The sequence below is a fragment of the Vulpes lagopus genome, chromosome 6 (genome assembly GCF_018345385.1).
Source record: "Vulpes lagopus strain Blue_001 chromosome 6, ASM1834538v1, whole genome shotgun sequence".
Classification (NCBI taxonomy): domain Eukaryota; kingdom Metazoa; phylum Chordata; class Mammalia; order Carnivora; family Canidae; genus Vulpes; species Vulpes lagopus.
In genome coordinates this window covers 30799442-31952874 of record NC_054829.1, presented here as the reverse complement: position 1 = coordinate 31952874, position 1153433 = coordinate 30799442, and the positions used below count along the sequence as shown (strand labels likewise).

General features: G+C 41.7%; 9 protein-coding genes, 2 long non-coding RNA genes and 3 pseudogenes across 27 annotated transcripts; 5 read left to right on the top strand and 9 right to left on the bottom strand.

Annotated features, from left to right (window-relative positions):
- The first annotated feature begins 13451 nt into the window (after window positions 1-13451).
- PLEKHH1 (pleckstrin homology, MyTH4 and FERM domain containing H1) lies at window positions 13452-62769 on the top strand. Of its 4 annotated transcripts, none has more exons than XM_041758972.1 (29): window positions 13452-13537; window positions 21503-21661; window positions 33635-33697; window positions 34568-34717; window positions 36805-36888; window positions 38582-38663; window positions 39329-39528; window positions 43370-43448; window positions 44079-44170; window positions 46069-46219; window positions 46422-46564; window positions 47534-47644; window positions 48588-48674; window positions 49009-49170; window positions 50094-50174; window positions 50539-50721; window positions 51094-51202; window positions 51974-52086; window positions 52694-52870; window positions 53202-53299; window positions 53790-53967; window positions 54487-54642; window positions 55770-55870; window positions 56602-56743; window positions 57851-57993; window positions 58124-58253; window positions 59768-59854; window positions 60153-60299; window positions 61238-62769. In XM_041758972.1, exons 2-29 carry the CDS (start codon window positions 21536-21538, stop codon window positions 61397-61399), a joined length of 3537 nt encoding a protein of 1178 aa, XP_041614906.1. In that variant the 5' UTR covers window positions 13452-13537; window positions 21503-21535; the 3' UTR covers window positions 61400-62769. The 4 variants fall into 4 exon arrangements, with proteins under 4 accessions (XP_041614906.1, XP_041614902.1, XP_041614905.1 ...); XM_041758968.1 differs by having other exon boundaries at window positions 38774-39528; XM_041758971.1 differs by lacking the exon at window positions 13452-13537 and adding an exon at window positions 13560-13881 and having other exon boundaries at window positions 38774-39528.
- Window positions 62770-63432: 663 nt separating this feature from the next.
- Window positions 63433-72317, bottom strand: PIGH (phosphatidylinositol glycan anchor biosynthesis class H). Of its 2 annotated transcripts, none has more exons than XM_041758974.1 (4): window positions 72030-72317; window positions 66430-66639; window positions 65426-65506; window positions 63433-64083 (listed from the first exon to the last, which is right to left on the bottom strand). In XM_041758974.1, exons 1-4 carry the CDS (start codon window positions 72207-72209, stop codon window positions 63991-63993), a joined length of 564 nt encoding a protein of 187 aa, XP_041614908.1. In that variant the 5' UTR covers window positions 72210-72317; the 3' UTR covers window positions 63433-63990. The 2 variants fall into 2 exon arrangements, with proteins under 2 accessions (XP_041614908.1, XP_041614907.1); XM_041758973.1 differs by having other exon boundaries at window positions 65426-65509; window positions 72030-72315.
- Window positions 72318-95585: 23268 nt separating this feature from the next.
- ARG2 (arginase 2) lies at window positions 95586-124994 on the top strand. Its single transcript, XM_041758259.1, has 8 exons — window positions 95586-95796; window positions 96633-96705; window positions 116789-116966; window positions 119708-119867; window positions 120748-120842; window positions 121026-121130; window positions 122126-122262; window positions 124511-124994. Exons 1-8 carry the CDS (start codon window positions 95686-95688, stop codon window positions 124714-124716), a joined length of 1065 nt encoding a protein of 354 aa, XP_041614193.1. The 5' UTR covers window positions 95586-95685; the 3' UTR covers window positions 124717-124994.
- On the bottom strand, window positions 124953-155979 carry VTI1B (vesicle transport through interaction with t-SNAREs 1B). Its single transcript, XM_041758261.1, has 6 exons — window positions 155718-155979; window positions 133173-133231; window positions 130946-131137; window positions 127926-128099; window positions 126403-126464; window positions 124953-125269 (listed from the first exon to the last, which is right to left on the bottom strand). The coding sequence occupies exons 1-6, from the start codon at window positions 155830-155832 to the stop codon at window positions 125173-125175; spliced, it is 699 nt and encodes a 232-aa protein (XP_041614195.1). The 5' UTR covers window positions 155833-155979; the 3' UTR covers window positions 124953-125172.
- Window positions 155980-158658: 2679 nt separating this feature from the next.
- RDH11 (retinol dehydrogenase 11) lies at window positions 158659-174125 on the bottom strand. Its single transcript, XM_041758260.1, has 7 exons — window positions 173969-174125; window positions 171575-171693; window positions 170860-171015; window positions 169607-169711; window positions 168660-168869; window positions 165742-165931; window positions 158659-159452 (listed from the first exon to the last, which is right to left on the bottom strand). The coding sequence occupies exons 1-7, from the start codon at window positions 174040-174042 to the stop codon at window positions 159350-159352; spliced, it is 957 nt and encodes a 318-aa protein (XP_041614194.1). The 5' UTR covers window positions 174043-174125; the 3' UTR covers window positions 158659-159349.
- A 15515-nt stretch (window positions 174126-189640) lies between these two features.
- On the top strand, window positions 189641-200262 carry RDH12 (retinol dehydrogenase 12). 2 transcript variants are annotated; one of them, XM_041759261.1, is made up of 7 exons: window positions 189641-189817; window positions 191264-191382; window positions 191877-192032; window positions 192702-192806; window positions 194091-194300; window positions 196048-196237; window positions 199458-200262. In XM_041759261.1, exons 1-7 carry the CDS (start codon window positions 189774-189776, stop codon window positions 199558-199560), a joined length of 927 nt encoding a protein of 308 aa, XP_041615195.1. In that variant the 5' UTR covers window positions 189641-189773; the 3' UTR covers window positions 199561-200262. The 2 variants fall into 2 exon arrangements, with proteins under 2 accessions (XP_041615195.1, XP_041615194.1); XM_041759260.1 differs by having other exon boundaries at window positions 189641-189841; window positions 199458-200260.
- An 8726-nt stretch (window positions 200263-208988) lies between these two features.
- On the bottom strand, window positions 208989-213210 carry LOC121492522 (annotated as a pseudogene).
- A 5164-nt stretch (window positions 213211-218374) lies between these two features.
- ZFYVE26 (zinc finger FYVE-type containing 26) lies at window positions 218375-283068 on the bottom strand. Of its 3 annotated transcripts, XM_041759271.1 has the most exons (42): window positions 283012-283068; window positions 282249-282525; window positions 280578-280656; window positions 276417-276506; window positions 274750-275272; window positions 274233-274363; window positions 273493-273657; window positions 273274-273362; window positions 271997-272160; window positions 270410-270613; window positions 267683-268294; window positions 267365-267451; window positions 264294-264362; window positions 263247-263398; window positions 260863-261064; window positions 259639-259902; window positions 256972-257091; window positions 256702-256866; window positions 255958-256176; window positions 254852-254954; window positions 253247-253992; window positions 251195-251391; window positions 249831-249935; window positions 248119-248241; window positions 247542-247718; window positions 245672-245918; window positions 244832-244945; window positions 242196-242359; window positions 241035-241171; window positions 239095-239126; window positions 238288-238424; window positions 236662-236882; window positions 233260-233407; window positions 232791-233000; window positions 232076-232294; window positions 227749-227946; window positions 226618-226817; window positions 225660-225801; window positions 225306-225365; window positions 223719-223901; window positions 223088-223132; window positions 218375-220430 (listed from the first exon to the last, which is right to left on the bottom strand). In XM_041759271.1, exons 2-42 carry the CDS (start codon window positions 282440-282442, stop codon window positions 220227-220229), a joined length of 7641 nt encoding a protein of 2546 aa, XP_041615205.1. In that variant the 5' UTR covers window positions 282443-282525; window positions 283012-283068; the 3' UTR covers window positions 218375-220226. The 3 variants fall into 3 exon arrangements, with proteins under 3 accessions (XP_041615205.1, XP_041615206.1, XP_041615207.1); XM_041759272.1 differs by lacking the exon at window positions 264294-264362; XM_041759273.1 differs by lacking the exons at window positions 280578-280656; window positions 282249-282525; window positions 283012-283068 and adding an exon at window positions 279480-279710.
- A 1489-nt stretch (window positions 283069-284557) lies between these two features.
- Window positions 284558-1019903, top strand: RAD51B (RAD51 paralog B). Of its 3 annotated transcripts, none has more exons than XM_041758398.1 (11): window positions 284558-284629; window positions 287617-287726; window positions 288754-288867; window positions 293772-293888; window positions 308160-308296; window positions 317956-318075; window positions 319280-319463; window positions 700077-700173; window positions 808551-808654; window positions 853893-853971; window positions 1019651-1019903. In XM_041758398.1, the coding sequence occupies exons 2-11, from the start codon at window positions 287643-287645 to the stop codon at window positions 1019722-1019724; spliced, it is 1110 nt and encodes a 369-aa protein (XP_041614332.1). In that variant the 5' UTR covers window positions 284558-284629; window positions 287617-287642; the 3' UTR covers window positions 1019725-1019903. The 3 variants fall into 3 exon arrangements, with proteins under 3 accessions (XP_041614332.1, XP_041614333.1, XP_041614334.1); XM_041758399.1 differs by lacking the exon at window positions 1019651-1019903 and adding an exon at window positions 863869-864340; XM_041758400.1 differs by lacking the exon at window positions 284558-284629 and adding an exon at window positions 293404-293458.
- LOC121492995 lies at window positions 525281-572882 on the bottom strand. The gene is made up of 3 exons (XR_005988360.1): window positions 572816-572882; window positions 537492-537610; window positions 525281-525753 (listed from the first exon to the last, which is right to left on the bottom strand). It is a non-coding gene; the product is annotated as an uncharacterized LOC121492995 (long non-coding RNA).
- On the bottom strand, window positions 973226-974538 carry LOC121492992 (annotated as a pseudogene).
- Window positions 986529-1017122, bottom strand: LOC121492993. 7 transcript variants are annotated; one of them, XR_005988358.1, is made up of 6 exons: window positions 1016484-1017122; window positions 1015859-1016226; window positions 1013460-1013703; window positions 994004-994141; window positions 992222-992315; window positions 986529-987977 (listed from the first exon to the last, which is right to left on the bottom strand). XR_005988358.1 is itself a non-coding variant. In XM_041758403.1 (5 exons), the coding sequence occupies exons 3-5, from the start codon at window positions 994088-994090 to the stop codon at window positions 987452-987454; spliced, it is 630 nt and encodes a 209-aa protein (XP_041614337.1). In that variant the 5' UTR covers window positions 994091-994141; window positions 1015944-1016226; window positions 1016484-1017122; the 3' UTR covers window positions 986529-987451. The 7 variants fall into 7 exon arrangements, 5 of the variants coding, with proteins under 5 accessions (XP_041614337.1, XP_041614338.1, XP_041614339.1 ...); XR_005988359.1 differs by lacking the exon at window positions 986529-987977 and adding an exon at window positions 987996-990360; XM_041758403.1 differs by lacking the exon at window positions 1013460-1013703 and having other exon boundaries at window positions 994081-994141; window positions 1015944-1016226.
- Window positions 1019904-1054264: 34361 nt separating the features above from the next.
- LOC121492460 lies at window positions 1054265-1146662 on the bottom strand. 2 transcript variants are annotated; one of them, XR_005988241.1, is made up of 6 exons: window positions 1146208-1146662; window positions 1145329-1145377; window positions 1144922-1145066; window positions 1066790-1066943; window positions 1059891-1060150; window positions 1054265-1054598 (listed from the first exon to the last, which is right to left on the bottom strand). It is a non-coding gene; the product is annotated as an uncharacterized LOC121492460 (long non-coding RNA). The 2 variants fall into 2 exon arrangements; XR_005988240.1 differs by lacking the exons at window positions 1054265-1054598; window positions 1059891-1060150; window positions 1066790-1066943 and adding an exon at window positions 1143268-1143836.
- LOC121492459 lies at window positions 1075093-1075687 on the top strand (annotated as a pseudogene).
- Window positions 1146663-1153433: the final 6771 nt, after the last annotated feature.

The window sequence follows — 1153433 nt, the reverse complement described above, 5'->3', positions numbered from 1 at the left end:
CAAAGGGATATTGTTAAGGCGAGCCTGCTTATGAGAAGGCTTTGCAACTAAAAGCTTTTATGCTGCTATCTAAGCCATTCTGCCTGGGGGGACACTGTGTGCCTGTCCCGACTTCACTGTATCAGTTCAAAGAGAAACTTCAGCCAGACACAGTGATTGCAGAAGGATATCTTGGGACTTGGCAACACTAATAGGCTAAGAATTTCTATCACAGCATCTCATCCAAGTCCCAATTCTGGGCCCCACCAGGTCCTGGGATGGGTTACAGTGGGAAAATCTTCCTTTTTGTAGATCTGAAGCAAACAGTCTCTGCCTAGGGAGCTGGCTGTAAGGCAGCCCAGCTTGGAGGTGGGGTGGGGGTGGGGTGTGCAGATGGCATCACCGAGGGTAGGAGAAAACCTGTTTCAATTCTTTTCCCCTCCTTGTGGTGGCCCTTCAAGGAGAACTCTGCCATCTTCAGGAAAGGCAGCATAAGCCTGAGAGGTTGCTGATCCCTGGGACTCTAAGTTGTCTAGGGAATTAGTTCAGTCAGGCATCCTATTAGTTTCAGATGCTAATTAATTAATGAGTATGTATTTAGTGTTTCTCTTCCCAAGCACTGTGCTATTATGAGGACTGAATCTGACTTCAAAGTACTTGTTACTGAATTCAACAACCATTAATGTACCATGCACTGTGCTAAGGACCGGGGTCACACAGGTAAAAAGATTGAGACCTATGCACCTGAATATGAGACCAATCCATAACAGTCAATAATGAGAAAGAATTTCCCCATGTTCCTGGCTTTAAGTTCTGTACCCCCATGCTGTGCAAGGTCTGTGATTATTTGTGTTCTATGATGAAGCTGTTTCCATGGCCTGGCTTTATCTCCACCACATTCTGCAAAAGAAAACTCTCCACTTTGGCTCACAATTGACTAGTATATGCAAATTTACACACTTTTGCTGTCATAAGACTGTTTGCCTTTCTTTCTTACCCACAGCTTAGGTCAAGGTTTGCTTTCTCTTATGTCCTCAGCAAGATACCTACCTGGGAAGGAAGCACTGCCAACTTTGGTGGATTTTCTTTCCTATCTGTGGGTAGTTATGTCAGGTATATAGGACTGTGACCTCCCCCAGGTATATAGGACTGTGATCTCCCCCAGATAATAGAGTAGAGGGGTCTGGGGACAGGGAGGGAAGAAGAATGAGATTTCCAATGACACAAAAAAAGAACACGGCACCGGTGAGTGCTTTGTCTGGAACTGCATGTCTATGTTCAGAATGCATAGGCTGAGATGGAACTGGTTGCTCAGAGACCTCATCTTGACCCAGTAAGCACCCTTTTTGATTTTAGTATAATGGGAAATTAATACTATAGTCTTTCTCTGAGCTTCTACTATTAAAAAAAATTTTTTTTATTCATGAGAGACAGACAGACAGGGACATAGACAGAGGGAGAAGCAGGCTCCCTGTGGGAAGCCTGATGTGGGACTTGATCCCAGGACCCCGGGATCACGACTTGAGCCAAAGGCGGATGCTCAACCCTTGAGTCACCCGAGCATCCCTGTGCTTTTACTATTTAAATCCAAGTTCTTGTTCTAGGAAGACCCTGTGCTCAGTGGGTCCCACTCCCTGTCCTGTCACTTGACAAGCAGGCTGAGTTGAATGATGTCTCAGAAATCCAAGAATGTCAAGGAAAGGATCTGAGGGTCTCTGGTACAATAGTTAAGGAGTGTGGATGAACATGGGTGAGTGTGGAAGAGTGAGAAGTGGTGGAGGAACGGAAGAAGGACTCTGGAGTTACTCCTTGAAATCATTCACCATATTGCTCCCTACCAGAGCCCCATGAAGTCAGTCCTCTGGAGTACATCCAACTAGCCACATGTTCCTTCTTTCCTCAAGTAGAGAACATAGCTGAATACATCATTTCCCTTGCGGGGTGTAAATGGGCTTGGGTCAGAACTAGGCCCAAGTTAACTCTGTCCCCAGACTCGTGTCTGTTCCTTCAACACCTGGACAACTGCCAGACCACAGGACCATAGTGTATAACAGGAATCCAGTAACGCTCTTGTGGTGTAGCTCAATTGCTCTGAAGAGGTAACAGGGATCCAGCACGTGAATCCCCTCTGATCTGAACATGGACCCCCAATTCTCCCAGGTGTCCACTTGCTATATATATATCCTTCCCCGGAACCTTCACCAATTCGAGGCAATGACTCCAAGAGCTTGGCATTAAACTTGAGGGATGGGAAGTGATGAGGGCAAAATCTGGCTCTTTGACTGGCAGACTGTGGCTATATTGAGTTTGTTGTCAACTTCCCTGAATCTCAGCTTTCTACATTACTGATGAGATCAATACTTTAAAAACATTTTAATAGCTGTATTAGAAAAATGATTCATACTCCTTGTAAAAACATCCACATAATATAGAAAAGAACAAAGCAGAAACTAAAAACATTACACCAAATTTCTACACCCCAAAATAATCACTGTTAACATTTGGGGGAAAAAATCTTCCACTCACATTTATGTACATAGATATATATACATAGTTCTGTATACATACAGTTTTACATAAAATAATTTGTATTATATACACTTTTCTAGAATTTTTTTCATTTGACATTAAGAAATGAATGCCTTTTGGGGCACCTGAGTGGCTCAGTTGGTTAAGTGTCTGTCTGACTTTTGATTTCTTCTCAGGTCATGCATGATCTCAGGGTTGTGAGTGAGATTAAACACACATAAGGCTCTGTGCTGGATGTGGAGCTTGCTCAAGATTCTCTCTCCCTCTCCCCATCTCCTACTCTCTCCTTCTCTAAAAAAGAAAAAAAATCATAAAACTATGTCAGGAAAAGCAGGGATTTTGAGTGGAAGACATGATTCTGGAAAAATTTTAGTGATCTTTACTTCTATAAATAGCTCCCAATCCTATGTCGTTACTATATATATGTACATTACCTTCCACTGACATTACCTTGAATGACGAAGATATTTAGGGAAATTTCTTATTCTGAATATTCCAATGGATTTATTTCAACATTAAAATTTTGCTTCCCGGGCAGCCCCAGTGGCTCAGCGGTTTAGCGCCACCTTCAGCCCAGGGTGTGATCCTGGGGACCGGGGATTGAGTCCCACCTCAGGCTCACTGCAGGGAGCCTGCTTCTCCCTCAGCCTGTGTCTCTGCCTCTCTCTCTCTCTCTCTCTCTCCCTCTCTCTCTCTCTCTCTGTGTCTGTCATGAATTTAAAAAAATATATAAAAAAAATTTTTTTTTGCTTCCCAAAAAGCCGTGCTCTTCTCAAAAGCATTTTTTCCTGAAAGATCCTAAGTCCACATAAGAACAGTCCCCTATGCCCTGTAGGGAAATTCCTGCTTCCAGGATCAGACCATTCCAAAGCCATCTGAGAGTTTCCCCAGTGACCAGTGGAACAACATGTAGTGTTTGGAAGGAGCAACAGTCATGTGTTACCCCTAGAGCAATGCTTGTTGCTTCTGATCCTAGGAATCTGTGTGTTCTGCTCCATCACCAACCTCCCTTCTTATGCATGAGACCTGTTGGCTCTACCTCATTCCTGTGGATAATCTCCACGCTGTAATTGGAAAAAGACCAGTATTCCCTCTTCTGGATTTTATTTTATTTATTTTTTAAAAAGATTTTTATTTATTTATTCACAGAGACACAGAGAGAGAGGCACAGACACACACAGGCAGAGGGAGAAGCAGGCTCCATGCCGGGAGCCCGATGTGGGACTCGATCCCGGGTCTCCAGGATCATGCCCTGGGCCGCAGGCGGTGCTAAACCGCTGCACCACTGGGGCTGCCCCATCTTCTGGACTTTAACCAGAAGTTCAGAACCTAAAAATGAGGAAATTGCATTTTGGAAAGGTGGGCTGTCTGTACCAACTCTCTGAAATTTCCAAAGCTCACTTTTACTTGAGCAAATCTCCCAATATGTGGATTCCTTCGTGCTCTGATTTGAACACTCTGGTTCCAGCTCTTATCACTTTATCTGTGACAGAGCAAAGATGATCCTTAACCTGCAGCTTGGACTTTTGCAGAAGAGATTCTTCCTGTTCCCTGCTCTTGTGACATGACTAGGTGAGAGACACCTGGAATAAGTGCCAAGGTGATGGTCTGTGCGCTGCTGCAGCCGAGTGTTCAAAGCTGGGAAGGGGAGAATGGGAGAATGTTCCTTCCATCATTCTCTACTTTACCTTCATCTTTTAGTACCACTAAGTTTTCCAGTCCGCTTCCCGGAAACTATGCAACGTTGAACAGGAACAAAGAATGCAGAGTTTAAGGTTTAAAGTCTCCACTTTAGACAGGCATTAGAGCCCCATTAACCACCTCCTCCCAGGGGACCAAAGTATGCACTGATCAGATCAAAGGGAAGAGAGCTGGCCCTAGGTATGGCTGGGAGTAGGAATGCTGGAGCTGAGGGTTCTTTAAGAAAATAAGCCATCCTGGGGCACCTGGGTGGCAGTCAGTAGAGCGACCAGTGGACTCTTGGTTTCACTCTTGGTTCCTACTCAGGTCGTGATCTCAGGGTTGTAGGATTCAGCCCCATGTCGGGCTCTGCATTAAGCTAGAAGTCTACTTGAGGTTCTCTCTCCTTCTCCTTCTGCCCCTCCAGGTCCCGCTCACTCTCTGTCAACTAAATAAATCTTAAAAAGAAAAAAAAGAAAAGAAAACAAGCCATTCTGACCACTAGATGGCGCTAAGAGATAGCCTCCCCTGTCCTGACTAATTGCTGGTCACCTTGGGGACTTTGAGAGCGGAAGAAGATTATGTCCAACCTGGGCTAAACCCCTTTTATAAAAAGGAGCTGGCAAAGAGGGCTTCCAATAGGGCATGAGACCTGACACTCGTAAAGCCCCTGAGTCTGAGCACAATGATCATAAGCATGCCAGATGAAGGCTTCGTTCATCAAAACTGATAACAGAGCGATTGGTTCCATGATAAACCATTGAGGAAAGGAGAGAGGAGGAGCCTTTATGGTTAGGTCCTCTCATTCTGTCCAGGTATTTCATGTCTTGCCATCCCTGTGAATTCTGGGGCACTCTTTGGTGCGCTCTTACAGCAATCACTCAGCCTGCAAGGTCCCCTGCAGGGGAATGCCTGTGTCCCTGAAACAGGGGGACTCCTACTCACACCCTTGCATGTAGATCTCCACCAATCAGGTGAAGCAGCCTCTCAGAGGAAGGGAGGCTTGGGGGCACAAGGAGGCCCTCCACAGTCCAGTTTGCCCAGGACTGAGCCACATGTTCCTCACTGTTCTCCCTCTCCTCCTTCCCAGTCCACAGTAGACACTCACCAAGCATGTACTGAACCTATGGAATTAGAACCCTAGCCCACCAGACCTCTCCCATGGTCTGTCATCAGCTGAAAAAGTAATAATAAAGGCCAGCATCTACTCAGCACTTGCTATATGCCAGTACTGAGCTAAGTGCCAGAACTGGAATCTGAACTCTGGAAATAGAATCCCAGAGGCAACTTACTGTTGCACTGAGAACTCAAGTGTCTGAAGCTGCAAAAAGGAGGCCAAGGTGCCATGATCAGCTCCCTGACTGGCCTGAGTTCCTTTGGCTTCTTAGAACCCCAAAGTCTGTTCCCACATGGGCGCTGTAGACTCCTGGAGAACCTGCCTCTGACCTGAAGCTGGTCCCTTCCCAGCCCCTCCTGTCCCTTAATGCGAATCACCATTGTTTTCATCTGTGATGAAAGCTGTTGGAGAAATAAGACAGCTGGCTTAATGTTGTAAGTTCTAAATGAACAAGAACCCCACTCAGATGGCTGGATTTACCCCATTCTCATTCCCTGAACTCTCCCTACCACCTCTTCTTCTCCTTGTCTCCCCCCACCCCCTCTGCCTGGCTCTTTCTTGCCTGGGGAGCTTGCAGCTGCACTGGACAGATCATTTTGCATTGATATATGTTGTAATTACATCAGTTCTACCCTGTGTTGCCCTCTGGGGCTATTGTTCCTCCCTGAGAAGATCACTGGAAATGTTGGAATATTATGTATGACAAACCAGTCAATACCAGGCTTCCTATTGGTCTAAGGATCATGAAAATACAGACCCCTGGGCCTGCTGATCTCAATGTGTAGGGCCTCAATCCATATTTTTAGTCAGTGGCCCCAGGGCTTCATGATATAAGGTTAGATGGGGAAATCACTGCCTTCCTTCTCATTAGGATCCTTCTTGACCAGCCCCTTCCTTCCACCCATTGCTCTTTGTTAGCTTCCAAGTCTCTAGCCTTTGGGCACCTTGCTAGTCTTTTATACCCCCATTTAGAAACACTTACTAGGTGCATATGATATGCCAGACATGGGGGCAGACCCTTTATCTCCATCTTTACAACTACCCTCTAAGGAAAAAATACAGATCCCTGTTTTACAAACGAATCTCTCCCTTCCCTGCTCTCTGCCTGGCTCTGTCTGGCTCTGTCTGGCTCCAGATCCCAGAGCTGGACTGGATAGATCATTAGCCATGCTCCCCACTGGGAAGACCCAGGATTCAATGGCAGGTATGCCTGGTTTTGAAGTCTGTGTCCTGAGGTCATCATCACACTTGCCACACTTTGTTTCCTCACACAGTACCTGGCAAATGGTAACTACTCCATAAATACTTGTTCCTGAATAACTGAATGAATAAATGTAAGAAGAGTCCATGCCCAAAGTTAAGACACCCCCACCCCTGCCCAACACACACACACATGCACGTGCACATGCACATGCACACACACACACACGCAGAATTCTGCTCTGTACCTTTTCATTTCCTTCCCACCCTGCATCTCTCTACATGTCTAATCATTGCCTTCCCACCTGAATTGGGCAATGACTCTGAGCCTCTCTACCTCAGTCCATGGTTGCCGTAGCTGCTCCCAGAGATTCAGAAGTAGAAATAGTGTCCTGAATTCTCTGTGACCCAAGAGCTGCCAAGTTCTGACCCTGACTCCTGAGATAGAAGACCAGGACTGCTCCCCCCACCCCCCACCCCCGGCTCCTGGGATTCTGAGGCCCCTCCTCCATCTCCTCTCCCTCCCTTTTCCCTTTAGTTTCCATCCAACGAGGACAACTGAGAACAAGGCCCTGGGGGCAGAAGAAGGGGTGCTTAATTTGGGAGGGTTTCAGTGAAGCAAGAGAGGTTTCTCTGGAACCCGGAGCCCCGCTCAGAGAAAACAAATGGTGTTGGGAAATGGGGTTTCTGGAAAGCCCAGGACTTATGGTAAGATGAATTATCAAACATTTCACCAATTCTCCTAGAGTTATTCCTGACTCTCAAGACATCTTTCTTATCTATTGCAATCTTGCCACAAAGCCAGCTCCTTGAGGTACCACCATCTCTTGACCTAGTAGAGTAGATACTAGGGACCTGGAAGAGTATCTGATAAACATTAGACCTCCAGCAAATATTTGTTCAAAGAATGAATAACAAAAACTACCATTTATACAGCACTTGTTACATGCCAGACACAATTCTGTCTCATTTAATCCTTTCAACAACACTAAGAGGCAAGAATTGTTATTACCATCATTTGACAAATGAGGAATTAATTAAGCACTTGCTCCAAGGTTACATCAGCATAGATATGGTAAATATGGGACTTGATCTGATGTTTGGCTAGTTCCATGGCTCCCATTCTTTCCACGATATTGCCCAGGAAACTAAGCACAGAGTAGGATGCTGTTATATTTACTCTGTAGGAATTTATTTTTAAAATTACTTCAGTCTAAAACACGTGGTGTGTGTGTGTGTGTGTGTGTGTGTGTGTGTGTGTGTGTAAACTGACTCTCCTCTAACCCCTGGAGGGGTTAGTTAGCATCTGAAGTATTCTAATCAGGAATCCACACTCTAGAGGGTGGTTACATATGCACTTCAAATGGCATCAAAGCGTACACCAGCAGGCTGAACATGCTTGAGGTATGCTCGAGGTTTTCAAAATAAGGAGTTAGCCAGAAAGATGATCTGGGTCCTCACACAAATAATGTGTAGGAATCAGACCAGTCCAACTTCCTGACGCCCTTGAAGCAGGTTGTAGGAATTTTTGTGCCTGCTTGCTAATAAATGTCTCTGTAATCCGCAGAATTTTGGCCATTTTTACTATCCCACCTGTAGCAGGTTATATGGAGAAGATGAATGGTCTCCACTTTTATCTTCACCGGCTATGAGAGTAAGAACTTGATTATCACCAAAGGACCAAATTGGTTCAGACCTGGTCGCAGTGAATGGCCACAAAGCCCTCTCAGAAAAGCAAAAGCGGACTCTCAGCGTCAGTGACCCAACTGAGATTTCAACTCAGAGCACACAGTGGCTTTTTCCCTCTACAGTGGTTGTCAGGCCACTGTAATAATAAGTTAACATGAAACAGGAATGAATTTTAGGTGTGATGAGTACCATTTCTGCATGGACCAGTAGAGGAGTCTAGGGGCTTAGAGCCTTTCCAGCAGGCTACCTCCAGCCTTCCTGCTCTCTCCTCTCTCTCCCACTACAGCACCGTCAAAGATGGTGCCCGAGATGGCCATTTCCTTACTTCAGTTTCGCCCTCTGCTACAGCAATTCTCTCATAATCCTGCCTTTCCCTCCAATTCTCAAGTATTCTGACCTGAAAGGTAGCTGTGCTGAGGTAATAATTTCCCTGCTTTACCAGGACAAACTGAGGCTGGAAGCAAAGAGATGGTTTATCCGAGTTTATCACTGGGCGTCTAATGGAGTACCTAGAACAACTTAAAAGTCAGGTATCATAAATGAATGAATGAACAAATGAATGAAAGGGAAGAAGAATCAGAGGGGAGAAGAGAAGCATAAGAGTATCAGCTGATGTTACTGTCTGAATACAGTCAGTGGCCAGTTTGGCTCGCAGGCTCAGAGCCATGGAAGGATACAGAGAAGGCTGCTTAAGATAGAAAGATTGTGGAGAAAAAGAAGTGTCTCAACAGCTCAACCCTTAATTCCAGGGTTAAGTAGTGTGTGTGTGTGGGGGGGGGGGGGCGGCCATAGCAATTCATCCCTGGGACGAGGTGGCATGGGGAGGGTGTGGTTGAGGGTGACAGAGGGGCCAAGCTTCCCTCACTGAAGCCCACACAGCTGCCTCTGCTGACTAGGACCATGGGGACAGGAGACACCAGAAACCCAACCAGAGTTGCGTAGGTGGGCAGAACCTATCCAGGCAGCCAGCATGGGGTGGCTGGGGTCAGACAGAGGAGGCAACATCAGCAAAGAGGGCTGGTGGGACAATCCCTAGCATTAGATGGAACACTCTGCCCTGCCTGTGATCTTCCCTGCTAGCCTGGTTATTGATTACCTGCAGCCCTGAGGAATACGAGACTCTAGAGTTGTGGGAGGCACTCTTCTCCCTGGAGCAGAGGAAGGGATGAGCCCATTCTCCTCTAGGCATCCATTCACACTGGTGAGTATTAGGTAGAAACTAATAATAAAAATCAAAGAGCTATAAAACTCAGCTATAAAGGACATTATTGGGACAATTGGAGAAATTTTAATATGATTTGTATGGTAAACGATAGTACTATCAATGATAAGTTTCCTTGGGACGCCTGGGTGGCTCAGTGGTTGGGCGTCTGGGGTGGGGGATCGAGTCCCACATTGAGTCCCCACATCGGGCTCCCTGCAAAGAGCCTGCTTTTCCCTCTGTCTGTGTTTCTGTCTCTTTCTCCGTGTCTCTCATGAATAAATGAATAAAATCCTTTTAAAAAATGGTAAATTTCCTAAGTATGATAGTGTTAGAAGAATACTCTTGTTTTAGGAAGGTACATATTGAAGTATTCAGGGGTAAAAGGTCATGATATGTACAACTCTCAAATGGCGAGGACAAAAATTATATATCATATTATATGTGATATATCAAAATATATAAAATATATAAATAGGTAATATAAATATATAATATAATGTAATATAATATATATATGTGTAAAGACCTAGAGAGAGAGCAAATGTTGGAGCACGTTAACTGGTAAATCTAGGCAAAGAGTATATGGGTGGTTAAAGCACTATTTTTGCAACTTCTGTCAGTTTGAAATTTTCAAAATTAAAGCTAGGGGGGAAGTTTGAGGGAAAAATAGCTATCACTTATTAAACAATGATTGGATCCCAAAATTTATGTAACTCTATTATCTGATTGAATCCTCAAACCAACTCCAGAGAGAGACATTATGATTCGCACATTAGAGAAAAGGAAACAGAGTCCCAGAGAGGCTAAGGAACTTGCTGGAGTTTCCAGAGCTGGTATTGAGACAGAGCCCAAAGGAAGGGAGAGGTCATAGGGAGGAGTGCAGTTGGGAGACTAAAGCCTAATGTTTCCCTGAGCCTTTCTGCCTGCTAGCAGTGTTTGAAAATCATCCATGCATATGAACTCATTTAATCCTCCCTTTCTAAAAGCTTTGAACTTTGTGATAAATCACTTAATTGGTGTGGTGGGAGGGACTGAAGAGGCACTCAACACACTGATAGAAGTGTAGATTGGTGCAGTCTCCTCTGAGGGTGATTCGACTGTATCTATTGAAATTGAAAATTCATAATGTGTTTAGAGCCAGAAATTCCACTTCTAAATATTAAACCATAAAGATAGTCATTAATGTGGGCCAAGAAGTATGTACAGATATTCACTGTAGCAAGGTACGTAATAGCCAAAGATTGGAAATATCCTAAATATCCATCATTAGGAACACTAGGGAACCTCTAAAAAACGTAAGGCATCTCTAAGCGTGCTGATATGTCACACAGAGTCAACAAATGGTAATGTTAAGGGAAAAAGGCAAGAGATGCTTTCTTAGTGCTGAAAGGGGCTATAAATAGATATACATGAATCTATCTATTTCTCTATCTCTCTATCTAGTTGACCCTTGAACAATGCCAGGGGTTAGGGGCACCAACTTCCATGTAGTCAAAAATCTGAGTATAACTTATGACTCCCCAGAAATGTAACTAGTAGTCTACTGTTGAAACCTTACTGATAACACAGTTGATTAATACATAGTTTGCATGTTATATATTAAATGCTGTATTCTTACAATAATACTGAATTTTTTTTAATTTTTTTCATATTTCTAGGTATGTGGTTCATGGGCAAATTTTTTTAAATTTCACAAGTCTCCAAAAAATATTCCAATACATTTATTGAAAAAGATCCATGTAGGAGCTCAGTCAGTTAAGCCTCTGATTCTTTTTTTTTTTTTTTTTTTTAAGATTTTATTTATTTACTCATGACAGACACACAGAGAGAGAGAGAGGCAGAGACACAGGCAGAAGGAGAAGCAGGCTCCATGCAGGGAGCCCAACGTGGGACTCAATCCCGGGTCTCCAGGATCACACCCTGGGCTGAAGGCGGCGCTAAACCACTGGGCCATCGGGGCCACCCAAGCCTCTGATTCTTGATTTTAGTCATGATCTCAGGGTCATGAGATAGAGCTCCACATTGGACTCTGCTCAGTTGGGAGTCTGCTTGAGATTCTCTCTCTCTCCCTCTGTCCCTCCCCACCCACCCACCCACCCTCACCCCCACCCCCGCCTCTAAAGTAAATAAATAAATCTTTTTTTAAAAAAAGGAAAAAGGGACGCCTGGGTGGCTCAGTGGTTGAGTGGCTGCCTTAGGCTCAGGGCGTGATCCCATGGTCCCGGGATCCAGTCCCACATCAAGCTCCCTGCAAGGAGCCTGCTTCTCCCTCTGCCTCTGTCTTTGCCTGTCTCTTTCTGTGTCTCTCATGAATAAATAAATACATCTTAAAAAAAAAAGGAAAAGGAAAAGATCCATGTATAAGTGAATCTGCACAATTCAAATACATGCTGTCAAGGGTCAAATATATATGTGTGTGTATATATATAAATGAATATGGATTTATGAATACTTTATGCATAAAATATGTTGAAAGGAAATTTTGTGTTTGGGGAGGAGTGATCTGGAGCATAAGGGCAGGACATTTTTCAGCATTAGCTCTTCCATATTATTTGAAATGTATGTGCATGATTAGCTATTCAAGGTGAATGAAGGGGGATCCTTGGGTGGCTCAGCAGTTTAGCGCCTGCCTTTGGCCCAGGGCGTGATCCTGGAGTCCTGGGATCGAGCCCTGCCTCGGGCTCCTGGCATGGAGCCTGCTTCTCCCTCTGCCTGTGTCTCTGTCTCTGTCTCTCTTTCTCTATAGGGCTATCATGAATAAATAAATAAAATCTTAAAAAAAAAAAAAAAAGGTGAATGAAGGCATGAATGAATGAATGACCCTTAATAAATCCCATAAGACTTGCTTTTGGGCTACCTTAGGCATCTTCCTGAGTGTTGAAGGGATAGCAGAGGCCAGTTGTCCCACAGTCTGGGGTTGATCTATCTCTATCCCCAGGAGCTCTAGTCCATTTGCAAGTTTAACCCCTGGAGTCCCATTGGCCCAGCTGAACTTTTGCCTTGGCCTCCTGAACGACTGGGACCAGCTTTCTATATCATCTGGGCTCTCAAAGTTGTGCATGAGAATTGCCTGGGGAGCTTGTTAGCTGGGTAATCTAGCAGTTTCACCTCCAGAGATTCTAATTCAAACTAGAGGTGGAGCCAGAGGGATCCTTCATCACCGCCTGGAGATAGTCTTCCAAAGCCCCTTTGGTGAAATGGCCCTGGTGGTGGTCGTCTCTGTTCAGGCCTAGACAGAGCCTAGAGGGTTGGGGAAGAAAGTGGCTTTGAAATGTGGATCCTTCCTTGCAGTGTTCTCCATATTCATCTTCTTTACCAAAAGTTGGGGGTTCCAATCCCCTGTGGGTGCAGGCTTGTACTGGTGAGCCAAGGGACTGCAGGGCCTTGAAGAACAAGAGTATGAAGACTTCTCTGCAAGCTGCCCAGCAAGCAGTGTCCTGCTGGCCTTCTGGCTTCTTGGCCGGCTCTTTCAACATAAATAATGCACATACATACATACAGACAGACAGACAGACAGACAGACATAAGCAAGTTACTTTCAGGGTTGTGATGACTTTTTTCCCCCCCGTAAATTACAAACCAGAACATGGGTGTGGGATTGGGACAGACTGTTGGAAACAGGACTTGTGCTGCAAGTATCTGGGCGGCACAGTTTTCACAGGTCGCCAGCACATGCTGGAACCTCCTTGGTGGTGGGGGTGGGGGCGGGGGGCGGGGGGGCACGGTCTGGTCTGCGGGGCCCCACGCTGGCCGGGCGCTGAGCGGGTCTCGGGGCTCCCCGCCGCCCTCCGCCGCGGGGAGCTGGGCGCCCGCAGACCCCGGCGCCCCGGGGACGGCCCGGCGGCGCGGAGAGCGGGGAGGCTGGAGCCCGCTGAGGTCATTTCCTGTGCCTGCCCGCGAGCCGCCCGAGGAGCCGCGGCGGCCTCGGCCTTGAAGGAGGGGGCGCGGCGCCGCGCTGCACGGGGCGCCGCGAGGCCCGGCTCGGCTTTGTGCCGCCAGCCCGCGGGCACCCCCCGCCCCGCGCCGCGCCGCGCCGCGCCCCGCCCCGCCCCGCCCCGCGCCCGCGCCGCCCCGCGCCCCCTGCCGCCGCCGAGCGGAGACCGGGCGGCCGCCGCGGAGCCGGCCCAGAAGGACGCGAGGTCAGCGGAGGGCGCCCGGGTCCCGGGTGGGCGGCGGGAGGCGGGGCGCGCGGTGTGCGCGGGGCGGGGCGGGGGCACCGGCGGGGCGCGGAGGACCGGCCGCCCCCGGCCGTGGGGCGACTCCGGAGCAGGTGCCTCCCACCTGGCGCTCGGGGCGCAGGCAGCGCGGGCGGGCTGGGGGACGCCCCCTCGGGAGGAGCCGCCCCCCTCGGGAGCAGCGGGACTGCGCCCCGGCTGGGGCCCGCCGCCCCCGGGAGGGGCCTCGGGCGCGCTGCGGGCTCCCCGCCGCGCCGCCCGGCCTCTCGCTCGGTCCCCCCTCGGCTCTCCTCCCCGCCTCGGCTCAGGTAATCTCTTCTGTGATTTCTCGGCGGCCCCTTTATGGACTCTGTTGGGTCAGGCTCGGCTCCTAGAAGCAGGTCAGCCAAGCAGAAAAGAAAACAAGTTGGGCGCTGAGTGACAGGCAGGAGCCTTAGAGAGGACTCTGTCACCTGGAACCTTCTTGGGGCGGGGGTGCAGGGGACGCAGAGGCAGTGCAGACCCTCACTTGGAAGTAGACTCCGCTCCCTGTTGGATCTGTCGCTTCCAGGACAGCTCTAAAACTTTTACTGTGAGTCCGTCTCATAAAACTCTTTTCTACAGAGCCTCAGTTCCAGGTAAGACTTTTTCTACTTTGAAAGATCACCTTAATAACAATTGCATTGGAAAAGTCGTGAGTTCTTTCGCCAGGCGTTTTGGACTGTCTTCTACCTGCCAGACTTTCTGTATGGTAATGTCACCGAACACCCAACACTTCTGTATGGTAATGCCATCTAACACTTGATAGAGTTTCTGCGTGTTATTATCCCCATTTTACAAAGGAGAAAGCAGACTCAGAAATTGTGATTTGCCCAAGGTCATATAGCTAAAAAAGTGGAAGAGGCAAAACTCAGACCCAAGCCTCCTGTATTCCACATGTGGGATGTGGTTCACCGTTGCCCACTCTCCGTCCAGTAGGCTGCTGAGAGGACCTGCTTAGAGCTAGGTGATGGTGGTGGGGGTGGGGATACCCTGTGGTCTCAACTCATTGAGACTAACAACTGAGTTGAGAAAATGTGGTGCCGCTCTGCCCTTTTCAGAAGTCACCAGCTCTAGGGAAGAAGCATGTACCTCCTACTGTGCTCCCTCACCGTGCCCTCGTCTTTACTAGTCCCTTTTCTCAATGAGGCTGTGTGACCATATAGGGAACTCTGTGCTCCTTGTGGTTTGAAGAGTGCTTGATACATGCTGATGTTAAGGTGTGAGGATTCCCTCACTCCTGATCTGGGCGAGTTCACAGCAGGCTGGCTCTTGAGCCACCATCCTGCATTCTCTGGATAGCCCAGCTGAGCCTTCTCTCCCTTCTGTCAAGAATGAATTCAAAACTGATCTCCTCCGTGGGGAAGCAGGCACTTATTGCTGGCTGGAATATGAATTCGAATAGTCTTGGGGAAGGCAATTTGGACTATTTGGCCACTTAAAAATGTATATCCTACATTTCCATTTCTGAGACTTTATCCTTCAGATATACTCTGATGCCTGTGGAATGACATATATTTGTTGCAGCTTTGTTTTAGCTAAAGGTTTCAAACAGCCCAAATGTCTGTCAATAAGGGACCCTTATAGAATACAGCTGTTAAAAAGCATGGAGGGAGGACAGGTCAGGTGTGTATGTTGATATAGGAAGAACTCTCAGTTATAAGTTAAGTACAGTGTGTATTGTGTGTCCCCATTTGTGTTTGTGTTGTGCATGCAACATATATGTGAATGCTTGTGTCTGCACTGGATATCTCTGAAAGACATAAAGCCCCATAGCACAGCTGCCTCTGGGGAGAACTGCGGCTGATGTAGAGGGGTGGGAAGAAGCCTTACTTTATACCATATACTCTTTTGTTCAGTATTCAAAAATAATGAGATAAAATAATTTTTAAAAATCCCGTTCTTGGGATCCCTGGGTGGTGCAGCGGTTTGGCGCCTGCCTTTGGCCCAGGGCGCGATCCTGGAGACCGGGGATCGAGTCCCACATCGGGCTCCCGGTGCATGGAGCCTGCTTCTCCCTCCGCCTGTGTCTCTGCCTCTCTCTCTCTCTCTCTGTGACTATCATAAATAAATTAAAAAAAAAATTAAAAATCCCGTTCTTGCTGAAATGGATCTGGTAGTGAACACATCTATGGACCCCATCCCCTAGTATACCCAGGCACTGGTGGTTTGCTTTTTCACTGTCGATTGTAGCTGTCATTATTGAGTGCTTACTGTATGCCAGGCTTCTGTAATATCACCTTTTTTTTTTTTTAAAGAATTTTATTTTATTTAAATTTACTTATGATAGTCACAGAGAGAGAGAGAGAGAGAGAGAGAGAGGCAGAGACACAGGCAGAGGGAGAAGCAGGCTCCATGCACCGGGAGCCCGACGTGGGATTCGATCCCGGGTCTCCAGGATTGCACCCTGGGCCAAAGGAAGGCGCCAAACCGCTGCGCCACCCAGGGATCCCTGTAATATCACCTTTAATTCTCAAAAGAAATGACATAGTGTGGTCTATAAAATTGCCATTTTTAAAAAAGATTTATTTATTTATTTGAGAGAAGGGACAAGTGGAGGGAGGGACAGAGGAAGAGAATCTTCAAGAGAACTCTCAGGTAAGAGCAGAGCCCACACAGGTGCGGGGCTCAATCTCACGATCCATGAGATCATGATCTGAGCTGAAACCAAGAGTCAGACACCTAGCGGACTAAGCCACCCAGGCATCCCTGAAGTTGCCATTTTTGAAGGTCAAAAAATCATTAAATGCTGATAATTTCATATGATTCAGCCTAATATTATTGCCCTCCTTTTGAAATATTATTACTTTCAATTTCAAAATGGCGCTGAGGCTCAAGAGGTTAAGCAAATGGTTTAAGGTCACAAGATTAATTAGTGCCAGAGCCAGGACTCAAACCCAGGCTTGTTTGATGCCAGAAGGGAGGGGAGGACCGTAAGTACTACACTCTGCTGTTTCTCTTTACTGGTTATGTTCTCAAACGATGCTACTTTTTTTTTTTTTTTTTTTTTTTTTTACGATGCTACTTTTGATTGTCCTAGTCCCTTCTGGTATTTAAATCCCGGGAGGCTGGAACATGCTCGCCTTTTCCTGTCTCTTCCAACATTGTGAAATGTGCTGCTTAGCACCCAAGAGTAAAATGCATATTGTTGGCTTGATCAGATGACAAGGTGCGGGCAGAAGGAGCTATGCACTTGTGTCTACTAACCCTCCCGCAGCTCTATCCCCAGAAAGAGGGCACAAAGCTCTTCTTTCCCACAGTTGGACGGGTGGCCAACAAAGTCGAGCACTTTTAGAAGATGGTGGTGGCCCATCACTAGCAAGCGGAAATGACAAAAGGCGCTCACACTCAGGGAGTGAACCATAGTGAGGTGACATGGGAGAACCCAGTGGAAACTCTACCCAGAACAGAGTCGCTGATACCTTGTGAAGCCACCTGAGGTGACCTCTGACCTCTTTCTTTTAGGGTCTTGTATTGGCTGGTCCTCTTTGCAGGGAAGTTCCAGGATATGCAGACTATAGACCTGAGGCTCGCAAGCCGTGGGATCTTTACTCATCTTTATGTTCCCAACCTTGTACATAGGAATCACTTCACAAAAGTTGGTTGAATTAAATTTATTTATTTATTTATTTATTTATTTATTTATTTATTTATTATTTTTTTATTTTTTGGTTGAATTAAATTTAATCTCAGCATCTTGTCAATTTCTGGTCAAATCCCTAAACTTGCCAAAGCCATCCCAGGTCAAGTCTGTGTTTTCTCTGATATAGGCCTAGAGTCTGAAGTTACCTGATGATCCCTGTGGGCTCTTTGCATCACCCACCCTGCACGCAGCCCCAGCCCCTGCCTCGGAGGTATACTCCACCAACCTCTGGGCTGTGTCAGTCCAGGATGCCGGGGTACTGAGGGAGTTCCAAAGCAGGGCTCCAGGTGGTGCAGTCATTAGACTGCCTGAGTAGGTTAGACTGACTGAGCAGTTTAGCATGCTGGGCGCTAGTAGGAATCAAGAGAAGTGGGTTTCACAAGAGCGGCCATGAGTTGATTTTTGTAGCTGGGGGGAGGGTATAATGGGGACTTACTGTACTATTCTCCCTACTTGTATATATTTTAAGCTTTCCAGAATAAAAAATGAACAGTTGTACTAGGTTTTGTCCCTTCTCTCATCTCCCCATCTGTTTTGCCATTAATGTTCTGTGTTAGGCTAGTCAGATAGCATGAGGCTCCGCCACCATTATTGAAGCATCTGCACAGAAAGAGGATGTTCTATATGTTGGGAGATTGGGATTTTTGGCCCAGTTCTGATACTACTTAGGTCTGTATCTCAAGTCATGGATGTGATGGGTTTTCTTATTTGTTCATTGTGAGTAATATCTCTTGTCCTACATCTCAGGGATATTGAGAGGAGCAGGAGAGAAATCACACCTGTCACAATACTTTGGAAAGTTAAAAACCATTCTGTAAATTCTCTTCTGCTCATCTTTGCACATCTTTATGGGAGAGACAAGTGCGAGGTGATTTAGCAGGTGAAGTTCAATTTGCTGGTAGTTTGCCTTAACATCTCATGTTTTATAGCTGCTGTGGCAACCACCTGCTTCTGTCGGAAGAGCCTCTGGGCCATGTGCTTGGCAGTAGGCACCTTGCTCCAGTTCCCTTTTGAAAGCGTATAGCTCTCCTCACATGCTGAGACAAGCCTAGCACAAGTCCAGCCCCGACACTAGCATTTCCAGAGCAGGGAGAGGCTTCAGCAGAGCACTTGATCTGTTAAAAAATGTGATGTCATAAGATGCTTGATTGGGAAAGGACTCCCTGCAGTCTAGGTATAATTTCAGATATCAGGGCTAGGCAGAGGCCAGTGATGTGTTTTACTTCCAAAGCTCCTGGAGATTTTGATGATTTGGTTTTCCACTGTCCTCATGAAATCTGAGCTGCAGCTTTGACAGTCAATAACAGGGAATTAAAATACACCGAACTCTTTCAATGCCACGAAAGGATTAAGTTTCTCTTGCCCCTTGGTGTTATTTGGGTGTTTTTACTGCTAATTCTTAGCCCTCAGCTAGATTGCAAGACTCCCAGGTCCTACTTTCAGATCTGCCGCTTTTTTTATTCATATGAGAAAAAGCAAAATCCCTTTAAAGGACAAAGCAAATCAAACACGATGAAGCCTCCCGGCCTTCTCTTCTCCAGAGGCTCCACAAGATTCTGTTTTGTCTTTTCAGCTGTGATTTTAGCTCAGAGAAGGTCATGTTTTGTTTTTGTCTTTTGTCTTCCTGCCCCGTTCCAGTCGGTCCCAGTCTTTTGAGGTGGGGATTGCTGGGAGGTCACAATGTTGGGATTGTTCGGTATGACAGTCCGGGGAGAGCAGGGCTGAGGTCACATGTCCAGTGTTCTGAGCTGCCCAGAACCCAAAGACTTAGATACTAGACCCATCAGTGTTTAATTGTTGGGCCTTTCTCTACAGGTCTACTGACCCTGCGTTCTAAATGGAAAGTCGAGACTCATGATAAATGTCTGTGCTTATAGAGGTTGTGGTGTCAGAATGTTTGAGACCAGGATGCCCTGGAAAATCTTGAATATAGGTTCACCTTAGTGCCAAGGATCCTGAAAGATCCCATAAAATAGTTATCTCAATCTTAACAATCCAGCTCACTCTTTGTGAAATCAGAATTCTTTTTAGTTTCTGGATAGGTAAAGAGCACAGCTGCTAAGAGTAGGAATTTTGGAACAAGTATACCATCCCCACTACATACTGGCTCTAGAACTCTGTATAGCCTCTCAGTTCCTCACTGTCCTCATTGTAAGAGTGTCTTGCTTTACATATCTTCATGAGGATTAAAGAGGCCACACAGGCCTGGCATACAATAAGAACACAATAAATCATAGCTATTTGTGGTATGGGAGACAGATACTTGTAAAAGTCAAATGTGAGGTGATTAACCCATTGAAGATAAGCTCATTGGTTACCAAGATAGTATCCGGCAACAGTACAGGAGGTTCTGGGTTTTCTGAGGCCATGTGGCTCCTGAAGAAGTGAAAAGGGATTTAAAAACAAATTTTTAGTACAGAACTCTCTAGGCATGTATTCAAATAGAGAAACAAATATAAAGAACTCCCAGGTGCCCATCAACTAGCTTCAAAATATCAGCAATTTGATAAATCTTATTTCATATATCTCCTCCCCACACTACTGCTAACCCTTAACCATGAAGTATTTTATTTTTCATTTTTATTGTTTTATTTTTAAAAGATTTTATTTATTTATCTGACAGAGAGAGAGCACATGCAGGGGTAGGGGAGAGGAAGATGCAGACTCCCTTGTGAACAGGGAGCTGGACTCCGCTTGATCCCATGTCCTGCAAGGGCAGATGCCTAAAGGACAAAGCCGTCCAGCATTCCTACCATAAAGTGTTTTAAGGCATATATCCCAGATTATATCATTTCTCCTGTAAGTCATATGTATCTCTGATCCCACTGTAAAAATATTATCAACCTAAAAAACTAAAAGTCATTCCTTAACAATCACCTGATGCTCGAGTAATCATATGTCATGGTTTGGGGCAGACCAAATTTATGTATGTTGCCAAGCATCATTATTACTGGGGGGGAGGGGCATTTTTAAAGTCCTGATGACAGATGTGTCTTCCAGCTCATTGCTCCTTTGTGTTCACTCTTCTGTGTCCTCTCTCTCTGCTTCTGTATTTTCTCATCCCCAGCCTAATTTATCTTCTCTAAAATTTGTCCAGGAGACATCTGAGTATATTCCCCCAACTGGGAATATTATAGGTGTCTACTTGATTTGCTCTGAATTTGTATAATTGATGCAAAGACTTGTGGAATTCCCCAGAGTCTGCCTCTGTAGTCTACCTACAGTCTACAGCAAAATGTCTACCAATTTTTTGGTTTGCATTTTCGAACTTAGGGTGAGAATCTGTTCCAAAAGAGAACACCTTTTTCTCTAAAAATCTATATAGGGGCAGCCCCGGTGGCTCAGTGGTTTAGCGCTGCCTTCAGCCCAGAGTGTGATCCTGGAGGCCTGGGATTGAGTCCCACATCAGGCTCCCTGCATGGAGCCTGCTTATCCCTCTGCCTGTGTCTGTGCCCCTCCACCCCCATGTGTCTCTCATGAATAAATGAATAAACTCTTTAAAATAAAAATTAAAAAAATAAAAATCTATATAGATGGGGGCACCTGGCTGGCTTAGTTGGTGGAGCATAGGACTCTTGATCTCAGGGTCGTTAGTTCAAGTCCCACATTGGGCATGGAGCCTACCTGAAGGAAAGAAAGAAGGGAGGGAGAGAAGAGGAAAGAAAGAAAGAAAGAGATAAAGACTAATTTTTAAATAGATAAATCTATATAGGTGTAGTAGAATCATTACTAAACTGGAAACCAGGGTTCTTCCTCCAGTTAACTATGTGATCTCAAATGAATCTGTCCCTCACTTTAAGTCTCCCCTAAACATCGTCCCCCTCATCATTCCTTCCCCCACAGTCTACCCCATTTCGCTGCTCCCATTTATCTGCGTATTGAAGCAATTTGAGTACATGGTAATTTTGCTATTAGACTTTCCTAAGAGTTCCTTGGAAAACTCAAAGATAAGGGGACCTCTTTTATTTACCTTTGCATTTCCAGTGCCTAGAACAGTGTCTAGCATATAAATGTTTCTTGAATGGATACATATTTGTTAAATAGGTAATCAAATGAAAAACAAACGAGGCCCTATTTTTTTTTTTTTTTATGGCTGTCACAATGAGTTCCGGAGTTTGCTCAGCTAACTTATGACTGAACGGGACACACTGAGCTAAGGGAGGTGGAACAGAGGGAGAGCAGTGACTGGCATCCCCTAGCCCTGTTTTCTCGGCCCTCCTCTTCACATCCTTACTGATCCTCTCCCCTCGCTGTGTGCTGGCTCCCAGGGCTCCCTGGAACAGCTGGAAGTTGCTCCTGTCATGGCAGAACTCAAGGTGGAGACCCGGGCCAGTGTGGACTGGCAGAAGCGCTGCCTGACCCTGGAAACCCAGCTCTTCCGGTTCCGCCTGCAGGCCAGCAAGATCCGGGAGTTGCTGGCGGACAAGGTGAGTCCTGGAGAGCTAACTGGTGTCGCCGCACAGGTCTCTACCAGAGCCAGACACAGAGAGACAGAGTTGGAGTTGGAAAAGGTGAACTTTCTCCTTCTTCCACTTCTCCTTCTTCTTTTTGAGTTATTACCCAATTTTTAATTGAAGTATATTTGGCATATAACATTATATAATTTAAGGTACACTACATGTTAATCTGATACATTTATATATTATAATTTGGTTGCCTTTGTAGTGGTAATTGGCACTTCTATCCCATTACATAATTGTCATTTCTTTTCAGTGGTTGGAATAATTAAGTTTCAGTTTCCTAGCAAGTTTGATGATTATAATGCAGCACTGTTGTCTATATTCACTATAGTGTGCATTAGATCCCTAAGCTTGTTTACTACTCATTGCAGGAAGGTGAGCTTTTTATTTATTTATTTATTTAAAGATTTTATTTATTTATTCATGAGAGAGAGAGAGAGAGGCAGAGACACAGGCAGAGGGAGAAGCAGGCTCCAAAGCTCCATGCAGGGAGCCTGATGTGGGACTCCATCCCGGGTCTCCAGGATCACGCCCTGGGCTGAAGGCGGTGCTAAACCCCTGAGCCACCGAGGCTGCCCAGAAGGTGAACTTGTAATAAGATACTTTCCACACATGCAAAATGAAATCCAGGGTGTTTTTTTTTTTTTTTAAGTCCAAAATCAAAGCAGGTTACTAAGCTGCATCTTGCATTCTTTCCTGCTTCAGAGAAATGATAGAAATCTTCTTGGTCCTCTATTACCTCTTGCGTCAACTGTGGCTGCAGTGGAGGTTCTATTATTCCTTTATTTCTTTTTCAGTGTGAGGAAAGAAGATGTTTTAGGGGAGAAAAATGGAAATCCTCACCCTACTGTCACCTTCTATTAAGCCTAAGAGCTATGGAAGGCAGCCTGGTTTCCTGGTGATAAGGACACAGGTTTTGGAGCCAGACCCACCTGGCTCTGCCACTTACTAGCTGTGTGACCCTGGCAAGTCCCTTCACCGGTAAGGGAGGGACACAAATGTCTGCCTTTCAGTTATTTTGAGAATTGTGTCAGGTCACATATAAAGGTTTGGGCATGCAATAGGCCTTAAATGGGAACAATTATTGGCTTTCTAGGCTAAGGTGGGCTGGTCTGGGAAACTGACCATCATTTGTAATGTTTCTCTAGGAAAGTGCATTCTAAACAGCTAACTTTCAGAAGCATTTTGGAGCATAACCTATATGGGGAGTAGAGACCTGCAGTAATACATACACAGTCTCACACACACACACACACACATGCACGTATATATGTGTATATATTAACCGAATCAACTATCTTCTTTCTAATTTTGTTTACATTATCCATCTGCTTAGCCAACCTTTCTTTCGTAGTACAAAAGTGAAATTCAGTCCACTCCTCTCTAAGTAATGTCAAAGTCTGGTTTGTAAAGCCTGAGGAAATAGCCTGTTTTATTGATAACCCCCCCCCCCCTCCCTGAAGTCTAGGAAGACAAGTTATTGGCATTATTCTGCATTTCCACTGCTGAGGTAGTGGCCCTGGACTAGCCTGAAGTAGAACTTGTGAGCTTTGGGTCTGTTGTCATTGCTGTCTCCTAGTTCAGGCTTTGCAAAACAGAAACCAGCAGGGTTCCTGTGGCTGTGATTCAGGTACTAAGAAAGGGTGAAATTCAGCCACCTCAGCAAGAGGGAAGCAGGCCTTAGATAGTGGTTCTCAAAGGATGGTCCTTGTCACCCATGCCAGAAACCTGGAGAGCTTACTAAGCACGTACATTCCTGGGCCCCACACCAGTCCTCCTGATCCAGGGCTCCTGGGGGTGCCGCTCATAGTCTGCATGTTTAACGAGCTCCCAGAAATTAACTTTGTACACTGTAGAGTTTGAGAACTTTGCCTTAGGATATGTGAGTGGAGGATAAGTAAGGGTCTCCCGGCTGGTTTAAAAGATGTCAGAGGAAAGAGACTTCTGTTCCTAGTAATGTGGACCTCAAAATAACCTTTAAAAAAAAAGACTGCTGTGAAACACCTAAAAATATTGGATTAAATATTTAAATTAATATTATTTAGAGCCACGAACTGAAGAAAATAGTGGGCAAAATGAAGAGGAAAACCCAAGTGGTACTCAACTCTGGCAGCTCAGTAGGACAGGCTGTGTGACTGGCCTCCCTGGAGCAGTGAGCAGTGTGAGGTTTAATCTGTAGAGACAGAGATGAGGTCTGGCCCGTTGGAAGCTGGAGCTGAAACTGAAACTTTCATGTAAAGTCAGGACTATCAAAGTACTTTACCATAAATAAAAAGGTAGACAAGGAAAAAAATCATCTACCAATACAGGGAGATAACAGAACAGCATTTTATGCTTAGCCAAGGCTCTGGACAGAAAGAAAACAAAAGAAAGCAAAATAAAAGTCCTCCTTGAGAACCTGATGATCGTACTGGCTTAGCATTAGAATTTATACTATTTGTGTGGATTAGGAATGCTAAATCCTAGGCCAGTGATGACCCTAGGAGACCTCGTAGGAATAGATACAGAACCTCTCTAGAGAAACAAGACCTCAGCAGATCACACAGGATTCTCCCAGGAAAACAGAACCCATAGTAAAGATAAATATATGATCCAGAACAACTGAATGCTTGAGAGAATAATCTGTCCTGACAAGACATTCTTTTTTTTTTTTTTTTTTAAGAGGGAGCAAACCAAGAAACAGACTCTTTTTTTTTTTTTTTTTTTTTTATGATAGTCATACAGAGAGAGAGAGAGAGGCAGAGACACAGGCAGAGGGAGAAGCAGGCTCCATGCACCGGGAGCCTGATGTGGGATTCGATCCCGGGTCTCCAGGATCGCGCCCTGGGCCAAAGGCAGGCGCCAAACCACTGCGCCACCCAGGGATCCCCTGACAAGACATTCTTATATATGTCTCCTGTGACTGATATATTTGGATTTATTTCTACCATTGCATTCTGTGTCTTCTACTTACTCCTTTTTTTTTTTTTTAATACTCTTTTTCTTTCTGGTCTAGACTTAATAGACTTTATTCCATTCTCAACTCTACTGTTTTGAAAGTTCTACACTCCATTTATTATCATTATTCTAGACTTAAATTCCAGGCTTAAAGACTGCTACTTGTTCCCCAGTATCTGTTCTCCCCTTCTCTCTCATGCAAATAAAAGCCTCGGGCAGCCCGGGTGGCTCAGCGGTTTAGCGCCGCCTTCAGCCCAGGGCGTGATCCTGGAGGCCCGGGATCGAGTCCCACGTCAGCCTCCCTGCGTAGAGCCTGCTTCTCCCTCTGCCTGTGTCTCTGCCTCTCTTTCTCTGTGTCTCATGAATAAATAAATAAAATATTAAAAAAAAGAATGTCTTGTCACATACAAGGATGTAGCATTGCTGTATGAAAAGTTGGAAATATCCTACATGTCAATCAACAGGGAAGTGGGTAAACATACTGAGTGTATTTGTACAATGTAATACTACCTTGCAGGTAAAAACAAAGCAGGTGAGCTAAATGTATAAATCTCAAACACCACCACTGAACAAAAAAGATGGGAGGACTCATAGAGAACAATATGGTTTATATAAAGTTTTAAAACCTACAAGATGGTCTAGCTGTTGTTTAGGGATATATGCAAATGAGGTAAAATGTAAACACAATGAAGTGTGGGGTAGATGCTAGAAGTGAAATTTAAGAGTATCCTGGGGATTTCGCTTCTCTGTAGTGGCCAATTTCTTTTTTCTTTTTTTGTAGTGCCCAATTTCTTAAAGATGTCTAGAAGCAGATATGCAGAAATTAAGATTTGATAAAGCTAAGTAGTGTATACGTGTTTTAAAATATTATTCTCTGTGTGTTTCCTGAAATATTTCATAATAAAAACTATCTTAAAGTGCCTTCCTCCCCTATACCCTAGGGTCCTTAAACACATCAATAAACACCTTCTTTCTTTGCAGCCCCTTGGGTCTAAATAGGTTGAACTTTTAGAAGATTGGCCCTATCTTCTCTTCCAGGCTGCCTTTGATTGTCATGTAGCTGGAATGCCATTAAAAGTTGGGGGCTCAGAATATGACTTGGGTAAAGAAAGGGGAAGCATGTGGACACGGGGCAGAAGAGACTGGGGTGTGGGATAAAGGAGAAAGAAATCTTGACTAGGGATCACAGACTGGAAGAATTAAGGAAGAGTACCAAGACATTAGCCCAACACCAGACCTCTTGGCAGGAAACCTTAAAGCCATAAATACCATGTTGCTCAATGTCATGCCTGTGCCTATCACCTGCAATCATCCCCAAACCAACAGGACAGGTTCAACAGTTCACTTTGAGATTTTCCCCAATACGTCAATAGGAAGAGATGACTCAGTTTTCTCAGGAGAGCTCGTGCTGGGGCCAAGCCCGGGTCCTGTCTCTGTAGCTGCTTCTAGAACTTGCTAGTTAATTATCACCAGTACCCACCTACACCGGTGAGCCAGGTCAGCTGGGTCCCTATGACCAGCCCTCTCACCCGCCAGCCCGTGGGGATTGCACTGTCTGGATGACTGTGCTCACTCATTGCTGGCTGTTGTGCAGGGAAGGCCAAGCCTGGGTGCTTCCCAGGGGACCAGCCCTTCCTGGGGTCAGATACTGCCCACTGGCTGCTAAGGCTTAGAAACCTGCCCTTCCTCCATCCCCATCCCACAGCCTACTCATACTTGCCTCCCTCTTTGCAGAATTGCCATTCTGGACATGGAATGATCTGTGCTAAAAAGAAAACATTTTTTTAAAGAAAAGATGTCAAAGTTACCACATAATCCCTCACCTAAGGGTGAGGGGAAACAGTATTAGACCTTATTTCTGCTGTTATACCTCGCCAGGCCTGGTGTGCCGTTGCCATGGACATGCAGACTGCCAGGACCACGTAATTCTGTAGCCAGGTGAATTGTGGGTTCACTTCCTATCCAGTACAGGAGTCGAGGGAATGGCTGAGGTCTTGGAGTTCACATATTGCTCTGCTCCCTGGCACCAGTCCTGTCGTCCCTGCTACCTCCACTCCCCCACCGCTGGCTCTCTTCCTTCGTGTACTGAAGAAGTCACAAAGGCTGTTCAGATCATTTTGAAACTTGATACTGTTCTTGGAGGCTGTATAGATGGATCTGAAAGTCCCTTGGATTTTTTTTCATTCTTGCTAAACTTGTGCTTTAGTTATGCCATCCGAAAAGTGGGAGTGTAGTAACTATCCACAGATGGGCTATCCACAGTAGAAATTACAATGATGAACACATGGCATCAATAATTAGAACTAACACAAGTTTTACATTTTTTATTTATTTACTCCCTGTCTACTTCCAAAAGAGATTTGAGTGGACTTACAGGAAGTAGTAATATAATAAAACATCCCTCATTTTTTAGCTTGAATATTTTTATTTATTTAATTTTAAAAAAAGATTTTATTTATTTATTCATGAAAGACACAGAGACAGAGGCAGAAACATAGGCAGAGGGAGAAGCAGGCTCCATGCAGGAAGCCCAATGCAGGATTCGATCCCGGGACTCCGGGATCATGCCCTGAGCCAAAGGCAGACACTCAGCCACTGAGCCACCCAGGAGTCCCAAGCTTGAATATTTTTAACCGAAGCAGCTTTTCCCAGATGCATTCCAATAGGAAGGTGTACTCTTCCTCTTTTCTAGAATTTCTTACTCGCTCCACCAAGATTTTAAAATGCAATAACTCAGTTTTACATTTATAAACCAAAAATTTGTAGTTTAAGACTTTTATTTCTTGAACAATGAATGGTTCAGTTCAGTCCCCTTAAACGAAGGAACAATTACTGTCACTCCTCCCCTCTCAGTCTATAGATTATACAGAGGCAGTGATTCTCTGTAGGCATCAGTTTCTCAATGTATGGATAGAACACAGAGGCCAGAAAAACATATCTTTAAATACCTCAATTTATGAAAAGGCCAGGTACTATGAAAGGAGAGTACTAGGGCTGTCAGGACTAGCTGGAACTATGTTAAAGTCTGCATAAAGTCATCACAGAATTGACCTTAGCTGACAGATCCAATTTGCTTTGGGAGCGGACACCTTCTAGAACTTTATTCACTGTGTATGGGCATGTGTGTGTGTGTGGAAAGAGAGAGAGAGAGAGGCTTTTTATTCTCCTGCCTATTTTTAATAGGGTCCACTATAGTGTTTTTCTGGAACCATAGTATTGATAGAGCTCTGTATCACTAAAGCCATTTGAGAAGCCCTGTGATGATGTGGGCTTGGCCCTAGAATGTATCCCAGAAGTTGTCTATGCTTAGCATTCTGGGGCCAGTTTAGTGTTTTTCAGAGTATGGTCTGTGGGTCACCTGCCTCAGGATCACCTGAGATTTTCTTCCCAAGCTCGTTCCTGGGTCTCAGCTTCAGGCTTGCTAATTAAAACCCTCTGTGGGTAAGACCCAAAAATCAGCCTTGATTAAGCTCTGCATGGGTCATTACACCCCTGACAGTGAGATCTAAATATTTTTTCTTTTTTTTTTTTATTTAAATTTTTATTTATTTATGATAGTCACAGAGAGAGAGAGAGAGAGAGGCAGACACACAGGCAGAGGGAGAAGCAGGCTCCATGCACCAGGAGCCCGACGTGGGACTCAATCCCGGGTCTCCAGGATCGCACCCTGGGCCAAAGGCAGGCGCCAAACCGCTGCGCCACCCAGGGATCCCTATTTTTTTTTTTTTAATTTATTTATGATAGTCACACACAGAGAGAGAGAGAGGCAGAGACACAGGCAGAGGGAGAAGCAGGCTCCATGCACCGGGAGCCCGACGTGGGATTCGATCCCGGGTCTCCAGGATCGCGCCCTGGGCCAAAGGCAGGCGCCAAACCACTGCGCCACCCAGGGATCCCGACAGTGAGATCTATAGCCATGAACTCTTGCCATGGCCTTGCCTCAGCCTCATTCAGCTGTCTTTCTAGTGGACATCTTGAGCCCCATGTGCCCCAGAGGAGCAGGGTAACCCACAGATAAGACTCAGAGCCCTTTCTCTCCTGTATTATCTGTAGTCAGACACTAGGGCACCTCATGGTGCTGTATTTTATATATTTGGGACTAAACATCGGATTTTAATTAAACAAAAGATCTAGTAAAAAAAAATAAGTTGAAAGCCACTGTCTTTATAACCGAGATAACCATTTAATAGCTGAAACTGGAGGCTGCTACTCAGATGCTTGCAGGTTAACTTACAGAAGTGAGACAGGTGGGTTTTGGGAATGTGCTAGAGCTAGACAAGAAGGCCACTTATAGCCATAAGAAAATGTAACCCTAGCATGTCCAGGTCTGAGTTTTCAAGGGAAGCTAGGAGCCAAGGATTGTATGTGGAATCTCAGTTTTTACTGAGATTTGCGTATGAGAGGCACAGTGGCTACCAGTATAGTTAGACTCTGGAGCCAGCCCTCCTGAGTTATGCCTCTCAGCCATGTGACCTGTTAGCTAAGTTACCCAACCCCTCTGCATCAATTTCCTTATATACACAACAGGGCTAATGGTAGTACTTGCTCCCTCCTATTGGGATGAAGATTAAATGAGTCAATACGTGTAAGTGTTTTAAGCCAGTGCCAGACATGCAGTGAGTGGCCTTGTTCTGTCACCTAAATACCCCTAAGGCTGCCTATCCTACAAGACACCCTGTAGACGATAGTTGGCAGCCTCTGGCTTGAAGCCATTCTTGCTGTAGGTGGATCATAAGTCAGATAACCATATGATTTACCATCTAACCCAAGACACTCTAGAGGGAGAAAAGAAAGCTCTGTTAGTAATTATTGTGTGACAACAGGTGAACACCAGACTGTCCCAGGCAAAAGCATCATCTCTGTATATGAGAAACCAACAAGTAGCTTACTGTAAATGGCTCAGTAAGAGCCACACAGTATACGTGAGCTTTACATGAGCCACTTCATGGGGGGATCCCTGGGTGGCTCAGCGGTTTGGCGCCTGCCTTTGGCCCAGAGCACGATCCTGGAGTCCCGGGATCGAGTCCCACATCGGGCCCCCGGCATGGAACCTGCTTCTCCCTCTGCCTGTGTCTCTGCCTCTCTCTGTCCCTCTGTCTATCATGAATAAATAAATAAAATCTTAAAACAAAACAAAACAACATGAGCCACTTCATGTAATGTTCCCAGCAACCTTCAGAGGTGAAGACTCATTACTCTTTTTTCTCCTGGTGAGGAAACTGAGGCACGGAGCAGTTAAGGAACTTACCCTAAAGCCACACTGTGGCAGAGCCAGTCAGGTTCAACCCTTAGTGCTTCCCTGTATCTGTCTCTGGGGTGAGTGCAAAGCAGTGGTAAGAATGTTGAATCCCTTTTTCAAAGGACAGCTGAGCCCCAGCAAGTGTGGTGCTTGGTTCAGGCCACAGCTCAACACACGGGACTGTGCTGGGAGTGCAAGAGAGTGTCCACCACAGTTGCTGCCATGGTGCTGCCATTTCACAGCATTGTGAGTGTAACGAGGAGCTGTGGACACGGAGATTAAACACCAGGTTGGCACCAAGCGCATGTCATCAGGTCGCTGCGGCCAGTGCCAGGGCCGCTTATTTACGAGTCTCCTGTGCCGATCACAGCTGGTGAGAGTGGATCCGCCTCAAAGCCATCTGCCCGAACCTGACACCTCCTTGGCTAGTGCATCACCCAAGGCCCACAGACTCAAAGGACAGCTGAGGACATGGTACTAGGGAACCCACTCACAGAAGAAATAGAACCCAAAGAAGGGGTGGCCCCGTATACAAGTGTAAAGGACAGTCTGCCATCTTGAAAAGGTGGCATTAAATGAAGTCTGAAAACTCTAAAAATGACATTCCAGCATAGACATACCTGGAGTACTCCCAGGGCAGTGGAGAAAATGCGCTTTTATAAAAAGAAAGGGAAAACCAATATTAAAAATAATTCTTTTCAAACAAGGATGACAGGATGTTGGTAATTTTTGGAGAATAGTGATGGATACATGGATGGTCATTACACTCTTCTCTTAAAAACGTTCCAGATGTCCAGAATGTTTTCAGTGCTCAGAAATTAGTTTTAGAGGGGAAAAAATACTCCAGAATAAAGGCGAATACAAAATGCTTTGAGTTTTGAGTATCCCTGCTGGGAAGATAAGAACAGCTGGAGGATTGGCAGGAGTATGGGGACCCTGTGGCAGCCAGCCCAGACTGGGTGGAGACCCCAGGCGATGGAAAGTGCGCTCCTTTCCATTTGCTTCAGTGATAGCATACTTTAAAGGGATGTCTAGTAGCAAAATTCTTGAGGGAAAAAAATGCTCACTGTGTTGTCAATAACAGAGTGATTTCCAGCCTTGACCACTCTTCACCCAGTGGGTATGCCCAGCTGAGCAGTAGGACTCAAATACAATTCTATTCTTCACTCGACCTTGGTTTCTCCATCCGTAAACTAGAAGACAAGTTTTTCTATCAGAAGTTTGAAAATACCAGACAGTTGTTACAGAAGGTTATGAATATGAATGATCATTTCCTATGGAAATCCTATGTCTTCTGAGCTATAGAACAGATGTTAGATCTGAATGGTCCAGCTGAAGGTTAATCTAGGAAACTTGTCAGGAATCCAAAGCCTTCTTATTCAGTATTTTATTGTATTCATTTCATTTCATTTTTCTTTAAAAAATTAAATGCTTCCAGGGCACCTGGGTGGCACAGTCGGTTAGGCATACAACTCTTTGTTTTGGGTCTGTGGCCATGATCTACAGGTTGGGAAATGGAGCCCACATTCGGTTCTGCGCTGATCCCAGAGTCTGCTTGAGCTTCTCTCTCTCCCTCTTGGTCTATCCCTCCTGCTTGTGCGCATGCTCTCTCTTTCAAATAAATAAATAAATCTTATTAAAAAAATTTAGATGCTCCCAGCAACTGTATTAGAGTTATTTCTAAGGGGAGCTGAAACTACAAATCTGGCTAGCTTAAGCAAATGGAATTAATCTGGAGGATGCTGGGACAGCTCACAGAAATGAAAGAATTACCTAACATGACTTGATGAAGTTTGTGCACAATCTCCCATGCAGCCCCCTGATTCTCGTCTCTAGTCTCTTGATCCCAGATGTCAGATTCCTGGGGAGAGAGAACTTGATTGGCCCAGTCAGGTCCAGTGCCAAAGGAGAACAGGTTATATAGTACTAACTTGGTCGTTGGGAGCCACTGCTGTGTGTCAACCTACACCTCCCTCCAACTAAGTAGAATTCTTGTTGCTCTGGGCAGCCACCTCTTTAATCATAATATCAGCTTATGCTATGCTCTTACCTTACCTGTAGCTGTTTAAAGGTCAGGGGATTCCTGTAACCCAGACTCCAGAACTATTTGATTTTGGAAAGGCCATCTGGCTCTAACTGATGCCTCTGTCTGGCCAGCACCAACCCACCCTCTCAGGCTTGAGTCGAGAGGTTTGATCATGATTATGAAACCCGGGAAAGGAAGGAAAGAAGAGCTGTAGGCACCCTTGGCCTGAGGGCATGAATGCCCATCAGCCGTGGTCCTGTCCACTGGGAGCCCAGGAGGCGTTTTTGTCGCATGAGTTGTAAATCATGAGTTTTACTTGAGATCCTCAGATCCTTTCATAGGGAATGTGTGCTGAAAGCATCTGTATCTCCCCAGCCCCAAGGAGAAGGGAAAAAGTAGATGAGAAAAGGCTGACCTGAGGCAAAGACATGCCCCAGGTCCTCAAACATGAACTCCTTCCAGAGAACTCTCCTTTCACACTGCCCAGCACCGGACTGGGGAGCTCCTTTTCCTGCATCCTTTAATCGAGACGGGAAGGCAAAATTTCAGTTGAGCCGATGAGAGATTGGGAAAAAGAGGAGAGATTGATTGCTCGGTTCGCTGATAAATATCAAACCAGGTCCAGGCCAAAGAGAGAAGGTTGAGTAGCTGGAGCAAAGGCCAGACGTGCAGAGATGAAGTGGGTGAGGCTGGACTGGAACTGAGAAGGTGAGGCCTGTCCAGCCTCACGGAGGACGAGGCTGGGCTGTTCTGCCTCTAGTGTATGTTTAATGCATACATGTTGCCTTGGTGTAAGGCAGGGTAGGGAGGGAAGCAGGTAACTGACTGGGCTGTGGCACATGGCACATGGCACATGGAGGCAAGGGGCTCCTGGCAGGAGAGATTGGTGTATGACGGCTTCCACAGAGCCTCTGTGTGATGATGTACACTGTGCAGGCAGCCCAGCACCCACCAGGGGAGGATGGGAACTGCAATCCAGCCGCACTCTGTCACCATGAGCTTGCGAACCTGCCGTGTGGGCTCGTGAGCATCTCTTTAGCTTTTAGCTTAGAGCTGGTCCCCGATGAGTCTCCGTGTATAAGAATATTGGTCCCTTTGTTTGGGCCAGTTTGCATAAGATTCCAGAATTATGCAGCTCCTCAGACTTAAATGACACATCTCTACTGGTAGCAAGATAGAATTTTTAAGAATGTGTCTTGAGCCTCTCTATTGAAGATTAAATAAATCAAATAAGGTGATGCCTGTTAATGCCCTTTATAGTCAGAGATGTCCTTGATAAGGGATAAATATTTGTCCCCAGCCAGTGAGCTGTTCCTGGGTGGAAAGGAACATTCTCTTGCTGCTGACGTGGTGGGGGCTCACGTGGGAGCATGTTCCATGGCAGGCATGTGGAGAGCAGTGGCAAGCACTGCCTGGGACCTGGTGCCGAGGAGACTGAGGGCTCAGGGCAGCACTGCCTCATGAAGAATGTTTCTGCTGCCTGCCAAGGCACCACACATAGAGGAAAGAACTAGGCTTTTACTCACTCAGCAGAGAGGACAGCAGCTCTAGGCTCTTCACCTGCCCCATAAACTCAGGATAAGGGAGCAGAGGGTTGCCATGAAAATCTTTGCCCTGACACCCTTGAGCCACTGGAGATGAGCAGTTTAAGTCTGCACAATTTGCTCATGTTACTCTGGAACCATGGTTGTGGTAGGGACACCCCACCTACATTTGTCCTTCCTCTCTGGTTGAGCAGATGCAGGAGCTGGAGCAGAGGCTGCTGGAGGCAGAGCAGAGAGCAGAGAACGCAGAGACCCAGGTAACGGGCCAGCGGATGGGCAGGACTGTGCAGAAACGGCCATTGGCCTTCCCTGATCCTTCCAAGGAACACACCCAGACATACTCATCACCCTCACCAGCTCCTCATGGGGACAAGAAAAACCAGCAGTCATGTCTCATTCTTCTGAACAAATTAATTCAGGTGTATGGAGCTCTCTTTGAGCATGAAGGAGTCTTTGGGTAAGGGTTAGTACATGAGCAGATGGCTGGATTAGTTCAAATAGGCCAAGTTACACTGAGGTAACAGGTCTCAACAGGTTATCCAGTTCAGTTCTCTGTCCTGGTACGTCTCCATCGAGGTTTGGCTGGGGTTCTACTTCCTACAGGGACTTGGGAATCGAGGCTGATGGAATTCTCCATCTTCTACCTGGACCTTCTAGAAAATGCAGCCTCCTTGGTTGCCATGGCAAAGAGAGAGCTCTTAGATACGTCAGCCCAGAAATGATGAGTCACTCCACTCAGACTCATGGGCTGGAGTGAATACCATGGCCATCTAACTACAAGAGGCTGGGGAAGAGTGAGAAGCACAGGGAACCTTCAGTGAGCAGCAGATGTCTCTGCCACCATGAGGCTGAAGCAGTTTCTCTCTGGGCTGTTTGTCCTGCCCAACTCGACCCTGTTTGGGCTCCCCGAGCTAGATGGCCGAGTACCTAACCGTTTCTTCCTTGTCACATCCTTATTTTGCCCAGATGAGGCTTAATAAATGATTATTGAGTTAACTGGCTCCAACTGTTCTGGGTGAGGGCTCTGCCTGGGGATTTTGGGCTGGGGCACTGGGAAGTGTCCCAGGGCAGGTTAGTGGCCATGTCACACACCCATGCCAACCCTATGTAATGATGGTACTTTTAAGGTGGGTGTGATGGAGGAGAAGGTGAAACTGTCCAATCTGAAGAATGTGGACTTAGGAGGCAGCCTGCACCAGAAGTACCAAGAATTGCTGAAAGCCATGCAGAGCAAAGATGAGCTCATCAGCCAGCTGGAAGCACAGCTGGAGAAGCAGGTAAGGTCTGATGTGCAGCGCAGCACCATTGCCCTCTGCAGCCTCCACACCTGTTGGCCACAGGCTTCTTGAATGGAGCCCCTCTGCTTGTGGAGGGGAGCTCACTCCCTTCCCTCATGAGACTATTCTTTCACATGGAGATTTAACTGTTAGGTCCATTAGGAGGAGCTAGGCAGGGGATATAGTGGGGAAAGGACCTTGGAGGCAAGACTTCTTCTGGGTCTGATTCCCCACCCCACCCCCAGCACCCGCTGCTCTCTGTAGGCAAATAAGTCACAGATTCGCATTTTACGCATCTGTAAGGTAGGGGTCATAATACACCCTAGGGCTCTCCAGAGAGTAAATTCAGGTAATCTCTGTGTAATATCAGACATGGCAAGGAGAGCTTGTCCTCCTCCACCCTGGCCTTGTGTCCTGTTGACATGTGGGACACAACACCTTTAGTGTCAGAGCAGCACAGAGCTGGACAGTGAGCCTCGATCAGCTGATAGGCCAAAGTTTCTCAGTGAACCTGAGGGGGCAGAGACACGGGAGGCTGAGAGGCCACTGCCCAACCTTCCAGCTCCAGCTAGCCCCTTTGCTCCGGAGAGGGTATCTGGAACATCCCTCTGCCAGTTCCCGGTCTCCTGCCCTCTACAGTCCCATTAACTCCTTCCGAATGGTGTGCCTTCCCTCTGCCCTCGGCCTCACCTACCCAGTTATCCCCTGGTGCCAGGACACCATCATTTCCAACAAGCAACCTCACGGTGTGGCCAGAGATACCTTACCGCTTTTTTGTGTGGTTCATAGAAGTGGCAGCAACTGGGGATGAGTGGGCACAATGATTCCTGCTAAAACTTAGAAAAAAGAAACATTTTACAATAATAAAAGGTCAGAAAAGAAAGAATGCTGTTCTACAAGTAGGTACACCTGGCTTTAGTTCCAGCTGTGCTGCCCAAACTGATAGAAGCAAATCACTTCACCCTCTGGGCCTCAGTTTCTGCAGCCACATAAGGAGGGTATCGGACTAGGTCAGGGGTTGGCCAACTTGTTCTCTCAAAGGCCAGATAGTAAATACTTTTGGCTTTGTGGGCCACGTGGTCTCTGTTGCAACTCTTCGGCTGTGCCATGGTGTCGTGAAAGTAGCCCTAGACAATACCATAAATGAATAGGCATGGCTGTGTTCCAGGACAACTTTATTTATAAAAATAGGTGGGGTGGAGGGAGGGTTGGGAACCAGGTGGAAGGCTGGATTGTGGCCAGTGTGCAAACCCCTTAAACTGGATAATCTTAAGATCATTCCAGGGTTCATTGTGAACGTTTCTTGTGTATCAAAGGACAGCATTCCATTTTCATTTTGCTTATTTAGCCAAGCCCCGATTTGTGGACACTTAGTTATGTCCGGTTTGGGGTTTTTTGCTTTATCAAATAATATTGCAACTCATGATCCCTAAGCAGTGAGTTTGCTAGGTCAGCCATTTAAAACACGGACAGATATTATCAAATTGCTGCCCAAAAAGGCTTTGCCAGTTTCCATAAGAAGGATTGTTTTCCAACATCCTTGACAATTTGGGATGATATCAGACTTTTAAATTGTGTTAGTCTGATGGAAGAAAAACGAAGTCTGACTTTTATGGGCATTTTTAAAGTTATGGTTGGGTTGAACAGCTTTTCATGAGTTTCTTTCCCTTTATTTCTTTCTGTTGATTTCCTGTTCATATTCTTTGTGCATGTATTTATTGGTTTGTTTATTTCAAATTGGCCCTCTTTATGTAAGTCATTTGTGTTGTAAATCATCCCCCCAGTTTGCTTTTGATTTTAAGGGAACTTTTGTTTGTCAGATAGTAATTTGTAGTGACAGTATAGACTCATTAGTCTTTTCTTTCATAGCTTTAGGATAGGTATCATGCTTAGGAAGGCTTTTCCCACCCACCTTAAGAATATTTTTTAAATTCATAAATGAATTTTTTTCCATTGGGCCACCCCCCCACACCCCAGTTGCTTGATATTCCTTCTCAGAGCTTCTGGGCCCCCCACCCCCTCCCACCCCTGTCATTCACTCTACTGGAGGCTGCTATGATTAACTAAAGGCCTTCGATTTCTTGCAGAAGCAGATGAGAGCTGAAGAAGCAAAAGTTGTCCAAGAGAAAGCTGCAAAGATCAAAGAATGGGTGACCCTGAAGTTAGCAGAGGTGAGCTGAAAACTCCTCTCCAGAAACCTGGAGTGGCCATATGGCAGGGGTCCCTCCATCCTCCAGCACAAAGTTTCCTGTTTGTGGGGCCTTGACAGACCTTCATTGTGTTAACCATTTGTCCTTCATTCAGCTTGAACACTCAGACTCATCACTTCACTTTTCCCTTCCTCCTGTCACCCTTGGGTCTCCCTAGGGCTCCTGATCAGCTTTGCATGCGTTTGGGGAGGAGTGAATCTCCCATCTGAGGTGTGAGAACATACACCCTACTGCTGCCCTCCCCACTTCCCCTCTGTCCTCTCCTTTCTTCTTTGTGGTATTGGCAAAATATACATGCCATTTCCCATTTGCCCCAGTTCAGTGGCATTAAGTACGCTCAAAATGTTGTGAGACCACCACCACTGTCTGTTTCCAAAACTGCATCACCCCAAACAGCAGCTCTGTACCTAGTAGACACCAAGTCCCTGACCTCTTGCCCCCCAAACCCCCTCTCCCCCCCAGCTTTCCACCTCTAGCCCTTCATTTCCGTAGCTCATGGGTTGCTACAGCTTGATTTAGGAAGACTTGAGGCTAGAAGCTGCAGTGCTACTAGCAATGAAAAACAAACCGCAACCTCTTTCTCGAAACAAGAGGAAAAGGAATCGAGGGTCACCTGGGTGGCTCAGAGGTTAAGTGTCTGCTTTTGGCTCAGGATGTGCTCCTGGGGTCCCGGGATCCAGTCCCACGTCGGGCTCCCTGCATGGAGCCTGCTTCTCCCTCTGCCTGTGTCTTTGCCTCTCTCTCTCTCTCTGTCTCACATAAATAAATAAGTAAGATCTTAAAAAAAGAAAGGAAAGGAATCGAATTTTGGAAAAGGACAAATGCCAACTTTTCTTCCTCCACCCTGACACCATAGTTCATACCTGCAGGGGGGACCAGCTCTTTTTGCCTCTCCTCTCCTGCTGTGGGTGCATATCTCATGTCACCTGCTAGACTATAAATTCTTGGAGTGCAGAGCTGATACCTAGGATGCCTCCATATTTGCTAAAAGGTGCTCGAAAAAGTAGGTTGGATTTCATTCCAAAGAAAATGGGGCAACCACAAACATGAGTCTTATAGATAGTGTGTTGAGTAAAAGAAGCCTGACCTAGAAGCACACACCATATAATTCCATTTATACCAGAATGGGCACAACCGGGCCAATGTGTGTCGGGGTGCATACTTAGATGATAAAACCCAGAAAGCAAGGGGGTGAGTCTTGTACACTTAGAAGAGTGGTTGCCTTCATGGGGAGAGAGAAGCGTGTGAATGGGAGGAGGCACATCCCGGTTTGTTAACAATGCTGGCAAATTCCTATTTCTTGACCTTGGCAGAAGTCATATGAGCGTTCACTTCAGAGTCATTTGTTCAGCTCTTCGTTGATATGCTATGCAATTTCCTGTGTATGTATTATAGTTCACAATTTTTTTAAAAAGTTAAAATACCTAGAAAAGGTGCAGGGGCTGCCAAATGGAATTCTATCCCAACCAAAACTGGTTAGCACAAAGGAAAGGGGTAGGTCAGAGCTCCTGGGAGGGCCAGCCCTGGATTGCTGGGGCACCAACTGTTCTTTTTCAAAGATTTGATCTTTAAAAAGGATTTTAATCTTATTTTGAATTATATGCCTGAACCTGTAGGCTAAATATTCTAAATCTTTATTTTTCTTTTTGCCCAGCTTGAAATGGAGAATCAGCACCTGAAGAGCAGTAATCAGCACCTGGTGGAGCAGGTGGGAGTCCTCCAAGATGCTCTAGAAGGTAAGCAGGACAGGCCTTTGTGTGTGTGTATGCGCGCGCACACGCGTGTGCCAGGGCATACGTTGAATTGAGGAAGCTCTTAATATGCCTGTTTTTCACCCCAACCACAGCTCTTCAGATGGCACCTTCAGGGAAGCTGCTGGTGGCCACCCAGGAAATAACAGAGCAGGATTCTGGTCCTTCAGGTCCAGGAACCCAGCCGATAGGGCAGGACAGTGGTCCTCAGGCCCAGGGTGCCCTGAAGGCAACTATGCCTGCAACTTCCCCAGATGCCCTGCAGAGCAAGGACTCTGTTCCTCCAGGAATTTCCCTGGAGGATTCTAGTCCCATCGTGGTCCATCCTGGGGAAATATCAGACTCCAAGGCCCTTCCCTTGCATCTGGGAGAGGGCTCTCCCCGCCGGCTGTGCATGAAGCCTCGCACCCATAGACATGGTTCGGCCTCCTGGGGTGAGGGCCTGGTCATTGCTCAGGGAGCAACACTCCCTGGGACAAAGAACTCTGCCAGGGAAGGCAGCCCGGGCTGCAGCCTGACCCTACCAAAGGTGCGGGTCCCCAGCACCCCGCGGGACAGCATCCAGCTGGCCAAGAGGCACCACAGCCAGCCTCAGGTGGGCCCTGGGCACTTCAACCACGTGGTGAGCATTGAGATTGGGACCCTCTCAGCCCTCCACCCCTCCAGCCTTCCTGAGGTGGAGGCCCGAGCTGAGCTCCAGGAGGAACCAGAGAACGTGGAGATGGAGGAACAACCCCCAATGGCGAAGGAAAAGGAAAGAGAAAGCCCGAAGGCCCCCAGAGCTGAGCTGAAGGAAGTGGATTTGGGCAACAAACCCCCTACACCCCCCCTGCACCGGTTTCCATCCTGGGTAAGAGGCAGTTGGTTTGCAGGGTAGAGGGACAGGGGGCCAGAGTGGCTCACCGAGCACAGCCTCACGTGGAGCCTGAGATGAGGCTCTCGTCCTCATGACCAGTTAGCAAGGGGTAGAGCCAGGATTTGGGTGAGCGGATGGTGGTTGGCTCTTGTTTCATGAGCATGTGCCACACGCCAAGCTGGGAGCTTTGTGCACACGTTCTCATTTAATCTTCTTGACTCTTTGGGGTGGTGCAGTGTGGTGGTAAGGAGCACAGATCCCTGGATCAAACCACTAGGGGTCAACTGCTAACTGTGTGCCCTGAGCAAGTTACTAAGCCTGCATGCCTCGGTTTCCCATCTATAACATGGGGATAATAGTACTTCCTTTATTGGGTTGTTTGTGAGGATTGATAGTCTACTAGCTGGCAGTTAAGTACCCATGGTAGTGGTTCACAGCTGGCTACTGTTGTCTGTGAGCCTTAGCTCCCATATTGTAATATTGGATAAAGGACATGATGTCTGGTGGCACTGCCTCAGAAACAGTGATCTGGGGTTGGGAGCACCAGTGAAACAAGATCAGCCATGTGTCAGTCTTCAGAGAACTGGGAGGTGGCTACGTGAGGTCATTCTTTAGTCTCTTTATTCCACCTCTCTGCCTGTTTGGCATTTTCCATGATAAACAGTTAAAATGAAAACGGGGTGGATGGACATGGATGAGGTTGAGCAGGTCAGTGTGGAAGGTGGGATGAGAGCTGGGGTGTGGAGCATGTAGCTCACGGCCCGGTGGAAGTGTGAACAACTTTGTACTATCCCATGTCACAAATGGGAAACTGCTGTCCCCACAGACGTGGTTACTTACTCAAGGTCATGCAGTAGTTAGTGAGGAGCCAGGCTTTTTTTTTTTTTTTTTTTTAAGATTTTATTTATTTATTCATTAGAGAGAGAGAGAGAGAGAGGCAGAGACACAGGCAGAGGGAGAAGAGGCTCCATGCAGGGAGCCCAACGTGGGACTCGGGACTCGATCCCAGGACCCCAGGATCAGGCCCTGGGCTGAAGGCAGCGCTAAATCACTGAGCCACCTGGGCTGCCCAGGAGCCAGGCTTTAAATGTGGCCCTGCTGCCTCCAGAGCTCATCTCTAGCCTTCCAGCTACGCTGCTTCTTAGGGGACATCAGAGAGCAGATGTCAGCCTCTTACTTGAGCTCAGACCCCTGGATGCTGCTGTGGTATGAGGGGCCGAGGTAGGAGACGTCTTGAGTGTCAGGCTCCTGGCAGCATAAGGAATAGGGTACTGAGAGGCGTACTTCAGGGAGACACCACCTTTCACCACTGCCCAGGAGACCTACCTTTTCAGTAGCACCTTCCAGGGGCTCTTTTTTTTTTTTTTTTAAGGTTTTATTTCTTTATTTGAGAGAGGGAGTGCATGCATGAGCAGGAGGGAGGGGCAGAGGGAGAGGGAGAAGCAGGCTCTCAGCTGAGTAGGGAGCCCCATGTGGGGCTTGATCCCAGGACCTTGGGATCATAACCTGAGCCAAAGGCAGAGGCTTAACTGACTGAGCCACCCAGATGCCCCTCCAGGGGTTCCTTTGGAAATGCTGGCGGTCTGGGAGCCTCAGTGCTGCAGGCACACAGGCCAGGTCCTTAGCAGTGCTTGCTGACCAACACTGATCACTGTGAGGTGGCCTGATGGCCGGAGACACAGCCACGCCTGGGAGCGAGGCCTGGCGGGAGCTCTGGGAGGTCTACCCAGGGCCAGTCTCCAGGCCTTGTGATGCTGCCCTGTCCCTGAAGCTTTGAAGTCGTGGGAGCACCGCACAGGGCGCTGCCTCCCAGGTTGGAAGGGTGAGGTGGAGGGACAGGGGGCAGAGAAGGAGCAAAGGGGCAGGCGGGGCACAGGGAGAGGATGTCGGAAAGGAGGCAAGGGCCCAGCCAGGCTGGATCTCCGTCAGAACCATCCCTCCTTTTTTTCATTGTTGTCTTGTAACTACAAATGATCTAGAATCTGAAAGCAGAGGCGGGCAGTGAGGGAGCATTCTGGCAAGGGGTATGACAAGAGGCCTCAGCAGGTGTTACCAGAGGAAAACGCTGCTCACTTTTGCCATTTTGCCAAAATAGAGCTGTCCACCTGTATGGACAGAGGAGTTCCTGTGCTCTGCCTGTATGTGATGAGTGTGTGTTAAGGGGAAGGAGAGGGACAGCCAGAGAAGAAGGGAGTGAATAAATATAGAAGGTGCTTCGGACAACACTTTCCCCATGTGACATTAGCTAAGCTGTGGGGGTGAAGGTGGGATCTGGGTCTTCCCACAGGCCCTCCCTGCTCTTGGCAAGCCCCGGGACCCTGCAGTGGCCTTACCAGCTAAGGAGGAGTTGTCTCCTGTTCATGATCCTTGTTGTAACTTGCTCCTAAAGATGATAGGGGCATCTGGGTGGCTCAGTAGATGAGCTTCTGCCTTTGGCTCAGGGCGTGATCCTGGAGACCCAGGATCGAGTCCCACTTCGGGCTCCCTGCATGGAGCCTGCTTCTCCCTCTGCTTGTGTCTCTGCCTCTCTCTCTGTGTCTCTCATGAATAAATAAATAAAATATATTTTTAAAAATCTTAAAAAAAAAAAAACCAGACAGGTGCCCACCCTCTCTTCTTAGGTGGGACCAACTGGGCAGTGGCCATCTGAGGGGAAATCTAGACTGGGAACTGAGAGGAGGACATTCCTCAGTCGGAGGGAGGAGGTAGACTGATCTGCCAGTTGAGAGCGTGCCAAGCCCTGTTTTGGTTGATCCTCAGAGCAGCCTCATGAGTTGGACAGTGGGTAACTTTTGTAAAACGCTCTCCTGTCTGTTTTACCCAAATACCCAAATCCCTCAAGCTTCGTTTGCATTTCCTCTATAATGTTAGAGGCCTGTCCTGGTTGAGCTCCATGATCACTACTAGCAGGAATAATCCCCTCCTGGGACCCCCTCCGCCTGCCTCTCTGTCTCTTACCTTCCTATCCCTCCACCCAGCTCAGGGAGGGGGTCTCACCCAGCCCTCCAGAGCCGCTGCTCCCCTCTGGGGGACACCCAGTAGCACCCCATGGCCCTTCCAGCCCCAGGCCGGGCCCACCTCCCCTAGTCCTTGTGACTCCCCTGTCCCCTGATGGGGCCTTTGTTTCCCGTTCCCTTGAATGGAGAAGAGTTAAGAAAGAGCAGCAGTGGGGTTGTTCATCAAAACTATTAGTAAAGCTCCCTAGGCCCAGGGCCCTGCTTCAGACACGGGAATCCTGAGGAGTAAAAGAGGAGTTGAGGGTGGAGGTTCCCATCCCTGTGTCTTCTACAGCAGAGTTCAGGGTCCTGGGGGAGCTCAGGCAGGCTTTGCAGGTTGGGCCTAACTGTGAACATAATGTTGTTACTGTAGGAAAAAACTGTGTCCCAGCTTCCAAACAACAGGCTTGCAAAAGGGCATGCCCTTGCCATGGGCCACCCACTTCCTTATCAACACCCCAGCTTTGAGGGGTGAGAGCCTGGGACCCAGGGCCTCTAAAATGGGTAAGATCTCTAAAATGGGTCAGGTCACTGACCTCCTCCTCTTGAACTTCCTTGCCCCAAGGGAAGGGTGGAGGCAAGAGAAGGAGTGAATATCTGTTGGATGCTGTCAAATGTTTACATTAATGATGTTCATAACAGCCTGACAGGTGAGCATTACCCCACTTCAGAGCTGAGGAGGAGGAGGCTCAGATGTAACTTGCCTAGGATTCCCTCACCGGTAGTTGGCCAAGCCTCCATGCAGGCCTGCGTCCACAGCGTCCTTTTCTCTCCACACTCAGGAGGGGCTGGGCTGGGCTCCACACTGGGTTCTGACCCGATGGGGCCTTCCATTACAGGAGAGCCGGATCTATGCTGTGGCCATGGCTGGCATGCGGCTCTCGGATGCATCTTCCAGAACTAATGTCACCTGCTGTGGTGAGTCCCACATGGTGGACAGGGTGGGCATGCAGGGAGAAGACTCTTAGCAACACCCAGGGCCAGTGTCACCTGTCACCCTGTTCCCTCCCCCAGCCCGTGAGGTTCACTGAAATCACACAGCCAGGGCCACCTTGAGGGAAAAGGAAGCTGTGCGGGGTCAACTACTCACTTATAGGGTGGGCGGGGCCTTGAACAGGATTGTAGCCAATTACAGAGCTGGAAGGGACTTTAGAGATGAGACCCTCCAGCCCAGCCTCCCCCATCTGCATTGGCTTCTCTTCAGTAATGCCTAGTACTGGGGGGTGGGGGGAGCTCCTCAGTGCCCCAATTTAGATGCCGCCTCCTCCCACCCCCACGAAGGAACCACATCCCTAACCCTCTGGCTCCTGAGTCAGTTGGCCAGCCACTGAATCCTCCATGATGTGAGCTCCATAGTGGCAAAAGTGGGGCTGAAGTCCACAGCCCCCATCCTAAGGACTGCCACCCCACCTGTCTTCCTGGAGTGCTTGTTCAGGGAACACTCTCTGCCTGGATATCTTCCGCTGGCCCACGTCTCTACTTCCCACAGGCCCCTGAGTGAGTTATGGCACCTGAATTAATCTCATCCCTCTTCCCCACCCCTTCCAGCTTCAAGCCCTCCTGCCCTTGCGTCCCCTGGGCCTTTCTCTGGCCTTGTCTACAAGAATGTCACCGTGCCTGTCTACACAGCCCTGAAGGGGGTAAGAAGCTGCTGTCCGAGGTGGGGGTGTTCCATCCAGGAGGCCCCTTCTCCATGTAGTGGCTCTAGTGGGCCTCTAGGGTCAGGCTTCAGCACACTTATGACTCTGGGCAGGGAGCTCAGCTCCCATGTATGTGTCATTTTATTTTTATTAGATTTTTATTATAAAAATTGTATGTTTACAAAAATTTGAATCAATACAATTGTGGGCAAAGTGAAAAGTTAAATGTTAGACCTATGCCTGCTTCACCTGTCCTTACCATCTTTTCACATGTCTGTTCTCAAGAAGACTCCTTCCAAAACTTTTCATACATAGTCAAACAAATATTCCTGTGTATACTCTCATAATATCTCTGCGTGGTTTTTTTTTTAATGTAGTTGGCACGCAGTGTCATGTTAGTTTCACATCTCTACATATTTTTTAACAAAGGTCAGATACAACTGAGATAACGTCATACACATTTTTCCTTTTATTAGTGCTTTTTGAGCTCAAAACAGTAATGCTTTATAAAACATTTTATAGAAGAACCAAAAAGCCAAAAGTTAAATTTTCTTTCACATTGCTTTTCCCTAATTTCTGACCCCAGAGGCCACTATCATTAATGGTTTGGTGTTTATCTGAGGCTCTCTGACAAATTTACTGGTATATTGACAAATATTGTCTGTGTCCCTGTCTGTCCCTCTCTTTCTCTCTCTCTCTCTTTCTCAAACACACACATGCACACAGCAAGGATCACATTATACACATCCTTCTACTCCTTGTTTGTTCATGCGACCGTGTGTCACATCTTCCTGCCGTACCTCTGTGCACAGCTCTGCTTCCCCTTAGGGCTGTCCAGTACCCCTTGGTATAGATTCCCCCATAACTACCTTACTTAACCTGCCCTCCACTGATTGACAATTTTTTAAAAGATTTTATTTATTTATTCATGAGAGACACACACACAGAGAGAGAGAGAGAGAGGCAGAGACACAGGCAGAAGGAGAAGCAGGCTCCATGCAGGGAGCCCGACATGGGACTCCATCCTGGGTCTCCAGGATAATGCCCTGGACTTAAGTCCGCACTAAACCACTGAGCCACCTGGGCTGCCCACACTGATTGACAATTTAGGTCATATCTATGTTTTTCTCTAAAATCAATGCTGTAATGAATATCATTGTGCAAATATATCTCTGTGGACTTAGTATAATGTATTTCCAGAGGTGAAATTTATGGGCAAATGATATCCATATTTTAAATTTTGGCAGGTAGTGCCAAATTACTTTCTAAAAGGCTTTATCACACTATAGAGTATCTTTTTTCCCATGCTTTCACCAACATTGACACTGTCTTTCTAAATGTTGCCCACCGAGATATCCTCTTGTTTCCTTATCCCCACACACAGTTTAAAGCTCCTGTCTCGGGCAGCCCGGGTGGCTCAGTGGTTTAGCGCCACCTTCAGCCCAGGTTGTGATCCTGAAGACCCGGGATCGAGTCCCACGTCGGGCTCCCTGCATGGAGCCTGCTTCTCTCTCTGCATCTCTCTCTCTCTCTCTCTCTCTCTCTTGCTCTGTGTCTCATAAATAAATAAAATCTTAAAAATAAATAAAGCTCCTGTCTCTTGCTTGCCCCACGTGGCATCCTGGCCCCCTAGTGGCAGGAGCAAGGGTCATAGCAGCCAGTTAGCTCAGATGGGGCAGCTCCTTGGGGGACCACGGAGGAGGGAGGACTCCGTGTGGGGGCGGGAGGCCAAAGGAGAAGCTTGGAGGTGAGGACACAGATGCAACAGTTGTCTGTTGAGTGCCTGGGGCAGGCTGTGTTGGCCGCACCCCGGGCACCTGGGCAGGAACACAAGTGCCGAGGGGAAGGGTCTTGTTTGGCAAGGTGAGCTGCAGTGGGGGAGGGCGCCTGTCTTGCAGAGAGCCACGCAGATCAGCAGCGTGCCTTTTATGGATGAGTCCTCGGGGTCCGATGATGACTGCAGCTCTCAGGCGAGTTTTCGATCTTCAGTCCCCTGCTCAGAGTCCAGGAAGACCAGTGGACTGGGCAGCCCCAGGGCCATCAAGAGAGGTACAGAGGAGGGAGCAGCAGGGTGCGGGGCAGCAAGCCCTCTTCCTACGGGTGGGCTTCTCCAGGGCTCCCTGCTTCATCTCTGCCCGTGACCCTCAGCTCCAGACTCAGAGGTCCTGGGTCGGTGAGGAAGGTCCCTGCAGTCCCTGCAGCCCCGGAAGGGGTAAGGGGACCCAGGCCTGGACTCCTCCTCCCTTGGCAGGTGTCTCCATGTCCTCGCTGAGCTCCGAGGGCGACTACGCCATCCCCCCAGATGCCTGCTCACTGGACAGCGACTACTCGGAGCCGGAGCACAAACTCCAGCGCACCTCCTCCTACTCCATTGAGGGGCCAGGCCTGGGCGGGGTGAGCTGGGAGCACAGCCCCTTCAGCCGGGTTGAGGCAGGCAGGATGGGAGCAGGCCTCCAGCAGATGCTGCCTGCCTGGAGATAGGCGTCCTGGGGAACAGTGAAGGCAGTGGCAGGGGGTAGTGACAGGTGTGAAGTGCCAAGGAGTGTGCGGGGGGGGGGGGGGGGCAGGCAGGTATACACAGACCCTGCAAGGAAGGAGATGGGACCTAGTGAGCTCCTCATGGAGCTAGGAGTAGCCAGTGGGCTTTCCCCCGGCGGTCCCAGGAGATTACATGTGTTTCGACCCCGGAATGCCGAGAGCTGACCTTTACAGGGTTCTTACACTGTGCCACGCACTGTCCTCAGTCCTTGGTTCATGTATCCTCACCATCTTCTCAGGACTAGGGCCCCATTTTATGGATAAGAAGCTTGAGGCTCAGAGCCGTGCTGCAAACTCACATCCCTCATCCCCCAGTCCTTGAGCCATACCACTGTGCCGACGGGCCTTGTCTCCCTGCCTCCATCAGCCCCCTGCCCCAGCCTGGCTGATGTGCCCCTTGTTTCCCAAACCTCACTCTCCTTTTCTGCTGCCGACGAGGGCCTTTTCCTCCCCTTGGTGCGTCTTTGAAGGGAAGCTGACTTTTCTTTCCCAGGCCAGTTCAGATCTGGCTCTTTGTGAAGCCCTCCCTGGCTAGCTGCTCCCTTGTGCAGCCCCTGGACTGCCGCCTTCTCATGGGGTGGGTGTTATCTTCCTAGCCAGCAGGACCCTTCCATGGCGGGATCACCTTGCTTTATGCTAGTTCTCTCTGAACCTTTAGCAGGGCCTGGTGCCCTGAAAATACAGAGTAGATACTCAAGACTTTGTAATTGATGACAAAGCAGTAACTCAACTGGGACATTTTGGCCTGGGTGACATCTACAAACCCCAAGTGACTCCCTCTTTCTGTCCACTCCTCTTCCCCTCTGTGCCCTCTCACCCCTGCAGGAGTCACTGGAGAAGTCAGGCTACCTGCTAAAAATGGGGAGCCGGGTGAAGACGTGGAAGAGGCGCTGGTTTGTCCTGAGACAGGGACAGATTATGTACTACAAGTCTCCGGTGAGACCCTCCTCCCCAAGGACAGTAGTCACTAGGGCCCCAGTCCAAACTCAGAATTGTGCGACAGAGGCTAGAGGAAGGGCTGGTGTGGCCCACGGCCAGAGGCCAGAGGCCAGAGGTCTGGCAGGTGGGGAGAGGCGGCCTGTCTGGATACCCGAGGCTCTGAGCCTCACGTGGAACCATGAGGCTGGTCACTGGTTCTTGGAGTGAAATCAGGTACAGAGGCGTCAGAGGCAGTTCTAGATGAGTTGGCTTGGTGATTCCTTCATACTTCAGAAGCTGATTTCTTTTAATGCCTGGTCCTATAAAAGAATTTTTCCCTGGCTGCCCTCACGTCATCTGGGTTGTTCTAACAGAGAGCCCATGACCTCCTCCACCTCCTTCCTGTAGTTTGGAACTAGGGAGCCTTGGATGTTGAGATCTAGTTTGACAGGACCTCCTTGGGGAACCAACATTAATGTTTTAAAGAAAGTGAAAAGGCTGTGTCGCTCATGCAACTCCAGCCGATTGTCAGTGGCTGTTGAGGATTCTGGGCCTGTATCACTCAGCAAGTAGGCATGCTCTGAGTGGTTAGTAAGGTGTGCGGGCACACCGGAGAGGGGAATGGTGATATGTATGTATGCCACTTATTTGCCATACTTGGTATAAAGATGTAGTAGAAAGACTGTAAAGGCTTTATAGCTCAGTAATAACCTGCTGGCTTCTGACCCAGTTTTGAAGGTTCAATCTATACTTTTCAAGGCCTGGGTCAGATGAACCTGTTTCTAATTATTGCCCCATTTAGCTAGAACCAGGATCCAGAACAAGTTACCCTTCATATCACAGTGCAGGAAAGCTTGGGGATCGCTTTCCCCTTTGTCTGAGGCCTAGAGTCACATTTGAGGGAGAACGATGTGTTCTGGGAAGGCTCTGACTGTTTTCTTCCCCATTCCTGTCTTTACAGAGTGATGTCATCCGGAAACCTCAGGGAGTAGTGGAACTGAATTCCCATTGCCAGATTGTTCGTGGGGAGGGTGCACAGACATTCCAGGTGGGTGTGCTCCTAGAAGCCAGGGGTTTAGATGAGGAGCTACTGGGTTTGGATAGGATTCTGATTGAAACAAAGCTGGGGAAGAATGAGTGTGTGGGAGAAACCTCACCTCCCCGTCTGGATGTGACCCTAGTAATGGGGAGGAAGAAGAGACTGAATGGGCGAGCCAGAGTGAAGGCAGCAGAGATGGGGAAAAGAACAAAGGAAAGAAGGGATTGAGTCCCAGGTGGGAAGAAAGAAGGCCCGGTGGATTCAGGGATTTGCACCGCCTCAGAGCCAGGTCCCTGGCATTCCATCATGCCATCTCCCCTGCCCCCCAATCCCTCCTCTACAGCTTATCTCTGAGAAGAAAACCTATTACCTGACAGCAGACTCACCTGGCCTGCTGGAGGAGTGGATCCGGGTGCTGCAGAGCCTGCTGAGGGTCCAGGCCGTGGGGCCTCCAGCCCTGCCTCGGGGCGGCACCAAGCCCACTGTGAAGGGGTGGCTGACCAAGGTATTGGAGGGGCCGGTGGGGAGGAATGTGGGCCTCCTGAATATGGGCCTCTTGAGTGCCGACCCCCTTACAGCCACTGTCTGCAGGCATTGGCTCTTGGAGATTAGCCTCAAATACAGCCTGACCGCTCCTAGTGTCAGAGAATGAAAACAGAGATGAGGGTTGTTAGCACCAAGCTGTCGCCAGGACAGGAAGGAAAGGAATGTTTTGTACCTGTTCTGAGGTTATTGGGAGTTGCCTCCCACCCCCACCTGCACCTGCCTCTGTGAGGAGTGGGAAGCCATGACATAGGCGAGGCAGGTGTGCCCACTCCAAGACATGGGATCCCAGACCTGCCCTAAAAGTGTTTGAGTTAGGACTCTTGTGGCCTAAGGAGCAGAGAAGTGCTTGTTAACCTCAAGAAGACGGAAGTTAACAAGGAAGCACATGAACTAGGCCAGCAGGCCAGCAGGAAGCAGAGCTACTTGTGTGAGCAAGCTCCGTACTCTTGGCTCTCTCTGCCTCTGCTTCCACATTCAGGCTGTGGCTCGTGCTGGCCTCCTCTGCCGTCTGTGCACTTGTTATGCCCTTGTGATTTACGTCGGCCTGGGGGCTTCAGGCTACCGTGGATGGCCCTGCCTCCCTCTCAGCATCCTTACAGCTGATGAGCATAGTCCTGGGACAGGACTCCTGATTGGCCTGGTTAATCTTTTAACGGCATGTGGCACAAGAATGGATGAGGTATCACAGGGTACATGCCACAGACCCTCGATGTGAAAGGGCTGGTTCTGTTAGTAGGGAGTCTGGGTGACATCTCCACTTAAGGACCTGAGTTTGACCAGGTCTTTGGAGATCTGCCTTTCTGTGGCCTCTCTTTGGCAGTCCTGGATTTACTTGTGGGATTATCTAGTTCTAATAATGTGGTCTTAATTTCTGTTTTATAGGTAAAACATGGCCATTCCAAGCTGGTCTGGTGTGCTCTTGTTGGGAAAACCTTCTACTACTATCGAAGTCATGAGGACAAGGTACTTCATGGCTTCCTGACAGCACCCACTCTCTGCTCTCCCCAGACCACATTCCTGTTTCTCCATGTCCTGATGGCAGGCCCCAGCTTTCCCCCCTACTGCACCCAATGCCACCACAAGTACAAAGCTGGCTGGATCCCACTAGCCTGAAGGGCCAATGTGTGTGGCCCACAGATTCCACCTGTGTGGTCTATCTGTGCTTCTCAAGGCAAGCCTCAGCCAGGGAGCTATAGTTAACCCCCTCAATCTGTGACCTGGCCATGCCCATGATTCCTAGCCCAACAGGGCCCAAGGGTTCAGAGAGAGGAGACTGCCTTGTACCCTGCTGGCTCTCCCATTCATGGAAGGCTCCTCCTGTCCGCAGCGACCCCTGGGCCATCTGCCTGTGCGGGACGCGCGCATAGAGGAAGTAGATCGATCCTGTGACTCGGACGAGGACTATGAGGCTGGAGGGAGCAGGCGGTTGCTCTCCTCCCACTGCACCCTGGTGATCCACCCCCCAGAGCATAGCCCCACCTACCTCCTCATTGGCACTAAGCATGAAAAGGTAAGGGCCCCCATGGCCATGCTCAGTCCTGTGATTCTCATCTTCCATCTTTCTTTCCCAGCCTCCCCAGATTCAAGTCCCTTCTGGACATTTTGGTGGCTCATATTCTCTGGGATGATTTCTTATAGTGAATTCCCTCCCAGTGACCAGCGTCTCTCCACTCGGACCATGAGATAGCACCTCAAGCTTAGAAACTTGGGTTCATGTTCACCGATCCCAGGTCTTTCCTCCTAGAGACTGATGGCCTTGACTTGTGCCGACCAGACTAGCCTCGTATCACCCTGGGTTGGCCCCTTCAAGGAAGCTTCTCTGGAGCGCTTGCCTCCATTCTTCCTACTCCAGTCTCACCAGGTGGCTTCCATCCCCTTCTAGGACACGTGGCTTTACCACCTCACAGTGGCTGCAGGCGGCAGCAGTGCCAGGGTTGGCACTGCCTATGAGCAGCTCATTGGAAAACTGATGGATGGGGAGGGAGACCCAGGTAAAGCAAGGGTAGCCATCACTGCTTGGGTGGGAGGGTGGTATCTGGGTAGTGGTTGGTCAGAAACCCAAAGAAAGCATTTCTGTACCTGAAGCTGTTTTAAAAGCATCTAAGCCACAGAGGGCCTTTCTCATCCAAGCTCCAGAGCCCTGTTTCAATGAAAATGACCACTCTGTATCTGGGGGAGTTTATTTGAGAAGCCGATTCTCCAGTGACCTCAGTCAATGTTTTACTTTGTTCACTGCAGCTTTGCTGGGTGGGCAGAGGGTTGAGGAAAGAAGGTAGCTGATTAAGAGTTAGAGTTTGTTAATTAATGAAGCCTAAATTGGGATTGGACTAACCTAAGCCTGGGGCGTTACTGGATCTTTATTTTGCTAGTGATTCTCAGGACCCCAAGCAGCTAATGACACATACCACACACCCCTTCACTGCTCCTCCAAGGCTTGTGTATTTCAGGCTGATGTGGGCTCCCCCATCCAGACCTGATGCTGCATGGAGCGCCCTCCCCTGCACACACATGCTTGTACTCAGATACCCCAACCTCATGTACTTCAGCCCCAAGAGCAGAGCAGTAGCTCCCTTTCTGTAAGCCGTCCTTGTGCGCTAGATGCGGTGCACGGCTACATACCTCACACTCCGTGGGTATAAACACAGTACATCGCATGTGCTCAGATGGTCAATCCTTGTTTTCCTCACAAATCAAAGAGGGGGTGGGAGGCCAGGTCCCTCACTGGTGCTAACTGCGTGGCTCTCGGTGCTTGCTTTGGGCAGATTCCCCTCTCTGGAGACACCCCATGCTGTGTTACAGCAAAGATGGACTGTACACCTCCCTCACCACCCTGCCCTCAGAGGCTCTGCAGACCGAGGCTCTCAAGCTCTTCAAGGTAAAATAGGGAGGAAGCCCGGCCCACCCACAGGTGGCCCCCTCCCCATGAGGCCAGGCTCACCCCAGAGCAGTTTGCCCACTGTGGTGATAGTCAGGTGGAACCCATGGAACCTTGTAGTTAGGGGGAACTCACAGAGGGCTGTGAATGGAAAGGAAGGAATCCCAGAGGGTCCTCACTCCTGTCCATTATGGCAGGGAGACATTCGCGGCTCCCTTGGAAGGTGCCAGTAAAACTCCCCCTTGAGGAACTCCCCTCCTCATGTAGCGAGCAGCAGGAAAGGCCAGGTTTAGGTTGCTTCTCAACCTGAGAGATTCTGACCTATTTTAGAATGTTCTCTGTGTCCATCTGAATATTCTCTTTAAAAAAATGTCTTGCTTATGTAATGGACACATTTAAAGGAAGAAAGATCCTATCCCAAAGCAGCCTTCTCAGCAGATAGAGCTGCTCTCAGGCAGTGAATGGCGCGCTCCCTCTTAGAAAGGGCTGCCTGTGGCAACCCGGACCTCCTGGGAGCCATGGGGGGCTGCCCAGTCTGCCCACTGCCACTATGGGTACTAATCAAGGGGCCGTTGGTCTGCCTGGGCCCCTGTCCTTTTCCTGCCAGTCCTGCCAGCTCTTCATCAACGTGCCTGTGGAGGCTGCCTCCGTGGACTACCACGTGTCTCTGGCCCAGACAGCCCTGCAGGTCTGCCTCGTTCACCCTGAGCTGCAGAGCGAGATCTACTGCCAACTCATGAAGCAGACCAGCTGCCGCCCACCTCAGAAATACTCGCTCGTACAGGTGGGCATCCCCAGGGTGAAGCAGCTGACAGCAGCCATTGGCTGGGGCTGCCCAGGAGGCTGGAAGTTGGAAGGAGGGTTCTGGGCAGGTCCCCTCTACATGTGGTACCAGTGGCTGCCTCCGTACAGCTGTGCCCCTCCTAGGTGTCTGTGCATAATCAGGTTGTGTGATTGCTGTTCTGGACAAAGCCTGACCAGATGGCCATCCTGGAGGCCACAGAAGGCTGGGGGCCCTGGTTTGGAGAGTGCTGAAGGCCGGGTCGCTCAGGGCCACGAGGGCCAGTGCTACTGCACAGCTGGCACCCACCCCATGCTGCTTGTTCTCCCGGCAGTGCTGGCAGCTCCTGGCTCTGTGCACCCCACTTTTCCTGCCCCAGCACCACTTCCTCTGGTACGTGAAACAGCAGTTCCAGCGCCATGCAGATCCCAGGTGAGTGAGCCACTCCAGCACTGCTGACTGTGGTGTGGTGAAGTGGGCCATGGGGGACCAGGATGAATCAGATCACCCTGCCCCTGGAGGTTTGCACATTGGTCACAGAGACGTCCCTCATTGCCATGTCCACAGATGGACATGTGGAGGTCTGGGCATGCCATGGCTACTCTGCACACCAGTCTGTGTCCATATGCATGCCTAGTGGCTGTGCTGATGTGAAGCTACAGTGTCCCCAGATCATTCCCACATTTTCATTATCTCTTGCCCTGTTCTTCTGGAGAAAATATCTGTGCCAGCCACCTGCTGCTGATAGACCCTGAATGACAGAGTAACACCACACACAAGAGTGTTAAGGGCTTTACTCACCACCGGCCCCAATGCAGATTTGGTCTTGGCTGGGTCAGGGTGGCAGCCACGGTGCCAGGGTAGCAGGGATGAGTGGATCCCCTGGAATTCTTTTCTTTCTTCACCTGTCACCTGTCTCTAGAAATGAAACCGGCCAGTATGCCACCTACTGCCAGCGGGCAGTGGAGCGGACCCTGCAGGCCGGGGAGCGGGAGGCCAGGCCATCACGCATGGAAGTGGTGTCCATCTTGCTACGCAACCCCTTCCACCACTCCTTGCCCTTCAGCATCCCTGTGCACTTCACCAATGGGACTTACCAGGTGAGGAGGCAGCGCAGCTCCTCTCCTGAGCCCTTTCATATCCTGACCCCAGAGAACACCTTAGGCCAGGTGGGTGCTAAACCTCCTCAGGCTTGGCAGATTCTTAATAGGCAAACAAGCTGAAGGAAGAGCCTGCAATTTGCAGGTAGGGGTGGGGAGATTAGTGCCAGTAGAAAGGATCTCGACTTGCAAAAGTGCCTTGCTTTTTGGCACCTGGGAAGTAGATCTTTTGAAGCCACTGCCTGAATGGGGAAGCTGACACATTGACCAAACAAGTGGCATGACAAAGGCCTCCAAAAGAGTGGCCAGAAAGGAGCAGCAGAGCTTCTGACTCCAGCTTACAGCAGGCAGGCTTATCCCTGAAGCACTCCCCCTCTGCATGTGACCACGGAAGCCAGCTTCCTTCAGCATTTGCCATGTGCCCTTGCTCCTTTCAGCCAAGCTTTCCTCCTTCCAGACCCACATTGCTCCACTTCCTCTCAGGAAGTTTCCTCTGGGACTAACACTTCTCCCATGTAGGTGGTCGGTTTTGATGGCTCCTCCACAGTTGATGAGTTCCTCCAGCGTCTGAACCAAGAGACAGGCATGAGAAAGTCCTCCCACTCTGGCTTTGCCCTCTTCACAGACGATCCTTCCGGCAGGGACCTGGAACACTGCCTGCCAGGGGGTGTCAAGGTGATGGCCTGCCCACAAATCCCACTGAGTGCCTTCTGGGACACTGCCAAGGCTTTGGGGTTTGGGTGGTGGGGAAAGAGGCCCTCTGGCTGGTGCCTTACTTACTATTTCACAGCCTGTTGGCTTTGGAGCCCAAGGTGCTCCTGTGGGCCAGCATTCTGTGGCATCCTAAAACATACCCATACAGGCAGAGAAAAGTTGTTTTTCTCTACATATCCCCCCTGCCCTTGAAGGGCTGTGCAGTATCCAGGGGAAAAGCTGCTTCTCCTCTTGGTGGGGGAAGGACAGGGAGGCATTTGTCCTTGTACACATGCAGAGGATGGCAGCTATACACCTGTGGTGTTGTATCCCGGCACCTCATTCTCTCCCTGTCTGCCAGGGCCCATGCTGTGCTTACAGGTTCAAGCACATTTTAAGCAGTTAGCGCCAGTAGAAAGGATCTTGAATTGTATATATGTATACACACATATATATGTATATATTGTATATATATATATTGTATGTGTGTGTGTGTGTGTGTGTGTATATATATATATATATATCAAGTCAAAGGCCCTTGAATGGAATTTAAGACCTATCTTGTCTTGTGGTTTGCGATTAGCACCACGGGGGATGTTAAGTGTTTATGGGAATGTGCTGTTGCATTGATGAGTTTGAGTGCTGGTTCCATGTCTGCTCTTTTTATGGCAACAGGGCAAAGGTTTCTATAGTCTTTTACTGTTGCCTTGAAATACTGCACTATATATTCTCTTTGTAAATGTCTGCGTGTCTGTAAGGCTTGGTTACACAGTAGGCCTCTGAGTACACTTGTTGGAAGAGAATAGTGGTCAGTGGAATGGAAATGGAGCTGGTAATACGGGGCCACAGTTTTTGATTGAGGCCTGCCTAGCCTCTGGGAGACTTCTCAGGTGTTAAGGCCAATGGGAGCAGCATTCCATGCTTTGCTGCTCATGCCCTGCCCAGGGCTCTTCCTGTCTGTGAGATGGTTGTAAGGCACCTCTAGGTCCCAGGCGCATGAGGCCTACAAGTCAGCCTCCTGATGGAGGACAGTCACTCAACCCTGCCTTGCTGCTCTTCCTGAGTCCTGCCCCAGGGCCTTCCTGACTTTCCTCTCTTGCCTCTTTAAGATCTGTGATGCCATCTCCAAGTGGGAACAAGCCCTGAAGGAGCTGCACTCTGGCAAGGCTGAGGGTGGCACGCGTGTTGTGAAGCTGATGTACAAGAACAGGTCCTGAGTGCCGCCCAAGGGTGGGGCCAAGCATGAGAGCTTGCCACCTGGGGCGGGTGGGGGGGGGTGGCACTCGTCACTCCAACAGGCTGGCCTGTGCTGGACAGTGGATCCACAGACAACACTGTGTTGTGGACAGGCTGGCCCTGGGTAGCTCAGGCTCTTGGTCCCTGAACTACACACACACACATACACACCCCTACCCTGCCAAAAAAATATCAGAACAACCTGGTGTGCGATGGCTGCACGTTACACTAGGAAAGTGAAATTTTGTATGAGCACTAGATATTTAAGGCCAAAGAATAAATAGCTCCTGTAACAATTCCAGCAAATATAGAAGTAGATACCATGATTTTTTGTCCATTCGAATAAGAAAATCCCATCCTAGATCTGTCTCCAGGCAAATAACTCCCATTAGTCTCTTGGAATCTTTAATTCATCCAGCTCCCTAATAAGCTATGATTCCAGGGAGCAGATTCCCCTCACCAAATCCAGTAAGGTAGTAGTATATTCAGGTGTACCTTGTGCCGCTGTTGCTCTGAGATGTGATGGCACTCTATCTGCCCTGTGTTGTGCTTAGTTAAATTTTTCTGGAGGCAATAAAAAATAGGCTCACAGATGGTATAAAAAGAGTAGTTTCTTTCTTTGGAAATGAAGATAAACAGATGCCAAGATGACCTCATCCATTTAGGATCCCAGCTGAGTCTTGGCTTCTTCTGTCTTCCCTGTAGGCTGTACTTTCGGAATCAAGTCAAAGGGGAGACAGAGCGGGAGCGGCTGCTGCTCGCCTCCCAGACTAGTGGGGAGATAGTGGCAGGGAGGTTTCCTGTCAACAAGGAGCTGGCTCTTGAGATGGCTGCCCTGATGGCTCAGGTAAGGTTCTGTTCAGGAGTTGGATCAGACTCACAGGGAGCACATAGCATGCAGCCTGAAACAGGAGACCACAGACCCTGTGGTGCCCGAGAGGAGGGTGGTCCAGCTGGCTCCGGCTGTGGAGGGAAGCTGGCTCCTTACCAGCACAGCCCTTCTCTGCAGATACAGATTATGGGCAGAACTCTGGTGGTGGAAGCCAGAGTCCTGCCTTTGAGTGCCAGCAACCTTCCTGCTGCAAGATCGTGGCTAGGTCACTGCAGTGGTCTGTGCTTTAGTTTCCTTCTCTGTATACAGAAAACAAAAATGCCTCCCTGCACACGGGGTTGTACTAAGTATGCTACCAAAAGAATGTGTATCACAGAATGGATGTGCTAAAATTTGTACTTACAACTGTGTAACATTTAGAATCTGAATGCACTCAGACTTCGACTCTTCTCCGTTACCTTTACGAGGCTGTCTTGCTGGAAGTATCTGGGATGCCCTTGTGGTTCCCATGAGAAAGCATCTGAATGTACATGCTGGGGGGGGGGGGGGGGAATAATAGTTGGACTTTTTAGTAGTAAACATTTACCGAATACTCTATAAAGGAGCCTCTGCTAAAACATTTTATGTTTTATCCCAGTTAGTTCTTATCCTCACTTAATTGATGAGGAAATTGAAGCCCAGAGTTTAAGTAACCTGCTCAGGGTTACAGAGCCAGCAGATGGCAGAGCTGGTATCTATCTGAACCCGGTGTCTGATTCCAAAGGCCACATCTGGAACACTGAAATACTCTAGGATCTACAGCATCTTCAGTCCTGTATCTCATATTTTTGGATTGGAAGCCAGAATATCCAGTTTGCCCTTGTCTGCCACTGATTAACTGTCTTTGGATAAGGCACTAACCTCCACTGCAACAGGGAGGTTTATGTAAATAACCATCTAGGACTCTCTAGGGTCTATGAAATTTGAGATAAAGGGTCATTCAAAGAAGTGTTTTCGCATCCACCCTCACCCCATCAATGACGCAGTGAAGTGTAATGGTTTATTTCACCTCTCCAGCAGCCCCAGCCCCACCTCACCCACCTCCAGACTCTTGACTGCCCCCTTCATGTGCTTCCAACGCAGGTAGAATATGGGGACTTAGAGAGGCCCAGCCCACCAGGCCCTGGGAGCCCACTCCCTACCAAGGTTCAGCATCACCTCCAGCACGTCTTAGACAGGTTCTACCCAAGGCGCTACAGACACGGGGCACCCTCTGAACAGTTGAGGTAGGCTGCAAGGTCTTGGAGGGAGTTGCAGTGGGGAGGCAGGGGCTGTCGGGCTGGGGAAGGCCTCAGAGCTGCAGTGAAAATATGTTGGCACTTCAGTGGCCCACTTGTCTCCATTCATTCAAACTAGGCACCTGGCAGATCTGCTGACCACAAAGTGGGCAGCACTGCAAGGCTGTTCCCCTCCCGAGTGCATCCGCATCTACCTGACAGTGGCCCGGAAATGGCCTTTCTTTGGTGCTAAGCTCTTTGCTGCTCGGGTAAGTGCTGGTGGTTTCCAGGGGGAAGGAGTGATTACCACCCCCCACCCCCCCCTCAGGAACATGCCCTAGATTTCTCCTCAAGCTGCTGTCCACATCTGGTCCAATTGGAGCCAGTCCAGTCTGCAGGGCCCGCCTGCACACTGGCAACCACCAGAGGGCGCCGTTTCTCCACCATTTCTGGTCCAGAGCACAGTTGTGATCACTGCTTTCCAGCCAGGATTATTTCTGGGTAACATTCATGTTTCCTTTCAGACTTCTCAGTGCTACCCCTAAAGAAAAAATATACGGCCAACTAATTCACACACAAGGATTCAAACTTGACATTACCATCTCAAAAATGCTTTCATTTTTTAAAAGGTGCAAAAGAACAATATGTAACTATGTAATCTAAACGAATGCATCTCTGCTGACTTAGCATGGCCACAGGGGACTCTTAACTACTCAGGCAACAGTTAATTTCACCTGCCTGAAGCCCAGGTGGCCAGTAGTAATTTTAGCTGGAACTTTTCTTGGCCAGGTGTCTGGTGTGCATAAACTTTATTCATAATCAATCATGTCCTCAAAGCTGGATCATGATCCTATTCACTGATGGTAGAGATTAGACCAGTGGACATTCACTCATTTATTCAATAAAGAATTGCTGAGCTCCTACTAGGACTCAGGCACTGTATGAGATTGCAAGATATGAGTGAATCAGATACTGTCCTGGCCTTCATGGACAGGGAGCTTCCCATCTAGTGGGGGAGACATACATTAATCAAATAATTATATATATTCTCTATCTAAATATACATGTAAGTTATTTTACAAACTGTTACAATATGAAAGGAGAAGTATAGGGATGTTATAAGGGTATATAACAAAGGGATCCTGGGAACCTCTCAGTCTTGGGAGTTTGGGAGAAACTTCTGAAAATGAGGACATGTCCATCCTTCTCAGCCTTTTGGGTAGGAGAGCTAGGAAATCTGGATTGCTCTACTGTAGCTATGACAGTGAAAATCAGTCATTCCAGGAATTGTCCACCAGATAGTCCCTTTTCTCACTAGTGGAGCATAAAGCCCATAAGATTGCATTCTTTCCTGTTTCTTTTGCAGCTCCAAGGAAATTGGCTGAAGCAAGATGCACTTCAGCCAGGAGAGGCTGTGGGTGGAATGCTGTCAGTTTGCCACCACTAGGAGAAAACAGCCCATTCTCCATGCCTATGACAGAGCAGTCAGGGCTGGCCTTTGTTCTGCAGCACAGAGCCCCTACAGTGTACTGTGGCAGGATGGGCTCTAGGTACCCCTCCCCCCTTGAGATGGTAATTAGGTGGCCAGAGCTCCAAGGCCAGATGTCTCTGTGTGTTTACTTCGGCATGCTGTACAAATACCATGTTTCAAGTTTTCCACAATGAGAAAAGGTCACAAACCACTGCTTAGCAGATCCCTGAATGTGCCTTCTTCCTCAGAAAGCTCTTATGGTTGAGCATCCCTAGCTGTGGTTGTGTCTGATGGGATTTCCTGTTTCCCTAGCCTGTGCAGCTGTCTTCCAAAGAGAGCACTCTGGTGTGGATTGCTGTGAATGAGGATGGTGTCAGCATCCTGGACCACAATACTATGGTACAAAACAACGAGGGCTGGTTCTGACCCCTCCTTCTGAATAGTGCCTTTTTCTCTTACTCTCTGGACTCAAAGTCCCAAGCTAAGTGACCACGGTTTCCCTACCCGCCCTTCCCAAGCCTTGCTGTCCTCTAGTCTAGACACAGTTTGTAGAGACATTCAAGATGTAGACCTCCAAATTAGGACCACTTCCAAGTTCTCCCTTTCTGGTTAAGGCTACCTGTGCCTGGAAGAGATAGGGTGCAGCTCAGGAGGCAGGTGGGAAGTTCCCCCAGAACTAACTGGCTTCTTCTCACAGCAAGTGCACGTCACGTACCCCTACTCTTCAGTAATGACCTTCGGTGGCTGCCGGGATGACTTCATGCTTGTAATTAGATCCATTCCAGACCAGGGCTCTGGGAAAGGTCACATTGAGAAGTTGCTCTTCCAGATGGCTGCTCCCAAGGTGGGTCTGAAAGCTGCTAAAACATGTTACTTGGATTTATCTAGTATGAGGAGGTGGGCTTGAAGTTAAGAACGGAAGCTGGGGGAAAAAAAAAACAGAAGCTGGGTTATGACCATCCTCTAGAAGGGCTTTCCCCAGGTGAAACTTTGGCCTTGTCTACAATCAGTCCTCCAAAGGGTTCAGGTAGGGTTGCAGCTCAGGAGTCACTGCTGAGCTGGTGGGTGAGGGGCTGGCCAGGAGGGCATGCACTCTGGTCCACATAGTGCTTTCAGCCCTTGCAGCCCAGCATCACACAGGCTGGAGGCAGGTGTCTACTTGCTCTTCTTGCAGCAGACCCAGAGCCAGGGCAGCCAGCTTTCTCCTCAGTGTGCTCTCACCTTCTCCTGGCTTCTGCCAGTCCCAAAGTAAGACGTCTGCACATGCTCCCCCTTTTCTATGGTCTTAAAGTCCATCCAGAGACCTCTTCTACTTTAAAGGCTTTGTATCATGCTCAGTGCGGGAAATAAGGACTAGCAAAAATAAGTTACAAAGTAGACTCCAAAACCTAAATTCTGATTTATAAGAAACCCTTTTGTTTTAATCCTAAAATTGGAGTTTCCCCAACCTCTTCCTTTTAATACTGCTCCTGCTAAAGGAGAGGCTATACAGACACTTCTTCCAGGGACACCCACTTCCCTGACTTGGAGACCAGCAGAGCCGAGTATCACCCCTCCTGTTCTCAGGAGGGTACTGTGTGTCAGTGGTGCTGCAGACCAACAGGCACCCATTTCACTGGGCCTTTGAGCCTCATAGAAATGATTCCCTTTGGACATTTTCTCCCAGATACTTTAAGAAACTGAAGCCCGAGAAGGTTATGTACCCCGTATAGCAGCTAGTATGTGAGAAAGCCAGGATTCAAGCCAAGGCCAGTTCAGTTCCTTTGTTTCTGTTGTCTTAAGATTGCAGAGGCTACCTTCATCATGGCCAGCTACATGAACCATTGCTCCACAACTGTGAACACCCACCCTAACCCACCTGCTGCCCACCAGCTATGGGAACTGGACGGACAGCAGTTCTTTGCTTCTGTCCCATGTGCTGCCAGAGGGCCAACGCTGCTGTGAAAACTTCTACCCCTTTCCCTGCCAACCACCTGGTACCTCTGGGGTTAGCGATCTGTATCCTGGGGTATGATACTACTGTGATGGGCCTGACAGCCCTCCCCCAACCCAACCCTGTTTGTTCTATGAAATGTGTATTTCAGTGTCCACGAAGCCTTTACTCTCTAGGTGCCTTATGTTTCAGGGCCCAACTTTCAAAAATCCAGACCTGGTATAGAAACCACTTTTTTTCACAAGAATGCTGAGCTCTGGATGCTGCCTGATTCTAGACACAGACTGGGAAGGTCCACTGTTACTGGTTACTGAGGGCATCAGTGCTGTAAGTCAAGGCTTTCTGCACTGATACTCTTGGGAAGGCTGGTATCTTTTATACTGTATATGGTCCTTACGTGGGGATTTATACTTGAAGTTTTCCCAACATCCCTGAACAAGATAGGACTAAAATTTCCAATTCATCTGAACTGTGACAAAAGCCTAGAACTCACTAAAACTGGACTTCCATTCCCAGGTGGGAAAGGTATCGGTAGGGCTGGAGAAAAAGGAAGAGACTCATGTTTTCCTTCCCCACTGCAAATGAGTAGGCATTTGCAGTCCCCCTCTGGAGCAGCAGCTCCTATCTTTGCAGGACAAGGAAAAGGCACTATTCCTGCTGAGACTGAAGCTGTTCTCCCTCACACTGGACTGTCAGCCCAACTGGGTACAAGCAAGGGCAGGGGGTAAGTCTAACCTGACTTCTCCCTGTCTCATTTTAGTGACTGGACAGGGCTCAGTGAAGGCTGTGCTTCCTACTGTAGGATGGGGTGGTCATCACTTGTTTCCTTGCTCTTTGAAAGACCAAGCAAATGCACTGTTTTTTTGCTGCTTTGTGAGGCCACCAAAGATGAGTCAGAAACAGAATCCAGGGCCTGCATTTGTTCCTCAAGACTTCTGGCAAACTTCTGCTGGGAATTGGTCAGAGGGCAGAAGGCACATAGGAGATCTCTGTCCTACTCTTAAGAATATCCAGGTGATACAACTATAACCCCCCATCCCCAACTGAGACCATGTATTGAATGCAGAGGGGATGAACTTTGTCTCTACCCTCCTCTAACAGAAAACAAAAAGACGAAAGAGTTCATTCATACTCTGATTTTCTGGCATTGGAGAAACTGAGTTTTATTTCAAAGCTCTAAGGCAGTCTTAGCATTCAATAAAGTGCTGAAAACTGTATGGGTTTAGCAGTAGCATTCAAGAACCAAGCCTCTGACTTCAACAATGTGTGTATGTATGTGTGTTGCACACTGCAAAAACTTCAAGGCTGGAACTAGTTTATCTGAACACCTCAGCTGCTGTAGGCTTCCCCTCCCTCACTCTTTAAACTGACAAGCATAATTTTAAAAAAAAAAAAAAAAAGCAGCACATGGAAATGCCTCTTTTAAATGACCTTGGCTTTGCGAGGCTGGAAATTTTACAGCCATCTCCCATTTCTATTGCTGCCCGGGCCCTTGGGATCTAGCAGAGACATTTCTACCTCAAACAAGTCAAACATCACAGGTACCACAGGCTCCAAATAACTACTCCTGGGATGATGGAAAAGGCAGCAATTACAACTCTAGTTTTCTAATGTCCTGAGTGTCTCTATGGCCATGAGAATAATATCGACTTGGGAGTTAAAAAAAATTAGGATCCCACAGCCAAAACAAGCAAGAACGGAGCTGTGTTCACAATGAACTTGAGCTCAGGCTACTTCCCCCACCCTGCCTCGCTCCCTCCTGGCCCCTCAGGGGTCCTCCCATAGTTTATTAGTTTTACACAGAAGAAAACTGCCTTATAATCAAAAGCTTCTACTGTTTGTGTGTTTATCCTCCTCTAACATGTCTGGAAACCAAAGTTGAATATCTGTCTGGCCTTTGGTGTCACCCCTCTTGGCAAAATAAGTTTTTGAAACCACAGACAATGCTGAGTAACAGTAGAGTATTAATGTGCCTGACACCCATGACTGAAATGCCATGTTCATGTTGTCAATAAAAAGCAGCTGTGTGTGAACCAGGCAATTATTGTGTGTTTTGGAAAGAGATCGGTTTATTACGAGAGTTGTCATAAATTCACCCTGTACAGAACACAGGAGCTAGGTGGACAGAGGCTAGTCTTTTGTAGGACATGTCTTCCTACTCACTGGAACGTGAAGGGGTTGACTTTTATACAGGAGTCCGTGCAGTTGGAAATCATGTTTTTTAAGAGATCTGATGTCAGTTTCCCATTGTCTTGCTCCACAAATCTCTACAAAAAAGTAAACCTGAACATGCTGAGGAATTTCACAAAGTGCTCTTTGTCAACATTACTTTTGACATATCGTTTCTTAAGATCTTCCCTCAATTGATAAAGTAGGCGAAACCTTACAAAGAGATCGCTAAAATATACATAAATACTTTGCTCAACATCACACAATGAGTTAGGTTTCCAGGCACCTGCTGTATGGCTCTGAGATCCACTGCATCCATACTGGTTCCTAGGACTGTGTCTGCCTGATGGTTTAGAATACAGAAAATAAACCAGCCACTATGGCTTAGGAGTCATCTTCCATGGAAGATAATACTGGCCTCTGAAGCTGGGACTCAAGGACTTGCTGGTGTGGCTTTCTGGTGCGCCAGGATCTCCTGGCAGCTCCTGTACACTTCAATCAAGCAGTCCAGGCGGGGCTTGGCACTCTGAATTCCAAAGGCAAGAAATGCAGTCAGGATAAGAGAGCAGAAGAGAACATAAGAGAGCACTTAATGGTGCTGCCTCTATGGGTAACCTCAATCTCACCACATCAGGGGGTCTAAATGGCTCAGGTGTGAGCTCGAAGAGGCAGAAGTTCAGGCCAAACAGCACCTTACTGGCTAAGAAAGCAAGAGGAATAATAAGGACAGACTACCTCGTAAATGTCACAAGCTGTGAAACCGTCCTTGAGGACGAGAAGTGCAATTTAATATGTAAATATTGAAAGGTATTTTGTACAATGAAATATGATACAACCAAAATTAAAAGAAAAGTCACCGAATGGGGAAAAAAATATGTGGAAAACATATTTAATAAAAGTTTGTTACCCAAAATATGTAAGTTGTTATAAATGCATAATCAATATCTAGATTCTACTTGACTAATAAAGGAGATGGATAATTTAAAACAAGAGGAAACAGGAATAGATAATTCAAAGAAACATGAAAAATCTTTGTCATTTAAAGAGCAATTCAATAACTTTAGATTCCTTTACCTACAAACTAAAGGAAACAAAGAACTAAACCCACGGTTAGCCAAGACTGTAGAAAAACAAGTACAAATTCCCAAAAGTACAGTAAAGTTGTCTAATCTCTGGAGCCAAATCTCAAACTGTAAAAATCTATTACACTGTTCATAAGCTTTACTAAAATAACTTTGAACGATAATGCAAAGGAATTTTAGCTTAGCGGCCTTAAATCCTTTGTGAGAAAAGGAAGGGCAGTAAGGCAGAGTTAACTATGTACATAAATATATACTTATAGTTGTGTCTGTGTATTTTTTGTAAGAGCGAGACAAAAACTAACCTGGAGATGATTTTAAAAGCTAGCAGTAGAGTGGCTAAATAAACTCAACATGATAATAGAACTATTTAAAATAGTATAATGGCCTCTAAAGATGCATGAAAATATGTATATTAGATTTAAAAAACAAGACATAAATTGGGTATAACTGCATGTGTAGATCAGTGACATTTATGTAAAACCCTGTATTGGCAGACTAACAAAACAGATGAATGGTAACTTATAGGCAGAAACTGCTATTTATTTTTTTCTTTAAAATCTGTATAAATTTATAATATTTCTGAAAGCCTGTATTTGCTTCAGAAAGAAACTTGAAATAACTAAAATCCAAAACTCTCAATAAAAATAGCTGTCAGGTGTCCTCAAATACGCTTAACAACAGGAGTTTACATTCCTACTGAACATAAGTAGCAGTAGATATACAAAGAATGGGGAAAGGTACCGGGTTTTCTGGAGAAGAAGCTCTAGACAAGTGTTCTGTGCTCACCTGGAAGACCGGTACTACTTGGGATATCCCATGTGGTTCCACTGGATCCTTCAATAAAATGCAGAGGTAGTAAATCACCTTCTGCTGTAAGAAAATAAACCAAATAGCAGAGATCTAAGTGAGACTCGTTTTGTTTTCTTTTTCTTCAAGGGAAGGCTAAAGACCTTTTAATAAATGGTTATCTCGGGCAGCCCCAGTGGCACAGCAGTTTGGCACCGCCTGCAGCCCGGGGTGTGATCCTGGAGACCTGGGATCGAGTCCCACGTCGGGTTCCCTGCGTGGCGCCTGCTTCTCCCTCTGCCTGTGTCTCTGCCTCTGCCTCTCTCTTTCTCTGTGTGTCTCTATGAATAAGTAAATAAAATCTTAAAAAAAAAAAAAGTAAATGGTGATCTCTAACCATTGGTTATCTCTATCAAGTAGTAGAACACCTGATTGCTTTTGTTTTTTGTTTTTTTTTTTAATTTTTTTATTTATTTATGATAGTCACAGAGAGAGAGAGAGAGAGGCAGAGACATAGGCAGAGGGAGAAGCAGGCTCAATGCACCGGGAGCGCAACGTGGGAATCGATCCCGGGTCTCCAGGATCACACCCTGGGTCAAAGGCAGGCGCTAAACCGCTGCGCCACCCAGGGATCCCCCTGATTGCTTTTGAAGTGAGAATTCTTTAAATGCAAAAAAACGACAAAATGTCAGCAGCAACAACCACCACCACGAGATAATTTTGAAGCTGGGCTAAAAAATAAAGTTGAAATGCTGACTTACTATCTGTGAAATCCTGCTATATCTCTATAAAAATACAGGAATCTATTTTTCCAAACAAGTTTCATTTTCATGGCCTATAGACATGCTAGCCAAAAAGGAAACATTACAATACTGGAACAGAGTCTTCAAGTTTAATTCTGTGAACAGACATCAAGTCTGTTTAGACTCAGTTTAGATCCAGGCAAAGGCCACTGGGCTACCTCTTCTGGAGAAACCTGTAATACTTACTACTTAACTACTTACCATGTAAATAGCCTCATTGATAACCACATCCTTCACCTTGCTCATCTCTATGAAGGTAGTGCTTTCTTTGCCTGAGGCATAGGATGAAGTCATCTGGATGCCAAGGGAATCAATGATTAATAATGTCTCCTGATCAATCTTGACAAAATGGAGATAACCAAGCAGGCCTAAGAGGGTGATGAAGATGGCAGCAGAGAGGATCATGCTGTTCTGAAGAGAGAGCCAGACATAGGCAGTAGATTACCAGGTGGTCCTCCACACAGATCTCCGCTGTTTAACCAATCTACTCTAGGCAATGCGGAAAAAAGCTTGTGTTCTACTATGAGTTGACAAGATGCATGACAAGAACATGCATGGAAGAGGAAATCACTTTTATTTCAACTCTGTAGTGCTATGAAAGCATAATGAAAGCATCCAAACAAATGGACAGGAGAACTTTAATCACCAAAACAGTATCTATCATCACACCACTCTCAGAGGTCTTTCATGACAACTCAGACCTTTTCCTCTCCTGCTCCACCAGCAGAATATACAGTGCAAAATCAGACAGTACAATAATAAAATGCTTAGCACAATGTAGCAGACGGTACTCAACAGCCACTCTTGCTAATAAAACTCGGAATGAATCATGATTGGTTCCCACTCCTGCCAATGACTAGTTTAGAAATGATTACATGATACAACTCTGGTCAATGAGTGTGAGGGTCTCCTGGAGGAGCTTCTGGAAAATGAAGTGCATCTTAAAAAGAGATCTAGGGGAATCCCTGGGTGGCACAGCGGTTTAGCGCCTGCCTTTGGCCCAGGGCGTGATCCTGGAGACCCGGGATCGAATCCCACGTCGGGCTCCCGGTGCATGGAGCCTGCTTCTCCCTCTGCCTAAAAAAAAAAAAAATTTAAAAAGAGATCTAGGAAGAAAGAGATCCTAGATCCTCTTGAGGTTTTGATGCCTGGAACTACTATAGAACTACGACTCCTCTGCCAGACCAAGTAGAAAGCCAGGCTGAGGACAATTAGAGTACACCAGCAGTAACATGAAAAGAATCAAAATCAACTGAGTCTCTTACACCCTTTCGAGCCCTACCACCTCCTGACTTTTGTTAAATAATAAAGATCATGTCATTTAGTACTCTTTTAGTTATTTTGGGTTGTGACTAACTGATGTATTAAGACTGAGTAGCCAAAATAATTAACTTACATTTTAAGGACTCAAAAAAATGGTATTTATTCTTTTGATTATAAGATTTACAATCTTTTAACATTTCTGAAGTTGTGTTTTTCTATTGATGTATGTTCTTTCTGTGTGCCATTTTTTTTTTCTCCTCCAAAAAGCTATTATTTAGAAGGATGACAGAGGAAAAAAAAAATCACTGATGACCTAGAAACAAAATAGATTCAGTAATTTATGACTGTCATTTCTTGCGGGCAGGAGGTATCTTATTCTTTATTACTGACAAGATGTCCTCTTTGACCTTACTCTAATCAAGCTCTTCTAAACCCTCAACCTTGGTGTCCATCCTTATTGGGCCTGCATGGCCCAACAAGTTGTGCCAAGAATCCTACTAAGTCCGTTTAGAGAGAACCCTTGGCATCTGATCACCCTGGCCTGCCTTTAGCAAGAATCATGTCAAGTTAGCCAGAATCTCCCTTTACCCCTGATGTTTTCTTTTAGTCATTTTCCATCCACTGATCCCCACTGTGCTCCTTGGCTATGAATTCCAACTTGTCCGTGCTATATTCAGAATTGAGCCCAATTCTGCAGTGAGGTCTCTTTTCTCCTACTGCAGTATTTGCTGAATAAAATCTGTTTTTACTGAGACGTCTGGGTGGCTCAGTGATTGAGCATCTGCCTCCAACTCAGGGCATGATCCTGGGGTCCTGGGATCAAGTCCCGCATCAGGCTCACCACAAGGAGCCTACTTCTCCCTCCACCTATGTCTCTGCCTCTATGTGTCTCTCATGAATAAATAAATAAGTAAAATCTTTTTTAATCTGTTTTTACTGTTTTTTTTTAATTTTTATTTATTTATGATAGGAACACAGTGAGAGAGAGAGGCAGAGACACAGGCAGAGGGAGAAGCAGGCTCCATGCCCCGGGAGCCCGATGTGGGACTCAATCCCGGATCTCCAGGATCGCGCCCTGGGCCAAAGGCAGGTGCCAAACCGCTGCGCCACCCAGGGATCCCTGTTTTTACTGTTTTAAACTACCAACTGCCTCTGGTTTTCTTTGAAAATACTTTTCTACTTCATTCTATGTAACATACAGTAAGTGTTGGGTCAGGACTCTATTTGAGCCTGTGATCTGTTTTTGTCTGGTCGACCCTGAGCTAAGAATGGGTTTTACACTTAAAAAAAAAAAAAAAGATTTTATTTATTTGAGAGAAAGAAAGAGAGCGAGAGAGAGAGAGAACACAAGCAGGGGAGGGGGTGCAGAGGGAGGAGAAGCAGACTCCCCAGTGAGCAGGGAGCCTGACGCAAGGCTTGATCCTGGGACTCCAGGATCATGACCTGAGCCAAAAGCAAATGCCCAACTGACTGAGCCACCCAGACATCCGTTTTTACACTTCTAAAAGAGTTGTTAAAAAAATAAAAAGAAACAGGACTGTGAGAGACCTGTAAAGCCCAAAATATTTACTATTTGGCCTTTTAAAGTTTGCTGACCTCTGTACTCGGTAATTACTTATTGATTAATGAATGGAGAATGGAAAAATCTATGTGCTAGGTCTCTGATGATCCAAAAATGTCTACTTTAATTAAATGCCTAGTATCTAGTACAGTGTCTGGTTCATAGTCTGAACTGAATAAACATGGAAGAATAGAGAGAAAATTCAGCCCCAGCCCTTACAGGTGTATTAGAGGCAAAATTAATACAAAAATTAAAATTTTTGGAGACTACTATGGAACTATTAGTGCCTAAGTATTAAAACAGAATGAGAGAAAGCAAGAAAGAGACCTCAAAGCACACAGGATATCCCATGAAGACTTCCAATGAAGAAGAATTTCACTGGTACATAAGAGCTGGTGGTTATTGATAGATATGCTTAGTTGAGAAAAGGAAGTGGGTAAAGCATTCCAGATTGCAATAAATCAGGTAATAACCTACATTTTTAATAGAATTGTGAATTCAAAACCATCAGGAAAGAAGGGATGAAGTACAAAAAATGTGAGGGGATTTAATCCCTATCAGCTTTTTAATAAGGTAATCCTTGCCCAAAACTTCATTACTACCTACATTCTTTATACTTCATTTTTCTGTCTGAAATTCTAACAATATTTATTTGGGCTGAAATTAAGCCACATGTTTCTGTGAATTCCTTCATTTCTTCTCCCTCCTGAGAGTCATTACTCTGACAAATAGTTTTGAACACAAAGATAAACTCTGATACACAGACCCCTTAAGAAATATAGTGGAGGTTTTTTTTTGAGATTTTATTTATTTATTTATTCATTCATTCATTCATTCATTCGAGACACACAAAGAGAGAGAAGCAGAGACACAGGCACAGGCCGAGGGAGAAGCAGACTCCATGCAGGGAGCCAGCCGGATGTGGGACTCCATCCGGGTCTCCAGGATTAAGCCCTGGGCTGAAGGCAGCGCTAAACCGTTGAGCCAGGATCCCCTGCAGTGGAGTCTGAAGGAAGATAAGGTTACTGAGTTGTGGGCACTTCATGGAGGCAGGTGGGACATACCAGGATAAGAGAGTACAAAAAGGAGCTGGCATAAAAACAAACTTCTATTTAATAATTTTACCTAAGTAAGCCCTCTCCAAGGAGGAGACAGTATAGTGGAAAAGAAAGGGTTTCAGAGTCAGTCCTGAGTTTGAAGCCCAAGTATGCCATTTACTAGCTTTGTGACCTTGGGTAAATTATTACTCTAAGCCTTGGCTTTCTTCTATGGTTAAAATGAGACATTCAGGAAAGCAGCTGGCAGTTAGTGGACATATAATAATCTGTTCGCTCCTCCTCCTCACATGACAACATGGCCAGAACTCAGGCTAGTATTAAAATTCAACTACATTATAAATTAAATCTTTTTCGACGGGGGAGAAGGACTGTCCTGGCAGTTTAACCATATTAACTGGCTTTTGAACAAACTTCTAGATACAGTTTGGCATAACTTAGGGCAGTCTTAATTCTGCACATATCTATGCCAAATTACCATATATTGATGGTAAAAGAGCCAATGAATGCATTAATGGAAACAAGACAAAAATATAGAAAAAGCCCTCGACCTGGTCAGATCACTCCTAGAATAATATATTCAGTTCAGGACACTACATCTGAAACTAAATTCATCTTGCGGCAGCCCAGGTGGCTCAGCGGTTTAGCGCCGCCTTCAGCCCAGGGTGTGATCCTGGCGACCCGGAATCGAGTCCCACGTCCGTCTCCCTGCATGGAGCCTCCTTCTCCCTCTGCCTGTGTCTCTGCCTCTCTCTCTGTCTCTGTGTGTGTCTCTCATGAATAAAGTCTTTTTTTTTTTTTTTTAAATTTTTATTTATCTATGATAGTCACAGAGAGAGAGAGAGAGAGGCAGAGACACAGGCAGAGGGAGAAGCAGGCTCCATGCACCGGGAGCCCGACGTGGGATTCGATCCCGGGTCTCCAGGATCGCGCCCTGGGCCAAAGGCAGGCGCCAAACCACTGCGCCACCCAGGGATCCCATGAATAAAGTCTTTTAAAAAATTCATCTTGAAAAGCATTTAGGGTGACTCCTTTTATTTGAGGGCTGCCACAAAGCTACTACATGTGACCCTCAATACTGTGAAGCTGGCATGGCAGGCAGCAATTCCCTTTTAAACATGTTAAAGCTGAGGCTCAGAAAATAGGAATGAGTCCGGGGATCCCTGGGTGGCGCAGCGGTTTGGCGCCTGCCTTTGGCCCAGGGCGCGATCCTGGAGACCCGGGATCGAATCCCACATCAGGCTCCCAGTGCATGGAGCCTGCTTCTCCCTCTGCCTATGTCTGCCTATGTCTCTGCCTCTCTCTCTCTCTCTCTGTGACTATCATAAAATAAAAAAAATAAAATAAATAAATAAATAAATAAAAGGAATGAGTCCGAACGGCGAGCCCAGAAACAACACATCACCAAAACTTAATTCAGTTGAAAGCACTTGAAGTTGGGGAAGGGGTAGAGTTGGCGGGGGGGGGGGGGGGTAGACTGCCTTGAAAAACAGGTTAGAACTGATGAAGCTCGTGTTGTGGAGGCAAAGACGGTTTCTCCTTAAGACTATAGAAAAGGTTCTGTTGGCAGCGACTCCTCTGAAGATTCGGAACCACGGATGAGGTCGATCCACTTAACAGTTCTCCGAACCCCTGGAACTGAATTCCTGTGAGCACGTGCTACGTAGGTCACCTGGAAGTTAGAATCTGAGGCTATCGCGCAAGGTCTAAATGGACGCCCACATGAGGCACAGAGCACAGGTGTCAAAACGTCACTAAACGTCAAGAAAACAGCTGGCAGCAGAGCCAGCCAGTTCCCGCCCTCCGACCCTACACCGACGGGAAGGCCCGACGAGAGACCCGGCCTCGACCCGGTGACGCCAAAGCCCCTTCGGAACGCCGCCCCCGACTCCCACGGCGGGGAGGGGCCCAGCGGCCTTTACCTCGCAGAGGGTGAAGAGTCCGTAGGCCGCCAGCCACACGGCGCAGGTGACAGCGGTGAGCGAGCGCAGCGAGAGCCGGGGGCAGCTGAGGCAGAACTCCCGGCAGGACGGGGAGTAGTAGCGGCGCTGCAGGGCCAGGCGGCCGCCGCAGATATCCGAGAAGCTCCGCTCGTCCTCCATGGTCGGCGGGCCCCCTCCCGCCGCCGCCCTCTCGCCCCCCGGCGCCCTCTCAGCAGCTCCAACCCACTTCCGGAGAGCGGCGCAGGCCCCGCCCCGCCCCGCCCCCGCCTCACGCTCCGCGCAGCCGCAGTCCGCGCCCAGAGCTGCGGCGGGGCTCCGCCGGGCTCGGGTTTCGCGCTTCCCGGCCCCGCAGGGGTTCTGCGGCCGTCGTGGCCCCTCCAGAGACTCGCGGGAGGCCAACGCAGCCGGCCTGTTCACGCGCTCTCGCTTGGCAGACGATTTCTAGGTCTAGGCCGGGAGACAGTCCGCAGATACACACTCGTTACAGTCACTTATTCATTTCATTCCTGCGCCAGGTAGTTGCTGAAGATACAGGGCTGGCCCGTCCGTATTGACGACTCGTGCCTTCAAGGAGCCTCCACTCCAGTAAGAGCAACTATATGGAAAGGTGTCGAAACGACTTCAGGGAGTGCTGCTGGCAATAATATGACCGCAGGAGTGGCTTGGGGACTTGCCACAGGGCAATCAGGAAAATCTCTGAGGACCCTGGAGCTGCGAGCGTGGGGAGCCAGACTGGTCCGGGAGAGCTCTGGAGGAGGAATTAGTTTGGAGGACCAGGAAAGGCAAAGTCCCCGAGGCTGGAACAAGGTTGACTTATTGGAGGAATCAAGAAACTGACACAAGGAGGAGGCATTTGGAAGTTGGGAAGGTAGGGGCGCCTGGGTCGCTCAGTGGTTGAGCATCTGCTTTTGGCTCAGGCCATGATCCCGAGGTCCTGGGATCGAGTCCCACATCAGGCTCTCCCCGCAGGGAGCCTGCTTCTCCCTCTGCCTATGCCTCTGCCTCTCTGTGTCTCTCATGAATAAATAAATAAAATTAAAATCAATGAAGTTGGGGAGATAGGTACAGGCCTCAGATCCACTGGCTTGGGAGTTGTCTCTTCCCAACCACTGCGTGGAGCATTGAGTAGACAGATGAGTCCTGGCTGGGAAGTTAGCAAGAGAGGAAGATGCAGAAGGTGTGGATAATAAAAATCACTTAACCCATGAGTAATAGCGCATGTGGGTTTTTTGTTTTGTTTTGTTTTGTTTTTACTTTTGGCTCAAGAGTGGCTTGTGGCCTGTTGGAGTTATGGTGCTTCAGCTCTGAGGCAGCATCATGAATTAAAGAATTGATCCCTTTGTCTATAAAGACAAATGGCATTAACAGTCTCACCAGCTTTGAGTCTCTCTGATGAAAGTTAGGTTCCGTCTTTCCATCTTCATCCAAGATTTTGTTTCCTTTTTTCCCCCAAACTGTTGTGCCCAAGATTGCGAATCTGAGAAACCACCAAGGAGCCAACACCGATGCAAGCGCACAAGGGTTTATTAGCAAGCTCGAGCTTGGGCCCAAGTATACCCAACTCAGCGGAGCAGGGACTTGACCCCGAAGTGGGTTACAGCTGGCTTTTTTATAGGCTGGTCTAGGGGATTTCCAGAAGGGATGGAAGAATTCTGGGATGGGACTTTCTACCACGGGCGTGGGCTCTGTTGTCTTTCTGATATGGGATTCTCTGCCGAGGGCAATTCTGAACTCTGTTGTCTTTCTGATATGGGATTACCTGTCGAGGACATTGAGGACATTCTGCAGTTTTTCCCCTTAAACTTCAGCTCTTATTCACAGGGACCTAAGATGGCTGTACTTGTGCTAATGCTAAACTTTAGGTGGGACGGCCTTAAATTTTCTCGGCCTCCACATTTCCCCCTCTCAGAGGAACCTAAGGAAGGACCCAATCATGGGTCCAGGTTGCTCTAAGAGTGAGCCAGGTGGAATGATTAAACCAGGATTCAAACCAACCTTGTTGCTGTTTTCGTTCCCATTTACATCTAGCCAAACCTTTTCTGATTTTTGCCATAGATTCCCGGACTATTCCTGAGTGGTCAGTAAAGAAGTAACACTCCTCATTTGGGGCAGCACATAAACCACCCCCCTTGCTTGCAAAAGCCTTTCTACAGTTAAGATGCTCCCATCTTTTTAACCCTTAAAAGACTTTAAAAGCAAGGCTGAATTGGGTGCACATTTTTCAATGGCTAACGGGGAAGCAACATTAGTGGGGTAAGTGAGAACGGCACAGTCTTAACAAAGTCCTTGCAGCTGGCCTGGCATGGGTGTAGTGGACCCAGGGAGTAATCCCACGACCTTGAGAGCGGTGGGAGTGGTCAGGATCACGACGACGTAGGGTCCCTTCCAGCGAGGTTGAAGTGTCTGGTATTGGTATCTCCGCACATACACCCAGTCACCTGGCCAGTATCGATGGGGGCTCGGGGCTGGCCCAGTCTCGTAGAGGGCCCTCAGCTTAGGCCACATCTGTTTGTGGGTTCGTTGTAACATTTGGAGGGAGAAAAGGAGTTGGTGATCAAACTCAGCAAACCTCAGGTTTGGATATGGGTACCGCCCGGCGGGAGATTTACACCCTCTCCCCCAGATTTTCAAGGGCCAAGAGAGCTCACTGGACGCCGCCAGAACAGCGACGCTTTCCAAGGGACGGGCCCCTCTCTCAGGGCGAGCCCATTCCAGGGCGCCCTGCCCTTCACAAAGGAAAGAGAACTCTCCCCGGGGCTCCCGCTGGCTTCTCCGGGATCGGTTGTGTTACCGCACTGGAGGCCTTGGCGCCCATCTCTGCCACTCCAGATTGGGGATCTGAACCGGACTCCCTTCCGATCAGCTGAGGGCAAGGAGGCCAACGCCCGTCCCTTTGGAACGGCGCTCGCCCATCTCTCAGGACCCATGTTCAACTGCTGTTCACATGGAACCATTCTCCACGTTCCAACATGCCAGAGGCTGTTCACCTTGGAGACCTGCTGCTAAATTGGGGATAATAGGTGGAGGAATACCAAACATGGCCTCGTAGGGAGTCAGTCCCGTCTTATATGGGGAGTTCCTCACCCTATGTAGGGCGAAGGGGAGGAGAGTCATCCAGTCCCCGCCAGTCTCCAGGGCTAATTTAGTTAAGGTCTCCTTTAATGTTCTGTTCATCCTCTCTACCTGTCCTGAGCTCTGGGGCCTATGTGCACATGTAATTTCCAATCTGCCCCAAGTACTAGTGCCACTCCCTGTGTTACCTTAGAGACGAATCCTGGGCCATTGTCTGATCCAATCTTAACAGGAAAACCATACTTCAGTGAGATGTCTTCCAGCAGTTTTTTGGTCACGGTCTGTGCTGTCCTCTGCTCTGCAGATCTGGGCTTTTTTAGCTGAGGCCCGGTATCCTAGAGCCGGTATGGTTTGTAGCAAGTCCCTGGTGCTTCACAGGCATGTGTCCTGTTCCTCCGCCTCCAACAGGATATCAAATGAGGGTGCTCAGAACAAAACTCACCCAAGTAATCGTTAGAGTGCGGTTTCTGAACTGGCAGCAAGGGAGTGTTCCATGCTGATTGGCAAGGCCTCAATATGCCCAAGTCCAGTAGTCGCCTATGTGGGGTGTGAGTCCCCTACACGCTATGAGAGGCATGGGGTATTGGCAGACCCTGACAGGGTCTGCCCCCAGCTTTAGTTCTATGTATATGGAGGTCGGTGCCAGGCCAGCCCAATTCCCCCAGTTTCTGCCCACGCTTGGGGAAATTCCCGCAGCCAAAGGTCAATGTCAGGCATTGGGGCTGAGGACATTTGGTGGAGACCATATCCCTCCCCTAAACTCAGGAGAGGGCAGCCCTGGTGGCTCAGTGGGTTTAGCGCCGCCTCCAGCCCAGGGCGTGATCCTGGAGATCCGGGATCGAGTCCCACATCAGGCTCCCTGCGTGGAGCCTGCTTCTCCCTCTGCCTGTGTCTCTGCCTCTGTGTGTGTGTGTGTGTGTGTGTGTGTGTGTCTATGAATAAATAAATAAAATGTTTAAAAAAAAAATAAACTCAGGAGAAGCACCTGAATAGGGTGCCCCTCCTTGTTTAGGATTTTTGTCTCTTCGGGGTGGAAACAAATTTGTGCCCCCATCTTAGTGAGCAAATCCCGACCTGACCATGAAGGAATGGGATACCCAGCCCATGCTGAGATCCACAGTTCTTCGTGTAGTCCATGAGTACTGTTTGGTGCCCATAGCCCCTTGCACCCATGAAGTCTTGTTTGCCAATTTCCCTTGGGGTTGTAATAAAATGTGCCCCAGTGTCCACTAGGAATTCAACACGTTGCCCCTCCACTCCGAGAGTTACCCTGGGCTCGGGGAGGGGTGCTGAACCCCGGCTCCCCTAGTCGTCCAGGTCCTCCATCTCCAAGATCTTGGCAGGGGCCTTAGGTCTTTTGTTAAGACAGACTTTCACCCAGTGGCCCTCTTCTTTGTAGTAAGCACATTGGTTTTTGTTCAGTTTAGGGTGCTCCCGAGGGGGACCAGGGCCATCCTCCTTACCTGTGCCTGAAGCCAGCTTCTTGAGGTGCCTCTGTCTTTCCTGTGGGTCGTCCATGGTTGTGGCCAGCAGGATCCTGGCTAGGTTTCAGGTCTGCCGGTCACTTAGTTTGGTTTGTTGCTCTTCTGAACTTTATTATTATAGACTCTTTCTGCTACTATAAGTCCTGCAAGCTCTTCTCTCCTAGTATTCTAAGAAGGCTGCAGGACTCTCATCCTTACCCTGTCTTACATAACCATACCTCAGCCAGATTGGTAGGCTTGCGCTTGGCAGCCTGGAGACCTGCCCCTAGAGTCTGGCGGTGGAAACAGATCTCTCCTTACCTTCAGCTGAGTTGTGTGCTTTGGGGAGTAAAAATGGTTTTAGCCAAGGAGGGGAATTCTCGATCATGTCCTGCCAGACCAGGATGTAGGGCACCTAGTCAGGGTGGCCGTCCAGTTTGTCCCTGAAGATCATGGCCTTAACCTGTGAGATAATAGGTAGGTGAAAGAGTTCCTTCTCAGGGCCATCCCACGCCAAAGGTTGGCCATTCTGATATGCAATAAATTTGGAATCTCTCTCTGTATGTCTATGCTCAGAATACGAGCTCTTTCCCTAACATCCAAGAAATGGGAGAGCATAAGAGACAAGGGTGTCGTTTGCGTCTGCCCCATTATGTCCCCTGTCCACACCAAGGCACAGACAGTTATGACAGTTAACAAATAACACAGTCAAGCGCACAGTTAACAAGAACACGGTAACACAGACCAGCGCGAAAACAGGTAACAAGAACACAGTAACAGACAAACGTTCTAGTGCAGCCGCAGAGACAAGACAGAAAGTAATCTGAAGGGCGGGCAGCCGGCCCTCCTTACAGACGAGGACTCCTGTCCTCCTTACAGATGAGGACCCCTCGTCCTCCATACAGATGAGGAAACCCCGTCCTCCTTACAGATGAGGACCCCCGTCCTCCATACAGATGAGGACCCCCGTCCTCCTTACGGATGAGGACCCCCATCCTCCTTACAGATGAGGACCCCCATTCTCCATACAGATGAGGACCCCGTCCTCCAGGCAGGGGCAAGGGATGTCTCCTCAAGACCCCCAGTCAGCGGCCCTCCAGCGCATCCGCCTAAGCAATGCCGACCTAATACAGATTGGAATTCCTACAGGTTAGAGCTCTCAGAAATATGAGCACAAAAGGTGGAAAAAGTTGAGTTTACTCACCACACGTGAAACCCTCCGGATAGAGTCCTGGGGGTCTCTCGGATCCCGGATGAGCCCCCAAATGTTGTGCCCAAGATTGCGAATCCAAGAAACCACCAAGGAGTCGATACGGATGCAAGCACACGAGGGTTTATTAGCAAGCTCGACCTTGGGTCCAAGTCCCTGCTCCGCTGTGTCAGGTATACTTGGACCCAAGCTCCAGCTTGCTAATAAACCCTCGTGCGCTTGCATCCGTATCGACTCCTTGGTGGTTTCTTGGATTTGCAATCTTGGGCAAAACACAAATGATATTCAAGTGTTGCTTTGTTTCTGCAGTTTTATTTCTATACCCTGAATCTTACCAAGCAATACTGTAAATATCATGTGATGTCTCTTATTGTGGAAAATTTGAAAAATATACAAAAGAAGAAAATGTTAAGCCACTTATATTTCCAGCACTCAGAGAAACACTGTCGATGGTTCGGAGGAAACCTCCAGTCCTGGAGTTCTTAACCTGAACTCCATGGATAAAATCAGAAGTTCATCTTTAGTTTCATTAACTTCTAATTAAAATTTAACTTTTTTGGAGGGGGGCTATGAATGCAGGCAACAAACCAATTAGTATCAGCAATATTTGTGATCTTTGTCACTCTGATAGAAACCTTGAATATTTTCATTTCACAACAGTTGTCATCTCAAAATGTCATTTCCACTCATCACTACTTCAAAATTGCAGTAATTACACCAGACCCTCTTCTATATCTTATTATTTAATATGTCAATAGAGACACAAACACATATTAAAAATATTTTGGTAACTGTATTTTAATTCAGTCAATTTTTAAATCCTATGTATTGTATTCATTCTAAAACATTTTGTGTAAAAAATAAAAATAAAAATAAAAAAAATAAAACATTTTGTGGTGGGACACCTGGGTGGCTCACTGGTTGAGCATCTGTCTGCCTTGAGGGCCTGATCCCAGGATCAAGGATCAAGTCCTGCATCAGGATCCTTGTACATAGCCTGCTTCTCCCTCTGCCTGTGTCTTTGCCTCTCTCTCTCTCTGTGTCTCTCATGAATGAATGAATGAATAAATAAATAAATAAATAAATAAATAAATAAATAAATAATAGGGATCCCTGGGTGGTGCAGCGGTTTGGCGCCTGCCTTTGGCCCAGGGCGCGATCCTGGAGACCAGGGATCGAATCCCACGTCGGGCTCCCGGTGCATGGAGCCTGCTTCTCCCTCTGCCTGTGTCTCTGCCTCTCTCTCTCTCTCTCTCTCTCTGCGTGACTATCATAAATAAAGAAAAATTAAAAAAATATATATATATATAAATAAATAATAAATAAAATCTTTTTAAAAAAATTGTTGTGGTAAAGGGCCCATTAAGTTTACCAGACTTGCTAGACTTACAAAGGGTATATGGCACAAAAAAGGTTAAGAACCTGCGCAGGTTCATAAGATTCACATCTATAGGTCATAGGGGAAAAAAGCACCTAATGTACTTAATTTTTTTTAATATTAAATGATTAGGGATAGTATGGTAATGTAATTCCAAAATCCTTATAACTCCATTGCTTTGTCAGATCACAGTGTCATCCTAGCTCTGTTCTGTGTTTGACACCTCAGTAGAAATTGGAACTTACGTGTTTGCCATTTATCTAGATGCCATCTGGGACATGAAGTGATAAGTTCCCATGACATGACTGAATAAAAAGAGCAAGGAGGGAGGGGTGCCGGGCTGGCTCAGTTGGAAGAGCCATGGGCCTCTTGATCTCAGGGTTGTGAGTTTAAGCCCCATATTAAGTGTAGAGATTATAAATAAATAAGCTTCAAAATGAGAACAGCAAGAGTAGTTGTTTTAGCTCTAAATGTTGGAGTTGAAAGTATTGATAAGCCTCAGAAATTCAGTGGAGGGGATCCCTGGGTGACTCAGCGGTTTAGCGCCTGCCTTTGGCCCAGGGAGTGATCTTGGAGTCCCAGAATCAAGTCCCACTTCATCGGGCTTCCTGCATGGAGCCTGCTTCTCCCTCTGCCTGTGTCTCTGCCCCCCTCTCTCTCTCTCTCTCATGAATAAATAAAATCTTTAAAAAAAAAAAGTTCAGTGGAATCTATCAACAAGGAAGGGCAGCTGATGAAAAGAACTTAAGAGTTAGCAAGTTTCTCCAAAAAAGTTTACTATGTTTGTTGTGGGGTCACAACTAATACCTTGATGAATTCCGCTGTGGAGAAGCAGAGAAAGGAAGCTTGAGAAACGTATAGTCAAGATAGGCTGTTATTTTTTTAATAAAGATTTTATTTATTTATTCATGAGAGACACACACAGAATGAGAGAGAGAGAGACAGAGAGAGGGAGGCAGGGACACAGGCAGAGGGAGAAGCAGGCTCCATGGAGGGAGCCCGATGGGGGACTCCTCCCGGGACTCCAAGATCACACCCTGGGCTGAAGGTGGGGCTAAACCGCTGAGCCACCAAGGCTGCCCAAGATAGGCTGTTATTTTAAAAAACAAAACAAAAGCACAATTTCGGAGGGTGAACACAAATGTTTATTACCACTCTGCTCCACTTGGATGCTTGTGGTCAGATGACTTAGAATTTCTGCCAAGTGGTAATTTGGAGACTTGGGCTTCTTCTAGCTAGTGGCTTCATGATCCCTTGGGACCTTCTCATGCGTTTCGCCATTGGATCTTCTGTATCTGGCCAACAGAGGACGCGCAAGAATGGAGTATCATGCATGGGAGGATTTTATGGTCTTCCACCTACATTCCACTGGCCAGAATGTATTAACTTGTCTATAACTAACTTCAAAGGATGCTGGGAAGCATGGTTTATCAGTATGCCCAGAGGGGAGAGAAAAACAATTTGATAAGAACAACTAGCCAGTCTTTGCTACACTTTCCAGAGTACTGCTACAAGAAACAAAATATACTTGAGTGACTTGACCATTGTGGTGGCAGTTCACAGAACTAACCTGACTTAATAAGATGGGTAGCTTTTTCTATTAGTGAAGTTCTTCTTGGAATCTGAGTATCTATGAACATGAATTTTAAGAAAGAAATCTGATCAGAGCACCTAGGGGCTCAGTTAAGTGGCCAACTCTTGATTTCAATTCAGGTCATGATTGTGGGGTTCTGGGATCGAGACCCATATTGGATTCCACGGTCAATGGAGAGTCTGCTTGAGATTCTCTCTCCCTTTCTCTCTGCTTCTGCCTGTCATGCTCATGCTCTCTTTCTCTCTAAAATAAATAAATAAGGGCAGCCCGGGTGGTTCAGTGGTTTAGCGGCGCCTCCCACCCAGGGCGTGATCCTGGAGACCCGGGATCGAGTCCCACAACCGACTCCCTGCATGGAGCCTGCTTCTCCCTCTGCCTATGTCTCTGCCTCTCTCTCTCTCTCTCTCTCTCTCTCTCTCTCTCCCTCTCGAATTAATAAATAAAATTTATTTCTTTCCTTTGCATTAAAAAATATTTCATCCTTCTATTTGGGGTATATCATCCTCCTGGTATGTGGAAGTGTTCGCCAACCTGGAAGCTCTCCAGAATTCATGCTTTGGGAATTTTCATGGAGGTTTCATCATGTAGGCACGATGGATTATTAACCCCCTTTCTAATCCTTTTCTCCCCTCTGGAGAATAGGGGATGCGGCTGAAAATCCCAAGCTTCAAATCATGGCTTGGTCTTTCTGGTAAGGAGCCCTCACCCAGGAGACCACCAAGAGTCACCTCATTAGAGCAAAAGATCTTGCTGTCATCCAAAAAATTCCAAGGGATTTAGGAACTCTGTGTCAAGAACCAGGGTCAAAAACTAAACATTAAAACAAAAGATGCTCCTAGTGCTCTTATCACTTAGGATATTACAAGGGTTTGAGGAGCTCTGTGCCAGGAACTGGGAGCAAAGACCAATATACCTATTTTCTATGATCTCACTACTAACCACAGTCTACTGAAATCAGTGATTTACCAGTTCAGGTGAAGTGTAGAAACCTTACTTCTGCTTTCCCTTCCCTGTTTATAATTACCTAATATTTCCTCAGATTCTTCGAGAACCCCATCAGACAGTGGCCTAATTTTCCTTTCAACCACCAAACATAATTTAGGAAACTCAAAAGAAAGAAAACCTATTGTATTTACTCATATTTTTGCTCTTTTCATCGTTTTTTTCTTCCTTTTAAATATTCCAAGATTCCTTCTTTTGTCATTTGCTTTCTGCTCAGAGAACTTGCTTCCTTTATCCATTCTTTCAAGGTAGGTCTGCTGGTGACAAATTCTCTTAGTTTTCTCTCATCTGAGGTTGTCTTGTTTTCCCCCTTCATTTGTGGAAGACATCTTGCCTGGATATAGAATTATTGGTTGCCAGGCTTTTTTCAGCACTTGGAAAATATTGTTCCACTTTCTTCTGGTCTCCATGGTTTCAGATGGTAAATCTCTGTCATTTGAATTATTTTTCTCCTATACATAAGGTGTTGTTTCTCCATTCTGCTTTCAAGATTTTCCTTTGTCTTTATCTTTGAGAAGTTTGACTATGATATATAATGGCACACATTTCTTTGGGTTTATCCTATTTGGATTTGCTCAGCTTTCTGAATCTGTAAGTTTTATGTCTTGCCAAGTTTGGGAAATTTTCAGCCATTATCTTTTCATGTATCTTATTCAGCTTCACCCTCTTTCTTCTCTCCTTGTAAGACTCAGATGATATGATTGTTATATTTTTTGTTATAGTCTGAGTCCCTAACACTCAGTTCTTTTTTTTTTTTCCCCTTTCAGTCTGTTTTCTCACTGTTGGTCAGAATGGGTAATTTCTGTTATTCTGTCTTCTAGTTCACTGATTATTTCTTGTGTTTTCACCATTCTGTTGTTAAGCCCATACCCTGAGTTTTTTTTATTTATTTTAGTTATATATTTCAGTTCTAGAATTTCCATTTTGGTTCTTCTTGATATTTTTTTATCCTTACTGAGACTTTCAACTTCATCATTTGTTTGAAGTGTGTTTGTATCTGTTTGTAGAAACATTTTTATGATGGCTGCTTTAAAATCCTTATTAGAAAATTCTAACATCAGGATGCCTGGGTGGCTCAGTGGTTGAGTGTCTGCCTTCAGCTCAGGGCATGATCCCAGGGTCCTGGGATCAAGTTCCGCATTGGGCTCTCCACAGAAAGCCTGCTTCTCCCTCTGCCTATGTCTCTGCCTCTCTCTCTCTGTGTCTCTCATGAATAAATAAATAAAATATTTTAAAAAAGAAAATTCTAACATCTATGTCATCTCACTATTGGCATCTGTTGATTGTTTATTGTCATTAAAGTTGAGGTTTTTCTGGTTCGTAATATGATGAGTGATTTTTTTCTTTTTTTTTTAAGATTTTATTTATTTATTCATGAGAGACACAGAAAGAGAGGCAGAGACACAGGCAGAGGGAGAAGAAGCAGGCTCCATGTAAGGAGCCTGATGTGGGACTTGATCCCAGGAATCCGGGATTGGGCCCTGAGCCAAAGGGAGATGCTCAACTGCTGAGCCACCCAGGTGTCCCATGATGAGTGATTTTCAACTGAAACCTGGGCATTTTAAATATTGTGAGATTTTGGATTTTATTTAACCTTCTCTTATAACAGGCCTCCACTGACACTTTTCCAGTGGAGGAAGAGGGACACTAACACATTACTGCTAGGCAGAGGTGGAAGTCCAAATTCTCCACTTGGCCTTCACTGACTCCTAATGGGGAGGTATTCCTTGTAATATCTAGATAAGAGTGGATAATTTCTGGATAAGAAGTCAAAGCTCCCCTTCATGTACTCCACTCACACCATGAGATGGCACTGAGGGCAGCTGTTACCACTCAAAAGGGATAAAGTCCCCACTTCTTACTCAGCCTTCTCTGATACCATCCCAGTGGCTGGGTGGAGCTTCCCTATGGCAAGATGTAAGTCTAGGTTCCTCAACTGGCAGGAGTGGGAAGGAGCACTTTTTTTTTTTTTTTTTTTTTGGTAGTGTTTGGCTGGAGTAGAGTAGTTAATCTCTTTTTTTTCTTTTTAAATATTTTTATTTATTTATGATAGTCACACACAGAGAGAGAGAGAGAGAGAGAGAGAGGCAGAGGGAGAAGCAGGCTCCATGCACTGGGAACCCGACGTGGGATTCGATCCCAGGTCTCCAGGATCGCGCCCTGGGCCAAAGGCAGGCACCAAACCGCTGCGCCACCCAGGGATCCCCAGAGTAGTTAATCTCTAAAAGTTTTTTGTCTCACTAGTTTGTTCCTTACTTAGTTCTTTGGCTAGAGAAGGCAGGTTTCCATAAAGCATTTCCTGGTTGCCATTTTCTCCAGCACCCAGTATGTGATATATGAGGCAAAAAGAAAACCCAGGGAACACACTGCTGGTCATAGAGAGATCTCTAGTCAGTCTGCCTCCTTCTTTCCACCTTTCATAGTCTTCTTTTGTTTGTTTCTTATAAAATGTTCATGGATTAGTTGTTCTCAGTTGGAAGGGTTGGGAAAGATACATCTAACCTGTCTTCTAGAAGTGGAATTTTCCTTTTCTGTCCATTTAAAACAATTTTTTATTGAGGTGTTATCATCTGTGCAGTAAAATGCACTCTATGCCATATTTTTTCATACTCTTAATGGTGTCTTTGGTGAGGAGAGGTTTTAATTTTAATGAAGTCTAATTTTCAATCTTTTATGGGTAATGCTATTTTAGATCCTGTTCAAGACAGTTTGCCTGCCTTGAGTTATGAAAATATTCTATTCCTTTGTTTCCTAAAAGATTTATTGTTTTACCTTTCACATTTAGGCTTATGATCCATTTTGAATGAATTTTTGTTTGATAGGAGGTAAGGGTCAAGGTTCTTTTTTCTTCCCCAATAGATTTGTCAAAAAGACCATCTTTCCCCACTGATGGCAATGGTACCTTTGTTGTAAATCAAGTGACTGCATTTGTGTCAGTCTGTTTCCAAACTCTATCATGGTCTGTTTTTCTATTTTGTCTTTCTTTTTGTCAACATCAACCTGTCTCAATTACTATAGCTTTATAGTAGGTTCTGATTTCTCATAATGTTGTCTTTTAATTTCGATCTTTTCCTTCAAGATTGTGTTGGTTGGTCTAGGTTCTTTGTATTTTCACCAAAAATTCTCCTTGGGTTGCATTGAATCTATCAATCAATTTAGGGAGAATTGACATCTTAACTATGTTGAGTCTTCCAGCCCATAGACCTGGTATGTTTCTCCATTTATTTAGTTCTTCTGTAATTTTTCTCAGCAATTATTGTGGTTGTCTTATACATCCTCCATTACACTTATTTGTACACTTATGTGTTTAATATTTTTGATACTCTTGTAAGTAACATGTATTTTTAAAATTGTATTATCTGTCCATTTTCAATATGTTCTTTATTTTCCCAAAATCAAACTGAAATTATATAAAAGAAAATACATCCATAATCCTGCCACCTAAACAAATAAATCTTCACTTCCCAAGCATTTAAGTCCTCTTGTTTTAATGTTTTTATTGAAGATGATGTAATAAAGAAAACTTCTGAATGAGAGAAAAATATTACAGACAATCCTAAAAACCTTTCAGTGTTACATGTCACTCTCTCATCCCATCTTTTGGTTATTACACTTTTAAAAATTATTGCAGTCATAGTGTATGCACCATTTTGTAAAATTCAAATCAAAACTAAAAAAAAATTTTTTAAAAATCTAAACTAAGGGGATCCCTGGGTAGCTCAGCGGTTTCACACCTGCCTTTGGCCCAGAGCGCGATCCTGGAGTCCCGGGATGGAGTCCCTTGTCGGGCTCCTGGCATGGAGACTGCTTATTCCTCTGCCTGTGTCTCTGCCTCTCTCTCTCTCTATGTCTATCATAAATAAATAAAAACAAATCTTAAAAATTTTTTTTAAAAATAAAAATAAAATCTAAACTAAGATATATTAAGCATGTTAAGTTTGGAGCCCTTGGATACCTCAGTTAGTGAAGCATGAGTCTTAGCTCAGGTCTTAATCTCAGGGTTGTGAGTTTAAGACCCATGTTAAAAATTTTTTTTTTTTTTAAGTTTGAGCAAAAATCTATTTGAATAGGGCAATGCCAAACCAGAAGTAGTTAAGAACTCTCCACCTTTTGGGAGGTAGGGGAAAGACTTTTATAGAGAAGAGATGGAAGGAAAACAAGGAAATTATGTGATTGCCTACAATTTAAGATTGCCTGATTTGGGAAAGCTTTGTTGACTATGATTGGTTGTGCTTAGATTTAGATTTCTTAATCTTGTGACATTTACAGGCTTAGGTTTTGGTTTGCTTATGTGGGCAGCTAAACTATTAGAAATACTCTAATGGCCTCCTTGTTTAAGTAATTCAACAGTAATTAAAAATTAATGTTTGGCAAACATTTTCCATATTTCGTTTTTTTAAAGGATTTTTATTATTAATTATTTATTTGAGAGAGAGAGCGAGTAGGAGGAGGAGCAGAGGGAGAGGGACAAACAAACTCCACACTGAATGGAGAACTCAACAAGGGTTCTATGACCCTGAGATCATGACCTGAGCAGAAACCTAGAGTCTAGTGCTTTAAGCGACTAGGCCACCCAGGTGTGCCAAACATTTTCCATATTTCTACAGATTTTTAAAATAAATACCATTTAAGGGATCCCTGGGTGGCGCAGTGGTTTGGCGCTTGCCTTTGGCCCAGGGCGCGATCCTGGAGACCCGGGATCGAATCCCACATCAGGCTCCCGGTGCATGGAGCCTGCTTCTCCCTCTGCCTATGTCTCTGCCTCTCTCTCTCTCTCTCTCTGTGACTATCATAAATAAATAAAAATTTTTAAAAAAATACCATTTAAAATAGTTACATAGTATTCCATCATGTTAACCTACTATTATTTATTTAGTATTACGCTGTTGTTTTCCTTTCTGGTGAAAATGGGTAGTAATTATTTCAAATAAGGAAGAATTATTTCAGTGGAAAAAATAGACAAGTAGGAAAGAAAGGAAAATAGACACATAGAAATAGAAAGAAACCTATTAAAACAGTCATAGCAGAAAGTAGAATTTGTTTTATTTTTCATAGAGTCATATCCCCATCTTGTAGCATTCTAGGATGTAAAGCTTAATATTTTCTTTTTTTTTTAAAGATTGTATTTATTTACTCATGTGAGACACAGAGAGTCAGAGACATAGGCAGAGGGAGAAGCAGGCTCCCTGCAGGGAGCCAGATGTGGGACTTGATCCTGGATCCCAGAATCATGCGCTGGGCCAAAGGCAGATGCTCAACCGCTGAGCCACCCAGGAGTCCCAAAGCTTAATACTTTCGATTTAAGTCAAGGAACACACCTGGCTTTTATATAGAAGGTTTCTCTCCCCTTGTAATATCAAGATACCTTATGCTGTTGTACACTAAAAGCTTTTTAAGTGGAATAAACCACTTGTTTAAAACAAATTAAAACAGTGATCTAGCTTATTGGACATAGGTTTGACAAACAGGTTCAATTAGATCATTACACTCAGCTCAATTTCACGTGGCCAGTAGCCACAACTTAAGTGATTTTGATTAAGCCACAACTGTGAGGCCTTGGTAATAAGTTACCCTTAGGTAAAAATGTTTCTGAAAATTTGAAAGGTGAACAGACCTTGGTTGAAAAAAACCTTGCTATTCAAAGTGTGGTAGGAAGACCAGCAGCATTGGCATCACTTAGGAGCTCATTCGAAATGCAGATTCTTGGGTCTCACCCCAGACCTACAGCATCAGAATCTGAGTTTTAACAAGATCTTCAGGTTATTTGCTTGTACATTAAAACTTGAGACACACTGAAAACTTGAAAGATATAACACGTAATTCTGGATTCTCTACCCTGACCTCTTAGGAACATCTGAAGAGTTCTTAAGAACTTGGTTACTTGAGGGGGAACCTGAGTGGCTCAGTGGTTGAGCGTCTGCCTTTGGCTCAGGGTGTGATCCTAGAGGTCTGGGATGGAGTCCCGCATTGGGTTCCCTGAGGTGAGCCTGATTCTCCCTCAGCCTATGTCTCTGCCTCTCTTTGTGTGTCTCTCATGAATAAATAAATAAAATCTTAAAAACAAAACAAAACAAAACAAAACTTGGTTAGTTGGTAATAATTGGTAATTGACTAAGAATGGGTAGGGAGCAGGGAGGTTATGAACAAGAGCTTTTTTTGGAAGCTGCCTAGATTATTTTTAACAGCTGCCAGGGTTGAAAACTATTGAGAGGAAATCTTTTCCTCTCAGCTTCACAGGGTTGAACGTGAATTACCTGGAAATTACCTGACAATAGATGTATTAACTGGAAAAAGGAGAGCTGTTCAGTATTGAGTTACTGGTTAGCCAGAGATAAAGCTATAACCAACATCTAAAACAAGGGGGATTAAGACTTCATACTTAAAAGTGTGAGAAGTTGGGCAGCCTGGGTGGCTTAGCGGTTTAGCCCTTGCCTTTGGCCCAGAGTATGATCTTGGAGTCCCAAGATTGAGTCCCACATGGGGCTCCCTGCAAGGAGCCTGCTTCTCCCTCTGTCTGTGTCGCTCATGAATAAATAAATAAAATCTTTTTTTAAAAAAGTGTGAGAAGTTCTGTTGGGCTTTTTGAAGCTACTGGGCAGCTGAGTTCACACTTTTTATGACTGTCTTTCCCAATCAGGAAACTCCCTCGGTGGGGTGAAGGATGGAGTACCGTGCCAGCTGTATATTCAGGAGGCTCTCCTTATGTTTCTTGCTTTATTATTTATTTCTTTGGGTGCTGATCAGGTATTTTCTGTTTCAAGTATTTTCCATACTACTTTGATGGTTATTAATCCTTCAGAATTATTACTCCAGTACCATAATTTTCCATTTCATTTAGGTTTTACATGTCTGCCTTTTCTGGTTACCTCCCTAATCTATAGCTAAGTACTATTTACTGCACCTGCACAGTACTTTCAGCATCTGTCTCTCATTCCCCTGACTGCACGAGTTAATGCAGTTCTCATACATACCTCTACCACATTACCTTGTTTTGTTTTTCACACATAATAGTACCTATAGGTGCTCTCTCCCCAGGAGACAGTTGGACTCAACTTATCACTCTATCACTAGCTCATAGAACATTGTCTGACAAATGGGCTCTCAAATATTTATTGACTCTCTCCCTCTACATCCATCACTCAAGTTCATGCCTGTTAGCTGACAGGTATTTTCACCATTCCCTAAACACCCTACAGATTCCTCCTGGAAAATCCTTAAGGCTCAATTCAAATGCTAATTCCACAAAATCTTCTTTGGGCCATATAAGAGTGGTAATTCCATCATCAGAACTTTCATAACATAAAGAGGTATGATTTATTTTAAAAGGCACTGTCAGGGGCACCTGAGTGGCTCAGACTCTTGCTTTCCATTCAGGTAATGATCTCAGGGTCATGAAATAGAGCCTTCATGGACCCCTGCTCTGCACTCAGCAGGGAGTCTGCTTGAAGATTCTCTTCCTCTGTCCTTCCCCCCATATGTGAGCACTCTCTCTCAAATAAGTAAATCTTTTTTAAAAAACACTTTCATATGCCATTTAATATCTAGTCATTGAATAAAAATTTATCGAACACTTCTCGTGTTAGGCACCATGTGAAATGACAGTGAGTAGGTAAGACACCATTCCTGCTCTCAAAGGAGCTGCTCTCAAGGAGAAAGAGATAGTCCTTTAAATATACAATTATAATTCAGAGGATTAAGTAAACCATGCAGGGGTATTTAATACCCTTGATCTGTCTCAGTTTGGGATGCTGCTTTTGGCCAATTACTGTGTGAACTCTGGTAAATTTGTTAGCCTTTGCAAGCCTTGCTTCCCATATATGAAATGGAGATGATAGTTTGCCTATCTCAGTGCCTTGTGGTGGGGATTAAATAACAATTGTGAAGTGTGAGTGGGTATCTAGCATATAGTATTCATTAACCTTAGCAAATTCTATGATTATGTCTAACTCAACTTTGGAGGTCTGGAAAGACTTCTTCAGAGAAGGGACTTTGACACTGAAACCTGAACAATGAGAAGAAATTAAGTGAAGGAAAAGAGATAGGGAGAGGGGAGAAAATGAAACTGCACCCCCATAGGGTTAAGAGGTTAAACTGTCACCAGCAAGACCCCTACAAACACCCTTCTTCTTCCTCTTCTTCCTCCACTTTTCCTTCTTCTTCCTCTTCTTCTCCTTCCTTTCTCTTCTTCCTCTTCCTCTTCATCATCTTCTTCCTCTTCTTCCTCCACTTTTCCTTCTTCTTCCTCTTCTTCTCCTTCCTCTTTCTCTTCTTCCTCTTCCTCTTCATCATCTTCTTCCTCTTCCTCCACTTTTCCTTATCCACCTCCTCCTTCTTCTTGACACCCACCTTTTTCATGGGAACCACAAGAATGTTAACTTTATCTTTTAGAGGCAAACAACAGGAAGAGCTCCACAGACCCACCAGTTTGAGACTGACCACTGACTCACACCAGAGCAGATGGACCACGGAGTGTCTGACAGTTACCTCTACCTCATTATAACGTTAAAGTCTCTGCCCACGGAGGAGCACCAGTTTGATTAACAACACAGAATACCTGTGCAATCTTAGGCCCAATGACAAAGCTCCACTTTCTGAATATTCATCCTAACCCCAAATCAAAGAAACCACTCATCCCGACTTGGGAGTTCCCAGTTTGGAAGTCATTCCCCATGATCTCCTTATTTTGTTGCAAATAAAGTTTCCTTTGTGTGACAACTCCACCTAGTGTAGTCTCTATCTGTGACTCACCAAGGAGAGAATTCATGTCAGTTTGGTTATAAAACGTCCCAAATACAACATTCAGGTACAGAGGGCTTAAGACTCGTTTTCAGCTTGGAGCCTCAGCAAAGAAGTGTTCAGACATCCTTGTAGCCTCAGCCTCCACTGATGCTGAAAGAGGTTTCATACCTAAGTTTCATTTATACGTTGATGGCAACCATATTTCTGCTTTCACATCCCTATCACTGATCAAGGCTCATAATGAAAATCCTTCTGTTTGTGGTGGTGTTGGGGGTGGTGAGTATGTAAGGGGCTCAGGTGGCTGCCTCCAGACCAGACTGTGGGTTGGGCAGGCAATGAAATGAGTCCCTTACAGTTATTCCCTTCCTTTATTCCCCTCTATCCAGCCTTCCTACTGAAACCAGGAGTCTCTACCGCATGCTAAACAGACTATTAATAATTAGAATAATTAGAAAATAATTAGAATTTTAAAGGATAAAGGCAGACAACCGCTGAGCCATCCAGGTGCCCCAGAACATAAATTTTAAAGTAAATTTCTAAAAATTAAACTCATTCTTCTATGACTTTTATAACTTTAGAATATTATCTTTAATAACTTATTTTGAAAATAAATGACTTTAAAAAAGAAAATAAATGACTTTTAAAAAAAAGATTTTATTTATTCATGAGAGAGAGAGAGAGAGAGAGAGAGAGTGAGAGGCAGAGACACAGGCAGAGACAGAGATATATGCAGAGTTCTATAGAACTCATCCTCTGCTTCCTTACCTTAACAGTATCCTAGGGTTATTATGTTAATTCTCCCAGACCTGGGATAGAAAAGCAAAACAAGAAAGAAGAGACTGAATTTTCCCAACTCCTTAGCACAGATTCAGAACATTTAACCCTCTGCCTTTGTTTAAAAAAAAAAAATCTTCCTCTAAAGTTCATGCTCTTCAATTCTGCCTCTTGAGATCTGTCCCCACAGCCTAACAATCTGATTCAATTAACTAAACCCCCTTTGGGCTACACATTTTTTAGGTTACACAGGCATTCTTGTTCTTCTGACCCACAAGCATATTTCAACTTTATGGCTTTGGGTCTTGCTGTCCCTGTAACCCTAGAAGGCTCTACTCCCAGAACTTGTTATGACCAGCTCTTTCTCATCATTCAGGTTTCTGTCTCAAAGGTTAGTTTGGAGAGGTCTTCCTGGTACTCCTTTCTAAAACAGCACCTCATGTCCCATATCCCTGCTTTATTTTCTCCATAGCATTTACTACTATCTGAAATTATTTAATTACTTGACTGTTTTCCCCACTAGAGTGTAAGCACTGGGAGCGATGAGCGACCATCTGTCTTCATCTCTATGAACAGCACATAGAACAGTGCTTTGCACACACTAACTGCTCAGTAAGTATTGGCAATAAATGAACAAATAAATTTTTTAAATAAAAGAGAGACTACAAATTTTAGAGTCTAAAGGTGTGGTTGGTGAGCTCAGTTCTTTAGGATGTAAATGCAGAAGTCCAGAAAGAAATCTTTGGAGACTTCCATCCTACATCAGAGCCATAGATCAAGGCTCATGAGTAAGGATTTCATAAAAATCTGGAAGGTTTATTACTTGCCAAGCTCCTGTTTTGTACCAAGCACTGTATTCAGTAAGGGATAAAATGATGAGCAGAAGGAGTTATGATCCTGGCCCTTGAGAATTTCTAGTTTAGTCTTTTCTGAGTTCCCTCGGATTTTCAGTAAACAGTGGTATGCTGGTGACATACTGGAGGTATGCTTGCTACCTGCAAGACCCTATCATTAAATTTTTAAGAGTAGGGCAGCCTGGTGGCTCAGCGGTTTAGCGCTGCCTTCCGCTGAGGGTGTGATCCTGGAGACCCAGGATCGAGTCCCGGGTCAGGCTTCCTCCATAGAGCCTGTTTCTCCCTCTGCCTGTGTCTCTGCCCCTCTCTGTGTCTTATGAATAAATAAAATCTTTAAAAAAAATAAATTTTCAAGAGTATTTTGAGCCAGTTGTTAAATACTGTCATTATTAGAAATAAAATTATATACACTTACAAGTAAATTGTATTAAAAACAAAGATAATATACATTCAAAACTTGTCATTGCCTAATTATTTTACCATATCTTGCTATTATTTGAGGTTGTTTATATTGATCATATCTATATGATGGAAATACTATATGATGAGCACCTTTTCCCAGCTCCATGATCAGTGACATCACAATGGTGCTTGGGGGCATATGCACCATAGAAATTGCCAAACACCATCATCAAGTCTTACCTACTCTGTTGGCTCCTCCACCCCACTCCCCAAGTACATATACACTGCCAGCAACCTATCAAGGATAGAGTGTGTGTTGGCAGCCACTGAATTAAAGAGGTTGAATATCTAGGTCCTTCAATAAAGGAAGAAGAGATGCAAAACAACTTGTTTTGGATCTGAGGAAGGGTCTAGACTTATGCTATAGCAGAACATAAGTTTTATTTATAAAAGATTTTATTTATAAAAGATTTTATTTATTCATGAGAGACAGAGAGACAGAGATATATGCAGAGGGAGAAGCAGGCTCCTCGCAGGGAGCCCGACGTGGGACTCAATCCTGGAACCCCGGGATCACCACCTGAGCGAAAGGCAGACAACCGCTGAGCCATCCAGGTGCCCCAGAACATAAATTTTAAAGTAAATTTCTAAAAATTAAACTCATTCTTCTATGACTTTTATAACTTTAGAATATTATCTTTAATAACTTATTTTGAAAATAAATGACTTTAAAAAAGAAAATAAATGACTTTTTAAAAAAAGATTTTATTTATTCATGAGAGAGAGAGAGAGAGAGAGAGAGAGAGAGTGAGAGGCAGAGACACAGGCAGAGGGAGAAGCAGGCTCCCCACAAGGAGCCCAATGCAGGACTCAATCCCACACCCCAGGACCACGCCCTGAGTCAAAGGCAGCTGCTCAACTGCTGAGCCACCCAGACATTCCATAAATGCCTATTTTGAAAACAAAAGCAGACCACTTGTTTTTCAGGGTTTTAATAATGAATTCTAAAATATCTCCCACATATAAATGTAATAATAATTAGAATTTTAAAGGATAATAGTAATATAACAATCTACTGTCCCCTTCTTGGACCCTAATAATGAGCTGGTAATTCATTTCTAACTAAACTATAGGTAATGGAAAGCCACTGAAATGCATGCAAGATTAATATAGTACTTTAGAAAGGTCAGTCTGGTGACCCACAGTAGGTGCTTAAGAAACAGGTTTTTTTTTTGTTTTTTGTTTTTTGTTTTTTTTTTAAGAAACAGGTTTTGCAGTAGTCCAGGAGAGCCTGAATCAATGTCAGAAAACAGTCAAGGGGAAAAAATTGGATGTGGTGATAGGAAAAAGGTACCAAGTTAATCCCAAGGATCTGAACAAGTGTGACAGTATCAGTGACCGTGAATCCCTGGCCACACCCGTACCACTCCCTACAGCTCTGACCCTGGAGACATTGTTAAAATTTAGGTTGCTGGGATCCCTGGGTGGCTCAGCGGTTTAGCGCCTGCCTTTGGCCCAGGGTGCGATCCTGGAGACCCTGCCCACGTCGGGCTCCCGGTGCATGGAGCCTGCCTCTCCCTCTGCCTGTGTCTCTGCCTCTCTCTCTCTCTGTGTGTGTGTGACTATCATAAATTTAAAAAAAAAAAAATTTAGGTTGCTGGTGCTCCGCTCTCAGAGTTACTGAGTCAGTGACTTCCATTTGACAAGTATGCAAAGGCTGATGGTGCTAGCGGGAGGACCACACTTTTAGAACTACTGCCTTACAGTAATATTCTTATTTTGCTAAAGCTTCAGGACATGTCTTTGTTAAACCAGCAGGGGGAGACAGGTATAAAATTTATCCTCTAAAAATAAACTGCCTTAGGATACTAAAGCTCCTTGGAGTTGTGATGTTGCCATGGAGACCTCTGAACTATTCTGGAGAGCAGCATGTAAGTTGGCATCAGGTGAGATAATTTTCTGTTGTTTATGTAAATGTGTCTTGGTACGACTAACGTCCAAATTCCTGCAAGCCCACCATGGATAAGAACTTGGGAGTCTGGAGACACACAACTCTGTCACTTACAGGCTATGTGACTTTGGGAAAGTTATATTCTCTCATCTTGTTTCCTCCTCTTTAAAATAGTCCCAGATTTATGGATTTTTTGCTTGTTTTTTAGATTTTACTTATTCATGAGAAACAGAGACACAGGCAGAGGGAGAAGCAGGCCCGATGTGGGACTCGATCCCAGATCCCCAGGACCACGCCTTGGGCTGAAGGTGGCGCTAAACCGCCGAGCCACCCAAGCTGCCCCCAGATTTATGGAATTGTTAGAGGGCTAAACGTTCTTGGAGATTTAATTATCATTATCAAAATATTATTATAAAAACTTTAAGTAGTTACTATCAGCTCTTCAATCTCCCCAAATTTTAAGAATAGCCCAGATATGTTGCTAAGTTTGCTTTTTAGTAACCAGTGCTCCCGTTATTCAGGTAAAGAAGTGAAAACACCTGGAAGGTGATTGTTTCCTAAGACCCTAACACGCCCAGCCCGGAGAGCTCTTGTTTGATCTCCTAGCCTTCAACGCCCAAAGATGGATAAGCGTGTTCTTTGCACCCACAGTTTTGATGGAATAGAGCAGGCGGACGGGGCTTCGCCGCGGCAGGCACTGAAGGGGCTCCCAGCGGCGCAGACCCAGCGGGCAGCCCCTAGGGTTGGCGTCCGCCGGGCGTGCACCTGGAGGAGGAGAGTCGCGATCTGCAGGGCTGCGCGCTGGCTCCCGCGTTCCGCCGGATGCGCTAACTTCACCTGCGCGGCTCGCTCCCCGCGACCGGACACACCTGTCGGCGACCCGGCCCTTATTGGCCAGACGCGGACACTGTCCTCGCGGCGTCGGCTGCAGGGCTCGTCCGCGGAGGGAGCGCCCGGGCCGGGGCGGGGTGACGTCACGAGGGCGTGTCCACGCCAGGAGCGGTGGGCGGGGTCTGCGGGAAGGTGTGCCGGGGGCCTGCGGGGCGGGGGCGGGGCCTGGCGGTGACGTCACAGGGCGGGGCGGAGCCGCGGGCGCCGGGGTAGGTGAGCGAGGCGCCGGGCGGCTGCGTTCCTCGAAGGCGGCGGGCCGCACCGAGCCGCTCCTCCTTGCTCTGCTCGCTCCCGCGCTGCCGGTCATGTCGCTGGGAAGCAGCCTCTCGCGTCTCCTGCGGACGCGGGTGCACTCCGTCCTGAAGAAGTCCGTTCACTCGGTGGCTGTGATCGGGGCCCCGTTCTCGCAGGGACAGGTGGGGACCTGGACCTGGCACGGTGGGGTAGAACCTGGGGGAAGCGGGGGTGGGGTGACGGGCGGGGAGGAACGGAGAGGGGGGTGAGGTGGTGAGTTCCCACACTTGGGCCCCGGGAGAGCACGTGGGGTTTTCCCTGGTAGGTGTGGAAGGAGGAGGAGGGCATCGTGCTCGCGCGGCGGGCGGGCGGCCGCGGGCTGGTGGGGTTCTGCGGCCTCCCCCGGAGGAGGGAGGAGGTGGTGGGTCCCGCCTGGGGTGCTGGGGGAGCAGGGGGGACGGGATCTCAGGGAGGGGCTGGAGGGGGAGCAGCCAGCCCGAGTGCCTGGTGCAAAGTCGAGAGACAAGAGGTCACAGAGAGCGACCGAAGATTGAAGGCTTCGGGGTCCATTCTTAGAAACCCTGCATCGGCGGGGAAGTCGGCGCTGCCGTCTGCAGCGGCGGGAGCATGGGAGCGGCTGTTTTGTTCTCTTCAATGGATGCAACCTGCAGCCGCGCAGAGCTCCCTGCGCGGGGAGCCCGGGCTCTCTAGGTCCAGACCTGGCTCAGCCCCTCCCCCTGTCTCGGCTTCCATTTGTGCATCCCACAGCCACGGGCTTGGAGGTTGGTTTGATCCCAGTAATTGTTGTTTTTCGGGCTTTCTTCCTGCGAGTGTTTGAAATGAACCGACCTCAGGTGAAAATAATAAAAGGAAAGGCTGATGCTTGCTGTCACAGGTTTCTAGAAGGATCTGTTTGGGAACTAGGTACAGAATAGCAGGTTTCTGTATTTTTGTGAAATAAAGTGGTCTTGTTTTTAACCCTCTTCCCTCACATCTAACCGTGTAATTTATGTGACAGAAAAGAAAGGGTGTGGAATATGGTCCTGCTGCTATAAGAGAAGCTGGCTTGATGAAAAGACTCTCCAATTTGGGTAAGTGGTTGGATTTTCAGATGTCTGTGATAGCCATTTACAGACCAGTTCAGAGTCTCATCTCCTATCCAGGGACTGCACACTATCTGTTTGAACTTGGGAAGCCTCTCATCCTCCTTTGGATTCCATATGCTGTTTAAAATCTGAGAGTCTTCAGGCAAAGTCTTGTCGCCTATAGAGTAACTGTGGAAGGCAAGGAGGTGGAGTGAGGCGGCAGCTGGAGCAAGCTTAGTGACTGCAAAGCAGTGTGAAGAATGCTAGCTAGCTCCAACTCTAACTGCTCCATCAGCCTTTCTCTCTCAAATTCTAGCTCTCTGAACTCAGTCAGGAAGTGCTTCTGATTCATCAGTCTAGCTAGTTTCCTCTGTTCATATCCTTCCTTTCCTCCTTAGGATGAATAACTCTATATTACTGTAGTCAGAGCCTTAGATCAGTTTCTCAAACTTCTCTGATTATGAAAATCACTTGGATTACTTGTTAAAAACAGGTTCCTAGGCTCCTCCATGAAATAGTCTGGTTTATTGGCTCTGTGGTGAGACTTAGACGTGTGCATTTTCACAAGCGCCCCGGTGAACTGCAGTAAAGTTTCATTCTTGTCTAAACCTACAGAACCTGACCCAAAGATAAATGCCATGCATATGGTAATAGAGAACCCTTCTTTTGGTAAGAGGGCACCAAATTCCAACTGTTATTGATTCAGGTTATTTATTTAACCTTAATGTTTCTAGCTGGTGTTTAAAGCCATTTCCTCCATTCATATTAGGACAATTCACAGATCTTTTCTGAAGGTGTAAGTGCAAAAGGCAGGGAGCTGTAGGTCCTGGAGATAGCAATGGGGAATGTAGGTGAATTACAAATTCCCTCCCCACTCTTGCTTTGAAATCTCCTCTGCTGATCACTGAGTCCATTCCAGAGGTGGATCATTTCCTCCTAAAACTCAGGAATAATGAAGTCACCAAAGCCACCTTGAGTGAGGTATACGTCTTATACCTCTGGCTACATCTAGGTATGGTGTCTATGGTTGAATACTTAAAACTTTTCTCTGTTAAATAATTACAGTAGGGTCTCTTAATCATTTTAATAACTCTCCAGATTCACCACCAGAGATGAAAGATAAATGAAAATTTAGTTTTATTGTGTCATCAGTTACCTAATGGGAAGAAGTTTCTGTTCCTGCTTATAATTGAGGACACTGTCCCTTTAAGTCAGCGGTATGCATTCAGCCTTTTTAAAAGGCATCATTTTACATCGGCAGACAACAATCTCTGGTAATCACTATTTCTTAATACTGGATAAAGCTCTGCAGTCCATCTGATGAACTGGGCCTGGCCTTGCTTGAATTGCCTGCTCGGTGCTCAATTTCAGCCTCTTATACAGGACACATTTATAAGATTCAGCTGAGGCTGCTGAATGAGGGGGAGGGACACATTTGTGGCAGCTTCCCTTACTCATGCTTTGTAGACCTTTCCTGTCCTAGCTCGCGGTATTTTTCCACTCCAACCCTTTCTCCCTTAAATACTACTCCCTCAAATACCTCCTCTATAAACTCTCAACCTAAAGTGATGGGGAAGCTGCAGTTTATTTGGTCTTCTCTTTAATTTTTTCAGATATTTGTAGTTTTAGAATTTATATCCTTACCCTGTAGCTCACTGGTAGGCCAGTATCACCAGCAGCCCAAAATAGAATCTCATTGCATATTAATAAGATTGTGGCACTCAGCAGATTTGCGGCATGTGGTTTTGGCTAATCTCCAAAAATATGTTGGAGAAAAAAGTACCAAGAGAAGTTTCAATTGCTCTATTGTGAAACAGTACTAAAGTACTAGGCACTTCCAAATAAGCAGCATGGGTCAAATTTCAAGGGAGAGAAGACCCACGGAAAGGTAACTTTCACAAATGCCTTTGTTCCTTGCCTTCAGCTCTGATGTCACAGGCTGCTGATGTTGCCATGGAATTGGTCAAACTTCCAGTTTCTTGAATGAATGGATTTGACTTAGTGTCTGGGTTTGTTTTTTCCCTGAGTTTAGTCAGGACACTCGGTGGTTCCTCTCTCAGGTAACCCCTTATTTGAGTATGTGCAGAGAGCCTGGGAGAGATGAAGAGGCAGTGGCTCTGCTTCGATTCTGGGTAGCTGACAGCCATGCTCATTTGCCTCTTTTTTCTTCAGAAGTTGTGGAGTGTTGGGGTGGGGTGGGGGGTGGGGGTGGGGGTGGAAGATAGCTATAAACAGAATAACAGTTTGAGGCTTTTATCATTGTAATTAGGTAATTTGACTCAACTGTGGTCCTGAAAAGAGGTGCCCAGCCACTGAAGCAACTATCTAAATTAACTGCCACTGTGACCAGGCCCAGAGTCCTGGAGTCGGAAGCCACATGGGAGCTACTCTGGTTCCTCTCAGTGAGGCCAGAGATGTTTGCTCTTCCTGTTCCATTTGGTGTGCCATCAGATGGCAGACTAGGAATCTCTTTGATTGAGCCCCAGAATCTGGTCTGCTTCAGGAAGAACTGATAGAGGGCCTGAGGTAGTTTAACATCTGCGGTCTGAAAATTGTTCACTTGGTATGGATTGATGTGTGAGTTCAGGAGTGTGTGCTTGCTTTTGGTGACTGGTAGAGAATATTAGCATTTGTAAGTTTATTTGTATGATCGTAATCCTTCAGCCTGGCTTCCACCCTGCTGTTCCACCGAGACTATCTTGAGCAAGCCCACTGATCTGTCAACCTTTATTTTGCTGGACCTCTTTATTGTACAACTGACCACTTTATTCTGGAAATACTGTTATGTTAGCAAAGACTCTTTTGAGTCTCTTCCCTACATTCCTTCCTGGACTCCCTTGTGGGATCTTCCTCTTCTTCTCAACCCTTAAATGTTGGACCCCAGTGTTCCTCCAACTTTGTCTCACAGATGTCTCAAACTCCACCTGTTCAAAACAAAATTCATTATCTTCTCCCTCAAATCTGTTTCTCTTGCTGTCTTCCCATTGTCTGTTTCATGCTGTCACCCATTAGAGTCCTTCACCATAATGGTGCTGCTATAGTTCTATCCCACTTACACTTGACTATAACTTTCCATTGGTATCTTTTATCCCATTCTTACCTTTCTTGGTTCACATCTTCACTGCCACCAGAGTGAGCTTTCTAAGACCACTTCTCCTTTGCTGTGTCTTTCCATGGCTTTCTTATACATGCATCCATGCTTCTTAGTCTTGTCATTCATATACTGTCTTTGCTAATTTGCCATATTATTCATTTTGTATTTCTTTAAGTTAGCGTTAAAGTTTCATACTATTAAAACATAGCCTGAACCTATAATAACTAATGAAATCTCAGACTTGTACTAGATACATTTTTGTAATACACTTTCATTTTATAGTTTTACATTTTTTAAATAAGATTTTATTTATTTATTTATTTGAGACACAGAGAAGCAGAGACATAGGCTGAGGGAGAAGCCTGATGTGGGACTTGATCCAGGGACTCTGGGGTCACAACCTGAGCCAAAGGCAGATGCTCAACCACTGAGCCACCAAGATGCCCCAGTAGTTTTACATTTTGATATTTGTCCTTCAACTACTACTGCTATATGTTTTAGACTTCAGCCAATGGGACCTCTGTAATTTGACCTTCATCTACCTCTTTAGACTTCTCTCCACCCACATTCTGCCTTATTTTCATTGCAACTAGAATGATGGGATCTTGACCTAGGCTCCACCAATAGAAGCATGCATCCTAAACTGACTTGAAATTTGAGAAAGGGCAGCAAAGAATTCATTCTGTGATAGGCAGGGTGGTAACAGTGCCAGCAGTGGCTTCTGTCCAGTGTCATGGAGTCAGCCATGCCAGCTGCATGTAATACCTTTCTCTAGTAATGGAGGCGATAACAATAGAATCTTTACTGGACCATCCTGCAGTGTGGCTTTTGAAGCCTTATTGCTGGTAATGTGGCCTTTAACCCAGATATTGGCCCTTTTTTTTTTTTTTTTTTTTTTTTTAAGATTTTATTTATTCATGAGAGACACACTGAGAGGCAGAGACATAGGCAGAGGGAGAAGCAGGCTCCATGCAGGGAGCCCGATGTGGGACTTGATCCTGGGACTCCATCCCGGTACTCCAGGACCATGCCCTGGGCCCAAGGCAAGCACCAGACCGCTGAGCCACCCAGGGATCCCTAAATTCTTGTTCTTTTATTTGCTATTTCCCTAGTACTTGACACAGTCTTCTTATAAGTTAATATACTTTGGCCTTTAGTTTAGGACTAGATCTTAGTCTCTGTGGGTTTTAGTGGCTTTCTGTTCTTCTGGTGCTTTGATTTTTCAACCATTACGTTCCTTAATGTGACTTCTGAAAACAGCCTCGAGTGTTTTTTTGTTTTTTTTTTTTTTAAAGATTTTTATTTATTTATTCATGAGAAACACAGAGAGAGGGGCAGAGACACAGGCAGAGGGAGAAGCAGGCTCCGTGCAGGGAGCCTGACGTGGGACTCGATCCTGGGTCTCCAGGATCACACCCTGGGCTGAAGGCAGCGCTAAACCGCTGAGCCACCCGGGCTGCCCAGCCTCAAGTTTTAATTAAAGATATTTTAAAGTTCTAGGCATGCCTGACTGTAGTAAAACAGACCTACTTTAATGTATTTCTGTGACTTAAATCATTTTCAATGTTCTAGACCTTAAGCACATATCATAATAGGGTTACAAGACATCATAATAGGGTTACAAGACTATACATTTGCTAAATCTCATTGAACTTAAAATGTAATATAATATAAAGTATGCATCAAAGCTTTTTATTTTTTTTTAAAGATTTTATTATTAGAGCAGGAGTGGTGGGGGGAGGGGCAGAGACAGGTAGATGCAAGCTTCCTGCCCTGAGCTGGGAGTCTGGATGCAGGTCATAATCCCAGAACCCTGCTTGTGCTTATGTTCTCTGTCAAATGAATAAATAAAATCTTAAAAAGCAAAACAAAACAACCCATCACTTTCAGGTTTATTTTTTCTAGGAGCAGCTTTTTAGTCACTAAAAACTAGAACACTGGGCCCCAGGAAATAAAGCATGTTGACTGCCAAAAAAGAATAAAAAATAAATAAAAATAAAAAAAACTAGAACAAGTTCTTTTACTAATTTCTTTTTTCTTTTCCCACTAATTTCTATATTCAAAAGATTTGAGCATTGCTAAGGTTTAGGTATTGGAAATACAATAGTGAACAAAACAAATCCTTGTTATCTTGGAGCTCTCTTCTAATGAAGGGTGGTTGGAAACAGACCTGAGTAAAACCTATAATATGTCAGGTGGTAATGTGAGTACTGTAGAATAAATGAAAGCGAGGGATGGGGTATAGCAAGTACTGGGGATAGAGCAAGGATTGTATATGTAGATGGGGGGGCTTCAGCAAGGAGGGGTCATGTGAGCAAATGTTTGGCAAGTGAAGAAAGAAATGAGATGCATTATTTGGGAGCACCTTAGGCAGAGGGAATGGTAAGACCCAGAGACAGGTGCCAGGAACATCCAGGTGACAAAATGCCATTACTGAGCTCTAGCCAGTGATTACTATGTGGGAAAGGGAGGGCCTTCTCTTCAATTTTTCAAGAAAAGCTAGAAGTCTGGATTTTTGTGGGAGATCTAATAAAAAAATATGATCTATCCATACAAGTGGAATATTATTGAGCCATAAAAAATGAATTTCTAATTCATGCTACAGCATGGATAAAACTTGAAAGCACTATACCAAGTGAAAGACACAAAAGGCTACATATTCTATGATTCCATTTATATGAAATGTCCAGAATAGGCAAATCCATAGACAGAAAGTAGATTAGTTCAGGGACTGGTGGGGAGAAGGCAATGGGGAGTGGCTGGCAATGGGTGCTGGTTTCTTTTTGAAAGGTGATGGAGTTGTTCTGGAATTAGTAGTTTGCATAGTAATATGTCACAACAAAAGCATATGTCACTGATGTACCTGAGGATAGGTAAATCTCTTAAAGGCATTGGGATTTGGCAAATTTCAGTATAACTGATCTTTCCTTCTTATAAAGATTGCAAAGATGGGCAACCCGGGTGGCTCAGAGGTTTAGCACTGCCTTGAGACCAGGTGTGGTCCTGGAGACCTGGGATTGAGTCCCATGTCAGGCTGTCTGCATTGAGCCTGCTTCTCCCTCTGCCTGTGTCTCTGCCTCTCTCTCTCTCTCTCTGTGTGTGTCTCATGAATAAATAAATAAAATCTTTTTTTAAAAATTGCAAAGAATTTAATTTACACTTTTTATTTCAAAGTTGTTTGATTCATTGATTGTGTTCTGGACATTGTGCTTGGTTTTTACTACTATGTCCTTCTTAATTTGTCAAAAACAAATGATGACACTCATTGGGGTGGTTGGTTAAAAAAAAAAAAAAAGAAGAATGAAAGAAAGACCAAAAATCTCCCAGAAAATAACAAGACTTGGTGAGGATGTGAAGATATTAGGACCGTAGTGCATTGTTGGTGGGAATGTAAAATTATATAACTGCTGTCAAAAACAATATGGCAGTTCCTCAAAATATAAAAAATAGTTAACATATGATCCAGCAATTTCAGTTCAGTCATATACCCAAAAGAATTAAAAGTAGGGTCTAGAAGAGATTGATTGATTGATTGATTTTTAAGATTTATTTATTTATTTATTCATGAGAGACACAGAAAGAAGCAGAGACATAGGCAGAGGGAGAACAGGTCTCCTCCCAGGGACCCCAATGCAGGACTTGATTCTGAGTCTGGGGATTATGCCCTGATCCGAAGGCAGAGGTTCAACCCCTGAGCCACCCAGGCATCCCTAGAAGAAAACACCCACGTTCATAGCATTATACACAATAACCAAAAAGCGGAAGCAACCCAAGTGCTCACTGATGAATGAATGGATGGATAAGCAAAATGATACAAACACACAACAGAATATTAGCCTTAAAAAAGAAAAATTCTGACATATGCTGCAGCTTTGGGTGAATCTTCAGAACATTATGCTGAAAATAAGCCAGTCACAAAAAGATACTGTAATTCCCCTTGTGAGGGACCTAGAGTAACCAAATTCCTAGGGACAGGGATCCCTGGGTGGCTCAGTGGTTTAGCGCCTACCTTCAGCCCAGGACATGATCCTGGAGACCCGGGATCGAGTCCCACATCGGGCTCCCTGCATGGGGCCTGCTTCTCCCTCTGCCTGTGTCTTTGCCTCTCTCTGTCTCTCATGAATAAATAAATTCTTTAAAAAAAAAAAAAATTCCTAGGGACAGAAAGCAGAATAGTGATTGCCAGGGGTTGGGGAAAGGGAGGATGAAGAACTATGTTTAATGGGTACAGGATTTCGGTTTTGCAAGATGAAAAGAATTCTGGAGGTGGATGGTAGTTATGGTTATACAATTATGTGAATGTACTTAATTCCACATAAAAGTTATTTTTTTTTTTTTAAAGATTATTTATTCACTTGAGAGAGAGTGCAAGCAGGGGGAGGGACACAGGGTGGAGAGAGAAGCAGGCTCCCCACTGAGCAGGGAGCCAGATGCCGGGCTCCATCCCAGGATCCTGGGATCATGATCTGAGCTGAAGGCAGACACTTATAGAGCCACCCAGGTGCCCCCAAAGTGGTTATTTTTGTGTGTATTTTACCACAATTTAAAGAAGAATTAAATAAGTTAGAATATAATATGAATTAAGGAGGTTGTAGGGCAGTCCTGGTGGCTCAGCTGTTTAGCGCTGCCTTCAGCCCAGGGCATGATCCTGGAGACCCGGGATCGAGTCCCACGTCGGGCTCCCTGCATGCAGCCGGCTTCTCCCTCAGCCTGTGTCTCTGCCTCTCTCTCTGTGTCTCTCGTGAATAAATAAAATCTTTTTTTTTTTTTAGAAAAGTGAGGTTGTAGCTTTTCTTTAGACATAACAACGCCATGTGCTTAAAAAAACTTCAACTTTTTTAGCACATTGTTTTGCTCTATAAATAAAAGCTGAGAATGAACAAACCAAAAATGTCCTGAAGACCTTGAGGAACTTAGTGCAGGTGCCACGGTCACAGTAGTAGTTGAGAATCTCTTTTCCTGCCGGATACAACTGATGCCAGGTGGGGGCCTTCTCGGCTGGAGTGGCACCTTCATAAGCGAACGGTCTTCTACTTCCCAAGTCCTGTGTCCGCAGGGCCTTGCCTCTCCCATTTCCGGGACGGCTATTGCAGGTCCCGCCCTGTAATCCTCACAGCCTTGGCTTTCTGACCCAGCCACAACCCCCTTGGCAGCCCTTCTCCCTGTCATCCCCCAGTTGTTTGTATCACCCAAGACTCTTTCACACTCTCCGAGGATGAAGGATCCAGCCCTCCCTGTATCAGGGAGCTACAACTGCATGTGGCAAAAGCACAAAATAACAGGGATCTAAGAGAAGTCCAGGGCTGGTTTGGCCACGGTGTGTTTTAAAGTTCAGACCTGGGATCCCTGGGTGGCGCAGCGGTTTGGCACCTGCCTTTGGCCCAGGGCGCGATCCTGGAGACCCGGGATCGAGTCCCGCATCGGGCTCCCAGTGCATGGAGCCTGCTTCTCCCTCTGCCTGTGTCTCTGCCTCTCTCTCTCTCTCTGTGTGACTATCATAAAAATAAATTAAAAAAAAAAAAAAAAAAAAAAAAGTTCAGACCTAGGGGGAATCCCTGGGTGGCTCAGCGGTTTGGCGCCTGCCTTTGGCCCAGGGCGGGGTCCTGGAGTCCCAGGATCGAGTCCTGCATCAGGCTCCCCGCATGGAGCCTGCTTATCCCTCCTCCTGTGTCTCTGCCTCTCTCTTTCTTTTTTCTTTCTTTTTTTTTTTTTTTTGCCTCTCTCTTTCTCTAGATCTATCAAGAATAAATAAATAAATAAATCTTAAAAAAAAAAAAAGTTCAGACCTAGATTCTTATCTTGCTGTTGTACCGGCCAGGCCGCTATCATGGTCCCAGACGGTGTGGCCTTGTGCCTGGCAGCAGGTTGCAAGATGGACAGAAGCAAGCAAAGGGAGGACTTGTGCTTTCCCTCAAGGCAAGTTCCCAAGAAGTCGCAGGACACTTCTGCTTATCCTGTGGCCCTGATTGGTCACATGGCCACACATAGGGACAAGGGAAAATGGTGAGTTTAGTCTCCATTCTAAGAGGTCATGCTCCAGCTATCTCTGAAGAAGCGAGAAACCGATCTTGGACAGGTAACAAGTGGTCACACCACCTCCCGGTGCCCTAGATCCCATCTCTACTGCCTTCTGAATTTCTTGTTCTAGCAATTATCCCTTCCTTCCCCTGGTTTCTCGACTTCTAACCCATCCCTTCAATAATTAATTGCAAATCTTACAGTCCTGCCATCCTCCCTTATCTTTAGGAAGCCTTCTAGCTGTTGTCTAGTTGCTTCCCTTCAGAGCCACCGTCCTGGCTTCTCCACTGCCCTGGCAGGCTGCAACTTGATATATTCTGACATCCTGGGCCATCACTGCAATGAAACTGGTTTTGCTGAGGCTTAGACCTCCTACTTTCTCGCAGTGCCACATTTACCTTACTGGTCGCTGTCAGCCACTCTTTCCTCATCGAAACAGACCCCATGCTCTACTGGTTTTAGCTTTTCAGATTCCTTTGCTAGATCTTCTGCTACCCACCTGTTACGTGCTAGTGTTCCTCATGGTTCTGCCCTTGATCCTCTCGCTCTAATATTATCTCATTGGCATTTTGTCCATCCCTATGGGTTTCCTGTCACCTGTATACTGATGCCTCCAAAGCTTTATCTCCAACACTGGTTTTCTCACTCAGCTCCAAACCTGTATCCCAGGTGGCTTCTTGTTCTTTTTGACTGTATTATGAAAGTGTTAAAACATAACAAAAGTAGATATTGTGACTGAGTGAATTTGTTGTATCTGTTATCCGGTGTCAATTATCAGTATATGGCAATCACCCTACTCTGTGCCTTTTTTTTTTTTTTTTTTAAAGATTTATTTTAGAGAGTGAGAGAACACATGAGCAGGAGGGAGGGGCAGAGGGAGAGGAAGAAAAGCAGACTTTCCACTAAGTGCAGGGCCTGACCCACGGCTCCATCTCATGACCCTGAGATTATGACCTGAGCCAAAATCAAAAGTTGGACACTGCCCAACTGAGCCATCCAGGTGCCCCTACTTTTTGAAGCAAATCACAGATATCATATTGTTTTGTCTGCAAATATTTAAATATTCAAAATATAAGAATTCTTTAAAATTTGAGGTGCCTGGGTGGCTCAGTTAGTCAGGTGTCTGACTCTTGGTCTAAGCTCAAGTCTTGATCTCAGGGCCATGGGTTTGAGCCTTGCCTTGGGCTCCACATTGGGCTTGGAGCTTGCTTAAAAAAAAAAAAAAAAGAATTCTTTAAAATTTAACCACAGTACCATTATCACACCTGAAAGAAGTTAATATCCAATGCCCAGGGTTGGGGAAATATAACAATTAAAAAAAAAAAAATCTCTCAATTGAGAGCAATTTTCCACAAAAGTAGTAGAGAAAGAAAACCATTTATTGAATAAGCATTAAATCAGGCAACCTACTAAAAGATGGTGAAAATAAAGCAATTTGGTCCTTTTAAGTAGCCAAGCAGGGACAGCCCATTATGTGTTTTCAAGATAATAAATAGTGTATAGTATATCATAATAAATAGTAACTAGTCCTCCAGTTAGAGGACTTAACGGTAACTTTTGTCAGATAAAGCTCATCTTAACTTTATCATAGAAATTTGGACAACCACCAGAGGGGAAACCAACTTCTCATATTCTAAGATAGGAGGTAGTTTTGCAATATGGAGCAAGCTGCCCATCCCCTGTGTCCATAGAAGTTAGTCTGTTAATCTCTAGTCCTTGAGGGAAACATTCCTGGGTTGGGAGATTGGCAAGAGGTTTATTTGTTGTATTTACATGTATTTGAGAAGGACAGAGAAGGGAATTCTCAAACAGAAGGGAGCAAGAAGTCTTTTCCCTTCTAAACAGGGAAAATTCAGTCTATTTTTATTTTGTCTCTGTCTTACACCAGTTTTATGTTGACACTATTCAATTGACTTAGGCTTTTTGCACTTATTTTTCAGTTTGTTTTACTCAGGATCCAAATGAGCTCTATATTGATATCTTTTACATCCTTGCTGGTTCCTTGCTTCGTTTTTGTGTTTTTCTTTCTTGCCATGTATTTGTGGAGGAAACTAGGTCATTTGTATAATCTCTGAATTTTGCAGGTTATATCTATCTCCATGGTGTCCTATGATTGTGTGTGTGTGTTTTTAAGATTTTATTTATTCGAGAGCGAGAACACAAGTGTGGGGGAGAGAGAGCAGACTCCCTGCTGAGCAGGGAACCCCAATTTGGGCCTCGATCCCAGGATCATGACCTGAGCTGAAGGCAGACACTTAACCAACTGAGCCACTCAGGCACCCTGTTTTGTCTTATGTACTTCCTGTAAATTGATAATTGGATATAGATCCTTGGTTAGATTCAGGCTTTTTTTTTTTTTTCCTTGCAGTTCTGCAAAGGTGGTGGCAGTATATACATTTCTATTGAAGGGATGTTATTTGTTATTAAGCATTGCCTAGAATTGATCCATTTACTGGTTTCCACGTTTGTTTGAAGATTTTATTTATGAGAGATGGCAAGAGACCACAGGGCAGGGGTTTGGGGCACAGGGAAAAGGAGAAGCAGACTCCCTGCTGAGCAGGGAGCCCAATATGGGGCTTGATCCAGGACCCTAAGATCATGACCTGAGCTGAAGGCAGATGCTTAACCCACTGAGCCACCCAGGCGCCCCTCCATGTATTTTCAACAAGATGGTCTCTAACACCTCAAGGCCATCTATCCAGAATTGAACTTCTCATCTTCACTCCCTTCCCCTGCATCTTTCTCAACTCTGGTGGCAGAGCCAGAAAGCTGGTGTGCAGGCCTTTGTCTCCACACCCACTCCAAGTATTGCTGGAATCTGTTGCTTCTCTCCTATGCCCTTATCTTTCAGTCCCCTTGTGGAGGCCAGTCCACCATTTTCCTCAGGCCCCAAGGGCACTAGATCTGCAGCGCAGATTTGATTTGTCACTTCCTGACATGAAAACCTCAGTAGCTCCCTACAGCTTAGGATGTGTTCCCCGCCTCTCTTCACAGTCCTCCCTGGAGCCCTGGGCTCAGGGGAATTGCAAATTGTTCTGTAGGGCTGAAGGTATTATGTGCCTCTTCTGCTTGGTAAGCTTTTCCCTTTTCTGCTTTTATCCTGGTTAATATCTTCAAGATTCAGATATTGCCCCATCTGATAAGTTCTGGCTCTTCCTGGGCCTGAGTCAGCACCTCCCCCTTCCCTTCACTAGTGGTAAGCACTGCACCTCGATTTCCCTGCCTGTCTTCCTGTCAGGCTGTGCACTCATTGAAAGCTGCAGCCCTACCTCATCTCCATATCCCCAGGACTTACTAGAGTACCAGGCACACAGTTGGCCTTTGCTGAAGGAACAGAGGAATAAGCATCCTGATGAGTGTTCCTGTAACTTCACTCTCATCATGACCTGTGGGATTTTCCCAGATCACTATTTCTTCTCTCTCAAAATGATTTGCTCCTTAAAAGCCAGCTGATTTCCCATTTTTGAGAATGTATAACTCATAGTAATAGTCATATGTGAAACTGTTTAACTCTTACAAGGTATTAGGCTACCAGTTGATAAATTTATTTAAGCTAAGTGTAAAAGTAGATGATAATAGCTAGTTGTTGCCCTTTTATCAAACCTATTTGTTTCTGAATCAGGACCTGAGTTGCTAATAATGATGACTACTTCAAGTAAGGCTGGCTTCTAGTTACTTTAGAGAGATGTTGGCATTATTTTAATATCCAACAAAGCATGGTTCAGAGGTCTGGAAGCTAAGGGATTACTGTGGTTGATTTAAATAATTTAATCTTTGAATAAAGTTTTTTGTTCCTCCCTATTAATGATCAAACTCTTGGTAGTGAGGATATGTTAATATAACAGGTGTGGTAATGTTCAGATTGGGAGAAGAAAGACCAAATCTTCCTGTTTTTCTCTCCCAGGCCCCCAGGTCAGAACCCCTGAATAGGAGAAGTAGAAAACTCCTTCCTGTGTGACCCAAGAATTGAGTCACAGAAGGGTGTGGCATTGTGGTTAGGGCTTTAGAGAATTGGTGTTTCAGTATTAATTGGCCTTGCCTTTGTAGTCTTTTATAGGAGATGTGGAAGATTCAAGCTGTATGTGAGAGCTGGACTCTATTGGAGCCATTTCCATGAGCAATCCATGGGCCTGTGTGTGTTTGCTACTTCTTACCAAAACCTGATTTTTATCAAAATGACCTAGTCCTATTACAAACAGGTTTTGGGAAGTCTTAGCTTACGCCATCAGTTTCAAGGAAAAGAAAAAGGGTAGGGTGGGGCGAAAAACCACAAAGATGCTTCATCCAATTAAACTAATATGTAATCCTTAGCGTGTGGAGGCTTTCCCTTGTTATCTCATGTACTCCTAACAAGCATGTGAGATAGGACAAGCTCGGAAACCGAACTTGGCTGGAGAGTTTGACTCTTCTAGGACGTTAGGGGCCAGAGGGCAAGGATTCCTCTTTTGCATCTATTGTGGCACTTGACCTGTACCTATCTGTTGTGCACTCTGCTTTCAGCCCAGAGTGGTATGGAATGCGGTCTTTCTGGTTTGCGGTTCCTTGGGAACACTCACCAGGATGCCAGCCCAGGGTCTGGGACAGGGAGCTGTACATCAGAAGTGTTACCTGGCAAAGCTGTAGTCACCAGCCTGACCAGCCTGATAGGCTTCGCTTTAAATTCTTTCTGGAACAAAGTGGAGCATCCAAGAACTTAAGATCCCATTTTCTGAAGAGCAGTACTTCATCCCCAGGGATTGTCACTATCTCTTCGGTTCTATATTCGAGCAAGTTGAAGTTTTGTCAGCATGTTAACAATAGCAGATCTCTCTTCTGGAGAAGCTCGACGATCTTGTTCTGAATGGAGTAGATGATTATGTGACTTGGGAAGCCAGAGGCACCTCCTCCCCTCTACCCCTGCCTGTGCTGGAATCAGGCTGCTTGGGTGCCACCAGCTAACAGTCCATCTTAGAAAGCCTGAGCTGGTTCATCTTGGTCTAGAAGCACTTTGCAGGTTGACGTCAATATGCTTCAGAGAGCATACATTACTAAGCTTATCTTCAGACAGTGGATACTCTTTCCTCCTTAGGAAAGAAGGGCCGATGTAGCCGGAGAACCAAGTAGCAAGAAAACTATAAATGGTGTTGCTAGTCCTCTCAGTTACAGGTCTTTTAAAGATTTTAAAGATCTTTTAAAGATTTTATTTATTTATTCATGAGAGACAGAGAGAGGCAGAGACACAGGCGGAGGGAGAAGCAGGTTCCACTCAGGGAGCCTGATGTGGGATTCGATCCCAGGTCTCCAGGATCACGCCCTGGGCCCAAGGGAGGTGCTCAACTGCTGAGCCACCCAGGGATCCCTCAGTTACAGGTCTTGAACTAAATCTTTGAGTTCTATATTAGGACTTTTTTTTTTTTTTTATTTTTTTTTTACTCAAGGATCACATTCATGCAAAGGCATCTATTGACACCATGTTTGTACTATTTGATCTTGAGGATAACTCTGGTATGTGTTAGATGGACATGTCTGAAATGACTGGCCTGGCTACCTGGCTCACCTTTCATCCTCAAGCCTCTGGGGCCACTCTGCCTGGTCTGGTCTTCCTCAGCCATGTTTCACATTGCGTTGGAGAACTGGGTGAGGGGCAAGGAGATATTGAGAGCCCTGGTTGAAGCAGTCTTCTCAGAGACCCAGAAGTGAACTGGAACAAATATGAGTTATTTGTGTGACAGGATCTCTTGCCCTGATGCACTAAACTTACTTTGGAGACGGAATCTAAGAAGCGAAGAGCGGATTTTTAGAGGCCTCCAGGACACCTGATGTGGGAGGTTGTACAGCCTCTGGCAGGGAAATGCACTAAATAAAATGCAGACATCTGCATTTTCTTAGTGGTAATCAAATGAGTTTACCTTAAGTAATAGTCTCTTCAAAGATCTACCCAAATCACATTTCAGAGATAAGAGAAATTCTTACTTCAGATGCCCTGCAGTAACTGGCCTTTTCCTTTTTTTTTTTTTTTTAAGATTTTTATTTATTCATGAGAAACAGAGAGAGGCAGAGACACAGGCAGAGGGAGAAGCAGGCTCCATGCACCGGGAGCCCGATGTGGGATTCGATCCCGGGTCTCCAGGATTGTGCCCTGGGCCAAAGGCAGGCGCCAAACCGCTGCGCCACCCAGGGATCCCAATATTTTGAGTTTTTAATCAAAGGTTATGGCAGTAGAAATTAAAAGTACTGTTGTGGCAGATTGCTAGCTGTCTGCCAAAATCCATTCTCTTCTGGACATAAGTTAGACCTGCATTAATTGACCAGTGCCATCTGAGCATGTGTGATGTGCCACTTTTAGGCCTGGGCCTTTAAAAGTAGACTTCTCGGGGCTGTCTTCCTCTCCTGCTGCCTTGAGCCTGGGGAGACCCAAACCTTAGCCACACAGGTGGCAAAGCCCTAGTTATGGCAGAGCCACAAGCCAGAAGGAGCTTAGTCTCTGAATCACTGCGTGAAGGAAAGCCGCCTGCTGACCTAGAATATCCAGCCTGGATGTTAAACAAACAAGAAACCAATTACTGTGTTTGAGCCATTGTTTGGGGGAAGGTTAGTTACAGCAATTAAGCCTACTCCAACAACGTTATTTAAAAGAATAGTATGAATGGTGTTTATGCACCAAGGTCTGCAAAGGTAGAGCAGTCAAGCCTGGGAGGTGGGGTAGGGACTTTCACCACTAGACACTAACAATTTTACAAAAATTTTCTACTAGTAAGGAAAGACAACAACAAAAATAGCAAAACAATGCTGGTACAAACCTTACTTGACGTAGGAATCATTCCTTGAGCCCCACCCCACCCCACCCTTCAATCCTCACTGAATTTCCTTTCTGCCTTTTAAGACTCATTGTCCTTAGTTCTTACCTGGCTTTTTTTTTTTTTTTTAATAGCAGAATTGGGAGTCCTATAGGGTGGGCAAATCAGTCAGGGTCTCTCCAGATATTAATACCTTCAGTGGTCTGGTCTTCAGCTTTGTGGACCCAGGAACAGAAGGGTTTGTTTTGTTTAAGTTTTATTGAAGTATAGTTGACATACAATAATTTCAGGTACACAACATAGCGATTTGACAATTCTGTACATCTACAGTGCTCACCGTAAGTATAGTCACCACCTGTTACCAAACAACGTTACTACGTTATTTTTTTTTTTTAAAATTTTTATTTATTTATGATAGTCACAGAGAGAGAGAGAGAGAGGCAGAGACACAGGCAGAGGGAGAAGCAGGCTCCATGCACCGGGAGCCCGATGTGGGATTCGATCCCGGGTCTCCAGGATCGCACCCTGGGCCAAGGCAGGCGCCAAACCGCTGCGCCACCCAGGGATCCCTGCTACTACGTTATTATTGACTATATTCCCTACACTGCACTCTTAATTTCCATGACTTCTTTTATAACTGGAAGTTTGTACCTTTTAATCCCCTTCACCTACTTTGCCCATCCCTCTATTCCGGTCCCTCTGGCAACTATGTTTGTTCTCAGTATTTGAGTTTGTTTGTTTTTAAAGATTTTATTTATTTATTCATGAGAGAGAGAGAGAGAGAGAGAGAGAGAGGCAGAGACACAGGCAGAGGAGAAGCAGGCTCCATGCAGGGAGCCCAGATGTGGGACTTGATCCCGATCCCGGGTCCCCAGGATCACGCCCTGGGCTGAAGGCAGCACTAAACCGCTGAGCCACCTGGACTGCCCTGTTTCTGTTTTTTTTTTTTTTAGATTCCATATGTAAGTGAAATCATATGGTATTATCTATCTGACTTATTTTATTTAGCATAATGCCCTGTAGGTCCATCCATGTTGTTGTAAATGGCAAGATTCCATTCTTTTTTATGGCTGAGTAATATTTTTATATATATATTTATTTATATTTATATAGTATATATAATCAGATAGAGAATAGATTGATATGAATTTTATCCTATTCTTTATCCGTTCATATATAAATGGATACTTAGGTTGCTTCCCTATCTTGGTTATTGTAAAAATGCTGTAATGAACATAGTGCAGTCTCTTTTGGAATTAGTTAGGAACAGAAATCTTCATGTGCAGAGTTTATCACGCTCTCCAACCCAAAGGTTCATTTTAACCATGAGGTATATACCAGAAGGCCCATTCATAATTATGGTGAACAACAGTTCTTCCAACATCTGCTGCTAGGAGGCCCTCTTGCCAGTATGAGGGCAACAGAGAAACTAAGTGAATAACCAGAGGGAGGCTGGTGAGTAAGGAATGAGAGCAAATGGAGTTGGATAATCTTAGAAGAACCCTCTGTCTGGGCTGCGAATTAATCTGGTGATCCACTTCAAAGAGCTACATGTTTAATGACCAAAAACCCTTTTATGAAATATAGTCACTCTTCCTCAGAGAGTGTAATCTAAGACTGCCAAATTTCATAGGCTTTCTGCAGCTTTCTTCTGATGAATAAATAATAGTGAGCTGAGTACTGTATTGTCACATTTACCTGACTCTACATCCTAGATCCCATGACTGGACTTACATGTTCCCCCAAGTTGTCACTTAAACACTGGGTTGATTCCCATGTATTTATTGGTCATGTGAAGATTAAATGAGTCATCTTCAAAAGTCGGTTAATATTAACATTTAATTAGATAATAAACCTTTTCTAATTATACACCTAATATTATAAAACACCTGCATGCCCTGGGTCTTATACCTAGTAAGAACCTAAATGCCTGATGTGGCATAAGGGGTAGGAAAGTAGAAACTGACACTCAGAATCTGTCCAGCCCTAGACTGTTGCCAACAGTAAGACCTGATACTGACTTAAAACTTAAAGCTTCATTTCTCTTAAATCTAAACTGTCCCCTGTATTGAGATCTTATAGCTGCATTTCCCTTATGGCTCTTTTTTCTTTTTAAAAGATTTTTGTAGATGTTTTATTTGGTCATATTTTTTTTCTCTTGGATCCAATGGCTTTGGCCTGTTACCATATTCTTCTCCTACCTTCAATATTTTCTTTCAGTTTTCCTTATCTCTGGTCATGTTTTTATTTTAAAATGCAGTGACCAAAAGATACATAGAGAGTTCTGCAGCTGTAGCTGCATCTTAATTTTGGGGGATAGGATAAGGTCTGGTTTTGCTTCTAGTATCCATTTTAGTGGTGATTCCTTGGGTGGCCTTATGTTACAGGCCACTGCTTCTCAAATTTTTACAAACCAGTTGCTTAGCTTTGAATGGAGAATGGGTTCAAGTGGTAAAGCTCAAGGGACATCTAGGGGGTGCAGCTGCTTATGTGTCTGACTCAGTTTCACCTCAGGTCAGGATGTCGTAGTTGTGGGATCAAGCTCTGCATCCAGCTACACACTCAGCAGTGTGTGTCTGGGACTCTTCCTCCCCGTCCCTCCCACACCCTGCACATGTACATTCTCTTTCTCATGTAAATTAAAAATCTTAGGTAAAGCTCAACTGTACAGTTTGAATTCAAGATGGGTCCATGCTGATCTTATTCCAAATCTTTAACACAAACCTCTGCCAGTATTACTACCTGTGATGACTTTCTCCCTACCCCCTGCCCCCAATCATACCTGGACTCCAGTTTGAGAAGCAGGGACTTAAGGATACAATCTATGGTAACATTATGTTCTCTGATAGTTCAGATCTGTTCATGATAGAGTTGGATTACTTAGGCTTAACTCTAAAAGTGGCACCAACCAATTTATTCATATAAATGGTTAAATGGCAAGAATGGCACTTACCTTTAGGTTAAAAAAAAATGAATGCATAGTGGCATAGTGTGAAATCTAAGAGTGAAAATATTATAGCATATTATCAGCATATATTACTAGTTATTTCAAAACAGTTTTTTAAAGAGAAGTTTATGCTTGTACTGGCCCAACAAGCTACTTGAGGGGGACGAAGCTGGGGAAGTGGGTGGCCCAGATGCCTGGGCCAGCCAGGTTCATGGGCTTGTATATGGGGGAGGACTTGCCCAGGTAGGGGCTGATCACCTTGGGCTTGATATCCACCTGGGCGAAGGTCCTGCTGCTGTGGATGCCCACCATGCTGCCCACCATCTTGGGCAGCCTGTTGCTGTCCAGCTTCTCTGTGGGCAGTGCCTCCCGGTTGGCTCTGCACCGGTGCTTCCAGAGTGAGGGCGCTTCCACCACCACTGCGTCAGCTGCTCTGAGAACATGGGCAGCAGCTGGCCCAGGTGTGTGCCGCAGTAGGTTTGCTGCTGCCTCTGCATTTCTGTTATCTAGTCGTTTTTTCCAAGAAGTCTCACTTGTTCTTAACAGGGAGGAATCAAGAGGGACTTTTTGGGAAACAAACTGTGTAGTCAATATAAATTTGAGGGCAGAGGGCCTGAATTTGGGTCCCACTTCTGCCACTTAGCAGCTTTGTGACTTGGGGACCTTCCATTTCCTTGTCTATAGAACAGTATGTTTTAGTTGCCTAAAAGGATTGTTGTGAGTTTAAATAAGAATTTACGTTGAGCAATCAAAACAATGTCTGGGACCTTTGTAAGTAACAGATGTTTGACATTTCTCTTTTAGGATGTTTTAGGTCCTCAGATTGGCCTTTTATTAAAAAAGTTTTAACATGAAAATTTCCATGCATTTTTGCTCTGATTAGTACTTAAATTTCTGTAAATCCTATGGATACCTCTTGGTATTGTATTTATCCTCTATAACCCTGGGACATCTGAGGTCTCATTACTACCAATTTTGTGACTGTTAGGTTAAATCAGTGAATGTTTCTGGGCTTCGTTATCTAAAACCCAGCTTCTTTGTCTGAAAAATTGGTGTTTCCAATAGGATCTTCCCCATAGGATTGCTGGGAGGACTGAGACCATCCTGCCAATCACGTGACATTTTGAATTTTACTGTGGCAAAATGAGTATGACATGCACTTTATCACAAGTTCTGATTTGTGGCCCGGGCCAGTAAGAGTTGGAATAACATACACAATTAATCTTGTTCTTGTCATCCCCTATTTGTTTCCAGGCTGCCAGCTAAAAGATTTTGGAGATTTGAGTTTTACTCCAGTCCCTAAAGATGATCTCTACAACAACCTAATAGTGAATCCTCGCTCAGTGGGCCTTGCCAACCAGGAACTGGCTGAAGTGGTTAGTAGAGCTGTGTCAAGTGGCTATAGCTGTGTCACAATGGGAGGAGACCACAGGTAAACTGGGATGAAGGGGTGGTGGAGGAGCTGGGTTGTATGGTGCTTTGTGTTAATCAGTTAGCTTGTCTGTTTCCCCACTTTGAGTAAAATGCCCTTTAGAATTTTTATGGTATAATGTGCATAACAGTGTTTTAATATCTTAAGATCCGGAGCTGTTGGAGACACCTGTGGTTTTTGTTGCAGAACACACTGTATAGTATGCGGCAAGTTCAGAGGTAGACGAAATGAAGTTTTTAGACACAGTGTGTTTGTGTTTCATTTTTGTGCTCATCTCTTGTAAAGTTTTCTTGAAAAACATTTTATGACTTTCATTTGGCTCTTTGGGAGAATTGGAAGGATCCACCAGGCAGAATTTGTGGGATTATTTGTTTAAGCATTTCTGCTAATGTTTGTTTGTTACAGGTTTTCCACTTGCCATGTGACTGTTTTCTCCCTGCACAATATGGACCCTAGGTGACTAAGAGATCCCTCTCCTAGTGAGTCGGCATGTACTTTACTGAGTACTGCTTGTTGTGTGCAGTGCTAGGGATTATGGAAATTGTGACCTCTGAGCCACCAGGGCTGCCCAAATTCTACAGTTTCAAGAAGGAAAAAATCATTCTGGGCTAGAGGAGTCCTATTTGAGCTAAGTAATTAAGGTTTTTGGTAGAAAGAAAAATAGCGTTATAATACTAGGAGTACTGAGCACTTCATATATATTCTCATTTTAACCCTTATAGTAATGCCACGAGACAGACAGTTTTACCTAATTTACTGCTAGGAACACTTGAGGGACAGAGGTCAGATAACTCACCCAACTTTTAGAGCCAGGAAGTAGCAGAGGTGGGATTCAAATTCACTGTGACTTCTGAGGTTTTCTTTTCTTTTTTTTAAAAGATTTTATTTATTCATGAGAGACAAATAGAGAGTCAGATATAGACAGAGGGAGAAGGAGAAGCAGGCTCCTCACAGGGAGCCCAACGTGGACTCGATCCTGGACCCGGGATCATGCCCTGAGCTGAAGGCAGACGCTCAACCGCTGAGCCACCCAGGCATCCCTGAAGTTTTCTTTTGAGACCCAATCTAGCAACTGCCACTGTGGTGCCCAGAGAGCTTTTCTGGTCCCTTAACAGAAGTTGAATCTTTGTTACAATTTTAAGTGCAGGTAGATTTCCTCATTAGGAATAAAATTTTAGGGCAGCCCAGGTGGCTCTGCGGTTTAGCGCCGCCTTCAGCCCAGGGCATGATCCTGGAGACCCAGGATCGAGTCCCACGTCAGGCTCCTGGCATGGAGCCTGCTTCTCCCTCTGCCTGTGCCTTCTGCCTCTCTCTCTCTCTCTCATGAATAAATAGATAAAATCTTTAAAAAAAAAAAAAAGGAATAAAATCTTAGGTAGACTAAGAGAGTGGTCCAGGTTCTCTACAGTGATCCAATTAAATCAGCCAGAGTGTAGGTCTTCCTATTAGCTCAGTGCTATCTCTTGAAGTTCATTTATACTGACTTTCTTCTGGTTATCTATTTGGGAACTGCTTATCAATGTGATTAATCGTAGTCTCTGGCTTTTGTCTGTAGCTAACTATTGCAGCCCTGTCACGGTTTCCTATTTCCTGTTCAAGGCTAAAACTTAGGCTATCTGGAAGATTCTAGAAAGGAAGGGATGAGTATGTAAATTGAACAGCTACTGAACATTTTAAAGGAAGGCATCTTTAGGTCACCCTGCTCCTTTTCTACAGGATATACTATTGCTTAGACATCAGACCAACTCTGACTTAAATAAGCCAAGATTATTATCCCTTTCTAATAGAAAAAGGAAACTATCTAGCAAAACCAGATGACTCATCCTACATTACACAGCTTTCTGGGGAAAAAACCAGGATTCTGACTTAATCCACTGCTTTTCACACTAGACAGTGCTATCCTAAAAAACATCCTATGTGGGGCATAGAGCTTAAAATGCTGTCTCATGTCATACTGACCAAGAAGGAGAACTGTAGCTAGTTTCTAAGATGCTTAAGCTGCATTTCCCATCTCTGTCAAATTCTTCGGTTACTAAGAAACTGGGCAGTTTTCCAACCACGATTTCAGCAGCTATATTCTTATAACAGGGACAGTAGTTGGCCAATGTACATAGAGTCCAAGGACAAGGAAAGGCAAAAAAACCCCACAGATATTTGAATGCCATGCTAATATATAGAAGATAGCATGCAAATACATGTTTATTCAGTCATCTAAATGCGGTCTTTAACTGGGTGTCCGTTACTGTCCTTATGTGCAGTTTCCTAAAAAGAAATGTCAAAAAGCTATTATGTGAATTTTTATCCTTAAAAACTGATTCTTTGAAATTAAATCTCTAATCTTCCTTAAGTTATTAAGAAATATTTATGAGTTTTATATACAGAACACATCATTTAACTGGATTTCATTCACTGAACAAATATTTGAGGTCCTTTTCTGGGCCAGGGCTTAATGGGTCAAATTTTAGGGATTTGGAGGCAGCAATGACATCTGTCAAACTATAAGGATAACCAGTCAACAAGCTTTGAATCTTTGGAACCTTCCATTTCTCCCTAACTTACTCAAGGTTAATCTTTGGGAATTATAGGTCCAGGGACTTTTTTGGTCATCCAAATCTAGCCTTAGCCTGGGGCCCTGACTTTGCCCTGAGGACAAAGTGTGAACTGCACTGACTTGAGGATACTTGTTATTGGTGATGTTTGCCAAGCAGGGGGCCTCGATTTATTGTGTTTGTTCCTTGTAGCCTGGCAATTGGTACCATTAGCGGCCACGCCCGGCACTGCCCAGACCTTTGTGTGATTTGGGTTGATGCCCATGCTGACATCAATACACCCCTCACCACTTCATCTGGAAATCTCCATGGACAGCCAGTTTCATTTCTCCTCAGAGAACTACAGGACAAGGTCAGTGGGCTAAAACGAAAAGGTTGAATGGCTTGCAGGGGTTATGCTGGGCTAGGAACAAGTTTAATAAGATTTCTATGAAGAATGGGCTGATGGTGGTGGTAGAAAGGTTTAGTATTCCTTCACTTGTTCATCAAACATTATTATGGGCCAGGCAGTCTACTAGATGCTAGGGATGTAAAGAGGACTAGGATACAGTCCTGTCTCTCGGGTGTGTGTGTTTGTGTCATAATTTGCGAGAAAGGAAAGTGGCAGTGGGTAGTAACTCTAGTGATATACTCACAGCATGAGAGGACTTCTTGATTAGAGGCTCTCAGGCCTGGCTTACTCTCAGACCCACTAGTCTCAAGGAAAGCAAAACAATGATTACTTCTAGGTAATATTTTCCTAGGCTGCTCAGAAGACACAGATGTCCATGTTAGGCATAGATTAGAATCTGTATATCCTTTTCCTCAATGAGAGACCAAGTTAAACCAGGAGAGTACAAAAGTTATTCATTAGGCAGAGTTTGTGTTTTGCCTGTAGGCAACTTAAGATGGCAATTGGGTTGTGTTTCAAGAACCAATGTGTAAACAATTCAGTAATGTACAAAGGGGTGGAAAAGGGCTAATCAGCAGTGTTCCTGCTATTTAGGTAAGTTAATGAGAAACCGTGGTCACCTTAGGAGAAATTTTTATTGAGAAATCTGTTCTTCAGTTGCCTTCTGAATCATTTCCATTTGTGTTAAGTTCTCTTTCCAGATCAAGTGTGTCCTGGGTTGCTTTAAACATATCCTGTAGGTAGGAGGAGAAAGCAGACTGCATACCTTGGGAAGCATATGGTGATTATCTTGGTGAGACCAAGAATCCTTGATGAGTCCTGTATATTCCTCCTTTGACAGGTACCACAACTCCCAGGATTTTCCTGGATCAAACCTTGTATCTCTTCCCCAAATATCGTATATATTGGTCTAAGAGATGTGGACCCTCCTGAACAGTAAGTTGATATGCTGGAATTAAGCTTTGGGTCTGTCCCGGCCATTTATGTTCCTTTCGATAGGTGTTCCTTGCTTTGACCTCTTGTAGGGCTACTAAAAGGACAAACTCCCTCCCACCCCAACATGCATTTGATTAAAAATGCTCTTCAAACTAAGGACTCCTTCCTTTTTATTTCATACAGTTTTATTTTAAAGAATTATGATATCCAGTATTTTTCCATGAGAGACATAGATCGACTTGGTATTCAGAAGGTCATGGAACAGACATTTGATCTGCTAATTGGCAAGTAAGTAACTTACAATGGATATCTACTTCCAAAGGGAAAAGTCCCAAAGGGAATAGGGCAGACTCCCAATGAGCAGCACACTTTAGCCCATCATTTGAGGACAGCAGCTCTTCTTTTAAAATAAAAGCAAAATATGTACATTTCCAAAAAATTCAAATACTTTGGAAAGGGAGAATATGAAACATAGGACCTATTCCTCCTCTGGGGTTGGGAGGGGGTTTCCTTGAAGTCATAGCCTGGGTCCTCTGTGTCTCATGAATTTCTCTTTAGCTCCATTTTTAATGCTTATCTTTTGAGATGAGAAGCATTCATTCAATTGTCCCCTTCCTAAACTCACTGTGGCTGCATCTGAAAGTTTTATATTGAGCAAATCTTGGTAGTATAGAAAGATGGCAGATAAATGCCAACCCAAGGCTAGTTTTAAGAGCATGTTCTCAGTGCTAAGTTTTTATTTCCAAGTGATTAATGGTATACTACAAGGTAGCAATTACATTTCTTAAGCTGTAAGAAATCTTAGTTATCTAGCATATATGTGTTGTATGCTAGATTCCACTCCTGGGACACGTGGGCTAAACTGAAGTTAGAATTGGGAGATAAGACTGCAGATACCAAATCAATTAAGTTCAGTTGCTGTTACGTGGAGAGCGTAAGAACAACTGTAACCTAGGTCAGTCTAACTTAAGTTGGACTCTCCCAGAGCCCAATCTCATAGGGAAGTGAAAAATTGTTAATGTGAAAGGCTCTCATGCCTAGGTTAAGTCAGAAATATAAATCAGAGTTAGTCTGAGGCACACAGAACAAACGGCAAAATAATGAAGGGGTGTGTAGGAAGCTAATAGGGTAATACACAGTAACTTCCAGAATAGGAAATCTGGAAATCTGCTGTGTTAGCAAAGTACCAGGACTAACAGCAACAAAATCAAGGAGTTCTCACCATAGGAAAGATCAATGTCCAAGCACACCCAAATGACTATTCTTATCTTCTTCCTCTCAAGAAGACAAAGGCCAATCCATCTGAGTTTTGATATTGATGCATTTGATCCTACCCTGGCTCCAGCCACAGGAACTCCTGTGGTAGGAGGACTGACCTATCGAGAAGGCATGTATATTACTGAGGAAATACACAATACAGGTAAGAAGGGATCAACCTTTTAACTGTGTAAGTAAATATGCTGATGCCTCTTGCATGCCAGAGGGTTTTTTCCTACTATTCCAAGTCATTACAGATACTATTTTTGCTTAAACTTTTATAACTAAAAACCATGTGGTCAGGCTGATAAGGAATAGTCATTTAGAGGCACGTTTGGACCTGGCTTATATCAAAATATGCAAAGGTAATAGTGAATAAAAAATTGTCTACTTAAATATTATTAAATACAAGAATAACGTGCCAAATCAATGTAGTTCTTTGTATCTGCATTATCTAAAGGCAGACTAAGGTTAAAGGCAAGGCCAAACAGCTATAATTTTTACAATGACGTAACAGTTTACTTGAAGTTGAGAATGTGGAGTTAAACCTTCTCTTGAAGATATTTCAAAGCTGGACAGTATCTTGGGTCTTTTCATATAAGATAAACCTTATACTAGAGCTTGTTTGATAGGAGTTTTAATATGGGGATACTAGAAGATGAATGGATGACAAAAGATTAGTAAAATTAATGCTAGATTAAGAGTGGCTACACAGGTTACTGTCCCCACATTCATTCATGGTTTGTAGTTTCCATTTGTCAGAAAGCTTCTAGTTGCTGAAGGTTACTTTAAATGACCTTTCCTTGCAAAATTTAAACAACTACCACATGAGATACTTCAGTACCATTCTATGAAATTAGGATCTAAATAGCAGAGAGCCCACAATGAAAGGCCCAGAACCACAGGAAGGTCTTGAATAGTTGGGATAGATAAGGAAATTGAGAAATGGTCTCTCTGGAGCCTACTGGAACCTTAGGCACCACAGGAAGGAAAAGAATGTGTAGGTCTATCAGGTCTGACAGCACTAAGATAGTCTCATTCTCAGATCCCCGATCTTAGATGTTATCAGTTGTCCTTTAGTTAGTGGCCAGTGAACCTGGGTATTTGATTCTTCACTTTGGTTCCCAATGACCCCAGTTAGAGCAGGGGTTAATTAGTAACCTCTAATAGTTAGGTGGGGTAGTGGTCATACCTTGTTTCTCCCTCCCCTGCTATATTATTCTATTCCCAAAGAATAGCTACATAACTACATAAAGCACTTTGCTTAAGTTAGAGGGTAGCAATAGTCTGGAAACATGGGTAATACATAGTTTTAATAGTTCAAGTGTCTTTTTATTATTTCTGGGCTATACCAAAGACCCAGGTTTAGTCAATGGAAATCAGACACACATACTTACACAGGAATTAGTGGAAATGCTACAGTAACATGCCTGCTCATTGCAGCTTTGCATTGAGCTATGCACTGCTAATCTGCTAATAAGGGACAGCATACTGAACAGATGTAATGTCATTGAGCATATCACGTATTGCACTGTGACAGCAACAGACCAGTAGATATATACACCCAGATTTGCAGGCTTTGTAGCCACCCTAATTATTCTGATACTTGTATTCTCCAGTATTCATTTGTTCAGATGACTTGAAGAGGTAGATAAGCTTCACCCAGAATAACCAACTAAAAAAGTTAAATACCCTAGAGAAGTGGACTTGTGTATTGGGGTGGGCAGGTCTGGATAGGTTCTTGTCTAATCTTCCCTTCTCAAATCCTTTAGTACAAGTTTTTAAACCCACAGAAGGTAACAAGTCCAAATTAAAGTATGGCCAGGTATTCCTTTGACTAAGTGCAAGATACTGGGTCACTATGATGGGAGACTGAAAAACCATGTCAGACGTGGTACCTGCCCTCAGCTCAGACCTAAAAAGGTGTCACTAAGATACGCTGATAACTAAAAGCATGTAGTGCCTTAAGAGAGATAGCATCAGAGGTCAAAAATGGTAATGGCTCAAAAGAGGGAAGATGATCTCTTCATATACCCACATACAGACATCTAGAAGGTTCCTAGTAATACTGGATATGGCACACATTTTCCCAACAAGCAGTCTGGAAAATCCTTATCTAACTCCTCCCCAAGGAGGAGCTCTTTCCTTATCCAGGAGGCCTGACAGCTATGCCTATTAGGTTAGTTGAACAGGGATGACTGATTTTAATCCTACTCTAGTATACAGTGTTTGAACTTAAATTCATGCCCAAAAAGATGAGGTAGGTGTAGGGGCCTTCCTTATGTATGGTAGGTAATTTTAATAGTAGAAAATGACTTTTAACCTTGGCTTGCTCTGTCTAGTGGGATAACCCTCACTGAAAGTAGCAGCTGGGGAACTGTCTGAGGTTTTGTCCTACTTTGTTCTTTCAGGGTTGCTGTCAGCACTGGATCTTGTTGAAGTCAATCCTCAGTTGGCTGCTTCAGAGGAAGAGGCCAAGGCTACAGCTGGCTTGGCAGTGGATGTGATTGCTTCAAGTTTTGGTCAGACAAGGGAGGGAGGGCACATTGTTTATGACCATCTTCCTACTCCCAGTTCACCAGATGAATCAGAAAGTGAAGAACGTGTGAGAATTTAGCAAATTTTGTGTGCGGACATGTTTCATGAAGGACATTCCAGAATTATGAGGCAACTGAGGAGATAGATACTAATGGTCATCTGGGTCAATACTGCCTTAATGAGAACATTTGTGCATTCTCACAATTGTAAAGTTTCCTTTCCCTCTCCATCTTGGTGACCAATAATACTACTGTAAATTGATGTTTTTTTTTTTTGCAGTTCACAGGGTATTAATATGTTGAAGTACTATGTAAATTTAAAGAAGTCATAAACCGCATTTATTACGTTGGTATATCATACTGGTCTCATTGCTGTTCCTTCACAGTTAGGTGGTTTCTGTCTCCCCCCACCCCAGTCTGGCTACACCGTGCATCCTTGAACCATTACCTCACAGCAGCACTATGCTTATTCCTCCTAACACCATTCATTCACAGGGTCAAAGTTATGGTCCACAAACCCTTCCCTCTAGGAAGTTTCAATGCTTGTGAAAGAATTTGTAATAAACCAGGCCCCCTAGGATGGCCAGCTCCAGTAAGATGACGATGGAAAGTAGCAGCTTGTTGGTTGTTACTCTACAAAGAGAAGCAAAGGAGGGAACAGTCAGAAGTCTGGATGACCTCATTTCTTTCCGTTCTTAATACTAATACTTAAGGGGTTTGACCCTGTGGCCAAGGTTGGATACTGTGAGGCAGACTGATTTTTTTTTTTTTTTTTTGGATCACCTCGCCACTCAGCAGTAAGTATATATATATATATACATAAGGTTCTTCAAATAGTAGTCCACTCTTCACTTTAAAAACAGCTTTTGTAGGGGTGCCTTGGCTGGCTCAGTTGGAAAAGCATGTGACTCTTGATCTTGGGGTTGTGAGTTTGAGCCCCACATTGGCTCAAGATAAAACCTATGAAAAATGTCTTGTTTTCTTTTTTTAAAATTACTTAATACACATTTTTATAACTAGCTCTTCCTAGAAGTTTTATTTATTTTTTTAAAGTAGGCTCCATACTCAACATGGGGCCTGAATTCACAACCCCCCAAGATCAAGAGTTGTACACTCTTGATAGACAGGTGCCCTGAAAAATATCAATTCTGAAATCAGTTTGAATCCTATTTCAAAACAGCAGAGATACATTACCACTAACTCTTCTCTTCCTCCATCAACCCAAATGGTTATCTTTATAAAGGTAGTGAAGTTTTTGAAGCTCCTACACTACCTTTTCTTGATGTAGGAATCCAATTTCTGGTTCTCAAGTTAGCTCTAAATGGAAAATTTCCTCTTACCATTGTTTAGAAAAATCTCACTCCTACTAATTCCATGGCTTGGTCATAGTTTTGTTTTGTGTACACTAGCCACTTTTAGGGACTTTTAAGTAAACTTTTTGCTAACAGAACTTCCTGATAAGGGGTTGACTCCCATGAAGGACAAATGGAGCCAAAAGGAAGTATTAAGCAGTAGCAGTAAAAAGTTTTCTAACCAAGTTTATACAAATATATTTCAAGGAATATGCATGTGCTCTGAAAAATGTAAACTGGGATTAAAAGTGGAGTAATTTCCCACTGTTCCAAGTCAGAGCAGCATATACTCTTAACAAAGGATATTTAACTAGACAAGATAATAGTTTATTCTTTCTGCTTTATCAGGACATTTGCAAGTCACTATTTAATGTCTTAGTCACAAAGTTTCTCAACTCTATTTTTAAAACTTACTTTCTGGACATGGAACGGAGAATCTTTCGACTTTTGCTCAAGTTTTCACTTGTGTTTACCAGCTGAGAAGAGAAAATAGCAATTATTTCCCCCTTCTGAAAGTACATACTATAGAACTTAAACGTGACTTAACTAAATTGACAGCGGGCATCAAAGGGTGTGTGCTTTAGAACTCCATCAAACCAAATTGAATGATGGCCTCTGAATATAAGAAGAAACTAGAAAGGACAAGATCCTCTAGTACTCAACAAGGAGGCCTAGAAATTATTATATGCCAAGGTTACTGTGGGGAACTTCTGGGACCAAACTAATCCTTCACCTTGGCTACTCAAACAGAAAAAGGCTTCAAGTGTACCTCGCCAGTAACTGAGGCAACTTCAGATTTGAATTTCATCAGCCAAACTTCAGGGAAGCCTCTTGGGTTAGTGTTTATTTTTGTAGGCTGGTGGATTACCACGTTTGGGATCTGGTCCTTTTTTCTTAACCCCTTTTACAGACACATTAAATTATGAAAGGAATCAATCTTTTAAAAGCCTTTTAAAAAATCATTTCCTTTTGGCTGTCTGTTAGCTTAGATAGCTGGGGAATATTTCAACAGTTGCCACATGCCATCTGTTCCTGTTCCCCAGTGGCCATAGTAATAAGTTGATCTTTCAGCTATTCCTTGGCTTTTAAATTCAAACAATCCACCTGATGTATTCAAAAGTCAAAAACCACACAATCGGTAAGCAAGTTGCCTTCTCCAAAGTTTCCCTTGAATTCAGTAGTTGTGAACTTTCACTGAGGAGGGAAGGGCATCATTCTGATTTAAGAACAGAGAATTGCAACTATTAGAATATATGAGAAAATCCCCTCCAATCCCCACACTGAGGAAATAATCCAAGTCTTGCCCACAGTATCTGTTCTTCAATTTGTATTTGCCTCATAATGTTAAGAATATGACACTTTATTGACAAGTTGCACTACTTTTGAAATTCCTACGCAGGTATATGGAAAGGGAGAAACAAGGTGTTTTTCAGAGGCCTTGATACAGTCATTTGGCCTAAGCTATTTCCCATTTTCTTCCCACAGTGATCCAGTTTACCTTGGGTAGCAATATAGTCCAGGATTAAACCTCTATAAATTGTCAGCAGTACTATTTTGTGACCTGTGGAAAATAGCCTTGGCTCTAAATGACAAACTAGGATCATTTTAAATAGATGGTGCTTTCATAAGAACAGCATAATATCATACTACATGCATAAGAAAAAGGTTGGTAATACAGGAATTAAAAGGATGGAGTGGCTATAATCTTGGAACTGACAATCTTCCATAAATGCAGAGGCTGAGTTTCCTCAGTCTTTTTTTTTTTTTTCTTCCTCTAATGACCTCTAAATCTGAGGGGTAAAATTACTTTCGAGAGAAATCTCCCAGCCAAGAAAAGTGTAAACACCTAAAGGGTCCTAACGCTGAATTCAGAACTCCCATCTGTAACTGTAGAATATAAGGGGCCCACCCACGTTCCCCCATCCACTCAGACTTACCCTACTTTTAGTACGTTCCAACTGGTCACGTTGTTCCCCCAGCTCTTCTATGATTTCTGAGCCAATCTGGTCAGTCTCTGTGGCAATCCGATGAGAACGCTCAATACTCTGGGTGGCACGGTTCAGGCTATCAGTGCCTTGCAGAAGCAATGCCCTTTGAGATTGCAGCCGGTTCTGACAGGTACATGGAAGGGAAATGTTAGACCTCTTCTGTTATGAATTCACTGCCGCACATTCCCTGTGGCCATTCTGATGTAAGAATGGATATAGCACGTGCAGTAATTTTCAATACTTTTAAGACAACCAAAGATGCTAATCAACTATAAGATTATTGGAATCCAATATAAGATCACATACCATCACGTCACTGTTTATTATACTTATGTGAGGCAAGAAAGGAATTAAAAAACATTAAGGCATTTTCCTTGTGTTCATGATGAATTTGAAGTGATTTCATGTGCTTTCTGGACTAATAACTTCTGAGAGGCACCGGGAGCCCAATGTGGGACCCGATCCCGGGACTCCAGGATCGCGCCCTGGGCCAAAGGCAGGCACCAAACTGCTGAGCCACTCAGGGATCCCCCATATTCCTGCTTCTCTTAAGCTAAAGTAATTGGGATTCATTTCAGTGTCATTGAAGTGGTTCCATCATCCACTAGTGTGCAGGTCATTTCTTAGCTGGAAACCCAGTAGTTTGGTTTCTTGATGGTGGTGTGTAGTGCTAGTATACTGTCACGTAGCTTAGTCATAGGCCCTGTGAACCAACCCTTTTCTGAATGTGTAAGTGCTTTGAATAGTGAAGAACTTAGCTGTACCCACTAGTCAGTGGTTAATTCTGGCTGACAGAGTCTACCTCTGTCATCGTGCCTTCTGTGTTTGGGATTATAGGTGGAGTAAAACTTTGGTAGGGATTTAAAAATTAGGGCACTTGGGAAATTAGGGCAGCTTACGTGGCCCTAGATACCTCCTTCCCTGAGAGTAGTCACCAGTGTGGCAACTTCAGAGTTTTTGTTTCATTTGGCTTGAGGTGAAATTCTTTTTGGGTTTCCAAGACTGTAGCCACTTAAGTGTTTTCCAAAATGAGATTAGTGTCTCAGACTTCTAAGTGATTTCTGTTTGTACTGCAAATGAATAGCTTATTCATGATCCCTTAATCCTCAGTACCAATCAAGAGGAAATCTTCAGTGAATTAATCTATTTCTAGGCCATGGAGTTTAGTTGGTTGGTTTGTTACCCCGTCAAAAGTTGCAGGCTATATGCATATTTAGGTAGCTCCTGTACCCCAAATCTGGGGTTATTAGTTATTAGAATATATGAGATGAGAGGTATTAAGTGAGTTTGGGCATTTGTTACCAGAAATCAACAACAGAAAAAACAAAACAGGAGATAAAGCCAAGAAGTTATATGCCTCTCTCTCTCTCTATCATGAATAAATAAATCTTAAAAAAAAAAAAAAAAAAAGAGAAGGAGTATGGCTTAAAAAAAAAATGGGGGATTTTTAACTGATCAGACCGAAGAGCAGGCAAAGACATAAGATCACATAAATCAACCTCAGTTCAGAACAATAATGCCACTGAAGGTGGTGGTATGTGTATCTAAATCATCTTTATAACTTTTGAAACTAGTAATTTAAAAAAAAATTATTTAAGAGAGAGAGATAGCAAGAGAGTGCACAAGCAGAGGAGAGGGAAAAGCTCAGCAGGGAGCCCAATGCACGGGGTTCGATTCCAGGACCCTGGGATCATGATCTGAGCCGAAGGCAGATGCTTAACTGACTGAGCCACCTAGGTACCCCTGAAACTAGTAATTTTTTTTTTTTAATTTTTATTTATTTATGATAGTCACAGAGAGACAGAGAGAGGCAGAGACATAGGCAGAGGGAGAAGCAGGCTCCATGCACTGGGAGCCCGACGTGGGATTCGATCCCCGGTTTCCAGGATCGCGCCCTGGGCCAAAGGCAGGCGCCAAACCGCTGCGCCACCCAGGGATCCCTGAAACTAGTAATTTTAAAGCAAACTATTGTTTGGCTTTATCTCCTGTTTTGTTTTTTCTGTTGTTGATTTCTGGTAACAAATGCCCAAACTCACTTAATACCTCTCATCTCACTTTAACAAGCTTCACCTGTTTGCCTTTTCCCAGTCTCCCTTCACAAGTGACTTTTGAAAGTTTGTATCATTCTCTCCAGTTCTGACATCAGCAATGTCAGGCCAGTATCATCTGAATGTCTTTGAACCATAATCAGGATGTATCATGAAACAGGACTGTTTAACACTACGCTATTGACCTTTCTACATACATACAGTCTATACCTGTGGGTCCCTGTCCATTTCTCTCCCATGCTACTTACTGGCTATTTGCCAGACCATTTCTACTTTGTACAGTGGAGTATAATCCCAAATGCAACACATTACATTTAATTTTTGTGAACTTGTATTCTTTATCCAGCTTCTCATTTCAGTATATAGGTTTTCAATTCTGTTGGTCTAATTTTATAAATCAGAATGCTAGAGTCTAGAAAGGTAATCTGGCTTACTTTCCATTACAATTGAGTAAAAGCCCGTTAGTCCCCTCCTGAGAAGGATCCTCCCTTCTCTACTGTGTCTCTGGATGTTGGGTCATCTGGATATAAATGTAAAGGAAAGCCTGGGTTAATTTGTAACAAACTTTGGATAAATTAAAAAGCCTAACTGAATTTTTTGAGTATACATGAAAACCCAGATCAATAGGTCGGAATACAAAGTCCAGATACAATTAAGAATAGATAACACTTGTATTCCTCTACTGAGTTCCTAGCACTGTTTTATAACAGATACAAAGAAATCTAAGCATGGTTTGGAAAGATCTGTATTAAATACAATAGAGCTGGTTACCCCAAGAGGAGAAGGGGAATTGGATGCAGGAAACAGGATACAGTGTAAAGAACAAGAGTCTACTACTGACTGGTAACAAACTCTACAATATGGCTAATTTTTGTGCCCACAGGCCATTAAGGGAAAAAAAAAAAAACAGCTGAAGCTTACCATATGTTCATTTTCTACAGCATATGAACCATATTTCATGTCTCCTCGGCCTCCAGGTGTGGCTGTCAAAGGTGTGCTTCTCACTTCCCGATGGAGTTTGGCAAGGTCCTTCCGGTAGGTTCGAAGCTTAGACATCATAGGGTTACGGAAAGATAGAGGTGCATAACGTAGTTCCTCTTCCATCTCTGCCAGCTAGGAAGGCAGAAAGTAGTGAGTAGATGGGCTGCTCTCATCTGGGCATATGCTAGTTTTGACTAATCAAACCATAGACAAATCCGAGTAAGTACTCGACCATATGTTCCACGAGGGGAGGGGCAGGGACCACATGCGACATGTTTACCTCCTTTTTTTTTTTTTTTTAATATTTTACTTATTTATTCACGAGAGACACAGAGAGAGAGGCAGAGACATATGCAGAAGGAGAAGCAGGCTTCCTGCAGGGAGCCTGATGTGGGACTTGAGACCAGGACCCCAGGATCACGACCTGAGCCAAAGGCAGATGCTCAACCATTGAGCCACCCAGGCATTTCATGTTCACCTCCTTTCTCTGAGTGCCTCGCAGTGCCTAGTCCATATAGAACAGGCATTCAGAAAGTATGTGATAAATGAGTGAAAAAACTAACAAGTACTTTATTTCTTATTAAACATCTTATACATTATTTAATAACTTAATCTTTCCTATCCTCCATAAGGTAGGAAATACTACTTCTAATTCATATATAAAAATTGAAGAAATCTGCTCAAGATTACACAAATCTTCAAATATCCTTTTCAGTATACCAAATTTTTAGTTTGTTATGGTTCAAGTGCTATCATGAAGCACTTTGAGGTCTACTGTACTAAAAATGGTAAGGGTCTGGCATCAGGGTTATTCCCCTTCCTCTTTCTTCTGAAAATCAATAGTTTGTCTCCATGTCCTAGATAATCCAGGGTCCCAATCAGATTTCCATTTTATTGGGTAAGTAAAATGTAACACCCAGACATGTTCCCAAGAGGCCATAAATTATTTTCATCTGCCTAGGATGACCAGAGTTGGGATTGGTTAATTTCGCTAATCTCTTTTAAAACATAAGGGAATGTGGCTACAAGCACTTCTGAGATACATTTTTTTTTATACTAAGTTTAACAAAGAAGAAAAATTGATCTTAATGGCCAGTTTTTTATTATTGAGATAGAAAGAATGCAGGCGAGGGGCAGAAGGAGGAAGAGAGAATCCTAGGCAGGCTCCATACCCAGCACAAGCCCACTGGGGATCGATCCCAGGACCCTGAGATCATGACCAGAGCCAAAGCAGATGCTTAACTAAGCCACCCAGATGCCCCAAATTTTATTTTTAAACATGATTTATTTATTCATTTTAGAGAGTGTGTGTGTGTGCATGCGTGCAAGAGAAATGGGGGGTAGGCAGATGGAAAGAATCTTTAAGCAGACTCCCCAATGAGTGCAGAGCCCGATGCAGCCCAATCCCATGACCCACGAGATCATGATGCTGGCCAAAACCAAGAGTCTGACTCTTAACCGAATGAGCCACCTATGTGCCCCTAATGAAATTTTAAAAGACCACCCAGGGAGATTCCCTCAGTGGTTTGGCCCCTGCCTTTGGCCCAGGGTGTGATCCTGCATTCCCGGGATCGGGTCCCACATTGGGCTCCCTACATGGAGCCTGCTTCTCCCTCTGCCTGTCTCTGCCTCTCTCTCTCTCTCTCTGTCTCTCATGAATAAATTTTATAAAAAAAATTTAAAATAGGGATCCCTGGGTGGCGCAGCAGTTTAGCACCTGTCTTTGGCCCAGGGCGCGATCCTGGAGACCCGGGATCGAATCCCACGTCGGGCTCCCGGTGCATGGAGCCTGCTTCTCCCTCTGCCTATGTCTCTGCCTCTCTCTGTGTGTGTGTGTGACTATCATAAATAAATAAAAATTAAAAAAAAATTTTTTTAAATAAAGTAAAATAAAAGAAAAGATCACCCAGGTAAAGGTTTGAGAATGCCCTTACTACTCATATCAGGAATGTATTATATCAAAGACTCATTTTAAGAGAGTATCCAAGCTTTATCCATTTGTGTTTGTCAAACCCCCTTTACCACTCACCCCATCAATTGGCCTCATTTAATAAAAAATAATCAAAACCAAGATCAAAGACAGGAACAGTTAATCTGTGATCAATAAGCATTACTTTTGGAAATGACTAACTCCAGGTTTAAGTAAGGACATGCTCCTCCTCCTCACCGTTTCATTTGCTTCCTGTTGCTTTTCGTCAAAATCTCTGATCAGCTTCTTCTTCTCTTCTGGAAAAGATAGAGAAGTTTCAAATGCTCAGTCCTGTTTTCATATATTTGTAGAGATCATTCCCTCTGCTTAGAATACATTGCCCAACCCTCCCGATGGGATTAGTAGTACTTAATTATCTCTAAAAATTACTTTTTAAAATTTTTTACTTATTTTTTGAGAGAGAGAGCAAGTGCACAGGTAAGCTGGCATAGGGGAGGGGACAGGAGAGGGAGGGGCTGCATCTCACAATCCTGAGATCATGACCTGAGCCAAAATCAAGAGTTGATGCATAACCTACTGAGCCATCCAGGCACCCCTAAAAAAACATTTAGAAATGTATGGGAACTTGTTATCACAATAATGGGGGAGGGAAGAGGGTGGGTATTATGAATGGCATTTTAGTGCCCAAGTAACAAAAATATCCATGCTTGGGACACTCGTGCTGACAATTATCTGGCCCCAAAGGTCAATATTATCCTACTAAGAAACATTACAGGTCTAAATTAATCACTATTGGGGATCCCGGGGTGGCTCAGCAGTTTAGCGCCTGCCTTCAGCCTAGGGGTGATCCTGGAGTCCCGGGATCAAGTCCCACGTCTGGCTCCCTGCATGGGGCCTGCTTCTCGCTCTGCCTGTGTCTCTGCCTCTCTTTCTCTGTCTCTCATGAATAAATCTTAAAAATAAATTAATTAATTAATTAACCACTGTCAACCAATTTTCCCCTAGAGGGATTAGGTGCACCTTCATCAACAAGGTTTAACAATACTGATTCTCTGAAATCTTGTCTCCACCTTTATCTCCACTGAAAAACACTTCTCTATATTAACCCTACCACTGCTTTTCTTCTGCAAAACAAATTCAAAACTCACCTACTCTACTTGCAGGGAGTGCAGGGTATGGGTACATATTTCTTGGCCATACCCACTGGTGGTGATATGTAAAATGATGTAAATACCAATGACTCACACAGTGAGAAAGTCATTCCCCTTTCAATTCTGCTTCAATCCTTTGCATCTTGTCACTTTGGTGCTGGTATCTTGAATGCCTAAAAATTATTAATTTCTTCTTTTAACAAAAATAAAATAGGCTTCAGCTGCCAAGCAGTAACATTTAACTAAAATAGCATTGTTTTGCCTTCACTACATTTTTTTTTGATCATTTAGATAGGTTTGAAAGATTTTCCATTGAACACACACACACATGCACACACACACACACACACATATATATATATATCATTCCAGGGACACCTAGACGGCTCAGCAGTTGAGCGTCTGCCTTCAGCTCAGGGCATGATCCAGGGTCCTGGGATCAAGTCCCACGTTGGGCTCCCTGTAGGAGGCCTGCTTCTCTCTCTGCCTCTCTGTCTCTCATGAATAAAGAAAACCTTAAAAAAAAACTATATATATATATATATATATATATATATATATATATATATATATGTATCATTCCATCCAAGAAGAGTGCAATACACATTCCTTTAAAGTGCACAGATCCCTTACTAGGACACAAAGCAAATCTCATTAAGTTAAAATTATGTCATGCATACTAGAAATCAATCGCAGAAATTGGAAAGAACACAAATATATGGAGACTAAATAATACACTACTAAACAATGAATGGGTCAACCAAGAAATCAAAGAGGACATCAAAAAACACATGGAGGGATCCCTGGGTGGCGCAGCGGTTTGGCGCCTGCCTTTGGCCCCGGGCGCGATCCTGGAGACCCGGGATCGAATCCCACATCGGGCTCCCGGTGCGTGGAGCCCGCTTCTCCCTCTGCCTGTGTCTCTGCCTCTCTCTCTCTCTGTGACTATCATAAATAAATTAAAAATTAAAAAAAAAATTAAAAAAAAAAACACATGGAGACACGAGTGCTGGTAAGGATGTGGAGAAAAAGGGACCCTCATTCACTGTTGGTAGGAATGCAAACTGGTGGTCACTGTGGAAAACAGTATGGAGGTTCTTCAAAATTTTTTAAATAGAACTCCCCTACAATCCAGTAAATCCACTACTATTTGCCCAAACAAAACAGAAACACTAATTCTTTTTTTAAAAATACGTTATTCATTTATTCATGAGAGACACAGAGTGAGAAAGAGGCAGAGACACAGGCAGAGGAGAAGCAGGCTCCATGCAGGGAGCCCGACGTGAGACCCGATCCCGGGACTCCAGGATCACACCCTGAGCCAAAGGTAGACGCTCAACTGCTGAGCCACCCAGGCATGCCAGAAACACTAATTCAAAAAGATATATGCACCCCTATGTTTACTGCAGCATTATTTACACTAGCTAGACATATGGAAGCAACCACGTGTCCATCCCAGATGAATGGATAAGATTCTCTCTCTCTCTCTCTCTCTCTCTCACATATACACACAGAGGAATATTACTCAGCAATAAAAAAGAATGAAATCTTACCATTTGCAACAATATGGATGGATCTAGAGGGTATAATGCTAAGTGAAATAAGTTGGAGAAAAACTAATACCATAATAGTATGATTCACTCATGTGGAATTTAAGAAACAAAAACAAGTGGAGGGAAAAAAAAAGATGCTTAAATACAGAGAACAAACTGGTTGTTTCCAGTGGAGAGGAAAGAGAGGGGCTGGGTAAAACAGGTGAAGGGGATGAAGAGTACAATAATCATGATGAGCACTGAGTAACACAGAATTGCTGAATCACTACATTGTATACCTGAAACTAATATAACACTGTATGTTGACTATATACCGTTATTAAAAATACATGGAGACCAATGAAATACAATTGTCCAAAATTTTGGGGATGCAGCAAAAACTTCTCTGAGAGAGAAGTTTATAGCTATATAGGCCTACCTCAAGAAACAAGAAAACTCTCAAAGAAATAACCTAACATGACACCTAAAGGAGCCAAGGAAAGAACAAAAGCCCAAAGCCAGTAGAAGGAAGGAAATAATAAAAATATTATTTAAAGAGGTGAAACCAAAACAAAACCCCAAAACAACAGAGTGCCTTACACCCAAAGGAGCTAGGAAAAGAATAAACAATACCTAAAACCAGCAGAAGGAAGGAATAATTAAGATTAGAGCAGAAATAAATGATATAGAAACAAAAACCAATAAAACTGATAAACCTCTAGTCAGACTTAAGAAAAAAAAAGAGAAAGGACTAGATCATAAATGAGAAGAGGAGAAATAACCAACACCATGGAAATACAATTATGGGAATTATGAAAAACTATATACCAACAAACCGGAAAATCTAGATGGGGATAAATTCCTAGAAACATATAAATTACCAAAACTGAAACAGGACAAAATAGAAAATTTGAACAGACTGATTAACAGCAAAGAAACTGACTCAGTAATCAACAAACAGAAGTCCCGGACCAGAGAGCTTCACAGGTGAATTTAACCTAACTACCTAATAAACCATTCAAAAAAAAAAAAAAAAAAAAAAAGAAAAGGAGGGAAAACTTCTAAATTCATTCTAACCCAGCACTATCCTGATATCAAAACCAGATAAAGACACCACAAAAAGAAAACTATAGGCTAATATCCCTGATGAACATAAATGTAAACATCCTCAACAAAGTACTAGCAAACCAAATTCAACAACATATTAAAAAAGTCATTCACCATAATCAAGTGGGATTTATTCCGGGGATTCAAGGATGGTTCAGTATTTGCAAATAAATCAACGTTATATATTACATCCATAAGAGAAAGGATAAAAACCCACATGATCACCTTGGTAGATGCAGAAAAAGCATTTGACAAAGTGCAACATCTGTTCATGATAAAAACTCTCAACAAAGTAGGTTTAGAGAGAAAATACCTCACCACCATAATAAAGGCCATATATAAAAAACCCACAGTTAATATTGTACTCAATGGTGAAAAACCGGGAGCTTTTCCTCTAAGACTGGAAACAAAAAAAAAGACGTCACTCTCACCACTTTTATTCAACATAGTACTGAAAGTCTTCATTGCAACAATCAGACAAAATGAAATAAAAGGCATTCAAACTGGGAGGGAAGAAGTAATACATTCTGTTTGCATATGACACGATTCTATGTACAGAAAACCCTAACGACTCCACCAAAAAACTACCAAAATAAATGAATTCAGTAAAGTCATAAGATACAAAATTAATATACAGAAATTTGTTGCATTTCTGTACACTAATAAGGAAGTAGCAAAAAGAAAAATAAAGAAAAAAAATCCCGGGCAGCCCAGGTAGCTCAGCGGTTTAGCGCCGCCTTCAACCCGAGGCCTGATCCTGGAGACCCAGGATTGACTCCCACGTCGGGCTCCCTGCATGGAGCCTGCTTCTCTCTCTGCCTGTGTCTCTGCCTCTGTCTGTCTCATGAATAAATAAATAAAACATCTTTTTAAAAAATCCCATTTACAATCACACCAAAAATAATAAAATACCTAGGAATAAACTTAACAAGCTGAAGGACCTATATTCTGACAACTATTAAACACTGATAAAAGAAACTGAATGACATAAACAAATGGAAAGATATTCCGTACTCATGGATTGAAAGAATATTGTTAAAATATCCATACTACTAAAACAATCTACAGATTTAATGCAATCCCTATCAAAATACCAAGAGCATTTTTCACAGAACTAGAATAATACTAAAATCTGTGTGGAACCACAAAAGACCCTGAATAGCCAAAGCAATCTTGAGAAAGAACAACAAAGCTGTAGGTATCACAATCCCCGATTTTAAGATCAACTACAAAGCTAGTAATTAAATAGGATGGTACTGGCACAAAAATAGAGACAGAAATCAATGGAACAGTATAGAGAGGCCTGAAATAAACCCAGGCTTATATGATCAATTAATCTACAACAAGGAGGCAAGAATATATAATGGGGAAAAAAACAATCTCTTCAACAAATGGAGCTGGGAAAACTAGACAGCTATGTGTGAAATTGGACCCCTTATTTAATGAATTAAGAGCCTAAATGTGAGACCTGAAACCATGAAACTCCTAGAAGAAAACACAAGCAGCAATTTCTTTTACATCAGTCATAGAAACATTTTTCTAGATACATTTCCTCAGGCAAGAGAAACAAAAGCAAAATGAAATCATTGGGACTACAGCAAAAGAAAAAGCCTTTATACAGTAAAGTAAAAGAAAAAGCCTTTATATAGTAACAAAACAAAAAGGCAATCTACTGATGAGAGAAGAGATTTGCAAATGATATCTTTAGTAAGGGGTTAATACCCACTTTATAAAGAACTTAGAAAATTAAACACCAAAAAGCCAAATAATCCAATTAATGGGCAGGGGACCTGAATAAGCATTTTTTTCCAAAGAAGACCTACAGATGGCCAACAGACACATAAAAAGATGCTCAACATCACTAATCATCAGGGAAATGCAAATCAAAACCACAATGAGATGTCACTTTATATCTGTCAGAATGGCTAAAATCAAAAACACAAGAAATGACAAGTGTTGGTGAGAATGTGGAGAAAAAGGAACCCTCATGCACTGTTGGTGGGAATGCAAGCTGACGCAGTATAGAGGTTCCTCAAAAAATTAAAAATAGAATCACCATATGATCCAGTAATTCCACTAGTGGGTATTTACCCAAAGAAAACAAAAATACTAATTTGAAAAGATATAATGCACCCCTATGTTTACTGCAATATTTTTTACAATAACCAAGATATGGAAGCAACCCAAGTGTCCACCTATAAACAGATTAAGATGTGGTGTGTGTGTGTATGTAAATATAAAACGGTATTATTCATCCATAAAAAAAGAAAAAGAATGAGACCTTACCATTTGTGACAACACAGATGGATTGAGAGGGTATATTATTAAGTGAAATAAGTCAAAAAATGAAAGACAAATACTGTACTCATATTTTAGAATTTAAGAAACAAATGAACAAAATTAAAGAGACAAAAAAACAGAATCTTAAAATACAAAGAACTGACAGCTGCTAGAGAGGAGATAGATGGGAGAATGGGTGAGATAAAGGGGTTTAAGAAGCACACTTTTTTTTTAAAATGATTTTATTTATTTATTCATAGAGACACAGAGAGAGAGAGAGGCAGAGGCACAGGCAGAGGGAGAAGCAGGCTCCATGCAGGGAGCCTGATGTGGGACTCGATACAGGATCCCCAGGATCAAACCCCGGGCTGCAGGCGGCGCTAAACCGCTGCGCCACCAGGGCTGCCCAAGAAGCACACTTCTCTTGATAAGCACTGAATAATATATAGAATCGTGGAATCATTATATTGCATACCTGAAACTGATACAACATTGTAAGTTAACTGTACATAAAAAAGCCAAAATAGGGCAGCCTGGGTGGCTCAGCAGTTTAGCACGACCTTCAGCCCAGAGCGTGGTCCTGGAGACCCGGGATTGAGTCCCACATCGGGCTCCCTGCATGGATCCTGCTTCTCCCTCTGCCTGTGTCTCTGCCTCTCTCCTCTTTCTGTGTCTCTCATGAATAAATAAATAAAATCTTAAAAAAAAAAAAGCCAAAATAAAAATAATTTTTTAAAAATTAAGCTAAGTAGCAATATCTGAAGAATTGAAAATTACATAAATGCTCAAATACTTCAAACTAAAAAAAGATTTTCCACTTAAAGTGGTTATATAAAATTTCCTTTTAAAATAACTTTATGAGGGCAGCCCAGGTGGCTCAGTGGTTTAGTGCCGCCTTCAGCCCAAGGCACGATCCTGGAGACCTCAGCCCAAGGCATGATCCTGGAGACCCGGGATCCAGTCCCACATTGGGCTCACTGCATGGAGCCTGCTTCTCCCTCGCTTCTCCCTCGTCTGTCTGTCTCTATCTCTCATAAATAAATAAATAATCTTTAAAAAAAATAAAATAACTTTATGGGGGTGCCTGGGTGGCTCAGTCGGTTAAGCGTCTGCCTTCAGCTCAGCTCGTGATCCTGGGGTCCTGGATCAAGCCTCCCTGCTCAGTGGAGAGTCTGCTTCTCCCTCTTCCTCTGTCCCTTCCCATCCCTTCGAGCTCTCACTTTCTGTTTCTCAGATAAATAAAATCTTTTAAAAAATAACTTTATATATTAAGTAAATGTATTTTATAAGAAATGTTTATTTAAAGAAAACAAGTAACAGTAAAAATGGTACTCAGACATGGCAAAAATGATGAAGTACTGGCATTGATACCACCTGGTAAATATCTGTGTAAAAAGGGAACAGCTGGTGAGAAAGGGACTTTTCCTTGGTGTTAACTCAAACATGTAAGCTTGGATAAATAATTCTTCATCACTTTGGGACCTGACCTCCTTCCTTAGCTATAAAACAGGAGGCAGGTCATTCCTTCATATGTAACAAGCAAAAATTAGCCCTACATATGAGTTTGATTTCTAAAAATGTGTCCAAATGGATATTCTCCCTGAAACTCTACATGTAATCTACTTATGACCAAAAGATTACCACTGCTTACACTGTTTGAGTTTACCTTTTAGAATTACTTTTTTAAGATTTTATTCATTCATGAGAGACACAGAGAGAGAGAGAGGCAGAGACAGAGGCAGAGGGAGAAGCAGGCTCCATGCAGGGAGCCCGACGTGGGACCTGATCCCTGGTATCCAGGATCAGGACCTGGACGGAAGGTGGCGCCAAACCGCTGAGCCACCCGGGCTGCCCTGGAATTACTTTTACAATCTGGGGATAGTCTTTTTTTTTTTTTTGGTAATATTTATTTAACAAAATTTACCATTTTGTCAACTTTTAAGTATATGGCTAAGGAGCTGTAAGTACATTCACACTGCTGTGCAAACATCACTCTACCCCACCTCCAGAACCTTTTCACCACCCCAAACTGAAACTCCATACCAAATCAACACTTAATTCCCCACTTCCTATTCCCCCAGACTCTGATAACCACCATTTTACTCTCTGTTTCTATGAGTTTCATTAGTCTAGCATCTCCTAGAAGAGGAATAACATATTTGTCTTTTGTGTCTGGCTTATTTCACTTAGTATAATGTCCTCGATAAGCATAATGTCCTTATTTCACTTAGCATAATTCATCCATATCATGGCATGTATATACAGACGTGGTTTTTAAAGCTGCATTATTTCTCATTCATTGTGACTCCTAAATAAAAGTCAGCACCTCATCAACTGAAAAAAAAAAAAAAGAGCAATTTTATTCAATGCCAAAGAAAACAGCTGAGTTGGGCTTATGAAGGGATGGCACATGGGTATTCAATATGCTGTCCTGAGATTTTCTTGGCTAATTTTCTTTACCTTGGTTTTCATTTTAAGCATTCAAACCCAATCCCATATAAGATGTAACACCACTATAGTGCTTTATATATGGATTTACATTTTGTTAATCACAACAGTGTCTATGATGTCAGCTGTCTGATGCTTTTTAAGTGATCATAAACCATTCCGCATCTATATATTCTATATTTGCAGCTGGAGATCAAGCTTCTCCAGAACAGGAAAATTTACTTTTTTAAAAAAATTTATTTGAGAGAAGGATGCTTGGGTGGCTCAGCGGCTGAGCATCCGCCTTCAACTCAGGGCATGATCCCAGAATTCTGGGATGGAGTCCCACTTCAGGCTCCTTGCATGGAGCCTGCTTCCCCCTGTCTATGTTTCTGCCTCTTTCTCTCTGTGTCTCTCATGAATAAATAAAATCTTTTAAAAAAATTTTATTTGAGAGAGAGAGAGCGAGCACAAGAATACACAAGCAGGGGAAGCTGCAGGGGGAGGAGGGAGAAACAGACTCTGCTGAGCAGGGAGCCCGACATGGGGCTTGATCCCAGGACCCTGGGATTATGACCTGACCTGAAGGTGGATGCTTAACCAACTGAGCCACCCAGGTGCCCCTACTTTTTCTAAGTTTCATAGCTTCTAGAACTCTAAACATAGTAGTGTTCCTTAGATGTTACTACTGCCTGCAAACGACAATGCACCTTTAACTATACTTCCTTCATTGTTATGTGACATTCCCTTAATATACACAAGACACTCCCAATGAGCTATTTTTCACTACACTGCTCACAAAACCAAGGGTTTGTTGTTGTTTTAAATAGGAGAAAGTTCAGCCATGGCAAATGGTCTGCATCTTGACCATTCATGATGTAACTGAAGTAAGCACAAAAGCAGCTGTCATTATCTCTGAGTAGTACTTTCAGCCACCAGCAGTGAAATTGTATCTGCAATCAAGAATGGCTACCTCCATGGAGAAGTATCATATTACTCTGTAATAAGCTGCTGCTGAGTGTCACCACTCCTCTGAATAGGCACATCTTCAAACTCAAACACACTTCTGATCCATGGCAGACAGGAAGAAGAATTATTCTACATATAAGTGCATTCCCTTTTTAGCTCTGATTTATCTACAACAGTTAGTCAAAAAGCTTCCTTCTTTATTCTTCCTTTGTAAGAGATAGGAAAATCTGCATTTTTAAGAGGCCAACTCTAGAAAGTGGGTACACAGATAAGAGTAGAAGGGCAAAGAGGTAGCTCACAGGATTTTGATCCTTTCACTAACTTCTCTCCATGATTGTCATTTGGAATCTGGGATACTCCATTCTCTAATTTTATTTTATTTTATTTTTTTAAAGCTTTATTTTTTTTTTAAGATTTATTTATTTATTCATTCAGAGAGAGCGAAGAGAGAGGCAGAGACACAGGCAGAGGGAGAAGCAGGCTCCCTGCAGGAAGCCCGATGTGGGACTCGATCCCAGGTTTCCAGGATCACACCTCAGGCTGCAGGCGGCACTAAACCGCTGCGCCACCGGGGCTGCCCCATTCTCTAATTTTATAAGACATTCTCTTAGGAGTGCTATACAGTTCATATACTTTTAAAAGAAATATGCTCCCTTTGAAAATAATTTTAAGAATTTCACCACATTATGAGATACTTTATGGAATCCTAAAGTTTAAAAAAAAAAAAAAGCCTCTGAAATTCTCCCTTCTGATGATTAAGCCAGGAAGATAGACGACAATTCAAGGTTCAAAAGAGGTTGAACTCTATCTATCCAACTGGAAGTACCAGGATGCGCTTCTTTATACTTTAGTCTCAGAATTGTGAAAGCAATAAATGTTAGAGTGGAAATGGATCTCAGAGGTCATCTAATCTAACCTTCTCATTTTACAGTTGAGGAAACTAGAGCCTGGAGAAACTGCCTTCCCCAAGGTCATAGGAGGAGCAAATGGTGACACTAATTCTAGAATGCAAGTCTCCTGATTTCCAATCCAAGGCTGCTGTACATTATAGCATTGAGGAGTATTTTTGTGCTCCCAGGGAATAAACAGCCTTCAGCAACAGGTAAAACCTGTTAGACTTTTTCATTTTTTAGGGAGTTATAGTTAACACCACAGTTAACTACAAAACTGCAGAACTGCACACTGAGTGGAATGGGCACCAAAAACAAGAGTGAGCTATTTCAAACACTATCCCCCATTCCATATGCCTTCTCAAACCAGTCACATGTAAATGACTCACTCTGACACTAACTGGTTATAAACTGGTTGGATGGCAGCACCATGAAAAAGTCAGCTTTGAAATAGCTAGAGAAAACCTACCTTAATGTTCAACTAAGGGGCAGCCTCTCTTCCTTATGGGTGGTTTGATTTACCAACCCAAGAATGACTAACCTTGACCCATTAGAGCTGAAATAACTTCAGTTTCACCAGGATCAGGCGGTTTAATTTGCTTTTGGTGCCCCACTGTGGCACTTCTAAGACCTACATCCTCTATTTGTACACCACTGATCTCATACTATACAGGAGTTTTGGGCCGCCTGGGTGGCTCAGCGGTTGAGCATCTGCCTTTGGCTCAGGGTGTGATCCCGAGATCTGGGATCAAGTCCCACATCAGGCTCCCTGTGAGGAGCCTGCTTCTCCCTCTGCCTATATCTCTATATCTGCCTATATGTCTATATCTCTGTCTGTTTCTCATGAATAAATAAATAAATCTTAAAAAAAAAAAAAAAAGGAGTTTTGTAAAAGCACAGGCATACCCTGAAGAAACTGTGGGTTTGGTTCCAGACTACCACAGTGAGTAACACAATAAAGCAAGTCAAATTAGTTTTTGGTTTCTCTATGCATATAAAAGTTATGTTTAAGCTCTACCGTAGGGATCCCTGGGTGGCGCAGCAGTTTGGCACCCGCCTTTGGCCCAGGGTGCGATCCTGGAGACCTGGGATCAAATCCCACGTCGGGCTCCTGGTGCATGGAGCCTGCTTCTCCCTCTGCCTGTGTCTCTGCCAATCTCTCTCTCTCTCTGTGACTATCATAAATAAATAAAAAATTAAAAAAAAAAAAAAGCTCTACTGTAGTCTTTTAAGTATGTGGTAGCATTATGTCTAAAAAATGTGCCTTAAAGATTAATACCTTAATTGTGAAAATACTTTACAGCTGAGAAATTCTATCATCTGAAGTTTCATTGACACAGGTAGAGGGAGAAGCAGGCTCCCTGTGGGGAGCCTAATGCAGGACTCGATCCCAGGACCTCGGGATCACGACCTGAGCCAAAGGTAGATGCTCAACCACTGAGCCACTCAGGTACCCTGTGGCAATTTCTTAAAACAAGATAAAAATGGAAAAAAAAAAAAAAGATAGAAATGAAGTTTGCTACATCAACGGGCTTTTCCTTTCACAAACAATTTCTTTTTTGGGGGGGGGGGGATTTTATTTATTTGTTCATGAGAGACACAGAGAGAGAGGCAAAGACATAGGCAGAGGTAGTCAAAGGCTCCCTGCAGGAAGTGGGACTCCATGCACTGGGAGCCCGACGTGGGATTCGACCCCGAGTCTCCAGGATCGCACCCTGGGCCAAAGGCAGGCGCCAAACCGCTGCGCCACCCAGGGATCCCCAATATTTTAAATTCTTTGCTGTCATTTTTTAAAAGACTTTGAGAAACAGAGTGCATGAGTGGGGTGGGGGGGCAGAGGAAAAGAGAGAAGCAGGCTCCCCACTGAGCAAGGAGGCTGACTTGGGGCTCTATCTCAGGATCCTAGGATCATGACCCCAGTGGAAGGCAGACGCTTAACCAACTGAGCAACCCAGGTGCTTCCCTTTGCTGTCATTTCAACAATCTTCATGGCATCTTCACCAGGAGTAGATGTCATCTCAAGAAACCACTTTCTTTGCCAATCCATAAGCAGCAGCCTCTCATCAGTTAAAGTTTTATCATGAGATTGCAGTAACTCAGTCCCATCTCCCGGCTCCACTTCTAATTCCAGTTCTCTTGCCATTTCTACCACATCTGCAGTTACATCCTCCATGAAGTCTCAAACCTTTGAAAGTCATCCATGAAGATCAAAATCAACTTCTTCAAAACTCCCATTAAAGTTGATATTTTTACCTCTTCCTTTGAATCATGAATGTTCTTAATGGCATTGAGAATGGTGAATCCTTTCGTGATGGTTTTCATTTTACGATGCTCAGATCCATCAGAGGAATCATTATCTATGGCTTCAACTAAAAGTCACCATCTGCATTAATCCCTAACAAGGGAATCAGCCTGTCCTTTGAGACTCTGAAGCCAGGTACTGACTTTTCTCTAGCCATGAAAATCCTAGATGGCTATCTCATCTACACTGAAAACCTGTTGTTTAGTGCAGCTTCCTTCATTAATTATCTTAGCTGGATCTTCTGGATAACTTGCTGTAGCTTTTATATCAGCACTTGGGGCTTCACCTCGCAGTCTGATGTTATGTAGACAGCTTCTTTCCTTAAGGCTCATCAAACAACCCCTGATACTTTCAGACTTCTTCTGCAGCTTCCTCACCAGTTTCAGCCTTCAAAGAACTGAAGTTAGGGCCTTGCTCCAAATTAGTCTTTGGCTTAAGATAAGGTTGTGGCTCGTGTGATCTTTTCAGACCACTAAAACTTTCTCCATATCAGCAATAAAGCTGTTTGCTTGCTTGTCATTTGTGTGTTCACTGGAGCAGCAATTTTAATTTCCTTCAAAGTTTTTCCCTTTGCATCACAACTTGCCTAATCTTTGGTCAAGAAGCCTAGGTTTTGGCCTATCTCAGCTTTCAGTATGCCTTCCCCACTAAGCTTGATCATTTCAAGCTTTTGATTTTTTTTTTTTGTTTTTTTTTTTGTTTTTTTTTTTCAAGCTTTTGATTTAAAGTGAGATATGCACCGCTTCTTTTCATCTGAACATTAAGAGGCCAATGTAAGGTTATTACTTGGCCTAATTTACATTTGAGGTATTGGGAATGTGAAGAGACACGAAGTGACCAAATGCTGTTGGAAAATGTTGCTAATAAATCTGCTCAACATAGGGTTGCCACAAACCTTCAACTTGTAAAAAAAAAAAAAAAAGATGCAATATTTGAGAGGCACAATAAAATAAAGTACAATAAAGTGAAGAGCCATAAAACAAGATAATGCTTGCATCAGATCTCTCTAAGCCTGTTTCCTTATCTATAAAAAAGAATTTTTTTAACGGATTTTTATTTATTTATTCATGAGAGACACAGAGAGAGAAGCAGAGACACAGGCAGAGAGAGAAGCAGGCTCCCTGCAGGGAGCCCAATATGGGACTCAATCCTGGGACTCTATACTGGGACTCTATACTGGGACTCCAGGATCACGCCCTGAGCCCAAGGCAGGTACTCAACCACTGAGCCAACTAGGCGTCCCCTATAAAAAAGAAAGAAAAGAAAAGAGAAAAGAGAAAAGAAAAAGAAAAGAAAAGAAAAGAAAAGAACAGAACAGTACTGACCTTGTAGGGTTGTCTGAAAAGGTTAAGAGAGATAATATACATAATAAGCACTTAGTAAATGTTAGGCATAGTAAGATTTTCAAAAACAGTAACTACCATTGGTTTTTTTTCTTTTTAAGATTTTATTTATTTATTCATGAGAGACACACAGAGAGAGAGAGAGAGAGAGGCAGAGACACAGGCAGAGGGAGAAGCAGGCTCCATGCAGGGAGTCCAATGTGGGACTCGATCCCAGGTTTCCAGGATCATGCCCTGGGGTGAAGGCGGCGCTAAACCGCTGAGCCACCCAGGCTGCCCACTACCATTGTTTTTAAAAGTAAATCCTTAGGTGGATGAGAACTAGGGCATAAACAAAATTCACAAAAAAAATGTGAGGAGTGTTAGAGAAATTAAAATTCTTCAGTCAATGGTAATTGGTGCATATGATTATCCATAGTGATTTTTTTCTGGTTCCCAAAATAAAGGGGTTCCATAGACACACACTGAAATTTGAGTGAATTAAAATGGAAATTTTTCAATAATTTTACAACACTCATTAATACGTTTTCCAGCTGCCTTCAGGTACTACAAAACCAAAACTAGAACATGATAGGCACTTACCATATTATTTAGATAATAATTTACAGCATTCTGAGGTATCTGGAGAGACCTCTTCAGATGCTCTAAAACTAAAACTGGAAATTATGACTGTATGTGCTTAATATAATATTAAATGGATTAATAATTAATCACATATTTAACAGACTATTACTGCCATACAAACCTCCTAAAAAGGGACACATTTTGTCTGTTACCCTATCTTTTGTTTTACTAGGTATAGACACTCATTTTAAAGGTGATGAAGGGGAACTTAGGTGGCACAGTCAGTTGGGTGACCGATTCTCAGTTTTAGCTCAGGTGGTGATCTTTGGCGTTGTGAGATCAAGCCCCACCTTGGGCTGTGTGCCAGCAGAGTCTGTGTAAGACTTTCTCTGCCCCTCCCCCTGCATGCACATTACCTAAAATAAATAAATAAATATTTTAAAAGAAATTTTAGGGGCAGCCCCGTGGCACAGCGGTTTAGCACCGCCTGCAGCCCAAGGCATGATCCTGGAGACCCTGGATCGAATCCCACGTCAGGCTCCCTGCATGGAGCCTGCTTCTCCCTCTGCCTGTGTCTCTGCCTCAATCTCTCTCTCTCTCTCTATAAATAAATAAATAAAATCTTTAAAAAAAATTTTTTTTAAGTGACGAAAATGCAGGAAACATTGTAGAGTAAAAATACAATTATACTCAGTTTCAGCACCCAATCAGATTATTAATAGTTTCTCCCCAACAATTCACAGTACTTACACAATCATTCAAAATATATTTATGGAACACCTAGTATGTAAGAGGCACTGTTCTAGGTGCTCAGAACACATAATAAACAAAACAGACAAAAGACAGAGCTTAGGATAGAAAAGGGAACACTTTCAAACTTTTATGAGGCCAGCATTATGGCAATATCAAAACCAAACAAGGATACCACAAAAACAGGGGATCCCTGGGTGGCTCAGCGGTTTGGTGCCTGCCTTCAGCCCAGGGCGTGATCCCGGAGTCCCAGGATCGAGTCCCACAGGTTCCCTGCGTGGGGCCTGCTTCTCCCTCTGCCTGTGTCTCTGCCTCTCTCTCTCTCTCTCTCTCTCTGTCTCTCATGAATAAATAAAATCTTTAAAAACAACAACAACAAAGGATACCACAAAAACTAAAGGCCAATATCCCTGATGAAGAAAGATGCAAAAATCCTCAACAAAAGTATTATCAGGGGATGCCTGGGTGACTCAGTGGTTGAGCGTCTGTGGCTCAGGTTGTGATCCTGGGGTCAAGTGATCAAGTTCCACATCAGGCTCCCTATGGGGAGCCTGCTTCTTCCTCTGCCTATGTCTCTGCCTCTCTGTGTGTGTCTCATGAATAAATAAATAAATTTTTTTTAAAAAAGTATCATCACATCAAATTCAATGATACATTAAGGGATCATACATCATGATCAAGGGGGATTTACTCCAGGGATGCAAGGATGGTTCAGTATCCATAAATCAAGATGGTACATCTCATTAACAAAATGAAAGGTAAAAATTGTGTGATCAGCTCAATAAATGCAGAAAAAGCATTTGACAAAATTCAACATCCATTTATGATATAAAATCTCAACAAACTGGATACAGAAGGAACATACTTCAACAAAATAAAGGCCATATGTGACAAGCCCACAGCTAACATACTCATTGGTGAAAAGCTCAAAGATTTTCCTCTATGATCACAAACAAGAATGCCCATTCTCATCGTTTTTATTCAACATAGTATTGAAGTCCTAGCCAAGCAATTAGCAAGAAAAAGAAATGAAAGGCATCTAAATTGGAAAGGAAGTCGTAAATACTGTCATTATTTGCAGATGGTATACTATACACAGAAAACCCTAAGGACTCCACCAAAAAAATTGTTAGATTTAGTAAACAAATTCAGTAAAATTGCAGGATACAAAAATCAATATACAAAAATTGACTGCATTTTTATATACAATAAACTATCAGAAGGAAAAATTAAGAAAACAATGCCATTTAAAATTGCAACAACAAAAAAATAAAAATAAAAAAAAAATAAAATAAAATTGCAACAAAAAGAATAAAAGACATGTACACTGAAAACTCCAAGACATTGATGAAAGAAACTGAAGACATAAATAGGTGGAAAGATATTCCATTCTAATAGATTGGAAAAATTAGTACTATTAAAAGGTCCATACTACCCAAAGCAATCTATAGACTCTGCAATCCCTATCAAAATTCCAATAGTATTTGTCACAGAAATAGAACAATCAATCAATGGAACTACAAAAGACTCCAATTAGAATAAAGCTGTAAACATCATGCTTCCTGATATTACAAAGCTATAGTAATCAAAACAGTATGGTACAGGCATAAAAACAGATGCAAAAATCAATGGAACAGAATACAGAGCCCAGAAATAAACATACATATACATGGTCAATTAACTTACAATAAAGAAATCAAGAATATAATGGGGAACTATCTCAGGAAAACCCAGTCTTTCCCTCTCCTATGCCTCTCTCTCTTACATAGAGAAGAACCCAGTCTTTCTTCCTATGTGTTTCTCCTGTGTCTCCTTTACTACTCATACAGAACACTTTATTTCTGGTCACCAAATGTATGGTTTTTCTTCACACCAAACAATTCTCTGCAACACCAGCTGGGTATCCACAGATCAACTCAATTCTGACACCATCTACATGGAGATACCATCAGATTCCAGGTTAAGGGCTCAGTCTTACAGATTGCCCCCCCCCCCAAACATACACTTTAAATGTCAATCGTTAAGTGTAGGTCCGGTCCCCAGGTAACCCACAACTTCTGTCCAATTTGGCTACAAATTGAAGGTTCTCATGACCTTCTCCTCAGGTTCAATTAACTTGTTAGATAAGCTCACAGAATTCAGGGAAACGCTTACTTACATTTACCAACTTATTAGGGGTTATGATAAAGAATACAGATGAACAACCAGATAAAGAGGTACACAGTGCCATGTCTGAGAGGGTCCTGAGTGCAGGAGCTTCAATTCCTGTGGAGTTGGGGTGCATCACCCTCCAGGTACGGATATGTTCACCCATTTGGAAGTTCTCTGAACCCCATACACTACTGGGATTTTATGAAGACTTCCTCACACAGGCATGATCAATTAGTAACTCCAGGAATGCCTGGGTGGCTCAGCAGTTGAGTGTCTGTCTTCAGCTCAGTGGTTGAGTCCCAGGATCAAGTCCCACATCGGGCTCCCTGCATGGGGCCTGCGTCTGCCTGTCTGTGTCTCTCATGAATAAATAAAATCTTAAAAAAAAATTAGTAACTCCATTTTCAGCTCCTATTCCTTCTCTGGAAGACAATGGGTAGGGCTGAAAATCCAAGCTTCTAATCACAGGTTGGTCTTTCTGGTGATCAGTCCCCATCCAGAGTCACCTCATTAGAACAAAAGATGCTCCTAGTGTTCTTTTTTTTTTTTTTTTAAGATTTTATTTATTTATGAGAGACAGAGAGAGAGAGAGAGAGAGAGAGATACAGGCAGAGGGAGAAGCAGGCAGGCTCCATGCAGACAGCCTGATGTGGGACTCGATCCTGAGGAGTCCAGGATCACACCCTGGGCCAAAGGCAGGTGCTAAACCCCTGAGCCACCCAGGGATCCCCCCTTTTTTTTTTAAGATTTTATTTATCGGGATCCCTGGGTGGCGCAGCGGTTTGGCGCCTGCCTTTGGCCCAGGGCGCGATCCTGGAGACCCGGGATCGAATCCCACGTCAGGCTCCCAGTGCATGGAGCCTGCTTCTCCCTCTACCTATGTCTCTGCCTCTCTCTAGATTTTATTTATCTATTCATGAGAGACGGCGGGGGCGGGGGGACGCAGAGACACAGGCAGAGGGAGAAGCAGGCTCCATGTAGGGAGCCTGATGTAGGACTCGATTCTTGATTCTCGGAGCCAAAAGCAGACCCACCCAGAGCCAAAGGCAGACGCCCAAATGCTGAGCCACCCAAGCGTTCCAATCCTAGTGTTTTTATTACTCCAGAAATTACAAGGATTTTTAGGAGATCTGTGCCAGGAACCAGGGACAGAGACCAAATATATATATATATTTCTATTACCTGACAAGAAAAGACAATTTCTTCAATAAATGGTTTTGGGAAAACTTTACAGAAAAATGCAAAAGAATGGAAATGAACCACTATCTTTCATCATATACAAAAATTAACTTAAAATGGACCAAAGACTTGGCTGTTAACACCTGAAACCATAGAACTCCTAGAAAAAGACATCAGTCTTGGTGATTTTTTGGATTTGACATCAAAAGGTAATAAAAGCAAAAATAAACAAGTGGGACTATATCAAACTAAAAAGCTTTTGCAGAGCAGAGGAAAACACCAACAAAATAAAAAGGCAATTTACCAAATGGAAGAAAATATTTCCAAATCACATATCTGATAATGGATTAATATCCAAATTATATAAACAACTCCTATAACTCAAGAGCAAAAAACCCACAAACAACCTGATTAAAAAATGGGTGGAAGATCTGTACAGATATTCTTCTAAAGAAGACATACAGACGGCCAACAGTATGAGAAAAGGTGCTCACCATCATAATCATCAGGAAAATGCAAATCAAATCACAATGAGATATTACCTCATACGTGTTAGAGAATGGCTATTATCAAAAAACAAGAAATAACAAGTGTTAACAAAGATGTGGAGAAAACACAGAGCTTATTTTTTGCTCAGTTGCTTTCAAACTTGACACGAATCAGAAATCCCCTGGATGGATGTTAAGTGTGCAACTCTTTTTTTTTTTTTTTTTTAGATTTTATTTATTAGTGAGAGACACAGAGAGAGAGGCAGAGAAACAGGCAGAGGGAGAAGCAGGCTCCCCGCAGGGAACCTAATGTGGGACTCGATCCCAGGACTAGGATCACACCCTGAGCTGGAAGACAGGAGCCCAACCGAGCCACTCAGGTGTACCTCCCTGTATGGATGTGAAAAAAGACTGTTAAAACAGTTAATAATTCAGTAAGCCTTGGGTGGGGTTCAATAATTTGCATTTCTAAAGAGTTCCCATATGATGCTGATGCTAGTGGTTCAGGGACTACACTTTGAAAACCACTGTTCTAGTGAAAGGACAAATAATATACTATAAACATCAGAAATACATAAAGTGTCTAGTATGTTAGAAGATAAGTGCTCTAGGAAAAAAAGCAAAAGTAGAGCAAGATAAATAGCTCATACAGAGCTGGTATTCTTACGTTTTATTTAAATAAAATATCCAATTTCCCAAACAATAGTGATAATGGCTAATGGCTCTTGTCAGACAGTATTCTAAGGGCTTTACATATATTAACTAATTTAATCCTCAAAAAACCCTTATGAAATAATTACTATGATTTATCCCCATCTTGCAGGGAGAAGTTTCTCAAAGACTGTGTCTTTGACTACTGTATTTCTGTGCCTAGCTCAGGGAATGCTGAATAGGTACTCAATAAATATTTCGCAGATAGGGAATCCCTGAGGGTGGCTCAGCGGTTTAGCGTCTGCCTTCAGCCCAGGGTGTGATCCTGGAGACCCGGGATCGAGTCCCATGTTGGGCTCCCTGCATGGAGCCTGCTTCTCCCTCTGCCTGTGTCTCTGCCTCTCTCTCTGTGTGTGTCTTTCATGAATAAATAAATAAAATCTCAAAATATATATATATATATATATTTCACAGATGAATACAACTTTTAGTTGAGTACTTTTTATTAAGTACTTTGTAAGAAGCTCAAATGTCTTAAGGAGATACACAGGTCCCATCAAAATCTGGCTGTGTCTCACTTTACTCATCTATTATTCTCCCATACATACCCTAAAACTTCAGTCATGGTTCTGAGTATTCAATTTTCTATTCTGTTATTCCATTTTTCCATTTTCCCTCTGTCTTGCAAACTTCCATTCAAACCCTTATACTCAGTTCTCCTTTCTGCAAAGCTTCCCTCTCCCAACACGTAAGTAAGCCTTTTCTTTATGGTCTCAAAACTATCTAGGACCAATCACAAACTTTGTTGTAAATTTAGTCCCATTTAAGGCAAGAACTCTTGAAACTCCTCAGGGTCCAGACAGTGACTGATATATAATTCTGAAGTATTTATTGAAAACTGATTGAGTTCAATTACAGAGCATAAACCCAAGAGCTGTGTTATGTACATTATTCAGAACCTAATAATTCATGATGGAAATTAAAGCTCTGGAAAGTGTATGAAGTAATCTCAGAATTAGAAAAAAAGGATTCATAGATGAGGCACTGTATGTTTGCTCAGCTACATTCAATTTATTCAACATATTTACCGAGTAGTATGAGCAAAGTAGTAACCAGAGATTGAAAGCTATTAAAATTCTTATCGGAACCTATGGCTATGTGTACACTATATTTACTTACCATTACACAACTAAGTCTAGAAACAGCAACCTGTACTAAGGGTATTTTGTGCTTGGGTAGATATTCATACCTTTTTTTTAAAAAAAAAAGATTTATTTATTTATTTATGATAGACATAGAGAGAGAGAGAGAGGCAGAGACACACGAGGAGAGAAGCAGGCTCCAGCCGGGAGCCCGATGCGGGACTCGATCCTGTGACTCCAGGATCGCGCCCTGGGCCAAAGGCAGGCGCCAAACCGCTGAGCCACCCAGGGATCCCCTATTCATACCTTATTCATACCTTTCTGATTGTCCTCTTTGCACCAACGAGAAGGTTAGGTAGATGATAAAGGCGAATATAACTCGGTTTTCTATTTTTCAAAATGGAATACCCTTTTGCACTATTTACCCTTCCAATGAACGTTGCAAAATGTAATTCAGCACCAAGCTGAAAAAACAGTCAATTTTTCAACCATGTAAACCAGATCCCATTACCCATCACTCTTGCTCAGCACCCTATTGGTGCATCCCATCATATTTAGAAAAAGGTGCAAATCATTCACTAGGGTCCACAAGGCCACACGTGATCTGGCTCTGCCTCTTTTTAGCCTCATCTGCTACCGCTGTCTCTTTTGCTCATTTCATCCAAATAAACTGGCCTTCTTGCTCTTCCTAGAACCCACACAGCTCATTTATCCTTAAAGACCTTTGCAAATGCTATTCTGTCCTCCTCACACTCATTTCTTCCAAATGTTCCAATGGTCTACTCCTTTACTTCATTCAAGTCTCTGCTCAAACGCCACCTTCTCAAAGAAGCCCTTCACAGCCACCCTATTTAATATTAAGATCCTCCTCTCCATTCCTTTCTTTGCCCTGCATTACTTTCCTCTTAGTATTTATACATTATCATTAACCCATTAGAACAAGGATTTATAAGTCTCCTCATCGCAATAATCTGCAACATCACCAGCATTTAGGAGAGTGCCTAGAACACAGCAACCTCTCAATAAATATGTGGAACATTCTCTGGCATTCTCACCAGGGTCATTCCATTCACACAACCTCAGGAAAACTCAGAAAAAAAAAAAAAAAAAACACTTAAGCTCTGACTCTTAAGTAAAAACAACAAAACAAGGTCTTATCAGCCTTGCCATCACGATCTGTCGGTTCTGAGTGGCAAAGAGCCACAGCGGGTCTTCCTATAAGTTTAACTGGAAAGGTAACTCCTCCAGGTAAAGCTTGCAGGCAACCTGAATTTTGAAATCAAGGGACAGGAAATAGTCTAAACAGAAAGTTCCTAAGAGGACCACGCCTAAACACACAATCTTGATTTTTAAGACCATCTCGCCCTCGCCCTGATAATTTACCAACCCCAAAGTTATTTTTCCTTTGGCTTCTTAGCCCTTTTGGTGCTATGGATCCTTAGCCGGTCTGGTGAGAACTATGGACCTCTGGGAATGCCCTTAAATGCACGAAAAGCAAAATATACAGACAGTTACGAAAGAAACCAATTTTACTCAAATATAGGGTCGCAGATTTATGCTCTTCTTGCCACGGTGAAAATAAGAAAATTCCGACGGTTACAGTAGGATCCAGAGGGAGAATCCCTTAGGAGACCACACTCTGAGGTCCATCCCCGAGCACCCTCAAGTGGCGGCAGGGAAGCCCTGGGCGCCGAGACCCAGCCAACCCTAGGGGGCGTGTCTGGGGATGAGCGCGGGAGGGACGCGGGCGAGGGTCCTGGGGTCCGGGAGGAAGGCGGGGGCCTCTCATTTGCAGAGCGCTCGCGGGGCCAGGCATCATCCCCCCTCCCCCGCTGCTCGTCCAGCCCTCGCCTCACCTGTGCCTGCCATCCCCAGGAGCCGCTCCGGCACCCCTCGCAGGTCTTCATGGAGGCCGCGGAAGATCTCGTGAAGTTTCTCGAAATGCTCCGAGGAGACGGCGGAGGTGGCCATGGCGCAGGCCGCACTCGAGCAGCGGCCGCCGAGATTTGGGGCTCTGGGCCCGCTCCTATTCCGGCGGTCAGCCGCCCAGCCCCGCGGGCATCACGGCGACCGCCGCCACCACCGCCGGCTACGAGGCGCTTCCGGGGCCGCGACGGGGTCCTCCCGAGCCGGAACGCCCACCCCCTTCATTCCGTCACTGGGAGAGCGCCAGGCGCGGAAGCCTGACGGAAAGTTGCGTGGGCTCCTCGCTCGGGCGATTCCGGGGAGGGTGGCGGCACGTCGGGCGAGCGGCAGCCCTGCAGTCCCGAAAATACCCGATCCAGGGGATGGAGGGAGCGCCACAGCGTAAAGGGCTGTGAGGACCCGCGGGGCGGGCAGCGCGGCCACCTGTCCCCAGGGCCCCGCCTTCCTGCGAGCGGAGGGCGCTGCTGTGCATGCCGGGAGCTGTAGTTCGGCGCGGAGGACGCTCGGACCCCGAGGCCCCGCGTAGGCGGGGGCGGTGGTTCTGTCAGGCCACAGGCGCAGGTGGTGTGGTGTCTGCAAGCTCCTGAAGGCCGTCTTCGCTGTCATCGCACCGTTTGGCCGCTCTGACTGCTAAACGTTAGCTTTCAGCCCTGGGAAAATAGCCGGGCCAGGTTCCAGCTTGCCCGCGAGCGGAAGAGGACTTCGGGGAGGCCGAGCGAGGAGGGTCACATGCTTTCCCAAGCTGTCCCCGGGCAGCAGGACTGCAAAATACGCGCTCGGCCCCCAGCGTCCGGGCTCGCGGATGCAGCCGCTCAGCAGTGTCTTTGTTAGGCGTAGTCATGCTGGATTTGGGCATGCGTTGGTGAATAAAGGTCACTCTGCACTTGGTTTTTTTTGGTGATGTGGGAGCAAGGCGGTGACCCGCTTCGTCAGGTCTCTTTCCCACTCTGTATAATGTGTTAACAATTACGAAGTCCTTTTGTGCGCTCACTACATTGGTTTTCACGGTTCGGTGGTGGGAAATTCCTATTTCCAACTATTTCATGGTTTTCCTATCGAAGCCCTCTCTGAAATATCTGCTTGGCAGCCCAATATATAAAACAGCCCAAACATACTAAAAGATATGGGACTGTTCAGGGGGAGATGATCTGGTGATTTAGAGCTCCTGGACCTTTATTTTTATTAGACTGACTCATTGACCACTGATTCAACAAACACGTTGAGCGACTAATATTCACTGAGTATAGAGAGCAAACTCTGAAGTTGTTAGTGGAAGGGTACTGTGGTAAGTCCCACAGCATTGTTACAGGAGGGGCAGGTACAAAAAGGCAGGCCGGGTGGCTCAGCGGTTTGCGCCGCCTTCAGCCAGGGCCTGATCCCGGAGACCCGGGATCGAGTCCCACGTTGGGCTCCCTGTATGGAGCCTGCTTCTCCCTCTGCCTGTGTCACTGCCTCTCTCATGAATAAATAAAATCTTAAAAAGAGAGAGAGAGAGAGAAACATAATAGCCTCGGATGGAATAAAGAAATCTATATTCTTTAAACAGCATCATAAAAGACAGGTAGAAAATGGGTGAATCAGTGATCATGTTATCACATGACCGAAGTTAATGACATTTGAATTGAGACTGGGCTGTGGTGAGAGTCTGGGACAAATTACCCTTAAAAATGAGAAGTGACTGTATAACCCTAATAATGAAAAGTATTTTCGTCTTATGACTAAACTTTCATTTATTTGTTTTCTTCTGTTGACTCTAAACTTTAATTCTTACAGTTTTTATTTTGGCAAATAACATAATCAAAAAATTTTTGTCATTGATAGCTCAACATAAATTAAGTAAAATATTAGTTCAGTTGTGCTTATTAAAATTTTCCAATTTTTCCATAAAACCTTTTTTTTTTTTTTACCATTTCTAAATATATACCTTAATAGTCAAAACGAGTTCAACAAGAGAATGTTCATTTACAAATATGAGAAGACTGTGGTCTTATAACTTTTTCCCACCAAAGTGAATATCTAATTGTCAGTCCATGGAAAAAATCACAAACTACTAGAATAACATACTCCAAGCAAGTGATGGGAACATTCCGGATTCCTCCAATTTCCTTTGGCAGCATGACCTTTGATAAAAGTTCTCCAAATTAAATGTATATTTTCACCAAATAGACATTTAAATCTTGTCAATGTAATGTACGGAAATGCTCTGAAGATTATGAAATTGACTGTAAATTATTCATATCACTCCTTAGGATAATTTTACCAAATAAAGAATTGTTTTGTTTTGGATCTTTTTCTGCCACATTGATTGGTGCTTATTAAGACAGAGCAGTATGAGTCTTGCTAACTCGAGTGCTCACCCTCAATTCTTCCATAGTTACATATACCCATCTTTAGCTGTGTCTTTGCTTTTTGAGTCCTTAACTAGTCCTTTCACTGCATTCCAGAAGAATCCGGGATTCTTCTTTTTTGGACTTCTTCCCTGTTACCCATGCGCTTCTTGTTGAGTAGTTATCCACATACACAGAATCTGCTTCCCTTTGCAGCTTTACCCATTTGCATTAAAGATTGGATGTCACTGTTTACTCCATCTTTGAACACTTACCTGCACTGAGTCCAGTTTAATACAGTTCCTTTGTAGCTATTTTGAATTTTGTGAAAATAATCCCAACTCCCTAACTACATAAGAACACACAAAGATATACACAGTGACAATCACCAAATAGCCTTTCCCTTCTTCTGATTTTCTAAGAGAAACTAAGGCACAAAAAGGCCTCCGTGGGTCTGGGGTCAGTAAACTGAAATCAGGTAGGTGGTCTATCTTCCCATACTACTCCGTTCTTTACCCACTTGCTGGCCTGAGAAACAGGAAAATGACAGTTTAAACTTGATTTTTATTTCTGCCTTCCCCCAAATTTCTGCCATCCTTCCAATTCCACAAACTTCTTAGAAAAGGAAGCTCTCCTGTGATCTAGACATGTAAAAGTGTCTTAACAGCAGTGGCTTTAGGTTGTCAGAGATAAAGCCATGCCATAATCCAGATTCAGTTACGAGTTTCCTGAAAGAATCTAGATGTTGGCATATGATGGTTTTCTCAATAGATGAGGGATGAGTCCTCACCTTGGCTGCTCTTGAGCCAAGCCACTGTTGACTCGGAGTTCACCTGGGGCTGCAATGTGGACCTCTTGAAATGAAGGTTGGTCAGTAGTCAGGAGGATAGAAAGTAGTCCAAACTGCTATAAATTGACCCTGCCATAGCTAAGATTCTCCTAGGTGGTAGGTTTCAGGAGGCGAGTATGAGTTTGCAGGTCAAATGAGGATCTTATCCTATGATATCCCTTGTAACTCTGGCAGTAATAAGAGTAAAGTAAATCTGAACTAATGTAAGGTGTTTTGATGAATCTGGCAGTGTCCAGTGGGCTTTTCTCAGACATCAAGCAGGCAGGGATAGAAAGTTTGTTCTCTTTGTGCTCAAGGTTTTGGCCCTCATGAACGAGAATCATTTTGGCAGGGAGTACTCAGTAGTCTGCTGCATGTTCCTCCTGAGTCCAACTGCTACCACCTGTCAGTCTATAGGGATGCCCAGCAGGTCACAGCTGACATCCCATAGCCGCCTTGCTATTGTCTCATTCCGAGCCTGGGCAGAGACCCATGCCACACTGCAGTCACTGGAAAGGAAAGACAGAGGCTTAGAACACAGGGTTTAAGAATGGAGTCTGTTCTCTGACTGGAACAAGGAATGTGACAGAAGAACAACCAAGGGATGACATATCTTCTATGTACTTCATAGGGCCAGTCTTTGTCTTATCTCTTCATCCTCCAATCCTTACCTCTGAGAAAATGTAATTATCATTGAGATCTCCTCACCAGGCTACCTTCCATCAGAATGTCTAATATATAATGCATAGCATTTAGTCTTCATATTCTCCTTTATATGTATATATTTAACTATAACATCAGTGTCTGACTGACACCTGTGTATGTCCATCCTGTTCACACAGGACTTGTACTGTGTCAGGTTGCAGAGATTACATTGGTTACAGATGCTCGGAGTGGTTAAAACAATCAAAAACTCCTCTGAAACCTACTATTTCTGGTCTACTTGCAATTATAACTTTATTTTTCTTTTTTTTTTTTTTAATTTAAATATTTGAGAGAGAGAGAGAGAATATGAGGTGGAGGGGTTAGAGAGGGAGTGGGAGAGAGAGAATCCCAGGCAGACTCTGGGATTGAGCACAAAGCCCAATGCAGGGCTCAATCTCATGACCTTGAGAACATGACCTAAGCCCAAACCAGAGTTGGATGCTTAATCAACTGCACCTGTGCCACCAATTATAACTGTTTCTAAACTCAAATAACAAGTAAAGCCAGCTTCATAAACAACAAAGGAAGGAAAAGATTGATAGCATAAGAGAAATGTAACAATAAGGTACCAAGTGTTTTCATATACTTTCTCTTCATTGTTGTAGTCCTAATTATTTTAAGTCTCTATTAAATGCACGAGAGGTATACAAACTGTGCACTGCCCAGAAAATCTTCTCAAGGAAAGTTTACTCATTTTTGTATTTGCTGCATCTAGTACATGGCAGGTATTCAATAAAGGTTTTTTTAAAAAGTGATTGAGTAAACAGATTGCAATCTTTTAAGTCACATAAGAAGCAATTTTAAGAATTATACTATTTCAAGGAAATTGCTTCCAAGACATTTTAAGCAAATTCTGAAGATGAAAAGGAAAGTCGGCAAGTCTGAAGTAAGCACATGAAGCAAACTCCTAACATTATGTCCATAGAGACACTGCTAATCAAAGAGTGAGTTATGGACCACCAGGAGCATCATCTGGGAGCTTGCTAGAAATGCCAATTCTCAGGCCCCATACAAACCTGCTAAAACAGAATCTCTAGGGTAGAGGCCCAGGAATCTGTTTTCAACCACTTCCTTAGATGATTCTAAAATGCACAAAAGTTTGAGAAACACCACTTAAAGATATCTTCACATTTACAAAACAATACTTGTAAGTATAGTACTTCTGTTTAAGGGAATTCACCAGCATGACCAGCACAGCCTGCCGCTGCTGAGTAAAAAGACCATCACTGAGAACCAAAGCCTCCATCAGACTCTCTGGAAATAAGTTGGCCTCTGTAAGCTCCTATAGCCTCTACTGTATTGTGCCTTACATTCTTTGGAAGGTTATGACAGATAATGACATAATGGGCATGAAAGTGCCTTGTGCCATAAGCTAAGACATGCTGTAAAATTTACTCAAATACCACTGTAAAAGCTACTTAAGTGTGGTTATGGCATTAGCACAGTCATGGTGCTGATATTTCCAGTAGGAATTTGGGGATTATCAATCAGTATACATAAAAAGACCAATTTCAAAACTTACTACAAAGCCATAATAATCAAGACACTGTACTACTGGCATAGGATAGACCTACACATAAATAGAACAAAACTAAAAATATAGAGGTACCCTTACATTTATGGTCAACTGATTTTTGATAATTCTGTTATACACTGAATCATGTCCCCCAAAGTCTGTATGTTGAATCTCTAATATATAATGTGACTATATTTGGAGATAGGGCCTTTAAAGAGATAATTAAGGTTAAGTAAGGTCATAAATATAGGGCTCTATTCAATAAGACTAGTGTCCTTATAAGAAGAGGAGACACCAGGATTGTGCACACATAGAGTAAAAGCCATGTGAGGACAGAGCACGCAGGCAGCCCTCTATAAGCCAGGAATAGAGGCCTCACCAGAAACCAACCCTGCTGGCACCTTGATCTTGAACTCCCATCCTCCGGAACTGTAGGGAAATTAATTTCTGGTATTCCATTATGGCAGCCCAAGGAATTTTTTTTTTTTCCTAACAAAGAGCATGAACTCATGGCCCTGAGATCAAGACCTGAGCCAAGATCAAGCGTTGGATGCTGAACCAACTGAGCTACCCAAGTGTCCCAGCCCAAGTCATTTTAATACAGCTAACAAGAAAATTCAAAAGTTGTTGGAAAAAGCAACTTTTCAACAAACAGTTCTGGGACAATTGGATATCCACATGCAAAATTGAAGTGGGACCCCTACCTCATGATATATATAGAAATTAATTCAAAATGAATCATAGACAGAAATGTAATGCTCAAATTATAAAACAATTAGAAGAAAACATAGTAAATCTTCGTGACCTTCAGTTAGACGATGGTTTCCTAGATATAACACCAAAAGCACAAGTGACAAAAAAAAAAAAAATCAGTAAATTATACTTCATCAAAAAACTTCCCTGCTTCAAAAGACACCATAAAAAAAGTAAAAAAAACAATCCAAAGAATGGGAGAAAATATTTGTAAATCACACATTTGATAAGGGACTTGAATCCAGACTATATAAAGAACTATTACAATTAAACAATAAAAAGACAATGATCCATTTTAAAAATGGACTAAGGATTTGAATAGGCATTTCTCCAATAAAGATAAACAAATGGACAATAAGTGCATGAAAAGAAGCTTAACATCATTAGCAGAAAAGTGCAAATGAAAACCAATGAGAAAAACTAGAAAAACATAAGTAGAAAAATTACTTCATGCTTACCAGGATGGCTAAAATCAAAAGGACAGACAATAAGAAGTGTAAGCAAGGGTACAGAGAAATTGGGACACTTATCCACTGCTGGTGGCAACATAAAATGGTACAGCCAGGTGGGAAATCAGTCTGACAGTTCCTCAACAGTTAAACATGGAGTTGATATACAACCCATATTCTTTTTTTTTTTTTTTAAGATTTAATTTATTTATTCATGAGAGAGGCAGAGACACAGGTAGAGGGAGAAGTAGGCTCCATGTAGGGAACCCAATGTGGGACTCGATCCTGGGACTCCATGATTATGCCCTGGGCCGAAGGCAGATGCTAAACTGCTGAGCCACCCAGGCATCCCTACGACCCATATTCCAGTGGGATTCCATTTCTAGGTATATAAACCAAGAGAAATCTCCATACAAAAATCTGTACGTGAATATCATAGCCCCATTACTCAATTAGCCAAAAAGTGATAATTCAAATGCCCATCAACTGATGAATGGATAAATAAAATATGGTATATCCACAAAGCAAACATTATTTGGTGATTAAAAGGAATGATACACTGATACATGCTTTGGCACAGATGACCTTGAACACATTATGCTAAGTGAGCAAGAAGCCAATCACAAAAGGCCACATATTATATGATTCCATTGATATGAAATGTCCAGTACAGACAGATCCATAGACACAAAAAGTAGATTTGTGATTTCAGTCAGAAAGTATAACCAGTGCAAAGTTTCAATGCTTCAGTTAAGAGAGACTTACGTTCATTTTTTGATAATGGTCAATATAGCTGCTGTTGGATCTTCGAAATGCTTAAAATTAAGAATCCATGGCACTGGAAAGGCTCTTCAAAAGTCAATTAAATAATTACTAAGTCACGGATTTGAGGCTGACTTTCTTTAAACGGCTGTCACAGGCTTAAAATCTCCAGGGAAGACGAATCCAGTCACTTATGGAAAATCTTTCTAGTACATAAAACTATATAAATTTATCTTCCTGAGCAGCCCCAGTGGCGCAGCGGTTTAGTGCCGCCTGCAGTCCGGGGCATGATCCTGGAGACCTGGGATCGAGTCCCACATCAGGCTCCCTGCATGGAGCCTGATTCTCCCTCTGCCTTGTGTCTCTGCCTCTCTCTCTTTCTCTGTGTCTTTATGAATAAAAAAATAAAAAAATCTTAAAAAAAATAAAATAAAATAAAAAATAAATTTATCTTCCTGGGTTTCAGATCCATATTTCCAACTATCTGCTATACATTTCTACTCACATGGAGTCCTATGGATAACAAACTCAACATGGACTGAGCTAGGTTTATTACATAGTGGGCAACCAGTCTATTCCACATTCTGTTTTTTTAAGGGGGTGATAGGACAGAGGGAGAAGGAGAGTCTCAAGCAGGGGCCATGCCCAGTGTGGATCCCAATGCAGGGCTCCATCTCCACAACCCTGAGATTAAGACCTGAGCAGATCAAGAGTCAGATGCTTCATGGACTGAGCCATCCAGGCACCTCCATTCCACACTGTTTCAGCAATAGCAACCTGATCCCTTTCTGAGGAATTACCTTCTTCCCACAGTTTGAAAACCCCATTAATCAAGAGGCTGGTCTTCCCCTCACCAAGGGAGTGAGGATGAGAGGATGGAAGATCCAGTGCTTCCTTGCTAGAGACTGAATGGTGAGCAATAAAACAAAGACTGAAGGTAGTTGGCCTATGCTCATTCCAGCAGCAGTGCCCTGGCCAGCTGACTGGCCACTGTCTGTTCTAAGCCTGGCTTTTCAGTCTTCTCTTTGGTTCTTAGGAGAATACCCATATTTTAATAAATTCCCTTCTCACTTAAGTTAGTGTGAGTCTGTTTCCACTGCTTTGGAATCAAAGAACCCTAAGCTCTACATGTGATTTTTCCATGTCTGCTGTCTCAGTTAATGTCATTATCCATCTCCGAGTAAGTGAGGTTTGACCCCAGGTCACTAACTCCTCCCTGACCCCTCACTCATTTAGTTATCATGCCATAAAAATTCTGCCTCCTCAGGGCTTCTATCACTTAACCCTCCTTTGTATTCCAACTGTCATTACCCTAAATCAGGAACTCATTCTCTCACTTGGATTATTTATTCATTCATTAAACAAAGTCACCAGGGATGTTTCACTGAAGCACAGAGCAAATTATTTCTCTACCGGAACAACTTCTGTGGCTCCTCTCCAAGCCTGATACTATGGGTCTTTCATTATCTAACAGTCTACCTTTCTTTCTAATTTTAATTTATTTATAGCCCTTTCTCTAAAATGTCAAGTTATTTCCACATGATCTTGAAGGGGGAGGTAAAAACATTATAAAATTTCAGTCTTATGTGATGTCTGAGATTTGCTTCAAAATAACATGAGAGGGGGAATCCCTAGGTGGCTTAGCGGTTTAGCGCCTGCCTTCGGCTCAGGGCGTGATCCTGGAGTCCCGGGATCCAGTCCCACGTCGAGCTCCCTGCATGGAGCCTGCTTCTCCCTCTGCCTGTGTCTCTGCCAATCTCTCTCTCTCTCTCTCTCTCTCTGTGTCTCTCTCATGAATAAATAAATAAAATCTTAAAAAAAAAAACATGCGAGGGGGGGAAAAATACGGGAAGGCCTGGTGCATGGAGATAGAGGAGTGCTAGCCACAGCTTAATGGTTGTTGAGGCTGCCCTTATGGGTATACAGTGGGGGTGGAGGTGGGGGCGTTCAATGTGCTATTTTATCAACTACTGTGTATATTCAAAGTTGTCTACAATAAAAAGTTTTAAAAGTTTTCATTGATTCACGAAGGGAGTCTATCAATATTATTTTAGTCCTGAAGACAATAGAGAAATACAGATTCAAATTCTTTTTAACGTAGGGTATCCTTGGGTGACTCAGCGGTTTAGCGCCTGCCTTTGGCCCAGGACGTGATCCTGGAGTCCTGGGATTGAGTCCCACGTCGGGCTCCCTGCATGGAGCCTGCTTCTCCCTCTGCCTGTGTCTCTGCCTCTCTCTCTCTCTCTCTTTCTGTCTCTCATGAATGAATAAATAAATAAAATCTTTAAAAAAAAATTTTTAATGTAAAAAAAAAAAATTTGAACTAGGAGTCCAAGAAGGAACAAAGAAAACTGGATGGACATAACATAAGGTAGGAAGAAAAGAAACAGCCAGAAAACATAACAAATGATTGCCATGGAGAAAATCAAAACTAGCCGTACCACAAAAAATGCAAATGAGTCAACCCCCTTATTACCAGGTAGGAATCCGAGTGAAAAGACAAAAGATATGTCGCACAAAGTACTTTTTAAGAGGAGTATAGTACACCAGACAAATCCAAATTATTTCCTTTGGGCAGTAAAACTGCATCTTCAAAAATAAACACATTCATACCTGAAATGATGCCCACTTAGAACCTCAAGACCTTCAGTGATGGCACAATACAGGCTGGTCTGCGCTCCCTGTTGAGGGGTCTTGATGAAGAAGGAGAAAAGCCACCACATCCATTTCATGAAAGGTGAGTGCCGAACCAGTTCAGATTTGACTGTACCAGGGTGTACAGAATACGCTGTAATGCCAGAGCCTGATGGGGGGGGGGGGTACCACATAGAGGAAGACATAATTTGATATTGTCAAATAGCCAAGGAGAGCAGAGGGTGTGAACAAACATTTGGCCCCATGAAGACTCCCTTCCCACAATAGTATTACAGGCACTCCTCACAGTAATTTATAAATCCCAATGGAGGATCCATAGGTTAAGATTAAAGCTCAAAGAGGTTATTCACTGTTAGGGAACAGTAGAGGGAGGCAGAACTCAACCTCTCAGGAGCACTTGACAACAATAATCATTCCTTTCTCAAAGCTGCCTTTTTGTTGGCTTCTGTGACCCCACCCTCCTTCTGGTGTTCCTAACCCACTACTTCCTATCAGTTTCCTGGACCAGTCCATCATCTTCAACCCAAACTTCAAATGCTGGAATTCTCATGGCTTGCTAAACTCCCTCTCTGTAACTATATGGCAGGCACATTTTTGTGCACATTATACTCCTTTGAACTCTTGGCTGACTATGAGAGGCAGTATATTCTAGTGGCTAAGGGCACAGACTCTGTGGTCAGACTGCCCAGTTTCAAATCCTAGCTTTGCCTCTCATTAGCTGTGTGACCCAGGGCAATCTCCCTATGTTGTGACTCAGTTTCCTCTTAAAATAGGAGTAAACCTAATTCTTGCACCCAGTAAATTTTTATTGATTTTAGAAAAATAATATAGCATATATATATATGCATATATTAGGTATAATATATATATATATATATATATTAGGTTGTAAACAGTATTGTTTATAACTTAATCTCCCTAGTACAAGTGAAGTTTTGCTGCCAAATGAGCTTTGGTGTCAAGCTTCTGAAAAAAGTGAATTTTCACGTCTTTGTGGATTTCATGATTGCAGATAAAGGACTACGGACATATATTATTTCCAACTTGACATCTATTCTAGATGACCCATAGTAATGCTCACACACTCCAAAACTAACTTCATACTTTTAAGGCCAAACCTGGATCTTGCAGTGTTCCCTAACTCCCAACCAGCCAGGCACACAGAGCAGTTCTTGATAACTCCCCACCTTACCATGTATATCCATCAACAAGCCCTGGGGGTTTCCCATCCTAAATAACTCTTAGGAGTGTCTACTACCCTCCGTCTCCACTGTGGTCCAAGCCACCCTCATTTCTCACCTAGACTACAGAAATCACCTGCTGCATGCACTCCTGCCCCCATTTTTAAAAAAAATTATTCGGAGACATAGGCAGAGGAACAAGCAGGCTCCCCGCTGAGCAGGGAGCCTGATGCAGAACTTGATCCCAGGCCCCCAGGATCATGACCTGAGCCAAAGGCAGACTCTCAACCACTAACCCACCCAGGCGCCCCTCCTGCCCCCATTTTAAAAAGGCTTTCATTTTAAAGGTTCTCCAGTGCTCTTCCACTAAAATCCCTACCACAGCCTCTACAGATTTTGCTTCTGTCTACCTCACCAGTCTCAGCTCAGACCTCTATTCTTCTTGCTTTCTACATTTTAATCACAGCAGCCTCTCAATTACTCAAACTGAGCCCAGACCCTTGAACATTTTATTCTGTCTGCCTGGAATGTTTCTCAACATCTTTAGATGCTTTGTCCCACCCACTCTGTAACCTATTTAATTTCCACATAGTTTGATGATCCCATTCAATGATGGGGCTCCTGCGTCTGACTCCTTGAGCCAAAATTCTGCCTGCCTCCATTCCTAAGGCAACTCCAGCTGTCTGCCCTGGATTACTCTTCTTTTTATCGAAAATTCAGAGCAGGCAAGGCAAAAGACCTCTGTATTTGTGATTGGAGACTCCCCTCTTCAAGCATACATTTCTCTCTTATGTAACCTTCTGCTGTTAGGGAAACAGTCCTGCTCCCTACCACCACCATAGTCCAGCACCTGTTTTATACTAATGGTTGTATCTGGTGCCAGATCAGGTCCCTCTCCCACACACATTTTTTTCAAAGATTTATTTATCTGAGAGAGAAAGAGAGAGCACATGCATAGGTGGGGCAGAGGGAGAGGGAGAGAGCAAATCTCAGGCAGACTCTGTGCTGAGCCCAGAGCCTGATTCAGAGCTCAATCTCACAACCCTGAGATCATGACCTGAGCCCAAATCAAGAGTCAGACACTGAGCCAACTGAGCCACCCAGGCACTCCCAGGTCCCTCCCTTCTATCTAGTCTCACTATGAATAAAAAGCCTTGCTTGCGGGATCCCTGGGTGGCGCAGCGGTTTGGCGCCTGCCTTTGGCCCAGGGCGCGATCCTGGAGACCCGGGATCGAATCCCATGTCGGGCTCCCGGTGCATGGAGCCTGCTTCTCCCTCTGCCTGTGTCTCTGCCTCTCTCTCTCTCTCTCTCTCTCTCTGTGACTATCATAAATAAAAAAAAAAAAAAAAAAAAAACCTTGCTTGCTCACAATGGCTGACCTAACGAGGACAATAACCTATAAAGTAGTCCCATTTTACTTATGAGGAAATAAGTCTTGAAAAGTTAAGTAGCTTGCTGCAGGTCACACAGCTATAAGCGCTAAAGCCAAGCCTTAAGACTCAAAGTCAGAATTTCCTAATCTCCTGTCAGCCACCTCCAATATTCAGTTGTGGGCTACTTACTAAAATAATACAGTTACAGTCATGGCATCAGGTTTTGTCCAGGGGATGGGCTCCAGAGAACAGTAGGTATTCTGTGGCTTTTTGCTACTTCCCATTAACTCTTATCTCTATACTCATTTCTTCTAAGCCTACCTTTGAGCCTCCGAGACAGTTCTTGGGTGAAGAGAATGTTGGCTAACTTGCTGTGACAGTAAGCCAGACCTGCATTATAGAATTTCTCGCCCTGTAGGTCATGGAAGTGGATCCTTCCCAGGTGATGTGCTAGGGAAGACACATTCACTATCCTTGATGGGGCTGACTCCTTCAGCTTCTCTAGCAGCAGGTGGGTCAAGAGGAAGTGACCTATGAGGAAAACTAGAATTAATGGCCAGGGCCAATGCCAGGGTAAAGGGAGTAATGAGCCCTGCAGAAAACTCAGGAACATGGCTTTTTGCCTCATTAATAATCAACTACAGAACAAGCTCAGTGAGGGTTTGGGGAAATACCTTCCATGAGGGAGGTCTAGATCATGTGAATATGAATGAAGTCTTGTCTCCTTCCGACTCTGATTAATATCACTCAAGAGCAGGCAGGGTCTATCTGATGCTGGCCATGAGGATCACCACAAAGAAAGCAACACAGCCCCCAGTTCAATTAGGCTGTTCAAAAATACCCCAAGATAAATTGAATCTGGATTGCAAATTAAAATATGGTGGAACCTCAAGAGGGCCTAAGTTTATCCCTGAACTTCTGGGCAGAACCATTCACTTGTGTTCTATCAGGGCCCAGAGGTCATTTACACCACAAAGACGGCTCAGTCTAACCCCTAAGTTTTTTAAGGAGAACTCTGGATTTCCTCTAGTTTTGTTATGAGACCAGATTTCTTCTCCCCCTCCCCTTTTTTTTTAAGATTTTATTTATTTATTTGAGAGTGTGTATGCAAGCATGAGCTGGGAAGGAGCAGAGCGAGAAGCAGACTCCACACTTAGCAGGGAGCCAGATGTGGGGCTCCATCCCAGGATGCTGGGATCATGACCTGAGCTGAAGGCAGACACTTAACTGACTGAGCCACCCAGGTGCCCCAAGACCAGATTTCTTACCCAAGTGGTTGACTCCCATGTGCATCTCAAAGCCATCTACTGTCTTAGTGTAGGGACACATCATCACTCCTGCATTGTTGATCAAAATGTGAAGATGCTTTTCCTCTGCAGGGAAGAGATGTAGTGTTGAAGCAGCCAGCCACTACAGTTATATCTGAGAAGTCTGCCTTATGCCTATGCTTTAAAAATGGTGATGCATGACTTCAATCTTTCCTGTTTCTGCTTCATTTGTATTTTGTATTTTTTTCCCTGTTTAAGACTTTAGCTGAATCCTGCATACTTACTACAGAGCAAAATTCCTTCTTACACAACCAAATGGCCCTTCCGATCTTTCCAACTGAAGAGCTACTTACTGCTTTTTGGAAAATGTTCTGTTCACCTCTCCTAATAGAAAGACCTCCCGGGCTGAATCAGAAGATTCCGAAGTAAGAGAAAAAAGGCTGTTTTGTATGCACCTCTGCCACTGGAGAACTCCAAAAGGTGCCAAAAGGTGCTGGTTTCACCTCTTTGTTGCATCTGACAACTCTTTTTTGTGGCTTATTTTCCTCATGCGATTTGTAATTTCTAACTATGAGCTCATATCCGTAGAAGTTGTTTACCTAGGGAGGCCAAGATTCCTGTGATATGAGGAGATATGCCTACAGACTACTCTTGGGTTTGATTTTGATGTGATACTACAGGGTTTTATGTGAACTCCTCAGCTCAAGATTCTTGTACCATTTGGTGATGTAATAAATTCTCCCGCACAGATGTTGCCAACTTGAGGTTCTAATATCTTGCAGATGACTCTCTAACCATCTATGACCTAAAGAGAAGATAAGCTTCTTTTCTAGGTCTTGGAGCTGGTTGCCTACTTTTTTTAAGCCCTTGTACCATGGACCATATAGTTTTTTGTGAATCCCAACCCTATGTGGAGCCAAGATACAGCTCCCCTCAAGGCCTGCGGCCTCATCTCCTGTCTCTGTATGAGTATTTAGACTCTAGACCCTAAAGCTCATACTGAGTTCTGATATTCCTGTGAGGTTTTTGGCTTTAGTTCTTATGCACTGCTATGACTTTTAAACTCATTTTTTTGTTTCTGCTTCTTGAGGATTCCCCCTTTGTTACTAAGGAGTTCAGCTACAAATGAAAGTTTTTGATTATAACTTATCTAGCATTTCTATGTATTAAAGAGGGAGAAGGAGCTTTTCCTTTAACTAAGTCTGCTATGTTGACTGCAAGACCAACAACATAATCTCCAGTTTTATACTTACCTGCTAAGAAGCCTTTAGCAAAGGCTCTAATAGATTTCGTATCAGCCAAGTCCAATTTTCGCACTAAGACCTGTTTGTTCCCTGTCATGGTCTGGATCTCTTTGGCCACCAGTTCCCCCTTTAGCACATCCCGGCATGCTAAATATACACGGGCTCCTGTCAACCAAAACATAAAAGAGACAAACTGTCAGCTCTGCTTTTGAGTAGACACTATAGACTTAAAGACTTATAAGTGTGATTTCCTGTTCTATTTTACTATTTTTAAAAGATTTTTATTTAATTATTTGAGAGAGAAAGAGAGAGAGATAAAGTGCTTGAGCAGAGGGGAAGGGGCCAATGGAGAGGAGGAAGCAGACTCCCCGCTGAGCTGGAGCTCAATGTGGGGCTCAGTCCCAGTATCCTAGGATCATGACCTGAGCTGAAGGCAGACACTTAACCAGCCAAGCCACCCAGGCACCCCTACTGTTTTAAATGGGAATTTTACCCTTACTTCATGACAGAGGTATTTGATGAGCAAATCAAAAAAGAAAAATCAATCAATAAGTCATTAAGTGTCTATTATATGTAGTGAATTATACTAGGTTCAGACCAGCAAATCTGTGGGACACTTGGAGAGTTCTCGAATTCCAAGACTGGGGGAAAATAATCAGCATGGTCATCCTTGTGAGGGATAAAATGGCAGCAGTAGGAGGGAATTAGAAGCAGATGAGCTTGCCTCTTTGAGCCAGCTCTTTTGCTGTCTCCTTTCCAATGCCTGTGTTGGCTCCAGTGACCACAGCTACCTTCCCAGGAAGTTGGACAGTTGATGTACACACACCCCTAGACAATATTTTCCTGTAGAGAGAGAAGGAGAACTCATCAATTCTTCATTCTCTTGGTCTCAGCCAGAGGTTCCTGCAGCTACCACGTCTTCCGATCCCAAGGCTAAGGTTTACTTTGGTTCTTTCCAGTGCTGTCCTTTTATAGATTTAAGGAAAGTTGAAGAAAAGTTTTCTGCTCTTGCTCAAGGTTTTTTTGTTCAAATATTTTCTGCTCTTGCTCAAGAACAAAAGCAAGTACAAGAACTGCAGTACAAGAACTGGATAAATATTTGATTATCCAGGCACCTGGCTTCAGTTTGAGCTCTTTGACAGGCTTAGGGAATCATAAGACTCAGCCTAGAAGCAAGAACTGGTCCACTTATGTCAATCTGTCCACAACTGGCACTTTATGCCCTCCATACAGAGCTAATCCAACACAAAAAATTAAAATTAAGGAAGCTTATCAACCTGGGGTCAAACGGAAACATGCACACACACAATCAAAAATGAGACAAAGAAGAGACAAAAATCAAAGGGGAGCTGAGATTCAAGTCCTGGTTTAATTTGTGTCTTTGTTCCTAGCACTATACTACCCATCTTTTCCAAAGAAATGAATCCACCAACAGGGATTAGCACCTCAAACTATTCTTTTTTTCTTTGCAAATTTCAAGACTCAAGTCAAAAAAACAAAACAAAACCAAAAAAAAAAAAAAAAAAAAAAAAACTCTCTTGACCAGGAGATGTACTTTTAAAGTGTTTCAGCTTTTTCATTGAACTTGGGGCTGCAAGGCACACATGCCTAGCCACTAAAGCTACCTGCTTTGTGCACACAGGCCAATAAGGAAGCAAAACAAACTAACTCATGATGCTCACCAAAAGATATCTTCCTCCTCAGAGAACAAGCCTCCCTGGTCAGTTTTTCATATCCTTTCAGTTTTAGCTCCGGGAATGACAACAAATCAGGATCTCTTCTGAGCTCTTTCTTCTCCTTACCAACAGGAACCAAAGAGACAATGAAGTAGGAAAAGTCTAGCTGTGGGCTAGCTCCCACGACCTAGCCAGGTGGTTGGGGCTATGACCCTTGCGGTATAATCTTCCTCAGAGATGTGAGCACTGTTTTCAGTTCAGGCTCCACTTTTTCTTTTTTTTTAAGATTTTATTTATTTACTCATGAGAGAGAGAGAGGCAGAGACACAGGCAGAGGGAGCAGCAGGCTCCATGCAGGGAGCCCAATGTGGGACTCGATCCCAGGACTCCAGGATCAGGCCCTGGGCTGAAGGCAGGCGCTAAACCGCTGAGCCACCCAGGGATCCCCAGGCTCAACTCTTCATTGAGATACTATTTGGGTAAGAGGATCTTGTGGTGGCAAGAGATAAAAAGCGTTCTTATCTGAGTGGGAGCCCTAGGGGTTCAGAAAAGGAGAAAAAAAAAAAACTAGAAGAGGAGCACGAGGGTGGACGGTGACCCGCCCCCGCCCCGCCCCGGGACAGGACGGGCTCTTCAGTCTCTGGATCACCGTCACTACTGGTGATTGACTCAGAACCAATCAGCGGGCGCCCGTTGTGCAGCTCTCCGCCGATTCTCTGAGGCATCCGGCCAGCCATTGGCTGATGTGTCACCAGCTCCAGAGTCCACTACCCTTCAGCCTCTCGTCCCCCCCACCCCCAAATCCCGGGCCTGACTCAGGCCCCCGGATACTCCTGCTCTGAAGGCAGGATGGCTCAGGATGAAACCCCCTTCATTTCTTTCCTTTCCAATATCCGCCCAGAAAAAGAGCGAATCTCACAGCATCAAGAGTGCAAGCAGTGGGTCTCCAGATACCACGATCCCCACCGAGGGACAGTTCCAGAAAGCAAAAAAGTCGAATCGCTCCATTGTGCTTCAAAGGCTGGAGGCAAGAAGCTAAGACAGGGCTGGTTCAAGGCGTGGGAACGAGGGGGAGAAACAGTCGTAAGGTCCACACTCCATTTTAGGGTCTGAAATCCCGCAATGCTGGAAACCTAAGTGAGGTAGCCTTGCATTCCGGATTCTCTGGAGCAGGAAGCAAGGGCTGCTAAGGAAAAAAAAAGGGATCGGGAGGAACAAAGTGAGGTGCCCTTCCCGCCGCCTGGGGTCTCCTGCTCCCGCTCCCCGCAATCCAGGACAGCTAGACCTCCTCCGACCAACCGAACTCCCGGCCTCGACCTACATGGAGCCAGTTCCCCCCGGGGGAATTTTTTTTCCTTTTCCTTCTTTTGGAAACAGAGCTCCGGTGAGGATTAACGTCCTTCTGAATTCTCCTCAAGAGAAGGCAATACATTTGCACAGACCTGATTTGGGGTGCAGCGATGTACAGGAAAAGGGGGAGAAGAAGGAGGAGGAGCAGGAGCAGGAACGTGATCATCTTGCCCGGCGGCTGCGGCGGCTGCAGGAACGGAGCGAAACGCCCCGACCGCGCCGGCCGAGCGAGACTGCTGCTCCCCGACACGCCCTAGTCTTAGTACGACGGCCCAGGGCGCAAAGCCGTCTGGGAAATGTAGTCCACAGCTTGGGCGAGAGGGAGCTGCTTGCAGAGGCAACCTGACCCTTGCCTGATAGTGCCTCGTACACCTCAAATGCCCGAGCGTCTACGCTCGAGGGCCTCTAGGATCGTCCAGCTCCCACAGTCCTCGGGCCAGCGGGGTTGTCGTGAAACCTCCCCGGTCCTCTAGCTCCCGGTGCCCAAGTCCAGATCCTGGTTACATTTTCCCCAACCATAATGAGCCAGTTACCGCATTGTTTCTCCTGGGGATCAAAGATTGGCGTCTGGGGAGTGTTCCAGGAGGCGGATTACACAGGAGAGGAGCAGTTGGAGTCTGACAGTTGGGAAGGAAGGGGGGAGGTGAGAATCCTTCCTCCTTGGGGATTCTTTCCTCCAGTGGAGTATAAGCAACCTGTCCGTGAAGACAGTAGCAGGAGAATCACTTCATTGTGTGTCATCATGCTAACTATCATGATTTTCCTGCTGTTTGGGGTCTTAATTGATAACAGGACACAGGTTTCCTGGTGACTTGGATTAGATATATTAACTCCCCGGGTAGCACTGAATTTCTCAGATTAACACAGTTGGTTTTGCTTACTCATGAAATATGTAATCCTGTCTTGAAGTAAGGCCATGAAAATTCTCTGAGAACAAGTGGATTCCCCGTTCAATTATTCCTTTCAGCTCTGCCATCTGAGGCCAATATCTAGTTTCCAGGAGGTAGAGGTGGGAGATGTTGTTTTAACAAGTCAATAACTGGGATAATTCATTTCCATTTGATTGAAAGTCATGTTCCAAGCTCAACTTAAATGAGTATATTTATAGAAATTGAAGAGGAGTTTTCCTTCACACAATACAAATTTTCACTGATTAAAAAAAAACAAATTTTCACTGATTTAACATTAGATTAATAATCATCAGATTTTGTCATATGCTCTTTATAATTGAAGAGGAGTTTTCCTTCACACAATACAAATTTTTACTGATTTAACATTAGATTAATAATCATCAGATTTTGTCATATGCTCATTATTGTGGTGCCTAATATATGTAGAGGTTTTTACACTTTTTTTTAAAGACTTTATTTATTCATGAGAGACACAGACAGAGAGAGAGGCAGAGACACAAGCAGAGGGAGAAGCAGCCTGATGTGGGACTTGATCCCAAGTCTCCAGGATCACGCCCTGGGCTGAAGGCGGCACTAAACCGCTGCTCCACCGGGGCCGCTCAAGTTTTAATGCTTTTATTAAGACTTTCATGTGTTTTGTTCCTTATTCATTCATTCATTTGACAAATGTTTACTCTATTCCTACAATATGCTAGGTACTGTACTGAGTCAGTCCTGAATAAATTGTGATGAGGATTATGAGGGAAAATAAAGGTTTGGGAGGTCATAGCATGAAATGCCTCCTAGTCTGGAGATCAGGAAAAGCTTCTTTGAGGAAATAACATTTGAACTGAGGCCCGAGGGAAGGTCAGGGGTTAGTGGGCCAACATACAGGCAAGAGTGCTCTGAGCAGAGGGAAGAGCCCACTGGAGAGCTCAGAGATGGAGAAAGCAGGGGCACTAGAAAAATGGAAAACATTGGTCTAGTTGTGGCAGGGGCAAGAGAGAGTGCTAGAAATGACAATAATAGCTAATGCTTAAATGGTGCTTATTATGTGCCAGGCTCTGTACAAATATATATTAACTACCTTAATTCCTGTAATAGGACTACAGGTTTTGTTGTTGTTGTTGTTGTTGTTTTCCTGTTTTATAGATGAGGATACTGAGGCAACAGCAAGGTTAAATAAATTGTCCTAGGCCATAATGGTAGAACTGGGATTCAACCTTAAGAAGGATGTATCCAGGCTCTGTGCCCTTAACTACTAAGTCACATTGCCCAAAGATGAGGCTGGAGACCTCCCATATACATGTGCTTTTGCACATCCTCACAAAATTTTCGTGTAATTTCATTCATATAACTCAGATTAAAAACCATCAGATAAAAAAAAAATCAGATAAACCCAATAATGGATGATGAGTAAACAAATGGCTTAGAGAGGCTATGACAGCAGAACGGAGGGTCTTAGGGAGCCCTAACATTATGTGATAGGTAGAGTAAGGTGAGCCTGAAAATAGACAGTGACAAAGGGACAGAGAGGTTGGTGAGGTGTTAGACTGGATTCAGTGAGATTAGAGACACCACGCAGTAACTTGAACAGGGAGAGGTTTTTTTTTTTTTAAACCTGATTGGATCACAGGCATGGAGAGGGTTAATCAGATTATTATTTTTTTTAGATTATTTATTTATTCATGAGAGACACAGAGCGAGGCAGAGACAGGAGAAACAGGCTCCATGCAGGGAGTCTGATATGGGACTCATTCCTGGGACTCTGGGATCACGCCCTGAGCAGAAGGCAGATGCCCAACCACTAAGCCACCTAGGTGTCCCAGGGAGAGTTCAATATAAAGAATTATGAACCATATTGGAATTGCAGTAATGAGGAACTGGCTAGTGCAGGAGCTATTAAATGTTTTCTGTACAGAAAAATATTTTAGGCTTTGGGAGCCATCTGGTTTCTGTTGCAACTGCTCAATTCTGGTGTTGCAGCCTAAAAGCAGCCCTAAACAACATGTAGATGAATGAGTGTGTTCCAGGCCTGTTTATTTACAAAAACAGGCAGTGGACTGGATTTAGCCTATGGTTTGCCAGCCTGTGGATTAGGAAGAAGTAAAGAGAACTCTAAAGAAGACTAAAAGAGCAGGTAATGGGACACCTGGGTGGCTCAGCGGTTGAATGTCTGCCTTTGGCTCAGGGCATGATCCTGGAGTCCCAGGATCGAGCCCCACATTGGGTTTCCTGCATGGAGCCTGCTTCTCCCTCTGCCTATGTCTCTGCCTCACTCTCTCCCTCTTTCATGAATAAATAAAATCTTTTATTTTTTTATTTTTTATTTTTTTTAGTTATTTATGATAGTCACACAGAGAGAGAGAGCACCCTGGGCCAAAGGCAGGCGCCAAACCGCTGCACCACCCAGGGATCCCTAAATAAAATATTTTAAAAAAATAAAAGAGCAGATAAAAATATAGTATTTTTAAAATGTAATAGTAGATGTGATAGAAATAATATAATACAAAAGAGCCACAACTTGGGTCTGAGATAGAGATCCCAAGGAGACTCCTTCACTCCCAGACCTTGCTGGAAAGGGACAGGTATAGTGCACTGAATGGCAAAAAGTTGCTGTGGAGCTGCACCTGTGGAAGTTGCTAGAAATCTACTGTGTAGGGTGCCAGGGACAGTTATGCACAGGGAGGTGTGTCACAGAAGGAGCACTGTTACAAAACACTAAAGAGGAAGCTGCTGGCCACAGAGTACTGATAGAGAAAGTGTGCACACCACAGGAGTCAACTGCTGCAGACTGCCTGTAGAGCTAGCACAGCAGAACTAGGAAGCACACCTCTTTCCTCCCTCAATGTCTCAAGTTTAATATCATGCCAGGTGGCAAAGAAAAATATATTTCAAGGGTCCATTTCCACTTTCACAGAGCAGGCAATAAGGATGAATTGGAGCTGAGAGGCAATAATTGATAACTGGCATGGGAGGGAATCTAGGGAATGTGGTGTGATAGAATGCATTAAAAAGGTACTTCAGGGGCACCTGGGTGGCTCAGTTGGTTAAACATCTGCCTTCGGCACAGGTCATTATCTCAGAGTTCTGGCCCTACAGGCCAGGCTCCATGCTCAGCAGGGAGTTCCCTCTCTCTCTCTCTCTCTCTCTCTCTCTCTGCTGCTCCCCTACTTGTGTGCATGTGCGCTCTCGCTCTCTCTCTCTGTTAAATAAATAAATTTTTTTAAAAAAAGAAAGAAACTACTTGTCTCATTGAATTGGCCTAATTGCCAAATGGTGGAGATTCCCTTCACAATTAAAAAAATAATAATAATAAAAGGTATTTTAAAAAGTAGTACTTAAAAAAAAAAAAGTAGTACTTAGAGCGTCAGAAGGATGATCCAAAGAAGAACAAATTGGTAAATTGGATTTCATCAAAATTAAGAATATCTACTCTTTGAAAGATAATTAAAAGAAACCAAATATAGGAAGAAAAGATTTGCAAATCATACACCTGATAGTCTTTATGGTCAGAATTTTTAAAAAATCCCCAAACTCAGGATTAAGAAAATAACTAAATTTTTAAAATTGCCAAGTGATTTGAATACTATATCACCAAAGAAGATAATACAGATGGCTAATAAGCCACCAAAAAATGCTTAATATCATTAGTCATTAGGGGTCAGCAGATAAAAACCACAATAAAATACCATCACATGGGATCCCGGGGTGGCTCAGAGGTTTAGTGCCTGCCTTGGGCCCAGGGCGTGATCCTGGAGTCCCGGGATAGAGTCCCCATCAGGCTCTCTGCATGGAGCCTGCTTCTCCCTCTGCCTGTGTCTCTGCCTCTCTCTCTCTCATGAGTAAATAAATAAAATCTTAAAAAAAAGAAAAAATACCATCACATATCTACTATCATAGCTGAAATATAAAAGACTGACCATACCAAGTATTGATGAGAATGTGGAGCTCATATACCACTTTTGAGAATTTGTAAAAATGATACAACCACTTTGGAGAATAGTTTATAATTTTTTTAAAGTTAAATGTCAGTTAAACATACTCTTATTGTATGACTCTTCAGTAATTCCCCAAGAGAAATGAAAGTTTATTCATACAAAGACTTGTGTGTCAATGATCATAATAGCTTTATTTGCACTAATCAAAAACAGGAAACAATCAAGTGTCCATCAACAGGTTGAACAGATAAACAGATGGTGCTATATCTACACAATGAAATATGTATTACTCAGAAATAAGAAGGACTAGACTTCCAACACACACAGAAGCCTGAATGAATCTCCAATAATTATGTTTAATGAGAGAAGCCAGACCAAAAAGAGTGCATATTGTATGATTCCATTTATGTAAAATTCTAGAAAATGCAAAATAAGGATTATAGATTGTGGTGATAGAAAGCAGATCAGTGTCTTCCTGGGGATGGGAGGAAGTGGGGAGGGATGGGAAGGTTTTACCAAGTAAACAAGAAAGATTTTGGAGGGTAATGGACATGTTCATTGTCTTGACTGTGGTGATAAGTTTCTTGAGTTTATACAAGTGTCAAAACTCATTGAAGTTTATACTTTAAATATGTACAGATTATTGCATGTCAATTACACCTTAATAAAGCTGTTAAAATAGAAAGTATTCAAGTATGCTATACTACTGACAAGTCAAGCAACATAAGAACTGAAATATATCCAGTGGATGTAGCACCATATTAATAATTGGTGATGTTGTGGATAACAGTTTCAGAGAAGTGGTGAATGGAAGCCTGATTGGAGTGGAGTAAGCTGAAGGGTGAGTGGAAAGTAAGAAAACGTAGCCAACTCTTTCAAACTGGGAAAGAGAGAAGACTTTCCCCATCAAAAGGGGGAGATGGAATGGTAGGAATATTTTTTAAAGTTTTATTTATTTATGTAGGAGAGAGAGAGAGAGCATGAACAGGAGGAGGGGCAGAGGGAGAGAGAAAAAGAGAGAATCCCAAGCAGACTCCCTGCTGAGCCCGTTGCCTGTTGCAGGGCTTGATCCCAAGATCCTGAGATCATGACCTGAGCCAAAACCAAGGGTCAGCCACTTAGCCAACTGAGTCAACCAGGTGTCCTTGGTAGGAGCATTTTTAAAGTTCACAGAGAAAAAAGGATGAATGGGGAGATAGAAGATAAATGACAGAATAAGTTCCTCAAGAAAGCAGAAGAGAATGAGATGGAAAGAAATTCATCTTAGGAGGAGAGAAAAATATGATGAGCACAAATTCAAATAGATTTATGAGCTTGTAACAATATTGAAGAGTTTTCTTTCTGATGGTCCCTATCGTATGCATGTGTGTGTGCGTGAAGAGGCCAGGATATATGCTGAAATAGAGGGGTTGTCAAGAGACTTAAGAAGAGTGGCAAACATGTGAAGTCATCATTGTGGAGATTAGGTTAGTGGTGATGAGAGAAATAAAAAAAAAAAAGGTTTGATGGTTTAATTGGAGGCTCTGGGTGAGGCTGGTTGCTATGTATTTCTAATGGCATCAACATGCAAGGCAATGTGATTTTTCTGTAGCGGCTCTCTTCAGCCAGCTGCACAAAGCAGACAGGTGGATGGTTCACCAAGAGTTGGGATTCTTTTCAGACTCTTGGAGCAGAAAGACAAGAGGGCCAGGAGGCTGAGGGTATTGGCAAAGAGAATGACTAAAGTGATGAGTGTAGAATCTCAGTTGGATGATCTGAGGAAGTGACTGGCAAGAAGGGGCTATGGTGGTCTGGAGGTCCTCCTGGGGCTAAATAACTGTCATGTTAGGATTCATGCCACTAGAGAGCTAGGTGAGTAGGAGGTGCTGCAGGATGGTGAGGGGGTGTGTGTCTGAATGTAGGAAGTTAGTGGTGGATGGTTCCAGGTGTTGACAGACTGAGGGATGAGAATGAGGTAAGGAAGGGGGTTTTTGGAGATCAGATCAAGGGACTGGGGGGCTAAGGACTTGCTGGCTCAAGTGACAATAATGAAGTCACCTATAAACATGTGTTCAAGTCTCTGTATAAATACATGTTTTCATTTATTTTAGAGATATACCTAGGCATAGAATTGCTAGATAATATGTTAAGATTTTGAGGGACTATGGGACCATTTTCCAAAGACGCTATTTCATTTTACATTCCTACCAGCACTATACAGATTTCCAATTTCTCTACATCCTTGTCAATGCTTTTTTTAAAGATTTTATTCATTTATTCATGAGAGACAGAGAGAGGGGCAGAGACATAAGCAGAGGAAGAAGCAGGCTCCCCCGATGCGGGACTCGATCCCAGGACCCCAGGATCACAACCTGAGCCAAAGGCAGATGCTCACCCACTAAGCCACTTAGGTGCCCCTTGTCAGGTGCCCACAATTTGTTATTGTCTATTGGTTTTAGTCATCCTAGTGGGTGTGAATAGTGTGTCACTGTCATTTTGATTTGCCTTTTCCCTGATGACTAATAATGCTGAGCCTCTTTTAACGTATGTATTAGCCACTTTATTTTTGAAAGCATTTCCGCAGAGATAATCTATTCTGATTTTTGGCCAGTTTTAATTGCATTACTTATTGTTTTATTGTTGAGTAAAGCCAGGATTTTGGACCCAGGAAGTTTGGCCTGAAACCTGGGCTTAACTCTCATGCTCTCTTCTTTCTTGCTATGCATCATGATTACAAAGTGGTAGAAATTTTGCTTTATTACTATTCACTCTATGTAAGAAGTCAAATAAAGGGCAGCCCTGGTGGCGCAGTGGTTTAGCGCTGCCTGCAGCCAGGTGTGATCCTGGAGACCAGGGATCGAGTCCCACATCAGGCTTCCTGTATGGAGCCTGCTTGTCCCTCTGCCTGTGTCTCTACCCCTCTGTCTCTATGAATAAATAAAATCTTAAAAAAAAAAAAAAAAGAAGTCAAATAAAAAGGTATTTAAAAGCTGCAAAACAGTTTCTCTTAGAGGTTATAACTATCTTGTTTTGGGAAAAATACCTTAATAGCATCTTTAGGAAGGGGAAGAATGCCTGAGGAGACAGTTTAATAAATAAATAGCTGAACTGTCTTATATGAGAAGATGCAGGAATTTGCAAGTTTGGGTGAACAGTCAAAAAGGATAGAAGAAAAGACTCCCTAAAAAAGGAGAGGTAACAAACCACTACATTGCACACTTTAAATATCTTACCATTTAATTTCTTAATTATATCCAATAAAGCTAAAAGAGAGGGGCACCTGGGTGACTCAGTGGTTGATTGTCTGCCTTTGATTCATAGGGCATGATCCTGGGATCCTGGGATTGAGTCCTGAATACGGCTCCTTTCAGGGAGCCTGTTCTCCCTCTGTCTATGTCTGCCTCTCTCTGTGTGTCTCTCATGAATAAACAAATAAAATCTTTAAAAAAAATTAAGCTAAAAGAGAGAGAGTTAAGGAAAAATGTTGTGAACTAAAATTTAAATAGTGGGGAGTCTGCTTCTCCCTCTCCCTCTGAACCTCCCCGCCGTTTGTGCTCTTGCTACCAAATAAATCGTGTTTTAAGAGTCCCCTAATTATTTTTTAAGAGTCCTCTAATTCTAATAGACATCTAGATCCACTTCTATTTATTTATTTATTTATTTATTTATTTATTTATTTATTTATTTTTTATTGGTGTTCAATTTGCCAACATATAGCATAACACCCAGTGCTCATCCCGCCAAGTACCCCCTCAGTGCCCATCACCCAGTCACCCCAACCCCCTGCCCTTTCCACTACCCCTTGTTCATTTCCCAGAGTTAGGTGTCTCTCATGTTTTGTCACCATAACTGATATTTTCACTCATTTTCTCTCCTTTCCCTTTATTCCCTTTCACTAATTTTTATATTCCCCAAATGAATGAGACCATATAATGTTGTCCTTAGACTTATTTCACTCAGCATAATACCTCCAGTTCCATCCATGTCGAAGCAAATGGTGGGTATTCATCATTTCTAATGGCTGAGTAATATTCCATTGTATACATAAACCACATCTTCTTTATCCATTCATCTTTCGATGGACACCAAGGCTCCTTCCACAGTTTGGCTATTGTGGACATTGCTGCTATATACATCGGGGTGCAGGTGTCCCGGCGTTTCACTGCATCTGTATCTTTGGGATAAATCCCCAGCAGTGCAATTGCTGGGTCGTAGGGCAGTTCTATTTTTAATTCTTTGAGGAACCTCCACACAGTTTTCCAGCTTTTTTTTTTTTTTAAATTTTCTTATTAGAGAGAGAGCACATGTGAGAGAGAGCAGGAGCAGAGACAGAGGGAGAAGTAGATGCCACTGCCACCCTCCCAACACCCCTCCAGCAGGGAGCCTGATGCAAGGCTCCATCCCAGAACCTTGAAATCATGACCTGAGCTGAAGGCAGACACTTAACCCACTGAGCCACCAGGTGCCCCTAGTTCCACTTCTGATGTGGTTTTATTTCGTAAGCCAGATGGTAACTGTGAATATTCTTTATATTATTTGTTTCACAGACTTATCTACCCATCCTAGAGAGACAGAGAGAGAGAAAGAGAGAGAGCACATGAGCAGGGGGAAGGACAGAGTGGGGAGCATCCTTAAGCAGATTCCCTGCTGAGCGCAGAGCCCCACTCAGAGATCCATTTCACAACCCTGAGATCATGACCTGAACCGAAACCAGGAGCCCGCTGCTTACCTGACCGAGCCACTCAGACACCCCCAAAATTTTCCCAAGATTTAATTGCAAAAGCCCCTTGGCTTCTTTTCTGCTTTACATCCCATGTCAGTCCCAGTGACCAGTTTGTTCTTTTTCTAAGTATCCTTTATAGCATACTTAGGACTCACAATTCACTTCTGTTAGAACCAAAATCTTTACAGTACTCACAGAGCTGCAAAGAATTAAATTAGAATATTCTAGGATTTTATAACCAGAGAGAGATTACTGTAAACTTGCTGCATTCAAACCTTGGCTCTAGGTTCTAGGAAAACATAAAGACATATAGGTCCTGTTTCTGTCTCTGAATGGGGGAAACAAGAATTTGCCTGAGCTGCAGACCTCAGAACACTTTCTTTTTTTTTATAATAAATTTATTTTTTATTGGTGTTCAATTTACCAACATACAGAATAACACCCAGTGCTCATCCCGTCAAGTGCCCCCCTCAGTGCCCGTCACCCATTCACCCCCACCTCCACCCTCCTCCCCTTCCACCACCCCTAGTTCGTTTCCCAGAGTTAGGAGTCTTCACATTCTGTCTCCCTTTCTGATATTTCCCACACATTTCTTCTCCCTTCCCTTATATTCCCTTTCACTATTATTTATATTCCCCAAATGAATGAGAACATACAATGTTTGTCCTTCTCCGATTGACTCACTTCACTCAGCATAATACCTTCCAGTTCTCAGAACACTTTCCCTTTACAAACTTCAGATGAAAAAGATAAATAAATAAAAATAAAAATAAATAAAAACTTCAGATGTTTATCATTAACTAGAGTTCAGTATTGTCTATAATGTTTTCTTTTGATGTAAAATGTACAGTGAAATGCACAAGTTTAAGTGTACATTCACTGAGTATTGACAAATGCATAGATCTATGTAACCCAAACCCCTGTTAAGATATACATCATTCCTGTCACCCCAGGCAAGTTCTGTCATAAGAGTTGTTTTTGAAATACATGTGTACAGATCCCAGCTGTGGTAGACAAATGGAATGAGGTAGGGAGAATTAAGCTGGGAAAAGATAAAGTTTTGAAGGACAAAAGGATTAGGAAATGGGCAGCACTCCTAGATCCTGAAGAATTACTATCGACTGACCAGATTAGGGGGTTAGCTTGGTTAGACTGCAGCTGAGCCAACAGCATGGGATACTAAGCAAAACATTACCGTGCTCTAATCCTATTCAATAATACGCGTACTGAAGTTGTATCATTCTGTTATCCTAAAGGTCCATCCTGGAAGGCAGTGGTTCTCAAAGGGGATAGTTAACAACATCTGGAGACATTTTAGTTGTCACATGGTGGTAGTAGTACTAATGCCATCTAATATACAGGACAGCCTTAAGAGGAAGAAGTATTTGGCCCAGAATGTCAATAGTGCCTGCTGTAGGTAAGGGTCACTCACCTATAGGGGAAAAAAAATTAATAGAAGTTATGTATTAGCAGCAAACTTTTTTTTTCTTTTCTTTTCTTTTTTCTTTCTTTTCTTTTCATTTTGTTTCCTTTCTTTTTCTTTTCTTTCCTTTCTTTTTTTCTTTTGAAAGATGGTGTGTTTATTCCACTCAAGAAAATCAAGAAAAGGAACAATCATTATTGGGTAAAACAAACGCAAACATGTGATTCCATTTTGGTGAAGGTTAGGGTAGAGACATGGGAAGAGGCAGCAAGCTCCTTGTGGCTGGAAATGGAAATATCCATACGGTGCTGCCTGAGCCCTTTCGGGAACGTGGGGGATGGTTTGCAATAGGAAGGTTGGATTTGGAAACTTTTACTTGTCTAGCTTCTAGAATCTGTGATTTTAAGACTGGAGGGTGGGGGGGTGGGGAGAGAAAGAGAAGTTTATAGTTCTTTCTCTTGCTCTAATTCATAAGAGACTCCTCCTTTCTAGAGTAATCAAGACAGGGATAACCACGTGACCAGTGAGGTATGACCCCACTTAAATTCAGAACGAAGGTCAAATGGTAGAGCAGCTTCCCAGCTTCACAGCATGCCCTAGGAGGATAGCGGTTACCTTCTGACCTGTGAATTACCAGTGGCAGGAAGAGGGCCCTTCTCAGTGGTGTTTCAACAGATGAGTGCTTTTTTACCCCTGAATTTCAGATCTGTTCCCATACTGGTGTTTTCATCCTGTTCTCTCTATGATTTATACCTATGTTTGCTTCAGATCGAATGTCCCTAAAAAACAGGCACTGCTCCATGGTCCTTCAGTGTCGATTACAATGAGGAAGTAGGTCATGGTAATGTGGCAACACGTTTAAGAATGTCTCAATATTGGTTTGAGAAATGGTTTTGTTTTATGATATTGCAATGATTAAGGAAACTGAACCAGTAAATTGGTTTTTTTTAAAGATTTTATTTATTTATTTGTCAGAGAGAATGAGGACACAAGCAGAGGGAGCAGTGGCAGGCAGAGGACCAAGGAGAAGCAGGCTCCCCACTGAGCAGGGAGCCAGATGTGGGACTCAATCCCAGTGCCCTGGGATCATGACCTGAGCCAAAGGCAGACGCTTAACCAACTGAGCCCCCGAGGTGCTCAGTAAGTTGTTTCAAAGTGATCTGGATCATTTTGCTCAAAGCTTGAATTTTTGATAAGCCATGGGTTATAAGTTCATAGGGTACAAAAGGTATACAAGGTACATTCGGTGAAAGCTTCCTCCTCTTGTCCCCCTGCCCTTGTAGAAATGACCATCAGTATCCATTTCCTGTCATCTCTTTTGAGATAGTCCATTCATATACAAACAAATATGTCCATGTATTCCCTCCATTTTTAAGCAAATGGTAGCATGTTATAAACACTGTTCTCTCAGTCTCAAAGGTTATTCTATTATCAGTATGTTTTCTTAAAAGGTATTTATTCTTTTTTTTAAAGCTGTATAGTATCCATTGTGTATGTGGTGATAACATTATGGACAATTGGGCGTCCCAGGTTTTGCTATTACACATATTGCTGTGATAGCCTTACAAATAAGTGGATGCGGAATGTCAAGGTCAACAGGTGTATGGTTTGCTTTATTAGATGTCATCACACTTCTCTCTGGAGGCTAAATCAATCAACTCTCCCACCAGCAGTCCATTGTTATTTTTTTCACACTTTTGCCAATGGACTGTGTTCTAATCTTCTTGGTCTTTGCCAATCTGTTAAGTGAAAAGTAGCTCCTGTAATTTTAATTTGCATCTCTCTTGTTATAAGTGAGGTTGGACAGCCACTTGTGTTTCCTTTTCTTTAAACAGTTATTTCAATTGGATTGTTTATTCTTTTTGTTAGTGATTTGCATGAGTTCTTTAAATACTAAATAAATTAGACTCTTGTCTGCAGTATGCATTGTGATAGTCCACCCCTCCCACCAATTTCTCTTTCCTGTTTGTTGCCTTATGTATGGTAGTCTTTGTCATGAAGATTTTTTCTTTTTTTGATTTCTGGGTTTCCTATCTTATTATACCACTCCCTTATTTTAAAATTTGTTCAGTAACTCTTCTACTTTAATGGTTCCATTTTTAATATTTTTATCTTTAATCTATTTGAAATTTTGATGTAAAGAATAAGGTAAGGGTCAAGTTTACTTTTTTTCCCAACTAGATACCTAGGTAGTATAAAACTTTATTAAATAATCCATCTCGCCCACCCCCAACCCACACACTGATTTGAAATAGAGCTTTTATTATATCTAAATTTCCACATGTAGGAGTGCCTGGGTGGCTCAGCTGGTTAAGCACCTGCCTTCGGCTCAGGTTATGATCCCAGGGTCTGTGATAGAGCCTGTGTTGGGAGCATTGCTCAGCGGGGAGTCTCCCTCTCTCTCTCTGCCTGCCCCTAACCTTGCTGTGTGCTCGCTCATTCTGTCAAATAAATACATAAAACCTTTAAAAAGTAAAAATTTTTTAAAATTTCCACATGTATTTGGGTCTACTTTTTGACTTTTGATTTTGTTCTGTTGATTTGTCTGACTATTCACCTGTGTGTATCACACTATTTAAATTATTGTAGCTTTGTAACATAGTTTAACATTTGGTGGGACTAATCAATCACTTGAAGGTGACATATAATATTTAATGTGTTTTTAGAAAACTATGTATTTCCATAATTCTAGATAAATTGAATATCATCTCTACAAATGTTGGAGGACTTGGATTTGATTCAGTAGCACTGGGGAGCCAGAAGACATTAGTATAAAGGTATCCAGATTTGAGGTTACTAGATATATTTTCCTTTGTGTGGTATGGCATTGTGTCTGTTTTTCTGGCTGACCCTGGCCCTGGTTTCATGGGGAAGAAAAAGACTCTAAGTGTAAAACACAGAGTTTGTTTTCACATAAAATCTGTGAGGTGTTGCAGACCCACGGTCAGCAGGTATGGGGGAAAAGGACTCTGTCCAATCAACTGGATCATATTGGCTCAGTGGACATCATGGGGGAGTGTCAGTGGCAAGGTCTCCTCGGGGGCTTCTGAGACTTTGAGGGCTCTGCAACTGGCATGGATGCAGTGAATTGGAGCCAGAGCAGAGGAAGTGGAAAGAGAAGAGAGAGGCAACATGGGAGTCAAGAGAGATTCCTCCTGGGAATGATCTGATTACACCTTGTTCTGTTCATCAGGCCCATGACATTCCTAAGGGGCAGGAACTGTGTCTTTAAGACTTGGCACAATGCCTGACACCAAGAGGTGCTTAGCAAGTATATGTTAAATGGATGAATGAGGGAGTGAACACCTGCCTGCCACAGGAATCTTCCTCATTACATGCGTCTTCCTGGAGCCTAGGAAGCTCTAGCTTCCCAGGAAGAAGCAGAACTAGGGCATGACTCTTGGGGTCCTGTTCTGAAGACTCTTACCTGTCAACCCATCCAGGAGAGGGATGTTGAGTGAGCAAGGACTGTGAACCCTCCTCCCACCCTCTCACACATTTTTGGAGGGCTCCAAGAGTATCTGCTAGCTTTTTGTCTTGTGTTTTCCTTCATCTTTCATATCATCCAGCTGAGGGGCTCAGTCAATTGCATGTCCAACTCTTGACCTCACAAGTTCAAGCCCTGTATCCAGAGACTACTTAAAAAAAAAAAAAAGCATCCAACTGAAATGTTACTCCCATTCACTATGTCTTCCTTTTCTGCCCCAAACCCTTGAATAAAGCAAGTGGGATAGCAAAGGAGACAGGAATCAATACAATGAATCAAAACATGGAATACCTGGGGGGGCTCAGTGGTTTAGCACCTGCCTCAGAGTGTGATCCTCAAGTCCCAGGATGAAGTCCTGTGTCAGGCTCCCTGCATGGAGCCTGCTTCTCCCTCTCCCTGTGTTTCTGCGTCTCTCTCTCTCTTTCTCTCTTTGTGTCTCTCATAAATAAATAAATAAAATATTTTTAAAAAATTAATCAAAACAGCCAACTCTTTCACATATGCTAGTTTCCTATATGCTAGTTTCTTCTCAAAATTTCTACCTATTTAATTAATTTAATTTCTGCCTACTTAAGTATTTATTTAATACTTTAAAAAGGTGGGTATATATTTTTACCATACCCATTGCACAGGGAGGAAACTGAGTAACTACACAGGGCTCTGGAGCTTGCAAATAGATCGGCTGGGATCTGAACCAGGAACTCCACTCTAGAGCCCATGCACTGAAACTCTTACTCTGGCATGTACACATGTTTTAGCTTCCCTGAAGTATAACATAAAACACAGAAAAGTGCACAAACCAAGTGTATGACTCAATGAATTTTTCACAAACTGAGCATTCCTCTTTAACCAGTACCCACCTCGAAGAACAGAACGCTTATCCCCACAGGAGTTCCCAACATGCCCCCTCCCAGTCTCTACCCCTTTCCCTTTCCCACCAAGGGAAACCACCCTCCTGACCTCTCTTACCATTCTCCTGGGAGTTTCTACCTTCTCTTTCGGTTTTAATCACACTTTTATTACAAGTGTCATTGGGTCAGCTACTAAAGTTAAAAATATCCTGTCTTGCAGGAGTAGCTCTGGGGGTGGTTAGGAGAACACATTCCCTAGAAAAGAGAAATAATTGAGAGTGGAGAGTTAGCAGGCAGTTGCTATTTTCCCCTCATCCTAATTCTCTCTGCCAGTAAGGGAATGCCAGTGCTCTTTCCACTGTCCGCTTGCCCAGGACTACATCTCCCAGCAGGCTGTGCTCTGACAGCTCTCGGATTTAAATAGGATTCTGGGCTAAGCTTCCAGCCTGGCTGTTGCTGAGCTCTCACTCAGCAGCAAGAGGAGCTAGAGGAGGCAGGGGTAGCACAAAGAAGCCAGGAGTTGGAGTCAGACCAGGAGCTTCAGCCAGACTTGGAGTTCAAGTTGCTTTTGCTAGAGCAGCAGCAACTAAAGAAGTTGAAAAGATGCTGGCTATCTTGGGACTGCTCACCTCCTTCCTTTCTTTCCTGTACGTGATAGCTCCATCCATCAGGTTTGTCCTGTTTGAGTAACTCATGGAATATTTTGCAAAGCCCTGGATTGGGATATGCGTAGCTTGTAAGTAGCAGTTCTCAGCTGCTGAGAGAAGAGAAAGGGATTGAGGCTGAGGAAGGGAAGGTCAGGGCAGAAAAAGCAGGAAGGAGGTCGTTAGCAATACCCTGGTGAAAAACGAGAAGGAAGCACCTGGGGCTGGGAGAGAAGGGGCTTGTTTGAATTCTGGTGCCAGTGGACAGCTGACTCTATAAAGTAGCTTGACAGCTGAGGTGGAAGTGCTTGCTCTATCACTCTATTCCCTTGGGTTTCTCTGAAGGGCCCTAGGTCCCTTCTTTATTGTCCCCGGTCAAGGTGGCCCTGCTGGGTTACCATGGGAGGTCATTGCTCAGGGACTTATTGTTAAGTACCAGGCATTTTGTAAAGGAAACAAACTCTCTTACCTTTGAGGCTACCCTCAACTAATGATTTGGGATGGGTCTTCTGCTGTGGGATTCCTGGAGATGTCAAAGAAATGTGTGTTCTGATTGAAAAATTTGAAAATTGCTGATAATAAAGAAGGTTAAATGGACATATCAGGAACAGAGTGTTGCTCTAGGTCATGGCAGAGAAACCTGGGTTTAAGTTCCAATTTTGCCACCATTAGCAAATGGATTGAACTTCTTTGACCCTCGGTCTTCCCCACGGTAAAATGGGGCTAATACTGGAGTGGTTGAGAGGATTAAAATAAGTTCTTTACAAAAAGCGCTTAGCCTAGTGTCTGGCAGTCAGATGATGCTCAGGAAATGTTAGTTCTGCCCTGTTCTCATCCTCTTTTTTGGAACTTGTCAAGTCAACTTTATATGAGAGGGTGCTCTCTGCACAGGCATCTGGACAAGGTAAGTTTCTCTCTGCACTGATGGCTAGAATGGACTCTTTAGTAGGACAGCAGAAAGCCTTTGAAGATGTTGGCTTTCTAAAACTGGAGAGGCAGCCCAAGAGCTGTATTCATAGTGCTATTAATCAATTCTTCACTCTTGATGCTTATTGAAGACCTAGGGCTCAGGAACGCTGATTCCACTAATGCTCATCACCCATATGTTCTGAATGCAGGTTAGAGGAGGAAGCTGACCTCTGGGAACCTCTAGAAATAAGAGCTGGGCATCCATGTTATCTGAGGAAGGTCTCCATTGGCCCTGGCTCAAGAACACTTATTCAGTTCATCAAAAGAATCATTTGTAGTTTCTGGGCACATGACCTCCCAACCTGAGCTGATGAGCAGGATGCCCAGTGGGAAAACAGTGTCTCCTGAAGATTAGCTTCTTTGGGTCTCCTGAGGACAACGTAAAGAAATTTCCCTTTGAGGCCGGATGGGTTTTATGTTGATCTCAGTCTGGAATTTGGAAGGATGATACATGAGTGCTTTTGTTTCCCTTGCCTATAGGAAGTTCTTTGCTGGTGGGGTTTGTAGATCAAACGTGCAGCTTCCTGGGAAGGTAGTGGTGATCACCGGCGCCAACACGGGCATTGGCAAGGAGACAGCCAGAGAGCTGGCTCGCAGAGGCAAGTCCTTCCCCTTCTGTATTCATAGGACAGTGCCTCTTGCCTTTCAAACTGGGGGTTCTGTCCACATTTCCTTGTCTTTCCTCCTAGGCTTGGAGGTTTTGGTTGGGAATTTAAATAACCTGGGATTCAAGTCCAGCTCTGACACCAACTTACTCTGTACCTTTAAACAAACTTCCCACCCTCCCTTCTCTTTCCCTAGTATATGGAGGGAAATAATGATGTTCATGTACAATATTGGTCAAACCAATGATTCTAAATGGGATACCAGGTAGCATTAAATACCAGTGGGTAAAAACCAGGGTTCCCAGCCTAGGGTTAAGCTGACAGCAAAGGGATTGAGCAGTTCTACTTATGAGAATCCTGAGGTGGCAATATAGCCACTCATGGTTTAGGGATGGCTGGGAGAATATTTTGTCCTCTAGTCTCAAGCTTACATCCACTTTTTTAGCCCAGGGTCTGAACATATGGCTTTCTCTTTGTTTTGGCCCCAGGAGCCCGAGTGTACATTGCCTGCCGAGACGTACTGAAGGGGGAGTCTGCAGCCAGTGAAATCCGAGCTGATACAAAGAACTCCCAGGTGCTGGTGCGGAAACTGGACCTATCTGATACCAAGTCCATCCGAGCCTTTGCTGAGGGCTTTTTGGCAGGTAAGTCCCCTGCCAATAGACAGAAAAGCAGAAAGCTGGGTGTGGAAGTGGCTGCTCCACCCTGTGCCACCTGGGACCCTTACATCAGAGCCACTATCGATCCCACTGGACAGGTTCTGCCACTTGAACCAGCAGGGCAAGGAATTGGCGGTGGACAAGCTGGGCAGGATCCTTATCATGGTTTTCCTCAGCAATGGGAAAGTCGGGCTGTCTGTCTGGGCTTGCTGCTTGGCTTTAAGGTGTGGTTCTGATGTCACACTCTTCTCATTCTGAGAATCAACCTCCTGTGGCCCCAGGCACTAGATGAAGTTGTGCCGCTGCCAAAATTCTTCTGTATCTTGGAAAATGACTAGCTTCTACCAAGGACTATGAAATTCATGAAGGACAAGGACTATGTCTGTCTTGTTTTATGGCTATATGTCCAGGGCATAGCTGAGTGGGCCTGGCCCAGAGTCAGTACTAAGTATACATTTGCTGAATGAATGAATGAATGAATGAATGAATGAGTGGTGTCCATGAAGATATCAGTAACTAAATTTAGAAACCCAATGACAGCAGTTATAAATATCACTGAGATGGTTCAACGGCAAGGAGAAAATACTCAGGCTTGCTACAGGCAGCTAGTGGGCTTCTTGCTAACTACAGAGTCTCCTTGGTTTTGCTCTATAGAGGAAAAGCAGCTCCATATTCTGATCAACAATGCAGGGGTGATGATGTGTCCATATTCTAAGACAGCTGATGGCTTTGAAACCCACCTGGGAGTCAACCACCTAGGTAAGCATTTTTTTTAAAGATGCATTTATTCATTTTATTTTTTAATTTTTTTAAAGATTTTATTTGTTTATTTGTTTTTTAAAAAATATTTTACATATTTATTCATGAGAGACGGGGAGAGACAGAGGCAAAGACATAGGCAGAGGGAGAATCAGGATCCCTGCAAGAAGCCTGATGCGATACTCAATCCTGGACCTTGGGATCATGACCTGAACCAAAGGCAGACCCTCAACTGCTGAGCCACCCAGGTGTCCCTCATTTATTCATTTTAGAGAGAGAGGGAGAGATCAGGAGTTGGGGGAGGGTCAGAGGGAAAGAAAGAATCTCCAGCAGACTCTCCCCTGAGCATGAAGTCTGATGTGGGGCTTGAACTCATGACCCCGAGGTCATGACCCAAGCTGAAATTATGAGTTGGCCACTTAACCGACTGAGCCACCCAGATGCTCTGGGTAAGCATTTTTGAGTGACTGAAAAGCAAGACAAACCCCCAACTTGTTTTCTGTAGGGAGATGACCCTATATGAGTGCCAAGAATCTCTAGTGGTCCTTCTAGACCCCAGGATTCCAATAGACTGGACATTGGTTTTTTGCTCACTATCTTTCCACTGTCCAGCACAAAAAAGTGAGATCCCTGTACCATTAAGAAAACCCAAAACTTGGGAGATACCAGGAAAAAGAATGCCTTCTTAGATGGGGCCATGGTGGTACAAGGCTTGCCAAGCAGGGCATGGTGGATGCAGGAGACTGTTTGGCTGGAGGGGGTCATATCTCTAACTGAGGGCCAAGCAGGTCAAGGGTTGGATGATGGAGGAGGCAGACCTTGAGGACCTGAGGTAATGAACAAGGCTGGGGTTTAGAATTCAAAGTAATGGCTCTAGTGAGGAGATTATGAAACATATTCTCTGGTCCTAGGCAATTTATTTTTTCTGACTATTCTATCCTCCCTTCTGTACATGAAGGTACCTGGGTACCTCAGTTGTGTGAACATGGCCAAAGGGTGGTCAGAAGCCAGCAGGTAGCATTTCTCCTGACTGGGACAGGGCGCAGGGACAAATAAATACAGATTAAGTCCATATTGCCTTACCTGTAGTCCAGCTCTGGCCCCTGTCTTGAGGAATCCACGAGCTCAGACTGACTGATCATTTGGACTGAGTTTTCATAGCATCAAAATTTGTTCATACCCAGAAGAGAGTGAGCTAATGCTGAAGTCCTATCATCAGCTTCTACCCCCTGAGCCTGGGCTACCACTCCACTCTTCAATCTCCCTTCCTGGCTCTCCTTGCAGGCCACTTTCTTCTCACTCACTTGCTCCTGGAGCGGCTGAAGGAGTCCACCCCTGCACGGGTGGTAAACCTGTCATCGGTGGCTCACCACGTTGGCAAAATTCATTTCCATGACCTCCAGGGTGAGAAGCGCTACAGCCGAGGTTTTGCTTATTGCCACAGCAAGCTGGCCAATATGCTTTTTACTCGTGAGCTGGCCAAGAGGCTCCAAGGTAAGTCTGGAGAAAGGGCCAGGGCAGAGACATTGCAAAAGCAAAGTCTTCTGTTTAGATTAGAGGTTCGTAGAAACTTCTGGAGTCAAGATGTCAAACATGCACCTTTCAGTGGTAGCTTTATACACTAAAGAGAATGAGGTTATACACAGACTAAAAAATAATTTTTGCCCTCAGGAAGCTTGAAAATGAACAGGGGTTAGGAATCTATAAAATCTATCTTACGTGTATGTCACATCTTATCTCCTCTCTACTATCTCACTTGACTTTTCACAACAAATTCTTGTAACAGGCAGAGTACTTACTATTATTATCTTATGTATCCAAACTGAGGTTCGAAGAAGTGGCCAGCCCAAGGTTATATGGCAAGTGAAGGAGTCAGGACTGGAATGTGGGAACTCTGCTTTAAATCCAGGGTTCTTCCTTCTGTGTGTGCCATTTGCCGAGGTTCATATGGTGAGCTAAGCAATAAAGCTGCCACTGCCTGCAGTCAATAAGCTCAGGCTGGATTTCGGCCCCCTGGGTCTGAGCTCTACCACGTAGGAGTCACATATGTATATGGATACATCCTTTTAATTTCCCCTGATTTCATCCCCTCAGCTGTAAGATGAGGTGAGATTTCTCTTAATCTCTTGATTCTCTGCTCCCCTGAAGGTTTTGCTCAGCTGTTGGCTTTGATATCTGCAAATCTGCAGACCATTTGCCACTGGGAATAAGTTGGAATATTGGAACAATGGTATTTACCATCAGAATGCAGAAGGTAGAAGAATAGGGTAATTATTAGAAGAAATAATATGATAATAATAATTGAGAGTTTTGTATGTGCCATATACTGTACACGTCTAAACTCATTTAATACATTTCTATGAGGTAGGTTTGCCCCACTCTACAAATGAAGAGATAGCTATATCTCATCACAGACATATTAAGAAACTTGACCAAGCAAGTTTCCTAAATGAGCCAGGATTCAAATGCAGACAGTCTAGTTCCAGAGTCTATGCTCTTTATGCTTCATCAGAGTTCAGATTTTAGCCCTGCAGCCTGCTAGGTATGACTGGGCAATTTACTGAGCCTCTCAGTGATGAGAGCTCAGTTTCTGCTCCCATAAATGGGCACCTTATAAGCAAGCCTCTTGAGAATTAAATGAGATAATGCATGTAGAGCATGTAGCAAAGCCCTTGCATATAATAAGTACTAAAGATAGTAGGAGCACCTTGGGGTCATGTTAACCTCCATTATCTCGCCAACACCCCTCATTCTATACCCCATAAAATATACTTGCCCAGCAATTACAGTTCAAAACAAGGTCCTAGCCTTCTGACTTATAACTAGTTGCTTCCCCTAAGTTCCTTCTTTTTTTTTTCCCTAAGCTCCTTCTATAGAAATATCAAAGATACCACTGTTAATAGTTGATATTCCTCCTCCTTGTCCTCCTATTACTACTACTACTACATGTAGTTGTTTCTATTATTAATATGTAAGCTACAGAGTAAAGGTGACATTGAAATAGGACCTTCAATCAAGCACTCCTTGTGGAGCATAGAAGTCTGAGAAGTCTATAGATCTTTCTGGGAGAGATCAATTAATTACAATCAGATTCTACCTGGCTGGGAGAGGCACCTCCTGAAGCTGGGGTTTCGTTTTCTGAGTCCCCTTCCCATTTGTGCATTTTGCTGCAGCAGATAAGCTGTTTCTTTGGGCTTGGATATACCCCCACCCCCAAATAACTGTGCTTTCTTTGCCCTAGGCACGGGGGTCACCACCTATGCTGTGCACCCAGGCGTCGTCAGCTCTGAGCTAGTGCGACACTCCTTCTTGCTGTGCCTGCTCTGGAGGATCTTCTCCCCCTTTGTCAAGTCGGCACGGGAGGGGGCGCAGACTAGCCTGCACTGTGCCCTGGCTGAGGGTCTGGAGCCCCTGAGTGGCAAGTACTTCAGGTAAGTGGAGGCAGTCCTGGTTTTCTCCATCACCTGTGTATATGGTGGGGCACAGGGCTCCCTGGGCTCTGCTCCCCACCCTCGTGGCCAAGCTTGTGCCTGATAATGGAATCCAGACAGATTGAGGCAACAAACCAAGTGCTATTACTTTTCCAAGGGAGCTCACATCAGAAATTGGGCAACAGTTGCTCTTATGTTTGTTTTATACCTATGTGCCACATCTTCAGGTCAGCTTTGTAGCTTTCTAAGAGCTGTTAGAAAGGCCTGGCCCTCTTGGTTATGCTTTGGAAAGAACATTAACAGGCCCTCTGGCCCTTTTTCTCCTCCTTTAAGCTTTTGATTGACTTCTTTAATGAATTCTTCACTACCATGTAGCACAAAGCACTGGGGCAAGGTCACCTCTCTCCCAGTGAACTCTCTCCCAGTGCTGCCAAGATTGGCACCATCTGACGGACTGAAGACAAAGACATTTCACTGTTGAATCTTGTGGCAGACTGCGCAATCTGAGTTTGGGAAAAAAAAGAAGCCCAAGATTAAATCTCTTTTCCATTCCATGACTTGATCTATCCCAATCTGCTATCCTGTCCCATTTGTTCAAGGCTTTTCATTATGCACCATTTATTTATTTATCAGAGATTTTTATTTATTTACATGACCAAGAGAGGGAGGGAGGGAGGGAGGGAGGGAGGGAGGGAGGGAGAGAGAGAGAGAGAGAGAGAATGTGTGTGTGAGAGAGAGAGTATGCAAACCAGCTGGGGCAGGGGCAGAGGGAGAGGGAGTTCCAGACTCCCCCTGGGCTCAATCACAAGACCCTGGGATCATGACCTGAGTCGCTTAACCAAGTGAGCCACCCAGGCACCCTTGATGCACCATTTATTAAGTGAAGCATTGGCAATAACCTCAGTGCCCAACAATGGATGAATGGATAAATAATAATAATGTTGCTTGAGCTCTTGTAAGTATTTGGTACTCTTCTAAATATTTTACATGTAATAATTCATATCATTATTACAACTCTAGGAGGCAGATAATAATATTATCCACACTTTACAGACAAGGAAACTGAGGCCTAGAATAATTAAGTCCTGCTTAAGGTCAGATAGCTTGTAGGTAGACCTGGAATTTAAACCCAGGCAGTCTGGTTATAGAGCTTGCTGTTCAGTATGGTTGCCACTAGCCCTTTGTGGCTATTCAGCTCCTGAAACAGGGCTAGTTCAAATTGAGGTGTGCTGTAAGTATAAAATGTGCATCAGATTTTGAAGACATAGTATGAAAAAAGAAATTTAAAATATTTCACTAGTAATTTGTTATATTGATTATATGCTGAAATTATTTGGCTATATTGAATTGAATAAAATATACTGGTAAAATTAATTTCATCCATTTATTTTTCCTCTTTAAAATATACTTTAAAAATTTTATTAGAGGGGCACCTGGGTGGCTCAGTTGGTTAAGCATCTGCCTTCAGCTCACTCAAGTCATGTTCCTGGGTTCCTGGGATTGAGCCCTAAGTAGGGATCTCTACTCAGTGGGAAGTCTGCTTCTCTCTCTCTCTCTGCCTGCTGCTCTGCCTACTTGTGCACTTGCTCTCTGTCAAATAAGTAAAACCTTTACAAAAAATTTTACTAAAAAATTTAAAATTATACATGTGGCTCACATCTGTGATTCACATCACATTTGTATTAGACAATGCTATCCTGAAGTCTGAGTATTTGACATCACTGCCATAAGTATGTAATACAATATTATATAGTCACTAAAATATTTCCAAATAATACTCAATCAGTGAGGGAAATGTCAGTGATATAATATTGTGATAAAAAAACTGCAATACAGAACTATGTAAGTATTCATTGTAAATACATAGAAGACAGTCTGGAAGGATACACAGCAAACCATAGTAGTAGTTACTTCCAGGGAGTTTGAGAAAGAGAGGAGTGTGAAGGAGAACTTTAACCTTTTATTGCAAGTATTTCTGTATTAAAACCTTTTTTTAAGGATCACATATTTCCTGTCACTTATATAATCAAAATATACATTTTTATCTTTAAATTTTATTTATTTTTTTAAAAAAGACTTTATTTATTTGAGAGAGAGTGTGTGAGCACAAGCTGGGGGAGCAGAAGGGAGAGAGAGAAGCAGACTCTCCACGGAGCAGGGAGCCCAATATAGGGCTTGATCCCAGTACCCCGGGATCATGACCAGGCGTCCCTAAAATATACATTTTTATTTTTTTAAGATTTTATTTATTTATTCAGGAGAGACACAGAGAGAGAGAGAGGCAGAGACAAAGGCAGAGGGAGAAGCAGGCTGCATGCAGGGAGCCTGATGTAGGACTCAATCCTGGGTCTCCAGGATCATGCCTTGGGCTGAAGATGGCACTAAACCACTGAGCCACCCGGGCTGCCCTAAAACATACATTTTTAACAAGAGAAATATATCTTCCCCCCATCCTGCATACAATATGGTCCCAGTTTTCTGTAAAAGGAAAATAGTCTATATTCATACACAAAGCAAATAAGTGTAAGAAAAAGTAAATAGGCTTTTCTTCCTTATCAGCACCGAATTTTGCAAGCTTTATACAGAACTTTTATAGTTAAAAAATACTATTTAAAGAAAACCACCGTGAGCACTGTATTCCCCCCATCTCCTCATCCATCTAGCTACCCCTCCCCCATCCTTTGCTCCCTCCAAAAGAAGAAAATACTGTACTTAGGCTGGGTTCATGGGGCACAAGTGGGTCTACGGATAGAATTCAAGGGGTCTGTGAAGTTGGATGGGAAGCTAATTGCTTGTCTTCAGTTTCACTAACTTCCACCTGTAATTTGACATTTCCTTTGATGACAAATGTCAGCCATAAGCTGCAGGAGTAGTAGTGATACCTGTGACTTTGTTACCAATGAAACTAAATATTTTCATGTCACATGGCTATTGGTGCAGCTATCTCAGAGTGTCACCTCTGCTCACCACTACTTCAAAGGCCGGTGGCTATTAGACCCAGCAAGCTCTTGAGATAGAATACATTCACAAAGAAGCCTCTGCATTACTCTAGCACAAATCTGTTTTTAAAGTATTTTAAAAGTGCAATCCAAGACAATGAGCTCCTTTTCATCCAATATATCTTAGACATTTAAAAATATATTCTGAGAAAGAGGCCATCAACTTTTCCAGATTGCCACCTGCCACTTCTGGATGTTCATGTTCTTTCTCTGCCCTCCAGTGACTGCAAGAGGGCCTGGGTGTCTCCGAGGGCCCGAGATAACAAAACGGCTGAGCGCTTATGGAATGTCAGCTGTGAGCTTCTAGGAATCCAGTGGGATTAGAGCTGGTGGAAGAGCCACACCTGTATCAGGCCTAGTCCATGCCTTACTGAAAGGAGACCAAGAAGACCAAGGAGAAGGCCAATTCAGAAGGACTCTCCTCCTGGCTGGCTACTGTTGAGAATCCTGCCCTGCTCTGATTCTCTCCATTCTTCTGGAAACCTTTGCACACTCGACACTCTGGTGAGGCTGGTTCATGGTACAAGATGTTCACACCTACGGAGGATTCTTCTCTAAGTATTGCAGAGTCAGCTGCCCTCTCTGGGCAGAAGGACTGGGCAGAGCCAGAATGCTCAGTGGATGTGACAGGAGTGTCAACATGACATACTATATGTCCAGGGTCTATAGACCCAAATTCTGGCTCATCCTCTTTGGGATACTCTGGAGGCTGAACCAACTCAGGAAAATCTTGGCTTGTCCTTGGTCAACTTTGGTTTCTTTCTCTGAGCATCCTGGAGCCACTGCATGAAGCTGTACCTTCCCATTTTCCTTTTTCAGTTCTTTTTAAGAAGTTAAAAAAAATTTTTTTAGCTTTATTGAGATTTAACTGACATAATATTGAGTAAATTTGGGCCTTTTCATTCTCAATCACATTGATGGTTTCTTCCTGCAAACTTCCCTTTACCTAAATTTTTAGAGAAAATAAAAATGGTGCATTCATCTTATTGCCTTATTTATTTTGTCAGGGTAGCAAAGGAGAAATGGAACAAAGTGGGGGAAGTCAGCCTTCTAGTTTATTTTTTTTAATTTTTATAGTCACAGAGAGAGAGAGAGAGACACACAGGCAGAGGGAGAAGCAGGCTCCATGCACCGGGAGCCCAACGTGGGATTCGATCCTGGGTCTCCAGGATCACGCCCTGGGCCAAAGGCAGGCACCAAACTGCTGTGCCACCCAGGGATCCCAGCCTTCTAGTTTAGTGAGTAGTATCTCACCCTACCCACCTACCCATATCCTTCTTAAATTATTGCATCTGGGTGCAAAATAAGATGATTCAGTTGGAAAAAAAAAAGGAAAAAAAAAAAAAAAAAGATGATTCAGTTGGGTATTTTCTCCAGTTTCTTCCAGCTCTCCCATTTTATCATCGAAATGTAAGAGGAGAGACTTAAAGCACATAGATGCTGATCTCCACTATAGATTAAGGCCAGAGGTAATACAGACTTCACTTAATTTGGTACATAGATGCAGAAAGACAAGCCCTGATAACTCCTGGTCCTAAAATTGCAGCTCTTCTCTCTCCTGACTTCCCTTGCTCTCCTATGCTGTGTCTGAACTTCAGCACTTGAGGCAAGAAGCAGGTGGCAGAGACACAGCTTCTTGCCTCAAGTGCTGAAGTTCACCAAGAAGAGGCAGGTGCAGATGTGCCTGATCTTTTAGCTAATTGACACAAAAACTCATTGGTTCTAGTTCTAAAGCATCCAAAGGGCCTTTGGGGACAAAATGCCCTTTCCTTCCATAGCAAGGAGACTTTTCAAAAAAATTTTTATTACATAGGTTTTCAAATAGATAAAAGCATAACTTGAAGTATCATGAATCCCCATGTATCTATCCATCACCTAGCTTCAACACAGTTAATGTTTGTCAATCTTGTTTTGTCTATTTCCTGTGACAGTTTTTTCTGGGGGTGGGACAGGATACCCTCAAGCACATTCCAGACATCGTATATTCACCCATAAATAATGTCCATATCCAAATAAGAACTTTTGTTTTTTTACATAACCACAATGCTGTTGTCATGCCTGAAAACATTAATAATTTCTGACTATACGTTAGTTCTTGGAGTTCAAGTTTACCTTGTCGTCTCACAAATGTCTTTTTAACTGCCAGTTTATGCAAATCAGGGACAGAGAAATGGTCCTGAAAAAAGAAGAAACTTTTCTCAATGTGCCCCAAATCTTCAGCAAATCTTGTGTCTCATTTGCCTAAATGAATACTACAGAGGGGCTATGTTAATTGGCTTAAGTCATTCGTTATCCACACCTGAGCTGGGGGCCATCCTACCCAATCCACCCAGTGGGGAGGAATAGTAGCTAACATAGAGCACTTATATTAGAATTAGCTACCCTCACATGAACTCTCTGGGATAGGTACCATTTTTGTCTCCATTTTACTGATGAGGCACAGAGAAGTTAAGTAGCTTGCCAAAGTTCCTACAGCTGATAAGTGGTGGAATGGACCCAGATAGTCTCACTCCAGAATCTGCTCTCTTAATTGCTATGGTCTATTACTTCCCGCAATGGAGGAAGCAACACACCTCTTAAGGAAAAGCCCAGGAACATGAATGGGTATGGGGTGAGGGTGGGGGGTAATAAGATTGGGGAGGCAACCAGTCTATGTTCACTAGTGGGATCTACAATCTGTGTCTCGAAGACTGTTGGGTTTGGTGAAGAGCCTGGTGAAGAATAAAGAGAAGGAAAGCGGAGATGAACAAAACAAAACAGGCAAAGACCATCCCAGGGTGAGAGACAGGGCTGGTGAGAAGCACGTGGGGCATTGATGATCCTGGATGTGTCCTGTGGGCTGGAGGAACAAGCACAAATAAAAAACCCGGGGGCGGGGAGGGGGCGGGTAGGCTGGAAGGCAAGCGTGCAGAGCTATTCTCTGCCCAGCAAGGAGAACAGACCATGGGTGTGAGGAGGACTCACACCTGTGTGTTTAGTGTAGGCGCTAATAAGCAGTGCACATTGAGGCAAGAGGGGTGGGCTTGGCCTCGGGATATTTAAGCATATCAGAGGGGGCTGGCTATAGGGAGAAGAAACAAAGCCATGTATGGGCTGCAAGGAGTTGCCTCCAGCTCCTATATCCAGAGAACATTGGGATTGGGATTGGGGGTGTATGGCTCTCGAGTAAACCTGCTCCCGAGACTGGGTTCCTCCCCTGTCACACATTGAACTATAGTCCTTTTTATTAAATTGGAGTCTCCTCTCTATGGAATATCTTTTTCACAGAGAACACAATGTTAAAACATTCAAAAGATTGCTCCTTAAGATATATAGAATCCTTACATTATGTGTGCCTAGAATCCTTTGGGCTATTACATTTTATAAATTTTTCATGTTTGCCAGGTTACTTGTTAGTATGATTGGCTTAATGAAGGTCATCTTATTCTTGATTTGTGTCAAGTATTTGAAATCTAAAAAACTTCTTTTGTATATTTTCTAAGATACTCAGAGCCCATGAGGCCAATTGCTGGGGGTAAAGGGCTTTTAGCTTCAATTTGGAGTACAGGGATGGGAATAGCAAGGGAGCAGAGCTTAGATCAAGGGCCAAGATGGAAGATGCTGGCATGAATATAAGATCCTCAGAATCTAATGCTAGGAGGAACCCAGATGAGCGGGGGAGATTGACAAAAGTAATTTGCATGAGAATCTGGCATCCAAGAGGGAAGGACTTTGCTCTTCTCAATGCAATGGCTTTAGGAAGTTTGGGGGCTGAGGGCTTTTTTTTTAAAGACTTCTGTTTAGGGATACCTGGGTGGCTCTGCAGTTTAGCGCCTGCCTCAGCCCAGGGCATGATCCTGGAGTCCCGGGGGTTGAGAGCCGCATTGGGCTCCCTGCATGGTGCCTGCTTCTTCTCTCTCTGCCTCTCTCTCTCTGTATGTGTCTCTCATGAATGAATGAATGAATGAATGAATAAATAAATAAATAAATAAATAAATAATTTTATTTATTTATTCATGAGAGACACAGAGAGAGGCAGAGACACAGGCAGAGAGAGAAGCAGGCTACACCCCCCCGCCCCCCCGGGAGCTAGATGCGGGACTCGATCTCGATCCCAGGACTCCAGTATCACGACCTGAGCAGAAGGCAGCCGCTCAACCACTGAGCCACCCAGGTGTCTGGAGGGCTAATCTTAAGGTCATGGTGTTTGGTGGAGAAATCCTTCCTCTTGAATTTTGGAGTGGGGCTGGGGTCATCCCCTGCATTATCACCTAACTCTAGTCTCTGGAAAACATAGAAATTGCTCCAATGCAACTTCTCTAATCATAACTGCCATACTGTAGATCTCTTCCTTCCTAAAGAGTGACTACTTGAAATGTATATTATTTCCTGCCACACTTAGCAGGTGGCACAGCTCAGCCAGCTCATAGTGGCACAGGGCTGGGAGGGGTTGCTCCTCACCACAATGCTATACTGTCTCTCACTTAAAGAAGCCTGTGATATGTTATTTGGCCAGGGAATGAATGAATATATATATACTAATATATACACACACACACACATATATATATTCTTTTAAATTTTATTTATGTTTTTGAGAGCTTGCTTGCTCGTGCGAGAGAGCATGAGTTGGATGAGAGGCCGAAAGAGAAGCACAGAGCTTAACACAGGGCTCCATTTCAGGACCCACAGATTATGACCTGAGCCAACACAACTGACTGAACCACTCAGGTGTCCCTGGCCAGGTAATATATTTTAAATCTGGAGTTTTCTATCCTATTTTAAATTGTTGCATGCATTTGCACCTAATGGTAGTGACACCAAATATATGAGAGCTGAGCAGCAAAGAATGCTAAAAGTGAGAAAAAAAATTAGGTGTGGGTATTGATTTATATGTTGTTGGTATTTTCATAATATAAAACAACAGTTGTTCCCCTTGTTCAGATCCAGACTCTAGCATTTCTTGTGGCCTTCAGGTACTTCCATGAGACAGTCTCCCTCAGCACCACTCCTGTGGAACCGCTGTATGCTTAGGCTTCATTTTGCCTCTGTAAAACTTCCTGTTCCAAACCAAAAGCATTGTCTAGTCTCCTCAGCCTGGTTGAGGAACAAGTGCCAGCCATGGCCTCTTTGTCATGTTTCTAGAAGAGAATTGTCCCAGGTTAACAACCAAGCAAGGGAAAGGCCTTGGCCCAGCACAAACATCAGGAATCTGATGACCCAGTTACCATTTGGCCTCTGCTTCTCATTAGATTCTCCTATGATCACAGAGGCCATTTACTTCCCCTTACTTGTGTTATGGAGATGGCTTTCTGCCTGGCAGAGTGTCCCTCAGGATCCAGGGAACAAGATTCTGATGAGAAGGACTCAGGATGACAGTTGTCCCTGATTTCTCTGCTCCTAGCTTCTTCTCAAGCTGCCCCAGGCCCCCTGCCTTCATGGTTCCTGGCTTCTGTTATGCTTGGACACCCTTACCTAGCCCAGCCCAGGTGAGGAAAAATTTTCCCTTTGACTCAACTGAGACTGGCCTAAATTTCTTAAAAATAATACTTGTCTGGGGGCACGTGGGTAGATCAATTGGTTAAGCATCTGACTCTTGGTTTCAGCTCAGGTCATGATCTTGGAGTTCTGAGATTGAGCCCTGCGTTGGGCTCTGTGCTCAGTGTGGAGTCTGCTTGTCCCACTGCCTCTGTTCTTCCCCCTGCGCTCTCTCTGGAATAAATAAATAAAATCTTTTTAAAAATTCTACAAAATAAAAAATAAAACTTGTCTGAGAAACTAAAGGAAAGGGAAACCAAAGAAACATATAAAAGTCAAGAAGCAAATAGTTGCAGAGCACAGATTACTTCCGTGAAGCCCAGCTGTCACAGATGACCTTGTCTGGCCCCTACCCTTGTCCAGCACAGCTCTGTATTCAGTGTTGCCATGCCTCCAAGCCTTGGAAGACCCATCATGTGTATTTGGCCTCTGTTAGTTACAAGATAGACACACATTTTGAGCAAGCTTAAGCAAAATAACATAGAATATTTTGCTCAAAAATTCAGGGAAATGTTGGATATGAAAGTGGGAAAGGGCGGGGATGTAGCTCAGAAAAAACTAGAGATCAGGCATCAAGTATCACCCTGCCCCTCTCCACAATATTTGCTCTTCTCTGGATGTGGACTTCACTTCAGAGTAAGTGGCAAGAAACTTGACTGTGGAAAACTGTTGAGCTTCACACCTCACAGTATCTACCATTGAAGAGGCACTGCATAATTTCCTATTTTTAGTATTTAAAGACCCTCAGGGGGCACCTGGGTGGCTCAGTTGGTTAAGTGTCTGGCTTCGGCTCAGGTCATGATTTCAGGGTCCTGGGATTGAGCCCTGGTGGGCTTGTGCTGGGCATGGACCCTGATTAGGATCTCTCTCCTTCTCCTGCTGCCTCTCCCCTGCATTCTCTCTCTCTTTCAAAAATAAAAATAAAAAGCTGGCCATTAAGATCAGTTATTCTTTGTTAAACTTACTATCACAAAAAAAAAAAATGTACCTCAGAAGTGCTTGTAGCCACATTCCCATGTTTTAAAAAACATCTGCAAAGACATTAGCAAAATTAACCAATCTCAATTCTGGCCATCCCAGGCAGATGAAAATAATTTATGGCCTCTTACAAACATGTCTGGGTGTTATGTTTTACTTACCCAATAAAATAGAAATCTGATTTGGACCCCTTTACTTCCAGGGAGCCAGCGAGGGTGCATGACCTGGACAAAGTGGCTCTTTTTGATGAGGGAAGTTCTGGAGAGAGACTTAGCTGAGAGCTGTCAGCTGCTAACACTCCCAGCATCTGGGGTTGAAATGTTTCATTTCTGAAGTGGCGAATCTGATTGGCACACCATAGCATCTGCTGTAGTGATAGATATATGTCAGATGAAGAAGTAGTAGCCATATTATATAAAGAACTTTTCCTTCCCCTTTTTTCTTTTTTTTTTTTTTTGGAGGGAGAGTGAGAGAGAGAATCTTAAGCAGGCTCCATCTCACAACCCTGACATCATGACCTGAGCCAAAATCAAGAGTTAGATGCTTAACTGACTGAACCACCCAGGAGGCCCTAGAACTTTTACTTCTTAGTAAGGACAAGACATAATACCTGACAGAGTACTACAAAGATATAAACAGGGTGGGAGGAGGTGGCTCCTGGATGGCTCAGTCAATAGAGCACATGATACTTGATCTCTTGGTGGTGAGTTTGAGGCCCCAGCTGGGTATGGGAGTTACTTAAAACAGTAAAAGAAACACACTTAAAAAAAGACATAACAGGAAATTCACAGAGAGAAATAAAAATGACCAATATATTTTAGTAGTTCTCAGGGAACTTTTTTTTTTTAAGATTTTATTTATTTATTAATGAAACACACAGAGAGAGAGACAGAGAGAGAGAGAGAGAGGCAGAAGCAGGCTCCATGCAGGGAGCCTGACATGGGACTCGATCCTGGGTCTCCAGGATCATGCCCTGGGCCAAAGGCAGACACACTCAACTGCTGAGCCCCCGGGCTGCCCTCTCAGGGAATTTTAAATTAAAACAACACAATGCCATTTTTCTTTTCTTTTTTTTTTTTTTTAAGATTTTATTTATTTATTCATGAGAGAGAGAAAGAGAGAGAGAGAGAGAGGCAGAGACACAGGCAGAGGGAGAAGCAGGCTCTATGCAGGGAGCCCGACGTGGGACTCGATCCTGGGTCTCCAGAATCACGCCCTGGGCTGAAGACAGTGCCAAACCACTGAGCAACCCAGGCTGCCCCACAATGTCATTTTTCAACAGATTGCAAAAAATGAGAGCTTAGCAAATGTTGGTAAAAGTCTAGGAAACAGATATTTTTATATACTGCTGGTAAGAGTAGAAGAAATGGTGAAGTCATTTCATTTCCACAATTCTGTTTCTTAATATCTGCAGTAACATTAGCATATATGTGAAGGAGACTTTTTTTGTACTAGCAAAAAGTTGGAAACAATCTTAATGTCCCATTGGAGGAAACTAATCTTTGATATAATCGTGGAATGGAGTAGTAGTATACTCACTTTTGGGGTAATTACTCCAAAAGTGATTGTATTAAAAAGTATATACCATATATATATATAGACACACACACACATTACTGGATAAGTTGATGGAATGCAGAATGATGAATGAGTGAAGGTGATAAGATTTATATTTAAAGATTACATACCTATAACATGATACCATGTATTTTCTGTAGGTACATATGAAAGTTTGTAAAAGCACAGAGAAAGGTCTAAAATCATATATAATGAACACATAAAAGAGGTTGCCTCTGGGAAGCATTGATAGGAAATAAATTTATTTTTTTTTAATATTTTTTTAAATTTCATTTTAAAAAAAAATACAGTATTTTCACATTTTTCTTGGAAATGACAATGAATGATTTCCTGCTGGTGGGAATACATTAGTGCAGCCACTATGAAAAACAGTATGGAGTTCCTCAAAACATTAAAAATAGAACTACACCCCCACCAAAAAACAAAATGTTATATGATCTAGCAATTCTGCTTGAGTATTTATTTACCTGAAGAAAACAAAAACACTCATTTGAAAGATCTATGAACTCCTATGTTCATTGCAGCATTATTTACAATAGCCAAGATACGGAAGCAACCTGAGTCCATTGTTAGATGAACAGAGAAGATGTGAGATATATATAGTGTATGTATATGTGAATATACATATGTGTGTGTATATATGCACACACATATATATGTGTATACGCAAACTGGATGTTGCAACAAGAGAGTTCCCCACGTCAAAAACAATCATGCCAAAATTTACATACACACACACACACACACACACATATGTATATACACAGGTGTATATATGTATATATATATACACACACACAATTAAATTTTACTCAGCCATAAAAAGAATAAAATATTGCCATTTTAAGTCAGATAAATACTTATATGTGGAACCTAAAAACAAAACAGAGACAGACCCAGATTCAGAGAACTATCTAGTAGTTACCAGAGGGGAGGTGGGGGAAGATGGGTGAAATACGTGAAGGAGATAAAAAGGTACAAACCTCCAGTTATAAAATAAATAAGTAATGGGGATTTAATGTACAGCATAGAGAGTATAGTCAATAACATGTAAACACTTTGTATGGTGATAGATGGTAGCTGTGCTTATTATGGTGACCATTTCAAATTCTTTTTTTTTTTCTTAAGTAGACTCTATACTGAGTGTGGAGCTCAACATGGGGCTGAACTTATGACCCTGAGATTAAGTGTCAGACACTTAACCAGATAAACTACTGAGGCACCCCTATGGCGACCACTTTTTAATGTATATAAATATTGCACTATGTTGCACACTTGAAACTAATATAATATTGTATGTCAACTATACTTCAATAAATAAAAATGAATACTTTCAGTAGACACTGTGGGCTGCCAATGTCACTGTCTGCTACTGATTAACTTATTGCAGTATTCTCAAACTTAGGTGTACTTTAAAACATAAAATGCCAATACCTAGGTCTTACCTTATAGATTCATATTTACTTGTTGTATTCTTGGGCAAAGGATTCTGAAAGTCTTAGGTTATTCTGATGTGCAGGTAGGGCTGTGAACTGCTGGGCCAAGGTAATTACACTTTCCTCACAAGTGATTTGTTACGAAAAATGCATGTGTCTCAATCATGCATGGCCTGTGGCCCAAGTCCATGTGGAAGGAGACTTATTGGCAACTTCTGGGAGAGGCTTCCATGTTGACCAAAAGTGGGGCACAAGAATTTTTTTGTCTTCTTCTGTTAGATGTTGTCATGGTTGAATATGACATTTGAATCTACCACAATTACCTTTTTTTTCCCCCTTCAGCAAGGGCTTAAATTGTCAGAAGGGCGTTATGCTTGACCTCCAAATTTGGCTCACAATTTACTGATGAGATTCATAACCTTTGGGTTGCTCTGATATTTTGACATATTTGCTAGGTTCTGGGCTGCATCCCGGAAGGCTACTGTAACTTCTGGATCCTGCATGGCTGCAACAACCTTTGGGTCACTAAGAATTTCATTGAGACCAAGCATTCCTGCCATTTCAGGCATTCTTCCAGGAAAATTACTAGGCATTCCCCCAGGAAAGCCACCTGGGAAAGAGCCATAGTGAGCTCCTGATTGTTGTCTGGCTTCTTCCTCTCTCTGGGCTCTCTCATGTTCTTCCCGGGCCTTCTTAACTTTCTATTCTTTCTTTGATCTCTCACTCTTCACATTTTCGCTCATACTTTCTCCAATGGTCAGCAATTTTCTGGGCCCTCAGTTGGAATTTCTTTCAGCATTGCACTAGCATCTTCATCATAATCCAGTTTTCAAGCAAGGGCAAGATCGTGTGCTGCTTCTTCCCAAAGACCAGTAGTCTGTGTGCTTTCCCTCGCCACTTGTAAGACTAAGCTGAATCAGGATTCATTTCAATAGGTCTGTCATAGTATCAAATGGCAGCATTTGGCTTCTGTAATTTGATGAAGATACTGGCTCTCTTGGCATATAGAATGGCCATACAAGGGTTCAGTTTGGTGGCATCTGTGAACCAGTTAATGGCCTTCTGTAGTTCACCATCATTTAGGACATCAGTGGCAGCCACTTTTTTTTTTTATCATTTCCCTGATCCACCATTTCCTCAGTTATATGTACATTCTCATCTCCCATTTCTTGAGGGGCAACAGTATCTGGTTCAGTCACACCTTCATTGTCAATATCTAGATCACTTTCCTCATTTGATGGTTCGTCTGTCTTTATGTTTTCTCTGCCTTCTTACTATCTGTTTTTTTCTTCTTTGATAATGTCTTCTGATTTAGTTTTATGAGTAGCAGGTGGTATCCTCTCGCCTCATGCTCTCCACCCACTCCCACAGGAAGCACGTTTCCTTGGGGTGCAGAATGCTCAGATCTTGCTTACACATTTTCACAAATGCCTGAAGCTCGCTCACTTTGAGGGGGGGCAGTCCCCTGTCCAGAGGCAGTGGCAGGTGGTAGGTGCGAGGGAGTTTGTAGCCTGATTCCAGGCGTGGGTACTAGCTCAGTGTGTCCATGTGGAAGGGGGCAGTTGCCATGAGGCAGAGCCTACCACAATTATCTTGAGTCACAAGTGGAGCTGAGTGGCTAAAAGACTGAGCTCATATGCTGAGGATGGTAGAGGGAAAGATGGAAAAGACCTAGGGTGCTGATGATAAATTAGTGAGTCACTGAATTAACCAAGACTGGAGCTGTGTTCCTTTGAGACTTATTGTTATATGACATAATAAATGGTCTTTATTGTTGAAATCTATGTCCTAATACAATAGTATTATATTGAGCCATATGAAACTGCTGTTTCACCACTTGAAAATCTTATTTATTTATTTGTTTATTTATTTATTTAATTGTGTGGAGCAAAGGGCAGAGGGAGAGAGTGAGATCTCAAGCAGGCTCCATGCTCAGTGCAGAGCCTGACTGGGGGCTCAATCTCAGGCCCCTGAGACCGTGACCTGAGCCAAAACCAAGAGTCAGATGCTTAACCAACTGAGCCACTCAGGAAACCCATCTACCATTTTTTTTTTTTGTACATTCCCCCACCATTACTCCTGATCTAAGGCAGATGTCTTCCTGATCTACTTTCACCACCTCCAATTTCCTCATCTGTACATTTTGACTCTGCTTTCATTGTATTTTTCTCTACTCTAAATATGTCATCTTCCAATAATTTCAGCCTCCAGAGGGATAACTAATCTAACATTCTTGTACAGAGTCTTAATAGTCTTGGCTATTATACTTTCATAGGTGTATATCCAAAATTTAATCTGTGTGTATAATCTATTTTTTCTACACATGGATATGTGATATCTCAGCCAAAATAATCAGCTGAGAAGATCATAGAACATGAGGCACAACTTGTTCTGGTAGGAGGAGTAGTTTAACTGCTGTAATAAACAATGCTAAATTTTTTTTTTTTTTTTTTTTAATGATAGTCACAGAGAGAGAGAGAGAGAGGCAGAGACATAGGCAGAGGGAGAAGCAGGCTCCATGCACCGGGAGCCCGACGTGGGATTCGATCCCGGGTCTCCAGGATCGTGCCCTGGGCCAAAGGCAGGCGCCAAACCGCTGCGCCCCCCAGGGATCCCAACAATGCTAAATTTTACTGGCTTAATACAATAAAACTTATGTTTGCTCATTTTACAGTCCAATGGGGCAAAAGTGGAAGGGTGGCTCTGCTCCATATGGCTTCCATCTCAATGAAATCATTAATTATATTGTTATAATCATCCAATATCTTGTGTTTTAGGGGCACTTGGGTGGCTCAGTGGTTGAACATCTGCCTTTGGCTCAGTGTGTGTGATCCCAGGGTCTTGGGATTGAGTCCCACATCACGTTTCCCGCAGGAAGCCTACTTCTCCCTCTGCCTATGTCTCTGCCTCTCTCTGTGTGTCTCTCATTAAAAAAACAAAACAAAAAAAAAACACCACAACAAAAAAACTTCAATATCTTGTGTTTTAGTGGCAGTAGTTACCTAAAAGAATTAAAAAAAATACAATGCGTAATTGTATAAAATAAATGCAATTTAAATATATTTTCATAAAAATGTAAATTAAAGAAATGCAAAAATAAAAATTACTTTAAATATCTTTGTTATTTTCCTCAAGAATAATCATTTATCCAAATTTAAAGGCAAAATGCAATATAGCTATGAATATCAACATTTTAGATAATTATTTAGATAAAGCTAAATTTTTTAGCTTTTGACAATTTAATTCTAGGAAGTTTTATAAAAATAAAACTATTCATGATTCTAATATTCAATGTCTGTTTAGTTGCCAGTGTAAACAATGGATATTATACTTCATTCATGTTTCCTCTACACCTACATGTCTATCAATTTAAAGGTAAAATCAATTGTTTATTTTTAACCTCCAGATACAAGTGTTGCAAACATACACACCTTGGAAAAAGAAGAGAGACAAAAAAAAAAGTCACTCAGCAGTACTGAAAATGATGCCCCCATACTAATGCAAGTGTCTGTGATCCTCATGCTGAGAAAGACATTGCCTAAATTGCCTTTTATCCTCTCAATCATTTCCTCTGTTAAATCCTCCCTGCACTCAGGAGCAGCAGCACACTCTACAACACCTTCAAAGCATTTGGATGCAGTCAGGTCTTGTTTTCCTGGGGGCTTTAACAGTGTTATTAGGCATGAGAGCAGATGTTTAGGCTATCAGGTTATATTATGTCAGAACTGAGCACCACAGCCCAAATAATAGATATTTTAAAAAAGATTTTATTTATTTATTCATGAGAGAGAGAGAGAGAGAGGCAGAGACACAGGCAGAGGGAGAAGCAGGCTCTATGCGGGGAGCCTGATGTGGGACTTGATCCCGGGTCTCCAGGGCCAGCCCTGGGCTGAAGGTGGCGCTAAACCGCTGAGCCACCTGGGCTGCCCCCCAAATAACAGATGTTCACACTTCTTAAATTAATTTACTATATCCAAGTGCATTTTTGTTTTTTAAAATGTAGGGTTTTTTAATGTGTATAACTGAGGAAAGGAGCCCTTCCTGCCTGGGCCTAAGGGCATTACTGTTCACAGAGTTCTGACATGGGCACTGATGGCCCAGCTCTAGGAATTCCCAGAAAAGAGGTCCATTTTATGTGCCAGGGCTCATGTCTACCACAGAGGTGTAATGTCAATCTGGCATGAAAGAAAGATCGAATGTTTCCTGAACATATGAGAATTCTGCTTCATAAATTATCTGATAGAGAATGGTTAGACAGTATATATCTTAACTCAAATACCATCATGGTACTAGAGGAAGGTGATAACCATGCATACATATGGGTTGCCCAAAGCACTATTGTTTGAAAGTGTGCTGTATGTCCACTCAGACTCAGTTCCTTGATCTCCTCAGCACTGATCTTCTCCTCCACTCCTCTTTGGTCTCCCATTCCCATGACAAGGGCCACACCTGGACACCCTGTCATCCCATGAACTTGCTATTCCTCAGATATGTCATCTTCCAACTCCTACTCTAACCACAACTTCCTTTTCCTCCAGCTCCCCTTTCCAATTCCCTTGTCCTATTATCACACCTGTTTAGCAAAAGCCAAACCTCGAAGAATCCAAATCTCTGATTTCTATATGATACTAGAGAAAGGACGCCTGGGTGGCTCAGTGATTGAGTGTCTGCCTCTGGCTCAGGGCGTGATCCTGGATTTGTGGGATCAAGTCCCACATTGGGCTCCCTTCAATGAGCCTGTATCTCCCTCTGCCTATGTCTCTGCCTCTCTCTCTCTCTTTCTCTATGTCTCTCATGAATAAATAAATCTTTAAAAAAGAAGAAGAAAGAAAGAAAGAAAGAAAGAAAGAAAGAAAGAAAGAAAGAAAGAAAGATCACTCAACCTGCCAGTCTGGAGCCACTACCAACCACTGGTCATCAATGTCAGCCGGCTTCAGTGGTGCCTGATCACTTATTTCCCCACAGTCAAGGAGGGGTCCAGGGAAGTTTAGGCAATTTGTGGGACCACCTTTAAGAAGAGAATACAGGGGCACCTGGGTGGCTCAGTTGGTTAAGCATCTGACTCTTGATTTTGGCTCAGGTCATGATCTCAGAGTTGTGAGATCAAGCCCTGCATCTGGCTCTGTGCTGGGCATGGAGCCTGCTTAAGGTTCTCTCTCTTCTGCTCCCTCTGACTGCCCGCCCCCTCATCATGTGCACACGCATGGTCTCTCTTCTTAAAAAAAAAAAAAGGGAATATAAAATTATAGGTGCAAAATTAGGTACAAAAGTGCATGTTGCTTTAGAATGAGAAAAAAAATAAAGAAAAAAAACCACACGGTTAATTTCCAATTAACCACATGGGTAATTGCAGCCATGGGTATTTAAGGGCTTCTGAGATCTTTTTAGACAATTTACCAGTAACATTTGCATAAAAATGCTAACAGCAAACTGTCCCTCTGCCTCCCATCCAAAAATACAGCTCTCAGGGACTCCTTTACTCAGAGAGGCCCAAATAAGTTCAAAAGCTTCACAGTATACTGCCTCTTGGCTTATAACACGCAGTTCATGTCTTCTCCATCTTCTCAAGTCACTCAACCCACCAGCAACCTTGAGCTGTTAACAGGTGACTTCTCCTCTGACTTCATAGACAACATGAAAGTCATCAGCCATAAACTCCCTCCTTCTGCTACCAAATCAGCAAACTCACTTGTATCCCACTCATATTTTCTTCCTTTCTACTTTCTACAACAGAAGAGGGGTCACTCCATCCATTTCTAAATCTTTGTATTGTTAATTTCTCTTAACAGTTGTCTCCTAGTTTCTTTTTTTTTTTTTAATTTTTATTTATTTATGATAGTCACACACACACAGAGAGAGAGAGAGGCAGAGGGAGAAGCAGGTTCCATGCACCGGGAGCCCGATGTGGGATTCGATCCCGGGTCTCCAGGATCGCGCCCTGGGCCAAAGGCAGGCGCCAAACCACTGAGCCACCCAGGGATCCCTGTCTCCTAGTTTCATCAAAGAGTTTCTGTTTATTCATTTATTCATGAGAGACAGAGAGGGGGGGCAGAGGAGAAGCAGGCTCCATGCAGGGAGCCCAACATGGGACTCGATCCCGGGGACTCCAGGATCACGCCCTGGGCTGAAGGCAGGCGCTAAACCGCTGAGCCACCTGGGCTGCCCTTTGGGGGTGGTTTTCAAGAGTAACAAGAGCCATGTGGAAACTAGAAGTCAACTTATTTCCTTGGCTTCTATGACCTCTATTCTCCTGGTTCACTTCCTCCTTCTAGGACCTCCTGCCAAGTTCTTTTTTCCTCTGCCTGCTCCTTAGATCATAGATTTCCTCAGGTCGACATCAGATTATTTATTTATTTTATTTTATTTTTTAAAAGATTTTACTTATTCATTCACGAGAGACAGAGGCAGAGAGAGAGAGAAGCAGGCTCCATGCAGGGAGTCTGGTGTGGGACTCGATCAGGGACTCCAGGATCACACCCTGGGCGAAGGCAGGTGCTTAACCACCCAGGTGTCCCAAATCATTTACTTATTAAACAAAGACACTGATAACTATGTTTTAGGATTATTGCAAGCATGAAGTTGGCAAGAGAGTTCTTGTACCTGTCCTCTCACTATAAGGGCACATGGCAGAAGTGCCTGTCCTAATCTGGTGTAAAGGGAAGAGGTCAGAGAAGACTTCCTGAACCAAGTGGCATATATTTAAGCAAGACTTGAAGGATGAGCTGCCAGGTGAAGTGAAGTGGTCCAGGCAACAGGCTCAGAGGGAGCAAAGAATATGCCACATCTGGGAACTGAAAGAAGGGGGTGGAGGTGGGAGGTGAGACATGAGAAGTAGGTACAGATCTGATAAGGCAGGTCTTTGAGCCTTGTTAAGAATTTGGACTTTATTCTAAGGGCTATAGGATGCATCGATACTGCCCACATTTTCTAGCATCTGATTCTATTCTTTGCCCTGACTTGTGTACTCCATTCTGCAGCCAAATGATCTTAAAATTTAAGTCACGTCATGTTACTCTCTTGCTTAAAACATTCTAGTGTCTTTCTATTGTCCAATGGATTAAATCCCAAACTCCTTAACAAGCTTACAAGACCTCACATGACCTTGTCATAGCACCCTGACTGGTTTCTTTGATTTCTTTTAGTTTAGATGCTCTGTTGTCTCTGGATCCCAGATAAGCTGTTCATTCTGCCAGGAACCTCTTTTCCCCCTTTCTATTTGTGTTTTGGGTGTTATATCTGCTGGGGAAATTTTCATTGATCTTCAAGTCTGTATCCAGTGCTCCTCCTGTGAGCTCTCATTTACACTGTGGACTTCTGCTCATGTAATATTTTACATGTGACTGCAGCAAGTGACTGGACATCTGTGAGGACTCTCTAAGTGCCAGGAGCACACGAATTTTGTCTACATTGATTATCTTTGTATCTCTAGCATGCAGCTCACTATATAACTGTTAACTGTATTTGCTGAATAAATAATTGAATGAAAAAATAAGAGATGCATTCAATGTATTCTATGGTCACTTCCAGCTCTAAAATAACAAGAGCATTTCTTTGTAGGTGCTATCTCATGCAGATGACATACCATTTTAGTAATTTACTTCAAAAAAAGATAGCAGGAGCCAAATTTCTATCTTTAAATTCCTGTCTTCATTAAATTTAGATTTTTCTAACTGGAAAGGTAGGATGATAACAAAATTTGGCTTCTAACTGGATATATGCTTGATGCATGGTAGGTACCTGAGTGTTTGAATGAGGGGCAATACAGACAAACCCTGAGGTTTCTAACTCAGGCAGCATGCGTAACAGTAATACAAAATCACTGAAGGAGGAAGATCAGGTTTGTGGGTGGAATAAGATGTGTTCCATTTTGGACTTGCTAATATTTTTATAATATTAGCCATATGGTTAGTCATGGTACAGGTAGTCATGTGGGTGACTTCCAGGAAACAATCAAAAGGCAGATTTGATGTGGACAGGAATTAAGAGGGGAAAACTTTGGTTTAGAACTCAGCAAACCAAGATGAACGCTGAAATTATGGGATTTGTATGGGACAGTGAAGTGTCAAGAGAGAATGGATAGAATCTTAAAGAATTTTGTCTTTTAGGGGGGATGAAGAGGAAGTATAGCCAGATAAGTAAATAATTTGTAGAGGAAATGGGACTTAAAATGAGCCTGAAGAAAGGGTTTTGACAATGGTAGACTGAAGGGTGGGGTAGAGAACGAGAGGTTGTGAAGGAAGGGTTCCAAGCAGAAATAACACAAAGAAACAGGGAGCAGAAAGCACTCCACTGAGGAAAGCCATTCAATAACCAAGATGTGGAATGAATTTGTTGTAGAGGAACTGGAAGTTTTATGGATAGGCAAGTCAACACTATTACTGTGGAAGAGAGGATGCTGACCAAGAAAAGGCCATAACCTGTGGGTTAAGGAACTACTGATATTTGGTTGCTTTGGTATAAAGAGGGTCTAGGAGCATCTGACCTACTTTAAGCTTCAGCCAAAGATATCTGGTAACTTTGGAGTGTCTTAGGTTTCTAAACATAGTCTACAGTCCCCTATCCTAGTGTTAGATTGGGTTTTCTAATTATCTGTGTTGTGACACATCTTTGTGTCATGTTCATACCAGGATTTACAAGTCTACTTTCATCAATAATTTTGTGTTTGTTTCTGGACTTTTTTTTTTTGAACAAGAAATTAGAGGAGGTCATATTTCTGGGGAAAGGAGATAATGGCAGCAATGCTACAGTCCATGGCTCAAATATTATACTGCAAATACATGCTCTAAGAGAGTGACAAGAAAACAATTTAAGCTAAGTTTGAATTCTACTTTCCCCAAAGATCCTATACTTGGTTTTGAAGATTTACAATTTGGTTGATATTAAAAAGAATATGGAATTTTAAAAATGATGAGCAGCTTAAAAAAGTGTTCAGACTACTATTTTTCATTTATCAGACTGGTAAAGAGCTACAAAGTTTGATGGCAAGGGTATGGGAAAGCAGGCTCTGTCCTACACTGCTAGTGGAAGAGTTAATTGCTATGATCTCTTAGGAAGGCAACTGGCAATATTTGTCAAATGCACATATCCTCTGACCCAGGGGCATTCTAGACAAGATAATTCACTGCTGCATAACTCGTGGTGGTGAAAGATAGCAATGACGTAAAATATCTAAGAGACTGGCTAAAAATTATGGCATATCTTTCACCATGGAATATTTTAATTACTGCTTTTGGCTTATGCAATAAAATAGCTCTGGAACTAAACACTAGAAATCGGTAGCATTGGTGGCCTCTTAGAGGGCACTGGGTTGAGGGGACAGGGAAGGGAGGACTTTTCACTTACTTTTTATACTTGATGAGTGTATAATCTACTTCTACCTACAAACCCAACTGAAGCAAAAAAGTTTTCTGGTGATAGAGAGTACACTAATAGTTCTGAACACATAAGAAACTTGAAATAAATCCTAACCAAAGAGTTATTATTAGTTATGATGGGAATCTTTCAAGAAAGTTCAAGAATTGAAGGCCATCTGAGCTCCCCCAACCATGGTTTCTCTTCAAACAGAAGACAAGGCAAAAGGAAGAGAAGGGTAAGAACAAGATATCACAAAAAAGTCATGAAGCCAAAAACCTGGTAGGACAGACACTTTATTGTGGCTTGCTTGTAGTAAACCCTTCAACACGTATTTTTTTTTTTTTTTTCCTGGAGACCACGGTGTGATGCTCAAAGGCCTTTAGCCTCATCTTATGTCAGCCTAGTCAATGGTTACCTATTTTACAGTTCAACTGGTTAGAAGAAAAAGAAAAATATGGTCATAACATCCCAAATTAAAGAGCTGCAAGATCTGCAACCCATTCATATAAAGTGCTTATGTTCAGTGCAAAGAGGGCAGGCAGACTCAGAAAGACAAGCAGATGCCAGGGAATGACATGCCTGGAAGACAGATGATTCTATGATCCAGAGAAGGAAAACCACTTCACTTGCTAAACTTCCCCCCAGGAGAGATCTGAAAATTCCTTTGCAGTCTTTCTTCTCTCTACAGGACCAAAGCTCTGAATCTGACAGATGCCCCTACTAGTTGCTTTTTTACTATCAAAAAACCTCATTCAGAAAGAAATCCATAGGGTCTAAGCACCAGACTTTGGCTTCCAGTTCCTCTTTGTCTCAGCAACAAATGTGAGGTCAAGAAGAGACTGAGCTCCAGCTGGTGGGAGGCTCAGAGTTGCAGAGCTTTCCTTAGGGCCCTCATTTGCAAATCCAAGTCACTGAGTATGACAGACCCTTTTAAAATCATATCTGGTGTGGGAACACAAGCCAGTGCCCAATTTTTGCCTGGTTTTCTATCAACTGTGAGGGACCTATTCATCGTCTCCTTTTTCTTCTTCTTCTTCTTTTTTTTTTTTTTCTGATTCTTATCCACAGGCCCAACTGTTGACTCCCTCTGTGAAGACAAATACGTGTACTGCCTCAATGATCCTGGGCCACTTCATCTTCATCTTGTGGTCCTGCTGAGACTGTGAAGAAGCAGGAGAGAAGAAGTGGTTTCCTAACCATTTAAAAGGGGCACACATAGGACTGTCACTCAAATAGGCAGTCTGGCCATTTTAGTCCTAGGATCTTGGCTACCGGTTTTCTCCCCACTCTCAAACAGAGAGCCACATTCTTTCTTTGTGGCAGGGATATCCACAGAAGCCAGCTCTGTGCTTGTCAGCAACCTCCCTGCATTCTTGTTTGGAGAGGTTCATCTTCCTCTCCCTGATGGATGGATGTAATGGTGCCCCGCCTGCTGGTCAGCAGGGGCTCTGGCCCCTCACTGTTTGCATCCACAGCTTTCAGATGCCAGCACCTGAGGATCCTTCTATTCAGGCTACCTTCCAAAGACTCCTGGTAACACCTTGTGCTTGTGACAGGACATACGTGGATGACTTTTATTCCATGGGTAGCACTTGCCCCAAGGCCATCTCTGAATTTTGGGAGGGGAAGGAAGAAAAAAGAGGCAATCCTTTTGGTGCTGCTCTAGAATTCTCTGTGAAACTTTTCTAGTTATGAGGAACTACTGAGCATCTCCACACGGAAGGAACTGTGTATAAATAGGATGACCCGGGTTAAGAACCAAAACGCAGGGAAGGTTTTCAGACGGGCAGAAGTCTAAAGTAAAGTGTCTCTTTTTGGTGGGGGAGAGTTTTGCTTGTTCAGAAATGCTTAGACGTAAACATGAGTGCACAGGAGTGTGCACACACACACACACACTCACTCTGAGGTAGAAAGAACTGGCCATCTCCAGACAAACACAGATTCCACAATTTTACAGAAACATGGCACTTGCGTGGCGTGAAAGGTCCTATCTTTGCCCAAGATGGCAAGTAGGGTCCAATCCAGCTCTTTCCGACCAGGGGCAGAGCCAAGGAAGTCCCAGTGCACAGGAGGAAAGAGGTAGAGATCATCTCTGACTCTCCACAGTATTCAGGCCCCACTGCCCAGTCACTTCCTGGAGCCTGAGCCGTGGGTACCTCGGGTGTGGCTTGTTAGAAGCCACTGGGCACAGATGTCTTGCACTACGGCATCCCCGCTGCTCTTGGCAGCCTGCTGCACCTGCTGAACCAGGACCGTGGCCCGTGAGTGCTCTTGCTTCACGGCAATCAGGTAGGCAGAACGCAGCTTGCAACACGTCAGGTAGGCCTGAACCTGGCAATCGGGTATAAGAGATAGCCAAAAAGAAATCATCACGGGTGATGAAGCAACAAACAGAGCTGTGTCAGGGTTCACCAGATGAAAGATCAGTTCTCATTTACCAAATTAATGATTGGGTTCTTGTCTTTCATTACATTGTAGCAACTGAAATATTCTGGACATTAAGCCATTACACTGTGTTATTTTATAATTATTACAGATAATCTAAGAATTTCAAAAAGAAAGCAGGCAGGTGGGCAGAGTCTAGCCTCTGTCTATTCCTTCTGAGGGCTTCCTCTTTACTATCCTGGGCTCCCCAGCTTCTGCCTAGCTTCAGAGTCAACATTGTTCCTGAGTTTAAGAGTTGAAGAGTCATGAGTTTAAGATTTTGTAGTTGTCTGGGTGGTTATTTGATTGATGTCTCTTCCCTTGACTAGATTTTAAGCTCCATGAGGACAGGGATACTGTTTGCTTTTTCTACTTCTTGTACTTGTGGTACCTAGCGCATGGCTTAGTATGTGTTAGGTATTCAATAAATATGCATTAAGTGACTGAATGAATGGATGAATCATCATATCTCTATCTCTCTCTTACAATGGGCACACAGATTCTTGTTCCTTCACTATTTTTCTGTTTTACCTTGCTGTATTTAATCTTGTAATTGGAAATTCAGGGATGGACATGCATACACACAATTAGAAAAGATCCAATTTAAGGTCTAATCCCACGCTGACTTGACTTGTGCTGTTTGGATCAGAGGTGTCTCACTTTTGGGTTTGAGGGGTGTCTCTTTCCCACTCTGGAGGCCCTCCATCTCACTAACCCCTGGCTTAGTGGAGACTATAACCCATGCCTTCCCTAGCCCTGATCTCACCAGCACATCCTTGGTTTGCCAGTGTTGTAGGCCAGTTAACAGCAAGGCCCTCATGAGTTGCCTCAAGAGTTTCCACCAGCAAAAAAAAAAAAAAAAAAAAAAAAAAGAGTTTCCACCAGCAACTGCCTTTCTGCTGTGAAAGTCCCTTCTGGTGGTTTAGAAGGAACTCTTCTCTCTTCATGTTTCAATCTTTGATCTTTTTTTTGTCTCGGTCCTTGGAGTCTTTCTATCCTAAGCTCAACTACAGATAATCTTCTAAAGCTAGAAGATGTTGGATATTCTCTAAGCTTACTAAGTCATCAAGTCCTGCTGTCTGGATATCTACCTGCTGCCCCAGGACGCTTCCTCTCACCCAGGCCTTCAGCTCTACTTAACATGCATGTGCGTTAAACATAATATCACAAGTTGGCAGCCAAAATTCCTGCCTAGAGGAGAGAGCATTTTGTCACAAAGTCTGCAATAGGAACTGAGTAAGGCTGATTTTTGGCAAGACCTTGTGGCCTGAGATCACTTAAGTAGTGCATGAAAACAGCTGCTGAGAGAAAAAGACCTGTAAAAGTAAGAACAACTGTCAAGATTTTAATGCATGTTTTTTTGAGAGACATGGCATGGCCTGTCTTGCAGTGGGGGAGGCTCACTGAGCCTTGTCCTGCAGCCTTGGAGAAGGACCACAGTGTGGGATACAGGGAACTGGGGTGTCTGGCTTGGCTGCTGGATCCTCATTATGATTCTGAGAAAGTAATTCTCTACAATTCACAATATCAAAATTCCATCCTTGGGATCCCTGGGTGGCGCAGCGGTTTGGCGCCTGCCTTTGGCCCAGGGAGTGATCCTGGAGACCCGGGATCGAATCCCACATCAGGCTCCCAGTGCATGGAGCCTGCTTCTCCCTCTGCTTCTCCCTCTGCCATGTCTCTGCCTCTCTCTCTCTCTCTCTCTGTGACTATCATAAATAAATAAAAATTTAAAAAAAATTAAAAAAAAAAAAAACCCCACAAAATTCCATCCTTTCCATAGGAGGTCATCTGGATGCTGCATGCATAAACGAAGAAATGTTCAGAACATGTTCTCCCTAATTCCTTGAATGAAGAAGGCCAGGCAAATTCAGTCTGGGTATCAGCAATACTACCACGGGGAGCAGCTCTGTGGTTGTGTAAGAAGCCCTGTGCCTGACATTAGTTTTCTTCACCAGGGACTGAGCTGCCAAATTTTCCCACCGCTAGTGGCCAGGGCAGTCTGGCTTGGTTTTCCTATGCCACTGCTGGCCTATGGCTAGGCCCAAATAGGAGCAGCTGGGAGGATGTCTATTCTGGCTGGCACTCCCTGCAGAAGCACTGATTTCCTACTCAATAGGAAGAGTTCACTGACCTCAGGGAAGCAGCCTGCTCTGGAGAATGAGACACAGATGGGTATCTGTTGCTCAAGGGCTAGGTGCGGTTTTATCCTTCCTGTACAGGGTATCCTTCCCCTCCAGGATAAAGAAATGCCTACCCACTCTGAGAACCTCATTCAGTCAGTTAACCTGAAGACAGAAATGAAGGATTTCCTAGGGGTCTCTGAGAAAGCTCTGCATGGAAAGTGGACATAAAGAAGTGGGAAAGCAAGGACTCATGAAGTCAGTGTTTGTGTGTGCTCCATCTATTTTCTCTCTGCACCCCCACCCTCCACCTCTGAATAACAAAGAAGCTGAGATACAGGTTGAATGGAACCGTTGTGGGGAGCAAGGGATAAAGGTGAAAAGGGAAGCCGGAGCTGCTGTTCATGAACATCACCAGGGTTTGGGGACAGTTCTGCTCACCTTGTTGTCATCACTGTGTATCGCCTGGATCAGACCCTCCAGCTCCTGTGCAGAACAGAAGCATTGGTTGTGAGAGGAGGAAGAGTCCCCAGCATGGGAGCTGAGGCCCAATGTGGCTTCAGCTTGCATGTTCTGACTTTTTAACTCAACTTCTGCTATAAGAGCATCAAGGGAAATCTAACGATAACACTATACCTGGGAGTTTGAGGAAAAATAACAGCTCCTGAGAGGACTGTCCTTGGCCTTCACAAGTGGATATGGCTCTGTTTACCTCATAAAGAAGCCACGGGGGACAATTTCATAGGCAACATGCTCAAAGGCCATCTGCACACCCACCCTGACCTCCTCTACCTCACAGGGAGAAGTTCAGATTGGTCTGTCCACAGGTACAGATGTTAGACAATGGATATTGAGGGACACCTTCCGGATATAGAGGTTATGACCATAAATTTTCCTTCCAGGGAAGAGTTGATTAAGGTGAGACCAATATTACAGAGGAGTCAGAAAGATGAAGGGATCTTGCAGAGTGTCAGTACATTATGAGTATATTACAGGGAACAGGAAAACCAAGAGGGGGATGTGAAGACAATGAAACAGATGGAGGAGCCAATAGGTAAAGAAGTGAGCATACCTGGGGTGGAATTCTCTTGAATGCTTCCAAGCAGTTGAGAAGGATGGTGTCCCCATCACTTTTGGCTGCCATGCCTGACTCACTGACACACTTGAGCAATTGCTGGATTTCACTGTATTTCTCCCTCTCCACCAACTGCCGGGCAGCTCTGCAGTAGGTGGAAGCAGCATCCAGCTGGAAGTCCTAGAAGAGAACACAGGATAATGGGTTTAGGGGAGCAGGGGACATCAGCAGTAGGAAGGAAGGCAACACTTAAAAAAATCCCCACTATGCTTGGCGTAGATAAGCCATATTGGTTGTAGTCATAGTAGAAAACATTCATATAACAAACAAAAACAAGCAAAAAGTTCCTTTTGGAATTAGGCATTTTAGGAAGCAACCAAAACAATCGTAACCTTGGTATCTAAAATGATATGTCTCATTCACTGTTGTGTCACCTTCCGAAAATATTTTTAATCAAATTCTCAAGGCTAGTTCATTCCTTTTTTCATGAGCCACCTTTGTCTTAGGAAAGGGATGGTGAGGGTTGGTATTGGCTGCTGCGGACTCTTGGTGCTCTATCAGCAGATGCCTTAGTATTTGGAAACAAACCAATTCACCAAAAGACTGATTTGCTAAAAACTACCAGTTTAAGAAACTACCACTTTAAACTCGATCTATGATAATCCTTGACAGAGTCTGAGAGGAGCTGTGGCTCTGCCTGTCCACCAGGGCAGCTTGGGTGTGGAGAGCTTTTTCCAACACTGGAATAGGTGGAAAAGAAAGGAATTAGTCCGGTCATTCATGAAGCCATTGATCCTCAAGACACATACAATGTATTCAGACCCCACCTGCCCAGAGTGATGGTTCTTAGGGTATCTATGTGGAACGGTCTAGTGGTGGGGGGAAGGGGGCAGTGGTCTGGAGAAACTTTAAATCTTGTGGTGCCCTGCTCCACACTCTGCTCCAGTGTTCTTTTTTTTGTTTTTGTTTTTTTAAAGATTTTATTTATTTATTTATTCATGAGAGACACAGAGAGAGAGGCAGAGACATTGGCAGAGGGAGAAGCAGGCTCCCTGCAAGGAGCCTGATGCGGGACTAAACCACTGATCCTGGGATCATGCCAAGAGCCAAAGGCAGACGTTCAACCACTGAGCCACCCTGGCGTCCCACACCGGTGTCCTCTTGCCACAGGCAACACAAGGTACTCCTTGAGCCAGCTCCTAGGCAGATGGATGGAGGGGCAGCCCATTCTGCCAGTGGCCCTTCCTGTTGCACAGGACCCCCACCCCCACCCCACTCATCCCCTGCCACATCCTTCAGCCATGCTCCCCTCAGAGGGAAACAGCTGTGGGAGCTGTCCTAGACCTGGTTTCAGGTATTTATTTGATAGCTTTTGATGAACTTGTCATCGGTTACTTGGCTTTTGGCAAAGTGTCCCAGAATCCTGAATCTGACACAGTCTGTAAATAGCCACCCTGACTTCTTTAGTTTGTATACATAAATCTGCTACCCTTGGGATAAAGGTTTTCTGAAGGATAGTCTCTCACGGAACTGCACTCAGGTCCTGACTGCCCTCAGCATAATCCTGAGTGACTCATGTCATACCTGCAGAACACGGAATGCAATTCCAAAACCATCTTCCACATTCTTCCCTCCTAGCATGACCTGAAAAGGAGAGTAAAATGTGCTTAAAGAAGCAATAATTATGGAGTAGCCCTTCTATCAAGGAAGAGGGCCCCCTTTATTCAACAAATATTTGTTGAGACTCGACTAAGTACCAGGCACTGGGGATACAAGAGTAATCAAAATGGACTCGATCTCCAGCCTCTTTTGGCTCACATTCTAGTGGGAAGGCAGCCTTCAAATGAACAACTGAAATACTAGCTAGATGATTACAATTATGATAAGCTTCTGAAAGATAAGAGCAGTCCATCAGAGGTCTAAAACATTTGTATGTACCTTGCAGGCAACATCCATTTTCATGTGGTTATTTCCAAAGAGAGTGGGCAGAGGCAAGGTGATGATTTGAGAGGTCCCAGCACTTTCGCACCGATGTAAGAACCTGGTCACTTCCATCTGCAGCTGAAGTGTGTTCATGTGCCTATGGGGACGAGAGATGAGCAATCTAGCTTCCTGAGGCACTTCAGGAGTGATTAGGGCCATGAGAAATCATGTTAAGATGGCATGGGAAAAGGCAAAAGAAATGATATGGAGGGAGAAGCGATCCAAAATACCCTCTGAGAAGTTACAACAAGACGAAAAGGGTGATCTGGTACCCTGTACAGAGGTGCCTCAGCGGGGTTATAGCTGCTCTGTGGAACTGGATGAAAAGTCTGGTCCCTGAATCAGTATTTACAAAGCACCTAGGTGCTGCAGATAACAACAGAGGTCAAGAGGGACATGAACCCTGCCCTCACAGGGTTCATAGGCTAGAGGACAGATGAATAATGAATGAACGCATAAAATATTTAGTGACTGAGCATATGGAGGCAATAAAGGCGAGGTGCAGCATTTACTTTAAATGTCGTATTGTAAGCAAAGAGTGAAAAGACGAACCAGCATGAAGACTGAGAGAAGGGAAGGGCCTGGTGTGTGGAGGAGCCCAAGGAGGCCAGTGTGACTGCTGCTCGGCAAGGGAGAAGGGAGGAGTATGAGAGGAAGATGGAGACAGGGACAGGCCAACAATCTCTCAGGATCTCTTTTTCCTGCCTACTGGAAGGGGTCTGATCTCAATATTTCCCCTGCTCTCTTCTCTGCAAGCTCCTTTGTAGGCTCTCCAGACTTGTACTGGCCACTGTTGCTCCCTTTAGATGTGTTCTCTTTCAAGGGTTCAGGAATGGACAAGCGCAGCTTCATCAATAGACACTCTATTCCAGCCCTTCTGCCCACCCTAACTGTTTCCTGAGCCTCGGGCTACCTTGACACATCAGCGGCAGTCATCTTTTTTTGGAAGAAGGTGGTTTTCTTCCTTCTGGTACCGCGGGAGGTATCTTGGAGGTAGATCTTCAAGTGGTCCTTGGCCTTAAGCAGCCATGAGAGCTTTTCTCCCAGTTCTGTGTAAGTCTTTGCTTTGTGACTGAAGAATCGGATACAGGTCATGGCGGCCCGGACTTGGTCCTAGAAGAGGAAAATGAATGTTCAGGTCAAATGAGTTCAGGGATATTGGAGGGTATGGGTGTGAGGAGGATTCTGACCTGATTTCCACCCATGAAGCTGCACAACACTCACTCCCATCACTAGCTGCGCAACTCTTCTGTGTTAGTTACTCTTAAGCCCAAGGGATCCTAAAGCAAGCCAACTGGCTGAACTCCTGGGAAGGACTTTATTCCACCACAGAGTGTCTCTCATGAATAAATAAATAAAAATTTAAAAAAAATGTTAAAAAATCGGGAGCCCTGGTGGCTCAGCGGTTTAGCTCTGCCTTCGGCCCAGGGCCTGATCCTGGAGACCCAGGATCGAGTCCCACGTCAGGCTTCCTGCATGGAGCCTGCTTCTCCCTCTGCCTGTGTCTCTGCCTCGCTCTCTCTCTGTGTCTTTCATGAATAAATAAATAAAAATCTAAAAAAAAAAAAAAAATGTTATTCCACCACAGAAGAGATCTTCAAAAAGGATACTTCTGATTCTCCATTCAGCTCGGCTTCACTCTCACTTTGGTTCAATTTTTCTGTAATTTAGGGTTTGCAATCCTTGGATAGACTGGGGGAAACTTATTTCCTCTCCCTTCATATATTTTCTCTAAAAACATTTCTCCATCATTCCTTATGAATTCTGCATTTATGCTTCTTGCTCATCTTGAAATCACCACAGATCTTTTTTTCATCTTCCTTGAATTCTGAAGAATGTCATTACAGACAAGGTTAAGGTTTGCCTCTTTAGGATGAGGATGGAAATCCTATTATTATTCAACAATGCTAGAGAGCCACATGGATTTGTTCTAGGGTTGGTCAAATAGTGAGGCCAAATGACAGTCTTGTTCCCTCATCCTATACAGTCTCCCTGTATGGCAAGGCGTCATCAACAGAAGTAGAGGGCGAGAAGGGGCTATTACCTTCATAAACTGCTGCAGTTCGTATAGAATGTGGTAGTAGTTCTTCTTCTGTAAATGTTGGCAGGCAGCTATCAAGTACTTTCCCCAGCTCTCTAAGGTTGGATCAATGGATTCTAGTAAGTTCTCCAAAGTATGTAGCTTCCCACATTTATAGCTTGGCTGGAAAATGCCTTCTATGAAGACTTCTGGAGGACTCTCCTGGAACAGGGCAAGGCAAAAAGTCAAGTCTTGAGCCTGGTTCTGGCACTGTCTGGGACCCACCCTGGATTTCCTTCCACTCATACACCTTTGGCTTTCTTCTATAGTGGTGCTTCTTCTTACGTGTCACAGATAACTTTGAGAATCCCACTCTAGTGACTGCTCCACTTCTCTCCTTCCCTGAGTAGAAAAGCTCCTTGACAAAGTTATCTACACTCCCTGTCTCTAATTTCTCTCCTGTGCTTGTCTCTTAAACACATTCTTATCTAGCTTTTGTACCCACCACTCCACTGAAAGTGCCCTGTAAGTCACCAATGACCTCTAACTGTTAAATCTAAAATCTCTGTCTTGTTTTCCATCTGAACTATCAATTGCTTTTAATACAGCTGATGGTTTCCTCCTCCTTGGAAAATTTTTCTTTATTTGGCTTCTATAACACCAGCCTCTCCAAGTTTTCTTTCTACTTTTCCAGCTATTCCTTCTCAACCTTTGCTGATTCCTCCTAATTTCCTCAGGGCTTAGGAGGAACCTGTTCTCTTTCCTTTCTATACTCACTCTTCTGGTGATTTCATAAAATCTCATGGCTTTAAATCTATTTGCTGATTATATCTAGATCCCGATATCCAGCCTGTACATTCCTCCTGAACTCCAGCAGTAGATATCCAACTTATATCCAATTGCCTACTCAAAATGTCCTCTTGGATGTCTAGTACACTTAATATACCCAAAACTACATGCCTGGTTGTTTCTGCCAAATCCGTTTTTGATAGTCTTCCCCTTCTCAGATGGCAATTTTGTTTTTCTAGTTGTTCAGGTCAAAAACCTAGTAAAATCTGTTGCTCCTGCCTCAGCACCCAATGTCACATGCATTAGCAATTCTACTGGCTCTACCATCAAAATACACACAGAATCTGCATCTACCCAGCCACTTCTCACTACCTCAATGTACCACTGTGACCAAGTCATCATAACCATTACCCACTTGCCTGGATATTTGCTATAGCCTCTTCCCTTGTCTACTACCTTCTGCTCCTGTCTCTTTTCTCTAATGCTAACCAATCAACCTGAGTGATTTTGGTAAAACCTAAGTCACATCATGTTATTCCTCTGCTCAAAATCTTCCAATGGTTTTCCTCACTCAACACAAAGCCCAAGCCCTCATAATGTCTACAAGGCCTATATGATCCTCATATGATTGGGCCTATTACCTTTCTGACCTTATTTACTCCTACGCTTTTCCCAGCCCACTTTGTTCAAGCCACGTTGGCCCTTGCACTTGCTACTCCCTCAGCCTGGACTATGCTTCCTCTGTAACCTTTCTTTTCTTTTCTTTTTTTTTTTTTTAAATAGAAATTTGGAGCAAGTCTCCCCACTACAAATTGTAGGGATTTACTTATTTATTTATTTATTTATTTTTAAATTCATGAGAGACATAGAGAGAGGCAGAGACATAGAGGAGAAGTAGGCTCCTCACAGGGAGCCCGATGTGGGACTCGATCCTAGGACCCCGGGATTATGACCTGAGCCAAAGGCAGATGCTCAACCGCTGAGCCACCGAGCCATAATCTGTATGGCTCACTCTCCACCTCCTTTAGTCCTTTACTGTCTGTCATCTTCCCTGGGCATCTTTTCTAAAACTGCCCAATTCATTCCTGCCCTCTACTCTGCTTTTTCTTCTTACTTATCTATAATTCTGGATTTTATTTACCTTGCTTATTGTCTGCCTCCCTACTATAATGTAAGTTTTATGAGGGTAGATATTTTTGTCTATTTTTTTTCACAGTGCCCAGAATATTCTTTGGCTATTTAATAAGTATTTCTTGGATGAATAAGTGATAAACATTATGGACCAACTCCTCGGAAGATGCACACGCATACTAATCTCCTCCCTTCTGAAGCTCATTCATGGTTCAGAGACCCTGTGTCATAAACCTGCATTCCACAGTCACAGAAAAAAAATAATAATCTGGGCATTTAGACTATAGGCTATGAATAACTAATGGAGGGTAAAGAATGGCCATAAACTCATGTTAGTATAACCATGTTGGCCTTGTAGCACTGGGTACAAGCTGTTTAGAACTGGAGTAGTTCTCAGCTTTGACAATATCCTTTGTGGGTGAGGACTCCTTTCCCAATTCTGGCTGTTTCTAACTCAGAAACCTAGACCTAATTGAAAAGTTTTAGAATAAACTTTAAAAGGCAGGGGAATCAGTTCCATAGGAAAGGTGGAGTTTCTCAGAAGAGCTATACATTAAGAACTTCCATTTCATCCATTTACCTACTTGCTCCTTCATTTATACCTGGCACTAGGTCAGGCATCTGAAGACATACAGAAATAATATATAAGCTTTCTTGGTCCAGAAAGGATGACACAGTTGTAAACGAACAGCTGCAAGGCAGTGGGATAAATGCAATAACAGAGCTGTATTCTAGGTACAGCGGTGGTATATAGAAGAGCTGACTAATGTAGCTTGTGCATTCTATGAATGCTCAACAGAGAGGGTCTGAAAGGATAAACAGGAGTTTTCAAAGAAAACAAAGAGGGACAGGGTATTTTAGATTAGGGGGAACAGCACATGCAGATTCATGGAGGTAACAAAGTACAAGGTACGATCAAGAAAATTTAAATAATATGATGTCTGGAATGTAGGGCATATATAGGGCTTGTGGTGAAAATAAACTGGAGAAATAAGGGGGCCTGATCTTGGTGGGTCCTATATGCATGCTAAGGAATCTGGACTTCCTCTTGTGGCCATGGGATCTTCTGAGGGTCTTTCAGAGAGGGGAATAACATGAACTATGAATAACATAAAGCATGTATTATGTTTTAGAAAGCTTAGTCTGGGGCAGCCTGGCAGGTAAAGGGGTGAAAAAAGGCAGGGAATGAGGCTAGCAACAGAACACCTTCCAGGCTCTAGCCATTCAATTGTCGTTTTCACAATATGTTTTCTATTGTTCCCTACCTGCTTGAGAATTAAGATACTTCAGTTCAAGGGTAACTATGATTATAGAAGATAAAAATAAGGCTTCTTTCCTCGCTCTGACAAATGGAAAGCAGGGTAATGCTGTTGTCAGCTTATACCAAGATAAGTAAGTAAGCTGCTTAACTCTCTGGTCAACAGAAGAAACAGAACTGGTTGATTTCCACTCTCAAATTGTGCTTGGGGGAAACTGTTTTACCCCCAAACTTATTTGGAAACAGAGGAAAAGGAAAAAAATTAGCAGTTAAACTCTAAATAATATAACTCTTACTTTATTTTTGAAACCTTGTTAGTATCCCTATAGGGATACGGTTATCATGACTGAACAGCTGACTTCACTTGAAGCAATCCTAGAAGATATGTACCTTTGTAAACTTTCATTGGCTGCCATTTTGAGTCAGGGTGGCCTACTGAAATTAAAAGTATTGAACTCCTTTAATTTAAATTAAGTTAAATTTAATTAAATTTCCTGAACTTTGGTATAGATTAGCAAGTTTCTCAGAAAGTGTTTGTGGACTGTTCCGATAAAAGTGAATGCCAAAGGGTCACGGTGAAAGAGACTCCTGATTTTGCTTAATAATGGCTCCAAAGAATTAATGCACTTTAGTGGTGCCTTTGCCTCCAGTGGGAAGAGAACAGAGGATATCAGAAGGAAAAAAGGAGAGATACTCTCCTTCTCTTAGATTTTGGGGCCCAAATATAGGATCATGTATTTCCTGGCCCTTGTGACAACTCTGAGTGGACTAGCAGCTGTATCAGCAGTGGGACATGGTCCCAGGGCAGGTGAGAGGTGTGTGGAAACAGAGCAGTACAGCAATTTGTTCAAGGTCACACCACTCATACCAACCACCTCTTCCAGAGACCATGCTCTCAACTATTATTTCATTCTGCTGTATGTTTTGACAAAAGGGATGAAGTTTGTTATCGCCAATTAGTAGGGCAATCTGGACTCAGGTTAAGACTTGTTGCATGCATATCAAATCATAATTTAGGTGATAGAATTTTCCATTTTGACCTGACTCTGCCAGAGATCTCATAGCTCAACACTGGGTTAAGTTTTAGGGGGTTACTGCCTCCAGTTAAAGCTGAGTGGGCCGACCTAGGTGGGCAAAGTGGGCACCGCTCTTTGAGAAGGAGGTGTGTCCCACCTTGTTGAGGAGGTGGAGCAAGGCTTCCCGCAGGCAGCTATGCCTCATGTAGAAGCTGATGATGGCTAGATTGGTGCTATAGTTATGCAGGTAGAAGAGGCATTCTTGGTAGTAGGTGTTGTTCATGATCTTCCCTTCAGGAATCACCTCCAGAGAGAGGCTCTGGGTCCGCAGGGTAGCTTCCAGTTCTTTCAAGGTAGCAAAATAATCATCATCTTGCTGACAAGAAAAAAGAGTGCAAAGAAAAATAAAACCCAGTAAATTCTCAGCAGCCTCTGAGAATACCATTTTCAAAGAATATTTAGGAATGTGGAAGTAGGCTTACAATACTGTTTTAAAGACAGAAAAACAGGCAGGACACAACATTCTCAATATTATAATATTGTGTAACACCAATTTCATTCAAAAGCATAAGACAGAAAATTCACCAAAGTCTAAACATTACTTAAGTCATTTTTATCATTAAAAAAATATTTCTCTGTAGTTTGCTTTTTCTTTTTTGATTGACTCTGTATTACTTACTTAATCATACACAGTTACTTATCTAATTATGTATAATGGAAAGAACAAAATCTAAGTCTGGCAGCTCTGAGCCAGGACAGCTCTGAGTGAGGACTAAAACTATAAGCTGAGTGGAAGCTGATCCTTTTCTCCAGGTCATTACTGCTCCTGGGCCTTCCTCCCTGAACTGACCCTCCCCCTGCTGTGTTCTTACCAAGGATAAGAGTGGCCTCACTGTGGACTCCAAGTACTCAACCACATCCTGTACCAGTCTTGAGCCATGACTTAGCTGATTGAGGTCAAAAGGAGGCTTCAGACAGCGACTGAACTTCTCTCGTGCAGCAGTGAGGTTTCCAGCTTTGAGGCAGGCCATGCCCCAAGCATGCCATGCTCCAGTGGGATCGAGGCCAGTCTTTGTGGAGATCTGGAAGAAAAATTGCTCCTTTTAGTGAGACGTACCTAAATCCAGGCCAAAAGTCCCAAAGACCTATTCTTTCCCATTGTTGCCAGTTGTCTTCCTTTCCCATCACCCCACCTGCCATTATTGCCAACTGGTGAACTTGTCATGCCCTAGATACTCCCCAATGGCCATGGACAACTGAGAGATGACAATACCTGTGTGCAAGGTTAGAAAAAGGCAACTCATTACAGTTGCATAGAAGTAAGCTTTGTCTTTGTCTCACCTCAACACCCAGTTGGTAGTACTCAGCTTCCAAAAGCTGGTTCCTTAGCCTGGTTACTGCAGCCGGCTGCAGGATCTGATCCAGAGGTGGCACATGGCGATAGGAAGCAGCAACTAAGATATTCAGCACATCCACCTTGCTGATGTAGCTACAGGGAGGAAACGGGCAAGGCAATGAGGCTCCACAGAGTCTTAGTAAAAATAGTTGTTGCTTAAAAGTTTTCTATTTCAATTCCAATGTGGAACGTGAAAATGAGAATTGAGAGGTACATAAACACAGAGAAGGCTCTGGAGTTAGACTGAGTCTCAACTCTGTCACTTAGTAGCTTTATGACCTTGGGCAAGTTAGTTAACTCTTCTCTGCCTTGATTTACTCATCCGTAAAATGAATATATAGAGAATTTTAAGGATAAAATGAAATAGTTTGAGTAAAAGGGCTTAGGATTGAGTCTAGATTTTTGTAAGTACTCATTAAATATTAGTTATTAATACTCAAAGTAGGGATACTCACAAATTACCCACTTGCTTTTTGGTTCTTTAGAAACCTGTATGCTTGGGAGAAAGCACAGAGACTATATCCATGACCTGCACTTCTAGTCAGTCTAGAGGTCACATCATTACCATTCCCTGCAGGTGCTGCTGGGCAATCACTTAGATTCTAGTCTCCTGGACTTGACATCATCTCCCTGCACTAAGGATGGGCCCTTGCTACAGTCCACTAGCATTGCCACCTTTGATCTTAGTCTTGACACTTGGTGACTGCAAAAACCTCACAGCAATAGAGAGCCTAGAGAACTGGGTCATTTTGTCTAGTGCTGCTTGAAACAGTCCCACACTCAAAGTTCTTGAATATAATTGTACGTAATACAATTACAATATATACTACACAGTAAATAAATTATGCAGTGTATGTTATATACAGTTGTATATAATTCTAGCAAAAACAAAAAAAAACAAAAAAAACAACAACCTGTGGATCCTGACTTATCCACCAATTTCCCTGGAAAGGGATTCAGTATATCAGTCATTCTCAACCTAATGGGAATAGGGTAGGAGAGAGTATATTGTATAAAAGCAAATTCGGTATCACAATGTATTTTACATTTTTAATAGGTTATATGAGCTTTCTTTTTAAACATTTATTTATTTAAATGTCTATCGGAAGGAAGTATGGATTAAAAAAATACTCTGCAAATCAGGAGTTCTAAACACATGAGAGATGAATTCACTCCCATTAGCAAACCTGCACAAAGGAAGTCATCTTCTAGAATGGGTGTGTCTGAATCTAGAATGGGGAAAAAAGAATGTGTAATTTGAAACCACTGCTGTACACTGTCAAGAGAAGTCCAAAGAATCTGGGGAGGAGAATCCTACCGGAGTAAGCACTTTCTTCATTTCTACTGTCCGCAGCCTGAAGTGGATATTTCCTCTATTTATATTAGGCTTTGAAGAAAGTAAAGGACTTGTTAAATTTGTTTTGTCCCCAAACTGAATACTTTTTTCTTTAATAAGATTTTATTTCATCTACATTACTGATATTTGAGATATATTTAGGTATCTTTTTATTTTTGCTCTAAATTCTACTTTTTCTATATGGAGTGTGTTTTGTTCCTTGTCCCTCTTCTCCTCCATTTCTGGTAAACTGATAGATTCTTGGTTCTTTTCATGGTTATTTAGAAAACTTAACGTACACTCACTTCTTCATTCACTAACTTGAAAAATGATGTATAATCTATTGTCTCTTCACTTAAAAGAGGGAGATTAATTGTTTTATACTTCCTTCTACTTTCTGTGTCACCTCCCTCCTCAATCTTCCGGTTTTGTTACTAAAAAGAGTAAAACTAGCGTTTTTGGTGTAGAAATACTCTTAGCCCTTTACAGGGATACACTCAGTTTATCTTACTAAGTGTCCTATGAGATAAGTATTACTAACATCCCCAATTTACAGAGGAGGAAACTGTGGCCCATGCCAGTCAACAGACTTGTCCAAGGTTATAGAGCTAGGAAGTAGTGCAGATGAGGTTCATTGTGCTTGCTCTGCTGTCTTGGGAGTTTGCAGGCAAATACTTCAAACAAGTGCCTGAGGCACTTATACTTCAAAGAAAATTATGCTCTCTGCTCCCAAATCTGGCTAGGACTGAGTGCTGAGAACACATCACATGAGTCACACATCTGGGTGGATAAGCTGGGAACGGGGAGTTTCAATTGTCAAGTTAATGAATGGAGGCAGAGCAGGTTGTACAGGGATCTGGGGCCTAATCATACCTTTTCCATAGATACTTATACTTTATGACTCAGATTCCTACCTGTGACACAGGGATAGACCAGCCCCTAGTACACTTTATAGATCTGTTACCCAGAACTTCTGAGGCCACAGTCTGGATTTGGTGAAGACTGGGATAGAGTCCCGGCCAAGGTTAAGCATTGGACACTTAGGGAGGACACATTTTCCTTAAAAGCTAGAAAGTTCCATAGAACTGAAACGTGTTTCCCTAAAAATATATATATATATATATATTTTTTAAGAGAAACACTTTTACAATCCTGAGGTCTTTTATTTTCTTTACATTTATCATGCCATGAATTCATAGGGAATGGGTTCCAGCAGTTCAGGCTCCTTTCCATTGGTTCTCAAAAAGTGTGCTTCTCTGGGTGGGGCAGGCTGGCGCTTCAGCTGGACCGAGTACCTTTCTCTTTGGCTTCCTTCTTTTTCTGACTATTTTCCTTCACACGCTCCAGGAAGCTATCTCTGTTCTTTGGGTGTTTAATATGCTCAATGTGGACATTAATTCTCTTGGCAAGAATCTTGCCCTTAACTTGTTCGTTTACAACAATGCCAACAGCATGCTGAGTAACATTGTAGACTCTTCCAGTTTTGCCATGGTAACATTTGTGGGGCATTCCTTTTTGAACAGTGCCCATTCCCTTGATGTCCACAATATCACCTTTCTTATATATTCACATGTATGTGGCCAAAGGAACAACTCCATGTTTTCTAAAAGGCCTAGAGAACATATAGCGGGTACCCCTCCTCTTTCCCTTCGTGTTGGTAATTTTGGCTAATTACGGAAAGATGGCGGCTCCGGCCGAAAGGCTCCTAAAAAGATTTTAATTATAAATTAACCAAAGTCTTTACTTTCTTTCTGACTGAGTAGAGCTAGAGGCTACACTGCCTTGAGGATATGCCCAGGGAAAGAGAAGGACACAGGCTGTCAAGGTAGGGTGAGGATGACCACTTGTGATCTGGTAGCAGCATTTCACCATCGTCAAACTGAGGTGCAAAACATACTCAGTGCATCTTCTAAGAGAGGATGGTGAGGTTGAGAAGTCATAAGGGGGCCAGAAAAAGCAACCAGACAGAACTGCTAACCATGTAAAAGAACAGAGACTCATTCCCATTTACCTGTCACAAAGAGCAAGGTCCTGGCTCCGGCCGGCCTTGACGAACATCATCTTGGCGCTGAAGAGCAGCTGCTTCATGATGTCTGTGAGCAGCCCTGCATCCACCTCTGGGTTGGTGAGGCCCTGGGACAGCCTGCAGCAGTGCTCAATCAGCTGGTGGCCACAGGCAATGCTGTCCCGGTGCAGGTTCAGGATGGCAATGCACAAGGAGGCACTGGGGGACTGGCCAGGGTGGAAGAGGAGGGAAGCAGTGAGCTTGGGGACCAAAGCATGCTTCTAATGCATTTGGGTGGCAAGAATTATTCTTCTATTCCACCAGGCTTGAAATACACTGCAGGAGGGAGCCAAACTTCCACAGCAAAGCAGGAGTGGAACTAAACACATTTCAGATATTCTTTTTTTTTTTTTTTTAAATTTTTTTATTTATTTATGATAGTCACAGAGAGAGAGAGAGAGGCAGAGACACAGGCGGAGGGAGAATCAGGCTCCATGCACCGGGAGCCCGACGTGGGATTCGATCCCGGGTCTCCAGGATCGCGCCCTGGGCCAAAGGCAGGCGCCAAACCGCTGCGCCACCCAGGGATCCCCATTTCAGATATTCTAATGGTCCTGCTAGATCATCGGACTACGACAGTTGCCTTGCTGGAGAAGTCTCTGCTTTAAGCCTGGACATACTGCTGCTGAGTTCATATTCCAAAGCACACTTCCAAACCTTTCAAGTACACTTTTCCTACTGCAGGATTCAAGGCTCTAACCATAAATCACCCATTTCAATCCTACCTTTTACTGCCTCTCTATGAACACTCTATGTTCCTTCACATTAAGCCATTTCCAGTCCCCTAATCATGCCCTGAATAGTGACATTGTGCCTTTACTCAGATGTTCTAGTTTTGTACTCTTTGTCCTTCCCCTATCCTCATTCTCCTTACCTTCCCCAGATTTCTGCTTGTCACACACCTACATTCTTCTAAGGATCATCTTAAATGCTAGTTCTTCCATGAAGCCTTTCCTTTTTTAAATTTTGTTTTTATTTTTTATTTCTCTTTCTTTAGAGAGGGGGTAGAGGGAGGGGCAAGGAGAAAGGGAGAGAATCTTCAGCAGGCTCCAACAGAGAGCTCTATCTCACTACTCTGAGGTCATGACCTGAGCCAAAACCAAGAGTCAGATGCTTAACTGACTGAGCCATCTAGGTGCCCCCCTGAAGCCCTTTCCAACCTGCTCTCATATATTTCCAAGATGCTCTTCATCTTCTGTCTCATTTGGTTTACTTGTCTTAGCTCCCATGTGAAGGCCAGGCTGTATTCACCTATCTCTGCATTTCTTTTTTTTTTCTTTTTTTTTAAAAAAGATTTTATTGATTTATTCGTGAGACACACACACACACACACACACACACACACACAGAGAGAGAGAGAGAGAGAGAGAGAGAGAGAGAGAGGCAGAGGGAGAAGCAGGCTCCATGCAGGGAGCCCAATGCGGGAATTGATCCCGGGTCTCCAGGATCACACTCTGGGCTGAAGGCGGCACTAAACCGCTGAGCCACCCAGCTTGCCCTATCTCTGCATTTCTTGCCATAATTACACATTGTAAAGAAACTCAAATGACCAACAAGTTTTATTGCTATTACCTGCTCATAGTAAAATTCACTCCGCACCAGCTCATTTTCCTCCTCATTCAGATCCAAAATCCATTCCACCTCAGCTGCTTTGGGGACTCTCACCACGCCTGAGTATGGAGGACTTTCACTCTTGGGGCTGTCTGGTGCTGAGGAGAGAAGTGTCGTTCAAGTGTCATTCTCTAACCAGCAGTCCACCGTAGCCCCAGCCCGAAAACTGGCGTGAGCTATATGCACTATCTGAGGGCCTCTGTCTCTTCTTGGACCCTTTTATTTCCTTTAGGAGATCTCATTGTGTACCTCAAACTTTCTTCCCCAGGGAAGATCTGAGATGATGGTTACAGCATCAGACAACCCCACTGCTTCACACAAGAAACTCTGAAATGTACAGCCTTTTCAAATGGAGGGCTGAGTCACTGGGTATCCTAAAAACTAACCTCTGTGGGAGGATATGAACCAAACTATTAATAGTGATTGCCAAGGGGGAAGGAGGGAGCATTTGGAGGTAGGATGGAGGTGAAAGGGAATCTAAGAGGAAAAAAAGAAACCACCTACTCAAAGTTAGGGACCAAATTCTCTGGTTGCTGGCTTTCTGAATGCTGGAAGCCAATGAGCCAGTATGGTAGCTTAATAGGATGGTAAACTTTAAGAGAAATAGCATGATAGAAATGACAAGAATGTTTTCTTCTTGACCAACAAGTTGGACTGAGTTGCAACTGATACTTTTAATAAAGGTATCAGTTGCAGCTGAAACACAAAGGAAGACTCCAAGACTTGAGCATATAAATGAAGACACATAGGAATGTGATTCAGCCTTACCTTCTGGTTGTCCTGGATTCTCCTCTGGCACACTGGAAACAGAGAAAGAAAAAAGAAATGCTTGATCCCTTCTCCTCTTTGTTTTGAAGCTGGGATAGTGCATTGACATTTACACGGTTACCCAAGTAAGATGTACCAGGGAACCAATCAAACTCTTCCTGTCACTCACCTGTCAAGCTAATCACTGACCATTTTCTGTCCACCTCTTTAAATGTCCCCATCTTTCTCTCCATCCCTGCCTCAGAGAGGACTCATCACTTATTGCTAGAGCCTTTATAATGGCTTCCCAATTGGTGTCCTAGACTCTGTCAACCTACTCCTTACTTTGCAGCTACAGCAAGTTTTAAAAAAATGCAAATCTGGTCCTGTTATGCTTCTGCTTAAAATTCTTCCATAGCTTCTCAGGGTAAAAGTATTCCACATTTGCAGTTTCAGCAAAGACCTTATGACCTAGCCTAGTTATCTCTTGAGAGCACTGCACTCATGACCTGTGCTCAACTCATAAAAGTCCTCCCCACTCTGTCACTGGCTCTGGTCAACTTCAGTTGGCACCACCAAACACTAAGTCCTGATGCCACAAGTTGGAGGTCAAGTCTAGTGTCTACACAAGAAGCCTGCTGGTCAACCCCAGATCATGCTGCCAAAGAGCAAGCTCCAAGCCTTTGGGCCCAAGTCCTCCTCACTCAACTGTCAGTTTTCTAAGTTTAATGTATGCTAGCTAGAACCTCAGTCTATCAGCTACCTACTCGTACTTCCTCAAAGGACCCACATATTCTCCTGCCCCTACTTTCGCAGTTGTTAATTCTACTTCTGGGCATGCACTGTTTTGGCTTCTTTTCCTAAGTTCTTATACTCTAAGGCTTAGACTAGGTGCCACCCCTCTAAGACACCTTCTGACCATCAGGCTAAGCTGGGTGTCTCTACCACTGCACTCATCTAATGACTTTGTGGTCTGTTACCTGTTTTCCCACTAAAATCGAGGCTCCTTGAGGAAAGGATTATTGCTGAGTAATTGTTGAATGAAAGAATCCCAATTAATACTAACTATTCATTTCCAATCTCAGCAATATGGTATATGGATATTTCTTCTGTTTCCTATCCCAAGAGAGGCAAGTGGTAGGTCAGGGTCACAGAAACTACAATATAAGAATGGAATGTCTTCCTTCCTAGGAGATCAGTAATCATCATGGTAAATAATGACAAAAAATATTCATATTAAAACAAATTTAATAATGCTATTGAGCTACTGAGCAGAATATAAAATCAATTTGTTCGTAGCAAAACATGAAGAATTCAAAGTAATTTGCTTTTGAGGAGTTGCTTTAGCTCATATTCCCAGATGGCCTATGAGCCTAGGTCTCACCCTCCTTTGCTGCTAGAGGTAGTGAGAAAAATTGAGCAACACTAAGCCAGCAAACAGCCTTAATCTGTCTTGCCAGAGGTATAAACAGTTTCTGAAATTTGTTTCTAGGTAAACTGTGTGTAGGAAGGTGTGGGGGCTCTTGTAGTTGTGGATAACAAGCCAGGATGACTAGCTGGATTAAAACTGATGCAAATGATGCTGGAACAGTCAGTGGATGTGAACACATCCCTTTGAGGCCAGCTAAGATGGATGGAAGCAGGAGCAGCAGGAAAACTGGTGAGGTTGTTGGCAACCTAAGATTAATGGCCTCAGTCGGGAACCAAGTGTCCTGATCTCAGAGACAACATCATAGAAGAGCCTTAAGCTCTGTTTCCTCTCTTAGAAGTTTCTCTAATCTAGGTCAAACATTTCGCTATAGAGTTTATGGCATTTCAGTATGAATGTTAAATTAGAACTTGCTGTAATTGTTCCAGACTTGAGATGCTCTCCACAATAAGACACCAAGACCCCCTGACCTCGGGGGAGGGTGGGTGTGCAGAGGTCCACGGAAGTAGTGGCCCCAGTGTAGGACACTCACTCTTTATTGTAGTAACTATAGCACTGGTCACACACACGAGTAGGGCTCTCTCTGCAGCCTTCTACCACCATTTTCTTCGTGGAGCAAGCACTGCACGCTAGCCGGCCACAACGGCGACAATGGTGACGCCTGTTGAACTGAGTATTATTGGGAAGAGAACGAAGAGGGAGGAAGAGAAGGTGAGATTGCAGGAGCTGTGAGTATACCTGTCAACCCACTTATCTTTGGTATTAGCCACCTGCAACTTACTAAGAACACCAGGTGTTTGGGCTTCTACTGAGAAAGAATACCAAGCCCATACCTTTAAGAAGCTGCATTTAAAGGTATGTCTTAGATAGTGGGCAAAGTCCAATGGGCAGTTTTGCAATAGTTCCTGACAAGTTTTACCTGTCTGTGGAGGCAATGTGTGAAGACACAGCAAAAACAGTAGGGAAGAACTGACTTACTCAGCCAATGCAAATCACATGTTTTCACGGCATTGATGATGATGAACAGAAAAAGATGCTTTCACTAGTACTGCCTCATTTCACTGGAAGAGGCTTACATGTTATACCTCCTTCATAGATGAGGGAATGAGACACACAGAAATCAAATCATTGTTGTTCTTGTCAGCCTTGAGCTAATATGCCAGTCAGTACAGTGGTAAGTGTACTTTTGTCATCATAGTTGGTCCTTATAGCCCCATGGGCCAAAAAAATGTATCATCCTTAACTTACAAATGAGCATTTGAGACTGAAAAAGTCATACTGCTAGAAAGAGGCAGATCTAGGATTAGAACTTAGGTCCTATCTCCAGAGACAGTACATACAACCACTACCAGGCCACCTGTCTTATGGTGAAAGAGGAGCTAGACACAAGATCTCCTTGTGTTAGTGATAGTGACTCCTTCTGTTATACCACTCTGCCTCTGTTTAGTCATTTCATGAGAATGGCAAAGATTTTAGAATTTAAAGTTACCCAAAAGTATCTACCACCTGTCTGAATACAGAAAATACACCTTATCAGGTCAAAATTAAACCCAAAGTCTTAGATTTGGTAGTTCTTCTGAAAGTACCAATATTCTCTTGGGGATAGCAGGATAGACTATAAACTCTAGGCTCATGAATTGGTGGTTTCCTTTCACATCCTCTGCAGGCAAAGCTGGAGACCAACACTGCTTACCATGGTGAAACGCTCCCTGCAGCAGACCATGCAGATGCTTGCACTCTCATCAGGCACCCATTGATGCCTGCCAGGGGGTGTTGCTGGGGGGACAAACTCCAGTGGAGTCTGACTTTCTGGGAAGCTCCTCTCCCTTGGACTGGGGGAATGTACAGTGGAGACACCTGGGAGTCAAAGCCAAAGTCAGAGTAAAAGGTGATCAATAGTCCAGCTAATAAATGAAGGAATGAGAAAAATCAGAATTTCACCATGTGTCAAACACCTACTGAAATAACATATCCAGCATAATGGTCATTGATGGCTGACTGAATTATAAAAAGAGAGACACCTGGACACTGTGTGTGTGTCTCCTGATGGAAGGCACACAAGCACCTATCAAATATACTTACCAAAAAATATTAAACCTGAATCAAACAAGCTTCTAGATCTATCAGTGCAGTGGAAATACAGAGGACTGAGACCAAGACTAGAGGGTGGCAATCAGCGAAATCTAGCATATGGGAATCTCTACAGGACAAATAAACTAGATAAATAAAAAAGAGGTAGGGGAACCTATTGATTAAAAGAAACTTGAGAAGTATTTTAGCTAAATGCCATGTGTGGACAGTATTCAGATTTTGGTTCTAGGAAAACCAATTTAAAAAAAAAAAAAACATTAACAAGGGCACCTGGGTGGCTCAGCGGTTGAGCATATGCCTTTGGCTCAGGTCTTGATCCTGGGGTCCTGAGGTCTAGTCCTGCACTGGGCTCCCTGCAGGTAGCCTGCTTCTCCCTCTGCCTATTTCTCTGTCTCTCTCTGTCTCTCTCATGAATGAATAAATAAAAAATCTTAAAAAAAAATTAAAACAGTAGGAAAACATTAACAAGACACTGGGGAAATATGAATACTGACTGGATAGTTAGTAATAATAAAAAATCATTAATTTGTTTTTAGGTATGATGAAGATGTTACAGTTTTGTTTTATAAATTCCTTACCTTTTAAAGATATATAGTGATACATTTATAAACAAAATCATATGATATCTAGGATTTGCTTCAAAATAACCTCGTATGGAACAAGAATGGCCATCATGAGATGGTAATTATTGTAGTTGGGAATACATATGTGGGACTTTATTACACTATTCTACTTTTGTATACTGGAAAATGTCCACAATAAAAAGATTTAAAAAAAATTAAACCAAAGTTGCTCAGGCTGCCATTTGTAGATGCAGGAGGCTGTTTGTAGTTCTGTAAGTCTGAGCCCTTCCCTCAGGTCTACTGGTTATTGTAAAGCATGGCTAATTTTCAAAGTATGGCTGTGAAATGCCACAGTCTTTGCTTATTGGTACCTAAGGAAATTTCTTGTCGACTAGCAGAGCAATGTTGGCAGGTCGCAGAAGAAGAGAACTGAAAAACACAGTGACTCCTGATACCACCTATAGATCTCTTCCTGGAATCCTGCTCCCTTGACTGTTGGCAAAACAAACACTTTCTGAGCTTCTTCTGAGGACTGTAGGCCATTGTGCAAAGGGCCAGGGACTGGGGAAGAGGAGGGGTGGTGGGGAAGAGGAGGGTAGTGAAAAGGGGTGATCAAGACACAGCTGAGTTTTTCAAGGAGCCTGCACGCTATGTAGGTGACAAACATAAATAACGATCTTGCAGCAGAGGGCCAGGATGATCATGAGGACTGAATATACTCTATCCTCTCTATTAGCATCAGTAGTTGTGCATTTGCCCACTCATCAAAATTTACTTGTAACTTCAAAATCAGTATTTGCCGTGCCTTTGTAGATATGGGCAGAGTGATGAATAATTTGATTTGCCTGACATGCAGGTTCTCATCTGAAGATGAACAAGGTGATGTTCTGCTTTCGTATTTCAGCTCTCATACAGAGGTGACCAGAGGATGGAGATGGGAGGGGATAGGGTGGGGTAGGGCAAGAAGCTCTAGCTCTTGGGCTAGCTGGACAGGCCTGAATCCCAAACTCAACAGGTACTCACTAGTGGGTTTGACTCAGGCAAGTCATGTTAACACCTTTATTTTTATTATTTTTTTTTTTTATGATAGTCACAGAGAGAGAGAGAGAGAGGCAGAGACACAGGCAGAGGGAGAAGCAGGCTCCATGCACTGGGAGCCCGATGTGGGATTCGATCCCGGGTCTCCAGGATCGCGCCCTGGGCCAAAGGCAGGCGCCAAACCGCTGCGCCACCCAGGGATCCCCATGTTAACACCTTTAAACCTCTTTTTTCTCTTTGGTAAAATAAAGAAAATAAAATTTATTAAGACGAATTATTTTCAATTTCAATTTCAAAATAAAATCTACTAGGATGAATTGTTTTCAGTTTCAATCTAAGTGACTCACACACACACACACACACACACACACACACACATACACCACATACACACATCTTCCTGATGAGCAATGGTTCAGTATCTGCTAGTTTAGTGTTTGCAGAGTTCTTATAGAAATACTACTGCAAATAATGAAAATTGATTGATAAATTTTCTGGGATATACAAAGCTGGAATAAGCCAAGAAAAAAAATAAAAATGTTGTACTGGAAAAGAAAAAAGAGGCTAAAGAATCAGAAAGTCAGAATAAAGGCAAGTTTGAACTAAACAATGGGTAATTCTCAGAACCTGTTCTTACCAGGAGCAGGAGCAGTAGGAGTAGCAACAGCAGCAGAGAATTCTGCTGATGGTGATCTAGACAAGGTCTCAAGGTCCGAAGCTTGACTGGCTTCCTGGAGGTGAGTCACAGAATCTGTAGAGAGGGAAAATGCTGATAAAATATCATCCTACCATAAGCATCACTCTGCTAGGCATTCAGCTTAAATCTCTGTTGTTTTGCTGATTGTCAGCCCATGATTCTGCCTGGTATAAAAAGCATGGTGGAGGTACTCCCAAGACAACAGCAGGCATGCTTCTTCAACTCCTCAAAAAGCAAACTATGTTTAGACACATGAAGTAGTGAAGTAGCTGCCAAGATTTTACAAAATAAATTTTAAAAATGCCCAGAGAGAAGTACAAGACATTCAAATAATGGCCCTGGAGGGTAGAGAGTAAGAAAAATAAAAAGTTGTCTGGGAATATCAGCCTACATATATCCATTTTCTTCATTCTAAAAGAGACTTAGCTCATGTAGTAGCAGTATCTGATGTGACCCTGTGAGCACTGCACACCCTCAATGCAGAATGACAGTACATAAGAGTCCACTGCACCAAGGCCAAACAGAGACCACTCCCATCATGTTTTGTCTCCCAAATCTTTATGTTTGCACAGTGATAACCTACCAAACTTTAATTTTGGTTAGCCTGCCACTTCCTCCAAGGCCAAGAGCTCTCCTATATAGCAAAGAGTTATCTCTCTAGAGGATATTCCTTTCACTCTTGATCAACTCAAAATAATAAAAGAAGGCATATTACAACTAAGGATGTGGTATGCTGTTTCCTCCACCACATGGAGTCCCCATTAGGATGTTGGCAGTTACCTGATCGTTTCTCCCTCAGAGAGTACGGGAAGTCCAAGGCTTTTCCTGCATATCTGGAAAGCAGTGAGTCAACGTCATCCATGGTGAAGCCAATTTCCTGCCCAGCCAGTAGCTGATGCAGAGTCTGCACAGCTACAGTGGCCCAATCCACTTTCATGTTCATGAGGAGCTGCTCCAGCATGAGGAGGGGGTTAGAGGACAAGTGGGAATAGCTGGCTCGGTGTGGCTCAGGGAGGGTCAGCAGAACCTGTTTGTAGGGTAGATTCACAGAGTAAAGAAAACAGTATACACAATTCAGAAGAAATCCAAGGTTCCTACTGGGAAGGGGAAGGAGATCAGGGACCAAAGGCACATGGCCAACTACTGAAACTGGTTAGGAGTCTTTTAGGAAGCAATCTCTCTATTTCAATCTTTCAGGTGGCAATCAAGAAGTACTTCAGGTACCTATTACCTAGAAGAGAGGTTGGCTAACATTCTCTGTAAGGAGTTAGATAATACATATTTTAGGCTTTTTGGGCCATAAAGTCTCTGTGGCAACTACTCAACTCTGCCAGTGTGATGTGAAAGTAGTCACAGGCCATATATAAGTAAATGAATGCACGAACTTATGTTCCAATAAAACCTTATCTACAAAAGTAGGCTGAGGACTGGATCTGGCCCACAGGTGGCACCTCCAGGTATCGCTGAACACTGCCTGATTCTTACAGCCACCATTCTGTCAGTCTGAGGCTTAATTAGAATGAGCAATATAAGGTGATGTCAGTAGGTTGCCTAAACCTAGCACTTTAGTGTCCTATAGGTAAATGATGTCCTCAACTCCCACAGACTGTTATCACTAGGCTTGAAATATGTTCACTGGCTCTGCTCACTGCCAATTTTCAAGGATTCCCCCATGTAGGAACAGTGCATCCAAAAAAAAAAAAAAAAGTGCATTTTCTTTAGGAACACTTTATGTAGCTGAACTCTTAACAGGTGAGCCAGTACTCATACTGATGGTTCTCCTAGAACTTGTTCTATTTGTGGAATGAGGTCTATACTCATGAAGTGGTAGATATGAGCCAATCAGAATCATCAGAACAGTGTTAGAGGGGGGGATCCCTGGGTGGCTCAGCGGTATGGCGCCTGCCTTTGGCCCAGGGCGTGATCCTGGAGTCGCAGGATCGAGTCCCACGTCAGGCTTCTGGCATGGAGCCTGCTGCTTCTCCTTCCTCCTGTGTCTCTGCCTCTCTCTCTCTCTCTCTATCATAAATAAATTAAAAAAAATAAATCTTAAAAAAAAAAAAAAAGAACAGTGTTAGAGGGCCCCATTTCTCCCTAACCCCGCCCCCCTTCTCTAGATTACTTTTTTCTAGCTTGCAATTTTTTTCTTCTGTTAGTGTCTCCAAGGTTACATATCAAAGGTAAGAACTTCATTACCTAGAGAATTAACTCTTTTTTCTTTAGCACAAACTAGGTTATTAAGTAGTAGTTTGAAATCCTCACCTCAGAATCTTTTCAGAAGATAGCTAGGTCCTGCCCCAAAAGATTCAGTTTTAACTGATCTGGGATAAAGGTCAACAATTTTTTTTTTTAAAGTCCAGGTGATTCTACTACATGGTCAGCATTAAGAACACTGATCAACCGATACCAGGGAAACCACAAAGAGAACTTAAGAGGACCACGTAGAATTCACTTTGGAGGCAAGGCAGGAAGACAATGACAACTCCCAAGGGACTCAGGGGTGGGTTGCTAGGATAAAAGTTTTATATAGCACAGGACAAGAATGGCAGGTGCTTGGAAGAGCCACTGACAGGGTAAGTTCTGAAGTAGAAGCTGGGCCGGTGGTCTCTCCCCCAGACATGCCTTCCCATCACCCCCTTTCCTTCCTGACCTTGGATCCCATGTATAGTGCCTGGATTTCACGGTGTCGGACAGCAGTTAGTTCTCCGTAAAAGTGAGTGGTGAGGTAGGTGGCCAGGAAGTGAGAAGCGGCCAAGCTAGGGTGCTGGTCAAGGGATTGCTCTGTGACTTCAAGGCACATTGTAGGATCAGGAATTCTTTGCAGGAGCTGTTGTAAGAGAAGGGTAGAGGGGAGATGAGGCCCATAAAGAACTCGGTCCAGCCTTGTTTTGTTTGGGATGGAACATTTAGGTTTATTCATTTTGGACTAATCCCTTCTCTGCACTCTTTCTTTCACCATCCCTGAAGCTCCACAAATGATGACTTTGACTAGAGTTTAGCAGAATCCTGGACCCAGCTGACCATCTAGCATGAAAGGCAGGTCTACGCACCTCCTATTGAAGATGACTACAATCATCTTGAGGCCATGAAGGACTCCTGAAGGACATGAAGGGGCAGACCTGAGATTGCAAATGCTTTGCATGATATTTCTCATGAACAAAGCCATCTGGTTTGACTAACCTTTTTGTCTTATCCCAAAAGAAAAATTTCAAGAGATGGAGGCTTACTTGCAGAGCCTTTTCATGATCTCCTCTTTCTAGAAGGTGGAGAAGATGCTTTTGATGTAGGCTGATTAAATGCTCTCTTGGAATGGGGTAGAGGCAGCCCCACTCCTCACACAGCCCATATTCCTAGAAAGAAACATACACGGCTTCAATTCCTTTGACTCACTAGCCTTGTCACACATCCAGTTTTTGCCTGATTTTTCTCAGCAGTCTTGAGTCTGGTAAAGCCCCAGGAAAGTTTGGTTAAGTGCTCTTGGGAACTACACTCTGGGATTAAAGTGGGCTCATAAACTCAAAGGATGACAGTGGCAAGAGAGTTACAAAAATGATCAAAGTAGGTTGATGATTAATGATATCACTTTCCTCTGAGATCTAGCATAAAAAAGAAACATGACATACAGTGACTGGTACTTCCCCAGCCCTGGGGAGATAGTAAGGAAGTGAGGAAGACAGAGAAGATTGTCCAAAAGAGACAATGCCAAATAATGTATAGGGTTGTTGAATCACTATATGTTGTACATTGAAACTAATATAACACTAAATGTCAATTATATTAGAATTTAAATAAATAAATAAAGGGCAAACAGAACACAAAGGAGACAGTGCCTGCTTAGGTCTGATTGTTGCTGTATGAATGTGCGGTCCCAGTGCTTAAAAAGTTGAAAGAATTTTTTAATTAAAAAATTTCCCTATTTTGTAACATTGGCAGTGAAAGCAACATGAAAAAAAAAATTTGGCAGACCAATACCGCATGGGGGAAACAAGCATCCTGGGCATTGGAGTCTATGTCCCTGTTTGCTACTCCCTACCCCCAATTTGTGAACCTTGGATTAAAGTTTCAGAGAATGGAATTCCCAAGGCTTTGTCCAGGTATTTTAATATGGTACCATCTGGAATGTCCTCCCCACAACTCTGCTTGGGACCATCTTTTTCAGGATGCTTCTTTGTTTCTCAGGCTATGTTAGGTGCCCTGCCTGTGCTCCAAACCTGGGTTTACTTCTGTCACTTGATATATCACAATAATCTAGGGATGTGTTTCATTTTACTCCTCTTCCCAAAATGTGAGCCACACAAGGTCAAGGACTAAGCTTAATTATCTTTGCTTCACCACCATCTAGTGCAGTTGCAAATAACAGATGGTTAATAAATGCATGCATGAACATCTGAATGAGCACATCCACATTTTGAACTATGGTATATCAGTTCCTTAAAGAATAAATAAGATTCTATTTAGCACTCAAATGTTCAATAAACATATGAAAAGACATTCAAGGTCATTAGTAATCATGGAAATGTAAATTCAAACAGTAATGAGATACCATCCTATTGGCACAAAGGGAAGAGTTGGACATACCAAATGCTATAAGGATATGGAGCAATAGGAACTGCAAGTGGACTTACTGATCTTAAGAGCAATCTATAATGTTTCAGTAAAGGTGAGGATGCTTATGCCTGATGATTCAGCAATTCCACCACTAGCTCTACATTCTGTACTTTGTATATACAGAGTAGGATGATAGTATAAATGCATCCATTGTATTATTCTCTACACTTATATGTTGGTAAATTTCACACACACAAAAAGATGAAAGAATCCGATGTAGCTACCAAAAAAAATGTGGACTCTGATATATGGAAAGGGGTCTGTACAACCAGGTAAAAAGTTGCAACTCTGAGAAGAGGAAAAAGGGGAATACCACTCAGGAAAATAGTACCTTTGCCTCTAGAATCATGTTCATGACAGTTGATGGGTCCTCAATGCAACAGTTCCTCAGACTCTGCCAATCACACCACACTGGGGTAGCCTGCAAACCTAGAATCTAAGGAAAGATAGGAAGAGCTATCAAACCACATTATCGCTTCACCCTCCACGAACAACTCACTCGAGTTTTCAGGGATGGGCTATCCTAGGTTTCTGTCCCAATGTCAAGCTGTCAAAACCTGCCAGGAGAGCAGAGGAATGAAAGCAAATGAAGCAATGACTTGAGTGAAGCATCCTTAGGGAGGAAAGGCTGAACGGAGAGGCCAGGATTGGGGCCTTTCACTTATGAGAGCAATTCTCAGAGGCTTCTGTGCTTCATAGCTTGTTCAGCCTCCTGGGGTCACTTGTCCCATGCTCCTCCATCTTAAAAACTCTAACTAAGATACTCTTCCAGCTTGAATTCTCAGCGGGATTGCCCTTTAATGCAACATTTTAGCTCTGCAAGAAAAGTGCTGAAGAAGAGTGGAAAGAAAATCTTTCTCACTTGCCATCTTCACTTGCTCTGCTGGGGCTCTGGACTCTTTTTGGTTCCATGTATACATGGAAAAATTAGCATATACTTTATACTTGCTATGTAGCCATACCACCTAAATCTGTCTCCCTGGCCTCTTGATCTTGAGAATAATACATTTCCCCAAATAATCTTTCATTTTGAAACTGTCACTTTCTTTTCTTTTCTTTTCTTTTCTTCTTTTCTTTTCTTTTTTTTTTTTTTAAGATTTTGATTATTTATTCATGAGACAGATAGAGAGAGAGAGAGAGAGAGAGAGAGAGGCAGAGACACAGGCAGAGGGAGAAGCAGGCTCCATGCAGGGAGCCCGAAGTGGGACTCGATCCTAGGTCTCCAGGATCACACCCTGGGCTGAAGGTGGCGCTAAACCACTGAGCCACCCGGCTGCCCAAAACTGTCACTTTCATGCAGCTTTCAAAGTGGCTCTTGAAATTTAGCTGAAATTTAAAACAATCTTTAAAAAAAAAGATGGAGATTAAGCTCTATAAGAACTTTTGAACAACAAGGAACACATAACAAACATAAAACATGCACAAAACTCAAGAATACATGAGAAAGAAACTTTGTGGACTGTTGTTCTTACTATCCTTATTTCATGAATATATTTAAAATTACAAAAGGAAAATAACATAGTAAATAGATACAAGGTCTCTCTTTGTTGTTCACCTAAGAAAAGAAGCCAGATCCAGAACAAAAGCCAGGACCAGACTGTCTGTTTCTTAAACTCCACCATCAGGTAGGAAAAGGCTGAAGTTGGTAATATGGTGGGAAGCCTATTTCCTTTCTCTTGATGCAGGGAACCATACCTTCTGATACACCCGCAGCTCTGCCAGCTTTCTCTGTAGCTCACATTTTAGTTCACCTTGGACAGTTGTGTCTGAGATACAGTATGCCAGGATCTCCAAGCACCACTCCAGGGGCCACTTGTCCACAAACTGTAGGGTTAGCCGACTTCTCAGGGATGCATCCTTCACAGGAAATAGGAACTGCCAACCTTCTTTGTCTGCAAGATGAAAAGATTCCCAGAGGTGGCAAACTTGGCACTGGAAGAGCTTAAGAGTCCAGTTTTGCTCCATTTCATAAAACAGGAGCTTGGAGGATCCTTAAGATCGACCTGATCTTAATTTTTACACTTGGAACCATTAAATGAAAAGAAGAAATGCTATGTTTCTCTTTTTAAGAACTTAATCACAGTCACAAGACTTTCTGAAAAGAGAAAGAAAAGGAAAGAAAAAAGAACAAAGGGAGAAGGAAAGAATGAAGGAAGAAGAGACAGAACAGATGAAGCTCTCCATGTTTTGGCATGCTGCACAGATGGCACTGTTTCAGACTCAGTGTGTAGGCAGAGCTCTTAGTTTTCCCTGCAATTTCTACTCTGTGCCATATATAACTACTTGAAAGTTATTTCAAGTAAACTAGTTTCACTACCTTCATACCCTATCATTATTACTTGGTATATCTTTCTCTCCTTACACCTATTTCACAGATTTGAAAACACTCAAAGCAATTAAGAGTGCATAGCCAGTCAGTGGATTTCTTCACCTTCCCCAGGAAGGATTTTTTTCCTTTCGTCAGGGCAGCCAAGTCCCCCCACTCTCCCCGCCAAGCCATTTCCTACGGCATGCCCAACTCTTGCTCCCTCTAGTGGAGTATTATAGATCATTGCTCTCAACTCCCTTAAGGACTCTGGGAGCTTTTATTTTTTTCAGTGCAAAAAAGTGTTTTATCAAAGCATTGGGACAGGACCTGTGGGCAGAAAGAGCTGATTCTTTGGAAGCTTTTAAAATAGGATTGTCAAACAGGCCCACAATCTGTTTTGGTTTTTTGTTTTGTTTTTAAAAGATTTTAAGTAATCTCTACACAAAACACGGAGCTTGAACTCACAACCCTGAGATGAAGAGTTGCATGCTCCATTGAGGAAGGCAACCAGGCACTGTCAGTCTGTTTTTTTTTTTTTTTTTAATTTTTTTTTTTTTATTTTTATTTATGATAGTCAGAGAGAGAGAGAGAGAAGCAGAGACATAGGCAGAGGGAGATGCAGGCTCCATGCACCGGGGGCCCGATGTGGGATTCGATCCCGGGTCTCCAGGATCGCGCCCTGGGCCAAAGGCAGGCGCCAAACCGCTGCGCCACCCAGGGATCCCCTGTCAGTCTGTTTTTAATGAATAAAGTTTTATTACACTATATCCATGCTCATTTGTTTATGTACCATCTATGGCTGCTTTCATCCTATAATGGCAGAGTTGAGTAGTTGCACCTGAGACTGTATGGCTACAAAGCTCTTTACAGAAAAAGTTTGCTGACCCCTGTTTTAAAGTAGACACTTGGGTTCCCTGGGTGGCGCAGCGGTTTGGCGCCTGCCTTTGGCCCAGGGTGCAATCCTGGAGACCCGGGATCGAATCCCACATCGGGCTCCCGGTGCATGGAGCCTGCTTCTCCCTCTGCCTGTGTCTCTGCCTCTCTTTCTCTCTCTCTGTGACTATCATAAAAAAAAAAAAAAAAAAAAAAAAAAAAAAAAAAGTAGACACTTGCCTGAACTCCATCCTGGGTGTCTGGGGGTTGGGCTCAGATATTTACAGTTTATAGAATTTTCCAGTGACTCTGATATGCAGTGTTGAGGATACTGGCTATGAGTGCCTGTTCTAAAGTTAGATGGAGTGGGATTCTAAGCTCTGCTCTACCATTTACTATCCTGGACAAGTTCCCTAACCTCTGAGCCTTGGTCTCCTTTCAATATGATGCGATTATGGTGGCACCTTTCTCTAGAGTTAGTGTGAGGATCAAATGTGATGATATACTCGCTGAATGCTCAATTTTTTTTACCACCAATGAAGAGGGAGGCATAGCCTTCTGCTCACCACATGCCGCGGCACAGCTCAGGACTGCATCTCTTATGTTGCTCAAGTCATCCACGTCTCTTCCATACACTTCTGTGAGCTGAAGGGCTCGGGGCCAATCTCTGGCCACCAGGGCTTCCTCGAAGGCCTCGGTGAGCACATCTAGGGCACTGGGAGAGTGCAGGCCCAGGAGGACAGTAGAGAGACTGGCCCGGCCACAGAGACTCACTGCCAGGTTCTGCCCCTGCTCAGTGGACTGTCGTAGGGGCTCCCAGGCAGCCAGGAGGGAGGCTTTGAGCATAGGGAACTGTTCCAGGAGGCGCTCGCACTCCTGGGCAACCTGCTCTGCACTCAGAGGCACCTCCCTGCGACCACGAAGCTCCTTCCATGACAAGCTGGGCTTGGTGATCTTGGGCCCCTGGGAAGCCCCCAGACAGGCCACTGTGGCCAGCAGCTTTGAGCGAGACTTAAGGAAGGCCAAGGCAGAGGATGTAAGGGCTGGGTGTGATGAATCCCTTGGGGAGGAGCGGGGCTTCCTTTTCAATGTGGGATCCCCAGTTGGCTTTGGGGAGCTCAGTGTAGAAAGTGGCAGGTCCTCCAGGCAGTGGGAGGTATGCAGCTGGACTAGGATGCCCAGGTGGGTCAGAAGGGATGTTGTCTGTTGGCTTTGTCGGGAAGAGCAAAGGGCAAGAGGCTCACAGCAGCAGTTAACGATGACCTTTGGCACACTCAGGCTGAGCCCCTCTCGGGCCAGAAGGGCTGCCAGCCTGGAGGGAGAGAAGCAGAGGATGCAAAGGACCTGAGTGCACAGGCATGTTACCCAAGTACGGAATTTCTTTGTTTATACAATCAAATGTAAATGCAGACTCTTTAATTATTACTCTTACTCTCTTTCTGCCCCCCCCCCCCCCGCATGAAAGGTAGCCTATTAAACACATTGTTCTTGCTTTTTTAACTTGATATATCTAGGAGATTTGTCCACATCCCTCTACAGAAAGAACTTCTCATTCCTATTTATAGCTACATAGTATTCCATTATGAGTTGAGCCATACTTTAGTCTTCTATTAGTGAATAAATTTTTCTTTTTTCTTTCTATTACATATAAAGCTGTAACAAAATGATTTTGTATATATATAATTTTTCATAGGTCAATAAAGCCACAAGATAAATTCCCCAATGTGGACTGACTGCTAGGTCAAAGGGTATATAATTATTTTTTTAAATAAATATGGACAAATTGTCTTCCCATATGGGCTGTACCAATTTATATCCCACCAGCAATCTATGAGAAGAATGCTTGTTTTCCTATAGCATAGCCAACAAATGAGTTATCAAATTTTTGATTTTTGCTTATTCATAAATGAAGATTCACCCCTTAATTTTATGCTTGCAATATGAATGTTGTGAGAGGTGGCAAAACAGAAAGAAATGAAGTGAATTGAAATTGAATTTTAATTTTAATGCAGCTGTATAAGAGTAAATGCAAATTAAGGGAAAAGTCTGGAAGAAAACCCCACTCTCTGCACTGAACTCAAGCACAGCCCCACTGAGCCCTTGTATTCCTTAATGTAACTAAACAGTTAGGAAGGCCCATCCATGCTTAACTTCCACAGAGTAGCTCCTACCTGTCTGGGGGAACTTGTCGCTCAAGTAGGAGGTGTGACACGAGTTGGGAAGAGCTCTGCTGTAGGAGGACAAATGGATTTCCTATCTTGACCTCCATGTGATCTGAAAAAATAAAGTGACCTTTGTTTTCACCACTGACTATAACAGCTCAGAGCCCTGTTTCCCAGAATTAATAAAAAAGAGCACTGTCAAAATGAAAGTTACATTGAGGGGTGCCTGGGTGGCTCAGTTAGTTAAGCATCTGCCTTCGGCTCAGGTCATAACCTCAGGGTCCTGAGATGGAGCCCTGCTTGGAGCTCCCTGCTCAGTGAGGAGCCTGCTTCTCCCTCTCCTTCTTCCCCTCCCCCCACTTGTACTCTTTCTCTCAAACAATAGCAACAACAAAAACCTTAAAAAAAAAAAAAAAAAAAAAAAGACTACATCAAGAGCCCTCTGTTGATATCTTCTATGTAAAGGGTATTCCTCATGTGACCCTGACTGCAAGTTTACACCTTACTACTGCTCTAAAGACTTCCAACCACAGACAGACTTCAGGTTTGGTAGCTCTAGCCACAAACAGCTCATCCTGCTCTCTTCAACATAACTAAAGTGCACCCAGTACTCACTCTGTGGACTCATATCAGAGACTTGATCCTCTCTGGGTCCTCAAATCCGCAATGATCTGAGAGAAGTATTTTTTGTCATTAATGCAATCAAAAGTTATCAAGTACTCCCATGTACTATACAGCTGTACCATGCAGTAGTACACTTGAGGGGGCGGGGGGGGGGGGGAGACAGGGATGAATAGAACACAGATGAGTAAGAAAGGACCCTATAAACCTGGTGTTCTTGGCTACTGTACCCAGAACTTCTCCCCCTCTTTTTTTTAGAGAGGGAGAGGAGAAGGCGTAGACAGAGAGAATCTGAAGCAGGCTCTAAAGCCTGAGGCAGGGCTTGATCTTACAACCCTCAGATCATGACCTGAGCCAAAATTAGGAGTCAGACGCTGAACTGACTAAGCCATCTGGGCGCCCCAGTCCCCAGAACCTCTTAATTGCATGCCCTTCTTCTTCCCTGTTCTAAATACCAGGCCAGTCATGACTCCATCCCCTTTCTTGCTACTTACCAGGCTCAGAGCTCAAACTCCGAAGGAGAACTGCAGCCACAGTGCTGCAGTAACTGAAAAAGGTGCCCATGTAGTCAGTCTGTCTGCTACCTGCTGGGGTCTGTTTGCCCAAGTTCTTCTGGAGGAGCCGAGTCTGGATCAGCACAGGGTGGGCCTCTGCCTCTGGAGCTTTCTGAGCTGCTTGCTCCACCAGTGAGGAGAGTGGGGTACTCCTGGGCTCTGGAAGCAGTTACAACAGGGGAAGGGACAGGGGTTTTAGTCAGTACTTCCAGCTTTGGATCAATGGGGCATCCTATAGCTTGGGTGCTAGGCTTATAAGGTAGCTATAAAATCCTAAATTGGTTGTCTGTACAAGTGATTCTCAGCCAGGAAGAGCTTTGACTCTGGAAAAATCAGGGGGGGGATAGTCTTGTTTTCACCCCAGTATCTCCGAGGTGGAACGGCTTTACGAAGGGCACGGCAATCTTTTAGAAAAGGCTGATCAATGTTTACAAGCACCTTCTGGGTGTATTTCTCATTAAGTATCAGAAAAATGTATCAGCTAATGGGAGCATTAAGCATCCTTTCACCTGAGAGGTGGGGGAAACAGGTAGAGATAGCTCTGAGACATGCCCTGGCTAACTAGGGGGCTATAAGAGCCCAGTTCTAGAGTCCTCAGCCCCTGCTCCAAAGTGCTTCTTCCTTCTTGGCTGTTTCCTTTCCCCAGTTCAGCCCGCCTCTGCTGCTGAGCAGTCGGGCCTGTACCTGGCAGCTGCAATGCCTCTCTCAGTGACTGGAGGACCTGATCTAGCTGCTGTGAGAGGGTGGCATGGCTGGACACACAGTCCTCGGTGAGGCTGGACCAACACATCTGAAGCAGCTCAGCAATGCTGCACCGTGGAGGGCCAGCGCCTTTTTCTTCTACACTCTCTGTGGAAAGCAAAGGAGAAAAAGTGAACTCCGATGCTGACCTAATGTTCCAAGTCCAGAAGCCAAAAAAAAAAAGGGGGTGGGGGGCGGGGGAAAGCAGCTCACCCAATTTAGTCTGTCCAGTTGATGTAAGTGGATAATTGAGGATCTTACTGATTTGCTGAAGAACAAATGGAAAACCTTGAATGCTATCAGCATTGATGAATACATGGTCTAGCCGTCGACCTGGAAATGGGTTGAAGGAAGGGGAATGCAGAAAAAATAAGGTACTTTCAGAGACTGATACTCAGTCCTGTATTTACTGTAAAATTTTATCTTCCTCAATGCTAAGGAGGAAATATATGCTGTGCCATTTTGGGTGAGAACCAAATGGCCTTTTCATGCCTGAGGTTCCAGGGCTACCTCCAGCATGATGCCTCAGCTGCCAATAGCAGCAGACCCAGAATCTCTGGCACTCCTATTGAGTTGCCGTCCCAAGCTAATCACTTCTTGTGAATTTGCCTTGGTAGTGTTCTCAGCTGAGAGCTTGAGCTGGGATCCTGTGTTCTCTTTTGCTTAAAGTGGCATCTTGACACCCTGACTAGACTATGAAAACTTTGTGGACAAAGATTATTCCTTATATCTCTCCTATATCCCCTTCACTTCAGGTAATCTGGAAACACAGCAGGTACTAAATTAATTCCTAATTGATTGACATGAGACCATTTCAGCTATTAACAATTTTTTTTTAAGATTTTATTTATTTATTCATGGACACAGAGAGAGAGGCAGAGGGAGAGGGAGAAGCAGGCCTCATGCAGGGAGCCCGATGTGGGACTTGATCCCAGGTCTCCAGGATCACACCCAGGCTGCAGGTGGCGCCAAACTGCTGCGCCACGGGGGCTGCCCCAGCTATTAACAATTTGAATAACATCTTTCATTTTAAAATATGAGTACTAGATAAGGGGGAGGGAAACTGTTCAATAAAAACAGCACTGCAGGGCAGCCCGGGTGGCGCAGCGGTTTAGCGCCGCCTGCAGCCCAGGGCGTGATCCTGGAGACCCTGGATCGGGTCCCGCGTCAGGCTCTCTGTATGATGCCTGCTTCTCCCCCTGCTTGTGTCTCTGCCTCTCTCTCTCTCTCTGTCTCTATAAATAAGTAAATAAAATCTTTAAAAAAAAAAACAAACACAAAACAGCACTACGTATGCCACAGTATATTTTCTTAGAAAGGCTATGTGAACACTAGCAGACATTTTAACAAATAGCTCAGAAGTGATTTGTAGGCGTATGCAGAAAAGAGGTACCACAGCAGGCCTGTGAATGCTATCCTTAGAAAGGCATATTTGCAAGGTTGCCAGGCTGGCAGCTATAAACTTAACTGGTAAATGGTTTCTGACACTGATATAAAACGTGCCGTAGGGGCAGCCCGGGTGGCTCAATGGTTTAGTGCCGCCTTCAGCCCAGGGCCTGATCCTGGAGACCCGGGACTGAGTCCCATGTCGGGCTCCCTGCATGGAGCCTGCTTCTCCCTCTGCCTGTGTCCGTGACTCTCTCTCTTTCTCTGTGTCTCCCATGAATAAATAAATAAATAAAGTCTTAAAAAAAAAGTGCCCTAAATGATGAGAGTGGCTGCTCTGTCTAAACTGTGTACAGTGTGGTTTATGCTAAACATCTGCTTTCCTTTTGAGAGTCTAGAATTTTGATACTTGCTGGGCAGAGATGACGGCCCATGAAAACCATGGGCATTGAGTCTCCAATAAACATCATTGTATACACTTGTCACAACTCATTGCTGGAGGAATGAAGCACAGCTTGTGTGATTCCACAGGGAGAAGACTCTTGGAAGCTGTGCCTGATTTCCTCCAGACTTTGTCCCATCAGCCTTTTCCCTTTGCTGATTTTGCTATGTGTCTTTTTGCGGAAATAAATTTTAGCCATGAGTATGACTGAATGCTGAGTTCTGTAATTTCTTCTAATGAGTCCCTGAGCCTAAGAGTGGCTATAATATCATGACCTACTCACCATCCATCTCTCCATCCCTATCACTGAGAGAGGCAGGCTGTTTCCAATGTTTGGTGTGTATATCCAGAATGAGTGGAATGGAACTTTTTTCCTAATTCTTTCTTTAGGACATTCTCCTACCTTCATATACTGGATTCCTCTTAAGAATTCCATATACATGCTCTGGGATATTATTAACCTCAAGATACAATCCTCTCTCTAACTATGATCTATGATCCATGAAATATTCCCTTCTGCCAGGTTTACAAACTCAAGATAATTCTAGGTTTTAGGTTAAGTGGGGTTCACTCCGGCAGGGGCATGCAGTCTAAAGGCACAGTTTCCATTTATACAAGTTTTAAATATATATTTCTTCCTTGAATTTATCTATAAACCAGAAGTTCTCTGAATGATTGCAGACTGACAAGTCTATTCATTTTTTTTTTTAAAGATTTATTTATTTATGATAGACATAGAGAGAGAAAGAAGCAGAGACACAGGAGGAGGGAGAAACAGGCTCCTTGCCGGGAGCCCGATTGCGCCTTGGGCCAAAGGCAGGCGCTAAACCGCTGAGCCACCTAGGGATCCCCCTGACAAGTCTATTCAGAAGACAAAATTCTCAGACTCTATTTAAGCCTCCAGATTGGCCATGAGGGAATTAACTAATAATCCTGTCTCCCTGTCCCTCCTTCCCCAATAAGCATTTCCTTCTTATAGAATTTCTCAAGCATCTCAGAAACCCATCCCCTCATTTGGGAATTAAGGAATAAAGCCAAAGAGGCACACTTACCTCGACTCTCAAGGCTAATGTTCAGACGTCGTTCAGCTGTTTCCAAGAGCTGCTTGCAGGTTTTCCAGAGCTGGCACTGACAGCAAGCTAGGTCAAATGCAGCCATGGCAGGGGGACTGAGGTCTTCCAGCACCTCTCTCAGCGAGGCAGTGGGCTCCACTGGGGTATTGCTTATCCAAAAGTCCTCCTGGAGCGTGGGGATGGGTTCTCCAGAGGTACTGAGTAGCTTGTCGGTCACATCAGAGATGGAGTAAAATACCATTCCTGGACACCCAGAAGCAGAGTAAAAAGCAACAGGTTAACATGATTCTCACTCCCACTTTTATTTTAAAAAGTAGTTATTTAAAAACAAATGTCTGAGATCCTTCTGCACAGGATATCTTCTTGCATACCAGCACCATCATTACAGCCTGCTCTTATAGCCTCAAAACAATGTTATGGAAAGGAAGGCCCAGAGAAACTCAAAATGATCAAGATGATAGGGGCTTCTTCCCAATGACATCTAAAGGTAAGCTGCATTGTGTGTGCTAATCAGAAACCATCTCTAAAACACATTGCTAAAAAAAACAACAAAAAATAAGGTACAACATAGTACTCATTGTTAAGAATGTATTAAAAACAAAAAAAGATGTGCGTATATTCTTTTGAAGAGGTCTATAAACTTCCTGGGAGAATGTAGGAGAGATTTGTGATGGTACTTGGTATGCAGAGCCTAGGCCAATAAGAGATGTGGAAATGTGGGGCAGGATTCCATTTTCAAGAAATAATGAAAGGATGAAATTTTGCAGCGTAGCCAATGTTGGGCATTAAGACCTGTGGAATCCTAAGCCATCAGTGTTAAACACAACTTCTTCACTTTATAGAAAAATAGAGTGATATGCTTTATCTCTGAATAATTACATAGAAGGAAATAAACTCCTAGCCATTTCCCACAGCCCAAGCTAGTGGGCATTGAAACACATGGGAGGAAGAGCATTCACACTCTTCAGTTTAAGTCCCATAGGACAAACTTCACAGAGTAGCTCACGTGGCAGGTATGTGACCACTGTGGTCAGGGAAGTTGGACACAGCTAGAAAATGACTCTACATGTGTCAGGATTGCTATTCTTCAAGGCAAGTGTCCTGCTCTGGATTTTTGCTCACCTTTATGAGGAACCTAAGATTTGAGTGGCTTTTCCCCTGACACCCCCACCCCCGGCTACCTCACCACCTATATAGTGGCACCTGCTGCTGCTGCACTGCCAATGGCCTGTAGCGTTGAGCGGCCACTGCCTGTTCTTCGAATGGTACTGCTACCACCATCTGAGTTCTGGTTTTCAATCTTGTGCTCTACCCGGGACAGCTCCTGGATCACCTCCTGGTAGCGCTCCATGAACATCAGTTCCCCTGCACTGGGCGAGGACTTCAGGTTGAACATGAACACCACCTGTCACAGGAGAAGAATGAGTATGGGTTGTATTGAGTCTGCTGAGTTAGGAAACCAAGACACATGAGATCTTGCCTATCACTAGAATATGGTCCTAAGACAACTGCTTTATAGTCTTGTGAGAGCACTGAATGTTAGAACAGATCAAATATAGAAATAATTCATAAAAGTCAGCAAGAAAGTCACCATGGCCCCAACAGAAAATAGGCAAAATATGTAGATAATTTCTAAGAAAAAATGCAAATGACTAATTACATATGACTAATCTATAGATGAAAAATGTTTTCTCCCTAGTAATCCAGGGAATTTAAATAATATTAACATCACTTTGCATCTATCACAATGACAAAAAGTAAAAACAACCCCTCATGGAGTGGTGGTAGAATGAACTGTCACCACCTTTTTTAAAAAGCAATTTGATAGTCTATAAAGCTTTAAAAATGTTTTTATTCTTTGGCTTAGTAATTTCTATGAGAAATTCTCTAAAGCAAATAATTTTAAAAATTTAATGCCTAAAGATGATAATCTTGGCACTATTTATTACAGCTCTTACAAGGATGAAAAAAATCTTATGTTGAGCAGCAGGGGAATGGTCAGATGCACCTACTTGCTCAGACTGCTGTGAGATCACTAAAACCAATTACAAAGCAAATGCAAAAAAGGCACTAAAGTTTTACATTCAACATAATCTTGGCTACATAAAAATCATTCATAACTTGGAAAAAATACTGGCAAAAATATATATATTACCCTTAATATTGGTTCTTGCAATTTTAATATTGGTATTTTCTTGCAATACACATGACTTATTCTATAACCAGGTTAAGAAAATAGAGATGTTATGAACACCAATAAAAATTAATCTAAAAAAAAAAAAAAAAAAGAAAATAGAGATTTTATTTAAAAAAAAAATAGAAAAGATCGAAGTCCTAGGAAAGGAAGAGGAGGTGAGGACATTTAGGAGTAAAGCCTTGGCGGGGTGGATGGTGGGGAATCCCAGCTGAATTCCTCTCTGGATTTGGGTGTAAAAAGGTTGGCAAGGGTTCTGTTCTCCCAGAGGGTCAGATTTATCATTATCATTCAAGTACGGGTTCTAAAATGATCAAAGGAAGTTAAAGATTCTTCCATCACCTAGATTTCTCAATTTACTCAACAACTGAACTCACATGAAAGAAAAATTCTGAACTCTGTGTTAAGGGATCAGAGCAAGAGTGATAAAAATACCAAAAGTCTTAAAACCAGCACAGCAGGTTTTTATGCCATTAAATTTAAGCAATTTTTATTTATTTTTTTTTTTTTATTTTTTTTTTTTTTTAATTTAAGCAATTTTTAGTAGAAGATTCTTGCGATTTCTCACAGCTTGTACATAATCCTCTTAACATTCCCATGAGGTAGGACAAATAGGTATTACATTTAACTGCAATTTTCAAATGAGTATATCGAATTTCAGAGAGGGTATGAGTCTTTCTGACTTCCACTCCTTGTGCTTTTTCTTATATAACATGAAAATTCTAGCTTGGTAGCTCCTATACTTCTTGTATAATGAACTGGCATTCTAGCTATTATTAAAAATTGTCTGCATTATGATTTTTTAAAAGATTTTATTTATTTGACAGAGACAGTGAACATGCACACACAAGTGGGGGGAGTGTGAGAGGGAGAAGCAGACTCCCCACTGAGCAGTGAGCCAGATACGGCTCTCTATCCCAGGACCCCAGGATCATGACCTGAGCCAGACGCAGACGCTTAACTAACTGAGCCACCCAGGCACTCCTGCATCACAATTTTTAACTATATAAAAACAGATATGTGTTCACAGAAGGAGTACAAGGAAAGAAACAAAAATACTTCAATGTTTTGAAGTGGTGGAATTGTGGCTAAATATTTTCTTTGATCTTGTTAAAATACTGTTTCTGTTAAGAGATAATTCAACAGCTTAAATCTTCAGGATGTATCGTGAAGTCCACATTGCTGAGGACTGGGCCTTGATGCTTACAAGTTTCTCCCTGCTACTCCTGCTAGATGTGGCCCCTTAGGTGCTCCTAAGGCTCTGGTTGCACATACATCTAGGTTTTCCTGAAGCTCAGTGGGCCCTGGACAGTGACAGGTTGCCTTAGTATTCTTTACTAGCACAAGGCATGGCCTGGGCGGCTAACACCTGCTACACAGGTACTCCCCTTACCTGGTGGGCTTCTGCAAAGTTCCCCCGGAGGATGCAAGATGCCAGCAGTGACTCAGGTGGGGAGAACATCATGGGGATGAGTGAACTTTGAGATTGGGGCTGCAACTGGCCATTCAGCTCATTCCTTCCAGACACAGCATTCAGACTTCCCTCTATTAGGACGCAAGAATGTGGGGGCCAAGGAAGCAACAGAAATTGAGGAAAAACCATACTGCTTGCACCTCCCACCAAACTCTTATCTTCAAAGTCCTTCTCTAAAAGTTCTGTAAACAGACCTTCATTTTTTCCTCAATTGAGGGCAAACCTATGCTTTCATTTTTGTATACAAGACTTAAGTATCATTTTTGGGTTTTTCACCTGTTTCCCTCTGTTGATGGGTAACTCAGTTGATGGTGGGACAGCCCTTCCCCTTTTCCCTGCTGAAATCTGTTTGTCCATCTGCAGAGCCATCTTTTTTTTTTTTTTTTTCAAATTGAGATATAATTGACATATAACACTGTATTAGTTTTAGGTGTACAACATAATGATTTACGTACATATTGTGAAATGACCACTCCATAAGTTAACATCCATCACTTATCACACCTAGTTACAAACTTTTTTCTTGTGATAGAATTTTAAGACCTATTCTCTTAGCCACTTTCAAATATACAAGACAGAACTGTTAACTACAGTAACACTCTATATCTCCAGGACTGGGATCCCTGGGTGGCGCAGCGGTTTGGCGCCTGCCTTTGGCCCAGGGCGCGATCCTGGAGACCCAGGATCGAATCCCACATCGGGCTCCCGGTGCATGGAGCCTGCTTCTCCCTCTGCCTGTGTCTCTGCCTCTCTCTCTCTCTCTGTGTGACTATCATAAATAAATTAAAAAAAAAAATTATATCTCCAGGACTTATTTATCTTATAACTGGAAGCTTGCATTCTTAGGACCAACCTTCTTGAACCCAGATATGAACTGCTCAGTCCAGGATTTTATATCATGGTGTAGGGCAACTCTATATCAAGGCAAAGATGCTTGAAGTTGGCAACTGGTTGGGACCCCCATACCTGAAGTACTTGTGCTCAGCTCACTACTTGTACTTTCCAGGGATGGATTAGAACTTCTGTCCTGGCCATCTAAAGGTATTAGAAAGAAGAGAGAAAAATCAACCATCAACTTATACTGTGGAAACTCAGCTTGAAGCCAAGGCCTGGGTATTAAGAATGAGAGGGTAATGGTAACTATTACCCTGTTGCTCTTTTCATGGCAAATACAAGTTTCTACAGATCAAAGGTGAAGGGTGGGCCTAATACGGTCCCTGTGCTCATTTGAATAATAGCAGTTTCCAACCTGTGGGTCTCAGAGCCTCAGGAGCGTTCAAGTTACTTCTAGGAGTCAGCAACCCTGTCTCCTTACTAAGCACTGTCTATATTCTAAAAAAATAAAAGCACAACTCTTATGAGCAGGACACGTAGGGTGCAAAGAGGGCCAAAAAATTTTCTGACTTAGAAAGAGTCCTCATACTTGAAAAAGCAGGGAACCAAGTATAAAAACCAGTCTGGCAAAGACCATGACATTTAAAGCTCTGGAGCAAAGGCTTCTGAACACCTGCTTTCTGAAGTGCTTGGGTTGGTGAATGGAGGCTTGCTATTATTTACTGTGGTCATTTAAGAGTGTTATCAGCCCTGTGCACAGGAGGCTCCTTGGCTCACTAGAAAGAAATGGACAGTTATAGGAAAGAGAAGATGGATTTTGCATTCTTGGGCTGGATGGGTCAAGCAGATACAAACTATTTTGACTCAAACCAATTAAATGAGCAGCTTAAGGCATTAGCAACTCAATCTTGAAATTTCCAGATTTCTTTCACAGTATCCTCCACCCTTCCCAGTATGCACACTTTTCTCATTGCCACTTAGCTAGAGCCTACTCGTTCTTCTGAGCTCAGTTCAAGAGTCAACTTTTCCATAACATCCCTTTCCCTAATCTTTGTAGGCTATGCTGATCTCCCCTTTTAAGAGATTTCTTTTGTTTTCAGACAGTGAATACTTCAGTGCAGTTGAAGTTTTTCAAATATATTGTCAATACAGGTAACTTAAGATTCTCTGAAGGCAAGGTCCTGGTTCATGCCTCATTCATTGCCCTTAAGCTACCTAGATAGCACTGTTCAGCACACAGGAAACTCTTAAGAATTTCTTGTCATTTATTTATCAGATTTTTTATTTTAAAGTAATCTCTATACCCAAAATGGGGCTTGAACTCACAACCCTGAGATTAAGAGTCACATGTTCCACTGACTAAGCCAGCCAGGCACTCTTCTCCTGTTACTTATTTAAAAGCCAGCACCAAAGACCATAGTGAAATTTGCTATCTAAAAATGTATAATGCTCATGTATAATGCTCCTGTATTAAACTCCTTAAGAAAAACTCATAATAAAAGTCTAAAAACAAAATAGGAGTTAAGCATTAGTTAAGCGTCTGCCTTCAGGTCAGGTCATGATACCAGGTTCTGGGATCGAGCCCCACATTGGGGCTACATGCTCAGCAGGGAGTCTGCTTCTCTCTCTGCCCCTACCCCCAGCTCATGCTCTCTCTGAAATACATCTTTTTTAAAAAGATTGATTGGTTGATTGATGATAGAGACAGAGAGACAGAGAGAGAGAAAGAGAGAGAGAGAGAGAGAGAGAGAGAGAGGGGCAGAGACACAGGAGGAGGGAGAAGCAGGCTCCATGCTGGGAGCCTGACGTGGGACTCGATCCTGGGACTCCAGATCACGCCCTGGGTCAAAGGCAGGCGCTAAACCGCTGAGTCACCCAGGGATCCCCTGAAATAAATAAAATCTTAAAAAAAAAAAAAAAAAAGACAAAATAGAGAAAAAACTGTAGCTCATAATGACATGTTTTCCTTAATGTATAAAATGCTTCTTAAAATTCAATAAGTAAACCCAACAGAAAATATGGGCCTCAGATATGAATAATCAGCTAAGAGAAAAATATAAATGGTTAATAAATACATGAAAATACAACTTCAACCCAAAAATTAATATTAAAATATTAAATATAAAAACCACTATTATATTAATATTTGTGAAAAAAATTTTTAATTGATACTACTCATTTTTGATGGATGCATGTACAAATAGGCATTCATATACAGTTGGTGGGACTATCAATTGGTCCTTTTTTTTTTTTTAGGGAGCATGAGCAGCGGGAAGGGGGTGGAAGGGTAGGGGTAAAGTTGGAGAGAAAAAATCTTACGCAGGCTCCATGCCCAGAGCAGAGCCTGACTTGGGGCTCCATCTCACAAGCCTAAGATCATGACCTGAGTCAAAATTAAGAGTTGGATGCTTAACTGATGGAGCTACCCAGGGATCCTGGTCTACCTCCTTTTTTTTTAAAATTTACGATAGTCACACAGAGAGAGAGAGAGAGGCAGAGACATAGGCAGAGGGAGAAGCAGGCTCCATACACCGGGAGCCCGACGTGGGATTCGATCCCGGGTCTCCAGGATCGCGCCCTGAGCCAAAGGCAGGCGCCAAACCGCTGTGCCACCCAGGGATCCCGGTCTACCTCCTTTTTAAGGCAATTTGGTATCATCTATATTTTATATCCACAAATCTTTGACCTTGCTATTCTACTGCAGGGGACTTATTTTATGGATATATTCACATATACATGTATGTATACACAGACATATGTACAAGATTGTTTACTACAGCATTGTTTATAATAGTAAAAAACAGGAAACAATTTAAATGTCTACAAAAAGGTATATATAACAATGAAATGTTAAGTAGACTTTAAATTACAAGAGAAAAAAAGTTCTCAATATAATAGTATGATACACCTATATATATAAAAGAATGCAAGTGAAAAAAATCATGAGTCTCAATATATACAGTAAATACAGTATGATGCATCTGTGTTGTATATATAAAGTTCAACATATGCTTATATTGCATGGAAAATTTCTGGAAGAAAACTATTAGCAAGGTTACTTTGGGGGAATGGGACTAGAATAATCTTAGATCCCTTGCGTTTGTTTGGACCATGTGTTTTATTTTAAAGAATACTAGACAAGTGGCAGCATACCACTTGCCTGGTACATTGGAATGAGGAGTGGGGAGAGCTTTTTAGAGTACCTGGCCAGCTCTTTCTTGTCCGATGCCTCCGGTGGAGACTCAGGTACCCTGTGGCAACAGGCCGGTATCTTCCGGAAGGCTGCTCCTCTGCAACAGCAAACAATGGGTCACATAGAAGTGTCCAATTCTGACTTGACCTGCCTCCTGGGATAACAGGTAGGGGAAGATCTGAACTGGCTCTTAGGTTTCTGACACTGGTTGCTATGGTTATATGCCAGAAGTTAAGGTGTGACTCCTACATAACTCGCTCTCTCCTACATTCCTGGCATTTTTAACCTCCTCACTTCTGGGACCCACCAGCTCTCCGTCTCCTCTCACCTGAGCCTTGGTTGCTTGTTACCACCTTGTATCTCCACTGGGCCTCAGAGAGAACCTTGGAAAACCGGTGCAGGCGGCTCTGCAGTCCATCTCTGCTTCCTGAGCAGCTCTGGCCTTCTAGCAGCTTTGGCTTCTCAGGGGGATCGTGGCTGGTGAGTTTATCCAGCTGCTCCTGGAGAAGCCTGAGGAAGGCCCCTATCGCAAATTCATCAGCCAGGAACCCGTTGATACCACTAGTAAAGTGCTTTAGGTCCAAAAAGCTGTGGCCATGGGGTCCTGGGGAACTGTTTTTTGGCTCTGTCTTCGGACAGCTTGGGACTATATTAGGAAGGCTGCTGGGGACTCCCTGGCAACCCTGTTCTGACTTCCTCTCAGGTTGTTCTATGTGCTGAGGGCTCTCTGATGGTGACCTCAACACCAAAAAGCCCCTCCCCTCGACGTCATCATCTTCAGCATAGTCCTCGGGCAGGTGAGGCTCTGGGTGAAGATCGGCAGACGTGATGAGGAGCAATGAGAAGATGTTTTCTAGAAGTTCCAGGCACAAAGAGTCAGGAATACTGAACAGATACTGTTGACATCTGGCTAGGTATGTTGAAAAGATATCTGAAGCACCTAAAGAAGCACATATAAGAGGTCAGAGAAAGAGAAGAGAGAAAATGCAAACATTATAAACTTGCCAGACTCAAACATTCTCTTACTTTTAACTCATTTATTTTTTAATGACTAAGGGAAGCAATTATAGTCAGAAGAATAAGAGACTATTCAGCCATGTCTTTTCATGATTTGCAGAAAGATTTTGCTACCTTAATTAAGAATATAGCTTACTGAACACTCATTATTTTGTTTTTGCTTTTAAGTATTATCCCTCGTTCTGATAAGCACTTCAGTACCTGGAATGAAGGCAGTATAGAGACTCCTTATTTCTCAATTATGTTTTCATTCACTCATCATGAGCTACCTACATTTTTCAAGAAATACTCACTGGTCAGAAATGACCATGCTGGGATGCCTGGGTAGCTTGTGGTTGAGCGTCTGCCTTTGGCTCAGGGTGTGATCCTGGGGTCCTGGGATTGAGTCCCGCACTGGGCTCCCTCTAGGGAGCCTGCTTCTCCCTCTGCCTATGTCTCTGCCTTTTTTTTTTTTTTTCCATAAAATATAGAGTGGTTTATTTAGATGATTTTAAATGATTTCACTGTGGAATTCAGCATAACTGGAACAAACATCCAAGATCTTCATAACAGAAATCTTCTTGCTAGGCAATGGCTTTGGCTTCAGGCAGGAATGCCTCCCAGTATTTTATCAGCTGTTGTTGTGTTTGTACTAATGATTCTAAGTACTTGATAATAACAGTTTTAAAATCTTTCACTCGTTCTTTCTCAAATCTTCCCACTTCTTTTCGAATTGTTTTAGAAATCTGTTCAAAATCTCTTTCTCCTTGTTGTACTTTTGCCTCCCACTCTCTTATTTCATTTTTAGCTTGCTGTATCTCATGAATAAATAAAATCTTAAAAGAAAAAAAAGACTATGCTCACAGGTGAAGGTCTATTCCAAAGCCACATGGGAGAGATAAACTGACCACTAGTCATGGAAAGCAAGTTAAGGAATTTTAAGTGATTAGGAAAAAAGAAAGAGGATAAAACATGACATTCTTTCAGAATGTAAGTTGTAACCCAGGACATTGACTTAGAGAGCTACATTAAAAAAAAAAAGAACAGAAAAATAATCGAGAGTGTGCTCCATTTGAAGGATAAGTATTCTTTCTTAAAACTTAGTTTATATATCTCATATATATGTTATATATCTCATATATATATATGATATATATATATCTCACATTATATATATATATATAAATGCTCCATTTGGAAGGGTAAGTACTGTTTCTTTAAAACTTAGTTTATAGGGCAGCCTGGGTGGCTCAGCAGTTTAGTGCCGCCTTCAGCCCAGGGTGTGATCCTGGAGTCCTGGGATTCAGTCCCATGTTGGGCTTGTTGCATGGAGCCTGCTTCTCCCTCTGCCTGTGTCTCTGCCCCTCTCTCTCTCTCTGGGTCTCTCATGAATAAATAAATAAAATCTTAAAAAACAAAAACAGGGATCCCTGGGTGGCGCAGCGGTTTAATGCCTGCCTTTGGCTCAGGGCGCGATCCTGGAGACCCGGGATCGAATCCCACGTCGGGCTCCCGGTGCATGGAGCCTGCTTCTCCCTCTGCCTATGTCTCTGCCTTTCTCTCTCTCTGTGACTATCATAAATAAATAAAAATTAAAAAAACAAAAAAACAAAAAAAAACCCCCAAAAACTTAGTTTATATATCATATAAAAATAATTATATAATATATAATTATAAAAATATAATTATATAACATAAATATAACTAATAACTAGTTTATATCATATATATATATATATTTATTATATATATATATAAATAATGCAAATTACATTCCTAAGTACAAACAGGAGTGTTATGTGAAATGTTATTTTCATTGCGGGTTGTAATTAAAAAAGAAGCATTTAGAAAATACCGCACTAAGGGATCAGACTCCATTAGAACTTAGGCAAATCACTTGTCTTCTCCATGTCCTTTTGATTCATGGAGGCTGATAAATGGATGAAATTATGCCCAGGCATAAGAAAACCAAGGCCACCTCCCAATTCCATGAAGAACTCACTGGGATAGGCTGTTACCAGCTTACATCTGTGATAGGTGGTAGAGAGAAGTGTTGTACCTGGGGAGGAGAGAGAATCATTTGCTGGCTCTGCAGCCATGGCCAGGTCCTCTGAAGCTCTGTCTCTGCATTCCTGGCACTGGGAGTGCTGGTGTGAGTTCACACAGAGGGCATAAATGGCATACTTCATGGCACAGAAGCTCTGGTAGAGTGTCAGGTTCTGACACCGGCTCAGGTGCTCTGGGACTAGGGCTTCAGCTGGATCTGAATTATAGAGAAACAGGCAGAACTTCAGAGCCAGGTCTCTCAGACAGGGCTACAAGCATGGCCAAAGCAAAGACATACTGCTCTTTAGGCTCAGATTCTCACACTTTCTCCTTGTTGTCAGTTTGGCCTGCACACGGCCTGGGCCCCTCCTCCACTCAACACCAACATGCAGCCCCTGTTTTCTGTTCCCACCCACCTCCCCTCTACGTGGCTGTTCACTATAGCCCTCATGGCTATTTAACAAGGCTTTCCCTTATGTTTCTTAAAAATACCGGTTTTCCAAAAAAAATTAAAATGTCAAGTTAATGTTTAGTCTACCTTTTTGTACTTGTATGTGAAAAAAGAGTGTTCTAGTTCCTTTAGGAAATTTGGCAAACAGATTGCCTACTTTTCCTAAAAAAATAAATAGAATGTAGATAACTGGTTTCCCAGTTAGCAGTAGGTTCTTTTAAAAAGTAAATCAGGGCAGCCCTGGTGGCACAGTGGTTTGGCGCCGCCTGCAGCCTGGGGTGTGATCCTGGGGACCCGGGATCGAGTCCCACATCAGGCTCCCTGCATGGAGCCTGCTTCTCCCTCTGCCTGTGTCTCTGCCTCTCTCTCTCTGTGTCTATGAATAAATAAATAAAATCCTAAAAAATAATAATAAAAAGTAAATCAAAGCAGTATCTATGTTGAGAAACATCTACTGCCATAAGGAAACATTTATTTCTCTCAAAGCTAAGTGTCCCCGGTCTGTGTTCTGGCTTTGTTATGATGTGTTTTTGATACCAAAAAGAGCTTGTTTTTATTTATTTATTTATTTATTTATTTATTTATTTATTTATTTATAATTTATTTTTATTTTTTTATTTTTTTAGTTTTTTTTAAAAAGAGCTTGTTAATGTGGAGCTCAGTTTTAAGCAGAGATCCAAAGTTAAAACTGGGCTTTGTTATTATTTTAGGCAAGTATTTTTTTCTAAACTTCTTTATTTATTCAATAGATTATGCACAAGAGATGGGAGGGAAAGGAAGCACAGAATGTGCTAGGAGGAAGTTTATGAAGCATGGAAAATACTGCCCATAACAAATGCTGTAAACTCAGAGGACAGGTCCTAATTCTGCTTCACTGGGGTGAAGGTATGTGAATGGTTCCTGAGAAGGTTCTATGAGGACAAAGGTTCCTATGGGACTGTTCTCGTAGGATTTCCCATACCTCACCAAGAAAGGAGAACAGTGTCCCTACATCCCATAATCTGACTGGGGCAAATGGTGCGAATCTAGTAGGCACCTGCTGGACCACCCACCTTGACAGATCATTTCTAGATAAATCTTATGCTGAGATAAACTGGTGCAGGACTGTCCTAAGACAAAAGCTTGCCCAAGTCATCCTTGCCAACTCACCATGGTCCTGCTGGGGGTCCTTGGCTGGCACCATCTGTAAGAGCTTGAGAACATCTTCCTCCCTGAGGGCTGGAAGGTTGGTAAGGTGATGGAGAGAGTAGAGCACAGAGTGGCTGTCTCCACCATGTAAATGACACAAGAGATCTCTCTTTGGTATAGGGTCACTGAAAGGCAAAATAGAGAGGTAGGAAAGAGAGTTTATTTTTTATTTATTTTTTATTTTTTTTAAAGATTTATTTATTTATTCATTCAGAGAGAACGAGAGAGAGGCAGAGACACAGGCAGAGGGAGAAGCAGGCTCCATGCAGGAAGCCCGACGTGGGACTTGATCCCGGGTCTCCAGGATCACACCCCGGGCTCCAGGAGGTGCTAAACTGCTGCGCCACCGGGGCTGCCCGAGATAGAGTTTATATTAGTGCTCTGAAAAATCCATCTTGATTCCCTCTTGTTCTTTCTCTCTGGCCCATGACACCACAGGTTTCACTTCCCTCAACATTAAATTCTAGCTGGTCTAGGACATAGCAGAGCTTTTGTTTACCATCAGAAAGTACATCCATCAAGTCACCTCTACTTGTCTAGAAAGGACCTAGAAAGGGCCTACAGATCAGGTTTCCCAATTTCCATACTCTTCCCAGCTAAGAGCTGACCCAAGGTTTTCTGCTTTGCTTTGAGTAAGGGCCCCCCACCACTTGCCCCTCTGCCTACTCTACTTTAGGAAGTGCTGGTGAAGTGGAAGAACAAACCATGAACCTGGATCTCAGAAAAATCTAAGGCTAAATTATCAGGGAAGCACAGCCTTGTACACAATGCGAGAGGCAGTTGTTGATTAAATGTGTGATCCAGGATAACACAGGCCTAAGAATGTGGGCCACATCTACTAGCTATATCACTTTAGGCATGTTATTTAACTCCTCTGGGCTTAAGTTGTCCTACCTTTACACTTAGAACAAGATCAGGATGTATCTCATAGAATGATTGTGAGGCTTAAGTGAAATCACCTACCGAAAGGGCTTAAAGCAATGTCTGGCAGATAGAAAGTGCTCAGGAAATGTGAACTTTTGTTTCATTCCTCACTGTCATCCTCAAATTATCCTCTAGTTATAACCTTATGGCTATGGTAATAATTATGTTCCTTTCCTGGTTTAACAGTTGGAATGATCAGTCAATGCTGTCAATTCAAACATAAATGTGGAAGGAACCTGAAATGGTACATGTGCAGAGCATGGGGTCAAGTCCATCCAACAGTGGGGAAGGGGGCTGGCTGGATAGGACTATACCTGCTCTGTTGTACACACCACTCCAGGACCTCCAGGTGAGCCCACAGCCCATCACAGGCATCCCTGAGGAGCTTGTCACAGCCTTGGTCCTGTGTTGATATAGGAGAAGAAAGAGACACTGACTAAGGCACCCGGGGTCAGAGGCTGTGACCCACTACAGGACCCTGTATCCTGCCTCAATTCGAAGCCCCATAGCTCACACTGCAGAGTGAGAGTTACCTGGGCTCTGTGTAGTGTTTGGAGCAGCCTCCTGGCTGATGCTAGGCTCTGGCAGTGTGTCCAGCCCAGGAGCACAAGCAGTCGACTGAGAGGTCTAAATTCTCTGTCTAGTAGGCAGCCAAGACTTGGGAAGTCTTCTTCCTTCAGCAGTGCTAGTGCTGTTACCTATAAGCCAATGGAAGCTGCTGTAGGTGGTTACCTGCTGCTTTTTAAGTAGCGTAGGAAGCTTTATGGTAAAGCAGGGAGAGGTCAGACAATGACAGAATTGGCCAGTTGAGTACAAACACTAGACTGTAAGCCCTCTGAAGGCAGGGACTGACTTGTTACAACCCCAGCTCCTAGCACAGTACATGGCACACAGGAAGAGGTTAATAAATATTTGTTGAATTAAACTAAAGCTCAGTTGTGGTCCGGAAGGAGGTTAGAATAATTCAAGTCCCCTGTCAGCTAGGCAACATATTGCTGCCACCATCTTTTCTTCCTCATACCTTCTAGAAAGCTTATATGTATGAACATCTTAGTTCCCACCAAAGGGTGGGAATGCAGTTCTAATTATGAATGGTACTAGTTCTCAGAGCCTCCCTTCCCCTGGGACTTTGCGATGGACACACCAAATGACTCACCGCTAATTAGACTGCTTTATGTTGGGAGAGAACAAGTGGGAGAGAAATGAGAAATGGAAAAGCCTACAGAAAATCCCTGGGTCCTTCTGTGATGGAGAATGAGTAAATTTGACTTACCAGGATCTGCTCAAGGAAGTGCTTGCTGTTGCTCAGGCAGTAGAAATAGGCTGATTTCCAAGCCTGGGTTGGGTCAGGATTGGAGAACAGGGCTAGCATTGCCTGCTCAGGATCTAGATGATCAGGGGACACTAAAAAAATTAAACCACACAAGGTTACTGGGGAATAGGGAGCTCTTCCTTCCTAAGCTAAAGTCCATTCAAAAACCAACAGATGTAAGAGTTCACTCTTCTAAAAACTTAAGCCAGGCTTCCTACACTTTTATCTTAAAGACACTTTTACTTCTCTCATTAGTTTCTGAAAAGCTCTTTCTAGGTATTGCTATTACTTTATTTTTTCCATCATTCAATCTTGGACTACAAACTCTGTACTTTTACAAAAGAACACTTTACTATTTTTGCTTAGCCTCTCCACTAGATTTCCTGAGCAACTTGGAAGGCACCAGTTTAGAGGAACTTCAGAGGCTGGGTACAGTGGAATTACCAAAATGCAAGAAGCAGCAGCAAAGAGCACACACCTTTTCCCGAGGGTATGGCCTTCACTGACTTTTCTGTGGCTTTCTCTGCATAGGTATGGCCGTACAGGGATACCAGGCTCTGTCCGGCCTTATGTAGCAGGCAGCTGAGCACCTGCTCCTCCTGCAGGGGACTCCCCTCAGCCCTGCAGACTTCCAAGAGTTCCTCACACAGGAGACGTAGCTTCACCCCAAGTGGCTCTGCAGGGCAATGCAGGCTCCGCAGGGCTCTGTAGATGGCATCTACTATACCAGTGGGCCCAGCAGCAGGGCCCTGCACAGCTTCAAGTGCCCTTCGAATGAGGTCCACCAGTGCCTTCTGCAGAGACCAGCCATAGAGGCCAGTACCGTCGTCCTCTTGGAGTAGGAGCTCCAACAGGGCCTGTGCTGGCTGGGGAGCCTGCCTCAGAAGATCCCAGAGCACAGAGACAGCTTCTGAGCTGAGTCGAGGGGTCCAGCTCTCCCGCCTCTGATTTCCGTCAAGCATAGGGCCTCTTGTATCTTGAGCTAAGGCCTCATATAACTCCTAAACAGAGAATGAAGCAAGGGATTCATGGTGAGCATGTCTAGGATGTTATCATTCATATGCCTTGATGTTTTCCTCTTTTCAGTGTGTATATAATAGGAGCAGTAGCAAACACTTTGTAATAGTTACTTTGTGCTGAGTCCTTTACATAGAAAAATCAAGTTAAATTAATCCTTACGACAACCTTAAGAGGAAGATGCTAATATTATCCTCATTTTACAAATGAAGAGATGGAGGCAAAGAGAGAGCTCAACTGCCTAGGGGTTCCATCTTTGAGGTATAGCCCATTCCTCATCCTTTAAAACCTTCCCAGATACCTTCAACCCACATAACTCTCTTTCTTTACTGGGCTTTCAAAGTACTCAAAATTCGTACCATCTGGTTTAGTCCATAATTGTGGCATGTGTGTATTAGTCTTTTCTTCCCCAACTAGGTGGTAAGCCGGTGAAGGCAAGAACTTCTATAGCCTATAATTTGTTTGCATGGTTAGTGTAGAGGGAGAAAGCAGGATGGGGAAGTAGGTGATTTCCCATGCTTTAGCATCATGCTCATGGACAATGCTCAGGGATGCTTCTTCATCAACTGCCTCCAAGGTGGTCACAGGGTCATGATTCCTTGACCTATACAAATGAAAAGTTCCTACCCTAAATCCTACTGTTAATATGTCTTTAATTAGCTGGTGGTCAGGTCATGAAGAAAATCTGTACCAGCCCTCAGGCCACACATTAGGCACTTAAGTATAGATATGGCTAAGACTTAGTTTGAATCTGTCCCCAGAAGGTTATTGTGAGAATTATCACATTCAATGCACCTGTTATAGAAGAGGTATTCAACAAATACCATTTCCTTTCTCCCTTTATACTCCCTATGAGCTAGTGGTGAAAAATTCAAATACCAAGTTTAAATCTAAGTTATATATTTATTTTACATGGAATGAAAAAAACTCCTTTAATCCCCAGTTATACTTAGTACTTCCAGACAATCCAATTCTAAGAATTCTAAAATCAGGTATGCTTTATTATAATTCTGAACTCTCCTTTAGAAGGACCTCTACCAACCTGGTCTTGGCCAATGTCATCAGTTACAAGCTGGGCTTGTTGAGGGACTATAACCCTCAGCAGATGGCTCCCAAGCCCTCTCTCACCTTGAAGATGTCCTCTGGAATGTCACATTGGAAGTCTTCTGATAATAACAGAAACTCAAGCTTTCTCCGAAAAACATTTGGGAGTAATTTCTAGAAAAATCGTAAGAAAGAAGCATAAAGATTAGAAATACGCTTTACTTAACAAATAATAAGCAAATATTTCTCTCCAGTTAGTCTTATTTCTGCTGTTTCTCTAAGATAAAGTACTTTTAACCCCTAAATTCCTGGATATGTTTGAGACACTTTTCTTCTTTTTAAAAAAGGATTTGTTATTTGAGAGAGAGAGTGCGCACAAGGGGGAGGAGGGGCAGCGGCAGAGAATCTTCAAGCAGACTCTGCTGAGTGCAAAACCTGGCTTGATCTCATAACCCCTAAGATCATTACCTGACCTGAAACCAAGAGTTGGATACCGAACTGACTGTGCCACCCCAGGCATCTTGAGATACTTTTCTTTTTAAACAAAAACAGCTAAACTTGGATGCATATCCCTCTTAAATACTAATATTTAAATCCCACATGGATAAGCCTCAAATTCCAAGGTTTGTTCATTTCATGTGACTTCTCTGTCACATGAAGTCTTTTTTCCAAGAATCTCCCTTGCGGTGTCCAAACACCCAGTTATGAGTAAGCCTGGGAGGGTACCGCCCACTTGATCCTCTTTTGGTCCAAATCTTGGTTTTTTGGTATTCACTATAAGTTGGAAAACGAAAGAGGAAGGGACCTAATGTTTATTAAACACTATGTGCCAGATACTGTGTGCCATGTTTTAACACATTTAAAAAAATTTTGTTTAATCTCTAAAGCAAACAAACCTGTACCTTGAGCATATATTTTATTAAAAATGAAATGGTTAGGAATTATTTTCCAATTATTTCAAGCATGAAAAAGAAAAAGTGATCTCACCAAATATTTGTTAGTGAGACATACCATCAGAGGAAACTGATATATGAAGGAAAGAACTCTGGACTCTTCTTGGACCTGCTTGTTTCACAATAACTTGCCTTCACCTAGTTCTTAAAACTAAAATTATAGTTTCTCCTTCTCCAGACACAAATATAAATAAGAGTAAAATCTAGGACAAATCCTAACAAACACTGCTTTATTTTTTCTTTACTTATTTTTTAAGTAGGCTCCACACCCAGTGTAGAGCCCAACATGGGGCTTGAACTCACGACTCTGAGATCAAGACCTGAGGTGAGATCAAGAGTCCAATGCTTAAGTGACTGAGTCACCCAGGTACCCCAACAATGCTTTAAATTATAGACACCTGTAAATCACATGGCTAATTAAAGGTTCCAGGAGTTATATTTTATTTTAAGGTCTCCTATCTCAAGCAAGAAGCATCTGCAAGACTGTGGGGGGAGGGGCGTGGTTTAGAACACAAGATCACACTTTCTCTATTCTCACTGTATCAGAGACTAACATGATCTAGTGTGTACTTGGTGCAAAATCCTATTTCTTTTTATCATGTCCTTCCTTAATGCACTTATGCCACCTGAATGCTTATATAATGCTTGCGATTAGAAGTCAGTGGAGAAAATTCATGCTGGAAGGCTAAAAGTTAACTGCTTCTATTGAAGACTAAGAAGAAGGAATAGATAAGATGTCCAGACAGCAGGTGCCTGATAAAGAACAAAGTCTGGTTAAGACATCAGGACTTTAATCTAGAATCTTAAAGATTCCTTAGTTTATAATTATGTTACTAGTGAAATTGCTTTATGCACATGCAGGGTCATAAATGACTGCATCCCAAATTATTCATGCATCCCAAATGCATAGTTTTCTAAAATGTTTTTTCATGTAGCAGAGTATGACATCCCTCCATGTCACAGAAAGTTCATTTACCACATAATTTTAATAGTGGCATGGTATTTTACAAATAGATTAGCCAGTCCAGTACTGTGGAGATAGGAGTTGTTTCCAGCTTTCCTTTATTAGAAGCAGTGCAGCAGTGAACATCTCTGCAGTTAAATCTTTGCACACATGCTTCCACTTGTAGAGATAAATCACTGCAAGATAAAAAGGCAGAAGGCAAAAGTGGATGAAGAAAAGGGAAAATGAAATCACTGTTTCAACTAATAATTAAAAAGGAAGTTTTTAGCAGAAGGTGGGAGACTGGAAAAGAAGAGGCAGCCAAGTCCCCTACAAGATGAAGGTCACTCAGGATAGCGACTGGCCTTGTGGAACTACTCTAAGTCCTTGTAAGAATTGCAATCTTAGTCCTTGTAAGAGTTAAATCACTGAGGTCCTTGCTTAAAGTTTAAAACATTCCCACAACTGTTTAAATAACTGAGGCACTGAAGCCTTAAGACCAAATGGTCTTGGATATTGGGAAAAATAGGAACAATTCTTAGTTTGCGCAAAGGAGCCACCAAAGTGAAATCAACCACCTGGTCTGGTTGAGCACCTATGCAGAAAATAAGCAAAAGAGTAGCCATGAATGGGGCGCCTAGGTGGCTCACTTGGTTAAGCATCTGACTCTTGATTTAAGCTCAGTTGATGATCTCAGGGTTGTGAGATCAAGCCCTGGGACTGGCTCCATGTGGAGCCTGCTTAGGATTCTCTTTTTCCCTCTCTCTGCCTCCCCTATCTTCCCCACACATCTCTAAAATAAATAAATAAATCTTAAAAAGAAAAAGCAGACATGAAATAGGCAAATACCCTTCAGTGAGGGGAAAGCTCATCTGGTTTGACAAGTTCCATGTTTGGACTAGACAGATTTTTAGTCAATAACAATAGACACCTTTTCTTTTCTTCTCTGAAGACATTTTAAATATTCTAATTCCCTTTTAGATCTGAAACTATAGCCAATTCAATCATCTTGGGGTCAGTTATTTTTAAATTTTGCTTCTCTCTCTTCTCTTGCTAGTCATTTCTTGGTCTTTTTTTTTTTTTTTAGACACTAGCAAAAACCTGCATATGAGATACATTTAGATTAGTAATTTCTGTTATTTTTTTAACAGCTGTGTGAAGAAGTGTCAGGCAAAACTGGAACTGAAGGCAAAATGAACTCTGATGACAGAAGGGGAGTAAAAAAAATTAGGCTGAATTATAGATACTTACAAAACAGAATTTATGGTTTCTTTCTTTTAAGTGCCACCTCAAATAATGTGGAGGTGGAAAAACCAGTAGACTGGGGCTTCAAGTCAGAAGATCTTGGTTCCAGCCCTAGTTCTTCCAACTAACTTTATGGTGTGTCCCTGGGCCAGTTACTTCTCTTCTGGGTCAGAGGTTTCTCACTTAAATCTTCAAGTCTGAGGCTTAATACAAAACTGTCTCAGAGGAATTCCTCTAATGGATATCAACTTCTGATAAGTATCACCTACTTTTAAAAAGGCTTTTAATGGCAGCCTTAAAAAAAAAAAAAGCACTTTGTTATAAGCTTTTCATTATTAATTTGCTCACTTTTTTTTCCACCCTGTTTTTATATCTGGTAATATTTATTTATTTATTTATTTATTTATTTATTTATTTATTTATTTATGATAGTCACACAGAGAGAGAGAGAGAGAGAGAGAGATAGAGAGAGGCAGAGACACAGGCAGAGGGAGAAGCAGGCTCCATGCACCGGGAGCCTGACATGGGATTTGATCCCGGGTCTCCAGGATCGCGCCCTGGGTCAAAGGCAGGCGCCAAACCGCTGCGCCACCCAGGGATCCCTATATCTGGTAACTTTTAGTTTAATTCATGTGGATTATTAAATTATTAATCAATGAGCTTTAAATCTATTAGTATTCACTGCACTGAACTAATTAAAATGAGATTTTTGGAAGAACAGCAAGGTTTCAATTCAGCCCATTCTCCATTACTTATTGTATTGCATTCAGTATTATGAGGTTCATACTTTATTTGCTGTCTTGTCACTTTCACTTAGTTTTGCAAAGATCTGTTCAGGCACAAGATTCACAATGGTATTTAACATGATATCATCTCAGATGGTTTTATATGCTAATGTATGTTAGCAAATTAATGAGTAAATTTAGGTAAGGAGACAACAAAAAAATTTAAGCCATTCTCACCCTTGATACTGAAAGGGGAATATGACAAACCTCACAATAAAGGAAGTAAGAGATGAAAAGGAAATCTTATAACTACTTCCAAGTTTTTCTCAATCTTGGCCTCAGGAAAACATCCATATAATATAAATATAAACCTGTTTACCTTTTCCTGGGAGAACCATTTTTCCAGTACAAGAAACCAGACCCAGGCTAATCTTTGAGGGTTGATGTCCTGTCCACATCTGAAAAATGTAAAAAGAAAGAATTTCTAAACAAAGAGTTTCTACTGACCTTTACTCTTTTGTGATCCAAGACTTGGATTTCACTGCTTAGTTTGTTTTAAACCGCAAGACATTGTCCTAACGAGAAATTTTTAAATGTATATGATAGATCAATAAAACCAGAACAGAGCTAGCAGCTTTCATTAAGAAAAAAAAAAAAAAAAAAAAAAAAGGAAAAAAGTCTCACTCCACCTCCCTATCTAATCTATTATTTTTAAACAAAATAACATCCATAGAAAACCATAAAAGCAAGGCTCCCTGAAGTATATTCTTGAAAAGAGAAACTGGATCAAGTGGCTTTATTTATTTATTTATTGAATCAAGTGGTTTTAAAGAACAAAAATACTTTATAAGACTTTATTTTTAAATCTATGCTAAAAACAGGGTTATGGAATTCATAAGGCTTTCTTTGAAGTTAGTAATTTAGACAAACTGGCTAGAACCCAAATATAAGGGGAAAAAAATAAAGAGAAAAAAGAATCACCTAAGTCTCTACTCTGTATGTACTAAAACAATATAGCTGCCAAAGTAAGGTAAAGAGAGGGAGAGACTAAACAGCACCTTTAATTATCATATCACTAGCTGTTAATAGCATTGCCAGGAAGAGCTTCATTAAAAATTCAGATAGAGAACAGTGGTTGCCAGGGTACAAAGAGGGATCAAATACAAAGAGGTATTCCCAGGGAGTGAGGGAATTCTTTTGTGCAAGGAAGAGTTCTATATCTTGGTTTTAGTGGTAGTTACATGATTCTGTACCTGGATAAAATTGCACAGAACTACACACATACTAACAAATCCACATTAAAAAAGTGGAGTGTAAACTGAATAAGGTCTGTAGTCTAGTCAACAGAAATGTACCCATGTCAATTTCCTGACTTTGACATTGTACAATAGGTATATGAGATACCACAATTGGGGGAAGCTAGGTAAAGGGTACTCTATTTTTTTTTTTTCATTTTTTGTGAATGTAAAACTTATGTAGCTTTTAATATAACATTTATATAATTATTTCACAATAAAAGCTTTCAGTGAATTAACTTCCAGTTCTTTTTAAAGCTGTAATATGGGGCAGCCCGGGTGGCTCAGCGGTTTAGCGCTGCCTTCAGCCCAGGGCCTGATCCTGGAGTCCGGGGATCGAGTCCCACCTCTGGCTTCCTGCATGGAGCCTGCTTCTCCCTCTGCCTGGGCTCATGAATAATGAATAAATAAATAAAATCTTAAAAAAAAAAGTTGTAATATCTTCAATTGCATAGGCAAGAAGAGAGCAGGGTTTGCTTTTCTGGAGGCAAAGAAAATGCTTTTCAATGCAGTTCCACCATCTACTTTAATGATAATAATCAAGAAATGGTGGTTTCAGGCACACTACTGACCAGGCTTAAATGTAGCAGATGACAATTCAAAACCAATACTGATTAAGTAGTAAATATGTATGAGGCAAATTTTCAGAGCATAGGTGAAATACACTCTGAGAATTCTTCAGAGCATAGGTGAGGGCCCAAATATTGGCCTGGTCTCCCGCCTTGTGACTGCTGGAATGAAGAGACATCCCTTACCTTAGCTGATCTGGACACACCACCAGCGCCTGAAGTATATCTTCCACCTTTTTTGGGATATCCCCCTGTGCCTCGTGTAGTTGAGGTACACATGCCTGAGCCAGCTCCCATTCTCCTCTGCGAAGGCACTCACAGAAAAACCCAAAAAGTTGCTTCTGAGAAGCAATTTCCTCTTTTCCAAATGGATGATGCATTTTCCCAGCACAGAGTGCAGGGAGATAAAAAGAGATGAATTACGCAGAACACATTGTCAATTTTCTCATTCGTGAAGCACCTCCTAGAAACAATACACACCACAGTGAGGAGAAACGGAAGGAACCATAATTAGAGAAACTAGTAACTACCAGCCCGGCTGGGAAAAGCGGGACTTACTTCCCTAATTATCGTTTTAAGTTTAACTTGACGTGTTACTCTTTTCGAGAAGTTCCACCTTTCCCCCAAGGGGTGGATCCCATCCCTCTACACGCACCCAGGATTTAACCTTAATGATCGTTTTAGCTCGTGGTGCAGACCCATGGGTCCACTTTCATATTCCCCACTTAACTTTACGCCCATTCCGACTCCAAATCCCCAGGTGGTCGCCTCCTTAGGGATGAGAAATTCAGTGGGAACCTCCCTAGTTTGCGCCCTCTCTTAAGGCAGACGAGTGAAGATCAGAAGAGTCTGTGTCCGAGCTAGGTGACCGTGGGGATTGGGGCTGACGGACGCTCCCTACAGAGGTCGTGGAGAGCGCCCCCGCTTTCTCTAGCGCGGCTTCACTCACCCGCACCCGGTACCCAAAGCAATAGGGCTTCCAGCGCAGCCATGTTTGAGCCGAGTCAGGTGATAGGTCCCATTCGGGAGGCTGCCCGACGGCGGGGTGGGGGTGGGGCGATGACAGCCGCTACTCCTATTGGCCAATAGAGAGACGATGCAAATAAGGCGCCATATTTGTTTGGGTCACGTGACGCGAGCTCTTCGGAATAGAGAACGCTAGGACCCAGTAAACCAGCTGCCTAGCTAGTGAGGATGGTTCCTCTCGGTTTTGACCCCACACCCCCGCTCGACACCTTGTTTTGCTTTCGGCGGAGCAGGTGGCAGGAATATCAGTGTCCCTTGATTTTCTTTTTTTTTTTTCCTCTTCTCTCTTTTAATTCCCCAGAATTTGAAGTCAGCTTTTTACTAAGTGCTAGCCAGTGACAGTGTTTTGCCAGGCCTTGGGGGATACGAGAGTAAGGAAATCTGGATCCCCCTCCTTTGTTCTGCTTGGGCTCTCTTATAATCCCAGAATCCTACGTCCTGAATTCCCATTTTCTGCCTAATTCTACTAATTTATTTGTTTGTTTACCTAACAAGCAAACGGGGTGCTGGGCCCTACTTTATAGGCTGAATAGGTTGCGGACCCTGTCCTCAAGGAGCTCACAGTCCTCTGAGGAGTGCAGGCTAGTAATTAGGATAAGGTAGGCTAAATTATAAGATAGTGTGCACCGCAGGAATGAGAGCAAAGAATGAGCAAAAATAATAGTGTAGATAACAATAATAATAATATATTACTATAATAATATAATCAATAGTGATTCTAGTTTTTGCAAATATAATATGTTACCTGAAACTGGTCCTAAAGCAACAGTTTACTAAGCTTCCTTATCACAGCTGCTTTTACACAGAAACTTCTGTTTGGTTTCCTTCATGATCTTAAACTACAGACTCTTACATTGCCCCATTATGTGTTTTCAATTTGAGCAATTAAGCATTTCCCAAACTATTTCCCACCAAAGTGTGGTTATAAAAGCAAATCAGGGGCGCCTGGGTGGCTCAGCGGTTAAGGGTCTGCCTTGGGCTTAGGTCATGATCCTGGGGTCCTGGGATGGAGTCCCGCGTTGGTCTCCCTGGCCAGGGGGAAGCCTCCTTCTCCCTCTGCCCCTCTTCCTGTGAGCGCGCTGTCTCATATGAATAAATAAAATCTTAAAAAGAAAAGAAAAAAGAAAAGACAAAACCAAGTCCTCTTTCAGAACCTCTTCTACCATTGGGGGATTCTTTATTCCCTGAGAACTAACATGTCTCTTTGGTCCATTACACGTTTCTTAAATGTAGTGACAAAAGAAAGAAAAGAGACCATTCCAAGCAAGGTTTTCCTGGCTTCATTCTCTCATAGCTGATGATCCTGTACAGGATTTTGATCATCACTGTATTGAGACACTATCCGAAACTCATCCACCGATTATAGCGTGAACTACAATTCCCAGCAAGCAGTGGAGCCCACCCGGGACTCTTCCTGCCTCTGATTGGATATTCCTCCAGGGTGACAACCCAATCAGCGTTTGAGTTGTTGCTTTGCGGCGCTTTCCGCGGGGAACCGTGAGGGGTGGGGGAAACTTTGAAAGTTGGATGCTGCAGACCCGGTACTGGAAAGTTTCGCGTGGGGGGCGTTTGTGGGGAAATGGGGGTGCGCTCATTATTTCCTGCTCCTTCTTTGGGCCCCTCTTTGTGTTATGGATTTCAGGATAGCCGAGAATCTCTCTTTGGTCCAGTACATTCCTCCTTAGGCCTATACGCATCTTAACAGGAACCCTGCCGCGAGTCTGGGGGCTTCTGGCCTTCTTTTGTGGGGGATGTTGGGACACTGCTCCTTGTTGGAAAAAGTTCTTTTTAGGGGATTCTAGGTGACCTTTTGGCCTCTTGATGCCCACCTCCCCTCTGCCATTTGCGGGCTGCGTGGGTCTCGGCAGGGGAGCCCGTCACTAAGGGAAGTCTGGGGTCCGCTCGCCTTCTGGTGGTGTTGAAGAAGACGTAGTTAAAGCGAGGAACCTGGAGTTTGATCTCTGGATTCGAAAGCGGACTCAACCATTTGCTAGCTGATAGAATTTGCACAAGTTTTTCAACTCAATGTCTCAGTATCCTTAGTCTGAAAAAGGAGGTTAAAATATCTGGTGGAAGCTCTTGAAACAGTAGTTGGCACGTAATAAGAGGTCAATAAGTATGAGCTATTATCGTTACTTGGCAGTTTTCATTGAACCTCTTACGTGAGGATTTTTGTTGAGGAGGGAAGGTTTCAGTCTTCAGGATAGAGCATCTTCCCTCGCCCCTGTTTACATGTGCAGGCATGCGCACGCGCACACACACAGCAGGCATTTAAGTCTGGTGGGAAAAAAACCACACGAGCTGTGACAATATGTTCATAAGGTTATCCAATAAATACGTGCAAAATATGATGAGAGCGTTGGAGAGGAAGAGTGAGCTGGCGGGCGGCAGGCTTCGTGGAGAAGAGTCAGAGTCAGGGAGTCGGGGCTGACTGACCATTGTGTGTGTAACCTACTAGCATATTGCAGCTGGCGAGCAGATGAGTGAGGCGGCAAATGATGTGTTGCTGGCTGAATTGGTAGTGTTAATGATTGTTAACCTTGAGCTATGTGTGTCAGGCGCCATCCAAATCCTTTAACCTTCACTACATTCTTAATGAGGTAGATATTTGAATTACCCTTGTTTTACAGATGAGGAAACAAACACCAGGGGGTGAAGTAGCTGCCAACAAGGCCAGGATCTAGGCCTTACAATCAGTTGTACGACTGAGAGGGAAGTGAGAGACCATTTGGTGAAGGGGCTTCATGCGGTCTTAAGAACTGTGGAATTTATCCCATGGTCTAATGGTTCCATGGGTAGTTGTAAAGGATGACAGTGATAGGTTTGGAGGAAATTTTTAGGTGGCTGTCTCTGGCAGGATCTGTGGCACTGACCTGATTTTTGCGGACCAGTTTGATATTTCTTTCTGTCCACTTCCATAACACCTTTAAATGCCAATGACAAACTTACTGCATGACTGTAATTATTTGTGTATACATGTCTTTTCACCTTTTACTGTGAGTTCCCAAAGGGTGGGGAATATGCTTAATTGATTCTCCTACCCTGGGGCTCAGCAGAGTGTGATTAAGAAGTGTCTGCAGAAGGAGCAGATTAATGATTTTTTTTTATTATTTTTATTTTTTTATGATTCAGGGAATATCCAGGGGCAGTATGCAATAGTGCAGGCTAATGATGGGAGTGGCCCTAATAAGGCTGTGATAGCAGAGTTGGTATTGTTAAAGTTCAGGTAGTTTGGGTTCTCCTTTTTGATTGAATTTATCAGTCTAAATGGTGTTATTGCCCAGAACTCCCTGATTCGTAAAGACACTAGGAAATGATACAGCAGATATCACTTGGTTAATTATTTGAGAAACAAATCAATACTGACAAATTCCCACTGAGAGAAATGTGTTTGGGAAGTGTGTGTGTATGTGTGCAAGTACAGGTGAATGTGAGAAAGAGAGCAGGGGAGAGGGTTCATTTGATTGAGAGAATGTAGATGTTATGTAGGAATTTGGACCATGGTATTGGAAATAAACATGTATCTACATTCTTAGGACTGTACTTTTGTTTCAAAATGTCACCCCTCTTCTGATAAGTATTTTGCTTTTTCCCCTGAACAGCAAAGAGTTCCTTGTTCTACTATATCCAGAGCATATCTTGCCATCTCAGCCTCTCCTTTGCATGCATTATGAAAGGAATCAGAGATTATGTTCTAGTTCTTTAAAGGCAAATATTTCATGAGCCTCATTTAGCCCTAGTGAGGTTCAACAAGAAGAGTGAAATTTAGTTGCATGTGAGAATGTGAGCAGCTAAGACAATAAAAAAAAATTTCAGGTTGTAAATAAGACCTGAACTAATCTCATTTGATTCGGAGATTTACTCTGCCTCATAGAAAAAGGAGAGGTTAAATATGATTATGGACTTGTAGTAGGATGTAATGGTTGAGATGATAGAGTCTCAGACTTCCTGAGTTGAAATTTTGGATCCACCATTTCTTTTTCTGGTGACAATGAAATAGCTAACATTTCCAGGTTTTAGTGTTCTCATGGGTAAAAATTGGATCAATAATCAAATGTCTAGATAGGGCTGTTGAGAAGATTAAATGTGATAATTTAGTAAAGCTTTGAAACAGTGCCTGGTACATAGTAGGTGCACAGTAAATTTATTATTACAGTGCAATGAAAGTAAAGACTTTCTAAGGAGTGCTGCTTGGAAGTATTCCCTGAAGGTTAATTATATATCCAAATAAAATTTTAAAATGCATTGAAAATCTTAAGATGCTATACAAATGTGAAGTGGTAGCTTTATACTCATATAAGAAATATCAAAGAATTGTGGGAAATGTACATTCTTACATTGTCTTGTTTTTCTGTGTGCATGTTTGGTGGACATTTAGATTCTGTAGCCTTCCTTTATTTTATCAGTAATATTTTAAAAACTATACATTTCATTTTGCAACTGGAGAAGTTTGAAGACTTTTTTATTTTGTAGAGTGTTTTGGATAGCCTGTCTACTATTGCTTATATTCTTTTCCAATGCTTTCCAGGGTTCTTTTTCACTGCATCCGAAGCCATGAGTAGCAGGAAGCTCAGACGAGTGGGTTTATCACAAGAGCTGTGTGACCGTCTGAACAGATATCAGATTGTTACCTGTCAGGTAAAACTTATGTGCTTTTTCTCATGGAGAAACCTTAATAACTCTAAAATAAGCCTGAAAAATGAAAATGTAACTTTCTAAAAAAATAAAAAGATGAATGATAGTGCTTCTTCAGAAGCCAATTTAAAATAATAGACCACTGAGGTTGTATTTCCAAATGTGACTTCATTTACCCAGATTCCAATATGTTTCCATTTAGGATCGGGGGTGAATACTTATAGCATAATGTGAAGTATACGCATGCCATTTATTTGGGATTCTAGAGAAGTTTTCATCCACTTGAAAGAATGTTTGCAGTTATATGAGAGAACTCAAATGAGGAGCTAGTATTCAAAATGGATAATATCTCTTGCAAGCCAGATAAATTAATAGAATCATTTTCCTATCAATGAATGAGAGAAATGGATAGAGCAGATGTTGCATTTTTAAGCACACTAGTGAACTTCCTTCTTAGGAGGTTAAATAAGGTTTTGTGTTAGGATTAATCCTTAATAAGACAGATTTTCAGAGTATGCTGCAATTTTTAAAAATTGCTTTGTGTGTTGATGGTATTTCTGTTTCCTCTGTTATACATTTAATAATCCTCATGTTCATGCTTAGAAATACTCTTAAAAGTATGAGATTTAACATTTAATTCTATAGTGAGTTTCATTGTCTCAATTATTAAATACTTCCTCTGAATGATCTTACAGTTTACCAAGAAACCTATTTCAACCTGACACTTTCTGGTGTTTGTGCCCAAACTCTAACACAGGGCAGTGCTCATATACACTTGGGTTGGAGGCTGCTGCTATGTGATGTTATTTGGTATATGCTAACTACATTGGAGAATTAGTTAAGTTTATGGCATCATATCTTTCAGTTAAGGCATATTTGGGGGGAAGTACTATAAGAAACATACAAATCTTTGATCTACAACAAGATATGCTTTATCTCCACATGGACAGTGTCCATTGAAAATTTCCTTTTAATTCCAGTATCTTTGTTGCACGTATATGTTTAAAATAGTCTCTTTATGTCTCTTTAGGACTTTTTATGTCTTTCCCCGCTGGAACTTATGAAGATGACTGGCCTTAGTTATAAAGGTGTCCATGAACTTCTATGTATGGTCAGCAGGGCCTGTGCTCCAAAGATGCAAACGGTATATATGTGTATTTTATTATAATTTGATTATGATTTTTATTTTGAGATGATTCTTTATCTCATTAAAGTCTTTTTTAAGGAGTGCCTAGATGGTGCATTCAGTTAAGTGACTAACTCTTGGTTTTGGCTCAGGTCATGATCTCAGGGTCATGAGATTGAGCCCCACATTGGGCTCCACTCAGTGCAGAGTCTGCAGAGTCTTCTTGAGACTCTCCCCCCTCCCTCTGTCTCCCCCTCCTGCATGCACACATGCATGTGCATGCTCTCTCTCTCTCTAAAATAAATAAATAAATCTTTAAAAAATTAAAATCTCTTTTGGGATGAGGCAAAATCAAAAATAGAGATGAACACCTCAAAAATATTGACTCTCACATTGAGTTAGTCCTTTCATGAGAATATATGTGAAAAATTTATGTAGTTTATAAGCTTACGGGAGACAGTTCATAATTATGGGAATGAGGAAGCAGTAGGAAGTTTTTTCTGTGTAGCTAATAGTAATATTTCAAAAGGTCATCTTTGTCTTTTGTTTGGGTAGGATTTGTGGACCTCACAGTTATATTATAATATACTCCTAGTTTTAGAATGTCCTATGTAATGCTAACTAATCATCATTAGTCTACATCACAGAGTACACATATTGGATTTATGCTTGCTTATTGATTGAACAAATAATACTAAAAACTTTGCTTCGTCCTGAGAAGAGTCTTTTATAACAAATATAATAGTACTCATTAGGTAGTACTATTATTTTATACTTCCTGTCTCATAACTTTAGGTTTTCAACATATTGGTTTAGTGCATGGTAGACAAGATCTTGTTTTCCCAGAATGTGATGCCTAGAAGTCTGTTCAGTGATTTGCAAATGTATTTATTTGGATGGATTGTAGATTACTTATCTTACGTCTTATATTGAAATTTGGTAACCATTGAGCAATAAAGTGGAGTTCAATTCTATGAAGTTGGAAAGAAGGGATGTTAGTGTCATTTGAAACTTCTGAAATTAATGAATAGATAAAGTATTTTCTTTTGTTCAGATTTAGCTTGTGATCTAGGAAAATACGTCAAATGCAGAATGGTCAGAAGAATTAGAATTGGAGTTAGGGATTGGCACTGTCTTACCTTTGTCATTAACCTCAGAGCTTTGAACGGCGCACTTTTTTTAGGGGAGAAATAAGAGGGCTAAAATAGTAAGGGATAATTCTGTGACCAGGTTCAAATTTGTTTGTTGCTATTTTGAAGGTTGTAAAGTACTAAGAAAGTGTTTTAGTTTGATGTGTGTCCTTCAGTTTGGTCAATATCTGTGGCATATTTCTAGTTAGAGAATTATAGTCCAGAGTATTTGCAGGAAATTCACCTTTAGTGTCCACTCCCGCAACCACTTCAACCGCAATATCAATACCATTCCAAACACTGGCTCAGAAGCTGTCTTTCTCCTTTGTTCTAAGTTCCATCCTGTGAATTCTGAATCAAATTCTGTCGATTCCAATCTTATTTTAAACATTGGATTCGCTTCAGTCCATTTTTCCAGGGAAGATTTTTTTGTTCATTTGTATATTCCTTTAACTAGTATTTATTGATTGCCAGCCATGTAGTAGGTACTCTGGGGATATTGTAGTGAACATGGTAACATCCTGCCCTCATGCAGCTTACAGTCTAGTGGGAGAAGTCAGACATTACACATATAATTATGTAAATAATTAGTTGCTTGAAGTAATGATAAGTTCTATCAAGGAAAAGTACAAAAAGCTCTGAAACTTAATAACAGGGTACATTACTTAGTTCAGAGGTCGCAAAGGGCTCCCCCTAGGAAGTGACACTTTAGCTAAAACCTGAAGCTAAAACCTTTTTTTTTTTTGATATATGAGAACTATTACATTTAAAAAAATAATTTCAATTAACCAAGGAGACAAAACAATGGAACTATGTAGCAAAACACAAACTTTCCAATATATTAATTTAAAAACATTTTATAATGTTATGGAAGAAGACTAATATTTACCTGAAGAAGAAACTTCAATGAAAACTTCTAATATTCATGTGGATTTTATAAAAACGATATGATAAAGGCAACAGAAATATAAAATAGGGGAGATATAGGCAAAGTTGGGAAGGAGGTGAGAATGGAGGAGTCTGCAGGCAGTGGGACCAGGAAGTGCAAAGGCCCTGTGAGGAGAAGAATAGCACTTACCTGGCAGTAAAATCAGGGTGAAATGAATGGAACATAACGGTGAGGGGCAGATTGGCCTGGGAGATAAAGTTAAAGAAGTAAGCAGGAGTCAGATCATGGGGCCTGCAGACCCTGTAAAGGATTTTGAACTTTATTCCTAGAGCAATAAAAAGTCATAAAAGAGTATAATCTGTGTTTTTAAAAACTCAGTCTTGAACATAGATAAATGATTGAAAAGGAGCAGGAAAATATTTGTGAAGACCAATTAGGGGGCAGCCCAGGTGGCTCAGTGGTTTGGTGCCGCCTGCAGTCCATGGAATGATCCTGGAGACCCAGGATTGAGTCCCACATCAGGCTCCCTGCATGGAGCTTGTTTCTCCCTCTGTCTGTGTCTGTGCCCCTCTCTTGATGTGTCTCATGAATAAATAAATAAAATCTTAAAAAAAAAAAAAGACCAATTAGGTATCTACTTCTGTATTCCAGACAGAAAGTGATTATGACATGAATTATTAGTGTAGTATCTGTGCAGATGGCATAATGTCAGCTGTTGATGAGAGATATTTAGGAGGTAGAATGAATAGGATTGATGATTGTTTGCTTATGGGTGGTGGTGAGAAACACGAAAGTGATAGATGATTCCTTGATTTTTGTTTTGGCAAACTGGGTAGTGCCACGTCCTGAGATGAGGAATGCTTAAGAGTATCAGGCTTGAGGGAGGCAGATCATGAATTTAATTTAGTACTTATTTAATGTAAGGTGCTTGTGAAATAGTGAGTGGAGATGTGAAGCAGGCAGTTCACTGCATGGACCTGGAGTCTGAAGGAGAGGTCTGTAGTAGCAGAATGCATTTGGGAGTCATCAGTGTAGATACGATAATGAGATTGGCATTTCCAACACCAACTCATGAGCGAAGCCAACACTTTAAGATCAGATTAGATACTGATGTGTCTGAGAAGCAGCAGCCACCAAAGTAGAAGAAAAACTGGTGGGGAGTGGCATACCAAAATATTCCCTTTTGTTTCATTTATGTACATACTGCCATTTCTGAAGTCTGATTCTGTTTGTTCATTTTAGTCTTTTTTTAAATATGTGTCACTAAATCTATTTTAATGATTACTGTACTTACAGTTGCAAAGGAAGTATTTTAATGTTAACAGAATGGGCAGCCTTTACATGTTTGTTAAAATGTCCCCGGACCCATTTGTCTGGCATCAGTCTGAAGATATGTTGTGGATGATATTTAGATATTTCTAAATCTGATGCATACCACAAGCCACAAGACTTTTTTTTCTGTAGCTTTTCTATTTTTTTTATGCACTTGAGTATAGACTTAGAAAAAGTGATAATCCATGGTTTAACTGATTTAAGAATTTAATAGGTGAGATTAGATAGCAGTGGGCACATTTATGTCCTATAAATATTAATATGCTGGTTTTCCTAGATCCTCACAGAAGCAGAAGAGCCTTGGATTTGATATACAGATTTATTAAGTTGTAAACTTTATTTTTTTAAAAAATTTTTTTTTTTAAATTTTTATTTATTTATGATAGTCACAGAGAGAGAGAGAGAGAGAGAGAGAGAGAGAGAGAGAGACATAGGCAGAGGGAGAAGCAGGCTCCATGCACCGGGAGCCTGATGTGGGATTTGATCCCGGGTCTCCAGGATCGCGCCCTGGGCCAAAGACAAGCGCCAAACCGCTGCGCCACCCAGGGATCCCAAGTTGTAAACTTTAAGTGGTTAGAAACTGTCTCTGTTCCCAGAGTTTGTCATAGTATATGGCATGCAGTAGCTACTCAGTATTTGTTGAATAAATGAATGAATGAATAAATGAATAATTATAATCCTGTGGCTTCACCTCAGTTTATTTGGGCAATTTAATAAAATACTAGTAATTTTTAATGTTAGAAATTGCAGAGGCAAGCATTCGTAAACATTGCCAGGTACGTAATCACATTAATCACATCTTTATAGGCCCTTTTTTAAAAGAAGGTAATATTCACAGGTTCCAAGGATTTGATGCAAGTATCTTCTGGGGGCTATTTCTCAGCCTACTGTACTTTAAGCTATTCTTCACAGACCAACCTTGGTTTGAAAAGATAACTTGACCATATTATTCTTTCTTGTTCTTGCATAGAACCCAGACTTCAACAAGGCTCTTTCATGATTTGGCCGCTGCTTATTTCTCCAGCCTCATCACTGGCCCCACTGTAACCACACTTCATCTTTCAAACTGTTCTAAATGAATTCTCTCTTTTTTTTTTTTTTGTAGATTTTATTAGTTCCCATTTTCTCCCTTTCCTTGTAAGTCTGTCTCTTTGGCAGGAGCATGCATGATTTCCTTTGTTTAACAGCTATTTCACATTTTAGCTCAGACATCCAGCTCTTCCTGAAGCCTTCCTGGATCACAAAATCCGTAGATCAGGTATACTGTCTCTGTGTCCACTTTCCCAGTCATGGCATCTCTAATAACTGTATTGTAATTGCCTGGTTTCCAGTACTGCTTTCAATCACTGGGTGACTCTACGCGCTGTGAGGGCAGGGGCTCTATCTCTTCTGTCATATCCCCATTGTCTGGCATGGTCTCTGGCATGGAGTAAATATTTGTTTAACGAATAGATGTTTGAGGAAAAGAGAGATGGAATGGGGTTCCAGCTGCTAGAAATTGAGATTTGGAGTTGTTTCTGGTTTTGAATAGACACAGAGACTGAAAAGAATGTCTTCTTTTTCTTGCTCAGGCTTATAGGATAAAGATGGAAACGTCTGCTTCTCTCTTGCCCGCATTCTTAGCTACAACCCTTTCTGCATTGGATGAAGCCCTGCATGGTGGTGTGGCTTGTGGATCCCTCACAGAGGTAAAGGAGAAACTTTCCAAACCCCCATTAAGAGCCAGGGGAGAAAGATTAGTTGAAAAACAAGAATTATTTCATACCTCAAGGGTGTGGTTCTCCACTTAGTACCTACTATAGGTGTTTGCAAAAATAAAGATACTCAAAATAGTCCTTACTGACCACCTGAAGTTTGCTTAGGTTACTATTTCTTTAAATTCACTTAGAAAATGATGAATATTATGAAATAGTATGAAACAATTTGGGGGAATTAAAGAAGGAATACTTAATGTATTAGGAGTATATTAGTATACAGAAAGAATATTATTTAGAGTAGTAGGAAGGAAATTTTGAAATTTGATTAACGTGAGCAAATCATAGTATTAAACTGAAGTGAACTATTTTTAGTTTCTGTTGTAGATAAAATTTGGTTCTAGGATATGATAGGTTGTGTTAGTTATGTATTGTTGCACAACAAATTACTCCAAAACTGAGTGGCTTGAAACAACAATTTCTTTGGGAGTGGGCTTAGCTTAGAGATCCGTGGGGAATGCAGTATCTTTTTTATTTTTTAATTTTTTTAAATTTTTGACAGAGAGAGAGAGAGCTCGAGTATGAGTGAAGGGAGGGACGTGGAGAAACAGAGTGCCTGCTGAGCAGGGAGCCTGTTGTGCAACTTGATCCCAAGACTCCGGGATCATGACCTGAGCCAGAGACAGACACTTAACCGACTGAGCCACCCAGGTGCCCCTGGGATGCAGTATCTTGAAAGCTTGGTGGGGCTGGAGGATATTTCCAAGGGGGCTCACTCACGTGACTGGGAAGTTGATGCTGGTTGTTGGCAGGAAGTTACAGTTCCTCTCCAAGCAGGCTTGAGTTCCCCATGACATGATGTTTGACTTCCCCAAGGGTGAGTAATCCAAAAGAAGGCAAGATGGAAGCGGTGATTCCTTTGATGATGTAGCTGCGTAAGTTATACACTGTTAACCTCTGCTACATTCTCTTTCTTAGAAGCAAGTCATTAATACAGCTTATGTTCAAGGAAGAGAAATTTGGCTATACTTTTAGAAAGAAGTTTCAAGAATTCAAGGACTTTTTTTTTTTTTTTTAATCTTTTTTCTCTTTTTTTATGGGGGGAATGGGCAGAGAGAGAGAAAGAATCTCAAGCAGGCTCCTTGCAGTGCTTGATCTCCAAACCCTGAAATCATGACCTGAATCAAAATCAAGATTTGGACGCTTAACTGACTGAGCCACCCAGGTGCCCTGAGAACACTTTTTTTAATTGAATAAGTTTGACATGTAACATTGTATGAGTTTAAGGTTTTCATCATGTTACTTTAATATATTTATATTGTAATATGATTGCTGGTATAGCAATAATTACTATATTACGTAATTATAGTACAATATTGTCTATATTCATTAGACTGCATTAAATCGCTATGGCCTATTTACTACTTATTAAAGTTTGTACTGTTAAACAGCATCACTTGTTTTTTTTTTTAAGATTTATTTATTTTAGAGAGAGAGAGACAACGTGTTCAGGTGAACAGGGAGGGGGATGAGGGGCAGAGGGAAAGAATCTCAAGCAGATTCCCTGCTAAGTGTGGAGCTTGACATGAGACTCCATCTCACACGACCCTGAGATCGTGACCTGAGCTGACACCAAGAGTCGACACTTAACTGACTAAGCCACCCAGGCACTGCAGATACCATCACTCTTATCTCCCCATCCCCTGTTAACCATCATTTTACTCTGTTTCTTTTTACAGGTTTAACTTTTTTTAGATTCCACATATAACCGATATGCAGTACATATTTTTATCTGACTTATCTTACTTAGTGTAATGTGCTCAGGGTCCATCCATATTGTTGCAAATGGGAAGATACCCTCCACTCTCGTGGTTGAGTAATATTCCACTGTGTATGTATGCCACATTTAAAAATCCATTCATGTGTGATGGGCATTTAGGTTGTTTCCCTTTCTTGGCTATTGAGAAGACTGCTGTAATAAACATTAGAGTGCAGATATCTTGGTGAAATCATTTTTATGTCCTTTGGGTATATATATCTAGAAGTGGAATTGCTGAGTTGTATGTAGATGTGTTTTTAACTTTTTTAAGGAACCTCTATATTGTTTTCCATAGTGAAATGGAGGACATTTAAAAGCTGCCACAGTTCTTTTCCGTGCAAGCTGCATTGGTGTGCTTACTGGTCCTGGTGTGGTGACTTAGTGGACTTACCTGGATACTCCTGAGGCACTACCTGCTTGAGAATTCTAGGGGCATAGATACTTTAAGCAAACTTGTAAGCAAGAGCAGACTCTTATATTCTTTTTTTTTTAAATTTTATTTATTTATTCATGAGAGACACAGGCAGAGGGAGAAGCAGGCTCCATGCAGGGAGCCTGATGTGAGAATCAATCCCAAGTCCCCAGGATCATGCCCTGGGCTGAAGAGGGCGCTAAACAGCTGAGCCACCTGGGCTGCCCAAGAGCAGACTCTTATATTCTGATAGTCATAAATTTAATTGTATATTTTTTCCTTGAAGATAGGCACTCTGTTTTAGATACTATACCTTATTTTATTTCCTGTCTTCTGAGAAAGATTTAAAAATGTGTGTGTGCTATGCTTTGAGGATGCCTATTAAATAAATGAGTGAGTGAATCTTTAAAAGAAACAAAAGCCCCCGGCTGTTTCAGGGTACTGCCACCAGATGGTGCCAGAATCCTATTATCTATAATGTTTTTACACCCTAGCTGGACCTCTGTTCAAATGAGTTTATAACAGCAGTGTTGCGCAGTTATAAACTTATCTAAATAGTAAAAACTGAACTTAAGGAAGATTAAAAAAAGTTACTTTTTGGTTTTTAAGTTTTTAAGTTTTAGAATAATTTTTAATGCTTTTTCACTTGGCTTTTGTCAATTCTTTCTGAATCCAAGTGGTAGTTATAAGCCATGTTGTTTTGTCATGATCTACTTGGTTGACTTGGAGCATAAATATCCTGACTGCTTATTAGTGGCAAGTTCTTTACTTTCTGTTTTAGTTACAGGTAGTCTATTCAGTTATTTTGGGTTGTTTTTTTTTCAGCTGTTTACCTTTTATTAATAAAATTTTACTGTATATTTTATGTATATAAGATTAAATATATCCTGCGTGTGTAAGAAATGGAGTCTTATGACCTGGTGGCTTAATAAGAACCAGAGCAATACAAAAACCATTGAAACTAACTGTGGGCTTCTTCCTGGTCCTATCTTTGGCCTCCTATTGAGATGTAATCTGTATCCTGAATTTTTACCATGCCTATAATTTTTTCCTTATAGTTTTCTTTTATTGACTATGTACTTAAATATGAGATATGTGTCTCTGCCTCTCTCTCACTCTCTCTAGCTGTGTCTCTATGAATAAATAAATAAAATCTTTAAAAAATTTTTTTTAATTTTTTTTAGTCATGAGAAACACAGAGAGGCAGAGACACAGGCAGAGGGAGAAACAGGCTCCCTGCAGGGAGCCCGATGTGGGACTTGATCCCAGGACTCCGGGATCACGCCCTGTGCCGAAGGCAGACGCTCAACCACTCAGCCATCGAGGCATCCCTTCTTCTAAAGTTTTATATTTGGGTTTTGCGTTTAGTTTATGATCTATTTTGAATTAATTTTTGTGTTATCTATTTTGAGTTAATTGATAGAGTTGTGTAATATCTCTAATATTTCACAATTTGTGTAAATTAGAATTATTTGTTTCTTGAATATTTGATAAAACTTGCCTAAAAAAATTGTCTGGTCTTGATATTTTCCTTGTGGGAAGTTTATTTTATTTTTTATTTTTTTTCTTTGTGGGAAGTTTAAAAAAATGAAATTAATTCCTTTAAATATTTATAGGACTATTCAGATTTCTTATTTCTTCCTGAGTAGTTTCGGTGAATGATATTTTTAGGCATATGCCCATTGTCTTTCCTTTTTCAAATTTATTGTCATAAAGTTATTCCCTGTGTTCTCCTTATCTTTAAATTTGGTTTTATATGTGGCTTTATTCTGCTTTTCATTCCTAATATTACCTACTTTGTCTTCTTTGTCTCTTTTTTTTTTAAAAAGTCTGATCAAAGTTTTGAGTATTATTATAGTCTTTTCAAAAGACTGTGCTTTTTGTTGTTCTTTTCTGGTCCTCTCTATCTTTTCAGTGTCTTCTACTTCAATGATTTCTGTTATTTTATTATTTCCTATGTAATTGCATGTTTTTTGGGATTAACCACAACCAACGCTCCCCCCCCCGCCGCCCCCCGCCAGCTTCTTGTACAGTTAACCCATAAACTTTCAGTTTTTTTTTTTTTTACTCTGAGCTTATAGGCTATGAATATCCATTGCTTCATTTTTTTGTTATATAAAGCATTTTCACTTTTATTTAGTTCTAATGGTATTTTAAAATTTCCATTATGATTGCTTCTCTATTCATGCGTTAGAAAATTTTGAATATATAAATTATTTAATTAAAATTTTTCTTTTTAAAATCAGATTGTTAACCTAAATTCATTGGTCAGAAAACTTTACATGATACTGATTCTCTGAAATTTTCTGAAACTTATTTTAAGGTTTAATATGTGATCAATTTTTATAAATGCTCCAGGTGTGATTGAGAAGAATGATTATTCTCTAATAATTGAATGTTCTGCATATGACCATTAAATTAAGATTATTATATGGGTTGTTCAAATCTTCTTTGTCTTTACCAATTTCTTTCTCTGCCTGACCTAATAGTAATTTAGAAAAGGTTGTTAAAATAGCTCATTATGTTGTTGAATTGACAAAGTTACTTGTAGTTCTATTATTTTTTTACTTAATGTACTTTGAGCCTATTTTATTGTGTTTAACTTAACACATTTAGAATAGTCATATGTTTCTAGAGAACTGAATCATGTATTGTGGTTCTTCTTTGTCGTAGTTGTCACTGTTACACATGTACTGTTTAATTAGTTAGTGCATATTTTCCTCATTGGAGAATAAATTCCAAGTGGGTAGGGATTATATCTTTTTATTTTTACTGTTACATTCACAATATTAGCATATGTAGGGGGTACTTAATATTAATTGAGAGAATGAATCTGTTTTCATTTATTTGAACATGTATACAGGCAGCCTGGGTTCCTCAGTGGTTTAGCACCGCCTTCAGCCCAGGGTGTGATCCTGGAGACCTGGGAATGGAGTCCCACGTCGGGCTTCTTTCATCGAGCCTGCTTCTCCCTCTGCCTGTGTCTGTCCCCCCACCCCCTCCGTGTGTCTCTCATGAATAAATAAATAAAATCTTAAAAAAAAAAAAACAAAAAACACTTATATAGTGCTTGTTTGCTGTAATACTTTGGTTCCTGCTATCTCTTTCATATTCTCTCCTTGAGTCTTGGAATAAGCCAAACTTTAGGGATTTTTAATGTTATTGCTATTCTGAGGTATAATATTTATTTTCATTTGTATGCCATTAAATTATCAAAATAGTACAAAATAGTACTATTAAGGAATATGATTTTTCTACTTAATTTATGTTCTATTAATGAACATCAGGGATTCTTTCATTTTAGGAGTTTTTTTTCTTAAATGTCTTTAAAGTTGTATATATCTAATATCTGTATATCTGTATTTGCATACTTATGGATTTGTTATATATTGCTGCTTAACAAATCATTCCAAAGTTTAGTGGATAAAAACTGCAAGAAATATTTATTATGTTTCTGTGAGTCAGGAATTCAAGAGCATCTTAGCTGGTTTTCTGGTTATGATCTCTCATGAGATTATGTCAAGGTATTGGTGAGGCTGCAGTCATCTGAAAACCTGACTGGAGTTGGGGGAAGATGCTTCTAAGATGGCTTGCATATATGGCTGGAAGTTGGTCCTGGCTGTTACTGGAAGGCTTAGTTATTGGCCACCTGGACCTCTCCACTGTTTGCCTGTCTTCATGACATGACAGTTGACTTTCCCTAGAGTAAGAGATCTTAGAGAACAAAGTAGAAATGGCAGTGTCTTTTATGGCCTATCTTTGGAAGATACATGGCATTACTTCTCCTATATTCTATTACACAGACACACTTGTTACAGTGTGGGAGGGGACACAGAAGGGTGTGAATACCAGAATGAGATCACTGGGTCCTTCTTAGAGCCTGGCTATCACTATATATGTGTATTTACATATGTATGTGTGTGTGTCTGTGTATATGTGTGTGTAAGCTTTAAAAAACTTTACATTATTACCTCTCCGTTCTCAGAGACTTTGTGGTAAGCAGAATTCTAAAATGGCCTCCCAAGGATGCTCTGCCATAATCCTGTAACCTGTGACTATGATGAGGTATTCCCGTTATTATGGTATGTTATATGGCACAATTGACTTTAAGAGAGAGGGATTATTCTGATCTACTTCCACGGACCCTTGAAAGCTGAGCTCTCTCTGGCTAAAGAAGAAGGAGAAATGAGAAAGATTCAAAACACAAAGGTGGAAAGGGCCATGTGAGAAGGAATGTAGGTGGCCTCTAGAAGCAGTGACCAGCCCTTGGATGACAGCCAGAAAGGAAATAGGGAACTCAGACACACAGCTACAGAGTAGTGGATTGCTCAGCTGGCACCTAGATTTTGGCCCTTTGAGACTGAGCAGAGAATCCAGTCAAACCCATCCAGGCTAACTTACAGAAGTGTGAGATAAGAAACGGGTATTGTCTTAGGCTGTTAAATTTGTGGTAATCTGTTACAGAACAATAGAGAACTAAATAGTATCAATGGAAGTGTCTAATTTTTTTTTAAAGATTTTATTTATTTATTCATGAGAGACAGAGAGAAAGAGAGAGGCAAAGACATAGCCAGAGGAAGAAGCAGGCTCCATGCAGGGAGTCCAGTGTGGGACTCGATCCCAGGACCAGGGGATCACACCCTGAGCCGAAGGTAGATGCCCAACCACTGAGCCATCCAAGCATCCTTGGAGGTGCCTAATTAATTGTATTGCATGATCTTTGTTTCTGGTTAAAAGGTCAAACCTAGAATCCCCAATATCAGGTAGAAGTTAGATCTGGTGGAGGTGAGAGAGAGGTAGAGTAACTGGTAGAATAAACTTAGATGAGGCCTGGAGACAACTGAGGGAGTAAGAATAAGTCTGGAAACATTCTGGTGGCATTTTTATAGCTGCTCTTTCCTGACTCTAACTTCCAAATTCCCTAATTTCTTTATCCCCAATTTTGATTGATGTGAACTTCACTGAATCTTTGTATATGCAGTTATAGCACCAAGATCAAAAGTAGAACTAGAGAAGCGCTACTCATGCCAAAAGCAGAAGCAGCGGAGGAGAAACCAAAGAGAAACCAATTCTGCTGAATCACAGATCAAATTGAACAACAGGGCTTTGTCCCATTCCCTGAGAACATCAAATTCCTTACTTGTGGAATATATACGCAGATAATTCTGCATATGTTATTACTGACTATTGGTAGTAAAGATACATTTGAAATTTAAAGTTTAAAAGGTTACATTATATGGAGGTCAAACCACATGGTAGCCTTCTCATAAGGGTAATAATGTACATTAAATCAGTGTTTCTGAGTCTTGTTTTCATTTTCTTCCCTAAGGAGCTTTTTAGAGCTTTTTTTTTTTTAAAAAGCTTTTAGCTTTTTAGGAGCTTTTAGCTTTTTCTTTCTTTTTCTTTTTCTTTTTCTTTTTCTTTTTCTTTTCTCTTTCTTTCTTTCTTTCTTTCTTTCTTTCTTTCTTTCTTTCTTTCTTTCTTTCTTTCTTCTTTCCTTTCCTTTCCTTTCCTTTCTTCTTTCTTTCTCTTTCAAATATTTATTTATTTGAGAGAGACAAGCAGGAGTGGGGTGGGGAGAGGGGCAGAGGGAGAGGGAGAAGCGGACTCCCCATTGAGCAGGTAGCTTGACATAGGGCTCGATTCCAGGACCCCAAGATCATGGCCTGAGCCAAAGGCAGACGCTCAGCCAACTGAGCCATCCAGGTGCCCCAACATTTTCTTTCTTTTTTTTTTTTTTTTTTTTAATTTATTTATGATAGTCACAGAGAGAGAGAGAGAGGCAGAGACACAGGCGGAGGGAGAAGCAGGCTCCATGCACCAGGAGCCTGATGTGGGATCCGATCCCGGGTCTCCAGGATCGCGCCCTGGGCCAAAGGCAGGCGCCAAACCGCTGCGCCACCCAGGGATCCCCATTTTCTTTTTTTAATGAAGTTCCCCCCATGAGATTTTAATACCAGAAATACACTGTATACCTATTTATGTACTGTGTGTATATCTGTGTTTTATACAGTAAAAGCAGTGAAAGAGTAAAATCTCCATTCTCCCCTATCAAAACCCTCACCCTCCGGTCAAGATCACCCCTGCTGAAAATGCAAAATAAAGTTGCTAATGTCATTTGGCAAAATTAAGGTTGTATTTAAAGGGATCACCAAAAACGTGTTTTCATATTGTAATCCTGAAGTTATTGGACTAGAGAACTGGTCCAAACTCATGTCAATTAAAAGGGATGTGTATCTGCATATCTTTGTTAAAGGGTACCTCTGAAGAGTAAACCTATGAAGCACTGCCAAATCTTTACAACATTTAAGAAGGATGATTATACTCAGATCCTTGTTCTACATACTAAGAAGGGATGTAGCACATTTTTATTTTATTTGTATTTCCTGATTCATTTCTATGCTTTGTTCATGATTTAAGGAGACCAGGTGTCCTCCTTGAGTGGGTCAGTTTTGCTTTGGAAATGACCATTCTACTATCCTGAAAAGAAGCAGGATGCCAGGATCCTATTTTGGCATCCTTATTTTTCCTCAGAACAGTTTAATATACAGTTCTTTTTCTTTCTTATTGGCAAGGTTAGTTGTGGCCTCCAAGATCACAGGAGCGAATAAGGCAGGGTTGTAAACTTAAATGCCTACAAGGTCCAAGCATGTCATAAAAATGCGTAAACAATCAAGTATAAGACATAAATGTTGATTAGTCAGTTTTGACTGCTTATCCTGCTTACTACAGCTTATCCTGCTATCCTGCAGCAAACATTTATTTTTCTTGCCCATGGGTGTGTAGGTTGGCCAAGATGGGTCTCATCTTCAAAATACAGTCAGGTTAAGGTGTGTTCCACGTGTAACAACAGCAGTAGGTTTACTAGGGAGAAATTTCTAATTGGCGTTCCTTGACTGTAATTCACTGACATGGTTTGTTTGCCCTGCCTAGTGTTTTGAAAGGCAAGATAACCAGGCCTCTGTCCTAATACAGGAGTTTAGCGTTGTGGTTGATTGGGTCATTGTTCCTAATTCTTCACTCACTTCCAGCTTTAGAAATAAACGTCTTTCTCCATAAAGGTTTCAAAGAATCTTTTATATGGCACATGTTATATGATTGTTAAATGAATGATTATTCCCTTGATATTGTTTGATGTTTTTTTTAACTGTGAGGCTTGGGGTACTTGTCATTTCCATGTCCTCTTGTGTTCCCCACCCTTCTTCTTTTTTTGTCTCTTGCCATGTATTTGAAAGACAGCAGTTGTTAATATGAAATAAGAGGGAGTGATGGAGAAAATCCAAGGTATAAAATCTTCCACGTGTTGTAAAGTGATTTAAGATTAAGGTTTTTTAGGGAAGGCAAAGTGCTATCTAGCCATTCTGAAATTGTCTGAGATTTTGTTTGCTTGTTTTAGGATTTTAAGAATTAGTTATTTATAAAATGAATTCTGTAGGTCTGAAGGTCTAATCATATTTCTACATAATTGTAGAGCAAATGGAGACAAATGATGGGTGAGGGGTGTCATTAAAAAAAATGATACAAAATTTTCACAAGCTCTTTTCCCAGATCAGAACCAGGCAGTCCTTAAATTTTCTTGGATGAAGTATTGGCTTGGTGGATGGCCCATCCTGTTGCCTCCACCTTGAATGAGAGGAGAGTTAACTTGGTTTTAGGTCCTAATGGGTCCAGGTTTCACAATCATCTCAATCATTCAGTTTCACTAAAGATTAAAATGACTAGGCTTCATTTTTACTTCAGAACAATTAGACTTTCTTTCTTGAGATTAATTCTCTTCCTTTTTTTTTTTTTTAAATTCTTTCTTCTTTAAACTAATTATTAATATCTGCTTTCTTGTTGTTAATAGTCGAGTGATCTTTACCACTGGTTATTTCCTTCAGTTCTTTTATTTCTCAGGCGGGGTTGAGGCTCACAATCTAAACTCTATGAAGCTGATTGTATTTTACTGGTGTCTTCAGTGTGTAAGTGGTGTATTCACTGAGTTTCCAAGAAGCAACTAACTGAGACTTTCTGGTTTGGCATGTTCTCTCTTTCTAACCGCCATTGGAGCTGAACCTGGGAACTGAACACAACTTGAAATTTTGTGGTTTGGCTGGTAGAATTCAGAGCTAAACTATCTGAAGCTAAAAATTATTAATGTTGAAATGTTTTAACCCACTAAGTAAACCTGAAAAAATAATGAAATTTAACTCCAGTCAGCCCATCAGAATTGCATACAGCATACATTTTTTTGAGTCTAGGAAGAGAGTGAAAAATATATGAAGAGGATCTGAGATTGCTGAAGAAATAGAAATTAGTTATGATAGCTTAAAATAATGTAATTATCGAACTTTAAATGCAAAATAAAAACAAAACAAACCCAGAATTCTTATAAAGTTATTCACATAATATTCTACTTTTCCCAAGACTATACTGAATAGTACCTGAAAATAATGAAGTAGGAAAAAAAATGCCAGTTATACTTGTTTAACTTTTCAGATTTTTTTACATGTTTTCTTTAAAGATGGAACAATAAGAGAATACCTTACATTTTCTTGGGACTTGATATGTTACTTAATGTTTTCATATGTATCATTTTAATTAAAATGGTGGCTTGTTTTACCTTTCCACTAAAAATCACAAAGCGTTTAATGGATATAAGCTCATTAAATCTCAGACCCTGTCTAAAACCTGGTGTGTACATAGTACGTATAGAAAGGCCGCTCTCTGTTCCTCCCATTAGTTAGCATCCTGAAGAGTAACGATTTTTCATTTTCTAGATCCACTTTCAACTTTTACGGACCAAAGCTACCTTTCCTCTGATTTATGATGATTAACTTGATCCATGCTGTCTTTGATAATGATAAAAGGTCTGTGAAGAGTGTTTGGGGCTCTTTAAAATTAGCAGTTTCCAAAGCGGAGTATGTAAGATGGTCCATTAGGTTGTGGGAAAATTTTTTTGAACTTTTATTGGTATTTCAACCTAAAAAATGAAGTAAACCTTAATTAGGTTTAACATATAGATGGACACTGGCATCTTCACTTCGTCTGTATGTCAGACTGTCATGTGTCAGTGACACAGAAGATCGACAGAAGCACCTTGCTTCATCTTCCCAGCATACTGGGATGAATTGTACATGTACCTAGTTAGGTGGATTTTGTTTTTAACTAAGCCAAATCTCACAAAACAGACAAACGGCATAAAAAGATTCCTGCAAAGAAACTGTATATTGGAGACCATACTAGTAATGTGGTAGCAGTGAACCACATGCACAAACAAGTCAGAGCTAATGAATTTCCCCTGACTAATGAAGTAAAAGTCAATGACAGGCTGATTCCATTTGAGAATACACCCCAAAAATTTTGAAATTCTGAAGATAATTTGATATACCAAATTATATCCATTATCATTTATTAATGAAACTTTTGTTTTTGTTTTTTTGTCCCTTGAAATACTGAGTAATGGTAGTAGGAAGCCATCAAAATTAAGAAACACACAGGATAGTGGTGCCTGGGTAGCTCTGTTGGTTAAGCACCCGATTCTTGATTTTTGGCTTAGGTCATGATCTCAGGGTGGTGGGATTGAGCCCTGAGTTTAGTTCCCTGCTTGGTGGGGAATCTGTTTGAGATTCTCTCTCTCTCTCTCTCTTTCTCTCTCTCTCTGCCCTTCACCCCTACTCAGGCTTTCTCCCTCTCAAATAAATCTTAAAAAAAAAATCTGTCAACTAATAAGATATGAGGGGCACCTTGGGAGCTTAGTCAGTTAAGCATCTGCCTTTGGCTCAGGTCATGATCTTGGGATTGAGCCCTGAGTGGGGCTCCCTGCTCAGCGGGGAGTCTGCTCCCTCTCCTGTCCCTGCTCCCCCACCCCCACCCCCACTTATGTACACACACACACTCTCTCTCTCAAATAAATAAACAAAATCTTAAAAAATAAGATATGAAACTATTTTTAAATGCTTATTTAAAAATTTTTAATCCCTATCTTATCTTAAAAAATAAGATATGAAATTATTTTTAAATGCTTATTTAAAATTTTTAATCCCTATCTATGTGTACTTTATATTATCTATAATGTATTAGTAAAATAGTGTGTATATAATAAACATGCATACATTGGAAGACCATACTAAATTTTGTCTGTTTTTGGTTGGTCTGACTATGTAATCAAAAATTTTGGAGACCCCTTTTCTTTCTTTTTTTTTTTTTTAAACCACAAAAGGGATATTTATTTACAGTATCAGATCCAAAACAAGAAGGCAAAGTATCCCCACACTGGACCTTAGCTGGGAACATGCACTATCAGCAACTCAAATATTTTGTTGCTCTGTTCATACCTAGGAATGACCATGAGAGTGAGTTGAGTATTGATTTTGGGGGTTATAAAAATTTTTTTTAGTGAGTAGGAGAATCCCCAAACATGGGAGTCATGGACAGTGAGGTCCTTTAATCTGGCTTGCATTACCCATAAATTAAAAAAAAAAAAGACTCTATTTGTCTAGGTTATTTAAATTTGAGGTTCATATTTGTAATGTGAGACTTTGTAATGTGGTGGATAAGTATAATTAATATTCAAGCCCTATTACTGATTCTCTAAGTGACCTTGTGGAGACCCCTTTTCATTGATTACTCATGATCTGGCAAACTGTTATTGGTAACAACAATTTATTCTGAAAGTCTAAATCACTGTGTAGAGATTATAATAAATCAGCATGTAGTTTGTAACTTGTGAGCTTTTGTTTTTTAATGTTGAGCCTTGATAAATGAAAGTTAGCTTCAGTCTAAATTTTAAGACTGTAGCTCTCAAAAGTATACAGCAGCATAAGCATCACCTGGGAATTTATTAGAAATGTAAATTCTTAGGCTACATCCCGGATCTATGGAACCAGAGATGCTGGTTAATAAGCTTGCCAGGGAATTCCAATGCTCACTTAAGTTTGAGAACCACTGGTGTAAATGATGTAGACTCATTGATCATCCCTTATTTCTTCCTACTTGGTATATCTGAGACTGTTTATTCAAATATTTATAATCTTAGTCTTAGCTCAGACTTTCTCATCTCTCCCTGAGATTTTTTTTTTGCTCTTCCTTCCCTCTTGTTCTTTTCCCTTCCTTTGTGAAAAATGTGTGTTAAAGTCATTAGTGTTATTTTCACAAAAGGGGGAGTGTTTTGATTCCTAAAATTTGGATGTCACCACCAATGTGATAAATAGCATGTGTTTTAAAGGGGGTATTTTTTTAACATTTTCAAATTAATTTTTATTAACTACCTCTAGTTGGATTTGAATATGCATGTATATAATTTTCTATTTTTTCTCATCTCTAGCTTCCTGATTTCAAATTTTATAATTTCAGATGGCTTTCCACCAACTAAAATTTCAAAACATACTTCAATGTATGAATCATCTAGATTCAACAATTGTTGAATTTTGTTATATTTGCTTAATCTCTCTCTGTATACACACGCATGTGTGTGCACATGCCTTTTTTATTTTTGCTGAAGCATTTGGAAATAAATTGTATACATCAGTGTTCTTCACCTCTAAATTCTTTACTGTTCACAATAAAGATCAAAGTAGCTTTTTAGGGGACTGGTACAAAATTGTTCTTTTAAAAGGCCAATACATAAGAATGCTAAACCAATTAATAGAGCCTCTTAAATGTTTTCAAGTTCCTTCTATAAATGTCTTAATGAGGAAAAGATATAGAACTCCCAGTTCTGAATGTATAAATGCACCCTCCAGCCTCTCTCAACCAAAGCTTTTCATCTGAACTGCAGAACATAAAGCATGGTTTGAGTGACTATTTTCTCATTTTTCCCAAGGATGGTATCAAACTAGTACCAACACAGACACATAAGGGAGAAGTTAATTCCTTACATACAATAGATGTATTAGAATGTTTGAAGAACATTCTAAGGAATATTAAGAAACATTAAGGAACTCCAGGAGCCCAGATTAGTGGGACTGTGCAAGTGGCAAGTTCTTAAGAGAATTTTGCTTTGACTAGCTTGTGATGTTTATATAAATAACTTAAAATTTTTTTTTTTTTTAAGATTACAGGCCCACCAGGTTGTGGAAAAACTCAGTTTTGTATAATGATGAGCATTTTGGCCACATTACCTACCAACATGGGAGGATTAGAAGGAGATGTTGTGTACATCGACACAGAGTCAGCATTTAGTGCTGAAAGGTGGGAAATTTTATTCTTTTCTATTGTAATGTTTAATTTTGTAACTTATAGCATGTAACATTTTCAAACAGGTTAACATTTACCTTTCCTTTGTGAGAATGCAGAATGCTAGATACTGTTTTAAATGAATTTTCCTTTTAAAATTAACACAGGAAGCAGTTTCTTTTTGTCTTTTCTATCGCTTTGTCATTGGTTTAAGGGAGGTTCCTGGATAAGCTCCATTTCAGGAAGTCAGGAAGAAAGAAGTTTAAGAAACAGAAAGGGATGTAAGTGGAAATGGGGAAGAGGGAAAATTAATAAAAAAGAAAAAAGGTAAGGTGCTATGTAACTAATTTCTAGTTGGAAGTAAAATATTAGTGAATGGAATAGTTGCAAATTTCAAAATATATTTTGATTGAGAGTATTTCACTTCAGTCTCTGCAATAGTATGGTAAGAAACACACTGATGGTAAGTGTACCTATCCTTGGAAAGGAAAGATTTCCTTAGTTTGGCTGGGACCTTTAACATTGTATGAAAGGGATTTGGTTATTTGGGTAATTTTGTACACCTGAAAATAAGTTTGCCCTTCTTCAACCTTCCCCCCCAACCCCCCTCCCCAGTTCTGATTGACTTTCATGAGCATAGTACTTATAGGTCTGGAGAATGATTCAATTCTGTTCTTTTAGTCAAGGTGTAGTATAGGTATAGTCCTTTGAGTCTTTCTTTAACTCTGTCATTATGAATCACATTTCTCTCTTATTTTTCTCTAAGGATACTAGTTAGATCAAAGTGTATTCCTTGACCAGATAAGTTCCAAATGAATTGTTTTGCATAGGGCTTATTTGCTTTGTTCTGTGTTGCTTGGTTATCTATTCTAAATATATGCCACTGGTTTGTCAGCTTTGTGAATTTGTGTTATATCTTTATCTTCAAAGCCAAATCTAGTGACTGACACATATTAACTGCTCAGAAAATGTTTGATGAATGAATTGACAGGTGTTACTCTCAACTGTGAAATCCAGATACCATTTCCTATTAAAAGGAATGAGAATTCTTGGAGAAATGGCTGCTTCCAGCACTAGAGCGGGAAATTTTTAAGTTGAGTCTGAAACATCATTATCAGATACCAAGGAAGCTCTCAAAGACTACTTTGTACTTAGGGGTCAACCTGAACAGGCTCTCGTGGCCAAAGATGGGACAAATTGACCACCAATAAGAATGACAGTAGGTTAAAACCCATAAAATATGTTTAAATTCATGAATTTATATAAGGAAATGAACAGCAGCTAATTGATTAGTATTGAAAAAAATTTATTTTTATTTTTATTTTTATTTTTTTATTTTTTTTATTTATGATAGTCACACAGAGAGAGAGAGAGGCAGAGACACAGGCAGAGGGAGAAGCAGGCTCCATGCACCGGGAGCCCGATGTGGGATTCGATCCTGGGTCTCCAGGATCGCGCCCTGGGCCAAAGGCAGGCGCCAAACCGCTGTGCCACCCAGGGATCCCAGTATTGAAAATTTTGGAGAAGCAACTCATTATTTTGAAAATGAGTTTTAAAAAAAGGAAATTGGGGGATCCCTGGGTGGCTCAGTGGTTTAGCACCTGCCTTTGGCCCAGGGCGTGATCCTGGAGTCCCAGGATCGAGTCCCATGATCGAGTCCCACATCGGGCTCCCTGCATGGAGCCTGCTTCTCCCTCTGCCTGTGTCTCTGCCTCTCTCTCTCTCTCTATGTCTATCATAAATAAATAAATAAATAAATCTTAGAAAAAAAAAGGAAATCAAACATCTATTCTTTTTCTATATGAACTGTATTACTAAATAGCAAATAGGTCTTTTTAGAGGAGTATTCCAGTAATAAAGGAAGAAGGAATGATAGAATGTTACCGAATTACAAACCTTAAGGATCTAACAGATCTAGACATTGAATATTGTGATATAATGAGAAATCCATATTTTGTCTTTGTCCTGATTCTTGGCCACAGATCTTCTAAAACCTTTGGAATTTCCTGAGTAATAGAGGTGCCAGGAGTATCATTTGTTATTCATCATCAGCCCCTTTCAACCTAATCTTAGTTTATGCTAATGAGATGACTCTTGGTGGGCCCCTGGATGGCTTCAGATGGGAGCTGGTTGCAGATCATGATGTTATAATAAGATTATAGGATTGGAACTTTCAGCTCCACCCATCCCCCTCCCCCCAACCTCTGTGGAAGAGAAAGAGACTGGTAACTGGTTAATTGCCAGTGGCTGATGCTTTAATCAATAATGCTTATGTAATGGAGTCTCTACAAAAATCTCTGAATGATAGGGTTTGGAGAGCTTCTGGGTTGGTAAAACACATCAAGGTGCTGAGAGGGTGGTGTGCTTTGGAGCCCTCTCCCATTTTTTTTTTTTTAAGATTTTATTTATTTATTCATAAGAGACACACAGAGAGAGGCAGAGATAACAGCCAGAGGGAGGGACAGGCTCTCTACAGGGAGCTTGATGCAGAACTCGGTCCCAGGACCCGGGGATCACTACCTGAGCCAAAGGCAGATGCTCAACCACCAAGCCACCCAGGTGCCCAGAGCCCTCCCCCATCTTTTCCTGAGTTGTATCTTTTATTCTTTGTAATAACTTGGTAATAGTAAGTAAAGTGCCTTACTGAGATCTGTGCACCATTTTAGTGAAATTATTGAATTTGAAGAGGGGTGTGTGGGAACTCCTGATTTGTAGTTGCTCAGTTGGTCAAAAGTAGTAGTAGTAGTAGTAGTAGTAGTAGTAGTAGTAGTAGTCCCAGAGTTCCAAAACTTGTGATTAATGTCCCAAGTTAGGAGGGCAGTCTTGTGGGTCTGAGCCCTTAAACTGTGGGGTCTGAGCTAATTCCTGGTAGTTAAGTGTCAGATACACAGTTGGTGTATATAAGGAATTAAACAATTGCATGGTATGGAAAACCCAAACATTTGCTGTCAGAAGTGTGGTGAGTAAAAACAGTTCATAAACATAAAAGGCTACTAGCATCACAAAAAAGAAAACTAGTCATTGTGGTACCTCCTGATATAAGAATAGTCAAGTCTGAATGTGATCACGCTTTCAGATCCAACTACCAGTTTACAACATATACAGAGAAGAGACGAATATGTAAAACCACACCAGCAATATCCAAACTGGGAAATGACAGAATAAATGATTGTTGGAGTTGGAGGAGGAACTTTTGGATTAAAAGAGATTTGAAAGTTATTTCTGCCTTCATCACCTTATACCTTGCCTACATTACCTGTATACCTTAAACTTACACAATGTTATATGCCAATTATATCTCAATAAAACTGGGGAAAAAAGATATATTGGTCAAATGCAATGTGATGAACTTACATGGATCTTAAATAAATCATTAAAAAGAACAGAAGCATAAACATATGAAGCCACTGAAAGTCTGAACACTGAAATATATTTGATGCTAACATTATTAAAGACATTCGTTTACTGAGGTTGGCCAAATGAAAGGTACTCTTTAAAATGTCAATGACTAACCTTCAACTAACAAGCCAAAAACAATTTGGAAATGAGGAGGTAAAATTTTAGTTCCTTTAATGGAATTATGTTTCTTCCTTTTTTTTTTTTTTTTTAAGATGTTATTTTTAAGTAATCTCTACACTCAATGTGGGGCTTGAACTCAACAACCCCAAGATCAAGGGTTGCATGCTCTACTGACTAAGCCAGCCATGTGCCCCTGGAATTACATTTCATAATTCACAAGGAGCCTTTATGAAGGTCATTGGAGGATAGGGGTTGAAATTTATATTGTTTTTACTTTTCTAGTCTGTTCTCCACAGGCTGAAAGAGTGTAGTCATCTGGTTGCCACATGGATTGCATTCTGAGGTGTGGTGATAGGGTCAGGTGGAATAAAAAATACCAGTTCTCTTTTGACAAACTGCCCTTTGGAGAGTTTCTCATGGTGGGTCAGAGAATGGAGCTGGGTCTGTACTGTGGGGTCACATTTCATTTGTGCTATTACAGGACTACTTGACCCCTATTTGTATTTTTTTGGGGAAGATTAATCAGTTAGGAAAGCTTTTTGCTGCAAGTTAACTGAATACCCACAGAATAGTGAGTTGGTGGTCGTGGGCACTGATTCTGCCACTCAGTGATGATAGGGAGACTTAGGGCTGGTGTATTTTTAGGCATCTTGTCCAGTCAGTAGGAAAGGAGAGGACTAGCTATATGTTTTATTAGGAAAATATGTTTTTCCCAGAATGTCTCTTGCCCTCTTTTGGATTCCTTTTCATCCTCTGGAATTGTCCTGCAGATTTCTCACTGGACCACCCCTATATACAGGGTAGGGTGGGGAAAGGAGGGGAAAAGATTGTTATAATAAGCATGATGAGTTTCCTGGGGCTGGTTAACATTGTTGCCTGGATAAAATTGGAGTTCTCATGGTAAAAAAGAAAAAAGAAGTGGGAATGGATATTTGTAGGTAATTAATAGTGTCTGTCACCACTGGGACTGTTTCTGGACTTAGAGAAGAGGTAAAAGCATGAAAATATGAGACTCAAATATGTCTTAGCTTTATGTATGCCTCTGTATGTAGCAGTGTCTTCATTTTGTGCCTATAAGCAAGCTATCAGATCAGCAGAAATGAGAACGTGAATTGAAGGATTATTCTGAGGAAGGTTGAAGGATTTGTATAAAGAAGTGCCTTAGTAGCTCAGTTGGTTAAGTGTCTGACTCTTGATTTTGGCTTAGGTCATGATTTCAGGGTTGTGAGATAGCCCTACATCGAGCTCCATGCTGGGCATGGATCTTGGTTAAGATTCTCTCTCTCCCTGTAGCTCTCTTCACCCCCCACCCCTCTCCTTGTCTCTCTCTGAAGAAAAAAAACCAACCCAATTTGCATATAGAGAATTTAATGTAAATGATAAAAAGTAGAAAATAATTTTAACTTTTAAATAATAAATTGCTAGATACCTTTTTATGAAGGAGGAAAGAAAAAATAAAGGAGTAAATAAAAATTGCTTAAGTTTAAAATGCATTTTGAAAAAAGAAAACCTTATAGATGATGTATTAAAAGCACTTTGGAAAGATTAGTTATGTATATATTTTTAAAGATTATTTCAGAGAGAGAGAGCATGCACATGCACAATGGGGAAGGGCAGAGGGAAAGGGAGAGAGAGAGTCCCAAGCAGATTCTATGCTGGAGCCTGCTGTGGTGGGGCTCTATTTCACCATCCTGAGACCATGACCTGAGCTGAAAGAAACCAAAAGTCGGTCATTCAACTAACTGTGCCGCTCAGGCATCCCAATTAGGTATATGTTTTAAGGAGTTTATTTTTGGGATGTCTGGGTGGCTCAGCTGTTGAGTGTCTGCCTTTGGCTCAGGGCATGATCCCGGAGTTCTGGGATCAAGTCCCACATCAGGCTCCTGCATGGAGCCTGCTTCTCCCTCTGCCTTTGTCTCTGCCTCTTTCTCTCTCTGTGTCTCTCATGAATAAATAAAATCTTAAAAAAAAAAAAGTTTATTTTTACATATCTTTGAGAAGATAATCTAAAATAGTATGTTAAGGGACACCTGGGTGACTCAGTGGTTGAGCATTTGCCTTTGGCTCAGGGCGTGATCCTGGGGTTCTGGGATCGAGTCCCACACCAGGTTCCTTATAAGGAGCCTGCTTCTCCCTCTGCCTATGTCTCTGCCTCTCTCTGTGTTTCTCATGAATAAATAAATATAATATTAAAAAAATAAAATAGTATATGTTAAGTGTGTTCACCACAGATTGAAATTATATCTCCAAACTTATTAATAATTACATAATAGTAGAATCTAGTGCTAAGGTATTCAGGGACTACCTCGGCAAGAGGGGATTGATAAGTAAGTAGAGTTCTGGGTCTCCCTTCTCATTGATTCAGAAGAGTCTGCTTAAGATCTGATATAGTTATAGGTACTCTATGCTTACATACATTGAGAATATGGATAAATAGATTAATCTAGTGATTGTACAGAAATTTTGGCAACCATGAGAATTCTAGTATATGTGAATTGAGTGACTACTGTATTATCCGTTTTGGAGGTAATTAGGAAAGGATGGAACCAGAGGTTAAGAATAAAAAAGGAAGGATGGTAAATAGTAATAGATGTTTTCAAAATACAATTTTGGGGGCAGCCCCGGTGGCGCAGCTGTTTGGCACCGCCTACAGCCCCGGGTGTGATCCTGGAGACCCGGGATCGAGTCCCACGTCGAGCTCCCTGCATGGAGCCTGCTTCTCCCTCTGCCTGTGTCTCTGCCTGTCTCTCTCTCTCTGAATGAATAAATAAATAAATATTTTTAAAAAGTACAATTTTGGGAGAAATAAAATGGATAAAAGAAGGTAAAACTAGGTCTTAGAACTGCAAGTGGGTATGTGTATGAGGCAAACTGAAGGATGAAATAAGAGATGGGGTCTGAGACTCTGGAAGGTGTGGACCTGGGGAAGTGGAATATCAGTTTGGGAATTTAGGAGATGGAAGTGGGCAGTCCTGAGTTGTCATGAAATCAGAATAGTTCTGAAAACTAGGAAGAAATGTAGTTCAACAGGAGAGGAAGACATTAAATAATCACGAATGTGTAGAATTGTAACTATTATAAGTCCATGCACAAAGGAGAGGTGTATGTTGTATTGATACTATGTGGAAGCAGTGGTCAAGCTTAGATCTGAAGAGCTGCCTGTCACCTCTCAAGGTTTTAAGTATCCCATAGCTAGTGCCCTCCAATTCCCACCAGACTATTTAGAATGTCACTTTTTCTGAATAAATATATCAGGAGAGAGGCATATAATGTTAGTGGCTCTCCATGACTTTGGCTCATTAGAAAGATAATTACCAGTGTGGCCTTAAGACCATTTACTTATATATTTGTTGACATGAATCCAGGATCTGTGACCCAGGGGCAAACAATAGTGGGGAGAGAGAGACACTTTTTGAGATGGTTTCTTAAGTCTGGGTAGGTTTCACTTGAGTCTAATTTCAGCTACTTAGCATTTGTGAATCTAGGTGAATTAGTGGGGAGATCTTGAAGAGGTTCTAAGATAGAGAATGAAATTAGTCATAAGTACTTATTAAAACAAAACTTTGGAATTTTCTGAAAGCTGTAAAGGACTAATAGATTCACGTTGTATTTATATCACAGTGCTGAACAAATCCATACTGAATTAATGAACAGGAAAATACATATGTACAAGCAGCTTTGAGGAACCATAAACTTCTATTTCAGCACATTTATGATGCTATATTTCAACTAGAATTTTGGAAAACTTTTTTTTTTTTTTTTTTACATTAAGCATGTGTTTTCTTTCAAGTTGTCATGTGGTCACTAATGTAAAGCATTTAACTTTCCTTTTATACAAGAGCTGTGAAGTAACAGGGGGAACTAATAACAAAAACCTGGAACGGATCCAGTTTTTTCCACTTCAGTGAATGGTAATTCCATTCCTCCAGATTCTCATCCAATTAGTCAAGAAATCCCTTCAGCTCTTCTTTTGAACTCTACCTTAAGTTCACTTCTAATCAGCTGAGCTCTTCTCCAGGTGAAGTCACCATCATCTCTTATCTGGACTACTGTACTAGCTGGTCTTGCTTTCACCCATGTCCCATGTACAGCCTCTTTTCCATTTTGGTAGAGTGATTCTTTTAAAAAAAAAAAAAGAAAGAAAGAAAAAGAAGTCAGATCATGTCAGTTCGGCTTTCAGGTTTCTTATTTTACTAAATAATATCTAAATAAAACACCATAGACCTAAGGATCTTATGTGACCTTGGCCCCTGGCTAGCACTCTGACCTCATTTCCTCTTATTCTCCCTCTTGTTTCCTGTGTTCTAGCTATGTTGGCATCCTTGTTTATTCCTTGATCACTCCAGGCACCCCAAGCCCTTGTTATATATAATTCTCTTTTCCTATACAATATTCCATTGGATATCCCATGGTTCATTTTCTCATCTCCCTTAAACCATTGCTTCAGTTCACCTTATTAAAGAGACTTTCCCAGGCCACTTTACATAAAATAGTATGTCTATCTGTCACAGTCTGTTCCCTCATTCTGGCTCATTTTTCTTGAGAGCACTTAATACCTGATATATAGTATATATTTATTTGTGCCTCTCAGTAGACTGTAAGTTCCACAAGGGCAGCTTTTTTGTTTTTGTTGTTGTTTTTCAGTGTCACCTAGAATCGTGCCTGGTATTTAGTAGATCCTCAATAAATGTGTGTTTTGTTTTGGGTTTTTTTTTTTTTTGAGATTTTATTTATTTATTTGAGAGAGAGACAGAGGGTGAGTGAGAGGGAGAATCTGAAGCAAACTGCACTGAGCACAAAGCCCAACGCAGGGCTTAATCCCACAACCTTGAGATCATGACCCAAGCAACCAAGAGTCAGACGCCTAACCAACTGAGCCACCCAGGCGCCCTTCACTAAATGTTTCAAATGAAGGAATCTTAAGTGCATACTTGAATACTTTTTATTGAAAAAGATGTCCGCTAGATGGCATTGCTTTCAAACTTTCTGTAGTAAATGTCTGGGAGCAAAAGATAGGATCTTTTCTGTTGTTCCTCTAACCAAGAAAGATACTTGTGATGAAGATTGTCACAATAAATTGCTATAATTAATATGAGGCATATAGATACTACATTTGTATTTGGTTTTTGATTTCTGTATTTTTTAGATATCTTTTCTAAAATAAAAAAATATTTAGAAAACCTGATTATAGAAAATTATAGTGTATTGATATATAAATAACCATTTGATAGAGTTATTTAGCATGGTAACTGTGAGTAAAGTCACTTTGTGTCCATACATTGACCACCTTCCTTCTGAGGGGCCTTAATGGAATGAGAGAGCCTTTTACCACTCAAGGCACCAGCTGAAATTCAGCCTAGTGTTGAAAGCAGAAAATTATTATTGTCTGTCAGCTATTCAGTTGTTGTTGCCAATGAGTTAGGTACTCACTGACTGAGATAAGTACTCAGTACCTAATCAACTGAGCATCCAGTTTTGGAAAACTTGCAGGTTTTTGGCAGATGTTGCCATACCTATCCTATTAAAAATTAGTGGGTTGCAAGCATCAGAGCTTTTATTTTAGCTGACTTCTCTGACCAGCTCCAAACTCAGCAAATAGTTACCTTAATCAAGAGACTTAGACGTCTCTTAGAAAGAAAATAATTTCCTGTTTACCAAGAAGCTATTGCGTAGCATTTATTTTGTATGTATTAAGTTTTAATTGAGAAAGCATATTTTTCTGTTCTAAGACATGGAGACTTAACTGATACTTGATTGTTACAATGATAATATTATATATTTGTTCAAATATATTTCATTCATGATGATGAAATAATTTTCTTATTTACTAAACATATAGTCAAATTATCATTTATTGAAAAACGTATCTATTTCTAGAAAGATAAACCTCAGGACATTGTTGTGTACTTAACCTTAGATGAGATCTGAAAGCACTTGCTGGCTTCATGCTCTGACTGCTAACCTCTCTTAGTTTTTATAAAGGAAGGCTTACTATCTAAAATAATATATTAAGGCATTTTGCTTATACCTACTCTATTTTTGTTCTGTGTTACTTGTGGCTTATGAGTTTCCTAAGTAAAATTCATTAGACATTCAGCATTCCAGCCTTAAATATCATTAACTATTTTCACTTGTGCAATTTTTCTTCCCTACAGACTGGTTGAGATAGCAGAATCTCGTTTTCCCAGATATTTTAACACTGAAGAGAAATTACTTTTGACAAGCAGTAAAGTTCATCTTTATCGGGAACTCAGCTGTGATGAAGTTCTGCAAAGGTATGATGCTTTAGATTTTGGTAATACTTTGAAGATTTATTTTTTGTTTTTTATGTTTTTAGCTTCTGAGTGAAAAAGTTTCTGCATATGTATTAGGGTTATGGGAAATAATTATTTCAGTGTTCTTTATTTGCTATAACCTATTGGATAAGACATTTCTTTAAAAATGAAAACAACATATTGAATGAGTGAAATGTTTTAGATTTAATTATTTAAGTGATGTATTAATTACCTATTACATTAACAGGCTACTCCCAATATTCAGCAGCTTATTATATTTTTTTAAAGATTTTATTTATTCATGAGAGACACACAGAGAGGCAGAGATATTGGCAGAGGGAGAAGCAGGTTCCATGCAGAGAGCCTGTTGTGGGACTTGATCTTGGGTCCCTAGGATCACGCCCTGGGCCAAAGGCAGGTGCTAAACCACTGAGCCACCCAGGGATCCCCTATTCAGCAGCTTAAAAAGGCAAACATGTATAATTTCATGTAGTAGCAGAGGCTTAGGTATTTTAAACCACTGGGAGTGGTTTAGCTGAGTGTTTCTGGCTCAGGGTTGCAGAAGAGGTTGCAGTCAAGCTGTCAGCCAGGACTATGGTCATCTCAAGGCTCAAACAGGGGTGGAGAATTCCAAGGCCACTGGAAGGCCTCCCTTCCTTACTGTCTGTTGGCCAGAGGCCTCTGTTCCTTACCATGTGGTCCTTTCCATAGAGCTGTAACAACATGGCAACTTGCCTTCCCCCAGGGAGAGTGATTTGAGAGAGTGGGCAAGTGAGAGAGAGCCCAAGAGGGCAGCTGTAGTCTTTTATAACCTACTCTCAGTAGTGACATCTCATCATTTTGTCATATGCTGTTGGTTATACAGACCAACCCTGGTAATTGTGGGAGGGGACTGCAGAAGGCTGTCAATACCAGGTGGGAGTAATGGGGGCTGATAACAAGCAATTTTACCCTAAAAGTAGCAGGATTGTAGGAGAACCAGAGAAAGAAACCAAATGAAAACATTTTGGTACATTTTCAAAAGAGTGCTATATGTATAAAAGAGCTGGAAATAAGTTATGATTATTGAATACTCGCAATCATTACTGTAATTTAGGGAAGAACAATTGGTTGGCATTGTTTTTAAGTTGGTTCATCTTTGTAATACTCCATTTTATATTGTATCTTAAATTTATCCACTATTTTGCAAATTCTGCTTTTATAGGATTGAATCTTTGGAAGAAGAAATTATTTCCAAGGGAGTTAAACTCATAATTATTGACTCTGTTGCTTCTGTGGTAAGAAAGGAGTTTGATACACAACTTCAGGGCAACATGAGAGAAAGAAACAAGTTCTTGGCAAGAGAAGCAGCCTCCTTGAAGTATTTGGCTGAAGAATTTTCAATCCCGGTAAGTTTTTTTCTTTTTCTGTGTTTTCTTTTATGTTAAGTTCACTGACCTATAACACCAACTAATATCATTAGAAGAAAATGTAAAACAGATGGTGTGTTAAAGATAGCATGGTCTAATTGCTATAGCAAATACCACCATCTTCTTAAATTTGTTAAACTGTTGAGGTTATCTTTTTCACAGCTGGAGTTGGGAGCAGATTTAACGTTGTTTGTAAAAATTCCTTTAGTCAGTCTTTTTCTTCCATCTCATTGTTGACTCTCTTTGTATGCTTTGTATTACTCTTTAAACACCCAGGTCAATATGAATTACTAGAACTATATGAAATTGCCTAGATCTATTCCTGTCATTTATTCTATGGCAATATTTGTCAATGTTATAAATATTTTAGATTTAGATACTATATTATAATGTTCAGTGCTGTCTTATACACTATGTAGCATTTGGTTTGCTCCAAATGGCCAGAGGTTGACTATCACATTTTAGTGTGTTGGGAGTGACAGTATTGAAAATATCAGTAAGGAAACCTTGAGAGATTACTGTTGGCACCACTTTCCATAGTGGGGTGGTGATGAGTAAATCTGAAGATGCGGGTATCTTGCAAGGGTTTGTGGTGGGTAAGCTATAAGGTGTATGTACTGATTGCTTTCCCATTAGCAGTACAGAGGAGAGTTCTGTTTATTCTGCAGCCTCACCAACATTTAGTATAGTTAGACTTTTCAATTTTAGCCAGACATCATCTCAGCAGAAGATAAGAAAATTCTCTAAACTGAGATAAAATTTAATTATGATTTTATAATTTTTAGATTCGTGTTTGGAAATGAAAATGAAATTTAGATTCGTAATGGAAAATTAAAAGTTTGGATCTTTATAATATGTACCAATGCTGTAAACTACCACACAGCCTTTGAGATTTATAAACCCAAGCAGGAAGTCAAAGTAGAAAATGTGGCATATAAAAAGTTCTACATTTCTTAATGGCTTTTTAATTCATATTTTGGATTATATGATGTAATTCCTGGTGAAGTCAAGGGCTGTAAAGTTTATCCTGGATGACACTCATCTTTTAAACTTTATTGTAGTCGATTAAAATGATAATTCCAAATCCATGTTTTCCCTGGCCAAGGGAATTTTTAAAAATTTTGTAGGGTTATTTGATTAAATGGAAAAGTTAAGTATGTATGCTTATTTTATTAATTCATACTGGTTACTTGAGTTAATCCTATGCAAAATATGAAAATTCACTTTTTATAAGTTGTATTTGTTTACTTTTAAATGTAATTGTAGGCTAGTATTTCTCAGTTTTTTTCTGAGTTAATTTATTTTCTTGAGTGAGAAAAGGGCTCTGCTTTTCTTTGTTTTTATTAGTGCCCTCTGAAAAAGTAGGTACTTGTTCCAACTCTGTCTTTGCCTTTGTTTTTCTCTTTGGAGATAAATGTAGAATATAATATGCACTTCTGTAACACAGGATAGTAGTGGTTTTTGTGACAAGTTATTGTTGGTTTTAGAAGGATTTTGAAAAATACTTCCGTTGGGAAGTGTGGGGATTTTCCTGGCTAATTACCTCATTTATTTATTTATTTTTATTTTTTTTATTTTTTATAGTCACAGAGAGAGAGAGAGAGAGAGAGAGAGGCAGAGACACAGGCGGAGGGAGAAGCAGGCTCCATGCACTGGGAGCCCGATGTGGGATTCGATCCCGGGTCTCCAGGATCGCGCCCTGGGCCAAAGGCAGGCGCCAAACCGCTGCGCCACCCAGGGATCCCAAGATTTTTCATTTAAATGAGGTAATTAGGGATCCCTGGGTGGCGCAGCGGTTTGGCGCCTGCCTTTGGCCCAGGGCGCGATCCTGGAGACCGGGGATCGAATCCCACATCGGGCTCCCAGTGCATGGAGCCTGCTTCTCCCTCCGCCTGTGTCTCTGCCTCTCTCTCTCTCTCTGTGACTATCATAAATAAATAAAAAATTAAAAAAAAAAATAAATGAAAAATCTTGAACTTTTAGGTTTTTGAGCTGTACTTTGAATAAGTGACTTCACATGAAGCTAACTAGCTGAAAACAATATGTGACTATCTAATTTATCCCTTTCAAAATTGCAGACTGTATGCCTCTTTATAGTTCCTTAACATACCAACAAACATTCCCACCACAAGAAGTGTTTGTTATTCCTAGTCTGGAATATTTCCCCTACAAATATCCATATGATTTCTTCTCTCCTGTCCTCTTATTAATGAGGACTTTCCTTACCATGTAAGTGTTAACCACACTCCTTGCCTTCCTATCTCCCTTATCATGCTTGGGATGTTTCTTCATTACAGTTTTCACCCTCTAGCATGTTATATATTTATTATAATTGTGTGTTTATCTCCTCCACCCCATAGACTGGCCACTGGAACTGTCTACTTTGTTCACCACTTTATTCTCAGCAGAAACAGTGCCTAACACATAGTAGGCTCTCAGTAAATATTTTTGAATATATGAATTGCAGATATTGCTTTTCTCTTTGGACTTGAATTAATTTTATATATATTGGTACTACATTTAAATTTTTAATGTTTGCTTTTAACCTTTTTTTGATCCATTTTTAATATTGTTTATTATTTCTAATAGTAATAAAAGATAATATTAGATAGCAGAATGTCATTATATGGGAGCTGTACTCAGGTTACACTGGCATTTGATAGGAAGAAAAAGAATTCTTAAAATTCTTAAGCTTGGAAAAGGCTTTAGAGATCTATATAGTATCAGAAAGCCAGGAAGTTAAAAAGATTCTATTTCAGTTTAGTAGAACTATGATAAGTGAATGTCCAATGTTCTCTGAGTTGTGGGCAGGAAGCCAGGCATTCCAGTCTGCCCTCTGGCTGTGGATCTGAGATGGTGGATAGGGTCAAGACCATGTCTGGTACTTTGACACTCTAGATATCATTTCCTTAGGTGATAGTATGAGTACTTTATTGAATTTTAAAATTTCTTTTTGGTGAACATGCAATGCTTTTAATATGTGGGGAAAAGTTTAAAAGTATAATCTGTACTTAATTTTGAATGTCACATTCTATGTGCTTCCATATGTTTGTATGCAAGGATCCTTGCATTCATGAAGATTTCAATCTTCTCTCTTAGTGATTGATAGAACTAATAGACAAAAATGTTAGCAAATTAAATCTAGAAAGTCAGAAGACCTGAATAACACCACAAATTTGATCTAATTGACATTTATAAAACATTCTACTCACTGCGGGCAGAAAATGCATTTCTTTCAAGTACACATGAGATATTCACCAAGATAGACAGTATTCTGGGCCATATAATAAAACTCAACAGATTTAAAAGACTGAAATGGTACAGTGTATGTTTTTTGATCCACAAAAAGAATTAAATTAGAAATCACTAATCTAAACATATCTGGAAAATCCCTAAATATTTGGTAGTTAAGCAAACACTTCTAAATAACCTATGTTAAAGAATAAATCACAAGAGAACTTAGAAAATATTTTGAAGTAAATCAAAATGAAAATGCAACATATCAAAATTTGTGAAATGTGGCTAACTCAGTGCTTATAGGGAAATTTATACAATTAAATGCTTATACAGAAAAGAAAGATGACAAATCAATGATCTAAGTTTGTAAGAAATAGAAAAAGAAGAATAAATTAAACTCAAAGTATACAGAAGGAAGGAGATAATAAAAATAAGAGCAGAAATCAATGTAATTGAAAACAGAAAAACAACCAAAAAAGAAAACAGAAAAACAATGGATAAAAAAACCTCAATGAAATAAAAAGCTAGATCTTTGAAAGACCAATAGAAGTGATAAAACTTTACCTGAAACTTTACCCAAATTGACCAAGAGAAAAAGAAAAAAACAAACTAGTAAAGTCAGGAATGAAAGAGGGAATATCCCAATATATCCTATAGACATGAAATGATAATAAAGGAATGTATGAATAGCTTTGTTCTATTAAGTTTGATAACTGAGATGAACAAATGCTTTGAAAGACACAAATTACTTACTGAGGAAGAAATAGATAACCTAAATCATCCTTTATCTGTTAGAAAAATTGAATTTGTAGTTTAAAATCTTGCAAAGAAAACTCTAGGTCCAAATGATATTATTGGTAATATCTACCAAAAATTTAAAGGAGAAATATCAATTCTATACAAGTCTTCCAGAAAATATACAAGAAAACTACAGACCAATATCCATTATAAACATAAACACAGAAATCCTTAACAATATATTAGCAAATTAAATCCAGCAATAAATTGAGTGGAGCTTATTTCAGGAATACAAGGTGGATTTTGAATGCAACATTAAACTATAAAATCTGGGGATCCCTGAGTGGCTCAGCGGTTGAGCGCCTGCCATTGGCTCAGGGTGTGATCCTGGAGTCCCGGGATCAGGCCCTGCGTCGGGCTCCCTGCATGGAGCCTGCTTCTCCCTCTGCCTGTGTCTCTGCCTCTCTCTGTCTCTCATGAATAAATAAATAAATAAATAAATACAATCTTTAAAAAAAAATAAACACATAAAATCCATCACATCAACATATTAATAAAAGATTTCAGTAGATGCAGGAAGGAAAATCAGTTAACAAAACTCATCAGCTGTTCATGATGAAAATTCTCAAAGCCAGAGTAGAAGCGAACTTTCTCAACTTGATAAAGGGCATCTACAAAAACCTTCAGCTAACATTATACTTAACAGTAAAATACAATCTTTCTTCCTAAGATTGGGAGCATGGATAAGATAGCCTACTCTTACCATTGTAATCTAATGTACTATAGATCCTAGCCGATATAATATGGCAAGGAAAAGAATTCAAGTACATTTAGGTTAGGAAAGAAGAAATAAGACTATGTTTATTCATAGATTGTATAATTTTAGTAGAAAACCTAAAGATTCTACACAAAAAAAGAAAGCTACTAGCTACTATGAGTCAATATATAGAAATCACTTGTTTTTCTATATGTTGGCAATGAACAATTGGACATTGAAATAAAAAACCTGTACCTCTTATAAGAGCACCAAGAACATGAAATACTTAGTGATAAATGTGACAAAATATATATAATATTTTTTATGCTGAAAACTACCGAACATTGATAAGAGAAATCAAAGAAGACCTAGGTAAATGGAAACATATCATGCTTACGGACTGAAGACTCAGTACGGTCAAGATGTCATTTCTTTCCAAATGGCTCTATGTGTTTAACACACAATCTCGGTCAAAATCAGTAGGCTTTTTGGTAGAAATCAATAAGGCAACTGAAATTTATGTGGAAATGCAGAAAATTGAGAATAGCCAAAGCAATTTATAAAAAGGGGAGTATCGAGGACTTTCACTCTCAGAATTCAAGACTTAAAAATAAAAAGGAAAAAAAAAGAATTCAAGACTTACTATAAAGCCACAGTTATTAAGAGAGCATTGTATTGGTGATAGGGTAGATTCTCAGATCAGTGGAACAGAATAGAGAGTCCAGAAAATAAGTAAATTTATAGTCAGTTAATTTTGAACAAAGAAGATAATTCAACAAAAAAGGGATAGTTTTTCAATAAACGGTGCTAAAACAATAGCATCTCTGTTTGTAAAAAATAAACCTTGACCAATTCTTCATATTATTACACAGACCTAATTCCAAATGAATCATCCACTATAACATAAAACCTAAAACTATAAAGCTTCTAGAAGAAAACACAAGAGAAAATCTTTGTCACTTTGAGCAAGGCAAAGGTTTCTTAGTGATTCAAAACACATGAACTGTAAAATATATTAACCCTCCTACTCTTTGCAGATACTTTTAAGAAAATGAAGAGACAAAGCACAGATTATCAGTTAATATTTGTACAACTTATATGTTAAAGTACTGATACCTAGAAATATAAAGAATTATGAAAACTCAGTAAGTCTAATTTTTTAAATGGCAAAAAATGGAATATACACTTAAAAGAAGACATAGATGGCAAATAAGCACATGAAAAGATGCTCAATTATTAGTCATTAGGGAAATGCAGGTTAAAATCACAATGAAATACTGCTACATGCCTATTAGAATAATTCAAAAAAACAAAAACCGGGCACCTCGGTGGCTCAGTTGGTTACATGTCTGCCTCTGGCTCAGGTCATGATCTTGTCCTGGAATCATGTCCTGGAATCGAGTCCCACATTGGGTTTCCTGCTCAGTGGGGAGTCTGCTTCTCCCTGTCCCTCCCCTCTCTCATACTCAAGAGCTCTCACTCTCTCTCTCAAATAAGTAAAATCTTAACAACAAAAAACAAAATCCTGATTCTACCAGATGTTGATGAGGGTGTGGAGCAGCTCCAACTCTTATCCATGCTGATGGAAATGCTAAGTGGTAGAGCCACTCTGGAAAATACTTTTGACATTTTTTTGTAAAGTTAAACATTTTAACTATGTGACCCAGCAATCTTTCTTCTAGGGATTCTGTTTTTTATGCAAAGAAATTATATTCTATCCCTGTAAAACTCTGTATGAAAATGTTTTTAGTACTTTTATTCACAATTACCAAACACCACAAACAGCATGAATTTTATCAGCTGGTGAATGGATAAAGAAATTCATATTCAAATAATTCAATATTCATATAGCAGAATACTACTCAGCAATAAAAAGGAATAAACTACTGATACAAATAGCAGGGGTGGGTATCAAAAGCATTGTATTAAATGAATGAAGCCAGACTGAAATTACTGTATTTTATGTGATTTGTTTTAGGATATTCTGCAAAGGGCAGATCTATGGAAGTGAGAATTAGGTTTGTGGTTTCAGGGGCTCAGAGTGGGAAGATGAGGAGATTGATTACTGTGTGGGTATGAGGAAACTTTTTGGCATGATGAGAGTGGCCGATATCTTAATTGTGGTGTGGCTAGATGAGTATGTAAGTTCCTCGAAACTCAGAACTATCACCCAAACAGGGTTTGTTTTTTAAATTATGTGTTAATTTTTCCTCAAGAAGAAACAACAAAAAGCAAATGAAGCACTTATGCTAGAGGATCTCTTATGATTCAGAATTTTCTTCTCTGATTTTAACTTTCCGTTACTGTAAGGAAAAAGAATTACCAGGTGTGTTTAATCAGTGAACTTTATTTCAGCAGTTCAAGCTTTGGCCTAACAGTCTTCTTTTTAAAAAATTGTTGCCTTCAGAATTTATGGGAAAATATCAAGTTGTTGAAGTTTTATTTCATGTTGCATTATAATAGCCTCAAAATCAGTTTTGTAGATTTTTTTTACAGTTGAGTTGTAGGAGCAAGTTGTTGAAGACTTCTAGGTAAGAAACAACCCAACTGGTCCTTAGCCTCTTGCTAATTCTTCTTTCTGAAACGTGTTTCCTTTTTTTTTTTTTTTTTAACTAATATCTTTGTCTATGAAGTGATATATTTGGACAATTTGTGAGCACTGCCAGCATATTAATGACTGTTGGAAATATAGTAATCCCTAACGATAATGCCAAGGCAAATTTTTAAAAAGCTGAAATGTCTCAGTTTGAATTCAGATAGTTTTAACCTCAGAAGTCACTAACTTGTATTTTAAATTCATGCCTTCTTTTTGGAGATGATTAATTTATAAGAATGTAAGAAGAAACATCCTCCCTCAGGATTGAAGATAAATTGATCTCTCAAGGTCTTCTTTTGTTCTTTCTTCATTAGTTTTGTGTAACAAGATACTATGATCTCAATCAAGATTTAAATCTAGACATTTTATTTTATTAGTTTTGTGGAAAGTCACAAAAAGCAGCTCTTTGGAGTAGTTTATATAGGATATACTATTCACTACTTTTTTACTTTAATAGGATGAAGAAGAAGTATGTAGCACAAAAAATTCTAAATTTTAGGGACTTTTAGGTCCCCCAGAGGTGTTAAAGTTCTGACATTTGGTGGCCATGGGTGACTTGATCCTCTTTCAAAGTTTGGAGATGTTCAGGTAGTAACTTGGGAGCATATTCCAAGCAAGTGTAAGTTGCAGAAGACCAAGGCAAGGCCGTTTCCCCTTCTAACATTTTGTTATACTGATATCTTTTCAAAGCTTTTTGTGATTGGTCACAATAGGACTTACACAGCTTTCTTTTATGACGTTTGTGAAATATTTGATTGATTTCACCATATTTGGTACACTAATAAAGTATGTCATTATATTTTAAGCTTCAGTTCATGTTCTTGTCTTATTTTTATTTTTTATTTTTATTTTTTAAGAGAGGGAGAGGGTGAGGATGGGCAGGAGCAGAGAGGCAATCCTAAGCAGGCTCCACACCCAGCAGGAGCCTGACGCAGGGCTGGATCTCACTATCCTGAGATTATGACCTGAGCTGAAATGAGGAGCTGGATGTTTAACCGACTGAACGATCAAGGCTCCCCGCATGTTCCTGTCTTAAGACAAAATGGTAGCAGATAAAAGTTTTCAGGAGACACAGAGTCTATTTTTACTACTTAATTGAAGTGTTTACATAATTATTTAATTTCTTGGGACTTCACAGACATGATTCCTCTAAAAGTTTAGGTAATAGAGAATAATATTCACATTCATCCCCTTGATATTGCTGGGATGCCTTAATCTAGTGCACACATTAGACGTATTTGATTAGATCCATTTATTTCATTGTCTGTGAAGAAGACTATTTGCTTCAATATGGGTAGTCTTACAGCTTTCAGAAGGGGTAAACTTGTACTATGCTAAGTGTATTCAAGTTAGGAAGAATTTATTTTATAATATGGCAGCCCAGGAAACCCAATATTAAAAAAATAAATAGTGTCAATAAGCCTGGTAGATCTAATTTATTAATACTGTTTTGAGAGACATAAACAGTTCAGAGAATATGCAGTAGAGACGTGTGTGATGGGATCACCAAGTTGGATTTTTGCTGCCAATTACGCTTCTGCAAATTCCAACAACCACCATGCTGTGGTGCAGTCCTATATTCTAGCCCTATTCCTCTAACAAGAAACAAATCGTTTACACCATTTAAGCAAATTTATTTTCACCAACATCTTAGATCTTCAGTTCACTTGCATTTCAGGTCTTATATCTACTTGCTGAAGAGAAAGCATTGTTTTCTTTTTCACTGATCTCCAAAGCAGTGTGTTCATATGGTGGGCATAAGATGATACCTTGCGGTGTTGGAATAAAACATTGGAAACATCCATATTTACTTTTTACCTTCTATTTCTAAAACTTATATTTTATATATGTTTTTAAATGTATATGAAGTATTAGGACAGTAGAACCTCTGTATACCTTAATAAAGACACATTAGAGGTAAATTTTGTTTTCATGAATAATCAGTAGTGGTTCACTGCTCTGGTTCACAGAATTTCAGGTAAGTAAGTAGAGGATACCTACACACACATACACACACACAGACTTTAATGCCTTTTTTTTTTTTTTTAATGTCTGTGGAAGTTTTCTGTCTCTGATAAGTCAATTTTTGCCAAAACTTAACTTCAAAGAGAGTTTTTACTTGCTTAAGGATTTTGGGTGAAAACATTTTTTCTCACAAACTTTTACAATATTAGAATTGTACTTTATAGTAGTTTTTACCATGGGCTTTGGAGTCAAACGGATCTGGGTTAGAATTCTGATTTCTCCACTTGCTACCAGTATAACTTAACTTTTATATCTTTAAGTTTCCTGATGTATAAAATGGGACTTGCCCAACTTTAAAACAGTGGTATAGTGATAGTCTTCAGTAGATAGTAGAAAAGTTAGAGGGTGGGGTGCCTGGCTGGCTCAGAGGAGCATGAGACTCTTGATCTCAGGGTTGTAAATTTGAGCCCCATGTTGGGTGTAGAGATTACTTAAATAAATAAATAAACTTTAAAAAAGTTAAAGGATGACTTAGAAAAAAGGTATTTCCCAGATAGTAGAAACTGGTTGTTCTTTTGAATTAAATACTTAGCACAGAGGCTCACGCACAGCTTAACAAATGATCAGTTGAAAAAAGCTGTAAGCTTATAACTAATATTTAACACCTTCATTTTACAGATGAGAGAATCTTACTGTCTCTCTTCCAGAAACAGTAATACTTTGTTTCCCATTTGCTTGCTCCAGGACTTTCAAATGCCAGTGGGCATGTTCTCATTTTGTCCTATTAGCTCATGTAGGCCACTGGCAGCATACTTTTTCTAAGGGCCAGATAGTAATTTTTTAGGCCTTGTGGGCTGTGCTGTCTCTGGGGCAACTACTCAGCTCTCCCATTACAGCTTGAAAGTAGCCATAAGCCATTTGCAAACAAATGGGTATGGTTGTGGTTCAACAAAACTTTGATTACAAAAACAGATGGAGGGCCAGATTTGACCCATGGGTCATAGTTTGCCAACCCCTGATCTGGACCCTTCTCCCTTCTCTCTCTAGGCTAAGCCACCCAGGACTGGTGCTACCACAAGTCCAGAAGTTTATGGGATTAGGAGGAAGGGAATAGAACAGTGTGCTCATAAAAGCAGTGTTTCCTCAAACTAGTTTAAGGCATTGACCCAATTTTAAATGCAAATAATATTCTCATGAACCCCCATTATTGACTTCAGTCTCATTTTAATATCACAGAAATAGATAGAATTATAAAACAAGCTAATAACTTTTCATATCAGATCACACCATGAAACCTGAAAGTGGGTTGCATTTACAAATGACACAGTACTATTCAAATTCATTACTCTGTTAAAGATGATAATTTGCTAAATCAAATTATTGCTTGCAATATAAACAAGTTAACTTATGGTACAGGGTCTTTTGCATTGCATATATATAAAAATATAAATATAGTCTCTACATATAGAACTACAGTAGAATATACATATATAGTCTATATATGAACTGCAATAGAATATACATATATACTCTATATATATATATACACACATACATATATATGTATGTTCTACTGTCGTTCATATGAAGACTCCACTTTCCCACCTCTTTTATCTATTTGAGCTACTACAGAACCTTCTTCTGTTTGGAAAGGGTGACATTATTTGGCCCTCACCTGGGTGTGAATGCATATATGAGTCTACCATTGCTCTTTTTTCATTAGTCCCTGATAATTAAAGCGGTACATTACTTGATTGAAAACAGACAGTGATATCATGTGGCAGTTTTCAATTATAAAATGTCTATACTAATATTTCAGGCCATTATTGAAATGAAAACATAAAAGTTAGAAATCCTCAGAATTTACAGACCACTGAATATATTTATAGATTACAGTTTGAGAGATGCAATTGTGTCTTATAGAGTCTTGTGTCCTGAAGTTTATTGGGGAGCTGTAAGGGACATTCTGCTGTTGGGATTATAATACAGAATCTTTGTCTTTTTAAAGTGGTCCGTGCTAGTATTGGAAAAAAAACAGAAGGCTCTAAAAGTGCTTATAGACACTGTTTGAAAAGAACATGAGAGAAGAATTTAAATATTACCTGTATAAAACAAATTGTGGTCATAGTTCTTTATGTTGACTCTTTTTTTTTTTTTAAATATTTTATTTATTTATTCATGAGAGACACACAGAGAGAGAGAGAGGTGGAGACACAGGCAGAGGGAGAAGCAGGCTCCATGCAGGGAGCCCGATGTGGGACTCGATCTCAGGTCTCCAAGATCAGGCCCTGGGCCAAAGGCAGGCACTAAACCACTGAGCCACCCGGGCTGCCCTATGTTGACTCTTTATCACTGACTTCTAATTACCATACACAGAGTAGTTATTATACATATTGAAAATTATGTATCAGATTAAAATAATAGGATTTCTTGCCAGAAAGGACCTTAAAGTTCACTTAAATCAGCCCTTTCACTTCACAAATGACACTGAAGCTGAGTAGTGACTTGACTTGTTCAAGGATATTTAGCATAGGAGAGGACAAATAGTGGGTAGAATGCAAGATCTTTTGGATGCCGGTTCTGGGATTCTTTTTCTACTGTAGGATTATCTTTTTCCTGAGACCTAAACCTTCTGAAGACAGGATTGTGGGCCTCATACTGCAGACAAGTAATATTTAGGAAGTAATAGCTAATAAAATAACAATTATTAAATCATATTGTATACCTGAAACTAATATAACATCAGTTATATCTCAGTTTTTAAAAAAGCATATGAGGGACCCTGAAATAATAACAGAGTTGTGTATTAACTTCCACATGTGTAAAGAGGGCCTGAAAGTGAAGTTTTTTATTGAGCTGAATGAGGAAAGTAATTTGTTAAATGATAAGTGATAGTATGAGTTACTAGAACATGTAACTGTTGTTTAAATAAGAGGGACCTAATTTTAAGAGTGTTGTAAAGGGACCTGAAAAGTTTTAAAAATTATAATTAAGGCTTATGAAAATATAGTTACTACATATATGTAATGTTTGCGTTATTTGAAAATTTTTATCTTTTTAAACATAATTTGAATTTTCTCTGCTTACTGCTTACATCCTTTCCTTGTTTTTTATATTGGCCTTTATAGTATGCCGTGTTAGCTGTGTTCTCTTGTTAATTTTTTTTTGTTTTCTTAGAGTTTTTATGCACTATTTAAATAAAAGGGAATAAAAATACATTGCTAAGATAAAAGGACTTTAACCTTCAAGATGCTTCTTCAAATGCTTCAAATTTGTATTTTTGAACAAGCCAACCCAGATGCAGAAAAAACAAAATGCTATGGTCTAAATTTTTACTGTTTCAGAGGATTCGATGAGTTAATTTCAGTTGTTAGTATATGAGTAGCATTGAAGTTTTTGTCTCTTTCCTTTCTATTTCATTTTACCTTCATTTCTTGATATTGTATAAGTATTTTCTAGTATATGGAAACCAGTAACAGTTCATGAAAAATTTGAGGGGCACTTGGGTGGCTCAGTTGGTTAAGGATCTGCTTTTGGCTTGGGTCATGATCCCAGAGTCATGGGATCAATCCCCATGTCAGGCTCCCTGCTCAGTAGAGAGCCTGCTTCTCCCTCTCCCTCTGTTACTCCCCCTGCTTGTGCTCTCTCTCTCTGTCAAATAAATAAATAAATACATTTTAAAAATTAAAAAAAAAAATTTGGGTGTACTCTTTAAACAATCTAAGAAGGAAAAGTGTTATTTTCATTAAAAGGTATTGTTAAAATCCAAATTATTTTACTGAGATGTGATTTTAACCAGTTTTTTTGTTGTTATCAACTATATTCTTGATTATGTGCCTTTTGAGAATATGCATTGCTCTAACTTATTGCATAACAAAGCTTCGTTTGAAATATTAATGTTTACTAAAGGTTTAAAGCTATTTATAGAAAAATGAATTAAAATATGTATATTATTTTCTTATTTTAAAGATATGTATTTAAAATCATTAGTGGAAATTATTTCTGTTTTTTTTTAAGTGGGGCACATACAAAATTAAACTTTTTATTATTATTTGACAAAAGCATAAAAATAAATTCTTTTTTTTCTCAGTTTAATGGTAAACTTCATATGGGCCAAGGCTTCTTTTCTTTTCCCTTTAGCTGTCCCATTGTGCAAAGAAATTTAATTTTGTAGGATTATGTCTTATCTTAGATATTAATCAATGTTAAAAATTTTTTAAATTGTGTTGTATGGAAGTATTGATTCACTAAATTATTACACCTGAAACTAATACTACACTATATGTTAACTAACTGGAATTTAAATAAAAGCTAAAAAAAAAAAACTTAAAAAAAAAAAAAGGAAACCAAGCCAATTCGTCTAAAAAATTGAGGTATTATTAGTTACAAAATTGGAATATTATGTTTATGACTTGTAGGATAGAGGAGAGTGTGTGTACTCCTAATTTTGACATTTATTCTTATCATTAACATAAAAATTCAGTACTTGCATTTATGGTGAAAGCCTAATGAAGTTACTTGGATTGTAAAATAGGGATCCTAGATTTTAGGTGTATATAAGAAAGTTATCAAAACTCTAGAGTTATATTTTGCTGTTGTGTAATGTTATTATCTGCTTTTCTAGAAGTCATGTAATTTTTGGTTTACTTTGATTACTTTCCTATTAACTACTGAAAGCAAACACTATAGGACTTCTATGAGGTGAGAAACGTCCTTTACAACTATTTTTCTTTTCCATAATTGCCTTCTGTTTGCTCACTCAGTTCATTCTTACAGCTACCCTTTATTCATTCAAGTGACTGAAACTCGTACTATAGACTAAACCTTTATCAGTCAGTGACAATAATTCTGGAAAATTGTATTTTCTTTTGTGTAGCTCTTTATAATTTCTAAAACTTTATTTTTATTGTTGAGAGGAGCCAAAAGCTAGAAATAGCTTGAAGGTTAATAAGTAGGTGATTGGCTAAATTAGTGGTGCATCCACCTAACACGATATCATGCCATTGTTAAAATGAATGAGAGCCCAGAAATACACTCACAGGTTGTGTAGGAAAAGATTAACTCTGGGATGCCTCGGTGGCTCAGCGGTTGAGCATCTGCCATTGGCTCAGGGCGTGATCCTGGAATCCCAGATCAAGTCCCACATTGGGTTTCCCTGGATGGAGCCTGCTTCTCCTTCTGCCTATGTCTCTGCTGCTCTCTTCCTGTGTCTCTCATGAATAAATAAATAAAATCTTAAAAAAAAAAAAGGATTAACTCAGTTGGTGTGGGTTGCCCAAACCCAGCACGTTTCTGAGAAAGGCCTGTCTTCAAGATTGGCTCTTAGCTTACTCCTGGAACACAAATTCTAGCTATTGGAATATTCTTTATAAAAAGAGTGTTTTTGTATGCCTGAGGACTTGGACTACACAGTACTAGCTGGATCAGATAGTTTAAAGCAATTTGATTTATGGTGAACACCTATTTTGCTCTGGGGTCTGGAATCTGAAAGCTGGGGTTAGTCATGCAGGTCCTGGATGCCTTGTGACTGACCCACAGTAAAACCTCTGGGCACCAGGGCTTGGGCAAGCTTTTCTGGTTGACGTCACTTCGCATGTGTTGTCATACATAGTTGCTGGGAGAATTGAGCATGTCCATGCAACTCCGCTGTGGATGACACCTGGAAGCTTGTGCCTAGTTTCTACTGGACTTTGCTCATGCTCCTTTTCTCTGCTTATTTTTATCTGTATCCTTTTACTCTAATAAGCCACAACTGAGTGTAATAGCTTTTCTGAGACCTGTGAGTCCATTCAGTAAATTGTCTCCCAGAGAGTAGTCCTGAGGACCCCTGACACACGGGGAATCAATAGATATGTACAAGAATACTTATTGTAATTGCTCAAAACTGGCAAAGTTGGTCACTAGTATTGCATTACTCTTAATTTATTGGTTTTGGTAATTTTAGTATGGTTGTATAAGATGTTAACATTAGGAGAAGCCGGTTGAAGGGCATATAGGAAGGAGCTATCTTTTTGCAATTTGTTTGGTGAGTCTAAGATTATTTTAAAATAAGTTTAAAAAAAGTGATTTGGGGGTGTTTTTATATGCATACATTGGCTCTGGCAGCTCATAAAGAAATGCCATTGATTGTGTCTAGAGAAGGAACGTAGTTGCCAGAAGGGGATTTACTTTTTCTAAGGCATTGGATCCCACTGATTTAATCATCTGGCCCCATAAATGTTACCTAATACCTTTTCAGTTATACACTGCTCATCATCTTTCAGCAAATCTAGCTGGCTATTTTTTCAAGATATATTCAATACCTGATTATTTCCCATTACCTTTAGTGTCATCATCTGGGTTCCCAATGGTTAAGAGTGGCTTTGGAGTTAGATGTTGGTTTGAATCATAGCCTCACTGTTTGCTGGTTTTATGACCTTGAGTAAGTTATTTATCCTAGCTCCAGCTCTTAGTTTCCCATTTGAAAAACAGGGATAATAATATCTGACTCATGGGGGTGTGAGGATTAAATGAGATAATGTCTGTAATGTTCTTTGCACAATGTTTGACACATTCAGTAAAAGGTAGCCATTAATAATTTGAGTAGTTACCTCATTCCAAATGCTTGGTATATTTTATCTCTCTCCTCCAGATATTCTTTTTCACAAAGCTGTATGTTTCTCAGGCAGAAAAATATCATATCCTCTTCTAGCTGTTTTTTGATGGTTGCTGTTACTGCCTGGACCCTCATAATGCCTGGTTAACTCACTTACTCTTTGGATCTCAGACTCTCTTCATCTTTTTCTTTTTAATTCCATCTTCAGCAGTTGTGTACAAAACTCTGTGCTAGGCACTATGAATATTGTCTTTGTCCTTAAGGCTTCTGTAAGTAAGTAAATAGTGGGAGACAGATGGCTTTCTGGTATAGTGGACAATGAAATAAGTACAGGTATACTCCACATTTTGAAAGTCTATTTTTGCTAACTGAAGGAAATATTTTCAGAGGACTTTCGCTCTTATGAAAAAAGATGAAAAATGAAAATAGCACTCAGCATTTGTTTTACAGTGAACCCTTACAGAGGCAACCTGAGCAGGGAGAGCAGCCCCGCCCAGCTCCTTCTCCCCAAACTACACTCAGCATTTCAGCATCAAGCCACCAGAGCTTTGAACTGTATCTGTGAGCATCTGTGCTTTATCTCAATTTATTTTGTGCATCTGTTAGCAAGATGTGTCCTAAGGTATCAGAAAAGCCTAGGAGAGGTTATTTTTTGGGTCTGGGAACGCTCAAAACTTTTCCCCTCTAAGTTAATGGTAATTGCTTCTTCACTTTATGTCTTTTGGGTTCTGAAATGTTTCATAGTGATGCTGTACTTTTGGATGACGGGAGAAACCTGTATTTTGTCCACTGTTTTTTTTTTGTGTGTGTGTTTCTAGCAGTTATGTAAGTAGCTTTGTAGCCTTCTCCATTTACTTGGGACTGTGGATTACAAGAGAGAAATAAAGTTAGGTAGCTAGACTTTCATAGGCTCTACTTAAACTCTATCATGTCTAATTTTTTTTTTAAAGATTTTATTTTTAAGTAATTTCATTTCATTTCTTTTTTTTTAAAGATTTTATTTATTTATTCATGAGAGAGACACACACACACACACACACACACACAGAGAGAGAGAGAGAGAGAGAGAGAGAGAGAGGCAGAGACACAGGCAGAGGGAGAAGCAGGCTCCATGCAGGGAGCCCAATGTGGGACTCGATCCCGGGTCTCCAGGATCACACCCTGGGCTGCAGGCGGCGCTAAACCACTTCGCCACCGGGGCTGCCCTATTTTTAAGTAATTTCTACACCTAATGTGGGGCTCAAACTCACAACTCCAAGATCAAGATCAAGAGTTACATGCTTTACCGACTGAGCCAGCCAGGCGCCTCTATCATGTCTAATCTTGATCCTTATTGTACATTCCTATTCAGAAGGAGAGTGCTTTTTTGGAGACAGATAGTGGTTAAACTGATAAAGCACAAGCACAATTCCAAAGTTATGTTGCTAAGAAAAAGAAAGGAAAGCAGTTGCAGGTCATGGTCTTTAGTGTTATTTTATATATGTTACAGAGTGACTTGATGTGTTTGTAGAATTTTCCGATTAAGGATCTTGAGGATCTTAAGGTGGCTGAGTGGCAAACTTTAATTTTCAAGTGAGAAGAAGAATGCAGACAAATGAAGTGATTTGTCTAAGTCTCCTCAACAAATCGTTTGCATAATAGAATAATATCACTTGCTGCTTTTCTCTGGGATTATTACTGCAATGTCTTAATTGGTCTGCTTATTTCTTTTCTGTATAGGTACATACCATTGCTACATAGTTTTCGCAAAGTACATCTCTGAAAACATCCTCCTCTGCTCAGAAGCATTGGGGGTTGGAGTCAAAGGTAACTGTAGGCATCAGGAGGATGATCATGTAACTTCTTTGTCCTTGGTCAGTTGATCTTTCAGTATAGGAATCTGGCATGTGTTCTATAAATCTTAAGCATAGCATAGTCATTTCTGTACGAACTTCCTTATCTCCTCAAGTGAGATAGGTTTTGGGTAAAAAAGCAGTGTTTGCAAATCTCAGCCGTGAGCAAAATTCCTTTGATGATTAACGTGCTTATGTAACAGGGCTAATCAGAAGTTCCTAAGCTATAGGTCACAGCAGAAAGGGAAGTAGAAGCAGTATAGTTAGACATGCTAAATTTTTCCCTTTTACAAGCTTATTAGGTCAGTAAATTTATTCCTCTTATAGTCCATAATTTTAATAGAGTTTAAACTATTGGCTTTAACTTTTAGTTTTAAAACAGAAAACAACTTTACCCCAGTTAGAATTTTTTCCTTTATTGAGTATAAGAATTGGAGTAGGCACTTAATTAACTTGGTAAGATTTACAATTTTTTCCTATACATTTAAGAGTCTATGTGAATACATAACAGCTGTAGTAAAAAGGTTTTGTCTTCCAATACAAATAAGATAATTTAAAATAGAAGATAAAAAAAATTAGATATTTCTCTTTTGAACAGTTTGTTCCCTGTGTATCTTTTGCCTTTTGTTTATCCTTAATATTAAAAAAGATATAATTTTACCAGTTTCTCATTTTCCTATTTGTTTTGATTTAGTCTTTGCTGGGAAATATTTTATTAAAAGTGAAACATCTAAATCAATTGATAGCTCTTTAATCCTAAAACGATTTTGTTGGTCACAGGAGAGAAAAATGTGTAAGGTTAGAAAGAGAGCAAAGGCTCTTGTTCTTACCAGTAATAGTTTGAAAACCTAAGCTTCTTTTAAAATTAAATTTTGATCATAAATGTTTGGGTTTTGTAGGCCCTTTTAAGATCAGGGACCTTATTTAGTATCTTGGAAGGTGTGTGAATTAGTTTATTGGCAAAAGTAGGTAGTTGTTGAAATTGTTCTAGTTTATGTAAAAAATGTACAGGCTTATTCAATGGCTGTTAATAATAAATAATTATACCTTATTGGGGGCTTATTTTTGTTTCAGTTTTCATAGTCATGTAAAACTTTAAGGGATCCCTGGGTGGCACAGCGGTTTAGCGCCTGCCTTTGACCCAGGGCGTGATCCTGGAGACCTGGGATCAAGTCCCACGTCGGGCTCTCTCTCTCTCTCTGTGTGACTATCATAAATAAATAAAAAAAATTAAAAAAAACTTTAAATAACTTTGTGAAGTAGGTCATATAATTCCTTTTTTGTAGTTGAAGAAAATTGAGGCTTATACAGATTAAATGACTTTCCCAGAATCATGCGGCTAGTAAGTGGAAGGGGTAGGATTTGAACTCAGATCTGATTCCAATGCATGTGTTCTTATTCACAGTGGGACACTGCTTCTTAAAATGCAGCAGTCAAAATTATTCTGTTTCCTTGCTTTTCATTGGTATACTAAAAGCTGTTCAGTACTAGAATTCTTTCTTCTAAGCTTTTTTCAATGGAAAGTCTCATGCTTTGCTTTATGCTTTGTTTTCTGTATGGAAATGTAATTGTAGAGTTGCCTCTATGTGAGTGGTATCAGTATTTCAAGTAAGAGAAATGCTTGCATACTTGCAAGTATTTGATTGCTTTTTCAGCTTTGGTTCCTTTCTTACTACATATAAATCATACATGTATGTTAGGAGTATAATTAATGCCTTTTATCTGCTAGTGAATATGCTGAAGACTTTTTGGGTTTCTGTATTCTCAAGCTGGAATTGGCAGCCTTGTAGCTTAAATTCTGGGACAAGTATGCTGTTTTAGGAAAATAATTCCAAAATAATTGTATTTTGGATCTCTCTTGGGCAACATCTGAAGTACAGACAGCCTCCTAAGATTCTGCTTTGAGATTTAATGAAAACTCAATACGTGCTATGACTAGACAGGAGACATTTTAGTTTCATGGCCAGATGTGTCCAGTAAAATTGGCTGTTCATGAATTTAATTAAAAGTTCCTAGGAACTTACAACTTAAGATAGTTTTTATAAGCATCATGACTCAAAGGACTTCTAGTGTATATGCTTGAGGGAGGGACAGCTCTGACCTGAACTGGAATAAAGCAATACTTGTAGTTATGAGGACCAAAGTGCAGTATTTTAAAGAAATACTGAAATGTTATAATGTGAAAAGTTTTTTTTTTTAATGCTCCTAGCTTAAAGTTAACTAAATTGGTTCATTTCTTAGACTATATTGAATGAATCTCTTGTTGCACTTTGTGATCTTTAGCTTAATTTACTAGGTTGTCCGATAACATGGGCTGGGCCTGACCTACAGCCTTGGAAATGACAGTTCTCTGTCCAACAATAGACCTGTGTTTTTTTTTTTTTACCTCTCTCTTCCATTCTCTGGGAACCACACTTTGGAAAGTAAACATTTTGTAGAAAGAGTATGATGCAAGGGAAAGTACCTAGAATTTCAAGTCAGAAAATGTGATTTTAAGAACCAAATGCATTTTAATGTTATGGGATTGTAGATCAGTCAGTTCCTATTTCTGAGCCTTAGTATCCTTATCTGTAGAAAGGGGGTAAAAGCTCCTGCTTCAAAAGACTTAATATTATTATTACTAATAATGTTAGTAAGTGAATAATAATAAACATGTATGACTAGATTACTAACCTTTATCAAGGTTTTTACAGTTTACAAAAGCACTTAAAAAATGTATTTATTTATTTGAGGGAGCGTGAAAGAGCATGACCAGTGGGGAAGGGCAGAGGGAGAGGAAAAAGCAGACTCTCCACTGAGCAGGGAGCCTGACACAGGACTCAATCCTATGACCCCAGGATCATGACCTGAAGGGAAGGCAGATTCTTAACTGAGCCACCCAGGCACCCCATCAAAGCACTTTCATATGTAATAATTTTATAGGAATATATATATTTACATATCTATGAAAGGACTTTGTAAATTCTGAAGCACGATGTGAATAAATTAGTTGATATTTTCATAATCAACTGAACATGAATTAGTGGCTGTGTTCAGGTCAGTTATTTGAAAGATGAATCAGGGTTTTAGAAATTCAGATAATGCACTTCTGGCTAGCTAAAATAGAAATTTTGGAATGTCTTCTGACGAGTGTTAAGTTGTATTTTAAAATTAAATTGCAGTTATGTCTGGCTTTTATATTATTATTCTTACTAAAAGATAGGGGCAGTGACTCAGTAAAAATCATGAGTGGTCTGGAATACTTAGGGGCTAGTGTCACAGTGTGGTTCCTGCTCTACTAAGAATAGATTATTATTTAGTGATAAATCAGTGTGATTATTTAAAAATAAATACTTAACACTTTATGTTTACAAAGTACCTTGCAATTGTTAATTAGCCCACACTAATGTGTATCTCTACATAAAGGGTTCGGCCAGTGCCTATATTGGCAAGCTTTGAGCAGGATTTCTAGATACCATTGTGCTGACTCATTCTAACTCTGGAATCAGTTGACATTTGTCTGTATACCAAAAAAAACCTTCAGTGCTTATTCATTTGTTCAATTGCTCCAGCATTTTCCCAGAGAGATAATTCTGAAGAAAAAAAATCTAGGAAAAAATTATAAAACTTTTTCTGTACATTTGTTTTACACAGTTTCTAGGACCTAGAAATTCTTCTAAAGTATAACTTAAATATTTCCCTTCAGAAATTAAATAGCTAATGTTTTTAGAGTAACCACCATTGAAAGATTTTGTAATGAAATAGCCTTTGCTTTCAAATCTCTTATATTCTATTAGTGGATATAAAACATATAGTTAAGAAAAGATCAACATGATATAAAATGGGAGATAATAAATTTTAAGTAAGTGGTTGTGGCAGGAACTGTTGGTTGCCTACCCAATACTCATTTCTGTCTTCCCCTTGTTACTAGAACCCTGATTCTGTTTCAGTGGCAGTGTACCCAACTTAGCTAAAAATTCGTGGAAATCATGTTCTCTGATTTCCTAGGTTCTTTGGCAGCAGAATATAGGCGCATGTAACCCAGTTCTGGCCAATGATATCTATTTTAGTTCCTATTGCTGCTTAATAAGTTATTTTAAAATGTAATTATTTAAAACAATGATCAACTTTTATTATTTCACATATGGGTCAGGAATTCAGATGTCTGAGAACTCAGCCAGAAGACTCTAATATTAGGGGCTGGAATCTTATGAAGACTTGTTCATGCTGTTTGGCATTTAATGCTTGTGTCTGCTAGGGGCCCAGCTGGAACATGTATACTTGGTTTCAACATGTTCACTAGATTCTGAGAGCTTCCTGAGGGAGAGAGCCTAGATGGAAGCTACATTCTTTTTATGATCCTGCCTCAGAAGTCACATAGCATCACTTATGCTGTACTCTTAGTTGACACCATCACAAGCCCCTACCCAAATGCAGAAGGAGAGAACGTGACCTCTCACTTAGAGGTCTCTATCACATCATGAAAAGAACATGTGAGATGGGATAAATATATTGGTGTGGCTTCTTTTGAAAATACAGTTTGCCACAACATTTAAGGGAAGGGTACTTAGTGGGAAGAAGAAAGCTTCTAGGAAGGCTTTTACTTAATGAAAAGAAAGTGATGTTCTGGCATGGTCCTCCATTGCTTATCCCTTTTTGCCATGAAGGAACAGCAACTATCTTGTGCCCATGATATAATAAACTAAAATGCTAAGGATGTTGATATCATTAGATGTTAGCCCTGGATGCTCTGCTTCCAGACCTTTTCTTCTATGAGGCAAATAAATACCTATTACGAGGTAATACCCCTTCAACCTAGTAGGTTGAAGGGGGATTAATAATCAGGGTAAGCAGATTATTAGAGACCAGGCAGAGGTATTTCTTTTTTCCCCTTGTGGGAAGTTAGATCCCCAGAACTTATTTATCTTATAACTGAAGACGTGTGCCCTTGACCAACATTTCCCCATTTCCTCCATTCCAGCTTCTGCCAACCACCATTCTATTCTTAGTTTCTATGAATCCAACCTTTTTTTTTTTTTAACATTCCACATATAAGTGAGATCATATAGTATTTGTCTTTCTCTGACTTATTTCACTTAGCGTAATGTCCTTTATGTTCATCCATGTTGTCACAAATGGCAGAATTTCCTTCTTTATCATGGCTAAATAATGTTCATATACACACACATATACACACACATGCACAGACACACACCCATGTCTTCTTCGTCCATTCATCAGTTGACAGACTCTTAGATTGTTTCTGTATCTTAGCTATTGAGAGTAATAATACCATTTAATTTTTTTATATTTCATTAGGTTTGTGTAGTGCTAGATATATGCAGTATTTGCAATCAGGTACCAATTAGAAATCAAGTTGAAAAGCATAGACCTATATCTGAAGATAGTCTTGAATAATGATTTATATTGTGTGTTATAGATCTAATTTTGAAATAGTAGTTTTTCCTTCACAGTGTTAATGCTGAATTAAAGATGAGATCCTTATGAAATAGGCCAACTGTAAAAGGATAAAATTTCTATAGTATTTATGTTTTTTAAAAAGGTCTCCTCTGTTAGTGAATTATGACTGAGGTGTTTGCCAAATTTTTCTTAGGAACAATGTGTGCAAGCATTGAGCTTATATAGTTGACTCCAGCCTTTGCTTTCTGTTTGCTATAGCAAAGAGTACCTCTTCCACAACGCAGAGTACTATACAATCAAGGCAAGAGTACCTCTTCCAAAGAACATTATGTTTCCTGAGTCTAGGAGTTCTGTGAAGTAGAGCAACATTAAAGATCAGAACAGGGGATCCCTGGGTGGCTCAGTGGTTTAGTGCCTGCCTTTGGCTCAGGGTGTGATCCTGGAGACCCGGGATCAAGTCCCACATCAGGCTCCCTGCATGGAGCCTGGTTCTTCCTCTGCCTATGTCTCTGACTCTCTCTCTCTCTCTCTCATGAATAAATAAATAAAAAATCTTAAAAAAAAAAAGAAAAAAAAAAAAGATCAGACCAGCCAATCCACATTTTTGGTATTACTTTCTGCATTTATGTGATCCTGATTTTTGTTTAAACTGACCAGTAGATGTTTGGCATTTGTGACATGTGGCTACCTCAGTTTTAGATATTTTTTCTGCAAGTTGTTGCTCTATTATTAGAGGGAAGAGTGTTTTTTTTTTTTTTAACATTTTTGTTCAGGTATAATTTTTGTACCATGAAATTGATCTGGGATGAGTTTTGCTTCCTTGAGAAAATTGGTGGCCATATTTCTTTATCCATTCATTTATTCATTTGTATATCCCACAGTATGAATTTATTTCTTACTTTACTATTGGGCTTCTATATAGTCTGTTGCTATTATTATTCTATAATTTTATATATTCTGAAATAAAATTTCTCTCATTTTATGTTGATAAAGTATTTTGAAATTATTTTATAGTTATACTCTAAAATGAACTCTAATAGATGAAGGAGCTTAGTAATAGCCATTTTACAGGGTGTGGTAAAGATTTTTTTTTTTAGATGTTATGTATTTATTCTTGAGAGACAGAGAGAAAGGCAGAGACACAGTCAATGGAAGAAGCAGGCTCCCCGAGGGGAACCTGTCATGGGACTCAATTCCAGGATGCAGAGATCATGACCTGAGCCAAAGGCAGATGCTCAACCATTGAGCCACCCAGGTGCCCCAAATGTGGTAAAGATTTTAAAGATGTCCCAAAATAACAATTTTTAAAAGCAGGAAAAGTTGATGCAGTGGATTCAGAATCAAATGATAGCATTGGTGGGATGAGGAAGAAAAATATTCATCCTTAGGATGAAGCTGACATTTTGGGTGGTAGAGCAGAGAGACAAAAAAGCCTTGGGTCTTTGGTGACATTATTGAACAGCCTTATTTTTGCATTTCCAGATGAATTAGTCTATGTATTTCATTACAGTTTAAATCCTTGTTATTGAAGTTGTAGTCCATGGACTGGCAGCATCCATATCACCTGTGAGCTTCTTGGAAATGAAGAATTTCAAACTCTTTCCTAGTACTACTGAATCAGAATCTCCATTTTAATAGGATCCCTAGATGATTTGTATGTGCACAAAAGCTGGAGAACTGTTACTTTGAGCCATTTTGAATTGGCTCAAATAAAATATTTTGAATTTTACTTAACTTGTAACTGAAAGCATCCAATATGACACTCTAGATTTTGTTTCTCTAAAGAGTTACAACCTCCTCCATGCATGCCATATAAAAATAACGGGAGAAGGCACACCATTTCTGATTGTAATAGAAACAACATTTATTGGATCATGATACAGAATCTTAAAAATTCTCATTGCACTTTGATGTATTGGGGGGGGGGGTTGTTTTTTTATACTTATTTTTAGATGAAACCTAAAGCTGTAGTCCTTACTACTTGTGGTCAAAAAGACCTTAATGTTATTTTTGGCAAGTCAGGAGATATAAACTTAGCCATACTGGCTGAAAGCCAGCTTTGAGAGTTGTGTTTCACCTCCCTTAGATTACACCCCTTCCCATTCTCTCCTCAGTTCTGTTTCTTTTTAATTTAAATGGAGTTTTGTGCTGTACTTCTATTCTGTTAATCTCTGTGAAGTGACTCTTACAAACTGCTGTCTCTTAGAACAGATGTGTGTTTCAGTTAGAAGAATAGAGAAAAGAATTTCATTACTCTGCCATAAATTGTAAATTATCTGTAAATATGAGGATTAAGATAGCATGAGTAAATTCAATCCACTAGCAATCTAGGAATTTTATTTGAGAATTTTTTTTCTTCTACTTTTTATGCAGAGTTAAATGCAGCATTCCCAGAAAGCAAAACATATTATAAACATGTACTTCTTGTTTGCCCATTTTTCTAGAGGCTTTAATGAGCCTGTTGCAGCATAAATTGAATGATTCAATTAACAAATTAGATTATCATTTCTATAATTAATTGAGAATAATCTGTGTTATACTTTACAGTGAAAATTACCAAAGGTCTGTTTGTATTCACTCAGAAAAGTATTAGCTGTAAAAGAGTGCTTTAAAGCAAAATGCAACTATGCTGATTGATTCTGTTATTGTTACTTGTTGAGTTTTACTTAGTGCTTGGCATTATGCTAATTACTATGAAAATTTATCTCTGACCCATACAGTTACCCTAAAAAATAGATCATTTTATCCCTATTTTAGACATGATAAAATTGAGTCCAGAGAGATTAAGTGACACTTCTAAGATCATACAGTTAAGAGTCCAGAACTGGTAACTGGTACTCCTAAGCTCATTCAGGCACTCAAGTGGTTTAATTTCTACTGAGTGGGAGATTGATATATAAACAGCTCACTGTAATATACTGCAAGATGAAGTAAAATTTTAAGTGAAGTAAGTTAACAAATAGAGATAAGAACAACATTTAGTGAGAGCATAGAGGAGGGGGAGGTTAATTCTGTCTAGGACGATTAAGAACAAATAATTCATCTTCCTTCTTATTTCTCTAGTTCCTTTACAGGCTTCTCAGGACTTCTCTCATTCTCCTAATGACGTTACCACTTTTTTTCAGTAATCAGGACTCATAATCTTTGATGTTTTTAATTTTCTTCATATTCTCACATTTTAGCAATCTATAAAGACTTTTAGTTCTTAATAGAGTATCTTGCTGTCTCCTGCTGTTTATTCCCACTACTATAATCCTAGTTTTGGGCAGCCTCGGTGGCGCAGCGGTTTAGCGCCGCCTGCAGCCCAGGGTGTGATCCTGGAGACCTGGGATCGAGTCCTGCGTTGGGCTCCCTGCATGGAGCCTGCTTCTCCCTCTGCCTGTGTCTCTGCCTCTCTCTCTCTCTGAATGAATGAATAAATAAAATAAATCTTTAAAAAAAATTCTAGTTTTATCTAGGCCAGGAATTATCAACCTTTGGTGCCCCTGAAATTTCTGTAATGTTGCTTTGTCAATAACATACAGATACTTGAATCATTAGTTTGAAGTCACAGGTGATTGTGATGCACATCAAATTTGATTAACACTTATGTATGGCAGTGGTCCACAATATACGGTCTGGAGACTCTTGGTGGGAGGTGGTCTCTGGGACTCAGGAGTGTGCAATGTCATTATTTTCAAATTTATACTAGGTCATTTTTTGCCTTTTTCACTGTGTTGACATTTCCACTGATGGTGGAAACACAATGAGGGATAGACTTACAGTTGCCGTAGCACAAATTAAGGCACTGGTACCAAATTATATTAGTAATCAATGTACTTTTCACTGCCACACACTTGTGGAAAAAATCTAATTTTGCTTAAGAATGAGTCAGTAAAAATTATTAATGTCATTAAATCTTGCCTCTTGAGTACATGTTTTTATTTTTTTAAATTTTAAATTCAATTAATTAAGATCTATTACTAGTTTCAGAGGTAGAAGTAAGTGATTCATCAATATTGTAATACCCAGTGCTCATTACTCACGTGCCCTCCTTAATGCCCATCACCCAGTTACTCCATCCCCACTCCTCTTCCCTTCAGTTTCCTATGATTAAGAGTCTCTTATAATTTGTCTCACTCTCTGATTTCGTCTTATTTTTTCCTTTCTTCCCCTATGATCCTGTTTTGTTTCTTAAATTCCACATGTGAGTGAGATCATATGATAATTGTCTTTCTCTGATTGGCTTATTTCGTTTAGCGTAATACTCTCTAGTTCTATCCACATTGTTGCAAATGGCAAGATTTCATTATTTCAATGGCTGAGTAGTATTCCATTGTATATATATACCACGTCTTCTTAATCCATTTATCTGTTAATGGACATCTGGGCTCTTTCCCTACTTTGGCTATTGTGGACATTGCTGCTATAAACATTGGGGTGCAGGTGCCACTTCGGATCACTATATTTGTATCTTTGGGCTAAATACCCAGTAGTGCAATAGTTAGGTCATAGGGTAGCTCTATTTTCAACTTTTTGAGAAATCTCCGTACTGTTTTCCAGAATGGCCACGCCAGTTTGCATTTGCATCAATAGTGTATGAGCATTCCCCTTTCTCCTCGTCCTTGCAAACATCTGTCGTTTTCTGACTTGCTCGTTTTAGCCTCTCTTACTGGTGTGAGGTGGTATCTCATTGTGGTTTTGATTTGTATTTCCCTGATGCTGAGTGATGTTGAACATTTTTCATGTGTCGGCCATTTGTATGTCTTCTTTGGAGAAATGTCTGTTCATGTCTTCAGCCCTTTCTTGATTGGATTTGTTCTTTGGGTGTTGAGTTTGATAAGCTCTTTATAGATTTTGGATACTAGCCCTTTATCTGATACATCATTTGTAAATATCTTTTCCCATCTGTTGGTTGTCTTTTGGTTTTGTTAACTATTTTCTTTGCTGTGCAAAAGCTTTTTATCTTGATGAAGTCCTGATAATTCATTTTTGCCTTTGTTTCCCTTGCCTTTGGAGATGTATCTAGCAAGAAGTTGCTGCAGCTGAGGTCAAAGAGGTTGTTGCCTGTGTTCTCCTCTAGGATTTTGATGGATTCCTCTCACATTTAGGCCTTTCATCCATTTTGAGTCTACTTTTGTGTATGGTTTGAGGAAATGGTCCAGTTTCATTCTTCTGAATGTGGCTGCCCAATTTTCCCAACACCATTTGTTGAAGAGACTTTTTTCCATTAGATATTCTTTCCTGCTTTGTTGGAGGATGAGTTGACTGTAGAGTTGAGGGTCCATTCTGGGCTTGTTATTCTGTTCCACTGATCTATGTGTCTGTTTTTGTGCCAGTACCATACTGTCTTGATGATTACAGCATTGTAATACAGCCTGGAGTCCAGAATTGTGATGCCAACAGCTTTAGTTTTCTTCTTCAATATTCCTTTGGCTATTTGGGATCTTGTCTGGTTCCATACAAATTTTGGGATTATTTGTTTCAACTCTGAAATAAGTTGATGGTATTTTGGTAGGGATTGCACTGAATGTATAGGTTGCTCTAGGTAGCATAGACATTTTAACAGTATTTTTTCTTCCAATCCATGAGCATGGAAACATTTTTCCATTTGTGTCTTTCTCAATTTCTTTAATGTGTGTTCTATAATTTTCTGAGTACAGATCTTTTGCCTCTTTGTTTAAATTTATTCCTAAGTATCTTTTAGTTTTGGGTGCAATTGTAAATGGGATTGACTCTTTAATTTCTCTTTCTTTTTTTTTTGTCTTATTGTTAGTATATAGAAATGCAACTGATTTCTGTGCTTTGATTTTATATCCTGCCACTTTGCTGAATTCCTGTGAGTTCTAGCAATTTGGGGATCAAGTCTTTTGGGTTTTCCATAGAGTATCTATGTCATCTGCAAAGGGTGAAAGTTTGACTTCTTTGCTAATTCAGATGCCTTTTATTTCTTTTTTGTTGTCTGATTGTCTTTCTACTAGAAATCCTAGTAGAATGTTCAGCAGCAGTGGTGATAGTGGACATCCCTACCGTGTTTCTGTCCTTAGGGGAAAAGCTCTCAGTTTTTCCCCATTGAAAATGATACTTGCTGTGGGCTTTTTGTATATAGCTTTTATGATATTGAGGTATGTTCCCTCTATCAGTACGTTGTGAAGATTTTTAACTAAGAAAGGATGCTGTACTTTGTTAAATACTTTTTGTGCATCTATTGAAAGGATCATATGGTTCTTGTCCTTTTATTTTTTTTTTTGAGATTTATTTATTTATTAATGAGAGATACACAGATTGAGGAGGAGGGAGAAGCAGGCTGCCCGAGGGGACTCCATCCCAGAATCATGCCCTGAGCCAAAGACAGACGCTCAACAGCTGAGCCACCCAGGTGTCCCTTGTCCTTTCTTTTATTAATGTAGGTTATATCACACTGATTAATTTGTAGATGTTGAACCCCCCTTTCAGCCCACAAATAAATCCTACTTGGTTGTGGTGAATAATCCTTTTAATGTACTGTTGGATTCTAATGGCTAGTATTTTGGTGAGAATTTGGCATCCATGTTCATCAGGGATATTGGTCTGTAATTCTCTTTTTTGGTGGGGTCTTTGTCTGGTTTGGGGAACAAGATAATGCTGGCTTCATAGAAAGATTTGGAAGTTTTCCTTCCATTTCTATTTTTTGAAACAGCTTCAGAAGAATTGGTATTAGTTCTTCTTTACATGTTTGGTAGAATTCCCCTGGGAAGCCATCTGGCCCTGGACTCTTGTTTGTTGGGAGGTTTTTGATTACTGCTTCCATTTCCTTGCTTGTCATGGGTCTGTTCAGGCTATTTCTTCCTGTTTTAGTTTTGGCAGTTTATACATCTCTAGGAATGTATCCATTTCTTCCAGATTGGTAATTTGCTGGCATATAGTTGCTCACTTGTTATATTATTCTAATTGACAGTGTGGAAAATACTCATTAAGTACTTCTGCATTCTGAAGTTTTATGATTGTCTCAATGAATAATACTTTTGCAGTTGTTTGAGTTGTGAGCTAAACTAGCTGTTTCCCCCCCCCCCCAAGTGGACACCATTTTCACTTGAAAAAAATGACTACTAGACAAACTACATATAGTTATTCAGACTTTGATTTTGAATTCTGGGAAAATTCAAAAATTTCCCCAAAATAAACAAACAGAGTTTTATCATTGCTAATGATAAAATCTAAGCTTTCAAGCAAAAACAAGAAATGTGGAAAACTTCCCAATACTTAAAGACTTTTCTATGAGATTGATGGTATTTGAAATCTGTTAACATTGGGAAGATCTGCATAACCAACATCTTCCACATGACCAATGCATGGTATTATAGAATCATGCATGGGTAGACATCCATTCAAAGTACAAAGTAAATGAACGTGTTTTAATATTTAATAATAGCACAAAAGTTCATTGATATAGTTTCAGAGCCTGTGTTGTAACAGACTTTAAAAAAAATGACCACTGGGGCTCTTTGGTGGCTCAGGTGGTGATCCCGGAGTCCTGGGATTGAGTCCTGCATTAGGCTCCCTACAGGGAGCCCAATGCTTCTACCTCTCTCTCTGTGTCTCTCATGAATAAATAAATAAAATCTTAAAAAAAAAAAAGACCACTTATTGAGTTTGGTGTACTATAGGAATATGTACTATAAGGAATAATGTCTATACTTATCTGAAAAAGCCACTGAAACACTTCATTTTTTTTCCAACTACATATCTGTGTGAGGTCAGATTATGTTTAGATACTTCATTCAAAACTCTACATTGCGGGATCCCTGGGTGGCGCAGCAGTTTAGGGCCTGCCTTTGGCCCAGGGTGCGATCCTGGAGACTCGGGATCGAATCCCACATCGGGCTCCCGGTGCATGGAGCCTGCTTCTCCCTCTGCCTATGTCTCTGCCTCTCTCTCTCTCTGTGTGTGACTATCATAAATAAATAAAAATTAAAAAAAAAAAACTCTACATTGCAATGGATTGAGGAAGTAGATATGAGAATCTAGCTGTCTTCTGTTGTGATTTGCAGACATTTAAAATAGTGCCACTCTTTTCATCAGGTTTCTTTGGGTAAAATACAGTTTTTTTTTTTAAATGTGTTGTTTAAATTAACATGCAATGAGCTTATTGTTACTTTGAAATAAATTAATAGGTAAGTACTTAAGTGCTAAATTAATTTTAATTTCTAATATGATAAGTATTGGTGAATGTAACCACATTTAAGAAACTTCTTTGGGAACCTCAGTACTTTGTAGGAGTGTGAAGAGGTTTGTTGTGGGTTGAGTGTTCCCCCTAAAGATAGGTTCAAGTCCTAATCACTGGTCCTTAAACTTATCACCTGTGGAGATAGGATCTTGGCAGATGTAGTCAAGTTAAGATGAGATCATACTAGGTTAAAATAGGCCCTAAATCCAATTATGGGTATCTTTATAAGAGAAGGAAGGAGATTTGGATATAGAAACACAGAGAATACACATTGGGAAGAAGGCTATGTGAAGACAGAGGCAGAGATTGGAGTGATGTAGCAATTAGCCAAGGAACATCAAGAATTGTAGGGACTGACCAGAAACTAAGGGAAATATATATATACCTTTTATTTTGTTTCTTTTTTCAGAATACTTTTCAATTGTTTGCTAGGTCTATCTTCTTATATGTCTCATAGGCTCTTCAAATTCATTTTGTTCAAAACTGAACTTCAAAGGGCATGAGTGGCTTGTATTGGCCAATAAGAAAATTTAGGTCTCAAAAACAAAGAAACAAAAAACCAACTAAACAAACAATTGGTTGATACACATTTAATGTGTAAATATATATAATTATGATAAAAAGAAAAATACCCGACATCTCACAGGAAACCATTGAAGAACCTAGGGCACTGATTCCTTAATGTGAAAATTGGCAATTTAAAGGAAAGAATTCAGCATTTACTCTGTCTTCTGTTTTAACTATACTTTAGGGAAATCAAGGGACCCTTTACAGAAGAGTTCCAGTTAATAAATATGGAAGGAATGATAGAAGATTATTATTCTATCATCTTTATGAAGGGTTATTGACTTAGGCAGTAATCATTGATGGATGAGTGTTGGATGGAAGGTTAAATGTGATCATGAGTATTTTGTTCCTTTACATAAATATGTATGCCCCTTTATCTAAATATGCACCTGAATAGTAGAATGTCATTCAATTTGAGTTTCCTTATGCTTAGATGTAGGACATGTTTTTTTTTTTTTTTAAAATGTGTTGTTTAAATTAACATGCAATGAGCTTATTGTTACTTTGAAATAAATTAATAGGTAAGTACTTAAGTGCTAAATTAATTTTAATTTCTAATATGATAAGTATTGGTGAATGTAACCACATTTAAGAAACTTCTTTGGGAACCTCAGTACTTTGTAGGAGTGTGAAGAGGTTTGTTGTGGGTTGAGTGTTCCCCCTAAAGATAGGTTCAAGTCCTAATCACTGGTCCTTAAACTTATCACCTGTGGAGATAGGATCTTGGCAGATGTAGTCAAGTTAAGATGAGATCATACTAGGTTAAAATAGGCCCTAAATCCAATTATGGGTCTTTTGATAGCTGTGTCAGAAGTCTTTTGTGTGGATACACTATTGTTTATTACTTTATTCAACCACTTTCCTTTATATGGACATTCAGGTTATTTTCTAGTATGTGGCAGTTAAAAGCAATACTGCAACAAATGACATACGTATGTCAGTATTGCTGGAAGTATATAATCATGGTCAATTTCTAGAAGTGGGGTTGTTCGGTCAAAAGGTAAACTCATAGAGCAGCCCGGGTGGCTTAGCGGTTTAGCACCACCTTCAGCCCAGGGCATGATCCTGGAGACCCGGGATCAAGTCCCACATCAGCCTCTCTGCATGGAGCCTGCTTCTCTCTCTCTCTCTCTCTCTCTCTCTCTCTCTCTCTCTCCCCTCTCTGTGTCTCTCATGAATAAATAAATAAAATCTTAAAAAAAAAAACGGTGAACTCACAGGGCAGTCCAGGTGGCTCAGCGGTTTAGTGCCGCCTCAGTCCAGGGCGTGATCCTGGAGACCTGGGATTGAGTCCCACATTGGGCTCCCTGCATGGAGCCTGCTTCCCCCTCTGCCTCTGTCTCTGCCTCTCTCCCTCTCTCTGTGTCTCTCATGAATAAATAAATAAAATCTTAAAAAAAAAAAAAAAAGACAAAAGGTGAACTCACATGTAGTTTTGTTATTAACTGCCAAATTTTCCATAAGGGTTGTGCCAAATTGCATTCCCACTAGCAATGTATAAGCGTGACAACATATTGTATTATTATATTTGATTTTGCTTCTCTGATGCTTTAGAAATTATATCTTTGTGCATTTCACGTATTATGAGTGAGATTAAAACTCTTTTGTTATGTGTAAAGCCTATTTTTATATCTTTTTGTGTAAATTGTTAATTTTTAGCATATTTTTCTTCTGGGTCTAGTTTTTCTTTCCTTTAGTTTTTAAAGTTTTAAAGATTCATTAGTAATATTAGCCTTTTATCTGGGATGTATTTTATACATATTTCCTCTGTCAGCTTGTTTTGACTTTTGTAATTTTTTTTGCCATACATAAATTTTTTATTAGTCAAATATATCTATATTTTCTTCTAAGTATATCTGGAATGAGAGTCATAGTTCGTAAGCCTCTCCTAATACTAAGAGTAAAGAGGAAGCCACTCATGTTTTCTTCAAGTATGAACATATAATTCATCTTTATTGTTTGTGGATTCTGTATTTGTGAGTTTGCCTCCACTAAAATTTATTTGTAACTTCCTAGTTAATAGTCTTGGTACTCTCACAGTCACTTGCAGATATCTGCAGAGGGGTGAAAAATGTGACTCATCTAGTGCTCATGGTCTGCGCCCCCCCCCCCCCCCCCCAGGTTGAGCAATGTGATGCTCTGCCTTCTTCTTTTGTGCTTTTTGTTGGTGATTTTGCTGTTTAAAATGGGTTCTCTGCCCTGCTCTCTGGTGTTCCTAAGCATGAGGAGGTTGTGATGCGCCTCAGGGAGTGAATAGATAAGTTTCATTTAGGTATGAGTTACCTAGTGCTACTGGAAACAAGTTCAATGTTAATGAATCGACAACGTATGTTAAATAACGTGTCTTTAAACAGAAGCACACATAAAACAAGTTATGTATTGGCCGATTGATGAAACTGTTATCACCAGAGGCTTGAGGAACCTAATCCTGCATTTCCCTTAGGAGCAAGGATTCAGTATTTGCTAATTCAGTGTTTGTGGAGACTTTGTAGAACATAACTGCTATGAATAACAAAATCGACTCTAGTTTCATATTTTACATTTTGATATCTGATCCTTTAGGGATTTATTTGTGTGAATGATTTGATGTATGGATCTAGTTTTATGTTTTTCCAAATGGCTAAACAGTTGTCCCATCTCCATTTATTTTCTTATTTTAAAAATCCATCTTTGGGGCACCTGGGTGACTTTCTGGTTAGGCGTTTGACTCTTGGTTTCAGCTCAGGTCATGATCTCATGGGTTGTGGGATTGAGCCCTGTGTGGGATTCTGTGCCCAGAGGGGAGTCTGCTTGAATATTCTCTCCCTCTGCCTCTCTCCCAACTCACTCTCTCTTGCTCTCTCTGTAAAATAAATAAATAAATCTTAAAAAAAAAAAATCTTTGTTCTAGTGATTTGAGATGCCACCTGTATTTTTACTAAGTTTTATATGCATTTGGGTCTGGCTTTGGACTCTCCTACTTAATCTTATCTGTCTATTCATGTGCTAATACTACATGTTTTAATTATAGAGGTTTTATACTATGTTCCAATAGTATATACTATGTTACAGCTTTTCTTTCAGTGTTTTCCTGACTATTTTTGCATGTTTATTTTTCCATATGAACTTTAGTATCTAGTTGTCCAGTTCTTCCCCAAAAGAGTTTATTGATATTTTTATTAGAATTGCATTAAATTTATAAGTTAATTCAAGGTGAACTGGTAATTTTATGATGTTGAATCATTCTAGCCAAGAACACTAGATGTCTTTTCATCTGTTCAAATCCACTTTTGTACCTTTTAAGAGTGTCTTAAAGTTTCCCTCATATAAGTTTTGCACATTTTTTATTAATTTATCCCTAAGAATCTTATCGTATTTTTTGTTATATTTAGTAGAATTTACTCTTTCTCTTTATTCTTTAGCTGTTTAATATGTTTGTATATGAAAGCTATTGTTTTCTATATTTTATTTTTATAACTTACTACATCATTGAATTATTGTTTTCAGTTAGTTTATATAATTGATTCTCAAGTGTTTTTGATATGACCCTATTATATCATCTGAAAATAGAGATAATTTTACTTCTTTTCCAATTCATACGGCTCTTGCCTGTTTCACTGGCTAATACTTTCAGTTCAGTGTTGAATAGTAGTGGACATAGCGGGTATCCTTATCTTGCATTTGATTTTAGAAGGTAGGTCCCCAATGTTTGTTAGGTAAGATGTTGGCTTTAGGACTAAGGTGTATATTATTTTTTATCAAATTAGTGAATGATGCTTTAATTTTGATATAGTAAGACTGTGAGAGAGTCATTTCTAACTTGGTGCTGGCAAGATCGTGATGTATAAGTAGAGAGAGGAAATGGAATTGAAAGGGACAGAGGTAGGAAGCAAGAAAGGAAAGGCTTTGAAATAATCAGAAAAACTGTTCAGTGGGGAAGAGGATGCTGTTCTTAATGACACCACATTTCATTATTTACTTGGTAATCTAAGAGTGGATGTTTTCAGAAAAAGTTAGAAGTAATTCTAGAAATACCATACTAACTCTGCCTCCACTATCATCCTGGACTTTGCTAGCAGCTTGAGTGAATAAAAGAGTTACTTAAATTGTTTGAACACTGAAAATTGATCTGTCTCATTTCTGCAACTCTAGTTTTTCCAGAAATCAAGTATGATTTGCAGTGCTTCATACAATAGTAAATGTTTTTTTGAATGCCTTATATTAGAGTTACTGGTGAATACCTTATATTAAAATCTGTATATATGTACACACACACACACATTTTTTCTCCCTAACTAGTCTGAAAATAGTATAGCCTCAAGTAAAAATTAATCTAGAGAGCTCAAATGATTTTATCAGAATTTAGTCTTCTTTCTCTTGATCTTTCTTTTCTCCTTTTTTCAATATTACCCTTATTCTCAGGGTCTATTTTTGGCTAAATTGCTTTGACCCATGTTGTCTCCTCTTTGTAGCTCCTGTCAAGTTCTTGGGGTTTGTTTTGGTCAGACTTGCCAGGTCATATGCCCACTGTGGCTGGGGAGATTTGGTGCCCCTGCTGGACCTGGATGGCACACCCCTACTGCTGGGGATGCAACCCCTCCCAAAACACATGGTCTGACAATTTGGAGATTTCCAAAAGAAATAGGGTATATTTATTAGAAGAAGTGGGGATTAGGTGCCAGTCAGGCACAAGTTTTATACCTGGGTAAGATTTATTGGATAGGTTTGAGTTTAATAGTGAATGAAAAAATTGTGATACTTTGGAGAAAGAAAATGGCCTGAATGAATTCTTTGGGAATAGACTCCTTACTACTACTTGCTTTCTTCCGTACTTTAGCAGTAGCTTACTACTTTTTCCATCCTTGCTGGAGGGAAATGACATCAGGCAAGCAGTGTGAAGGAAAATAAGCATAAGGGTCCTATTTTACTGTAGTTTAAGTCCTGCCTACCAGACCTACTGCCAAAGACACGTAAAAGACCTTGCCTCAACTTTCCTCTTGACTTTAGGGGGTAAAATGTACCATTCTTATGTAACATATAAAATATTTATAAAATTATATATTTATACCACAGGAGTTTGATTCTCTTTGTTAGTATTGTCTAAAGTTACAACATATAAAGTCTCTATCCTTACTTTCTAAGCTTGCCAATGCAAAAAAAGCAATATTTCCTTTTGGAGCCTGAAGCTTTTTTCCTCCCTAGCTCCTATTTAAGGAGAATATGTAATTTAGACATTTGAATAGGAATAGAGGAAGTAGCCAAAAACTTTTCAATAGTCCAGTTAAAATACATAATAGCATGTGTTTAAATCTTTAGAAGAAAGATTGGAAAATCCTGGAAAAGTCAATATGCTATGTATCTCAATGGCATGCTTTTACTAAGTAAAAAGTGGAAGGAAGCAGTACATATCCTACCAGGGGGTCAGAGATTCTTACTTAGAAGTTTTTCTGGCAACCTTGTTCCTATCTAGATAGTTGAAGGAGTCAAAGCAATTTCCAGTCTACTTACTCTGCTGGCCTTTGTGTTGAGTTAAATGCCATCACATTCTGCAGCCTGACACATTTGCATAAACATTTTCCCTCTGAATTTATACAAAGGAATGTGTTTTTCCCTTTGTTAGAAATGTAAGAAGAAAACCCTCCAAACTTGGAAGTCTATGGAGGATTTACCTCATTTTAATCACAGACATGTCAAGGAGCAGTCTAATTTAAGACTGGTAGCAGGCCAATATGGGTTCTAACCAGGTTTTTCATGTTTTGGATGTGTCTCCTTAGACCACTTAACTTCTGTAGGCCTCACTACTCTCATATATAAAAGTTATTTATTTATTTATTTATTTATTTATTTATTTATTTATTTAATTTTTTTTAAAGTTATTTATTTATTCATTCAACAGATATTTATTATTAGTCTCTGTGTTGGGGAAAACATCAGTGAACAAAACAATGATGATTTCTTCCTTTGTGCAGCTTACATTCTAGTGGGAGAAGAAGCAATAACCAGACATTGTAAAATAGTAATTGCTGTAGGAAAAGAATAAGTAGAGCAGGGACAGGGAGAAATGGATTAGGGAAGAGAACAGATACAGAATTAGGATTGTCAGGGTTGGCATCCTTGAGAAGGTGACATTTGAGCAAAGACTTGACTGAGGTTTTAAAAGGTTGCCTCTGGTTGCTGTCTTGAGAACAGAATGTAAGGGGTTAAGGATAAAGGCAGAGAAAATTGTTAGGAGGCTTTCATAGTAACCTAGCTGAGGAGTGATGGTGGCTTAATCAGTGTAGTAATACTGAAGATGTCTAGGAATGGTTGAATTCCTTATACATTTGGGAGGGTCAGCCTACAGGATTTTCTGATGGATTGGGATATATTGTTTATTTGAAACAAAAAGAGGAGCCTAGACTTTTGGTCTGAGGAACTGGATGTGTGGAATTGTTATTAACTGACAAGGGGAAGACTGTGGGTAGAGCATGTTTTAGGAAAAAGATCAGGAGTTCATTTCCATATATATTGAATTTGAGATGTTTAAATGTGGTGAATGTAAATCATTTAGCATACTACCTGACATAATTATCTCTGTGAGTTAAGGAATATATTGTTACATGAAACAAGAGTAACAGGTTGCAAAAGGGATATTCAGAGAAAAGGAGCTCATAGAGTGTAACAGAAGAACTTAAAAAATAATAGATTGGGAGATTGAGGAGATCTCCCAGAAAGTAAAAATCAGAGAGATGCAAAAATATCAGAGATCTGTTAAAAATAATAGCAAATCCATGTAAAAGGTCTAGCTTTTTTTCTAATAGGATATTCAGAGAGACAGACCAAAGAAAATGGAAGGGAGGAAATTATCAGTGACATGATACGAGAAAATTTTCCAGAACTGAAGGACATGAATTTGTAGATTGAAAGTGCTTAGCACTATGAATGAGCGTGTAGGGGGAGATACTACCAAGACATTTCAGAGTACCCTCGAATAAAAAGAAGTCACAAAGAAAGAAACAGGGATTAGCATTGTGTCAGACTTTTCAAAATAACACTGGTAGCTAGTAAACGGTGAAGTATACCTTCAAAATTTTGAGGGAAAATTACCACAAACCTGTATTTCTCTGTCAAAACAATTATGAGGATAGAAGGCAGCTATGCTCACCACTATACCAGCAACACACACTATTTATGAGCCTAGAGTAAAGATATATTCTAACATGCAAGGTCTCAAAAATGTATCTCGTATACATCCTTTCTTAGGAAGTAATTGAAGGATCAGAAAGAGAGGTAATAGTTGAAAGAGACATGAAGGGAAAAAGAAGACATGAAATCCAAGAAAAACAGAGATATAATACTGGAGAGAGATAAAGGAAATTCCTAGGATGATAGTAAAAGATCATTCAGGATGACAACTGACAGATTTAGAGATGACCAGTACAGATTGGGGCAGAGGGAGGCAAGATCCAGGGAAGAGGGCTCTAAAAAACAAATTGAACTGATACTGACATATTTGACCATTCTGAAGTTTTGTCGTTCTTTCATAGATTTAGGGAATTCTCTTCTTCTTCACTTAAAGGTGCTTACACTGGAGGGAGTACACACAAGTAAACAGACAATTACAGGAGTCTGTGAAGGTTTGTAAAGTTTATTATTACTCTACTCCTAGACCACTCATAGTTAGGATGAAGGATTAAAAGTTTAGTCTTTAGCTCCTTGACCGTCTGTAATTGAACTGGCAAACCAACAGCTTGGGGTTGACTGTTGGATTGGCCAAAGAATAGTCCTTGTGGCACTCTAGAAAAGAAAACTTCTTTTGTTTTTCCTTTTACTTTTGCAGAGAATGGGCAGGGGAAAACCATTGTTTATTAGTTGAAAGAATTTAAAGTTCATATATACATTTATCAGCATTTATCTGTTTTTAATTTTGTATGTATGGAACTTCTATGTTTATAAGAATATCTTGTTTTTCAACATGGCTATGTAGTAGTGTGAAGAAAAAAAAAACTTTTAATTATTAATCTTAGGTATGGGAAGCAATGGAATTTTTATGTAATAATTTCTTTTACCTTCCCAAGATGACTTATACCCACTGACTTACATCAATAAAGTAATGTTATCCCAGTGATGTTTTTTTTTTTTTTTCCCTTGTGGAATTCTTTGCTATGCAGTTATTTTGTAGTTGGAGATTGATTAAAAGCAAATACAAATTTTGTTGAAAGAATGAGGCCTAATTAATTATAAATCTATTTGATCTAGACTTTGCATTTTTTCTTTTGTATATTTGACTGTAACATAAAATATGACAGTTTTGTATCACATTAGTATTTCTCTCATAAATATGGAACCATGTATCATCTGCTTTTTCACTTGGTAAGTTAATAGATAAGTGAGTATATAAAGGAAAAACTACAGGGGGAGAAAAAGAAAATCTAAATGAAGATTATTACTTTAAAGTTTTAGCATTGTGAAAGAATTTATGGTAGTTTGGTTCCTATCATATATGATCATCCAGGGGTCTAGGTGCATTAGTTAATCCACTCAAAAAACATTTTAGGGTACCTGCTGTGCTGTATGTTAGGCTCTGTGCTATGTCCTGGGAATACAGAACAAGTAGGATGTCTAATAATTCTTAGTCCCAAAGAAAGGAGTTTGATATATAAACAAGTAAATGTAGTAAAATTGAAGGTTGAAAGTTTAGCTTTAGCTGATATTTAGCCACATGAATAAAGAGAAAAGGTCATCTCAAGAAAAGTAGGTATTAAGAAGAGCAAATGTGGACATGTAATACTACTTGTGGAAATAGCAAACATTTCTCTTTGTAGCATAGAGTAAGAGGAAGAACTGAGAAAGCATGAGAGCTCTCTGATATACTACACTCAGGAGTTTAATCTGTTCCCCTTAGAATAGGGTTTCTCAAATTAGTGTGATCATAAGCATCACACAAATGTTAAGTATCCAACAAACAAAAAATAAATTCCTAAACTTCACCCTAGACCTGGAAAATCTGAGTCCTCAGAGGGAGACTGTGAATCTGTGTTTTTAACAAGTGCCCTGGTAGTTCTTATTGTAACCAATTTATTGAGTAAGTTCAGTTTATTGGGATATAAGCAAGTATTGTTTCCCAATTTTTTTTTTCTATATGAGACCTCAAGAGTACATTTCACAACTTTTGTGTGTGTGTGTGTGTGTGTGTGTGTGTGCGTGTTTGTACAGATGAATGTATGTATATATGCATGTATATTTTATTGTTATTTAAAATAGTCTAGGTCAGCATGAAACTTTGGGAAGGATAGTCTCCCAGTGCAGGCTAGCAGCTGTGACTCAGGCTGCTTGTGGTCTAGCTCAGAGATAGTGTTCATTCTCTCTTTTCAATATCCACACCTTCTATGTTGAAAACAGAGTTAAATAGGGGAATTAGAGGTCTTCAGAGTGGTTGGCAGAGAGCTATGTTCTAAATCTTCTACTAGTATCTGCCAGATACTGATGGCCTCCTCTAATGTGGTGATCAAAGCATAGATGATTATTTCTTTAAGTAGTGGCCAACTTCATCCAGACCCCTCCTATCAGTGAGAAGGATAATCATGGCTTCTCCCACTGGTCCCTGTTAGCAGTCCATTCTTGACAGGGTAGATATACTCCTGGGTGCCTTCTTTTCTTTTCTTTTCTTTTCTTTTCTTTTCTTTTCTTTTCTTTTCTTTTCTTTTCTTTTCTTTTCTTTTCTTTTCTTTCTTTTCTTTTCTTTTTTTCTTTTCTTTTTTCTTTTCTTTCTTTCTTTCTTTCTTTCTTTCTTTCTTTCATTCATTCATTCATTCATTTTATTCATTCATTTTAGAGAGAAAAAGAATGCACAGGCAGGAAGGAATCTCAAGCAGAGTCCTGGCTGAGCTGGGAGCCTGACATGGGGCTCGATTCCATGACCTGGAAATAATAACCCAAGCTAAAATTAAGAGTTGGACACTTAACTGATTGAGCCACCCAGGTGCGCCTTCTGGGTGGGAGACCTCATCCTTCTTTTACTTCATGCTTCTGCACTTGGGAACATTGGAACTGATGAGGCCAATCAGTTGTAGATATGAAAAGACATGGATTCAATGAATCTGATGCTATGAGAGGACCAGTCTGGCACAACGGAAGAACTGGAATTCATTGATGTGTCTTAGTCTTAGTTAACTTTCAGGTTTTCTAGTTTTATTATCTGGTACCTTTTAGATAAAGGAAGCTTAGACCACTAGGTGGAGCTTTATAATTAGAAATATAATTAGAAAATTCAAGTGCACTACCACAGGGATTAATCTAGCAAAAACTTGGCCAGTGATAGCAACTGGTGGCAGTCCAAAGACAGAGGTTTTAAGTAAGAAAGAAAGGAAGAATAGAAGGGATAAAGGAAAAAGAAGAAGTAGGAGGGCAAGAGAAGAGAAAAGGAGAAAGGAAAAGAGGTATACTGTAAAGGAAGTAGTAAAATAGCATTTTTTGCTGATTGATTTTTTTTGATAATTCATTTATTTGACATGTATTTAATGAGAGGGAATCTAGCTTAGGATACTATAGTGAACAAGATGTTCTTCCTACCCTGAGAGTTTATAGGTAAAGGGAGTTTAGACTCTTTTTTTTTTTTTTTCAGTTAAGCTCCATGCCCAACATAGGGCTTGAACTCATGATCCTGAGATCAAGAGGTGCATGCTCTACTGAGTGAGCCAGCCACATTCCCCTATAGGTAAAGGGAGCTTAAAATATCTGAATTTAAAACTTGACCTCTTTTTTGTAGAGTATATGTTAATATGGAAATGAATATTTTTTAATTTTAGTTTTGTTTCTTTCATATCAATTTCATTCTATCAGAGTAAACCTTTTCTGGAATTAAAAATAAATATTCTCATTAACGTATTTGAAAGTTAGCTCCTTAAGGGCTAGTCATTCAAGCATCTAGAACATGCAGTTCATTTCTTGTCTTTTATTAATGGTGGTGGGGAAGGTCCTTTAATTTTGAATGACTGCTGGGATCAAATAGGGACCTCAGCAAGTTATCTCCTGATTAGAATTTTCAGACTTTCTTCCCTTTGTAGAATTCAGGTTTCTGACTTTGAAGACTTTTCCTGACAGCACCATACACCCTCCTCCACTGTAGCACACCATTATCATTGTCTGTTTACAGGGCATTCTGTGTTTCTCCATAATGATGAATTATTTTATGGTAGCATCTGTGTCTAATTTAATTCATTTATGCAATCTCAGTGTTTGGCAGGTGTGAGTCATCAAAAATTTTTGGTCAAAAGAATGAATAAATCTTAGTTATAATGTACTTAGTTATAAGGTAGGTTTATACTGGAACCCTTTATTAGTTAATTTTTGAATATACTAGAAAGATCTTGGGATCCCTGGGTGGCACAGCGGTTTGGCGCCTGCCTTTGGCCCAGGGCGCGATCCTGGAGACCCGGGATCGAGTCCCACGTCGGGCTCCCGGTGCATGGAGCCTGCTTCTCCCTCTGCCTATGTCTCTGCCTTTCTCTCTCTCTGTGACTATCATAAATAAATAAAAAAAAAAAGAAAGATCTTACCTTAACACTTTTCACATGTATGAGAGTGTGTAGACAATTACTTTGAAGTTTAACATATAATCCACTTTCAAAGATAACCAGAAGATATACCAGTCATAAGATAGAGATGGATTTGTAATACCAATTCTGTAAATACAACTCTTAAATTTTAATGTGGATTCCGTTGCTTTGCTGTGGATAAATAACCCAGCTGTATTTCTTATTTAAAAAATAATAGGGATGATGGCATCTATTACTACTTAGGCTATAGGGCTTACTGAGGACTTCATTTTATAATGATGAGTATTAGTACTAAGTCAAGGTTGAGTAGAGTAGGAAAAGATAGGAAGAATAGGAATTCTGCACCAGAGGTGAGTGTCAGTAGATCAACATCTATTTATTGAATGCCAGAGCTTTCATATTCAAGAATGCATAGAAAACAGGTATATCATTATAGACCTCATAATACTTGCTATTTATAAAGAACAAAAAGATTTCAAATAACAGAAATGTGTTTTAAACAGGTTTATTGAGATATAATTCACATACAATTTTAAAGTATATAATTCAATGGGTTTTTAAAAAAGTATATTCACACATTTGTCCACCTCTTACCATTATCTAGTACCAAAACATTTTCATCCCCCCAGAAAGAAACTCCATACCTAATCACAGTCACTCTCCATTTCCACATCCTCCAAGTTGCTGGCAACTATCTTTTTTTTTGTCTCTATGGATTTGCCTATACTGGAAATTTTGTTAAAATATAATCATACAATATGTGGTCTTTGTGACTAGCTTCTTTCACTTAACATAATGTTTTCAAGGTTTGTCCATATGGTAGCATGTTATCAGTGCTTCATTCCTTTTCATTGCCAAGTAATATGCCATTGTATAGATATGCCTCATTTTGTTTATCCATTCCTCAGTTGGTAGACATTTGGTTTGTTTATTCTTTTGGCTCTTATGAATAATGCAGTTATGAGCACCTATGTACAAATTTTTGTGTGAACACATATTTTCATTTCTCTTGATTATGTACCTAGGAATAGAATTGCCGATTCATATGGTAGCTCTGTTCTTAACATTTTGAGGAGCTGCCAAGCTGTTTTCCAAAGTGGCTTCACCATTTTATAATCCCATCAGCAGTGAATGAGAGTTCTAATATATCCATGCTCTTGCCAATACTTGTCTTTTTTTTTTTTTTCATTTTAATCATAACCATCGTAGTATTGGTATGAAGTTGTTTCTCCTTGTGGTTTTGATTTGCATTTCCCTAATGAATAAAGATGTTGAGAATCTTTTAATGTACCCATTGACCATTTGTATATCTTCTTTGGAGAAATGTCTATTGAAATCCTCTGCACATTTCTTTCTCGTTTTAAATTGGACTGTTTGTTTTAGAGAGAAAGCATAAGCACACTTGAGTGAGAGGCAGAGGGAGGGAATCTCAAGTAGACTCCTTGCTGAGCATGGAGCCCAGTGTGGGGCTTGATCCTACAACCCATGAAATCATGACCTGAGCTGAAACCAAGAGTCAGATGTTCAACTAACTAAGCAACCCAGGCTCCTCTGTTTGTCTTTTTATTATTGAATTGTTAAGACTCATTGTATATTCTGACTCGAAGTCCCTTATCAGATATTTGATTTTTAAGTATTTTCTCCCATTATTTCTTTTCACTTTCTTGCTTCTTTGAAGCACAAATATATTTATATATGTATAAATGCAATATTTATAACATGAAATAAGGTGGTTTAGATTTATTGCATTGTTTTGCTTCATTGTATCAGGTAGCATGTCATTTAAAGTGATGAACAGGGACGCCTGAATGACTCAGCGGTTGAGTGTCGGCCTTTGGCTTGAGATGTGATACTGGGGCCCTGGGATCGAGTTCCGCATCAGGCTCCCCACAAGGAATCTGCTTCTCCCTCTGCCTGTGTCTCTGCCTCTCTCTGTGTCTCTCATGAATAAATAAATAAAATATTAAAAAAAAAATAAAGTGATGAACAAGGACGTTGGCAATTGTCTTTTACTAATATTCAAAGCTGTTCCCTCAATCAGTATGGAATGCAATTACAGGAAGCCAAAAAGGGAACAAACTACTAAGAACTACTATAAACCCTCCAGTATATATCATACCTTTTTCCTACTGTCTTTGTGTTATCCTAGTTACAAACCGGTAGAGAAATGCTAGGAGTTGGGATGATGAGAAAAGGGTAGTTGTTTTCTACATTTGTGGCTCAGGCAAGATATATCTTATATCTTGAGATATAACCAAAAATAAAGCAAAAAACAATAAAAGACTGACTAGTTCCAGCAGAGATGACAGTTATTCTACTTTTGTCAAATCACTGTCAAAGAAATGCCTTCACAATTGATGGACATCATAGTGCTACAAGCTGCTGTTTTTCTTTGACTTTAGGTAGAGTGAGAGTAACCCTTTGGTAATAAGACTCATATTTAGATGGGGGATAGGTGGGAGATAGGTAGATAAAATGGAGTGTGTCTATGTCCTAGTCTGAGTGGAGATGTTGCTCAATTAGTAATTGAGAGGTGGACTGCTTTGATGAACATGGAGTGGTGCACTGAGGTGGTTGCAGTTACTTGACCATCTTTTTGATCAGTCTCTCCAAGTGGTCTATACTGTCATTTGAGAGTATTCTTAGTCCCCCTACCATATCTTCAGCTTGCTGTCAAAGTGCAATGGTAATAGCAAAGAAATTTAAACTCCGGAAATGACAGATGTTGGTGAAGATGAAGAGAAAGGGGAACCCTCTTACACTGCTGGTGGGAATGTAAGCTGGGATAGCCACTCTGGCAAACAGTAGAGAGGTTCCTCAGAAAGTTGAAAATACAACTACCCTACGACCCAGCAATTGCACCGACAGGTATTTATCCAGAAAATACAAAAAATAGTGATTCGAAGGGGCACATGCACCCCAATATTTATAGCAGCAGTCTCCACAATAATCGCCAAACTATGGAAAGAGCCCAGATGTCCATTGACAGATGAATGGATAAAGAAGATGTGGTGTATATATGCAATAGAATATTATTCAACCATCAAAAAAAATGAAATCTTGCCATTAGCAATGACATGGATGGAACTAGAAGGTTATTATGCTAAGTGAAACAAGTCAGTCAGAGGAAGACAAATATGATTTCACTCATGTAGGATTTAAGAAACAAAACTCATGAACATAGAGGGAGGGGAGGAAAAATAAAATAGTAACAGAGAGAGAGGCTAACCATAAGACTCTTGACAATAGGGAACAAACTGAGGGTTGCTGGAGGGTAGGTAGGTAGGAGAATGAGGTAATTGGATGATAGGCAATAAGGAGAGCACTTGATGGAACGAGCACTAAGTGTTATATGCAACTGATGAATCACTAAATTCTACCCTTGACACTAATAATATAGTATATGTTAACTAACTTGAATTTAAATTTAAAAAAAGATGCTTTCTGCACACACAAAAGGAAGAGATGATTGTATTTGGTAAATGACAGGGACAGATAAGTGATTCTTTTCTTTTTTCATTAAGAGTTTGAAATAGAGCACTATGAGAAGGATGTTCACCTCTTCAAGGTTTTTCCCTGGAATGGCCATCAAAATCAATTGGGTTCCTAAGACTTCTCTTTACTATGTGAAAAGATGTGGGTTTTATAAAGTAGACTCTCATATGCTGCAGTGCTTTAACATTTTTTAAGTTTTCATTTTTTATAATATATGAACTAATTCCAAACTATAGATAGCATTTACTTATGTGAACAGTTCCCTAAACTTTGCTCCCTACAGTAACTATTAAACCTTTTGGAGTAACATTGCAATTATCTCTTAAGAAATATATTTTATTTTATTATTATTTTATTTATTTATTTATTTATTTACTTATTTATTTATTTATTTATGAGAAACAGAGAGAGGGAGAGGCAGAGACAGAGGCAGAGGGAGAAGCAGTCTCCATGCAGGGAGCCTGATGTGGGACTTGATCTTGGGACTCCAGGATCATGCCCTGAGCCAAAGGCAGATGCTCAACCACTGAGCAACCCAGGCATCCCAAGAAAGATCTTTTAGATTCATGTCTTATGACTGGTGTAAGTCCTTCAGGAACATTCTCTCCTGACTCCACACCCAAAGATATTTTGGATCTTCTTAATTTTAATCTTAAACTTGTGCTTTGATCAGAGTGAAGAAATGAGTCAGAGAAATTTTCTAACACTAATACATTGGGGAAGGTCATACAATGTAATCTGAATCTGAAGCCACATTAACTGTTGGTTTTGCTCTTCTAGGCTGAAGGGAAAATTTGTAATCATGAGTATATTGCATAATGGTGACATAATTGAGGGTGTAGACTTATCCTTTAGAACACTGCCCCAGAGAGACATGTGTTCAGTTCATAATGTAAAGATATTTTAATGTGGTTGTGAAACTCTTTGCTGTCAAATAACAGGAATATCTCACTCATTTTGTGTATAGTTTGCTTTGTAGATGATGCCCTTCTTAAGTAGAAAACAATTGATGCCTCCATGTCTGATTGGGATCTGTGGTTAAGTGTAGCTCAAACACTATTGAATTAAACTTTCATGTGGTAATATGTTCTTCCAGACTAGGGAGTCAGCACTCTTTGACCCTTGAGGAAAATAGTCTCATTTGACAATTTCAGTGCCATCTAGGATTTTATCTAGTATGTGATGAGGTGATGTGTTATATTGGTTTGTAGTCTATGGAGATAATTGATAAACTTGGGCCCTGGGGCCTAGGGTTAGGAGATCTATCATAGAAGAAAGGTAATGATCCAAAGAGCAATACTTGTTGTGTATCATCTCCAACTGTGAAACTTTAAAGCATTTGGACTCTAATTTGAAAGACTAGTTGAAAAAGAATTATCTGACATATTCTGTGCCTATGACTCTGCTAGGTACTGTGAAGTTAGAGTAAATAAGACATAATTCCTGATCTTGAGGTATTTGCCTGTGGGGGAAGATATACATACAGGCAGATCCTTTTTTTCGTAAATTGAAGTAAGGATTTACTCTTTTTTTCTTCCCATTATGGAAGCATACACAAAGGAGAATTACAACATGCATTTGAAAATGACATCAGCTATAGTAAAATCTATTTTTTTTTCTAAAACTCAAGAATAAAATAAATGCATAATTCAGAATAGTGATGACCATTGGGAGAGAGGCAGGAAGATATGAATTCATGAAGGGCCAATGGTAACTTGATTGGAACTAGGAATATTCTAATTCATAAATTGGTTGATGGGTTCATAGGTACATATTTTTCATTATGTGTTATAACTTACTATATATATTCCTTTGTATTTATCAATGTTATGTAATTTTTAAAAATACAGATAATTCAGTAAACATTTCCAAATCTTAATTTATTAAAAGCTTTTACTTAGGATAAGTTGTGGTAGAAAAACCAAACTCACTCAGCCAAACTACTTCTTTGTCTACTGTCTATTCATCTAGCCATCTAACCATCCATATTTTATACTTCAGTTTTTGGAACACAATAAAAATTATGTAGAAGTCTTTTCATATGACCCGAATGTTCTGTTTCCCTGCTTTCTAAAGTTCTATGTACTCTGTCTAGAACCCAGTTTATAGGTCAAAAGGATTCAGTCTGGGCTGGCCAGCCATACGTTAAGTATTCATTACCTCTGTGTGTGTGTGTGTGTGTGTGTGTGTGTGTTTAATGATGTTTGTGCATGGCTTAGCTAGGGATTTTGAAATCTTTGTAGGGTTTTCTATTTACTGGGTGGTTTTAGAATTGAGGGTCATCAGTAGGAAAAAAAAACAAAGAAAAATACTATTTTGTCTTTCATCTATGTTCCATATTATACAAGTGTTCTCTGAAAATAGCACCAATTTTCTGGGAAAGGTCATGACTAAGACTTTTCTCACCCTTTACCCCTACTCTCCAATTCATGTTCCCTTCTTATAACATGGTCATGTGCTCACCCATGTCTGGCTTATGAACCGTGTAGAATATTTGTGCAGTTTTGTTTTTTAAGTCCTACACTGTGCACATGATGCAGTATTTAATTTGGAATGAGCTCTGAGTTTAGTCACACGTGCTTCTTGTGGTGTTTATCTTGGAATCCACAAGTAGGAGGGAAGTATTTTTGCTTTTTATACATCTGGACATTGTTCATGGTACTCCTGTAACTTGGGAATTCTGTGTGGGGCAAAATCCAAAGAACAGTATTAAAAATAACATAGAGTTATAATGACATCTGAGTAAAAACCCTTGAGAATACTCTCTGATCCCAGCAGAGTTTGATTTGATGGTGAACTTTCTCAATTTTGTGGTTCACTGTTTGGCCTGAGTAGATTGCTGGAATTAGAAGGTTATTTAACACCTTTGCTTCTAGGCTAATGGGCTGCCAGACTTTCTGAAAGTCTACAGAGCTGGCTTTTTGGGGGAAGATTTTGCCTTGATTTTGCACGGGGTAAGATAGATAAAATAAATTCTCTTTACTGCTGCTGTGCCTCTGCCACTCTCTTGCTCCACAAGCAGCTTCAGAGATCTGTGAGGATCTATTTGTTCCCTGACTTTGCCTCATTCCATCTAACTTAGAATGAAAAGGTTGGTCCTGAGATCACCTCAAGCACTATGTCAGGACCAGGGATGGTGAAGGGAGGGTGTCTAGTAACTTTGTCTTTCCTCTAATGACATATGAAAAGGTGTATTAAATGTGATTGGACATGGGCAGCACAGTGCCTCCTCCTTTTGGCCAGGGGTCTGCTAGGTTGGAAAATGTGGGAAGAGATGTATGAAAGCTTTGCTGCTCTTTGAGTGAGTTTGCATATGGACAGTATTGCTTTTTGGCCCCAATCTAGTTTTCTTTCATTCCCACGTCTCATCTTTTATGCAGCTGCAGAGAGCAGGCTGGGAAAGCAGAATGAAAGCCTCAAACAGATTTGCACTTGAGTAAAAGAAAGAGTGATTTCTCTTGTTCAGAGTACAGACCAGTTTGAAGAGAAAGCTATTTGCTTTTTCACTTTCGGAGTAAAGGACTGTTTGCTTTTTTCCTTCAAATGTAATAAAGAGGGGGAAAAAGCTAATAAAGTAGTTGGAACTTGCTGGTTATAATTCATATAGAATTTTCAAATGTGCTTAATAAGGTTTCTCATACAATTATAAAAGAAGTAAATAATTGGAGGGAAAGGTCAACCTTCTGTTGAAGTTTTACCATCAGTTGAATATGAGGTGGTTTGAGTACTGGGATAAGACAACTCAAGTAGGGGTTGTTTCTCTTTGTTGGTTTATTTGGCCTTTCCTTTGGGAATTTTTTTCTCTTTACTTTCGTAATGCATTTTGCAACTTTCAGTTAAAAAAATATCCATCAAAGTTTAAACTTTTAGCAAATAAACACATCCTGGTTTTATGATGGGAATCACAACATAGCAGAAAATGGCTTGACTTCAGCTGGAGAGAGGTTAGTAGTAGGAACTCCAAGGGTTGATACCAAGATCGTGCTTGTTTAATGTTTTAATGACTCCAAAAGGAAATGGTGAAATCTGCTGATGACACCAAATTGCTTTTGCTGATCCAAACAGGGATTTCTGGGAAGCTTCTTTAGAGTATTTGGAATAGTGGAAGGATTGGGCAATATGGTGTCAAACACACCAAACTGAAGTGAAGGTTTACGTGAAGTAGCAGGAGTAATATCAATATATTGAAGTCACAAAGCCTGCCAAGTCTTCCAAGAGGAAGACTGTGAAATCCTAAGGATTTGGCTTTGATTCCTCTTATGAAAAGAAGACTTAGGACAAAGGACATTTTGATATATAAAAAAATAAAAACCTCTGTAGCAGTAGTTGTAATTACAAAACAGTGATTTATTTAAAACTATGGTGTTGATTTTTTTCTTTTTTTAATGCCAGCAGTAGTACATTCAAATAAGTGCTGTTTCCCTTAAAATGGTCACAGAGGATTATATACTCATTTTATGCATGCTACTGGTTTCTTTTTTTGGGGGAAGCCTTTAGTACATTCTATTTTCTATGGTAGCAGGTCTTCATTTAGGGGGTTAGTTTTGATTTTTGATATAGCCAGTTGTCATTTAGAATGCAGTGTGATGAATAAGGCGAGTGATCAAACTAAGTATAATTTAAACTTTTTTTTTGGATTTTATTTATTTATTCATGAGAGACACAGAGAGAGAGAGAGAGGGGGGGGGGGGCCAGAGACACAGGCAGAGGGAGAAGCAGGCTCCATGCAGGGAGCCCCATGTGGGACTCGATCCTGGGACCCCAGGACCACGTCCTGGGTCAAAGGCAGGTGCTAAACTGATGAGCCACCCAGGGACCCCCCCAAAATTAAGTATAATTTAAATATAAAGTAATAAAACTAATTTTCTTTTATTGCTTCTGCGATTTCTGAAGTAAATTACCAAGGGAGAAATTGCAAAAATATTTGTGTAATGGTAATATTAGAATAAGTACCCTCCCCCCATTTTTAGATAAACTGCTCTGTTTTTCCCCCCTAGGTTTATTGAGGTATAATTGACAAAGTTATATACATTTAAGATGTGGAATATGAGGGATGCCTGGGTGGCTCAGCAGTTGAGTGTTTGCCTTTGGCTTGGGTCGTGATCCAGGGGTCCTGGGATTGAGTCCCACATTGGGCTCCCTGCAGGAGCCTGCTTCTCCCTCTGCCTCTCTCTGTGTCTCTCATGAATAAATAAATAAAACCGTAAAAAAAAAGAGATGTGGAATGTGATGATGCAGTATATGTATTCATTGTGAAATGATTACTACAATCAAGTAACATACCCATCATCTCACCTAGTGTTTTTGTGTTCTATTGAGAATATTCAAGACTTGTTCTTGTAAATTTCAAGTATACAGTACAGTATTGTTAAATATAGTCATCATGTTGTACGTTAGATCCCTAGAACTTACTTATAACTTATAACTGAAGTCCTTTGACCAGCGTTTCTCCATTTTCCCCCTCTCAGTCCCTGCTAATTGCATTCTACCCTCTCTTTCTATGAGTTTAACTTTTTTAGATTCCACATATAAGTGGGATCATACAGTATTTATATTTCTCTGTCTGGCTTATTTCACTTAATGTAATGTCCTCCTGGTTTATCCATGTCATTGTAAATGGCAGGATTTCCTTTAGAATAAGTTCTTGGTTGATTTATTTCACAAACATCATTTAACTTACTATATCATTTATGTATAATTTACATATCATATGTGTATAATTTATGCATAACTTATATGTCATTTAGATATGTAAGTTATAGATGCTTGTTAAAACACCCATTTCATTACATTATAGATACACCATGTTTATAAATGACCTTTTGTTTTTAAGATTTTAGAGTTCTGTGACTCCCAAGTGTAATCTTATGGGTGAAGCAGGAGATTAGGTAGTAACGAGATTATTTTTTAATGCATTGATATTTTCTCAGTAAAGCTTACATCTATTTAATGAAAAAAGACTCTGTGAGTTAAGAAATAAATAAGATAGCCACTGTCACAGGAGTTATGGGCTGACCATCTCTATCCATCTATCCATCCGTCTGTCCATTGATTTACTTCAAAAGAACATTGAGTCACAGCCCCTACCTTAAGATGCTTGGTTTGATTTGCTGGGTGATGTATACATGTGAAACAAACAGCAGTTAATTGCACCAGTAGTTAGTGGAGTAAGTCAATGATCTCAGACATTATCTATGGAAATTTTATTTTGATTAAGTGAGAGTGGGATAGGGATGGTGCTGAATCTTTGCCTTCTCTTCTCTGCCTCAGTGAGAATCCTGGAGTAACTTTTGAAAACCATTGGTACAGAGAATATGTTATCTGGAGGGCCAGGAAATACTTTGCATATGAAGCAGTTAGGGAGGCTTACTTCATTTCTTCTTTACTCTCCTGCGATTATTAAAACAAAATTTAAAATTTCCATTTACCAATCCTTTGCTTCCCTATTTTGAAAGTCAATATAAACACAAAATTGCCCACATATTTGAATTTATGACAGACTTTTCCTTTGCAATTCTCTGTATTTAAACTCTTAAAATAAGAGAAAAGTTAGTAGAACTTAAAAATTTGAGAGCAGATGGCTAGCCCAAGAATAAAATATGTCTTAAAGATCTATGGTTCTAAATGCAGGGCTTCAGACTGGAGTGTCAGAGTCACTGAGGAAAACTTGTTAAAAACAGCACTTACAAATTCTGGCTCAGACATATCAAATCAGAATCTACAGAGTAGGGCCCAGGTATTTTAACAAGTTCTTCTATGCATAAAATGATACCTACTAAAAATAGATATATATGAAAAAAGTCCAAAGATAGAATGATGTTAGGATGTATTGGAATAAAGTATGATGTAGCATTTGTCCTATGCAGTTTTTTTTTTTTTTAAGATTTCATTTTTATGTAATCTCTATATCCATCCTGGTACTTGAACTCAACTTTGAGATCAAGAGGTGTATGCTTGACCAACTGGGCCAGCCATGTAGGTGTATGCTTACCCCTATCCTATGTGGTTCTGATGATAGAAGTGTGGTTAATAATTATTTGAACCCACTGATAGTAATAGAAAACTTGGTATCATAGTTAAGATATGGGTTCTAGTGCTAGAATGTCTGGGTTTAAATCATACTTTGGTAACTTCCCAGCTGTGTTACTTTGGGCAAAGAGTTTAATAATTTCTCTGTGCCTTGATTTCCTAATCTGTAAAATGGAGGTGATATTAATGGCACTTGTCTCCGTGGGGTTTTCTGAGGATCACATGATATAGTGAGTAAAAACCACTTAAAACACTATTTGGCACACAGTAATCCCTCAATAAAACTTTACTATTATTATTACATGTTTATCTAATGTATAGAAGTAACCATTTTGCTTCCTATTGTGATTTTTTTTTTTATGAGTTCAAACCTATATAAGAAGAAAGTAAAAACAAAGCAGGAAAAATGCTGAGGCAGGACAATGTGTGTGTCTAAGTTACAGCTAAGTGTATTGTATAAAAATATATAATGGGCAAAAAAGCACACCCTCTTTTATTTCTTTGGAATAAGATTTTAAAATATCAAATTCTAAATTTGCTACAGTTTACATTTCTTCAGCACTGATAAAACTAACAAAAGTGATGTGGGATCCTAATAGACACAGTAGATGGCGCTTTCGACTTAGTTTTTAAAGAAACAAGTACTAGAGAGAAAAAGAAAGCTAAAGCACATTTTAATGAGCTTTTTTTTTTTTTTAACCAAGACAATTTCATCTTAGAGTACGTGCCTCTAAGAAGTAAGGATTTTTTTTTTTTTTGACAGAGCTAGATAATCATTTTAGCAAAAATAAATCTCCCAGTTGCTATTTTGTGCCAGGTTTGTCACTTGGAAAGTATTTGTTGTGTTTTAAGCCACAAATATATAAGGAAGTTATTTTCTTTCAAAACATTGTCTTATTTATGACAATTTTTTTTCCTTCTTTGTCCCAGTATTTAATATTTCTCTGCTAGCAGAGGTTTTTTTGGCCCTTTTAAATTAATTAATTAATTTATTATTTTATAAAAATGTAGTTGTAAAAGTAATTTGAATCATATCAATTTATAATGTTGTCATATTAAAAAATTCAACTATATTTATTCTAGTAGACTTTAAAATATAGGTGTACATTAAAGGATAACTATAGTACTTTTGTTACTACTATACTGTATATTTAATAATTAAAAACTATTTAATCTTAGAAATAACTCTATGAGGATTATTATTCTCTTTTCTTGATAAATAAACTGTCTCAGAAATGTTTCATAACTTGCCAAGCTCATATACTCAGTGGGTGAACAAGTAACTGAGCACCTACTATGTGCCAGTCATGCTAAGTACTAGGCATCATATAGTGACCAAAACTGACCAGGTTCTGCCCTTATGATTCTTGCAGATTGTTAGATACTTGATGGAGTCACTGAAATCTACAGGATTAGGAATAGGTCATAAAGATGCAGAGATGTATTTGCAGAGTCACCATGATTATTGGATAGACCAGAGAGCCTTTTCCCCAAAGGGAAAGATAAAATCATACCTAACTTGAATGCATTACTATATTAAAATATTTATTTAGGTGTACTCATAGAAACCAAGAATAAAGCAAGATTTCCCTCTCTCTTAACAGTTAAATCATTAAATCAGCAACAAAAAAAACCAACATGAACTAAATGGTCTTCCAGTTAAGAATCAGGAAGAGTAAGGAAAATATGAGTATAAGTGGTATTAAAATATCTAAGCAAGAAAGTGTCAATCAGTAAAGAGAGTCTGAGAAAATAATGTAGTTCGTACATGGTAAGACCATGATAACTTCTAGATGGCCTCATTTGTACCATTTGGTGAAATCTTTTGGTGTATAACCAGCCTAGGGAGACCCCAAATGGCCAAGTACCCCTTCCTTTTTGGGATATTTAACATTTTTCTGTTAATTGATTTTTCTTCAAAAAGTTTCACTCTATTATTTTCCCAAATATGATCCTTGCCCTGGTGTTATAGAAAGGTATGTAATTGATAAGGCAACATAGACCAAGAGTTTTAAATTGAGGTCTACGACTGGGCTTCCTTCACTCCATAGGACTCCTGAAATGGTGTTAAATTTTATGTGTACGTACTTAGAAGCTTTCCTCTGGGAAGAAAGTCCATCACCCTTTCAAGATTCTCAAAAAATTCTATGTCCCTTAGAAAGTAAAGAATTAGAATTAGGACTTTACCTAAAGGAGTCTGCTACTTTTTCTCCAATTCAGGATCATGAAAAGAGAGATATCTTCCCAAATAGGCGTCTTGGAGAAGGAGGGGCTGTTTTGGTTCCTTTTAGGGACTGAAGTTTGGAGATTCTGAGTGAATTTGGGTCTTGAAGGTGAGTGTTTCATTATGGGGTTTTGGAACTCTCAACTCTCAGTAGGTTATACTGATTTGAATTGAGGGCCTTTTGGGGAATTTGAAAATACTTCTTTTCAATTCAAATTTTTAGTCAGGGAAAGGGTTATTTTTAGAAAATGGAATAGAAAGGAGTAAGAAAGGGAAAAAGTTGTTAGAACTTCTCAGTTAAGAACTGAAGAAATTAATACCTAAATCTTAAGTTTCATCGCAGGATAAAAGAGTTAGATGAAAGTCTTTGGTATAAGTCATTTGATAATACAAATTGATTTTATACTTTTTTTTTTAGACAGAGGTTTAAGGAGGGAGGGGATACATATACTTTTTTATTCCCTATTGTCTCTCTTGTCCTAACTTTGCATATACTCTACTGAGGAGCAGATAGTTATAACTTAAAATTACAGTTATATATTTCTGATTAAGCTATTACCTGTAGTTCTAGATAGAAGAATCAAGAAAGAAATAAAATTAGATTTCTTAATTTGATATATATTTTTTTAATTTTTTTTATTATTATTTATTTATGATAGTCACAGAGAGAGAGAGAGAGAGAGAGGCAGAGACACAGGCAGAGGGAGAAGCAGGCTCCATGCACCGGGAGCCCGATGTGGGATTCGATCCCGGGTCTCCAGGATCGCGCCCTGGGCCAAAGGCAGGCGCCGAACCGCTGCGCCACCCAGGGATCCCCTTAATTTGATATATTAAAGTCCCTTATTTTGACCTAATATCTTTTAATTAAACAGTGACCTTTTAATATTATTTCTGTCAAACATAACAGTAGTAACTACCAAATAGAATATGGTGAGGTTACACTAAATAATAAATGCCGTGTTTAGTGCAGTATCTGGAATTTGATAAATGCTTAATAAGTATTAGTTATTGCTATCATCATCATCATCATCATCATTATAACAACATAGGTACTACGCATATCCAAGGCTGAATGTACAGCATAAAGAATACATAGTAAAATCACCCAAAGACATAGAGGAATGGGAAGGTCAAGTTGATTAGTGTCTTGATTGAAGGAGCAGATCATTGCAGGGGTTAGAAGAGAGTTTTCTTCAAGACATGTTTAGCTTTCATTTGTAGATTAATAGCAATATTGATAGCTCTTTTGAAAAATATAGAGATGTCATCAAATTGATTATAAGCTTCATGAGGGCCAGGACTATGTTTTATTTACCTTTATCCTTAGCACCCATTTTAGTGTCTGGCCCACAGTTGATGTTCTGTTAAATGTTTGTCTTCATCTGTCTATGTTTTCTTTTTTGTTTTTCCTTTGATTTCCAAAAATAGATGCTATTTTCATATTAAGAATTTCTTATGAAAGAATCACATCAGTAATGTGGCTCTTTTAGAATTATTGATTAAAATACAGATCTTTTTTTGGAAGAAGGCTGTTTTGTTTGAGACAAATCACTTGGGAAACAAGACTTAATTGAACTTAAGAACATTCAGGTTTAAGATGTTTTTTGTAGAAAGGCAAATATTTGTTTTTTTTTTTTTAATTTTTTAAAATTTATTTATGACAGTCTCACACACACATACACACACACAGAGAGAGAGAGAGAGAGAGAGAGAGAGAGAGAGGCAGAGACACAGGCAGAGGGAGAAGCAGGCTCCATGCACCGGGAGCCCGATGTGGGATTCGATCCCGGGATCCCAATATTTGGTTTTAAAACAAAAAACAGGGGATCCCTGGGTGGCGCAGCGGTTTGGCGCCTGCCTTTGGCCCAGGGCGTGATCCTGGAGACCCGGGATCGAATCCCACATCAGGCTCCCGGTGCATGGAGCCTGCTTCTCCCTCTGCCTGTGTCTCTGCCTCTCTCTCTCTCTCTCTTTGACTATCATAAATAAATAAAAAATTAAAAAAAAATAAAACAAAAAAACATTATCTTCATTGTGTATATATCAGGCAATCACTGATGTTTCACACTTTTTTTTTTTTTAAGATTTTATTTATTTATTCATGAGAGACACACACAGAGAGAGAGGCAGAGACACAGGCAGAGAGAGAAGCAGGCTCCATGCAGGGAGCCTGATGTGGGGCTTGATCCCAGGTCTCCAGCATCACGCCCTAGGCCGAAGACAGGCGCTAAACCGCGGAGCCACCCAGGGATCCCCATTTCATACTTAAATTACCTTGTATACTGGTGTATTTATGATAGTGGAAAAATCTGCCCAAAAAGTAGTATGTTCAATAAGATATTTAAGAAATACTCTTTAAAAAAAAAAAAAGAAATACTCTTTACTCTCATATTTTTTTTTAAAGTTTTTATTTATTTATTCATGAGAGACACAGAGAGACAGAGAGGCAGAGACACAGGCAGAGGGAGAAGCAGGCTTCATGCAGGGAGCCTTATGTGGGACTCGATCCTGGAAAAACTCTGTCTTTTGGAGTTATATTTAGATTAAGTACCTAACTGGGCATATAGGTTATTATCCCTCTTGCATACCAGAGTCCAGATACACATATACATAATAATTTATTTTAGTCTACAGAAACATTGTAGATATGACCCTTTTTGAAAAAGAAGACTCTCACGAGGCTTGGTTGATTCTAGAATCATTCTAGGTTGCGTTTAGATTAGGGGACATTTTGAACTTCTTTGGTCATAGAAATGTTATCTCCTTATTTCCTACACATAGACAGTGAACTTTAGACATCTTCTAGGACAGTGTAGGTATGTATAGATCTCTTGCATTAGGAATTGGTGTCTGGACATAGTTGCTACTCAACATGTAGTGTTAGAATATTTTTTGTTTCCATGGCAAATTTGCTTGTAGTATATGTAGTTAATAGCCTGTGGTGGTTTAGTGCCCATTGGAATATAGTGTTATTCGAGATGCCTGGGTGGCTCAGCAGTTGAGCATCTGCCTTCAGTGCAAGGCCTGATCCTGGAGTTTCGGGATCAAGTCCCACATTGGGCTCCCTGCATGGAGCCGGCTTCTCCCTCTGCCTATATCTCTGCCTCTCTGTGTGTGTGTCTCTCATGAATAAATAAATAAAATCTTTAAAAAAAATTAAAAAAAAAAGAAATATAGTGTTATTCATTTGGTCTAGAGTTGGATGAGATTTGTAATAACAGTATATCTGGCTGTCAGTGGCTTTGGTCTTCTTTCTTCTCTGGTAGTGTGCTATTAAGTGAAATTTTAATGAACATTTTCAGAAGAATAAAAATGGAAAATTAAATTATTTGTTAACTAAAATAAGGCAACTAACCTGTAGTCTTTAAGGTAGCATCTCCATTTTTTTTCCTAAAACTTATTGTCCTCTTGGTTTAAGAGGCTTGGACAGAGTGGAGTAAGAATAAGAATGTTAAAAGTTTTGAAATCAGAAAGTTGAAACCTGTCTCCTCTTGATCATATGATCACGTATGTCACAAAAGATTAGGCCTTTTTTATCAGGGTGAGAGTTCAAGTTTATGGGAATTTAGATACTAAATTATATTTTAACCATAGCATTTTTAAACTTATGTAAATCATAATTGATTTTATGCTTTTCTGTCCTTTTGTGAGGTGATCTCTTGTGACTGCAGAGTTGTTTATGGCTAGTCCTGAAGATCACTTATTCTTATAAGGACACCTTCTATAGCTTAGTGTTTATTTGCAAAATAAACCACATTTTCCTCTGTCTTATTAAAATGTTGAAACCATTTTCTAGCATATGGAAACATTTCTGTACCTCATGTTCTTTTGAGCAAATAACCCCATGTGATTTACAAATGTTGGTAAAAGCAATAGATATTTCCGAATGCAATTAGAATGGTCAAACCAATATACAGGTATTTAAAATAAATTCTTCTTTGGGATATATGACGACCAGGAGAAATAAAGTATTAGTCACTCTTTTCAGTGTTTGGATTCCAGAATTTCTTTACTTTTTATTGCTACTGTAAGTTTTGTTGATACTATAATACCAGTATCATCACAAAAGATCATCTCAGATAATCAGATGTTGCCCAAACCAAATGTAGAAAATTCTCCCTGGCTTCATTTATAAAGAAAATGATAACTGGAAGTTAAAAAATGTCCAAATTTTGGAAAGTTTTCAGGAACACTGCATACAATGAGAATTTTGGAAGAGTGCAACTTCAGAGCTCTCTGAGGATTCGAAAAGCAAAAACGGATTCCTTTTTAGCATGAAACTATTTCTGAATCAGATGTCCTTTGGCATTCTCAACTGAGTGTCTGTAATTACACCAGCTATTTTGTGAGACTTCATTAATTCAGCACATATTCTAGTCCCATCTACTATAGGATACTATGCTAAGCATTGCAGAAAGAGCAAGGTGATTATTGTTTTTGTCCTCAGAGAACCAAGTGTTTAGTTAGGCAGGGAACATAAATATACAAACATCTCTAGAACAAAGTAGAGTGAACTGTCTGAGAGGACTCTGTGGACAAGCCATATCTCATCCTTTTGTTAAGATGAATGCTTCATCAAAGAAGCATGTGACCTGGACAAGTGCATGTAGAATTCTGACAGATTAGGATGGGATTGGGGTAAGAGTCAGGCTTTTGGCAAAGACAAAAGTATGAGCAAAGATGGAGCAGAGGTGGAGATGTGGAGATATTTAGGAACAGGAAGTAGTTGAGATAGGGTGAAGTATAGCTTTCATGGAAGACAGTGGTGGGAGATAAAATGGGAAATGAAGGCTGGATCCAGGTCATGGAAGGTTTTAAAAGTTAATTGAAGGGCAGCCTGGGTGGCTCAGCGGTTTAGTGCCGCCTTCTGCCTAGGGTGTCATCCTGGAGACCTGGGATCGAGTCCCATGTCAGGCTTCCTGCATGGAGCCTGCTTCTCCCTCTGCCTGTGTCTCTGCCTCTCTCTCTCTCTCTCTCTCTCTCATAAATAAAATCTTTAAAAAAGTAAATAAAAGTTAACTGAAGACGTGAAGATTTTGAACTTTATTATCTAGGCAGTGGGAACCTGTGAAGCTTTTTAGCAGCAACAGGAGAGGAGCCAATAGCTGTGCTTTAGGATGATTAACTGAAAGGATACAATGGAGTAGGGAGAAACGGAAACTAAGAAGTGAAATTTAGAGGACATTGCAGAGGCTCAGGTAAAATATAACAAGGGCCTGACATAAGGTGTGGCAGTGGAAATGGGATAGAAAGGAGAAACAATTGCTAGGCTGAATCAGCAGAACTGAGCCATGATTGTATGTGTAGAACAAAGGAAAAGAGAGAATTTAAGGCAGATTTTCATCTGGGTAGCTAGGGTAGTGGTGATGCCAGTAATAGAAACAGGAATAGGAGGAGGAGCTGGTTTGGGGAATTAAAAAGATTAAGAAGTACTTGAGATGAATGTGTAGGGACACAAAAAAATGGTAAGGAGGAGAAAGCAACAGGAAGAGAAGGTTGAAAATGAAGCCTTAAGAAATACATTACATAACTTTTGGAGTTTGAATAGAAGAAAATAAGTTAGTAAGAGTGATCAAAGAGCGGAGAAAGGAGTGTGTTAAAGAAGCCTGGCTTCTGCTGTGTGACCCATGTTACTGAGGCTACTATAGTTTCTATTCCTGTAATCTCTGCTGTGTACTGCCCTAGACTTTTCACTGTGCAGTGAATGGTCTTTTTTGCCAAAGAACTGTGCTCCCCGCTCTCCAACGTTTTGGGAAATCAGTTATAATAGTCCTCTAGCTTGAGTTAACTCCATTATTCTCCCTATTTAAACATCACAGAAGCTGCTAGGACTGATAATCAAGAGAACAGTGTGAGGAATCAGAGGCCTACATTCTCAGTGCCCAGGTTATATTATCATTCCCCAGCTCACCCAATAGGTGAGATTCTATGTGCTAAATATCCACTTGGGACAGACCCAGTGAAAGAAGTGCTTCTTTTCCTATGTCTTATGAATGAGGGAAATGATTGTAGGCATTTGATAGGTGTAGCTGCTGGCTGTGATGTTTGCTCTCCAGACCAGCATATGACTTAGAAACAAAAGGTGAAAGAATCTTAGTGAAAGTTTGGTACCTAGTATCGTATGCTCCACAGAGGAGGAAATACCTGAGGATTAAGTAAAGACCTCTAGGTTTGGTGGTTTTGAGGTCACAGATGGCCTTTAAGAAGATAGTTTTAGAAAAAGAAAAAAAAAAAAGAAGAAGAAGATAGTTTTAGTACAGTGATATGGTGAAAAAAATCCAGAAAGTTGAAGAATGGAGTACCTTATAAAAAATGAATTTTTTTTTTTATAAAAAATGAATTTAATTGTTTTGAGCTACTCTTTCAAGGTTTAGGAGATGTATGGGAGTAGAGAGATGAAATGTTAGCCATAGAAGGACTAAGGTGAAAGGAAGGCTTGTTCTCTTCATCTTTTTTTTTTTTTTTTAATGGGAAAATGAACATATTTGTAGGCAGGGGTAAAGGAATCTTTAGAGAAGGAGCAAAAAGGTCCTCAGGAATAGGGGGTTGATTACTGACGGACAGATCTTGGAGTCTGGAAAGAAGGCAATAAAATGTATGGGTTGAGGTATTCATATTGGGAGAGAATCTTTAGAGATAAGAGGAGAAAGAGCACAAAAGATGGGTGAAGGTACAGGGGAGCTTCTTGGTAGAAAGGACAGATGCAGAGGGAGGATATACCATATGACCTCAGACATCTCATTAAAAATAGTAAGGCCATTTGCTAGGAATGAGGAGAAAGGAGTGGAGAAAAGATGTGGAGTAGTTATAGTAAGAGGTAGTTAAAATGATATTAATTGTTGAGTTTCAGTGAGGACATAATTGAGGATAGATAATTTTATTTCTTGCCTGTCTCTAGTAAAATTCCCCCCCACTTTTTTTTTTTTTTTTTTTTTTTTTTTGCTTAAAAGGACAGAAGAATATTCCATGAAAGGCTATACTCAGAAATATGAAGAATTTTGTTGTCAGCTAATTCATAATGATGTACATATCTTGGATCCAGAAATATAAATGATGATGGTACTGTTACTGTTTATGGCTGGGTCATAAAAAAGTAATGTACACTTAGGACTTGAAGGTACTTTCAAGTAGTATAAGAAAACAGAATCTCTTTAGGGACTGAGTTCGTTCTAGGAATGTAGCTTGGGATTTTGCCAAGCATATCTTTTCTGTCACTCAGTGGCTGGTTTTGCATGACACAGTGTCTGCCTCCTCTTGTTTCTGATTTCATCTGTTTCATAGGAAAGATATTTTTCTGGGTTTGGAAATACACCAAATCAAGAAACAGGCTAATGTGTAAAAGATGTTTGACTCAATCCGAGAAGACTTTTAATTTTCAGAATTTGTTATGATAAAAAGTGAAACATTACATATAGATGTTGCTGATAGTTTAGAAAAGTGAGACATGAAATGCCATGTGGCTAACTCAAATTTTATTTCATAAACTTAACAAACATCTATAGAACAAAGCAGAATTGAACCCTCTGAAAGGACTGTCTTGATAAGAGATCCTGTTCTTTTTTGTCAAGGTGAATGCTTCATAAATAAAGGCATGTGAGCTAGACATTGTAGTATATGTAGACTTTGGACAGATTAGGATGGCACTGGGGGTAAGAGTTCCACTTTTGGCAAAGAAAATAGAATAAGCAAAGTTGGAGCAGAGGTGGAGATGTGGTATGTATTTAGGAAGCTACTTTCCTTAGTTCCTTTTCTAAAAGTAAAGACTTTAGGTAGCAGTCTCTACAGTCAGTCCAGATATCACGACATCTTTTTTTTTTATTCTACTTTACTTTAATGGTAGCTATTGTTTTAGTTTTACCTGCTACTCTTAAACTGGAAAGAAAATGAAAGAGACACCAAAGTCTTTAAACTTGAGCAACTGATATCATTTAGTTAAACTGAACGTTGTTTTTACATAACCTCTATATATAAGAAGATGATGAACAAGATAAAATTCCTGACCTCAGAAAGAGCATACTCTGTTAAGAGAAATTTCACTTTGGAAATTTTAATTATTTGAGCAAGCTAATTTTAGCTAAAAGGTCAATATGTTAAACAATATAAGCAAACCAAGTCATGCATAATGTTCTACATTCCCACTGTGATTCTAGAGCTATGCTGTAATATGTTAGTGATAGCCACAAATGGCTATTAAAATGAATGAAAATTAACTACAATTAAAAATTTAGTTAACACTAGTTACATTTCAAGTCCTTAGCCACACCAATGGTTATCATCTTGGATAGCATAGATATTTGAATATTCTCATTATTGCAGAAAACTCTGTTGGGCGGTGCTGCTCTGAGTTCAGATGATTGGCTTGGTCATTTTATTTTACTTTTTTAAGATTTATTTATTTTATGTTAGAGGGAGAGAGGGAGCACGTTCATGCATAGGGTGAGCAGCAGAAGAGAGGGCGAGAATCTCAAGCAGCCTCTTAGCTTAGTGCAGAGCCTGACATGGGGTCCATCTCACAACCCTGAGATCATGACTGAGTTGAAACCAGGAGTTATATGCTTAACTGACTGAGCCACCCAGGGTCCCCATTCATTTCATATCTTCAGCAAACCTTCATTAAATGTCTACTATGTGCCAGATGATCATGAAAAGTTTTAGTTCCTATCTACATAGATCTTTCAGTCTCGTGGAGAATAGATTTAAGTTAATAGGTGAATAAAATAAGATGTGATAAGTGCCACTATAGGAAGCTATGAGCGTATATGAGGAAAAGTACAGAAGCAAGACTCAAGGTTTACTTCTGGGGAAAGGTAAGTAGGTGTTGGTTTGATTAATGTTGGAGAAAGTGGGTGAAAGGATGATCCAAGCAGTGTAAAAACACTTGGATGTAAAATAATGTGACATGTTTCAGGGACTGAAAGGTGTTCACTATGACTAGAGCCCAGATGATCTGTAAGGTCTTTTAATTTGGAGTCTTTTTATGATATCTTTAAGGTATTTAAAAAACAGTCTTCCTTCTATTTTGAATCTGAAGGGAAAAAGGTCCCTGATTCCTCTCACTATTTGGGGAGCTTGTATTTGTAGATTCCACAGTCAGAGGTGGACAAGAAGACATGAAAAAAAAAGGAAATTGGAGAAAAGGAAAAAATAAATGAAAATGGCCAGAGAAAGTTTCAGAGAAATAAAAATGGGTAGCATTTGATGGGGAATGATAATTCCATTTATATAACACTAGATTCCCTATCTTTAGTCAAAATATCAGATCAGCTATTTCAGAAGTTCTTGTTCCCAAATGGCTAAGGTGGTATCATTAAGTGTGTTATGTGAGAATATTTTTCATTAGGGATTTTACAAATCGACTTACTGTCCTGATTCAATTCATTGCAAATTATAATAATATAATTTTCTGTGTTATATTTTCCTGAACCTATACACTTACAGGATATATAACCTGGGAGAAATTTAAATGCTATTATTTCATTTTTATAGGGCAACAACAAATAATCACTGTAGTTTAAAACCTAAGGGTTACATGAGGAGTCAGAGAGAAAGTGGGATCAGGACACAAAAGAAATGTATCTTTATTCAACCGTCACCAATTCCAAGGATTATTTTATGTATTATACAAAATACATTGCACATAATAAATCTCTCACATTTTGTAAATATTTAGCTGTTGTTGATTTATTTCTGCTCTACTGGCAGTCGTCAAGTCTCTGTTCTACATTGTGAAAGTCTGTTTATATGTCTGTGTCGACATCATCTGCTCTAGCATGGAGGCTTCTGGAAGGCAGAGATTATATCTGCTTATTTTGCATAATGCTTATCAGAGAGCTCTGTACATTAAGCTTTATTTTTATTTGATGATGATTTTCTTTATGCTTTTCTTCCCTTTTGTGACTTTAGATTGGCTGAAACTTCTGATAATTATTCATCCAGTAGAACATAGAGAGATGGAATTAACTGAATGCCTAGTAGCAGAAGGTCTCACAGAGAGCTATATGAGGTCTTATGCCACCACAAAGAAGTACCCTCTTGTAAAAAGATGAAAAATACAGAGAAGCCACCCACGTTGGTTTTCATGGAGGAAAAATTTGGTGTCTAGTTTTACCACCAAGTGCTTGTCAAATAAACTTCATATGAAATCAAGACTGAATACAGTAAACAGGAAATTCGGATAAAAGCTATAGTGAACAAATATTCCTTTTTATTTTTATCCCTATTCTTATTTGGGGCAAACTTCTGGAATAGTGTTGGAGGATTGAATGCAAATTTGATGAAACAGAGCTGGAGCAAAGTGAATAAGATCTCCATGCTTTCTGAAGATTGTCTAACTCTTATTTGAGCAAAACCAAATTTTACTACTAGATCCTCCTTCAGAGTATCCGTCTACTTTAACTTGCATTACTAAAATTTAAAACTGCTCATCCAAAGTCATTATGTGGATACAACTATTAAGCTTAGTTTTCTTTGTTAGAATGTTCCAGACACTAAGAAGATACTTCCTAGACTGACAAGGTAGCTTTTTAATATTTCCCTGAAAACCATTCTTTTTCCCCTAACTTACCTTTTTTGCCCTTTATCTAGATTTATTATGACTTTTTCTAAAGCTTCAGAGGTTACTTGCTACATCTTTTATTGTGGTCAGTTTTTTAAAATTTGTTTTTGACTTTCATGATGTTTCTGTTTGATTCTCCTTTGTTCTTTTGGTCAGTATTTTTTTTTTAAATTTATGTTAGCATTGAAAAATAAAAGCCCAGAGATAAATATCCTGATGTATCTTTAAGTGTTATCAGATTGTTAATGATTAGTTTATAAAGAAGTAAAAAAATTACCATGCTGTGTCTTCTTTCTAGTTTGTGTGTGTGTATAGATATAGACAACTAATTTTTAAAATCAATTTTATATTTGTCCATTTCTACCAAGAATGAGACCTTTTAAAATCACTTTCTAAATTTTATATAAAAATACAACTATAAAGTTAATATTCTATAATAAGTATATAAATATATTACTTGACAGAAATAAATACTGCTTTATTGAGTAGATGAATCAAGTTCAGAGAAGTTAAATGGTTTGTTGAAAGTCACACAGTTTGGTAAGAGCTGAGACTCAAATTCAGGAACAGTTTGATTCCATTTCACCTGATCTTTCTATGACATCATTTCATCTCTTCCAAAAAAAAAATTCAGATCTTTTATGATTATTTTTTATAAATCACATTTGTTTTCTTAACCATCAGTGAAAGTTCTTGGTTTTTTTTTCAGCTCAACCTTTCAGAAGATCCTATAATTTTTATCTTTTGTTTTAAAAAAATTGCTGGGTCGCCTGGGTGGCTCAGTCCGTTAAGCGTCAGACTCTTGATTTCATCTCCTGTCATGATCTCATGAAGTGTCTGCTTGCAATTCTCTCCTTCTCCCTCTCCCTCTGCCCCTTCTCCCTATTCCTGTGAGCATGCATGCCTGCTCTCTCAAATACATAGATAAAATAAATAAAATAAAATAAAATAAAATAAAATAAAATAAAATAAAATGAAGCAAAATAAAATAAAAATTGCTTTTTGTTCCAGGACCCTGTCCTAAGATTTTAGGAATTTGAAAGAATCAGAGTGAGTATAAGTATAGTAATATACCCATGATATATCTAAGAGAAGATAAATTTAAGAGAAATATATTTTCAAAAACACTGTATAGAGCCTAGACATATTAATCAATATGAGCTTTACTCTGAGAGGAATTTCCTTTTCTAGATACAGTTTTCATGGAAAGATCATCTGAGGTCTATACTTGCTTAACCTCTGAAACAGAACGAAGTCAGAAAGAAAGTAGGAGTGGTTTTTACTCATATCTACTCTGTATCTCTATGATACAGATTATATGCTGTATATCTGACTGCTCACACAGTTTACTTTCCTACTTTCCAAAGACTACAACCAAGTATAACTTGAGGAAGAATATTATTAGAAAGTTATACATTTTGGATCATTGACATAAAGATGGTTAGTCCCTAGCTGGATACTTCAGTTCTCTTAAAACTTATAGCTATCCTGTCAGAAACAAACATCTTGGAAATAGCATCGTAGAGTTGATGTTATAATCCTACTGATAACTTCCTTAGACAGATTATTTCACCTTTCCTGTTCTATTTTTTCTAGAAATACAATTTTTTTCTAAAGATATATATGGGATATTTATATATATGTGTATGTGTTTATCAGAATCAATGTGCAAGTAATAGATATGTTCACTATGAAAAAATTTAGGAAATCTAATAGGCAAAAAAGGAAAAATCATTGACTACAACAGAAAGTTATTAAAATTTTGGTGTATAGTCTTTTGGGCTTTTATAGTACATGCATATTATACACACACAGAGAATCACACGCAATATACAGATAGAAATAATAAATAAATTCTAAGAAATTCTTATTGAGGAAAAATGAGGTTGTAGAGCTAAGGAAACAAATTAAGGGCTAGAACAACATGGTTGAAGAACTAATAAGTGATATAGAACCAATAGGGAATAGAAGAGGTGACTGAAAATATAATGGTTTGGAGCAAAAGCTTGAAATAATCACACTAAACAAAGGGGTAAAAGATAGTTTAAAGCAAACTGGTTAATAGTGATAGATGATATACAAAGAAGAGTCAAGGAAAAGATTACTGGTGTCTGTGAGGAAGAGGATCCAACAAATGGGACTAAAAAGTAGAGAATTGATAGAGCAAAACTTCACTGAAGTGAAAAATTGAATCTGCCCCTCAAAAAGTTAACATTGAATACTGAAATTGGTAAGGAATCAGCATCAATTCATATTCTGATTGTCACTGTAGAAAGACCCCTTCAGTCAGTCATGCAAAAGCAAAAGTCATCTGCAAGAGAGTAAATAAGACTGTTCCCAGATTTCTCCACAACAAAGTATAATCCTGGAGGAGCAGTATCAACAGAGTTCAGATAAAAAAGAAGGTATGACCCAAAGTATGACCCAAGAGCATTATATCTGGCCAAATTGTTGCTGAGGACTAAAGGCAACAGGCATATAAATCATCAAATATGAAAGAATCTAGAGAATAAACATTTGTGAGACCTTTCTGAGAAAACTACTTGTTATAACTGAGCCAACAAGAGATGACTCCAAATAACAACTCGTTGTGAATATTAAATACATAGGGGTACCTGGGTGGCTCAGTTAACCCACCAGACTCTTGATCTCAGCTCAGGTCTTGATCTCAGGGTCAAGAGTTCAAGCCTCACGTTAAAAAAAATAAATCGGGGATCCCTGGGTGGCCCAGGGCGCGATCCTGGAGTCACAGGATCGAGTCCCGCATCGGGCTCCCGGCTGGAGCCTGCTTCTCCCTCCTGTGTCTCTGCCTCTCTCTCTCTCTCTCTGTGTCTGTCATAAATAAATAAATAAATCTTTAAAAAAAAAAAGATAAAATTGACTGATATTTAAAAAAAAATAATTTACATGTAAATCTAAGATTTAGGAACTATGGAAACTGTGGTAACAGAACAAAATATAGACATTATACATCAGGGCAAAGTAAAACAAAGGTTGGAAGTAGGTGGGAGGGAAATGGAAATTATTAATCTCCTTTCATAGCAACAATTTTATCAGTAATGTCAATTTTAAAATAGTTGTAATAATCTATTTATGGTTTTAAAAATGACTTTTCTTAAATTTAGAGGGATTTTTCATAGTTACTGCTTTCTGAGTGAAGTAGCATTTATCTAAGGTTTAAAATTTCTTCAGTTTTATGTTAGCTTCTATTAATTTCAAGTAAAATTAAAATTATATTTTTTATTTTTAAAAGTTAGTATATTCTTATCCCAGAAATAATGAATTTGTTCCTGTTCATCTATCTATCCATCTGTACATGTGAGTAGCTCTCTGTGGTGATATTCACTAAATGTTAATATCGAATATTTCTCAGTGTTGAGGTTTTGGATCATTTGTTGCATTTTATTGTATATTTTGTTGTTTTGAATATTGATAGTAAAAATGTTTTAGTGAAGGGAGCCTAGAGGGCAAAGTTAAGCATCTGACTCTTGGGTTTGCTCAGGTCATGATCTCAGGGTCCATGGGATAGAGTCTTGCATGGCGCTTCACATTCAGTGTGTCATCAGCTTGAGATTCTCTCTCCTTCTCTCTCTGCCCCCCACCTGTGGGCACATGCTCTCTCTCTCTCACTCTCTCTCTCTCTCTCTCTTTCTCTGTCTCTCTCAAGTAAACAAATCTCTAAAAAAAAAATTAGTGAAAGTAATACAGTGAATATATTACCCTGAAAAATAGGTTAATACTTAAATGCCATTTTTTTTTTAAATATACAGTTTAATATCCTCACTTCTTTTTAAATTTATCATGACCTTTTATTTCTTGCCATCATGTTTAATAGTTGCGTGGTATTTTATGGATTTGTTATATTTCTTTTTCCAATCCTCATCTCAGTTTTTCATCTGTAATGACAGAGTTGGATTAGATTAGTAGGTTGTAATCTTTTTCTTTAAACTATAGAATTTTTCCAATAAACAAAACAATACATAACTCTTGGAATATAGTTTCAAAGCTGTATGGGTTAGATAATTTCTGAAGTTTATTCCATGTTACCACAAAAACTAGTATTTTTCTTAGGAGTGTTTCTTTGAATGACTGCTTTCCATGTGTTAAAAAAAAAAAAATCAGATAACAGCTATGATCTTAAGAATCAGAATTTTAAGGTTAAAGAGAAGGGTCTTTAAAAACCGACCAGCCTATTTGTCTTTTTCATGTAAGAAACCTACTTTAAGTTGCTTGACTAACAACAAGTCAACTAAAATGAATGAGGATTGAGCCCTGATCTCCTGACTTCCTATTTGTTCCTTCCCCTAAAGTACAAGTGAATATATATATTTTTTAAAATGATGGGCAGGAAAGATATAATTTTATCTTAACCTATGTCACATGTAGAATAACTTGTAAATATCAGGAAATATACTTAATTTATAGCGTATTTTCTTTCTTATGAAAGGAGATCAGCAGTGCAGGCATTATTGAACTCTTAAGTTCTAAGAGTTAGAAAGGAAAGTGAGTGGGATTCTGGCAAGGAAGAAAGCATTTACTTGTCAAAGATTTGGAATTTACTGTGGTTACTAAGATTAAAATAAAACTAAAACTTGACTTGGCAGAGGATTAAAAACAAAGCAGCTCCAAAGTGTGTGCACATCATGGTGAAGATGCCATTTTTCCTTCAGGCGTCCAAGGGGGAAGGGAATATTGTTTCTTTGTGTTGCCGAAGCTGATTTATTTAGTTATGATTTCAACATGTCTACAAGGCAAACCCCAGAAAACATTGCACAACAACACCAACCAGAACAAATAAATGATGCTTCCCCCCCATATACCCCTCTTAAGATTTTTCAAATAAAACACAACAGTATTTTGGTTTTTGTTTTCAAATTGTTTAAATGGTTCTTATTATGTTTGACTATTGGGAGTGGCTGGTTTTAGAATCTTAAGTGGTAGTACAGGTTCTTGAACAAGAAAGAGAATTAAAGGTGATATGACTTGATTATTGGAATGTGCAGAATGTAAAGTTGTGAGAGGTGTTCTGGTCTGCCTCAGGCTGCTCTTAGTAATGGGCCTTCTTGTTAAAAGCCCTATTATTAGTGGAAATTTATTTTGGAAACTACTAAAGAAGAAATTTGACAGAAAAGTAAAACAAATCTCCTTGTCTCATATTTCCTTTCCATACAGGGACCTTGAAGAGATATCTTAAATATTGTCAAGTCTCAATTATCCTGAGGTAGCTTAGCATTATCACTGTCCTCACAAACTTGAATTGATCACACATGGCTTTGCAACTGGGTGCAGCACAGAGAAAATTAGCAAACAAGATCCTTATCCTTTTGAGGCTTACTGAGAGTTGATATGCTAGCATACAGTTCAACAAATTCCAAACTCAATTTTCCACACACTCTCTAAACACCTCCTTCTTCCCCCTATTCTCTATCTTCTTAAATGGCCTCCCAATCCTCTCAGCTGGAAACCTCACATTCATCTTGAGTCCTTATGTTTTCTTAGGCTCCACAACCAATCTATCAACAAGTCCTGTCTTTTCTGTCTCCAAAATTGCTTTTGAATATGTTTGTTTCCTTTTCTCTGTTCTCATAGCCATTGCCCCGCATAGGCCCCTTTCACCTTTCATTCCAGTTCTGAGGAGAGCTGCTTATCTACTTTGAGGCTTTCCTTTTCCAATCCATCCTCCAGCATGCTGTCAAATATCTTTAAAGACAGATCTAATCATATCATTCTCTGACTTAAAAACCCTTGATGGGTCCCTATTATGTTGAAAGGATAAAGTCTAACCTCTTTAGCTGTCATGCAAGTGTTTCATAGTCTGGCCCCAATCTACTATTCTCACCTTATTTTCTGCCACAATTGCCACTCCCTACCCCCACTCTACTGCCAAGCACACAGGAACCTTTATTCTGTCTCACCTGTTTCCTTATTATTCCCTGAGCTTGCTCTCCTTGTGCTCTTGATCATACCGTTCCTTGCTCCATACACACAGAATACTCTTCTTTGATAAACTGCTTGTGTGGAACAACTGAGGAAACTAAGATTTTATAAAGAATACTCTTGACAAAATAGGGCAAAAGAAACGAGTCCTGTGTATAGAACATGGCATTTAGGGATACCCATTAGAGCAGAGGTCAGATTAGGAGCTGTAGACTACTTCTACCTGAGGCCAGCCAGGAGGAAGGACTTAATTCCAGAAGGTACTAGAGCCAGAGCAGTGATGAGCTAGTTTATAACAGTATTAGAGGAATGCCTCCTTCTTATTACTATTGATAGTCAAGAGCCAGCTCCTATTTTTATAGGTGGAGGATAGAAGAAAGGAGCCTTGGTAGATTCCTGGTATAGTTCAAGAATTGAGAACACATTACCCTTATATACCTACTATTCCTGCCTTATTTCATTTTCCAAGGGAATAAGGAACAGATAAGAAACCACTAAGAGCCTTCACACTGGTGCATTGTTAAGAGTCAGTAGGATGGAGCCAGAGATGGTGGGTTTAAGGACTAAACTGAAGGAAGGAAAACAGCAGCTCTTTACCTAGAGTTCAGAGGGAAGAAGAGGCTTTCTAAAGCTTGTGCCTAGGCATGCTTTTACATAACCTTTGCATATTCCCGATTAACTCTTCTCCTTTCTGTATATGTCTGATTCTTTTTTAAAAAATTATTTTTTATTATGTAAGTCATGTATTAACATGTTCAGAACATTCAGAATACCTATGAAGGCTCCTTTGACATTCCCCTTACCACTATCACCCCAATCCCAATCAGCTTTCTCCTGACATCAAAACTATTTTCAGTTTGGGGCTTCAGACCTTTTTCTGTGCAGTAACTTAAAGATACATGTATGGGTAGATAAATAGGTTTATGAAAGATGTATAGTAGTGCTTTGTGTGCGTGTTTGTGTCTGCTTTCCCCACAAAAGTGGTATCATACTGTTTCTCATTTGGTAAACTTTTTATATTCTGCAGTATATCTTAGAGATCTCTTCATATCAGTACAGATGATTTATCACATTTTTTTCAACTTCTACTTCGTAGTATTGTTCCTACAAGAAGCTTGTCCATTTCCTCTTCTCTTGGTAATCTCATATGGACAATTAGAAGGTAATAGAGAACAAAGCACAGCAAGCAAGTATTGATCCTGCTGCCAATTAAATAAGAAGAAGCTTGCAACTGCTGGGTGGGGGAGGAATGTTTTCCTTAAAAATTAGAATGTCTTAGAAACACTGTTGGACCCAGTTCAAAGGACATCACTGACATTAACACCCTACCCCCTCCGTTTCCCATACCCTACTCCCCAATTATTGGCATTGCTGGAAATTGAATGTAACCAAGGCTCTTTGCGGTATATATACATCTGGTTTTCCCTTTTCCATATGCTTAGGTCCTCCCTCCTCAGTTGCTTCTGTTTAGCACTTAAATTCCCAAATTAACTCAAGAAGCAAATTTGAAATCTGTAAAATGAGGGTGTTAGGTGATCTTTTGGGTTTTTACAGCTCTAGAGTTCTTTTAAGTTATGGACAATTTTATTTTAGAGACTACATTCTGATAAACTGAAACTTTTCTGTGCATAAGTTGTGGTTAATTATGAGTATAGATCATTTAGTAATGTTGAAATAGATGAAACTTGTGCTACTTATTTGTCACTCTTCCTTGAATGTTTCCTTTAATGTTCAAAGTAAGCCACTCAAAGGACTTCATAACTGTCAAGTACTATTATTATCACCAAAATGCAGGACTGAGTCAAAGTGAAGGGGTGATCTAAGAAAATACTTGTGAGATATTTGCAGTTATTATATGTTTTTGAGTGTTTAAAGATTTAAGAGGTCCCTTCATATACCAGGAACAAAGAGTTAAAAGTCAGGATTTGGGGAGTCAGTCCCAGCCCATCACTGACTCACTTTGTGATGGTAGGTCACTTCTTGCTCTTAAATTTCCCCACCTGTAACATGTAGTAGATTATTTCTGACTCCTAACCTACAAAGGGATGTTTTCTGAAATAATAAATATAACCACTACCCACTATTTTGTACTGCTTGGTAGAAATTCCAAATCAATTAATGGCAGTAGTAGGGTGGTTTTTGCATTATTTAAGAAAGTTCTTGAGGGGCACTTGGGTGGCTCAGTGGTTGAGCATCTGCCTTTGGCTTGGGGCATGGTCCTGGGGTCCAGGGATCCAGTCCTCATTGGGCTCTCCACAGGGAGCCTGCTTCTCCCTCTGTCTGTGTCTCTGCCTCTTTCTCTGTGTCTCTCATGAATAAATAAATAAAATCTTAAAAAAAAGAAAAAAGTAAGTTCTTGAAAGTGAGAAGAATACTCAGAATAAGTCATCTAAAGTTTTTGTTGGGATCCCTGGGTGGCGCAGCGGTTTAGCGCCTGCCTTTGGCCCAGGGCGCGATCCTGGAGACCTGGGATCGAGTCCCACGTCGGGCTCCCGGTGCATGGAGCCTGCTTCTCCCTCTGCCTGTGTCTCTGCCTCTCGCTCTGTGTGTGACTATCATAAATTAAAAAAAAATAAAAAATAAAAAATAAAGTTTTTGTTTATCATTTTCTCTTAGGGCAACAAAGCATGCTCTGTGTTAGGTAGAACAAAGCTGAAAACTAATAGAAAAGTAAAGATTTGTGACATTGTAGGAGTAAATCCATGATGTTTTTAGATAGCTTTCTCTAGCTCTAATGTTCTGAGTCATTTACTGCTTTTTACAAAAGTTAGTGACCCACCTTTCAATTTGTTTTTTGTGGGGAGAGGGGAGGAGGATTTTTGTATTTTTATGTTGTTCAAATAGTCTCCATGAGTTCTGTCGTTTAGATAACCTTGAAATAGAAAGTCATATGTAAAATTTGCCATTTTACTGGAATTCTAACCGTTTCTGTGGAGTTATCGTGTCAGATTCTCTTTCTGAATTCCACTTTTCACCTTGTGATTGATTGGTTTTTGTTATAAAAGCAGATAAGAGACTCTTAACCTCCTTGAAAAATACCTGTTGTTTCTTTGGTTGATGCAAACCACCAATAAACTCTCTTTAAAGAAAAAACAATTGTAGATGAAAGGAGATATTTGAGGAAGAGTTTAAAGAAATGCATTCTTTCTCATTGTACTTCTTTCCAAATTGATGTCACCCCAGGGGGATGTGAGAATTCTTTCAAAGCTTAAAGTCCAACTGGTGAACAAAACTGACACTTGATTGCACGAAGTCCAGCAGTGTTTGCTGTGTGTTTTCTGCATCTGGAGACTATTCTGTTATGATGTGAAAAATTAAGATTACAATTTTTAGAGTATATATTTCACAAAGTATTTATAAACACATATGAAACTTGTATAACCTATGCTGAAATGGAATGGTTATGTTTATACCTCAGTAGGTAAACTACTCTGGAATGCTTCAGACCAGTCTCAGCTGAAGCAAGAGATTGTGAACTGATGTTGTAAAAATGGATGTTTCCTTATTCAGCAGTTTCATATGAATTTTGAAAGATGACTGGGGTTTGGTTAGTTCCAAATTTAAGTCTGTTTACTTCTTATACCAGAAGAACATATTTTCTTTCTATCTGTAGTTAGTAGAGTTGGTTTTGGAGTTTAGCTTTCAGGTAAAACAAGGTTACTTTTTGATTGCTCTTGAAGTTTACGATCCAAATCAGTCAAGTAACCAAGCAGGGCAATTAGAGAGGATACCATTCACATACTTTGCATCTCTATTGTTTTTCCTTTCTTTGCCTGCAAATTGAAACTGAATTACAGCTTTGTATTCCAAAAAATTGTTGTTGGGGCACCTGGATGGCTAAGTTGGTTGGTTAAGCATCTGACTCTTGATTTCAGTTCAGGTCATGATCTCAGGGTCCTGAGATTCAGCCCTGGGTCTGTGGTAGGCCTGGAGCTTACTTAAAATTCTCTCTCTCTCTCTCTGCCCCTACGCACCTCCAAAAAAAAAAAAAAAAAAAAAAAAGGTAAAAAGAAAAAACTGTTATTAAAATAAAGGCAGTTTGATAGCATAGAAAATTTGGAAAGTGGAGAAAGGGGAATAAATTGTAATAGGATTTGAGCTGGGTCTTGAAGAATATGTGGTTCTTAATATATTCCAGATTCCCTCCTGGAGATTTTTGTTTTATATGACTAGTATGTTATACATACATATGGCTAGATAATTCGAGGTTTATTTAATTCAGTGGAGACAAATAGTTTAAAGTTGTAGAGATGACTCTTCACTATGAATGAGTTTAATATAGAAGATGGCCTTGCCACATTAGTACATTCTTATCCTTTTAAGAATGGAACTACATTTGTGTGTGTGTGTTTGGGGGTGTGTGTGTGCATAAGAATAATGATTAGGCTCCCAAGATAGTTTTAGTACTTTATACATGTTCTAGCTGGCAATAATCTTAGTCATCTTCTATTCAGCATCTGGTTTATACATGAGACCCCTATAATTAGCCAGTAGTACTTCTCAGCCTTGTTGTTCATGAAGATTTACAGTATACTTCAGGTGGTGTCAGATACCAGGCAGAAGACTGAATAGCTAGCTCTTGTAATTAAAAAAAATTATTTCCCTGATACCATTATTATTAAAATATGATTTAAAAATAATTTTCTCTTATCATTTGACACGATTAATAACTTTACTGTCTGAACAACCTAAGAAGTTTAAGCTACTTGTGTGTGGTTTTGGAGTCAGTCTTAGGAAAGCTGGAAGAATCTAGGCTTTAAAAAAAAGAAAAAGAATCTAGGCTTTAGAGGGAATAGGTTTGTGGTGTGTTCCAGAGTGTTATGCAAGGAAGAATTATTTAGTCCAGGTGCCTTTCATGTCTGTATTTGCCAGAGCCAAAAACTGAAGGGGCAAGAGTGTCTCAGTAAAAGTATGTTCTCTTTTCAGGGCAAAATTACTTTTTAATACATGCAAGAATTCAGATTAGTTTATAGGTAATTGAGATAAAAAGGTGATTTTGTTTTCTGATTGGTTATCAAGTTGATACACACTCCTATTGCTGTGTTCTTTTTTTTTTTTTTTTTTTTTTTAAGATTTTATTTACTATTCATGAGAGAGACAGAGAGAGGCAGAAACACAGGCAGAGGGAGAAGCAGGCTCCATGCAGGGAGCCCAATGGTGGGACTCGATCCCGGGTCTCCAGGATCATGCCTTCAGTTGTAGGTGGTGCTAAACCACTGAGCCATCCTGGGATCCCCTGTGTTCTGCTTTAACCATAATTATCAGAGAAACCTTGTTAAGTAGAATTTTCTGAAATGAAACCTGTTAATTATGTCAGACCCTTTGGCTTTATGTGGAACTATTGTCATGGCATGAACTGAGAGAGCTGATTACTCAACCTATTCATTTGGAAAATTCTTCACCTCAAATTTTGCTTCAAATCCATGGCTTCTAATGGAAAGGGCACAGTGAGAGGCAACATTAGGTTTCTAAACCTAAGTCTTTTTCTTAAAAATCTCTCAGTGATCAAATTGCCCTTATGAGTAGATTCCATAAGGGTTTGGGATTGGTTAGTTTTGGGACAGCTTATTTAAACATTCTTCTTCTAGGTACAATTCTTTGCTGGCTGGACTTATAATATCAAAATTATCAACACAGTGATGACAATGTAATTAGCCACATCTATCAGCAGTGTATAATCAACCATATCTAAGGCTGCTGAAAGGTCCACTGTGGTAAAAATTCTGGCTCTACTTTTGACTCTCATTAATGACCCTAAGGATTTTGGACTGAACTCTGTAAGTGGCCTTGAATCTAACCTGGACTCTGTTGTATACTTCTAGGTTAGGAAACTAGATCAAAACAAAACTCACTTTACAGCTAGGATAAATTATGATAGAGTGAGAAATTGGCAGTAAGAAGTTTTATTGAATAGGACCCTCAAAGGAAGCTTTATTAAATAAGTGATTGTTGCACTCAGACCTTAAAAAAAATCGTTTAAACTGTTAAAGTAAATTTATGTAAATTTTTCATGCTAAATATTTTCTTTATATATTCCTATTCCTTTGTACTTCCCATTTGATGAAGTTTTCAAACTGTGGTTTGCTGAAGCGGCAAAAAAAAATACCCAAACCCAAACCACATAGGACAAATTGAATTACAAACCTGGTGTGGTCCTTTAACTCAATTACATCTAATTTGTGTTATTTTAGTCATCCTGGGTGGCAGCTGTTCTGCGTGAATGCCCATAAACATTTTCAGTGTAAGATTTGTCTGGATTATAACTACTTAAGATTGACAGTAGCCTATTTCTATTTTAAGTAGCAAAGTTACTCTATTAATTTGGTGTATCAGGACCACTTTAAAATTTAAAAATGTGATTGGTTTGTTTTTTAAATAGACCTTTAAAAGTTGAGCATTTTTTAAATTAATTTTTATATAACTTCACCTCATTTTCTTATTTCTTATGCTTCTACTTAAATTTCTAAAAATAGCCTCTTAATTACTTCATTATTTAATTCATTTAGACAGTTATCAATTTGAGAGGAAGAGAATACAGAATTTTAGATTCTGATATACCCAAATAAGTATTTTGACATTCTTTTTTTTTTTTTTTTTTTTGTATTTTGACATTCTAAACCAAAATTTGGAATGATCTGGAAGGAAGACATGAAAGAAATGGATTCAGCGTTGTTCAGTGTAACTGAGATGGACTTCTCAGTTAGAATTGAATTAGAACTGAGTCTGAATGCAGTTGAATTTATAGAAGTGAAGACACTGAAACTCAAGAGACTCATGCAGAAGGTGACGTAGGAACCACTTATATGAGTGGTGTCTAACAATTAATGCTAACTTACCCACCCATCTTTTCGTCTTTATTTCATATTGTTTTTCTGGGGATTTATCTTTTGAGAAACATACTCAGTTTAATTCACTGAGTATCAATAAGTTGGATAGGAAAAAGACACTCAAATGTCTTTTTAACATCAGAGGTACGAAATCTGCAGAATCGGTAGAAAAATGCAGAAGAAAACATACGTGATAGAAGGACCTCAACTAGTTTTCTTTTTTTAAAAAATATTTTATTTATTTATTCATGAGAGACAGAGAGAGACAGAGGCAGAGACAGAGGCAGAGGGAGAAGAGAGAGAGAGAGAGAGAGAGGCAGAGACAGAGGCAGAGGGAGAAGAGAGAGAGAGAGAGAGAGAGGCAGAGACAGAGGCAGAGGGAGAAGCAGACTCCCTGTGGAGAGCCTGATTCAGGACTCGATCCCAGGACCCCAGGATCATGACCTGAGCCAAAGGCAGATGCTCATCCACTGAGTCATTCAGGTGTCCAAGTCACAATTTTAAATAGCCCCCCCCCCTTTGTAAAGCTACTTTTAGAAATCTTATCTTTTATATTTAGCCAAAAGTATGGATTTTGTAGAGAGATACTCTAAAGGAGACAGATTTTATTTTCCCGTTCTTTTTAAAAATCTGGGGATCCCTGGGTGGCGCAGCGGTTTGGCGCCTGCCTTTGGCCCAGGGCATGATCCTGGAGACCCGGGATCGAATCCCACGTCGGGCTCCCGGTGCATGGAGCCTGCTTCTCCCTCTGCCTATGTCTCTGCCTCTTTCTCTCTCCATGACTATCATAAATAAATAAAAATTAAAAAAAAATCTGTAATAGACTATAGGTTATGTATACTGCTAATGGAGATACAGCAAAAAGCATAGACTAATTTATGTCGTGTTTGTGTAAGCTTAGTTCCATTATCTATCATATCTATTATCAGTAATATCAGTTATAAAGTGAAAAAAATAATTGTGTATATAAATACAGGATAAAAGACATCACTTCTCTGCTTGTGTGGAAATAAAAATGGAAAACTATAACTTTTATAGTACTCCTTCAGCTAGTTTTCTAAGGTGGACAAATAGGACAATGTTAAGTAGGGAATTACAGTGAAGAGATACTATCCAACGGAGGCAGAAGTGGGAGAAAAGTCTTAACTCTTCAAAAATCATCTATGATCTAGGAATATGTTTGGAAAGACATTGTGTTTTTTACTACATTTAGTAATTTTCTTTAAAAAATTTTTTTTTTAAAGATTTTCTTTATTTGAGAGAATATGCATGTACGAATTGGGGTATAGGCAGAGGGAGAGGGATAAACAGACTCCCTGCTGAGCAGGGAGCCCTACATTGGACTGGATTCCAGGACGCTGGGATCATGATCTGAGATGAAGGCAGATGCGTAAATGACTGAGCCACCTGGCTGCCCCTACATTTAGTAATTTTCAATTAACGACTGAAAATCCGTAATGGATTAGGTATTGTTCTAGGTATTGGGACTTCAAAGATGAATAAACTATAGGTCCCTGCTTTGGAGGAACTTATTGGTAGTAGGGATGGCAGACATGTAAATAATTTATAGCACCATGTAGTAAGTGATATGACAGAGGTTTGAATAAATTAAAAGCTTCTTATTTTGTTATGGGGAGGGGCACCTGGGTGGCTCAGTCATTTAGCATCTATCTGACTTAGAGTCCTGGGGTCCAAGCTCCCTGCTCAGCGGGGAGTGGTCTTCCTCCATCTCCCCTGTCACCCCACTCATGCTCTTTTGTTCCCTCTCTCTGTCTCAAATAATGTGTCTCTTGACGCATTCCATTTTAAATTTTTTTAAAAATTAAAAAAATAACAATTTGGTCACCATTTATTCTAAGCACCTTCTTATACATTATCTTATTTTAATTAGTTGTGAACTATACCAAGTTCCATAACCTTTTATTAAGCTTTTATCATCTTATATTCCTCTTTTATGTCTGACCCTATCTACCTACCTTCTACTTGAAACAGTTTTTCTCCCTGTCTTTCAGTGGCAATATATTTTTTGGTTCCCCTCCTGCCTAAACTTCCTCGGTGTCACCTTTGCTGGCTTCACTTCTGCATTAGTAATTTATTGCTACAGCAAATTACCTTGGGGCATCTGGCTGGCTCAGTGGTGGAGCATGTGACTCTTGATCTCAGGGTTGTGATTTTGAGCCCCACGTTGGGTGTAGAGATTACTTTAAGAAGAACTACCCTAAAATTTAGCGCCTTAAAACAATGAACATTTATTATCTCACTGTTTCTGTGGGCCAATAATACCACATGCGTATGATAAATATCCAGGCATTCAATAAATGTTATCGAATCTTCATAAATGGATGCTGTTACGCTAGTTGAGGTTCTCAATACCGCACACCTAAATAACTCCACCAACTTCTATGCTGGCTTCCAATCTTTACCTTCATGCTGCTGTTAAACTGCCCTCTCTACAGAAATTAATGATGCTGCTTCCCTGATCTTCAAGATCTTTAAGGCCTAATCTTTAAGTTTGTATTAGTCTTTTTTTATTATTATTAGGCTTCTTGGCATGCAAAGCATTCCATATACAGCCTCACCCTATTTATTCAACTGTGTTTCTTAACAAACACCTACTTTAATTAAACTGGTTATTTATAACTCATACTCCATCCCCACCCTTATCCCTAATACTATCTTCAGTTTTACTTTTTGTTTGTCTTCATCTCTGATTATCTCCCTCATCTGTCATGTTTATTCTCCTTGGTTTTTCTTATCTTACTGATTATTTCTTAGCTTAGATCTCTTTATGTGCCTTCCTTCTACCTTTTCATCAAGCCACTTAAGACTTGTCTGGTGCACTCTATTATTAATCTTTGAATTCCTGTTATATGAATGCTTAATACTAAACAATATATCTTTAGTTTAGTTGACTTAGCTAATTTCCCTGCCCAATTGGAATTCCAGTTCTGTAAGACCAATTCCTTTCACTTTTTGCATCTCTATTTTACTGTTCTCTCTTAAGTACATGTTGGCTGATTGACTAAAAATTAGAAAACTTGATTTAGCTGTATAAAAAAACCTCTTTGTGATATTGCTGAATGAATCTGAGCTCTCAGAGCTGGGAATGAGGGTGAGTGAAGACTTAGGACAGTTTGGAACTATTTCATCATTTTCCTGAAGAAGAGTTGCTGTATGAAGTGATTTGAAAAATGTTGCCTGTGGCCAACTATCAAAACTGGCTTTTAGCCTTGAAGAATCAAAGCAAACGCTTCAGAGTCGCCTGGAGCAGAACAGGTATTAAGTAGCAAGCTATTCAAGGTTTTTGATCCCTGGCCTGCTTCAGCTATTGGCCTGGCCAAGCCCTTTGGCATAGATAAGTAGAACAAGGAATTTACTTTTATCTCTTCCCTCACCCCCCTTTCCATTTCTCTCTCCCTCCTCTCTGTCTCAGTTTTCTTGGGTTTGATTCATAAAGAAAGGGCAATCATTGAAATTTTGTCTCAGCATCTTCTCATTCACCTAGAAAAGTTAAAGTCAGTTAATAATAGTAGTCAAAATATAAGTACACATACAGACTAAAAATAATGTAGGGGCTAAAATCATGTTCCATAATATTCTTGGTATAATTTTGTATCAGGCTTGGAGAATGAGGTCTGTCAGTCAGTGTGAAGTAAAGCCTCAGTTCTTTTGGTAACCTTAAGTTTAGGTCTATGCTAAGATGGAATTCTATTTACATTATTAGTTTCTACTGACATTCTTTTGTATCCTATTTTTTGTTTGTTTTGTTTCTTCTCCCTCTTTCTCTACCTTTCTGTTCCTCTTCATTATTTTTCCTCCAAAGTTATAGGTCATGGTTAGAATAGAGGAGGAGCAAATTTTCATTATAGTTGTCTCTAGGTTTATATTTTAGAATTACTTACAATGTCAAGTCTGCAATTTAGGTATTAGTTGCACATTTTTGGTCTGCATTTAGCTAAATTACTATTATTTATACAAAAAAAAATTTCCTTTTGTTTTTTTGTTCATGTTGTTTCAGCCAAGATTCCTGTCTTTTTAGCACTAAAATATTTGAATTAGAGAAATTAAGGAAGTTGAAAGGTTAAAGCTCTTGATTCTTGCCTTTTATCCTCATAGCTAATGACTTTTGGATATGTTTCCTGGAGAAGATAAAGGATACTTCAGTTCCTACATCCTGTCTCTGCATTCCTTCCTCTAGCCTTCCTGCACCCATCAGGGCCTCCTTATGAAATCCAGTCCAACAATATTAGCTCTGATTATCACCTCTTTTAGTTTTCTTCTCAACGCATTCCATACTTCTCCACACTTTCCTATCCAGTGGGCAGCCTCCACTGTGTTTAAAGGTAAAAGAGAAAAGTGGGAGAGAGTCAGGAAGGGGCAGAGACAGGCATGAAAACAAATCAGGATGAGGTTGAGTGTAGTCCTCAAAGGACTTGACTGCCTTTCCTAACTAACCTCTGCCCTATTGTGCCATGTTCCAGCTGCCACCACTCTAATATTTCTAAAGGAGTTTAAAATAAAAATTAAACAAAGTTGTTTGAATTTCAATCCTCAATACTCAATAAAAGAGCTTTTTTGAAAACCTCCAAAGATGTTCCTAAGACCAAATGTAGTTTTTGCTTAGTCTCCATCTTTCTTGATCACTGCTTTATTTTATAAAAAAATATTGAACATTCACTTCTTGAAAAAAGGAAGAGACTTACTGGATGCAACTTTTGCCACATGAAATCTGTCTAATCAGCCTCATTTGAAAGTGCACATTTCACTTGATGGCATTTGCAAATTATCCCCCTCCCCCGCCCACCAGAACTTGCAATATGAAAGTGCTTCCATATGCTAAAAGCTAATCTACTCATTTTGCTGAAGGAGGAAAAAAGAAAAATGTACTTGACTGACTTGCTGCTGTATAAACATGAAGCTACAATGTGGGCAGGTTGGCAGCTGTGGCCCCTCAGAATTCACTGTAAACAACTCTGCAACCCAGAGCCTCTCTACTGTTCAGGATGAGAGTGGAGAGCTGTTTCTGCCCCACAAAAGCAAATCGTTAAAAATGCAATTGTGATTTGTATACTGTTCCAAATATTCTCAAAGTGCAGTTAAAATACAGTATTAAATTCTTATATGTAACATATTTGAGCACTGTGAATAACTAAGTACTTTTGCTCTCAGATTTTTTGTGTGTCTCAAGGCATTTATTCCAATAGCCACTGCTCTGGCTGGGCCCCCAATACCTCATGCCTGGATTATAGCAAAAGTCTTCTCTCTCTGCTCCCCCTAGCATTCGTCATTGTCCTTTTTAACCTGCCCTACCTGGTGCTGTAGGATAATCTTTCTTAAATAACATTATGCCTTTTCCAACTGATCATCAACTGATCTCATCCTAGTCTCGCCAATACTTCTCTCAAAACTTGATTTATAATTTCCTGAAGGAGTCTTCATGATAATCCCATCTGTTCTGTTTTTCCACAGTACTTTATTTTTGTAAGATTTTACTCATTTATTCACGTGAGACACAGAGAGAGAGGGGCAGAGACATAGAGGGAGAAACAGGCTCCTGGATGCGAGACTCGATCCCAGGACCCTGGGTTTGAGCCAAAGGCAGATACTCAACCACTGAGCCACACAGGCATCCTTCCACAATACTTTTCAACCAAGTTCCCACTTGATTATATTTATGCTGATTTATTGAAGTTTTTTTTTTTAATTGTTGTATGTGTGTTCTTTCCAAGTGGATATCAGTATGACAGAAATACTATCTTCCATTTCTTTAAACTGGAGTCTAATATACTTTTGAGCAAATATGGATATTAAATATATATTCTATTATTGCGGTTACTAAATTAAAAATTGTAGCTGTTTAAATTAGATAAATTACTAAATGAAAGAGTTGAGTAATGGTGCCTGCACATTGCTTAATATATGTTGGAGACTATAAAATGAGCCCTACTGAAGTCTTTACTTTGTCTTCTTTAAAATTATTGCTTGGCTTTTAGAATTGATGGTTTTAAATAGAGAAAAAGAGAAATAGAGAAAAAGCCCTGGGGTTTATATGTTTAAAATTGAAATTATATTTTCTCATTTTTAGCACTGGCATCTCATACCAAAAAAAATTTTTAAGGAACAACTTTGAAAAAGAAGATAAAGTTAGCAGACCAACACTACCTGTCTTGAGACTTATAAACCTAGAACAATCAAGACAAAGTGGTATTGGCATAAAGATAGAGAAAAAGAGCAATTAAAGAGAATGGAGAGCCCAGAAATCCATACATAACTGAGCAATTTTCAACAAAAATGTAAAGGCAATTCACTGGAGAAGGCCAATTTTGTTAAAAAATGATGCTAAAGCAGTTGGATATTCATATATTTAAAAATGATTCATATACCATATAAAAATTAACTCAATGTGGATCATAGACTTCCATGTAAAACCTAAAATCTACAACTCTTAAAGGAAAGCATAAAGAGAAAAAAAATATTTGTTCACTTGGATTAAGCAAATGTCTTATATATAATTCCAAAAGCATGATTTATAAAAGAACAAATTGATAAATTGGACTTCCTCAAAGTTAGAAATTTCTACACTTTAAAAGATAATGAAGGAGTGCCTGGTTGGTTCAGTCAGAAGAGCATGCAATTCTTCATCTCAGGGTTGTGAGTCTAAGCTCCACATTGGATGTAGAAATTACTTAAATAAAACTTTAAAAAGTAATGAAAAGATAAGACATAGTCTATGAGTTAATATTTGCAAGACATATATATGATAAAGGACTCAGAATATATAAAGAACTCTCAAAACTCAACAATAAGAAAATAAATAACAAAAAAATAGACAAAAAAAAAATTGAACAGATATTTTACCAAAGAAGATATATGGATGACAAATAAGCTCATAAAGAGAAGCTCAACATCAGTAAATATTTGGGAAATGCAAATTGAAGTAAGACACCACACTTATTGGTATGACTAAAATGCAAAAGATTGGCCATACCAAATGTTGCAGGGATGTAGAGGATCCAGAACTCATGTATTACCGGTAGGAACATAAAGTAGTACAACCGCTTTGAAAAAGTTTGGCAGTTAATTTTCTTTTTTTCAGCTTTATCAAGATATAGTTGACATATAGTGTTGTGTAAATGTAAGGTGTACAAAATATTAGTTTGAAACATTTCTATATTGCAAAATGATTGCCACCATAATATTAACTAGCATATACATCACTTCACATAATTACCATTTCTTTTGTGTGATGAGGACATTTAAGATCTACTCTTTTAGCAAGTTTTAAGTATATAATACAGTATTTTTAGCTATTATCACCATGCTATATATTAAATCCCTAGAACTTGTTAACCTTTTCACTGGAAGTTTGTACCTTTTGACTAATACCTCCCCATTTCACCCACCCTCTGTCCCTGGTAACTGCCACTCTACTCTCTGGCAATTTTTTTGTTTGTTTATTCACTTGAGAGAGAGAGCATGAGTGGCGGTAGGGGCAGGGGAAGAGGGAGAAGCAGACTCCCCACTGAGCAGGGAGCCTGATGCGAGGCTTTATCCCAGGACCCTGGGATCGTGACCTGAGCTGAAGGCAGACACTTAACCCACTGAGCCACTCAGGCACCCCTCTGGCAGTTTCTTAAATGTTAAATATATACCTACCATATGGTCTAGCCATTCTACTTAGCTTTTTACCTGAGAGAATTAAAGCATATTTCCTTATAAGACTTGTACATGAATGTCACAGCAGTCTTATTTGTAATAGTTTCTCTCTTTTTTTGTATATTTTTTTTATTGGAGTCCGATTTACCTGTAATAGTTTCAAACTGGAAATTATCCAAATGTCCCATACAAGTGAATGGATAAACAGACTATAGTATAGCCATATAAGGGAATACTACTCAACAATGAAAGATATTAATTATTGGCACATGCAACATGGAGAGCTCTTAAAATAATTATGCTGAATGTAAGAAGCCAGACAAAAAGATAGCACATACTGTATGATTTCATTTGTGTAAAATTCTAGAAAATATAAACTTCTCTATAATGATAGCAGATCAGTGGTTGTGTAGGGATAAGGGTTAGGGGAAGAGGAAGGGTGTATACAGAGATGCAAAGCAACTATTGGGGGTGATTGATATTTTCACTCTCTTAATTGTGATGATGGTTTTGTAGATGTATACGTAATTCAAAACTTATCAAATTGTACTTTTTAAATATTTGCAGCTTTTCTTTCTTTTTTAAAGATTTTATTTATTTATTCATGAGAGACACAGAGAGAGAGAGGGGCAGAGACACAGGCAGAGGGAGAAGCAGGCTCCATGCAGGGAGCCGGATGTGGGACTCGCTCCTGGGTCTCCAGGATCAGGCCCTTGGCTAAAGGCAGCACTAAACTGCTGAGCCACCAGGGCTGCCCTATTTGCAGCTTTTCACAGCTAAATAAAATTGCATCTCAACTAAAAAAAGGAAAAAATATTATAAAGAAGTGTTAGTGATACAATTCAGCCAAAGCTATATCATTTCATATGTGCATTAGCATATTATAAATGTAATTTAAATATAATGTGTGTATTTATAAACATAAATATAACAACATATGTTATAGAAGAGACCCACATGTTGCCTATCATCTTTGGTTTTATAGAGTCACTAGAATATTATCAAAGGAGAAAACCATTGTATTTTTTATTATTTAATTTTAAAGATCCAATCCATTCATTTTAGAGAGAGAAAGAGAGTGCAAATGTGAATGGGAAACTGGGGGAATGGGCAAAGGGAGAGGGTGAGACAGAATCCCAAGCTACCTCCAGCTGAGTACAGAGCCCCATTTGGGGCTTGATCCCGTGACCCAGAGATCACAACCTGAGCCAAAATCAAAAGGATGCCCAACTAACTGAGCCATTCAGGTGCCCCAAGAAGACCATTTTATAAAGAAAATTATTGGGTAGCCCAGGTGGCTCAGCGGTTTAGTGCCTCCTTCAGCCCAAGGCGTGGTCCTAGAGACCTGGTGGGATCGAGTCCCACGTCCGGCTCCCTGCATGGAGCCTGCTTCTCCTTCTGCCTGTGTCTCTGCCTCTCTCTGCGTCTCTCATGAATAAATAAATAAAATCTTTTTTTAAAAAAGAAAAAATTATTATACCTTGATCATCTAGCATTCATCTTTCACTCTGCATATAGGATATGTACAGCTAAAAAAAAAAGGATATGTACAGCTACATTGATAATGAAAAAAGGAACAAGTTTTATTTTATTTTATTTTTTTAAGTTTTATTTTTTAATTCTAGTAGACTACCTCAACCTTTATCTAAATATTAATATTTTCCTTCTTTTATTTTCTTGCTAAAGCCTATATTTTCCTGTTTCTTCTCAGTGTGTTCTCTCTCTCTTTTTAAATAAAGATTTTATTTATTCATGAGAAACACACAGAGAGGCAGAGATATAGGAAGAAGGAAGAGAAGCAGGCTCCATGCAGACAGCCCGATGCGAGACTCGATCATGGAACTTCGGGATCATGCCCTAAGCCAAAGGCAGACACCCAACCGCTAAGCCACCCAGGTGTCCCTCAGTGTGTTCTCTTAAACCAAGTTATTACTAAAATAAGAATGAATCCATTGAAACTATAGTACTATTACATGGTATTGGTTAAGCAACTAGTTTACAAAATAATTTGGAGAAGGCAACTGTTGTGTTTTATTACAAATGAGGAATGAAAACCAACCAATATAGTGGTTAAAATAAGAATCTAAATCGAGTAGAATGTTAGCATTATCTTTGTATTTCACATATTGTGCTTAATTTATCTATTATGAAAGTAAGCTCAGATCTCACTGGTCTGTTTATTTTTTAAAAAAAGCAATTCTGTGTAGGCTACCATATGTCAAAATCATTGTGAGTTAAAGAAAATAATGAGTTTATGCTAAGGTTCAATGACACCACTTGGACAGCTCTGCAATAACATGTAACAATGTGCAAAATATGTTCAAAGTTGTTAGTATTTTTATCCTGCAAACTATCACCTAAATTATGAGGTAGCTGACAATAGGGATGACTTTTACCTTCTGTATATGATGATGTTTAAGAGATACTTAATTTGATTCTGCAACGATTTAAGATGAGCCTGCAGAGCTACTAGTCCTTAGTTTTTAAATGAAGTTCTCAATTATAGTAATAAGCATATCCTATCAGCTTTTTAATTTTTTTTATATCTTGGAGGAGAAAGTGTGACTAGCTGGCAATATGGATTTGAAATAACAATGACAAAACAAGTGATCTGTACTGAAAATTGTTAGGTATATTTCGTGGTGGATGGAAAGCAAGCCAGGTCTATTGTGATACACAGTAGACCCTTGAACAATGTGGGGTTTAGGGGCAATGACCCTCTGCACAGTCAAAAATCTGCATATTACTTTTGACTCCCCTAAAATTTAACTACCATTAGCTTAGTGTTGACCAGAAACCTTATAGATAACACAGTCAATTAGCACATATTTTATATATTATATGTATTAGGTACTGTATTCTTACAATAAAGTAAGCTAGAGTAAAGAAAATGTTATTAAGAAAATCGTTGGGCAGCCTGGGTGGCTTAGCGATTTAGCGCTGCCTTCAGCCCAGGGTATAATCCTGGAGACCTGGGATCGAGTCCCCTGTCGGGCTTTCTGCCTAGAGCCTGCTTCTCCCTCTGCCTGTGTCTCTGCCTCTCTCTCTGTCTGTGACTAAAATAAATAAATAAATAAATAAATAAATAAATAAATAAATAAATAAATAAATAAAATTAAAAAAAAAAAACCATAAGGAAGAGAAAATGGATTTACAGTACTATATTGTATTTATTGGAAAAAGTCTGCATGTAAGGGGACCCACACAGTTTAAACCTTAAGAGTCAGCTATAATTTAGGTAAGTAAAAAAGTTAGGGAGAATGAAGTTTTCATGAAAGATTTAGTTTGATTCTTAGAAGTTATGGCAATTCCTGATGAATAATCCAGTAATAACTTACGTTTTTTTTTTTTTTTTTAATTCATGAGAGACACAGAGAGAGAGAGAGAGAGAGAGACAGAGACAGAGAGACAGAGAGAGACAGAGACAGAGACAGAGACAGATATAGGCAGAGGGAGAAGCAGGCTCCATGCAGGGAGCCTGATGTGGACTTGATCCTCCGTCTCCAGGATCACGCCCTGGGCTGAAGGCGGCGCTAAACCGCTGAGCCATCCGGGCTGCCCTTATGTATCTTTTTGAACTACTTTTTCAAGACACTGTATTAATTGTTGTAAACAATTAATTGTTGGTTTCAAGGCATCTTCTTACGTTAACTTTCAAAAGTCTCTCATTACCTGTTTATGTCATTTCTCCTTTCACAGCCCATCATCAATCTGTTTTTTAACCCTTTGTGTAACTGCTCCTCTGTATGAATTGCCAAAACTTTTAAGATTTATTTTTCCTTCTTTGCCTTTTCTGTGTCTTTATTCAGTCTGGCTCCTCTTCCCTTCTTTCCTCTCTATTTATCTTAGCACTACAATGCTTCAGATGCCACTTTAGTTAGTCAGACCTTTTGTCAGACCTATCTATACGTATTATATATGCCTCATTTGTGCTTAGAGTTTTCTATGCCATTGGTCACCAAAGTAGGGGTAAGGGGACAGGATGCCAAGGATGCTCCACTATATGCAGAAAGAAAATATTAGAATTTTACACATAAAAATATTTGCAAAGTATTATAATGTACAAAATCAATTAGGACACAAACATAATACAGAAAATAATTAAAATGCATATATTGAGGAAAGGTACATGCCCAAAATATTTTCCTGATGAAACACACATTAAAATGTTAGGAGACCACTGATTTGTGTTATTAATTATATATTTCAAATTGTCAGATCTGTTTCTTCATTTGTATAGTTAAGTCTAGGATTGAATTAGTAATTTCTAAGGTCTTTTTGTAGCCTAAGTGTTCATTGAATTAAAAAATTTATTTTGAAAAAATTTCCAGCATACAGAGAAATTGTAAATGTGCTGTAATGAACTCCCATATACCATCCACTTAGTTTTATCCACTCTTTTTTTTTTTTTTTTTTAATTTTTATTCATTTATGATAGTCACAGAGAGAGAGAGAGAGGGGCAAAGACACAGGCAGAGGGAGAAGGCAGGCTCCATGCACCCGGAGCCCGACGTGGGACTCGATCCGGGGTCTCCAGGATCGCGCCCTGGGCCAAAGGCCGGCGCCAAACCGCTGAGCCACCCAGGGATCCCCAGTTTTATCCACTCTTAACATTGTGCCATATTTGCTCTTTCTCTCATAAATACACAAATACTTACATATCATACTTTTACTCAGAGCCATTCAGAGCCATTTGCTAGTAAATTGCAGAGGTTATGACCATTCACCCTAATTACTTTAGTGTGTGTCTTTTATAAACAAGGATACTTTTTTTTTTTTTTTAAGATTTTATTTACTTACCTGCTGAGCCACCAGGTATCCCAACAAGGATACTCTTTGAGACATAACTACAGTATATTCAACAAACTCGATACTATATTATTATGTAGTGTGTGGCCCTTATTCAGATTTCGCCTATTTTTTGGTATATATATTTATACTATTTTTTCCTTAATCTGAGGATTAGGGGATAGGAAGTTTTTTGTCATGTCCCTTTAGTTTTCTTTACTAGGGAAATTTTTCAGCTTTTGTCTTTTATGGCATTGACATTTTTTAAGAGTACAGGTCCTTAAATTTGTAGAAAGTCTCATTTGGATTTGCATAACTGTTTCCACTATATCTTGATTTTTTTTTTCTTGTTGTAGTTTAATTCTCTCTGAGTACACATGTGCTGTGTGCTCATTTGTAAGTCCTTTTTCCCAAATTGCATTATAAATTCCTTGGAGACAGAGATCATTCATCCTCTTAATGTTTGTTCTCGACACTTCCAAACATGTATGATACTTGGCCTATAATAAAAATTAAATATATTCATAAGCCAAAGTTCTTACGTATAGTGTAGATTAAAAGGATGCTTTAAAATGTACAGAAAAGGATATACCAGATTAATGAACTCTCAGTAATTAAGGAGGTCAAAGAATGCCATGATATCAATGGAAGTATTATTTTATTTTATTGAATCTTGAAGGAAATTGGCTACCACAGAGTGTAATATAATATGCGGCATGCACAGAACTCTGGGAATCCTGTACTAATTGACATGTGTTATTTCTTTTCATCATTCCTCTGAGGAAACCCTTTGCAATAAAGTTTGACCTCTTTTCCAAATTCAGAGTTCCAAAATAGCATTTACATCTGATCTATTTCAGTGAACAATGAAAGTAGCATGAAATATCTTGGACTTTTAAAAATATATTTCTCAAGATTGAAATATCTAAGGTGGTCAAGAAAAAAATCTTTTATTATCTTTAATTAATCTTTAATTATCAACTAAACAAGGTTAAAAGAAAGTGGCTCACTGTAAGTTTTAAGGGCAAGCACAAGTAAAAAGTTTTCCATTTTGAAGCCAGCATCTGAAAAGTTGCATTTAGTCTTTCGAGGTTCTGATTTCCCCGAAACCCATTACTTCTTTATTAAAGGTCCATAGTAAGCTTGAATTTGTTACTTAGGATTATTTAGAATTTTTAAATCAGTAGGCTTTAAGGAACTCCCAGAACATTATTTTCTCTAGTTTTGATGAAGAACATGTAATATCCTTAGTATTGACTTTCTTAACTCTTGTCTTGGCCAATTATTATCTCTGTTGATTCTTTTCTCTGAAGACTTATTCCAACTCTGCATTTATCTCAACTTACTGAATCACTCCTCGTTACTCAGCACATACTTTACTGGAGATATTCTTAGAGGAGTAACGGCTGACATTCTCCATATTGTGGTTTGTCTGTGTCTATGTGCCTGTGGATAACTTGGCAATCACTTCCCCAGCAAAGTAACAAATCAGTGTGGTTCAGCCAAAGTTTAGCAGAGTGAAATAACTGAAATGGAAGTTTTTTGTGTCATGCCGAGTGATACTATCCTCAATTCTTTCTTACTGAATCACTCAGGTAGTAGGTAGTGTCTCATTGCCTTTGGAAGGTATTGAAAACAAATTAATACAAAGCAAACAAACAAAGAAAACCCAACAACCACCAATAAACAAGAAATATCAGGTAATTCAGATGATCTACTTTCTTGCCATAGTATGAAGCCAAGAATTCTTTCTTATGACTCAAAAATGTATGCTTAGATCAGAATCTGACTTAGAGAAGGAAAAACAACATCTCATCTCTTTTTTTCCAGGATCAGGTTTAATAGAAAACTGACCATGCACTAATCTTTTCATAGACATGACTTGGGAATATTTCACGTTTGCCTATTTTTTTCAAAAAGTTGATTTTTTTGAGGCATATTTCTACTACAGCAGAAAGAGGCACTATGGTTCACTGAATTGTGTGAATTAAAGAAATGGTAAAGGAACTATCCATTGAAAATCATGGCCCCTGCTATGTTAAAAGGGTTTTGATCTTCTATTTTGACGATGTTGAATTTATCTTTAATTATATGTGATGCCATTTGATTATTACACACTTAGACTATTATAATGTGGTTTGTAAAATGTACAATAACTTCACTCATTTTTTTTGTGGTTATGTTTGCTTTTAGATGTTTTAGTTTCATTTAAATGAAAACTTAGATTTCTGAATTAGCAGGCACTTAACGTAAAATATTTGGCTGTCAAGCAAAGTATGATTCCTATTTTAAAAAAATAAGGATTATTAGTATACTCTTTTGGACCCAGTGCCAACAGTGTCCAGGTAACAAAATTATGTGTGATTATTATTTCTTGATCTATTCGTTAATTGACAGCTTGACTTCAGGCAAATCACTTAAGTTCTCTGGACCTTTGAAAAATGAAAGCCTTACACTAGATGATATCCTGGGTTTCAACTCTGAAATCCTAGGTTTGTACTTTGCTATGGTATCTATGATAGATGTAATGCAGAATACAATAGAAATTCCTGACACATTTTCTAAAAGAAAGGTGTTTTAAAATAGTACATGAATTTTGACTTTGCATTTTGATATGGAAATGAGATACTTAGAACAACAACAACTATGACTATGTGACTTTTAATTATCTTGCTAGAGTAGAGGACAGTGGGTTGATGGGCAACCCCACTGTAAGGCCACAATTTTAGAGAGAACTTTCATTTGGAATTTCCTGTATTATGCCATTACCTTAGCCTTGATATAATGTTTTTCTTTGAAATTACCTGCTTTGCTTGCATTTACATGCCTACCCCTGAATTTTTCCCAGTGTAGGCTATTGTTTCACCTACGAAACATCTTTAAGTTTGAACTTGATGATAATTTCCCAGAGGAAATTACAAAATGACTCTTCAAATCATAGCCAGGTATAGTGACTTGACTTTTAACACCATGTGATTAATTTTGTCACTATTCCTAATAGGACGATCAGGCAAAAAAGTAAAAGCAAAAGTAAATAAAAATCTTTCACGTCCAGTGGCTGTTTAGAGAATAAATATCATTAGGGAGCATAGTATTTCATGCACTTGTATTCTGAATTTGGCTTCTCTTTGTCTTATGACCAGTTCTTTACTTGCTAAGAAGATGTCTTCTGTGATAAAAGACCTGTTGCTAATAACAGCAAGGACCCTCTAGAAACATGCATGGCAATAAGTCTATAATAGAAAATATATATTTAAGTGAATTGCAATTTCAGAAAAATTTCCCAAACATAAACCTGAAAGATTAAAAAAATTTTTTTTAAGATTTTATTTATCCATTTATAAGAGACAGAGAGAGAAAGAGAGAGAGAGAGAGAGAAAGAGAGAGAAAGGCAGAGACATAGGCAGAGGAAGAAGTAGGCCCCCTGCAAGGTGCCTGATGCGGGACTTGATGTGGGACTCGATCTGGGACCCCGGGATCACCCTCTGAGCTGAACTGCTGAGCCATCAAGGCGTCCCTAAACCTGAAAGATTTGAAAGACTGAATTAATGCTTGAAGTTATGAGACTTAACAAATGCTAGAATTATCTTTGCTAGAAAAATGAATTGTGTTTTTTTCTACATTTTTAATTGACGATAAAGTTCCTGACTTAAAATTCTGATCTGTCATACCCAATTACTGGGTATGATAACTGCTTAAGAACTAAGCTTTGATACTTTGAGTTTTTTTAACTGAAGAATGATAGTATGTTTAACTGATAAGTACTTTGGGACATTTTTAAGCTAAAAGTCTAGAATATGTATAATTTGTGGTAAGTAGGTGATAGAGTGAAAAGAAAACCCAGAAAGGTATGATCATATAGCTGCATCTCAAGCTACTCTCTTCTTTCCTCACAGACATATGGCTATGTTAAAATTTTAGCATTTGTTTCTTTTTAGAGAAGGTGTAAAGTGAAGCCTTAATATAAATCATTTCATGATAGTTAACTCTATACCATATATTAATGGAGAAGAAAAGTAGTAGAGATAAAAAAAAAGTACAGTAGTACAGTCAAAAATAGTAGATAATGATTGCTACTCTTTATTGGTATAAAGAACTTGGGAGAGGCAGTTGGGAACAGGAGCTGGGTGGACACTTAAATCTGGAAAACCTATTGTTCATGTCTTTTTTCTCCCCGTGCTTCTGTTTGCAGCTTGGTCATAATCCCTGGAGATGGAGCTATAGGGGTAAAAAGAGAGGGAACAAATCACTGAGCCTAAGGCAAGAGCATCTGTAGGTTCTCTCTCTTTTTTGTTCCGTACAGCTGGTGAATCTGGAGGGAATCCTCAGTAAAATTCCAGGTTAGATGACTTAGCAGATGGTTTTTCAGTACTCAGAGGGAAAAATGTTGATCTCTAGGAGTCAGCCTGAGTTTATGAAAAAATGTTATGGTAGATTAGCCTAATTTCATTCTTCTTTGGAAGGGTTATTAGACTATTAATCACAAGAAACAAGTGTCTGAGATTTTTTACAGCTTTTTAAAAAAGATTTTATTTATTTCGGAGAGAGAGTTTTTAGTAAGAGAGAGCACAAGTGGGAGGCAGGGGTGGTGGCAGAAGGAGAGGAAGAAGCAGGCTCCCCACTGAGCAGGGAGCCTGACTCAGGGCTCCATCCCAGGACCTTGGGACTGTGACCTGAGCTGAAAGGAGATGCTTAACTGACTAAGCTGCCCAGGCTCCTCCTGCAGCTTTTTGACATAGCCCATCTTGATATTATTGTAGACAAGATGGATGAGAGAGGTATAATAACACAGTCCTATTCATATGCAACTGATTGAACAACCATCTGAAAGAGTGTTATTTAATGGAAAAAGTGCAAACCTACTAAAGGAAGACTCTGGGATACTATAGGAATCTGTCTTCAGCTTCATGTTATAGACTATATAAACAAGGAGTTAAAGGAAAATATAGTTGGCACACTGATCAAATTTGTATGGGAAGGATGACTAAATTATTAGGTGATAGAGACAGGAGTCAAAAAAGGTCCAAACATGCTAGGATGATGGGCTTGGTCATGAAGATAAAATTTATGGGGCACCTAGGTGGTTCAGTCAGGTAAGTGTCTGCTCTTGATTTCAGCTCAGATCATGATCTCAGTGTCCTAGGATCAAGCCCTGCATCGAGCTCCATGCTCAGCTAGGAGTCTGCTTAAGGATTTCCTCTCTCCCTCTCCCTCTGCTCCTCCCCCCATTCTCTCTCTCTAAAATAAATAAATAAATAAATAAATAAATAAATAAATAAATAAATCTATCTTTAAAAAAGATAAAATTTACTGAGAACATGTTTCTAATGTAGTATACACAATACTATGTATTACAGAATGGGGAAGAGGTGGTTTTGATATAGGGGTAGAAAAAAAAGACTTAGCATCTCTAAGTTAAAACTCAATATGAACAACTTTATGTTCCTTTTGAAAAAATACAGTATGATCTTAGGCTACATTAATAAAACATCTAGAATAGGTTTGTCCTGTTTTAGACCATTCTTTACTTGAGTTTTACACTTTAAGAGTAACAAGCTTCAAATACATCCAGAAGAAAATAACTAAAATGATAAGGGGATTTTTCATATAAGCAAACTAGAGAAAGAAGGGATCTTAGTTTGTAAGGGGGCATAAAGCCATTTCTAATGTTTGGTGGGCAACCCTTTAGGAGAGTGGTTAGACTCTTCAATGAAGAAGAGTTTTCTGGTCCTTAGAGTTGTCCAGAAAAGTGGAATGGATTGCATTAGGAATTAAGCAGTGAATTTTCCAGGGTGCTGCCAAATTACCTTCGGCCTATGGTAAGAGAAGAAATTAATTCATCAGATAGTGACTAAAACTAGTCGGTTTCTAAGATGCAGTCTGACTTTTTTTTGGTGGTGTGTTCCCTGTTTGTTTACAACCAATCTTACTCCCTGTCATTTGGTTAAGAAGCAGAGAATGTCTTTGACCCTAAATTGAGAAGCAGGAATCATCTGTTTATGTTATTATCAAAACATGCCTGTTGCTTCTGCAAAGAACTTTATTCTTGTCTGCTTACACCTAAAATATATTCCTGAAATTAAAAGGACTTAACATAGGGGTTTATAAGGGAAAATAGTATTGTTTCCAGGCAACAATTTTTGTTTATACTCTGACACATTTTTTTTCGATTAGCACCAAAACCAAGATGATTATGTGGCAGCTATGAGAAGATAGTACTATGAAACCAAACAACAGACACATCAGGATAACCAAGTTCATTGGTTTTGTTCATTCATTTGTTATTTTGCTCATTTTATTTATATATATTTTTTACTAACTTGGTGTAAGAGCTGGGCACTCTTAAGTGTTGGGAAGTTCATATATACTATAATTTATCTGATGAAAATGTTAATAAACTGTTAATAGACGCAGGTCTAATAACTTGCTAAGAGACACTTTTATTAAAATAATAAATAAGTGTCACTCTTTATTTTTTATTTTTTTATGATGTAAACTGCAAAGAAAACTTTAAAAGAACTGCAGGAAAATCCTTAGTGTAACTGCATTAGCTATTATGTGTATTCATACAAAATCACACCTTTATGTACATCATCAGTATTTAACATTGCTTTAAAGCTGAATTCTGAGGTAGAATTTGGTTTTTTAGAGTTTTCTTTATAATGTCAGAGTTTTGTGTACTTTTTTTTTTGGACTATTAATTTCCATTTTGCTCTTTGAAAGGAAAAATAAAATATTATGCAAAGGGTTTTAAAATACATGCTAACCACTGTTTTTTGAGGAAAAATGCCTTTCTTGCTCTGTTGGCTAAATGTTTTTAGCCAGTTTTAATTTCAGTGTTTATTATTGCTAAGCAGACAAGAATGATCTTGAAAAAAAGAAAGCTTTAGAAATATGAAGCCAACAAAGGCATTGCCTGAAGGATAAGTTAATAGCTGAATATATTCACTGGTTACACTGCCAAGTTTTATCTTTAATTTATCTTAATATAAGAAGGCTACTGTCTGTCTTTCATCTTAAAAGTATACCTATTAACATTCGCTTATAAATCATTATCACACCCAGGTAGGGAAGAGTAGTAGTATCTAGTTTTACAATTAGAAATGTAAAATGAGAATACTATAGTAAGCAAGATTTAAGGTGGGGAGGGGTCTTTTCTGGTTGATCATCAAGTCATCTATACATGTCTAAGACTATTCTTTCTGCCAGGTTGTCTTTATCTGAAGTTTTCGAGGATTCTTTGGCAAAATGTTGATTCTTGTTCATTAGTCTTTCCATCCCTAACTTGACAATGATCTCTGACATTTCCCATAATCATCTCAAGATTGTAGAGAAATGGGAGAGATATTTGTATGCTCACGTTCATAGCAGCATTATTCGCAATATTTGAAGTTCAATCAAACCAAAAGTCCTTCAGTGGACGAATGGATAAACAAAATTTGGTAGGTATATACATTGGAATATTATTCAGTCTTTAAAAGGAAGAAAATCCTGACATAAGCCCCCACATATATGAACCTTGAGGACATTATGCTGAGTGAAACAAGCAAGTCACAAATAGGCAAATAGTAGTATGATTCTACTTATGTGAAGGATCTAGAGTAGTCAGATTCAGAGGCAGAAAGTAAAATGGTGGTTGGTTGTTGAGGGGGAGGGGGAAATGAGAAATTATTATAGGTATAGAGTTTAAGTTTTACAAGATGAAAAGTTCTAGAGATTGGTTGTACAACAATATGAATATACCTAACACTACTGAATTGTATACTTATAATTGATAAAGATGGTAAATTTTATGTAATATGAATTTTACCACAATTAAAAAAAGAACTTTCAAAAATATTTCAAAAGGCTAGCTAAATAAAAACATTCCCTTTTACATTAAAACTTAAAAGACTGCAGAGAAATGAAAAACAAAAACAACAACAACAAATACCCCTCTATCAAAACTAAACTTATCAGATTAAAGGTTTTTGGCTTTGACTTTCAGGATTTGGGCTCTAAGACAAACTCAGTAAAGGATATAATTCCGTCATTTACTCTGTCCAAAACTAAATTTGGGATCTTTTCCTTACAAATTTGTTTTTGCTTCCTCTGTCCCAAGTTAGACACATGCATGTTAACCCGCACATTTTTTCCCCTTTATCCTCCAAATACTGGTGATGGCTGAGTCCTGCTTATAATACATTCTTCACTTTTCTTTTATTTGCCTTCTCTATATCAGTGGTACAATTTATTTATTCAAGGAATACTTGCTAGCATCTGCAGACTTGCTTCTGATTGTGGGCTGTAGCAGTGAACCCAAAAAGATCCCTGCCCCCATGTAACTTGCAGGGAAGACAGATAATAAAGAATATATCTAAGTATCAAATAAATTCTATAGTATTTTAGAAGATGTTAATGCCATGAAAAAAAAAAAGGTAGGATACGGGCAGCCCTGGTGGCTCAGCGGTTTAGCGCTGCCTTCAGCCCAGGGTGTGATCCTGGAGACCCAGGATCAAGTCCCATGTCAGGCTCCCTACATGAGGCCTGCTTCTCCCTCTGCCTGTGTCTCTGCCTCTCTCTCTGTGTCTCTCATGAATAAATAAATAAAATCTTAAAAAAAAAAAAAAAAAGAAAAAAGGTAGGATAGGAATGGAGGTTTGAGAGTGTGTGTGGTGGGAGAGAGTTGGAATTTTAAAAATGGTGGTCAGCATAGACCTCATTGAGAAGATGAAATATGAGCAAAAACCTGAAGGAGGGAAGGGAATGAGCCATGAGAATATCTAATGAAAAGCTTTCCAGACAAGGGGAGTACCCAGCACAAAGGCTATAAGATGAGAGCATGATTGGTGAGTTCATGGAAGACCAAGGAAACCAGTACATTTGGATTAGGGAGAGCAAAGGGAAGAGTCATGGGAAATGAGATCATAGAGGTAACAGTGGTCAGCTCATGTAGGGCCTTTGTGGGGCATTTGGATAATGGATGTGTTAAGCAGAGGAGAAATACCTGATTTGTATTTTAAATGAGTCCTTTTGGCTGCTGGGTTGACAGTAGATTATATAAACAAGGGTTGAAATAGAGATACCAGATAGAAGGTTGTTAGAATATTTCAATCAATATATAAAGGTATCCTGGATAGAGTGGTTTGTGGTGGGGTAAGGGGGTGAGATGAGGTTAGATTCAGTATATTTTGAAGATAGTCTGCAGGAGTTTCTAATAGATTACATATCAGGTAAGAGAGTCAATATAAATCTTTTTTTTTTACCTAAGTAAACTGTATTTCCCATCACCTGAGGTGAGAAGCCTGAGGGTAGAACAAGTTTTAGAGGGAAGGTGTTGAATTTTTGGACTTAACTTTGAGGTATCTATTTCATATCCAAGTAGGGGTATGGAGTAGACAGAGTTCGGAATTTCAGTGGAAATAAACTTGGGAGTCATGTGCAAATAAATGGTATTTAAAACCAAAGACTAGGTGAAATCTAGAGAAAAGGGACAAGAACTGAGCGCAGGACACTTCAACACTAAGGTATCTAGATTGCCTCAAGGTGGGGGAAAGAAAAGAAATTGACCAAGGAGACTGAGAAGAAGCAACTGGTGAGATAAGAGAAAAATCAAGTGTAGTGCCCTGGAAGGCAAGTGAAGGAAGCATATCAATCAGCATGAGTAATTCATCATTGGCGTGGTTTAAATCTTTTTTTTTTTTTTTAAATAAATTTTCTTATTTATTTATTTATTTATTTTTTAAATTTTTTTATTTATTTATGATAGTCACAGAGAGAGAGAGAGAGAGAGAGAGAGGCAGAGACACAGGCGGAGGGAGAAGCAGGCTCCATGCACCGGGAGCCTGATGTGGGATTCGATCCCGGGTCTCTAGGATCGCGCCCTGGGCCAAAGGCAGGCGCCAAACCGCTGCGCCACCCAGGGATCCCGGTTTAAATCTTCATAGTCGTTTCTTTCTTTCTTTTTTTTTTTTTTTTAAAGATTTTATTTATTTTTTCATAGAGAGAGAGGCAGAGACACAGGCAGAGGGAGAAGTAGGCTCCATGCAGGGAGCCCTACGTGGGACTCAATCCAGGGTCTCCAGGATCACACCCCGGGCTGCGGGCTGCAGGCTGCAGGCGGCGCCAAACCGCTGCGCCACCAGGGCTGCCCCACCAGGGCTGTCCCTCTTCATAGTCATTTCTTAAGTTATACCCTATACTCTGTCTCTTATTCTGTTCCCAAACTCTTCCACATACCTATCCTTTCTCTGCTCTTTTATCAAAGTGTTCCTTAAAACAAAAACCACAAAGACATAAAAACACAAAAGACAATGTTACTCTGTAATTAAAATTTGATCAATTATTCCCATTGTCTATAAAATCTATGCTGATACAGATTTTTATGATCTGCCATCTCTAGTTCTCTAGTCTTTATTCCCTTTCTGACTCACACTATCTCACGCCTCTTTTCTCTTTCTGGAATACACTGCTTTCCTATCTCATCTCCAAATTCATTTATCAAAAACCTATATTATCTTTCAAATCTTAACTCAAGCATTACCTTTGGATAAAGGGTTTTCTGTAGCACTCTGTCCAAGCAGAATTGACCACATCTTTCTTTGCCCCAACTTTAGCCAGTAATATACTATTCTTAAGACCCTAAATAACATATTATTGCTGTTATTTATTTTCATTTTCCCTCATAATCGTTGTGAGGGCAAATATTATTCCTCATTTATCTCTATCCCCAGACTCTAATATACATAATGTGTGATGCATACTGGTATCAAACAAATGCTTGTAAAAGGTGATTTTTTTTTTTTTTTTGCTTTAAGCAGTCAATTATATTTGAAGGAATTAAGTAAATGAGGAGGAAAGTCTTCTGTATACTTATTTTAATATTAAACATTAAGATTTAAATTTATTTTATAAATTCATTGAATTAAATTAAAACTTAGTTTATAAATAATATTTATAATACTATTAAATTTAAATAAACTCAATTTATAAATAATTTTTAAAATTTGTTAACAAATATTAAGTATTAAAACTAAATATTAATATTGAATACCATTTCTGATATTCTTCATTATTTGCATAGATCTAGGTTTTCATCTGGCAATGTTTATTAACTTCATCCCAAAGAATGTTCTTTGTATTTCTTACACTATGGATATACTACGATAAATTCTTGGAGTCTTGTTTTCCTGCAAATTTTCAAAAATTTTATCTTTATTTTTAAAGGATATTTTTGCTAGATATAGAATTCTAGGTTGACAATGTGTTTTGTTTTTTAACACTTTAAACTCAATTGATATTATTCCACAGATAGGGAGCCTATTTTTGTCTTTTTTCTCTGTGTCTCAGTTTAGATAATTTCTATTGTTGTGCAAGTTCAACGATCTTTTCTTGTGTCTAATCTGTGATGAATTCCATGAATGCATTTTTCACTTCATATATTTGGTTTTCATTTCTAAAAGCTCTGGGCTTTGTTTTGTTTTGCTTGTTTGTTTTGGTAATCTTTCATTTCTCTCCTTATTTTTGTGTTTTCTTTTATATCCATGATTATAAATTTAGTTCTTTTACAGTCTTTATCTGCTATTTCTATATCTTTGTCATTTACATGTATGTTTTATTTTCTAATGTCTGTGGGTCTCATTTTCTTGATAATTTGCACATATGATAATTTGAGATTGGATACTATATATTGTGAATGTTCTGTTGCTGAATGCAGAATTTTATTGTCTTTTGTAAAGACAGGCTTAGTTATAACAAGTAGTGAGTTAATTGTGGATCAGTTCAATTCTTTTGAAGTTTCTTTTAGTATGCCTAGAGTTGTCTTTCCTCTAGGGCAGTAGTCCTCAAAGCATGGTACCTGGACCAACAGCATCATTATTACTTGGGAACTTTTTACAAATGTAAATTCTAGAGTTTTGCTCCAGATCAGTGAATCACAGACTGTGGGGTGATGCTTAGCAGTATGTGTTTTAACAAACCCTCCAGGTTATTCTGATACACTCTTAATTTTTAAGAATCATTACTCTAGAGCTAATTTAGGTTTGCTGCTAGTGTGTGGCACCCTTCTGGAGTCTCTATGCAGTGCTCCAGATATTTATCCAGGTCTCTACTTTAGCTGGTCAAAATATCATGTAGCATTGTATGAGTTCTGAATATTATTCAGATTACCATTCATGATACTTCGCTTGGTTTTGTGGCTTTTGCTCTGGACTTGTGCAGCTTAATTTTCACCCATAGTCTCAAGAGAACCACTGTGACTTCTTGAGCTCTTGTCTGCCTAGCTCCCTTCTTTTTAGTAGTTTGTTCTACAGATTATATCCCTTTCCTCCTCTTTAATCCTGAACTCTATCACCCCAATTTAACAAGACATCTATACTCTGCTTAGGTTAGTGCTCCCTGTGTTGCATTCCAGAAAGTACTTCCAGGCAGACATTTTTGGGACATTTTGGGGATTTATCTTGTTCATTTTCCTGCACTTATGGATCATAGTCCTCACTGACTTTTGTCCAATGTGTGACAGTAATTCTTTTATGTATTTTGGTTACTTTGCTCACTGTTTATAGCAGGAGGACAGCTCTGATCCTGGTTACTTTGTTATGGCTGGAAGCCAGGTACTTATTTTTTATGGTCATGAGATCACATGAGAGCTAATTCTATGAGGAAAGTGAACATTGTATTAATTTCTTCACATATTTCTGGTACTGCTAGAGGACATCATGTTCTACATATTAGACACTGTGCTAGGATGGGAGGATTCAAACCTAAATAGGATAGGATCTTTGCCTTCAGGATCTATAACCTGTGAGAGGGTAGGCTAACATATAAATAACTCATTATGTCAGCTCCTGATAAAAGCTATAATAGAACAACATGAAATTATATGAAGATCATAGACTATGAAATCAGATAGGCTTCATTTGAATCTCAACTCCATGACTTATTATTGTGCTGTGTAACCTCTCATTGCTTTAGTTTCTTATTCTGCAGAATGGAGAAAATACTTTCAGGACTGTTGAGAAGATGGAAATGAAATTCTTTTATAGAATACTTGGCATATTGTAGAGGCTTATTAAGTGTTTCTCCTTAGAATTAATGTAGGACAAAGGAACAGTTAATTATTACTGCAGAATTCTTTTGGGAGGAATGACATTTAAATTGTGTCTTGAAGGCAAAATAGGGTTTTGATGCATGTTAGATGGGTTCCAAGAACGTTGTACTTTAAAGGACCTGAATAGGAAGCAAGGTCTCAAAGGTGTAAAAGGTGGGGAAGTCTGCAAGTATATTTACAAAAGTTAACATAGTCCAGATCCTTAAGAAAAGGAGTGTAGGTCTTGGGGAGGGGTGGGGGGGGGGGAACAACCAAAAAACCCTAGTAGTAGGAAAGTAAGAATAATAATAATAATAAAAAAAGAACAAGCAGAAAATGTAACCCATAGTAAAAGTATACTTCCTTAGGCCATTCCTATTTACTGCCGTGACTAATAAATCTGGGAAGGCCTGTGGAAAATTCCTGTGGGCTGATATTTTCCTAACCACTATTCAAAACTACTTTAAGTTGATATTCTAAGCTGATCATTTCATTAATATTAAACTCTAGAGCATGTTCACAAGTTTCTAAGGGTTTGCTGAATTGCTTTTCTTGGTTATCTTTTTCCTTCGGTTATTTCCATTTTTATCTTTTTTTGTCCAGTAAAGCTTGATTCCCTAGGATTTCTAAGTGATTGATAATGTGAAAATACTGAAAAGACATTTCTTAACTATAGTATGTCTTTTTGTATTCACATGTAGTAGGATTACTGTCAAGGATTTAGTAAAAAAATTTTTTTTAAATTTTGTATTTATGATAGTCACACAAAGAGAGAGTGAGAGAGAGAGGCAGAGACATAGGCAGAGGGAGAGAAGCAGGCTCCATGCACCGGGAGCCCGACGTGGGATTCGATCCCCGGTCTCCAGGATCGCGCCCTGGGCCAAAGGCAAGCGCTAAACCGCTGCGCCACCCAGGGATCCCTGGATTTAATAAAATATATAAATAATATATTCTACATTTCTTCTGGTGGAGGGTTCTAAACTTAAGCATTTTATTTCATTGAGGGTAAGATTGGTTATAATGAGATTTTGTTTGTGCTTTTGTTTTAAATTATTATTTTTTACTATGATTATTAAGAATCAGGGGGTTTCCTGAATTGAGTTTGCTTCATTTCTCCAGTGGGTAGGCAACTTTTATCTGGCCTTTAGGTATTTATTCTATTATTGTTTTCTTTGGTTTCTGAAGCTCTGGAATATTTTGGAAAAAAATAAGGCTCATAGAGAGAGCTGTTACCCCAGAAAATGATAAGACCAGAAGTGGACAAATATAAAACTCAAATATCACCCTTAAAATATGGATTTCAAGTTTTAAAAAGTCCTTTGCCCTTCTCTCTTATAACAATCATTTGTAAGTCTGTCCCTTTCTTTCTCTGTAGTATGTTCTCATAAAAAAATCCTTTTAGGTTTGTATGAGAATTACATTGAGTTCATAAGTTAAATTGAGGAAAATTTACATATTTCCAATATTGAATCTTCTCATTAATGAAAGTGGTTTATTTCTCTATTTACCTAAGCCCTCTTCAATAATCATAGAGTTTTATCCTCAAATATCTTATACGTCATTTATTAGATTTATTAATAGATTTTAATAGTTTTAAAAAATGAGTTATTTTTTTGTTATACAAATTGGTTGTTGCCTCAGAAAATTGATTTTTTTCTGTTTTTTTGTTTTTTAAGATTTACTTATTTATTTATGATAGACATAGAGAGAGAGAGAGAGAGAGAGAGAGAGAGAGAGAGAGAGAGGCAGAGACACAGGAGGGAGAAGCAGGCTCCACGCAGGGAGCCCAACGCAAGACTTGATCCCAAGGACTCCAGGATCACACCCCGGGCCAAAGGCAGGCGCCAAACTGCTGAGCCACCCAGGGATCCCCCAAAATTGATTTTTACATACAGATTTTGAGTCCAGTAAATTTGCTTTACTTGTTTATTAAAATAATTTGTGCATTTTCTTAGAGTTTCCAGGGAAAGAATCAGATCATATGCAGTGGCAATTTTTCTTTTCCTTTTCAAATCTCATACTACTTCATTCTTGAGTAGAAGTGGTGAGGGTGGGATTGTGCTTTGTTCCTGACTTTAAGAGACTCCTTCTAACATCATTTTTCATGTTAGAAAGTTTCTCTTTGTTGCTAGATTGGTGGAAATGTTTTTTAAAGTAGTGAATCAATATAGAATTTCAAATGTTCTTTCTATACCTACTGAGATAAATCATGTGAATTTTCTCTTTTATTCTGTTAATGTAATAAAATGTTAATGGATTTTCTAGTGTTAAACAATTCTTGTATTCCCAGTCAAGCTCTTTTTAGTTACTTGAAAATAATATATTGCTAGATTTCTTTTGTTAATATTTTGTTTAGGAATGCCCTGTGACTTTTCTTTCTAGTGTTAATACATTTTTGATCATAGAATAAGCTTGGAGACTTTTCCTAATTTTTTAATAGCTGGAAAAATATGTGTAATATAGGATTTATTCCCTGAAGATATGGTAAAATTTATTTTATACCCTCTGTACTTGGTGAAGCTTTTAGGTGGGAGACAGGTTATTTTTGTTTGTTTGTTTTTTAAAGATTGTATTTATTTACTTGAGAGAGAGCCTGAGAGAGAGCACAAGCAGTGAGGGAAGAGCAAGCAGAGGGAGAAGCAGACTCCCCACAGAATAGGGAGCCCAACACAGGCCCATCCCAGGCCCTGGGATCAGGACCTGAGCTGAAGGCAGATGCTTAACTGATTGAGCCACCCACGTGCCCCTGTTTGTTTTTATAGGTTAAAAAAATTGAAGTATAACATACATATGGGTGTACAGTTCAATGAATTTTCACGAACTAAACAAATCCATGTAACCACAATCCAGATCGAGAAACTAAATATTACTAGCACCCCAGAATTATTAATTGCATATACTTTCGGCAAACACTGCCCCTCCCCAGGAGTTACCACTACCCCAATTTCTAAACTGGAGATTGGGGATTTTTTTGTTGTTTGGTTGATTTTGAATTATATGTAAGTGGAATCATACAAGATGAAATCTTTTGCATATGGCTTCTTTTACTCCACAGTATATTTGTGAGATTCATCTTTTTATTCATCATTTTATAGCATTCATTTTATTTGCTGTCTAGTATTCTATTACCTGAATGAATAGTCATATAATAGGATATACTACATTTATTTACCTGTTATACTATTAATGGATTTGGGGTATTTCCAATTTCTGGCTAATATGAATAGGGCTGTTATGAACATTCTTTTTTTTTAATTTATTTAAAAAGATTTTATTTATTTATTCATGAGAGACACACAGAGAGAGAGAGAGAGAGAGAGAGAGAGGCAGAGACACAGAGGAGGAAGAAGCAGGCTCCATGCAGGGAGCCCGATGTGGGACTCGATCCTGGGACTCTAGGATCCACTGGGCTGAATGCGGCACTAAACCACTGAGCCACCCGGGCTGCCCTGAACATTTTTATATATGTATTTTGGTAAATGTATTTACATGCCCCTTTAACCTATGAGTTGAATTTGCTTTTGTTCAGCTTTAGTGGTTTAGTGGTTCCAATTAAGTTGTTTAACTAATTTACATTTTTATCAGCAGTGTTTTGAGTTCTGATTTTTACACATTCTTATTGGGGCTTGGTATTTATTTTATTTTAGCCATTCTGGTTGGTATATTGACTATCACAGTATGCTGTTAATTTGCCTTTCCTTGATGATTAAGTACATTAAGCACCTTTCTTCATATGCTTAGTGGTCATTTGTATAGTCTTTTTGGTAAAGTGCCTATTGTCCATTCTGACTTTTTTTTTTTTTTTTTTCCTTTTTGACTAATAGAAGTTCTTTATATATTACAGATATGCATCCTTTATTGGATAAATGTACTGCAAATAGTTTCTTTTATGGGTAGTTTTATTTATTTTAATTTTTTAATTTTTTGAAGATTTTATTTATTTATTCATGAGAGACAAAGAGAGAGAGGCAGAGACACAGGTTACGGAGAAGCAGGCTCCCCGGGGAAGCCTGATGCAAGACTTGATCCTGGACCTCGGGGTCATGCCCTGAGACGCTCAACCACTGAGCTACCCGGGAGTCCCTATGGGTAGTTTTAAAATTAGTTTTAAAGTTTTCTAATAATTCAAGTTTTCTGTTTCCTTTTGAGATCATTTTAAAAACATTTCCTTGGAGTTCCAGTGGCACAATCAATTAGCACGCGGTACTTATAAAAATCTTTCCTGGAAGGTTGTTGATTTATCTGTTTTTAAATCTGTTGATATAGGGACACCTGGGTGGCTCAGCGGTTGAGTGCCTGCCTTCGGTCCAGGGCATGATCCTGGAGACCCAGGGTCGAGTCTCCCATCGGGCTCCCTGCATGGAGCCTGCTTCTCCCTCTGCCTCTCTCTCTCTGTGTCTCTCATGAATAAATAAGTAAAATCTTTAAAAAAAAATAAATCTGTTGATATAAAGTTGTTTCAATTTTAGAAAATTATTAGTCACTTTCTCTTTAAATATTGTATATGCAAGCATATATGAATATGTGTATTTTTAACATAACTGGTAGCATGCTTTATATACTATTTTGAACTGTGTTCTTGGAGTGCCTGGGTGGCTCAGTTGGTTAAGTATCTGTCTTTGACTCAGGTCATGATCTCAGGGTCCTGGGATCCAGCACCCGACCTGGGCTCTCTGCTCTGCTACCAGGGAGTCTGTTTCTCCCTTTCACTCTCCCCACCACTTTTTTTTTTTTAAGAAACTTATTTTCCTCACTTAACAATATTTCTAGGAAATCCTTGCTTTTTAACATATAGAGAGAGCTTCTAATTTAAAAAATTAACTTAATAGTATCTAATAATGTTGTATGATAATTTATTTACCCAGTCCCCAATTAATGGGGATTTAAATCATTTTCAGTCTTTTGCTGTAGCAAGCATGGCTACAATGATGATAAATTCATAAAGTGGAATTTCTGGTCTCATAAACCCCAGGGCTGGTACAGTATTAACTTTTATGTTTGTTCTGTTTTTAATTTTTAAAATCTTTTTACAAATGAGATATAATTTATATATAATAAAATTCACCATTATAAGGGGTTCAATTCAGTGTTTTTTCAGTACATTTAGAGTTGTGCAACCATTAACACTATCTAATTCCAGAACATTTTCATCATCTCTAAACAAAACACAGTACCTATTAGTAGTCTCTTGCCTTCCCTTGGCCCTTGGCAACCATGAATCTACTTTCTGTCTCTATATTTGCCAGAAGTAAAGATGTAGAAGTATTCCTAAATATATGTTGGTAAAGGGCAAATATCTTTCTATGAAATATTCTTTTAAATCAGTGAGAAGGGAAAAATGGTAACATGTAATAGAAAAATGGCCACATGACATATTCAAATAAAAATTCACAGAGGTAAAAAAAAATACACAGAGGTACAAGTGGCTAATAGAGAAAAGAAAACTATTTAGCTTCATTTAGCTTCATTAATGAAATAACACAAATTAAAATACTGACATGTCAGGGTTTTTTTGCCTTGCATATTTTAGTAAAATGTGATGCTTTTTATGGGTGAGTATGGAGTGAAACTCTCAGATAACTCAATAGTGGATATGTAAACTAATATTACATTTGATAGCACTTATAAAATTTGGTATATTTATATAATTTAAACCACTAGTTTTACTTCTTGGAATTCATCTTGAGAAAATAATTGTTGCTTTTAATATGGATTAAGTATGATTATATTCATCTCAGCATGTTTAGTGGCATAAATTTGGAATCAACAGTACAGAGATGGTTAATTGCATACAGTAGAATATTTTACCATTATTAAAATTATTAAAATTCATATTTTAAAATATGGACAAGTTCTTCATATAATGTTAATGTTAAGTGAAAAATTGCAAGATACAAAGCTATATAAAAAGTATGGTAACAGCTGTATAAAAAACAACCATCATTCACACAACAACCATCAAACATGCACACAGATATGGATATAGAAAAAAATACCTCATACTGACTGACTATCTTTGGGTGATGAATTAAAGTTGATATATTCTCCTTTGTAAAGTTCTGAATTTTCTAGATTTTCACAAATAAATATGTGTTGCTTTTTAATTAGAAAAAAGTACAGTATTTACAGAAAAAGATGTTTTCACACAGATTAAATAGATTATTATGGCTTGTTGAGAATTTTTTCCATATGGCCCTAGGATTTTCTTTAGTTTATGAGAGTTGATAGTTGTGAACTAGTTTGCTAAGTGTTAGGAAGCAGTTTTGAAACTTGAAATATTTTAAATCCTAAGGATTTACAATGAATAAAATACTTTGGCAACTAATGTCAATATGTCCTAATATGTATTGCTAACTTGTCACCAGTTGGGTTAACATCTCTGTAATGATAACTTTATTATTCCTCCCCGTTTTATTAGTCTTCCATTCTACCCTTGACCAAACTTATATAAGTAGTTCAGTATTGCAGTAATAAGCATTAGGGCCATTTATGTAGCTCTGTCTCACTCCAACTCTCTTCCAAAACCTATCACTTTTTTCTTTAAATATTATATATTGTTTCTTGTTTTGAATTTTTAAATGGGATTTCTGTAATAAACAGAACCATCTTCCTGTTCTTAGGATCATGGTATCTTTAATTATAATGGAGTTCTTATGTTATATCTAGAGTGGAAATCTGAGTTAATTCAACCTCATTTTGCATCTGCTATGTGCAGTTGCACTAATAGTAAGGATATAACAAAGAGTAGATTGTAATCCTTGCCATTCTCTGATTCCCAGTAGAGATTTTATTTTATAGTGGGGGGGGGGGTTGGAGAAAATGGCATAATAATTAAAAGAATGACCTACTCTCTAATTTATTATTATTTTTTTTAACCTCTCAGTATTCTCATCTGTGAAATAGAAATAATACTTTCTTCCGGGCAGCCTGGGGGTCTCAGTGGTTTACCACTGCCTTCAGCCCAGGGCAATCCTGGAGTCCGGGGATCGAGTCCCGCATCCGGCTCCCTGTGTGGAGCCTGCTTCTCCCTCTGCCTGTGTCTCTGCCTCTCTCTCTGTGTGTCTCTCATGAATAAATAAATAAAATCTTTAAATAATAATAATAATAATTTCCTTATATTTTCTCCTTTTCTTCATTAAACTTTTTACTCTTGAGACTTCATGGTTTTGTTCATTTATTCACAGTAATGCAAAATCCTGGAGGACAATCACTTTGTCTGGTTTACTCATATACATCTAACATCTAGCATAGGGTCTGTTACATAGTCATTCCCAATGTATTCCTTTTCCTGGGAGAATTCTTCCATATATCTGTATATAACTCATCCTCATGCATTACTTAGTTCACTGTTCAATTTTCATCTCAATAGAGATGCCTTGCTGGACAACCTCTTCTACAAAATAGCATCCTTCATTTTTCTCTATTTTATCCTGCTTTATTTTTCTAACACTTAACAGTACTGATACTATATTCTACATCTGTTGTCTTGCTTACTACGTTTTTTCACTAGATTCTAAAATCTGTCAGGGTTCGTTCACTCTTGTATCTTTAAGTTTCTTAAAAAAAAAAAGATTTATTTACTTATTCATGAGAGACACAGAGAGAGACAGACAGAGAGAGACAAAGACACAGGCAGAGGGAGAAGCAGGCTCCCCACAGGGAGCCCAATGCCGGACTGAATCCCGGATCCCAGGATCATGCCCTGAGTGGAAGGCAGACGATCAACTGCTGAGCCACCCAGGTGCCTTATCCTTAGTTTATCACGAGGCACATTAGGCTCTCAACTGTTTGTTGAATGAAAAATTGAATGAAACTGATGAATATATGGATGAGTAGATAAAGGAATATTACTTTTTAGGTTGCTGTGAAAATGAGATGAACAAATTTTAGTGGTGTTGTGCTTCCACAATGACTGATACAAGTAGACACAATAAATTTTAGACATAATATGATGTTGCTTAGAATTTTTAATCTTACAACAAATTTACAAAATTGATAATTTTAATTATTATTTTGTAAATGAGAACATTGAGGCTCAAGATTTGTTCAAGATTTAGTAAATTCTGGCTAGTTAGGACTATCTCCAGGACTCAGACTTTAATCTGCCTTGTTTCTTAACTATAGCTCTTTTCACTCTACTATGTTGCTTTAAAAAAAAAAAATCAAAGCTGGCCGATGGGCAGGGTGATATTTGAATTGACCTTGAAAAATAAATAGGAGTTTGCTTGGCACACAGGGGAAGGGCATTTGAAGCAGAGGGAACACTATGACCAATAAGTGAATCATAGTTGTACAGGTGCACTTGTGGGAGCTAGTTTCCAACTCTAGAGAGCATCAGCAACATTTTTGTAATGGAGGTGGTATGGATACTCTAGCTGACATAAAATCTTGTCAGTAGATTTTATAAGTCTTAATGAGTTGGTCTCTGGTACACATGGAATAGACCTGAGCCATTCAAAGCAGTAGCTAGTAGACACCTGTGACCATTTAAATTAAGATTACAGTAAAAAATTAGTTTTTCAGATGCACTAGCTGCATTATAGGTGCTCAAGAGCCAGAAGTGGTCAATGGCTACCATACTGGACAGCACTGATATGGAACATAAGCAGCCTTGCAGAAAATGCTGTAGGACAACATTATTGTAGACAGTTAACACATGACTAGCTAGAGAACTCTAGCAAAACATTTCTATAGAAGAGGAGAATAGTGAATAAAAGAGTTTAATGTTTCCCAAACTACAAATGCTTTAAAAAACAGAGTGGGAACAGTTATTGGAAATTCTAACCTAATTATGTTTTTAAAAAGGCCAGTTAGGCTTTTCTTTTTCTTTATAGATGAAAACTTCAGTTTATTTGGCTTGGATAGGGATACAAAGCCAAAGGCTTCAGGAGTCTTGGGAAATCATACCAAAGATATAGATTAAAAACCACTCCAATTAGTCTGGCATGCCAAAACAAATGGACTCAGAAACTTGGGATGGCCAATCCTTGATCTAGGCCCTGAACTATGTAGACGGTCATTCATTAGGTAAAGAATTGACTTTAGCTGATATGCATCTGTAGTCATCTTCATATTTATAGTTTGTATCCTGACTTCTCGCTTTATAAAAGATTCACATATATCCTCAAAATATCTCCACAAGGTTGGCTTTATTTCCTCAGATACAGAAATAAGAGCACAGACTGATTTGCCCAATATCGCACAACCAGGGGGTGGCAGAGCCCGTGTGCAGTCTCATATTTTTTTTTAATGATTTTATTTATTTATTCATGAGAGACACAGAGAGAGAGAGGCAGAGACATAGGCAGAGGGAGAAGCAGGCTCCATGCAGGGAGCCCGATGTGTGACTCGATCCCAGGACTCCAGGATCATGCCCTGAGCCGAAGGTAGACGCTCAACTGCTGAGCCACCCAGGTGTCCCTAGTCTCATATTTTCTGACTCGTAAGTCACAGGCCCTTCACATTACCTTTACAATAAGGTTATGTCTCTTTAACCAAGATAAAAAGAAATGTAAAAGTCTTCTGACTAAAATGAGAAGAGCTCAGATGAAAAGTAGGATGAGAGGATTAGAGAAGTGACCTTTTTGGGAGCAATAGGTTGATCCTCAAATTCACTGGAAGTCACCAAAGCCCTTTCCTCTCCCTTAAAGTAGTAAGAGAGTAGTAGCATGATAAAAACAGTTGGCTAACACTTTGTTAATTAACTTGATTTGCTCTACTTATGACCTGTGCTTGGATTTTGTTAGTAGAAAGAGATTTAAGGGAGGTGAATTAAGGTACATTTTGAAGAAAGAATATACATTATTTGACAAGAATACCATTATTCTAAAAGTCTCTCAAACTTAAAACTTTAGTCTTCTCAATTCTACTCAGGATTGATTGTGTCACCTCCTGGACTATGGTAATATGTTGTTTCCACCTATGTTATAATATGCATTATGGTCAAACCTCATTATTTTTTAGGATATTGTCTATCTGCCTTAGTGCATTTTAAGTATGTTGAGAGCTGATTTATTTTCATATTTTTGAGTGCCTCACACAAAGTAGGATTTCCACAAATGTTTGCTGAACTGAAACTAACAATCTTTGACCATTCAGTCTAATTTTTTTTTTTAAGATTTTATTTATTTATTCATGATAGAGAGAGGCAGAGACATAGGCAGAGGGAGAAGCAGGCTCCCTGTGGGGAACCTGATGTGGAACTCAATCCCAGAACCTTGGGATCATGACCTGAGCCAAAGGCGGACATTCAACTACTGAGCCACCTAGATGCCCCTCAGTCTAATTCTTATACTTAATAAATTACCACTTTGTGACTATTTTTCAGGCTGCCTCAATATATTGATTTATTTTTATGCATATTCTACTTTCCCTCCTACCACTCTAGTTCAGGCAGTGCCCATCTATTTGTGGACAATTGAATAGTTTTTAAATTTTGTTTTGTTTTTCTTTCAGTCCTCTAATCCAACCTACATAAGATATCTGATAACTCTCTTCAAATACTCCTATTACCATTTCACTCTTTTTCAGTGGCTTGCCATCATCTACTGAATTAAGCACAAATCCTTTAAATTAAATGGTTTTCAAAGCTTTTTATTTTTTTTAAAGATTTATTTGTTTATTCATTCAGAGAGAGCGAAGAGAGAGGCAGAGACACAGGGAGAGGGAGAAGCAGGCTCCATGCAGGAAGCCTGATGTGGGACTCAATCCTGGGTCTCCAGGATCACACCCCGGGCTGCAGGCGGTGCTAAACCGCTGCGCCACCAGGGCTGCCCTCAAAGCTTTTTATATCTAAACTGAAGCATACCTTTCCACAACACTCAGGAGAGTTTCAAGGAAGCGAGTGGTTTTGTAAGAATTGCTTATTGATGTATTTAGCAGGCTACAAGAGTAAAAAAAAAAATTAAAGACATTACAGCAATATAAGAAATCACTTGAAAACAATAGAAATATATAATCAGCTGCTTGACCATGTGATTGATTAGTCCATAGATGCTATAGAAGTTCAGAAAAGAAAAAAATCATTGAAACCTTGGGTCATTAGACATATAGCTCATTGGAGAAGCTGATTGTTTGGTGTCCTGTATCATTTATTCATTTTATTTTTTCAGCCCAAATCTTTTCCTGTCTTTCTACTACAAATTTTTAAATTTTAGAGTAATAGGCTCTGTTTTGCCAGTATGAAAATCTTTCCCGTGTCAGAACAATTCAGATGTTTATAAATAGATACTCTTGCTTAAATGTCATTATTTTAAGTGTTATTAGATCCCTTCCCAGTATTTAGAAAATATATATATGTGAGCTGTTTCTTCTGATCAGCTTTTACTGTGGACACTTAGGACACTTAGGCTGAAGACATGCTGGAATAATTTGAGGAAAGGAGTATTTGGCAGGTATTATATGGCATTAGAGTATTATAAAATTTAGATTTCATATGGAGTATGGTATTGTTTAAGTTCAGCTTATAATAAATAGAGTTTGTCAATTATATAGTAATATAGGTTGAAAAGTGCTGTTTTTACAGTGATAGATTTTTCTGTAAGGCTAGCTGCTCTATTCTGTACTTATCAGAAATATTTTTATTTCTTTGTCTTTTGGATAATCTTTTGGAGGAAAGAAATGTGGAGAATCATACACAGTAATAAAAATTTCAGATGCCTTGCAATAATACTTCTGATTTTTCGGAGATTTTAAAAAATGGAGGAAGTAAATTAGCCAGCTATGCCTTTTTAGTGATTGGACTGGTTACTTTTCTTGATGACTATTTTAACGAATTAATTCAGCAAGGCAACTCATTTCTATTATCATGATATGGCCAACACATTAGCTACTAGTAATCAATTCATATCTATTCTTAGTCTCTAAAGAGGACTGTTCATAAACATTCTTATTATTTTTTACTTACTTAAACTTTATTTGCTTTTGCATTTCTAAGCAAAATGAGTAAATTTTTTATACTTGAGTTCATTTCCTTATTCTAGTACTTGCATTTCAAAATTCCAATATCTAAGGGCCTTCTGATTTATAGACTTCAAAAATCTTTCCTCTTCCAATTGAATATAAGTAATTAGCTTCTTCCTAATTTGGAACTTCAATTTGAAAACTTGTGTGTTTGATTTGGCATTAGAGTGGGTATCATGTTTTAAATGAGATCATGTCATTTCAGTTTTAGATGATCACGGAAGTGTTTGCCAAACAGCATCTTTGTAGTTTGAGGAAACTGAAAAATAAGCTGTCTATGAAGATTGTGATTCTCTTTGAGAGTCACTTTAACCACAGATGGGTACTGGCTGTACCAATTCCAGTTTAAACAACTGGACTCCAAACTTGTTTTTGTTCTGATTAAGAAGTTTATTTATATGTTCAAGAATACAGAGGCACAACCTGTTAACAGCTGTAAATTTAGTTGATTAAGCAGTGTGTAGACAAATTTACTAGGCAGAACTGTTCCCTAAAAATTCCAGTTCACTTACATATGAAGGTAGTCTGGCTATTTCTTACCAGTTTCCATAATTTCCTGCCAAGAATAATAAATATTTTCTTGCAAAGGAGCAACACTAAAGGTTAGAAGTGTTCAGTGTTTTATCAGTCACATTGCGATGTCATGGATCTCAATAAACAAACATAGAGATATCTATGTATATGCCTAGAGAAGTAGTTAGACCCTGGAGAGATAATTTCTTTCAGACAGTCTTCCAGACCTTTACAAAGTAGGTGAATGTCAATTATGAATAGATATTTATTGTAATGGAAATTATGGATGTTTGGGTCTACATTTTCACTTACCAACAGTTCAGGGAGGCTTGTGGTTTTAGTGGGTAATAAAAGGCTAAGCCAGAAACGATGCTTTCTTAATTTAGTATAACTATAGATGCTATTATACTATTATAATAAAAGTAGGCTTATTAGACTTGTAGTATTCAGCATTTCCCTATAGTGGTCTCTTGGGCAGATTATGACCCATGGTCCCGCCCACAACATGTTTTTGTACTGCCTACCACTAAGAACAGTTTTACATTTTTTAAGGGTTGTAACAAGCAAGCAAACAAACAAATAGAAAACAGAGAAGAATATGCAACAAAGACTATATATAGCCTTCAAAGATTAAAATGTTTGCTATCTGGCTCTTTAAGAAAATGTTGGCCAACCCCTGGTCTATATTAGCAATCGTTATGATGATCACCCATTACAAGAATCCTAAAAGTGCCATCTGAATCAACAAAGCAAGATAAAAAAAAAAAGTTTTTCGTAGTTTTAGTCTTAAGGTATTTTATTTCTGATTTGTGTGTGTGATATATAAAATAGAGGTAACACCACTATCCCAGTAGTCCTTTATGAGGGTTAAATCAATGCTTTTTGCAGTGCCTTATGCATGGAGGCATTAGCTATTAGCTATTGTTGTTGTTATAATAATATGTTGTTTGCCTGACATTTGTTTCTACTTTGTTTTATGATTTTCTATGTCTGTTTTATCTGTGCCCTATTTGCATTATATTTAATTTTGTAAGCCACTTTAAAATCTTTTTGGTTTTAGTTTAAATGCAAATTGTAAGTGTGGCAGTTGTATTGTTCCTGTTCCCAATGTTGTGTAACAAATTACTCCAAATTTAGTGACATAGAACAATCCATTATTATGCTCACAGATTCCATGTATCAGGAATCTGGACAGGACACAGCAGGGATGGCTTCTCTTTGTTCCACAATGTCTGAAGCTGGAAAACCCAGAGGCTGGGAACTGGAATCACCCGAAGGCTCATTCATTCATATGTCTGGCAGTTGTTGCCTACTGTTGGCTAGGAATACTCTAGTTCCTCTCCACATGTATCTCTCCTTTGTGATCTCTCCAAATGGAAGTTTTGGCTTCTTTAAGTGGGCTGTTTGGGTTCCCCAGAGCATGCATTCCGAAAAGAGAGAGCGAGGCAGAAGCTGTATCCTTTCTATGAGATAGCCTTGAAAATCACAGAACAACATTTCTCTCCTGCTCTGTGGGTCAGAACAGTCGCAAGTCCATCCAAGTTTAGGAGGAGAAAAATAGACCCCCAATTTTTGATGGAGAGTGGCAAGGTCCTCATTCACAAAAGACAAATTTATTGAACATTTGATATGATAAGGATATAAAAGTAAAGCTCTGCTCTGGAAGGTATGAATAGTGTAGTGGGCCAGAGGTATAAACAATAATAGTCATTGCAATATAGGATGGGGGAGTAATATGTTATAAAGCGGGTATGTAAAAGTGCTATGAAAGGAAGAGGATGGAGGTTTTGATAGCCTTAAAAAGCCATTTCAGTTTTCTCTGCCATTATTTATTTGTCTGAAAATGTTATTTTTTTTTTAAATTTTTATTTATGTATTATAGTCACAGAGAGAGAGAGAGAGGCAGAGATACAGGCAGAGGGAGAAGCAGGCTCCATGCACCGGGAGCCCGATGTGGGATTCGATCCCGGGTCTCCAGGATCGCGCCCTGGGCCAAAGGCAGGCGCCAAACCGCTGCGCCACCCAGGGATCCCTGTCTGAAAATGTTATATCTTTAGTGGACCTTTTAAAATTCTTCAGTGAGGACATAATCTCTCCTTTCTTTGCATCCCTGTATCATTTTATTTTATAGTATTTATCATTTTTTATCTTGTTAAATCATTATTGTGCAGATCTTATCTTCTTTACTTGAAGACTTAAACATTCCTGTATCACAGCCACTCAACATAGTACTCTTCAGAAATACTTTATAAACATTTACTGAATGGCTCAAGTAGGAAAACATTAACATGCTCAGATGTCAGTGTCTGCTTCCATCTTTTTGAGGGTTCTTTAAAGGCATAGATAGGTAGAAAAATAGGCAGTTTCAGGGTGAAATAAACAAGATACACTGATAACTCACCATCTGAATAATCAGGTTAATTCGCTAGATTCTTTAGGGGAGTAAAAGGCCCTCATCTGTACTCCCACTATGGCCAAATTCATGCTACCAGCATGCCATCACTGACTGTGGCAGTAGGAAGAGATGCACAGTGGGACAGCATTATATATGGTAGTAATCTCACTATATAGATACAGTAGGTATAAATAACTGCCAGCAAAGATAATGGTAAACTGCAGTAACAGAATAAATGGTGAGTTTTGAGCACCCATTACCTTTGTGTTAATAAAATCTGTTTAATTGTACATTTATAACATTTAATTTTTAATGCTAGATGTATTTAACAAGTAGCTTAGAAAATTTCTGAAAATTTAACAAGCAGCACTCATGAACCAGTACAAGCTGACTCTACCATGTCTCTTTGCCCAGGTCCTGCTATTTAGTGATTGTATGATTCTGACTAGTAATTTCACCACTAGATTCTGTGCTAAGGAAATTATCTGTGAATTGGAAAATGCAGAACTATGTTCAGTAGGACATTATTAATGTAACAGAAAGTAACTTAGTTGTTTATAGTTAAGAATTAATCTGAAGATTTTATAACTGCATGGGAAGATACCATATGTTTAAGTAAACAAAAAAGCCAAAAAATATGCTGTTTACATTGAATGATCAAAATTTTTAAGAAGTATAAAAATATGCTAAGTAGAAGGAAATGTTAGTGTTTGGAGATTGTAAGGACATGCTGTGTTCTTTATCCTTGTCTTCATTTTTCAAATCTCCTGTCAGGATCATATTTTATATTTATAATGAAAATATAATATCATTTTTTGTTATAATACCAAATTCTAATTAATAGCTCTAATTTTTGTTGAATTAAAAGGCATTTTCCAAATAGATCATTTCTGTTTGAGAAATTTTATTTTCTTTTCACAACTAATAGAACATAGAAATTGAATTTGCTTCTTATAGATCAATACTGGATTTGTTTTTTTTCTCCTAGATTTTATGTGCAGACTATCATAGATGTCCATGGGAGATTTTGGGTTTTTATAAAAGTATCCCACATTAAAATTTTTTTTAACTCCAGAATTATCTATTTAATTGATAGATCTATTTAAAAACCACTTAGTAGTTGAAGTAACTAGCTAGCCATCACTAGGAAAATTGAAGATATATTGTTCCGAAATTGAGTCTAGGTCCTGTGTGTCCCATATTCCTGCCCATCCTATGAGTTGTTAAAATTTTATTTGACCATTTATAGCTCTTCCTACTTTAATAAAGGTTTTTCTCAGACATTTTAAAAGTACAAGTTTTCCCCACTATCCAAAAGTAGAGCATTCCTATGAAAACATTTGGAGGCAGAAAAGACATAAGGTGAAGAAGCAATAACCATTAATTCGTATGGAAAAAATTTTGAGGATTCCCAGACCCCCTAATAAACCTCTCGTAGGCTTTTCTGATACCTTAGGACACATCTTGCTAACGGATATACAAAATAAATTGAGATAAAGCACAGATGTTTAACAGACACAGTTCAAAGCTCTGGAGGCTTGATGCTGAGATGCTGCTGAGTGTGGTTCCCGGGGAAGGAGCTGGACTGATGGCTCTTGCTGTTTGGGGGTGGCTGTCTCTAAAACAAACGCTAACTGCTATTTTCGCCTTTTGTCTTTTTTTCTTAAAAGTGAAAATCCTTTTCAGATTTTTTTTTCATTTAGGGAAAATAGGTATAATGAAGCTCTTTTGAAAAACTTAAGTGGTGTAATAATGTGAACTTCTGAAAAGTAGGAGATAACCTGTATCTTCAAAAACAAACTGGCAATGGGATGCCTGAGTGGCTCAGCAGTTGAGCCCCACATTGGGCTTCCTGCATGGAGCCTGCTTCTCCCTTTGCCTATGTGTCTGCCTCTCTCTCTCTGTGTTTGTCTCTCATGAATAAATAAATAAAATCTTAAAAAAAAAAAACAAAAACAAGCTAGCAATAGAATTTCATGACCTTCCAGAAAATACTTTTAACTACATTTCCTGACCCTTTTTAGTTTAGTAATAACTGGTTAATTTTAGTAGATGATTTACAAAAGCTAAGGTTCTTTGTAATTTTTTTCATGTAAAGATTAAGATATGAAATAAATTATCTTGCAGAAGGAAAGTGCTTTTTTTAGTGCCTTTTTAAAGATACTAATTTATTTTTTTATTATTATTATTATTATTTTTAATTTTTATTTATTTACGATAGTCACACAGAGAGAGAAGGAGAGGCAGAGACATAGGCAGAGGGAGAAGCAGGCTCCATGCACCGGGAGCCCGATGTGGGATTCGATCCCGGGTCTCCAGGATCACGCCCTGGGCCAAAGGCAGGCGCTAAACCACTGCGCCACCCAGGGATCCCTAAAGATACTAATTTAAATGTCAAAGCACATTCTATTAAAGTTTTACCTTTATTCCAAGGTTGAAATGTCTCATCACTTTATTTACTTGGTTTGGATGGGCTTCAACAAGGATTTGGTTTAACAATAACTCTTTATATGGGGGAGAAATCGAAGCATTTCATGATCTCTTAAGCTCAGTGATCTCTCCCTCCTAGGAACCCTAGTGTTTCTTATTATTTCTCTGTTTTTGTCATTACTATTATTAGCTTTTTGAATTATTCAGCTTTTTATTTGTCTGGGTCGCTTCTCTAAAATACCATAAATACCTTGAGTCAGAAACTTGTGTGTGCCATGGGTATAAGGTTAGTGATCTTTAGAGTACGTAAACCTGGATTCAAAGTCTGACTCTTCCACTTACCAGCTATGGGAACTTGGGTAATTGTTCTTCAGGCTTCAGGCCTCCTATTTCTGAAATGAATATAATAATCTCTAGCTTTCAGGGTAACTGAGAGGGTTCGAGATAAAATATCTAATGTTCTTGGCATATAGTAAGCATTCAATAAGTAATTAGTTATTAAGCTTTCAGTAATAATTGAGGGAGTAACTGTATATTCATTTGCCCGGGCTGCTATAATTAAATACCAAGGACTGGGTGCTTAAACAACAAAAATTTATTTTCTCACAGTTTTAGAGGCTTGGAAGTCCAAGATTAAGTGCCAGTCAACTTATTTCTTTTTCCTGGCTTGCATATGGCTGCCTTTTCATTGTGTCCTCACATGATTGCGGGGAGAGAAAGAGAAATATCAGCAAGTTCTTTGGTGTTTCCTCTCATATAAGCACTAATTTCATCATGAGGACCCCACCCTGATGACCACTAAATCTAATTACCTCTCAAAGGCCCCATCTCCAGATACCATCACATTGAGGGTTAGGACTTCAACACATAATTTTTTTTTTTAATTTTTTTTTTTTTTATTTATGATAGTCAGAGAGAGAGAGGCAGAGACATAGGCAGAGGGAGAAGCAGGCTCCATGCACTGGGAGCCCGATGTGGGATTCGATCCCGGGTCTCCAGGATCGCGCCCTGGGCCAAAGGCAGGCGCCAAACCGCTGCGCCACCCAGGGATCCCCAACACATAAATTTTAAAGGGACACAATTAAGTCCTTCCATAGCATACTGCTTCAGAGAAATTTTGATCACTGAAACAGAGATTAAATACATACAAAAAAATTAATTATAGTCCAAACAGTTTAGAGATACTGACCACCAGATTGTAAAGGAGCCTTGTAGGGAAACTGAAAAGGAACAAATACAGAGATGGAAGCAAAATCTACAAGGTGTTATTTCAGTAAAGAAAAGAGTTTCAGAATGTTGGCCTAGTTCACTAGTGGCAGATTCTATATAGAATTCAAGTAGGAAGAAGGTTAAGAATTGGTCATCTTGGGGATCCCTGGGTGGCGCAGCGGTTTGGCGCCTGCCTTTGGCCCAGGGTACGATCCTGGAGACCCGGGATCGAATCCCACATCGGGCTCCCGGTGCATGGAGACTGCTTCTCTCTCTGCCTGAGTCTCTGCCTCTCTCTCTCTCTGTGTGACTATCATAAATAAATAAATAAATAAATAGTCATCTTTGTATTTACCAGCCTGCTTCTCCCTCTGCCTGAGTCTCTGCCTCTCTCTCTCTCTCTGACTATCATAAATAAATAAATAAATAAATAAATAAATAAATAAATAGTCATCTTTGTATTTACCAGCCTGCTTCTCCCTCTGCCTGAGTCTCTGCCTCTCTCTCTCTCTGTGTGACTATCATAAATAAATAAATAAATAAATAAATAAATAAATAAATAAATAGTCATCTTTGTATTTACCAGTATTTTTTTTTTATAATTATGATTGACAAAGGTATAGGACTGAATGTAAGATATGTTGGAAGAAAAACAATTTAGAAGGTAATTATTTCAGTTGGAGATTAGGTGGACTGCATATAACAAAAAGATGTCTGTTTTATGGCTTCCTCATCCCTAGTGTGGCCTCATGGTCCAAGATAGCTGCCATAGCTTGAGCTGTTGAGTCAGTACACAGCTAGTAAGGAGAGAAGAACAAGAAGAGGGTGCTCCTTTTGGGAAGTGGCACATAGTACTTCCTCTTTAGCTAAAATTTAGTCATGTGGTCACAACTACAAGAGGGACAACCAGGAAATAATTCTCTTTTGGTTGGGCACCAATGTACCCTGCTAAGAACTGAGATTCTTATTAGGAAGAAGAGGGGAAATGGACAATGGGGGACAATAAGCTGTCTATGATGCAATTATCATTTTTATTTTCAAGTATTGCAGTATTAGGCAATTGATAATTGGCTTTTATTTCCATTCTAAAAAATACATAGAAAACCGAGTTGTGAAATCTCACAGAGGAAGACATGAACATGGCCAACATGCACATGAGAAACTGCTCTGCATCACTTGCCATCAGGGAAATACAAATCAAAACCACAATGAGATACCACCTCACACCAGTGAGAATGGGGAAAATTAACAAGGCAGGAAACAACAAATGTTGGAGAGGATGCGGAGAAAAGGGAACCCTCTTACACTGTTAGTGGGAATGTGAACTGGTGCAGCCACTCTGGAAAACTGTGTGGAGGTTCCTCAAAGAGTTAAAAATAGACCTGCCTTACGACCCAGCAATTGCACTGTTGGGGATTTACCCCAAAGATTCAGATGCAATGAAACGCCGGGACACCTGCACCCCGATGTTTCTAGCAGCAATGTCCACAATAGCCAAACTGTGGAAGGAGCCTCGGTGTCCATCGAAAGATGAATGGATAAAGAAGATGTGGTTTATGTATACAATGGAATATTACTCAGCCATTAGAAACGACAAATACCCACCATTTGCTTCTACGTGGATGGAACTGGAGGGTATTATGCTGAGTGCAATAAGTCAATCGGAGAAGGACAAACAGTGTATGTTCTCATTCATTTGGGGAATATAAATAATAGTGAAAGGGAATATAAGGGAAGGGAGAAGAAATGTGTGGGAAATATCAGGAAGGGAGACAGAACATAAAGACTCCTAACTCGGGGAAACGAACTAGGGGTGGTGGAAGGGGAGGAGGGCAGAGGGTGGGGGGGGGAATGGGTTTCGGGCACTGAGGGGGACACTTGACGTGATGAGCACTGGGTGTTTTTCTGTATGTTGGTAAATTGAACACCAATAAAAATTAATTTATTAAAAAAAAAAAAAAAAGAAAACCGAGTTGCTTTATATCACTCATAGAATATATTTTAGTAACTAGTTCATATCTAAAAAACGGGATGAGCAAGGCCCCTAATTTTGTTTTCCTTTTCTTTTGAACTATCAATGTCTTTTAAAGAAATCAATTTACTTTAAAAAATTATACTAGAAATGCTGTTCCTTTAGGAAAAAAAAAATCAGAAAATAGGGAGGACTAAAAAAGGAAAAAAGCCACCTGAAATTGCATTGTCCACCATTAACATTTTTGGTATACATTTGTTCAGACTTTTTCTATGTTCCTATGTAAAAATTCATTGTTTTTGTTTAATGGGCACGGAGTTGAAAGTTGAGAAGATGAAAAATTTCTGGAGAGGGATGGTGGTGATAATTGCACAACAGTGTGAATGCATTAAATCCCACTGAACTATATACTTGAAAATGGTTAAAATGGTTAATTTTGTTATGTATATTTTGGTTAAATGGTAAATTTTATGTTATGTTTATTTTATCACCATAAAAATATTTATGATTTGCAAAAATGAGATCATACTCAACATCTTAATTTATAACCTGCTTTTAATACTTAACAATAAAAAGAGAACACCTTTCCACATAAAGAAATATATTTTTCCAATGTGATTTTTGTGGCTGAATATTTACTTTATCCTTTGGATGTACCACTTTTTATTGAGGGCAGTGTTAAAGCAAATAAAGAGGAATGTTAGCTCTTTCCTTTTTAAGTGGATTCACAGAGAGCTTTGTGATGCATGGCAGAGGACTTGGGGAAATAACCAGATGGTGGAAACTGAAAACCCCCCTGGGTCCTTAAACTGTGTCTGCCTTGTTCAAATGACTCTCTAAATAAACTGCTTTACTGTTCTGATGTCAACATGGCAGCTTTGGGGTTTTCTTTTCTTTTTTTTTCCAAAGTATAATTTTTTTTAATTTGTCTAAAAGGATGTTTATTCCAGACTAGTGATTCTCTTGGATTTCTTCCTTACTATGTTAATGTCATATTAGAGGAATAAGGGCAAAAGAGAATTGTGGATGGAGAGCATCACACCCTGAGAAATGGTTCCTTCACACAAGGATCAGATGCCAATGATGGCAGGCATGTCTGAAATTTCAGCATAGGGTAAACCTCTTTTAGGAAGGTCTCTTGACTCCAGGTCCTGCTCTCCCCTGAGGTGCTACAGTTCTTCTGAGAGGATGCTCACATTTTCCCACACCTCCTCTGTTGCAGGGCCATTGTTCTTTTAAATCCCCCCTACAACTTGTAGGCCACCATTTATTTCTTCATCTGCTGTAAAATACTCTGCCTTGTTGAGGATGCTTTTGCCACTTAGCACAGAAAAGAAATAACAGTTGGTTTAGCTGTCATTGTTCTCCTTCTCCACCCGCCTCCACTTCACTCTTTGTCTTGTATGGGTACTCCATTCATCCCATTATTCTTCTTCCAATACCCCTTTCTCTCTATTTCTTTAAAAACCATTTCTTTTGATACCTTTTTTCCCCATGCCACTTTTCTATCCACTTCATACCTCTTCTGAAATTCAAATGTTTACCTCTCTGGCCATAATTTCTTTCTTTCCAGCTTATCACCAAATTTTCAGCTTCATGGGGACTTGCGATTATATGGGACAAGTTCCTCACTATCCTTTCTCTTTAGTTTAGGTTCCATGAACCTTAAACCCAACTTTTCTCTTTTTAACTTACTAAACTCCTATGCCCCATTGTCAGTTATATCTGTCTGGTAAATTCCCAAATGAGAGTGACTCTGGAGCTTTTTCTGCAATTTCTCCTGAATTGCTGAATTAATTTGGAGAAAAATATAGAGTGAGGCAGATTAAGGTCACTGTAAATACATTGGCACCTCCCTCACTTGTTCTTTCAGCATTATGAAGTGATCCAATTTTATTCCCTAAATAACTGTCTCCGTTTGCCAGGACAATGTGCTTTGCTTGGGGTTTCTCCTTCCGGTCCCAGCTTGTGTCCACTGCCTCACACAGATCTTCCCCTGAGCACTTGATGTAAACGGCTCTCCCTAAACACTCTGTTTCATTACCCTGCTTCATTTTCTCCATTACAATATTACAGTGTAAAATTACCATATTTATTTACTTGTTTCTTTGATGTGTTCCGCTACAAGAATGTAAAGATCACATGAACAGAAAACTTTATCTTTCTTTTTCTTACTATTGTAACCCCAGTGCCTAGAATATAGGGTGGGCACTCAAAAAATTTTCTTCAGTGAATGAATGACAATTTCAGTTATTTTCTACTCTTCTCTAACATCTTACTAATTCTGTCTTGATACTCAGCAAATGACTACTTCCGAGTCTGGAAAACTCCCTTCTCATCTGCTATCTAAGGTATAAACCTTCTCATGTAGTTATTTTCCTCTGTTCCTTCTGTTAGGAAAAAAGGTTTTCCTTCATTCCCTAAAGTCTGGATTAAGTTCTTTTCCCCCTTAGAGGAATCTTGATTTCTCTCGAATCCCATCTCTCTCCCAAATTCTGTATTTAGACTAGTGATGATGAACATGGGCTTTGTAATCAGACATACTTGGATTCTAATTTGAGATCTGTTGTTATGAAATCTTGGGCAAATTATATAATATCTCTCAGTCTTGGTTTCCTTGTGTGTCAGTTGGGAATAATAATACCCATGTCTTAGGGTTGCTGTGAAGATTAAAAGAGAGAATATCTTTAAAGTGCTAAACTCTGTGGTTGGTACCAAGTAAGCACTCAGAAGAAATGTCTGTATTATTATGACCTCCCTTTCTACTTGTTCCTAAGTCTATTAAATTCATCTTTTAAAAACTGTTCTACTTCAACTACACATTTAGCCCTGTATCTCTTCTCCATTACATTCTCAACTTTTCACCTTCTACTCATTTTGGAACCCACTTTAGTTTCTGAGCTTCTCAAGCATTTTAAATTTTATTCTCAATCCTAATCTCATTCCTTTCACACCTGATTTGCTTCCAGCGATTTCATCCTCCAGTGGTTCAAGTCAGAAACTTGGAAGATAACCTTTGTTTCCTTCTTCCTTTCTCTCTGTATTCTGTACCAAGCAGAATTCTGATAATGCTACCTCCTAAATATTGCCTCAACGTTTCCACATCTCTCTTTCCCTGCCTTTCTCTTTTTCGGGATGTCACCATTCCAGTCCAAGGAGCTATTCTCTCTCACAAGATTGTGACAATAGCCTTGTACTATTCACCCCTCACCACACTATTCGAAATCCACACTATAAATGGAATGATCTTCTAAAAAAATGCAAAGTTGATGATGTTATTTTCCTTTCTAAACATTCCACTCACTTCTTATTGTCCTTAGGACAGAGCCTGCTTGATCAGGATCTACTTGTGTCTGTTAGCTTTATCTTGCACCATTGTTCTTGGCTTCCCTCTCCTGATTGAATTTAATTTAATTTATTTTCATTTTGTTTTGCTCCCTCTTGCCTCTGAGCTATTTCACATACTGTTTCCCTCCTTCTTTCATCATTCCTCTTTGCCTAATTCCTGCTTAGCCTTCTGGTTTCAGCCTAAACTTTACTTCCTCAAATGGGCCTTCTTGCAGGCTTGGTGTCCCTGTGGTCTGTCCCATACTACCCTATTATCATAGTGTTTGTTCCATGTTATAGTTCCTTGTCTTTTCCCAAGATCCCTGAAGGCGGGAGCCATGTCCTGTATAGTGCCTGACTTATAGTAGACATTCAGTAAAATTTTGTTAAATGTTGTTAATTAACAACAGAAGGAGAAAAACCATCCTATACTACGACATTTGTTAGGGTTTAGAGCTACATATGGTATTCCTGTATTTAGCTTTGAATATTTCTTTAAACATAAGTAAATGTAGAAATAGTAAGACTGCTTTTCAACACATGCTCTTATTTTTCTATCCTTACACATTTCCTTATTTTAAAATCTTTTAATGTTTGTTTTCATTCTGTGCTACAAATACCGCATCCCCCCCCCCCACCCCCATTTGGATGCTTTTGAGTGTAAAATGCCACTTAACATCAGCACTTCTGCCAACTTTCATTCAGTCTTCCAGCTTTATTTGGATGACATTTCCATGGATAATTTTGTGAAGTTTTTTCAACTAGGAGTTGTGTTTAAATCATGTAGTCTTCAATTCAGTGTATCCTAAAAGATAAAAAAGCCCAGTGAGTTGTCTTGTTCTCCAGGCTAACTAGAAAGCACCAGGAGGGCAGAGGGCTAAACTTTTTGGCCTAGACTTTTTCGGCCCCTTCATACCCCTCCCACAGGCAGCTGCACACAGGGAGACTCCTCAGGGGAACTTGTTGATGGATTAATGATCCTCTCCTTTTCAGTCACCACTGGGCTGAAGTAGGTACTGGAGCTGAATCATCCCTGACAGAGAAAAACGAATGCTCTGGAAAGCATTCATATTACGGCTGAATATAACCTGCTAGCTAAGAAACATTTTCATCAAGTTTACTTATGAAAACTTCATTGTAGAAGGTAGTTGATAATGATTGTGTTTGATTGCATTGTTCCTAAGAAAGAAGTCTTTTTTTTTTTTTAAATCTGATATACAAATGAATCAGTATATATTAGTTTTCCTTGCCTTTCTGATATGACCACTATTTTGACTATTTGATAGCATATTTGACCACTATTTTGACTATTTGATAGCTTTTGTTTGATTTTTTAGTGCATCTTGCTTGGGTCAAAAACATAATTAGAAAAATTTTACAGGGAAATATTCCTAATCTTGGAATTACTGAGCCTTTCATACCACTGGAAGATATAATTTTCAGAACTCTTTCTTGACCCAAAACAGATTAGACTTGTTTTAAAGATTATTTGCCTTCTTAAGTTTATAACAAGAATATTGGGAAGGCAGTTTATCTATATAATTCCATTTAATACAAAATTATCATCAACTAGAGTTAATTAAATAATGGATGTCCCTTCTGCATATTTTTAGGCTGACCCAAATACCACTTTTGGCAAAAAAGGTAAATCTGTTGTTTTAGAGTCTCCCAGAGGAAAGCCTATGCTAGACAGTTACAAAAAAAAAAAAAAAGAAGAAGAAGAAAGTCCTTTGGGGAGAAAGTAAGCCGTATAATTTTTTTTTCAACATTTTTCTCTAGCAGTTTACCTAGAGAACCTGAGAGGCTCATCCAAAGAGCTTGGTATTCCTAATGTTTCAAATTAGGTAAATTTACCATCATGCACCTTGGATTTCAGGCAGAAGCAAGAAGAGGATATGACTGAAAGGAATCTGGGCTTCCAGGGTTAAGTACATCCTAAATCTGTGCTGGGGATAGGTTTGCTTCCTATTTGCAAAAAGATCTCTGATTCTTTTGGATTTTGTTAATTTAATTTACCCATTTCCTCTCATAAAAAGTAAACTACTTGGGAGTGTGTTCATGGATTTCATCCTTTTATCTCTTATTTCCAGTGTCTGACTTTTTTTTTTCTTTTTTATCTATAAAAAAATAATTTAAGTGTCTGTTAGGAAGGTTGGCAGGATATCAGTTTTAAAGGATTCAAAATGAACTGTTTTTGTTTTATACTTGTACTCAGATACTCTGAAAACGTGGACTAATACAAGGAAAATTAATGTACAGCTCTAAAAAGCAAAGAATTACTTTTTCACAGACTAGCAGATTCTGAGTTATATTCTTGAGCAAGGTATGCAAATAAGAAAATATAACAATCTTCCCTTGTTGTGTACTAATATGCAAGGAAAACTTATCTCCTTACTCTTTTAGAAACCCAACACTTCAGATGGTGGATTCCAGTTTAACTTAAAAAAATTAACTATTTCTATGGAAAATATGTTTCTAGAATTAGGTAGGGAACAGCAATCGGAACAGCTTCCTTGTACCCCCATTTCCTTTTGCTTGATTGTGTTAGGAATGGTACTGGTAGCAGGAGCAGGAGCTGCCAGTGATATTCTGGACACTGAGAGGGCCTTGTCTTCCTCTGGTGGAGGGCTCATGGCACAGTGGAAGGAACATAGACATTTGAAGCAAGATGGACTTGGGCTCAAATCCCTATTCTGCAATTTATTTGCTGTTTAGTCTTCAGTAAACCACCTTTTCTTATGCTTAGGATGATTGAAGGAATTTGAAAGTGAGAGAAAAACTGTGATATTTTATGTTCATGATCTCATCTATCTGGTAGAGCATATAAAGGTGGTCACTGTCTTCAAAGGTCTCTTGCTACTACTCTTGCCTTCTCACAGTCTTCAAAGGTCTCTTGGTATTATTGCCTTATTATTATTACCATGATTCCAATTTATTAATGATATAGAGTAAAATTTTTATGAATACCACATCAGGTATCTTTTTGTAAAACAGACAAAATATCAGAATTTGGCGCACCTGGCTGGGTCAGTCAGTTAAACGTTTGACTCTTGGTTTCCGCTGAGGTCATAATCTCAGGGTCCTGAGATCAAGCCCACATCAGGCTCCCAGCTCAGCTCAGAGTCTGCTTGTCCCTCTCCCTCTACTCCTTCCCCTGCTCTCTCTCATAAATAAAAATAAAATCTTAACAAAAAATTAGTTAAAGCTAGAAATTACAAATGACCTACCATTCTTTCCTAAAGATGATAATGATTAAAGATTAGTTGTATGGTAGATTTCAAACGCTAAGGATTAAAATTGTGGTCAATGAAACAAAACACAGATTGTGTCAAGATGTAGAAATTTTGCTAAGATTGTTTATATACTCCATTATTTTCTCCTTTTCTACTCTGCATGATGATTTCATGTCACATTATAAATCTCTAAATGCTACTCTGTTGTCATATAGTATATTAATAAGTATCTGGTATTTGAAATGTGTAGCTATTGTGAATCAAACTTCTAGGGAAAAAAGAAATTAACTGTTGCCATCATTATAGTTGAAAATATATACAATAGTTGAAAATATATAAATTATATGCATTACAGACATAAGAGCCTTTAGAGAGAAGATTCAATTGAAACCATTGTTCCCAGTCCTTAAAAACTTAAATGCAAATTCTGGCATATATCCAGAAACTTAAGGTTCAATTAAGTGTAATTGTTTCATCTTACAAAATAATTTTCCCACCAAGAAATCTTGGCAGCCATATCGATGACTTCTCATGAGAGAAACAGATGGGACTATAAAGAGGCCTGAGATCTTTTTTTAAAACTAACTTTCTAATTCCTCATTTTTTTAATGTCAGGAGAAACCAGGCCTAGAAATCAAGAATGCTGAATTTTCCTTGGGTTTTCCAATCATGAGTCTCTTTTCTCTAGTTGTCTCTTACCTACTCTTGTGTTATAATTTGTAGTGATGGCATAAGTGGATACAATAGAAGTAGAAATTGGATATGATCTAGATGATAGGTTATGGGCTTAGTTTCAAAGACCATTTTTACCTGAAAAATAAATAAGGAAGGTTAACAGGCATTTTCCAATGACTGGTGGTTTATCTGTTCCTTGTGTTCTACCTTGACCAGAATTGGTCTCTCAGGAACCTCTAAAACCTCTCTTGCCTCTGTCAGAATTCATTTTTTCCTCCTGAAGAGATCAAAGCTTTTATGGGCATTATTTATTGTTGTCCTGCAATATTCTAGGAAGCTAAGTAGAGGTTATGTGGCTCAATCTTTATTTTTAAAGCCAAGTGAGGAACAGATAAATCTCTTCAGTAACGTTACAAAATAAGGCCATGGTAGAGGCAGAAATAGTCTCCTTAGTCAGAAACATCTAATTCTGGCCCTTCTGGCTAAGATGCCATAGATTGTTTGGCCTTTCTCTAAACAGGCCTGTGACACTTAGAGTGTGTGGAAAGTATGTGCTTCTGTCAAAGAGTTTTGCTGTTTAGTTATTCTTTGCCTGTTAAAGTAATGACTTGAGGACTGAAGGAAATAGAACGTCCAAGCGTTATTTCAGCCTCTGCACTTAGTAGTACATGTGTGCTTAGGACAGAGAATACTTTTTTACTACCTTGGGAGTACCTCTTTATCATTATACTCCACTTAGGAAGGGTTTGTTGTTGTTTTTCAGGGCACTGCTAATATTGAGAAATTTGGGGGAAATTTTTTTTTCTCATTAAAGCTCTGTATGTGAAAGTAGGATTTTTAAAATACTATATATTCCAATATTAGACCATGTTGAAGGAGGATTTTTGGGAAGTGCAAAATTCTCCATTTAAAAATGTACATTTAGTGCCTTTCCCCCCCTTTTTCCTTTTTTACCGAAAGTCATTACAGAAATGGCTGATATTTTAAAATTACCTAATTCTACAATTTGTATTGCTATTCATTAAAGTTCTTAAGAAAACTAAGTTATTTGCTTTATAATAAGTATTTTGTTAAGATAATTTTTCAACTCTATTTTCTTTAGAATATTTATTACTCACTGGTTATTTATGATCTTAATGTTTACTCCTGTTTTTTGAGTTTCCATAATGTTTATTTGGAATTTTTAACACGAGACAGGAGTTGTTTTCTTCTTTCCTTTCTTTAAAGGCTGCTTCTCAAATTAACCTGCATGTCCAGACTTGTGTTATCCTTCTGAAGGAAGAATGGAATCTATTGCATACAATCTTTTTGTGAAGGCAGGCTAGCACCACTGTCCTCCTGATCTCTCTTAAACATTGCAATTTTTGTAAACTCTTCCACGTGCTTCCAGCATTTCCAGTTTGGAAACAAATCTCACTATATTTATCCTTGTTGTATACTTGCACATGTTTGTTTTGCAGTGTAATAACACTTGACAGTTATAAATTTTTCCATATGCTCCATCTTGTAGAGATAAACAGTGTGTGTGCTGTACATTTCCCTCAGCTTTGAAGACTTAGTTTTGAAAGAAACAATTCCATAGGATATTAGAGTTGGTTTTGGAAAGTCATTCACATAAGCATGTCCTCTGTGAAGGGAAGGTAGCTGAATTTTCACGCTTTTAACATTACCTTGTTAATCAAACTTTCCAAGGGACAGAGAGCAACCTAACTACTTTTAGTTTTTCCAAGACTTAGCAGGGCAGAGCAGACCTGTTTTTGAGTCTTTGCAAGTGTTAGTTATCATAAATGACCATTTCGTGGAATAAGTTCTCTCATTCCCTGAGCAGTTTATTTTGGCTACAGGGATTAGTGAAATACCTTTGGATTTCCTTATAATTTCCTCTTTTATCTTTTACAAATTAGAAAGTTGGTATTGGCAGGTAATGATGATATGTAAAGTATTTATATTTGGTGGTTGTCTATAGAAAGAATATTTATGATTCATTTATAAGCAATTATTGCTTTTAATTTTGTTCCCTTAGGAAAACAGGTCTTTCTGACCAGTTTTATTTATGAAAATTGCTCCAGATACCTTTATCTTTACCTTGATGTCCTTTTTTACCCAAACAAATATCTATTGCCTACATGTTTATTCCCAAGATATAAAGGTGCTTTTGTCAGTTGCTTTCCTAAAGGCTTCGTGGCCTATTTCTATTGTTTCTATTTTCTATTGTTAACTACAAACTTGGCTATGAAAAAAAATACTGATTGTAATATCCATTGGTTATTTTTATGGCTCTTGTCTCCAATACACAAGATTTACCATATTTCTGTAAGAGATTTTTAACTTGGAAAACTCAAAATTGATGTATAAATATGGTGGGATTAGCAACAATGTGTAGGATGTGGTCCTTGGCAAGTGGTGTGCTAGAGCCAGTCTTTTTTTTTTTTTTTTTTAATTTTTTTTTTATTTATTTATGATAGTCACACACAGAGAGAGAGAGAGAGGCAGAGACACAGGCAGAGGGAGAAGCAGGCTCCATGCACCAGGGGCCCGACGTGGGATTCGATCCTGGGTCTCCAGGATCGCGCCCTGGGGCAAAGGCAGGCGCTAAACCGCTGCGCCACCCAGGGATCCCTAGAGCCAGTCTTCATAAGCTCCCAAGGTCCAATTATTACATTTTTAGAAATTGTGTCAGTTGGTTATCATTACAAATTAAATTATATAAACTTAAAATTAAATAAATTATATTGAAAAATGCCCAAAGTTCATTACTTCATAATTTTCACTACATTTTATTATTATCTATACTCTTGAAATATTCATTTCTATTGCATCTGCATTGAAAATACTATGTAATGGTGTATACTCCTGCACATCTCTTCCAACTCTATGTTCAATGAGGTCATGTTGGCAACTTGAAATCAGCCATAGTGGAAATTTTAACACTGGAAATTGGCAAAACCAAATCAGCACTTGATTTATTGTTTTGTTAATTGCCTAGACTTAAGAAAGTGATGGAGAAAATGTTAATAATGGAGATTAAAGTGTATCATGTCTATAGCCAGTATATTATGATAGCACAAAATATGAGAAAATATTCTTCCAATATTTGAAACTATTATCCATTTCAGCAAAGAAGTGATTCACATCATAGACAAATGAATGAGTGAAGTTCTGACATACGTCTGTGTTTACTTTCTTTTTGCTCATTAAGTTGAATAGAACCATTGGCCAGCCACAGCAGAATTGTAAGAATGATAAATTGCTTTAAGTGTACCAGACATCAGATGCTAAATACATCAGGAATCCTTTTATAGTTCTTTTAAAAACCATGTCACTCACAAACATGCTGCCTCTTTTCCAACTCATATATGACTTCAGACTTCCTGTCTTAGCTCGAAAGGTTGTTGTTAAAGGGTATGACAAATTCGTTTGTAAAGTGTTCAGTCATCTACATTCATCTCTTTGACCACAAATTACCTTAGAATGGTGTTACAAAATGTTTGTGGGAAAAGAGGAAACATCATTATACTAGATTTATGAAATCATAGCTTTCCTTCCTTAGAGGCATAATTCTATTATTTAGCCCACTTTTGGGAGGTAGTTTAGGTTTGGTTAATTTACGTATCAAAGAGGAAAATGGCTTTATTCCATGGAATTGTTTTCCTTAGCCTTATGGATAGTTTGATGATTTATGATAGCAGAGGTATGCAATATATACAAGTCTGTGGGTCAGAATATCACTTGGTTAAAGTGTAGTTTCTAAGCCTTGAGCGATCAGAAGGTTTTGAAATACATTCATGACTCTGTCACACACTTGTGCCTTTTGATGGGATGATTGGGTCAAGTCCCTCCCTTCAGAAACTTAGTAACTGTGTTCATTGATGTTTCCCATCATTTTTGTCATATCCATATACCTCTTGTACCTTTATTTACTTAGTAATTTTTTAGATTGGCTTTTTCTTTTAAACTTAGCTTTTTCTTAAGTGATAATACCCATGAAATCTTGACTTTAAGGTGACAGTAATTTTTTTTCTAATACTTATGAAAATATTGCTTAAAAATGACAACTTTTAAGTTTGTCCAATGTAACACCAATGATATGTGTACTTAACTTTGGGAAATACTGTGTTTGTAATAAGGAAGTATAAGGCTAAATAGTTTTATTTATTCCTCATATCAGCTTTATGAGGTCGGTATCTATCTCCATTTAATAAGTGAGGAAACTGAGAAATTAAAGAAGTAATTTCTCCAGGGTTACGGGACAAGCCAGAATTTATCCCAAGCAAGATCCATACTAACCTTTGCTAGTCGCAGCATGGTTTGTGGACCTGCAGTGTTAGCATTACCTGCAAAAACTCTGGCCCACTTTAGAACTAATTAGTCAGAATCTACATTTTAACAAATTCTAGGTGATTATGCACATTAAGGTTTGAGAAGCTTTGACCTAGACTGCAGAGCATTCTGCCTCTCAGAAGATGGATGAGTTGGTCATTGATTTGGCGGATCTTCTTTTCTCTCTGCAGTGTTATTTCTTCATGGCCTGCTGCTTTGTATTGGTGGGAAGGCATGAGAGAATATTCTCCATCATTTTGATTATTTTCTCTCCTGAAGTCATCTTTTGTCCACTTTCCTTCTTTCCTTAATTGGGGTAACAAGACTAGCCTGAAAGATCAAAATTTTCACTCTTGTTTCCTTCCCTGGCATCCACAGACCAAGTTCTTGCCCTTTGGAATGATCTGGTGGGCCCTTTTCCTGCCTACCTTAAATCTCCCTAACCCTGAGAACTAACAGTCTGCAGAGCTCCAACTAACTTTCAGTTATCTTTGTATGGTTTTAATACTATGAATACCAATCCAGACTCTTGGCTTCTTTCCTTCCCCCTCCAGCTCCATGCCACTCAGCTATTTTATTGCTCGCTTTTCTTATCACCTTTGAATTCCTCTGCATCTGTGTGACCTCCATTTCTATCCCACCATGCATCTCTTGCTGTTACGCTCACATTTCTAAGTTTGATACAAGCAGCAGCCTCAGGAGATGTCATAAAGACAGTCTTCTGGAAATGGTCAAAATATTGGGAATTTGATGTTGGGAATTCTGGGAATATCAGGAATGGCTGTGACGAGTACAGCTGGCCATAAATTTTGAAGTATTCCAGTGCGTCATCATCATTTCATCAGTGTATTGTCTTTGTGGTTTTTTCATAGAATTTCCCTGTGAATACTGTGCCCAGAGGAGTCTACAGGATTTCTAGACACCACACCCAATTTGTATAGTTACAGGCCCTCTTTCTGGTATTTATGTAGTTGTTTATTCAATCTCTAAGATGACTAGTTATTTAAGATGAGTAGAAGTTGGGTCTACTCGTGATGGGGGAGCTTGCCTTCTTGTTCACTGATGGCCAGATATACAGGTCATCATTGTATTTCATTTTATTGACTTTGGTGTTAAAGGGGAGTTGGCTCATTTGAAGTATAGGAGGTACTGAAAGAAAACTGTATTATTCGTTACATTTTGTACAGCAAAAACCAAAAAGGAATACTTGTTTCTTACCATTATAATTTCAGACTCTGAAAGATTTGTTTAGAATCTTTTAGCCAACTGTAGACACACCTGCCCCAACCCAGATTTTTTTTAATGGTCTCCAGCTTTGCAATCATTTAGAACTGAGGCTTTTCCTCCTTCTTTCTGCCACATTTTTTTGTACACACCCTTCTTCCCTCCCCTTGCCATACTTTTGTTTCCTTGAGAAAAGGAGAATCCCTCTCAGAGTGTAGAATAAACATTTCTTTGTGAAGTGTGACTTATTTATGCTTCAGGGGTTGTCAGAGTATACACAATAGAGAAGGTGATGGAGGCCCCTGGGCATGCCAAGTCAGCACTTTGTGCATGTTAAGGCCAAAGAGCATGTTAAGCAGGCTGAAAAATTTTTTAACAAGTCAGAACATTTTACAATTTCCATATTTATCAAACATGTCAGGGGATGGGATCACAAAGCCTTCCAAAGATTAACTGCCTCTAGGACTTTAACTGTTTTATTAAGATGGAGGAAGCCAAGTTCTCAAACCCCATGATTTGCTGTAATAACCACAAGAGCTAGAATGTAGGTGATCCTTGCTGAATGAAAGGTAATCCTAAGGCTAAAATGTTCCTTGAATGGGGAAAAAAAAATCTCTCAACAGATGAACTGTGTGAGAATCTAATCTGACAGAGCTTTGGAGTTTTAAGTTTATTTACCCAGAGCTTCAGTCTTATTAATTCTTTGGTTGGTGGTTCTTGACCTTTGACGCTAAAGGGCTTAGACTATGCAGTCTAAGTAGAAGATGTTCAGAAACATGCATTCTCAAAGAGCAGTGGCCATTGGCATTTTGGAACTTGGCAAAGCATCCTGGAGTTATTATTTGTTTTCAAATGTTTGGGGTTTGGCAGATTCTAAGATGCATTTTGCCAAGCACTTTCCTTTGAATTTTAGTATGGGAATATTTTGGGTGGAATTTAATTGCTTTATTGGTGATTCATATGCATTATACTGATCAGAAAGCTGTTTTGGAAAAGATATTTGATGACTGAGAAATATTAGGAACTTTATAATCAGGTTTTTAGTACCAACTTTTTCTTAGATGAGGATAAAAATGGAATTCAAGCCCCAAATATTTTCAGTCAGATTTGGAACTTGGAATTTTTAAGTAGTAGTTTCCAATTTTGTCCATATCACTTTTTCCACAAAAGCAAACCAGACCCGACTTCTCTGGCTTGATCTGCAAATCTTTAGAAAAGTTGTAGAGCTGATCTGCAACCTTGGGCCAACACTTAATTTGAAAATTAATGTTAGAAAAAAGATTTTCAACAAGTAAGTAGAAAGAACAACTCTCTTCTGGGGAAATAAGTTAGAATTTTAACACACACACACACACAAAAACAAAAACAACGACAACAACAAAAAAAACAAGGAGAATAAGCATAGGGCAGATTTTTGGTTTGAAAGCCAAATTACCAGGGATGGCAAAACCCCTGAGAGGACTTATGTTATATAAGGTGCTGTGAGGTAGCTTTTCCATTACAGTTTGTAGAAAAGGTTGTGAAAGAAGGAAGCATGCTGAGACTTTACAAATGAGGACTAAGCCATAAACTTTTTACAGAACAAGGGAAGGATATGGCTAAATATGACACTGAACTTCATATTGCCCATCAGGTTGCAACAAAGCATGAAGATAAAAGCAGGTTTCTTCTCTCTTTTTTTTTTTTTTAAAGATTTTATTTATTTATTCATGAGAGAGAGAGAGAGGCAGAGACACAGGCAGAAAGAGAGAGAAGACAGAGGCAGAGACACAGGCTGAGGGAGAAGCAGGCTTCATGCAGGGAGCCCTAGGCAGGACTCGATCCCAGGACTCCAGGATCACGCCCTGGGCCAAAGGCAGGCGCTCAACCGCTGAGCCACCCAGGGATCCCCAAAAGCAGGTTTCTTCTTGTCTACTGTCAGCATCTTATCTCGTGTAACTGGCCCAGAGAAAGCAGTGCCAGCAACTTGAATGACTAGTCACTGTCTCCTGAGAAAACAACAGAGCAAATAAGCATCCAGCAGGAGAATAAAGAAGCATTTTAAACAAATTGACATGGATGTCTTCAATTTCAAATTATTTTGAAACCAACTGGTAGGAGGTACTGGGAAATTCTAGTTTAGAATTCTGCAAACCAGTATAAGGAGAAAGGCAGAACGATGTAGACTCTTCTTTTCTTCAAATGATGGGGTGCAGGATAAGCTTATCCCTGAGCTAGTGCTGATGGTTTCCCCCCCCTTAATACATGTGTTCTTTAAACTCTTTAAAATGCCAAAGAAGCAAAAAGAGCTGTTGTGAGTCCTTGACTTTATCCGGGCAATGGTTTAGCTGGTTAGAGTATTAGGTGTTCCTTAGAGATCCACACTGGCATAGATCTAAAGTGTTTGATTTGGGCTGTATTTCTTTAAGTAATACTTAAATTACTTTCAGAATAAGAAAAAAGTCATGTTTTCCCTCTTAAAGCATGGTCCTGGTTATCTTAAAACAGACAACTTGGTAAACAATTTTTTTTCTTTTCTCTTTCTCTACCTTTCTTTTTTTGTTCCTCCCTGCTTTCTTTTCTTACTGGTAGTAATCTAATTAGTGAGCACTTATCAGTGACCAGTGGAAACATTGTGACATATTATTTTTTGCCCAACTGTAGTTTGTTCTAGCAGGCATGATTTGTGTGACATTGAAAGGAAAAGATAGATCCCATGAATCTGATGGTATTACTTTTTAGAAAATTAAAATAATTTGTTGCATTGTTGAGGGTATAGTTTGGATAATAGTGAATATAGGCAAACACTTTGAGGGAAGCTCTTGTTTCATGTTTTTTATCTCCCACAGTGCTTTTACACAGCAGAGGCTGAGTAAAAAATTGTTACAATTATAATTCAGTTAATTTTTGAGTATGAGGGAAGATATTTAATTCTGTATCTTAATATATAATCCAGGAATAATGAACAATATTTTCTGCCCCAAATTCATTTGTCTTACAGGAAACAAAAACAAATGGGGATCATATAACAAAAAGTAATTTAATTTAGTTTTTATAAGTTTTTTTTTCTTCGAAAAGCATAAAGTGTTATGCATTTGAAATTAACATCAAGGAGCAAAGCATTCTCATGATAAGTATGTGAAACAATAATGTAAAAATATCTTAGCCCTGTATTTGATTCCTGTCCTAAAGTTGGTATTAGTGACTAGGGGACAAGCCAGGTATAACATGGGATAGAAGAAGAGAGCGCCTTAGCTCAGCCTGTTATAATGAGATAACATAGATTAGGTGTATTAAACAACAGATATTTATTTTTGTATTTCTGGAGGCTGGGACATCTAAGATCAAGGTACCTGCAGATTTAGTTTTTGGTAAGGGCTCCTTCCCTTCTTGTAGACACATTGCTCTTGCTCTGTGCCCACATTGCCTTAGTGCATGTGTGGATGCCTAGAAAAAGCAAGATCTCTGTGTTTCTCTTGTTGATAAAGGCACTAATCCCATAATGAGGGTCCTACCTTTGTAACCTAATCTATAACTAATTACCTCTCAAGGGCTTCACCTCCATATGCTATCACATTAGGGGTTAGGGCTATAACATGTGAATTTGGGGAGGGATACATTCAGCCCATAATTGCAAGCGAGGCAAGCCCTCATGGATGAGGGCTTAAAAAGAAAAGGCTTATAAATTTAAGGGCTTAAAATTATTAGATATTAGAGATATAGATATTTTAATTATTCAAGTCTGGACACAGAGGTTGTCTTCAATTCTTGTTGGTTTTTTCCTCCTTAGAATTTTTTCTTTTCCCCTCCTTAGATTTAACAGCAGCACCAGCAGAAGCCCTGGCTTTCTCCTGTGGAAATTGCAGAATACCATATCTCATTGCAGAGAAAAAGCTTCTGTGGAACAACTTGTTCATCTTGTAGCATTTTGGAACATTGCTTCTAAAAAACTTTAGAGCCATCTACACACTCTATGGTTTTTAGTATTAAATGGGGTTGATCATTTATCTTTCTCAACAAATCAGATAGAATTATACTGTGGTCCATTTTAAGATCATTGGATGAAAGACCTTCCATTCTTATATAGGGTTTACATATGTGTCATTTTTAAAAAGTTAAAATAGGATAATAGGATTCTGCAGGATTTAAAAAATTGTAGCATTTCTGGGGTGCCTGGGTGGCTCAGTGTTTGAGTGTCTGCCTTTGGCTCAGGTCGTGATCCCAGGATCCTGGATTCGAGTCCCACATCAGACTCCTTGTGGGGAGCCTGCTTCTCCCTCTGCCTATGTCTCTGTCTCTGTCTCTCTCTCTCTCTCTGTGTCTCTCATGAATAAATAAATAAAATCTTTTAAAAAAGAATAAAATTATAGCATTTCCAAGTTTTCTACCATATTAAAACATCACATCACACCATACGCCCACTACAGGAGACTTTTATTATAATATGTCATGTATCTACATAAATAGGATTTCTACTTAGAAGTAAGCTTCTTTAAAATTTGTTTTTATTTGCTTTCTATGCATTAAAAACTTTTTTAAAAAAGATTTATTTATTTATTTGAGAGAGAGAGAGCACAAGTGGGAGGGGGACAGAGGGAAAGAATCCTTCATGCAGACTCCCTGCTGAGTAAAGAGCCCAACACAGAACTTGACCCAAAGACCTATGAGATCATGGCCTGAGCCTAAACCAATAGTCAGATGCTTAACCAACCACCCAGGCGCCGTTGTACATTTAAAATTTTTATTCTTTAACACTAGAGGGCAAAAGAAAGAATAGCAGGTAGACAATTTTCAGAGAAGTAGAGGGAACAAATAGAAGGCAAATAAAGTTTATGAGGTGTGGCCTTGTCATTTAAGGAGCCAAAGTGTTCAACAGAGAAAGGAAAAAAAATTCTTTCCATCTTTACTTGCCAGAGGCATGAAGTCCCTCTCCCAGCCCCTTTTTTTGTGCAAAACACTGTTACTATTAGATAATTTCACATTATGATTATAAAAGAAATGTGTGCCATTGTGAGAAACTTGAAAAGAATGAGGAAAAGAGAAGAAAGAGCAACCACCTAACACCATCACCCAGAGATGACTCTCTCTTCCTTTTCTTTTCATGGTTGTGCAGCTTATTAATATGGCATTCAGTTTTTTCAGCTTTATTGAAATATAACTGATGTATAACATTGTGTAAGTTTAAGGTATACAGTGTGATTGTTGATGTATGTATATCTTGTGTAGTTAACACATTCATCACTTCACATATTTAAAGGTGTTTTTTTGTGTGTGTATGAGTGGTGGGAACTTACAAGATCTGTTCTCTTAGCAACTTTCAAATATACAATGCAGTATTAACTATAGTTACCATGCAATACATTACATCCCTAGAACTTTTTAACCCTCAAACTGTAAGTTGGTACCCTTTAAATACCTTTGTCCCACCCCTCCCACCCAAATCCCTGGTAGCCACCAATCAGTTCTCTGTTTCTGTGAGTTCAGCTTTTTATAGATTCCACATAAAAGTGAGCTCACACAATATATGTTTTTCTCTGTCTGACTTATTTGACTTATCATAATGCCCTCAGTGTCCATTCATGTTGTTACACATGTCAGAATTTCCTGCTTTTTTATGGCTAAATAATATTCTTACAGATGAATAGATAGATATCTCAATACCATATCTTCTTCATTCATTCAGCCATTGATGGATGCTTAGGTCCTGGCCATTGTGAATAATGCTGTGGTGAACATGGGAGTTCAGCTCTCTGTTGGAAATAGTGATTTTATTTCCCTTGGATATATACCCAGAGGTGGAGTTGTGGAATTATATGGTAGCTCTATTTTGATTTTCTTTTATTTAGAAAACTCCATACTGTTTTCCATAGTGACTCTCAATTTACAATCCTACAGCAGTTCACAAAGATTCCCTTTTCCCCCCCTACATCCTCACCAGCACCTGTTATATCTTGTCTTTTTGATAATAGCCATTATAATAGATGTGAGATGATATCTCATTGTCATTATAATTTGCATTTCCCTAATGATTAGTGATACTGAACTTATTTTCATGTTCATGTTCAGGTACTTTCATGTACCTGTTGACCACTTGAATATTTTCTTTGGAAAAATGTCTTTGCAGGTCTTCTACCCATTTTTAATTGGATTATTTGGGGGTTTTTTTGCTATTGAGTTGCAGGAGTTCTATATATAGTTTGGATAGTAACCCCTTACCAGCTCTGTGATTTGCAAATATTTTCTCCTATTTGGTAGGTGCCTTTTTATTTTGTTGGTCATTTCTTTTGCTGAGGACTCTTAACTTTTTAGGATATTTCTGATTTTTTCCCGTGTAATTTAATATAATTGAAATCATGCTGTATGAACACTGTCTCGGCTATTGTTTGTGTTGATCATTATTTTGTATTCTCGTTCTGAGTAATTATAATGTGCCAGGGACTATGTTAAGCATTTTGCAAATATTATCTCTTCTTATTGATGTGGGGGATAGATATTATTGTGCTTTGAGCTTGTGATTCAGAGAGTGTCTAATAAATGAGTCTGCTTCTTTGAGTGGGCTCTACTGTATAGAGAAAATGCAGACAATAGGAAAGAAAGCTAGACATTTTTCATGGTGTGCTTTTTTCTTTTTCTCTTTCAAGCTTTCTCATTTTCTTTCTCTTCCCTCTTCTTTTTCTTTTTCTTTTTTTTAAGATTTTATTTACTTATTCATGAGAGACACAGAGAGAGAGAGAGGAGAGACACAGGCAGAGGGAGAAGCAGGCTCCATGCAGGGAGCCTAACGTGAGACTCGATCCCCCGTCTCCAGGATCGTGTCCTGGGCTGAAGGCGGCGCTAAACTGCTGAGCCACCTGGGCTGCCCCTTTCTCTTTTTCTTTTATTTTTCTTTTTCTTTTGCTTTCTCTTTCTTGCTCTTTCTCTCATTCACTCTCTTGCTTGCTCTCCTACTCACTTGTGCTTTGAGGTTTTATTTTCGAGGGAATGAAAAAAGAACCTGTCCTCTTTAAAGAATGAAAAATTTTTAACCAAAACCTTATCTGCAGCATTTAGTATGTCAACAAGTTCTAAATGGTGAAGAAGTCTTATCAGAAGAAAGGCTGCTTTGAAAATGATATGAACATATTTGTTGGGCGTTCACTCCTCCAACACCTAGATAAAATATACAAGGGAGTAACTGAATTTTACAACCTTTAGATAGCTACATAGTGAGTAATCAAAACATTCTTTACACATTTACTAGGAGGTTAAGATCAGCCTAGGTAGAGCTTATATGATAGAATTGAATAAAGGATCAGCAGCAATTTGGACATTTTGTTAGCTATTGAAGATGCTACTTGGAGCCTGGACCAGGCCAGCACTTCCTATAGGTGCCAGGACACATCAGAGCACATAGAGGTGGCACTCCTTGCTTGCTCCGGAAAACCTATCCAACTCAGTGTCCCTGCTCCTCTGCTAACATTTGAGGCCTCTCCATTTTCCCTTCTCGGAGTCATTCCTTGCCCTTTACTTCACTTTCTAGATTACAAACAACTCCAGATTTCCCAGCTGCTGATGATCTGTGCCTCCTAGAGCTCAAGGTCTCCTTGGAATTATAATTAAGACTTTGAGATTTTATAGCAAGATTTTCTAAGTAGTCCTTTAAAGTATCTCCTGAATTTGCCCCTGTATACCTATCATCACAGCCAAGATAGGAATCCAGGCATTCATTACTCCCAACAGCCTCCTATCCAGCTCTTTTGCTTCTTCCCCCACTGTGTACCCTCTTACATACCTTCTTCAGCTTTATCTTTCTAAAACATTCCTCTCCTGTCATTCCTCTGCTCAAGAATGCCTTGAGCATCAAGCCTAAATTTCTCAGCTTGTTCTTTGAGGCTCTCTCTGACCTGGCCACCCCTACCTGCATACTTTTATTTCCTGTTCCCACATGAAGCTACCTTTGCAGTTCACTGGTGTGCATTTCAACCTGTATACTTTTGATCATATTTTTTCACAGGCCTAGAAAATCCTTCAAGTTCTATTTCTTCCATTAAATGTTTTCTAATTTCAGTCCACCTTGGTCTTTCCTTTCCCTCTACTCCTCTTATATACCATATAGATGAAATTATGTCATTATGAAAGTTATTTTTCCCCAAGTAGATTTTTTTAAAAGATTTTTATTTATGAGAGAGAGAGAGAAAGAAAGAAATAGGCAGAGACACAGGCGGAGCGAGAAGCAGGCTCCATGCAGTGAGCCTGATGTGGGACGATCCCGGGTCTCCAGGATCACGCCCATGACAGGTGCTAAACCACTGAGCCACCCAGGTATCCCCTCCCCAACTAGATTATAAACTTTTTCATCAAGAAGAGACTCTGATGGGGCATGGAGCCTGCTTCTCCCTCTGCCTATGTCTCTGCCTCTCTCTCTCTCTCTCTGTGTGACTATCATAAATAAATAAAAATTTAAAAAAAAAGAAGAAACCCTGATGAAGATTGAGTGAATGCTGTCCCTTTTTCTTCATTATCATCATAAAGCAAGTACTCTTCAAAAGCTTTTTTCTTTTTTTCTCCTCCAGCTTTGTCCCCATTACCTCTCCTTGATAGTTAAAAATCACTGGACTATTATCTTCACTCCCTTACATCAAATTCCTCTTCTTTTCCTTTAGAAAGCCTTATCAGTATACCAGCATGTTCAAGTGTGTACCATATTTTGATACACATATTGAAAAGAACTTATTTTTTGATATTATATATTTTCATATAAAATATTTTTGAACCCTACATAAAAATTGAAAGAAATAAAAAATACCTAAAATCCTATCACCATAAGAAGTTATGAACATTTTGGCGACTGTCTTTTTAGGCATTCTTCATATACACACGATGACATGTATCATGCTGCTTTTCATTTTTTTAAAAAAGATTTTATTTATTCATGAGAGATTAGAGAGAGAGAGAGAGAGAGGCAGAGACACAGGCAGAGGGAGAAGCAGGCGCCATGCAGAGAGCCCGACATGGGACTCGATCCCAGGACTCCAGGATCACACCCTGGGCCAAAGGCAGGTGCCAAGCTGCTGAGCCACCCCAGGGATCCCCTCATGCTGCTTTTCATGAATATCTTTTTAGAAATGTTTAATTTTATATAGAAGAAACTTTATCTTACTTCCTTTTTCCCCTTTTCTCACTCTCTCTGCAGACATCCATGTGAACAAGCCGTGTGTCTAAGCATTTACCAACCTCATTTAGTCATATACAAATATATTATATATAATGACATTTGTATGCTGCCAAAGTGGGATAATATTATATATAATTATTTGAATCTTTTTCCCTTGTACATTAAGAAAATCCTTCCAAGAGCATTAATTGCTTTACATTCAACTCTAGAAGAAATACTAACAAGTAATTTGAATTAATAAGAGAAAAAAACCTAATTAGGTGACCAGATATTATATATATATAATATATATATATATATATATTCTATATATATTCCTATATATATATTCTATATATATTCCTATATATATATATATATTCTATGTACCTTTAAGTAACTAGAATTTAAAAAAAAAAAGAATAATTGTTCCATTTACAGCAGTGTCAACAATTTTTAAAATCCTTAAAAATAAATTATTTTTTAAAAAAACATTTTGTTTATTTATTCATGAGAGACACAGAGAGAGACGCAGAGACATAGGTGGAGGGAGAAGCAGGCTCTCTGCTGAGAGCCTTATCAGGACTGTATCCCAGGAACCCCAGGATCATGACCTGAGCCAAAGGCAGACCCTCAACCACTGAGCTACCTAGATGCCCCCTTAAGGATAAATTAAAAGCAAGAGTTACCAGATTGCTAGAATCCTGATTTTCTTAAAGACGGGATAAAATAATGTTCAAGTTTATATAGAAAAACTAGTTTTTGAAAATACCAATAAGTTTATTTAAAAAATGAACTACTTTTTAAATTTTAAATAAAAATACATATTGAACGTGTTTTCTATGCTACTAAGTTCTAGAACATGATTTTAATGACTGTATTAACTAGCTTATTATTTGAAATATAGATTGTTCCTTTTCTCCAATATTTTCTTTGCTGTTATAAATAAATATGCTGTAGGGAACATCCTTATGGATAAATTCTTATGTAAAACCTTGGTTGTTTCTATAAAATAAAAACCTAGACATGAAATCACTAGATGAATTTTCACATTATTAAGGCCTTTGTCACAAGTGATTGTGATTTTGCTCTTAACAATGGACTTTGCTAATCTAATTCCCATGGGAATTTTGTTTATTAAAAGGACTAAACTATTTTTTTCACACTTATTTGATATTTCTATTTAACACATACATTTTTCTTTTTCAATAACTCAGTTTTTAGGAGAATGATGCTAGCTTTCAAAATTAAGTAGAAAATTATTGAGGTTTAAGACCTTTTAAATTGTAAAATGTAAATAATACATAAACAGGTAAGCAAATTACAATATCTAAACTACAGACTTCAAACTCTGTTGAATATACAAGAAAGATCTGGTTTCTCTGCATTTTACTCTGCTTCAGCTTCTAGGGCAATTAGGACATTAACATATTGAGGAAATAATTTAAAAGCAGCACGATGATGTCTAGGGAATTCTTTTTTTTTTTAAGATTTTATTTATTCATGAGAGACAGAGAGAGAGAGGCAGAGACACAGGCAGAGGGAGAAGCAGGCTCCATTCATGGAGCCCAACATAGGACTTGATCCTGGATTCCGGGATCATGCCCTGAGCCGAAGGCAGATGCTCAACCCCTGAGCCACCCAGGCGTCCCAATGTCTAGGGTATTCTATACCAGAAATGAATTAATTTTCTTTTTAAATCCAGCTTGGGTAACATCAATAAGATCTATTTCTTCAGCTGCTGCTATTAATTATCACTGTTATTGTTAATTAATTAACATTTAATGTATCTAACATATACTATGCACCAAGCACTGTGTAATGCATCTGAGATGGAATTTCAGTAGTTTTTTCTTTTTACCGATAAACTTACCCTTAGGTGCAATAAACTAACTTGCCATTGAATGACAGACCCCTGTGGTTGGCTTCATTGCCACTAATGAACATTCCTTCCATTCAGCCTTTTTTTCCTATTCTTAACTCCTGCTTCATTGTCTCTAGTCATTTCTAGATCCCTTTTCTCTTTATTTGTTTTGGTGTCTTCCTTTCATCTGTCTCTCTTCATGTGTCCCTGTCATATGGACACCAAATTGTGCCTATTTCTGCCCTTTTGTCCTGCCTTCTCACCCATTAGTTCTACAGGTAGCTATATTTATATTTAACCCAGGCTTGATCTGAATCCATAGAAGAAGGGAATAGATCCACTGCCCATTCAGTTGGAAAGACTATTTACCTTGATATTTAATTGAGCTGTGGGTTCTGCCACTTAAATACCGATTCATTCTCCAATAGAACAGTCTTTTCAGAATTGGGAAGCTGGAGAACTGCTTTTACTTTAGATCTTCAGAGTATAGTTTTTGGGAAAAAAAGGCTATCTTCCCCGAATAGTTCTGAAAGGTGGTGTTGGGCTCTTGAAATTTATTTTGGAAACTTAAAAGTATGGAACAATTTATTAGGAATACCTAGGCCAGTCTTTGACATAAATAAGCTGTCTACCTGTCTTTGCTTTATTCTTTGGAATGAAAGAATATGAATCAAGCAGAACCTGTCTTTTTGAGGTATCTCTTATATGCATGCATCACTGACTTCTATGGTTTTGGGTCACCAGAATGCTAGCATAGGACCTAGCATGTAGTAAGTGCTCAATAAATATAAATTGCCTGGGCAAATAATGGAATGAATGAATGAATTAATTAATTAATTAATTATAGAGAATGAGAAGATAAAATGGTTTTTCTAGAAGTGATTCCTCCCTTCAGCTAAGGATTATTTAACTCTCATCAGTAATCTTTGTATATTGAAGTCAGATGCTCTGGTCAAGAAGAGACAGAACCTTTTGGATTCTTGATAAAGCACCTTTTATTCCTAATTTTCCTGTAAGTACCTAAATGTGTTATCTTAAATACTCTAATCAGGGTCCTTAGATCTTTTAGATTATTTTAAATGCTTTATTTCCTTCAAGAGTTCACTATCTCTGATACCCTAATATAATTCTCTTGGTAAGTGTTGATCTCACTTTACTCTGAGATCAGGCTGATGTATGTATGTGTGCAGTGGGGAATATTAGCATTTAGGCTGATAGCTTGTTCACAACGACACATAGCAAAAGTGGGAAAATGTTTCATTTTTGTTTTTATAAAGTAGAAACTATAGTTCCCCTTTCAATCGTCTGCTCTTCTGGGTATCTGATGTATTTGCAGTTGGGAAAGGAGGCAGAAATTTGATTCCTAATGAGTTTCCATGTCTGTTCCTTCTTTCTGACTTGATTTTAGAGTTTTATAACTTAATAGTGAGGCTTCATCTGTTGAGCAAATATTTATTGAATACCAGCTCTCTGCCAGGTTCTAGGCATTGAGGTTGCAGCAATGAACAGGACTAGTTTTTAAACCTTTTATTTTGATATATTACAGTAAACTTGGAAAAAATATTACAAGGAGTTCTAGTAATATCCTTCATTTAAATTCTCCAAATGTTAATTTTTACCATAATTGCTTTATACACATACACATGCACATGTATACACACTTTTTTTTTCCTGAACCATTTTGGAACTGAAGACATAATGTCTTTTTATCTTTAAATGTTTCCCCGTATGTTTCCTAAAAACAAGGATGATCTCTTATTAGTCATGATACAGTTATTAAGATAAAAACATTGATGTAATACTATTATCTATAGACCTCTTTCAGATTCTTCTAGTTGTTTCAATACCAGTCTTTATAGCAAATTTAAATCCCTGATTATATGTTACATTAAGCTGCTATGCCTCTTACTCTCCTTTACTCTGGAACAGTTTACTGGTCATTCTTTGTCTTTTACAACATTGACATATTTGATGAATACAGTCCTGTTGTATAAAAAGAGCTTCATTTTGGGTTTGTCTGGTGATTCCTTATGATTGGATTCAAGTTATACATTTTGAGTGGTAATACCACAAAAGTGATACTTTGTTTTTATTCCTATGAGAAACTATGAATTCCTACTGATAACTCCAGTTCCAGTTCAGCACCACAGGGTTCATTCTATCATGTTTTCTTTCCATATTTTAACTCCCATCTTTGACAGTGAGAAGCCAGTTCCATATACTCAGTATACTTATTTATTCAATCCTAGGTTACAAAGGAAACAGTTTGAGAATTGCTAGCCCATATATCTGTAAAAAGAAATCCTGTGAAGTAGCATTCAATATTTGTTTAGAGTGTTGTTTTGCTCTTAGCCTGATAAATATGGTTGTATTTATGATACTGCAAATACTATGTTTATAAGTTACTTGGGCTGGTTTCCATTCTCTGTTCTCCTGTATCCTTCCACCAAGTGTGATTGTGTTACTCATTTGAAATATGAGTTTGGTTCTTTTGTTTCTATTTATTTTTCATTTTAGAGTTTTCTTCCATTCTTATTGAGTGTGTATAAAACATGAAAAATTTCCCAAAGTCAAAACTGTGTGAAAAAGTATACTCGGAATAGAATCACCTCCCTTTCCTTCTATATCATTCCCACCTCCCTTTTTCACCTACCTCCTATAACTAATAATCTCTCTCATTTCTTATTCATTGTTCCTGTCTTTCTTTTTGCAGATATGTATATATTTCTTATTTGAACAGACACATATATTTTTAAGCTTCTTCTTCTATCATACACAAATGTAGCATACGATAGATACTCTTCTGTATTTTTTCTTAATAATATCCCTAAATCATTCCAAATCATTTCATAAGATTTTCCTCATTCTTTTTGTTCAACTGCATAGCACTCAATTGTGTCAGTATATCATAAGATGACATTTTGAACCAATTTTCAATTGTATTGAGCATACTTTTTTCTCCTAAAGTTATAATCACTTTGGAGAGCCAGTTGAGTCTTGTTGGTAATAGTGTATTATAATAATCTCCCCGAACTCAACAATTAAGTTGAGTGAAAAATACTTATCTAACTATATAATGATTTTGGGTCTTAGTTTCCTTATCTATAAAAATGAAGGCATTAGTCTAGATGATGTCTAACATCCTTTACATCTTGAATATTTAAAAAAAGGAAAACCTGTGATTTGTTCAGTACAGCTAATTTGAAGATATGAGTATATTTTAAACTCTTTTTAAAAAATTAAGATATAATTTATGCATAACATTATATTAGTATTAGGTGTACAGCATAATGATTTATGTATAGACTGCAAAATGATTACCACAATACATTTAATTAACATCCATCAATAGGGCAGCCCCAGTGGCCCAGCGGTTTGGTGCTGCCTTCAGCCCAGGGCGTGATCCTAGAGACCAGGGATCAAGTCCCACGTCAGGCTCCCTGCATGGAGTCTGCTTCTCTCCTTCTGCCTGTGTCTCTGCCTCTCTCTCTCTCTCATGAATAAATAAATAAAATCTTAAAAAAAAATCCATCAACACATATAGTTACAATTTTTTTCTTGTGATGAGAACTTTTTATTTATTGATGTATAATTGACATATATTAATTTCAGATGTACCACATAATGATTCAATATTTGTGTATATTGTAAAATGATCACCATAATAAGTTAATATCTATCACTAAACATAGTTACAAATTTTGTGTGTGTGTGAGGAGACCTTTTAAGATTTCTTCTCTTAGGAACTTTCAAAGATATAATATAATATTGTTAACTATATAGTCAGTCACCATGCTGTAGGTTATATCCTCAGGACTTATTTATCTTATAATAAAAGTTTGTATTTTTTGTCCACCTTCACCCATTTTGCTCACTCCCAACTCCCTGCCTCTGGCAATCACCACTCTATTCTCTGTATCTATGAGTACTGTTGCTTTTGTTTAAATTTTAGATTTTACATAAAAGTGATATTGTGCAGTATTTGTTTTACTCTGACTTATTTCACTTAGCATAATCCCTCAAAGTTCATCCATGTTGTTGCAAGTGGCAAGATTTTCTCTTTTTTAATGGCTGAATAATACCTCATTACATATATATTCCAATATATATTATAATGTGTGTGTGTGTATGTGTGTGTGTGTGTGTATATACAAAATCACATTTTCCTTATCTATTCATCCATTGATGGACACTTAGATTATTTCCACATCCTGGTGATTGTAAATAGCACTGTAATGAACATGGGGATGCCAGTGTCTCATTGAGATAGTGATTTCATTTCCTTTGGATTAATACCCAGCAGTGTAATTGCTGGATTATGTGGTAGTTCTTGTTTTGTTTGTTTGTTTGTTTTTTTGAGGAACCTCTATACTGTTTTCCATAGTAGCTGGTACCAATTTATAATCCCATCAATAGTTCCCTTTTCCACCCTCATCCTCACCAGCACTTGTTATCTCTTGTCTTTTTGATAATAGCCATTGTAACAGGTACCAGGTGAAATCTCATTGTCATTTTAATTTGCATTTCCCTGATAATTGGTGACACTGAGCACCTTTTCATGTACCAGTCGATCATTTGTATGTCTTCCTTGGGGAAATGTCTATCAGACCCTCTGTCCATTTTTTAATTGAATTGGTTTTTGTTGTTGTTGTTATTGAGTTGTAGGAGTTCTTTATTTATTTTAGATATTAATCCCTTTTCAGCTATGTGGTTTGAAAATATTTTCTCCCATTTGGTAGGTTGCCTTTAATTTTGTTGATAGTTTCTCTTGCTGTGCAGAAACTTTGGTTATAATACCACTTGTTTATTTTTCCTTACATTGCCTATGCTTTTCAGGTCAATCCAAAAACCATTGCCAAGACTGATAGTAAAGAGCTTACAACTCCCCTCCCCACCCAAAGAGCTTACTCCCTGTTTTCTCCCAGGATTTTTATGGTTTTAGGTTGTATGTTCAAGTCTTTAATCTATTTTTAATTAATTTAGGTGCATGGTATAAAAAAGTGCTCCAGTTTCTTTTTTCCTTTTCTTATTTTACTTTTTGCATATGGCTATCTAGTTTTCCCAGTGCCATTTTTTGATGTGACTCTCTTTTTTCATTGTATATTCTTGGATCCTTTGTCATAAAGTAATTGACCACATATGTATGGATTTATTTCTGGGCTCTATTCTGTTCTGTTGATCTGTATGTCTGTTTTTATGACAATACCATACTGTTTGAATACTACAACTTTATAATATAGTTTGAAATTAGGGAATGTGATACCTCTAGCTTTATTCTTCTCTCAAGATTGCTTTGGTTATTCTGGGTCTTTTGTAATTTAAAATTTTTTTGTTCAAAAAAAAATTTTATTGTTCTATTCCCATGAAAAATGCCATTGGAATTTTGTTAGGGATTGTGTTGACTCTGTAGCTTGTTTTGGTTAGTACAGACATTTAAAGAATATGAATTATTCCAATTCATGAACATGGAGGTTTTTACACTTATTTGTATCTTCTTCAATTTCTTTCATCAGTGTCTTATAGTTTTCAGCATACAGGTCTTTTCCCTCCTTGGTTAAATTTATTCCTAAGTTTTTTTTTTTTTTATGCAATTGTAATTGAGACTGTTTCTTGATTTCTTTTTCTGATAGTTCATTATTGGTATATAGAAGTGCAACATATTTTTGTATAGTGATTTTGTACCCTACAACTTTACTGAATTCATTGATTAATTCTCATAATTTTATTTTAGTGGACTCTTTAGCGTTTTCTATATGTATCAAGTCATCTGCAAATAGAGACAATTTTTACTTCTTCCTTTCTGAGTTGGATGACTTTAATTTCTTTTTCTTGCCTAATTGCTTTGGCTAGGACTTTCAACACTATATTGAATAAAACTAGTGAAGATGACCATCCTTGTCTTGTTCCTGATCTTGAAAAGCTTTCCGTTTTTTACCATTGAGTATGGTATTAGCTGTGGACTTGTCCTTTATTATGTAGAGGTAGATTCCCTCTATATACACCTTGCTGAGAGTTTTTTTTTTTTTTATCATGAATGGATGTTGAATTTTGTCAAATGCTTTTTCTTCATCCTTTGATTAAGATGGGTCATATGATTTTTATCCTTCATTTTGTTAATGTGATTTGTCACACTGATTGAAATGCAGACGTTGAATCAACCTTGCATTCCTGGAGTAAATCCCTCCTGATCATAGTATTTGATCCTTTTAATGTATTGTTTAATTTGGTTTGGTAATATATTGTTGCAGATTTTTGCCTCTAATTCATTAGGGACATTGGCCTGCAATTTTGTTTTGGTATCAGGGTATGGCTAGTCTCAAGATGATTTTGGAAGTGATCTCATTCCCTTAATAAATCCCTTGGGGGATGAATGGCTATTGATTTACTAACATATTTATATATAACATGAGTATCCAAGAACTCTGATGATCTGTAGATAAACACTATTAGTTTATTTTGTTTAATATGCATATTAATAGAAATCAATGTCATCAAAGGCAAAAATTATCCCCAAATAGTGATTCTGAAAAGAAGATTAGAATACCAACATATTGGAACATAGAAGAAATGGAATAATTCCTAGAAACATACAACCTACCAAGACTGAGTCATGAAAAAATAGAAAATCTGAACAGATCAATTACTAGTAAGGAGATTGGTTCTGTAATCAAAAGTCTCCCCACAAACAAAAGTCCAAGACCAGATAGGTTTACTGGTAAATCCTACCATGTGAGATGGAAAGCCATCATGTGATAATGGTAACAAAGGATCAATAAGCAATGCTAGATGTGAAAATCTTGCTGAATATTTAAACATGTAGGATCTTTATCTTATATCATTATAAAAGTATAAAGTAGGGATCCCTGGGTGGCGCAGCGGTTTGGCGCCTGCCTTTGGCCCAGGGCGCGATCCTGGAGACCCGGGATCAAATCCCACGTCGGCCTCCCGGTGCATGGAGCCTGCTTCTCCCTCTGCCTGTGTCTCTGCCTCTCTCTCTCTCTCTCTCTGACTATCATAAATAAATAAAATTTAAAAAAAAAGTATAAAGTAATATCACACAGGTACTTTCTGGATATTTATAATGTCTACAAGAATTGGATTACAGTATTATCCTTTGCCAGTAGATAACACTATCTGATATGATATACTCTTAACAACCAGAATATTCCTTACATTCTAGACCTTAAATAGTTCTTAAACATTAGTTTCCTTTATTATCTATTTTATTAAGTTGGAAGTCCATTATTCAAGTTTGTTGAAAATGAAGGTGATTTCAATTATCTCAAACATACTAACATTATAAAATTTTTCCTTTATTCCTCTTTTTTTCTCCTTTCCTTTCTCTATTTTTCTCTTTAGAGTTTACATTTTCCCTCTTCAATGAAATTTCCCTTTGTCTATAGTATTGCAACTAAAGTGACCCTTGATTTTGCTTTAGTTTGATATGACAGCAGCAGAAGCACCTGAGATTCCTTCAAACTTCCTTCTAACTTTGACTCTAATTTTGTCAGTTTTGAGCCCACACATTTTTAAAACAAGAATTATATTTCTTTTTTTTCTTATAAAACTCAATGTCCAAACCCTAGATAATCCAATTAAAAATAGGCAGAAGATATGAATAGGTATTTTTCCACAGAGGATATACAGATGGCCAACAGACACATGAAAAGATGCTCAACATCACTGATCATCAGTGAGATATGAATTAAAACTACAATGAGATTTTACCTCACACCTGTTGGAATGACTAAAGTTAACAACGCAAGAAACAACAGGTGTTGATGAGGATGGGGAGAGAGGGGAACTCTTTCGCACCGTTGGTGGGAATGCAAGCTGCCATAGCCATTCTGGAAAACAATATGGAGGTTGCTTAAAAAGTTAAAAATAGAACTGCCATATGATTCAGCAATTGCAGTAGTAGGTATTTACACAAAGAATACAAAAATACTAGTTCAAAGGGATACATGCACCCTGATGTTTATAGCAGCATTATCTATAATAGCCAGATTATGGAAATAGGCTAAGTGGGCATCAACTGATGAATGGATAAAGATGATATGAGATATATGTGTCTATATATATACACACACACATACCTACATACATACATACGATGGAATAATAGTTATTCATAAAAAATAATGAAATATTGCCATTTGCAACAATGTGGTTGGAGCTAGAGTATGATCCTAAGTGAAATAAGTCAGAGAAAGACATATACCATATGTTTTTACCCATATATGGAATTTAAGAAACAGAACAGCAAAGGGAAAAAGAGAGGCAAACCAGGAAACAGATTCTTAACTATAGAGAACAAACTAATGGTTATCAGAGGAGAGGGTGGTAGGTGAGCGGAAATGGGGGGGCAAGGGTGATGGGGATTAAGGAGTGCACTTGCTGTGATGAGCACTGTGTAATGTATGAAGTATTGAATCACTGTCTTGTACACCTGAAACTAATACTGCACTGTGTATTAACTAACTGGAATTTAAATAGAAACTTTTAAAAAATGAAGTAGATATTTTATTTCAGTTGGATATTTCCCAGATAACACTTAGAGCACTTTAAAAAAGCTAAGAGAAAGTATCAGTAAGTATTGATGTGAATCTCAATAGAGAAGAACTTCCAAAGCCTAAGGGCAATGGAAAAAAGAAAATAAAAGATTAATAGATTGATGTGTTAATATGTTAACACAAACAACATATTTCAATGCAAAAATAACAAAATCATAGATTTAAAAGGCACACTTAAATTTTAGTTCTTTGGTTTTGTTTTGTTTAAAGATAATGCCTAATGCTATATATGATACGGTCACATTCATAGACCTTTGTCAGTATAAAATATTATAACTTTCCTGGAATGTAATTTAGTGTCATAATATCCAGAATATTAAAGTTATCCACAGCCTTTTTTTTGGACCTCAGGATTCTGTTAACAGAAAAATCTATCTTTTTTTTTTTTAAGATTTTATTTATTCATAGAGACAGAGAGAGAGAGAGAGAGAGAAAGACAGAGAGAGACAGGCAGAGGGAGAAGCAGGCTCCACGCAGGGAGCCTGACATGGGACTCCATCCCCGGTATCCAGGATCATGCCCTGGACCGAAGGCGGTGCCAAACTGCTGAGCCACCCGGGCTGCCCCAGAAAATCTATCTTAAAGAAATAATCATATATATGCATATACATATGATTATTTATATATAAAATATTTATATGCAAAGATATTTACTGCAGTATTATTTATAATAAAAATAGAAAACTATCCAAATATTCCTCAGTGATTAAATAAACATATAATTGTATATTTATACAGCATAGTATTATAAAGTCATTAAAATATTTATAAAAACATTTTTTAAAATATTTTATTTATTTATTCATGAGAGACACAGAAAGAGAGAGAGAGGCAGGCAGACACAGGCAGAAGGAGAAGCAGGCTCCATGCAGGTAACCCAACACAAGACTCGATCCCAGGACCCCAGGATCATGCCCTGGGCCGAAGGCAGGCACCAAACCACTGAGCCATTCAGGGTTCCCTATACAAACTTTTAATAAAATTTTAAAGTACTTATATTACAATGGTAATTAAGACAGGAAAATAATCTGCATAAAACATGATCTCGCATATTTGAGGGAGAACAGAGAAGGAAAAACACAAAAGGAATTGTTATTTTTCTTATATCTTTTATGTATTTAAAAGTTTTTTTCCTTTAGGGATCATATACAATTTATATGATAAAGAAAAGCTAGGAACAAAGAAACAACAAAAAAACCCCCACAGGACTCCCAAATACAGAGAACAAACTGGTGGGTGCCAGAGGGGAGACAGGCAGAGGATGGGTGAATAGATGAAGGAGATTGAGAGGTATAAATTTTCAGTTATAAAATAAATAAGTAAAAAAAAAAAAGTCATGGAGATGAAAAGTGCAGCATAGGGAATATGGTCAATACTCTAATGATGTATGGTGACAGATGGTGACTACACTTATGCAGAACACTGAGTAAAGCATCGAATTGTTGAATCAGTATGTTGTATACCTGAAACTAATATAACATTGTACTTTATACTTTAATTTAAAAAAAAGAAAAAGAAAAGCTAACGGATGTTATTTTGTAAAGAATATTTCTTCTTTTGGAGCCAGTCACATCAATCTATTGACTTGCTCTAAGTTCCAAAAGTATAATAAAAAATACAGGTAGATTATTTGCTAAGTAATATGTTGTCATAATCATAATAGAGAAATTTTGAAAACAACCTAATATTAGAATTAAGAAGAATGATGGTTCAGTTATAGGAAAGAATTTCATGTTTGCAAAGATTTTGTAATGGCATGATGAGACATCATAATTAAGAGGAAAATTTACAAAATTGTACATACAGTTGGGATCTCAAACTGTTAATGATGCATTGAAAAAAGTATATAGGGAAATACAGAAAAATGTTAGTCTTTCTGCTGGATAGACAATATTAATAATTTTAAAACTTTTTACTTGTTTTTCCATTTTTCTGGAAAGATATAGTGTTTCAATTAAGGAAAAAGCATTAAAAAACTGACTTATAATAAAGATGACTCTTATGTGAAACATTAAATTAAAGATTTCAGATGTTAATTATTCAAGCAATGTATTGCATGTTCCTAAAAAGAAGACAGAATAAAAAGGAAAAGTATTAGACTGTTGTGTAAAGGTGATTTAATATATTTTGTTTACTCATATAGCAAAGCATACTCATTCACCAAACATTGTGAGAATACCTTCTAGGTTAAAAGCAAACTACTATACACTCAGGGTATATTTACACAAATAAGGTATGATCCCCCTGGCCCAAGAGATATTAGAATATAGTAGGGAAGGTAAAACATGTTCACAAAGAATTATTAAAGCTAATGCATAAGAAAGTGTTCTGGAAGTCCAAAGGAAAAAAGTCACTCTGGGAAAGACTCTGTGGAAAGAGTGGCATTTGGATGGACTCTTAGAGAATGAGTCTGACTACAGTAGTTAGAAGTAAAAGGGAACGCGTTCCAGGCAGAGGAAAAGAGACAAAGAAGCAAAGGTGAGAAAACATGGGAGCCGTTTTTAGATCAGTGAAAACTCTCTTTTATTTTATTTTATTTTTTTTAAATTTTTATTTCTTTATGATAGTCCCACACAGAGAGAGAGAGAGAGAGAGGCAGAGACACAGGCAGAGGGAGAAGCAGGCTCCATGCACCGGGAGCCCGACGTGGGATTCGATCCCGGGTCTCCAGGATTGCGCCCTGGGCCAAAGGCAGTCGCTAAACCGCTGCGCCACCCAGGGATCCCCGAAAACTCTCTTTTAAATAAGAACTTTTTATAACACTTCAAATTTATAATTTAATGGTTTCAGTACATTTACACAGTTGCATAACTCACCAATAATCTAATTTTGTAACATTTTTATTTTATTTTTGAGAGGGAGAGGGGCGGGGAGAGAGAGAAAGAAAAGGGACAGAGCGAGAGAGAGAGAGAGACAGAAAGAGAGAGAGAGAGAAAAAAAAAAAAACAGAAAGAGAATCTTAAGTAGGCTCCACGCCCAGTGTGGAGCCCAACTCAGGGCTTGATCTCACAGCCCTGAGCTCATGACATGAGCTGAAATCAGGAGTTGGATGCTTAACCAACTGAGCCACCAAGGTGCCCCTAATTTTGGAACATTTTAGAACATTTTCATCACCCTAAAAAGAAACTCTACAGCCATTAGTAGTCACTCAACATTTATCGTACTCTCCAGACCCTGGCAATCACTACTCTATTTTCTGTCTGTATGGACATTTCATATAAATGGTATCATACAATATGTGACCTTTTGTGACTAGCCTTTTTGATTTAGCATGGGCTTCATCCATGTCTTAGTTATGTATCAGTACTTTATTTACTTTCATTGCCAAATGTACCAAATGGATATACCAGTTTTATTTATTTATTTGTCAGTTAATAGGCATTTGGGTTGTTTCCATTTTTTAGCTGTTATGAATAATGGTGCTACAAATAAATTTTTATATGGACATGTTTTCAGTTCTCTTGGGTTTATACCTAAGTGGAAATAGTTGGATCATAGAGTAAGTTTTTAATGGTTGCAAGCCTTTAGTTAATTTCCAAAGTTCTGGGAGAGTTGATTTTGATATTTGCCAGTATTCTTGTTGCTTTTCTGAATGGGCAACAAAAATTTTTCTAAGATCTTTTTTTTTTTTTTTAATTTTAAAAAAGAGGGAGAGAGAGAGAGAGGCAGAGACACAGGCAGAGAGAGAAGCAGGCTCCATGCTGGGAGCCTGACTAGGGACTCAATCCCGGGACTCCAGGACCACACCTTGGGCCAAAGGCAGGCGCGAAACCGCTGAGCCACCCAGGGATCCCCAGATTTTTTCTAAGATTTTTTTAAAGATCACTGCACTGCCATTCTGGAATTGCTTTTCCTGAATACTCTGTTTCTTTTTATGCTATAAGATGAGTTGTTATGAGCTACTAGTGTGCCTTTTAAAAAAAATGCTTCTGAGCAGGCGTATGACCTGTTATGCTTTGATCAGAGCTGTCTAAGCCTTAGAAACTGGAGCAGGGCATACAAATGCCTCAGTGCATTTAGGGGTGCTTTCCACAGACCAATGAAAATAAATTTGTGGGGAAAGCATGGCAGTATGACATAGTGTGTGGATCTCTGGGTGTGGAAGGAAATGTTGAAGGGAATATCAAGCTTTGCTCTTGCTTGTCTGAAATTGGGCTGCTATCAGTTCCCTTGTCTCTAACTGGGATAATAATACTTGTCCATACAAGAAATGTTTTCTAAACAGAGGCACTTTTTCCATGCCGTTTCTTTCCAGATGGAGGAGCTGAATGCAGACCTCCTTTAGTGGTGACATCTCAGTAGCCAGGGATAGAAATCAAATATCTTATCTTGTATTTTATCAAGTGTTTTATCAAGTATGGTAAGAATTGAATGAGCTGGAGAGCTTATATTAGTATAAGGGGTTAATAGAGCATCTATCTAGAAAAAGCTAAAAGATTGGCACATAGCAGAATAAATTTATTTAAATTTCTGTTGAAGACAATACTAGGACCACTGGATCAAAGTTATAGGAAGGCAGCTTTTTTAGCTCTTTTCAAAAAGGGACCTGGTAATTAGGACTGGCTTCTTCTGTTCAAAAAGTAGTTAGCATGAGCTACTTCTTAAGGGTTTGTCAAAGGAATTCCTGATTCAAAGTTTAAACTAACTTATATCTAAGGTCCTTACTTTTTTTTTTTAATTTTTTATTTATGATAGTCACACAGAGAGAGAGAGAGAGAGAGAGGCAGAGACACAGGCAGAGGGAGAAGCAGGCTCCATGCACCGGGAGCCCGACGTGGGACTCGATCCCGGGTCTCCAGGATCGTGCCCTGGGCCAAAGGCAGGTGCCAAACCGCTGCGCCACCCAGGGATCCCTAAGGTCCTTACTTATTTAAAGACTATATCTAATATTTTTCGTGTGTTGTAATACCTATGAAGAGAAGTGACTTGCCCCAGATTCTTGCTTAAACTTTAGTTCATTTCTATTACTTACTACTCAAAAATGAAATTTTTCTTTAAGAATATAAGGAACCTCTCAGAGTTCAAGGAATAGTTGTACAGCTAGCCTCAGAAAAAAGAACTGTTAGCTGTGAGAAACTCAGCTGAACCTTTGTTTTAATACTCTGCCCCACTGACATATTTAGTTTCCAAATACCAGTTTATGTGCCTCCAATATCAAATTTTCATATGAAATGCTCTCATTGCTTTTATTTGAATCCTGAGTCTACCCTTGATCCGATCAGCTAGGGACAAGGAGAAAGGGCCATATAATTGAAATAAGATTAAAATGGCGGCAGGCCTAGGCATTCTCCTCTATACTGTGGTCAATAGCTCTAAGAGGGAGGATGGAGTAAGTCTTAGGATAGACATTCCATGAAATATTTATTTCATTTAAAAAAATGTCAGTGGTAGAAGTAAAGCCAGGATTTGGGCTGTTTGAATCTGTTTGGACATGTAGTATTTATTATATAATTATTGTATGCAAGCTGCCGTGCTAGATGATGGGCAGAATGTAGAATACAAGACATGGCCCCTGCCCTCAGGGTACTTATAATCACTCTGTCCTCTAGATTGTTTATTATTTAATAGGTTATCTTGCTTAGGTTTTACTTTGAGAGGACTAGCCTACTGATTATGTAGAGACTCCATATTAAACTTGAGAATGTTTCAAGTTGTATATTAAAGATATTTACTTTTTCTCAATATCTGCACATGTACTATTTTGTATACATCAATGATGAAAGACTATCATAAACTCAAATTGCAAAAACAAGCAAAACAATCCTTCCTCCCTAAACAAAAATATGAGTTGTGTTTTAATATTGCTGGGAATATATCACATTAAAATGTGTGTTTATGGGGCAACTAGGTCGCTCAGTGGTTGAGTGTGTGCCTTTGGCTCAGGTGGTGATCCCAGGGTCCTGGATTTGAATTCCATGTAAGGCTCCCCTTAGGGAGCCTGCTTCTCCCTCTGCCTATGTCTCTGTCTCTTTCTCTGTGTCTCTCATGAATAAAAAAATGAAATCTTTAATGAAAAAAAATGTGTTTATTTTTATATGTACGTAAGGTGGAACATAACAAATGTTTTAAGTGTCTTTGAGCTACCCAGTATGCAAGGTATGTCACATGTATAAAATACACATGATGTGCAGATATTATATGAAGTATTTTGAATATTTAAATCTTTCATTATTTGAGTGATATATATATATTTTTAATTGAATGGCTAAAAATATTTTATTATAATATAAATGTATATTATATTATATTATAAGCACAAGATGTCTGTATTTAAGCTGCTTTTAGCTTTGCAGTGCTTGAAGGGTGTCATTCCTGGTTTATATTAAGTTCTTATTCTTTCTACTAAAGGAACAATTTATGAACAGAACATGTTAAAGTAAAAACAATAGAACATGTATGATAGATTTTAAGCCTTTTGTCTTTTTTTCTTCTTAAATAAATATAAACAAGGTTGTCTAATTATTAATGTCATTAAAATGTCATATTAAAACCTTATAAAGAGAGCAGCCCTGGTGGCTCAGCAGTTTAGTGCTGCCTTCAGCCTGGGGTGTGATCCTGGAGACCCGGGATCGAATCCCACGTCGGGCTCCCTGCGTGGAGCTTGCTTCTCCCTCTGCCTGTGTCTCTGCCTCTCTCTCTTTCTCTCTCTCTGTCTCTCATGAATAAATAAATAAAATATTTAAAAAATAATAAAAAATAAAATAATAAAACCTTATAAAGATAATTAGTAGCTGACTTAGCACATTGTTTGGATGTTTTCTGAGAGACCAACTTTAGCTGTGATACAGAGATATTTGATTTCCACTTGAATAGGTCATTGGTATATTTACCTATAACTTGGTCTATTTAAAATCTTGTATTTGTTTTAAATGGCTATCCAAATTTTGATGCTAGAAAGGAGCTAACATACTATATACCTTCTTGTTTTTAATCTCTGTGGTCTTAGAACCTAGCCAACTTTGCTGTGGAGATTTATTTCTTAGAGCCTATATTTTCCAAAATAATAATTTTCTTTTTTAGAGTCTAATGTGCATTTTAATTCAGTTGTTTTCCATTGTTCACATATTACTTTTCCACTCTGCTGGTATGATTTCAGGCAAGGAGCACTTAGGATATATGTTCAGTCAAAACTTCTGCAGGCAAATTATTACCCTACTCTTAAACTTTCATGTGGTTTTTACAATTATGCTTAAATTGTAGTCACATTCTGCTTAGAAACTTATGGCTCCATTGATTTTCATAGTATTTGTGGCCTTTAAAAAAAATGTACATCAATCCCACAGAAATCTTAAGCTCTACTTGAGTGCAATATTTAACATTTACTTCTGTCTAAACTCTGATATGTTTGAGCAAACAGAGGATACTGTAGTAGTAGTTTCCCCTTCATTATTAGTTTTAGTGTGCATTACTAGCAGTATAAACTAATATTTTAGAACTAGAATGAGCCTATCTCAATGAAATCTAAATATTTTGGTTGATTTTTCATTACTGCTGCATCCAGTGTCATGTGACTATTTAGTCAAAGTGCATGATAAAACAAAAAAGACAAAAAAAATTTTTTTAAGTATTTTTTTTCTCACTCTGTATGATATTGGACTATATCTATGCCACCTATTTATTTATTTATTTATTTATTTATTTATTTATTATTTTTTTAGATTTTATTTATTTATTCATGAGACCTACAGAAAGAGAGAGAGAGAGAGAGAGAGAGAGGGGCAGAGACACAGGCAGAGGAAGAAGCAGGTTCCGTGCAGGGAGCCCAACGTGGGACTCAATCCCGGGTCTCCAGGATCATGCCCTGGGCTGAAAGCAGTACTAAATTGCTGAGCCACCCGGGCTGCCCTATGCCACCTATTTTAAACCAAATTTTATTCATTCTTCTCTGTTTCCAAAAAGATTTACAGTATATTCCCTCTCTTCTGCCTCTCCACCCCCCTCAACAAATCTCCTGGAAATCAAAGACCATGTCTTTTTCCCCTTTCTCCTCTGTCTTTCACACCACTTAAAATTATATTCTGTATGCATGAAAATGATAATTATATATTATGGTGGTTATTAGGTAGTTCACAAATTTCCTGAAGAACAAGTAGGAAGAACAATTGAGGTACTTCTGTGATAAGGAAAGATTAGAACCATAGATTATGATATCAAGAGACTAGCCTTAATGTTCTTACTCAGTCATTACTTTTGTAAACCTGTAACCTTCCCCACACGCACACATTGTTACTTTTCTGTTTCATGCCTTAATTTTCCTATTTGCAAAATGAGAATAGAAAGAGTTGCTTCCCATTTACTTCATAGAGAATTTGTGAATGGACTAGTGTTTCCTTCCCCATATGTATTAACTTAACCCTACTTATATATTTTCTGTCCATACACTTCTGATTCCATAATGTACAACTGTGTATATATATATATATATATATATATATATATATTCCATTCTTTTGTTTACATTCTTTTCCTTTCCTGGGATTTTTCAAAATCAAAGCATGTTAATCACATTCCATAATGCACTTGAGTACTCAAGATACTTTTCAGATATGGGCAAATGTTTGAATAGCTGCATTTGTTTTGAGTGTCAATCAAAACCTAGGTCCTAGACCACTGAAGGTATTCCAAGAGGGGTGTCCCCAATCTGAAGTGCAGATAGCTCAAGGTGAGTGTTTCAGCCTTTTTTTGTTTTTTTTAAACCTCCCTCTGGTCTACTCAGATACCTTCTTTTCTTTTAACCTAAATGATCATTTATGAAATAGTGCCATCACTGAGGGTTGAATTTGGTGGTCTCTTTGAGAGCATTAAAAAAGTCTTAATTTCTCAGTAAGAACATGTTTTACCACAACACTTAACATATATATGCGTAGTCTGTCTGATACTTATTGAAAAAAGAAAAATAGCTTAGTAGTTAATATATGGCGTCACCATTAATTACACATAAACTATGAACATTTAAATGTCAAGAGAAAAAAAAGGACATTGAAACTTAGACACTATTCATTGATAGAATTTTGCTGAAGGTCAGAGCTAAAGTAATGCCTCCCCATTTATAAGGCTGTGCAAAAAAACCTGGCCCTAATCTGATTTATGAAGTCAAGTGAGAACAAGTACTTAGTTGAACCCCAAAGGTCTTTAGCACTAACATGACCTTAAAAAATTACCTTGTCCTGGTAGCTTTTAAAGTCAGGAGTTAAGAGTCAAAGTAGCTCTTTAAAACGATTTTGACAGAACTTAAAAATTTTTGTTCTATAATGAAATGCTTAAAGCATGTAATTGTTCAAAAAGTTAAAAAAACACGTAGTTGAGTACTAAAGAGAGTGTTCCCAGAGATCATAGGTTTTGAGCTGGCATAACTGATACAGAGGGGTTTTTTTTGTTTTTTATTTTTTCCTCATCTGTCAGAAGGCGGACAAAGATTCAAATGCTTCTTCTTCTTCTTCTTCTTCTTTTTTTTTTTTTTTTATTCAAATGCTTCTTGAGCCTACTCCTAGAATGTGTGGGCAGAGCTGTGGTCCTAGCTTAGAAGGGCAGTCCTCAACTTTCTTTTAACTATGGCCTTGGGATATGTGTCCACGTTGCACTGTCACATTGTTAAATGATACAGGTGTTATTTAGAAAGAGAAGAGTTAGGGCAGAATTTTATTTTTTGGCATTTAAAGTTGGAACCGCCTGTGTCCAAATTTACTTGTGTATTTATATGTATTTCTTAATGATAGACAAATAAATTAGCCAAAAACATCTAATTTTTCCCCTTATTCATAGTTAAGGAAAACAAGTTTTATCAGGAAGCAAAAATTAAACCTTAATGCTGCCTCTTTTTCACTGCAAATTCTATACTGATTTGAAGAGAAATTTTTTTTTTTTAAGATTTTATTTATTTATTCATGAGAGATACACAGAGAGAGAGGCAGAGACACAGGCAGAGGGAGAAGCAGGCTCCATGCAGGGAGCCCGGTGTGGGACTCGATCCCAGGTCTCCAGGATCAGGCCCTGGGCTGAAGGCAGGCGCCAAACCGCTGAGCCCCCCAGGCATCCCTGAAGAGAAATTTTTTTTAAAAGATTTTATTTATTCATTCATGAGAGACACACAGAGAGAGGCAGAGACATAGGCAAGGGAGATGCAGGCTCCATGCAGGGAGCCTGATGCAGGACTCAATCCCTGGGACCATACCCTGAGCCAAGGGCAGATGCTCAACCACTGAGCCACCCAGGTGTCCTGAAGAGAAAATGATTGAGGAAAAAGTGGCCATAGAGTGTTGTTGTTCTTGTTGTTTTAAGTTACTGTTTTGTTAGGAGCTCTCACCAGTGCCATATTAATGGAATGTTGAGGCATACATCCTGACCCACACGTTAACAGAAGTCACTGACTTAGAGAAGGAGAAGTAGTATTTCCCCCAATGAATCATTATGGAATGTTTTGGCAAATAAGATGTTCTTAAATTTCAGTTCTATTTATTTTGCAGTAGGAAATATATTCACCTGGTTCAAAATTACAGGGGTACAGAGCAGTATATAAGAAGTCTTTCACTCACTCTTTTCCCCAAACTACCATATTAGCCTCCTTGAAACCCAGTTCTGCTACTAGCTTCTTCTGTTTCTTTCCATAAATATTTCATGCATATAGAAGATATGTGTATGTACATATTTAATGTATATATGTGTGTATATAATATGTACATAAATAAACAATAATTTTCCTTTTCACACAAACACTGCTACTTATTACTATTGTATGTCTTATTTTCATTTAATAATATAACTTGAAGATCATTCCATTTTGGTACATAAAAGACTTCTTGTAGTCTCTTGTTATGTGTTGTTTGGATCATATAGTAAATCACAACTTTTTTTAAACTAGATCCTTACTAATGGACACATAGGATATTGCCAGTCTTTTATTTTAATTAATGATTAATGTTCCTTTCTGCTTATTTTTCATTTTCAAATTATTTCCTGCTTTAGTCAGGGTCTGGATATTAGTACTAAGAATGGAGAGCTATCTATTCTGACACATCTGAGATGTTTGTGTATAGATATCTGGGTACATGCTAACCTATCTAGTTCTAGACTCTTTCCCCAGGGTACTCACTTAAAGTAAATCCTGTTGGTTGAGATCCTTATGTTGTAAAAGTGCTGAGTCATAGCTCTTATTGGCAAACTAAAGAGTTACAGTTATTAATTTGGGATTTTTATTACCATGGCATTACAAAGTTTCAGTTAGATGACATGGTTCTTATTTAGTGACGCTCAAATTGTGTTATTGAAAACTGCATCATTGGGGAAGCCTGGGTGGCTCAGCAGTTGAGCACCTGCCTTTGGCCTAGGGCTTGATCCTGGAGTCCTGGGATCTAACATGGGGCTCCCTGCAAGGAGCCTGCTTCTCTCTGCCTGTGTCTCTGCCTCTCTCTCTCTCTCTCTCTCTCTCTCTCTCTCTCTGTGTGTGTGTGTCTCTCATGAATAATTAAATAAAATCTTAAAAAAAACCAAGAAAGATAAAGAAAACTGCATCATTGAAAAAGTTGGGTTAAGAAAATGGGAACCATTAAAGCTCTTAGGATGAGATGAGTATACATAATCAAAACAGTTTTACTTTTTGCTTTCGAGGTCTCCATATGTAATTTCACCCTACATCATATAGCTCTCTTCAAGCTACAGCTGGTACATTTGATCATCAAAAACTCTTAAGGTTATGTTGGTTATTGTAATTACACAACAAAATCATTGAGCATGCTTGTTGACCTATATAGTAGGTTATGCTAAATCTTCACTGAGTCATATGAAGCACAAAAAAGGAATATTGTCACAGCAAGCAACGGAGGTTTTCATATTCAATCAGTGGAGTATTTATTTCCCCTAAATTTTTCACTCAATGAATTATAATTGCTGGTCTCTTAGCTTTGATTTTGTGCAGAAACACCATTCCATAAAAGTGTGGTATCTATAAAAGGAAAAAAAAGCCATTAGAATGGTTTTATATTGCCATTGGTTGATGGCTTTTTGACTAAGATAAAAATGGAGAATATTTCTTATTTCTTGATTGTCAAAAAATATGTTTCTATTCATGCAAATAAAACATCTTGATTCAGATTTTTTGTTTTGGTCTTTGTTCTGAGAGAAATATATAAAGAAAGTCTACTTATTTTTTATCTTAGGAAGAGGAAGCATATCATCTAGTATAACAGACAATAAAACATACTTCCCAATTATGTTATGGTTGGTTAAATAGAGTGGAGAAGATAGAGGTGAGAGAGAGACCATCTTCCTGTTTCTCAAAGGCATGAAAAAGAATAATAAGAATAATAAAACATTATATGCATATTGGGGAGTTTTGTTATTGTGTTCATTTTTATTCTGAGAATGGACTCTTCAATAGAAATGAATAAAGCTTTTTTTAAAGTTTTTATTTAAATTCTAGGTAGTTGGGAACCCTGGGTGGCGCAGTGGTTTGGCGCCTGCCTTTGGCCCAGGGCGCGATCCTGGAGACCCGGGATCGAATCCCACGTTGGGCTCCTGGTGCATGGAGCCTGCTTCTCTCTCTGCCTGTGTCTCTGCCTCTCTCTCTCTCTGTGTGTGACTATCATAAATAAATAAAAATTAAAAAAAAATTTAAAAAAATAAATTCTAGGTAGTTAACATACAGTGTAATATTAGTAATTCAACACTTACATACAACACCTGGGGCTCATCGTAACAAATGCCCTCTTTAATCCCCAACACCTATTTAACCTATCCCCCCCCACCTTCCCCCTGATAACCAACAGTTTGTTCTCTATAGTTAAGAGTCTGTTTCTTGGTTTTCCTCCCCCCAACCCCAGCTTGTTTGTTTGTTTTGTTTTGTAAATACCACATATGAGTCAAATCATATGGTATTTGTCTTTCTCTGACTGACTTATTTGACTTAGCATAATACTCTTTTTAAAAAATTTTATTTATTTATTTATTTATTTATTTATTTTTATTTTTATTTTTTTTTAGCATAATACTCTTGAGCTCCATCTATGTTGTTGCAAATGGCAGGATTTCATTCTTTTTTATGGCTGAGTAGTATTGCATTGTGTGTGTGTGTGTCTGTGTGTGTATGTATATATATATATATATATATGTACACCAAATCTTCTTTATCCATTCAACTGATGGACATTTATTTGGGCTTTTTTCTAAATTTGGCTATTATATGGGATCCCTGGGTGGCGCAGCGGTTTGGCGCCTGCCTTTGGCCCAGGGCGTGATCCTGGAGACCCGGGATCGAATCCCACATCGGGCTCCCGGTGCATGGAGCTTGCTTCTCCCTCCGCCTGTGTCTCTGCCTCTCTCTCTCTCTCTCTGTGACTATCATTAAAAAAAAAAAAAAAAAAAAAAAAAAAAAAAAAAAAAATAAATAAATTTGGCTATTATAAATAATGGTACTATAAACATCACTGTGCATATATCCCTTCAAATTAGTATTTTTCTATTCTTTGGATATACACCTAATAATCCAATTGCTGGATCATAGAGTAGATCTATTTTTAAGTTTTTGAGGAATCTCCATACTGTTAAGAAATGAATAAATCTTATTAGAAGTTGTTTCAAAAGTATATATATTTTTTTATATTCCCAGAGCTGGAATGCTAAATCATTATTTAAATTTTATCTCCATTCTTTTTTTAAATTGGAGAAGCCCATTAACTTTTACTCTAGAATGTATCATATCTCATTTTTCAGAGAGAATGGAAAGGTTTATTATCTTGTGACTTCTGATCTTGTGGCATTTGGAAATAGTGTTAACTGTTACGGTGATGGTACTTTGATTTTATAACTATAGACCTGGACGTTATTAACATTTTGGACTGGATAATTCCTGGTTATGAGGGGCTATTCTGTACATTTTCGTCTATTTGGCAGCATCCCTGATTTCTATCCACTAGATGCCAGTAGCAGTACCCCCAGGGGAATAGAAATGACCTCAACTGAGAGTCATTACCAAAGGCATACATGGTGATCCTACAGAGCAGGTATAAATGTGGATCTCCCACAGTATTCAACAGTCTGCTGCACTTCCCCAGTATTTGTGACCTGGTGCAGCAGAATAACACAAAGGCACAAATTTGGGGGCAATATTTTTTTAAAGGCCACCACTCAATTTCGAGGAGATTCTTTAAGGATCATTAAAGCTAGCCCTTGAGTTCTGAATTGGTTGGTTCATTGATCAATTGATTGATTCACTCATTCACTTAACAAAAATATATTAAGCTCCTGCTATAGGCCAGTCTCAGTGTTGGTGACATGTGTGTGCTATGTGGTTCTTATGTCTATGTGTAGCAAATTAACAGGAAGGAAACCTGCAGGTAGACCAGTTAAGAAGCTATTGGCTGTAACATAGGTGAAAAATGGTGCTTGCGTGGACTTGGGTAGTGATAGTGGGATGATGAGATTTCATGGGTATTTAGGAGATAGAAACATTAGGATTTGGTAACTGATTGGAGCAAGGGAGGAGCCAAAAATAATTCATATCTATTTTGTTCCTTGTTATATATCCTGTTCTTCAGGTGTTGTCTACATTTCTAGGGATGCAGACTGGTTTAGGCTGGATGTATAGGTTTGGTATTCTTTAGGGAATAGTTGGTTTGATTGAAATCAAGGAGACAGATGAAATTGCCTAGGGAGAATCCCTAGAGGAAGAAGAGAGCCTAGCATAGCAACATACAAGGAGGTATATTCAGGAACTGAAGAGGAGATGCTGCAGAAGTTTGAGGAAAATCATGAGTGTATGTTATGTGGAACCCACAGGAAGAGAATTTTAAAAAGAAGGTAGCATTTAATGGTTTTGAATTCAACTAAAAAGTCGAGTAAGGTGAAGACTAGTGACATTGGTTTTGCTACTTAAAAGCATTGGTGACATTTTGAGAACCTTTTTCAGTAGACTGATGGTTGCAGGAGTTCAGTAAATTTGATTAAACACTTAAGTGGGAGGTGAGTGTATGGAATCAACAGGTGCAGGTCATGCTTTGATGTATTTTGGCTACAAAGAAGGGAAGAGACAGAAGACAGTATGTGATGGAGGTATGGGCTGGGAGAGGATATGAGAGCTGGAGCATGTTTACATGCTGATAGGTAGGAGACAATGGAGACATAGAGGTTGGTAGAGGAGAGAACAAACATGAGGATGGGAGCAACTTAAGATGGGATGAATCCAGAGCTCAGGAAGAAGGACTGATCTTAGGTAGAGGTATCCTTCAAACTGGAGGAGTATTGTTGATGATAGAGAAGGTCCATATTCTGCAGGGGTTAGTTTCCAGGCTTTCGGGGAATTACACTTCTGGGACTTCCCGAAGGTTCAGAGTGATAGAGACATTGAGAGACCTCTGGTAAAATCCATACTATTTCTGAATTCCTTAAGGGCCATTGATCCCCAGAGGTTGCATTCATTTGATGACTCCTTTTTTTTTATGGGTAGCAGGCATATACTAAAATTGGACTCTGAACCTATGGGTTAGTTTAGGGTTTAGAGTCCAATTATAGTCTAAATAATCAACGTAGCCAGGTGTTCTGAGCCCCTTAGAAACTTATGCAGTTGTTGAAGTACAACCTGGATGTCACTTATAGTCAATCTACTTTAATTAGCAACTATGTCATTCTCATTATGATTCTTCATTATTACTGATCCATATGATGGATTGTTGATTGTAGAAAATTCAGTGTTATCATAGTATTAAGCTTAAATTTTACTGTTCAAATGTTAAAGGGCTGGATATAGTTCACTTTCTTCTGTGGCTTAATAGAGGATAGTCTTTGGAGCCAGAAAAAATTAGATTCAAATCCTGGTTCCATCACTAAACTTATGAGATCTTGAGCACATCATTCAGTCTTTAATATCCTCATGGGAATATCTGGTAATGTCTAACTTCCATCATGGTTACAAAGATTAGAGGTCATGCATACATGCTAGCACATTATTGATATTAATAAAAAGGAGCTGATATAATTTTTAACTACATAAAAATAATTTATTATTTACTATTATAAGACCCTTGGTGGGATCCCTGGGTGGCGCAGCGGTTTGGCGCCTGCCTTTGGCCCAGGGCGCGATCCTGGAGACCCGGGATCGAATCCCACATCGGGCTCCCGGTGCATGGAGCCTGCTTCTCCCACTGCCTGTGTCTCTGCCTCTCTCTCTCTCTCTCTGTGACTATCATAAATAAATAAAAATTAAAAAAAAAAAGACCCTTGGTGAGCATACTCTGATTTGTTAGAATACCAAATCAAAATTGAGGATTTTTTTTTCTCTGTGGGTCTAAGAGAGATTAATGATAATGTATAAATTTTGGTATAAATTTTGGTAGTCACATCACAGAAGTTTCCTGATCATTCTGGGGCAGCAAAGAACACTTTTTATTGGTCTGCATGTCATCATAGTAAATAACGAGAAAAGAGGTAAAATTCTAGATTTTTAACATATAGGGGAGCAAATCAAATTTTATTGGATCCCTGTTATTTTCTATTAATGTGTCTTAGTTAGAAGATGTTATTTCTTGGCAGATTTAGCCTCTCTCCCATCCTTTTTTTTTTTTTTTTTTCTATTTTATAACTTCTTTCCCTCTTCTTCCTTTTCTGCAGATTATTGGGAACTTTCTCATATTGCAGCATTTGGTGATTTTAGTGCTGCCAGGAAAGCTTCTTGTACACCAGAAATGCTGTGGATGTGTGCTTGTTGAGGTGGATGGAGTGGGGGAAAGAGAGCAGAGGAGAAAGGGAGACATGGTGTCTAAGATAATTGTGTTGGTGTTTTTCCCTCGAGAGTAGCTTTTCAGATCTGTGTTCCGCTCTGGTTTAGGTACTCTGGTTTAGGTACTCCCCCAAGTGGAGGAGGCTGGAGAGGGGGAAAGGCAATTAAGGCCCTTCTTAATTAAGTGGTAAGAATAGAAAAATACAATACCTCAAGTTTTATTTTTGTTTTCCTTTTACAAGTCTGCTGAGGGATTAGAGCTCAAGTCCCTTAGAAAAGATAAGGTTGTTCAAAATAAATTTTTAAATAAACTTTTCAGATAAAGTCATCTCTATTTGATTCCCTGGGCCCCTTTACCTATGTATTCCTCCACACCCGCACCATCGCGTCAACACTGAGGCACCCAGTTCCCTGAAGTATAAATGGAGACAGTTCAAGTATCTGCTCAATTTCCTTTGTTCTAGTTGCTTTTGGTCCTTGCTGGGAAATGCTCTGAAAACTGAACCAGCTAGGGAAAACAAAGGGCGACGGTGTTGTCCCTCCTGGTAACGCACTGTGGGATTTGTTCTCACCTCTTGTTCATGACTCATTAGTCCCTAAGTGCAGAAAAGGTTGCTCCCGGAATAAAAGGAATGGACCCAGCTCGGAGTCCTTTTTCGCCTTTTCCTGTGTTTTATTTGGGTGCACTCACAGTTCTTCACCTTCATTAGTGAGCTGGCAGGGGGCTGGCACAGGGCGGAGAGTAGCCTTTGCTCGTTCCCTGGGGTGTATCAGAGATCTCAGAACTCAATACCCTACCATAAAAATACTGTGCTTCAAACGACCTTTGGAGGGAACAAAGCCATACGGTCCAGTCAGCTCAGGCCTCTCAAATAGCCATCCTTGCCAAGAACCAGTCTCGCTCCCAGCTCTTTTCCCTCCTGTGAATGTAGTTCTTTTGGAAGCTTCTGTGTCAGGTAAATGTTTCTGTGTGTGTGAAAAAGCAGCCTTTGGGCAAGGACCATTGTATTTATTTATTTTTATTTATTTATTTTTTGACCATTGTATTTAAAGTACACTTTAGGACAGAAGTTTCTTTCTTTTTTTTTTTTTTTTTTTTAGATTTTATTTATTTATTAGAGAGAGAGAGAGAGCACAAGCAGGGGGAGCAGCAGGCAGAGAGAGAAGCCGGCTCCCCGTTGAACAGGGAGCCTGATGTGGGGGCTTGATCTAGCACCCTGGGATCATGACCTGAGCAAAAGGCAACGCTTAGCTGACTGAGCCATCCAGGTACCCAGGACAGTGGTTTCTCATGAGACGTATAGGCAGCAGTTATTTGGGCTTTTATGCCCCAAGTAGTATCATTTCAGATTTGGATCTAATATTGGGAAAGTACATGAAAATTAGAGATGTTATAAGAAACTGAGTTGCGTATTTATAATTCAAGTTGCTTTTCATAACTTTCCTGAGTGTCCAAATTATTGTCTTATTTAAAGCCCAGACATCTAAAAACTCTGACTCCAGAGCCACATGTGTACATGAACTCAGTAATTGAGTGTGACACTAACATGACCAGTATCCATCAGACCTTTTTTTAAAGCACTTGGAACACTGATAGCATTGTGCGTTGTTAAATTGTAGCATTTATATCCCATAATTCTTGAGAACTGATGACTTTACTTGTTTTAAGGCCGCACAGGAAAATAAGAATAAGGGAACTTTTGTCATTACATGGCTAATATAACCTTAAAAAGCTCAATTTGTATCCTTTGATTTACTATCACGTTGTAGCTAAAATAACAGGTAGAATTTGCAGTTTTAATAAATTGTTCTAAATTTTTTTAAGTCTTCAAGTACATTGCTATTATATTTAAATAATATTCAGACTGTACTCATACAGGTACATGTATTTAGGACCTTTGTAGAGAATATTCAGTTATTTAGGAAAGATTCCTTTTGATTCTATAGGAAAATATTCCACTATTTGCCAATGTGAGATGTTATTTGTGTTTTGTACTTCAAGTCTGCAGGCATGCTCTAATTTTTTTACAGAAAATTTATGGCAGAATCTTTGTTTTAGAAAGGTTATAGAGATAAGAGATACATAGTTTCTTTTTTTGATACATAGTTTCATAGTGTGTATCTATATAATTTTATCTTGCATAAGACAAGGAGTGGATTATCTCTTCCTGCTACCACAAGCAATGGTATGAGAAGCATCTTTGTACTCTAGGGGTATGTACTCAGGAGTAGGATTGCAGAACACACATTGTGGGTGCCCCTGGGGGGTTCATTTAGTTAAGCGTCTGACTTTTGATATCTGCTCAGGTCATGATCTCAGGGTCCTGGAATCAAGTCCCTCGCTGGGCTCTGCACTCAGCTTGGAGTCAGCTTGGGATTCTCTTTCCCTCTCTCTGTCCCTTACCTCCTCCCCCACCCCCTGGCTTGTTCTCTCTCTCTCTCTCTCTCTCTGAAATAAACATCTTTAAAAGAACACACATTCTGAAAGTCACCAAGTACTGCCAGAACGCTTCCTGGAAAGGCTGCACTGTCTGTGTCCCACCAATAGTAGATGAATGCTCCTGCTTCCCCACATCCTTGCCGACATTTTATATATTTAGACTTTTCATTTTTCCAAACTGACAGATGTAAAGAGATATTCATTTTTATTTACATTCCTTCCATTATTAATAAAGTTTAGTCTCTATATGCTAGTTATTTGGCTTTTTACTATTGTGATTTAAGACTAATTTTGAATTTATCAAATATATCTCCTCTCCTCCTCCTTCTTTTTTTTTTTTTTTTTACCTTAAAGTTATGCTTTTATTTTCTAGGGCCACAAGATTATTCACTGATCTGACATTTCTTTCTTAGCCATCTTTTTTAAATATATATTTTATTTATTTATTTGGGGGAGAGACAAGCACACATGCACAAGTGGGAAAGGGGCAGAAGGAGAGAATCTTCAAGTAGACTCCTGCTGAACTCAGAGCCCAATTCAGGGCTCCATCTCATGTCACGTGAGATCATGACCTGAGCTGAAACCAAGAGTTTGATGCTTAACCTACCAAGCCACCCAGGCGCTCCCACTGTTAGCCACCTTTACATTTAAGTTTCAGTTTATCTAGATGTCATGTTTGGATATATTAGCATTTTTTGAGGTAACAGGTTCATTTTTTGGAATACAACACAACAGTTTAGTATGGATTAAAAGGCCATGCTACATCATGGATACAATTTGGAAAGATTTCATGAGAAATGAGAGAAGATTATGCATAGTACATTGCCACTGATGAAAAATTTTAAACATACATATACACAAAAACAACACTTTATATTTTTCAAATAAACAATCTGTATCCAAAGACAGATGCCAGACAATTCAGTGATTGCTTATGTAGAAGTGGGAGAGAATGGGGATTGGAGATAAAGGGGGGGGAAACAATAAAATAAATAAACCAAGAGAGGGGCTTTCTATGGACTGATGGTGATAATATACTCTCGGCTGAGAAGTGTGATTAACCAGTAGTCTGGGGATGAGGTGAATGTATTTTAGTAGAGGTGATGGGAAAACAGGTTAGCCAAAAAATGGTTAATTGAAGGAAAACAGAAATAAAATATTTCAAGTATTATGATTCATAAGCAGGATGCCTGTAAGGAAGAAAAACGCCCCTAAATAACTACATTTAGTTGCACCTTTTTTGATTTTTAAAGCTTTTGTGGGAGAAACAGGAACTTCTCTTTTTTTTCTTTAGGTGAAGATTTCTATAATAAGGAAAGCAGATGTTTCAAGTGCATGTGTACACCTGCTGTGAGACAAAAATGAGTAGCTACTATTGAGAACAGGCTCTAGTTATCTTTTATGTTGCTTGTTAAATTAAAACTCTTTCCCTGGCAAGTATAGATTTATAATTAAGTCATTTATCATGTGTGCTTTTGGCTGCACCTTAAATTGATGATATACAGAAGTTGATATGTGGGTGGCTACTTAGAAGTTAGATGGATGAATTATTTTATTGGTCTTTGTCATTTGATGTGTAGGTTCTTCTTTCTTTTTTTTTTTTTTTAAGATTGTATTTATTTATTTATTCATGAGAGACACAGAGATTGAGAGGCAGAGATATAGGCAGAGGGAGAAGCAGGCTCCATGCAGGGAGCCCGATGTGGGACTCGATCCTGGGTCTCCAGGATCACACCCTTGGCTGAAGGCAGACTCTCAACCACTGGACCACCCAGGTGTCCCAGTTCTTATTTCTAAGAAACATTGAATATTAACTAATTGTACACAACTGGAGGGAGCAAAGGCAATTATGGTCTAGAACTGTATACTTACTTTCAATCAACATTCTTGGGGAATATGATGTACTCCCATTAGTAGAAGTGGCACTCTCTTGGCACCAAAGTCATTTAGTTACAGTGTAAATGAGTCTTCCTCTGCCAGATACAGATTCCATATTTCCTTCCCCTCACTATTATGTATACTATTTCCTACTATAATTAGTTCTGTTGGTATTCTGTCCCACGCCCCCTCACTTATCTTATGTCCACGTACTCAACACTATACTAACACTTTATATTTATAATCTCATTTATTCCTCATTATACCCTGCATATTATAGATAAAGGAAACAGACTCCAAAAGGTTAAGTGATTATTCTAGGGCCATACAGCTATAAGTATCAGAACCAGGTTTTGAAGCCAAACATAACTCCAAAGCTCATCTTTTTTCCTTCCTGACTGCACTGTATTTTTCATGGGCTATCTTCTACAAAATCCATATTTTTGCAGAATGTGATGTCTTCATTAAACTTCTTAATTTTTTAAGAGGACTTTAACCCTACCCTCTGCTCTAGCTATCACTAAAGGATGTGGCGCCTTTAAGTTGTACCAAAAAAAAAAAAAAAAAAAAAATCTGTGTTCACATTCCTTTTAGAGATTGGAAGTTTAAATTCTCTGTTGTCCATTTGCTCAAAAACCTACTTCTGAGAAATGTTATTTATAGGATAGTGGTGTTAAGTTGCTGGCCTTCAATGATGGATGTTATAGCAAGTAGCTGGGTGAAATTCACTATTCTCTCTGTGTTTTTAATAACAAGTCTACTTAGTATAGTACATCACATCATTTTTGAGAGGACTTGCAGTTGACATTCTTCTCAGATCCCAGGGTTTAGAAGCACTGACTCATTTTCTTTTTCTTTCCTTTTCTTTTTTTTTTTTTCCTTTTCACTGACTCATTTTCTAAAAAAAAAAAAAAAAAAAAAAATCTTATGGCTATTATGAATCTTATACTTGATCGCGTACTTTCTTCTTTACATTGGTTACTAGAAAGGTTAGAGCCAAATTTGTAGACCATCTCTAATGGACGTGAAAGAATAAGCAATATACATTTGTGCAATAATCTTATTCCTAGCATTATTTTTCTGTGTTTCTCTTTGAATTCATGTTTCTTAATTTGTAAAATTTTTTGCTTTGAATGTGTTTTCATAAGTTGCGACATATCCCTTTGGTGGTGATGAATATAAATGTACAAATAACATGTGTAAGGTCAACTGAAGCTTTCCTGACCTGATAATTAAATCACCTTCCTGCTAGGAATGTCATGTAGACACGTTGATGTTCCTCATTTGTTTTCCTCCTCTCTTTCATCTCCTTCTAATTTGTCATTTTTTATTATGGATTTCTCTCTTGATGAACGTAATAGTAGAATGTCAGTGGTTGCCTTTCATTGTTGAGTATGAACATAAAGAATTGTTTTTCTGAAAACTTGGTCTTTTTTTTAAGTTAGTCTTTTAATGTATATTTCTCCAAGTTCAATTTTTAGTAAAGGTATGCACTTAATTTTTATGGAAAACATAAAGACACTTAACTAATTTGTTGCTTTCATAAGAATAAGAAAGATATGATACAAAATATCGAAACAGAACTACCATTATAGAAGTTTTTGAGTTTACCTAGAATAGAATGCTTTTTCCAGCTTGTTCTCATGAAAGTAAAGAAATCCCTATTGCCTCATGGCCACCTCTAATTCAATGTCTGACTAGTACTTCAAATCATCTGAAACTTCACATGTAATTTTACCCCCAAATCAAGTTACCTCCACACTTTCCCCATCTCATTTCCCACTCCATTTCTTATTTTGATGAACGGCACTGCTCTGGCTGTAGCCAAACCACATACATGGCTGTCATATTACATGTCCCTATCAGCCACCCAGGTCTTTATGTTTTACCCACTCTGTAGCTTTAGAGCTGGCCCTTTTCCATTCCCATTGCTCTTTCCTGTTCTGAGAGCCTTTGCACATAGCCTTCCTAAGCAGGCATCCGTATTCTTGGAGAAATGCACAAATGAATGTTGGGATGGATTGTCTTAGTTTTACTGCTCTCTCTGGACTTCTGCCTCTCTTCTGCCTCCTCCTAATGTTGTCAGAGTGATATTCCTAAAATGCAAGTCAGATCATGTCACTCCTCTGCTTAAAACCTTCAATGGCTCCTTCCTTCAATGGCTTCTTCCAGCTTTCGGGATTAGGTTTGGTTTTGGTCCTTCCTGCTAAGTCCCCTGCATTGTGCTTATCTTACCTCCTGCCCTTTCTCTCTACTGACCACATAGTTTCATCTTGTGGCTACATGCTCCATATCCTCCTCCATGCTATTCACTTTGCAGAATGTAACTGAAGCATGACTGGGAGAATTTTACCTACTCTCTGCATTAGCTGCCTTTCTTCCTTGCTCACGTATCCCATTATGCACAGCCTCATGACACATACCCTATTTAACAGTTATCATGACTTTCTTAGAGAGAGGCCTAATCTTAACATAGGTTCTTTACTCCTAGACAGTGTACAACATTTAGTGAATAGCTAGTAGTTATTGGCTGGCTGACTGAGCATGAAATAGAGTAAGTCTGTAGGTTGTAAACCAGTCTAATTGTTTATTTATTCAGTAACTATTTATTGGGTACTAACTGTGTGCCAGATATTGTTTGAGAGGCTTGGGATACTACAGTGAACAAAAACAGTACCTATCAGACAATTAAAAAGCAAGTACATATAAATACAGTATTGAGTAATAAGTGTCGTAAGGAAAATGAAGAGGAATGAGGAGGTCCTAGAGCATCAAGTAAGGTGTGTTTAAAGAGTAAATCTTTGAGCACAGATCTGAATGAAGTGAGACAGGAGCCCTGTGGTCATGGTGGTGGTGTTATGGGGGAGGGTGGCTGGTTCTGGGCAGAGAGAATAACATTCCTGAACATCTGTTATGTACCAGGCCTTGTTCTAGAGGCCTTGGAGATAGCAATGAAAAGGCTGTCAAACATCAGCATTGTTTGTTATTTAACTGTGCAGTCTGTTCTGTTTTGATATTTTATATCATACCGTTTTTGATTGTTTTGTTTTCTGAAACTGAAAAGTCCCAACATGAGAAAGTTCCTTTGTTCTTCCCAACTGCTTGTCATTTCCTACTCTTTTTTCTAGGAGGAGAACCCATAGATTTTTATCATTTAGAGGCTCCTAACACAGTAGGAGACTGATTTAGAGGACAGATCTCCAATCTCTCTGTATTTAATCATGATGATCAGGGATGTGTGAGAGCATCTTAGGTATTTATGTCTTTGAGTTGACTCAGGTTATGGATGTATATAAAATTCCCTTACTGTAACTGGATTTAGATACCACTGTTTTCTTTTCCCAGACCCCTGATCCAGTCCACAACCCTCTTAGACCCTTTTGTAAGACAAGAAATCATCATTTTGACTGCTATTCTTGCTCTATCACCTGCTCAGTACATAAATTAGGTCTGCTCTATGGCAGTTTCCCATGTGTGAGCAGGGCACACTTCCAGTTAAGTTGTAAAAATCTATGTTTAAATAAGCCCCATGCCCTTGAAGAATAGGAGGTACAGAAATGTTAAATACAAAGAGAAAAACAACAAAGAACATTCCTAAGAAAACTGTGTCAATTTGCAAATTCGTTGTCCTCTGGTGGCAGCTGACAGGTGGAATGACAACCCAACCAAATAACACTAGGGCCATTGTGATAGGAGGGAACTTAATATTGTTATTGTTCCGCTTAGATGAAATTTGTGTGAGACTATGCCAGTTCTTGTATTGAGAAAACCCAATCGGGCGGAAGAGTTTCTGGTTTCTGCCTTTAGAGCTGCTCAGCAGCTCAGAGAAACCGATTCAATCTGGAAGGTGGCAGCTCACTCGACAGGCTTCTCCTGGCGCCTTTAGGGAGAATCAAAGATAAATAAATACCACGTTTTATGAGAGGAGTATGGGGTGAGAGGGAGTGCCTGGACAGGAGTTAAAATTTCAAAGGGTGGGGGAAGTTCTTGCTGACTTTCTTCCTGATCAGATCTTGTCTCATGACCTCGTTCATGCTTGGATTAGAGCTGGCTCTTGTAAGCATGTGTGAGTTTGATAGGAAAGGAAGGAGATAGAAGTGTTTTCCAGCCACCTCAATGGTGGAGGGATAATGATCAAATACAAATTTCTGTATTAGAGAAAAATGACTTTTAAAGCTATTTTACGAATCCTATTGGATGCTTATTTGCCTCTGGAACGTGTGAAACTCTGGCCTGTTTTACAGAGGTTTAATTTTGAAAGTCTGTAGTTTCTTTAGGAAAAATTTACGGTGGGCAGCCCGGGTGGTTCAGCAGTTTAGCGCCGCCTTCAGCTCAGGGCCGGATCCTGGAGACCCAGGATCGAGTCCCACGTCAGGCTCCCTGCATGGAGCCTGCCTCTCCCTCTGCCTGTGTCTCTGCCTCACTCTCTCTCTCTCTCTCTCTCTCTCTGTCATGAATAAATAAATAAAATCTTAAAAAAAAAAAAGGAGAAATTTATGGAGCCTGTTCCAAGGTTGGTAAACTTACTGTAGTACTTAGCTCCTCTATTTACTGAGCATGGACACTGGCTTCTTATCTCTCTATTGGACTTTACTTATTTTTTCCTAATATTTATGAATAATTTTAATGTGAGCATGACCTACCTCAAAGGGGCTATGGATATTTAATTTGCTAAAAATAATTCATTATCTTTCATAAATTTACAGAGCTTTAGAAATCATTTGGCCCACCTGCCACTTTGTGAAGAGTAAACTGCAGAAAGAATAATTGGCTTGCTTAGGGGCATTCAGCTAGCAAAGAGAAGTGCAGGGACTCCACCCAGATCCTGCCCCCCTGTCTATTTTTTTCCTACATTGATGCGTATCTTTTGAGCTGCTTAGGGTTCAGTGTTTCACGCAATGGAGAGAACTACAGCATCTTGTTTTATTGATTTATAAAATAATTAAATGAATTGCTTGTATAATTCAGAACATCATATGAGTCAGTACGATAGTTTCAGTCTCTGTTTCCATCAAACTTTTTAGGAGAGCAACTACAAAGTCAATTACAACATTAGGTTTCAATCTGTTGTGTTTTTCTTCCTGCTGTGGAGAGTATACAGCGATTAAAAAAATAAAAGTAGCCCCAAAATAGGCAACCAGGAGGTGAAAAACAAAAGCAAAGATACTTGGTTATCAGATGCCAGTCACTGAGATTCTAGACTATTCCTCCTATGAATGTAGTGTGGGTTTCTAAGACTACTATTATAATATTTTATGTCTGTATCCCCAACCTATAGTAACTCTTCATTTTACTTTCCCCAGGGTGCAAAGTTAATTTAAAATATTAGTACCAGTTGAGGAGGGGAAGCTTTTCTAGATTTCCTTAGAGGATAGGCTGAATAAGGAAGGGTCCTTGCCCCAACTAGCATGAAGGGGAAGAAAATGTATTATTGACTTCTGACAAACAACTTTAGACAGGGAGCATGCAAATTTTTTTTAAAAAATCAATCAAATAACTCCTCAAAGGAAAGGTGCTTTTTGGTTGAAAAATACAGTTAATTACAACCGTAAAAATATAGAGAATTTTTCAGAATATTTTTTTTTTCAGAATATATTTTATATCCCATTAGAAGCAATAGTTGGCATTTGGTACTGGTTGTCAGCACTAGTTGTCAGTGCTAGTTGTAGGTGCTAGTTGTCACTTGTCTGGCCCATCCTCTTTTTGTCTTTGTTTCAGGGACTAGAACTCACTCAGTCCCTATTTTCAGAAGGGCTGAGGTAACCTCCTTCGGTGTGACAATAGGACTGTTTATGTTGGAGACAAATCCCAGAAGCCCAAGGTAACAACATGCGCCGAGTGCGAGAGTGTATCCGGGAGATTTTTATTTGGCATTTTTACTGCTAACAATCTACAGAAGTTTTAGTATTTAGTGCCAGGTCAGACTTAAGGGGCAGTTTCTATTTCTGTGTGATTCTGAAAGGTTTAAAAAGTCAGCGAAAATATTATATAATAGAGGATGGAGATTCAGACTTCTATAGAACCTTGCAAAGACGTGAGGCAAGGCAAACAATTGCTTGTTGGCTTTTTGTTTTTTGTTTTTTAATTAAAAGAAGTCAAAAAGCACAGTAAGTTCTATGGTTCATTGAGCAAGGCCTTTGTTCATCCAAAGTCTCTGAAACCCACACCTCTTCCCAAACCAGTACTAAATTCTTTTGTGACCAATGAGGAAAGCAGGTAAACTGAGAAACAAAGCACTTAGAAGATAGGCCTGTGGTCACATGGTGTGACCAAAACAGAATTATCTAATCTACCTACTTCATTGCATATTAAGCCAGCACTCATTCAGTAAAGTACTTTTCATCACTGCAGAGTCTTGCTATAAACACAGTGGCTTTTGGTACCGGGCTATCTTTAGATTCCGTTGACATTTTGTCTCTGCTCACATACCAGTTGGGTGAATATTGGCCCATGTGATTTTTTTAATTGGATTACAAGGAATCCATCATATATCTCATTCACTTCTGAAGAAACTAAGAACTTGCCCTCTTGAGCTTCCGAATGAGAGATCTTTATTCATTTATTACGTAGGGTGCAGGCTGGGGCCTGTTGGTTCTCTGAATTCTTTGGTGTTCAACTGAGAAAGCCAAATCCATCATTTTACTATGCTCACATGGGAGTTAGCTAAATTCATAAGGTTTGCACCTTATTTTTACTTGTTTACTTAAGACTACAGATGTGAATAGGGCTGTTGAGTCTGCCCAGGAGGCAGAACTGTTGTTTTGGATGAAACTAAATGAAATCTCCACTCTGGCAGAGTGAGAGGTTCAAACTGAAGGAGAGAATAACAGTATTCTCTGTTTAAAGTGAACAGTATTCTCTGTTTAAAGTGAACAGTATCTTCACTTTAAACTACATCTCAGGGGGTGCCTGGGTGGCTCAGTCGGTTAAGTGTCTGTCTTGAACTCAGGTCATGATCCCAGAGTCCTGAGATTGAGCCCTGTGATGGCCTCCCTGCTCAGCAGGGAGTCTGCTTCTCCCTCTGCCTGCTGTTCCCCATGCTTGTGCATTCTCTCTCTCTGTCAAATTAATAAATCTTTATATTAAAATAAACTTCAGAATTTTGTTCCCAATTCAAGAAGAATGTTCTAAGTTCTATTTGAAGATAGTAATATCTTTAGAATCATGCAATGAACAAAATACCAGAACTTCCAAGTGGTCAGTTAGGACCTGGTTAACTAACTTTAATTAACTGAGTGTCAGTTTCTTGAACTATAAAACAAAGAGATTGGTAAATGCTTCCCAGAGTTGCTTCAAGCACCTAAGTTCTCTAATTATTGTATTATAGTCATACACTGATAATAAAATATTTAGATACATGCATAATTTTATTTTGTATTAAAGGAGATGGTTTATAGTTGACAGTAGTAAAACTGAAATTTCTTTTGTATATGTATGATTGGGTATACCTGTCTGTGCATGGAAAATTTCAGGTTATTAATAAAAAACAGTTAATAGTAGTTTCTTTGGGGAAATAGGGTAATGGGTCTGTGGAGAGGGAGAATTTTACATTCATTTTATACTTTTATTTTCTAATTTTTTTTACTAAATCCATGCATTGTTTAAAAATTTTTTTTAAATGGCCTTATTATTAATTTTAAAAGGACAAAAAAGGAAGACTTTGAAATCATTACAAAATGCATACCAGGATAACAATATGTGGAATGTAATTTCAGACTCCAAATATTTTATGTAGACTTAACATATTATTTGAAATTATAAGTAGATTTTTTGCTCTTATTATAGTAAGAAAGATCTTTTAAATCCTGTCTATCAATGAGAACAGCTACTTTTGTTTGATGAAATAAGCAGCCTTTTAAAACCATAGAAGCAAGATTTAGCAATGTTAATGACAGGATTGTAGAGTTTTATTTATTTGACACTCCAAAAGATACTATTCCTTTAGCCTATCTGTGACAGTTTGTAGAATCATCTTCCTTTGATTTGCTGCTATTGGAATGAAATAGAAATGGAAACAATCGGTTTTCAAACCAATTAATTAGTAGTGATGAGTTCCAAGGTCAGAGTGTAGTCTTTCTTAACGCCATGTCTTAAATGCAAAACAGTGGCTCCCTCTTCTTATAAGATAGAACTACAGGAAATGAAAAGGCACAGTCTATTGAAACATCAGAAGGCTTTTTTAGAGGCTGCATATGGCACTGGACTTGAATTTTGGTTTAAGCATTATTTTTTGTCCTTTTGTCCTATTTTTACAGATGTTTCTATGAAGTTTTGAAAAACTCTAAAAACCCCCAAACTAGAGGTTTCTAGCCTGGCTTATTCGTAGAGTTCTTTATTTTTTTTATCCTTTCTACTTTTCTTTCTTTCTTTTTGAAACAGTGAACTTTACAGAAAATAAGGACCTAAGCAATGTTCCATTTTTGAAAAATCAGAGTACCTCCTTGGCTCTGTTAATATATTTTTATTATTATAATCAATATAATACAGACATGATAGGTTTTTAAATTTCCAGTTATTCTGGCGTATTTTCCCTTATCTGCAACAACGTTTTCTAGCCTTTCCCATATTCAAAAATAGGAAGTAAGCAACAAGTTAATTTAAAGGAGATCTGCCACATTGGCATTGTTGAAGTTTTCCTTTGCTATTATCAGATTTGCACTACCTCTGGCTAAATTTATTTGTTCTTCCACTTTCTTCAGATTGTAGTACTGGTATAATTTAGTTTACTTATTTCACTGGAGCATTAGGTTATTTATACTAATGTTGATAATATTAATGATGATAATAACTATTGCTGTCATTTAATAAGTTCTTATTTTTGCTAGATGCTACATCAGACATTTTGTTCATTCATTCAGCGAATTTTTGAGTAGTTTCTATGTTCCAGACATTGATCTAGGGTCTAGAGATATAGTGGTGAATGAATAAGACAAAGCCCTTAAGAAGTTTATGTTTGGTATATTGTTTCTAGTCTATATAAAGTATACAGGTAGGTATTTTCTTAATTTTATAAATGAGAAAGCTGAAACTAGAGAAGGAAAACAAATTTTCCAGCATTCTATAATCTATAAGTGACCAAGTTTTAGTTTGAACCCATCTTACTTGATTCCAGTCTGCATTCCGCTCCATTCTACTGCCTCTTGATAGATCTATACAATTTCCTTCTTCATTAAAGATCTTTATAAACATCCAAGATTGGTCTGAAGTGCTTGACTATGGATAGAATTATTTTTTATCTTGGTGCTTCAAGAAAGTTAGAAGACTAAAACCTAATACTTTTTTTTTTTTAATTCTTATTTATTTATGATAGTCATCACAGAGAGAGAGAGAGAAGCAGAGACATAGGCAGAGGGAGAAGCAGGCTCCATGCACCGGGAGCCCGACGTGGGATTCGATCCCGGGTCTCCAGGATCGCGCCCTGGGCCAAAGGCAGGCGCCAAACCGCTGCGCCACCCAGGAATCCCTAAAACCTAATACTTTAAGCATCAAAAAGAATATAATATTTAGGATTAGTTTAAGCAAAAGAAAGTAGAATTTATACCCTGAAAACTATAAAAACATTGTTGAAAAATTAAAGAAGCTTAAATAAATGGAAAGATATCTCCTGTGTACAGATCAGAAGTCTCAATATTGTTAAGATGGAAGTACTCCCCAATGGGGGATGCCCGGTGGCTCAGCGGTTGAGCACCTGCCTTCAGCCCAGGGCGTGATGAGACCTGGGATCGAGTCCCGCATGGGGCCCCCTGCATGGAGTCTGCTTCTCCCTCTGCCTGTGTCTCTGCCTCTCTCTCTCTCTCTCTCTGTGTCTCTCATGAATAAATAAATAAAATCTTTAAAAAAAAAAAAAAAAGGAAGTACTCCCCAAATTGATGTACAGTTTCAACACAATCCCTGTCAAAATCCCAGCTGAACTTAAAGTTCATTGGGACCTAGGCAGCCAAAATAACCTTAAAGAATGCAACAAAGTAAAAAAAAAAAAAAAAAAAAAAGAATACAACAAAGTTTGAGGATTCAGACTTTCTAATTTCCAAACTTACTATAAAGCCACAGTAATCCAGCTAGTGGGGTGCTGATGTAGGATAGAAATATAGATAAGTGAATTAAAATTGAAAATGCAGAAGTAAATTCTTTCATTTATGGTCATTTGAATTTTGACAAACATTCTAAGACAATTAAATGGAGGAAAGGTTAGTTTCTTCAATAAATAGCTCTGAGGCAACTGGATAGCCACATGCAAAAGAATAAAATTCAACTCCTATTTTATACCATATATCAAATCGATCAGATACCTAGATGTAAGCTATAAAGCTATATGACTTAGAAGAAAACATAGGTATAAATCTTCATAACCTTGGAATCGTCACTAGTTTCTTGGGTATGACACTAAAAGCACACACACACACAAACCAAAGTAAAAATAAATTGAACTTCATCAAAATATAAAACTTTTTTGCTTCAGAATATGCCATCGAGAAAGTAAAATGACAGTTTACAGAATGGAGGAATATAATTGCATATCTTATATCTGATGAGTCTAGTTTCCAGAAAACATAAAGAACACTTGAAAAACAATGATAGAAAGATAAGTAACTCAATTAAAAACATGAAAGATTTAAAAAAAATATTTTATTTATTTATTCATGAGAGATAGAGAGAGAGGCAGAGACAGAGACACCTGCAGAGGGAGAAGCAGGCTCCACGCAGGGAGCCCGACAGGGGACTCCATCCCAGGTCTTCAAGATCACACCTGGGCTGAAGGCGGCGCTAAACAGCTTAGCTACCAGGGCTGCCCCCAGATGAAAGATTTGAATAGATATCTTTCCAAAGACTAAATGCTGATGGTCAGTAAGCACATGAAAAGACACTCAGCAGTCGTTTGTGAAATACACATCAAAACAAAGATGAAATACCCCTTCACACCACTAGGACAGTTATAATAAAAAAGACAATATCAAGTGTTAGTGAGGTGTAGGAACATGGAAACCCTCATACCTTGCTAGTGGGAATGTAAGATATTGTAACCACTTTGGAAAACAGCTTGGCATTCCTCAAAAAGTTAAATGTAGAGTTACTCTATGACCCAGCAGTTCTGCACCTGGGTATATGCCCATGATAATTGAAAACATGTTTACACGGAAACATGCACATGAAAAGTCATAGCAGCCTTATTCATAATAACCAGAAAATGGAAACAACCCAAATATCTTATCAACTGATGTTGTTTATCAACTGATGAATGCATAAATAAATAAGGTATATCCATACGACAGAGTAGTGTTTGGCAATGAAAAAGAATGAAGTACCGATAGATTGGTAACACAGATGAACATGTTAAGTGAGATAGGCACAAGTAGCTACATATCCTATGATTACATTTGTGTGAAATGTCCAGAATAGTCTAATCCATAGAGACAGAAAATAGATTAGTGGTTGTCAGAGTCTGGAGTGAAACAATGGGGAGTGACTAACTAATGAGTACAAAGTTTCTTTTGGGTGTAATAAAAATCTTCTGGACTTGGGTACTGATGATGGTTATACAACTCTGTGAGTGTACTAGAAAATACTGAATTGCTTAAAGGGGTAAATTTTATGGTAAGTGAGTTATATCGCAACAAAGCTGTTACATGTATTTAAAAATCTATTACTTTGGGGATCCCTGGGTGGCGCAGCGGTTTGGCGCCTGCCTTTGGCCCAGGGCGCGATCCTGGAGACCGGGGATCGAATCCCACGTTGGGCTCCTGGTGCATGGAGCCTGCTTCTCCCTCTGCCTGTGTCTCTGCCTCTCTCTCTCTCTCTCTCTCTGTGACTATCATAAAAAAAAATAAAAATAAAAAAAATAAAAATAAAATAAAAATAAAAATCTATTACTTTGGTTTTGGATTATCTGTGTTTGGGTTATTTCAGTTTGAGTAACAATGTAATCTAGACTTTAATTATCCAGGAGGACCTTTAATCTTCTTTATTTTTATGCATCTGTCTACTGCCTTACTTTCCACCAGCTAGTCTTACTACATACAGGCAAAAACTGATAGAGTAATATGATGTCATTTTTATTTATACTTCCTTCTTGGTCTTTAAAAAAAAAAACTTTAATGTTATATTAATTTTCAAACCAAGACTGGCATATTGTTGCAATTACATCATTTGGAAATATGTTTATTTTCAAGAGTACGGATTTGATTTAGAAACTGCCTTTCCTGCATTCTTTGTTATTCATGGCAATTGATGGCCACACACTTAAAATGCTCCCTGGCCAGAGCATAAGAATGTTGGGGGGTCAGAGTAGAAATGATTTATGGTTTGATAAAATGCAGGCAGGTTGAATATGACTTTTATAATGTGTCTGTGAGACCCGCTTATGGAATGAGTTCATACATATCCTCTTTTTTTGTAAACATGGAATTGAAGTAGGTTTTATTTCTTGAATGTTCTGGCATGGTGCTAGTGAGAAGTGTGAGTGTCCTACCCAAAGCATTCATTATATAATAGGAAGTGAAGTTTTCCGAGAGAAGTAATGGGCTTGGAAGATCGAGAAGGTAAACTCGTTGCTGGGAGACAATTCCTTTCCACTGATATTCCCAATGCATTTTCCTAGGGAGTGCCTGGTGCTCCTTTGCTGTAGTTGCTAGACAATATTCCCTCTTATTCAGGGTGATTGGATAAAGAAACCAGTTATTTGGGGCCTGGAATAGAGACAGCAAGGAGACATGGTTCTGAATGTGGTGTCTGGCTCAGGCGTACTTGCTAGTGATGGCAGGATGGGCTGGACAGAAAAGAGTGGGTGGCAGTATTTGATAATACAAGACAGTGGCATCACCACTTTCATTGCTGGTCTTCTCTTTTAAAATAGGTTATGTTTTAGCCTCTTGTCAAGTTGAATGTTAAGTATCCCTGTAGCCATTGCCTGCCAAGTATTGGCATACGTGGAAAGAATTCTATTAACATGGCTTCAGTTCCAGCTACATTTGAATTGTTAATTTTAATCAAGTCTTTGCTACATTGGTCCTACTTACCAGCAACCTTCCCTTTGCCTCTTAGTCTTTGTGCCCAGTTCAAGTGATAACAAGCTCTAAATTTAGCTTCTTTTAATCCCTGCCTAACCTTATAGTTGTTGGTTTCAACAGCTCCCTAGGGTGATGGAATATATTATTTTAAAATTTATCTTCCATTCTTTAATGCAGTTTTGAACCTAGATTAACAGGTGATCTATTTTGTTTAAAGTAGAATAGATTGTTCAGCTTTTATTTATTTATTTAAAAGATCATATTTATTTATTCATGAGAGACAGAGAGAGAGAGGCAGAGACACACAGGCAGAGGGAAAAGCAGGCTCACCATGGGGAGCCTGATGTGGGACTCAATCCCTGGACCCTGGGATCATGCCCTGAGCCAAAGGTAAATGCTCAACCACTGAACCACCCAGGTATCCCAGATATTTCAGCTTTTAAAGGCAGCAGGAGTGGGTATGTTAAATAATGACCATTTGTTCACTTGAATTTCTAAAAAAAGAAAGTTTTATGCTAGAGAAACATTTGAATTATCATAGTATCTTAGAGTTAAATTGAAATTTGAGCTATCATCCTCTCTCTTCTTCTAACAGAATGCTTTAGCTAAAAACATCCGCAGAAAATAACAATTTAAATAATTTAAAAAACTCTTAAAGAGTTAACTCATACCAAAGTATACCAGTTTTCATTATCAAGGAAATTATGTTTTAAAATTTGTAAAATTATTTCCTTTAGCAAGGTTAATTCAGTTTTCTCAGTTATTTTTTCCTATTTATTAGGTAGATGTTATATTCACTCTCAATTTGAAGCAAGTCATTCTTCTCTACTCTCAATATTTCTCCCCCAAATATGGAAAAGTCTCTTGGACAAGTGACTTCATAGTCACCTTTGAGTTCTATCTCCCTGGAGTTCAAGTTGTGCTTGAACTGAACAGAGAAGTCTGAGTTTTATTACCTGGAGAGATGCCGAGACTGAAGTCCTATTAATAGATTCCCTGATTCTGCTGAAGTTCATAATGAGATGTTTGCCATTTCCAAGGAGAAACTGGGAAAGTAAAGCTTAGCATGTCTTCTGTGATAGGTGGAAGTTTAAGATAGGGGCCAAGCCGTACAAGGGATTACAAGCGGGTTCTCTGAAGCACCGTGTGGCATTCGAGATCCTGGTGGACTCGAAACTCAGAATGTTACAAGGAGCATGCTTGCAGTGAAGGATGAGGTGGAGGATGAGGAGATTCCTAACTGGGCCAGAAAAAAATAGGAAGGTCCTCACACTATCCATAATCCCTTCTTACTGTTATGACTTAGGCAAAAGTACAAAACTGAATTTCCTTCCTTTCTCATGCCTGTCTCAGGTTTGTTTCCTATGGGGCATAGAGGAAAAGGAGGGCAGGGAGCAAAGTGGTGTCACTTGTTTTAGTTCTTTTTTAAGGTCTTTGGGTGCCAAACTCTTTATTGATGGTCAGTTTAGATTTTCATGAGCAAAAGTTGGAATAATGATTATTCCCACTTACTGAACACAAGAATTGTACCAAGCATGTTATATTGTTTTATTTAATCTATACAACACTATATTAGCATTTTTCTGTAAATTAATACATAAAGCATTTAGAATATTGCCCAAAATGTAGTAAGAGTTCAATAAATGTTGTGGTTAACCCCTGTTTTGGAGACAAGAGAACCATGTCTTAGAGCAGCATTGGTAGAATTTGAATCATGTGTATGAAACTCTAAAGTCTATGCCCTAAATTATTGTGCCCTGATGTGTCTCTCTTTTTCAAGAACTCAGCTTTTTTAACACAAATCTTCCCCTGTTATTTCCCTGTAAAAGTACTCTAGGATCATACTTGTATTGTTAATTCTATATCCTAACTCGTTCCAGTTTGTGAGTCCTATATCCTTCCACACACACACACACACACACCCCTTGCATTTATCCCTAGGGAAGTTCATTCTTCAAATTATCAAGGTCTGGACCAAATTTATTTAGTGAGAATGTAGAATTTTTCTTACAAGATTTTAAAAGGACAAGTAAAATAATTACACAAAAGGATCTGTTTAGGCTCTTTTTGCATGGTAGGGGGTGGACCAAATAACCTTTGGATCACTTCCACTTGTATAATTCACCATTTCAGCAGGACAGCAACATTTCAGGCCAAAGTTCAACTTTTTTTTTATTATTAAATTCTTTTATCGTCGCCAGGAAACTAGAGAAAATGAATTCTTCACAGTGTGCTTGTGCATGCAACTTGAAACGGTTTGCACACTAAATGAAATTAAATGAAAGACAGCTGTTTGGGAAAGAGCTGTCAGAAACTGATTGGGTTCTATTAGAGGAGAATGGGACTAGGAATAAGTTTTCAGAAACAGGATATCAGTGGTTTAAAAAAGCAAGCAAATTTACATAAGCAAAAGCTCTCATGTGGTTGTGCTATTGCATGTCTTTTTAGTTCATCCATCTTAAATTGTTATTTGCTCTTGCTGTGTAGGTGTCTGCTTTCAAGGCTCCTCTTCCCATATCAAATGTGCAGCAGTTCATTCTTTTCTGAGAAGTAAATACAGTACAACCCCACTACAATGCTATTTGAAGTACTTTGGTTTAGGTTAAACTGCAAATCCAGTCATGTTCCCCAAACCACTTCCTTTACCCCAGTACCTCAGTTCCTGCCAATATACAAAGGGGAGGACCACCTCGGGCAGGTTGCCAGAGGTGCTGCAAGGCTCTTCTGAGATGGCTGCTAGAAAGAAGGCAGCAGTTATATCCCACAACAGACTGACCTGTGGTGATAAGTGTGATGATGTTACTGAGCCTTTGATTTGTGCCTGTACCGTGTACCTTCCAGGTGCTCAAGTTACGTTACCTGTGTGATCCTCCTCCAGCCTCCTCCCCCAGACCCCATTGCTCATTGTTTGGGCATGTGTTTTCATATTATAGGTTGCCCTCAAGCCTTGCTACTGCTGAAAAGCTAGCTTCACTCTGCTATCCTTAACCTTCCTGTAAGTGCATAGTAGGATCTCTCCCGGGCTCCAGCGGCAGATACAACGCTGCACATGCAACTGCCTCAAGGAATTTTTTTCTAAGCCTTTGGGGGTTTCACTCTTTGAAATGTAACCTAACCACAGCATAACCTCATACAGGAGATTCAGTTAGCTTTCAAAGTTAGGAATCTTAGATAATGTTGTGTTCATAAAGTCTTAGGTTCTGGCACCTCTCCTTCCATTGAATTTTTGCATTTTTCAACCTCACTTAACAGTGGTCTTTCGTAATTCACTTAGGCCCAATCTCAACTACCTTCCTCTGAGATCTCGCTTGCTATCTTCTCAGTAACTTCTTTCTTTTCTCTGATATAGAACACAGGTCCACGTCCTTTCCCTTGGTTGAGATTAAGTGTGCCCTGTGATTCAGTGTGCCCTCTTTAGCCCACCTTTCCTGTCTACCTATCTTATCACAGGGTAGACCCTATTACCACTCCTGAAGTATCTGTGTCCATGTCTCCAAGAGCCAAGCACATGGCATCATCTCCAGTCTCTCCAGCCATCCACAAGGACACATTTTCAAACTGAATCACAGGAACGTCCTGGGTATCCCATAGTTCCCCATTTATAAAGCCACATTTGGGAATAATAATGAAAGGTTAAAGTGTCAATGCTCCCCTAAGATAGACCCAGCATTTTCTCTGACCAAGAGAAAAGTGCTAGCAAAATAAGTATGTCTTGATTATTTTCCCCACTTCTCTGGTATAATTTACATATAATTTATATAAATGAGTTTCTGGCCTTCCAGAATTATGTTACAACTCCTACACTCAGTACAACTCCAGCAAAGTAAGTGGGGCAGGCACCAGGTCAGAGGCACCCTGCAGGATTTGCTATCCTTAAAAAGACATTTATTGAAGCACATATCACTATTAAAGGTAACCCTGAACCTACTGGAGATATTTGTTGGTGAGAATATTTGCTTCCTAGTCCTAGAAGTTCTTTTGATTAACTGTGAATGCTTTTCTCCTTTTTCTCCTGGTTATGATCCAGAGTAGATACCAATAATATTCTTCTTTATAATCAGGAAGTTGTTGAGCACTCATTCTGTGAGAGTCATGGCCAGAAGGGACAGTCTGTGGAAATTAGGAATATTCTACCTCTAATTTTCTCTGCATCACATAATGAATAAAATCATCAGACCATCCCATTGTTATCTAGTTAAAGGAGATTTTTGTGTAGTTTATCTTACCAGCTTCCTTTCTCATTCATTCAGAACACATTTATTGAGTACCTGTTACGTGTTAGGCACTGTGCTTGGGCTGATGTTAGAAAAATTGGTAGTCTATATTCCCTGCTCTTGAGAACTTATGGTCTGGTGAGCTGTATTGAGGAAAAGTGTTTTTCTGAGTGTTGATATGATGATTACTCTGTTAATGGCATTTATGTCAAAAGTGTGCCTTAATATATTTCTCTCCTTCTTCATTTGGCCAATGTAATATTTATCTTCTCTACAAAATGCGATCAGCCCTTTTGTCTACCTGATCTCAGATGAGATAACAAAATATACATAGGGGTACATAATGACACTGTCACAAATGTATTTCTTTCTTTAGATAGTCTTTCTGAATTCTTGGCAATTTTTAATTTTTAATTTTGTGAGTCTTAGCTATAGTAATTCAGATTTAATTATCATGTGATGAAGCTGGGGTGATTGATTTTAGTGCAGCCATAGGAAAACAAAGCCAACAGCTGGGCTGCAGCTGTGTCCTGGCTGGTTCTACTGAGCTGTATTCAGAGGGAAAAGTGGTGGCAGCTCCCCAGGCTCCCCCACTCCAGGAGATGGTCCTCTTTGGTCATCCAAAGCAATACCTGCCAGATGCTTTTGAAGCCAGTTCAATTAACACTCAGGAAGTAAGACTTCAGTAAAAAGGTATTAAGAATATAGTTCATGTTTAGTAGGCATGTCATCACCGTTTTCCTCTTTACAAATTCAATAAATTCCCTACACAGAAAGAATATTTACCTAATATAATTGGGTATTATTTCCCCTAAATTGCAAAGATACGCTTTTAAATTTGGTTGTCTTAAAGTTCTCTAAACTCTCATATAATTATTGACCCAGGGATCCCTGGGTGGCGCAGCGGTTTAGCGCCTGCCTTTGGCCCGGGGCGTGATCCTGGAGACCCGGGATCGAATCCCACGTCAGGCTCCCGGTGCATGGAGCCTGCTTCTCCCTCTGCCTGTGTCTCTGCCTCTCTCTCTCTCTCTCTCTCTCTCTCTCTGTGTGACTATCATAAATAAATAAAAATTAAAAAAAATAAAATAGATTTATAACAAAAAAAAATAATTATTGACCCATGATGTCTAATTTTTGCCTGAAAATATTTTATAGATTCTATTGGGTAGGATAGCATACTTATGTTTAAAGTGTAGTCAGTTGGTTTACTGATGTTTTAAAATTTCAGTAGAATGTGCATTCACTACCTTTTTAAAAATATATTTTATTTATTTTAGAAAGAAAGCACACATGTGAGAGAATGGGGTGGGAACAGGAAGGGGGAGAGTTTTTTTTTTTTTTAAACAGATTTATTAGAGAGAAAGGGGGAGGGGTAGAGAGCAGAGGGAGAAGGAGAGAGACTCCTAAGCAGACTCCACACTAAGCCCAGAGCCCAAAGCAGGGCTTGATCTCAGCACCCTGAGATCCTGATCTGAGCAGAAACTAAGAGTCAGTTGCTTAACAGACTGAGCCACCCAGGCACCTCTGCATTAGCTACTTTTAACTTTCTTTTCTAACTTAGATTTTATTTGTAACTTAGGTTCCTTTTTTTTTTTTTTTTTTTTTTTTTAAATATATTTTTAAATTTATTTATGATAGTCACACAGAGAGCGAGAGAGAGAGAGAGGCAGAGACACAGGCAGAGGGAGAAGCAGAGGGAGAAGCAGGCTCCATGCACCGGGAGCCCGACGTGGGATTCGATCCCGGGTCTCCAGGATCGCGCCCTGGGCCAAAGGCAGGCGCCAAACCGCTGCGCCACCCAGGGATCCCCTGTAACTTAGGTTCCTGTGAGAAAGCTTTATCACTTTCTAACAACAAATGCTTTTTCTCTTATGGATGAATGTTCTGATGCATACTAGGCTCAATATCTGGCTATCAGGGTGACTGGATGGAACTCTTAGCAGAGTCACTATACTGAATATGACCATTTAAAGGTTTCTGCACATTTGGCCTGTTAGTGAAGGCCTTCCCATAATTAGTTCATATAGAGGTTTTCCTGCTGTATAAATTAACTGGTGCACTTGAAGATGTGATTTTCCTAGCAAAAGATTTCCCACAGATACTATTTCCATGAGGTTTCTCTGCAGTACAAATCTTCTGATTGAGTAATCAACTCTGACTTCTGTCTGAAGTCCTGCCAACATTCAGTACAGACATAGTTTCTCTCCAGCATGAATTTTCTGGTATTCAAGCAGTCTTAATCTTTTCGTGCACTTTTCCACATTCAGTACATGTATAGTTTTTCTCTTGTGTGAACTTGCTGATGCCATAGGAGTTGTGGCACTTCTGGTTGTTTTACTAATTTATCCTATGTATTTGTGATTATTAGTGACAGGTGTCCAGTCCTGAATCATAGCAAACCCTTCAGCCTCATTGAACAACATCCTTTGCACTAAATCATATTTTTTTTGTTTTATATCTATAACTATTAAGGTGGAGTTGGACTATTCTCTGTTAATAACAGAACCTGTTCCAAGTTGTAATATTAGAAAACAAAACATTTGTTTCACACTGACTCATTTATATAGATTGCATACTGTTTACCATAATATTCATCCTTCCATTATTCAATCTGAGTGTAATACAATTAAATGACAGTTACTTACTTACCTATGCTGTGATAGTCAGTCTTTTAATAGAAGCTTTTGAGGGCTCTACACAGCACTTTGCCATTAAATTTGTGCAGTAATATACGATGGTTTCTGTGTTACATTTTATGATATATTGGCATATAAAAATTGTTTTATCAAGAATATTTTTCCCTAATCTTGTTACTCTCATTGTGATGAAGTTTTAAAAAAAGGTTTTTTTTGAGCATAGTTGATGTACGATGTTATATTAATTTCAGGTGTGCAACATAGTGATTCACCACAAGTGTAGCTCACCACAAGTAGAGCTACCATTTTTCATTTTGTGTTGAGTTTTTTATTTTATTTTATTATCGAAATATAGACTAAATATTTATCAACCTGTGTTTCTTTGTCATGGGTTTAATGTACAAGTAAAAATATTGGTATTTCCCTAAGTCTTCCATAATATAATTTTCACTAGACAACAACTGATTTGTCAGAGTTAATTATTACTTATATGTCATATTTTTGTAAGTACTATTTATTGAGTGCTTACCTTGTATAACAGATACTGTGGCAGAATATTTCATGTACTGTCTTATTTAATTATCTTAGTAATTTTTAGCATGACACTGTGTTTTCAAGTTGGTGACCATTTCAGATGGGCTAAAATAGAGCATGAGTAGCAGTAATTTAAAGTGACTCATTGACAAAACATGTAAAGCTAGAGCAATAGGCTAAATTATTCAAATATTTTTCAGATATAAAATTTTCTTTTACCCAAATAGGATTCTGCCCTTTGAATAGTGAGAAAATATGGTCTTCTGTTTAAGCAAAGAATTTGAGAGTCACTAGATTATAATGTGAACTTCTAATTTTTACTATCTAACTAACTCTGTAAGTCATTACATTTCTGTTACAATCCCCAACTGGAAATGTTGAATGAATGTGCCTAACTATGACTAGAGTGCATTTTATACATTCACAGGCTGAGAGCATCTGTGAATAGTGCCTGGTTTTCAGTTAGTAGTGTTTGTTCATGGTTCTGCGTCCTATTGAATTGTGACTTTGCTTATATAAAGAAATGTCTATAAGGCCACAAGCAAGTAAAGTTGGAATTTCTTCCTTGGGGAAATCTGAAGTGTTGAGTTATAAGCAAATATTAAGGTTCAAAGTGGGTAATATAATGAGCACAGTCAAGGAATTAGTAATTATGTAACACTTCATGTTTGCAAAATGTTTTATAGCCATATTCATTAATTTACATAAGTCCCCTGGAAGGTAACAATGTTATTACATGTGTTTTATAAGCAGGAGGGGCAAAATGTGGGCAAATTAAGTGACAAAAAGAAGAGTGGCAAAAATTAGGACATAGGTTCTAAATTGTGGGCCTATATCCTATACTACATTGCTTCATTAGGGAAATGAGATAAAATGCTTCTGTTTTGTTATAGACATGGGTAGAGTGCCTATTTGGATAGTTGTTTATGAATATTTATATAGTTTTATATATTAGTTTCTTTTATTTTTTGGTTATGTGTATGAAAAATCTTCCAACACAAATTCTGATCAATGAATATCTGAGCTTATTAGCTCATGGATTAAGTCCCGAGTTATAAACTCTCCATACAATGGTGTAGATGTCATGACCAACAATTGGTGAATTATGTCCAGTGGATGGATGGTCCGTGTTGATCTAGAGAGAGTACATTGTGAAACCAACAAAGGTATTACCGGGGAGAACTGACCTTTTTGACCACACACTGCCTGTGGCTTCTCTCTCTCTGTCACTCTGTTTCTCTTTGTACTTTCCACCCCTCCCCACCCCCCTGCAAAGAATAGCAAATTTCTGCTTAAAAGTAATAAATTTGCTCACAAGCTCAAAAAGGTAAAACAAGACCTTCCATAACAGAAGAGTAGTCTAAAAACTGACTTGGGCGCCTACATTAGAAAGCAGAAGGAGACACGATAAATTATTGCATTCAATTAACTTTTACTTACTGAGTGCCCAGAAATTGCTTGAACGCTCTGAGGTATGACCAGAAGGGAATGAATAATGATTTTTTGAAAATAAATATACCATAAGATACACTGTTTAAATGACTGCTATTCTTCAGTGTAGCCATTCTTTACAGGAATCCAACAATGCTGTCATTGCAAAAAATATTTTTAGAACTCATCCTTTTGAATTGCCTTTAGAAGCCATTTATGCACTGTAAAGGAAAACAGTCTCATATTTATTTAAAGTCATACCATGTTTTTTTAATCAATCCTTCCTCTTGCAAAGAAAGGGGAAGTATTACCCAGATAGATTACTGACCTTTTCACCAGCCTTTGTTCTGCACTAATTTTTCTTTTCTTTTCTGTTGTCTGTTAGTTCTATACTTTAAAAAATAAAGATCTGCCTTTAGCAAATGTATTTATTTTTTTAACTTTTTATTTTGAAATAATTTAGACTTACAGAAAAGTTATAAAAATAGTACAGAGTTCCTGTATATCCTTCACCCAGCATCTAACTTAAGCACAGTATGGTTATCAAAATCCAGAAAGTAACATCAATAAAGTACTATTTGTTAATTTATGTACATTATTTAAATTTCTCCAGTTTTCCCCATTAATATTCTTTTTCTGCTTCAAGATCCAACCCAGGATCCCACAGTACTTCATTTTGTTGTTGTGTGTCTGTCCTTGGTCTCTCCTAATCTGTGACAGTTCCACAAGAACATTTAAAGGAAAGTACCACCTCCCTCCCAACCCTTGCAAAAAAAAAAAAAAAGAGCCATAGACTCTGATTGTGATTCCAAAAATTTCTCTGTCACTGTCACTGTCTTGCACATTCTTTTTTCCCCCATGATTTTATTTTATAGTCTGCAATACAGTGGAATAGTTGACAGAACAATTTGTTCAAATTACTTGTCTTTATATTTGAGGGGTTTTTTTTGTATTTGAATTTTGAAGTATAATTAACATACAGTGTTGTATTAGTTTTAGGTATACAACATAATGATTTGACAATTCCATACATTACTCAATGCAGAAGATGTGTAGTCACCACCTGTCATTAAACATTATTAGAATATTGCTGACTATATTCCCTATGCTGTACTTTTTATTTCTATGACTTATTTATTTGATAACTGGGAGTTTGTACCTTTTAATTTATTTTATCTATTTGCCCATGCTACCCCCTCCTTCCCTGCCTTCCCCTCTGGCAACTACCAGCTCTCCGCGTTTAAGAGTCTGTTTGTTCATTTGTTTTTTGATTTTTTTTATTAAGATTCCACATGTAAGTGAAATCATAAGGTATTTGTCTTTTTTCTGACTTATTTCCCTTAGCATTTTACCCTTTAGTTTCACCCATGTTATTACAAATGGCCAGATCTCATTCTTTTTTATGGCTGAGTAATATTCCATTGTATATATACACCACATCTTCTTTATCCATTTATCTATTGATCGACACTTGAGCTGCTTTTGTATCTTGGCTATTGTAAATAATGCTACAATATAGATCTTTTATATATGGAGGTGCATATCTTTCATATATATCTTTTTGAATTAGTCTTTTTGTTTTCCTTGGGTAAATACTCAGTAGTGGAATTACTGGATCATATGATATTCCTATTTTTAATTTTTTGAAGAACTTCCACACTGTTTTCCATAGTGGATGCACAATTTACATTCCTACCAATAGTGCATGAGGGTACTTTTTTCTCTGCATCCCTGCCAAATTTGTTATTTCTTGTCTTTTCGATTCTAGCTATTCTGTATCTTGTTCATTTTTTCCTTTATTTGACCAGTTGTGAGCCTACCATGTGCCAAATTTGTACTGATTGCTGCAATAATGTGAAGAGTGTGATATGCTTGGTCATAAAGGAGCTCATAGTGCATGAAAACAACACAACTATCCATAACCATGGTACAGATCTAAATGAAGCTCTGGGAGTTTTGTCCTGGTGCTCAGAGTCTCTTGTATCCCTATCTTCCTTCCACTTTTTCTGCCATCACCTTAGTTCAGCCTCATTCCTTATCTATTAGTCATTTCCTAGCTGGTCTCTCTAGTTCTGACTTTCTTCCCCCTTCTGACTCACCCCAAATACCTCTGTACATGCAATATCTTTCTATTCAGTAATTCTTAGTAGCTCTCCCCACGTTTAATTTTTAACAATTTCCCAAGTTTGTAACTTGGGAGACCTGATGTTTCTGTTAATCACTGGGACTACTCTTATAGTTTCTTCATTGGTTGCCCCATATCTGCTCTTGTATCTGCATGTTGTAGGCAGAGTGATCTTTCATAAAATACAAATCTGATTACATCATGCTTCTGCTTGACCCTTTCAGCAACTTCTCCTTGTTCTTATGATAGCATCCAAAATCTTCAGTAAGGCCTATTAGGCCTTGTATGATTTGGCCATAATATTATTGCCTCATAGGGTTTCTGAAAGTATTAGATGAGTTAAAACTCATAAAGTGCTTCAAAAAGTACCTGGAATGTAGTAAGCAGTCAATAAAAATATATATTCTTATTTTAATCAAGAATTTGGTGAATTTTATAAAATGCCTTTTATCATATATAGAGGTGACAATATGATTTATCTCTATGATGTTTTAATATGGTAAATTATATTAACAGATTTCTTAATACTGAGCTATCCTTATATTCCTATATGAACTCCATTTGTCATGGTGATTATTCTTTCAAGGTGCTGCAAGATGGATTATTTGCTAATATTTTATTTAAAATTTTGTACCTATAATGAGTGAGATTTATCTGTATGTAATACATTTCTGTGCTAGTTTCTCATTCTCTGGTCCTTCTACTAGATATCTTATTTCCCTTTTCATAGCATTTTTTTTGCTACAGCAAGTAATTATTTATGCAACTATTTGTTTGATGTCTTTTTCCTGCTAGAATATAAATACTATGAAGTAAAGAACCAAGTCTTTTTTGTTCACCACTGTTATTTCCTAGCCCCTAGCACAATTCTGAGAGCACAGTAGGTACTCACCAAATATAGTTGTTGAATAAATGAATAAATTTGTATGATTAAAAGGGAATGAACACATTACTGACTTGAGCTCCTCCTAGTATAATCAGTGACTGTGTCAAATTGTTCAAGTGCTTTAAAGTTAACTGATACCACGCAGGGACATTTTAAACAAACAGTGGGCCTTTTTCCTGTTTCCTCTGGTCTCATAAATACTTGAGATTTAATAAAGAAGTAGAATAATTTTATAGGAGAAGTTATTATATTGTTTCTTACGTACAGCACTTCCAATTAGGCTATTTTTCTTATTTAAATAATGGTGAAAAAATATAGTCCTTTGTCACTTGTTTCAAGACTGACCACTTAGAACTTCTCAACTTTTTGTTTTTCCCAACACTTAAATGTTTAAAGGAAATTTTGACTGTTAGAGATAACCCACCACTGGCAAAGTTCATATGAAAAAGAGAGAACCTGATTGGCCCACATCAACATTTAGGTTGGTCAGAGGGCATTGACCCAACATATAACAAATTCTTGGTCAATATAGTACCTTTCATTTTGTTGGCAGGGATATGGGGGTATATGGTATAAACCATGGCTGCTACCCCTCAACAAGGTAAAATAACATCCCTTAGAGGAATGTGGGTAGGCAGGTGCCGTAATATATATCTGCTACAACTTCTTACTGCCTTGAATCATTAGAAAAGCTTCATAAATGCTCTGGCTTTCAGTTTCTTCACTTTTAAAATAAGGCTAATAAATTCTTGCAAAGTTACTGTAATGATTAGGGATAATATATGTAAAATGCATGGTGCATTGTAGTATTCAATAGGCTATAGCTAGTGTTATTCATGTATGAGGTAATAATAAATGTGTTCTAATCAGGAACACACAAAATAAAGAACTCTAACTTCCAAGGAGTAAAGATGTAATGTCAAACCTCAGAGACCTTAACTTTCTTATAACCCATTCTTTCCATTTTAAAGAAATGAGTGTAGAGAATTCTACATCTAGCAATATGGTGGGTGAGTACATTATACCTAAGAATTCTGGTTAAAGTGTAAAATTTGTCTTTTTAAAGCAGGTTCATCTAGAGACAAAGAAAAGTAAATGTTGGCCAGAAATAGCTGAAAAAATAACATTTCTCAGAAGAAGAAAATTTGGAAGGATTTTCCCCTGAGAGCAGCTGCCAATCTTTGGTGAAGTAGAGTCTGGGTTCTGATGGACACTTGACACACTCAGAGTTGAGAGGATAGGAGACAAAGCTAGTTCTGATCAGGAGAAGAGTAAATGGGAGCTTCCTGCTTATAGCTGAGACTCCAAAGGGCAATAACCTCAGTGGGCAAACTAGGAAAAGCTGTCCCTCAAGTAGGATAGCCTGCTCTTCTCAGCTATGGCTCTGGATGGATTGGGGTATGGGGGGAGGAAAAGGGTATATGTGTGTGGGTGTGGGGGGGATCTTCCATTCATTCATTCAACAAATATTTATTAGGTGCCTATTTTGTACTCATTCTAGTCACTGGGCATTGTGAGAATTTTTATACAAAACTTGTCCAATGTGGTTTAGGGTAAAAATTTAAACCTGGCCTAAAATTGGCCTAAAAGCCTGCCAATGAAAATTTGGTGTGAAGAACTATGGTTTGGTAATGTCCCTGGATTGACAGTGTTCACAAACATCCATAATGTTAAAGCTTCCTACATTCTAGGCACTAATCTAAGCACTTTATGAGTTCTAACTCATGTAATTCTTCTAAAAACCATGTGAAGCAATAATATTATCTTGAAAAGCAAGGAGGTTAAGTAACTTATTTACTTAAGAGCACATAGTTTATATGTAGAAGAATTTAGTTCCAATCTGTGCTTTTAACTACTACACTATATTGTCTTTCATGTAAGGATACTTTTCTCATACGTATATATGTGTGTATATATATCTTATTTGAGAGGCTAACATCTTGCTTTGATAGGGAACACCAAATGCGTTTACATAAGGTCATTGAAATAACTAGCAGAGAACTCAGAGTATCACATAAGTGTGACGTCTCTTTTCTCTGAAGCCTTATAAGAGTGTTTCCTAAAGTAAAACAGTGAACTAACATCCTGATGTCACTTAGTTTGTGAATAGTTTTTGCTCATTTTGAATAATCAGTAGACCTCCCAGTTAATAAAGACAGGTTTTCTTACTTTCATTTTAATAATCAGATAAAGGTATGGTTGAAAGAGAATATGTAACTGTCTCAAACTCTCGTGACAAACAGGTGACAGAGTTAAATTTTCCCACATAATGTCATTTTCGATGAGAAATATATCCTTATTTAAAATATTACGTCAGTGAGTCATAAGCTTTATGAAGCACTCAAGCCAGCAGTAACATTACTGAGCCCTGTACTAGACATATAGCAAAGAGGTCTGAAAACTGCATAGAGCTTTAACATTAGTTTCTACAGCATTCAAGACAAAATTAATTTAGAGTCAGGCAAGTGGAACTGCAGAATTTAAGAGGGCAAGAAATGAATGGTCTGTGTTCACTTCTTTTTTTATCCTCTCATTTTCTTTCGTTGATGTTCTTCTCAGATGCCAGAGACCAGTCATGGCTGCCAGATGACTGGGCTCTGCTGGCTCATCAAGAGGTTGTGGCAGTGCTTGTTTCCATGAGAGCTGGAAGAAAAGATGCAATGGAAAAAGCACAAGCAGTCATTTGTCGGTAGCTGGCTGTGTAATTCTCAGTGCCCTGTGTTCCTCTAAATGGGAATGGAGTCTGATAACTCTTAGAACTGGGGCTTCCTGAACACAAATTACAAGGCATGCAGGCTGAGCTTTAGTGTGAGCAATGGCAGAGCACTTTGGGTAATGTGTCACACACCCAGGTTTGTAGGGATAATTGGTACAGTTTGGCTTCGATCAGTTTGGTTGCCAAGAGAATTGGATATGCCTGGGGAAAGTAAAAAATGCCTCATTTCTGGGGCTATTGGAACCAGTTAGATATTTAAAAGACTTTTTTCTTTCTTTCTTTCTTTCTTTCTTTCTTTCTTTCTTTCTTTCTTGTATTTTTATTTTTATTTTTATTTTTTTTTATTTTTTTTCTTTCTTGTATTTTTAAAAGGTAAACCTCTTTTTGGATGATGGATGAGATAGTTGATCTTAAATATCATGTAATCTGCCATGAAATTTGATGGTAATCTCTGTTCTTAGAAGCCCATCTTCCATCAAAGCCCATTCTTCGGTGTCATTTAGAAGTGTAATAAACATAATAAGGCACCATGATACATAGGATAACAGAAAAAGAATCTATAAAACGGTTATTGAAATGATACCTGTGAAGTCAAAGCAAGACATCCCCATAGTGGATCTTCACAATGACTATCAGTATTTATGTTGATGGGCATTCTTAATTCAACCTGGTGTTCCTTTGTCGCTTCTCAGGTGCTAGATCTGACATGAATAACTTGGCTGTGTAACTATAATGAAATGGAGATTGAATTATACACATCTATGTCTTTGAGCCATGCAGTTTCTTTGGGTTGATGATAATGTTGTTTTTTCCTTGTAGTAGCCAAAAATAATCATTCTTTTTATCAGTTTTTAAATATTCAGACTTAGCTTTTAGTTAGTGTAGCCTAATTTATTGATCACTTCCATTCCTCAGTTCTATTGTTGTACGTATTATTTTTCTGGGGCAGCCATTTAACTCTTATGTATGTCAGAAAACAATTCACACTAAGCAAAATAACTTTCCTTCTTTATGGATTATTTTGTATTCAAGTCTTCCAGTGCTAAATCACTGTTGGCAACGATCAGAAGCAGCAGTCAGAAGTGTTTCACTCCTTTGAACAACTGTATCAAACTCTGCCTACCTCCCTGCCTCCCAAATTGGTTTTCATGTGACACTCTGGTCAGTGTGAGATTGCTGCTGGTCTGAAGATGACACTGTACAAGGACTTTCCAACAGCAGAGGTGCCTTTTCACTTCCTTTTTGCCTAAATTTCAGCAACTGTTCCAGACCCACAACTGAACAGCTTGTTTTCCAATCAAAATGGATTCTTTTGCAATTTGACCTTTTTTGGAAATTAGGTACACTTTCCAACATATATGTTTTGAGGCCCTTGGGTATTTGAATCATTTCCTAGTCTACTTTCCCAGACATAAAAGATACCATGTGTGAAATATGTGGAATGAGAATGTCAAGGTGTTTGGGTGGATTCTTTCTGCAGAAAATATACTTGCCTATTGCAGTTTCTCTGTCAAGGCTTTAAAATAAGAGAAAGTCTAAAAGCACCTCTTCAGAACTGAAATCATTTATGTCTACTAGTATAAATAGAACATTCTAGAATATAAGCCAATGAACCAACTCAAATACCAGCCTTATTCAGTGTCTTGTGCAAAGAAAGTCTTCCTGGCTCTGCTTTTCCAAAGCACTTTCCACTTCTATAAGCACTTATCTCACATCTCAACCTGCCTCTGAAATATTTTTTTCACTTCTCTCCCCATCTACCACTGAAACCAGGGTAGAAATTTCATCTTACTGATTTTTGTATTCCCCCAACAGCTATACCCAGTCCCTTGAATGTAGCCATAGATCAAGTACACACCTCAGCCCACCTGATTTCCCCTACTAAGAAAGTCTGTTCACTCCCTCATCTCTATTAGAATTATGTGCTCTTGAAGCACGATTTACATACTATTCCAATGACTTGTTTATTCTATTAGACTGTTTCTTCTATTAGACTGCAAATTCCATGGAGACATGACTATGCCCTCCATCTGTATTTCCACAGGGCCTAGCATAATGCTGGGACACAGAGAGTACTCATTACATTTCTACTAAATGAATGTTGGATTTATTCAATAAACAGTGCCTTGAGTTATAGGAACAGAGGAAAAGGGGCCCATTTTCTATGGTTAGCTGCACTGCATAATAATAGACATAAATGACAGTTGCGCATTACAATGCATATACATGCATTAGTGCTTTTTATCCCCAGAGAACCGTAAGTACCAAGAAGTATTCTGCTTATGGTCATATCATCATGACAGGAAGAATATGTTGCTTTCAACTGTTACTTTAAAACATAGAGATGGTAATCTATCATCTGTTAGGGGCTTAAATAGAATTGATTGTTGTGCTTTTCTCTGATCTACAATCAAATTTAGATTTGAATTTTCATTGTATCTGTTGATAGAATTGCCATTAATTAGTCAGCTATCCCACAGATATAAGACCCCTGAGTTCTTTTTTTTTTTTTTAAGGTTTTATTTATTTATTCATAGAGATGCAGAGAGAGAGAGAGAGAGAGAGAGGCAGAGACACAGGCAGAGGGAGAAGCAGGCTCCATGCAGAGAGCCTGACATGGGACTTGATCCAGGGTCTCCAGATCATGCCCTGGGCTGCAGGCGGCGCTAAACCGCTGAGCCACCGGGGCTGCCCAAGACCCCTGAGTTCTAAGAGATACCATGCCTCCTCATATCCCCAGGTTCCCAGCATAGAGCCTAGAGAGTGTGGTAGATAATCAGTAAATATTTATTGAATTGAATGTTAGAATGACTGTATGACCCAATTGGAAAAACCTATACAAATTCTTTATCTTAACTTCAAAGTGAAAGTTCTTTTTATTGCTGGTGGAATACCTGGGACCAAGCGACTATCAAGAGAAATGTTGAAATCTTACAAAGATGGTGGTATTTACAAGTTAGAATATGCATCTGGTGTTGGTTGCTCCCAGATTCTTCCTTTAAAAGATTAAACTTCATTCCTTTAGAAGCTTAATCCTACTTGTTTCTCTATCTCTGTCTTAGATTCTTACTCAGAGAAATAAACTTTAAAAAAGGTAATGTGAGGAGAAATCAGATCACAAGAGTAAAATTTTTCAGCATATTTTCTGTAATTTTCAGACTGATCTGACAGAAGTACAAGTCTCATTAATAAAGGGCTTATAGATCCTGCTGTATATTTGTATTCTCACATGAATTGAATTTGATATTAAATATACAGCTCTTATGGGGCACATAGGTGACTCACAATTAAGTGTCCAACTCTTGATTTCAGCTCAGGTCATGATCTCAGGGTTGTGAAATGAAGCCATGCATTGGACTTCATGCACAGGGTAGAGTTTGTTTGAGATTCTCTCCCTCTTCTTCCCATTCATACACACACTCTCTCTTTCTCAAATAAATGAATAAATAAAATCTTTTAAAAAGATATCATTAAATATACAGCTCTTAGTAAGTTATTCCCTTACTTTTAAAGTGGCATTGAATAATTTTAATTTAAACTCTCAACCTAGTTTTGGTAACCTTTCAATTTTGAAACTTAACATGTCATTGAAATTAATTTTTATTTAATCCCAAGGATAACTTCCTAGAGATGGAAAGGTAGCTAGTCTTTTCCACTTCTTGTGAGATATTATATAAACTAAGCCACTTGCAATATCATCTACTACATTATATCTTTCTTTTATCATCCAGGGCACTCACCAGTCTTGCTTCTAAAGGGAATGCACTAGGAATGTGACAGCCACACAATGATTTAGCTGCTGGAGACCTTAGAGATCATCTGTTTTAAGCGTATCGTTTTATAGATAAGGAAAGAGGCTTTGAGATTTTAACTGACTTGTGTAAGATTATATAGCTAGTCCATGACTAAACTGGAACGTCAGTCTTTTGACATCTTGTCCAAGACTCTTCCTACTATGTCTTATGGATTTTCTTTATCTAGTGAGACAAGATGCTCACTTCCAGGCTGCAACTGACAGAGTTGTAAGAACTGAGCATTTTGGGTGGCAACACACAGCCAATATGTAGAGACCTAAATAAATTATTCTTTATCTAGAGAGTTAGCCATTAGGTACAGGGTAGACACCATAGGGGAACAATGATGAGATGCCTTATTTAATGAGGAGGGTAAGATTTTTCCTTAGTGTTAAACTAGGAATCAATAAGCATTGGATCCCAGTGGATATTTACACAGTTGTCTTAGAGTATGTTGCCAAAGCAAAAAAGATGACTGGAGAACTCAAGACCATATGTTTTCATCCTAGAGAAAGAGTGTATCAATCAGAGAATATATTGTTTAGCTGTTGAAGCACAGACAAGGTCAAATCACAAGATAAAAGTTGCCTGTGCCTACATGACCATCCTACTTCAGTGATTTTCAAACTTTAGTGCACTTCTGAAGTAGCTAGAGAGCTTATTAAAATATGGATTACTAGGTCTTACCCTCCAAATTCTTAGGGCCCAATAATTTACATTTCTAACAAGTTCCTGGATAATTCTGATTCTGGTTGGGGAACTACACTTTAAGACTCACTGGTGTATAGGTATATTTGTTTTCTATTGCTGTGTAACAAATTTGGCAGTTTAAAACAACCTATTTATTAGCTCACAGTTCTCTAGGCCAAAAATCCAGGACAGCCTGGCTGAGTTCTCTAAGCTGAAATCAAGGTATTGGCTGGCAACATTCTCTTTTTTTTTTTTTGGCTGTTAGATCAGGCCGTGTTTTATTTTATTTTTTTATTTTTTTTATTATTATTTTTTTTATTAATTTTTATTGGTGTTCAATTTACCAACATACAGAAAAACACCAAAGCTCATACCGTCAAGTGTCCACCTCAGTGCCCGTCACCCATTCCCCTCCAACACCCGCCCTCCTCCCCTTCCACCACCCTTAGTTCGTTTCCCCGAGTTAGGAGTCTTTATGTTCTGTCTCCCTTCCTGATATTTCCCAACATTTCTTTTCCCTTCCTTTATATTCCCTTTCACTATTATTTATATTCCCCAAATGAATGAGAACATACACTGTTTGTCCTTCTCCGATTGACTTATTGCACTCAGCATAATACCCTCCAGTTCCATCCACGTAGAAGCAAATGGTGGGTATTTGTCGTTTCTAATGGCTGAGTAATATTCCATTGTATACATAAACCACATCTTCTTTATCCATTCATCTTTCGATGGACACCGAGGCTCCTTCCACAGTTTGGCTATTGTGGACATTGCTGCTAGAAACATCGGGGTGCAGGTGTCCTGACGTTTCATTGCATCTGAATCTTTGGGGTAAATCCCCAACAGTGCAATTGCTGGGTCGTAGGGCAGGTCTATTTTTAACTCTTTGAGGAACCTCCACACAGTTTTCCAGAGTGGCTGCACCAGTTCACATTCCCACCAACAGTGTAAGAGGGTTCCCTTTTCTCCGCATCCTCTCCAACATTTGTTGTTTCCTGCCTTGTTAATTTTCCCCATTCTCACTGGTGTAAGGTGGTATCTCATTGTGGTTTTGATTTGTATTTCCCTGATGGCAAGTGATGCAGAGCATTTTCTCATGTGCAAGTTGGCCATGTCTATGTCTTCCTCTGTGAGATTTCTCTTCATGTCTTTTGCCCATTTCATGATTGGATTGTTTGCTTCTTTGGTGTTGAGTTTAATAAGTTCTTTATAGATTTTGGAAACTAGCCCTTTATCTGATATGTCATTTGCAAATATCTTCTCCCATTCTGTAGGTTGTCTTTTAGTTTTGTTGACTGTATCCTTTGCTGTGCAAAAGCTTCTTATCTTGATGAAGTCCCAATAGTTCATTTTTGCTTTTGTTTCTTTTGCCTTTGTGGATGTATCTTGCAAGAAGTTACTGTGGCCAAGCTCAAAAAGGGTGTTGCCTGTGTTCTCTTCTATGATTTTGATGGACTCTTGTCTCACATTTAGATCTCTCATCCATTTTGAGTTTATCTTTGTGTATGGTGAAAGAGAGTGGTCCAGTTTCATTCTTCTGCATGTGGATGTCCAATTTTCCCAGCACCATTTATTGAAGAGACTGTCTTTCTTCCAATGGATAGTCTTTCCTCCTTTATCGAATATTAGATGACCATACATTTCAGGGTCCACTTCTGGGTTCTCTATTCTGTTCCATTGATCTATGTGTCTGTTTTTGTGCCAGTACCACACTGTCTTGATGACCACAGCTTTGTAGTACAACCTGAAATCTGGCATTGTGATGCCCCCAGATATGGTTTTCTTTTTTAAAATTCCCCTGGCTATTCGGGGTCTTTTCTGATTCTACACAAATCTTAAAATAATTTGTTCTAGCTCTCTGAAGAAAGTCCATGGTATTTTGATAGGGATTGCATTAAACGTGTAAATTGCGCTGGTTAACATTGACATTTTTACAATATTAATTCTGCCAATCCATGAGCATGGAATATTTTTCCATCTCTTTGTGTCTTCCTCAATTTCTTTCAGAAGTGTTCTATAGTTTTTAGGGTATAGATCTTTTACCTCTTTGGTTAGGTTTATTCCTAGGTATCTTATGCTTTTGGGTGCAATTGTAAATGGGATTGACTCCTTCATTTCTCTTTCTTCAGTCTCATTGTTAGTGTATAGAAATGCCATTGATTTCTGGGCATTGATTTTGTATCCTGCCACGCTACCAAATTGCTGTATGAGTTCTAGCAATCTTGGGGTGGAGGCTTTTGGGTTTTCTATGTAGAGTATCATGTCATCGGCGAAGAGGGAGAGTTTGACTTCTTCTTTGCCAATTTGAATGCCTTTAATGTCTTTTTGTTGTTGGATTGCTGAGGTGAGGACTTCCAGAACTATGTTGAACAGCAGTGGTGAGAGTGGACATCCCTGTCTTGTTCCTGATCTTAGGGGAAAGGCTCCCAGTGCTTCCCCATTGAGAATGATATTTGCTGTGGGATTTTCGTAAATGGCTTTTAAGATGTCGAGGAAAGTTCCCTCTATCCCAACACTCTGAAGGGTTTTGATCAGGAATGGATGCTGTATTTTGTCAAATGCTTTCTCTGCATCTAATGAGAGGATCATATGGTTCTTGGTTTTTCTCTTGCTGATATGATGAATCACATTGATGGTTTTACGAGTGTTGAACCAGCCTTGTGTCCCAGGGATAAATCCTACTTGGTCATGGTGAATAATTTTCTTAATGTGTTGTTGGATCCTATTAGCTAGTATCTTATTGAGAATTTTTGCATCCATGTTCATCAGGGATATTGGTCTGTAATTCTCCTTTTTGGTGGGGTCTTTGTCTGGTTTCAGAATTAAGGTGATGCTGGCCTCATAGAACGAATTTGGAAGTACTCCATCTCTTTCTATCTTTCCAAACAGCTTTAGTAGAATAGGTATGATTTCTTCTTTAAACGTTTGATAGAATTCCCCTGGGAAGCCATCTGGCCCTGGACTCTTGTGTCTTGGGAGGTTTTTGATGACTGCTTCAATTTCCTCCCTGGTTATTGGCCTGTTCAGGTTTTCTATTTCTTCCTGCTTCAGTTTTGGTAGTTTGTGGCTTTCCAGGAATGCGTCCATTTCTTCTAGATTTCCTAATTTATTGGCGTACAGCTGTTCATAATATGTTTTAAAAATCGTTTGTATTTCCTTGGTGTTGGTAGTGATCTCTCCTTTCTCATTCATGATTTTATTAATTTGAGTCTTCTCTCTCTTCTTTTTAATAAGGTTGGCTAATGGTTTATCTATCTTATTAATTCTTTCAAAGAACCAACTCCTGGTTCTGTTGATCTGTTCCACAGTTCTTTTGGTCTCGATATCGTTTAGTTCTGCTCGAATTTTAATTAACTGTCTTCTTCTGCTGGGGGTGGGGTCTATTTGTTGCTTTTTCTCTAGTTCCTTTATGTGTAAGGTGAGCTTTTGAATTTGAGTTCTTTCCAGTTTTTGAATGGATGCTTGTATTGCGATGTATTTCCCCCTCAGGACTGCTTTTGCTGCATCCCAAAGATTTTGAAGGGTTGTATCTTCATTCTCATTAGTTTCCATGAATCTTTTTAATTCTTCCTTAATTTCCTGGTTGACCTTTTCATCTTTTAGCAGGATGGTCCTTAACCTCCACGTGTTTGTGGTCCTTCCAAACTTCTTGTTGTGATTGAGTTCTAATTTCAAAGCATTATGGTCGGAGAATATACAGGGGACTATCCCGATCTTTTGGTATCGGTTCAGACCCGATTTGTGACCCAGTATGTGGTCTATTCTGGAGAAAGTTCCATGTGCACTTGAGAAGAATGTGTATTCAGTTGAGTTTGGATGTAAAGTTCTGTAGATATCTGTGAAATCCATCTGGTCCAGTGTATCATTTAAAGCTCTCGTTTCTTTGGATATGTTGTGCTTGGAAGACCTATCTAGTATAGAGAGAGCTAGATTGAAGTCACCAAGTATAAGTGTATTATTATCAAAGTATTTCTTCAGTTTGGTTATTAATTGGTTTAAATATTTGGCAGCTCCCACATTTGGGGCATATATATTGAGGATTGTTAAGTCCTCTTGTTGGATAGATCCTTTGAGTATGAGATAGTGTCCCTCTTCATCTCTCACTATAGTCTTCGGGGTAAATTTTAATTTATCTGATATAAGGATGGCAACCCCTGCTTTCTTTTGAGGACCATTTGAATGGTAAATGGTTCTCCAACCTTTTATTTTCAGGTTGTAGGTGTCCTTCTGTCTAAAATGAGTCTCTTGTAGACAGCAAATAGATGGGTCCTGCTTTTTTATCCAGTCTGAAACCCTGCGCCTTTTGATGGGGTCATTAAGCCCGTTCACGTTCAGAGTTACTATTGATAGATAAGAGTTTAGTGTCATCATATCTATTCAGTCCTTGTTTTTGTGGATTGTTCCACTGAACTTCTTCTTAAAGGGGAATTTTAAGAGTCCCCCTTAAAATTTCTTGCAGAGCTGGTTTGGAGGTCACATATTCTTTCAGTTCCTGCCTGTCTTGGAAGCTCTTTATCTCTCCTTCCATTTTGAATGAAAGCCTTGCTGGATAAAGTATTCTTGGTTGCATGTTTTTTTCATTTAGGACCCTGAATATATCCTGCCAGCCCTTTCTGGCCTGCCAGGTCTCTGTGGAGAGGTCTGCGGTTACCCTAATATTCCTCCCCATAAAAGTCAGGGACTTTTTTTCTCTTGCTGCTTTAAGGATCTTCTCCTTATCTTTGGAATTTGCAAGCTTCACTATTAAATGTCGAGGTGTTGAATGATTTTTGTTGATTTTAGGGGGGGATCTCTCTATTTCCTGGATCTGAATGCCTGTTTCCCTTCCCAGATTCGGAAAGTTTTCAGCTAGGATTTGTTCAAATACGTATTCTGGCCCTCTGTCCCTTTCGGCGCCCTCGGGAACCCCAATTAAAGGTAGGTTTTTCTTCCTCAGGCTGTCATTTATTTCCCTTAATCTATCCTCAGGGTCTTTTAATTGCCTGTCTCTTTTTTCCTCAGTTTCCCTCTTTGCCATCAACTTGTCTTCTATGTCACTCACTCGTTCTTCCACCTCGTTAACCCTCGTCGTTAGGACTTCTAGCTTGGATTGCATCTCATTTAATTGATTTTTAATTTCTGCCTGATTGGATCTAAATTCTGCAGTCATGAAGTCTCTTGAGTCCTTTATGGTTTTTTCTAGAGCCACCAGTAGCTGTATAATAGTGCTTCTGAATTGGCTTTCTGACATTGAATTGTAATCCAGATTTTGTAACCCTGTGGGAGAGAGGGCTGTTCCTGATTCTTTTTCTTGAGGTGAGGTTTTCCTTCTAGTCATTTTGCTCAGTGCAGAGTGGCCAAAAACAAGTTGTATTGGGAAAAGGAGAAAAAGAGAGAGAAGGAAAGAAAAGAGAAAAAGAAAAAAGAGAAATAAGAACAAAAAAAGGGGGGAAAGAGAAGAAAAAGAGAAAGAGAAAGAAAGGAGAAAAAAGAAGAAAAAAGGGGTGGGGTGGGGTGGGGGAAGCAATCGGAAATCAAGAAGAAAGAAAAAAAAAGCACAAAACAAAACAAAACAAAAACAAAAACAAAAACAAAAACAAAACAAAACAAAAAAAACCACGGGGGAGTATCTTCCGATTCTGTATACTTTAAGTCCCTTGACTTCCCTTGGAACTGGTCCGTCTCGCTGGTCTTCTGGGGGAGGGGCCTGCTGTGCTGATTCTCAAGTGTTAGCACTTGGGGGAGCTGCTCTGCCCCTGCCTGGTGCAGGGCTCAGTGGGGGTTGTTCACCCCGTGAGGCCCCGGGAGGAAGCCACGGTAGCGGGCGCAGCTCTGGGACCCTGGAGTCAGCTCCCGCAGTAGCTCCGGGGCTCTCCGTCTGCAGGGCCTGGGGGCTCCCGGGCGGGGCCGCTGATCTGCTCAGCTCCCGGCAGGAGCGTCCTCGCTGTCCTGGGCCCTCCCGGCCTCTGCCTGTCCTGGGGGAGGCCGGATCCTGGGCTGTGTCCCGTCGCCCTGTGCTCCGGGGCCTGCGCTGTTGGATTCGCGCTCCCGGCGGTGCAGCCCCCTCCGCGGAGCCGCGGCCCGAGCCCCTCCGAGCTGTTTCCGGAGCCGCGCCGCCCCCTCCGCGGAGCTTCTTCCTCTGCCCGAGCCGCCGCCGCTGAGCTGTTCCTGGAGCCGCGCAGCCCCCTCCGCGGAGCCGCCGCCCGAGCCCCTCCGAGCTGTTCCCGGAGCCGCGCCGCCCCCTCCGCGGAGCTTCTTCCTCTGCCCGAGCCGCCGCCGCTGAGCTGTTCCCGGAGCCGCGCAGCCCCCTCCGCGGAGCCGCCCCCGAGCCCCTCCGAGCTGCTCCGGGTCCCGCCGAGCGCTGCAGCCCTTAGGGAGCTCGGCGCATCTCCCGGGGCGCAGGTGCCTGTTAGTGTCCCAGGGAGCCCGAGGGCATCCCCGCCTTTCTGGGGATCCTGCTCCAATTCCCCGGGAGGCCTTTCCCCCGGGAAGGTTGGTGCAGCTCCTGCTCCTCCGGGACGGGGCTCTCCTGTCCTGGGGACACTCACCCCGGCCTCAGCCCGGCTCCTCGCGGGGCCCCTCCCCCTTGGAGGCCTTTTGTGTCTTTATTTCTTTTTCCCCGTCTTCCTACCTTGATAGAAGCGCGAACTCTTCTCACTGTAGCGTTCCAGCTGGTCTCTCTTTGAATCTCAGGCCGAATTCGTAGATTTTCAGGATGTTTGGATGGTTTTCTAGGTAATTTGTTGAGGACAGGTGACTTGGAGACCCTGCTCCTCCGCCATCTTGCCCCTCCCCCTGGCAACATTCTCATTTGGAGGTCAGGGTCTTTTTTCAAGCTCATTCTGGTTATTAGCAGAATTCATTTCCTTGCAGCTATAGGACTGAAGTCCTGTTTTCTTGCTATCAACGCAAGCAAGAGTTGGGTACTGCTCTCGGCTCCTGGAGGTCACTCTCAGGTCCAAAGTGGCTGCCTTGAAGGGAGAAATATGCTAGTCTGGCTGACTCAAGTGTTCTGGTCTATGCAGTAATTGAATTTCTCTCAGAAGATTAATAGATCAGTATTCTGATTTTATACCTCAGCCCCTGTGAACTTGTTTAATGTGGCTCTCCTCTTAGTATATAGTCCCAGTCTTGCTATGTTTAAGGCTTGCTTCAGACTGATTAGCTGTGATTCAGATTGTGGATGAAGAAAAACTCACCAAAATGAAAACCACTGTTGGAGATAGACTGGGCAGCCAGCCTGTCCTCTTAGGCATCATCCCCCTCTATTGCTTTACAGTGGTACTTGCTCCTCAAACTTCTCATTACATAGTATACCCTAGAGAATTAAAATGGAAAAGTTCTTAGAAATTCAAACAAAATGTCCAGTGATTTTTCTTTAGCCAGTCTATCCAAACTCTCTTTGTGTGAGAATTGATTCCCTTACTAAAGCCTTGAGATAGTTTCTGACCTGAAGTGGGATCTTGAAAATAAAATTAGAAAGGGTGAAACAGCGGCAGCTTCACTTCACTTCCCAAGGGAATTCCTGCAGAGAGGAGTGCATTGCAGTTACAAATGATTGAGAGTTAACAAATAAGGCTTTGTGATCTACTGATTTTCAATACCTGGTCTGTGTGCCTGATTGCGTATGTATGTGTTTTACTTCTATTTGCCTAATTTTGTTTCTTCATCCCTTAAGAAAAGTCTAGTTTTATTTGTTTGAGTATCAATGGCCTGGAGGTCCTTTTATAAAAGTTTAATTAGCTAGTGCTTTTATATAACTCAAATATGCAAATATAGAATTCTTAAATTCCTTTAGTAAAGACTGGTAATCAGGATTATTCTTAGTTCATTCCTTTGTCAGATGAGGATAGTCTTACATTGTCAGAGAATAAAACTTAGTCTCTATTTGAATTTTTTTCTAAAGTTGGTGATAGCCATATCAGAACACTGGTTATAGTAAACCTTTGCAGACTGAACTGAAATGAACAACATAAATCCAACATACTGAAATGTTACTTAGACTTTAAAAAGTCAACTATATATTTTAGGGCAGGAAATATTTAATTTTATAGAAGTTAACATGAAGAAGACTGAATTATAGTTGCCTATAAACTAAAAATCCTCCCTCAGTTTTATCGTGTCATGGGCTTTGTAGCTACATTCACATAAGCACATGTCCAGTTCAAAGATGGACATATTATTCTTATCTCTCTTCTGGGAGACCACCTTTTGTTTGGCTATTCAGAAAGATTTTGATAAATGAATTTACTTAGGAGGGATCAATCAGATTAGAGATTAGAAGTCAAGTCACATGAATTAGTACAATTCAACAAACGAATTACTTAGCCTAAAAAAGAACTTTTGGAGTATGTTTAAGTTAGAACCCTTTGATTGCATAAACTAGTTAATTTAACCAATAACAAAAAAAAAAAAAAAAAAAAAATTTAACCAATAACATACCCGATTGGAAGAGTATCAAGCAGCGTACATAGTCAGGGAAGGTTGAAAAAATCAAGCTTAGAAAGGATAGGGGCCAGAGCAGCTCAAGAGGTTTCTACAACCCTGGTGGTCATATTCTTCATGGCTTCACTGCCAGAGTGATCATGCTCTAGCAACTTTCAGCATTTCTGTCAAGATTCAAGACTAGGGAGTCTAGCTTGGGCCATATGCTCCTCTGTCAAGGAAGACAGGACACTTGACTCACAGTCCTACTGGACTACATTCAATAGGGTAGAGGTAATTTTCCCCAAAGAACTGGGGTGTTGTTATTAAAATAGTAGGGAAATGTATGCCATACAGTCAAAAAGTAGTGGATGTTCACAACAGGTTATGTAATCACAATCTTTGCATATTTGAAAAAGAGGTGGGACTTGATATGGATGTATGGCAATAGGTAGAACGTCCAGGGAAGCTTACTTAAGTGTTTCAACTTGAAGAACATTCTAACAATTAGAGCCCATTTTTATTAGGATTCTTTTGGTTGCATGTGGTAGAAATTTGACTTGTACTAGCTTGGTAAAAAAGAAAATTATTAGAAAAATATTAGGAATATTTCATGTGAACAAAAAAGGATTGACCAGACAAACTGTGGGAAGGGCAGACATCTTAATGGGATTCAGAAACAACTAGAACCAGAGACCTAAATGCAGCTGGCATGATTTCTCTTTCTATCATCTCCTCTTCAGGATATTGAATTTATTTTCTTTTTCTGCAGACTCTCTTGCATGTACATCATAGGAAACATGGCTGCTAAGAGTGCTGCATTTCATATCTCACAATACTGCTGAGAAACTTTATCACATTAGTGAGAAAAATTTTGGGGGAAAGGCTCTGGTCCAGTTTGGGTCAGGTGTCCATCTCTGGACAAATCAACCATGGCTAATGGTCAGGACACTCAGTGTGATTCAGGTGCCTTCTCTGAACTGAACTAGGGTATGGGGAAAAGTTGGCTCTAGGTAGAACCACAGTTGAGAAAAGCAGTTCACAGAAGAAAGAGGGATGCTTTTGTCAGAAGGGAATGTGGTGGGTGGGTAAAACAATTAATGTCCATTACTTTATCATGGTATCTGTTCAAACAAAGGTTAGATCAGTCAGAGATGTTACAGAAAGGATTTTTATGTTGGTGGGAATTTGAACTGGAAGATCCTTAAATTCTTCCTAACCTGGAAATGCAAATATTCCACCTGCTTATATTTGTTTTGGGTTATATCTGAAATATTTTTCCTATGTATTTCAACTCAAGGATTTGTCTGGTTGGAAACCAGAGAATATTTACCCAAATATATTTTTGAGTTTGAGAATGGAGGAAAATATTTTATTATTTAAAGATGAATGGGGACACCTGGGTGGCTCAGCGGATGAGCATCTGCCTTTGACTCAAGTTGTGATCCCGGGATTCTGGGATCGAGTCCTGTATCAGGCTCCCCGCATGAGCTTGCTTCTTCTTCTGCCTATGTCTCTGATTCTCTCTCTGTGTCTCTCATGAATAAATAAATAAAATCTTAAAAAAAAATCATTTGGGACACTTGGGTGGCTCACTGGTTTAGTTCCTGCGTTCAGCCCAGGGCATGGGCTGGAGTCACAGGATTGAGTTCCACATCGGGCTCCCTGCATGGAGCCTGCTTCTCTCTCTGCCTGTGTCTCTGTCTCTGTCTCTCTCTCTCTCTGTGTCTCTCATGAATAAATAAATAAGATCTTTTAAAAAAATAAAATAGGGATCCCTGGGTGGCGCAGTGGTTTGGCGCCTGCCTTTGGCCCAGGGCGCGATCCTGGAGACCCGGGATCGGATCCCACGTTGGGCTCCCGGTGCATGGAGCCTGCTTCTCCCTCTGCCTGTGTCTCTGCCTCTCTCTCTCTCTCTCTGTGCGACTATCATAAATAAATAAATAAATAAATAAATAAATAAATAAATAAATAAAAATTTTAAAAAAAAATTTAAAAAATAAAATAAAATAAACATGAATGTCCCGTGTGGGAGAAATCATGTATACTTAAAAAAATTTAAAAATGGAACCTAGGGACTTAAAATCACATAGATTACCTTCAAAAGGATACAACATTTACAACATTCTTAAATCTTAATGATTTGTTGTAAGAAGATTTAAAATTTTTTGAAATTTTATAATAATTATAGATTCACAGGAAGGTGCAAAGAAATGTCCAGGGGGCATTATTCAAATTATTCAGCATAATTTCCTTATGGTTCATCCAGGTTGTTGTATGGATATACAATTCATTCCTTTTTATTGCTGAGTAATATTCTGTGGTATGGAGTACCACATCCTTGTAAGGATATCTGGAGAGTTTCCAGTTTGGGGCTTTTATGAATAAAGCTGCTATGAGCATTCCTGTACAAGTCTCTAAATGAAAATAAGTTTTCATTTCTCTGGGATCTAAGCCTAAGTGCAGTTCTGGCTTGTGTGATAAATGTATTTTTGTTTTTGAAAGGTACCGTCAGACTATTTTCAGAGTGACTATTCCATTTTACATTCCCATCACCAATGTATGAGAGTGATCTAATTTTTGCATCCTCTTCAGCATTTGATATTATCACTAATTTTTATTTTAGCACCTATGATAGTTACGTAGTGATATTTCATTGTCATTTTAATTTACATTTTCCTAATGGCTAATGATACTGAAGGTCTTTTCATGTGCTTACTTGCCATCTGTGTGTCTTCCTTGGTGAAATGTCCATGCATATCTTTGTGTTCACTTCCTAATTGGATTGTTTGTTTTTTAAATGTTGAGGGTTTTTTTAAATATATATTTTATTTATTTATTCATGAGAGACCCAGAGAGAGGCAGAGATACAGGCAGAGGCTATAGCAGGCTCCATGCAGAGAGCCCTATGTGGGACTTGATCCTGAGACGCCAGGATTACAACCTGAGACAAAGGCAGACCGTCAACCGCTGAGCCACCCAGGAGTCCCTAAATGTTGAGTTTTGAGAGTTCTCTTCATAAGCCTGGACATGAGTCCATTGTTGGATATGTGGTTTACAAATATTTTCTCCCAGACTGTAAATTGGTTTTTAAAATCCCCTTAACATGGTTTTTTGCAGAGCACAAGCTTTAAATTTTGATGAAGATGACTCTCTTTTTATATATTTGTGATAGATCTAAAGAATTTTATTTTATTTTGTGTTGAGGGTTTTCTTTCTTTATTTATGAGAGAGAAATTGAGAGAGAGAGAGAGAGAGAGAGAGAGGCAGAGGAAGAAGCAGACTCCCCCGAGGAGCAGGGAGCTCGATTTGGGGCTCCAAGAGAGGCTTGATCTCAGGACCCTGGGATCACAACCTAAACTGAAGGCAGATTCTTAACCCACTAAGTCCCCTAGGCACCCCTGGTCTAAAGAATTTTAAATCATCAAGTTACCTATTCCACCTTCTTTTTCAGCTCAGTTATGGCTAAATTTAAGATGAATAAAATCATTCAGTATACAGTATTCAAATATAGTGGAATGCCTGTGTGTTTGGCTCTATTCTAGTACCAAGTTTTCTCTATGGTGGTATTTAAATTAATGAAGAAAAAATCAGCTCTTTTAAGGGAGTAGTTTCATTCTGAGTTCAGCAAGATTTCGTTATAGATTCTACTTGTACCATTGACTTTGCAAATAGACACCTCACATTACTAATATTTTCTTCTCTCTACAATCCAGAACATATCAGAAAGTACAGCTTTTGGCAATCCGATTGTGCTAAAGTCAGGGTCATAATGGGGACAGGATAGGCATAGGTGCTACCCTCATGGAGTTTACATTTTCGTTCTTATTTCTTATTATTATAGGCTTGTGCTGCCTGTGAATATTTCAGTGATTCAAGTAAATGTCCTTATTTCCCATCTCTTGTTAAAGAATCTTTTTCAATCGTCCAAAATCCAGCATGTCCAAATTTCAGTGAATGGTTTTAATGCTTTGGGAGTGGCTGCATTCCATTAACATGGAAACCAAGCCAAAAAAGTAATACTTATAAGCATACACATGAGAATATGTTATGAGGAGAAAAATCCTCATATTTAGCTACTTTCTTGCCAATTGGGGAAATTTTTGGCAGAGCCCTAAGTTACCTTAAGAGTGATTGAGGATTCTAAATATGAGATCTCAAAGGCTTCCATTCACCTTATTCTATAAAATGAGGCCCAGTCATTTGAATGAACTAGTTAATCAAATACCATTTGAATGGTCCATGTTTTTAAAAATCCCAGTCATATATTTATAAAAACTGATTCCCTAACAGTTTTATGGTATAAATGAAACACTTTTCCTATTTGTAATCTGGCTGATCTATTTGTAGTCTGGCTTAAATGTAATTTGCCCAAACATACAAAAAATTCTAAAGAGATCTGAATTGTGTTACTTAGAAATCAAAGTTAGTAAGAAACACCCTAAGTTGAAAATTTGACTTTGAGTTAAATTCTTTGTCATCTAATAGCCTTTAATTTTGTTGTTGTTGTTGTTGGGAGCAGGTTCACATGTGACAGTTTGTAGGTTGGTCAGATTTCTAAAAGTTTGTAATGGTATAACAAACACATACTGTTTACCTTGTACTGGCCATGTCTTATGTTCTTCACAAATATTACCTAATTATCATAATAAACCTATAAAATAGGTAATATTATTAGCCCAATGGTATAGATGGTGGAACTGAGGCACAGAATGGCTCTTATGCTCAGAATTCCTAAAGTTAGTTGATAGGCAGCAGAGCCAGGCGGGATTCAAAGTCAGTCCATCTGGCTCTGGAGGTTATGTTCTTACCTACTACACAATGGCCTCATATTGTGGTTAATCAGGTGTCTTTCCATATAACACTATAAAGGCATTGAACTGAGATTTTCCCATATTTTAGAAAGCAGCCTGGAAAAGGAAGTAATGTATAGAAATTTTGGATAGGAGGAAAACTCAATTTAGAGTCAGAAGATTTGAGTTCTGGCATTCCCATTCCAAGCTGGGTTAACTTTGGGAAGGTAATTAACTATATTTTCTATTGCTACTATAAGAAATTACTGCACATTTAGTGGCATAAAACGTCAACTTATTCTACTTACATTTTTGGAGGTGAGAAGTTTAAAGTCAAGGTGTTGGTAGGGCTGCCTTCCTTCTGGAAGCTTCAGGGGAGAATACATTTCTTTGCCTTTTCCACATTCTGGAAGTCACTGTAATTCATTGGCTTGTGGCCCCTTCTAGCACCAGAGTACATCACTCCAATATCTTATTCCATTGTTATATCTCCCTTTCCTTTCTTTTACCTGCTTGCCTCCCTCTTACAAGATCCCTTGTAATTGTAATGGGGTCACTGGATAATCCCAGGTAATCTTCCCATCTCAGAACCTTAATTTAAACATAAATGCCAAATTCCTTTTGCCATGTAAGATAACATATTCACAGGTCCAGAGGATTGGGACCTGGGCATCTCTGGAGGGCCATTGTTCCATCTATCACAGTTAACCATATTTCTGTGGACCTCAGTTTCTTCAGTTGTAAATTAAAGAGCTGAACTAGGTGATCTTTGATGATCCTCCCAATTCTGAGAACTCTGAAATTTCTAATCCTACCCTGGAATTCTTTATGTTACTCATCAAAAATAGAGCTTTCACTATTGAAATTTTGTTTGCAAATGTAAAATATTTTCCACATTGCATTTTAAACTTAAATTTTTCAGATGAGAAAGTGGTAGGGTAAATAATTCCTTTCTCCCTCTGTTATTTTTAAGATGCTCAGATCTGTGAAAGGCAATATTATTTACAGTGTTGTAGTCAAACTTTGAGATCTACATCATGGTGGAGTGCCCTTGCAGATTTTTAGCAGTATATTGATGGACTGAAACCTTTTTATTAAAGAGTAATACAACAATATAAACAAAGCTCTGGATAAGTTAGGTTGCATCTGGATATATATTACAAAAACTTCAAGAACTAAATGATTTTAACAATAGGGACTTCTGTCATCTAGTTATCTCACACAATGAGGATACAGAGTTGGTAACAATTTAATAGCTTAGTGATTTCATTAAGAAGTCCTATTCCTTCTGTTGCTCTACTCTGCCATCTTTAGTGGGTAGGCTTTGCTCTTAGACTGACTCCAGTTAGGTTCACAGGAGGGCTGCAGCATTTCCATCACATTCTAAACAAATATTATGCAAAGACAGAAGAAGTCCTGTGGGGATTTTTCTTTCTTTCTTTTTCTTTTTTTTGGGTGGAAATAAGGAAACCTTTCCCAAAGCTACTTGACAGACTTCACGTTTTATTGACCAGAATTCTGTCACATGCCCATTTAAAAATCAATTGCAGGCAAAGTGAATGAGATTACCATGTTTGACTAGGTCCCATATTGTTCAATAGAACTTTCTTTAGTGATGGAAATCGTCTGTATGTGTTTCCAATACAGTAGCTGCTAGGCACATGTGGCAATTATTGAGCATTTGAAACTAGTGCAACTGAGGACCTGAGTTTTTGGGATTAACTTGAATAATCACCTATGGCCAGTGGATACCATATCTGGCTACATAGAACTAGATCATTCATTTGGGACAGAATGGTGCTAGGTAGTTGGCTAACTACCATGTTTATTATATCTTTAATAAAACATCTTTTATAAAAACAGTGAACAGGTGGTATATTTGTCTTCAAAATTCAACCTAATTATTGACCCACTTGGGAGATTCTTCTAGAGTCAAACAAACCCAGTACATAAAACCAGTACACGTACTCACAAGGGCAAACAGTGGCTGAATATCCTGGTTGAAAGGATAAGGTGGGAAATCAGGGTATGCTGACATGTGCCAGCGTGTGGTGTGGTTCAACTTATAATGGAGGTTTGTTTGGGCTATAACTGGCTAGAACTCTGATGCTGTGAGAAGCAGCCTGCTCTTCTCCATTAGGAAGCTGGTTTGTTTTGCAATGTTGTAAATAGGAAATAGCAACTCTTATTAATAGAGAATACATGCCAAAGCCTGCTTGTCTTGGAGGTTGTACAGCTAGAAAAATACATCAATGGCATGTGGGAGGATTCATCTATTTAATAAATATTTAAAAATCACTTGCTCTGTGCCAGTAACTGTTCTAGGTACTGAAAAGATAGTAAACAAGACTAAGTAAGTTCCTGCCCTCATGGAACTTCACTGTTACAAATAAATAAATAATATATTTCAAATTGTGATAAGTGTTGAAAATAAAGCAAGAGGATAGGACAGAGTGAATAAAATATGTTTTAGATCTGTGGTTTTCATGTCAAAAGCTCAGGGTTTCAAGTTTTTTCCTCTGGGAAGAAGCCATTTGGTTTATAGGCTTACTTAGTTTCACAGAAAAAAAAAAGAGAGAGAGAGAGAGAGAGAGAGAGAGAGAGAGATCTGTTTGGATTAGCTAATTGCCAAAAGAAAGAAAAATTAAATCAGTTCCTGAGAAGGCAGTATATTTCTCTGTTGTTTGGAAATTAAATTTTGTCTGAGATATTATGGGTGAGCCTTGCATGGCCCTGTAATAGGGTGAAGTTTATTTCTAGCTTGATCATGCTCCTCTCTATTCTTTGCCTTATCTGGAGAACTTTGGCTATCTTAAGTAAACTTCTGAGCTCCAGCTTTCCCAATCATAAAATGGAATTGTTAATAATAATAATTGCCAATCATATGGGTTCTGGAAAAATTGACCATTATCAAAATAATTATAAAATGTTTTATATAAAGTTGTAGGCCAAAGGAAACATTAAGCATTTCTTATTAAAATTGAGCAAGTGATTTAACCTCTGTGAGTCTCAGTTTTTCCAGTGTTAAAACAAAATGTTTGTAGTGTTGTCAGGAATGTTAGGGAACAGACCCTCTCAGTGCTGGTTGAAACAGAAATTGGTACAACCTTCTTGGAGAGCCAAATGGCAGAATAGTTACAAGTTCTTTAAAATGTGCATATCTTTTTTGCCCAAGGAACAAAATTGAACAGGTGTTCAAAGGTATATATTTAAGGACATTTATCATACTATTATTAATAATGGCTAAAGATATTAAGCAAAAGTTAAGCAATAGGAATTTTAGTGCATTCCATGTGGAATTCTATGCAGCTCCTAAAGATGATGAAAGTATTAGAAAGGAATAAAGTTGGAAAGAAATTCACAATGCCCTTTATTTCTGGTGATCTTGTGCCTCTTCACTTTGGGCTGTTGGAATCAGGGGTAGTAATTATGGTCATTTTTAAACTTTAAACCTAGCAATAATGGCAGATAATTATTGAGTACTACACACTATGCTAATAAGCTTTGTTCAAATATTATCTAATTGAAGTTTCATATTTACCCAAGTAAGAATAATTTGGGACCTCCTTTTGCAGATGAAGAAACCAAGGTTCAGAGAAATAAAGTAACTTGTCCAAATCCTTAAATTCAGAGGTGACAGAGTCAGAATTTGTACCCCAGCCATTTGACTTCAGAACCCACAGTAGGAAACCATGGGTTAGACAACCTCTGTAAACTATCTACATGGAATAACCATCACAGGTCTATCGTGAAAACTCCTTCACATCCTTTCCTGGCAACTGCACTCTTATTTGAGAGTCCTTTGGCATGGATAAGTGGCAAAGGAAGGGGTGATTCACCCTTTAATACAGAAGTTAGCAAACTCCAGCCCGTTGGCCAAAGCCAGCCTGCTGCCTGTTTTTGTAAAATCAAGTGTTGTTGTAATGCATCTGTACTTCATTGTTTAGGTCTTGCTTCTATACTGCAAGACAGAAATGAGTAGTCTCAGTAGAGACCGAATGGCTTGCAAAGCCTCAAATTTGTATGATCTTGTCCTTCACAGAAAAAGTTTGTCAACCCTTGCCTTAATATGTTAGAATCTGGAAGGATATGTGACCCATTACAGTGACCACTTTTCTTTCCTTAAAGCGAGTAATTTTTAACTAGTTTGAGGGTGACTGTCCTGCAGTAGTCCAGGGCCCAGGCATACAGGCATTTGCTGAAGGGGTTTCTGAGGATGTGAACAAGAGCAGTCTATTTCAGGACTACTAAAGGCCCTCTGTGCATGGCTGACTGGCATTCTCTGGGCCTTCATTGCCTTGAAACTCTGCCAGTTGCTGCTCCTCTGAGATGGAATGTGTATTCACAAATGAGGTACTCCATTAGTCATGGTGCATTTCCTGGGCCCTGGAGACATGGGCATGACATCACCAATGGCCAATAAGAAAGGATTCTCTGTAGCGGGCGTCCTCAAACCTCTTTAGAGGACTGTAGGCTGTGTGTTCTGTTCCTAGCCCTCGGGGTGAGATTTGAGATTGTCTTCCTCATCCACGCTTATTCTGGGCACAAAAGTCTAGCTTCCAGACCCAAGAGGCCAGGATAAACTCGAAAATCTGCAGAGCTGGAGGCAGATTCCCATTTAGTATTTTTTTCCAGGGCTCAGGTTTTTATTCCCACAGAGTTTTCCACTCCTAATGACGTTGTTACTTCATGTGGCGAAGGGTGGGTGGTGAAAGATGAAGTCTGCATTAGATAAAAGACGCTTGGCAGTTACAATTTCTGGATAAGTATAGGTTGGTAGCATAACAAAATCAGAAGCATATTTTGCTGTTTTGTTACATTGCTTTTGTGTGTAGGTTAACATAATAAAACAGCATCTCTTAACAACAAAAGCTCCTAGCAAAATCAGTGTGGCTTAGAATAGGGGCAGTTACCAAAGGAACTTTACTGAGGGGATTAGTAACTCATTAAATCTTTTATCTTTGAGAAGAAAATTATTTTTTTTCTGATTCTTTTTTCTTAGGACTTAAGCGTTTTGGAAAAACACTTCCTGCCACTGGTTCCTAATTTATGTATTTATTTATTTATGGAAATGATTGGTGGAATTTACTCTCAGGTAACTTAATTCGATGTACCAGAAATTTTATTGAAATCTTGTTTTATCATTGCTAGTAGCTCAATCTTTTCTATTAAGCCATACTTGTGAAATTTCCCCTTTAAAAATTATTCAAGAAAGCTGAGGCTTGGGATTTAATGTGAGATTATACTGGGCAGACTTCTCATAGTTTAATTCAGGAACTGAACCCAAGAGTTGTGTTTTTGTCTTCATAGGCAATCTATGGTTGAATGAGAATGATTCCTATTTTTTCATGTTTGTATCCCAAAGTCTTAGAGAAATTGGGAAATAGCCATTTTTGTTAGTGTGCTATGTGTGACTGCCACAAACCACAGATAATACCACCCCTATGGCTTTAAAAAAAAATTCTTTGTAGTTTCTTCAAGATGAAAAGATTATTATTTTTGTAATTATAGAGCCTCTTTTATTTTTATTTATTTATTTTTTGAGCCTTTTTTATTTTAAAAAAATCACTGGAAAGCACATGAATTTACTCCTGTTTCCTAAATTAAAGGAATTTCCTTCAGAACCGTGTAATCACTTCGGAGATCATCCTTCTGATTCGGAGATCACTCATCCAGGTGGCTGAGTGGTTTAGTGTTGCCTTCAGCCCAGGGTGTGATCCTGGAGACTCGGGAGTCCCTCATCAGGCTCCCTGCATGGAGCCTGCTTCTCCCTCTGCCTGTGTCTCTGCCTCTCTCTCTCTCTCTCTCTCTCTGTGTGTTTCTTATGAACAAATAAAGAAAATCTTAAAAAAAAAAAAGTTCTCTATGCAAGTAAAAAAATTAAAATTTCAAAACATCTCTTGGAGATATTAAAAAAAATTCTTTAGCATTTATAGATGAGGGAACTAACGTACAAAAAGATGGACTCTTTTGCCTTTCATTGTTCCTAGAAGCAGATATTGAATGCACAAATCGTTCTTATCAAAATCCTTAAGAGGGCATTCCTCTGTACTTTTCCATAAAATTTCTTGTTTTCCTTTGGCAGCTTCACACTTTGCCTCATTAACAACAGGGCTTGTTTTTCACAATCATTTGATTGGGACAGGAGAGCAGGTTAGTCTAGACTAGGCAGAACTGGAAAGGGGTCAGTTACCTAAGGGATGAAAGTGTGAGGTAGCGGCTCCATGAGCTTTTCTGCCTCACTCTTGCAAAAGGACTTACTTCTCCTTAATGTCATCTCCCATTTTCTACCATCCTGAACTAATATTTGCCACCTCTCAGAGAGTTGTGATGAAAACTGATGAGTTTCAATATTGATAAAATGCTTGTAACCTTTTGGAGTAAAGGTCTTTTTTAATGCAAAAATTCATGTTTTGTTTTTTGTTATTCTTACTTTAATGGGAGCTAATGTCAGGAACTTATAGGCAAACAAGAACTTTTGTTTTATACCTCTTTGTTGAACAAAAATATACACAATGTGGCATTATCATTAGGCAAGACTTGCTTTTTTACATTTCACACAAGAATACAATATTACCCTTTTTGAACAAAATGCGTGGGTTACTAAAGAAACCATCTTTGGAGGAAGTATTGAATAAGCATATTTTATTTAAATAAATCCTCCAGTCGGAAATGGGGGAATTCACTGCCTTTACTTATTTTTTTTTAAGATTTTATTTATTTATTCATGAGAGACAGACAGAGAGAGGCAGAGACACAGGTAGAGGCAGAAGCAAGCTCCATGCAGGGAGCCTGATGTGGGACTCAATAATGGGTCTCTGAGATCACACCCTCAGCTGAAGGCGGCGCTAAACCAATGAGCCACCAGGGCTGCCCCACTGCCTTTACTTAGAAGAATGCTATGTAAGTAGTTATCTGTCAGATTTATTTTTGCAGGTCACCAACATTTCTTCTTTGGAAACATCAATATGTCCACATCACAGTTTGGAAGAAAGGTCTTTAAAAAATTAGAAAAAAATAAAAGAAAGTTCTTATGTAAGCACACAGTTAGTATTGGTTATACTATCACTGACAAACTTCTTGAGTGGGCAGTAGGCACCCTTGGATTAAATTAACCAGATCCCTGTTCTGGTGAAGACAGATTCTGGAGTAAGTCTAACTCTGCCTTGAGAGTATACATCTGGTATGAAATGTTGCCAGCCAGGTGATCCTTAAAGCAGCTATGCAGTAGCATCTCAGTGCTTCTGTTTCCTGCTACCTTGGGGAGCAGCAGATGCCTCCTTCAAAACCCTCTTCCAGTGTTTGGCATGCCATGCCGATCATCTTGCTAAGCTCTACACTTTTCTTGCAGAAGAAAACTCTCACAAGGCTAGTCCAGAATATGACAGCAAGAGGTCATGACAGATAGTCAAATTGGTTTATGAAATGTTAAGGATGAGTCATGTCACTCCTAAAGGGATTGGCATCAATTTATTAGACAAAACCAAACACTGAAGAAAGAAAAGCCTTTAGTCTCATTAAGGAACCCAGACAAAAATCCCACTAAATCCATTGTGCTTTTCCTTTTCCTCAAACTCAGCTGGTGTGCAGGTGTAGGGCAGCTTGGCAGAAGCTTTGAACATTTGGAAAAAGGAGTCATTACTGAAAGTCACTGACACACACTTCCCTTGGAATGCTGCTGATGTCATGGAAAATGGGGACCTTAGCAATAACCCCTAACAACCAGAGCTACAGTAAACAGTAAATGTTACCTCCACCAAGGCATTGGTTTTTAAAGAGTTTTAACAGGCCAGGGCTTGCCAGCCACAACTCATAAAAATGTTCTTATAATTTTACCCTACTCTTTAAAAGCACCGGATGACTGCTGAGGTTTCTCTGCCACTTGGGGATGCAAAGCCAAATTCGTGTCAGTTTCAAGGTTCACTAATCAAAATTTACAGCAGTTCTTTTCCAGTCCTCTTCATCCCCCCTGCCATACTCATGGAGTTAGGCCTGGTAGATTTAATACTTTTTCAAAGAAGTCTCTTGTCTTACTGGGTTACCTCAATTTCTGGATATGGGGTGAACCTGTGTGCTAGGTGTTGCCTAGGGTTTTATTAGCCTAGTGGTTAACCCAGTCTGGTTAATTTGTAGCCCTCAATCTGTAGGTTATATTCCACCCAGTTTGAAACAGTTGGGCAAGAGTCACATCCTGTAGTTCAAACTCTGAATGAGGCACACAGCAAAAATCTAACAGCACATGCTATCATACAGAACTATCAAGAATAGTTGCTGTCAACAGTTTAAGAAAGCGAAAGAAGACACAGAACCAAGAGGTTGTGAGGAATTTTCTGCCTTGATCAGATTTCTTTTAGTAGAAGAAGCTGGTGGAATATTACTGTGTAACAAACCTAGTATGGCTTCTTTTAGACCTGTCCACACAATGGGAAGAAACAGAATGCTGCTTTTGCAAGGCATTATCAAGGTGACCATATAATTTATCATCTAAACTAGAACATTTTTCAGAGTGAAGGGGTTCTACTAATGATTACTCTGAAACAATAGGACTTTACCAGGATTGACCTAGGCAAAGAGGGCACCGGGTCCCATCATCTTTGCGCCAACACCCACCCAGCCCAAGCCTTTTGAGGAGGCAGTCTTGACAGTGCCAGAGAAGGCAGGCCCATCATGCAATGTGGATTGTCTCGTTTACAAGAAAACAAGTCTAGTCTTAGAATTAGTAGGTTAAGTAATGAACTCTATTACTCTAAGATGTTCCTAAGTTAAAACCTCAACTAAAGTAAGCTTGAATTCACACTCTCAATTTACCCAGTTTTGAACATTTGCTATTAACCGGTAGTTCTTAGAATGAAGTCTGAGATCCCTGGGATTCCCAGGAGATCTCTCAAGGGGTCTGTGTGGTCAAAGTAGTTTCATCAAAATATTAAGACATTCTTTTTGCCTTTTTCATTCTCATTTTCTCAGAAGTATACAGTGGAGTTTTCTAGGGAACCTGTGAAGTATGATATTATAACACCTTGAATGAAGAACCACATATTAAGCAAGACATTAAGCAAGACATTAAAGCAAGACATTAAAGAGATTTGTAAGAATGTAAAACAGTATTATTCTTCTCACCAAATTATTCTGTTTTAGAAAATAGTTGTTTTTCATAAAAATATGTTATTTATGTTAACATGTTATGGGTGTTATTTTTAAATGAGTTAACAAACAAGTGCTTTAAAAATTCATCAGTTTTCATTTCTAATATGGTAAACATATCCCTTATAAATAAAAACTAAGTCTTTAGTGGTATTTAAGAGTATAAATGGGTCCCAATACCAAAAGATTTGAGAACTACTGCCCTGAACCTTTCTCATCCCTGGAAGGAACATGCAAGTAAAGTGAGATGATAAATTTCCTGATGGGAGAGACTAGTTTATTCATTGTTATGTCTACTACAACACTTAGCAAGATGCCTTGCATACAGTTAGTGCTCTGTATAAATATAGGGAGACAAAGCTCCTATGACAGCTCTGAGGGTTATGATGTTTTCTTATGTTTGGTTACCTTGATGCTATTTTTTGTTTTGTTTTAAGTCTTTGTCTTTTGCTATTTAATTGTTTGAGTACTCTTTATTAAATAATCTTATTTTGACATAACAATGATGTCATTTTTTTTTAGGAGTCACCCAGTATCTTGTTTCTCTAGCCATGCAGGTTTTAGATCTTATTCATCAGTGTATTGAACTATTTTTTTAAAAAGATTTTATTTATTTATTTATTCATGAGAGACAGAGAGAGAGAGAGAGGGGCAGAGACACAGGCAGAGGGAGAAGCAGGCTCCATGGAGGGAGCCCGATGTGGAACTCGATCCCGGGACTCCAGGATCATGCTCTGGGCCGAAGGCAGGCGCTAAACCGCTGAGCTACCCAGGGATTCCCTGAGCTATTTCTTTTTCAAAGACATAGTAGTTACCATTCCCAGATTTTCTGATAGACTTTTAAAACTATTGTGGCTTACTGTATCAAAGCAGCTGAATTTGACACAAGTTTACTGTGGTTCCCTTCAAGAATTAGCTCATCTCTCTGGACTTGAGCTATCTTGCAGGTGTTTTTCTTTCCAAAGAGACAGAGTTCTATACTGTCTTGACTGTGGTTCCTTCAAAGGGCTCCTTAGGGGCCATACTTGGTTCCTGTGCATCAACATGGCAGAATACACTGAGGCCACGGTTTATCCCGGTAGTAGCATTATCTTCACGATCTACTGATAGTGGTAATTGTAGATGACACATGGAAGTCAGCATCTAAGTGTATGAAGCCCATTTTTAGTGACATGCATTCTGCTCAGAGTATTATTAGTAATATAAATCTCCAATTTTTCTTGAGACCTAACATTTTTTTTTTAAGATTTTATTTATTTATTCATGAGAGACACAGAGAGAGAGAGAGAGAGAGGCAGAAACACAGAGGGAGAAGCCGGCTCCATGCAGGGAGCCTGACGCGGGACTCGATCTTGGGTCCCCAGGATCACGCCCTGAGCTGAAGGCAGCGCTAAACCACTGAGCCACCTGGGCTGCCCGAGACCTAAAATTTTGGATAATTACTTACCAAACCTATGTGTGAATTTTTGACCAGAGAGCAGAGGAGGGAGGAGGGAAGGCAGAGGAAGGGGAAAAAAATAATCTTACTAAGTCCTCATTAAAGAAGGGATTGGTATGGGGGAGATTAGCATGTTGTCTGAGATGGATCCTAAAGGAACACTGCTTTCAGTGAACAGAGAACTGGCTGGATGGGAATGGGAGAGTTGGATGCTTGTCCCAACTTTGTTGCTCTCTAAATATCAGTGTGATTTCAGCAGATCACCTTACTTTTCTCAGCTGTTATTAGTTTTCCCATCTGTAAAATGAGTCTGGAATAGACGGCTTCCCAGGTCCCTTTCAGATCATCTAATTCTATGGTTTGTTTTGTACTCTGTCAGAATTTCATGTTCTTGAAGTCCCTAGTTGACAAATACGGTGTGGGAGGAAATGACACAGTCTTGAATAACCAAAATGGATTTTGTCCACACTTACGTGCTAATCCCTGAAGAAGAAGAAAATACAAACGAGCCACAGGCCAAACATGAAAATGGTGACAGTGAGGCAAACATTGAAGCAGACAGCTGAAAGCTTCATTTCCTGGCCTGCCTGCCATGAGAAAGGCTGAGCCTGCCAAGTCCTTCAGGCAATCAAGGCCAGAACTTTGGCTAGCTCATCTTTTGAGCTCCCCACATACCACACACACAAACTGCACAGGAAAATTGTCTTTCGTTATTCATATTTGTGCCTTTTGGCTATAATTCTGTGTATGCCAAGTCTTCGCCTAATCCCCTTCCTTCCAGCTGTCACTATATTCTGCCCGTTGCTCTCTGGGGCTTTGAGAAGCAGCTGCAGTCTTCAGTGGAGGCATAGGGGTGGTGGCAGTGGTGGTGGGGTGTTTGTAGTGTGTGTAGACTCAGTCAGAACCAAGTCACTTTTACCTGGTTTATAGACAATTTGAACAGTGTTTTCATTCTCCTTCTTTGGCAAATGTCAGAACTGATGGCTTTAATTTTTTTCCCCTCCCTTCCTCTTTGGGGAGGTTTTTCCCCCTTCTACATTCCTCAGCCTTTTTGTCTGCGAATATCCTGTGGAAGATTTGGTTTGTGTTAGGTTCCTTTGCCAGGCTGCTCATCATCTTTTATTTATTTTTTTCTTTTTTCCACATAAAACATATTTATCTATTGAGAGAGCTTAAGATGGATAACCAGAGCCTCTGTACTCTCTCACAAGCCTAGAAATTAGTATATCCCAAACCATTAGGTCTCTCAAGGCCCAGAGAGCTCTTGGCCGTTCTTGTCTGTCAGGCCCCAGCTGGTGGAGAGCTAGCTCTGGTGTCCTTTCACCTCTGGCCTATGCTACTTTCCCACGGAACTTGTCTGCATACATCTTATATTGGCTCTTAGTGATGGCAGCTGAGTAAAGAGGTACTTGGTTCTCATCATTTTAGAAAACTAAGAAAGAATCAGGAAATCTTATTGAAGAATCTTGGCTTGATACAAGGAGAAGCCATGTATTATGAAGGTTTTAAATTATTCCACTGTGCACAGACTGACTTTGCTGGCCTGAATGTTAGAAGCAAAACAAAACAAAAATCCTATGAAGTCATTGTCTTTTGCAGTACAACATTTCTCTTTCACTCGTGAATAGAACTCTTTTAAACCCGATGGGTTGTTCTTCTCTGCCACTCTTTCTAGAAACTCTACCAACTCTCTTCCCCTATGCCTGACTGTGCCAGTTCATACCTTTTTTTATATGAGCAGAACCCCACATAGTTTTCAGAACCTTGTGAAAAAACAAAACAAAACAAAACAAAACTCAACCTGCATCTTTATGTGGGTTGATGATTTCTCATGTCTGTATTTTGTATTTTATTTCATATGATTTAAATGTTAATTGATATTAAATTCAAAAGGATGAGTCTGATGAAATATTTTGGTGATAGGATCTTGTTTAACTTTATACATACCAAATAAAGTCTTTTTATTCCTATTGGGAATATAATACTACTACATTTTTCTTCTATTCCTGTCTGTCTTGTTTTCCTTAGTCCTGGACTTACTTGGCTATATTGTTCCTAATAACCAAGTAACCCTCTGTTACTCATCCTTTCCTCCCAGTCCGTATTTTTTGCACTGTGGCTGGAAGGGCCCCTATATGTCAACTATCCATACTCTTCATTTTATAGAAGACAAAAAGAAACCCTACAAAAGGTCATGTACCCACTCCAGTCTGGGCCCACAAGTGTTTTTCTACTATATTACCCCAGGCTGCACATGTCAGGAATTTTCCAAAGCACTGGACTAGTAATAAATACTTCACAGCAAGTGAATACATCCTACTGGAAAGGGCACGGGTTTTCACACCCACATTTGGGTTTGAGTATCATGTTCTACCCTACACTGGCAGGTAAATTGGGCAAATAATTAAAACTTTTGGGAACTCTTTCTTCCTCCTTACTGTGGTAATAATAACAACAATAATATGTTACAGTTATTGTGAATATTGGATTGTATAATCTGTAAAGTGCCTGTTATACATATGTTCTGTAAATTATTATTGTTACAAAAACCTGATCACAGGGAACTGTTATATGCACAAGTAATAATTTATTTTTTATTTTTTTTTATTTTTTTTTCACAAGTAATAATTTAAAGTAGATGTTTTATAGATGACTATTCAGACCCTCTTTTATTCAATAATATTCTTCTAAACTCAGCATTGAAGTATGAATGAAGTGAGTTGTCTGGAAATGAATTCCTGCAAATTATTTATACCGTGACTATGATTCATGCATTTTCCTTTTCTTTATGGCTTTCATCTGTACTTAGCTGCAATGTATCTTGTCCAAAAATTTTTGTACAAGTTGAACTCACCCAAAGAAGACATCTGGAGTGTACTTGGTTTTACCCCCTGCTTTTCTTTTTAGCTAGACACTAGGGTATAAATCTAAAATATAATCTACATAGAATGTTATATTCATAGTTTTGAGAAGCTTGAGATCTTTAGTATTATGCTGAAACTCATTAAACTGTGTAGTGAATGGCTTCAGTCAGGTAGAAGTTATTTTATGGAGGCACCTGGGTGGCTCAGTCAGTTAAGTGTCAGACTCTTGGTCTCAGCTCAGGTCTTGATCTCAGGGCTGTGAGTTCAAGCCCTGTGTTGAGCTGCATGCTGAGTGTGGAGCCTCTTAAAAAAAAAAGAAAGAAAGAAAAAAGAAAAAAAAAAAGTTATGTTCAACACAAAGGGACCCAAGATTGTTCTGTTAAAAAGAAGCAGAACTGGGATCCCTGGGTGGCACAGCGGTTTGGCACCTGCCTTTGGTCCAGGGCGCGATCCTGGAGACCCGGGATCAAATCCCATGTCGGGCTCCTGCTGCATGGAGCCTGCTTCTCCCTCTGCCTGTGTCTCTGCCTCACTCTCTCTCTGTATGACTATCATAAATTTAAAAAAACAAAAACAAAAACAAAACAGAACTATCTTGTCCAAAACTAGTAGTATGGAGAGAAGGAATGAGTTAGAAAACAAAAGCTAAGTTTGAATTAGCAAAGTCCAGAAGCAGCAAAAGAAAGTTTGGAAGCTTCAGAATTAGTGATTCAGGGAAATTTCAGTTGAGGGCCTCTCAGATTGCATAAATCTCATTGGTTGACTGGAATTCTCTTAAGATTGAAGTGGATAGAAGGACTTTGAGAAACTATACAGAAAAAAATTTACTTCTCTAATTAAGAGGGCGCTCAAGAAAAGGAGATTTGGCTCAGATTTTAGACAGATATTAAGCTACCCAGAGACACTTTGTGCTTTGCACATGATGGGGGTCCTCCTTATGAAACCCTTGATTGCCAAGGGACTTTCAAGTGCGTGTAATTTGGTCTGTAACTATGATTAGACACGTAAAAGGTGTAAACACTCTTAGAATTTTCTTGATTACTTTTTCAGTAAGATGAAAGTGAAAGAGAATATAGCAGTGATTAAGAATTAAATGGTTGTTCCTCATGCCTGTTTGTACCTAATGTCCTTTTCAGATTAAAAGCCTTGGGCCAGTAGTTTCTTACAGATAAAAAGTGTGCATGATTTTGGAAGGATATTGGACAATCAAGTATGGCCAGGAAGTAGAAGGTGCTATTTTGCTGTATTTTGAGTTCATCCAGATGGGATCAAACCAGAGGAATTTGGCAAGCATTGGGGCTCACCACTTAACCGCACTGAAATAGTTGTGGTAGCAAAAGAATTTCTCCAGGAGTCTTATTCCACTTGAGGCATAACAGCCAAAGATTCTTGGGCCTTGAGGGGACAGTGCAAAAGTTGATAAATTTTAGAACAATCAACTGAAGTCTATAAATTCAGGAGACATAGTTCAGTTAGATGATACTGGAACTATGTATTCCTGTAGTTTTCATATAGAAAAAATATTATGAGTAAATATGTCTTCAAAATAATGTGTCTGCCCCAATCTCATGTTCTCCCATAGAGGTTTAATAAACTACCATTTAATAAATAAGAAGATTAGAAAAGGATTTTACTTTAAGAACTTGTGTTTGGTATCTTTTGTGTTCTGACATGTTAACCTTGCCATTTTTTAAAGCTTTCTGACAAGGGCTCTCCATGACCTAAAATTTGCCTTCCTGTTTAATCATTCTCTGAGCCATTTTATACTCTAGTGAAGTAAACTACACCTGCTATTATCACTATATCACTTATTCCTTGTAGTCTGACATCTATCTGACATATATCCTCCAATTGTATCCCTTTCAAGTGCTCAGTCTAATGATTTACATACATTAGGTGTTTATTAAATATTTTCTGTTTAATGAGAATGAAGAAGTAGTTCTTTATATTTTAAACAACTGACTATCATGGTGAGAGACTTAATGTAGCAGGAAGGAACTATGGCTAAAGAGTCAAACATGGGAGCAAAATTGGGAGCTTTATAAAATTTTTTTAACAGCTTTATTGAGTCATAATTGACATCCAATAAACAGCACATATGTAGTGTAATTTGAAAAGTTTTAACATATGTGTACACCCAGGAAGTCATCACCACAATCAGGAGATAAATATATCCATCATCCCCAAAAGTTTCCATATGGTTGTTGTGAATCCATCTCTCCCATCCCTCTTCACCTTAACCTCCTCATGCAAACCACTGATCTGTTTTGTCACTAAAGATTTGTTTGCATTTTCTAGAGTCTTATATAAATGAAATCATATAGTGTAAACTCTTTGGTCTGACTTTTTCACCCAGCTTAATTACTTTGAGATTCATCCATGGTGTTTCATGTATCAATACTTCATCCCTCTTTATTGTTAAATAGTATTCCATTGTATGCATATGACACAATTTGCTTATCTGTTCACCTATTGATAGACATTTTGGGTTCTTTCCAGTTTATGGCTATATCAAATAAAGCTACTTTGAATGTTTGACTACAAATCATTGAATATAGGTATGCTTTCTTTTCTTATGAGTAACTACCTGGGAGTAGAATGGCTAGAACTTAGGATAGTTCTTTGTAAAAAACTGCCAAAATATCTTCAAAAGTGACTGTCCCATTTTGCATGCCCACCAGCAATGAACTAGAGTTCTTGTTGCTTCACCAGTATTCGATGATTTCAAGTGCTTTGAATTTCAGCTGTAGGTGTATAGTGGTATCTCATTGTCTTAATTTGTAATTCCCTAATGAGATGAAGATAAACATCTTTTCATATATTTATTTGTCATCTGTATATCTGTTTTGGTGAAGTGTCTCTTCAGATTTTTCCTCTGTTTTTAAATGATTGATTGTTTTCTTATTGTTGAATTTTAAGAGTTCCTTGACTATTTTGGATACAAGTCCTTTATCAAATATGTGTTTTGCAAATATTCTCTCCCAGTCTGTGGCATGTCTTTTCATTCTTTTAATAAGTATCTTTTGCAAAGCTGAAGTTTTTAACTTTAATGAATTCCAAGTTTAACAATGTTTTCTTTCACTGATAGTACTTTTTGTTTTATATCAAAAACTAATTGCCAGGCCCAAAGTCACTTAGATCTTCTCCTATGTTATATTCTAGAAGTTTTATAGTTTTGTGTGTGTATGTGTGTTATTTAAAGATTTATTTATTTATTTGAGAAAGAGAGAGAGAGAGAGAGAGAGAGAGCAAGAGAGCAAGTCTGAACAGGGATAAGGGCAGAAGGAAAGGAAGAAAGAGAATCCTCAAGCAGACTCCCCACTGTGTGTGGAGCCCAGTGTGGGGCTCTATCCCAGGACCCTGAGCCGAAATCATGTCAGCCGCTTAATAGACTGAGACACCTAGGTGTCCCTGGTTTTGTGTTTTATATTTAGTTCTATCATTCACTTTAAGTTAATACTGTGAAGAGTATAAAGTCAGTGTCTAGATTCATTTTTTTTCATGTGAATGTCTAGTTGTTCCAGCACCGTTTGTTGAGAAGACTCTTCTGTATGGAATTGCCTTTGCTCCTTTGTCAAAATTCAGTTAACTATATTTATGCGAGGCTATTTCTGGGCCCTCAAGTCCATTCCGTTGATCAAGTTATCTATTTTGTCACTGATACCACACTCAGATTACTGTAGCTTTATACTGTTTTGAAGTCTCAATAGTTTCAGTCTTCCAACTTTGTTTTTCTTATTCAATATTGTATTGGCTATTGTGGGTCTTTTGCCTTTTGATATAAACTTCAGAATCAGTTTGTCCATATTCATAAAGTAACTTGCTGGGATTTTGATTAGGATTCCATTGGGGGCAGCCCAGGTGACTCAGTGGTTTAGCACTGGCTTCAGCCCAGGGCGTGATCCTGGAGACCCAGGATTGAGTCCCATGTCAGGCTCCCTGCATGGAGCCTGCTTCTCCCTCTGCCTGTGTCTCTGCCTCTCTCTCTCTCTTTCTCATGAAGAAATAAATAAAATCTTTAAAAAAAAAAAAAGAATTGCATTGGATCTATAGATTGAGTTGTGAAGAACCAACATCTTGACAATAGTGAGTCTTCCTACCTACCCATGAACATGGAATATCTCTCCATTTATTTAGATGTCTTCTGATTTTTTTCATCAGTTTTATAGTCTCCTCATATAGATCTTGTACATATTTTGTTTTGTTTTTTTAAATTTTTATTTATTTATGATAGTCACACAGAGAGAGAGAGAGAGGCAGAGACACAGGCAGAGGGAGAAGCAGGCTCCATGCACCGGGAGCCCGATGTGGGATTCGATCCCGGGTCTCCAGGACCGTGCCCTGGGCCAAAGACAGGCGCTAAACCGCTGCGCCACCCAGGGATCCCTCTTGTACATATTTTGTTAAGCTTTTTACCTAAGTGTTTCTCTCTCTGTTTGTGTATTTTAAGTGCTAGTGTAAAATATTGTGTTTTAAATTTCAAGTTCTAATTGTTCATCATGGGTATGTAAAAAAAAAATTGACTTTTGTACATTAACCTTTATCCTGTCTTCTTTTGGATTAACTATATTTTTCACAATTTCATTTTACCTCTTTTGTTACCTCATTAGCTATAATTCTTTTTTTTTTTTTTTTTGCTATAACTCTTTGTTTAGTTATTGTTGTGGTTTCTGTAGGATTTATAGTATACATCTTTAACTTACCACAGTCTATCTTTGTGATATTATGCCACTTTACATTTACATATAGTGTAAGAAACTTACAGTGGCCTTGCAGTAGTTGTCATACATTTTACTTACATAGAAGATACACATGAATTATAAATCCTACAACACAATTTTGTTTAAGCAATTATCTTTAAAATATATTAAAAAATAAGAAAAATATCTATATATTTTTACCAGTAACTATCATTTCCATTGTTCTTTATTCCTTTGAGTAGATCCCAATTTCCATCTGGTATAATTTTCTTTTCACCTGAAGGGCTTATTTTTATCATTTATTGTGGGTCAGGTCAGTTGGTGATGAATTATTTCCGCATTTGCATGTCTGCAGAGGTCTTTATTTTACCTTTGGTTTTTTGGAAGATAGTTTTGCTGGGAATAGAATTCTAGGTTGACAGTTTTTTCTTTCAGTTTTTTACAGTTGTTGCTCCACTAAATTTCAGTCTCATTGTTTCCAACTAGAAACTTCACTGATCTTTATCTTTTTTCCTCTGTATATAACAGGTCTTTTTTTTTTTTTTTTCATGTTCCTTTTAGGTTGTTCTCTTTTCATTGATTTTTGAGCAGTTTATCAAGTACCTCCATGTGTAACTTTTTTCTTTTCATTTCTTTTTAATGCTTGGGGTTTATTGAAGTTTTTTGACATGTGGATTTAGTTTTTATCAAATTTGTAAAAATCCTGGCCATTATTTTTTTTTCAATATTTTTTTCTTCTCTCTTTACCTCCTCTTCCTTGGAGACTTCTGTTACTAAACCACTTGAAGTTGTCTTATAGTTCATTGATGCTCTTTTCATTTTTGTTAAATTTTTTCTCTGTGTGTTTCATTTTGGATAATTTCTATTGTTATTCCTTCAAATTCACTAATTGTTATTGTCTATTTCCATTGTTTTTAGTTTCTATCGTTGTCTTCTAGTTCTTCAATGTATAATCTACCATTAATCCTATCCAGTGTATTTGTTATTTCATACATTGTATTTTTTATCTCTAGAAGTTTTTTTTTAAATTTTTTTTAATTTATTTATGATAGGCACACAGTGAGAGAGAGAGAGAGAGGCAGAGACACAGGCAGAGGGAGAAGCAGGCTCCATGCACCGGGAGCCCGACGTGGGATTCGATCCCGGGTCTCCAGGATCGCGCCCCAGGCCAAAGGCAGGCGCCAAACCGCTGTGCCACCCAGGGATCCCATATCTCTAGAAGTTTGATTGTGTTTTCTTGGTCTCTAAACCTTTAAAACATATGAAATATAACTATATTGGTTATTTTAATGTCTTTGCTCATTCTAGCAGCTATGTCAGTCTGAGTCATTTCTATGGACTTGTCTTTTAATTATGGGTCTTCCTTTCCTGCTTCTTTACATGTCTGGTTATCTTTAACTGGTGCTAGACATTGTGAATTTTGTCTTCTTGGGTGCTGTATATTTTTGTCTTCCTACAAAATAAACTTTGTTTTGAGTTGCAATTAAATCATTTGGAAACCGTTTGATCCTTTGGATATTTTGGATTTGCTTTTAGGATTTGTCTTGGCAAGACCAGAACCATTTAGTTTAAAGTTAACTATTCTCCACTATTAAGGCAAGACCCTTCTGAATACTCTTCCCACTGCTCCATGAATTATAAAATTTTCTAATCTGGTTCATAGTAATAGCCCTCTTTCAGTGCAGGTACTCTTTTCTGTACTCCTTTCAAATCATTCTCTCTCTCTAACCTTAAGTAATTTTTTAACATGTCTACACTAATCAGCAGTCTGCTAAATATTTGAGGAGCACTCTCTATAGATCTCTTTTATGAACTCTAGTACCTTGTTCTTTCCAGATCTTTGGCTCCAACTTCTCAATTCGGGGAGTCTGCACTCTACCTGGGTTCCTTCTCCCCAAACCATGGCCTGGAAATTCTTTCAAGGCAGTAAGCTGGGGCAGTCATAGAGCTCTCCTTGTTTGTTTTCCATCTCTAAGGGATCACCGTCCTTTAGTGCTTGATGTTTAGTGTCTTGAGAAAAGTTTGTTTCATATGTTGTCTTTTAAAAAGCCTTTGGTTATTTTAGGTGATAACGTAAATCTGATTACTCTTCCTCCATCTTGGTCAGAAGCAAAAGAGCTTATTTTAAATTTTCAAAGGTGGTTTTAGAAATGACCAGTAGTAAAACAGGGGGTCTCTAAGTGAAATACCCATGATGCTTCATCACAGATTGAAAGCTGGGAAAGAGAGAGAGAGTTCATCTCAGAATTACTCTTACCTATTCTTCCTTCTACTCAAATAAATCCTTCACAAATAATCTGCCTAATGAAATTCCTTGTATACATTATTGACCACATCAATGGGTAGGTTATTGAATTTTGGGGGAAAAGATATACAGAAGCCACTGAAAGTCTAAGTTTCATAGAATCCATTCTGTAAAAAGGAAATGATGCAAAGGGAACCAAATTGGTATCATAGTACAGTAGTATTTTAATTTCTTTCTATCAGTAAATAGCTGTGAGATTTTTGTTTTTTTCATGTGTGTGTTTGTGTGTGTGTGTGTGTGTCACTGGGAAGCCACAGTAATCTTTGGCAAGAAAAGTGGCAGGAAAAAAATATCCCAACGCTAAAGAATTGTAGATTATCTCTTTCCAGTTCTTACACCTCGTATAAAGTCAGCCAAGTCAATAAATGTTTGCAAAAATCCAACTATAATGTGGTAAGGTAGTTGCTGCAACTTCTTTCTCCTTTTATAGGTAGTTTGAAAAGTAGAAAAGGTCATGGATAAACAGCAGTGATTAGAATACAACTGTGAATCTAGGGTACAATTTGCAAGTGTGAGTTTCAGATTGACTAGGTCTTTGGAGCAGATAGAGACCCTTCTAAGTTTGACGAGAAAGATACATAGACTTGAAGTTCATCTGCCCAGTTATGTGACTAATTAGCACTTAGAGTTTCTTCAATAGGGGCTAGTGAAGTAAGAGATAGATAATATCTTGTAAAGATCCCCCCCCTCTGTACTTCTTGGAAGAGGGGCTTGGACTATTGAATTGGAATGGAACAATTAAAACAGACTTTAAAATGAAGCCCTGACATGCTGGCTGCTTGCCTGCTCTGTCGGGGCAGCTCTGGTTCCAGGGAGAGAGAATGCTTTTTTGTTTATTTGTTTGTTTCCAGACAATTTCCTGCGTCATCACATTTTTTTGTGAGCCAAGTATTTGAGGTTGGTGATGTTGACAGAGTCCTTGGAGAATGGAAGGAGTTCATCTCCACAGAGAAAGGCTTTTGTATTTCAAGTTTTAAAATTCTAGAATATTTTTTCGGTTACGTTGCTATTCTTAGTTTTTTTGTGCCTTTTTGTGAGGGAAGACTGGTCTCCTCTTTATCTAATTATCAGCTTTTAGGTCAATCCCTCTTTTAAATAAGAAAGCATTTTAGAAAAATGATTTCTCTTGGCATTTTTTAAACTTGCAACAGCATATCTTGTTCTGTCTCAGGCTTAGTTTGGTAAGTTGTACATGCAGTATACCCAGGAGGCTTATGTATTTTTAAAATTACTATTATATGTTCTATGTTTATTCATATTTAATTTCACCATAATAAGGTCATTGCATACCAAGTGACATTTATTCAGGAAGTATTTGGGAAAATATAAAATATATTTCAGCTATAATGAATTATGATGATTTACATTTATTAACAAATTTCCTTTTATTAGTAATTCACCCAAGGCTGTTTTTGACAGCTTGAAAACAGAAACTGATACTTTTTTTTCTTTTTTTCTGGGTGATGTTTTGAACTCTTTTACATAAAGTATAAACTCTTGTTCAGAATTGAGTCCTCAGCCTGGCTCCATAGCATCTCTGACTGAAAGAAGGTATTGCAGTTTATAAAGACTTGTGGTAGGTGGAGGTGGTAGTGTTAGGAGGATGGGAATTTGGGGAGAAGTGAAGGTACCCAAATATTTATCTAGCTTCTATTATGTACCGAGTGCTAGGCCAGACATGTATATGTTATTATTTTATAAACTGCCATTTCTGAATCTCAGAAAATGACCCATGTGATTAGGTGGGATTGAGAGAAGAACTAGAAAATCTTACTATTTTTTTAACCTATACCTATAAAAGGGTGTGAATAAAAGCTCATTTAATATGAATGCTTCTTTTTTTTTCTCTGCTTTAAACTTTTTCTATAAACTAATCAATAGGTGATTAACGTTTTAAAGCATGTTATATGAAAGGGATGGCATTATGAAAAATGAGGACATTAAATAGAGTAATATAATAAATGTTAAGGAATTATGCAGTCTTAAGAATTTCAGAACAGGGAATCCCTGGATGGCTCAGTGGTTTAGCGCCTGCCTTTGGCCCAGGGCTCAATCCTGGAGTCCCAGGATCGAGTCCCATGTCAGGCTCCCGGCATGGAGCCTGCTTCTCCCTCCTCCTGTATCTCTGCCTCCCTCTCTCTCTCTATGTCTATCATAAATAAATAAAATTTATTTATTTATTGCTTCATCTTTAAATAAATCTTTAAAAAAAATAAAAATAAACCTGTTGACTGGTTGTTGGTTGGTTTCTATTTGTCTTGTCAAAAAGCCTTAGGGAGCCAGGTGGCAGATAGGTCATAGCCTCTAATATTATTTTCAAAATTGGAGAAAACTAATTGGAGAAGAATCCCCTTATATAAGGTTTTAAACCATTTATTTGAATGTTTAGGTAATTGTCATCTCTGCTATGATGATCCTAGAAGACATCACTTGGGTCACAGCTTACTATTTTTGAGACCATAGAAAGAGAAAGAGCCTTTGCACTGATGTATCCCATGCAATGAATAATAGGCAGCATTGAGGGAAGCCTAGTTCATGCAGACTGTTCTCACCACACTCTTTCCATGGCCTTTTTTTTCCTTCCCTCCCACACTATCCCAACTTGCCTTGACTAAATGCAATGAACAGGAACCATTGTATGAGTCGGAAGGAAAGTGTCTTAAATATATGAAGTTATAATGACTTGGTAAGTGCTATAAAAATATTCTGCAACTGAGTTAGAAATTGCATCATCCATGCCTGTGGCATTATGGACTGGTCCCAAACGGTGTAACTCTCCGGTGTAATACTGAAGTAATTTTTGTATCTGCCAAGTAAATAGTTTAAATTTCAAACCTATGAAATGGCAATCTATAATTGTTCAATTCCAGTGAACCACAGGTGTATTTAATTTCCTTCCTTTACTTCTCACTGTCTTTTTTTATGTAGGCTGAACCAACTAAATTAAGATTGTGCTCTTGTATGAATCTACAAGGTGAGCTTTAAAGTCAGTTAATATGGGGATCCCTGAGTGGCTCAGCGGTTTCGAGCCTGCCTTTGGCTCGGGGCGCGATCCTGGAGTCCCGCGATCGGGTCCCGCGTCGGGCTTCCGGTGTGGAGCCTGCTTCTCCCTCTGCCTGTGCCTCTGCCTCTCTCTCTCTCTCTGTGTGTCTATCATAAATAAATAAAAATAAATCTTAAAAAAAAAAAATAAATAAAGTCAGTCAATATATTTGAAGGCCTACATATTATATAGTACTGCTTTTTTAAAAGTATAAACTGCTTAATAGAGTGTACGTCCATTTTATTTAGGGAAAACAATCATTTTCACCCACATATGTTGATAGAAGTGGCATTTTTTAATGACAGAGCACAGGGAATCAGAAAATGTGGACTTATTTTTTCCCCTACTATTGATTTTTCATTTGATCTGGCTTGAATCATTTCCTTTTTCTTTAATTTGTGTGTGTGCTAAAGGTGAATAATAATACTTCCATTTACCACATAAAGGTGCTGGAAGAATGAAAGATAAATCCTCCAAAGCGCATTGAACTGCTTAAAAGACTTTTTAAAACACAAGTTGATTCCATTTGCTCTCTTGTTGTTTCTTATGTTCAAATACCACATAAGCATTAGAAGAGGCTTGAAAGGTTTGGCTATTTTTCATGAATTTATTCGTAGGTGAGGAGGTTAGTTATAGTTGTCTGTGTTTTACAAACAAGGAAATTGAAGCCCCAAAAGATTTGTTTATTTTGGGGCTTAAAGTGAAAAGCCCTTTATGAGAATAGGGGGAAATTAGTGGGACTATGGATGCAATAAGACTAGTCAGGAGTTGATAATTATTGAAGCAGTTAATGAGTATATGGGGGATCATTATATTATCCTGTATCCCTTGCATAGGTTTGAAATCTTACATAATAAAAAGTTTTTTAAAAGCACCTGTTTTTATTTATCAAGGCCTTTATTTTTTTTCTTTTTTAAGATTTTATTTATTTACTCATAAGAGACAGAGAAAGAGGCAGAGACAGGACCGTGGGATCACGAGGCAGAGGCAGAGATAAAGCTGTTGAGTCCTTTATCTTTCAGACATGGAGAATGCTTTATTTCTTAGAGTTCAGCAAAAAAAAAAAAAAAAAGAAAGAAAGAAAGAAGAAAAAAACCTAATCATGAGCCTATGAGCATTACTTTAGTTTTTCATATTCAATATTTATATTTTTCCAGTGCTTTCTAAACTACTTGCTACTTTTAGAACTTGTAACTTAACATGATATTTTAAAAGAATTCAGAAATTCCTTTTTTTTCTTATGCCTGTTCTAGACATTTGTCATCTTCTCTTTGTCATTATTGAGTTTAGATGTTCATTTTCATATTTCTGGAAATTATTGAGAATTATGAATAGTCACTTATTAACTTGGTTACTTTATGCTACAATGGACTTGTCAGTAGGTGGCCTATAAATTATTTCAGCTTTTAGAAACCCAGATCAACCATGCTACACTATACTCATGACAGAAAGCTGCGGACCTGCCTATTATAGGATCTTATAATCAAATAGCATTTGAAACATGAGAAAGCACTCATATTGAACAAACAAATAAAATCACCCTCAACCTGGGTTACTTTCACTAGTAAGACTTGAATGGTTAAAGCTTGTCATTTCATAAGCTCCTAGATAACACAAATGCTGAACTGGAAGTATAACATATATGATATCATTTGTTTCTAGACATCAAAGGAAATCAAATTTAGAATGTAATCATAGAACTTTAGAGTTAAGAATGATCTTGATAATCACCTGGTATAGTCCTTTTAGTTTATGTTTGAAAGAACTAAAGATTAGAAAAGGCCAAATAATTTGCACAGTTACATACGCATACCTTAGTATTGGCAAAACTGGAACTTGAACTTGAGCCCCTTAGCTTTCCATTCAGAGTTCTTAGGTTGTTTCTCACGTGCTTTTAGGCCCTTGATGTTATTTGTGAACACTAGAAATGTCTCTGCTTCTTAGAGCTTAGAAATTTTAGGGACATCTGGGTGGGTCAGTGGTTGAGCATCTGCCTTTGGCTCAAGTCATGATCCAGGGGTCCTGGGATCGAGTTCTGAATATGGCTCCCTGCACGGAGCCTGCTTCTCCCTCTGTCTATGTCTCTGCCTCTCTCTGTGTGTCTCTCATGAAGAAATAAATAAAATCTTTAAAAAAAGAAAAAGAAAGACATTTTACTCTATTTTGCATTGCCATGCTGAGCCATATTGAAGCCTGAGGCAAAATGAAAATTCAGTGATACTGATCTGTCTTTGTTTAAAATTCTGCTATTTTCTTCATTATGGATTTTTGGCACTAATTTTGATTTTTAAAAAATTGCATTGAAATACTATTTTATCTTGATTACTGAGGTTTGGCAGCCTCTAAGATTTTGCATCTGAGATTAGTGCCTCCCTTTCTTTGTCCTACCCCTGGCCCTGCTATTTTTATTTAACCCCCTAACTCTGTAAATCCTTTCATTCAGCCTTCTGGCAGAAAAAAAAAAAAAGCTATGGAACCTTTATACTCAAAGCAAGCCCTTTCTGTTAGCCCCCTAAAAATGATGGTAACAAAGAAAAACTGGAATTTGCATGTCCTATTCATTGACTTGGTTGTACGTTACTCAAAGTAGTAATTTTTGGCTCTGTGAATTTAAGCTCCCTCAGAATGTCTACCAGAGGGCAGCCCCAGTGGCTCAGCGGTTTAGCGCCGCCTTCAGCCCAGGGTGTGATCCTGGAGACCTGGGATCAGGTCCCCCACATTGGGCTCCCTGCAAGAAGCCTGTGTCTCTGCCTCTCTCTCTCTCTGTGTGTGTTTCTCATGAATAAATAAATAACGTTTAAAAAAAAAAAAAAGAATGTCTACCAGATTATTGAAAAGAGTTCAAAGCTAAGTCCTGGGTTTTATTTTCTGATACTTCACTGCACTGTGCTTTGAGCTCTTGTGTAATTGTTTGTTTTGATTTCTATAAATTAAGAATCAGGAAGGGAAGCTCTTTATAGGCCTGTTGTGTTCATTATTTTACTTGGCCCTGTCAATAGGTGTTTAAGATAGGTAACTTATTAGATAGGACCCTTTTGGTTCCAGATGATAAAAGAGAACTCTCATTGACTTAAGTTAAAAATAAAAGGAAATTTGTTAGCTAACAACTGAAAATCTAATGGGTAGACTTTGCATATGAACACATTTGGTTAGGGCTTGGTCTCTGTATCTTTTGAATGTTTTCTGCAGAGTTGGCTTTTCCCACACAGAAGCCTCAGACTCATACTCTACTAGTTTAGTAACTTTAGAAAGGGAATACGTTTTTCCTCATTACTCCAGCGAAGGCCTCAGAATTGGATATAATCTGCCTACTATGGGTCATATGCCCATCCCTGCACCATTAATTAAGGCCTGGGAGATGTAGTTATTTCACTGGCAAAGAGTGGTTCAATGCTCAGTCCCAGAGCAGTGGCTAGACCTTCTTAACTGCTTCCCCTCCAAAAGAGATTGCTAGATGGCAAAGACAAATGTCTATTAAGATATCATTCTCATTTCATTAATGAGAAAGTCGAGGCATAGTTAATTTTTGCAAGGCTACACAACCAATGAGTGATTAAGCCTGAATTTTTACTCAAATTTGCCTAACTCTAATTTTTATCCTCTTTTTTCCACACCTTGTTATCTCCCTTTAATACCACACTCCTTCTCCTGAAGTTTCTCCATGAAATTGTGATGGTTATCATTTCTCTATAGTACTTTTCCAGCAGGGTGATTTTGCCTCCAGAGGAAATTTGACAAAGTCTGGAGACATTTTTGGCTGTCAGGAGAGTGCAGGGTGGTTGGAGGCATCCTGAATAGAGACCATCCTGGCCCCACAAGTTACCCAGCCCAAAATGTCAACAGAGTTGAAATTGAGACACTCTGCTTTATAGGTTCCATTTCCAGGCTATTGATATTAACAGACGTTTTGAAAGAAAAATGTAATAAAGAGCAAGACTGAAATAATTCAAATATCTAGGTACAATTAAGTAACGTCTCAATTAAGGGAAATCTTATTGCCAAAGCAGCCAATTTTAGAATAGCACATTCTCTTATTTAATGGGTCAATTGAAATAGCACATATGTTCCTTTAAAAAAAATTGTTTTATGCAGCCTTTAGCTAACTTCCCAGGCATAATTTTTTCATTCCAAAACCATATAAATTTTCCTTAAAATGTAGATCTGGGAATATTTTAAATCAAATACTGAATGCTTTTAAAACAAATATATAAGTTTATCTTGGAAGCCTTTTAAACATTTCAAATAGAAGATTCTATACCAGTGGAGATATTTTTTAAACTCTCAGCCAAAGCATTTTTAAAAATTCTGATGATATTGAGATTTAATTTAATAAAATATTTAATTTATTTCTATGAGCAAGTGCTTTATGAACAATAAGGCAGAAGAGTACACTTAATGTGTTATAGCTGCTAGTTTTGGGGTTTGACACTTCAGAAAAATCAGCCTTTTTGTTTAATGACATTAAAACAGATTGAACTGTCCATTTCCTTGAGACTGTGAGTTCTAAATTATGCAAATCTGAATCATCTGTGAAAGCTGTGTTTCTATAGTTAACTGGAAGTAGTATTCCAGGAGAATAATCAAATGATTAGGGGGATACTACAGATTGCAGTCACATAAGAAATCTCTCATAATCCAGCAAATCAAATTTATTATTGGAGTTGGAAGATTTGGGGCTTAGCAGATTCTAATTTTGCCGGGTTTACACAAATAATTCTTCAGAATTATGTTCCAGATGCCTCATGACTGCTTACATGGAATCCATTCCTCTCTCTGGTTCTTTTCAACCTCATGACACCTAACCCAGATCAACATTTTCTCTGATTTCAACCAGATAATTCCTATTTGTTTTGATATCTCACATGGAACTCCCTTCTCCCCACCCCACCCCCATCTCTCTTGATCATTTGCGATTCCTCCAGCTCAGGCCTGTCATCCCCATGGGCTTGGCTTCACTCCTCCACTGACCATACTGCCTAAACCAGGAAATACTCATTGGTTTTCTATTTCTTCTGTGTTTCTGCCCTCTCTTGGGGCCTCTATTCCCTCCCTTGTATTATGTTTTTTTCTCACTTAGTACTCCAACTTCCTTCTGCTTCCCAAACTCTATTTACTGGTTCCACATCCTGAGATTTCTCTGTTTCTTAGTTCACGACTTCATCTACTAAGGTATCTGATGTCTACTCCCAAGCATATTTTAGTAAGGTAAGTGTTAGTATATGTAGGCCATCCGTTCATTGTTGATAGAATACAGTTTGCATTTGCCTTGGAAATAAGGCAGCTTCTGATCTTCAAACTACCCAAGGTCTTAATCATTAAGATCCAAATTATTTTGTCACATTACAATAGGCAATAATATTTGTCTGCAACTTGTCCTGATAAATGGTGTTGGGTAAAATGTTATAATTTGTTATTATATAGGCCTACTATTTTCTTGAGAAGAAATGTTCTTTGAGATTTGGAGATTTTTATCTTTCTGTTTATGATCATTTTCCTGGTACTGTCGGAAGTTTACTCCTCCCCACAGCTTTGTTATGTAAGTTAGTATTCCCAGTTTTATAGAGCAGACAGATGAGAAATCACTTGACTAAACAAGTCATTTGACCTGTTTAGAATTTCACAGTAAGCTAATTGCAGAGCCCTTGAGTTTCCTGTCTCTTAGCGCCCATGACATAAATATAAAATGATTTATTTTGCATTGCTTATTTATATAAATGCCTTGGAACATTTCCTTTCCTTTAATAAAATCATAAAAACTATTACCTAGTAAAGAAATTGTTAGAACAAAAAAGAAATGAACTTAGGCACAATGTACCTGAATTTGATTACCACCTTTTCAGCTGACTGGTAATGGAGGATGTTGGTTCTAGGCTCTCCTTTGGAATTGTGAAAACTGTACTCATTTTATTCTGTGTTGATGTTGTTCCCTGAAGTTCTTTGAGGAAAAAAAAACAAACTTAAAGGGCAAGATGTTATTATTGATTAACTTAAAATTACCCTTGTTTGTTTGCAAAGCTTCCAGTGCTTGCTGAAGCAGGTGCTGCCACTGGGGAGCATTTCGGAGTGTGGTGGGAACCAGCCACATCTCAGTAATTTTTTTTTTTTTTTTTGGATTTCTAGAACTGTTTTTTTTGTTGGGTTGAAGTGGGGAAACAGCTTGTGGAATTGCTTTTGGTGCTGCCATGAGTGTGTTTGGGAAGAAAGAGTACATTCTGATGGAATGTTAGGGGGATGTTAGCTGTTCAGGAAAAATAACCCTTACCAAAGTTAATGGCTCCCACTAGCATTTTCAGTAACATGTACCAGATGTGAGTAGTTAATTATTCTCAGATCTGATAAGTACCTGCCAGCCAAGGCTAATTTTATTTTCAGTAAACAGTGGCCAAAGGTCCTAGCTGTTCATTTGATAGGATAGGGCCTGTTTGCACTTATCTATTAATAAAAGCACAACACTCCTTTAGTTTTCCTTTCCCAGGGCCAGATAAAACATTTCAGACACTCAACGTATTTGTCTTCGTAAATCAGACAAAGTAAACAAATCTGGTAGATTAACTTGGTAAACAGAGTGGTTAAGTGTTACCTTTCGAGTTTAGCTCAACGCCATATAAATAGCATTAATCGCATGGTATTTTCAATAACCTTTATGGAGCAAGACAGAGTTGTTCTCTCCCCCCCCCCCCCCCGCCCCCTTTCAACCACTAGGAGTACAGTGTATTTCTTAAGTACTTTCAGATGTCCTGTAGGGAGATTTGAAAATCACTCTAAAATGAAATTTCTTTTGTCTCATTAATAACACATTGGGAACTTTGCACCAGTTAACTTTAATTTAAACCTGGAAACTTCTGCGGTTCATCTCAGAAGGAAAGTAAGATTGCAGAGTGGCATGCAAGCTTTGCCAGAAGGAGATAACAACCATCTAGAGGTTATTGATTTGGATGGAGTAGTGAGAAAGTGGTCAGATTTTATGGCAGAGAGAAGGGTAGGTAGATGAAAATTCAGGCTCTATTCATACAGATTTTTTCTCTTAGGCAGAGAGTCCTTTAGGATCAGAAGTACTATTTATTTTGTGGTGTAGATTCTTGACTTGTGAGAAGTGGCATGAAACTGATCAGTTTTTTCACACTAGCCAACAAAACACTATGATATCAAAATAACTTCCATTTACACCAAGCCTCCACTAGATTTGAACTGGTGATCTGGTGGTATAGGGCTCCAAGTCTCAAGCCAGTTCTCAGTATCATCTTGTCTACCTCATTAAACTTTTTTTTTTGGTAATGATCAAGACAACTCTCTTTACCAAGATAGATTATCTTTTGCATTGGCTTTATACTTGAGCTTGCAAGTACTTTCTAAAATTTTGTTTAGTTTTTCATAATAATCTACTTTATTTGGTAAACATGGTACATGAAAGGCCTTATAATCTGAAAGGCCTTATAGAAATTCCCTACTCACACCTCTTCCCCCACCCCTCAATGATCTCTGCATTAGTATCTTATTATATATGAGGGTGGCCTGACATGGGACCATGAATATAAAACCAGGTACTTACTACCATTGTAGAGGTGATTGATGATGGTGACGGTATAGAGTGAAAACCAGGAGTTTGGTAGTCTGTATTCAGTTTCCAGCTTCACTTTAATGACCTACTGGGAAACCTGAGGCACATTATTTGTACTAATATTTTAGGTTCTCTAGCTATGCCATGAAGATACAAGTCTTAATCCATTTGCCTACTTGACAGACATGTTGTTAAAACTAAGAAGAGAAAAAAAAAAAAACTAAGAAGAGAGAGTATAAAGTTCTTATAGTCTATAAGAGGATAAAAGGTAATATAACCAATGGGTAAAAAAATATTTATACAGTTCAGAAGAGTAAGCCTTTGAAGTAAACCTTTTCTGTGTTATATTTACTAGTCTTGCATGTAACAATTATTTACCATATTTAATTTTTTTCAAAATTGGATCCAGAGTATAGTAAAATCCATGGCATGACTTTCAGAAGGAGATATTTTGTTATTTGTACCAACACTTCAATTAAATACTGTTTTTTAAGCTATAAACCAAGTCACATCTTCAAGGTGTCCTTGATTTTAAATGATCTGAGACTACTTATCTGTTGACATCGGCTAAGTAGCAGCAAAGAAAGTATTTAGGGAAATGTTGCTGTATTCATAATTCCAGTTAGCCCCAATCTATTAAATGATTCTCAAATCTATATTTCTACCCTAGATCTTTGTCCTGAATAAGAAAAAATTCTAGACCCATAAATTTCAAGTAAGTAGACCACCTCTCTACTTGGATGGCCTATGATAATTTCTAGCTCGATATGTATAAAAATTAATATAATATTCCCAAATTTCATCTCTCTGTAAATGGAATCACCCATCTCTCAAGCTAGAAAAGTCTTACTCCTTCCCCTCAAATTCTATGGATTTGACTATCAGGATTTTATGCCCCTTTTCTCTCTCCCCCTATTACTAGCTTAACTGAACTCATGCTCTCTGTTGCTGGATGGCTGCAATTGCCTTCCTGCAACTGAACTTCTCTAATTGCAGTCTACTCTCATACTATTTCCAGATTAACCTTATGCAAATGCAAATTATAAAGTGTTACTTTCTTACCAGAAAAACTTGTAATGGCCTCTTGTGTCCTACCGGACAAGATTTAAGCTCCTTATATTGATTATTGAGGTCTTAGGGATCTTTACCTTATTTCTGACTTTGAATCTCTTGTGATCTATGTTCCAGTCACGTTGAAAGTTTATGGATTCCTAGACATCCCTGTGAACACTCTACACTCTCTCCAACCACTCCATTGACTGGAAAACATTTATTTATTTCTAAATCCCAATTCAAACATGATGTTGCTGGGATCCCTGGGTGGCACAGTGGTTTGGCGCTTGCCTTTGGCCCGGGGCGCGATCCTGGAGACCCGGGATCGAATCCCACATCAGGCTCCCGGTGCATGGAGCCTGCTTCTCCCTCTGCCTATGTCTCTGCCTCTCTCTCTCTCTCCCTCTGTGACTATCATAAATAAATAAAAATTAAAAAAAAATTAAAAGGGATCCCTGGGTGGCGCAGCGGTTTGGCGCCTGCCTTTGGCCCAGGGCGCGATCCTGGAGACCCGGGATCGAATCCCACATCGGGCTCCCAGTGCATGGAGCCTGCTTCTTCCTCTGCCTGTGTCTCTGCCTCTCTCTCTCTCTGTGTGACTATCATAAATAAATAAAAATAAAAATTAAAAAAATTAAAACAACAACAACAAAAAAAAACAAACAAACATGATGTTGCTTGTGACTTGCTTGTGACTCAAATGGAATTGGTTACTCCCTCCTGGTATCCCATTATACCCTGTATATGCTTCTTATATAGTTCCTGTGAAACCTGTAGCACTTACTTTACCCTTCTCTTCCTACTTGACTACTTGAGGGATTGTATCTTGTTCATCTTTGTACTTCCATGTCTGACTCAGTGGTTGGAAGAGAGGTAGGACTTGATTGATAGATTTGCTGGATGGATGAAGTAAAGTTCTGTGACCCTATCTACCTGCTCAAATTCCACTCCCTTTTCAGTATTGAATGGAAATGGCCTTAATAAATAGCCAGATCAAGATCTGATAGATATACTAGGTCTTTACTTACTATTGGTATGATTGAAAGGCCAACAAGAATGTCTCTTTAGCCCCTCCACCTACCCAAAGGTTTCATAGATAGTCTGAAATTTCACATGAAGGCTCATTTGTGAAGGTTCTGATATTTCATATACACTCCTTTCCCTCTTAGAACTTTATAGTTACAAAGTCCTTCCATAAACATTATCTTATTTAATTTTGAAAACAACCTTATGAGAGAGACTTTTATCATATATATTTTAGAGATAAAGAAATAAAACTTCAAAGCAATTCATGGAGCTAAAGTCATTCCATTGACATGGTAGAGCTAGGGCTTGAGCCTAGGTTCATTGATTCCAGCATCTTCTTTTCTTTAGGCCCTTACCTTGGAAGGATACACAAATGTATTAGCAGTTAAATACTTTAGTGTATATTAGTCAAATGGATCACTTTCTTCATGCCAAATCACCAAGAGGAGAATTCTGAGGAGGAAATGAGAGTTGTAATTTCTATATTGAAAGAGAGAAATAGTATAAAGAAGATGGAGGATCATTTTCAAGGCTGGAGCAAGCCCTAGGAAGTCAGACTTTGGTTAGATATGACGGTGGGCCTAGGTTGGACACTGTCTTTTTTTTTTTTTTTTTAAGATTTATTTCTTTATTTTAGAGAGAGAGAAAGCAGGGGGAGGGGCAGAGGGAGAAAAAGTCTCAAGCAGCTCCACCTTGAGTGTGGAGCCCAATGCAGGTCTGAATCTCACCACCCTCAGATCACCACCAGAGCCGAAACCAACTGTGCCACCCAGGTGTCCCTAGGATAGACACTATCTTAATATAAATAGCAAAATTTTTATTTCTTCATTCACTACTTCTTTGCTAAAGCTACATCTTAATTTAATTTTTTTAAAGGTTTTATTTACTTATTCATGAGAGACACACAGAAAGAGAGGCAGAGACACAGGCAGAGGAAGAAGCAGGCTTTATGCAGGAAGCCCAATGTGGGACTTGATCCCAGGACCCCGGGATCATGCCCTGAGCCAAAGGCAGATGCTCAACCACTGAGCCACCCAGGCATCCCGACATCTTAACTTAATCTTAATAAAATATCCATAGAAAGTTTCTATCATCCTTATATTGATAGTCATCTAGATCTTATCAAAGTACAAGATGCTGAATATTGAAAATCATATATTTGATATCCCCAAAAGTGTTCTTTAAAAATCTTTAATGTAATTGTTTCATGGGAAACACAAGCTAGTTTTATGATGCAGCACTGGTGGGATTAAAATTTGTTCTTTGTCTTTCATGTGGGAAGTTTTCTTCAAAAGTCTGCTGATCTTTGGTAAGCCATTCGTATTGAAGAGCAAGAGTAGCATGCATGTGCAGACATACACACACACACACACTGGTAATTCTAGGTATATGGGCAGTTATGTTGATTGTGTCTTCATTAGAGGGTTGTGGGCATGGATCCCAGTATTTTCTAGGTGGAGCTCCAAATATCTGCAACTCTGTCTTTTCTCTAGCTGTGTGGAGAGGAAACTTCCAGTTTTTTTGTTTTTGTTTTTGTTTTGTTTGTTTTGTTTTGTTTTGTTTTGTTTTGAGGGAGAAACAGATGGTTGTCAGAGTTTAGGGAGCTGAGGGAAGGAAAGAGGCAAGAGGTAGGGGTCTTGTCTCTTCCTGTACATAGAATTTTATCAACCTTCCCATTCAATACAATTCTGTTCACTACTTCACCAGCCTTGCTTTCCGTCTTTGAGTCCAGAATCCCTTAAGATCCATTTCTCCAGGGAATAAACTTCTGAAGGATGTGCAGGATGCTACATCCAAACTAAGAGTGTGGGTACGATTTGAAGACAGGGGGTTGAGGAAACCTTTCCGTGGAAGGAATAATACAAGCAAAGCCACGAAGTTGGAGGAAAGCCAGAGTGAATGGTAAATAATCAAAAGTAAGTCACCCTTCCTAGAGTGAAGCATCCATGAAGAGCTGAGTTGGAAGCAAAATGAAGGTAGGAACAGAGATTGAACCTTCAAAGACAAGACTAAGAAGGCTGGACTTTCTTCTGGAAGGTGCCAAGGAGCCAGCTGCTGTATCCTACTTCATTAAATTAGTAAGCTTCTGAGTGCCTGATAGATTACTAGCAGGGGGTTAAAAATGAATTAAATTGGGATGCTGCTCTGTGACTTTGACACAATTCACTACTTTTTAGTTGAGGTCTCAACATGAGAAACATTTCATACGCATAATTTTGGAGCTCACAGATCCTATGAAGGTGATCAGGCTTAGGAGGCTTGATGTTCTTTTTTTGTGATCTGCACTTCTCTGATAGTGAAGCCATTTTGTTAGAATGTGAGAGCTTGCAAAGGTTTCCCATCATCTAGATGATATCAGTTACAGCACTCATTGGCCTGGGCCACATGATCATGGAACCAGAGACCCTCAGATGAGAAGGGGCTTGAAAGGACATTATTACTTTGTAAATGCAATGTTATTAAAGGTAATAGAAATGTACTTCCAGGATTTTTATGCCATCTAATCAGGAGCAAAATGAGAGACAAAATGTTTGTCTGTTGCCTAGCTCCATGCTCAGTTCTACAAAGTCCTTTTATGGTTGTGATGATGATAGTAGTGATCATTTAGAAGCGGTTTTTGACCACATATGTGTGCTATGGTAAGACAGTTTTCTTCCTCAGCAACCTAGGAAGAACATTACTTTTTATAGAACTCAGATACAAGTTCTCTCCTTCAGACTGTTTGCCCAAGCCTTAAAAATATGGCATGATTACACGAGCACTCTGGAATTTAGATTAAGCAGCATTCAATTTGAAAATCTAATCACATCATCTAAATATCATTAAGTTATAATAGGTTGATTGATAGGGACCGAAGCTGTTTTTGCCTGGTGCTGCATGCCTTTCACTCAGCCGGTCTTTTCAAACTAAGATGTTGATAAAGGCATCTATAAATCTTAATAGTTGGAGACAGTTTAAAAGCATAGTTCACTGGGTAAGGTCACACCCACTTAAGTGACCTATTTTGTATACTTTTCAAAAATAGGTTAATTAACTTAATAGAAATAATAGGACTCTCGTATTGATGTGCAATTACTACTAAAACAAGTTTTTTTCTTTCTTTCCAAGTGAACATGATGTTCATGAAATTGAGGGCATAATAGCCATGACAAGAACCAGGCTTAGCAAGGCAGGTCATGTTCAGCGAGTACATTTCAGACTTGCCCTTTAAAACCCGCTTTTATTCCAGTGCTAGGACATGGGCATACCTCCACTAAAGCATTTCACTCCTGGCACTCTCCTATTTCAGTTTTCGGGAAGGGGGGGGGTGGATTATTCTAGCTGTTGTTGTTTTCCTAATCATCATAACAGCAGTTTATGTAGATCCTGTTCCCTGAAGAATTCAGCACGCATAGGAACCTCAATGAATTTTGGTCTCTGTTCTTTTCAAACTGAGGCTGTTTTCTTCATTTTTCTAACCTACCCCACTTGAATGATTCATCTGGTACTCTGGGAGAAGCATGATTTCAAAGGAGGCTGTAGTGTAGGAGGGCAAGGGAGTGCCAGGGCAAGAGTCCTATTTGGGACAAGTTACATTATCTTAAAGTAGCTTGGTTTCTTTTTTTTTTGTTTAGTGCCTGATTCAAATTTTCTGTTCCCAAAGCATTTTATACTAGTCTTAGACCTTCTTGCTGATGGTTATAACCTTTCAATTCTATTATTGGTCACTAATTTTGCATAATTTGATTTTTCCATTTATCTGTTCCTTACAGTATACCTCATTGATGTTTTATATCGTAAGTTGAGTACTTGGGTATTATATCATTCTTTAGAACATATAAATATATTTTAAATAGTAAGTTACATTTTAAAAAGTTAATTCCCTCCCTTGATGGGATATCTTATATCACAAACAACTCTCTCTCTCTGTGGATGTTGCTGAGTCCTCATGCCTTGATTTGTTCTGTGGCTGAGAGGCAGTTAGTGATACGTTTTCACGGGAGGGCAGGTTGTTCTTGCAAGTCAGTCATGATGCATGCATTGAACTGAGAGGCTCATTTTGAGCTGGAGGTTCTGGATGGACTCCTAGTTTGCCTTACAGCAGTGCCATTTCCCAACTTTTTTATACTGTCCTGACATTACTACCTTTTCTAAATGGAAACAGGTCTTGTTTGCATGTATGCATGCATGCATACAGAAAATCACAGATAATACTATTCTGTGGGCTCTTAGCTGTGGCAGAGAGAACCTTATAACCATGTCCCAGCCTTTGGTTCTTCATTAGGAAAATGCTTTTCCTCCAGAAGGTGATAATGATTGTGAAGTTCAGTTTTCTGACTTCTTGGTGAGAGCATAGGCAAATGAGAGAACTCTTTGGTTTTATGTTGATCAATGGAATGGTTCACTCTTTAGTGCAGGATGGAACCTACCCCACTTGAATATGCTAGATTCCTCTAATTCCTAGGTTAATGTTGGTGGTTTACCATCCCAAGCATTTTCTCTAGAGTTAAGCAGCATCTCTTTCTTGAAAGCAAAGCCCTCATTTCCTATTTCATATCCTCTAATTTGTCTAGTACAGGGTCCAGTTCAGAGCAAGCATTCATTAAAAGCATTTTAGTTAATTAACTACAAAACGTCTGGCTTGGGTTTAGGAGAGACTGAGGGATTGAGCATGGGAGGCACTGCGCGCAAAGAATGAAAATCAAAAGGGTATCTGTTTTCATTACTTTTTTTCTTAAATAATACAAGTATTATATATAACTTGTGGAAAATTTGGGAACATGGTTAAGTTTTGAAAATCACCCAACTGCTCCTGGATGTGTGCCTAAGATAACAGAAAATAGGTTGTATGCAAATGTTCATAGGATCATTATTCATAATATCCAAAAAGTAGAAACAAATATTCATCAATGGGTGAAAGAATAAACAAAATGTGGCATGTCCATGCAATGGAATATTATTCGACAATAAAAAGAAATAAAGCACAAATACATATTACGATGTGGATGAATCTTGAAAATATTATGCTAAGTGAAAGAAGCCATTCACAAAAGGCTGCACATTACATGATTTCACTCATATAAAATGTCCAGAGCAGGGAAATCTATAGAGACAGAAATTAGATTAGTGGTTACTTAAGGGTGGGGATGGGAGATTTGGGGGTAATAAATGGCTGAAGGATTCTGCTGGAAGTGATAAAAATGTTCTAAAATTGACTGTGATAATGGTTGTACAACTTGATGGGTAGATTAAAAAACACTGAAATTTTTTAATGGGTGAATTTGTATAGTATGTGAATTATATCTAAAGAAAGCGGTTCTACAAAAAGTTATCACCTAAAACTCAATCCTGAAATGTCTACTACTTAATAACATTTTGTTATATTTCCTATTTTATATAAATTTAAAATGTTCACATAGTTTAGCTTATATTTTATGTATGGTTTTTACATAGTGTTTTTCACTTACCATTTTATCATGGACATTTTCCCATCCTATTAAAAACATTTTTGTAAACACAGTTTTAATGGCAGCATAATAATTTATCTCATGATTGTAACATAATTTCCATAGCCATTCTTCTACTGTTGGACATACAAGATGTGTCTATTTTTCACAATTGTAAAAAGCAAGTTGTGGGATGCCTGGGTGGCTCAGCGGTTGGGCGCCTGCCTTTGGCTCAGGTCATGATCCCAGGATCCGGGATTGAATTCTGCATCAGACTCCCTGCGAGGACCCTGCTTCTCCTTCTGCCTGTGTCTCTGCCTCTCTCAGCTGTCTCTCATGAATAAATAAATAAAAATTTAAAAAAAAGCAAGTTGCATTTTGGAAAGGTTGTGAGACCTTTTATTGTGATTTCTGAACATAAAACATTTATGTGAAATTAAAAAAAAAATGTGCAGAGGGTAATGCCTTTGAGTTTGAGACCAAAGTTTCCAAAAATAAAAGCTTTGTGTCTTGGTTTTAGCCTTTGTGTTGAGCAAAGTAAGTTTTCAGCAGGAGTCACTAAAAGATCCACCTGCCCAGGGAAAGTTTTTAGGTCAACATCCAGATTAGCTCCACCTCCACACCCCAAGTAGTAGAGCAGTCTCTCACTCTTCTGTGTGAACAGGTGGACAGATTCTCAGCCTGACTGAGTTCCTGTATTAATATAAGAGGTTCTCTTTTTCTTGAAGAATCATCTCTGGAGTAAAAGATTGGAGACTACAGTCTTTTCACTAGAAATATTTTTTATTTTTTAAAGAAAAATATAGTTTTAGGCAGTAATTACCTTTCATCTTATTCATCATATTTCATATTCCTATTTGAGGCTGATGAAAATATTTGAAACTTTAACACCTTTGTATTATAGCCTCATTTAAATTTGTATATCCTACCAGCCAATTTTAATATACTTCTATTATATTGTTTGGTCTTCAATTAAATAGTACCTCCCCCAATTTCACTCTCTACTTTCCTTCTCACTTATATTGTCCAATTTTCATTTAGAAGGGGTAAGGAAATGCTTCATCAGTTGTGGAGAGGAGGATGTGGGTATTGTATGTTTGTTTTCCTGTCATTACATTTTTAACCTATTACATGTACACTTGTGCTATCCTTACTGACTTGACCTCTGATCATATTGCAAAGTACAAACATATTACTTAAGTAAAGGAGAGCCAGGCACAAATGGGCTTATCCTTTCATTAGCCAGGGCCCAATTCATAATTTGTTTTCTAATTTGGAGGAAAAGAAGTTTAGCTAGATTAAGACACTTTTCTAAGTCACATAGCAAGAAACTAAGAATGGGATTGAGAACCCTTGCCAGGCTCTTCCACAAGAATTCGTAAGCTTTTGGGGGCTCATTTTTACAACATGTAAGTGGTTGCCTAGGTAAGAAAAATAATTAAATTTCCATGTACCCAGGTTAAACTGATATCTTCCAAATTTCAAGTGAAGAAAGACCCTTAAAAAGGAAGAACTTAAGAGAATTAAAATGATGTGACCTGAACCATGGTTCCTTTCCCATTCAATTATTTCCTTTTAACCACTGATGGCTTTTTGTGCTTGGCTGGGTATGCTAGTCAAGCCTCTGTTATGAAAGAGAAATAAGACACTTAATCCTGTGAATCATTAACCTGCATTTGCCTCCCTTCCCAGTAGCTTGCCCTTCCTGTATTGTAGTCTGTTTACTCATTTCTGAGCCAAATCTCCAAGGTCTCTTATTATTGAGTGTAGGGACACCTGGATCACAGGGAGTTGGGCCTTTGTTTTACTCTGAAGATGATGTGACTGATTATACAGCTCCAGGCATTTGCATTTTTCAAAGGCATTTTTAAATTTATTGCTTGTAAAAACCTAGTTAGTAAAATATCATTATTTATTTATTTTTTTTTTAAATCAGATGAGGCTGTGGACTCAGGGCAGTTTTGACTTGCCAAAAGTTCCACAAGTCTATGGCAGAATTCGAATGAGTGTATACTCTTATATACTTAGCTCAGGGTCTAACTCATTTTTGTTTCTTATTTATAAAGCCAAGTAGGACTGGCTAGAGTCATTTGTTGTTAATAAGTTTTTGTGTTTGATCTGTTGTCACTGAAGCCTAGGTCAAACTTATCAAAATTATATTCCAGTGCAAAGAGCTTGGGAAACCTGACCTCAGAAACAAGACTTTATTCTCCAACACAACAGTCAATAGGTGTAGTGAGACCTAACCGAGAGATTACCTTTGTGCTGCAGGTTTTTCTTATGTGGAGAGAAGTCCGAATCACGATCTCAGAAGTGACAAGAATAGAGTCATTTACTTATTTAGATTCCAAGGACTGGACACCTTCTGTGAAATAAGAATCACATGGAAAGGAGTGATTTTGTGTAAAGGTTTCTAGGATTGGTTCCGAGGCATAGACTATCTCAGTTTCTCAAGCAGTGGGAACCTAGAGGAGACAGGACTTTTGCATTGTCATATTGAAGAGCAGAGGCAGAGATGGGGTGGGAGTCATGTTTCCTGGCTTCTTCCTTGGGCTATAGCCACTGGAGTGTATAGATAAATATGTATTCAAGGAAGAATGCTTAGCATTGAAAGAGTAAAGTCTTAAGATGGGTAAGATACACAAAATACTCTTACATAGGTTATTATATTGACATCTGTGGCCACATATTGGTCTATGAAAGGGAAAGTTCTAGCCACTGAAACCTCAACCACTAGAAACTTACTCTTTAAGGCATCTTTGTAATTATGGCACTGACTAGCCCAAGTCTTAGATTATTTCATCACGATGTTTCCAGTGTAGCATTGACTATATAAGTGATTAGCAGCTGCTTATTAATTCCTACTCCCTCCCCCTTATCGTTCTAATGATCCATATGTTGCTATCCTTACTCTGCACATAATGCTATTTTTTACTCTACATGTTTATTTTTTATTTAATTATTTTTAAAAAATTTTAAAAAAGATTTTATTTATTTATTCATGAGAGACACACACAGAGAGAGGCAGAGACTCAGGCAGAGGGAGAAGCAGGCTCCATGCAGGGAGCCTGATGTGGGACTGGATCCCGGGTCTCCAGGATCACGCCCTGGACTGAAAGCGGTGCTAAACCACTGAGCCACTGGGGCTGCCCACTCTACATGTTTAGACCCTAATGGAGACACTGGTAAGTTCTACTTACTGGTAGATTTTAGAGTTCAGGATATCAAGGAATAAAGAACAATAGGGAGAAAGAGAAAAACATCATTTTGACTAAGACAAGATATAATCTTGATGGGCCTCAGTGATCCCAGGCTAAGACAAGAGCAGCTTAGACTTAGTGTTTTGAGCCCTTTAACAAAAGCCATTTTAAAATAAAGCATATGGGGGAATCCCTGAGTGGCTCAGTGGTTTAGTGCCTGCCTTTGGCACAGAACATGATCCTGGAGTCCCGGGATTGAGTCCCACATCGGGTTCCCTGCATGGAGCCTGCTTCTCCCTCTAACTGTGTCCCTGCCTCTCTCTCTCTCTGTCTCTGTCTCTCATGAATAAATAAATAAAATCTTTAAAAAATAAAAATAAAGCATATGGGCATAGGATGGGGTACATTGACAATACAGAAAAGTGCTGGAGTAAAGCCAAGAGCATGTGGTGAGGCTCTCCCCAGTGGGGCCAAGACCAGGGCCATTCGGTTGAACTAGAATGCTCCTCTCCTTGATATACACCTAACTAACTTCCTCACCCCCTTCAATTCTTTGCCTAAATGTTATCCTCTCAATGAGGGCTACAAATCTATTCTGACCCAACTATTTAAACTTGCAGTGATTTGAATGAGTTCATTGAAACTTCATTGTTTAACCCTGCAACTTCATTGATTAACCCTGCATAACATAAGAAAATATAATGCAATAGTTGGTGAGTTCAGCGGTGTGATCCACTTCATTGTTTAACCCTGCAACTTCATTGATTAACCCTGCATAACATAAGAAAATATAATGCAATAGTTGGTGAGTTCAGTGGTGTGATCCACATCTTAGTTTTTATTTTAATGCTCCTTCCAAATAATGGTTTTTAGTTAGTATAAATATTAATAATATTTGCCTGTGAGAATGGAACAGAAAGTTCTCCTTTTTCTAGCTATACTTTGAATCCTGGTGATCAGGATTTCTCTGAAAGATTAAAAATTAAATAAAGTGATACTGATATGGTTGAAATACCTGATCTTTGTTTATACTGATAGAACACATTTTGTCATTCCACTTGTTTTTTTCCCCATGGGTTTTTTTTTTCTCTCTTTTTTATTTTCTTTTCTCAATGGAGGTTTGCAACTTCAAAATCCTTTTTCAATCTTTTTGATGTCATTGATGAGGGAAAGACTTCAGGGTGTATTTGCTGAACTTAAAGATAGTTGGTGTGTTTGAAATAGAAATAAAGCATACCAAAGGGGCACAGTATCTGTCATGCAGGGTAATTTAAGTATTACATGCGTCAGACTGATTATTTCCATTTTATTCATGGCTTATAAAGACTTGGTAGGTGCACTTGTCTATGGCCCTTCCACTTGTGTTTTAGGTGAGCTCATCATACCTCACTAACATAGCTGACAGGAGATAGTCTTTATATGGAAAATAACTAAGAAACATCTATTTGGGGTTGTATAGGATTAGCTATTACTGACTCGGTCTGTGATTCTTTTCTGTCTAAATCATTGCTGGGACACAATACTCACTACAGTGCCTCACCAGAAGGACCAGGGTTCTTTTATGGTTCCCAAACCAAATTCAAGTTTTGGAATTATGATGTCTGTTTAAGTTCCAAGTGGCTGAGATAAATTAGCAGTTAACATTTACATACTGGGTTGTTACTGCCTAGGTAAATTCAGAGTATCAGTAGAAAACATGTGGATCTGTCTGACCCAGGTTCAAATCTTCCTACTACCTCTTATGGTATGAATTCTGTTGAGTGAAACTCCCTGGACCTCCACTTCTTCATTTGTAAAATCTGACAGTTCTAAGACAATGGCTTCACATTTTTAAACTACATATTCAGTTTTTAAAGTAGTTGCAAAGAATTTGCAATATCTGTCATCCAAGTGTTTCCTGTCCCCCTACCTGCTCCCTCCTTCCTCTTGTATCATGGTAGCTGATAGAGCAGCCTGCTTACTGCAGTCATTAGAACATCTCCAGGTGAGTGTTTTAATAGACTGGCTCCTCTTGCTGAGCCTGGACTCTTTTTTGGGTGCTGAGTTCTATTAGCTGGGCTCTCTGAGTATGTGCTGATTCACCAATCATCTAATCCTTAAAACATCTTTAGGAGATGAGGAGGAGGCAGGTTTTCTTCCTTAGGTATGCATCTTGGAAATATACCACCTCACACCTATTTCCTTTCTGGGCCTTTGCATGGATTAATGGAAAGTGAGGCACAAGAGGTTAAATACACAACAGTAAATAGTGGAACTGGGATTCAATGCCAGGTCCAAATAATTCCAAAACCTGTATTCTTAATTAATGTGCTGTTCTCAAAGAGTTAGCTCTCAAATCCTTCATCATGTCTAAAATAAGATAATAAAATCTAGTGCTGCAATAGTGAATCAGGAAATTCAGATTTTACTTCTGAGCTTCACCACTGACCACCTCAGGCAACTCAATCATCCTTGGATGATTTCTCCATGAAGGAAATGAGGATCATGATGTCTGTTGTTCAGGAGTAGAATTAAAATAGCATTAGTAAAGCACTTTGGTCTCCAGAGAGGATGAAAATTACATGAGTTTCTAGTGTTAATATTTCATATTGAAGACTTCTGAGCACATTCATTTTAAATGCAAAAAGGTAAACTTTGGACCATGAATATCCTGCTTCTGGGAATGAAATGGTAACCAATCTTAAAATAGTTAGAGCAGTGCCAAAAGAGGGTAAAGTAATGGAACAGTATCACCTAGGTAACTCCCAGAGAAGGCTTCTGGATTGTTTCAATTAGCAGCAAGAGTGTGTATTTTGTGGGCCCCAGGCATACTAATCAACTGCACTATGCCAAGATTGAGTTCTGTTTTTTACTAGAGATCTGTTCTAAATCACTTTGTTCATAATATTGTCATCAAGTGTGCCATCCACAAATGAGGCATGTCACAAAATGAGCAAAAAAGCTTTTTGCTTAGATCGTAACTCCAAGAATAAGCCAAGAAAGATAATACTGAGGATTAAGACTTTTTTATGTAAATGTTTTTATTCCAGATTCCAGAATATTACCGATCATGTACATTGTCATATCTACTCCGAAGGGCAAACGGCATGCAATTCTGTTCACAATCATACACAGTAATATTTCTCCTGGGAACTTTTAGAAGTACCACCTTTTGGGATCCCTGGGTGGCGCAGCAGTTTGGTGCCTGCCTTTGGCCCAGGGTGCGATCCTGGAAACCCGGGATCGAGTTCCACGTCAGGCTCCCGGAGCATGGAGCCTGCTTCTTCCTCTGCCTGTGTCTCTGCCTCTGTGTGTGTGTGTGTGTGTGTGTGACTATCATAAATAAAAATTAAAAAAAAAAAATAGAAGTACCACCTTTTCCTGGGTGCCATGAAGACACTCAGCCTACCAACAGCTGTCTTTGCATGTACATGTGTGTGGGCATGGGCACATCAAAACACCTAGTTGTGATTTTTTTTTGTTTTAGAATGATCCTTGTTGCTGGCCAGTACCAGAGTGATCTAATTAACATATGCTTTTCTGATTTCCATCTACCAAAATCCATTTTTCAAGTTTACTAGTTTTTTTTTCAATGAGCTTTTCTTTAAAAACAATCACATATTGGTTATCTTTTCTCTCACTAAGATACAACTCAATTCTGTTCATAAGGAGAAAATATATAATTTTTTTTTTCATTTTGACATTATCATTGAAGCTTTTCCAAGTAATCCTAAATTGACTTGGGAGAGAGAGGAAAGGAGGGGAAGGAAGAGGAAAGAGAGGGAAGGGGAGAAGGAGGAAGAGAAAGGCACGAAGAAATGGAAATAAAAAGCAATTAAGTTAAAAAAAAAAACAAGTCTGCCAAAGCTCTGGCAATATATATAAATAAATTGGCTTTAAGAAAGCCTTCCAAAGGTTAAAAGAATTTAACTCTCCAGCCAAGAGGTTCAGACCTTCTGAACTTTGACGCACCTTTTACCCTGTCTTGTCTATTGATCATTGAACCACTGTTGAGATGAACAGATGACCATGTGCTGAGCACACTTTAAAGAAAGTCACCTTGCTAGAAAATATTTTCCTACCTGGGTATCTTTAACAGCTCAGTAAGTGACCTTGGCATTACCCAAGAGGAGGCAGCTTATCCAAGCAAGTAGAATACCAGGTCATCTCAGCAGTGCTTTTATCATAATGTTTTTTTTCTAACATGGAGCTCGTGACCATGCTGCCTTCTTTACTTTGGAGTAATCAGAGTCTTCTTCCTTTCTCACCTTTCTTCCCACCCTGAGGCTGTTTTGACAACAGCAAGTATCAACTGAAACCCATATGTCTTTGTAGAACAAAGACCTGGAATGAATTCATTGATAAGTAGCTTTTAAACCTTTAGACCCACTTATCAAAATTCTATATGATATTGTTTCCTGGTGACCCAATTAGTTGAAACATTTTTTCTGAAGCCGTAAGAGAAAGGCTGTTACTGTTTTATACGCCTTATCATTTTAATTGTATACCAATTTACATTTTGACAAGTGCTGAACTGAGCATTTTTTTTCTTTTTTCTGTCACTGTCTGCCTGCCTCTACCCTCTAGTCTTATGAATGAAGAAATGGGGTTAACTCTTTGACTGTAACCACACAGGAGGATTTGGCATTGGAGAGTGGATTAAGACTTCCATCATCTAAGTAATTGGGCCCTTTCAATCCCATTCCTTTGTAAATCCTTCTTGTTAAAAGTTTGAAGGTCAGGCCTTTGATTTTATCTTATTCCTTTAAATCAACAAAGGAGTTTTCAGGCTGCATCAGGGAGTGTTGTAACTTTTTCCTAGCTCTGGCCCATAGCTAGCGTATTGGAAATTGGCAGACTATACCGTCAAGAGAGGAGAGAGTCCTCAGTAAAGCACCACAAAAATTCCCTCCCCGCTGCCCCCCCTCCCAGCACATCCATTTCTTTACCCCTGTTTTGTATGTCTGGCAATGAGGATGTTTGGGTTGTAAAAAAAAAAAAAATCATTTTGCCCCACTTTTGTCAGCAGACTTTAGACAGAATTCTTTGAGGTCAGAACTAGAGCAAAATATTATTTGGTTGTGTTGAAGAAGGTGAAATAAGAATCACTTTGAAGGAGATGTGGAGATAAAAGTGTTGCTATGGTCTGAATCACAGAGAATGCCAAATGCTTGGTTGTGGAAGTGGGAGTGTGGGAGTATGTTTCTATATTGGCATTTTAACAGAGGCAGGTGAGATCAATGCCACCTTTCTGCAAAGTACTCTAAAACCCCTTCTTCCTTCATTAATATTTTTCCTTTGAAGATAAAGGAGCTGCTTCTAGTATGTGTTAGCATTCCTTCTACAGTTAAATTACTGTTTAGTGGTATGTAATTTCCTTGTTACACTAGAATGTGGTAAATATTCTTCATATATAAGCCCTGGATTTCAGGCTTTGTTTTTAGGATGAGGCTCTGTTATCTTTTCTTTTTTCTTTTTTGGCAAGAATCTGTTTGGGGATAAAACACATTTCATGCAGCAAATTAAAAATAAATATTTAAAAATTTTTTTTTTCTTTACTTAAAAAGTTCAAAGCACTTATGGCCATTATTGCCCTCTTGTCAATCCTTTGAGACCAATGTATTTATCGCTGACCTACAGATAAGAAATCAAAGTTCAGATTATTAAAGGCATAGTATCACATGATTTATACTTAATAGTTTCTCAATAAATGTTTGGATCCTATTAACAGTAAGTTTCTTTCTGATAGTAGTCTAGAGCAATGCTTTATAATCTTTCTTATGTCATAGTACACATAGAAATTGATACAATTTATATGGCACATGGGATTATTCTTTTCAAGGAACATCTCTAGTAATAACATAATTCAGAAAGATGTACATTTTGAAAAATGTTATGCTAAACTATTATTGTATCTGTTAGGAATGATGCTGCCACAGAACTCGTGTGTTAGACTACTAGTGTGTGCTAATGAACAGACAAATACATCCTTCACAATGTAGGAGTATCATGCCTAACATAATGCTGGAGATATAAATGGCTTAGAAGCCACAAACACCAAGACTCCAGCCAGTTCACATCTTAAAGTATTTCAAGACAACAGGTTCTTCTACTAATGGTAGAAGATACACATGTGCGTGTATGTTGAGTGTGGGATGTGCTTCATATTCTACCCTTTCTTCCTACCTGGCACTCTGTGACTAGAGTTTGGTCTATGGCAACAACAATTTCTCAGTCCTGAGGAATGTCTGTAGGCCAGAGCACTGCCTAACTCAAGTAGTCCTCCTTACAGTCAAGGAGAGAAATATCATCACCTGTCACCTTATAATACCCCAACTTTGGGTAGATTCTGAGCCATAACCTACATTTTTTAGAACATTTAGTTTGATGGAGTACAGCATGTTTTGAGAACTTTTATCTCATTCATCTTTATTTTGCCCTTGTGTCGTATTTTGCCCAAAGTTGCTTATCCTGCAGTTTACTGTGAGAGATGGCCACTTGGAGGAGTGATCTTTTTTTTTTTTTTTTTTAAAGAAATGGACTCCATTTTAAGTCCCATTTTCTTTTTTTTTTTTTTTTTTTAAGATTTTATTTATTCATGAGAGACACACACACAGAGAGAGAGAGAGAGAGAGAGAGAGGCAGAGACAAGACAGAGGGAGAAGCAGGCTCCGTGCAGGGAGCCCAACGTGGGATTCAATCCCAGCTCTCCAGGATCAGGCCCTGGACTGAAGGCAGCGCTAAACCGCTGAGCCACCCAGGCTATCTGAGGAGTGGTCTTTTTAAAGAAAGTACTTGGGATCCCTGGGTGGCGCAGTGGTTTGGCGCCTGCCTTTGGCCCAGGGCGCGATCCTGGAGACCCGGGATCAAATCCCACATCAGGCTCCCGGTGCATGGGGCCTGCTTCTCCCTCCGCCTGTGTCTCTGCCTCTCTCTCTCTCTCTGTGACTATCATAAATAAATAAAAATTTAAAAAAAAAAAAAAAAATAAAGAAAGTACTTGACCTTGATATTGAAGGTATCAGCACGATCGTTAGTCATCATGCTGTTGAGTGCTTTACAACATTTCAGACACTATTCTAAGATCATATATTTAATCCTTACAACAACTCTATGTATGAGGTAGCTACCATCATTATCTCCATTTTATAAATAAGGAAAGTGAGGCAAAGAGAGGCTCGATAACCTTTCCAAAGTCATATGGGTAATAAACTGCAGAGCCAAAATGGAATACAGTAGTCATAGTGGCCAGGTGGGCCCTATTTTGAGTTATGGGGTAAAGACAAAGGGTTTTTCTGGGTGGGAGCACCACACTAAGATTAGAGCCTGCCTGGTGACTATAGCAAAACTTCCTCTCTATACAGGTTGGGGCCACTAAAATGAAGAACTGGAAAGACAAGCTGACATCACCTCCTCGAGGCAGGTGAGGAAAGGGAAATAACAGTAGAGGCATTGGTGTTATGTATTTAGATGGATACATAGCATAATGCAAAAACTCATTCATTAGTTACATCAATATTTGGATGCTCTTTGAAAGAGCTGTGAGAGTGATTTGAGGGTGGATTTTGGTCTTGACCCTGTGCCACAGCAAACAAAATTAAACTTTCCTTGAGCTAAAGGTAATCAAGATGAAAGTGTGTTTACATAGATGAGCAGTGGGATTTATCCAGTGCCTCTGGAAGGTAATCCCAGGGTTCAGTGCTCCATGAATACCATGCCATGTTCCTAAGCTGGTAAATTACTGTGAACTTTTATGAGAATGGATTGTGGGAAGCATCTAGGTGAAATTCAGCCTGTTTCACCTTGAGTCCAGGGCCCACTAATGCACTCCAGGTGTGCAGGCTGCCTAGGCTTTCTGCCTTGGAAGCCTAAAAACAACAACAACAACAACAACAAAAACAAAAAACAAAAAACCCAAAACAAAACAAAAAACAAAACAAAACAAAAAAACCACTTTCATCCCAAAAGGGAAGCTTTGAAGAATACCAAGGGTCTTTCTGTCTTCCCTTGTTTTTTGTATTCTTTCTGCTCACATTTGGTAACTGGAGATATTTGTAGTGTTAAAGCCAGACTTGTTCCTTCTCAGCCTGCCCCTCCAACAGTGAAATTTTAAGCCGGTGGCTTCGATTGTGCGCAGCAGTGATTTCTCTGCAGTGTCCCTCAGATGTAAAAGGAGAACAGCTGAAATACTAGAAAGGGGGATATAGGAAATCACCAAACGACAATTTTCCACGTCTGTAGATCCTTTCATCTGAGGGCAAAAGAAGCTAGAGAGGGTGCCCTCCAAAAAAGATTGGGGGGGGGGTGCACAATTTAAAACTCTCTGGTTATAGGCTAAGGAACTAAAGATCAAAGCACTGTGTCCTCAGAATTACACAGTGAGTCACTGGAAAAACTCTGAGTAAAAGTCAAGCATCCTGTTCTCCAATCTTACATGGCTAATAAGTACAATTGGCTTTAAACAGTACAATTTTTTTTATTTAGATGCAATACCATCCTAAAGAATATAATTATGTGTGCATTATAGATTAAGATTTTCAAGCCCTAGAGCATTATGAGGTATTTTGCCATGATGATATAGTGGGTGAAGCAAAGTGTACTTGAGAGCCCTCATGTCTATTGTGTGGTCCCTATGCTTCCAAGGGATACCGGCCTCCCTTACAAACCACGGCCATTATTCAGGCCATCTTGTGGCTTCCATTTAAAAGTTCTGCTTTAAGAGAGATTTTTCCAAAGCTAAATTAACAGTTAAGAGGTGTACTGGGTAAGTCTGTGATTTACTTTTTTCCAATTTTGACTGCTGTAAGCATTTCAGTCTGTCACTCACCCATTCAGATCAGCATGTTGGTTTGAACTTTTATCTCCAATGTAATGATTTAACATAATATAAACAAATGTGTTTGCAAAGTTGAGGGAAGCAGAATTTTCTTGAACAGGAAATATGTAAGTTCTGTAAATGTTTTAATATTCCCTTCAATTTGGATTATTTTTCATATGTCCTTTTGATGTATACCAGTTTCTGATTATGGCCACCTCACTTGAAGGTCAGGTGACCTGAAATGTAGCCAATTACATTGTGTGGGTGCATGCATGCACATGCACATGTACATGGTGTTCATATAGTAAAAGAGAGCAGAGATGTTAATCTTCTCACCACCTGCCAGAAGCTGGAACAAGCATCCAGCTGAAAGATGAGTTCTTTTTTTTTTTTTTTTTAAGATTTTATTTATTCATTCATGAGAGACACAGAGAGAGAGAGAGAGAGAGAGAGAGAGAGAGGCAGAGACACAGGCAGAGGGAGAAGCAGGCTCCATGCAGGGAGCCCAACGTGGGACTTGATCCCAGGTCTCCAAGGATCATGCCCTGGGCTGCAGGCGGTGCTAAACTGCTAAGCCACTGAGGCTGCCCTCAAAGATGAGTTCTAAAGCACCTTCCCAAGGCATGTTCTAAGAAGTCACCTCCCAGGAAAAATTTAGAGGCATTTATCTCTTTGGTTCTTAGAGTGAGTTTCTGTGATTGTACCTAGATAGGTGAGACCTTTGAGGCCATCCAAGAAATGCACTAGGGTCAGGGAAACTTTTGCATATCTTTTGAAACATGTGCGAATATCAAGATAACAAAGCTATAGTGAAAAGAATGTGAGCAAGCTTTGCAGGACAGACTAAGGCTTAATGTTGCCCCCGCGCGCCCCCCCCCCCCCGCCACTTTCTAGATGTGTAACCTTAGATTGATTACTTAATTGCTATGACCCTAAGTTTTCTCCTCTGAAAAAATGGGGATAGTAATAAAATGGGGATACTAGACCACTGGTAAACTACAGATTTGTTGTAAGGATTAACTAAGAATATATATGTGAAAGATTCTAGAATATAGACTTCGAATAAATATTAGTTTTACTTTCCCTCGGTCTTAACCACCTTCTCATTGTATCTTCACGTGGCTAAGAGCAGAGAAAAAAGAAAGCTCTTTTGTGTCTCTTCCTATAAGGGCACTAATTAAATCATGAGGGCTCTACCCTCATGATACACCTTGCAGAGGCCCCATCTTGGAATACCATTATATTGGAGATTAGGATTTCAACATATGAATATAGGGGAGTGACAAACATTTAATTCATAGCTTTCTCCCTCCCTCCCTTTTGCATTTCTGATTTGGAAAATCTGTATGCTCTAATTTGTTTTGTGGCTTTCTCTCTGCAAAATGCTATCAAAGTGTTCTCAAAACTTGAATGGACATTTGGATTTTGTTGAGTCTTTTCACAATTTGCCTATAACACATTTATGATTCCATCTGTCATTTGATTTTCTTAGCTTATGTGAAATTCAGAATAATTCACTGACAAAAAGTAATTCAGCATCCTGAATTTGCCTATCAAACCTGCTCAGCAGATATGGCCCTAGAGTGAGGAAGACAGGCAATCCATGATTATGTCAGTCTGGCCTTGCCCACATGGCCTGGCTTATTCATCACCTGCCAGGGAGATTATAATACTAGTTGTAATACATAAACCCCAAAATCTCAATGACATAATAAATACAAATTTATATCTTACATCAAGTTTAATTAGATGTTCTTGATTGTTGAGAGGCTCTTCCTCAAGCAGAACTGTTTTCCATCGTGTGGCTCCTTCTATCTTGTGACTCTACCATGTTCAACAGATGACTTCCAAAGTCACCCTGTAAGAAGAAAGCATGAAGAATTACAAATTGTCAGGTTTTTAGGAGCCAAGCCTAGAATGTTCTCAGATCATTTTCACCAATATTCCATCAGCTAGGACTTATATGGCCATACTGAACTGCAGGGACAACTAGGAACCGTGATGTAGCTGTGTGTCCAAGAAAAGGAAATAGGTTTTATGACCAACGAGCAATCTCTGAAAAATGTATCTGTTGGTTCAGCCTCATCCTTCCAGACTTACATTTCTTTCCTTTCCTTGATTGACCCTTGTTCCAATGGATGACATATTGATTTGTGATTTTGATTCTAGTTTGGCTAACTCCTTTATGAGATTTTGATTTACTTAACTTGCCCACATCTGATATCCTTTTGACTCAGATTCTTGACCCTGTCTTCTGGCCATTTTTCATTCAGAGAAGATTAGAATTACTTCATAGTTAAAGAGCATTTTAGACATCACTGAGTTTGACAGTTATTCATATACTAGAGGTATGAATGTCTAAAGACCACTGGTAAATTTACTTATTAGTACATCAAAACAAAACATGAATATATAATAATCTGTATTTCTGAGCTTTCTTCTTTATAATGCTTGGACATTTTGAAAGATGAACAGGTTAGTAAGAAGGAAGGAACTTCCTGGTATGATGGAAAGTATTCATGGGTGTTAGCCCTGGCTTTGACTCTCATTATCCATGTGAAAATTTTCTTACCTTCTAATAAGCTTAATGGAATACAGAGAAGAAATATTGGGAAACCTATACAACCAAATAGTAATAACAGTGGTGGTGGTGAAATTATGAATGATATTTAGTTTGGTTTGTTTCCTTTTTTTTTTTTTTTTTTTTAACTCTCTCCCCCCCCCCTCCAAATTTTATGTACTGGGAATGTGATCCTTTTGTATTTACTTCCCCTCCCAATCCCAGTATCTCTTAAGATGTGAAACTCAAGAAAAACAATAAGGATGGAGATAATTTCCAGTCCCAATTGCCTCATAGAGTTATTATGAGAATCACATGAAACAATGTATAAGAATGTACTTTGAAAAATGAAAAATAACTATAGAAGGTAATGCTGGCAGGTTATTGCCAGCAGGTTAGATTTGACCTTTACAAGCATTAAACCGCTGAGCCACCCAGGGCAGTGGGATGCATGCAGAAATTTTGAATCTCTTGAATTCACCATTTGGGTTTGTTGCTTCTCCATGAAAAGCAACAAACAAGCCCAAAATGCAGCCCACAAAGACAAAAACTGATGATTTTTTGTGGCTAGTATGGACTGACCATAAATTAATCAGCATTCAAATCATCATTTTAAAGTCCACAGGGAAAAAATTAGCTTAGCAAGGAATTATACCATGTTTTTGAGTAAAATAGGGAGGGAGAATGGGAGGCAGATAGATGAGGATTGCCTGCTAATCTGAAAACTTTCCTGTTGGTATGTCATTTGACCACATAGAAATGTGATGAACCTACTTGTTAGTGGTGAGTCTCACGCGGAAGCTCTTAGTTCACTTATCTGGCTTCCTGCAACCTTTGTGAATATAGGCTGCCATCGAAGGTTTTATTTAAATTAAATTGATCTTTCATGTGTTTTTCTGTCTGTAAAAGTAATACATACCTATAAAATTCAAACTTTAAGAAATATATTATGGAGGGCAGCCCGGGTGGCTCAGCAGTTTAGCGCTGCCTTCATTCAGTCCAGGATGTGATCCTGGAGACCTGGGATTGAGTCCCACGTCGGGCTCCCTGCACGGAGCCTGCTTCTCCCTCTGCCTGTGTCTCTGCCTCTCTCTCTCTCTGCCTCTCATGAATAAATAAATAAAATCTTTAAAAAAAAAGTTTAAAGAAAAAAAAAGACATATATTATGGAGAAAAAGAAAGTCTTCCATAATCCCATAATCTTAGATTTATCTACTGATACCAAGTTTTTGATAATTTCTTCAAACTTTTTCAATGCATATATGAGCATATTTACTATTCATTTTCTTAACAAAAATGTGTTTCTATGTTACATGTAGTTTTGCACAATTTTCTCATATTACCTATTAGACATATTTTATAGGAGGACTTTTGATACCAGTTTTCTCATAATCCTTCAGAACCCCTTAGACCCTGATTTGGATGGTAAATATCTTATAGAGTTACAAAGAAGAGAGCTAAAGGGTGGTTTTGTTGTTGTCGTTGTTTTTCTTTTAAGCAAGAACTTTTTAGGTTTGGCTGTGGCTCTACTTCCATATTGGCCAACCCATTACTTGAAATTATTGTATTTAAAAGTATGAATCTTGAATTAATGATTTCAGGAAAGCAATTTTCCCATCCTGGGATTCTTTCCAGCAATGAGCTTGTGAAAACCAATGGAGTTTAGAGGTGATGTTGATCTGCTTTGGAAAGAAAGAATGAGTTATCCACATAGAAACAAATCTGATCTAGTCACTCTCCTATTTAAAAACCTTTCTTGGGATCCCTGGGTGGCTCAGCGGTTTGGCGCCTGCCTTAGGCCCAGGGAGTGATCCTGGAGTCCCAGGATTGAGTCCCACATCGGGCTCCCTGCATGGAGCCTGCTTCTCCCTTTGCCTGTGTCTCTGTCTGTCTGTCTGTCTCTCTCTCTCTCTCATGAATTAATAAATAAAATCTTTTAAAAATAAAAAAAATAAAAACCTTTCTTGACTTCTCTGTAGGATAGAATTTGAATTCATTAGCTTGGTATATCAGATTTTTTTAAAAGATTTTATTTATTCATTCATGACAGAGAGAGAGAGGCAGAGACACAGGCAGAGGGAGAAGCAGGCTCCATGCCGGGAGCCCAACGTGGGATTTGATCCCGGGACTCCAGGATTGCGCCCTGGGCCAAAGGCAGGCGCTAAACCACTGAGCCACCGAGGAATACCCTCAGATTTTTTTTTTTAACCCTCCTCTCTTGTCTCAACTTTCAGCATCTCATAGCATCTACATGTGCTCCAGACACATTGTATTTCTTGCTGTTTCTCACCTTTGTGCTTTTGCATGGATTTACCCTCTGCTATTTTTGCTAGCTTCTTTGCTAGATGAAGCTTGCATGTTCATTAGTTCCTTGGTGAGGCTTTGCTAGACTTCCCAGACAAAGAAAGGAACTCCTATTTCCTCTTCTCTATTTCTATTATGGTGATTCTGATGCTATGGTATAACTTACCGTATGTGTCTTTGCCCTTTTAATTTTTGTGTGTGTGTGTGTGTGTGTGTGTGGCATAATTTCTGTATAATAAAATATACAAATCTTAAATAGACAGTTGATGAATTTGTACCTGGACTGTGAGCCTTCAGAATTTAGGAATAGGAATCCTATTTTATTCATTCTTAGAGCTCTAGGGATACTTACTAGTGCTTGAATGAATGAGTGGCCACTATATCCATCTGGTGTTGATTTCTTTATGGGAAAGGGACATTAAAGGGTATTTTTTGTAGGACTATGACACCAAGTAATATTTGTTCCTTTCCTTGCTATTAGCCTCAAAAGAGATATAGCCTATATTATTATTGATTTCCTCAGTGGCAATTATGGCTCCATGAATAAAAACAATTTTTACCTATTTTTCTACCCTTTTGATAAAGCTTTATTAGAAACGATAAATCTAAAAAAAAGAAAAGAAACTATAAATCTTAAGCCAAGGTATTAGACAGAAAAGAGATATAGTTAGGTTCAAACTGCCTTTTTTTACAATTTATTTGTAGTAGAAACAAAAGCAACAAATCCTTCCCTTAAATTCCTAAATCTAGGCTTAAATTACTTCGGAAGTGGAATGATATTTAATTTTAAGATTACTTCTCCCATTAAGAGTTGCTGACATATTAAAGGAAATGGTATTTATGCATTTTTTAAAAGCTAGATATCAGAAAACTTAGAGTAATTTGATTTAACAAAATGGTTTAGTAGTCTTTCTTGAAAGGTGATCCTGAAATCAATCTCTTTAATTTACATTAGGGCCTCCAAGGAAATAAATAAACTTCCCTATTTAAAATGAGGCTGGTCTAGTTACCTTCCCTGTGCTAGAAAATCCAGGCTGAAATATCATTACTTTGTGCTAATTCAGATTTTTAACTTTCTTTTTTGAAAAATATATTTAGAAATAGGTAAATATTAGCGCCAAATGGACATGCCTTTTCTACTATCCTTAGGACCCAGATGGCTTTATCCCTTCTTAGTTTGTCTTAGAACTGCCCTTCTTCCACTAATCAGCTCGTTCATTCACAAAATCAGTCATTGTTGATGCCTATTGTGTACAAGGCACTCTGTACTCTGGGGATACTAAGATGACAAGTTCAGATTAAAATTTTACCTCAGCTCTGTGTTCTTAAAAAATTATTTTTTTACTCCCTGTGGTTAATTGGCTCAAGTTAATGAGTATCCATTTAGGATCTATTCTGTGCTCACTACTGTTCAAGATCATTATCAAAATCTCTCTAGAAGCTAGCAATGTATCCCACTGATTTAAATAGTGACTGATGAATTTTCAGTTCTTCATGTGGTTAATGTTATACATTTTGTTAGTAATAATGAAATGGAAGATCCAAGCAAACTTTTCTTTCCTGGGAAACATATATCTTCCTAGTTCCCAATATTAATTGTCTAACTGCTTTTAGTTAATGCTTTATCACTGCAGGGCTTTTAAAGAAATAATATCCTTTTTCAAAGAGCACTATTGTAAATTCAAAAAGAATGTATTTATATTAAATGTTATTGTGAATTTTTAGAGGAATTGAGTGGTTTGTTGGCAGAGTTGGGAGTAGAAACGTGATTGCTTAAATCTTATATTATGTTAAGATGTGAACTAGTGATAAACAGACAAAAATTAATCATTCGTGCCTTGGTTATGATTTTAAGAGACCCTAGATCTGCTTTTATCGAAACATGAGTTTCTGTATTACATGATCAAGACACCTAAAGACAACCCAATAAAAGGTATTGGAGGTTCTATGATAAGAAATGAAGTACTGAGTGATATGATTACTTATCAATTGAAATGAGAAAAGTCAGGCTTTTCCTTTAGTTTTCATCTATTATGGTCATGAGGACAATAGTTCTTAGAATTAGGTCCTGAACCCATCTAATTAAGACTGGAGGAACACAGGCAGCTTCTCAGAGCATAGTTAATGGAGCAAGGAGATAATAGAAGACTCTTTCTTCCTTGTCTTCTGTGGTCCCTCTTTTGAGAACCCATATCTTTCTCAGGAATAGATTCTCATTATCAGAGGAAACTCAGATTGCTTTGGTCTTAGCCTATAAATCAAGAGGTAATACCTTTTCCTACTCTCCTTAGAGTTCTGCCCTCAGTAGAGGGCAGAGAAAGAGTGTATGTCATTAATCACTCAAGAATTGTTTACCACGTTAATCTAAAGGGCACTTGCCCATGGCATTCAGTAAAGTTACCTTAGGTTGTTTAAGAATAACCTGAGTGGTTTACTCAGACAGTTTGCAAATGTTTGGACATTATTCAAGGGCTGTCTTAGACTGACCAGTTAGCTTTATTTTTCACTGTTCTTCTCAGATTTACCTTTACACACTATCCAATCACATTGAAAGAAGCAGAGGTTCCCAAAATTGCCACATTACTGACTTTCCAGCCATGTGACATAGCTTTTCAGACACCGAGTTAAATTTCAACCCAGACATCTCTCTTCAATTCAGGTCACCTACAGGCCAGACAAAACCAAGGTCATGTGTTGAACCAATGTAAGGAGTTTTGTTAGTTGTAATAACTATAATGTTATTCACTGTTTGAAATACTATACCATGGTTAATCATAAGTTGCAGCTGTTGTGTCTTTTTATTTATGAGCCCTTAATTAAGAGGACATAGCAAGGGCCACTGTTTGAAAGGAGCCTTTCATGAAGTCTGCCTTTGGGGTGCTCTCCCCCTTTCACTGTGAGAAGACTCTGTGTTGACTTGCACAAGTTGCTGAATATTATATATTGGCTTCTTAGAAAACTGATTTTTCTATTCCAAATCGAAATGATCAAGCTGTAATGTTTATGTTTCAGCTAATGACAATAGAAACAATAGGTCAGTTTTCTCCAGACAATTTCTTTCAGTTGGCCCCAAACTTGATTAGTTCTTAAATGTCAGCTGCCAAATGTTATATATTGTCTCTCTGAAAACAGATTTTGCTATCCAAATTCAGAGTGTCTGTTTTTAAACATATGTTTCTATTGATGTTAATGTAAACAGACTAGATCTCACCAGACAGCTCTTTTTCCTGTCCCCCAACCTGATGGATACAACCTTCCCATTTCTCTCTTTTGTTTCCTTTATATCCTTACCTTATTTTGTGAGAATTCATCTTGTAAGTTACCCTTATTGAAAGAGGGGGTAAGATCCAGGAATTTGGATAGGATCATTTTATGAATGAATTTGGAATAGATTGCTTATACAAGTGGGTTTTTTAATTATAATAATATAGTAGTACGTTATGTTTTCAGATTTGTTAATTTGTCAGCTTCATCCTACGTTGGATTTGTAACACTAAAGCTGGTACAGATGCTTTTCTTTGAAACATTCAAAATATTTCCAGACTTTATTTTTTATTTTTTTAAAAGATTTTATTTATTTATTCAGGAGAAACAGAGAGACAGAAAGGTAGAGACACAGGCAGAGGGAGAAGCAGGCTCCATGCAGGGAGCCCAACGTGGGACTCGATCCCAGGTCTCCAGGATCATGCCCTGGGCCAAAGGCAGTGCTATACTGCTGAGCCACCCAGGCTGCACTGTTTCCAGACTTTAAAATCACACTTACTTTTTACTGATAGCTTTTTTATGGATTTCACTCATGTGAACTTTTACTCTTCACTTGATGATCACTTGAGAGTCCTTTGCTCTAGCCATTTAGGTTTTATGTGGTTCCCTGAATACAGCATGCTTTTACACACCTCTGTGGCTTGAATTATGCTCTTCATAATTAGCATTCTTCTCTCATCTACTGCAATACTTGACATCTCTCAAGGCAAGGCTCAAATGCTCCTTCCATCATTGAATTCTGCCCACCGCTTTCCAGTTGGGCTTAAGTGCCACTCTTTGCACTGCTCTCTTTGACCTATTATTGGAGCACTTAGTTCACTCTACTTCGTGTTTTAATTGACTTTTATACACATTTTCCTCCTTTATGAGAGGCAGACTTTGAGAACCAGGATCCTGTCTCTAAGTTGCGTCTAAGTGATTGGCTCAGCACAAAGTTGCATGCATCTTTTGTTTTCTCAGAAATATATGGAAACAGCGATATTTTGATTTCTCAGAACTGCTGTGAGGAAGAGCTCAGAGACTGGTAGTAAAACACTTGGTCAAACTCAAAATTTTCTTTAAAATAGTCAATACTGTCCTCAAAATGAATACCTCAAGTTTTCAGTTCCAGATGTGTGACAAAACACATAGTTAGCACTTTTGTGATCCCTAAAACTCAGGAGAGATAGTTGGCATATCTTCCTCCCGTCTGTTTTTCAAAGTCAGGCAAGAAGGCTGGGGAATGAGCGCTTCTGACTAACCGTGTTTGTTTAGACTTCTTTCAAGTTAACCCAAGGCCTCCTCTCTGCTCCTACCTATCCTTTCAGTGTTCTTTTTGTGTGGGATGGCATGTTAGCTGTAAGAGAACATAGAGATCATACTTGTCACACAAGCAATAATCTGTTTTAGTGTGATCACATGCACTGGGTAATTTACTACCAGGAATCTTGGGGGGGGTGGTGGGTGGGTAGGAAGAACATGGGGCATGAAAACAAACAAATAAGCTAAGAGGGCTGTCTGGACCAAAGGGACAGAGTTACTGGATTTGTTTAAAGAATTAAGCTTATGAGCTACACTTTCCCCTTTGCAGCACAGATAAAAATCTTTGCTTGAGGAATATTTCAACATCGCAGCTGCAAGTATAATTTACAATGGAAAATGTTTTTCATTTTGGAAAGAGGCGAGTGCTATTTTGTAATGGAAGACTGGGTCGGCTGGAGATAAAACTTGCATGCAAGACCAACACAACTTGATGAAGGAAGCAATCTAGTTAAACAGCCTCTAAATCAGCAGATCTCCGTTTTATCCTCATTAGTAGTCCAGTCAAGAAATATTAAGTATCTAGTGTTTTCAGGACTGCTAAGCATCATGGACAGTACAGTAAAAGTAGAAGACACAGTGTCTACCCCTGAGGGAGTGGAAGTTTAATAGACAGCTCAGATGTACCAGGATCAACAAAAAATGGTGTTAGGCAGAGTGTCACCAAAGTGCCACAGGCTGACTACAAACCAGAAGGCAAGGAATGGGTTACTGTGGACTCTGCTGCTAAGTGGCTTTAGATTTCATGGATATTCTCCATAACTCATTTATTTCCTTTGAACTGAGGATTATACCTGCCCTCTACCAAGTACATGGGAATAATCTGAGTAATGTTTAGACTGTGAATTCAGAACTTTTGAATCTTTTGTAAATCTGTAAACACCGAGTGCAAATGAGATGTGACAGCATGGTAGAAGAGGACTTTTGAAGATTTATTAGTACTCTGCAATAAAGGAGTGAGAGTGCTTTATAGTATGATTGTGATTAAAGATAGCTTTCCTTTGGTTTTATAAAATGTGACTTTTAATTAATAAGTGGAGATTTATAATAAAAATCTGTCCCAAGTTGATGTGCTCTTCCTTGACTTTAAACATATAAGACATTTCATTTTCTTGTTAAGCCTGACTACCTTTTCACTATTGATTGATTGATTGATTACAGGGGGGAGAAGGAAGGGGAGGGGAGGAGCAGGGAGAGAGAAACTTAAGCGGACTGTGCTGAGCTTGGAGCTGATGCGGGTCTCAGTCTCATAACCCTGAGATCATGACCTTAGCTGAAACCAAGGGTCAGATTCTCAACTGACTTACCTTTACTTTGTAGGATGCAATCAGAGTTTTTGGAAACTCTATTTTTTTTCATCCTGGGCATGGATCAACTAAAATCGTTTTGTGACCCACTAATGCATTGAAACAGACTGTTCTAATCCTCTTTCTTTTTTCTTTTCTTTTCTTTTCTTTTTTTTCTTTTTCTTTCTTTCTTTCTTTCTTTCTTTCTTTCTTTCTTTCTTTCTCTCTTTCTCTCTTCCTTCCTTCCTTCCTTCCTTCCTTCCTTCCTTCCTTCTGTCTTTCTTCCTTTCCTTTCTCTCTTTCTTCCTCCCTCCTTTTCTTCCTTCTGTTTATTCATTCATTGCAATATAATTAACATACAGTGTTACATTAGTTTCAGGTTTACAGTATAGTGATTCAACAATTCTATACCTTTTTCAGTGCTCATCATGATGAGTGTACTCTTAATCCCTTTTACCTATTTCTCCCCCACCTAGTTCCCCTCTGGCAACCACTAGTTTGTTCTCTATAACTAAGAGTCTGGGGTGTTTTTTTGTTTGTTTGTTTGCCTCTTTGTTTGTTTTTTGTTTAATTTTTAACTTCCATATATGAGTTTGATCATATGGTATTTGTTTTTCTCCGACTGGCTTATTTCACTTAGCATTATACTTTCTGGATACATCCAAAGTTGTTGCAAATGGCAAGGTTTCATTCTTTTTATGGCTGAATAATATTCCATTGTGTGTGTGTATACATATATATATGAATATATATATGTATACACACATACTTACATACATACACATATATGTATATATATACACAACGTCTTCTTTATCCATTCATCTATTGATAAACACTTGAGTTGCTTCCATATCTTGGCTATTGTAAGTAATGCCACAATAAACATTGGTGTATGTATCTTTTTTAATTAATGTTTTCATATTTTTTGGGTAGATATTCAGTAGTGGCATTACTGGATCATATGATAATTCTATTTTTAATTTTTTGAGGACCCTCCATACTATTTTCAAGTGGCTGCAACAGTATGCATTCCTACCAGCCGTACACAGGGTTCCTTTTTCTCTATATTCCTGCCAGCACTGGTTGATTGTTCCAATCTTCCTCAATGCAGCTCTTAGAGGGATGGTTTCTATCATTTCCCTGTTTAAAACCTTTCTTTGGCTCCAGTTGCATTTAGGATTAAACCTGTGAGGTCCTGCATGGTCCCCACCTTTGCTTTCTGCTCACTCTTTTCCACCTCTCAACAGCTTTAGACAGATTCTTTCCTCTCTCTGGAATAGTCTTCCTTCCTCCAGCTTTCACCTGGCCAACTCCCATTCTCCTCCACTCTTTAAGGATCACTCCCTTAATAAAGTTAGATTTTCCTTATAACCCCTCTTTCTTCTCTTTACTTCTTATTCTTTGTATTTATATAACTTTAGAATTATGTGTTTCTATTTATGACTTTTTTGTTGAGTATGGATGGCTCCCACTAGGTTGCAAGTTCATGATGGCTAAAACCAGGACTGTTTTGTTTTTGCTGTATTCACAGAACCTAGCATGTGCTACACAGATAACAAATTGTTGTGACCACCTATTTTTGTGTCAAGCTCTGTGCTTAGTCCTTGGAGTACAAAGGTAAATAAGACATAGACCCTGCTCTCAAGGAGTTCAGTGTTTTTGGCATTTAGAGTTTCTGAAGATACCTAAAAGGCAAAACAGGTTAATAAACATAGTAGGAAAGGTGTTAGAATGCTCGCATTCCTACAAACAATGTTCTCTAGTTTCAGACCCTAACAGGAGGAAGGCTTCCCTTGTTTACTCTTAATAGGAGCTGAAAGAACCATAGTGGTATTATTGAATGACTGAGTCAATTTCCCACTGATATATAAAAGAGTTTAAGCAAATGGTAGGTGCCTTTTACTTTTTAATGTTACTTCTGTCTCATCATATAGTTCTCAGGTTCAGAATCTAATGAGCCATTTGCCCAGTCTTCCACTTAACGTTGGAATACTCGTAACATCCCTGGCAGGTTTGGCCTTGAACCCTTCCAATGCTGGAGAAGTAACTATTACTCAGAAGAGCTGATTCCATTTTGGAACAATTTGTATTGTTAGAAATTTTTTTTGTTAATTTGGGTTATTTTTCTGCCCATTTGTCGGCTCTTTGGAGACATGGAGTTGTTTGCTCTGTCTTCCACACAATGACTCCCCAGCTATTTGCAAATAGTTACAGAACTTCCCCAAGAAGTTCTTTTTCCACAGTTGAAGCAATCCTAGTTTCTCCAGTTATTCTGCATGTGACATGATTTCCACCCCCTTTTTCTTCCTGTGACACTCTTGACATGTTCCAGTTTTTCTCTGTGTTCTTGAAAACTTGACAGTCAGAATGGAGGCAGCACCCCAGCTGTGTCTGGACCAGTGTGGAGCATAGAGGGGCCATTTTCCCCCTTACTCTGAATATCATACTTCTGCTAATGCGGCCTTAAATTAATTGCATTGGATTTTTTAGCAGGCAAGTCACACTGTTGGCTCATATACTGTTCACAGTCGACGAAAACTCTAGATCTTTCTCACATGAACTCTTGTTCAGCCCTGATCACTCTCCTATCCTGAACTTTCTTCTCTCCATGTAATAGGTTTGTACATTTATTCCCATTCAGTCTCCTCTTGTTAACTTCAGACTGACGTTGGTGGAGTCTACAAGGCTTGGCAAAAGAAAAAAACTCAAACTCCAGTGAAGACCACAAACAGTTATTTGCTTTAAGTTCAGGAAATGAAAAGTTATGCTGGTTTTAAGTTTCTCAAGTTGCCTCCCGCCTCCTTCCTCCACTTCATCCCCCAGCTCCCTTCAATGTTTTGGTCTGAGGCCCAGGGGAGGGTGTCTGCAGGGAGGGCCCCCCTCTCATCCTCCACATGCCACCATTCAGTAATAGCTGGGGTCTCTCTGGCTAAGCCAAGGGAACATCCAACTTCACTGAGAAAACCTTTGATGCCTAGCTTCACTGAGAAACATGCCACCTACTTGCACTACAGCGTTATGGGGCCGACTTTCCCAATGTCTCCCAGAGGAAACAGAAATCAAGCTTCTCCCCGCCACCCCCCACCCCCAATCTCTTTTGTCCCCACAGTCCAGCTCTGGAAAATATCTGAAGGCCACAGAAGTGGGAGTACTCTTTGATGTTTATATTGGCTGGCTCCTTTTCCTTTTTACTTCTTTTTTTAATAATCAGAGTAGTAGAAAATGTGGAGAATTAACCGCATGACAGCAGCAGAGGAATTCATTAGAGAAACTGAGATGAATTCTGCTCAGATTTCAGGCTCTCAAGCAGGAGTCACAAAGGAGTAATCATCCTCTAGTTGTTTTTAATCATTTCTTTTGTGGCACCTTCCTTGTCCCTGAAACCAATCTCAGTGTCCAGCATGAGGGAGCCTGAGAACATAGGCCATCCGCATGGAGGCTTTGACATGGGGATTACTATAGCAATATTAGCTGCCCCTTCTAACCTCCCTTTGACAAGATAGAACTTATCCGTCTTAGAGAGGGCAATACACAGTGCTGTGTCGTTGCTTTTTAAAATAGTGGTTCCCATTAAAATTGTAAAAAAATGTGCATAAAATTCTACTACAGAAAATTCCCAAATAGACCAAAAAATGCTGAGGAACAAAATTTTGCAAGTGTGTTTTCTAACTTAATCCTCAGAGACCTTTCCTTTCATGAACCTCAAAGGTACTTTAGTATGGCTTGGGCCATGACTTAGTTAATTCATGCTTAAAATTTTACTTAAAGGAACTCAGTAAAATAAAACAGTGATTTTTCTCTGTAAATGTATTAAGGCAGCATCTGGATGCCTCAGAGTCCAAAGTAATCCTGACTGCTTTGCTGAAATATTGGAGCCCCATTGATGTTCTGATTTTTCATGAATTTGTTTTTAAAATGCAGTCAGATTAGAAAGTTTTGTATTGGAAAATCTTCTCCAGGGGCACCTGGATGGCTCAGTGGTTGGGCGTCTGCTTTTGACTCAGGTCGTGATCCCGGAGTCCTGGGATAGGGTCCCGCCTCAGGCTCCCTGCATGGAGCCTGCTTCTCCCTCTGCCTATGTCCCTGATTCTCTCTCTGTATCTCTCATGAATAAATAAATAAAATCTTTAAAAAAGAAAAGAAAAATGTTCTCCAGTATTTTCACAAACTTTAGAAGTTTCTATTCAGATATCATTTATTGAGCTTGTAAGTATAAATCATTTGTGTCTTATTTATTAAAGCAGTTCTGTAAAGCCCCTTCTCTGTTAGATGTCTTAGCATTATTCTAGTAAACATATCTACCTGAAAATAATGAAAAGGTAACGTCTTGAATCTTAGTGATATTTTTGGAAAGAGAATTCATTAACCTGAAGTATTCATGCATATAATTAATTTAAAAATCGTTTGGTTTTAATGTTAAGCGAGCCCAGTCAAAATGTGCTTTCATCAGACCTATAGGACCAAACAGAGGCAAGTTGAGTATCACAGAAAATTTCCTAGGGAACATGCTTCTCTTGGCTTCTCTGAGGGCACAGGCTCAGAACCAGACCATTGGTGAATAAGTCACCTTTCTGTATCATGTTTCTCCTATCTGCCAAATGGAAGAGACATAGGTACTTGTCACCTGCTTGTCAATGAAAGAAAATATTGCAATCTCTTGTATCCAGGGTAAACAGGAAGGAGGGCTAACTGTGGCCTCTAGACGTCATGGGGAAGGCTCTGTTGAAGAAGGGAGACCTATGTGAGGCCTGTGAGGCCTGGAAGAATAGAGGATGTTAATCATTCAAAGACCATTTTCTGAGCACTTGTGATACAAAGACATTTAAGATATGGAGCCTGAAACAAAACAAAACAAAACAAAACAAAAAGATATGGAGCCTGATTCTGATTTGGATTGACATCGAGGAGGCATAAAGGAACATGAGAAAGGAAGTAAAAGCATAGGAATGAAAAGTCATAACATGTTTAGTATACATTAAATAGTAGGAGATTAATTCATAGAAGAAAATGTGATTCAGCTTACGTTTTTTAAAAACAGTCCACTTATCCTAGGGAAAGCATTAAGAGATGACTAAAAATATGTAGGTACAGGGGCAGCCCTGGTGGCGTAGTGGTTTAGCACTTCCTGCAGTCCAGGGCATGATCCTGGAGGCCTGGGATCGAGTCCCACGTTAGGCTCCTGCATGGAGCCTGCTTCTCCCTCTGCCTGTGTCTCTGCCTCTCTCTCATTCACTCTCTCTCTCTCTGTGTCTCTCATGAATAAATAAATTAAAAAATCTTAAAAAAAAAAAGATTCTCTCTAAAAAAAAATATGTAGGTATAAATGTTTTTTTAAGGAAAAAATTGAGGGGAAAAAATACCCAAACTCAGATAACTGATTAAGTTAGATTACACGTTTACAAGGAAAGCTCTATTGCTATAAAAATCATGTTGTATAAAACTTTTTACTCAAATGGGGAAATACTATGGTATAGTATAGGAAGGAGTGAAAAATGTAATTCATAAAATAGAATATACAGTATGATCCCAATTTTGTAAAGTATATGTGTTATGAGGAAAAATATCAGGGAGGGCAAACCACAAGCTGTTGGCAGTGGTTGTGTATATGTTTTGAGATTATGAGTTATTTCAGTTTTCTTCTTTGATCTTTTTGATATTTTCAACTTTCTTCTGCTGTGAAAATGTGCTTTTTTGAATTAAGTTTTTTTTACATAAGGATCAGAAATTAGACACTTATTTGTTGATTAACCTACTCATTTATTTTAGGCAATACAGAGTCCAGTGTGAAAATCTGAGGAAGTAAGTGACAGAATGAAAATAATACTGTTGCAAAAAAAAAAAAAAAAGAAAATAATACTGTTGCAAGACATATGTGTAAAGGAGTGTAAGATGTTTGAGAGTAGAGAGAGCCTCCTGTTGAGTCTCCTGTTCATTGCTAATGAATCTGCAGATTGTAGCAATATTTCATTGTAAAATGATGGACATTTGACTGACTTTTTAAAAATTCTTTAAAAATTTATTTAAATTCAATTAATTAACATATAATATATTATTAGTTTCAGAGGTAGAGTTCAGTGATTCATCAGCCTTATATAATACCCAGTGCTCATTATATCACATGTCCTCCTTAATGTCCATCACCCAGTTACCCCATCTTTCCATCCCCTCCCCTCCAGCAACCCTCAGTTTGTTTCCTATGATTCTTATTCCTATGTCTCTTATGGTTTGTCTCCCTCTCTGATTTTGTCTTGTTTTATTTTTCCCTCCCTTCTCCTATGATCCTCTGTTTGTTTCTTAAATTCTACATATGAATGAAATCATATGATAATTGTCTTTCTCTGGTTGACTTACTTTGCTTAGCATAATGCCCTCTAGTCCCATCCATGTCATTGCAAATGTAAGATTTCTTTTTCCTTTTTCTTTTCTTTCTTTCTTTCTTTCTTTCTTTCTTTCTTTCTTTCTTTCTTTCTTTTTTTTTTATGGCTAAGTAATATCCCATTGCATATATACACCACATCTTTATCCATTCATCTGTTGAATGGACATCTGGGCTCTTTCTCTAGTTTGGCTATTGTGGACATTGCTGCTATAAACATTGGGGTGCAGGTGCCCCTTCAGATCACTACATTTATATCTTTGGAGTAAGTTCCTAGTAGTGCAATTGCTGGGTCATAGGGTAGCTCTCTTTTCAACTTTTTGAGGAACCTCCATTCTGTACCAGCTTGTATTCCCACCTACAGTGTAAGAGGGTTTCCCTTTCTCTGCATCTTCACCAACATCTGTTGTTTCCTGACTTGTTAATTTTAGCCATTCTGACCATTGACTAACCTTGATATGGGCTCAGGTCATGATCTCAGGGTAATGAGATTGGCCTCCTTGCTGGGTATGGAGCCTGCTTAAAAGTCTCTCTCTCTCTCTCCTTCTACCCTTCCTCCTCCAGCCCCTCCACCCCATGCTTTCTCTCTCTAAAAATGAACAAAGAAATAAAGTAAAATGATAGACATTTGAAATAGTGTGGTGGTTGTAGGAATTCAAAAGAAAGGCTAGATGTGAAACATTATGAAGGGTGAATAGGCAATATATGGTGGAATGTCTCTGAAAGATGAGAGAAGGAAGAGTTCCAGAGACAATTACAGTATTTCAAGCTTTCCTGAGAGAATAAAATCAATAGGAGGTAGAGACAGCTTGCTTGGAAGCTAAGATAAATCATTTCAATCCAGGTTTGTTTGTTTACTGTTCTTTTTTTTTCTTACTTTTTATTTGGAAGTATAGAAAATTTATAAGAGTAACAATGGTAGTGATAACTGGTCAGTGATAGTGCAACAACAATATCATGGAACAGATGGTAGTTGCTACCCTTGGCAGTGAACATAGTGTAAAGAACACATGTGCATGAGTGTGGGGAGAGAGGCAGAGGGTGAGGGAGAGACTCTTAAGCAGTCTCTACACCTACCTAGCACAGAGCCCGATATGAGGCTTGATCTCACAACCCTGAGATCATGACCCAAGCTGAAATGAAGAGTTGGATGCTTAATGGACTGAGTTACCAAGGCATCTCTTACATGCTTTATAATTTACCTGAAAAAAAAAAATTTACCTACCCACTATATGTGTATCATCTAAATAACTACATATGCATATACATAATATTTTTCTGATTTTAAAAAATATTTTATTTATTTATTCACGAGAGACACAGAGAGAGGCAGAGACATAGACAGAGGGAGAAGCAGGCTCCATGCAGGGAGCCCGATGTGGGGGACTTGATCCCAGAACTTCAAGATCATGCCCTAAGCTGAAGGCAGACGCTCAACCACTGAGCCACCCAGACGTCCCTTTTCTGATTTTTTTGAGGGTGAATTATATGCATCTTGATTCTTCACCCCTGAAATACTTAAGTGTGTATTTCCAAGAAATGGGATATTCTCTTATATAATCATTAGAGAATTATCAACTTCAATAAATTTGATTAAATACTTTCATCTAATCTACCATTTGTATTTCAGTTTTGTCAGTTGACCTAGTGATGCTATAGTGTCCTTTATGGCATTTTTTTCCTCCTTTAGCATAGGATCTAGTCTAGATTTAGGTATTGCAATTAGTTGTCATGTCTCTTTAGTCTCCTTTAATCTGGGAACAGATTCATAACCTTTATTTTTTATGGCTTGGACATTTTTGAAGAATACAGCTTCCTTCCTTACACCCTTCTTTTGAATTTGTCTGTTGTTTCCTTGTAATTAGATTCAGGTGATGTCTTGCCAGCCAGATGATGTTTCGTCCTTCTCAGGTTATCATATCTGTATGTATGATGTAATGTCCATCTGTCCCTCATGTAAGTTTTGAACACTAGGTTAAGATACTATGTATTTTTTCCTGTACATAGTTACCATTTTTTCCTTGCAAGGCACTAAGCAAGCAGTCAGTAAAAAGTAAATGTCTTGCTTTTCATCATCCACCTGTATTTAGTATTCATTGATAATTCTTTTTGTGTAGTCCAAACTGTATAAGACAGCTGCAAAATCATGATTTTCCAATTCTAACATTCCTCCACATTTACCAGTTATCACTAGACATTTTTCTGTAAGCAAGAGAGCTCTCACATTCATCCATCCATCCGTCACCAGTTTGAACTCATGAATTCCTATTCTTTTTAGTGGTTACTGTACTGAATTATTTTGATGCTCAAATTGTCCCAGATTTAGCCATTGTGTCATATCCCCCATCATATTTTTCCTTTTTTTTAAAAAAAAGCAATTCCCAGGCTCATCTTGTACCTATTCTTCCCCAGTCCTTAAATCACCCATTTCTCCAATAATTCCCAGTTCTTTTTTATTGGGAATGGTAGTAGTGACCAGGTTCTAGGAGTAGGTGTGCTCTGTGCCTTTTGGCTCTTTCAGCTGACAGAGCTGGGAAATATATATATATAAATATACATATGCATACACACACATATTTTAGAAACTGTGAAATCACTCTGATACTTCCAGTTATAGTCCATCTCCACAGTGTTCTTTCTTGCTCAATTCAGCTTTATATAGCTTCCAAGTTTGAAATAATGGTAAAGTGAAATGGTAAAGATATCCAGCATGCAGTAGGGAAGATAGAAAATAAAACACACATAAGAGGGTTAGATTTAGTGATTAAGGTTATGGTGTCATCCAACCAGAGTTAAGGGTGAACACACCTTGAGATTACTAAATCCAAAGGAGAGACTATATGCAAAATATACTAAAAGAAAAAGGAAATAGGATGGTCACTAAATTTTGAGATCCGTGAAGATATTGTGGTAGGACACAGAGGAGACAAATAAGAATAGCCCAGGAAGGAGATGAAGAGAATAAGAGCCAGTCCTACATAGAGTCATGAAGGTCAAGACTAGAAAGGTTTTTAGCAAATCCTGCAGATGGTCAGGGAAAACTGAAGACTAGACTAGGACCAAGACTAGATCTTAGATTTGAGCAGGTAGTTACCAAATATTTTTAAAAATGGACTTAGGAGCTCATTTGAGCTTTTTTAAGAGTACAACTTTAAAGTAGCAATGTAGCTCACATTAATTAATATTTGACACTTATATTTAGTTTTTTCTAACCTTTTAGATATGTTCACCAAATATTATTCTGTTTCTAATTACATGCTAAGCAAGTTATGCTTTGTGTATAAAATGCCCAAATCTAAGAGGCATTGTAGACAGGCTATTTTTAGAGAACTCATGTTTTTCTTTAAAAGCTCGGTTAGCATTTGGAATCGATATACAGTATAATATTTAAAAGAAAAACAGCATATTTCCTCATCCCCCAGGAGGTTTCTTAAAATAGCATGTAATCTTACCTACAGTGGGAAAAGTTTCAAATTTTATAAATTGGGTTGAATCTAACTCAGATTACCTGACCAGGAGAGCCCCCAAGAAAAACAAGGTGTGGTAAAGGTTATGGTAATGGTAATTAAGAAATTTGTGTTGTGCATGCTGGGCCTCCCTCACTAGAAGCAGTGACCCAGCCTGTGGCTACTGGCATCATTTCTAACTGCTGAGACATGCTGTCTTTTTAGAGAGAAGTCCAAACCAAACCTTTGCCCTCTCTGAAAGCCAAAATATTATTCTTATTCCTTTCAGCCACAAAAGGGGCTGAGCTCTTGCTAATAGGATCCATGTCTTTGTGACCTGTTGATGCATCAACCTGTTTTCTAGGCAGCATGTAAGCAACAAAGGGTTTAAATTCAGTTGTTTTTCTTCCCAGAGTCATGGAGTATTAACAGTGGTAGAAGCTAGAAAGGATCTTTGAAGTGAACCATTTTAAGCCTTTTACATTCTCACATTCCAGATGAAAACACTGGAAAACAGGACTCAGGTGAAATAATGTGTCCATGTCTCCACAGCTGGAAAATAATAGAGCTTGAACTCAGGCCAATTGACCCTGCACCCAGGTCTGTAGCCGTATCGTACATGATAGCATCTCTTTTCAGCAGCAAAACCTCTTTGGGGTGAAACATTATACTCTAGACGTTGCGCACCAAATCTATTTCATCATAGAGTTGTACTGTGTTAAGCGGCAGTCAGGTAGCCACCACCTGCAAGCAAACCCTGTGGGTAACCTGAAAGTAAAACCTTCTCTGAGTCGAGTGAGATCTGTGGAGATCTGTGCTAGGCCTGTCCCGAGGCGAAGTTCTGTTGTGTTGAGTGGTTGAAGACATGCTATGGGTTGTAGCACTTGATGAAAGCCCTTTCCTTTTTCATGATAGATGATCCAGTCTGGAGACTGATAGACTCAAGAGAATTGTCTCATCCTTCAGGTTGCAAAACCTAACGACATTAGATTCAAAATCATATTTCTTTCTCCTTTCTGCCAATAGAGAATAATTCTACTCTGGGATAAAAGTGGCTACCAGTTTGGGACATATGGGATGCTGTTTCCATTTCATCTCTTTTCAGTCAGCAAATATTTACAGAACGTTGTGTGAGCCAGACACCATAGTAGGAATAACAAGGACATTTGAGAACTACCGCCCTCCTTCCTGGGTTTAGGGCAGTAACAGGATGCATGGCAGCCATTGCTGACCGTCCCTGCCATGGCCTTTGCGGGGGGGTCACCGCTCTGGCTCCCAGAACCTGTGTTCCTACAGCTTCACTGACTCTTCCTCAGGAGAAGTCAGCCTTCTCACTAAGATTCCCTTCAAAGAGATGAGGTTTTCCAAGAGAATTTAAAAATTCTCTTTGTTGTCTTTTTCATTTCAGTTTTCTTTAACATTTTGAGAAGCTGAAGTGAGGGTAAGGAGAAAGAATATTTAGGCCTGAAAGATGGAAATGTCCCATTTAAATCTACTTTTAGGAAGATAATTTTAAATTATTCTATACCGTCAGGTATCTACTGCCCTTTGGATACACAAGCCTTACCTACCATCTTGTTAGAAAACATTATGTTTACACCTCAAAGAAAGGAATTACACTGAGAACTTTTAGTGATAATTCTTTTATTGTAACCTTGGTTTTCTTTCTCCTGCTATCTTTTCAAATGGGTCTTGCAGGAAGCTGCTTGCCAGGCTGTAATATCCCTCCAGGGAATGCAGCACATGATCTTTTTCCTTATTTGGCACTGAAATTTCATCGGGCTGTGTTAATCTGAGCGAAACACACTCTAGGAATATCTTTAGAATAGTTCTGTGTTGGAAAATTTGAGACCAGGTAATAATGGAACCAGATTTCATATGGCATGCCTGAAGCACATAAAGGCAGTCGGTATTTGTATTCCTGTGTTCAGATATACCAGGGCTAAATATGTAGGACTACCTTAAAAGCATTCTTGGTCCGTGTGCATTTTATTTGAAAGATGTTAGAGCTGATAAGGCTGTGTTGTGTATGTGTGCACAAATCACTGCAGAAACTGGGCTTGTTTGTTTAGATGGCTAGGCTTCAGGCTAATGAAGGGTGGTAGAGTGATAATTGAGTGTGTTTTGGTAGCCTGCAGGGAAGTCTGTGTGGGCTATCATCGCAGCCCCCACTGCTGTAGTATCATGGAGAAAAAAAAATCCTTGAACTTAGAGTGGTTTCCTTACCTGTAACAAACAGACAGAAATGTCGACCTCACAGAGGTTATATGAGAGTTAGATGAAAAACTTTTTTGGGAAAGTGCTTCGTAATCTCTGTAGCAGTCTGCGAGAGTGGAGAAATATGCCTGTGATTGTTATGATGACGTGCAGTGAGTTATTCCCCAGATATTCAGGATAAGGTGGTCAGAAAAGTTAGGTAGGTCACTTTACCAAACAGAATTCTGTATGTGCTGCAGAAACTCCCCATCTGAGTCACCAAGTAAACTGAGGAGGGGTCATGAGAAGTGTGCTCCATTTAAGATGTTCGGTTCATTTTCACATTCCATTCTTGACCAGCAAACTGGTTTCACTTCATTTCCTGTCACTTTCACTTTCAAGTTCTCAAGCTTCGGTTCAGTGTCAGAGACATTCCCACACTTAAAATTTTTCATTGTCTTCCTTGATCTTTTCTCTGAGAAGCCTGTTTATCTGACTAATACACTGTGGTCAGAATAAGAGCATTGCTCATGGTGCATTTCCTAGGTAGGAATGTTGAAAATCAACAAGTAGCCCAGCCCAGAAAGTTCTCTAGGAACCTTACCCCTGCCCTCACCACCCATGGCCTAGTGGTGGCTCTGATTTGTTTGTGTATAGGGTTACTTCCACTTCTAGGTCAAGGACCTGGCTGCCTAGGCACAGGGCCCCCTTTTCTGGGTACTGTGGTTTGGTGCCCTTTTTAGTGCTGGCTACCTGCTTCCTTCTATAAGTGAGAGTTGTAACATGTAACATGGCGGTGAACCCTCCCATAGCCAAGGTGTTCTGGCTCAATCTCAGGAATCAGTCTAGAAAAGATGTGTAACATATATTGTTCTGCTGTCTTTCAGCATCCTTCTCAAAAACCGTAGGAAATATTCAGCCTAGAAGAAAAGCCAGGCAAGTTGGGTTACGCTGCATTTACTATCAAAAGGCCTCTAAATGTCTAAGAGGAAGCAGGGTGAGATATGTCCTTTGGGGGTCCAAGGGATAGAACTAAGGTGATGGGTAGAAGCTACACAGAGACAAATTCTGACTTAATGGTACAAAGATGATTCTAACACAGCTGTTCACAGGTAGAATGAAGAGCCTCCAGAGACTGAGTCTCCATTACTGGAGATGTTTCAGAGTAAACTGGACAACTAGTGAAGGTGTATTGTAGAGAGGATTTATATTATTGGACTAGGTAACTTCTATTTTATTTTTTAAACTGTATTGGAATTTTTTTAAAGATTTTATTTATTTATTCATGAGAGACACACAGAGAGAGGCAGAGACATAGGCAGAGAGAGATGCAGGCTCCATGCAGGGAGCCCTACGTGGGACTCCATCCTGGGACTCCAGGATCACGCCCTTGGCCAAAGGCAGATGCTCAACCGCTGTGCCACCCAGGTGTCCCTGTATTGGAATTTTTAACCATGAAAGTAACACATACATTTTCTAAAAAAATAATACAGAACTGTATAAAAAATAAGTTAATCCTTTTTTTCTTTCTCTTGGATCACATTACTTACCGTCTACCCCCTTTCCCCATTGAAACCAGTATTTGGAGAAGAGAGAAAAATGTCCACAGAAGCATACTTAATTCTATTTTTGCACCATGTTCAACAAATTAAACATGGTAGATATGTTTTTAAGAGGTAAGGAAGAAAAATAGAAAAGGTAGAGAACTCCTAGTTGTCTTGAGTGAGTCAAAGGCCTGAGGCCAGAGCTAATTATAGTATAGAGTATAGATTAAGACATGGGGTTACTAAAAAACTTGGTTGGGAAATAAATTAATATATATGACCACCAGAGAATGAATCAGATCAGAGTTGGGGACAGTCACCTAAAGAGTGATTATCTCCAAGCCAAAAACTGGCATAAATGTAAGCAAGCATAAATGTGTCACAATGGGAGCTGAACAACAATCACAGACACGTAAAAGTGCATACTATTTGTGCCTCATGCCTCCAGTAACTGTCCTTAGGAATGGGATTGTCAGTAGCCTTCAAAGTTTTGGTTCTACTTACAAGTCCTCTGTTGTGGGAAATTCAATTTAACATTTCAGCAAACTTCTCATTCTGATACCTTGTGATTAGAATTTGCCTCTGTAAGTAGAACTCTGTAGGTGGAAAGGGGAAGTGCTCTGGTCAGACAATTATGACTGCTATGGTCTGTGCGATAGATACATTGCTATTGTAAATCAATAAATTGGCATTCTGGTTTGCTATACCAGTTGATTGTGAACTTTGTCAAGGTGAGGTACTGTAACTAATACTAATCAGTTCTGGGATACTGACAGTGTCGAGATTTTAGCTTTACCAGGCTGGAACTGGAACCCAGCTCTATAGTTCAAATGGGCATTAGGTGGCATTTAGTACAAAAGGAAGGTAATGTAGACCTTAGATAGAAATTTGGGTCAGGCAGCTCAGATGGCTCTGTGGTTTAGCGTCACCTTCAGCCCCAGACGTGATCCTGGAGATGCGGGATCGAGTCCCACATCGGGCTCCCTGCAGGGAGCCTTCTTCTCTCTCTGCCTGTGTCTCTGCCTCTCTCTCTCTTTCTCTGTGTCTCTCATGAATAAATAAATAAGATCTTAACAAAAAAAAAAAAAGAAAGAAAGAAAGAAAAGAAAGAAATTTGGGTCCCAGAAATTAACTGACATGGGTTTGAGTGCCAGGTCTGCCATTTACAAACTATATGACCTAAGCCTGCTCCTTTCTTTGCAAAAAGGGAAGAAGATGATCATGACACCAATCAAAAAGGGCTGTTTTGAGGATTAAATTAGATAATCCATGTAAAGTGCTTGACTCAGAGTGTTATACATAGCTGCTATCATCACCACCACCACCACCAAGGCAAATGACACCTTGTGACGATTATTAAGAACCAGTATGAGTTTGTAAAAAGCAAAACATTCCTATTTCTAACATCCTTTTATTCTTCCACAGTCATCTGATTGGTTATAGGAATGTCATAGAATGGATTTTTCTTTCTGGGAGGAATTTGGCAGTGATTTTTATATTCTTGTTGTCTAATTGGGATTAATTAAGTAGATTCATAGCTGGTTTAACAAATGTAACCAAGTGTGTGTTTTTTTTTTAAGATTTTATTTATTTATTCATGAGAGACACACACACAGAGAGGCAGAGACACAGGCAGAGGGAGAAGCAGGCTCCATGCAGGGAGCCAGATGCAGGACTCGATCCCGGGTCTCCAGGATCACACACTGGGCCGAAGGCAGGCACTAAACCACTGAGCCACCCAGGGATCCCCCTAACCAAGTGGTTTTAAGCTGATTGATGGATTGATGTCCATCTGGAAGGACTCAGGAATTTGTTTGCTGATGCTGTTCTGTCCAGTTTACTCATTTAAAAAATTTTGATGAAAACATAAAAGATGTGGTTGTGTAAGTATGGTTCATTCAAAGTTGGAAATGATGGCTAACATATCCAATAAGAGATAAGATTTTTTTTTTTTTTTTTTTTTAAGAGATAAGATTTTTAAAAGATCTTTGTAGGTTGATGGGATGGGTTTGCTAATAACTACCACACATAACACTTATTGAGGACTTATGCCAGATAGAATGCCAAATGTGTTATGTATATTCCCTCATGTATCCTTACATGACCCTTTGAGGTCTGTACTATTAATATTCTGTTTGATTGTAGATATATAGAGGCACAGAGATGTGAAGTTATTTACTCAAGTCCCACAGTCAATAAGAGGCACAGGTGGAACAGAAACCAGTTGTTTAACACCAAAACCCATGTTCTTAACTAGTATACTATGCTATTAGAGCCAGTGAGTCAGAATTTTACAGAGGTCAATGTAGAGTCCTACACTTAACAAAACATTACATTAAGTCCAAAAGAGGAAGGTGAAAGATTGATTTGATAGCAAGTGATGGGGAAAAGTTGTAGTGATGTTTGTTGATGGGAAATATAATGTGTCAATATTGTCATGTACTTGCTTGAAGAAAACAACAATAACTTCTGTACTCTGAGTGAGAGAGGAGCTTAGTTCATGTCTGCACAGAAGTTCTTCCTGGAATCCTTGGAGAGGGCTGCAAAAAAAGATCAGAATGTTCTGTAGCAGGAGGCCCCTCATGGAAGCCTTAGGGCAGAGGAATTGTGTTAGCCCTGGTACTTGTCAACCGTAAGTAACTCCACCAGTGGGGGCCACCAAGCCAGCTAGGCACTCTTGTCTCTGAAATGTCCTGCCTCTGTAGGGAATTGTGTGTAAAAGACACTTCTAGCATTGAGGGCTTGGAGGCAGGTCCAAATAACTTATATCATCCCCTCCCCCCTAAGATTCTCTAAAATCAGTGAAGATTCACATTGGTGAACAACAACTCTGACTTCAGCAAGTCAGTGATTTAGGGCTGAGTTTGTTTGAGCAATGAGAGATGGTCAGTGTTCTGAGAGTTATGGCTGGTCATGTTCTGGAGGTGGCTTTGCTCCAACTGTTTGTTCACCAGTGTTTTGAGTTAAAGGGAATGACAGTCTACAAATTTACACACATGGCACTTCACAGAATAGAAGAAGCCAACTTCTGGCCTCTGATATCCACATGCAACAAATATAGCTTGTGTCCTTCCCCCAGGACTCAATTTGTAAGCCTCTTTATTGCATTGTGCTGTAGTAAACAGTTTCCCAGTTTTGTGGGCAATCTGTGAAACCATCTTTCCCTTTATTTCAACTTTGTTGTTGTTGTTTTACGTTTATATTGTGAATTAAGTGGACCCTTAGGGGTTTCAATTATATTATGGAAAAAAGAACTTGGAGTTCTGAGAACCTGAAGAACATTTTTGTTTTCCTCAGCTAGATATTTAGAATCTTTAGGACTTGGTTATCATTTTCCCGAAATCTCAAGAGTAATCATTCCTGTCACTATTGGCAGCAATAGAGTATTCAATTCTCTCCTGACTTACCATCATAATAACTCCTTATTCTTACATGGTCTTAAAATGGAACGAAATTCCATTTTACACAATGATAGTCATCTCAAATAATCCTGTTTGGAAGGTAGAGCAGAGGGGACTTAGACAGGTATTACTGTCCCATTTCAGAGACAGAGAACATGAAACTCAGAGAGTGGTGGTGGTAACAATTATTACAGATGTTTTTTGAGCACCAACTCTGTACCAACTATCTGCAATAGTCTATTTGATACTTGTAATAATAGGTCTGTGAATTAAGTATTAATTTCTTCATTTTGGGATGCAGAAGCTGTGGCTCAAGAGTAAAACTTGTCCAAGGTCACATAGTAGTAAGTAGAAAAACTGGAATCAAACCCATAGCGTTTTGATTTTGAAACTTATGTTTTCAATCAATAGATTATTACTACCAGAGAGGTTATGAACCTGCCAGCACTGGGTACCCAGATGGCCTAGGTAGGGTCAGAATGTCTTTAGACTATTTAGGGCATTCTTCTGCTTCTTTTTTTTTTTAAACCCATTTTCTTCTGTACACTGCATCTGCTTCACTGGTTTTCATTAATAACTGGTTCTTTTCAATACATAAAGAGGAAACAAATGAAAACTGAGCCAAACTGTACCCTTAAAATATAGAGGAACTCACTTAGAATCATAAAGAATCTAAGGTTATTAGGAGATTTTTAAGTGCCTGATGTTCTCTTCATATTCTGTTCATTCTTCACCACCACTAACATCAGTATGCAAGTGGTTCTTGTCTGAGAGTGATTCACATGTAGGCCTGTGCCAGATACACCTATTTTACTATGCTTGGCATTTATAGAGGCAGTATGTTTCTTCATCAGTTTTCGGGAAATAAGTTCTGATATTAACTGTAACAGAAAAACAAACAGGAGAAGCAATGAAGCTCAGCAGAAAGAGCTCAGACCAACCTTGGGCATCAGTCTAAGCAGAGTCAAAAATTCCAGCTCATACTCTTCCTAGAGGAGGCACCTCGAAGAAGTTACTGAATCTCACTAAAAATCTGTTTCTGTGGGATGCCTGGGTGGCTCAGTGGTTGAGTGTCTGCCTTTGGCTCAGGGTGTGATCCCGGGATCCTGGGATCGAGTCCTGCATCAGGCTCTCCTTGAGGAGCCTGCTTCTCCCTCTGCCTGTGTCTCTGCCTCTCTGTGTCTCTGCCTCTCTCTGTGTCTCTCATGAGTAAATAAATAAAATCTTAAGAAAAAAAAAAAGAATCTGTTTCTGCATTTTAAAACAAAGGTAGGGGATCCCTGGGTGGCTCAGTGGTTTGGCGCCTGCCTTTGGCCCAGGGCGTGATCCTGGAGACCCGAGATCGAGTCCCACATCAGGCTCCCTGCATGGGGCCTGCTTCTCCCTCTGTCTGTGTCTCTGCCTCTCTCTCTCTGTCTTTCATGAATAAATAAATAAAATCTTTAAAAAAAATAAATAAAACAAAGGTAACATTTGACTCATGCATTTGTTATGAGGAAGAAATGAAAAGGGTCATTTAATGTTTATTGATTTTTAAGCCATTCTGACAGGTGTAAAGTGTTATCTCATTGTAGTTTTGATTGCATTTCCCTGATGTTTAGTGATGTTGAGCATCTTTTCATATGTCTGTGGGCCATCTGTATATCTTCTTTGGAAAAACGTCTATACAGGTCCTCTGCCTATTTTTTAATCAGATTGTTTGGGGGTTTTTTGGTATTGGGTTGTATACATTCTTTATATATTTTGGATATTAATCCCTTATTGCATATGTCATTTGCAAATATCTTCTCCCATTCAATAGGTTGTCTTTTTGTTTTGTTGTTGGTTTCCTTCGGTGTGTGAAAGCATTTTGTTTTGATGTAACCCCAATAATTTATGTTTGCTTTTGTTTCCCGTGCCTTAAGAGACATATCTAGAAAAATATCGCTATGGCTAATGTCAGAGAAATTACTGCCTGTGTTCTCTTCTAGGATTTTTATGGTTTCAGGGTTACATTTAGTTCTTTAATCCATTTTGAGTTTATTTTTGTGTATGGTGTTAAAAGATGGTCTGGTTTCATTCTTTTACCTGTAGCTGGGTTCAGTTTTCCCAGCACTATTTATTGATGAGACAGCCTTCCCTGTTGTATAAATTTGCCTCCTTTGCCATAGACTAATTAACCATATAATTGTGGGTTTATTTCCAGGCTCTCTTATTCTATTGATCTGTGTGTCTATTTTCTGTGCCAGTGCCATACTGTTTTCATTACCACAGCTTTTTAGTATATCTTGAAATCTAGAATTGTGATACCTCCAGCTTTCTTCTTCTCTTTAAGATTGCTTTGGCTATTTAGGGTCTTTCACGGTTCATACAAATTTTAGTATTATTTGTTCTAGTTTTTATGAAAGATGTGGGTATTTGATAGAGATTGCATTGAATCTGTTGATTGCTTTGGGTACATCTGAAACTAATGTAACATTGTGTGTCAACTATACTCAAATAAAAAAATACATTTACTGGGCCTATACTATATGCTAGGTGCTATGCTTGTATTTACATAATTAATTACAGCATTAATTCTCATGAAAGTCTTAGGAGATAGGTATTATTAGGTATTATTCCACTTTTAACCACTTGACAGATAAGGAAACTGAATCTCAAGATTTTATAACTTTCCCAATGTAAACTCCACTTTAGTGCCTTGTAAATGTTTAAGAGGGCATCAACTTAATCATACCTATTTCAGTTTCCCAGAGCCATGAAATATCTCTAACTTTCCCTAAAGGTTTTCCCAGGTAAGGCTGTTAAAGTCTTTTTTTTTTTTATAAGATTTTATTTATTTATTCATGAGAGACACCGAGAGAGAGGCAGAGACATAGGCAGAGGGAAAAGCAGGCCCCTTGCCCAAAGCAGGGCTTGATCCCAGGACCCGAGCAGACACTCAACCACTCAGCCCCCTAGGTGCCCTGGCTGTCAAAGTCTTCTTAAAGAATCTCATCTAAGTTCCATTTATTCCAGCTGTTCCTTTACCTTCTTACCTATCATAAAATTAAATCTAGAATTACATAGAAATATTTAATGTATGTGATATTCCTCTGTTGTGTGAATTTATTACCTCCTCCGTTGTCAGGGATTAAGAAAAGGATAATATCCCACTCCCCTGGACTTCCTTCCTTCCATCAAGAAGGGTCAAAGGGAGCCAGATGGTCATCCCTCTCTGACTCCACTCTCAGCCTCGTCCCCAATATCTGCCTCCAGTAATGCAGGTCTGATCTTACTATGCTTGACCACTGTTTAGATGTCACCACAAGAAGCCCAACTTGTAGGAAACTTTTTAAAACTTTCAAACTCTAATTTTTCTCATCTACTCCTTTTCTACTCCTCCATAAGTCCCGGGTCCTCTAGAATTCAGAATCCAGCATCAGCAAAATCTCCTATATTCCCAACCTCTTCTCAGAACATTACTTTCACCTAAGTCTAACAGAAATATGTCTCTCTTCTGAGCATGCTGTCCTCTTAGTGGTGGCAGTTTTGTTTTCTACTGTCTCATGCCCCCAGACGTGGTTGCCAGGTTAGTATCATCCTTTTCCTCTTTGCTGCTTTTAGATCATTCTTCATCTCTCCTTCCCTAATACCGCTAGCTTTGAATCTCATGTTATCAGTAATATAGAGATATCAGAGAGCTTAATCCTATACAATATAAAGATGTGACATTTGTGGTTGATTAATATGGAGGCTGTAGCCCTTTTACAAAGAAGGATGATCAGGAACTTAACTACTGTTTCAGTTGGTCGGTGTTTTATCAGGAGGGTGTGCAGGATAGGGGAAGTGGATTCTTCCATCAAGCTGACTGGCAATTGGGACCTTAACCCACTGAGAGTCCAAGGGCTGCTGTATTGCTAGGTGGACCTGTCTGAAGCATGCTCTCAGGATCTATTCCGAATACTGAAAATATACAGTCCCTGCCCTCAAATGATAGTCACAAGTTTTTTTTACTTGATGAAACTATATGGCTGTGGGCCAAGAGAAATATGATATTAGCCACATTTACATAGTCTATGGAGGAGTTGGACTTGAACAATGTGGTGCAGAAAGTTGGACACTCATGTAGAAGAATATTTTTCTGAAACAGTGGAAGTCATGGAAGACTGAGGGTCTGGAGCATGAAGTGTTTGTCTACTTGATTTTTTTTTTTTTTTTTTTGTCTACTTGATTTTGAAAGGACAACTTTGTATAAATTAGCAAGGCCTTCTTGTTTAAGGTTAGTCTCAAGCAAGTAAGAAGGCCTTGTTGGATTTCTCCATAATTCTCAGCAGTTCCCAGAGGTCAGAACTGTTCCTTATCTAGAAGTAGCAGGTCTTTAGATTATAGACCTAATGGGGATATAACTTTAATGTTGTGCAGTTAAACCAACTTCACACTATTTACAAGACATGTCATACAACACTGAAAACAAGAAATGAGGGTGTGTGGAAACTATGCTACTAAAATTAAGCAGCATAAGGAAAATTAATATAAGCCTATAAGTCACAGCTTGACTTCTGTTTCAGGAGCTGACCCAGGGGCAGTGGAGCCAAAAACAATTTTAAGACCTGTTCTGTTCTGACTTGTAAAGGTTATTTGATGTTGTTCCTCCACCCCCATCTTACTTCCAAGTTAGTACGAGGGGTTAGGAAAAAGATTGTAATTTTGCCTGATTCATTTCTGGTCTAACTTTGATTCTGGCTTCAGTTAGGTGAGATGTCTACTTTTTGTTAAGTATTATTGGCAGCTTGCAGTACATTTCATAGCAGTTTATATGGCTGCCAGTAATATTTGTGATATTCTGAGGATGAGCACTCTACAAATATGTGCTTATTAGAAAGCATGCCAATTTATAAGTGATGACTTAATTTTGCTCTTACTGGAATGTGAATGCTAGTGACATGGCACTGACATTAACTTCTGTCTATTTAATCAAGAGATAGAAATTTCATTTGTATGATTAGAACATCAGTATGTTGGTCTTTCCTTAGAGATAAAAAACACAAAAGAGGGGATCCCTGGGTGGCTCAGCGGTTCGGCGCCTGCCTTTGGCCCAGGGCGCAATCTTGGAGTCCCAGGATGGAGTCCTGCGTCGGGCTCCCGGCATGGAGCCTGCTTCTCCCTCTGCCTGTGTCTCTGCCTCTCTCTCTCTCTCTCTCTCTGTCTATCATGAATAAATAAATAAATAAAAATCTTTAAAAAAAGAACACAAAAGAACTATAAAAAATTACCATACTTCTATCAGAAAATTCATATTTCTAGGGGATCCCTGGGTGGCTCAGTGGTTTAGTGCCTGCCTTTGGCCCAGGGCATGATCCTGGAGTCCCGGGATCGAGTCCCATGTCGGGCTCCCGGTATGGTGCCTGCTTCTCCCTCTGCTTGTGCCTCTGCCTCTCAATCTCTCTCTATGTCTATCATGAATAAATAAATAAGATCTCTTAAAAAAAAAAAACTTAAAAAAAAAGAAAATTCATACTTCTATATTGAAAAAGCAGGCATCTAACATAGATAACAGCATAATCTGAAAGTTTAAATTTGTAGAATTTTTCAGTATGAAGATGCAATGTATTAGACAGTAGGGTGTATGGATATTATCAGTCTCCCCACTTAGAACTGCTAGATGTGGTGGATGATGCAGTCCAACCCAGAGGTTGTTGTGGACAGCAGCAGGGGAGCAGTGGCGCTTCAATAAAACACAAAACCTGGTGATGGGACAATTCCTGCACTTCTGAGTAACTAAAACACCCAGCACAGGAGCATTTTGTGATAGAGCACCTGAATCTTGTGTATCAAATCTTCTAAGTTCATTTGGAAGCAGAAGAATTTGATCATTTTCTTTTCCTCCCATGAGGATGATTTATGAAGGAAAACAATAGGAAACTGGAATTATTCGAAAGAAATTGACTCTAACATAAACCCAGTTAGACTTCGTCTAGTCTATGGGATGTCTTTCCCTACATCCCATTCAGTTATCTTACCGTAGAAGGGATGTCCTCTAGAATAGTTTGATGATGTATTCACAATTGGGTGTTTGAAAACATTCTTGAAAGTCCTGATACCCCTGCCCTTATTCCATAGATGTTCAGAAGTGATGGAGAGCCCACAGCCTCCTTTAGTTAAATTCTTGTCCTTTGTTAAACTCTGACTGTAAAGATACACTTTTTTGGTGTCTATCCTAAATCCTTCCTTTTATCTTTTGAGCCCTCTTCCTTTTGCTCTATCTTCACAAGAGGTGGAAAGCAGCTGGTTACTATTCTTTGCTTAAGAATCCCTATATACTTGAAGAAACTGATTAAATCACCCCCTCTTACTGTGGGTTTTTAGACAGAATCATTCCCATCTCTTTAGTTATCCCATATGTCTTATTTTCCAAGTTTAATCAGCTTTGACCCTCTCCTAGAAACCATCTGGATTCCAGAACTTGATGCTGTAGTCCATAGGGTCTAACCAATTATTTAATAAAAAGAAGGTTGTTTTGTGATTCCTAAGTACTTTTTCTTATGCATCTCATTGTCTTGCTTGATTTTTTAATTTGTAATTTTTAATCGATCTGGGATTCACATACTTGCATATTTAATGTGTGCAGTTCAATGGGTTTTTTTAGTATATTCACTAGGTGTATAACCATTGCTACTATCTAACTCTAGAACAATTTCATTCCCCAGAAAGGAACCCCAGTGCCTGTTAGCAGTCACTCTCCATCCCTGCACCCCACCCTCCAATTGCTGGCAACCCTAATCTATTTTCTGTGTCTATGTATTTGCAAATTCTGGACATTTCATATAAATGAAATCAGGCAGTATATGTGGCCTTTTGTGTTTGGCTTCTTTCCTTTAATGTTTTCAAGATGTACTCAGGTTGTAGCACAAGTTGGGACTTCATTCCTTTTTTATGGCTGAGTAATATTCTATCGTATGGACACACCATGTTTTGTTTATTCTTGCTTGCTTATTAAACTCAGTACGTTAAGGCCAAATAATCTACTCTGTTCCTCCTCTGGGGATATTCTTTCAAATTTGTGTTTTTGAATCTCATTTAGCTTTTTGATTTTTTTTCTTCAGTTTAGTAAGATCCCTTTAAGTCCCCAGTTTTACTGCCTGACACAGTATTAGTTACACATGGAAGAAAAAGATCCAAGGCCAACCTTGTAAACCTGCCTACAACATTACCTGTTCCACTTTTAAATAGATATGTTTTGTTTTGTTAATAATATAACAACCTCTTTTCATTCATCAGGTTTTCATGCCCCCCAAAGTTTGGACATTCGCTAAATAGTCTTAAAGAGGAGTACTTCTCAAAGTAGGCTAATTGGTTTCCTAAAGTAATCCCAGGAGTGGGTAGAGGTGGACAAGAGTGTTTGATGGCAGATCCTCAGGTATTATAAACCTCCCCCCTGTCACTGATGGTGATCATTTGTTCTCTCTTCATGAGGAGTGGACACACAAAGATGACACATGGACACTTAAAAGATCATGATTTGCTCCTGTGGTCATGAGACAGATTTGGGTCTATGTCTTGGCTATGCCATTTGCCAGCAGTTATAGCCTGATTGTTGTATCTATGAAATGGAGAAGTAATCCCAACCTTGTAGGCTCTTGTGTTTAAATGAAATAACTTCTGTAAAGTACTTACAAATAATGTCTGGCATATGTTATATGCTCAGTAAGTGACAGTTACCATTCTCATGTAGAGTCCTGAGAATTAAAAAGAGGAATAAGTGTGGCTCCTGACCTCAAGGAACTTAGTGTTCAAACAGCAGAGACAAAATGGGCAACTGATAATCCTAAATTTAGGAACAAAATTTAAAACTTAGGAAAATGTACCGAGAAGGCATAGAAAGTATAAAATATTACTTTCCATGTCATTTTAGTAAGTTGGGGCATAGTTTTAGGGACAGTACTATTGACATTGGGCAAGAAAGGTTTGTTTTACTCAAATACCCATAAGGAGTATATCCATGAGAGCCAGGACTCTGTTCTTTGCACCTCTCTATGCCTGGAAGACCTCCTGAAGTGATTACACAGAGTGGTGTCCCAAGAAGTGTTTGCTGAATTACTGTCTATTACAGCATTCTCAATATCGTGATTCTCTTCTCACTAGCCATCCTCTCTTCTTTATGTTTGTTGAATCCACCTTCACTCTCATACTCACATCTCTGCCTCTGGCCCACACTTCTCTCCGAAGCCCCAGGCCCATGTGCTCAAGGGTTTGCTGTAGGTGTCCTACTTAATCCATGTTGTATTGCTCACTACCTGCTGTTCCAGTGCTCAAGTTGGAACTATTCATCTTTCTTTCCAAAATGACCATCTCTCAATTTTTTTCCCATCTTGATGAGTGGGAAAAATCATAGTTGCCTCCATCACAGTTTGGGGCCAGAGGAACTTCCCCTTTCCCTTTCTACCCACACCAGATCAAAGTTGTTTACATTCTTTTTTCTCCTTCTGGTTCTGGATCCCTTCCAAGACAGGGTTCCTTGCTCGTTACTTGTTATCCCTGCCCAGCTCAAGGCCTGATCCAAGATATTCATGTTCTTAATAAATATCTAATGAATAGGCACTTATTCTATAGCTTTGCATTTTTTATTAAAAGGACATACACAAATGTGTGTGTGTGTGTGTGTCTAAAAACACATACATGTAGTGTTCATACAAGTCCTCCAAGTCCACGGACTCTTGCCCAGTCCTTTAACCCCCTCCCAGGATCGGTGTTATGCACACCTATGTTGTATAGGCCTATGGGCCCATGTCATTGTTACAGGGATGTGGATTGAGAGTTCTGCCACAATAACTCAAAATACCTTCTGGCCAGTTAAACCACATACTTTGTGCTGCCAAACCACTCTCAGACATTGCTCAACCATTTTCCCTCTCCTTTGTTAACAAATTTTCAAAAACTTAAAAATAATAATAATAAAGGAAAGAGAGAAAAGAAAATCCTACCCTAAGAAATTATCCTGGCCTCGATGAGAATATAGTTTGGATTCCCAGTTGACTGTTTTCCATTCTGTCACTAAGATGTATTTGGAGAACAACAATAAATAACCCCCAAGTCTTGCTATTGTTTCTTTATGGTTTATATTTCATGCTCTGCTGCTTGGCTGGCAGGGAGGGAGTCTTAGCTGACAAACCCAATTTCTGTAGCTCTGCTGATACCATACATGATTCAAAGCCACAGTGAAAAATTACAAATCAGCCTCAACCACATTTTTTTGTTGTTGTTCTTTTTGCTGAGAAACACACATGCACAGGCAAAGAAGTCCCTTGTAAGCCAAGTGGGACCAAACAATCCTTATGTGGAATGAAGAACAATTGTGAAACCATAGTGGGTGAAATTATTTAAACCATAAAAAGCAAATGACTTTGTTTCCCTGGATTGCTCAGCCTTTTAAGTGCCTCCTTTTATGCAGTCTCCATCCTGCACGAAGCCTGTCATGTTAATTAGTTTTCTCATCCTGAGATTGTACTGAAATGGCGTGACTCTGTTAACAGTACTAAGATGACTTCTCAAGGACAGCTTTTCGTTGGAAAAACTATTGTAAAAATAGCATCTCTCCAGAATCCAATTTTGTTCTTTCCCAATCACTTCCTAGGCCAATGTCTCGTTAGCTTATAATTGATGCTGTTATGCCTTTCTTGGCTCGTTGTTACTTCTGCCTGGTTTATGTTCCTTCAGTTTGGGTGTCAGCCAAAAATCCTACTCATTTCTCAATGTCCAACTTAAATGTCACCTCCTCTGAAAAGCTTTCCAGAATCATACTATGTGTTGCTTATATTCTATCCTGCTCTCTAGGTACCTAGTGTGTGCATACTAGGTATCTGATAAATATTCATCAAGTTCATGTTAATATATGGCTGAGGAGATTGCTAATTTTATACTAACCATGATCTTGTTTTTTAACTAAATGACAAAAACATTTCAAAAAATTATTTTTTTTAAAGCCTCAACAACATATATAGAAAACACAGGAGAAAGGTATGTTTATTGTAGAAAAAGATTTAGACATGCTATTATGCAATTTAGAAAAAAAAATTTTTTCCAAAACATAGTAAATTTAGGATTATACAAATAAACAGAAAACACTATAGAGATGATACATGTTAAGTAAATTGTGCTTTGGCAACTTATTGCCAAATAATACCACTATGTTATCTGTACAAATGTAGGAACAGTGATAAACAAAACCCAAACCTGCTTATATTCATATCTAATACACATTTTAGGATTCCTATTCAACAAATTTATTTTCTTTCTCATGTTTTACCTGGGTTCTTAGTAAAATTAGTTCTCCCTGATTGCTTAGAGAAGTAGAGAGAACTAGGCTAAGAGTTAGGAGATAGCCAGTTCATATGTAAGTTTGCTGTGGAGAAGCTGCAAATCATCTACTTTCAGCCCAAATAGAGTGGCCTATAGTTTTACAAACTAAAGCATGGTCGTGGAACGCTACCTGAGGGAATTACCCCATAGGAACCATGACACAATCAGTTTGCTGGTCAACATTCAGAACCATGGTTGGAAATCATCCCTGGTTCTGTGATTTGTAATCAACAGGGAGGGGTTGAGTCAAGAGGTGGTTGAAAGTTCAGCCACAAAGGTGATTAAAGCATTGGGAATGAAGAACTAGGAAGCAATTTGAAGAAACTGGGATTAGTCAGCTTGGGAAGAAAGGAAGATAAAGGGCAACTTCATAGCCATCTTTGTCTACAAAAAGATTCTTAGCACAACATTTTTTTTTCATCTCACCTGAGGACAACAGAAGAGACTTAAACTATAGCATGAAAGATTTTGGACATGAGAAGGAATCTAGTAACAAGCAAAACTGGAGTAGACTATAGACTACTGGGAAATATGGTAGAATTTCATCTCTGAGAATTAAAAATTATATATTTTATTCTCTGGGTGTTTTGAGATGAGTCTTGCTTAATGACAATGGTGTAGATTTGATGGCTTCCTGGAATCCCATCAATCATGTGGTGTTTTTATTTTTAAAAGCTTCTTCATGGGTAGCAGGAGAGAAGCAAGTAGATCAATCAAGTCAAGAAGTAGTGTGACGCAGAAGAAAGAGCATCAGGCTGAGAGTCGAGGGAGTTTATCGTCTTGGGTATACGATAATTAATTGGGTGATTTTGTATTTATCACTTAATTCCTCTGTGCCTTAGTTTTCTCATCTGTAAAATGTAAATCTGTAAAATGTGAAATGAGGGGGCCCCAGCTAAATTACTTAGGATAGAGTTTAAAAGGTAGGAGGCATCATTTATAGTAAACATAGGATAAAAGCCTTCTTTGGGCCGGCTGTTGAGCAAAACCCCTTTACAAATTATCTCATCCAACCCATTTTATACATGAGCAAAACAGAGCCAGAGAGACAAAATGACTTGCCTGTTTACATGGCTGCTCTCAGAGCTAGATAGACCCCAAATCTCCTGACTGCCAGGTCAGTTCTCTTTCACTGAGTTAGGCCTTTGATAATGATACTCTGATTCACTATTTGAGAATCGTATCTACTTTTATTTTTTTTAACCTTCACTTCTGTTTTCTTCCTTCTAGAAATGTTTATTGTGCTCTGTTAATTTGGTAGGCACTGTGCTAGTTGCTGGTCATAAAAATAGAATTTGATGGAGGCTTCAAGGATTTTTAATTCAAAGAAAAAGTGTTTCAGATAGTAAAAGAGGTTTTTGGATTTTTCTAGGCATGTGGATACATTTAATGGTATAATAATGCCTCCATTGTCCCAAGTCTGTGGTCAGAAGCAGAGTAACAAAAGGTAGAAATACATATCCTCCAAGGCTTTGTAAATTTCTCCTCCCTTTCTCAAAGAGCCTCTTCCCCCTTTTCTCTCTTCTTCCAGACCCTCTGATGTGGACCTAAACATGGCTAAGACATATATGGAACTTTTGCAACTCACAGCACCAGGTTCTAGAGCCAACCCCACACCCCTGCCTGAGGTCCAAGCCAATTATTTAGCCTAAAGGCTCCCTGGGTTTAAATCCCTACTCTGCCACTCAGCAACTGTTGACCTCAGATAAATTACTTAAGACATATGTAAATTGGGGGTAATAATACTGATATCTACCTCAGACGGTGTTGTAAGCATTAAGTGAAACAATACCCATGAGACTATGATTATTACTAAGAAAGCAATAAGCATTTGATTTCCTGGACGGCAACACTACTCTTAACCTCCTCTGCAGTGGTCTCTTCAGCCTAGCCCTAAATCCTAGTCCTAAACCTAGTCCTAAGGAGGCCAGACCCCTCTCAGGTCCTGTTACTTAACCTGTGCTTTCTTCCTGAAGATTGTCTGTATTAGAGTGTCTGTCTGTTTGGAGATAGTATACAGATTGGTTATGCATTCAGGTTCTATAGTCTGACCAACCTAAATTCAAATCTTTAATGTTTAATTGGAGATAACTTTAAGTATGGTAGACATACCTATGTAAAGTTTTTATAAGATGTCAGCTGGGAATTCATGTATTTAGTTTTGTTCCTTTAGAATTGTTCTACAGGTTGTATTATAATGCCATTAATTATTATTGGTGACCATAATGGTAGATTCTGTGTATTAAGGGTCCACTCTGTGCCAGAACTGAGCTAAATGATTTGCATGTATTATATCTAATTTTTATAATAACCTTGTAAAGTAAGTGGTCTCATCCCCATTTTAGAGATGAAAAAATGGAGACCAAGGAAGAGGAAGGAACTTGTCCAAGGTCATGAGCTAGTAATTGGCAGAGCCAAAATTTAAACACAGGTCTCTCTAGATCAAAAGCCCAATCAATGCCCATGATCTTTTTTTTACCATAGCTCCTTTTTTTGCCATCCTGGCTAAGACTAGAGTCTTACCTTTGGGTCAAGAATACGCTAGGTCATAATGGCTTCTTGGCCTTACTGGGAATGGTTTCTAAGCCTTACTTTCAAGCTTAGTGGAAATGTTTCCTATTGTTGGCAGCAAATTCACATATGGCTTTAACTGATACTGGACCATTATTGTTACTAGGAATGTGCAACCTTACTTCATCTTTGTCTTAATTCTTTTGCCTTTACCATGTGTCAAAATGTGTTAAGACACTCAGAGGTGTTATTTTTAGATTCAACTTTGATTTTTTTTAAGGAACTTATTTCTATTTATCATTTTGTGCCTACCTATAACAGCTCCTGGCATATCAGAATTTTATAATATCAAATTTATCATAACATATCATACATTATGTAGAATGGAATTTATGAATGAGATTTTAGTTGCTTTGTTTTAAAAGCACTTGATATAGTAAAACAAATTCTGAAGAAGAGTCAGATAATCTGTGCTCTAGATTTAGCCTAGCCGCTGTGTGGCTTATGTCAGGTAACGACTTCTTGAATGGGTCTCACATGCAGTTTGACTTTGCAAAATGATGAAATTTAATCTAAATGATTGCTAAGTTCCCTTCCAGGTCTCAGCTTTTGTAGCTTTCTGTAGACTATAAATGTGGAAATAAAGTATAATTATCTCAGTGACTCATCTGTAACCCTAGAAATTTGCAGATTTGGGAAGAAAACCTAATGTTCTCTGAATATACTACAGAAGTTCTTAACTTATAAACAGACAGGTCCCAAATGTCTACTTGTTTCTAAGCCCAAAAAGATACTATTCATGCAATAGCTACTATCATCTTTTGCTGTGGGCTAAATTGACAGAGACATAGCTTTATAAGTTTGAAAATTCATAAACTGAAAGTACATTGTAAACAAACATCTATGGACAGATGAGAAGTAAATATTCTTTCTTACATTGAACTGTTATATATTTAAATCTTTTCACATTGACTTATAGTTACCATGCTGGCCAAGCTAATATGTCTTAATGGCCAGGAGCTGAAGAACCTAGTCACTATTGGCATAATTGTATTCTTGGCTTACCTCTGAAATTCTTGGCAGTTACGAGTTCTTATAAAACTTTCTGGGAGGGACTTGTATGGATAAGATGAGCAACACATTGCATCTTTGAATAGTATATGATAAGAACCAAGGTGTTGAAATAATGTTTGAGACTTCTGGACAATTCTCAGTATAGGTAAGAATGTTGCATTATATAAGATGTCCCTGGCATATTCATCTTCACAGTGACAGGAATTGTAATTTTCAAGGCCTCATATGCTTCAGGATGAGAAAGAAATGGCCCCATGGAGTAGATATCTATGATAAAATCTGTATTAATCTCCTCACAGCCAGTTTCAGAGTAGAGCACTCTCCAGGATGTTGGGAATAACTAGGCCCCATTCTCCAGTCCTAGACTCAGCTATATCCCTGCAAGTCCCTGGGTATATGCTGAACAGTGTTTCCTCTTTAGTTGGTCAGTTACCCTGTCTCCAGACAGAAAGGCTGCCCCTGGAAACTGTAACTGGTAGGACAAGTATCCCAGCTGCAATGTGGGGCATGCCCTGTCTTTTTGGTTAGACGGGCATTCAGTATGGGGCCAGGATCAGAGCTGTTCTGCAGATCAGTTGTATCTGTGCATTTCAACCAGCTCTTTAGATTGCCTCACCTCTAGATTAATGGTTAGGATTTGACAGAATGGTTGTGACCACTTTCTGGGGCCATCAGAGGCCAGGGTATATCCTCATCTCACACTACAAGTTCAACTTTGACGGCTAAAATAACTCCTTTCATTTCTAGCACATCACTGCATTCTACCCCTGCTCTTCAGAATAAGTTAAATTTTTCCAACTGGATATCCAGGGCTGAAAAGGCAAGGAGAGTGGGCCTATAGCCAGTTGAGAGGTTTACAAAAGGCATCAAATTGTAGGACAGTCTTACACAGATGACTTTTTGATTCAGCAGAATGTGTATTATATTAACAGATTTTTTTATTACAAGCAACAGAAACTAACTCTGGCTAACTTAAAGGAAAAAAGCAAAATTTGAATGGATGTAGATGCAATGGGTCATAGAATTGAAGGAAAAGTAAAGCAAACAGATTTCCAGACCAGGACAGCTCTAGGAATACAAGAAACAGAAACGGATGGACAGTCACATCATAGTACCACTCTTGGGTTGAATCCACTCCAGACATTTTCTGATCTTTACTGTTCAGCTAATTATTCAAATTCCCAAGAGAGTGTCTGATTGGCTGGCTTGGGTTGTTATAAGCCTACCCTTTGGCTTTGATGAGAGTGACTGACTTCAAACAAATCAGCAAGACAGATATTTCTGCTTCTATAGGCTCGGGGATTTATAACAAGAAGCCATATTATGGGTAGTAGATTATAATAACAAAGGGGATTTTAAAATGAGGCTGACACATTGATTTGGAATGTTTTCTCATCTGTATTTACTTATTCCTAAATATATTCCTTCATGCTTTCTTTCTTCAGTGGAGGACCAGCTGCTGCCACCTTTTTCTTCTCTCTTTGCCTCTGTTCCTGATTTCTCTTTTCCCGAACCACTTTCCTCCAACCTACTCTTGTGTTTTCTCTCTAAAGCTTCTTTTCTCTAACCCTATTTCATCCTTCTTTCCTTATTGGTCCATAACTTCTGTTCCTTTTCCTGAAATTCCCTTTCTTTCTCCTCTTCCAAATCAACATTCTAGTGCCTCACTCCCAAGCTTTTTATTCTTCATTGTTAATTACCAATGTGTTTTTACTGACCTGTGGCCTAAAAGGCACAATCCCCCAGGGCCTTCTCTCAATGCCAGTGCTGTGCAAAGCAGCACCTATCATTGCTCAACAAGGGCCTCGTGATCCATGAATCAATGGCTAAGGACCCTGCCAGTCAAAGTTTACATTGATATGTTTGTATGTATATGGAGATGTGTGACAGTGTTCAAACAACTAGCTTGTTCAATGGAGAGATACTTGGATTTTTTTTTTCCTCGTAAGAAAGAGAGTTAAGTTGAAAGCTTTACCTAAACTTATTTCTTTATTATATTAGTGGACAAGATCCTAAGAAGTTACCTAAGGAAAATAGATTATATTCAAGGAGGAATAGGGACAAGAGACCAATAAACAATTAGGCATTAGTATATCCTGCTGGCACATTATTGATAGCAGACACAAAGAATGTATTATGGATGCAGTGATAGAACAGAAAGCAGAACCAGGAAAAAGATGGCAATAAACGGTAATAAAATCCAAGTGATTCATATGTTTAAATGAAAGAAAGGAGAAAGAGGGCAGTGTACATATGTGAAAGAGCAAGAAGATGGAAATCAAGATATGTTGGTGGAAACAAATAGATCAGAAATTTCAAAAGCTGTCCTTGCATTAATAAAACATGTTTTTTTTAAACATGTTTTTTTTTAATTTTTATTTATTTATGATAGTCACAGAGAGAGAGAGAGAGAGAGAGAGAGAGGCAGAGACACAGGCAGAGGGAGAAGCAGGCTCCATGCACCGGGAGCCCGATGTAGGATTCGATTCCGGGTCTCCAGGATCACGCCCTGGGCCAAAGGCAGGCGCCAAACCGCTGCACCACCCAGGGATCCCCTAATAAAACATGTTAAACAGCAAACAGAGAATATCAATTATACTGCTCAGATGCAGTATCTTTAGTATGTTTGAAAAATAAAAGCCAGACAGTATTAGAGTAGTATCTTTAAAAAATTTAATTTCAAAAATCAAGTTCTTGATAAAGGGATTGGAAGAATTCAAATAGATGAAACGAGGAACAGTGGTAAGTGATACAGATCTTGAGCAGGAAAAGTGATTTTAAATGGTACTACTAGTTTAATAATTATCAAAAAAGAAAAGCAAGATGGCCCTGTATACCTTGAGTATTGGGGGTTCAACGGGGCCTAAAAAAAGTGCAGACCCACCTGCTATTGGCCAAGTACTCTGCTAGGTGCTTTACAGACACTTCAACTTAAGCCTCACTATACATAACAGTGAAGCCAAGGACCCAGAATGATATCCATTGGGAGGAAAAAGCAGAGGGAATTTTCTGAGCCAGTTCCAAAGTCATAACACTGAGGAGGGATAACTTCGGTTTTGTCAAGTCAGAGTGAAAAGCCAAAGGCAGCAGACATAGGATATTATCAGAGGTAAATTGCCCAGCTCAGAAGGTTTTGTCTTTATTACAAGGTCAGAGGACTACAGCATGCCGGCCAAATGTTTTCAACCATGGAAATCCCCTAACTTTCCAATGGCTGCAATCCCATAGCTCTGAAGTTTTACTCACAGGATGGCTCTCTTCCAGCTTTCACATCTCTCCAAGTTGATTAATCATTTTCTTCTTCTGACTCATTCAGGCCTCTAGAACATAGCTGTAGGTACTAGCTAGGCTGTTTAGATCAAGGAGGTCAGATAAATTGGCTTGTTGTTCTATAGAAAAACCTAGAAGATATTGCCAAAACATTTAAGTACACCGTCCTCGGATGCTAGTATGTGGGTTATGGCTAAAGGCCATTGGCTCATTCATGTGTTTGAAGCAGGATAGTTCCATGTGCATTAGGAAACCTAGGTATATGTGAGTATATTAGTTCCTTAATGTAACGTTTAGTATTGTAGGCCACTTAGCCAGTAAAATTCCATTATGACACCTAATATTTATATCTCTTTAGATGAACTTTGGGTCAAATCATAACCCCCTAATAATGATAACAACAACAAACAGACATATATTGCTTATTATTTGCCAGGCACTATACTAATTGTTTTCCCTAAGAGACTATATTTGCAAGACTAAAAGGTTAGTTCTGGTTGTCTCAGCCAAGGCCATATATATTGATTACATTATTTCATCTGGCCAATATTCCACATCATGAAATTCATTTTAGAAGAAATGTTTATTTTTAGATCCATGATTATATGTCTAAATTCTACTGGAAAGTCTGCTTCTCTTGCTTTTGTAATGTTTTAGTCTCCTGGTTTATTCATTCAATTCACAGACATTTATTAAGTACCTGAGTGTACTGGTCATTGAGACATCACCCTGACATGAAGTTACATGTTGTGTTAGTGCTTTGTGATTGGTATGAGCAAAATACTTTGAGAAAGCACAGAGGGAGCAGCAAATATTTCTGCAAAGGAAACACTTGAATTGGAACTTCAAAAACATATAGGAATTGTCCCGAATGACAAAGGGTTGGGTGGGGGGGAGCATCCTCAGTAGGGGGAACAGTGTGTACAAAGAGGAAAGAACATAACATGTTTAGGGTAGAATATGACATTTTAAAACATGAGACTGTGGCAAAAAATGAGACAAAAATGGAGTAAGTTGGAGTTAGCTTGTGATGGACCTTGTATGGCACACTAAGGCATTAACCTGTAAGCCCTGGAGGGGCTAATGGAGGTTTTAAAGAAAGAGTAATTTTATTTGATTATGTTTTCAGGAAGAAAGTTCTGATAATAATATGGAGTAGGAGAAGAGGGTAAACAAGGGACCAGTTAGAAAGCTGTTGCATAGTCTAGATGTGGCAGTGGAGGGTGGGCATAAAGGAAGGGGACAGATTTGAGATGTGTCTCAGAAGTCAAACGGGCAGATTCTAATGACTAATCAGATACAGGACTTGAGATTTAGATGACCCAGATTAGGGACTTGGGTCACTGGGTGGATCATGATGCTTTCAATGACAAATTTGGAGGAAAGGCAGCCTTGGGGAGTGAAGAGATCACTTTGTGACATGTTGAGTTGAAATTTAGGTGCTAATGAGGTGAGACATTGAGGTAGAGAAGTGCAGTGGGCGGTTCTTGAGCATAGGTCAAGAAAGAGATCAGCTGAGATCAGCTGAGCAGTACCTGAATTACTTGAAGCTGATAAGATCAATGAAGCAGAAGAGAAAGGGGGCCAGTAGACAGTATATTCTATTCTAGTTGTGGATCAGGAATCTATCTATTCATACTGTGTAGAGAATTTTAAGAATCACTAACTGGCCATTTCCCAACTGTGTTTGTTGTTTCTATGCAAGATATACTTTGGATTCTATTATTTTTCTACACATGACTAATAAATGTTTTAATGAGGTTGGAAGCCTCAGTCAAAGGCTAGCGGGACACTGACTCCCTGCAGGCTGTTATCTGTGTGTGCTGATTTGGGGAGGAGTTGGAGATTGTTCTCAGGGACACAGAAACACATGTTCCCACTCAGCTTTCCCTGGCTGACCTGGATTCCAAACAACTACCGGCCTTATAGAGATTTGCAGGCATCCACACAAAAGGAGTGTCATTTGTATGCAACCCCTTAACTAATTGTAACAGTCTGTTCCTGGGTCTCTGAGAAAGTGTACAAATTGATTCTCCAGTGGTTGTTCTTTTTCAAGGACACCTGTATGACCCTTCATCAAATCAGCTGACCCTCCCCCCCTTTATTCACCTGCTATTTCAATTATGTGAGCAGTGATGTATCTGCCACAAAACTCCCTGTCCTGGGAAATTTCTTCAGAAGAGAATTAATGAGAAAAGTATTTCTACTTTTGCGCCAACTCCGGGATTTAAATCTCTTCCAGCATACAGAGCACCTGGATTCAAGTGTCTGTTCCCTTCTGACTCGGGAATGAGCTGCATCTTGAACTGAAGCTCCTAAGCACATTTAAAAACTATGAGTCTATTTCTTCCTGCTGTTCACTGCAGCAATGAAAAATAAATGAATTCAGATAGTCCAGAGCCAACCTTAAGTATCTCAAAATGGGGCCCAGCAGTGTGCTGGGATTTAGGATCCTGGTTGTAATGCCATATGTGTAACTGTCTTATGAAGGCTGCTGGAGCCATCTCCCTCACAAATGCCATACTTCCCATTTGTGATGCTAATTGACTTAACCAGGATGTAACTTATTCTCTTGTTTCACATTGCTCCTAACTTATAGTCCCTTACACCTAAGAGGCCTCTGATAAATATTTGTCACCTGGTTAGACTTTCCAAATTGTTAGTATATGAAGGCCTCTGAGCTCCTCAAATGCAATCAACTTTGTTAACAGCGAAGGAAAGGTACATGTATTGATTCAAGGTCACAAGCTGGCAATCATGGATCCATTGGCTCACAGACATATTTTACTTTGATGTCTCAATGATGTCTTTAAGAAAACCATGAATTCGCCAATAAAAAAAGAAAGAAAGAGAGAATATGGTAAAATTATTGTCAGTTCTGATCATTTTAATTGAAAATGCTAATTTAAAATATAGTAGTTGACACCAATAAAAATAAAAATAATGAAAATATGAATTCATTGTCAGTATTTTAAAAATTGAGACATATAAAAATCTAGGTTTTTTTACTTTTCCTGAAAATTAGAAGATCTACAACATTGGGCTCTATTCTTGCAGATTGACAATTGAGTAGACCTGCATAACTCTGCACCCTTTATTTTTATTTTTTTTATTTATTATTTTTTAAATATTTTATTTTATTTATTCATGAGAGGTGCAGAGAGAGAGAGAGAGGCAGAGACACGGGCAGAGGGAGAAGCAGGCTCCATGCAGGGAGCCCGACATGGGATTTGATCCTGGGTTTCCAGGATCATGCCCTGGGCTGAAGGCGGCGCTAAACCACTGGGCCACCGGGGCTGCCCCTCTGCACCCTTTAGAGTGGGGATGCCTCCCCCATTTGCCAAAGTCCCCACCACTCCCTACTTTTTTTTTCTTTTTTAAGATTTTATTTATTTATTCAGGAGAGACACAGAGAGGCAAAGACATAAGCAGAGTGAGAAGACATAGAATTTGTACTTTTCATAAGGAAATATTGCTGATAGATTATGCTAGCCCTCATTCATTACTGAAACTTTCAGCTTGATCTTAACTCTTAACAGCCAGACCACATCAAATGGTATACATTAGTAGTGTATACCCTGGGTTGTGGTCTGTGGAGCCCTCATGAGTGAGACTAGTGCCCTTATCAAGGAGCCCCCAGGGAGCTCTCTCGCTCTTTCTGCCATGAGAAACAGCAGTCTGTAGCTTGGAAAAGAATGAGAATATGGCCCTGCTAGCATCTTGGTCTTGGATTTCCCAGCCTCCAGGACTGTGAGAAATAAATTTCTGTTGTTCCTGAGCCATCTGGTTAACTGTACTTTGTTATAGCAGCCTGTGCAGACCAAGACACTGATCTTCCAAGGAAGGAGTCAGTTGTCCTGTGCCAGACTCAGGTTCTGCTTCTGTCCAAGAAGCTGTACTTCCCCATAGGCCATTTTTCTTTCTTTCTTTCACTGAGCCCCAGAAACCCACTCTAGTACCCAACTTTGATATATTTTCTTCATCTCACTACTCTCTTCTTTTGTCTACTGTTCTCTCTTCTTTCAATCTTTCTCACTTCCACCCACCCATTCTGGCAGCCCCGTGCAGGGATACTGATCCAGCCTAAGACTCTGGAGCATTCTTTGTAATCATCTCCAGCCAGAAGAGCCACACAAGACCTCATTGTTCAGAAGAATCTGTTATCATCAGATGTTTCAACAATCTCATTTAAAATATTCTGTTCCATTTTCCCCTTAAATATACTTTACTGACAAGGCTTATAGTTGAAAAAATTTGGCATCCCTGAGTATAATTCAATATTTGAATTAAAAAAATGGAAGGTGGGATGCCTGAGTGGCTCGGCGGTTGAGCATCTGCCTTTGGCTCAGGCATGATCCCAGGGTCCTGGGATCGAGTCCCACATCGGGCTCCCTACGTGGAGCCTGCTTCTCCCTCTGCCTGTGTCTCTGCCTCTTTCTCCGTGTCTCTCATGAATAAATAAATAAAACCTTTAAAAAAAAAAGATGGAAGGTCTCAGATTGGATATGTAAAAGCTACATTAGCCACATTGTTCTGGCCCACTGCATTTCTTACTTTTACAGAGTCTACCAGGCCAAAGTCTGGCCACAAGAGCATCCACATGGGCATCTGGAGCAGAGCAATCTTTTCACTAAGCATGACACTGAAATTCTGCAGGAGCCCCCAGCCCCTCTTTATCTGCAGCAGTGATTTTTATAGGGCACCCTTTATTACCCTGGACATGATATCTGCAGTCATAAAGACTGCCTTGGATCTTGAGTTTCCTTCACCTCAGAACAGGCGTCATTGGATATAGTTAGAGCCACAGCCTATGCCTGCTCTTTCCATAATGGGTAGGATGACTTAAAACAGTACCTTACACCTAAGGATCTGGAAGCTCTTAACAGCCTCAACTCCATACTTCTTACACAACCACGTAAGGACAGACAGACAATAAACAGAAACTTCTAGGGACTACCTGCCCAGGGAGGATGGACAGAAAGAGAAGATGATATGCATGAGCAGCATAGACCACTAGGATTCCAAACTCATGTGTGTGTCCAGTGTGCTTCATCTACAGCATATGGAGGATCAATACTTTTGCTTACCTAATACCTCATTAGAAGCGCTGTACTCATCAATTGCTAGGAGGTAAAATGGTAATAAAGAATGATTATTTCTTTAACGAAAGAAGTTAGAGGTTTCAACTGGCACAGGAACTTGTTCTTTATGGTGAGTCACTAATAGAATAAAGATAAAGTGTCCGTAGTATAAAAGACCTCTTGTTTTCATGTGGCTCCATATTTGCTCACATCCCTGCCTTCATTTACTTCTCAAAGAAACAGGTTCTATTTTCATACCCATCCCAACTCACTTATAAATGATGCCAGAACTCAAGGACTTTCACCCAGGAAAACTTGCCTTGATGTTTTTCATTCTGTAGATTTATAGAACTGTTTTATGTTTTTCCAAATGAAGCTATTGGAGAAAGAAAGGTTATCTATATTACCTTTGTGTAGGATAGGATGGGAAAAAGCCAAGAAGGAAAAGCAAAGGAACTAGCATTTGCTTTGTCTCAGGCAGTTGTTTTGGTCACCTTACATAGATGATTGCATTAAACTAAAATAAAACCCAATTCTTCTGTGATATGTCTGCTGAGAAAGGCAATTCCAATGAGCTTCACATCTTTACATGTTTATCATTTGTTCTGTTAGCCAGTAGCTATATGTTGTCATGGCTTTAAACTCCAAGACTCACCAAGGCCTGTTCTATGACATCTTCTCTAGTACGTTGACAGACCCAAGTGGCATGTTCTTCCATCTTGTAAGCTGCTGGTCAGCATTGGGACTCAGGATTGAAAAAAAATTATTTCTCTCTCTCCATTTCTTTCTCTTTGTTTTATTCCTTTGTTATGAAAAAATATATTTATGCTCTTTTAAAATTGTCAGTCATGGGGTACCTGCCTGGCTTAGTCAGTTAAGCATCTACCTGCAGCTCAGGTTATAATCCTGGGGTTCTGGGATCAAGCTCCACATTGGGCTTCCTGCTCAGAGAAGAGTCTGCTTCTCCCTCTACTTGTGCTCTCTCTCTCCCTTTCTCACTCTCTCTCAAATGAATAAATAAAATCTTTTAAAAAGAGAGAAAAAAAGAAAACTGTCAATCATAATGTCATGAAAAAATATTTGATTTCATCATTTTGACTAAGTCTAATAAATACAGGTTCCATTTAAATTCAAGTTCTTTGTGGTCTCAGATTTTATTTATTATTATTTATTTATTTGAGAGAGAGAAAGAGAAGACGAGGAGGAGAAGAGAGAGAGAGGGATAAGCAGACTCCACACTGAGTGTGGAGCCCAATATGGGGCTCGATCCCACAACCCTGAGATCATGACCTGAGCCTAAACTGAACGTCAAATGCTCAGCTGATTGAGCCACCCAGGCACCCCAGATTTTATTTTTTAAAAACTTGTTTCTGCCCACCTTCTCTCCACCCCACCCCACGCAGCCCAGCCCAGCCCAGCCCAGCCCATGTATATTTCCCCAAGACCATCACATGCTTCCTCCTGCCTCATCATGTTTCTCTCTTTATGAATTCTGGAGTCAGAATTCATACCCCACCCCACCACTTCTGAGCTCTGAGACCTTGGGCACACACTGCCTCACTTTCCCTATTGAAGAATACTTGTTGGGTTATTATCAGGATTAAATGACTTGTAGTGTCCACCCCATCTCCAGAGTACCCTTGCTTGGGTCAGCGTTCCACATAGCTGACAGATCAGTTTGTCTCAGTGTGACCTCACCTTGACTCTGAAGCTCTTCTGGCTCTCACCCCCTGTGCTTTGGTGCTTAGGTCCCTCCAGACTAGTCCCCACTGTTCTTCCCAGACCTATTTCTCCCTGCTCCCCAGTATAAACTCCCTCCCTGCAGCCAGTCTGGGCTAGTCATCATTCCCTAAAGATGCATTTACCTTCTACACATTACACGTGGCTTAGTCAATTCTGTTTGCCCTGGCTGAGTTTCTTTTCTCATCTTTGCTTGTCAAAAATCCCATTACCCTTCAAGGTACCCTCCCTAGCCACTCTAGCTAGGGACCTCCAATCTCTGAACTCCTGGATAGTCTACTAGATGGTACTTGTCCCAGATTGCCTGGAAAATAGAAAAAAATAGATTTTATTTCTCCTTCTAGATTGTAAGTCCCATGAAGCTGGAAGTCTTTTTCAAACATGTCAGTGCTTAATAAATATTGAGTAAATAAATAATAAAACTCTCTCTGTCAACATTTTGTCTTCTCAGTTTGAATTTGATTGTTTCCTCTAATGTCCACACAGAGGAAGATAGAATATATGAGCAATCAGGATTCTGTCTTACTTCGTCAACACACACTTTCTGAATGCCTGCTAAATGTTAGAAAGTATGCTAATTGCTGGAATTAAAAATTATAGCTACAATTTCTGAGCCCTTCCTAGGTGTTAGACACTATGCTAAGTAAGTACTTGTCACAATTTAATACTCATGACAACCTTTTGAGGAAGAAATTATCAGTGTATTATCATGTAAACTGTAGGTCAGAGGAGTTAGTAACTTGTTCAAGTTTATCCAGCTCTAGTTAGTGTTAGAACCAGAATTTGAACCCAAATTGTCTGCCCCCAAACCTGTGCTCTTAACCAGATAAATAAGATATAGGTCTGTTGAGTTACTGAGTGTCCAGTAACAAAGATATGTGAGCTAGTCCACACCTTTTTCCCTGACTTCATCTCCTAAAACTGCACTTCAACCTCCTGGCCTTCCCAATCTCCCGTCAGCATGCCAGACTTGTTCTTGTCTCCAGACCCTTGCATCTGCAATAGTCTATTCCTGCCTGGAATGCTATCATACCTGATCTTCACAGCTGCATGTCCCATCATCTTGGCTAGAAATTCATCTTCTAGAGACTTCCCTGGACTTCCCAGCTAAAGTAGCAGTCCCTTTCCTACCTCCTCTATACACTTTCTACCCTAATTACCTTATTTTATTTTCTTCTGGCCATTTATCACTGTGTGAATTGATCACATTTACTTGCTTTTATATGTACTGCCTGTTTTCCCTGCTGGAATTGAGGCCCAGTAGCAGCAGCAATTTACTTAGCACTGAATCCGTAGTATCCAGAACGTAGTATCCAGTATCCTGGCACATAATAGGTGTTTAATAAATATTTGTTATATTTTGTTGGGGCACCTGGGTGGCTCAGTTGTTTAAGTGCCTGACTCTGGTCTCAGCTCAGGTCTTAAACTCAGAGTCATGAGTTCAAGCCCCAGGCTGGGCTCCACACTGGGCATGGAGCCTACTTGAAATAGATAGATAGATAGATAGATAGATAGATAGATAGATAGATAGATAATAGATAGATAGATAGATAGATAGATAGATAGATAGATAGATATTTGTTATATGTTGAATGAATGAATGAACTTTGGAGCTGTTAACTGTTTCAGATTGGATTCTACAAAAGCAGATACAGGGTAGACTTTGGATACAAGATGTTGCAGGGATCAACACTTGTGAAAAGAAGGGAAAGGAGCAGGATTGAGCAGGGGAAGCTGTGTTAAAGACCTAGCAGAGCATCAGCCAATCATGGAGCAAGTTCTAGAGTACATAAAAACAAAAAAAAGTCCCCCCACTAGACTAATAGAGAACCAACATTATTAACCTATTCACTCTAAAACTTGCTGTGGCCTTTATACCCAGCCCAACCCCCACTGAGCCTCTTAGTTAAGGGATATGTTCTACTCCTCAAGGGCATGACCTTGGTCAAGGAGACCCTCTAAAACTGAGGCTGACCCTAAAAGAGCTGATGTCAGAGGCTGTCTGCTGACCATGGCTGTACACCAAGTCCTTCCTTGAAGGGGCTTTTGGATAGTGCACTTCAATATCTACCAACTAATGACACCGCAAGTAGTGTGTACCTTATGCATTATTATCACACTTATTAATTTAAGACATGATCTTCAGAAATAATTTATGTCTAGAAGCTGGGACTACATATGAGAGATTTTAAAGCAAAGCAATACCAGTTACTTTTAAATCACTCTTTGATTCACATATGATAATCAATGACATTTCTTTCCTTTTTTTGTAGCCATAGTATTTGATATTATAATTTTTGAAAATGCACTGAAAACTTGCCTAGAATTAGCAGCCTGTTTTCTAGTTAGTTACATTATCTTCGAGGTGGTTACATTTTTTAACCTTCACAAGTTCTAGTTAACTGAAGTTTCTTTTTTCTTCCTCATATAACATACTGTTCAAACTTTTTCCTATGGTAAATTTTCTTGCATTATACAAATCTTTAGGCAAAAAGCAACTTTCTGCATATGATTATACATTTTTAACAGTTTCTCATTTTGGTTGGGTCACCGGCATGTGAAAATTAATGGGTAATGTAACAATTAAGTTGTCATGGTTGGTGTTATTTGTATTTTCTGAGGTCTAGAGTTTGCTGATTTTTTTTGATCCAGCCTTTTCCTTCCTTGGGGAATTCAGTTTCCTTTCGTTCACTTATTTATAGCTCTACTGTGGGCATGGTTTGAAGACTTGGTTTTTATTGCTTCAATTGCTCCATAGTAATTGACATATTATACACATTCCAGATCCCATGTTCCATTTACATATGGACATACACTACTTGATGACTCAAATAGACTATAATGAGTCCCCTTTATTCTGGAATATCTTTGGGATTCTGGTTCACTGTGTTGGTCTGTTCTCCTTAAACATGGGATGGACAGCATGGAGTATTGGAAACAACTGACCTTTTATTTCCACTGACGTTTCATCACCATGGGTGCATCCCAATCTAATTATGTGTTGATTTGTAATCAAGAGAAGCTTCCTCTCATTTCATTTGCTGCTGACTTTATTTTCTCCCTGTTTGGAAACTTCCAGGATTATTTTATCAATTTCAATTTCTTTTTTTTTTTTTCAATTTCAATTTCTTAAACAGGTTTCCTTTCACGATGGCCTGCTTCCATCCCATTATTTATCTGTTCATTTACTCTGTTAACCCATGTTATTTGTTTAAAAAAGCAAAAAACAGAACAAAAATGCTGATAGGTTTGCGGGCTCTGTGCTGTCATCTTAAATATTATGAACATAACTATTTTGCTGTTGCTTACTAAGAATTATCTCAGTGGCCCACAGATCTCTGGTATATAAGAGGTACTTGACCTTCAACAGCAAAAAAAGTCGGGTAGCCCCGGTGGCACAGCGGTTTAGCGCCGCATGCAGCCCGGGGTGTGATCCTGGAGACTCAGGATCGAGTCCCACTCGGGCTTCCTGCATGGAGCCTGCTTCTCCCTCTGCCTGTGTTTCTGCCTCTCTCTCGCTCTTTCTGAATGAATAAATAAATAAATCTTAGAAAAAAACAAAAAAACAAAACAAAACAAAAAGTCTTAACCAGAATCCTCACTGAAGTCTTGATTTGGCTACAATAAGAATTCATCAAAAACATAGAAGCTGCATTTCCTAGGAAATGGAGGCTTTTCCCTGTATTCGGGAGTGGTAAAGGATATGCCCAAGAACTTGGAACAGATACCGCATTGGCAGACAAACAAAAGATCTGTAGGGTAGGACTTCCTTTTTATTCCCTGAGCTCTCTCTCCCATTGTCTCAGGGAAGATGCAGCTAATACCCAGACAGAAGCTGCTTCAGTATTGTCTTTTATTGATAGGCTGCCTGTGTTCAGTGATTCCTCTGGCCCATAGTGTCTGCTGGACAGTTGGAGGCTTTTTGAAGCCATTGTATTGTTGGAGAATAATTAGGGTGAATGAAACAGGGGGTAGGGGTTAACAACAATTCTTTGTTGCAAGCAATTGCTAGTCTTGGCATCAGTATTGGTAACAAGGCCAATCTACTGGAAGGAATCGAAACAAAAGATGGAAAGGTTGCGGTTGGTTTGTCTAATCCATCCAGCAAATCCACGCATGCATGGCCATTGTGCCCTGTGAGCTCTCTGGAAATGCCTTTGGTCACACTGCATTCCAAGCCAATGGGTGGGTGATCTCTGGGCAGTCTTGTACATGAATTTCCTAGAATGCTTCCCATAGCAAAAAAAGGGGATGCACAGGTGTTGCCTTGGCAATTAATCAGCATACTTCATAAAGAAAATAATCTTCTAACATTTGGATGGTTGAATGGGGGTGGTATGAAAGGCTTATGATCTTTCTCTTCGAAGGAGTTGTTGGAAAATATCCTAACACAAAAGAGCTGAAATACACTGATTGACACCAAGGTGAAAACACCTAGGCAAAACTGTGGCCTCATCCTCATTGTCTCCTCTATCCTCTCTAGACCATCAGGCCTTGACCTGATCCTAGGGGTCTTAATTCCACTCATATTATAATCTAGAGAAGCCCCAGGCAGGGTAAGGTCCCATAAGGTACCTACCGAGGTAGATATAAATTTAATAATTCTAAGAAAGTGGTTCTTTCTAGAAGGCTTTACAAACTGGATGCCTATTTCCCCTCCCCTATTTGGGGAACTGGACCTGCTGATAAGTTTGAGTCAAGTAGACTTCCAGCTATGGCTGATCAGATTTGTGATGTATCAGTGGTCCTTGGCAGTGGTGCCTTCTGTGGGGGCCCAGCTGTCTACTTGGAGTCCATCATTCAGATTTTATAGCATTGGTGGGATTTGCTAGCATATGATACTGCTTACATCCTTCTCCCAAATCAGCTTTCCAACAGGGATTCCCAAGCATGGAGAGGCCTGCCTCAAATATTGGTTTCAAATTGTATGACAACAGTTATCCTGTATATCTTTTCCTGTTGATTATCAAAACAGACAGAAACACAGAGGCAGTTTAGGAGTGGAGGTAGGCCTGTCTCAAAGGAGATTTTTGACCTTGGATACAGATCCCCAAAAGGTGAAATCCTACTCTCACATATTGAGCAGGGCTCTAATCCCATAGTCTGATTTAACTAATGATGGCTGACATTTGTAATCTCAAACCAGGAATGTTTAAGATCACTATTAAACTCTGAGCAATTAGGCAGAGATGGTGTTCACCTACACGTTATTTTGAGAGTATGTCTGACTCTCTGGGGTCTGCGTGTGTAAGTGAAGAGTACTGGTTGTCAGGGAATGGGGGAAGGTGGTATGGGGAGTAGAGAAGGGGGGACAGCAGTGTGCTTATTTTCAGTTTGTCAGCTGTCCTGGAAAACTGCCAAAATGAATGAGCTACAACAAGCCTTCAGGGTTTTTGTAAGCCAAGGGGAGGCAAGGCCCCTCCTTTTAAAAGGCGCTGTGGAATTTAGACTTAAAGTTTCATATGCATTTGGTTTGGGGCAAATGTGAAATCCCAGAACTTTCCTCAGAAAAGTGTTAGCTCCCAGGAACCCATAGTGGGCCTAACTCTGTGGACAGAAGTGTGTTTTGAGGGAGAAAATAAAAGAGTCTAGCACCACCTTTCCTCCTGGCTCTATTTGGCCAGAGGAGAAAGATTGATGAGAACCGTGATTAAGTTTGTTTCCAAGGCCTCCAGGAGATTATTGGCAAGGCCTGAAAAAATCCTTTTGATATGGGTGGTGGGAGTTCCAGTCCGTGGGGGAAGGGTAAGGACTAAATCTTCCTAGCCCAAATATGCCAGGACATACACAAACATAGCAGCCCTGGGGTAGTGGGGGGTGGGGGTAGGGGTATTGAGCAAAGCTAAGCATTTTTTACAAGACTAGGCAACGGCATCACCCTAGGGGAGAGGGAATCTGGGACATTTAAAATAAGGTGGCTTCCATATGGCAAGAAGAGCTGGTAAACCCAGTGTGGTTGTGATTTCTGACAGAGGAATCAATGGCTGGCTTTTTCTAGGCACAAGTGGTACCCTTTATTGGCAATCATATTCCAAGTTTGATCCCTCTGCACTGTGACTTTGGTCTGATGTTCACATCATGAAAACTCCAGGCTGTTTGTGCTGTAGTCCCAAGTAATGTTGACATTTGTAGGAAGGGAGGAAATCTGGATAAATAGAACTCTTTTTTTGGCATTGTTAAAAATATTACTAAAAAGAGCAAAACTGTGTTTTCAAAGCTAAATGGAAGCAAAATCTTTCTTTGGCATTTTGAAAGCCTAGGTAGGTGGCTGGGTAAGCACTTTCTTGCAGCCTGTTTGTTTTAGCCCACAGTGGTTTCTGAACAGCTTTAAGAGATTCTGATAGAGGACACAAAAACACCCATTCTACAGTGGCCATCTCTCTTGAGGCTGTCCCCCTGTCCCGTGGCTGGAAATTTATATAACTTTTAGGATTTTTCTGAAGAATTACAGTATAGCTGGTCTACCTCGAGCTTTGAATTTTCTTTGAATTTCAATATCAAAAGCAGAACAACTTTTCATTATAGAACTGGAAAGAGCAGTTATTTATTCCACCCCTTACATTTTGCACATTTGGAAACCGAAATTGAGTTAAGTGACTTGCTTGCAGTTGCCTGACTTGGTTAATGTGGGAATAGAAACAAAAGATGAGAGTTCCTGATGCTAGATCGATGATCATCACTGTGCAGGCTATACTCACGAGAGGGAAAGTTCAGTTCAGGCTCTCTGTAACTTTAAGAACTTGGACGACTATGTCAGTCTTGGTGAAACAGCTCATCAAGATAACCGTATCATTCTCAAAGGAACATAATTTTAAGGAGAAACATTTGGAGCAATCGGATTTTAAACTATAATGCTGATTCTTCATTAGTCAAGTGGGGGGATATTTTCATATGTTGCATAAATATTCAAACATTTCTTACTTAATATTTCTTTTAGCCATAAAAGCACTTTATTTGAGAATAAACACTAGCACTCTAGGACAAGTTGGTTACACAAACCCTTTACACAGGGGGCCACATTACACATCAGTGACAACCATAAACCAGAGAAGGGAATAATAACTTGGGGAAATGGTCTTCGTAATGCTTTATAGTTGACAGAATGCCTTCATGTCCATAACCTAATTGATCCTCTAGGACAGTTTTGTGAAAGCAGAAAGAGGAGTCATAAGTACAGTTGTTTTTTAGTAAAACAGTTCACCTTGCAGCGATACTGAGCCACCCACCCAGCCCAGCTAGGGAGCTACAGAATTGCAACTCAAACCCAAGACTTTCTCTCCAAGGCTGCAGCTTATTTCATTACCTCCCTGTGTGTTAGCTATAGAAGTGATAACACCTTAAATAGAAATGCCTCTTTTCTCTGCCTTTTCTTCTCTTCTCCAGGACAGAAAGTGCAGGGGTAGGCTGTCCCTGCCTAGGCCTAGGTGGTTTCACTTCCTGATTTGCATTATTGTATTTGTAGTATTTACCTTACATGGAGGTATTGCCCTTACCTTACATTCCTCCTTATATTGAGGGATAGATCTTTTAAAAATCATTAGAATGGGTTTGTGGGGCTACACTCCTTTCTCCTTCACATTCTAAACTGCAGATCTCATGCTCTCTGGCTTCCCATTCATATGAGAAAAAGACTATTGTAAATATTGGTGATACCACCTCAGGCTGTAAGCATAAATGAAGGATGTTCTTTTTTAGAAAGGGGAGAAAAAAGCAATTAGCAATATTCTTGACTCTTTCCTCTTTTAAGACAGCAAGTAGTCATGTGTTTGTTTTCACGTATAACACTAGGTGGCAGAATGACTACACCACGAAGTAGGGTATCCTTTGTTTCTTGCTGCTTTCGGTGGAGGGACCTGAATAGTGAGGCAGAAGCCATCTGTGGCTGCATGAGATCGGACCAGACAACCTGGCCAATATTTTCTTGACAGGGAACTGGCTGCAGTGATTCGAAAACATATGCTTCCAAGATACTGCCTTTAAGGTTTCCCTCTTTCTTTTTTCCTTTCTTTTTTTCCCCCAGCTCCCCAGCATTTTAATTTTTCTGCCCCATTGCATTCATGTAGCAGAGGGCAGACAGGGCCTGCAGGCAGCTGCTTTGAAATGGCAGCTTGGGATGGATGCCCCCAGTGGTGCTGGCACTCTTACCCTGAGTGCCAGCGGCTCATCGAGGGCCTAGGGGAAAGGCTCCTGAGCCTTTGCCCTGAGTGGTGTCTATTGCTCTGGCAGGGGGACTGCAGTGGCCGAGCTAGGCCGGCTTGAAGATGCTGCCCTCGCTGACTCAGGTATACAAAACAGGTTTTTGTTTTCAAAGAACAGCCTGATGGTGGTTCAGCTCTTTAGCTTGTTTAGCAATATCGTTGCATGGCCTGGGGAACGTCGCGTCCAATTTAGGTTTTGTTTTGTGCTTTTTCTAATGATTTGCTGATGTCTCAGCACTCAAGTGTCTGTCTCCCTGGGTACCTCCCATGCCACAGGAAGCACAAAGTAAAGAAAGCAGCAGTACCAGGTTCGTCATTCCATGCTGCTAAGAGCAGAAACTAGGAGTACAGAAATTCTTCTTGGAGTTTTTGCTGACAAAGAAAAGAGTAGCATTAAGACACAACTGCATACGACCAGTGAGAACACCCTATGTAGACGCTAAATAAAGGAACTCCAGTAGATTTTTTTTAAAGATTTATTTATTTGTTTGTTTGTTTGTTTGTTTGTTTGTTTATGATAGACATAGAGAGAGGCAGAGACAGGCAGAGGGAGAAGCCAGCTGCATGCAGGGAGCCGGACGTGGGACTCGATCCTGGGACTTCAGGATTGTGCCCTGGGCACAATCCTGGGACTTCAGGATTGTGCCCTGGGCCAAAGGCAGGGGCCAAACCGCTGAGCCACCCAGGGATCCCCAAAGGAACTCCAGTAAAGCCAAGTCTGAATGTCTAAAATTAGTCAAAAAAGATTTTATTTTAATTACGGGGGCATTCTGTCCTTTACAGCTGGAAACACAATAGGATTTCATTAAATAGCAAGTTCCTGATGTGAATTGTAAATGATTCCATTTACAAACATGAAAAAAAAAGTATTTAAACCTTGACTTTTCAGAAGCCCACTTGTTGCATCAAAGAGTAACTGGACTGTAGCTTTACACACCTACCTATACCACACTCTACACTATTTTCCAACTGGGAATCTTGGAGTATTTTTGGTTTGTAGCTGAGGCCACTTGTATGACCCTACTTTTTCAGAGAAGGCACTGGTGACTTAAGGGCTTGTTGAAGTGACCCAGGTGAGTGGCAGGAATCAGGATAAGCTCACACGTTAGGGAGAAGGAGGCTTTGTTTATTTGTTTGCTTGACAGAGCTGCTTCTCTTTAATAAAGAGTAAACCATATGACTTTTGAGAATACCTGAAACAACATATATAAATCAGACCCAGGATATCTATCACAGGCCACCACCATGGTGATGCTTTGAAGCTGGAAGAGGATTGTGAGACTTTCTTGTTTGTTAAGAATGAAATGTCATAAAAATTCCAAAGCAGGGTTCAAATTTCCAGGGGGAGGGGACCTTTTTATTGTTTCCTTCAATAGCCGCTTTGGTGCTTTAGTGAATCAATGTGTTGCACAAAATAACCCTAGATGCAGTCTCTGAACTATAGCCTGGCTTTGCTCCCACTTTTGTATTTAGCATCCATTCTGAATTATTTATGATATTTTTGCTGTTGTTTGTCACTCCTCCCTCCTACTCTCCCCCCCCACCATTTGTTCTGTCTTTATTTTCACACACCCCCCAATTAATTGATATCTTCTGCTCTTAGGATTACAGCAAATGTGTCTGTGCATTTTTATGTGGATCTTCACTATGCAGGCCATGCTTTTAAGTTTCTGGAATAGAACAATGGTAAAAATGAGTCATGGCTTGCTGCTATATTTGTTTCTGAGTCAAGAAGATTAATTTTCTCATAATGCTCAAGGTATAGAGCTATATAGTTTACTTTTAAGGGAAATAACCTTAATTTAAACAATATCTTTAATTAGATGTCCTCATATATTGCAAAAGTCTCTGGATTTGTGTTTCCAAAGTGAACAACACATTGGTAGTGGTTCTATTATTTTTATCCATAGGGGAAAAAAACACATCCAAAATAGGTGTACCCAGCCCTGCTCACAGTCTCAGAACAACCACCATTAATTCACTGAGGACTTTATACCTACATACAAATGATATCTCAAAACCAGAGACCAGAGTGGCTGGGGTCAAACTGTAAGAAGGGTAGAGTTGAGGAATATGGCAGATGTGGAGGGGTGCATTCATAGGAGAAGAGAGAATATTGGCAAAATAGGATGGCAGAGGTGAGCTGGGAGCTCAGCCCTAGTGCAGTGGTAGGGTTGTGAGAAATGGGTGACCAGAAGTCCTGGCACCTGCACCCTCATGGACACAAGCTATAGATATCAGCTTACCATGGTTTTCAGCATTAAAGAGCCAACAAATGTTCTTGAGTCTCTGTTTATTGAGCTCTCCAGTAAAGCCTCATAACTTATATTAATTGGGAAGAAAATGCTTCCAGAGAAAAGAGAGATGCTGGACAAAACAACTTTGTCTTTGACCAATTGTCAAGGCCCTGCTGTTTGGAATCATTGCCAAGTCCTTGGCTGTTGTATGACAGACCCAAAGAAAAAGAAGCGATTCATCTTCTTCTGTTGCACCTTTCAAGGAGGAATTTTTTTTTCCTGTAAGACAGATTTTGTTTATGGATTTAACATCACTGGCAGTGACCAGTGGGCTCAGACTCTTGTGTAATTTACTATTGTGCTCCTCCCCCCTAAGTTTGTGCACCTCGAGGAGCTCCATCCCATTAAAATTCCTTCTTAAAAGCATGAGGTGAAAGAGCCAAGCATGTGTTGTGTTTTTAGAGGGGAGTGTAGCTACAGAAGGGAAAAGTCTTTTTCTCTTTTAAATGCTGGTAAATAGCTTAAAACCTGTTGAAACTTTTGAAGGAATGTGGAGGAGTTGTCACTTGACTCTAATGTTTAGGAGAACAGAATAAAGGAAATAATTTTAAGAAAAGAGACTTTCCCATGATGGGCTTCTGTTCTCTGAAGTGCCCTGCAAACATCACAGCTGTTCTTCTGTGTGCGTGAGCCACCTAAAGTTGCTTCCCTGTCTGCTGGGCTCAGCGTCTTTGCTCATTGCCCTGATGATTTTTTTCAGACGTTAGTGCTGTACTTTTTTAGCTCAACCCTTATAAAAGTGTAAATACTGTTGTTTTCAATAATGAGAAGGAATAGTGTTGTTTAAAGATGTTATGCTAACACACTTATGCAAAAATGCTCCATTTTCTGATATTATGGGAAAAACACCAGTGTCTCTTAGACTGAATACAGTTCTCATTCAGCCATGCACATAAAGATTGATCTGTCTGCCATTTGGGGAAGCCTTTGTAACCTGTAAAGCGCAGGAAGGAACTGATTTTTATTGAGAATTTAAAAGGAGTGTTTCACAGCCAATAGCCTTTCTTTTTTAGTCCCTTATTTCTAAAGGGTCTCTTGCAGCTTCTACAAAAGAGAAAGAGCTTAGATTCCTCTTTTAATTCTGCAGGCTGAAGGAATTGAGTATACAACTCTAGCTTGGATATGTATTTTTGAACTTACATGTGAATATGGGCCTATCTTAGATTCTAGAAATTAAATATACTCCCTCCAGGCCTTAATCTATTTGCCTACTTCTCTTTCACCACCCTTCCTTTCATGCATGTGTATGTGCACGTGCGTGCACACACACGTATTTTTGCCAAATAATGGAGAAATAGACACAGTATTTTTAATGGGGTCACGCTTAAATAAACTGTTTTGCAAGTTGTTTGTTTCTGCAGTGTTATGTAAAAACATTGGAGAAAGAAATATACTGTATTCTTTTTAACAGCTGCCTATTCATACTGAATACATGCATATGCATTATGTGTACTTTTAACCTATTTGTTATTGATTGACATTTAGATGGCTCCTAATTTTTCACTATTGCAAGCAATGCTGTGTTATGTTGTTTTTTTTTTTTTTAATCAAGAAGGAATATTCCTTGAAAATTTGGTCAAATTCTCCACAAAGGCAGAAAAATATGAAGAAGAAAATAAAAATCACTTACTCATAATCCTCTAACTAGAATCATCTTTAACATTTTCCTGTATTTTCTTCCATGCCTTCTTTTTCAATGTATTTGTGCAAATATTTACAAAACTGACACAGTGTGTATAGTTTTGGTCCAATATTTTTCTATTTAACATTTTACTTTAGGTATTTTCTTGATCCTTAAATCTTTTTTTGAACAAATTGTCTACGTGTTGTATTTTGTCTGTTGTGAGTTGTCTATGTCCTTTGTTCATTTTTCTATTGGAATGTTAATGTGTTTTATATTGATTTGTAAGAACTCTTTATATAGTAAAGCTATTAACCTTTTGTCTTTCATATTTGTTTCAGTTATTTTCCTTAGTTTTTCATTTGTCTTTTAATTTTGTTTATAGAACCATAACAGATAACCATAACAGATTATACAAGTCTTAAATTTTTATATAATCAAATATGTTAGTATTTTCCTTTATAGCTTATTTTTTTTGGCTTAAAAGGACCTTTAAAGAGGCTGTAATAATAATAATAATAATTTTTTAGCACTTAGCTACCATGTCAACTGTTTTATATATATAAGTTTATATATATTTACTCTTTATGACAAACCTATGAGATAAGTAATGTTATCTCTATTTCACTGATGAGGAAATTAAGGCAGAGAGAGTCATATAAATAGAAGTGGCATAAACCCAAGCAGTCTGGTCTATAAACCCACACTCTTCCCGACTTCATTATATGGCCATATGTTTTACTGATATATTTGCTAAGCCTGGAGTACTATACTAAATCCTACTCTGTCTCAATAATCACTAAAAACAAAGACGAAAAATACCTATATTTTCTCCTAATGTTTTGAGTAGTTTTAATTTTATTTCCTTCTCATTTGTCTGGCTCTCACCTTAATGTGTGGTATGAGGTGGGGCTCAGATTTAATTTTTTTCAATTAGTCAACGTCACCAATATGTTAACACTTTTTTTAGGACTTTGGAAAGGACTCTTTTTTTCCAAGAAGCCTTTATCATTTTTTTTAAATTTATTTATTCATGATAGACATAGAGAGAGAGAGAGGCAGAGACACAGGAGGAGGGGTAAGCAGGCCCATGCCGGGAGCCTGACATGGGACTCGATCCCAGGACTCCAGGATCGTGCCCTGGGCCAAAGGCAGATGCGAAACCGCTGAGCCACCCAGGGATCCCCTGAAGCCTTTATAATTAGTGCTACTTCATGTTAGTTGTTTCTTCAGTTGCATCTCTTCAGAGTTCTTGGTTTCCTCAGCAACTTTGGTCTGCATAATTTTGTGGAATCTGATGCTGCTCCTAGATTAAAAGGTTTATAAAACGGGGATCCCTGGGTGGCGCAGCGGTTTGGCGCCTGCCTTTGGCCCAGGGCGTGATCCTGGGGACCCGGGATCGAATCCCACGTCGGGCTCCCGGTGTATGGAGCCTGCTTCTCCCTCTGCCTATGTCTCTGCCCCTCTCTCTCTCTCTCTCTCTCTGTGACTATCATAAATAAATAAAAATTAAAAAAAAAAAGGTTTATAAAACAAGAGAGACTAAGTCTTCCAGTTGTTTTTATTATTTATATGAGAATAAAATAGGGACGCCTGGGTGGCTCAGGGGTTGAGTATCTGCCTTTGGCTCAGGGCGTGATCCCAGAGTTCCGGGATCGAGTCCTTGCGAGGAACCTGCTTCTCTCTCTGCCTATGTCTCTGCCTCTCTGTGTCTCTGTCTCTCATGAATAAATAAATAAAATCTTAAAAAAAAAAAAAGGATAAGTATGTCTTATCCTAGGGCGAATGGACCTGCTCTTCTCCACTTCTGAATTCAGGATATCCGTGAATTTGGTTAAGAAAAGAATTACATCTCTATTTTCACTAACTTTTATAACTGAAATTGACCATTCCCTTCAATTTTGAATGTAGGCAACAAACCATGGTAGTATTAGAAGTACCTGTGATTTAAGGGGATCCTGGGTGGCGCAGCGGTTTGGCGCCTGCCTTTGGCCCAGGGCGCGATCCTGGAGACCCAGGATCAAATCCCATGTCAGGCTCCCGGTGCATGGAGCCTGCTTCTCCCTCTGCCTGTGTGTGTCTCTGCCTCTCTCTCTCTCTCTCTGTGACTATCACAAATAAATAAAAATTAAAAAAAAATAGAAGTACCTGTGATTTTTTTTTCAAATATTCTATTTATTTATTCATGAGAGACAGAGAGAGAGGCAGAGACACAGGCAGAGGGAGAAGCAGGCTGCATGTGGGGAGCCTGACGCGGGACTCAATCCCAGGTCCCCACCATCATGCCCTGGGCTAAAGACAGCACTAAACCGCTGAGCCACCCAGGCTACCCAAGTACTTGTGATTTTAAACTATAGATATTTAATAAGACATTTTAGTTGTTTCAGATATCTTGAAATATTTTTATATTCATCACTACTTTGACATTATAGTATTCATATTAGACCCACTACTGATTTTGCTATGTAATAGATTCAGAAGCATGTTTACTAATATTTTACATATTCAAAAATTATTTTAGAAACTGAGTTTCTATAAAATTGGTTTTGTTTGTAGTCCTATGTTTTTATCCACTTAGAAACGCTTTTTTGGGGGATCCATAGGCTTCATCAAACCACCAAAAGGGTCTATGGATAAACATTATGAAGAGCCTCTATCTATTTGAATGCAAAGTGTACTGTTGGACTTTATCAATGCTCATTAGGTACTGAGTGATCAAGAGGCGATTTGGGAAGGGCAGAAAAACAATCCAGCACATCCCTCTCTATTGCCTTGATCTGTTCACTTCTAGAAAAATTCTCTTTATCATCATAACTAGAACTACTTATTCCCTTCTCTCTCCTTCCCCTTTCATACTCCCTGCTTTTCACTGAGTACCTCTTTCTTTCCATTCTGTCTTCCTCATTTCTTTCTCATCCTCTTCCTCATCCTCTTTTTCTATCAACTATGCTCTCTCCTTTTCTTTCTCTTTACTTCTCTCACTCTCCACTCTGAAAACACTGATATCACAATGAGTTTGTGTTTCAACTATTTTCAAAAAGTATTTCCTCTTTTGGGTCTAAGAATGAATTTAGGAATAAGGCTAAACAAAGGGCTTGATAGAAAGGGTTAATAATATCAACCAAAAGTGGAGAGCAAGATCTGCCAAAGGTAAGTGTAAGGTAATTATCTGGAGATAATTAAGAATTGACCTTAGAGGGCACCTACTTGGTTGCTTGAAAGTGAAAGAGCATGTGTACCTTGGTCTGACCCATAGTTTCAAAGCCTGCTTTCATATCTGACTTATCCAGCTCCTTTTACAAACTACTTGTCTCATAAGACAATCATTCACTCTTATTTTTCACAGTACCCACAGGGGAGTACCTATTTTAAAAGAATGAGACAATTAGGGATCCCTGGGTGGCTCAGCGGTTGGGCCCCTGCCTTTGGCCCAGGGCGTGATCCTGGAGTTTCATGATTGAGTCCCATATCAGGCTCCTTGCATGCAGCCTGCTTCTCCCACTGCCTGTGTCTCTGCCTCTCTGTCTCTCTCTGTGTCTCTCATGAATAAATAAATAAAATCTTAAAAAAAAAAAAAGATGAGACAATTAGATGTATTGTTGAGTTGCGGTCATTTCTTTGGGATTAGTTCAAAAGTATACATATTTATGGCAAAAGTTATCGCACAGTTTTTTCACCTAAAGTGGAACTTCTGATGCCTTAATAAGTTAGGATTTAGTTTCTGAAATCCTTATGCCATGGTTTCACCTATCTGCTGAAATGTAATAGCAGTTCATCTTAGTCATTGGTCATGGATATCTATTGATACAATCTGTATGGCTATACAATTTGTCCTCTTTTTCTTAAAGTAAGTTCTATGTCTGGAATAATGCCATTTTTCTACACTAAAAACATTAGCTCGTCTTACAGCTAACATAAGCTGAAAATTAGAGGTGCCTGGGGGAGGGAAATGAGGCAGGTGGATTGTTTACATGAGTGCTATAGTTTCACTTTTTATGCACCAGTCACCTTGGAAGAATTAATGCCCTGTAAGTTTGCCAATCAGATTGCTTTAGTCATCTCTAAACATTCCATTTAGTTTATTAGAATAATAAATACTGTGCAAAGAAAGTTCATCTGGATCCAGGACATTATACTGTGGTCAATCAAAAAAATATATATGCTGCACCTTACCTCTGACTGGATTTGGTCTGGTGACACACTGAATTTGACAAATGGCTAGATTTATCATATTTCAGCACGAATTTGTGGGCTGGTCCCTGGACTTACAGCCCTTATAACTGAGTTCCCACCATGTTTGTAACCTGTCCTGGCCAATGTGGGTGGCCATTTTTCTGGCCATTTCTGTCATGCCCATTGACATCTGCTGTCTGCTAAATGTTTTTTTGTGGAGGGAGTTAGAGGTCTCTCTTCATTTGGCCAGAAAGCCTTGAGTATCTGAAGTCATCTCTTTGACTTATCAAGTAGCTCATTAAATGTTTCATCTGATCTGATGACTGACTCTGGATTAATTTCAGTTGGGGACGTATCAATTTTTATGTCTGTCTATCCTCCCATGATATATCTACTAATATTGGGGAAAGTGCCCCATAAAGCACACTGCTCAGTCATTATACTTTGGTTATAACAACTTGGTTTCTCCCAAGCTCCTTACCTTATCTGTAGTGTCCCTTTTCTCCGTGGTCAGTTCACCATCCTACTGTATTTCCAAGGCCTGAGTCAAATCCTGCCTCTTCCATGAGGTTTTCCTATTGTCTTAATCCTTCACCAATCTCTCTTGCCACTAAACTTCTACAGATCTGACAGTTTGTATAAAAAAAGATAAACTTTGGCAGAGGAAGCAGTCTAATAGAGTCCAATAAGTACTAAAGTTGTCAATGTAAAATCTGGTTTTATTCACATAAGACATATTATAGAGATTATAAGCAATTGATGTATCTGGGGGTGCCTGGGTGGCTCAGTCAGTTAAGTGTCTTGCCTTCGGCTCAGGTCATGATTTCAGGGTCCTAGGATCAGCCTGTGTCGGGCTCCCTACTCAGTGGGGAGTCTGCTTCTCCCTCTGCCCCACACCCCTACTACTCATGTGCTCTTTCTCTCAAATAAATAAATAAAATCTTTTTAAAAAAGTAATTGATATTTCTAAGAACAAAGTTCATATGTAACATTTTATTGCTAGGGATATAGGATCTAGGGAAAAGTAATAAAATGTGAAACTAAAAAAAAATTACAGTGATCAATGCACTAATGAAATTAATTGCAGCATTAATTACAGAGGAAGTCTTCAGTGTCTAACAATGGGAAAATAACTAGTTCAACTATAATATACACACTACACTGTGAATTTCCTGATAACAATTTAAAATTAAATTATTTTTGAAGACTGCATCGATAAGAATGTTTGTAGAATAGTAAGCAATAAAAGCAGAATACAAAATTATAAAAATGTGTATATGTGAATCAAGATAAGAAGGATATGGATGAATGAAAACAACTGATTTGTTAAGGTTATAGGATTGGTAATTTTTTTGGAAATATTTCCATTATAGGGGTGCCTGGGTGGCTCAGTCAGTTAAGCATCTGCCTTTAGCACAGGTCATGATCCAGGAGCCCCAGGATCAAACCTCATACAGCAGAGTCTGCTTCTCCCTCTTCCTCTGCTCTTCCTCCCTCTCATGCTCTTGGTCTTGCTTTCTCTCTCATACTCACTCTCTCTCTCAAATAAATAAAATATTTAAAAATTTTTATTATAAATATTTTTAAAATTTTTATTATTTTATAAAATAAATTTAAAAATTATTATAAAATCTTACATTCTATGTATATAGACATATTAAGGTTTTAATGTGTTCTCTGTGATGATTTTTGGCCTCCTAACTTAATTGTAAGCACTTAGAGTCTGTGTCTTTTGTTTCTTCTATACTCCATGTTTTTGAAAGAGTAAGTTGCTGTAGCCACTATGGTAAACAATATGGAGGTTCCTCAAAAAATTAAAAATAGAACCACCACATGATCCAGCAATTCCACTTCTGGATATTTATCCAAAGGAAATGAAATCACAGTCTCAAAGAGAAACCTGCATCCCTGTGTTCATTGCAGCATTATTTATGGTAAGCAAGACATGGAAACAACCCAAGTCTCCACCAGTGGATAAACAGATAAAGATGTGTGTGTGTGTGTGTGTGTGTGTGTGTGTGTGTGTGTATATATATGCATGTGTGTGTATATAAATCTTATTGATCCATAGAAATAAATGAAATCTTGCTATTTGCAATGGCATGGATAAACCTCAAAAGCATTATGCTAAGTGAAGTAAGCCAGATAGAGAAAGACAAATACCATATTCTCTCTTATATGTAGAATTAAACAACAACAGCACAACAACAAACTCATAGATCCAGAGAGCAAGTTTGGTGGTTGCCAGGGATAGGGGGAGCGGTGGGTAGAGGAGAGAAATGGGTTATGGAGTCTAAAAGTAAATAAAGAAAAAAGAAAACTTTAAAAAAAAAAAAAAGAAAGTAATACATAGTAAAATGGAACAGATATTATCTCTCCAAAGAATTATTTAATAACCAGGAATTACCAATAAATGTAATGCAGTTTAACTTTGTGAGAAAGAAAGATCTAATATTCTTCTTCAGGAATATATGTATTATTTTGGGTGTACATATATTTAAAAAAAACATGTCTTCTCTATCACATGGAAAAGCAGAATATCAAAAAGCAATAAAAAAAATTATCTCCTAAAAAAAATTATCTCCTGATTTTTAGCTTGAGCACTTAAGATACATCAAGAGTCCTCACCTGGAAAAAAAATTAAAAATTAAAAAATAAACATTAAAAAAGTAAGTCCTCACCTGGAATCTGGAAGTTTATAACCAGTCTATTAAAAAAATACAAATACTGGGCAGCCTGGGTGGCTCAGCGGTTTAGCATCACCTTCAGCCCAGGGCCTGATCCTGGAGACCCGGGATTGAGTCCCGCATCAGGCTCCCTGCGGGGAGCCTGCTTCTCTCTCTGCTTGTGTCTCTGCCTTTCTCTCTCTGTGTGTCTCTCATGAATAAATAAATAAAATCTTTAAAAAAAATACAAATACAAGCACAAAATCACAGAGAATTACACAGTAGATAATTAATGCTTTTGATTCATGAATAGATGTATTAATTATGAGAAAAGTAAAGACATTCAAACTAAAGGATGGAAACTGATATTTTTTAATACTTCTATGTGTCAGATATAATGCTAAATATTTAGTATAATTGGTTTCATTTAAATACTTGTAAAACCCTGAAAGTTATTACTACTCACCTTTTAACAATGAAGTATCTGGGTTTCAGAAATGGAAGTTGTATGACAATACATGGTTGGTAAGATTTGAAACCAGTTGTTGGTTTTGATTCTTTGCTTTTTACTTATTCCAGAAATATATTTCTTCAGTCAGTAATAAAATTATTGTGACTCTGGAAAGTTTCCATGGACTTCATGTTTTAATAAAACTTAGTCTGTGGGTTCACTGACTAATAAAATAGCGTGTGGATGTGGGTGGGTGTATGTGTGTGTATTACTAATAATGATTTCTATAGTTCTTTCCAAATATAACTTATTTTATAAAACTATGTCATCTCAAGGATAGCATCCACAATGTAGACCATGATGTCAGATTGTGTGTGTGTTTGTGTTGTGTCAAACAATGAATGTACCTTTCCAACCATATTCCTACTCAAGGCTTTCCCACAAGTTGCCTGTTTGAGGGCAGTTCATGACCATCCCCATGAGACAGTTTACTTAATGGAGAGTAGTATTCTTTCTTTTTCATACATTGTTAACTGAATTAGACTTCTGTGGTTGTGAGAAATAAAGACCCACTCAAGCTAGCTCAAATGAAAAGAAGGTTTACTGTAAAGGAAGACGAATCTCCTAGAAATTCAAGAACAGAAACCATGATAGTGTAGAGCTTCAAGGAGGTTCATACCAAAAGGTGGACTTGAGCAGCAGGAATTTGGGGAGCCTATTCACTGACATGTCTCCACTGTAGTCTGAGCAGCTCCTCCTGGATCCCACCCACTGTCAAATTCCACCCTCACTTCTTACCCTTGACTCATTTGTTTAACACTGGTCTGGTCAACTTTAACTGGAAAGGGACACCCCGGTCTGAAATATGACCATGTAAGGCCACTGGCAGTAGAGGCTCTAGAATTTTAATTGGGGAGCATAGGAGCAACAACGTGGCTGGGGAGAGGAAAGATGGCACTTGATGCTGCAGAAACATTTGCAGGAAATTTTATTTGTCTATACCAAAGAATGAGAGAGAGAGGGAAATTGGGCCTTCTATCCAACACTGACAGAAGGGATTATAGGTATAGGATCTCCCTTACGAGATATGCTTGTGGCAGGCCAAGATCAAAGTGTCTAATATAGGGACATGAAACATTATTGTTACCTTCAGGCAGTTTGGATTTGTTTTTATTAAAGTACTGATACCTAGACCCATATTTAGACACTGCGCTCACTCAAAGGTAACAGATGCCAGTTAGAAACAGAAAAAAATACAAAACCTAAACTGAAAGAAATCAGACTAATAGAATATCAGTTTTTCTTTTTTTTTTTTTTTAAGATTTTATTTATTTATTCATGAGAGACACAGAGAGAGAAGCAGAGACACAGGCAGAGGGAGAAGCAGGCTCCAGGCAGGCAGCCCGACGCAGGACTCGATTCCAGGTCTCCAGGGTCAGGTCCTGAGCCAAAGGCGGTGCTAAACCGCTCAGCCACCCGGGCTGCCCAGAATATCAGTTTTTCAACTATAGTCTCGTCCCCTTCACCATTCTAACCGAAGTCACCATCATTAATGATCTAAGCAATTATAACAGCCTGGCTTTCCTGTTTCTACTTTTGCCATCTTAAATCTATTCCCGGTATAGCCGCCAAGAGTGGTCTTTCTAGTGTATTAATCATGTCCTAGCACTTCATCTGCTGAAAACCCTTTGGTGGCTTCCCATCTCCCTTAGAATATAATCCAAAATACTCATACCACGGCCTCCAAGATTTTACATGATCTCCTATCTTTCTAATAGGATTTCCCTCTTGATTATAGCTGCATTTGCCTGTTTGTCATTCCTCCAGCCAATACACCAATACAATGTACCCTACTACAGTGTAAGCTCTACAAGGGCAAGGACTCTGTTTTGGAAGTTTATGTATTTATCACCAAAAAGGCTGAATCTGGAGAACTCATGTGAGTGTGGTTTTCTGTCTCACACAGATGAGTTATATAATATCGTGATCAAGGAAATGATTGTGGGGAATAAAAAGGGGACTGGATGGTGAGTGTCAAGATTGGGTCCCATGCTGATGTCTCCCCTTCATGTCCTTTACCATGACTCTCTGGGCTCCACATTTCTCATGTGTAAAAACAAGGATAAAAGTAGAATTTCTACCTTACGTGGTTATTATAAAAATTACTTAATCCTTGTAAAGGTAACAAGGATGATGTCTAACATATTGGAAGATACTTTGGGAAGTATTTGTATGTTTCCCCATTCATTATGGTTTGTTACTATCATGCTACTGCGTCCTTGATTCTCTAGCTAGCTATTTCAGTGCCTTCCATAGCTCAGATAATAGGGACACATAAATTTATTATTGGATCCATTAGCCTTCTGTATATTACCTTCTGAATGGATTATTCATTTTAGTAATAAGTGATTCTTGAAGTGAGCACTCTCTGGACCTCTTCTGGTACTTCTGTTAACCTGTGTTTTTATGTTTGCCTTATGCCTCCCATAGTCAAGTAAATTGTTGATGCTGAGCACACTGACTCTTTCTCATCTTAGTGTCCTCTGTAGCACTCTGTGTAATGTCTGGTCTACAATGTACTTAGTAAGTTCCGTTTAATGAATTTCAACAGGTACCATAAAAGGAGGTGGGTATATTCTTTTACTGAAGTAAGAAAGCATCACAGGTCTAATGGTTATGTCATAACCATGTTTGCTTCCCCCACAATATCCTGGATTAGAACCTATGTTCTTACTGAGTCTGCCTGGGCCAGTTAGAAGGAGCAACCCTAGGTTATAAGGAACGGAGAAAGAGCAAGATTTGTATGGTGGGGAATGGAGATGATGAGTTGACTTTTTTACCATGGTGAGCTTGAAAAGCTTGTGGGACATCCAAGTGGAGATGTCTAATAAAAGATAGGAAGTAGGAATGCCTGAGTGGCTCAGTTGGTTAAGCTTCTAACTCTTGGTTTTGGTTCAGGTCATGATCTCAAGGTTGTGAGATTGAGCACGGGGGTGGGGGGGGTGCTCTGTACTCAGCAGGGCGACTGTTTCTCCTCTCCCTCTGCCTGCCCCCCACCCCTGTCTCTAAAAGTAAATAGAAATCTTTTTAAAAATCTAAAAAATTTTTTGAGAACACTAGGATGTGCAAGGCTGGGATTTACTATCATTTAAGATTCACAAAGCAAATTCTATCATTTTGTACCTGTGTGGCCTTCAACTAGCTATATGCCTTTGCTGAGCCACCATTTCCTCCACTATAAAATGATTGTAATAATTAAAATGCCCTAGTATAACTGAAAATCATTCAATAAAAAATAAAGTATGATACAAGGAAGAAGAAGAAGAAGAAGAAGAAGAAGAAGAAGAAGAAGAAGAAGAAGAAGCAGCAGCAGCAGCTAGGTTTTCATTAATGGTATGGGAACTTGGTTCTGTTGGAGATCTCAGACAGTGATGTACTCGATATTCCTGATGGGTGGTAATTCTGCATCTCTGATATCTCTTCCCTTTTTTCAATAGTCAGAGAGGGAAATGGTAAATAGAAAAGCCTCAAACCAATCAATTCTTTGATAATTCTGGCTCTCTATAACTTTAGGCTTGCAAATTGACTTCTTAAAGCTTCATTTTCTTTCTTGACCTCTACCTAGTGCTTAAGATAGCACTCACCAGTTATGCGTGGTGCCTGGGCCCTAATGCTGTGGTCCAAGCAGGAGGGCTAAGGCTATGTGGCCCACAGCTTTATGACTAGTTAGCCAGAGAATTATTTGTTCTCTCATCAGATTTTTATTGGGCACCTATTCTGAGCCTGGCATGAACCAGACATGGAGGAAAGTGGTCAGCAAGATAGATTCTGTCCTCAAGGAATTTACATTCTATTAGCAATAATTGCGCCTTGGTTAAACTTCATTGGTTATGATAGTGCCACTACGCAAAGCTAGGAATTAACATTCTAGTGGAGGGATTCAGACAATAAGCAAAAAACCCCAAATATTTGAAGTATTTTTAGATATTGATAAATGTGACAAGGGAAATAAAACCAAAGCAGGTGATGACAGGGAGATGGTGGGGTGTGGTAGAGAGGCTGGCTGCTATAAAATGGGTAGTTGGAAATGCTTCTTTGAGCAGACAATTTGAGCTGAGACCTAAATGATGAGAAGGATCCAAACATGGGGAGAACTGAGGAAAACATTCAAGATAGATGGAAATAGTTGATGCAAAGGCCCTGGGGTAGAAATAAGCATGAAGAATTCTCCAACAAAAAGGCAGCCAGTGTGATTGAGACACTGTGTTATGTATGTGCGGAGGGTAAAGAAGCTGGAAGGAGAAGACAGCAGGGAGAGTGATCAAAGCTGGTTTTCTCAAATGCACAAGAACATTCAATCACTAACAATAATCATGGATACCATATTTCAAGATATACTTGGAGAATGGGTTCTTTTTTTATCTTTTTTTTTTAAGATCTTATTTATTTATTCATGAGAGACAGAGAGAGAGAGAGAGAGAGAGAGGCAGAGACACAGGCAGGGGGAGAAGCAGGCTCCCTGCAGGGAGCCCGATGTGGGATCCGATCCCAGGAATCCAGGATCTTGCCCTGGGCTGAAGGCAGACGCTTAACTGCTGAGCCACCCGGGGATCCCTGGAGAATGAGTTCTTAAAGAACTATAAGCACATTCACAAAAATTATTAATCTTCCGTTAATCCTTAAGCACCTAACATAAGCTTTGTTTTACCCCAGACTTCAGCTAGGATGCACCTTTCTTTTATTTTATTTATTTATTTATTTATTTATTTATTTACTTACTTATTTATTCATGAGGGATACAGAAGGAGAGAGAGGCAGAGACACAGGCAGAGGGAGAAGCAGGCTCCATGCAGGGAGCCTGACATGGGACTCGATCCCGGGTCTCCAGAATCACACCCGGGGCTGAAGGTGGCGCTAAACCGCTGAGCCACCGGGGCTGCCCAGGATGCACCTTTCTTATTCAATTCTGCATGGTTCCTTGGAATTGATTTGCTCTTAAGGCTGGCGCATCCTTCGGAGACCATAGGCCAATTGGTTGGGCAGATTCTTGCATGTCTGGGATGTTGCAGCTAAAGGAAGCCTGACGCTGGGCATCTTTCACAGCCTAGTGTAGAAGTGATTTCCTGCAGCTCTTACCAGCTTTCTCTTTCAGAAATCTTCTTTTGTTCCTGCCACAAGGCAAAAACAGGAAAAGAGATCTGTGTGAAAGAATGCTCTCCCTTTTCCTTTTGTGGTGATTGTGTATCTTAAGAGAAGGCCTCTAAGGTTCCCGGAGCTGTCTGCCTTTTCATGTAAATGGAGTCCTTAAGCCTATTTAGAGGTGTGTGGAGAGCCTGTGGGGGTTGGGGAAAAGACACAGACGAGCAGCATCAGCACCCCGCTGAATTTATTCAAGTTCAGCTGTGCACTCTCTTTCTTGTTTATAATTTAAAATATTCCAGAATTGTATTTTGCACTCGTAATTTTAGTTATATGCTATGCATATTACTGTGTACACATATTACTGTGCAGTGTTGTGACTATGGAACCTTACATTTTTTACTGGGAGGCTCAAGGGATCTTCCAGGGTAATTTCAGCTATGTAAATTCTGACTTACACACCAACTTTAGAATGCAATCTTGATGTAAAATGTGCCCCTCTCTGTTCAATATTTTAAAATCACTGATGATCCTAGAGTATGAGAGTGGGCATCACTGAGAGTCAACTCATTGTCACCCCCAACACCAGTTGGGGTAGAAGGGTAATATCCGGCTTTACGCATGGAAAAGGGATGAGGTTGAAGGAACTTGTGAGATTCAACAGTAAAGAGAGAGGAAAAGGAAATCCAAGGCCATGGATGCAGAAGTCAGGCAGGGAAGGAGGCTGATGGATAATTTATGGATAAGAAAGTTTCCTCTAGTGAGTGCAGGACTCCAGCCATCCTAGCCAAGGGGAATAACCCCTGCTGGCTGGATAATACCTCTTTTCCCTAGAGTCCCTTCACCTTGTAATAATGCTTCCTTGTGCATTGTTCTGTGTGAATGCTGCTGCATGTGTGTGGGTGTGTGTTTGTGACATTGTAGCCAGAGTAGGAGGGAAAAGCAGCAGTGCAGGAAAGAAAAGCATGAGAGGCAAGAGGATTTGCGGGTCTGCAGTTGTAGGAGCAAGTTCTGCCTCTTATTCTGTGCCTGGGGCTATTAGGTGGAGTGGGGGTGGGTGGGGTGGGACCTGAACCACTGAGGGGTGGAGCAGAGTAAAGGTCAAACTCTTATGCACCTGGCAGGCCCCCTCCCTGGCTGCCTGGAGCACGACTCCCTACCCTTTTCTCACCCCTGCCTCACCCCTAACTCGGAGTCTGTTTAATCCAAGGCAAAAAACTGTTAGATCTGGTAAGGGAAAAGTGTAAACAGCACACCACTTAGACTTTTTACTAAGTACAGCTGAAATTTATATTCACCTGCTCCCTCACCCAACTCCTTGAGGAAGTCCATGAAATTCTAGTCTCCTCCACCAAGGTGGAATCCTCCCCAGTTAGTTAGCCATTCGTTTTTTGAGCTAGTGTCTGAGTCTCAGTATTCTTATCTGCATTGAGGAAATGGTACCCATCTCACTGGTATATTGTGAAGGATGAAGGTAACAGGATATCTGTAAGCACTTTCCCCAATGTTTGTGCTTATAAAACAAACTGCCCTACCAAGAGTTTGAACAGAAAATCCTAAGGCATAGTAAGACATTTTAGTCAAGATTCTTTGTTGCAAGTGATAAAAACTCAAACCTAACCAGCTTATACAAAAAGCAGAATTTCTGGTTTCACAGAAGCCAGGGAAGACCTCAGAAATGAAAGGAGAGCAAGGATGCAAATAGCCATGTAGAAGGGTTGGGACAGAATGGGAGCTTACAAGGCAGACAGCCCCAGTGACGTTGATGACATATTTTCAGGCAAAATTTAAGCAACGTTTTTGAAATTCAATCTTATTTTATGATACCATTTAGATGAATATTTACTGCTAATTTTACATTGTAGATTTATTTAATATCGATTGCATATACAGTAAAGATTAGTATATTTCACAGTGTTTTTTTTTTCTTCTGACCCTAGTTCTTACTTGAACGCACGAAACTACATTTTACTGTAAGCAAAACAGAATGTGTCAGGCTTTCAATTCGGAAACCTGAGTCAAATTTGCAATGTCTTGTGGAGGAGGAAAGTTGTAAGGCCTACGTTCTTTCATAACAAGTCTAGCCCTTCCCCTCATCTGACATTTTCTTGTGGAAAACATCTGGTTTAAATGAGCACTAATGGCAGCCTTGATCATCAGAAAGCAGAACACAAAAATCATAAACAACGTATAGTAGGTAGAAGGGTTGCCAAAAAGTAATGTGCAAAGAGAAGTCAGCAGCAAATTTATTTCATATGTAAATTTCACCTTCTGGGTACTTATCTTCTGACTTACACTTGCTTCTCTTCTGGGAACAGCCAAGGCCTCCAAAAAACGGTGGGTGCTTATCCCATTTTGCCAAACCTTTTAGATGGCTCTGCAGACTATACCCTCTAACTCAGGACCTCTCTTGCCCTTCATCAGAATTCACTGAAAACAATGAGTAGAGCTTAGGGTATGTTGCTTAGAGTAGGGGTGAGTATTATGTTTGTCTAGACTATGGCTTCTAAATTAGTAGGACTCTTTTGACACTCTGTCTTCATGTAGTCAGGGTAGGGTTGTCATATTGGTCAACATGCCTAGACCATTTGGGACCGTCTTCAGGGAAGTGTGAATGCCTTAAAAGTTCTTAGTTTTCGGGGCCCCTGATGGCTCAGTGGGTTAAGCGTCTGCTTTCAGCTCAGGTCATGATCCCAGGGTCCTGGGATCGAGCCCCACGTCGGGCTCCCTGCTCAGTGGGGAGCCTGCTTCTCCCTTCACGCCTCCCTCCTGCTTATGTGCTCACTCGCTCTCTCCTCTCTCTCTCTCCCTCTCTCTCTCATGCTCTGTCTCTTAAATAAATAAAATCTTTAAAAAAAAAAGTTCTTAGTTTTCTAGGAATACTGTGACTAGGAATGACCTAAAGATAGGAATGGAACCATATTTCTTTTTTTTTTTTTAAGATTTTATTTATTTATTCATGAGAGACACACAGAGAGAGGCAGAGACACAGGCAGAGGAAGAAGCAGGCTCCTTACAGGGAACTTGATGTGGGACTTGATCAATCCCTGGACCTGGGATCACACCCTGAGCAGAAAGCAGACGCTCAACCACTGAGCTACTCAAGTGTCTCTGGAATCAGATTTCTGTCATATTATCTGGGATTTATAAGCTTAGTGATGGAATTTACCAGAGTGGAAAAGAAGAGAAAGTTTTCTAAATAGATAGTGTTTTGGATGGCCAAGGATTTGTGAGATTTTAAAAGAGCCAGTGAGAGATACTGTGGAGTATCAGAGGACTTACTAATTTGTGGGACATGCCAGAGATGTAGGAGGCATTTATAGGGTATTTACCTTTTTAGAGACTAGAAAAGAGAAAAAAAGGAAAGTGGATTCTAGTTGGTTTTTGGAAATTTCATGGAGCCTTGACATAGTTACAAGGCTGGGAATTAGTTCAATCAGAAAAGAGTTTAGGGGCACCTGGGTGGCTCAGTTGGTTAAGTGTCTGCCTTCAACTCAGGTCATGATCCCAGGGCTCTGGGATTGAGCCCTGCATCAGGCTACCTGCTCAGCAGGGAGTCTGCTTCTCCCTCTCTCTGCCCCTCGCCCCTGCTCATGCTCTGTCTTGCTCTCTCTTACTATTTTTTTCCCTCTCTCAAATAAATAAATAAAATCTTTTTAAAAAGAAAGAAAGAAAAGAGTTTAGTAGAATCAAGTTTGGGATGATTACAGAATACTGAATAAGATGTCAGAAGCTTTCAGGATCCAAGGAAAATGGATGGCAGGAAGTGAGAGAGAGGGGTTCACATTGTGCTTTAAACCTCCTTTACCACTTCTCATCTGCCTTGTCTGGATATTACTAATCTCATATTGAAGGTATGTGTATGGAAGCTGCACAGTATAGTGGGAAAACATGGAATATAGTGTCTAAAGACCTTTGTCTCTCTGAACTGTATGTCTACATTAGCATATAATGCTTACCACAAAGTTTGGTGGGAAATAATGGGATAATCTAGGTCAAGTGGATTAGATGGAATACTGGCCAAGTGACTAGATGTCTTGGAATAAGTGGGATAGTCTTGGATTTCAACATCCTATCCTGTATCCAGTTCACTTAACTGATAGGACTTCTAATACCCTGATGTCTGGAGTTCATGGACCCTTATGGTCTAGGGATCTGTGATAATTTTCATCAGTGGTTAAAATAGAGTTCTTAAATTAGATTTGGAGGCAGGATTATAATAGAATTTCTATGTTTTGGGACAATGATTAGGCCTTAGTAAAGCTTGGTCTCTTAAAATTTATCACTTATTCATGGCTAAGAATGTCACATGATTTTAGGTTCCATAGTGAGTTTTCAGTCATCATTTCCTCGGAGTCTGCTGTGCATCAGGTGCTGTGCCAAAGGCATGAAGGTGAATGACACATGGACCTTGTTTTTTTTTTTTTGTTTTGTTTCCTTTTTAGAAATATTTTATTTAATTATTTTTTTAAAAGTAAGCTTTATAACCAACATGGGGCTTGGACTCACAACTCCAAGATCAAGAGTTGCATGCTTTACCCACTGAGCCAGCCACTGTCCCCATGGGCCTTCTTTATAAGGTGCTCCCAGACCAGTGGGAGATACTGGTATGAAAATAATTAACTATGCTATATAAGATAATAAATGCTATTTTATTGGTATGAATCAAGTAGCACAGAGGAAGAAAACAGTTTACTCTGAAAGATCATACAGGATTTCATAGGGGAGGGAGTGAATGGCTAGAGTTTTAAGGGATGAATATTTTGCTCAAAAAATATGAGTTTTAAATATAGTTGGAAATGCACAGTTAATAAATTATAGCACCACCAAATTGCATAAATTGTATATATTGGGCTTATAAAGTGGTAGATGATCTCATTTGTTCTTTCTTTCCCTACTTGTAAGGAAGTCCTTGTCTAGCAAAGTGATCAGTGTTTGCACTCTTGAAAATAGGCTTTGGATGCTTCCTTCTCCAGAAGAATGGCATTTTGATCACATGGAGTTATTAAAGGCAATGTGGTAGGAATAAGTAGAGGACAGGCAAAATTCTTACTCTACCACCTAAAAGCTGAGTGTCTTTTGACAAGTTGCATAAATTCATGGTGACTTTCATATCTTTATGAAATAGGATTAATAATAGTACCAACCTCACAAGATTGTTGACTCAAGTGCACTAATAAATGTGAAAGCACTATGTAAAAAGCTGTGAAAAGATGTAAATGTTAGTATTTTATCAAAAACATTGGCAAACCATTTATTTATGCAGTTCTATATAATATGCAGAGCCACAGAGATATAGGACCCATCTTCTAGGAAAACAGAATCAGGATTCTGTATTAGCTCCAAAGTGGTAGTAGAACAAAGCCTTGAGTCCTCTCTAGGGGCTCTTACCCTGAAAATTACCTCTTGCAGGTCTACCTTATTGCCTTCATGGACCTGGTATGCTTTTCTGTCAGGTAAAAGGAAATTTGAAAAGGGAGAGAATATTATGCTTTTGAGAAGGACATTACATTTTTTTGTTCTTTAGAAATGTTTGCTCTTTTGGTTTTAATCTCTGAAATGTGAACAACCCAGCTGATTATGATCCCCAGAATAATCCTAATAGTAGAAACACTGTGACAACCACAAATATTAAAAACATACCTCGATTTAGCCAACCAAGATAAGAAAATACATATGGTATTATATGAAAAAAAGGTCCTTTATGCAACCCCAGAAACATAATTTAATGTCATTGCAATTAACATCAAAGAGATGACAACAAAGAGGATGTGTTTACCACCAGAAGATTTCAGATGAAATGATGAATTCTTCTGGACAAAGGCATTAGCAGGAACGTCATGAAAATCAATCACTTCTCTTGTTTATGTGAAGCAAAATTGGGGAGTTACATTAACATCAATTTTTTAAAAATTAATTTATATAAAGTATATAGTTTGATGAGTTTTGGCAAATAGGTGTATCTAATAACCATATTTCCATCACTCCAAATACTTCCTGAATGTTCCCTTGCAATCAGTATCCGCCCCCAGCTCCAGGCAAACACTGATTTGCTTTCTAACTTGCTATAGTTTTGCTAAAGTTTAGTTTTAATTTACTGACTAACAGAACTTTGCTAAAGTTTAGTTTTAATTTACTAACAGAAATAATGATAATTAGATATCAACAAAATTTAGGATTAGAACCCTATCTCCTTTAGAAAGTACAATTCCAGTAGTTTCCCTGAGTCTTTTTTTTTATCATCTTAATGTTTTTATCATAATAATGACTTTTCTGTATGTCTCAGAAAGTTGCTATAAAAATCCAAAGAGATAATAGATGAAAATTAGGTATTTTGGATTTGATGGATCATTTAACAAATATTAATGTTAATCAAAAAGGAAGGCCCTCCTAGATATAAGCCATTTCACAGAAGAGTTTTGTGCCAAAGTTTCCTCAGTGCCTGGAGAGCCCCCGAAGAAGAGTCCTCCCATGGTTGTAAAGGAAGTTATCTTTAAAATAGTTGGCTCATGGGCGACAAGTAAGCCTCATGTCTCTCCAGCTGATAGATCTGGGTTAACATCCGATAAATCATATGTATCACTTTGGTTATGAATATAATATAATAAATATATTCACAGTGGCTGTTGTTTACACAGTGCTTTATCATAATAAATCAAACAATTGATTCCATGCTCGAGCTCCTTATGCCCCTGACTCTGAGCCACTTCAGTTTTATAGCTCCAATTTTACATGGATAAAAACCAAACTTTTCAGATGTCACATAATATGCCAGAGGTTTCCATGCGATATATCAGCTACTGTTATAAATCACTGTTGTTTTAAACAAGTGAACTAAGTGCCACATTTATTGAAAATTGTTTGAGTGGAGGGCAGAAACTGACATATAAAAAAATCCTCTCTGGAAAAAAAAAAAAAATCCTCTCTGACCAAGCTAACATTACTGTCTAGGCAGCAAGAAGAGAATTGCATTCCCTACTAGCCAGAAAAACCAAGCCAATTTTGTCTTCCCTCTAGGAGATATCACTTTAGATACTTTGTAGACACACCTGACATATTCAGATCTTTCTTATTTTTCTTGGATGAGCTGTTAGAATGCATATACATGCACATGTGCCTGTGCATGCACATGCGCACAGACACACACACACACACACACACACACACACACACACACACACCCCAGGCTGCCATTTGTCTCTGTGTATGCATAAATGTCATGTGTAGATTGTGCATTTTCAAAAAAGACAAATGATCACCAGCTGGTTACTCTCACTTCCTCCCATGTACATTTTGTAGCTTCCCCATAGGGAAGCGAAACTGATGGTGGGTTGGAAGAGATTGAATTTACTGAAGTGGATTCAGCCAAGTGACTGCTTATGGATGACCTTTGTCTTCTTGGGGGTAATAGCAGGCAGAATGTCTGATCACATCCCATTACGATTAGAATCATAAACCATGGGCTTTGTGAGTCTATTCACCTGAGACGGTGATGAACCAGGAATCCAAAGACCTGCGTTTGAGCTTTACCTCTAAATATCTACATGTATGTGAAGATGGCTCTGTCTACCACTACAGAGAATTTCCCCCTTCTCTCCTAAGCTTCCCTATGAGACTCAAATCCTCAAAGGCACGCTGCATCTGTAATTTACACAATATTCGCTTTGTCATCTTTTTCTGTTCCTACACTGCATTTGGTAGAGATGTAATAAGTACTTGCTGACGGATACAGTGGGACCACATCCTGGTCCGGGTGAACTGGAATTCTATTTGAGAGTGTTTCTAGCTAGAAATACTCTTCTTCGTTGCCATCACTACTATTAAGATTAAGCTGGTGTGTTGTGATCAGATACCTTCTTCCCTCGGATCTGACCCTCTGGGTCACCCAGAAAATGGGGCTGTGAACCCACTCCCTAGCTCCAGTGTAGGCCCTTAGTGGGTCATCTTCTCCTGTGCTGGGTTTCTGGGGCCTTGTGTTTCAGTGTCTACCCTGCTTCCAACTCTTAGCAGCCTGAAAAAGTGGAGCCTCAGTGGACATTCTCTTCTTTCATCCTTTCCTCTCTCTCTCTCTCTCTCTCTTTTTTTCTTTTCTCCTCTCTTTCTTCTTTCCTGTTTCTCTGTCTACCCCCTTCTCTCTCCCTCCATTTTTTTCTCCCTTTCTTTCTTCATCCCTTTCTCTTGCCAAGAGGGATTGAACTCTTATGAATATTTTAAGTGGATTTCAAACAGAACACAAAATCTGTACCTTCACAAGGGGGATTAAATGTTGGACTTTTAATTCCTGAGAATAAGCAGATTTTAAAACAAGCCAGATCACATCAGTATTGTCCTTGAAGCCTGCCAGGGGCCTCCCACTACGCTTAGAACCAAACCTGAAGCCTTTGTGCTGGCTGGGCTTCGAAGTCACTGCCTGACTCGGCCTGACCCTTCTCCTCATTCATTTACTAACCTCCAGCCAGGCTGGACTTCTTTGGGTCCTTAGAGCACCTCAAGCTTGTTTCTGCCTCCGGACTTTAATGGTTGACTCTTCTGCCTCAGCCTGTGCCCTGAACTCTGTGGCACCCCAGAGCTATCACTCAGATGCCAGCCCAGATGTTCTCTCGCAGACGGGACTTCCCTGACCTATCAGTAGCCCCACACACGATATTTTATTTCTTTATGTCACTCACCACATCTGAAATCGGCATTGTCCTGTTCTTTGTTATTCCAGAAGTTAGAATGGTGTCTTAGAACAGTCACCCAGTGGCTGCTCAATAAACATATAACATGTAGACTCGGTGAAGGATGGAGTCTGGCATTGTTTACCTCTCTCAGCTTGTCCTTCTCTTTCTCTCTGTGTCTCTGTTTCTCTCTCACTTATTGTGCAGAACCTGCCTCATGAAAAGCAGGGTGATCTAATGCTAGACCACAGGCCTTGTGCCAGAGCCCTGGGCTTCCCTGCTTACTTGATCTGAAGATTCTAGCCTTGCACCACTGTGAATTGGAAACAGCTATTAAAGAACCATGGTTCGGGCAGCCCTGGTGGCGCAGCGGTTTAGCACTGCCTGCAGCCCGGGGTGTGATCCTGGAGACTCAGGATCGAGTCCCACATCGGGCTTCCTGCAGGGAGCCTGCTTCTCCTTCTGCCTATGTCTCTGCCCCTCTCTTCGCTCTCTCTGAATGAATAAATAAATAAATCTTTTAAAAAATAAATAAAGAACCATGGTTCTATAATATTTGGTCAGTAAGTAAATCAAAACTACAAAGAAATTTCAAACAATCTGTAATACTTTCCTGACATTAACTCTGATAATACCTTTCAACCCTAATTTCCGTTACTGAACTACTTCTTTAGTTCCTTTAGTTTGTGAGATGCCCTGTGATCTAGCCCAATATGAGAGAGGCCTTATAAGATATATAGATTGCTGAATCTTCAGACATGACAGAGAAATGTGCTTGTGAAGAGGAAGAGGAAGATCCACCGAGGGACCATTTATAGAGGAGGCCAAGTACCAAAGTTGAGTGCCTAGCTTTTGCTCTTTCTTATCAGAAAGTCTGGAATAGGAGGATGAGTTCTCAGGATTTTCCTAGGAGAGGAATTCTATTTTTATTTGGATTTTGAGAGATTATCTCTGTAACTTCCCACAGTCATAGGCTGAACTCCTTGATGACCCTTGCAGTATAATGAGCTCTTACAGTGGGATGGCCTGGGCCTTGTGTACTCATGGCTCACCTTGTTGGTTTTCTGGAGATAGCACTTTTGGGTTATCAAAACCAGGGGTTCAGCCAGCCTCTGTCACTCAGAGCAGTTTTATGGGAATAGTTGTATAATGGTAACATCTGTAGACCGAGAGCTGGGTTGCTGGGAGAGACCATGTATGTTGGGAGCTAATGCTTGAAAAGTAAAATATGTAGCACTTTCTTGCCTGGGCAGAGCCACCCAAACTTGCCATTTCCATTTGTAATGGTAGATGAGCCACGTGCATATTTTCTTATCACCTTGCAGTGTGCAGTTTTGGCAAGTTAAGGGGCAAAGCACAGGCCCTTGCCTTTTGTTTGTTTGTTTGTTTTAAGATTTTATTTATTTATTCATGACAGACACACACAGAGAGAGAGAGAGACGCAGAGACACAGGCAGAGGGAGAAGCAGGCTCCATGCAGGGAGCCCGACATGGGACTCCATCCGGGGTTTCCAGGATCATGCCCTGGGCTGAAGGCGGTGCTAAATCGCTGAGCCACCCAGGCTGCCCAGGCCCTTGCCTTTTTAACTTTTCTGCTTCCTTGGTATTTCCACATGAGTTAGGATATTAAGGGGTTAGAGGATTTCCTTTTAAAGATATCTCGGGAGAAGATATAGATTACAGACTGTCTCATAGCCGCATGCCCACCCACTGCCCTCAGCTTCAAGTCTGTTTTCGTATTTCTCCTTTCTGTGAGGCCTCTCTTGCCCATTCTGTTTAATTTTTTTTAAGATTTATTTATTTATTCATGAGAGGCAGAGAGAGAGGGGCAGAGACCTAGGCAGAGGGAGAAGCAGGCTTCCTGCAGGGAGCCCGATGTGAGACTCAATGCTGGACCCCGGGATCACAACCTGAGCTGAAGGCAGACGCTCGACTGCTGAGCCACCCAGGCATCCCATCCATTCTATTTAAAATTGCAACCTGTTCTCTCAGGTATACCAAACCTGTTTACTCTAATTGTTTCCCCTAGAAATAATCACATTTTGACACACTGTGTAGCTTAGCACTTCTTGTGTCCATTGTCTGCCTCCCACTGGTAGAATATACACTCCACAGGGCAAGGATTTCTTGCTCTTTCATTCACATTGTATGCCTAAGTGCCTAGAACAGTGCCTGGTGCATAGTTGAGTCCTTGGTAAATATTCCTTGAATGAGTGAGCCAATGTTTCAGTGGAAAGGAGAGCTAATGTAGTGATAAAGAGCTTGGGCTCTGGAGTCACATGATCCCGGATTTGAATCCCAGGTTTTCCACTTAGCAGCTGTATGTCTTCAGAAAGTGATTTAACCTCTCTGAGCCTCAGTTTTCTCATTTGTAAAATAGGGATTATAGCACTGACCTTGATGGTGTGTTGTAAAGATCAAGAGATAGGATAGCATGGTGGCTAAGAGGTAAGGCTTTGCATTCCAGTAGATCTGGGATCTGGGCTTTAGCTTCAAGTTCCGGCTCTCCTATTACCTTTTGCAATGTTTATAAACTCTATAAGCTCATTTTCTTTACCTGTAAAATGATTATAATACTATGGCCTGACTAATAGGACACTGGTCACGATTAAAGAGGTAATCCACATTCAGGGTTTACCAGGCTGACCAGCTCATAGTAAGGGATCCATTAACTTGAACTATTATTTGAGAACAGTGATAATAATGTTTGAAGTTAGCCTCATTGCTTGTACAGAGTAACTGCTCAATAAATGGTAGAGTTTAGAAAAGAACAATACTAGGACTCTGGGAACCTCCTAAATTAATGTTACTGTTTTCCTCCAATTCTCTCTTCTCCAGGGGAAGTAAAGCAAATACCTGTTATCTCTATGAGCTTTTTGTTTCAAATTGAAAATGGAACAGTGAACAATTTTTATGGGCTATACTTCTTTCTTTGTTCTCTAATGAGACAGTTCCATTATGATTTCAGGGGTTATTTTTGAATTTTGGAGGACTAAGTTGGCACAGGGGCTCTGCCTCAGTAGGTGATCATTGGGAGGACTTTATATAACTTGTCTGTTTTGTTAACTTGTTCAGAGCTAACGAAATTGGTTTTGGGAGCTTGTGGTATCTCAAGGGTTCAGTTGGCTTCCACTTCCTTCTATAAGAAGGGTGACTGAACATGAGAGACTCCTAACTCTGGGAAACGAACAAGGGGTAGTGGAAGGGGAGGTGGGTGGGGGGACGGGGTGACTGGGTGACGGGCACTGAGCGGGGCACTTGACGGAATGAGCACTGGGTGTTATGCTATTTGTTGGCAAATCGAACTTCCAATAAAAAATACACACACATGAAGAAGAGATGCCTCTTCGCAGCTCTGCTCATTTGCTGTGTGAGTCTCAACAAGACACTTCATCTCAACCAGACCCTCTAACTGTTTGGCCCAGGCATGAATCCATGTTCTTTTTTGCTGTGTAACCTGGCTGAATTATACAACTTGTTCTTCATCTTTGTAAAGTGATAGGTAGGTAGGTAGGTAGGTAGGTGGGTAGGTAGGTAGACAGAAATAAAAAACGGAATGGTCCTACACCACAGGGTTTTGTGGGCATTGAATGAGCTATTACACGTGAACAGTACTCAATAATGTTTACTATTATGTCATTTACTAAAAAATTGAAATAATCTGGTACTGTAATATTTTAAGTCTATGAACACTTTCTATATTTTGTAAGTCTGGGAATTTCAGCTTCTGCCCATATTGTCCTGTGGAGTCCTGAAAGCATGTGGTGAAGATTCTTTTCTTGAAAAGAAGCCATCACTTCTGTCTTCCGAGAAGTGATCAAATGCAGTTGCCTCTCAATTATTCAGTGTAAGGTAGGGAAACGATAGGGGTCAACAGGGTTGTTATGAGGGTGCTTGGGGTAATCTGGGAAAGACCCTGAGTCAGGGCAGCCCTCAGAGAGAAAGCTACTAGGCCAGTCAGGAAGGTCTTATAAGGTAGACTTTGCCTGAGGATCTGGCCTTGGCCCAAATTTCGACCCAGAGTTACCACACTCAGGTGGACCTGGCCCTATTTATGGTCCTGAAGCTCTCCAGCCAGACTGAGCTATAAAAGCAGAATGCCTAATTGTTAATTTTACAATGAAAAAGACAGTGTTCTGTGCACTGGACAGGCACGCTGGTCTAACTAGCACATTTCCTCTTCAAAGCAAGTTAAATGCTAAATCAAGTTATTGGAAGGTTACTTGATTAAATATGGAATTGACAATAAGGGAGCTACGTGATTCAGATGTTTCTGATGGGTGACTGGTAGTCTGCTGCATCTGTGTCCACATCCCAGATCTATTTGTCAGGTGATCCATGCGCTCACCTAGGTCACACAGGGCCCTGTGGCAGCCCTAGCTTGGTTTCAAATCAGCACTGCCATCATTTGCCTCGCTGGCTATCCTTTCTATTAGTTTTTTGGCTGTCTGACTTCCTCCTCACATACATCTGGTGAGGGGGGCACTTTAATTTAAATTTTATTTTTCATCAAAGTAAAACTTGGATATTGTTTTATAAATCTAATAATCATATAATACTTAAACTGAAAAACAGCATTTCCTGGCCCCAAGTCAGCTTCTCCCATTTGATCTTTACTCTCTGGGAGCATCCACTTTCAAACCATTGAGCTGTCGATTCTGCTAGTTACCTGCCTATTTCTAAATGATATATTTGAATTGCTATTTCTTGATGTTTCCATAGAAAATGATTCTGTAAAAGATGACCACTTGAGTCACTAATCTCCCTTTCAGTTTTGCTCTTCCCTTCTTTCCAGTGTGGTGTCATCTTAATATTTAGTTAAAACCACATTTAGCATTTATGTTATTGTGCCAATGGAAGTATTCACAGAGAGCTCCTAAATGTACCAGGATTATCTTCCTTCCTTCCTTCCTTCCTTCCTTCCTTCCTTCCTTCCTTCCTTCCTTCCTTCCTTCCTTCTTTCCTCCCTCCCTCCCTCCCTCCCTCCCTCTTTTCCTTTCTTCCTCCTTAATCCCTCCCTCCCTCCCTTTCTCCCCCCTTTACTTCCTTCCTTGTATTTTTAAATTTCTCTTTACAGCATATTTCTCCACCCATTCCCCATCTTTAAATTAATAAGGGCATTTGAAACCATAACTGCTATACCTTCACCATATCTAGCAGAAGTAACAAGTTATTGATTTCATCCAATACCTAGCCTATATTTAAATTTCCCTGATTGTCTCACAGATGTCCTTTTATAGTTGGTTAATTTGAGTAAGTACCTAACTAAGGTCACAAATTGTATTTGGTTGTTACATTCCCTTTCTTTTATTCTGTCATAGCACCCCCTGTACCTCTCTTGTATTTGATATTGAGTTGTTGGGGGAATTGGATGTAGAATGCCTCACATTCTAGATCTGGTAGATGGTTTCCTCATAGTGTCATTTAACTTGTTCTTCTATACCCTATCAATGAGTAGTTCTTAGATTGGAACTTAGATTTTTTAAGCCAAAATATTCTATAGATGGTGCTGTTTACTTCCTACTTTATCATGCCATAAAACAATAATGTCCTGTCATACCACCTCTAATGGTGATTAAATTGATCAGTGGGTTCAGATAATGACAGCTGATCATTCTATTGCCAAATTCTCTGTCATCTTTTCATCTAATCCATTGATGATTATTACCTAGATCCATCATTTTATGGGGTACATATTCTGTCCTTTCATTTGTAACTCAGTTCTGAACCAGTAAGTGCTGATTAACTGGTTTGACTCCAGTGTAACTCCAAGTACTACCTGATAGCTGACTGAATTTACCTGGAAGTAATATGCTCCTATGTTGTACTGATTCATGTTTTTATTTGAACCTCTAGTTGAGCTTTGTTGTCGGCTTAGTAAACATAAATAGAAAGTGGAAATCTTGTCAGTCATGCTGAAAAGGAACCGGTAGGAAAAAAAAAATAGATTTTTAAGAAGTGGAACAAACCAGAAGACTCTGCTTTAGTTTCTAATGCTTCCTTTCTCCAGGGCAGGGAAATTCTGCAGTCTGTTGCAGTCTCATCTGCCTGTGAGAGGATTGGAAGGAAGCTACCAGAATGGACACAAGACACACAGTCATTTGAGGACTTTCTGGTTTTTATTGTGTTTTAGTTTTTACTCCTCTAGTTGCTAAAAGGTCTTTCAGAAGGATTTTTCCTAAACCCTGTTGCATATGATTAGAGCTTTTCCTCTCTTCTGTAATGAGGACTGGTACCCTCAATGTGTTTTAGCAGAATTTAGCTTCTACATACAATTTGAAACACACACATGCATATACACACTCATGAGTCTCTCAATTGATATTATTATTATTATTACTATTATTATTATTTTACTGCAAGAACCTGCCCTGTAGGAGCCACCTTCAGTGGCAGGATGGAGGTATGGAGGCAACTTGCATTTCCTTCCTGCAAGGTTGGTTCCTCTAGTGTCTCTTGGCTGGGGGGCCTTTTTCCATGCTTTCCAAAGGCCTCTTTGAATTAAAATGAATTCCTGGTATAAATGCCTGGTCTGTTACTGATACAGATTGGTTACCTTTTTAGTGCCTGCCAGTATTCCAGAGTTTAAGGTTCTCCTCTAAAATACTCTGTAGTTCAAATGCTTATAATATTGAGGCCTCTTCTGCCATTTATAAAAAAACCTTCCACATAATTCTCAATGACAAAGTTGTACCCTTCTTCCAAGGCCCAGATCAAATGACACTTTCCCTGAGCCCCCCAGTGAGAAGCCACTTCTCCCCATCTTCTAGACTCTAATGGCTCTCTCTTTTCATCCTCTTTACAACAAGGATTATTTTTTCCCTTTCATTCTAGTTTGCATAGTAATACTCATATTACTTCTCCCTTTTAACAGAAAAATAGCAATATTGTCTTTGCTTTGTTTTGACCCTCATTAGTATTTAAACATATTTTATTAACATTTTAAGTTGTAAGAATTAAATAACTTGAGTGATTTTATTTTATCAGATATTCAACTTATATTTCAGCTATGCTTCAGATATCTATGGGGGACTCCATCAGTTAGATGTAGAGCCAGATTTTCTATCTCAGAAGAGTGATGAAAAGAACATGGGGAGGAATTAAATTGGAATTTGGAGGGAGAAGACTAGATTGAACACCCACCTTAATCACTTAAGAGCCACTGCTTTAGAGCAATTGGTATGTCACTGGGCACCCTCCCTGGTAGCATGAAGATCTGTAGCAAAAGTCACTTATGACTTAATTTAAGATTTAGTTCATTAGAAAGAGAGAAGGGGAGAAAAGACTGTGTGGATTTGTAAGTAGTAGTGGATGATATAGGGATAGAGTCCTGGGCTTTGAAAGCCCTTCAAGATAGTACAGGCTGGGGAAGGGAAGTCTGAGAGGGGTTCCTCTCTCGCTGTGTTGGGAAAGATGAGTGTACAAAGCCCATGGGGTTCACAGCAGAAAGAAGTGGGTGTTGGAAAGGGAAGCCATAAATACACACTTTACTCTTTAACCCCTTGCGGTCTTGCCCCAAACCTACCAAGTCCCAGATAGAGCTTTCTTTCACTTCTTGCTTCCACTGTCCTCTCTTAGGAACTCCTTTGCTGAATTAATGAATGGGACCACTTCTAATAAACCATAACCAGCAGTTTTTAAATGAGCCTCACATTAGTAACAGAGGACCACCTTCAAAGAGATCATAAAGGTTCTAACACTATCGATAGTCACCTCTGTAGAGAGAGAATAAAACCTAGGTCCCATTACATCAGGCATCCCAACTTCACACACACAGCCCCTCCTTGTTTCAGAAAGACATTGAGACCTAGCTTTCTCATGAATGTTATTCCTTTACCATCAATCTGCCTCTTTCTGGGAGATGCACCCCCCTTCAGGATCAAGAAGTGTAAAGAGAATGGGATCTGGAGTCAGTAGACCTGGGTTTGGGTTCACATATACGCTATAAACTTTAGGCTACTCATTTTTCCTCTCTAATGTGGAAAGAGATGTAATACTTACCTTATCACTAGATGATAAGAAGGTTCAGATGAGATTTTTTTTTTTAGAGAGATTTTATCTATCAGAGAGAGAGCAAGCAGAGGAAGTGGCAGGCAGAGAGAGAAGCAGGCTCCCTACTGAGCGAAGAGCAAAGAGCCCAACACTACACTTTATCCCAGGACCCCAGGATCATAACCAGTGCCAAAGGTAGATGCTCAAACAACTGAGCCATTTAGATGTCCTGAGATTTTGTATTTGTATATGTGTGTATATATAACTCCTTCGTTTTTACTAAAGCAACATGAAGAATTCTTCCCTAATCCCAAATTATTTCAAAAGCTACATCTTGCCATAGGTGAGAATCAGAGCCATGTTGTCATCTGATGGCTCTTCTGCTTACTAGTGTGATCAATTCCTTCTACCTCTTGGGGCCCCTTGCTTTCCTCTCTTGTGAAATGATAAAAAATATTAGTTGTTGAAAGAAGAAAGTTATTTGAAGTAGAAAATACGCAAGGTATACATGGGCCTGGTGAGTTACCATCATGCTATTTCCAGTTCTGCCTATTTCATTTCTTCTAGCAGAATTTAAAATCCACACAATGTTTCCTGGTGCCATGCTTGAACATGGTGAGTCTGGTTGAAAGAAGTGATTTTGGAATCACATAGATGTGGCTGCTTGGTGCAAGCTGTGCAAGTTACAGAATACATTTATCTGAAAGTGGAAGTAAATACATTTACTTGCAAGCCATGCAAGTTACAGAATACATTTATCCCGAAAGTGGAAGACCAGTGTCACTTACCACATAGGATTGCAATGAGGATTAAAGCAAATTATGTTAATAAGGCACTGAGTGTACTGCTTAGCACCCAGTGGGTACTCAATGAGTATTAGTTTTCTTCCCCTAGGCTATATATTGCTCTTTAGTTTTTACCCTCATCAAATCACATTTATTAAAAATTCCAAATAAGGCATGGTACTAAGGAAGTGCTTTAATAATAGGGTGCTAAGAGACCGTCAGATTGGGATGAAGAATAGAGGGAGCCAGTTATGATTGCCTCTTGATAAGCTATTGTATCTTATCTCCTTGCCCCGATCCTGAGCCTGCTGAGTCACTGTTCCAGCCGCTTGGCCCTATGATCTCTGGCTGTGTCTATGGAACACAGCGAAGTCCATGAGAAACCAGCACTAATAAATGGCAGATCATTTTGAGGGATTTTTGTTTGCGTTCCTGTGCTTGCTCTCCTGGTGAGATAGGAAACCTTTAATAAGACTTTTCCTAAATGATGCTGCATGTGAAATGTGGATTCTCCCCCACTCTGTTCTGCTAACAAATGACCATTTCATGAGGTTTCTTTTCATTTTTTTTTCCTTCTTCTTTCCTGCTTCTCAGTACATTCCACAAAGAGCTTATTCCTGTGCTGGTTACTGATTGATGGTTCTCCTCTGTGTGCCCTTTAATTTTGCAATAAACCAACAAGGAGTTGAGACCACAAACTTAAAGAGAATTGACTTATTTATTTGACTGGATTCACTGGAGTAATAGGCAGATTTAGTCATTTCAGTGTGGTCCTGGGGAGGGCAGGAGGAATCCATGAGCAGGAACGCTGTGTTGTAAATAACCAGACAGAAGAAGAGCTTCCTTGTCCGCCCATGCCAAAGCAGCAGGCTGTTCATTTGCAGCAGTGATCCCTTTCTAAGCCTCGACCTGAGCAGTAGGTCTTACAAAAGACTTGCCCACACCTCCAGGATTCTGAATTCAGTGGGACTTCAGATATGTGGAAATGGAAAGCCACAATCCGCAGGTCCCATGTTTCTTGTTTTCAAAGGGATCGTCATGCCCCTTAAATGATGGCCAGCATGGCCACAAACCTACCTGGGTTACCAGTCCTTCCAGACCTGGCCTCTTGGCTGGATGATAAGGACCAAGAGCAAACCTCTGCCCTTATGCCCTTCATCCCGGGTGTGTCTTCACTGAACCTCCATCACAATGCATCAGCACTGATACACTTCATGAACCAATTATCAAACATATGAAGAATCGATTTTTTTTTCTTATTTGGCACCACCAGCATATGGTGTAACCAGTCATAAATTAAATGCAGAATCATTTCAAGTCAGAAAACAAGAACAAACTTTTTGAATGGCTCATGTGGATCCGAAGTAAACTAAAGATAGTCCTTTTAAGGTGTTTAAACATATAGATACTACTATCATGTATATTTAAGGATGGCAGGGTACCCAGTGCTATTCTCTGTCAGTTGAAGTGGAACTGGAAAGATAAATGCCCAAATGGAATCTGTCCCAGCTGTGAGCTCCTGCTCCAGATACCAATGTTGTTTGTGGCTCTACCACATTTAACTAGCTAACTGCCTGTTCTTATTCTGCTCTCATGTGGCAACCTTTCTTCTGAAACTCTTGTCATCACATTTTAGCAGAAGTGAAAATATTAGCAGAGAGGTTAGCGGCCAAGACAGAAATAGAATCCAGGAGTCTGTGTCTTTTCTTTTGCCATACCTGCTGGAGCATGGTTCCTCCTTGCACTGAAGACTCAGTGTTTCCAGCTCTACCAGACAGCATTCTAACAGTCGACTGGTTTCTTCTTGCTATTGAAAGTTTGTCTTATTCTTAAACATTTTGTGCAGTTTTCCTTTCCATGTGATTTTGCATTAAATAACATGGCACTTGGTCTGTCCGATCTCAGCAAATGCTATGCTTTGAGGAAATTAATCTACAAATATCCATGAGGCTGTGAGTGTTTGGGTCAAGAAGCTTTTATGTGGTAGAGCCAGCACAGGGTGGTGGTGCAGACAGATCTGGTATGAATCTGGCCCTGCCATGGACTAGCTATTCAATCTCCGAAAATGGCTCAACTCCTTTGAGCCTCAGTTCCTCATCTTCTAGGAATAAGTAGGATAATAATGTTTGCCTCATTGAGGTGTGAGGGTGAAATGAGCTAATGTATGTAAAGCACTTGGCACAGGCTTAGATCCACAAGGAAATGTTAGTCTCCTCCTTTCTCTCTTCTTGCATTTATTTTTATTTTTATTTTTTTTCTTCTTGCATTTAGAATAGGGACAGCAACACATTAAATTGCAGGACATTTACACTGTAGAGACATGCATGACATGTAAGACATGCATGACACAGAGAAAAAAAATCCTTGTACTAAATTACTTGGTACTGATTCTAAAATGAGAGCTTTAGGAACTGGGAGATTAGTTAGTTGCAGCTAGCATGGTTAGGAAAGACTTCATCGAAGAGGGATTTGAACTGGCCCTGCAAAGATGGAAGCTGGAAGAAGAGTAAAGGAGGATATTTCAGCCTTGGCAAGGGGCACTTGGAATGGGGATGAGAGCCAGAGTGAGTGAACCATGAGAAACATAGGAGAATGAGAATGTCACAAGCTTCAGTGTTCCCACTGGAAAAATGGAAGCCGGTAGAATAAGTAGTAAAAACCTGATAGGTGTTAGGCACCTGCTAGGTGTCAGGCACTGTCTTAATGGCCTTCTTTGCCAACTCATTTATCCTCACCTCAGGTACAATTGTATTTCATTATGCAGTTGAAGAAAGTGAGGCACAGAGAGATTAAGTAATCTACCCCAAATTTTACAGCTGGAGCTGAGACAGAAACCCAGGAGATCTGACTCTAGAGCACACCCTCCTAACACACAACAGCTCTTTCCCTCATGAGGCAGTGAGGATCAGCTAAGGCCACTCTGAACATGCTCTGAAAAGTATAAAGCATCATGCACATGTAAAGTGCTGTCATTATTCTCGTTAATGACGTTAGGTGAGAGGTGAACAAGATAGATAAATGCAAATGAGGGAGCAAAAATGATAGGAGAGCACACTCGAGTAGTTCTAGTTAGAAGCTCATGTCCCCTGCCATCCCCTCGAGCAACTTAGAGGCCTGACACAACCACACTTCCCCTTGGGACAGTGCTCCAGATGGCCATTCCCAAGCCACCGGAGTTGATATTGGAAACTAAAAGTCTATTTGTCATCTGGCATTGGGGCCCTTGCCTTGAATGTGACCTACCCTTGGCTAGGACATCATTTTATGGGCCTGTAGCCCATGATTGGGATTGGCTTGTTAGTGACCCTGGTCGAAGATCTCCACTCCAAGGGCATTGCTATGGAAGGAGGCCTGTCCTCACTTGCCATGTAAATATTTAGCCATTTTAATATATTTGTTCTGGCCCTATTCTTCTGTCTCTCTTATGTTGACTCTGTTTAACTGTAGGTTATTATTGTTTGTGTATGTTGATGTCATTTATTTAAGTATGGATATAGACAGCTTCAGCTCTCAACCCCCTCCCCCCCCAATAACAACAACAATGCTTTACACAGTATCCCTTCTTTGAGGATATCAAATAAACAGTTTTTGTTCAAAGGCTTTTCTGATGAGGCTACTGCTGTCTTGGAAATTTGTTCCTAGGCAGATGTTTTAAACAGGTTGTGAATGATCTTTGCTCTCGTTTTATGCTACAGATACACTTTGAAGATAGAATTGAATGCATACACTCAGTTTCTGAGTTCAGAGAGCACTTGGCATGCCATTTGCCTGAGTGGCATAGAGATATAGAAGTTAGATTAGTGTTGGCTCATCCTCCATTGGAGCTTTTTAAAAGGTGGGGTATGATCTGAGGCCCTCCGGGCTTCAGCTCCTCCCTACGATAAGCCACTAAAGTTTGGCTGGGGTTGGAGAATCGCAAAGAAGTTGATGTTTATCAGGCTGGACTCCCCCAAGAGCCCTATTTTCAGACCCCTGGGGAGCAAGTGACTCAACAGAACTATTTTCTTAGTCTCAAATGAGTCTAAGGAGGGGAAATCAGTCAATAGTAGCTGCCTGTGATGGACTGATCACAAAGCTGTGTCTTTCTAACCCTCTTTGGAAATCAAAAGGAGGGGAATCCCCAGACCCCAGGAGTACACGTGAATAGAAAGCACCATCAAGTAACAAAAACACCTAAAAAGGTCAGCAGAAACTCAGGGGGCTGTTGGAAATTCACCTCCCCTGCCTTTCTGTGGGGCTCAGTGGGCAGTAAGGGAGTGGGCGAGGACAACCAAACAAACCACGCAAAAGTGACTCGGCCGCAAGAAATGTACGGTGCAGTGAAGGCTGGTAGGAAGGTTTCTTCCAAATCTGTGAACTTCAGAGTCATCCAGCAATTGGCCTTGTTCGTTTCCAAGCCCCTGTTGGCCAGAGACCTATTTGACCCTATGCTAACAGCACACAGTTAGGGAATGCACTATTCAAAGCCACTGTGAGCACACTGTCGCAGTTCGCCAATGGTCCGTGTTATTTTCTACAACAAGCCCAAGATCACTGACAGGATGTCGCCTAGGTTGGGCTGCAGGTGGAAACAACACACCAGGCTGCTGTTTGTTGGCCTCATTACAACTGTCACCCCATTTGAGACCCGGAACCAGCATGTGTTAACCTCAACCCATCGTAGCCAGTGGAACAGCAAGCTGACAGTGGAACCAGAGCTTTCACGCCTACACAGTAGCTGCCACCCCAGGGTTCCCACCGCATCCCCTTGCATGTGCACCCCTGGAGAAGTAGACCAAAGAGAAAGCCACCCTATAGTGCTGCCGTTTTCTTGTATGTTTACTTTGACCAAATGGCAGACACAGTTTCACTTCAGTTCATTTCCTCTGAACTCAGTGGTCTAGACAATGGCTAACATGAGACAGAAGCAGGATGATTATCAATTTCTGTGTGATTGAGTGTGTGTTTGTGCAAAGCTGTGGAGATTCATTTCTCTTCCATCTTCAGGGCCTCATACTGAGCCAGTATCTTCATTAGGGACTCTTGTACTTTAGGGCCTCTCCTGCTAAGCAGTATTTCTTGAGCTTTGCCTGTGAATTTTCACAGTGAAACCTATAACCTATGAACCTCCAGGTTCATAATAAGAGATGCGAATTTTTATCAAGATTTGAAAGAATTCTCACCACAAATACAAAATTATTTGAAGTTGTGTCCCTCATTCTTTTTCTTCCTTCTCTCTTCCTCAGCCACTGCCAATTGGTTCTGTGTAAAATGGATTTCTTAAGGGTGGAGATGATGAGAATCAATGATAAGATGGATTTTAAATTATAACACTCATCCTGATGTGAGTTGAAATGTATAACATTTTTCATAGCAGATTGCTACATTTATAGTCATAATATATTCATTTTCTTTATATCTTTTATGGACTCAACACTTTTTTTTTTAACTTAACACTTTTTAGGTTCAGAGAAGTTAGGAGCATTTTCTAGAATTGCACAGCAGAATTGCAACAGTGACAGAGCCAAAAATACGAAGCAGGATGCCTGCCTACCACAATAGTGTTTTCTTCAAGCCAAATTGAAGTTTGGTCCTTTTACCACAAATATTTTGAAAGGAAAATCCCCCACAGCCTTTCATATTTTCCCAGAAAACAATTGTCAGCAGACCTTCAAGCAGGCTGGAATACTAAAGCCTTATCAGTTCTCTATTCTAGAAATGATATCCTCTGGGCTGAAGCGAAAGAAAAATGATTATTTTCTCATAATGGAATGATTTATAATTTTCCAGACCTTGGCAATATTAAGCCAGTGAATAGTAAAACCAGATCTGTGATGCTCAAACTCCAAAATATTTGGTCTGACTTTTCCTCACAACAAATACTGGATATCTCTTTTCAAAGCTGAAAGTGACAGGAAGGGATTGGGATGAGGAGAGTCAGGGGAGAGGCATGAGTGTGGACCTCTAGGCCTCTTTCAGGGGACTCCCTCTGTTCCTACACTGCACGCAGAGCTCCCTCAGATCCCTCATGCCCTCCCCCTGCTTACCCCCCAACTCTGGTTCCCTGTCACTCCCAACTCCTATATAGCAGAATGGGTTGGGGCAGACACTGTCATATTTGGGAATCAAGAGGAGAGTATGGTAAAAACCACTCCAGGGCCTTTCTCTCAAGCCTTGGTGATGAAAGGACCCAATGAACCTTAACAATTTCTCACAGGAAAATTCTGGCCTCTGTCTTCTTAAAAGCAGGACATTCAGCAACCCTTAACAGAACCAGGATTAAAACCAGAATTTCTGATTTATCCAAGGCCTATGTTTAGATAGGAAGGATCCATCATTGTCCTATCTGGCAATTAGAATCATTTAAGATACCAAAAATACCAGTTTAAAAAAGTGTACCTTGGGCAGATAGAGCGTGTTTAATACAAAAAGAAGAAAAAATTAACTCTGCCTTTGGAACCTGTGAAGAGCCCTGTCATTTTGAGAGTACTAGATTGGGTGGCAGGCAGGAGGTCTGTGAGCAGAGTTAGTCCCAGCCTCTCTGTCTGGCACTCCAGTGTTGTTCTTTTCCTGGCTGGCCAGGTGATCTGTGCATTGTCTGTTCACTTGAGTAAAACAAGAGCATTAGGGCAATCGTTGGACCTAGCCCTATAGGCCCAATTGAAGTGATTTTGAAACTTGTCTGATTCTCTGTGTTAGATTGTAGCAGGATTCTGACAGGGAGTGGGTGGGAGGAGGAAGTGGGTGTTTTTAGGGGCATAGAAATGCCCCCATGAGGCCTCACAATTCCTCTAGCCCTTAGACATGAGTTCCACAAAAAGCTTTAGATTCTAGGCCTTCTGTGGGCCTTGGAAATGATATGCATCTGTGGCCACTAAAAAACACCAAAGAGATAGTCAGCATTTTCCTCAGATTGCCTCAAATGCTTGGCTCTTTTGTAGAAGCTGAAGCTATTTACCTTCTTGATTTATGGTTATTTCATAGCATCAGAGTCCAAAAGGACTCTTGTCATAAGATCAGTCTCTTGTTACAATGTAACACTTTGATAATATAATTTCTGGGCATTAAAAATAATAAAGAAATCTATAGATTAAATTCTCTAGACCAGGACATGCAGTCCTGGAAAAGTCACCTGTCCTAGGGTCTGAGCTCAGTTCCTCTCTCTTCTGCCCACTGCTGCGTTAGGAGTGAGCGGGGAAGCCGAGACACCCATCCCTCTTTTTACCTGAGCTGTTGACCTCAGGCAGGTGACTCTAGTTTACCTGGTGGAAAGTGGGGCTTACAAATTTTGCCCCTCACTTGTCCCCTCAGAAATTTGAATGAGGGCACGTGCCATATATTTAGGTCCTTAAAAAAATCTGATTTGTAAAGATTGAGTTACTGTTTTGCTGACCCTGAAGATTTCTTCTGCTGACCAAAGAGGGCCAGATGTTCCATTCCAACCTATTCTTTCCCTGACTTACAATAACATCCTTCTTCTCTGTCATCTTCCAAGAATCAAATAAAAGGAGCTTCTGCTGCCAAAGGCTGTGCCTTTAGATCTGACAGTTATCCACCCTGATTTCTCCAGGGCTGTTGCATTTTCTCTTCTCCCATTTTCCAGTACTTACCATGGGCTGGAATATACTAAGTGACTACTCTGGGAGGTCCCAGCAGAAATACTAATACTTCACTGTAGAGTGGATCAGACTAGACATACAGAGGCCTCCTACGGTAGAATATATTCTGGACCAGGAGCAGGAAGCATGAGTAGGGTGTGGGGGCATGGGTATAGCATAGATATAGTCTGGTCATAGCATAGCCGAAGAAAGATGGGTCAACTGAAGGCAAATGGTCGCATTGGACACAGAGACTAATGGAGAGGCAAGCTCAATTGGCCAGTAGACTGTAGCTCCCCAACCCTCTGACCCTTGGGGCCAATGGTTCTGACCAGTTTATTCTGTTCCTACCTTCTTGTCTCCAGTTTGTTCTCTTAAGCTTTTTTTTTTTTTTTTTTTTTTTTGATATTTAGTGGAAATGAGTCATATATCTGTTTGTGTGTTAGTTGGCTCTTTCATTCACAGGACCTTGTCTACTGATCAAAATGGCATTCTTTCCCACCTATCTGCCTCATTAGTTCACCTGGTCTTTAACTGGTTCCTGTTTCTCCAACTTTTTTCTCTAAGTCCTATTTTCTGTGAAAGTAGGACTTACTGGGTTATTTATGAATATGTACCCTAAAGTTTCTTCTTTTATAAAGAGCATTATTGTGTCTTTAAACTGAGCACAGGGATCCCTGGGTGGCGCAGCGGTTTGGCGCCTGCCTTTGGCCCAGGGCGCGATCCTGGAGACCCGGGATCGAATCCCACATCGGGCTCCCGGTGCATGGAGCCTGCTTCTCCCTCTGCCTGTGTCTCTGCCTCTCTCTCTCTCTGTATGACTATCATAAATAAATAAAAAAAAAAAAAAAAAAAAATTAAAAAAAAAATAAATAAATAAAAAAAATAAAAAAAAAAAAATAAACTGAGCACAGATGCTATATACAGAAGGGTTGAGTAGGATGCACTTAGAGAAAACCAGATAATGCAAGAGAAAACTTAGAACTCAGGGACATGGTCTTTGGATGAAGAAGTCTCACCCCACTGTTACCTTGAGAGAGGAACACTAAAAATGAGACTTAAAGTCTACGTGGCATGATAAGAGGGACCATTTCCAGGTCAAGTACACCCGAAACATACTATAACCCAGAGGTCAGCATGAAGAAGCCCTGGGAGTAAGTGGTCTCTCTCTGTATGTATAGAGTTGAGTGAAGACAATAGTTACTTTATCTGACTTACAAAGCCTCCTCTACACGTTCTCCTTCCTGAAGAATAAACGTTGCGCTAGACTCTCATCTCCTCCTGCCTTCAAATGTAATATGATCATTAAAAACAAAACAAAGAGAAAAACAGCATATCTTTCCCTTAGTCCAAGAACCCCATTTGGGCCTTTGGATTTGTAGTTGATGGGGGCAGGGGTGTGGTATGTTTAAATGAGCCATACTTTTAGAGAAATGGCAAAAGTAGTTGATATAATTTCACTTAAATTGTCATTGCTTTTTAAACATATCATTTAAACATAACATTTGTTCTTTGTCAGTAGTGGGCTATTTGCTATACAAAACGGAATCAGGTATGTTTTCTATCTAAAAACAAAGGTACCAGTCAGCAAAGGATAACTAAAGACAATGGTCTTTAGTAGTTAACATTTTAGCACTTACCATTGGTCAGGCACTAATGCTAGGATCTTGTGTGCATTATCCAGTTTAATGAAACCCTGTGAGTCCAGTATTATCACACCAGAGAGGTTATGAGCCTTACCCAATGTTATATAGCTAGTAAGTGGTAAAGCCAAGGATCTTAACTCTGGTCTGTCCGACTCCCAAGCACTCACCCTAACTACTGTGCAAACTGCTCCCCACAAATATACACCAAGCATTAGAAGCCTTAATCTTTCCAATGGAACAAAGTGGCAAGAAAGCCCATCTGAAGTGTCAGTCAGGACAAATTTTCAGAAACTAGGTAGTATTAAGACTCTGTTTATAACTTGTAATAATATTTTATATTTTAAGGGTGTAATTTTCAGGTGTCCAGATTGCCTCAGAGGACAACACATCTATAGGCTTCTACCCAAGCCATGGTTATTTGTCATTGATGCTATTTGAAAATGTTTCCATTCTATCATTTTGCTGAACACAGGTTTAGAAAACCACAACAATTTAGTAAGATGGTTTGATTAGCAAACCCCTAAGTTTGGTTGCTATGTGTCCTTCAGTGATTTGGCTTTCAGGTGCATAATACAAAAGGAGAGGATTATTAGGAAAACCACTTAGGAGCTTATTCTTTTGCCCTTGGGGAGTGAAATGTTTTCTTCTCCACCTTGTCTTTCATTGAAAGTGGAAATGGGGCTGAGTACCTTCAGAGGGACATCTGGAGTTTGGTTTGAGGTTCTACAGGACGTAACTTATACTAAAACCATCATCTCAGAACAAGTTTCCATTATAGGACTGGTGTAATAATAAAAATGAGCTTCCGTTCATCAATCATCAAATGATCTGAATATTTCTGTAAATGGCTCATCTCTAACTTACAAGTTTCTAGAGAAGACATAGAGTACATTTACCTTTTTATTTCCCTCTGTGTATATGGTGACAGGCCTTGCATGGTAGGTATTCAATACATTGTTTTGTATTATCATTACCATATCATTAGAGTTCTTTCATTTTTACCAAGCCATCTTTTCGAAGAATCCTCTAAAAAAGTAGAGTTTACCTATTTTGATCTCTCAGAAGCTTCATGTTTTTAAAAACTAGGACAGACCGATACATGGTTTTGTTCATTGGTAATAAGGCATATAGTATTTTCAGAGTACTACCAGTAACTTATTAGCCTGCCTTTAAATAATTGCTATCTTTTTCTTACTGAGATTTTTATACAAATTCCTCGCAATTGAATAAATCTTAAGAGAGACTAAGATTAGTAGAAATGATCAGAGCCTGACATATATCCTAAAGTAGAAAGTTGTGATTTAGTGTTCTGTGAGATCCAAGTGTCTGAAGCATGTGGCATTTACTATATAGTGTGTACATATATATATATGTGTGTGTGTGTGTGTGTGTGTGTGTGTGTGTGTATACATACATAAAACCTATAATAGCATCATTCTGAAGAAAATAACACCAATAACAATAGCTTCTGTTTATTGACTATTTACTATATGCCACACATAATGTTAGGTGCCTCACATTGATTATTTCACTTAATTCTCATAACAATTCTATAAAAATGGGTATGATTTTACATATGAGCAAGTGAAGCTCAAAAGTTTAAGTAACTTTCCCAAGGTGTGCAGTGTCAGAGTCAGAATTTGAATCCAGTTTAATTAAACTCCAAAGCTCATGTCTTACATAATAAAAAGAGAACATTATTTTTATTCATACTCCTAAGAATGAACATTTGTTCTTGAAAGAGCAGGCTATTATTTGACTGTGTAAAGCCTGTAATTGAAGACACATTGTATGTGATTCTTACCAGTCCAGATGAAAAATAGCAATGCAGCAGAGAGGATAAGATGGGCAAACACTCTGCAGAATGCTGCAGTATCTGACCATCGTTTCAAAGTAGTTGGAGACTCATAAGCCTAGTTGATACACAGACACCTTGCAAAGGTTGTCTTTGCTAATAGAGTACTTCATTTCTTTGCCTGACCTTGCCATTATGCTCCCCTCTCAGCTCTCAATTAAGCTGCCATTGGTAGAGGATTTATGATGTGTCCCTGGTTCATTCAAGAGACAGTGACAGAGGTGTGGCTGAAAAGCCAGACAATAAAGAATGGAGACAACTTCCATTTCTGTTCCATTTTGGGTGGCAAAAAAGCCATAACTGACCCTCAGGACAAACCAAAACAGTCCAACTAGATGCTCATTCCAGATACTAAGTGCCTAGTACCCTTTTCAGAAGGGCCATTTCCTCTGAGTAACCAGGATGCTCACAGTTTTTAGCATGGTGCAGATACCCAAACCTAGGGAAACAATTGTGTTAGTCAATGTAATGTTCCAGGAGATAATTTGTATTTTATTCGTCCTTACAGGTTTCTAAACAACATAGTAAATTTTATAAGTAAGATTTTTAAGGAAGAGAATAGTTTATCAACTAAATCAAATGCCTCTGCGTGGCAGTGGATCATATGGATTTAAATGCTATGAACCTTATTTTGTATACATGGGATTATATTAATTTGTGTTTTAAATGCATAGTGAGACTGGAATTTTTTGTTGGAGTTCAACAAACCTATAAGAACAGTGTGATTTCTTTACAGACGAATCTCATTACAGTTTCACAAATTTGGAAATAAAACCCTGACTTTGAGTTAATAAGAAAGAAGCCACAGGCATCCAGATGTTAAATTATTGCTTTTATTTAGCACTAGCAATATCTTGGCTTGTAGATATAATCCTAAACATTGAAGTTTGACAAAATGTGTTCATGTGCATCTTCATTCTCTGGTAAGCCTTCTGTTATTTAGCTTCTGTTATTTAGCTCGGTCTCAATTTATTCAGCATTTAGAAAGAATCGATTGGTAGGTTAAGCTCCAAAAGAAGCCTCTTGCCTGTTTTCTGTGTTTTGAATGACCTGTAGGTTTTGCCAGATATTCTGGCCTTCAGATAAAACTGATGGAAGTAAAAAAAAAAACAAAACAAAACAAAAAAACAAAAAACAAAAACTGATGGAAGTCAGAACTGGGGTTTTCCTACCTGTGTGCTTATCAGTCCTCCACTGAACCACAGTCTGTCCTCTGAGAACTCTAATAATTAATTTTGGTCTCTTTCTTTTCCCTTCCCCCTTCTCCTCCCTGTCTGTTCACAGGTTATCTTGACGAATCAAATTACAACGCATCTAAGCAGAGCCCTAGCTTCTCAGGCAGACCTGGTGTCTCCAGCTGATGATTTGTCCCTGTCTGAAGGTAAGGGATCTGTCCTAGAGGGGTAGAAACTTGACACTGACATATAGCCCCACTGCCTCTCTTCTCTGCCTCTCTGCCCCCTGTGGCTCTGGGAGACTGGGCTCGGAGGCCCTGGCCAGCGAACCCAGCCAGAGCCTAGCCATTTAGGCTTAGCCAACTTCCCTGGCATCTGATCCCTTGTATTTGGAGAGGCTCTTGCCCTGTCTCTAGAGGCGAACTTCCTTTATTGTCTGAGTGAGTCACCCTCACAGACATCCATCACCTCAATCTTGAAACTGGTCACATCTCCATAGGTTGATTTTGGGTCCTTGGTATAAGGGCTGGCCAACTGCTAAGTGACTTGATTTTTGAGACTGATGCTCATAGATTGGCTTTATTGGTTTGGACTGGCTAAAAGTGTACACCAGTGTCATGTGCTGGAGATGTGGCATTCCCAACCAGCTTTACAGAAAGTTTAAGAAAAACTCTTCACGTTGGTAAGTCTGCAAAATTTTCTCCACCCTCCCATGCTAGCAAAGGTCAGGCTGTCTATGGTTTACGTAGCTAGGGGAATTACACCACTGAGCCAGTGGGTGGTTTCTAGTTTTATTGAAAGTTCTTATGTGACATTTCTGAGTTCTGCTAGCTGTGGGCTGGATAAATGTTCATAGCTATGACAGACCCCTCTGCACTTCCATTTTCTGAGAAGTATTCATGAGGGAGGAGATGGGACTTATAGGCCTATCAAGGTTCCTGACTGCCCAGATGGTCTTCTGTGAATTGTCTGCAGTATATGGGCTCAAAAATTGGAAGGACCACAGCCCTGCTTCTTGGTGGTGTTTTTCAGAGCAAAAAAACGAATTATTTATTTATAAAAATTCTAAAATGCTCTGTGTTCCCTATTTCCCCATTCAGTGATATGTCATCCCTCCCCATCATCACCTAGACTGAAAACCTGAATGAATCATTTATTCCTCCCTCCCTACACTCCTCTCATCCAGTCTTTTTGATTCTTCTTTCCAAATATATTCTTCCTCTGCCCCCTCTTCTTTGTGTGGGGCTTGAACTCATGACTGAGGTCAAGAGCGGCATGCTCTACAGACTAAGCCAGCCAGGTGCCTCTTCTTTGTAATTTGTATTGTGATCAGCTGACCTAGTGAACTCACAGCTGGATTTTTTTTATATATTCCAGAATGGACTACCCAATCCAGTGTCTCTACCATTTCTATTATGCCACTACCAAATTCAACTCTCCGACTCTGGCTTCCTTTTACTGTGTCTCTCTCCTACTCAGAAGTTTTGGAATTGTATTAGCCCATTTTCTGAGAATGAGCTAAAATCAGTAAGCCGCTTTTAAAATATCCAGGCATTTGTGGTTTGTCAGCCTGAAACCTGCCAGGGTGGAAGTATATACACCACAGGAACCAGCACGTGCTAAAAGTCAGGATTTTCTTGCTTTTCTTTTGTGTGGATCGGTTTCCTAAACACCACTAGAGACAGTGCCTCCTCACTCCTCACAGTCTGCCCTTTCCTTCCTAGTCCCCTTGGCTCTTGTCAATGCCTGGGTGAAGCTCCTCCATCAAATGTGCTGACTTTCTGCCCGCCACTCCCCACTCCTGCCCCGTGCTGCTGTACATACAGACAGCCTCCTATCTAGAACAGCATTTCTCTTTTTCACTTGTACTGCTCCCTTTCTTTCCAAATCCTTCAACTCAGTCAAGGTTTATTTAAAGACCACATCTTCTGCAAAACCTCCTTATTTGTTTCAGTCTGAACTCCAGGGAGGTCTCACTCCTTCCTCCTCCTCCTCCGTGGTTCTTTTACCTGCTCTGCTTTATAAAGAAAAAGTCTAGGAAAATTAACCTAACTTATCATGGTTTCCTGCCTAGATTGGCAGATTTTTTTAAGGGCATAGGCTATCTTGTATCCTTTTGTATCCTGAGTGACTAGCCAAGTTCTAGGTACAGGGTAAGCAGTAAATAAATGCTAAGTGGATGCCATGGTAGTAAGTACTTTGTAAACAGTAACAGTGATATTGACATAAAGAACCTCATTAAAAATTATTGTGATTATTTCACATGTATGCACACACTCATTTATTCAGCTTTGAGGAGAAAAAACAATCTTGTTTCCTTATTTATAAACCAATAAGTGATAGTACTTTGGTTTGTCTTGGCTTCCTTGGTTCATCCTAAGCAAAGAGGAGAAGCAGAATAGAGACAAAGGAAATTGTTTTGGGGCTCCAGGGTAACTGCTTCCAGAAAATGGTAAAGTTGTATTCGTGACAAGGGGAGATTTACCAGCTTATCATTAGACAACTTTTTAAATGATGAAATCCTAGGGGGAATGGAAACAATTGTTTTTCTAGATCTTTCCTTTGCATAGCTGAGCAGGTAAAGAGGCTTTGGAAGTATTTTTCCTGAAATCTATAATGAAGTTCCTTACCAGTGAACAAAAATGGGCAATTTTCTTAAAACATTTATACCTATTCAAACACATTGCAATGGTTGCTAATGCCACTATGGTTAGTAAATTACTTGGTTGTTTCCAGTATCTGTTGTATCAACTTTGCTATTGTGTTAATTAGCCTTGTGAGCTTGGGCGGGTCTTTTGATGACTTAAAGCCTCCGGTGGTTTTTTTCTTCTTCTATTAAATGACAGGTTGGAAATATAAGATTGTTGAGGTCTTTTCTACTCAACCATTCAGAGATCATGATGTGGATCTGAAGATCAGGAGCATTCACTTGTTGATGGGGTTTTAAAATTCTGTCTTATGGAATGAGAAGAATGGCCTTGTATTTTCCTAGATTAAGCATAATAGAAAGGATCTTTAGGAATCTTAGCATTGATACTTTGGCATACCTATTAGAGTATAGCTATACCTCTCCCCCATTGCTATATCCTTATTTTGTAAACCATTATGCTGTGGTCTGTCTGTCTCTTGCTCTCTGCCTTTTTCTCCACACAAACATGTACACAAGAAGAAACATGAGCAAACCAGTGAGAGTGAGAAACAGTGATGCAGTGAGCTCAAGGTCCACCCGTCGTGTAATAGATTTCAGCTGCAGAGCAGGGGGCACAGCTTAAACAGTCTCCCTTGAAAACAGTTGTGGGGTGAGAACAAGCGGCCAAGAGCAGCCAGCAATAAAATGATCTGAGTTGACCTAGGGAAATACCCAGCAGGGGCCAATTCAGGGAAATGAAGTCCCTTCTGCTCTGATGCAGAGCAGGGAATACAAGTGACCTGGCCCAACTGAGAGATCTCTTCCACCCCAGCGGATCCTGTACTATTAATATCTGCCAGCTGCAGGCCCAGAGCATCCCCCTGCTGAGATCAAAGAGCCCCTATCTTAGCTGGAACAAGGTCATCCTCACAGAGCTGTAAAAGCGAGCCCTGGCTGGCTGCAGGGACCTCTATGGGGGAGGAGAACTCAGGAGATGGGGAGGTGCTCTCTCACGCTCCTTTAATCTCGGCTGACCAGCTGTTGCCCTCCCAGTGTTTGTAAAGTTGAGAGTTCTTTGTTTTTGTGTTGCTAGTTTTTTTTTTTTCTTATTAAGTTTATGGCTGGGTTGTTGCTTGGACAATGTAGACCATGTTCACTGCTTGGTTCCAAGGTATGATTCCCTTCATTGGAGTTTCATTACACTGTTGCATTACCTAGCTCCCAGGTAGAAGAGCCAAAGAAGAGAGATGTAGGCCCCAGAGGTCAAGGACTTTCTTCATATTGCTCCTGCCCCATAGCTTTGTGCTTTGAGAAGGAATCAGAGGGCTGATTGAAATTTGAATTTTCCCTATTTCATTAAAATAGCTTCTCATAGATGCAGTATGCTTGTCAGTTTTCAGCTTGCCTTTCACAAACATTATTTCACTCAGTGGGAAGAATGGAACCTTCAAGACTTAATGCAAATTGACCAAAATTCACTGTCCTGTGAACTGAACCTAAGGGCAGAAATCCAGATGTCTGGTTTTATAATCTACATTGTTCTTGCCCAGGCACTGTGAATCAAAGTATTTTCTTCTTTAGTTTTTCGTTTTGTTGACAGAAACTCAGGCAACTAGGTTATTACAAAGTTGAGTGACTGGTTATTGACTCGGTTATTATGACTGTTCTGTGGCCAAGGACATGTTCCTTAGATGCCCTTGCCAGTTTTTCCTAGTGGACATCGAAAATACTAAGGATGACTGGATCTCTGTTCTAGGGAATATCCCTTTTCCCTGTAATGATCAGTAGAGAAAAGATCTAGCAGTCCAACTGGCCTAAGACTCCATACCCTGTTCTGAAGTCACCTGGGATTTGGGCAGAAGGACCGGCTGGGCTCCTGTCCACACAAGCACAGTTGGTAGGTGAGGTTGACGTCTGGTGACAGTGGGGCCTGTGTAAGATTGAAGCTCTGCTCAACCTACACCATTGGCTTCTTCTCCTCTGATGATTTAATGGGATAGCAGTCACTTCAGTATGATGACCTGGCCCATTTCAGGAGCCCCAGATGGCTTTATGGAAAGGAAGACATTATTAGGCTGCCATCCTGGCATTCAGCATCTGGCATGTTAGTATCCTTTTATCTGCATTAATATTTTTTGATGGACAATAGCACTCAAAAACTAAAAATTAAAAGTGCATGGATGGGTAAAGGAAAGAACACAAGAAAGAAAGCAGTACTTACTAGAACCCAGAGTGGTTTCTAGTTTTAGTAGTGGAAGCCTTTCTATTCCAGTTGGATTGATGGCTGATTTCATGTGCAAGAGAAAGTATTTTGGGATTCATACTCTTTAACAAACCATCCCTGCAAAAAGCTGGAGTCCATTTGAAAGATTATATGCAAGTGCATGGCTTGTGTCTCTTTTAAAATAAATTCAACAAGCAAAAGCAGCTCAGAATGGTTGGGGCGAATCAGGGACTCATGGTTGTGAAAGAAGCAGACTTCAAAGCATGGTATGAATTTTCAAGTTTTATTTCCACTCTTGCTTTCCAGCTGGATCTGCTCTGGATTTACTGCAGGATGTTTGAAAATGTCACTCCCTGCTAATCTCAGACAGTTGCTATGATCAATGGTTTCTTTCATTTCCGATAAAAAAAACACTGGTGTTTCTGCTTAAATTGTGTGTACTTTCAGCTTTATTATTATAGTTGTAATTTATTGTCCGGCATTACCCAAATTTGTAATCCATTAACCACAGACTTTGGGGTGGGTTGGTCAATTTAGCAGAGCTCTCTCCACACTTTAGCTCCAAGGCCCTCCACAGCCCAATCCCAAACTAAAAATGTGCATTGGTTTGGGTAGGACCTTGTACAAATGAGTATGGGTGGAGCAGCTTTAAAAATCCACCTCTCAGGGGTATGGTGCAGGTTGGTTGTAATTGCTTTGAAAACATAAAGTGTCACCATGTGACAATGAGGTTAATGTTAACAACTGTGATCAGCATTGTTGACCTTAACATTTCTGTAGTATTTTAGAATGTCTTAAGATGATGAATCACTTAAACCACCTCAAGCCACTGAAGCCTGAAGGAGAGAAGGGAGCTGCTCAAAGGCCACACAATAAGTGGGAAGTGGTGGTGCCTAGAACAAGTTAGAGCCTGTCCTGTGAAATCCTAGATTTGGCTACTGCTGCCCCTTAGGGTTTTGGATAAAAATGTTTAAGTGTCCTGGTGACCTTTCAATTTCTGATTCCAAAGCCACAGACATATACCGACACACACAACCTCACATGCTTCCATTCACAAGGAACACACACCTGTCCATGCTCTACCCTCCCTAGTATTCAAGAATCCGAGGCACTTAGCTGGGTGTATATATTTCTTCCAGCAACTGTTCAGATGCCACGAAAGGCCTAATTTATAGAAAAAGTTTAAAAGCACCAAAACCCTATATTGTTTGGCTAAAGAAAATCTACTTATTATATGAGGTAGAGGCAGCTAGAATCGAGAGAGAGTGGGCAGAGCCTACAAAGGTCTGACAAGCTGTGAATCTCAAAAGGGAGAAGAACGTGCTGAAGATGTCCAGCAGAGAGACCAGGGGGTTATAGGATCAAGGCAGAAGGACCAACAGGAGAGAAAAAGAACATTGAAGTCAGCCACTATGAAGTATTTCTTGGTCAGGAGCTCTATTTTTCTAGTGATAGTTTGCCAAAGAGAGACATATTTGAAGCATGAGGTGCATTATGATCAAATGAGAGGAGAGAGAGCTTTCTTGGGGGGCAGTCTTTGAGGTGGCTCATGGGAAGGCTGGGCTAGAAAATACTTTTGTAAGTATTTTCCTCTTACCCTCAGACTTCTTCACTACTTAGGATTTACTGGCTAATTTCCCAGATTTACACATGTTCCTGTTAACATCTCAGTGTCATGAAGGCAGAAAGGACAAGATCACCAAAGCCAGTTTTGTCAACTGTTTCAACTACAGAGAAGAGGAGCCAGAAGCCCAAGAATGGGATCCAACAGGGGGTGTGATCCCACAGGGCTTCAAGTTGGAAGAATTTTCTGAGACAAGCTCCATGTTTACCATCATCAAAGAGAATTCAGTACCAAATATGAGAGGCCTCTAGGTCAGAGATCATAAAGAAGGGATGAAGGGCTGGTTTCTAGGAGTGGTGCCCAGAGAATAACTTAGTTTGCATTGTAATGTGACATGAAAAACATTCAGAATGCATTTGTGATGTTTACTAGGATTTGGGGAGGATTATAACAGGGTCTGGCAAGGTGGTCTAGCCCAAGGACAGTCCAGCTGAGCTCTGACCAAGGCTCAGGTCTCTCTGAGGGCTTTGCTTTTCCTCATTTTTCTGATAAGCCACTAAATAAATTCTAGTTGGATTAAGCTGCATTTCAGTCAGTTATACTGACATTTCCGATGCAATAGCTGCATTCCTGCATATATTAGCATAGTTTTAGAGCTATGGCCCCTCCAAAAAAAAAACCCTTTTTGGCTGGATGAAGAGACTTTCCTTTTTTTTTTTTTCTATGAAGAGACTTTCAAGTGCCTTCCAGCGGAGGATTTTATGAGTTGTGGAGCCTCTACTATATGCACTATGTTAATGTTATAGGAAATCCAGAAATGAGCAAGATATGGTCCTTGCCCACAAGATATTTACAGTGTAATTTGAATATAGTTCTAAAGGAGAACATTATTGGTAGAATGTGGGTGGTGCTTTCAGCCAAGATGGTATGCACCACAGCCTCCAGGATTTAGGAAGAGGAGCACATCTCTTTCAGCAGAGAGGAATCCAAAGGGCCCAGGGAGGAAGGTGTAAGAGACAGCCCTGAGGGACAGATAAGATTTCAACAGACAGAGAAGAGTAGAGATCAGGAAATGCTATGCACTAAGACATTAAGTTCAAACTGGGCCATGTCCTGCCCTTATCTTTTGTCATTCTTCCCCTCTCTGTTCTAGCCTCATAGCCCACTCTCCTGTTTCTCAAATTCACCAAAGTGAATTTGGTGGGCTTTTGCATTTGTTCCATCCCACTGACTGGAACACTTGTCCAGATCTCCCATGGCCTCCTCTCTCACTGCATTCCGTCTTGCTCAAGTGTCATCTTCTCAGAGATGTCTTCCTTCACCTTTCTAAGTTGGGACCCCTGTCCCCTTCCCATCATCTTCTATCCTCCAAGCCTGCTTTATTTTTCTTCATTGCCCTTATCACTACCTGACCTCATATTATAAATTTGTCTATGGGTTCACTGTCTGCCTCGTGTGCTTTCATATAATTTCCTCAAGGGCAGGGACTCTTCCTTGGTTGCTCCTGTATTCTGTAGTTCCTGGAGAATACTCAACAAATATGGGATCTGTGTTGTAGGGAAATGCAAGATATGCTGGGAAGAGGGCAAAGAAGCCTCACTTACCTGGGGTGGTCATTTACAATAAATCTAGAAATAGATTGGGGCCAGACTTTGAATGCCAGACTGAATTTAGATTTTCATGCTAAAATGATCATAACTATACCCTTTCAAGACAACCTGGATGAGATGTGTAGGATGATTTAGGGGTAGGGAGATTGGAAGTAGGGAGACAATGAACTCATCAAATATTTAGGGAAATGGGGCACCCATTATGCACCAGAAACTATACTTAGTGCTAAGTATACAGAGATGGAAGAATGACATTGTAGATAGAGGATGTATCATTATCAAAGATATGATGGGAAGAGCATGGTCATTTGAAAAACTGCAAGAATTCCTTATGGCTGGGAGTACAGGAGGGGTGTATGAGAAATGCAAGGGATGAGACTTGAGAAGCAGACAATGTGGATTATGGACATCTGGCATGCCACAGTAGGGAGTTTATGATTTTTCCTGAAGCCCCGGTGAGAAGAATGTGAGGATAATCCATTGGCAACACGTCATTTCCTTGATCAACATGATTGATGAGGCTTATTTGACTGGCTAGGAATGTTTCTCTTTCCTCCCTTACAGTTCCATGTGCATCCCTTCCAAAGCCACATGCTCAATCAAAGAAGATGGATGATCTTCCCAGATAGAATAGGGCTGTTCTTTTGTCAAGGATATGGAAAGGTTGTGTTTCCACACCAGAACCTTTATTCCAGTGGTTCTCAAACTTCAGCCTGCATCAGAATCATCAGGCCGGGGGTAGAAAATATTAATATACACATTGCTGGGCTCCCACTCTGAGTTTCATTCAGTCCTGGGAGGGGCCAGATAATTTGAATTTCTAACACATTCTTAGAGTTGTTGTTAATACTGCTGGTCTAGGGACCACACTTGGAGAACTACACTTTATTCAGTGAGTCTCTTATCTGTATTAGGCACCAAGAATACCAAGATGTATGTGTCTCATCTGAGCTCTCTCTCAAGGAGACTTTTTTTTTTTTTTTATTCATGAGAGATACCAAGAGAAAGGCAGAGACATAGGCAGAGGGAGAAGCAGGCTCCCTGGAGGGAACTTGATGTGGGACTTTATCCCAGGACCCCAGGATCATGCCCTGAGCCAAAAACAGATGCTCAATCACTGAGCCACTCAGATGCCCCAAGAAGACTATCTTAAGAGAGGATATAGGCATGTTAGAAGGACTCATGGTCCCTGTTTTGTCACCAGTGGTGTTTTCTTCAGGCTTTTGGTCTGTAATAGCATAGTTACTACACTCTTTGGGGCCTTTTTGGTAGCAAGAAACAGAAAGTCACTGGAGTTTGCTAACAAAACATTAGGACTATTATTAACAATAGCTAACAGTATGGACCACATATTGTATGTCTGGCATTGTACATCCATTGTTGCATTGAATCTTTACAATACCCCTCTGAGGTGGATGGTAATCACTATCCTATTTTATAGATGAACTGAGGCTTAGAAAACAACACAATTAATAACCGAACAAGGATTCTAACCCAGAAGACTGGCTCCAGAACTTACATTTTTCTCCACCAGGTTCTTCTGTAAGGATACATGGCTGTGTGCAAGCAGGAACTAAAATATGGCCCAAATACATAGGAATCGGAAAGATTGAAACTTAGGTCATTCTCTTCATTTTTCTCATCCCTACCTCAGCTTTTCATGGCACTGGCCCTTGAAATTATGATCTGGTCGGCCCAATTTATCTCTTTACACTTGGTAATTCTGTGGATGGGTTGTCCTTTGACCCTGTCACCCATGGCTAAGAAGTCATATGAACATCATATCTGACGTATCTTTTCAATGAGGTACACGGATAAGGGGCACTTTCCTTTTATAACAGGTTATGTATGAAGGGCAGATTCCCCTACCCCAACATAACATCTAGTTAAGAGAACTTTGTCCAACTAAGCAGATATCATTATGAATTTACTTATAAACCCAGAGGTGTGTGTACCCATCAGAGGTGTGTGTCAATACCATCAGTCACATCGATTCTCAGAATCCTCTCCTCTTTTCTTGATCAACTTTTTGGTATTACTTACCTATTGCTAGTCCATGCCTTTTTTTATTTTATTTAATTATTCATGAGAGTCACAGAGAGAGAGAGAGAGAGAGAGAGAGAGAGAAGCAGAGACACAGGCAGAGGGAGAAGCAGGCTCCATGCAGGGAGCCCAATGTGGGACTCGATCCCAGGTCTCCAGGATCACACCCTGGGCTGAAGGCGGCGCTAAACCTCTGAGCCACCTAGGCTGCCCTAGTCCATGCCTTTGAGCCAATACACTGTTTAAAAAGACAAAACAGGGATCCCTGGGTGGTGCAGAGGTTTAGCGCCTGCCTTTGGCCCAGGGCGTGATCCTGGAGACCCGGGATCGAGTCCCACGTCGGGCTCCCGGTGCATGGAGCCTGCTTCTCTCTCTGCCTCTCTCTCTCTCTCTGTGTGACTATCATAAATAAATAAAAATTAAAAAAAAAAAGACAAAACAAAACAGTAACATTTGAAAATATTTTTTTCCCAGTTTCAGATAACCATCTGGTTCTTCTTTGTATCTCCAGTCAACCCTAGAGTTTTTCTTTAGGGGCAAGAGAGGTCTCTTCTATTTATCTGGAACCTACTACGATTCTAAATAATTATTATCTGATGAGACATGAAGCCTAAGCTTACCTGTGTGTAAATCACCTCCTATTCAGGGGCATGTGACCAGCATATTGAAACAGACTCATCCTGTGGTCAGCCATCATTTACCACTGCTTAAGACAAGATAAGCCAGAGAAGCCAAGATGAGAGCTGGGTGACAGAAATATGTGCAGTGGAAAACTCCAGATCTATAAGTTCCATCCTTTCCACAATTTATGACATGCTCGGAACAAAATTACTCCCTAAGCTCAGGAAGAGGTCTGAGTTTTATGGGTTAAATGCAAGTGTGTGTGTGTGTGTGAGTGTGTGTGTGTGTGTGTGTGTGTGTGTGTGTGTGTTAGGGAGGGGCTCCTGTGTTTTAATAGAAGACTATGCGGTCTTTTTAGGTTCTGATGTTGATTTTTTTTTTTTTTAAGAAGTAACGTTTATTTATTTTTATTTATTTCTATTTTTTATTTTATTTATGATAGTCACAGACAGAGAGAGAGGCAGAGACACAGGCAGAGGGAGAAGCAGGCTCCATGCACCGGGAGCCCGACGTGGGACTCGATCCCGGGTCTCCAGGCTCGCGCCCTGGGCCAAAGGCAGGCGCCAAACCGCTGCGCCACCCAGGGATCCCCTGATGTTGATTTTTTTAACCATGTTTCTAAACTAATAGACCCATACGAGCAGCTAAGAGGATCTAAGTTTCTTGGGAGTATTACTTCTAGCCATAGAGGACGGGTGATACTCAAGTGGGCCAAGAATTAAGGAAACAAACTTTATTTTGTTTTTAAATATAATATATAGACAAATGAGGCTAGAAGCAAAGTAAGTGGCTTCTAAGTTAATCGACAAAGAGTATATGTCCCCAAGATAGCTGTAGACCAGAGATAGAATAAATCATTGAAATCTTTAAAGTTAGAGCCCAGGAAACAAACATCAATGAATAAGTGGCTGCCAGACCTTAAGGGGTAGATCCAAAGCCCAACCAGAAAGACCCTCTTGGCTCCTTCAGGCTGCTTCTGGAACCAAGAAAAATAGCTTATACTTTGATATGACGATACAAAATTCTGATAAATTAGCAAAAGGAAAAAAAAATTTTGCGGTCATTAGAAGGTAAACTCCTTGAGGATAGGAATCTTTATTTCTTTTGTTCACTACTGGATCATCAGAGCCTATTATACTGCCTGGTATAGTAGTTACTCAATAAATATTTGATGAATAGGTGAGGCACCTACAGCTACAAAGTGAGGGCAATCAAAGAATTATTTATTTATTTATTTATTTATTTATTTATTTATTTTTTCAAAGAATTATTTAAAGCTTTGGATATGTATTTCCCTTAAAGAAGCATGAAACCATTATTGTGATTTTTTCTCACCAGACATAATCATATATGCTTTAAAATTCCTCCAAAGTGCAGTCAGCTTTAACTATGTACCTGCCCTGACTATGTGACAAAGTACATTAGGCAGTGCAGGCAAAGTGTCAGAAGGGACAGAACAGGAGCCTAATAACTCTGCTTTTGAAGAGGAAATCTCCCCCATTTACACCAGCATGGCAACTGAATCTGTTGAGTCTGATACGGATATTTGTTAGGGGCTTACTATCTACTAGGTCCTGTGCTAGGCAAATGCTAAGGGTACAAAGACAAAAGCTACAGTCCCTGCTCTTTACAAAGCTCACAGTCAGGTAGGGGGAAGTGTGATGGAGGAGTAAGCAAATTGTGCTCTGAAGGCTCTGGGTGGAGGATCTTGCTGGGAAGCACACAGGAGTACTGGTTTGGAGATGGGAGTTCTCTAGGAAGGCTTTCCAGTGAGAAGAACCTTGAGTTGTACCTTGAAGGATCAATAGCAGTCCCAAGAGGAGAAAGAGGATGGCAAGGTGCTCCTGGCCTCGAGAAAAGCCCATGTAATGGGCTAGAGGTAGGGCATCACAGGAGACCCGTGGGAGGGGTGTTATGGCTGGCATGTAAGAGAGTGGCACGAGGTCCGTCTGTCAAGATAGGCAGGGGCCAGGTTGTGAAAGGTGTTACTCATCATGCCAGTAACTTTGAATTCTTTCCTGAAGAATGAGGGGGGAGCCCTTGAAACAGGCAAGAGACAGGATTATTTTGTGGTTCAAAGAGTTTTCTCAGAGAGTGATACACAGGTTAGAGAGAATGGGGATGAAAGCAGAGAACCTGGATTTTGATCTCTTTGAGGGGAATCATTTTTGAGTGGGAATAGCCTTAAATTTCTCAAGGTAAAGGAAACTTCATAATAAGCTTTAACCATCCTAAAGTCTGGGTGGCCCGGTCTGGTTTTGATTTTCCACCTCATCAACCTGGGAGAGGTTTCTTTGGTGCATCACACCTCTGAATAGCATCAGATGAGCCTTCCCTTTATTAAGGCACCTTATAGTTAGAAATGGCTTCTCTGTAATTCTTTGCCAGGTGGTGAGAAAAATAGCAAATGATTTAAGTGGCACTATGGAAATTAATGTTTTGTGTTCCTTTTGCTATTGATAATGATGAGTGTCCCATATGTGTCAGATATTATACTGAGCATGAAAATTGTCAACAGCTTTGTGGGGTTCAATTACTATCTCCATTTTAGAAACAAACAAACAAACAAAAAAACTGAAGCATGGAGCATTTATATAAGCAGCTGATGGTCAGCTAACTAGTGATTAGCTGGGATTCAAACCCAGAGAGTCTGGCTTCAGAGTCTGTGCTCTTGACCAGTACAGTATACTCACTTCTACAAGGTGATCATACAACTACCTCATTGAGCTTATGATCACATATTTCTGCCTGCCATTGCCAGAGTTGAGAGGATCCCAGGCTAACTGATATGATAATTGTGATCATTTTTTTGTAGACACCCTGAAATGTCTTTACAGACAGATATTAGAGAAGAGGTGTTGTTAAGCAGTAGACAAAGCACTGCATTTGGAATTAGGAGGTCTATTCTCAAGGACCAGCTCTGCCACAAACCATCTGTGTTATTTTGAGCAAGTCACTTAACTTCTCTGGGCCTTGATTCCCTCCACCACATAGGTAGGGTGCTGCCTTAGGTGATGTCTTGTGAAGTTGGCTTCTTCAAAGGGCAAACTGATATTTTCTTTTTCAAATTTCAAGCTTCTCTTTTTCTCCTTTACAGATGAACAAAGCAAATCTCAGGCTGGACCAAGCTCTCTATTTACATTTGGGCACATCCTTTTGTCACTTATTATTTTACTGGTTATGTAGAAAGCAATCTTCACATTTTTTTGAATACACACCCATCATCTTTGGGCACACTACCCAAAATATATAAAACTGCTATCTGTGAATTACAGAGCTACCATGCTGTGAGGTTACATAAAACACACCAGAAATAGAGGCCTTAAAAAAGAAATAGATTCTAATATTTTCTTCCCACATCCCAGTGAGTCATCATATGGCTGCCACTAATGTCATGGGGACTGTTGGATTTTCTCCCTTCCTTGTTTTCATTGTAGCATTCTTTACTGTCCCCAAAAGAATGAGACTTGAGTGTCAGCTCCATTCTTTCAATTGTTCATTCATTCACGTATGAAGCATCTGTCATGTAAAAACCTAGCTGGGGGGATCCCTGGGTGGCTCAGCGGTTTGGCACCTGCCTTTGGCCCAGGGCGCGATCCTGGAGTCCCGGAATCGAGTCCCGCTTCGGGCTCCCGGCATGGAGCCTGCTTCTCCCTCTGCCTGTGTCTCTGCCTCTCTCTCTCTCTCTCTCTCTCAAATAAATAAATAAATCTTTACAAAAAAAGAAAAAAGAAACCTAGCTGGGTGTTCAGGGGTAACAAAAACAATATTAGGCTTGGCCTCTGCCCTCTAGAACATAAAGACTAATTCTAATTTTTGTCAGCCTTATCTTGGAATCCTAGAATTCCTTCATACCGTAATGAAGCCAAACCTTACATCTGAACAGGGTGTATGTGGTGTACCACAACAGATAGGACAGGAAAAGATAAGAAATGCAAAGGCCAGAATATGAAGTCCACACACATGAACCAGTTAAAGTCACACTAAGCATAGACTTAGTGAGTTGCCAGGATGAGGGGGGCAGATTTTAAATGTTCTGGGGCACTCATGGAAAGGGGTGACCATCACAATCTTTTGGTGGCTTGGGCCACCATCTTAGGATATGAGGACATCGTGAGGATGGACTCCCTGACCAGTCTGTCCTGAATCACAGTGGCCCTATATATCACAGGGCCCTATATATCAGCCCATAGATAACCTCTACCGCTCATAAAAGTACAGGCTGTAAATTAGCCATGCATTTTACTGAGGACTCACCAGGCTGGCCAAGGTAGCTCTGTGTAGCTTAGCACCTGTGGTGGGTGACTGTTTTTCTTGACCAGTTGTTTCATGAGCATCAAATCAGATAAATTGCACTTGGTTCCTATGCTCACTCCAGACACAAACAATTAAGCACATCCTGTTGGAATAGTCCTGTTAGGGAACCTGGCTTTCCTGTGCTGATCATCTGGTTTTCCTGCCCCTCCGGGTCAGAGTTTGGAGAAGCTGTTGAGGCAACCTTGAGAAAGCTGTTAACCCTTAAAAGGGGTTTAGCTGTTCACCAAATATATTCGAAAGTGGTTTGCAGCCAAAGCCTTACCACATATGACAGTTTTCAGTAATTATCAAAATCAGGATTTCATTAACTTTACCCTCTATTCAGTGCTGGCTTAGAGAAGTCAGAGGTTGTGATTAATGGATCCTTTCTTTTCTGGTTTTTATAACCAGGTTGCCCTCTCAAGCTGAGGTAGTCACCTTGTACCTCAGTTTATTCATCTGTGAACTGGGGTAAAGTTGCTGTGCTTCTGGTGAAATTCACAAACAAAACCTCATTTGGTTGGGTTTCAGATTTTGTGAGAAATCACTTTCCTTCATGAGAATACACAGATCAGCTGAGACTAGCATGATTGATTCTAGAAGAAGCCCAAGCTGAACAGCTCTCTGAAGGAGTCATCTGAAATTGGTACACATGACCTGGTATGGCCTTTGCCCAACTAGCATTGGGAACTACAGCAGGCATGGAGGAACTGTGATCTTGATATTTTGCCCTACAGATAAACATTCTTGAAAATCTAAGCATATGTGGAATTTGTGATAAGTAATGTATTGGGGAAATCTTTGAAAACGTGGAAGTTAGTAATGCCATCTCTTTAGGAAGATGTACGTCTTTAGAGACTGATGTGAGATTCCAGGGGAAGGACTTGGTAGAGAAAGAGCTGGAAGTGTATGTTCATCACTGGAGGATAGCTTACTGTGTGCCAGGCCATGGATTGCGCCATCAGGAAAGGAATCTAGAAAGGTGAGGAGACTCGTGAGAAAGAAGGTGACTTTTGTTGACAGGTCACTGTTGTTCAGATCCAGTGAGGATGAGAAAGGAAGCCATAAGCCTATATGACAGGTTCTTTTGGATCGGACAAAAATACTGATTTTTTTTTTCTATCTGGAATTTGACAGGGTCAGTTCATGTCTGGGTTTTCAGCACTTAATACAGGGCCCTTTTGTCTAGGGAGGTGGCTGGACTGGTTTTTCCTCCAGGCAGGTGCACAGAGGGCGTTTATTGTAGCCTGAAACACAAACACCAAGCCCCTAGGTCCCGATCCATACACTCTCCAGCGTGGCTCAAGGAAATAAAGTGAACAATGTCTCTTGCAACAGGCAAGCACTGTAAATGCCACTCCTGAATGAAATATTTCTTAAAACTTTGTATCCGTAACTCGATCATCTCTTAAAACTTAATTATATGTTGGGGGGAAAAGGAAGCTATTGGCTCCTCCAGCTGTCCAGGTTGAACAAGCGCGCACAATGGAGCATATCCGATTCTCAGCCTTACTTAGGTAATCAGATTAATATCTCCTGAATTGAATTTACTCTTTTGATATGGAGTCTTTCAGTTGCCTTGTTTTACATCTCGAATTCTGACAAAGCTATGTGGCCTTTGAGTAATTTCCCTGAAATCTATATGCGGGAAGCCTGTTCTCTTTCGAGCACTTTTTGGGACTTGTACCAATTAAATCTGTTTCTGGCACACTTTTAATGGCATACTTTCCCCTGAATCAACAATTGCTCCAAAATCTGAGGTCATTTGTTTAATTTAAAAGCAAAGGTTATGAAACAACCATTTCAGGCTTCACCAGCCAAGCCCCTGTGGCTTTGAAAGGGGCAATGCTAGTAAATTGGATTTCTTACACACAAAATAAATTAATTACTGTATTTCTGTTAAGTCAGTATCAGACCAGGTCTGTCCACACCATCTCTGACAACCTCGCTGTCCCTTTCTCTTCAAACCCCCCCCCCTTCTTCTGGGGCTTTCATACTCATGATTGAAGTTCACCCTTTTGCTGTTGTTCTTGCAAAACAAACATCTGGACTGGATTTTTGTCAGCTGGAGTTGAGAGAGAACTGTAAATGATGCAGTGATTTTTTTTTTCATCCTTATTAAATGTATTTATAGCCAGTCTGAAGCCAGGAAACATGTTTTTAAATGGCTAGAGCCCTTGATTGGAGGTTCTCAAGGAACGTACAGTGGATGGTGTTTTTCCCCTTGCCATGTTCTAAATAATACAAGGATAGAATTACATAATTCCTCATTTGGGTGGTTGTTGGTGTTTTTGCTTTTTTTTTTTTTTTTTTTTCCTGAAGGACCCTTCATTAGGACATTTCTTAAGTCAGAATTCTTCCATTGTATTAGCTTATCCAATGTGCCTTTCTTTCCATTGGTGAGAGAAAAGGGGATGTAACTGGGAGGGTATTTCTGAAAATTACAGTGATGGAGAGTGAGTTTCTGGTTGTTTGAGACATTAACCAATGGCATGGGCATTTTCTTTTGCCAAAAGAACACAACTTGGATCCTATCCTACCTTTTCCACTTAACAACCTCTAAAATCTGAAAGCTGCAAATCTTAAAGAATTTCATTCATTTCTCATTATTTAAGATAATAAAGGGTTCCACAAGCGGCTTAGGAAAATAATTTATAAAATGCTTTGCTGTGCCCTTAGACCTTATTAAATCACCATGCCTTGGGGTTTATATAATTATTTAAGAAACAAAAACCTTCTAGAGGAAGCTGAATCACATGATGATTAATTTTTTTTTTTTTTTGAGATCCCTTCCACTTCTATGATTTGAGATGATTCTTTGATTTTCTTTCACTGTCACTTAAAAAAAAAAAGAGTAGAAGGCTGTTTGGGAATAAGGTTTGTTACCCACAGACATTTTCTTCTCCAGAGAAGAGACTGTTCTATTTCCTGCCAGTCATACTTCGGCTGGAACAATAGCGTTTAATGTTCTCCATCTTGCTAAGCATTAGTCTCTGTTGTTATGAAAGTGAATTGAAACCAAATGCACTTTCTATTGGAAAAGCCACCATGGATCTCAGCTCATGGACAATACTGAGTGGGAGGGTGTTATAAAACAGAAGGGACATCCTTGCTATCACGTGGAATACCAGCTACTTCACTGCCAGGCCTCTGAACAGCTCTATATTATTTGGTTTCTGCCACTTGAAGATTGCTGTTCCATATTTAGTTCTTAGAAATGTTCACAGATCCTTTAGAGAATTATCTTGCTAATAGACTGGGAAAGCTATTCTTACAGCAAGACCCTTCATTAACTAAGAGGGCGTACAAGATAGCTCAAGTTCTCTACCAAGAAAGTCAGCTCTGTTTCATCTGTCTGATGGGGAGTGTCAGAGACAGAGCAGCCTCACTGCATGTGGATTTCTGCTGCCCACTTTCTACTTACTGAAGCAGGAGCCGACTAAGTGGCCCTGGTACTCGCTGTGAAAGGAGGACAGGGAGGTCATCACTCATCACCAGCTTCATGATGCAAAGGGCTGTGCATCAGAAAACAACAGGCCCAAGGATAGAGCATTTATTTTCAGGTGGAGAGAAAGGAGAATCACAGAGAGGTAGAGAGATATGAAAGGCAAAGACGGATCCAGCCGGGCATTAAACACCACTGCATCTTCCAAGAGCAGAGAGCCAAAAAGTTCTGGCTAGCTGTAGCTTTCATTACATTTGGAGAGGAAAATCAGAGGGTGGATGAAGGTACCTGCAGAGTAGTTATTAAAGGCTGCTCCATGCTAGGGGTGTGGAGTTCTCTGTGCTTAGAAACTTCCACATTATTTTCCTAACAGCAACAATAATGATAAGGATTGTTAATTGCTTTTACTAAATCTCCCTAAGGATAAAGCATCTTTAAATGCAGTATCCTTTGTCATAAAACATTGCAACTTAGAGTAGAGTTGGGATATCTATCTGAGATCTTGTGAGGGAATAGACACAGAGCCTCTGGTGTTGGACACTAACTAGTTCCTCTAACCAAAAGAAATGAATATTCACAGGGATGCCTGGGTGGCTCAGTGGTTGGGCATCTGCCTTCAGTTCAGGGCGTGATCCCAGGATATGGGATCAAATCCCACATCAGGCTCCTTGTGGGGAGCCTGCTTCTCCCTCTGCCTGTGTCTCTGCCTCTCTCTCTCTGTGTCTTTCATGAATAAATAAATACAATCTTAAAAAAAAACCCAAATGAATATTCACAGCTAATAGTTATTCTAGCATGCTTAGGGAAATCCAAGAGAATGTGGTAACATTATAAAAGGAATATTCTTAGACTTACCAAGACATTATACGTAAATCAAGTTGACTAGCTATCATAGGAAACATAATTTAATAAGATTTTTTTGTAATTTGATTTTATTCTGCTATATTTTGTGTGAGTTTGACACCATTGTCAGATATGAACATCTTTCATTTATGTTCCTGCTTTCTATAATTTAAGGCTTTAAAAATTAATTAGTTGGGAATCAGCCAGTTGCCTCATAGAGGCTCCTGGGGAGACTTGTAAACATCATGAGGTTACCTGCTTCTGTCCTGTGCAAATCTCTCCTTCCTCTGGCAAAAGTGGGGGCACAAATAAGATCAAACTCTCTGTTCCTTCTAGGATAGAAAGGATCACATCAAAACTCTTTGGGCTGTTTGCCCCTCTGGCACCCAAGCCTGATTTCCTCTTAGCACCTGATGAGTTTTTAAGTGTTCTCCTTTTTCATCCTCCATGCTTGCACTTTTTAGAAAGCCACGAAGCCTGTAAACCACATGAAACATCTGAACATAATATATTGGACAACTCCACGTTATTGTCAGGACTATTGCAGGTCTGAGTGCCTGATGTGGGACCAGTCAGGGTGAAGGTGAGGGGGAAGAAGGCAGTCTTTTTTTTTTTTTTTTTTTAAGATTTTATTTATTTATTCAAGAGTGACACATAAAGAGGCAGAAGCAGGCAGGGGGAGAAGCAAGCTGGCTCCATGCAGGCCCAATGTGGGACTCAATCCTGGGACCCCGGGATCACACCCTGAGCCAAAGGCAGATGCTCAATCACTGAGCCACCCAGGTGTCCCAAGGGCAGTTTTTTTAAACAGTGGATGGCCTTTCTCTCTAAGGAAAGCTAGTTTGTCTAAAACAAAAGAAGCTCTATAGAGTGGTGAGCAGCCTTGGGTATTCAAACCAGGTTCCAGGCTGTTCTTTTGCTTTTTCCCACTTGACTCCTTTGTGAACCATTTCACATCCTCTCTCACAGGTGTTTTCAAGACATTACAATCATGGTGCAGCCTCTTCTATGGAGAAAGTTCAGGCCATGGAGTTCCCCCAGCTGGGAGCCACTCTATCATCAGCATATCAGAGATGTACCTCATTAGCTAGTGGCCTTTCTTCTATCCCCTCATACTTCCTCATCTCCCATTTATTTAGCCCTGTACACCTCATCTTTTTTTTTTTTTTTAATTTTTATTTATTTATGATAGGCACACAGTGAGAGAGAGAGGCAGAGACATAGGCAGAGGGAGAAGCAGGCTCCATGCACAGGGAGCCCGACATGGGATTTGATCCTGGGTCTCCAGGATCGCGCCCTGGGCCAAAGGCAGGCGCTAAACCGCTGCGCCACCCAGGGATCCCTACACCTCATCTTTGTATGTGTGGAACTCATTCCCTCCAGAAAGTTTCTGTGCATGGAGGAATGTAGACTAGGATGTTGGTACCATGTCCACTTTGTTAACTGCAGCTCAATATGTAATCTAGTAGAAAAGACAAGACCAACAAAATAAATTTTAACAGACTACTCCTAGGCAGCTTTGTCTGAAAAGGAAATAATTATTTTTAAAAAATGAGACTTAAGTAGGCCATTTGGAAAGCAGGCAGTGACTATTTTAAAGGCTCGAAGTTCTTAACATATGTGTGTGCCTTTTTTCCCTCATCTCTTGCCCATAGATAATAGTTTGCGTCAAGAGAAAATTCAGGAAAAAAAGCCTTTTTTTATTCCCAGGAAATCTGGCCACTGTGTGCTGTAGCCAGTGATAAATGACAATGCCACCAACAGTGACCCAGGACATCCTGAATTCTTGCTCTTATGAAGAGCTTGCATTCTCTTTTCAAAGGGTATCCTGTTCCTATTGCAATCCTCATGCTATCTCAGCTCAAGATCATCTCCCCCCTCCCCCATTATCATACTTAAAATAGCACCAGTGCTGTTTAGAAGACTCTACACATAGATGTTGATATCATGATGGGGTGTGTGTGTGTGCAAGGGCTGGATGAAAAAAGAAGGTAGGTGAATATTGGTCCCAAACATATTATAATTCAGCAAAGCTACCCATTGAAACTCAGCTCTGTGATTTCAACTTATGTTGTGTAAATCAAATATTATTATTATTTTTTAATCAAATATTATTTTGTCCATTTGTGGGATTAACTACGTTCTGTACATCCACCAAGGTCCTGGTTTGTACTGAATAGTAACACCATGAAAGCGAAATGTATTTTAAGAAAACAAATACTGGCGAAAGGCATTGCACCCAAGAGTAAGTTAGACTTGGACCAGCTGCTTCTGATGAGGAAGACTGAGTCACTTAGTGGGCACTGATACGACTTCCGGAAGCGGGAAGAGCAAACTTTGGTCCCCTGGAGCTTCTCAGTTGCTTTGTAACCAATGTAGAACCAGTCCACCGTTCTACTTTCCTACCATCTTCTGTTTTAAAACAGGTCATAAACTAAAACCTAATGGGAGAAGACTCTGTTGCTTTACCTTTGTCCCATCAAGCCATCAAGGCAAAGTTGGTAGGAAAGTCAAGTTTACAGAGACCATGCAGACCTTTCAGTCTTAAACCCTGCCATCCTCTGCCAGTGGCTGGGTCAACACTGATGCCTCTTCTTATGCTCAACTAAGGTAGTTGGACCTTCAAGGAAAAAAGAAAAAGCCCAACCCTAGAAACCATGTAGATAGTTCTCAAAGCCCAAGTCTTGTTAGAATGTCTTGTCAGCAGTTCCTTCCACAGTGTGTGAATTTTGCCAGCAGGGCCATCAAGTTTTTACTGTTTCTCTTCTTTACGGTCTTATTCTGTTTGATTCACTTGGCACTGTCATAGCCTTTCTAGCTGAAGAATTAGTGGAAGATAACATATTGCTAAGAGCAATTTGGAGAGTACTGAAAAGATTAGGAAAAAATGCAGGGAGGGGCCGTTATTAACCAAAAGAGTCTAGTTTTAAGTATTAAGCTTGGAAGAGAAGAATTAAGTCATTTGAGTTATCTATGCAAAATACCTTTGTTTTACCCACCATAGAAAAGGCCCTTGCTTGGGGTGTCTTGGGGAATCAGATCCTGGGGTGGTTCCAAGCTCCGTGGTTGCTGACTTCCTGCACTGTGTATCAACCACCAAATGGCTAGAACTGTTTCAAAGTTCAGAGGGAAAGGAATGATAGGAGTTTTGAGGTCTTTGCTGGTTTCTCATTCAAAACATGACTTCAATTCCAAGCAGCCAATTACAATGGCGATTGCTTTTACCTGGTGAATTCTAATCTTCTGAATGGGAGCCACACTGCATGTGTATGGGGGCCTTCCCATCTGCCTCCTTTGTAAATCTCTTCTTCTTTCAGTGCCTCCAAACTTGGGCCCCATAGAGGGGTATGGCAGCTGAATGTCATGCTCTTGGGCCTTGGTCCAGACGTGCATCTTTCTGGAAGGAAGACTGAATCCCATTCTTAAGTCTAAAGTTCCTCTTGATTAGCAGCTCCTTTTGTTTGTTGTTTTTAACGGCATCTCTGTCTTTGGTGGGTAGCTTACAGGGATGTGTTTGAGAGCTCCTTCCAGCTGGGAAGTGGCCCAACTCCCACCAGCTGAGTTGGGGGATGGCTTCCCTTTAGTTCCGCTGCTGCCTGTGGACTATGAGCACTGTGCTTCCAGCCCTGGCCACAGTGGCCCTTGTCTGCTGTGCAAATTTGGCTCTGTTCTCAGGGTTTTTATTCTTCAGCCATCTGGGCATTTTGAGCACCCCTCTTATCTTAGTACCTTGGCACTCAGGACCACATGTCATCCTATCATAGAGATGGAAACAAACGAATCCCTCACATTTGGCCTGCAATTCCCTTGGAACCATCATGGATTGAGATTCAGTTAAGGAGATTGTGGGGTGGGGATAGGTCTGGGGTGATATAAGTGGTTTTGCTGATAGAAGGCATATGGAATGGTGTGACAATAGCTAGGACTGTTCAGGACCAGGATTCCTAGCTACTAGTAGGTTTCCTCCTCTTTCTGTTGGCAATTTGAAGTCAGGGAGGAAGGAGCATAAAGACCCCTGTGGCCTCTGATTGCTATAGCCTCTCCAGGCCTGGCAGCCTAAGCTTAGGGGCTATAGCAAATGCTGTGTGCCAGAGGAGTAAATCACCAGCTTCTAAAATGCCTCCTCCACCTCCTCAACTTCTGATTTCGGTTTGATCAGAGTCATTCACTCTGGAAAGATTAGTCCAGGAGTGCTAACAGCAAGTTCCCTATAATCATTCTGCCTAGAGAAAAAGAAGCACTTGCATAGGACAATTCACTGCCCAGTTTACTCCCACTCTACTGTGCCCACTCTTGTCCCTACACCCAGCCCTCTGACCCCTGTGTACTCATTCAGGTCACTCCACCTTGTGCAGACCTCTCTTGGAGGTGGTCACTGAGGCATTGGCCAGCCAAAGAAAATGCAGCCAAATGGTGTTAAGTCACTTCCGTTTAGACCTTAGCAATTGGGTGGGGCTGCAGCTTCTTGAAAGGCAGACCTAAAATGCTTGCCTCTTTGTAGAAAATCTGATTTCACATTTGGCTGCTGATCATATGGTTACTGGCATTCATTCATATATTGGAAGCCCAAAGCTTCCACGTGCTTGATTCTACAGAGCAATGTAATATTAACAAGACACGTCTTGATTGTGGAGCCAAAAATGTGATACAACCTCATTTCACACCAAAGTGGGTGGGTATATTTATTTATGTTTTAATGGTTGAGGCAGCAGAGACACTGGAAGGGTTGGAAATTCATTCACGATCAGCCAGTGAGTCCAAGTTTTGAAACTTTGGTCTTCATGACAAGCAGTGGTGATCACTTTCCTGTAAAGCATACAATCATTGTAACTGGAACCTGGGTTCCAAATACGATTCCCTCTCCCCACCTACTGACACCACCATCCAGCTGCTGGAACCCACTTGGTTTTCTGTAGTACACCAGATAATGACACTTTGTATGGATTCCCCAGAAGGCCTTTCAGTCTTTGTCTCATTGTAAGTCTGGCATCTCAACCAAGAAGATCACTCTTCATATGCAAAATGAACTCTCTCTGGTTTTCAGTTCCTTTCCATGAATCACCCACTGCCGGTCCCTAGTCCTCTTTCTGGCAAACTTAGACTAGACAATGGAGTAAACTGGTTGTTGCTCCTAAAGCACACGAAGGATGCACTGACCTTTTATATAATCAGTAAATGAGCACAGAAGGAATTCATATTCTCTGGCACAAGTTTGGCTCTATCACATGGTTTAAAGTCTATGGCCATTTTATTTCACATTAGGAAGAGGAACTTGGAGCAGCTTGGCAGCAGATCTGTGGTCGGGTAATTAATCTAAAAACTATAGCTTTCTTCTACGTAGGAGACTGAATACCCGCCTTTGGTCAGATCAAAGTGAGCCTCTTGGACTATCTGATCTTTGCAAAAGGCCCCATGTTGGGCCAGCACAGCAGTCTTTGCGTGGATTGCTCCCTATGTTTAAAAAAAAAAAAAGAAAAAAAAAGCCATTTAAGTGTGTTTAAATAATTTGGTCTGCCAGCTTTTGTAGCTCTTGAGACCCAAAATAAAACTTTAGTTTTATTTGTGCTGACTTTATATCAGTTTTCTATTAGAACAAGTCACTGTCTCCTAGAGTTTAGAGAAAAGTGAATCTTTACTGGGGCTTTTCTGAATGAGAACAAAGTATTGCTCTTTGGGGGAACATTATAGTAAATATGGCATTTTCTTTGGGACATTAGCAAATAGAGTTTATATAATCTCTCATTCACTTTCTTCATATCTCACCAAGACAATTTAGATACTGGTGCAGTTGTAAAATGAAAAGAACCAAAGTATTAAGTTCAACGTAAGTCGATTACAAGAAAGAATGCAGACATCTGTGTGATTTGAATTGCCAAGGTGCTGCCTAGAAATTGTATATTTTGTGAGTTCTTTATTTCACCTACCCATGGGGGTCTGAGCAGTGTATGATTTGGGCCAGGGTGCAACAAGCTTATGGTCAGGTTGAACTGGACAAATTGTCATATGTCATATGTACCAACCTGGCACTAATTATGTAACAGTCAAGGAAGTGTTTTTTAAATCATGGGGAGCCACTAGTGAAAATCCATTGGTGCTTTGATGGTGGCCTTTGTAGATACTTTTATAATTTGAAACCATTCCTATGGCAGACCCAGGGAGAGGTCTTTCTTCAGCCAACATGCAACATTAGGCAGAAGAAAGGAGGCCTTTCTGGCTGATTTGACCCGTGGGTGGGCCCTCTTCCACATGTTTCTAATTAAGGATGCAAGAGAGAGTAGATATTCCATGGTGACTCTCCTTTCCTTCTCGGCTATGAGATAGAACAACAGTGCCTTTGTGGTGACCTCTGCAGAGCTGTTTACATTTGGTGACCTGACTGAGCACTTCTGCCAGCATGGATGCACCTCCTGGCTAACAAGGAACAGCCATGCTATCTGTTAGTATGGTAGACCCTGGAAGGCAAAATGAAAAACAAGATGTTTTCCTTGTTGTTGAAGAGTCTAAAGTAATTTTTTTTTTTACAGATTTACTGAGGTATAATTTATGTAATAATTCAATGATTTTTAATAAATTTAGAAAGTTATATCACTATCACCACAATCCAGTTTTATGACTTTAGTTGGAGTTATTTTGATATATCAAATAATCATAATTGGAATGCAGGTCATGCTGAAGTACAAAATAAATTTTTGAGGCTATCTTGGGCTAGGGAAGAAGGCCACCCAGCAAGTCACTGGAGACAACTAAGTCTTGAGTTTCTCAAAGTACAAGAAGCCTTGAGATTAATGTTTGTATTTCAGAAGATTTTTCCATATTTTTGCTCATCAAATGGTATGACCTACTTGACAGAATTAAGAAACCATTTGCTATAGAACCTACCTCACATATCAATATCAATGAGTGTTTCTTGATTGTAAAGAGAAGGTGCAGAAGATAAGAATGTGTCGATCCTTCCCTCAAAGAAATTATAGCCCACCCTAACATCTCATCAAAGATTTATTTACATGTCCTCTCATTTTCAGTTATTATGTTAGGCACTACAGACATACAGGTGAGTGAAACAAGGTCCCTACATTGAAAGTTTAGAGTCTAGTGGCTCATAGGTAATATGATAGTTTCAATATGATGTCATAAATTCTATATTAGAGAGAAGTGCTGCATAGTATCAGAAAGGTCATCAAAGCAAAGATTCCCTGGAGAAGATGTTACTAAGAAATCAAAGACATGGCTCATAATTGCATCAATCTTGCTGACATAAATTGAGCACCTGTTCTTTGCTCCATTTGAATGAAGCTCTGTGAGATCTGGTGCCTGCCTACAAGGGGCTTTTGCAATTGGTGGGGGGAAATAAGTCTATCACTATTTCCAATTATATGTGGTATCTGCATACAGGTGGAAAAGGCAAAACACACCAGGGGCAAAAGAAAAACTACCTCAAGAAATCTTAGAAGAAGTAGCCCACAGGCTACTTCAAAAGCTCAAAACCTCCAAAGCTGAATTTTGACAAAACAGTAGGATTTCAGTAGGTGTGGGCAAGCTTTGAGAAGTGGTTCAGAAGAAAGATGTGAGCAAAGGGTCAGGGGTGGGAGAGCTTGGTATATGTTCTGAAAACATTGATACATATGTCATACAGTATAAACTATTTCCATATATCCAAGTCAGAAACAGGGAAATCAAAGAAATCACATGCTCTTATTTCCCCTGGCCATATCAAGGAAGGCTTCCTAGAGAGGCAATTCATTCCATTCTGTCCCCTATGTATGCTTTATGCCAAGATGATATGATGATTAGTTTCCTTCTTTAGTTTCTTCTTTTATGATTCATTATGAAGCCACCACCATCAAAGCACCAATGGATTTTCACTAGTGGTTCCTCATGATTTTAAAAGCACTTCTTTGACTAGCACATTTTGGGGTCAGGTTGGTGAGCTGGAACCAGTTCCATTTGTTTGTTAGGTTCAACGTGGCCATAGACCTCTTGTACCCTGGCCCAGAAGTTTAATGTAATACTTGCAAGATAATTTAAAAAAAAACAGCTCCTTGAAACATTGGCTACTAGTCTTTGAAGGGGTAATTGCTGTACCTGAGTAGACTCAGGAAGTGGATTAGAGGTTTGAGAAGAAAAAGAAGACAAGTGGTATCATTTGCTTAAAATTCCCAGGACTCCACAGGGTAAACCTATCCCTAAATTTAGGTTGCTAGGATCCCTGGGTGGCTCAGCGGTTTAGCGCCACCTTCGGCCCGGGGCGTGATCCTGGAGACCTGGGATTGAGTCCCACATCAGGCTCCTTGCATGGAGCCTGCTTCTCCCTCTGCCTGTGCCTGTTCCTCTGTCTCTCTGTCTCTCTGTCTCTCTCTCTCTCTCTCTCTGTGTCTCTCATGAATAAACAAATAAAATCTTTAAAAAAATAAATTTAGGTTGCTGAGGACCTTGAACCTAGGGGTTGTTTGGGGATATTCTGAAAAGTAAGGAATATTGTTGGTATTCAATCAGGAAGGAAAGAACTCAGTTGGTTTTGATATAACCAAGGAAGAGGGAGTCTTGTATTTGTTTGTTTGCATGGGCGGTCCACCTACTGTGTGGCCTTGTTCACAACATGGCCAACCTCTCTCTCTGAGGTCAGTGTGAATAACCAGGCTGTTGCTATAGCTAGAGACAATGGCCAGTACTGCTGGGCCTTGCCCTTTAAGCCCCAAAGGTTAATTTCATAGTCATTTGTGGCATTGAACCTGCCAAAGAAAATGCTGCTTTATTTGGGGAAATATAACTTCTGTGTATTTTTTTTTCATAAAGAATAAAAAGGAGAGATGTTTGGAAGAACATAACTTATCCTATTGGCCTTGCTAGACAAGCTAAAACAGCAAGAGGTCAGTGCTCTTACAAGCATCATGTCTCAATCGTCTGTCTACCAATAATTACTTACATGCCATCTGAGGGGAAGTCCCCTCTCATTGTTACTTTTTTTTTTTTTGCTCTAGACTGAAATATTAAAAAAAAAAAAAATCCCTGAGTGGGGAAATGATATTATTAAAAAAAAAAAAGTCTGTAAATTTAGTACTGTACTTGCTGAGAAGTAAAAGCCCTAGAAACTGTGGGATTTTTTTTCTCTTTTGGTATTTTCCAATGCATTACTAATTATGGATGGGAAGTGACTTTGCTTTGTTACTCTCTGGGTTAGAAAGGGTAGCTTCCTGGCTGCTGCTGAGAGTTGCCAGATAAAATGCAGTATGCTCAGTTAAATTTGCATTTTGAATAAACAACAAATACTTTTTGAGTATAAGTACATTACTCATATTACCCTGGGACACATTTACATGAAAAAAGATTCATTCGTTATCAGAAATTTAAATTTAATGGGGCATCTTGTAGATTTAGTTGCTACATTTGGTGACCCTAACTTCTATAATAAAAAGGGCTGCCCATGAAGCCTGGTAGTTTTTTTGATTACTGAAGGTCGCTATCAGTTTTGAACTCAGAACAATCTAGGAGATAAAACCGAAAATAGAATCAGATGAGTCATTCAAAGGTGAAGGGAGTCCTTTCCCATTTCTTTATCTTAATGTGGCTAGCCCTGAGGATCCCTTTCTATTGGGAGTGACCCTCCTAGCTCTAGTGTAGCTCAAAGTCATAGTTTGATAAACCACCTGGATGGCTTCTCTGTTCTGGCTCTAATTCAGATGATTAGGTCAGAACTGAGGCTCCCTTTTAAATCCCAAATATTTGACCTCCTTAGGGTAGCATTAGACCCTTTTGAATTCTTCTCTAAAATTCCTATCTGGCCTGCTGAAGTGGGTTCTGCCTGGGTATGTGTCTGAGAATAAGAATAGTCCTCATTTACTGAATGTCTAAATGCACCATTGCTTTACCTTCATTACCTACGTGAGTTCATATTGCTGGGCAATACTATTATCGTTATTTTACAAATGAAGAAATAAAGGCCCAAAGAGATTAGATAGCATGCTGCAGTTCACAGAGCCATGGAAAGTTGGACTTGGTATTAGCAGCCAATTCCCTCTGACTCCCCTTTGCTTAACCTCTTGCTACCACATGTGGTACCCTTAGATTCCCCACTCTTCCACTCCCTTCTGAGCCCCCAGTTTGACTTAATACTGGAGTTAGACCTTTCTTTCCTTGTTCCTTACTAGCTGGAATAGATAGAGAACTTTTCCATCTGAAATTGGCCCCAAGTAATCTTTGTTTATGTGTGTCATGCAGCATTGCAATAGACACAGGAATTTGGGCATGGGAAGATGTTAACTTTGGATGTTTCCTATTTTATATGAAAATGATTAAACCAACAATGTGAAAAAGCCCTGGAACTTTATTACCACATTTTAAAATGTGTCCTAATTTTAATATCTTTAAAGAGCCTGAAGAGACTTTCAAGCATTAGACTGTAAATAGCTAACAGCTCAAAGATGAACTTACATAGGAATCACATGATTGCTCCAGAATGACCATTTGTCTAAATTCTGCAGGACTGCTGTACTGCTCAGCCAACTGTCACGACAAAGACAGAGACCTGTCTTCCCCACTGGTTCCCCTGTCACAGCTTTCCTCTTGGCAAAGAAGTAGCAAAAAATATACTACCCCTCACCATTTTCTTTTTGAACCAACACTTGCTCCTCCTACTTCTTATACAAAATGATTGGTCAGTGTTTTGAGCTCATCAAGTAAAGCTTTTCTTGTTCCAGCTGGGAAAGTTCCTGAAGTTAGCCATTCTATTTCCATCATCTGCTGTGGCCACAGTTGTTAAGTGTAAAATATATCTATGGGTGTGGTCTACCAAACATCTCAATGGCATTTTTCAAACTGTGTGATGGGCCCAAGGGTCTGGAAGAATGTCTTTCACAGGGTCACACTGGAACACTGCCTTTGGTGAAGAGTTACCCTCTCTCCTCTGACTTCCGACATGCCTCTCATCTTCCTATCCCCTGGGTCATAGTGTACAGGTCTCCTTTCTTGTCTTCGGCTCTGTTTTCATCTGGCTTCATGTCCCCATCGTACTACTTCCTGTTTCCTTTCAGCGCCTACCTCTCAAAGATTCCGAAATCAAGTAATTCTAATTCTAATACAAAATTTAAAGCAAATTTAAAACAAACAAAAAAAGGTAAACTAGGAAAACAGCAGAGGTGGGGCATACTGTTAGAATCTTCCTCAGCCCTCCACAGTCTGAGAAAAATACTCTTGTTCTCTTCTCTGAGAGGAGGGTAGCCCCACCCACTCCCCCACTCCTCACATTCCTCTGCCCTTTCGGAATTCCTCTTGCCCCTGTAAGTCTAATTTAGTCGATGTGTGCACTTGGTAAACTTGTAAATTTTTTATCTCCCTCCATTTGGGTGATGGATGGAACCCTGGTTCCACCAGGGCTTTCAGGAACAATTCAGTAAATGATATTCTTAGAAGATTTTTTTTAAAGATTTTATTTATTTATTCATGAGAGGCACACACACAGAGAGAGAGAGAGAGAGAGAGAGAGAGAGAGGCAGAGACACACACAGGCAGAGAGAGAAGCAGGCTCCATGCAGGGAGCCTGACATGGGACTCGATCCTGGGTCTCTAGGATCACACCCCAGGCTGAAGGTGGCGCTAAACCGCTCAGCCACCGGGGCTGCCCAGTCTTAGAAGATTTAAGAAGAAACTCTGGAAAGACATTGATTAGTCTCTGCCTTTGGTATTTCATTGCCTCTGAGAGGCTCAGAAAACAGAAGCATTTGGTCCATGATCTGCTCTTCCTCAGGAGCAAGAGAGGCAGCACCGGTGTAGACTTTGAGCAAGTCACTTACCCTGTATTTTGATTCCCCATCTGTATAAAGGGCAAAATAATCATCCTAAGTTATAGTATTTGCTGTAAGGATTCAATGAGTTAGTATTTATAAATCATTTAGAACAGTGCTTAGCATATAGTAAGCATGATAGTAAGTAAATATAATGAAGCCAAAAAAAAATCATAATGTCCCTCTTTTGATCCATGCCTGAATAACTATATTTAGCTTCTGTCTGACACCTTAAAGGTCCAAAATGAATCCAAGTGGCAGTTTGCAAGGACTGCGCGATAACACATTCCCTAATTTCACCCAAGGACTTTGACATTTTGGTCTTAGTATACACCTCTTTTCACCTGTATTTTGGCTAGACTGATTATTTCCCATTCCAACTCATTCAGATTTCCTTCCTGTCCCCTCCCCTGTATCCACTTGCCCTTGCTGCCCTTACCTCATATTGGCTGTCAGCCTGTGTGGCCCAAGTGTTACTGGACATCAATTTAAGTACAAAGCCTTTTTCATCTTCTAGATCATAAGCTGCTTTAGGGGGATGAGGGTCACCTTTGATGGTTGTGTATCATTCTTCATGCCTTGTGCACGAATGGTTCTCTATCAAAGTGTTTTGATTGGTTCTTTTGAGCGTTTGCAGAATAGGAAATTGTTGGCCCAGAGCTAGGTGGCACCTATTGGAATCTTGCTTCTAGGCCTCATCAGTGTGTTCTGTTGAAAGCCCAGTGTCTCCCTGCTTTATGTTAGGTTGATGGGAACCCCCAGTAGAGGCCAGGGCAGATGAAGCCACTGTGAAGTTTTGAGGCGGGGGGTGGTGGAGGTGGTTGGTCCTGTGCTGGGATTCCAACTTGGGCTGAAAAGAGAAGCAGCCTGTAAGCAGAAGGCTGAAGACTTTGGCTTTGCAGAATTACCAGGATGCTTTTAGCACCTTGAGAAAAGGTTAAAAAGGGACATTAAAATATACTTTTTATTATGCAAAGTTCTGCCTCTGAAAATGTTCCAGCTTTGCAAGCCTAGTGAGTCAAGAACTAAATAGAGCTGGAAAAAGCACCGCAGCACCCCTGAAAGGTGCACAGGGTAAAGCAAGATGGAGAAATTGGCATATCTATTAGTGGCACTCTCTAAACTAAGGCCGTAGTGTGCTGTTATTCATATCCTAAGCAAGTTTTGGTGGGTGGATAAATAAAATTACATGGGAAAAACTTTTCTAAAAGTAAATTCTGTCCCTCCAGCACAGTGGTATGTATGTCCACACTTTTATTAATCTGTTTTACACCAACTCACATGACCATGTCACTCTCACATGTTAGAGATACAATGGGCAAAGACAGTGGAAGAATAAAAAAATGCCACGTGCTTTTTCCCCACTTGTGGGTAGTGTTTGATGTTTGGAGATGTATGGTTTTAGTAGCCTTGACCTCTAGATGTGGCAACTGAGAATTTCAAAAAGGAAAGCAAGAATACAGACAGGAAGACCATCTCTTGTTTTTCAGGGCTAGTCTATTCAGCAGCACTCTGCCCAGAAGCTGTTCACCCTCCAAGAAGAGCCCAAGGACAAGATGAATAGGCTTTCCAAGGCCCAAAGACAGGAATACTCAGGGAGACTATAGGATCTGGGAGTGGGAGCAGACGGGAGGGTGAAATGTTCGGTGAAACTGGCACTAGCTAAAGGGTTATCCAGCCAGGCAACGGTGGGAGCTGAGCATTGCTGTCTGTGCAGCTGAGGGCAGGATCTATTAGAGGCCCAAGTGTGGGCATTGATTCGTTGATGTCTTTGTTCTATAGCAGATCTTTGCTGAGTGCTTATTACATGCCAGATACTGGGCTGAGCCCTGACTTGGGACCTCACTGAGCCTTGAATCTAAGGCCTCGGCCATGAAGGGTGGCATTCCTTAGAGAACTGGGAAACCTGCCAGAGGGGAAGCACAGTGCAAACAAGCCCTAGAGAAACCTAGCCCTGCAGGAAGTGATGTACCAATGCTGTGCATCCAGAAAACAGAAGCAAGAGCCCAGACATTTTTCTGAGAGTCTGAGCTTGACCTTCGACCATGACATTCAGATACTAAGAGAACATGCAAGAGTTCACCCTGCTGGCCAGGACATGCCGATGTGAGTCCTCAGAAGCTACAAAGCCAGCCAGGAAAGAAGCTGAGAGAAGGAGCTAGCACAGGCACCTGCAGTCCACCAAGTGGCCGTAAGAGTTTACTAATCTCCTAGATGATCATAAATAAAACACACCTATAGTTGTACACACTGTAACTCACTTTATAAGTGCCCAACATAATATGCAAATTATATGTAGTTTACTTATGGTGCTCTTTTGTTGGGTCTCAATCTCTTATTTTATGTTCTTTTTTTTTTTTAAGCTTTTATGTATTTATTTATTTTTGAGAGAGAGAGAGAGAGCATGTGCGAGTGTGAGGGAGGTAGAGGGACAAGCAAACTCCACACTGAGCACAGAGCCCAACATGCGGCTCAGTCTCACGATGCTGAGATCATGGCCTGAGCTGAAATCAAAAGTCAGACACTTAACCCACTGAGCCACCCAGGTGCCTTTGTTTTATGTTCTAAATTCTACTCAGACCATGTTAGAATGGACCGTCTCCACCCAGTTAAATTGAATAAACTATCTGCTCGCAATCTACATGTCTGGGCAGGGACTACTCTTGATGAAATTTCCAGGTCTCATTTTAGAGACTCTGTTCATCCCCTGTTGTTGTGGTCATCACAAAGTCTTTGTAGTAAATTGCAAAGCAGTTTGTCTTTCCCAGTATATTCTGTGCTTCTTCAGAATAGGTCTTCTCTCCTGTTCAGCTCCAGACACAGAGCCTGGCACACGATGATCCCCAGAATCGGGACTGACCCTGGGCTCACTTTGCACGTGCTTCCTTCTGCACTCCTCTGCTTCCAAGTGGTATCTGCTAATGATATAAATGACTCTTCATAACTTTTTTCCTTGTGTATCATGTAAATAATATATCTGAGATACAGACTTTTGTGTTTCATGTTGTATATTAATGTTGAACATACTTTTTTCCTCCTAGAGTGTGACTGTCCTTTTTTTACCAATTACTTCACATTTTCATTCCTACTAATAATTTTTTCAGGTTGTCAAGTTTTCTTTTCCCTGGAAGTTTATATCACCTTATCACCTTTCAGGCTCCATTAGACCCGTCTACTCAGTGTTTTGCCTCACTTGAGCTTATGCCCTGCCCCAGTGATTCCTCACCTGTGTCATACCATGGTATTAATGCAAATGAGGCATTAAACCTGCCCCTCCTCCTAGCATTTCTGCCTTCTTCAGGTGAAATGGTTTCACACATCTCTGCTTCTCTCATGACAACTAGCCCAGCGCCTTACATTCCAGTAGATGCTCAAGAAACTTGTCCTAATAACATTCCATTAGGAGGTGAAGTAGTTAGGAACAGGTATTAGCTCATAAGGGAGCAAGAGCAGATGTGAGAAAATATTCAAACATTTTGTGGGACTACCTGGATTCTTTTTTTTAAGACTATATTTATTTTCTTGAGAGAGAGAGAGAGAGAGAGAGAGCATGAGGGTGGGGGGCGGGGCAGGGGAGAGAGGGGGAGAAGGAGGGAGAAGTGGAGTCCCCACTGAGCAGGGAGTCTGATGTGGGACTCAATCCTAGGACCCCAGTATCATGACCTGAGCCAAAGGGAGATGCTTAACTGACTGAGCCACCCAGGGGCCTCGGGATGACCTGGATTCTAATCCTGGGCTTTTCACTAAGGACTTTATTGACTTTGAATGATCTGCTAAACCTCCCTGAGTCTCAACTTCTTCATCTTTACAATGAGGATAATAGTGTCTACATAATAAAGATGCTGTGAGGCTAAACACATTAAGATAAGGGCAATACCTAGCATAGCACCTAGGCCCATAGGGACTGCTGTCATCACCCTCACCACCATCAGCCATAGGTATTCATTATCAGAAGTTGGAGTCTGGCTAAAGAAAATAAGTTCTCTGGTTTATAGTCTTGGGAAGTCTGGACTGGAATGTGCCTTCTCAGAATCCTCATGGAGTACCTTGTGCCCTGCTCTTTTACTACAGAGGGAACAAATCTGCTTCACGACTCTAGACCATCTTAACTAAGACGTGGGTTTTGGGGTGGGGTGGTGGGAAGGGTTGTTTGTTTGTTTGTTTTTACTTTTTGTCCTTGACCTATATTTATATGTTTGTGTGTAAGATTCTCAGAGGGACATCCATGACCCAAAATAGGATAAGCACCACTGAGGGAGTCATTAATGATATTTCTGTTATGGGACACTTAGATGATTCAGTGGTTGAGCATCTGCCTTCAGCTCAGGGTATGATACTGGAGTCCCAGGATCGAGTCCCATATCGGGCTCCCTGCAGGCAGCCTGCTTTTCCCTCTGCCTTTATCTCTCTTTCCCTGTCTCTTACGAACAAATAAATAAAATATTTTTTAAAAATGATATTTCTATTAAGAAGAGTGAAAAGAGGGATCCCTGGGTGGTACAGTGGTTTGGCGCTTGCCTTTGGCCCAGGGCGTGATCCTGGAGACCTGGGATCGAATCCCACATCAGGCTCCCGGTGCATGGAGCCTGCTTCTCCCTCTGCCTGTGTCTCTGCCTCTCTCTCTCTCTCTCTCTCTCTCTCTGTGACTATCATAAATAAATAAAAATTTAAAAAAAAATTAAAAAAAAGAAGAGTGAAAAGAACTGTGTAGATCATAGAAATGTACACCCAGTATATACAAGTGTGACTACCCATAGCACTTACCATCCCACTGCCCCTTAGAATGTGACACCAACACATCTCAGTGTTTTCATGGGTCCCTACTAAGTGCCAGGTGCTGAATTAGGTCTGGGGCTAGAAATATAACAGATGTGGTTCTGGCTGTAGAGGTGCTCAGGGTTATAGCAGTTTCTTTTCATCTTTTATGAAACACAAAGTAACTTAGTAAGTTTTTATTAACTAAGTAATGTTATTACTCATTATAAATAAGACTTATCTCCCTGGTGGTACTTACTGTGTGTAAGTACTGTCCTGGACACTATCACCAACAGTGCTGTTTGCCCTACCACTACCCAGTAGATGGAAAGGGTGCCAGGTTATAAGGATGAAGTCAGGATTTTTGAAGACAGTGGAGAAGAAGCAGCAGGTTTGTGTCAGTGTGATGAAAGCCAAGCAGTCCTCGTTCCAGTCCACTCTGTATCTATGTCTAGATCATTAGTAGAGGACTAAAGGCAGTTTTTGTCATAAACTTCCTTATGCCTAGGCTTGGCCAGCATTCAACTCTAATAAAAATAACAGTAAATGTTAGGACTAGAAATAAAAGGAGGCACAGATAACTTACTATAACTTTTTCTACAACTTTTTCTTCAACTGAGTATATTACATATTGTATCAGCCAGGATTCTATCGCGAAAGAGATGGCACTTTAATTAGGATCATTGAGAAAACGTGAATAACAAAAGGAGTACCTGTAGTGGAACGGAGAGGGGTGCAAGGAGACCACAGGGCTTGAGCAGGGCTTGAGCTTATTCTGGGTCCAATAATCATTGGCTCCATTATATCCCTAGACTGAAAGAGCAAGAAGATGGGCTGGATTTTGGAAACAGGAGACAGGAAGGACTAATGGGCAGGATCTGAGACCTTCCATCAAGGGGCACAGGTAACCTACAACCCAAGGCCATTGTACCTACTCCAGTCCCCTGCTGGCACTCCCCAGTGGCCAAACCCAGGAAAGGGCCCTGTTGATGAGGTCCACACAGGTCAAGTTCGAAAGCAGACAGCAAAGTGTAGAGTGATGGAGAGTAAATATGGAGTGATCTACAGGAATATACCTAACAAACATGTTTCTATGTTTGATTTTAGAGGTGGAGATGTGTATTTCAATTTTATCTGTTTTGGCAAGCTAAATTTTTAATAGGTTATAAACTATTTCTGCCATAGTTACTATATTCTCAATTTGATGAGCTCAGTTATTTTCCTCAGTGTCTTATTCGTTTAGCTCATTTGGGAGGGATGGGGGGAGAGTTGTTAGCCTGTTTTCTTCCAGAGTATACGAGGATAAAAATGCGATTCTTCAAAGATTCTTCTTTTTACAAAGAGAGTTATTTCATTTCCCCTCCTCTTTTCCTCTTCACTGCTTTCTCCTACTGTGCTTAGGCCAAGAGTATATTACATTTGGAGACTTCTAGCATGGTGCTTCCAAACCTTTCTCAGCCAAAAACTCCTTTGGGAACCCAACTAAACTTCCTGGTTCCCTTTTGCTTTTAATACCAAGGCCCGTATTACCCAACAAGGCTATTTTTATTACTTACAAATATTTTTATAATTAATTTAAGACTCAACAAGGAACCAAAGGTAAACAGACTCTAATTATTTCAAGTTCTAACCACTATGAGTGGATATTAATCTTTGAGAAGGTATTATTAAAACATGGTATAAAGTAGTCAAATTAAATATCAAGTCATAATTGCAAAGGAATATCTGTGACTACGAAAAGGCCAAATAAACTGGCCTTAAACGTGAATCACTGTGGCCTTGGGGAACATGATTATGGCCTGTTTCAGCAAAGTGTCTGGAAATCACAGTTGTAGACTCTTCAAGGTATTCACCAAGTTCATTCATCTTACCCATGACTATCAGCACCCCTTAAATCACTTTCAAAAGGTAGATAATTTCCTAGGACAGCTATCCTACCTCTAGATAGAAGTTCCCTACTTCTCTATGGAGCCCTTCAGCCCATCCTCCTTTTCATACACCTCATAGACCTTTATCCAGCCTTATGTCTGTGATCATCCTATTTTACTGAGCTACCCCTAAAGTCACTGCAAAATTCTGATCAGAATTTCACTGACTTGAGGATCAAAGAAATGCAAAGAGAATTCTTATTATAGGCTTTAAGTGTATGCTCTTTCTTAGATCCATGGGAGAGATTTCTCTAATTCTTGGGTTGCTCTTTCTGAAATTATACAGAAAGAACTGTATCTTCTCAGCCCTTTTCTCTCTACTCCACATCCCCATCCCAACCCAGCAAGCATTTTCTTCTGTGCATTACTAGGCAAGGCTACTGTTGTCCTTAAGTGTTTGAGGTCTTGTGCTGGTGAGGGGCTAGACGGCTAGCCAGTGCAGTCATTCGTTCAGCCTTTACTGATCCCATATGGTGTGTCACAGACCAGGCCACTGTGGTCTCTCTGAAAGCCGTGAGGAGATGCTGAAGGCCTAGGAGTAGAGGAGTGCTGTGCTCTTCCCTGACATGCTTTCATTCCCTTTCCTTTTGGAGACGGCATCATCCTGATCTCCATCCATGTGGTTCATATGAGGCTGATGCTACCCTCCAGCTCAGAGGTTGGCTCTGAACGGGAATCAGACCAGGCAGAATTTCAGTGATTGGTTTAGGAATCGACAATGTGAGTCAAGCTAAGGATGTGAGAATCCACTATTAGAGCTTGGCCGGAACCACCAGGAAAGAGGAGCCCCTCCCTGTCTGCTAGGATAACTGGTAAGCCTGTAGCCACCCATTAGGGGGAGCCTACTAAAGATCACCAACACACTGAAAGCAGAGCTGAACTGTGGTGGAAGAGATTCTATCATTACTTGAGCACTTGAGTCTACCTGCCTTGAAAATGTACCCATTAATAGGCTCTATCTTTTGTTTTGCCCATTATGACAAACTGAGTTGGCACTCTGTCATTTATAACCTAGACTTTTGAGTAGAATATCCATACATCTGAGAATTCAACCCTTTCTGAAACCTGTAGTTCCATGGAGGCCACAAGCTACAAAAAGATAGTATGGTCAGCTTGAGCTGCAAGTCCCAGAGAACTACACAGTATTTTTCCTCAGTTTTGGTTCTAGAAAGCAGGGTGACACACCTGGAATTCGGGAATTCCAGGAGACTTGGGACTGCTAACAAAGTGTATCACCAACTGTGTATGACATCTGTGATTAAATGTTAAAGCCCTGTGATGTCTGGGTTTTTACTTTTGGGAAGAAAAAGCATTCTAAATGCCTTGAGGAATTTTCACATTTAAATAAGTTAATGTTAAAAATATTTTTTGATAACATGGTTAAAGAGGTCAGAGATTCAGTTGTGTGTGTGTGTGTGTGTGTGTGTGTGTGTTTCAAGCACACTTTAAAAAATCTAACATGATGGTAGGCTGTGTTTGCAGGAGCCTGGCATGAAAAACTGAGTCACCATATTCAGCATTAATGAAACATTAGTAGCAAGGTTTTCATTCAGCCAGTATGCTCAGCTTGGACTTGTGCATTTTGAGAGGATGTGGAAAGCAATTGAAATGATTAAAAGCATGGAAAATCAGATCTCTGAAGAACGATGAAAGTGGGCTATTTAACCTAAAGAAAAGAAGATTGAAGGGAGAAAATAAATAGTACTTAAGTATAGGAAGAACCCATATAAAGAAAAAGGTGGCACATGTTGTCCTCCTCCACTGAGTTTGAGAAAAAAATTGCCTTAGATGTTTCATTTGTACAAAAGAAGGATTTTTTTTTTCAGGCACATAGGTTTCTTGTACTGGGTGAAGGTTGCACTAGATGACCTTTAAGATTCCTCTTCATTAAGATTCTGATTACTAAATCATGGATTTGAAACCATTTGCTGCATATCTTAAACTGTAAGATGAACAAACACTGGCGGGTTTGGTGTAGGTGTACTTCTATCCAGAAGTTACTTCCAACACTCCTAGTATGCCTGTAAAGAAGCAAATATTGTGTATGGACAAACAGCATCAGGAAAAAAAAAGCCAGAAACAAAAATGTAGCAGTGAAGTAATGGTACAACTTAGGATTTCTATTTTCTATGCCTCCAATTGCTGCTGTTGGGCAGAAAGTCATAATTAGTTTCTGCATTAACTATATGAATGAGACAAATACTGTGATAGCTTAGCACTGGTATCGGTATTTTGGGGGGAGTAGAATTAAGTGGGTTCCACTGAGTCAGGAGCATCTAATGTTGACTCTGATTAAGTATCTAGCTTATTGCCTATTATAACTTCATGGGACTCATTTAGGATCCAGAGAGTTCAAACCAAGACTCAGGAAAATGAATTTCATCTAGGGAAACAATTCTAGTTTTATACATGGAAAAACTATTCTAAAGAACAATAGTTTTGGCATTATTACTGCTTTGATGGATCCAGACTTTTTTAAAAAAGATTTTATTTATTTATTTATTCATGAGAGACACAGAGAAAGAGGCAGAGACATAGGCAGAGGGAAATATCTGCAAGGAGCCTGATGTAGACTTGATCTCAGGACTTCAGGATCACACCCTGAGCTGAAGGCAGATGCTCAACCACTGAGCCACCTAGGTTTCCCTGATGGACCCAGACCTTTTTAAAAATTAAGATTAAAAAGAAAATTCAAGGCTATATGTTGCTCTCCTTTTTTTCTTTACGACTTAGTCCATTATCTCAAGTTCTACTATGTGGCAACACAGCATGCTTTTGTACAATCACAAGCTCCCCTGGCTGTAGTTTTCATGCACCCACACATCTACTGATTAGCTCCATGACTGGGTTCTACAGTTTCCTTGGTCACATTGCTTAGATACTGCTGTTTCCATATATTACACACCAGCAGTCATTTCATCTTCATGGAGCACACATGGTCACTTAAAAGTTTATCCAAAACTTTCCAACCTTTAAGTGTATCTGCTAATAAGCAGAGGTTGACTGACTTCTCAATCAGTTTTTCTAAATAAATTCAAGTGATAATTTCTAGATCTATAGTTTCAAGTTACAAGGAGTAACTAGGAAGAGAGACTAGCAGGTCTGCAAACCAGTTGTTGAAATTATTGGGGGAAGAGCTTGCTGAACATGTGGTTTTGATACAAAGGGACCTGGCAATACCGCACCCATACTTATATCCCAGCTGAATTACTCAAGAAAAAAAATCAGCTGCAAAACACAACCAATCAAGCAAACAAACCAAATACCTGTAAACAACAAGAATCTAACCTCCAAAAAGAGTGCATGTTCTATGTTTACTTTTTAAAAACTGATTTGGAAACAAGAAGCTAGTTTCTAAGTTTATTTCCTCACTTGTCCCCTGACCTGTGTGTCGTTGAAAGATACAGGGTATCAGATTCTCTCCCATAATTTCCTTTCAACAGAACTTACTGTATTACCCACCCATCCCCCAAACATAAATGGCTAGAACAGCTGGCTCTTTCACTCCTGGTATACACACATAGACACAAAGGAGATACACACACACATGTGTATAATATACATCTCTGCATATATAAACACACACTTTGGTCATTTATTTTTTTAGCAGAATAAAGGTCATTAATCAAAATACAATTCATTTTAACAGTCAGGGCTTGACACGAGATCATTATTTCAAGAAAACCCAGAGAGACTAAGCTCCCTTTCATAGTATTGTTTTCTTTCTAAACCTCTGTAGGGTGCATGGCTCTTCTCCACTGAGAAAGGGACAGTGCCATGGAGCAGCCTTGTAGCCTACATGTTAAAAGACCCACATTCTCTTGGGGAAAAAGTTCATGCCACATATTCCCTCACCTCACAGAAAGAGAAGATTTTACATCTGTTGTATTTCCAACTGTAGGCTGTCTGTAGTTAGCCCCAGGAAAATAAAAATTATTTCCCCCATTTCTCAGAAGAGAAAACTCAAGTGCAGAGAAATACAGCTAAATACCTTTCTCCTATTCCACTGCAGTTCATTTCATCTGCTCTTTTCTTAAATGTTTTATAAGCTGAGAAGAAACATTTTCAATTCATCTCATCTTTGTGAAACCTCTCTTTAGAAAGCTTAAGAGATCTTCATCTCATGAGAGATAATAGCAAGGCTAGTATATATTTCTGCTTCCTAATGAGTAAAACATAGAGGTATAGTGTAGCAGAGTGACCAGACAATGGTTGGGCAAATGAAAAAGAACCGAAGAGCTCTGTGAACAACCTGCCCACCCAGTGATTAACCAGTGGGCTGTTTCCTGAATAGAATGAACTCACTCTTTCTGCTGTTGAATGTTGGCTCTGCTATAAGCCTGCCAGCCAATCAAGTGGCTGCTTGATCCAATCAAGGCCAACCAGGGGCTTCCAAACTAGTCTGCAACCTCTGACCTTCTAGTCTTAGGAAATTAGGCATATTCATATTCTATGAGTAAATAAGAAAATGACAACCCAATAGAAAATTGGGCAAAGGCTATGTAAACTGGTAGCTTTTAAAAGAAGAAACTTGCATCTTCAATTTTACAAGTCCCTACAGAAATAATACAAAATGCAATACCACTCTTATGCATCAATTTGGCTAAAAGAAACACACCCACCAAAACCAAAACCAGAACCAAATTAAAAACTCCTAAATGTCAATTAGTGAGTGAGGAAACAAGAATTCATATTGCTAATGAAACAGTAAATTGGTACTGTCACTTTGAAGAATAATCTGGTAGCATCTAGACAGACATGAAAATGCACACACACTGCAATCCAATAAATACAGTTCTAGATGTGTGCCTGAGATGAACTCTATGCCCTGCAAGTAAGATAATGTACCCAAACCCCCATATGTGTATTTATTTTAAAAAAGACTTGAAGGGTGAATACCAAATTCTTGCTAAGTGTTGTTACCAGGAGAAGGAAATGCAATTGTGGTACTTTGACTTGATATATTTCTTAATGTATAAGACAAAAAATTTTTAAAAAAACTGAAGAATGTAGAAATAGGGTTTGTTTTAGTTTCTTTTGTATCTTCTGTATTTAAAATGTTTTCAGAATTAAGAAAAGAAAATCGTCCTCCATGCGTCTACTCTGCAGTCAGCACACTTCAATCCTGCCACCTTTTTATGACATGCATCTTTCCAGGCCCTGAGTACAAGGGCTTTCCTTTCTGCCACCTACGGGTTTCACCATGACTAGTTTACCTGCCTGTAGCTGCTGATAAGCTCAGGGAAGGTACCGATACAATGTGGGGAATTGTAGGAGATGCCTGGAATCTTTCCCTTTCTCCCCCTAGTATTTCAGAGACTTGGAAAATTGCCTCAGGGACCATCTAATGTAATTATTTTATTTGAACGAGGAAACTGTGGGCGTGAGAGGCTTGTTCAAATTCACCTGCTAACTAGAGTAGGGACCAGAATCTGTGACTCCTGATTTTCCAGTAACAAAAGCATGGAGATACTGGAAATTCATGGAAATTCTACTGAGCCTTTACTGTGGACAACTGCCCCGCCCCCGGCCCCCAAAACAGGTTTGTATTGTGGAAATGGCCATGAGGTCAGCCATACTTGAAGAGATGAGGAGAGAAATGAGAAGTCTGTGTGGTCAGTGCATTCTGTGAAGCAGTATAACAGAATGGTGAAGAGGTTTATCAGAAGTCACCCTTCCCTGGTGTGTATCCTGGCTCCTCCACTTCCAGCTGTTTCACCTTAGTGGATATTTAACCTCTCTGTGCCATCGTAAAAGTGAGAATAATAAGATCACCTGTTTCAGGGGCTGTAATGAGAATTAAAGAGTTAAACGATATACTATGTAAGAATGGTGTCGGGTATATATGCTCAACAAATGCTAGCTATTATTACATCATTCATAGAACAAACTATTGAGGAAACAGAATCTTTAATTATGGTTCTTCCATCTTGCCATAAACCACATACCTATCTCTCAAAGCTGTCATTAGCATCTTCCTTCATGTTTGACGCAAGTGAGTCTCGGTTTTGCAGTTAAGAAAGCAGAATTTTAAAAAGTAAGATATTTATTTGTCCAATGATGTCAATGTGTGATGCTGGTTTTATTTTTCTTTTCATTATATTTCATCCAACACTTATTTTTCCCTTTTGGTATACATGGGGCCATACATGGGGCCACTAAGCAATGACATTGACCACAGTAGATAGCTCTTCCTGTTGGAGGTCTTGCTGTCTAATCCCCAGGTTGTTATCATGGTGCTCTCCAAACAATTACCATCAAGTTCTTGAAATTTTTCAAGAGGGAAATACTCCCCAACTCCTGGAGTCATTTTGATGGAAATGCCTTGAACCTTAACATAAGATGATGACAAAGTTCTGCTTGCTGCCGAATTTTTATCTATTGTATGGAGATTTGTAACTCATAAATTAGATTCTCTTTTGCTGCATCAGTTTATCGAAACTTCTGCTGTTGTATATTAATCCTGATGTGACTTCCAGACATCAGCCCATTTACTGGTAGAGAATTCATTCTCAGGTTTTTCAAGAGAGGTCACCATATACTTATTTGTTCCCAGAGCCACCTACCCCAATAATGTAGTTCTAAAAGATGGATTTCTATAGAGTAAAATATTATAAAATTCCTTTTCATGATTCTTGAAAACTTTTTTTTTTTACAAATATTACAGTAAACTTTCTCATCTACCCTAGAAAAGATCTGCTCTCTAAACTTAAATTCCTTTGTCAAAGTAATAAGAGGGTGATTTCGCTTGCAGCTTTATGTACTAATGTATTCCATAATTTGGGTGTTAATCTTGCTGTCAGATGAATACAATCAACTTTTGGACTCAATTTCTTCCTGTTCAGGGAAGAATTTCTATAGCAAATTCCCCCTTAATTGCCTCTTTTGTACATACCCACATCATATTCTCATTTGTGCCTAGTCTAGCTCATTGCAACCTATAATTGTCCAGCTCAGTGAGGTTGGTTTTGTTTTTGTAAAATTTGATGCTTCCAGGTACCAAAATGATTTAGATTTAAAGTTGCAGGGGATAGTTTGTTCATATGTAAATCAAACCTGAAATACCTCAAACCCTTGGAGATTTAAGCCTTCTTCATGACAGATGACTGAAATTGACCACAGTTTGTTCAGTGTGGAATTAAATACTAAGATTAGTCATTTACAGTATTCAGCTTTGTGGAAGTGGTATGCACTCTTACATCCTATGGTTATTTTTTCCTTTTTTGCCATTGTTATCTTGGTCCCAAATGTTCTTTTTCCTTTTCTGCAGTTCTTCTGTGGGTGGCATGCCATGAGCCATAGATCTCAGGTTAAGTTTTTAAGAATTTAACCTGTCCAGGCTCTGTCTCAGACCTGCTGAGTCAGAATCCCTGGAGGCTGGACAGGAGTATTTGTGCTTTTGAAAACCTCTTCAGTCATTCTGAGGCTCAACCACAATGGAGAACCAGTCTTATTGCCTAGGTTAGAAATCTTTTGTTTGTGAATAATTGAAGCCCACTCAAATTTTCATAATGAAAAGAGAAATTTACCATAAGGAAACAGAAGTATTTTACAAAACCCAAGGGTATGAGATCCATCTGGGCTTCATAAGAGACCCAAGCCTGGAAATGGAGCGGGACCCAGGCGCTAGTCTCCATTATATATATATATCTCCACTATATATATATATATATATATATATATATACACACACACACATATATATGTATATAAATGTATATATATACACACACCATATATATATATTTCACCATATATATGTGTGTGTGTGTGTGTGTGTGTGTGTATATATATATATATATATATATATATATATATATATATATTCCTCTGTCTGCCTAGCTTCCTTCAGAACCTTATGGACTCAAAGCTCTGCCTTTCTCCATATATCTGCTGCCTTCTTTTCTCTTTCTTTACTGACCACTTTCACTGCTTAGTGAGCACTTGGCCAAATGTCGTACCTTCTCAGTATCCAAGTTTATGGATCCTCACTTCAGCTGACCAGTCCAGGAGATCTAATTAGCCTAGCAATAGGTGATGTGCCTGCCCATACCCCCATCAGATAGCATTGTTCAAACATGACTGCCAAGGGCCCATCCATGTGTGAGTTCAGATCAGAGGCTATTCAGATGTCTCAAACTATTTCTCTGTACTTGGTGTATTCTTGTTCTCCATCCTACCCTGGCATCAATACCAAATAACTTTATTTCTGATTTCAGCCTCATTGCCAAAATTTTCACATTTAGGGAAAGTGAGAAGCAACACTTTCCATATATTAGGATGATTTAACCTTACAGATGCCACTAAGCCAAACATTGAATACACTGTCTCTGTGTCTAGTTCTCCCTCTTATAAATATTCATAAGTTTAAATGTTGAGAAAACTAGAGCTTTGGCAAATCTGCTTCTTCCAAGTAGTAAAAGTTGAAAAGTAATAGAGTAAGATAGTCAAATCGCATAGTCATTTTCTATGATGCATATAATTTTAATCACCAAAATAAAGAATGTTTAAGGGAATTGAGGTGCTTTGTCACAGACAATGCTGAGATGTGACTTTATAATGATCTACAGAAAAGTCTTCTGCTTTATCTTTGTCTACAAAAGGGTTTTAAAAAGAGGAAATGCTTTAGGAGGAATATAGCAGTGATTGGCACAAGGTTAGTATTCAGTAGTTTTTTACAAATAGTGTTTACTTAGAAATATTTATTAGAAATAACTGCCAGGTGTTTTGAAACATTGGAATGAGTTACCAAGGAAGGTAGAAAAGCTTTTATTCTTTCCTCTTTTTGTCATCTTGCCACCAACTTACATTATCTGGGATGACCAAAGACATCCATGATACTCGACTCTATAAGAGATCAGAATTTGGTAGGAAGGGGATGCCTGGGTGGCTCAGCGGTTGGGTGCCTGCCTTTGGCTCAGGGTGCAATCCTGGAGTCCTGGGATCAAGTTCCACAACAGGCTCCCTGCGTGGAGCCTGCTTCTCCCTCTGCCTGTGTCTCTGCCTCTCTATCTCTCTGTGTCTCTCATGAATTAATAAATAAAATCTTAAAAAAAAAAAAAAAGAATTTAGTAGGAAATAAAATACAAAAGTGATAGGTAACACTGCCACCTCTGGTGTTCAGAGATCTCTACGTGTTCTAATTTGTCCCATTTCATTTTTATAGGGCAAGAAGAGGAAAATAGGGTTCACTGTCTTTATTTAACTGCTGTGTAAACAGAGGGTCAGTCATTCCTGCTGTTTAAATTCTAATTTTGCTGGAATTTTCACCTTCAGGGAGGGTGAAAAACAACAATGTCCACTTATGGATGGTGTCTTAACTTTACAGATGCTGCCAAAATGGACTGGGCAGAGAGAATATTAAGATAAAGCATACTGTTAATGCTTTCGATTCTAAGTTGGCATTGAAAATGCATTTTGTCTCTCTAAAGGGCAACAAGAACCAAGATGACTATATTTCAGTAAACTGTAATGCAAAAAAAAATGACAACACAATGGATTAAAATAATTCATAGAAACATGTATTGTGAAGGTTGAGCTAAAAATATGATAGAATTGGAAAAATAAAAACTGAAAGTGATAGTTGATAAATGATACCATATCAGAGTAGCTTCATCATTAAATGGCACTATCATTTATAGAATTAATTGTCAATTCCCAGGATATCTCTTACAGCATAAAAGCAATAAGGGTCTTTATAAAGTTTTGTGGAAGTCTCAACTTGAATATTTTATTTAGGTCAAAGGTACAATAGAAGCAATCTATAAGTAATGTTTTCAAGTAATTTGTAAGCTTATGATAAATATTGTATTATCTAGGATCTTTGGTGTAAGTAACAGATTCAATGGAATTTATTGGCTGAGGGACGCCTGGGTGGCTCAGTGGTTTAGCGCCTGCCTTCAGCTCAGGGCATGATCCTAGACCCCCGGGATCGAGTCCCACATTGGGCTTCCCGCATGGGGCCTGCTTCTCCCTCTGCCTGCGTCTCTGCCTCTCTCTCTGTGTCTCTCATGAATAAATAAATAAAATCTTAAAAAAAAATTTATTGGCTAAGGTAATTGAGAAGTCTAAGGGGTGGATCTAACTGGGTTTACAACAATGTATCATTTCCAGTCCTGTTTCCCTCTCTCTGCTCTGCTTTCCTCCTGTTGTTTTTAATCTCAGCAAGTTCTTCCACATGACAAAGTGGCTTCCCTAGTCTTCATCACTTAAGATCTCAAAAGGCATGGGGTCCTTTTTCTTTCTGTCTTTAAGTCAGAGTACCCCAAAAGGGTTCATCTGACCTACTGGATTACTTGCCTACCCCTGTGGCAGAAAGACAAGGGCCCCAAAGGTGGGGTGGAGCAATTCTCTAAAGGAAGTCTTTTGTTACCAGAAAAGGGGCATGGGATGTTGAGTAGGCAGAAAGAAGAGCTGTCCACCCATACATTACACAAGTGCATGTCAGGCACTTTCACATCTTTGGCAAGGAAAAAAAAGAGAGAGAGAGAAAGGGAGAAAGAAAGAGAGGAAAGAAAGAAAGAAAGAAAGAAAGAAAGAAAGAAAGAAAGAAAGAAAGAAAGAAAGAAAGAAAGAAAGAAAAGAAAGAAAGAAGAAAGGAAGAAAGAAAGAAAGAAAGAAAGAAAGCAAGCAAGCCTTCACTAAGGAAAATGAAATCACAGCTTCAAATATTGTAAGTAGTGAAAGAAAAATGATTTAAGATGCTTTTTAATATTCTCTTTAGTCCCCAGAGTTACAACTAATTGTTAATTCCTCCTTGCTTCCGAATATTTTGCTTACCTCTCTACTCTGTCACTTGGTTATCCTCCTACAGAACTAGCTTTCTGAAATAGGGTGTGAACATTTGAAGACAGACCTTGTCTCTCTTTTTATCCAGCATCTAGTCTGGTACCTGGGACACAGAAGCCACTTGATGCTTATTGAACCTATGCACTGTTTACACTGCTTATGTTAGGCAAAGAATAATCTTTAAAAGTTCACTAGGCAAGAGCATTAGGGGAAAATACTTATTCCTCATGAGGAAAGGCTTTCCCTATGCAACTCTTGGCTTCTATGTTTCTTCATCATTCCTTCTCATCTGATTGGCTCATCTGATTGGTGAGTCTAGAATAAGGAAGGAACTGAAGGAAGGTATGGTGTTCCACCAGCCACAGAGGCATCAGCGCCACTGCCTAATTTAGTTTGGGAGAAGCTCACTGTTGCCGTGCTCCCAAGCCACATCTACTTTCTCTGTTTCTTTTGATGGGTTTAGAATTCAGGTGGGAAAGCTGTATAGTTTAATGGTCCCCTCAATCTTCACAAAAATCTTTAGAAAAATACTATATTTGTCTTTGAATATGTGTAGAGAATGGATTTTAAAAACTAAATATCTTGGCATTTTATGTGTTATTTATTTATATCCTATCTTTTTCCAAAACAGATTTAAGATGGCTTCATCTTCAACATGGTAATCTAATCCATGACATTCAAAAGCCACAAGGACAAAAAAAGAATTTTCCAAGACACCCTGAAGCACAACTTTCATTTGATATGGTTTCCTAGCCTAGATTATAACCAGAAAGTCACTGACTCCTTTTATTTCTGTTTTTAAGCAAAAAAAGATCTTATTTCTCCTCCTCTATCCGTTCTCATGGTGAATAGCTTCACCCATTTACCCTGTCACCAAACCCCAACCCTAGGAATCAACGTAGATTTCCTTTACTCTCTGCTGCTCCTTCCTCCCAATATCCTTTCCATGATCAAGATTTCTCTCCTCAGTACCTCTCATATCCAGCCATACATCCAGTGTCTAACTTCTTGCCTTGAATTTTCTCTTACCTGGACTGGTCCAGCATCCCCCCACAGTATAGTTCTTATTCCCTCTTCTGTACCATGGCCAAAGTGTTCTTTCCAATGCAACAGTGCGATTGTGTTGTATTTGAAATCCCTCAGTGTCTTTTTACTGCCTCTAGGATTTAGTCTAAATTCCTTAGCATACATACAGGGACCTCAAGGGTCTGGCAACTGCTGAGTTCTCCAGCCATATCTTTCTGAATGGTTTCTCTCTTGGCCTCCTTTTGCCATCACTCCCTTCCCCCACAAATACATACACTAGAGCCATTGTGAAGTACTCAGAGTACCTTTCAGGGGCTATGCTATTTCACATTTTGGGGTTGCGTTGCCCCTCTTCTGCCTATAATCTATACTTTCTAGCCTTCCCTTGCCCCTCAAACAGACTCAGCTTCCAAGACTCAACCAGAGTGTAATTCTTCTCTGAAGCCTTTTTGACCACTCACCTTTAGGAAGAAGCAAGCAAGCAGTCTCTTCTTTATGTCCACTTCTGTGCCTTGTCCTCAACACATTTCTTTTTTCTTTTCTTTTCTTTTCTTTTTTCTTTTTTTTCTTTTCTTTCTTTCTTTTTATGAGTTGTTTACAATGTAATTTGCCTCTAACAGACTGAAAGGTCCTGGGCGCTAAGTCCAACTCACACTCCTATTGTCTCCGACACACATAATATTGTACCTGACATTTGAAGACCATCCCGTAGACGTTTGTTGACTAAATGCATGTTTACGTGTGTGAATAAACAGCAATGTAGGCATTTTTGTTAGCAGTATTCCTCTACTTCCTATAACTTTGAGGATATAGAATTAGCTACTCCCACAGAATAGTCAGGGGGCTCTGTATTGCAATGATTTGGCCTTAGGAAGGAGGTTTGTGAACAGGAGTAGGCTTTGCTTTACAGTAATTTCGGCCACTGTTAACAGCCTCTGTTCCTTACTGGGTTGAGAGGGCTGTTGGTCACTTTGGGTCTTCATCATGTAAGCACCCATAAAGAAGGATTGTGTGGGAGCACAAGTAGAGGATATCTGTGTGGATTGAGAGGGGACTTTAAAGCTTTAGAGAGCCTCATCTTTCTGGAGTGGTTTAACTACTCATCTCCTCAGGGCAGAGATGAAATAAAGGAATTTGCTCAATATTCCATCCAAGGCTTCGAAAACCAAAGTTAACAGACGCCTGGGTGGCTCAGCAGTTGAGCATTTGCCTTTGGTTCAGGGCGTGATCCCAGGGGTCCAGGATCGAGTCCTGCTTTGGGCTCCTTGCAGGGAGCCTGCTTCTTCCTCTGCCTGTGTGTCTCTCTCTGCCTCTTTCTGTGTCTCTCATGAATAAATAAATAAATAAAATCTTAAGAAAAAAACAAAAACAAAAAACCAAAGTAACGAAGTGAAGACTACTGATGGAGTCAGCAAGTATGCTGTGGATGGACACTGATAAGCAAGAAGGACAGACCTCAAAGAGTTTATAATCCCAAGTGCTTAACATCACTAAAACGAATATACCTATGTGATGGGTTCTGATGATAAATATTACTTTTATTTGATTATTTTTATTTTTTGATTGTGTAAAAATATAAAATACAAAGCACAATTTTGTTATAGTTTATAGTGTCTGAAAATGAAGAGTCCAGGGTATGGTCATGGTCTAAATCAGAGATTATAGGTTGATGCCCACTGGATCAGAGTCATACAATATTTTCAAATTCAGGAAATTTTTAATAAAAATTAAGATTTCTTACTTGTGGTTTCTGCCTAGGTCTTAAATGTATTTGACTTTGTGATCTCAGGTCTAAATGATTCAACATGACTTAGTGGTTTCGGGAAAACTGCACAAAGGCTTTCAACTTTGGATAAATGGATTCTCATATAAACACAAAGAATATTTAACTCATTTGTGAGTTTCTAGGCATAATGCATCAGTTTATTTAAAAACTGATGGGATCCCTGGGTGGTGCAGCGGTTTAGCGCCTGCCTTTGCCCCAGGGCGTGATCCTGGAGACCCGGGATCGAATCCCACGTCGGGCTCCGGTGCATGGAGCCTGCTTCTCCCTCTGCCTGTGTCTCTACCTCTCTCTCTCACTGTGTGCCTATCATAAATAATTTTTTTATAAAAATTTAAAAAATAAATAAATAAAAAATAAAAACAAACCAAGAAGGTTGAAGATTAATACTGCCTTTGTTTTATAGTTTAGATCTGGGATCAACAAACCTTTTCTGTAAAGGGCCGGATAATAAATATTTTAGGTTTGGTTTGCAGGTCGTATGGTGTTTGTTGCAGGTACTCTGCCGCTATAATGTGAAAGCAACCATAGACAATACATGAACAAATAAGCATGGCTGTGTTCCAATAAAACTTTATGTACATTGAAATTTGAATGTCACAGTATTTTCATGCCATGAATTTTTTTTTTTTGCCTTTTTCTCCTATGATTTAAAAATGTAAGAACTTCTTAGCTCATGGACCATTCAAAAAACAGGAGGCAGACCTCATTTGGCCTATAAGCCAAATGGACATTGGATGATTATCATTGTAAAATCTTGGTCTTAGGCTTTTTGGACTTGACTAGCCCAAAAGGAACAAGCTAGGGTGTTCTGCCCTCAGTATAGTGCAAGGAAATTCTGCTTTCTTCACTTTTTCATATTCAGAGGGGGCTGGGTTGATGTCCTTCTTGAACATGTAAGTGCCAAGTTGCTCACCTTGCGTTTCTCAAAGCCTCAGAGGCCAGTCTACATTTCAGACAGCCCAAGTGATGAGTGAGCCTTGTGTTTTCCATGAGGAACTCTATCCCTAAGCATCTGTATCCCAGCCATACTTGTGCATGGAAAAGGCTAAAATCTATTAATATCCTAGCTAGAAAGAAAACTATAAAATTACACATATATGCAAGCTTGTGTGTATTCTGCAGTTCAAAGTGTAGTCAGCAAAAAAAGCATGCATGCTATTGCACTGGGCGGAAATCGGTGTCTTTGAAATCAAATACCCTCCCATTGGCATATCCAGGCTTGAAACCCTGTTGCAGCTTTTAGCTTCCACCACATGTTTACATTGGAAATCTCTCTGTGCGCATATAGAGTTTGTTCTCTTATGAAATCATGTCTCTAGGGAAGGATAATTTAAAGCCATTTCCGTTTGTTATGTCTGAGCTGAACTAGACTATTAGGGCTTGTTAACGCTGGATAAACTTGAGCCCTATAACTGCCTTCATCTGCAGATTATAGAATCTGTCCAACAAATTGCATTCTGATGTTTTCAGATGAAGGCTATGCAAGCAAGGGCCTTTTAATTTATATTCTATCACCATGGTTGTCTTAGGAATCACAGTTTTGACTTTCATGCCTACTTGGTGTAGTAGAAATGATATAACTCTTGAACGGGCCAAATCCAGAAGTAATTGAGACACTAAACTACATCTGCTTGCTGCTATGGCAAAGCAAGCAACAGCTCGCAGTCAGAAAACTGCTGGCTAAGCATCTTTCTTCAGAGTATCTCCCTTCCCCCAGTCTTAGCATAAATCAGGGTTAGGTCCGCTGAAATAGCGTGTGTGGTCTGCATTTAGAAATTTCATTTGAAAATTATATTGTGGCAACCATGAGACAGATGGATAAAGTAAAACGAGTTTTCTTTAGGCTCATGTTAAGTAAATAGAATTAAGTGAAGATAGACAGTTTCCCTGATGGAATGAAAGGGAGGTGATGGTTGCCCCAGGCTAGCTAACTCCCTCCACCTCAATTCATCAAACCCACTAAACACCCTTACCCTCATGCTGGCATTTAAGTATTCAGCTTATTATGGTCCTCCATTTTAGATAGTGGGATATTAGAAGATAGAAATCACATCTCTTTGACTTCTTAAAAAAAAAAAAGCCTAGTAGGGGGGCTCCTGGGTAGCTCAGTCGGTCAAGCATCCAACTCTTGATCTCAGCTCAGGTCTTGATCTCAGAGATGTGAGTTCAAGCTACATTGGGCTCCACGCTGGGCGTGAAGCCTACTTAAAAAAAATTTTTTTTTTAAATCTAACAGAACTAACTGCCAGCACAGCTTCAATGAAGTCTTAAGTAGGATGGCACTGAGCAGCATTGTGATTATACAAGGTGACACCTCCTAACTCTAGAATAAAGAAATTTTCTCTCCATGGCTCCAGCCTTATCAGTGGTGCCTAGCTGAATTAGTTCTTTTTGTCTGTCCTAAGTCCAGAGGTTGGTTGCGGTTGCGGGGGTGGGAGAGAGAGACAAATTAAACATGTACCCTCTCAAAAGGTGACTGTGTATATGAATCGCCCTAATCAAGTCCAGGTTCAAAGAATGCCAAAAATGAAGGGCAGATATAGAACGGAGACATTGGAAGCACACATTGGAATTGGGCTTTGAGTGAGAATGAGGGATTTGACTAGCAGGAGGAAGAAGAATCTGCTAGACTGAGAGAACAGCATAAACAAAATTCCAAAAGTAGGAAAGTTCACAATGTGTTCTGAGAGCATGGGAGTACACCCTCCCCCTGCCTTCTTCATTCCCTCCTTTCTTTATTCAATAATTATTTAATGAACACCCGTGGTAAACCACACAGATACGGCTATTGTCCACACAAAGCTTACACTCTGAAGAAGGAGACGGCCACAAATCAAGCCCAAAGTAAACGACAGATTACAGCTATGATCCTTACCTCAAAGAGTGTGCATTGGCTAAGGGAGGGTGTTAGAGGCGAATCTTACATATTTTGCAGGGCTTTGTTGGGGAGATGTCCTGTGGCTAGAAGGGTGAGTATGAGTTGATTAGGGGACAACATTGCATGAAAACAAGTCGGAGTGCACACTGCCTGTGCGAGACACCGTGAAAGTGAGGGTATGTGCCCTCTAGGTGCAGCTGCCTAGAGAGTTAGGAAGCACACCAGGGTAGGGAATTTGTCCTTATTCGATGAGTAAAGGGAAGCCATTAACTCTTTGTAAGCAAGGTTGAAGTGATGAGATTTGTTTTTTGGAAAGGCCATCTGCCTGCAGCATAAAGAATTAGAGGCATGGAAAGGGAGGCAGGAAGTCCCAGTGGGAGGCAAATGAGATTTTCCAGGTAGCATATTCTGGTTGTTTGCACTGGAGTAATGGTGATGGGGAGGAAGTGAAAGGAATAAATTCAAGGGCTGAATATGAGCTTGGCCTTGGAGACTGTTGAGTTTGAGGTGCCTTTAGCACACTGAGAAGATATACCAGGAAGATACAGGGATCTGGAGCTCAGTGAAAGGTCTGGGCTGGAGATACACATTTGAGAATCATCTCCCCGTAGATGGTAATTGAACCCTGAGTGTGGATGAATAAATGTTAGTTGAATGAATGATAATAGAATGAGTTAGGGGATGAGATTGGGTGAGGAGAGAACATAGAACAAGAAGAGGACCTAAACAGCTGTGCAATGCTGTATTTCTGTAACTATTCATTATCACTTGTGAGGAAGTCAAAGCAAATTCTTTGTGCTGTGACTGTTCCTTGTGTCTCTTATGGATATGTTCTGAAAACTAACAAATAGCTGGGAAGTGACCAAGCCACCCCCTTGCCTACTTGGAAACACCTCCTAAAACCTTCCAACTTGCGAGTGGGTGGACTCTAAGAGTTCACATAGAAGATGGTTGTTTGGATTGTAGAACACTGTTCTCCAAGAAGCACCTAGATTCCTAGGCTGATGCCACTAGAGACCCCAACTGATGCTAATTGACCAGGGCCCTTTCTAAAGGACATTAAGTTCAATAGGACATTGGGTTACCAGGACAGCTTTCCCTCATTCTGCCTTGGGCATGGGTCTCCACTCTCTTCCCAACCCCCTCTCCAGGCACTGAGAGACAGGGTTGTGATTGTGAGGAGCTTACTGGCTTCAGAGTGGGGGACTCCAGGGGTTTCTGGGACCCCTACCAGTGCAAGCTTTCTGAGGCTTTTCTAGGTCTGCACCTGAACCCATTCACCCCTTTTTATCCTTTCTGAGACTCCAAATATTGACCTGCCTGTGTCCTTTGCTTTTACTATCAGCAAGTAAGAATCTGATGGGGTCAGGAGGAGGGATATAACAGGGAGGGTGGGGATAGCGCTATTTCTTTCCCCATGCTTAGCCTACAAAGTAGTGTCATAAAATGTTTCTTATCTTTCTAATTCCTAAAGCAAGCACACAACTCTTTGGAAGTTTCTAAGGTGGTTTGTTGCTAGCAATGTCAGAAAGCAGGTTGAGAACAAAACAACTCTGTCTGGCCTCTTCTCTAGCCTCTCCGTATCTTGTGTTGTTTTCCTGAGACTAAGGATAAACACATATCCCAATTTCTGAGGCCTCTCCTGGTTTTTGCCTGTGTCTTTGGCATAATTGCCAGTAGCCCCTCCTTTATCTTTAAAATATATAGGAGATAAATTACGGCCACCCTATTTAACCCCATAGAGAAAAATAAAGTGATGCATTGTTGGTAGTGGTAGGTCGCACAAAGTATTGACATCACCAGGGACACCTGTATGACTCAGCAGTTGAGCGTCTGCCTTTGGCTCAGGGTGTGATCCTGGAGTTCCAAATCAACCTTTGCCTGTCTCTGCCTCTGGCTCTCTCTCTGTGTCTTTCATGAATAAATAAAATCTTTTTCTTTTTTTTTTAAAGATTTATTTATTTATTTATTTATTCATTCAGAGAGAGCGAGAGAGATGCAGAGACACAGGCAGAGGGAGAAGCAGGCTCCATGCAGGAAGCCTGACGTGGGACTCCATCCCGGATATCCAGGATCACACCCTGGGCTGCAGGCGGCGCTAAACCGCTATGCCACCCGGGCTGCCCAATAAATAAAATCTTAAAAAAAAAAAAAAAAAGGATTGACATCACCATATTCTAGTGAGATCATATGAACCTGAGTAGCTTCCTTGGCATTTGGGCAAAACAAGATCAAAGACCAGTTGAGAAAGGTGGGTTTCCAGGTAGCCATGGGGTCACCAGCAGAGAGGATAAAAATTTGGAAGCAGAGGTGGTGCCAGGTTATAACAGAACAGAGAGTGGGGTATAGAGGGCCATGGCTTGGGCCACTGTTGTCTGGTTGTTGCAGCAGGAGGATCAGAGCACAGAACTATCAACATTTTACTTAAAATTTTTCTGAAAAGTTGCCACTTTAGGGGGATGATTTAGGAAGACTTTCCCTGTGTCCACATAGCTATGCTTTAATAATGAGGTTTCTGGGAAACTCAGGCCACCCAACTGGTATGACCATGTGGGGTAACCCAAGCCCATGGGTCTCTAAGGAATGTACTCTAGTCATGTATACACAATGTAAGAACCACCTGTGATGTTGAACAAACAAACAAGTATGCAATCCTTTTTCATTACCATTTCCATGAAACAGAAAACTATTTAGAAGTGTTGACTATAATGATAATGTCTTTTTGACAAAGAGATTACTTGTAAAGTAGTGAAGAACTTAGAAGAGGAGCCATAGTCACTACTATTTGTGGTGCAATAGAAATAGTGTGCCTATTATAAGAACATTTACATATTCTAATAATGGTTTAAACTGGGCACTTGGAAGCTTAAAAGCCCCCAAACCTTATGCTGTCTGATGGGGAAGGTAAGTCAGGTCAATCCTTGGCAAGTTGCAGGCTAGCCTCTGGAATCACTTATGATTTGAGGGAGAAAAGACAACTCGATGGTGAGCTCAAGACTAAATTTTGAATTTAGAGTCCCATTTCAGGCTCTGAGATCTGAAATGCATTTGAATAAGCCTCTTGGTCTCAGAGTGACTCAGTTTCCCTTCCTGTAAAAGGAGAGGATAATCCCAGTGTGAGAGGAGTATCTGAGCACCTTTCAGCATTTAGGAAAAATTCCAGTGAAGGGTGTGAGCTCTCTGGCTGTGGGGGCACCATAATGCATGGGGAAAAGGACTCTTTCTCATCACTGGGGGGGTTTGAGCAGCCTGCCCAAAGGACCCTGCTCAGGCATAGCAGAGTTGGCCCTCCTGTTCTGGTGATCCCAGTGCAAATATGTTTTTACATCCCAGTTTTGCCTCCTTTTTGGAGACATAATTTTTTGTTGTTGTTTAACTCTTTGTATAGAAAAGAAAATGTTAATACAAATATTTTTTAGTAATATCCCCAGAGTCCATTGAATGTTCATATAAAGAACGACATTATTAATTAGAGTGACTACATATGATAGTCCATTAAATAACTGTGCATTTCTCAATTGTTGGTTATTTAGGGTTTTGTTCTATTTTTTACTATCATGAAAAAACATTGTATTGAGCATCCTTTTTACATATAATTTCCAAACTTGTCTGACTCCTTAAGATACATTCCTGAAATGATATTTATTGATGGGCATGTTTCTATTTTTATATGTACTGCCCTGCTACCTGTCAGGAAGTATCAATTTGCATACCTACACAGGGGGTTACATTTGTTTTCAATCTTTGTGAACCTCTTATATGAAAACGATATCTTATAGTTGATTACATTTGCTTGCCTTTGATTGCTAGAGAGATTGAGCATCTTTTGTATGTTTATTGCCTGTTTGTATTTTTCCTATTGTCACTTAACTTGCTTAGCACAGTCTGAAAACTCTGGTTGTGTTATGGTCTGGTTGGCCCATGGAATGTAGGGTCTGGACTATAAAGTATTTGTCAGGTAGATTGCAAGATATGAAAGCCTATAGTAAAGAAAAAAATTTAAAGCCATTAGGAAGATATTTTAAGAATATTCTATATTTACTATACTGTAACATTTGAATATCCTTAACAATATCCTTAACTCCCTAAAGAAGACATTCACAATGTTAATTGGAGACACCAATTTTAGAGAAGGTGTCCCTGGGCTGTGCCCCTCTGCTGTGGTTAGCAAGTAGCAACAGAATTCTTGGAAACCTCTCTGCAGAGGAGCTGCTACAACAGCCAATTTGACTGGAGACAGTCAATTTGACTGTCAACAGTAAATTGGAGACACCAATTTTAGAGAAGGTGTCCCTGGGCTGTGCCCCTCTCTGTGTTAGCAAGTAGCAACAGAATTCTTGGAAACCTCTCTGCAGAGGAGCTGCTACAACAGCCAGGAGTACCCCACCTGCTTAAAGCTGCTTATAAGCCAGCCTCTCTGAGTTTTATGATGCATCTGAAATGAAGTTTTATTGCATCCTCTCTCCAATTCAAGAAAAACCTGTGGGCAGAAAAGAAAAAGAGAACTCACCAACAGGAATAAGCAGACCTGTCCAATGGTGGGGAATTGGCTACTCCATGGGACAGGGGGAGAGTAAACTACAAAAGACATAAAGCACACCTCGCTTTAATCCCTTCCATCCGCCCAGAGCCCCCAGAAAGCTCATAAAGTCTCCCTTTCTGGGTGATTGGATTCCTTTTAGCCCACGGGAAGGCAGCATGTTTTTGTTGTTTTGGGAGAGGGCTCTGAGGGAGCTGGGGTGGGGGGATGGGTGGGGTGGAGAATGAAGACGAAGACGCCTGTCTCCTCGGTGGTGAGTGGTGAACACCAACAGCTGCTGCCTGGAAGCACAGGGGGGCTGGGTAGCTGGGCAGCCACACCTTGCAGCAGGGCCTTATAACGGGCAGGGCAAGGACCTCCTGCAGAAGCCATGCATATCTGCACGTTTTTTCACCTTTTGAGGCTCCTCTTGGCTAACTCAAAGGAATCCTTTTGAATGCTGCTGGCAAAAATGTTGCTGAAAGTGGTGGGTGGTGTGTTTTTTATTTCTCCAAAAGAGTGGTTGTTCATCTCTGCCAGTATTTAGAAGCTGGAACTGTCTGTTCTTTTTGTTTGAAATAGAGACAGGTCTTTTCAGAGAGAATGGAAGTAGAGAATAAAAAAAAAAACAACCCTCTTGTTTGCCTTTGACCTGAGTACTTTTTACGTGTTTACTTTTGACCTTTCTCCATGTTTGCAGGCTGTAGGGGAACTCTGGTGAGCCAGGGCTGGGCAACTTGGTCTCAAACAACAAACACTCAAACGATTCCCCCCCCCCCCCCCCCGAAATTCTTCAACAGTTCAGAGAAGAATCTCCTAAAATTTATCTACTCTTTCTTGTTCTTGGATTACCAGTGAAGGTAGAAGAGAAAATGCTTTTACTCATTTTTTTCCATCCAGTGGCCCAGCCACCTTTCTGGGCCTTGTCTCATTCCTGGTCACTCTGCCTCCCAAACACACTCTTAAACTCAGCTGCTTCCCAGGGCCTGCCAGTTAAGCTTCTCCACTTCGCAGGTGCCACTCCCTCTCCTGGAATGCTTTCTCTCCACCCTTCCCTGAAGTCCTCTGGCCATATAAGGCTGCCCTAAATGCACTGAGTCTTCCTTCCATTACTGACATCTTTAACAGCAGGAAGCAACCTTGAGTGCCTAACACAATGCCTGTGGTGCTAGAGGCAGAGCAGTGGTATGTGTTAGCAGCAGCAGTAGTAACAGTAATAATAGTAATATGCTTTATAAGGTATGTGCCACATGCTAGGGACTATCCCGTGTGTTTCTCTCATGTATTATCCCTAATCCTCCCAGTTACCCTACACCATAGATGGTGTCATCTCCAGCTTGACAATGAGGAAGTTGAGGCTTAGGAGTTAGGCAACTCAGCCACTGTCACACAGCTAACCAATGACGGGACCAAAGTTGGAATGCAGATCTTATTCATTTCTACTTTATTTCACGGCCTCTCAGTAGATGCTCTGTAAATATCTGTTGATTGAATGGCCCTGAAATTGTTTTTCTGAGCCTGGGGAAATCTTTCTGATGGCTTTTACACTGTGTCCTTTAACTGGGTTCCCTAGGCCCTTAATGTCTCTCCTTCTGTACCTGATATCATCCTGTTTCCTGTTTTTCCTCTAAGAACCATACCCTCTCATCACATTTAGCTCCAGGGCTGGGGATGGAGCAAAGGGTAACCTCCTTGTCTCACATATCTATTTTCCTTGAACTAGCCCTATTTCCCTGATTTCTTTTTAGTCACCCTAAAGAAAGTAGGCTAAATTAAATGAAGTCACTGTTTTTATAGATCCAGAACAATTGAAGATTAGCCATATCATTTGGGTCAAGCTAATACAGTGCCTCTGTCAGAGGCTTTAAGAAGATGCCTGTAAACTTCCCTCACAGAATTTTAAGAATTAAATACATATAATACATATAAATGACCCCTGGTCCCTGATATGTAGTGAGTTCTCAAAAAATGTAAATGTGAGCTCTTGTCATTATGTTTATTAATCCTTGAATGGGGTACTAAAATTCCTAAAAGAGAGTGAAACTAGGGAAATACCTTAATTAAGATTAATAATTGCTACAACAACTAACATCTAGTAACCATGCACCAAGCACTGCTATAGGATTTTTTGTGTATTGACTCATAATCTTATTATGTGTGGGTTTTTTTTTTAGAGAGGGATGGGGGAGGGGCAGAGGGAGAGGGAAAGAGAATCTTAAGCAGGCTCCATGCCCCGTGTGGAGCGTGATACAGGGCTCAGTCCCACAGCCCTGAGATCATGGCCTGAGCTGAAATCAAGAGTCGACTGCTTCACCAAAGGAGCCGCTCAGGGGCCCTTTGACTCATATTCTTATAACATAGTTATAATTCTCACAACAGTCTGATGATGTGGGTATTATCACCAGCCTTGTTTCCCAGATAGGGTGGTGGAGACAACAGAGAGGTTCATTTGGGGAGCTCGAGTCCCAGCTTCTGGTCCTCGAGCCTATGCTCCTTTGTAATCATCACACTCTGAAAAATAGTAAGCCTGGGTCCTAATGGGAACCTAATATAAAAGTACTATACCAAATCCTTCTCATTCTTATCTGTCATTTGTATTTTCATGGGACTGAGTATATCTGTAACAGGCCATGCCTCTGGTGCTCTTGCATGTCCCCAGGCACTGCCAGGAGGAGGGAGGGCAACCCAGGGACGTCCGCGTTCCTGGGAAACAACTCAAAATGGGCAGGACCTCTGTGCACCAAACCCAGCTTCTCCAAACCAGTATTTCCCAGTTGCCAGGCTGCTGCAAAAACCTGTATTACCACAGTTGAGGCTGTTTGTGAGGAAAGGTTTTTGGTACAAAGTTGTTTTTCATATTCAGCAACCCTCACTGGTCTTGTTACCCTTGAGACTGCAAAACACCATGCCTCCCTCTTTATAGAAGCCAAAACAAATTGTAGAGATAAACTCAATATTTGCAGCTCTTTTTCAAAAATGGGTACTATGCGCTGAGTAAATATTTGGTGAATGAACATAGGTGGTTAAACAGTCACTTAAAAGAAACGTATATAGTCATATACTCTGTATTTGCATAGGAAATGCATGCATATAGAAAAGGAATTTCGCACATAAACTTTATATGATGTAGTTGTATGTATATATGTGTTAATATATAATATTTTATTTTAATTCTTTATGCTTATCTGTATTTTCTACATGCTCCCTAGTGTGGAGATAGAATACCTTCAGGAGCTCTGGCTCTGCATTAGGGAGGCCTCCCTGCTCCCATTCTTGGCCTCCTCCCGCAGTTTTGCTTGTCACCTTGGGGTTCATATAGCTCTGTGGTTCGGGTAGGGGGGCCAGGAGCAGAGGGCCAGAGCTGGTGTCATGTCGGAATGATAAACTTGGTGCTCCACCTCAATGTTTCGAGCAGATTTGTAACCTACTGGAGCAGTGGAAACAGACTGGCGGTGGTCTGTGTTGCCTCTAGTGTGTTGTCTCTGTGTGTGTCTCTGTGTGTGCTGGAGGTAGAGGTGCCACCTTACAAAGACTCAGAGCCTACCCTTCACTCTCATGCTTCTGTGTGCCCACATATAAGGTGGAAATCACATCAACTGAGGAGGTCCTTGAAGAAGAGGTAACATCGATGATGGCGACCTGCCTGTTCTTATGCACATGCCCTGAGTGAGAGCCAGGATACCGTGGGCTTCCTTCCCTGGGCCCGCAGTTTGTGGCCGAATAACGGTCTGCTCTGTAGTTAGGCCAGCTCTGCCTCACCATCCCATGCTCCTGACTCCTCCTCCTCCCGCTGCCTCCGCTGCCCTCTCTGGATTGCTCTCTGTTTGTAAGTTCTTTGTCCCCTGCCCCTCCCTGGCTAGCCCTCTCACCCGCATTGCACTCTCCTCCTGTCCCCTCCCTCTGCCACCACTAGACCCTCAGCGGCCTCAGAAGGGCCCTGTCTTGACTCAAGACACCCGTTAAACAAAGTGAGACACTAGCAGTCATTGGGCACTTTGTGAGGAGGGCCAATTAGAGGCCAGATTGATCAGGACAAGCAGCAGGACATCCAGAAAGACGCTTTGCTTCTGGGGAATGGGAGCTTAATCCCGTTACTGGCTGGCTGGAGACTCCTGGGGCCCCGGAGCCTCATTCCTGCTGTGCCTGGAGGGATACCATTGGAGGACGGCTGCGCCATGGAGGGCTCTGTGCGCCAGCAGCCCCCCTCCCCCGCCCCCTCGCTTCTCTTTTCTTCTGCAGTGACACACACTGCAGTGCCTCTGAGGTCATTTGTTTCCCACAGCCTCACAGGGCGCTGTGGCAACAAGGGGGACAATGATCTCTCCCAGGAATGATGGGAGGCCTTGTTTTGCCTTAAATAAGCCTCTTCAAGGGAGCAGCAAGGTCTGTTGTGTGTGTGGTTTGTTTTTGCAGAAAATCCTTTTGCACGTAGTTCCAGTGTGAAGGACTCAGGCAGCTTCCATTCAAGACATAAAGAATCTTATGTGTGTGGGGGAGGGTTTAATTTTATTTTTATTGCTGTTTTGAGACCAGGATCTGTTTTCCCTTCTGCCAGTTACCCTTTTCCCACTCATGCTCCCTGGACCCCAGCGTTCTTTGGATAGTTTTAGGCAGGAACTGGCAGGTGTTGGGGCAGAGAGATACCCGTGTCTCCATGCTGACATCTGACTTCCCTCAGCTGTGGGGAGGCTGCTCTGGGGTAAGTGCACCAGGGATTTAGTAATCCAGCACATCTCTCATCCTATCCTGGGCCCAAAGAATGTACTGGGGACTGGATACCCAGGGCTGGAATTCACAGCCAAGTGAAAGTAAGGTGGAAAAAAAAAAAGAAAAGAAAAGGAAGTGAGGTGGGAGGAAAGAGTACTTTGTGGGTTGCCTCAGAACAGACCAGCAGCTTTAATGCTGGAGCTTCAGGGGACTTCGAAGGAATGCAGAGGCCTGTGTACGAAATATGGAATATTGGAGTCAGGTTCTGTACCCACGTTAGCTGTTCAATGAGGGAAGATGTGAGATGATGTCTACTCACACCTTGATTATACTGTTAGAAAGCACAGAACTGTCCTATTTGTTTTAGGCTCTCCAGGGTTTTAGGTCTTCGGACTGCTGAAGGGAGTTTAACCTCAGAGCTTGTGTGTGCAAGCAGTATTATTTTCAAAAGGATTCTATTTGGGGAATCATGCTGTATCAAACAACATACATATTTCATCTGGAGAAACTGAGGTTAGGTGGCAGAGTAAGCCTTTCCCAAACCACATGATGAGATTAAAACTCAGGGCCTTCTGTTAACCAGATCATTAACTAATAAGTATGACCTATGCATTCTTTCCTCTTGTTCCAAAAACAAAAACAAAAACAAGATATTCTCTCATCTGAGCAGTATGTGTCCGAAACTGTATGACTGTCTAAATTCTATTTTTAAGCTATCATTTCTTCCTTTGCTTTTTATAAGTCATATCTCGAACTGTTTATGAAATTTTGTCACCTCTTTGGCATATCAGATGCAAAAAACTGCTGGTTTTATGATTGGGCCACTGGAAGAATATAATATTTTTTCCCTTCCCTTTTCATTTCCTGACTTTTTTCCAGTGATAATTTTAATACGTTTGTGAAATACTCAAGCAGGAAGGAGAGTTTTCCAGATGTTTCTGTTGATTGCTGTATTGCAAACACAGAACAGTTCAAAGACTGGTATCACTGTTTGGTAAATTGAAGAAACATATTTTTTTTGACAACTGGTTACCTTTGAATTTAATAAACATTCCTAAGATTAACTTTTCTTTTAACTGACCTTAGTGTCGCTTGAATTGTTCAAAAATTCTAAAGTGGGAGTCCTGGAAGCTTTGGTAAATAGATTGACATCTTGCCTTATTTCTCTGGACCGTCTGTTAAATGCTTATTCTCAACTGTTCATGAGCTTCAAACAACAAACCACACCACAGTCAATTCCAACAGATAGCCTGTGTCTCTGACAGTGACAGGACATTGACCAGACCATCTTCTCTCTGGCCACACTGGAAGTGTTCCAATCTTGGCTAAAGTAGACTGACTCATGTTTTAATATTTATTATAAAGGAAGCAACAAATACAAACAAATAAAAATCACTAATAAAGGTCTGTGGCAGATAATGAATGGTAAAAGAAAACTGCTGATCTACAGTCATGAACAGGCCACCTTTGGAAATGTGTAACTCTAAGAAAATGCAGAATGTGCCTGGTAGAGTGGCCTTCCCTTGGGGTTCATTCAAACACATCCCTAGGGGTTCCTTGCCTACTGGCAAATTCCACGGCACCTTCCAGATGCATGGAAGATGGAAGATGAGTTTGATTAAGTCCAAAATGGTAACCAAAAATGTCGAATAGCAAGAAACTGCCTGTGATAGCTTTGGGAGCTGGTAAGTAAATAACAGGCTGTTGTCCCACACCCTAGTTGAATGCTCTCAAGAGGTTCTTATGTTGCTCGCATTAGTGGGCATGTAAATGAAACCCCTGTTGGCCTTGGCACATATTGGCCTCTTCTGTGACCTTGTTTGACTGAAACAAAAAGTCATTGGTGGAACAAAATTTCAGAGCTCTGAACTTGGTTGAAAGAAAAGGGCAGTTCTCTGAATTGGGTAATTGGATCACTCTCCCAAGTGCCCTAGGGCTTATATCAAACATATAAGAAGGGGATTAATAACTTCAGTGTATAAATGAGCTTCAGGCAGCTTCCAACTGTAACATTTCACTCTCAGGAGCTTTAGAACATAAAAACAGATTTTTTTTTTCCAGAGCAGTGCTCTTTATAAAATGCAGGAAGGGACTGTACACTGCTGTGGAATCCTCATAATTGTGTATGGTCCAGTGTGATGAGCAACCTAAAAGCCTTTACAAAATGGCCACTTCATAAAAACATTCATGAGATATACTGTTGGAACTAAAAGATAATGCCAATAATATTTTTCAAATTGTGCTTGATATTCATTTTCTTGGTAATGGTTTTGTTATCTAGACTAAATTAGATGGTATCTATGAAATGGGAAGCTCACCACTTTCCTATTTTTTACAGTTGATTTGGAGGGCTCCAAGACTCACCTCACCACAGACCTATATGCTTATGCGTGAGTTGTAAGGGGACATTTGAAAAGCTGAGAACTTTTAAGAATTTGTTCATTAATTTGCTTACTCAATATTTATTTAATACCATTATATACCAGACTTGAAAATATGAAAAAAACAGGGGCACTAGGGTAGCTCAGTGATTGAGCATCTGCCTTTGGCTCAGGTTGTGATCCCAGGTTCTGGGATCAAGTCCCATATCTGGCTCCCCATAGGGAGCCTGCTTCTCCCTCCCCCACCCTCCCACCCCCCACCCCGCCTACCATCCCCCCCATCCCACCTATGTCTGCCTCTCTCTGTGTGTCTCTCATGAATAAATAAATAAAATCTTAAAAAAAATAAAAAAGAAAATTTTAAAAAAGTAGAGTGAGACCCACAAACAGTATTTGAGATACAGGCTTATAAGGATTGAAGGAATGCATGAGAAGTGAGCCATTGCTTCTTAAGAATGGGGAGGTCCAGAAAAGCCTAATGGAAGTGACAAGAGGTGAATCCATGAGGCAGAAAAATAGAGAAGAATATTTTAGGCAGAGGATTCAGTACTGAAAAAGGTTACTCAGAAAGGCTAAATTTGTGATCAGTATGGCCCAGATAAAAGATGCAGGCTCGGGATCCCTGGGTGGCGCAGCAGTTTGGCGCCTGCCTTTGGCCCGGGGCGTGATCCTGGAGACGCCGGATCGAATCCCACGTCGGGCTCCCGGCATGGAGCCTGCTTCTCCCTCTGCCTGTGTCTCTGCCTCTCTCTGTTGACTATCATGAATAAATAAAAGCTTTAAAAAAAAAAAAAAAAAAAAGATGCAGGCTCCAACTGTCACCTTCTCTAGGAGGAGACCAATCAAGGGGTGGTTCTGTTGGGTCCTAAGGAAATGGGATTTTTAGAAATGGAGGCAATTGTTGAGGCCTCCCCTTTTGTAGAAAAGGGGAAAACAAGAAAAACTTCTGAAAAATACATTGTTCTGAAATCTATCTTTAAGAGGATGAACATTCCAAGACCTCTGGCTACCACATAGAAAAGAAGAGCTCCTGGGGGCAACATTCTAGAATTGATTCTTATCTTACTGGCTATAGATCTATCTGGATGCCAAAAAGAGTTTGGAGAATTCTGCTATTTATTGCTGATTCAATTTAAAGGTGGTGTTTTTTTTCACTAAGGAAATATTACTAAAGCTGGGTAGAATTGCTTCTAAGAACTAGAATACCAGAAAGCTAATCAGAAAGGGAGCTAACTTAATCTTGACCCAAGTATTTCTTTTCATTTTTCTCTTATAATTTTTATAGAAATTTGTAAAGCAGCTATTTTACTTGCATAGTCACAAGTGAGTAAACTACCTCAGAGAAGTTAAATAAATTTTTCAGAATCCTAGTACAGCCAGTAAGCGGCAAAGCACATATCCTCTCTTTTATGCATAGTCTTTTCCATCAGCTAAATCTTCAGGTGTATGTCAACCTATAAGAGTAAAGGCAGACATTTGAATTTTCTTGTATGTGTTTTGGTTTTGTCATTGATCACGTTTTTCTTCCTATAAAGGGGATGTGTTTCCTTCTCCTCCTCCTCCTCCTTCTCTTCCTCCTTCTCTTTTTCTCTATAATACTTGGATGCTTCTAGCCAGAAGTGGCTAATAGGTTCCATCTTCCATTCTACTCCAAAGGGTCAATAGTGGTAGCTTGGACTGCTGTATTGTAACTGTCTAATAGCAGCTCCCCTGGGCCCCATGCAGGGGGAGTGGCAGTATGTGTGCTGCATATCTATTAGCAAGGCTGCTACTTTAGTGTCTTTACTTCACTCTGAAAGTGGTGAATGAGAAAAATCATTTAAAGTCCTAAGACAAGAAAGCCATGCCTATTTCCCAAAGTAGGGAACATATCCCCTGCTACATAAAGAAAGGAAAAAGAGCAGTGAATTTAGAAGAGAGATATGCAGTCTAAGAATTAGAAGGGAAAGCCTGAAGGAAACTAAATGAAATAGATTACAAATATCTGAAGGATGACTGTAAAATCATGCTGGGATTTTGTGGCTCATTTTCAGGGTAGCTGCTGGAATCTGTTTTTTTTTTTTTTTTTTTTTTTTTAGTTTTATTGTACTTTTTTCCTCTTTGTGCAACCTACAATAAGCAACAATCTCCTGCATCCCTTGGCTATACAGTTTAGCCAGTACCCAGCTCTGGCTTGTCCTGAGGAGGCCAGTGATTCATCTCTCTTGGGACCTAAGACATAACTCCATATTGATATCACCCATTGGGCTCATTGCTTGAATCCCCAGATTGTTCATGTGTTTGTTGACTTTTCATCTAAAAATAAGTCACTTAAGGCAAATAGCTTAGTGCCAATGGTTTTGGCTATTTGTGAAATTTAGAAACTCATTTAGGAAACCACCATCAAAATTTTCTTAGCATTGTATCAGATTTGGCATGTTGCGCTTCAGCATACCAGCTCTTGAACACATTGAGTCCACTGAGTTGAATGATGGTAAACCTCCCTAAGAAAATTAGAACTCAGGAAATAGTATTGGTGATCCATAAAATATTGCTCTATTTTCTAAGGTTCTCCTCTGGTCATACCACTGTTCCTTCCTGGGTAAAATGTGAAACTCACGTCCTATGCTTTTGAAGGGAAAAAGTGTCAGCTACTTTACTTGGCTTTGGAATTTTAGGGACAACTCAATGACTTTCCTCTTCTCTAAACTCCTATTCTTTAAAATGGGTGCCACGTCCTTCATTTTCCCTCTGGAGTCATTATAAATTATTTCTGGCTGCTAGATTCCATTCCAGAGCTTATTGCATCCAAGTAATGGATGGAATGATTGTAATGACTAGCTCAGTACAAGTTGCAAAATTGGAGACCTAGTCATCCCTCCGGGTCATACAGAAGTCACTTCTGGACAAAAACTGCTGTATACAATGTATATTTTTAAATATGATCTTTCTTCTACTTTGTGCTGCAAAAACAAACTTTGAGGGGATGCTTCTCCCACAGGATATGGAAATGGCCTTGGACCATGTCCAGGGTTAGTGACACAGCTGCTGTTTCCTGCAAGGGACATCTCATATCCAGAAGGGGAAAAAGACAAAGTTAAATATATAGCGAGAGGGTAATGGCTGAACCTATTAATGAGAATGAAAGAGTTTGCCTTTTACACAATCTGTTTGTAATAATATATAGCTATTGGCAGGAATTATAGTTTATGTTTAGAATACATATTTAAACTCTGTCCCAGAGAGCAACTGATCCAATATAACCATAGCAACAACATCATCTACTTGCAGTGCCTAATAATTTTAAAGTTCCTTTGTATATTTAGTTTTATATTCACAATGACCTGGGAAGCTGGTGAATTGGATGGAGAGGTAAGCATGAACAAGGGAATATAAGTCAAGGGAAGCAGTTTTGACTTTATTCTAAGCATGATGTAAAGTGTAAAGTTTTAAGCCAGGGATGGACATGATGTGATTTGCATTTTAGAGAGGTCATTCAGCTTGCAGTATGGAATATCAACTATAAATGGGCCAGAGTAGAAGCTAGGGGCCAGTGAGGAAACACAACATTAATCCAGGTGAGAGATGATGGTGGCTTGGACTGGGTGGTTGTGGTAGAAGGTGTGAGAAGTGGTTAGATTCATGATAAATTTTGAAGAAACTGCTTACAAGAACTGTATAAAGATTGAATATGAAGTGTGAATATTAAAAAAAAATCAAGAATTGTCTCTAGATTTTGGGACCTAGATGACTCTGGGAATAGTTTTATTTTTTTTCTATGAAGTTCCGTGGAGTTATTATTTAGGCCAAAAAAAAAAAAAAAAAGTCTAACCATGTTGAGGAGCAGAGCAGATTGGATGGAGGGGAACAAGGAGGGATTTCTGTCCTAGAAATGTTAAGTTGAAATGTCTATTAAACATGCAATTGGAGATACCAGGTAGGCAGCTGACTATATGACTCTGGAGCCCAGGGGAGTGGATGATTGGAGATGGGGAAAGGACTAAGGATTGATCTTGGGGGTATAACACTTAGAAGCCAAGAAGAGGGGAGATCTTTAAGGAGACTGGGAGGGAAGGGATGATGAGGTGGGAGGAAATCCATGAGCATGTGATTTTACTGGGAGCTACATGAAGCAAGTCTTTCAAGAAGAAAGGGGCCAGACCTAATGCTGCTGAGAGATCAAGTGAGGTGAGGATTGAGAGTAGAGCCTTGGATTTGTCAGGATACAGTCCATGGTGACCTTGAAAGAGTAGTTTTCAGGGAAGTGTTGGGGGCTGGGTATATAAGCCTACTGGAGTAGGTTGAAAAAAGAATCAGAGGTGAGGAAGTAAAAATAGAGGGCAAAGACAACTTTCTAAAGGTGTTTTGCTATGACTAGAAACAAGGAAATGGAGAGGTAGCTGGAGAAGGCAAATGTGTTTTTATTTTGTATTTTTATAGTGATGAACATAATTAGTAGAAAGGGAAAATGTGATAATGCTGGGGAGAAAATAGGATACTACTAGTGCAAAGACCTGGAGGATATAGGAAGGGATAGGGTACAAGTCCACACTGATGGACTGGCCTTAGATTGAAGTAGGACTGCTTATCCATTGGAGCAAAAAAGAAGGAAGACTACATGAGTATAACTGCAAGTAGGCTAATAGATTTGGTGATGAGGATGACATCATTTTCTTCTGATGGCCTCACTTTTCACAGTGAAGTAAGACATGAGATGGTGAGTGGAAAGGGAAATATTGGAGACTGGAGAAGATTTGATGGACTAGTCAGGCAATCTTTAAACTTTGCCACCACTGTCTTTGATTCCTTCATGGTTTCATGAGAGAATAGATGCCAAGTCTAGACTTGGTAATTTACTCAGTGAAAGAGAGAGTCCAGAAAATGAGATAGGATTCCCTAAGTGGCTGCCAACTCTGTGAGCTAGGGGAGATGATCTCTATAAAGAATGGATAAAATGTTGGTGGCTGTGTCAAGTGAACCTCCTCTGAGAACCCCCCTCCCCAGTAGGGTAGAGGGAGAGACTAACAGAGCCATTGCCTCCTTCCAAGATGCCCCACTTGGCTCAAGTCATAGAGCTTGAGGCATATTTCCCAGCTGTCCAGGGCCAACTCAACTCCTTTTGTCCCTCACTAAGTTGCTTAGAGATATCTACCAAACAAACTAAACAAATCATCATTCTACATCCACATTATGCTTCTTTCATATTTGTGAAAGAGCTCTTGACTCTCATATCTGTATGTACTACAGACCCAACAGTAGGTGCTTAGGGAAGGGGAATATTGACTAGAGGACTTCCCAGATGGCATCTATCAATTATGCTTCCTGGAAGGTACTTGAATTCTGCTCAAATGCTGTTTGTAAACAGCAGTTAATTAGAATTCTGACATTCTAAGATCCTTGTTTGGTGTACTGATAACTAGAAAGTAAAAAAGCTGGACTTGTAGGTGATTAAGAAGTAGGGAAATTAAGGGAGTTACTTTTTTTCTTCTAAGGTCCCTGAAAGAATAGCAACATGGAAACCAAACAGAACTTCCTTTCCTCTTTAAGGTGGTGACATTACCTTTTCATGGCCCCTTTGCCTACTTCTCCCCAGGAACCCTGCTGTGATGTATGCCATTCTTAGGGCAATGATGCTTTCTTTTGATGTGTATTTTTGTGTCTCTGTGAATAAAGTAAATGGGAAAAGTCTGTAAAAATGGTACTATAATAATTAAACCAATTTCTTTGAGATGGGCTCTGTGTGTATATGTGTTTCCTCATTATTGGCAAATCACCTAGGTACTTGCCACTGCTTATTGTTTACCCTAGGTACATAGTATTTATCATCCTGTTCAGTCCTTAGAACTGCTCTCTCATTGCCAGTTCACAAATGAGGACATGGAAGCCCAGAGAGAATATAGCCTGTTCAAAGCCACATGTCCAGTGAGTGAGAGAGTAAAAAATTTAACTCTGGTCTCTATTTCCAAAGCCAGACAGCTTTCCTTTTTTTTTTTTTTTTTTTTTTTTGGCCAGGCAGCTTACTATACCACATTGCCTATCATATAGTCAGTGATAATAATGGCTTGGTTATTTGTATTTGTGAAACCTTTATTAAAACTGTAAATATTACTATCTTTGTGATTTGGAGAAAGGAAAGAAAAAAATCAACATTTCTTGGACACCTTGTATGTGTCAGATGCAATTTTAGGCATGTTCACAGACCAGACAGTTTATATTGTCTTCATTTTACAGGTGAGGAAATGAAATTTAACAGAGAAATTAAATGAGTTGCCCAGTGCCACAGCTCACAAAGGAGTTAAGAGTCAATCCTCGTTCTTCCCTTAGCAAAATCTCAGCTCTATTGGAGCAGGGAGAGAGTCTGTTTTTAATCACTATTATATCCCTAGTGTCTGGTATAGGGTCGGACTGTGGCACAGAGTAGGGGGGCAAGAAAAATTATTATATGGCTAATGATCGAACGTGCTGTAAGCTTACAATTAAAATGTATTGAGCCTTGTGTTGTGCTTCTTAGAGTTTTCCAATGGATATTGGCCTGATATAGTGGAAGGTTCTGCAAATGAATCAGTCTACAAATGAATCAGTGAACGCATGTATGTTTTTTATTGCAGAACTCCTGCTCTTCTCATAGCTGTGCAATCTCAGTGATGGAATTGCTTTTCTATTGTTGGGGAAACTGAGGCACAAAAGTTACCTTGGCAAAGACGTTTGCAAGTCAGTGGACAATTTGCAACCTAACGAACACAACGAAAATCTTGAGATTCTCACCTTTATAGCCCTAACCACTTAACAACACTGCAGTCCCAATGGGGTTATAGCTTTCTATAAATCTGGTACTTAATCATTTAAAGAGATGGCAATTTATCTTAAATACGCACCTTATTATGGATGTGACACACGTAGCACAGATGGTCTCAGAAGTTTTTCCTGGCTTCCCTTACTCTAACAGTATCTAGTATGTTAATGTCAATATTAGCTTTACTGTTTTAGGTAACTTTGGTATGCTTCTCATTAGCTGGAACCGTAAAGAGTTCAGTTTTACCTGCGCTAAGGGATCGCTAAATTCCTATTGGCATCTGAGTGTGCAGTCCCATGTCGAAAGTGAGGTCATGTTTCTCCTGGATTGTGCCTGTATCTGATGAGCCTGGGCTGGCGTGAATCCGAGACAATGAAATAATCACAGCCATTAGCTCACCCAGGCCCTATTAAGATGTGGCCTGGCTTTCCACCCATTTCTCCTGCCTGGAAAAACTGACACAGTCATGGTTTGTAAAGGTTAGTGGAGAAGGAACTGCTTCTACAACCGAAACGGCACCACCCTGTTTAGACCGGGAACTGCTCTGCTGCTTGATCTCAAGAAAGGGCATTCAGGAGCCATGGTGTGAGGGTTTTCCTTAATCTTCTTGTGTGTGATGGTAAAGTTGAATTTTCTAAATGCGCTCTTTCTCCCATCCCCACTTCTGTGGCTAGGGGGTCACTCTGGAGCAGTGGCTTCCAAACTCTTCACTGTTTACTGTATTTCTCTTTATAGACCCTGCATTTTGAAGGTTTGGGCCTATTAAACAAACCATGATAGTTAAATAATGATTCCATTTTCTTGTTGATACCTAGTGTCCTGCTGGTTCTTCTGCCTCCAGTCTCCACCCATGGTGTTTTCTCAGGGACACCCTCCCCTACTGGGTGACTGTTCCAGATATACCTCACAGAGGATCCTCAAGTTCACCTACAGAGCTCTTTGCACAATTACAATGAATGATTTGTGTAATTGTTTGCTTATCTAGGCTGTGAGCTCTGTGAGGACAGGGACCACACTTGCCTTGTTTGGACCATGCCTTTTACATGGCTATTTCCCCAGTGCCCAAGTCTTTGCTTAACATACAGTGGATACTCGAGAAAACTTTGTTGAATAAATTAATGAATTAGCTGATTTGATTCCAGCTGATTTGAAAAATAAAATAAATCTGTCCCTTATATTGGCTTGGGGAGCCTTATCCTATGTAAATTTGACAGGATTTTTAAACTGTTGATGATATAGCTTGAATTGAAAATCACCAAGTTTAGAATGAAGGTTAACTCTTGGGAAAAAAGATAATGCCAGTGGGGAGGGATTACACAAGAGGCTTTCAGAATATTGGTAATGTTCCGTTTCTTAAGCTAGAGGATTCCTACGGATCCAGGGGCTCCAGACCTTCTCCTAAACTAGAGAGACATGCCAAATAAGGCACCTGCTATGTATTCCATGCATACCCAAGGCAAAGGCAAAAGGGCCATGTAAGGATTTTATAAAAAGTGATGGTGGTTTTAAAGTGACCTAATTATGTTATAGCTTTTATGGCTGTTGCATAATTGCCTTGACAAATACCTATTTTTTCCTGTTAATATCTTTGAAAACATGCAGAGCCATTGCAAACTAGCTGTGCTGTCTCTCCTTTTGTAACTAGTGCTTCTTGAATCCATCTTGCTTTCCTTTTTTTTAAGATTTATTTATTCATGAGAGGCACAGAGAGAGAGGCAGAGACACAGGCAGAAGGAGAAGCAGGCTTCGTGCAAGGAGCCCAATGCGGGACTCGATCCCAGGACCCCAGGATCACAACCTGAGCCGAAGGCAGATGCTCAACCACTGAGCCACCCGGATGTCCCCCATCTTGCTTTCCAAACCCACCTATTGAAATTAACCCAACTTAAAAACAACCAATCACTCAGCAATGGCTGGTTGAATACCTACCATATGCTTTATGTTATAAGCTATAATTAGAAGGTCTTGAGTCCTGTCCTAAGCTTCCCAAGGACTTCTAGTGGATATCCTCATATAGGAAGGAGAAATTTATCAGAGAATGGTCTGATGTCAGGGCAAATATTTAGTCTTTCCTCATGATCTGATACCCTCCTGTGTGGGTCACCATCTTTGGAAGTATCAGAGATACCTTGGAAAAGTCACAGCACCTGCCCACACAATTGGGCAGGGACTCAAGCAGGATGGCTTGTGCTGCATTGCTCCCTGGTGGTCAAAGACCACCTGATACCAGGAGCTTGGTAAGCCCAGCTCCAGGGGAGTGTCAAGGGAGCAGGCCCAGTCAGCCATCTCATCAGACTGCAGTCAAAAGTTGCTTGATAAATCAGTAAAACTGAAAATATTCTTGGCAGTGTAAATGGGCAGAGGTAAGAACATGCTTTATGTAGTTTCAATGAGTTCATTATCCAAAGGTCAGAAGTGACCAAAATGGCTCATTGGCTAATTAGACATAACTCAAGGGCCATAAAGCTTTGTAAGAGTCATTATGTGGGAATATTAATAAAGCACTTGAGTTTAGCTCCAATTAAGAGGCAGAAATCATCAGGGATATTGCAGGATAAAGTCTGAGGAGGTAGATAGTATAGATATTACCAATCCAAAATGGAAGGATTTAGTATATTACTGAGCTCTAAAAACAGATTCCTAGAAAACAGATGCCCCAAGTGTCCCCCAGCCTTTAGATAGGATGTTAAAACTAGAGGACTTACCTTTACTTGTGGTTGTCTAAAAATCTACCCTATTTTTCTTAGGAAGGGAAGCAGTTGCCTTAACACCTTGGCCAGATTCCCAACATGTACAGGGTGGCCCATTTAAAACAGGCCCATGGATGCTTCAGAGTGAGGAAAGGGGTTTGTTGTAAAGCATCGTGTGTATGTGGGTGTTTAATGAATATGAGCTGATTAAATTGGCCACCCTGAATTATAACCTCATACCTTCTGCAGTTCCTCTCCAGTTTTTAGTTTGAGATGATATTCTTCCTACTTTTCTGCCCAAACTTGTTAGGCAGAAATTCTACCACTATTAAAACTGCTTGTGCTTTCCACCCAGAGTTTCTTTGTTTCAATGGTGAGCAAAAGAATACAGCCTAGGAAATACCTCTCTTACAAACTCCCTCTCCCAGCCACAGTGATGTCTTGCATCGGCCACACCCACGTCACCTCCCCTTCAAACCTTCTTGCTTTCATCTGCTTCCCTGTCTTTGGGCTAACACAATACCAGTATCTGTCTGGAGCCGAAAGCATGAGTTCTGCCCAAACAGAGGAGGCCTTGTCTAAAGATGGAAAGTGCTCTGCTGTAGAAATCAGACGACCTGGGCTTATGGCTTTCTTTTGCTAATAGTCATGTGTGTGGCTTGGGAGAGTTGCTTTGCTTCACAGGCCCCGAGTTCCTTCATCCTTAAGAAAGGGTGAGGCAAAAGTCAATATTTCTCAAACTGGGGGGTGTGGGCATTTGGGGTCTGCATATTCTATGGGATTTTACATTCTTTATGTTTTTACTTGAAAGATATTATAAAGACAATACTTAGTAATTAAAAGACATTTTTTAAAAAGTAAATCTTAAGTTTCTAAAGTTGATTCTGAAACCTGGTCTAAGGTTGCCTAGGTGCTAAGTTCTCTTGGAGGTTTTTAAATGGATTTTGAATGCCTCAAATAATTTTTTCTCTTCCAAAGGAGAGCAGAGGAGTCCATATATCACTCCAGTTTGAGAAGCACTGGACTGTTTCTATAGGCTCATAAACTGGATATAGAGGTGGGACAAAATGTTAGCTTTAACTTTCTTATCCTCATCCTCCTCAACCTAGTTAGTTTGGGACCACCCTAATATGTTGAAGTCTGTTAGCACGTGGGCTTCTTTCTTTTCATAACTGAAATATTCCCTGTTTTCAATCACTATGTGTTAATTTATACGGAGCGTGTTTCTGCCAATAGCTCCTTCTCGTTCCCTCTAGGGCTAGGATGATTTAATTTATTGGTGACTCATCTCATTGAGCCCACCTTCCTTTATAAGGGCTTCTGTGTTGATTGAAAAAGCCAAGAGTTGAGCTACTCTTGCCAGTGACCTCAAGACTGAGCAATCACAACAGTAGTTTGTATCTGTATTCCATTCTTATGGACATAATCTCTTCTAATTCTCACTGCAGTCTTGTGGGATCAGTGAAGCAGGTAGCTTGATGCCCATTTCACAGATGAAGACACTCACACTCAGAGAGGTGTCTTGTATCTTCTGACTCAGTTTATGTGTTCTTTCCAACAATGCATCTTCATCCAATAACAGAAACAAATATATATTGGGTAGCTACTTGCCATATTGGGTTGTTCCACTTTTATTTGTCTTAGGAACTCAGAAGTGGAGCTTCTCACTCAAGGATAGACTAACATTGCCAGGCTTACTCAGCCTGCCAGAAGTCACATGCCATTATTTATCAAAGACCCAGAGCCAGTCTCACCCAACCCAGTTCCTGGTATATGAAAGTTACTCAGTAAATATTTACTGGATGATGAGTAACTGAATGAATAAATCTAAGAAAAAATTATTCTATTATCCTTCTGATAAAAATTTATACATTGTAGATAATTTTTGCTGCATAGATTTTTGCCAACATTTTGTCAAGTTTGAAGTCTACAGGATTTGCTCCAAGATTGTTAAGTGCTTTAAAGGGAAAAGAACAGGGAACTAATGAAAGAGAGGTATGCTGCAAGGCCAGCAGAGAAAATCTCCTTTCTGGCTTTCTCTACCTTCCTGTCTCTGAGGCATTTACTACACCTCAGAGCGGATATGCGAGATGGTGTCACTTGGTCTGCCTGGAGTTAACTGAAATACCCAGCCCCACCGTAGGAACAGAAGAGAAATGCTGGAGGTGTGTGAGGCATAAGTGGAAAGGCAGATAAATGGAACCAGGTTGGAAGGTTAGAATGGAGAACAGAAGAGTTGCTGGGAAGAGAATTTCTGTGGCGAGGATCTGTCTGAATGGGAAGGGAAGAGATATTTCCTCTGCTTCTCCTATAGTGTGGTTTGGCTCCTTTCCCTGTATGTCCCAAGAGAACTATTAGTGACCAGGGCCATCACATTTTAATCAAGGCAGCTCTTGCTGGGCTGGTTGGTGAGTGAGGCTCCCATGGGTGTGGTGAAGTTCTAACACTGAAGAGACAGGCTGCTGGTCACAGACGATCCATTCACCCTCTTCCGCTGCTGGTTGCTGCTGTGGTATCTATAAACATATAGTGTGTGTGCTCACATACTCATAAATGCTAGTTATTGTCGTATGACTGCATTGTCTCTGAAAGTGTATTGCCTGGAAAAAGTGATTCCACTTCATTTGTATATACTCATTGTCCCTGGAACCACTTCCTGAAATTCCAGGCTTTTATTTTGCTGTCATTCTCCTAAATTGCCTCTTTCTCAAAGCCCCAGGATTCTGGAGATGTTCTTGTGCTTAAAGTGGGCTTTTAAGCAGCTCCTGGAAACCATGTAGCATTGTCTGACTCCACTTGGCCAGTGAGGAGGCTACTTTCCCTCCCGGATTATTCGTCTCTGACAGGGGTTTTTGGTCATCTTAAAAAGCTAAGAATGTGAGGAGACCAAAGTGAAATTGCAGAGTATATTCACTCCGCCAAACTGAAACACACATGATTAACTGACCACACACATGGTCTCAGAATGACATCTCACTTAGGGAGTAAAAGCCAAGGATTGTGGTTAGTGCCCCCGCAGGCCCCAGATGGTTGGAGTTAATATACACCTGTGCTTTCTGCCAGGTAGTTTTCATCAGTTTCCTCAGGATGTCAGGGTGTGTGTATAATTAAGAGTATTTAATCATATTATAATTCCCCACAGAGAGATGGGGGTGGGATGGAGCAGGGATCATTGGCTTTTACAGTCTCAGTGAGAGTCATCAGATGAAAAAGCAACAGAGAAAAGCCAAGACTCTGGGCTGCATCTGTGCCATAACTCAGTCAGGAGTCGGCCTGGCACCCCCACTCCAGTGTCACTTCAGTGAAAATGTTATCCCAAATCTTTTGTTGCAATCTCAGGGTTCTCAGCATTAAGTTAGAATACTTGAACTGGAAGAAAAAAAAAAAGAATACTTGAACTGCAGGAAGAAAACTGTTCTAATTCTCCCTCCATCAAGGCCATGTTTTGTGTAAACCCACATAAGGCAACCTTCAGTTGGAAGAATGGTGGCTCCAGTCTCATAAAAATAAATGAGGTGGGCACTTCAGTCACTTTAAGTTAGATCTGATCAGTTAAGGTGAGTTTAATTGGCATATATTGATAGGCTTCTAAATTAAAGGAGCAGATTCTAAACCATGAATTCATTGTCTTGTTTATTTAGAATTCCTTACATTTTCCAATTTCCCTTTATTTTCTCTCTTCTTTGTCAATCCTGTCAATTGCTAAATTTAGCTGCTAGAATTGATCTCTTATTCTTATAAAAGACTCATTTATTTATTCATGAGAGAGAGAGAGAGAGGCAGAGACACAGGAGGAGGGAGAAGCAGGCTCCATGCCGGGCGCTCGAGGTGGGACTCGATCCCGGGACTCCAGGATCGCGCCCGGGGCCAAAGGCAGGCGCTAAACCGCTGAACCACCCAGGGATCCTCTAAGCTCTTCTTTTGAATGAGGAAGCCAAGTCTCATTGATGGGTGTGATGTTTCAGAATCACACAGCTAGTTAGCTAGTTAAGATCTGGGTCACCAGAATTCTAGTTTTTACCCGTTTCTTAGAAGAATTTTACTAATATAAGCTCTGTTTTAAGCAGTACTGTTTTTTTTTCCTGTTTCCCCTAAATTGATCTGATAAATTTCTGTTTAAAAGCCATAGAGTAAAAAAAAATAAAAAATAAAAAAAATAAAAGCCATAGAGTAGGGACACTTGGGTGGCTTAGCGGTTGAGCGTCTGCCTTCGGCTCAGGGAGTGATCCCAGGGTCCTGGGATCGAGTCCTGCATTGGGCTCCCTGCACGGAGCCTGCCTCTCCCCTCTGCCTATGTCTTTGCCTCTCTCTCTGTGTCTCTCATGAATAAATACATAAAATCTTTTTTTAAAAAGCCATAGAGTAGAATTTTCTTATAATTAGGTTCTAAAGCCATTTCTTCATTCATTCATTGAAAGAATAACTATTGCAGAGGGCACCATGTTAGGCACCTGCTAATTCTAGATGGAAACAGAGAACCTTCCCACAATGATAGAGAACTTAATACTCTTTAAATTCTACTCAATATAATCAATTTGCTTACCAAATGCTAATGATATTAAGATTTTGAGGTTGTATTCACTTATCTGCCTTTAATTTGGACCAGCCATCTCATTGAGTAGACCAGCACAAATATATCCTGCTTACTCTAAAAACCACTAGGGTTCCTCAAAAAATTAAAATAGAAATGCCACACAATCCAGTAATTCCACTTCTGGGCATTTACCCAAAGAAAATGAAAATGCTAATTCAAAAAGATACATGCATCCCTATGTTTATTTCAACATTACTTAAAATAGCTGAGATATGGAAGCAACCTAAATATCCACTGAGAGATGAATGGATGAAGAAGATGTGGTATATACTTACAATGGACTATTACTCAGCCATAAAAAAGAATGAGAGTTTGTTGTTTGTGACAACATGGACCTAAATGGTACTATGCTAAGAGCAAGAAGTCAGACAAAGACAAATACCGTATGATTTCACTTATATGTGAAATCTAAACAAAAACAAAACAAAACAAATGACCAAAAAAAAGCAGAAACAGACTTATAAATACAGAGAACAAACTGATAGTCACCAGGGGAGAGCTGTTTGGCAGGATAGGCAAAATGATTGAAGAGTGGGAATTACAGGCTTTTAGTTATGGAATGAATAGATCATGGAGATGAAAGGTATAGCACGGGGAATATGGTATTACCAATGATACTGTGATAGCATAGTATGGTGTCAGATGGTAGCCACACTTACAGTGAGCAGAGCGTAATATGTAGAGTTGGTGTAGAGCTGTTGAATCACGATATTGCAGACCTGAAACTAATGTAGTATTGTGTGTCAACCACACTTTAATTAAAACACACACACACACACACACACACACACACACTTCAAAGACATGTTCTACTGATGGTATGTTGATAACTTCATGGGATATAAAGGCTATGGTTAAAGCTGAAAGGATTCCTAGGGACAAATGGGGGAAAAAAAAACCCTCACTAGCACAGTGTCACATGGCTTCTTTTGGCCCAACTGGGCCCAACTCTGTTGGTCTTTAGATTCACAGCACTATACTTTCTGATACCAGATGGCCTTGTTTATAGTTATTATATTCTTTTAATTTACTCTGATTCCTCTTTTTAGATAAGAAACCACAACTGGAAAAAAATCAATTAATTTTTAATTTGCTCTTAAATTTCCTTCCCTGGAAACAACCAATGTTTCTTGTCATTTGGTACTAATTCCCCTTCAGCATTCTAATCTCTCCAGCTAATTGTGAGTTGGAATCTTATTAAACAAGATAAATATACATTTTACAAGCTAATTATTTATTCAAAGTATCAACCATAAGATTATAACAGTTCTCATTCAAGCTTTTTCAGAATTCTTAGCCTAACCACATATACTAGTCTACCAGTTGTTCTCAACCCAGGGCGATATTGCCCCCCAGGGGACATTTGGCAACATCCAAAGTCATTTTGGCTGTCACCACTGGAGAAGAATCTCACTAGGGTCTACCCAGGGATACTGCTTAACATCCTACCATGCATAAGATAATTCCCACAATCAAGACTTACCCCACCCAAAATGTCAAGAGTGCTGAGGCTGAGAAAACCCGGTAGTATATGATACAGACAAATGCAGAGTAAATGTAACTGAACTAGATGCTGATCATTGATCAGTTTCACTTCTTCAGGATATTCTTCACAACCAGGAGGTTGTGCCTAGTTACTTCCCCTGAAAACAGCTGATCCTCAGGATTGGAAAGTATGTTCCACAATGAAGATCCATTTCCAAGAAGGTTGTATTTAGTTTCCTCAGAATGTTACTCACTGCACCCCATGGTTCAGCGTCTCCACTACTTCACTGCCCCTCATTATCAGGCATAAAATATAAGTATTTCCCCAGACATCATTTGGTCTAAAGTTGACCCTACCAACTGGTAAGATACAGATTCTTAAAACCAATCACTCATACTCTGTGTAAGTCCCAAGGCCCATTCTAAAAAGACCGAGGTGAGCGGGTAGGCCCTGAGAGTCACTGAGTGGGAAGTTTGAGGTTGTGGGTAGGAGTACTTTGTGCTTGCAAGCTTCTTTCTCAATATCCCTATTTAGGTATATGGTCTGTTGAATAATTCAGTGGCCACCTAAATTTATTCTCATGAGTCAGCTTTTCACTTTGCAAAAGCAAAGCCCACTTGCATCAATGAAGTTTAGCTTTTCTATTTTTCTCTCTCTCTCTCTTTTTAAGTTTCTTAACCTTATTGAATGAAGGAGCTAAGATTAGGGAGGAAAAATTTTTACCAAAATGCACAAATCAGGGATTTTTAAAAATTATTTTTTTTCCTAAAAGTCTTCTGTTGTCTACATGGTAGAATTGTATTCTTAAAGAGGTAAGTATGGGCAGCCCCAGTGGCTCACCGGTTTGGCACCTGCCTTCAGCCCAGGGCGTGATCCTGGAGTCCCGGGATCAAGTCCCACATCAGGTTCCCTGTATGGAGTCTGCCTCTCCCTCTGCCTGTGTCTCTGCCTCTCTCTGTGTGTCTCTCATGAATAAACAATAAAATCTTAAAAAAAAAAAATAAAGAGAATAGTATAAAAATGAACTAATTCTCAAAAGTCTGATGCAGGATTGCCCAGTATGGCTCTGTCCTGGCTGGTCTTGTTACCAAGTGAGTCTCCAAGCAGATGGCATCCTAATGACACCTGGAAACAACCACTAGGAAAGAAGTTGGGGAGGGGGACCTTAAAAAAGGATAAGTTTGATAAATGACTTGTAGAGCAGTTGTTTGCCTCCCAACCTAGCCAGGTTAGCATGTCTGGTCTAAGTGTACACTAACATCATGTGTCACATGTGGCAAATGCCTGTGAAGGTAAACCAATCCCCAGTCTATTGATCTGTCTAAAGAAAACTTGTTTTGTGGTTAGAATAAAAGTTCCCTTGTTTTCATCCTCAAGTTGCAAATTATACCCGTTTTGAGCATTCTTATATGCAGCTAGTTACCTTTCAAGCAATTATGAAGAATTCTATCACAAGCATAAAATAAAAAGAATTCAATAAAAATAACTGCATTTCCTCTAGAACCAGAGGTCAGCATCTCTCCAAAGCTGTCTGAAAGATCTCCTTACTACTACACCTCAATTGTGGGTGACAGTTGTGTCTAGAAGGTCTTCATGTGGGAGGATTTCCCTGTCACCATGGGCTTCCAGGACGGATGGAGAGAGAGGACAGAGGAGAAGCTTGTGGTAGTGAGCTGCAAACAGAGATGGGCGACTTAAGTTACTACAATTGCCATCTGTCTCTGTTTTGCTAACTCATTAGCTCGGACACCACATTGTGTTAATCCCCACTTCCCCTGGCTAGGAGCTTGCTCCAGATCTCAAGGGAACAGTGGGACTGCTCAGCCTGACTCTCCCGTCAGCTGGGCCACAGCCTTTCTTCATCAGGCAGAAGGCCAGGTCTGCCACCCTTCACTGCTGCATCACATTGAGCTGAGGCTTCCCAGCCCCTACAACAGAAACATAAGCCTCCAGGCTCAGCTCACTCTTCCAAAGACTCTTGTAGTCAATATGATAGGTTTGGGCCTTTTATCTCTAGCACCCTCTCCCTCCTAGCACCCCCTCAAGGCAATTGGCAACCTTAGGCAGACCATCTTAGAAGTTGGATGGCACTGTACCACCAACCAAATGCTCTCCTATGCTTTCTGTGTCTCAAAGAAGAGCCTATTGGGCAGCTAAGAAAGCAAGGCCTTAAGTTGTCCCCCAAGGACTATATCCAGAAGGACACACCTTTCTTCTGGTCCTAATCTAGTGTTAAGAGCATTCAACAATGTCACTTATGGCTCTTTCTGAGAATAGTTCAGAAATGTCATTGTCTCTGCTGATGAGCTGGCCAAGATATGGAAAACATTTCTGTTGACTTATTCTGACCTATCTGCCCTTTGGTTTTCTCATCTGTGAAAGGGTGTTTCCTGAGAAGGACTAGATATTGTGTGAAATCTTTTCCAGCTATAAAAAGAAAGTGGACTGTGCTTATTAATAGCAAAATTTGCTAATATGTACATATATGCCAGACATGACTCTAGGCATTTAATATGTAGGAAGTCATTTGAGTTCATGTGCAGTAGATACTAGGACTAGCTCTGATTTATAGACGAGGAAACTGAGGCACTGAGAGGTTAAGCAGTGTGTTCCAAGGCAAACAGCCAATGATACGTTACAAAGCTGCAATTGAAACCCAGAGCTTGGCTCCAAAGCTGTGCTTTTAGACACTTACTGTGGTCACTTAAACACTCCATCTGCTCTGTTCCCTCAGCAATATTTCCAAAGTTTGCAGGTTCTTTAGATGTGATCTCATCAACACTTAAGCCAACTTCTCCTCTGGAAGTTATTGTTGCCCCCTTTGTACAAATAGAAATTTTGAGATAAAAGCAGGGACTTACATAAGGCCACACACAAGCTATTGGCAGAACCCAGGAATCCTTGCTTTCCTGCTGGGGGCTCCATCTGCTACGTGTCTCTCCCACTCATAATTATGATGAGCAGAAAATTCAAATATTAGAGGTTAAGTATTCTTTGACCTGCTTAACCCTTGCAACCAGAGCAAATCAGGAACAGCTCCATAGACAATTGGGTTAAGTTCCCAATTCAAATGTTGAATGATCTATGCAAAATATAAAGCATTTACAAGCCTATGACTCACACAAATGTAGCAATAACATACCACTTCCCATTCCTCTCCTTGCTTCCTCTATACCTACTAGATATCTTATACCTCTCTGGATGGCAGGAGTCGCAGCTAATTCTGCAAATTTCCTCCCACATTCAGTCCATGCAGGGCTTATCTAGGGATGTTAACAACAAATGAGACAGCTTACTTTTTTTGGTCCTTTCTAGTCAGAAAGGACCTATCCCTGTCCTGATACTGCCTAGTACCCCCACTGACCCTTCCATCATGTGCCTTTAGCATTTTGGTGTTTTTTTTGTTTTGTTTTGTTTTATTTTATTTTTTTAAAGATTTTATTTATTTATTCATGAGAGACCCAGAGAGAGAGAGGCGCAGAGACACAGGCAGAGGGAGAAGCAGGTTCCATGCAAGGAGCCTGATGTGGGACTCGATCCTGGGTCTCCAGGATCACACCCCGGGCTGCAGGCGGCGCTAAACCGCTGCGCCACCGGGGCTGCCCAGCATTTTGGTGTTGAAAGCTGATCCAGAACTCCTCTTTACAGAATTCTTTCTCTTGTCTGTCTCCAGAGGGGTTCCTCACGGGGCAGTGGGAAGGGGATTATTCCTGCCTCTCAGTGCTGCCTTTCCAGCTCACTAGAAGACTGCTTGCAATGATATCCAAAGAACAGGGGAAGCATATACAACTTGGGCTGCCCGAAGACTGGTTTGTGACATGGGAAAAGCAAAATTGAGATGAAACTGTCCTCTCTTGGGCAGGTCTGGACCTAACAGAGCAGAATGAAACGTGATACTGATATGCCAGACTTACTGACAGCGTTTCAGTAACAGAATCATTTGGGCTGTGGGTTGCTTGCTGCTTTTTTTTTTTCCTCAGCACAATTAAACCATAGACCCATTCCTCTCAAACTCCAGTTCCACGTTTAACTGAAGATGCACAGAAATAAAGGTACCTTGGCAGGAAGACAAACCCTAAGATGAAGCAGGAGGTATGCTGGCTGATAGAAAGGCTGTCATTTTCATTTTCTGCTACATGGCAGCAGCCTCGGATGGATAGCATCCAGGTAACTTGTAGCGCCTGCACCTTATTAAACTCCTGTTGGATTCAGAATTTACAGCCAAAATGCACCTGGAATATTTCAAGTTGGAACTAGACTTTGGTTCATTTGTTCTCAAAAGTGATGTACAAATTGGTTGTGCAACCACCAGCAAGTGACAGGAAAGCCTTCAGAGTAGAATTTCTGTTAATAACTTTATTTCTTGATTTATAAATTCCACAATGTCGATTTAGTGTCAACTACTGGACAGGCATTGTGCCTCTAAAGCAGGATGCACCTATAGGGCATGTTTTTTTCTATATTCATCACTCTTAGGTAGGACTCTTTTTATTGCATGTGACAGAAACTATACTGGAAGTTTTATAAGCAAAAATAGAAATTATAAGGATACTGATATGTCTGCAGGAGCTAAGGATTGGGATGCAGCTGACTTCAGGAACACATAAAACTAGGGTTAAACACCATCAAGTTAGTCTCTCTCTCTTTTTCTCTTAAGCTCTCTTACACATGTGTGTGCATGCACACACACAAATCCCATTCATCTTTTCTGAAAGAACTTTCATCAGATGGATATCCCCAACCTGCCCTGCTGATACAATAGCCAATAGATACATGTGGCTGTTAAACCCTTGAAGTATGCTGTGAGGGGCGCCTGAGGGCTCAGTTGGTTAAGCATCAGACTCTTGTTTTTAGCTCAGGTTGTCATCTCAGGTTTGTGAGATTGAGCTCCATGTCAGGCTCCATGCTGGGAGTGGAGCCTGCTTGAGATTCTCTCCCTTCCCCCCTAAAAAAAGACATGTCAGGAAAAATAATGCAAAATATATTAATTTTCATATTGATTACATGTTGAATGACAATGTTTTGGGTGTGTTGCACTGAATGCAATATATAATTAATATTTATTTCACCTTTTATTTTGTTTCATGTGGCTACTAGAAAATTTTATATTACATTTGCATTATATTTCTATTGGACCATGCTGTTCTAAATGGTTTTACCAAATATCTAGAGCAACGCAAGTCTCTCCATGCCTTAGTTAATCTGACTTAGCTTGCTTGAGGATCACTGAAAGGATGATCAGAGACATACGGGTATCCAGATCCCCCACTTTTTGAAAATTCCCTTCACACCACTTTGCTTTTATGAAAAAGCTACATCAATACCTGTTCTCACTAACTGAGAAAAATCCTAAGGATTTTCATTTTTATGAAAAAAGGCAAAAAGCAAAAATAGCACTCATGCAGTGTTAGTTCTGCAGCAAACTCTTATAGAGGCAAGGTGCATCTGAGCAGCGACAGCAGCCTGACTCCTTCCCCAGGAACCACACTCAGCAGCATTTCAGCATCAAGCCTTCAGAGCTTTAAACTATGTCTGTGAGCATGTGTGCTTCCTTTTGATTTCTTTTTAGCATCCATTAGCAAGATGTGCCCTAAGGTATCAGAAAAGCCTGTCCTGTAAGAAGTTATTTTTTTGAGTCTGGGAATGTTCAGAACTTTTTCCATATAAATTCATGGTGTATGCTTCTTGACTTTATGCCATTTCAGTTTATAAAAGGTTTCAGAGAAACAGTCTACTTTCAGATAGCAGGCGAAAACTCGTATCACCAATCGAATATGTGTCAACTTACTCCATCCTTTTTCCGTCCCTTTACCATTCATGGTGACTCCTACTTGAGCTGTAACAGTTTCTTCTTTTTGAAAGTGGATTTTTATACTCACCTGGAAAGTACTTATCAAACCCCTCTTCTATGCTAGGTCTTGATTAGGCACTGGGGATAAAAGTTCTCAGCCTTCCCTGAACATCTCTTCTAGCAAATTGAGCCACTTTTTGTTTTTTGCAAATGTAAGCTCAATGCAGGAAGTGTACCTCCCAGTGTGACTGCATCTGATCCAGCCCTGTGAGCCTGAGTGAAAAGAGAACTTGGATTTCCAGAGTCTCCGTTAATTCAGAGTCGCTGTTAATTCAGTGTCATCAAAGGAGATATGAAGGATGCTGATAGTAATGAGTCAGGACATTTCAATGACATCAATATGTGTTTCTTGTCCTGCTTTTTGAAGCCAGGTTCTAGAATCTCTATCCCAGGGATGAAGCTATGGAGATATTGTTATGTATTGTCATCGTCACCACAAAAAGGAGACAATGGTACAATTGAAAGTGCAACTTGAAATATTTCTCCCACCCAAAAAACAGTTGTTTCTCTTGACTTCCTGACAGTATGTGTAAGGAAGCCTCCGGATTCCGGTTTTCTTCTGTTTTAAGTAGCTTTTTTTTTTTTTTTTAAAGATTTATTTATCATAGACAGAGAGAGAGAGAGAGAGAGAGAGGCAGAGACACAGGAGGAGGGAGAAGCAGGCTCCATGCTGGGAGCCTGAAGTGGGAGTAGATCCCGGGACTCCAGGATCGCGCCCTGGGCCAAAGGCAGGCGCTAAACCGCTGAGCCACCCAGGGATCCCCTGTTTTAAGTAGCTTTTAAAATTAAGTATAACATAGCAAAAAACATATACTTCACAAGTATGCAACTCCATGAGCTTTCTTAATGAACCCCTATGTATAACAAGCACCCAGATTAAGAAACAAAACATTAACAGTACCCCCAAAGCTCCATCTTCCAGTGACTACCCATTCTCTCCAACTCAAGAGTAACTACATTCTGGATTTCTACAACCATTGATTAGCTTTGCCTGTTTTTGAACTTTATATAGATGGAATTACATAGTACATTTTCTTTGATGCTGTTTCTTTTGTTTAACATTATTTTTTATAAAATTTATCCATGTTTTGTTGTATGTACCAGCAGAAAATGTAGTTAGCCAAAAAATAAAAACGATAATCCTACTATTGTAAGGTAACGTAAAATATCAGTGTTTATAATTCTAGCCATTTCTCTACACGATACAAATATTTATGTAAATATTTTTCAAAAATTAGACAATAGTACACATGATCCTTTTAATTTGCTCTTTTGTTTAATATATCAGATCTACCAAAGCATCTTAAATGTTGCTCTTTTTTAAAGATTTTATTTATTTATTTCTTCAAGCAAGAGACAGCATGAGCATGAGCAGAGGGGGAGGGGCCAAGGGAGAGGGAAGAGCAGAATCCCCATGGAGCAGGGAGCCAGATGTGGGGTTCCATCCTGGGATCATGACCTGAGCTAAAGGCAGACACTTGACTGACTGAGCCACCCAGGCACTCCAAATGTTGTCTATCTTAAGGAAGCTGCTTTTGAATTGAGCTGAAAGATAACTTAGAAGTGGAGTTTAGAGCCCCTGGCTGGCTCAGTTGGTAGACTGTGTGACTCTTGATCTCAGAGTTGTAAGTTTGAGCCCCACAATGGGTGTAGAGATTACTTAAAAATAAAATCTTTAAAAAATAAAAAAAAAATTTAAGTGGAAACTTATTTAAAAAAAAAACATGAACACACATTAGTATCTATGTTAGTCATTTTGATAAATCTAGATGTCGTCCATCATCCAGGAGACTTCTAAATAAAAGTGGTAGTAAGCAAATGGACCACTGAGTTGAGTTGCCAGGTTGACCACTGAGATACTCAGGACTGAGTCAGGCCTCTTGTTTCTCAGTGAATCTTCAGTATTTCTCTCTACTGTTTTAAATCCAGATATTCTGATAATACCTAACACATTAAGAACATGGATAACTTTCTGAGTGGCTTGTTGGAGTCTCTATTCAAGTCCTAGCTTATTCTTCAACTTGAGATAAGTCTGTAATATGTTCCTTGTTTCTTAAACGGAGAGTCTCATCACCACATCTGTTTGGGATCATAAGAAATAATACTTATATAACATTTTGGAGTCCTTAAATGAAAAGTTCTGTCAAGTTGCTGACTGTTCTTAAAATTTCCTCAACTAACACTGTGGAAATCCATTGTCATGGATATAGTTGCTGAGCCGGGTCATAACTAAACTGCAAATCTTGAGTAGTGGAAACGTCTAAACCTTGAGGTTCCAGTCATTTATTTTAAAAGCTACCCATTTATTTCCTAGATGTTAACACTAAGTGCTTAGCCTGTTGTAGTTTTGGTTTCCACACTAAATCTTCCCACTTAGGCCTTTATTCTTACCCATTTTGGATTGTATCTATTGGCATATGCCAGCGGGTTTTCCTGAGTGAGGTCAGCTGGAACACTAGTATTCTGACGCTAACTTTCCCCTGCAGGACTGAAGAGAAGTAAATATCCCTGTTAGCCAGTACAAATTCTTGACCTGACTCCCTCAGACACTGTCAGGGACCCCTTGGGAACAGCACTGGGTGAAGCTTAAAAGAGAAAATGTATTACGGTGGAGAAAATGTTGGAGCCAATCTATGCAGAGATACAATAGTAATAGGGTGTCTTGGAGAGAAGAGGGGCGTTAGAGGCCTCTAGTCCTACTCCTCATTTTTCAGATGGGGAAATTGAGGCTTAAGGAGGTCACAGATGGAGTTAGAAACTTGGTATTCCATCACCTAGCCAGATGTCTGTACTGTTTAGGAGGCATAGGGAAAGTCAGTGTCTGAGGAGCGATTAGGGTGACCTAGAGTCCATCAAACTAGTGCAATTTCTGGTTATATCCAAAGCCTTACTCTTCTCCAGGTCACCCCACAGAAGGGAATATTGATTCATCCTTCCTCTTTTCTCATCTTGAGATTGTGATGGTGAGAGGAATTTGGCATTTTACCTGATTGGCATTGCAAACTTGGCCTTCTGCTGGAGAATTCAAAAGTTTAATTCAGGAGGTATTCAGAAGATGTCTTTCTCCAGCATCAGGTAGTGGAGATCCACTGTTATTAAATTTATGAGGCTTTCTTCCTTCCTTCTTTCCTTTCCTTTCCTTCCATTCCTTCCTTTCTTCTTTCCTGTCTTCCTTTCCTACTTCCTTCTTTCTCCATGGTATTCTTTTTTAAACTTGTTTCTGATCCGACTTCTTAATACTCACTTTTCAAATCCAATTACATTTCTGCTGTCATAAATGTATCAGTTGTTGAGTCTTTAGTATGCAGAGATGCTGAGCTTGCCCTTCTGAAATTCTTCCGTGGTCAACTGGCCTTATTAGTCCGGGTCCAGGCAGGCAATGAGAATATTTCTAACTCCGCAGGGACTGTCTTGGCCTTGAGCACAAGTGGGGTCTGAATCATTACCTAAGAGAGCTTTGTAGATTGTCACAGTTGGCAGCCTCAGAACTTGAGCTAATCCTGGAAATTCCTTAACTTCCCAGAAAGAAGGTTCCACAAGGTCAGGCTGAGGTCCTCAGAGAGAGCAGATGGAATAAAGCTTGCAACTAGTTACTTCTACAGCTGGACCTGGAAATAAATAAAATCATACCCGTTTTTTGGGACCATCAAAGCTTTGCTTCTCAGGGGCTATTTGTTCTCTACTTCTTTTTCCCTGTATGTGAGGGGAGGAGAATGTACTGCAGTCACTGACAGAAAAGCGAGAAAATGTGTTGACTCAGTTCCCATGGTGAATGCAAGGAAGGCCAGGCCAATAGAAACAACTGAGATATTACAAAAATGTGTTTCTTTCTGGCGGCTGTGCAGTCGGTCCTTGATATCCAGTCACTATAATCGGCTCATCACCCAGACTCTTTCCAGGGTCATTGTTCTGTTTGTGGGGGGCTGCTTCTCCTGCAAACAAATGTTGGTTTCACTAAAAGTCCTCTTTCTCCAATTTTCTTTGTGGCAAATAAAGGGTATCAAAGCATCATTTAGGAAAAGAGAGTAGAAAAGATCAGAGAGAAAATGCTGCAGGTCTTCTAAAGGCTCAGGCATATCTGGCTCAAGCAACACAAATTACAAACTATACGAAGCCATCTGTAAAATCCAGTTTTAATGAACTTGAAGGCACATTGGTGTTTTTCATTAAAATGAAGTTGTGTGTAAATGGAAAACTACCAAGGCAGGGGACATTGGGCCATTGTTCACAGGGGTTTTGGGGTTGGCAAATGAATTGTGTATTTAGAAAAAGCAAAGCAAGCCTTGTTCCTGTGGGGCCTCCTTAGCTTTGGAGGACTTATCATAGGTTCCCTGGAATGTAGGGAGTGCCCCTAGGTAGGACCCAGGCACAGCTCAGAATGTATGCCAATTCTTCTTGTCCTCCATCACCCGGCTCCCTGCCTGTCTCCATCTCCCCTGAGCACTTGGCCTTGAAACCCCAGGACTACCTCTTCCACTTTCCCCACCTTGACCTGACTGATTTGATCCCCACTATCATCTGTGTGAACAATGGATGACAGAGAGCATTCTATAAAGAGACAAGGATGCTATTTCAGGCATACAAGACAAATGAAGCCCAGACATCACAAGGGGCTGGTGAAAACTAGAACTCCTCTTTTGAAACCTGCACTTGACTAGTCATCTAAGAGCTGAAAGGGACCTTCAAGGTCTTCTAATCAAAACCCCTCCCCTTCCTAAAGAGGGCACTGAGACTCAGAGGTGAAGCAACTTGCCCGAACTAGTTGAGACCATTCAAGTGGGGCTTCTCCATCTCAACTCCTGCCCTTTCCCCTTCAGCCAGTGCCCCAGTTCTGCAAACCTGTTGACTCCAGCACAGCCCCCAACTAGAGAATCCTGCCTTGTCAGCAGAATTTCTCTACAAGCTGACATAGGACATGTGCACATTCGGAGTCAGGGGGACGGCTGAGTTTTCCGTTCCAGTTCTGCGTCTGCTTTGTTGGCTTAAACGAGTCACTTCTTCCTTTGTCTGTTTCCCCTATTGGTAAAGAGAAGATAATGAACCTTTCCACCTATCAGGCTCACTTGAGTGTTATAAAGAATAATGAGGTGATATTTGTAAAGTGCTTTGAGCTGCTAGGAAGGAGGAGGGGTGAGTTCAGTAGAGAGCATTATGAGCTGCAAGCACTTATCAATTGAGCTGCTTCACAATAGCAGAAAGGAAGAATACTCAGAAATGAATTCCAGGGACTAGCCCTGCTTTGAATTTAGGAGGAGGATTAGTGGGGACCTAATAGGTATTCCACTTCTCCAATTTCTTTAGTGTGCCGTCAGACTAGGAAAGGTAATGACATTCTTCTGTGTCCGATTCAGCCTGGAGTTTCAATTGGGATGTCAAAGTATACTTGCCTTCTGTTCTCATACTGAGGCTATGTTATGTGGTGATTGTGAAAGCCCTGGGCATCTTCTTTCCCCGGGAGTAATTTCACTTAAAAGCTATACAAAGTAATTTCTATGCAGTGGCTGGACTGCTGTTTATAAGGTTGATTAGTGGAGCTTCTAAGTCTAAATGTGCCTGGGGAGCAATTTGGAAGAAGCAGAGAAATAAACGGCAAGGTCTTCATCATGGTTGATCTTTTTTTATGACCCCACTCTGTGGGGATTTTCTTAGGAACTCAGATGTACATACAGTGCAAAACATGGGGCTTGAAGGCCACCCTGGCATCCCCTTGCACATGAAAACAGACATGTCGCCCAAGTGAAAGTGAACTTGCCAGGTCACTAAATATATTTGGAGCCACCTTTTAACCTCCCCCTCCTCCACCAACGGTTTAAAGAAAGATGTTTATGGGGGCCTGAGACATGTGGAAATGTTTCCAAATGTTTATTCTGATGAAGGTTTCTGTATCTCCACACTCCGACCCAACTGTTTGAAGACCCTCAGTCCTGAGTTGAGGTATCTCTCATTTTCAGGGTCAGGGAAGAAGAGCGAATAAAAACAAAACCGGAGCAGTATTTTGAGCTTGTGCAGCTCTCTGTGGGCCAGCTGGACAATGAGCCAAGAAGAATGTGGCTCCCTCCTTAGTGGGCAGGAGCAGTGCTTAATTTTATCGTGGTCCTCTGGAGGGTGTAGGGAGAGGTCAGGGGGTCATTTGGAACAATAATTTTCCCGATCAAAGTTATATTAAGGAACTTACACCAAATTGTGTCTTTGTCCACTAAAGTTTATGAGCCTCTCTGTAACGGCTGCTTCTGCAAACCCTCCCTACCCCCTTCACCTGTGCTCCAGGCCTGCTCTACAGGGCTGCCTGTCTGGCTTTCCCTTCCCGGGAGGCAGGAGAGGCAAGAGGTGCCAGCACTTATGTCTGTCTGTGATGACTTATGAGTTTCCGGTAACATCCTCCAGCGTGGGGCAACCACAAGCAATGGGCCCACGGGCAGTGCCTCCAGATGCCTGTCCCCCTCACACACATGAACACACACGAACACACCCAGGACACGGGAGTCCCCCTCTGTCCCAGGTCCTGTCATCCCGCTGTGTCCTGCAAAGCTCCACTGTGAATCCTGCATCTCTGTGGAGGCCGACTCAGACCTCGAAACCGACTCCTGGATTCCTTCCTTCCTGGGTCAGCCACCAGCTCACTTTTGTGTTTCCTCTCCAAATCCCTTCTCTGCCCTGAGACTCCATGAAATAATATGGGATTTACTTGGCAGGATTCTCTGACCTCCTTCAAAGACCCAAGTTTCTTGTTTATTGTAGTTGAATGTCTCAATCCTCCAAAAGCATTTGGAATATTTTCTTCATTTCCCTCTCTCAAGGTATCTATTTTGTCCCAGACATGCCTCCCCCAGTGTGTTTTCGGGGAAGGACACCGAGACTTTGGGCCCCAGCTGCTGCCCTTTCCTTCACCTCTGTCAGGGCACAGACCGGCACTGGGCTGACCTTCCCGGGCAGGCCAGAAGAGAAGGCTGTGGAAGCCCGCACGCCCCCCACTGTCCCTCCCTCTGTGGCCACAGCTGCTTGCCCTCCCCACCCCCTCCCCTGCTCTTTTTCTCAGTGAGCCTCAGCGCCAGTGCCCCAGTGAGACTCTGGGAACAGAGGTCTGTCCCCTGCACTGGCCTCGGCTCCCCACACTAGAACATTCAGGCGTCAATGGGAAACAGCAAGATCTGTCAGCATCGCCCCTTTCTTCTGGGCTTTGAGGGCCACATTCTCCACGGCCATCTGTTCCCTTTCACCTCTCTGGACAATGTTGCTTTTTAAAGCCAGCGATTCTTCCTTCTTTATCCCCTCCTCTCCCGCCTCCCCTTCTTCTGTGCTCCCACCCTTTCCCCCTCATCTCTCTCTTTCCCAACCCTATGAAATTAGCCTCTCTTAAGAGAAAACTTGCCCTTCTTCCACACAAAGCTGTTTTGCAACCACTGTGGGTTTTTTGATTTTTCGTTCTTAAAATTTTTTTTTGAAGTGACAGTTTGCTACTTTTAAAGTTTGTGATTGTCTTGGGGGTATTCTTTTGATAAGGATGGGAGGGAGGAGGACAGAAAAACTTTTCAGTCATGCAAAAAGAGAATACAGAATAATAATGAGTTTTAGGTTCCTGCTGGCAGCATGCCTCTTAAAAGAAGGAACCCTCCCTTTCCTTCTCTAGATGGAAAGTTTAAGGAAATTTTGCACCCTAAAGGTACTTCTGCCCTGTATTTTATTATTATTTTTGTTGCTGCTACTACATTGTTGCTGTTGTGCTGTTTTTAATTTAGAGCTAGGGCTGCTGGGAAGTGGGTATGTGATCCCTTTGGTCTTGCACAGAGCTGTATGCAGTTACAGAAGTGCCCAATCAGGTGGGGAGACCATGATGTCTTCTAAGTGAAGCAATCAATCCAAAGGTTCAAGTAGTATCCAAAAGGGGATGTTTGTTTGCCAATACTGACCCATGACTAAGTGTGTGACCTTAGGCATGTCACTTTCCCTAAGAACAATGATGATGATAAAACCTTTTACTAAAAAAATGCTTAATACGTGACTTTTCTGTGTGCACCATGACTCTGTTTCATAAACCAGATGAGTCTATGATAATGTCATGAAAACTTTATGGGCCATCCTTGGCTAAGTATGATATAATAATCTACTGCTGGGGTTAAACTTGGCTGCTGATGTGGGAGGTCAGCAAGAACAAGGACTCCCAGCTCTGGCTGCTTGTCAGAGTCATGGGCAAGGCTGGAACACTGGCTCAGGGGTCTCAGTGTTTGAACCCTCTATCCACCACTTGCTAGCTACACAAATGTGGCACATTTTTGTCATCTCTAAAATAAGGGTAGTAATGGTATCCAACTTCATGTTGTTATTGGAATGACTAAAAGATTGTTATCACATAAAGTACTTGAAACTGCTTCTGGCCCATTGTAGATGCGTGTGAATGTCAACCATGATTATTGACCCCCTTCCTATCCCACAACCATATTACAGATGAGAAAATGGGTTCACTGGCTTCCTGTGGGGCTTTTCTGACTATATCACATTTACCTTCTGCTGCTTTATTTTTCATCATAGAGTTAACATGGATAAAAGAAATAATGTAATTATCAATGGGATTGCAATGATGATTAACATAGCAATCCTATTTAGAAATGTCATGAAATAGAAACACCCTAAGATATAAAAAAAAGGATATATAATCATGTCTTTTTGGCAAAGAAGGTGAACCAGATGTGGAGATTATATTCATGGAAGGAAAGCCAATCATGATTTTGGCAACTAAAGTTATTTTACATATTTTCAGTTGGAAATCTACAGAACCTGGAGATTTATTTTTCTTTGGTATCAGTTTCTAGAAACGTATCATATGACCAAGAGTTTCCCAACAATAGGGAGAGAGCATTATTAAAATATGCTTTCCTAGACAGGCACAGATGACTCTGAATAAGAAATTGAATATTGCAACTTAATAAGGAAAGGAAAATGAGTGGAGTATCTTGAAAATGGGGTGAGTTTTCTCTCCCAGAGAGAGAGAGAGAGAGGTGAATGGTCATTCTTTAAATACTTTCTAAATGGCTGAAAGAAATACTGAAAGAAGTGATGAGTCAGGCCACTGGGTTCAAACCCTTGCTCTGCCACTTGCAGGGTCACCTTGGGCAATAACTTTTTCTCCAGCTCAACTTCCTTCTCTAGAAAATTGGTATAATAATGACATCTCCCTCATAGAGATAATGGGTGTATGGTAAGCTATTGGGTCTAGTGTTTGGAACATACTAATTCTTCCAAAAACATCACCTCATAATTCTTTAATGCCTTGCAACAAGTGATGTCTGAGATATGGGACAAGTTATACCAAGCTGATGATCTTGATCACTTTGTGAACCTGGTCATTTTCAGTAAACCCGTAGTTCTGTCCACTTTCTAGATAAACTGTGGCCTTCAAGGAAGAAGGAAATTGCTTCGCTCAAGAACTCATATTTCACAGATGTGTGCTGACTGCCTGCTGCCACCAAAACCAGTTCCCCCCAATTAAAATAGTCCTGTTAGCATCAGCACATTTTTTTCGTCAGTTCCCTCTCCTGCCATGAGGCTCCTGCCTGAAAATACTTGACTGTACCACCAGAGGTTGGGGCAGTCTTGTGAGAGAATACTGAAGAAAGTTAAAAGAAGGTCATCTCCATTGCCCAAGATCCCCCACAACAGGGCAACCCCCTCATGCCTGGACCCTGCAACCTGTGATCCAGAGGCCACCGTGAATTCCAAGCATGAATAGAGTTTCCCCCTCTCCTGTGGCCCCAACTTCTGGTGAGCCTTATATTGGCATGACAACCATGGGGTGTGTGTGTATCCGTGTGCACACCTCAAGAAAGGGAGAAGTGCAGGAGCTTCTCCTTGCTTTGACACAAAAGGCCCAGCTCCAGATGTCAAGGAAACATAGGCTGAACTGAAGGAAGCTGGCAGTCCCCCTGAATTCATCAATGTGGGAAAAGATACCCAAAGTACTTTTGGGTTCTTGTCTAAAACTCAGGGTGCTAAGGACCCGGGGATTGCCTCCCCAAACTATTCACCATTCTGTGTCTGAACCCCCATCCCCCTCTCACAGCCTTCAGGGGCAACAAACATGTGTGATGCCAGCATTCCATTCCCTCCCATGCATGAAAAGATCCTGATTCCTATCATGATCATGCTACTTCCCAGAGGGGTGCTTGAGACGGGGCGGGAAGAAAGCGTAATAATAAATCTTTGCACTCCGGGCAAGGTGATAATTAAAAGCATTCTCCACAGCAATGTGCTCTCTAAGGCCGAAAGGGAGGCAGCTGGTCAGCAGAAAGTCCTAGCGTGCCTGGGCTCGGGCCCCAGCTCTGCCTCACACTGGGTGTGGGTTTCAGTCTAGTTACTTCTTAGTCTATGAAATGGGAATAATGATCACACTGATGGTGTGGGATTGAGGGAAGTAGCGTGTTAGTGCAGTTTAAGTTGAATTCGTCAGATACACTTCTGTACTCCAGAGCACCTCTGGGCTCCCAGCTCCTGCCCCACTTGATTCTCTTACTCCCTCACTTGTGCTCCATTCCTGTTCCCACTGAAGAAACAAAGGGAAGCCGGACTTGGAAAGCTCCGCTATGTTTGGCGTCTAGAAGAAATGCAGGTCAAGGAGCCTGACTGACAAGGGGCCTTAATGAGGGTGCCTGCCTTAGGGGGACCCGGGCCTCCTGACCGGCCCTGTCCTGTTTCATGCTGCAGGCTGTCAGCTACCCCTCCTCCACTTTCTGAGTTGGCGCTTTGGGTTGCTCCTCTGACAACAACTCCAACCAGAAGAGTTATGGCATTTCTAAACAGTTTACATCTCTTCCCTATTCCCCTTGGGAAGTAGGGTGGGGGATAAAGTCAGCAGATAGGAGTCTTAAAAACTGGGAGAGGGTGCTCACCAGATTGGTGTCTTCCATTGATGAAAAGAATGCAGAGCTACATGACAAAACATGAAGGAGAGATTTTTTTTAAATGCAAGCGCATCATCCATTAACACCACATGGACTGTCCAGACGTCTGAGAAGTCTGTAATTGCAAGCAAAATAGCAAATGCCTGACATGTGATTTTTTTCAAACTTTAATGTATGTAGGGATCATCTGGGAGAGCCTTTTGAAAATGTAGACTCCTAGGCATCATTCCTCAGAGATGCTGATTCATTGGGTTTGAGATGGGGACAAGGATTCTACATTTTAAAAAGTGGTTTACTGGGATGCCTGGGTGGCTCAGCGGTTTAGCCCCTGCCTTCGGCCCAGGGCATGACCCTGGGGTCCCTGGATCAAGTCCCACATCAGGCTCCCTGCATGGAGCCTGCTTCTCCCTCTGCCTGTCTCTGCCTCTCTCTCTCTCTCTCTGTGTGTGTGTCTCTCTCAGGAATAAATAAAGTCTTAAAAAAAAAAAAAAGAAACAGAAGCTATCTCAACTACATATCAAACGCAAACACATAATTCTAATCTTTAAGCAATTATTGCATAAAACTACAAAGCATGGAATTAAAAAAAAAAGTGGTTTACCTGGTTGGTGATTCTAATACATAAGCATGCAAATGAAACAATGCCCTAGTAATTTCTCCAGAGATCCAGTCCTGTGTCCTGATTTTATGTCAGTGACCCAAGTCAACAATTAGGGTAGGCTAACCTACATTTTCACAGTTGTTGTTGGTGGTGGTTTTTTCGGTTTGTGTTTTTAAGTAAAAAAGTTTAAATCTACAGAAAAGTTCCAAGGAAAGTACAATGAACTCCCATACCTGCTTCACCTAGACTTCTAACCTTTTGCCACATTTTTAAGATCTCTCTCGTATTATTATTATTACCAACTTATTTTTTTATAACATGAATCTATTATTGTTAGCTTTAGGAAACCATTTGAGAATAAGCTGTAGATATCATGACCCTTCATCTCCAAATACTTCAGAATTTATCTCAGAAAAACAAGAACTTCTCTTACGTAATAACCACGATACAATGATCTCACCCAGGAAATTAGCATTGATATAATACTATTATCTAATATACCAGTCAGAGTCAAACTTTGTTGGGTGTCCCAATTTTGTCCTTTATGGAAATTTTTTTTTTCTGATCAAAGATCTACTCCAGGATTAGACATTCTATTTAGTTGAAATGTCTTCATTTCAATGTGTTAATGTGTAACACATTTCAAATGTGTTAATGATTTTTTTAAGCCACTGATGTTTTCACAGAAATTTCTTTCTTTAAGAACATATTACCTGATAGACAACAGCATTTCTTTTTCCTTTTGTCCTTATTACTGGCAAAAAGCCAGAGATATAGTGCCAGCCTGAGCAACAGCAGGCTTAACCTGGGCCCAATCCTGCATCAGCCAAGGCCTTGGGGAAGGACCATATCTCCTGGTCCTGGGTTTGCCATGTGAGCTGATTCCCCATCACTATTAATGTGTTCCTCTGCTCCTCAGCCAGGTGGGCTATCACCTAGCTTACTCATTGTCCAGACTAGTTCCCTGGATATGTAAAGCTACCAAACATTACTTCACGATAGTTTAAATCTCCCCAGGAAGAATAACTGATAAAAGATATGCCACTTTTTGTCCTTCCAAGCTTTCTCCAAAGGCAGTTGGCTGAATGCATACCTCTAAGGGGTATTCCCTCACCCCCCACCCCTGGCAGCCAGGACCTTAAATAATCGGAAATCAGAACAAGTGACTATCTTTCTTCTGCTTCGGCCAGAAAAAAAAAAAGTCACCTGAAAAAAATATAAGACGGTTAAAAAAATGAGATGAGCAAGTATAATGCCAAGACTTAGTAGAATCCAGCTCTGGTATCCTCCTGTTGCCCCAGATTCTACAATGAGAGTAGAAAAGCAAAGCTCATATCAAGACAGCTGATTGGCATAATTTGAGGAATTCACTTATTTACAATGAGCATCTAGAATACATTGCTATGGAAGAAAACCCATTTCACATAAGCATCTTCCTGATTGATGTTGAATTAAGCCTAGATTCAGAAAGACAATGCCCCAGATTTCCTTAAATGGTTAAGTTTTTTGTTTTCTTTGTTTATTTGCTAGTATTTACCTAAGAATAGTATGCATTTTCTCTAATAAGTGAGTTTAATTTAATTAAATAGTTCTTTTCAGAGGGTCAGGGAACCTGGCTACAGGTCACCAGTCAGGATTTTTCCCCCTCCTTAAAGAGCTAGAGGAAAGCTATATTAGAGAAAGTTTTCAGGGGCAAGGCTTCTTGGAGAATGTTGGAAACAGAGCTGGGTGGGAGATTAATTCTTTCTATTCAGACACCCTAGTTCTGTTCTTCTCATGCCTGTTATTGTTTTCATAGCTATCTTTGAGGACTTTCATACTTGTCACTGCAAACATAGCAAAGAAGTTCTATGCAGTATGCCCTATAAAACTTTTGATTGGTAAATTAGATAGGTTGTAGACTGAACATTTTCGTGTAGGGTGAGCTACCTTCATCCCGTCTTGAGATTTCCCATGTGCATCCTGGTTTGATTTATTAAAACAGTCCTGGCTTATCTCTGTTATCCCAATATAGTTATTAAAATGTCCCCATTTCATTTTCAAAAGTGTCCTATTTGGATGATGACTTACATAACCATACTAAGACTCTGGGAAACTTAAAGTATGTTCTCCCCACACAAAGCCAATGGAGTTGTTTGAGTGGTTTGTGCTAGCACATACCAGTCTTCATCCTAGTGATTAGCTAGCTCTGTTTCTTCCTTCTGCTGTGGAGGATTAACCCATCCCTAACTCTTGCATTCCAAAGGTTCTGATTGCCCCGCCTTTTCTTGTCTTCACATTTCTAACCTTCCTCACTAACAAGTATTATTGGAACGTGGATCCTCGGTGTGTTGTGCAAATAAAGACTCTGGACTGCGTTCAGATCTTTCACTTCTAGCCAAGAAACATTGGGGATGAAATTTTCTGCTTTACCAAAGTGAAGCAGCCTAATTCTGTATCAGGCCAAATGCCTTCCTCAATGCACAGATGACATTGAGGCAGTTATTGTGTGGTTTTATGCCTCAGATCCTTTATTTGTAAATCTGAAAGAAGACTAATAGCTTTAAAGTATTTTGAGAATCTCAAAGCTCAGAAGATTATAAATAACAAAAGATATTTTTTTCTCATCTAAAATGGCAGTACAGATACTGCGGTTACTTACTTAATAGATAGCGTGTGTTTCCTGGGCCATTTGCAGCTGATGGGTTTTTTCCAGTGCTCTATTTATAGAGCTAGGTCAGAAATATCACTTCCGTTGGAACTTGACCTACAGACCATTGTCAATTTTAAAGGCCTGAGGAAGTAGAGTGCACACTGAACTGAATACAGCTGGTTCACAGGTTCAGTTAATGAACCACAAACCCCCAAGGAAATTAATTTTGCTGGAGGATAGATGTGTGAGCCTCTCCCAGTCTCTTTTATGTGATACCTTTGCATTGTGGCCTCATGGAGCTTGTAGGTCATCTTGAATCGTTATTCTAGAAATAACCTAGCCTAGGCAGTCTTTTTCCCTTTTATACCCCATTCATCCTCTTCAACACTGCTTGCTGAAATTCTGGCTTTCTGCATCGAATAAAATAAGACCTGATGATATACAAACAGGTAATTTGGGCTACTCTGAGAAACTTAGGAAAAAGCAGATCTAAATATTTCCCTACTTCATCTTTTGTTTGGGGCTAACCAAGATTCTCAGTCACTTCCTCTGTTCAAATGAATGACCAAACAAAAAATATATGCTGAAGCTCAGCCTCTTCCATGGGCCTGGTTTTCAATAGGAGAATCTTAATTTCATGAATGGTAATCCCCTTCTGATCCTTACTCTCTCATTCAGACTCCCACATTTATTTAAGCTTTGTTTTTATGAAGTTGTGTTTGCTGGGACTTGGCCACTGGCCATCACATGTTTAATCATCATAAGGTTTTTAGTAAGTAGGATAGACTTAGAAAATCCCTAGTCTGGAGAGAAATCTACTCTTAGGAAAAGGACCACATGTCTGTAGTCTCGTCAGGCTTAAATGAGGGTTAGGTAGTGTACAGCCATTCAAAGATAACACATGGAACAGAACATTCTTAAACTTCTGGGAAAAGTGAAGTCCAGAAAGAAGAACTAATTTCTTGTCATCAAAATGCCATAGATTCGAAGTTGTTAGTAGAGGCAGGAACTTCTGAGATCATTGTCAGTAACCCCTTGTCATGGATGAGAAAACTGGAAGTTCAGAGAGGTGAAGTAACTGGTCATTGCCAAGGCCTGCCCTGATGTTCTTTGTTATGTCACTCTCCTTCTCCCACCCAGTCTTGTTAAAAGCCCACAGCTAGGGATCCCTGGGTGGCGCAGCGGTTTGGCGCCTGCCTTTGGCCCAGGGCGCGATCCTGGAGACCCGGGATCGAATCCCATGTCGGGCTCCCGGTGCATGGAGCCTGCTTCTCCCTCTGCCTTTGTCTCTGCCTCTCCCTCTCTCTCTGTGACTATCATAAATAAAAAAAAAAAAAAAAAAAAAAAAATTAAAAAAAAAAAAAAGCCCACAGCTAAGTTGGAAATAGAACTCCAAGGTCCTGCCATGTAGCCAGCAGCTAACCATATGCTGTTATGCATTACATAGAACATACTTTAGGATGTGAGGACAAAGAAAGAGACTGTTCATTCCAATGCTAACATGCCATCCCCATCCTGAACTTATTTCAGTCCTGGAAAGATGTATAGGTATTTTCTTCCTTTCTTCCTTTCTTCCTTCTTCCTTCTTTCCTTCCTTTTATCCTTCTTTCCTTCCTTTCTTCCATCTTTCCTTCTTTCTTTCCTGTCTTTCTGTCCTCTCTCCCTCTCTCTCTCTTTCTTTCCTCTTTCTAATCTCAATATGTTGGTCTTCATTTAAAGGGACGGGAGGGACCAATGTCCAGAATATCCAGCTCTCCTGGACTGCGAATTTTTCCTTTTCCCCTGTTCTGGGAGTCCGTGCTTTTTTAATACTTTCATTATTTTTAACATAGGAAAGTCTCTTCTTTTAAAGTTGGTCCTTTTGCTACAGGGCAGACAGTTTTATGTTATGTACTAGACTTTTAGTTTGACCTCCCAGAAATGCTTAGTTAGAGGAGTCATAAATTGAAATGTTTTCAGAGAAAGAGCTTCCTCATTGAAGGCCCCCCAACAGGCCTCTTCTAGATACTGACACGGGTTGGTACCAGAAGCCCATTACCTTTTTGGAAATCAAGGCTACATAGCAACCTGATTATCCTCCTTCAGTCGGATTACACAAGGACTACACCCTATGTACAGAACAGAGAGAGAGCCCCTTGCCTTGTGAGAAATGTATCTTTGTAACCAACTCCCACTCCACAGGCATGGGGAATTGGATCCAAAAGATAGTGGTCATGAAAGATATTCCAGAATCCAAGTCCTGTTGTTTTAACCACTTCATTACTGAGCTTTACTAGCTTGCCCCATTATTAATAGAACAAAAAATGTTGAAGATGATAATTCAACTTTCTTTCTCCTTAGAATTTCATCTTCAATGTTTGATCATCATTGTTCCTGTCATTTACACATATCAAATATCTCCATCTAAGAGTCACCACGAACCTTTGGTTGCCTGGAGGCAGGAACTATTATTCACATTTTACAGATGGGTAAGCAATTACAGAAAGAAAACATGCCTTTGACTTACCTAAAAGAATCCCAGAGAGTGAAGAATGAATGTCCCCACAGTCTGTTTTAGAGAGATCTGATTTCAGTGTAAACAAATTAGATTTTCTCCATGTAGCTTACTCGAATACTTCCATAAGCTCAATCCTATGATGATGAAAAATCTCCAATAATGAAAATATTTTCAAAACCTAGTTCACTTATTTGATTTTTCTATTTGTATTGAAACAAACCAAATTCCAATACAATGAAGTCATTCTGCCTTGGCAGGTCTAAATATCAGAGTCATCAAAAAGGAGAAAGGAAAAAAAAAGGAGAAAGGGAGAGAGTGCTCTAATTTTTAGAACTCCCACTTAAAATGAGCATAAAAAAAACACACTTATCTCTTTCCTAACCAGTTAGGTCATTAGGCAGGAAATCACCTTTTCTGAAAGGCAGCAAACAGATTCCTTCTACCTTTGATTTTTCATAAGTAACATTAATTATTATTTATGCCAGTCCTTCCATAGAAATGTTTGAAAGTCAAAAGACATGAAACCACTAAATTTTCTAGTTGAAAATAAAGTTACAGGGACACCTGAGTGGCTCAGTGGGTTAAGTGTCTGCCTTTAGCTCAGGTCCTGATCTTGGGGTCCTTGGGATCAAGCCCCATGTCTGGCTCCCTGCTCAGCAGGAAGTCTGCTTCTCCCTCTCCTTTTGCCCCTCCCTCCCCACACTTGTGCACTCTCTCAAGTAAATAAATAAAACCTTAAAAAAAAAAAAGAAAGTTATAAATTTATAGTAACTGACAGTTTCCCCATCTTCCTTTCTCCCACTTCTCTCTCAGGTAATCCCACCACCTATAGCCACTCTTCAAGGTCCTATTAAGTGAAATAATTTCTCAATTCTGACCAGATTTTTAGGTCTTCAACCAGAGGGTCAGTTTCAGGCCACCTGATTTACATGAATCAGCTGCTAGGCCAGTTGAGCAAGGTTAAATAACTTGCCAAGCCAGGGCATGCATTGTCTTTCTGGAAACCCCTTGCCCTGAGTTATCACTATACATCAGAACAGAGGAAGCTGGTTGTGGAGTCAGAGTGACATACAGATTCAGATGAGTGATGAGATGCTCACAATATGCCTCCATCAGTGCCTTCCCAAGATAGGTCTTCAGGCTCTGCAGGAGCTATTTGGCATAACAAGCCTGGAGAAGGCTGACTGGAGTAGTGGTGAAGAGAGTCAGCCTGGTTGGAGCCCTGCCCTGTCATTAACCCACCATGTGACCTTGGAAGAGTTACTTAATCTCTTCTAGCCTTAGTTTGTCAATAGAGATGATTATATTACCTACCTCAGAGGGTGACTGTAAGGATCAAAAAAGATGTAACTAGGATATGAAGCCCAAACGAGATGTAAGCCCTCCTTATATAAAGGGCCCACCTTGTGTCTCACTTGTAGTACTCTAAAAATATTGTCTTTTCTTATCATTAGCTTTCAAAGCCCTCTGTTACTGCTCTTATGGTGGTGTAATGTTTGTAAGCACCCCTGAAAATAGATCTCAAGCCACCCACTGAGGGTTTCCATTAGAAACTTTTCCGATTTGTATGTACTCATGGCCTTTCATTAGGACCTGAGCTTACCCGTCTGGAAAGCAGCCAGGTTTATGGGTACTTTGTTATACTGTTTTCATTGGTTAGGGACATGGTGTTCTTAAATTGTCACCACTGGCCACATGTGGCTCCTGAAAACATCTTCCACACCTGGGAAGTGCCTATAATTTTATTATCAAAAAATTTTTTTTGTTTGAGTGCTTAACTAATTAACAACTCCTAATTATTCACATGTAGCTAGCTTTTTTGTGGCAAACTTGAAAGCTCAGCCTTACTTCATCCTGTCATTTAGAAGGTACCAAGCAACAAGCTTCTAACAAGTTTGTTTGAAAAATGTGAAAATGCTATTAATTTTAGCTTAAGCAAGATAGAATTAAGAATGTAAATCTGCTGCTAAAACAGATATATCATAATATGGTTCAAAGTTTAGTAGGAAAAAAAAGTTTAGTAGGAATGACTTATTAACCATTTAATCAGGATTTATTAAGTATCTTCTGTGCATTAGTGACAAAGAATGATTGAGGCATATATGATTCAGGCAGTCTAGCATAAATCAGACATGGATTTGGCCCTCTTAAAATATGTATTAGGGGTGATAAGAAAAGCACACACAAGTAATAAACCATAGGAGAGAAAATGGTGTAACGTGAGAGGGGAAAATAAAGTATTATGGGAATTTAGAGGAGGAAGACAGTATGTTTGTGATGACCAAGAAAGTAGCAAGCAGGAAGTGGTATCAAAGACAACGTGTAGACCTAGAGGCATTTCAGGTGTGGAGGGGACATGGGAAAGAGGTGATTACATTGGAGCAAAGTCTGTATGAAGTGGAATGGAGGGAGCAGTGTGGAAAGGCAAGTTTGGTACAGACTAGAAGAGCTTTGGATGCCAGTATGATGAATGTATGACTCTTTGGATGCACTTGGGAGCCATTGAAAGTTTTCGAGCATGCTTGATCAGAAGTGACGAGAGTATGCTTAGTTGTGTGCTTGAGGAGGGTAAGCAGGCAGCTGCTTGGGCATCAGTTAGAAAGCTCTAGCGACCATCCCCGGGGAAAAGCAAGTGGGGATCTGATCTAAGGCTGGAGTTGGGGGAACAGAGGGTAGGGAATAGATATAGGTGAGGTTTTACAGTTCAATCAACAGAGTGTCACAATTTATTGGAACTGAGAAGCATGGAAGAAGGAAAGTTTAAAAAATGGAACTGAGATTCTGAACCAGTTTAACTAGAAGGCCAAAGAAAGGGACAAAGAAGGAAGAGTGAGTTATGTGGAAAGAGAGGGAGAAGAAAAGCAGAGAAGGAGAAGAATGCTCAGCAGGATCCAGAAAAAGCAGAAGAAACAGTATGTTAGTTGCCAAAAGAGGGAGAAGCTTTATCAGCTGCTAATAAGAGGTCAAGGAGAATGGGGACAGGGAAGTCAGGAAGTTACAGGAGACTGTCCAGGGAGAAAGCTTAGAGCAATGGGGCCAGAGAGACACGGGTGCAGATGACAAAGTGTCCTGGATGCATTATTCAGGAGTTAATATTTCTCCTAGGCACAGAGAGATGCTAGAGGAGTTTAAGTTAAGGAAGTGATACAATCAGATGAACACCGTCTAGATAATTTGTTTTCAAATTAATTCATATATGTTTTGAATTATGTGCATGATGCACCAAGGTCACCCTAAATTTTATTCTTTCCTATGCTAAATTCTTCTTCATTTCAAAATTGCCTGGCTCAATATGGTCCCAGTTGTTGATTTCCATCTAATTCATTCCCATACCTGCTTGAACCAGAGAAAATGTATGATTGGTGTTATCTAACCCAGGGGCATTCAACCTCAGAACTGTCATGTTTTGGGCTGGATAATTCTTTGTTACAGGTGCCTGTCCTGTGCATTATAGGGTGTTTAGCAGCATCACCGACCTCTACCCTCTCAATGCCAGTGGCAATCTCACATTGCCAACAAAATTACCTCCAGCCTGGAACCACTGACCCACATTCATCTGCTTTAATATTTGAGCCCAGTAGTGTAAGGCTGTGCAAAGTTAGTGACCGCCCTAAAAGATGATGTGTCCAGAAAAGAAAGAAGAGAAAAGAAGACCAATACTCCAGGCTGAGGAGTGAAAATCAGATGATGCAGTAAGCAGGCAATGAATGAGAAGGCCAAGGCCTCATGTTTTAACTAAGTCAGTGGACTTCAGCCTCTCTGTACTTAATCTCCTCATTGCAAAGAGATGTGATATTCAGGATATAGTCATAATGAATGTCCCACTGTGCTCTGTAGAACTAAGATTCCTCTCATGAAAAAAAAAAAAAAAAAAAAAAGATTCCTCTCATGGCCTAGGGCCAGAGTGGGCACAGGTATTCAGAGAAGACCTCAGGATGTGCCAGATATGATGGGGGGGGGGGGGATGCTGACTTCTAAGTGATGGGGCTTGGGAGCCTGGCTTTAAGGAGGAAGAAGAGGAGGAGAGCAGGAATAGTTTCCTCCTGGTGCTCTCAAGAGGGATCAGCAAAGCTCTGGAGATGTAAGGTAGTAGCTAAGGCATAACTTGGAGCAGACTAGAAACTACTCAGATGATTATTTCAGATCCTCCCCTTTATAGGACGGTCTTAGAAGGTGAAAGAATGTTTCTCTGAGGATAAGGATGTCTAATACAGATTAGATATGAAAATGGTTAGAGTTTCCAGATTCCTCTTCTGGGTGTGTGTGTGCAGGGGTTGGAAGGGCAAAGGAATTTTATGTGCATATGCCACGATTTTTCTATATTGATTAGGAAAATTGAGATAAGACTCTTATCAAGCTAGAAAAAGTCATAACTCTCTTAAACTAAGACTATTTCATAACTGGCTCTTATTCTATGAAGTAGCATTATGCCTTTCTGCCATAGATTTTGAGTGGCTTGATTTATTATTAGCCATGGCTCCAAGCTGCATGCAACCTCTTATTGATATGTAATTCTATTATCTTTTAGCCCAGGGGTGGTCACTTTCACTGAGGCTGAAGGAAACTGGTTTTTATTTTTAGTCTCATGTTCCTTATCCCCTTTCCTTCTCTAATTCATGAACTTTTGTGGTAATGAACCGAGCCCAGGAGTCTCTATACCTTGAGCAATGACTGGACTTTTGTTTATGTGAAACACCATTACAAGAAATGGGCCTTCATAATCATGGTTTTACCCTGTTTCACTTCAGGCACTTCTGCTTCCAGCTGTGTGATGGCTGCCCTAGGAAACACCTGGAGTCACAGTGTAAACACCCGACTGATTCTCCAGTACCTTGGTTCAGAGAGAAGACAGGTGAGTGCTTTGGTAATGTTTCCTGACTGTCAAGGTTAGAGAACAAGATGTACTTAGCAATCTTAGTGTTCATCTTCTGAAAGCATTGGCTGTATTGTCGGTCCTGGGCCAACACTATGAGCGGGTAGGTAAAGAATCCAGCATCCCTGCCCATCCCAATAGCAGTTATAATGAAGTGGGAAATCAGTCACTCACAGGAAAAAATATGTAAGAATAGAGCCCGTAGAGTCAACATGCCTCCTGATATTTGCCAATGGCTTGTAAGTGACAAGGTGTGGACCTCTAGGGAATCTCAAACTCTCCATCTCTAAAGGGTGAATGATCATTTCACTTAGCTGGTATTTGTTGAGGAGTAGGTAATTTGTGTACAAGTTAAATAGTGATGGTGCTTTTTCTTGAGGTTAGTATGCTTTAAAAACCATAGGCCAGACAGATCCTGCCATGTAATTTAATTATTCCCCAGACCCTGGGTACTTGTGCATTAACTCCTAAGCCAGTAGGTTCAAGTACCAAAAGATGCTATGGAGACCCCTAAAAGGATGTTAGCTCTCTCAGAGCTTCCTTTTTTTTTTTTTTTTTTTTTTTTTTTAAATTTTATTTATTTATGATAGGCACACAGTGAGAGAGAGAGAAGCAGAGACATAGGCAGAGGGAGAAGCAGGCTCCATGCACCGGGAGCCCGACGTGGGATTCGATCCCGGGTCTCCAGGATCGCGCCCCGGGCCAGGCAGGCGCCAAACCGCTGCGCCACCCAGGGATCCCTCTCAGAGCTTCCTATTGATGGTTTCTATCCTGGCCTCAAATGAGAATTAACCCCCTTTCCACCCAGAAAATTTAGCTTTCTACCCCTTTCTCAATCTTCTCTTCCACTCTAAAGAAAGGGACCCCACAGTCTGATCCCTTTGGTAAAATGTTTCAGAATTAGGGAATTTATTTTTCCCTATGCCTGACCTTAACTTTATTCTGTTATGTGGATCAGGTTCCATCATGACCTCTCCCACAAGCAGGAAGAGGAAGAAGATAGGGTGATTGTTCTGATTTGTTGGATGGAGCAGATTCAGAATCCAGATTTGCCCATCTTGCTAAATATGTTACTATCCAAGTTATTAACTAAAGAGGCATGAAATATTATGCTGGTGGTCCTTTCTGGGGGAGGTGGCAGGGAGTTGTTGCCCTTTACCTGCATTAGGTAAATTGGCTCTCTTTCAAGGAGTCAGGAATCATCAGAAACAGACATGAGGCTTTGCCTGTTCCAGACATAACTTTCCGAGTGCCCTTGGTTACAGACCAGAGGATTCTTCTTGGTTTGCTTGGGACTATGTAAATAACATTCCAGCTTGATGATTGAGTCAGCCATGTTCTGAGAAGATGGAGCTGCTTGTTTTTATTTAGGGAAACATTCTTAAGTTTTCAGGTCCTGGCATGCTCATTACCTAAGTGATACCTTTCCCCATTGATTCAATTATCCTGGGTTCTGAATCCATTACTTCTCTTTTCAATGGAACATATCCAGAGATGTGTAGAACCTAATAACCTTTGGTTTGTACCCTCGGTTATAAATTATGTTAAATAAACCCAGTTTGCAGCTATTAGTGATATCATTATGGGTTGTCAGGGACTACTCCCTAAACTCTAATTTGAGGAAGCAAAATTCCTTGTGAATCAGTGTTAATCCATTCATTTTCATAGATCTTTAACCTCATTCCTTGAAAATGTGTAGTTTATCTCTGTTTTAGGTTTTAGATGGTACACCCTGATTTTGTGATGTAGATGGTATCATGGATTCCAGGCCCCCAGATCCTTGTTTTATCAATTCTAGCTAGCATTTATTAGCATATAAAGACATTAGAGCCACATTTTTCTTTCCTTTTATTTTAATAAATTAGCCAGTCATTTGCAATTTTTTCTGTGGCAACAGGAAGTAGCTGGTAGGAACAAATGCTATTATTTTATGTCTATTTGGTAACTGCAGGAGTTTGGTGGCTCTTGGTTCTTGGCTCATAAGGTCAAATACAGGCCACTAGTCACAAGAAGAACGAGGAGCACAGAATGGATAGATTAGTGACAGTTTATCAACTCATATCCTATCAAATGAGTCAGTGGTGTTATCTTAATCTACAAAGGACAACATGTTACTGTCATTGCTAATCAATCAAGAGCAGAGTTAAATGCTTTTGAATTGTGTTTTCAAACACTAATTAGTAAAATATGTAAATAAAATAGTAAAGTATAATAAAATGCTATAGGAAAATAGAATATAACCAGTGTTAAAATGGCCAGCCCAGGCAAAAGAACTTAGACTTAATTAATCTATAGAAATGTGCACACCTTTTGGAACCAGTCCTTCAATTTGTCACCTTATAACTAAGACAAAATGTGATATAGAAAACATGTCTCTATCTGATGAACTTATCTCACTTTAGCAGAGGGTGTGCATCACGATTCACTGAGCCTTTCCTGTGGTCTTGCTTCATGACAAAGTAGAGAAGCCATATGAAGATAAACCTTTTCTGGGTTATGGGCACAAAACAGTACTTTAAGCTAGTCTTTAAGGTCATTGTTCCAAGCAATACCTCCTTATAACACTACTTAGTAGAACATGCCTAGATCATTCTAGCATCAGCAGATCTATGGAACACCAACCACCAGGAAGAGGATACCAGGTATAGTTCCCCCCACCCCCACCAATGAACAGAGGCCACAACACCAAGGGATCAAGGACATAGAATGAGGATTATGTTTTATCTCATTTCTATGACATTGAGCTCTACACCAGGGCTCTTGAATGTGCGGCTTAGTCTGAGATCACAGGGCTGGAAGGAGGTCAGGTCAAGCTGAGCAGCTCTGTGACCCGATTAAACCAAGAGCTGAATTGTATAGTCCAAGGGAAGGAGTCCTCCCTGGCTGATTATTTTCTTTACACCCTGGAAACTTTGTAAAAATTATATAACCAAGAAAGAAATCTCCTTATCAGGGCACAAGCCAAGTTAATTCTCTTGTTTATACTGCTTCAGTGTTTGCAAAAACCCTCTTAAGAAGCTAGGAAACATTTTCTTTTGGACTAATTTAGTTTTTTTTTTTTCCATTTGACTTTTATTTACTCTTTTTCTAGTCTGCTTCAATCCTGCCCCGCCCTTTTTGCAACATTTTTATTCTTACCAAAGACATGTCCTTAAAGTGGAATTAAAATGGCCTCTACTAAGGTTTTTTTTCTCCTCTTCTAATATTTTGGATTTTCTTTTCTTTTTTTTTAAGAATCAAAAATATGTTTTTGGTCCACCATGTGCATGGCTTGGGGAGGCAAAGAAGTAGAAGACACAGTTCTTGTCTTCAAGTTTCTTCTGGTCTTCTATGAGAGATGGTACATATGTGTATACACTCATAAGTAATCAAAATGAAGTATAGGAGTTAAAGAACAAAATAATACTGAAGTACTGTCACAAGACAGTGTTTGATTTGTTACCTAATAAGTGGTTAAGACAGCACCTGCTTTGAATCCAGAGCAAGGTAAACTCATCAGAGGCACATTAGTCTCTTTAGAAGATGGGACTCGAGTATCACTTTAAAATCAGTGTTTTCTCAAGCCTGGCTGCATTTTAGACTCATCATAGGAGCATTCACAAAATACCAACATCAGAGCCCCACCCCAACCAATTAAATCAAAATCTGTGTCGGCATGGGTGTTTATTTTATTTGTAAATCTCCCCCAAGTGATTCTACTGTGTAGCCAAGGTGAAAACTGCTGCCTTAAATAGATAAATGTATATTACTGAAAAAGAAAAGGGAAAATTTAGGGTGAGGAGGAACAGCAAAAGAAGACAAACCGGAGGGCAAGTCCCATGTTCAGAAGACATGGGTTGGTTTTGGCCTTGTCAAGGACAGAGGGTTGTGCCCTCAGTCATTTGACAAGGCTTTATTTGATCACTTCTTCTCTGCTAGTCACCATGTAAGATGCCAGAGGTTCAAAATATGAGCAAGTTGATGCCCTGAAGCTGTTCACAATTTACTCAGGGAAAGAGGTCAACATGTGAATGGCACATACTGTATGTACATGATGAGTCTAGTGAGCATGGAGGACAGAGTGGGCCCCACCACAAAGGAAGGTTGTGGGGTGTTTGGTGAGGCAGTAACACACATAACAGATTGGCTGAGGTCCTCCTTCAAGAAGTGCTGGCAGTGACCAGGTGCCTGTCATGAGGGGCTGGAAAAGCTGGAGTAAGGGCGGTTATACTCGAAAGAATGATTTAAAAAAAAAAAAAACCTTGATAAAATATTCATACTATTTCTCATCAAATTGTCATGAAGTCCATTCCTACAAACCACATATGGGATTATATAAATTTTTCAGAGTCCTGGAAGGAGTACTGAAGTAAATTAGTCCCAACTAAGCTTCACACCCCCTCAATGAAATAAATATCATGACTCTCATTTCAACAAACTAGGAAGAGATGATTTTTTCATATAGGAGGTTTATTTAATTGGACCTTATAATAATATTTTCATCTTCTATTTAGAAGTCACCCGGAAGTTAAAGAACGCTTGAGGGGAGAGCCTAAAGTACCCAGTAAATTGTTGACAGGACCAATAATGTTACTCTAACTCCTGGTCCTTATTGGAATCCTTAGATTTTCATCAAGGTCCCAGGTTATTTTGCATCTTGGAAGTATTTAGTGGCTCCTTTCTGGTGATGTAATTCCAGACAATTTCTTTTTTTTTTTTTTTTTTTTTTTTGGCTTTTCATAAGAACTTTATTTCTCAAAAAGGGGGAAGAATCCAAAGTATTAAAATAACCCTCTAATTTTTGTTTTGGAGGGAAACGGTAGGATGACAAAATAATTTATATAAAAATTTCAAGCATAATTGCTGTAGATCTTTCATCTTGGGACTCGCAGCTCCAGGTTCCAACTGCATCCCCAGTAATGCCGAATCTTCTGGGTCCAGAGATGTGCAAGCAATTGGAATGTTGCTTTATATTTACTCCACAATAAATATAAAAGGTCCATCTTTCCAGTGGAAAAGATTCAGTTCTCTTTTGCAACTGTTTCTGATGAGAATGCGAAAAAGAAGAGCTGCCTCTCTTCTAAATTCCAAACCTTTCCTCTCTGAAGATGAGTGTGAGCATAGAGAGATAAAATGTGGAAAGACATTTAGGTGTGATGGGGTCTGGTGCCAACCCAGTGTCAGGGGAGACGTTACCTCATTGAGGCGATAAAAAGGTAAAAGCGGCCATGATTTTCCCACTGCCTTTTATGTGGAGAAACTGCACCTGTTTGTTTCCATCATGAAGGGAACTAGACCACGTGAAGCAAAGTCCCTAACTGCAGCAATTAAGCAAAGTCCCCATTCACGGTGATTATTTTCTAACTTAAAAAGAGAAAGGTGAATTGAAATCTGCATATTACCAAGACTAGTAGAGCCAAACAGAAGCATCTAGGTGCACTTCCTAAGAGGCAGACCCTTCCAGGAAGTAGGAGATGAGACCTGGCTCATCCCCTGAGATTCTTAATTCCAGTTAAGACATGCTTAACTGTGAAGACCTCAGTATCCATTTTCTGTTTTAAAAGACTCAGATGCCATCACTGTGAAGACTTCTTGACACCCAACTTTAATCAGCCCTGTTTCCCTCAGTTTTGTCCCCAAAATGCACCTAGTATTTGTCTCTGTTCTTGCATGAGTGAAACCTGGATTGTGAGCCCCTTGAAGGCTGTGACTGAATCTTATTTGACTGCTCTCAGAAGCAGAACAATGCTTGACACTTACACATTCAATACATAAATTTTGAAAGAGAGAGAGATGGAGAGAGAGAAAGGAGAGAGAAACTCTTCATATCCATACATGAACTCAGTCTTTTTAAAAATTTATTTATTTATTTATTTATTTATTTATTTATTTATTCATTCATTCATTCATTCATTCATGAGAGATACACAGAGAGAGACAGAGACATAGGCAGAGGGAGAAGCAGACTCCCTGTGGGGAGCCCAATGCAGGACTTGATCCCAGGACCCTGGGATCATGGGATCATGACCTGAGCCAAAGGCAGATGCTCAACCTCTGAGCCACCTGGATGTCCCCATGAACCCAGTCTTAAGGAAGAAGGCCATATTGCTTATTTGGACTCACTCTTCCCCAAAGGCATGGAGTTATGCAGCTTAATAGTTCCTTTAAAGTATTAGTAATTATCAGTTTAAAAGGTTGGCATCAGACTTTGACAATTATAAGCAGACACTTATAAGGAAGTTCTGTATGAGTACTGGATATAGGAATATCTTTTTGCAGAATCAGCCTGCTGGGACCCTGGGAGAATGAGAGTCAGGGTTCCCTTGCAATCCTACTTGGAATTCCTCTGTGTAAGCAAACCAGAGCCCTAAACACAGACCCAGTCGGAGTGAGGGAGATGGATCCCACAGCTGCTTTCAGGGGACAGGCAGCATGTGGACTCTGGCTAAGGAGAAGGATAAGAAATCTTTGTTGCCGTCTTCCACCAGCCACAAGTTCTTTTGTCTGTGCTTAGATAGGCTTAACGGAGGACTGACCAACTAAAGGAAAGTTGAGAAATAAACTCCCAGATAAGCTGAAGGATAGATTTGAGGCAAGAATGTCAGGCATACAATCATATTCACTGAAAGAAAGACATTGAAGAAGACATTTTACCTTATGGAAGTCATTGTTTTATGTCTCACTATTCAGAGATCCCTCCAAAGAGGAATTCAGGCTTAGTTGCACTCTCAAAAATGAGCCCTTCTCCCTTTGTAAAATAGTTCTGGGTCATCATGTTTATTCTGTTTCTTTCTACCTCAGCCCGTCTGCTGTTTTTAGGCAAGGAGATGTGTGTGTGTGTGTGTGTGTGTGTGTGTGTGTGTGTGTGTGTATCCAGCCAAAAGAGAAGTTTGGCTGCAGGGGTGGGAGAAATTTCTTTTTAAGCATAAATGTCTGCAGAAATAGCCGAGGGAACATAGAATCCCAGCCAAGTACATTGCCTTGGGTATAAATGTTCCATCCCTTTTCAGAGCTGCTCAAGTGTGAAATCTAACCCCCTGCCCACACTCTTCCATCAGAAGTGCTCTAACAGGTATTGAGCAGATTGGGAAAATGTATAAAAGAAGAACCCAGAATGGTGACTTTTAAAAGGATTTTTTTTTTCAGGTCACCAGGCAAATGTATTAAAATCTGAGGAAATCCCACTTAAAGTTATGCAGTAACAGCAAATGAATGCAGTGAGCTAAGACTCAGAGCTTAAAGACAGGCTCCATCTGAGGAAAGGACAACATAGATACCCAAATGGACACTTCCTGTTTCTGTCTCCACATTTGAGATAGGAATACCAGTGCCTTCCCCACCAACTACCAAAAAACCCAGACTCCCTTGTACCCCCTCTGAAAAAAGTCTATGTACTAAAAAACAAAAATAAAAACAAAACAAAACAAAAACCGAACCAAAACAAAAAACCCCCACAGCCTCTGAATGGGCTCAACTAGAGAAAATTTTCCCTTGAAGGGATTCCATTGGAAGTTGCCAGGTAAAAATTCATTAGTACAGATGCCATGCTTCTGATAGGGGTCTGCCTTTCAGATACCTTAGCCATGATAGACAAAGTACCTTTGCTGAGGGGAAGAGTCCATTTTTCCTAGGAGATTTTGAGCCACATGGAATCAAAAATTCAAATCAAAATCAAAACAATAAGGGTTGGTGGGGTGACCGTCACAGGGTTTTAAATGTTATTAAAAAGTAGAGTTGTAAAACTAAGTGTGACCACCATTTTAAAAATGGAAAGACACTTTAACACCAAAAAATAGGGAAGACATCTGTGAATAAAGAATACTACCATAAATCAGACACATTTGTTTTTATGAAAGACTTAGTACATGTCCTTATTTCTGTTTTTGAGGATCATGATCTCTGACTGTCAGAGGCTGAATGACTGATCCACTACACAGTGTTTAGGTGACTTCCCCATTACTGAGCCACTCATCTTACCAGTATTTTATCACTCTGTCATTCTCCTCAAGCTCTGACTAGTTTTATTTTTATACATTGTCTAGTACCAAACCCCCTTATGCAGGGACCCTCCCAGCTCTAACTTGCTAAGTAAACCAGGACAAATATGTGAATGAGAGATTTCCAGAGAAATCTCAGCTGTTGCAGGAAGTGGAAGAGACACAGGGCTTTGGAACCAAACTGAAGACCTTGTTGTCAGCTAGGGAAGAGATGTATTTTCAGTTGGGAAACAACATAGGAAACAGCTATGAGATCTCTTGGACAAGGCAGTGACCTGAGAGTCAGGGACACTGAAATGTATTTGGCTCATTTGAGAATGAAGGTTGGACAGGATGTTGTATTTTGGCTTTGGTTAGCTATGACTGAGAAGAAAATGGGGTAACATATTTGATTAAGAAAAGCAAGAGCTACATAAACTATGAACTGATTTACAAATGAACCAGCGCTTTCACTACAAGCTTTGAAGGCATTTAGGTAGGATACAACAATGTCCCCTCTGAGATGACTCCTGGAGATGATCTTATTCAAGATTCTTAACTACAGCATGCTTACAAATGTTTGTTAATGCTGATTCCTAGGGGCACCTGAGTGGCTCAGTTGGTTAAGTGTCTGCCTTTGGCTCAGGTCATGGTCCTGGGGTCCTGGGATCTAACCCTGCATCAGGTTCCTTGCTCAGCATGGAGCCTGCTTCTCCCTCTCCCTCTGCTCTTCCCCCCTGCTTGCTCTCTCTCCTTCTCTCTCTCTCTCAAATAAAAAAATAAAATCTTTTTTAAAAATCTTGATTCCTAGACCCCACCACAGTGACCATTCTGTGAGGGCAAGCACTTCTGGTGATTCTCACCAGGGTGGTGCTCAACACCACACTGTATTTCTAGCCATTTCATTTTACAGATGGGGATTAGCAAGTGAAGTTCAGTGACTTATTCAGGGTCACAATTACGTAGCAGAAATGGAAGTAGAATTAAATTCTTCTAATTTCTAATCTGTTGCTATTTTCACTCTACTATGCTAACTTTTAATAGGAAAACTCTAGGCAAGAAAGTGCCCTAGCCCAATCAATTTACTGGTTTTGGGATCCCTGGGTGGCGCAGCGGTTTAGCGCCTGTCTTTGGCCCAGGGCGCGATCCTGGAGACCCGGGATCGAATCCCACATCGGGCTCCCGGTGCATGGAGCCTGCTTCTCCCACTGCCTGTGTCTCTGCCTCTCTCTCTCTCTCTCTCTCTCTCTCTGTGTGACTATCATAAATAAGTAAAAATTTAAAAAAATTAAAAAAAAATTTACTGGTTTTGCTGGCCAAGTGATATTTATATCCTCTGTGAATTTCAGTGGCTAATAAAAAGGTTCTACAGAACTCTGCAAACATTATGTGTATATATATATATGTGTGTGTGTGTGTATATATATATATATATATATTTTTTTTTTTTTAAGGCACCATCCCACCCTACATTGCAATGAATTACCAGATAAAAGTCAGCATTTTAGGAGCGCTTGGGTGGTGCAGAAGATTAAGTGTCCAACTCTTGGTTTCAACTCTAGTTGTGATCTCATGGTCCTGAGATCAAGCCTCACGTGGGGCTCCACACTTTGTGGGGAGTCTGCTTGAGATTCTCTCTCTCCCTCTCCCTCCTCTCTTCTGCTCATGCTCTCTCTCTCTCTCTCTCTCTCTCTCAAATAAATAGATAAAACTTAAAAAAATAAAAGAAAGTCAGTATTTTAAATTCTTGGTGAATACATGATTTTTTTCTAAGTTGAACTTCACAATGAGCATGAAACTTGCCAGGTGAGTGACTCTTTATAGACAATATCCTGCAAACAAGGCTGTTTAATCTGCCCATCTCCCACAGATGGTTATGTGTGTTCATTGAGAGTCACCTTTCATCTTGAGCTTCCTGCTGGCTATTTCCATAGGTTTAAGGTATGTGATGGTTTGGGAACTTTGGAGTTTTCTGGTCTTTTGTTTGCCTGGTCTTCTCAGAGCAAGAAAAGCTTTGTAATGATCATATCTTTGAGCTTTTGCATCTTTATTTGAGAAAGTCAGAGTGAAACAGAGGGAAGGAGGCAGGCAGCTAGTGTCCTGCCATCTCAGGCTTCCACAGAGCATCCTTGCTGGCTTCCAGTGCTCCAGGCAACACTAATTTAAAGTCTTCTTTATTATCTTAGGAGAGAAGGGGTTAGTTTTTATTGAATACTAACTGTTGCAGGCATCATGTTTGATCCTTTCACTTGCATTATTTCCACTGACCCCACAACAAGCCTTCAACATAGATCTTATCTCCTTTTTACAAATAAAGAAAATGAACAAAAAGGATAAAAAACTTGTATTCAGTAGTAGATCAAGATTTGAGACTAACTTTGTTTAACTTCCAAGCCTAAATCTTCTTGCTATATACCATGTCCTCTGAGATGTAGGCACTTTTTTAAAATTTAGGAATCAAATGAGGTGCTAGAAAATTAAGCTTTGCCTTAGTGATGATTCCTTTGGCTTGCAATGAATGGTCCTTATTATCTTTCTTTCCGATTTTTCCCCAAGGATGACTGGATCTAGAATGTCATTTAGCTTACCTCCAAAGCTTACTGAATTACATATTAGAACAGCACCTCCCACTCTGGGGCCTGGGACATTAGGAAGGAGATGATGAGCTGCTGCTTGCTTTTTTCCTCTTGCTCTTGCCATTATTTGGCTGAGAAATACTCCTGACATGTGACTGTGATTCAGAAATGCTCCTTGCCCTGTCTGTGTGTATGATTTGAATAGCACAGCTTGTCACACTTGTGGCTGAAGCAGATCCAGCTTGGAGAATTCGTCATCTGGCTGCTGTTGCCAGGGGAGTATGCCTGCCCAAGTGGTGCACTGCCTGGGCCTGTGGTCTCTACTTCTCCCAGGGTCCACGGTGGCTGGGAGGGTTACAGCATGGTACAATGCTGGTTTGTATTTCAACCTGATTGGGGGCTTTGGGGGCAGTGGCGCTTCAGAGTCTTCTAAAATCTTCATGGTTTATGAAATTAGGTGCAGGAGGGTGGGAAGCAGACAAAGGATTTACATGATGGAGGTATAGGGAAAAACAAATTAAATATGTCTCTAGGATTCAGTTTGAATTTAGGTAAGTCTGATTATGTTACCATAATATTTTATAATATGCTAAACATTATCTAATGCATGATTGGTTGTCAACTGCAGTATAAGTCGTTGAGCTGTTCTAATTTCTGCGGCTCTAAATAATTTGGAATTTTCAGTTACCACAGAGTTGATATTTTCACTCTTTCCTTCTCTCGACCTTCTTACCCTGTTGTCCCTTTCTGCACATTTTCTCCCTGCCCCCACCCCATAACCTTCCTGGATTTTTAAATCAATAGCTCCTGGCAACTGCCTTAGAGTTCAAATGCTCAAAGCAGAGATTTTCCACAGAGGGTATCTTTCTGAAAGTTTTCCTTCTTGGTTTGGCAGAGCTTAAGAATTCTGGCATCTAGGACAAAGAGCATGTGTGCTCGAGTCTTGGACCCTTGTTTTATTGTTACCAAAGGGACTATGATTTTGAGAACACCTTTAGAGAGCCAAGCTATAGTGGCTCTACCCCACTGCCTACTTTCTGAATCCTCGACTCAGAATTGGCAATGAGAGATTGAGCTGGGAGTATGATCCAAAACTCTAGGTAACGAAATTCTCTGAATGTCAAAACTTTGGAATGAAGTTCATTGTTATAAACCTTAAAAAGTTAGAGCAGAGGCACTTGGTATATCTGGGATAGACTGAGAACAACTCACCCAAGCCCCTGCAGCCCTGGCTTTCTGATTACTTTAGTCTGTTTACTCAGTTGCTTTTTGAGCATTTCCTTTGTGCCTACTGTGCCAAGTTTTTGTGGGCATTCCCCTGTTCAAACCTCACAACTACTGCATAAGATAGATATTACTAGGTATGCTTCGTAGATGAGTACATTGAAGTTTATAGAACTTTAAAGAATTGCTCTGAATCCCATGACTTCTAAGGACCTTTCATCTCATCCCCTATGCACATACATACACTCCGTCCTCTACATTCCTGGGTTTTTAACCATCATCCTCTACTGACTCCCATGTTAAAGTAAGACTTTGTGCCCACTGTTTGAAATTACTTGCAGGAAATTTCTCCATTCAACCATGGTGGCATGGCCACCCTCAGCAGTTATACTAGGTAGAATGTTCCCCTCAAAGAGTGGAGTCATTGCCTTGAGAGAGCTTTTTATATCTCTGTTAAATATTCATCAGTTATTTTTTAATAACAATGTGGTTCCAAAAAAAAAAAAACAACAACAACAAAAAAAAACAATGTGGTTCCATGAGGCAACAGAACACTCTTGAAGAAGAATGAGCTCCATGGGACATGGTCCTCTGAATCTTTCCATTCAGTCAGGGCAAGTCATGACCCTTCCTTTCTCAACTTCCCAGTCCTGGCCTTTCCAGCCAGCATCATTTCCATGTTCTGGGTTTGGCTTCAGTGCCTGATATTTACTGTCAAAGCAGAAAGAGAAAGTCTCCATGGAGTCTTGTCCACACTGGGGGCAGACCTATACCTACCTGTCCCTGGCCTCCTCGAGTAAGAACCTGCAGGACCCCTGATATACAATGGTGCACCCTGTAGAGATATCTCTTCCCTCACAGATGATAAGAATGACATATAAATGATATTTATCCCTTTAGTCTGTCCTTGCAAAGTCATTTCCCCCACATAGTAATCAATTTCATGATTTTCTTTTCATTTTTTCTGAATAGTCTGTTCTTCTTTGAAAGTATTATCCCAGCACTCTAATGGATATTCAGCTAATGTCTACTGGCATGGGAAAACAGTGGCAGTTCTGTGTTCTCTTACAGGTCCCTCCTTAGAGTATAGAGGTTCAGCAGATCCAGTGCAGTTTCTAACTTTTTAATAGCCTGCCTTTACCAAGCTGCTCTTTCTTATTTGTAGCTATTTGTACAGCATTCTCTGCAGGCATACTCTCCTACACTGACCACGCACAGGAATGTTAGGCTCTTTTTGTGACTGTTCTCCATTTTCTACCTGTGACACCATTCTGGCACCAGCCTTACCTTTTTATGCCTTTCTCTTCCCTTTTCTCATTTAGACCTTGCTCCAAGATCCCAGTGATTGGCTCTGCTGAATCTGTTAGCATTTCATCCCATTGACTTGAGAAGGCCAGTCTGTCTCAGAACCAGCCTATAATCTCAGTTTAAACAGCAGGAATTTCTACCAAAGGCTTCATTTGTCTCTAGGACCCCCATGCATAGGGGATCTCATTATATATTGTGTAATGCTGTCCAAAGGCTAAATATTTTCAAAGAAAACCCACTGAAACAAGTCGGCTAAGTGACTGCCACAGCATCTGTGAAGTACTGGTCACTTTTTTTCATCTATGAAAAATCTTAGTATTTTTCCTCAATTAGGAAATAATAGTATATGTTATAACTTACAATATTTAGAAATAAATCTTCTAAAGACTGTAATTATAATAGTCCTTTGTGTGTGCTCTAACCATAGACATGGATCCTCTTAGAACTCTTGTATTTTTATCTAGACTAAACCATTAAGTTTTCTTTGTATTGGACACTCCCTTTTCCTTCCATCCCTCCTTCCTCTTTTTCTACCTTCAAATTGTTTCTGGGTAGATACCTGTGCCAAATTTTAGGAATATGAAGTTAAATAAAACCCAGTTTCCCACCATGAAGAAGGAGAATACCTTCTCCTTCTAGCAGAGGAGAGAATACCTAGTTAAGAGAGACTGCCATGTAAATACATATAAATAGGTACCAAGGGAACTATAACAGAATACAGTGTGGGCATCAATATCAGGATGGTCAGAACTCTCAGCAGGGAAGACCTGATCAGGAAAGGAGGTTATAATGTTTGAGAGAAAACTTGAACAGTGTATCAGGATTTGCCAGGTAATTGGGGAAGGGGGCTGAGAAAGCAATATGAACAAAGGCTCTGGGATGGGAACTGCAAAGAAGTAGCACTTCTTTAGCACTACTGGAGAGGGTATGTGTGTGTGTGTACAATGGGTGAGGGCAGGGGAAATGGAGTCTGTATATAAAGGCAAAGCAAAGACAGGCAGGGCAAATCAGACTTGACCCTGAGGGGTCTCAGAAGCCCCATTGAGAAACTCAGCTGGGCTATGACATCAGATCTGTACTTTACAAGGCTCTCTCAGGCAGAAGTTTGCCATATGGGTTTGAAATAGGATGCAAAGAAATGAGAGCCTGAACCAAAGCAGTGGCCATTGAGATGGCGAAGAAGAGACACATATGAGATGGTCAGGAGGCAGGAATAACAGCACTTAAGCACACAGAGAGAGAATCTAGAAGGAGGGGTTGATTATGATGAATAGGTGAGGTCATCACTCACTGAATGGTCTAATACAGGAGAACAAGCAGGAGGAGGGAGGGAGAGAAGAGCTGGCCCTGCTTTATGTGATGGTATGGCTTTTTCCATTCTTCCTCCCAGACTTCAATGACTGTTGTCAGTTATTAGTTTAGAGATCAGAAGAGAGTTCTTATAATTGTGCAGAATCTTGAGTCAAAATTTTCGCTTCCTCTATATACACTGCACTATTGCTTCCAGTCCATCATTCTCTTCTTCCTTGGTACTGTTTCTTTCCTATAGAATCCCAACTTCTATAAAAATGCAATGTTCATCAAAATGTATGAAAAATGAAGTTTGAAAACACCTGCAGGGGAAAGGGAAAGGTACAAACTATTTGCATGCAAGCCCCTAAACTCAGCAAGGAGAGGGCCTATGGATAACTGTGTCTTCCTCTCCAGTAAATTCTGGCCTATTTAAAGTCCAGGGATGTGGAATCACTAATTTGGAGAACTATCAGTTTAGGCTTCCAGGTTTTCTAAAAGATCCCCATTTACAAATTGGGAATCAGGAATCCGTACCTTAGTGGGTTAGACCAATCAATTGCTTCTTTGCTCAGATCCCCTCCCTGCTCTGTTTGGTGCCCCCACAGTATTGGTGCTGTAATCTGCATTTCCCAGGTTCTGCTTAGTTTGGGGTCCTGAAAGGAGAGTGGAGGGCAGAAGTATGGGAGAAGTTGTGTGTTTCTGCCTCCCTCTCTCTGCTTCTAGTGGTGTCTCAGACAGTAGTAATAGTCCTCCTCCATGACCTTTGTGTGGTCCCAGCTTCACAAAGGGCTGGAGTTGGGCAGCTCCATTCTCTGAGCTCTAGTAACAGCACCTCTTCCCTTGCTCCTTGAGCCATTAAGGATGGTGGTGGCTTCCTATTGCTGCTAGTCTCTGGGTTGCCTCACTGCCCCTGTTTTCCTTTCGGCTCTTACAACACATTTGTAACTAGTTCCTGACATTAAATTTTCTTCCTTGGGTTGCCTGGGTGGTTCAGCAGTTGAACATCTGTCTTTGGATCAGGGTGTGATCCCGGAGTCCGGGGATCAAGTCAGACTTCAGGCTCCCTGCATGGAGCCTGCTTCTCCCTCTGCCTGTTTCTCTGCTTCTCTCTCTCTCTCTCTCTTTCATGAATAAATGAATAAAATCTTTAAAAATAAATAAATAAATTCTCTCTCTTAAGCTATGTGGGATGAGTCCTATTTTCCTGATGGATCTTGACTGACATGTTCTGCATAAGCTCTCTGATTGGCACATGGTTAATATAAGACCCCAAATACTTTCCATTGCCCCAGTTCTGTACAGAGCTCCTCTGCCTACTGTGATTCTCTAGCCCTAAGAGTCAGTATCCTAGGCTGAACTGTCTTGGAGGGCAAACATTTTGTTCAATGCTTCCTGAATGGCATGAGAAAGGGAGCTCTCTTGGCCCTGTCTCCTTCCTGTGGGATTTTCCAAAACTTTCCAGTTGTATCTAAGCTCAGGAAACATTTTAATGGCTGGAAATACGTGGGGGTGGGGGGGGGGGTGGGGGGTGGGATGAGGGTTTGAAACCAACAGAACCTCCTCTATAAGAAGTGTGTTGAAATGTTCCAGGGTCTGTATATACACATCAAGACCCTGGTCCTCCCTTGTTGAAATCATGACAGACACACATCCTTTAATGGGTTCACATCGTGGAAGAGAAGTTGGCACCTTCTGAATGCAGTGATGACATGGAGCAGAGGAATAACTCCAAAGGCCAGAATTCTCTGCAAGAGGAAAAGGATGTTAAGTGGTTAGCTATGTATTTGGATTCTAATTCAGATTCCACTTCAGATTCTATAAGGAGAATTCCATAATCCCCTTCTTTGGCCAGATCTTCTTTGTAAGATTGATCTAAATCATAAATCTTTTCTCAGGCCGCTATTACCAATTTAATGAATTGGAGTGCTCTGAGATTCTTGTGAGGATAAGCATCATCCAACTGCAGAATACATTACTGATTTTCTTCAATCAGGCCATGGCTTTCACTTTGCTATATTGCCCCACATTTCATAGCAACTTTCAGAAGGGTCTTTTGGGGGATGAAGATTATTGTTGTCTTAAAGCATTCATCAGGGAAAGTAAAAGTGAAGGAGAGTTATACTTGTGTACCTTCTCAGATCCTTCAGTATTAGACCAAGAAGTAAAAAGTAATCCTCATTGCTAGTCTGTGGGGGCAAAACACCAGAAATTGCTAAGAGACTCTTACATCGCTACATCACTACATGGAACAGCTGAAACTCCATCCTTTGAAGAATGACTCTGAATCTAATCACATATGGATTTATTTGGGCTCTAAGAAGTTTCCCCAATTTTTCTTAGCACACTACCCACTACCTAGGATACTTGGGTGGTTATTTGATGAAGCACAGAAGTTTATAGATCTTGGGGTCAGATATATGTGTTGTAACAAAAGAGTAGAAATTTAATGAAAAGGAAGCAGATGGTATGCACCAATGTGAATAGTTCTGGTGTTTCTGAAATGTCCAGCATTATATGACATTGTTACTCTTCCTCCTAAGTTTCTTCCATTAGTCTATGAGAGAGCCAATGGAGTGAATTATAGCCACAGAAATAATATGAATTTTTCCATCTGAATGCCTCAAAAAGCTAGGATTTTTTTTATTATGTCAGAGGTTAAAATTAATGCATGGATTCTGGCATATAACATACATACATAAGCCCACAGTCTTCACCTCCAGATACCTAGAAAGAAGAGAGTCTTCATTTGGAAAAGATAATGATATTTTAGAATTAAGTTCTAGCTTTGTCTCTAGTTATATATATTATCTTAGGTAAACAACTATGAGTTGTAGGTTCCTCTTCTGTAAAACAGTTAATGATCCAGAAGAAGAAGGAATGTCATGCTATACCTCACTTATTATTTTGTGCAATGTTCATGGTAAGGCTTGCCACATCATTTGTTTGTGCTAAACCATAGGATACAACCCTAGCACTCAGCTCAAATATTTATTTGGCCAATGACTTCCTCTTGTAATACTTCTTGACCAGAGGTCAGAGGAAAACCTCTTGGAATTCACCTGCAGAGCCTGTTAAAGCTTCAGATTAAAAAAACTCAGATTCCTGGGCCTTTCACAACTAAATTAGTAGTGCCAGGGTTGGGCCTAAAAGCCTGCATTTTTATACATTCCCCAGATGATTCTTAGGCACACTAGGGTCTGAGAGCCACCGCCAACCAATAGCATATGTATATTCTCTGATGGGAGGTCCTGTAACTACCTTTGCCCTCTGCATCTAGTTTGTAGTCTGGATCTTAGCTTTGGGTCTATTATTAGCTGATTTGGTCATACTTTGTCATCTCTCTAGGACTATTTCCTTATTTTTAAAATGTGGGGGGTAGAATTCTTGGGTTCTAATAGTCCATGAAAATAGTTCTGTAGTGACCTATAAGAATTACTGCACTTGCCTTAGCAAATACTGTTTCTTGAGTGCCTGCTCTGTGCTGGGCATTGTTTGACTTCTACATATGCTTCATTTACTCTTTACAGTAATCTATGATATCCATATGGTCATTCACTCTTGACACTTAAGGATCTAAGTCTTGGAAAAGTGAAGTCACTTGTCCTAGACTGCTTAGTTAATAAATGGAGCTGCAGTGCAGTGGGATTAAGTTGGGGTCATAAACACATAAAGAATTGCCCAGGTTCCTTTGCCCCCAAAGCTTATAAAGGCCCAGGGCTTGTCCAGCATGCAGCTTATTCACCCTATGTTCCACCCTCGCAGCAGAGGAGCCTGGTTTTGGTTTCCTTAGATGTTTACTTGGCCTCTTGCTTAAGCATTTGCCTTTCCTACTCAATAACAGTGAAAGGACCAAAAAAAAAAAAAAAAAAAAAATCCCAGGGCTGGAAACATTTTGTTTCCTACAAAAAGAATATTTTGCAGCCAGCTCTGTGGTTGAAAGTATTTTTCCTGTGGTCTGGGGATGGGTTGGATCCCTTCTCTTCTTGGCCAGTGTCTGAGAACTTAGCCTGTGGCTTCCCATCAAGTCAGTGCACAGTACGCTGCATTTTTTAAACGAGTGTCTAGTGATGTTGAGTGTGTGCACAAGTGGACCGATAGTCTGGGTGTATAAGAATGTGTACATGTACCTTTGGCATTCTCAGAGCAGAGAACCTAGGAGTGGTTTTCCACATGCTGTACATATCAACATAGCTTTTAAGGTTTCATCACTCATGCAACAACCAAACAAATTCAGATGCTGACAAAATGAGAGGAGACTGATATGTGAGCCTTGTGTGGATTTGCAAGTAATCAGAAAGCCAAGGAATCTGAGATTTTGACCTGTCACATTTCTTTCCATCTTCAAATGTTCAAAACCAAGACATGGAGTTTGATTAGATGGTCGGGTGGTCCAGTGGTAATGTAGAAAATGGGAATTCTTAGGTCTGCCTCCAGCCTGGCCACTTGCAGAGTTTAAGGCACTGACCTTTGCCCAGCCTTGCATAAGTCTCTTCTTAAGGACTGTATTTTCTTGTCCAAAAACATAAACTTGTTTAAAACAAAACAAAACAGCTGTGTGCTTCAAATTGTAAAAGCTAAGATGAATTTTGAGCTTTCAAACAGAATTCACAGATAAGTATTATTAGTGCTAGGTACCTTTTCTTTACTCATAATTTTGTATTTACTCATAATTGAGATGTTTCCAGTAAGGCTTTGCAGTGTGTGGTAATGCCTACAACTTTCCATCCTGACTTCCTTTGTTTGTGCTATACCTGCCTGGAATGTCCTTCACTTGAAGAAATCCTACTTTTTCTTCATGATCTGGTCTGGATGATATCATTTTTTTTTACATCCTTCTCAACCACCATGAAAAAGTGGCTCTCTGAGTTTCCTTTGCACATGGCTGTAAGTGCAATTACCTGCTACCATTTCCCTGCATCGTTAGGTGTTTAGCTAAATTAGAAGGCAGGGCTGACTCACTCCTAAAAGTCCCAGCAGCCAGCAGATGCCCCACATGTATTTGTTGACTTAAAGGAAATAAATGTCTCCAAGACAAGCTAACATTTGTAACTTCAGAATTCTCTTGTGTAAGTGCTCTATGTAGCTTTCCATCTGGGGACATTTTTGGAACTCAAAGCATCATGGCATCCAGGGAGAAAAGTTGTAGTCACTGGATTTGGGGGCACTATTTGAAGAAACAAGCAAATCCTAAGCATGAAGACTTAGAATTTTTTTTTTTTTGTTTGTTTGTGTGTTTTAGTGGGGGGAAATGTTAGGGAAGATTTGAAAAGTTGTTGGAATAGGAATCAAACTATCAAGAATACTTCATTGATAAAGGGGCCGGCATTGAGATAGGGTAGACCCCAGCCCATATTGAGCTTTGGTGACATTGGCTACAGGCCTGCACCTACCTGGGATGCAGAAACTGGCCCATCCGAGTCAGCCCGTGGGAAAGAATCACCACAAGGAGATCAGGGTTCACCAGTGGGGAAAAGCTGGCATTTGCTCCATTTCGTCACACAGGGCAATGGAGCTATTCTCACGGTAGGGTTCGGGGTGGGGTTGGGGTAGTGGTGGTGAATTTAGTAAACCAGTTTTCCGATGACGGGGATGTTTCTGTTTTTACCCCTTAACAATGAGACAACAACCCAAATAACAGATCCTTCAGTATGTTGAATGCCAAGGCTAAATGAACTGGTGGAACTTTGTGGCTTTGGCTCTTGGCTTACAGGCGTATCCATGCATTGGGGCCATGGCTTGGCAGTAGACAAAGCGGCTGTGTGAGTCCTCAGGGAGCTCTCTGGCTCTGTGGTTTTCTTTGATATACAATTGAACTTTGGCAAATTTTTCTTCTCAAGTCTGTGTTTATGAGGTCCAGAGGTGGGCAGAGACCCTCATTATGGAGCCCAAAGCCAACAACAGACTAGAACTACAGGATGTCCTCCTACATTTACACTTCTGCTTATAGGCTAAAGAGCTGGCCCACAGGCCTATAACAAAGGGGCAAGTTAGAGAAAGAGACCACTGACTTCTCTTCCCAGCCTCACAGGGCTCTGAGCTTCACACAGCTCTAAGCTCATCAAGTGCTTAACCATTTACCATTATGCATGTAATTATCCATTTAATTATCATACCTTTGTATGGTAGTAGCTACTATTAAGTGAATTTCAAAGGTGAGGGAACTAAGACACAAAGAGTTAAGTAATTATTAGTTGTTGTTGTTCTCAATTATTGTTTGCCATTAAGGTACAACTCTGTCGATATATCTTAAAATCAACTGGCTTCCTGAATCCCTGCCTCTTTAGTCTATATCACTGGGCCACAGATTTAAAAATTGTTGGATTTAGTATGCTTAGCATTCTTAATTGTGGACTCACCTTAAATGTAATTAGGCATTAGCCATTTTCAAGTTATATTATTCTTATATTGGAAAATCTGTAATTAGGACTTTCCCAAAGTCATGAACAGGTATATAGAAAGTGATCGATTTGGTGAATAGCTGGGATCGCCCATCCTACTAAATTTGCACAGTAGAGGGAAAGTAATGTGGTGTTGGGCTAAGAAGAGTATAAGAAATTGGAGGCAGGGATTCCACCAAGATCAAGCCAATGAACTCCAGAGGGCCTGAAGATGAGGCCGGGCATCATGGCTTGCATCTAGGCTATGGCTGGCTATTTACCTCCTTTCCTACCTATTTCTGTAGGAAAGAACCTTTGTGCTTTCTACAGATGCTCCAGGGAATACTAATTATAATATTAACAGCTGCCATTTTTATGACCAGGATGTGAAAAGTGCTACACAAACATTGTTTTTTTAAATATACTATGAGATGGGTTTTTACAATAACACCATGAAGTGGGTATGATTTTCCTGATCTTCCAGATAGGGAAATAGGCTCAGAGAGGTTAAAAAATGTTTTAAAGCTAAAAACACTCAGTCAATGGTAGAAAAAGGAATCAAGTTCAGGTCCGTCTAACTCTAAAGTGGCTTTTAGCCACTAGATTGGTTTGCTTCATGAAGGGCATGGCACACATCCGGTATTTTTGCTCTTCCTTGATCTCTTATCCTTTCTTTTAAATCCTGCACCCTGATTTTCATATAAGAAAATACCCCTCTTCAAGTTTCAGCCTGGATTATCTACGTAGGGCTGATTGTCCCCAGTTGTCTAGAGATCTGACCAAAGGAAGAATCATATATCATTTCTGCAGAGATTGGTTTGCAGTAATCAGTTAACCCAAGCTAAGCCGATTTAGAGTAAACCCAGGACTTTGCTGGAACATTTGGAGTTGCTAAATTGGTAGAATGTAAGTCTGGAGCTCCTGGTGGCCATCTTGGACACCATACAGAGGGAATCCACTTAAGAATGGCAATGAAGGGACACCTGGGTGGCTCAGTAGTTTAGCGCCTGCCTTCGGTCCAGGACATGATCCTGGAGTCCCAGGATCGAGTTCTGCATTGGGCTCCCTGCATGGGGTCTGCTTCTCCCTTTGCCTGTGTCTCTGCCTCTCTCTCTCTCTCTTTCTATCTCTCTCTGTCTCTCTCTGTGTCTTTCATGAATAAATAAATAAAATCTTTCAAAAAAAATTTTAATTAAAAAAAAAATGGCAATGAAGTCACCCTAGAGGGAAGCAAAACCAAGAGATTGAGAAAATGTTCCATGGTGAAGAAGGAAAAATTCTGAGGTCATCATTTGAAGCCCTGGATCCAACCATGTCTTAGGTCAGTTACCCCTTAAGCATTCCATTTACTTAAGCTAGTAAGTTTCCTTCTTCATTCAGTTTCAGTTGCATTTCTGTGACTTAAAACAGAAAGAGTACTGAATAATATGCACATTGGATGCTCATAATATCCTCCCATTAGGTAGAGACCAGTTATGATTGCTCAGGTTCATTTTCCTCCTTTTCTAAAAGATTCCATTCTTTGCTTTTTCTCTTCTTCTTTTTTTTTTTTTTTAAGATTTTATTTATTCATGAGAGACACACAGAGAGAGAGATTGAGAGAGGCAGAGACAGAGGCAGAGGGAGAAGCAGGCTCCATGCAGGGAGCCCGACGTGGGACTGGATCCCAGGTCTCCAGAATCAGACCCTGGGCTGAAAGCAGTGCTAAACTGCTGAACCACCCCGGCTGCCCTTTATTCCTTCTTTTATGTTTGCTCTTTCCTTCCTTGGTTTTCTTTTGTCCTTTTCATTATTCACCTCCACTCTGTAGAAAGAAAAAAGCATGAAACTTTTATTAAACAGCTTTCCTGGTTTGTAAGGCTCTTTGAAAAGGTTCAGATAAAGAGTACATTAAAAATAATGAGTTAAAAGCAATTAAAAATCATTTGGGGATTTTAGTTAGCCATAGCTTCTTTGCCACATATTAAGCTTTATGAAAGTCCTTGATGTCATTTCTTCCATGGCAAAAATACAACCTTTTCTGGTTTAGTCTCACTTAATCATTAATGATGGGCTGTAAAATATTCTTTCCAGTTCAAAAGTGGCATCAAATAAGTAACTGAGATGACATTAGTAATAATTTGGGAAATGTGGTCATTTAGCATTTACCACACATGTACCATGTACTGGACTAGACTCTGGAAAAAGCAAAGGCGAATAAAACATAGTTTCAAAATCTAGCTGGATCGGCAAGCCTAGGAACCACTGACCACAGTGCAGTGTGATGAGCGGGAAGATAGTGAAGATATTTTACAACTAGTTCTGCGTGGGAAGGGACCCAGCAGAACAGATGCCAGCCTTTGGTAGAAGTAGGTGCTGGAGCTACCCTCTCCCACTGTGCCAAGCAGTAATGCCTTAGTTTCTGGGTCATGTAGCAGGGTCCTGGGCTGGTGAAGCAATGGGGTTGTTGAGGACCTTAGGAACAGCAATATCTGCCAAATGGTAAGGCAGTATTTCAGTGTTTTAATAACTGGAAAGGGCTGAGTAAGCCTGGGAGTCATTTGATATTCGAGGCCTTGTAATGGAGGCAAATAGAGGGGCTACTTTACGTAGAGAAGGTGACTTTTGAGCTGGGCTCAACATAGTTCATTCAGGAAGAGAGAACAACCCCTGTAAAGTAAAGGTGTGCTCGATATGTTTAATTGGCAGAATTAGATTGAGTAATCAGGAGGAAGAGGGAAGAGGAGAGACTGAGGCAATGAGTTGACCCAGGTTGGGAAGGACCCACAAAAGAGTTTGAAAAGTAGACACTAGAGATCCAAGCATGGCTTTTAAGAGGCTAGAATGTGCTAGTCTAGGGGTAAGGACTGTTGGGTTGTATGCAGTGTCTTGCTTATCTGATGGAGAGAGAGAAAACTCACTTTAAGATTATGTAGCTATATGAGCTATAGGCTCTACCAGGATACCTCTAATCTGGAAAAGCTAGAAGGACAGGCGTGTTAGCCCAGAAAGCCCTGGACTGTTGTTCATCCTGAAGCAAGAAGCTGGGAAGCGAGTATTTTTTAGCGTGTGTCATCTTCCAGATTCCTGAGGCCTTCTGGGTTACTTCAAAGCTGGCCATTTAGCTTCTTATGAGCAAGGACCTCATCATATCCATCTTTGTTTTCCCTAACGTCTAGCCTAGTACCTGGGACATAGGAGGTTCTCAGTAAATATTTGTTGAATTAGTATAACATTAAATAAGTCCTTCAGCTCTAAGTAACCATTGCTTATACTTATTATAAATATAATGGCTTTATATAATTACAAAGTGTGTCTGCCCTTTTTAGGTTCTGTATTTTCATTCTGGCGTGATCCGCTTTCAGTGGCATTCAGCTAGAGTCCATGCCTGCTCAACAGAAAACTTTTGGCAATGATGAATTGCATATCCTGGCTAGATTGCTGCCTGAGTATGGCAGAGCACTCACCCTCTCTTTAATTTGACTTTTCCTACCTGTACAAGGGACAGAAGGCTTTTGTTTATTTATTCTGAGATGGGAAACATAAAGGTAATGCATACTTGCAGAAAAATAATCAAGCGACATAGACTAATAGAGAGTAGGAGGGAAAATCCTCTAGAGGTATATTATATTCTAGACTTTTTCTATGAATATATAAACATATGTGTGTGCTGACAATATCTAATGTTCTATAACCTGCTTTCTAAATTATCCTTATATCATGGATAATCTTGCCATGCAAATATAGTTACTAATCTTTTTTCATAGCAGCATAGTATTCTGTGGTATGGATATAACAGAAATGTAGTCAAGAGGATGATGACATTAAAATGAATGAAATGTTGTGTTTCTTAAACTCAAAATACTTTAGGTACTTTTGTTTTTAATTATTTAAAGGAGCAAATAGCTTTGATCCAAGCCAGAGAAGTAGCAATCAATAGCTTCACTTCAGAAATAGTTGATTTAGGTCTATTTTAATTGTAGGCATGCTTTGCTTCATTGTTAACCTTGTCTAACCCCTTCTACCTGGGAAACCCAAAGAGCATAGTAAACATTATACAGATATGCCATAGAAGTTGTTCTGTACTGGTCTGGATTTAATGGATCTTTAAATGTAGTTGTTTTTAAATGTCATTTAATAAGCCCTGCCTTAATTGGTCCTTCCTCTTGATCCTGATGTTAAAGGGAAAGATGGCACAGAGAGAACACTGCTCAGGTCTCACCGAATAATCCAAGCTCAGAACAATGAGATTTCCTTAGGCCCATCCCCCAAGTCATCCCTGAGAGATCACACACTCCCTCATCATGTGACTTCTGAGTCTGAGATTCTGTAACTGTGCCCCAGAGGACGGAGGTCTCCCCGCTAGGCTCTTGAGTTGCTGGACCTGACTTTTGTTTTTGTTTTTTGCTTCCATTCTCTTTTGTCACCTTTCTTCCTCTTTGGTATCTCAGTTTTTATTGAGTCCTGCCTGGCTCCCCCCAGGGATGAACCTGCCTGCCGGTATGGTCAGGAATCTGCAGTGTCATTAGGGTGGTTACCTCTAATTCCTTCCTCCTGGCTGTGTTAGAACTCTCCCTGAGCACTAAGGAAACTCTTCAGTGTGTGGGCTCTTGTCTTTGTGAAAAACGCTTTTGTCCTGTAGTCATTAGGCAGAGCTCTAGTTTACTTCTAAAACATGATTAAATCCTTGGGAAGGGGGGGACAGTGGAGGGTTGTTATTTAAGATGGGTACCCTGAGGGAACAAAGGAGAGGCTTTTCACATTGTTGTGCCTCCTAATTGGGCCAAACCAAGGTTGCTGTGTATCATTCCAGAAAGCAGTTCCCTGCCTGTTGGGAGGACAGGAGCAGAGGGATGACAGATTGAAGCTGACATTGGAAGGCGTGGGACCAGAGTTCAGGACTTTTTAAGACCAGATCTTCTGGACTTGCCTCCTAGCCCACCTCCAAAGGGCCCCAGGGGAGACAAGAGAGCTTAGACCCCCACTCTCTGCTCTGTAGTTCCTGACATAAAGAGTTTCTCTCTCCCAGAATTTCTGGGAAGGGGCTGGTTTGCTTTATTCCACATAACTCTATATTGCTTGAATTATTTATGGTGAACATGTGTTATTTATATATTCAGAAAAACATAAAACTATATTATCCCCCGCACCTCCTTCCTTTGGGGGCTCAATGCCAGGCATGTTGGATCCCACAAAGGGCCCTGCCCAGACTCCCCATCACAGGGAACATCTTATGTTGGATGGTTTTCTGACCTCTTTCTTGGTCAATATTCATCTGTATTCCTAGCGTCAGGGTCTGGCCTTCCCAGTAAGATTACCTACTGACTCATTCTAGAGAATGTGCTCTGCCATATGGTTGGTACATTTTGTGTCAATCACAGAGGCTGTGATTTGGACACAGATTTGATCCAAATATATGGTTCTTTTGAGAATTTCAGATCCTAACAAGTTAGTGAAAGAAGGAAGATTGTGACTAAGGGCCTTTGTCACCCCTCAAATCAGACCCCATAAATGGCTGCCTGATGGGCTCCCTTGCTCTTGGGCTTCTATAAATAAAAGTTCTAGGCATAGGCAGCCAGACACTCCCCAATATTGATCAGTAGACTTGTTTGAGCTGTATCTCAGTTTCCTCATTTTTTAAAGGGGGATAATAATAGTATCAACTTTATAAGGTTGATGTGAGGACTACGTGTTTTACAATAGTGCTTGGCACATAGCAAGAGCTTAATTAATAAATGTCATCTCTTATCACTATTATTACCCCAAGTCCACCAAGAGTCCTGACATTTGAAGCAAACCCCAAATGGAAACCTGATGGGTTCCCAAAGAAATAAGACAGCTTTTTAACTCCAATTGACAAATAATCTGGTTTCTATCAAGTTTTTCTTACCAAGTTCTTTCTAAAGTCCTTCTCCTGCAGATCCCCATCTCTTGAATTATTTCAGTCTATGAGTCTAATTCTGTGGGCTCAAGATACCTTAATTCTTCAACAATACTCAAAACATGAGTTACTGTATATTTATATATAGTGTAAAATTTAGTCACAGTTAAAATACTAAAAATACAAAGATTAAACTGACAGGTTCTCGAGAATGTGCTGACAACACCAAAGAGAGTTATTGTATAAAGTTCCAGCTCTCCTCCATCTTACTAAGCTTCTTGCAAAGACTAGTTCAAACTAGATTTAGTTGAAGCCTTAAAGGAAAGGATGAGAATGATATTCTTCTGTCTCTCTCTTACACTCTTAAACTCATTGGCAATCCTGTCTTGTGTTTCCTCCTTGTCCTCTGCCCATTTTTTCACTGGGGGAGGGCTTTAGGGAAATAGTAAGAATGCTGCAGTAACAGAGGGAATTAATTTGACCAGGCTCTGAAGAAAGAGTGTGTTGATTTCTCACTAGCAATAGTTTCTCCACCCATCAAAACAGAGCCAGGGATGTGGTACATTACACAAACCAGTCCCACTTGACCAGCTGTTTTTGGATATGTCAAGCCCAGAGTTCGGCCTCTTTACATAGAAACATGTTGCCTTCCTCGAATCAATTCCTGCAAGACGAAAGAAAATCCCGCGTGGCCCAAGCATGATGTAACAGGGATGTGTGCTTCAGAATTCAAGACACACCCTCAGAGTTCCTGGCATCTTTTTACCATAATAATCACACAGCCACAGCCTTACTTCTGTGACCTTTGCAGGCCAGAGCTGCCTTACCTTGGCTGTCTTTCTGAGCAGGCCTGGACAAGAAGATCCAGCTCTGCTTCCTACAGGCCTGTGGATGGTGCTGGGAAGCCAGGCCTGCCTCACTGCATGTTCAGAGAGCTTAGTGTTTATATCTGGTGTATTTTGTGAATCTTTTTTTTTTCCTGGTCATTTTTATACTCCTGATATAGGGTAGAGAAAGAGAATAGGTCTTTGTTACTTGAACTTGCCTGTAATATCATTTGGTTGCTTTAGTCAGAGCTAGGTTGTAATTTCCAAATTCAGATAACAATGAAACCAGCTCATACTTATTTAAAAGTTAAAATCAATGATACTTCCATTAACCTATGATTTTTTTAAAGTTATAAACAAAGTTTAAATATGATATTTGATGGCTATGACTTACTAAGGATACAACTAGTTCTTTCTTCTTCCAATAGCAGCTCCCAATGGTAATATTAACAATTTCAGTAATGGTTAGAAATCTCATTTGAAGCCTCAAATGAGGTTACAAGCCTATGTGTGAAATGATACATTATCTTTACACACACAGACACTCTCACATGGACAGCAAAGACAGATAGATCATTGAGCTGACTGTCCTTCATTGAGATAAGGGAAGTCACAAACTTTCCTGCATTTTTTACCCCTTCTCCCACCATGGTGGGGGGAAAAAAGCTAACATTTCTTAGGTACTTGTGAGGTGCCACATTTTTCATTAATTTCCTTCATCTCATTAATCTCTGCAATAAATCCATGAGGGTGGTATTATTGTGCTCATTTTAGAGATGAGGGAAGTGAGGATTGGAGAAGTTGGGGTGCCCAAAATCATACAGCCAACATGTGAAGCCATGATTGACTAAATTCAAAGCCTTTTGCATTTTTTTTTCAATTTTTATTTATTTATGATAGTCAAAGAGAGAGAGAGAGAGAGAGGCAGAGACACAGGCAGAGGGAGAAGCAGGCTCCATGCACCGGGAGCCCGATGTGGGATTCGATCCCGGGTCTCCAGGATCGCGCCCTGGGCCAAAGGCAGGCGCCAAACCGCTGCGCCACCCAGGGATCCCCCTTTTGCATTTTTTAATGATGATCGTACTTGGCTCTAAGCCATATTTTTTTAGCCTCCCAGGAGAATGATTTGAGGATAATTAAAAATTATATATATTATATTATAATTATATTATAATTATAATTATAACATATTTTTTATAATTATATGATTATATTTATATTATAATTTTTAACTATATATGTGTGTGTATATATATATATATATACACACCCTTGAGAAGAGCTTTTTGGTGTATATAGTACTTATATGTATGGGCTCTGTATGTGTGTGTGTGTGTGTGTGTGTGTGTGTGTAACTGACTCTCAAATCTAATGTTATGATAATGTAACCAAATCACTACCTAATTGGAGAAAGAACTAAAGCTTGCAAAGACAACCTCCTCTTTACTGTGGAGGTTTAACCGCTTATGCTTCTCTCCACTCTTCCTCATGATCCATCTGAAATTATTTCAGTTTAATAATAATAAAAAAATATTAACCCAAGAGGGCAAAGACATTGAGAATCATTTTGAGACATTGATGGATTTCAACAAAACATTGGGAAAGAGAAAGTGATAGAAGATTGGCAGAGCATAACAGAGGAAACTGCAAGCCAAAATGCCTTCAATCTAGTGTAACGCTAGAACACAAGAGGTTTTCTCAGGACTTCAAAGCACCAGATATCACAGAAGGTAGAGAAGATGACAACAGATTGGTTGAAAATTGTATATGAAATAGTTGGACCCCTTTTTCACCCTGGACAGCCAGGTGATAAATCTCTAACCCAGGGTGAAGGCCAAAATTTATCTTTGGAGAAAATAAATTTTAAAAATTTCAGGCTTAGGACTCCCAACAAAGTAGAGGATATGGGAAGGCATGTGGCTAAAATAGGAGATTATACCTGCCAAATGGTGAATCTTTCTCTGCCCTGCTTCTAGAATATGGAAAACTAGATAAGAGATTGAAGAACTCTTCGGTAAATGCTAATCCACCTCTGAGAAGACATCTGTATATTGACATTGATCACTCTCTAGTGGATCCCACTAGTTTACAAATGCTATCCCTATACATAGTATTTCTGATTATATTTTTAGAATAAAATAATTTTATATTATATAATTTAAATATAACTGAACAGCCAAGGATCACTAGACTTTGGAAATGCCTCCCATTTCACAGAGAGAATATATATATACACACCATACAAACAGAAAAAAAGAAAAAAATTCCATGAGGAATGAGAGCTAATGCAAAACTTAGAAGAAGAAAAAAGCAAAATAAAGTATATAATTAATCTCAGAGGGTTAAAGAATTAATGAGAATAGGATTGCTGAATTAGAAACAGAGACAAGAAAGAGCTCCTGGAAATTAAAAATATGATAGCCAACATAAATTCAGTTAAAGGGGTGGAAGATAATATCAAATGATGTTATTGCTATTTCAAAGTATATGTAAGCATTAAGTTCATTAAACACAAAACGGGCACTTTGAGTGGCTCAGTTGGTTAAGTGTCCAACTCTTGATTTTGGCTCAGGTCATGATTTCAGGGTCCTAGGATGGGCCCCACATTGGGCTCTGTGCTCAGTGGGGAGTCTACTTGGGGATTTCCTCTCTCCCTCTCCTTGTACCCCTTCCTCCACTCACATGTTCTCTCTCAAATAAATAAGTAAATCTCAAAAAAAAAAAAAAAAAACACAACCCAATCATCTAAAACTGTGAAAATATTTAAAACAGAAAAAGAAGGTGGCAAGATTAAATAGGAGGAAATAACAGGTGAATATTGAATCAGATGTTTAAAATTTTGCCTTGAGAGACTCAATGTATAGAATGGCAGAATATGGCCCTCACAATGTCTGCACTTCCAACAAACCAAGAAGAACATTGACAAAAACTGTCAGATCAACTTTTTTCAGAACTCTGGAATTTAACTATAGGCTTGCAACAATTTGAGGAGTGTTAATTTAAGAAAAGCAGAAGAAACCTGGTAAGAACAGCAATATTTGTGGTATTTTAACTTTCCCTAATCCCATCCTCCTCCTCCCCAGTTCTGCAGTAATCTTGAAAGCTGACCATCTTTCAGCTGCAATAATTTTGTAATCCAGCAGCCTAGTGACTACTGGAAGAGCGACCACTGTAAGGTTTCCAGCTCCCCCAAAAGCCCCATCTAAGAGAACTGTCACCATTTGACCTGTGCAACAGCTCAGGGAAAGTTCCATTTTCAGGAGTTGTCCTTTTTAACCTGCCTCAGTACTTGGTCTATGTGAACAGCCCTACCCACAGGGAATTTTTTTAGAATAATCAGTGGCAATTACTTACCATCATGACTGCCTAAGGTCCCATTACCAGGTAGGGCTAACAAGAGTCTAGCCAAAAAAAAAACAAAAAAAAAAAAATTGAAGAAAATAATTGGGGAATGAGATGTCCACATGGGGGCTTTGTAAATGTCCTACTTACACCAGGGAACCTGGAAGGCTACACAAATATCAGGAAGGACTTAAGACCCTACACTCTCACTGACCTTAAGACTCTGTGTAAGCAAGAAGTAAAGGCTAACACAGAGTTTTGAATTGCTTGCTGGAATGTTGAAGGCATGCCTTAACACACAGAGAGACCCTTGGCAAAGGTGAGGAGACTTACGGGTTCAAGGCATTTAGGGAATCTTTTTGATCATTAGCTATTCAATTATTAGTCACTAAGTGATTTCATGTACAAAGGATCCTCAATAAAATTAGTTGGATTCTCAGCAGAAACCATAGAAGCCAGAAGGCAGTGGACTGACATATTCAAATTGCTGAAAGACTATCAGCCAAGGATTGTATATCTAGCAAAACTATCCTTCAAAAATGAGGATAAAGTAAGACATCTTCAGAAATACAAAATCTGAGAATTTGCTACTAGTATGCTTGACCTACAAGAAGTACTTAAAGGAGTTCTCCAGGCTGAAATGGAAAGACACTAGAGGGTAAATCAGATCCACATGAAGAAATTGACTCAGAGAGTCAGTAAATGTGAATACATAGATAAATATATAAAAAACAGTATGAATTTTTTTTGTAATTATTTTCTATCCTTATCTTATTTGAAAGACAACTACAAAAAAAAGACAACTACATAAAGCAATAAATATAAAACTATGTTGATAAAATGTATAAAAATGTGATTTGTATAATAGTACAAAGGAAAGGAGGATAATGGAGCTATATTGGAGCAAAGTTTTTGTAAATAATTGAAATTAAAGTGTTATCAATCTGAACTAAATTGTTTAAAGTTAAATTTTTAATAGCAACTCTTAGAGTAACCAAGAAAATAACTCAAAAATGTATGGTAAAAGAAATAAGAGAATTAAAATTGTATGCTAGAGAAATATCTAACACAAGTTAGTAATGGAAAAATGGAGGAACAAAAAAACCATGAGATATACAGAAGAACAAATAGCAATGTCAGATATATCCTACCTCATCAATAATTATATTAAAAGTAAATGAACTGGGATGCCTGGTGGCTCAATGGTTTAGCACCTGCCTTTGGCCCAGGGAATGATCCTAGAGTCCCGGGATCGAGTCCCATGTTGGGTTCCCTGCATGGAGCCTGCTTCTCGCTCTGCCTGTGTCTCTGCCTCTCTCTCTCTCTCTGTCTCTGTGTGTGTGTCTCTCATGAATAAATAAATAAAATCTTTAAAAAAATAAAAATAAAAGTAAATAACCTAAATAATCAAAAGCAAAGATTGGCAGAATGGATAAGAATATATATATTCATCTCAACCAAATCCTGTCTATAAGAAACACACTTTAGAGTCAAAGACACAAATTGATTTAAAGTAAAAGGATGGACAAATAGATAACCATGTAAGTGGTGAAATTGTGATTTAGATGACCCAAATGTATTTCTTATATATAGTTGGTCTTCATCTGCAGTTCCTCACTTACGGATTGCCAAAACTTTGGCATTTCCTGAGCAATAAGAGCAATGGAGCGTCTTTTGTTATAATATTTAGTCTTTTGTCTTCAATTCCTGAAAATGCTTCAGAGCCATAAAGGTAAAATAGTTGCCTTGTTATTTCCAGGACAAATGGGTTTATGTTAATAAAGGTGATTCTTGCAAAACACCTAAAGATGAAGTCTGGTTGCCAGGAAAATCAACCATGAAGAGGGGATTTGAACTTTCAGTTTCACACCCTGATTTCCAAGAAGGGGAGAGGGGCTAGAGGTTGAATCAGTCACCAGTGGGCAATGAGTTAATCATGCTTACATACTGACACTTCCACAAAATCCAAAAGGAGGTGGTTTAGACAGATTCTACATTGGGGATCCAGAATGCTTTCACATGCCACCATCCCAAGCCCCAAGTTCCATGAAGACAGAAGTTCCTTTGTTCAGGACTTTACCCTATACATCTCTTCATCTGGATGTTAATTAGTGTCCTTTAATATACTTTGTAATCAGTAATTAGTAAGTAAGTGGGTTTTTCTGATTTCTGTGAGTCATTCTAGCAAATTAATTGAACCCTAGGAGGAGGTCATGGGAACCTCTGATTTTAGCCAGTTAATCAGAAGTATGGGTAACACCCTGGACTTGTGATTGGCAACCTGAGATGGAACAGATCATTGGAACCTCCAAAATGTGCCCAGTTTGTGAGAAGCACAGGTAACAACATGAACTTGTGACTGGCATGTGGAGAGCAGTCTTGTGGGCCTAAGTCCTTTATATGTGGAATCTGATTTTGTCTCCAGGTAGACAGTGTCAGAGTTGAGTTGAATTCTTGAACACCCTGCTGGTGCCTGAGAATGCTTCTTGGTGTGGGGAAGCCTCAACATACATGTACATTGAAATTAGGTTCAGGGACCCTTTTGCAAACAGTAACCAAAAAAGAGCTGGTTACCAATATAAGACAAAACAGACTTTTAAAAAAATTATTACTGAAGACAAAAAATGATTCTTTTTTAAAAAGATTTCATGGGCAGCCCTGGTGGTGCAGCAGTTTAGTGCTGCCTGCAGCCCAGGGTGTGATCCTGAAGACCCGGGATGGAGTCCCATGTCAGCCTCCCCCAGCATAGAGCCTGCTTCTCCCTCTGCCTGTGTCTGTGCCTCTCTCTCTCTCTCTCTCTCTCTGTCTCTCATGAATAAATAAAATCTTTTTTTTTTTTAAGATTTCATTTATTTAGAGAGAGAGAGAGAGAGAGCATGCAAGTGGGGAGAGGGGCTGAGGGAAAGAAAATCGCCAGCAGATTCCATGCTGAGCATGGGGCCTGACAGAGGGCTCAACCCCATGACCCTGAGATCATGACCTAAGTCCAAATCAAGAGTTAGATGATGAACCAACTGTGTGTGTCATGCAGGTGCCCCCCAAAAAGGACATTTTAAAAGCATAATGAAGTGAATCTATTAGGAAGACATAACAATAATAAACATATATGCATTTAACAACTTAGCTCCAAAATACATGAAGCAAAAACTGACAGAATTGAAGCAGAGTAATAGACAATTCAACAATAATACTTGGAGATTTAATACCCACTTTCAATAATAGAACAACTAGGCAGAGGATTAACAAGGAAATAGAAGACCTGAGCAACACTGTAAACTAACTAGACCTAATAGGCATTCGTAGAACATTCCACTCAATAGTAGCAGATACACATTTTTCTCAAGTGTACATGGAACATTCTCCTTGATAGACCAAATATTAGGCCACAGACTGAGCCTGAAGGAAACCATGTAAATGTCTCCAGTCACAGTGGAATAAAATCAGTAATCAATAATAGAAGAAAATGTGAGGAATTCTCAAATGTATGCAAGTTAAACATACACTCATACATTCACCCCTAAATAAGCAATCAAAGAAAACATAACAAGGGAAATTAGAAAATATTTTGAGAAAGTGAGAACAAAAAATACAACACACCAAAACTTATATGATGCAGATAAATCAGTGCTTGAAGGGAAATTTATAGCTTAAGTGCCTATAGTAAAAAAGAACTTCAGGGATGCCTGGGTGGCTCCGCAGTTGAGCATCTGCCTTTGGCTCAGGGCATGATCCTGGTCACAGGATCAAGTCCCACATCAGGCTCCTTGCAGGGAGCCTACTTCTCCCTTTGCCTGTGTCTCTGCCTCTCTTTATGTATGTCTCCATGAGACATACATGGATTTACAATACATTGTAAATCTTACAATGATTTAAGATTTTAAATAAAATCTTAAAAAAAAAAGGTTTTCATCGCATATAAGTAATACCTCTCAGTAAAGTTGATATTTAATATAGAAAGAATGATCTGTATTCTTTGATTATATATTTGTATGCTATCCACATATGTATAGTCACTAAATTCTCTCTGATGTTAGTATAAATTGGGAAAAATCAGTAACCTTTTCAAACCTCATGTAAAATTCACTGAAAAAAACAACAACAACAACCTGGTTTTAAAAATATCTGAACAGGGATCCCTGGGTAGCTCAGTGATTTAGCACCTGCCTTCGGCCCAGGGCGTGATACTGGAGTCCTGGGATCGAGTCCCACATCAGGCTCCCTGCATGGAGCCAGCTTCTCCCTCTGTCTGGGTCTCTGCTTCTTTCTCTCTCTCTCTGTATCTCTCATGAATAAATAAATAAAATCTTTAAAAATATATATATATGAACAGATATTAAGCTTATTGTTAACTATATGCATGCCACAGTATTTAGGAAAAAGTGCAATGATGTCTGCAACTGACTTTGAAATGGGGCATCAACTAAAATATACCATGGGTTGATGGATGGATGGATAGATAGATAGATAAGTGATAAAATCAAATATAATAAAATGTTAATGGTAGAATCTACCTAATAGGTACCCTTATAGGGTACCCACTCTAAAATTTTTTCAACTTTGCTCTATGTTTGAGAATTTTCCAAATAAAATGTTAGAAAAAATAGTGAACTCAAAATGCCATTCTGACTCTTAAGTATTACTATCACAATTTACTAAATTAATATCCTATTGGTCTGAGGAAATTAATGTTTTCTTTAGGGAGTTAGCTCTTTCAGTTTATATACTTTGGGAACTTGATGTATTAGAGATAAACATTTTTAAATAATCATCAGAGAGGTGTTATTAAAAAAAAAAAAAAAGCATGGTGATACTCTATAGGGGAATAAGATCTTGTAGCCTCAGGGCCAAACTTTTTAGGAGAATCTTCTGAGTCTAGAATTATATTTCGTTAGCAATTCAGATCAACTTAATTTCTGCCCCTCATTTCTGTAGGGAAAGTTGTGAAACAGGCCACATGGAGACAATAAGTTCATGCCTGCTCAAATATGGCTCCTTTTTCCACCCTGTCATTTTCTAGTACTATATTACTTCTACAGACCTTACTCCCCTATCTTGAGAAGGCAGTTTCGATGCCATTAAACTCATCCTCTACTCTCCCCTCATAATCTTGCAAACTTGTTGGTACTGACACTTCAGCACTCCATGGAGAGTGATTTTCCAAGTGATGAAGCAGATTCTAATCAGTATAGGATCCAGATGCAGACTGGGAGCTGGACCTCTGCCACCTTTCCCTGCAGCTCTCTTAACACAATGACTAGGGAATTCCTTTGAGGATCACTGGGTATACTTGAAGCCCCCCTGGTCCTGTGGCCTCCTTCCAGCCACAGAGATCTTCCTGTCTGGAGCATTTCCGGCCCTTCTGTCCCTAGGCTTGGAGAGTTCAGCTCAACCTGGGGAAGAGACAGAAGATTTGAGGTTATCAAAAGCCTGTTGAATTATCTGATGCAAGACTGACTGGCTTGTTTGCCTCCCTGGCTGTCTTCCTGGGCTTCAAAGCAGCTGAGAAAACAACCTTTTTCTAAGTCTTGGACAAGGAGGAAAATCCCTGGCATGAAGGATTTCTGTCGCAGACACTTGGCACAGCTAGAGGAAAGGTTTGTTTAGCTTAGCATTGGGTTTTATTAGCCCCGGCATCCAGTTGAAGTGAGATAATAGGGTCGCTGTTGAAGGACATTTCAGAGTCAATAGGTTTCCTCCCTTGCTTCTCAGAAGGACCCTTGCATGCAGATGAAAGTATCGGATGCACTCGACAAGGACATTGCTGCTGAATTCATCAACAATCACATAATCTTGCTGATCACAGAGGAGACCAAGGCAGGGTTGAATAATTACCAAAATGGGAAATTGCAAATGGATATAAAGTCACATTTCTCAGCTCTCTCAATTGCTTCGAACCCCAATTGTCTTGGCTCAGCAATTATATTGTCTTTGGGCTCTAAATTTTGTAGCAGAGATGAGGGATAGAAAGCCAGGCCTACCACCTGCCCTGACAGGAAGAAATTCTTCTGCTTATTCTTTTCTTCTGCCAGCTGGCTTTACTCTGCCCTTCACTCCCAACCAATGTGAGCTTTGGGGTAGTGGGTGGGAAGGGGAAGGAAATAGAAGAGAGGAAGGATTCATTAGGAGTGTTCAAGGAAGCCTGCCTGGCACAAGAATTAGAGAAGAGAAAGTGGAAGAATTGGTGCCAGATTACCCTCAGCACATGGTTGCTTATTCATGTCTACTTTCCTGAGCCATAAAGGCAAAACTCACTTTTTCCTAAAGTTGGAGCTGTATTGCAGGAACTCAGGTAATCTGCCAGGACTAGAACTCTATAAAAGCAGCCTCCAAGATAGCCTATTCCCAAGGTTCCTGACATCTTTGGGCTGTCTGCTCCATACTGGCCTTCCTGACCACCCATGAGGAAGGCCTGAGCTGGGTTGCCCCAGATGATAGTCACACCTACACTTTAGAAGAACACAGGCACTATCCCTAGAAGGTATACCATACTGGAGGAGGCCTGAGGTTCCTATGGCCAGCACTTTCTGTTCTACATCTCCTTTTTCACTTTCTGAGCCTTTTAGAAGTGGGATCAGGCCAGGAAAAACATGTGATGCTATAGCATGCTGAAACCAAAGACTTGACTTTGGACCTGCTCAAGCTGAGAATCTTGGCAGTGATTGACTGGGCAGGCTGCTCTTTTTTGTGGCATCTTCTGAGTCTCCCAACTTTGGGGAGAGGTGCCAGCTAAGTCCTCAAAGTAGGTATGAGTCAGGGCTTCTGAGGGTCACCAGTTTGTGCATTCAGGCTGGGTGTTCATTCCTCCATTTTGGGGTTTTATAATTGAGTTTCTATTATGTATTTGGCACCATATTGGAAGTTAGTGGGACTAGGAGAAGCAGCAATGATGTTGATGGCCCCTACCTTCAAATACATGGCAGTGACTTCAGGTAACATTAACTGTGGAATAGTGGAGAGGGCAGTAAGCACTATGAGAGGTATAGATGAAGTGTAATGGGATTAGAGACAGATTACCTCAGGCTGGAGAAACTGGCATAAGCTTTCTGGGAGAAGTGGCATTTGTATAGGGTTCAAGGAATAGGTAGGATGTGGACTTTCAGAAGTGAAGGGCAGAAAGAAGACTACCAGTGGGGAAGCTTGTGAACATCCAAGGCAACCTGCATGGGTGCCCTATCTAATTCCTTCTTTGTCTTGAATTGTTCAATATCCATGCTGTTGGGGGGGCAGGGGAATGCCCTTATTTGCTGTTATGTATTCTGCCTCATTTGATGTATTATCCCAGAGAAGTAGATTGATCTGTGCTTGACTACCTATCTGTGCATGATTGAGGACTACCATCATGGTAGTTAAAAGTATGGACTATAGAACCAGCTGACTTGGGCTGGAATCCTGACTTCAGCACTTAACAAAGCCACCTACCTCAAAAGATTTTTGTTTTCTTCATCATCACCATCATCATTACTGTGGGTACTCCAGAAGGCTCCCTCACCCACCTCAGTCCTATAGGATATTCCACCATTTTAGATCCATTATTCTGCTTCAAGAGTCTTATATTAAAATGCAAACACCAGAAAGGGTAACACTGGAAGGTTTAAATCAGCTGTCACCTTAGAGCTGAAGAGAATCAGTTGACAATTTATTTGCTCAGAGCTAAATAGGCACCTGAGGGACATAAAAGAATAGGGTTTGTAAGGGGAGTCCAGTGAGCTCCAAAGGCTAACTTCCCCTTCCGTGTTTTATTTAGAATATCTAGGCCTTTGTGTTTTCACTTGTAAATTGGGAGAAACCTTGACACATACAGCATGGGGTAAAAGTAAAGAACAGTGAGGAGAATACCCATCAATCATTTTAGGAACCCACTTTGAGTTTTTTTGTTTTAAGACTTTATTGATTTATTCATGAGAGACACAGAGAAAGGCAGAGATACAGGCAGAGGGAGAAGCAGGCTCCATGCAGGGAGCCCGATGTAGGATTCAATCCTGGGACTCCAGGATCATGCCCTGGGCCAAAGGCAGGCACTAAACCACTCAGCCACCCAGGGGTCCCTTTTTTTTTTTTTTTTTTTTAAGATTTTATTTATTATTCATGAGAGACACAGAGAGAGAGAGAGGCAGAGACACAGGCAGAGGGAGAAGCAGGCTCCATGCAGGGAGCCCATAGGAACCCACTTTGTACAAAACACTGGATTGGGCCCTATAAAAGGGATGGGTGTGGTATCAAAGAACATGCCCCCAATCTTTGCAATCCCATTAAGAATTCAGAGCATATACCTAAGAAATAAATTGAGGTAGAAATAGATAGCAGTCCTTTAAAAGTGCAAATTTGCACAGTGCAAATTTGAATCTGCCTGGCTCAACAATAAATGTTTACCGATGAATGGATTGAATGAATGAATGAGTGCCCAGGAGTGAGGAACTCATAGTAGAATGTCCATGTGAAAAAAAACCCCAAAGGCCCAAAGGCTTCCCTGTGTTGTCTGTGTTCTGCCACCAAAATGTCAGCTCCATGAAAGCAAAGACCTTCTCTGTCTCACTGCCTGCTATATTCCTTGCATCCAGAACAGTACCTAGCACAAAGAAAAGTGCCCAGTATATATTTTATGGATTGAATAAGTACTTGGATAGATGGATGGGTAGTACAAGTAATGGAAATTATGTCCAGATAGTAGTGGGATTTGAGACCCAGCACACCTATACCTTAAGTGTTCCTTCAAAGAATTTTAAAATATTGATGGCCACTTTCCATGAAGAATAGGTGAAGAGAGGAGAAAATATATTCATTAGAGTATAAAGCTACACTAGTCTGATTTGAAGGAAACATTCAAGAAAAAACAACCTGGCTATTTGCAGGTTGTATAACAGCTCACAATATCACACATCTGTCTTGTGCAGCCTTGGGCTTTCTGAGCCACAGTGTTTCCACTCATTCTTGCCCAACTACACATTTCTATGAACTCTCAGAGGATTCCAAAACCAACTTCACATATTGCACACAGGGTTAAGTATGATAAAATTTTTTCACTACGGCCCTGGAGTTTCCTTAAGCAGCCAGACCCTCCCTGTAGGTCTTTATTGAAGAAGGTGGAATGATACTTGACAACAGCACAAGTCAGAAAATGATTAGAACACCCCAAATTTATGGGATGACTGAACATCTGAAACAAAACAGCCCAAATTATCTATTAGGGAGGGTTGTTTGTTTTAGAAAAGAATAATTTAAAAAAAAAAAAAAAAGAATAATTTAAAAAAAAAAAAAAAAGAATAATTTTTAGTTTGAAAGGTAGAAAGTCATGGGGTATTCATTCAAGTCTTAAAAAGGGAAGACTGTGTATTCATAAAGATACATGGCAAGCATCACTTCTTTTCTGAAATCTGTCGGGCAAGAACGTGAATTTACACTTCCCCTCTCTACTATGTAACACTACAGAATCTTCAGATCAGAAAACTCAGCAAAGAAAAAAAAAAAGAAAGAAAGAAAAGAAACTCACATTACAAGCAATATGCACCTTCACCCCAGAACTCTTAACATCATGTTTGCATTGAAGTGTTTGTGGTCATAGGTTGCTTTGAGTGTTTAACCACTTGATGGTTCTCCTCTAGTTGTTCTCTTGTTTGTTGGTTTCCTTTCTGGAATTTAGGCTCCAATCCAAACACATTGCACTCAGTATGGTTTGCTGAATAAGAAAAGGACCATCACTTCTCTTGTTCCAGATGCTGCAAGATACTGATACAACCTGAGGCTACAGTAGATTTTTGTGAACCACATCCCACAACTGACTCACACTGAACTGTAGTTAGCTAGCACCCCTAATCCATTTTCTGAATGCTAAATCTCATGTCCCAATTCTGTAACCAGTAGTTGGCCCTCTGTCCTCAAGGACAAGGCCTTACATACATTTCAATAAAGTTTCATTCTAAAATATTTGTAGGGTGTCTCCCAACCTTCTAACCAAACTAAGATTTGTTTTGATATTATGATTATCTAATCCAATATGACAACTTTCTAGTTTTCTTGTCTTTTTTTTAAAAAGATTTTATTTGGGACGACTGGGTGGCTCAGTGGTTGAGTGTCTGTCTGCCTTTGGCTCAGAGCATGATCCCAGGGTCCTGGGATCGAGTCCCACATCTGGCTCCCTGCATGGAGCCTGCTGCTCCCTCTGCCTGTGTCTCTGCCTCTCTCTGTGTATCTCTCATGAATAATAAATAAAATCTTTAAAAAAAAAGATTCTATTTATTTGAGAAGAGAGAGAGAGAGAGCGAGCATGAGCAGAGCATAGGATGGGGTGAGGAGAGGCAGAGGGAGAGGGAGAAACAGACTCCCCACTGAATCTGGAGCCCAACAAGGGGCTCAATCCCGGCACCCTGAGATCATGACCTGAGCTAAAGGCAGACACTTAACTGGCTGGACAACCGAGGTACCCCTAAATTTTTTATCTTCTATTACTGTATTCAGCATCCCATCAATGGTTTAATTACATGATCCACAAGTCCAAAGGTCACCTTCTTTTTTTTTTCCAAAGGTCACCTTCTTAGTAAAGTCTTCTTTTAGTACTCTATTTAAAATTGACACTTTTCTCCTAATATATTTCCTGTAATCTTTCTCTGCTTTTTTCTCCTTCCATAGCATGCATGATTATCTAATATACCATTTATTCTACCAATTCATTTTGTTTATTCTCTTTTTCTTCCTTTATAATAGAAGTTCCACTAGGGTGGCAATTTTTGTCAGTTCTGTTCCCTGGTGGATCCCGTATTTGTTGTACAGATGTGATTGAATACATCACTTTCCTTGTCCAGGTCAGTAAGAATGTTGAACATTGACAAGACCAAGTCTAGAATCCAGTACATTCTGTGAGAGGTTGCTGTTGATCTTAATGTCACTTACAAATCCACTTAATGGTATTAGTATCCAGCCAAACTTGTCTTCACTTTATCCAAAAGGATATTGATAACTTGTTACATTTTTTGCTAAAAATCATATATTTCATGTTGGTGGTAGCTCTCTCATCTAACAGTCTGGCAGTTCTTTCCAAGAAAATGAAGTGGGATTCAGCTGACATGACTGATCACTTCCTCTTTCTAACTACACACAAGTCATCTTTTCGATAACCCATTTAAACCCTGCTCAGGAAGAACAGGACATTAATCAATGATCTGTCCAAACTTCATGATTCCCTGCAAGTAAGGTCCTTCCAGGTGTGAGATCCCTCCAGGTGAGGTCCTCCTGGCTTATTCACAATAAGCAAGCACTGCCTGGGAGTGGAAACATTCAAATGATGGAGGTAGCACCACTCAGCTGGAGGCTTAGGCTTAGATCCAGTTTGTTGTGTTGCATTGGAATATCCTATCCTTTTTTTCATGAGTCTCAGATTTTCAGTCTATCAAATAAAAATGGTAATATAATTTTCAAAAATATAATATGATACTTTATTGATTACTATTTATTTATATCCTTTTGATTTCATGTCCAGTTGCTCCATGCAGACAATAAAGATGTGAGGTTTTGGATGTTTAGTTTATTCCTATTGCTCTTTGATATAAAGGATTTATGTTTCTTTTCTCCATTTCCCTTTTTCCCATTCTTTCTGACACAGCTGTGGTTGAGGCTCTTGTCATCTTATCCCTGAGTTATCACAGTAGCTTTCTAATTGGTTCCAGGACTCCTGTCTCTTACTTCTTCATCTTAGATTCTTTAGTCAGGCTAATTTCCTGGAAACCAGCTGCTCAAAATATGGTCTATAGAGCATGGCATCAGCATCTCTAGGTGCTTGCTAGACATGCAGATTCTCAGGCCTCAGTTGAAACCTACTGAATGAGAAACTGCATGTCAACAGACCTATAGGTGATTTACACTCACATTAAAGTTTGAGAAGCACTATCCTCTATTCTGTTATGCCATTCTTCTACCAAGGGGCATCCATTAACTTCACATTGAACCATCCCTAAACTATCTCTGTCAGAAAGGTCCTATCTAATTTTCAGGTAAGATGTTTTTGACATGAAGATGCAAATAACCACCTATACCATCTACTCATTGTTTCTGAGGATGATGAGCAAGTTTATCTAGATAACTTTGGAGCAGTAGGAAAAAGTTGAGATTTTATTTATTTATTCATTCATGAGAGACAGAGACAGGGAGAGAGGCAGGCTCCATTCGGGGAGCCTGATGTGGGATTTGATTCTGGGTCTCCAGGATCAAGCCCTGGGCCAAAGGCAGGTGCTAAACCGCTGAGCCACCCAGGGATCCCAAATTATTGAGATTTAATTTGAGTTGAATCCCTCTGGTAGAAGTATTTTTGTTTTTATTGTTTGTTTTTATAAATGAACTAGATTTTATTTGTTTATTTATTCATTCATTCATTCATTCATTCATTCATTCATTCATTCATGATAGAGAGAGAGGCAGGAGACACAGGCAGAGGGAGAAGCAGGCTCCATGCAGGGAGCCCGATGAGGGACTTGATCCCAGGACTCCAGGATCACTCCCTGGGCCAAAGGCAGGCGCTAAACCACTGAGCCACCCAGGGATCCCCGTATTTTTGTTTTTGATGAGTGAAAATCAAGGGGTACTTGGGAAGCATACATGATGAGTTGGTTGGAAATATTTTTGTTAGTTTGACCCAGTGACAGGAATTTTATATATTTAATTTAATCTTCACAATAATCCCATTTAGGTGGGCGTTATTAGCCCCATTTCACAGGTGAGGAAATTGAGAATCCTAAAGGGTAGGTTGTGCAAAGCCACAGTATTGGTTAGAATTCAGGCTATACTTACCATCATAATGAAAACATTGGGACCTCAGTGGTTCAGACAAGTGGCTCTATCTTGAGATGGGCATGTGACCCCAGGTGGGAAGCACAGATGCTCTATGAGGTCACCCTGCTTCCTTCTCCCATGTTGCTTCATCATCTCCCAGCATGTCCACCTCCATGAGGTTGAAGCTGGTTCCTGCCCTTAGGAAGAGGGACAGGGAAAGTGAAGAGCATATAATTATTTAATGAAAAGATAAATTTTCAAAATATTGGAAGTGCTACCTGTCACTTATACTCATGATCTGTTAGAGCTTGGTCACATGGCCACACCCAGTTGCAAAGGAGAAAAAGAAATGTTGAAGCCTGGGGAGTTATTAACTAAAAAGAAGAAGGGGAAGTGGCTATCAGGGGAAAATTGCAGGCCTTGCCACAGGCACCAAGCTGATTAGTGGAAGAGCCTAGATTCAAACTCTATGACTATAACCTGTGATCTTTCCACCACATTATACCACCATTCCTCATAGTTGACAATCAGTAAATGTTTGCTGAACTGAGATAAATTGAGATATTACATGTAAGCCTTCTGGTTATTTGAAATTAATTCTTCCTTCTCTCTTGCCTCCCTGATTACATTAAGAGGCTCTGTACTAAACTGTCACCATGTCTGACGATGTTACTTTGTAAAGCAGGAAAATGATTTTCATCCTTTGGGAAATGTTATAATAAAATAATCCACCAGCCCTTAGAGGTTGTGTGGAACCATATGAAATATGGTAATTGTTGTTAATAATAATAATTTGTTAATGACTATCCCTTTTAAAGTAGGTATTTTGTTAGGAGAATGCCACTACTCAAAATATTTTTGACATTTTGTGTCGGCTGGTATACCAGTCAGTTCTTCTTGCTGTGATAATTCATGACAACCACACCAAAATCTCAGAAGCATGCAGTAATAAGCATTTCACTGATGGCCAGCACTGCTCCAGGTGTCTCTCATCCTCCTTCTGAGATAGCAGATGAGCTTGGACATATTTTCCCCTAGCAGTTAGCAGAAACATAAGAGAGCAAGTGAAAACATCTGAGGCTACATGAAGCCTAGCCAAAGAACCTATTAGGGAAACAAGTCACATGGCCAAAACCACGGTGCAGGACCATGGAAATCGCCTACACATAAGTGAGAGGAAATTGGTCACCTGGCAAACAGCATGAAAACAGACTTGGTGAAGCATTGGGGCCAATAAAGCAAATTATCATGGCTTTGTTTTTACTGGGTTACTTTGAATATTTGTAATGATGGTACACTTTATCTTTTGAAGGTAGCTTTGAATTTCTTTTTAGCAAAATAGCTGAATTTATGAATAAGATTAGAGAATCAGTCTAGGTTTATCTTTGGGCAGAAAGGTAGTTGTTTAAGCATGTAACATAAAGTAATGAAACATTTCTAGAAGAAACGGCTCAAGAACATGGCATTCGGTTGGGATAAATGTATAGCTTTCTTAAAAAAAAAAAATGTATAGCTTTCTAAAATGGCCAGCTGATTGAAGGAATAACACTCATTTGGTTCTAAAATAATTTTTTTAAATAAGCTTTATGGCTTGTAGTCACAGGTTACCATTTTATCTCAAAGTGGGAAGGGGAGGGAATAGAGGTTCATCTCTGATATCCCCTTTGACCAATCCTGGGAAAATATGCTCTATGTGCAGATTCTTATCGCCAAGTCCCCGCTGGCTCCCTTCACCTCATTTGCCTACACCATCAAGAAGGAAGGCCTGGTTCTACAAGGTAAGATCCTCAGATTAAGCTGTGTCTTTAAGCTGCTTATACTCAGTGCTGCCTATCATTGGTGATAATTACTGCTATGCTCCTGATAGAAGCTACCTCAGGACAGAATCAAAGGCTAAGATGAATTTGCCAATGATATTTATTCAGATGAGATAAAAGAGATTGGCAGTTGTAGCAAGAACTTAACAGAAAGTAGAGGTAGGGCTGAAAGAGAACTGCAGAATTTCCTAACAGAGTGAGACCAAGAATGAGGGTTAAAGCACCAGTCTGGGAACTACCAATCACTAGGCCTCTTCACAGATCCTATGGAGTGAGGAAGCAGGCGGTAAGCCTCTGACACCAGTATGGAGGACCTGGCACTGCCTCAGCACCCTCTAACTTAACAAACATAAAAACCATCTGGTCTGGCAGCCTGTGGGGCACTTTGTCATGACTCCAGGAGTGCTACTGCCTCAGCCTCTTTCTGGTTACTCCATTTCTGTTCTCTTTACTCAAGTCCCGACATTTCCAGGGACCAGGCCTTTGCTGACTTGCTCTTGTGACATGGGCCTGGGACCTAGAAGGTGTAGAGTTCTGACTCATGGTAGCCTGCTCTAAGACCACAACCTGGAACTCACTGATCTTCAGTGGTAGTTCTCAGATACTGGATCTTCGGGTGGATATTCTGGTGGTTATTATGTCTGTCCAGAAAATAAGGAACATGAGAGGTAGATTCAAACACCATTGAATTTAGCCCAGAGGACCAGATGTCCAAAGCTGCTTTGTCGATTGAGAACGGGCCCCACACTGAAGTGCTTGGATACACATCTGTCCCCCATGGCCAGGCAGGAGGCCCCATCCACAGAATGCATAGGTGAACATCTGCCGTGAACCCTGGTAGAGCATATTGTCCTTGCTGTTGATGAGAGGAATATCTGCCCCTTAGGACTTTGTAAATTGAGTAGTTTTCCCAGGTTTATGAAACAGGGCGAATCCTTACAATATTCCCATGGAGACACATTGAATTGCAAAGATCTAGCAGCAATTTTGTGGAGCAGGCTGCAGGGTTCATGCTTTAGACCGAGGAACAGGCTCCAGCCTTTCTTTTCCTTCCCCTTCTAAAACGTCCACTTCTTAATGGACCTGGAAAGCAGCCTGTTTGTTTGGTGTAGCTGAGCTCCACAGCGGGGACTCAGGTTCAGGGAAATTTGGGGTAAGAACTACTGACCTTTGGCTCTTAGCCTTTGACTTATGCTATCCAAGTTCCTTGGTAAATATTTTTTTTACAATTGCAAATATTGTTTTCTGACAAAGAAGCAGAGATTTTAAGACCAGATTAAGCAAAGCAAACAGCAGGCCCCTTTGTTACATACTCTCTAAGGGTGTATAACTAATAAGCAATCAGAAAGCTGAACTTTTATTTACCCAGTACACAGTGTGGCTTTTGGCTCTTCATTTTTAGAGGCTTTCTTAAAAGATTAGAAATCGACTAACTAGCAAATTTAGTTGAAGATTTTAAGAAATTCTATGGAAGATTACAAGGCAATTTCAGAAAGGAAAAAAGGCAGTTCTGCCCAGATGGCTTATACAGTGTCTCTATCTTGATCACTGGGCCTTTTGGTAAATAGCATTTCTTTCTTTCTTTCTTTCTTTCTTTCTTTTTCTTTTCTTTTCTTTCTTTTTTTTTTTTTTTTTTTGTAAATAGCATTTCTAAGCCTGATTGAATCTGGATAACTTATAGGATAACATTTGTGAGAACAAGATTCACAGAGTTACCTCTCTGACACTCATTGCTAAGATCTTGATTTTGACAGGAAACAGGAAGTTGGGTAGAGAAAGTAGAGGCTAGAAGTACAATGGATCAGTAGAGATTAAAAATCTACAAAGGAAGACTATTAGAAAAAGCCAGAAAACAAAGGAAAAGGTGGATCACTAAAGGAGGCTGACCCGTAGCTGTGTGTCCAGGAAAGAGAAAAATTCAGGAAAGTGTCCGATGATGCAGGAATCCCAACCAGTAAATAAAAATGCCTAGGAGACCTCAGTGCCTCACCTGGTTGCTTTTGAAGCTTTTCCCCCAATCCCACTCCCCTAGCTATACCACCTCCCTCTGTGAGGTTTTCTGAAGCAGCAGAACCCTTATGCCCATAGCAAGAATGCCACTGAATACAAGCCTCTAGCACTCCATCCCCAATAGGTGTGTGCTCCCCAAGACTTTGGGAAAACAAAAAGGAGCTCTTATCCCGAGAAAAATGGAGAACCTTCTTTAGTGGAGAGACCCGGTGGATTTCTGTTCCAGCTCCGGTGTGATATTGAGAAAATCTCTGTCACCTGTGTTTGGTCAGCTTGAAAATGACAGTGTTGAACTTGATTCAGCACTTTACAAACTGTGTTGCAACCCTCTGTGGGTCATGAAATGAAATTAAGGAGTCACAACCAGAATTTTTAAAAATGAAGTAAAGGAGAATAGAAAATATCACATTACATCACACTTATTACACTATTTCATGAAATATTTCTTGTGTGACTGTATGTGCATTGTGAATTTGTGTATGTGCAGTGGAAACTGTTTTTCTTGCTTGGACTGTAGTCATTGGCCTCAGTGACCTCTAAAGGCCTTAACCCTTCAGCTTATCTGATTCTCCTAGGAGATGGTGTACTTCTCATCACTTAGCTCAGTAGAGTTGTACCTTGAGATCTCCACACACCAGAACATAAAAGCTTATTTTCTTCCCCCACTCTTACCAGATGACTGAGCTGAAAACAAAACAAAACAAAACAAAACAGAAACACCTGCACAATTCCCCAGGTTCAAGGCAAAGAAGTCTTTGATTCCTGGGTAGTAACCTTGGAAAGATACCAGGAATCAAGGCCAAGACGCTTTCCTTGGGTGAGAGGTTGCTCTGGTGTGTTAGTCCCAAGTTGGCATGGAGGTTGGTTGGTACCTAGTGCTGGAGATTTACAGTCCATGTCTGAGGCACATAGAGGCAGAGAGGGGAAGGGTTGGGAAGATGAGGGCAGCTCCTGTGGTACCAACTAAAAAAGAAACTGCTAGCCCAGCCACTTGGGACTGGACGTTTAGTATATTTGTAATGGAGACAGCCTGGAGTAGTGGGAAGAAACAATTCATACAGGCTACCCTTTTATGAGGGGGTTGGTGAATATGGGAATGATCCCTCGGTGCCTTTTATCCCTTTAGCAAGTCCAAGATTCCTACCAGCCTGCTAACCAAGAGGTTTTATAATACCTGAAGTGCTCCTGTATGCATAAGCAGAGGGTGGGAATAAAAGGTGAGGCCAAAATTCCATTTAATGGCTCCACAGGCCATCCCCTTCACCAGTTCTCAAGGATTAGGATGCTAAGAAGAGCCAGCAACTGGGGGGCCTTATACCCTTCCTGCCCCTTTGTTCCTGGGATGGGAGAAACAATAAATTGGCAGGCCAGGGAGACTGAGGGGCCTGGTTGGAGATTTCTCAGGCTGGCTTTTGAAATACTTGAAGGAGCCGATCTGGGCTATTGTTGTAGTAAAATAGAAAGCGGAACTGTTCTCCTTTTAGAAAAAGAAGAAAAGAAAAAAGAAAAAGAAAGAAAGGAAAGAAAAGGTAAGGTAAGGTAAGGAAAGAAAAAGGAAAAGAAACCCCTCCTCCTTGCACCTTCTGGAAGCTGCCTGGCTCAAGGCAATTACCATGGTAATACTGTGCTGTTTGCATCTTCTTTGTCTGTCCTGTACTTGTTGAGATCCTGTCCTCCGGGTTGGGTTCAAGACCCTGGAAAAACTTGGCCCCAAAGGGTAGGGAGCTCACAGCCACCAGCTTCCTGATGGTTCAGACTCTGAGAGGGGCCAGCTCCCAGCAGAGGGAGAGAGAGCCCTTTTGTGCAACTGAAGTGGTAAAAGTAGAGGGTATGGGGGTGGCTGTGGGGGTGGCTCCCATTAATCCTTTTCTCCTTTTGTCCCCAGAGGTCACCATGAAAGTCTCAGCACCCACTGGGTAGAAAAGCCTAGAGTTTTGGCTGGCTCAGAGTAAGGCTAAGGGGTGCCAGAACCCAAGGGAGAAGGAAAAGCGGGAGCTGGCTTTGGGAATCGGCCTGAATGGAGTGGGCCCCCAAAACCGCACGGCCACAGAAGGGAAGGGAGGATTTACAGCGAACTCCAGCTCGACCCATATTCTGCTCGGGTCGTGTTCCTTGTTTCCCCAACAAGCCCAAAATGTTGTGCCCCACAGAACACAGCTGGGACCCCTGGACCTCTGTGTCAGGCCAGGAATAAAGATTAAGATTCTGTAATTGAAAACGGCCAGGCTGTGTTGCTGATGCTGCGGGAGGCCTAGGGAGAACCCACAGCCAGGCTCTCCCAGGGCCATCCTGGCCTTATCCTGGCCTCATGGCAGCAGAAGCCTGTCAACTTGGTCAAGACTGGCCATGGATAAGGAAGAGACCAAGTCAGCAGGGGCTCTTCCTTATTCACTCTTCTTTGCCCTACCTTCTCCATTTCCTCAGGAATCTAGGGAGCATTTGAAAAACAAAAGACAGGTTGTTAAGGACGAGGATAATGGTTTAGTCTCTAGGTAGGATAGAATCATGATTCTTGGGTTGTTTTTTAAAAAATTAAAATTAGGTATAACAGGTTGAATTTGGTGTCTGGTGCTGTCCTCTGCCAGTTTAAATCTGAATGAGCAGCATAAACCTTGGGATGGGGCTGAGGGAACTCAGGGAAGCCCAGGCACACTGAGATGGGTCCAGAGACAACTCTGCAAATGAAACTAGTTTCCTGTTTTTCTAATCACCTAATACAAGGACTCAGAAGAAACCAAAACACAAAGAAACAATGATTTTTCTTAAGACCAGGAAAGCTATGCCCCTCATCTCTCTTGTAAAATCAAGAATGGCTGTCAGACGATCGTCTTCTGAAGCTTATTGAGAGAGGCATTAATCTCCTCTATTTGTTCCCTTGTCACAAAGTTGGGTTAGATTCTTCTACTCCATTTTCTTAGTCACTGAGCCAACTGGATGATTTATTGAAAAATTCTTTCCCCTAAATACCACCATCTAAGTTCATCAGATTTCAGTTTGAATTAGTAACCCATCTAAATGTTTTCTGCCTGGTGGACTCAAAGTGACCCAGAAGACTCTCAATCCATTTCCATCCAGGTATGGAGGTCTGCTTGGTAAACACAACCCACACACCTGGCATAGCCTGGCATTCTTGTGGGAGCCTGGGCAGACAGCCCTGGGATTCAGTGGAGCAGAGAAAGTGAACTCCTCTCCCAGAGGTCACAGGGAAGAGGGCAAAGCAGGTCTGTCACATTGTCCCTGGGCTGCCAAGGTGCCACAACAGCTTCAGAAAGCTGGTGCAGGTCAAGCCATTGTCCTCTATGGCTCTTGCCTACCTCTCAGGGAGGAGCTTCCCAAGGGAAATGAGGAAGGATGCCCCTCTGCCAGTTCTCTCCTTTTTTTTTTTTTTTTAATTATTTATTTTTGATAGTCATACAGAGAGAGAGAGAGAGAGAGGCAGAGACACAGGCAGAGGGAGAAGCAGGCTCCATGCACCGGGAGCCTGACGTGGGATTCGATCCCGGGTCTCCAGGATCGCGCCCTGGGCCAAAGGCAGGCGCCAAACCGCTGCGCCACCCAGGGATCCCTCCTTTTTTTAACATACACTTCACAATCCCTACCTCTATGACACCTCCTCACACCAACCCTCTGCTTGTTTACTTCTTTTACTCTGGCTATTAGCTTCAAAGAGAGATTCTGTTTTCCGTGTGAAAAAAATATTTTATATACAGAGCAGGACAGAAAAAAATAAAACCCATGACTTGAACACCCAGAGTTAGCAAATGTTAAAATTTTGTCACATTTGCTCCAGATTTTGCTATAGGAATAAAACTTGATTATTTATAAAATAATACCAAAATCAGATAAAGACTACAGACCAATATTTCTGATGAACGTAGAAGCAAAAATCCTCAAGACAAAATAAAAAACTCTTCTGTATCTATCCCAGGCCATTCCCTCCCTACCTCACACTCTTCCACAGAAGTAAGAACTCTCCAGGGTTTAAAAAAAAAAAAAAAAAAAAAAGAACTCTCCAGGGTTTGATATACATCCTTCTCCTCGTGCCGAAGACCTTGTCTACTTGTACGTGAATCCAAACATAATATAATGATTTGTTTTGAGTGCATTCCAAGTTTGCATAAATGCTTTATTGCACACATCATACCTCAACTTGCTTTTGTCACTTCATGTTGTGTTTTTACAATTTATTCACATTGATATACATAGATTACTTCTTTCACTTTAATGAGGTATCCATATTCATTATATGAATGTACCACATTATCCATTCCCCTATTGATGGTAATTTCAATTATTTGTTAACTTACTGAATTCTGTTGCATGTGCTGCTTGGTATGCGGGTGTGAGAGTTTCTCTGGGGATATATAAAAAGTGGAATGACTGATAAGAGGGTATGCACATTTTAATCTTTACTGTATATTCCCAAGTTGCTTTCCAAGGACATTTACCAATGTAAACTTCCTCTGGACATAGTGGACCAATTTCTACACAGCTGTGTGTAATTATAAGTTTGTTGCCATGTTTCCATGGGCAGTCTTCTTTGTATTCTTTATGGATGCCTCTTTTATCTCTGCCATTGGGGTATAATCTTTCCATAGTCTCTAGAGGGATCTTCTGCACAACACATGTGCTTTATGCATATACTTAGATGATTAGTTGACAAAAATTACTTTAATTCCTCCCAAAGTTAGCTATACACATTTCCAAGAATGAGAGATTTTAGTGTCATCCATCGCCCTTGAACTCAGGTCAGCAGACAGAGTTCCAGAAAGGCCAAGTAGTATTCACTGTCTCAAAATTGCAGATCCTCAGGGCTCCTAAGATTTTGTGAAATCAGAGATGAGTTTGGATCTTCTCATCTTCCATCATGGCAGCCCCTCTGGTAACTTACCCCTCAGGCTTCATGAGTCATTGTTGGGATATTCCAGTCCTGTCCTGAATCTTGAATCTTGAAATCCTAAATTAAGATGGATCACACTAATGTAAGCAAGCCCTCAAGAAAGTTCCTGAGTTGGGTTGTATGTTTGGCTGGATGGAATCACAATCTAAATTAACAGTGGCATACAAAGTAGAGGCTTACTGCTTTCTCGCATAGCATTGCAGAGGAATACAGTCCAGAGCTAGTATAGCAGCTCATCCCATGTGTTTGTCTAGGGACCCAGGCTCTCAGCTTATTGCCCCATCACACCTAGGATGTTGCTCTTATAGTCACAGTCCACAATGGCTCAGTATCCTGACCTCCATCCAGGTATTAGAATTTGTATGGAGTAGGGAATGGTGGTGGGAGGAAAGGGCATCTTCTTTTCTTTAAGGATATTAATCAGAAGTTATACACATTATTTCTGCTTATATCATGTTGGCCAGTTTGCAGATATATGGGAAGAAAGACTGGAAAATTTGGTTGTTTATGTGGGTGTGCATGTGCCCAGCTAAATTTTGGGAATTCTTTTACCATGAGAGAGAAGAGAAGATAAATATTCAGTAGCACATCACTTTCAGAGGAGCCCAGTTGCAGAGATTAGACCCTAAAGTACAATAGTACAGACCCTAGGGTTGGGCTCATAGCATAATGTTGAAATGTAGCATAAATAATGTATTGTAAATATTGTATGTTAAAAATGCTATCAGGCCCTCTTTGGTAGAATCTACAGCAGACAAGTAGAATATTACAATCAGTATTACCATCAAGGATCAGCACCAAAAATCTTGGTCCCCCACCCAAATCAGAATCTTTCTCAAACAGAAACTTTAGTGTGTGTTTTGCTATTATACATTATGCAAGAAAGATACTTGAACAAGAGCTGCTTGTACTTATAGCACAAAGCAGGGTATGAATTTGGGTCCAAAGTCATAGACTAAACACATTTTTCACCAAAAATATTTTTTCCTGTCTCCGAATTTTTGTAAGCATGGAACAAAATGTCAGTTGGAATAAAGTTATAGAAAAAACTTTATTCCAAGGCCCTGGACTATAGTTAGACTCGATCCACACTCTTTTAGAACCTGGAAGCCATTTGGATATCTTTGCAGAGCTAACAATTTGCATTTGTGAAAGTGCCTAGGTAATAGTACTAAAAGATGTTAAATCAATTCAGGTTGTTGATTTTCTTTGAAAACTTCTTCCAAAAGGACTTGATGTTTTTTCTGGAATATGACTTAAGCTCCATTTCAGTGAGTTCAGTTCAGCAGGTATTTGTAGAGGTATCTATCGTATGTAGACCATGGTGCTCAGAGGATATAAGCCTGGAAAAAAAAATGGTCCCTCTCTTTCAGTAGCTCAAAATCTAGTTAGCTCAAAAACAAAGTAAGTTTAATCAAAGGCAAACTATAACACCTATTATCGAGGTTCAAACAGTGTGATATGGGTAAAAGAGATAGAATCATTTCAAGCAGGATGACTGAGGAAAGTTCTTGAGGGGGGGCAGGAAAGGTTTAAACAGTATTCATCCCCCGAATACTGATGGAATACTGATGAAATGGCATTCCATTGTCTCTTGATAGAGGCCAGTTTTTTTCCCTGTTTGAGGATAGATTTGGGAACCCTGGGGAATGCTGATTAGTGCCATGTGACTAATGTTGAATCATGCTGACTAATGTATTCTAACGGATTGATTCAATAATAAAGGGAATGTTGAGAGTCAAGAGTTCAGATCCTGAATTTCACCATCTGATGAAATGTAAATCCCTTAGCCCCAGTCCTTCATTTTTTGGTCAATTAAAATGTGCTCATGATGAGAATCTAACAAGTCACCTTGACTAGAAAGTGTTTTACAAACTTCAAGGATAACAGAAATGCTTAATAACAACTCCCAGGACAGGCTTGTGCAACTGTGGGTTATTCATTGTACAGAGAGAATCTGAACATCCATCACATGCCGCTCCCCAGCCATGTGAAACTTCTGCTTCCTCACACATGCCACAAGAACTTACAAAGAATACACTGCACTCACACAAACTGACAAATAGAGGAGCTTTTGAAAAATCTTCCTATCTACCTACTGGGGCGGCTATGTTTTTCTACAACAAATGTCACCACGGAACCAAGGGTTCACATTGCACACACAGCTTTTTCTCTCTTTTGACATCTCCCCAGCTAGACTGCTTGAGAACCTGGCCTTCCGTGTCCAGATGTTTACTGAATTCTGAAGGCCCCCCAAAGGGCCCAAGTTCTTTTGTTGCCCTCCAAATCACTTCCCACAGAGACTGACCGATGTCCTGAAGGAGTTCTTCAATAGGGAGGATAAATGGAGGCAGATGAAGACATGACCCCCTGAGGTTCGCCCACGTCCACACTAACAAAGGGTCTGAGGCACAACCTTGTAAGGAGCATTTTGGTCAGCAGCATCCCTTCAAGAGGCCACATCTCCCCCACGGGGCTGCTTTCAATGACTACCATCACAGTGGAAGTGCTAGGCATTTGTTAAGGACTGATGTTTGCTAGGTGCAGCACAAAACATCTAAATCATGGTACCCCGTCTTTGTGAGGGCTTCCTGGCTACAGATGGCAGCTGGCTTTCTCAGGGGAAACCTGGAGCTAGTGGAGGAAGCCAAAGAGGGCCTCTCACTTCTCTGGATGACCTCTTCCCACCCAGCCCAGAAAGGGCTTTTGTCTGTAGCTATTGGCAGTCAGGCCAGGGCTACGGGGCCTTACCCCATACCTGTGCTGTGTTTCTGGGTGTCTGGTTTGTAAGGCTGTTGGCTCCCTAGGTAATAGAAAGGCATGTGTTTAAGGGGACTACAGCTAGAAGGAAAATTTTATTTAGACTGTTAGTGAGAAGTTAGTGCATTTCATGATGACACTCCCCGCCCCAAACTTCTTTTCTCTCTCTTTTTTTTTTTCTCTTTTAGGCACAGAGGCCGTAGCTATGGACTCTATGACCATTGTCTAGAGCTGCTGGGGGCACAATTTGTGAAATGAAACAGGATGGTGCTACTTGGAAGAAGGAAACGGAAGCCAACATAATGGGGATTAATTAGTTGATTGATGTTGAGATGGTAACAGATTTGCCCCCATACCATTTAGCAAGCCATCTCAGACCTAGCAGGGAAGGTGAGGATGAAGAAGCCTTTGTTCAGGTCTGTAGATGCGTGGGGCTGAAGGCTTTGCCACCATGGGATGTCAACAGCCATAATAATAATAATTTGCACTTATATAGCACCTTTCAACTGGGCACCTCAAAGCGGTTTAGCAACGTTAATTAATTAAAGCCCACAATCCCCCTGGGGAGAGGAGGAGGAGGACTAACAGGATTTGTAATTACAGGAGGGAACATTTCCGAATAAAGTATTGTCCACCATATAAAAAGAATGGCTGTAAAGGAATTGGGGTCTCCAAAGAGTAACTGATTCAGAAATTAAATCATGGAAAGGTGGGGAGGCTGGGGGCGGGCATGGGCGTGGGGGTCTGCCCTTGTGTCAGAGGGAGACCAATGGGCTCAGAATTCACTGACAGGTTCAGATCCAACTGAGAAGCAGAACATGTATGGTATTAGTGGCATTTGGAAAGTCATTAGTGGCACAACTATTGTGGTGTAAATTCAGATTTCTCTAGTTTATTGTGTATAGCCCTGCAGAACAAGAGTGAGATTCATGCAGTATTTAGTAAAGGATGAAATGATTTCTTTAGATTTAAAGCCCAAAGCTGGGACAGTCAATTAGCAAATAAACCAATTGGTAACCCATAGGATAATGTAGTCGTTTCCAGCAGAACAGCCAGCCTTACACCCTCCTACTGCCAATGAAGTTTCCAACCAAGAGTTGGAAGACTGGGTGCAGTGCAAGGCCTGGGGGCTTCAGCTCCTTCAAAGCCAGGCATCGAACCTTCCCAACCCCTAAGCTGTCCTTTATTAGAATTACTTTGGACCTGCTCCCCCTCCAGAGGTTTTTAATGCTTTGGAGGCTAGAGTCAGGTCTTATCCTATCTAATGCTTTCTGTCGGTGCCCACCAGAACACTATGCACCAAGTAGGTATGGATCAGTGAAGAATGACTGAATGACTAAGTATTTTAACTACTTAGTATTTGCTGAGTACATACCAAATTCTGTGGCAAAGCTCACAAAAACAGGATATGCATCCCATTCTCGAGAACTATTCTATCATAAAGAATGGAAAAGACTCATATACTACTAACTATAATATAAAACAGAATAAAATAAAATAACACGATAGATGAACGTCCAAGCCACATGCTGCAAGGGTAAGAGCAGAGACGTTTTATCCAGCTGGAGTGAGTCACAGAAGGTATTCCTGGAGAGCAAGCAATGTGCTGGGTGTTAGAAGGCAGGGAGGATTTGGGTAGACCTGAAAGAGGTCGGGGAGGCAGACTTTCCAGACTCTGGTCATTTGCCTCCCTCTGAGTGCAATGCTTTTTGAGAACTTGTGGTCTTCAACAGAACATTTGTAAAAAGCAGGCTGAGTTTTGGGAGCTGATTGAATGTACATTCCCTATGAGTTCTTACTACCTGAATTGACTAATTCCAAACATCAAGGGACTATTTTAGACATTGAGAAAGATGTTTTATCCTCTGTAACTATGAATTTTGTCTCTCTCCATTCTCACTGTCCACCAAGATAGAAAAGCTAAGCAATTCACACATTAAACCAGGGCACTCAACAGTGTCTGAGAAAGGTACCAGGAAGACACCTCCCAATCCCAAATGGCAAGGATTAAATGTCTTCCCCCTTGAGCCTACTTTTTTGACACCAGGAAACCCTAAGACAGTGCTGTATACCCAGTGACTGACAAATCAATCCCATACTCTTCCGCTCCAAGTTCCAACAGGGCTTTTCACCACAAGCCGCACTGCCAGGACAGGACCTCCATGCTGTTTCTGCATCGTGCCAGTATTTATTAAGTGTTGCTTCATGTCTGACACATACTATATATGCATAAGCTTGCCTAATCCTAACAGTCTCACAAAGTAGGACTTCATATCATTCCTCCTGTGCAGATGAGCAATGAGGCAAGAAAAATTCAGTCTCTTGCTAGAAAGTAATGGAATGTGGATTTGAACCCACTCAGCCTTGTTGCTTCCTCTCTCATTCCTCACCCATGTAGTATTTCTTTTCACATCTGTTATAATTTCTCCTAGTCATCCTCAATTCACTGAAGTGCTCAGCATAACACTATGCGCGTAATAGGAACTCTGTATTTTCCAAAGAATCACCAAAAGCAACACTAGTGGTTTGATCTTCCACTGGGAGGAGTAGCTGCAGAAAGCCTAGGCAGCAGTGCTGAGAGTTTAGTAGAGGCTCCATCACTATCACTACCTCCTTCTCTTTCCACCATGATTAAAGATTAGGAGCCATGCTCAGGAAAGTCACCCCAGGAAATGTTCACAAGAAAAAAGACACACAGGTGGTATTCATGAGTGAGCAGCTGACAAGCTGGTACCACCCATGAGATGCCAGTGAGGTATGTTGGATTGAACTTGGATGCTACTCGCTGATTTTTTTCTATGTGTGTGTGTACATATACATCTATATGTCAAAGTCCAACTTTGTTTCCAGAATTGTGCTATCCTCTTAGCTACTCTGTTGGTGTGCAGCAGTCCTAGTGAGGATTCAGAAGTGGTCCCTGTCAGCCCACAGAGTGAACATTTCTGGACTAACCAAAAAGTGCAAAAAAAAACAAAAAACAAAAAACAAAAAGAACGGAAAGTGCTGAACTCTATGTGTCAGATCTTGTATGTTGTATATTATGACCAAGGTTGCCACTCAGGGACGGGATTTTATTTTTTATTTTTTTTTTTTTAATTTTATTTATTTATGATAGTCATACAGAGAGAAAGAGAGAGAGGCAGAGACACAGGCAGAGGGAGAAGCAGGCTCCATGCGCCGGGAGCCTGATGTGGGATTCGATCCCGGGTCTCCAGGATCGCGCCCTGGGCCAAAGGCAGGCGCCAAACCGCTGCGCCACCCAGGGATCCCCAGGGACGGGATTTTAAAGATTATCTGGCAAAATCATGATTGCCAAATGAGAACTCTGGAGATGGGGAATAAGGATTAGGTAAAGGGAAGTGGGGAATGAAGGCAAGAGGAAGTGCAAATGTCACATTCTGACCTTAAAAGCGTGGTCTTGGGATCCCTGGGTGGTGCAGCGGTTTAGCGCCTGCCTTTGGCCCAGGTTACGATCCTGGAGACCCGGGATCGAATCCCACGTCGGGCTCCCGGTGCATGGAGCCTGCTTCTCCCTCTGCCTATGTCTTTGCCTCTCTCTCTCTCTCTCTCTCTCTGTGACTATCATAAATAAATAAAAATAAATAAATAAAATAAAAGTGTGGTCTTAGAACCACTTGGGAGTATCATTTTTTTCTGAGCTTTGGTTTCAATATTGTCACCATCACTTTTGTCCTCTGGCTGTTAAAGGGCTTTCTTTATTCAACTACAGAATTCAAGAAAGGCTTCTTCTGCTCAAGCGAAGGAAAGGAGCCCATTGCAGTCCTCAAGAGAAAATCCTAAGTGTGAGAGAAAGCACACTGCCTACCTCTCTGAACTTTAGTGAGCATGGTGTTCAGTCAGAGCACAAGTTCTCTAGAGCTCCAAACAGATCTGGGAAGAAACTCCAAACAGGTCTTGGAAGAGAGTAGACCAATCAATAGTGGGCATAAGTCAGGACAGACTTGGTTTTGCTGCCTAAACACACACCCCCAGAAATCTTGAAAGTCTGCATGTCTGAGAGACTCTCCCGGGATGGTATCCCCCATATGATGACTCAATATTCCTTTTTTTTTTTTTTTTTTTAGTATTCCATTTTAGTATCAACATGGACTTCCACAATTGCCACAGTAGGGGAAGAAAAGAGAAGGGCTCTACACTGTAAATTGAGTGCTTCCCCCAAGATGTGACACACATCACTTCTGCTCTTACGGCCAAGCAGTCATGCATCCATACCCAACTCCAAGGAAGTGGGAAATACAAACCTCCCCTGTATTTGGAAGGGATGGAGAACTAGATATTAGTGAACACTTATAATGTCTGCCACACAATGGTGAAGCCAGTGAGCTGGCATATCTTTCCTTCTTTCATACTCATGCCTTGTAAATACCCTTCTCTGGGATCACCCAGCATATATTGAAGACTTAGGGCTAGTTTTGAGGAAAGAAGACCAAATAGTTTTATGGTCCATCTTAATCTATGAGCAACCATTTTGAAAGAGAGGAATAGCCCCGGAAAACCAATTAACTTTTCCCTTGGAACTATCAGACTCTAATAACTCTAGGAAAGAGTAATGGGTTAAAAGGAGCCATGGCCTGACTTCAATAATACATCTAAGATGTAACAACTAATTTTGAGTTGCCCAGAACCATCATGCTTTGTCTGAAAGGGCTTCTGGAAATATGCCCTTTTTCCTCCATTCCTCCCGTTATTACCAGACATGATTCAAATTCCCTCTAAGCCCTGTGACTTTTCCAGAAAGCAGCTCTCCCAGCAGAGACAGAGAGAGAGAGAGAGAGAGAGAGAGAGAGAAGGAAAAAAAGAAAACTTTCCCTTATTATTCTTCCAGTAATGAATTCCTGCTCTGAGTGGGCTGTTTCCATGTGTTTTCAGTCAAGTGCTGATGGCAGCCTTGCCGGGGGACATTTCCAACAGGCTGTGGACATAATAGATGAGGTCTCATATTGACAAGACCTGCTCTCAGTTTTCCTTCCAGTTTAGCCCTCCTAAGCCCTGAAATTGGAGATGAGAAATGATTCACGAGATCCCACTGGTGAACCAACATGGCTGCCACACCTCTTTGCTCCTTTTAACTAGGTAAAAAGTCATGGTTTTAAAGCTTCCCTTTAAGGGATTTGTAGACCTGGATCTTAGTAACTTAAAAAGGACTTAGCTTTCTCAGACCAGCCCACTTTTTGTAAATGCCAAGACCTCCTTTCTTAGGATTCAAACATAGTCTTGGCCTACCCTGACATCATAAGAACAAAGGGAGAAATTAGGATGCACTATTTCCTGCCTGAAACCTGATCTCAAGCACACAAAATGCTTCCAAGTAAGCAATGGCAGTAGCCATGTTTACTAAAGGAGCCAGCGTACTCATTCTCCCTAAAGCAAATATCTTCAGATAATTCAATTCTAGCTTACCTACATGGAACTTGAGAAGAATCTCAGTGACTTCAGGTAAAAAGGAACAGGCATTAAGGATATAGATGGTCTGGAATTGGAAAGCCTTCAGGAGCAGAGGTAGTTCTGAGGATTTATTACCTAAGAGTTTCTGCTTACCTCTGCATTTCTGCCTGAGGTACTCTCATGTCCTAGCAGATATGTCCTATAGATTGCAGTTTCTGCTTACTCAAAATTTCACCTTGCATGTGGCTCATCATGGGCTCTTGAGCTCCTCCATATATACCTCAGCCTTTCAACTTCAGTTCCCATTGGATTTCTTCCTTGGTATGCCTAGTTAAAATTCCTAAGACACAATCTTATTGGCTCAGGCTTGTCTTATTGTTCTGTCTCAGATAACATCAATGGTCACTAGCCAGCCAGTCAACTATGGGCTGAGGGATGCCCTGCAAGCATGATTGCCTAAGTTGCAGAAGATGGGGCAAGGAAGCTTCCTTTAGAGGATCTGTGAGGTTGTGAGGACATGATGGGCTCTAGTGGACTCTTTGAACCCTTCATGGGATTGCTGCAAGGATACTTATTCTCTCTTGCTTCTTCCTCCCCATTCTCATCAACTGTAGGCCAGATCTCGAGTCATAGCCTATGCTCCCATTGCTGCTCATCCCCCAATGCCTGATCAGCATCCTGCTTCTCACCCTGTTGAACTGACCCATCACAGGAGTATAGGATTGGTAAGTGGGAAGAAAGACCTCTTAAAGTTTATTTGAGAATATAAGTAAGATTGGGGAAGGCGTGGAAAAAGAAATGGAAATAAAACCCTTTCTTAGCTAAAGAAAATCCCATTCCCACCAGGGGACCCAAGTCCCTTTTCTCTTTCTCCTAATCTTTGGAGTAAATTCCCTTTCCCCAAAATCAAACATCAGCAGAATCATGAGAAATGTCATCAGGGGACCCAGATGGAGCAAAGCAGGAAGATAGTCTAGCTCCACTAATCCCACAGAGCTTTTTCTGACCCCATTCCTATTTCCCATCCCAGACCTTTGCATTTCCATGGGCCCCCACCCTCATGCCTCATGGAACCCCAGAATCTTGAATATCAAATCCCAAGCAATTTACTTTCAAAGTAGGGTTTAGAACACAAGTGAAAGAATCTGTGTAGATAAGGTCTTTACCAATTGCGTTCTCCCAAGATGCCCAAAGCTCCTCACTGGCAGTTTTCACAAATCTCCCTGATATTTTAGAGGGTTGGTCATGTGTGGTGTTGCCCTGTTTCACCAGAGTCAGAGAAATTATGCTTTGTCTGAATTTACACACCCAGGGAGAGTACTAGGGGAAAAATTGAATTATGATACTATGCTTTGCCTTTATACCTCATCAGCTGGTTAAAAGGCCAATCCCAAACACCCACATTCAAATGTCAGCATCTCTGTATTCTTTTCAGTGGATGTGAGGCTAGAAGTGAATTAGAGGCAAGTCTAAACAACGCTGTATTTCCTTGCCCTTTCCTGAGCTCTGGGTTATGTCAGTGTTGATTAAATCATCCATCAAACCTTGTTCAAACTTTTATCTACTGACTAAAATTGCAGTTTCCCTAGGAGCTTATGAAGGCAAGGAAGGTAGTTCTGGTGGTGTTTCTAAATCTGCTGCTGTGGGATTCTAGAGCCAGTTCCTCTGGATTACTTCCAGATCTCTGTTCATTACATTTAGAATCTGAGGTTGAAATCTATTGCCGTTGTCTATCCCCTGGTATCTGAAAACCCATCTGGGGTTTGTCCAGGCTCTCTCTCCAACACCACTGTCCAATTTCCACAGTCATTGCCACTCTAACAGCTTGAAAGCTGATGCAAAGATGGAGCAGAAGCCAGTTTGGCTTTCTCCCAGTCCTCTAGGCCCTTCTGGGGTTAATCAGCAACCACCTATCTTTGTGTTAATAACATAAGCCTCTCTAACTAGAACACCTGGGAGGAAACCCATAGGAAGGCTTAAGATGAAGCCAATTTTACAGTAATTATTCTGACCATCACTGTTTAAGCTGGACTCAGACTGTCCAGAAGAAAAACCAGCTTGCTAAAACCAGCCAACTAACTGGATGAACCTGTGGCTCTCAATGCTCCTTAAGCCACTTTAGGTTTTACTAATACTTTCTGTGTCCACATCTCAGCTCCAGAGTTTCCTTATGCTGTGAACTCAGGCAGCATGTATTTTAGGTACACGGGGTTTAGTGAAATGTCCTGAGTGCATCTCACTGATGCAATGCTTTAGTGGCATCTTCCCAGCACTCTCCCTACCCTCTCAGCCCATCCCAATGATTGTGTTTACACCACTGGAGAAATAGCAGATTTTATCCTTTTTTTTTTTAAATATTTTATTTATTTATTCATGATAGGGGCGGGGCTGGGGGCAGAGACACAGGCAGAGGGAGAAGCAGGCTCTATGCCGGGGACCTGACGTGGGACTCGATCCTGGGACTCCAGGGTCACACCCTGGGCCAAAGGCAGGCACCAAACCGCTGAGCCACTCAGGGATCCCAGCAGACCTTATTCTTAATTGGGATGGCTGACGATGTCTCTTAGTAACCAGCCCAGATGGCTTTGGGTGTCAGGTGATTGTCTGTGCAGGGAAAAGGGCTGGGGACCAGGAAGCTGGAAGGCTAGATGGGGGACACATGAAAAATATTTTCCTGCTCTATTAGTCTTCTAAGGCTGCCATCACAGAATACCACAGAAAAGCTTAAAGAACAGAAATTTATTTTCTCACAGTTCTGGAGAGTGGAAGTCTAAGATCAAGGTGCCAGTCAGCTTGGTTACTCCCAAAGCCTCTCTCCTTGATTTGCAGATGGGGCCCTTCTCACTGTGTCCTCACATGATGCTTCATATGTGTGCACACCTAATATCTCTTCCTCTTCTTATGACACCAGTTTTCTTGGACTAGGATCCTGTTCTTATGACCTCATTCAACCCTAATTACTTCTCTGTAAAGGCCTGTCTCTAGATGCCTGAGTGGCTCAGTGGTTGAGCATCTGCCTTCAGCTCATGTCATGATCCTGGGGTCCTGGGATTGAGTCCCATATTAGGCTTCTCAAAGGAAGCCTGCTTCTCCCTCTGCCTATGTGTCTGCATCTCTCTGTGTGTCTCTCATGAATAAATAAATAAAATCTTAAAAAAAAAATAAAGGCCTATCTCCAAGCACAGTCAGATTGGGGGTTAAGACTTCAACATAATGAATTTGATGGTGATGGAATGGGGCACAGTTCAGTCCATAACAGCTGCCATAACTTCTCCTCAACAGATCATCTCCCATCCTCTGATGCTGCCTTTCTGAGCAGGAGAAGTGTAGATACTAGGCACTCTGTACAGTCAGTTTGAGAATGGCTAAGCTAGGTAGGGAAGGTGGCTGAGATAGGCAGAGCGAAAAGATGGACACTTGGATACATGAAGAGATGGTTGGATGGATAGATAGATGAATATATGACTTAAGTAGTGTGTTGACGCCACCAGGGCAGCCATCACATTCTACTACTTTGGGGTTGTAGATTTTTACAGTGCAGGGGTTGTTAACTCAGATGCTCATGTTAGGTAACAGAGGTTGCAAGGATTGCAAACTCAAATGCTCATGTTAAATAACAGAGTTGCAAAAAGAGGCCAGGTGCATAATAGGGAGTAGTGGGGAAGGTGACAAATCGGTAAGAGAGTGTGCCCTGCCTAAAGGGGCAGTGTATACTCAGTTCCAGCCAATTATTACTTTGTGGGATGGCAGCCTAATGTTGCCAGTATGTTATTTTTCAAGGGAACAAGAAATCTGGATTTTCTGATGGAATCTTCCTTTAAATAAAATTTTAGATTATGGCCATTAATTCAAAAATTGTAAAATACTGTATGAGCCAAATCAGCACATTTACAGCCTGAGTGAACCCTGAAGGCTGCCAGGTTTCCACTCTTGGACTACTGGAAAAGCATCTGTAATGTCATCACATGAGGCTGTAGGTGTAGAGCTCTGGCTCTTGGATACCCTGCCTGAGTTCATATTCCAGCCCACTGCTTACTAGCTTTGCAATCTTGAGCAAGTTACACATGTAACTCAGAGTTGTTGTAATGATAAAATTAGTTAATAAAAGTAGGTGCCTAGAATAATGCCTGCTGCTTCATAAGAAAGCAGTAACTAAGTAGTGTCACTAAGAATTTTGGTTTCCTTATTGCAAAATGGTGACAACACTTGCCTTGCCTATCCCCCAAAGGAAAAGAAGAATATGTATGAAAGGGCTTACAAATGTGGGCACATAGCTAAGAAATACACCATGTACTTCTTTTGTTACTATAGCTGGTAAGTGAGGCTCAGCCTTGCTCAGTGCGGGGCTGGGAATCCCTATGAAGAGGAGGGTAGTGTTAAACAGAACCAGTCCTCTCTTCCAAGGGTTACTTGGCTATTTCACTATTCTTAGCGTTTGGTGAGGTTTATTATTATTATTATTATGAAAAGTTTAAACATTGAGAAAAGTAGAGAAAATAGCAAAATGAACACCCAAGTACCCTTATCTAGACTTAATAATTGTTACCATTTGCCCTTTTCATTTCCTATTGGTGAGTGTTCCTTTCAAGGGTGGAATGCAGCAGTAAGGAAATGGGAATGGATGGAGGCATGGTGGTACTGAATGGGAGAGCACGGGGTTTTACCCACCTCAAGGATGCCTTATTTTTGCAAGAAAACAATTCCCAATCAGATGTAGGTGCCTTCCCTTTTGGATGGGATCCCTAAAAAGGGATTTTTATGCTGGATAGTTTGTTATAGATCATACATTGTTACCACCTTAAAGTGATATAAACTGGGACACGAATTCTTTTACTATTAATAAGGCTTTCATTTATTGTTATTTCTAAGGTTTTAATTTTCTGCAAAGAAACACATGTTCGTGTATTGCTCACGAAATTGAAAACTGAAATTTTTAGAGACTTTCCATGTGGACATGTCTCTGTCATAAAGAATTCAGGAGTTGAAACTGTGGTAGATCTGAGAGAATAAAATCTGAGTGATAAAAAGAAATGTTGGTCACCAAAAATTAAAGGTTTTAGGAGCAGAAACACTCATATTCAAAGAAAGTATATGCCAATTATAGAGGGCCCTTTCTGTTAAAGCATTTAAAAGAGTCTCTAAGACATATTGCCCCATTTCTCAGCATTAGCTTTTAGGGCATTTGAATGTGAAGGCTTCTCCCTGGAAAGGGTGTCTTACAAACATGAGAGCAACTAAACTTTTCTTTAAAATTCTATTATTCAGACCCTTCATTAATTTAAGCTGACATTCTTTCTCAATCGGGGCCAATCATCAAAGCTTTATTGTATTGAGAACCTTGAATTCGGCAACAAAGAGTGTGGGTTTGGAAGGACACGCAGGGAGGGGGTGGGCGGAGAGCTCCCAAGGCCTGAGGAAGGTGGGGGGAGGAAGGCAGTGGGAGGGAGGGTGACAGGGAAAAGCTGGAGTACTGGGAGGCAGATGGAAGGCAGAGCAGTTAGAAAAGCAGGGTGGGGTGAGATGGTGTAGACAGTGGACAGAGGGGAGAGGGGCTCAGAGAGTCTATGCTGTAAAGCATAGCCTCTGCTCATCAGCCTGCAACTTTGCCCTCACAAAGTTTTCTTTAGAGTAAGGGTTAAAAAAAAAAAAAAAGGAATAGAGGAAGAGAAAGCATTTCCTTTTCCTTCATCCAGGTGCCTCTGGATTCTTCTGCTGTGGTACCCTGCCCAGCAACAGGGTGCCTGGCAGGAAGTCCGCCCCACCCCGCAGGCCTGGGGTCACAGTCCTGTCTGGCCAGGCCTCCCAACAGGGCTCTCTCTTCCTTTCTGGTGTGATTTACTGTGGGATACATGATGCGGGATGTACTAGGTGGAATGTACTGGGTTCATTGTTAAGGCATAAGGCAAGGAAGGAGCTTTTGAAATGTGAGGACATCACAGATGCTTCTTGAGCATCTGTGATTTATAACTAGAGTAAAATAAGATTTGTAAGGTGAACTTTAAAGCCTGAGAGACAACTGAGTTTTTTAATGCATGACTTCAGTAAATAAAGTACTAATTTTGAAAAACCAAGTAGACCCGGGTGGTCTTTTGTCTGCCCTGAAACAGTTCTCAAGGAGACAAGAGACTCAGGTGGGCAGTGGAGTGATGGCCAGCCCCTGGGGCCAGCAGCCCAGCCAAGACCAGTCCCTAGCCCACTGCCTTCCAGCTGTGTGCCCTCAAAGAAGGCCTGTGACCTCCCTGAGTCACAATTTCCCAATGTGTAAAATGGGTGTAGGAGTAATCTGCCCAGGCTTTACTCCAAGGGGCCACGGGGATGCCTATGTAGATGAATGGTTGGTTTCCAGCCTTTGCTGGTGGCCTGAACCTGGGTTAATGCACTGACCCATTTTTGCAGTCTAAAGACTTGAATGAGATCATGCTGTTCCTCAGCTCAAAATTCTGAAGGGACTCTCTTTTCACCTAGACTGAATGTAGAGTCCCTCTGCTGTCCCTCACAACCCGCATGCCCACCAGCACCTGGTGGGATGGCAGTCCCATCTCCTGTAGCTCACCTGCCTTGACCATCCCATTCTCCATGCCACACCTCTTGGCACCAAGCCCTCTTTCCCTCATGGACTTTGTATGTTGACTCCTTGTAGCAGTCCTGCTCCCCAGACAGTCCTGAAGCTGATGCCCTCACCAACCTTCCCAGATATTGCTGTGACTCCCTTACCTATAACTTCCTGCCAAAATGTCACCTCTGCATGAGACCTACCTTGTTTACATTTCTGCCCACCCTCCTTATCCCCATCCTGTTCTACTTTGCCTCTCCCAAAGTACTCATCACCATACGACGTAATAAATAACTCATTCTGTTTACCATCCACTGTGTATCTTCCCTACTACAATAAAAGTTTTGGAGGCCAGGCATATCCGATTGGCTCACTGAATGTCTTAAGCACCAGAGCAGTGTCAAGCACATCAAGGACACTCAGTAAATAGGTTTGATCTTTCTTAGAGGTCCAGGATATAAAACCAATCAAAGAAGGGCTGCTCTAGTTGAAGGGAATATGAGTTCAAAAATCTCTCCGTCCCTGCAGGCTCTCTGTGGAATAGTTCTTGCTCCAGTGAACAAATTTGAAAACTGTTGACATTTTTTTCTGATACGTAAAGCCAATTTTGAAGCTACAAAGTGCTGTGTAATGTCAGGCCCATGGGCCTGGCAAAACTGTTTGTACACAGCAGGTGTCCAGTTGGTAGAGAGGAAGGGGTCTGGAGGGAGGGGGCAAAGATCCCAGAACTGGATCCTTGCTGTCAGGCACCACTCAGCAAAGCCTGGCCCATCTATCCTCTCTTTCTTCCACACAGCATGACTGTAGTAATTTTAGGATGGAAAACATGGATAAGGACTTTGTTGAGCAGCTACTATATGCTAGGCAGTGTCTGCTCCCAGTTCACTACATAAGTAATCTCATGAAATTGTCAGCCCTTTCACCATTGTCTCTCCAGGATCTGATACCTGGCCTGGCATATAAGGTGCTCAATAAATGCTTGCTTATTTCCTTGACAACCCTCTGAGGCAGGTACCATTAACCCCATCTCACAAGTGAGGGACCAAAGTTCAGGTTAGTTAGCTTATTTAATATCATACAACTAGAGAGTGGCAGAGCAAGGATTTTAATTCTACCCAGACAAGCTCCAGCCACTCTGGTTCTGAGAGACAGTTTGGGTCAGACCATCACCCTGGGCTTCCCTCAAGCAGATATCTCTCCTGGCCACACCAGGGGATCAGAGAAGGGGTGTTTCTTTTTTTCCTTTCTCTTCTCCACCTGAGCTCACTTCTCCCTTCATTCAGTTACCACCTGGAGGGGTCTCCTGACACCTTTTGATTAATGGGCCTGCCTTTCCCACCCTCCTTGGCTGAGTAACTCCAGAGTTAGCAAGCAGTTCATCTTGAATCACAAATCAAGTTCTGAAAGATTGCAATTTTGTGCTCAAGATCTCTCTAGAATTCAAATTCTTTGGGATGGTCATTTGCTTATGAGTGGAATGATGGATTCTTCAAGTTTCTCCCTTTAAGAAAATCTGGATGTGTCTCCTGGCGTCCTCCCCCTCCCCTCCCAAACTGGCCCTAGTTAGTTCATTTAATGTAGCTGGAATTCCCCCAAGGACCCCAACTCAGTTTTCACTCTGGCTACTTAACATGCATGTTCATTGTGCCTTCCATATACACACTCTTAGCTGGGATTTTCTTTCTTAACCATTCTTAGCATGCCAACTATTTACACCACATCGGGGCAAAGCAACTTAATATATGCCCAAACCAATTTTATCTGAGGGACAGCCTCTGAATCCCTAGCTCCCAGAACATTAGCTCCAGGGGGAAGTATCTCCATAAATCTGATGTTTTGTGCCAGATTAAAATCTCTCTTGGAAACTTCTGGTTTATTTCAGAGACAATGATGAACTATAGATGTCATGCAGGTTTTCATTTTCCGGGTGCTTTTTATTTCATCTAGAACCAACAGTGACCTTTAGAATGTGCTACTCCCTGTCAGATACTCTTTCTGTAGGTTTTATGTTCAAAGACTCTAGGTTGGAGATGCTTGGGGTTGTGCTGGGTATCAGAAACGACCAATTCCACCAGTATTTCTCTATTAGTAAAAGGCTGGCAGGGCAGCCCAGGTGGCCCAGCGGTTTAGCGCCGCCTTCAGCCCAGGGTGTGATCCTGGAGACCGGGGATCAAGTCCCACATCGGGCTCCCAGCATGGAGCCTGCTTCTGCCTCTGCCTGTGTCTCTGCCTCTCTCTGTGTCTGTCATGAATAAATAAATAAAATCTTAAAAAAAAAAAATGCTGGCATAGTTCTCCAGCTGTGTGGGACTGCCCTGTGTACCAGCAGGCATTTGTCCTTGCTGCCCCATCCACAGAATGTGAGGTGTGGCCCCCAGTGCCTGGAAGAACCAGAAGTGCCTAAAGCGATATTCCAAGTACCCGTGATTGGAAGTACCAGGGAGAGTATCTCTGAAAGATGGTGGCTGGGGGCAGATACCATTATGTGGTAAGGGGACGAACCTATCCCCAGGGTAAGATGCTTCCTACCCTTGTAGCCTTCAAAGACCTTCGTTTGCTTTCAAATCCAGTGTTGATAAATATGATTTTAATCTCTGATTTCTCCCATATAAAACTGGCGGTAGGGGGCAGCCCAGGTGGCTCAGCGGTTTAGCGCTGCCTTCAGCCCCAGGGCGTGATCCTGGAATCTCGGGATCCAGTCCCACATCTGGCTCCCTGCATGGAGCCTGCTTCTCCCTCTGCCTGTGTCTCTGCCTCTTTCTCTCTGTGTCTCTCATGAATAAATAAATAAAATCTTAAAAAAACAAAACAAAACAAAAAACTGTGCAGTAGAAGGGGAGAGGAGGAACTATCCTCTTAAGAAGGGTTTTGTTCTCTGGAATGACTTTGGACTCTTTTTCAAGTTCATGATTGAGAGGGTTTACTAGATGTAAGTTCCCAAGCCCAGTGATTAGAGTCTGGGATAGTAAGAGACAGAAACAGGGACAGTAACAAATGGAATCACCAGGACCCAACCATTGGGCTGCGACTGGTGTGTCTTCTCCCAACTGCACCCCGCATCTGTCCTAACTTGTTTGTAGATCCCTGAGTCCTGTCTCTCTCCTGCCCCCACAATTTCTAGAAATACTAACAGCTTCTGCAAGGTGAATGGCCAGAGTCAGGATCCTCTGGGAGGCAGGGATTCTGTAACTCCTCAGACCCTGCATGAGCGTGAGTATAAGGAATCACCATCCAGAGAGGCTTTCAGATGGACCACTGTGTCTGCTCTTCTTGTCCTGCTTATTTCTCTTGGGCATGATTAACCACACATGCCAACGCGCCCCGGCTCACGGGCCATCTCTTCCAGCCCTGCGTCCTGCCCGCCTGCCTGTGCTCCATGCAGCTCTCAGCACATCCTGTTTGTTCAGTCCCCTTTGTCTTCCACTGGAGCAACAGGGAGAAAGGATTCCTCTGAGCCCCTTGGATTTGGGCTTTGAAATCAGATCCTGGCACACCTGATTACACTCAATAGCTGGAAATGGTAAGGATGTCCGATGGGCAGAGGGCTCTTGTTTTAAGCTCTGCACACCAGGAAGGCAGGGGCTGGATCTCCTCCTCAGGACCGCACTGGAGGGGGCAGGATGCTCTGGCAGGAAAAAGCAAACAGTGTAGCTGAAGGGAAATTCACTTGAAAAAGAACTTGGGGCAGTGTCCATTAAGGGGCGTATCAGCTGTCCCCGAGGACACAAAATGGGGCTTAGACTCCTTCCTCTCTGCTCACACTTCCCTAGATGGGAAACGTTCTGTTCCAGGAACTGTATGCCCCAGGGCTGGGAGGGTCAAGCTCTGTCCTGCTTTTTCTGTAGAGGTGTGGCCTTGGAGTCCTTGGCAAAGGGAATAAAAAATGAGCAGCTTACATGCCACCACAGTGGGAAGCTCAGAAGCTCGTAGTCTTGCAAGGACTTCTCAGCCTCCATGTACCACGAAACTTTCCCACAGAGATTGACAAGTCACTGAGACAATTTCACATGTACAAAAAAGCATAAAGAGCTTCCTTATATCAACACCCAGCTTAAGAAATGAAATGTCACCAACTCAGTTAAAGCCTCTGGGGTCCTCCCCAAACCTATGCTCTTCCCTGCCTCTCCAGCGACAACCTCTCAGCCATTCTAGGCCTTTCCTACATGTTCCACGGATGTGTGCAGCCCTCTTTGTGGGATCTGGCCATATTCCCCAGATATGCCACTCGTCTTCATGCCTTTGGGCCAATACTGCTGCTGTGCTCACTTATCTGTGATGCTTGTCCCTGCCTCAATCTTCCTTCAACCCTGGGCTCAGATGTCACCAATGATGGCGGGGAGGCATTCCCTATCACCTCAGGCTCTGATTCCTGGTACTCCACGGCCCTCGGACTGAGCACATGCACCATGGCCATGATGCTCGCCATATGTCCACCCCACTTCCACACGGGGCTGCAAATGCAGTCAGGACAGGTGCTGGTCACCTCTGGCTACTCCAGCCAGTGGCCTGGCCCATTGCATGCTGGCTCAGGGCAGGCCCAGTGGGGTAAGTGAGTGAGTGCCCTGATGAATGACAGCTCAGTTATCAGACTTCCAACTTTCTATCCCAGTTAATGTGAGGAAGTCCCCATGGCCCCCATTCCTTCGAGAGACATTTTTCTTCTCAAAGTCCCATCTCCTCTGTTCTGGAAGCACAAAACTCCAAGTCTCTTCATATTCCTCAAATGAAGTTGGAATAAATATAATGGGGCATGAACTTTCTTCCCCCATGACTTTAACAAACAATAGTTTCAAATAGAACCCAGGGTAGGCTTCATGCAGGCCTTGAACATCTTTTTCTAGGTACCTTGTCACTTGTGTTCTTTGTCTTCTCCCAACCTGTAGAAATTCTTAAAGACAGGGAAATGTATAAACCTATTAATCTTGCTTAGAAAATCCAGCTCACTGCCACAGAAACAAAATATTGAGAAACAACAGTCTGGATAGAAAGGTTTTCTCACCCACACCCATTGTTCTCTGCTACAACACTTGGTTGCTGCTGCAAAGACTCAGCTTTAGTCATGGGATTTTAGGAGATGTGCCTTAGAAGTGGGATCAAGAAAAAGCCTGAGAGTAATCTGTACCCTAAACCAATCTGGAGCCCTGGCACTGAGAACGGGCCCACAGGTCTGGCCAGGAAGGACATGTAGAGAGAGGCTAAGACCAGGGGCTGGGGTGGTGCGTGGAGCACAAAGGTCAGATTTTCTCTTACCTTTTTTTTTTTTGTTTTTTTTTTTACATTTGAAGTTTTTATCTCATAACACAAAACATGATCTGAGGTGATTAGTACACTCACAATGTTATGCAACCACCACCAATATCTGACACTTTTATCACCCCAAAAGGAAACTTCATACCCATTACTCAGTGCATTCCAATCCTCCCACCTCTGCTCAGCTCCTAGAAACTACCAGTCTGCACTCTGTCTCTATGGATTTACCTATTCTGGATATTTCAGGTAAATAAAAACATACTGTATGTGACCTTTTGTGTCTGGCTTCTTTCACCAACATATTTCTGAGGTTCCTCCATCTTGTAGCATAGTTCAGTACCTGGCTGAGTAATATTCCATTGTATGGATATATCTCGCATTTTGCTTATCCATTCATCCACAGGTGGATTATCTGGGCTCTTTGCACCTTTTTTGGCTGTTATGAATAGTGCTGCTGTGAACTCGTGTGTACATGTATCTATTTGAGTAACTGTTTTCAATTCACAGGAGTAGAATTGCTGGGTCATAGAGTAATCTATATTTAACTTTTTCAGGAACTGCCATACTGTTTTCCTAAATGGGTGAACTATTTTACATTCCCACTAGCAATGTACAGGCACAGGTCAGATTTTTATCCTCATGGGAATTCACAATGTTCTCAAGACTGTGGGGTCATATTGACTTTCTACCTTTAGCTAGATTCTCGTAAACATGAGGGATTCTGTTAGCATGTGACCCAATGTTTAGAGCTCCCATATTCATGAAAGCTGAACTCTGCTCATGCCACCCATTACCATCTGTGAACCAGAAAGAGGAGGAACACCTTTAAAGAGAAAGCGACAAAAGCAAAGTTATTCATAGTAACCGCAGAGGAGAAAGGCCAGGTCATCAGCAGAGCCCCACTGAACTAGCCTGGTCAGAGGAAAGGGGCATAGAGCTGGTTTAGTTCTTGAAACCACTCAGAGGGAGTCAAAGCATATGTTAAATCTATATATAAGTATCATTTGATTGGAAGAATTAAAAAAAAAACCCTGCTATATGATGATCTTTCTTCTTCTTGCACAGCCTGATAGTGGAAGCATCAGCAATTTGGAAAGAAGGCCTTCCAAAGAGAGAGGCCTTGGAAGCCCTGAGACAATGTCCTTTCTGTTAGGCATGGACCTTTATGGCTGAATATGGGCTAAAACAGGAAAGAGAGCAGGGAGGATCTCTCAGAGCATGGCCCTGTGAAGGAAGGATGGCCAGAGGAGGCTTTTAAGAAAAGAGAGGGTTAGGGTCTCCTGGACACTTTCTGTGAGTGGAAGGCCTTGGGAAGATGGCAAGGGGAAAAGAAGAAGGGGAAGAGTATGAGCACCGGAAGAAAAAATGCTTCCAGTGGGGTTGGCAGGAAGAGAGACTCAACACACCATTTGAAAGTAGGTCTTCACAGCTCTCTTGTAAGCCTTTCAGGGTTTTTTATTTTTTTCCTTTTCAGGGGCTTTGAAACCCCAGTGTGTCTGGCTAAGAACAGGAACCCCTGGAACGCAGTTCTGATTTTAGTGCTGCCCTTGAATGCAGCGATGTCTCAGTTTTTCACAGGGCAGGAGGAACTTATCTTCACTACCCTCCAGGAACCAAAGAATGAACAGCCAGATTACCTTTTGAAGATGGACCACACCCCTTTCTTGGGGCTAAGGGGAGAACCATGGAAATGAGTGATCCTCCTCACCAGCCACAAGTGAGAGTTTTGTCTTCTTTTTTTTTTTTTTTTTGGTCTTGATTCTTTAGTCATAATCCAGCAGGACATTTTACAGGGCAGATGGATGTGGTGGGCAAAATGGCAGCCTCCAGAAGATATGTCCACATTCCAACCCCTGGAACCTGTGAATGTGAACTTCTTTGGAATAGGGTCTTTGCAAATGTAATTAAGTGAAGGATCTTGAGATAAGATCATCCTGGGTTACCTAGGTGGGCTCTAAATCCAATGACAAGTGTCCTTATAAGAGAAACAGGAAAAAGAGGAGGCCATTTGAGCATAGAGGCAGAGAATGGAGTTATGCAGCCCCAAGCCCAGGAATGACTGGAGCTATCAGAGGCTGGAAGAAGCAGAGACATGTTCTCCTCAAGAGCCTTCAGGGGAGCATGGCCCTGCCAACATCTTGATTTTGGACTTCTGGCTTCTCCAGCTGTGGTGGAATAAATTTCTTTTGTTTTAAGATGCTGGGTTTGTGATGACTTGTTGTAGCCACCTTAGAAAACTAATACAATGAGGTTGCACAGAGAGATGATGTGACAGGAGAGAGAGAGAATCTAGAAAACCAAGTCCAATGCCTGAACTTAGGGCTGGTATCCAAGGCGAACTTTGTCAACTTTGTGCTGTGGGTCTGTTTTCCTCAAGAGGTCCTCATGTTGTCACTCCTCACAGCTGAGAGCAGGGCCCACAGCTCCCTCAAGGATGCTACTCAGGATCAGAAGAAGTCAGATCAGGCCCTCGCACCTATTTGGAATGGTGGTGATCATAGTGACCATAGTCTATAGAATTCTTAATACGTGCTATGTAATTTACATACTTATCTTGTTTGATCCTCAAAACCATTCTATGAGGTTAGCATTCTCATCCCCATCTTACAGATGAGTCAACTGAGGCTCTGAGAGGTCATATGGCCTGTTCAAGGTCATAGAGGGAATGATGATGGCACCAGACCCGTGCTGAATCCACAGCATTACAGAAGATTCAAGCCTCACAAAGACGGGTGTTCCAGCACCCCACAATATCCCACAATGCCTTGCTGGCTGATGAGAAAGAAGTGTTTATTTTCTAAATATTAACACCATTGACACTACAGTTTGGGTAAGGATCTGGTTAGACCCTGCTAACAGCAGATGGACGGCAAAACATCCACATTCCAGGAAAATCTAGTTCCAACCGATACTGATCGAGAAAGGTCCTCTCAGCCCCAAGGCCTTTCTCCCCCTTGGCCATGCTGGGGCAAAAGGTGAAACCCCTAATCAAGTGGCCTCTCCCTGTGAAAGGCTGGACAGTCCACAAACAGAACCCATCTGGCATAACTCTCTCTCCCCATCGCCAGGAGAAGAGAGCAAGCTGCCTAGAGAGAAAGGCTCTGAGAAAGCTCAGTCCTGGGCACACCGACACTGTCTGGGGCCCTCTCTTCGTCAGGATGGACTCAGGCAGGCCCAACACCTGGAGTCCCTGTGCCTTTCACAGAGTCACAGGCAGAGTTTTGGAGAGGTCTGGGCTGACCTCTCTCTGGCCCCCGCTTAGGCTAAGGCGTGGCTAAACGGGCAGCTTCTTCCCTGTCCTCCCAGCATTCTGAGTTGGAGGGAGTGCAGGAGCAGAGAGGCGACCCGAGGGCCTGCCAGATTTCCTCCTACGCAGACCTCTGTGCAAGATAAAGTCAGGCGAGGCTGTGCCACAGGACGACAGCATAATAAATCCCCTCCGGCCTCCTCCCGGGCCCATTGTTCCTGGTGCAGCCGGTGTTTTGAGTACGATCAAAAGGAAGGAAGAGCACTGTGCTATCAGGCTGGGGAAGAAGGATGCTCTCCTGACCGCCCCTGTTGCCCTTGGCCACCCTCATTTTAAATATGAGGAAACCGAAGGGCAACATGCAGCCTAACCCCATCCCTGTGTGAGGCTCAGCGCACCATTCCGAGGCCCCCTGGCCCTCTGGTGAGGCAGGGATCCTGCCCAAACTTGACGACAGCCGCCTGGGTGGGTCACCCCGGCCGTGTCCTTTCGCCCTGGGCAGGGGGCTGGGAGGCCCGGGCTCAGGGTCAGCAGCCGTGTGGGGAGGGCGCTGGAAGTGGGCCCTGGAGTGGCCGCTCAGCTGTTGTTTACCCCTTGGGCTGAGAACTGAGGCCAGAAGGCCACAGCCATTGGAAATAATAGGCCCTCAAAGGAACTTCCCGAATGCGGCTGGCCTGGTGCCTGAGGCTCAAGACTGCGAATAGCTTGGTTCTTGGGAAGCTGGTGTCTTGGGGCCTCGCAGCCTCTCCTACACAGAGCCAGGTCCACGCACGGGCTCGGGGTGCACACCTCAGCCCCCGCAGCTGGATTCCTGTGAGGAACTGGGGCAGAACCACCAGCTTCCCTGAGGCAGGAAGGGCGGAGCTGAGGGTTCCTCCTGAAGCCTGCAGGCTCAGGGAGTCCTTGGCCTCGCTCTCACGGCCGCCCTGCCCAACGCCCAGTCTGATTCCCCAGGTGCCCAGCTGCAGTGGCCCGGTCACCTCTGTCTGGGCTGGAGGCCACGTCTGAGCAACAAAGGCGCCTCAATGGGGGAGGATGTCAATGTGCTTCCTCAACCAGAAAGGTGGTTTGAGTTCGGCCGAAGCAGCCCAAGCAAACAAGCAGAAGCCTGTCAATCGAAAGATGGGGGCTGCTGGGAGATCACAGGACAACAAAATGAGAACCATTATCAGTCTCGTCCCAGCCTAAGGAGGGGAGAGCCTTTGAAGCCTCAGACAGGCTGAACAGAACTTTCCACCTGAGAGGCGCTGGAGATGGGAGGTCAGGCTGCACACAGCCCCCATGAGAACTGATCAAAGCCTGCTGCGGAGGGAGGGGACCCACAGCTGCAGCCCTGCTCCCCCCACGGGCCGCCCAGGGCTTTCTGAAGGCAACCAGGCTGCCCTTTCGAGGGCCTGTGGGAAAACCCAGCCCAGATGCACGGTGCAGCCACCCTCCCACCCTGCCTCAGCGCCGCTGGGAGAGGGGAGAGAACCCCCTCAGTGGTCCTGAAAAGAAGAGGGAGGGAATGAAAGCACATGGAAAATGCTAAGACCACCCACCTGATGAGGGCCTACCTTTTGGGAAACAATAACTCCTGGCTTCCCTGGTGCCGTCTGAAAGAACAAACCAACTGAACAGGCCTCCTCGAAGCTACGCACTCCCAGGGATCTGTGGGATGCCCGGCCCCTCAGGAGCTTAATTTAATCTGTGTTGGCCTCTTGGTGCCTTTTTGGGGCTTCCTTGACATCCCCTCTCCTCCCTGACAACCAGAGAAATGGCAAGAAGCCTCATTCAGGGCTCACGGGGTCCTGTGTGGATGCCTCCAGGGTGCTTCTCTCAGACTGGACAGCAGGATCTGCCAGCGAACACTCTAGGGTCATCTTCCACGCTGGATCCAGGAGGCGAGGGAACCTGTGAAAACGTTCTCCCTTGGGTCCTGCCTGAACTGGATGGCCTCAGCCCACCCTGCTGGCCTCGAGCCCCTTCCCTCCTGCCCAGAGCTCACCTTCCAAGGACTGGGGCTTCACAGAGCCTGTGAAGTGGGTGCAAAAAAATCCAAAGTCATTTCCACTGTGCTCTCCTTCTCAAAGGGATGGGAACGTTCTTTTCTTCTCTCTCCTGGGAGCGGGTCTGAAGGGAGGGTGAAGGAGGCCTGGAAGGGATTTGGGTAAAGGGGGAATGAATAGAGGAAATGGAAGCACCGGGGAAACTGAGATGAGAACGTTCCAGAACTGCTGGTTTAGCTAGCTGGCATTCTTTCCAAAATGGATGAATAAGGACTAGAGAGAGGGCCTCAGGGTAGACTGGACAGAAACGAAGGTAAAGGCATTTCCTCTCCCCCTTCTCAGGGGCCAGATCCTAAAGAGGGGGTGGACAACCAGGAATTACTGACCTGCCACCCACTACTCACTGTGAGATTTATATCTTTTTATTACTTTGCCCGGAGAGATGGATGGGATTATCTCCATTTTACAGGTGATGAAACAGAGATTCCAAGAATTGATCAAGGCTCTCCGAGGACCACATGGAACTGCTGGGCTGGAACTCAATCCCCAGGCGGCCTGGCTCCAGAGTTCATAACCTTCCCCACTCTTCCAGGCCTGCCCTGCCTCCAGGGGCTAGGCATATGGTGGTAGATGCTTCGGAAATATTTGTTAAATTGAACTGAACTGAGCGGCTGAACACACACAGGCCTCTTTCACCCTGACTAAGAGGAATCCTTTGAGGGTCCGGGTTATGGAAAGAAATTCTCTGAGGCACCAAATAAAATCCTTCTCTGAGGTGCAAGGAGGCCTTTTTTGAAATTAATACCTAATAAAGTTTACACAGACCCCCAAAAGGAAAAACAGAAGGGAACTGGAACAATAAAAAAGCAAAGTAGGTAGATAATAAAACTTCAGAGTGTTGTCTTTCATCCAGGAAGCACAAAGCATTCACAGGCTCTAATTACACCTTCATCCCCATGGCCCTTTCTGAAGTTGGTAGGCGCATGTTAACAGTACCCCTCCTTTTAGGCATGGATAGGTTTGGGTACCAAAAGCTTATGCAATTCTCCCCAAGGTGAATAGAACATGGCCTCATTCCCTAAACCTGTGTGTTGGAGGCCACTTCCAGCTGTGTTTGCTGACTCAGCAAATAAAACCAAGTTTTCTGAGAGGTTCGAGGGGTGGGGGTGGGAGTGAGAAGGTCTAGGAATGAGAGGGGCAAAGCTGAGGAATTAGACCTCACTCAGGCCTGCACACAGTATAAATCCCCCCTTGCTGACCGTTCGTTATTATGCACGTTCTTTAATTTAGGCTCATGTTCATTGTGTAATTTGGTGGGTGCCAATGTGTAGGACAGTAAGCCCCTCTGATGAAGGCGACAGGAAGGTGATGTCTGGGCTGACACACACCCAGGAGTTCTTGGGGGGGAAATTGCTCCTATGTCCTATGGACACACTGGATGTTGAGGCTCAGACAACTGGAGATGGGTAAGGGGACTTAATTGCAAATCTTTTTTTTTTTGCTGGTTCATGTCCCATCATGTCATTTCTTGGCTTTAATAATATAATAATAATAATTGCACATGCCTTTTTAATAGTTCTCCACTGCCAAATAGTGTTAGGCACAAATTGCTTCACTAGACCCTGAAGTCCTTTTCTAGTATGACTCCATCTGGGACCCCAGTCTTATTTCTTGTTCCCTCTTCTAACTTCTGTGCAATGATTCCCAATTTGTGAGCTGCAGACCTGTGGGCAGGAGTATAGAGTTTTAGCAAGGGGTCCCTAACTCTGTACGCCACACCAAATATGGGTTATAGTCCAAATCAATAGTATGTGAAAATCTAATTTAAAAGGGTTGTCAAATTTCTCCAGTTCTTTGTCATTGTGTGCGTTCTTGGGTACTAAAGTTCAACAATTATTAGAAGAAAGGGCCTGCATTATGGTAATGGTTTTCAAACTGGGGTCCAAGGAACCCCTCAGAGAGCCCCTGATGTAGAGCTAGGGGAGGGATTGGGATGGAGCCAGAGCAGATGGGACCACACTCCACCACCCCCACTGCCACCACCCCCACCCCCAACATACACACACACACAACTAACTCATCCCCTCCCCTTGCAACCATCTCTGCTTTTATCAGTTTTGCACACTGGCTTTCTAGTAAGATTTTATTTGAAAAACAGACTACTGGGTAAGAGAGTAGGGTGGAGTTTATAGGCAGTGGCCAAGGACAAAGTACACATACTTCTAGACAGCCCCTCGCCACTGTTCAGTAGAGCGGTGAGAAATTGGTCACGACCCCGTGTGTGCCTACCATGAGTCAACTGTGGTGTATAAATGATGCAAGAGGAGGCATTCCCCCTGTCCAGTCCCATGGAGGAGGCACCCAAGCTTGTTCATTTCTTAGATGCATTAAGTCCGTCTGGCTCTTGGACAGAAAAAATGAAGTTGTACAGTAGTCGGTCCCATTGTCAATGCAGACAGTGTCCCCTTTGTAATGTAATGCGACCTTTACTGCTGTCCAAGGAGGGGAGGAGAATCCTCTGTATACCAGCTCTTCTTGTGCACCAAAGTTCCCAGAGGGGTAGTGGTCACTTGGGGCCTATTTTCATCTCCTTAAATTTCTCCCCAGATTTGTCTTTGCTCATTTGGCTGGTGCCTGCCACCCAGGCCTTGCCCTCAAGTAGCTTGGGTATAGGCCTGGAATACTGGGAGCAGGAAGAAGTGGCAAAGCAGGACCCTGAGAGACTTCTGGAAATTCTTCAGCTGAGCGTCCATCCTCTCAGCCTGGTTTCAGACAGAACAACAAATAAAGAAATGCCCTGAACAATCCAGAACAGTGCTCATTAGCATGGGAGACTATGGCAGGAGACCCAAAGGGATGCCTTTGTCCCTGCTTTTCACTCCACCATCCACACATGCCTTTAAAAGCCACCTTCCCAACACTCGAACTCAGGGAAAATGCTACAAAAGGGATGGCAGGACTCTCTTTACATGAATGGCCTGCTAGAGGCAAGTGAGAAACAATAGCAAGCAGACCCAGGCCTGTCACGGCTATGATTGAACCAGTTGCAATGTGTTTCTGTGTGTGTGCACATGCGCATGTGTGCACTTCAGACTATAAATATGGCTCTGGGTTCCTATTTGCTGGGGGGAGTCTGAGGGGGCACAAAGCTCTGTGTGTATCAGAGGACTTCAGGGAGCACCCACACACCTAAATGCTCAAATTTACAGATGGAGGGAGTGGGGAATCAAGGGGAAGTTTTGAGAATGGGAGTGTGTCTGTGGATGAGCACAGACCTCTGTTCATGTGTGTTGGGGGAAACAGGGAATTTTGTGTCTGGGTAAGTGCATACATATGGCATGTGTGCATGCGTTCAAGTGTGCGAAGAGGTAGCTGAAAGAAAGTTTCAAGAGTCTATGAAAATTCTCAGTTAGAAAAATATCTTGGCAATTCCCCATACCACAGGTTGGTACACATTCAATGCTTGTGAAGTTCATTTCCTGTACTAGTTACCAGCCCTTGTGGATACAGGACATGAAATGTGATTTAGAGCAAAAACTCCAGGTATCAGAGGTGAGCTGTGGGACAGTGTATTTTGAGGGGCGGGGGTGGGCAGCAGAGTGGAGGGGAGTCACCGCCCTGTGTCTTTTAAAGGACTGTTGAAATCAATTTTTAATAGTAACCCAGAATTCCCACCCTGGTATACTTGGGAGAGAGAAGGTAGAGATCTAATTTTTAAAATTCTGTCCTTCATTGCTCTGAAGCCATTTTAGTGCCCGATCTGCTTGTCCAATAGCAGCTGGACATTCCTGTGTGTGTATGTGTTTTTAAACTTGTCTGGCTTGTTCCACTCTGAGCTTTAGTTTGTGAGCCTGGCCTCAGGAAGTGTTTATGAGCTTTTTCACACTGTTTTCTTTTGAGTTGCTTTTGTTTGGTGGCATGGAAGGGGAGAGCTTGACTTAGGCACTTCAGATCATACAGGGTCCTCGGACCGGCATCCACAGTGAAGCTGGGAAGTTTGACCCAACATCACCATGGCATGCATATGAGCAGACATTGCTGAACACTTCGGTATGGGGAGAAACCACATTCTATAAACAAACTCCTTGGCATGCGACCTCCTCAGAGTCTATCTTGCCAGTATATTCATTCATGTGACACCCAGATCATAAATGCTCAGTGGCCGCTAATTAACCATGGTGCATTCTAGTCCAACCAAGGGACCAAAGTCAACAGAACCCCCATTGTTCTTCAGCATAGCACAGTACCTTGCTGGATCAGGTGTCCTGAACACACACGGCTTCCTGATACACCTGCATGAGAGTCACGAGCCTCTGTTCTTCCTCTAGTCTAGACTCCAGGAAGAGTAGAAAAATCTCCTGGATGTCGGGTTCCATGAAGCAGAGCCCAAACCTATCAGGAGGCCAAGTCTAGACAAAACAGAGCTCTGCAGATCACACCCTCAACCTTTGATGCTTATGGAAGGAAAAGAATACCAATCAAGGAGTGTGCCAGAAGGCTCACTGGGAGGTGGAGGCGAGAAGAGCCATACCTTGTCCTCTATCAGGCCAATGTCTAAGCCCCACTTAAAGCTGTTTCTGAACGCGTCATTCCTACAGTGGCGTGCTGCCGATGGGGTCATGTCCCAGGCTTTGCCTGGGTCTGATGCAGGACTTCAGTTGTTTATGGTGATAGGAGTTTGCTTGATATTCCATCCCCACTAAGTTGGCATCCCTCCATCACCCTCAAGCAATTCACAATATCTCATCCTAGGAGACCTCTGAACAATAGCAGAACTGGAAAGATTGGGACCTATGACTCCTCAGTGAATTCTGAAACTCCTTTGAAGCGATGCCTAAAGTTCAGGGAGAAGCTTGCCAAGGAAAAAAGACCTTGAGGCAGCAGTGGAGATGGAGTGAGGTACAGATCTTTGTCCTTCGTTGGACCTCTCGGCTCCTGTTCACTGGGGACCTTGACATAGAGTTCACATTCAATGCAAGCTAGTGTAGCACTCTGTTCATCTGTGATTCTATTCAAAGCCTGACATAGCTGCCTGTTCCAGACCACTGTGACTGCAGCTGAGATGAGTCCTTCCTTGGCTGGAAGGCTCTCCATCTGGAGCCAATCCTAGCCCCAGAGGAAATGGGCTCCTGTGGGAAGAGACTGCTCCAAGGCAGCAACTTTCTGGGTGCCATGCACTTGCGTGCCAAGACTAGGCCCTGGGAGGATGTGGATTTTTCAGGCTTCCCTGACAGGCCTCACAATAACTCCAGCAACTACTTTGCCCCCAACAGCCCTGGAAGGGGGCCTGATTACATTTCTAGGCAGTAGCTTTGGCATCAGAGGTTCTTCACTTGGGTTTCCTTGAGAGGGCTTTGCTTTTAGGGAATGGTGGGGTTCCTCTCCTCTGTCCTCCCCAAGAACCCCATATATATATATATCCCTCCATCACTATGTGTGTCATGGAGTCATATCTGCCCCTTCCTTGTGTCTTTCCCTGCTAGCAAAGAGCCGTCTTATAGGCACACTGGAGGGTCTGGGGTGGCCTGAGGTCCTAGCTGGATGAGGGTCCTCTAGGGCCTGCAATGAGTACCCCCAACACTCACTAGCCATTGGGCCTTGGAAAAAGGCACTTTTCAAGGGGTTTGCCCTCATTCTCATCCCCATCCACTGACACTCAGTGCTATACACCTTTACCTAAAAACTGGAGGTATATTTCTCTGAGCCTCTACTGGATTATTTGTAGACCTATATGTGAAAAAAACTTCATAAAATGGCCAGTACAACACATATAAAGGGTAGTATTATGTTAAAATCCCCCAACTCCCTTCAGTACCATCATCTGATGAACAGAAGACTTTACTATGACTCAGAGGCCTGGCTCTTCCTAACTGTGCTGTTTCCCATTTGATTTTTGGTGAGTTGCTTTATCTCCATGACTTTGTTCCTTCATCTTTGAAGTGGAAGCATAGGGCTGTCAGGGAGAGTACTTTAAACCCTTAACTGAGTGGCATGATTGTTGGCATCGTTCCTTACTGTCGTTGGTTAAATGACACACACTTTTCTGAAGAGTGATGTTTAGTAAATACTTTGTGCTTTGTGGGCCATGGGGTCTCTGCCACACTACGAAAGCAGCCACAGATGATACATACACAGGTGGGCATGGCTGTGTTGCAACAAAATTTTTATTTATGAAATGAGGCTGTGGGCCTGATTTGACCCATGGGCCATGGTGTGCTGAGCCCTGTTCTACCTGGGGATAGGTGCTCAGGAAAAACTTGGGAAATTGATGTTAAAGATAGGTGAGTAGAGACCTCTGTGCTCCAGATCCTTGATTTTAATTCTGTTTACACGAGCCCAGGTCTGTGTTCCTTCCACGGGGTCACCTCCACCTCATTCCCCTCCTCCAGCTTTGAGAGATCACAGGCTCATTCAAACCCACCCACTTAATAGAGAGCAGAGTTTCTGTGACTTCTAGGATCTGTCCCCTTCCCCCGCCCTCCCCAGGACCTTTCCCCTCCATCCCGTTTGTGGGACACACAATTTGTAATCTCCTTAAAACCAAAGAAGCCAGGTCTCTGATTCATGTAGATTAAAATCAGCTGCAACCTATTAATGGCCCAGAGCCCAAGACAGATTTTAGGAAACAAAAACACTGGACCAAATTAGACTGAACTGGCCTCTGTCTCCAGGGGAGGGAGGTGGGGTAGGAGGCTGGGGGGTGAGGGGAGTGGCCATGTGGTTTTAATTAATTTGGATTCTCTTCCTGAAGCTAATTCTCCCAACACAAAGCATGTGTAGCGTCATGGAAGCAGCCAGCCTTGGAGCTGGGCTCTCCCTGGTGAAAGCCCCAGGTCCTGTTGGGGGCTGGGGCTGGTTGTGTGTCTGTAATTAACAGGTTTCAAAGTGGTTATTTTGGAAAAGAGAATTTCAGTGGCGCGTTAAAATCCTTTCATCAACCATCAGCCGGCATCCCAAGGCCTCCAGCAAGGCCCGGACCACTTAGGGCTTCAGAGAGCTTGGAATTCCCAGGGTCTTATTTGAGAATGTGGAGGCTTTTGCCATGGGTTTTATTAGGTTGATGGTTGCCATGACTTTCATTATGTTGTTTGGTTACTGGGATCATAAAAATGTTTCTCTCTTCCTAGAGTACCTAAAAACATTAAAAAGAAAATAAGAAGAGCTCCAGCCTTTATGACCATTACATAACATGTGAGCTGTGACTCCCTCGTGGGAAGGGGCTGGCTCTGCCTCTGGGCCTGGGTTGGGGAGGAATTGAGGGTGGGGTGGATCATGAGGCTGGAGGAGACAGGGCAACCAGCCAGCACCCCTTTCTAATCTCACATCTGAGGAAACTGAAGCCTAGGGAGATAGATACCCCAGCAGGAGCCCATCTCATCTCCTCTCAGACTCTCAACTGGGTGTTCTTTATCCTTCTGGTGCATGAAGGCAATGAACAGGGTAGGAAAGGTAGAGAAGGAGTCTGAATTCTATTGGACTGGTGTTTTAGGATATTTCTAGGAGTAGAGGAAAATGGCAAGCTCACATGTAGCTTAACATAACATGCTGCAGTGGACAGGGGAGCCATCCAAGCCAGTGCTTGGAGTCCCAACAATGCCCATAGGGGGAGCTCTCCTCAGACACTGCGCTGAGGCCCTGAGAGGAAAGTCATGGGGGCCTATGTTGGCACCCAGAGCCCCGAGCTTCGGAAAGGAGGGAAATAGGTACTAAATCCTATAAGCAACAGAGATGATTTCTTACTGCTCTGAATATAAAACCTCTGAAATCTGGTCAAGCTCCCAGAATCACCATATGGGGTAACAGGAACTTTTAATCTATTATCTGATAAATGGAACACCAGCCTGGCTTTACTTCCTATTTTGATGATGGCTACCTTCCAGAACCTTCTTTCATGAAGGACATGAAAAATATTTTGGGAGAGTTGCTATTAAATAACCCCTGGTGCTTAAAAACAATGGGCAGTCTACAGAGCAGCAGGCTTTGCTTTCAGTGGGACACCAGCTAGATAGATCTAATCCACAATAAAGCTGTAACACAGTTTTTCAGAGGATTAGAGAGTGTCAGAACTGGGAGGGAAATTCAAGTCCAGCTCATCCAGGCCAGTGTTACAGATAGGGAAACTGAGGCCTTAGAGCTGGAGTAGAGGGTCCAGCCCATGGTTCCCAGCCATCAGGTTTTGCCCAACTATCCATTCCTCACCAGACTACATTCCTTTTTGCCTTGACATTTTCATTCATTGTTCAGTACTTACTGATTACCTCCTCTGTGTCAGACACTTCTAGACACTGCTAATTTCTTTTCTTTGAAGTTTTGAGAAGAAATAAAAGAGATACAATTCTGTGGAATACATTAAAGAAAGAAAGGCAATTTTCCCCCCAAAATCCAGGTCTTAGGGAAACTTTGTGGGCCTGGACATTCTAGAGAAACACCTACTGTTTTGGATGTGCCTCTCAGAAGGCCTAATGATATCATTGTCACATAGGTATGGGACTTACCTAAGCTGCATCTGCTTACAATCCCTACCTCACTCCCAACAGCCACCTAGGTAGCCTGGCCCAAATGATTCTGGGACTGAAAATTGTCAAGGGTTCTCTGGATCCAAGGTTGAATGAGTGCTGGTAGGAACCCAGGCCTGTTGAAGGCATGCAGATGTACGGGTCCCTCAATCTGTTTCCCATCATTCTCCCACAGTTCACTTGTCAGTCCTTTGCTCTTGTTTACCTCTGTGTGAATAATTCCTCGATTATAAATAGAGAACTTGGCACTGAGTTTTGGATTATCTATGATCTTTAACTTTCCCAGGGCAAAAGAAATTAAACCAACAAATCTCTTTGTTTCTCATGGTTTGGTATCCAAGCCAAGAAAGCACTGATCTGTGTAGAGTGAGGCAAGCCAGAGCTCCCCACAACCCACCCCCCCTTGCACTCAGAGGAAGAAGTCATGCATGCATTCATTCATTCACTGATTCATTCAATAAATATTCAGTAAGCACCTATGTGCCAGACTCAATTCTAGACACCGGAGCATAGAGTGAAAAAAGACAATGTCCCTCCTCACCCTGTTTACATCTTAGTGGGGCTGATAGACAATGGGCAAACCAACCAAACAGCACCACCAACAAATATGCATATGCATATGTATATGTATACATGTATCAACTAGGGATAGATACTTTGAAAAAAATAAAGCAAGGTAGAGAGAGAGGGGTGAGGGATGCACTATTTATATATAGTGGAGTCAGGAAGACATTTCTGAAGAGGGGACATTTGGTCAGAGGTTGAATGAAGAGAGTGTAAGCCACATTCAGCCCTGAGAAAAAGAATTCCAGGCAAAAGGAACACTAAGTACAAAAGCCTGGGATAGCGACAAGTGTGATGTATTCAGAACAGCTAGGAGGTAAGGGATGGGAACAGAGTGAATAATAAGCACGATATGGGGTCAGAGAAGTGGGTAGGGACCAGCTCGGGGAAGGAAGACTTTGGGGTTTGTTGTGAGGTTCATGGGGGCGGTCTTTGGAGGCTTTGGAGCAAGGGGGTGATGCAGCAGGGATGCACACTGGAGGGCTGGAGAGAAACTGATGACCCAGAATGATGGCCCAGCTCAGGGTAAACGTTTGCACCCAGACACATGGCAGATGGTAGCTGTACCTCTTGGGTGGTGCCTGAAGTAGAAACCTTTGAGGGCTATATGTTTCAGCAGGGTGGGGCTGGCCTGGGAGCTCACCACCTCTATACCAATTAGTCTTAAGCCCCAAAAAAGGAAATGCTGGTGTTTAAATAGCAGGGTTGGGACCTGTGAGTCATAGAACCCTCAATCAACTGGGCCACTCTTGGTAGGCTCTGGGAAGTTGCTGGTGCAGAGTCTTGAGCTTCTTGTTTGACCACTTGTTGGGACCTCTGTGGGGGCCTCTAGATGCACTCAGAAAAATCAGACTCAAGTACAGACTTGGTCTTTAGGGGGTTTGGCTGTATTTTTGGCTGCCTGAATACTGTCTCATCAGTTTCCTTCTCAGGTTCTCTCATTTTGCAAAATGCAGGCTACCTCGCTGAGGAGCAGAGAGGAGAGAGGTGAGGGTTCTGGGTTCAGTCAGCCTGGGATGCAAACCTTGCCTTACCACTTAACAAACTTTTGAAAGTTTTTTAAAAAGCTCCCAAACCTCCTAGCACTGCATTGTCCAATGCGGTAGCCACCAGCCACGTGTGGCTATTTAATTTAAATCAATTAAGATGAAATTTTTAAAAATTCAGTTCCTCAGTCCCACTTGGTACACTTCAAGTACTCAATAACCACATGGGGCTGGTGACTCTCATGCTACTGGACAGTGCAGATATAGAACATTTCCAACATGGCAGGAAGTTCTATTGGATGGTTTCACTTCTTTAGAAAGGAAATAACCCATGAGAAATGAAAAAGTTAACATGCACAAAGTACAAGGTACTTTGCCTGTCTCATCAAATGTACTTAGCATATGATAGTCATTGTGATTTATCATATGAATCTCTGTCCTGGTTCTGCTGCTGGCTAGCTAAGGGGCCACCCAGCTTCTCCAAGCCTCAGTTTTCTGGTCTGTAGAATGAGAATAAAAAGTAATCCTGAGTGAATTCCTCAGAGCATAACCCGATGCTTATTTTTCTCTCTTCGCACTGGACCTATGAGAACATCCTGGCCAGCCTTCAGCTAACTTACCTAGACCTGAGCTTGGGATTTCCAGTCCTGGCATACTTAGCAGGAGCCATGATGAAATTGTGGCTCAGTAATAGATTCCGGAGATTTTAGCCAACTTAAAGGGTTTGAATGTCATTCGTGGTATAAAGTTCTAATGAAACAAGTGAACAGGTCTGATCAAGAAAAATAGTCATTTTAACTCAAGTCAGATATTTACTTAGCTCTGATGTTCTAAAAACTGTCATATCTTGGGTCACCCATCCCAGGCCCTGCTTCCTTGCTTAAACGTTGCTTCTGTGGATGCAGCTCTCAGGGAAGGTTCTCAAGCAGTCCTTCTGGTATCTTGGCCTCCAATCAGTCTTCCTTTTTCCACTTTGGGTTTTTGTTGTTGTTTAACATTTATTAACTGCAGGCATTTAGTAGGTGGAAGTTGGGATTTGCCTGGGGCTGGAAGGAAGTCATTTGCCAGGCCAGGATAAGGTGTGGTTTAAGAATTGAAGCTAGAATCCCCTTCACCTGCTTAATTCATTTCAAGGGAGATTTGTTTTCAACTCCCAAATTACCTGCTAGGATTTCTTGACCTGAGATCCTATCTCCCATGGCTGTTTTCTTTCATTTCCGATAAGAAAGACAAAGACAAAAAAAAAAAACAGACTGAGAGGCTCAAGAACAGTCTTGCACTCTTTTAAATAAAATTGCACACCGTGTGTGATTTTCTTTACTGTCTTCTACACAACAGGTAGTAGAAGGTCTGTACAAGGCATGGGAACCTCTGCTCCTAGGGGGGCAGGCTTGACACCCAGAGGAGTGAATGCAGTGGGGGGTTTTACAGTCTACTCCAGGAATAGCGGAGATGAGGGCAGGGACCCCATTCTGTTTAGCTCACAGCTCTCTCCACTGTCTTTAGGCCCTTGGCTCAGAGCTGCTGTCTTTGCCTACCAATGACCTAAGTTCACATGCTGGTGACCCCTCCTTCAAGACATGGGCTCTTTGGGGAGCCTGATCTGCAAATGAAAAGAACTGAAGGGAGCCCCAAGCATTGCCAAGCAAAAGATCCAACAAACAAGGGTTATAAGGAGTGTTAAACTCATGAGGGATTCCCCGATAAATTGAAGTTCCGAAAAAACAAAGCTAGAAGGAACTGTCCCTCAGCTTGTGGAGCAAGAAGCTGCCTAAGTGCTGGTATAACTGTAAGCAACAAGACAAAAAAACAAGGAGGAGAAGGAGGAGAGGAGAGGCAAAGATCCTTTTAAGATGTGGATCAATTCCTTTAGACTAGCAGCTCTCAAATGTTTTGGCCTTAAGGACTCCTCTGCACTCTAAATTTGCTGAAGACCCCCCAAAGCCCTTGTTTTTGTGGGTAGTATCTATTGATGAACCCTGGCATGTGTCCAGTGATCCGTGTCTCCTAGCATTCATGGCCTGTGGATTCTCCTCCCACAGTGAGTCAGGTTTGGTCTAGGTGACCGGCAGAGAATGGCGGGAGAGGCTGTGTGGCTTCAGAGGCTAGATCATAAGAGGGACCCCAGGTTTCTGTCTAGTCTCTTCTGTCATTCCCTCTGGAGAAAGCGGATTGCCATGTTTTGAGTACACTGGGAGAGACCTGCATGAAGGGGAACTGAGGCCCCCTCTCAACAGCCAGCAACAACTGGCCAGACCTGGGAGTGAGCCTCTTTGAAAGCAGATAGATCCTCCAGCCCCAGTCAAGCCTTTACACGACTGTAGTGTCATGAGAGGCCCCAAGCCAGAACTGCAGAGTCAAGCCACTTCTGAATTCCTAATCCACAGCAACCATGAGGATATGGGTAACTGTTGCTTTGCTGCTGGGTTTTGGAGTATTTTGCTATGCAGTAACAGATAACTAAATCATTTATCATGTTAAAAAAAGAAACCCGAGAAGAATACACTTAATATTTACTTGTTAATCTATCTAATATTCATTTATAGGAGTAGTCATATCTATTACTTCATTAAAGGTCATAAATTTTTTTATTTGCCAAGAAGTTAAAAATAACATAAGCTTATTGTAAAAATAATTGTGTTTTCCACAGCAAAAGAGGACAAAACTTAGTGAGAAGAGTGACAGTGTTTTACATTTTTGCAAATCTCTTTAATGTCTTGCTTAATAGAAGACAGCTGGATTCTCATATCTACTTCTGCATTCAATCAGCTGTGATAATGTTGTTTTGATTGAAGTGTATGAAGGAAACCCAGCCTCACATAGATATGTAGCTGAAAAAGGGAGGGGTATTTTAACAGTCTTTTCAGATAATTGTAGATACAAGTACCCCACTTTTCAAAAGTCTGTTTTACACCATTTTGCTTCTACGAAAGCCCTACATTAGTGCCTTTTTTCGTTAACCAAAAGAAATCAGAAGAGGATTTTTGCTTTTCTGAAAAAAAGGCAAAAAGTGAAGATACTGTTCATTCAGTATTTGTGTTGCAGAGTCCTTATAGGTGCAGCGTGCACCCCAACCAGCAAGAGGGGCCCTGCCCGGCTCCTTCCCTGGGAACTACACTCAGCACCTTAGCATCCATCCCAGCCACCAGAGCTTTGAACTGCGTCTTTGAGGTGCATTTGTTAGCAAGATGTGTCCTAAGGTATGAGAAAAGCCTAAGAGAAGTATTTTGGGGTCTGAGAACACTGAAAAGACTTTTCCCTAGAAACTGAAGGTGAAATTGCCCCTTTACACCTTTTCAGCTTACAGAAGATTTCATAGCAACGCTCTACTTTTGGATGGTGGTGGTGGCCCGTATTTCTCTTTTACACTACCAAAACTCAACAAATGGTAGGTCATTAAATGTTAGTTGCAATGTAGCATCTGAAATGATATCAATGAACTTTTCATGCTCCGTTACATTAAAATCCATTTGGTCTGTCTTGTGCTTTGTGTGGCTCTTTTGCCCACGCATGATTGTATAATGCTATGCATGGGTCATTTGGAAACTATTGCTCTACTAAGTTATGCAGATTTTCTGAGTTGGATGTGTCTCATAATAAAAACTGAAAATTCACATTTGCCAATGACAGCACTGGTCTCATCAGAAACTTCTTTAAGTATTGGGAAGGTGTAAAGCTCATTGCAGCAGATATAAATTCTCAAAAATTCTAATTTTTGCTCGAAAGCTTTGATTTTGGCAGCAAATATTGGCAGCTATCTTTCTTGAAGTGACAAGCTCTGTTTGTTCATTTGGGAGAAAGTGTCTATCCAAGAACCAAGATTGAATAACCATGGTTATTTGCTCCTTTTGAGCAAACACAGTGTTTCATGGAAGGGCTAGCTCATGATAACCTCCTCCTCTTGCGAATGCCTTTCCTCCAAACAACCTTTGTGCTACAGGATGCTTACTTTCCAGTTCACCACACATAATAGTTAAAAGACATGTACTTTTGGGGATCCCTGGGTGGCGTAGCGGTTTGCGCCTGCCTTTGGCCCAGGGCACGATCCTGGAGACCTGGGATGGAATCCCACGTTGGGCTCCCGGTGCATGGAGCCTGCTTCTCCCCCTGCCTGTGTCTCTGCCTCTCTCTTTCTCTCTGTGACTATCATAAAAAAAAAAAAAAAAAAAAAAAAAAGACATGTACTTTGGGCAAGATTTCACAAAATTAATAATTTTGACTACTTCATCTAAGACATTCTTAAGCCAAAAGTGGTTTCCTTTTCCTTTTTTTTTTTTTTTTTTTTTCTGTTCTGTGACATTTTGGCAGTGAAGAATAACATGACTGCCAGCACTGTGTCTGGTGCCAGCATTTTACCCAAATGTCAACACAGTGAAGAAGGCAAATGACAATTTGGTATTATAATAAAAATGACTTTGACCCTGCAGACACCCTCACAGGGTCTCACAGACCCCAGGGGTCCATCGATCTTATTTTGAGAACCATTGCTTTAGAGCAAAGGGTACCATTCTATTGCCTGCAGCATTCATAGATGAATGTACTACATGCGAAGACATATATGTACCGGGTCTTTGTGTCACATTGTAATGGCCATCATTTGTTGCAGAAGCTAGAAAAATCTCATTAGACATCAGCTTATTCTTGTGGGTGCACTTGATATGAGACAAGTTCTTTATGGAAGTTAGTTTTCATACTTTCGTTTCCCCACTTGTAAAAGGTGTGCATACAGCAGTAGGTAGCTGGCACTGAGAAATTTCTCAGACTATCTATGTCAAATTATTAGGGTAAACAAGGAGACTGACACCTGCCCCCCTTCCTTTGTAACCTTTTCTTCTCTGCTTTTCATCCCCTGAGCAGTGACAGCTCAGTGGACTGTGGAAGATATCCTGTTCAGGGGAGTAGGATCCTTCAAGCTCCAACCTTAAAGTGGGCACAGGTCTTACATCCATGAGGTAGGCAGCAGGCCCTAAAGGTTGCATGTGCTCAAAAGGTCATGGCATCCATGAGGATTTTTTCAGTGTGGAAAAGCTAAAGGTGCTGCCTCTCCTGGAGCCCTCAGCATTCCTGTGAAGCCGACCTAGACAACACAGGGAGAGGTGTGGGTCTTTTTCATTCTCATTCAGTTTTTCTTACACATTTTTCTTGCTGCAGAAATGCAGAGTAGGTTTGAACCTCGCACCTGACTGGGCTCAGCTCTTTGGTGAGTGATTGTGTAGCTGTTCTGTCTGTGATCACAGGCCCTGTCTGTAAGCGGGAAACAACAAACGGTTGTGTCCGGATCCCTGGGAACTGGAGACCTTTCCACATCTGTTGGCCTGGTCGGGGGTGGGAGGAAATCACCAGAAACTTCCAACACGGGGCCAGAACAGGGAGACAAAGGGGAAGCCTTAAGCTGCTGGCGACCCCGGGTCATCTGACCACCCCATGGTCCTCTCCCGTCCCCTTTCATCCCCTCAGGTCCCCAACACTCAGCCTTTTCATCATTCTCCAGGTCAGCAGGATCAGGTTTATGTGAGTTGACCAGAAAGCTTATCAAATGAAGGCAGAAGCAGGTGTTTGCAAAGCTCCTCCCTGTTGAAAGCTGGGTTGAACAAGGTTGACAGTGTGGCTGAGGCCAACATCCCACGCTAATTGCATTTTCTTTCCTGGAACTCTTTCTCTCTTTCCTCTCTTTCTGGTTTGGAACCCCTAGAGGTCTCTGGGAACCAGTCACCAAAACAAACCCTTCAAAGAGCTAAGGACTGAGGGGAAAAAATACTCAGGGATGTGACATCATGGGCTGAACAGTGGCCCTTCTATGCCAAAGCCCAGGAAACACCATTTGGAGGCAACCAAAGGCTTCTACCCAGTGGTATGCTGGAACCAGTTCCTATGAGCTCGTGAGGATTGATTGCACGCTTGTTTTCCCAACTTCAAAATCATGATGTCATGTTGGTAGCTTGAACTGACCACGGTGAGAATATTTAAATCACAAAAATCGGCAAGCTACAAACCAGGCTTTCTCCACTCCAAAACTGGTTGTTAAACATTTACCAGCATGCTGCTGCCTCTACTATAGAGATTGTTGTTCAAAGTATGTTTCCCAGATTAATTATATCTGAATTTCCTAGAGAAAAGAGAAGATGAGAGTGGAAGTGTTATTGTTTAAAATGTAGATTTCTTGGCCAACCTGAACTAACTGGATTAAATTCTTTGGAGGGAGAGCCTGAGGAAATGCATTTTTAGCACGTTGTGAAGGTTATTAATAAATTCAGTAAAGTTTAAGACTTCAGGCTTAAGGAGTGGGAGAGAAGAGTGGGTGTACATCTGGCTCTTGGCATCTGGAAGCAACAGCTGGCTTTAGTCCCAGTTGGCCTGAGAATGGACAGCTGTTTTCCCTCGAGATATAACTTCATGACAGGAAAAGGAGGTGGGAACTCTGGGGCTCTAGCCCCCACAATAGACAACTGGTTCTGCCTTGGATCTTAGGATGTCTCTACTTTCTAACCCTGAGACTTGGACCCAAAGTGACATGGGCCAATGCCCAGACATATGCACCATCATTTGTATTGTTGAGAGGGTTGATGGAGCCCAGGGAGGGTCCATGGTCAGTTTTTAATGTTAGATTACTCAAGATAGCATTTTTCTTTCAGATTTGTACAGGCATTAGCAGGAGCTTTCACAATCAAATATGATTTGTGAAGTAAGGACCCTGTTTACTTTAGCCTGCTGAGCCTGGAAGAGAAGCTCCTTTATGGCAGAAAAAAAGAGAAGGAAAGAGAAATCTATCCTCAGCTGTGAAACAAAGTTCAAAGAAGACCAAACCCTACTTTTGTTTTGCATCTACCTGAGTGAGTGGTTCCCATTAATTTTTCCTGAAAAATTTCATCATAGTCGTGAGAGGTAGGTATTGATGAGAAAACAAAGACCAGGCCAGGTAATATGAAAAGGGAGCTGGTAGGTGGCAGAGCTGGAGTTTGGAGCCCAATTCTTAGGACCAAAAACAAAAAAACTAATGTGCCTTCCTCCCAAACACAATGCGGTATTTTCTCTACATGTGGTTGGAGCCCAGAGAAGTCCTTAATAGGCAACTGGGGAAGGTGACATTGGACATCTGAGCTCAAAGTATTGTGAATTCCTAAACTATCAGAGCTCCTTATATACTGATGCAAATTCACAAAAGCCACATGTAAAACTTTTAAGATTCTAAACTATTGAATTACAAACTATTAGATTATTGACTATTAGATTATCCACTAGAATGGATAATTGAGAGCGGGCCATGTTTATGAATATAATTTAGGCATTCCCCATATCAGACATTGCAGCAGCTCATCAAATTCATGATCAAGTCCTATATGTTTGCACTAACTGTTCAGGGCTTTTATTAAACATGAAACTTCATCATATGGGAAGGGGGAGTGGCCAAATGGCCCACTTTGGGAAAACAAGATGTCATCTCAGTATTTGTTGCCAGATTTTACAGGCTTTTTTGTACCTAGAAGCTCTCTTCCTCATCTGGGGACCCATGTCCACTTTGAAATCATTCATTCATTCACCCAATGTATAATTAAGATTTAGTCTATGTCCGGCACTGGGCTAGGTGTAGGGAAGAACAAGAGGCAGATAGATCTCCTCTTGTCTTCGTGAAGCTTATGGCCTACTGGGAGACAGATATTATACAAATAAATATAAAAATAAATATGTGATTATACATTGTCTTGAGTGGTATGAAAGACAATGGTACAAAGAGGAAGGTCAACAGTTTTGAAAGATCATCTGCAATGAGAACATTTATATGGAGACCTTATCAATAGGTTTTTGTTGTTGTTGTTGTTGTTGTTATTGTTTTCGGTGGCAGAAGGGGTTGTTGAGAGTTTGGAACACTTGAAAGGGAGAGGTCAAGTAGGCACCTAAATATCCAAATCAAGAGGGAAGTTGGTTTGGGAGTGAACAACACAGAGGCAGACTCAAGTCCTCCTGAGATAATTTAGGGGTGATGTGAGAATGGAGAAGCAAGGTCTGAGCCCCATGACCTCTCTCTGGCAGAGGAGAAGGAACTCCCAGAGAGGAGACAGTCCTGGAAGCTGTTGGAAGAGGCTATTTTAGGTGTGTCCCTATGAGAGTACAAAAATCAGAAAAGCTATTCAGGGACCCCAGCACACATCCAACCCCCACCTCCTCTTTTCCTCTGAGCCAGGCAAGCAGTCTGTGGGCCAGTGAGTGAATTGAATTGGAGCGCTCAGAATCTGGACTGGCCTTGTCCCAGGCAGAGCTTCATGACATTAAATTATTATCTCTTCCTTCCTCGGTCCCAAGCTCCTTGACCCCCAAGCTGCTGAGTATGTAGGTATTAGAAAGAAAGCAAATAAACCACTTTACACTGATGTGTGAATGCTGTTTAACCAGCTAGTTCTCATTGAGATATATTGTTGAAAAAAGGCGGAACTAAATCTCTAATCTGTGGAATTTCAGGCCACCTAATATGTGTAAGACAATGCCCTTGGGAGGGAAGACACTTTGAGGTGGGGGCTGTCACACTGCTTCCCCTTCCCACTCCTTCTATGATTCCTGCAGCAGCTTTTCTTCCACTATTTCTGAATCTCTAGAATCTTGAAAACCTCCACCATTACAAAGTGGTCCCTTTGGCCCTCATAGCCATGCCCCTGACAATTATGTTCATAATAATGGCTATTATTGGGTACTTGCTATGTGCACATACCAGACCAAGCATTTGATACAGGTTGACCTCATTTAGATGTCAGAACAACCCTATGAGGCTGGGCCAGTCACTACTCTCATTCTGTAGGTGAGGCCATGGAGGATTAGTAATGTGAATTAGCTGAGATTGAAATAGTGTCTTGCTCCCCAGTCCACACTCAGGGTGGTGTGGGTGGGACAGAAGCCAGAGACTGCCCATGTTTGTGTTTGCTGTCCTCAGAATCCACATGTGCATCCCTGATCTGGTTCTCTGAGGTGGCTCTTAGGATGCTTGACTCTGTTTCCCCTATTCTGAGTTTTCACAAGTGAACAGCCCAGGCCAACACCACGGGTGCTAATTACAAGCAAGATGGGAGTTATATGGGGTGTCAGCTCCTGTCTCTTGAAAGAGAGGACCAAAAAAATGCCTCCTCATTCTAGAAAGATGAGGTTGGGGACACAATCTTTTCAGGCCAAATCTCTTGGGCAGAGTTTAAAGTAACCACAGAAGTATATGGATGCTTCCCACACTGTTTCTGAGATGTCCAAATTTTTCTTTTTCTAGAACAGAGCCTTTAGAAGGTTCCATAATCCTCCCTCTCCTGGCTCAGAGGCCCAGCTACACTTTATAAAACAACCCAGAGCCATCTGATTTGAAGCATGTACTGGCTCGTGTGTGCAAGACAGTAATTACCTCCAATTCCAGTTAGGAAAGCTGAAACCTGCCTTTTTCATGCCTCAAACAATTATGGAAACGCCTTTTGAAGCTCTGGATAGAATAGAAAAGCAAAACAAACCAGAACCAATTAGAGCCTGGGATTTGAGCATGGCTTAGTTTTGTGCAGTGGGACTCAGGAGGAACTGTGGGAGAGGGTCAGGGGTCACTCCAAACCTCCAGCTGCCGACCAGTTTTGCCTGTGCCAAAAGAACCATTATTTTGTATTTAAAATCAAGGTCTCTCTCCTGGTCCAGGAACAGCCTCTGCATCAGCTGTGAAGAAGACTCCCTGATTAGATAAGGCCTGGAATGCATTTGATGTTGAGCAAAACATTCTCTGACAGCTTTCCTTATGTGCCATTAGAATATTTTTCCCTCAGCTGAAACTTGGTGAGATAAACTGAATCCCTGGGGACTCTTGTTTTGGGGTGCATATTTGAGGAATTTATGTGGCCTGTGTGCTATTTGGAATTAAGGTTCTCCAGCCTTGAAACTCCTCTGGGCTTAGTAGCAGAATCTGGCCATTTGGAGTCAGTCTGGGTAACCACTGCTATGAGAATGGAAAGCGGAATACTGGGCAAGAGGTCAGAGGTCAGAAAGCAGCCCTGGGGTGGGGTGGAAGCCTTAGGGTTCATGCTTCTTTATAGAACCCAAGGGTAGTTTTGTGACATTCAGCACTGTGCCCCAAAGTATAGAGATGTAAGTGGAGCTGGGATATGGAGGTTTGCTGGAACAATAGAATTGTCTTAGCCAAGAGCTCTTCATGACAATAATTGTCCAAGTGGCCTTTTGAATTAATAGGACTGGGTTGACTGTTAGGGAGACATGACACTCTCCTAAGAGGCTCCCTTTTGAGTTTGGATTAGGGTAAAATGTGGCACCAAAGGGCCCCAAGAGAACCCAGTCTGCTAGATTCGTGCCTATACCCCAAGCTGAGAAGAAAAGCTTTCTCTTGGCATAAGTACTCAGCCCTCTATCTGCCCGTCGCCACTGCCTTGACAATGGATCTTGATATCTTACCTTAACTATTAGCAATAGCCTTTATGGGAATAGTATGCCTATAGAGCAAAGCAAAAAAAGGCACTTTGATTAGGAATGTGTCTTCTACCCTCAAGGTGGAATGAATATCAATGTCTGGAGACATTACAAAATGGCCGGTTCTGGTGACTCTAAGAGAAAGGGTTCATGTATTATTAGGCCTTTTAACAATTATAAGAGCCAAGATGTATTACAGCTTTACCAAGTACTATGCACTGTTCTAAAGGCTTTGCATGGTTCACTCATTTACTCCTGACTCTAGCCCTATAGGGTAGGTACTATTATTATCCTCATGTTGCATATGAGGAAAGTGAGAGAGAGAGGTCACATGACCTACCCAGGAACACACACAGAATCAGCATAATGGACCAACAGAGAAAGCTCCTGTCATGATCCCAGAGTGGCTTAGAAGCACTGAAAAATTTGAAACATATATAACAAGATGCTTAAAATGTAAAAAATCCAACCTCTTTAGGCTGGACAGACTAAAAGTGTGTGGATATAGATAGTGTATGGATACTCTGAGTGGGTAACACACTGGAGTGTTGGAATTAGGAATACTCCTGAAGGAGGTATTTCAAGACCAAGAAATATAAGCAAATTACAAGGACTACACTTAACTTCCCTAGTAGAGAGAAAGACTAAGGACACCCACAGGCTCAAGCTGGCTTTACATAAAGTGTGCCTAACACATGATTTTAAAATATTTTGGAGACATACTCTTGAGATTTTAGGGATGAGTTAACTGTGGGAGAGTGCTCACATTCTCCTGTCAATTGTCCCTTGAAGAAAGCTTCCTAGTTGCCTGTGTCATTGATTTGACCACATGGGATGGGTTCTTTATCTAGGTTCTGATGCAGAGCAGAGGTTTTGAAACTTGAGATTTTTAGTGTTTGGGTCTTCTCAAGAAAGCAGGTGCATCTGCAGCTTTTTGAACACCATATATGGATTGCCCAACCTTTTCTGTGGAGCAGGTCCCCAGTGATTCTTCTCTAGCATGCAGCAGAGACTGCCAGCTGCTGGGCAGGCTCTCAACTGGGCTACAAATGTCCATGATAAGGATGTTCAGCTTTTCCATTTGGGGCCTGTGATCAACAGAATAATGGCTTTCCAAAGATGCCCATGTTCTAATCTCTGGAACCTGTGAATATGTTATATTTTATGAAAAGGGAGCATTACGGTAATACATGGATTTAAGGTTGCTAATCCGTTGACTTTAAAATAGGAATATTATTCTGGATTGCACAAGTAGGCCCAATGTAATCACAGGGTCTTTGGACATGGAAGAGGAAGACAGAAGAGTCAGTGCCAGACTGATGCAATGTGACCCATTGCTGGCTTTGAAGATGGAAGGGGGCCATGAGCCAAGAAATGTGAGCAGTGACCAGAAGCTGGAAAACTAAGAAAATGTACTTTTTCCCCCCTAGAGTCTCTAGAAAGGAAGACAACCCTTTCAACACCTTGATTTTAGCAATGTGAGACCTGTGTCAGACTTTTGACCTCCCAAACTACAAGATGATATACTCGTATTGCTTTAAGCCGCTGTATTTGGGGTAATTTGTTACACCAGCAATAGAAAACTAACCCAGAGTCTGGTAGACAGCTGCAATGCAAAAGACAACAACATCCCCAGGTCCCAAGATCTGGGGATTAAAAATCACAATAGTCACTTCAGCATTTTCCTGATGACCATCTGAAAACTCTCACTGCCCTCCTGGCTAAGCACTGTCTGTCTACATGTGCACATTCCAGCCATCAGAGTTCTCCCTGGATGGGGCCTGCATTCAGCTAGGGATGTTCCACTTCTGGGCACTGTTGCCAGGGCCTCCCCCCAGTGTGGTCCAGATATCCTACAGCCTTATGGTGAGCTGCTCTTTCACACCAACCAAAAAGGCTAAATACTTCAGGCCAGTTCAATGTTTGGGGGATTTCTTTCATTTTTCCAGACAGCCAGACACAATTCTGTGATCTCTGAATATGGAATTAGCATGACAGAGCCATGTGCAGGGGCACAATCTGAGATGCCTTTGGGTTTAAGAAGCTAACTATTGGAAAATTTGTGATTTTTTTACAGTCTGCCATTCCTCCCACATGAATGTCCAAGCCAAACTCTTGAGCTGAGTTAAGAAGCTAGAGTTGCTGGGGTTCAGGTTCGGCCACTTACTAGCTGTGTGACACCAGGCAAGTTATTTAAATTTCTGGTGTTTCAGTTTTCTTATCTGTAAACTGGGGGAAATACACAAGTTGATATACATAAAGGACTTAGAACCACTTGGCATATGTTCAGGGCTAGGTTAAGTGTTAGTTGTGGTTAGTATTGCTATTGTTGTTCTGGTGTTATTATAATTAACTTGGTCCAAAATCTCAGGGGCAAGTCACTTTGCACATCAGGAAAACCAGCTTCTTCCTGGTTCATCATATATTATGCTTCAACTGACAGAAACTACCACCACATGGTGTTGAAAGTTCAGGTGTGCAATATCCTCTTTTAAAGCTTTTTTCCCCTCCAGACATCTCCTTCGGGAAGCAGGCCCTGCTGTGCCAGGGTCAGAGGAGTGATTGTAGGGAAACACCAACCTCTGTGCTTAGCGCAGTGCAAATGTAGTGGAGAGAGGGTATTGTAGTTGCTGACTCACACCCACTGGCAGCCCAGCCTGCACCCAGACCATTCAGAGTTCTGTTCTCAACTCAGCTCACTGTGTGGCCAACCAGGAGCCCTGACATTTAGGCCTCTTAGTATTTCGAGACTTAGCTCATAGGTCCCCAGAAGTGGTGACAGAGAGGGGAGAAGATTGGCCAGTTTTCAGGTAGGAGGCACCCTGAGAGCCCAAGACACTGCTTGTGTTGGCTGGAGGCCACTCACAATAGGCTGCCTTTCTGGGTGTGGCAACCAGCCTACCCTGGCAACCACGTGGCCTGGTCTGTGCTGAGGGAGCAGGCTCTTACTGGCTACTTGGGGGCTGCTGCAGGACACTTTAATCTGTGATTCACTCATGAAAGAAGTTTCTGAGCAGATAGAGGGGCTCAGGAGAGAATAAAGTCACATCTGCACAAAGCTTCAATTACAAACCATAGTAATAACAATGACAAAAATTCTCCATGCTCTTCAGTATCCTCGGGACTGAAAACAGAACTGAGATTCTCAGCTTTCTCTTAACTTTGTTTCTATAGGAAGTTTGAATTATAAAATTTTATCAAAGCCAAAAGCATCCCAACAGCTGGCTGGCCTAAACTGGGAACCTAAGCAATTTAGCTTCTTGACTTCAGCATGTAGGGGAAGGAACAGGAGGAAAGAGGAGAGAATAGGGAAAGAATGAGCTCCTTCTGCTTTTTGTGTTGGCCATTTGGGGCCCATGAGTCAGGCAAGATGATGTCAGACCCAGGCACCCCCACTCCCAGGAGTCCCAGGTGAGCAGCAGGTGCCAGGAATAGGCCTGTGTCTCAGGGAAGCAGCACCCGGCAAAAGAAGGAGACGAAGCAGCACAGGCAGATACACCAGCATCTGTGTTTTTGCTCTCCTTTCATTGTGTGATGTAGTCAAGTTACATAACCTCTTTGCAAATCGGAAAAATTGCCTTGTACCTGTTGATATTAGAAAAACTGGAAATACAGGGCCTGGAGCACATTAGACATTCAATAGGCAAGCAGCAGCTATTTTCATTAGTTAAATGTAACAATCACGTGGGCCAAAGACCACCTAATTTAGAGAGTCCTCTAACTAGAAGAAAACTGCAAGAAGTCAGTTAATATAAGTACACATAGAAAAAAGTTTGGAAGGAAATTCACTAAAGTTTTAATAATGATTGTTTCTAAGTGATGGGATTATGAACTTTTGTTCCTTTATATTCTTTTGTATTTTTCAAATCTTTGATAATAAATATGTATTTTTTTATTATCTGAAATTTTAAAAAAGGTTGCTTAAAAAGTCACCAATCTCAGTTTCCTGGCTCCAGTCAGATTTGAACTAAGCCATACACAGCTAAAGTCATCCAATATGTTGCTAAAGCCATGGGGATAGACTCTACCATCCCCAGTAAAGAATACTTTCTTCTCCACATCATGCAGCCCCAATGGAGCTTAACCCCCAAATGGCTTCTACCCCACCATAACCTTGCTAAACTACTTAAGAGAAAAACTTTAGCCACTGAGAATTATGTCACCCATCACATTTCCTCTTTTTTGCCTTTAGCTGCCAAGAAGCCTTGAACAAATTTAATGCTCAATTACAGTAATGGTTAGCTCAGGTTTTTGGCATAATTATTTTCTCTTCCTCCTCTATGGTTTAAATTTCTCTTTCTCTTATTCATCCAACTTATTGTACACATTTCTTTTCTTGTAAACTGTATTGAGAATACGTTGAAAGTTGGATATAAATCATAAAGTACAAAAAAATAAATGAAATTTTATCTATTTGCTTGTAAAAACTCATGATCAGCCCGTTAAAATTCATATTTTTAAACATCTTGACCTGTAAGTTCCAGGAAGGAGGGATGAAGAGAATGAAGGAGAAAGTCTGAGTCAAGATCCCGTATTTAGTGAGAAAAAAAATTCTGACTGCAAATATGGATTTACTTGGAACATAATATTTACCTCTTAAAATGATTGTTTAATAATTCTAATACATGCTGTGAGCACCTACTGGGTGCCAGACACTGTTTTAAACTTTATCTCATCAATCTTGTGGCAAAGGTTTTATCATTTATAATTGACCGATGAGAAAACTGAGGCTCAAACAAGTTAGATAAATTTCCCCCAACATCCCAGCTAGTAAGTGATAAGTCTGTGGTTGACACCCTGGTCCATTCAACTCTAAATAATTCCCAACCCTATTCTGCATCAGGAAATGCAGTTGATTTTCTTTTTCTAGATGGATTAATGTTGAGATGATAAACAGGGCTGAAACCACAGATGACTGAGTTCCAAATCCAGAATCTGGACAAAGGAGTCCATGGAATAATAGGGACTAAATTGTTCCAGGCATGGTAGATGACTGTAGTTGAACTCACTGCTAGAAATGAAACACTGAGGTGGAATTTTCTTACTAGGGTAAAGAGGTTGAAAAATGATGTTGATGACACTACCTGGGACTGCTTCTATGAAACTGTAGGCCTATAGAGGTGGGAGGAAGTAGTTAAGCCTAGCAACAGAAACCAGGATACTTTAACTACTTAGGGAATCATCTCTACTACCATGGTTATGCAAGTTCTTAGTTCTGAACCAGAGACCTATATAAAATCTCTAAGATAGAATGGGTAAAGGAAAGAAAGAAAGAAAGAAAGAAAGAAAGAAAGAAAGAAAGAGGACCATCTTCCTCCCAACATACACACTCCAACTAGCATCTGAACAAAAATATCCAACAGTAAGAGAAATTGTCAACACAATTAACATTTGTTAGGTGAATTTCATCCAAAAGAAATTAAGATAATAATTTGGCAAAGACTTTAAACTAAGTGTATTTAAATAAAAAGGAATAATGCCTATTCTTAAAAGGAAATTGTGAAAGAAAGCAGGTATAAGTGAATCAGAATTAGTAAATATGAAAAAGAACCAATTAAAAAGGTAAAATCTGTAGATAGGATAAACTCTAGAAAAGACACAAGGGATGAACAGGGGATCAGTAAATGGGAAGGTATTTAGGAAGAATTCATTCAAAATACAGCCCATCAAAGTTAAGAGCATGGAAGTTAGCATGAAAAGCTCCAATTTATCTCTAGTAGCAGTTCTGGAAGGAAAGCATTGAGGAGATATTCAAGAAGACACATTTGAAAAAAAATTAACTGAAAAAGCACTTTGAATACTGAGCAGGATAAATAACAGTAAATTCATATTCAAATATTTTGTAGTGAAACTGTAGAACCTCAAGGTTAAAAAAAGACAATATTAAAAATCACCAGAAAGGAAAGAGATGTTACTTATATAGGAATAACAATTGTATTGATAATAGACATGTCAGTAGCAACAAGAGATTCCAGAAGACGGTGGAGTGATATCTTCAAAGATCTGAGGGGGGAGAAAAAAACTTTGAATCTAAAGGGTTTGTTTGTTTTTTTTTTTATATCTAGCTAAACTAGCACTTAAAAGAGGATTAAAAATAAGGGAATTTTTAGAAATAAAAAGAAATGAAGTTTGTCAGTCTTGGATCATCACTAAAAGTACTCTTAAAGGATGTGTTATAGTAAGAAAAAGACTGAGTCTTGAGTAAAGTATCTGAATCACAAAACTATAGTGGGCATAGAAATAAACTGATTAAAATGCACTTCAACTATTATAACAATAACTAAATCTGGAGTTTAAACTAAAGGCTAAATCAAAATATTAATCAAGACAATCTGGTGGGAGAGGGAGAGATAATTAGATAGTTAAAATATGCTAAGACTCCTTCCCGGTCAAGAAGATAAAATACCAAAAATCTTTATACTTTGAAACATTTACAACTAAATGTGTATGAGAATAACTTCAATCTGTAGCTTCCAAATCAACAGAGAGAAAAGTATAGAGCACAGAACACCTTATCAATGTAATAGTAAACAAGAATGAAGAAGCAAAGAAGGAAGATAAATAGAAAACTCTAAGTAAAATGGAAGAAGTCAAATATAATAGTAACCATAATAAGTATAAGTGGATCAAATGTACCTACTAAAAACCAGAGATTATCAGATTCGAATTTTTTTAAGTATCCAGCTATAGGCTGTTTTCAAAACACATACCAAGGCCAATCCACACAGAACATTAAGAATAAAGGGATGGTAAAAGCCATACTAGGAAATAACCAAAGAGAGGTGGTGTCAGAGTATAAATAACAGACAAATAAAATTTTTTTAAAAGATTTTATTTATTCATTCATGAGAGACAGCAAGAGAGAGGCAGAGACACAGACAGAGGGAGAAGCAGACTCCATGCAGGAGCTCAATGTGGGACCTGACCCTGGGACTCCAGGATCATGCCCTGAGCCAAAGGCAGATGCTTAACCTCTAAGCCACCCAAGCATCACGACAAATAGAATTTAAAGCAATGTATATTAATAGGGATAAAGAGAAACACATAATGATAGAAGGAAGTCTCCATCAAGAAGACATAACAATCCTGAATCTGTATGCCCTTAAAAACACAATCTTGAAACCTTGAACTATATAAAATAAAAACTGAAGGAATTATAAATGTACAATCATGGTAGAAGATTTAAACTCATTTTTGCAAAGATACTTATTAAGAAGTAAAAGATATAACCACAAACTGCTATACACTTTACTCAAAATCCAACAATAAAGAACACATATTCTTCTTAAGAACACACTGAGCATTTACACACATTGACATAATAGGCCACAAAAGGAGTTTCAACAAATTTTTAAGAATTGATGCCATTACAGACATGTTCTCTAACCACAGTGAAATTAAATAAGAAAAACTAATCTCATAAGTAACTAGTGTTAAAAGAGAAAAAAAAATGTAATTATACATCAAAGCTTGAAGACATAGCCAAAGTACTTGAGAGAAACTCATAATCCTAAAAAACATTCATTAAAAAAATTAAGTGAATATAAGAAGTTAAATGTTTAAATCTAGAAGCAAGGGAAAAAATAGATTAAGCTCAAAGAGAGCAGATAACAAGATAATAAAGATCAGAACTTAATGGAAAAGGAAAAGAAACAACAAAATATGGAATCAACAAACCCAAAAATTATTTTTTAAATGACTGGTAAAATTATTTTTGAAATGACTGGCAAAATAAATGAAAATACATAAAGATCTGTAAGACTACTTGAGAAATAAAGAAAAAAATAATAGTAAGAATAAAAAAGAGACCATGACTCATAACTATGGATACTTGGGATAAAAAAAATCACAATAAAATAGGATGAGCAACTTTATAAACAATTCTATGAACAACTTAATGCCAATGTATGAAATTGATAATTTTTAGAAAAATTAATTTTCAAAATTGAATCAAAGATAATTAACTGGAAACTTTAAATCAACCAATAACCCATGAAGGAACTGAATCACTATTCAAAATCTTCCATTCAAATGATATTGAGCGTACCTGGTTTTGCAGGAATGTTTTACCAACCCATCAAGGAACAGCTAACCTCTATGTTATACAAACTGTCTTAAAGTATAGAAAAAGAAGGAAAATTACCCGATTTATGAGGCTATTATAAATTTTTTTAAAGATTTTTTTATTTATTCATGGAAGACAGAGAGAGAGACAGAGACAGAGACACAGGCAGAGGGAGAAGCAAGCTCCATGGAGGGAGCCTGACGTGGGACTCGATCCCGTGTCTCCAGGATCACGCCCTGAGCTGAAGGCGGCGCTAAACCGCTGAGCCACCCTGGCTGCCCGAGCCTATTATAAATTTGATATGAAACCCAGGACTATATAATTGTGGACTGGTTGTTACCAGCATAAATGAAAAATTCCTAAATAAAATATTACCCGAGATGATGATGATGATGATAGGGCATGTGCATCCATTTTTAAAAAACCTTCTAGTGGAATTTATCCAAGAAATGTAAGGATGACCCAACATCAGAAGCTGCTAATATAAGATGCCACTTGTTACAGATTAAAAGAGATAAGGTTTATGATCATCTTATAGATGCAGAAAAGTCATTTGATGGAAAACAAAAATTATCCTTTACAAAAACTCAGCAGACTAAGAATAGGAGGGAATTCCTTTAACTTAGTAAAGGATGTATAACAATTACCTTTGTAAAGGTAATATACCTCAGTGGTAAATATATATATATTCCTGTTAAAATCAGGCAGGGGGGATGGTGACGATACCCATTATCAGCTCTATCAGTGCAATGAGGAAAGAAAGTGAAATCAGATAGAAGAATTATAAAGAGAAAAGACAAGTGATCTTCCTTTGAAGAGAAAGATACACAGAAAAAATCCATACTATAGGAAAAGTATCATAAATGAAAAGGGAGTTAGGTGGTGTGCTGAAGATAACATCAATATTGAAATTGCCAGAGGGTGGGAGGGAAAGTGGGGAGAAGAATGAATAGGCAGAGGAGCTCAGAGGATTTTTAGGGGGGTGAAACTATTCTGGATGATAACGGATGTGTGTCATTACACATTTGTCCAAACCCATAGAATCCACAACACTAAAAGCAAACTGCAGTGCAAACTATGGACTTTGATAATGCGTCAATGTGGGTTCATCCATTATAATAATGAATCATTCTGATGGGGGCCGTTGATAATAAGAGAGGCTGGAGGCGGGCAGGAGACTGTCTCTGTATCTTCTGATCAATTCAGCTGTGAACCTAAAACTGCCCTAAAAAAATAGTCTTTTTAAAAAATGGTCACTGGCCTTCCCTATACACTATATAAAACTAATTCGAAGGGAGACAGAATGGGATGGTAGCCGGAGGAGAACATGGTATGAAGGGAGGGTTTTTAAAGATGAGGGATAACTGGGCATCCTGTTGCTGGTGCTGATAGACGGATTCAGTAGAAGAGTCTGATTGTGCAGAAGGGAGATGGGGCTGACCTCAGAAACAAAGCCCTTGACACATCCAGAGAGGATGGGACGCACAACACAAGTAGCGGGGTTTGGCTTTAATAGGAATATACTACGCCAGTACTTTGGCAGATGTCATGTTGGAGGAAATGAGAGTTTCGGTCTGATTATTTCTGTTTCTCAATGAGACACGAGTTGAGATCATCAACCGAGAGTGGGTGATGATTAGAGGTTTGAAGGGGAGAAGAGACACAAACAGTGATCTTATGAAAATTAGAATGAACTTGACAGAGAAATAATGCAGGGTTTCTGGGCAATATTGAATGCTCATTTGAGAACTATAGTAGTCTTGGATTTAAAGTGGGATCAGTCAATTCAGGGTGTCATCTTCCCAATTTATCTTAAACTGCCTCACAGCTATTGCAGTTTAGGCTGATAGTTGGGTTTAACCGGCTCTGGTGTGTTCTAGGCAAGTTTGGCCTAGATAGGACAACACAGAGCAAAACAAAACACAAATAGACAAGCAAGTGAGCTTACATGATTGGAGGAGGAACACTTAGAGAAAGTTGTCTGGAAAGATGAAACTGGTGGTTGGATCACATGACAATTAAAATCTAGACTTGAAAGAGGGGTGCTGACAAGGTCTAGGCTATGGCCATTTTAAAATAGGCAAGGAAGATGGAAGAACAGATCAGTGGAAGTGAGGGGGTCAAGGAACTCAGAGACCAGGGATATTCGAGTCAACAAGAATGATGACAGAAATAGGGATGAATGGGAGGAGAGTGAGCTGCGTTGTCCAGTGTTGAATAAATAAATGAGTAATGGAGAGGTGATTGATGACAGCAACAAAATGGAGAAAGGTTACATGGTCTGAAGAAATGAGCATCCAAAGAGATGTGGTTTTTATAGGATAAGGAGGAGAAAAGGAAAGAGCAGTGGGAAGCAAGGAAGCCAATTTCCCTATTATCAGTCTCTGGGATACGTGGACAATGAGAGAAAAAGCAGACCCCACTTTTCATTGCGATGGGGAAAACCATATACTTGGGCCAACCAGGTTTCAGTGAAGGCCCCAAGATGAACAGACTGTTTAAAGATGAGGATAAAAATTTAAGGGAGTTCCAGAAAGTTTGAGGGAGGAGGTGGCTATTGGGTCAGATAATAATAATTGAGTCAGGTATAATAACAGCACCAATGTTGTTTATTGTCTCTCCTCCACTAGCATGTAAACTTGTGAGGGTACGGATCTTTGTCTATTTTGTTGACTGATATATCTCAAGGACTAGAAGACTGCCTGGAGATCCTAGATGCTCAGTAAATGTTGGATAAATAACAGTAGCTACTATTTACTGAGCACGAATGTGCCAGGGTCCAGCTAAGTGTTTCATATGTATTATTATTATCACCCCGTTTTACAGATAGATGCACTGAGGCACAGAGAAGCTACATAGCTTGCCATGGCTAGCAAGTGGTAGAGCTGATGTCCAAACACAGTCTCATTGTATTTTGGCTCTGGAACCCCTATATTGTGAACCTCCAAACTACCCCCCCTCCCTACAGTTGGTGGACATACAGAACAATATCAAGCTAAGAGCCCAGAAGATGGTACATGACCAAAGAGCAATGGGGTTAAAAATTAAACAATAAATATTACCACTGATTTCAAAAGCTAGTCTAAAAGCTAGCATAGGGCATTTGCTGCCCCAAATGTCATTTACTCATTCATCTCTCACTGTGAATCAATCACTTTCTGCTGTGAGTTTCCCCTTCTTTCCTTTATATCTTGACCCACCGCATATTCCCTTCTTTGTTATTTTTAGTTTCACCTGGCATACCCTCAGCCTCTTCCACTAACTTTTTTAAGGACAGTCAGGCATATTGGAACCTAGACTCTGAGCATGTGATATTGACACATCGATCTCACTGCAGCCTGGGGATCACTAGGCTGACTCACTGTCATACTGATTCCAACTACATACTCATTCTGGATGCACCCTTTGAAGTGCTGAGATTCTGCTGCCCATTTTATGAACCGCTCACACTGCAAAGTGAACAACTAAATGAACCTTCCAATGTTTCAAGAAAACCAAGAAAGAAAATGGGTATGTGTAACTGGGTAGTAGAAATTTGTTTCTGTGTTAGGCCTCTGCCTCATGTCCCACAGTAAGACATACATTCCCTGGGGTCAGGACACTGGGAAGGTCTCCAGAAACACATGGCAAATAGGACAGAAGGTCAGTGCCCACAGTGCACTGGGGCTGTCGTATCCATTAAAATTCTTTGGTCACACACAACAGAAGCACCTTTGGCTTACATAAACCAAAGGAAGTTTAAAAGGAGGATATAGGAGGCTTATAGGATTAAGGAAAGACTAGAGAACCAGCCTGAGAAATGGGCAAGAGGCAATCAAGCTCCAGAAGCTAGAAAGTAAGTACCCAACAAGGATCCCAAAAGCCTGGTCAGGATGCTTGACTTGGATCCAATGACTTTCCTTATGTTTCCATTTTCTTTGTCCCTCTGCTTAAAACTCATGTTCCACAGATGAGCATTTGATTGGCCTAACCTGAGTCCCAAACCTCCTAACCATATCTATCCACAGACTCATCCTGAGGGGAAGAGATTATCCCCCAAAAGGAAAACAAGGTGGTGTTAAGGAGAGGAAATGAGGGCTAGGCATGCTAACACAACAAATGCTCACAATTTGCAGGTCCTCTGTGGATATTTAAGAAGACACAAAACCTTAGCTACTCTCTGGCTATACTTTCAGGGTCAGTCCTGACTCGGTCTGGAGAGAAAGATATCTTTTAGTACCAAACCAGCATGCTTTGACATGATTATCAAAATCAAGCAATACTTCTTTGGAAGGAACTCTTCAATTTACTGTCACATGACTGTTTCTGGGTATATCAAGTTATCTTTTGTACAATATATCTCCCTTTGTGGTTTGAAGTTATTTTTCCATGCCTTTAAAAATAAAATTCTTGACTTGATTTAGATCGTTATGGAGATTTTTCCCTTTGCCACTTTTCCCATTGGTTTTCTTTCATTAAAAACTGGGACGCAACATTTCTAGAATGACTATCACAGTAACAGGACCCATGTCCCTAAAGACAAATTCTGTCCGAATGTGGATTAAAAGAGTTTGCTCTGTTTTTAGAAAGGAGTCATGAATCGCTGTAAATCTATTTTGCTTTTGTTTTTTGTTTATCTCTGCAACATCATTTAAGATCAGCGTGATAGGGAGGCGCCTGAGTGGCTTAGTTGGTCAAGAGGCTGCCTTTGGCTCAGGTCATGATCCCAGTGTCCTGGGATTTGATCACTGCATCAGGCTCTCTGCTTGGTGGGGAGTCTGCTTCTCCCTCTCCCTCTGCTCATTCTCTCTTTCTCTCACTCTCTCTCAAATAATAAAATTCTTAAAAATCAATAAAATAAAATAAAAAAATCAGTGTGATAGGAGACCCATCCTGAGGGATTGTTGGGAAAGAGAAAAAACTTTCATTTCAATTCTTCTAGACTCAGCCCATATCTTGAGAAAAAATAGATTTTTTAAAAAGATTTTATTTATTCGTGAGAGACACAGAGATTGAGAGAGAGAGAGAGAGGCAGAGACAGAAGCAGGCTCCATGCAGGGAGCCCAATATGGAACTCAATCCTGGGACCCTGGGATCATGCCCTGGGCTGAAGGCAGATGCTCAACCACTTAGCCACCCAGGCCTCCCGAGATAAAATGGATTTTTAATTAGATTGTTTGAGTGAGACCTTCAGACATATGTTCTCTTTATAAAATTTGTATCTGAGGCAGTTATTATTTTCTTAATCCTTTAAAAAATTTCTCTGTTTAGTTATTATTTAAAGTTTTTTCACAAAATAATCTCATTTTATTTCTCAAGTGAGTTGGTGATCTAACCAAAGTTACATAACCAGTTAGTCACAAAATCAGGCCCGAAATAAGGATGTCTTCACTTCTGGGCATATGATTATTTAAGGCAGGGATCTGAAATTGATGCCAGGACTTCACTTGGGCCTTCGACCCTGTTCTTTAAAGGGCCTCAATCTGGCCCTTGTCTAATTCCATGGGCCGAAGAGATGTGACCACTCAGAGATGATGCTCTTACCCCTGGACCACATCCTGGATCCCAGAACCCTGGAGTTCACTCTCAAATGTCTCCAAGCTCATCTGGGTCTACCTTCCCAAGGGCAGACTGCATCCTTTTTGGAGATACCACTACGCCAGAGTGACAGCCAAGGGGCAGCCATCTGAGGTGTAGGGGGGTAGCCAGAGCTTGGACTTGTGGGCTGGTGTGTCCACATGAGTGTACAAGACTCCTGGTAATGCAGGATGGAGTAGGGGTGGGACAAGAAGGACTTGGGGCCAGGAACCAGCTCTCCCCCTGCTGCCTCATTTCTGTGACAGACTCCACGGTGTCCAAGGATTCTAAATTCACACCTGGCTACCAGGTCATTAGACAAGCATATTTTTTCACTGTAGGCAGACAGAGCATATTTTGTTTCACAGTTAGTGAGCTTGATTTATACCTTTTCGATATTTAGGCATATAATATGTGGCTCCCATTTCTCCCCTTGCCCCTGGCCCTGCAAATGTGAGCAGTAGGATTGCAGTATGCAAGCATACTTAGTTTGGCTAGCATGCTGGGTTGCTTTTGTTTTTGTTTTTAACATCTTGAATTAGTTTCCAACGTTAACAAATGGGAGATTTCATATGAGAATAGAGATTTTGGTTTCTCTTTTAACAAAACACAGAAAATCATGTCATCCCAGACCCACCCAGCTATACGGCAGAAAGAAGCAGGGCTGAGTAGCAACTGCACTCTCTAGACTGAGCAGAGGCCTTTTCTAGACTGAGCAGAGGCCTTTCCGCGTGCCACAGCTCCCACCTGCCTCCCTTCAGTCATTCTGGCGACCTCTCTGGCCCCTGGGAGCATGTGAGTTTGTCACCTCTGATTTAAGTCCTTCATTAGATATCTCTTTTCTATATAAAGCCGCCATGCTGACACATTTAGTACATTTTCTGCCTCTTCTCCCCAACTTCCCTCGGAGAAAACTGTGTATTTATTTTTTCATTAGCTAAGTGTAATTCACTACATTTCAGTATGGATAAATGAGCATAATTTTGGCATCCTACCCCTTAACTTCTGAATCTTAGGGAGTCATTAAATAAAAACATAAAAACAGCTAGGAATGTCAAGAGAGCAATCTCTCGGCAGGGATCCCCCCTTTCACCACGCCCTGCGAACTGGAAACCAAACGGAATGGATTTTCTCACTTTGACCCTAGCGAGGGAAGGAGATTTTTTGATAACTGACAAAGAGCTTTTGTTCAGGTTTGCATCGGATAAATCAGCTTTGCCCGTTGCGTGGCCCCTTACTTTTTCCAGGCTCATCTTCCCTTTCTGCCCCAGAGGAGCCCCTGCCCTTCCTCTCCGATGCACGCGGGCCACTGGCCTCCGAGCCTTCAGGTCTCCGCACTCCGCCTCTCCTCCGCCCGGCCTCAGTCTGGAAAACAGCTTTGCACGTTAACCTCCAGGGGCATTCACTGGTTTTCCAGCGGGGTCCCCAGCCCCACAGGCTGCCAAAATAGGCTCTTTACACTCCATAGATGGGAGAGAAAAATCTGCTTGTTCGGTTGCAACTGTCAAGCAAAGGACGTGCTGAGCTCAGATAGAAATAGCAGCAGGGTCAGGGCAGGGCAAGGCCCCAGCATTTCATTAGCTCAGCCCGCTTGGGGTGATTAAATGCACACAGTGGCCCATGAATGGGGCCATGGAGGGCAGCCACACAGCCCAGCACAGAAAAATCATTCTTTGGCTGCTGTCAGCTGGCTGAATGGGACTTAATTATTGGGATAATGAGAACTGATTTTCATTGTTTTAATTTTGGGGAAGGGGTGAGAAAAGAAGGGACTTTTTCCCTTATCTGGGTGAAAAGATGCTAAACTGTGGCCTCCAGCGGGGCCCTGCATCCTCCAGTCTGCTGTTGGCTAAGCTGTCCTGCGTTTGCTGCTTTTTTATGGACGCAATAAGAAAGGGCGTCAGGCTTGTATTTTGCAGTGGTGTTTCCTTTAGGCCCTGTAATCCCCCCGGCAGGATGTGTCCTCCTCAGAGCATGTCTGTGCTGGCATCCATCCCTAGCAGCTGTGCAGAACTAACAAGAACAGAGAGAATCCACTGGATAGATCTGTCTGTTCTCAGCCCCTTCCAAGTGCTTCCAGGTCATGAGTGAGTCCCATCTTGTTCCTTCTTTTGTTTTGTTTTAAACACAAGATCTAGTGAATTAAAACAATCTGCTCAGGTCAAACACGGGCAAAGAATTTTGAGTTCCTAGCACCCGTTTTCAGGCTCAAGATCTAGGTGCTATGGAAATACATAAGGACAAAGCCCTGCAAGAAAGATAGCTGGGGAGACCCAAAACAATTAGAGAAACTCACCGGGGAGCTCTAACTGAATTCAGAAGAAAAAAGAGAGGGTGGGTTTAGGAGCAGTGAAGGAAGCCAAATGAAGCTGATGGAGGCTTGCAAGGGCTCCAGGTTTGAGTAGAATTTCAACCAGGAGCAGAGGGTGGAGTTGGACGGCATGTCTGAGAGAAGGGAACAGACGTTACTGGAATGAAGAATCCTCATGAAGAGTAGGGCCAGATGACGTAGAGTTGTGAAAGCCGGAGTGTGCTTTTTTTCTTTCTAAGTCCATCTTTGTCCATAAAAAGTGGTGGCTGTTGCTTTCATTTTGTTTTTAGTTTTATCCCTACCCCCACCCCAGCACTTTAAAGGGAGAGCAAGGATGAGGGCATGCCTTCCTTCATGGAGCACAGAGAAGGAAACTCCCTTTTGTGTTTCAGGGCTTTAGGTTTAGGTTTAGGAACCTTTTAGGTTTATGAACCACACTGGTTCCTCCTGAGGACTGCCCAGGCAGTGTCCTCTGGGGAATGCCACAGACCCTTACCCTACCCGATTCGGTTTAGCTTCTTTTTCTTGAAGACTTTGAAAGGCTATAAGTTAAGTTCTTCAAATCTGGCAGCTAGGTTCTTTGTGGCAAGAAATAGATGGCTAAGGAGAACTGGCTATAATAGGTTAATGGCCTACCTGGCCCCTTTCCCAGGAGAAATGCCATACTCCTCCTCCCCAGAAGCCACATCCTATATGCACAGTCTTGATAGAATGATATCTGCCCATCAGAATCAATTAATCATGCTTGTCAGCACCAGGATTGGCCTCTCTGGCTGAAACAGTGGCTACATCCTTCACGACTGAAGAATCCTTTGCCATGTAGGTCAGAGGAGAAAGTTGAGTCCAGGTGGCATGCAACATTCTTAGGGTATATTTTCTCATCTCTGGAATTTACTCTTGTGCTTTTATGTCACCCAACTAACTTTGCTCATCACAAAGCTATATTGTCAGCGGAAAGCTTCACGGCCTTGCTCAGGCCTAATACCATTCATTTTGGAAAGAAGAAAGTTGGCGGAGTGGAATTTGTAATAACAGCTCTTAGTATTTACACCTTCTGTTTGAGGTCTACAAGCACTTAAAAATGACTGGAAGTGGCCACTCTACAACATGTCTCTCCCTTTCCACTCTGGTTTCCTTGTTGCAGCCTATGGCATCTTTCTCGAAAGCATGCCTAATCCTGACTCTTCTTTTACTGAGACCTCCACTGGTTCTCTATTGTTTACAGAAACAGTCTCCAAACTTTTTTGATTGAATTCCCTAAAATTAAAGAACTTTTGAATATGTACTCCCAATATATATGTATTTATTTTTACATTATACACATGTGTTTCTTTACCAATACACTATGTATGTACATTATGAAACATACAAAATTAAAATTTTTAGAAGGCTGAAATAACATTGACATAAGCAATAGCTTAAAACATCTTGCTAATCATGATGGATTCATTGTACTATCATTAGCTAATATAAAACACAATAATTGTGTCAGGCAGAGCTCATCATAAGTGAGAGAGGAGATAAATCTGTATGTCTGACAGTTCTTCTGAAACTTTCTAACTGTGGTTGGCTCTCCTTGTTGCACGTGAAAATTTGGTACTTCTTTTTCTTTTCAGCTGGAATATGACTGAAGAGAACTTGTTCTAAGAGAAGTATAAATACTATTTTTTTTAACCTATTCTTATACTACTAATACTATCTTTCATCTGTTGTTTCCATGCAGGAATAGTTTTAGACCCCTTGTCCATTTTGTATATGTGAAGTTGAACTAGATAATATCCATAATTCAATGAACCAAGAACATGTAAACTGTATTGGCTTAAGTTCTGTTAAAAGCCCAGAGAAGAGCGAGGACTGAGGACCCCACTGGTGAGCCCTCTGCACTGTGCCATGCCGAATCTTGCCGCAGGATACTTTAGCTCAGGAACTATCTATGACCTGTGGCTACAGCCATGAACAGAGTGTTGATGTGTATATTAAATATCAGAAAGCCAAATTTTTTATTTCTTATATAAAAATGAAGTTAAAATTCTGAAAATTTCTGCCTGAATCCTGATGGATCATCTCGTGTAACTCTGGGATGTCCATCCCATTTGGAAACCAAAGGGCTACAGGATTAATTTCAAGCACATTAACATTAACATATAGAATCCTTTTCTGTCTGACCTTAGTCCATCTTGCCAGCCTCATCTCCCATTGTTCTCTGTCACATACTATTGAGATTTCTCATTGCTTCTTAAACATGAAATACCCTTTAATAACTCCATTCCTTATTACTTACTGTTAGACCGAACCAGAATGCCTTTCTCTTATTCTCCAGTTGGCTAATTCCTCAACTTTGAGGACTCAAGTTGAGTCTTTAAAAGACTTGATTCTTTTAGACCAGAGGTCGGTGAACTTTTTCTATGAAGGGCCAGATAGTAAATATTTTAAGTTTTGCAGGCCATACTGTTTCCATTACAACTACTCAATTCTGCTATTGTAGTGCCAATGCAGCCATAGATAATATGTATGGAAACCAAAGAGTGTGGCTGTGTTCCAACAAAACTGTCTTTATAAGAATAGGTAGTGGGTAGGCCAGATTTGGTCCTAGAGCTATAGTTTGCCAATCTCTGCCCTAGATACCTTGTTCCCCTTCTAGCTTTTTCTGCATGACCATCTCTTCTAAAAGTACATCTTTCTCAAAGGATTAAATCCCTTAAAGTCAAAGATTCATTCCTAGTCCCTGGAAGCTAGAAGTCTGGGACCTAGAAGCCATTCAGTAAAGACACATTATTGATTATCAAGCATTATCATGACATTCTTGGTAGAAAAAAATGGAGGAAAATTCTTACACTGGGTACAAGATTGAATGGCTTACTTATAAGACTTATTTTAAGTAAAAGATTATATAAAAATCCTAATAAATGAGATTCAAGGATTTGGCTTGAATTAAAACTAGGCTTTTTCTCAGGGCAATCAGTGTCCTGCTCACCTGACCATCCACATGCATGTTCTTATCACATTGTTTTGGCCCACGGCTTTAATATAATCTGGAGAATTACTTTATTTTCAACCACACTGCCACTGCTAAGGCCAAAACTTCCCTGTGTTTATATGTTGCTTTATGGTTTGCAAAACAAGTAGCACAATTCCTATTTTGTAGACAAGGCAACTGAGGCATGTTAAATACCTCGCCCAAAGAATGATAGAGCTGGGACTTTGACCCTGGTATTCTGATTCCAATCTAGGCTCTTTCACTAGACCACAGAGCCTCTTAAGTAGTTAGAACAAAATGACACAGTGAAAAATTAGTTCAAAGAAGAAACTGATCCCATTTGAAATTCCAAAGAGAACTTGGGACAACGTATGTGAGAATTTCAAAGGTACTTATAGAGTTGGCCCAATAGAAATATAGACACCTTGCCAACTTTGCACAAGATAACCTAAAGCTCATGATCAATTTAACTAACTTTCATTTATCTTGGAAACACAAAAATTTAGACTAGAAACTGGCTTGAATGTAGAGATTTGCACCAAGCCTGCAACCCTGCTACTCTTATAAAATGTTTCACGATCCCCAGTGTTGAAGACTTCATTATTTTGTTTGACTGTGGAGGCAGCCTATGCATATTTGCCACCAATGGAAGGTTCACACTCAGAAGCAAGAGGACCACTGACTGAATCACCACCACTTACTATAGTCCTCTGCTCTGTGTTCCTTGGAAACCTCTTGCCTCAGTTTGGGCTTGACCCAACCCACTCAGAAGGAGAGAGAGCAATTTTACAGCCCCGCATGGAGTGACTCCAAGCCAATCGTATCTATTTCCAAATGATCTGACGCAGCAAGTGGATCATATTTCCTTTGGAGGCTTGGCTGAGGACAGTTGGGTTGGTGACATTGAGCCAGAGTGAATAAAATAAGGCTGTCAAGAAAAATCTGAAATGGTCTCCAAGGAGATAGGACTAATGAAATGCTCAGGTCAGAAATGGGGTGCTTTCTGGAGAGATGGAAAAAAGAAAGGAGGACAAGGTGACCATGTGTGAAATTCAAATGAATCAACAGTGACTTGAGAAAGTCAAGCAGATTGGCACATGTCCAGTACTTTTCTGAGAACAGGCACTAAGCCTAAAATAATTCACAAAATCTACTTCTCGTTTTTATTCTTACCTTTAATCAGATTTTTTTATTGAAAATTTTTACGGTTGGTTCCCTGTCCACTTTCCCCCTACCCTGCCAAATGTATTTGCCAAAGACCAACAGACCTCTGTGTTGAATTATTTATTCTGCCCTTAGGGAATAATGATTAAGGAGTTTCAAGCACGGGATGTGGGAACAGCAGAAAAGTTAGGTTTCATTTAAGGTCCTTGGAAAGAAGCAAGTACCCTAGGTTGCTCAGATGGAAATTGAGCTGGTTCTTCATAGATCCTGTGAAAGGATAAGCTGAGCCCTAGAACCAACTCCCAACCCAGAGGAGTTTCTGTTCTCATGGATACAGGCAGATCTTTGAGTACCAGTTTCCACGGGCACATTTTTGCTTCATTGCTCCCTGCTTTGGTTGTGCAAGAATAAGTTCAAAGTAAAGGCATAGTGATAAAGTCAGGCTCTTTGAGGCCATTCCTTGAGCGAGAGGAGGTGTGTGCCTCTGGCTTTCCACTTGGCAATGATGTCTTCACACTGCTTCTTTCCACCCAACTATTTTGGCCATTGGAGTTGTTTCAGGAGAAAACAATAAAAAAAGAACACCCATCACTTCCCTTTGCTTCATGCTCTTCACATCAACTCAACTGGCATGTTTCAGGCACCTGCTGTGTGCCAGTCATTTTTTTTTCAGAATGGAAGAAGACTGCCTTTGCCCTAGGAGTCTACCAGGAGAGACAGTCAAGTATTCTAAGTACCTGGGGCAGAAATAGAGTGAGAAACACTATGGAGACTCTGGGGAAGGAGCTGCTATAAAGCAGAAAGCAGAAAGCAGTCATGTAAGAGGGGAGAGGGCATGACTATAAAGAGAATTCTGTCCACCACTCATTCTTCTACATATTGATTCCCCAAACACTTATTAACTGCTTGTTATTTGCCAGGAAACATGGGTCTGGGAGTTCAAAGATGAATGGGACATGAGCATAGGGTTAGAGGGGAGCGGGGAGGGATGAGGTGGTGAAAGAAGAGCTGAAAGGCAGATCAGGCCAGATTGGCAAGGGCCTTGCATGCCAAGCTGAGTCTGAACCCAGTTCTGTGCATAATGAGGAGCCTTTGAAGGTCTTTATGTGGGTGGCAGCACAGACTTCCGCCCCGCCCCATTATTTCCAACCTCAGCCCCTGATTTTTTTCTCTCCTAGCACTTACTGCAACTTAAAAGTATTTTATTCATTTGTATAGTCTGTACTTGTTTCCTGTCCAACTCCCCAACGGGGATGTGAACCCCATGAGGACAGGGACCCCCACCTGGTCCTACTCACTGTTGTATGCCCAGTCTTGGGCACAAAATGAGCCCTCAGGAATATTTACCAAATCAGATCGGTGTTCAGAGAATTGCCTCCTGTTTGTAGAGTGGAGGGGATCTGAGGATCTTCATTCCCTAAGAAGGATTGTAGTAGTGGAGAGAAGCTTGGAGCCTAATTTGGGGCAATGCTGGCACAGAAGGAGGGGGAAAGATTTAAAGGACTCATCGAGTTAACACTGACAGACTCTGATGAGGGAGAAGGAGAGGTCAGAGGTGACTCAAGGTTTCCATTGGGATGTCTGAGTGGCTGGTGATACCATTGAGAGAGAAAGGAGAGGGGAGGAACCCGAGGAGGGACTTGTCATGGGAAGCAGGAGAGCGTAGATAATGAGATCAGTTTTGGACATGTGTGATTTGAGACAACTGTAGAATGTCCGACTGGAGATGTTCAGCAGACAGTCAGAAATATATGTGGGCAATCCAGGAGATGGCTGGGGCTGAGGTCACAGGTTTTTGGTGATAAACAAAGCCAGCAGAGAATAAGGTTGCTCAAGGAGAACAGAGTTCGAACAGACAACAGAAGCCTAAACCTGGAGGAAACACACGGGAAAGTGGGAAAGAGGAGCAATGGAAAGACAGAAGGGGAGGTCCAAGAAGTAGGAGGAGAAGAGAGGGAGACTCCTGGCCACCATTGAGAAATACAAGCCTCACCTAAGACAGAGCAGTGAGAATAGGAGCCGCCATCTTGGGTGACTTATACCGCCCATTTCTTACCATGTTAGTGGTAAAGGGGAGCTCTTAGCAATTCCGGTCACTGGGAAGAACAGAAACACATCTGTGTAGTTGTTTTTTGTTTTTTGTTTTTTTAAGATTTTATTTATTTATTCATGAGAGACACACAGAGAGAGACAGAGGCAGAGACACAGGCAGAGGGAGAAGCAGGCTCCATGCAGGGAGCCCGATGTGGGACTCGATCCCGGGTCCCCAGGATCAGGCCCTGGTTTGAAGACGGTGCTAAACCGCTGAGCCACTTGGGCTGCCCACATCTGTGTAGTTTGTCAAGACTTTCTCCTTCTAACATACCCTGGGGGTAGGGCCAGATTTTGTCATGTGCTGAATGGTGTGCCTATTTAAGGATGTTCTCAGCTTGGAAATGTTTTTCGAGTGGGCAGCTACCACTCAAACATGAGCAAATCCTGCCTCTTATCACCTCCTACCAAAAATGGCTCATGTGGATTAACAAATGGCCCCCACTTTGGGGTCTGGGTTCAGGTTCCAGCAGGGTTACTGCAAATGGTGGCTAGTTGCAGTTCTTGCAAGGAAGATGTTTTCCTCTGGGAGCTGGTTCACAAGTTAGTGCTGATCTTAACCTTTCCTTAATATCAACCTCTTTTTCTCAGCATCATCCAACCCTGTTTCTACAGACAACCTCCTTCTGCCTTTCTTCTTGCCACCCTACCTTCTAGTATTGCCCTCTAGCACAAGCCAGCGATTTCCACACTAATTTAGGCACTGAAAATGTTGCAGAAATGAAACAAGAGCTTCAAGAGAAGCCCAGGGCACAAAACAGACCAAAGAGGAGATGCTCTTTGGTCTAAAGGAAGGAATGGAGGGGTCCCTCAGAGCCCCGGCACCCCAGGGGATATGCTGTGAGCCTCTGAGGCAGGAGAAATAGTAGTGGCCTAAGAGTCTGTGGGCCTAGATTCCCTAACTCTATCTCTTTCCCCCACCACCCACCCCCACAGGTCTCTGTTGTATTTAGGTCGGTCCCTCCTGGCTCTGAACTTCTCTGAGAGAGCGTCTGCAGGTCACGAGTCACTCTTTTCCTGGGCCTTTTCCCTCTCAGAGAAAGAACAGGCCAGGCTGGTGCAGTCGCAGAACAGCATGACACGGAACACGCTCCCACCTTCCCTGCCTTGGTCTCCACCGGAGCTGCATGGCTCAGGCTCTTGGGCCTTCTCTATAAAAGGAGTCACCGAGTCCATGTGGGCTGACCACAGCTTCCCCGGAAAAGGCTGTCTGGGAAGAGGACTCACAGACAAAGGTGGCCCACTGTGAGCAGGACCCCAGTGATCCTGTCCTGGGGCCTCAACCATTGCTTCCTGAGCAGGGAGGCAGAGGGAGAGGAAAGGGAGACGCTTTGTAAAGGCAGCATCGTGTCCTCAAATCCTCTCTGTCCGTCTGTCTGTCTGTCTCTCACCTCCCTTTGGGTTTGGTGCTGGGTGAGTGGTGCCAGTGCCCTGCCAGGGACGGCCTCCCGCCTGCTCTCCCGTGCGGGGCGCACACAGCCCAGCCCTGCTGCATACTTCCACTCGGCTTGTGCGTCACCGCTATTCATCTTGTTTAGTGCTCGGCTTGGCTGCAGATGCTGTAAATATGGTAATTTTAGATTCCATGATTGGAAAGGGTTGCAGGGAGGGGAGATGAGCGGTTTGGTTCACTCTTTGGGGGTTGGTTCCAAACCGGCTCTGCCGCCCTCTGTGCACCCCTATTCACCAAGCTCTGGCCCCATCAGCGGCCCCCCTCCCCTCACTTTGTGTTCAGTCCTGACTCCTCCAAGCCTGGGTAGGAGTGAGAGGGACAGATCAGATGCGTCTGGGCCCCTGGCCTGGAGAGTGGCTGCGTTAGCACAGAGGCTGAGGGGCCAGAGTGCATCCAGTGACACACGGGGTGGGGGTCCTGACCCTGGCAAGACAATGCGGAGGGAGGGCCGCCTGGGGATTAGACCCCCACCCAGGGCCGTGTTCGGGGCACACTGGGGATGAAGTGGGGGCTGCTGCAGGCCCCTGACCCCTCCTGAGCACTCTCCCTTTTCTGTTCTTTCCCTCCTGACCTCCCCCTGTGGGGGGCTGTCACTCCCAAGGGCCTTAGGCAGCGCTCCCAGGGTTGTCAGCTAATCCCTCCTCCCACCCCTTTGGTGCTTAAAAGCATCATTTGCATTTGATTACAGGACCCCTGAGCGGGGTCGGAGATTCAGATCCCCAGGGAGAGAGGTCTAGAGGCTGACAGTTTCTGGTCCCAGGAATCAGAGTGGGAGCTGAGAGTCTGGAGCCCGGGACCACGTCAGGTCCTTCAAAATCCACCAGATACACTTCCAGCCTCCCGCCCCACCTCCTCAGCAGGACAATCCTAATTCCAAGGCTCTGAGTCGGACCTGGAAAGGTCTTCGTTTTTGAGCCTTTGCCTCTAAGTCATAGAATGTTTGAGCTCAGGAGCCTGCTCAGATTTCTCGGAGTCTAACCCGATGAGAAGTGACTTGCGCCAAATCACAGGGCCAGGTAACCACAGGATTGTTAGCCCACATCTGGTGCTTAGTCCCTGCCTTAGACACACTTTTATAGAAGGCTCTAGAAGAAAGAAAAACAGGGTCTGATAGGTATTTCTTTGTTACTGCTTCCTGGGGAAAGCCGCACACAATCCTAGTGCTAGGGCATGACGCTTGGTCCCCTCCGTCTATAAGGCCATCTATGAACGGACTGGTCTGCTCTGACCTGGGCAAGCTGTTCGTGCTAAAGATGCCCTGCAGCAAAACTGTGCTGACCTGGACTAATTCAGGTGAGTGTCTAGAGAGCTCGGGCATCCAACATCCCCAGCAAAATGGTCTTACTCCTCTTCGTCCTAGAGAGTAAATCAGAATCACAGCTAACACAATCTTCCCTCAGAGAGGTGTGGCCTGGTCCGGACTTTGAAAAAAAGATGGGCTTCCTGTGTAAACAGCATTTTGCCTGTTGACATGCAAATGGATTGAAGTACTTAGAAACTGTTTGTTCTTCTAGTGGATTAACAATTTTCCCCTGAAAAAAACTGTTCCATGGAATTTGCTAAATACACTCTTCCTTCATACCTAGTTTGGGATTTTATATCAGCCAGCCCTGATGGGCCAGAAGTCTGGAAGCTTTTCTGTACCCATCCATCAACCCTCTCAGTGGTCTGTGCTCCAGAGAGGTGCCGGGGTGCGGGTGGGGGTGTGCAGGGGGGGTGGCGGTTAGGTACAGGCTGGAGAGATTTGAAAATAACAGCACATTAGTGAGAGAAGGAGTTGCTTCCAAAATTTTCAAAAATAGTCAAGGAGAACGTATTTATAACCACAAGGCCTGGTCAGTAGTGAACGGGGACATGCTAGTGGAGGGTGAGGAGGGAGAGGCCGGAGAGCGTGGAGGCAGTACAAGACAAGAGTTTAAAATCATTTTCTCTCTATAAAATTCCCATCGTCCCCTAGGCAATCAGTTTTGACAGCATCCCTCCCCCCTCAATTGGGTCTGTATAGAAACCTGGGAAAGAAATCCCTCCACGGGGCTCCACACCCATGCCCTGGCCTCACTCAAGGCCTCCCCACAAGTGTGCTGCCTCATCTCCACCCCCACTCCATCCTGTGCTCCACCCCAGATTACTGCTCCCGCAAGTCACTTCTTGGCTTCCCCTCCCCTGCCAACACATTAAAAACTCTGCCATGGTCTGGCCTGGGGTCAGCACCCCCTTCCCCCAGTTCCAGGGGATCTTTCCGGGCCCATGCCTTATCCCTCATATGTATGAGGCCAAAGGAGCTATCCACCACCCCATGGAGCGCTTAGACAGTGCCTGGCATGTGGTATGCACTCGGTTCTTACTATGATCTTGTAATCTGTCCTTGGCTCAGGCCACTCCTTCCCTCCCCCCTCTCTCTGGCTGGACTCCAACACCTTGAGCCCCCACCTCCTTCGTGAGAGGTACAGGCCTCCAGTCTCCTATAAATGTCCATGTCAGTCACATTCGTATATCTGACCGGCTTAAAATATTTATGTCTTGGGTCTATCTTTCTCCAGAATGAAAACACCTCTGGGTCAAGGGCTTCCTCTCACACTTATTTAGAAGCCCTCAGCACCTAGCACTGTGTCCTATGCACAGTAAGTACTTATTCTCGACTGTGATCTACTTTATTAAGCACTTCCCATGTGCACCTCACTGGGGACTTCTCCCATTTGGATTCATCTTTGTAACAAACCAATGAGTGTGCCCATTAGTTCCGTCTTACGGAGGAGGGAAGTGAGGGTCAGAGGATGTTAACTTGCTGGCTATTGTCGCTAGTGAATGACAGAGCCGTGATTTGAACCCAGGTCAGTCCACTCAAGAACTTGAACTTGAACTCCTATGGGCTCTATCATACTCTTCTCACGGAGACAGGGACTGTGACTTTCCCTAAGATGTGGTTGCAGATTGGCAACCTGCGGGCCAAATCTGGCCCATAGATGTGTTTTCTTTGGCCCATACAGTGTTTTTTAAAAATCGGGAAAATTTACATCATCATCTACACTTCTAGCTCCACTGGAAAACCGGGGAGATCGGGTGACCCCTGACTCCTAGCACAAGGTTGAGAAGCAGCCAGGCCCTCCTTTTCCTCTGGCCCTTCCAGACTTTCCCTACTTTCACTGTCCTGTTCAGGGTTTCTCCCTGGGGGTGGTAGCATGAGAGGGAGGTCAATCCTTGGTTACATAGGACTGTCCGGGATAGCATAGAATGTTTAGCAGCCCTGGCCCTTACCCACTAAATTGGTAGCACTTTTTTTCAATCATTTGGACAATCAAAATCACCCCCAAACATTTCCAAAGCCCTAGGTAAGGAGCACTGGCAGGTAACCCCTTGTATCATCAGGGCCAGCACACAGTAGGGCCTCAGGTAAATAGGTTAAGCAGGCTTAGAACAAAGTATCCATGCTGAACCCTTCCCCATTGTAAGGGTTCTCATGAAAACAGAGGCAGAAAATGAAGTAACCATCATATTTAAAAAATAAGTCATCTGAAGCCAATTTAACACATTCCTCTAAACACCTGTCCCACAAAAGAAAAAAATTAGTAATAACACGTTCCCATTGAGGCATTTCCATTCTGCATGCCTCAGCTCCCGCTGTAATGTTAATTGGTTATGGTTTTCTTCTAGGCCTTACATGTAATGAGAGTTACTGTCCAGCTGTCAACCAGACCCCACCAGGGAAAGGCTGCATTTCAAGGGACAAGAACTGAATTGCATTCAGCTTTTACAGAGAAGTTTTAATAATATTTTTGCTGTTTGTTCTAATCATAGAAATACTGCATGTTTACAGTAGACATTTCAGAATATAGTAAAATACTGAAAGTAAAAATCACTCATAATGTCATCGCCTGAAGGTAATTGTTATTTATATTTTTGTATATTTCCTTCCAGTCTTTTTTTTTTTTCTGTACACACATGTTTGTGTTTGCTGTTGCCAATTTTATTTGGCTTTTAGCAACACTGAGACATGCTGTTTATAAAGTTTTCCTTGCCATCTCATGGCTGTACACATCCACAGTTTAATCAGCCTCCTTTGGTTAGACATAGAGTTGCTTCTCAGTTTTCATGATAAACAATACAGCAGTCGGCTTCCTTATTTGCAAGTTCTTTGGAGTCACTCTGATTATTTCTATAGAAGGTGCGATCTTGGCCATGAGCACAAGAAGAAGTCATCCCCTCCACAGGGGAATGATGTTGGCTCTGGATCTAGAGAAGATGGGTGGAGTAAAGGGGAGACTGAGGTGTGGTAAGGAATGTCCAGGCAGGGAGGAGCCTGTGGGGTTGAACTTGCACCTCTTCAAGCAGCTGCAGCCCGGCCATCTGCCCAGAGTGAGGGGAGGGGCTGTGGGCTTGGGGACTAGGATTCTGAGCTCTGACCGCAGGAAGCAAACAAGGACTTAACCAGAAGATGAAAATTGTTTGGCACTGCTGAGAGCCCGGTTGTGGTCACCCCGTGAGACTTAGTGATAGAGACCATTGGCACAGACACGCCAGTCTCTCCACAATGCTGGGAGACAGAAGCCAAAGTGGGGTGAATGTAAGGGTGGGGGTAAGATTAACTCAGGTTTGGGAAACAGTCTGGTAGATCCAGCCAAAGTTCAGAGGGGCTGGTGAGAGCCTCATAAGATCTCTTCTTCCCACCCCACGTAGTAAGATTACTTGTAACACCAAAGTAAAAATAGTTTTGCAACCTAGCAAAGAGAACCAAGAAGTTATCTCTGCTTATGAAAGCGGTTTTGCAGACCCGACCTGACTTGGATATAGACCTTGAGTTGCTTTTACAGTATAATAAGAAGAACGATAAACAATTTCTACAGTACGTCACAGTTTACGAAGTGCTTTATACAAGGTATTAGTCCAATCTCTTGGGATCGGTGTTGTTAAATGTTACCCCCCCCCCCCATTTTGCAGAAGAGAAAACTGAGGCTCAAGCAGCATGATTTGTCTCAGGGCGAACAGCAGTGGGATTGGGCTCCAGGCCAGCAGGAAGGACAGAGTTGGGCCCATTAATACATTCTCCTGTGATCCATCTCCTCTGTCCTTGCAAGATGACTTTTGTTGGAAAACAAATATATCCTATGAATTAACCTGGCGAGCCACCAAGAAGAGCCAGTTCTTTCCATGTTTAGAAAGTGGGCTTAGTGTTTTACCTGCCAGACTGGGTTTGCTGAGCCTGGCACAGACCACACACGTTCCAGCCACAGGATCATACCCTATGCAGGCAGTTCCTATACCTAGAATCTTCTCCTCCAAATGTGGCCATGGGTCGTTCCCAACCTCTTTGAGTCTTTGCTTAAATGTCACCTTCTGAAAGGTGCCTTCCTGGACCACCTAATTTTACATTCCACCACCCCCCACCTACCAGCTGGCACTTCCTGTCTTCCTTCCCCGCTTTCTTTTTCTCTGCAGCACTGATCACTTGCTAATATGCTAGGCGTCCTATTCATTTTCTTGTTTCTCTGCTAGAATGTGTGATGAGGACAAGATTTTTGTCTGTTTCAATTGCTGCTTTTTCCCCATGCCTCAAACATGCCTGGAACATATTAGGTACTCAAAAAGTAATTGTTGTATGGATAGCAAGAGAGGTATTAGAATTAATAAAATATTCTTAAGCACATTAGCACAGCATGAACATTAACATGGCTCATAATAGGGAATCAATATGTATTTGTTCTCTTTCTCCCCTTCCCTTCTCCTGTAGTAAGTGTTCTCTGCTCAGCATGGTCCGCTTTTATGATTACAATATTTCTGGAGGGAATAACAATCCATGAAGCAGATAGTGTAGGGAAAACCTCACATGGGCCCTTGTGGGGGGGAGTGGGTGAGTCACACTCTGGACCAGCCAGGGTCTCCTGGTCCATCTAGTGGGACGGGGAGTCAAGGTCTCCGAGGATATTTCCCACACTGTCTGGGATTCCACCAAGGTGTGAATCAGCGCAGGGCAGACTGGAGACAGGCAGGGGGCACCCTGGTTGGGGGCGACTCCCTCCCTCTCACCTGTTGGGATTGCCACCTTTGTGGACAGCTGTGCAAGTGAATCCCGGGACATCTGCTCATCGACCTGTATACGGAAGGAAAAAGTTTTCCTCACCCGTCTTGGGGTCCCTGGCTGGATCTGAAAATTAAACTGACAAAGACGGTTTAGCAGGAGAAAAGCATCCATATTTGTGTAATGTAAGTTGTGTGTGACACGAGAGCCTCCACAAGGAAATGAAGACCCGAAGAAACAGCTGGATCTGAGTATTTTGATGCTAGATTTGATGAGGAGGAGCAGGCGTGGAGGGATTCCATAGCTTAAGGAACAGGAGGCAAATGTAGTAAACTGGGGGAAGCTTAGCAAAGCCTGTTCGCTAGGATTCCCCCCTTTGTCCCTTTTTCTTTGGGGATAAGATATACCTCCAAGTATGTGAAGGGCACCCCTCACATGAGGGTTTTATGGCCTGTTTCGGGGGAACAGTGTTGTCAAGGGTGGGGAGGAGGGGGGCAGAGTGACCCTCCTGCTTTTGCTATTTTCTCAGACTCCTTCAGGTTAAAATATCCAATATGCCAAGCTGCTGTGTTTTGAGGGTAGTGTGTTCCGAACCCCATCACCTGCATGGGGTTGCAGAGGATCCCTTCTCTTCAGTTGGGTCGCTGCTGAGTTACTTACACACTTCTCCTCATTCCTACATTCATTTGTTCAGTAGACATGTACCAAATGTTCTCGTGTGTTCAACGCCGTGCTAGGGCCTAAAGAAGCTGAGTAAACAGGACAGACTCAGGCTCATGGCTCCCAGTCTGTAAAGGTGACAGACCTCAAACTTGAAAGTCTGTCCAGACCCAGGGCCACCTTTTGATGTGAATTTCCCATCTTCCTTTGGGGTCTTTTCTTCCCAGAGCCTTTCTCGGCCTGCCCCAGGAACCAGTGGCCCCCTATCTGCTCTCCTGTCTGCACTGCCTCCACATCCTTGCAGTGCAGGCCTGCATTCCCCACCTCCCACCCCAGATTGTTCCAGAAGCCAGAGCCTGATGAAGCATCGTAGCCCCAAGCTAGCCAGAGGGCTAGTCATGAGTAGAAAATTGGGCACAGCAGAAGTCACCTCTAATTCCCTAAGGAGAGGCTCATCTATCCTGAATGGTGGATGCCTGACTGGTGGGGGAGTGAGGCAGGTCAGAAGAGGAGAAGCCTGCAGCAGTGAGGGGACCCCCAGGGTGGAGGTGGGACAGGTTAAGGGGAGGTGGCCAGAAAGAGAAAGAGAGAAAAGGAGAGATTGAGGGATAATTCAAGTGTGTGAAACTAGAGGGGAAGTATCACAGGGGGTTTGGGGAGGGTTTGGTGTGAAATGCACTGTAGGAACCCCATCTCCTGAGGGCCTCTGGAGAAAACCCAGGGTGGGGCTCACATTAGGCCCGAAAGCTTTAGGAGTTGCCATGTTTCTCTGACTGGGTGTCCAAGTGGAGGCCGTGTTGCAGGGACTGCCAACCCCTTTGTGCAGATTAGAAGCATGATTTCAGTTCACCTCCCTCTGATCCTCAGTCCTCGGCTGGGCTCTCAAGGCCTCCTGGAGAAGCTCCTCTGCTTCCCAGGCTTGTTCCTGCCACCCCACCTGACTCTTTCCACACACGGTGGGTTTCCACTGCTCCCCAAGTAAGCCACATGCTTTCCTCACCCCCCATTCCAGGCCATTCTCAGGAGTGCCCAGCCTCTCCAGCAGGCACATGCCTCCTTCTTATGTTCCCAGACCTTGCTAGTTTTCACATTTCAGTCCAGGACCTTCTGTACCTCTTCCAAGAAGTCTTTGCTGGCCACCAAGAAGCATCCTCTGTTCCTTCCCACACACCCTCAACCTCTCCTTGGACACCCTCCATAAACTCCCTTGTAGGTGGTCATTATCTTCTTGGACACGATTTAGCTATTGTACGATCTAGATTGCAAACTCCTTGACCCAGCTTCCCAGGGCAAGTCCCAGAAACGTTGCCCATGGAAAGGGCTGGTGGTGAAGGCAATCAACATCCCAAATGTGCCTGCCCCCTTGGGTCTAGTCCCTGAAAATAACTCCAGTGGCCTTGAAGAATTAATATTGCCCTTGGAGGGGCTGCCCTCCTAAGGGTCCTGCTAGCTCTTGTTATATGCAAAGTGGAAAAGGTAAGGGACTGTTCTCTGCATTTCCTGCCTTTCAATTGAGTGAGGACAGACAGATGATTTATTGGGCATTTCCTAGCCTCTCCTTCACCATAGGAAACCAGCCTGAAAAAAAGGTGCAAATTTTAAAAAGATGTGTGGCTGTTTTGAGGGGGCGTGGAGAGAATTCCCGGGCACCATTAAAGTGAAAAAAGAGAACCTCTCACAGCAGGAGCTCTGATCCAGAGGCAGCCTACCCATAAATTCCCACCACCCTTTGAGGGCTCAAAGCCACTGTGCCGGTGCCGGAAGAGGAAGGCTGCGAAGTGTTGTCCTCTCAGCTCGGTCCAGATGATCCAGCTTGGGCTTGGGGTGGTAGAGGTGTGGCCTGAGCCATCAGCTATCACCACAGAGGAGCAGGGGGTGTGGGGGCCTTCAGAACCTTTCAAGTGTTGGTTTCAATTGGAAACAGTTAAATCTCTCCACCCCACCCCTTCCCCGTGAGAGAGCCAGGGAAAGCAGCCAAGGACAGGGGTGCTCAGCAGATGCAAAAGCCTGACCTCCCCTACCACTCTACAGTGGGAGTCATGTTAGTTTCCTGGGGTTGCTCTAACAAGGTGTCACACGCTGGTGCTGAACTGGGTGGCTTAAAAGGACGGCTGTGTATTCTCTCATAGTTCTGGAAGCTAGTAGTTTGAATCAAGGTGTCAGCAAGGCCACACTACCAGAAGGCTTTAGGGGAATATCCTTCCTTGTCTCTTCCAGCTTCTGGCGGTTGCTGGCAATCCATGTTGATCCTTGGCTTGCGGGTGCATCTCGCCAGTCTCCGCTTCCATCTTCATGTAGCATCTTCCCCATGTGTCTGCATCGTCTCCCTGTGCATGTCTATGTCTGTGTCTCTTCTCTTCTTATGAGGACACCAGTCGTATTGGAACAAGGGCCTAACCTACTGTGGTATGACCTCCTCTTAACTCACATCTTACTCACATCTGCAAAGACACTATTTCCAGATAAGTTCATATTCACAGATAAGGATTTCAATGTATCTTCTTCGAATGCAAACCAACCCACAATAGGAGTCAAATGTTTATTGTCCATGGCCTCACTGGGAAGCCTCAGGTTACTCAACCAGTGACTGTGTGTGTATGTGTACGTGTGTGCGTATCTGTGATTAGTATTTATATAATGTCATATATATATATATACCCACACAAATACCTATACACACATATGTGTGCATACATGTATATACAAATACCTATAATACGCATTTACCTACGTATACCTATAATAGGTTATTTGTAATATGTATACAAATACCCCTGATTTGTATTTATATAGTATCATACATATGATATCACATATCATATAATGTGACATGATAATACACATATATGTTAACATACATGATGCAATACTATATAAATACAAATGGCACTGCATATATGACATTATATAAATACAAATGGCAGGTATATGTGATTTGTATATATGATGTATGACATAATATAAATATATATGACACTAATAAATACATATATGACACTATATAAATACCAATCATAGGAGTAATTCTGAGTAATGCCCTGGTTTTATTAATCTAAACACCACAGAGCCGCTCTTAATCTCTTTCCTGTGGTTTGCCCACTAAAAAGATGATAGGAAAGGTCTGTCATTGCCGGGGCTGGGCTCTGACAAGGACAGGAGCATGCGGGATACACAGAGGCACTGTGTGGCCACCCAGGTGCCCCGGTGCCACAGGGCAGCAGCTCTGCCGATCATGCAGCTTTCTCCCCTACCTGGTTTCACAGGAAAAGACCCAGACCCAAAGATGTGACATGGCTCGTCCAGGTCCACTGGGGCACATACCATTTGACAAGTAGAAGAAGTCATATCTACACATACCCAGAGGCTCCCCGACTCACGCCACCCCTTCCTTCTCTATCTCCTCTGTGTCACACTTTCCCGACTAATAGATTTTTTTCACTTGAGTTACTTCCACTGAATATGCCCAGATGTTATAGGTTATAGGTGGTCTCCCAAATAGCACTATTTTCCCTTCAAATGAGCTGGGAAATGATTTTCAGGGAGGTCTTCCTACATGTCAAGTTTAAAGCCCCTTGTATTCAGTTGTCCTGGGGTTGTTGGTGAGGTGGGGGGAAAACCCGTTCCTTTTTCAGTTTTATGAAGGATCAAGAAAAGAACTTTTTTTTTCAAACTCCAAACTGACTGACTAAAAGCTTCATCTCATTTTCTGGACACAGTGGCCTGCCTAGGATATCTTTAATGATCTTGGGGCTCAAGGTCCCTCAGGGGCTCCCTCTCTCACATGCCTCTTTGAAAGTGGCCTTCAGAAGTCTTGAGATGCTTCTTACCCTCTTCACACAGCTCCTCTGCCCCAGGTGGCCTATTTGGTGCTCCTGCTTTCTCTGCTTTGCCCTTCAGATTGCCCTTCTGAAAACCCTAAGGTCTGATTCACTCTCCATCCTGCTTGCTGGTCCGGATTCGGGAATGCCTTTTTAAATGGGGTTTTGGAGGCATTTTGCTTGGAAACTTTGCCTATCTCGGACTTCTAAATAGACTGGCAGAGAGAGTGCACACCCTCCTCCACCTTCCTCTGCCCCTCCCTGCTTCCTTTCACCCCTGCCTCCTCATTTGAGAACACCCATGTCTCTACCCAAATAAACTCTGAGCTCTTTGCACAGTGCCCACTCCAGCCCCTCTGAGGGACGAGAGGCAGACTACAGCATGACACTGCCTGGTTTCTTTTGGCCACATCTGGCTTATGTTCAACACAACCTAATTCAGAGAAACCAATTGTTGTGGGTCTCCAGCTTCAGGGAGCATCAGAGTCCCCTGAGGGAGCATGTTAAGAATGCAGATTTCCCGTCCCAATGCTGAAAACCTTACTGAGGTCTCTGACAGAGCCAGAGAATGTGCATTCTTGAGACACCTGGAAGATTCTGGTGCTGGTGGCCTAAGGGGCCACCCGTGGAGAAACGTGGCTTAGTTCTTGGCCAAGCATGCTCACATCAGCCTCAACTCCACAAAGCATGCCCAGGGCACTTAGTGGAGGTGAAGAGGAGGAAGTAAAGACAGAAGTGCAAGGGCATGACTGAAGCCCTGGTGTACACCAGGCTGGCAGTGGCCTTGAACCGGGGCAAGCGGGGTCGAGGCAGGGCAGTTCCAAGTGTGACTGCCCCAGGACCAGCCCTGTAGGGTTCCACATGGAAATACAGTGGAACAGTCACTGAAGGGACATTTCAATCTTCTGCCACCAGTGTCAGTGCTAGTGGAGCCTTCTCCTGGATCTGGGTGGGCCATCGCCAAGCCAGGCAGAGGAGCTGCTCCCGAATGCCATGATCCTGAGGAAAAAGCTCCTTCAGCTTCTCCTCAGAGGCAGCACAGCACAGTGAGCAAAAATACTGGCTTTGGCATCACCCTGCCTGAGTGACTGTCACCCGTTTGGTCTCTAAGGGTGAACTGAAGCAGGCTACGTCTTCTCTCCCTGTGCCTCACTGGGAAGAAGAAGACAACATTACCCATGTTACCAGGTTAGCGGGGGAACAGATGAGGTGCCCCCAGCAAAGCTCTCAGCAGTCCTGGGAGGGGCAAGGGCTCAAGGACCGCAAGCTGGTGTCTTTGTTCTCATAGCTGCTCCTGTCTGCCTGGCAGCAGGTCTCTGACACTGCCCGCTGTTGAATTAGAGCACATGGATGATTTGGCTAGTCCATGAGTGTCCTTGTCTCTCTGCTTCCAGAAAGTTCTGGGGTTCATCTGAAGGTTCATCCTTCATTTCCCTCCAGCTGAAAGCCCTTGATGTCCCGCAAGTACTATTTTGGAAGAGACAACAACCACATCCCCCTTCGGCTCCAAGTGGCCTCACCTTGTGGGACATTCGCAGCCTTTCCCAGACATACTGAAGGAACAGCTCGACAGATGGGGGCCAGACCTTTGCAACCAAAAACTCTGGTTTTGAATTCCAAACCTCTGCCTGGCGAAGGCTGTGTGATCTACAAAGTGAGATAGGGAGTACAGAGTTGGAATCAAAGGCTCCTGAGCAGATGGAGAAAGGAAATGCACATATGCAGAAGCCCAGACAGCACCCAGTTAATCCGCCTGTGCCTTTGCCACATTGCCTGTGGGGGCTTTTGTGCTGGTCTCAGCCTCTGAGTGCTCTCTGCCTCGGTTTCCCCCTGCGGGATGGAACCAGCACCCACAAGTGTGTTGTGGCGGCTGGTGAACTAACTCCTTTTACGTGCTGTGCAATATGAGGAGCAATGTTGGTATTGGCTCCCTGTTCTAATGACTAGCTGTGAGGACCTGAGGGAATAAGTGTCACAAAGCTTTATGAATAAAAGACCCTAAGTTAGCAGAGTAAGTTGTTGTTCCCCACAAACTCAGCATTCCCTTGCACCGTCATCAACAGTGCATTTCTAAAAGGTACTCTGCTGGTGAAACTAGTGTGGATTTGTACCCAGCTGGTGTATGGCACAGATATCCCAAGGCGAGCACTCCTAGTCCAGAGAAGTAAAGGACTGAGCAACACCTCCGCAAGACAGAGACTCAGAAACCTTCGGCCGTTTTCGAGATGGAGAATGTTGCCTACAGAAGCAAACGCTGGCCATGTGGCTCCACAAAGAAAGACCCTGCTCCTGGGCTGCACGGAAGGACCCGGGTCCTGCCAAAGTTCACAATGGGGTGTGGATTGGGGGCCAGGAGAGGGGCCTCCCCCACCCTGGCAGCTCCCTGGCCAGTTGGGAAGGCAGAGGCTGGGAGCAGAGCCACAGTATGCCTTGTTGACTCCGTCGAGTTCAGAGAGGGCTTTCCATTTGACTTGGCAAAGGAGAAAAGTTCTTTATTTCCCCCTAAGCCACGGGGCCTGCCAGCCTCAAGGCTGCGGGAGCAGGTTTCTCCTCCCTTCTCTGACTCCCACACCCTGACTTGCAGAGGTCAGTGAAAAGCCCCGGCTGGAACAGGCCAGGCTGAGTTTGCAATGCGCCCCTTTCTTGCCCAGAGCATGCTCATTCTCCCTTTCCAGCTCAGCCCGGCAAGCCTTCCTGGTGATACTCCTGAGCTGGCTTGCTTGCTTTCTTTCTTTCTTTCTTTCTTTCTTTCTTTCTTTCTTTCTTCCCCTAAATCCAGAGCCCAGTTATTTACCCAAAGAAAACAGGGAAGTGACAAGGTAACAGAGTACACATGTTGTGAAAATATGCAGGCTGAGGCTGAAGGAAAGAAAACATTCTTCCATAAGTAGCTGCCTTGTTAATTCATTTTCTTCCCCAGATTAGAACCAGCCATTTCTTGTGCTCCTGCAAGCACCTTCTGTGGTTTCCTGACAGCTGCCTGCAAGGGGTGAGATTTGGCTTGAAAAATGGGCCATCGGTCATGCTTCAGGGGGAGGGCAGAAACCAAAATTCCCAGATTGCTCAAGTTCACTGCTCCCTTTCTAGATGGGAACGAAAGAGGGAGAGGTGGTGGGGAGAGGACTGTATAAACGCTGAGGCGTCACCTGATTTTCCATAAGAAATGACAGCTCAGTAATGAACAGTCCTTGGGACGTGCTTTCTTACCTCCTCTGAAATTAGTTTCCAATCCTTGGCAAGCCTGCACGCTGTAGCCTTGAGCAACAACCACAGGCCGATTCTCGGCAATTAAAAATATTACTGGCCCTGATAGAGAGTTCTTGGGTACCCCCCTCCCCGACACATACATACACACCCTTTTCATTATGTGCCAAAGATCACTTTTCAAACCTGTTTCAGAACAGCTGCCTGCATTCGAGAAGCAGGCTCCGGCTCTACATATCCTGAGTGGCCTGGGAAGGGGCTGGGGTTATTAATAGCATTTGCTCTGCCTGGTGTTTGGGACGGAAAAGGGGTGACCTATGTCCTTTCAGAAAGTTGGGCCATAATCAGTTTGGGGCTCAATTTTTCTTCACTGGGTCCTTGAGACGTCAGGATTGGCAGAGAATGGTGGGGAAAGCCTGCAGAGGGGCTTGCTGTGGCCAGCACCCCTCTGGTACAGATCTTCATGCTTCTCATTTTTTCCCTCCTTAATGTACTCCGTCTCTTTTTCAACCTGTGGGTGTTGGTCCGTGGCTTCTCCAGGCTCCTCTCAGGAGAGGTCATACCACAGAGGCCTGGACCGCCCCTGTGAGCACTGCTGTGGCCCTTTCTGATAACAGGAGGCCTCTGGAGCATGGCGATCTATCCCGGCGTGGGACAGGCCTGTGAGAAAGAATGTGGCATGGTCCTCTTTCCCGGAGAGGAGGCCAGTCCAGGCCTGAGCAGGGGAGCTCTGGTTGGAGGAGCCTTCCCACCCAGTACTTACAGCCACAGAGTTCGTCAGCTTCCCACCACCAGCACCCAGCAGCCTTAACCTCAGGGTGGGTGGAAATCTGACTGTCTCCCCACATGGCTTGCCATTACCACATGGCACCTTCCCAAGAGCCCAGGAGAGGGCTGAACTTCAGGCCTGGAATGGTCTTGATGATCAAATTGGGTTGAAGAGGAAGTAGAAAACTTAGAGATTGAGGTGGATTGTGGGACTTAGGATAGGGTTTGGTCTCCAGGTTGATGGCTCCTGTTGACAGAGCTGGTAAGCAGAAGGCACTTGCAATCAGAACCCATGGCCTAGGGCAGCCCGGGTGGCTCACCGGTTTAGCGCCGCCTTCAGCCCAGGGTGTGATCCTGGAGACCCGGGACTGAGTCCCACATCAGGCTCCCTGCATGGAGCCTGCTTTTCCATCTGCCCGTGTCTCTGCCCGCCCCCCCATAAATAAATAATAAATAAAATCTTAAAAAAAAAAAAAAAAAAAAGAACCCATGGCCTAGCCAGAAGGCACTCACAGGGCACCGGTGTTAAAGGCAGGGACTAGGAAAGCCCAGCCATGCCCCCTAGTGAGTCCTTAACAGGGGCCACCGGGTTCCCACTGGATGGACACAGCCTCTCCCCACACTGGGCCAGGCTCCAGCCTCTGGCCATAGGTGAAAGACTATTTCCGATGATTGTTTTCAGATATTCTACACTCAGTACATGAAAACACAATAGTGACAGGAAAAATCTACTCCCCCTCTCAACACATGCAACACAAAGGTGGTCCCATCCTTCACTATGGGAAGGTCAGAGGACCTTTTCTCATTCTAGTCCTTGATGTGGGTCCAAGGGAAGCAGTGCCTTTGAACTCTGCAGCATCCACAGCGGGCCCAGCTGGGAAGGTGTGGATGGGGAGCCAGACAGGACATGCTGCCTTATCAGGGGCCAATCTCAGACCCTCCTGTGAGCACCAGGCTTCCTCCAGCAAAAGGTGATTTAGAGCCGTTTGTTCAACCATTCAAAGGAGGGCTCAGGGTAGTTGAGATCTGACTCTGTCAGAGCCAGGCCTTTCTGTTTTGGAGTTTCTGCACCACCCCTTGAGTGCAAACCTCACTGAGTTCTGGTCCTAGGCAAGTCTCCTTCTTGAACTACGCCCTTTGCTTTCTCACTTCTCCACTTTGGCCATCTTTAAAATGCCTCTAAGAGGGATCCGTGGGTGGCTCAGAGGTTTACCACCTGCTTTTGGCCCAGGGCATCATCCTGGAGTCCCGGGATTGAGTCCCGCATCAGGATCCCCACATGGACCCTGCTTCTCCCTCTGCCTGTGTCTCTGCCTCTCTCTCTCTGTGTGTGTATCTCATGAATAAATAAACTAAAAATCTTTTTTAAAAATGCCTCTAAGTATTTTATCAAATAATGATGCAGAGGAATGACTGCCAAGCCCTTGGTAATGAAGGGCTGACAGGGAATGGATTATGTTTTAAGAACCAGTCTCTGGGCTCCTATGATTGTAGCTGGAAGGTTTTCTCTAGGCTTTGGGTAAGACTAGTCCTCAGATTTATCCTACTCTTCAGACGTCTACCTTCTATCACCAGAATCTGAGATTTGGAGCATTAGAGGCTTTGGCTGGTCATCCCAATACTGGAGGCTCTGACAGATGTCCATTATGGGGTTTGAACTCTTCCAGGATAGGATACACACTACTTTGTGAAGACATCTGAGCCACTTTTGGAAAGTGTTCATCCTCAGGAAGTTCTTTCTTATATTGAGATAGAATCCACCACTCTGTGACTTTGATGCATTGACCCAGTTTTATAATAGTTCTCAAGAGCTGGCCAGCAGTTTTCCCAGGTTCCAATATCCAGACATATAAAGAAGGCTGACCTCGTTGCCCCCTGTCCCCACTTCTCTCTACATCTCATGCCTGGTCATTAATATTTTGACTACATACTAGACAGACTGACTCTTGCTTTCTCCCTAGTGTGTTTTCATGATGGGCTTAACATGTTAATTTCAATATCATCTTTTAAGATATTGCTAAAAAGATGCTTTTTTAAAGGAAAATGTGTTCCAAGGAAGCAACTGCTCCCCTGTACACCTCACTCCATCAGGTTATCCCCATGCAACTAAGGGATGTAACCTGGATCTCTTCTTTCTTCTTTCTCAGGGTGTTTATACTCTCATCCTTCCTTAGTACCTCTGTAGCCACAAGCCACTCTTGCTGAGAGGCTATATCCACTTGCATCCTTTGGGTATACTGTCTGTAAAATTTGAAGACTACTTTTCTAGAACAAAGTAAGCTTGCTCTCTCTTCCTGGTTCCAACTTCCTACATTTCTCTGGTTTTTGTCACCCTCCACTCCTGGTTGTTCCAGGCTACATGGGTCCAGGGCTCACCCTTCCTACAACTGATACGATACTAATTTACATGGCTTCTTACTAGAATGTTTAGCCCTGGAAACGCAGGGATTTTGTCTCTTTTCTTTCCTGGTCTGTCCTCAAAGTTAATAACTCTTTGTTGAATGACTGACTGGTTTTCAAGATACAGAAAACCACTTTTTCATCTCTTACAAACTGTACTAAAAATCCAGAGACTAAACAAGAAGGTAAACAATAAACAAGAAGGCCCATTGTCCACAGAACTGTCTCTTTCTTTTTTAAGACTTTATTGATTTATTCATGAGAGACAGACAGAGAGAGAGGGGCAGAGACACAGGCAGAAAGAGGAGCAGGGTCCATGCAGGGAGCCCGATGTGGGACTCAATCCCAGGTCTCCAGGATCAGGCTCTGAGCTGAAGGCGGTGCTAAACTGCTGAGCCACCCTGGCTACCCGTGGAACTGTCTTATTTATCATCCTTATTAGATATTAGGAAAACAATGTCAAGGCCAAATTTCAAGCAGCAGCAAATTAAGTAAGCAGCAAAGCTGGGTTAGCCCCTCAAGCTTGAGCACTCCTTGTCTCATATGCTCTCATGCCAGCTTCACTCATCATGTGACCTCAATCCAGTAGAAAGCTCATACTCACAGAGCACTGTAGGATCTTGCCCACTGCTGCCAGACCAACCACACTCTTCCACAGCTCTGTCCATAAATAGTCATGAGATCAAAACATATACCTACTGAACTTGGTGCCTTGATAACTAGGAGAATGTTCTAGGCTCTCTCTCTCTAAACACTCTTCAAACTCTGCTTCTACATTTATTATTTTTGTTAAATAACCTCCCAGCCTTAAAACCTATAAGGCCCCCTATGTCCTCCAAAATCAAGTCTGAACTTCTCTACTTGGTTTTCAAGATTCTTCATCATCTGCCCCATCTTACTTCTCCAACCTAATTTCTCATTACTCTTCAGTGCATACTTCCTCCCACTATCTCTGGTCAGGCCACGTTGTTTACTATCTCCTATGTGCTTTGCTTGCTCCTTTTTCAATAAACCTTTTCCTGTTAATATCCCAAATAGATTCATGCTTTCTTTTTTTTTTATTATTAAATAGACTATTTTTAGAGAAGCTTTATGTTCACAGCAAAATTGACAGAAAGTAAAGAGATTTCCTATATCCCCCAGCCCAACACATGCACAATCTCCTCCACTATCTACATCCCCTGCCAAAGTGATACATTCCCCCACAGCCAATGAATCTACATTGGGACATCATTATCACCAAAGTTCACAGTTTACATGAGGGTTCCTTCTTGGTGTTATAAATTCTGTGAGTTTGGACAGATGTATGATAACACGTATCTGCCATTATAATATCATAGAGAATAGGTCCACTGTCCTGAAAGTACTCTGTGCTCTTCATGCTTTCTTTTTATCATTCTATTTTCTACCCCATTCATCACAGATAGTGAAATTTCTTCACAAAGCCTTTCCGAGTGACTAGAGTCCACACTGATCTCTCCTTTCCCAGGCCTCCTCCTGCACCCATAGGCAAAACCACTCTTGACTTTTGTATCTTTCCACATTAGCTCTGTCCTTGTAACTAGAGTGTAAGTTCCTACTTAGACTCCCCCTTAGCCTGGCCTATGTTAGGAGTTCCATAAGCAGAGCTACCATATTGCATAGAGAGTATAAGAACATTCTTATATTCTATGAAAATGGGGTCTCTGGAGTTATGCAATGCCAGAGCCCTGTTCACAGTCCTTGGTGATTAAATAAAACCCAACCTAGGACCTGAAAAAGAAATAATGGTCTTTATCATGATTTAGTTCAGTTCTTTAGGTGATTATTGAGTAGATACTATGTACTAACCACCAATACCAAAATGAAAAAACAAACGTGATCCTGCACTCAAAGGAATTACAGCCTTGTGACAGAAAGGTAAGTAAATAGATCACAATGTGAACACTGCTAAGATATGAGTGTATATAAAGAACATAGCACTTGGTATGTGGTTTGAAGACTCGGCAGGAATTTGCCAGGTCAATAAGTGTAGGGAGGGCACTCGGCATAAGGGGTCAGTATTGGAAATACTGACTGAAATAGTATTTCAGTATTGGAAAAATGAAAGTACATGGCATATGTAGAGACTTGCAAGTTATACAGTTCATTTCTTGATGATAAACTCAGAAGCCCATTGGTCCTGTGGTCCTACATAAACCCAAAGAGATCATTGGCACAATGTGGCTGTGTGCTCATTCTGTTTACTGCTTCTGGAATTAGGAATAAAAGTACAAAGCCCTATGCTGCTTAGCCATCTCTTGCTCTTCTGAGGACTGGATGGGATAAGCCCAAGAGCCCGGGTATATTTTTTCATTAACACTAGCTTGTGTTGCTTTGTGCGCAATAGGGTATAACATTCAAGCGGTGGAGTTAGATCCATCAGAACCCTCCCTGGACAGCCTCCAGAATGGTCAGCAGTTCTCTGCAGGCTTTCTTTGAAAGCTTGAACTGTTTAGACCTACCTCATAAACTATTTCTTCTTCTTTCTTCTTCTTCCTCCTCCTCCTTCTCATCATTGTCCTCATCTTCCTCCATCTTTTTCCTTCTTCTTTCTCTGTCTCTTCTTTCTCATCTTCTGATATTTTGCATATTAGAAGTCTGGTTAATCAGCTAAAAGCCAGGGTGGGCAAAAATAAGACCTGTTTCCATCCCTTACATGGCTTCTCTCCCCAACCCTGTTACCAGGTGGTTGTCATTAGCTGCCATGTTGGGGGTTTGGACATGACTGGGCTTCCACAATGCATGGCCCAGTCACAGAGTGTGAAAAGGGTGTTGAGGTCTGGCTGGATGAAAGGCCTGAGGCCCAGTGTTGTGATTCTGAGCACCTCTAATTTCCCCTTTCTCTGTTTCTGCTCTGCGTCATCAGCAGGAGTTTGTTTAAGGCTTCTAGAGCTTGTCTTTGTTTCACCTGGGAAAGTCCCTGCAGGGAGAGCTAAGATCTCCCCAAGGAATGGGCTGGAGCCCTGACCTCTGTCACCTGAATTGTTTGGACGAAGAAGCCCCCAGAGGGGTTAGGAAGATGATCAATTGGCAACTTGAGGAGTAAAGACCTCTCTCTCCCTCTCCTCCCTCTGCTCATTGTGCTTGGAAGGGCAGTGGGGTCAGCGGCGGCAAACTGAAGGGCCGACTAGCTGTGCCTTGGAAGGGGCTCGTTTTGTGTTTCAGTAATGAGTGCTCTCTTTCTCCTCTTGGATGCACTCAGATTGCGCGAGTTACAGGGAACCTGTCAACTGCTGTTTTCATTGTATGGGGTTCACAGGGAACTTGGGTAGAGGGCAAGCTCGGTTCAAAGAAAGCAGGGAAAGAAAGTCCTGAATAGATGCAACGTGCTGTCATATGCAGATCACAGCTCCAGTTGCTAGGGGACACCCCTGTCCGCCCAGAGGGCAAGACGCTGAAGGTCCCCATTGCCTTGGCTGCCTCCTTGGAGATGGAAATGCCACTATAGAAAGGGCACAGCCAGAAGCGACACTGGACACTGCCGTGGGCTCTCAGGTTTGCCACAGCGCCTGGCCTGACGGCAGCCGGAATCCCAGCAATCTCTGCTCCCCACAGGCTGTTCATTTGGGAGCCCCTCTCCCAGGAGCTGCGCCAACAGGCCAAGGAAGCCTGGAAACATGAAGAGAGTCAGGTAGACAGGAGCTCTCTCTTAAGGGGCCCCAGGCCTCTGCACACAGAAGGGCCACCAGGGGCCACGGTCAGGAACCGGAGCCTGATGTTAAAGTTTTCACCTTCGTTGTTTGTCAAGCCCTCTGAGAACACTTGGCAATAACATTCCTTTCCTGATGGGTTCATTCTGTAGCTGACAGACGTTGTTTTTTTTCCCATTCACCTAAAGTGGCCCAGAGTAACAGGATAGGCTGTGCCAACGAGCGGGAAGAGCAAGGCTGCCCTGCTGGCCCCTGGGTCCCCATACTCGGATCCCTCTGCTGCAGGGCTCCTTGTTTTGCATCCATTCCCCGAACCTGTGGAAACGGAGTAGCCAGAGGCCTGTCCTGCCTGGAGTAGAGCCCAGCGCAGGACGCATGAGGGAGCTTGAGAGGGCCCAGAATTAAGACTCTTTTCATGGGGGCCCTTTTTTTTTTAATGTTTTCAGGGTTTTTTAAAAAATTATTTATTTATTCATGAGAGACACAGAGAGAGAGAGAGGCAGAGACACAGCCAGAGGGAGAAGCAGGCTCTTCACAGGGAGCCCGATGCAGGACTTGATCCCTGGATCAGGATCACGCCCTGAGCTGAAGGCAGTTGCTTAGCTACTGAGCCACCCAGGTGTCCCTCATGGGGCCCTTTGACTGTAGGTAAGAAGCCCTGGGATCCGGGGTGCAGCTGGTTAAGTGTCTGAGTCTTGGTTTCAGCTCAGGTTGTGATCTCCAGGTCAGGAGATCAAGCCCCAAGTCGGGCCCGGAGTTCAGCATGGAGTCTGCTCGAGACTCTCTCCCTCTGCCTCTGACCCTTCCCCCCACCTCCCACACACTCATGCATTCTCTCTCTGTGTGTCTCAATAAATAAATCCTTAAAAAGAAAAGAAAAAGATCCAGAATCAGACAAAGGCCAGAGGCATCTGGAGGAATTTGTGGTAGGACTTAAAAGATACCGGGGCAGCCTGGGTGGCTCAGCGGTTTAGCGCCGCCTTCAGCCCAGGGCCTGATCCTGGGGACCTGGAATCGAGTCCCACATCATGCTCCCTGCATGGAGCCTGCTTCTCCCTCTGCCTGTGTCTCTGCCTCTCTTTCTCTCTATGTCTCTCATGAATAAATAAATGAAATCTTTAAAAAAAAAAAAAAAAAAAGATACCAGGGCAGGGTACTGAGAGAAATATGTTTCCAACAACTGTTTGCCAAACACCTTACTCCAAAGGGGCAAAAGCATGGCCCTGTCATCAGGGAGTGTGAGTCTAAGTGCTGTGGCTAAGCAGAGAGGTGGGCCAGTGCCCTTGCCAATCTGTTGTGACCTTTTGACTCTTGTTTCCCTCCCCATGCCCACTTGTACCACAGCTAAGCTTCTCCCTACGAGGGTTGTCAAGATCCATATTTAAGTCCGGAGCCCTGCCCTCAAAGAGGCTCCGGGCCTAGTGAGAAGGTAACTCATGTATATACAGAACTAGCATTTAAGACACTGTAGCCAGTGCCCTGAGGGGAGAAGCCCTGTGGGCATTCAGAGGCCTTGGGCTGGACGCCTGGAGAGCCACATGCACAAAATCTCTCACTACTTCATGCTTGTGTTCACTTTCCAGTTCGCAAAGCGCTCACACGTAAGTCGTTTCTTCTCAACTTCACACCAACCACGGAAGGTGCTTTGTAAGCCTGAGAGCTCTATGCAAACATAAAGGACCCTTTCAGGAGGAATCTTGAGCACTGGTAGCGGTGAGAGGCAAGGATGGTCAAGGGACGGTAGCACAAGACAGGCGACCTTGTGCACTAAGTCTGGGAGCCAGGCTGAGGGCCCCCGTGCTGTAGCACCTGGTGGGCTCCATGGGACAGAGAGTTTGGGGGGCACTGTGCTCCTTTTCTACTGCTGCTGGGACACTGCTCCAGGCTTAGTGGCCTAAACAACACCAATTCATTATCTTGCAGTGCCGGGGATCAGGAGTCTGACAAGGTATCACTGGGCTGAGATGGGGGCATTGGCAGGACGCTGTTCCTCTCTGGAGGCTCCAGGGGAAAACTTGCTTCCCTTGCCTTTTCCTGCTTCTGGAAGCCACCCACTTTCCTTGGCTCCTGGCCCCTCTCCATCTGTGAAGCCAGCAGTGATGGGTTGAGTCCTTCTCACATCTCATCACCCCAATCTCCTCTTCTGCCTCCCTCTATTTTGAAGGACCCTTGTGGTTACAATGGGCCCTCGAAGATAATCCAGGACAATATGATTAGTTTAAAGCCAGCCAATAGTAACCTTAATTCCTCTTTGCCTTGTGAGGTAACATACTCATGGTTTTTGGGAATGAGGGGATGCGCATCCTTAAGGGGCCATTGTTTTGCCTACCTAGTAGGTTCGTTGTTGTCAGTTATTAATTGGGTTGTTTGTTTGTTTGTTTGTTTGTTTTGGTTGATTGTTGGTTTGCTGTTTTTGAAAGACATCCTCAGCTCTGGTCCTCACTCAAGAACCAGATGATCAAGACTGTTAGAAGAAGAGAAAAAGAAGAGTCAACAGTCTCTAACGGGAAGAAGGGGCTGCTGGAGGCAGACACAGGATTTTATCTCACTGCCTAGCAGAATAAACCTATAAAGCACAATCCCAAGAACTAGAAAATATGCCATTCTGGAGTCATTTTTAGCCCACATACGTTGTCTGCCCTCTCAGACCCCAGTTTTTAGCTAGTTCATACTCTATACAGAAACTTGGCCTCAAGACCTTGGTGTTTGTCCCATGTCCTGTGTCCTAAAGCTTCTGGCTTAGAAGCAGGGATGTTTGTAATCCATTTTTAAATGTCTGGTCAACCTTTTGAGATATTATCTCTAGCTCAAATACATTACTGGGTTCTGCTAAGTGTTTGGTAGTCCCCTGGAGTCTCTCAACCCTACAGTGGGTTTAATTTCCTCCACCACACTTCAGCCCCAACCCTGCCTCATGGACCTGCCCAACTACCTCCCAGACTTCACATTTTGTAAGCTGGACTGTGTCAGCAGCTGTCTTGCTTTCTACTTGTTAGAAGCTAATGCTTCTTCTTCACGAAGTCCACCAAAAGGAAGGCATTGGTCTACTTGCTCTCAAGCTGTCCCTGTAGCTGGGCACTTCTTCCACTGGATCTCTTGGAGAGCACCTTCGTTATGCCATGCCCGGGACCCAGCTCCTTGTTTCCAGGTCTCTTTGCCTGGCGCTCCTGAACCCAGTTAGCCAACCAGATAACTCCTGGGGTACCCCTCACTGCCCACCTGCACATTGTCACCTTGCCTCTAGAGCTAGATTGTCCTCTCCCTCTTGACCACTCCTTGTCCTGACCTCCCAGTGAGTCCTGACTTCCATGACTGACCTCCCATTGGTGGCTTCAATCTTAACACCCCTTTGCACCCATAGAACTTGCCTTCCTATGTCCAAACCAATAGCAGCACCAGCAGCAGCAGCAGCAGCAGCAGCATAATAATACCTAATGCTTGAGCTTTTACCACATGCCAGGCACTGTGCATGCATTACCTCATTTCACCCTACAATAACCCTAGGAAGGCCCCTATGAAGGATGAGTACTAATCCATTCTACAAGTGAAGCATAGAAAGATCAAATAGCTCACCAAAGGTGCTATGGGTCATATGTGGAGTCAAGATTCAAACCTAGCTGTGGGGCACCAGCACCCAGGGTAATCCCCGTATATCTGATCATGTTCTCCTTCTTCTCAGAATCCTCTAGTGGCCCTCATATTATTTAGTAAAAGCCAGGGGCTCAGAGTGGCCTAGAGGCCCACATGACCTAGTCCTGCCCCTTCTCTGCCCTCACCTCCTCTGCCTCCCCATCCTTCTCTCTTCCTTTCCAGCCACACTGGACTCCTTGATGTTCCTCAAGGAAGCCAGGCTCCTGCTTACCTCAGTGCCTGTGCACTTGCTCATCCTTCTCCCTGATTGCCCTCCCCCAATCTTGTATCTTGGTTTGTTCCCTTCTTAAGGAGGTCTTTATTGACATTCTACATGAAGAAACAAAATGCCCTACCTTTGCTGGCACTCTTACCTAAAGACTCCTCATCCCTGTCACCTGACTGATTTTTCTCCATAAAATTATCACCAAACAACATATGTGATATGTCTCTGTTGTTTATTATCTGTCATTCCCACTGAGAACAAAGCTGCAGCATATACTTGTTGAATTAGTATATGAATCCCCCAAACTCCCCTCAGAAACCCGATGTTCTAAGGAACCTCCAGACACTGTCCTGGTCCTGAGTCCCACTCCATGCTTGTTCCTGAGCCACCAGGTGAAAGACCTTGCATTCAGCTCACAGATAAAGATTTAGCTTCACTCTGGTGCCTAGTTCTTTCCATATAGCCTGGCGAACAAGAACATGCAGCACATATTTCTGGGCTTAGATCAATCTTCCATTCTCATTGACCACTCTATCATCTATCTATCTATCTATCTATCATCTATCTATCTATCATCTATCTATCATCTATCTATTGTTTATCTGTTTATTTATGCTCACTTACTTATTAAAGGGAATCCAACACCCTCTACCCTCTACCCTCACCCTAACTCTAGCAAGCCAGGGATGGCAAGAAACTGTTTTCACTAACATCACTGGCCACATAGGTTGAATACTTAGCCCACAAAACCATGTTGCACCTACGGGATATTATTTAAAATAATAGAACTGAGAAATCATTGTTGATTTCTCCTAAAAGATAGCTCCTGTCCTCCCATCCAGGACTTCTGCAGCCTGTGAAGGTAGGACTCTGAGGGCTGCCAGAGTGAAACTGGAGTACCCAGACCTCCATGTTGAGTCCACCAGGCCCAGTCAGTGGACCTTGGGCTGGTGAAACAGAAATGTGTTACTTTACTAAAAAAGCCCTGTGGTTTGAGATCCCCACAGTCCCAGGTTGTGGGCATGTTTCTCCTACTGCTGTTCTCCAACAGATCATAGTTTATTTATTTATTTTTCCAAGGTTAGTGGCAAAGTGGTACCTGAGGTGACCTCAGTCAATTCCAGAGGTCCTCAAGGAGTGGTGACAGCCTACCGAGTTAGCCAGGGTTTTTTGTCTTAAGCTGCCAGGTGGGGTGGCAGGGTATTAGGGAAGTAGGCCAAGGAGTTAAAGGGGCAAGAGGGTAAGAGGGCACCTGTGTGGCTCAGTCGGTTAAGTGTCTAATTCTTGATTTCAGCTCAGGTCTTGACCTCAGGGTCATGAGTTCAAGCTCTGCATTATGCATTGAGATGCACGCTGGGTGTGGAGCCTATGGCTAAAAAAAAATAGTCTTAATTAAAAAGACCCTAGCTTCCAAGAAACTTCTCAAGAATAACTATTTCCTTGATAGGAGACCATAGGGATTGGCTTAGATACAAATGAGACCCTTTAGTGAGCATATGCTTTGTGCCTGGCATTGTGCCTGGCACACCCTTTCGATGCCTCTTCTTACTGCTTAGCCAGGGGTATTCTATCAAAATAAGAACTCTATGAGGATGTGTTTTTTATCCTTAACTGGAAAATGAAGGAATTGAGTCTCTGAGAAGTCATTTGACTTGCCCAAGTTCATATAGCTTCTAAATAGTGAGGTCAGAATCTGAACGTGGGTCTGTCTGACTCCAAAACTCATACAACGAGTCCCCTCTAATGTCTCCTTGGAGGTCCCCATACTGCATTTTCCCCCCAGACTGAGAACCTAGAGTGGTTTGGGTCTGGCAGATTTGGAGTGAAATGAGCTCAGTTGGTGCTTCTTTGGGTTTGGGACCCTGTTTGGTAAGTTGAAATTGACCACTGAATCTTAAAACCTTGCCTACTAGATTCCAGAACACATTACATTTCTTTTCCTATGGCCTCCCCCAACACACACACACACACACACACACACACACACACACACACACACCCTTGATGAGCTGGGATTATCCCAAAGAGGAAGACGGCTAGGCAACTGCCAGAGCCCTCTGCCCTGCTCATTCTAGAAACCAGCAGCCACCGCTGCAACCAAGCTGTCTGCCCACCAGGCAGCCAATTTCATCCTTTGTGGATCTCCAAGCTTTGGAGAATGAAAGATCAAGACATTTGCAGGAAGATTGAAGATGAGTAAAATTTAAAACCCTTGTTCTAACCAAGTCTCTTGGCATAATTTCTATGGTGCTTGGTGATAAGAAATGAGTCTTACTTTCTAGAAAGAGACATTAAAGCAGTGGGCATGACTAATGCCAAGCAATATAGGGAAATATTCTCAGAGGAAGATTGTACTTCAGTGCTTTAGAGCTTCTGGGTAGGAGGCATCATAACAATTGCCTCATAACAATTAGATCAGTATTACTCCTCTGAAGTCCATTGTTCAATTGGTTGTGTTGGAGGTGAGATCAGGACTTTGATTTGGGGGCATGGGCATGATGTAAGGCCAGTAAGGGGTCAGAGGTGGGCCTGGGTTGGGTGAGCTATCGCTTGACTCAGAATCCATGCTCCTTGCTAAGCTCACCACTGCCATGGTACAACAGATCTTGGCATGTGTGTATTTCAAAAGCAAGAGAAAGCATTTGATTTTCTCTTACTTAGAAAAAAGTTCTGGATAAATAAGGAATAAACAAGGCCATTCTGTTTGTGGTTTGCTGAGATTCACTGGAAAACAAGCTTGAGAGGCCTGCGCCTATGTGAGAACACAAAAGACCAATGCCCTCTCTGAGACTTGTATAAACAGAAGGAGCTTAAAAGCTGACAGGGAGTTCTGGAGAGGGAAGCAGATTTTCCAGTTTGGTTCCAAGTCTTTTCAGATCTTGACCTTTCGCCTAAAAGCCAGAGAGATAACCTGATCTCCATGATGACTGTAATTCAAGAGGAGACACCATGAGGCAAGGAGAGAGGAGGGCAATGCCAGGTTTGTGTGGTCCAGGCTCAAGGGAACACAAGGAACTGGCTGCCCCTCCACAGGATAACTAGAGCAAAGCCACTCACTGGGTCTTTCTTGTCCTGGAGCCTTGTCCATGACTTTAATCATTTTATTTATTTATTTTTTCTTTCTCAAGGTTTTATTTAAATTCCAATTAGTTAACAGACAGTGTAATGTTAGTGTCAGGTGTAGAATTTAGTGACTCATCACTTACATACAACACCTGGTGCTCATCACAGCAAGTGCCCTCCTTAAACCCTGTCACCCATTATTTTAATCCTTTTAAAAATAAAGGCCCAGCTTCAGAAAGGAATAACTAAAGATAAATCCTCACTTCTCTAGTCTAGAGGCTTCCACAATGAAATATAAAAGCATTATTTTAATGATCTGATTGTATTCATTGTTCCCCTGATTTTTACTTAAAAAGAATTAAAAAATCCAGTCCCAGGCTGGTCGTTGCCATGGGGTTCTACAACCCAGACTATAAGCCAGAGCACCTACTTTTTACCCTTCGCACCTTCCTCACACCTCATCCAGATCCTCCTACCCCACAGCTTCTGCCTTCCTGGACCTGGTCTTAGCCTTCTACCCACCAGCTATATAACCTTTAGTGATTCTTTCCCCTGCGTCAAGCCTGTTTCTTCTCAAATTAAAGGGTGAGGCTGGTCCCAGGACACATTTCCAATTCTCCCCCTTAAAAAGGATGTGCCGGATGGTACCTCCCTGGGCCTTACAGGCTGAAGTCAGCCTCTGCTAATACAGTGACCAACTCAGTCCATCTGCACTACCTTCCCAGGTCTGTGCTTTGGACTGCGTTGCTTTGCCTTTCTCCCTTTCTTGTCATATCTGGAGGCAAGAAAGTGTTCTTCCAAGGTACGTTTCTCTCAGTAAGGCCACTGCTTCCTGGTCATGAAAATAAATGTCCTCCTCGGGGCAGCTGGGTGGCTCAGTGGTTGAGCATCTACCTTTGGCTCAGGTCATGATCCTGGAGTCCCAGGATTGAGTCTCATGTCGGGCTCTCCACAGGCTTCTACCTGCTTCTACCTCTGCCTATGTCTCTGCCTCTCTCTGTGTGTCTCTCATGAATGAATAAATAAAACCTTAAAAAAAAAAAACCTTAAAAAAATGTCCTCCTTGTGTGGAAGGCAAAGCTTCAGTATAGCTATTTCTAAAAACCAAACTCATGTCTCAGAGGGGCAGTATGCTGTCTTTGCTTTTTCTGCAATGTATCCTCCAATCTTCATCTGAATAAGCCTAGATACAGACAGAGTGTCCTAAAACCACGAGTGATTGTTAAAATACTAACAGCTACCATTTATGGATCATAGGTTGTTTGCAGGCACCATGCTCACCTCCTTGTTGATAGCATGGCTTAGTAGCTTGCCCGAGTTGAGTGCACATCAGCCTGACCGCGGCACTCACTCTGAGGCACTGTCTTCTCCCATTTCATCTACCTAGACCCTTCCTTATAGCACCCATCTGCCTAAGCACAGCCGGCCTCTTGGAACCCACTTCATGAGAATTGGCCCATGCCTTTGGTTCACAGAGCCTCAGCACATGACTTTCTCCAACCAAGATCTCCTATCTATGTAGCCTGGCTTTCCATGCTCTCAGAGGAGCTCCCACTGTACACGCCTTCAGCCTCCTGGCCTGCTTCACGATATTGGAAATCTGGTTGTAGGGGCACCAAGGTCTGCCTGTCTCCCTGAATACCTCTTCCAGGTCCAATAGAACAGCTATGCAATCTACCTTACAGCCATCACTCACTCCCAAGCCTATTCTTGAATTAGAAAACCTGCATGCAAAAAGAACCAGCCCTTACTGTGGGCGACCTGAGTGGCCACTGAACATTGAGCATGGCTCCTCGGTATTGCTGGTGAACAGTAGAAAAGGACCTCAGGGCTCCACCTTCAGACCTCTTCTTTCTATCTTCATTCATTCTCCATGATTTCATGCTGTCTCACAGCTTTATATGACATCCATCTGCTGGCAGCTTCCAGATTGAACCTCTGGCCTGGACCTCTCTCCTAAATTCCAGAACTGCAGAGTTAAGTGTCCACTTGACACCTCCACAGGGATGTCTACTGGGCATGTTCAGATGAACATATCCAGAGTGAAACTCCTGACTCTCCTTCCCCAACATGTACCCCTCTCAACCTCCCCATATCTGTAAAGGGTAATTCTATCCTTCCAGCTGTACAAGCCAAAAAGTCTTGAAGTCATCCTTGCTTCTCTGGGGATTTCACACCCCACATCTAACCCATTAGCAAATCCTGTTGGCAACTTCTTCAAAATAAATCCAGAATCCAACAACCTCCTACCACCTCGACTGCTACTTCATTGGTCAAAGTTGCCGTCACCTCTTGCCTGGATTATTGCAACTCAGAGGGAATGTTGGCTGTGCCTGCTGCTTTGTAGGACTTCAAGCTGGCTCACGTCCATCAGGCAAACTCCTGAAAAACACACTGACCTTCCTGATTCTGTGATGTGTATTTGGCGTCAAACCCATTGCTGCCCACACAACAGAATGTGGCCATAGCTGTTAGAACTCATTGTTAATCGTGGTAAAAGCAAAGAAAACAAAAACCAATAAAGTAATTTCCCTCCACAGATAGTGTGACATGGCAACCTTCATAGAGATTTTCAGAAATTACCAGATTGCTTCATGCAAGACCTGCTACACAAGTAGTTTAAAAATAAACAAAGCTTCATATCTGAGTCCCAGGTCCTGAAGTGTCTTTTGATAATCTCTTTCCTCAAAAAGATATATTAATTCATAGAGAAAAGGCCTTGAAGTGACTCCTTCCAAGAGCAAGTTGGAAAAAGTAGGTCACAGGATCACGAGGACCAAAATTCAGAAAGGTGTTCAGGGGAGGCGGTCTGGATTTACACATGATGCCCCAACCCATGTGCCTTCCAACACATGATAAATCCAGGGCTGCCAAGAGAAAGCAAGAGAGGAGAGTGCACTTGAGGGACATCTAATAGGCCTGTGTTTTGCCCTACCTAGCTTTTGGAAGTAGTGAGGGATTCAGTGAGACCACCACCAATTTCCCTTTGCACACATGGTCTTACTCAACCTTGAGAATTCAAGGGTCTGAAAACAAGTCACTTCGGAGCCTCCCACGTGAGGAACTAGCCCCTGGTCTACTGTTTCAAGACCTTTGTCCAGCTGCTTCCAAATTGCCAAGCTCCCCCATTCCCCCTCTCTGCTTACCACCCACAGAGATGTAGGCTCCCACCAGAGGGGCCAGGGGGAGGGACCTCTTAACTTGGCACTTGAGCTTCTCAGACAATGAACCGGGGCGGCTCAGAGATTTCTTTTATTCCTGGAGTACAAGGACTTAAGCAGGTCCACTAGATCAAAGGCATAGCACCGCCTGGCCTTCTCTTTGACAAGTCCTGGGAGCCAGGCTGCAGCTTTGTGTTTGAGGGTAGCATTGCCAGACTTTGCAAATAAAAATAGGGAACACCATTTAAGTTTGAATTTCAGATAAACAGTGAATATATATATATATATATATATATACATATATATATTTATGAGTATATAGTATGAGTATGATATATATTAGTATGAGTATGTAAAATATTTGGGAGACACTTATGCTGACAATTTATTCCTCATTTGTCTGAAATCCCAATTGCATTGGGTTTTCTGCATTTTATCTGGTGATCCTATTTGCATGATTTTTAAACACACCAGTCAGTCCCAAATCAGCCTAGATAGAACTGGGCTTGCCATGTGGGGCGCAACTTCTGACCCCATCTCCTGTTCCCCATAGGCAGCCTTTTTGATAGGGCTGGCCGACCCCACTGTCAGAGCACCCAAGAAAGAAAATGCAAGGGAATAAATGCTCATGGCTGCCAAACGTGCCACGTGCCCCCACAGTCAAGGGCGCAGGAATCCGTGAAGGGCCTTTTCCAGACCATCTGCCCAGAAAGAGGAGGTGGAAGAGAACTGGGAGTGCGGTGGCAACAGGTACTGGAGACTGGGGAGAGGGAAAGAGCCCAGCAGGGCAAGCATGGAGCTTTGAAGGGGACTTTGGAAAGGTGCCCTTTCAGGAGGCACTGATTTCCTGCAGAACAGCCACTTGAGCTACCCCTCCTGACACCTCTGCTGGCTCCCACTATCCCAGAACAAAACGGGCATGGTATCCAGGATCCTCTCATTCCATTTCCCCTTTTGATTTAACCCATCTTCATCCTTCCCCTCAGTTTTCTGGAAAATGGTGGACATGGACACCTTATGGGCTGTTCTGGGCTTGGTGCAAACCACATCTGGGGAGCCCCACCACTTGGCGCCACATCCTTACCTCCTACACACAGACTAGGTATGGTCTGGCTAAGAGTGTGGTGATCTACACTGCACTGGTAGGCTTCAAACTCCATCCCTCCCTTGTTCTAGCTGTGTGGCCTTGGAGTACTTAGCACTCTGCCCCTCAATTTCCTCATCTGCAAACGGGGACTCTTGTCAAGATGGAATGGATTTATATGCAGGAAGCACCTAGAACAGTGACCAACATAGAGAAGACACTGTTTTACAGTGGGTGGTCTTCTGCCCCTGCAGCTCCACTCAACAGCTCCCTTAATCACCCTAGAGCCTCTGTTCTTAGTTCTTATCCTCTTGAGCCCTCTACTGTCCCTGATGCACACCTTCCACAGTTTTCTCTCACAGAGTGTCTGTGAGGCCGTGCCTTATCTCAAGGTTTCCATGATGCCATGCTCTTCCACATTTCTTCTCCCTTCTTTGGCATCTCTGCTTCCTTCTCATGGCCATTTGCCTCTCTCAGTCCCTTCCAACCAGGCCCATTTCCCCAAGGTTCCTTCTAGGCATGGCTCTGTTCTCATCTCTGTATCATTTCCCTTGGAGACCTCAGGTAACAAACAGATAGGAGGGCCAAGATATCCTTGGATATGCTCAGACTATTTCTACAAGGGACACAAGCAACTATGTCTCCATGGTCATCTCTGGAAAAGGGCAGCTAGGGCTCAGAAGCTTCTGCTTTTCATTTCTACCTGTCTATAGGATGTGTGATCTTTCCCAGGTGCATTAATTACTTCTCTAATAGTAACTTCAAGGACAATGTGATTTTGAAGGAGAAGGGATGGGTCACTTCTGACAAGGCCCTTCTCTGTCAAGCAGTCTGCCTTTAAGACAGGGTGGGGAAGACTTAAGTCTAACAGTCTGAGCAGAAGCATGCAGTTGAGACCTAGAGTGACCCGACCCTGGGGTCACCTGTAAAGAAATTTCAGGCCTCATTGGTGGAGGATGTGGATGGGGAGCAGGTATTTTGGTAAGCCAAGGAGATCTTGCAGGTTCCCTCAAAATCACACAGGGACCCACTCTGCCTTCCTATGAGTTGGGCCCTGCCTGCCCACACAGGGTCCCCAGCCTCATGGGGTGATCAAGGCCAGAGAAACACACGTGGGAGAGTGTAGAGATCTCTGCAGGCCTGTATTCTGTGCTGCTATGTTTCTGGAACTGGCTTTGGGGGGGTGGGGGGGGATTCACCAAGGTCTTAGATCCATTGATTTTGCCCATCAGGTTTGCCTAAGGCACCTGTAGGCTTGCCAGGAGGGCATGAGCTCTTCAGAGACCAGGTGACCATTAGTGTCATGTAAGTCAGAGAACAGGCTATAAAATGGGTTAGGAAATGTAGATGCCCTCTCACTTTGGGGGTCTAGGTAAGAATAAATGCAACCCAGCTTCTATAGGTCTAAATATTTGAAAGTTGCAAATTAAACTAACAAGCTATTAAATACAATATGTTGCCTTCTCTCAAGTTGACAAGTATACTTCATGGCATCTTTAAGGTGAAATTTGAATTTAGAATTGGTGGACTTCTTGGAGTTTCACACTGGAACATAGTGGTCTGAGGGCAGTCAACCCAGGGTTGGCTCCACACCCAAGCTCCATTGGCACTGGGAAGCACCTTGAGCACACATGTGTGATACCCAGCCCACATATCCCAGCTCCACATACATACTCACATCCACTCCCAAAAGTCATCCTTTTTTTGTCCCCCTGAGGTCCACAGGTATGCTCACCAGTGGCATTCCACTCCTGTTGGCAGAAAAGACTTAGATTCAAGTCCCGCCCTGGCATTGGAGTTAAGCTCAGGTAACTGGGGAGGGGACTCCAGGATCCCAATACCCGAAGCAAGATCCAGCAGCAGGGCATGCATGGATCTTGGGGAAATGGCCTTCTAACCTGTTAACACCTGTGAATACTGAGCCCATGGCTCCTGGGCTGTGACTAGGAGGAGGAGAGCCAGAGCCAGACTCCGGATGTGTTGGTCACTCTTATCACTAGGCTGAGGCCAGTGCCTAGTGGGAGTGCAGGAAGCCAGTGAAAACTAGAAGGAAAAACACCAGAGGTTTCCTAGAAGAGTCCTTAGGATGCCCAGTACCTCTATGCTCCAGGTTGGGCCTCTGCCCGATACCTCGTGCCTTGGGGTCATTCAGGTATCATGGCCTCACACTCCTGAAACAGTGGGGACTTATTTTCTTCCTCTCACACTCTCTGACTCTAATCCCTACCAGCCTCTGCCACCTGGCTGTTCTCCTTGGCAGAAAGGCGACAAGAGGACTCTCTCTGGGGAGTCAGACCCCAAAGCCTTCTTGAGGCCATAGGAACCATTGTCCTAGGGTCCTGGCCTCCAATTACCAACCTGGTTTCCTCCCACCTTCACTGCTGTGTGTTGGTGGGAGTCACTCAAAGCAGGTGCACTGATCTCCAGAGAAGCAGGAGAGCCTCTGTCTCTCCTACACTCATACTCCTCCCCCATGGCCTGGACCAACCCTTTCTATTGACCCTTACCTTCCAGTGTTTCCCAACACCTACCTTGACTCCACCTAGCTTGCCTCCTTCTCCAGGCTCCTCCCCTGCTCCCAACATCTGCTGACCTACCCCCAGCTCAACTTTCTCCTTATTTCTGTCCAAATCCCTTTTATCTTTCAAGATACACTTGAGGCTCCAACCTCATGAAAGGTTCCCAATGCCTTCTGTTAATGCTTCTCCTGCTTTCTCACCTGTATTATCACCTGGACCCACACTTGATCAAATGAATTATATTCATGGTAGTACTTCATGCCATATGACATTATTATTCTTTGCTTCTTATATAAAGATCATGGGACTGGAAGAGGTTTTAAAGACCACCTAGTCCAACCTTCATTTTTTTTAAAAGGTAAAACCAAGATAAAGGTTTTATAACATAGCCAGGCTAAACCTGTTGGAATTACATTCAACCCCCTTGACCCAGTCTGAGGCTTGCCCACAAATCCCTGCTCCTCTCCATACGGAAGTCTGTGTCACCCGGAGGATAGGGCAGTCATGAGAGACAATCACATGATATACTCATCAAATGGAAAATGGCACCTGCCTGTTGGCTGGCCCAGAGTCCAGAGCTGCTGCTCACTTCTATACACCTTATGCTTTTCAAGTTCTTTGCTATCTGTTTTAAAAAACACGCTGAAAAATATAATTATCAGAGGTCACCCAGAGTTTCTTCAGGCCAGCCCCAATTCCCTGTTGTCTCCCCTTTTCTCCAGAGAGAACAAGCCCAATCCCTGCTCCACCACGTTAGGCAGCTGGCAGCCGGCTCCTCCTGCTACCAATCCCCATAATCCCATGCATTTTCATTTTGGAAGCCCAGATTTGCATCATAACAAGTGCCCCTTCTGACTTTCCCAAGAGAAAGCTGGGGGGTCAGAGTAGGAAAGAGCTGAGTACACAGCCAAGAAGAAATGAAGTGGAGGGTCTAGGTTGGAGCCCCACTTTCACAGAGGGTGGGAGCAAGCAAAAAACAGATTGGGGACAGAAGAGCAGGGAGTGGCCCAGGGACATTAGGGGTAGGGACAGGGTGACCTGCCCAAAATAAGGCCCCTAAACTCCAAGTAAGTTCCCTGATTCAAAATCATCCAGGATAGGACAGAGCAAACATTTTTTTCTTTTCTCTCTCCTAGTCTGGTTGCCCAGCTCACTGCAAGGAAGAAAACTAGAATAATGAGCCACGTTGGAGACTGTCACCCGAGCAGCTCCGGAAGGACGTGGGCAGACGCCTGGCTGGGCGGCTGACTTTCTCTGTTTCTGGTTGAGATTTTATAAATATTCGGAGAGTCTGATCTGAGGCTGGTGGTGGGGAGGCGAGGGGAGCTGTGGAAGGGGTAGATAACTCAGCCCATGGGGGTTCTTGGACCTCTCCCACGCCTGCTTTTCATTAGTGTCACCAAGGCAACTGCTCATCTGCTGTAGACCCCATCACGCCCTGCAAGACATCCACAGCATGTAGGGCTTTTCCTTTAATGGTGAATCTGCTGCCATCAGTACTCCTCCAAAACCCCATCCTTCAACCCCATCGCTTGCCTGGGGAAGAGGAGATAATTCAGGGGGGAGAAAAACTGATCCCAACTCTCCAAGGCTGGTGAGGAGGGAGAGAGGCACAATAGTCCCCTTCCAAAGGCTGCCATTTGTCCAGGACTGTTGGAGTTCGGGTGGTAACAAGCCCCTGGTAACCAGACTGTAGCAACATCCACTTCCAGCCACTCCTCTGTTTCCCTGGCTGACCCGACCTTTCACCCTCCACACACCCCTTTATTCTTGACCAAGGCAAACCTTTGCAGAGTGCCCAAGGAAGGACCTCACCAGTCAACATGCTGCTAAGTTCCAGATGCCCACTCGTGTACAAGCCCATATGGGTCTTTGGTTTCTCACCAAGGTGTCCAGAGGATCCTAAAAGGGTGGTGTTGGGGGAGATGGAAGCTGGCCAGAGGAGACAGGAGACCCATGTTTGCCAGGCTGTGAGAATGAGCAAGTAAACCAGAAGAGGTGATGGTTTTCTCTTGGAGAAAGGAAAGCTGGATTGTTTGATTGTGTGACCAGGTAGGGAACAGCACCCAGAGCCTGTAACCCCCACCTGGGCCCCTGCACCACAGACACTCCCCCTCTCAGCACTGACTCCATGGAACTCCAGAGACCTGTTTAAAACTCGGCTCCCTCTGGCTGTGAGCTCCATGGGGCCACAGCCAAGGAATCCCGGCCTCTGCCGTGTGCAGCGTCAGCACAGCACCTGCGCCAGAGGCCCTCAGTGATGTCTGCTGAAAGACGGGAAGGAGCATGTCAGGGGGCTGCAGGGGCTGGGTTTTCTGGGTTGTCCTTCTAGCCTGTCTTTGTGCTCCTGAGCAAACCTGAGCCAGAGCCTCTCCCCACCCCTCCTTTCTGTGGAATGCAGGTCACAGCAGCCTTACTGAAAGATCTGTCCTCAGACCCCTGGAGCCAGCCCTGAGGGCTGCAACTAGAAAGCCACAGAAGACCCCCTCCCCCAGCTACCAGTGGAGCAGAACCAGGACCCCAAGTCATCTGGACCCAGACAAAGGCAGCTTCTGCCTCTTGCTTTTTTGTGCCTTTTCCCACCAAGATTGGCCCTGGAGGAGCAAACCCGAGTTCCTCTGCTGGTTTGAACAGGAAATTCCTGTCAGCTCGTTGGAGAGGCCAACCGGGGGAGATTTCATCACATAGATTCCCCCCGAGATACAGAATCATATCAAAGTCCTATCCCAGCCCGGGGTGGGGTGTTGGGGGAGTAGCCGTCCTCTGACATCCGGTTCTGTGCCTCACTGAAGCAGCACTGCCAGCCTCTCTTACCTAAAGCTGGGGTGGGGTTTTCCAACTCAGCCTGGTAATGGGGAGGAGTGGAATGATTAGCAGTAATTCGGTGCATCGCTTTAGCTGACTGGGTGGCACAGGTGGTTTTTCGGTCTGTTCTGGTGGCAAATCTACACTGAAGAGGCAGAGAAATGCCAGCCCGGATGGCACAGACAGCGTGGGTTGAGAAAGCCTGCGGGGTGCAGATCCTTGCTTCTCAAAGTCGTCCTGGGGCCTGCGCATGGCCATCACCATGGGTATGCAATCTCAGGGCAATCTCAGCCCTTACCCTTAATCGGGGAATACGTTTTAACAAGACCGCCCGGTATTTGGAGGCACATTGGAGTTTGCAACGCACCTGATCTCAGGAGAGAATGTACGGGTGCTTCCATCTCTGACCTCACGGATTTTAATATCAGTTCTGTCACTCAGTAACAGTGTGACATTAGGCACAGAAACACACTCGCTGAGCCTCGGTTCCCTCATCTGTAAAGCAGAGGTGATGTTATCTGTCATAAAGGGTTGACAGGAGGCGGGGGCCCAGCACCAGTAGGCTCCAACCTAGTAAATGTTAGCAGCACAGAGCTGATCGCTCAGGGAACATTAATATCATCTACTTCCACAGAGCTGAGGCTTCAGCCGGCCCTCTTGCTGTTTCACTTGTATTTTCTGAAAGGACCCATAGACCCCTGACCAATAGTTGTCCCTTTCATCTCTAGTTCTCTCCTGGCCCCCCATGTGAAAGGAGGGTGGTGAGTTGTCCTTGTGGCAGGATGAAGGTGGGGGAAGGAGCTGAAGGAACAGACAGGCAGAGCCAGGTCGAGAGGAGGGACTTCTAGGAAGAGGAGACGCACACAGCATCTTGGGAATGGAGCCTCATCATTCATTTGGGGAATATAAAAATTAGTGAAAGGGAATAAAGGGAAAGGAGAGAAAATCAGTGAGGGTGACAAAACATGAGAGATTCCTAACTCTGGGAAATGAACTAGGGGTGGTGGAAGGGGAGGTGGGTGGGGGGCTGGGGTGACTGAGTGATGGGCACTGACGGGGGCACTTGGCGGGATGAGCACTGGGTGTTACGCTTTATGTTGGCAAATTGAACTCCAATAAAAAAAATAAATTAAAAAAAAAGGGAATGGAGCCTCATAAATGGTACTTTGACTGTTTCCCACAAGCTAGTAGCTTACAGAGTCTGGATTTCATTTCTTTTACCATCTCTACATTTCTTGAGAGACGATAGCGTTTGGTCCTTGTTGGGGAGGAGCACTGACGCCCCTCCCTTTGTTGTGTGTTGCCTGTTCTTCAGCCATAGCTCCCTCTTCTTCCCTTGTGCTGAGGTAACAGAGCCCTGGGACACACAGCCACAGGGGCCCGCTGAAGCCGTGAGGTCTCCACGGAGGCTGGGCTCAGTTTGCAGAGCTGCTTTCCCAACGGTGCTCAGCTGATGCTGCTTTTAATTATTTTAGGGGGGCAGAGACCAGGAATGCTCCTGGGTGTTCCTTGAAATGTCCTGGCTGGTTACCTGCCAGCTCGTCTAACCTGGCTCAGCCTCAGTTTCCTCCTAGGATGGCAATTCTGAAGATGCCATGTGAGTCTCTACCCATTCCGGGGACCCAGGGATGATGGGTAGCTGGAGGACTAAATGAGGTGATACTTATGAAGAGTATGGCACAGAGAACGCTGTCTGGGCACTATGCTAGTTGTCGTTCTTGTAGTTGTTAGAAGAGGTGAGCCTTAGGCGGTTGGCCTAAGCAGAAAACCACAAACAAGAAAGTGGTCTCCCAGGGATCCCTGGGTGGCGCAGCGGTTTGGCGCCTGCCTTTGGCCCAGGGCGCGATCCTGGAGACCCGGGATCGAATCCCACATCAGGCTCCCGGGGCATGGAGCCTGCTTCTCCCTCTGCCTGTGTCTCTGCCTCTCTCTTTCTCTCTGTATGACTATCATAAAAAAAAAAAAAAAAAAGAAAGTGGTCTCCCATTTACAAATAGCAAGCACAGCCCCCCCTCCCCCCCCCCCATTCTGTGCAGCTCAGCAACTGACCCTCTCCTCCCCCACTTTCATTTTTTCTTTCAGCTGCAGGAGTTGACACATGTGGCCCACCAGGCTACCCCAGTGAATTTAAAGCTTTAAATAAATACATGCTCAAAACTGCTCCTGACCTGGGGACGCCTCCCCTCCCCCCTTCCTCTCCTGCTGGAAGCCAGGTCCAGGCAGAACCCTGGAGAAGGTATCTCCTCGGCACGTATGCGGGTCCCAGGGGCCCTGCATGGGGCGGACGAGGATCGTCCTGAGCCAGCACAGACTCTCCTCTTCCTGGGTTTGTTAGAAGCCTGACCAGGCCCGAGTCTTATGACTTCAACAGATGTTTCTGCTTAAGCAGCCCTGGCATCTTTATGGCCTGTTTTTTCCATTCTTGCTTCTCTTCCTCTGTCCCAGCAGCCCTGAACGCAATTTGGACTTCATTTTCTTTCTAATGGTTACAGGGATAGAAAGGACTTTTATTATTTTTTTCTTTTTCATTTTTTCCCCCTTTTTCCTTAGCTCTTCAAATCACACACACACATACACACTCCAGATGCATTCAGATCTGTGCTCACGGTGTGTATTTGTTAATGGCACTGGCATTTATTTCACTTAAGACTTAGTCCCATTTCAGAGCCTCCTTCCCTGCCTGCACTCTCACCTCACATTCATCCACTGCCTGTCCCCACACAGGTCACCCCAGGACAGCCGATTGGTGTGTCCTCCCAGATGCTGATTCTGAGAGCTCACACTGGCCTCAGTCCCTGGCCTGCTATGTGAAGAGCTTTGCTGTGTGTTAGTTAGGTTCTGTGTGTCAGGGAAGGTTTGGGCTGGGTGATGGAGTGACAGTTGAGGCTCAAATGGCTAGGTATCTCTTCAAACTCCCTCGGCCAGCCGTTCTACAAAGGCTCAGGTGGGGCAGTTGACAGTTGTTACAAAATGAAATCTGTCTTCCACTGGTAGGTCACAAGCTTGAAACCAGTCTGGCTGCTCCTCACATTGCCTATAATCCCACCCAGCTTGCCTGCATAGCAGGGTATTCATGTTCACCTGCCCTGCAGGGTTTGGGGTCACCTGTCTCAGAGTCTGGTTCCCACAGCAAAGAAACCCTAGAGACTTCAGGTCTTCTTCTGAGGGCTTCTCTATGTTAAAGGCACCTGGAACTCGGGTCTTCTTACTGCATCCCAAGACTGAAAAATAGACCTGGATTTCACCTCGGGGGTGCGGGGTGTCCTACTGCAGGTATAGACAGACCTACCTGGAGTCCTAAATGTCAGTACTACCTACAGCCTTACTTGACATTCGCCACTGCCTTTGAGGGGCCATCCAATCTTAATTTTTCCATGTCCCTGTAACATTTCTACCTAAGAGTTTAATGAAGCACTCACCTCTCAGGGTAAGGCCATAGCTGAGCTACCTACCAACTACCGCAGACTACAGTGAGCCATTCTGATACTGACCATGGGGGAAGGTGAAGTCTTCAGAATGTCCTATCTCCAACATCCTCATCACAGAAGAGCCTTTCTGGAGGGGCAGTAGGGGGGTGGCTGAGCTAAACCCCATCCTGTCCTTTCTAGATGACTGCCCCCACTTGAGAAGGGCCAGGCAGCCCCTGTCCCCACCTCTCCCCATCATGGCAGTGTCCCCGTATACATCTCACCTATGACCCTTCTCCCTCCTTTCTATTAAAACAAGTTAAAACCCTGTTTCCTATTTGTGTTTAGAAACTGAGTCATGGCACCTTCCCTGCAGTGGGTTAGGGGAGGCTGCCACAGTGGATTGAGCTTGGGCTCTAATAGCAGGGTGACATGTGTGAGGGCAGTGGGGAGTGGAAGACTGAAAAAGACCTGGAAATAGGAGGGGGACAATGGCAGTCCTCCAATACCAAGGTCTCCCGAGGAAGCTGTGTATACTGAACAGCAGCCACACTCTTCCAGCTGAATCTTGTGGATGCCCCTTTCTGTTTGCTTTACTTATCTCACATTCACCAGTAAAGTGGCTTTTCCATCATAATCGCTCCAGAATATCCCTCCAACATGGACACTTCCCTATAAATAACTCCATGATGATACTATAGGCAGAGTTCCCTCAGATAATTAAAATCAAATCCACATAGGGGTGCCTAGGTGACTCAGTCAGTAAGGTATCTGACTTTGGCTTGGGTCATGATCTCAGGATTCTGGGATGGATCCCCAGGGCTGGCTCCCAGCTTAGACAGACAGCTTGTCTGTCTGTCCCTCCCCCCGCTCATGCTCACTCTCTCTCAAATCTAAAAGATCAAATCAACCCATGAGCCCCATTGCTCTGACAGTCTTCTTCCCTGGGTGTTTGCCCCTAGCGGTACCATGTCTTCCTGTGTGTGTGTGAGTATGTGTGTGTGTGTGTGTGTGTGTGTGTGTGTGTGTGTGTGTGTGTTTGTAGTGCATGTTCAAGGAAAGGAAGAGAGAAGTGAAGAGGTGTTTCTTGAATATCAAAGGGAGGGATCTCCTTAACCAAGGAGGTGAAAGACTTGTTCTCTGAAAATTATAAGCCACTGATGAAAGAAATTGAAGACAATAAAAACAAATGAAAAAGTACTTTGTGCTCATGGATAAGGATCAAAAGAACAAATATTGTTGAAATATCTATACCACCCAAAGCAATACACAGATTTAATGCAATCCCTATCAAAATACCAACAACATTTTTCACAGAACTAGAACAATCATAAAATTTGCATGGAATGACAAAAGACCCCAAATAGCCAAGGCAATCTAAAAAAGAAGAAAAAACCTGGAGGTATCACAACCCTAGATTTTTTTTTTTAAGATTTTATTTATTTATTCATGAGAGACACAGAGAGCCAGAGACATATGCAGAGGGAGAAGTAGGCTCCCTGTGAGGAGCCCGATGCGGGACTCCCAGGACCCCAGGATCATGACCTGAGCCAAAGGGAGACCCTCAACCATTGAGCCACCCAGGCACCCACATCCCCAGATTTTAAGATATACTACAAAGCTGAAGTGATCAAAAACAGTATAGTACTGGCACAAAAACAGAAACACAGACCAATGGAACAGAATAAAGAGCCCAGAAATAAGCCCATGATTATATGGCCAATTAATCTTCCACAAAAGAGGCAAGAATATGCAATGGGGAAAAGTCAGTCTCTTCAACAAATAGTGTTGGGAAGACTGGATAGATACATGCAAAAGAATGAAACTGGACCACTTTCTTAAACCATACACAAAAATACATTCAAAATATATTTCAAAATGTATTAAAGACCTAAATATGAGAATTGAAACCAAAAAAACTCCTAGAAGAGAGCACAAGCAGTAACTTCTCTGACATTGACTCTAGCAACTTCTTTCTAGATACATCTCCTAAGCAGGGAGAAAAAAGCAAAAATAAACTATTGGGATTACATCAAAATAAAAAGCTGCTGTACAGTGCAAGAAATAATCAACAAAATTAAATGGCAACTTACTGAATGGGAGAAAATATTTGCAAATGACATATGTGGTAAAGAGTTAATGTCTAAAATATACAAAGAACTTATACAACTCAACACCAAAAAACAAATCACTCAATGAAAAATGGGCAGAAGACATGAACAGACATTTTTCCAAAGAAGACGTACAGATGGCCAACAGACACATGAAAAGATGCTCAACATTGTTCATCATCAGGGAAATGCAAATCAAAAGTACAATGTGATATCACCTCACATCTGTCAGAATGACTAAAATAAAAAACACAAGAAACAAGTGTTGGCAAGGATGTAGAGAAATAGGAACCCTCATCCGCTATTGGTGGGAAAACAAACTGGTGCAGCCATGTGGAAAACAGTATGGAGGATCCTCAAAAAATTAAAAGTAGAATTATCATATGATCTTGTAATTCCAATACTGGGTATTTACCCAAAGAATATGAAAACACTAATTTGAAAAGATACATTCACCCTTATGTTTATTGCCACATTATTTATAATAGCCAAACTATGGAAGCAGCCCAAATGTCCATCATAGATGAATCTTAAAAAAAGAAGACGACTAAGTGACCCAAAATGCTTTAACCATATGCATCTCGTTTGTAAAATAATCACAATAGTATAATTAATCATTTTTTGGCTATCGTTTAGTGACATCTTTCTCTATGCCAGGCACTTAGGATATATTATCTCGTTTAATTTGCAAAAAACCCTGTGAGGTACAAGTATTGTTATGCAATTTTTTAATGGAAAAATAAGGATTGAAAATTTTACATCAGGGATGCTTGGGTGGCTCAGTGGTTGAGCATCTGCCTTTGGCTCAGGGCGTGATCCCAGGGTCCAGAGATCAAGTCCCACATCGGGCTCCCTGCAGGGAGCCTGCTTCTCCTTCTACCTATGTCTCTGCCTTTCTCTGTGCATCTTTCATGAATAAATAAATAAAATCTTTTTTTTCTTTTTTGCTTTGGGGAGGGATTTATTGAGAGCAGTTTCATGTACCACTGGGGTGCTGGGCTTTTCTCCATCACCGGCAGGTGTCACAGCTGGCGGTTCCCTTGCTGTCACTAGTTGGTGGGCCAGAATGCCACGACCACAATAGCCACAAGCAGCAATAAAATCACCATGATCATCCCGCAAGACGTTGACTTTCTGTCCACCATGTTCACACGCCTGGTCTCGGTGCAGAGCTTTCTCTCTGTGTTCTCCACCAGGTTGGCAAAGTCATCAATTATCTTGTTTTGTTCATCCAGTTCGTTCCCAATTTCCTTCCCCATCTGTTTCTGGCGGCTTATGATAGAGGACAGAGCATCCAGGCCTGCATCCCGTTCTTGGATAATCTTCTGCTGCTGTTGTTGGATTTCATCAAAACCCAAACCTCTGGCCTCCTCTGGCTCCTCAAAGAGCCAAGGGTTGGGGACTCCTGGCATAGCCCCTCCAGTCATCAGGCTGGACCTGCTGAGATCCGGTTCTGCACCCTCGTTCTTAAAAGATGCCACAAGCAGTCTCTCTCGAGTTATGAGTTCATCCAGGAGGTTCTGTCTTTGGTCTCCTTCAAGCTGTGTGATCTGATGTGTTGATACAGCATTTAGCAATAAGTCCTTCAAAAGGGCGATCTTTTCCTTCAGATTCTGCAACAAAGTTCTGATTGTCACGGTAAGCCTGATTATATTTTCACCATTTCTTTCATATTGATTTTACTGTTGGATTTTCTCGGCAATCTCCTGTGCAATTTGGCAGGTAGAGTCGTATGTGGAGAATCAGGGGTCCGGGGCCATCGTGCAAGTCTCCGCCTGCTGCCGCCACTGTCAGACGCTTCCTCATAAATAAAATCTTAAAAAAAAAAAAAAAAAAAAAAGGAAGAAAAGTTTAGGTCAAATACCAAAGATGGTAAATGTGAGAAGTGGCAGAGATAGCATTCAAATCCCAGCTTCTGAGAGTAGTCTTCCTGAGAGTGGTCTTCCACTTGTACATACAACAGAAACTGCCAACACTTACAATGCACTTGCCATGTGCCAGACACTCTTCTAAGAGCTTTACATAGATTCATTTAATTTGTTCTCACAAAACTCTATGATGCTTTCATTGAACAGATGAGGAAACTGAGGCACAGAGCTTTAGACATTGATTTCCTTCAGCAAATGTAAATGGAACACTCCTTGTGTGTTAAGCACTGTGCTAGAAGCCTGGGTATGGGACCCATAGTTGAGAAAGACATCAATCTTATTGCCTGGGATCTGTCAGCAAGGTCCATGACAATGACCAACAGCATGAGCTTAGGGTGGGATTCCAGAACTTGAAGTGAGGGATGGTAAGGATAGGGTATCCTAAGGTATGCTAGAGAGATGAACATACCAAGAAGTCTCTACAGCAAGAGTCTGAGCACAGGAGCAAGAGAGAATCTTGTTGTCAGACTGAGGCCCAAGGTCAGATCTGGGATAGCAGAAGGACGGATGGAAACAGAGCTTTTTTGTTACCATCTGCAATATGGACTTAAGGGCAGGACTCCAAAGCCAAGCTGCCAGGTTCAAATCTTCACTCTGCTACTTGTCATCTGTGTGACCTTGGGAAAATTAATGAACCTTTCTGGGCTCAGTAGTCTCATCCGGAAAATAAGGATAAGGTAGGGGTCAAGTTGTCCTATTGGTAGGGAGAAGAAAACTGTAAAAGGAACCCATGAGGGCCTGTCCTTGTAGGCCTCAAGAAAGAGGAGAGATGAATTCTGATGGGACAGAGAGATGAACAATGGCATCACATTGTTCAATCGTGGGCATGAAGAGGGGTTGCTGCTGCCTTTGCCTGGCTCCTCAATCACCCAGGGCAGGAATATTGATCTATTCCCAGGATCCCTTCTAAAACTTCCCCCACATCAGCTTCCAGCCTGGACGAAAGACTAGGGTGGCTGAGGGAGGTGGTGGAAAGCAGCCATGTTCTGTTGCAATAAATCTTTCCTAGAAGCTCAGCCTGCTTTCCTAGAAGAGGAGATGGCTGAGCTCATCAGCCAGGGCTGGAGCAGCCCAGAAAGAATGCTTTTCAACCTCCAGAAGACCCCTTGGCTTGGGAAAGGAATGGCTCACTGGGGTGCTGTTTGTGGCCATGGGACTGTCAGGCTGGGCAGGGTGTTTGGTGACATATCATAGCAGCTGAGAAAGGAGGTAAGACAAACATGTTTGCCTGATGGGAATCTTGGGATCTCCCAGCTCCCCAAGCCCACTCTCTTTTGAGAGCTCATTCCAGGACTTCTTATAGACATTGAAGACCACAGTTTCCTCTCCCAGAAACCCCATTAAACTGTGAGTGAGTGAGTGCATGAGTGTGAGACTGTGTGCTTCTATTCCACCCCAGCCAATTTTTGATTTCTCACACTTTGCACATTTCAGCCATCATGTGTGTTCCTATGCCATTCCCCTCAAACTCCTCTCCTTCTACCAGCCTCTTCTGGAAGCCTCAGGCCTCAGAGATGATGACAAGAGGGTCTAGACTTTGCCTTAGAATGAGAATGTCCTCCTTGGTGATCTCATCATCCACTGACCCTTGAAGACGTGGGATGGGGCGAGAACTGGGATGAGAAGGGGTGATGGCATCATTCTGCTGATCGCCCTGCCCAGACCAAGCTCCCAAGCATGAAGCACCTGCCCCTTCACCTGGCAGCTCCTCTGGGACTTCCTGCTAAGCTCAAATGTCAGTAATGGAAACAGAAGACATGTAGCACCCCAGGTGGCAGCTTGACTTTCTCGAACCCGGGAACCAGTGGCCTAGATTCTGCCCCAAATACTCAACTGGGAGTTTGCTCAGTGGCCAAGTCTCCCCTCAACTCCCCCCACACCCTTACCCCGCTCTACCCAGGTCAAGCACAGTGTTTGGGTTAACCCTTTGGCTTGCTGGGATCCTTGGGCCTTTCTTGACTATTTACTCCAACAAAGCAGAAGAGTGACACCAGAAATACTAAATGCAGAGTATGATTCAGAATGAGGTATGAGTCACCCTAGAATGCATACTTCCAGGTGCCTCTGCTGACTTATCATACTCATTGCAAGCTTCTTCTGCTCTCAACAATAAGCTCAACTTCCTTGTCGCAAGATGACCAGAGTCAAAGGGGAGCCAAGCAAGGGAACATGTTTTGTCTGAAATAGCACATCTATGAACAAAGGAGTTAAATACAACTGTCTTTTTATCTTGGTGGGTGTTTCTGTGGAATTAGGAGAACTTGCAGGGCTTAATCTATTTGAGTAAATCAAGTTTGTCCGTATGTTCTGAGCAAGGTTTATGAAATAGCCAGTGTAGTTTCTCTGGCTCACAAAATGACCAGTGGCTTATAAGGAAGGACTACGTGACTTAAGACCAGGACAGTGAAACAGCCTGAGTTAGTGTCCCAGCATGTATATTGGGTTACTTAAAATAGCAAAAAACAGACGCAACCTCAATGTTCACCCATAGGGTATTAGTTACACAAACATCTGTATAATGGATAGTGGGCCCTTATTAGAATTATGTGCTAGAAGAAGGCTTAATCTCGTGGGAAAGTATTCACAACATATCATTAAAAGGAAAAAGCAGATTACAAAGCAGTATGGACAGAACATAGCAGTCTTGTAAGAAACTAGTACTGTGTATATTTTTTAACTGGAAGAATATGCATAAAAATGTTAATTGTGCTATCTCTGGGTAATTAGATTTGGCTTGATTTTTTGGCTTTTTTTTTTTTTTTTTTGAGAGATAGTGAGAGTGCACATGTGAGCGTGGGTGTGTGGGGAGGGCAGAGAGAGAATCTCAAGTAGGTTCCATACCCAGCAAGGAGCCCAACACAGGGCTCAATCTCATGACCCTAAGATCATTACCTGAGCTGAAATCAAGAGTCAAATGCCCAACCAACTGAGCCACCCAAGTACCCTGGTCTCTTATTTTTTAAAAATTTTCTTCCATAAACATATATTATTCCAAAACCTGGGGAAAAATTATTTTAAAAAACAGATCATCTTAAAGGCCAGAAAATGGGCTTTCTGTTTCTTTATCCCATGTCTCTTCTCCATTTTATTTTGGAAATTCAAATCTCTCAGCCCTTCCCACAATAGACAGATACTCATGAAGCAAGAGGCACAGAGTAGCTGATGTCCTAAGCAATATCTCCAAGGTGAATCACTCACTGACAGTGACAGCTTTGGAATGGTGTCCCTCCCACCTGACACTGGGAATTAATAGTACCCAAACCAATTGTTCTTCTAACCAGGAACAAACTTCTCCACGGGGTTGGGGCTCACAGAGGACAATTATAAACCTCAACAGCTGCTCCGTGGGTTTTCAAACATGAAGGTGATTCATCCCTTCTCCTGAGCCTTTCTATTGCACCCTATCCCTTAGAGTTCTGAAAATCTGCTGTCATAGTGAGAAGGGGAAAGGGCCTGGGAGAACCATGGGAGGACAAGGAAGGGAACTGGAGGGGACACAACTAAGAGACTGACACAGCTGGGTTTTGTTTGCCTGGGTCACGGGACAGTGCCCTGCACAGAGGGGTGCCTGAGAGTGCGCAAAGGGAGTAGCAATTGATTTCACGGAAGGAAACCACTGTAAAATCTACTGCCGAATAGAGACCGGCCTCGGTGCACACCATTTCTGCCACAGATTTCTAAAAACCCATCTAGTTTTAGCTGTTCCTTATCACCACCTCCTTCTGAAGTAGAATGGTCAAGATCAGCCCCTTCTCCTCCCTGGACATGGCACTACAGGTGTCCCAGCTGTCCCGAAGTCACTATTCCTGTCTGTGGCAGCTCTTGGTGACACACCTAGAAGGTAGCCCGGAGCACCACTGTTCTCCTGGCCCACTGGTCTGCTATGCCAGCTGGCCATTCCTGCCACCCCAGGGGGGCCACGTTACCCAATTCTGGTGTCTGGTCAGATGGTGGCTTTTTTCAGTCAGCCTGTCCTTGGAAAACTCATTCCTTTCTCGTACTGGAAAATTCCTCTGGTGCCTGTCATTGCACTATCAGGAGACCAAGGTTTCCATTTTCGCAGAGGTCATTAACCAGCTCCTGTCTGAGACCAAGCCTGTTCCGGGAATTTTTTTACTCATCCTTTTAAAGCTATAAGCCAGCCCCAGAAGATGAAGTCTGAAGCAGGGTCCTGGGTTCTTCCAAAGCAGACAAAGGAGTGGAGGCTAGGCTGGACTGAGCTATGCACTGAGTCTGGGGTCCACCTCCAACAGCTATGATCACCACAGCCCTACCTGATTTCATTTCGTGCTCTCTACTCTTGATTGCCTGGGGATGGTGGAAATAAAGAGTGGGTAAGGAAAGGCCAGCCAAGGAAAACTTACCCTGTAGAATGAGGCTCCCACCATCCTGACCCTGGAGAAGACTTCTCAAAAAAGGAGAGAAAGAAAAAGAAAGAAGGAAAGAAAGAAAGAAAGAAAGAAAGAAAGAAAGAAAGAAAGAAAGAAAGAAAAAGAAAGAAGGAGGAGAAAGAGAAGGAGGAAGAAGAAGAAGAAGAAGAAGAAGAAGAAGAAGAAGAAGAAGAAGAAGAAAGAAAGAAAGAAAGAAAGAAAGAAAGAAAGAAAGAAAGAAAGAAAAGAGAAAGAAAGAAAGAAAGAAAGAAAGAAAGAAAGAAAGAAAGAAAGAAAGAAAGAAGGAAAAAGGTAAAAGGAAAAGGAAAAGGAAAGGAAAGTAGGAATAGATAGACTGACCCTGCTGGAAGGAAGTCTAACCCTACTCTATCCTTGCCATATCACAAGCTGGGAAGATGTTCGCTTTTCAGATGACTGACATAGAAATAGAGAATTGTATTTCTGTATTTCAGAGAACAAAAACTCAATAGATTAAACCAAAGATCCTCATTGTTTCAGTTCCCAGAATTGGCTAGAGCAGGGAAGTCAGCTTGGAGAAATAGACAAGCGTCCCCTTAGCTCTAGAACCCCATGGAGGGCTCAATCTGTTTGAAGTCTAAATTCTCAAGTGAAAGTAGCTTCAGGGTGAGAAAACTACTTATGCACAAAGTGATGCTTTCTGTAGGAAATCCTTAGGTGCTACCATTTTATTATCAAAGAAGATGAAGGTGAAGCTTTCTGTTGATATCATTGTCAGGCTATGCAAACCACACCAACTCAAACCTCATTCATTTATTCACGTGTCCATTTAGCAAATATCTATTGAACACCTTTGTAGGTACATGCACCAAATAAAATGCATTACCTACCATCCCCTCCAGGAGTTCACAGTCTAGGAGAAGGGCACTCAGGGAGACTCAGAAATTATTATAGACTATGGTGAAAGACTAAAGCAAGGTAAAAAGTCATGGGTGCATAAAGAAGCATGTTAATTCTGCTCACAGCTTCTAGAAGCTCTTCACAGTAAAGACTTGTAAGTTGGGCTGAACAATGAGTAGGAGCTTTCCAGGCAATTAGACTGATGTTTTCATCATAGACATGAGTGTACTTCACTATGTATCTGAGGTTCAAAAAGTCAGAACACAGTGGGTGACAGCCTTCTATAGAACATGCACCCCATCACCCATCAGAAGTCATAGCTGTGCTCTTTAGCAGTGAACCTGCGGGCTAGTGGCCCATTGCAGGCCTTAACATTTGATGGAGCCAGAAGACATCTCAGACCTGAGTCCTGAGCATGTTCATCCAGACATGGCTCCTTCTTAGGGAAATTGAGAGTCCAGCTCCATTTGAGCATATAGGGCAAAAACGCCTGGACAAAGATTGGAGAGAGTTTGCATAGGGTGGGTCCTAATGTGCCATGGGCTTCAGTCCTTGGCTTGCCCCTTGCTCCCTCTGCCTACCATATCTGCCCCACTCTTCCCAGAGCATCTGATGAATATCTAGTCACGCTTCCAGACCTAGCTCAAATACCATCTTCTCTAAGAAGAGTTTCCCAACATTTCTGGATCGAATGGCCATCCCCTTCCTTACCCTACTTTGGCACATGCTGCATCTTACCTGTTTCAGAAGTCGCTGTATTCATTTACTTATATGTCTAATTACCCAAGGGCAGGAAATGGGTCTCTCTCATCTCTGTAGCCCCAATTCCCAAGGCCTGGTGGACTTTTATTGAACAGATGCAGACTGCACTTGTAGGTCTTCTAATAGCAGAAAATATTCGCTTCAAAATCCCTCCTGATAGAATCATGAAGTGTCTAATAACTCTGTTTCACATATGGAGAAACTAATGTGTGAAGGGAGACAAGTCCAGAATTTACTTGAATCTAAGACTGTAAATCTCAACCAGGACTGTGCCGACACCCAGATTCCTCGCAGCCCCCGGGCCACCCCACATCAGATGCAATTCCAAACAAGCCAGAGCCTTGCTGAACAGTTTCACAGTGCTGGGCTCTGCTATGTTCTGGAAGGTTCTTCCGAACTGTGCTTCCAGAAGGTCAGGGCAGGGAGAAGCCCCAAAGGCCCAGTGCAGTGTCAGGTTCCCCCTTTTCTGTCAGCAGGCCTGGAAGAGCCTTTAAGAAAATGGAGTATTATTATTTGTTTGTTTTTACAGTGACTCATCTGTCGTAACTGGGTTAAAGTCCACTTAGAGAAAAAAAGAACAAAAGACCTCCTGTTAGTGCTGGAAGTTTGCCTCTTAAGATATCACTGAGAGGAACTGGGAAGAAGAAAAAAAAACCCCAGCAGGGCAGAGGAAGCTGCAGGCGTGCAGGAACACAGCGGCACTTTGGAAAGGCAAACACGGTGGCTTTCATCTCCAGCGCCCTATCTGAGCGGGCCGCTCCCTTTGCCGCTGCTTTGTGATCCGCTGCAGTGCTAGCCATCAGACACAGGCCAGTGCCCTGTTCCCACACTCTCCGGACCCAGGGAGGCTGCCAGGAGCTATGGCGGTATGGGCAAATCTCCATATTCAATCATCTCCAGGCCTTAGAAGAAGGCGGTGGTGGTGGTGGCTGTGGTGGTGCTGGTGGTACCAAGATAAAAAACTTACTAAGTGCTAGATGCCATCCTCATGTACTATATCACAACTCAGTTCAGAAATACCCAGGAGCCTAGCATGCTACCTCCCCAGCTGCAGCAGCAGGCAGCTGCCAGGAGGCAGAAATCTGGCCTCGCCTTCTTTGGGAAACCCATTGGCCTTGTGTAAGTACAGGATCCCTGGGACTGGTGGGCTCCCAAATAGGGTGGGACCAGGTTTCCAAGTGGCATTTTCCAGAGTGCAGACTCAGACCATCTGACCCCAAGACTCAAGGACTTACCTCTTATGTTCTTAAAAAAAAAAAAAAAGATAAAATAAGCTAGAGAAGGATAAGACTCTACAGTTCTCATCCCACAGTCTTCCATCTGATAGGCCCCACTTGCAGTCCACTTGAATCCATGTCCTTCATCCAGCAGTTCTTTGAAAATATTATCTCACCTTTGGCCACCCAGACACGAAGTGGGTCTGCACCACGACTGTCCGTTCTGGCATTGGTCCTCTTCCCCTTAATTATAGAAGGCTGGGATTTCTCTGCTCCAAACCTGCGAAGGAGGATTGGGGACATGCAGGAGAAGATAAAAATCCCCTGAAAGCACTAGATCCCTCCCTCCATTAGAAGCATTTCATATCACTCTCTTCCTTCCCAGGGGTCCTCTGGTCCCCCAGAGGTTAGGCCTCACCATGGGTCCCAGACCTCTGCCCTGCAGGGTGATAGGACCTTCTGGGCCTTCCAATTCAAAGAGTCATCCCTAATCATTCCATTTCCTGAACAAGACTAATTTTTGGTAATTTATGATCAAACACTAAGAATCCTTCAACAGAAACACCCAGAGGAAAGTATTGTGCTAATCTATCCTCTCTTTGCTCACGGATATCCACGTTCTACCAAATGCAGCAGACGGGTGTGGGAAACAACTTGCTTTCCATGATAGAGGTGCCATAATTAGGCTGCTCCAGTGCCGGGCTGGTCCCCTGGTTTTCTGTACGCTGCTCTGTGACTTTGAGGGGATTATTTGCACTAACAAGCAAGGCCTCCACAAACAATGGGTTGCGGGGAAGACTCAAAAGAAGCCGACCCAGTGCTCCCTGGGATGCTTCTCCCTTCAGCTGGCCTCACGAGGATCAGGCCTCTGGTGGAATCACTGGAGATTTAGGGCTTAATTAAACCCTGGCTTTGGGCCAACATGCCGGTGGCCCCTTGATTTTCCCAAGTCCACCCAAGTGGCATAAACACCGGGCTAGGAATGTGAACCGCTTAGCTGAGCCTGTAAGAGCCAGTGCTCATTAGCTAGGAGTCTTAGTCTTAGCATGGCCAGCTCACAGAGTTCAACAGGTGTCGGCAGGCCCAATCCTGGAAGGACAGCATGACTTTAGGTTAATTGTCCCTATATCTGCCATGGCTGGGGGGCTTTGCAGACCAACTTCACCATTGAGATCTTTGGGATTTCCTGCCTTTCTTGGCCCGGTAAAGCCCGAGCTCACCAGCAGAGGCAACTAAATCATTTTATTGGGCTGTCCCTGATTATTATTGGCCATTCAGAGATCATTTGGCTTCTGAGCAAATGGTTGGATCTTGCACAGCCCAAAGCATAAAGACCAGGGGCATTTCCTTACTGGAAGGCAGTGGAGAATTTCCCATGTGAGGATACCTGTGGAACACAAGTGAAACAACGGCATGCTTTCTTCAGTTTGGCGATTCTGTTGTTGCTTAGACTCAGCATTTATTTGTGGCCCTTAAGGACTCAGCAGACACAGTAAGCTGCTTAGGCCCCCATATGGCCCAGAACTGAGCAAACAACAGCTTCATTTCCAGGACCCCACCGCTGGCAGCCCCAGGACTCACCCTGGGATTATCCTGAGGCTACCCCCTAAAGCATGAACCTTGTAATTGGTCTGTCTCATAGCCAAGCCCCCCTCCACTAACATGGGGGTCCCGGCAAGATGTGGGTGACTTAGGAATGGCCTGCTTAGAAGCAGAAGGGGAAGAGCCAGATATGACGCCTCCCACCCTGACTAGCTGTGTGAACTTGGTTCTCATCTCTACCACAATATCCATGCCCATAAACATGATGACGATACCTGCCACAACTTTTCCCTAAAGGAGGCTGCAAGGGTGAATTAATTAATGTTTATTGAGCACCTGGAGTTCTTTGGAGAGAGGCCTTTATAAATATAAGGCATGATTAAAGGATATCAGTTTGCTAACTCTCAGAGGAAGTACTTAATGGGATCAGAGCTAAATATCTTGATGATTGAGTTTCATTCTTAAATCAAATATGCACTGGGCTCCTATCACTCGACTCTGCTGTCCACTCATGTTATTATCCTGTTTTCTTTTCTCATTTCTATACACCATAGTACAACAGCTGCTCCCCTCCTACCATGCTTACCCACTGCCTGCTTCCTTCACTCCAGCTTTTGTCACCTCCACCAAGGTTACAAGGCCACCTAATTGTTAAGCTCAATGGCTTTTCTCATTCTACATTCTCCTTGTCCTTTCTGGAGCATGACACTGGTCACCACTCGCTCCTTTCCCTTGCAAGTCTTATTCTGTGATTTCCTCAACCCCAACAGGTCCAAACTGAAGTCACCATTGTCCTCAGATCAATTCCCTGCCCTTACTTTGAGACCTCCCTGTCCATGGACAACCCCTACTGCCGGGTTTTACTGTCCCAGCTCGCTCTGTCCTTGCAAAAACCCTCCCCAGGTGGCGAAACCTCTAGATTTGAGGTAGGTGTGACATGTGTATGTCCCTGAACTGTCCCACAGGCCTCTCTGTACCACTGTGGCCTCTGGTCCTTTTCCCAAACCCATCTGAGTCTCCTGCCCCTTCCCTGTGGGCTGTTCCAGGTCGGGACACCACAGGACCCACTTCCTGCTCGCCCGCCTTCCTGCCCTGCCTCCCAGACCTGTGAGCACTCCTGCTCCCAGCCAGCCATCTGAACTGACTGAAAATCTAGCACCCAAGGTCTTCACCTAGGGGCACCCTGACAGACTCACCCCTGCCTACAGGCCCCAGCAGACCCAAACACATGGACACACATGAGCACTTGTGAGGACACACATACACTGATGTATAAGGATGTGCAAAGAGATGCTGGTACATGCACAGGCACACCCAGACACATGTATACATGTACACATCATGCAGGTAACACACACAGGCACACCCAGACACACACAGGCACAGACATAAGCACACGAAGATACAGGTACATAGACACACAGACACACATAGGCACACCCAGACACATGTAAGCAGGCACACACAGATGTAGAGACTCATATACAGATAGCCGTGCTCTCATGTAGACACACACAGACGCTCAGATATAGACACAAATACTCCCATAGATGTACAAACACATACTGCCACACTCGGAAGCACACACATTCAGATGCACACACAGATGTATACATAGACACACATACTCACATAGGCATATACACAATAACACACAAAGTCAAAGGATACACACACACATACACACACACACCCAAGTTTTGCTGCCCTCCCAACCCCCTAACAGGCTGCACTGGTCTCCCTCACCCTTGCTGAGCAGCCACCTCTCCTGATTCCTGCCTTTCTGCACTCCTGTCAGGGTTCTCCAGAGAAACAAAACCAACAGGATATATACATATGTCTGTCTGTCTGTCTCTCCTCTACACACACACACACACACACACACACACACACACACAGAAATTTTAAGAAATTGGCTCATTGATTGGCTGGCAAGTCTGAAATTGCAGCTGGTGTCCAAAGGCAGTCTGAAAGCAAAATTCCCTTTCCCTCACGGGACTCCGGTCTTTTCTCTCAAGGCCTTCGACTTATTGGATGAGGGCCGCCCACACGACAGTGGGTTTTCTGCTCTACGCAAAATCTACTGATTTAAAAGTTAATCTTATCTGAAAAAAAAAAAACCTTCAGAGCAACATCTAGCTTGTTGTTTCACCAAGTATCTGGGTAGCATGGCCTAGTGGAGTTGACACATAAAGTTAATCACCACCCCACCATCTGGCAAAGCCAATGCTCATGTAAATCTCCTAACACATCGCCCTCATCACAGTGGTTCCCTGCTCCAAAACTGAGATCCTCACCCCTGACTCAGAGTACCCACAAGGTAAATACTCAGTAAAGGGATAACAAACAGCCTCTGTGATGGGCCCCATGCAGCTTACTGGAGAAAGCCATTTTGAGGGCCCAACTGTGAGCTCTGCTAGGAGCTGAGGATACAAATATCAAAAGCCACTCCATGTGTTGTCTTCTCCCTCTGCCTTCTTGGGGTCAGGACCAATGCTGTGGGTATCCCTAATCCCCCCTTAGTACCTAAGGGAGTACTTTCTACAAAGCAGGACCTCACTTACCTGGAGCATTAATTCATTTGATTCTTTTTACTGATCCCTATATCAAATTTACCTGAAACAGGACACATTTTCGAGCCTCATTTATGAAAGCATGAACTATAGTGCCCCAGTCTGTTTCTACCTTCATTTTCAAGGGGCAGCTGTTAAGAGAGATTTTCATACTGAGGAAGGGTATATATACCACAGACCATTGACAGTGGTCTCTAGGGATGGGATTGTGGGTGGCTTCTATTTGATTTTTTATACTTTTCTGTGTCTTCCAAATTGTCCTCTGTGACCATGTTAACACATGTTAACACTTTTATAACCATAGAAACACAGTACATGTTTTTTCTTTCATCTTTTCATTTATGAGTATGAGGGGATTCAGGGTTCTGCTCTCTGTGCTTTCCTGGGGCCCTTGGCCTATCTCTTGCCTTTCCTTTGAAAAGAAGGCATTCTGGGACATCCTTGTAAAAATCTGTGTGGTCATAAAAGGTAAAGCTAGCTGCAAACGGTTGTTCTGTTTTAATTATGTTCAAGTGTCAGATAACATGAAACTTTTAATAAAAGCATTCAGGGAGTTAATGATTACGGCTGTTATTAAACTGGTGTCAAGACAGAGCCGGGAAGCTGGGTACACCTCGTCTCGCCTTGGGCCACCTCTCCAGTCCCCGGGCTCTGTGGCCACTCCTGGGCTGCCTGTTAGAGTGTCGTCAGGCTGCATCTGGGCCAGATGAACAACACCCAGCCATGGTGGAAGCGACTGTTCCTTGAACTTTGCTTCAGACCCGCCTGCTGGGGTCTCCGGAGGAAAGTGTTCACCTCTGGCCCAGATGAAATGGAGCTTCAGAAAACCACAGCAGAGGCCACAGTGACCTCAGGCCCTGAACTTTGTAGTTCTTAGACTGCCAGAATCACCAGCTGCTGAGTGCCATGGAACTCCCAGAACTGTGAAGGGGAAGCCAAAGAGCCAGACAAACGCAGACATCTCGTGGCTGGAGAGCATGTCTCGAGTCACCTTGGAACGTGGCAGGTGGGCCAGCGAGTGGCTGGAGCCATGTGGACCCAGGTGGGGTGAACAGAACAATGAGGCCAGGCTCATTCCCAGGCTGAAATTCCAAGAAACTCATGCTGCACCAGGCCAAATTGGTGAAATCCCCCTCATTCTGGAAAGGATCCTACGCAAATTTCTGGGGTTTCCAGTGTGATATTTGATAAGTGCAAATGGGCTGAAAATATTCTCAAGATTTTTTGGTTTCGTGCAATTAGCGGTGACTACTGAGGCCCATCTCACCGACTGTAGTGTCCCGCCAGTGGTTACAGCGGCCAGGCCAAGGCCAGCCTTTGTTCCAGACCACCGCGGCCCTCCAGTAAGGCGTGCTTCACCATCTGTGACTGCAGAGGAAAGCAGGGGTCCAGTCCCATGTCCTCACAGGCATGTGTCCCCTGCAGGCAGAGAGAAAGCAGTGTCTCCCACTCTCTCCGTGCAAAATGCCCCGGTGGCAGCCCAGTGGCCCCCAGCCAGGCCACCATCCTTGCTCCCTTTCAGCCACCAAATGTCAGAGGTAGAAGAAATCTCAGTGCTCATTGACCCAGCCTCCTTATCGATGAGCAGGGGACTCCTCAGATGCAAGCTCCCTGAAGGCAGGGCAGGGCTGGCTCTGGTCTCTGTATCTTTGTTTCCCGGAGCCTGGCACAGAGCTGGGCACCTCACATAGAAGGTGAACGAGTGAGGGAAGGCTCGAAAGAACCCACTCCTTTGTTCTCTTCTTATCTTCACAGACTCACACTTCCAACGGGTCACACTTGACTCTGTCCCCCTCAGCTTCTCAGTAGAATGAGCCCCACGCTGTTCCCTTCCCAGCTCACAGGATCCTCGGCCCCAAGCCCACCGTGGTCCTGGCACGACAGTCAGGATTCCTGACATCAGCCTCTGCATTAGCTTCCAAGGGCTGCTGCAACAGAGGACCACAAACTTGGTAAAGCTCAGCTTATAACGGAACCTTCCCCACAATTCAAGAGGCTGGGAGTCTGAAATCGAGGTGTCGGCAGGGTTAGCTCCTGCTGAGGGCTCTCGGAGCCTCTGTTCCAGGCCTCTCTCCAGCTTCTGATGGTTGCCGGCTCTCCTCAGGCTTCCCTGACATTCGGGTCCGTCATCAGCCCAATCCCTGCCTCCACCTTCACGCGGTGCTCTCCCTGTGTGTCTCTCCTCTTCTTGTAAGGAACTTTATCCCAGGACCCACCTTTTCCGCTGCACTGACCTACGCCAACTGCCAAAGTGCTGTGTGACCTCAGATAGGTGTCTTTACCTCTGTCAGTTTTCCTGCTTCAACTTTGCAAGGAATTAAGAGCTTACCCAATTCCAGTATGACCTCATCTTAATGAATCACATCTGCAGTGACCCTACTTCAATAAGAAATAAGGCCACATTCTAAGAGTCCAGGAAAGACATGGATTTTAGGGCAATGCTATCCAACCCAGAACAGCCTTCCTGCACTGACCTGACAAGTGTCTGTGTTATTCTCCACCTCCGTCCAAACTCACTGCCCTTTCCTTTAGCAGGGGCACAGGCTTCCAGAATGCGGTCTCTTCTGCTCACCAGTCTGAACAGCAGTTGAGAGGTAGAGGGTAGGGAGCTTGTCTTGTCTGTCACCGTTTCCCTCCATGGACATGGACAGTCTGGGGCTCCCTGAACTGCCAAGTCGGAACCGTGACTGCCCACGCTGCACATTAGGATCCCCTGGGAAGCTCTTAGAATCCATGGGACACTAACCACTCTCCCAGCACGCTGCTTTGCCAGGTCAGAGGGAACCTGACATGGGTGTGTTTCAACCTCAGCAGGTGAAGCCTGGGGTAAAAATAACTGTATCAGATGCTGGGAAAACAGGTCTCTCCTTAGGAAAGGGGATGCAGCACCCCCACACATACACATACACATACACACATTCACCAGGAATATGAGTTTCTGCACTTCACTGCCTGGCAGGTCCTAAATACCCGTTTGAAAACTCCCCACCTAGTCCACAAGCTGTGTAAGAGAGGATGTGTACTGGGAGGACCCGAAACAGACAGCAGCAAGCACAAGATGGCCTTAGTTTCCTGTTTTACTTTGAAAGTTTCAATTTTGCATTCCCTTCTATGACACAGCCATCTTGTTTTACAATTTAAAAAAAAAGATTATTTTCTTCCTCCTTAAATATCCAAGTGTAGAAATGAGGCTCCAGAAAGATGTGCCATGTTTAAATGGTGCCTTTGCATATTCTTTGGCACACCATTATGTTCCCCTGAGCTTCCTCTGAGGTTGATAAATGTAGGCACAGAGTTAGAGGGGCAGCCGATCTGCTTAAACTTTGGAAAGAACTGCATCTTACGGAGGAAAGCCTGTGTCCAGAGAGATTAAGTAACTCACCTAAGGCCACACGGTTCATTATCAGCTGACTGTATCTCAAAGTCCAACTTCTCCTCTGCATTGACTGAGGTCAACTGCTGATTTGCTGTGTGACCTTGGATAAGAGAGTTAACCTCTCTGTGTTAGTTTTCCTGCCTGTAAAATGCTGCTGATATCTGTTCCACCTCAGAGGATCTGTGTAGAAGCACTTAAAAATTATATGGAAAGGCATGGTGCTGTAACTGTGGGGGTTGCAGCCTGACACTTCCAGGAGAGACCAGTGATTCCCACCAAAGCGACCCCTCCAGGGTCATAGTGAGCAAGCCACAGTCTGAGGGAAGACCAGTGTGGTGGGCTCTGTGCCTTGGAGCCAGCAGAGAGGTCCAAGTGAACTCCCTAATGTTCCAGCGTGGGGCGGGGGGGGGGGGGGGGGGGGGGGGGGGGGGAGGCTGAGGCCTCCGGAGCTCACACCCGCCCCTGTCTGCTCTCTATGGCTCCCAGCTTTTATCTGCCAGGCTCCAGCCACCATAACAGACTGAGAAGGCATTTCCCCCCAAACAACCTTCTTGTCCCAATCCTGAGAGTGTCATTAAAAAGGATAAGTCATGGAAAAACGAGTGGCAAACAGCAGCAGTGCCAGCATCTTCTTTCTCCTCTCACAAGGCCGCAGAGACCTTTCCCCACCACTGGTCTTTTCCAGGAAGTGGGTGGCCGCCAGGCACTCCAGACCCCTCCCTGGCTGTCCCAGGCCTGCTCAGCTCCTCGGCCCACGTCCGCCCTTTTCTGTTTACACTGGGAGATGAGCTTCTGCGGAGCTTAAGTGCAGTCCTGGCCGTTCTGTTTGTTTTTAAGTCAAGTTACAACTTTGCTCCTAGATTTATTGCAAATTCCATTTATCTTCTTCGGTCCAGGGTCTTTGCACAAATCCTTCAGAGCTTCCCTCCTCCTCTCTGGACAGATAAGCAGGAGCACGGGGTGGGGTGGGGAGGGGGGAAGAGGAACACAGGGACGGGTGGATAGAATGACCAACAGAGGTGGAGAAGACACACACCAGGAAGGGCGGGAGGCCATCCCCTTGTGGTGCAGGAGGATGGAGCGGGTCTGGCAACGCAAGAGCAGCCATAGATCACCCAGGGGGGACAAGGCCAAAGGAAGGCCAGGCGCCCAACCTCCTGCCCCCTTCTTGCAAAGGCCTCCATAGGGAGGGAGAGCTGGGCTGAGAGGCAAAGAAACTCCAGGCCTTAACTCAGGGAATCAAGAAAAGAAATTCTGATCTGGAGGGAAGGAGCCCAGGCGGTTTCTGGCAGGCGTTGGTCCAGTTCCAAAGGGCCTTTTAAAAAGTACACCACGAGGGGCTGTCTGACAAGACTGTGGGTCCGAGGGTCAGGCCCACGGAGGCCCTCCCCATGCCAGGGAGGCCTAATGGGAAGACTCAAGGCACAACTGCACACCAGTGCGCTCCAGAGAGTTCCCGTCCCTCCTCTTCCTCCCCTCACACCACAGTTTCCATAAACTGCTGATGAAGAGCAAACAACTACAGGCTGAAGCTCACCAGGGGGAGAAAGAGAATCAAACTGAGCCGAACAAACTGAGAGTGGGGTGTCCAGCCGTGCTGTTGGCTTGTCCTCCCTGGGCAGGAAGTGCCAACGGCCTGTCCTGCTTCCCCAGCAGGACTCCCCGGCTCAGGGTTGTGCCAGGAGCACTCACGGGCTTCCAGACAGGTCTGGCAGTGTGGGAGAGGTGAGGGGTGCTCCCAGGGGCTGGGACCCTGGACTGCTGGCATCTCAGTGCCCAAGGGCTTAGCCTCAGAGTAGGGTGCTAGCCTTCCCTGGCCCTAGGGAGCAGCCACCCGAAGCTGGGGTGACCACTGTGTGTCCTCACAGCAGGAGTCACTTCTCACATCCTCCCTCCACATCATGGTCTGAAGGCATGAGACTCAGCCCTCAGCAGTCCACCCAGCCCAGCGCCCCACCCCGGGAGCCTCAGGAAGTGGGGGCTGAGTGAACCGGAACAGGGCAGGCCCCTCTGCCTTGGGGAGCCATTCTGGCCTCCACACAGGTGCTGTTGCTCGCCCGCCCGCGGAAGGGCTCTCGACAGCAGTTTCGCAGGCCACGCCTGGCTCCCACCCTCCTGGAGCTGCCGGGCCCTGGTTCTTTGTGTCACCCATCACTCTGCCACAAGACCTGCCTCGCCCTCCGCGCCGCGGGCCCTCGCCTGCATGCCCTCGTGTCTCCAGCCTCCAGCCTGCTGCGCCCCGCTGCCTGGGCCCCTGCACCGCCTCCGATGCTCACCTCCCAGACCTTGCAGCCAGCAGCTCCCCCCTCACCCCTTCCTTTCTCCTGCTTTCTCTCCCAACCCTCTCCTGGCCCCCCCCCCCGCCCCACCCATGTCCCTTTGGAAGCTTCCTTTTCTACCAAGGGCTCATCTGCACCCTGGGGCTCGGGAACTCCAGAGGGCCCATCACCCATTCTCCCTGCAGGTTCCAGTCTGCAGCAGGGGCACAGCCACCCCACTATCTGCACAGCTCACCCGAGGCCCATGCTCCTTGCTGGCCAGAGAGTCAGCCAGACCACTGTCCCTGAGGCTTCCATCCCCCTGGGACCCCCGCCCCCCACCTGGGCCCCACCTCTGCCTTCCATCTGCAGAATCTCACTGCATACAAAACGGAGAGGGTCCAGGCATCCCCACAGGGGCTTCCTCATGCCTCTTTCTCCCCACCTCATGGCTCCTTCACATCACACTTTTGTCTTCCTTCCCTTGGGCTGAGCGCAGCCGACACCCCATCCTCCTCTGCAAAACCAACTTACTTACCTGGCCCAAGGTGGCATCATGGGCTCCTGTGTCTTCTGTGACATGTGGTCCCCTGCCCTCATTCCTGGATCAGAAGCTGCACTTAATGGGATTCCTGGTGATGCAAATGTACAACCACATTTGAGAAGCACTGCCCCAAAGCCTGGCCACATTGTCCTGATCCTAAAATGGCTTCCTTTGGTCCCACTTTCTCTCAGTTCACCATTGTTTTTTTTTTTTTTTAATAAATTAATTTTTTATTGGTGTTCAATTTACCAACATACAGAATAACACCCAGTGCTCATCCCATCAAATGTCTCCCTCAGCGCCCGTCACCCATTCACCCCCACACCCCGCCCTCCTCCCCTTCCACCACCCCTAGTTCATTTCCCAGAGTTAGGAGTCTTCATGTTCTGTCTCCCTTTCTGATATTTCCCACACATTTCTTCTCCCTTCCCTTATATTCCCTTTCACTATTATTTATATTCCCCAAATGAATGAGAACATACACTGTTTGTCCTTCTCCGATTGACTTACTTCACTCAGCATAATACCCTCCAGTTCCATCCACGTTGAAGCAAATGGTGGGTATTTGTCGTTTCTAATGGCTGAGTAATATTCCATTGTATACATAGTTCACCATTGTTTTGTTCTCATTCCATTACTTGTGAACTTCTTTATAGGATCCCTTACACCTTCTTTTTTTTTTTTTAAGATTTTATTTATTTATTCGTGAGAGACACAGAGAAAGAGAGGGGAAGAGACACAGGCAGAGGGAGAAGCAGGCTCCATGCAGGGAGCCGGATGCAGGACTCCATCCCTGGTCTCCAGGATCACACCCTAGGTGTAAAGGAAGCACTCAACCACTGAACCACCCAGGCATCCCATACCTTCTGCCTCTATTTCCTCTCCTCAGGTTTTGGCCACTGGCTGCTACCTGGGGCCATTGCCACACACCTTTCTCCAAACAGTGGCCCAGGAGCCACCTCTATGACCTCCTCCTCACATGGCTCAGCCCCACTGACCATTCAGATTCCCTCCCTCAGGCTGTCCTGACAACCTTCTGCCAGGCTTCCGTTTTCCTCCCTGGGCAGGTGCTCCTTACCTGTCCCTCCACCTGGCTTCTCCTCCCCGCACACCTATCCATCTTACCTGCATCTGCTTCTTCAACCATTACTGCTATGAGCCCAAAGAGCCACTGAAATGTCCACATTTTTGTCTAACCGATGGCCTTCTCTACACACAAACCCTGTGGACGTCCCAGAGTCTCTCCCATTACATTGATCACCTCCTCTCTCGACCCATCTCTCTTCCTGCCTTGCCCATCTCTGTTCAGGAATCTCCATCCTCCCCACCCCCCGGGCTCAAAACCCTCAGAATTGTCACCATCTCCTTCTTCCCCTCCTCGCACATCCAATCAGCCTCCAGAAGCCTGCAGAATCTTCTTTTGCATTATTTTGTATATACCTACCTCTCTGTCCAAATGTTGTTATCTAAATTCAAACGCCTGTCATCTCTCCCCTGGACCTTTCCCCTCTGCCTGTGGGCCCCCCCTCCCATGTCCATCTGCCCTTGGACACAGAGCCCATCACCCATCAAGGTGGCTGTCTCCCTTTCAGAAGCCCATTTGAACTTGGCGCTGCTCCTGGCTCCCCAGACAGGGAGACCCCTCCTGTCCTTCCAGCCTGGTCCTTGTCACTGCCATCATCCCTCGCAGATACTGACTTGTCATATGATGTATTCCTGTGCCCAGACCATAGCTCCCTACTTTCCACTCCCCAGATTTTTCTACCCTGCACTCACCCAGTTTTCTGGTTTCTCTTTTTGTTCATTTGTCTTATCTGCCAGAGATACCTCCTCTTCTTTGCTTCCATACCCACCTGTCAGCATTTCAACCAACCATACTCAAGGTCTAGTCCATAGCCCACCTCTTGAAGAAACCTGCAAGATTCCAAAGGTAAAATCCATCTCTCCCCTTCCCCATTCACTCTTAAAGTAGTGTTTGTTTCCTATTACAACTGCATCCCAGTGTGTGTGTGTGTGTGTGTGTGTGTGTGTGTGTGTGTGTGTGTGATCTCCTTGGTTATGTGGCCCTGCAGGCCAAAGAACAGCTAGTTCTTATGCAACTTGAAACTACACATGTGAATTAGGTCCTTTCCCTTGATTTCATAAATGATAAAACTGTGGCCAGAGTGACCCCAGACTTTGCTGCCAGTCAGCAGCAGCATTACATCCCAGCCTTGGGCTCCTGGTTCCTGATAAGGTTCTAGGGAGACAAGGAATCCCAGGCTTAGTTGCACATCGTCTGACAGCACATGTCCTCCACAGATGTGCTCAACTGTCCTCAACTCTTTCCCTTCTCCCACAGACTGAGTGGAATAGAATCAGGACAGAGAGACCTTGGATGAGGAGTCAGGGGTCATGCAGCCCATTTTTCCATCACAACCACCCCCAGGCCCACATCAAATAGCCAACAGTGAGTACAGTCCTGTTTTTTGAACCTCTAGGGAAACTGCTTCCTCGCCTTTTTTTAGCAAAGGATGCCATCACCCCCACCATCTCCAGTGAAAAATCTCTCTCTTTGTTCTTCTTGAAATTTCCCACCCCTCTAACCCTCAACACCCACGGTAAATCTTTCCTCCAGCTAGGTCTTCTGCAGGGGTGGGAAGAGGACTTCCCATCTCCTGCACTCCCTCCTGCACTATCTTCATTGCAGGAAGATTTTGGGAGCTTGTTAAGGCTTGTAGCTCCTATAAGGAAATGCACCATATAAAAGTAAACAAATAAATGTGTTTTGTCAAAGTCAAATAGGACACCACCCCCCTGTCCACACTGGGTAGTCACATAGGTCATTTGTGGGAATTCAGAGAAAGCCAAGCTTTCTCATTCGGCAAGAGTTTACGCAGATCTTTGTGCTTGGGCACCCACGGCACAGTATGCACCCAGCCCCTATCACCTGGTTTGGCCTGGGACAACCCAGAATCTGTTAGATGCATTTTTCAGCTCTCCTTGCTTCCAATCTAGCTGTGGCCTTACCTCAAATCCAGTGAAGGATTCTGTTTTTCAGTTTCAGAAGGAATTGGTTCATTTACCTTCACAAAAGCCAGTGGAAGGATCAGGCGTGTAAGACTCCAATCCTTTTGGTAAATTTCAAAGAACTGGCTGTGTAAACCCCATCGCCACTCTAACCTGGGATTGCATAGATGGCGCCGTTGCTGCTGGTAGCAGCAAGGGACATTTCCAAAGTCCTCTACCCCACATCCACACAACCTGGAGCAGAAAAATAGTCCTTTCTCGGGAGGTGCTTGTGTTATCTTTCAAGGCTAAGCTAGAGCAAGCTGACCCAGGAAAGGGCTCTCACAGTTGAATGCTTTCGCTTGCTTGCGTGGGAAGTACAGCTGTCTCGCTGGGGCCCAGGAGACAGACAGACGAGGGGAGAATTCCTGTGTTTGGGATTGAGTTTGCAAAGTCTCCTGTTTGTAACACCCAGCCTGCAGAAGAGCCGAAAGAATTTCCAGCTGTTGTTGGGATGAGAGAGCCCCCATGACTCTGACCAGAGCTGTTTCTGTGCTCAGGACTCTGCTGTCACTCCTCCTGGGCTGGTCACCCCATCAGACATCGGTCCCCTGGGCCAGCTCAGGAATCAGATGACCCCTTGATAGCGAGAAGACAAGTTGCAAAAGGTGAAATAGTGTATGATTCTGCTTATATGAGGCACCTAGAGTATTCAAATTCATAGACACAGAAAGTAGAGCAGTGGTTGGGGGGTCAGAGGCATGGGAGGGAGGGGAGAAAGAATGGGGAGTTCATGTTGAACTGATACAGAGTTTCAGTTTGGGAAGATGAAAACGACAGATGGTGAACAATGTCACAGGACACTGCACTTAAAATTGGTTAAAATGGTATATTTTATGTTATGCATGTTTTACCATAATAAAAAAAGAGGGGGGAAGAAATAAAAGGGGGGACTCAGCCCAGATCACATCACTGCTGGGAGGAGGCAGCCAGGTGACTCAGTTCTCAGCCCTTAAGAGAGGTGTGTGTGTGTGTGTGTGTGTGTGTGTCTTTACACGCACACACACATGCCCAAGCATGCTGGGGGAGTCTGTGACCCCACAGGAGTGAAAATGAGTCCATAAATAGCATGATGAAGGAGGTGAGCATACTGGACCAAGCCATTTAATCTCTGGGTGCTCCCCATGACTAGTTCGGGGGTCATTCTGCATAATGCAGACCAATCGAGGGTTCTCAGCGGAAGCTGTTGTTTAAATGCCAAAGAGCCTGTGTAATATCCTTGGAGGGCTGAATGGGAGGCCTTTTCTCCATGACCTGTTCACAAACGCATTTGGCTTGTTCTATGAAAGACTAGATTTTTGGAGTCCGAGAAATCGGGGCTAAAGTTCAGGGCCAGCCACTGTGTAGCCAGTCATAATGCACGTTTAAATGTAAATGCCTAAGATCAAAAGAGCGGTGAATGTGAAAATGCTTTCTGTAAACTGTAAAGTGCCTCACTGTCGTCTTTTATCCTTCCAATTGAGCCTGGCTATGGGAACAAGATAACAATGGATTTTAAAGAATTCATACAGCAGGAAAGTTAGCATAGATCCTAAAAAAACAAATTCAATCTGCATGACCTGTTTTAGGATTCTTCAGGCTTTGGAGGCAGCCCAGTAGCAATCACAGCTGAGAATAAAATCAAAAGTCCTAGGAGCCAGATTTTCTGAGAAAATAAATTCCATAGCCTTTGGCAGGAAGGGTTGGCCCAAGTTAAATCAGGTATTCCTGTAAAGAGTGGCTCATTAAAACTTTATCATTTATCAATATTGAGGCATATAGTCATTTCTATCGGATCCTTACTTTTTTTTAAGATTTATTTATTTTAAAAAAGATTTATTTATTTATTTATTTATTTATTTATTTGAGAGAGAAAGAAAGAGCATGGGCAAGGAGGGGCAGAAGGAGAGGGAGAGAAAGAATCTCAAGCAGACTCCCTGCTGAGTGCAAAGTCTGCCATGGGGCTCAATCTCAGGACTCTGAGATCATGACCTGAGCCGAAACAAAGAGTTGAGCAGACTCTTTGCTGACTGAGCCACCCAGGGACCCCAGATTCTTATTTTTTTTTAATTCACATGCCATAAAACCCATCATTTAAAGTGCCTAATTCAGTGTTTTGTTTTGTTTTGTTTTTAGTATATTCGCAAGGTCATGTAATCAATCATCAATTACTATCTAATTCAGAATATTTTCATCATCCCAGAAACAAATCCCATTAGTAGTCACTCCTTGTTCCTCCCTCCTCCCACCCCCAAGCAACCAGTAATTTACTGCCTGTCTCTACAGATTTGCATCTTTTGGACATTTCATACAAATGGAATTATAAATATATGGTCTTTTGTGTCTGGCTTCTTTCACTTAGCATAATGTTTTCAAGATTCATCTATGTTGTAACATGAATCAGAATCTCCTCCTTTTTTATGATTGAACAATATTCCATTCATTGGTTGCACATTTTGATTGTTTCTACTCTTTAGCTAATGTGAATAATGCTGATACGGACACTTATGTATTACTGTGGTGAACGTGTATTTTTAATTCTCTTGAGTACATTACCAAGAGTGGAATTGCTGGGTCATATGGTAACTCTATGTTTAACTTTTGGAGGAACTATCAAATTGTTTTCCAAATCAGCTGTATCATTTTACTTTCCCACCAGTAATATCGAGTGAATTTCTTCACATTCTTGCAACACTTGAAATTGTCTTTTTTATTACTGCCATACTAGTAGGTGTGAAGTAGTATCTCATTGTGATTTTGATTTGCATTTTCCTTATGACTAAAAATGTTGTGCATCTCTTCATGTGCATATTGGCCATTTGTATATCTTCTTTGGAGATATGTCTATTCAAATCCTTTGCCTATTTTCAAAATTTAGAATGTTTGTCTTTTTATTGTTCCATTGTAAAAGTTCTTTACATATTCTGGATATAAATCTCTTATCATATATGTGATTTGTAAATATTCTTCCTGGGGCACCTGGGTGGCTTGGAGGTTGAGCGTCTGCCTTTGGCTCAGGTTGTGATCCTGGGGCCCTGGGATCGAGTCTCACATCAGGCTCCCCACAGGGAGCCTGCTTCTCCCTCTGCCTATGTCTCTGCCTCTCTCAGTGTCTCTCATTAATAAATAAAATATTTAAAAATAAATAAATAAATATTCTTCCCATTCCATTGGGTTGTCTTTTCACTTTCTTTTTTTTGTTGTTGTTGTTGTTTTTTATCTTTTCACTTTCTTGATAGCATTTTTGCACAATTGTTTTTCATTTTTATGAAGTCCAGTTTACTTTTTCTTTTGTTGCCATATTTTTCATATCATAGCCAAGAAACCATTGCCTAATCCAATGTCGCAAAGATTTGTTATTCTTTATTCTGAGAATTTTATGTTTAGCTCTTTGATACATTTTTTAGTTTTGTATATGGTGTGGGGTAGGGATCCAACTTTTTTTTTTTTTTTTGCATACAAATATCCATTTGTCTCAGGACCATAAGTTGAAAGGACTATTCTATTCCTATTGAATTGTCTTGATAACAATGTCAAAAATGGGTCTTTCTTCTTTTCTAAGATAAGCATTTAAAGCTTTAAAATTCCATACAAAAGATAAGTGAAAGGAATCATACACAAAAGGCTACATAATGTAAAATTCTCTTATATGAAATGTCCAGAATAGGCAAATCCATAGAAACAGAATGTTGATTAATGATTTCCAGGGGATAAGGGACAAAGGAGTTAGAACTGACTGATAATAGGTATGCAATTTCTTTTGGGGATAACAGGAATATTCTGAAATTAGATAGTAGTGATTATTACTTTATTACATAGTGAATGTAGTGAAAAGCACCAAACTGCACACTTTAAAATGATGAATTTTATGTTATCTGAATTGTATCTCAATTTTAAAATGTTAGGTTAGGTACATGGGTATGCAGAAAAGCTAACAACTGTTACTTTATTGCAACTGGAATTTAACAGTAGTTTCTTGAGGGACCAGAAGATAATACAAATTATGGTAATGGTTGCATGACTCTGTGAATTAACTTAAAATCATTGAATTGTACACCTAAAACAGGTGAGTTTTATAATATGGAATTTATACTTCAGTAAATATTTTTAATAAGATTTTTTTGAAAACTTCATTTAAACTCTGCTTTAGCTTAATCCCATAAATTTTGATGCATTATGCTTTTGTTTTTATTCAATTTAAAATCATTTTAAAATATCTTTGCATTGTTTTCTTTGACCCATAGGCTATTTAAAATGTGATATTTTACTTCTAAATGTGTGAGCATTTTCCAAACATCTTCCTGGCTTTTATTCTAATTTAATTATTTTGCAATAAAATTTTACACTTTAAAAATTATGAGGTGTGTGTGTGTGTGTGTGTGTGTGTGTGTGCATGTGTCCCAAATTGTAGTCTATCTTGATGAATATTCCATGGGACTTAAAAAGAAATATGTATTCTGCTGTTAAGTGGCATGGAGTGTGCTAAAAATGTCCCCTTAGGATGGCAAACAAGTGTTCAAGTCTTCTAATTATTGTGCCTATTTGTTCCATCAGCTCCTGAAAGAGAAATGATGAAATATCAAAGTATTGTGGACTTGTCTATTTCTCCTTTCAATTTGGTCAGTTTTTGTTTCATGTATTGTGAAGCTCTGTTTGTGGGTGAACACACATTTAGGATTACTACACCTTCTTCACCTTCTTAAAAAACTTTTCTTTTTATCATTATGAAATTATCCATATATATCCCTGATAGTATTCTTTGTCCTCAAGTCTTTTTCTATTAATATAGTCTAGCTTTCTTATGATAAAGGTTGGATGGTGCATCTTTTATTGTTCTTTTTCTTTTAAACTATTTATGTTTTCACATTAAAAGTGGGTTTCATTTAATATGTTTTTTACCCATTTTAATGATCTCTGCTTTTTAATTTGGTCATTTGCATTTAATTACAAGTACATACAATGTACTTACAATCTGTTTGGCTTAGGTATAGCATCCTACTATTTGTTTTCTATTTGTTCCATTTGCTCTTCTCTTTTTCATCTCTCACTGTCTTCTTTTGGGTGGAGGGGTCTTCTTTATGACTTCATTTTATCTATATTGAGTTATTAACTATACTCTCATGTCCTATGTGCTATTGTTGTTAGACATTTTGTCTCTACATTATCAACTCCATAGTACTTTGTTATCACTTTTGCTCTAATATTTCAAAGAAATTTTTTAAAATGGAAAATAAGTTTTATATTTACCCTCTTCTTTACCATTTCAGTCACTCTTCATTCTTTTATGTAGATCCAAGTATTATTTTCTGTCTGCCTAAAGAACTTCCTTTAACATTTCTCTAAGATTTCATGTATCTCTAAAAGTATTATGCCTTCATTTTTAAAGGGTATTTTTGCTGGATGCAGAATTCCAGGTTGATCAGTTTTTCTTTCAGCACATTAAAGATGTCATTCCATTGTCTTCTGGCTTGCATAGTTTGGATCAGAAGTTTGCCATTATCTTTGTGCCTCCATAAGATATATCTACATCAGGCTGCTTTAAAGATTTTCTCTTAAAAAAAAAAAATAAAAATAAAGATTTTCTCTTTCTCAGTAATTTTTAGCAATTTGACTTTCTTTGTTGGTTTTGTTTGTTCATTCTGCTGGGCTTCATTGTGATTCTTGGGTCTGTAAGTGCTTATAGTTTTTATCAAATTTGAAAGATTTTTGGACATTTGTGTTTTTCCTTTCTGCACTTCATTCTGGATAGTTTCTGTGGCTATGTTTTTAATTTCATTTATTTTTCTTCTGTAGTGTCCAGTTTGTCTTAAATTCCATCCACTGACTTTTCATTTCAGATATTGTATTTTTTTTTTCATTGCCAGAAGTTCCATTTGGTTCTTTTTTAAGTATACATATCTCATTCGTTCCTCATTCTATTCATGATTTTCTTGAAATCCTCAAGCATATTTTACATATTTATTATAGCTGTTTTCATGTGCCTGTCTACTCATTCTACCAGTTCTGTCATTTTAAAGTCTATTTCTATTGACTGGTATTTTTTTATTCCTTAGTCATGGGTCACATTTTCCTGCTGCCTGATAATTCTATTGATTTTTCATTGGATGTCAGATATTTTATGTTACATTATTGTCTTGTTTTGTTATTTCTCTTTAAAGAATGTTGAGGGCGCCTGGGTGGCTCAGTGGTTGAGCATCTGCCTCCCGTTCAGGTCGTGATCCTGGGGACCCAGGATCGAGTCCCACATCGGGCTCCCTGCACGGAGCCTGCTTCTCCCTCTGCCTGTTTCCCTGTGCTTCTCTCTCTCTCTGCATCTCATGAATAAATAGAATCTTAAAAAATAAAATAAAATAAAGAATGTCGAGCTTTTTATCTGGAAGGCAGTTAGGCTATTTATGGATAAGATCAATCCTTTAGGGGCATGTTTTAAGTTTTTTAGAGTTGGTCTAAATTGTCCTTAGAGAAAATTGCTTGAAAATACTAGTTGGCATTACCCTTACAGGGTCTCTACTACATGCCCTGAGTGATCCAACTGGTTGATATTTGAACATTTATCAGTCCCATGTGAACTCTTATTCAGCTGATAGCTTCTGATCATTTTTTGCCCAGTCTTATGGAGCTTCACTCTGTGTACATCTTAGTATTAAGCAAATACTCAAGAGAACTTTATTCAGATTTCTGGAGTTTGTTTCCACATACACCCCACTTTTCTAGAACTCTGCCCCACACCTTCCATCCAAAGTTTCATTGATCTTCAGGTTCTGTCTTTTAACTCAGCAAGACCACCAGACAGTTTGGTATTCCTTTTCCTGCTCTATACCAGAATATGTCTCTAATCAGAAACTGAGGCAATCACTGGACCCATCTCATTTATTTCCTTTTTCTCGGAGATCACAGTCTTGTACTGCCTGTTATGCAGTATCTAAAGCCATCAATGTATCCATTTTGTTTAGTTTACTAGTTGTGTATGGTGGGAAAGTAAATCGGGATCCTGTTGCTCTGTCATGGCCAGAAGCAGAAATCTTAAGGCCTGATTTTGATAAAGAAATAGTGGTGAGAAAAGTCATGCCCAAAAGTCAGACACTAATGACTTAGCTGGGGATCCCAGGGTATATGGAGGCAGCAGGAAGATTCTAGCATCTACAAGCCATGCAGGAACAAGTAGGACAATAGAGAAAGGAAGAAAAGGTGGAGGCTATTAAAACAAATCTCACTTGTGTTCCCAGGTGCCTAGATAGTTTCTATTTGTTTCTCCAGATCTACTCTCCACCCTTCATCCTGCCCCGTACCTTAGAGGATTAACCTTCTATACTGCATCAATAGGGCTCTGGTTTCTAGTTGTGCTCATCCAAAGAGAGGTACAAGTGGGAAACTGGAAGGCAGGAAGATTATTTATTCCCCTAATTCCTTACCTGCCAAATCACTGTGACTGTGGATTGGTTTTGTTATTCCACCAGAGATCATAGGTTATAGGTTTTGTCAGGTACTCTTTCTAGGTTCTAGTGACTATTTTTTCTTTTGACTCTTCAGATTTAGGGAATGGTAATGTCTTCTCAATGTTATTAAACCTTAAGTATCACACCACTTTTGTTAGTTCCCTTGAGCCTGATCAAACCTTGCTAAATAATCCTTTTGTTAAATTCTTCCCTTTTTCCCACAAAGACCCTGATATTATAGAATTATTGATGTTGTCCCTAACTGAACAACGTACTGCCCACTAATTTTATGACTTTAGGCAGACCACTTTCCGATATCTCCTTAGTTTGCCCATGGCCTAGCTTTGACTATGTAGGGCCGTATAAATCAGAAACTCAATTTCAGCAGACTACCCCACAGCAGCAGCCCTAAGATAATTAGTGCCCCCTCCCCAAACCTACCTTTTCTTTATTGTCTCCTATTCCCACACTGGAATTCCTGGTTTAGCTGCTGTGCCTCATAGGGTAATCCACATGCCTCCCTCCAGATCTTAGCAACAGATACAACCGGCTGAGGGCTAAGAAAGTAGCAGACCAAATGTAGACCACTTAATGAGGATGAGCATCATTTTGAGATCAAGGTCAAGTTCATACAAGCTACTGAGCATTTGGCCCTGGCCAGTAGGGCTCAATACACAAGGAAAAAAATTTTCCCTCCTGAGATATACACCCTAGAGAAGGCATTTTTATCTTCTAACTAGAAAGACAAATAGCATGAATAAAGAAAAATATTTTTAAAAATCGAAAATAATTTAGATTATAATTAAATAATAAAGAAGGAAAAGTCATGAGGAAGGTTTTAAAGGTTTAAAAGGTTAGTTTTATATAAAGGTATTCCTGAGGTCAAGAAAGTTAGACAGGGCTGTGTACTATAGCCTCCCTCAGGCTACAGGAGATTTAGAAATGGAAGCCAAAGGAAGAGTGGAAAAAATCCACAAGCAACAAGAACCAAAGAGTTAGTGGCTGTCTATCCTGATAGACATTAGGCCACAATGAAAACCATAAAAGTGAACACATAACCTTTGGGTCCAGCGTCCCCATCTCCCTGTCCTGAGAGGGGAAAGATGGTCTTCCACCCTTCTATGAAAACCCATTAAACCTACTTGCCTTCCTGGGGAAGTTATTTCTGCATAGTGCACCTTTTGTGTCTTCCCCTTGATCAAAGGAACACTTAAGGCCCCTTAGAGACTTCTAACATGACAGCCTATTCACTCTACATGGTTGATGTTTTTCCTAGAGTTTCACTTGACCCTTGCTCTAAATATAATATACCTTTCCTCTGCCCATATTGGAACTCAGTGCCAACACCTCTGGAGCCACTATGTCCGAATTAACCCCTCTCTTTCCCTCTCTCTCTAGGGCCCCTTCCAAGATTTTGGGGAAGGTTTACACCTCTCTGGGAACCAGACCTCCTCACTCTTCAACTCTTACAGAGGCCTGAACATGATCGTGCATTTTCTTTGCAGAAAAGGCCAGTATTTTCCTATTATTTTGTTGACATTAAATGCAACCCAAACTTACCTGAGAATGCACCCAGGCAGGTTGTTGGACTGGGTCTACCTAGGAGCTCTGGGATTTCCAAGTGAGTCAGCAGGCTCCTATAGTAGCAGGGCCCAAAGAATGGCACCCTTACCCTGCAGCCTCTACATAATGCCCCTTGTGACCTTATCCTACCACTAGCTGTTATAACCTGACTCATGGCATCCCTCTGTGCAGTCTGGTTTCTGATAAGGAACCTCCATGAAAAACGTTTTGCTCACCCCTGTGCCAGCTACCCACACTACTGATCCAAGGCTTGGAAAGTATAACCCTCTGACCCCTAACCCTTGACCCTGACCCTAATTCCCACTGGGCCTTCCCTGGGAATAGGTTCATACTTAACATTTTTTACTGAAGGGAGAAAAGAGACCATGTACTCAATGATTTGCTATTGTCGGAGTAATTAATACTCTAAATGCCTGAAGAGGAGTGACTGACAGTTTTGAGGCCTTTAACTCTTCCTATCCTCAAACTAATCTGAAGTGTGTTTTCCCTGCTTCCTCTAATTACGTTTCAGGCCCTTGCCGGTCCATGCAAGCCAAATTCACTTGGTCTTGGAAGGGATTTAGTTAAAGTCAACACGATGCCTTGCAGTTGACCAGTGTTGGCTCTGGAGTTCCCGAAAGAGGGACCTAGAGATGGAGAACTGGGTGATACAGGGGATTTTTCTTCAGGCTATTTGTATAGTAACTACTAAATTTCTGTTAGGTCATATGTTTATCTAAGACAGAGATAGGGCAGATAGAAGCCCCTCCCCTGCCGCCTTTCCCACAACCACCACTTGGCACCAATATCATAGTTGATAGTCTCTAAAATGATTCACCCCATCACTGGATTCTCTCACTTCTCACTTTATTTCTTCCCCTTTCACTCACTCAATCCCTGGCAAATCCTATCCCACTGGTCTTTGTCCTATTCACCTGTCCATCCATCCATCCATCTATCCACTCATCCAGGATGGCAGCTCCTTCCCAATGGGAAGCAAAAGCCCCTTTCAGAAAGAATCCCTATTTTTTTTCATTCAGGTCTGTGGGGTCAACACACTTTGGCTTCAAATCCCAAGTGATGCCAGAGGCTGCCAATGGGGTTACCACACTTCTCCACAGACACCTTTCTCCTCTTCTCATTCCCTCCCCATCTCTTTCTCTTCTACTCTTAAATCCCCTTTCTGTTTTCTCTCCTTTTTTCCTCTCCTTTTTCTTCCTCTAATCCTCACCCTTTAAGCATACCCAAGGCAGCCACCAGGGATATTTTGTAGCCATTAAAACTAAAGTGAGGCAACTGAGCCCAATCTTAGAAAAGCTGGTAACTCGGGGCAACTGAGTGGCTCAGTGGTTGAGCGTCTGCCTTTTGCTCAGGTCGTGGTCCTGGGTCCTGGGATCGAGTTCCACATCGGGCTCCTCACAGGGAGTCTGCCTTTGTCTCTGTGTCTGTCATGAATAAATAAATAAAATCTAAATTTTAAAAGAAAGAAAGAAAAGCTGTTAACTCCTCACTCACAGGTCCCCCTTTATCTTGCCACTCCCAGTGTGCCTGGGTGGAATAACCTGACCTTGCCTTCCCCGGCCAAAAGGGTGTGGATTTTAGGGTCTTGATGGGGAGCCCAGGGCACCCAGCCTTCATGCAAGGACCCTGGGCTGGTTGTAGCCCATCCAAAAGAAGAGAAAAATAAGCTCCCAACATGGAGAAAACTGCCTTGCCTCCTGTTGCTACTGACAACAAAACAACAAAGCCAGGATTTAATGGTCAGGCAAGACTAAAACAGTGCTGTCAGCAACCAGGGCCCAGCTAATCTTCTTCCAATGGTGACCTCGGTTCTGTGCACAGTGACAATGATTGTAACCAGACACAGCGCTCTCAGGTGTAGGAGACAGGCCAACAGCCATAACTCCACTCCCCTCTCTCCTCTTGCCTCTGGCAGACCCACTGAAGGTCAGTCTCCCCTAACTGGAGCACATGTGCTAGAAGTGGAGGGTGGTCAGCCTCAGACCTTCAGGAGGCTCCTCTTCAGAGCCACATTCCCAGTTCACATCTTTATTCCTTTCGTAAAGAAGGGATTATTAGGTCTGGAGCCTTGGCACCTGCAATGTTTTCACAAGCATGCCTTTAACGTGGCCCATCTTCATGCTCTATTATCCATTTACTGTCCAGGCTTCTAGTGCCCCATCTGTCCTAGAATTGCTGGCTTTAAGCTCGAGGGGCCTTGACAATCATCTGGCCCTGACCCTCTAGGAACAAATGAATCCTTGCTTGGGATCCAATCCTCCACAGAAGTCAGATTTCCTAAACACAGTAGTATCACAGGAGGAAGAGCCATTCTGATCTAGTATACAAGGTGGGGAACAAATGGATTCAGTCAACCCATATTTTGGGGGGCCACATGGCACCAGAATTTAGTGCAGATGCATTTTGATGAATGCAGACACGGTCCTTTTGCTCCTCAAGCTATCTAGTGGTGAAAATAGAAATGGATGGAGTAACTAAAGTACACTGCTGTCTACCAAAAGGGAATATACACAGGGGTCCCGAGCCGAGGGAGGGTATAGTCAGGGAGGGGTCCTCCTTCTTGGGAGGAGCCTTCCCAAGGAAATGGGATTGAAACAGAAAACAAGAGAATATTTTTCTCATTTACATCATCACCCAGAGCCTAGTACAGAGCCAGCACATGGTAGTATGCAGTAAATATTTGTTGAATGAATAAACTAGGAAATGAAAAAATATCTCCACATTCCCTGAGAACCCTTGGTTACTAATGGGATTTGGTGCTGGGTCTGTTAATGTACTCATACACCAAAAAATCTAACTAAACTTAAAGTCATGAATCCTCAGTCTATTCATGATATGGAAGTGTTGCTTGCGGGTCCTTCCATTTTAGAGGTGAGTTTGCCGGGTCACAAGTAGGAAAGATGATACCCCTGAGATCCCACAGGGAGTCTGCCGGACTCATCCCCTCCCCCCACACAGATCACACCGTGGAGAACTCCATAAATGGACTCATTAAAGCAGGAAAGGCCAGCCTCTTGACAGGTGATTGGATTTAGATATGAAAGCAGAGATGGGTTAGACTCCTGTGCCCAGATGTCCTAACCACAGACAAGGGGAGACTAGCGCCATGAATCTACCCTCTCTTTCTCAGAAGAGGGGAAAGAGTTCTTGGAAATTACCATAAAGCATCCAAATGAGCAAATCCAAGGCCATTTGCTGTCAGGTTTCCCAGCAGGATTGTGGGCAGACTGACCAGCTGTCCCAGCCCCCCCCCCCCCCCCAGAACTGTCTTAACTTCAAAGACTGGGCTCTCTATCCCTGAAAAAGTGCCCCTACTACCAACGCCCTGAAAGTCTCTCAGACCTCAAAACTTGCCTGCATTAAGGTATTGCTCTTGGGTCTTGGGAAACCTGTCTCTAACACACAGCAGTGAGGACCCCCTTCCCAGTCCCCCTCTAGCAAACACAGCTCCAAGAAGAGAAAGTGGAGCTAGTGACCCTGCTGGTATGCGTAGAGGCAGGGCTACCATATGTAGCCATGTAGGCTGTTCATTGCCCTCCCTCTGCTTGCCACGCTGTGCCCCCTGGCATGGCTGCATCCACACAAAGGAAGGGGCGTCTTTTTCTCACTTGCACGTACATGCCATGTGAGCTAGTGGTGACCCTGGGTGGAGAGCCCAAAGAATTACATCTGGGGAGAAAAATAAGCCAATCCATCCCTTGCTACCACCTAAATAGTCCAGCCAGGTGTTCCTCAAGCAATCAGATATGCTAATTGGACAGACTTCTTAGAAGGTAATAGAATATGATGGATAAACCAGTAGGCCCAGGAAGGCTTTATGTTTTATTTTTCTATGTCCTGAGTTCAGATGACAGTGCAAATTGAACTATTGAGATGTACTAAGGAAGGATCAAATGCCTTATTTCTGTTAAACTACTTTAAGGAGAGTAAAGATTTACAGTAAGTATATCCTCTCTGTGTTGGAAACACCAGGGGTTTGGAATCTTTCCCAGACACCGGGCTCTAGCTTCACTTACTTTGAGCCTGTTGGTCAGGAAGGAGGCCCCGAAAGATGAGGTAAAGTGGGCATTTTTCAGAAAAACGAGAGGAAATGGAGGGCCCAGCTTCTCACCAGAGAACATACTCCATACTCAGAATGATTAGCTGACAGTGTTGTCTGAATGGTGGCATAACATAGGTGTGCTGCTTGAGAGGAGGATTGCGGTTTGAGCAAATGCTTGGTGGGTGCAGATGGGCCGTGGTCCCTCACGGATTTCTTTACAGTGCACGGATGTGTTGCAAAGGCAACTCATACCTGTGGGCAGGGGCAGCTACCCTGTCTCAGAAATGCTTTCCCAGCATGATATCCTGTGATATTTACCCATCTGCCCAGTCTTCCCGGAGGTTAGAAAACAAGCTATGGGAATGGAGCTAAGTGCTTGCTTTGCCAGCAGGGTCTCATCAACTCTCCATACATTGCTGAGATGAGATGGGGTTCAGAGAGGTTAAGCAACTTGGCCAAGATTATATAGCCAATAAGTCCTGGTGAAGTCAGGACTTGAACTCAGATCATATGGCATTAGTGCCCACACCTATTACCACCTTCACAGGACAGGAATTTCCGGGTCTTTAAATGAAGTCCGGAGCCTAAGCTATAATGAAGAGGGAAGACACAGTTCCCCTGATCCTCAGTGCCAGCCAAGCTCTGCTGACACAGGTGACATTGATACAATTCCTGAGATACAATTCCCCCAGATGTTTCACCCGGAAGCAGGGACTGCCTCCTATTGCATGCCCAGTGTCTGGAGCCAAGTGGGGCTCACAGCTGAATGTTTATTGAAAGGATGAAGGAATTTCTCCAGAGCTGCCCTTGCACTGCCTTTCCCCTTCCTCTCTCACAAACTCTGAGAGTGCACTGGGCTCAGCAGGGCCCCTGAGCAGGCACCAGGTTCTTCACACCACTGACCCTGGTGTGGCTTAAACACTCATGTCCTACAATGGACAGTTGGGGAGGCCTTGAACATGTGGAAGCGTCCTTCATACAACGGGCTCTCAGCTGTTCCTGGGAGCTCCACTAATGAGTCCTGGGGTCACAGTTACAAACCTCCTCTGGCTCCCAGAGCTGTTGCTGTGTCCTCTCACTGGTTCTAAAGCCTCCAGAGGGACAAATCCAATCAGGAGATTTGCAACTGTCCCCTTGGCCCTGATCTCCTTCCCTTAAGTGGCCAGAGTACTGGGGGGGTTCAGACTCCCCCATGGTGTGGCTGGCTCCTAGGTGGGCCCAGGCAGCAGGGACTTGAGATACCAGGTATTAAATGTCAAAGATCAGAGGCCAAGCCATTTATGCACCTGGAGATACTGTTCCAGCAGTTACTCTCCGTGTGTATCACCTAGTGCAGCTTGGTGAATCTGTCAGTACCAGGGAGGGTAGGAATCAAATAAGACAGACCCTACCCTCAGGGGAGTCCACCATCAGGGTGTCCACCATCACATGGGAGAGCTGAGTACATGTGCGACAATCAGCAGCAGTACAAGGTTGGTGTGTTGTGTGCCAGCTCAGAAAGGCACGGCTCAGAAAGAACAGGTGCTGTTAGGGTACCTAGGGGGACAAAAAGAGAAACAGAACCCCTCAAAGTGACCACACTGTCAGGAGTTCCTCTCTTTTCACTCTCCACCCAGCATTTCATTCCTGTTCAGTTACCTATTGCTACATAACAGAACACCCTAAAACGTAGTACCTTAAAAACAACTCATTATTCTCTCTTATAGCTGTGCTGGCTGGGCTCAGCCAGCTGGTTCTCACTCAGGACCTCTTGCAGTGACAGCCAAAAGGTAGCTAGGGCTGGACTCATCCCAAGGTTCTGCTGAGCTGCACAGCCACATGGGTATCACTCATTCACAAGGCTGGCAGTCATGTGAATCTTGGAGGAGAGCTCAGCTAGGTTCTTGATGACAGAACCTATTTCCAGCCTCTCTGTGGGGCCTGGACTTCTTACTGGATGGTAGCCAGTTATTAGAGCAAGTGTCCCAGGACTAAAGCTTCTAAAAGACTCAGACAGATATCAGAAAGCTTCTTATAATCAAGGCTTGGAAGTTCTAGAATGTGGCCCACTGTATTCTGTTGGTCCAGCAAGTCACTATGGCTATCCCAGATTCAAGAGGTGGGAAACAGCACACAAACATCAGGAGGGAAAGGCTGGGGGCTTTGGAGACTGTCCCCCACCACTTCCTTTATTGAGCTTGAAGAGGGAGAGGAAATGAGCTATGGGCTTGGGAGGCCAGAAGGAAAAACTACTTTAACCCTGTGTCTAGAACAAGGTACTTCTTTCTCCAAGTCCCTCCTCACACGATTCTCTTAACTCAGATCCCAAGATACATTCTTAGACTATATCCTAGGCCCAGAAGAATTCTGGGCCAGAATATGGAAGAGAGTGGAAAAAAACCACATACATCATTCTCACTGGAGAATGAATCTGCTACCTGACAGTTGCCAAGAAATTGCTTATCTGTCCTTCCTGTGATGTGGACTCTAAGGGACAGGATCTGGTGCCTATGACATCCCAGCAGCGGTTGCCCTGGAGACCTGGAAGTCAAGGACGGTAAGGGAGCTTCTTGCCAAGATGACCTCACAGAGATATCTCTTTGCTTTCTTGTGACCACTGGTAACGAAGCTATGAAGGAGAGAGAGAGCCATAAATTCCTCAGATGTATGTACACAGGCAGAGCAGAGTAAGCTAATGCAGAGTCCTAGTGTACATGTCATGAGGTGTCCCTTGGATTCCTTCCACTCCCCTGACTTGCTCTGTTGGGGGCTGTCCATCTAACCTTGCTGGACTTGGGCCTAGGAGCTTTGTTTGCAAGGCTATAGAATCACCTGGTGGTTTGAGACCGCCCTTCCCATTCATCTGGATAAGTCAAGCATAATAAATCTGCAGTTAACCTCGCAGCCTCTGCCTGTCACTCCTCATTACGTACCAAGGAAAGGTGATCACTGCTAGTGCAAAGCAGAATGGAGTAGTTTGCACGTCCCATCCGCCAGTCACTCCCAGTCTATGCTGCTGGAGAGACCTCCCCCAACCCAACAAAATGTGCTCAACAACTCCCTTCCTCCCTCCCTCCCTCCCTTCCTTCCTTCCTTCCTTCCTTCCTTCCTTCCTTCCTTTTTTCCTTCCTCCTTCCCTCCCTCTCTTTCTAGAAAAAAACCTCTAGCGCACAGATGAAGTTAATGACATTCCTTAGTTCGTGACCCAATCTCGCCTTTGTACCATGCACACTCTACCTCTATTTATTTAAAAAAATAAACTCAACATCGTCCAGCCCACCACCCCAGACAGGAGTCAGAACCTTGACCATAACCAACATATCTTCCAGCTCCCAGCGACTGTAAACAGGAAGACAGCGGCCGGTCAGCCTGCATAGGCCAGAACAGAGCAGCTGGTCCTTTCAAAAGGTTTCACTGGCGTCCGAAGGCGGCGTCCTTTCGAAATGCCTCCATGTTCACGCGGCCCAAGTGTCCCATTAAATCCCCGCTCATTTAAGATCTGGGTTCCCAATCGGTGTATCATTTTCTTTTAATGATCTGTGCTCCCTATAGAAACATGGAGAACGACTATTTCTTTTTCTCATGTAGCGGCCGGCAGAGGGAAGGCACCGCGTCCGTCCGCCTGCCCCGGGGAGCGGCGGGCAAGGGGTTAAGGCGGGCGCGGCGGACCCGGGAGGAACCCTCTCGGGAACCCGAGCGCGGCCCGGCCCGCCGCGCGCATGCGCCCAGCAGCCCGCGCGCCGCCGCTCCCCGCTCCCGCTCCCGCTCCCGCTCCCCGCTCCCCGCTCCCGCTGCACAAAGGCCTGCTTTGTTCCCCCGGTTCTGTTTTAAATATCTGACGACTGTTCCCCCCCATCCCTGCGCCAGCTCCCCGGGCCTGGCTGCAGGCGCGGCACAAGGGCGCATTGTGGGGCCGAGCGAGGGCCGAAGGGGGCTGGGGGCGCCGGCCCGCTGGGGACGCTCGTGTTTCGCCGAGTTGACTCAGCCATTTCGGTCACCGGGGCTGCGCGTCTAGGGGGGCGGGGGCGGGGGGGGGCTCGTCCCCACAGTAAGAGTCTGAAAACGGGGAGTGGACAGAAGCGTTTCCAAAGCCCGCCCGGAAGGGGGTGCAGAGGCCGCCAGCGGGGCGCGAACCCGCGGAGTCAGCCGCTTGGGTTCAGTCCGAAACTGTGCGCTGACAAAGTGCGGGTCACTGGGCGCTGCGGCGCAAACCTACCCTAACGGGGGAAGGGGACGGGGGGCGGCGGACCCTTCCTCCCCGCAAGCTCGCGGCCCCGGGGGCGCTGCACAAAGGCCATCACCCCGGGCTTTGCGGGCTTCTCGCTGCCGGCTGGTGGGAGCGCGCCCTCAGGGAAATCACACCTTCGCGGGCTCGGCCCCTCCCTGTCGAGGGCCGGTGGGTGAGGACTGGGACGAGAGTCGAACAAAAGTAGGCTTTCAGCTGGCGGAGAGCGGCCCTCCCTCCCCGGGCCTGTGCCGCCCCTGCGGACTAGCGCGTGGCTTTCCTTCCTGCGCAGGTGCAGGTGCGTGTGGACCTGCGCGGCGGAGGGGGCGTCCTCGCACCGGGAAGGTGTGCAACGGGCACAGCACAAATGGGGCCCTCCTCTCGGTCCCATTTTCTTCTTTAAGAGTAGGGGAACCCTGCCCCTCAGACTGGGCCTTGGAATCTGAGCAAAACACGAAATGTGGGCCTTAGCAACTCGGGGAAAGTGTGTTTGGTCTTCAGTTTCATCAAAAGGAATTTCTTTCTTTCTTTCTTTCTTTCTTTCTTTCTTTCTTTCTTTCTTTCTTTCTTTTTCTTTACTTTCACTTGTGACCAAAGCCCCCATACCTCTTAGAATCTTGAAGGGAAATTGTGACCCTTCCACCCAGGGCAGGTGAAAGAGGAAGAACTGGCTTGGGAGGATTTGATTCAGAAGTAAAGGATTTGGTAGTTTTGTTGTGGTTGTTCTAGGCCGGACTGAGAGCCCCTAAATCCTCCCTCATGATTTGTTATAAATCTGAAGGTTGACTTACATTGCCTTGGTCACATTTCTAGTCATGAAGACCAGAAATATTTTCAGAGATGTATTCTTTTTTAAGTCACACTTTGAGGCACATGTCACATGTTGTCTCAACTCACCAATGCTGTAAGCATTGGAGCTGAGAGCTCATACAGACCAACCTTCTTATTTTGCAAATGAGGAAGCCTGGCCACAACCACTCAGAAAGACAGGGCTGAGGTGGGCCTGGAGACCAGGTCTCCCATGTCCACAGTTGGATTCTTTCTCTTCTGATGTGCTTGCTACTTAGGCGTGGAATAAAGACCAGGTTTTCACCCACAGCTTCCTCACAAATCCGTCCCACGTAGAGGATTCTGAGTCAAGAGCCTAAAGCTTTGAGGAAAGGTTCTTGGTATTCACACAGCCCTGTGGAGAGATGAAGAGCCTCTGCTCAGTATATCCCTCAGATACACACTAGCTACAAGCTTAGAGACCCAGTCACCATTGGCTGCCAGGGTTGCTGAGTGTCAGAGAAATCCTGGCTGTCTGTTTCCAGGCACTCTTTGGTCTTCTTAGGAATTTCTTCAAGCAGCATTAAGTGTCCTTTCACCACTCTGTTGGCCAGTGAGCCCCCTATCTCTGGAAATGATAACGGCCCCCCAGGCCCCCTGCCTGCAGATCAACCTGCAGCTGAGTTGTTTGGGAAAGTGTTCCCTAGAACTGACTTCTGTCTGCGATGAGTGTGCAGAATAGGAAAATAAGGTGGTGGTCCCTACAACCCCTCTTCCCTCACACACACCCCTGCAGACTCGGAGATGTTAGAAGGGATACTGGAGCATTTCTGTGATACAATACAGCCTGCTTGGAGAAAAGCCATCACCAACAGTGCCATTACATGGCAGTGCCCCTGTGTCTGGGGAGGCTGTGGCAGGATTTATATCCCAGTGAGCTTCAGAGGGTGGGATCACTGTAGATGACCTCTAGCTTGTACCTTTCACTTTGGCCCACCCTCCTTTACCATATATCCCACCTTGACCTACAGCACCACCACCACTGCGACCCCTTCCTTGCACCAGCCATCCACTGATTTGAAGCTCTCCAGGGTTGGCAGATGAACTCACATTTCAAGCCATCACATGGGAATGCTGCCTGGTGGCCAAGTGTTTGGTTTCAGCAGCATCACCTTTTGACTGTTCAGCAGTGTTTGTGCAAGTATTTGCATATGTTATTGCATTTGGACCTTGTTATTTTATAAGAATGAGTGGAAAATGGGAAAATAAAGTGCTGATGCTGGTGATAAGAAGGGCAGGCCTCATAAACTTAATGTGATTGAGACAAAGATGGAAATCATTAGGTCCGCCGAAAGTTGGGGAATACATGGCCTCAGTCAGATGCTCCCTGGATTTAAGCCAGTCGCCTGTGCGTTCGATTGTGAAGAAGAATACGTTAGAGAGCATATATGATATTCTGGACCTAACATGGTCAAAGATTGTACCTAAGGTGAGATGTGATTGGGACCTTACCACATTCCTTCAGTTCTACAGCTGTATTGACTTAATGACAGTTTTCAGGGCAGGGGTGAGGGCGATGTTGTGAGTTGGGAAGTCAAGAAATCAAGACAAGACAAGAAATCAAGAAAATACAGTAATAATATTGTTCAGCCCCCGGGAAGGGAACCCTGCCTTATAGCTTTCAAGTGCACTCTTTGCCTCTTACACATGAGACCAGTGAATTTTCAGGAAAGCATTAGGTTTGAAAGGAAAGAGTGTCCCATAGACACATTCTCTGTGGGGGTCACTCCAGCACCAAAGCCTGGGATAAGGCCTTTAATCAATGTGCTAAAAGGGACCGAACTGAACTCAGCTGAGGCCCTTGTGCCAGGGAGTTTTCACAGCTCGCCTGTACCCAGCTGACAGAAAATCATGAGTGTCAAAGCAAAGAATGTGGGGCTGGTCTTTTCTTCTTGGGCACCCGCTCCCTTCAGAGCCATTGTTCCAGCTGTCTCTAGGGGTGGGGAGGGGGCATGCTTCCCTCTCGGCCTTTGCACAGTCTGTGCCCTCTGCCTGGATTAGCTGTCCTTCCTCTCAGACTGCCTGGCCAACTCCTGGCTCATTCTGGAAGACTCAGCTCTAGCTTCTGCATCCCCAGGCCCACGCTTCTGCACTGCCACTGTGCACTCTCTGCCCACCCTCCACCTGTGCTCTTTCCACACCATGTAACCACAGCTGGCTTGCCTGCAAGAGCTTTGAGGGCAAGGAGATTTCTTGTGCGTCTCTCAAATCCTCAGCACGCATGCCCGGTGCCCTCAGTAGGTGTCTGCCAAATGACCAAGTGTCACAGAGAGCGCGAGGCCCACGGGAAGAACTGTGTAGGACAAGATGGTCTATCAAAGCTCACCGGGGTGACCTGGCACTGGCATTTTAAACTTCTTAGACACTGAAAAACCCTTTCTTTATGCTCCAGAAGCCAAACCATTTGTCTCTGGATTCCTCTTGGTCTGCTCCCAAGGTGCCCTCATCTGGAGGCCTTCCTGCCCACACTAGTGTCTGCAGTTCCAGGCCTGCAGCGCCACCCTGCTTACCTCCTGGACGGTTCTCGACGCATGCTTTTGCTAAGTAAATCCACTGACTTTTCCTTCAACCATGGGATTCTTGCTGAATTCTTACCACTTTCCTCAGGCAAAAACAACCCAGAAGTGCTGTCTGATCCAAAGCATTTCCCAGGGAGGGCAGCCAAGTGAGTGCAAGAACCTCTCGGCCGTCTGGGACTGTGATGTGATGTCTGAACAGCCTCTTTAGAAACACTCCAGCCTTTTCCAGGGATGCCATCCGGGCGGGGACACTCCATGTCAGGCCCTCTCTGTTGTCTGGGGGTCCTGGGGACAGATGTGGGAGCACTCGATCCGGGGATTTAGCCTGGTTGGGCCTCAGAGGCATCACTGGGTCAGCTCTGAACGAGAAGGGGTCCCAGCTCAGGTTTGTGCCCTTCCACCCACTGGCTTTTTCTTGGCCTAACACACCCTGCCCTGCTGCCCTTGACTATGACAATGGTCTGAGCTGCCTAAGGAGGATCAGCTCAAAGAAGCCCACCACCACTGGCCAGCCTCCCACCCCACCCAGCTCGATGCCCCACCGGCCCCTTCCTGAGGGCGCCGCCACCACCGTTGGCTGGCTGAACTGCTCTCAGCACTAGTGAGTTCCACTTACTCTCCAGGTCCTCTGGAGCTTGAGCTCTCTGGGGTGGTGCCCAGAGTCCACTTGATAGAAAGCTGATTCTTTTCCTGTGGGGCAAACAGCTCTGATCAGAACACGTCTGTCAGGGGATGACTTGGCAGGGCCACAATGCCAGGCTCGGATGCCTCTTTTCTGTGTGATTTCCCAAAATTCAGGCAGGAAAACATGCCTTCCCCCAGAGCAGCCGGCTGCCCCACCAGCATTTGCATCCCCTAAAGATATATAAAAGGAGCCAGTGGCCGGCCCCCAGTGAAGACAAGGCTGTGATTCAAGGACGCTCCAGTGACATCCCCAGCGTGAGAGTGCAGCTGGGGCGGTTTATGAACAGTGCTGAGTCCCAGGGGGAAGTCGGTCCTGTCCTCTAACCCACAAACGTCTATTGTTCGCTTTCTTGTTTTGCTCCAAATGTTTAGTTGTGCTCGGAGCACAGAAAAGCCCCAAAACCAGGCCATCGGCCAGGGCCAGCCTGAAGCAGGGAAGCCTATGGCTGGAACTCTGTGGGACCCCTGCTGCCCTCTGTTGTTCCCACCTCTCCCTAAGATGTGACCGTGCTGGGGGTAGGGGGTGATGGGGTGACCTCTTCCTGGCCAGGGCTATTTGGACAACAGTGGGCTTGGGTCCCCCCCCCCTCCCAAGCAAAGTGTGACCACCCAGGCTCACTGGCTTGGCAACCAGACACCACGGCCCATGCTGGTTACCTTGGGGCTGTCCAAGATCTGAGCAGGAGTCTCTCTCCTAAATGCTTGTCACTGACCAAGGCTGATGGGGTCTGATGGGAATAATTGTGTGCTGGGCCCCTGGCTGCATCAAGAACTTGGGGCCTCTCGGGTTTGACTCCTGGCTCCAGCTCTTAATAGCTGTGCAACCTTGGGCAAGTGACTCAGCCTCTCTGAGCCTCCGTTTCCTTCTTGGCAGAATGACACCCGCCTTGTAGAGCCTTTGTGATTTTAACAAGGTAATCGAGATAGGCAGTGGCATAAAATGAGCCCTCAGTAAATATTGGTTATTTTTTTGTATTATTCTTATTGATCCACTGGTGACTCTATCACACCATCCTGAAGCCACCCTCTCTGCTTTGAGCACCCACTTTTGCACCTAATCCGATACCTTTGACAGTCTCCAGTTGTGGGTCTGAGAACAGCTGTGCAAGACAGGCAGTGCCAGAGGAATGAAGGATGAAGTGCCTTGTGACATAGGGGAGGAGAGAACGTGCTCAAAAGCCCGTAGCCTCCACCTCCCCCTCCCCTCAGCCCCAGATCCCTTTCTCTGGGGCTCATATTACCTGCCCTCCCCCACAGCTGGTGATTCTCTGCCCGACCATGTGGCCCCGGGCAACCCCAAGGCCTGCCCAGAGAGACCCTCTCCCCCTCTGTACCCACCCTGACATCCGCCAATGGCCGGTGGGGGCAGCTGGGGGCTAGGGGGACAGAAGTAGAATCTCTGGAAATTCTGCTAGACAAGGCAGTGAGGGATCCAGATCCCAAAAGCCAACACCTGCAGGCCTGAGTTCTAAATGTGGTTTAGAAAGGCTGTGTTGTAAAGGGGTGGGACAGAGCGCAGAGGGGCAGAGCACCCAGGAAAGGCAAGAATGGGTCCTGAGTTCTAGTCCTCCTCCTCCAGACAGTCCACATCCCTGTTTGGAGCTTTGGGACTTCTCCCTTCTCAAAAAACAGCACTGAGATGACCACCCCCACCTTGGATTCATTAATCCTTTCAAGAATAAGGTCTTGGGAGCCTCCTGACAGGGCCATATGGTTTCCTTATCTTCCTAATCTCCCAGCACTCACCTTCCATTTGGAATGTTTATCCCAAGATAACGATCAGATTCCACTTAGGGTGATTGAATGGGGGCCTCCTCCAAGTGAGTATTTTACCCCACTCCCCTTTGCAAATGAACAGAGAACCCAAACCAATAATAAATGAGCCAGACCAGGTTCTGAGAATGGATAGGGCTCCTCCCACACTCTCAGCCCCCTCCCTGCAACCCCAACCTCCTCTCCCCGCAAATATCCCTCTCTTCCACCTGGGCAGCTCCACTGTTAGGTGCTTTGCAGAGTGGAGTTCTGTGTAGGATTGCTGTAGAACAAAGCATAACTGCCATAAACAGTGTTCTAAAAAGCAAAGATCTGATACAAGAGCAGCGCTTTTCGATACAAAAGTAATGCAGGCCACAAAGACAAGTCCATCTGCAATTTTATATTTTGTAATAGCCACATTGAAAAGATAAAAATGGGGGTGCCTAGCTGCTCAATCAGTGGAGCATATGACTCTTGATCTTGGGGTTGTAAGTTTGAGTCCCACGTCAGGTCTAGAGATGACTTAAAAATAAAATCCTTAAAAAAAAAAGGTAAAAATGAACAGGTGAAATTAATTTTAACAGTACATTTCATTCATAAGTATTATTAATTAGACAATATTTATTTACTATAATGATATTTTTTATTTAGCCTCAAAATATCATTTCAACATGTAATCAACATAAAAATTATTTGTGAGGTATTTCGTGTTTGCTTTTTTGTACTTAATCTTCAAAATCTGGTAGGTGTTTTACAGCTTGCAACATGCATCCATTCAGACTAGCCACATCCCAGTTGTGCATAGCCTGCTGAGGCTGGTGGCTGAGGTATTGCTTGGGGAGGATCCAGCTAGATCATGCTAGGATCCAGCTAGATCATGCTAAGAAACCTGGGGCCGGGATGAATGTTATGGGCAGCATGACTACCACTAGCGAGTTGGCTGCCCTAGAGCCTCTGTGAAAAGATGAGCAATCCATAACTTTGTTCCCAGTCTAAATAGAGAGCCAGATTTCATCTCCTACCCCTCCCAGCCTTTCCACTCCCAGGAAGGAAAACACACATAGATGACAATTTTGTTAAAAACTTCTAGCAGGGATGCCTGGGTAGCTTAGTGGTTGAGCGTCTGCCTTTGGCTCAGGGAGGGATCCCAGGGTCCTGGGATCGAGTCCCACATCGGGCTCCCCCTGGGGACCCTGCTTCTCCCTCTGTCTGTCTCTGCCCACCCCCTCTGTGTCTCTCATGAATAAATAATAAAATCTTTTTTAAAAAATGAAAAATAAAATTTTAAAAACTGCTAGCAATTGTGTTAGTCATTTCACTTGCTAATAAAATTGTTCCTTGAAGCTTTTCCCATAGGCTGTTTAAAGCTGAAGGTGGTACCCGATGAGCATCGAGCAGCCGTGTTGTGGGCTCTCTGAAGAGGGGAAGGCCTGGCTGCAGTAGACAGAGCCAGATTCGGGCCATCGATGCCAGTGATGCTCCCTGATTCCAGGAAAGGGGAGGAACCGCTCGGACAGTGTGGGACACTCGGACAGATCTCCCGCTAGTCATTCAGACACCAGATTTACATGTCTGTGCGTTCTGGACAGGGCAATGGAAGAGGACTGGGTCTGTGTTAGTGATTTGTGTGTGTGCTTGGTTCCTTCTCCCCATGGTGAGTCTTCCGTGAGTCAGTGATGCGGCAGGTCTCCTGCTGCCGCAGTTATGCCCGGTGCCTCCCCTACTCTCAAGATCAAGATAAACACGTTCCAAACAAAGAGAAGGATGGGAGGGGAGGCGTCTGGCCAAGCAGGAGGATGTTAGGCCAGTCCTCAGCCCCAAATGGAAGAAAGGTGGGGAGCAGGATCCAGGTTTCCTGGGGGAGGCCTTCCCAACCACCCTGGGCCAAAACAGCTCGCTGGCCCTCTCTGCTCTTGTTTCCTTCCTAGTGCTTACAGTTCCTGACAGGCCATTCGATTTTTCTCTGCCGACTGCTGTCCTCAGTTTTGTTTCTTGCTTCACTCCAGTGCCTAGAAGAGTGCCTGTCACTCTTAATAAACATTTGCTGACTGAATACAGTGATGGAGCTTGTGCCAGGAACACGGCACAGGGCTCCAAAGAGCCATGAGCTCAGGAATGGCAAGAAGATGAAAAGGAGCCTGTGGAAAGGCAGAGAGAGGCATGGGAGTGGAGGCGCGCCCAGAGGGGTGGGGTGCAGGGCGAAGGAACGAAGAGGCAGAGAGAGGTGGTGGTCTGTGTGTGCGATTCGCCCAGTAATGGGAGACAGAGAAAACTTTGGAAAAGTGGAGGAATGTGATTGCAGCACAAAGGCAGGGAGATTATTTTGTCAGCAACATTTGGATCCCATTGGTGATGAGAGACATGTGGGCCCGGCAAGGAGACAATTGTGGTAGTCAAGACAGGATGTGAATAAGACATAAAGAAGTGTTTCATCAGTGGGGATGGAAAAGGACCAGGGCTGCGGTAGCCAAGTCAAGGAGTAGGAAGGGTCGGCCCCAGCATTCCCATGCGCGGCCTCACATGCACCGCCGGTATGCTCCCCACACGTGTGCACACTCACACACGTGCACACACACACAGGCCACCCCCAGGGAGTGTTCGTTCCGAGGCCCCCCTCCCACATTCTGACTAACTGCAAACCCCACTTTCTGCTTCAGTCTCTGGTCTTCTGTTTGCTTCTTCCCATGGCCGCCAAGGCAGCGGCCCCGTGGGCAAGGAGGGACGGAGGAGCTCTGGATGAGGCAGGATTTCCTCCATTCATGAGGTTTGCTTGTGGCTACCTGAGGAGGGAAGAGGGCTTGAAGAGGGTCACAAGATCCCCAGGACCAGGAGGAGAGAAAGGCCCCAGCAAAAGAAGACCCAGAAGAGGAGAGAAATCCTCCTCTGAGCGTGGCCAGGGATGGCAAGGGCTCACTGACGTCTCCCACACATTCACACATGTGTGGGCCACGTGAAAGGTCTGGGATTGACATGGGGACCCAGAGGAGGTGACCGGCTTCTCGTTAGGAGAGGGTGGGGACGTGCTCGGGGATCCAGCTGAAATAAGACTTTATTTTTAAAGAGCCTTAGATCGATGTCTCTGCTAGCCTAAATATAACTGAACAGACAACTCCTTCCCCGGGCTGGGCCTCCAGGCGAGCTCCAAGACCCTGTGTTTGAAAAAAAAAAAGAAAGAAAGAAAGAGAGAGAGAGAAAGAGAGAGAGAGGAATCCACAGATGCAAAAGGTCACACAGCTAGCCCCGTGAGTGTGTTGGGAGGAGGGAGATGGATGAGCTGGCCATGGACACTCTGCAATCCCCTGGCCTCACCCTCAAGGAAGAACTATGGAGGCTTGTTGGAGGAGAGGGAGGGGGCCCCGGTGGTAATAATGGGGGACCCAGGCTTGTGTTCAGGGAGCTGACAGTCCAGCGGGAGGGGGCACACACACCTCTAGGGCAGCACAGTGACAGAGGGCCCTGGGTGACACGCAGGTGGAGGATGGTGGGTGTTCCTCGGTCTGTATGGATGGACAGCCCAAAAAGTTCGTCTTGGAGAAGGAAGGATTCGCGATGAGGGATCTTGACAAAGATGGAGAGAAAACATGAGCGTGGGCAGGATACATTTGGGCAGCTCTGGGCATTCTGATTTCACATGAATGTAAGGATGTGAGAGGGAGCAGGTGGCTTGAGTTCTCCAGGCCATTTCCAGAAGCTTGTCCTTGTGTCTGTGGGTGAGGGGCAGTCACTGAACATTCGAGGGCAAGGTAGGGACACAACCCAGATGGATTGAAGGAAGATTAGATTAGCAATGGGGTATAGGGCAGAGTGGAATGAGGAGGCTCCCGGGATGGGGAGAGCCCAGGAACACGAAGTTCAGTTAGGGATCTTAGTAGAGCCTTGCTAGCTACTGCAACACACTCCCCAACCTGAGATACATACTAGAAGTTTTTTTCTTGCTCACATAAGCCCGACTTGTGGAGCTCTGCCCCTACAGTATTTCAAGGATCCTGACTGAGGGAGGCTCACCCTTCAATAGATGGATATCCATCTGGCTAGGAGAAGGTAGAGGATCTCATAGGTGGTTTTTGTGAGCCAGACATTCCATTGGCCAGACCTCAGCCACTTGGCCTCACCCACATGCAGGGGACCCGGCCCTCTGGTAGCCCCCCTGCTGGCCGTCTGTCTCTGGGGGGCATGACAATCTGGTGGTCATCTCTGCCCCAAAACATGGACAGGGACCAAAATCTGATGGAGTGTGTTGGCAACAGAAGTGCAAATGGGGAGCAGGGAGAGTGTCCATCCACATTTAGGAGGGAGGAAGAGGAGGAGCCAAGGAAGGAAAGCAAAAAGAGGCAGCTTAGAAAAGAGAAAGAATCCATCAGTCCTACAAAGACTACAAGGAAGGGGGACTGAGAAGGAGCCCTTCAGTTTAAATCCCACAAGGCCTAAGGAGAAGTGGGGCTGAGCCAGCTTTCAAGGCTTTGGGAAGCAGCCAGCAATGATTCCCTAGCACCTTCCATAAGCACATCCCATGACTGCCTGGTAACCTCTCTGTGGTGCGGCGGGGGGGGGAATATGGGTTTGGAGTCAGAAGATCTGGGTTCAAATCCAGAAAAGCCACCTTAACCTTGAGCAAATGTAACCTCTCTGAGCTTCAGTTTCCCCATCTGTGAAATGGGCATACCGGGACCTACTTGCCACCTGTGTTATAAGAGTGAGCAGTAATCCACTTGGTGTCGATACTCGGTATTTTGTGCAGCAAACATTTATTGCTCATTTACTGAGGGTCAGGCACCTCATGGGGGTGTTGGATAGTCAAAGGACCCAGACAAAATGACTGCTCCCTAGAAGGGAAGCTTAAACTGTAGATAGGGCTGACAGACACACCAGCAGATCCTCCGACAGTGTGGTAAGTGCAGAGACCGAGGCATTCCTAGGAGCAAAGGAGCAGTGGGGAACACCACCCCCACGTGTGTGTGTGTCGGAGCAGGGGCTGAGATGCCGGTAAGGCGGGCATCTCCGAGTTTAGTGTCTCTGACCATAACATTGTAGTAGAACGGGTGGGCGATGTGACGGGAAGTGTTGGGAAGTGTCGGCAGGACCGTGAGCGTGGGGACTGGCCAGTGGGGACCCGAGAGAGCTTTAAGCAGGAAGTGGATAATGGTCTTGTGTGTATGCTGGTGATCTCACACAAAGCCAGAGGCCCTGACCATGTCACCAATCCAGAAATATTGAGGGGATGAGGATTCCTGCCTCCCTCCCCTTGGCCGGGGGGCAATGCCTCCTCCGGCCACTGAGGCCAAAGCGTTGCAAGGCTGAGGGGGAGATGAGGAGTTCTGTTTGGGAAATGATGGGTCCGAGGCTCCTCGGGGGGCACCAGAGAGAAGTGTCCAGCAGAAGTCAGTTGGGTGTATGTGGCTGCCGTGGCTATGAATGATTGCCACCTTCATTGTCAACTCTGCTTCAGGTGCTACAGGGAGAAGGGAGGTGGGTCCCAGCGGAGGACAGAAACAGCAAGGGAATAAAGCCTAAACCAGATCCTTATAAAATAAGCAAGTACAAAAAATAAAAAAATAAAAAAAATAAAAAAATAAAAAAATAAGCAAGTACTTGAGTCAAGCCATTCTATTTCCTCATTAGAAGAGGGAAGTGAAGACGTGGTTGCAGGTGGAATGGCTCTCCTCCTCTGCCCTTCACAGGCACACCTCGGGTCCCTTCCAGACCACTGCAATAAAGTAAATGTTGCCATAAAGCAAATCAAATGTTTCTCGGTTTCCCAGAGCATATGAAAGTTATGTTTACACTATCCTGTAGTCTATTAGATGTGCAATAGTATCATGTCTTTATAAAAAATGTATATACCTTAATTTAAAAATGCTTTGTGGCTAAAAAATGCTAAGCATCATCTGAACTTTCAGGGTTCTGAATCTTTTTACAGGTGGAAGGTCCTGCCTCCATGTTGATGGCTGCTGACTGTTAGGGTGGCTGTGACAGTTTCTTAAAATAAGACAGAGATGGAGTTCACCCCATCAGTTGACGTCCCCCCCCATGCTGTCCCACCCGCCACCCCCACTGAATGATTTCTCTGTGACGTGCGATGCTGTTTGATGGCATTTTACTTCTTCCAAAATTGGAGTCAATGCTCTCAAACCCTGCTTTATCAACTAGCTTTATATCATATTCTAAATCCTCTGCGGTCAGTTCAACAGTCTTGACAGCATCGTCACCGGGAGTCGATCCCACATCAAGAAACCACTGTCTTTGCTCCCCCGTAGGAAGCAGCTCCTCATCAGTTAAAGTTTGATCATGAGATCACAGCCGTCCAGTCCCACCTTCAGGCCCCACTTCTCGTTCTAACTCTCCTGCTATTTCCACCACATCTGCAGTTACTTCCTCCACTGAAGTCTCGAAACTTCAGTCTGTAAAAAAACACGGTATCTGCAAAGCACGATAAAGTGAAGCGCAATAAAATGAGGTCTGCCTGTATCACTTCCTTTTATCCTGCTCCTCTGCGGAAGGGGCAGACGTGTTCAGAACACATAACTCACGGAAAATACCATTAACGCTAAACACATGCCAGGAAAGAAACCAGACCAGTCCTGTGTCTTCCCCTTTTCGGGAAGGTCTGGGAGGGTCACCCACCCCTCCTCGAAGGCTGTGCCTCAAACACAACAGCCTCAGGTTGCAGCTGCCCGACTCCCTGCAGAGCCACAGGCTCCCAGAGGAGAACAACTGAGATGGAAGGGAGGCAAAGCCTCTTGGGATGGGAGAAGGTGCTGGAATCAGTAAGCCAGCATCTCTCAGCTTCCATTTTGGACTCTGCCTCTCCCAGGGTTGGTCCCCAGCCTCTCCCCAGGGGTGCCTACTCTTTGTTATGGGGGCACTCGGTCACCTGTTCCCTCCTCCTGTGTCCCATACCTCCCCTTCTCCCTTCCTTTTCCTGGGCCTTGCTTCAGGCTTGCCCTGGGCATTGTGGCATCTTAATTCATGCAACAAGCATTTACCTGCCCATCATAATTCATGCAATGAGCATCAGCTGGATGCTTAAACATGGGGGTTGCCCCTATAGTCTTCGGGAGGGGGTGCTGTGGCCCAGGACACTTGCTATGGGGCTCATCCCTGGTCACATGTCTACAAGACCTACCTCTCTCTACCACTTCTCTGCATGCCCCCCTCCATGAGGAACCCCCAGAATCTTTCTCTGTGAGACCGTCTAAGAGCCATCTACAGCCCATCTCTGAGGTCTGGAGGCCCTCCTGAGGCCCTGCCTGGAAACAGGTTTCCCTACTACTTTCTGAAGCCCACAGACCACCCTAAGAGTTGGCTTGCTTCAGGAATCACTCTCCAAAGAGGGAGAATAGGTTGCCTCCAGGGTATTTCCCAGCTCACTGCAGGAATCTGCTCATAGATGTGTCCTCAAGCTTGGCAGTGTAGGCTCTGATCAGACCCTGAATTGGTTTTATTTTATTTTACTTTTCTTAATTGGTTTTACCAATCCCCTGCCACCCGTCACCAGCTTAAAAAAAAAAAAATTATGTGTTAATGGTGCAGAATTAGGGAAAACAGAACTGCACAGAGAAGAGAATAAAAATAACCCATAATGTCAGCACTTAGGGAGGGCCACTGTTGACATCTTGTGTTCCTCTCCTGAGCATATTGTTTTATTGTTTGGGATCATTAGCTTTGGCCTCACTTGTTTAGTTTTTAATTTTTTTTTTTTTACTGTGGTAAAATACACTAAAATTTACCATCTAAACTATGTTTAAGTGTGCAGTTGAGTGACATTAAGTGTATTCACATTGTGCAACCGTCGCCACCATCCAGCTCCAGACCTCTTTGTCATCTGGCAAAACTGGGACTCTATCCCTGTTGAACTCTATCCCTCCTGCCCCAGACCCTGGCAGCTGCCCTTCTGAGGTCCATCACAGGATTCTACTCTCAGTATCTCCTGTAAGTAGAATCATACAGTACTTGTCTTTTTGTGACTGCCTTATTTCATTTAGCATCATGTCCTCATGGTTCATTCGTGTTGTAGTGTGTGTCGGAATTGCCTTCCTTTCTACGCCTGAATGATATTCCATTGTAGGTAGATACCACATTTTGCTTATCCATTCATCCATCAATAGGTGCTTGGGCTGCTTTCATGTTTTCACTCTTGTGAATAATGCTGCAACAACATGGGTGTACAAATAATCTCCTCGAGATTCTGCTTTCAGTTCTTTTGGGGATATACCCAGAAGTGAAGTTGCTGGATCACACTGTAATTCTATTTTTGATTTTTTATGGAGCTGCTATACTGTCTCTTACATTGGCTGTACTGATTTACATTCCTACCAACCATGCACAGGGTTCCAATTTCTTCTCCACATCCTTCCCAGTGCTTATTATTTTCTGGAGTTTTTTGATAGTAGCATCCTAAAGAGTGTGGGTGCCTGTTTTGTTTTGTTTTGTTTTTTTAAGTTTACCTTCTATTGTAAGTATTATCATTAAAAACTTCGGACACAGACCCCTCTCCCATTCTCCTATTGTTGAAAATTTAGGATTCTTTTCTCTCAGTATTTTTGCTGTTAAAAATAAAATTACAACAAAGATTTGTGCATAATTCTTTGCTGCATTTTAAATGATTTTCATAAGCAAAGATTGACAGGTAAAATACAGGATGCCCAGTTAAATTTGAATTTCAGATAAACAATGGATAATTTTATAGTGTAAGTTGCCCTAAATATTGTCAGGAGCAAACATATCCTTAAAAAGTATTCACTGTATGCCTGGAATTCAAATTTAACTGGGTGTCCTAAATATTTTTATTTACTAAATCTTGCAACCTTACCATAGGTAGAATTCCCAGGAGTGGGATTAATGGATCAAAGTTGATGAGAATTTTCAAGGTTTTGGATGCCGATGGCCTAAAATCTTTTCAGTAAAACACTGCCAGCTTCCTCTCCCCCAAGAGTGAATGAAAATTCCTGTTTCCTTACAAAAGTGGCAGCTTTGAGTTATTTCAACAATGTGGATAGAACTAGAGTATATCATGCTAAGCGAAATAAGTTAGAGAAAGACAAATATATGATTTCACTCATATGTGGAATTTAAGAAACAAAACAGATGAACATAGGAGAAGGGAAGGAAAAATAAGATTAAAACAGAAAGAGAGGCAAACTATAAATGACTCAACTATAGAGAAGAAATAGGGTTGCTGGAGGGGAGGAGGGTGGGGGATGGAGGAACTGGATGATGGACATTAAGGAGGGCACTTGTAGTGAGCACTGGAGGTTATATCACTAAATTCTACTCCCGAAACCAATACTACACTATATGTTAACTAATTTGAATTTAAATAAAAAATAAAATAGTAATAAAATAACATTTATTATTACTATTTAATAGTAATAAAAAACATTTATTTAAATAACATTTAAAGGAAAAAATAAAACTTTGCTTTTTTGATAGATAAAAAATGATCATTCAAAAAGGTTTGATTATCAATGAAATTCACCCTTCCTTTCCAGAGGCTAGTTTTTAACATTTCCTTTTATGTTAACTACGTGCTCTTGACTTGGTTTATATTTTTGTTTTTCTTATCAGACTACATGGACTCTTCTAAGATAATAACCTTATGTGTTTCCCATTTTGTTGCAAATATTACTCTCGGCATGTTGTTTGCTTTTTAAATTAAGTTTCTATTACTTTCCAAAGTAAAGGCATTAAACATTACATCTAATCAAATTTCCAATTCTTTCATCAGTCTTACTTTCTCTTGGTCTACAGTCTCTCCTCATTGAGAGATTAGATGTATCTATCTATTCACCTATATTTCCATCTATGTATCTGTATGGGTTCTTTTTATTGTTTTGTTTTGTTTTATTTTGTTTTTTTGCATTTAACTCTCTAAACCAGGACGCCTTGGTGTCTCAGTGGTTGAGCATCTGCCTTCAGCTCAGGTCATGATCCTGGGGTCTTGGGATCAAGTCCCACATGGAGGTCCCCAAGGGGAGCCTGCTTCTCCCTCTGCCTATGTCTCTGCCTCTTTCTCTGTGTCTCTCACAAATGAATAAATAAAATCTTTAAAAAATAATAACTCTCTAAACCATGTGGAGTTTATTTGGAAATGTTGTGCAATGAGTTTCTAAATTAATTTTTCTCTCAAATCTTTAATTTGTCTCAGCTCTATTTGCTGAATAAAATTCTTCCCTTCACTGGATGACGGGGAGTGAGGGGGGCACTTAATGGGATGAGCACTGGGTGTTATGCTATATATTGGCAAATCGAACTCCAATTAAAAAAAAAAATAATATACTTCCCTCCCCAGTGATTTGTGGCAACTCTTAATTTCATACATAAAGCAAAATCCATTTTTCTTAAAAGTGACCTTATTTATGTCATTTAATCATTCATGCATTCAACAAATATTTATTGAGCATCTTCTGTAGGTCAGATGTATATTTAGGATTTCTTTCAACATTAAAATTCTAAATATAAAGGAACTTCTATCTATTCTCAGATCATTGGAGGATTTTGACATAATTTGCTTTCCTTGTTGGTAATTACTCACGTATCTTACATTAATGTATTTTACTGTAGCTTAATTTTATTTCTCTCACTTCCAAGAGTTTTACCTCCTATTGCCTTATCATGTGTTACTGCATCAGAAGAAACTTCAAAAATGATTACAGAATAAAACTACATAGTAAAAATAATAGCTGGCATCCTTATTTTAATGAGGATTTAATGAGAATGCATCTAATGTTGTGCAATTAAGAATAGTTTTGGTGGGGCACCTGGGTGGCTCAGTGGTTGAGCATCTGTCTGCCTTTCAGCTCAGGTCATGATCCCGGGGTCCTAGGACCAAGCCCTATGTTGGGCTCCCTGCTCGGAAGGGAGTCTGCTTCTCCCTTTCCTTCCTCCCCTGGACCAGATCGTGCTTACTCCCCCCACCCCCTCTCTCAAATAAATAAAAAAACAAGAAAAAAAAAAAAAGAATAGCTTTGGCTTTTTATTTAAGATAAAAAAAGTATTTTCATGTTAACAAAGTACTTGTCTCTTCTTATTTTCCTGAGATTTGTTTGTTTGTTGAAAAAAGGAAAAATTAGGAGTGATTAATTTTATTAAAAGTATTTTGTAGGGGTGCCTGGCTCTCTTGATCTCAGGGTTGTAGACATTGGGTGTGGAGGTTACTTTAAAAAATAAAATCCTTAGAAAGAAAGAAATAACCATTGCATCATTTTTTTCTTTGTGAGTTTTCAAATGTGAAATATTAGTACTCCTCACCCTGTGGTATTGCATAAAGCAGAATTAGGGTGAATTTACACAAGCCCCATCACATTATATCATATATTTTGTAAACAGCAACTGTGAACTTGAACTGTGTGTTAAAGTCTGATTGCATATGCCTATTAAAAAAATTGTGGACCCCCAAATATATATGTGTATGTGTTGTGTTTTACAATGTACATATTATAGTAAAAAAAACAATTTTTAAATAGACTTTCTAATCTTTCTCACTTACCCCAATAAATCAGCTTGCACATATCCTACTTCAGAGACCAGTCATAAAAAAGATGAGTATTAATAGGATATTTGTGGGTTCATTCTACCCTGGGGCATATAGAGTTCTGTGGCACATCTGTATGCTGATTTCTATCAGTCACCAAGGATTACAAATAATGTATTTGAATTTGAATATGCACACTTCAAAATGGCCTCTGAAGCTTGAAGAAGAATTTTTAAACTATTGAGATCAAACTCAAAAATGTCAAAAATACACACAGGCGCATGCGCACGCGCACATACACAATGGGAGAAAAACAAGTTTTTCAACTTTGCCTGACCTTGGGCAAGTTATGTAGCCTCTTTGGGACTCAGTTTCCTCATTACTAAAATGACAGGGTTGGTCTAGATGACCGCCAAGTCCCTTCCTGCCTGACATCTTGTAACAGTGATGACCCTGGGGAGGTATTGGGTTAGGGAGAAGCAGCTCTGGGAGTCAGCCGGCAGGACAGCCTTGTTATTAGGAAATCAAGCAGAGTGCAGTCCTAGGGCGGATGGCCAGCAGCACAGTGTGCACTAAAATCAATTCTGGCCATCCCCAGGGGCGACCGCGGCACCAGTCAAAAGAGTGGAACATGAGGGATTTGGAAATCTTTAGAAGGGATGAGAGAAAGCATAAGGATTAAAGCCTTGGGGGGCACCCAGGTGGCTCAGTGGTTGAGTGTCTGCCTTCTGCTCAGGGTGTGATCCTGGGGTCCTGGGATCGAGTCCCACATCGGGCTCCCTGCAGGGAACCTGCTTCTCTCTCTGCCTATGTCTCGCCTCTCTCTGCGTCTTTTGTGAATAAATAAATAAATAATCTTAAAAAAAAAAAAAAAAGGATTAAAACCTTGGAAAATGCGTCCTCTGGGGAAAAGCTAGATACGGAATTCCTCAGGTTTGAGGAGAACGCATTAAGGTCTTGAGCAAAAAGGCAGATTGTCTTTTAATCTGCTGCTAATATGAGAGCAAAAGAAGCCTGACCCTGAGCTCTTATGCAGGAGTCAGTAATAGCACTTCTCCGGACACTGTTGAAAGAATGTGAGACTCCTCCTCCTTAGGCGCACTGACAATGTTGTCTTGAGGCAGTGGCCTGGCTGCAGGGCCTCTGAGAGTCACCTCTTGGCCTGTTGGCCTATGAGAATATAAAGTCACTTTCCCTGCTGGAGCATAATGTCTCGCAGGAATGTCCAGTCTTTGCTGACGGGAAATCAGCAATCTGAGGACTTTATAAAGCACCAAATTTAATTAACCACAGAAAGAGTTTCACTGCTTAACCAGAAGATACCCAAAACAACCCAAGGACCTTTAGGCCCTCCCAGGCTGGCTTGGCCTGTTTTTGTCCATTTTGATTACCCAGTTTCTTCTTGCTTCCCTGAACCAATGCATAGCCTAATACCTTTGTGTCTTCCTTCTATTCTCTTTTTTTCTTTCCTTCTTTCTTTCTTCTTTCTTTCATTCTTTCTATCTTTCTTTCTTTCTTTTTCTTTCTTTCTTTCTATCTTTCTTTCTTTTTCTTTCTTTCTCTTTCTTTCTTCTTTCTTTCTTTTTCTTTCTTTCTTTCTTTATCTTTCTTTCTTTCTTTTTCTTTTTTTCTTTCCTCCAGAGAGAGAGTGCATGCCACATGGGCAGGGATGGAGAGAGGGACACAGAGAGAAAGAGAGAGAGAAGGAGAGAATCTCTAGCAGACTCAGAGCCTGACCCGGGGCCAAGATCGTGACCCGGGGCCAAGATCGTGACCCAAGCTGAAATAGAGTCAGACACTTAATCCACTGAGCCACCCGGGCACCTCTATCCTCCCATTCTTTAATATGGCTCTTCTGCCTAGCATCCTGCTCAGAAATCCCCATCAACTTCCAGGACATAGAGCATGAGACATTAATGAACAAAGTGGCCAAGGGCATTGTTTACACTCTCTTTTTTGCACTGGATTTAATCAGTCTACCAACCTCACATATAGGTAGGCAACCCCCCACCCCCACCCCACACTTATCTCAAATGCAGAGGCCTTGGGAATGTAGACTGCAAGCAGAGTAAGACTTCATCAACCCAAAACGCAAATCCCCAAACACCTCACGGTCTAAAATCAGCCCAGAACTTGGAGATAAGCCAAGTGACGTCTAAGCAGCCAAAATTATCTTCATAGGCTCATATTGGTTTATTTAAAGTAGCATATAATTCAAAGCAACTGTCCCCAGAGAGCTAGATGAACTATTACCCCCCCTAAGAAAGACTGGATGAATCCAAGTGGAAGAGAAAAGGCTAACTTCCTCACTCATGATCTACTTACTTTTTCTCTACACAGAATTTTAACAAGTTGCATATCTGGTTTCTCAACCCAGAATAGGCTAAAATAAGTTGGGTTGTGAAGTCACTGAAGGTAAAGTGGCATGTTCCCTGATAAAAAGTAGACCGAGGAACCCCAAAAGCACAGCAATGTGAACCTACTTGGAATGAAAAACAAGCGACCACACATATCTCAAAGGTTTTGGCACTACTGGAATAACAGCACAGTGACTAAAGTTTATAAACATGACCCAAGGCGGAACAAAAATTCAGTTAAAATAAGTATATTCTGTCTTAAAAACCGGGAAGTATGTAACTTTTTTTTTTTAAAGAAAGATTTCCATCCAAAATGTTTGAATTTTTACATGTGATGTTTCCAAGGGAAGCCCCGTAGCTAGCTGGCAAGCTCTACCATCCACAACGGCAGTTTTCTTTTGGGTTAGGTGCGGTTTCACTATAGCTCCATTTGAACCCTCTAGATTTTTCTCTAAAGGACATCAGGGCACCTAGTCAGCCAGGGAAATGCTGTTACTTTGACTTGGATGCTATTTGGAATAAACCAACAGGGGCTTAAGGAGGTTTTACTGTATTTGGTTTGCAGGCTTCGCTTGGCACCATCTCTTCAAAAGGCTGCCTGCCTTTGAACTAATCCTCTATTTATAATCCAGCTGGAGAAAGGCCTCAGCAATATATACAAATTCCTAGGATTTACAGAGTGCCGCGCATGTATTCCTGAGCCCCCTTGCTGAGCCCCTGCCTCGTCCCTTACTTCTCCAGAAAGCACCCTGCATCATCACGGACACGTCTTGGTGCTGTGGCAGCCAGGCCACCTGGTATGCCCAATAGTGCACCCAAGTTGTTGGTGGGGAGCACAGGGTCCAGCTGGGGACAGGGGCATAAGCTGGACGAGACTCGGTAAACACCATCGCTCACTCTTGACAGCCTGCCCTGTTCAGATGCCCTTTCCTAAGGGCCAAGGGCTGAGGCTCTCCCCTATCAAGCCATCCTTTTCTTATAACTCATTCCCTCTCCAAAATGACGCCAACTCCACATTTTCCTTTTTTTCCCCCTCACACAAATTGTTGCAAGTCATGACAGTCTAAATATAGCCCCCGGTCTGTTTTCCAGATGCGGAGGCCTCGACATTTTCCTGATGTCTTTCCAGCTGCCTCTTTGCTCTCTCTCTTTCATTTCTCCTGCTTTCTCACCTTTTTTTTTTTTTTTTTGGTCTCCCCGATATTCTTCCCTCTGCCTCCCAGGCTCCTATTGTCTTTCCCGCCTTTTCTTCTAAGAAAATTCTAGAAGCAAGACCCGAAGTCGGGACAGACCTTTCCCCAGCTCTCCATCAGTACTAGTGGTGGAGTAGGGTTATTATCTAAGAAAGAGTCGAGAAACACAGCCTCCTCTAGGACCTTCAACAATGAGCTCCCCTGAGTTCTTGGCATCCCTTCACTTACTTGCTTTGTCTAGAATCCATTTAATCTCCATCTCACTCCCATTGGCTTCTTCTCCTGGTGTCCTAGGTGCCAACGAGTGGCTGGTCACTCTCCCCATTTAGCAACCTCCTGTGTTATTGGAAAATACCTACTACCCCAGGCTTCATTTCTTTGAGGTTAAGTAATACCAATTCCTTTTGCCTTTCTTCGTTAGGCCTAGATGTCCAGAGCTTTAATCATTTTCATGGATTCTTTCTGTACTGGCTCCAAGTTGGCCATAACCCGTAAAGGATGTAGAGCCAGGCCTTGAGTCCTCTGCCTTAATCGGGTTTGACTCTGGCTGGGTGAGAGGATTGAAGGAATCCACCTGATGTTTCTCAAGCACAGGCCCCTGGCTCAGAAAAAAACAAACCATTACAGTGGAGAGATGTGTCCACACCTAACTGGAGATCCACATGATGGTGTAACATCAGTCCTTTTCTGCACTGGAAGCAAATTTTGGTTCAAGTACATATTTTATCCCATCCTTTTCCATACATTCGCTCTCTATTTGTCAACTTTCTTAAGTTCTAAGTTAGTTTCAAAGTGAGCCACATGCTGCAGATAGAGAGTATATGAAACAATTGGTCAGTCTGTTCACTCATTTATTCTCAAAACAGTTATTGGACACTCCTTTAGGCCAACTACTGGAGATATAAAGATACAAATAAGAAGTCCCTTAAAGAGACATACATTCTAATGCACAATGGCTCAACCTATTAACATTTGGGGCAGGAAAGGGTTTGCTGTTGGGGCTGTCCTGTACATCATAGGGTGCATCACTGGCCTCTACTCACTAGATATCAATAGCACTCCTCCCCAAAGTAGTGACAACTAAATATGTCTCTAGAAATGGTCAAATGTCCCCTGGAGGCAAAGTCTCCCCAGGGTTGGAAACCACTGGTCTAATGGTTTGGACAAATATATAAATGATTATTATAATCATCCAAAGAAGAAGTCCAAAGAAGGCCATAGAGTGTGTGAATGCAGGGCCATGCGTGAAGTTAGAAGGCATTTGAGCTGTGTTCTGAAGGATGGACACAAGTTTTCTGGGTAGAGACAATGTGAGAGAAAGAATATTGTAGGCAGGTGGAATAGCATGTGCAAAGGCACAGGGGCACCAGTTCAATGTGCCTGGCATGGCAGGTGCTCAGGGAGGAAAAACAAAAGATGAGGACAAATTGGCATTGGCCCCTGTTTATAAAGGGCTATGTGTGACTAAGATGCTTGTACTTGGTCCTGAGGATAAGGGGAAACAGGAGATTTTTAAGCTGAGGAGCAGGATAAACCAATGCATGACGAGATGATGAAGGGAGAGAAGCTATGTTGGCAATGCAGGAGGAGGTGATGTGAGCTTGGGTTAAGACAGTGGTGATTGGGAAGAGAAGGAAGAGCGGGATTTGAGAACTCACTCTGAGACAGAACATGCAGGGCTCAGACATAGTGGCTAAGGAACAAAGAGAGGGAGGAGAGTTGGAGGTGACCCTGGTGCTTCAGAGTGGATGGAGCCCTTCAGTATCAGTTGTGGAGTTGAGGCCTTTTTCTGTCCTGGAAACACTCCTGGCACTCTTGCACTAGCCTGCCTCTCATGGGAAGATGGGGCTTTGGGGGGTATATCTACACTGGGGAGTGTAGACATTAATCCTTCTTCCTCACCTGCCCTTACACCAGGCTCGTGGGGGGCATCTGGTGCAAAGAACCCAACTATGAGGAATTGGGTCAAGGAACTGAGCATCTAGCTTTGTCACCACCAGGCCTGGCAGTGAGATGGCTCTGAGCCTCAGTTTGTCTCTTTGTGACCAGAGGAGAACACCCCCACCTCTCCAGGATGTGGTGAGCATGAATAGAGCAGTTTCTGTGGGTGGTTCAGACCCCTGTAGGTACTTGGCACTTAATGCCTGCAGTTGGCCAGGCTCATGAGTGGTTGTAATCAGGCCCCCTGATGGAGAGGCCCCCTGACTCCATCGCGGCCTTGAGCGCCTGCCAACTCTGTGACCGGGTTTTGAGACTTGCCTGCAAATTCTTTTTTTTCAGGGTGTCTGGTTCCTGCAAACTGGCTTCCCCAAACCTTCTCAGGCTCCAAGAAACCCCTCTGGCTGTGCATCCCACTCTCCTTCGTGGTCCTCCAGCTCAGTGGGAGACTTTGAGACAATCCTGCTTGGTTTCATGCAAACCCTCCCCTCTGGCTCCCCACCCTGCCCTCCCAATTACATTAGAGTGAAAGGAAAGATCAGGAGGCTGAGTTAGAGGCAGCCTCCACAGAGGCTAGCCCAGCTGGCCGGTCATGATGCTCTCTGGCTGGCTACGTAAGCCCTCTCCCCAGTGTTTCTCTGGGGGCCAGGGTGGGATGGATGGTGTCCAGAGGTAGATGGTGTGTGTGTGTGTGTGTGTGTGTGTGTGTGTGTGTGTGTGTGTGAGCTCACTGGCCCTCACTCCCAGAAGCCCCAGCGCTGATGGGGATCTCTCTCCACGCAGGAACAAGGGGCTGCATTGTTAGCCTGCCTCTCTCTTGGTTTCTGATTCACCCCAGGCCACTGCAGCCTGAGCAGGTTCGCAGCTGCTCAGGGATATACTTTCCAGCACATTTAGGACTTGGAACAGCCCCAGGTTTCGGGAACACATGGTGAGGGGGGAGGAGGGGGGCTCAAATAGACTCAGAAGGGGGGAGAGCGAGCTACTTCTTTCTTTCTTCAAGACGAATCTCCATTTTCATCATCTGATAGCAGGAACAGCATCTGAGCACGGCGGATGAATTGCAAACCTGTGCAGGTCGAGGGAGAGGGCAGGCAATTGTGGGGGGAGAGATGGGCAGATTTATTTCATCCTGGCTGAGGCCTTCTTGTGCATCCCCCATCCCCTCTGACACGCAGCTCCTGCTCGGTTACACAGTCTCCGCCCAGCCCTGGGGGCCTGGTGGGGAGCCATGGGCACTGGAAGCCAGCCCCGGGGTGAGCCTCAGGCTGCCCACAACCCGGGCCAAGGGGCAGGAGAGGAACCAGAGTCTGTCCCTAAGATCTGGGGACCTGGGGGAGCACCAAATGTTCCAAAAGGCTTGGCTTTACGAATTCCTGGGGTCTCTTCTCTCTGTCCCGGAGCCTTGTCAAGGAGGTAATAGTACTTTCCGGGGGCCCTGACCTCCATTTGGCATGAGCCAGACAACTCTGCTGTCCCACTCATTCACCTGCATTCAGCCCCAGCCATTTGTCCCTCCATCTGAGGTCTGTTCAGGGCCTTCTGAGGCATGATTCAGGTACTGGCTTTCAGCAACGGATAGAACAAGGTTCCTGCCTTCTGAGCGCCCCCAGCAAATGGAAAAGCCAAATGGATTGACCCGTATTTAAAGCACAAGTCAAAGGGGCTCAGGCAAATCCAGAGCTGAACCCCCTCCGTTCCTCACAGAGACCTGGTGACCAGCTCACCTGGCTCCAGGCAGTCTCTTCCTCTGCCACCATCTAGCTGGGTGACCTGGGGCAAGTTTCTGTGCGCATCAGTCATCTCAATCTGCCAAAGGGGAGGATGAGAGGGGCCCTGCCTATCTCCCAGGGAAGTTGGGGCCTCCAGTGAGCCTGCACAAACCCTTCGGCAGGGTCTAGAAGCTTTGTCTGATTCTGCCCTGCTACCTCATGGGGTAGCAAAGGATTTGGGTACATCACACACAAGCCAGTGTGGGAACAGTTGGCGGCCCATGTGTGATGCTGGAGGTCATTGCCCCTCCCAGGCTGGACCTCTCCGGACGGCGCTACACAGGGCTGGCCTCTGTGCGGGGCTCAGAGCAGCTCCCAGACTCCCAAACAGAGCCCCTTTCTCCTGCACTTGCACAAAGCTCACTCACAGGGTCCCATTCAGAGAGATGGGTGATTGAAAGGGCGACTGCAGGCAGCACTGTGACCTTTGGGCCTGCCTCAATGGGTGAAAGAGTCAGGCTCCATGCCCCAACCCCCCCACCCCCACCCGGCCTCCCAGCCCTGAGGGGACCAGCCGGGTCCTGATTCTGCACGGACACAGCAAGGAAGGATCAGAGTGGCAGGGAGGATGGGGCTGAGTTCCTGGCCCTTGCCCTCATGGAGCCTCTCTGCTCTGTAGTGTTCCCATTCATCCCCAGAGTGGGTAAATAATTACCCTCCCCTTGGGGACAGACTGGGTAGGGGCAGGGGGTATAGGTGTTAGGAGAAGAGATGAATTTATAACTGAATAAAATAGCTTAAACAGCATGGCTGAAAAAGGATAGAAAGTTCAGTCTAGTTGCCACACTGAGAACTTTCCTCAAAGATGGAAGTTTCCATCCACATGAGAGCCACTAGCCATGCATGGCTATTGAACAGTGAAGTGTGCATGGTGCGACTGAGAAACTGGGCTTTTTGTGTCAGTTCATCAATTAAAGCACCTGTGGGTGATACCTGTGGCCATTAATACTCCTATAGCACAGTGCTGGTCTCCCAGGGAGGGGCATCAAGACCCAGGCTCACACGCTGGCTGTAACTTACACTTACCACTGTGTGGCTGCCCTGTGTTGCTTGACTTCTCAGAACTCAGTTTCCCAAGTTTTTTTTTTTTTTAATACTTTATTTATTTATTCATGAGAGACACACAGAGAGAGGCAGAGACACAGGCAGAGGGAGACGCAGACTCCATACAGGGAGCCTGATGTGGGACTCTATCCCAGGATTCTAGGATCACACCCTGGGCCAAAGACCAGCGCTAAACCACTGAGCCACCCAGGATGCCCCCAAGTTTTTTTTGAAAATTTTTATTTATTTATTTTGGAAAGAGAGAGCACACACCTGCAAGTGAGGGGGGTGGGGATGGGCAGAAGGAGAGTGAGAGAGAATCCCAAGTAGACTCCCCACTGAACATGGAGCCTGACCCTGAGCTTGATCTCATGACCCAAGATTGTGACCTGAGCTGAAATCAAGAGTCGGACGCTCAACTGACTGAGCCACCCAGGTGCTCCAGATTTCCTCATTTTTAAATGCATGGCTGAATAACATTACCCAGTGGGCCTGATGGGAGCCAGGCTTCTGCACACCATGGCACCAGGTGCTAGGCGTCCAGCTCATAGGAGCAGAAATGAGCTAGTGGCCGAGGTGTATCCCCTCACCACCCCCAGTGGAGACTAATCTGGGGGGCTTCGTGCTTCTGCCTTTGAAGGAGGAGACAGACCCAGCCTTTCCCTTCCTAGGTGTGCACTTCCCCACTGAGGGAGGCCTGTGCACAGGAAAAGGTTATGTCTCCATGGAAGTTAGAGACAGGGCAGATCCAGGAGCCTTGGGATAGGTCTCCAGGCTTGGGCCTTCTGCTCTGTGTCTTCTGGCTTCATCCTCCATGAACAACTGTCCCTGGATTCATTTGGGGAGCCTAGTAGGCCCAGGATGGACGATGCTGTGGCCAGGAAAAAAGTTTCCCGCTGTCCTCAAACACTAACTACCTTCTTCTTAAGCCAGGACCCTGTGCCAAACTTTCTTCTTCCTATACCTGAGTCAAAAGTTACCTGCCCCATATCCCATCCTGGTAAGAATCTGCTCATTATTTTCCCAAATGAAAACTGCCTTGCCATGCCAATGTCCTCCGAAATTCTGGCCTTGCCCTTCCCAAGGTTTTTTTTTTTTTTTTTTTTTTTTTTTTGCAGGATACCAAGAAGAGCCACATAGGAAAGAGGGGAGGTTCTGGGCCAGGTGGGCAGATGAGATGGGGTGGGAAGAGCTCTCCAAGCAGCTCTCTGAGGGCAGCCACATCTTTTGCCTTTTGCTGTGGGATCCCCTGAGCCTGCATCCTGGAAACCCTGGTGCTACCACGCTGTAACAGTGGGGATTACCCGGATAGAGAATCTGGGCACCCGGGACACTCAGCCCCAGTCTATACTGATAGGCCCGTCCTCAAGGTGCATGTACCAGGGCTCATTTAAATGAACAAGACCAATGACCTCCCTCCACTAGTGACAATGGCTAGGCAGGACAGCTGATGGAGAAACAGAGGATCAGAGAAGTTACTAACTTATCCAAAACCACAGAATTCCTTTGAGGTGAGAGAGGATGTGATGCCCAGGGCTTTACTCCTGTAAAAGTACACAGCCACTCAGGAGAGAAGAGCAAGGGGGAGGAGAGCTGGTGGGTGATGGTGGGGGGTGGTCTCTCCTCCTCCATAAAGTGCCAAGGCCCTTGCAACAAGCACCCTGTTACAAACAGAGGCAGGTGGCTCTGCTCTCTGCAGGATGGGCAGAGAGTGCTGAGCCGGCTGCAGAAGCGCACCCATCTTCCTCCCTCCGCCCTCCACCCTCCGCCCTCTGAGTAGCCTTTTCCTCTGGGCCAGCCTGTTCCACTGGAAAAACAATCTCCCCTGCCTGGGGACTTGGGGCCGGCTGGGCCACCTTCTGGTCTGTCTTCATTCAGATCCCATTTCTCTCCTCTCCGGGAGGTGGGGGAGGGAGTTACATGGAGGAAGGCAAGGGTAAGGCTGAAGACTTCATCTGTCCCCTTTAAGCCACGCAAAGAAAAATAGCCCTTTGCCAAGATCTTTCATCTCAGTCATTTACTCTCACAGATGTTTTCTGCAATATAAACAAGAAGCAAAGAATGTTGGGGAGGAGAAGAGGGTGGGAGGCAGGCAGGAGGAGAAGGAAGAGTAAATGGTCAGCTTTGAAATCTGGGCCTGCAGAGGGCAGGAAACAGGACCCTAGCAGGGTCCCTCCTGCCCCCAGAGTGTGGGCAACCTCAGGTCACTGCACTGGTCAAGCAGAGAGTCACTTTCAGGGGTGTCTTTGAAAGGAGGTTCTAGAGATGTGGCCCAGCCTTGGAGTGGGTGGTCTCCCCAACCAGCTTTCTCTGCCTGGGACCTGACACATGGAGAGCAGCTGCTGGGGCTCGCTGGGCTCAACCTGGAGCCATGCCTTGCTGGGGCACACACCTGCCCACCTAGAGCTCCCCAAAAGCCACGCAGGGTCCTGGGCCAGGAGACCTGGCAGCAAAAGCTATGGGAGGTGTTGACAACCACAAGAGGATTAGGATTTGGCTGCGCCAAGAAAGAATCTTGCCCTGAATTGGGTTGGAGCAGTACATCCAACAGTGGATCAGGAAGTCAGATTATTGTTAAGCTCAAAATTTCATAGGATTCCTGTTGATGTGAGTAGCTCTCAAACTAAACTCAGATGCCTATGGGGAGTGGCTGTAACCCAAAGGAATGAAGCTGGTCGGAGACTGCCATGAACCAGAGAGTATCTATCTAAAGGGGACAGCCACAACTCAGCTCAATATTTAAGAGAGCCTAAAATCTCAAGAGTTCTGTATAAAATCTCCAGGTCTTTTTTTTTAAAACATTTGCAATAATTTGAAAACAAACAAACAACAACAAAAAACACATGTCCTCTTCTTGAGGCGTGCCTGTGGGCTGGTGTTAGTGTGTGAATCACAGGTTTTGAGACATTTGTAAAATGTTGGTTGGATGAGTGAATGCTAACTTGCTGTTTACTCCCTCTGCTCTCGGCTTAACAAAGGGATTTGTGAGAGGAAGGCTGAAAAGGAATCAAACAGCAAGATTTATTGGGAGCCTCTTGTGTCTTCATGGAGCTAAACGTTTGTATGGGTTCAGAAAATAAGAACACCCTGTCCCAGCCCTCAAGGGTTTACACTGTGGTTGGGGAGACAGAGTGACGTGGGAAATGCAACGAGCTCTTGACAGAGGCTGGTTATGTGGTAGAAAATGGGGAGGGGGCCGGCTGGGTGGCTCAGTCGGTTAAGCGTCTACCTTTGGCTCAGGTTATGATCCCAGAGTCCTGGGATCGAACCCCACGTTGAGCTCCCTGCTCGATGGACAGCCTGCTTCTCCATTTCCACTATTTATGCTCTCTTGTGTGCACTCTCTCTCTCTCTCAGAAATAAAATCTTTAAAATATATTATTTACAAAAAAAAAGAAAAGAAAATGTTTTGTGATGGGGAGAAACCAGACAATGTTTCCCAGAGGAGGCAGTGTTTGAGTTAAACCTTGAAAAAGGTTTGGGCTGAAGGAGACTCCGGACACTGAAAGGCTTCTCACCCCACCTAGGACGCTAAGAACATGACCATCAGGACCCAGGAGCACAGGAACAGACAGCCCCCACCTGCTAAGAAAGGGTGGCCACCCTAAACGGCCACCAGCCTCCCCATCCCATGTGCCCACCCCCACTGCCAGCAAATTGTGGGTAGGATCTCCAAGGGACAAGTTGGGGGCTGGGGAAGTGTGAACTGAGCGCAGCCCTCTGATGAAGGGCTGCCGTGGAGGAGGGAGCCATGGGCAGGCCTGACACTCTGCAACCTTCAGAAGGACGGAGGGAGACAGATCTCACACGAGTGCCCACGAACATTTCTGGACGCCCACAATTTCCTGCCACTGCCCACAGCTTTGAGCTACTTGCAAGGGAGAGAATGAAAGGAAACCAATTCTGGTTGACCCCAGGCTCCTCACACATGCGTCCCCTGTCCCTCACCACACCCCGGAGAGCAGCAGCAATCACTCCCATTTTCAGGAGGAAGCAACAGACACAGTGCAACAAGCTCCCCAGGACAGGAAGGTCCTCAGTTTGCTGCTCAGAAGCCCTCCTCCCCGCACAGGGCCTGTCCCCAGGAGCTCAGTGACGCTGTACACCAAGGGACTTGTCTGACATCTCATAGACAGAAGTGGCCAAGACGAGACCCAAACTCAGGTTGGCCTGACCCCAAAGCCCAGGGTTTTTCCATTCCGCTGGGGAAACCTACATTCACAAATGTTCTCGAATAGTGACAGGGTGTGCTTATCATCAGTCACCACGGCTGATGGATTGTCCATGTGAAGGAAGTGTAGCAGTGTAGCATGCAAACATTACTCATGTGGCCAGGCATTCAGATTCGACAGAGATCCTTTTCGTCCAGTGCCTGGGTGTGCTCTCCAGCAGCCCTTGGCCAGAGCACCTCCAGAGAGGGCAGATTCACACTCACTACCTCACACCCCACCCTGACTGCCAGCAGCTAGAGCCTCCATCCACTTCCTTAGCCTTCGCCCACTGGCCATGGTGCTGGCTTCCTGCGTGACACGGACACAGCTCTTCAGCATGACCACCTCGAAGATCTCTCTCTTGTTTGCCCTTCCTCTTAATTATCTCCTCTGCTTTTCTGCCACATGGTGCCCCCTTCATCCATCTCCCTGCCCCTCCCCAAATGCAGTACAGTTTCTTCGTGTTTCTCCCTTAAAAGTGACACCCACAGTGTGGCATCCCAGATAGGATGGACCAGAAAAGAGTCTAGCAAAAGAAATACTCCCCTAATCCTCAAACTCTTCTTCAATTAATGTCACCTAAGATCACACCAATTTTCTTGGTAATCATGCATGTTGACTCATGTCAAGTGTCCCATCAACACAAACCCCCAAGGTTTTCACATCTCTCCCATCCTAGATGTGTATAGTTCCTTTTGTCCCCCCCGCCCAAGATTCCAGATATACATTTAACTCTATTATGTTTTATCTGTCACTTGTCACCAGAATTAATCCAAACTGTTGTCATTTGAGGATTCTAATTCTGTTACCCAAGGTATAAGCTACTCCTTCCAGTCATGATTGGGTGAGTTTGCCCTCTTCTTCCTAGTGTCTAGTGAGACTTTTGAAGGGTAAGCGTTAAGGGGGGTGCTCTGGGATGCAGGAGACCACCCATCCAGGCTGACATTTGTCTGCTTACGAGTCACTCAGCACATCTCCAGCCACTGTGTTTATACTGTCTTCCATTTCTCGTTGCCCTCAAGAGCACATAATGTTCCTGCTCTGCTTTCACTGCAATGCTATAAGCAAACTTAGGAATCCCACACCCCCCCACCAAAAAAATACAACTGGTGCCCATCTCTGTTCTTGGTGAATCCATGCTGATTCCTAACATTCAGCGTTTTCTTTCTTCAATCTTCAGAAACCATCCCTTTGCCTATATATGAAAGAGATGATCCTTGAACCCCAAAGCAGAAGCTGCCCTCAGCTTGTTATCAGCCCAACTTGTCAACTCATTATGCTGAGCATGTCCATTTGCTCCTCCAGGACCCCTCTCCATCCTTCTCTCCCTACTCTGTGCCCCCGGAGGCTGACCTTGAGGACTGCACCACTGGGGGCACTTGCCCTCTGGCTTCAGTTGGGTTCCACCAAGAAGAAAGAGGTTGGTAGAGCAAGGCCACAGTGTGTACTCCCCTGGTTCCTCACTACTGGCCCTGGCTCCACTGTGTCTCTCTGTCCCTCTACCTGAGGCCATAACTCCTGTTGGGTATCTCTCTCCTGAGCACCTTCTCTCATGCCTTTCTCCATGTGTTCTTCAGGCTCCCACTCCTGTTAGCCCTGAAGGGCTTCACCATGCCTTGTTAGCTTTCTTTTAACTTTGCTTATGTCTTGAGAGTTGTCCCATTTCTAAATCCTCACAATGACCCCATCGAAGTGTGCCATCTCTCTCCTGCCAGGACACTGACCAATATACTCAAATTTTGAATCATGTTAACCTAAAGAGTTAGGTTAACAGTGCTCATGTATGGGGGGCAGAGGGTATAGGCATTGAAGAGAACAGCACAGTAGTTAAGTCACAGAACCTATGGTCTGTCTGACCAGGATTAAATTATATCTGCACCATTTTCTAGTTTTGCAGCTATATAATTAATTTTATCAGCCCCTGGTTTCTCTTCTGTAAAGTGGGAGCAGTAATCCCTCCTAACAACTTCATTGTAGGGACCTGATGAGATTATATTTGTGAAACACTAAGACAAATTGCAAACCCTTAAGAAATGAGAATTATCAAAGATTATCATTAAGAAAAAAAAAAGATTATCATTAAGAGAAAATCTCACCATTGAAGGTGTTGCTTTGGTGCTAGGATAAGGTAGCAATGTGATGCAAGGTTTTACTCTTTATGACTCCAAGGAATTTGGACCTCAGGTAGTCCGCCCATATACTACAGGAGAAAGAAAATGTAAGTACTGTTGTTATATTAATAGCTTGAGAAGCTCTCAGTTCTATTACTTATTTTCAAGAGAAATCCTAAGCAAAGAATATTCTAGGAGGCTGTTTTTTACATTCTATCTGATACCCCCTTTTCTATCCCTTTTTGGCATGATCTTAAAGTTCCCCAACCATGAAGTATGATTGCTACATGTTTAAGCTAAAGAAATGTGGTGCCCTTCAGCCTGCCCTTACAGAGCTTCTTCCCACCCCATCCTTCCCCCAAATGATGTTCTTACCAAAATAAGACTCAGAGAAGAGTCTCTTAACTCTGTCCAAAAGCTAAACCCAAAAGAGGTCAAAGGTTCTTCAGTCAGTCACATTTCACCCTACTATTCTTAGCTAGTAAAGGGCAAAACAAGGTTCCCCCAAGATCTGGGCTCTGTGAAAGTTGAAGATTCTGCCGAGATGAAGGAATACAGCTCTCCCCGTTAGGGGAAAGCAATTCTCTCCTTAGGCCCCATGATATCTATTCGTTGCCACAGAATCTTCCACCTACTGTGTCTTCCTTGTATTTGGTCACATTGAGTTGTTCTGCTTTTTTGCCATTCCAACCCAAGTTTTGCTACTGAACCATTCCTATTGAACCATCAACACGCTCACTCATCCTGTGGGCCATGTCATCCTCTTTGTTAGAAGCTTTGAGGTTTTCTGGATGTCTGTCCTAATGGAAATGCCTGACCAACTGTCCTGATTCTCAGCCTAGACATGCTTCTTTTCCTCGCCCATGCCCTTCACTCTTGATTTCTCTCTCTTGAGAGGCCCAAGTCAGGCTCCTTCCATGCTCACTGCCCCTTTCCCCCCTTACCCACACAGATGCACCAAGGACAAGCATCTCTCTGCCCAGAGATATCTGCCCTTCCACATACTCCCATGTGACCTTCCACTCTCCGACCTCTGTTGCTGGAATCCCTTGAGTTAGAAAACCAGAGATGTTTCCATGACTTTTAAGGCTTGTATTGGCAAGGCAGCAGGAGAAGGGAGTGAGGGACCAAGCTCAGGGTTTCAGCCTGACCCTAGATTGCTGCTGAGGGCAATGCCATGGGAAGGTGACCTCCCCACAGGCGTGGGGCCTGTCCCAATGGGATGACACCACTAAGACACTCAAGGTCAGTTCTTCTGTTGCTCCACTCCTCAAGCAGAATCCTAGGCAGATGGAAATTGAGTTTTAAGTTAAGGGATGTGGCTAGAGTTTCATTCAGTGATTTATGGTCTAGGCCAGGATTTCCAAAACTGCAAAAGAGCTATTCCTGGCCAAGTTCCTTATTAGTCATATGTGTGAAATGGAAACATTACTTTGTCAGAAATATAGTCCCCCCACCTCCTCCCCAACTCTGTCTATATCAGGTTCTGGAAATAGAGCTGGGTGTTGGGAAAGGGACTTAAGGGAAGAGCACTTGCATCACTCTGGCAGTCACAATTGTACCAACACATATGGAAAGGGATCCGCAGGACCTCAAAAAAAAAAAAAAAAAAAAAAAAGAGATGAACCAACTTCACATCGACACTGCCCCCAGAGGTGCTTTTCTATAAATAAAATAGATTATGATTGTTTAAGCTTTCTCATTTGTTCTTTTGCTATCCAGCATTCATCTACTTTTTTCTGGTACCCATGCTCCATTTTCTTCCTGGGGAACCCTACACTGTCCTCTGTTCTCCCTCCATGAGATTCCAGCACAGCCAATACCACCACCAATGCAGGATGAAGCACATGGCCTAGGTCTAAGCCAATCAGTGCAGCCCATTCTCCTGGGCACGGTGATTAGTTTAGGAAGAGGCATCTGATCCATCAGAGCCAATAAAATACCTTGAGGTTTTCCCTACCACTTCTGGGAAAAAGACACTCTTTTCCCTAGAACCTCAAATTTGAGAGGCCTGGAACTGCTGTTGTCTCTGGTCATGTGAAAACTGAGTCTTGAGCCAGCATAGCAGAGAGCTGAGCTGAGAGATGAAAAGTAGTCAAGTCCTAATAGTGTTTTATCTTAGCCCTGAATCCCGTTATGTCTGATGCTAACCCTAATTCTGGACCTTACAGTTTTATGGACCATTAGATTTCTCTTGCTAAAGCGCTTTGAGATGATTTTCTGTTTGGCAACCAATGAGCCCTAGTTGACAGTCGTTATTTCAAGGTACATACATAGTTGAAATGGAATGAAGAGAAAGGAGCCAGGGCCAGCCATAGGCATGTAATTTGCAAGCACAGGCTGTGGCTCAGTGCACAGATAGAGGCTTCTCACGCACTCTAATGTGAGGAGAGCAGTACCAGGATGTACCCAGAAAGGAAAAAGTTGAGCCCCAGACAGGAAGTTCCCCTGCAAACAGGGGGAATTGAAATTACTAAAACATCAAACCATTTCCATCAAGTTTGTACATTTAATGTGAATACTACTGTAGTGAAACCTCTTATTTACACCATCATGACTTGTAGTTCCCTATAGTTTACTCCCTTTCCCTATGAATATACAAATAACTATTAATCATGAAATGACTTCTAATTTAATCTGCTTTCCCTCTAGTGGTATAGAGTTACAGTCCTTCAGAAAAACAGAACAATAAGATATATATATATACACATTTTTGGGGGGAATCACCACTTAAGCATGATTTTATTACGCTTATGCATTTCTATGTTATTTTCTTACATGGCTTCCAACTCATTTCATACAATAAGTTCAAGTCCAGAGCAAAGGCAACTTGCCAATCTGCGCCAATAGAAACGTTAACCCATTTATTTAGAGACCTATGGCAAAAATTTTAAGCCATTTTTAAAAGAATGTGAAACTGTTTGCTCCTGCAGGGCAATTTTATATATATATATATATATATATATATATATATATATATATATATATTTTTTTTTTTTTAAGCTTTCTCATTTGTTCTTTTTACTATCCAGCATTCGTCCACTTTCTTCTGGTACCCATGCTCCATTTTCTTCCTGGGGAAACCTACACTGTCCTCTGTTCTCTGAAATATATATATATATATATTTCACGAGACAGAGATTGAGAGAGACGTAAAGGAATTGGCTCCTGGGTTCTTGCAGGGCAGCAGGCGGGCTGGATTCAGGTCAGAAGGGATGTTTCAGTCTTGAGTCCAAGGGCTAGAATCTCAGGCAGATTTTCTGTGCTGCGGTCTGGAGGCAGAACTCCTTCTCTGGGAATTCTCAGCCTTCGTTCTTAAGTCCGTCAACTGATTGAGCGAGGTCCACCAACGTTGTGGAAGGTTATTGGCTTTACGTAAAATCAAGTATTTGTAAAAGTCAATCACATCTAAAAAATACCTTCACAGAAACATCTGGGCTAGTGTTTGACCAGATAACTGGCACCAAAGCCTAGCCAAGTTGACACATAAAATGAACCATTCCACCCAGCATGAACCACTATTCCCACCTGCTTGTCCACATGGTAGTGAGGATTCAGCCTTAGATTCTCAAAACAAGGCCAAAATGGACACTACAAAGAGCATCCCTTTGACAAAACTCTATCAGTCCCCACCAGAGAAGAAAATCAATGATAGTGACTTAATTCAGTCTGCATGAAATGTTTTATTAATTCTGTTGATGTTAAAATGTGTGAATCTAAAAAAAAAATAAATAAATAAAAAATAAAAAATAAAAAAAAATAAAAAAAAATAAAATGTGTGAATCTGCTCTTATTTATTAAATCTCTATTGGTTTATTTTTCACTATTTGCAGAATTCCCCTCCCAACACCATCCCAGAAAAGCACTTGAGCCCTGTCCCATGGTCCCCCAGTGGCTGAAGATATATTCCCCGTGTCTTAGCTAAAAGCAGACCAGCCTTCGGTGGTGAGTCAGGCACCTGCTGCAGGAGGGTGCGTTCACCCTGCCAGTGCTGCCTGTGGGAGAGCCTCATCGGAAGCACACAGGAAGTTGTTTCCACCTGGCTGATCTGTTAGGAAGTCTGACTTGTGGCCCCAATAAGGACAAGTTATTACAAATCCCTGTGCTGTCAACCAAAGGGCCTCATCCTGCCTTCTGATGGTCTGGAAGACATCTACACCCACCAATAACCGAGGTACTTAATTTTATTCAATCCAGTTAGCTCCTATAGGCTTCGTCTTGGCATCCAGCCTGGGGCTAGGCTCCAGAACGCCTCCCTGAGGCGGCCACATTCCTGTGGTCCTCTAGGCCGAGAGGAAATGGTGGGTGGACGATAGGCAGGCCCTATCAACTCATGGTACTGCTCTGCCAGCAGCCCCTTGAGAGGTTTCTCCAATGGTGTTCTTTAGGCTTTGGCACTCTTAGGGCTGATGATGGCAGGTCAAAGCCTCTGATGAGGCCTGCTCACCCCAAATCCCACGTTTCCCAGCCTCCTTTGCATGTGACTGGCTTCTGGCCAAAGGGATGTGGACCAAAGTGATGTAGGGCACTTACAGGGCTGGCCCTCAAAAGCATATCAGCAACCATCCAGTCCTGTCTCCCCTGATTACAGTGATCTTGACGTCACAGTCCCAGATGGCATAACCAAAGACATGTGGGGTTCTTTGTTATAGCAGTCTAGCATCCCCATTCTGACTGATGTAGAGCATTGAAGGGAGCATTCCTCTGGCCTATGGCCCTCCTCAGCCCAGAGCCAGCTCACAGATGGGGGCTGTTCCTCCCCAGGGCTACCGAGGATAAGTGACATGGCTCCCAGTCTGAGGAAATAGCCTCAGACATTTGTTGCATTGGCCATGACAGGTTGGGAGCAGCACCCTTGTATCTAAAGCTGCCCAGGATCCACTCTGTGCCCAAACCCCTAAGAAAAGACTAAAACCGGTGAAGTATTTGAATCAAAGTGATTTTTCTCGAAAAGTTACAGCTTTGAGCTCATTTAGAAGGAAAGAGAGGATTCCAAGCCCGAAACAGGGTGGAATCCCTTCCATTTTAGTTGAAAATATCCTTGCTGGGGTCCAAAAACAGAGCCTTATCTGTTGAGAATTCATGCAACTTCAAGTTCCTTCATTACAGAAAGCCTACCAGGCCTGCCATGCGGTGTGACCCATGAATGTGGGTGGGACTGCTTGGTATTTTCATACTGTTGGAAACAGTGGCCTTGTTGATCTCAGAGAGTCCCAGATTAAGCTGATTTCGCTATTTTTAATCTCTCCGGAAATAAGCAAAGAAGAGAGGCCTAATTGCAAACAGACTGAACTTTACATAGGAAATATGTAGGTCCCCTGAGGCACCTAGAAAGTGTCTGAAACCCTAACAGCCTGCCCACCTCCCCTACCCCCACCCCTGCTCCCCTCTCTAGAGCACGTCAGCCTGCACCCAGAGAGGTCTGGGGCAGCGGGAGGAATTGGAATCAGGAGTTTAGTCTTGACCTTGGACTGGCCAAACCAGCCCATCCAGCCCCTTGGGCCCAGCGGTAGGGGCTTTGCATGAGAAACAGGAAGACATTTTACCCACAGCTTGAACCATGGCTTTGGGAAGGCTCTTTGTTCTCTCATCTCCACTATTTTGGGTTTTCTGGTCCTTCTCTATTCTGTGCTTGTCAAATTCCAGGAATGGAGAAGATTACAAACACCACCATCAAGCCTGGTAGACACACACACACACACACACACACACACACACACACACTGCCGCCCCATTTGCCACCCAGCCCTGGGATTTGTACCAAGTGTGGCCCAGTAAGAGCTTTATGGCAGTTCACATGGCCCCCAGCCTTCCCTACAAGCTCCAGTGTTAAAAGTCCCAGCCAGAACCCTGGGCCTCGCTGGCAGCTGTGCTGCTGGATCACTGTGGGAGACAAGACAAGGCCCTGTAGCCTGCTGTGCCTCAGTTTCCCTGCCTGTCAGTTTGGACAACCATGACCACCGCTAATTCTGAATTGTCTGCCTGCTGGTGAGACCAGGCACTGGAGGGGGCTCAGATTTATGGCACGGAAGTCCTAGAATGAGTCAAAGAAGAGAAAGACCAAAATAGATCAGGAGCTGCAGGCCCAGAAAGGCAGCCAGAGGAGATTAGACACGCTGCCTAGAGAACCAACCGATGACTTTATTGAGGACTCTTGCTCATAAACAGCCAGTGTGTTATTTTAACTTTCACGGACCAGGCTGACTCTTGCCTGTGATGGGAAGTTTGGGGTTGGAGCGGTCCGTGGGCCCTGCTGTTGCTGAGGCCTCTCCAGGAGCTGGGGCTCTTCCAAAGGAAATCAGCATGGGGCTGTGGGGCTTGGCCGAATGGATGGACAGATGGACAGTCTTTGAGTGAGAAAGTCATGATTATGAGGCTGGGAGGAGTGGCAAGTGTGCCCCCCTCCCCTGCTGCAGCTCTGCTGGTGGCAGTAAGTCTTTGTTTGCAGGGCATTTCTGCTGAAAAGCCTTCTTGTGTGTTACTTTTGCTTCTTGGCCTCATGAACCCATGTAGAAGGCAGTAGGCCGTGAGTGCAGAGATGGAAAGGGTCCATATGGAACTGCTGCCATGGCTCCCATCCCTGGGAGCGCCCCATCCCCAGCAAACCCCAGCAATGCCTTACCCTCTCCCATCCTGACCCCTCACATCCTGTCTCAATCTATGGCCCACCTCACCTTCCCAGCCAGTTGCTCCTTTTACTCTTCCTTTTCACGCGCAGAGCTGCACTGACAGGTCCATTCCACCCTCACCTCCCACTGCAGTGCTTCAGGCAACAGTGACCCTTGAGACACATCTCTGTTTGTAGAAAGGGGCTCACAAATATCCCATTTCAGCACTGAAGACCCTTTCTTCCCTCTCACTGTCAGCTCTCAGCTGCCGGTTCATTTCCCGCTCTTCTCTGCCGGAAATGCTCCCGGCGAAGGCGAGCCAAGCCAAGCAGGTGTCTATGGGCTCACAGACCCTCTGAGGATGGGGGTCTCTTCAGTGGCTACCAGATTGCACTCTGCCGCCAGCCAGCTCCTGGCGTCTGCTATCGGCCCTCCCAAGATGGTAGCCTGTGGAGACACAGCCCAAACCCTCGATCCAGGCTCTTCCCGGTCCAGCTCTGTTGGCAGAATGAAGCTCCCTGCCGAGGGAAAGCTGCCTGGACTGTCCATGAGGCACCCATGATAACCGGGCAAACCACCTGTCCAGGGTTGGTCAGTGCCTGGGGGCTTACTAGTGGGTCAGTATGAGGGAGAAGACGAGAGGAAGAGATCTGGAGCAAATGTCAGATTTTTGGACAAGTCATTGCTGGCAACATGTCTTTATCTGGAGACGAGTGCATGGGAACTTATAATGAAAAAGAAGTTTTGAAAGCCCTCCGTGATGTAGCCCTATGCTACCATTGCTCCAGCCAGTTCCACCCCAGGCCTTCCCCCAAGAACTCCACCTTGGCCAGACCTACAAATCTACCCCGTATCCTGCTCCATCCCTGCTCTCTGTCCTTGCTCCTTCCATTCCCTTTGCTTACAATATCTATCTAGACTTTGCCCATCTCCAGAGATCCAGCTCCAGCCCTGCCCTCCCCTCTCCCCTGACCCTCAGCCAAACTTCTGGGAAGCCTGGAGCCCCCATGTCCTCTCCTTCTCCACTCATGACTCTTTTTGTCTACCACACGCACAAATAAAGTTTATCTCTTTACTGAAGATTATCACATATTCTCCATTTCAGATGTATTGGCCTTTGTCTCCTTGAGTCTGTGTGTCCCCCAGCCTTATCCCAGAATGTGGGCTCCAAGGATGCCTCCCCAGTGCTCTGAGCACTATAGAGCCTTAGACAATACTTACAGATTTGATCGGTTATGCAAAAAGATAGTTAAGGATCAGAAAGATGCATAACCTGGAAAAAGTATAGAAATGTTCAGTGAGCTATGAGCATGTGCCCAGGTGGTCCCTTCTTGGAGGCAGTGGTGTAACAAGTTGGAATCCCTTTCTAGGCAGTCCCTGGTGGTCCTAGAATCCCACAGAGGTGCATGGAAGGTAGTGGTCGGGTGAACAGTGTCCTGCAATCAAACAAGACCATAAACGCAAAGCCAGAGAGCTAAACAATGTTAGCTTTACGACCCCGGGTGAGGAGGATGGTATTTACAGACTCGGTGACATGTTTGAAGCAGTGAGTTTCAGAGGCTAATATTTTAAGCTGGACATCCTGAGACCGTGATGTTCTGTTTTTATTCTCCTCCCCATCCTTCCCTCCCGTAGCCCCTGGAACTTTCCATGCAATTTGGACAAGAGCATGAAACCTCTATTGTTTCTCAATCCTTATTAGTGTTAGGGAAGGATTTAAAAGTTGCTTTGTGGAAGGTTGATTGGTGAAGAGTGGAAAACATTCTGAGGCTTCAAAAGGACATTTGCCATTACACCAAGCTTCCATCAGAGAATTTCAAAATTCTGGGCAGAGAGGAAGTTCCCTCAGAAAACTCCATGGGAGACGGGACTGGGAGGAGATACACTAAGTCCTTGTTTGCAGATGGACCCATCTGGGCCCAGAGGTTCCAGACAGTCTAGATCCACCTACTGAAGATGTTTCTTTCTCCCTCTGGAGCCCATTTATGTATTGGATAAAAGTTCATAAACAGAGGGTGGGAACCTAAAACTTTGCTATTTATATTCCCCAGAATACAAATAGATAAATCAGTGTTTTCTCCTCCTAGCAATCTAGAAAGTATCAGCCAAAGGACAAATTGCAAACAGCTACACCAGCATCAGGGAAGTCCCATAGGTCATGAGGGATGGAGAATAACCATGAGACCATCATGTTGCTCTCCCCAGGGGCCTGGACAGCCACCATGCAATCTCACCCCCCCACCCCCCCACCCCCTAGACCAGCCTTCACCTTTTGCTTGCTTTGGACTGTGAGTAGTGTTTCTGATTAATCTCCCATACATCCCCTCCAGACAGGCAACACCTACAAAACAGGCACCTCCTGCATGGAAATTAAGTCCAGAACATTCTCTACTGTGTGGGCTTTTGCTGTTTGTAAACAAACATAGATGCTAATCCGCAGTCCACCTGACCACGCTGACCAATTCTATGAACAAGTTAGAGCTGGCCAAACTAAAACATCAAATCCCGTAGTAATTTCAGGGTTTAAGCCTAACTCTTAGAAGCTACTTAACAGGGAAAAAAAAAAAAAAGTTGTGCTTGTTTTCATGCTAAACAGGTAAACTTACCAGCAAAAATAATGATCTGAAAATAACTTGACAATTTTTGTTTTCACCAAAGTGAAACACTTACATAGGTTTTGTTTTGTTTTTTCCTTCAAATTACAAAAGTAATCAATGCTCAAAGCAAAAAAAAAACTTTGGGAAATACAAAAAAAACACAACTGGAAACTTTTGATAGTTTTTGTTGTATTTCCTTCCAGTATCTCTATGAATAGTCACCTATATACCAATGCATAGTATGTATTATATTATATATTATGTGTATTATTATATATTATATAATATTTAACTATATAAATGAAGAGATATATAGAATTCTTTACTCATAAAACATTCATTCATTCACATATATTCTTATATATTTATTTATGTTTCATATAAAATTTCATATAAAATATCAGAAATCATCCATTTTGTCTTTTAATTTTTACTCGAAGGTAGCATATTAATTGTAGAAAATATGCTTGAGCCAAAAGAAAGAGATGAAAAGGGGCGCACCTGGGTGGCTCAGTTGGCTAAGCATCTGCCTTCAGCTCAGGTCATGATCCCAGGGGTCCTGGGATGGAGCCCTTCGTCAGGCTCCCCGCTCCCTCTCCCTCTGCTGTTCCCCCCTGCTTGTGCTCTCTCTCTCTCTCTCTCTCTCTGTCAAATAGATAAATAAAATCTTAAAAATAAAAGAAAGAGATGAAAATCATGTCTATTCCCACCATGCAGGAAAGACCACTTTCACTTGCCATATGCCCTTTCCATTTATTTAAATTTGTACATGTAAGAATAAAATGAATTGTCAAATTATACAGAAATAGCCTCATGATACATTTTATTTCCTCAATATGCTGGGATAATACCAGTAAATATCTTAGACCACTGTATCTTCCTCTCCTTTGTGAGTCATCTCTTGCCATGGCTTCTTCTTGTGGAGGGGACATCATCTGGGACAATGGGCCACTGCTCAGCCTTGAAGGTTCATTGAGTTGCTAGAGGCTTTCTGGAAAGAAGGTTCCCAAATTTTAAAATCTTCCTTTTACATAATAAGAACAAAGCCAGGAAATCTAATAATGGGACTTTGCTGTAAGTCATAGTGCAGAAAAGACAGCAGGTAGCCTGAGGAAATTTCCTCCAGGTGGGAAGGGATGCAGAAAGCTCTTCCAGGCCAGGAAGGAAAGTGGAAGAGAGAGAGGAAGAAAGGCAGCAGTTAGACAAAGCAGGCCTTTCCTGCCCTCTTCCTTAAGATCCTATCTTCAGGATTGAGATGTTATTAACATCTAGAGGGAGTCTGTGGGGAATCTAAAAACATCTGAGTTGGGGCCCTGCTTTTCTGAGGTATAGTTTGAGGAGATTTCAAGTCTTTGGAGTGTATCTGGCACAAACCTAACATGGTGCCATGGGATGGGTTAGAAATGACAAGAGGTGGGGCATGTGGGTGGCTCAGTCGGTTAAGCAGACAACTCTTGGTTTCAGCTCAGGTCCTGATCTCAGGGTCATGGGATCAAGCCTCACATTGGGCTCTGTGCTAAGCATGGAGTGTGCTTGGAGATTCTCTCTCCCTCTCCCTTTGCCTCCCCCCAAATAAGTATATAAATCGAAAGAAGAAAGAGGAAAGAAAGAAGAAAGGAAAAAAAGAAGAAAGGAAAGAAAGAAAAGAAAGAAGAAAGAGAAAGAAGAAAAAGAAAGAAAGAAAGAAAGAAAGAAAGAAAGAAAGAAAGAAAGAGAAAAAGAAAAAGAGAGAAAGAAAGCAAGAACAGAGGGAAGTGGCACAGAGTCTAGGCAAATGGGCATGAGACAGCACTCCTATTCTCCCAGCTGGCTTGAGTGTCTAGGGGATTCCTAATTCCCTGATGGGTCAGCTCAGTAATAGGAGTGCTAAGAAAAGGCCTAGGGTACTGAGGTGGACAATTGACGGGATGAGCACTGGGTGTTTTTCTGTATGTTGGTAAATTAAACACCAATAAAAGTTAAAAAAAAAAAAAAAAAAAAAGGCCTAGGGTTGGGAAACCCTCCCCCCCACCCCTGCTGCACCACCCCAGGCCATAGTTACTACCCTAACTGGTTAGCACACTAATTTTCATATGTGGTTCAATTAAAGAGTCATTTACTGAGTTCCCTCCCCACGAAAGGAACACAGTGATGAGGCCTCACTCACCTAAAGCGCAGGTGCTACAGGACCTTAGATGTGGGAATAATTCCACAGACCCTCTGCATCTGCATCAGGCTACCCAGCCTCTGAGATGTTGGCCTAGCTGGGCATTGTTCCCTCATCCCATCTTCTAGGCCTTTCTCATCTCCCTGGCCCTCCCTGGAGCTCATATTCTCTTCTCAATCCTCTATCCCATCCTGCTTTATGCAATCTTTCTCCCACACACTGCTTCCACAAGTCTTGGGGTGCTCATGGTAGTAGCAAGCCGAGGGTAAACAGGGCCAGGCCCTCAGGCTATGGTGAGCAAGTCAGGAAAATGGGACCAGAATAATAACTGGGGTGGAAAATGGGTTATAGTAAGTGTTATTATTATGTATCACTTATAATTAGTCTTACTATGTGCCAGGCCCTGGTTTAAGCACATTTACAGTATGAACTCATACATTTGTGTTAACTCGTGCATTAACTCATAACTCAAATGTATGAGCTCATGCTACATCTGTAACAACCTATGAGGTAAATACAACCATGATTCTTCCTCTTAGAGATGAGAGAACTGGCACGGAAAGGCTAAAGTGATTTGCCCAGGTCACATAGCTAGTAAGTAGAAGCTAGAGCCCCATCCTGGTGGGCTGGCCCATAGAGGTCCCAGAGAATCTAAAACTTCCATAATAGCTTTTGGAAGATTTCCCAGCAAGCAGGTTTAGAATATCTATGGCTCCTACTTTGCAGCTCTGGAAACTGAGAACCTGGGAGATTAGGGAAATGTGGCCTGCCCACCGTTGCAAAGGTAGCTGCAGGAGAGTGGAATGTACACCTGCGTTGCACACTTTCAGGGGCTGAGCCAGCATCTAGGAAAGCGTACATGTCCACACCTGCACGGGCGCTGCTAGGGCAAGGCAGGCCAGGGGGGAGCTTTGCTAAGGAATGCAGAGAGGGAAGGCATCCTTTGTCTCACTCCAATGGCTTTCCCAAAAAGAGCCCAGAGTACTTTGCAGGCATCCATTCATGTGCTTAGCACCTGAGCTGCATTGAGTGAGTGACAAGCCTCTTGGCCCAGCGTCCAGGGACTTTGTCTCTGCTTGCAGGCAGGCCAGCGGGAGGTCAGAACCAAACGGGGCAGTTCTGCTCTTTTCGTGGGGCGGCATTAGCCAGGTGGGCTTGCTGAAATGAGTGGTCCCAGGAGCACCCAGAACCAAAGGCCCAGGGGTTAGTAATAGACAGACCTGGGAGAAGGACTGCTGACTTTCAATGCTTCATCTCACTAACCTCTGACAGTGAGTACCAGGAGGAGGAGCCAGGAGTGGTCCTCCATGTGTCACAGTTGAGGAGACTGAGGCTCATGGTCAAAGCTAGAAAATGACATTTCAGGAACCTCAAACTAAATCTGCGGGACCCTCTTCCAGTTCTATCTTACCGTAGACCATATGGTCTTGAGCACCCATGGCATTTCAAATGCCAAGCAGAAGAGGGACTTTCGGGCCTAAATCCAGCTGGCCCCAGGGAGCCCATCCAGGGACAGACTGTCCGCCTAGTGACAGGTCTATCTGGGCTTGCCTAGACACTGCACAGACTTGTAGCTTCCTTGTGTACCCCCCAATCCCTGATTCCCTCTCCCCTGTCACCCAATCCTCTTCACATGAACTTGACCCCTCTATACATGTGACTTCCTGTCCTTGAAGTGTCTTCTCCTGCCCTTTCACCATGCCCCATGCCCCCAATGCCCTCTAAACACCCACCTTTCAGAATGAAACCATGACTGTCTTGTACAAGGAAAACGAGGCCATCCTCCCCATTTGGCCCATTTCTCCTCCTACTGCTCTAAACCCATTGTCCTCAACTCCCTTCCTTGCACAAACCCCTGTGTCCTTTATTCATGGGCATGGCTTCAGCCTTGGTATCCGCCCCCTTACAGACTCTCCCAGGGGCTGAAGTGAGTTTGTGCTTATTTTGCCCCAGGAGAGAAAGTTGTGTTAGACGCCATACATAGTCCAGCAAAGTCACTGGAGTCATGCCAGCAGCCTCTGGGTCTGGCTAGACTCTGCCAGTGACAGCCAGATCCTCCTGGGTCAGTGTCATTGTTCCAAAGCCCCTTTGCAGTGCCCCATGCTAGGCTGGTTGGGCTTTGGCTGTGTCTGCAGAAGCCAAGGCACTGAGCACATTTGGCTTCTCCCGGCTCCCCCAGCTGTGCTCATCTACCCTGCACAAACCCCCTCTTCCACCTTCTTTTGCGATGTAAGGGATACTGGCTCCCTTTCTCCATGCCTGGCTCTGTGCTAAGCACGCACCATGTTTTATCTCATTCCACATCATAACCTTATGGATATTTTTATCCACACTTTACAGATAAGAAAAATGAGACTCAGAGAAAATAACTTGCCCAAGATTGCATAGCTAATAAGTGGTAGGGGCCAGATTTTAACCAACACGTCCTAACCACAGAACTTCATTGCCTCATTCAGTCCCTGAGGGACAGTCAGCAGACCATCCTCAGGGACCCCCACCTCTTCCTGGAGTTCTGCCTCAGATCTCTGACAACACCCTCTGCCACCACAGTCTATGCCCGTGAGGTCTGAGCCAAATCTGAGTCCACGGAACTCCATCAACAAATGGACGGTTATTTGAAAGAAAAAAAACAGGGAGTGGGGTGATGGCCCATTTTCTCTTTTCTTTGAGTAACTGTTTAAGTGAGAGGTTTACATGTTCCCTGTCACTGCTCTAGGTCCCAAACAAAACCAACAAAAAGCCCCGCCCTCATAGAGGGTACAGTTTTACAAATTACACAGCATGGCATAGAGAGAGAAGTGCTAAGAAGAAAGATAAATCCGGGCAGAAGGAGCAGGAGTCCTGGTGGGCTTGCTGGGCTGCCTCTCTACTGAAATGAGGAATGGCCTGAGGCATCTGCTTCCTATGGGGTTGGTCTTTGCTCCAAGGCAAAGCATGGTGGCGAGGGTATGAGTGTTTCAGGGGACAGAGGGCTAAGAGGCTGGCAGTGGTGACATGGAAGCCTAGGACCAGAAAGGGGCAGGCCATCTGGAGCTCTCGGTCCTGGTGCACGGAAAGGCCTTGCTGAACTCGATACCATGTATGGATTCTTTCCCATTACCAGGGAGTGAAGAAGCCCTTTATGAAATCTAAATCCTGGTCTAGCTCTTTCCAGGCCCACCCCCCCCACCCCTGCCCCTGCCCCTACCTCCTCTAATTAATTTCACCTAAACTATGTAGAATAATTTTACTGAAACCTAAAAATTATAATTAGAAAAATGAATACATTAGCCAAAAGAGTCATATACTGCATTTAAAAATCAAACATAAGCAATTTTAAAACATCATGGTAGAAGGGAGAAGGAAATAAACATTTATTGATGACATCCTAAGTACCAGTTCTTTTATACCCGTTATCTCATTTAAGCCAATCCTCACTGCAAACATGTGACCTGGCATTGTTGTCCTCATTTTGTAGGTTATAAGAAAAGGAAAGAAAGGAAAAAAGAAAAGAAAAGAAAAGAAAAGAAAAGAAAAGAAAAGAAAAGAAAAGAAAAGAAAAGAAAAGAAAAGAAGAAAAGAAAAGAAAAGAAAAGAAAGGAAAAGATTTTGAAAGGTAAAGTAACAAAGTTACATAAATAACAGGTTGGATCTTTAACCCAGATGTGTCTGACCCAAAAGTCTGTGCTATTTCTATTTTTCCTTCAAATACCAACTTAGCCATTTATGTGGAGAGAATAACCTCAGGTGAACCACTTAGACACCCATTGCCTCAGTTTCCCATCTGTTAAATGGATATGATGTTGATAGTTAACTTACCCATCTACCTCATGGTTCTGTTCTGGTGGGCACATGAACTCATGGATAAAAAAAAAAATTTTTAATTTTAAAAAGGCTTTAGGCAGCCTGGGTGGCCCAGCGGTTTAGCGCCGCCTTCAACCCAGTGCCTGATCTTGGGGACCTGGGATCGAGTCCCACATCATGCTCCCTGCATAGAGCCTGCTTCTCCCTCTGCCTGTGTCTCTGCCTCTCTCTCTGTGTGTCTCTCATGAATAAATAAATAAAATCTTTAAAAATAAAAATAATAATAATAATAATTAAAAGGCCTTGAAAAAAAGGCCTTTAAAGCACTGTGAATATACAGCATTTAACCCTCACCTCGAATGTAGAAGTCATTATGGCTTTTCTACCATCTAGCCTTGTTGGTACACAGTAGTACATTTCGATTTAGCAAATCTGGTGTATTTTCCACATTCCTGTTCCGATGGGCTGGTCTCTGCTGACTCCACACTGGATTGTCTGTTTTGGTCTCTTCCCAGCAGTAAGTACTCCTTCCACAGCTGTCCCTCAGACATGCTCCTTACTGTTGAGCTTCAGGTATTCCTCTGAGACCCCAAGAAAGCAGTCCATAGACACACCTTTCCAAGAGGGGATGGTAAATGTGTAACAATCAGCTTTCCACATATAGAACTGACGTGCATGTTGGTTGATAATTTCACTTACAATAATAAGTAAAACAACAGCGGAGCAACAAAGATGAATTTCAGAACTTCACTCATTTGTCAATGACAGGAGCAACTGCTAAATTGGATCATTATTTTTGGATATTGGAAGAATATTACTGCAATTCCTCGTGTTACAATGTCACTCTACAGCTATGACACACTTTTATATTTAATCTACCTTGTTGGCAACTTCTCTATCACTTTCTGAAGTCTACACAATCAACAAAACAATGGAACAAGCCCTGGCTTGTAGAGTTTGCCGATTTCTGTAACATAAATATTCTCACTGTGGCCCATTTCAAACTTCCCAATGTAAGATTACTGAATGTGGAGTTGGGAAGAGATGGTAAGCAGCCTACTATTATATGGTGTCCCCACCATATGGATGGAGGAGACATGTAACTCAAAAGCATAGATAATAGTAAATTGAAGCAAAATAATTAGGATGTGATCTGTTTTTAGTATTTATGGCTGTTGTTTTTAATATAATGCATTCAATTATAGGTTTATATAATTTCATTTTCAGAATGGCTTGTTTAACAACTGGCTCACAAAATTCCTGAAAATCTAACAATCAGCCAATGCAAGGCAGCTCCAGCACACCACCATCCCTCCCTCTTCCAAGAGCCCCCACAGGCCTCACGCCATGGGATAGCCACACCCTTTGTTGAATAACTCCAAGTCCCCTTGAATCAAGAGAACAGTATTCGACGTTCAGCTTCTCCAAATAAGCAATGTGGACGGCTGCAGTCCAGTGGAGTGACTTAATGATCTGTTTCCTTCAATAAACTCTGATTTCTGAATTTACTTCAGATACCTGAGTGTCGCCGTAAGTTGAGAGTGAGGCCCAAAGGCGTCCATGATGTAATATACTAGGTTTATACTTGGCAAGCAAACGACTTTGTGAGAGATGGATTTTCTTAGGCTGATTTTAGGAAGTTTGGGGTGTTTTTTTAAGAGTTAAGCCAAGTCAAAAAATAACCCTTGCAACATATCACTTCACAGCTGGTCAGGCTGGGAGAAACTATTCTGGGATATCCAAGCTAAGGTGCCTTTTTAAACTCCAGGCAAAGTGGAATCAGGATGTGGGGTTTCTATTCCTGTCTGTGTCAAGGACTTGGTATGTTATCCCTGGCCAGTTGGTTCCCCGGCTGGTACCTCAGTTTACCCTGTGGTGCAATCAAGTCAATGCCTTTGGCAAGAACATTAGACTTGAACTCTGGAGAGAAAGAAATATAGTTGCTATGGTTTGCTGGAGGGTAACCTGGTGATGTCCTTAATCAGTGTAGTCTCCTGGAAAAGCTAAATTTTAGGTGACCTCTTCTAGGAAATGACAAATATGCAAGGTTTACCAGAAAGCAGTGGCAAGAGGAATAGAAGGAGGCTAAAGAAGGAGGGGGTCTCCAAGAGACATCAGGGAAAATGTTGGGCTGGAAGTTAGAGTAAACTGCGTCCAGTGTGCACATCTCTGGGGCAGTGTGTTGGCAAAGGATGAGCCAGACACAGAAAAGGTAGGCAAGACGGGGTTAGTGGTGCTTTTATGTGGGTTGACAAGAACCCCCTGAGTAGGAAAAGAACATGATCAAAGTTAGGATTCTGAGACTCACATGAAAGATGACCAGGGACTTGGCAAACTTGGAGGCAATACCAGCCTCCGAAATACCCCTGGAGATGGTGTCCCAAGGCCACTGTATAAACAGCCTCTGTCCCGTCCATCGGGAAGTCTCTTCTGGAACAAGCCTCTCTACCCTGTTTAAAGCTTGAGGGGCCCTTTAGAGAAGCAGCGTCACCGAATACTTCTTTACAGTTCCTTCCCATGCCTTGGACTTCTGTCATCTCACCTTTCTTGCCACCTAGGGGAAGGGGACAGTCTCCTAATTTTCACGAGAGCAACTAAGACCTACAGATATTAAATGACTTACTCCAGATCCCAACTGAGGCTCCCACAAATCATCTGGCCACAAATCGTGTACCTCGTCTACACCGATCTGTCTCTTTCAAACCTGACTAGCTAGTTCATTTTTCCCATCCACAGGCCAGACACTTTCTGAAATAAAAAGCTGTTTGATCTCTAGAAGAACTAAAAGGCCAGTTCCAGTTGTCGAACATGACAAGCTGGAGAGAATATCTTCCAAAAGTTCCATGGGAAGGCCAAGGATTCTCAATTCCAAAGCCAGCCAAAATTCAGACTTCCTCTATAAAGAGACAGTCCCTCCCTGTTTAGAACATACCCTTCCTCATTAGGCTAGTTCCATGTTTTGTAATAACTTTTGCTTACACCACAAAATTATCATAGATTATGGAAACACAACAGGCCTTGGAAAAAAAGGTCCCGAGGCCCCTGGAAGTCATTATTCCTTCCTTTAGCAATTGCTGAGTTAAGCACCAAAAATATGGTTCCCATCTTGCTCCCCACCCCCACCCCCCCAACAAACATACACACACACTCACACACACGATCTGCTGGACATATGTTCAGAAGAAAGCAGGGATGTGGGGGTTGGAGAAGAAGATTCACATGTCGTGAGTCAAGAGCTTAAGCATTTGAAAAGAAAAAGTGGGAGAGGGTGAGGAGTTTGCAGCCCTAGAAATGGAATATCCAAAGGATTTATTGCCTTTGAGTATCTCACAGGCATTTTTTTATATAAAAATCTGTAGCTTATGGCTTTTTTTTTTTTTTTTTTTTTTTTTTTTTTGGTATAGTGCAGTAAACAAGAGCTCTGAAAGGGGAAGGAAGCCAGGAGAAAGCCAGCTCCATTAGTCACGCAGCTGCATATCCTGTCACAAAGGACCCCAGTTGAGTAATCGCCCAAAATATGCCTGTTATTTTTTTTTCTTCAGAAAAAAAAACGGGGCTTGCCAAAATGTACTGTAAAAAAGAAAAAAATCTGGTCTGTCAGCCCCAGAGGGGGAAAGGAAAAGAAAGAAGAAACAGGCGTAACTTCTCAGCACTCTCTGACCCTCTCCCAACTTATCCTTAAGAGAAAACACCTTCAGCTCCTCACACCAATGGAGCTGAGCTTGAGGAAAGCTGGCCCCATGAGGTGTACCAGGTGTCAGGGTCCCTGCAGGACATGGTGCCGAGAGATGGCACAGAGGAGGGGCAGTGGGAGAGGGTGGCAAGACAGCAGGGCAAATGAACCAGTCCTCTGATGGACCTGAGGTGGGTGGGTGAGCTAATTGTCCCACAGGGAACCTGTGGTAGCCACACCAGTTCTGTGAGGTGGAATGAGCCCAGCCACAGGCTGAACATTCTGATGGCCTCAGCAAAACCACTGTTGTCTCAGGCCTCAGGCTGTTTGGACCACAGACTGAACAAGGAGAGTTTGTGTGGAAGGACATATGACGCTAGGGAAGTCTTTAGAACAGGGTCCAGGGAAGGGCCAGAGCTGCCTATAGGCTCAGGTGTTGTCCCGGTTGGCTTTCCAAAAGTGAAGCACAGCAGACAAAGGTGCTCTAATGCCTGGTTCAACTACTGCCTCTGGCCCATGCTCTCAGTCCCAGGGCACAAGGGATGGTCAATCCAAACACAGAGCACTCTTGGAAAGACAATTTCCCTCCTACTCACATTCTGGTCCAGTCAGAATGTCTGGACCATGGGGAAGGAGACTTTCTGAACCCAGTTGACAAAAAAATAGGAAGCCTTCTCCTTAAGAAAGAAAACAGAGCCCTAAGGGGAGAAACAAGACGGATGCATTATTCCCTTGGCTCTGGCCTCTCTGGAGCCTGTCCTAGGGGAGAAGGCCCAGCCCTGCCTCAGCTCCAAGGGCTGCAAGAAGACCCTTTCCAGGAGTACCTCTGGGGGTCGGGGTCCTAACATTTGGCCATTTGGCAATTCTAGGCCAAGGGGCCTCCAGCCCAAAGACCAAGTTCCTCCCCCTGCCTATTGCTGCAGGAAGAGCCTTTCCAGCTCTTCAAGGCTTTTGAGCCCTGCCCATCCTGTCAGAATCACAGTCTCAAAGCCACCCCGAGGCTCAAGACTCAGCCCTGTCCACTGCTTCCCCTGGGAGAGCTACTTGACACCTAAAGCCATCCACAGGACGCTTATAAAAAGACAGGCATGGCTTCCTGCAGAGACCTGGCCTGTGAGCTTCTCTTCCTGGCTTCCTTGCTGATTTGCTGGGGAATATCGGCAACTCAAGTGAACTCTCTCCTCTCTGTAAGATTTATCCGCTATGAATCAGAGCCTCTAACGGCCTGCAACATGCAAGGTCCTGGGAATTTGGTGGTGACTAACAGATATAGGCCTTCTCTTCATATGAGACCCAGCAATCTTTCTCAAACCTTCTGGAGCACACGACTGTGATTCCTGAAACCAGCTCTTCGCGTGGGTAGTCTGGGGGGTGGGAAGATATGATAGGAATCAATACAACAACTAACTAGACACATACAGTGTGATTTCTAAAGAAAGAAAACAACCAAATATGAATACTAGCAGTTCCAAAATGCTTGTAGAAACAGGACAGCCCTCAAACCACCTGAACATAATGGAAATTCTATCAGAGCATCAGAAATTCACTCTGTTGCACATTCTAGCTTATTAGGAAATGTAAAAGATGGAGACGAGCTGATGACACGCAAACTACATGAACGTCAGTGCCCATGATCTAGTTCCTACAAAACCCAGTTACTGGACTGACTCTCCTTCCTCATCTCTACTCTTGTTGCAAGACCTGAGGACTGTTGTCTCCTGAGGGCTCAGCCTCTTCTCAAGGCCAGGTCCTTCACATAAACCATGAGCTGAAATCAGACATGTCAGCACCAACTCAAGCGCATTGACTAATGTTACGAGGCTGACAGGCTTGGCCCACAAACACATGGGGTGATGTTATGATCCTCTGAATTGCAGGTGAATGAGGCCTCTGGAAGTACCACCCCCACACGGATTTCCCTTTGTGGTAGCAGTGACATCTGAGCCACTGAGCGTGGGGCCACCAACTAGCTTTGCCCCCTCCCCTTCCTGTGCCCCAGGAGGAGGTTGGGGGCAGGTCTTCACAACAGAGAAGGCTCCCACTTCCTCTGAGTTCCTGACAACATTTCTCAGCCGTGTCAGGCCTCGGAAGCCTGCGGTCAACAGGCACCCAGGTGATGGTGCCTTTCTCAGCCCCTGTTCTTCCCTCATCAGCCCTTTGATGTTTCTAAGCTGACAAGGTCAGCATCTTCCAGGCCGTGGAGAACATGCCTGCCAAGTACACCTTCCAACAGCTGGTGAAGGTGCCATGTAGTCTCGAGTCAGAGGAGAGTCTAAGGGGCTTGCTGAGGTGAGTCACCAGTTCCGCTCTTGTCCTTTGAGGGGGCTCCACCCCATCAGCAAAAGGCCATCAACAGAAGAGTGCAGAGGGCAGAGCCGGGAGAGAGAGAGAGAGAAGCTCTAGTACCCAACAAACTGCATCACAAATGAGGTGAGAGACGGGTGGGCTCCTTCCATCCATCATTGCTGATGAGATGCAAGCACGAGAGGAAGTCTCACAAGGCCCTTGAAGTCCACCCACAAGCCTGTTACTCGGTGCCCTCAGCTCAGACATGGTTTGGGGGGATGTAACAAGAGCCTTCGAGTGTGTGAAGAGTCAGTGGCCTGACAAAGCACTTACTGACCAAGAAAAAATTAACTTCAGGTGCAGCAGGAAAGGTCTGGTACCAAGAATGTCTGGGGTTTTGAGACACTGGAAAAGATTGCCTAATAATGTAATGGGCTCCCTTCCCTGGAAATATCTGGAAATAGGATAAGTACTCTCCAATCCTGGATAGGTCAGCGTTGCCTTGAAGTAAGGGGATGGACCCACAGAGAGAGCTTGCAAAGAACTTTGAGTCTATAACACGGTATGTTTCCACATGAAGAAACAATTTTTTTACTGTGGTAAAATGTGCATAACATTAAATTTACCATCCTCTCCATTTTTAAGTGTGTGGTCCAGTGGCACTAGGTACATTCGCACTGCTGTGCAGCCATCACCACCGTGCATCTGCAGAACCTTTCATCTTCTCACACTGAAGCTCTGCGCTCACTAAACACTAACTCTCCATGCTCTCTCTCCCCAGCCCCTGGCAGCCACCATTCTACTTCCTGTCTCTATGGGTTTGCCCATGCTATGTACCTCCTATTAGTGGAATCATGCAATATTTGTTTGTGTGTGTGCATACTGGCTTATTTCACTTATCATAATACCTTCAAGGTTTATCCATGTTGTAGCATATGTCATAATTTCATTCCTTTTTAAGACTGAATTACATGTTATATATTATGTATTATATGTTATATGCTGTATAATATATATTTGTGTGCACCTCCCCTTATCCATAGGGGACACTTTCCAACAGATGCTCGAAACCACAGATAATATTGAACCCTATATATAGTATGTTTTTTCCTATACATGCATAGCTATGATAAAGTTTAATTTATAAATTAAGGATAGTAAAAGATTAATAACAGCAACTAAAATTAAAATAGAACAATCACTAAAAAAAAAATGGAACAATCACAACAGTATACTCTAATAAAATTTATGTGACTGTGGTCGCTCTCTCAAAGCATCTTACTATACCACTCACCCTTCTTGTGATGATGTGAGATGATAAAACGCCTACGTGATGAGACGAAGTGAGGGGAATGATGAAGGCCTTGTGGTGTAGTGTTAGGCTTCTACTGATCTTCTGAAGATACATCAGGAGGATCATCTGTTTCCAGACAATGGGCCAAAGATAACTGAAACCAGGGAAAGCAAAATAGCAGATAAGAGAGAATGCTGGACCACATTGTATCTATTCACCTGTCATGGACATTTGGGTTGTTTCTGCTCTTTGGCTATTGTGAATATTGCTACTCTGAACATGAGAGTACGAATGAATATCTGTTCAAGTCCCTGCTTTCAATTCTTGTGGGAATTGAAAATATACCCAGGAGTGGAATTGCACAAATAAAAATTTTGAAAAGACATAAGTATTGTGCCCCAAAAGAAAAGACGTCAATGTGCTCATATTGCAGTCCTGTATGGAAAACCAACACTTTTAAAAATTGAGCTACAATAAGGCTTAGATAAGTGAGCTAAGGAAGCATGGAAGGGGAATCCAGCAGGCTCCTTGATCAATCAGGGAAGGCTTCACAGAGGAGACAAAATTTGAGCTAGATTCTAAGAGATGACCTGAAGTTTGCCTGGAAAGAAAGAAAGAAAGAAAGAAAGAAAGAAAGAAAGAAAGAAAGAAAGAAAGAAAGAAAGAAAGAAAGAAAGAAAGAAAGAAAGAAAGAAAGAAAGAAAGAAAGAAAGAAAGAAGAAAGAAAGAAAGGAAAGAAAGAAAGAAAGAAAGAAAGAAAGAAAGAAAGAAAGAAGAAAGAAAGAAAGAAAGAAAGAAAGAAAGAAAGAAAGATGGAGACGAGCAATAAAAAAAAAAAATCACCCTTTAAAAAGAGTAGACAAATGCTAAATGAACATATCCTTTGCTCCAGCAACCATGCTCATAGGAATTTCCCTGCAGATATGTACTCATACATGTCCACCCAAGGCGTATGTCTGAAGATCCTCACTACAGCAATGTTTGTAAGATTATAGACTGGAAGCAGCCTCTGAGCCCATTACTAGGAGACTGGTTAAATAAACCATGGTGCAGCCATACCACGAATTAATATGCAACCATTAAAAAGAACAAAGGGGGTTTCCATGTGCTGACATGGCAAGAATTCCAGACTTATTTTTAATCAAAAAAAAAAAAAATGTCAGTATATACCCAAATTCTTTCCCTGGAAGGATACACAAACTGTTAATAATTATTACCTTTGGAAGGAACAACTGTGGTTTAAGGGAAGAAAAACTTAAGTTTCATGTTATACCTTCTATGCTTCTTTTTATTATTATTATTTTTTTAGCCATGTCCACATATTGCATTAAAAGAAATGTTAACAGGACTCTCAGGGTGATAGGATTATGGGGCATTTTTATTCTTTATGCTTTCCTTATTTAAAATATTTTAAAGAGGAAAGCAGCTATTTTTCTGGAATGGTTTAGTCTCAATGGCTCCTCAAGGCAAGAAGACGGAATAGATACTTAAAGGGCCAGGCTTCTCAAGGAGTCTGTCTTAGAAGTTTGCCAGGTTTCCTTTCAAGACAAAATGGTATTCTCACATTCTGGAGAGAGAAACTGAGGAGCAGAGATAAGAGAAATAGATCAAAAGTCTGGGACAAGGAAAGCATGGAACCAGGGTCGTCCCCCAAATGCCTGCCAAGTCTACTCGGGGATGTAGGGGATCTCCACCTCTTCTGCATGGTCTGCACCCCTCGGGGTACCCAGGGCTCCGGGACCAGGACCGAGACCCAGCCACACAGGGTTAACGCTGGTGCTTTGCTTCACTGAGCATGGTGGAGAAGGGAGCAGGGGGTGAGAGCAGAGGGGCCCAGCCCAGCCCGGCTCCAGGCAGCAGTAATAAGATGCAGGTGTTTTTACAGTTGCATTACAGAGCAGGGAAGAGCCTCAACTGCAGCAAGCATATAGAAATAGAGAAATAAGAGCCGAGTGTGGTGGAGAAAAATGTGCCTGCAAATAATGAGAAAGCATTTTGGAAAGGGGGCTGGCTTTGGGTTTAGGAGGAATGCAGCAGTTTCTGGCACAGGCCTACCCAATAGTGATGTGTGTGTGTGTGTGTGTGTGTGTGTGTGTGTGTGTGTACCTACACACAGGCTCCTGTCTCATGCACACACAAAGGCACGCATGCACATACACCCCACCATCACCACCACCACCACAGCAAATCTTTTTCCCAGCAACACCTCAGATAATACAGATTTGGCCTTTGACCGGGATTGGTCATTTCCCCCTGGCCACTATAGTCTGCCTTTCCTCTCCTGCCTTCCTTTCTCTGGACCCACGTACCTCCTTTTTCTGTCATCTTTCCCTTTATCTTTGGGGCCTTCAGAGGACTGTATCTCCAGTTGGCCTGCCTGAATTTCTTAATCCCCCCTGGCTCTGCTTCCAAGCAGGCATTTTGTGAGCCTGACTTCCCCACCTCTTTCCCAAGCCCCTCCTTCCCTGCAGCTGGGGAGGAAGCAAGAACAAAATGGTGCCTCTGCCCTGGGCTTCTAGAAGACCATGGAGCTGGCTTGTGTACTCCAGCTCCTGCTGCCCTAACCCAGGTGAAATGCTCCAGTCATTTCATTTCATTTCATTTCATCTGGAGACTAAAGGTAATTAGTCCAGGGAGAGACATGATAAAGCAACACTGGGAAGCCTCCCTCCTCTTGGTCACCCCCAGGCAGGAGGGGGGGGAAATGGGCACAAGCTCTGTGGGAGCTGGGCCTGGTCCTTTGCCCCTCCTCCCTCACATCCCTCAGGGGTAGGGAGTGGCAGACAGAAAAATCCCTGCTTTGCTCTTGCCTTCCACAGGCTTTCAGCTTGCCCTGAGTTAAGAGAGCTGAAAGTGAGTCATTTCTGTGATTTATTTAGTTGACTCCTTGTCTGAGACCTAGTATAGATCTGCAATTGTAAGCATGTTGTTCTAACACAGGGAAAGGCTTTGGGAGATCCTGGCAGCCCCTCTGAGGCCCTGCTCGGCCAAGGTGGGCTGGCATCTGAGTGAGAGGTGCATGTGGAGGTGAGACTCCAAATGGCCATGGGTTCTGGATTCCCATGATGAGGAAGGGATTGGGGAGATGTGTTGAGGGCTCAGAAAAGGCCTCTGTCATTGGCTGCTAAGCTCACCGCGAGCATCTCTGTATGCAAACCCTGAGTCCACTGAGCCAGGATTTGTGTGGGGCAACAAGCTGCATGATAAATGCATTTTCCAGAATTCAGCACCCCCAGGTCAGAGGGGGGAAGGGGGGTGACAAGAGCCTGTAAGATGTTGTCCAGCCTGGCCTGTCTGAAATGGGAGGACCAAGCTCTAAAAAGGTTTCTGCTTTCTCCGCTCCCATCCTTCACCACCCACCTACCTCCCTGCACAGGAACAACACGCAACAAAACCAGGCCAGACAGAATAGGGGTGGAAAGGCAGCAACCAAACTGTTTCCCGCTCATTCCACTCACAGCCTTCGGTGGTGCCAGGGGCCCTTTGGAAGAGGCAGGACTGTCCATCAGCCATGGGTGCTACGCTTCAGAAGCTCCAGGGAATCCCACTAGAGCTACCCGGCTGCTGGTGGAACCTGCCACCTGACCCATCCAAGACATGGACTTGTCACCGGCGGGGATAGCAGTGGGAACCAGCCCGAAATGCGGGACACAGGGGCACCTGCCTGGTGCCTTGTGTCTCCGGACTCGGCTTCTCCTCCCTTCTGGAGTCAGATGGTGGAAGCCGAGTGTCCCCAGAGCCCCACCAGAGCCTGAAGGGTGCCCTCAGCCCGCCCTGCGCCCTGCCTTACGGAGTGCCAGGAGGAGCAGATGTTTCTAAGGAAGGGCCCAGAGCAGGGCCGGGAGGCACCGCAGGCAGGCCCTGCAGCCTGGCTCCCAAGCAGGGGCTGCCCAGGGAGTGAGACACTCACTCTCTTGAGTTCTCAGCTTCTTTCAGGAAATTGCCAGGTTGGCCCTTGGCTTTCTCCTCTGCGGTGCCCCCACTCGGTTTCCAGGGCAACCGCCTCCCCATCCCCAGGAGCCTCTCCCGGGCCTGCCCGCCCCTCCGCTGCACCGCCACCCCCCCACCGCCTTCCCCCCTCCACGTCTCATCTGTCTGGGTGGGAACCGGGATTAGAGTTTGTCGGGGACAGGGACGCTTTTCCCAGGGCCGCTGTGCCTTCGTGATCTCTTTGCGGCCGCTCGGCCCCTGCCCCAGGCCTTTCAAGTGCCCCAGACTTAATGAGTGGCCCTGGGTTTCCTCCTCTTCCCTTTCTGGGCCTCCAATAAAGCCGGAGAATTAACCCAGGTTTTAAGTGCCCCGTTTCCAAGCTGCATATCAAAGGGGGCTTCCCCAAGCTGCTTCTGCATTTCAAAGGGGCTGATTTATCGCTGCTTTCACTTAAACCCGCACATTTGGGGGGAAGAGTTTTACCCCGAGGTCAAACTCTGAAAAAGCAAACGGATCCCCGTTCGCCTCCTCCTGGGGTGCCGTGGGCTATTAGTATCTAAACTGCGAGGGGCGGAGTGGGGGCCAGTGGGGAAACACGCTCAGCTGTGTGGGGCCAGGGTCCCTGAGGGAACTAGCCTGGCTGCGTTGTGAGGAAGAGAGGGACTGTCCAGAACATTCCCAGCGCGGGCCCTGTCCTAAAGCCAATTTCCTGCTTCTCTGCCTGTGCACCCAGCAACCTCCCCGGTTAGCACTTCCAAGCTACTCTGTCCTCCACCCAGATCCCGGCCCCTGGGCATCCTTGATTCGTTTTCTTTCTCCAGCTTTCCCTGCAGATCTCTGAAGATTCAGCTGCTGCCGGGCTGGGCCACTGAGCCACTTGTATTCCCATTCCCTTCCTCCTTCTCTGGGAAACCCTGCCCACACCTTCCCTTCCCACGGCCAGCCCCATACATTCACTCCCTCCCTCCCTCCCCACCCCTGCCACGGTCTCCAGGCCCAACCTCAACTCTATCAATCGTCCTTATGGTTTCCCCACCCCGAAAAGGAATCCTCCCTAAACCTGGGAATCTCACCTTCCTGTCTGTTCTTGCTGCAGCCCCTGGGTGTACGTACTCTCTAATCTCACTGCAGACAGTAAAGTCCTGCCTCTGATTTAACCCACACCAGATTCCCAGGCTTTCTCAGGCAAGAAGTCCCCAACAAATGTGCAAACCCTGCACTGGACTGCCCAGAACAGCCACAAGCTAGCAGCGAGGAAGAAACCCCTGGAGGAGCCGGGCAGGTGGCATAACTTCTTGAGGAACTTCTTTTGAGGGCAGGAGGAGGAGAAACAGTGTCCGAAGCAGCGCCCAAAGCCGACTCTGGAGAGGACACCCTGTGTTTCCCTTTCTTAAGCTGCCACTAGATCATTCGTTCATTTATCAGCTCACATGACCGGTTATTGAGTGCCTACTACTACGGGATGCAGCAGGAGCTCCTGAGGGGGTCACTCTGGCAGAGGAATTAGACAGGAGGGCCAACGATTAATTACAGTGCAGGGAGGTCAACCATCCCTCAATGAGGCTGGCAATTCTCCCTGAGATGGCCTTACCCTCTCTGTGGGGGACGAGGGAAGACTCTAGCCCAGGAGAGTTGATTTGGGTTTGAAAGATGAGAAAATTATCAGAGAAATAAGCATGTTTTAGGCAGAGGGAACAGCAGGTGCAAAGGTACAGAAGCACCCAAGCCCACAGCTCACTGCTGTCAGGTGGATGAGTGTGGCCAGCAGGTGAGAATGTGCAGGGAGGTGTCAGGGGGGCCTGAGAGGACAGTGGGTAAGGTTGTGAACACCACGCCAAGGAACCTGGGAGTTTGTGGCTGAGTTTCAGAGGACACATGCCATGCGGGGCCGAGTAAGGCAGGGAACAAGGTAGGGAAAGCGAGTAGAATGCTGTGTTCTAGCCCACAGCTTCCTGTTAACCTTCACCCACTAGCTTCTTCCTATGGCAACCCATGCTCAGACTGTGCCTTTGTTTACCCCACTCCCCGGAAGCACTGAGTCAGATAGGCTTTTCTCCCAGAGGCCTTGCTCAAAAAGTACCCATTGCTCCAACCCCCTTGGATTTGCTGAGCCCCATCAGTGCAACACATGAGAGGAACCGTCTCTCTTCAGGAAAGAGGTGAAGGAGACAGGTAAAGTCTGGGACAAAGTACATAGAGTCTGGCAAGGTATGCAGGGGTGGGCAGGCGTGGGAACAGCCACAGAGCAGCCTCTGGAATCTTATAGAAGAAGCTCCCAGGAAGGAAGGGGTTGGACCAGGGTCTCTGAGATCCTTACAGTACTTACATATGGTGATGCCTGGGTGGCCCCAAAGCAAGGAAGCCTACCCTGTCAGTGTTTCAGCTTCCTTTTGGAGAGGGGGACAACCTGTCAGCCCCAGGCCTAGCCTTGCGAGCAAACCCCCATTTCTGCAGCCCATGTCATCTAGGAGGAGTCTGGGCTGTGTGTGGAACAAATTGTCCCGGGCATGGGGCTTGTGAGGTCACAGACGAGATGGATAACAAAATGAAGACTTGGGAGTGAAGTACCTTGTCATTCGCACAATTCACATGAAAACAACAGGCTTCAGGCAGTAGATATGTTCCCCGAAAGCTGTTTGAGGGCTAAAATGGTGCGATTCAGGTAATGACTATAGATGTCTCAGGAGGAGTACAGTGTTTTCTATACAATGTAGATAATTGGGCTAATGGCCATGAATCTTGGGCTCGCTGAAGGCCAGGCACCATTCCTAACCATGACGAGAGCACTGACTTTGTGGGGCCTGGAAGCTCCCACCTGCACCTGCACAGTTTGTCAAATGTCCCTCTCACCCTGCCCCCCTCTCGGCTCCATGGGCATCTTCAGCCCTTGATGGCTGTGCCAGAGTCACCCTCCCAGTATCTTCCTCCACACCCTCTATTGGGCCTCTTCTCCTTGATGAGTTTTTGCTTACTCTGCCCAAAGTTCAGGACCCACTGCTGGCTGGCCAGAGTGAGAGCAGGGAGGGAGGGTTGAATGGAGGAGGGCACTGTGAAGGGAAGGCTCCCCCTTGCCTTCAGGGAGCTACCCCAGAAGGAGGGTCTCCCTGCTTTGCTCCTCTGGGCATATCCAGATGCCCAGGGCCAGTGGGAGCCCCAGCCCCACACAGGCATTCAGTTCACCAGCTCCACCTGGTCAGGTCTCTCTCAGGGACATTTTCAAGAGGACCACCATGCAGGCAGCAAGCCACAGCCTTTCCAAATTCTTTCCAAAGAATCAGGAGATTCCTCCTAGACTTCTTCTCCCTCCAGCTCTTGAGAGGAGGGTAGAGAGGGAGAAAAAAGAAAGTCTAATCTTTCTCAGGGATCAGATTTTGTCTCTTTTCCCTCTGAGCATTCTTGGCTTCAACCGAAACACCGCACTCCCCTCTCTCTGTGGTCTCGATATCAACCGCACCTGGACAGAGCCCCTACTTCCCACTTTGTCCCATCAGCCCTTCTGTAAAGCCTGTCACATCACCTCTTCGAAGCATCTCTCTCTAACTGGTTTCAGCCCGCCTTAAGGTCACAGCTCTCCACAGCCTACCAGGGCCCACATCTCTGATTCAGTGACTGAGGCAGGTAGGTGTTTAGAGGAGTCTGGGTTAGTCCACTGGAAGCCAAAGGAAATAACAGTGGTCTGATTCAAGCTCTCCAGAAATGAGTCACCCCTCAGCCCATCAACCAGCCCTATTACACAATATATCATTCCCACATTATTCATGAATGATCATCTTCGGTTTACTAGACAGCAGAGCCCAACCAGGACTTTGACTTATGGGTCTGCTGTGGACTCAACATCAAGGATATGCCTTCCCTCTGTCCAAAATATGGAGCCCAAGAGCCTCGAGCCAGGGAGGCTCATCCTTGGAGTACCTTCCCAAGGCTCCGGTCCCTGGAGCAGGTAGTCCTGTATTTCACACCTTGGAAAATGTCCCCTGTGAATACAGTGAGTGAGAAGGGTTCTGCAGGAAAGGTGGGGGCCAGCTGGCCAGTGCGTGTAGCATCTCTGCACAGCCCCCTTCGCCCAGTCTTGGACTGGCATCTCCAGGTACAGCCCGCATCCCTTGGGATAGACCAGGGTGCTCTTGGCTTTTCATTCCTTCTATGGCAGATCAACTTGAAGACCTGGCAGGTTGGGGCTGGAATTGGACAGTGGCTTTCCTCCATGTGGGAGAGAGGGTGGGATGATACTATGGTCATATACGTGGCTTTGGAGATCCAGAGGCACAGACTCAAGTTTCAACCCTGCCATGTGCCAGCTCAGCCAGAGATTTAACTTCTCTGAGCCTCACTCAGCATCCTCACTTGGAAAAAGGGACTAATAGCTCTTCCCCCGAGCTGCCTGAGGTGACGTCCGGAGATGGTTCGCTACTCGCTGGACCCAGAAAACCCTACAAAATCATGCAAGTCGAGAGGTTCAAATCTTCGTGTTCACTTTAAGAACACACGTGAAACTGCCCAGGCCATCAAGGGTATGCATATTCGAAAAGCCACCAAGTATCTGAAAGATGTCACTTTGCAGAAGCAGTGTGTGCCATTCCGTCGCTACAATGGTGGAGTTGGTAGGTGTGCGCAGGCCAAACAGTGGGGCTGGACACAGGGTCGGTGGCCCAAGAAGAGTGATGAATTTTTACTGCACATGCTTAAAAATGCGGAGAGTAATGCTGAACTTAAGGGTTTAGATGTAGATTCTCTGGTCATTGAGCACATCCAGGTGAATAAAGCCCCAAGATGTGACGTAGAACCTACAGGGCTCATGGCCGGATTAATCCATACATGAGCTCTCCCTGCCACATTGAGATGATTCTTACTGAAAAAGAGCAGATTGTTCCTAAACCAGAAGAGGAGGTTGCACAGAAGAAAAAGATATCCCAGAAGAAACTGAAGAAACAAAAACTTATGGCCCGGGAGTAAATTCTGCATAGAATAAATGCAAATAAAAAGAAAAAGAAAAAGAAAAGAAAAGAAAAAAGAAAAAGGGACTAATAGAAATGACATGCATTTAGGACTGTTGAATTTTGAATGTCATTGTCTGCATAAATGTCTCCTTAAATGGCCCTGCGTTTGTTGCGGCTGCTGTTGTTACCACCATCTCCCTAGGCCAAAGTCTTTCTTACCATAAAAAGACTAGTCTTATTTCCTTCTGCATCCTCCATACCAGGCATACAGTAAGGCATAGTAAATGGTGGTTAAATTAAACTTCAGAAAGTGAGAAGCCCCAGAGAGAGGGAGCAGTGTGTGCAAAGGCCCTGTGGTGGGAGAGTGAATGCACCTGTGAAGAAAATGCTGTCGAAACAAAAACAAGCCAAGCAGATGCCCCAACCAATCCTCCCACCCCATCATCTGCATCACAAGACCACTGAAGCCTGGGGCCCTGATGCCTTCTCAGAACGTCTACTCCTCTCTGGCAAGGAAATTTCCAACAGGATAGAAATGCCTAAGGTGATATGAACCCTGAAGGACCCAGAGGAGTGGAAATATGTGGGTGAGCAAGAGGATGCTGAGGTCTTTTGTGTTTAGATGCCATAAATAAATCATCCCCCAACCTGTCTGGGCAACCCGTAATTGGAATTGGATAATTAGGAGGAAGGTGCTGGGGAAGGAAGCCCAGATAGGGGCTATGGTGGCCAGGTAGGGAAAGAGGATTTTGCATAATAATGAGGCAGTCTTCCTTCCATGGAGCCCCTAATCCATACTCCCCACAAACACTCACAGTGCATGGGCACAGTGCAGTGCCACCAACCAAACTGAAGGCCTACCTCCCACTCCTCCACCCCTACCATCTCCAGCCTCATGGAAACCATTTCCCTTCCCATCCTTCCATTCCCTTCTCTCATTCTGCCATGGCCTCCCTCAAACTTAAGTTACTTGCCTCTGAGGAGCACTTGCATTTAATAAAAACAGGGACAATACCCCAGAGGAGGGGTTCATTAATGGTTCCCCTTCTGGCCCTCTGAAATCACAAAGAGCAAGGCTTCTCGAGTGGGGGGATGAGGGGGCTCCAAGGGGGCAGGATGGCTGTCAAGAACTAGACCAAATGTGAGTCTCCCCGACTCCCAGGCCTAAAGCCTAGTTATAAAATGAGGCTCTATAACCTGGTGCAGTGTTTGTTTAAAGTCAGGTTTATCAGGACACCTGGGTGGCTCAGGGGTTGAGTGTCTGCCTTCTGCTCAGGGTGTGATCCTGGGGTTCTGGAATCGAGTCCTACATCAGGCTCCCCGCAGAGAGCCTGCTTCTCCCTCTACCTATGTCTCTGCCTCTCTGTGAGTCTCTCATGAATAAATAAATAAAATCTTTTTTAAAAAAGAAATAAAGTCAGGTTTATCAAGATATAACTTACATATGGTAAAATTCATTTTAAAATACAGTTCTATGCATTTTGACAAAGCATGCAGTCATGTAACCATCACAATTAAGACACAGAACAGTTCTATCACTCTCTAGATTCTCCTGGGTTCCCGGCCCACCCCTGTCCCCAGCCCTAGCCCTAGCCCTGAAAACTACTAGGTTTTTTGTTCCTGTAATTTTGCCTTTTCCAGATTGTCATATACAGGCTCTTCCCTTTATTGTACTTCTCAGATATTGTGTGGTTTTTGTTTTTTTGTTTTTTACAAATTGAAGGTTTGTGGCAACCGTGCATGGGGGAAGTCTATCAGCACCACTTTGCCAACAGTGGTCTGGGTCACATTTTGGTAATTCTCACAATATTTTGAGCTTTTTCATTATTGTCGTATTTGGTATGGTGATGTTTGATCAGTGATTATGACTCATGGAAAACTCAGATGATGGCGAGCATTTTTAATTAAGGTATATGTTGTTTTTGTAGGCATAATGCTATTGCACACTTAATAGCCCACAGTATAGTGTAAATATAACTTCCTATGCACTGGGAAACCAAAACATTCATTTGACTCCCTTTATTGCGATTTTCACGTCATTGCAGGGGTCTGAAACTGAACCCATGATGTCTCCGAGGTGTATCTGCTCATGGAATCCTGTGGTACAAAGTCACCAGGGTCTGGCTTCTTTCACTTAGCGTGGTGCACTTGAGATTGGCCCATGTTGTTACTTGGATCAGCAGTTTGATTTCCTCTCTGAGCGGTGTCCCACTCAGGGGATGGCATGACAGTGTGTCTATCCACTCAGCAGTGGAAGAATGTTTCTGTCATCCTGGTTGTCCCGTTTCTGGCCATTATGAAAAATCCCATTATAAATATTTGCATACAAGTTTTTGTGGACATCAGTTTTCATCTCTCTTGGTAGATACCTAACTGTGGGATTGCTGGGTGCTAGGGTAAGTGTAGGCCAAACTGCACGCTGAACTGCCAGATTGCCTTCCAACAGGGGCTGGGCCATTTTGCATTCCCACCAGCAACCAACGAGAGTTTGGATCACTCCACAACCTTCCCAGTGCTTGGTATTGTCAGCTGCTGGGTTGTGATTTTTTTTTTTTTAATCTGAGCTATCCTTAAAGGTATATAGTGGATGCTTATTATCATTTTATTTTAGTGATTGATGACGTTAAACATCTTTTCATGTGTTTACTTGCCATCCCCATCTCTTCTGTGGTGAAGTGTGTGTTCAAATATTTGGCCCATTTTAAAAACTGAATTGTTGGAGCACCTGAGTGGCTCAGTCGGTTAAGTATCTGCCTTTGGCGAGGGCCATGATCCTAGGGTCCTGCGAGCAAGCCCTACATCAGCTCCCTGCTCTTCAGGGCGTCTGTTTCTCCCTCTCCCTGCCCCTCCTCCTGCTTGTGCTCTGTCAAATAAATAAATAAGATCTTTTTTAAAAATTAAAAAACAACTGAATTGTTCATTTTCTTATTACTGAGTCTGGGGAATTTTTCAATATATTCTGAATATAAGTCCTCTCTGTCAGATACAGATTTTGCAAACACTTTTTCCCAGTCTGTGGTTGTTTTTCTTTTCATTTTCCTAAGTGTCTTCTGAAAACCCAAAGTTTTTAATTTTGGTCAGTCCCCTTTGTCCATTTTTCTTTCATGGATTGTGCATCTAGTGTCATAACCAAGAAACTTTGCCTAACCCAAGTCACAGAGATTTTCTCCTGCATTTTCTTCTTTCCTACTTTTAGTTTTTTTCCTTTCATACCCTGTTTTATGTTTTCTTTCATACCTTCTCTTTTGTTTTCTCTGATTTTTTTTTCATTAAAAGCTATGGCTTTTTTTTTTTTTTCATTATGGATGTCTAAATTTTCCAGCACCATTTTTAAGAAGATTGTCCTTTCCCCATTGAATTCCCTTTGCACTTTTCAAAATGCAGCTGACTGTGTGTGAGGGATATCCCTCACCACTCTCTACCACGACCACTATTATAAATGTCCATCCTTCCATCAGTTCTACTGCTTCAATTACTGCAGCTTCATAGGAACTTCTAAAACCAGAGAGTGTGAGTCCACCTCTTATGCTGTCATCCTCCAAGTCCTTTCTCTTTGCAGGGGTCTTTCAAGCCAGGAGGCAGAGGCTGACAAGGCTCTAGGGCTCTGATATGGCTTCACTGGCCCTGTGATGCCAACCCCGCCAGGTCCTCTCCTGTCCTGCTGCCTCTAGCAAAGCTGAGGTATTTCTGTTTCTGCTTTCACCAACATAGCAGGCCTCTAAGCCTTTGCCTGCATTGTCACCTCTGCCTCCCAACGCCCACCCCTTTTCTTCCTCCTTCAAGGCTCAGTCCAGCCTGTTCACCTACAGCATACCTTCTCTGACTTCCCAGGCTGCCTGAGTACTAGTCCTCTGCTTCTGAGCTCCCTACCTGCACACTTCCCTCTATCTGAGTATCTACCACATTTAATCAAAAGACACATGAAAACACTCTTCTGTTACTGCCAACACCCCAGGGCACACGATATGTCTGCTTTAGTTGGCTCCTCCCAGTACCCAGCCCAGGGACTAGCAAAAAGTTGGTGTCAACACACAGCTCTTGAAGGAACAGAACTGATAGTGGAATTTCCCCAGGGCCCCATAACAGTGGCAGCTGGAAGATGCCATGCTCATGGCCCAGCTGGGAGAACCGAGGAGCTTTCCACCTATTTTCTCCTTCTCTGTTCTGGCATTCTTAATCAGAGACCTCGAGAGCCTCACATATATTGAAGGATGCTCAGGAAATTCTGACTCTGGAAAGACAAGGAATTTTTCCTAAAGAATAGGGATCTTATGAGAGACCTCAAGGAGAATAAATGTGGCCTCCTCCAAAGGCTCCCACACAAGCAATACAGCCTAGTGGCCAAAGTGCGGGCCAGAGCCAGCTGCCCAGGGCTGATTTCAGTGTACCTGAATCCACCAATGCCCTACTACCAGGGTTAAGTTACTTCCCTTCTCTATGCCTCACCTCTAAAATGGGAATAATCAAAGTACCTCCTCTTTGGGTTGCTGTAGGGATTACATGAATCAATATATGTATAAATATATTCATGTACATATTTAAATATATACTTCCTATAAATAAATAGGACAAAATACCCCCATAAACTTGGGTGGTTATCATTATTTGGGGGGCTGAGATACCCTTGGTGCCCACTGCTACCAGGAAAATATGTAAGCACAGCTTCTCCCCCTACTAAGGCAAGACAGCTGCACCCAGGAGCCATGTGCTGCAGAACAAGCAACAACCGGCACCGGGAATAGGCTACGCCTATCTCAGTGTCCCTGTGTGGCCCTCAGGCACCCAGGGAATCCTGCCTGCTGAGTGTTCATACCTGGATGCCCAGAGCTCTCAGATAGTAACATGTCAGTCACCCTTAAAGACCAGAGCAATGGGACCATTTGCTCTGCAGAGAAACAACTCACCTGCAAGAGGACCCTGGGAAGTAGAGCCTTGCTTGCCCACAAGGGTAAGTCCCCTGAGAAAGGAGTCAAAGAAGTACCCAGAGCACCACTGATTTTACTCCGGGGTAGAGCAAAGAAAATTCTCTGAACAGGAGAGGCACAGAGGTGCAGAGGGACAGCAGGGGAGGACAGAGAGGCAGAAGAGGGGTTCGAGCCCCAGCTCCCTTTCCCTGTGTGAGCTACTCAACTTCCCTAACCTCAGGTTCCTCATCTCACCTTCCAGGATAGTGCCACCCCTCTTCTGGGACACCTGCTGCTGTGGAGGAAAGCAGAGAGCAGGAGAGTCCCCTGGGGCATCCAGCCTTTTCTGTCTACATCCCAGGCCACTGTTCTGGCTGCAGGCTCAGCCCAGGGTAGGAGCCCCAGTCAGTAGAAAGGGCCCTCCTCTAGGAAACAAAGAACCAGGGGGACGAAAACAACCTCTAGGACCCTGGGAGGCTGCCCAAGCCCCCAGCCCCACCCTCTCACTCCTGGGCCACTGGAGATAGGCCCAGCTCCCAGCCCCAGAGAGAAGGAAGCCCTTCCTTCTTGCCCTGCCTGTCCTGGCTGGGCTTCCCGGTTCCCTGGGCCCTCTCCCTGCAGCACCTCCCAGGCCTAGCAGAACTGAGGAGGGCAGTGGGGGGTCAGGCGGCTGCTGGGCCCGTGTCTGCTAGTGCAGGGCAGGGAGGGGTGGGTGGACAGCCCTTGGCCAAAGCCTCGGGGAGGAGGGCAGAGCATTCTTTTGAGTCCATTCAGCCGCTTAGCTATTTCCTGCCCTGCTCCAGCACCCGGCATGCTCCACCTGCTCTGACTTAACCATTTCCTGTTTACCGCCTGCCTCCTGCAGCCTCCAAGCCCTGGCAGCACTCAGCAGCCCAGCAAGAGCTCCCCGGATGGAGCTCTTCTTCTGGGGAAGCGGGGGGGACACCCAGTCCTTCCTTCCAGACACCTGACCAACGCCAGGGCCAGAGAGCAGGGGCCCTGGAGGAGGAAGAGGACCCTTCCGGGGCCCAGGCTGACTCCCGGCAGCATTAGTCACCCCTCCCGGAAATCAGTCCTGTCCTCTGGTAGCCTCCTCTTTCCTAGCAGCCCAAAGCCTCTCTCCTGGTCACCCTTCCTCGTACCCATATGGTTCTGGCAGACATGAGAGCCCCTGTGGTCCTTTTCACATAGAAAGTTCCTCTGTGATGCTGATTTCCTATGGGAGAAATCTTTGGGGGCCTTCCGATTACTGATTTGGGAACCAAAGACTTGCTCCCAATCTCAGCACCACCCCTTTTACCTACATGACTTGGGCAAGTTACATAACTAGTCTGGGCCTCAGCTGGGTTTTTTTCAAGGAGTGATAATAGCTGTTTCATAGCGTTGTTGTGACAATGATATCATAACACGTGTGTGAAAGTTCCAGGTACAAAATAAGCAATCAATGCATGGTGGTGAATAATATTATCATATAGGAGATGAAAGAAAAGAAATGTTCCTTTGCCTACAGTGTTTTTGGAAAAATAGTAAGCAAACCCTTGCTTCCTTGTCCTTCTGAAACTATGGGCTGATAATGGAGCAAAATAAAGGAAAGTAAGAGGTTTTCTCAGCATCTAATACCTGCTGGCTGCAGAAATTGCCCCCAGCAGGAGTTGTTGGGAGACAGGGATGGGGGTGGGGGGGTCAGCAGTAAGGAGCCGAGTGAGTGCAGGGAGAGTGCTGATGGCTCCATGGGGGGGCCAAAAGGGGGAGAGAAGACTGTATGTGTGCCCTAAGGACAAGTCATCCCCCAGACAAATGAAAACCTACTTGATCCCACCTCTCGAATGTGAGGCCCCTATGCCAGCCAGCCCCGGCCTCTTTTCTCTAAAGTAGGGTTTTTCAACTTTGGCACTATTGACACTGTGGACCAAATAATACTTTGTCATGGGGACTGTCCTGTGCTTTGCTGGATGTTGAGCAGCATCTCCAGTCTCTGTACGTGGGATGCCAGTAGTTCTCCCCTCCCTCCGCCAGTTGTGACAACCAGAAACACCTCCAGACATTGCCAGATGCCCCAAGCAGGTGAGGGTGGGGAGAGGGAATCACCCTGCCTCGTTGAGAACCACTGCTGTAAAGAAAGGCTATGGACAGTAGAAGGGGAGGCCCTTGGGTCTCCCCCAGGCCCATTCCCCCATCTCCCTACATTCTCCTGGGCCTTTCTCCCCAACTCACCTGACCCCCAGGCCTGGCTGGGATATCTCCCCCAACATTCACTGGGGGAGACAATGCCAACTCCCCAGCACACAAGCCACCCAGAGTCAGCCTCCACGAGCCGGCAGCCCGCAGCATCTTGGGAAGGCAGCCTGGCCAGCTGGTGGCAATTAGCAGAGGGCTGACTCAGCAAGAAAGGCCAGGGAGCGGTCAGTGGAGGAGTCTGGGGGATAAAGGAGGAACCCAGTGCCTCAGAGATGAGCCAGAGAAGGCAGGCGTGAGGCTGAGACAAGCCACAGGTGGTGTGCATGGGCACTGACCCGGGCACTTCCTGCTCCGTCAGCACCCCACCTCCGGGGAGGCCACTGGGAATGGAAAGAGAGCTCAAAGCCCCAGTTGTAGGCACTGTCTCCCAGAGACCCTCAAAGTCCAGCCAGGCTAGACCCCAAACATTCAGTGGACCCAGACTGGGTCAGGGAAATGGCAGGGAGCAATTGTGGAGATTTGCACAGGGCTGGAAACTGGGGGCACAGAGCTTCCGGAGTATTGGGTTTGTAAGTGCTCTCTCCAGATAGCAGAGGGCCCTAAGAAGAAGGTGTCAAAGGAGGAAACTGGCAGGCTTCACAGGAGAGAGGACTTTGGAGCAAGTTGTCCCATAAGGACTTCTCCAGGCAGAGAAGTTGATGAAGGAAGGACAATCAGGGAAGGGGTACAGAGTCCATACATAGGCCAGGGCTGCCACAAGAACAGGGAGAGGCTGCAGGTCTGCGAGGTTGGGGTGCAACCCCTGGGCAGCACAGTTTAGCTCCTGGGCAATGGGGTGGGAGGGTAAGGTGAGCCTTTGAGTCTTTCCCATGGGCAAGTGGCTGGCACGATGAGGATTAATGGGCAGTTTGCACATTGCCTCCCACCCCCCATTCTTACCACTGAAGTTTGGATCACCTTGATGCCAAGGTCAAGCTGTCCTGGCAAGTGCACCTTGGCCTTGGTCAGTTCCGCAGGGAAGATACTGAGACGTACACTCTACCCAATGGGAGGAAGAGATAGCAGTCACCTGGCCTAAGACATGCAAGCAGGAGGCAGGAAATGGTGCGTTCGAGTTAGGGTTTGAACACCTTGCTTTCACATGCTGGGGAGGTTAATGCTCTCCCTCCTCACTCACTGGGGCCACACCTTTGTTCCAGGCCATTCTGGAAAGTCACCCTTGCCGTAAGCCCAGCCCTCAATCACCCCAGGGTAGGGAGAAGATCAGATAGAGCCAGGGTACCCAGGGCCTTGCCACTGCTGGAGGAGCCTCCTCCCTCATGCCCTGCCCCTGTGGGTCTGTTCTGTCCCACCCAGTCCCAGGAAAGGGCTGGAACAGTTGCCGTTTCCAACATGTCTGGGCCTCTCCTTTCTTGCCCAGGTAGCTCTTCTGGGAAAACCTAGAACAGCTGAGTGGGCTTTTCAGGATTGGCTGGGTGCCAGGGCCAAGGCAAGGGATGAGTTGGCCATGTAGCAATGATCTTATGTGCTGCTGAAATATTTTTCTTTAGAGGATCTCAAAACCGTTTACAAGAAATAGGGTTGTCTTAGCTGCAGGAGGACCCACAGAAAAAGGGTCACATGCCAAGCTGGTGACAGCTTTGGGAGTGGAATGGATCTTTAAAAGACTGGCTTCCAGGAAAGCAAACAATAGAATGCAAGGCTGAAATTGCATCCCTACTAAATATTATCTGAGTTTAAAACAGTTCATTTTCTGTTGGAAACCTATACAAACCGAATAAGCAACAGTGGTGTGTGTGCACGTGTGTGTTGCAGAGAGGGTGGATAGAATGGAACAAGTTATAACACTCAGTCTCCCTTCCTCCATCTTCTGTAGTGAGAGACTTCTGAGGGTGCCTCGGACATGAATACTTTCCCTCTGAGATTCTGCATCCATGGCTGCCTTCTTCTCTATACCCAGCAGGGCCCAGATCTCCCACTTGACAGGAGACAGCCACCTTGGGCCACCTGTGTTCCTGATGGGCATCTGGATATTGTACCTGAAAGACAAGGCCATTGCTTTGGAATGTCCTTCTGGTCACTCTTTCCCACGGACCCTCATCACCTCACACTCAACTCCCAGTCTCTTGCCCTATTCCCACCAATCTTCTGTGCCATCACTAGATTAACCTTCCTAAAATACCACTTTGATTGGTCACCCATCCTTGTCCAAAAGACAGTCTCCAAAATCCCTTTACAGGACACTTAAGACCCTCCACAGACCCATCTTTCACCTCTGGTCTTCCCCTGCAAGAAGATTCTCTAGACATTTCCTTGTCTGCTTACTGTCCCCGCATTGCTTCAAAGGCTTCCCCCCCTCTACCCTTCTGGATCCTTCCCTTCTATCCTTAGAAACCAGCTCTGCCAGGAAGCCATCCCATCACAAAGTGCCTTCCAGTGAGTCTGTTAACCCAGAAGATTGTGTAACCTCCTTGGATTTATATCCAGAACTCTCCCTTCTCCAAAGGCCCCATTATCTGTACTTCTCACTCTGTCTTTATTAACACACTGCCTGGGTTGTGAGCTGTCTCCCCCAAGAAACTGGGTTGCTAGATTTAGCAAATAGAAATATAAGACTCCCAGTGAAATTTGAATTTTAAGTAAGCAATAAAATTCATTATTATAAGTATATCCCCTGTAATATTTGGAAAACACTTATACTCAAAATTTATTTGTTGAGATACCTGGGTGGCTTAGTAGGTTGGACATCTGCCTTCGGCTCAGGTCATGATCTTGGGGTCCTGAGATGGAGCCCTGCATCAGGTTCCCTGCTCAGCAAGGAGGCTGCTTATCTGTCTTCCTCTGCCCCTCCCTCTTGTCCTCCCTGCTAGCTCATGCTGCCTCTCTCTCTCAAATAAATACATAAAGTCTTTAAAAATGAATAAGTAAAAAATAAATAAATAAATAAATAAATAAATAAATAAATAAATAAAATAAAGATGAATAAGTAAAATGAAAATAAAAATTTGTTGTTTATCTGAAATCAAAATTTAACTGGACATCCTGTATTTTCTCAAGCAACCCAACAAAGCAAGCGTAGGCCCTTGTCAGTTGATTTGCATCTCCCTTGGGCTATGACCTCAGAGGAGTTCCTCAGAACCTGTATTGCTGACGGATTCCTTTTTTATTCAATAGAGAATCGCCAACTTTCATCTGCTATTGGTCCCAAGGCCCAGAACCCATTTGGCCAAGTCTGAAAATCTGTCAACAAGCTCATGGCAGGTCACCTGTGAGAATAGAATACCTCTTCCTTCACTTCCTCATTTTCTCTTTAAATATTTGTCCTCAAGACTACACTGTCAAAAAAAAAGAAAAAAAAAAAAAAAGACTACACTGTCAGCAGATGGGCTTCAGGTAATAAAACTGAGTGTTTCTCTCTAACCAAAGGAGGCAGAAGCTCTGGAGCCGACCTACCTGGTGTCAAAGCTCAGGCCAATCGCACAGTGGCTGTGAGGCCTCGAGCAATGACTTAGCATCTCTAGGTCTCCATTTCTCCATCTGTATATCAGGGATAAGAATAATACCTGCCTCATAGGCCTGTACTGAGCCCTCATAGGGCTGTAGTGTAAGTGATACCGTGCACAGAAGTTGGCAGGTCACTGACTCTCATATGGAAAGCACTCAACAGATGCAAGCTGACGTCGTCAGGGATTATCTAAGACTCTCTGTGGCCATTGGCATCAGCACAGTCTCCTTTTGAGGGCTCTTTCAATAGCTGCTAAGCTGTCAGGGTGAAGCCCAAAATGGTGGTCATGTGTGAATTTGTGTAAGCAACAAAGCTATGGCAGAGTCACAAAGGAAGATCACCCACGGGAGAAAGGAGGTTTCAGTGGGGAAGTCCCACCTTAGGTGAGGGGAATAAGGCATACAGGGGCTCCCTCTAAGAGTGCAATCTGTCCCCACTTCTCCAATTCCACTGCAAACCATTACCTTCCTTTTTGAAACTCCATAGAATGGGTCTTAACATTTCTAACAGGGGTAAGGGCTGCTTTGTCTCTGATGAAACAGCTGGCAGGCTCCTGCACCCACTGGATGTGGAAAGAGGAAGAGCTACCATTGACCCCCTCAGGACTCTCAGTGTGAGTATCAGGACCTCTTAGGAGACCTCGTGTACCCAGATTTTTACTCAGCCTGCTGACCCAACCTTAGCCTCCTGGACTTCAGTATAGCCCAGAGTCCCTTGGGCTTTTCAAGAGGACTCTAGGTCAATTCAACAAAAGTTGAATCCCCCAAAGGATCAATTTGCTGAATGACAATTCTGATTTCACTAAATTCACGGGTTTCCAAAAACTCCTTGAATATTCTCAATGGATATTTTTTCTTAACAGCAATTTTTTTTTAAGATTTCATTTATTTATTCACGAGAGAGAGAGAGAGAGAGAGAGAGAGGCAGAGACACAGGCAGAGGGAGAAGCAGGCTGCACGCAGGGAGCCTGATGCAGGATTTGTTCCCGGGTCCCCAGGATCACACCCTGGGCTGTAGGCGGCACTAAACTGCTGAGCCACCGAGCCACCAGGGCTGCCCTTAACAGCAATTTAAGAAATATTCCATTTGTCAAAAGCTCAGAGACCTAGAATGATTTAGTTTTCATATAAATACATTCTTCCTATGAATATATTTTCTTTTAAATCTGTTATTTAATGAAAATATTTTGCAAGAAATAAATTCATGAAGAATACATTGAATCAAATAAGAATATATTTTTAATGCGTAGTTACTAACATATTTAGGCAGAATGCAATCAGATGTTCACAGAGAATCTATTCTGGAAGATTATTGTTAAAACAAGTTTAAAGTAAGTTGGCTAAATTGAAAAATTTGGTAAATTCAAAGACTGATGAACTGATTCCTGACCACATTAGCTCTCAGAGAATCGGTCTGCTTCTCAGGAGGGAAAATCAATATCTCCGTCTTGTCATTTGTTTACAATTTGATTCTGAGAACTTCTAGAACAGTGGTTCTCAAACATGAATGTGCATTAGAATCATTTTGCAGCCTGGCTGAACTTCTGATTCTTGGGGATTCTGGTCCCAGGTGAGGTAGGGCCCAGCAATCCACATGTTGAATATAATGTCAAGGTCACCCCACGCCTCACTTTGAGAATCAATTTTAGGGTCGGGGAAAATGGCTAATCATGAACAGTTACTATGATATTTTAAAGTAGTATTTTTTTCTTCTTTTAGAGTGCTTTAAAATTATCTAACATTAACACTAATTTTGTAAAATAATAAAATCACCAGCATTCCACCATTCTAATACAATTATCTCTTTTGCAAACAGCCTTCAGTGCATACCTTATAGATTGCTAAAATGCACATACTTGCTTATATTCTTTTTCCACTTACTGCCAAATAAATATTTTCCATCATTCTGCAAAGGCATTATCATTACCATTTCTAGTGGTTGTATAATGTACCATGTACAGATTTGCTATCAGCTACTCAACTGGTTTTCTAACATTTCATATCTACTATGTGCTAAGTTGTTTCCCATTTTTAACAGCAGCGAGCATCTTGGAACATACAATTTTTTGCTTCTGTTGAGAAATTTCCTTACAACTCATTCCCAGGACTGGAATCAGTGGTGTAGTGGGAATTGACAAGGAGAACAGAGTAGAACAAGGTCCAAAGACCATTCCTGGGATGACATGAAACATGAATACTGTAATCCTCCATTAATTCACTCTCTTGAGCCCTAGGAGTAATAGTCATGGTTCGTTTTACGAATCAATTTAAGATCAGGTCATTAAGAAGTTGGGCAAGTAGGGATTCCGAGCTTCTTACAGAATCATGCTCTTCTGTATTGGGAAGGCCCGGGACACTGTAAGTACTTAATGTCTTCCAGTATTTGATGCATAATAAAGATACAGCACTTAGCTCATTAACAGCCTGGCATAATTGAATTGCATCATTAACACTCCTTGCCACATCACCCACATGTCTAGGGAATATCCAGAGGCGTCCCACTGAGTCCCAAGACCTTGGGAAAGGTGGAGCCACCTCCCCCAATTCCCATGCTGCCCTCTTTCCAGCTGCTCAGCTGGTAGAAGTAGGAAGGGAGATCTAGATGTAATGAAGACCATTAGCCAGTCTCACTTCCTCTTCAGAGCTGATGTTGTAACAGTGTGCTGAGGAACCAGGGGAAACCAAGAGGAAAACTCTAGTTGCTCTCCAGATGTGTAACATAAGGAGGTTATTCTGATTTCACTTCCATGAAAACATGAGTTGCTCAACAAATAGTTGTTGATTGAGTAAAAGAATTGATGGCTTTTGCCTTGCCTGATAAACCCTCAGGCTCCCTGTTCCCCAGGCTGCCTCTCCTTGATGTGCTCTGTAGGGGGCGCTCTCACTGCAGCCTTCACTGCAGCAAACACCTGGGATGCAGGCCACTGCGTCTTCCTCCCCTGGCAGTGCTGACCTTGGCTTTATATATCTCCTGGATCTGACCTCTTGGGAGCTGTCAACAATGCTCACCCTCAGCAGGTTTTCTGAGCCTGACATAAGGCAGACGGATGGGTGCATCACAGCACAAACTGTGTGCACTATGTTGATTAGCTGGTTGACCACTCCAGCAGCTCTCCATTTCATGAGGCATCACGGGAGCATCCTCTGCCTGCATCCTGGGGCCCTAGGTCTCCCTCCTCGGCTGTCTGTCTTCTCTGCCTCTCTCCAGGCTACTAGAGTATTCGTCTCTGGCTGCCCAAACAGCATCTCCCTGTAGGTCTTCACCTCCTCTTCTGAGACCCGGCTACCCCAGCTGAGAGGCCAGCCTATACACTCGGAACCAAGGTCATCCTTCCTTTCCCTATTCTCTGCCTCCTTCCAGGCAGAGGATTTCTTGGAGTCCAATGTGGGACACCTAAAGCCCCTGCTCTTGTTTTCCCACAATCAGGAATCAGCGGAAGGCAGAGCTTTGGTCCCACCAACCAAACAGTAGGCAGTAGGGACAACGGGGCGGGGGGGGGGGGGGCACCTGCCTTCCCCTCCGGCTTCCCCCTTCTGGGATTCTGAATCTGTAGCACTTCCTGTCCCAGCCCAGCTGTCATGAGACAAGCTGGAGAGGGCGGTCTCCATCAAGTTGGCCCAGCGGAGGTGCAGACAGTCAGACACCTCCTAGTTCCCACGCTCAGGCAGCAGGCCTCGAGCAGAACTGGTTTCATAATCTCACCTCTGCCAATGCTTTTTGCATAATGATCTGCCATTTGGTTCCCACATCACAATCATAGTATTTATCTATGCAAAGCAGCACCTCATTAAAAAAAAAAGAAGAAGAAGAAGAAGAAAAAAAAAGAAAGAAATACACCACCATTGGCCCAACCCCTCATTAGAGTATAATGCACAGGCTCCGGGCACACCCAGGGCGGAACCAGCACCAGACTGGTGGAGTTTGGGGCTTCTAGGCCTCCGTGGTGCTCCTCATACCGGCTCTGTCTCCACCCTCACCTTGTTCCCCAAGTTTGCTCTGCTGCTCCCCAAATCTGTGCAGTGAGAGATGACAGAGGAACCCTTCGGGACCAAGAGATGGGTCCACTGGAGGCTCCTCTCCTCCTAGGGGCCTTCTCCCCTGCAACATTAGTTCTACTTAAACTCCTCCTTATTGTCGTCAGCCCAGTTTGTACGAAGATTTTGCTGACTATTGATCTATGTTTACCTTTGTTTCTCATCAGAGTGAAAGCTCCAGGAGAACAGGAATGTGTTTATTTTTTAGGGTCTAACCCAGTGCTTGGTGCATATAGACCCCAGAAAGCCTGATGTAATTATTTTACTTCATGATAATCAATTGCATGATTGCTTCTCGGCCAGAGCACTTTCCTCCATTCTCACTGGAAGTACACCCCTTTCTGGCTCCTCAAATGATCCTTTCAATCCTTAATGCCCCCAGTCTTGGAAATACTAGTTTAAATTCCTTCATTTTCAACAATAATCTTACGCTTTGGGGATTGTCTGAGTGACTTGCCTTTAGTGTACAATATTTAAGATATACAGAAAGGAAATAAAAGAAAAATATAACACCCATGTACTCATCAACCAAAACACACACACACACACACACACACACAAAACAAAACCCAAACCAGAAGGCCTTACTATTATACAACTGATGCCCCCAAACAATCCTGACGCCACTCACCCCTACTCATTCTTCCCCATCTGAGGAATCTGAATCCCAAATTTGGTGATCATTGAAATTTTTTACAGTCAATATACATTATGCTTACCATCATATAGATGACTAACACTATTTTCCTTCCAAAGCCATTTTTTCCTGCTGTTTGGGCTTAGGTGTGAATGTGGGCAGGACAGGATACAGTATGTCCTGCAAGCTGGGATCAGACCTGCGTTCTCAGCCTCACTTCACTCATGCGCCACACCTGCTCTGCGCCCCAATTTCTCTATCTGTAAGATGGCAGTAATAATACCAGTTCTCAGACGAGCAGATGGATGAGATAGATGTAGAGTGCTTGCAGCATCAGGAAGAGAGGCCTAGATAACCCCAAAGGGGCAGGTAGTACCTGCAGAGGGCATCCAAAGCAGACTTCTCATCACTGAGCAGGATGTGCTGAGCGCACCCACTCTCTGATGCCCCTAGTGCCAATACCTTTACACCACCCTGTCAGCTCTATCACAGCTCCATGGGCAGGTCTCCCATCAGTGCCTGTAGAATCCTAGAGCTGTGTGACTAGACGACGTCACCTCTGGGCCACAGGGGACTCGTTTCATAATAGAATCAGCGATTTCTCACCCTCACTGCTCCTGGACCTTTCCTCCTTCCCCTCCTGCCTTCCTGTGAACCAGAGCCATAGGGCCTCCCCGGCAAGCTCCTATGGGATGGTGGAGATCAGGCTGCTGGACTGCAGAGAAATGGGGAGGCAGGGACGTCAATTTGCAGCAGTCCTCCATGGTATCTTCCCAGCAGCAGCAGTGTCTGTGAGGTCTGTGTGAGTGTAGAATAATGAGGCCACAGGGATCTACAAAGTTTAAGTGTCCCTGCTCCCAGGACCCTGAGAGAGAGAGACAAGATCGAAAAACCACCAAAAATGCTAAGTTGAGATCAAAACACAAGCATTAAAAAGTAGATCATTCTCACCTACAGCCATCTACCCGCATTCGTACCAGAAGGCTTCAAGTGTGGGGACCACTGAGGGTGAAACAGAGTGCGATTTTTAGAAATGTATTCATGAGAGACACACAGAGAGAGGCAGAGACATAAGCAGAGGGAGAAGCAGGCTCCCTGCGGGGAGCCCGATGTGGGGCTTGATCCCAGGACGTCGGGATCACAACCTGAGCCGAAGGCAAATGCTCAACCCCAGAGCCACCCAGGTGCCCCCAGAATGCAATTTGGCTGACTGGTCCACTAGGCTCCAGAAGGCAGGCTAGTCAGCAGACAGAGGCCATGAACCACTTTGCCCAAGATGCCAGCCCCTTCCTGAAGCCGAGGAGGCCCCTGGGATATGTCACCGGGTGGTGGAAGAAAGTGGCAAGCTTGGTAGGTAAAAGAGTTTACTAACACAGATGTTATCTCCGGCAGAGAAGAAGTCACTGTCATCGGAAAATATTCCCACATGTGCTAAATGCACTCAGCACTCAAGCGAGAAAGGTGATTCAGAAGGGCTGGTGCTGCGGATAAGAACAAGTATGGGAGCAGCCTGTGGCTCCCCTCCTGGGACCTTCCAGGTACCCATCCTGTGGCTAGTACCCAAGACAGCTTCTCAAGGTAGACAGGGCTCCATGAGAAATCCCATAGAGGCACTTTACTGGGAGAACGGAGGCCTGGAACTCCAAAGTGGGATGTCAGGAGTGGCGGATGACAACAGAGAGTACTGGGATTGCAGAACCAGGCCACTGTTGGGAACCTTCCTGGTGGCGGAGTGGGGAGGGTGGCTGGCGGTGACTGAGAGCTGAGCTCTAGACCTAGTGCAGCCACTTCCCATCTCTGTGACCAGGGCAAGTCATTTCATCACTCTGAGCCTCAGTTTCCTCATATATAACACAAAAGGATTGGATTAGGTTGCCACTAGGGTCCCCTTGCATTAACATCCTAAGGACAATATCAAGGGACAAGGAAGAGACCAATACTGGAATCTCCCTAAACGCACTGCTCAGGGCCACTGGAACAGAATACAGTGTAGAATTAGAAGCCCTGCCTGAGGCCTGGAAGAACTAGCAGGAAGGCTGCCCTGCCACCACAAGCCCCGCCTCCCACAGCCACACACAGCCTCCTGACCTCATGGCCCTGATGGTCAGAGTGTGAGCCAATGGACTCCAAGTTGGGCAACCCAATTCTGGGTCAAGCGCCTCTGCCGGCTGTGTGACTTCAGGCAAGGCACTTATCTTTTGGCTGTGCCTGTTTCCTCATCTCTAATAATCTCCGCCCCTCCTGCCACCTGGGGAGGCTGTGAGAATTCACTGAGTAATGCCCAGAAAGCACTTAGCTTGCAAGGGGAGAAGAGTCCCTCATAAGTAGGAGATGGTGGTGATTGTTGTGACATCTGCTGGGCTCCCTGACCTCGTCCTCAGCCCTTCATTTGCTGCTGACGGAAACGAACCTGTTGTGAGTCACTGCTGTCTTGTTCTCAAGGTTGGTTCACAGAATTCCCCTGAGCATCATGCTCATGTCTAGCCCCATGGCCAAGTGACAAGACATTGGAGAACAAGGCTGAGAAAACATGACGCCACAATTTCCCTGACACCTGATTCCACTTTGCTTTTTACCCACTCAACTAAACATTTCATTAAGGCAGGGTTATCTAGGCCACCAGGTTGCCTAAGTGCAGGGGGCACCATGTGCTACCTTTTAGTTGGCACTCAAAAAAACTTTGTCGAGCAGGGGTGCTATCTGGCACAGTTGGTAAGGCATATGACTCTTGATCTCGGGGTTGTGAATTGGAACCTCACATTGGGTGTGGAGCCTACTCACAAAAAAATTTTAATAAATAAATAAACATTTGTTGAATGAATGAATGAATGGCACAAACTTCCTCTGAGTGAAAGGAAGGAAATTAATATTTTTTTTTTAATTTTTTTTTTTTTTTAATTTTTATTTACCTATGATAGTCACAGAGAGATAGAGAGAGAGGCAGAGACACAGGCAGAGGGAGAAGCAGGCTCCATGCACCGGGAGCCTGACGTGGGATTCTTTCCCGGGTCTCCAGGATCGCGCCCTGGGCCAAAGGCAGGCGCCAAACCGCTGCGCCACCCAGGGATCCCGGAAATTAATATTTTTAAATGCCCACCCTGTGCCAGGAGCACTTTATATTTTTATTCCACTTTTTCCTCTTGGCAGCACTATAGAATCAAAATGATTCTCCCATTTTATGGTTGGGCTAACTGAGGCTCGAGTATTAGGTAGTTTGCCAAAGTTTCACACCATGTAAGTGGTAGATATAGAATATGAAACCCCTGGACTGTCTAGCTGGGTTCTAGCCATGGTGCCTTGAATATGGGTATGGGAAGTAGGCAACATCCTTGAACCAAGATAAACTGAGACACCTTCTTCAACTGGTATTTCAACTGGACCAGCCAAGCAAACAAATACAGATGCCCCAGACAGGCTTGGGCTGTCTTAAATCCTATAGGACTTGACTTGGTCTGTCATGGACCAAAAGGGTAGTAGTGTGGGAAAGGTGTTGCCTGTGAGCAATAATGAGGCTCCAAGGCAAGCCCCAAAGTGGCCTGCCGCTGGTTGAAAAAAAAGCCCAAGTTTTAGGAGGTTCTCAAACCTTTCAGGGAAGCCAATGGAACTTGAGCGGTCCCTCCTCCCCTTTTTCCTATTTTTACCCTAACTTTCCCATCATATCCATATACCCCAAACCACTGCTACAAGGTATCGCCCCAAAACACATACGTACAGTGTCTATTCTCCTTTACCAGTGAAACTCCCTGGCTCCTAGAAGACCCATGACACTGACAAGAGAGAAAGTGGGTACCACAAATTATATCAAAAATACTGGGTGTTTTTTTGCCTCAACATTGCTAAAACTCAAGACACAGGAAGTAACCTTTATTCCCCTCTTTCTGCTGGGACATTTTCCTAGGGTGTACGGTACTGGGAGACCTCCTCAGCTCTGTGGCTTGACCCAGACTCAGCCCCTCCACTCCTGAACTTCGTTAACCTTCCTTAGGCCTTTGATATAGGAACGATAATCTCTGGTCTGATAGCAGAAGGAACTTGGGCTTTTTAAAGCCCTATAATGGGCTGTTGGAGTGAGCAGTCTTTCAAAAAAACTCACGAGAAGTACATATTTACTCAGGCCTGTGGCACTTGCAAAGGAATTATTGTCAGTTGTCATGGCCAACAAACACATGAGAAAATGCTCTGCATCACTTGCCATCAGGGAAATACAAATCAAAACCACAATGAGATACCACCTCACACCAGTGAGAATGGGGAAAATTAACAAGGCAGGAAACCACAAATGTTGGAGAGGATGCGGAGAAAGGGGGACCCTCTTACACTGTTGGTGGGAATGTGAACTGGTACAGCCACTCTGGAAAACTGTGTGGAGGTTCCTTAAAGACTTAAAAAAATAGATCTGCCCTACGACCCAGCAATTGCACTGCTGGGGATTTACCCCAAAGCTACAGATGCAGTGAAACGCCGGGACACCTGCACCCCAATGTTTATAGCAGCAATGTCCCCAATAGCCAAACTGTGGAAGGAGCCTCGGTGTCCATCGAAAGATGAATGGATAAAGAAGATGTGGTTTATGTATACAATGGAATATTACTCAGCCATTAGAAACGACAAATACCCACCGTTTGCTTCAATGTGGATGGAACTGGGGGTATTATGCTGAGTGAAGTAAGTCAATCGAGAAGGACAAATGTTATATGGTCTCATTCATTTGGGGAATATAAAAATTAGTGAAAGAGAATAAAGGGGAAAGAAGAGAAATTGAGTGAAAATATCAGGGAGGGTGACTGAACATGAGAGACTCCTAACTCTGGGAAAGGAACAAGGGGTGATGGAAAGGGAGGTGGGCGGGGGGTTGGGGTGACTGGGTGACAGGCACTGGGGGGGCACTTGACGGGATGAGCACTGGGTGTTATGCTATATGTTGGCAAATTGAACTCCAATAAAGAAAATGATAATAAAAAAAGAGATCCTAAAAAAAAAAAAAAGGAATTATTGTCAGTTGAGAGGTACTTCCAGCCAAATGTCTCTCACCAAGTATGATGACTGCCCCTCACCTGGGGACTCATAACCGCCAGGTGCCCTGTCTAGTCAGCCAACTGCTCAAGGCTTCCCTAACTATAGGGTGCAGAGGCTAGGTGAGTTCATTGAACATCTCCTGTTCTTCCCAGAGATCCACCTTAGTCAGCTCTTCCAACCACCAAGAGACGGGGGTGTCTTTTTTTTCTAAAATAGGCTCCACACCCAAGCATTGAGCCCAAGATGGGGCTTGACTTCCAAGATCTGTGCTGAGATCAAGAATCAGATGCTAAACCGACTGACCTACCCAGGTGCCCCGGAGGTGTCTTTTTTAGGAAAATTTCTCCAGAGTTTTGCTGAAGCAAGACCTACAGGACAACTTAACTAATCAGAGGACTGGGGACCAAGTCTTGTTTTTAATCCCTTGAGGCTACATCTCAGCTCTGCCAATTCCTACTGTATTTGTTTGCTAGGACTGCCATAAAATCTCACAGAATTAAACAGATTTACAGATTTACTCAGACCTGTGACACTTGTAAGGAAATTATTGGCAGCTGACAATGATCTGAGTGGCTTAAACAATGGGAATTTATTTTCTCACAGTTCTGGGTGCTAAAAGTCTAAAATCAAGGTGTCAGTAGGTTTTATTTCTTCTGAGCACTGTCTCCTTTGCTTGCAAATGGTGGTCTTCTCACTGTGACCTCACATGACTTTTCTCTGCACATGTCTCCTACCCTCACTCCCGCTGGTCTATGTGTCCAAATTTCCTTTTCCTATAAAGACACCAGTCAGATTGGATTAGGGCCCTCCCTAATGACCTCATTTTTACTTAGTTACCTCTTTAAAAGCCCTGTCTCCAAATATAGTCACATTCTGAGGTACGAGAGATTAGGACTTCAACCTACAAATGTTGGATATGACTCAGCTCCATAATACCTGCCGTAGTCAAATCATGTTCCTATTCTGTACCTTCATTTTCCTCACCTGGAACCCATTTCCAGGCCAGTGGGCTTTCTGAGGAAGACAGTGTGGTTGTTTGCCTTCAAGAGGATCTTGTCATGAATGTCAAGGACAAAGCAGGAAGGAGGAAAGAGCCTCCTGTGAGCTGTCCTTGAAAGGCCAGCAGCATCTGCAGAAGAACACTAACTACCCAAGCAGGGACCACCCTCTCTTTGGAATTTCTCCTTACTTCGAAAGGCATTGTTCGTAGATTTTGATTTAGATACTTCTAGGTGAACTCAGGCCTCGACCAGTTAAATAAAGGAGACACATTTCTGTCTCCATAAAATATCCGATATAAAAATATTTTTTCCCCAAGGCCTCAGAGGTAAAGAATTGAGTTAATCATGCTATTCTACTCAAGGCATCACCATGCCCACAGAATTGCCCTCACCCCAAAGCTCATTACACTAATGTGTTTCTAGAGGGCCTTTATGCATATTTCCTTATAAAATAATATATGGTATTAATTTGTGGGGAGTTATGTTTTTTAATTTATGAGTGGTTTGCTCTAAGGAGCATTTGGTTGCCTGCTTTTTTTTTTTTTTCTTTTCTGGCTGTAAGAAAATTGTCATATCATGGAATGTGCCTGTAGTTCCCTGCTTCTAAGAGCTGGGAATATTCCATAGTATTTGCCCACCACAGTTAACTTACCCATTCCTTTGGTGATAGATCACTAACCTGCCACAAATAAAGCTGAAGCGAACACCCGGATGGCCTATACAAGAAATGCTCTGAGTGAGAATCCCAGGAGGGAGTTCTGGGCTCCAGGGGAACACATTTTCACTCTACTGAGCCCTTCCAGATTGGTCTCTGAGATGACTGGACTAAACAAAGCCACTTGATTTGGGGCTTAATATAGTGCTACTAATTTTATCAGCTATTAGAAGAATCCTACGTTGGTAGCTCCGGGTTTAATGCAGCCCTGCCACAAGCTGGCGGTGGGATCTTATAGAAGCCACATCACCATCTAGGTCTCAGGGTCCTCTTCTGCCACATGAGTATTCCAGACAAAATCAGCTCCCAGGCCAACGCCAGCCCTTAGAGGAATGCATCTGAGGGGGAAGAGGAAGGAAGGATAAATAGCGGTGGATCCTAACTCCCAGCTTTGGAAACCTTAGCAAGTTACTGAAGAAGACAGTTTCCTCACTTTTCATGTGGAAATGCCTGTGTAATTGGACTTCTGTGACAACTAAACGAAATGCTATACAGAAAGTACTTGGCACTTCCGGAAGATGTTCAAGCAAATCAGTTCTCTTCTCTCTTTTCTTTTTCTTTTTTTTTTTTTTTTTTAAGATTTTATTTATTCATTCATGAGAGACACACAGAGACAGGCAGAGACACAGGCAGAGGGAGAAGCAGGCTCCATGCAGGGAGCCCGGGTCTTTAGGATCACACCCTGGGCCCAAGGCAGGGCTAAACCGCTGAGCCACCCGGGCTGCCTCTTCTCTCTTTTTTTAACTCACATGGTTTTCCCTGTTGTTGTTTTCAGTCGAAGAATTCATCTTTATTCTTCTCTCTTTGAAGTCTAAATACACACAATAAAGTGCACTAATCTGTTTTTAAAAACAGCTTTATTGAAATTTAATTCCCATACCATAAACTTCACCCTCTTTAAAAATTATTTATTTATTCATTTGAGAGAGAGAGAATATGACAAAGAGAGAGAGTGTGTGAGTGGGGGGCAGGGCAGAGGGAGAGAGAATCTCCAGCAGACTCCCCACTGAGCTGGGAGCCTGATTTGAGGCTCCATCTCACAACCCTGAGATCACAACTGGAGGTGAAACCAAGAGTCAGACATTCAACCGACTGAGCCATCCTTCTAAAGTGTACAGTTCAATGGTTTCTACCATATTCACAGAATTGTGCAACCATTGTCACTGATTTAAGAACATTTTAATCCCCCCAGAAAGAAACCCTGCACCCATGAGTAATTCTTCCTCCTTGCATCCTCTCCCGGCCCCTGGCAATCATTAATTTACTTTCTGTCTACCATCCAGACATCTCATGTGAATGGAATCATTCAACACATGTTTCCAGGATCTATCCGTATTGTAGCAGATATTAATACTTCATTTGTTCTTATTGCTGAAGAGTATTTCACTATGCGGATACACCACATTTTGTTTATCCATTCATCAGTTGATGGACATGCACGTGGTTACCACTTTTTGGCAATTGTGAATAATGCTGCAATGAACATTCATGTCCAGGTATTTGTGTGGACAGATGTTTTCAATTCTTTTGAGTATATTCCTAGGAGTAGAATTTTTGGCCATATGGTGTTCTATGTTGAACTTTGTGAGGAACTGCCAAATAGTCTTCTTAAAAAACTGCTTCACAATCCCACCAACCACGTACGAGTGCCCCAATTCCTGCTCATTCTTACTAACAAAACACTTGTTATTGTCTTTTTTGTTTTCCTCATGGTAGTGAATGAAGTGGTATCTCATTGTTGTTTCAAGTGCACTAATCTTAAATTATCAGCTTAATGGATTTTTGCTAATGCATACACCTATGAAATCCCCACCCAGACTGAGATACAGAACATCTCCCTCACCCCACCTCCCTGTTACTACCCCCTACCACAGTCATCATAGTTCTGCATCATCATAGATTTGTTTTCTTCTTCTTCAACTTTCTTTAAATGAAATACTCCTTGGGGCCTGGCTTCTTTCATTCAAAAAATGTTGCAGTGTCAGTCATTTCAGCTGTTTGTTCTTTTTTATTTCCGTGTTGGAGTCCACTGCATGGCTGCCTTGCAATCTATTCATCCATTCTCCTACTGGTGGACATTTGTGGTGGTTCCCATTTGGGGATACTATGAATAAAACTGCAAATACAGTCTTGTACACATTTCTTATGAACTCCTTTCTCTTAGGTATATACCTAGGAGTGGGATGCTGGATCGTGGGCATTCTAGCTTTACTAGATGTTGCCTAGCAGTTTCCCAAAGGGGTTGTACCAATTTACATTCCCACCAGCAGTGCATGAGAGTTTGCAAGTAGCTCTACATCCTCCCCAGCACTTGAATATCTCATTCGTTTTCAGTTTTAGCCATTCTGATAGATGCGTATCTCAAGGTCTCTTTGATTCATAGTCCTCTGGTGACTAATTATGTTGAATACCTTTCGTCTGAAATTTAGCTAAAGGGATTTGACAGCTAATACTTACCTCTCCTTGCTTATCACTAGAAGAGCTGAGGGTTGGTTCCCCCAGTGGATTCCATCAAGGGTGAGGTCTTTATATCTCAGATCCTTGATACACTCTACTAATTGAAGTGAACACTGATATAAAATCAGTTTGTATGAGTTTATTCATTTTTGAATTATCAGGTTTTACTTTCAACTCCTAGAACTCTCTTTGCAACATATCCTTAACCCAAGAGAGAGAGAAAGGATATTCATAAAGTAACTGTAAGGAAAAAGAAAAGCAACCAATCTTTGATTCAAGGCAAAGATTTAACTATGTTGAAGCAAAAGAACATTCCACTTAAAAGTTAAAGTCAAAGTTTTAATCTAGCATTTGATAGGTGTTTAGTGCTAGTGTTTCTCTTTGGGTTTTTTTTTTAAATAGGTTTTCATTCTTTATAATAGCTCAATGGAAGGAGCACTTGAAAGAGAGTCAGTTTTTAAAGAAAGTTCAGTCTGTCCTCAAGTTAGGTAAGAGTTTCCAAAGATTCCTGAGGAAATCTGTATTATACAGGGTCCATGAGAAGGATATGGAATTGTGGGGGGTGGGAAGAACGCTAGAGGAACTGTCAAGGTAGTAGACATAATGAACAGTCAGGCTCCAGACTGCTTTTGTTGTGTCCACCACCCAAGACTGGGATAAGATATCCTTTGGGTGGAGGAATTTCAGAAACTAGGTAGGAAGGAATCCCTGGGTGGCTCAGCGGTTTAGTGCCTGCCTTCAGCCCAGGGCGAGGTCCTGAAGTCCCAGGATCGAGTCCCGCATCGGGCTCCCTGCATGGAGCCTGCTTCTCCCTCTGCCTGTGTCTCTGCCCCCCTCTCTCTCTCTATGTCTCTCATGAATAAGTAAATTAAAAAATCTAGAAAGAAAGAAAGAAAGAAAAGAAAGAAAGAAAGAAAAGAAAGAAAGAAGAAAGAAAGAGAAAGAAAGAAGAAAGAAAGAAAGAAAGAAAGAAAGAAAGAAAAAAGAAAGAAAGAAAGAAAGAAAGAAAGAAAGAAAGAAAGAAAGAAAGAAGAAAGAAAGAAAGAAACTGGGTAGGAGGCAAGATACAGAGTTCTCAACTTCTCCAAAGTAGGACTCATGTAACCAGCACCTTCCCACTCCGCAGTAAACTCCCATCTCCTCTGTCCAACAAATAGCACTGATGTGCTTATGTCTTGCTAAGCCATAATACAAAGGAGTAAGCCCTATGTTAGAGCAACGAGAGCTGAAATCATCCTACAACCTTTATCAAATACTAAAACAAATTTGAATGTGGAAAATTTTCTTCTTAATAGGGAAATGGAAAATTACAGATATAGAATCATATAATCTTAGAGCTGGAAGGAACGTTGGAGGTCATCAGCTGAACCTCGTGTACTTCTGGAATTCACATTACAACATCCCTGTTTTCCTCTGCTTGCAGTGTCCTGAGACTGGGCCCTTTCTCTGCACCTTCAAGGAAGCTTTCCATTCATTGCTGGGTGGTTGTTAGACAATTGTTCTTAGATCGAACCAAAATACTCCTTCCAGAAACTTCCACCCTTCCACCCTTAAATAAGTCTATTTCCTCTTCACCATGGCAGCCCTTTGGGTATTTTAAAGCTATAAGCTTGATCCCCTTTGAGAGTCCCCCTCCCTCAAGTAACCTCAGTTCCTCCAAATAATACATTCTAAAAAGTAGCCACGGACAGGCATCAAATTCACTGGAGTGGGGTCTTCCTAATGCTTTTGTTCTCTCATCTTGAAGACCAGATCCATGTCAGGAATTGGGGCAAGGAACTCACTCTCAAGGATACACGCAAAGATACAGGGAGGATCCTGAGGGCTGTAAAACCTCACTATGGCATATTAGGATTTCGGGGTTTGGGTTTTTTTTTTTTTTTTTTTTTAGTTTTTAGCAAGTAGGGGTATTTTTAGGGAATAAGCATGACACTGGTGACCCCATTCTGGAACAAGCCCAAGCAGTTTTCCCAAGAGAGGGGTGGGTTTGTGTTAGTCTATTCTCATACTCAAACTCACTATCCTCCAGATATCAATGAGGATACCAGAGTAGCTCTTTCAGGAAACTACTGGAGCTGGAATTTCCTTAGTCCTTTGTTTCATCCACCTGAGCAAAGTGACCCAGACCAGTGCAGGTGAGGAAGAGGATGTGGATACTTTGGAGCAAGAAGTGGGCACAAACAATCCATGTTCACCTGGCTGCTTCACCATCCCATCCCCCACAGCTGGGATCCCAGTGGGTGGTATGTTTGTAAGCATGTGCACAAGTGTGTTATGTTATAGACATCTACACACTCACAAGGACACACACACACACACACACACACACACACGTCCTTAAGGCCTTTCCTATCAGCACGCGCCTCCCTTGATATAACTGCCCATCAGGGACAAGAAATAAAAACCAGGTCATAACAAGAAGAATCCTGGCCTCTTCTTGGAGGCTAAAGGATTTTATGGCACAGGCAGTTTTGCCAGCCAGCAAAACAAGACAAAGGTCTTATTTGGTTTATCAAGCCCAGGTTACACCCATTGTTCAGTAGGCCAAGCAGTGTTAATCAGTACCCAGACCTTTGAATAGAATCTTTACCAAATAAATCTGTGTAGATATTCTTGCTACATGACGATAAAAATGCTATTCTGGAGAGGAAGCAAAATCACTAAGATTTTAAGCAATAATCTCTCCTCGCCTATATAAAATGGGAAGTAATGCCTGCCACGGAGATATAAAGGCAGGGAAACCCATAACTTAATGATAGACTCTATTACCAAAATAGTGCCAAATGGACTTTCTGGAAAGAAAGCATTGTGATTGAAAGTCCTAGGAGAACCCTATCTCCTGAGCTCCTTTTTACATCCCCATACACACACACAAGGGGAAAACTGAGTGGTTTTGAAACCAAAGTATCCCATACAAAAACAATCATATGTCAAAATTTGAGAATGCAAAAAGAATTCTAATTACGACACCAAGAGGAACAGTTATGAAATACCAATAATGGTTGATAAATGCTCAACCTATTCAGTGAAACACATAAACAAACCTTTGGCCAGAAGCATGGACATTCCCAGGTCACCATCAGGGTGATAAAGGCTCCGAACACACCTCCAACACGGGGAAGGTTATTAGAGAACCAGGTGTCTCCCCTTTGATAAGTGCTGCTCTCTGAGAAGTGCAGCTTGATGGGGAGCTGGAAATAATCAACCAGTGTTTTGCAAAGGGCTCTCCTAGGTCCTCTTGGGTTCTCATGCAGCCCATTCTGGGGCCTCCCATCTTCCCTCCTGGTTGTCAAAACAAGTCTGTGGGAGAGGCATTCTCAGGAATGTGTGATGCTTTGTTTAATATGGAAAATGATCCTCCCGAGGCCTGGGACGAAATGAAGAAGCAGATCTCCTCTGCAACCTTCACAATACAAACTCCAAGGGAAGGAGCAGTTTAAAAGGGTGCATCAGATAGATGCCAGATTTGAAGCTCCTTCAGAAAGTGAGTGTTTCTGAATTGAACTGCAGGCATCCAAAGGGTTAAGTCGACTCTACGGACTGTGACTCCTCCGGAGCTGTCCTCTCTCATTCTCTTCTTTTAAGGATCTTATTAAGATGGGAACTGTTTACTCACAGCTTAGAGAAGGAGGATGGGAGGAAAGTACTCTCCTTTTCTAATGCAGAGAGTTACTACCCTCTGTAGGGGTGATGGAATTTTTAAAAGGATTAGCATACAAGGAAACACATTGCACGTAACTAGGCTCTTCATTCTGAATCTCAGTCTCCTGACCTACTGCTGTAGGATCTTACTCTGAATCTCCATTTCCTCCCCCCATAAAATGCGGCTAGAACTGACCTCAGAATTGTTGCAAGGATTAAATTAGTGAAACGGATTAAAATGTCATCTCAGCACCTGATATGCGGCATCCAGGAAACAGTGGCTGTTATTATAATTGACTTTCCATTGCTGGTTTATTCACAAGCCCTATAAATTTTGTGCAGAAGAATCAATAGTGAAAAATCAATTATTGTGCAGGTAGGCAGTGTAAGCTTTCAGAGTATAGAGACATAATTTAATAATGAAGTGTTGAAATCCATGTGATTATTACTCCTGAGACTCTGAACAGACACACTCCTACAAGATTCAACTAGTACATTCTGCTACAATACAGTGAAAGGGCCTGGGTTTTCAGCCAGGCAGGCATGAGTTCCAGTTCCAGCAGCACTACCATTTCGTCATGGAATCATGGAACAGTTACTCAGAAAATAATATGTGAAGTTTACAAAGCATTTACATGTTTTGATAATTTTATAATGTCATGTTTTATTTTTATAGTCAATGGTATTTTAATAGCAAGACTTTGCATTTTTAAAAAATTGAATATTTAAGAACACTTTCAAATTTTTGGTTTTATTTTTATTTTTTAAAAGACTTAGGCGCACCTCGGTGGTTCAGTTGGTTAAGCATCTGCCTTTGGCTAAAGTTACAATCCCAGAGTCCTGGGATCAAGCCCCACCTGCTTCTCCTTCTCCCACTACGCCCCGCCTCGTGCTTTCTCTCCCTATTTCATTCTATCTTCCTCTCAAATAAATAAAACCTTTTAAAAATAAAAATAAATAACAAAAGTTGTGTGTGTGTGTTTTTTAAAATAAGCTGTATCCCCAACACGGGGCTTGAACTCACAACCCTGAGATCACAACGACTGAGCCAGCCAGGCACCCCAGGTTTATTTTTAAGTTAGAGAAATATAGGGACACTGACTCGGGGCTTGATCCCACCACGCTGTGATCATGACGTGATCTGAAACCAAGAGTCGGTGCTCAACTGACTGAGTCACCCAGGCACTCCAAAAATAAAATCTTTTTTAAAAACTCCAAGAATTATATTGCATGGTTTGGAAAACAGAAGAGAGAGAAGAATCATAATTTAAGCCTCCAAACACATCTCTACTGTGTAGTATCTTGTGTTGAAAGCACTGTCAGGAGCACAACATTATCTTTCTTACCTGTATTCCCTCCTCTACTCTCTCAGTTGTTTTATTCGATTGTTATCAGACTCACACACACACACACACACACACACATCCCCCACACACATATAACACATACAACACACAAAAGGAAAAGACAAAATACACAGACTTCAAGGATTCTATCGAGTGGACCTGCGCTGCCTTACAGCCCTTATCAATCTTCTATCTGCCCAGGAAACATTGGTTCTTGGCTAATGTGGGCATTATCAGGAAGGAAACCTCAGAGAATCTTGAATCTCATCCTGCTGACATTTAATCCCCTTGGGTCTTTGCCTCTAGATTCACGGTACTATCAAATGTTATCCATCCTAAAGTCTCTATTAAATACCTGAGGAATGATGACTCCCCCCCCCCCAAAAAAAAAAAGAAAGAATGGGAGAAATACAGAAGCTGGTCATGGGAACATCTGATGTACTTAGCACTTTCCTATTTGGAAAGGCAAATGTGAACATGGACGTCCATAGAATTAAAGAGAAAATAAACTCCACAGAAACACATCATTTTCTGAAATCTCTGGCAAAGGGACAGACAGTGAAGAAAGGTGAAGACAACTCATGACACTCCTTCACACAGAAGATAACAAACCTGGAAACTCTTTGCCCTGAGACAAGCTGATACGGGCAATAAAAATCCAAATAAATAAACCCAAAGAGGTTCAGGCGTGGAAGGCAGGGGGGAAGTGTCATCAGATAAGATACATGACACATAGGTTAAATTTTAATTTCAGACAAACAAATAATTATTCAGTGTAAGCATATCCCATGCATTCTTTGGGACATACTTAAACTAAAAAACGTATTTGTCGTTAATCTGAAATTACAACTTGGTGTACTGTATTTTGATTTGCTAAATCTAGCAGTCCTACTTAAGAAGGGGAAGCTAAGGGGTGCCTGGGTGGCTCAGGTGGTTGGGCGCCCAGGTCATGATCTCTGGGTCCTGGGATCTGGGATGGAGCCCCAGGTCGTCTGGCTCCCTGCTCATCAGGGAGCCTGCTTCTCCCTCTCCCCACTGCTCCTGTTCTCTCTATCTCTCCCAAATAAATAATCTTTAAAAAAAGAAGAAGAAGGGGAAGCTAGACAGAAGAAAAAAGAGGCAGAGATCCCAAACAATAAAATTAAGTGATAGCAAAATGTGAAAGATTACAAAAAAAAGTTTGGGTCTCATTTATGAATAACAGTGCCATTAACATTTACCAAAAGAGTGTGAAGGGTTTCCTAATTGAGTCTCTAAAATTTAGACTATTTCCTGTCACAGAGGGCAACTGTATCTATCAATGTCTCCCGGGTGCCTTTCAGCAGCAAAACCCTTGCAGATGGAGGTGGAAGTTAGCACTAGGCATTCATGTTTCCTCCCCATCCAGTTTCTACCTTCTCAGAGGTCAACCCTTGTTTCCAAGAGAGCCTGTTCGACCTGGTCCTGCCCTCAATTCACAGGATCCTACTAAGCACTGGGTGGTACGTAAACATGAGCAGGACCAGGTCCCAGGGAAAACACTCAATATATGTAAGTGTTGAATGAATACCTCAACCAACACTTTCTCTTCAAAGGCCTGCCTGCCCTCCAACCCCCCATTCCTTGATCACCTACCTCTGTTTTCCTTGTAGAAACTCCTTAGCTTCCCTCCACCTTGTGCTCTAATAAAACCTGCACGGTGACCCAGATGAATGAAGAAATGTCAGGCCACATGGACAGGATGAAATTTTGTTCATGGGCCCACCTGAAACTGCATGCTCTTCGCAGGCAACTACCACATCCCGTTTGTCTTTAAGTGGCTCTGATCTCCCTTGACATATTATGGTGACTTGTGTCACTTGGGGAGCGAGGTTTTCCCCGTGGTAGTGGTAGTTGCGTGTGAGAAATCTGCTTGAAAAAGTAATCCTGCGCAGATGGGTGAGTAGGGCCCATAAAGCCTGACTCGGGCCGACATTAAGTGTAGGCATCTGATAAGTATTTGGGTCTGTTCAGGAAGTAGCTGGCCCATGAAATCAGATAGGGGGAGGAAGTTTGTCCCTGGGAGGGCCCCCTCACAACGGAGTCCACGGACCCAGGGACACAGGAATGCTTGCTAGGCTGGGGGTGCTGTGTGAACCTGGGCCCCAGGGAGCCTTGGCCAGGACTTCTTTCCCTCTGCCTCCACTCCAGTGTCACCGCGAGTGCATCCAAAGCTTGCTGAATGACTGTGTCCATCTTAAAGAGTGAGGTGTCCCGGGATCGTCTGTGATTCAGTAATGCCTACTGTTTGCCTTCTCCCATTGTAAATGTATCAGCTTGTTGAATGAGACACGGTTCAGCACATTGATGTTGGAAGATTTCCACTGACAGCCACAACTACAGACACAGGACGGTGAGGTTACAAAATCCTTTTATTCAGAGACTTTTTAAAAATCTCATTCGTTCTCTGTTCCCCTCGATGCCTGGTTTGTGACAGGTACTCAGCAGATATTAGCTGAATGACTACATGAATAAATGAATGAGTGAATGGCGAACGTTAAAATCTTCTTAGAGTTATGAAGAATGGAACTCAAGACCAGGCCACATGCCACAGTGGGAAAAGCCCCAGAGCAGTCACAGCTTTACCACATACTGGTCTTGTGATTAGGTCAAGTCACTTAAACTCCATGACCTTCAGCTTCTGAGGCTATAAACAGAAATAATCTCCTGCCTTAATAAGTGGTTTTGAGAATCAAGTGAGATTTCATATCTGAAAGTGGCTGTTATATGGATCTAAGATCATCAGATAGGATTCAAAACCCAATTCTCTCTACCTTCAGCTATGGGATCTTGCTCAAGTGAATTAACCTGCTCAGGCCTCAGTTTTCTCGTCGACAAAATGGGAATAATAATCACACCACCAACTTCACTGAATTGTCATTAAACTTAAATGAGACTGTATGTACATGAATGGCTACACATACATGGCAAGCCCGTGCTAGTTTCTCTTCTCTGGGCTTCCATTCTTTGCATTTTTTCTAAATGGGTTATTATTGTGCATTGCTGGGACTTATTCTCTGCCAATCTGCCAGCTGGTAAGTAAATTAATTAGGTGATAAGTGATTCCTTTTTATTATTATTATTATTATTATTTTGATGATGATGATTAAAGCAGGCGGCTGTCTGATTGGCCACAGGTCATGCATGCAAAGCAGCCGCAGTGGTATCTCAGGATTGTTTCCTTATCGAGAACCTGCCACCCAGGTGTTTCCTCATCTTACGACCCACCCTCTAGGTTTCCTCAAATTGTGTCTTTCAGATGAGACCCACCCACTGGAGTTGAGCTTTGAAGGAATTGACCCTGGTGTGCGTGAGGAAGTACTTCAATGATGATGGCCCTGGCCACTCTTTCGGGAAAACTCTGTCACCTCTCCCTTGACCCCTCCTCACCCGCAAATCCTCAGGCAAAAGCAGAAGAATTAAGCAAGCCTTCCACTAGAAGCAACCATTAACCTAGTTTTCATTGTCTCTAAACCTGCCTGGCTATAGCAGATAGGAATCTGGGTGGTTTTTTGTTTTTCATTTTTTTTGAAAATAAAATCACTTTAAGACTCCTGAACAGTGTGCTGATTTACACTAGTCATCTCTCTTCTTAAGCCACCCTATCAGTTTATTGACTCTTGTTCTATTTGGTTGGTAGATGCCGCCCTTTTAAAGGCATCGTAAATGTACGGTTGCTGTCAATGCCGGGTTTCAAGCTCTCACAATCTAAAACCCCAGAAAAGGTTACACCAAGAGTCCCATACACCTCCGTGCTAGTGACAACACGCTGGGACCTCTAATCCCAAAACCCTGGGTCAAGGTCTTCTGTCCCTTATCACTTGTTTTCACTGAGGCTAAACGCATCTGTTTGGTATGTGAATAGATTTTTTAACTCCTTTCACAGAGACTAGTGCTTGAGACAAAGTCAGCCCAGGCTCTGCACTTTGTCATTATTTCAGCAACCCACTAGCTTGATATTAAAAATAGCTTTGTCTGGTCCATCGAGATCAGACCCAGGAGACAGGCGCCTGCTATTCTAATCTCGGTTTCACAAATAGCTCTCTATGGGCTCAAGCATCTATCAACACTTCCAGGGGTCTCTAGTCATAAAACAGGTCCAGGCCTTGGTACCTAGAAAGGTAGGCTCTACTTGACTCTCCTGAGCCGTCTAGGAAGTCAACGTGAGGCCTACACAGTCCTGTTCCTGCTATGGACCACCAACTGTGGCTTGAAACTGGGAAGCAGTTAAGAGCATCCCCCACACTTAGGGTATCCTGCATTTCCCAGGCCAGAACCTACAAAAGCTTCCCTCAAACAAGGCTGGTAAACAGGCTGCCCATCCCCCTCTTCCCCCCACCTCTCCCCCATGCTGTCCCCTCAACCCCCACCCCCAAGCCCATCTTGTACTCTGTGAAAGACCATAGACCCTGCCGTTGCCAAGGGAACCAAGCCTTTTATTCCATCCCAGTGACTGGCTGGTTGAGGCTGAGGAGTAGGGTAACAACTGGTGCCCAGGCCTCTGCAAGCCCCCCCAACAGACCCCCCCTTTTTCTCAGAGGGGGAGGGGTGGACGGTGCCCCCAGTGCCTTTTCCCCCACCCCAGCTGGGTGGGACAGAGCCCCTGGGCTCTCAGGAACTCGCTGACTGCGAGCTCGGGGAGACCAGTGCTCCCCCAGCCCTCCTCTGGCCCTGGCCCTTTCCAGAGGACAATAGCCTCCATGCAAGGAAGAATTCCATCGCCCAGGGTTCAAGTCTCCAAGGAGCTGCCGGGGCCTCTGTTTGGCCTGGAGTGGGCTCTGAGGAGCCGCTGCAGCTGCCTGGCTTGTTTTCCCCCTTGCTGTGTTTTATTTTTAACCCCTGAGCTGCCAGGGATTGTTTTTCCCCCCAGTCAGTGCCTGGGAACTGAGGAAGGAAAGAAATAACGCTTTGTTCCCTTTGGGGAACTAATTGGGAGAGACAGGCGTTATGGCCAGCTCAGTCCCATTAGGGTGTGAGGCTCCCACCACCCCCACACACAGGGTCTGCCTCTGCCCATGTCCACCCCAGGGGGCTCGGAGAGGGGGTGCCGCAAAGGAGGCTCCAGGGCCCGGGGCACAGGCAGATTCCAAAAGCAGCCCAGAGCCACGTTTTGGAACTCAGAAGACATTCAGGATAGAGGACATACTGGGAACTGGAAAGGTCTACTCTTTCCCATTTCCTAACCCCAAACCAACCAACTCCCACTTTTCTCTCCCTGCCGTTTCTCCCCAGATCTGCATCAGAAAACTCTGGAAGAAGAGTAAAGGACCTCGGAGAGAGAGAGAAAAAAAAAAGGAAAATCAGGACATGGTGCTTTCAAACACTAAGTTAATAAATGGGAAACACCACTAGCAGTCCCACTTTTAAGTTTACCAAAAATTATTTTTACTCAGGAATTTCGTTTTGTCGCAAATCAGTTTAAAATCAATGAAAACTTGGTCCATTGTCATTTTGTTTTACTATGGAATGGATCCTGGGCAGCCCTGGTGGCTCAGTGGTTTAGCACCTGCCTTCAGCCCGGGGCATGATCCTGGAGACCAGGGATCGAGACCCACGTCGGGCTCCCTGCATGGAGCCTGCTTCTCCCTCTGCCTGTATCTCTGCCTCTCTCTCTCTCTGTGTGTGTGTCTCTCATGAATAAAAATATATATATATATATGGAATGGATCCCAAGCAGGGATCAAAAAAAAATTAAGGATTATTTTGATCCCATTTAGAAACAGAGCACATTTTCTTCTTTTTCTTGTCTAGGGAGGGGAGGGGTCATAATTATTTGTATTTATTGAATGCTAGCTTTGTGCCATGTGTGTGTATGTAGGGGACAGGGTTCCCAGTCTTACTGAGATGTAATTGGGGGCTCCTGGATGGCTCAGTGGTTGAGCAACTGACTTTGGCTCAGGTCATGATCCTAGAGTCCTGGGATCGAGTCCTGCATCGGGCTCCCTACATGGAGCCTGCTTCTCCCTCTGCCTGTGTCTCTGGCCTCTCTGTGTCTATCATGAATAAATAAATAAATAAATAAATAAATAAATAAATAAATAAATAAATAATTTTAAAAAAGAGATGTAATTGATATCAGAGCAAATTTTTCAGAAATCATCAACCCCCTCCAATTCTAGCAACCCAAGTAATTATGATGCATCCAGGTACATTCGAGGAAGGACAGCTCATCTATCCACCAGGAGTAGGTGAGAAAAGAAAACGATCTGGTGGCACAGCAGAACACAAGCCAGGCCTAAGCCGTGGCTAGATGCAGGGGATGGTCTGCAATAGGTATCTCAGTACTGGGCACGTGTGCTTCACTCCCTGACAGAGGGTCCCCAACCCTGGTGTGTCAGCAGGTGGGGAAGAGGACAGAGACAAAAGGTTACATTGACATTGGAGGAATGCAGATTGGTGCCTAATGCATAGACACATGCAATAGAAATAACAATTTTATTAAAACTTCAGCCTTGTTAACTTCACACACGCAGCTGCAGCTCTGGCTTCCCCTATTAAATCCTGCTGACTCAGGGTCCCCACACTGTGGATGACCTATCCTTCCTCCAGTGTAGCAAGACTACATTTTCAGGAAGCTGTTAGGCCCAGTGAAGCAACTCAGAGCTCAGGAAAAGAGTATCATGCCTTGTAGAGCTGGGGTTTAACCATCCCCCAGGAATTTCCCAGCATACAGACAAAGGCTTTGGGAGTGAGAGCAGCAGATGGAGGGGTGAGTCAAGCTGAGACCCTGTACCCCTAAGTCTGGCTGAGACTCCCCTCACATCCTCCCATGCGCCATGTCTGCATCTGGTCTAAGTCCATGGAGCCCCAAAATCCTGCACCTCAATCTGTATTCTCCACGACAACATCAGTGGCCACGCCTGGGATGGCTCCAGGGCCCACCACACCACTCATTCATTCATTGTCTTTAAGGAGCTGCTTGCAGCCCTGCACCAGGCCTCCTCAGACCCCCGGCTCCCTGATGCATATAGCCTGTCTACAAAGGCACCTCAGCCCCCAGCGGTATTGACTGTGCATTTGAATCATCTGTATTTTTTTTCAGATTTTTAAAAAATATTTTATTTATTTATTCATGAGAGACACACAGAGTCAGAGACACAGTCGGAGGGAGAAGCAGACTCCATGCAGGGGGCCCGAATGGGGACTCGATCCTAAAACCCTTGGATCACGACCTGAGCCAAAGGCAGAGGCTCAACCACTGAGCCACCCAGGTGCCCTTTGTCAGATTTTCTTAACTGACAAACTGGCAAACTCCTGGCCACTCAGAGACTGGCCAGGAATAAGATGGCACCTCAATGTGGCCATTTTCACAATAAAATCCATGGCTGGTGCCAAATTCTTGAATCAAATAGGAAGGAGGAACCCATGAGAATAATAACTAAAAGTTACAGAGGAGTGGCACACCAAGACTGTCCTGGATGCACCTTCTGTGTTTTAATTTATTTTCCTCTCATGACAACCCTATAAGTGAAAGACTATTGTTTTTCTATTGTGTGGCTGAGGGAAGCAAAGCGAGGTTGCAAACCAGGTGATCCCAAGTGCAGTAGCCTCCCCAGGAAAGCCCTATCAGGAAGCCTGGACTATGTGCCCAGGGTCCCTCCCAGCATGCCCATGTTGGTCCCCCTCCTCTGCTCCCCCACCCCCCCACCCCACCCCCACTACAACATCACCTGGCTTCTGTACTACAAGAAAGATGCAAGGGGCCCCTCCAGAAGCTTAAGGAGATAGGCGTGTGGTTTAAGTGAGCAAATGTGGCTGGAGAGCCAGGAGACCCGGGGCCCGGCCCATCCACTTCGGCCCTGATGCATAGGAACACTGGCAGCTGTTCTGGCTCTTATGCTCACGCTCCCCCTCGGGCAGCCACAGGCCTCCCGGCCCTCCCGGATGCCCACCAGCCTCACATGCTACGCAGAACGGTGACAGGCTGCACGTGTGGGTGCGAGGGCGGCCCCAGACAGCGCAAACCTGACAAATAACCACTCGCCCCACACGTGAGCCTTATGGTGCACTTTTCAGTGTTTGGGGAACTATGTGTTCTTTTGAAATGTGTCTGTTTGGGCCATGAGTAAGTATTGGGGGAGAGGGGACGGGTGCCTTTTTCCAGTTAATGAAGAAGATTTCATGGAAGAAGAAGATTTTCTTAGTCACATTTCCTGTTTCACAGTGACCTTTTAAAAGGAAACCCACAAATAAAGCTGTGCCAAGGCCTGCTTACAAGATCTACCCACAGGTATAATAAAGATGATCTAAATAAAGACTACAGTGGGCCAGGCTTACCCTGAATCAGTGGAAATAATAAGACACTAAAGAGATATGATGAGCCAAGGTAGAGGGGATGGTGGTGCTCTGTAAGCTGAAAAAAAAAAAAAAAAAAAAAAACCACAACAACAACAACATCTAAGAGACTTGCCTGAGTGTTCAACAGGGATCCGAGCAAGGAAGGAGAGAAACTGCATGGTGATCTTTTCACAGGTCTCTATGTACTTAGGTCTTAGCCTCTTGTTATAAAACAGAGGCTTGAGATATGGAGAGATGCTCCAAGTGATTTCCAAAGGAGTGTGATGACTGGGTTGTAAAATCGGCAATGGGAATCGAGATCATTCAGTCTGGCAAGGAAAGAAACAAGAGATCACTGAAGAAGTGTAAGGTTGGCCAGCCCTGATTGTTCAACAGGCGACGGTAGAGGTGCATTTCTCTAGCTACTGGGTGCAGATGGACAGGCCCAGACGGGAGCGTCCACGTGGAATGTTCAAGAACGCACTGAAGATGACTAGAGTGTGGAGCAGGTTACCACAGCTAGGGATGGCCTTACCTTCTCCAGGAGAGTTGGACAATCAGATTTCAGAGCCTCAGTCCTGATGGGATGAAAGGGACCAACTATTGCCAATATTTATATGTAGTCAAGAACAATTCCACAGAGATTTTAGGCTTGGAAACCTTTGTTATGCTTTAACGATGGAGGCCTGGAATCAGGCTCAGGTTGAAAATCAAGCAAAGAAAGCCATGAAAACGTTAGCAAAAATGGAGTGGGAGCAGAGGGAGGAGAGGCAGCTGGTGACCCTAGAGTTAGAGGGTTTGGTTGTTGATTTGAGGGTTTGGATTGGTTGGATTTTTTGTCAAAAATAAAAAAGTATATTTTTATTTTATTTTTTGGATAGGTAATATAATCACAGGATCAGAAATAAAAACACAGAAGGGCACCTGGGTGACTCAATCAGGTAAGCATCCGACTCTTGATTTCAGCTCAAGTCATGATCTCAGGGTTATGAGTTCAAGGCCCGCATTGGGCTCTGTGCTGGGTGTGGAGCCTGCTTAACATTCTCTATGGCCTGAGTGGCTCAGCAGTTGAGGGTCTGCCTTTGGCTGAGGGCGTGATCCCAGTCCAGGGATTGAGTCCCGCATCAGGCTCCCTGTGAGGAGCCTGCTTCTCCCTCTGCCTGTGTCTCTGCCTCTCTCTGTGTGTCTCTCATGAATAAATAAATAAATAATATTAAAAAAAAAAAAAGGACTCTCTCTCTCCCTCTCCCTCTGCCCCTCTCTCCACCTCACTCTAAAAAAAAAAAAAAAAGAAAAGAAAGAGAAACGCAGAAGGTAATAGGTCATGTCTTCCTCCTATCTTGTCCCCCATCTGTCCAGCTCTTATACCCACATCCCTATCTTTATTCATTTCTTACATATTTTGCTTGTGTAGTTACAAGCAAATATGATTACAGATAATTCCTTTTACATTCCTTTTTTTTTTGCACTGGGGTAGCATAATACCATATATACATGGTATTGTGCCCCAGGCTTTTTCACCCAACAAAGTATTCCAGAATTCTTACCCTATCAGTAGGTAGGGAGCTTTCTGATGCCTTTCTGCTCAGGGAGAGAGAGCGAGAGCCCTGAGGTGTTTCTGACTGGAATACCTCCGCGTTTCTACCAGCTTCCATGTCTCTCGCCCAGTCAACTCCATTCCTAGAATTTTCATCCAAACCGAGTTCTTTTGAAATCCTCCACCCGCCTCAAGTCTTCTTCAACCCTTCTGTCCACCCCAGCAGATTTTGCACTCAGGCACCATATCTGGCAAAATCCCTGTAAAACTTCAAGCAGTCTGCTTGACAGAGAAGAAAATGATGTTGCAAAGAGAGAACTGTCAGGCCTCTGTGTCCCCAGAGGGCCCCTGGACCTTCGCCACCAGGATGGCACCTTCCTCTGCCAGAACTCAAGCTTCAGGTGGCCCCTCACTGTGGGGCTCTGTGCCACAAAAGCTGAAGCCCAGGGCCTCACTCCTCATGAGGAAGACCGCCCCCCTTCCCGGCTGCCCCGGCCCCGCCCGTGTGTCCTCAGTGCCCTCCTCAGTTCTGTCAGACTCGCTGCCCTCTTCCCACACCTGACGTCCCGGGTTGCTTCCTGTCCTCCTCCAGCCCCAGTCAGCCTGGAAGTGGAGCCCAGGGGATGCCGTCTTGGGGATCTGGAGGCTTCTCTCTGCCAGTCTCAGGCGGGGGAGGCCTGAGAGCTGGTCAGATGGTGACTACAGAGCCCGCGCTCCTCAGCAGAGCGTGGCTGAGAAGGAGGGAAGGCAGGAAGCAACTCTGCTGGGCCACCATGCCGCATCTCACCGGGCCCATAGGGTTATTCCCAGGCCCATACTCTTCGAGGCCACCCTTCAACTGCTTCATGTTCCCAGGGGGTCTCCATCTGCTGGTCCGTAGCTCTCCTTGAAAGAACATTTTGAAAGGTGGCCTGTGTGGTGGCTACGAGCCCTGGGTTTAGGGTCAGGCAGATGCGGGTTTGTGTCCTGGCTCTGCCCCTAACAGCAATGTGACCTGCCCATTAACCTCTTAGAGATTGAGTTTCCTTATCTCCAAAACGGGAATAATACCTGTTTCAAAGAATTACTATGGGAATTAAACTAAGGTGGTTCTAGGAAAAGTCTCAGTCTGGCATATCACCTGCTCAGAGAGTGGTCACAGTCATCTCTCTCCTGCCCCTGAGCACTGGTGACAAGTGAACCCCTGGTCATGGGCACAGGCTGACTTTGAGGAGCCTCACACAGGTGGCAGCTGCAGGTGAAGGAGAGCATCAGGTGGCCAGGTAAGTTGGCAATCTCAGTATGGGCCTCTCCATCCTAAATTTCAAGGGACAGAAAAGGACCTTCTGCTTCTCACTTGGTGTCTCCAAAAGCATCACCACTAAAAAAAAAAAAAAGAAAAATAAAAAATAAAAAAAAGCATCACCACTGCCGGAACCCATGAGGCTCAGATGTCAATTTAGAGGGGGCGCCTCAGACAGCCCGAGTGGCTCAGCGGTTTAGCGCCGCCTTCAGCCCAGGGTGTGATCCTGGAGACCTGAGATCGAGTGCCACATCGGCTCCCTGCATGGAGCCTGCTTCTCCCTCTGCCTGTGTCTGTGCCTCTCTCTCTCTCTCATGAATAAATAAATAAAATCTTTAAAAAAAAAAAATAGAGGAGGCCCCTCCTTCTATACACAGCCACAACCTGCTCAGCCAGCTAGTTTTTTCTGTAGCCCTGACATGCAGGTCTTGAGGACGATCAAGCCTGCTATGGCGTGGCCACTCTGATGGGGAGCAAGGGGCCATGCTCCTCTGGCACCCATGATATCCCTCCTCTGCTGAGCCACCCAGAGGTTGTGAGGTCATATGCTGGCAGGGTCTTTACCCTGCCCATGCCCTGCGCCCAAACCAGACCCTGCATAAAACAAAACAAAACAAAAGTACCTACAGTGCTCATATCCTACCACAGTTAGATAAAGTAGCCCCAGGAATGCATCCCCATCCAGGATCCTCCCTATCACAGCCTCTTTAGCAAGTGAGAATGGAGAGAGACCCACAACAATCTAATACATGAGCACTGCCAGGGTTTGCCCAGGAGGACCCCCAGTCCAGCTGTCTCCCCACAGGGTCACTCCAACAAGCTGTACGTCCAGGGCTGTAACTGGACTGGATGGTAGGGAAGCTCCAACAGAATCTGAACAGAATAAATCATGTGAACCCCAGCCATTTTTATCCTTGGATTCTTGCTTCGTACATTTACAAGTTACCTTAGCTTAATCAATTCTGTACCATTTTAAGATCCGCAAGGAGAATTGGCAACGCAAGATGGTAACTGGCCAGACCCATTAAGCTCCCTGAGCTCCTGAGGGCAAGGATGCAGGGTAAACCCACCCCAGGGTCCAGCACCTTTTACAGCTTCCCTACCATGGCCCTTGAGACCTCTGACAGGACCCTACCCACTTACCAGTCTCATCTTGAGTCACACCCCCTGGGCTCCACCCACAGAACCCTCCCTCAGTTACTCTGGGTGTCTCCTCTTACCCTGGATAGGCAACCCTCCCTTCACCTGGCTAACCACTAATCCACCCTGTACATACACATTTGGATTTGAAAACCTAAGTGCAGGATTTAGATTCATTTTAGCCACTTGAGATCTTCAGGATGCTGACCCCAGCCCCCTATGTCCTGCCTCGGTATTTCAATGTGTGATGCCCACAATTTTTCTATCTTCAATAAATAATAAATTTTATTATTTATTTACTTTATTTATTTATTTGAGAGCCAGAGAGCACAAGCAGGGGGAGTGGCAGAGGGAAAGGGAGAAATAGGCTCCCCCCTGAGCATGAAGCCTAATATGGGGCTTGATCCTAGGACCCTGGGATCATGACCTGAGCTGAAGGCAGATGCTTAACCAGCTGAGATACCCAGGTGCCCCATGATGCCCACAACTTTCAAATGATCCTTCTGTTGTTTTTACTGTTGCTGCTGTTGTGGCTCCCTGTAAGTCGTCATTAAAGAGGTTGGATAGGAATGGGTTCTGTAGCCTGCTACCAGAAACTTCCCTCCTAGAAGCTGACATTCATCTCCTCATCTTCATGCTAATGGCAGAAGGACATGGTGGTTTTCCAGTCTGCTATGGAACAAACCACCTCAAACTCAGTGATATAAAATGCCAACCATTTTATTATGCTCACAGATTCTGTGAGTCAGGAATTTGGACAGAACATACCAGAGATGGGGCGCCTGGGTGGTTTGGTTGGTTAGACATCTGCCTTGGCTCAGGTCACAATCCCAGAGTCCTGAGATCCAGCCCCATGTTGGACTCCCTGATCAATGGGGAGTCTGCTTCTCCCTCTCCCTCTGTGCTCTCTCTCTCTCTCTCTCTCTCTCTCTCTCTCTCTGATAAATAAATAAATCTAAAAACAACAACAAAAAAAAAAACAGAACATATCAGATATGGCTTTTCTCAGCTCCAGCTGGGAAAAGTAGACTACAAGGGGAGGGAGGGTGACCTAAACAGTTGGAGGCTAGAGTTATCTAAAGGCTTCTTTGGGAGGGTAGGAGGATAAGGAAAATAGGTGAAAGGGATTAAAAGGTACAAACCTCCTGTTATAAAATAAGCAAATCACGCAGAAGAAAGTACAGTCAATTATATTGTAATAACTCTGTGTGGTAACTACACTTATATACATTATGAAATGTTCGCTATAATTGTCAAGTCACTATGTTGTATGCCTGAAACTAATATGTGTGAACTAAAATTTAAATTTTTAATGTTTTTAATAAATCCAAATGAACAAAATATCGATAAAAAATAAAAGCAATTTGTCTACTAAGGAAGGAAGAAGGCAGAAGATAGGCTTCTTTGTTCACATCTTGTACCAGTGTTGGGATGACCTCAGCTAGAACCGATCCACTTAGACCTGCGTGTGGCTTCTCCATGTGGCCTGGGTGTCTCACAGCGTGGCAGCTGGTCTCTAAGAGCAAGTATTCTAGGAGAAGCAGCCAGAAGCTGTGGGACCTTTTATGAACCAAGCCTTGGAAGTCAGAGTATCACTTTCTGCATCCTCTACTGATCAGAGCCATCCAAGACTATCAGATTCAACGGGAGAACCATAGACCCCACCTCTGGGTGGAAATAATGTCAGAGAACTTTAGAGCAACTACAGCAGCCCTGAAAGCCTACACTCGGCTGCAGAAGTACTTACAGTCAGTACTCTCTCATCAAGGGGCAGCCCGGGTGGCTCAGCGGTTTAGCACCGCCTTCAGCCAAGGAAAGGCCTGATCCTGGAGACCCGGGATGGAGTCCCACGTTGGGCTCTCTGCATGGAGCCTGCTTCTCCCTCTGCCTGTGTCTCTGCCTCTGTGTGTGTGTGTGTTTCTCATGAATAAATAAATAAAATCTTTTAAAAAAATACTCTCTCATCAAGTCAGGGTGCACATTCTAGCCAGCAGGCTACTCAATGGTGATAAGTAATCGAGGAGAAGCAATATTCTAAAAGCTCTGACATTCTTGCCGAGAGGAATAAAGGCCAGGCTACCATGATAAGAACCCTCTAATAGAGCAGAGATTCTAGGTGGATACTGAGTCCTGGAAAATGCAGAATCCCAGTTATCACAACTGGGACGTGCACAGAGTCAGACCAGTGTCATGTGACACGATGCTATCATACGGGTCCAGCTGAGCACTTCAGTTCCTCTCCTGAGAGTGCATGAGAGCTTATGACATGCCTCTGCTGGAACTTAAAAATATATCTAGGGCTCATTCCTGATCTGATAATTCAGACATTGTATCAAAAAAAGGGAAGGGGACCAAGGTTTGTTCCTGGTGAACCCATGCGAGCTCCTAGTGATCACTATGCCTTTTAATGATTTTTTTTTTTTTTTTTTTTTAGGGACACCAGGGTGGCTCAGTGGTTGAGCATCTGCCTCCAGCTCAGATTGTGATCCCAGGGTCCTGGGATCGAGTCCCTCATCAAGTCCCACATCGGGCTCCCCACAGGGAACCTGCTTCTCCATCTGCCTATGTCTCTGCCTCTCTCTCTGTCTCTTGTGAATAAATAAATAAAATCTTAAAAAAAAAAAAAAAGATATTTTAAAACTAATCTCTATACCCAATGTGGGGCTCGAACTCACAACCCCAAGATCAAGAATTGCAATCTTCACCGACTGCACCAACCAGGTACCCCTCACCATGCCTTTTAAATGCACATACACCATCTTTACTCATCTCGGCTGGAGCAGTGCTGATGGATCCCATTAGACTGGGAAGGGGAGTGGGAAGTACACAGATCAAGAGAGAAATAGGAGAAAGCAAATGGAGGAGGTCTTTAGAGTTATTTCTAAATCCCTCTTAGAGATGCTAGAGGGAAGGTGGGATCCCAGGGCTCAGTGCTTCCAGGGGGGTCCCAGCTGGCCAGCAGCCTGGCTATCAGCTCTTCATCAATGTCCTGCTTCAAGACAGGTCTCATTTCTCTCAGAAAGCAAAACACTGATGTGGGGGTCACCCATAAGCCTTCTTATCACACAGGCTGAAGAATCTGGGACTGCATGGAGGAGCAACAGAGGTGGTCTGGGAGACAGTAAGGTAAGTGAAATTGACTTTTTTGGAGGGTGGGATACAGTCCTTCCCGTGAAAGGTTGTGTGCAGTAGCCCAGGGTACTAACACTCACCATAGGTCAAGTTCTGGGGAATCTGGCTTGAATAATCCCAGAAGGCCAGAGCTGGATGATGCCCACTCAGAGGTCCTGTAGTCCAACTCTCTCACTCGAGAAATGAGGAACCCATGAAGAGTCCATTTGCGTTCACTGAAATCCATGTGCTCCCCTGGATTTCTCAGTCTTCCTTGCAGGGGGATAGGAATTGTGTGATTAAGTAAAGCCAACAGACTATTTGTGACGTGTATCATTTCTGGACCCAAACAGTTAAGAGATGATGTGTCTCCTCCATCCCTCTCTCTCCCCACCATTGTGAACTTACAGCCCACAGGCTTTGACAGTGTGGTGACAAGGTGGAAAAGATTTGGTGCATGCTCATCAAAGCAAGAAATAATGTTTCATTGTGTTAAACCATTAAAACTTGGATGTTTTAAAACTTGGATGGGGATCCCTGGGTGGCTCAGCAGTTTGGCGCCTGCCTTTGGCCCAGGGCGCGATCCTGGAGTCCCGGGATGGAGTCCCACGTCAGGCTCCGGGCATGGAGCCTGCTTCTCCCTCCTCCTGTGTCTCTGCCTCTCTCTCTCTCTCTCTCTCTCTTATAAATAAATAAATAAATAAATAAATAAATAAATAAATAAATAAATCTTAAAAAAAAAAAAAAAAAAACTCAGATGCTTCTTTGTCACTGCAGCATGGCCTGGCTTAGCCTAACACGGAAATTGAGGCCTAGAGAAAGGAAGTATGGATTGAGTAACCCTGAACGATGTCCATCAGATCCCTCCTCCACCAGGAAAGAAGAATCAGTGCAGGTGAGATGGTAGGATTTTCTGCTCTGGGGGGATGATCAGCAGTACTGAACCCTCGCCTTTGTGTAATGCCTCATAATTTACAAAGCGAGTTCATGGAGCCCATCTTACTTAGTCCTCCCAGCAGCCTTGGCAGGACCATCTTTAGCCCTACCTTATTAGAACTTTAAGAGACATGTCCAAAGTCACACAGTGAGGAAATTATTGGAGCCATTTTTTTAATGGATGACAGTTTTGGGGCGCCTGGGTGGCTCAGTCTGCTAAGCATTTGACTTTTGGTTTCAGCCCAGGTCACAATCTCAGAGTCGTGAGATCAAGCCTCCCATTGGGCTGTAAGTTCAGCAGAGAGTCTACCTGAGATTCTTTTCCCTCCTCCTTCTCCACCTCCCTGCTCCTGCTCTCTCTCTCAAACAAATAAATAATTAAATAAATAAATAAACAAACAAACAAAATCTTTTTTAAAAAAATGGATGACAGTTTTTAGAATACTGGCATCTTTTTTTAAAAAAAAATATTAAGTAGGCTCCATGCCCAATGTGAGGCTTGAAATCATAACACGGGGATCCCAGGGTGGCTCAGCGGTTTAGCACCTGCCTTTGGCCCAGGGCGCGATCCTGGAGTCCCAGGATGGAGTCCCGGGATTGAGTCCCGCGTCAGGCTCCCTGCATGGAGCCTGCTTCTCCCTCTGCCTGTGTCTCTGCCCCTCTCTCTTTCTCACTCTCTCTCTCTATGTCTATCATGAATAAATAAATCAAATCTTTAAAAAAAAAAAGAAAAAAGCATTGTGGGGCACCTGGGTGACTCAATGGTTGCACATCAGCCTTTGGCTTAGGTCATGATCCGGGTGTCCTGGGATTGAGTCCTGCATTGAGCTCCCAGCAGGAAGTCTGCTTCTCCCTCTGCCTGTGTCTGCTTCTTTCTGTGTGTCTCTCATGAAAAAATAAATAACATCTTAAAAAATATATATCAAGAGTTGCATGCTCCACCAACTGAGCCAGCCAGGCACCTAGAATACTGACATCTTTTTAAAAAAAATTATAACTCTCTCCCCTTCTCCAAGGAAATGCTGGTTGGTATAAGTTTTATTTCTTTCCATAGGCCTATTTTTGCAATAAGTTTATTTCAATATTTAAATTTTGACTTAAGAAGATTCTAGTAGCCCTGGAGATAACTAGAGGCACCCCAAGAAGTCACAGAACCAGGGCTGGGAAACTCCAGCCCTCAGAGGTCCCTGGCTGAGAGAGTCCCCTTGGCCAGTCCCTGAGGAGACACAGCTACCATAGTCCTGGTTAGGCCAGCAAATGAAGAAGTTGAATTGGTCCACGTAAAGCAAGACTTCTTAAAAAACTCCAAATAGATCCAGGTTCCTCTTCTTCCCACCACAGAGAGTGGGTAAAGGGGATCTTCTAGGGCTGCTTCCTCTTTCAACAGAAAGTGGAATGGCTGCAAGCCTAAGGGTGGCCACTTATGTCTGGGGGGTAGGTGACAAATTAAAGGCCAAGTTTAGGGATCCAGGCTCTCTGGGGCCCTGTGCTCTCCAAACTGCAGCCTCAGCCACAGGGAGCCCAGACTCCCCTCAAAGGTCCAACCACACTACAGCCCCCAACCCTGTCTATCCACCTGAGCCTACCTGATCTGGATGTCACTTCAGACCGTCACCTGTCCTCCCCTCCTTATCAACACCCAGATGGATAACCCAGTCCTGAGGTCCCCTTTTCCTCCAGCCATTCCCTCCTTGGGCCTCCATAATCTGAGTTCCAGTTTTACCTTGATTCTTTTTTTTTTTTTTTTTTTTTTTTTTGCAGTTTTATACCTTTATTTGACAATCAGCGATTAGTTCTCATCCACATTAACAGTCTGTAGATTTTTGAAAGTGGTGACAGGTACGTAGGTAACCAGAGTGTAGAGCTTGTTTGGTGAATCTTCATCCTCGTTACGTTTTTCTGGACAACCGCACACAGATACGGTATGGAACATTCCTTATTCCTTTGGCCCAGACAGCTTTGTTGAGTCTGGTGTCAATGCGCACATCTGGAGTTCCCATCTCCTTCATGGCAAATTTCCGGATCTCTTTGAGTGCCCGAGGGGCACGCTTCTTGAAACCCACTCCATGGATACGTTTGTGAATGTTGATGGTGTATTCTCTGGTCACTACCTCGTTGATGGCAGAACGGCCCTTCTTCTTCTCGCCACCCCTCTTTGCGGGAGCCATTCTGCCGGGCCCTAGTTGGAAAGGAAGCTTACCTTGATTCTGAAACTGTTCCCACTAAGGCAAAACCAAGAGGCCACTAGAAACTAAGAACCCAAGCTTGGAACCAAGCCCCATCACTTACAGATCTGTGATCTTGAGCAAGTTATTTACTTTCTCTGGTTTCAGTTTTCTCATCTGCAAAATGGCAATAATAATAGGACCTGTCTCGTACGGCTGCTGTAAGGGATGAAGTGAGGTAATGTGGGGAAAGCACTTGGCAAAATCCCTGGGTCACATGGTCTACCATGTGATGAATATAGGTTGTCAACCCTTCATCCAAACCCCTGGCCCAGGATGCCTGGGTGGCTCAGCGGTTGAGCAGTTCCAGGATCAAGTCCCACATCAGGCTGACTCCATGGAGCCTGCTTCTCCCTCTGCCTGTGTCTCTGCCTCTCTCTGTGTGTCCCTCATGAATAAATAAATAAAATCTTAAAAAAAAAACAAAAAACAAAAAATGGGGCAGCCCTGGTGGTCCAGCATTTTAGCGCCGCCTTCGGCCCTGGGTGTGATCCTGGGGACCCCGGATAGGGTCCCATATCAGACTCCCTGCTTGGAGCCTGCTTCTCCCTCTCCCTGTGTCTCTGCCTCTCTCTCTCTCTCTGTGTGTCTGTCGTGAATAAATAAATAAAATCTTTTTAAAAATGTGGATCATAAAAAACAACATATAGCTTAAAAAAAAAAAAAACCTTGGACCCAAAGATCATTTTTCTTTCTTTTTTTCTAATTGAGCTATAATTGACATAGAACGTGGTATTAGGGGATCCCTGGGTGGCGCAGTGGTTTAGCGCCTGCCTTTGGCCCAGGGCGTGATCCTGGAGACCTGGGATCAAATCCCACATCGGGCTCCCGGTGCATGGAGCCTGCTTCTCCCTCTGCCTATGTCTCTGCCTCTCTCTCTCTCTCTCTATCATAAATAAATAAAAATTAAAAAAAAAAAAGAACGTGGTATTAGTTTTAAGTAAACAATAAAATCATTTGTATATGTCTATATTGTGAAATGAGTACTACAGTAAGTTCAGCTAACATCCATCTCCACACACAGTTACAATTTTTTTTCTTGTGATGAGAGCTTTTAAGATCTACTCTCTTAGCAACTTTCAAATGTACAGTATAGTATTGTTAACTATAGTTACCCTGCTGTACCCTACATCCCCAGGATTTGTTTATTGTATAACTGAAAATTTGTATCTTTTGACCACCTTCCCCCACTATGCTTGCCTCCAAACCCCTAGTTCTGGCAACCACAAATCTGCATCTATGAGTTTGGTTTGGTTTTTGGTGTTTTGAACTTTTAGTTTCCCCATGTAAGTAAGATCATACAGTATTTGTCTTTCCTTGTCTCACTGATTTCACTTATTTTTTCTTATTTTAGGAAGTCATGGTGCAGAACCATCTCTAACATACCCCTCTCAGTGGCCCCTGCGGCAGTGCCCCACAGTGAGACATTTTTCATGATTCTGCAGTGAACACATCAACAACCACTTGGAGGGGCTTAAGTAAAAACAGTAAAGAGCCTCTCCAGTTCAGGTCAAGTTCTGCTGCCAGGTAAGATTCGGTCCAAAACAATAACAACAACACATAAATAAATAAAACGTTTTAGAGGGAGGGAGTGTGCGCCTGGGTGGCTCAGTCCATTAAGTGGCTACCTTTGGCTCAGGTCATGATTCAGTGGGTCTGGGTCCTGGGATTGAGTTCATGCTCATCAGGGAGTTTGCTTTTATCTCTCCCTCTGCCCCTCCCCCCAACTCATCCTCACGTGCCTGTGCTGTCTCCCAAAAAACTAAATAAAATCTTTTTTAAAAAAACAACTTTTTTCTTTGAATTTCAGCCTTGCAATGTAGGGATTGTGACTTTGTACTAATATTGTTTATATTTAAACATTTGGGTTTTTCTATCTTAATGTACTGTATGCTGGATGACTCCTTCCCAGGAAGTCCTGGCTCCAGAAGCCTTCCACTATCTCACCCGACATTGAGTTGCTCCCTCTGTACCTTGTAGCCCACGGTGTGGATGCATGCTGTCCAGTCTGAGATCCTTTGAGATCGATATCTGCTGCTTAGCCCAACATAAGTAAGTCATCTCTTTGAGGGCAGGAATAGTGTTTTCTACTTATCTGCTCTTCTTAGAAATGAGCACAGAGTATACAGCTGGTGCTTAATACATGTGCCCTGCGTGAACTCTGCTGACTACTGTGATACTCCTTCTAGTCTTGTCTTACATGGCACTAGAAGAGAGGACATGTGGTGTAAGGATAACAAGACCTGCTCAAATCCCCACTTCAAGTCTTTGGGGTACATACCCAGGCATGGAATTGCTGGATCATATGGTAACTTTATGTTTCATTTTTTTGAAGAACCTCCACACTGTTTTCCACAGTGGCTTCAAGACATTTTAGTTGTTATTATTTCTTCACCCATTCATCAGACAAATAATGAATGAGTGTCATCTAGGTGTAGGCACCGTGCTAGGTTCTGGGGATACACAGGGAGGCCACAGACTGGCAGCACATAGTAGGCCCACAGGGACTGGCAACCACCGTTAACTTCACCTGATAACTTTTCCTCTCTGCAGCTCTCCACCAGTTGGATGACCCTTCCTAGCATGGTTCCCTCTTGCCCATCACCTCTGAAAAAGAAGGAAGTTCCTTCTCAGACTCCTCTTGCTCCAGTCTCTCTTCTTGCCTTAAGACCTCTTTGAATCAAATCCCTGTCCTTGAAGTTCATGGAAGCTCTTGGAATCTCTCAACTATTATCAAACTCCAACTTGCCAGTCGTAGATTTCCAACCTCTCTTTACCATTTGGCCCCCTAAGCACCCCGCAAGCATCCTCACAGACCCCCCTGGCTGGCCCTCGGTGCCTCCATCCTGGCATCTTCCCAGCTGCCCAAGAGTCCTTGCCGGGCCCTGCCAGCCTTCAACGTACAACAAAAGTTGGATTTTCCAATCCAGAAATGAGAAACCCAAGTTACATGCTTTTGTAAAGTCTTTCCAGATGGATTCCACCCTGGAGCTCTAGGTTCTTCCCATTTTACCATATCAATTTGGACTTAACCAATTTCTGTACATGAGTCCTCTCTCACCACCTATTTCCATTATAAACTGGAAGTCTGATTTGAAATAAAATGAACTCATGATCACCGGATGTGAACTAACTAGAATTAAAATTAAAACTTAAAAGAAAATGAGTTCACACGAGGCCTCCCAATGTTCTGTTGGAGCAACTATGGGACTTTATCCCAGTGACCTGGAGGGTCCTTTTCAGGCCCCTTTTCCACAGGTGGGAGGGCTTCAGGAAGAGTCAAGCTCAGCCTCCCAGAGGGGGAACACCAGCCTCTGCCTGGAGGTGAATGGGTCCTTGATCCTCTTCTCCTACTGTGTGGCTAGAGAGACCTTCTGACAGGGCTGCTCACTGCTTTCAGCCCTTTGAAAGCCAACTTGCCTCTGGATGGTTAATGGATACATTCCCTTCTGATGTCTCCAGCTCACAGCAAATCACATGGTTTCCTAAATCCCGGTTTTCTCAAACTGAAACAATGGGGAACTTCTGTTTTCCCTTCTACTCTCCACCCCCTACTCGGTTCCCACAGCTTCCTCGCAGGCCCCTCGCCCCATAACTGGCTGGGAATTCAGGCTCAGCCAGCCGGAAACATTAGCATACCTAAAACCCACATTTACATTTTATTACTTTGTAGGAAGACGACTTACAATACAACCTACAATAAATTGGAGAGAGGAGAAATTGACAGCAAGTTCTCCGGGGCAGAGGGTAGGGGATACCTACCTATGTATTATTTTTGAGACTTTTTTTTTTTTTTACATGAGAAAGTGGTTAATGAAGTAAGCAGGCCTGTGGTGCGCCGGGTGTCTTATAGCGTGGTGTTTCTGCCTCATTTACCCAATTCTCTCTCTCTCTCTCTTTTTTTTTTTTAAACCAGAGGAATGTTTCCCTAATGGGGAATTCCCTGATTTTGCATTCAAAGCTCTCCAAACGCAGTTCCTCCCCTCCTTTTGTCCGGTGTATTTCTCTGCCTAACGCAGCCAGGCTGAGAAGGTAGACTTTGGGGTGCTGGTCTGGAACCCGCAGCTCTCAACATGGGCTAGACGTTTCCTAAGTCCAGACCCTGGAGAAGAGTCGATCGCCCCAGGGCACCGATTGGCCAATTTTATGCATTAGAAACTCCACAGTAAGTTTAAGTAAACTTGCTGAAATTGGGTTCACGGCTATCTTGTTTGTCCAATGAGCTGATGCTATGTGTCCCTCGAGTCTATTACATGACAGCAGGGATTCCCAGGGCCCCTGATTAGCAAGGGCCACACAAGTCTTCGAGAAAACTCCCCTTGGTTGGTGCAGCTAACTCTCTCCTACTCACTGGACTCACAGCTCTGCAAGGATACAACCAAGACTGTACAATGTCAGCAAAAGGCTGGTGACACTCGGGGACAGGACTGTGCTGCTCCGGAGGGGAGGCTCTTCCAAGGTCTGCTCCTGTTGACTCGGGAAGGCTGCAGGGGGCAGTGGCCCTCAGCCTACCTGCAGGGGTCCCTGCGGAACAGCCCTGCACTCTATCTGGACTCCATCCGCTCACCTGCCCCACCTGCCCGGGGGCGGCAGCATCACCGTGTCCTGGGTGCACGAGCCTGCCCTGTGCGCATGTGTATTTCACTACCTCTGGCTTATAAAAAGAAAAAATCCTTAGGGACAAGGTCATTCTTCAGGCACCATCATATTTGTCTTCTTCCTTTTAGGGTAAATTCCTCAAAATAACTATTGATTTCATGGTCACTACTTCTCTCTTCTCCTTTTTTCTTGAAGCTTTAACCATGGGACTTTGCTCCCACAATTCTCCTCTTGCCAAGGGTTTACAAAGGTTCATGCTAGTTACTTCTCGGTCCTCATCCTCCCACCAGTCAGCAGCATTTGGCCAGGTGAAAAGCTCCCTCCATCCAGAAATACTTCCTCCCCTGCCCCCCACCTGCCTGCCTGCCTATTGTTTTCAGACCACTTGGCTAAGTCTTCCTTAACTCCAGCCTCCGTCTAAGTCTTCTCTTTCTCTGGGCTTGTGCTCACACCCAGCCTCAATCGCTGGTCTCAAAAGAGACCTGTTTTGAGAACCAGCCATATGCTAATGAGTGTCCATCTAGATTCTGATCTGTCCTAGGTGGGTGACCTTGGACAAGTCATTTAACCTCTCTGTGCCTGAAGCTCTTCATCCATAAAATGAGGCTAATAATAGCACGGATTCATAGGGTTATTATAAGGATTAAGTGAGTTGGTATTTGTAAAGCCTGGTGGGTTTATGTAAATGCACTTTCCACTCCTTTGCCTGGCCAAATTCAGCTCACCCTTTAGGTCTCAGGGTAAACGTTATTTCTAGATTTTGGTGCACCTTCTTCTCATCACACTCATAAAAGTGTGATCCATGCATTTCCTCTGTGACTGTTGACTTTAGCTGCTGCCTGGTTAGCCTATGGAGAGCAAGAACAGTGCCTTCCTTCATTACTGCTTTATCCCCAGCACCCAGAGTGGGGGACAGGAGGGCGGCTTCAATAAACAGTCCCTAGACGAATGAATGAATCACCGAACACATGAATAGATGGATTCTAAGTGGCTGCTGTGGCCCCTTGGGGCTTAAAGGGTGAGCCTCTCTAAAGAAAGGGGCCACAGAAGGGTCTCCATCAGGACACACTGAAAGGCCTGGGCCATGGAGGAGGCTGCAAACTCACTTCCATGACCCCTACCTACAGAGCCCTCTCTGTCCCTCTGTGCCTGGCTCCTGTACCCTGGATGACACAGCTTTATCCCACAGCAGTGCTGCTTCTGAGCCACCTGACGCTCAAGTTAACCAGTAAGGGGTGGGAGCCGGGAGTTCTCTTTATACTTTGGCCTTAAAACTTGATGATGGGTTGATGTCCATGACATGGACTCACTCCCGCCAACATGATGCCATGGAGGCAGTGAGCAAAATACGGTCAGGTGGACCTGTGATTTGGTCCTGGCTCTGCCCTGGATCACCTACGTGACCCTGAGAAGAAATGCTTGGAACTCTGGCTCTTCAATTATAAAATAGCAATACTCTTTGTGCTGTTGGGAAGGTAAAATGAAGCTAAATGTTTAGCACATTGTAGAAATGCACAGTTTTACTTCCCTCTCTCCAACATGGAATACAAGTTTTCCATAGCTAATGAAAATACAGAAATTAAGAAGCTCCAGGTAGGGGATGATGCCTGGGTGGCTCAGTGGTTGGCTCAGGTAGGGATCCTGGGTCCTGGGATTGAGTCCCACATCAGGCTCCCCCTGGGGAGCCTGCTTCTCCCTCTGCCTGTGTCTCTGCCTCTCTCTGTGTGTTTCATGAATAAATAAATTAAATCTTAAAAAAAAAAAAAGTTTTAGGAAGGAGAAAAACGTTTGCTCATGAATCACACATATTTAACCTTGGATAGAGTGAAGACAAGCATGATTCGATTCAATTCAACTCAACTCCATGAAAAACTGTTTATGAGAACCCTATGATGGGCATGGATATATAGCAAAATTCCAATTTCACACTTCTCTCTTTTCGTTTTTCTAGAACTTTGCATATAAAGCAATAAAGGACTTCTTAAAGTCTTTAAAGTCTTGCCCTGTCAAACCCTGATTCAGATAGAACAAGCTTCTAACGAGGGGAGGAAATTAATATTGCTTGAGTACCAACACTGTCAGATGCCTTCACATGCTTTTTTAGTGAAATCCCCACCACCACCCTGTGATGTAGTTATTCTGAACACATCACTGAAACGAAGCCCCATCTCAAGAATCCCAGCAGGCAGGGACCTCCATGAAAGACTGGAAAATCCCAGAGCCTCAGAGCACACTTAATCTGCCATGACTTGGGGGTGGGAGAAAATGCCAGAGGAGCCGATTCAGACCGATTCCTAAGCCCTCAACATATGGCACCATCTGTGATGGGATTCCAGATAAAAACACTATGAACTTACAAAATGAAAAACGTGCATATGTTCAGAAATAAAAATTGCTTCTTTCTATATGTTTCCAAACATGATATTCTGGATAACTTTATCAGAGCTGTGTTTTTTTTTCCCCTCATTGCTTTGGGGCCCCAGACTTACTGGTATCCTAATGAGGCACTCAGTCTGCCTCCCGGGTTGGGCAGCAGCCAGTGTGTGCTGTGTCCTCACAAGATCAGGGGTGAATGAGCTTAGGCAAGGCCAGCCTTCCCCGCTGATAAGGAGTTGATTGACTCTAAGCATTTCATAGGGGCACCCCCTTATAAGCACTATTTAGAGAAGCGGAAAAACCAATCAGATGAGATAGACAGATAGCTAGAGAAATATTTCAAGGTCAGGAGTTTGGTTAGATGCTCAAACTTGTCTTCATTTCTTTTCCCCTCTCTCATATGAAAAGAAAGATAGATATGAGCTTCTCTGTGGGTCCATGCAGGAACCAGGTTCAGGTAGAAAATCCAGGGCCCCCCTGAATAAGCTCCCAGTGCTCAGAGGCCTCCTTGAGAAACTGACAATCGCTCTGGTCTTGGACCAAGCAGCTTCTCTCCAATAGGCTTTGCAATTGTGATTTTTCTTTTCTTAGATTTTTTTTTAAAAGATTTTATTTATTTATTCATGAGAGACACACAGAGAAAGACAGAGACACAGGAAGAGAGAGAAGCAGGTTCCTCACAGGGAGCCTGATGCGGGACTCGATCCCGGGACTCCAGGATCACGCACAAGCCGAAGGCAGACGCTCAACCACTGAGCCACCCAGGCGTCCCACAATCATGATTTTGAAAACTTCTGGGAAGATATTGAAAGAATAGTCTCAAAAAAATAGGCAGCCTTGACATTCCAGAGAATGCATGGCATAAGAGCATAATGTCCATTGTTGGCAAGGTTATGGGGAAATACAAATTCTCAGAAACTCCGTTGGAGAAAGTGTAAATTGATACAATGTTTCTTTGGAGAGTAATTTACAAAACTTTTTGAAATTTTAAATGTGTAAATGTCCCTTTTGAGTCGGTTACTTCATGTTTAGAATTTCATCCTATAGAGGTCCATTCACACTCAAAGTGCTCAAAGATACTGTTTTTGTCACATCTTTTAAAACCGGAAATAACTTAAATGTCCATTAATGAAGGAATGGTTAAATAACACATAGTATATCCGTTTTATAGTATACTATGCAGTACTTTAAAAAAATTAGGTTTAAGCTCCATCTGCATGAAATGACATGGAAAAGAAGGCCACAATTATCCTTTAAGTTAAAAACACAAGTTTTCAAACAGTATGAACCAAATTATCATTTTTTGAAGTATACATACATATTTTATAAGCATAGGAAACACAGGAAGATAGTAAGTCACTGGGGTAGGAGCCAAGGGGGTATCTCCAGATGGTAGGAAGGAGATAGAATGATAGGGAAAGGGGGATTTTGGTTTGAGCCCTGAGCCAAAGACAGATGCTCAACCGCTGAGCTACCCATGTGTCCTAAAATGTCCTTTCTTGATGGGTACAAGACTCTGGCCTAACTTCATGGCAAACCAGGACAGCAGGTATCCCCAGGCACTCTGAGGATTCCAGACACTAACCAGAACTTAAAATGGACCCTGCAGCTCCCCAACGCACCCTTGTCTCACCTGCCACAGTGAGAACAGTGAGCCACAAACAGGGGTTCCTGGGTTCAAGGTAATGCCCAGTATGGGAAGGCAGATGCCCAATGAGGGTGGGTATAGGTAGAGTGGTTTCACCTCCCTGATGAGGAGGAATCACTTTTTTTAAGATTTTATTTATTCATGAGAGACACACAGAGAAAGACAGAGACACAGGAAGAGAGAGAAGCAGGCTCCCCACATGGAGCCCGATGTGGGACTCGATCCCCAGACAGGGATCATGCCCTGAGCCCTGAGCCAAAGACAGATGCTCAACCGCTGAGCTACCCATGTGTCCTAAAATGTCCTTTCTTGATGGGTACAAGACTCTGGCCTAACTTCATGGCAAACCAGGACAGCAGGTATCCCCAGGCACTCTGAGGATTCCAGACACTAACCAGAACTTAAAATGGACCCTGCAGCTCCCCAACGCACCCTTGTCTCACCTGCCACAGTGAGAACAGTGAGCCACAAACAGGGGTTCCTGGGTTCAAGGTAATGCCCAGTATGGGAAGGCAGATGCCCAATGAGGGTGGGTATAGGTAGAGTGGTTTCACCTCCCTGATGAGGAGGAATCACTTTTTTTAAGATTTTATTTATTTATTCATGAGAGACACACAGAGAAAGACAGAGACACAGGAAGAGAGAGAAGCAGGCTCCCCACATGGAGCCCGATGTGGGACTCGATCCCCAGACAGGGATCATGCCCTGAGCCCTGAGCCAAAGACAGATGCTCAACCGCTGAGCTACCCATGTGTCCTAAAATGTCCTTTCTTGATGGGTACAAGACTCTGGCCTAACTTCATGGCAAACCAGGACAGCAGGTATCCCCAGGCACTCTGAGGATTCCAGACACTAACCAGAACTTAAAATGGACCCTGCAGCTCCCCAACGCACCCTTGTCTCACCTGCCACAGTGAGAACAGTGAGCCCACAAACAGGGGTCTCCTGGGTTCAAGGTAATGCCCAGTATGGGAAGGCAGATGCCCAATGAGGGTGGGTATAGGTAGAGGCTGGTTTCACCCTCCCTGATGAGGAGGAATCACTTTTTTTAAGATTTTATTTATTCATGAGAGAGAGAGAGAGCAGCAGAGACACAGGCAGAAGGAGCAGGCTCCATGCTGGGAGCCTGAAGTGAGGCTCAATCCCGGGTCTCCAGGATCAGGCCCTGGGCTGAAGGCAGCACTAAACCGCTGAGCCACCCAGGGTGCCCGAGGAATCACCTTTCAAGGAACAAAGAACACAGCAGCTGTCAAGATTTGGGGATCCTAGCGCCGCCTTCAGCCCGGGGCCTGATCCCAGGGACCTGGGATCGAGTCCCACATCAGGCTCCCTGCAGGGAGCCTGCTTCTCCCTCTGCCTGTGTCTCTGCCTCTATCTCTGTGTCTCTATGAATAAATAAAAATCTTTAAAAAATTAAAAAAAGATTTGGGGATCCTGATGAGGCAAATTGGTTCAGAGTCATGGTGGGCTCAGGGTAGGGTAGCTTGCAAGCTGCCAAGAAAGAGCCATGCGATGAAATACCAAAAGCATGGAAAACATAGTGTGTTTAGACTGTGTGTTCAAATGGCTTGGGGGAGAGGAAATATTATAAAGATCTAGGCAACCTAAAGCAGCCCATTCTGCCCCTGGATCAGGGCACTGAGAACCCATTCGTGTGTTTAACCTCCCTTCATACGGCATTTACCGTGACCTAGGAAGGCATTGGCCGAAAAGCTTTACAAACTTCTTCAAACCCCACAATCAAGTCTATAAAAGATAATCCCACCCATTCTACGGATGAAAGAAACTGAGACACAGAGAGGTTAAGTAACTTGTCCAAAGTCACACAGCTAGTAAGTACTGGAGCCAGTATTTAAATCCAAGCCGTGTGGTTCCAGAGTCCAGGCTTTCGGCCACTACTCTATTCTGCCTCGGGGGACAGGACTAAGACGCTCGGGAATCCAGCCTACAGAAAGAACAGCGAGCAGCGAATACAGCCAAAGCCGTAGTCAACTGGAGCAGCCAGCATTCAGAGCAGAGGTGCTTCTGCCCGCCCTCACGCCAGCACATTCTAGAAAATTCAGATGGCTCATTACAAACAAGCCTCTCCACACTGCCTTCTCCTGCCCCCACCCGCCCCACACCTTTGGTCACCCCGCCTGCTCGCCCAGCCTGGGGCGCCCTCTCCCTGGTACAGAACTTCCCTTAGGGACCGCCTCTGCATTTTATATGAAGGACTGCAAAATCCATCATCCGAACCCCTCGGTCCTTGCCTCCAAGGCCTTCCACCGCTGCAACTAATTACTGGTGCTGTAAAGCCGCATGTGGAAACAATCTCCAGGATTTCCCATCAAACCTGGCTGGCTGGCAGCTCACACGCCTAGGCTGGAGCGGGCCTGCCTCCCCTTTTAAACAAACACATCGAGTTAATAACAACACCGACCACGTTTGACAGCCACGTTTACTAATTAATTCTCATTTGTTCCTTCTGTTAGGAAGGGGGTAGGACTTGCCCAGTTTACAGAACTGGGACGCCAAACCGATTTCTCTTAAGGTGGCGCCACAAAGTTATTGGAGAATTTGAGAACCTTCCTCCTGGTCGGCCTTGCCCTCTGAACTGGTGGCCCTGCGTCCCTTGAACCGAAGCTCCCCCAGAGCCCACGTGTGAGATGGAGCCGATCCTAGAATCTCCCCTGCTCACTCCAGGTGGCAGGTGGTGGCCAGCCCTGCCCTGTGACATGAGTGTGGGCTGCCACTCACAACCACCCCTTCCATTCACCAGGTGGTACGAATGTACACACGGTGATCTCATTTCCAACCTCACAAACTTTCCCAGGGAGGATTGATTATGCTTCCTGGCACAGAGGAGCAACCCTGGTGGGGAGATCAAATGACACGCTCAAGGTCACACAGCTCAGAAGCGGTGAGACCTATTTGCCTCACCCTTTGCCCAGGGATGATTGGTTAAGAAATTTGTTCCAGTTGACGTAACAAGCAGCTTCCAGGAGAACAGAAGTCCCCGTGCCGGCCTTAGGCTCCGACCCCAGAGCCTGCCGTCTCTCCCCTTACTTGCCGCCGAAAGCCTTAGGGCTCTGAGGGTTCAGGCTCGGAGGGAGGGAGGGCAGATCTCCCCAAGAAGCTGCTCCTGCTCCACCCGCTGTCCCTTTGATCCCAATAACTTTATCCACGAATTGCCGCTGCCGGGGCCCGATACCCCCAGACTGGTGTCTACAACCATGTCTTCGGGTACCCCCTCGACTTCCCCCAAGGTCGCAACACCGCACCACTGGGAAAGGTTGTCTGTCCACTCCTAGTGCCCTCCTGTCTTCTCTCCCCTCCCTACCAGTTAGTGAGCATTTCCAATGTGCCCTATGTTCCACCGGGACCACCAACCTTCTAGATCGTGTTTAGTTCTTGCGACCATCCTATGAGGCATGTATTATTATTAGAGTGCTGGCTTTACAGATGTGAAACCTGAGGCAGAGAGCTTTTTTGTGTGACAAAGGTCACATGGCTGGTGTGCAGCCCACAGGGATCTGCCTTCTGACTCAGGTTCAGACACTTGTCTCCAGCTGATAGGAGGCGCCTTCCACGAGCCCCCACCTCTTACCCTCTCATCACCGAGGGTGCTGACCTCTCAGGGCCAATGGCCCCACAGTCAACATTTTTCAGCTGGTGATGGCCTATGTGGCTGGTTGGAGACGTGTGTCATTTTCTGAGAAGACTCGGGGGCTCCCATGCAGAAACCAACCACCCCCCCAACTCTCTCTCGGCTGCCAGGCCAGGGGAATTAGCTGACTCCAAGGGCCAAGAGCCCTAGGTTTCTGAGGCTGTACTAAGAAAAAAAGAAAGTGCACTTGGCTTCCTGCTCAGTGTGAGCCTGGCTAACCATGTCCCACCTGGGACCAGCATGGTGGCCAGGACCTAATGAGTAAGAACACCACTGAGCTATACTTGAGCCTCAAACCTCCATATTTTCCTAGGGCCTCATTAACGACCCACAGCTCTGTGACCAATAGGATCTCAAGTATCCTCATGCTACCCTCTTGAGCCAGAGTGAGAGGGTGGCCAAAGGGACCCTTCTCCTTCTTTAAAAGATGGAGAACTGAAACTCAGGTCCCATTATTTGAGAAGAGGCCATAGCCACAAGACCCCTCCACTCTGCACTTTGGTCCAAGAAAAAAATGAATAAGTTTCTAGGCCTCTCAGGCAGCTGGACTAGAGGTGGCTCCAGAGCACTTGTTTCAAGAAAGGCCCTAATGGGAAAGAGCCCAGAGAGCTGGAGTGAACAGTTTGGCCATTATCTACAGGCCGGCCTGCCTCCCTCAACCCCTTTCCCTCTCCCTTAACTGCCTTGCCTCAAGATAACTGCAGAGCCCTCCTATGGCCACCGCCTTTCCTCCATGCTGGGATCCAAACGCCAGATAGCGAAGATGCTGTTTGCCTAGGGAGAGCTTGGTTTTAACCCTGCGCTAGCCTGGCGGTGCTGGCCTGCACAGCAAGCTCCAGCTGGGGCTTTTGTCGCCTCCCGCCTCCCGGCCTGCCTCAGACAGATCCGCTCAGCGGAAAGCAAGTCAGGCAGGCCTGCAGAGGCAAAGGGGCCTGTCTCACTGTAGCTAGCTCCAGCCTCCCTAGGGGATCTCCCCAGGCTGTCTTGGAGGCCTTAGAGCCTCCTCTGAGATAGCCCAGCAGGATGAGCAAGGCCTGAGGGGGTAGCCAGGTGTTCTGAGTCCCTCTTCACAGCCCTGGCTCCTAACTCTGCCCTTCCAGGCCCTCTCCCCCAATCTCCTTCCCTCCCTCCACTGGCTTCTCTGACCCCCTGCCCACCCATTCGGTCCCCTCATTCGGGCCCATCCAGGCAAGACCTTAGGCTTCACCGTCCTCTCAGGCTTCCCAGTGCGCCCCTGCTGGGTGGCTTCTGTAGAGAACACTAGAGCTGGAAGGACCCCAAAAAGCCACCATGAGCCTTTTCTATATGAGGAAACTGTGACCCAGAGAGAGAGGCTAAGTGACAGGTCCAGGGCCACCTTTTGATAACAGCAGAGCCAGACTGGTTTCCAGGAATTCAAGAAATGTTTGTTCCACCAACCTGCACACAGAAAATCAAATTAAGGTAATTGGGACGGCAGGTGGGGGGAGAGTGGAGAATAAGGCTTATCCATTTACAGATGAGGATACCGAGGCCCAGAGAGGAGAATGGGGCTTCCCAAGGCCCACATTCACACTGTTTGTTAGGGTCATCCCTTAGATACACACTAAATGGATAAGAGGCCCCTAATCCTATTGGTGACAGCTGATGTCCAGACAGTGTGATTTTGTAACCTCAATTAGTCACCTATTAACAAGCAGCTCTGAAAATCCTTCAGGGCTGCCACAAATCCCTCTGGCTGTGTAGTACTGTATGTATCTCTGTCCTCTGTCCCCAGACAACTCTCCCATGGGGACTCAGTTCCTAAGTCCAAAAAGGAGCTGATGAATCTGAAAAGGAATAAGAGCCAGATAGTACTTTCATCTTTTAAAAATTCTGATGAAGAAAGTTCTAAATTATTTGAGTGGCCAATCACTAGTTGCCTGGAGGACCCCCGCTCATTGTTCAGCTGTGGGTACCTTGGCACTAGAAGGCCTGGCTTGACATCCCAGCTCAGGAACTATGTGCACTTAGTCAAGTTTCTTAGCCCCCTTGAGCCTCAGTTTTGTCAGCTGTCAAATAGGAATATTACTTCTCTTCCCACCTCTTTGTGAGATTGGAATTAGAAAATGGTTGTAAAAGAATGCTGTAATTTCTAAAATGTTTTACAAACCAAAAATTATTCGTTTTTTTTTTTAGAAGGGGGCAGTGACAGAAGGAGAGGGAGAGAAAGAATCTTAAGCAGGATCCACACCCAGTGTGGAGCCTGACATGGGACTCCATCTCATGACCCTGAGATTATGACCTGAGCCAAAATCAAGTCAGATGCACAACTGACCAAGCCGCCCAGGCACCCCATAAAACTATTCATTATTAATGTAATATTCTCCCGGTGTCTGAGAAAGGCCTTTGTGGGGCAAGTGGAGGAGGACTTAGGCAACTCAGCCAGGTTGCTCCCATCAGCCTGATTTATTTATTTTTTTAATATTTTTAAAGATTTTATTTATTCATTCATCACAGAAAGAGAATGAGAGAGAGAGGGGCAGAAGCAGGCTCCATGCAGGGAGCCTGACATGGGACTTGATTCCGGGTCTTCAGAATCACGCCCTGGGCTGAAGGTGGCGCTAAACTGCTGAACCACCCAGGCTGCCCCCCTGATCAGCCTGATTTAATGAGCCCTAAAACCCCAGTCATTGAAGCTTCTCTCTCATCATGCTTGGCTCCTTCCATCCACTCATTTGGAACACTGTGACCCACCGCCCCCCCGGCTCACCCGCCAGTACATGCCACAGTTCTTCTCCCCAACTCCCCAATAGCTGTTAGGCCACTGTGACTGTAGAGGATGGAGCCCCCAGTGGCTCTCAGAAAGTGTTTCCTCCTTGCCTTCTCCCACTCCCAGTTCCCTTCCACTGGGCCAGCTGGGGAAGCTGGCTTGGTCCAGCCCTTCCCTGCACTGATGTTAGAGAAAGAACTAGAGGGTGGCTGACCCCCTCTACTTTTTTTTTCAAAGAACCCTGTTTTTTTTTTTAAACATTTTATTTATATATTCATAGAGACACAGAGAGAGAGAGAGAGGCAGAGACACAGGCAGAGGGAGAAGCAGGCTCCATGCATGGAGACCGATGTGGGACTCGATCCCAGATCTCCGGGATCACGCCCGGGGCTGGAGGCGGCGCTAAACCCGCTGAGCCACCAGGGCTGCCCGACCCCCTCTACTTCTTTAAAGCAAAGTAGTTTCCAGTCCTTTTAGGTAGTCTGGGGGCTTCCTGTGGGAAGGCTGGAGGTAGGCTTGGGCCAGCCTGGGGGCAACTACCCCTTTGTACCTCGCATTTTTCTGAACCCCACACTACATTAGAGGGAAGGGTAAGAACTAGCATTTGCTGTCCTCTGTTACGTGCTGGGCATTTTGCCCATGTTAGCACTACTTCCCATAACCCAGAGAGGATATTATCATCTCCGTCGAACAGATGAGGAGAAACAGGTTCCAAGATGCTATCCACAATCTCACAAGATGGAAGGGACGGAACGGAATGTAAATCCAGCATTCTCACATCTCAGCGTGGATATGGGGGTGGATTGCATACACCACGGTCATTTCCTGAGTCTATATATAGCAGATTTACTGGAGTAGATGGAAAGAAAAGAGAGCCTAAAGTTCTATGGACTTCTGGATTTTTTTAAAATTATGATCTCATGATAAATACTGGAAGTGAATATAAAAATAGTTGCTGTTAGCATAGATATCTTTAATTTTGTTGTGTTACCGTCTCAGCGAAGAACACCAAAAAGATCCCCTCCTAACAATTTCCTGTTTCAAAGTAAGCAGCTGATGTAAACAGTAGTAACTGATATTCAGTGATGAACTGTGCACTTATGGCGCACAAAGCCTTCTACAGGAATCTCTCCTTTGATCCACCAACAGCCTAGGCAATAGGTCCTATTGTTACCTGTTTTACAGATTAGGAAACTGGGGTGTAAAAGTGATTTCCTCCATGTCACTGGGGTGGTTAGAAAATTTGAACCCTCGAGAGGAGGGGATGGGGTGACAGGGTGACAGGCTCTAAGGGGGGCACTTGAGGGGATGACCACTGGGTGTTATACTATATGTTGGCAAATTGAATTTAAATTTTAAAATGTTTTTAAAAAGAAAATCTGAACCCTCATGGTTTGATATTGGAACCTGTACCCTGACCCATTAAACTTAATGTTACTAGCTCTGGGGCTTCCTGGACTGAGAATAAAACTCAAGCCAGTGAAGCTACCCAGTGTGTGCTAATTCCAGAGAGTCAATAAGCACTCAATAATCATTGAAGGGGAGAGAAGAAAGGAAGGGATAAGTAGGGAGCAAATGGGTGATTTGCTGATGGGTCTTGGGGGTGACTCACACACATGAGTTGGCCATTAGCAAGATATTCTGGATCCTTCTAACTGCTGCTCTATGAGGGCAAGTAGGGATGGTAGGTGGATATAGACAGCTTCAGAGGAATTGGGCCTTATCTGGGTGAGCTGCTTCAGAGATGCTGACCACTCAGGACAGCATCACAAGTCTGGTGTTATCTCACACCACCCGGGGCTAGCCTAAGGGACCAGAAAGATGCCTACCACAGATGAGCCTGAGGCCAAGAGGAACATCCATGGGAGGCAGCCCCAAAGCCACAAGCATTTGGGGAGTGCTGACACTGGAAGGCAACCAGCTGAGGCTGGCGAGGGCTCTGCCCCAGGAGTTACCAGCCAAGAGTATCTCAGAAATGACTGTGGTTCTCATTTCTCTGTAGAGGAAAGTCTCCTGGAGTCTTCCTACCTCCCACCCCAACCAGTCTACATTGCTCCCACTCTTTTCCTCTCCCCAGGTCCCACTTCTTCCTTCTTTCTGCCCTCCATGACCCACCCCTGCCTGCCTCTGCAGCCCCATCTCTCACTACTGCTTCCTTCCCGTTTTGGGGCTCTTTAAACACCACTACTTTCTTTTTCCCCCAAATACCCCACTTTCTTTCTCCTCCCCAGTGCTTCCATCTGCAGTATTTCCTCTGCCTTGGATACTCTTCCTCTGGACCACGCTTCAGAAAGTCTTTCCCAACCATCAGAAAGGTTAGGCGTCTGCTATGTGCTTCCGTAGCACATCCTGCCTTGGCCCGTGATTCACAGAATCACTCAAGTGCTTTGAATCTCCATGAGGGCATGGATTGTGTCTGTTTTGTTGTTTTTTTTTTTTTTTTTTTTTAGATTTTATTTATTTATTTATTTGTGAGAGACATGGAGAGAGGGGGAGAGACCTAGGCAGAGGGAGAAGCAGGATCCCTGCAGGGAGCCCGATGCAGGACTCAATCCCAGGACCCTGGGATCAGGGCCTGAGCCAAAGCCAGACACTCAGGTGCCACCCAGGTACCTGAACTGTGTCTATTTTATTCATTACTCTGTGCCTATTCCCTACCACATAGCAACTGCTCTTTGATGGTTTTCAGCTCCTCAGATAATGGTACAGTTCAGACTCCATTTCCTTCAGGGAGGCTGAGGAATGCAGTGCAGAAAAAGCAAGGCAGGGAATATTTGGATTAGCTCAAGCGTGTTACCATACAGCTTGTTGGGGCTGGAGATCTTTACTCAGGTGCCCAGACACCAAGGAGGCCAGGTAAGAGACAGAGTCACCATGCCCTCTGCTTTTTGGGTGAGAGGCCCCACTCCAAGGGTGGAAAGCCTTGTATTTCAGCTCAAGCCATTGTCTAGCTGGCTTCTTGCAGGAAGTCTGGGAGTGGGGCTGGGAGGTAAGGGGGAGGTCTATAAGCCATCCGCAGACTTCAACCAGCTGAATGCAAATCTTAGGCCAGGAACCTTGCACTGCCTTCTATGCACATAGCTCCTTCACCGGGCCCCCAGGGACCAGCAAGAACCCAAGCTTAGGGAAACAAGGCCACAGGAAAGCAAGCATCCTTATCTGTTATCAGTTTTCTTTCTCCAGCTCAGCCACTTGGCTGGAACAGCAACCAGGAGATGGGAGCTAACCAGACTCCTCCCCTTCTCTCCCTTATCTTTTCTCCCTGGCCAAGCCTCTCCTCCCCCAGGACTTGAGCTCCCTGGGGTCAGTGCTCCTACCAGCTGGAGAAGAGAGGCAGTCCTATCATAACAACCCAAGTCAAGGCCGAGTCTCTGATTGTCTGTACTGGGGAGGCTCCCTCCTCCCTCCTTCCTTCCCCCAGGTCCCCTCAGGATGGGGTCACAGATGTGTTTATCTTGCTGGAGGCGATGGGGAGGGGTAGCAGGCAGCAGTCTGGAAGTTGAAGGATAGGATGCGGAGTGCCCATGGGGTCTGCAGCCCTGCCTTTAACACCTAGGGCAAAAGGGCTGCATTTTGGGCCTCATGGTGTTCAAATCTCCAGTTGGAACCAGATGGAGGAGAGGTCATTACGTACAAGATCTCTTCCTGGTCTAGAATTCTGTGACAACCAGCTAGAAGGCTGCGAGGGGGGAAGGTTGTTGCCCAGGGTGAGTCTGACTGTCTCCCTGTTTCCTCTTTGGACTTCTAATTACATAAGCCTGGTACTGACCCAGAAAGAAGGGGTAGCTGCTAATACTCTCCAGACTGTCAAATTATACTGGAGGCATTCCAGCCTGAAAGAAAAAAAAAAAAATCTGTGACTCTGAGGCATCAGGTTCCATGAAATGAAAATATCTGAGCCATATCCCTAAGAAAATAGATTCCTGTGCTTCTCAGACCAGCTGACCTGTGAGGAGAGAGGTGAGGTCTTCCTCGTCACCCAGCCACATGCCCTACTCTTCCCCCACAGTAGTCCAGGGGTCCGGGGAGCAAGTCAAACAGGGAGAGTGGGCACATGCCCCAAAAGCAAGACGAGTGAGGATGCCGATAGAGTGGAACATCTGGGATTTACAACAGCACAGTGAGAGCCAAAACCTGGCCAGGTCAGGCTGTTGCGAGAGGGACATGCTCCCTGGACGAAAATAAACCAAAGCCCTGAACATCCCAACCAGACATCAAGAGGATTCAAAGCTATAGTGTCGTGGCACTTCATTTTCTGGAGATGAGAGTGATAAATGCATGCCTCTAAAATGGTCCTGAAAAGGACACTGGGGAAAGGAATGGCTTGAGAAGCCAGCTTTGCGGCTAGACTAGGCGTGGGCAGACGACCACCCCCCAGCCAATCCTGGCCCACTGCCTGTCTTTGCAAATAAAGTTTTCTTGGAACATAGCCACACTCAATCATTTACACGCAGTCTATGGGCGATTTGCACCACAACACACTTGCATAGTTGTGACTGAGGCCATATGATGCCTCCAAAGCCTAAAATATTTAATGTCTGCCCTTTATAGACAGTCTGCTGACTCTTGGGCTGGACACATAGCATCTCAAAGAAGAAGATGAAGTCCTGACTCACCTGGTTCTCTGATCATGTCCATCTCTATACCCAAAGATATCACAACATGGGACACAGATACTCCTTGGCTGAGGCAGAAAGGATCTTATTGCATCTTGAACTCATTTTTAATTCATGCGGCAATAAAGATATGATGAGGGACCTGCTCGTAGCCTTTGGGATATACCAGTGAATGAAATACACTTGTCCCTCCGGGAGCTTATACTCCTGCGACTGGTCTATAACTCCAACTTAAGACAATTGTCCACAACTGGATTCTTAAGTCTCTATATCTCATAAGAATTAGTGAGGCCGGACCCCAATACAGCCTAAAGCAGAAACTGACTTTTAGGGCCTTTTTTTACGGTAGACTTTATTACTGTTCATTAGAGGAGAATTATCCTTTACTCTCCCAGGGGGAGTTTAGGCTCAGCCATATGACTTGCATCAGCCAATGAAACATGAGCAGAAATGACAGGGGTCACTTCCAGACAGAAGTTTTAAGGATCAGTGAGTGATTCATCGTGTCTCTCTTCCCTCTGCTATGAAACCATCAGAGTCCCAGATCGAAAAGTCCCAACATTTGTCCATCAGTTGAGGAGTGAAAACCGCTGAGCAGACCTACAGCCAACACACAAAAGACACGTGGTACAAGTGAAAAATAACCTTTGTTATCATGAGCCACCAAGATTTTGTGGTTATTACCACAGCATAACCGCACATAGCCTGACTTTGTTTTTGCACACTAGATGTGTCCCAGCCAAGCTGACTATATGTTTTTCTTCTAGTTCCCCACTGACTCTCATTGGGGAAGTGATCACCTGATTCCAGTGGATGACATCAAATTCTTCAGACTGCAGTACCTTCCACCACTCTGCCCATGCAGCGCGGCTCTCCCCGTAAGGCTTCTCATTGTGCTTGGGGCACCTGGGGGGCTCAGCCGGCTAAGCATCTGACTCCTGATTTCTGCTCAGGTCATGATATCAGCGTTGTAAGATCGAGTCCCCACCCCCACCCCCATCCCTGCCCCTGTTGAGCCCTGCATTGGGCTCTAAGTCAGGCTCTGGGCTGAGCGTGGAGGCTGCTTAAGATTCTCCATCTCCCTCCTCTCTGACCCTTCTCCCCACTTCTCCTTATGCTTGACTGTTACACTCATGATACCCCATACTTCTGTTTGTGACTCCTAAGGGACAATGTCTTGTGGATCTGGGTTGCAACAGGACATTTTTTTAAATAGGTGGGACCATCCAATGCACTTTTATGTCCTAGCCTGAAAATTCTAGGTGAGTCCACTGGATGTGCAAAGAACACATCCATGTCCTGATCTGCCAGTCTTGATAGTTCAGGATCATAGACATCAAATTTATTTGTGCTTTCTATGTAGCCAGACCAGATCTGCACATCTGGGCCCAGCCGACTTTCTTCTTCCTCACACGACACTCTAAGCTCACAGTGTTTCATGTTGGCTTCTTTGCCCCATCCGGAGGCAGTTCTCCCCTGTGGTCAACCATTCTTGTTCTTTGATACATGCGCATGTTTTCTTGTCGAAAACATTTGTCTTCTGGGCTTCTGCAAACCTTTCCTCTGCCTCTGTTACAGCCCCGGCCAGATCAGGGCAGGCCACAGGTGCTGGTTGAAGTTTCTGAAGCTAGAATCCCCAAGTTGGAAAGATCAGTATGCTTGTGGAGGAGTATCGGGGCACTTACCAAGGCCAGGATTGAGGCTACCACGTGTGCTATTTGTCAGGAAGGAAGCTGAGATCTGCGTCAGTGTGGGAAACAGGTGCTGACCTGTGGGGCTGGCAGAGCCACAGAGCCACTGGCAGAGCAAGATGGAAAGCCATGGGTGTACCTAGAAGGTAGAACAGGTGAGGAAAGAAACAGATTATCGTGATGCCAATAAGGTACCAGAAGCTCCGGTCTCCTCCTAGCCCCATCCCTTCCCTTCTGGGAGTCACAGAAAGAGGAACCAACCTCCCTTTCTTCCTGGGAACCCAGGTAAGCCAGGTGTGGGAGCACCTGCCTCTGGGAAGGGGCAGGGGCAGGATTAAAGAAGAGGAGGTGTGGCTGCTCTAAGGAGCACCCCTGAAGAGCCTTGTCCCCACTGCTCTCACCTTGCTCGAAATCTGCTAGAGACAGCACATCCAGGACTAGTGCTCAGTCCTGGAAAGAGGCAGGAGAAATGAGAGGATCAGGGTTAAGGCCCTCCGGGAAGTGGATGGGGTAGAGGAAACTGAAACTCTCCACCCTCTCCCTGTTCCTGAGCTAGTAGGTGTGAAAGCTCTCTGTAAACTGGGAAACACCACTCACGTTGAAGCACTGCCATGGCCACTATTATTCATTCTCCCTTTTTACCCCAGGGACCAGCTCAGGTCTGCCAACCCGGGGACACAGGGTGTGGCCGCATCCCCAGGCTTGTAGGAAGCCCCGTGGCCTGTGGCATTCTGAGTTCTTGCCTCCCCGCATCGCTCCTGGCTTGGAGGCTCATCCTTTGGTTCTGCACACCCAAGCCCCCATTTCTCCTGAAACCACATCTCCTTCACACTTCTCCTGGACCCCCTCCCGTCCAGCTGGAGGTCAGCAGAGGCGCACTAGGTCTGACACAAAGAGAGGGGCCACGTGGGGGATTCCAGGGATGGTTGTCAACCAAGCTCTGACGTCAGCCAATTGTCTTCCTTGTTTCCAGGGCTTTCTCCCCAGGCTACTACCTCCTCTTGTTGTCCCCAGCACTGAGTTCCACTGCCCCGCCCCACTCTGGAGCCCACTTTCCTTAGGCAACACCCCAATCGCCAGCCCTTTATCAGCTTCCTCAAAACCTACCAACCCTGTGCCCCATCCTCTCGAGCTCTGCTCCCCCCTTAGGGGCCGCCACCTGACTACTACGGGGCCTCAGCGGATGCTTAAGAAGTATCCAGCGCCGAGCTAAGTGATGCGTGGCTATCACGTGGGACATAATCCTCCCCTTCCAGGGAGTTCAAGAAATAAGCACGTACCTGGGAAAGATAGTCATTCATGGTCTCCGCGGCCAGGAGTGGAGTTCTATGGTCTATTCGTGGAGGTCTATGCAGTCTGTGGAGCTCAGACGTGGGGCCCAGTCCTTCATAGAAGATGAATTTCATCTGGACAGAGAGGACGGTAGGCCTTGCAGCCCTAACGCATTCCAGAGAGATGAAACTCTATCCTGTTTGGGAAAGACCTCCAGGGCTGAAGTTTTCAGGGCAGCCCAATAATGAGCAGGCGGCCTGCCTCTGGCCTCTCCCAGATAGGGCTGCCTGCTGCAGCCTGGCTCCCCGCTTGGCTCCAGGAGAGGGCCGGCAGCTGCTCACAGCCCCAGGCCCAGCGCCCTCGTGCCCAAGAGGACAGGCGGTGGAGGAGCTGCTGTGCTGAGCAGAGGAAACCAGCCTAGAAGGGCCTTTCGGGAAAAGGCTGAGTGAACAGTCATCTGATATCTGCCTCTGGTTTCTGTGACTGACAGACACTTAATTAACCACTAGACCAACAAGAGGGTGGGAGGTGTTTGGGGTTCTGCTGGAGACAAGAGAATCCCAAGTGTTCTGGGTTAGTGAGGACGGTTAGGAATGAAAACATGGCCCAGTCGTGGGAGGAGGTGGCCCCACAATCCCGGAGCCTGTGAAGTTCAGCCTCCACACTGAGGAGCTGCAAAATGCGCTGTGTTGGTTCTGTCGTGGCCACAGGCACGGACCCAGCCAGTGCCACCAATGGCCAGGCCCATTCAAGCGAAGAAGCAGGGAGGGTGCCCCTGGGGGGCTGCAGCTCCCCGCCCCAGGACCGGGCTTCCTAAGAAAAACACGGAAAGAACCAAGTGGGAAAGGATGTCATCTTCCTGTCTCCCCACCCCCCACAGGCTCATGCAAGCCTGTCACAGGCCAATGTTTACTGAGCACTTATCGCGTGCTCCTCATTGTGCAGAGACCTCATCTGACCCTCCCCTAACTCATGGCAACTCTGCTAAATGGGTCAGACACATAACCCCCACTGCAGACGTGAGCAAAGCTCAGGACTCTGGTGGTGGTGGTGCCTTCCTTGCCATCCCCCACATCAGGAGCACAGAAACAGCCTATCTCTCCCCAAAAAGGAGTCCCCCTTCTCTGAGGGTAAGGTGATCTGTAACGTGAAAATACACTCGGGGGAAACACAGCCCTGTATGCGCCACGCAACAGTGCTCCTGTAGACACAGGTGTGAGCCTGGCGAGCACAGAGAGGAGTAGCACCTCGCCCCACACGACTAAGTGGACTTGGCACTCCAGCCACTCTTCTAACTTCAAAACCGGATCCTTTTTTTTTTTTTTTTTAAGATTTTATTTATTTATTCATGAGAGACAGAGAGAGGCAGAGACACAAGCAGAGGGAGAAGCAGGCTCCATGCAGGGAGCCTGACGTGGGACTCGATCCCAGGTCTCCAGGATCACACCCCGGGCTGCAGGTGGCACTAAACCACTGCGCCACCGGGGCTGCCCAACGGATCCCTTTTTAATGTCATGTGGGCATGGAGGCATCGGTGAGTGGGATATCACCACGTTGCCTTCTTTATGGCCTATTACGGGTTCATTGTTCCTGGGTGGGGAGAAAAGTGGTTCCTTGGTAAAGCAGAAGGTCACATATACCAAGAGGCTGTGTCCACAGACACCAACACACGGTCACACGACAGACAAAGTGCCGTAAGAGAGAGAGAGAGACACAGTTTATGCAAAGGGAGGCAGAGGAGCTGCAGGAATGTACCTGGACCTCTAAGGGAGCAAGGTGGCTTGCAGGGGCCCAGCCTGGGAAGTGTGGGGAGGGCCTCGTTTTCCAACTTGCCACCCTCGCACTCCCTATACTCTTTCTGAAACAGTCTCTTCAACCCAGGGAGGTCCACCTGACTCAGCCACGAGACAGTGGCACAAGAGGAAGCCAAAGAGAGAGACAGATCTGTAACCAAGGCCAGCTCCTCTCCAAATCCCCCCAGCCCACAAAGGGTGTAAGGACTGGCTCTGTTTCCCAAGCTCCTGCACGCCCTCTCCCTGCATGCCCCCAGCATTCCCGGGGGGTGTGAGTGGGGGGACACAGGTCGGGGAGGGTCCCAGCATGGCTTTGAGGTCCAGTAGAGACAGGTGCAGCAGAGGCAGAGAGGGGGCACCCGGGGAAGAACTGCTTGGGCAGAAGAAAGCAAACTGGCCAGGCCTGGCCTCTGTCCTGCACCTTGCTAAAACAAGGCGGAGGAGCACCCTGGGCTCCCCAGAAGCCCGTCACCTGCAGGACTCTACTGCGAGTCTGAACCAGTGTCCTCCCTGTCGCCTGTCCCTCTCAGGAGGGTTAAAAGCCACATTTCTCCCTCTGTGATTTCTTATGCCTTAGTCTCTAAGGCTTTTCTTATTTATTTCATTATCCCAAGTAATCTCTATACCTCACGTGGGGCTCGAACTCGACTCTAAGATCAAAAGTCCACACTCCTCCAACTGAGCTAGCCCAGGTGCCCCAGTCTCTAAGGCTTTTATCCCTCGGACCGTCATTTGACTCTCTGTGCCTGTTAGTGTCTAAGAGGGAAGGGCTGGATTGTATTCATAGCTGCATCCCCCATAACACCCACAGGCACATAGTAGGTCTCATCAGTAACTCAGCGAGCGCCTGTACCGGCAAGTGAGGCCCCGTCCCGTGTTCCCTGCTCTCTCCCCACACCCCTACCACGGCACCACACCCACAGCATCTTATCTCTCGGTTCATTTCTTTGCCTCTGCAGAGTCCTCAACTCTTGTCCACCCCTGTTGGGACCTTCCTTGCCTAGCACAGTGCCTGGCACACAATGCTATGAGTGTTTATTCACTTACCATTTATTCCAATCCTTCCACCATTTATGTCTATGTACTTTGTACACATTTCTTTGATTTTTTTAAAAGATTTTATTTATTTGAGAGAGAGAGAGAAAGAAAGCACAAGCAGGGGAAGAGGGAGAGGGAGAAGCAGGCTCCCTGCTGAGCAGGGAGCCCGATGCAGGGTTCGATCCCAGGACCCCAGAATCATGACCCAAGCCGAAGGCAATGCTTAACTGACTGCGCCACCCAGGTGCCCCCATTTCTTTGACTTTTAAGCCCCAAGTCTGTAAGACTCCATTAGTTGGGTATTCTCCCATTTTACAGATGGAAAAACCGAAATTCAGAGAAGTTAGTAGAGGACACCCAGCTTATAAGAGGCAGAGGCGAGATTCAAATCCAGGTTTGCCTGGTTCGCAAAGCCAAGCTCCTTCTTCCCAGGCCCACTGCCTCCTCAGCCCCAGGGCAATAGCCTCTGTCCTCAGCCCCTTCAGGCCCTGTTGGCGACAGAGGCATGTCACCCCCCCTCAGGGAGCCTATTTCTCCAGGGACCCAGGGAGAGGTCTCGGAGCTCAAGCCTGGAGCTTTCCACCGCTGGTGCTGGGAGTATGGGAAGCGGGTGTTTTTCTTCCTTGCGGCCAGCGTGGCTGATTCCTACAATGTATCCGCCCTGGAGAATGACCGGAAGAAGTGGCATCCGGCTGGTGCAGGGAGGAGCCGGCCTCTTCCCGCCCTACAGAGGAGGGAGTTTTGCTCCAAAGCACCAGCTGCAGCTACCTCTCAGGTGCCCTCAGACAGGGAGGACAAGAGGGTTTGGGTGCAGGGGCTGGATTCTGACCCTTGCCTCCTCGGGGGCCCGGCCAGCTTTAGGATCCACCATCTGAAAAGTTGAAAGGCCTCTATGCCTTCTGACACTTGATCTAGAAGCTCCCAAGGAAAATGACACGGGGCCCCAGGGGGGCTGCAGGAGCTGGTCATTCATGATCACTAAGCATCTTCTAGGTACAAGCATTGTCCAAGAGGAACCTCTGGCTTTGCCACATACCAGCTGTGTGACCTTGAGAAAGGTACTTCATTGTGCTGAGGCTATTTCCCCAACTGAAAACGGGAGAAAAACAATCCTTATCTCAGTGAGTTGCTGGAACACCACTAAGAAAATATAAGCAAGGGGCTAGAACAATGCTTGGCACATCATGAGTGCTCAGCAAATGTTCACAAGCTATGTGTTCAACAGCGTGTGACGGATACAGCGGACACTGCCATCAGTGGCAATATGCTCGTCTATGCATTGCTCCCAATGTGCAAATGAGAAAACAAACACAGATAGCAGGGGTGAAACCAGGACTTGAATCCGGGGTTCTCGTCACCACCCTTCCATTCTCCAGAGGGCTCCTCACTCCTTAGCTCTCACGGAACAGCGAAGGCACACAGCTGCCAAGTGGCAGAGCTAGGATTCCCTCCCAGTCATGGGGGATCAGACCTAGAAAGGGTTGGGTTGGGGGTACTTATTACATTTGCTTCTGATATAATTTATTTAATTAATTATGATTGTCTCGTTGACTATTTAATGATGGCTGTTTAACAGCTGACTCACAGAATTCCCGGGAATTTAGCAATTGGCCAATACTCTTGAACCAATACTCTACGCGACCGATCACGGCCTCAGGGCTGTAGGAAAAGTAAAGGAGATAAAGTGAGTGTCAGGCAATAGTGTGCTGGAACCAGCTGTGGGATCCTGAGCAAGTTTCTTAACCACCGTGTGCTTTAGATTTTCCCTACCCGTAAAATGAGTCTGTTGTGACAAAACACATGAGAAAATGTCTTCAAAGAACCAGGCAGGGCTGGACCAACAAGAGGCCAGGAACCTCTGGTACAAAATTCAACAAGGCCCTCTCTCTCAGGGTCCTGCTAGGTATAAGGTTGTTACCGGGTGCGCCCCTGAGTTTTCTATACTAGGTGCCCTGGTGGCCTCAGCCTTGTCCCAGCCCTACTCCTGGCACATAGTAGGTATTTGCTGTTACTACTACAAAAACTTCCAAGTGGGTGTAACCTAACAGGATAGACTAGAAGAGTTACCTAACAATGCATGAGAAACACAAGAACTCAGTACAGTGTCCTGGGGCATCTGGTAGACACCCTACAAGCCTTTCAGATAATGAAGGTTGTATTTCTGCAAATAACCCCCACAGTCTGCCAAGGAGACTGAGCTGTCTTTAGAAGGTCCAGGGCTATCTCTGGATACAGTTGCTGCAAGCAAGAATTTCTTTGCATTAATTTTAAAGATAAAAAAACACTCGTCTTCAAAGTAGACTTTCTCCTGCTGAGGTGGATATATATTGTAGTAGTAGTCTCCCCTCCAAAACTTTTCCAGTGAAGTTGACATCAGTGGAAGATGGATTTGCTGACCTGTGGTGTCCCACTCCCCATTGCGCACTCAGAGGTAATGATGGGGGGAGGGAAGGGTACTGAGACACCCGCCATACACATCAGCAGAAGGAAAGCCGGGGTGGGCGGGAGGCAATGAGAACAGTGTGTTTGCAGAGCATATGGGGAAGGGGAACTGAGGTTTGTATTAGGGTCTCCAGAGAAACAGAATCAATAGGATACATGGAGATATAGAGAAAGAGACTTATTACCAGGGATTGGCTCACAGGATTATGGGGGCTGAGAAGTCCCACCATCTGTCACCTGCAAGCCAAAGGCCAGGAAAACCAACAGTATAGTTCTAATCCAAACCCAAAGGCCTGAACCAGGGGAGCTGATGGTGTAAATTCTGGTCCTGGTCTGAGTCCAAAGGCCTGAGAACTGGGGAGCCAATGGTGTAAACCCCAGCCCTGGTCTGAAGGCCTGAGAGCAAAAGCATCAAAGTCTAAGGGCAGGAGACGATAGATGGTCCAACTCAAACAAAGAGCAGGGTCTTTTTGTTTTATTCTGGCTCTCATTAAATATTATGATGGGCACCTGCATTGGTGAGGACAGTCTTCTTTCCTGGGACTACCAATTCAAAGGCTAATCCCTTCTAGAAACACCTTAACAGACACACCCAGAAATCATGTTCTATCAGCTACATGAGCATCTCTTAGCCTGGTCAGGTTGACACATAAAATTAACCATCACTGAAGTGACATCATAAAAAGGTGACTGGAACATTCCAGATGCATATAACATTTTGAAGGAAGACTACTAACAAATCTCTAAGTCACTTCTCTTCAATGCAGTATTTGAGCAAATTCGAGATTAACAGGGAGGTATTATGATAAAGAACATTGGATTTGGAATTAAAAGACTTGATTTCCACTCCTTACCACCTCCGTAAACTTGGCCAAACCATTTGATCTCTAGAAGCCTCAGTTTCTGTAAAAAGTCCCTGTAAAACAAGGACTGAGATGAAGAGCAAGTGGAAGGAGAGCCTTCAAGGCAAAGAGTTTCTACATAAATGTTCACAAAGGCCATGGGCTGGTTGACTGAGTATCCCCAGTCAGTGGCACCAAGGGCCAAAAAGAAGTTTCCTTTGGTTTCCAGGATGCACAGTGAGAACCACAGGTGAGGGCCACTCACACAAATTCATCTTCACCCATGAATATTGGAACTGCGCATGCTCAGTTCGCACCCAGCTGGTCCCACGTGGAGATACTGCAAGAGCAGTCTGCCTCCTGGGGTGGAAGGAGGGGCTTCCATTACAACCACCGCAGATTTGATGTGTTAATATCTAAAGTGTTCTGCACCCTTCAGCAAAACCCACACCGCCAGTGAATGGGCATGGGCCAGAGCCTCTCAGTCTTTCTTCACACAGTAGTCTAGCTCTCCAGGCTGGATCACCTCCCTCTGGAGGCAAGTTGGCCTGGGGTGTCTCTCCTAGGACCCTGCCCACTCTGTAGACCCAGCCCTTGGGACAACAGCTGAATTTGCTCTCTTTGGAGACTGACGGTGCCGCAGGAACACAATGGGGTTCTACACAGCAGCTCAGGTAACTCAGGAAGAGCAGTGCGGGGAAGGAGAAAAGGCCAGGCACCTGCGAGAGGCACTTTACCTGGGTGATGGTGGGGAGTGGGTAACCCAAAAGTGAAGTTATGACCCCAGGCAGCCCAAGAAGCATTACTGCTAGGCAGCTAACCTCCCTCACCCATGTCTTGACAAGAACTATCATTCCACCCAAGATAACCAGCAGGGCCGTATTGTACATTGTTTGGATGTTCTCTGACTTGCCTTTTGTAAGTGTATTTCTTTTGTATTTTATGTAGGGAGGTGAATTAATAACCTCCTGGCGATGCCAACTACATTTGAAATAACTGCCCAATTTCTCTACGCTCAAACGTAAACTTTCTTTAAGGGTTGATAAACCAAAAGAAGCAGTAATATCCTATGTGATTCACTCAACCATGGTTTTTCTCTAAAAGTATCTTCTATTAAGG

Coding starts and splice junctions, on each gene's coding strand:
- PLEKHH1 (XM_041758968.1), top strand. CDS start 21,536: ATGGCAGAACTCAAGGTGGAGACCCGGGCCAGTGTGGACTGGCAGAAG. Junction 46,565..47,533: donor AGGGGCCAGGCCTGGGCGGG/GTGAGCTGGGAG, acceptor TCACCCCTGCAG/GAGTCACTGGAGAAGTCAGG. Junction 53,300..53,789: donor CAGCGCCATGCAGATCCCAG/GTGAGTGAGCCA, acceptor ACCTGTCTCTAG/AAATGAAACCGGCCAGTATG.
- PIGH (XM_041758973.1), bottom strand. CDS start 72,209: ATGGAGGACGAGCGGAGCTTCTCGGATATCTGCGGCGGCCGCCTGGCC. Junction 65,510..66,429: donor TCAATGAGGCTATTTACATG/GTAAGTAGTTAA, acceptor ATTTTCTTACAG/CAGAAGGTGATTTACTACCT. Junction 64,084..65,425: donor AAGTAGTACCGGTCTTCCAG/GTGAGCACAGAA, acceptor TTTGGAATTCAG/AGTGCCAAGCCCCGCCTGGA.
- ARG2 (XM_041758259.1), top strand. CDS start 95,686: ATGTCGCTGGGAAGCAGCCTCTCGCGTCTCCTGCGGACGCGGGTGCAC. Junction 95,797..96,632: donor CCCCGTTCTCGCAGGGACAG/GTGGGGACCTGG, acceptor TTTATGTGACAG/AAAAGAAAGGGTGTGGAATA. Junction 121,131..122,125: donor TTTGATCTGCTAATTGGCAA/GTAAGTAACTTA, acceptor CTTCCTCTCAAG/AAGACAAAGGCCAATCCATC.
- VTI1B (XM_041758261.1), bottom strand. CDS start 155,832: ATGGCCACCTCCGCCGTCTCCTCGGAGCATTTCGAGAAACTTCACGAG. Junction 133,232..155,717: donor CCTGGGGATGGCAGGCACAG/GTGAGGCGAGGG, acceptor TATCTTTTCCAG/AAGAGAAGAAGAAGCTGATC. Junction 131,138..133,172: donor AACAGGAAGCAAATGAAACG/GTGAGGAGGAGG, acceptor CTGCCTTCCTAG/CTGGCAGAGATGGAAGAGGA.
- RDH11 (XM_041758260.1), bottom strand. CDS start 174,042: ATGATCACGTTCCTGCTCCTGCTCCTCCTCCTTCTTCTCCCCCTTTTC. Junction 169,712..170,859: donor TGCTAAAGGCTTCTTAGCAG/GTAAGTATAAAA, acceptor TCTTCCCTGCAG/AGGAAAAGCATCTTCACATT. Junction 159,453..165,741: donor CTAAGTGGGCATCATTTCAG/GTATGAATGTGT, acceptor TTTCCTTTCCAG/TGACTGCAGTGTGGCATGGG.
- RDH12 (XM_041759260.1), top strand. CDS start 189,774: ATGCTGGCTATCTTGGGACTGCTCACCTCCTTCCTTTCTTTCCTGTAC. Junction 192,807..194,090: donor CCTGGGAGTCAACCACCTAG/GTAAGCATTTTT, acceptor CTCTCCTTGCAG/GCCACTTTCTTCTCACTCAC. Junction 194,301..196,047: donor GCTGGCCAAGAGGCTCCAAG/GTAAGTCTGGAG, acceptor TCTTTGCCCTAG/GCACGGGGGTCACCACCTAT.
- ZFYVE26 (XM_041759271.1), bottom strand. CDS start 282,442: ATGCATCATCCATTTGGAAAAGAGGAAATTGCTTCTCAGAAGCAACTT. Junction 233,408..236,661: donor GACCTTGCTCTTTGTGACAG/GTAAATGGGAAT, acceptor TCCTCCCTGTAG/CTACATCAGCAAGGTGGATG. Junction 223,133..223,718: donor TCAAGAGAATTCCACCCCAG/GTATGCTCACTT, acceptor TGTTCTGCACAG/GAGCTGGAGGGTCTGATCCA.
- RAD51B (XM_041758398.1), top strand. CDS start 287,643: ATGAGTAGCAGGAAGCTCAGACGAGTGGGTTTATCACAAGAGCTGTGT. Junction 308,297..317,955: donor TCAGCATTTAGTGCTGAAAG/GTGGGAAATTTT, acceptor TCTTCCCTACAG/ACTGGTTGAGATAGCAGAAT. Junction 319,464..700,076: donor CTGAAGAATTTTCAATCCCG/GTAAGTTTTTTT, acceptor GTCTGTTCACAG/GTTATCTTGACGAATCAAAT.
- LOC121492993 (XM_041758401.1), bottom strand. CDS start 992,373: ATGTGGCCAGGCTTTGGGGCAGTGCTTCTCAAATGTGGTTGTACATTT. Junction 987,978..992,221: donor ATGATGCCACCTTGGGCCAG/GTAAGTAAGTTG, acceptor CCTCTGTTGCAG/CAGCCCTTGGAAGCTAATGC.